Genomic DNA, 811,841 nt, shown 5'->3' on the forward strand with positions numbered 1-811,841 from the left:
GACTGAATATCAAACCAGCAACCTTGGTGCATTGGGACAACGCTCTAACCAACTGAGCTACCCGGCTAGAGCCCAATTCAGAATTTCTGAGATAGAGAATTTGATTGACTTGGTTTGAGTCACCATCCAGTGCAGTCTAATGGATCTTGCCACAATGATCTTGCTCAAATCCTTTCCCTGTCTGAATTTGTTGGTTTTTCTAAACTTTATGCATCCTTAGTATCCCAAACGGAATCTCCAATTTTACAACCATAAAGATACTTTGATAGCCCAAGTTATTCTTTTTACCTTTGTCCTTCCTGACAACTTATTTTCTACCCTTAGTATTTAGTATTATGTTAATTCAGTATTATGTTAAGCAATAAGTTGTGTTCTAGTTTTTTATTCAGGGAATAGTTGATTTCCATACTGGTAAGCTTTTTGAGGAGGAAACATCTCTCAAATTTTACTTCCAGCCCTGGCCGGTTGGCTCAGCGGTAGAGCGTCTGCCTAGCGTGCGGAGGACCAGGGTTTGATTCCCGGCCAGGGCACACAGGAGAAGCACCCATTTGCTTCTCCACCCCTCCGCCGCGCTTTCCTCTCTGTCTCTCTCTTCCCCTCCCGCAGCCAAGGCTCCATTGGAGCAAAGATGGCCCGGGCGCTGGGGATGGCTCTGTGGCCTCTGCCCCAGGCGCTAGAGTGGCTCTGGTCACAACATGGCGACGCCCAGGATGGGCAGAGCATCGCCCCCTGGTGGGCAGAGCATCGCCCCATGGTGGGCGTGCCGGGTGGATCCCGGTCGGGCGCATGCGGGAGTCCGTCTGTCTCTCCCTGTTTCCAGCTTCAGAAAAATGAAAAAAAAAAAATTTTTACTTCCATACACTTAGGTGTTTAGTATTTGGTGACTGGATTAAAGTGCTTGGTAAGAGCTTTGACTTCTTTGAGAGAGTAGTAAGAACTCATTCTGTTAGGTTTCAGGAGTTTCTTTTTCTTTTTAAAAAATAATGCCGAAACAGATTTATTTGTACATGTAACAGTGAAGGAATGGAGAAGATTAAGATTCTTCAGTCCTTGACTTGGGGATCTACTCCAATGGGAAGACTTGCTTGTTGCCTTCCAATGTTAAGTTTCTTTACCTGACACTTCAGAAGTTTTTAAAATGGGTCTTCCTGCTGGGCCTGTTTTTCTAATCCCTCATGACATATAAACTGGTGTTCTAGATAGCCGGTGTGTTCCTCTTCTGTTTATCCAGGCACTTTCCCATGAAGCCTAAGAGATCGGTTTCGCTGTTGGCAGAAGCTGCGATCTTCTTCAGGTGTTGTAGGAGCTTGGCTAACTTGTTCTCCAACCCCAGAGCAGACTCTAGAGCTTGTAAGTCAGTTCCCCAGTTATCTATGCCAGGCCACTTCATCACCGGGAGGCAGAGTGTACCCTCCTGTTTTCTTTGATATCTGAGGGACTGCTTTGTGTGTTCCCTCTTCACCTCAGTTGATCAGAGAGTATGGCAAAAAAGAGGTGTTTCCGTATCTTCATTGTAGTGACAGGCCATAGATAAATACGCATGACTGATGTGCAGCTCATAAGATGCCCCTGGGTTGATAGCAACCCTGCACTCTTCCAAGATGAGGCTCTGGACTTGGAACGCCATCGCAGCTTTAGAGAAAACTGGGCATACACAGTGCTTCTTTTCCTAATAGCTTGACTTTTTATACGTTAATAAACCTTACGTATTTACACCACTTTGTAACGCCTTTTCACATTAATAAGGAAGGAGGAAATTATACTGTTTTAGAGGTATGCAATCTGAGATTAAGTTTTGTCTCCAGGCCACATAATTAGCAAAAGGAAATGGGGGGTAGGGCTAAGGAGCTCTCAGATTCTGGCCTTTTGACTTTTGGCCCAAGGCTTATTCTACTACCCGAAACCATCTCTTTTCATAAGTGCTAGGGGCCAAACTAGCATTTCCTGGTGGCCATGATAGAGACTTGCAAATAAGTCATGGAAATTATTTTATGAATACAGTCACACACAAAAAAAATCTATAATTGTGCAAGCATCTAGACTATTGACCCTAGTGATCTCACTAATATTCATATATCAAAACTTTTGTGTGTGAGTGTGTTGTTTATATTATTTTTGAAACACTTGACAGGCTTTTTAAAACCATGACTATGCAGCCTGACCTGTGGTGGCACAGTGGATAAAGTGTCAACTTCAAATGCCGAGATCACCGGTTCGAAACCCTGGGCTTCCCTGGTCAATGCACATATGGGAGTTGATGCTTCCTGTTCCTTCCCCCTTCTCTCTATCTCTGTCTCTCCTCTCTACAAAAATGAATAAACTTAAAAAATAATTAAAAAAAATAAAATAAAACCATGCCTATGCAGTAGTCTGAAAGATATTGCTATTAACTATTTTGATAATTCAAAGTTCAAAACTATCTTGATCACCTAGTGCCCTCTACTGAAAATGCCGTAGTATAACAATTTCTTAGAAACATTGAATGTTCTCAGGATAGCAAATGGCCTTCAAATTTTTTTCCTTTTATTTTATAGTGATTCTTTAACACATTGTTCATTTCTAAGTAGAGGGTGGGTGGAGCAAAAGTAGGTTTATAGTTGTGAGTATGCAAAACACAGTTTATTCTTGGATCATTATTTATTAATTATGGTATTATTTTCCATAAGAACAACTGTAAACTGACTTTTGCCCCCACCCTGTATATTATATTGCATACATGAAAAGATTTATACTGTCAGCATTTAGCTCAATGACCATCTCAGAGGTCACTCACGAGGTGTTTGGTGAGTTTTTTCCCACGGACTCTGCTTTATGCCAGTAGTGCTCATGTGACAGTCCCTACTGCGGCATTGTTTTATAAAGTAGTATCGCTCCTTTGCAGTTTCAGTTGGTCCTCAATCATTTTCTCTTCCACTCCTCTCCCCCTGCCCTGAGACTTGGCAGCCAGAGTGATTTCCAATCTTTCCCTGCTCCGCTCCCTGTCCCCCTTCTTGTCCTTTTCGGTTTTGCTCACAATAATACCCTGGAAGTTTACGAGAGCTTCAGTTTTGAGTGAGACAGATCTGAGTTTCAATTCAGAGTGCCACTTCCTTGAACAAATGACTTTTCCCTGAAAAGGTTTTCCCATATGTAGAATCGGGGACATAGTTGACCCAACCTACAGGATCATTGTGAGGATTCACATGATGGGGTGTGCATACAGGGCTCCACACAACACCTGTCACTTAGCAATGGCTCAGTTCTCATTAGCTTTGGTTATTTTATTAATTTTTGTTATATTTTAGCTTAGGTAGGTTTTGTCTTGGATATTGAATTCACAGGTTGCTGCTCTTCTTTCTTTCTTTCTTTCTTTCTTTCTTTCTTTCTTTCTTTCTTTCTTTCTTTATTTTTTACAGAGACAGAGAGTGAGTCAGAGAGAGGGATAGATAGGGACAGACAGATAGGAACGAAGAGAGATGAGAAGCATCAATCATTAGTTTTTCATTGCGTGTTGCAACACCTTAGTTGTTCATTGATTGCTTTTCATATGTGCCTTGACCGTGGGCCTTCAGCAGACCGAGTAACCCCTTGCTGAAGCCAGCGACCTTGGGTTCAAGCTGGTGGGCTTTTGCTCAAACCAGATGAGCCCACGCTCAAGCTGCCGAGCTCCGGGTCTTGAACCTGGGTCCTCCGCATCCCAGTCCGATGCTCTATCAACTGCGCCACCACCGCCTGGTCAGGCAGTTGCTACTCTTTTTGACAACATTTACCAGATGTATTTTTTCCCTTTTTTTTAAATTTAGAAATTAAATTTAATGGGGTGACATTGATCAGTAAGAGTACGTAGGTTTCAGGTGAACATCTCTATAGCAATGGATGCATTTTTTTTTCTTTCTTTTTATTTTTCTGAAGCTGGAAACAGGGAGAGACAGTCAGACAGACTCCCGCATGCGCCCGACCGGGATCCACCCGGCACGCCCACCAGGGGCGATGCTCTGCCCACCAGGGGGCGATGCTCTGCCCATCCTGGGCAACGCCATGTTGTGACCAGAGCCACTCTAGCGCCTGAGGCAGAGGCCACAGAGCCATCCCCAGCACCCGGGCCATCTTTGCTCCAATGGAGCCTTGGCTGCAGGAGGGGAAGAGAGAGACAGAGAGGAAAGTGCGGCGGAGGGGTGGAGAAGCAAATGGGCGCTTCTCCTGTGTGCCCTGGCCAGGAATCGAACCCGGGTCCTCCGCACGCTAGGCCGACGCTCTACCGCTGAGCCAACCGGCCAGGGCCCTGGATGCATTTTTTTAATAAAAAATATCTATCTCCAGGAAGAAAATCCCCACATTCTATAATTCTTTTTTTTTTTTTTAGATTTTATTTGTTGATTTTAGAGAGAGGAGAGAGAGCAAGAGAAGCTGAGGGAGAAGTGGGAAGCATCAACTTACAGTAGTTACTTCTTGTATGAGCCTTGACCAGGTGAGCACCTGGGTTTTGAACCGGCAGCCTTAGCATTCCGGGTCGATGCTTTATCCGCATGCCACCACAGGTCAGGCTATAATTCTTTTTCATATCTCATGTCCTGACAATTTTTAGCTGAACGATGTGCCCTATATTCCCATCTTGTTGGGCCTCTCTACACTTATTGATAGTTTTTTTAATTGGTTCTTTCTTATTCTTTTTTTTTCTTTTCTATTTTTCTGAAGTTGGAAACAGAGAGGCAGTCAGAGAGACTCCTGCATGTGCCCGACCGGGATCCACCCGGCATGCCCACCAGGGCGCGATGCTCTGTTGCAACCAGAGCCATTCTAGCGCCTGAGGCAGAGGCCAAGGAGCCATCCCCAGCGCCCAGGCCAACTTTGCTCCAATGGAGCCTTGGCTGCAGGAGAGGAAGAGAGAGAAACAGAGAGGAAGGAGAGGGGGAGGGATGGAGAAGCAGATGAGCACTTCTCCTGTGTGCCCTGGCCGGGAATCGAACCTGGGACTCCTGTATGCCAGGCCGATGCTCTACTACTTAGCCAACCGGCCAGGGCAGTTCTTTCTTATTCTTTATGAAGGTGGTGAATAATCTTCATTTAATAAAATGTGAGGGGCCTAGGGCACAGAGAACAGGGAGCTTGGAACTATCAGAACAGCTAGGAGATAGGAACAAGCAAAGTGTTGTGTGTTCTTTTATACTGGTATAAAGAAGTTGCCCACATTTTCATTTTGCTTTATTTTAACAAAAGAAAAACGATCAGTTTGTTGGGTTTTTTAGTTCAATTAAAATTTTTATTGCATTACTGCAGGAACATGGTTTAAAAAGCCCATTTTTCTAAGGCTTACCATGAAAAATGTAATCTCGTGGTCCTACCCCCCCCCCCCAAGACTGCCCCTCCCTTCATTTCCCAGGAGTCACTACTTTCAAGCCTTTTGACTGGCTGCTCTGGGATGGAGACCGTATTTCTAAATAACATGCTGTAGCTCTTTCCTAATATTTCAGTTTTAAATATTACTATTCACCACCCCTACATTCACTGGGACATACATACTTATACTTTCCCTCTCCATTCATTCATCTAGTCATGTCGTTAGACGAAGACTCAGTATTTATTATTAAATCTCTTAGCTGCAGATTCATATACCAATTGCCTACTGTGTCACCACTTGAATGATTCCTAGCTTGCTCAAACTCAAAATATCCCAAACTGAACTCTCCCCCAAACCTGATCCTCCTCTAATATCTTCCCGCCTTGGTGACAACACCACTATGCACCCGGTAGCCCTGCTAGGAAACTAGTAATCAGTCTTCACTCCTCCTCTCCCTCTCCTTCAGTGTCACCATATCCTGTTGACATTTTCTCTTAAATATTTTTGTGCGAATATCTTTAGAATCTACCCACTTATCTATATAACATTGCAATCCATTACTTACGTAGAAAATTTTTCTTCCTGGAACTCAAATCTCATCATCTCTTTCCTGTTAAACTCTTCCATAATACCCCTTGACTTACTGTTAGGATAAAAACCAACCCCCTTAGGATGGCTTACAGCCATGATTCAACCCCCAACCACCTTTCTAGCCTGATCTCTAAGCACCAGCTACAGTGAGCATATTCTGTTCTTCATATTCCTCTCTTGCTTCTAAGGCTTAGACGAGCTCTTCATGTTGTCTAAACCAGTGGTCTCCAACCCCCGGACCGCGGACCGGTACCGGTCCGTGGGCCATTTGGTACCGGTCCGCAGAGAAAGAATAAATAACTTACATTATTTCCATTTTATTTATATTTAAGTCTGAACGATGTTTTATTTTTAAAAAATGACCTCTGTTACGTCTGTCTAAGACTCACTCTTGACGCTTGTCTCGGTCACGTGATACATTTATCCGTCCCACCCTAAAGGCCAGTCGGTGAAAATATCTTCGACATTAAACCAGTCCATGGCCCAAAAAAGGTTGGGGACCACTGGTCTACCATACTCTCCTCTCCTCATTTGCCTGGCCGATTCCTAGCAATCTTTTAGCTCATGGCTAAAATTTCTTTTCTGATCTATCATTTTTGACCCTAAAATAGGCCAGTTGCTCCTACTACATGCTTCATAGCACACACGTGATTATAATGACTTGTTCTCTTTTCTTTATTTCCCACTAGCTCCAGGACAATAGACTTGTTCCCTGTTGCATTTCCAATGCTTAGCACATAGAGCAATGACTCAATAAATACCTTTTAACTGAATGAATGGATGAAGCTAAATGTGCTTTAATGTCCATAACTTCCGCATTTGGAACTCTCATTTTGATTTCTTTCTTAGTTGAATATATACTTATGATTTTTTTAAGGGAGAGAACATGAATGGTATTTTTATTCTGAAGCCTTTCTCTTCTCATCATACATAAACACATCCATTCACACTTAAACTACTGAAAGTAGTTCGAATCTCACACTTTATCCCTCCAAATCTTGTTACAAACTCTCTAATGGTTAAGCTTTAAATGAGAACTACATGATTTTTTGGTCCTTTATAAGTATTCTGTGTTAGTCTGCCTGAATGCTTATAAAATTCTTGTTATCCATGTTTTCCCCCCAGGATATGCCCACATGCGGGTCACTTTCCATTACTTTTGTGCCATTTTTTTTTTTTTTTAAATTTAAGTCTTTTAGGTTCAGACATTTTTATTCAATTTGTCTTTAACTGAGTGTTTCTTCTGACCAAATTTTTCTGGATTATTTCTCAGATATACTCGTAATTCCAAGTTTGGGTTGATCTCCTCTTCTCTTCTTTTGTCCTTCTGATTCTGTTTTGTACAGGCCATAACTTGCTTTCTTACTGAGGATGTCAAACAAGTTTCTACATGAAAATTACTTTGAACTCATGGACACAGACAATAGTATGGTGACTGCTGAGGGGAGGAAGGTGCAGGAAGGGTGTAGGGGGATAAACAGTGATGGACAAGGACTTGACTTGAGGGGTGAACACGCAATATGGTACTCCCGAAACCTGTATAACTATGTTAACCAGTGTCACCCCAATAAATTCAATTAAAAAATAAATTGAAATGTAAAAAAGAAAAAGATAATTACTTTCAGAGAAGTCTGTCTTCCGAATCTTCTGAATTATGTTCCTTTTCCTTTTTTAATACTATTTCTTGTATCTCTCTTGCGCAACAAGAGGGTTTGGGAGTCAGATATGGACCAAGGTTCCAAGGATTCTGGGCAAGGTGTGTGCCAGTAGGCAGGGCTGGCCCCCCACTGTGGCTCTTAGGGAGCCTAAGTTGAAGAACCTGACCAAACAGCCTTGAGAAGCAAACAATAACCTGAAACATGAATTGTGGGTGAAGGAGAACTCAAGAACTGGCTCGTTTTCGCCTGACCAGGCAGTGGCGCAGTGGATAGAGTGTTGGACTGGGATGTTGAAGACCCAGGTTTGAGACCCCGAGGTTGCCAGCTTGAGCATGGGCTCATCTGGTTTGAGCAAGGCTAACCAGCTTGGACCCAAGGTCGCTGGCTCAAGCAAGGGATTAGTCAGTCTGCTGAAGGCCCACAGTCAAGGCACATATGAGAAAGAAATCAATGAACAACTAATGTGTTGCAACAAAAAACTAATGATTGATGCTTCTCATCTCTCTCTGTTCCTGTCTGTCTGTCCCTATCTATTTTTTTTCTTTCTTTTTTTTATTTTATATTTTTCTGAAGTTGGAAATGGGGAGGCAGTCAGACAGACTCCCACATGCGCCCGACCGGGATCCACCTGGCATGCCCACCAGGGGGTGATGCTCTGCCCATCTGGGGTGCTGCTCTGTTGCAACCAGAGCCATTTTAGCGCCTGAGGCGGAGGCTATAGAGCCACCCCCAGCACCTGGGCCAACTTTGCTCCAATGGAGCCTTGGCTGCGGGAGGGGAAGAGAGAGACAGAGAGGACGAGAGGGGGAGGGGTGGAGAAGCAGATGGGTGCTTCTCCTGTGTGCCCTGACCGGGAATCGAACCCAGGACTCCTGCACACCAGGCCGATGCTCTACCACTGAGCCAACTGGCCAGGGCTGATGTCTGTCCCTATCTATCCCTCTCTCTGACTCTCTCTCTGTCTCTGTAAAAAAAAAAAATTCTATTAAAAAAAAAGAACTGGTTTGTTTTCAAAGATCGTCAGACAAGGTTGCCCCTGGCTGGTAGGCTCTGGAAATGAGCCAGGGGAAACAAAACGCATGGCATGTGATCACTTTTCACTGTGCTAGATTTGTAGGGAATCATTCAGACCTTCAGTCAGTTTGAACAGTTTTCTCTCTTCTTATTTTTCCCCATCTACATCCAGTATAACCATCATGTAACCGGGCAAGGACTAGAGATCGCCTTTGTCTCCCTTCTCAGATCTCTAACTAGAGGCCAGCTTGATAGGCTTGTGTCCAGAGTAATTCCCAGCATTTTTCCTTACATAGCTCTGCTATACTGTGATAAGACACTGTGTTCCTGATGTCACTGTCTGAGGAATAGGAACTGATTCTGTGACAAACCAAAGCAAGGAACTCAACTTGCTTGTAGTTCAGCAAGCGCTGTGACCGGCACTCTGCCTGTAGACTTTATAGGCAGTGGTGGGATTCAGATGATTTAACAACTGGTTCTCTGCCCTAATGACCGTTTTAAGTATAAAAAAATGATAATGAGATGCCAAAAGGTAGTTTATTATTTCACGCATTTAATACTGAAATAAGAACAATAAAGAAGGTACACAAAACTAGATTCTTTTATGAGTTTCAGAATATTAATGAAAAAATATAAAATAATACCTGACAAAAACAATAAAACTGTTATTTAAGGTATTTCCATACTTCTTCTTAGTTGGCGTCCTCATTTGCAACGTTTTTCACTTACGGACAGAATAAACATTACTACAGGTGCTCAGAATATGCTGTTGTGCAGATGAACATTAAAAAAGAGTAAGGAATGTCAATTTGTGATTTCCACAGCTACCCACCTTAGAGAGAACCCTGATGACAAGTGTCATTTTTTTTTTTTATTTTTTTTTTATTTTTTGCATTTTTCTTAAGCTGGAAACAGGGAGAGACAGTCAGACAGACTCCCGCATGCGCCCGACCGGGATTCACCCGGCACGCCCACCAGGGGCGACGCTCTGCCCACCAGGGGGCGATGCTCTGCCCATCCTGGGCGTCGCCATGTTGCGACCAGAGCCACTCTAGCGCCTGGGGCAGAGGCCACAGAGCCATCCCCAGCGCCCGGGCCATCTTTGCTCCAATGGAGCCTTGGCTGCAGGAGGGGAAGAGAGAGACAGAGAGGAAGGCGCGGCGGAGGGGTGGAGAAGCAAATGTGCGCTTCTCCTGTGTGCCCTGGCCGGGAATCGAACCCGGGTCCTCCGCACGCTAGGCCGACGCTCAACCGCTGAGCCAACCGGCCAGGGCCACAAGTGTCATTTTTAACTACCAGTTTGCCGAACTCAACAAAAAATTAGGTATCAGTTCTGCCAAACCAGGGGGAACTGGGTGAATCCCACCACTGGTTACAAGGACAGAGCTGCCAGGGCACAGTGGACCACTACATGTATCCCCCTCCCCACTTTATCTTTCCCCGTGGAATTAGGGAAATTGCAGCCTCCAGATACACACAGAAAGATGACAGCCTCTAACAGTACTATAATCAAAACATGAGATTGTGGATTTTGGAGGGAAGAGAGGGCCAGTTGCTCAGTTTGCAGCTCTCTATGGACCCTGGTTTCCTGAGTCAGCAAGCCGAGGTCCATACAGTAGGTGAGGGATGCTCAGATTTCCTGCCTTCAGAGAGGTAGGTCTGCTGTGCATCATGAAGCAGAATATGCATAGACCACAATTGTTTGTCTGAATCTAACTTCATGAGCTTCACAGATTGATGTAATTCCTTCTGGCAATAAGTAGCCTGTCGTTCTTTATGCTCTGCATTGGTATGAATTTTGTCACTTTTCATTTATGTGTTTTAGGCAGCATTTGGAAGAGGCTGAGTCAGGGGCCACTAGCCAAATACCATTTAAAACTAGAGATCCTCATTGATTTTTTATTGTGATTACATCAGCCTGTTCTCATTCGGTCCAGCCTCTGACTATGGGCTTTCCCTGGGCACAGTCCTTGGCTGGCTTCTCAGTCTGCACTCTCCTTCAGAGGTTTCATCTACTCTTACACCTTTACATCTGATACCTGGTGACTCTCACACTGCTATTGGTCATCTTGTCTTCTCACTTAAAGTGTCATCCTTTATTTCCTGATTAAAAGACATTTCTACTTGTCTACTCCACAAAATTCTTATGTCCCTCGTGGATATATTCTTACCTTCTTTATTAAGACTGCTAAGCTAGCAGAGCCCAAAGTCATGGAGGCAGGAAATAAATACTTTGTGTAAGGGCCATTTGGTTAAACTGTGGGAGACATAACCCTCATTTCCACTCCTCTGGTTCCCAGAGAGGAGAAAACGTATCTTATATTAGTCTAAGGTTTAGAGCATTTTCCTCATCCTACGGGACCACAGCCCAACTTCATACCTCAATATAGCATGGTCCTAGAACAGGCAATGTAACTGAGTTTTCAATGGTTATACTACTGACTGCTGCTGGGTGAGGGGATGCGAGACAAGACCTGTAAATCGAATGGGTGCCACACTACTGACTCATAGATGTTTTGATTGAAACAATGCTGTATGGAAAGTTCAGATCATGTAGGGTGTTTCCATTTGCAGTTCTCAGTTGACTCCAAAACACTGGCAGTCAGGCCTACACCCTCTAGGCAGAAGATTGGAAGACCTTTCTGTGAAGCTCAACCAGTCCACAAAGAAAGCGAAAGATACCAATTTAAGGGTTCCTTAACAAATGACCTAGCAATATCACTGCACATGAAAACTCAGAGGTTTCATATGCTCAAATCTTTCAATCAGCTCTCAGTGTCCTGCTCTTAAATATGAGCAATCAAACAATTGAGTGTCAGAAAGCTGAAGAAATCCTGTGAAAGAAAGAAAAAACAAAACAAAAAGAATAAAACCAAAATGAATAATTGCAAGAAAGAAAATTTGAAGAAATAGCAACTAGGCAAAGAGAAAAAAAAACTCCAAAATAAGAGAAAATATTACATTCATGAAACAAGATGCTACATAAGAACAATATTCAGATAGCAAAAGTTATTTTCGGAATTCAAATTATGGTAGCATAAATGAAAAACGCAACAGAAGAGTTGGAAAACCCAGTTGAGGAAATCTTCCAGAGAATAGAGTAAAAAGACACAGAGCAGAAAATAAGGGAGGAAAAGAAGAAAAAGATCCAGAGAACAACTCTATTTGAATAATAGAAGTTCTAGACAGAGAAAAGTAAAAAACAAAACAAAACTGGGAAAACATTAACAAGGATAATTTATGAAAATTTCCCAGAACTGAAGCTCATGAATTTTCAGACTGAAAAATCTCAGTGAGTTCATATCACCAGGTATAAAAAAAGACTCATACTCAGACACATTACTGTGACACTGCAGACACTGGAGACAAAGAGAAGATCCTATAAACTTCCAAAAAGAAAAAAGTCTCATACAAATGATCAGGAATCATTTGACTCCTCAGTAGCAATACCAGAAAGCAGAAAGCAATGGTGAAATAGCCTCAAAATTCTGAAGGAAAATTATTTCCAACCTAGAATTCTATAGCCAGTATGCATGTAGAGGGGAAAAAGACATTTTTAGACATGCAAACTCTCAAAAAATTTTCCTCTCATATATCCTTTCTCATGAAATTACTGAAGGTTGTGTTCTATCAAACAGGAGATCTATCGTAGGAGAGAAGAGAAAGGATTCTCCAAGACGTTTGCCAAGGAAGAACCTAGGATGACAGCTGTGCAGCAAGTCAAAGCTGGAGTAGGTCAGAGGCCCTGGGACAGAATATTTAGGAAGATGAAATTGATAGACTATGTTAATAAATTTAAACAATAGAAAGAGATTTTGAGTTAGTGATCAGAAAATTAAATATGCAGGACCTGGCTGGTTGGCTCAGTGGTAGAGCATCGGCCTGGCATGCGGGAGTCCCAGGTTCGATTCCCGGCCAGGGCACACAGAAGCGCCCATCTGCTTCTCCACCCCTCTCCCTCTCCTTCCTCTCTGTCTCTCTCTTCCCCTCCCGAAGCCAAGGCTCCATTGGAGCAAAGTTGGCCTGGGGCGCTGAGGATGGCGGCGCTGAGGATGGCTCTGTGGCCTCTGCCTCAGGCGCTGGAATGGCTCTGATTGCGGCAGAGCAACGCACCAAGATGGGCAGAGCATTGCCCCCTGGTGGGCATGCCGGGTGGATCCCGGTCGGGCGCATGCGGGAGTCTGTCTTACTGCCTACCCGTTTCCAACTTCAGAGAAATACAAAAAAAGAAAAAAAATTAAATATGCATGCAAAAATTATTAACTTTAGGGAGAGCAAAACATTTTTCGGGAAATGAAACATGATTATAGTTGAGTACACCACTCTGTTCTGAGAGCAGGTGTGTATACTCATAATCATGCAAACACTACATGTTTATTTAATCACTATACTGTCATGATGAGGAATCGGGATTGTGTATGTCACGTGTTTTGTTGTGGTAGAGGGAAAGACAACAGAGAATGCCTACAACTAAAAGAATGTGACGTTGCAACACAGCGGGTTATTTACAGTACAGAAATGCATAAGAAAATCATTGACAGCTGAAAGTAGTTTTTTTTTTTTTAATATATCATGTATAAATGAGGACAAAAAGTTCATGGATAATCTGAATATTTTTGGAGACATTATTTAGGACACTGCAATAATTATTCTTATTGTTTTTATCATGCCTTTTACATGGTGAATGCTTGTAATTATTTTTTGAATTGAATCATTTAAAATGTATCAGAAGTTGTAGTAAGTCATTACTAGTCTGTAAGACCCTTAAGACCCAGGATTATTTCTTATACATCCTTATAGTTCCTTCAGGACATAGTGTGGCATCATTTACATTTTACTTGTATTAACACGTAGGATTTTGCATGTTTAAGTCTCATCAAGAATGAAGTGAGCCCTGGCCGGTTGGCTCAGCGGTAGAGCGTCGGCCTGGCATGCGGGGGACCCGGGTTCGATTCCCGGCCAGGGCACACAGGAGAAGCACCCATTTGCTTCTCCACCCCCACCCCCTCCTTCCTCTCTGTCTCTCTCTTCCCCCTCCTGCAGCCAAGGCTCCATTGGAGCAAAGATGGCCCGGGCGCTGGGGATGGCTCCTTGGCCTCTGTCCCAGGCGCTGGAGTGGCTCTGGTCGCGGCAGAACGACGCCCGGGAGGGGCAGAGCATCGCCCCCTGGTGGGCAGAGCATCGCCCCTGGTGGGCGTGCCGGGTGGATCCCGGTCGGGCGCATGCGGGAGTCTGTCTGACTGTCTCTCCCCGTTTCCAGCTTCAGAAAAGAAAAAAAAAAAAAAGAATGAAGTGAAATTCCTTTAACATATAAACAATCCCAAGTTGAATATTTAACTTTATGATATTAAAGATCTTTTTTTTGTATGCTATAAATCTAAGCTCTCCCTCTCAATCAAGAGGTCAACAAACAGCAATTTTTTTTTTTGGAATATTTATTATGGGCAAGACAGGTAATATAGTTCTTTTTTTCTTCTTTTTCTTTCTGAAGCTGGAAACGGGGAGAGACAGTCAGACAGACTCCCGCATGCGCCCGACCGGGATCCACCCGGTACGCCCACCAGGGAGCGATGCTCTGCCCCTCGGGGCGTCGCTCTGCCACGACCAGAGCCACTCTAGCGCCTGGGGCAGAGGCCAAGGAGCCATCCCCAGCGCCCAGGCCATTTTTGCTCCAATGGAGCCTTGGGGAAAGAGAGACAGAGAGGAAGGGGGGGGGTGGAGAAGCAAATGGGCGCTTCTCCTATGTGCCCTGGCCGGGAATCGAACCCGGGGTCCCCCGCACGCCAGGCCAACGCTCTACCGCTGAGCCAACCGGCCAGGGCCAATATAGTTCTTAATTAACAATACTAGTATTGACATTCTCCAGGAAAAGAACACAAGAGATTACCTAAACTTAATCACCCAGAGAAACAGGGAGCATTACCCCTGCTAAATCAGATCATTTGCCCTAAACCAAACTTTCGTGATAAAGACACTCAGAGTGGGTGTAAGAGAAGAGTCAGAAGCATTTATCCCACTTGAGATGAACAGGCAGTGTAGTTTGTCTTCAGCTAAAGTGTTGATGGATAAAAGACAAAAACTGGTGTGTCGATTTAGCTTTCAGTGTGTTGAAAGGGGATTAAAAATAGAAAGGAATTTTATTTCAGATTAGACAGTGAAGGATGAGATATAGAAAGAACTTTTGTAAGGGAGAGACCTTGAGAGATTTTTTTCCCATGGAAGAGCTCAAATTCTGAAGCTGCCAGAATAAGTCTCTTGACAGCTTGCTTGGATGGCTGGTGTTTCAATTAATCACATGACTGTCCAACATCAGCAGTCTTTAATCTATAATTTCACAGCTCCAGAGAGTTGATACGAGATTATCCAGACACTATTTAAGGGCCAGAGATCAAGGAAACAAAGAAACCTCTTCATAGAAGGTACGTGAGTACTTTTCTAGTCCTTAGGCACTTGGTAATTTCACCAATTAGATATGGTATATTTGTCAAGCAAATCTCTTTCCGCAGATTCTCCTCTTCTCCATTTGTTCCCTCTCATTATAAATGGCGTTTCTATTCTATGCCTCCAATAGGGGGCAATTACTTTAAGTAGAACGATTGTACTACTTTCTGTTGGCTGTATTAATGGTTGTCTTCTGTATGGAATTTTATCTTGAACAACTTAGGTTTAAAAAAAAAACCCTCAGAAGAACATTGCCAGGACTTCAGGGACTATAAATATAATTCAGAAAACTTTTCAAAGAATGGAGTCTAGTACAGAGTAAGTGCAAGAAAAACTACATTAATAATTAGCACTTAAAAATCTATCATACATAAGATAACCACAAACTTAAAAGGACTTATCTTTTAGCTTTTATAATTTTAAATTGATTTTTCAGAGACAGATTTTCTAGATAAAATCAAAAGAAGCACTGTACATTTTTAGTATTAAATGCTAGAAGATGAAATTCAGTAATAACACTTTGCATTTACTCTTCTATATTTTTAAAAATGATTTTCCATATGTACTTTGCAATAGATAATGCAGGTATTATTTTCATTTATCAGCTGAGGAAACTGAGACATGAGAATTTAAGTGACATGACCAAAACCTCATTACATTAGAAAAGGACCAGAGTTCTTATTCCATTGTTTTGTTCTTTGTCATCTATCAGTAGAAACTGTGTCTTTGATTGATTACAGAAATTCCCATTTTATAGTTCAGCATATAAGTCAAAACAAAAAAGCTTGCTGGGTTTGTTTAAGGTCATTCTATAAAAGGAATGAACAGCTCAGGAAAATACATGAGCATTGACTTAAAATCCTTTGATCAAATCACTTGACCACAATAATGTAAGAAAAAGTGAACGCTATAGAGTTGTGTAGAACACATTGTCCATTACTGTTCTTAAGGTTTGTCCTAGATAAAAGGTTTCCATTGAAATCCATTTCCTCTTGGCATACATTGTAGCCTTTGTATAACTACTCCTCTCTAGAAACATTAAAAAGAAAAAAATTTTTTTCTTGGGTAAATAATGGAAATGGGCCTGACCAGGTGGTGGCGCAGTGGATAGAGTGTCGGACTGGGATGCAGAAGGACCCAGGTTCGAGACCCCGAGGTTGCCAGCTTGAGCGCGGGCTCATCTGGCTTGAGCAAAGAGCTCACCAGCTTAGACCCAAGGTCGCTGGCTCCAGCAGGGGGTTACTCAGTCTGCTGAAGGCCCGTGGTCAAGGTACATGTGAGAAAGCAATCAGTGAACAACTAAGAAGTCGCAACGCGCAACGAGAAACTGATGATTGATGCTTCTCATCTATCTCCGTTCCTGTCTGTCTGTCCCTGTCTATCTCTGCCTTTTAAAAAAAAAAAAAAAAAAAAAAAAGGAAATGGAACAATGATGTATGATGAAAAAAGTTAGAAGGATTAAATTTTTTACAACCTAAGTATAGGATTATGCTCATAATATAGTTGTGAAGTTTACAACAGGCATAAAGTATTGTGTGGCCAAACAATTAAGATAATATTACAGTAAAGTCTGTTAATCTGACTTTCACAACTTAACTTGAAATCAAAGACCACTATATATCAGACAAATGGTTGCCTTAGTTTTCTTAAATAAGTAATATTAGAAAATTAAAAATAATTTGGATACTGTAGTGGAAATTGGTTATTATGTGGACCACCTGAATGGCTTCCTTGTATTTAGAGAATTCCTCACTTTAAAACTCTTGGTAGCAAGCAAAGGTGTTTCTTCTAATGGAAGTGGAAGATGTCAGATACTTTCTCTGCCTCCCTTGCAGCTAGGGTACAGGCAGGAGATGTAGGCTTTTCATTCAGACATCTATGCTCGACCTTTGATTTTGGGCTGGATACAAGTAAGTCAGTCTGTCTCTCCCCTCTCTGCCATTCTCTCTCCCTGTCTCCTAGTGGCAGTAGATGTTACTGCAAGCTCTAGTTTCCAATGCAGAAGTGGCCAGAGCTAAGTGTATTGTCTACAGCAGGGGTCAGGAAACTTTTTGGCTGAGAGAGCCATGAATGCCACATATTTTATTTTATTTTATTTTATTTTATTTATTTTATTATTATTATTATTATTTTTTGTATTTTTCTGAAGCTGGAAATGGGGAGAGACAGTCAGACAGACTCCCGCATGCGCCCTACCAGGATCCACCGGGCACGCCCACCAGGGGCGAGGCTCTGCCCACCAGGGGGCGATGCTCTGCCCCTCCGGGGCTTTGCTCTGCCACGACCAGAGCCACTCCAGCGCCTGGGGCAGAGGCCAAGGAGCCATCCCCAGCGCCCGGGCCATCTTTGCTCCAATGGAGCCTTGGCTGCGGGAGGGGAAGAGAGAGACAGAGAGGAAGGGGGGGGTGGAGAAGCTGATGGGTGCCTCTCCTGTGTGCCCTGGCCGGGAATCGAACCTGGGTCCCCCGCACGCCAGGCCAACGCTCTACCGCTGAGCCAACCGGCCAGGGCCAGTGCCACATATTTTAAAATGTAATTCCGTGAGAGCCATACAATGACCTGTGTACGTTACGTGTTATCCAATAAAAATTTGGTGTTGTCCCAGAGGACAGCTGTGATTGGCTCCAGCCACCCGCAACCATGAACATGAACAGTAGGAAATGAATGAATTGTAATACATGAGAATGTTTTATATTTTTAACGTTATTACTTTTTTTTAAAGATTTGTCTGCGAGTCAGATGCAACCATCAAAAGAGCCACATCTGGCTCGCGAGCCATAGGTTCTCTACCCCTGGTCTAGAGCCAGATATAGGATGACAATCTTGTCACAATTTGCCCAGCACTTTCCCAGTTTTAGAACTGAAAGCTCCAGATCCCTGAAAACCATTCAGGTCCAGAAAATCCAGGATGGTTGGTCACTCCAGTCAACTTTCTTATCACATCAGTTCTGTGGGTGGTCGATTCCTGCTACTTAGGTTCAAGCCTAGGTTTTCAGCTTTCCCAGCATTTCTGTGAGCCACCCAATATCCCTTTAAAAAATGTATGTACAATAAGTGTAACCTAATATCCTTTTCATCAAACTGTTCTGCTTAAGTCAGCGAGAGTCTCTATTGCTGCTGCTACTAAGGACCTTGATTGGAACAGACACCTTTGTGTGTAAGCAGTTTGGAAACCTGTGCTTTACAATGGCCCTATGAATTATATTGGTTTGATTTGGCTCATAGGGTTATTATGGACCCTATTTGATGTTAGTGACACCTTTTAATATTTTGAAAGATGTTGCAAAAGCATCATGATGATTATTCTAATTGTATTTTTGAAATCCTGAGATATTTTTGATGGTTGAGACTATCATGAATCATTTTTCCCTAATGATGAGATAAACAAACATTTACAGACTGTTAATCACTTAAAGTTGCTAACAGAAAATCTTTTTTTTTTCTTTTGAGAGAGAGAGACAGAGGGACAGACAGACAGGAAGGGAGAGAGATGAGAAGCATCAATTCTTCATTGTGGCATCTTAGTTGTTCACTGATTGCTTTCTCATATGTGCCTTGACTGGGGGGCTCCAGATGAGCCAGTGACCCCTTGCTCAAGCCAGTGACCTTGGACTCAAGCCAGTGCCCTTGGGCTTCAAGCCAGCGACCTTGGGCTTCAAGCCAGTGACTTTTGTGCTCAAGCCAGCGACTTTGGGCTTCAAGCCAGTGAGTGACCTTTGGGAAGCCAGTGACCATGGGGTCCTGTCTGTGATCACATGCTCAAGCTGTCAACCCTGCACTCAAGCCAGCAACCCCATGCTCAAGCTGGTGTGCTTGCACTCAAGCTGGAGACCTCAGGGTTTTGAACCTGGGTCCTCAGTGTCCCAGGGTAATGCTCTACTCACTTTACAACCACCTGGTCAGGTGCTAACAGAAAATCTTTTAATTTCCCCATCCCATCCCATCCCAACCCCCCTGAAATATATGAATGCTTATTTCTCCAGAAGAAGACTTTTAAAGTAAAAAAAAAAAAGAAGCAAACAGAAGTGGGACTAACCTCCCATTTATCTTTGAAGCATATGTAAAAGTTCTCTGTTGTTATTTTCTAACAGTTAGACATCCCTCCTGAACATACACACCTGCCACTCAGCTTCATGACATCTTCATATTCCTGCACTTTGATTTTTCATCCTTTGGAGGGAAAACATTCAGTGAGGATACTCCTGTTCATAAAGTGGTTATTAAAATGTAATTACATAGGCCCTGGCCGGTTGGCTCAGTGGTAGAGTGTTGGCCTGGTGTGCGGGAGTCCTGGGTTCAATTCCCGGCCAGGGCATACGGGAGAGGCGCCCATATGCTTCTCCACCCCTCCCCCTCTCTTTCTCTCTTCTCTGTCTCTCTCTTCCCCTCCCGCAGCCGAGGCTCCATTGGAGCAAAGATGGCCCGGGCGCTGAGGATGGCTCTGTGGCCTCTGCCTCAGGTGCTAGAATGGCTCTGGATGCAACAGAGCATTGCCCCAGAGGGTCAGAGCATCGCCCCCTGGTGGGCATGCCAGGTGGATCCCAGTCGGGCACATGAGGGAGTCTGTCTGACTGTCTTCTAGTTTCCAGCTTCAGAAAAAAAAATGTTATTACATAAACAGTACATCTTTTTTAATGAAAATAGAAAATATAAGAAGACAAATAGCAATGAGCATCCATAATTCTGCCACTGCTAACATTTTGGTATTCTTCTTTGTGAGAGTTCATATTATACCTACTATTTCAGAACCTACTTGACTATTAGTATTATAAATTTCTTTCCAAGTATATACATAGAAGAGATAATGTTTATAAGTCAGACTTTCACACTGTGTACAGAGGTATCATAACACATCATCGACGGGCTTTTAGACATTTTCAACTTCTATGAACAGTACTACTCAAATTATATACATCCTTGGCATTTTTAGGATTGTTTTCCAAAAGTAAATGCTAAAAGTAGAATTTTTACAGCAGAAGCTATGCTCATTTTTGAGACTTTTCCTATAATTTGTCAAATTGCTCCCCACAAAAGTCCTGCCTTTTATTTTCCTGCTAGTCATCCTTGAACTTGTTTACTTCTGCTGTCAACAACACTAAGTATTATCATTCTTTTTAATCTTTATTAGCTTGATAAATAGATAGCTCATTGTTTTATTGATTACTAGTGAGGCTAAACATTTAAATATAGTTTTTTAGCTTTGTACTTAAAAAAATTATCTATGCTTATCAAGTGCCCATTTTATTCATTGTGGACCTGTGAGATTAACTGCTTAATTTTACCTTAAAATGCAAAGAAGCAAACTCAAATTTTGAAAATAATTGTCATCCCCTCCGAGAGTTGTCATTATCTGCTTGGTCATCATCACATAGCTATTTGGATTTTACAAATTACTCCCTATCTGAATAGGTCTCTAGCCCATTTTCAATCTCTTATTCCCATCTCAAGAAGTCTTCTGATTTTAGAAATTTATTTTTGTTTATCTCATGAAGTCCCATACTCATGCCATACTCCTTATTTTAAACATAGATGCTTATGACTTTATAATTCATATAGGAAGAAATGAAACAAATAGCACCAAAATGCAATTATTCTCATCAGTTTTCTCTTTAGGTTAAAAATATTATCTCCCTACTTAAAAGAGAAAAAAAAAACAATGCAATGTAGCTTTTGGTTTTCTCTTCTATCCGAGGAACATATAAACCATTCAATACATAGTGACAATGCTGGTATTATTGACAAGGTGGGAGTTTAGAGGGAGTCTCAGTGTCTCTGTGATTTTATCTAAATAAAATTTTAGAAAAGTGGTTACTTTGTGTTTATTAGTATAGTTAGTATTCCTATGTTCTAATAGGATTTCAGGTTTTAAAATATACTGCTCACAAAAATTAGGGGATATTTTAAAATGAATATGAAGTGGTAAAAAAGCATTTGATTTTTTTTATTAATCAAGAATATCAGAACAGCAAATGACGAGTCAATGAAAGTTGTTCAATTATGCAACTGAGATGCAAAACCAACTTTTAGATCACTGGTGAAAATGCACTCTACAAAAGGCTGAAAGTACTAGAGTATCTGCACGTTCCCTGACCCCCTAATTTTTGTGAGCAATTGGAAAACTGCTAATTTCTCTTGGTTAAACATGTCTCTGAAAAGCCTAGGCTACTTGAATCTCGAAGCTGTAACACATGGAACAGGAGGGATCCCCTGCCCCTTGCTGACCCTCATGTCTGCTGTCACCTCAAAACCCATCGTCACCCACTTCCACAGCCTCCCTGCTGGCTGGTGCCAAGGGCTGGTAGGCTCAGTCACACCAGAGAGTGGCGAGTGGGCGGGAAGCTGTTCAGGGGATCTTGGTTGGCTTCTCTATCCAGGTTCTATTTTTAACTGCAGTCACTGTTGATGACATTAGGCAATCACTTTATCTCAGTGCACCCAGTCGCCTTTCCTTGGCTCATTCCTGTCACAGCTTAGATCCTTCTCCCTAGCTACACCCTGACGCCCAGAGTGACCATATGCTGTCTTTTTCTGGAAAGTCCCAATTTCAAATATTCGGTCCTGTTGCCAAATCAGATGTCAGACCATATGCTTCATATTTTCTTTGGAGAGATATGTTCAGTTACCTTGGATTGAGTTCCCTGAACTCTGCCCATCAGAATTCCTATTGGTTCTGCTAGACAGTGTATGAAAAATGTTATTAGTCTAGAACGCAGCTCAGATGCCAGACGAAAGGGAGAGTGTGTGATTTTATCTAAATAGAATTCTAGAAAAGTGGCGACTTTGTGTTTATTAGTATCAGTTAGTATTCCTATTGTTCTGATAAAAATTTCAGGTTTTAAAATATTGTATAAGGTGTGGTGCTAATTTCCCTTGGTTAAACATGTCTCTGAAAAGTCTGGGCTATTTGAATCCCGAAACTGTTACACATATAACGGGAGGGAACATAGGAATTTTCTACAGAAGCACCCCAAAGCAACAGGTAGGATTTTTCTGAGTGAAGTACTAGACCACCGGGCAGAAATTTCAGACAAATTTCCACTGGTTAGACGGTTATTAAAAACCACAAGGGTCAGAAAGTGGAGAGTGAGACTGCATGTGTAAGAGTGTTCTTCAGAGACAGCTGTGCAGTGCGTCCTGTACCCCACTCACTAGAGTGAAGGAGAGGAGGGCACTTGCCCCTTCACCTCCGGCCTAGTGAGTGGGCATTCTTACAGGATTATTCAGGGACCTGTGATGGGCAGGATGGGGTATAAAAGACTGATGTCTGACTCCCTGCCCAGGAAAATGGAGAGGGCCTTGCAGGCTTTTTGTTATTAAAGAGGATATACCCAGTTGCATTGGGATCAGTCAGCCCTCAGGACAAAGGAAATATAATGCATCCCGTAGATCAGATGTGAGTCACAAAGGGGAGAAATAGCCAGTCCAGAGATCTGACTCCTACCTAAGAGAATTGCTTGAGATATCTACTCAGCTCTAACAGAACCCCCCACACACACACACAAAACTGTATGGTGTAGATATCCAAAAAAATCTGAGGCTGAGAAGTGGCAGCCAGAGGCTAGGATACATGACCCATGTCACGGGAGTTGTTGGACAGGTTGTAGCTTGATTGGCATGTGAGCCTCAGAGGAACTCACAAAAGTTCCCACAAGACAAAGAGTCAGCTTTAAACATCTGCCAGGTCCAGAGAGGACAAAGTCACCTCTCTCATTGTAGTACCAGCCAAGTAAGACCCTCCTGCTGTCTTTACCCTATTCTCTCCCTGTACTCCAACCAGAGACTCCCGAAACAGCAGCTACTGAGTGGGGGAGGAAGCCACAGAAAAGGGAGAGACAGCTGACCACATGCCTTTCTCTAAGGCTTTTCTAAATGTCAAACTGAGGCTGAACTTTGTGATATAAAGTGATTGTAAGCATAAGTGAACAGAAAAGTCATGAAACTGGCTGGAATTTACATCTTAGTGGCAGGGGGGAAACTCACCCTTCTGAATTAGTTTCTGAGATCAGTTATGATTTGACTGGACCTCAGAAATCACACTAGATACCTGTAATGGATACACGGACTTTACACTGTGGTGGGTAGAAGCCTTTCACAACTTGTAGGTACAAGTCTTAGGAGGAAAGAAGTATTGACAGCTCAAATTTGTAATATAAAAAAATTTTGCAATTCCTGTATTAGGTTCATTCACCTATCATTACAGTAGAATCCTGAAATAAATGAATGTAGAATATTCAAACTTTACTCTCAGTGAAAAGATTATTGGACCAACACATACCTTGTAGCCATGGTGATTCAGATAAAATACTGTAGTGACTGAAATTCTTCTACAGCTTCCCTGTATTGGCTATCATTGTAGATATGATAAATACAAATAAAGAATTTCAACTTTAAAGGAATTACATTATTATGAAAATATTTTATCTCTCTATTCTAAAATCATGTGAATCAATTAAGAAGGAGTATGACCCTAAAATAAGGTTTAAGGGTAAGAGCAATAGTTAGTAGACAGCTACAGGGAATAAAACCAAAAATAAAAATAATAATACAAGGTTTCATTTTCTATAAAATAAATTTGGAAGTTGGTTTCTCAGGTGGGTTGGAGGTTCTACAAAGTCATCAGGGACGGAAACTCCTCCCAGCCCATCCCTCCACCACTCCTTCGATGTGCTTTTGTACTCTGGCTCAAGGTGGTTGCTGCATTCACCAACCATATCTATGTTCCAGGTAGCAGAGGAAAGAAAGAGTCCATTCCTTCTTTTTGAAGAAAATGTCTGTTACTTCTCTTTTGCCAGAATGCATGGCTGCAAGGGAGGCCAGGAATGGTAGTTGTTCCAATCGAATAAACTTGGATTGTGTTACTAAGGTGGAAAGAGAAAATGGATGTAGAAATAAGCATTTAGGAGTCAGTGGCATAGAGACTTAAATATATTTCTTTTACTAAATGGCTAGGTCAAATGATTACTAACGAATGAGAATTATTGATAATGATCATTGATTGTCCTGTAGATAGCACTTTCTTTAAAAGCTTGTTTTTTCTTTGTAGAGAAGATTTTTGTCCTTTGCAAGCAAAGAAAGACTAATTTATGATCAATTATCAGGAAACTCAGTAATTTGCTATATTATTTGAGAGGAGAAACATCTCAGTAATTTCTAAAATTTGTGAATGTATTCATTCATTCTATCATTGAGACAATAAACACTTACTGAATATTTAGGTACCAGGGGAAAAAAAGATATACTTTTTGTCTTCAAAGAGCTAAAATATAGTAGACATAGATAGTCATGAGAAATTTTATATGTAAACAAATTGGTATAGGTGCTGTAAAAACGTATGTACTAGGTGTTGTGGGGACACAGAAAAGTGAGGCATGATTCTCTAAAAAGAGATCAAAGGGTATATGTCCAAAGTAAGGCACAGAGTGATGGTGGAATTTAATTAAAAATGATTATGTTTGGGCTGTGGTGGATAAAGCATCAACCTGGAATGCTGAGGTCACTTGTTCGAAACCCTGGGTGTCCAGTTAAGGCACATACGGGAGTTGATGCTTCCTGCTCCTCCCCGCTTCTTTTTCTCTCCTCTCTAAAATGAATAATTTTTTTTTTTTTTTTTTACAGAGACAGAGAGAGAGAGAGAGAGTCAGAGAGAGGGATAGATAGGGACAAACAAACAGGAACAAAGAGAGATGAGAAGCATCAATTATTAGTTTTTCATTGCGACACCTTAGTTGTTCATTGATTGCTTTCTCATATGTGCCTTGACTGTGGGGCTACAGCAGACCAAGTGACCCCTTGCTCAAGCCAGCAACCTTGGGTCCAAGCTGGTGAGCTTTGCTCAAACCAGATGAGCCTGCATTCAAGCTGGCGACCTTGGGGTCTCGAACCTGGGTTCTCTGCATCCCAGCCTGACACTCTATCTACTGCACCACTACCTGGTCAGGCTAAATAAAATCTTAAAAAGATTATGTTTTTTTAAAGACTTTATTTATTCATTTTAGAGAGGAGAGAGAGAGAGAGAGAGAGAGAGAGAGAGGGGAGGAGCAGGAAGCATCAACTCCCATATGTGCTTTGACCAGGCAAGCCCAGGGTTTCGAACTGGCTATCTCAGCATTCCATGTCGACACTTTATCCACTGCACCACTATAGATCAGGCAATTATGTAATTTTAAGTATACCAAAGGGCATAGAGAATAACACAGTGAACATCCATTTATACTCACCGTCTACCTTGTGAAATAAGATAACATGAATATATAATCACAGGACACCTTTTTTATTAAAAATAATCCTAAAATCTTGATTTTGGTATGAAGGTTGAAATGATTAGCCATGATGTACATAGGTTAAATAACATAAATTGATGATCTTCCACAAGAGGTTATTGCCATCAAATCAGAGAATTACAGAGTGGTAAGAATCTACCTGAAGCTGGGGAAGTGTTAGAGAAAGTGTTAGGAATCTTTTAATATATACTAAAGCATTTAATAATTCTCAATTAGCCTGGCCTGTGTTGGCACAGTGGATAAAGCATTGACCTGGAAGCAGAGGTTGCCGGTTCGAAACCCCGGGCTTGCTGGGTCAAGGCACACACAATATGCAACAAGAAAACAATGAACAATTACAGTGAAAAAACTATGAGTTGATACTTCTCGCTTCCCCCACCTCATTCTGTAAAATCAATAAATAAAATCTTAAAAAAATTCTTAATTGTTAGATAGACTCTCATAGAGCTCACACATAAATCTTTCTTTAATCTTCTTTTTCTTTCAAATTTGTACTGTAGCTTACTTTTTGATGTGGCAAAGGGAAAACGGACTAAAAAATGTCTTGTGGGAGGGAAGGTAATTGGTGGAGAGGGCATGAATTTCCCTTGACTCAGAAGAGGAAAGTGGTAATTTTCCTGGCAGTACCGTACAAGTATTTGTCATTTTTTTGTAGTTGTTTTTATGCAAAACATATGCATTTGAGGAATATTTCTTATATGTCCACAGTCTAAATTCTAGGCCTGTGGCAAGTACTTCAAGGGAACTTGGGGGTTAGTGCCCAAGCTCTGCTAGTGTGTGCCCGATGTGTTCAGGGTGCACCAGGGAGCCAGGACCCTGTTAAAGCTGCCCAGACCACCTCTACACGGAGGCAGGCTCCCTCTTTGGTTATATAGTTTCCTTACATTGTTCAAAAATAGAATTCCTTTTCAATAATTTCTTGACATTGTTAAAAAGGAGTTTCTTGTAACAGTTTTTTTTTTACCATTATTAAAAAATTAATCAAATTCCGATTAATATGTCAAATGATGCTGGCAAAGACTGACTCAGTACATTTCCAAAAATATAAAAGTGCTAGACAATAACCTAAAAAACTTGGAAAATAAAAAAACACCAGATGCTGCTGATTTCAATATTCTGAAAATGAGAAAGGGGAATTCCTCAGGTTCTAGAAAAAGGAAAACACAAAAACAGAGCTTGGGTGGGAGTTGAAGCCAGTGACACAGGGAAGCCCAGTGGGTGCTGGGGGACTGGAAACAGGCTTGAGACTGAAATACATGTGACAGGGGAGGACTAGGGGCCTGGCCCTATGTTAACTGTTCATGCTGGGTGATTGGCACCTGAGGACTCATACTATTTTCTCTACTTTTTATGTGCTTAGCCACTTTTGAAATAAAAAGTTAAAATAAAACAAGTCCTGGGTGCCATCCTAGAGTTACTGAATCTCTTGGGGGTGGAGCATAGAGGTCTGCATTTTTAAAATAAACTTTTGAAATGATTTTGTTATGCATTAAGGAAGATCACTGCCTCCCTGGCTAGACAGCACCACTGGTTGGAGCATCCTCCTGAAGCACTGAGGTTGCCGGTTTGATCCTCGGTCAGGGCACCTGGAGGAACAGCTCTCTATGTTCTAGTCTCGCTCTCTCCTCTCTCTCTAAAATTAATAAAAATGAATGTTGGGAAACAGCTGTGGCTTCCTTGCTTGCATGTTGCCTGATTAGTGCGTAAGCACGTGGCAGTGCCACGTGTGTATAGCCTATGTAAGGTTACGGGTTCCTGCCCTTAGGGTGGGTTATGGATTGCCTGGCCGACACTGTGAGGGTCCATCTTTGTTTTCCTGCTGCCGTGAGAAGTGGTTACCCCTGCCTGTCTGCTCGTCCCCTGTTATGAGACTCTAATAAATGGTAATGGCCCAATGCTTTCTGACTCCGCAGTTCTTCTACTATCTGCCCAAATCCAGTGTGAACCTGCCTGGCCTCAGCCACTGGTGTTACAATGAAGAAACAAAAAATAAAAAGAAGATCATTGTCCCAAACCAAAAAAGAGGACTGATGGTGAGATGGATTTCAGACACTTGCCATGAAAAATGAGAAAAACAGTTTTTGGTGGGTATCCTTTTCATTTCTTATAAAATTATAAAAGTAGTACATTGGCTGGTCTTCTTCAGAGGGACATTTATGACTCTGCCCACCTTTTCTAGTGCTAGGAAGCTTTCTGATCCCTATATACATATTGTTTGATTTTGTTCTTATTCAGGTTTGAAAAGGGTGATTGCAATATATAGATTGGGCTGATCACATAGACATAGTATGATTTGCTTGGATTACTGTGAGTTTTGGCCCTCCATAAAACTGTGAAATAGAAAAGTTTAATTTCTGTATTTAGGCTCCTCTTGGCTTTCTCTGTGGTTCCCTCCTTCTCTGATTCCCAGCATCTCTTTTCCAATCTTCCCACTATTTACAAAACACTCAAAAACTCAATTATACAACATTACTGATTACTAAAGAGTCTTGAAGTACTCTTTTCAGGTAAAATTGATTTAAATAGGGCACAGATTTCATTTCAAATTTAAAAAGAAAAAAGTGTAACGATGTATTCTCAGGTAACCTAGTCAGGAAAGGATTTTGGGGGTGGTCAAGTTCCTTTCAAGACCCTCTAAAATTTTACCAAGGAGGTTGTTACCAATTTATCCCATTGGAAATATATCCTTAGAAAAGTCAGATAATGTAACTACAGCTTCTTAATTAACCATGCATGAAAAAAATTAGCTTTGGCATCAAGTAATAAAAAGACAAGTTCAAACTCTTTTAGATAGCTAAGAAAATTTATTGGTTTGGGGAACTAGCTAAATCCAGAGGAAGTCTTGGGCTTCAAGCTGGGTATAAGCTCTTCCATCCTGTGTCAGCCTCGTCCTCAGGCTGACTTCCCTCATGGTACCAAGGTGGCTGCAGTAATTGTAGGACTCGCATCCACTCATCACACCAACCAGATTAAGAGGAAAAGGACATTTCTCTTCCTGAAAAATACAAGGTCTGGACTTCCTTATGATTGGACCAATTTAGGTGCTTGTTAGTGTCAACCTGTGAACACTCACAGAGTCAGGTGAGGACAAGATTGGGCTGATTTATGTACACCAGTTAGGGCCCACACCTGGAGCAGGAGCTAGGCCTGTTTCCATTTGAATCATTTGCTGTGTGAACAAAAAAGGGGTTCTATGGAAAGTAACCTCAGAGGGTGATCTGATCATAAATTCCCAGCTGGGCAGGCCATGGTGGGTAGTCATACCTCAGACCTATAACTTCTTTAGTGAAAGGTGTTTAAGCAAGGCCTGTCCTTTGTGCATCTAGGTTAACACACCTTTGAAATGCCGGAAGTATTAACCCTTAAAGGTGTAACCAACCGCAGGAGAACACATAAGCTTGATTCTCCTCTAATTCTCTCACCTCCATGGAATCTTCCTTATATTCCCTCCTTAATTTCAAATACTTAAAAGAAACTGAAAAACTGCTCTTTTCCAGAGCATCTGAAATCTTCCTGGCAACTGTCGAAAGTTTGTCTCAAATAAGTTCTTATAAAAATTCTTTACAGGTCTGGACGTTCCTATGTCGACAGCTGCATCACAATTCAGAGGAGTAGAAACACATGCTGGGGAGTCTACTAGTACTGCCCATTATTAAAGTGTTAAATCAGTGGTGAGATTCAGCTGGTTTGCACAGGTTCAGAACCAATACCTAATTTTTTGTTGAGTTTGACAAACTGGTTGTTAAAATGGCACTTGTCATCAGGGTTCTCTCTAAGGTGGGTGCCTAGGCAGCTACCCAATGTGGAAATCACAAATTGACATTCCTTACTCATTTTCAAAGTTCATCTGTGCAATGGCATATTCTAAGCGCCCATACTGTTTGTTCTGTCCATAGGTGAAAAAAATTGCAAGTGAGGACACCAATCAAGAAGCAATAAGGAAATATCTTAAATAACAGTTTTATTGTTTTTCTTTCAGGTATTATTGAATATTTTTTCATTAACATCTTAAAACTCTTTTTATAATATAATCTAGTTTTGTATACCTCTTTTATTGTTCTTATTTCAGTATTAAATGCATGAAACAATAAACTACCTTTCGGTATATCATTTTTTTATATTTAAAACCGTCATTAGGGCAGAGAACTGGTTGTTAAATTATTTGAATCCCACTGATTATAATATTCCACCCCATTAAATACCATGATTTACACCCTTCCATTTTTGTTCAGTGTTTAACTTGTTCCAAGTTTTGTTACACTATAATATTTTAAGTCAGGAGTTGCAGACCTTCCTGAGGGAAACAGGACAGTATATGGCATAATGGGGAATGTAGAAATGGTGGAGAAAGAGAGTGCATGTCCCGCAGGGATTGTCATCAGGTGAAAATGTAAGCCCACGGGTACAAATCTTCCTTGTTTTTAAACAGAAGCCCTGAATGCTTGTGAAAACTTCTGACTTTTAACTTTTAGCTTTGGCTAATTTTTTGAAGCATCATGTAGGTACTTAAACAAAATACATTTGTGGGTTAGATCTGGACCTAGGCTACCAGTTTCTGTCATGTTATGAGTCATGCTAGAATATTTTATAACACCTTCCCCCAAAGTGAGATCTTCAGTCCTTTCATGGGCCTGGGCTACTAAGATATTTTTAATGCAAAGGAAGCCACAATGGGGAGAGAAGTAAGCAGCACACATTATGTGAAGAATGATTTGTTTTTAATTCTTTGGCATGTACTGAAATTGTTTTCCTTCTGGTAAGGACGAGTTTGCACCACATCACCTTCACTGTCTCTTATCTGGGTTCTCTTGTGACTTGCCTGTTATCTAAGTTCTCTTGTGACATTTCTTATCTAGGTTCTGTTGTAACACTTCAGTATTACAGAATGACCCCTGGTGATTAGAGGTGTGACATGTGGCTATGGGACAGTTTTTCATTTCCTTTTAACAAGCTGGCAAATGGATTGATCCTGTAATAGTGATTTACATGTTATGTTCCACTCCAATAGAAGAATTAAACAGCCAATGGTGGCCACTACTGTTGCTTTCAGAAACATACAGAACTGAATTTGGGGAACACTATATTTACTTTGGACTCACCATTTAAAAATTTTATTTTCTTTTATTTTGGTTAAGTTTTTGAGTGCAGATAATCACCACAGTGTTGCCCGTTGTGTCAAAAAAGTTTCTCTCTAGTTAGAAGATAACAGAAGGCACAATCTACAGCAGCGGTTCTCAACCTGTGGGTCGCGACCCCAGCAGGGGTCGAACGACCAAAACCCAGGGGTCGCCTAAAGCTGCTCTACAGCTTCTTCATCTGGTGACTTCCTCATGGTGCCCAGCGTAACTTTACCAGTATGTACTTAATTCAGTACCTATTTGTTGGCTGATTTATTGAGAGATACTGTCTCAGGAAATCAACAGATGATTTGAGTTATTCTAACTCTAACTTCATTAAACATCAAACTTCTAGCATTTGAGTCAGGCCCCGAGCTAGGAATATTCTTGAGGTACAGAGGTGAGTTAATAAAGCAGGTAGTGAAGGAGCTAGGGAGGAGAAACACCACATCCTTGACACACTTGTCCTATAGACATTTTTTAAAAAATTTATTTATTTCAGAGACAGAGCGAGAGTCAGAGAGAGGAATAGAGAGGGACAGACAGGAACGGAAAGAGATGAGAAGCATCAATCATCAGTTTTTCATTGCAACACCTTAGTTGTTCATTGATTTTGCTTTCTCATATGTGCCTTGACCATGGGCCTTCAGCAGACCGAGTGACCCCTTGCTCAAGTCAGCAAGCTTGGGTCCAAGCTGGTGAGCTTTTTGCTCACACCAGATGAGCCCGCTCTCAAGCTGGCGACCTCAGGGTCTCGAACCTGGGTCTTTCCACATCCTAGTCCGATGCTCTATCCACTGCGCCACCGCCTGGTCTGGCTGTCCTATAGACATTTAAAGGAGGAAAAAGGAGGACTTGAGATAGAGGGTCTGTAGACTAATATTATTTCTCAGGGTGGCTTTGGGATGTAGGTGGGCAAATGAGTGCAGGGGAATTGAAGCGAGACAGGAGGGGTAATTTTAAACTAAAAGAATCATTGTAGAGCTCAAGTTATTAGACATGTGCTTAAGTCCTGCGATATACTCACTTGTTCCTGGTGTATGGAGTACTTTTTGAGTCAGGCACTGTGCTAGGTTTTGTGGCAGTTACCAAAGAATGCATGAAGCAGGTTCTCGAGGGGATAAAACAGTGCACAGATTTACTCAGACAAGGTTGAATATTAGTTGCCACAAAGTTATAGGAACAAAGAGCTAAGGAAATCAGTAAAATTTACAGGTAATTTTTGGCTGCATTATCTAGGAAGGAGGAAGTCCACACAGTTCAAGGATCAATCAGTGCAGTATTCACAGAGGAAAAGGATTGGTTTATTTAATCTCTACCTAGTTTGAACGGTCCAATTTATTACCCCAAATGAAAAAGAGGTGCAAACGAGGGCACGTTTTCTTCTCGTGCATATCCAGCAGGGTGTAGCGCTTTCACGTTTATCCCCTGTAGGTTATTTCTCTCTTCAACCCCCCCCCCAGTCCCATAGAACGGACAACAAAGAAGCGTTTCCTGAGCCCAGGACACCGTGAAAAAGGCACAGAAAGAAGTTCGTATTCTGTAAGGAGACGTCCAGAGGAGGGCTGAACATTCACGAAAGTATGGAAATCAGGATTATGAGCAAGAAAGCAATCGCCCCCAACTCAGAATTCTGTAAGAACTCATTAAACGCTGAGCAGGGCTTGAGTCCACATCACTGGGGCTGGCGCAGTCCCTCGAGGCGGTGCTCGGGGACTGCAAGCCCTTGTTGCCCCTTCCTGGGTCCCCTTCTGGAACAACCAAGGTTCTGTGCGTCCTCGCTTTCTGCCCGCCCGCGGCCTGGCCGGGCCGTGCGCACCGCCGCCATCAGGAGCGAGCACGGCGCGCCAGGGGCCCTGACGGGCGCGCTCCTGTTGCCCCTCCCCCTCAGCACGCACCTCCCCTTGGCCCGCCCCTCCCTGGCTTCTTCCTGCCGGCGGCCTCCTCCCTTCACGCTTGCTCCCTCCGCCCCGCTCCCTCCCTCCGCCCTCCGGGGGCTCTGGCGGCAGCGGAGTGAACGGGACCGGCCCGGCCGCAGAGCGCTGACGGCGGCTGGGACGCGGGCGCCTGACAGAGTTGTGGCGGCCCTTCCCGCAGAGACGTGAGGAGGTGAGGCGCCGGCGGCTTCCTGGGGGCCGGTGGGCGGCCGGGCAGGGCCGGGCCGGGAGCAGCGGGCTAGGCGGGGGTGTTGGTGCCGGGGCTGAGCCGGAGGACGGTCAGGGAGGGGGCCGGGCCGGACATGCCGGGAGAAGACGGCCAGCGGAGGGAGAGCACGGGTGCGTTCGGAACTGGGTATCGTTGCTGTCCGGACCTCGGGGTTGTCCGGGGTGGTGGCTCCTCGTGGCCTGGCGGGCGGGGTGGGCGCCCCTCACCTGGGGGCGGGGCGGGGCCGGTTGTGCACCCTGACATTGCCGCCCCTCCACCGTCTGCGGCCCCCGCGCCCCGCGGTCTGGGTCTCATCCTGCTCGTGCTCGGGCTTCCGTGGGTGACCGGGGCTCGCCCTCGCACTGCCCGTCGCCGCCCGGCACCACGCTCGGCTCCTGCTGGACATGCTTGCGGTCTGCAGTCTGGGACGGGCTGCGCCCCGGGCGGGTCTCTACCTGCAGGGAATGCCTGTTGTGATTTGGGGTGGACCGCCCGGCCGCGACAGCCCCCGTCTGGGTCGCGGGTGCCGAGTCCTGACGCCTGAGTCAAAGTTTCTGAGACCTGGCTGGCACTTTGGTCGCCAGCAGAGCAGGGCTGGGCAGCGGTGCGTCAGCGTGGGGAACGAGGCCACCGGCCAGCGAGGGGTGGTGGGTGCCAGGGGACCGGACTGCCAGGGCCACCGAGCCCGGGCCAGTGTGTCCAAGGTGCGTGTGTCTGCCCCTTGCCCCTCTCCGATAGGTTTGTCTTAGAAAATGGACCGAAATTGAGGGGGTCGGTGGCAGAATTGAGGGTTTCAGGAAAGTGAAGGGAACCGCCAACGTCATTAACACTAATGGTAGGGAGAACTTTTGCTGGCTTGACAGATTTCAGCGCTGACTGGTTGGAAACTGATTTCCAGGCCTGCCTTTTTAATGCAGTTAAGTTTTCTTGTACGTGGTGAGAGGTATGTGGTTGCTTGTTACAATTCTGAAAACAAAATTTCCTGAAAACCTGGCTTTTCTCACACCCGTCTTTATGTTTGGTTGCTGCTGCACATCCGTGGATAGCCAGTACTGTGACATCAGAAAACAAACATGAAGTTTGCTTGTGGTCAAGTTGTAAGTGGATTTTGTCCGTGGAAAAGATTGGTCCACAAGCTGCTAGCCTTGGAAAACTGTGATTCCTTATCTCAACAGTCCCATTTGAAACTGATGATGAAATTGCCAAGGAAAAAGACAAGATGAATTTCATGTAAATGTTTTCATCAAATTATATTAAATGCTCACCTGCTTGAGGAGTTGGTTGAGACTGAATTAGATTGGTGTCTATATTAAATTGGTTCAAAATGTGCTCTTATATTATGTATTTTTTTATTGATTTCTTTTAGAGAAAGAGAGAGAGAGAGAGAGAGAGAGGGTTTGTTCATGTATTTATGCATTCATTGATTGGTTCTTTTGTGTGTCCTGACCAGGAATCGAACCTGCAACCTTGGCATACTGTTGATAGGATGATGCTCTACTTTGTATTCTAGAAAGCTGGAAAGAGATAGTCTGTTCCAGTACTATTGGGACATGTAGTGAATATACCAACCAATCAACCTAAAAGATGTGACTGTAAATGTATGAAGATATTTTTAGGCCTGAGTTACTTGATGCCAATTATTATATATTATAATTGTGATAGTCTGAGAATTTTTATTCCTTTGCTACTTGTTTCATGATTCATATACTTATCTTCTCGCTCTAATTGTGATTTTTTTATTTGAATGACAGAATTTTATTATGTGTGTGAAAGAGGAATTTTCATGTTTATCAGTTCACTGATTCTAAATTTGACTTCCAGAACTTTCTACTTAAACTTTTTTTTTTGCCTTAACCCATACTTGAACTTGTTTAATTACTGTATATTTATTTGAACTTGGAAGATACAGCATTAAAGCTGAAAGTCTTTTCACCCATTCTTTTGGTGTAGTAAAAAGAAGGAATTCTGTTGTGCCAAGTAAAAATATTGAGTGGGAGAGAGCCAGGCTTCTAGAGATGAACTTTGAAGAGAGTAGTAGCAAAAATTTCTTGTATTGAGGGTCTGCATTTCAGCTAACCATTGCTTTGCAATGGTGTGGGGATGATTATGGCTGGATAGAGGGTGTTTAGAGAATGAAGTAGAACTGTATGTAGCCTGTGGGATTCCCAGGCTCAGAGCTTTTTTGCTATGTCCCACAAGTTTTATATATTTACTTTTTTTTTTTAATTGAGAGGCAGGGAGGCAGAGACACAGACTTCCCACATGCGCCCCAACTGGAATCCACCTGGCAAGCCCCCTACGAGGTGATACTCTGCCCATCTGGGGCTGCTTCTCCATTGCTTGCCTGCTGAGCTATTTTAGCACCTGAGGCAAGGCCATGAAGCCATCCTCAGCGCCCTGGGCCAACTTGCTCAAACTCTTTGAGCCATGGCTGTGGGGGAGGAGGGGCAGGGAGAATAAGAAAGAGAGAGAGAGAAAAGGGGAAGGGATAGAGAAGCAGATGGTCGTTTCTCCTGTGTGCCCTGACCGGGAATTGAACCTGGGACTTCCACATGCCAGGCTGACACTCTACTGCTGGGTCAGCCAACCAGGGCAGATGTCCCACAAATTTGCTACATGTCTATAGTTCATTCCTTATACAAATAGGTCAGCCCCTGGGTCTGAGAATGACCAGCAGCCCAAGGCTATTCCAGCTCCTGGTACTGCAAAGACAGCACAGGAATTTCTTATGGAGATAGTTTTATGAGCATTTTCCACCACAGAGAGTGGAGGCAGAGAAAGTACAGACTTGAGCCTGAGTTATGTTAAAACATACTCAATTAAAAATGTTAAAAAAAACTTACTGGTTTTAGAGATGGAGGAGGGTGGGGGGAGAGAGAGAAAAACCAATCTAGTGTTCCCATCTATTTATGTGTTTATTGGTTGATTCTTGTGTGTGCCCTGACCCGGGATCAAACCCACAACCTTGGCTTACCTGTAAGACACTCTAACCTACTGAGTAACCCAGCCAGAATATACTCAAGGAGATGTTTGTACTTAAGAAGAAGTTTAATATTCTGAGCATAGAGACTTGATTTGACTCTTGTCTTTTCAGAGCGGGGAATAATTTTTACTTTATGGTCAGTGGACCCTAAAAAGGAAGAGTTAATGGAATTAAGCAGAACTTGTCCCTCAACGTTCTTCTTTTCATATTTCATTTATTTGCTATATTGTACTCATTTAGCAGGTAGGATGCCATAATTGTGTGTAACAAGTTTGTGCTCATGGCTGACTCCTTTCAGACATTTTTTGGGGGATTTTTTTTTGTTTTTTTACAGAGAGAGAGAGAGAGAGAGAGAGAGCCAGAGAGAAGGATAGATAGGGACAGACAGACAGGAACTGAGAGAGATGAGAAGCATCAATCATTAGTTTTTCATTGCGACACCTTAGTTGTTCATTGATTTCTTTCTCATATGTGCCTTGACTGTGGGCCTTCAGCAGACCAAGTAACCCCTTGCTCGAGCCAGTGACCTTGGGTCCAAGCTGGTGAGCCTTGCTCAAACCAGATGAGCCCATGCTCAAGCTGGCGACCTTGGGGTCTTGAACCTAGGTCCTCTGCATCGCAGTCCGATGTGCTATCCACTGCGCCACCGCCTGGTCAGGGTTTGGGGGATTTTTTTGGTGTAATTTTTGGGGATTTTCCTAGGGAACTTCTAGGCATATATTCAGTTGATAAGGAGTTAGAGTTTAGCTAAGATTATCAATATATTTGAAATTTTGAGGCTTCTTGTTTTCTAAATAGCCTTAAAAATAGAAAACACAATTCTTTATAAATACTCATGAAAAATATGGTTACAGATTGTGTTGTTGTGATAGACTTAGCACAGCCAAAACTATATTCAAGAAACTTCCCCCTCTTAATTCAGTTTAGTAAGCTTAAATAAGAAGTAAGAAGGCATTTTTCTTGAATAAAATCCCAATTTTCGAAGAATATAAAGCCTAACAACTGTTTCCTGTGGTATTTACCCCTTTGTCTATTCTAAATTCAACAAGTACTACATGTCTGTAGTGCAGGGCAGAAACTTAATTCCAGCAGGGAATTCTCAGTAATGGAGGTCTCATCATTGAGGGATGCAAGCTTATGCTGGACAATTTGGCTGGGAAACGTCAGGTGTGGAAACTTACTTTTTACTGTACTTGTGTTCTCTGTACCCAGGTTCTCAGAGGGGTGGGGATGCAGCACAAATATCCCAATACTTGGAATTTTGTTTTTTTTCATACTATAGAACCCCCCCCAACCCTTCACTAAATGAGCTATTATTGCTACTTGTGGGAATATGTTGTATCCCTTAGGTATGTGGGGCTGACAGAGGCTGAGAATCTTGGTCCTATGCTGATACTTCCGAAGACATATTTCCACTTCCTGTAATTTGCCTCTGGTGGTATCAATAGGCATTTCTGTAACTCTCATTTTTACAGAGAAATACAAATCGTGGTGATGAGACTACATATGTAACTAAGAGTAAGATTTATTGCATTGTGTAGTACACATGGAAGAGACTAGGTGATTGTTCAGCTGAATATTTGTTGTTTTGACTGACTTATAGTAAGAAATACATATACCCCAATTCAACACATGCACACAAAGTTTTAAAGAAAAGTTTGGTGAAACAGTACTATCTTTTAAATTATTTAAATTTGTACTGCTTTCCAAGGTGGAGGAGAGTATAGGGGTGATAAATGGTGATGGACAAAGACTTGACTTGGTGGGGGGTGAATACACAATACAGTGCACAGAGATTTGTTGTATAATTGGGTACCTGAAACCTGTATAATTGTTTTAACTAGTGTCACCCCAATAAATTCAATTAAAAATACTTATCTTTTCAGGACCTTGCTAGAGCTGGCTCATCATACAGGTTAGCAAGACAAGTATGCATTTCTCTTCCTACTTAGCTCTGTGTTCAGCGCCATCATGTTGGTAGCTTGAAATTGGGCATGGAGCAGTATTTACACCAGGGAAGTCAACAATTGGTACAATTCAGGGTTTTCCCCATTCTGGATAGCCATTGTTAAACTTTTAAATTTTCTGTTTCATTTTTTTTTAATTTTTAATTTTTTATATTTTTGGGATATTTTTCTGAAGCTGGAAACGGGGAGGCAGTCAGACAGACTCCCGCATGTGCCTGATCGGGATCCACCTGGCACGCCCACCAGGGGGCGATGCTCTGCCCATTCGGGGTGTAGCTCTGTTGCGACCAGAGCCTGTCTAGTGCCTGAGGCAGAGGCCGCACAGGGGGCCAGTTCACTGTCCCTCAGACCGCTGGAGGGCCGCCACATACAGTGCTCCTCTCACTGACCACCAATGAAAGAGGTGCCCCTTCCGGAAGTGCAGTGGGGGCCCGGATAAATGGCCTTAGGGGCCTGCATGCGGCCCGCGGGCTGTAGTTTGGGGACGCCTGCTGTAGAGCCATCCCCAGCGCCCGGACCATCTTTGCTCCAATGGAGCCTTGGCTGTAGGAGGGGAAGAGAGAGACAGAGAGGAAGGAGAGGGGGAAGGGTGGAGAAGCAGATGGGCGCTTCTCCTGTGTGCCCTGGCCTGGAATCGAACCCGGGACTTCCGCACGCCAGGCGGATGCTCTACCACTGAGCAAACCAGCCAGGGCCCTCTGTTTAATTTTTTTTTTTTTTTGTATTTTTCTAAAGCTGGAAACGGGGAGAGACAGTCAGACAGACTCCTGCATGCACCCGACCAGGATCCACCCGGCACGCCCACCAGGGGCGACGCTCTTCCCACCAGGGGGCGATGCTCTGCCCCTCAGGGGCGTTGCTCTGCCCCCAGGGCAGAGGCCAAGGAGCCATCCCCAGTGCCCGGGCCATCTTTGCTCCAATGGAGCCTTGGCTGCGGGAGGGGAAGAGAGAGACAGAGAGGAAGGAGGGGGGTGGTGAAGAAGCAAATGGGCGCTTCTCCTATGTGCCCTGGCCGGGAATCGAACCCGGGTCCCCCGCACGCCAGGCCGACGCTCTACTGCTGAGCCAACCAGCCAGGGCCTGTTTCATTTTATTTAAAGAAAAAAGCTCGGTTTTGACTCCCAAATTGGTTTTATAGTCAGCTAATGTAAAAATGTAATAGCCTACAGTGGTTTAGCCCACCACTTCTCTTTGCAGGTATACATACTAAAAGCCTGAAGTTCAAGGCCTTATAGCTAGTCATTAGCAAAGCCAGGTTTCTGGACTCCAAAGCTGAAGTTGTTTCTAGTGGATTTCTCTCCTCTCTTTAACTCAGGTGGTTCATATAGCTCAGTTGGAGGGCCTCATTTGTTCAAGACATTGTTTAAGCACTTTGAGTAGAGATGCATAAGGCATGAACCTTAACCCTGAGACCTTTGTGCTTATGTGGGGAATTAAATATGGAAGCAAAATAATGTAAGGCAGAAAGTAATGTATGGTAAAGAGATATAGATAAAGTACTTCAAGAATTTAGAGAGAAGAGGGAGAGATTACTTTTAGTTGAAGGATAAAGGAAAAGATGACTTTTAAACCATGCTTTGAAGAATGGGTAGGATTTGGACATGTTGAAATAAGACAGTATAGAGAGAAAGGCTTTTCTGGGCTAGGGTGATCAAAGAAAAGAGGAAAGAAATAGGCAAGAAAGAGTCAGCACCAGATGGTGAAGAGCCTGGAATGCGAGTTTTCCTTTCTGCTTTTCAGTTTATCTTTCATCTTTGTTTCTGGAGTCACATAGTACTTCTTAACATTAAATAAACTCTATATGCTGTGCCTCCTGAGTAGAAAATGTCCCAGAAAGCACTTAGTTATGTATCCTTATAGTGAAAGCTGAAAAGTATGTTAGGGAAACAACCTTAAATTTACTAATCCTAAAACTGTTGTAAAGGGAAAAATATTTTCTTTGTAAGGCGGTACCATTATTTTTTGTTTTGCCAAATAGCATCAAATTGGCTATAGCAGAGCAGGAAGCAGTTTTTAAAGTTTTTTCAAAGCGCCCTCTAAAATGTGATTTCTAAATGACTGAGTCTTAATTTTTGGAACAGTTCTGGTTCAGGCAGAACGGCAGTTTGTACAGGTCCACAGCTGAGCTGACTGACTTCCAGAATTGAGGGCAGCAAGGCCAGGTTATTTCACACCACTGCTAGCTGTGAGGGATTGATAGATTTCTTTCCTCAAAGAAGTTCCTTGGATTTCAGCATTTATGTGTGTGACAGCCTATATGACTGTGGATGTTTTGAGTTCTGGAGGGAGCTTGCTTTGTTCCACAGTGGAATTGGGTGCCTAGAAATGAAGATAAATGACAGCACGTTGTGTCTGTTAATCAAATTGAGGCACTGGAGGCAGTCCTCAAGGTTTTCTGTCTGCTGATGATTTCACACTTACTGCTTCCAATTAAAATGATGCACAATTTGAAGAAGCTTTACTTCTCTTTGACCACTAGTTCTGTAAAGGTAAAAGTCCTATTAGACTGTTGCCTGGGTAACAACACATACAGAGACTCTTGAAGTGTGTGGAAAATTTTGGCAATCTTGGTAATGAAGTTGCTATAGTAAATAACTACTTGGTTGGTTAAAAAAAAGAATCTGGGTGATTTCTGGATGGTTGACAAAGAATTTTCAGGATGAGCTTTGGTTTTAAAATAAGTGTGAATTGTATCTTGGCCATACTATATTTCTCATTTATTTAAGCTTCTGGTACATAAAGTATGTCTATTGTCCTGCCATTTTAGGAGAATTCAGTAGGTTCGTCTGAACTGCTCCACAAGATAGCACACCCCAAGTAGCATGATAAAAGTTCATGCAGTCTGCCTGATACCTCATACCAGTTGAATGAACTAGCTAATCATGTCAGCACAGAGGTTTTTTTTTTTCTCCCCCCCCCCCCAGATGTGTTAGGCTTTACAAATTGAGTTTTATTAGAATCCTTCAAAATTTTCTACCATCGTTTTTTTTGTGTGGTACAATATGTGATGTTGATTCTTTAACTTACACTGTACAAACATTTTCTAAAGATATACACTTAGACATAAATGTGTATATTTATATATGTGTGTACACACACACAGACATCGCACCCATTAGTTGTTGGAATTTGTGGTGAAAATACAGTTCATCTGGCAAATGTCTAAAAGCAAGTATCTAGCTCAGTGGTCGGCAGACTCATTAGTCAACAGAGCCAAATATCAACAGTACAACGATTGAAATTTCTTTTGAGAGCCAAATTTTTTAAACTTAAACTATATAGGTAGGTATATTCCTTATCAAGGTAGTGCCCGCACTTGGTATTTTGTGGAAGAGCCACACTCAAGGGGCCAAAGAGCCACATGTGGCTCATGAGCCGCAGTTTGCCAACCACTGATCTAGCTCTTTGAAGTTCATCATGTGAAATAGTCACAAATATGAAAGTAATAAAAACTCAAAGGGATTTTTTGTATGCCATATTTCCAAGAAAGGGGTGCCATTTTAAAAGGCAAGTGTAGGTTTCATTCATGTACCAGTCAAGGATTTGTCAGTCTCTCCCCTACCACATGTATTCATGCATATTCTGTCCTCATTATTAGCAGTAATCAAAATTGCAGGACTTTTAAATTAGGCTTCTGCTACAGAGGATGCAAATAACAAATACTATTTTTAGAAAAAATACAAACCTGTGGTTTTCAGTTTTTAAGTTTAAGAGACACATAACACTAGTTCTGATAAACAATGTAGAATATTTACTCCTTGCTTCAACATGTATTTGTCATTTTGAGGCCCTCTGCTAAAAGCATATGTAAATGCAAATGCTTGTTAGAGTGGTAATTAGGTATTTCCTTGAGTAGTTTGTTTCTCTATTGTAAACTTATTTTGCTATGACACTTTGAATAGATTATACTTTAATGAAAAGTCCACCATTAAAGGAAGTCTTTACATATACTGGCAATGTGGGTTCTTAGGTTGCTTTACAGTAATTTTATTTCACTAGCTATTTGCTATCATATCACATTCATTTATTGTTCTATTTCTACAAACCTCTTTTGTCTTGAACCGTATTCTTTCATGTAAAATCTTTGTTTCATATTGTTGCTGGCAATGTTTGGACTAATGTTTTGATTTGCCTTTGTTTTGTGTTACACAGATGTATTGCTACCTATTAAGTTAGTACTGAATTATAATTCAGTTAGTGTCTTCTTTTTGTAAATTGATTTGAGATAGAGAGGAAGGAAGAGAGTGAGTGAGCGAGATAAATACCAATTTGTTATTCCACTTATTTGTGCATTTATTGGTTAATTCTAATATGTGCCCTGATGGGGGATTGAACCTGCAACCTTGGCATTTCAGGATGATGATCAAACCAATTGAACTACCTGATGAGGGCAGTTAATGTCTTCTTTCCTCCATCCATGTTTTCCCCTCAGTAGTCTAGAATCAACTCTTAATCACTAACCCCATGCTTCCTGGCAGTTAATGGGAAAGTGAAATTAGGTGTTATTATTCAATTCCTAGGACCAGCTATTTGCCAAGATTAGTGAACCTATAAAATTTTAACGCAATACTTATGCAGAATAATTTTTCAGTAATGAGTCTCTGAGTCTTGTGTGTGTGTGTGTTTAAATTCTGGCCTGCATTTTGTATTTCTTGTTAACATTGTCAATTGTTTGGATCAGGGGTCCCCAAACTTTTTACACAGGGGGCCAGTTCACTGTCCCTCAGACCATTGGAGGGCCGCCACATGCACTGCTCCTCTCACTGACCACCAATGAAAGAGGTGCCCCTTCTGGAAGTGCAGTGGTGGTGGTGGGGCAGATAAATGGCCTCAGGGGGCCGCAAGCTGCCCGCCCGTATTATGGGGACGCCTGGTTTGGATAGATGGAACAGGTTTCTCCTGTTGTGCTTGGTTTCACAAACAATAAAATAGCAATCCTCTACCATTTGAAGATATCAAAGTTTTAAAAAGATAATCTAATAATAGGGAAGCCGGTTTGTTTAACAATTATTGTAATACTTCCCATTTTTAAAAAATCTCATTATGTTTGCATGAAAATCATTGTGGAACTTTATTATGTTCCACTGAGAATCCGTGAGCTTTAGCAATTTTGTACTTTTGAGAATTTCATTTGGAAGAGGATAACAATAGTAGATTTTAGAAATTTTGATGGATCAAGGGTGTGTGTGCAGAAAAATAGTCATTAAGGTGCAAATAACAAAACTTTTTGGTTTTGTGGAAGACAGTGTAGGTAGAACAGAGGGCTTTACTTCTTGATCTAGAGCTGCTAGAAGATAAGGGATTTGCCATGTTTTTTTCTTTTTGCGTAATAATAATAATGAACTGACATTTATTGAGTGTTTACAGAGGTTATTAAAGATAATGTGCATTTTCCAGTTAATCTTCACACTAACTGTATGAGGTAGGAGCTATTATAATATTTCTAGATTACAGATGAGGAAACAAGTTTAGAGAAGTTTAATCACTTAAGATCACAGAGGTCTTAAAAGGCAGGTCTCTTTTGCTCCTAAAGCTGCCTATAGTGACTCTCAATTCCTACTCTATATTGATGGTTCTTTATATGGGGATGATGACAATTGCCTTGCCTATTTTACAGGATGGTTATGAGGATTAAAAAACATAAGGTTACAAAATAACACCTATAAATGTGCCTGCTGTTTTCATTTTACTGGATAGTTTTTGAGATGCCAAAGAAATTGTTGAACTAGATAAGCACATACATATATTACTTTGTAATCACTAATCACATAAAGTAAGTCAAGTGACTATTTGAAATGCTGCTACTACAAAGTAGAGGAAGTATTTTGTGTGGGTCCAGAGGATCTCTGAGTGAATGGCAAAGGAATGCAGAAAGGAAACTGTGTATTGAAGAAGAGTAGTTTGGATAATTTCTAGCAACCTGAATTCTTTATTCTTTTTTTCTTCTTTCTTTTTTTTTTTTTTTGTATTTTTCTGAAGCTAGAAACAGGGAGAGACAGTCAGACAGACTCCCGCATGCGCCCGACCGGGATCCACCCGGCACGCCCACCATGGGTGACGCTCTGCCCACCAGAGGGCGATGCTTTGCTCCTCTGGGGCGTCGCTCTGCAGCGACCAGAGCCACTCTAGCGCCTGGGGCAGAGGCCAAGGAGCCATCCCCAGCGCCCGGGCCATCTTTGCTCCAATGGAGCCTTGGCTGCGGGAGGGGAAGAGAGAGACAGAGAGGAAGGAGGGGGAGGGGGGTGGAGAAGCAAATGGGCGCCTCTCCTATGTGCCCTGGCCGGGAATCGAACCCGGGTCCCCCGCATGCCAGGCCGACGCTCTACCGCTGAGCCAACCAGCCAGGACCTGAATTCTTTATTCAATAAATAACATTAGGTGACCTCTAAGATCCTTCCAAAATTAAGAATCTATGAGTCTTTGTCGGCCTGGCGTGCAGGAGTCCCGGGTTCGATTCCCGGTCAGGGCACCCAGGAGAAGCACCCATCTGCTTGTCCTTCCTTTCCCCCCTCTTTCCTCTCTGTCTCTCTCTTCCCCTCCTGCAGCCAAGGCTCCATTGGAGTAAAGTTGGCCCAGGCACTGACGATGGCTCTATGGCCTCTGCCTCAGGCGCTAGAAGGCTCTGGTTGCAACAGAGCAACGCCCCGGTTGTGCGGAGCATCGCCCCCTGGTGGGCATGCCGGGTGGATCCCGGTCGGGCGCATGCGGGAGTCTGACTGACTGCCTCCCCGTTTCCAACTTCAGAAAAATACAAAACCTCCCCCCCCAAAACAAAAAAACAACGAAAAAAGAATCTATGAGTCTTTTTTTTTTTTTTTTTTTTTTTTTTTTTTTCTGAAGCTGGAAACGGGGAGATACAGTCAGACAGACTCCCGCATGCGCCCGACCGGGATCCACCCGGCATGCCCACCAGGGGGCGATGCTCTGCCCCTCCGGGGTGTCGCTGTGCCGCGACCAGAGCCACTCTAGCGCCTGGGGCAGAGGCCAAGGAGCCATCCCCAGTGCCCGGGCCATCTTTGCTCCAATGGAGCCTTGGCTGTGGGAGGGGAAGAGAGAGACAGAGAGGAAGAAGGTGGGGGTGGGGGGGTGGAGAAGCAAATGGGCGCTTCTCCTATGTGCCCTGGCCGGGAATCGAACCCGGGTCCCCCGCACTCCAGGCCGACGTTCTACCGCTGAGCCAACTGGCCAGGGCCTATGAGTCTTTTTAATGGATGACTTTTTTTCTGTTCTAACTCAAACAGCTAGATAGACCCAAAATATCATTTTTATTTTAGCTGGGATTAATTATCATTAAGCACCATTCATTAAATGTCATTTTTTTTTGCATGTAGACTGGACAAACGTGGGGAAAATATTATGTATTTTTGCTTTTTTCTCCCAGTAGAAAAAGATGTTTTTGAGGGTGTGGTGGGTAAAACAACTTAAGAGTAGATTGTCACGTGTTTGTATGTACTTAATACTTTTCTTATGACTTTCCCTTAAATTTAGATTTCCTGAGCATGTATTTTCAGGAGAAAGTTAATATCACAATGGGTATAAAAGGTCATTTTTATTGTATATGGAGTGTTATAGCTTTATGGCTCTTTATACAGTGGTTTCATTCTCTGACATTGTTTTATTCAACAGGCATTTACATGGCAGTGCTAGAGAAGCAGAGATAAGAGATGGTTAAGGAGTTGACAGTTATATTGGAGAAACATGGAAACAGTGGAGAGTGGAGTGTAGCAAGGATCGGGCAGCCTAGGATGTGTCTTATAGGAAAGCATCAGAGGGTTGTGCAGCCTGATTTGGGGTTTTGACTATGGCTGCTTGAATTATCTGAGTTGAGTTTAAAGAAAGCAAGAGAGCATGTATGGAGATGATTTTACTAAGTGAAATAAACCAGGCAGAGAAAGACAAATATGATTTCACTTACATGTGGAATCTAATGAACACAATAAACAGAACAAAATAGAAACAGAGGCAGGGTCACAAGGAACAGAAGGACAGCTGACGGGGATGAGGGAATAGGATCAAAGAAGGTGATGGGATTAGCCAAATTCAATATATATATTAATAGATACCATATTTCCCCATGTATAAGATGCTCCCGTGTATAAGATGCACCTTAATTTTGGGGCCCGAAATTTGAAAAAAATGTATCACATAAAGTTATTGAACTCAAGTTTTTTTGTGTGTATGTGTGTTTTTTTTTTTTGTTTTTTTTTAACAGAGACAGAGAGTCAGAGAGAAGGATAGACAGGGACAGACAGACAAGAACTGAGAGATGAGAAGAAGCATCAATCATTAGTTTTTTTTGTTTTTTTTTTCTTTCATTTTTCTGAAGCTGGAAACAGGGAGAGACAGTCAGACAGACTCCTGCATGCGCCCGACCGGGATCCACCCGGCACGCCCACCAGGGGCGATGCTCTGCCCATCCTGGGCGTCGCCATGTTGCGACCAGAGCCACTCTAGCGCCTGAGGCAGAGGCCACAGAGCCATCCCCAGCGCCCGGGCCATCTTTGCTCCAATGGAGCCTTGGCTGCGGGAGGGGAAGAGAGAGACAGAGAGGAAAGCGCGGCGGAGGGGTGGAGAAGCAAATGGGCGCTTCTCCTGTGTGCCCTGGCCCGGAATCGAACCCGGGTCCTCTGCACGCTAGGCCGACGCTCTACCGCTGAGCCAACCGGCCAGGGCCAATCATTAGTTTTTCGTTGCATATTGTGACACCTTAATTGTTCATTGATTGCTTTCTCATATGTGCCTTGACTACCGGCCTTCAGTAGACCAAGTAATCCCTTGCTCGAGCCAGCGACCTTGGGTCCAAGCTGGTGAACTTTTGCTCAAACCAGATGAGCCCATGCTCAAGCTGGCAACCTTGGGGTCTTGAACCTGGATCCTTCGCATCCCAGTCCGACGCTCTATCCACTGCACTACCGCCTGGTCAGGCAAACTCAAGTTTTATTCATCATAGAATTCATACAACTCCTCATCACTGTCAAAACCCCATCCATTAGCTTGTCCTCATCTGTGTCTGATGAGGAATCACTGTCTTCAGCAATGAGCACAAAAACAAGTGTGAAAAAGCGAGAAATGGAAATAAAAAAACTACAACCACTGTATAAAATGCACCCAGTTTTTAGACCCTAAAATTTTCAAAAAAGGGTGTGTCTTACATATGAGGAAATACAGTACATATAACAGGGCAGCACATCACAGAGGGAAAGGGAGGTTAGAAGAAGGGGGTAGAATGGGAATGGAAAGAGACTTTGCTTGGAGCTTGGGGGGCATGGTATAGGGCAGGGGTCTCGAACCTATGGCTCGTGAGCCAGATGTGGCTCTCTTGATGGCTGCATCTGGCTCGTAGACAAGTCTTTAATAAAAAAAGTAATAACATTAAAAATATAAAATATTCTCATGTATTACAGTCCATTCATTTCCTACCGCTCATGTTCATGATTGTGGGTGGCTGGAGCCAATCACAGCTGTCCTCCGGGACAACACCAAATTTTTATTGGATAATGCATAACGTACACGGGTCATTGTATGGCTCTCACGGAATTACATTTTAAAATATGTGGCGTTCATGGCTCACTCAGCCAAAAAGGTTCTTGACCCCTGGTATAGGGAGTTGAAGGTGTTAAATTGAGTGAGGCACTTGAAACCATATTAACACAGTAAATTAATTTAAAAAATTAAAAAGAAAGACATTTTAGATATATAAAAATGTGAAATTGTAACTACCTGTGAAGACTGAGTTGGCAGCTCAGCTCTGAAACATTGCGAAAACCCCAAAGGCCATGTTCGTTTTATAAGTCATTTCTTATAAATAAAGCCTTTAGCTCACACTGAGAACTTTATTTTTATTTTATATATGATGCTTATGGTTTCTAAGGTGGCAGATTAGAAGGAGGAATCATCTAGAAGTGGCAAAATACTGTCATAATTGACACACTGATAACAGGACAGTGAGATTGCTGGTATGATAGTAGTGAAGGGATACAAAAATATGTACCAAATCTGAAAACCATAGAGAGTAAAAGGAACACAGCCTTGCACCACCTAATTAGCTTTAGGGTATCAGTTGTATTTCTAATAGTATAGAATAACAATGAAGGTTGTGTTCTCTCTTACCAAGTAAAAGTTAGATATATGGTTTATAGGGTACATTTATGAAGGCATTAAAGTATCTTAGAAAATTTTTTTATATGAAATAGTATGAAAACCAGAGAGTAAATGCTTAATTATCAAATTGTTTATCCAGAATGATTAGTTTCTAAAGGGCTCTGAATAACCTTAGATTTAATTTTCTTCTTATGACACACACAAACCTGCAGAGTTTATGAAATACTAGACATAGTTCAACACCGTAATTGCTATATAACATTGGTGAGAATATATTTGCTTATATAAGGTCAGAGGGTTATTGGCCATTAGTACCAATTGTTTTTAGGGAGAGTGGACCAAGTTGTCTTTCTGTTCTTGATGGTTAACTGTTGTGATTTTAGCACAGGTATCGTCCTGAAAGCCGTCACTGATGCTGTAGACTATTAGAAATCTTTCATGTATGCTTTCAGGTCATCCTATGCTGTGATACTAATAGCATTGTCTTATAACCTGTCTGTTTCTGCATCAGATAATAGGCTTTTCAAGAACAAAAGCTGCTTTGTTTAGGGCTCTGAAATTGGTGTGCTATATAGGTTTGAATCTTGGCTCTGTGTGGCATCAGGAAGTTAATCTGTAAAGCTGGAATAATAATACTCTTGAGATGGGGTTATTTGTCTTGAATAAGTTAACTTGTAGAGGTGACATAGCATAGCTTGTGGCACATTTTCATAAATGTTTTCTCCTTTTACTTCCTTTCTTGTGTCTGGAAGTTAGCAGGACTTTCATACTTTTTTTTTTTTTTTGTATTTTTCTGAAGCTGGAAACGGGGAGAGACAGACAGACAGACTCCCGCATGCGCCCGACCGGGATCCACCCGGCACGCCCACCAGGGGGCGATGCTCTGCCCCTCCGGGGCGTCGCTCTGTTGCGACCAGAGCCACTCTAGCGCCTGGGGCAGAGGCCAAGGAGCCATCCCCAGTGCCCGGGCCATCTTTGCTCCAGTGGAGCCTCGGCTGCGGGAAGGGAAGAGAGAGACAGAGAGGAAGGAGGGGGTGGGGGGTGGAGAAGCAAATGGGCGCTTCTCCTGTGTGCCCTGGCTGGAAATCGAACCCGGGACTTCTGCACGCCAGGCCAACGCCCTACCACTGAGCCAACCGGCCAGGGCCACTTTGATACTTTTCAAGTGAATTTGTAAACTGTGTTATAACTGAATTAGATCTATCTATATCAATAACCTTATTAAATGAAATCTCTTAAAATGAATAACAAGTACATTCAAATACAGTCTTTGAACTAGATGGCAGCAAATTATTTGTTCTGCAAATTAAATTCCCAGCCCGAAAAGCTTTCTCTAGCCCTTATAGAGAAACCACTGTAATTGTTATGGCAGTGGTTTCAAATTGGTGGAGAAGACTATAGTTTCTTTTCTTGGATTTGCTGTTTTCTGTCCTTGTTCACTTGTGTTGGTGGCAGTACCTCTTACTGCCATCATCTTGGCCTTTTTGAGATAGGATTGTCATTGACATATTTCTTGGGAGGAAAGAGCCCTGATTCTGACAGACTTACTAGCTGTGTGACCTTAGGTAAGTAATTTTTCTTCTGGGTTTATATGTGTCTGTGAAATGAAAGTAATAACACCTCATGCTTATGAAATTTAAGACATAAAATGGGTACATGGTGCATAGAAGATGCTCCATACATGGTTGGTATTCTCAGCCTATTACCAAGCCAGAATTCTCAGTGTTTCTTGTTTATTAGTAACTTTAATTGACAGCAGCAAACCCAGAAATAGGGCGGGGGAGAATTGGATGACCTGGGGAATGATGGCAGAAAACCAATGCTCTTGACCTCAAATAGAGGACATGAATGGGGAAGGCTGTGTGGCTTTATGCAAAGATTTACAGGTGAAACCAGATTGGGTCAGATGTGGCATAACATCTACATTCTGGCTTAAAACCTGACAAACCAGATGGATGCTTTTTTTTTTTTTTTAGTTTATAAAATGCTTACAATACAAAAGTACTTATTGATTAGAGGATGATTTTTTTTTCATTTAGCCGAGTCTAGTTTATTCAAGGCTTATAGATTGTTGAACTGTTTTGTGATAATGTGTTAAGACATTTCTAGAAGCGAAGTGTTCCCCCATCCTCTTTTTCCTCTTTAATGCCACAAGCTGTTGAGATCTACACTGCTGCTCCTGCCAGTGGGATCTGCCATTTCATTACATGCCTGCTGTTTGCAAGGCACCGAGTTAGGTGCTGTGGAAGAATGTAAAGAAGTATGGGGCATAAAGCATATCTTTATTAGCTTGACTAATACTTGGATATAAGAGAATCTCTAATCAGAATGCTCTCTTCTTAGATTTTCCTGTTGCTGACTTTTTGTTATTCAGTTCTCGGCTCTTTTCATTTTCTCCAAATCTTTCCCATGCTATCCAATCTGAAGTGGTCTCTTGATCCTCTAGGCTTTCTTTGCCACGTTGCTAGCTAACTTTCTGCTTTCCTCACTTCCTCCCTCCGTCCTCCCCCTCTCCCCCCTCTTCTTCCCTAACCATAACCCTTCCTTTCTTCTTCCCTTTCATCCCCCAGTAGCATGTAAGCTCCTTGAGAGCAAGGACTTAATTCTTTTTTTCACTCTTGTTACCTCTAGAGCTTCAAATAAAGCACTCAAAATATTGTTGATCACAGAAGGTAGCAGAAATGATTGCTCCTAACAATGTAGCTTGAAGTCTTTTGTGAACATTATTTCACTTTATTATCCCTTGGTTTCTTCTTCTGCAAAATGGGTGGAGGATGGAAGAAGAAAGAGATTGAATTAGGTTATCCTTAAAATCCTTGTCATTCATTCATTCATTTTTTAGTGAGAGAGAGACAGACAGGAAGGGAGAGAGATGAGAAGCATCATCTCGTAGTTGTGGCACTCTTAATTGTTCGTTGATTGCTTCTCATACCTGCTTTGACCTGGGGGCTCCAGCTAAGCCAGCGACCCTTTGCTCAAGCCAGTGACCTTGGGTTTAAGCCAGCAACCTCAGGCTTCAAGCCAGTGACCATGGGGTTATGTCTGTGATCCCACACTCAAACTGGAAACCCTGCACTCAAGCCAGATGATCCTGTGCTCAAGCTGGCAATCTTGGAGTTTTGAACTTAGGACCTCAGTGTCCCACAATGCTCTATCCACTGAGCCACCACCTGGTCGGGCTTAAGTCCCTGTCATGTAAGGGCCTCTTATTGGCTTGATATGAGTATTGAATTCAATTCAAAAGGTGGTGATGAATTTGTACTTACTTAATTTTTTACTATGACTTTTCTAGAAACCAGTAGTGTATATTGTATTTATGTTTGCAGAATTACTGACAGCACTGGAGAGTCAACTCTGCAGAATCAGGTTTTTTGGTGTATCTGGATTATTAAAGAGATTGGATCTGCAACTGGATTTCTGTTCTGATGATCAAATTAATTAAGATAAATTTCTTTGCCATATCCAAGTGTTAGGTTGAATTGATCTGTCTGGCATTTATTCTAAGTATCATGAAATTTGAATCACATCAACTTTTAAATTATTTTGAATTGTGAAAGTTATGATTTATATGATATAAAACTTGAGTTAATATTCATATAAGTAAAAAGAGTTTATATAAAAAGTAATATTTATAGTAATTTCTGGAAGACGTGGGGATTGTAGATATAAACTCTAGTTTTTCATTTGGCCCATGTGACTAGAATTTTAGACGGCCCTCATTCTTTACTTGGGAAGCTTCATTACTGTAGTGAACAAAAACATTTTTTGAAATGGGTAAAGAAAATAAGCAGACAGTTGATAGCAGAGGAAATACAATTCATAAGCAACTTGTAGGAGAATGTTAGATCTTATCAGTATTTCAAGAAATCTTTTTAAAGCAAAATAAAAGATTATTTTGTAGCTATTTCAATGTTATTTTGAAAATAATGTAATATATAATACTGGTTGGATTTTGGCAAGGCAGGCTTATGTAAATATTACTAGTGAATTATAATTTGGCAATATATATCTAGAATTGTTAAACTGTTCATAACCTTTTAATAAATCTTTGATTTAGTACTTTCACTTCTGAAACTATGCTAAAGAAATAACTACAGAAAAAAAGAAAAGTTACAAAACAGGTCTATGCAGGAGAATATTATTTATAGTAACAGCATATTGGAAGCAATTTAAATTTCCAACAATAGCAGACTTTAAATTATATACAGCTATTCTGAGAATCATTATGTAACATAAAAATAATTACAAAGACTAAATTAGCATAAATATGCCTATATATTTAAGGAAGGGTGAATAGAACTGTTTAAAATATATATAAGAAAAAGATGGCCCTGGCCTGTTGGCTCAGTGGATAGATCGTTGGCCTGGCATATGGACGTACTAGGTTCGATTCCTGGTCAGGGCACACAAGAGAAGCAACCATCTGTTTTTTGTTCCCACATCTCCCCCTTCCCTCCCTTCTCTCACTTCACTCCCTCTTCCCCTTCTGCAGCCAGTGTCTCGATTGGTTCGGATATTGGCCCCAGGTGCTGAGAGGATGGCTTGGTTGGTTTGAGCACATCCGCTTCAGGTGCTAAAAATAGCTGGATTGATTCGAGCTCGGCCCTAGACAGGGATTGACAGGTGGATTTCAGTTGGGGCTCATGAGGAAATCTGTCTCACTATCTCTGCTCCTCTCAATAAATAAACAAACAACAACCCCCCCCCCCAAAAAAAAAGATGAGGAACGCACTAAACTGCTGATTGTATTACTGTGATAGGATTATGGAAATTTATTTTCTAATTGAAATTTTTTTATGTATTGATTTTATTTATTTATTTGTTTGTTTTACAGAGAGAGAGAGTCAGAGGGATAGATAGGGACAGACAGATAGGAACTGAGAGAGATGAGAAGTATCAATCATCAATTTTTCGTTGCGACACCTTAGTTGTTCATTGATTGCTTTCTCATATGTGCCTTGACCATGAGCCTTCAGCAGACCGAGTAACCCCTTGCTCAAGCCAGCGACCTTGGGTTCAAGCTGGTGAGCTTTAATCAAACCAGATGAGCCTGCGCTCAAGCTGGCAACCACAGGGTCTCGAACCTGGGTCATCCGCATCCCAGTCTAACGCTCTATCCACTGCGCCACTGCCTGGTCAGGCTATATTGATTTTAGCCAGAGGGGAAGGGAAAGAGAGGGAGAGAGAGAGAGACAGACAGACAGACAGACAGACAGGAACATTAATCCATTCCTATATGTGTCCTGACCGAGGATCAAACAAGCAACCTCAGCACTTTAGGCGGATGCTCTAACCCAGTGATAGTCAACCTGGTCCCTGCCGCCCACTAGTGGGTGTTCCAGTTTTTGTGGTGGGTGGTAGTAGAGCAACCAAAGTATAAATAAAAAGATAGATTTAACTATAGTAAGTTGTTTTATAAAGATTTATTCTGCCAAACAGCAAAAATCCCACATAAAGTACTTGGTAAGTAATTATTATTATATGCTTTAACTTGCTGTAACTCTGCTTTATAAATTTTATAAAGTAAAGTTACTTCCCTACTTTATAAATCACCATTCCTGTGGAACCGGTGGGCAGTTAGAAAATTTTACTACTAACAGAGATACAAAAGTGGACGGTAGGTATAAAAAGGTTGACTACCCCTGCTCTAACCAATGGAGCTATCTGGCTAGGACTTGTTTTCTTAATTTTCTAAGTTAAGTCACTTTTATAATGAAAAATATATAAATCAGATTTTACTACCTGTGATACTTTTATTTCTTGTTTAGTATAGTTATGGTTGCCAGATTTAGCAAATTAAAATACACACAATATTTGGGACACTTGTACTAAAAGTAATTGTCTGAAATTCAAATTTAAACTGGGTGTCCTGTGTTTTGTCTACAGCCCTAATTGTGACACATTTGGTTATAGTTGAATATTGCTGAGAAATGTTGGAACATTCTGCTTCCCAAATAATTCCAATTATTGTTTTTAATTCAGTTAACTTAAAAAAGTCTAGGATTATTAAACAGGTGAATTATTCTTATGGTCTTTTATTTCGGGACTAATGTTGGGTGATGCTCAAAGTAAATACGCTTCAGTGTTTGGCAAGAGTAGTTTAGAGGTTTTATTGCTTAATGGAAATGGGATAATATTGGATGCTGCCTATGTACATTAGGTAGAAGAACGGTCTGTTAAGCTACCAGTGGCATTTCTGTGGTGAAATATTTGTATACCTGTATCTGGAGAGGTGCTTTCCTTATAGAAAACTTAGTAGAGTGTTTGACAAGTCAAGAAAATTGCAATAATGGGGAATGGGGAATGGGGAAATGGTACTGTACTCTGCTTTGAAAACTGGGACTTTTTAAAAGTTTCATATTTGAAGTGAAAATAAAATGACATTTGTAAGAAATTCAGTAGGTCTCTGTTTTAATGGGTAAATAATCTTCCCACAGAATAAGATGTCAGGAGTTTTTCGTTTGAAAAATATAATATGAAATTTAGGATTCAACTGAAGATGAGTCACATGAAGGTGAAGGTCAGTTTAGTAGTCATTGGACTGAGTTAATGTATTCAATCGAGGCTCTGATGTACTAGGCTCTAAGTCAGGAGTCGGGAACCTTTTTGGCTGAGAGAGCCATGAACACCACATATTTTAAAATGTAATTCCGTGAGAGCCATACAACGACCCGTGTAGGTCGTTACGCATTAACCAATAAAAATTTGGTGTTGTCCCAGAGGACAGCTGTGATTGGCTCCAGCCACCCGCAACCATGAACATGAGTGGTAGGAAATGAATGGATTGTAATACATGAGAATGTTTTATATTTTGAATGTTGTTATTTTTTTAATTAAAGATTTGTCTGTGAGCCAGATGCAGCCATCAAAAGAGCCACATCTGGCTCGCGAGCCGTAGGTTCCCAACCTCTGCTCTAAGTGAACAGAGAGAAACCTTGCCCTCAAGGAGTTAATAGTTTAATGGGGTGTAGGTGACACAGTTCTCTATGATAAGTGCAATGATAGGGCCATACATGCTGCAGTGGTAGCTCGGAGGAGAGGCTCCCTCTTCAGAAGTGAGATGCTGTCTAAGCTAAGAAAGAGGAGGAGTTAGCAGGGGAAATTGGTGTGTGAGTGTTGGAGGGAGAGAGCAGAAATGAAGGCCCTGAGGTGGGAAAGAATATAGCAAATTTGAAGAGAGAAAAAAGGAAGCTCAATGTGGATTGAACAGCAAGTGGTCACAAGTAAGCCTGTAAAGCTAAGCAGGGGCCAGATAGTGCTGGGCCTTACTGATCATGTAAGAAGTTCAGGCTCTGGCCTGACCTGTGGTGGCGCTGTGGATAGAGCATTGACCTGGAATGTTGAGGTCCTCAGTTGGAAACCCCAGGCTTGCCCTGTCAAGGCACATATGGGAAGCAACTACTATGAGTTGATACTTCCCGCTCCTTCCCCACCCCTTTCTTTCTCTCTTTTCTAAACTCAATCAATAAAAAATCTTAAAAAAAGAAACAAAAGAAGTTTAGGCTCTGTCCTGAGAATAATGTGACATCAATTTTTTTTTTTTTTTTTTTTTTTAATATATTGCACCAAATCTTAAGACAAAGGATACTGGACATTAAGAAAGAGGTCCACCCCAGTCTTTACAATCTAGTGCATTTACTTTTCTTCTTGTGTGTACTCTGCTAGCATTATTACAATCAAATTTTTGTTTTATAGAGATTATTTTGGCCTAGGAGTGTAGAATGTAAGAAGTAAGGCTGGAGTCAGGAGACCTCTTAGACAAATCTTACAATAATCCAGGTAAGTGAACTAGGGTAAAAGTAATGAGGCTGGAGAGGAGTGGACAGATTTGTTTGAGAAGTTTTTGTGAGGTAAAATTGGTAGGACTTTGTGATATATTAGACACTGATTCTTGGGCACCTTGAGGGATTAAAGGAGAAACGGAGTTTTGGTGGAAGGAAATAAGAATTCAAGGTTTGGTATCTATGAGTGAAACATTGTAGATGTTTGTAGGCAACTTGACACATGGTTATAAATGTTGGGAGAGATGTCTGTGTTTAAATTGTGCTATTTGAGCCTGACAAGGTGGTGGTGCAGTAGATAGTCTTGACCTGGGACGCTGAGGACCCAGGTTTGAAACCCTGAGGTCGCTGACTTGAGCGTGGGCTTATCTGGCTTGAGTCCAAGGTCACTGGCTTGAGCGAGGGGTCATTGGCTTGGCTGGAGCTTCCTGGTCAAGGCACATATGAGAAAGCAAGCAACGAGCAACTTAAGTGCTGCAACTACGAGTTGATGCTTCTCATGTCTCTCCCTTCCTGTCTCTCTGTCCCTGTCTGTCCCTCTCTCTTTCTTTCTCTGGGAAAAAAAATTGTGCTATTTGAGATTGAGTAGAAGAGAAGAGGCCCAGGATAGAATCCTAAGAAACTCCCTTTTGGAGACAGAAGAGGAATTTATTTAAAAAATAAAAATAAAAAATATTGTTTCTAAAAATTTACATACTTATGTATTTTTCTTTTGTTTACAATATTTGTATTTTTAAATTTTTTGTTTTCCTACATCTCTTTATTATATTATAAGCAGGGTTATATTTCTTGTTGACCTCCATGTGCATAGTATGCTCTCAGTAGATAATTCGTAGAATGAATAATTACAGTTTTCTCTATTATTGTACTTTTTTGTTCCTCATTTGAGTCTTTTCATGCTAGGCATTTACTTTGGAATTTTTTTCCTACTGTATAATCAGTTTTTCTCTTTAAATCAGTAAAATACAGGTATGTTGTCTTTTAACTTTTCATTATCAAAAATTTCAAATTTAAGAGAAAATAGTTTACTCAGTATCCATATAACCATCTCAACTAGAAATTGATTTACTTAATTCCTAAATATTTAAACATTTCTCTCAAAAATAACATTTTCTTACATAATCATATTCACATTCTCACATTATGACATCTAACTAAATTAACAATTTCTTAATATCAGTAAAAAACCAACCCATATTAAAAATTTGCCCTTTATACTTAAAATATTTGTATTAGTTTACTAGGCCTGCCATAAGAAAATACCAGACTAGATAGCTTAAACAACAGAAATTTATTTTCTCACAGCTCTCGAGTCTAGAAATCCAGGATCAAGGTATTAGTAGGTTTTATTTCTCCTGAGGACACTTGCTTTGACTTGCAGATGACTATCTTTTTTCTGAGTCCTCATTTGGTCTTTCCTCTGTACATATATTCCCTGGTGTCTCTGTGTGTCCAGATTTCCTCTAATAAGAACACTAGTTAGATTGGGTTAAGGCTGATTTATTTCACTGTTTTCTATTTCTTGTAAGCTGAAAGCTAGATCTAAAGGTTTGTTTAAATGAAAACATTGGGTACCAGTATTTATAGTTGGTGCATTATGCCTGGAGGCACAGATATGATTGTCCTACTCTTAGTGATCCTGGATTGATCAGTGGGTAAAGTAGTGACAAAATCTAATCGTTCCATTATAAAGTTTATTTTTTCCTTTAAAACAACAAATCATCTGTGGTACAATACTTTGACTCTCAGTACCATATATTTTTGATAATTGCTATTTAGGGTAATGTGGTGGCCTGAATGCTATCAGTAAAGGTTGTTAAAAGAGTAGTGAACATTTGTCATTTATTTGCATTCAGCACTTGAATCTTTTCCCTGTATTTGGCAAATTCCCCAAATTGTTAGTGCCTTCCCTTTACTAGAAAAGCTAAAAATGTTAGATGCTTTATTCCTAACCTGTTTTTATCCCGAACATGGATATACCTAGATTCCATCAGTCAAATATGCCTACCTCCAATTTTGGACCAGAAACTAGTTAAATGAAGAAGATGGTACTGGACAAAATCCCCTGTGGTGATGTGTGGTAGCAGTAGCCACAGTCTCATTTAGTTTTAGAAGCAGCAGAGGCAGGGGTTCTAAGTGTGGCATCCAGCCAGTGTCGACTGTTGGTTGTGTCATGTGGGTTTTGCTGTGTCCAGCAGCAGTGGGGCATCAAAAGTTCGCCACTGGACAGGTCGAGGCATGCTTTTAGGCTTATTCCTGGCTGTGTGGCCTTTATAAGTCCAATTCCTTGCTTTTCTGGAGATAACCTTTTCAGTAAATTCCTTTTCTGCTTAGGTAGCTATCATTTGCTTTGCTTCTTTTTTTTTTTCTTTCCATTTTTCTGAAGCTGGAAACAGGGAGAGACAGTCAGACAGACTCCCGCATGCGCCCGACCGGGATCCACCCGGCACGCCCACCAGGGGTGAGGCTCTCCCCACCAGGGGGCGATGCTCTGCCCATCCTGGGCGTCGCCATGTTGCGACCAGAGCCACTCTAGCGCCTGAGGCAGAGGCCACAGAGCCATCCCCAGCGCCCAGGCCATCTTTGCTCCAATGGAGCCTTGGCTGCGGGAGGGGAAGATAGAGGCAGAGAGGAAAGCACGGCGGAGGGGTGGAGAAGCAAATGGGTGCTTCTCCTGTGTGCCCTGGCCGGGAATCGAACCCGGATCCTCCGCACACTAGGCCGATGCTCTACCTCTGAGCCAACCGGCCAGGGCTGCTTTGCTTCTTAATCACTAACAACTCTGAGAGAAATATTTAGAAGGGTTAATTTAGATTAGGGGACCCAGTGTCTTCCTAGCTCCCCTTTAAGAATTTATTAGTAGTACATATTGCACTGTCTGAATTTTGATTATGTGCATTTGTTAAAATTTTAATTGAAAAGACGTTTTTAAATGCCCAGTAACTTACACCAGTACATGGCCTTTGAAGTCTCCATCTTCCTCTCCCATCTTTTCACTTCTCCCTTTCTCACATCTTCTCCTTCTATTAGTTTCATAAATGTTGAGAAGACCATCCTACCCATTCTCATTCTGTTGGGAAACATATTCTCTGCACAGCTCTTTTCTTTTGACCTGGCTCATTCTTACAACCTTTAACGTCTTGGCTTGGACAGTACTACTTGTACTACTTGTAGGTAACTTCCTTTTTCTTGACCAGTCAAGCCAGTTTAAGGTCCTTGGTCACATATCCTCATTGCCGCTGCAGCATTTGCTTTGTAGCTATGATGAGTTATTTAGAACACTTTGTGTTATTAGTGGGAAAAGCCAGATCAAAAAGGAACAAAAGATAATTTGGTGTCCTCTATAATAGAAAAGTCTCAGTTTGGGGCCTGATTCAGGTATGGCCGCATTCTACAAGTTTCTGGTATGACTCTACCTTCCATTCTTGTGCCTTCATTCTCAGATTTCACATAGCAGTCTTCAGGAATTCTAGGTTCCTATCCTCTCAAGTTCAAACCTGGTGATAATAGAGCATGGTTTTCTTCACATACACACAAAGTCTCATGACTCATTGTAATCAGTTTCACATACTCTCCTCAAAGTTAAGTGATGGAATTGTGTGTGTGTGTGTGTAATGCTATGGGAAGATCTACCCGAAAGTAGTGTTTAACACAGTTCTAGTAAGAACTGGGGAACTTCAATGCAAAGCAGGAAAATGGACAAGAATTTCATTATTTGATTTGGGCATGTGGGTACTCCTACAGTTGCTCCAGGGACACTAAGAATAGGCTTAGAACCAAAATATTATTTAGAGAATTCCTCACTAAGTAAGGTAGAAAGTCTTCAGTATTTGTAGCAGTAAAATGACAGGAAAAAACCAACAACACAGAAACCATAAAGACACGAAGGCTTTATATCCTAGTATGTCTTTTTGAAGATGGATCAGCAGTGCTAAATTAGAAGAGGCAAGCAGAAACTCTAGAACAAGGCTCTTAATATACCTGAAGTCTGAAACACTGAGGTAGAAACCTTTTTAATTTTTGTTTTTTGTGTGTATGTGTGACAGAGAGGGACAGATAGGGATAGACAGGAACAGAGAGAGATGAGAAGCATCAGTCATCAGTTTTTCATTACAACATCTTAGTTGTTCATTGATTGCTTTCTCATATGTGCCATGATGGGGGGGGATTATAGCTGAGCCAGTGACCCCTTTGCTCAAGTAAGCCTTGCTCAAATCAGATGAGCCCGCGCTCAAGCTGGCAACCTCAGGATTTCGAACCTGGGTCCTCCATGTCCCAGTCCGACACTCCATCCACTGTGCCACGGCCCAGTCAGGCTGAGGTAGAAACCTTTTATTAAGAAATAAAGGTGGCCCTGGCTGGTTGGCTCAGTGGTAGATCATCAGCCTGGCATATGTAAGTCCCAGGTTTGATTCCCGGCCAGGACACACAGGAGAAACGCCCATCTGCTTATCCATCCTTCCCCCTCTCCTTTCTCTCTCTCTTCCCCTCCTGCAACTGAGGTTCCATTGGAGCAAAGTTGGCCTGGGTGCTGAGGATGGCTCCATGGCCTCTGCCTCAGATGCTAGAATGGCTCTGGTTACAATGGAGCAATACCCTAGATGGGCAGAGCATTGCCCCCTGGTAGGCATGGTGAGTGGGTCCAGGTTGGGCACATTTGAGAGTCTGTCTCTCTGTCTCCCTGCTTCTCACTTCAAAAAAAAAGAAATAAAAGGAAAATTTACCTTACATAAATTTAATTCTGGTTTAATTTAATTTTGTGTGTGTGTGACAGAGACAGAGAGAGAGAGGGACAGACAGGGACAGAGAGACAGGAAGAGAGAGAGAGATGAGAAGCATCAACTTTTCATTTCGGCTTCTTAGTCTCCTTTTGTTCATTGATTGCTTTCTCATATGTGTCTTGGCGGGTTGTGGGGGGTGTTCCAGTCAAGCCAGCAACCCCTTGCTCAAGCCAGAGACCTTGGGCTTCAAGCCAGCAACCATGGGGTCGTGTCCATGATCCCACACTCAAGCCAGCAACCCCTCATTCAAGCCTGTGACCTTCGGGTTTTGAACCTGGGTCTCATGTATCCTAGTCCAACAGTCGGTCCACTGCGCCACTGCCTGGTGAGGCTAATTTCGTTTCTTAATGCAATTTAGTTGTCTGTTCCCTGGTAGGCAATGAAGAGCAAACTCAATAATTTGAGAAAGAAAAAAGAAGCCCAAATAAGTGAATTTTTGAGAAAACAATTTATAGATGTCTACAACTATAAATTGTTGTACAATTTATACAGGCTTGAGAAGGACAAGGAGATTCTTAGGAAAGTCATTCCCTGTAATCCTTTATGCACTTTCTTAAATTCAAAGTTAGTGGCCAAGGTTAATGTTTCACAGAAATTGTATGATAACTAAAACATTAAGCAAAAGCTCAAAAATACATTCAATTCTTATATAGCCTTAAGTAGTCACTTACTGGTATCAGCTATACAGATTTTAATGAAATACAGTTTTCCTGTGATGACTGATCACTGGCATATCAGTGCTTGCAGTGGCTGCATGAGACAAGTGGCCTGAAGAAGCATGCTTGGATTTCACATAACAAAACCTGTAAGAATTGTCTTCTGCCCTGGTTGGCTCAGTGGTAGAGCACTGGCCGGCATGTGGATGTCCCGAGGTTGATTCCTGGCAGGGCACACAGGAGAAGTGAACAACTGATTCTCTACCCCTCCCCCTTCTCTCTCTCTCTCCTTCTTCTGCAGCCATGACTCAGTTGGTTCAAGCGCATTGGCCCAGGGTGGTGAGGGTGGCTTCATGGAGCCTCTGCCTTAGGCGCTAAAAAATAGCTCAGTTGTGAGCATGGTCCCAGATGAGGGTTGTCGGATGGATCCCAGTCAGAGCACATGTGGGAGTCTGTCTATCTCCCCTATTCTCACTTGGGAAAAAAAAATTTTGTCCTTTTTGCGCCCTTGTGGGGTGGCTGCTTGCAGAAGGCCACTGTCCCTTCCTGCAGGGCTAGTGATGGGGATAAAGACATGGTAGTATGTGTGATAGCTGACTGCAGGTCACAGTGGACTCAATGGTCACAATGGACAGCTTAAATTTGGCCTGTGAGGGTTGTAGTTCAGACCGAGGCAGAGTCTTGGGAGAGGCCGGGCTGTGGTAATGATGAGAGAGGGACATGGCAGAGCCCAGAGCAGTCACGTGCGGCATGTATCTGCATCGTCATGGGGAAGCTACAGTGGCAGCTGTGCAGGCGTGCCTGCACTGTGTTCAACCTCATGCCTGTGTTTGAGAGCGGCTTCCTCCAGATCAGCCAGAGATATAACTGATGAGCACAACAGTGTGCAAAAGGTCACTGTGGGCATCGCATACACCAGCCCGGCCTCACAGTACCTGATGTCATGCTGCTGGCATGACGGGTTGTCAGTTGTGCTGTGGGGGCCAAACATGACCAACATACCCAGGAAGGGGACTCAAGTCAGCCAAGAACTTGGAGCTGACCAGGCTGCTTCCTTTGAATTTTGTAAAGTTCCACTTGAGGCTTGCCATTGGCCTCTCTTTTCACCTACAATAATGCCCCCCTTTAGATGCAAAAGATGATGTGTGCGCGCACTTGGGGAGACATGATGTTCTTCCTGCGACACCGGTGGAGGCGGACAGCAGTACCCAGGCCGTACCAGGTTGTAGTATGACGGACCTCTCTGTGTTGGAGGCAGAGGACAGGAGCGCCCAGAAGTGAGCTTTCGCAGAGACTCTCAGCAGAGGCCGAGTGCCTCCGGAGACAACCGAAGGCACTCCGGCCGCTCTCCCAGGCCGATGGGGGAGGCACTACACGTGGGAGTGCGGAGGCCTTGACACACTGGGGAGGTCCGAGAGCTCCTGGATACCCGAGGCCCTCAGGTGTCAGCTCCTCTAACCCTACACTCAATGTTGTGATGCTGCGAGCAGCATCCTGACCACCCAGTCTGCTCTGTGGACTCAGGCAGTCTGCTCTGTGGTGGGACCTGACCTTTCTGACGACGAAGAAGCCCTTTATCTGAGCCATGCACTGCCTCCTGTATGGATCTGTGGGACAGCAGCATGCTCTGCACTCAGGTGCACAGTCGTTAGCAGCTATTGGAATGTAAAACGGACACAGCTTTTAACCAGCAGTCTCCCTTTGGGTTAAGACAAGTGTATGAAATAAAACTGTGAGGATGCTCACTGGTGCACTGCACTAGTGCTCCCCTGGCACTGGAACTGTCCAAGCAAAGCTGCAGTGACCTTGTGGGGTGCCATCGGGGGATTCCTGCACCCACTGGGAGGCGGGACCTGGTGACTTCAGAGGTTCTTCTAATGATAAGCTCTTGAAGACAAGTGACAGCCCTTTCTCATCTCACTTATTTTCCTCTCTGCTTCCCTGTTTCTCCTCTCAGCGCAGGCCATGGAGCCCCATGGGGAAGGTGACCAAGACCAGGTTGGTGTCAGAAGCCTTTCCATGGTCACTGAGGTGTCTGGGGCTCCCTCTCTTGCTTATGCTGGTTGGGAAGGGGTCCAACAACATGCTTCATGCAAATACTCTGTGCTTAGGGACACACTGTCTCTCCTGACCCTGACACTGGCAGGACCTGACCAGGAGGCAGTACCAGTGACACCCAAGGGCAGTGTGAGTTGGTTGCAGGAGGGGAGATGGTCAGCAGACCAGTTAGAGACCTTATAAAGTCTAGGAGATGGACACTTCGCCTCAGTCTGGCAAAGACTCTGCCAGTATTTCCCAAATAGCTAATTATTTCTATCCCGCCCCGTGTTTATCCTTCTGGGCAAGTTTGAAAACAAAACTCATGTGTCTTACCCCCTAGATCTCCCTGAGTCGCCCTTCTCCTTCTACAGTCAAGTGGAACCAAAAGGCTTAAGCTTTCCCCAAATCCTGTCAGTTTGAGGAGGACCCTCCTTCCCACTAATGTAAACAGTCTATATTCATGGTAGCCAGGCAGAGCTACATTATTTTATGATGAAAGATAGAATACTATAATGGATTTTTAAAAATATTCCCTCCCCCCTGGCCCTGGATGGGTAGCTCAGTTGGTTATAGCATCAGACCAAAATGCCAAGGTTGTGGGTTCCATCCCTGGTCAGGGCACATACCAGAATCAACCAATGAATGCATTAATAAGTGGAACAGCCGATCAGTGTTTCTTTCTCTCTCCTCTCCTCTCCTCTCCTCTCCTCTCTCTTTCCCTTTAAATTTATTTTATTGATTTTAGAAAGAGAAAGGGAGAAAGATAGCTATGAGTTTCTGGGTGTGCCCTGACTGGGGATTGAACTGGCAACTTTTGCACATTGGGACAATGCTCTAACCAGCAGAGCTATCTGGCCAACCCCGCCTTCCTTAAAATCAATCAGTAAAATTTTAAAAATCCTTTTTTTTTTCTGGACTACTACTCTCTACTTTCACAATTATGATTTTACTGAAGAGGTCATGCAAGCTTTAAGCTTTAAGACTTAAAGCGGAGTCATGTTGTCTTGAGAGGTGATGACAGAAAAAGACTCAAAGCAGATCACTGTTCCCTTTCTTCTAGGAAGTCAGTAAAGATTTGAGGACACAGATTTTCTCTGAAGAATAACCGATAAAAAGCAGGCCAGGTCCTTGTAGAGATGATTCAGTGTATGTCGGCCGCTGTGATGGTTGTGGTAATTCCACTGACATCAAAGGGGAAGTTCCCAGTCATTTGTTAAATATCAATTTCTCTGTTCAGAGAATGCCTTTAAGTATTATTCTGGGTCTCAGCTTTTCCAGAAAGGTTTGGTGTAACCTTTCTTCTTGGACCTTCCCTTTCTCTTCTTCATAAAATCTCTCTGGATTCCAGTAAATGCCAGTGAATGCTTGTGTATACCATCCTCTGCATGCTCACCTGGGTCCTTTCTCTTCATCTACACCCTGCATTTCTCCCCACTCTGATTTCCCCTGCATATTCCCTCTGCATACGTTTATTCCTCCTGTAGACTTTTCCTTTTCGCAAGCACTCTCCTAACCTGATCTATCAAGCTGAGATGGAGAATACTCTGCACTCAAGAAAGAGAAATCGTTTCAAGATGTTAATCATGAGAGAAGTTCAGATAAAGTGTGTTGGCAGTTCAAGTAGGAAGAAATCATTTGCAGTAGGAGATGATGAAAGAGGTGGCTATTGAGCTGAGCTTTGAAGGATTCTAACATCTACATGTGGCCAGATGAGAGAGGAAGGGTGCTTTATTTATTTTTCTCCTCAAAAGAAACTTTCTTTAGAATAAAACAAAAGCAGCTCAACTGTGAGCATATATTTGAATGATAGCTTTTAACCTCTGCAGCCAAGAGGAAGGGTGCTTTAGATAAAGGGACCAGCATGACCAAAGGCAGGATATTGGAGATATATATATATATATATATATATATATATATATATATAGCGATTTATTAGAAATTAAAATCGATAATTTAAATGCTTATTGGTTAAAAGTAACATTGATAATTTGTGTGTTAACATCAATAACATTTTAATGTAAAGTAACTTTCTAAAAACAATTTAGTGAGAAGACAGTATCCTTATATATTTTATAAATCCTTTAAATGTCTGCCTTATTAGTAGACAGATGCTCTTTTCTGCTATTGCGTTGTATGTATGTTGTTTGGGTTGAGAGCAGCTGACATTTCCCTTTTTCCACCGCTCATCTGGGGAGGGGGTAGAAGCTGAGAGCGAAGGCATTTGAAGGTCTCCAGTGCATACTATTTAGCCAGAATTAATAAGATAAATAATGAAGACTTTGTGAGAGAGTTGAGTTTTGAGGCGAGACTTGTAGGTATTAGATAAATAGGAGCAAATGGAATGGCTTTACTGTTGAGGCCAAATAGTATAAACAAAGTTATGGAAAATTGCATGTCTCAAAATCCAAAGATGGAACAGTTACTATGAATTCAAGAAGTTGAGCAAAAGTAAAAAAGACTATCTTAGTCCTGGCTGGGTGGTTCAGTGGATCAGGTGTCTACCTGGAGCACTGAGGTTATGGGTTCCATCCCTGGTCAGGGCATGTAGGAGAAGCAAAGAGTGTACAACTAAATGGGACAACTAAGTGGAACAAATTGATGCTTCTCTCTCTCTTCCCTTGCCCTCTCAAAATAATGGGGGAAAAATGACTACCTTAACCTGGGATCTGGTCAAGTCTCAAGGATAATGGAAAGACTTTGGGACAGTTTGTTGGGCAGTAATGCTGGGGAGGAGTGTAGCTAGCCATTTATTGAGTGCTTTACATATGTCAGTTACTAATCTAAGTGTACTACGTGTATTCATTTATTTAATCTGGAAATCGCCCTTGAAAGTTCGTATTATCATTATTTTACACATCAGAAACCTGAGGCACAAACTGTTACATATAAAGGACTTAATAAATGTTAGTACATAATATTTATTATTCTGTTGTTTCATATACTCACTATCACTCTCTGCTCTTTATTATATTCCCTGTAGGAAACTTTTGCTAAACTTATTCACACAAAGTTGTAAGTTATTTATTTATTTTTTGTATTTTTCTGAAGCTGGAAACGGGGAGAGACAGTCAGACTCCCGCATGCGCCCGACTGGGATCCACCCGCACGCCCACCAGGGGTGACGCTCTGCCCCTCCAGGGCGTTGCTCTGTCGCGACCAGAGCCACTCTAGCACCTGGGGCAGAGGCCAAGGAGCCATCCCCAGCGCCCGGGCCATCTTTGCTCCAATGGAGCCTTGGCTGCGGGAGGGGAAGAGAGAGACAGAGAGGAAGGAGGGGGTGGGGGTGGAGAAGCAAATGGGCGCTTCTTCTATGTGCCCTGGCCAGGAATTGAACCCGGTCCCCCGCACGCCAGGCCGACGCTTTACCGCTGAGCCAACTAGCCAGGGCCGTAAGTTATTTTTAGGGGTATTTTTTTTAGCCTTTGTTGAATTTAAAAAATTACTCAGTATCACATGAGCATATTCTGTTGGTAAAAGATTCAGCAAATACCCAAATACATCTACATTTGCTGCAAAAATGAAAGCTCCTTTGCATGTAACATCCCTTCCCCTACTTCCTCTTCTCTTTCCAGATATAACTACTGTTAATAGTTAATAGTAGGTTGAGGCCGAGCACATTGGCCTGTGATGTTCCATATTAGTTTTTTTTTTTTTAATCTGAAGTCTCTGGCAGTTAGTCTTGCCTAGAGTCTGTGGTAGAGGAGTTTCCTGAAACTCTGCTGTTAATCCCTTGTACTCTCCTCAGGGCTTTTTAGTAGGTCAGATTCCCAGACTAATACCTACTTTTCTTTATTTACTTCTTCAATTTGTGGTAGCCCAAAGTATTTAACGTTTGATTTTGGCACTTGTGTGCCAAAAATGTCTGTCTTATTTTAGATACTTAACCTAAGTGGTGTGGAAGGTGATCCCACATGTCACTCAGTTGGGGTAGAGTTGTGCTGACTACCCTTTCCTGCTCCTATTGTTTGCTCTCTGGGGCAATGATTCTTGACCTCTTTGGGCTCACAGACTCCATTGACATATGACTCTAGGGATAGGAGGAATTTGGGTTCTGTCAGTGTTCTCTGCCATCCTCCTGTTTCTGATGACAGTATCTGGGAAATGTAGGAGTCCCTGGAGATGCCTTATAATCTTTTAGCTCTAACTTCAGAGTTTATGGGTTAAGGATTATGCAGTAAATGAATATCCTCATTGAGATGGAGATAAGTGTTTGCAGCTTGCCTTGAGAATTATAGAGCTAAAGTACTTTGAAGGATAATTTAAAATTTTATTTCTTTTAGGTTTTACTTATAATTAAAATATTTTTGTTTTATTTAAAGAATATAAAATTATATATTCAAATAATTGTTTCTTGAAATTTTATGCCTCTATTTTAAAATCCTGGGTAGTATGTGTTTATTGTAACAGCTAAAAGAAGGGTACAAGTAAAAACTAAAATCTACTTTTATCCATACATTGTCTAGTAAACACACATTAAAAAAAAAGAAATGATCTTATAATAGGCCTAGTATGTTTTGGATATCTTTCTCTGACGATTCCAAGGCAGCATAACACTGCATAATTTACTGAATAATTTCCTTTTTGTTAGATGTTTAGATTGCCTCCCTCCCTCATTGGAAGCAATGCTAATATGTCTGTCCTTTTTTTTGTGTGTGACAGAGACAGAGAGAGGGATAGATAGGGACAGATAGACAGGAAGGGAGAGAGAGATAAGAAGCATCAATTCTTCATTGTAGCTCCTTGTTCGTTGATTGCGTTCTCAAATGTTCCTTGACCAGGGGGCTACAGCAGAGTGAGTGACCCCTTGCTTAAACCAGTGACCTTTCGGCTCAAGCCAGTGACCTTGGGCTTCAAGCTAGTGACTTGTGGGCTCAAGCCAGCGACCCTGGGGCCATGTCTATGATCCCATGCTCAAGCCAGTGACCCCGCACTCAAGCCAGATGAGCCCGTGCTCAAGCCTCAACCTCGGGGTTTCGAACCTGGGTCCTCTGCGTCCCAGTCCGACACTTGATTTACTGTGCCACTGCCTGGTTAGGCTGTCTGTCCTTGTAATTGTATTTTCACATATTGGAGGCTATTTGGGACAGATTTTTTTTTTTGGCAGATAGATGACTGGATCATTGTGTACATTTATTTTAAAATTTGATTTAAATTTAAAAAAATCTCATAGAGTTAAATGTTGACTTCTAGTCTTTTTTGGACACTAATGCTCAAACTCACTTTGGTGGAGATGAAAGTTTTTTTTATTGAGCAATGAAAGATGTTTATCAAATAGAATATTGTAGGAAGGAACACCTAAGAGAATTCTTTACATAGTTGAGTTTCAGGTGCATGGTGAATGTGCAAGGATCGCTAAGCTCACAAAATAATAGCTAATAATCATTTTCATTTTGATTAAAAATTAAGTGGAGCCCTAGCCGGTTGGCTCAGTGGTAGAACGTTGGCCTGGTGTGCAGGAGTCCCGGGTTCGATTCCCAGCCAGGGCACACAGGAGAAGCGCCCATCTGCTTTTCCACCCTGTCCCCTCTCCTTCCTCTCTCTCTCTCTCTTCCCCTCCTGCAGCCAAGGCTCCATTGGAGCAAAGTTTGCCCGGGCACTGAGGATGGCTCTGTGGCCTCTGCCTCAGGCTCTAGAATGGCTCTGATTGCAGCAGAGTGATGCAGCAAGATGGGCAGAGCATCGCCCCCTGGTGGGCGTGCCGGGTGGATCCCAGTCTGGCGCATGCGGGAGTCTGTCTGACTGCCTCCCTGTTTCCAGCTTCGGAAAAATACAAAAAAAAAGAAAAAAAAAAATTAAGTGGAAATAATTTCTGAAATATTTGGTGATGTTTTGGCAAGCAGTTAAGTGATTTTTAGCTGCTTTCTAGTGAGAAATTTAATAATTATAGTCAGTCTTTTGATTTAAAAAATAATGAGTACATATGGTTCAAATTTAAATAGTTTAGAATGTCTGTATTCCACCCCCACCTGCAGAACTAGTCAGATCTGTTATTCAGAGGCTCATTTCCCAATTTGTCTTTATCCATGAACTTTTATTCTTCTTTGTATTTGATCATTTTATTGCTCAATTGTTTCTCTGTTAGTGTGGATCTTTAAAGGCAAAGGGAAGAGAGTGTGTTCATGTCTGGTAGATGATGGGTTAATTGAAAAAGTTGTCTAAAGTAGGAAATGATGAAAACTTAACATACACACACATTTAATATGTTAACTTGAAATCTACGTGTACTTTCATGTACTATGCATTCTGGCATTCATATCTTGGTCTTTCTTGAATAAACTTTACCTATATGCTTCTTTTAGATTTTTTATTGCACGTAGAATAAAATTTTAAATCTTTAACACATGATGCAAAAAGTACACATTATCTGGGTGCTTGCTAGTTTTTAAGAAATATATACTTTTTCTGGTTCTCTGTGATAAAGTTAGACTGGCTTTTCAGTTTCTGAAACTTGCGTGAGGGCCTTTCTACATGCCCTTTCTATAATCTGGAATGATCTTTTCTTCTAATCTTTGGATGGAGAATCTTATCCCAAATGTTCTGTTTTCAGAGAGGCATCTGTCATATTCCCTTAATATTCTTAGACTAAACTAGGACATGACTCTCCCTACTAATACACTCTTTGTTTTTCTCATTTTAGTTGGCACATTTGATAAGTATGTATTTGTCTGTTTATGTGTTGAGTTTTTACCTTTTTCATAAGACTGAAGGCTACAGGAAGGCAAGTGCCGTGTTAGGTCTACCATGATGTAATAGCCTATGCTTAGAGCAGTGTCTGGCATTTAATAAGAAGCTTAAGTGTTTATAGATGCAATTAAATGTTTATTGATTGTATACTATGTGTCAGGTGCTGTGTGGCATTAATTAGTAAAATTCCACTTAGTCATCTCACTGGTAGCCTAAAAATGGAAATGTATATATCTAAGTATGTATCATATTTTATCAAATATAGGGCATTTACAATAAAAAAAAAAGTATTTTTTTTATTTTTTATTTTATTTATTCATTTTTAAAGAGGAGAGAGAGACAGAGAAGGAGAGAGAGGAGAGAGAGAGAGAGAGAGAGAGAGAGAAGGGGGAGGAGCCAGAAGCATCAACTCCCATACATGCCTTGACCAGGCAAGCCCAGGGTTTCAAACCAGCGACCTCAGCATTTCCAGGTCGACACTTGATCCACTGCACTACCACAGGTCAGGCCGGCATTTACAATTTTTAAATGATAATATTAGAACATGCAAAATTTGCATGTTTACTAACATAAATAGAACCCTTTTTAAAACATGGGAGAAAATGTTGCTATTCTTTTAAAAATGGTTATTCATTTATTTTTTATTTACACTCTCTTGAGAATTCTGATCATCTGTGGAAAGCTTTGAAAAGCTAGGAAGATCATAGGCATTGTTATTAATAACTGTAGCTTTTTACCCCTGAAGTAATTAAGGTCTTCCTTGAGACTGCATAATGAAATGATACTTACCCTCTGGAGAACAAAGGAGATTTAAAATATAGAACTAGAAGTAGAGCATAGGTAATTAAAGCCAAACTAATATATGCAATTCCAATTTATTATATCTTAAGATCGGTTGCCCTTAATAAGATGTGCTGGAATAAACAGAATGGCCAGCATTATTTGTATCATGGTTGTTGTTTTTTTTTTGCATGGTCAGAAATTCTCTGATTTGAAAAGTATACTGTTTATAAACATCTGTGTGCAATAAGTATTTAGCTTTTGTCTTTATATTGAGTCTATGGAATGTGGTGAGTGAATTAGCCTTTCAAATTTCATTATAGTTGTAAAGGGATTTGGTTTATTAGGATGGCTTGTTTCATGTAACTAAAATATAAAAAAATTCTCTTTGTTGAAATGATCTTGCTCTAGAGAGAAATTATTTTCATTTTGTCATTCATTCATCATTCGTTCATTCAACAAGAGTGACATTGTCAGGTGTTGTACTATGTTTCTGAAACTTTCCTGGGAGCTGGAAATACAAAAGGGAAAATATAGTTGCTGTCCAATAGGAATGCGTTGTAATTGATGAGATAGACACATAAATAATAATGTGGTATGATAAAGGCTAAAGTAGGAATATTAATTAATGCAAAACATTGTAGAAACACTGTAGAGAAAGTGATTTACTCTTTTTAGAAGGATTGAAGGTTTCCAGGTTTGTTAATCCAGACAGATCCTATTGTTGGGATTTTACCCTCCCAAATTTGTGTTAATAGGGCTTCTTAAACTATTGATACTTGCTAAGAGCATTGAAGGCAGAGGAGGATATCCCTTGGAAGTTCAGGATATACCTGAGAGTAGCTTGAGAATTTCTTAAATTTTCCTTTTTATCTTAAGAATTTATGTGAACGTTACATTTCATTGCATCCTGATGTTATAAATGTAGAAATATCTTAATTACAACCAGAAAAGACCAAAAAAATGAAAATGTTCCCTGCTGGTCTATTAATTATGCAAAACGGGGGTGAATGAAGAGAGCTGACAGTACATACCAGATGTAGCATTCCACTTCATTTTCTTAGTGCTTCCCTAGCACATCAGAGTTTGTGCCTGGGCTTCTGCGTATAGTGGTTTGAGAAAAAACGGATTGGTCAGTCTGACCATGGAATGTTACGTTCTTCATGTATCTGGCCTGTAGGCTTGGAAAAATTATTTAATTAAGTTGGGCTAATAATGTGTACTTATACTTTTGTTGGGTGGTGATCATATAGTAGCTGCTCATTAAAGGCAGATTGCCTATTTCCTCCTTTCTCCCTCAAATTCTTGTTGCTCTATTTCTCCTTGGCTTTCCCCTGGTCTCATAACTGCTTGTCTGCCATGATCATCAGCTTATGCTCCAGTAGTGAGCAGTGGAGCACAATACTAGAAGATGCTTGGGGTATAACCAGGGACGTTCCTGGAATAACAGAAAAGCTGAGTCAGGAGCATTCAGGACACTGGGAAACGGCTCAGATTTGGCTCATCAAAATGGGAAAGGTCTAGGAAGGCTCCTGAATTAATAAGGGGAAAGATGGGCCAGGCTGTAAAGTTTGGGATCAGAATGTAGGACTGAGTGCACTGATCGAGTTCACTTTCTGAGCAGCAACAAAAACTCATGATGTTAACTTAGTTTTTTTCCCAAAGTGGTCCAAGTATTAGACCAGTGGCCTGAAGATTTTGTAGATGAAGTAAGTACATGTTTAGAAATAGATTATCTCTGAAATCTTATAGTTAAACATAAAAAGAAGTTATATTACTGGCTTATTTTGTAAACTATAATACTCATCCAGTGGTTCTCTTGCTGTCAGCGTTTCATTAATGAGAGCTTCATCTCAAATCCGTCTATTGCTCTAACTGTACTGCACCTGTCAGTTGGAAGTTCAGGAGGGTGTAATTCAGTCACTTCAGCAGCTCTCTGGGTTCTTAACTGAGAACAGAAACAGGAGCCAAATGTAGGACAAAATAAAGTATTGGGCTTTATTACTGCTATAGATGAATTAGACGGTGTGGTGAGGATTTTCCTATTGCAGTCTTCTTAGCAAGAAGTGAAAGCCCCTGCATAGAAGTAAAACAATGCAGTCAGTCATGACACCTGCCAAGCCACAGTCCCTACAGATGGAAACTTTGGGTAGGAGCTAAGTGGGAGTGTTTTAAATCACCTAACCTGGTCCTTCCTGCCTCCCACTGCTGGGCTTGAGCTGCCCACTTGACCTATGGGCAGTTGTAAGAGACAGACCCCTACAAAGTGAGATTGATTTAGTTGCTTCAAATCTGGATTCCATATTCTACTAGCTATATTACCTAGAACCCTGGTCGGCAAACTGCGGCTCACAAGCCACATGCGGCTCTTTGGCCCCTTGAACGTGGCTCTTCCACAAAATACCACGTGCGGGCACTACCTCGACAAGGATGTACCTACCTATATAGTTTAAGTTTAAAAAATTTGGCTCTCAAAAGAAATTTCAATGGTTGTACTGTTGATATTTGGCTCTGTTGACTAATGAGTTTGTTGACCACTGAAACAAATGATTTAATCTTTTGAATGCATTCCTTCTTTTCTTAGAGGGGAATAAAGGTATGTTAAGTGATTATTGTGAACATGAAAAGATAACTAAAATTCCCAGTACTGTTTGGTTCATAATAAGCATTGAGGAAATAACAGTAGTAAAATAACTGCTATTTGTGTGTTGTAAATTATTCTTAAACTAGGCCTTGAATGTTTAAATCTTTAAAAATTACAACTGCTACATTAAAAACATAGTCTGTGATACTTGTTACATTCCAAATTGTACTGTTAGTAGAAAACATATATCCCTTCAAATTAGAATTGCTTCTTTGATTTATTCATTTCATGAAAGCAAAAGGCTACAATTACTTTATGCTGATGTGGCTTATATTGCAAACTTGATCACATGACTATTACATAGACCACCACATAGAGGTTTTTATTTTCTTGTCAGAAAGAAATCTCAGTTATACTGTCCGTACTTTGGGGAAAGGGAGCATATAGGTCAACTGTGCATTAGTGGACACTTGTTTCTCTTAAGTGTCATTTATAATCAGAGCTCTACTTTGAGCCAGTGTGACGATATTTTGAGAAAAAGGTGTTTTTATATCAGTGTGTAGCAAAACACACAGGAAGAATTAACCTGTCATGAACTTTATAAATATTTTATTTATTGATTTTTAGAGAGAGAGAGAGAGAGAGAGAAAAGGGGGAAGAGCAGGAAGCATCAACTCCCATATGTGCCTTGACCAAGCAAGCTCAAGGTTTCGAACTGGCAACCTCAGTGTTCCTGGTTGATGCTTTATCCCACTGTGCCACCACAGGTCAGGCCTGTCATGAACTTTATATGGATGCCTTGTGCATAATTATTGGTTAGTAAGAATTTGTCCACTGTCCTCATGTAGTACATTGATTTACTCAGATACGTTAAGGGAGATTCCAAAGTACTTCATCAAGATTTGAATATGTATAACAGAATAAATTAAAAATAAATTTCTTAAATAATAAGTGGTTCTCTTTTAACTTACTTTTCTTTTTGTTTGTTTTGTTTTGGTTAAATTTACATATGTAGAAGCTGCATGCTTTGTGACTTGTGATGTAAGGAGCCAGTAATATAAAGAGCTGATCAACCTCCTCTTCCTCTAGAGCAGGGGTCCCCAAACTTTTTACACAGGGGGCCAGTTCACTGTCTCTCAGACCGTTGGAGGGCCGGACTATAAAAAAAACTATGAACAAATTCCTATGCACACTGCACATATCTTATTTTAAAGTAAAAAAACAAAACGGGAACAAATACAATATTTAAAATAAAGAATAAGTAAATTTAAATCAACAAACTGACCAATATTTCAATGGGAACTATGCTCCTCTCACTGACCACCAATGAAAGGAGGTACCCTTCCAGAAGTGCGGCAGGGGCCGGATAAATGGCCTTAGGGGGCCACATGTGGCCCACAGGCCGTAGTTTGGGTACCCCTGCTCTAGAGCAACGGTTCTCAACCTGTGGGTTGCGACCCTGGTGGGGGTCAAACGACCAAAAACACAGGGGTATTTTCTGATGGCTTTAGGTGACCCCTGTGTTTTGGTCATTTGACCCCCACTGGGGTCGTGACCCACAGGTTGAGAACCGCTGCTCTAGAGGATTTTCATTTGTGAACCTGTTACATGTAACTAGCACTGTCCCTTTCCTTCTTTTTTTTTTTGCATTTTTCTGAAGCTGGAAACAGGGAGAGACAGTCAGACAGACTCCCGCATGCGCCCGACCGGGATACACCCGGCACGCCCACCATGGGGCGAAGCTCTGCCCACCAGGGGGTGATGCTCTGCCCATCCTGGGCGTTGCCATGTTGCGACCAGAGCCACTCTAGCGCCTGAGGCAGAGGCCACAGAGCCATCCCCAGCGCCCGGGCCATCTTTGCTCCAATGGAGCCTTGGCTGCGGGAGGGGAAGAGAGAGACAGAGAGGAAGGCGCGGCGGAGGGGTGGAGAAGCAAATGGGCGCTTCTCCTGTGTGCCCTGGCCGGGAATCGAACCCGGGTCCTCTGCACGCTAGGCCGACGCTCTACCGCTGAGCCAACCGGCCAGGGCCCTTCTTCTTTTTTAAGGTTTTTTTTTTAATTGATTTTTTTTTGAGAGAGGTGGGGAAGGAGAAACACTGATTTGTTGTTTCACTTGTTTATGTATTCATTGGTTGATTCTTGTATATGCACCAATAGGGGATTGAACCCTCAACCTTGGCGTATTGGGATGATGCTCTAACCAACTGAGCGACCTGGCCAGGGTTCCCTTTAATGCTTAGTATTGACATATTCTCAAATTTTATTTTGTATCCAGGCTCAATAAGTGGCTAGGATAGTTTGCTTTAAGAGTCTAAACTAATTTTAGAGAGTGGTGAAGAATTGTTTGGAAGTGCTGAAACATCTGTTTTCTTTTCTTTTTAAAGAGATCAAATAATCCAAGAGGTGTATGTGGCAGTTTGAGAAGCTGCAGGGACCCTTTGCACTGTTGTAGGTATTAGGACCTAACAAGCTCACTGGTTTTATTGATCTCTAAATTCTAATTTTTGGTGTTAAATGTATAGTAGACTTCCATGAACCCATGACATGTACATTTAAAAAGTTCTTTGGGGCCCTGGCTGGTTGGCTCAGTGGTAGAGCGTCGGCCTGGCATGCAGGAGTCCCGGGTTCGATTCCCGGCCAGGGCACACAGGAGAAGCGCCTATCTGCTTCTCCACCCCTCCCCCTCTCCTTCCTCTCTGTCTCTCTCTTCCCCTCCTGCAGCCAAGGCTCCATTGGAGCAAAGTTGGCCCGTGCGCTGAGGATGGCTCTGTGGCCTCTGCCTCAGGCGCTAGAATGGCTCTGATTGCGGCAGAGCGATGCAGCAAGATGGGCAGAGCATCGCCCCCTGGTGGGCGTGCCGGGTGGATCCCAGTCGGGCGCATGCGGGAGTCTGTCTGACTGCCTCCCCATTTCCAACTTCGGAAAAATACAAAAAAAAAAAAAAAAAGTTCTTTGGCATCCTTTGGACAGGTATTTAATTATTTTTCTTATATTTTTTGGATCATCTTCAGAAATTATGACACATTATAGTTGCTTTATTTTCTCAAAGTTGGAAAGAGGTGACTAGCCATCTACAGAAAGTTTTAGTTTTTATCTAGTGTTCCATGTTCTGGTACTTTTTTTTTTGTTTCACCAGTTGACTATTTAAATGTTTCTCAAGTAATTCAAAGGTGGAGGACTAGTATCTGACTTCCAAGGTTATTCCTACTATTATATATATGAGCTTCTCTGCCCTGTCTCTTTCTTCTATCTAGATACATCTAGATCAGGGATCGGGAAACTTTTTGGCTGAGAGAGCCATGAACGCCACATATTTTAAAATGTAATTCTGTGAGAGCCGTACAGCGACCCATGTACATTACGCATTATCCAATAAAAATTTGGTGTTGTCCCGGAGGACAGCTGTGATTGGCTCCAGCCACCTGCAACCATGAACATGAGCCATAGGAAATGAATGAATTGTAATAGATGAAAATGTTTTATATTTTTAACGTTATTATTATTATTAAAGATTTGTCTGCGAGCCAGATGTAGCCATCAAAAGAGCCACATCTGGCTTGCAAGCCATAGGTTCCCGACCCCCGATCTAGATATGTCTCTTAAAACAAACTCTCTAGATTTTAAGGTACAGTATACTTTAAGAATTGTATTTTGGAATAGACCAGGATTTGCATTTCATTTCCATCATTTACTTGTTTGTGGTTCTTTGGTGAGTTACTTAATTTCTTTTTAATCCCAATTAACAAATTAACAAATACCATAAAGCTCTTGTCAGATCAGTTGAGAAGTAGTAAAGTGGTAAATGCTAATAACTACTAGCTTCTGACTATATGTTTACTAAAGGAAAAGCACAGTTAATCATGCGAATTTAAGTTATGCTTGCAATTGAAGGTGAAGAAAGATTATACAGTTCTTAATTGTGGCAGTATAGTAAATTTCTATTTTTTTATGTATTGAGGACTCTTAACATTGTCTTCTGGATATAGGCTACTTTTTCTCTTAAACTTACCGTCTTAAAAAGTCATTGAAATGGCAAACTAAAATTTTGTTTTGGTTAAGGTATAATAGCTACTAAGTTTTTTTTTTTTGTATTTTTCTTAAGCTGGAAACAGGGAGGCAGTCAGACAGACTCCTGCATGCGCCCGACCGGGATCCACCCGGCATGCCCACCAGGGGGTGATGCTCTGCCCATCTGGGGCGTCACTTGGCTGCAATCAGAGCCATTCTAGTCCCTGAGGCAGAGGCCACAGAGCCATCCTCAGCGCCCGGGCCAACTTTGCTCCAATGGAGCCTCGGCTGCAGGAGGGGAAGAGAGAGACAGAGAAGAAGGAGAGGAGGAGGGGTGGAGAAGCAGATGGATGCCTCTCCCGTGTGCCCTGGCTGGGAATCGAACCCGGGACTCCCACACGCCAGGCTGACGCTCCACCTCTGAGCCAACCAGCCAGGGCCTAGCTACTAAATTTTTAAAGTTCTTGGGTTGGGTTAGTTGTTCTTGGAGGGATTACATTAGAAAGGAAATTATGTAGCACAGTACCTGCAACATAATATGTGGTAGCAGTTGTGTGTGTGTTTATATGTCTATGTGTGTATTGGATAAGAATATGGCCTCTCTTGTCAGACTGCTATACTACTCTTGTGACCTTGGGTAGGTCATTTAGCACTCTATTGTTTCTTCATTTATGAAAGTGGATTGCCTGGCTGGGTTGCTCAGGTGGTTAGAGCATTGTCAGGAAGCACAGGCGTAGCCTGACCTGTGGTGGAGCAGTGGACAAAGCGTCGACCTGGAAATGCTGAGGTCACTGGTTTGAAACCCTGGGCTTGCCTGGTCAAGGCACATATGGGAGTTGATGCTTCCAGCTCCTCCCCCCTGTCTCTCTCTCCTTTCTCTCCCCCTCTCTCTCCTCTCTAAAATGAATAAATAAAATAAAATAAAAATTAAAAAAAAAAATTAAAAAAAAAAAAGAAAAAAAAAGAAGCACAGGCGTTGCTGGTTAGGTCCCTGGTCAGGGCACATATGGGAACAGATGATGTTCCTCTCTCTCCTCTCTCCATTTCTCTAAAATAAAAATAAATAAATAAATATTAAATAAAAAAGTGGATTAATATTAGCTCTACCTTAAATTGTGAGGGTTACATGAGATGGAATATATATATATATTTTTTTTTATTTTATTTTATTTTATTTTTTTTTCAGTGACACAGAGTCAGAGAGAGAGATAGACAGGGACAGACAGACAGGAACGGAGAGAGATGAGAAGCATTAATCATCAGTTTTTCGTTGTGAGACCTCAGTTGTTCATTGATTGCTTTCTCATATGTGCCTTGACCGCGGGCCTTCAGCAGACCGAATAACCCCTTGCTCGAGCCAGCGACCTTGGGTCCAAGCTGGTGAGCTTTTGCTCAAACCAGATGAACCCGCGCTCAAGCTGGTGACCTCGGGGTCTCAAACCTGGGTCCTCTGCATCCCAGTCTGATGCTCTATCCACTGCGCCACGGCCTGGTCAGGCACATGAGATGGAATATAAAGTACATAGTACAAAATAAGCATTTGATAAATGTTTGAGATTATTACTGTAAAAATTTTCTTTTGTGAGGCACCTTTTTTTAGTGGAGTCTAAGTTGAGTTGGTGTTGAGTTTTTGAGTCTGAGTTGAGTTGGTCTTGAGTTTTGCTTCAGCTATATATGAACTCTGTGACCTTGGGCAGATTACTTAACAACTATGCTTTTCCTGTTTTCATTTGAATAAAATGAGGATAATAGCTACCTTGTAGAGTTTATAGAAGTATTATAAATACATAGATACTTAGTAAATGGTAATTATTACAGGCATGATGCCTGTAATTCAGACCCATAGTGTTTTCTATGTTTGGCAGCGTGAGCCAACTGGCTAGATTTTTCTCCTGACACTGATGCCTGTCTGAATTGAGTACTTAGTCTACAATCAAGTCAATTATACTTTTTCTTTAAAAATATAACTTTATAATAGCTAAATATTTACTTAATTATAATATTTTTAGATTAAATACAAATTAGAGTATTTTTTAAAGATTATTTTATTGATTTATAGAGAGAGAAGAAAGAGAGAGAGAAAGTGAAATGGGGAGGTACAGGAAACATCAACTTAGAGTTGCTTCTCATATGTGCCTTGACCAGGCAAGCCCAGGGTTTCAAACCAGCAACCTCAGCATTCTGACTGTATGGCCAACACTTTATCCACTGCGCCACCACAGTGGATGCTAGACTCAGGGGTCTCAAACTCGCGGCCTGTGGGCCGCATGCGGCCCGCCGAACAATTTTGTGCGGCCCGCAGACTAATCCACGAAGTTCAAAATATTTTGGATAAAATTAAGTAAGCCTAGGGACCTACTTGTATTTTTCATTTCTCTAGCATCCTAGCTAGATATTAGCTTAGTTAACAGCAGTTGTGATGCGAACTACAGTTTCTGGTCGTTTTGTGACACCGAGTAAACTGCATGTACGATTGTGCTTGTTGTACTGATTTTTTTTTGTTTTCAACTGCAGTGAGAAAAGTGTTGCGTAACAGTTACCTTTTGATGACCTAGTGATCTTGCTCTGCGGCCCACATGCTGAGTTGAGTTTGAGACCCCTGGGCTAGAGTATACTTTTTGCATTCTCTTACTTATTTCTGTAGAATAAAGGTAGAGGCAACATCAGTTTGGCTTGGGATAAACAGATGCTATTCTGACTTTCCCTCCATGCCTTCTGCTTGTGTATCCAGGGAAGGAGAAATCCTGATCCTATGGGGTTGTTTCTAGGATGTAGAGGCTTTCTAGAAAAGTGACAGTCGTCTGCCCATTTGAGGTAGACAGCCTAGAACTTGTACAGCTTAGCACAGAGCTCCTGATCAAAAGTTGCAGGTGACTATTGTCACATTCTTTATTGTATGGACATAGCTGTCAGCGGGATCAGACAGCTCAGCTCCCAGCTTAGGTCTGCAAAGGCATGAGTGGTTTTCCCACAGGAGAGGATCTGGCTATTAAATTTACTGAGAAGCCTTGAATAATGTGAAAAAACCAGATGATCTCTGGCTCTCAACTGAAACTATAGCAGGCTCTTACGTGGCTCTCAGACTAGAGACTACTTATGGGACTATTAGCAAAGGGTTTGCAGGCCCATCCTGATAGTCAAATCTCATGGCTTATTAGGAAGACAAAATATGTACTTGTGCCCCTCCTTTTTTTCCCTAAGAGCTCTTGGAACATACAGAAACTAAAGCTTAATAGCAGATTCTTGCCAAACACAAAATTTCTGATGAGTAGCAGTCAATTTGCATATATTTTTATTCTCTTTTTGGGAGGTTTTGCATGCAGATTTTAGTTATACTTCTTTTGTTGTTGTTGAGATATTCATACACCATAAAATTCACCTTTTTGAAGTGTACAGTTGGATGGTTTTTAGTCTATTCACAAGATTGTGCACCATTATCTAATTATAGTAGAGTATACATTTTAAGGAAAGAATCTTTTTATAAAACATCATGTTTTGATTAGCTCACCTCTAATTTTCTTTTCTACTTTAAGGAAAACCTGTTTTGTCTCTTTTAGATAGTTGTTTGTACTTCTACTGTACTTTCAGTTTAGAGTGTTTGATCATTTATTTTTTTTCATATTAGTTTCTTGTGCTCAGTAAATTCTAATAGCTGGATCTTCTCTTGAGGGAAAACTGTTGACCAGTTTCAGGAAGTCTTCAAACAACTATCTCTGTATTTCATTTTAATTCTGTTTTAGAATAATAGATGATAGAAAACAGGATCATGTTGGATGACTGCCATTAGGCTGGATGAATGTTGTTCTTTGACAGTGGAGCATTTGTTTGGTAACTTAATTATTCACTCCTTCCTCTTGCGTGACTAATTATGTTTTAATATAAGAATGGTTTTTTATAGGCCAGCTAAGGATGATCATTTCTTTACCTAGAAGCTCACAATACTGTCATGCAAGCATTTTATAAACTGTTGTAGGTCTCTTTAATAATTATCTTTATTCATAGAGAAGCTTTACTTTTCTTTCCATCTGAACAATCCTGTAAGATTTGTACAGGACATTATAATTTTTAAACACATTTGGTTCCCCTGGACAATGAAAATATGTGTTTATGTAACCTGTACACAAGTAGATACAGAACAACAATAGATACAGAATTTAGCTTTGTCTATTTGTCTAGTCTATTATATGTCTTAGTAGCTGGTTCTCTGAAAACCATTTTAAATGCTGTTTCCAGTTTATTGTTATTTTTGACCCAAACTAAAATGTAATTATCTCATTAACTGCGAAGCGTGTCTCTTCAGGTTTTTAAACTTCTAGTTTAGTAAAAACTTTTCCACTTTTTTTAGCACCTTCTTCTCCCTCTCCCTGACACGTGAGATCTCTTTCAGGCCTGGTATCTATATGCCATACTGTCTGTCCACAGGGAGGAGAGATTCTCTGTCTTCCCAATACATTCTCTTGTGTCTTTAATCTGAAGAGACAATTTAGTTCTTATAGTCTTTCTTAAACTATTATCAGGAAAATGCCATGTTATAATTGACTTAAGACTTAGTGAGTGCTCCACTTGAAACAGAATGTTAAAGTAAAAGGTATTAAGTTGATTGGCATAGAATTCAGTTAGAGACTCAATCTTCATAATGCTTAACCCCCACTCTGCAAGCCTAGGGACTGTGCTGCTACACAATGGGAAAGAGAGAATGATGCTAACAAAATATTTGATAATATGTGTGTTGGTCATTTGTGTTTTTATATCCTTTATTTCATTTTCTATTGGATATTCATCTTTTTCTTATTTATTTCTAACAGCTTGTTATCTCTTTAGGATAATACTATATTAGACTCTTGCCTTTAAATTTTTCTCATATTATTCGATATACAGAGAAGTCTTAGATTTTTATGAGGTTAAGTTTATTAATCCTTTTCTTTATGATTTTCTCCTTTGCTTTAAACTTAGTTCCTCCCCACCCTGATATCAGAAATGGTCTTTTTTTCCCCCTTAAGTGAGAAGTGGGAGGCAGAGAGACAGACTCCCCCATGCACCCCAACCAGGATCCACCTGGGAACTCCAACTAGGGGCGATGCTCTGTCCACCTGGGGCTGTTGCTCTGTTTATTGGCAACTGAGCTATTTTAGCACCTGAGGCAAGGCCATAGATCTATCCTCAGTGCCTGGGGCCAGCTTGCTCCAGCTGAGCCATGGCTGTGGGAGGAGAAGAGAGAGACAGGGAAAGAGAGAAGGAAGAAGAGGAGGTGTGCCCTGACCGGGAATCAAATCCGGGACATCCACAAACTGGGCTGATGCTCTACCACTGAGCAAACTGGCCAGGACCTTCTTCTTTTTTTAAACCCAAAATCCTTTTGATGTTTACTTGAAGTTTGGTTTTAGGTAGGGGTCAAATTTAACTTTTTCCCTAGTAGTTAGCTGGTTGTCTTATCTTTATTTTTATTTTATTTTTTTGCATTTTTCTGAAGCTGGAAACAGGGAGAGACAGTCAGACAGACTCCCGCATGCGCCCGACTGGGATCCACCCAGCACGCCCACCATGGGGCGATGCTCTGCCCATCCTGGGCGTCGCCATGTTGCAACCAGAGCCACTCTAGCGCCTGAGGCAGAGGCCACAGAGCCATCCCCAGTGCCCGGGCCATCTTTGCTCCAATGGAGCCTTGGCTGCAGGAGGGGAAGAGAGAGACAGAGAGGAAGGCGCGGCGGAGGGGTGGAGAAGCAAATGGGCGCTTCTCCTGTGTGCCCTGGCCGGGAATCGAACCCGGGTCCTCTGTACGCTAGGCCGACGCTCTACCGCTGAGCCAACCGGCCAGGGCCTCTTATCATCTTTATTGAATAATCTCTCCTTCTATTAACATTTTGAATAAACTTGACCTTTCACCAATGCTTTGTAACATGTCACTTTTATTCTGTACTAAATTCTTGCTCATACTAATAGGTAGGATCTTGAATTCTCTATTCAGTTTCTTTGATTTTCCTGTGATTTCTTATATTAGCATCACATAATATCAATTAATCTATCTTCTACTATCTGGTAATATACCTTTTACCCTCCCCCACATTTTCTTGATTATTTCCCCTCTATATTTTCTTCTAGATGTTGATATTACCTTATATTACCTAGTAATATGGGTCAGGTGTTGTACATGTATTAATACATGCAACCCTTATAACAGCCCAATGATGTTGGTGCTTTATCACGATTTTACACATGCAAAATTGAGATGGAGATAGTTTTAATATTTATATTAAGGTCACATTAAGCTAAGGAACCAGAATTCAAACTTTGGCAGTCTGGCGTTAGAACTCATGCCCTTAAACACCATCCTATAGCTTAGATTAATTTGTCAGGTTTCACAAAACTTCTTTTTAAAATTTCGATGGAATTAAGATTGAACCTGTAAATCAGTTGCGGAGAACTGACATCTTCATACACAGATATATTTATAAAACAAGTGACGTGTTGAAGTTTTAGAGCTTAGAAATCTTGGACATCACCTAGTCCAACCCCTTATTTTTCAGATAAAGAAACCAATGTGTTCATAGAAGTGAGATGCCTTTCCTATAGACACATTGGACCAGAAAGAACTCAAGGTTTTTAACTGAGTTATGTGCTTTATACAGTATCACACAGTATACTAAGTATTACCACGTGATGATCCATTCATCACAAATCTTTGATTTTATTATACCAGCAGAGGAAGGGGGCTACAGTTATGTGGACCCTGTAGTGTATTCTGTCATATGGTAGATTTTTTCCCCTCTTGAACGTATACCTGTACCCACTGGGCACAGAGCTGATTATTAGTCTTATTTTATATATATATATATATATATATATATATATATATGCTAAATTTATAAAATATTATATATATTATTATATAAGCTGAATTTATACGACTCTGAATTGTAGATGTCAGTCCTTGGTTTTCTAGGCAACAAGTGACTATATCATGTATAATTGTATATAATGTTATCAACCTTACTCTTGAACTGATTGCATATGTAATTATAGCAGGAAAACCAAGAGAAAAATACAGAGTTAAAGTTAATACTCGTTGAAAAGTTATGACTATATTTATTTTTAAAATATTTTAAACATATTTATTGCCTTAGAGTTATTACTGACTAGGCTTTTCTAAACTACAGTGTAAGGCATGGGTCCAAATTTTACACACTGAATATACATAGAATTGAATATTAGTGTTAGAAGGGTGGACTGTTGAAGTACATTTTAATTAGTGGACTATAAATAATTTTAGAAACCACTGAATATATTTAGGTAATAAAGAACTGTATCAATATCTCTGTGAGAGATTGACTTGTTGCTCTGTTAGCTTTTTCTGATTTTTATTTAAAGATAGTGTAATAATGCTGAAGAAATTTAAAAATAGTAGATCACTTAATTAGTCAGCTATTGCTGTGGTAATGCTGCATAACAATGGTGAAACCTTTGCTGGCTTGCAACAATATATCTTTAGTTTCTTAACTCATGGTTCTCTGAGGCTGTGAGTGAGGCTCTATTTCTGGCTGTGGGTTAAATTCTGGTTTTCTTTACGTTGCATTTGCTTCCACTGGCTTGCTGGGACACATTCTTCTCTTGGTCTTCTCAAGAAACCAAGCCAAATAACTTAAGCAAATTTAAAGTCTCTTCTTGGGTTTTATTTATTGATACTCTGTGGCTAAGCCCGGAATGATTTGGGCAGGAAAATATTTTGCCCCACTTACTCTCAAGGAAAGTATTAGAAAGTCACACGGCGAGGGGCACAAATGTACAATTTTGGAATAGAGAGGGAGTAAAAAATTGGTCAAAATATCCTGATCTACCACAGTTACTTATAAATCTCACCATCCTAATACAAATTTTATATTTATTGATATTTATTTATTTATTTTTGTATTTTTCTTAAGTGAGAAGTGGGGAGACAGAGAGACAGACTCCCGCATATGCCCGACCAGGATCAACCTGGCAAGCCCACCAGGAGATGATGCTTTGCCCATCTAGGGCGTTACTCTGTTTTTACCGGAGCCATTCTTGCACCTGAGGCAGAGGCCATGGAGCCATCCTCGCACCTGAGGCAGAGGCCATGGAGCCATCCTCAGCGCCTGGGCCAACTTTAGCTCCAGTGAATGCTTGGCTGCTGGAGGGGATGAAAGAGATAGAGAGAAAAGAGGGGGAAGGGTGGATAAGCAGATGGGCGCTTCTCCTGTGTGCCCTGGCCGGGAATTGAATCGGGACTTCCACACACAGGGCCAACACTCTACCCTGAACCAACCAGTCAGGGCCTCTAATATAGATTTTTAAATACAATTATTTTCCTGTATTACATTTTATTTTTATGACATGGGAATATTTTGTAGCAATTATTATAATGTGCTTACCATTTTTAATTTCTTTTTTGTCCTTTGCTGGCTTCCTCTTTTGGTTATAAAACATTCTTCTATTGTCTTTTAAACATTCTTTGACTGTAAATACTGCTGGTATTATTTTGTTTTTGTATCTGTAATTGTTTCAAGTACTTCATTTCTCTACTTTTTCTTTCAGTACTCCCACTGTACTATTTATCTGGGAAATTATTGTCAGCATTCAGATATTTTCTTTTTCCTTTATGTAGATTTTTATTTACATACATACTATATGAAACCAAATGGCCATGTGCAACCTATTAAAATATAGCTTATATGTTTTTTTGCTAGCATATTAGTATATTAGGGCTCATTAAGCTTCATTTGACAGAAACTCAATTTAAATTAGCTTATGCAAAATATAATTTATTAGAAGGGATCTTTTATAGAATTAAGGGAAGAATGGATTTACCAAGACCAAGGATAGAAACAAATGGAGCTAGGCCACAGGAATAACTCAAAGTGGTAGGACTCAAGTAAGACTCTCTTGCTTGTCTGTGTTTAGAATTGACTTCTCTCCCTCCCTACATACTAGCATTCTTCAGATGGGGAAGAGATGGCCACCAGAAATTCCCAGTTTATGTCTTAAAAGGTTCTGCTGTTAGAGGGACACTGTCATGATGAACTCTTTGATCATCAGTCCAAAAATCTTAGGAACTAGGTTTAATTAGTCTAGTTTGGATTTTGTGTTTACTTTTGAATCTCTTTGGCTATGGTGTTGAGGTTTCTATAATATCCATGTGGGTTGAGTAGAAGGAACCCTTATACTCAGAAAAGGTTTAGTAATTATTTCTGGACAAATAAAAATAGGTGTCTACAAAAGCAATGTGAATTAATAAGATCCTTTTGTGCCCTTTTCTGGAGCAGGGACATACTTGCATATGTATGTGTATACCTTGTATGTGTATACCTTTTGGTATGGCTCTCGCTTGAAAGTAGTGGGTGGATGGCCTGGTTAGTAAAAGGACGTCATGGTAGTTTCCTTCAGGGCTGGCTTAGCTCTTCAGAGCACAGAAGAATTATGGTTGGTACATGCCATTCTAAGTTATTCCTGCCTAATTTCTTACTATAAATTAAAAGTATTTCCTGTTTCCATCTTTGTAATGAGTTTGCTATAGTCATCCTAATTCTCCTGCCTGTATCCTCCCCCAGCTGACCAAATTTTGACTTATACTCATTTTTTTCAGTTTTTTATTTTAGTTCAAGAGCCACTTGAAAATGAGTAGGTGCAAACATGTAATATAAAAGCAAGAAGCAGACTAATCACATTTGGCACAGAGAGAAATTGGACCATGTGCACCACGATTTTATCTTCTCAATGTGTTCAGTTACTTTGGGAAGAAGATAGCTTTCAGTTAGACTTTGCTGAATGTGGTTATACTGTTTCTAGTAAATGTGAAAATTGTAGTTTTAGGCATCCAAGTGAGGTGCTAATTCAGATACCATTTTGCTCATTTGACAAAAATGATGTGGCATTAGAGCAAGAATTAAAAGGAATTTAGCTTGTTAAAATTGCTACAGGGATGGGATATAGAAGCAATTTAATTCAACCAAAAGTACTTACTGAGCTTCTTTGGGTTCAGAGCCAGGAGAAGGCGATGAGTAGAAGAAATGTATATCAGATTTTGGGTAGCACTGATAAGTTTTTTGTCCCTTATTCTCATATACCTTTAAAATGCCATAAAAAATGTTTATGCCTAGACTATGGTTCCCAGTATTTTTTTATGTAATATTTGAAGAGATATAAAAATCCTTTGTCAGATTTTTCATTCTAATTTTTAGATTGCAATAGCAGAGTATTTTAAATGCCTTTAAAAGCAGTTTTGCTTCTATGCACTGCTCTGCTTTGGTTACTTAGTTGAAATGGATGTATTAATCTTGATTTCACAGAACAGCGATCTCCATTTGTAAAAGACCTCTGGAAATCTAATTTGAATCGAGCAACTGTTAATATTTACTAACATCCTAATTCAGAGTTAAATTTCAAATTACTTATTACTTATCAAGAATGCTTTGGGGGAAGAGACAGAGAAGTTCTAAGGAGGAAAGGTGTGAAGGTCTGGTGTGCATAGTGATGTTCTGTTGAGGCACATACCAGCCTTAGGTCTCAGTAGATGAGAGGAGGTGGTATTATACAGTGTGGGTCAGAGCATTACTCTGAAGTCAGATGAGACCACCTGGCTTGAATCCTGGCTTCACATTTGCTATTGGTGAGAACTTTCAACTGAAGGTGTTTTAAGAACAATTTGTTCCACAAATTGATTATCTACTAGGAACTTTTAGGTACTGTGCTAGGCATGGAATATTACCTGGAGTAGTCTCTGGTAAACAAAACAGAGTTGGGATTGGGGAGGGGGCTTCTTATATAGCCTTAGCATTGAGGCAGCCTCAGACTTCTCTGCCATCTTTTCCATATCTCCTCCTACTCTCACCCATACTCATTATGATCTAGCTATCATGGCCTCCTTTCTGTTCCTCAGTAAACCTTTTCTCACATCAAATTCTTTCTCCCTTACTCATTCCTTTTTTTTTTTTTAAAGCACGTGAGCATGAGATGGACAGAAAGGAACAGAGATAAGAAATATCAACTCATAGTTGCGGCACTTTAATTATTCATTGATTGCTTATCATACGTGCCTTGACCAGAGAGCTCCAGTTGAGCCTGCGACTCCTTGCTCAAGCCTGTGACCTTGGGCCTAAGCCAGTGACCTTGGGCTTTAAGCCGTGACCTTTGGGCTCAAGCCAGAGACCATGGGGTCATGTCTGTGATCCCATGCTCAAGCTGGCAACCCTGCACTCAAGTTCATGAGCCTGCGCTCAAGCTGGATGAACCCATGCTCAAGCTGGTGACCTTAGGGTTTTGAACCTGGGTCCTGAGCATCCCAGGTTAACACTCTATCCACTGTGCCATCACCTGGTCAGATCCTTACCCATTCTTATTAAGCCCAAATGTCACCTGGATTCATATTTTCTCCTGCCTTCTCATTAACTTCTGTACTACTTATTCCACTATGTGATCCTGATTTATTTTCTAATATATTATTTATCTCTCCCATAAGAATGTTAGCTTTAGGTACACCAGGACTACATTGGTCTTACTCCTCATTTAGTCTTCAGTTCCCATTATAGTTTCTAGCACATAGTAGGGACTTAATTCAATATTTGTTGAATGAGTGAACAAAAACTAATACCAGTCAGTCATATGAAGGTAGGAAGCAAGAGCTAAGACTCTAAAGTGGCATTGAACTTTCTGTGATTTTTTTTTTTCTTAGAGAGAGACAGACAGGAAGGGGGAAAGATGAGAAGCATCAATGGCACCGTAGTTGTTTATTAATTGCTTTCTCATATGTGCTTGGACCAGGGGGCTTCAGCTGAGCCAGTGACCTCTTGCTCAAGCCAGCGACCTTGGGCTTCAAGCCAGTGACCTTGGAGTCATGTCTATGATCCCACGCTCAAGCTGGTGACCCTGTGCTCAAGCTAGTGTGTCTCTGCTCAAGCCTGATGAACCTGCGCTCAAGCCAGCGACCTTGGGCTTCAAGCCAGTGTCCTTGGGGTCATGTCTGTGATCCCACGCTCAAGCTGGTGAGCCTCTGCTCAAGCTGTATGAGCCCATGCTCAGGCTGGATGAGCCCACACTCAAGCCAGTGACCTCAGGGTTTTGTACATGGGTCTTCAATGTCTCTGGCCAGTACTCTAACTACTGTGCCACTGCCTGATCAGGCCGAACGTTCTGTGATTAAAGAGCTGAAATGATAAAGTGATGGATACAAGAATGTGTTGGGCCTTGTAAGTCCTCTCAAGGAGTTTGGATTTTGTCTGGATTTTAGTGAAAATATTTTAGTCTCGAGTTATCATGTAATCCAGTGTATTTTCCAGAAGTGTTCTTTGGCAGCTCTGTGAAGAGTAGATTAGGGAGGAGAAGACTGGAGGAAGAAGATGGTTTAGGAGACTTTTTATAGTAGACGAGAATGTTGCTTGGATTAGACTAGTACAATGGACAGCTGAAGACGGATAGATGTAGGGTTTTTAGAGGTGGGGCTGACATGATGATGAGAGGAATGAAGAAGTAGAGTGAGTCAATGATGAGACTTAGATTTCTTATTTGAGCAACTTGGTAGAAAGTGGAGTTATTTACTGAAATGGGGAATCTGAACGAGGAACAAGTTTGGAGGAAACATTAGGAATTCCATTTGGGTCACATTTATGTTTCCGGCAAGAATTCCACGTGGAGCCCTGGCTAGATAGCTTGGTTGGTTAGAGCATCATCCTGGAGCACAGAGGTTGCCAGTTTGATCCCTGGTCAGGACACATACAGGAACAGATTAATGTTCCTGTCTCTCTCCCCTCTCTCCCTTCCTGTCTCTAAAATCAATAAAAAAATAAACATTAAAAAGAAAAAAAGGAATTTCATATGGAAATATTAAATAGCCAGACTCCAAATCAGGAATTTAGAGGAGATATTTGGGTTAGGATAGAATTTTGGGACACTGTCAGTGTATAGATGGCATTTAAACCCATGACAATGAGAGATATTACTTAGCACATGTGGCAAGGAATCAGAAAAAAGCTCAGGACCTGAATGAACTTGGGGACTTTCTAATATGTAGATGTCAAGTAGAGGAGTAGCAGCCATAAAGGACTCAGAGAAGGATTGGCCATACAGAGAACACCTGGAAGGGGGGGGTGTCTTGGCAATCAAGGATTCTTGGGGCCATCCAGAAATGTAAAGACATGACTTCTAACACATACTGCGTTTTCAAAACTATGTAACATGCAAAATGAGAAAAACTTTGAGAGGACAGATGCATGTGCTTGAATGGTTTTAAGAAGGAAGAATATTAACATGTCTAACAAATAAATGATGACTAGCTTATGACACTAGCCTAGGAATATAATTATTCTTTATTTTTGTGTTAGTACAAAATTTGATTTTTGATAAAGTTGGGAAATATAATTAGATTTTTAAAGTGTAACTTCAAGCTGGAAGTGTGTGTATGTGTGTGTATGTATATATGTGAATAATGCTGTTAGTGCCACTTAATGGCAGAATGGGATATTGCATTCTATGTTTTTATGTATATGCTTCCATGAGCAAAGTAACCAAATTAGAAGAACATTTCGTGGGGAATTTTAGGCATAGATCAGCAGACCTACCATAGTTAAAAGGTCCTGTCCTCTTTAGTCTCGATCTCCTTGTCCTACGCCTCTATCACATTCCTTTTTGGTCACTGAGCAGCTGGTGTATATATGGTCCATTTTGGGGCTTTCAGGTTTCAGCTCAGATATTTCCTTTCCTACCACTTTTCTTACAGTTGTCCCTATGTTTCTTACAGCTAAGACTAAGCTGCTCTTTTCACACTAACCTCTTTTATTATCTTCATAGCTGTTAGAGTGATTTGGAATTCCTTATTTTATTGCTTGGTTTCTCACTAGATATCAGCTCCCCCAGAGCAGGCAACTTGTCTGGCTGTTCACTCATGTGACTCCAGCACTGAGAACAGTGTCTGTTATCTCGTATTCATGTTGAGTTAAAGTTAATTGTGTGAATATTGAGAGAATGTTGAGTTTCTTTGGTGTAAAGTAGAGACCTATCTAGAAAACAGAATTACACGGTATTTGATTATTTGCTACATGAATGCAGTGTGAAAGCTTTGATTACTCCCCCCCGCCCTGGCTGATAAGTGGTGCTGTGTCTGGAAAAGAAAAGATATATGGCTGAGGGTGTGAATTGTATATTAGTTACTGAGTTTTAGTGACATAAAAATATTTTAATGTACTATATATATGTGGTCTAAATAGAGATATTTAGATTTAATTATAAAAATAATTTCAGTGAATGTATATATTTTTGTGTGTGTGAATTTATGGATACTTATGCTTAATTATTTCCTTTATTAAAAAGAACAAAGACAGTATTTCTAGGTGAAAAATAGAGTCAAACAGTAGTAAATCTGTTTAGTTGAGATACGGGCAGGTTTGTGTTGTTTTTCAGGGAACAATTTGGTTCTTTTAGTCTGGAAACTCAGGGTGAAGAGAGTACATTTCCATTATGTGGCCAGTCCAAGAGGGTAGCTTCCCTAGTTTTGAGATAATTATCTAGTGAGCATAATTCTTCTTTATGTGAACCATTGTTAAAGGCCCAGGATTGATCAGTTTGTGTTTTTATTCAATAGTTGTTTTTTCTTTTTTTCCCCTAGTCCCTGTGGTTTCAACCAGGTGGATGTGGGAAGAGACGTTTGCAGAACTGAAATGGAGGTCAGAGCTTCATTACAGAAGGTTACTGGGTCATCGGATTCTGTGGCTACACTGAACAGTGAAGAATTTGTTTTGGTTCCTCAGAATGCAGATGATACTTCTACAAAAGATGAAGAAAAACCTGAACTGAAGGTAGTTTTTCTTTTCTAAAAATGATACTATTTTAAATTATGGGTTTTTTAAACTAGGTGAAAAGAGAGGTATAAAATCCAAAGGTTTTTTTCAGGTATTGACCATGAGGTTGGAATCAATGTTTGGCTCATCTAGAAGCTCATTATTTGGTTTGTATATTTTTGAAGGGTTTTTTTTTTTTGCTTTTTTCTATTTATCTTTTAATTTAGAATTTAGAAAGAAGGAATAGAAGGGGAGAAAGAAAAAGGATAATTGGGAATTAGTCTTAATGGTTAAATCTTACATAAATTTAATTTATCTGGATATTTTTGTCTTTCTTACTGTTGGGTTAAAGTTATGTTTTACTTCCACTACGGAGACTTTTATTTATGATTTTAAATCAACTGGTAACATTCTAGTGTGTGGTTTAACAGTTGATTTGTCTAAATATTTTTAAGTATATTTCTTATACTTTTAGTTGTTTTTATTTGGATATGCTCCTTTTTTGGATTCATTTTTGTGTTGCCTTTCAAGAACCAAACAAATTCAAGTATACATGCATGAGAATTGCATATCCATCCTAGAAATGGGAATAGAGAAATTAGTCAAAAAGTGCTACATACTATTTAAACCATGGCATCAAAGGTATACTACTATATAAATCTAATAAAATTATATAAAAATAAGATTATTAAATACCCATTTTACATTATGTTGAAGATATATAGTTTTATAACTTTATTAAAATAATAAATTATTTTATTTAAATGTCTATTTAAATAAACAACTATTTAAGTTTCTTTGAATATCTATTTATTATTGTGTTTAATTTAAGATGTTTATTTACTTAGATTTTCTGTCTTCTTTTAAGAAAAACATGCATTAACTTAAATGCAAGGAAATTAGCATTTCTTCTTGGCAGCTAGCAAGCAAAATTTGTAAAGAAATGAGAAATATGTATGTACTATAAGAAATATGACCTTTTAAATGATCTTCCCAGTAGACACTATTTAAACTTATCCATTTTTCCCTTTAAAACACATCCATTTAAAATTACTTGGTTCTGGAGTGTGTTCCAAAAAAATAAAGAGAGAGAGAACAAAAAAGGAAATCTCTGTAAACAAGTTCTTAGATCAGATGTAGTTGGAAACTGCCTAAAGTGTTTTCTAAGGAATCCTTTTCTGAAACTAATAATCCTCTAAATTAGCTATTTTTATAATTCAGGGTTTTGTATTATATCTAGTGAAATTAGGTACAACTAGATAAATTCTTGATTGTTTTAATTTCTTCTAGAAATGAAATATTTTCTTTCAGCTTCAGAACCATAATATAATTGAAATAGAACTGTCTTGCTTTGTCTGTAGATAGTTTCTAATGGTGATGAGCAACTGGAAAAAGCCATGGAAGAGATTTTGAGAGATTCTGAGAAAGGGCAAAGCAGTCTTCTTGTTGATCGTCAAAGCTCCAGTGAGATTTCAGACCATTCATTTGGAGATGTTTCAGTCAGCCAAACAAATAAGCCATCTCTTCAGTTAATTTTGGATCCATCAAATACAGGTACCATACTAAATTTGTAGAGACTATAAGAGAAATGGGATAAAGTGGTAATCAAAATTTAAAAGTCCGGTTAGCTTTGGATTTAACATCAGAGCCACCAGCCTTCCAGTGCTGGTTGAGAGCTCTCATTGGTTCTTATGTTTCTGTCTCTCAACCTGTGAAATCAGTTTCAGTGTTCTTTGAGAACAGGGTCTGTGTCTGGGTCTTCATTTTACCCCGAGTACTTGGCACACAGTAGGCCCTCAATTTTACTGAACAAATAAACAAATTCTTGGGTCTCAGAAAAGTGTATTGGAGACCATCTTTTATATGGTATGCCTTTATACTCAGTTTGACTACAGCTATTTCATGTTATAATTTGTGAAAACGCTAAGTAAAATACCATTATCAACTCCATTAGTGTATTAAATAATCCATCACAAATGAGTGTGATTTATTCTAGGAATACCAGCTTATAAATAAAAATGGTTTTGGGTGCAAGAAAAGTCAAACCAAACCAAATCCAATTCCTGCTTCAGCTGGTTAAACACTATAGATGAGGTTTGAGTGGGATGTTGGTAGTGTTTCTTTGTAAACTATTTAGTTTTGATCTTTTCCATGTCACTTTTTTCTTTAACAGGCTTCCTTTATGGATAAAAAGTAGTTAATAGCAGAAATTGAAAAGTAAGGCCAGGTGATTTGTTCATGCCTGGTGGCAGACAGACTGTTCTTTTACCCATTGCACAAAAGTATTTTACTCTGATTGGACCAAGTGCACTGTTTTCTAGTGGTCAGGGGGATGACATAAACTTATAGGTGTAGGCCTTGCTTGCATTCAGACCCCTTGTTAAGTCCCTCTCACAAAGGAGATGAGATATCCTGAATTGACTTAGGGAACTCATGGTGCATTTCTGAGTGTTGGTGATAGGGTAAGTATAGGCCAGAGTGCTACACAGTAGGGTCATGATAGCCCTAACATTTATTCCTAGTGAACCAAATATTTAAATGTGAAAAATAAAGAAGAAAATATGAGAGAATATTTCTGTGGTTGTCAGGGTTGGAAAACCCAAACCAGAAAGGCAAAGGTGGTTATATATTTCAATACATAAAAACTTAAATCTTCTGAATGGGAAAGGTACCTTAAGAAATATGGTCAAAAGATAGGCTAGGAAAAGAAATTTGCACTGTGTTGGGGGAAGAACACCCCATAGTTTGGTGATCACTATAAAGACTCAGTGGTCTCAGCATATAAGTCATATATATAAAATTAAAAACACAAAGTTGGAAACAAACCTTGCAATTAATTTTTGTTCTTGATTGAATGAACATGAGAGATTATATTAGTTATTGTGCTTTGCTTTATCTTTTGACTTTCTTAAACTCCTACCCCTACCAAAAAACTCAGCACATACTGATATCAACAGTCATATAATTGTTATTTTTTGGTAATATAGTAATAGAAGGGAAGAAATATCTTTTATATTTTAATGTAGCTCTGAGGGGTGGTTGGAATCAACTATCTTTTGCTTTGTCTTAGATAATATGATTTTCATTCTTGAACATATTTGATAGGGACCATGTATTGTGTACCACTGTGTATTCTCAACCCCAATTACACTAAATACATTTTAAAAATCGTATCTTTTGCTGAACTCAGTGGATGAGAAGAATTTTCTTTGTTTTAAAAGTAAGTTTTCACAATTCTTGTCTAGTTATATATTTTTATTTTCAATTTTAATGAAAAGGCATGCTGTGTTATAGTCTGAATGTTTGTGTCCTCCCCAAAATTTGTATGTTGAAACCCTAACCCACAGGTGATGGTATTGGGAGGTGGAGCCTTTGGGAGGTGATTGGGTTATGAGGACAGAGCCCTTATGATTAGGATTAGTGCCCTTATAAGAGACTCCTGGAGAGCTACCTTGTCTCTTTCTTTGAAAATCATCTAGATAATTATTTTCTCTGAGTACTTTTACAATGTTATTCTACTGTCTTCTTGTCTCTATAGTTTCTGATAAGAAATCTGTAGTCCTTTGAGTCACTACTTGTTCCTCTATTTGCTGTTTTTCTCTGTTTACTTTCAATATTTTTCATTATCTTTGCTTTCAGCCTAATTTTGTATAGCGTGATTATGGGTGATGGGAAGAGCTGGAGACTAGCTGAATGTGGGTTGTATGTGGGGATGGGGAGAGTTTTCTATTACTTGATATCTATAGACAGACAGTCTCTAATCACAATTGGGCCTTTGCTACATTCTGTGCTTAGAATTAAAGTGAACAATTTTTGTTTCTGTTTAAAGAAACTTAATGGTGTGGGTGTGTGTGTGGAAGAATCAGGAGAAGCAAATGTAGGATTATTCATCAAAATAATTATTTTGAGGAAAATATTTCTGTTGGATGGAATACTTACCTAGTTCATAGAAGCAGCAAACCAGGAACAAAGTAAGAAGCTCACCTTTTGTTATTACTGGTTTGAGACATTAACTTTTTTTTTTGTCACAGAGACAGAGAGAGGGACAGATAGGGACAGACAGGAAGGGAGAGAGATGAGAAGCATCAATTCTTCGTTGTGGCTCCTTAGTCTCCTTAGTTGTTCAATGATTGCTTTCTCATATGTGCCTTGACTGGGGGGCTACAGCAGAGCGAGTGACCCCTTGCTCAAGCCAGCGACCATGGGGTCATGTCAGTGATCCCCCACTCAAGCAAGCGAACCTGCTCTCAAGTTGATGAGCCCTGGCTCAAGCTGGATGAGCTCACACTCATGCTGGCGATCTCAGGGTCTTGACCCTGGGTCCTTCATGTCCCAGTCTGACACTCCATCCACTGCGCCACTGCCTGGTCAGGCAAGAGATATTAACTTCTTAACATCATTTACCTTTGCTTAGGAAAGTAGATTGATGGTTAAATTTGGTGAAATGCAGGATATTTATAGCCAAGAGAAACTTTTTAACTGATTTTAGTTTTATTTAATCCTCATTATTTTTAGCTTAATTCACACTCTCTTTAATGTAGGTTTTTCTCCTTATTGTTCTATATCATTTGAACTCCATAGTTTTATTAAAGCTTAGTGTTTTATCTTTTCTTCTAAAAAGTTATAGCTAGGTAAGATAATACTTTGAGAGATTTGGAAGTTTAAAATAGCCAATTCTGGAACTCTGATTTAAGTTGAAGGATAAACATTCTTTTTTTTTTTTTTTTTTTTTTTTTTTCCTGAAGCTGGAAACAGGGAGAGACAGTCAGACAGACTCCCGCATGCGCCCGACCGGGATCCACCCGGCACGCCCACCAGGGGGCGATGCTCTGCCCATCCTGGGCATCGCCATGTTGCGACCCTCCTGGGTGTCGCCATATTGCGACCAGAGCCACTCTAGCGCCTGGGGCAGAGGCCACAGAGCCATCCCCAGCGCCTGGGCCATCTTTTGCTCCAATGGAGCCTTGGCTGCGGGAGGGGAAGAGAGAGACAGAGAGGAAGGCATGGCGGAGGGGTGGAGAAGCAAATGGGCGCTTCTCCTGTGTGCCCTGGCCGGGAATCGAACCCGGGTCCTCCGCACGCTAGGCCGACGCTCTACCGCTGAGCCAACCGGCCAGGGCCGAGGATAAACATTCAAAGCAATAAAAACACAGACCTAAATTTTGTTTGCAATTTTTTTTTGTTTTTAGGAAATAGGCAAAATTATACTGTGAAATATTATAATAACTTTTGAATATTTCTTTTTTTTTCTTCAGAAATTTCTGCACCCAGACCATCTTCTCCAAGTGGATTACCTGAAGAAGATAGTGTTTTATTTAACAAACTGACCTACTTAGGATGTATGAAGGTTTCCTCCCCACGTAATGAAGTGGAGGCTTTACGGGCAATGGCAACTATGAAATCTTCTAGTCAGTACCCCTTTCCTGTTACTCTGTATGTGCCCAATGTTCCAGAAGGTTCTGTGAGGTGAGCTCTGATCCCCTCCCCACCTTAGACGTATTGCAGATTTTGGGTGATGGTGTTATTATATCATAAATCAGGCCTAGGACTTATTGTTAATTGACATGTACTCTGTAGACATGCAAAGTAAACATGTTTAGGCTTAGATTGTATTTCTTATTTGCAAGGGGAACTTGCAAAATAATGCTTAGAATAGTATAAAGGGAAATATAATTGTAAAATATCTATAATTTCCATTTCTCTGTTCTGAAGAAGTATAAAAACCTGCCTTCACCTTGTCATATAATAGTGGTTCAGAAAACTGGAGTGAGCCTTAGGTTATAAGCTGTTTACATTCAGACTGGAAAGAAGCAAAATGGCTTTTTCTCTTACAAGTGATAAGGAATAGTAGTTAATGTCGTCTGAACCGTGAATTTCTTCACACGTAAATCAGATGCTATTTTCTGGCATTCAGCCCTCCAGTGGCCTTCAGTCACATTTGTGATTATATTCTTTCTCTCACTGGGTCTTTTTTTCTTCAGAGCACTTTTTCTTGACTTGACACTATATTATATACTATTTATTTGCTTATTTATTTATTGTCTACCTTCTCACTAGATATAAACTTCATTGAAGCAGATTATTTGTATTTTTCCTGCTGTAACTTCAGTGTCTAGAGAAGTATCTGGTTCAGGTCTTCAGGAAATATTTGCTGAATGAACAAATAAGTGTACTAGGTCTAGGAAATTAGGTTGACTGTGTCCTGAACCTATGGTACTCCCTGAAGGCTGATTTAATCTTTTCAAACCCTTTTTGATTTGTCTCAATCTCTAAAGTTCAGAATGTGAGAAAACGTTAGTTAAGTTCTAAGTTCCAAAATAATAGCAATATAAATTATAAGGCTTTGGTAATAAATGTTTTGAATTTTTTAGGAAATGGTTTTGTAGATTCATGGCTTGTACAGTATCTCTTAAAAATGTTAGAATACCTTTTAATGTTATCCATTTAGTTTCAAAGTGCCAAACACACTAACAAAAACTTAAGTGTTTTGACTTGCCTCTTTGTTTTTTTTGTTTTTTTTTGTATTTTTCTGAAGCTGGAAACGGGGAGAGACAGTCAGACAGACTCCCGCATGCGCCCGACCGGGATCCACCCGGCACACCCACCAGGGGCAACGCTCTGCCCACCAGGGGGCGATACTCTGCCCCTCCGGGGCGTCGCTCTGCCGCGACCAGAGCCACTCTAGCGCCTGGGGCAGAGGCCAAGGAGCCATCCCCAGCGCCCGGGCCATCTTTGCTCCAATGGAGCCTTGGCTGCGGGAGGGGAAGAGAGAGACAGAGAGGAAGGAGGGGTGGGGGGGTAGAGAAGCAAATGGGCGCTTCTCCTGTGTGCTCTGGCCGGGAATCGAACCCGGGTCCCCCACACGCCAGGCTGACGCTCTACCACTGAGCCACCAGGCCAGGGCCTGCCTCTTTGTTTTTAGTGGGTACCCCTCAGTTTCATAGTTTGAGATCTTGTAGTGGTCTTGAGTTTTTAAATCAATCTAGGTCTTAGGATTTGTATAGGGAAAGTCAGAATTACTTGTTTTAAATCCCACAGACTCCTTTTTCCTCTTAAATTCTGTTGTTAATTGATCTTTGTAACCACTCTGACCTTTTTGGGGGATGAAAAAGGTCTAGTTTGAACAGTGACCTGAGGGTTAGGTGAACTTACAAGAGTTGCTTTCAATAGAGATGAATTGTGCTCAGATGGTCTGTGCTGTTCTGTACTGGCATCCTTTTGCTATAACAGAACAAGATCAGCGTTTAGGGCTCAGGGACATAGATTTTTACCAGGCAATGTATGCTTGGTTATGGGAATAAGTCAGTTCAATTATTGGAAGCATAAAAATGAAGTAATTGTTAAAAGAAGGGGAAGAATGTGTGTGTGTGTGTGTGTGTGTGTGTGTGTGTGTGTGTGTGTACTGGTACATTATATACTTATAGCAAGAATATGAAGGTGATTTATTTTCGAGCATTATTAGTACTGTTTCTTTTGTGATTTTTAAGATGATTATGTTTATATGTTATTGGTATAACACTCTTTGCCTTTGTTCTGTGATAGTTAATGTTCTATTTTATTTTCTATCACTGTTCTGCAGAATCATAGACCAGTCCAGCAATGTGGAGATAGCATCTTTTCCAATCTATAAGGTGCTATTCTGTGCACGTGGACACGATGGCACAACAGAGAGCAATTGCTTTGCATTTACGGAGAGTTCCCATGGTTCAGAAGAATTTCAGATACACGTTTTCACCTGTGAAATTAAAGAGGCAGTAAGTATAATATACTGTAGCAATTTGCTTTAGAGATGAATTAGGGTGATATTTTTGAGCCCTAACCTCACTGTCATTGAATTTGTATATATGACTATACATCATATTATATAATCTTGGCGTATGTTTCTAAAGAGAAAAGTTCATATTTGTAATGGCATAGAAGTGAATATGGAAAGCCAAATGAGCTGTGCATGAAAGTGGTATTGTAACTGGGCACTCCCAGCCTGACGGATGCACCAGGAAAGGCCGCTTGCCAAGCTGTCCGCCCAGCCCACAGTGGCAGTCATGGTAGTCATTGCTCAGGGTTTGAAATGGGGAATAATTTTGTGCCTCTTTTGTTATTTTGCCCAAGTCAGTTGGTCCATTTTATTTTAAAAAGTGCCTTTAACTGTACCTTTTCCTCTTCTGGGCATGATGGTAGCATATAGCTCACACTCAGGTATTGTACTAAGGTGGTTCTGTAGAGCTCTGTGGTTTTACTGGTGATTTACTACATGCATTCACTTAGAGGCTGGCTTTTGCTCTGGAGAACTGGCTTGATTAAACATACACATACAAATGCTCATAGACAGCAGGGGTGTCAGCTTTAAGGCCTTTGAAGGGGAAGTTGCTTGTAGCCATTCCTTTTTTTTTTTTAAGATTTTATTTATTCATTTTAGAGAGGAGAGAGAGAGAGAGAAGGGAGGAGGAGCAGAAAGCATTTACTCCCATATGTGCCTTGACCAGGGAAGCCCAGGTTTTGAACCACCATTCTTAAGTGGTGCTTTCTTTTAAGACTGGAGAAATAATAGTTCAGAATCAAATGGCTGTTAAAGATGTGGGGAAATGTCCTTCTTTTCTGTGTCTGTTGGATTTGCCCTAAATAAAAAAGAAAGTGCTCTTTTAGAACTTTAGCATTTAGGCTTTATTATTATTATTATTATTATTATTATTGTTTTGTTTTGTTTTTACAGAGACAGAGAGTCAGAGAGAGGGATAGATAGGGACAGACAGGAACAGAGAGAGATGAGAAGCATCAATCATTAGTTTTTCGTTGCAACACCTTAGTTGTTCATTGATTGCTTTCTCATCTGTACCTTGACTGTGGGGCTACAGCAGACTGAGTAACCCCTTGCTCAAGCCAGTGACCTTGGGTCCAAGCTGGTGAGCTTTGCTCAAACCAGATGAGCTTGTGCTCAAGCTGGCAACCTCCGGGTCTCGAACCTGGGTCCTCCGCATCCCTGTTCGATACCGTATTCACTGCACCACCGCCTGGTCAGGTTAGCGTTTAGGCTTTAATCAGTGGGTTTGGATGAGCAAGGTCTCCAGGGTGGTGCTTTGGGGAATATAAATTGTTAGCAGAAAATACTGAAAGCTACAGTTACTCTCTTTGTTCTTTGCCTTGAAACAAGTAACCAGGCCCTGGCCGGTTGGCTCAGCGGTAGAGCGTCAGCCTAGTGTGCGGAGGACCCGGGTTCGATTCCCGGCCAGGGCACATGGGAGAAGCGCCCATTTGCTTCTCCACCCCTCCGCCGCACTTTCCTCTCTGTCTCTCTCTTCCCCTCCCGCAGCCAAGGCTCCATTGGAGCAAAGATGGCCCGGGCGCTGGGGATGGCTCTGTGGCCTCTGCCTCAGGCGCTAAGTGGCTCTGGTCGCAACATGGCGACGCCCAGGATGGGCAGAGCATCGCCCCCTGGTGGGCAGAGCGTAGCCCCTGGTGGGCGTGCTGGGTGGATCCTGGTCGGGCGCATGCGGGAGTCTGTCTGACTGTCTCTCCCTGTTTCCAGCTTCAGAAAAATGAAAAAAAAAAAAAAAAAAAAAAAAAAAGAAGAAACAAGTAACCACTGTATTAACAGGAGTTCTGAGAGCTAATTTTTGGCTACAACATGCAAACTCATAGAGATGTAGGTTTCTATGTGTTTGATACTAAGCAGGAGAGGTATGTTCGTCTTTATCCTCTGAACACCCAGATGAACGTGCACAGACACACATAGCTTAGATTGTAGCACAGTTCTCTGCCAGAACCCATGCTTAAGAAGTAGTTCTGAGTCTCTTTCATCCCAATGTTTATGTACACTCTGTCTTCCTCTCTCTTTCTCTTACTGCTTGGCCAACTAATGTAATAGGAGAGTGAATGAGTACAAGTATGTCTGTCAACATTGGAGGCAGTGACTATAAATATTTTGAAAGAATCCGTGTGTGTTTGTGATTGAGGGGTCTGTCTCTGATCCTCACAACTCCACTACAGAGGTGGGAAGCAGAAGGCAGAGTGCCGGCATTTCATGTAGCAGCCACCATTTAAAGTGTCTGTGTGGTTTCTGGAACACTGGCACTCAGCAGCATGGAAGTGACCCTTGGAGAGTTGGAGATCCTTCTGCTTGGAGAGGCAGAAACACTGCGGCAGAAAGAAGTTGAGAGGGACCTGGCTGCAGGCATGCATCTGAACTGTGATGGTATGAAACTCTCTTTGGATTACGGCATCCATTTGTTACGGGTGGGGAAATCTTTGTCATTAGTGAGAGCTGTAACAGTGGGGAAACAGGACCAAACTGGGGAATTCTCGACTTTACCATTTTGGAGATGGTATTAAATAGTGTTAATCACATTTCTAGAGGGGATATACGATACCTTGCAGGTTGTGAGAAAGTGATGTCCACATATATATTTTTTGATGTCCATGTATTTATTTGTTTACAGTGCATTTTCCAAAGTGTTACATTATGGGATATTGGTGGTAAAATTCATTGTTTGAAGGAGAAATACGTGATAATTGTCATTAATTTTATTACAAAAAAATCATTACTAAATTAAAATAACCTAGTATGAATATAGAGCTTATGCCAGGCATTATGCTAAACATTGACTGGATATCCATCACATCTCTAGGACATAGATGGCATTTATTTAACACCAGAGGTCCTGTGCTCCTCTTTGCCCCGAGCAGCCCTAATTTATGCCTGTTGTCCAGATGTGCTGTTCATGGCATGCCATTTTTATTCTCAGACGTGTTCTAGTTTGGTTGATAAATTGTGTGGTTGCCCCTTGTTTATGTTAAGCCTGAGAGAACAGACAGTGGGGTTGGGTTTCCAGTGGAAGTCTCTGACTCGGAAGCCCCATGGAATTCTTAGTAACAGTTCTGCTGCTGCTTAAATATTGTAGCAAGCAAATGTGGATTTCTGTTATTCAGTTATGCTTTATAAAGGGATTGATTGGTCACAGAACATGCATCCCACCTGCCTTTGGATTTTACCCATGCCTTTTACAGAGGATGTTCAACAACCTTCCCCTCCCCTCAAAAAATACCCATTAATTAACGTGAAGTTAATTTCCTTAAATTTTTTTCTTTATTAATTTTTTCTTCAAGGGAGAGAAAGGATGAAGGAGAGAGAGACATCAATTTGTTACTCTACTTGTTATGCATTCATTGGTTGATTCTTGTTGTGCCCTGATGGGGGATTGAACCCACAACCTTGGTGTATTGGGACAGTGCTTCAACCAACTGAGCTACTTGGCCAGGGCTGAAGTCTCTCTTGCATTTACCAGTTCTCTGGTTATTTGGTTCTCAGATGTTTCTTGTTCTGTGGTGAAGGGACAACTTTTGTCTTTAATATTTGGGTCTCTTGGTGGGCACAAACAGTTGGCAAAGAGAGCTCAGGAATAGGTGACAGACACTCTTATTGCTTAAAAATGTATTGCATAGAAATTTTGCTCATTAGTTTGTTTCCTGTTGGTTTCAGAGTCCATGGATGAGACATGAAGAAGTTTATTAAAGGCAAGAAGATGTCTTCTCAAGTAGGATAAGCCCCTGACTACCACTACCATCTGTCACTGTCATGCTCTTATTTCAGCACAGAGTCCCATAAGCAGCAGGCACCAGCGGCAGCAGAGGGAGAGCTGGGGAGGGGATGGCTTCGTTGGACATGTGCACGAAGATGAAGGGTTCTCACCCATTCTAGGGTTAGGACACATTTGGCTTGCACCCTGGCTGCTCTTCTGCAGGACTGTGCTGGACTGAATCTCAGTTCTCTATGGTGAGATAGTTGGGAGTCCAGCCAGAAGAATCCTGGTGCCGTTGAGCTCTGTACGAGAGAGGTGGGCGAGGCTTCTGCTTAAAAAGCAAAGTATCAAAAAGCACAGAGAAAAAAGCCAAGGAGGCGCCTATTCTTGTTGCATTTTTATGGACATATTATACAAAACTGTTTTTATAGATTCTTTAAGAGGCTTAGTTGACTCTTTGAGAATTTATTTGTACTAGTCAATGTGATCATTTTCTTCAAAACAAATTTTTATGTTTGTGTTGTTTGTATGTTTTGACATCCTTCTCATTCATTACTAGTGATTTTCAGTATTACAGTTTAGAAGCACAGTTGTTATCCTCTGGTATTCGGCATTCAGAGATATTTCATGATATCATTGGGACGATGATTCTTAATGCACTGGTTTTTCTTAAAGAGTTGCTGATATGCCACTGTATAGAAAGAACCTTTTTCCTTGCATGGGAAAGTATCATTTGAAAACATATTTAATGAGATGTTATTTTAGCAAAATACTTTACTTTGGAAATTAATTCAGAAGTTATTCTGTTAGTGTTTTCCTTAAATAGATTTTTTAATAAGTTTTTTTTGGTATGCTATGCCTCTTATTTTAGCCCCTTTCAGGCAAGATGTTTTTAAAATTTTAACTCATATCTCTCTGGGTGTCTTTTATAGAATGATTTTCCTACATTTATTTCTTAGCTGAATATTTTCTTGGCATATGGTGTTCTTGTTTTCACCAATATTAGTGAAAAAGGTTTATTTTGGAAAAGTGGGCTATGTTATTTATTTTAAGTAAATGCCTTTTTGTTTAATAACACTGTTTTTGATGTTAACATGTAATGCATATTTAAGAATTTGAAAAATACTGAAATAAAAAAATATAGTGACTAAAAGTCCCACCAGAGTTAAGATTGTGGTTTCTCCTTTCCACCTACCTACATGTGCCTTCCTCTCCACCTCTTCAGAAACAACACTCTCAGCATAGTTTTGTGTTTAATTACTGCTTTCTCTTAGGTGTACTGCCTTCTGGGGGAAAACTGTACTATATTATTGGTCAATAAATCTTTTCCTTCTGCAAAGGAAAGGGCTATTCTAGTATGTTATTTGTGTGTGCGTGTGTATGTGTGTGTAATCATGTGGCACATATAGAAATGTTTGCCATGGTATGTGTTTTTAACTTTCTTTTCATTATATTGGTTACCCAGTTTGTTCTAATAACTATGGATACTGGTCATTGTTGTTTCTGAAGCTACTTTGCCATACCAATCTGTGGGTGCCATTTAGCTTACTCACCCAATCTGGAATTCATAAATGATTAGAACCTTTTGTTGGAAATAGCAACTTGTAAGGCATGATCAGGACTCAGGGCAGTTTGATTGTTGTTAATGATGTTAATGTACTGTTGTGTCCTTCCTTCAAAAAGAGAGAAAGGTGAAGTCTGATTCCTTCCCGTCCCCCCTCATTCTCACTGTTCCTGAGCCTTGCCATGTACCTTAGAATTTGTCAAGTTCTTTGACTTTTTTTGGTGTGGTATAATGAGGTAGGCTTGCTGATAGCTTTGACACAAAGAAAGTGAAATGGAAGATGTGGGAGAGGAGAAAAAAGAAATTTGGATGGGGTTCAACTTCACAAATGTATCAAAAATTATGTACAGGCATTCCCCTGTTTTCACATCTAATGCTTGCTTAAAATTATGCTGAAGTTGAATGTGTCAAAAGAAACCAATAGACCTCACATTTTATTTGGAGTTAGGAGGTGGGGAGTACTCAAAGAACTAAAAATAGTTTAACATCCCGATTTTCACTCTACTTGGTAGGCATAATCTTCAATGACTTATTCCTACCATGTTTTTTGGTTCTGTTTTTCTCTATAACACTTAAATTATCGGGCTAAGTCAAATAAGTATCCAGTTAAGACTCAACATTCCTGCTTTTGACTTAACCTAATGAGTCCTCACCTACCTCAAGCACACTCTGCCTACATGTGCTGGAATGTAAGCTTCACACTCCCAGCTCTCATGTTCAAAATATATATGTTGCATGAATGAGTAAATTATCATTATTTTAATTGTATATGATTTGAGGCCTACAGTTTTTATTAATGTCAATCCTTTGCTGTTTTTATTGTTTTTACTCATTAATATAAAATTAAAATTGGATAACAGTAAAATATTTTAAAAACTTAATGTACAATGTGATACAAATATGGTATTGCTGAAGTTGAACTTCAGACTGGCAGGCAACTTTCTTACAGTTAAAAGTGTATAAGGCAGTTAAGAAGCTATTAATTTGGCACTGGCAAGGCAACTTAGGATAATCATTGATTAATGTGTAAGTATGGCTATTGGAGGTTTGAGAATCACTTATTTTGAATGTGATAGACTGAATGTATGAAACAAGGTAGACTATATGACTATAACAAAAATAGAAAAATGAGCTAAGACTCCATACGTTAAGAAATTCTACTGTTGATGAAAGTGCTCCTGTTTCAAGCAAATTACAAAATATTACACTCCTGGACTAATACTAATTCAGTGAATAATTTGAATCCACTCTATCTGTAAGTGAAGGATTTCTTACCATTCAGAGAAGGTTCTTTACTTGTTCCTCCCATTGTGTGGTTTTAGAAATATGGACTTTGTTAAATCCTTCTTATTTCATCTTGTTCTCTTTGTTCAACCCATGAGTGGCCTAAAGGATTGGAAGGTCTTTTGTGCTTCAGACTTACCCAAGGGTGAGATCGTATGATGCTGCTTTTGGAACTGAGGGAAAGATAACTTCTGAAAGAGTATGGGTTTAGAGTACTTCACTTAGGAGGAAGAGAATAAGATTTGCATATCCTATAAAGTAGTCACCAGGGTGACTGATCATTTCAGTATTCATTCTGAGAATCTGGCAGTGCATTTATATCACAGCAGCTTTGCTTAACAACACAGGAAGCTCTGTTTGCTTATTGCTAAAACCAGTATTTGCTTCATTCTGTGCCTCAAGGGTTTAGTCCTCTGAGGCTGAAGGAAGTGAAAAGAGAAATTGAGGACTGGGGCTAAACCTGTTTATGTGTGTTGATTGTGAAGGTTTAGATACCAGCAGCATTCTAGTAATTATCTTTGAATTTATTCATTGCAATATAGTATATTCTGAGGTCTAGAAACATCTATAAATTAATAAAGCTCTTTTGTGAACTTAAACATCTTTACGACTGTGTTTAAATGCCAGATTGAAAGAAGTAACTATATACATGTTTGGACTATATATTGTAAACTGTATAACATATATCATAAATAACATATTGTAAACTATATATATGCTTAGACTATATCTGCTAAAGAGAAGTGTGATCATGGAAAGTTAACAGATTCAAGGATTAGGAGAGAAGGGTATCAAAATTCAGTTAAAACCTTTGTCTAATGGTACTCTCATTTTTATTCTTCTAGGTAAGCAGAATTTTGTATAGTTTCTGTACAGCATTCAAACGTTCTTCCAGACAAGTGTCTGATGTTAAAGACTCAATTGTTCCTACCCCCGACAGTGATGTGTTTACCTTCAGTGTCTCCTTGGAAGTAAAAGAAGATGATGGAAAGGGAAACTTTAGGTGAGGTTATTTGGAAAGAATAAAAATTGGTATTGTGCCTGAAATATGATATTGGCTAAGATAAAGATGCCAGAAACTATACAATGTTCATGGAAAGTTTTAAAATGCTAAAGAAATATTTGTGAATGAAAGTGTTTCATTTTTCTCATGCTTTTCAGATATTTTATGGAAATAATTTTCTTAATATTTAAAAATACTGTTATTTATTATAGAACGCTTAATAGAATAAAAAAATAGCTATAGCCTTATTTGTTAAGACAATCACTTTTAATATTTTATTTATTCCCTTTATTTTAGGGGATATTTTTATACAATCATATATCTACAGATTTTTCCTTTAACTTTTTGATATAAATTTTTTCATTAAAATGTTCTTAATCAAAATTATTTTTAATGGCTACCAATAGTGTATTGTGTGGTTTTAGCATCATTTACTTAACCCATTCATTTTGTTGTATATTTAGAATGTTTTCTCCAGTTCAAAAATTGGCAGCTAATAAGACACAGTTATATTCTAATGATCACCTATGTGCCATAACTATGCTTTTAATTCAATTCTAACAGTAATTGTTAGGTAGGTATTTTACTCATTTTTGCAGATACAGAAATTGGGTTATTTTTTTTTTCAGATAAAACAAACTGTATTTTACACATTTATTGTTTTAATGATAATTCTTAAGAATAGTCAGTCTGGCCTAGGCTAGACTTTTTAAATCTAAATGATTTGTTTATTTCTTATTTATACTTTCCTGGATATGTCACAGACATTAGTCATCTTAAGTACTAGATGTTTTAAAAATAAGTTCTTCTTTTCATTTTTTATTGTCTTGGGTTTTACTATGTTAAAAGAACTCATGTCCACATTACCATCTAAACCAGAAATGTGACTGTCTTTAACAATAACTAATTAAACCCTATTCCTAAGTTTAAGTTTAAAATCTAAAATTTGAAATGATGTCATTTAAAATCTCTTGTTTTTTAACCTTGGTTAGGTTTTGTTGACTATAAAATTTGTAGTTTGTTACTGTGTGGCAGGATAAGAGTTTAGTACATTTTAATAGTAAGGGTGTTGTTACTTAAATACTTTGATGTCTCATTCTAACCTTGGAGTAGATTATTTTATTTTGTTGTATTGATAATTAATGTTCTGTTTGCATATTTCAGCCCTGTGCCAAAGGACAGAGATAAATTTTATTTCAAATTTAAACAAGGAATAGAGAAGAAGGTTGTGATTACAGTACAGCAACTTTCTAACAAAGAATTAGCTATTGAAAGGTAAGCAGCTTACTCCTCAATGCTACCAAAAATGTATACTAACGTTATTGTTTCAAGAAACCCACTATCGGCTTACTCACTGTGGCTTTTCACCATACTTAAGTTTCTTCATTTATAAATGAAAATGAGGATGGGAATCATAATGTTTTCCATGCTCAAATAACTTGGATGTAACTGGCGCATTGAAAGTTTCATTTGTGGGGGCAATAAATGTGAAATGGCATTATTTTTTCAATAATAACTTCTTCAGCCCTGTTTGGTCAAATCCCTTTTTTCTGCTGTTTCTTATTTGCGTATAAGACAGATACCTCAACTTCCCAATCATTTTTAGTTATTAAATAGTCCATATAGTTACTGGGATTTCAAAAACTTTAAAAGATGGATATGTATTTATAAAATATATACATGTAATACACACATATATACTTAACATACTCATATACATGCATGTGTAGGTACATTTATAGATTTATATATATACCGTATTTTTCACTCCATAAGACCTGACCATAAGACACACCTAAGGTTTAAGGAGGAAAATAAGAAAAACAATATTCTAAACCAAATTCTGTGTTAAAATATTTAATAAGATACCGTATTTTTCACTCCATAAGATGCACGGGCATTTTCCCCAAGTACGTCTTACGGAGTGAAAAATACAGTATACTGCTCACAAAAATTAGGGGATATTTCAAAATGAATATGAAGCAATAAAAAAAAGAAGCATTTGATTTTTTTTATTAAATAAGAACATCAGAAAAGCAAACAAGTCAATAATAGTTGTTTGATTATGCAAATGAGATGCAAAACCAACTTTTATTTCATTGGTGAAAATGCACCATACAAAAGGCTGAAAGTACTGGAGTATCTGCACATTCCCTGATCCCCTAATTTTTGTGAGCATGTATTTGGCCATATAAAACAATGAAAAAACTCTTGTAGGAAAATAGATACTATAAACAAAGTCAATAACAAATGATAGTTCTGGAAAAAATATCTATGGTCTATATATGTTTCATAACAATTGGCAGGAAAAAAAGGAAAAAACAAGCAACAGTACGAATAGGAAAGCTCTTCACATGGCCAATAAATATATACGTAAGGATGTCCCAGTTCATGAATAGACAGGGAAATGTAATTAAAGTAACAATAAAGTATCCAATTGGCAAAAATAACATGTGGAGCTGATGGGGATATAGAGAAAAAGGGTCAAACGTGTGTACAGCCTTTTTGAAAAACAGTCTGGCACCATCTGTGGAGATTAAAAAGTACCTATAATGTGACACATTGGTCCCATTCTAGGGAATATATCCCATTGGAGATGAAAGTATACCATTCAAGGACATTTTAAAGGATATTTATTATAGCATTGTTTATAGTGGCAAAATATTGGAAATAAAAACAAATATCTATTCACTAGACTTAGGAGTGAGAGAAATTGATGCTGATCACTGAGGAAGAAAAGCCTCTTTATTAAGGCTGTTGTATACCATGATCACTCTGTCTTCCCCATAGCCCCATTTTCTAGACTGGGATGAAGGTCATGGCCAGTTGAGGTTCTGGCTGATGGCATCATGGCAACCTTTTTCACATATCTGTTGGATGACTTTTGTAAACATCTGCTCTAAGATTGACTGAGATTGCTTCAGGCTAATGGTCTTCCTTAAAGCAATATTTTGTTCGGCCTAACAGTCAGAATTTCCTGGGATGAGGGATATTTTGTGAGTACTTGGATTTTTAAATTTTTTTTGGCAAAAGAAACCCTTGCCTTTTATTGGGTTATATGTAGTACTTAATATATTTAAATCACAAAACACTAACTGGTGGAATTTACGGTACTCCAGTAGGTGGCACTCTTGTCAAGAGAATTCTTAACTGAATTGTAAACACTGCTGTTGCCAGTTAATTTGTAGCATAAAGACATGGTTGTGAAAGGAAAAATTTCAAATTACATAATTTTTGTCTTGTCCTTTAAAAGAAAATGATTTATCATTTTTTAAAACAACTTTTTTTGCCTGACCAGGCAGTGGTGCAGTAGATAGAGCGCTGGACTGGGATGCTGAGAACCCAGGTTTAAGACCCCGAGGTCGCCAGCTTGGGCGCGGGCTCATCTGGTTTGAGCAAAAACTCACCAGCTTGGACCCAAGGTCGCTGGCTCGAGCAAGGTGTTACTTGGTCTGCTGAAGGCCCGCAGTCAAGGCACATATGAGAAAGCAATCAATGAACAACTAAGGCAGGGGTCTCAAACTCAACTCAGCATGTGGGCCGCAGAGCAAGATCACAGCCGTTCGGCGGGCCGTACTAGGTCTACAAAAGGCAACTGTTACGCAACACTTTTCTCACTGCAGTTGAAAACAAACAGGGGCCCTGGCCGGTTGGCTCAGCGGTAGAGCGTCGGCCTAGCGTGCGGAGGACCCGGGTTCGATTCCCGGCCAGGGCACACAGGAGAAGCGCCCATTTGCTTCTCCACCCCTCCGCCGCGCTTTCCTCTCTGTCTCTCTCTTCCCCTCCCGCAGCCAAGGCTCCATTGGAGCAAAGATGGCCCGGGCGCTGGGGATGGCTCTGTGGCCTCTGCCTCAGGCGCTAGAGTGGCTCTGGTCGCAACATGGCGACGCCCAGGATGGGCAGAGCATCGCCCCCTGGTGGGCAGAGCTTGGCCCCTGGTGGGCGTGCCGGGTGGATCCCGGTCGGGCGCATGCGGGAGTCTGTCTGACTGTATCTCCCTGTTTCCAGCTTCAGAAAGAAAAAAAAAAAAAAAAAAAAAAAAAAAAGAAAACAAACAAAAAAATCAGTACAACAAGCACAATCTACATGCAGTTTACTCAGTGTCACAAAATGACCAGAAACTGTAGTTCGCATCACAACTGCTGTTAACTAAGCTAATATCTAGCTAGGATGCTAGAGAAATGAAAAATACAAGTAGGCCCCTAGACTTACTTAATTTTATCCAAAATATTTTGAACTTTGTGGATTAGTCTGCGGGCCACACAAAATTGTTCGGCGGGCTGCATGCGGTCCGCGGGCTGCGAGTTTGAGACCCCTGAACTAAGGTGTCGTAATGCGCAACGAAAAACTAATGATTGATGCTTCTCATCTCTCCTTTCCTGTCTGTCTGTCCCTGTCTATCCCTCTCTCTGACTCTCTGTCCCTGTATAAAAAAACAATTTTTTATTGCATAGTTTCTAACACACAAAGGTAAGAATAATATATTGAACCCCAGTGCAGCCATCACCCCCTACAAATGCAAATTTTCAGTATTTTGGAGTTTTTTTAAACATTAAATTTTGCTGTTAAGCCGTTTGTGCATTCAAGGGTTCACGCGTTCCTCATCTGTAGATATTTGACAAGTTATACTGCGATGATCTGCCTTGACCACTTGGAAGGCAAATGCTGTGTCATGTATCCCACAATTTTTAACATCCAGTATAGGGCTTGGAACAGAGCTTTGTAGTTAGCTATTTAATCCTTACTTAACCCTTTTCCATGCTGAGTACTGTTGTAGGTGCTACCTGGGAGGTATAGGTACTATTTTCTTTATTGTACAGGTGAGGAAACTGAGGCACAGAGAGGTTAAAGAACTTGCCCACGATCATGCAATTAAATACTGAGTACATCTGATACCAGAATATAGATTCTTATTCTCTACTGTTTCTTTTAAAGTATTTGTTGAATAAATGAATAAAAAGTTTATAAAATTTTATTGTTAGAACATTGACTAAATGCAATAACATGCAGTAATAGAACATTGCACCTGATAGAATTCTACCTTGTTTAGAGGATACGCAAAAATTGCTTTCGTATATTGAAAGTTTCTGATGCTCTGTACTAAATCACTGTGTTAGATTTTGCATATTAAACTTTGTTTAGGAATTGGGCAGAAGAGAGAAAATGTTAATAATCATCATTAATTTAGTGCTCACTGTGTGATGGCTGTTGTACAATTTAATTGTCATAACAACATGGGAGGAAGTTATTATAATCATTACCCTATTTTTGTAAAGGATGAAACAGATGCTTAATAAGGTTAAGTAACTTTGGTCACTGGGCCAGCAACTGGTAGAGTCAGGGTTTAAACCAATGCCATCTGATTCTTGAGTGTATACTCTTAAAGACTATATCCAATTAAATCTTGATTTTATACTAAGTTTAAAATTAATGAAACCCATTAGAAAATAAATGAATTGGTGATCTTTGGTTGATTTCCAGCAGAATTATCTTTGATTGCTGGCTTCTGCTGGTTCCCAGTAGAGGGAGGAGGCACTATATGTATGTAGTACTACTAACTTTTCAGCATCTTATGCTAAGACATACTACGTTTTTACAAGTTGATCTATTCTAGATGTCTTGGAGCTCATATTTAAATGAGCTTTTAAATTTGAAATAATTATGAACTCGCAGGAAGTTACAAAATAGTATAGAGGTCCCATGTACACTTCCCCGACTTCCTTCAATTGTAACATCTTACATAACTCTAGTATAGTATAAAAATTAGGAAATTGACATTGATACAATCTATATATTTCTATTGGAGCTTTAAAAAATTCTTGTGTAAATCATAGTATACTTCTATAATAATACTTTCTTAATTGTTTTTCTGGCGGCATGAGATCTTTACTTAGCTTTATTTAACTTAAGAGAACTAATCAAGATAGTTATGGACATAAAACATTGACCTGGAACACTGAGGTCACTGGTTTGAAACCCTGGGCTAGCCTGCTTGAGGCACATGTGGGATTTGATGCTTCCTGCTCCTCCCCCACCTTCTCTCTCTCCTCTCTTTCTCTCTCTCACCCCCCCTCAAATGAATAAAGTCTTGAAAAAAGAAATATATATATATATATATATATATATATATATATATATATCAAGATAGTTAATAAGGGGGCTGCGTGGTTCTAGCTGAAGAGAGTTTCCAGTTGTTCGAATGTAGAAGTAACTTTTTCATTGATTGACATATAACACTGTAAATTTAGGGTATACAACATACTTTGATATATTTATGTTTTGTGATTTGATAGCTATTGTAATGGTAGCTAACATCTCTATCATGTCACATAATTATAATTTCTTTTTTGTGGTTGGAAAATTTAAAATCTAGTCTTTTAGCAAATTGGATTATTATAGTACTATTGTCTACATTCACTGTACTGTGCTTTATACCTCTAGTACTTATTTACTACTAGTTACAAGTTTGTGCCGTTAAACAACTTCTATTCTCCCACTGTCACTTGGAATAGTATCTTCAAGGTCCATTATGTTGTTGCAAATGGCAGGATTTCCGTCTTTATCATGGCTGAATAATATTCTTGGTGTGTGTGTGTGTGTGTCACATTTCCTCTATTTATTCATGGATGGGTGCTTTGGTTGTTTTTATATCTTGGCTATGTGAATAATGCTGCAATAAACATGGGGGGGGGGTGCATATATCTCTTGTCTCTTTGATGTTCTGTTTTCATTTTCTTTGAGTACATACCCGGAAGTGGAATTGCCGGATCATGTGATAGATCTTTTTTTTTTTTTTTTTTGTATTTTTCTGAAGCTGGAAACGGGGAGAGACAGTCAGACAGACTTCCACATGTGCCCGACCGGGATCCACCCGGCATGCCCACCAGGGGCGATGCTCTGCCCACCAGGGGGCAATGCTCTGCCCCTCCGGGGCGTCGCTCTGCCGCGACCAGAGCCACTCTAGCGCCTGGGGCAGAGGCCAAGGAGCCATCCCCAGCGCCCGGGCCATCTTTGCTCCAATGGAGCCTTGGCTGCGGGAGGGGAAGAGAGAGACAGAGAGGAAGGAGGGGGAGAGGGGTGGAGAAGCAAATGGGCGCTTCTCCTATGTGCCCTGGCTGGGAATTGAACCCGGGTCCCCCGCACGCCAGGCTGATGCTCTACTGCTGAGCCAACCGGCCAGGGCGATAGATCTATTTTTTATTTTTTGAGGAATCTCTGTATTTTTTCTTAATGGTGAACCAATTTACATTCTTAATTTACATTAAGAAAATAAATTCTTATTTATTGATTTAGGAAATGGTAATCTGTAGCCTGGCTGTGATGGATTTAGAAAAAATGGGGTACCTGACCTGTGGTGGTGCAGTCAACATAGACTACTGAGGTTGCTGGTTCAAAACCCTTGGCTTGTCTGGTCAAGGCACATATGGGAAGCATTGCTATGAGTTGATGCTTCCCACTCCTTTCCTACTTCTCTTTCTCCTCTCTGTAAAAATCAATAAATAAAGTCTTCAGAAAAGATGGGGTATTTTATCCTATGTTAGTTGTTAGTTTACTGGCTCTTGATTCCAAATCTACCCTCTTACTCAGGGGTAGTCAACCTTTTTATACCTACCACCCACTTTTGTATCTCTGTTAGTAATAAAATTTTCTAACCACCCACCAGTTCCATAGTCATAGTGATTTATAAAGTAGGGAAGTTACTTTATAAGATTTATAAAGCAGAGTTACAGCAAGTTAAAGCATATAATAATAATTACTTACCAAGTACTTTATGTGGGATTTTTGCTAAGTTTGGCAGAATAAATCTTTATAAAACAACTTACTGTAGTTAAATCTACCTTTTTATTTATACTTTGGTTGCTCCGCTACCCACCACGAAAGCTGGAACACCCACTAGTGGGCGGTAGGGACCAGGTTGACTACCACTGCTCTTACTCTATTAGTGAAGCTTTATCCATTTCTTCTCTGCAAGCAAGCGCAGTATTAAATTCTGCCAGCAGAGGTTGCTGGAGAAACACCGCAGGAGGGCTGTCTGGTTCTGGTGCAACTGTCTCTTGCTGCAGGGCTCAGGGACTTCCACTGGTGCTGCGCTCCAGCTGGGCACCCAGTGCACCTGCTCCCTGTTTGAGCTCACAGTCCTGGTCCTGCCTCAGCGAGACCTTCTTGTGGCCCTCCAACACAGACACTGGGGGCTCTGGGCTCACACCACTTTGCCCAGGAGCTAGCTGTAGAATTCCTGACTTCCATTGTTGGCCTGCCTGCCCACTCTGGCTGTCTGCACCCGGAGGGCTGTTTCCTGCTTGCTTGTGGCCCAGCTTAGCCTGGCTAGTACAGTAACCTTTCTCTCCCTCCGGGTTCCATCTATACCCTTTCCAGTGCAATCTGCATACCAGCTTTAAGGAGAGGACCCTCCCTTCGAGTTTGCTGTTTCTTGGGGCTCTCCCTTACTTAGCCTTAGAGGGTAGTTTTAGAATTGTCTTTCTAGTTACTCTCCTATTACATTTAATAATACTGCTTTTTAAATGTCAACTCTTAAATTTATTTTTTTATTTATTGATTGTAGGAAGAGAGGAAGGGAGTGAGATAGACAAATAGAAACATTAATCATTTCTTGTATGTGCCCTGACTGGGTATCAAACTGGCAACCTTTACATATTGGGGAAAATACTCTCATCTCTAGATTACTTGTAACACCTAACATAATGTAAATGATATGTAAATAGTTGTTATTCTGTGTTGTTTATGGGATAATGGCAAGAAAAAATGTCTACATGTTTAATACAGATGCAGCCATCGTAAGCCAAACTACATAATACATATGAGAAACATTTTTTTTCTTGAATACTTTTGATCCATAGTGGGTTGAAATTGCAAATGAGGAGCTCATAGTTATGGAGGGCCAAGTGTAATTTTTTTCATATCACTAGTAAACATTGCTTGTTATTAATATTTTGTTCTTAAGTATAATGGCAGCATAGTTTTTTAATAAATTTTTATTTTAATGGGGTGACATCAATAAATCAAGGTACATATATTCAAAGAAAACATGTCCAGGTTATCTTGTCATTCACTTCTGTTGCATACCCATCACCCAAAGAGAGATCGTCCTCCATCACCCTCTATCCAGTTTTCTTTGTACCCCTTCCCCTCCCCCTCTCCCTCCTTCCCTCCCCCCACCCCCCATAACCACCACACTCCTGTCCATGTCTTTTAGTCTGGCTTTTATGTCCCACCAATGTATGGAATCCTGCAGTTCTTGTTTTTTTCTGATTCACTTATTTCACTCCGCATAATGTTATCAAGATTCCACCATTCTGCTGTAAGTGATCCGATGTTATCATTTCTTCTAGCTGAATAGTATACCATGGTGTATATGTGCCCCATCTTCTTTATCCAGTCTTCTACTTTTTTTACAGTGATTAAAAGCCTTTAAGCAAACTCTTGGCCAATACAGCAAGAATCCATAAAAGAGTAGTGTCCTTAACATGTTCACCAAGTCCAGGTTGGCTCCATTATCCCTGAAAAATGCAACCCAACCACAGTTCAGTCTGTTAGGAGCTGTCACAGGGAGCAGGAGTCCAGGAAAAGTCCACATCCAGGAAAAGTCCGCATGGCACTGGAGTTGTCACCATTCTATACTTTGCAGCTCATGTCCAAGTTCCAATGACCGCTGCTTCTAGCTGGTAATGATTCAGGTAGACTGGAAAAGCCATTTGCAGCATGTGTGGAGATGGAGCTTCTGTTCTTCTCTGCCTGGAGAGATGAGACCAGGTTGCTTTTCCCTGGAGCTCTGTGACTGTGGCATGGTAAAGAGAACCTTGGGATACACTAAGCTGGGTGGCAAAGGTAGATTCATAATAGAAGTTAGCAAAAGGGGGAAAGAGAGCTCTAAATTAGGAGTAGGTCCCAGCCTGAAATATGAGTGGGCCATTGAGGTAGGAGGGATAAAGGAAACACTATATATTAAGCAAAGCAGCAGAAAATAGGACTATCAACACCTACAACAGAGATCTTTGAGGGAATAATAAAAAAACCTGACTATTCAGGCAAAACATAGTTAAGTGGCCCTTGTGCAAATGAGATCAGTTTACCTGCTTCTTGGAAGAAATACCCTAGGCTCGTCCACAGTGTTGTAGATGGGGCCGACGGCCCTGGGCACCTTCAGCCTTCAGTGGCAAACCCCAGCTTTCTGGGCAAGGTTAGGTCATAGGTGGCTGGAGCAGGGCTGGAAGAGACTGAACTCTCCCTCCCTTAGAGGAGCGAGGGGGAAGCCTACCTTCCAGTGTCCCTTTTTCCTCACAGCAAAGGCATGTAAGCCTGGCAGGCTTTAGCTCAATGACCTTCCTTTCCACTATTGAAGCAGGACCCAGATGGCATCCTATGAGACCCCTTTGGGGCGTTGGAGCCTTTAAGGGTGTATCCTAAAAGCTGGTAGTTCCCCTGATCTCTATTGGGCTTTTTCTGCCTCTAGGTATCTTAAAAGCCAGGCAGCATAGTTTTTTAATTGTTATTTTTAAATATCTTTGCCTCATTTGAAGAAAAGAGGGAGAAAGAACTATAGGAAATGTATTTTTATTTGGTAGGACTTTAGGTGATTACCTATTAAAAGTTAAGTCTGTTTTTATTATGTGAAATTTTTTATTTGTGTTTTAAATATTAATTTTATTTTTTGTACTTTCATTGTGGCTTAATAAGTTTACTTATCCTTTTTATTTTCATGTTATTTTTCTAATTGTTATTCTCCTGTTTTTTTAAGGATTATATATTAAGATAAATTGTTTCTATATTCCTCTATAGAAAATTGTTATTTTGATAACTGATCAAAGTTTTATATAGCTTGATTCAACTCTTCTAAATGAATTTGAGCTTTATTTTATACACTGATGATATTTTATGTTAAATTTTCTTTATTGGAAATTTAAATAGCAAAATAGGGTTGTGCAGAAAAATTGGCATAGCAGGCCGAAAATTGCCTTTCCTAAAGGTTTGCTCATAAGGTTGCTTCTTGACTGGCATCTGAAAGCCTGGATTTGTGGAGGGTTCCCACCATTCCCAGAACTGAGAAGAGTGGCTCCCTGTGCCTGGATGGTTGGTGTAAACTGTGTGGTTTTTGCTGAACTACTGCTCTGCCCCTGGGAGCCTGGGATTTTGGTACATGGTAGACAGAGGGTACTTATGTGATCAGCCCCCAAGAAAAATCTTAGACACTGAATCTCTGTGAACTTTATGGTAAACATGTCACCTATGTCACAGCTTGGTGCTGGAGAAATTAATGTGTCCTCTCTTGACTCCAGAGGAAGAGTACTCTTGGAGTTCATACCTGCCTTCCTCTGAACTTTACTGTGTTTCTTTTTTCCCTTTGCTGACTTTGCTTTCTATTGTTCACTCTAATAAATCATGAGCATAGACACAACTAGATGCTGAGTCCTCATAGCAGATCATTGATTGGAGTGGCCCTGGGGGCTCCAACACAAGGGCATTTTGTTTTGAGTAGTTTTTCATGCAGGAATTACATTTAAAATATCTATTTTTGTCTGTGTGTGTGTGTGTGTGTGTGTGTGTGTGTGTGTGTGTAGAGCTTTTTTGGTTACAGAAAGTCTGTATTTACCTATGAAGGTCTTTATGAAGACTTAGGGCAGCTTTTTTGGACCTTGCTTTCAGGGGAGCAGTAGCATTTAGAAGATGAGTTTATGAGCCAATGTAAAATAAATAATATTGGGGTTTATAGCTTTGTGAACTCATCAACTGAGTGTGTTTGGATATCTAGAAGGAATCTTTTCTTGATGCAATTTATGTAAAGCCTCCCCCACACTCACGTATTCTGTTCCCTTTTCTACCTCCCATCAGTAACAGTGAAAGGCTGTCCAGAGCCCCACATTGCTCATGTACTATACTGCCCCTCCTGTGGCTTGTGCTCCATAGCTGTCCAAAACTGGAGCAGAGCAGTGTCCTTCACAGCTCTGCATGCCCTTGCCAAGGGCCTTCTTCTTACCCTCAACCTTCAGCCTTACTGAAGTCATCTAGTTCTACTTTGCCGGTTTCTTCCAGGCCTTATCAGAAGTCTGGGATTCCTGGATTTTCCATCAATACTCAAATTCTGATTCTTGCTTGTCTCTGGAGTCCCCCGTCTGACACCCATCTTCCAGCTTGGCCCTACTTTCTAAACCATTCCATTCTACACTGCAGAGCTCACGGTGCGTCAGCAAACAATTTCTTTTCTCCTCTGCCTTGTTTCTGAGTATCATCTTCACTCTATAGGGCGTGGCTTTCGCCTGAGTCCATGTTTCCTTACAGCCTTTTCAAATGATGCTACTTCCCACTGCTTGGAGAATGCAGCATCGTTCCTGCGTGCCTTTGTGTTCTCCCGACTGCAGTTCCTCCTTCCTGCTTGAGAACGCCAGGCTTCAGCCCATGCTCTTGGGCTTCACCATTGGCTCACCCCCCTCATTGCAGTTATCGGGCAGTCCTCGGGGTGTCCATCATTCTGGCTCACTGTCGCTGTCTTACTGTTAGGCTTTATCTCAGTTTGTGGCAGGCTTAGTATCTATGTAGGTAATTTTTCCAGTAATCTAGCTTCTTACTTTCTTGACCTTTGTTTGTCCAAAGATCTCATCCTCTTTTCCTACCTCAACCCCCTACTTCTGTGGTCAGACTCTAGAATTTGTCATTACCAATATTTAAGGTCACAAAACAATCATTTTTGTTTACAAGGTCCCTTTTGCAGAGTTCCAGGTTGTGTGTGACTGTGGTTCCTGCCACTGTTCCTGTGAGGAGGGCCTGTCTGTCCTTTCCTTGATCCCTTCAGTGAGGCAGACGGTCCCAGCAATTCCTGCAGGAGACTTTCCAACTACATTCTGTTTGAACTTACTTAGGTTGAGACTAACTTGGATTACAACTTTTACAAAATTATTTAGAGTTTTTTTATATATATTGCTCTGAAAAACTATGATTAAGTTAGTTTTTCTTGTTTGTAGTTCTGTTTGTCCCTCTGTCATACTGTCGTTTTTCTCCTTTTTAATAACAAATGTCTTGTGACGATGGTCTCTAACATACTGGTCAGATGTCTGCCTCCTTTTCTCTTCCTTTCCTCCCTTCTTATTTCCTATCCATAGTGTTCATGGAGGTATATAGAGTCTTAATGATTGAGGGACAAGCCATAAAAGTAAAGAAAAAGTTTCCTGTTGCAGTATATTAACCAACCATCTTTATTTTCCTCACTTATTTTTCCATCGTTAAGTCTAGAGCAGTGCTAGAGTTTTTGGGGTTGGGATCGGTGCTAACTTGGTGTTAAAAGCTGTTTAAAACTTTATTCTTTGTTTTGAGTGAAAACTTAGGTGTTACGGAAGGCTGAACTTTCTGTTCATATTAACAGTGGTGATTGTAATAATTGCTGATTATTGGCACTGCTCTATAGTTTGCAGGCTACCTCCATCATGAGTTGTTTTCATTTCAACTTTACATTAATACAGTGAACATATAAACAGGTAGAATTTGTATTTCAGAAAGTGGTGAGACAATGAAGTGTGTGACTTGCCCAGGATCACACAGGGGATATATATACTCCGTTCTCCCCACACGCTAGGGAGGCGGTTAGAGCATAATGTGTGAGAGACCATGCAGTTTTGCAGTCATAGACATGGGCTTGAGTCCAGTGTTATAACTTAATAGGTGTGTGGTTTGGGCAAACCCTGTTTACTTTTTTTTTTAATAGTGAGCAGATTTTGTTGAAGGAATCTTATTATTTCCTGTATTTTGGAATCATCTACAGAAGTGTTTTTCTACTTGTTTTAAATTTTTTTATTTATTTGCTTTTAGAGAGAGAGAGGAAAGAGATAGAGAGAAGGGGGGGGGGAGGAGCAGGAAGCTTCAACTCCCATATGTGCCTTGACGAGGCAAGCCCCGGGTTTTGAACTGGCGACCTCAGAATTCCAGCTCGATGCTTTATTCACTGCACCAGCACAGGTCAGGCTCATGTTTACTTTTTGAAAACAAGTTTTATTAGGTTATTAGAAGGTTGTTTTGAAATATAACTGTAACAATATAATAATGTCTGACACAGTTAAGGCATTTGGTCAGCTGTAGCTTGTATAATTAATATAACATCATGTTATCCTCCGAAGGTTTGATTTCAAATTTTGGGCAGGTCAGCTATTTACTATATTATAAATAACGTGGGTGCATCTCTGCTTTGCTTTCCTAACATTCTGCCTATCCACCTATCAGAGAACTTACCTTGTTAGGTTGTAATTGCTTGTTTACTTATTTTTCTCCCCTACTAGCCTATTAGCTCCTTGAGAAAATAGGTGTGAAAGCAATTTGCTTTCTACATTATTTATAGAGTTAATAAGAGAAGGTTGAATGCTTTGAACTCCCGGATGAAACACTTAATATTTGCCTTAGGTGTTTGTGGTAATAATATCTATCTAATTACTGACATGTTAGTCCTAATAGACTTTGCCTGTTCCCATAGGAAACCTGATGTGCTTTAATGAAGTATAATTTCAGAAATGACTAATACAGCTTGATAGGAAAAAATGTGTGCAAATTTAGTGCTGGGAGAACCCTTAGAGTGTATCTATTATACCTCTCCCACTTTCTAAAGAGGAAACAGAGGCCCAAACGGGGTTGGGTCCTTTCTCTGAGGTCATACTGCTAGTTGGTGGCAGGATTTTTTATTTATAACCCAGAAAAGAACAGTGCATCAAAGATCATCAAATAAGGTAATATGTGTTGTCATTTAAGGAAAACCTGAACTTCCACAGCTCCTTTTGCTTTAGAGCTTAACATAAGGATATTATATTAAGGAAATATGAAATTGTACCAATTACCTGCTAGTGCTAGACAAACAAAATAATAGAAGAGTTTAAATTTTCAAAAAGAAAGTAGGAGGAGCTTGACCAGGTGGTGGCCAGTGGATAGAGCGTTGGACTGGGATGCAGAGGACCCAGGTTTGAGACCCCGAGGTTGCCAGCTTGGGCGTGGGCTTATCTGGTTTGAGCAAAGCTCACCATCTTGAGCCCAAGATCGCTGGCTCGAGCAAGGGGTTACTCAGTTTGCTGAAGGCCCATGGTCAAGGCACATATGAGAAAGCAACCAGTGAACAACTAGGGTGTCGCAACGAAAAACTGATGATTGATGTTTCTCATCTCTCTCCATTCCTGTCTGTCTGTCCCTATCTATCTTTCTCTCTGACTCTCTCTCTGTCTCTGTAAAAAAAAAAAAGAAAGAAAGAAAGTAGGAGGATGCATAGTAAACATCATTGGTGTCTAAGGGTGTTGAGATAGAGAAGGAAGAAATAATTTTTTTTGTACACTTTGGTATTCATTAACTTTTTACAATGAGTATATTATAGTTTTATAGGTTAAAACCCCTATAATATAGGGAGTTGTTGGAAAATCCATGATAGATGAAAGCTGAGGCAAAATATACAGTAGTTTCTTCTTTTCTTTTTTTTACAGAGACAGAGAGTCAGAGAGAGGAATAGATAGGGACAGACAGACAGGAATGGAGAGAGATGAGAAGCATCAATCATCAGTTTTTCGTTGTGGCACTTTAGTTGTTCACTGATTGCTTTTTCATCTGTACCTTGACCATGAGGTTACAGCAGACCAAGTAACCCCTTGCTCAAGCCAGTGACCTTGAGTCCGAGCTGGTGAGCTTTGCTCAAACCAGATGAGCCCGCGCTCAAGCTGGCGACCTTGGGGTCTCGAACCTGGGTCCTCTGCATCCCAGTCCGACGCTCTATCCACTGCGTCACCATCTGGTCAGGCCAGTAGTTTCTTTTTATCTGCAGTTTTGCTTTCTGTGATTTCAGTTACCCATGGTCAATCATGTTTTGAAAATGTTAAATGGAAAACTCCAGAAATAAACAATTTATAAGTTCTAAATTGCATGCTGTTTTGAGTAATGTGACAAAATCAGGCCATGTACACTTTCTACCGTTAGTCACTTGGTTGCCTAATGGTTTTTGGACCTACTGTTGTGTAATTGCAGTGCTAGTGGTCACTCCTATTTTACTAATTAATGATCCCAAAGAGTAGTGATGGTGGCAGTTCGGCTATGCCAACGAGAAGCTGGAAAGTGCTTCCTTTAAGTGAGGAGTGGATGTGTAGGAGAAACATCTTACATACAGGGTTCAATACTATGCATGGTTTCAGGTACACACTGGGGTCTTGGGATAAACCCCAGCAGACAAGGGGGACTGCAGGTAAGGGAATGTGAGTCATATCTTCTGTCTTCATTGATCTGACTTTTTAGTTGGGGGACCAAATTTCCTATCTGAAAAGAATTAACTTTTATTCTTGCTTATCAAGAACTTAAGGCGCCCTGGCTGGTTGGCTCAGAGGTAGAGCATCGGCCTAGCGTGCGGAGGACCCGGGTTCGATTCCCGGCCAGGGCACACAGGAGAGGCGCCCATTTGCTTCTCCACCCCTCCGCCGCACCTTCCTCTCTGTCTCTCTCTTCCCCTCCCGCAGCCAAGGCTCCATTGGAGCAAAGATGGCCCGGGCGCTGGGGATGGCTCCTTGGCCTCTGCCCCAGGCGCTAGAGTGGCTCTGGTCACAACATGGCGACGCCCAGGATGGACAGAGCATCGCCCCTGGTGGGCGTGCCGGGTGGATCCCGGTCGGGCGCATGCGGGAGTCTGTCTGACTGTCTCTCCCTGTTTCCAGCTTCAGAAAATAGCAAAAAAAAAAAAAGAACTTAAGGCAACGGTAGAAGAAATAGTACAGTGAATTGCATGATTAATTACCATTTAATTTATATAGACAGTATTTATTTTAGGAGTTCATAGGAGAGAGATCAAATAGTGTATAGTAATCATATTACGGTTAGGACTATTAGAGTATAATTATATCTGTTGTAGTAGATTATATTTTGTTCAGTGATACAGTAAATATGTTTGGAAAATTATCCTCAGAGCTTATCAACTTTATCTTTATTGTGCTTTTGGATGCCAAAAGGGAGCCTTGAGCAAAAGTATATTCACAGGAGGTGTATATTTTATCACTTACTGAGCTTATATTTGGATAGGATTCATCACTTGTTCATGGGGGAAAACATTGCAACTAGAAAACCTTTGGAAAATAATAAAGAGCAGATTAAGTATTGACTGGCTAGCTGCCACTCATTTGAAATTTGAAAAATTTTGTATTTAATTGATTTATATTCTCTATGCTTTGTATAAAATAATCCAGAGCGCATTTTTAAGTTTTGGAAATCCACAATAAAGAGACTAGTAAGTGTGGTATGTATTGTTGTCAGAGGGGGTCTGTGGACAGATCACATGGCCTCTTCGAGTTACAAGATCTGTGGAGTAACCATATGAATTTGAGTGAATTGTTTAGCTTCTCCGGACTTTACTTTGCTTCTCTGTAAAGCAGAATTAACAATAATATCCTAACAAAAAATGTTAGATTTAACTGAATTTTGGAGTTTATGAAAATTTTTTACAAACAAAGGAGTAGTGTTGATGGGATTTCTAACACTTCTCTAGCATCAGGAACCTCAGAATAAAGTAAATGGTTACTAGTATATAGTTGGTTGGATAATATTCTCACTAATATAACAGCGCTTGTAGTAATGTGCTTCATGTAACTTTTTTTTTTTTCAAACTGAGGACATAGTCAGTGAACATGACTGTTGAAGGCCAGGGTAATTGTTTCTGTTGATATACCTTGATTCAAAGGGAGAGCACAATGTCTTATTCTTATTTGTTTAAAAAAATTTTCCTCTATTGCTTTTCAGCCTTTTGGCTAAGATCAAGTATCAAAAAAAAAAAAATCTTGTTTTTAATTTAACTCAGCTAGATGATCTTGACCTATATATTTGAAATAACTATAAGGCAAACAAAATCTCTAATTTCTACCTAGAAATGAATTCATGTCTCACTACTGTGTTCTGTTTCCAAAAACAGTTTTGTAACCATTTTTATCACAGTTTCTGATCATTGGTAATCTTTTACATGCAAAAATAAAGATCTGGAAATTTCGATAACGTATTTCTGTGTGATTTTTATCATTGTATCTTAATGATTTCTTATTTGTTCTGTTTCTCTAAAAACAGAAAGCTATTTGTAAGTACAGAGTTCAGATTGTATAGTTATTATAAAAAAGCTTTTTGCTCACTAGGCTTCTATATATTTTTGATACCTTATTTCTGCTTTCCCCCCACCCCCAATATTTTCAGATGTTTTGGAATGTTATTAAGCCCAGGTCGAAACGTGAAGAACAGTGACATGCACTTACTGGATATGGTAATGATAACCTTAAACACCTTAATCAAATATAGATGATAGTTACTGTACATTTTTAAAGTTTTTTTTATTTTAAAATTATGTCATATTGGGAAAATTGTTTCTAACTTTCATCTGTATGACAGTAATAATGAAATCTGAAACCCTAAACTTAAAATTACTTATGAGGGAGAGATTTTGAGAAATTTTCACCAAAAAATCGTATGCAAGTTGAAAGCAAAAAAAGAACAGAGTTATGACAATATCTATTCATCTGTTTGGCTTGTTAGGAAGATATCTTTTCTTTGAGCTAAAAATAGCAAGTACATGTTTATAACAGGCATATCCAGAGTGAATATGGTGCTTTTTATTTATTTTAATGCACTACTATTAATTTGAGTACTGTGATAGATGATTTTATTTTATTTTTTATTTTTTTTACAGAGACAGAGAGAGAGAGGGAGGGATAGATAGGGACAGACAGACAGGAACGGAGAGAGATGAGAAGCATCAATCATTAGTTTTTCCTTGCGACACCTTAGTTGTTTATTGATTGCTTTCTCATTATGTGCCTTAACTACGGGTCTTCAGCAGACCGAGTAACCCCTTGCTTGAGCCAGCGACCTTGGGTCCAAGCTGGTGAGCTTTGCTCAAACCAGATGAGCCCGCGCTCAAGCTGGCGACCTTGGAGTCTTGAACCTGGGTCCTCCGCATCCCAGTCCGATGCTCTATCCACTGTGTCACTGCCTGGTCAGGCGATTTTATCTTCTTAAAAGCATTTCCCTTTCTGAATTTCTCCTCCTTGGTTGTCTGTTCTTAGTGAAGTATATTTATTGTGCGAGTGGCTTTATTTCCGGAATGCCCTTAAAAGTCAATATATATTAAAGAGTTGGTGTTTGACGTAAAAATAGTAAGGCATCTTAAATGTTAAATAGAAATACCTCCTAATGTTGCAGTAATGAAAACATTTACTTTGTAATTTAGAAATGTTATAGGAAATGATCATCTTAGAGTAAGCATAAAGTTTTTTACTTATTTCACTGTGATTTTAATATTTAGTAGTACCCTTTTATTCCCTTTCAGCTGTGCTTTGCAAATGTCTGTGAAATGTTATCAATCATGTTAATGTTTTCTTTATTTCATGGTGAAATCACATAGATTTTTTTTTTATTTTTCTGAAGTTGGAAACAGTCAGACAGTTGGAGGCAGTCAGACAGACTCCCGCATGCACCCGACCGGGATCCACCCGGCATGCCCACCAGGGGGCGATGCTCTGCCCATGTGGAGCGTCGCTCTATTGCAACCAGAGCCTTTCTAGAGCCTGAGGCAGAGGCCACAGAGCCATCCTCAGCGCCTGGGCAAACGTTGCTCCAGTGGAGCCTTGGCTGCGGGAGGGGAGGAGAGAGACAGAGAGGAAGGAGAGGGGGAGGGGTGGAGAAGCAGATGGGCGCTTCTCCTGTGTGCCTTGGCTGGGAATCGAACCCGGGACTCCTGCACGCCAGGCCGACGCTCTACCACTGAGCCAACTGGCCAGGGCCTGATTTTCTAATAGTACCGAATTGTTCATAAGCCTTGTTTTGTCCCCTTGAGAGAGGCAGGGGGAGAGGGAAGGAGGGAGATAGATGAGGACCATCAGTTCATAGGGTGACACCTTAGTTGTTCATTGATTATTTCTCATCTGTGTCTTGACTCGGGCTCCAGCTGAGCCAATGATCCTTTGCTCAAGCCAGTGACCTTGGGTTCAAGGCAGAGACCATGAGATCCTGTCAGTGATTCCATGCTTAAGATGGTGACCTCGGGGTTTTGAACCTGAGACCTCAGTATCCCAGGTCAATGCTTTATTCACTGTACTGCCACTGGTCAGGCTCAGTCAGCTTTTTTTGAGCTCCTAATTGTCTGCCAAACATTGGGTGAAGTGTTTGGGTTGCAGACAGGGTAGAACATAGCTCTTACCGTCTGTGGGTTCCTACTCTTGTAATGGAAGCAGACTTTAGTAGTCTGTAACTATAGCGATGGCTTAAGCACTCTCAATGACTTGGTCCAGAGAGCCACAAAAATAGAGAGGAAGTACTGCGCATATAGGTCAGGTAAGGGCAGCTGGTTACAGTGAATGTGAAAACAAACTAGCTATTGATCCAGTGCTCCTCCATCCCTCTTTACAACACAGCAGTAATGCAAGTGCGCTTACCTAAGGCAACCCAGAGCATTTAAGAGTCCTGAAAATTCCATGAGATAGTCAGGGACATTAAATACTTAGAAGCGCCTAGGTGTTAGCTAGTCAAGGTCTTTCAGAGTTTTAAGAGATTAAGGTGAATCACTGGCAGAGATTCACCCATGAATTTAAGTTCAGATTATAGAATTATAGGCCCAGTGAAGTTCTGAGGCCGCCTGTATGTCTCATTGCCATGCACTCTCCACCTTTCAGTCCCTGTTGAAATCAAAGGGCTCGTCAGCATGGAAGCCCCTGGAAAGAGATGTGTGCTGACCTGTTCAGCAAATAGTTGGTTTAGGCGAGAGGGTGTGCATTTGCAGTTGTCAATAGCTGTGATTTGTTATTATCCAGTGCTGTCAACCTTCATACTCTCTCAAGACGTGATTAGTGAGCTTCAGCTGGACCCTTACTTTATATTGAAGACTATGGACAGTTCTGTTTTTTTTTTAAATATTCCTTGTAACTTGGCCTAATTTGTCCTATCTGCCTCCTAGAGCAAGATCTTAATACTTCTGTGTCTTCTACAACATGTCCAAATATGTGACCACTTTTGAAAACAAATTTCACCTCTTATACTTTATTCTGACAAACTGTGAAAGCTTTGAAAAGTCTCTCTGCCTTTCTTTCCTTTTCTCTCCTCCTCTCTTCTCCCTTTTCCCCTCCTTGCCTTTCTCCCTCCCTGTCTCTGCTCTGCCTCTCTCTGCTTCTCCTTCCATCCCTGCCTCCAAGTATTTGCCTTTGTTCTTTGACTGCCTGGATAATTATCTTAAAGGATTTTTAAAAATTGTTTTCCCCATTTCTCTCTCAGCATTTAGCAGTTTTCTCATAACTTTGCCGTTTTTAATCTATTTTCCTTACCGTATAGTTTCTGCTTTCATCATGTATCTAACTTCATTTTATTTTAAAAATTTTTAAATTTTTATTGAATTTATTGGGATAACATTGGTTGATAAAATTACATACGGTTTTAGGTATACAATTCTATCATGCATCATCTGTATATTGTGTTGTGTGATCACCACCCCAAGTCACACCTCCTTCTGTTGTCTAACTTTATCTTATATATTGTTGCCTATCATCACCTGTCTTCTTCCAAAATCTTTCAGCTCTGTATTAATTGCCCACTTTCCTTTGTATTTGTTCATTGAAAGAAAGAATTTGGTCTGGCTCATCTTTTTGGACTCAAGCACAGTACTATTCTTGTCCACAGATGGATTGCTTTTTTTGGGGGGGGGGATTAGATGCCTATTCTTGTTCCGAATAAGGGTTTAATTAGAGGGTAGAGAGAGAGAGTAAGGGAAAGAGAAGAAGGTAGAGGGGGAGAGAGAGAAAAAGAGAGAGAATATAAATATTTGAGTATTGTAGGTACTGAGTGAGTTTCTTTTACGTGACCTTGAGTATATTTCATTGAATGTGATCCTTGCACTCAAGCTATGTAGTCTGATTAGTGAAGTACCACCAATACATTGGAAAAATATACACAATAGTTACCAAATGTCTGAAACAATTTTGTAGGGATTCAGAGAAGCATTTGTGCAGGGGTAATATTGAAAAAAAGTTTTCTCTTTCTTTTTGTCTGACCCTTTGAGCCCTATCTATTCATAGTAGGATATTGGTACAGAAAAATAAAAGTACTGTAGATAATATTCTTTTTTGTGTATGCACATGCTTATATTCTGAGTGCTGTTCTCCGATGGGACAACTTTTAACCTCCCATCGGAGGTTAACCACAGTGTATGCGTGTGTGTGTGTGCTCCCCCCCCCCCCCACAGAGCTGTATGTGATCTTGGTCTCAATATAGTGAGTTGCTGGGTTCTGTAGAGAGTCAGGAGGTGTCTGGGTAAAAGTCTTAAAAAATGGAGGAAATGAAGAGGAAGGGGAGAGGGGAGAAGGGAAGAAGAAGGGAGAGAGTGTAAGGGTAGAAGGAGATAGTAAGCTTCTGTGTTGATTAAAAACCAGTATTAGTCGGCCCTGGCCAGTTGGCTCAGTGGTAGAGCGTTGGCCTGGTGTGCAGGAGTCCTGGGTTCGATTCCCAGCCAGGGCACACAGGAGAAGTGCCCATTTGCTTCTCCACCCCTCCCCCTCTCCTTCCTCTCTGTCTCTCTCTTCCCTTCCCGCAGCCAGGGCACCACTGGAGCAATGTTTGCCCGGGCGCTGAGGATGGCTCTGTGGCCTCTGCCTCAGGCGCTAGAATGGCTCTGATTGAGGCAGAGCGATGCCCCAAGATAGGCAGAGCATCGCCCCCTGGTGGGCATGCTGGGTGGATCCCGGTCGGGCGCATGTGGGAGTCTGACTGCCTCCTCCTTTCCAGCTTCGGAAAAATACAAAAAAACAAACAAACCAGTATTAGTCTCCTAACATCAATTTATGATTGTAAGAAAGTGTATAAATGTTTGACATGTATATAGTAGGAAAATATTTACCTTAAAGGTATTGATATTGACAAAGTAAATTAATATTTTAAGAATATATTAAAAGTTAGAACATTAGAGAAAAAATTTCTTATTTTTCTGTGATTAGCTGTTATGGTAATTCTATGTAACTTTTCAGTGAGATCTGTATTATAGTTTCTATAGCAACTGTATACATCTTCCTATGTGTACGTAAATGAGATTTTGACAGCCAGCCTAAGATTAAAGTTAAGTGTAACTTCATAACAATATTATGATTTTGTTATCCAGCGTGAAAGAGTATACTTTTATCCAAGAAGTACGTGTCTATTAAAAGAAATTCTGTTTGAAGAAAGCTGTAGGAGAATTTCATATTTAAAGAAATGTTTTTGTAGGGTGAAAACATTTACAAAGAAAATAAACTCCTATTTTCATTGTAAATCCAAATTTTAGTAAAGAAAATTGGATTGTTTAAAGTCAGATACATTTGTTATTTGAAATGGTGATTTTCTTGATGTATATATTCCTTCCTGAATGTCCACAGGAATCCATGGGGAAGAGCTATGATGGCAGGGCTTACGTTATCACCGGCATGTGGAACCCCAATGTACCCATATTTCTGGCACTTAATGAAGAAACCCCAAAAGGTGAATTTTCTTAAATGATTTCTTGTTATTTGCTTAAAATTGTACATTATTTTGTTTTGCCATATAAAAAAAACCCACTGGCGCTCATTTAAAATGGAGTTATTTTATTCATGAATAGATCTTACTATAAAATTTAGCCCAGTCTTGATATATGTGTTGTTATGTACAATAAATACATTGGATATAGTTTTCTTAGTATTCATTGTGAATTTTTATATTACTACACATATAATTGACATTGAACACTGCCATCCTGAGGTGCAGTAGGAAGTAGTCCACAGATTCAGTAGGAATAACACTCTCTCTGGCTAGAAAAGTTAAAGAAATGCAGTAAACAGAACATTTACTGACATTGAAAGCTTTGGAATTTGAATTTTAAGAAGATTGTTATTTACCTAATACTATGTTAGAATGGTGCTCTAAAGTGTGTGTAAAAGATCAATTTGTATCTCTTTTAAGTCCTTTCAGTTTTCTTCTTTTAAAAATAATTTTATTTTCAATTACAGTTGGCATATAATATTATATTAGGAGTTATTCTTCTTTAGGTTTTGAAAATCTTTTCCCCTACTTTATGCATCTATTGCAAAAAAGCTCCACTATTCGAAAGAATCCCCCCCTCAAATACACAAATTAATTTTATTAAATTATGTAGAAAGTATTTTTGCCTTGTGTTTCATGTGTCATTATAGACTTGTTTTATTTGGAGGGAAATGATGGAAGAATATGAAAGAAATGATGAAAAGGAATTCTGAAATTGTGCCTATCTTTGATAAATATTTTAACTTTAAAAATTATGATATAGCTTACTTATTTTTTTCTTTATTGCTTTTTTGTTTCAGTCTTTTGACTTTTGGGAGCTTAGAGCTTAGTAATGTATAGCTAAAGGATTTCATTTTGCATCTTAATACACATTTAATCCTCAAATAAAAGATAACATTTTAAATTTATTTGTTGTGTTAAACTTTATGTAATACTATAATAATATTCTGATCCATATTTTAAAATTATTTCATGTGCAACCCCAAAAGTGTTGACCTGATTTCTAAAATTTTCAAATGGTGTCCTTGATATAAATTATTTAGAAGATTCATGAATTACAGTTTGACTTTTACAGAAGAAGTTGAGTCCCTGGGAGAGGAGTTGTTTTGGGTCTTTTCACTGTACTAAGTTGTGTATTAGTCTCTGCTTTTTGTTTTTCTCTCTCACCTTTCTTCATTACTCCCTTAGACTTAAAGGACTTCTAGGTCAAGTACAATGTCTAGAGAATCCTACTTTCTCTTGAATTGGCAGGTAGAATGCTTGTAATTAGTAAGAATGTAATATAATTTTTGTTGAATTTGATATTAATAGATGTGGTTGATGAATATCAATGTTATGTAATATATTTAAAAAAGACTTTATTTTACAGAGAGAGAAAGAGAGAGAGAGAGAGAGAGGGAGGAGCACGGTGGGGGGTGTAATGAGAAGTATCAACTCAAAGTTGTTTCACTTTAGTTGTTCATTGCTTGCTTGTTGCTTGTCCTAAGGGCCTTGATCAGGCAAGCCCAGGGTTTTGAACTGGTGACCTTAGTGTTCCAGGTTGACACTCTATCCCCTGCACCACTCCAGGCTAGGTTGTATTGTATAATATTTTTAAAAACACTATTAAATATTTCTTTTAATGGGTTTGGTTATTTGATCTTTCCTCTAATTGAGAACTAAAAGTGATGGCACAATAAATTAAAAAAGATTTTTAAAAATAATGAATAAATGACAAAATGGTGTGGAGTAACCAAGCCACAGATTCAAAAACTCCAATAAAATGAAATCCATATTTCAGCCCACCATTGTGAAACTGTAGAAAACCAGTAGCCACTGGCCTGGAAGCTTCTAGATTCAAATTAAAGGAAGTTCGTGGTCAAGTAAATGTTTTAAATAATAATGGAAAATTTGGTAATAGCATACTGTTGTTTTTTTTTAAAGCACTTACAAGGACTCAGGGATATAGGGAAGGGCAAACCTAGATTTACAGTTGCTCATATGGAAAATAGTACAATAATTAATAAATAATAGTATGAGAATAGACTCCTGTGTGTTATATACAGCTGTAAACCCATTTGGTGATACTCTGTGTATAATATATATACCGCTCACAAAAATTAGGGGATATTTCAAAATGAATATGAAGTGATCAAAAAAAGAAGCAGTTGATTTTTTTTAATCAAGAACATCAGAAATACAAACAACAAGTAAAAAAAAATAGTTCGATTGTGCAAATGAGATGCAAAACCAACTCTTATTTCATTGGTGAAAATGCACTATACAAAAGTTTGAAAGTACTGGAGTATTTGTACGTTCCCTGATCCCTTAATTTTTGTGAGCAGTTATGAAAACTTAAAAAACTATTTCACTAGACCTTGGATCAGTGATTTTCCTGAGGATAAATAAATATGGACAATGAGACCATTGACAGATCTCTATGGAATACCCTGCAAGCATATAATGTTGAAGTTTTCATTTAATAGCATCTTTCTATATAAATTTCACATCGTAAAGGTAGAGCATCTTTTCTGATTTGACAGTCTTTCCCAAGCAACTCAACAAACAAACATAATTTCTAGTATCTCTTATGAGATGAAAGACAAGCCTTTGTGATTTTCCAGAGCTTTTCTGGGAAATCTTAAAGATAGTTTTAGTGTAACAGACATCCTGAAAATATTATAATTTTTTATTTTTTATATTAAGATCTGATTTGGGGAAGGAAAAAAAATTGTCAGTATAGATTTGGACAGGTGATTAAAATAGGATCCTGGGTGTTGAGAAATAAACTTGGAATACTTGGTTATTTATTTAATAAAACTGACAATAAAACATTTAAAATTAAACATAGGAGCTGACAGGATTATAAAGAACCTTAGTAATTTCATAAGTGAGGAAACTGTTTTCTTTAAATAATCAAGGAGAAATAAAGCCTGCATAAAATACAAGAAATTTCCGCTACAGATAAACGAGTGTACATGACTGTGGCAGTGGACATGGTTGTCACGGAGGTGGTGGAGCCCGTCCGCTTTCTCCTGGAGACGGTGGTGCGTGTGTACCCTGCCAATGAGCGGTTTTGGTATTTCAGCAGAAAGACTTTCACGGAGACTTTCTACATGAGGTTGAAACAGGTAGGACCTTTTTGTTATTTTCATATTATAATATATATATTTTTTCTGTTATTCTTTTTAGATGCCAGGGTAGTTCCTTATGTGCTGATTTAAAAAAAAAAAAAATTTCTGTAATTAAATGACATTTAGAGCCAGTATAGAGTATTTGTAAAATCGACATCTAGGTAATGTAAGTTAAAAATAACCAGCTAACATAGTATTTATGTACTTCCCCCCTAGAAATGTGTGCCTGTAAAATATCAATGTACTTAATAGAATATTGATTCTATTAAAACAATTTTTCTTCCTTTTATATATAATTAAAAAGACAAGGGATAGAAATATTATACTTTTAGTTATAATGAAAAACTATTTAAGTAATACCTAATTGTCATAGTTATTTCCATCTATAATATTATAATATACAAATCATTTGGCTTATCAGTAAGGTTATGAAACTTTTAATATTAAATGAACAAAATTAGGGTTTCTGTGACATTCCTAAATTAGGCACTGTTAGTAGGTAATATGCATAATTTTTTTTTTGCAGTAAAGGAAAAAGGTAACCATTACCAGTCATTCATTCCAGTTACTTGTTGAGTACCTACTATGTGTCAGGCACTGTATCATTTCTGATTGAAAATAAACATAGTCCTTGCCCGATGGTGCTTACTGTCTAGTGAATAAGACAGCCATTTTGAACAAATCAACATGATAATAAATGTGAAATTACATTGTGGTGAGTGCAGTGAAGGAAGAACAGAGTATCATGAGAAACAAAACATAGAGAACTTAGGTTAGATTCTTTGTAGAAGTGAAAGGACCCAAGATTGAGGGGATTAGCAAAGAGTAGGAGGAAAAGCTGTATTGGGAGAGAAAAGGATGTTCCTGCACCCTAAGCGGGAGAGAAGGTAAAGGTTTCCAGAATGAAACAAGGCCACAGTACCAGCCTTGGGTGTGGGTGAGGCTCGGGCAGTTTCTCTAGGGCTTTGTAGGCCATGCTCAGTTAAGTAACTGGCAGTTGCCTTAGTTTTTCCTCCTTAAAAAAAAGCCATTTAAAATGTAAACTCATTATAAGGTAGAAACTGTCTCCTTCCATGAATTATTTGATGAGTGTAGCTGATACCTCTTTACCTCAGTGCGGGGTAGTCAGTCCTAAGAATCCAGCAGCACTTGCTTAACTGCGTGCCTTAGAATCTGCGGTGTTTCAGGCTTTTCTGATATAAAGATTGAGTTCCCCCAAAATGATGAGCAGGTTTCATTGTATTGGTTAATATGATACATATTAGAAGAAGCATGTATTTAGACTATCACATGAAGAACCAAGCGGTTCATACATTTTCTCCATCTCAGCCTTCCTGGCGGTCAGACAGGACATGCCGCTCTTCCTTCCAGCTCCTGCTAATAGGCCACCGAAGCGCCACCTTTCAGGGCTGCTCTCACATTCTCGTACTGAAACCCCAGTTTCTATCTTTCACAGTCTGAGAGAAAAGGTCACACCAGTGCTGGCGACGCCATCTATGAGGTGGTGAGTCTACAGCGAGAGTCCGAGAAGGAAGAACCCGTCACTCCTACTAGTGCAGGAGGCCCAGTGTCACCCCAGGAGGACGATGCAGAAGAGGGTAAGAAGGGACACTTCCTTGGTTCCTTTTTGTATATAGCTGCTTTACTTACAATCCTCAAAGATAGGTGTGTGTGTGTGTGTGTGTGTGTGTGTGTGTGTGAGAGAGAGAGAGAGAGAGAGAGAGAGAGAGAGGGTGGGGTGGGGTGGGGGAGGAGTGAGGATTATTCCTAGTCTCTCACTCTCTGGCTAGATTCTGCTAGATACAAAGAGAATTTGGTTCATTGGGTTTCATGGTTGTATTGTCCCCAGTGCCACTTATGCAGCTATTTAAGTTTGACAGCCTCACTTTGCTGTTTTACTTCCTATTTTATTTGAAGTAGTTTTGAAGTGTTTAATGAGAAGTTTCAAATTCTCTCAAGTGCTATTAGAATTTCAGTGAAATGTTATGTCCTACTTCTCATGTGACATTATTCACTTCTGACTTATTTGTTGTTGCCTTATGTAACACTTAGCAGTTGCTTTGTTGAAATGGCATGGTATCTGCTCCGTTATTACCCGGATGCTGCCGAAGTGCTAACCAGCCCCATGAGAGCCGTGCTTCGGTTTCGCTCTGTGCTCAGCACACTTTACTAGAAACTAGAACTCAATGACAGACCTTTGCTTTGAGGCTTTATATTATCTGCTAATTGTTAATAATTATTAAAAATAATTTCTGAATTTATATTATCTTTGAAAAAAGCATCTTAAAATTCTCAGTCTTTCTCTCTATGAAACCATTTCTTTCTTGGATTGCTATAAAAATAATAGTGATTTTTAGCTAATAGATATTGAATGCTTATTATGCTAGACATCATTCTGAGTGTTTAATTAAAAAACTTGATGACAATATAATTTACTATTATGGAACGTATATTAAGTGTATGTTAGTTCATGGAAATTTTTACAAATGCTGTATAACCACCAACAGAATCATAATATAAAACATTTCTATTGCACAAAAAAACTTCTTTCATCCCCTTTTGAGTCCATCCTTTCCCCACACTTGTGGTCCTGGGCAGCTACTGATCTGTTTTCTGTTACCATGTTTACCTTTTCTATAGTTTCATATAGAAGGAATCATATAGTATAGTCTTTTGTATATGGCTTTTTCACATAGTACAATACTTTTGAGGCTTATCTATGTTGGGTCAGTATTTGGTCCCTTTTTATTGCTGAGTAGTAATCTATTGTAAAGATATACCACAATTTGTTTATCTAGTCACCAGTTAATGGACTTTTGTGTAGTTTCTAGCAATTGACTACTAGGAGTAAAGCTGCTGTGAATATTTGAGTACAAGTAATAGGTGAATATATGTTTTCATTTCTCTTGGGTAAAAACCTAGGAGTGAACTGGCTGGGTCTTATGGTAAGTGTATGCTTAACTTTATAAGAAATCACTAAGCTGTATTTCAAAGTAGCTGTACCATTTTCCGTCCCCGTCAACAACATGAGTCAGTTGTTTCATATCTTATCAACATTTGACATGGTCAGTTTTAAAAATTTAAGCCATTCTGGTGGGTATATAGTGGTATTTTCTGGTATTAATTTGCATTTCCCTCACAACTAACGATGTTATACATCTTTTCATATGATATTTGCCACTTGTATATCTTCTTGGGCAAAAGTCTTCTGTTCAAAGCTGTTGTGCATTTTGAAATTGGGTATTTGTCTTTTTGTTGATTTTCAAGATTCTTTATTAGATATGTTTTGCAAATATTTTCTTTCATTCTGTAGTTGACCTTTTCATTTTCTGAAAAATGTCTTTGGAAGAGCAGAAGTTTAATTTTTATGAAGTCTAATTTGTCAATATTTTCCTTTATGACTGTGATTTAAGTTTTTATGTATGGTTAGAGAGAGATAGAGGTCAAAGTTCTTTTGTTTTGGCTTAAAAAATAAAAACATTTCTCATCTTTTACGGTTCCTGTGGGTCAGGAAGTAGGGAGTGGCTTGCCTGGGCAGTTTGGCGGAGTTTCTCACGAAGCGTCAGATACAGTCCAGTATTGTAGTCATCTGAAGACATTGCTGGTTGGAGCTGGAAGCTTGAACGGACTTCCCAGGAGCTCATTCACATAACTGCCAAAATAATGCTTGTGGTTGGCAGGAACCTTTGCTTCTTCTCCACATAATCCTGCCCCAGGGGCAGCGTGGGAGTCTTTATGTGTAACGGCTGGTTCCCCTAGATAGCAGTCCAAGAGATAGCCACGATGGAAGCTGCAGTGCCTTTGCTGCCCTAGCCTTGGAGTCACACAACATCACTTTTGTAGTATTCTGCTGATCGCAGAGTTCAGCCCTTACTGCCGTGGTGTGACTCTATTGTAGTCTATGCAAGACTTCCAGAATACTGCTGTGATCATCTTCATCCTGGCCAACATGAAGAGAACAGACCACACAGAGAAGAATTTGGGACCAGACTAAAAATTATGTGCCCATTGTTTGTATTCTTTCTTTCTTTCTTTCTTTCTTTCTTTCTTTCTTTCTTTCTTTCTTTCTTTCTTTCTTTCTTTCTTTCTTTCTTTCTTTCTTCCTTTCTTTCTTTCCTTTCTTTCTTTCTTTCTTTCTTTCTTTCTTTCTTTCTTTCTTTCTTTCTTTTTTTGTTACAGAGACAGAGAGAGGGACAGATAGGAACAGACAGACAGGAAGGGAGAGAGATGAGAAGCATCAGCTCTTTGTTGCGGCACCTTAGTTGTTCATTGTTAGCTTTTTCATATGTGCCTAGACCAGGGGCTACAGCAGACTGAGTGACCCCTTGCTCAACTCAGCAACCTTGGGCTCAAGCTGGTGAGCTGTGCTCAAACCAGATGAGCCCGCGCTCAAACTGGGTGACTTCAGGGTTTTGAACCTGGGTCCTCTGTGTCCCAGTCTGACACTCTACCCACTCTGCCACCGCCTGGTCAGGCCCCTGTGCTCAAACCAGATGAGCGCACACTCAAGGTGGGTGACCTCGGGGTTTTGAACCTGGGTCCTTTGTGTCCCAGTCTGACACCCTATCCACTCTACCACCGCCTGGTCAGGCCCTATTATTTTCTGCTAAAAGAAAAGCATGGGGGTGGTTGGGGAATGTAATTGAGCCATGTGCTCAGGAAGAAAATAAACAGGCATGACATCCACTGGCAAGTTATTTATTTATTTTCATTTATTTATTTATTTTTTTATAAATAAATTTTTATTTTAATGGGGTGACATCAATAAATCAGGGTACATATATTCAAAGAAAACATGTCCAGGTTATCTTGTCATTCACTTCTGTTGCATACCCATCACCCAAAGAGAGATCATCCTCCATCACCCTCTATCCAGTTTTCTTTGTACCCCTCCTACAACCCCCACACTCCGTCCATGTCTCTTAGTCTCGCTTTTATGTCCCACCAATGTATGGAATCCTGCAGTTCTTGTTTTTTTCTGATTCACTTATTTCACTCCGCATAATGTTATCAAGATTCCACCATTCTGCTATAAGTGATCCGATGTCATCATTTCTTCTAGCTGAATAGTATACCATGGTGTATATGTGCCCCATCTTCTTTATCCAGTCTTCTATTTTTTTTACAGTGATTAAAAGCCTTTAAGCAAACTCTTGGCCAATACAGCAAGAATCCATAAAAGAGTAGTGTCCTTAACATGTTCACCAAGTCCAAGTTGGCCCCATCTCCATGCCAAATCCCTGAAAAATGCAACCCAACCACAGTTAGGAGCTGTCACCGGGAGCAGGAGTCCAGGAAAAGTCCACATCCAGGAAAAGTCCGCATGGCACCGGAATTGTTGTCACCATTCTATACTTTGCAGCTCATGTCCAAGTCCCAATGACCGCTGCTTCTAGCTGGTAATGATTCAGGTAGACTGGAAAAGCCATTTGCAGCATGCGTGGATATGGAGCTTCTGTTCTCCTCTGCCTGGAGAGTTGAGACCAAGTTGCTTTTCCCTGGAGCTCTGCAACTGTGGCATGGTAAAGAGAACCTTGGGATACACTAAGCTGGGTGGCAAAGGTAAATTCATAATAGAAGCTGGCAAAAGGGGGAAAGAGAGCTCTAAATTAGGAGTAGGTCCCAGCCTGAAATATGAGTGGGCCATTGAGGTAGGAGGGATAAAGGAAACACTATATATTAAGCAAAGCAGCAGAAAATAGGACTATCAACACCCACAACAAAGATCTTTGAGGGAAAAATAAAAAATCTGACTATTCAGGCAAAACATAGTTAAGTGGCCCTTGTGCAAATGAGATCAGTTTACCTGCTTCTTGGAAGAAATACCCTAGGCTCGTCCACAGTGTCATAGATGGGGCACTGGCAAGTTATTTAAACACAAGATTTCAGGCAATTTCTTGCAAAACTGCCATTTCTGTTAGAAATGAAAAATATATGGAACTAGAATTGGGAAAGAACAAAAATAATAGAATGAGAGGCACTTCTCAATAAGAATACATTGCACAACTTAGTACCACATAATTATGCTTCATATTCTGATTTAGTAAATAAAATTCCTCACTTCTCTCCTAATAACTTAAAAAAAGGATAGCTAACTAACACGGGTTAAGTATGCTTTTTGGAATATAATGTGTTAGATATTTAATAGATCTAATTTCATATTTTACATTAACTCTGAGCTATAACATATTTTTATGTCTCATGGAAAATTGATTAAGAATTTTAAAGTAAATCATTTGAGGCTGTAGGGCTAAAAAGTATAATATACAAAATTTAAACCTATGTCAATCTCACCATAAAGTCCATGAATTTTAGACATATAAGTTCAAGGTATTCTCACTTAACCCACTGAATTACTATAACTTCACTCTTAATTGTTTAAAAGGTAGTAATTTTTTTTTGAGAAAGACAGAGGAAAGAAGAGGGGGAGAGTGGGAGAGAATTAGGGAGGGAGGGAGAGAGGGAGAGAGAGAGAGAGAGAGAGAGAAGCAACCATTTGTTGTTCTAATTAGTTTGGCATTCACTGTTTGCTTCCCATGTGTGCCCTGATTGGGGATCAAACCCACAACCTGGGCCTTTTGGGACGAGCTCTAACCAACTGAGCTAACTGGCCAGGGTTAAAAGATAGTATTTTTAGTATTCCCTTTACAGAAAACATATTCTTGATCTTACATATTCTAGGTCATGTTCTAGATCTGCCTAGAATTGCAGACTTGGATGGAAGGATATACTATAACATGAGACCAAATAGCATTGTTTTATGTGGAAGCATTTTTGAAGAATGATTTCAAGCATGCAGGTAAACCAGTGCATTAAAAAAGAACTTGAGCTATAAAATTTTAAAATTATATTAGCAGAAGCCACACATACTTCTTTAAATGGACAGGTTGTATAAAAATCTGTTGAAGCCATAAGATTCTCTTCAAAAGAATTCTTTCAGACACACAAGCACACCTTTAGTTTGGAAAGGTAGTTTTGATCCAGTGATAATTACTTTAGAGATGATGAGATTTGAAAGTTATACACTATACGTATACTTTTTTTTTAATATATTTTTATTAATGGTAATGGGATGACATTAATAAATCAGGGTACATATATTCAAAGAAAACATGTCTAGGTTATTTTGTCATTAAATTATGTTGCATACCCCTCGCCCAAAGTCAGATTGTCCTCCGTCACCCTCTATCTAGTTCTCTGTGCCCCTCCCCCTCCCCCTAACTCTCTCCCTCCCTCCCTCCCATGTCCTCCCTCCCCCCACCCCTGGTAACCACCACACTCTTGTCCATGTCTCTTAGTCTCATTTTTATGTTCCACCAATGTATGGAATCATGTAGTTCTTGTTTTTTTCTGATTTACTTATTTCACGCCTTATAATGTTATCAAGATCCCACCATTTTGCTGTAAATGATTTGATGTCATCATTTCTTATGGCTGAGTAGTATTCCATAGTGTATATGTGCCACATCTTCTTTATCCAGTCTTCTATTGAAGGGCTTTTTGGTTGTTTCCATGTCTTGGCCACTGTGAACAGCGCTGCAATGAACATGGGGCTACATGTGTCTTCACGTATCAATGTTTCTGAGGTTTTGGGGTATATACCCAGTAGAGGGATTGCTGGGTCATAAGGTAGTTCTATTTGCAGTTTTTTGAGGAACCACCATACTTTCCTCCATAATGGTTGTACTACTTTACAGTCCCACCAACAGTGAATGAGGGTTCCTTTTTCTCCACAGCCTCTCCAACATTTGCTATTACCCATCTTGTTGATAATAGCTAATCTAACAGGGGTGAGGTGGTATCTCATTGTAGTTTTGATTTGCATTTCTCTAATAACTAATGAAGCTGAGCATCTTTTCATATATCTGTTGGCCATTTGTATCTCTTCCTGGGAGAAGTGTCTGTTCATGTCCTCTTCCCATTTTTTTATTAAATTGTTTGTTTGTTTGTTGTTGAGTTTTATGAGTTCTTTGTAAATTTTGGATATTAGGCCCTTATCTGAGCTGTTGTTCGAAAATATCATTTCCCATTTAGTTGGCTGTCTGTTTATTTTGATATCAGTTTCTCTTGCTGAGCAAAAACTTTTTATTCTGATGTAGTCCCATTCATTTATCTTTGCCTTCACTTCTCTTGCCATTGGAGTCAAGTTCATAAAATGTTCTTTAAAACCCAGGTCCATGATTTTAGTACCTATGTCTTCTTCTATGTACTTTATTGTTTCAGGTCTTATATTTAGGTCTTTGATCCATTTTGAATTAATTTTAGTACACGGGGGGGGGGGGGACGACAGGCTGTACTCGAGTTTCATTCTTTTGCATGTGGCTTTCCAGTTTTCCCAACACCATTTGTTGAAGAGGCTTTCTTTTCTCCATTGTGTGTTGTTGGCCCCTTTATCAAAGATTATTTGACCATATATATGTGGTTTTATTTCTGGGCTTTCTATTCTGTTCCATTGGTCTGAGTGTCTATTTTTCTGCCAATACCATGCTGTTTTGATTATCGTGGCCCTATAATATAGTTTAAAGTCAGGTATTGTAATGCCCCCAGCTTCATTCTTTTTCCTTAGGATTGTTTTGGCTATTCGGGGTTTTTTATAGTTCCATATAAATCTGATGATTTTTTGTTCCATTTCTTTAAAAAGTGTCATAGGAATTTTGATGGGAATTGCATTAAATTTGTATATTGCTTTGGGTAATATGGCCATTTTGATTATATTTATTCTTCCTATCCAAGAACAAGGAATATTTTTCCATCTCATTGTATCTTTTTCGATTTCCCTTAACAATGCTTTGTAATTTTCATTATATAGGTCCTTTACATTCTTTGTTATGTTTATTCCTAGGTATTTTATTTTTTTTGTTGCAATCGTGAAGGGGATTATTTTTTTGAGTTTGTTTTCTAATATTTCATTGTTGGCATATAGAAAGGCTATGGACTTTTGTATGTTAATTTTGTATCCTGCGACCTTACTGTATTGGTTTATTATTTCTAATAATCTTTTTGTGGAGTCCTTCGGGTTTTCGATGTATAGGATCATATCATCAGCAAAAAGTGATAGCTTTACTTCTTCTTTTCCGATATGGATGCCTTTTATTTCTTTGTCTTGTCTGATTGCTCTGGCCAGAACTTCTAGCACCACGTTAAATAAGAGTGGAGAGAGTGGACAACCCTGTCTTGTTCCTGATTTAAGGTAGAAAGTCCTCAGTTTTATGCCGTTTAATAGGATGTTGGCTGATGGTTTATCATATATGGCCTTTATCATGTTGAGATATTTTCCTTCTATACCCATTTTGTTGAGAGTCTTAAACATAAAATTGTGTTGTATTTTATCAAAAGCCTTTTCTGCATCTATTGATAAGATCATGTGGTTTTTGTTCTTTGTTTTGTTGATATGGTGTATTACGTTAACCGTTTTGCGTATGTTGAACCATCCTTGAGATTCTGGGATGAATCCCACTTGATCATGATGTATTATTTTTTTAATATGTTGTTGTATTCGGTTTGCCAGTATTTTGTTTAGTATTTTAGCATCTGTATTCATTAGAGATATTGGTCTGTAGTTTTCTTTCTTTGTGCCATCCTTGCCAGGTTTTGGTATGAGGGTTATGTTGGCCTCATAAAATGTGTTTGGAAGTATTGCTTCTTCTTCAATTTTTTGGAAGACTTTGAGTAGAATAGGAACCAAGTCTTCTTTGAATGTTTGATAGAATTCACTAGTATAACCGTCTGGGCCTGGACTTTTATTTTTGGGGAGGTTTTTAATAGTTTTTTCTATTTCCTCCCTGCTGATTGGTCTATTTAGGCTTTCTGCTTCTTCATGACTCAGTCTAGGAAGGTTGTATTGTTCTAGGAATTTATCCATTTCTTCTAGATTGTTGTATTTGGTGGCATATAATTTTTCATAGTATTCTACAATAATTCTTTGTATATCTATGATGTCTGTGGTGATCTCTCCTCTTTCATTTTGGATTTTATTTATTTGAGTCCTGTGCCTTTTTTCCTTGGTGAGTCTTGCCAAGGGTTTGTCAATTTTGTTGATCTTTTCAAAGAACCAGCTCCTTGTTTTATTGATTTTTTGTATAGTTTTTCTGTTCTCTATTTCATTTATTTCTGCTCTGATTTTTATTATCTCCTTTCTTCGGTTGGTTTTGGGTTGTCTTTGTTCTTCTTTTTCTAGTTCCTTAAGGTGTGAAGTTAAGTGGTTTACTTCGGCTCTCTCTTGTTTGTTCATATAGGCCTGAAGTGATATGAACTTTCCTCTTATTACTGCTTTTGCTGCATCCCAGAGATTCTGGTATGTCGTATTTTCATTTTCATTTGTCTGTATATATCTTTTGATTTCTGCACTTATTTCTTCTTTGACCCATTCATTTTTTAGAAGTATGTTGTTTAGTTTCCACATTTTTGTGGGTTTTTCCCCCTCTTTTTTGCAGTTGAATTCTAGTTTCAAGGCTTTATGATCAGAAAATATGCTTGGTACAATTTCAATTTTTCTAAATTTGCTGATATTGTCTTTGTGGCCCAACATATGGTCAATTCTTGAGAATGTTCCATGTACACTAGAGAAAAATGTATACTCTGTCGCTTTGGGATGAAGTGTCTTGTAGATGTCTATCATATCCAGGTGTTCTAGTATTTCGTTTAAGGCCACTATATCTTTATTGATTCTCTGTTTGGATGACCGATCTAGAGCCGTCAGCGGTGTATTGAGGTCTCCAAGTATGATTGTATATTTGTTTTTGTTTTAAGGTCAATAAGTAGCTGTCTTATATATTTTGGTGCTCCTTGGTTTGGTGCATATATATTAAGGATTATTATGTCTTCTTGATTCAACTTCCCCTTAATCATTATGAAATGACCATTTTTGTCTCTGAGTACTTTTTCTGTCTTGTAGTCAGCATTATTAGATATGAGTATTGCTACACCTGCTTTTTTTGGGGTGTTGTTTGCTTGGAGTATTGTTTTCCAGCCTTTCACTTTGAATTTGTTTTTATCCTTGTTGCTTAGATGTGTTTCTTGTAGGCAGCATATAGTTGGATTTTCTTTTTTAATCCATTCTGCTACTCTGTGTCTTTTTATTGGTAAGTTTAATCCATTTACATTTAGTGTAATTATTGACACTTGTGGGTTCCCTACTGCCATTTTATAAATTGCTTTCTGTTAGTTTTGTATCTAGTTTGATCCTTCTCTTTTGTTTTTCTATCATTTGTTTTTGTTTGTGTTCATACTTCTTTCCTCTGTTGCTACCTTTTTTAAGTCAAGTGTTTTTGTGGTGGTTTTTTCAAGGATGGTTACCATTAAGTAATGAAAAGGGTACCTACCATATTCATTGTAGTACCCTATCTTATGAGTATTTTTACACTTCATCGTCCTTTGCTACTGTTAATCTCCATCCTCTCCCCCCTTTTTTTTCTTTGTTGTCACAGTTTAAGTTTGGTTTTATTGTGTTCTTGGTGGAGCTGTTACTTGTGGTGTTGTTTTCTTTTGTTCTTTGAATCTGGTTGGAAAACCCCCTTTAGTATTTCCTGGAGTGGGGGCTTTCTGTTGATAAATTCTCTCATCTTTTCTGTATTTGTGAATGTTTTTATATCTCCTTCATACTTGAAGGATAGCTTTGATGGGTATAGTATTCTTGGCTGAAAGTTCCTCTCTTTCAGGGCTTTAAATATTGGGGTCCACTCTCTTCTAGCTTGTAGAGTTTCTGCTGAGAAATCTGATGATAATCTAATAGGCCTTCCGTTATATGTTGTACTCTTCCCTGGCTGCCTTGAGAATTTTTTCTTTGTCATTGGTTTGTGTCATCTTGATTATGATGTGCCTTGGAGTGGGTTTGTTGGGGTTAAGAAAACTCCGTGTTCTGTTTGCTTCTTGAATTTGAGGCTTTAGTTCTTTCCACAGGCTTGGGAAGTTCTCGTCTATTATTTGTTTGAGTATATTCTCCATTCCATTTTCTTTCTCTTCTCCCTCTGATATACCTATTATTCTTATGTTATTCTTTCTGATGGAGTCAGACAATTCCTGTAGGGCTTTCTCGTTTTTTATTATTTTTGAGTCTCTTTCTTCTTCTCTCTGTTGTGCCTCAAGTTGTTTGTCTTCTATTTCACTAATCCTATCTTCAATCTGGGCTGTTCTGTTAGCTAAGCTTGTTACCTCGTTTTTCAGCTCGTGAATTGAGTTTTTCATTTCTGTTTGATTTGTTTTTATAGTTTCAATTTCCTTGGTAATATATTCTTTGTGTTCATTGAGTTGTTTTCTGATCTCCCTATATTGCCTTTCTGTATTTTCTTGTATATCTCTGAGTATTTTTAAGATTTCTATTTTAAATTCTCTGTCATTTAGCTCCAAGGCTTCCAATATGTTAAGTCTTTTCTCCATAGATTTTTCCACATCTATTTGTGTTACCTCTCTTTTTTTTGTATCCATAATATTCGATTTCCTCTTTCTTATTGGCATCTGAGGGTGGTCTTGTTGATAGCACTAATTAGAATTAATAAAGAGTAAAAAGTAAAAACAAAAAACAACAACAACAACAACAAAAAAAAAACAAAAAAGAAGGTAAAACACCCCAGAAAAAAAAAACAGTAATAATTTATTATTTCCCCCTTTTTTCTTTCTTCTCTTTCCCTCCTCTTCCCTCCTCAGGGAAATATTGTGCCTATAATGGAGGGCCTGATTTGGGGTGAAGAGTTCAAGGGGCAAAAAAAGGGAGTAGGGACCTACTAAATGCAAAAAAAAAAAAAAAAAAAAAGAAGAAAATTTTAGACAAGCATAAGATGATTTGCTTGTAAGTGATGGTCGACTAAGAGATATAATGGGAGGCATAAGAGGGAACCAGAAAAATGGACGAAAAAAAAAGAATAATAAAGAAGAAAAAAATAAAAATAATAAGTAAAAATCTGTTGTATTAAGTGGAGCGAAGACTAAATACAATGAAGACCTTGGGTTGGGAGGACCCAAAATGCCACAAAAATAAACAAACAAACAAGAAAAAAACAAAAGCGAAAAAGAAAAATAAAGCCAAAAAAAGCCTTGAGTCCCAAATTAACTAATTTGTTCGTGATTGAGGATAAAATGGGAGGAAAGTAAGATGAGAAAAGAAAAAACGAATAGAAAGGAAAAAATAAGAAAAAGAGAAAAACGAAGGAAGAAAAAAAAAGGAATAGAAAAAACAAAATAAAGCAAAACAAAAAAAAGAACAAAAGAGGAGAGAGTGAGAGTTAAGTGTTTTGGAGTATAACCTTAAAGGAGGGTGAGGATGAAGAAGGGAAATAAAATGTAACACTCATGGGTAGTGTAGTTCAAGAAAAGGGAAGCATAATATGGGCAGAGAATAGAAGGACCGAGGTGGAGGAAATAAAGGCAATAAGATAGAAGAAACAAACAACAACAACAAAAAAATTAGTGGAACAAGTTGTAAAGTCTGTGGATTTTTCTTGATTTTGAGAGGTTAACTTCTTCCTTTTTCTTTTCTCTCCCTCTTCCTGGTCGGTGACTCTGTACCCCAGGCTCTGCCCCTGTGTCACACTTAGGTAGGGATTTGCAGTTGATGGGATTCTATGGCAATGTCATATAATTGGCTTTAGTCTTGCTGGTAGTCAAGGCTTGTTGGCGTTTGCAGGGTCCAACGATGAGAGAGTTTGCTTTCCTGGAGTCTCTCTCCGAGTCCCCCCTTCCTGAATTAGCAGCCTGGTGATCCAGCTATAAGGCAGCAACTGCTTCTGCCTGGGGAGTAAGAGGCTCAAAGAGCTGGGAAATCCCCACTCTATCCCCACTCAGTGCAAGGCTTTGGGAAAGGCTCTGGTAGTCAGGGCCTCCAGTGTAATCAGGCAGGGGTGGGAGTCAGTTGTTGTCAAGGTGACTGTTCAGCGCCTAGCATTCAGTTGGACCTCTCAACCCAGGCTTTCCACACTTTGTAGCCTGTTTTGGCTGGGAAGAAGAGGCACTAGTCTCTGCTTGCGACTAGTGTAGTATAGATCTTATTATCTGCCAAGTCCCTCTTGTTAGCGTTTATCCCTGAATATGAAGGCTCTATCAGTCAGAAGTTGCCCCCGCCCCTTTAGCGAGAGGCACTAAAAAATATCACGCCTCTTGTCTTGGATCGCTGAACTGAGAGAGATCTTATCAATTAGAACCCGTGGGTGCGCAGATTTCATGGGTTAAGCTAATTTCAGTGATTGGGTCACAACTGTGCTCCCGAAGGTATTTCAGGCTGCCTGCGCGCGCCCCTCCCCCAACGCTTGATTGTTAGCTTGAATGGCTGGGTGAGGTTCCCCGCCCACGGAGAGAATCTCCCAAGTAGGGAAGACCGCCCTGGCGCCTCTCCTGCTCGCCCCGCCGCTGGCGGCTGGTGCGCACCGGGCGCAGCATAATGGGGCACCCTGGGTGTGCGGGCCAGTAGGGCGCTCTGGGCGCGTGGAATGCCCAGGGCACGCGTGCGAATGGGGTGCTCCGGACCCCGGTGGCTGGCGACTCTCACTCGCAGTGCGCGGGCCGCTGGGAACGTTAGCGGTGCTCGCTCTGCAACCGGACCGGGCGCGCGCCGCTCCCGAGTGTGGGCTGACTCACCACAGGCGCACTCCCTCCGCGGCTTGAATGAACGTCCCTGGGGTAGCTTCCTCCACACCCTCGTCTCTCAGATTCAAGTGATAACAGTCCTTTCGCTTTCAGTTTGTGTGAAACTCCGGAATGCTCCGAGGATAAATTTTTCTGTTTCTAGTTGATAAATTTGTTGTGATTTTGGGGAGATCTGTCGGACGCGCTGCTCACGGCGCCATTTCCATGACGTCACCTATACATGTACTTTAACAGAAGAGCATTTCTTATGTAAAGCAACATTACTAGAAAACGGATACATTTAAAAGTTAATAACAAACTAATTGAGCCCAGTTTTCTCATTATTAATCAGTAAAATGTCCAGAAACATCCACTTTTAGGATCTTAAAATCACGTAGATAACCATTGGTAAGGCCATCATTTTTTAGTTTTAGCAGGGGGTTATGGAGCAAGCTTTGTTTTTGTGGGGGGTTTTTTTGTACTTTTTCGGAAGTGAGAAGTGGAGAGGTAGAGAGACTCCTGCAAGCGCCCAACTGGGATCTACCCACCAGGTGACAATGCTCTGCCCATCTCAGCCGTTGCTTCGTTCTAACCGGAGCCATTCTAGCGCCTGAGGTAGAGGCCATGGAGCCGTCCTCAGCACCTGGGCCAACTTTGCTCCAATGGAGCCTTGGCTGTGGGAGGGGAAGAGAGAGATAGAGAGGAAGGAGAGGGGGAAGGGTGGAGAAGCAGATGGGTGCTTCTCCTGTATGCGCTGGCCGGGAATCAAACTGTTTTTTGGGTTTTTTTAATTTATAAAATTTAATTTAATGTGTTGACAAGCTTCATTTTTGATGTAGCCATTTTGACAGGTTTTTTTTTTTTGGACACAGTTGTGTCAAAATGGCTATCTCAAAATATAAGGAATGAGGGAAGAGGAGGTAGACTTGAGAATATTCTGGAGGTAAAAATCAATGGGGCTTATACATTAATTGGATGCCCTGGGCAGCAGAGGAAAGGGGAGGGCAAAACATCAGAGGTTCTATCCAGGCTTCTAGCTCAGGTGCCAGCCAGTGAGATGGGGAAGACAAGAAGAGGAAGAGTAGGTTTGGGGGGGTAGACGCTGATGAGTTTGAACTCACTGTGGAACATGAAAGTGGGACAGTTTTTCAGTTATTAGAGATAGCCTCAAACAGTGAGAGGTTTTATAGCTGGAAATGAAAGTTTGAGAGTCAACTGCCTGAAGCAAGGAGACTAGCTGACATTTTCTTGGGGGAAAGATGTGGGTTGAAAGTAGGGTTTAGGAGATCACTGACATTTTAGAGGTAGATTCAGGAAGAGAAAGCCCAGTAAAGGGAATCGGCAGAGAAATAATCAGAACAATATAAGGAGAGCTAAGAGTGGAGTAATAGACCAGGAGTGGACATTTGTAAGGAGGGGGTGATAAGGGGGTGAATGGCCATGAAGGTCCAACATGATAAGGTCAGGCAATTTACATGGAAATTTAATGCAGAATGGCTGAGTGAGGAGCTTGGGAAGTTCACTTACCAAAAAGCAATGATAGAAGTCAATAAAATTGTCAAAAAACAGGCAGTTTAAGATTTGTGAAAGTGATGAAAACTTTAACAGAAATTGAGAGGCATTTGTTCAAGAAGATCAAAGCACCTGTAAGAACAGTCTGGTGGTTTAGCCCCCGAGGCTGCCCTCATACCTGCTGTTGTCAAAGTAGCTTTAGCGAGTGGGGTGTGCTGTGGAGACCAGTAGCTTTGCCTTCACTGCTGGAAGGGGCTCACTTGATTTGGAGCAAATGTAGAAAACCACATATTGTATTTCTCCGTGTATAAGACGCACCCTTTTCTGAAAAATTTGGGGTCTAAAAACTGGGTGCGTCTTATACAGTGGTTGTAGGTTTTTTACTTCCATTTACCACCTTTTTGTGCTTGTTTTTGCGCTCATTGTTGAAGACAGTGATTAGTCATCAGACACAGATGAGGGCAAGCTAGTGGATGGGAGTTTTGACAGTGATGAGGAGTTATATGAATTTTGTGATGAATAAAACTTGAGTTCAATAACTTTATATAATACTTTTTTCCCCCAAATTTCAGGCCTCCAAATTGAGGTGTGTCTTATACATGGGGAAATATTTGCTGCAAAGGATTGGGAAGGCCAATGGTAGCTAGTAAGTAGCATGAAGTTGTAATTCTGGTGGCGGAAAGCTACAGATTGCCCAGAATTTTAGCCAGGAGATCTAAGGAGTGAGTGGGCCTTCATAAGATCCAACATTGTCGCTGGAGGTCTGTACATGTGCAAGGCTGGGCATACACTCAGGAGAGATAGCGAGGGCCCTGACAAGTCACACTTGGGCTGGACAGAAGGCCCTGCATGTGTGAGAATGCTGTCTTCTGAGTGATTTCGCCGCCTCCTTTTTTCTGTGGAGAGAACCTGTGGTGTATGGCTGAAGCCTGATTCTCCTGCAGCCAAACTGTTCGTCTTCCTATGTCCACCAGTGTTGACTTCTAGGAGTCCAGAATCCAGTCTCTCTCTGGGCCTATCATTTTCTGTGCTGGATTATTGCAGTGCCTCCTAACTGGTCTTCTGCCTGCCGTCTTGTCTCTGTCCCCGGGTTCCATACACCAGCCATAGTCATCCTTTGGACTTTTGTCAGATCTCATTACTTCTCTGCTTAAAACCCCGTGTCGGCCTGACTTTGCTCAGTCAGAGTTCTTTCATCGTGGTTTACAAGGACATATGTGATCTTGCTGTGTGAGTCTTACCTTCCTGTCCTCATTTCCTTCCACTCTCTGCCTCACAAATCCCATACTTGTCCTTTTGCCCTTACGCTGACATTCCTCTCTGGCAGGCATCCCCAAACTACGGCCCGCGGGCCGCATGTAGCCCCCTGAGGCCATTTATCCGGCCCCCTGCAGCACTTCCGGAAGGAGCACCTCTTTCATTGGTGGTCAGTGAAAGGAGCACTGTATGTGGCGGCCCTCCAACGGTCTGAGGGACAGTGAACTGGACCCCTGTGTAAAAAGTTTGGGGACCCCTGCCTCTGGGCTGTCGCACTTGTTCTGTCTTGCTGGAACTCTGGTTTTCCTACATTGCCACACTTCTCTGTCCCCCTTTCTAGTCTTTCCTTAGGTGCCACTTTCTCAAGATCTTGCCTGCTCAGTAAATATTATGAATAATTATGAGTGAACAAATAATAAATACTCTATTCTAATAAATATTATAATAATGAAAGTTTTCCCTTTTATAATATCAGTAATTCAATTAATTATTCAATACTCAAAATAATTCAGTACTAAGGAAGACTACAAAAAGACAAATAGAATTTCTGGAATTGAACTTAAAATTATGAAAAAATAGATAAAATTTTCAATTTCTCATTCTTATATATGGTCTGAATAAAAATGATTCATCAGATTTGTTTTTCCTCTAATATTTTTTCACTTCTTAGCAATTTTTCACTACTTGAGATGTTACCTTATCTTTTGCAAATCTATTAGCCATCACCTATATTAAAAGAGCTGTGAAAATTAGAGTAGGAATTAATAGTTTCTTTTCTTTTATAGATAAGGCATTTCATACATTTTCAATACACTTTATTATTAGTTCTGTAATTGACATTTCTGTCAACGCAAGCATCAAAAGTTAGAGCCGGAGGTGGCATTGAAATGTTTTCCTGCTGGGGGGATTGGAATATTCTTTTATTTAATTATTTTCAACAATTTTGCCTGTCAAAGCAAAAATGTAGGTTCAAGTCACTAAATTGTCTTGCTGTAGCTTGTAATTTAACTAAAAAGGGATATAGATTTAAAAGGACTAAAATTGCTCTCAATTTTGGGGGAAAGATCTAAAGTAAAATGAATTAAGATATCTGTATATTTTTCAAATGCTGTTCAAAAAAAATGAAACATGTTAAAGAGTATTAATTTGAATGCAAGGAATCTTAGTAGAAAGTTAAGTTCATCAAAGTACCATTATAGGGATTATTTTTAAATTACCTTGTCAGCCTATATACTCCCACATGTTCTGAATTGCTCTTACTTCTGAAACTTGAGGCATAGTGGTATAGCTTCATCTGAATTTTAATGTGGCTTTCTGTTGGTTGACCTCATACTGGTACAGTAGTAAGTCCTCACTTCACGTTGTTGTTGGATTTGTGACTTCAAGTGAAATGATGTATAACAAAACCAGTTTTATGATGGGCTAATCACTATAAAGAAGAGTTAAGTTTCTGCTGCACCTCATCAAACAAAATGATGCTGAAGGATAAGAATGTGTCATTTGAGGACCTGCTGTGTGTACTTACTTGTTACGCAGATAGTAGTAAGTTGCACGAAGGCAACAGATGGGAATATAGTGTGATTTCCTTTCGGACACATGCCCCTGTCATTGTAAAATACAGGTTGACAGTAATATTAGGTACGTTTTCTTCTTGGGCTGCACCTTTTATGTTTGGCATAGTCTGCATTATTTTGTTTTTGTGTTTGCTTGCTTAAAATGCTATCTTAAAAAATGTTTCCCCTTGATTTAAGTGATTGTTAACTGTGTAACACTACTTTTAACTCATTATAACTAGAGAGAAAAATAGTCTTAAACAGTTTAACTAGAAGTTTATTTTCTTTTAATTTCTTAATTCATAGCTGGAGTAGAGAAAAAAAATAATCACTAACAACTTTTACTATAAAAACCAGTGTGTAAATGAAATTTCTTTATATTTAAATGAAAAGGTGGAAGATATAAAAAATAAATGAGTTTCTAAAGAAAATGTAATGATCATAAAGCACTTACATGTGACGAGCACTGGTCAGTGAAGTGCTTCTCACACTTTAAATGAACATATGCATTGCCTGACGACCTTGCTATAATGAAATCTTTTTTTTTTATGTCCAGGATGGGACCTGATCAGCATTTCTAAAATACATCTTACCAGATGGCACTGCTCTTGGCCGCACCAGACTCTGAGTAGCAAAGATTTAAATTGCCTACTAGTATTAATTTATTTAATTCTTTTTTCAGCCCTAGAAGGATGACGTTATTATTATATCCATTTTACAGATGAGGAGATATATGCCAAAAAATAATCTTGGCATGCCAGATATTATTTCTTTACCAATCAGACATTTTCTTTATTTATAAAATGTGTATGTATGTCAGAGAGAAAGATGAGGAGGAAAGGACTTTGTAATACTGTTGTTTCATTCTTGCATTTTTACACGATTTATTTTAGCAAATTAAGATGATTAAAAAATGTATCTGATAAGGGAAGGTATTTGAAAGAAAGTATATTATTTTTCTATTGTTCCATACAAGTTACTAAAACTTTTAGCCTCTTAATGACATTCATTATCTCAGAGTTTCAATGAATCAGAGTCTGGGGGTGGTTTAGCTAGGTCTACTGTTCAGGGTCTCGTGAGGCTGTATTAAAAGATTTGGTCAGGGCTTTGGGCTCATCTGAGGCTGGGGCTCTCTTCCAAGCTCATGTCATTGTTAGCAGAATTTGTTTTCTTGCAGCTGTGGAAGCCATGGGTGCTTGTTTCTTCAGGGCCAGGAGGAGACACTCTTTATGCTAAGGAAAGGCCCCAGTCCTTGGTTAAGGCTTCACCTGACTAGGTCAGGCCCACCTGGGATAGTCTTTCTTTGATTAACTCAGAAGTCAGACTGATTCGGGACCTTTGTCTGCTGAATCCCTTCACCTTTGCCATATAGCACAACCCAGTCACAGCCATGACATCCATCATATTCACATGTCCTACCCATACTCCATGGTAAGGATTATACAGGGAATGTATACCAGGAGGCAGGAATCTTGGGGGCCATCTACCACAGAGAGCTATGTACCAAAAATGAAGTAAACTATCATTTTTCAAGCTTCTTTATTATATGTGGCTTAAGTGTCTGTTTGTCGCCGATAGCTTATTGGTTGCTTGCGTAACTGTACTAGCCAATGGGTTGAAGTTGCCACGGCTGAACGCAAATTGAGCGGGTTGGGGGAAGGTGAACATTTGTTTGCATTGGCAATCATCTGCTTTTGAAACAATTTAAGGCTGAACGCAAATTGAGCGTGTCAAGGGGAAGGTGAACATTTGTTTGCATTGGCAATCTTCTGTTTTACATAAAAACTATGTCTTAATGTAATTTCTTTTAAGAATGCCTCCTAGAAAATACAGCACTGAAGAGGAGAGAAAAGGAGCTAAAGCTGCACAAAAACGGCTTTCTTGACAAAAAGAAACCACTGAGCAGAGAAAGACAAGGCTTGCTTCAGTCGCAGAGCAAATGTATCTTTCTCGGCAAAATGAGACTGATGAGCATAAAGAAACAAGGCTTGCCTCAGATGCAAGACAAAAAAGCCTGTCTCAACAAAATGAGTCCCTTGAACAAAGGCAGGAGAGAAATGCAAAAAAACGACAGAGTAATGCTGACTGAAACACAAAAAGGATTAAAACAGTTTCAAACAGAGAAACTTTAATTTTTGAGCATTCCTCTGGTGACATGAATATTAAATGTGAACACTGTCAGTCCTTAAACTTCACGTTAGAAACTAATCGATTTGACCGTGGCAAGAAAGGCTTTTCTCAATGTTGCAAGTATGGAAACATTGTAGTTCCACTAATTGAGAATTATCCATCACTCTTGAATAAATTATTGACTAATCAGCATCCAAATAGCAAACAGTACATGGATAGCATTCGATCCATTAATAGTTTGTTTGCTTTTGCAAGCTTAAAAATGATGGAAAGATCTACACAAGAAATGTTGTGTACAAAGAGATCTTTGACATGTGAATTAACATTTTATTATTTAAATCACCTTTATTTATTGAGCTAGCAATGGCTCTTAAGAAATGTACCGCCAGTGGTTTCCTTCATTACACTCTACTTTAAGCAATTAAGCAAGTAGAAGGGGGAAACCCCATGGGGCACTAAGCAAAGGGGCGTCCTCGCTGCCTGCCCTGGGTAATTCAGTTTGAATTAGCAGACACCTTTGCACAAATCATTTTAATTACAATTTATAATATCTAGAACAGCGGTCATTTTGTATGACCGCCGGGCTTTCTAGTCTGTTATATACCAGCCACTTTTGCACACATTATCTCAGTTGTCACCGTAACTATACAAGGTGTAGGAACTATTACTCCTTATTTTATAAGTAAATACCTCATTTCTCCTATTGGACTAGGCCCTATTGAGGATATACATATACACAGTACTAGCCAAACAAAAAATGATCTAAACAACTCTTCAAAACAGTGTATCACGAATTGGCCAAATGAAGTAGGAGACCATTGATTGCTATTGGTTTGTAATGTCTTTTCTTGAACTATTTCCTTTACTTAGGAAGCCCTCATAATCTTTGCCTATTGAAGCCAGGGTTCAAATATCAGTGTAAGTGACATTTCCTCATAATACCTCTACTTACCCTGCAGAAGTGCTCTTTTGTTCCCTGGGCATAGAATCCCACTATAATTTTCTTAATGGCATTTGTGGGGTTCCATGTTAAATCATAGGTACCTGCATCTTCTCTTGCCTGCTTGAATGAAAATTCCTTCTGAGAAACTTTGATCCTTATTCTTCTTTGCATCTATCCCCTGCTGAGCCTCTCCATTCAACACAGTGGGGTACCGGTGAATGCTAGTTTTAGTTCACTTTTAAATGACCAAGTTGGGGAAAGTTTGAAAGCATTAGTGGGATTGGGAAGAGTAGAAAGTAGGAGACAAGCTTTTTGACGTTTGTGAAAACAGGATGTACAGACATGAGCAGAATCTGCACTAAAGCCTGTGGGACAATGAATGTGAGGCTGGAGAGGCAGCTCAGGGGCAGGCCTTGGGGACCTCGCCTCGGGGACTTCACTGGAAACATTGGACAATGTTGGTTTTATTTGTGAAGCCCCAGAGGATCACTGAGGGACTTGGAGTCAGGGCATGGCATGAGCGAGCGGCACTTTGCATTGGGAAGATTAAGCTGGCAGGAGGCTATGTAAAATGCAGTTAAGAACAGTAAGCGTCTACAACACGTACATCTAATTTGGGGAGATAAAGCTTGAATGAGGGTGCTATTTCTAGAACTAGAAAATGACCGATTTTAGGGAAATAATGAACAAGGAAAGGTGAGTGAGTCAGATCTGTATTTAATTGCCATATTCAGTGGCTTAGTGCTGGGTTAATTTGCCCAGGAAGAGAGCATATTTGTATATTAATTAATTTCATTCAGTTAAGAAATACTGTGTACCAACTATATTTTTAGCACTGTGCTTGGTTCTGAGAGTGACAAAAGTTCCTTTCAGGTCACTTAATTTTAGGTGGGAATAAATATTTTCAATCATCGCAGGAATGAAGTACATAATAGTATGAAACATCACAGTGTGTATTGCATTTGACCCAAATGTACTCAAGTGTCAAATATGTGCTTAGATCCTAAGTGTTGTGAGATGAATTTTGAGTGTCATTTGAGCTCTTGGCCTCTTCCTCTACAGAAAAGCAGTGGTGTTGCAAAGGCAACTGAGATATAACCACTCCATACTTGAGTATGATTGGGTCTCACATATACTGAATACAGGCACTGAAAACTAATTTCCACCCGTGACTTGTATTTCATTTAAAAATTTAAAATACAAAAAACTGTGGTGTTTAATTCATGAGTGCAGTCTATTAAGGTCTGATCTCATTTCACCTCAACTACATGGTCATCTTTATATTTTAAAATACAATGCCTCTAAAGAGTGAAAATTAATAGCATTGAATAGAAAGTAAGCAACATTTTTATGTTTCTAGGTTGCATTCTTTTACCAAAAAAAAAAAAAAAATTCTCATGCAGTTTTAAAGAGTAATTAACCTTTCAGTGTGACAAAGAATTTATTTTAATCATTTCCTGCAGCTATATTTTTGTGCTTTGAAAGTTGATTATCTTGTCTTTAATTGGTGGAAAATTCACTGGAATCTAGTGCTTTATTATTATTTTTTAAGTGATATGATTCTTTAATTTGGCAGTGCAAAATCTGATATCTAATGTGTTTAATATATATGGGAATAATTTCTTTGTTTAAATGTAAAATATATAGTTTAGTCTTTTACATTTACCATAAATATATTCTTACTTTTTTTTTTTTCAGAGACAGAGAGAGAGAGTCAGAGAGAGGGATAGATAGGGACAGATAGACAGGAATGGAGAGATGAGAAGCATCAATTATCAGGTTTTTGTTGTGACACCTTAGTTGTTCATTGATTGCTCTCTCATATGTGCCTTCACCGTGGGGCTACAGCAGACTGAGTAACCCCTTGCTCAAGCCAGTGACCTTGGGCTCAAGATGGTGAGCTTTGTTCAAACCATATGAGCCCACGCCCAAGCTGGCGACCTCGGGGTCTCGAACCTGGGTCCTCTGCATCCAAGTCTGATGCTCTATCCACTGTGCCACCGCCTGGTCAGGCAATATATGCTCACTTTTAATGAAATCACTCATTCCTTTGGAAAACACAATACCTTGAGTGGTACCTTGAGATACGAGCAGACCAACATACAATTTTTATTTATTTATTTATTTATTTTTAAGATACAAGCTGCGACTCTGTTTGTATTTTTGTTTGAGATCCAAGCGAAATTCCGAGATGTGAGTCATGATTTGGGAAGCTGTCTCTAGTTGGCACATTGGTGCATGGGTCCTGTATCAGCAGCACACCAGCATCTCATTCTTTCTCACGTTACACGCAGAATCAAGTAGAATCTTGTGCGCTGTACTTGCATCATTTTTGCATTTTTTACTAACTTTTTTTTTTTTTCTCTTCTTAAATGTGAACTGGACGAGGTAGAAGGAATAGAGAGTGAGGACCGGGCACATGTACCCCACCATTTTATTTATTTATTTTTATTTTTGTTTGTATTTTTCCGAAGCTGGAAACGGGGAGAGACAGACAGACTCCTGCATGCGCCCGACCGGGATCCACCTGGCACGCCCACCAGGGGTGACGCTCTGCCCACCAGAGGGCTATGCTCTGCCCCTCTGGGGCGTTGCTCTGCCGTGACCAGAGCCACTTTAGCGCCTGGGGCAGAGGCCAAGGAGCCATCCCAGCGCCCGGGCCATCTTTGCTCCAATGAAGCCTTGGCTGCAGGAGGGGAAGAGAGAGACAGAGAGGAAGGAGAGGGGGAGGGGTGGAGAAGCAAATGGGCGCCTCTCCCATGTGCCCTGGCCGGGAATCGAACCCAGGTCCCCCGCATGCCAGGCCGACGCTCCACCGCTGAGCCAACCAGCCAGGGCCTTTTTTACTAACTTTTTTTGTGTGCTATCATGGGGCCAAAGAAAGTGAGTGTAAAGGACAGTGGTGAGAAGAAGAAGAGAATGATGTTGATTGAAGTAAAGCAAGAAATAATAGAAAAACCTGAGCGTGGTATATGAGTGATTGAACTGGCAAGGCTGTACGACTGCAATACATCTACAATTTGTACCATCCTTAAACAAAAGGATGCCATCAAAAGCGCAAATCCAGTGAAAGGAACTACAATTCTCTCCCAATTAAGGACAAATATCCATGAAGAAATGGAGAAGCTTCTGCTGGTGTGGGTGAAAGAGAAAGGGCTGGCAGGAGATACAGTGACGGAGACTATAATATACGAAAAGGCATGTATTATTTACGGCGACTTGAAGAAGAAAGAACCATCAACCTCAACAGAGGCAGCGGAAGATACGTTTAAGGCAAGTCACGGCTGGTTTGAAAATTTCAAGAAGAGAGCTGGAGCTGGCATTTATTCGGTGGTAAGGCATGGTGAAGCTGCGAATGCTGACATTAAGGCAGCGGAGGAGGAGGAGTACATCACACGTTTTGCTGTGCTTATCGCAAAGGAAGGCTACATCCACCAACAAGTGTTCAACTGTGACAAAACAGGATTGTTTTGGAAAAAAATGCCCCGGAGGACTTTCATCACCAGAGAAGAAACTGCCAGGCCATAAATCCATGAAGGACCGTTTGACCCTTGCATTGTGTGCAAATGCTAACAGTGACTGTAAAGTAAAGCCACTGCTAGTGTATCATTCCAAAAATCCTGGAGCCTTTAAGACTCACAAGATTCTTAAAGAAAAACTGCAGGTTATGTGGCGCGCCAATGCTAGGGCATGGGTTACGCAGCAGTTTTTATTGAATGGATAAATCTCGTCTTTGGTCATGCAGTGAAGAAATATCTTCAAGAAAATAAACTCCCGATCAGAGCATTACTAATCATTGAAAATGCTCCAGCCCACTCACCTGGTCTTGAAGATGACATTCTTTTTTTTTTTCTTTTCTTTTTTTTTTTTCTTTTCTTTTTTTTTTTTTTTTCTTTTTTCATTTTTTGAAGCTGGAAACAGGGAGAGTCAGACTCCCGCATGCGCCCGACTGGGATCCACCCGGCACGCCCACCGGGGTGACGCTCTGCCCACCAGGGGGCGATGCTCTGCCCATCCTGGGCATTGCCATGTTGCGACCTGAGCCACTCTAGCGCCTGAGGCAGAGGCCACAGAGCCATCCCCAGCGCCCGGGCCATCTTTGCTCCAGTGGAGCCTTGGCTGCGGGAGGGGAAGAGAGAGACAGCAAGGAAAGCGTGGCGGAGGGGTGGAGAAGCCAATGGGCGCTTCTCCTGTGTGCCCTGGCCAGGAATCGAACCCGGGTCCTCCGCACACTAGGCGGACGTTCTACCGCTGAGCCAACTGGCCAGGGCCGAAGATGACATTCTTGATGAGTTCAAATTCGTGAAAGTCCTCTACATCCCACCCAACACAACTTCAATCTTGCAACCTATGGATCAGCAGGTCATTCCCAACTTTAAAAAGCTTTACACTAAGCACTTGTTCTGCCACTGCTCTGAGGTGACTGAGAATACAAATCTAACCCTTCGAGAGTTTTGGAAAGATCACTACAACATTGTGATATGTTTACGCATTATTGACTTGGCATGGCAAGAGGTTACAAGAAGAACCTTGAACTTGGCATGGAAAAAGTTATGGCCTGATGTTGTTGCAGACAGGGACTTCGAAGGATTCAAACCAAAGACTAAGACTGAGGCAGAAGCGTTGGAGGAGATTGCGTCCCTCGGAAAGTCAGTGGGTCTGGAGGTAGATGAGGGTGATGTAAACGAGCCCGTCGAGGAACATGAGGAGGAACTCTCAACTGAGGAGTTGAAGGAGCTACAGATGATGCAACATATGGAGCTTCTGCAGGAGATTAGTATTGAGGAGGAGGAAGAGTTGGAGGAAGTGACTTCTACAAGTGAAATTAAAGACATGCTGGCAATGTGGAAGAAGCTTTCAAGTTTCATTGAAAAGAAACACCCATGAAAAGTTTCAACTGGTCCTGCTTCAGCACTTTTTAATGACACTTGTCACATTTCTGTAACATTTTAAAAGGCAGGCAAAAGCAAACCTCTTTGGATAGATTTTTATTCAAAAGTCCTGCAAATGAAAGTACTGAAAGTGCAGCCAAAAAGGAAAAAACAGGTGATGATTAAATGAAAAATATGTAATGTTAAGGTTAGGTTAAGTTTAAAGTTAAGAAAGTGCATTTTTTCTACAATTAAGTTTTTGTGGTTTCCTTTTAAGTAAAGAAAGTGCAGTTTTAGTTTTGTTTAAATAAATGCAGTTTTAGTTTACATTTAGTGTTAAGAAAATGCAGTTTTAGTTTACATTTAGTGTTAAGAAAATGCAGTTTTAGGTTACGTGTCTATAGTGCCTGCATCCCTTCCTCCCTCCCTCCTCCTCCGCCAATCACCTCCATTAGCTGCACTCATCTGTCTCCAAGGTAAGAACACAGTACTAAATAACACTTTTTTTCTTTTATTTAATATATTTTGTTATGCACTGGTAAAGTATACATGTGTGTTTCTTAATTAAAAACATGTCTTTTTTCATAATTTAGGATGGTTTGGATATGTTTCACAGGACTGGAACGGATTAAATCTATTTCAGTTATTTTAAATGGGAGAAATTTGTTTTATATATGAGTTGACTGACGAGCTTGGTTACAGAATGAATTAAACTTGTATCTCAAGGTACCACTGTATAGCGCATTTAAACAATTCTTTCATTTTTAATATTGTGAGACAAATAAAAAGGAATAGTTATTTTAGATGGTCCTGGATTTAGAAAACTATGGCTTATAGCCAAAATCTGACCCATGATGTGTTTTGGTTTTTTTTGGTCTGGCTAAGAATGGTTTCTATAGTTTTAAAAGTTTGTTTGTAATAACAACAGCAGAGATGAAAATATTCACTACTTGGCCCTTTACAGAAAAGTAGCCAACCTGATAGTCCCAGCATCTTTGTGAATAGCTTTAAGTATGTTTTATGAATTCCTGAAACTCTGTGGAGAGTGCTGTTATTACTGTGCTTTCTTTTGTGAATGTAAAGAGGGGCTACATGATAGCCAGTGTGACTTTTTGTTAGTTATATTTTGTTGCATAATAAATGCCCATTGTATTAGTGCTCCAAAATAAACTATTCTTATAAAACTGTTCTAGGCCCTGGCTGATGGCTCAGTTGGTTAGAGCATTGCCCTGGAGTGCAGAGATTGCTGGTTCAATTCCCAAATAGGGCTTTTTCACTTCTTTTTTTCTAAAAAAATAAATAAAATAAAACATTTAAAAATTAAAAACAAAACAAACAAAAGCTTACTATAAATAGTGTCTTAAAATTTTATTGTATTTCTAGTGGGAAGTATCTGGAAAAATAAGGGTTGTTTTTTTTTGCATTTTACAGTGACCTTAATTGGAGCAACTCAAGTTTTGTGAATTGGCTTTGTTATTAATAAAAAATATATTTGAAAAGAAATATGAGCCCTGGCCGGTTGGCTCAGCGGTAGAGCGTCGGCCTAGCGTGCGGAGGACCCGGGTTCAATTCCCGGCCAGGGCACACAGGAGAAGCGCCCATTTGCTTCTCCACCCCTCCGCCGCGCTTTCCTCTCTGTCTCTCTCTTCCCCTCCCGCAGCCAAGGCTCCATTGGAGCAAAGATGGCCCGGGCGCTGGGGATGGCTCTGTGGCCTCTGCCTCAGGCGCTAGAGTGGCTCTGGTTGCAATATGGCGACGCCCAGGATGGGCAGAGCATCGTCCACTGGTGGGCAGAGCGTTGCCCCTGGTGGGCGTGCCGGGTGGATCCCGGTCGGGCGCATGCGGGAGTCTGTCTGACTGTCTCTCCCTGTTTCCAGCTTCAGAAAAATGGAAAAAAAAAAAAAAAAAAAGAAATATGAGCCTGACCTGTGGTGGTGCAGTGGTTACTGTAAAGCATCAACCTGGAATGCTTAGGTTGCTGGTTTGAAACCCTGGGCTTGCCTGGTCAAGGTGCATATGAGAAGCAACTACTACAGGTTGCTGCTTCCTGCCTCTCTCTCTCCCTCTCTCCTCACTCTAAAAATCAATAAAACAAAACAAAACTAAAGGAAATATGAGAAGTAGCAAGAAAAAAAGAAAAACATGCTGGAGTTAGTGTTTCCTTGCTAGCTGGGTGGCGGCACCCACCCTTTCTCATTCAATATTTAAGTGTACCCAAACCACCCACTAGTATTTGAGCTAGAACTATACTCTTTGTTGTTTTAGCAAATCCCAAATGTGTATCTGGACTATTATAAATGGATGATCCCATAAAATTACCTCTTAAGATCATAAAAATATATTTTATGTTATTACATAGCTCTTTCAGGGAAGTTTGATTTTCAATGTTAATATGATGTAGAATCTTTGGTAAGAAAATCAGTCTTGAAGACAGTTTTATCCAAAAGTTATAAAAATATAAATATATTGCATAAAGTTTAACTTTATAATAAATATAAGATTGTGAATATAATAAATATGACTTGTGAATTTTCTATTTTATGCATTTAGAAAAGAGTTAAATTAGTATTGATTTTAAAATGCTCCAAGGTGGTTATTAAACTTTTATAAGTTTGTTTTATCTTAGTATTTTTTCTTTTGACTTTTTTTAATATGCTGTGTCAAATTTGGTTTATTTATTACTTAGTAGATATGTTATTTATATTTCCTGAAACATTATTAATGTAAAAATTTACTATCAAGAATTAAGTGATTGTGTTTCCCTTTATATATTTCTTTCTAATTTGTTAAAAATATTTATTTCAGAAGTTAGAAAATTAATTTTGAATTAACCCCATAGGAAGTTATCCCAGTTCTTTCTTAATTAATGCTAGCTATTTCCTTTTTCTTTCTTTTTATTTTTTTTGTGACAGAGAGAGAGAGAGAGACAGAGAGAGGGACAGATAGGGACAGACAGACAGGAAGGGAGAGAGATGAGAAGCGTCAATTCTTCATTGCAGCACTTTAGTTCTCCTTAAGTTGTTCATTGATTGCTTTCTCATATGTGTCTTGACCTGGGGGCTACAGCAGAGCGAGGAACCCCTTGCTCAAGCCAGAGACCTTGGGCTCAAGCCAGTGACCATGGGGTTATGTCTATGATCCCACACTCAAATCCGCAACTCCGCGCTCAAGCTGGTGAGCCTGCATTCAAGCCAGATGAGCCTGTGTTCAAGCTGGCAACCTTGGGGTTTTTAACCTGGGTTTTCTGCGACCCAGTTTGATGTTCCATCTACTGTGCCACTGCCTGGTCAGGCCTACTTACTATTTTTTATTTAAAAAAATTTTTTTTCTTTTTTTTCCAAGTGTGAGAAGGGGAGATAATGAGACAGATTCTCACATTTGCTTTGACCAGGATCTCTGCCCATCTGGGGCCATGCTCTCAACTGAGCTATTTTTTAGTGCCTGAAGTGGAAACTCCAGGAAGTCATCCTCAGAGCCTGGGGCTGATGTGCTTGAATCAGTTGAGTCATGGCTGTGGGAGGGGAAGAGTCTCAGGGGAAAGAAGAGGTGGGGTGGAGAAGCAGATGGTCATTTCTCCTTTGTGCCCTGACCAGGAATTGAACCTGGGACATCCACACACTGGTGGATGAGCAAACTGGCCAGGGATTAGTTTTTATTTATGAAGGAAAAAAATTGATGTGGATTTTATTAAATTTAAAATGTCTACTGTATGAATGACAGTGTTTAAATAATGAAATGAAAAGCCTCTGACCAGGAAACATGTTGGCAAAACATTATCTGAACAAAGACTTGCATTCTAATTATTCAGAAAACTAGTAAACTCCAAAAAGAAACAGACTCACCCAAACAATTAAATGGGCCAAGATAGGAATAGATGCCTTACCAAAGAATTATACATATAAACATAGATTGATAGATATAGATACAGATATATAGATACGTGGGAAATAAGCATATGCAAATTATTTAACAGGGTCCTGATTACTTCCTAATTGCATTCTGTAAACAATTAGCTCCTTTAGCTGAAGCAAGCCTGAGAGCTTATTAACTGTTCGCAGATTATTGAAATAATTCATGTGCCATTCTTTTTAGCAGTAGTTAGTATTGAGAAGGAAAGAGCTTAATTTTTCAGTTTGGAGAAATTATGGCTCTTGTCGCATCAGGGGGATGTGGTGTTCTAATGATTTGATTATGGCATTGGGAGCTGAGTGACTAAGATCTCTTGTAACTACAGAAAGAGAGCTGAGCTTTCTGAGAACATAGTGCTAAAAATACCATGCTGGCATTAATGCTGGGGCTGGAGTAAATATTTGTGAAATGTTAGTGTTTTCATCATACTGTGGATAGAGATGGGCAGATGATTCAATTAGAATTTTAAGTGGTACCCATTTGAGCGCATTAAAATGTTTTTAACTTTGAGTGGTATTTAAAAAATAAAACAGGATTGGTTTAGATAATTAAAGCTTTAGTTTTTCCTCTCTCTGTGCAAACACCACATCACAGAAGTAAGGGTATTAGTATTTCCATGTCTCTTCAGAATTGCTTGACCCTAACCCACTGAATAGCCTGTAACCTTCTCCCTCCTCATAGCCTTTGTGACTCTAGTGCTGGTTTCCCCTTACCTGCTTCCACCATTCCCAGGCTTTGTTCTGTCCCATTCACCCTTTCCTTCCAGATTCCTTTCTCCCATTCTTCCCATATCCGATTAGCCTTAGTACCTGCTGTATGCAAGGCATTTTATTATGTATTTAAGAACAGTTCCTGTATTCAGGGAGCTTTCAGTCTGGAGATGGAGAGGGATATATGCATCAAAGAAACTCAGATATTAGCGGTATAGACACTCAGAGGAAGACAGGTTGAATTCCAGTGGTCAGAATTTGGGGTCCTTTTGAAGACAATGCACCCACAATCATTCCCAAACTAAGATTTCTGTTGTGTATTTGTAATGGTCATGTTATTCAGTTAAGGGATTAAAACTAAGAAAACTTGAGTTTCATTCTCAGTTCTTTTCTTGAAAAGAGGATGATACTTTGCATAGACAGAATAATAAATCTGATTCATAGAATTATGCCACAGATTGGCATTTTTCCACTGTGACCATCATCCAGCTTTTAGAGCAAAGAGCAGGAATAGGGTAGTGGTTTGAATTCAGTGGAGAGTCTGACCTTCACATTAAGTCACATTTTGTATGCTGGCCTTTATCACATTTTCTAAAAGAAAGAAATATATCCCAAATTAAAAATATCTCATGCTAGATTAATATATCAGATTATGTGATCTTTTCAAGTTGGAATAATGTATGTAGAACAGTAATTCTCAGTATTGGGAGTGTGTTGTTACTTCAGAAGGTGTGTCCTCAGTTGTGAATTCACTGTGTTTATTCAAGAATGTCATTTTGAGAGTGGGCTACATATGTGAACGATAGGGAGAAAGGGCTGAGAACCACTGCTTACTTAGGCAGACACAGAGGCCTCAGTCCACATGTGGAGGTGTGGAAGGCTCTGACTTTTACAGGACAATTTAGTTATACCCTCATTCACCTAGTAAGTGTGCAGAGGAAATGGAGCTTCCCTACCCATGGTGCAGACCAAGGGGACACTTGTCACTTGCTAATGATCTCAGTTCTGAAGAGTCTGTATAATAGACTAAAAAATGTACACAACTGAACTCTGGATGTCTCCTCTAAAGGAAATATTAATGATCTATTTATCTATGTTTCTTAAGTGTGATTTCTGGGTCAGCTTAGATATTAGAAAGCCATCTGAAACTCAAGTTAATTATTCAGTAAGTTTTATCAAACTTTTAAAAGTTTAAAAAACTTTTAGTGGGTCAAGTGCTATGATACAAAGATAAGGAAGACATGACTCTTTTCCTTGAGGAGCTTATAGTTAGTTGAAGACAAAGCTCCATAAATAGATAAGTTTAGTTAAATGTAGTAAATGCAGTGATAAGATGTGAACAGGGTGTAATGTTGACTGACTAAAAAGAACTTAGTTTGGCCTGAAATTTTAGGGAAGACTTCTTAGAAATTATGCCTCTGAGGTCTGTCTTGATCCATGCATATTATTTAGCTAGAAGTATTTGGATGCCATGGTAGGGAGACCTTCCAGGTAGAGGGAAACTTTGGGTGATGGGAGACAGCATTATGTATGCAGTAAAGTATTCATAGTTTACTTGTAAGGGTAGGAAATGACAGGAAATGAGATTAGAGATGACACACAGGCTGGTAATGAAGAGCCTCTCATCATGCTAGTTTCGTATTTTCTGCTTTCATTAAGGGTTAGTATAGAGATGTTTCTACAGGTGTGGTAAAAATGTCCTCTTGAACATGATTTATTATGTTGTTCAGGGTATTTTGTAAACAGATTTAGGAGATACATTACTCACATAGCTTAGAAAAAGGTATCACACTTAGAGAAATTATTTTTTTCTACCTTTTATTAGTAAGAGTTCTGTATGCAGCCCTTCATTTTCTTTCTTTGCCTCGTTTATGGAGGTTAAAGCTGAGTTTTTTATTTACATGTTATCTGCTGCTTTAGGTTACGTGTTCTGATAATAAGGTGTCTTTTCTACCCCACTCCACCCTTGACTTTTCTGGTATTATTTCTGTGATAGTGTGTGTTCTGCTCTGTTGTCGTGCGTCTATGCCCCTTTCCTTTTCTCAACTAGAACATGGATTTCTTAAAGGTTGGCAGTATGCCAGTGTCACCTTTAAGCTTGGCCATGCTTAGTAAATACTTGAATGAATGAATAATTGATTCATTGATTTTGCTTCATTTTACTTGGATCTATTTTTAATTTCAGCCTCAAATCCTTTTTTGGGGGGTGTGGGTTAGTGGATAGAGTAGATGTAAGTAAGATGCAAACATACTGATGCTACGGGCTTCATGTATCTACTTTCCTAAATCATCAGTTTTTAATACATGAAAAGGATGTGGTATTATAGTAAACTAGGTTCTCAGAGCTTTCCCTCAGTTGGACCTTCCTGAAATGGTGCTATTTCACATGTTCCTTGTTTGGAAGGTGACTACTGGCTTCCTTTTTATCATCATTTAGCTCTCAGTTCAAGATTCAAGTGTTACCTCTTCAAATATCTTCCTTGACCACTTCTGGCTGAAGTCAGCTCTTTCTTTTCTCTTATTTTCTTGGGAGGGGTCCATTAGGTGCTGAGGTGGCATTGGCCTCCCTGCTGTCTTGCTCTAATGGTATTGAACACACCACTATAATAATTTTTAAAATACTTTATTTACAAGTATGGCCTTTTTATAAATTCATTTCTCTCACCTTCTAGAGTGTTAGTTCCTAAGGGGCAGATGGTATTTTGTTCTTTTTTGAGTTCCCATTGCCTAGTATGTGGCAAGTGTTAAATAAGTATTTGTTAGATGAATGGAAAAGTTTTCTTGAAATGTTAGATTTAGAGAAGAACAACATACTGTGTTTTAAAAATGCATTAATGGTAGTTATAGTAGGTGATATGGGATGAATAAATGTGCAGAAAAGAGCTAGCTTAGCAGGCTAGTATCACTGTCTTGCAAACGTGTGCAAGGTTGGCCCTTGACTATCCTGGGAAACTTAAATTTCCAGAGGATTCCCACCATTCTCTAAATGAGAAGAGTGGCTTATTGTGACCAAACTGTTGGCACTAACAGTGTGGTTCGTGCTGAACACCTATATTCCTTTGAGAGTCGGGCATTTTGGAACATGCTAAACAGAGTGCACTTCTATGACTATCCCCAATGAAAACCTTGGACACTAAGTCTCTAATGAGCTTTTCTTGTAGACAGCATTTCACACATGTTGTTCCAGCTCATTGCTAGAGGAATTAAGTGTGTCCTCTGTGACTCCACTCGTGGAAGTTTGGCCCTGGTTTCTTCCATGTGCTTTTTTTTTTTTTTTTTTTTTTTTTTATAATTTTATTTTTTTAATGGGGTGACATCAATAAATCAGGATACATATATTCAAAGATAACAAGTCCAGGTTATCTTGTCGTTCAATTATGTTGCATACCCACCACCCAAAGTCAGATTGTCCTCTGTCACCTTCTATCTTGTTTTCTTTGTGCCCCTCCCACCCCCTATCCCTCTCCCATTCCCCCCTCCCCCCCGTAACCACCACACTCTTATCAATGTCTCTTAGTTTCACTATTATGTCCCACCTACGTATGGAATAATACAGTTCCTGTTTTTTTCTGATTTACTTATTTCGCTTCGTATCATGTTATCAAGATCCCACCATTTTGCTGTAAATGTTCCGAAGTCATCATTTCTTATGGCTGAGTAGTATTCCATAGTGTATATGTGCCACATCTTCTTTATCCAGTCATCTATTGATGGGGTTTTTGGTTGTTTCCATGTCCTGGCCACTGTGAACAATGCTGCAATAAACATGGGGCTGCATGTGTCTTTACGTATCAATGTTTCTGAGTTTTGGGGATATATACCCAGTAGAGGGATTGCTGGGTCATAAGGTAGTTCTATTTTCAGTTTTTTGAGGAACCACCATACTTTCTTCCATAATGGTTGTACTACTTTACATTCCCACCAACAGTGTATGAGGGTTCCTTTTTCTCCACAGCCTCTCCAACATTTGCTATTACCTGACTTGCTAATAACAGCTAATCGAACAGGTGTGAGGTGGTATCTCATTGCCGTTTTGATTTGCATTTCTCTAATAGCTAAAGAAGATGAGCATCTTTTCATATATCTGTTGGCCATTTGTATTTCTTCCTGGGAGAAGTGTCTATTCATATCCTCTTCCCATTTTGTTATTGGATTGTTTGTTTGTTTGTTGTTGAGTTTTATGAGTTCTTTGTATATTTTGGATATTAGGCCCTTATCTGAGCTGTTGTTTGAAAATATCATTTCCCATTTAGTTGGCTTTCTGTTTATTTTGTTATCAGTTTCCCTTGCTGAGCAAAAACTTCTTAGTCTGATGTAGTCCCATTCATTAATTTTTGCCTTCACTTCTCTTGCCATTGGAGTCAAATTCATAAAATGCTCTTTAAAACCCAGGTCCATGAGTTGAGTACCTATGTCTTCTTCTATGTACTTAATTGTTTCAGGTCTTATGTTTAGATCTTTGATCCATTTTGAGTTAATTTTTGTACAGGGGGAGAGACTGTAGTCCAGTTTCATTCTTTTGCATGTGGCTTTCCAGTTTTCCCAGCACCATTTATTGAAGAGGCTTTCTTTTCTCCATTGTGTGTTGTTGGCCCCTTTATCAAAAATTATTTGACTATATATATGTGGTTTTATTTCTGGACTTTCTATTCTGTTCCATTGGTCTGAGTGTCTATTTTTCTGCCAATACCATGCTGTTTTGATTGTCGTGGCCCTATAATAGAGTTTGAAGTCAGGTATTGTTATGCCCCCAGCTTCATTCTTTTTCTTTAGGATTGCTTTGGCTATTCGGGGTTTTTTATAGTTCCATATAAATCTGATGATTTTTTGCTCTATTTCTTTAAAAAATGTCATTGGGATTTTGATGGGAATTGCATTAAATTTGTATATTGCTTTGGGTAATATAGCCATCTTGATTATATTTATTCTTCCTAGCCAAGAACAAGGTATATTCTTCCATCTCATTATATCTTTTTCGATTTCCCTTAACAATGGTTTATAGTTTTCATTATATAAGTCCTTTACATTCTTTGTTATGTTTATTCCTAAGTATTTTATTTTTTTTGTTGCAATCGTGAAGGGGATTATTCTTTTGAGTTCCTTCTCAGTTGTTTCATTGTTGGCATATAGAAAGGCTATTGACTTCTGTATGTTAATTTTGTATCCTGCGACCTTACTGTATTGGCTTATTGTTTCTAGTAGTCTTTTTGTGGATTCTTTGGGGTTTTCGATGTATAGGATCATATCATCTGCAAAAAGTGATACCTTTACTTCTTCTTTTCCGATATGGATGCCTTTTATTTCTTTGTCTTGTCTGATTGCTCTGGCTAGAACCTCTAGTACCACATTAAATAAGAGTGGAGAGAGTGGACAACCCTGTCTTGTTCCTGATTTAAGGGGGAAAGCCTTCAGTTTAGTGCCATTTAATATGATGTTAGCTGATGGTTTATCATATATGGCCTTTATCATGTTGAGATATTTTCCTTCTATACCCATTTTGTTGAGAGTCTTAAACATAAAATTGTGTTGTATTTTATCGAAAGCCTTTTCTGCGTCTATTGATAAGATCATGTGGTTTTTGTTCTTTGTTTTGTTGATATGGTGTATTACGTTAACCGTTTTACGTATGTTGAACCATCCTGGAGATTCTGGGATGAATCCCACTTGATCATGATGTATTATTTTTTTAATATGTTGTTGTATTCGATTTGCTAGTATTTTGTTTAGTATTTTAGCATCTGTATTCATTAGAGATATTGGTCTGTAGTTTTCTTTTTTTGTGCCATCCTTGCCTGGTTTTGGTATGAGGGTTATGTTGGCCTCATAAAATGTGTTTGGAAGTATTGCTTCTTCTTCAATTTTTTGGAAGACTTTGAGTAGAATAGGAACCAAGTCTTCTTTGAATGTTTGATAAAATTCGCTGGTATAGCCGTCAGGGCCTGGACTTTTATTTTTGGGGAGGTTTTTAATGGTTTTTTCTATTTCTTCTCTACTGATAGGTCTGTTTAGGCTTTCTGCTTCTTCTTGACTCAGTCTAGGAAGGTTGTATTGTTCTAGGAATTTATCCATTTCTTCTAGGTTGTTGAATTTAGTGGCATAAAGTTTTTCATAGTATTCTACAATAATTCTTTGTATATCTACGGTGTCCGTGGTGATTTCTCCTCTTTCATTTTGTATTTTGTTTATATGAGTTCTTTCTCTTTTTTCCTTGGTAAGTCTTGCCAAGGGTTTGTCAATTTTGTTGATCTTTTCAAAGAACCAGCTCCTTGTTCTATTAATTTTTTCTATAGTTTTTCTGTTCTCTAATTCATTTATTTCTGCTCTGATTTTTATTATCTCCTTTCTTCGGCTGGTTTTGGGTTGTCTTTGTTCTTCTTTTTCTAGTTCCTTAAGGTGGGAAGTTAAGTGGTTCACTTGGGCTCTCTCTTGTTTGTTCATATATGCCTGAAGCGATATGAACTTCCCTCTTATCACTGCTTTTGCTGCATCCCATAGATTCTGATATGTCGTATTGTCATTTTCATTAGTCTGTATATATCTTTTGATCTCTGCACTTATTTCTTCTTTGACCCATTCATTTTTTAAAAGTATGTTGTTTAGTTTCCACATTTTTGTGGGATTTTTTTCCTCTTTTTTGCAGTTGAATTCTAGTTTCAAGGCTTTATGATCAGAAAATATGCTTGGTACAACTTCAATTTTTCTGAATTTGCTGATATTGTTTTTGTGGCCCAACATATGGTCAATTCTTGAGAATGATCCATGTACACTGGAGAAAAATGTATACTCAGTCACTTTGGGATGAAATGTCCTGTAGATGTCTATCATATCCAGGTGCTCTAGTGTTTTGTTTAAGGCCACTATGTCTTTGTTGATTCTCTGTTTGGATGACCGATCTAGAGCCGTCAGCGGTGTATTGAGGTCTCCAAGTATGATTGTATTTTTGTCAGTTTTTGTTTTAAGATCAATAAGTAGCTGTCTTATATATTTTGGTGCTCCTTGGTTTGGTGCATATATATTAAGAATTGTTATGTCTTCTTGATTCAGTGTCCCCTTAGCCATTATGAAATGGCCATTTTTGTCTCTGAGTACTTTTCCTGTCTTGTAGTCAGCATTATCCGATATGAGTATTGCTACACCTGCTTTTTTTTGGATGTTATTTGCTTGGAGTATTGTTTTCCAGCCTTTCACTTTGAATTTGTTTTTATCCTTGTTACTTAGATGAGTTTCCTGTAGGCAGCATACAGTTGGATTTTCTTTTTTAATCCATTCTGCTACTCTGTGCCTTTTTATTGGTGAGTTTAATCCATTTACATTTAGTGTAATTATTGATACTTGTGAGTTCCCTATTGCCATTTTATATCTTGCTTTCTGTTAGTTTTGTGTCTTGTTTGATCCTTCTCTTTCGTTTTTCTATCTTTTGTTTTTATTTGGTTGTATTCCATACATCTTTCCTCTGTTGCTATCTTTTTTATCTCATGTGCTTCTGTGGTGGTTTTTTCAATGGTGGTTACCTTTGAGTAATGAAAAGGGTCCCTACCCTGTTCATTGTAGCGAACTATTTTGTGAGTACTTTTGCACTCCATCGTCCTTTGCTACTGTTAATCTCCGTCTTCTCCCCCTCTTTCTTTTTGTTGTTGTCACAGTTTAAATTTGGTTTTATTGTGTTTTTCTTGGAGCTTTTACTTGTGGCTCTGTTTTTTTTTTGTTCTTTGTATCTGATTGGAGAACCCCCTTTAGTAATTCCTGGAGTGGGGGTTTTCTGATGATAAATTCCCTCATCTTTTCTGTATCTGTGAATGTTTTTATTTCTCCTTCGTATTTGAAGGATAGCTTTGATGGGTATAGTATTCGTGGCTGAAAGTTCCTCTCTTTCAGGACTTTAAATATTGGGGTCCACTCTCTTCTAGCTTGTAGAGTTTCTGCTGAGAAATCTGATGATAATCTAATGGGCCTTCCTTTATATGTTGTATTCTTCTTTTCCCTGGCTGCCTTGAGAATTTTTTCTTTGCTGTTGGTTTGTGTCAATTTCATTATGATATGCCTTGGAGTAGGTTTGTTGGAGTTAAGAAAACTTGGAATTCTGTTTGCTTCTTGAACTTGAGGCTTTAGTTCTTTCCACAGGCTTGGGAAGTTCTCATCAATTATTTGTTTAAGTATGTTCTCCATTCCATTTTCTCTCTCTTCTCCCTCTGATATACCTATTATTCTTATGTTATTCTTTTTGATGGAGTCAGATAATTCTTGTAGGGCTATCTCATTTTTTTTAATTTTTGAGTCTCTTTCTTCTTCTCTCTGTTGTGCCTCAAGTTGCTTGTCTTCTATTTCACTAATCCTCTCTTCTATCTGACCTGTTCTATTAGCTAAGCTTGTTACTTCGTTTTTCAGCTCGTTAATTGAGTTTTTCATCTCTGTTTGATTTGTTTTTATAGTTTCAATTTCCTTGGACATATATTCTTTGTGTTCATGGAGTTGTTTTCTGAGCTCCCTATATTGCCTTTCTGTGTTTTCTTGTATATCTCGGAGGATTTTTAGGATTTCTATCTTGAATTCTCTGTCATTTAGCTCCAAGGTTTCCAATATATTAAATTTTTTCTCCATAGATTTTTCCTCATCTAGCTGTGTTACCTCTCTTTCTTTTGTATCCATGATATTCGATTTTCTCTTCCTTAATGGCATCTGAGGGTGGTTTTGTTGATAGTATTAATGAGATTTAATAAAGAATAAAAAGTTAAAAAAAAAATAAAAAAATAACAAATCGAAAAGAGTTGTTTTTTTTAAAAAAATTAATAATGAAATAAAGAAAAATAAAATAAAATAAAAATTGTTAAAAAAAGGAAATTATTCCCCCCCTCTTTTTTTTCCTCTCCTCTCCTCTCCCCTCTTTCTTGAGAAAATCTTGTGGTGGACTGTGAGTTATAACAAACAATGCCTGTGATGGAGGGCCTGAATTGGGGAAAAGTAATAAAGGGGCAAAAAAGAGAGAAAAAAAAAAAAAAAAAAAAAAAAAACCAAACCAAAAAAAAAAAAAAAAAAGAAAAAAGAAAAAAAAAAAGAGCGTATGGACCCACAAAAAGCAAATAAGGAAAAAATTTGGGTCAAGAATAAAATGATTTGCTTTTAGGTGTTGGTTTTCTAAGAGTTATGATGAGAGGAATAAGAGGAAAATGGAAAAATGGGGGGACAAATTAAAAACTTACTATTGTATTTAGTGGAACAAGAACTAGATAATATGGAGAGCCAGGGATGGGAGCACTGCTAGTGAGTTAAAAAGGTGAAGTAAAAACCCCCCAAAATGCCACAAACATAGGTTTGAGTCCCAGATAAGATAATTTGTTTGTTATTGAGGTTTGAATGAGAGGAGATGTAAAGGAGAAAGGAAGAAACTAATATAGAGGGAGAAAAGAAAGAGAGAGAGAGAAAAAAAGAGGGAACCACTAAAAGAAGAAAAGAGAAAGGAGAGAGAGAGAAAGAGTTAAGGGTTTTGGAGTGCAACCCTCATAGAGAGAAAGGAAGAGAAGAGAAATGATAATGGGAGATGTAACACTTATGGGTAGTGTAGTTCAAGGAGAGGAGAGAGTAAGACCGGTAGAGAGTTAATCGGCCAAATTGGAGGAGGAAAAAAAAGTCTCAAGAATGAAGATAAGAGAAACAAACGAACAAATATAATAAAATGGGATAGGTTATAAAGTCTGCAGATTATTCTTGATTTTGAGAGGTTATCTTCTTGCTTTTTCTTTTCTCTCCCTCTTCCTGGTCGGTGACTCTGTACCCCGGGTTCTGCCCCTTTGGCACGCTCAGGTAGAGGTTTGCAGTTGATAAGTCTCTATGGCAATGTCATGTATTATGCTTTATTCTCGTTGGGAGTTGAGGCTCATTAGCATTTATAGGCTCCGACAGTGAGAGAGTCCGTGTTCCTGGAGCCTTTCTCCTAGTCTTTCCTTCCTCAATTAGTAGCCTGATAGTCCAGGTATGGGGTTGCTGCTGCCTCTGCCTGGATAGTAAGAGGCTCAAATTGCTGGCAACTCCCCACTCTATTTCCACTCAGCACAGGGCTCTGGGTAAGGCTCAGTCAGTCAGAGCTGCTAGCATAATCAGGTGGGCTTTCCGCCCACTCAAAGACCACTGGCTCTGCCACTCTGTCCGGTAACACAAGCGGGCGCCCACTTCCGGGGCGCTTGGAGGAAACTCTCACTCACTGTCTGCAACCAGGATATCCGGCCAGCAGTCTCACGCTCTGAGTGAAACCCCCAACCGCAGGGAAAAGTTGCAGCGTTGGAATTGAGTCTCGCTCCGTCCCCGTGTGCGGCTTTTGCAAGGCGCTGGGGCGGCCCGAGATTCCGCTTTGGCCCACACAAAGGCCCCTGACTCTGCCCCTCTCTGCGATAACACGGGCGCGCACTGCCGAGGCACTCGGAGGAATCGCTCACTCCTTATCTGCGCGCGCACACCAGGATATGAGGCCCGCCGCGGTTCCCTCTGAGTAAAACCCTCACCAGCACGGAAAATCTCCACCGTTGGAAGTAGCTCTCACTCCCTCCCGCGCGTGGCTTTCCCAGGGCGCTGGGGCTGCCCAGAGACTCTGCCCTCAGCCCACAGAAAGGCCTCTGACCCTGCCTCTCCGTGGGGCAACACGGGCACCCACTTCCGCGGCTTAGGAAGAAATCTCTCTTCCACTAACTGCGCACCGACCAGGAGACCGGGTAAAATGGCCGCTCCGCTTGTCTTTCTTTGTTTGGGTTTGGCGCGAGTGTTAGCTTGTATTGCCCGGGTTGCCACAGGATCAGATTTTCCTCGGCTTGGATCTCTGAGCCACAGCCTGGTTCGGCCGTTTTTGCTGCGGCGGCCTGGATCTATTCACCCCCTTTGCCCGCCTCAGTTTCTATATTCACAGTTACCAGGGAAAGCCGCCCTGTTTAGGTTAGTGAGGAAGGCGGAGCATTTCTTACTCCCTATTTCCTTCGGGGTTTGGTTATATATTTAGCCAATTTTTCACTCAATCATACCTTTGGGTGTATTGCGAAGAATCTGGAAGCTCCAAGTATAGGTTTTTCTGTTTCTGGTTGAAGATCTTGTTGAGTTTTGGGGGAGATTTATCGGTATCGCTTCCTACTCCGCCATTACTCTGACGTCATCCGCCTTCCATGTGCTTTTGCCTTTGCTGATTTGGCTTTGTGTCCACTCGCTGTAATAGATTATAAGTGTAAGCACAACTGTATCCTCAGTCCTCTGAGTCTTCTTAGTGAATCACTGAACCTGGCTGATTTTGAAGACCTCTCACATAACAAGCTTGATGAATTCTCTATACTTCTAATTTGGTATGAGATGACAGTTAATAAATAAACAAGAAAAATATCAAAAACTAATAATGCCATTCAGATCATTAAAATTGGTTGCCTGATCTGGGTAGCTACTTAGATTGAATGTTTGTCAAAAACTTTCTCTGAGGAGGAGGCATTTGAACTGAGATTCAAGGGACAAGGGAAAGCCCTTCATTGGAAGATGAGGAAGGAACATCTCAGGAGAGGGAACAGTTTGTCCAGAGCTTCCAAGGTGAACTGAGCTTGGTATGTTGCTAGAGGAAGAGAAAGGAGGACAGAAGACCAAAGGGTAGGGCAAGCAAGAGAGTGGCACAGGGCAGGTGAGGACCTGTAGCCAGAGGACATCATGTAAGATTTGATTTATGGTTTGAAATTAATGGAGTGCTCCAGCCCAGCTGTATGCATGGAGAACGAAACTCAGTGGAGCAGGGAGAACACTTAGGAGACTAGTAATCACTGCCAAAATGCTGGGGCTTCCACCAGGGTTACAATTTGGAGAGGGAGACTAGGTGTTAGGTTTGATATAGGTTTGGAGGTGGACTGAAAGCCTTAGGTAATTAAATGGTAAAGTGTTTCAAGAATAACTTGTCACATTCCAGGTAGGTTGTTCCTTAATACTGAATAACACTTCCAGGAAGTTTTTCTTTTTTGTAGCTAAATTACTCATTTCTGTATGATGTGCATGCAAGTTTACCGTGACTTTTTAAAAACTTTTCAGTGCCATTTCTAGTCTATTCCTATAAATGTCAGTTACTGAAAATTAGTCCACTGTAAGTAGTTTTAGCTTGTTTATTGCAGTGCTGCTTCAACACAACAGAATGGAAATGATAGAAAGTACTCTTTGATGTTTCTGGTAATCATGGACCCTTCTCCTGGGTCATTTGTTTTGTTTTCATAATAAAAGCAAAAGAAGAGAATAATTTGTGTAGATTTTCAATTTGAACAACTAGACAGGTAGTGCTATAATTTTGTGAAAATAGGGCAGAGAGATAAGGCAAAAACACAGATATGTGAAGAAAATTAAGAGTTTTGTTTTGAGATCTTGTTAGATACCCAAGTGGAAGTGTCATGAAGGGAATTGAAAAACAGGTTTGCCTGACCAGGCGGTGGTGCAGTGGATACAGTGTCGGACTGGGATGCGGAAGACCCAGGTTCGAGACTCCGAGGTTGCCAGTTTGAGCATGGGCTCATCTGGTTTGAGCAAAGCTCTCCAGCTTGGACCCAAGGTCGCTGGCTTGAGCAAGGGGTTACTTGGTCTGCTGAAGGCCCATGGTCTAGGCACATATGAGAAAGCAATCAGTGAACAACTAAGGTGTCACAACGAAAAACTAATGATGCTTCTCATCTCTCTCTGTTCCTGTCTGTCTGTCCCTATCTATCCCCCTCTCTCTCTGTCTCTGTAGAAAAAAAAAAAAGAAAAGAAAAACAGGTTCTGAAAACATTTTACTTTATTTATCAAACATTAATGGAGTGCTTAGCAATTGCTAAGTACCTTGGTAGGGTGAGGAATACAAAGATTACTGGAACACAGCCTTTTCCTTAAGCAAGTAACTCAGTCTAGAAAGGAAGACAGGCCAGTCCAGGCCATCACAGAGAGATGTATTGTCATAGGGCTTAGCAGGCTCACCAAAATGGTACCTACACTCCAAAATCTTGAGTTTTTCTTTGAAAGTTCATTATTTTTTTGTTGCTTTTACAATTACACTTTTACTGCCACCTTCTATGTGCAAGACCCAGCTCATGTTAAAGACTAACCTAAGTTTATTCTGGCCCTTGTGCTGCCCCACTTGTGTTTTATACTTGACAATCTCTTTATCAGTTAATTTGCTTTCCCTCAAATAGAACCTATTTCCAACAGATTTTACCTTCTTCTCCCATCCCTGCTCCCCATTTTGGAAACATTCATTTCTCTTTCTCCCTTCCTCATTTCCCTCTGTGCACACATACAGACACACACACGCTCATATACGTATGTACACATGTACATGGTATACGTACACATGCATACAGGTAGATGGGTTACTCTGTATTATTTCTAGTTTTCTAATTTTCTCAGTAATTCAGCTGGGTTCATATTAAGAAGTATAGACTTTTAGGGAAATATAAAAAAAATCAAATACAGATATGAACCTGGTCTCACTATTACTTTCTTGATTGCTGGGTTCGTGTGGCTGCTTTGGCTAGTTTTGTGGGCATTTCCTCTTCCTTTGTTATTTCTTTGAGAGTATTTTCCCTTTCAGAGTTACATTCCTGGTTGAAGAGGCTGATCTGCCCGGTTAGAGGACTCTTGAGTATGTTGTGCACCCCGTGGTAGATGCTAGTGAGCTCCCTTTCCACCCATTTGTTAAATTTGAGCTACCCTGATGGGATCTTTCTTCTCTTGTTCTTTTTTGTTTCTAATTATCTCTAACCCTTGCTTAACTTTTTCCTCTAATGATTGGGTGCCTTTTAAAAAGTCATTCTTTGAGTGATATGCTTTAAAAAATGCTTTAGTGTAACTATATATAGCAGATCCTCAAATTATGTTGATTCGTTCAGAGTTGTTTCCTATAATGTTGATAAGATGCTACAGGAACTTAACCCTTGTTTATATCAATTAGCTGATGGTAAAATTGGTTTCGTTATACTTGTTTTGCTTAAAGTTGCAGAACCTCTTGACAACTGTATTCTTTCTTATAATCTGTCAGACACTTCTTTCCTTATTTACCACCCCCAGTTTATTTTGAAAAAAAAAGTCATAAATCATGCATTCAAATGGACATTCTCAAAAACTGTAAAGTACAGTGTGTCTGTAAAGTCATGGTGTACTTTTAACCGGTCATAGGAAAGCAACAAAAGACGATAGAAGTGTGAAATCTGCATCATATAAAAGGAAAACTCTCCCAGTTTCATATCTATTCTGTGCAGTTTGATGTGGGCTCATGCACAGATTTTTTAGGGCTCCTGAGGTAGCTATCCTGTATAGCCTCTACAGACTCGTCACTGACTGATGGCCTACCAGAACGGGGTTTCTCCACCAAATTGCCGGTTTCCTTCAACTGCTTATCCCACCGAGTAATGTTATTCCTATGTGGTGGCGCTTCATTATAAATGCGGCAATATTCACATTGCACTTTGGTCATGGATTCGAATTTAGCGAGCCACAGAACGCACTGAACTTTCCTCTGTACCATCCACATCTTGACTGGCATGGCCATGGGCTGCTCCGCTGTATACATGGTGTTACGTCATCATCTGTGCATGCTCACATGCTGCCACATCATCCTACAGAAACTGGGAGGGTTTTCCTTTTATTTGGTGCAGATTTCACATTTCTATTGTCTTTTGTTGCTTTCCTGTGACCATTCAAAAGTGCACCATGACTTTATGGACACACTGTATACAATTATGCTAACCTCTCCAAAGATACCAGGTTGTGTACATTAAATACCTATAGCATTTTGATGTCACTCATACCTCAATAAAGCAGTTAAAAAAAGGATAAAGAGCAGAAAATTGAAAATGCATTTCCAATTAACTGAAATACAAAATGTAAATAAATATCTAAATAAAATTTAAATGTCGGCCCTGGCCGGTTGGCTCAGCGGTAGAGCATCGGCCTGGCGTGCAGGGGACCCGGGTTCAATTCCTGGCCAGGGCATGTAGGAGAAGCGCCCATTTGCTTTCCCACCCCCCCTCTCCTTCCTCTCTGTCTCTCTCTTCCCCTCCCGCAGCCAAGGCTCCATTGGAGCAAAGATGGCCCGGGCACTGGGGATGGCTCCTTGGCCTCTGCCCCAGGCGCTAGAGTGGCTCTGGTCGCCACGAGCGACGCCCCGGAGGGACAGAGCATCGCCCCCTGGTGGGCAGAGCGTGGCCCCTGGTGGGCGTGCCAGGTGGATCCTGGTCGGGAGCATGCGGGAGTCTGTCTGACTGTCTCTCCCCATTTCCAGGTTCAGAAAAAAAAAATTTAAATGTCATTAATAGCTCAGAAAAATGTAAAAAGCAGTGAACACATACACATGGGAAAGAATATACTAACCTCATGATTAAGGAAGCAGTTTGTTTCATGTTATTAACTGTCCTTCAGGTGCGGTATCTTGGCCACCCTATTTCTCTTGTGTATGGTTGACAGGTTTCAATGATTAAGGATAAATTATAATTAATCACTTATGCTTAGCAGCTAAAGGAACTATTAATTAGAAACCTGTAATTAGAGTCAGCATGACAGCAGTGATGCTTACTTGCAAAGAAATCATGTCAGTGTGATCTCCTCCACCTTGAATCTTCTCTTTTTAAAAAATCACCTGCTTTTGGCAGTGGGAAATGTAATTTTTCAGAAATCAAAGATGGTCTTTTGTTTAATGATTTGTTTGTGTATCAGCTTCCATAAGTATATTATGACTCTGTCATGTGAGAAATGAGATTGTATTATATTCAAGGTCATACAAATGTGGTTATAGTTTTTGGCAGTCCAAAATGACATTATTTACTATTAAGTAATCAAATCTCTTTTGTAGTATTTTAGGTTGATAGATATCATTATATAGACCTTTGTTCTTACAGGTTTTGCACAGTCAGTAAGGTCTTATGTCTTTTTCTCCCCAGTGTGTTTAAAGGAGAGTTTATTGCAAACTGTGATTCCCTTATTATTTTTAGCAAACGTTTATTACTTAGAAAGTGTACAATTAAAGGAAAATCTCTGAAAAGCCTCAGTCACCTTTTGTCTGTGCTTATGTTTCAACTGTTTATTTTATGAGTAATCCTTCTGTTGAAAAGAAAGATTTTTGTGCCTATTTGCTCCAATTTTGTTATTTCTTTTTAACTTTATTTGCAAAAGTATTGTATCTGTGTGTGTATATATATTTTTTTCTTTTATGATGTCTGTTGTATGAGTTCTGAATATTTTCTTTTATAAGTAGGATGAGAAATATTGGTAATCGAAACACATTTTTTTCTTTCAAAGCAGGGATAGCCAAAATTAAGAGTGGACCCGTATATTATTTTGATTGAAGTTATCACACATATTTATTACATTTGATCTAAAAATTTATGGCTGTTTATCTTCTTTTGGTGTATCACAGTTGATTTCTGCTGTCTGCATATTAGAAATCAGTGGATAATAAGAAAAAACAAACAGAATGCTTTCAAAGTGCTGGGCAGGAAACTGAAGACTCAGTAACAACAACAACAATAATAAATAGCCAACACTTGAGTACTATTTTGTGCTAGACACCATATTTAGTCCCACATGTGCATTTCCATTTAATTTTCATAACACGATGGGATTGATTCTAACATTTCCATCTCACTGATGTTTAGATTAAAGAAAGTAGTAGTCCTGCAATATGAGTCTGAGGACATCTGGAGTACTCTGTATGGTCCCCTTTTCCAGAAGGGGCTACCAACTGCAGGGAGACTGAAATCGATGAGGAAAATGTTCCTGAAAAAGAAATGATTGAAGTCTCCCAGAAAACTCTTCTAAAGTTAAACTTTATAGAGAATTTGGAACTGCTTCATTACTTTAAGTATTTAAGTATATGAACATATTTTAAAAGTAAAGCAATGACAAAGAAATCTTTTCATTCATTTCACAGTTGAGTGTTATGTGCAAAAGTCTGCTATATAAAGACAAATAAGACATAGTCCCAGCCCTTGCAGAGCTTCGATTACAAGAGAGGGAAAAACACATGTAAAACATGAATATTAGAGATAACAAACACGTGAGTAAGTGATGAGAACAGGCATGTGTTCATGGAAGTCTTACAGATATTTACTGTGGGAGTGTGCATGGGAGTTAGAACAGAACCGGCCAGTTCTGGGGTTAGCTGTACTACTACTCTCTCACCTCTTGTGTTTCATGAGTTGGAATACCTGCAGAAAGAAAATGCAACAAATCGCATTTACTATCTCACTTCCCACTCATTCATTCCTCAAACCATGCAGTTTGGCTTCTACCCCAGTACTTGACATTATAGACGTTCACACTCGTTGAATGAAACAGCTTTCAATAGCTGACATTTGTATAGCGCTTGCCTTTTGCCAGACACTGTAATATGTTTTTTATATATATGTAGTAACCTGCTTAATTCCTATTGCTACTCTGTAAGATAGGTAATATTATTTCTGTTTTAGAGATAGGCAGCTGGAGCATAGGGAGGCTGAGTAACTTGCAGGATCAGCTAGTAAGTGATGGAACCAGCTTTCAAAACCAGCGGTTCTGGCTCCAGGATCCATTATGAATGGCTGAATGAGCCCGGTTCCCACTCACCCGTGTCTGCACATAGACAGATGTCACCAATTTTCAAAACATACATTTTTTTTTTTGTAGTTGAAATGGATTTCCCTTTTTTCCTCATCCCATTTATTCAAGCAACTTTTAACACTCCTGTGGTCAAGTGCCAATCTAGGCACTTGGAATATAGGAGTAAAAGTGAGTCCTTGTTGGGAGGTTGGGAGAATATTTAGAGGAAAATGGACATGCCCTGTGGTGTGCTAAGTGCTATGATGAATATGCCCAGAGATGGAGCACTTAGCCCAGCCAGAAGAGGGTAACCCCAACCTGGATTTTGATGCAAAAATAGCCAAGGATAGGCATCCCAGCCTGCTCTCATTTGTCCTCTTTTTCTTTTTTCTATGTAGACTAGGATACAGTTGCTTTTTTTGAATGTTCAGTTACCCTTCTATGTATCTGCATGGTTCCACCGCCCCTCCCCTTCTCTTCGTCACTATCTACTTGCCAACCTCCTCGCCGTATCTTTTTCTGCATTTTGGTCTCCCATGTCTTTTTCACTCTTATTTTTCTCTTTGTATATTTCCTTCATCCTATCTAGAAGCTTTGCCTTATCTAGTACAGGAGAAACTCTAATGTACCTTCCTTTAGTCCCGTTTTTTTTCTGTGTAGCAGGATGGCCCGTAACTATGCTAAAACATTCATGGTCAGTCATTTCTGCAGCAAGGAAGATAGAACTCTGGCTCACACTCTTGGTGTCACTGGGATAGCAGTTTCATTTTATTCATCGAGGGAAATATACCCTGAAGCCTCTCCATTAAATCTGTTGCTCCCAATTCAGTGTTTCTTGGGCAGATTGTTTTCAGTGTGTCTGGCTCTTCCATTCTTGGCTCTGGCTCCCAGCATTTACTAGATGTTGGCACGTGGTGCAGACTGGTATCTCCTAATGCCAAGCACAGCCTCCTATAGAAACATGGTAGGAAAAACTGTACAGAGAGGTAATATTTGACTGGATTTAAAATGAGATAGAATCCTATCTCTCCATTAGCAGGGTAACCACGAGTAAGTGACTTAACCTCTCTGTGGCTCCATTTTCTTCATCTTCAAAGTGACTACTACCTCATTAGGTTGTTTAGAGAATGAATTGTAAAACTAGAATAGGGCCTGGAATATAGATTTTAAAAGGCAGCATTGGGTGAAAGCCTGGGATACAGTCTTCCTTGGCTACGTTCGATTCTTTTTTCTTTTTTTTTTTTTTCTGAAGCTGGAAACGGGGAGAGACAGTCAGACAGACTCCCGCATGCACCCGACCGGGATCCACCCGGCACGCCCACCAGGGGCGCCGCTCTGCCCACCAGGGGGCGATGCTCTGCCCCTCCGGGGTGTCGCTGTGCCACGACCAGAGCCACTCTAGTGCCTGGGGCAGAGGCCAAGGAGCCATCCGCAGTGCCCGGGCCATCTTTGCTCCAATGGAGCCTTGGCTGTGGGAGGGGAAGAGAGAGACAGAGAGGAAGGAGGGGGGGGGTGGGGGGTGGAGAAGCAAATGGGCGCTTCTCCTATGTGCCCTGGCCGGGAATCGAACCTGGGTCCCCCGCACGCCAGGCCGACGCTCTACCGCTGAGCCAACCGGCCAGGGCCTACATTCGATTCTTCACCCAGTGGTTTAGCCCCTGCCTTGTCCTGTCTGCATTGTTCACCAGGGATTTGGTGCTACCTCAGCTTGTGCACTTTCTTCCCTTTCCTGTGCTTTCCTCTGCTAATCTGCTGTTTCTTGTTCCGGTTAATTTCTTTTGTGGTGACGGTAACTTGGAAGATTATCAAGAAGACAATACATTGTATTACTAGTGATTTTATGGCTTGTTCATAGAGGTTTATAATAATATAATTGGTTTTGATTTCATAAAGCAGCAATGATTAAAACCCCATGCATACTTACTGTAAAAGATAAGCATATTGCCGAAGTATAAATTTAAAAGTGAAAGGTATGTTCCCTAGATATTTTTCTTTTCCCCCCAAATTTTTAAAAATTAAATTTATTGGGGTAACATTGGTTAATAACATTATATAAGTTTAATGCATCAGCTGTATATTTCATTGTGTGCCCATCACCCAAGTCTAATCTTCTTTTACTGCCTAGATAGTGCCTACTTGTGGTAGCTGTGAGGTGCTGAAACATAACTGCTCTTAATAGTTTGGTGTATATTCTTACAGCCATTTTTAAAGATCTTTGTCGTCATAAGAAATAGCATTTATTAAAATAAAACCATTGTTAAAAATTACCCTTTTGTTACTTAATTTTTTTTAAAGTTATTTTTTGAATGGCTATTCCATAATTTAGTTAATAAAACTTCTACCAATTGATTCCTAATACTATAGTTCTCAGTTTTGTATTATTATGAGCTGTGATGCAGTGAAGACCCTTTGGTGTATCTCTGGCATATGTATTTCTGAGATGTGCCAGTTCTAGGCACACAGTTCTAGATCAAACAGTGCATTCATTTAGAATCCTAATAAGTTAAAAAAGATGACTCTTATTTAATTATCAACCTTCTTGCTTGTTTCCCCATACTTTTTACAACACTCTGTATTATTTTTATACTTCCTGCCAATCTAATTGGTGAATGCATTTTATTGTTTTAATTTGCATTGATAGGTTATTGCGATAGGTCTTTATTTTATTTTTATTTTTTTATTTTTTATTTTTTTAGTGAGAGAGACAGAAAGAGAGGAAGGGAGAGAGATGAGAAGCATCAACTCATAGTTGTGTCACTTTTTTAGTTCATTTATTGCTTTTCATACACGCCTTGACTGGGGGGCTCCAGCTAAGCTAGCAAACCTTGGGCTCAAGCCAGTATCTAGGGTCATGTCGATGATCCCCATCTCAAGTTGGTGAGCCCGCACCCAAGCTGGATGAGCCTCTGCAGAAACTGGCGACCTAGGGGTTTCGAAGCTGGAACCTCAGCATCCCAGGTCGACGCTCTTCACTGTGCCACCCCAGTAAGGTAGCTGGCTATATTTTATATATTGTGACGTGTACTGTGTTCATGTTCTTGGTTCAATTTTATATTGGATTTTTTTTCAGGTAAACAATACTATAGCATTTGAACTGTTGATTATGGTGTGTACCCATCACTCAAAGTCTAATCATTTTTCGTCACCATATATTTGTCCCTCTTTGTGGATTTTTCTTTACTTTTTACTAAGACCATAATATCATATATTAGTGAAAATAGCCCTATGGCATATGTTGGAATTATTTTTTTTAATTAAAAAAATTTAATATACTCTATACCTTACTTCTTAGAAATTTTAAATTTATCAGTGGTCATATTTCTTTTCTTTTTTTTTTTTTACAGTGACAGAGAGTCAGAGAGAGGGATAGATAGGGACAGACAGGAATGGAGAGAGATGAGAAGCATCAATTATTAGTTTTTTGTTGTGACACCTTAGTTGTTCATTGATTGCTTTCTCATATGTGCCTTGACCGTAGGGCTGCAGCAGATCGAGTAACCCCTTGCTCGAGCAACCCCTTGCTCGAGCCAGCGACCTTGGGTCCAAGCTGGTGAGCTTTTGCTCAAACCAGATGAGCCTGCACTCAAGTTGGCGACCTCGGGATCTCAAACCTGGGTCCTCTGCATCCCAGTCTAACGCTCTATCCACTGCGCCACCGCCCAGTCAGGCAGTGGTCATATTTCTTAATTTTTCTTGTGGCATCTTGGTTTTGTTTCATGCTTTGAGATTCCTTTCGTAACAAGAATAATAAGAATCTGACTGATTCTAAGTATGAATAGTACCCTTCTGATTTTTTTTTGCCAAAGATTAACATTTATTATATATAAAGAATTCCTACAAATCCATAAGACTTACAGATCAATATATTAAAATGGGCAAATAACAAAAAATTTTCAAAGAAAATCAGAAAACAAATGGTACACTATTATACTGAAGTTATTCTATCTCCCTAGTCATCATTGAATGGCAAATTAAGCCCATATGTTTTTACTGTATCTCACTCATCACATTGATAATAATAAAAGCAATCATACCTTTTAAATCTGATTATGATTAAGGTAATAAAATGTTCATATATGGGTGTAATTTTTAAATAGTACAACTTTGCAAATAATTTGCATTATCTAATAAATTTGAATGTACACATATACTTTGATTAAGTTATTTTAATTCTAGATATATAGCCTAGAGATGCAAGAATGTTCATAACAATACAGTAGTACTAAAAACAAACTTTCAAAACTAAGAATTGATCTGATAATATCTACTAAGAGTATGATGGGTTAAACAATGTAGCTTGAAACAATGTATCTTAAAAATTAAGCTATTATTTGAAGTAAAAATGAATGATCTAAAAATTGATAAATTTTTAAAAACTCAAAGTTGAATAAAAACATGAACTTATCAAAAGATACAGATGTATAATTTTATGTATATAACATTAAAAATAATGAGAAATATTTTAAGGTCACTACATATATGTAAGGTGACCAACTTATTTTCAATGAAAAGGAGGACAAAAATAAATTGAAGAAAACAATATCGTAAATAAAAGAAACATTTTATTCATTGCAACAATAATACACTATAATATGATAAATGCACAATAAAATATTTGTAATATTTTATATTGTAATTATACTTACATGCCTATTAATTTTTAATAATAATTTTAAGAAAAAAGTACTCATTTAGATACAAATACGTCACATCATAAGCAATGGATCGACTCTGCATCAATTGAATACGGTCATTTACATATTAGTCTTCCAATATCAAAAAGGAGGACATGTAGGAGGACACTTTCCAAGGGAGGATGAAACTTACAAAATAAAGACTGTCCTCCTAAAGAGGATGATTGGTCACCTTAATATGGCAAAACTACAAATAAAGATAAGAGAATTGTTTCTACATACCTTATAAATTTTATGTATGATGTGTTTCACACAAAAATCAATAAAAGAGGCATGCCACACAAGAAAAATATTTTTGCATAATGGTGGTTCTATTCTGCATGATATTTAAGCTTTAACTGTAGTTCTTTATTTTTTATTAATTTTAATGGGGTGACATTGATAAATCAGGGTACATATGTTCGGAGAAAACATCTCGAGGTTATTTTGACATTTGATTATGCTGCATTCCCATCACCCAAAGTCCAATTGTCTTCCGTCACCTTCTAACTGGTGTTTTTTGTGCCCCTCCCCTCCCTCAACTCCCTCCCACCCCATAACCCCCACACGCTTGTCCATGTCTCCGAGTCTCATTTTTATGTCCCACCTATGTATGGAATCATATAGTTCTTAGTTTTTTCTGATTTACTTATTTCACTCAGTATAATGTTATCAATGTCCATCCATGTTGTTTAAATGATCCGATGTCATCATTTCTTATGGCTGAGTAGTATTCCATAGTATATATGTACTAAAGCTTTTTAATCCATTCGTTCACTGACGGACACTTGGGCTGTTTCCAGATCTTCACTATTGTGAAAAATGCTGCCATAAACATGGGGGTGCATTTCTTCTTTTGAAACAGTGCTATGGTATTCTTGGGGTATATTCCTAAAAGTGGGATAGCTGGGTCAAAAGGCAGTTCAATTTTTAATTTTTTGAGGAATCTCTATACTGTTTTCCACAGTGGCTGCACCAGTCTGCATTCCCACCAGCAGTGCAGGAGGGTTCCCTTTTCTCCACATCCTCGCCAGCAATTATTCTGTGTTGTTTTGTTGATGCGCGCCATTCTGACTGGTGTGAGGTGATATCTCATTGTGGTTTTAATTTGCATCTCTCCAATGATTAGTGATGTTGAGCATTTTTTCATATGCCTATTGGCCATCTGTATGTCTCTTTGGAGAAGTGTTATTTCTTTCATCCATTTTTTGATTGGATTGTTTGTCTTCCTGGTATTGAGTTTTACAAGTTCTTTATAAATTTTGGTTATTAACCCCTTATCAGATGTATTGTCAAATATGTTCTTCCATTGTGTAGTTTGTCTTTTTATTCTGTTCTTATTGTCTTTAGCTGTGCAAAAGCTTTTTGTGTGTGTGTGTATTTTTCCGAAATTGGAAACGGGAGGCAGGCAGACTCCCTCATGCGCCCGACCGGGATCCACCCGGCATGCCCACTAGGGGGCGATGCTCTGCCCATCTGGGGCGTTGCTCTGTTGCAACCAGAGCCATTCTAGCGCCTGAGGCAGAGGCCACAGAGCCATCCTCAGTGCTCGGGCCATCTTTGCTCCAATGGAGCCTTGGCTGTGGGAGGGGAAGAGAGAGACAGAGAGGAAGGAGAGGGGGAGGTGTGGAGAAGCAGATGGGCACTTCTCCTGTGTGCCCTGGCTGGGAATCGAACCCGGGACTCCTGCACGCCAGGCCGACACTCTACAACTGAGCCAACAGACCAGGGCTCGCAAAAGCTTTTTAGTTTGATATAGTCTCATTTGTTTATCCTGTGTTTTATTCACTTGCCCGTGGAGATAAATCAGCAAATATAATATATATTGCTGCGAGATATGTCAAAGAGCCTACTGATTATGTTTTCTTCTAAGATGCTTATGGTTTTACGGCTTACATTTAAGTCTTTTATCCATTTTGAGTTTATTTTTGTGAGTGCTGTAAGTTGGTGGTCTAGTTTCATTTTTTTGCAGGTAGCTGTCCAATTTTCCCAACACCATTTTAAAGAGGCTGTCTTTACTCCATTGTATGCTCTTACCTCCTTTGTCAAATATCAATTATCCATAAAAGTGTGGGTTTATTTTTGGGTTCTCTGTTCTGTTCCATTGATCTATATACCTGTTCTTATGCCAGTACCAGGCTGTTTTGAGTACAATGGCCTTGTAGTATAGCTTGATATTTGGAAGTGTGATACCTCCCACTTTATTCTAACTTTTCAAGATTGCTGAGGCTATTCGTGTTTCTCTTTTGGTTCCATATAAATTTTTGGAATATGTGTTCTATATCTTTGAAGTAAGTCATTGGTATTTTAATCGATATTGCATTGAATTTATAAATTGCTTTGGGTAATATAGACATTTTAATGATGTTTATTCTTCCTAACCAAGAGCACGTATATGCTTCTACTTGTTTGTATCTTCCCTGATTTCTTTTATCAATGTTTTATAATATTCTGAGTACAAGTCTTTAATCTCTCTGGTTAAATTTATTCCTAGGTACTTTATTTTTTTGGTTGCAATGGTGAAGGGGATTGCTTCCTTAATTTCTCTTTCTGACAGTTTATTGTTAGTGTATAAAAATGCCTTTGATTTCTGAGTATTAATTTTTTTTTTCATTTTTCTGAAGCTGGAAACAGGGAGAGACAGTCAGACAGACTCCCGCATGCGCCCGACCGGGATCCACCCGGCACGCCTACCATGGGGCGACCGCTCTGCCCATCCTGGGCGTCGCTGTGTTGCGACCAGAGCCACTCTAGTGCCTGAGGCCGAGGCCACAGAGCCATCCCCAGTGCCCGGGCCATCTTTGCTCCAATGGGGCCTTGGCTGCGGGAGGGGAAGAGAGAGACAGAGAGGAAAGCACGGTGGAGGGGTGGAGAAGCAAATGGGCGCTTCTCCTGTGTGCCCTGGCCGGGAATCAAACCCGGGTCCTCTGCACGCTAGGCCGACGCTCTACCGCTGAGCCAACTGGCCAGGGCCTAAGTATTAATTTTATATCCTGCCACCTTACTGAATTCATTTATCAGGTCCAGTAGTTTTTTGACTGAGACTTGAGCATTTTCTATATACAATATCATATCATCTGCAAATAATGATAGTTTTACTTCTTCTTTTCCAATTTGGTTGCCTTTTATTTCTTTTTTTTTTGTCTGATTGCTGTGGCTAGGACTTCCAGAACTATGTTGAATAAGAGTGGTGAAAGGGGGCACCCTTTCACCTGTTCCTGATCTGAAGGGGATTGCTTTTAATTTTTGCCCATTGAGTATGATGTTGGCTGTGGGTTTGTCATAGATAGCCTTTATCATGTTGAGGTATGTTCTCTGTATTCCCACTTTGCTGAGAGTTTTGATCATGAATGGGTGCTGGATTTTATCAAATGCTTTTTCTTCATCTATTGAAATTATCATGTGGTTTTTGTCCTTCCTTTTGTTTATGTGATGAATCACATTGATTGATTTGCGAATATTGTACCAGCCTTGCCTCCCAAGAATAAATCTCACTTGATCATGGTGTATGATTTTTTTCATATATTGCTGGATCTGGTTTGCTAATATTTTGTTGAGGATTTTAGCGTCTGAATTCATCAGGGATATTGGCCTATAATTTTCTTTCTTTGTGTTGTCTTTCCCTGGTTTTGGAATCAGAATTATGCTCGCCTCATAAAAGGAGCTTAGAAGTCTTCCTTCCTCTTGAATTTTTTGAAATAGCTTGAGAAGGATAGGAGTTAGTTCTTCTTTGAATTGTAGAATTCACTTGTGAAGCCATCAGGCCCAGGACTTTTCTTTTTTGGGAGTTTTTTGATAACTGTGTCAATCTCATTTGTTGTAATTGGTCTGTTTAGGTTTTCTGATTCTTCTAGATTAATTTTAGGAGATTATATGTTTCAAGGAATTTGTTCATTTCATCTAGGTTGTCTAGTTTTTTGGCATATAGTTCTTCATAGTATTTTCTTACAATATTTTGTATTTCTGTTGTGTTGTTATTTTTCCACTCTCATTTCTAATTTTATTTATTTGCGTCTTCTTTTTTTTCTTGGTGAGTCTGGTTAAAGGTTCATCGATCTTGTTTACCTTTTCAAAGAACTAGCTCCTGGTTTCATTGATCCTCTGTATTGTTTCTTTAGCCTCTATGTCATTTATTTCTACTCTGATCTTTATTATTTCCTTCCTTCTACTAGCTCTGGGCTTTACTTGCTGTTCTTTTTCTAGTTCTTTTACATGCAGGGTCAAGTTGTTTATTTGAGCTTTTTCCAGCTTCTTAAGGTATGCCTGTTATGCTATGAACTTCCCTCTCAGGACTGCTTTTGCTGTGTCCCATAAATTTTGAGTTGATGTACGCTTGTTATCGTTCATTTCTAGGAATTTTTAAATTTCTTCTTTGATCTCATTATTAACGCATTTGTTATTTAATAACATGCTATTTAGTTTCCAAGTGTTTGAGTATTTTTCTGTTTTTCTGTTGTAGATGATTTCTAGTTTCATGCCATTGTGGTCAGAGAAAGTGCTCGATATGATTTCAGTCTTCTTAAATTTGTTGAGACCGCCTTTGTGCCCTAACATGTGGTTTATCTGCTGTTTCCTTGTTAATTTTCTTTCTTGAGGATCTATGTAGTGATGTTAGTGGGGTATTGAAATCCCCTACTATTATAGTATTGCTGTTGATCTCGCCCTTTAAATCCATCAAAGTCTGCTTTATATATTTAGGTGCTCCTATATTAGGTGTGTTGATATTTATAACAGTTATATCTTCCTGTTGGATTGCTCCCTTTATCATTATGTAGTGAATTTCTTTATCCCTTACTAGAGCCTTTGTTTTAAAGTCCATTTTGTCTGATGTAAGTATTGCTACCCCAGCTTTTTTTTCATTTCCATTTGCGTGAAATATTTTTTTCCATCCTTTTATCTTCAGTCTATGTGCATCTTTTGTTTTAAGGTGTGTCTCTTGTAGACAGCATACGTATGCGTCCTGTTTTCTTATGCATGCAGCTACCCTGTGTCTTTTGATTGGATCATTTAATCCAGTTACATTTAAGGATATTATTGATATGTTGTTGTTTATTGCCATTTTATTCTTTAAAACTGTATTCCTCTTTTGCTGTATTCTTTTTCTTCTTTGGTCTGTTTACAACAGGCCCCTTAGCACTTTTTGCAGCATTTGTTTGGTTGTATTGAATTTCTTGAGTTTTTTTTGTCTGGAAAGCTTTTTATTTCTCCTTCAATTTTAAATGAAAGCCTTGCTGGATAAGGTAATCTTGGTTGTAGGCTCTTGTTCTGCATTACTTTGAATATTTCTTGCCATTCCCTTCTGGCCTCAAGTGTTTCTGTTAAGAATTTGGAGATCATCCTTATGGGGCTCCTTTGTAGGTTATAGCTTTTTTTCTCTAGCAGCTTTTAATATTTTCTCTTTATCACTTAGCTTTCGTATTTTAATTATGATGTGTCTTGGTGTAGATTTCTTTAAGTTTCTCTTTAATGGAGTTCTCTGTGCTTCTTGAACCTGTGAGACATTTTCCTGCCTTAATTGAGAGAAGTTTTCAGCTATGATATGTTTGAATAAAATCTCTATCCCTTGTTCTTTCTCTTCTTCTTCAGGAACCCCTATGATGCAGATGTTATTTCTCTTCATGTTGTCACAAAGCTCTTTTAGAGTTTCTTCAGACTTTTTGATCTCTTTTCTTTTTTCTGCTCTGCTTCTGTGCCTTCATTTATCTTGTCCTCTAACTCGCTGATTCGATTCTCAGCTTCATCCATCCTGCTTTTAATTCCTTCCATTGTGTTCATTTCTGATATTGTATTTGTCATTTCTAAATGATTCTTTTTAATTATTTCTATGTCCTTTTTTATATTTGCTATCTCTTTATTTAGGTGTTCATAATGACCATTTATTGTTCTAATATCTTTGAGCATCCTAACAATTGTTATTTTAAAGTCTGAATCTGGTAATTTGGTTATATCTGACTCATTCAGGTTCTTTTCTGGGGATTTCTCTTGATTCATTTTTGTTGCATTTCTCTGCCTTCTCATTTTGTCTGTGTAAAAGAAGGTTTTGGCCACTGGAGTCCACTGGGTGTGGCTTCTGTGTTCCCTAGGTGTGTTCTGTCTGCAAGCCCTCCACCCCCTCTGCTTTTGCTGCCTAGGGAATTCCAGTATGGGCATTGCCGGTGCCTGCCCAATGGGGCTGTTGCTGTGGTTTCCGCCTCTCCTCATGGGAGTCACCCTTCTGATTTTTATTATAGTCAAGGTTAATGATGTCCATTGATGTTTGTTTCTATTTTTCTTTTTATTGTGTTCTTAGATTTTGTTCTCCAATTTAGCATGTACAGTTAACTTCATCAGATATTTTGGTAATTTGGCATATTTCTAATTACTATGTAGCATAATGGAGTATAAGGTGAATCATCTGAGACTTTGTTTAATGGAATTATTGCTAGTTTATCAGAAGGGTGACCAGCAGTCCCTGTTTGTCTGAGTTAACCTGTTTTCTAGTGTAACTTTTAATAGTGTTCCTTTTCACTGTAACAGTACCTCATTTTAGATGAAAACTTGTAAGGATTGTAAGGGGTAGTTGTTTACAGGGGATAGTTCTTTAAGATGTTTCGCACTAAGGCTTCAGTTGTTTTTTGGTTGCATTAGTGTTTCAATACTTAGTAATACTTCATTTGCTTTAGCATTGAAAAAAATTTTTTATTTGTATTATTTTCATGGTGAACTTGTCGCAGACTTGTATTATGTGAGGTATTTTTAGAGCAGTGATGTTAGTGTCTACCCTATCAACTTTTATCCCACGTTCCAAAATAATTTTTACTTTTTGAGTAAAATGTCTTCAAAACTGTTGTTTATCAGTATTGTCCTAAAGATGTTGAAGCATTTGTCGCTGTGTGTTTATGTCGCTGTGTGTTCTGATTATATTTTACTGAATATATGATAAAATCCTTTTGTGTGGATATGACCAAATGTCTTTTTTTTGTTTTGTTTTTGGGGGTTTTGTGTGTGATACAGACAGAGAGAGTCAGAGAGAAGGACAGATAGGGACAGATAGACAGGAAGGGAGAGAGATGAGAAGCATCGATACTTTCTTGCAACACCTTAGTTGTTCATTGATTGCTTTCTCATATGAGCCTTGACTGGGGGGCTACAGCAGACTGAGTGACCCCTTGCTCAAGCCAGCAACCTTGGGCTTAAGCTGGTGAGCGTTGCTCAAACCAGATGAGTGCGCGCTCAAGCTGGTGACCTCAGGGTCTTGAACCTGGGTCCTCCGCATCCCGGTCTGATGCTCTATCCACCGTGCCACTGCCTGGTAGGACAAAATATTTGAACTTGACCAAGTTTACCTATCATATTAATGTTTTTTGGTGTTGAGTGTAGCCACTGTAGGAATTAGTTTATACTTGGATCATCAGATGGCTAGTAGGCTAAGTAATATGCTTCTTATTCCTGTGTAATTGACTCAGTGCCAACCCCTGCTGTGTTGTAACAGCATTGAGAAATCTTGATGCTCTCTGTCAGCTAGGCAGGTTTTCAGCTAGCTTATTTTACCATTCAGACAACACTTCTCCAGCCTTTTCTTGTGTAGTACTGTGTCAAAGGCCTGCTTATAATGTAGATAAATTGTGCCTATTACATTTATTTTCTCTACTAACTCTGTGACCACTTAAAAGATTTATAGAGCTTAGAATTACTGATTTTCACCAGTGATTGTAAACTGTAACTCAGTCCCATTCTTTCTAAAACTATCACTTCACCATTTGGGCTGTTTTATGAGATTGCCATTTTAAGAGGCCAAATAGTTTCCTTTAGTCAAAAATATCTTGTACATATGAATATATCTTTAAAAACCTTATTTTTTTTCTTTATTATTTTGCATTTCAGGTTGTGGTGTGTTTGTAGCTTTATATATGTGTTTATCAGTATTTTATATTGATATATATGTCTGACCCTTGGTTTTAGTATTTTTCGTCTCACTAATAAAATATTAATATTTGTTGAATAGGACACCAAATAGGGATTTCTAATTTTGTTACCATTAACTTAAAATTTTACTCTTTGTATTTGTAGGTATACACTCTATTTATTTGTAGGTATTTTCATTGTATACTATGTAAAGTATGGATAAATATTTTCATTAAAAGTTGATGCTTTGAAAATATGTAAGCACTGGCCCTGGCCGGTTGGCTCAGCGGTAGAGCGTCGGCCTAGCGTGCGGAGGACCCGGGTTCGATTCCCGGCCAGAACACATAGGAGAAGCACCCATTTGCTTCTCCACCCCTCCGCCGCGCCTTCCTCTCTGTCTCTCTCTTCCCCTCCCGCAGCCAAGGCTCCATTGGAGCAAAGATGGCCCGGGCGCTGGGGATGGCTCTGTGGCCTCTGCCCCAGGTGCTAGAGTGGCTCTGGTCACAACATGGCGACGCCCAGGATGGGCAGAGCATCGCTCCCTGGTGGGCAGAGCGTCGCCCCCTGGTGGGCATGCCGGGTGGATCCCGGTCGGGCTCATGCGGAAGTCTGTCTGACTGTCTCTCCCTGTTTCCAGCTTCAGAAAAATGCAAAAAAAAAAAAAAAAAAAATGTAAGCACTAAAGATAAATTATATGGATGTAATTTTTATGGTTATTTTTGCAGTGGGGGTAATATTATAAGCACATAGTTCTGTTTTTTTGTTTTATAATATATTTTATATAAATATCATAATGTTTGTTGTTTTGTTTTGGTGTGTTTTTCTGCAGAGAGTGACAATGAACTCTCAAGTGGAACAGGGGATGTGTCTAAGGATTGTCCTGAAAAGATCCTGTATTCTTGGGGAGAATTGCTGGGAAGATGGTAAGAATTTATTTTTCTTATTGAAAACTTTATTTTTACATAATTATTATATTAATTACATTTTATATTACTTAATTTGTTTTTTAAAGTCTATGTGTTCATATATTTTAATATACTTAAAATACAAAAGTTAAAATAAAATTTATAAGTACTCTTTATGTTTGCCTAGGTATTTCCCCCAGTATGTTCTTATTTACTTACTTTTGAAAGACATATTTGCCTTATTATTTCACCAGCCATAACATTGTTCATTGCTTATGCTCTGTTGCCAACACATGCAGATGTCTATTGTTCAAGGCTTACACTTCTTTTCTCTTACGAAGTTTATTACCACTAAATGGGGGTTGTAGAGTTTAGAAATATTCATTTCACCACTGATTGTAAATAGTAACTCAGTCTGTTTTATTCTTTCTGACTAAAACTATTACTTTACATTTTGTGGTTTTATTGGGAAGTGCAAAATAAGATAGGTACTACGTTTGCATTTATTGTAAATATTATGTTTATTATAATTATGTTTTCAGAGAAGATAATGAATATCATATGCTGGTAAAATAAAAAAATATTGCTAATGAAAAGACTCTGCCTTGCCAGTGTAGACATATAGAAAACACTTTTTATTGAGTATCTATATCAGATTAATACATGCAGGGAGTCCAGGAGAAGCTACACAGTCTGGAAGAATGTTACACATTTCATATAGTAAATTAGAAGAACAATTAAAACTATCTATTAAAACAATTAAAACTATTATCTTAAGGGACAAATGAATGTTACTTATGGTGATCTCCTGTACATATCCTGAGAGACTCCTGAGTTAGTTGGGAGATGTGTATTTATAGATTCAAGAGTTGGAAGGCTTATGACTTCTCATTGTAAAATCTGGAAAACGGGTTTATCAAATTCCTAACCCAAGTGTTGAGCCTATTATGTTTGTAAGGAGATAGATACCCTAAGGAGAAGAGAGTGTCAGCTCCCTCATCTTTATTAAACAAAGAAGACTTACTTTATCTTACATATACAAATATGTAAAATATGAGTGAGCATATCTCAGAATTTATTTAACTTATTAATAGGGAACCAGTCAGATATTGGAACCAATCAAAATAGGGATTTGTTTAGAGATTTATACTTTCCACATAACAATTCATTTGCATTGCCATGAACAGGAATAATTTGAGCACCTAGGGACAAAAAATATTTTGCATTATTATCAGTTTTCTACACATTCTCTTCCATTGGCTGAGAGCTGTAATTTGCCTAGTAGTCAAAGACAAATAAAGCCGTCCACCGCTGTCGTGTCAGCATTCTGTTGAAAGGATGTTCAGCAATCTCTTTAGCTCACATTAAATTTTTTTCACAATTTTCCCCTGTGCTATATCCAGAAATCAATTTATTCTTCATGTACGCATTGTCTGCCTACCTAAATTTATCCCAGGTTTTTACTGATTTCATTTAGGGTTATTGCACCCATTACTTTATGATGAACAACTTTCAATTTAGATGGCCTGAGTTAGTGTTAAAGTAAAACAATTCATGCCACTTCTTAAAGACAGTTAGGTAGACTTTACTCCAGAGGAGAAGAGGGAGGCTGCTGTGATAGGGTTAGGGGTTGCTGAAATGGGTCTTGCAGTGGGGGGAGAAAGATTGGGCTCAACTTCAAATCCAGTAATGAATAGTGTGACTGTACAGCCAGGGAGCAAAGTAGAAGCAGCAGACGGAAAATTACTGAGAGGAAACCCCAGGGGCAGTGGGACCTGGGCTAACCCGACCTAACAAGGGTCTTGCTGCAGGCAGACCAGCATGCTTAGACATCCTCTGGAGTGGTGGGACATGAGGAACCCAATTAGACGTGGAGGCTGATCAGATATTGAAGATAGGGGATTCAAAATTCAAAGTTAGAGGGGAATAGGGGGGAGGGGAGATGCATTCGGGGTGACCCTAGAATCTATGTAAACACAATTAATTAAATTAAAAAAATTCAAAGTTAATTTGAAGCTCTAATTGACTTTATGCAACAATTCATGAGTCAGACAGCATCCCATGTAGCAGATGAAAAGGAGCTCCAAGGAGCTGTAAAAATGGAAGACTCTTAGACAGAAAGCAGCAGGACTAGCAGAGTGGATTGTTTCAACCAGGTCGCCTTCCTGCATGGGGGACAGGGACTCCCTCAAGAGTGCTGACCAGGAAATGCCAGACAGACTGGTTTAGATGGTGTTACCGGGGGAGGCCGAAACCACTTAGTGAGTGTTTGCTGACAGGGGACTTGGCACAGGGGACTCCACTGAGCCTGTTGTTGAATTTAAGGAATTAGGCAGAATTATTTCTGGGTAACATCTAGTTTTGAAATTGTATGATAGCTGCTAAGATTGTTAAAGACTAAAAGAATATGGTGCTGACTCTGAGAACTTAGGTATAAAAGTCAACTTTTGTAGCAGGAAGATTTTCTATCCAAAAACAAGCAAACAAGTAAAAAACTCAGAAGCAAAAGATTGAGTATTGTTTTATTATATTAAATAAATAATCTTCCAACTATTCATTCTCTTTTATTAGAATATTAGAAAGTTAATACACATTTTCTAGACTTTTGATGGTATTCTTCATGGCTATACTTATTAATAGAGGGGAGTATGTCTTCTTAATCAGCGGCGTTGCAGCCTAGCAGAGCATTAACACACCCAGGAAAACAAAACCTAAACCTGAAAGGTTAGAATCATTAAGCAGGAACATCCATAGCTTCCTTCCTTTTCACATTCACATACTATTGGTTCCATTTTTCAACAGAGGAAAAAATAATTAAAGTAAAACAATATGTGCTCTTGATCTTTAATCTCTCTTTTTGAAACTTTTTTTTTAATGTAGCTCTTGCAGCTTAATGTAGGACTTAGGGTTCCATATCTAGGCCTTCCCAGCAGTGGGGGAAGGAGAAATCCCCAAGTTTACTTGATGTCTCCCCCACCATCATTAAGTTCAGTTCTGGTTATTTATTCCTTTTCTGAGAGAGCCCTTTGAAATAGGTCAAGCTGCTGCCCTCACATTCTCACATTTAGCCGCCTCCTTCTATGTCCCCTCTGTCAAAACAGCCCTACTTCTATCAGTGGCCTCTCAATGTCATTTGGTGGCTTTTCTTCCTTTTGAAATTCTCTCCTGGACAGCTTTAAAAATAGAAAACAGTTGTTACATGCCTGGGTAGTTGCAAGAAAAGATAGCTCCTTGAAGTAACTAGATGAGTACATGACAGCTTTTTTATTCTATTAAAATCATGAAATGTTTGCTCTTAAAAAGGCATTTTTTTCTCTTTGATTTAGTAGATCATATTAATTTATTTTCATAAATATATTCATTAATTTATCAAAAATGTAGCAAATGCTATTTGTGTTCCAAACACTGTTCTAGGTGCTTGTAAGTCAAAAAGTCAAGATTCTTGCCCTTGTGGAGTTTATATTTATGTATATTTAGTATATATATGGTTTACAGGTGACTTTTTATTTATTTATTTATTTATTTATTTATTTATTTATTTATTTTATTCATTATATAGAGGGAGAGAGAGAGAGAAGGGGGGAGGAGCAGGAAGCATCAACTCCCATATGTGCCTTGACCAGGCAAGCCCAGGGTTTTGAACCGGCAACCTCAGTGTTTCCAGGTTGACGCTTTATCCACTGCGCCACCATAGGTCAGGCCGCAGGTGACTTTTTGAATAACTAGATACCTCTCTTGTTTCTAGTATAGATTTCAGCACTTGTCATGACTAATTACTTATTTCTAAGTTTCTTGATAGCTGCAGTTAATGTTGTATTGAGGCATTGACCATGAGTGCTCTTTGTGTAGGTCCTCCCTGGTCATAGATGTGTACTAGCAGCATTTGGTTTAATATTCATTAGTACCTGTTAAGTACTAGAATACTGTATGTGATGTAATTACTGTATTGTTACCAGGATAACCAGTCAATGCCATTTGTCAGGTGGTGTTATGAATGACCTAGTTCTTTTTAAATTTCAGTCTGTAAGGATAAGTGGTGGCTAGGTTTTTAGGAGAAGAGAAAAGATTTTTTCATTACGCCTGGCCACACAGATAGCTGAGGGCTAGCTAGAAGCTGAATGCTGATTGAGTCAAATCATATTATGGTAAAATGTTCAGTAGGGGCTGTTAACTAGTAACCCTAAAGGGTGTATGTATTCCTGAGTAGGAAGAGGTACTTCAAATCCAAAACCTTATGTAAATCATTGTATAAATGAATCTGAGCTAACATAATAGTTCACCCTGCTGTTTGTCTTCTCCACTCGGCCTGCAGTATTGGAAGTGTTTTTAGTGGGACTTGCCCCTTTGGGGGCTCTTGCAGAGGTCCAGAGTAAATAGAATGGGTGGCCCTTCCTTTGGGGCAAGGTGCCGTCCTTCAGTGTTTAACCTGCCTTGGGACCAGAGCCCGATATTGGGTCCCTTTGTCCCCCATCACCCCTGCATTCCTTTTGGAACACACAGGTTCATCTCTTCCAGGGTCTGGAACGTAGTGTGGGGTGGTGAATGGTGTGAGGATCCGTTTCATCTTGCTGGCGCCCAGGGCTGCACTTCTTAGGTCAGTTCCCTGTTACCGCTCTAACCGACAATTAGACTTGTCTGCCTTGTTCTTTGGCCTCTCTGCAGCCTGGGAATTTGGGGGCATGTTGATCTTGAGGTGCCTTTGAGCTAGTGGAGTCAGAATGCATGGGTGTGGGTGACAATGCCTGGAGACAAGCGTGTGAGGAAGGAGACTTGATCACTGAGGGCAAGAGTGGAGAGAGAAGCCCGGGACACAAGAAGTCAATAGAGGAGGATTAGCCAGCACTGGAATTTGTGAGCGGGTGGAAAGGGGGAGTGCTTTGTCCTTGCTGCCAAAAGAGACTAGATGGTTGGCAGGGAAAGGATCAGAAAATGTCTCTCGCGTTGAGGGGTGTGGAGAGAGGTCATATGTTACTGAAGTGGAAACTGCTTTCTAGGAGCTCGGGAAGCCATGTTGAGCTGAGTTGAGGAATGATAGCTGTAGACACATGGTGATGACTCAGCTGAAATCTATAAACATGTAGCATATCATATACGTACTTAATTACTTTGAATTCCCCTTATTTGATGTTATACATTATAGGACCCAGAATTCAGAATTGTTTGCATGTAATTTCAGAGGAAATTAATTTAGTGCTTTGCAAACTATTGTTTTAGTGGTCAGTTTTCGACACTAAGGATCCAGAAATTCAGCTACCCTCAGACCACATATGTTATTCCTGTTCAAAACTATAGTCAGAAACAAACAATAAGTTATGAAAAAGATCCTTTTATGACTGATTTTGCCTCTCTTGTTGCGTCACATTCTTTTGCTAATCTGAAACTGAATTTGTAGCAAAGAAGAGGCAGCTAGCTGGAAGGAAATTCTGGGTGTCACACATATATCTTCTTAAGAGTAATTAATACCCTCCCTCTACTTGACATTTGACATATTTTTTGGAGCAAGCTTAGCTTTTGCAGTTTTCCAAATTAATAACGTTATATTTCAAATTCATGAGAGAAGTTTAAAGAATTGAAATGACCTTTTTTTTTCATTTAAGAATTTAAGATTGTTGTAAATGTTTCAAACAGCATAGGAACATAAAAGAAATTCTTTTCCTCTTAACTCTGTTGCACAGACACCTTGGAATCTAATTATGCCCATTCTTTCCTGTGCATGTTAGAAGCAGGTTTTAAAAAACAATCAGCAGTAGGGTTCATGAGAAAGCAAAATGTATGGTGGGGGTAGAGTCTGAATATTTAAAATAATACCTTATATATGATTTGGAAACCTGCTCTTTCTCCTTAGCAGCATGACAGTATTTTTTTCCCTTTTCCAAGCGAGACGAGGGGAGATAGACAGACTCCCTCATGCACCCTGACTGGGATCCACCCAGCAGCCCCCTTCTGGGGCTGATGCTCTGCCCATCTGAGACCATACTTGCAACTGAGCTATTTTTAGCACCTGAGGTGGAGGGTTCATGAGCCATCTTCAGTGTCTGTGGCCAATGTGCTCAAACCAATGAGCCATGGCTGCTGGAGGGGAAGAGAGAGAAAAACAGAGAGAGGGAGAGAAGGGAGACTGGGAAGGGGGAGAAGCATATGGGTGCCTTTCCTGTGTGCCCTGACCAGGAATTGAACCTGAGACATCCACACGCCAGGGCAACACTACAGCTGAGCCAAACAGTAAGGGCCATGACTGTGTTCTTTAGCAGTACAGTAGCTCGGTAGAGCCTCACCTTTCTTACTTCATTTTGCTTCAAGTCAGTCAGTATTGTCAGCTTCGGTTCTCTAACTCAGCAATACATAAGTCTTCCTTGAAGAGAATGAAAGAAAGCTGAATGGATATAAATCTGGTAGTTTATGAAAAATATGATTGGGCTGAGTTCATTTGAACTTTTGAGTTATTGAAGTTAATGTAGTGGTTTTTTTCGAGATAGCCTGATTATGACAGTCTGGGGCAAGCTTGGAGAATGCTTCCCGAGGAAGAGAGTTGTGGTGATTCCGTAGGAAAGGGAGCACTGTGGGTCAGCATGCAGGGGTAGAGGCGAGGCGGAGTAGGCCCTCATCCACTTGCAGTGTCAGCATCCCTCTCCTACTCTGCCCCCCACACACCATTAGCCAATTTGCCATCCAGTCATCTTGGGATTCAGATGGTTCTTTTTGTGACTTTACATTCTGCCTAGAGATATTTAGTTAACGCATTCGTTATTATAAGTTCATTGGGTGATTAAAGAAAAGTGAATGAGAGGAAGAAAAACCTTTCCTTTGATGGTGGATATCACAGAGCTTAAAGTCTGCCATTATTTCACGCCCTTCCCCCTGTTTTTCTCTTGACTCAGGCTTATACTTTATGTAAACGTATTAATGTACTTTTCATAACAACAGCAGCTCAGCAGTGGTGATGGGATATGAATGTTTTATTTTCTTGTTTTCTCAGGCATAGTAACCTTGGTGCACGACCGAAAGGACTCTCCACTCTGGTGAAGAGTGGCGTCCCTGAAGCTTTGAGGGCAGAGGTCTGGCAGTTGTTAGCAGGCTGCCATGACAACCAGGCAATGCTGGATAGATACCGACTTCTCATCACAAAGGTAGGGAGCTCTTTCCATGTTCTGCTCATGGGACAACATTTTCAATAAATCCTGTTTTCATAGCTCCAGTAAGTCATAAATGCTTTAGACCTATTTCAAAACTATATGGGTATGGTGCAGTGAACAGTCCTGCCTGTTGGTTAGTGGGAAACAGTGTACCATAGTTGTCTACGAGCACTTTATGTCTCGACTTTGACTTTTTCATTTTAGTGACTTTATAATAACTTTATCAAATGGGAACATATTTGTATTTCAAGTATAATCAAGTAACCTTTCTTGTTGTTTGAGATTTATATACAGTTATGCTTGTTCACAGTTTGTCTTCTAGTATAATTTTCAAGTCAAATTAAAATGAAATTAGCTGGCGCTCTGTGCCTTCGTGACCCTGTATGTCTATGATGTAGGCAGTTGCCCAGAGCCTTGTTCTGTCAGGAGCCGCTGGAGCCCATGTAAATCCCTTTGCTTATGTCTAAAAGGCTGTTTTAGAGCATGATAACGGCAATCCTTGATTCTAGACTGTCTTTGTCCGTCTCATCTCCTAATTTCTTAATCTATTCTAGGTCGTAGATTTTAAAATATTAGCAAGTTTAAAAGAAAACAACTCAGTTCATAACTGTGATTTGATAATCAAGACTTTGTTCATCAGCCTATATCAACTTTTATAATTTTTTAGCCCCTCTAATTTCTTCTTCCCTTCCTTCCCTCTTCATGCTGTCCCTTGCACAAATTTTTTGAGTGCCTAGTATATAAGACTGCTAAATTCAGACTTTTAAGATAATTTTTTATGATTAATGTTTTCTATAGTGGCATGTGCAAGGTCATCCTCTGAAGTGGGGTTGGGAGGATATCTCAAGTTTTATTTGTATTTTTAAAATTTCAGATACAAAAGGGTAGGAAGCTGTGCCGATCCTTGCTGTGCTGTGGTACTGAGGCCTCACTGGTCCTTGGGCCCAACAGCCACTTGTCCCATATGGTTCAGTAGTGACCTGAGGAAGAAGCGGCTTGTACACCTTGAGGCTGGATAATAGTGGTGCTCATACTCATGTATTCACTTTCAGAATGTTGAGTTTCTTGCAGTTTGCATGTATTTGATTATGTGGATTTATAGGTTATCTAGATTTAATTTAACCTTAACTCATAGGACAGGTGAGTGGTTTAAAAAGATTGCTGTCATACAGAAGATAATCTGTCCCTTCAAATAAGAATTAATGTTATGATAACGGATGACAGAGCACCTAATTTTGGCAATAAACTCATAGAGAAGGACATTTGATAATTTAAATATCACTATGTGATTTTGTAACTGAAACTGTATTATTATAAAAACTCTTAATATCTTCTTACTTAAAAACCTGCAGTCAGGAATTTCAAATATGGTGTAACTTGGCTGGATCGTCCAGGGAGCCTTAGAGAGTGAAGTTGGTGTGTTCTCTCCTTCCCTCAACCCCTCCCTGTTGGCTGACCACATCCACTGCACATGGATCAGGGCTTTTTCCTTGTTAAATGGGAAGAATATAATACAAGTGTATTCTTGTTAGAATGAACACATGAAACAAACTTCAGAAAATATGTCATATCAAAATGATATCACAAGAGAATATTTAATTGGTCACCTAGGATTAATGTAATAGAATATTCAAGTAATATCATAACGTCTACTCAGAAATGTTTGAGAACCTGTTGTCTAAAGTTTTGTGCTAGGATGGTGATGCATATTAATTTCTAAAATCAGTGAACTGAAAAAATAACCTCTATTGGCTAAATATAAAACAAGTGTAAACATTCAAGGAAGAAGGCCAACTTGATAAAACTACAGAGAGCATGCACTCGAACCTCTATTCAGAGAGCAAAGAGGGAGATAGTTGCAAATATTATATACTTTGGCAGTTGCTGCAAAAATCTTTTTTGGAATACAAAAAACAACCATTTTAAGATTCTGCTAGTTCTCTATTTTCTTGAGCATTGTATGGGCAGATAAAGCTTCCTCATATTTATCCTTGTCAGATTATTGGTGCTGCTCAGATGAAAGCCTGCCTTCTCTCTGTTCTCCAGTGTGCTTATTGTAGCTGGTGGCTTTTAATAAAACATGTAGCTAAAGAAAAAAGTTTTACTCTACTTTGTTGGGATGTACTATAATTATAGCTATGGACATTCTCAAGGAGAAATCTTTAAATTGGCATTTTTCTTCTGATTGAATACCATTTAGTGAATATTTAAATGAAAAGTGAAACTATGGTATCAGTTATGTGTATTTTTATATGATAAGTTTTCACAACTAACTTAAACTCTGTACTTCATTTAGGCAGGTAGATATTTGCTTTTACTTTGCATGGTTTATTTTTTAAAAATTCAATGCAGTGTATTAATTAGCCAACACTCAACACTAGATTTCATTGAGAGGCAGGGCATTGCCTAATTACATGGCTGCTCTGTTCTCTGCCACCACCTTGTTTAGTTGTAGGAAATGATCTTTTTGATAGAATGGGGTTATTCCAGCTGGGTCTGTACCATTAAGATTTATAAAAGCCACAGACTCTTGTATGATACAGCCATAAAATTTACAAAAGTTTCTCCAGGGTTTTGCTTTGGCTTTGATTTACTTTTCATTCAAATATATGTTTCAATATGTTTACCATTAATCAGTGTCAAGGTTAAAAAAGGAGAGAGACAGCAGATACCTAGGAGGCAGGCACCAAAAGTCCACCCTCCCCCAACATATTACACAGTTTTGCTCAAGTCTGGGAAACAGTTCTGATTTGCAGCTTCTTGCTTGATTACATCACAAATTTCTCAGTATTTTCTCTTTCTCATTTTGTGTCTCTGTACAGTTTATTTTTCTTTATCTCTTCATCACATCTTCCATTCTCTTTATACCTACCTTCCTTTTCTAATGGAGCTCTGAAATGTTTTTTTTTTGCTATTTGCTATTTTATGTTGGCCTGGTTTCACATACCCTGTGAATTTCTCATACTAGGCTGCTTTTTAGTTGCATAACTTTTAGTTGACATTTATGTATTTATTTATTATTTTTAATTGAATTTTATTGGGGTGAGACTTGGTAATATAATTTTACAGGTTACAAATGCCCAATTCTATAACACATTTCTGTATAACATATTGTGTGTTCACCCCCCTAGGTCAATTCTTCATCCATCACCATTTATCCTCCCTATGTCCTCCTTCACCTCCCTTATACTCTTCTCCACCATTTATCCCCCTATAGCCCCTCCCCCTGGCAGGCTCCACACTGTTGTCCATGTCCATGAAGGGTTTTTGTCCTTTTTAACTCTATCCATCCATTACCCTCACCCAACCCCCTTACCTGACAGCTGTCAGCCTGCTCTCTTTGTATGTATGAGTCTGTTTCTGTTTTGCTAGTTAGTTCATTTTGTTCATTAGATGTCACATATTTCTAAACTGTCAAGATGGTAGATTGTGCCATCACAGAGAAACTCATTTTCTTGTACTTTGTATCCACAAGGCCTGGCACTAGCCCTTAATAAATGTTTATTTGTTGAATACTTAAATGTATTACACTCTATAGGGCAGTGCTCCATGATTTAAAAACATCTTCTTTTCCTTCTTTTCCCCCCTCCCTCCCTCCCTCTCTCCCTCCCTCCCTCCCTCCGTCCCTCCTCTGTCCCTCCCTTCTAGAACACAACAAGTTATAGACTAGAGCTTTAACTGAAGTCTTACTTTTTTCATCACATTTAATGAGTAGCTGTTAAGGACCACTCTTCAAGAATAGCCATTGAAAAGTTGTCTTTTTAATATATTTTTTTTCATTACAAGATAAATAATTATTTCTTAGAGCTTATGAAGAAGATATATAATTGTTAATGTGCACACATAAAGATCCCAAAATATGATATGCAGTATGTCTCGTGTTACAATCTTGGATATGTTTGAGTTTTATTTCCATCAAATAGAAAAAAATAAACAAATGGAAAAACCAGAAGACCACTGAGTAATTTAAGGTTATTGTGAGCCACAGAAAAATTTAGGTCCTTTGTGAAATTTCTTGAGCTTCATCAAGAAGATACTTGATAGATATCATGTTGGGGGTATTATTGATGCTGCAAAACCCCCCTACTACCCCTTTGAAGCTTTTTTCCATATCTGGTTTTTCATTTAATTAATATATTAATTACAGAGAGTGTTTCAAGCTAAGTATTGAAATTAATTTGGTATGTTGCAATTTAAAGAAAACAGTTATAACTATAATGATTTATTATGATTTTTTTTTTTTTTTACAGAGACAGAGAGAGAGTCAGAGAGAGGGATAGATAGGGACAGACAGACAGGAACGGAGAGAGATGAGAAGCATCAATCATTAGTTTTTCGTTATGACACCTTAGTTGTTCATTGATTGCTCTCTCATACGTGCCTTGACTGTGGGGCTACAGCAGCCCGAGTAACCCCTTGCTCAAGCTAGCGACCTTGGGTCCAAGCTGGTGAGCTTTGCTCAAACCAGATGAACCCGCGCTCAAGCTGGCGACCTCGGGGTCTCGAATCTGGGTCCTCCACATCCCAGTCCGACACTCTATTCACTGCACCTCTGCCTGGTCAGGAGATTTATTATGATTCTTATTTGGTTCCTTTTTTCTCTTTATTAGATCTTTTTCCCCCTAGATTCACAATCAATTTTATCAGTAATACTTCTGTTAAGCACATAGGAAACTTTAACTTTTTTCATACAAACATTTTTATTCCTAATGAATAATGAATACACTAGATAAAGGTTGCTCCAAACTTATTTATTCCTGAATTGGAATATTATGGGTGTGCATAGTTACTGGTATAAGAGAGCACTTTACTTTTTACCACTGTCAGAATAACTTAATCACTTCCATCCTTTACAAGGCTGATGTCTGACATGTTTATGAAAACTGCTTAATATTTTAATAGATGACTTTTACCTTGATACCAGCAAAGTCATATGAAAAGGAACAATTCCATTTAACTCTTTAAATCTTGACTTAAAAAAAAAAGTATAATGGCAATTTTTACTTGAAAGCCTATCTTAATTTTTCTACCCATCTGTCTAGTTGGTACTTAGGTACTTAGGTAAGATTCCAGCTCTTTTTTTTTTTTTTTTTGTAATTTTTCTGAAGTTGGAAACAGGGAGGCAGTCAGACAGACTCCCGCATGTGCCCGACCAGTATCCTCCCGGCATGCCCACCGGGGGTGATGCTCTGCCCATCTGGGGCGTCGCTCTGTCGCGACCAGAGCCATTCTAGCACCTGAGGCAGAGGCTATGGAGCCATCCTCAGCACCCGGGCCAACTTTGCTCCAATGGAGCCTTGGCTGCAGGAGGGGAAGAGAGAGACAGAGAGGAAGGAGAGGGGGAGGGGTGGAAAAGCAGATGGGCGCTTCTCCTGTGTGTCCTGGCCGGGAATAGATTCCAGCTCTTCATAGAGATTGTATAATTAAAGTCTCTATAACTTTCTTACTTTACTTTCTAGGGGGCTCGGATCTTTATTTTGAAGGGTTTCTTCAAAGCACATTATGGGCGAGGATGATTTGGGTATGTTTACAACATTTCTGTCTTACTCAGTCCTCTAGAACTGATCATGCAGTCAACAGGAAATTTGATCTTTATTACACACTATTTAAAATCAAGATTTTCTGAGTAAAAACCTATAGCAAAACCTTAAGTGGAGGATTGAAGGAGTTCTCGTGGATAATTGAAACAAGTCTCTTTTCCTGTTGGAGTCGGTAATAATGCTGGGCTCTCATTTTTCCCTCCCACTTCTGTGGGAAGACTCTTTCCCACTTGAATAGAAAGTAGATTGAACTTGATCTTGGGGGAAAGGTGAGACAGTCCCAGCGGCACAGTGTAGTCTTGCATTAAGTGTTCTGGGACTAATTAATCAGGAAATGACTCTAATTAAAAAGGAAATATTCTCAGTTGCATGCTCAGAGTACTTTATGGAAGTACTTATGGAAGGAAACCTTCGACTTAGCTATTTGTGGTCTGGCTTCCAGCAGCATTCTTTAACTGTTTATGTATCAGCTGAAAGGGGGTGATTGAAGGATTTCTAGCAGACTTCCTTTGTAATGATAAACTTTGATTTTTAATGGACTTCTTTTCAGGTATAAATTTACACAATAGCAGTAAGTTGGAAGTTAGAATATTTTAGTTGGTCTATAAGGCTTAACTTGTAATCTTACTGTGTTTTTTAAATCCTGAAACAAATCATGCTACTTAGATATAACGTTAGTAGACAGCATTTGGGTATGTATGTAAGTAAATGTAAATATAAACAAACATACTGTCATGCAGGATCAAAATAAACAAATATCTAACAACTATTAGTAAATTTATCTATTTAAATTATATTGGCATATCCGTTAGCTTAAGAGTTTATTTGGCTTAACTGAAGTCTGTTTAGAGAATTAGTGTCTAAGAGAGAGTATTTTAATTCCACTGATCCACACCAGACACTCAGATCAGTTACTTTTCTTGGGTACCAGTTCATGTTCAGATTCAGCAAGGTGGCAGATTCTGTTTCCACTGATACTGTTTATGGGCCTCTACGTGGGATGATTGTATCGCCATATAAGAGGAAATGTTCTCGTGGTGCTCAGTTTTTTCCAGTTTGTACCAAACTCTATGGTGTTTTAAGTCACTGACAATTTTTGAAGATGAGGGATCTTCTGGTACCATTTTAATACTTTGAGAGAATGGTTAGAGTTAAATCATGATTCTGTCTTTTCATTGTGGAGATAGAGATGTTCTCTGAGAATGCCTGCAGTCCTGAAACATCCTTGAGAAACCCGTATGTCAGCTGGGTAATTTTAAGGGCTTTTTAGGGATTCCATGTTGCTTCAGGGGCACTCCAAAGAGCCTTTAGTGTTGCTTAGTCCTATAAAAATATGGAGGTAAAACCAAATGCCAACATTATGTCACTTTGATCCTATGTAGAGTATAAACTTAGAATACTGTCTAAGGTACTAATTCCATGTCTCTCTACAATCATCTTGATGTAGTCATTAAAGCACTGATTCATTCCTGAGAGTCTGTTAGTTCTTTGTTTACATTCAGTTTTAATTTTACCTTTGCCTTTTTTGTCAAGAACATTCTAGGACAGATCTCAAAATTTAATGGGCAGGTGTAGGTCTTATTAAATACAGATTTGGATTCAGTACACCTTGGAGGGGAGCTTGTGATTCTCATTTCTAACTAATTCTTATTGCTGCTAGTTCACAAACCACAATTTGAGTAGCAAGGGTCTAGTTCCAAGACATAAACTCTAAAATGTTTCTGAAATATTTAAAAATGATATTTAGCTCAGTGAATGCATTCAATTATTTCTGACTAATTATATTAGTTAAGAAAGATACATAAACTAAAAAGTCACAATGAAGTTTACTATTTACTATAAAATTTTTTGTCATCTGATGACCTTCATTGTAATATGGAATTCATAACTAAACATTATTATTGTTATAAAAAGATAGGTAAGACAATATTGTTTAAAAAACTAAACTAGTGGCCCTGGCCGGTTGGCTCAGCTGGAGAGCATTGGTCCAGTGTGTGGAAGTCCCAGGTTCGATTCCCAGCCAGGGCACACAGGAGAAGTGCCCATCTGCTTCTCCACCCTCCCCCTGTCCTTCCTCTCTCTCTCTCTCTTCCCCTACTTCAGCCAAGGCTCCATTGGAGCAAAGTTGGCCTGGGTGCTGAGGGTGGCTCCATGGCCTCTGCCTCAGGCACTAGAATGGCTCTGGTTGCAACAGAGCAATGCCCCAGATGAGCATAGCATTGCCCCCTGGTGGGCATGCTGGGTGGATCCTGGTTGGGTGCATCTGGGAGTCTGTCTGCTCCTCCCCTTTTCACTTCAGAAAAATACAAGAAAACCCCCCAAAACAAAAACCTAAACTAGTTATAGTTCCTTATCAAAAGAATACATATAAATAAATATAAAATGATAACCATGGGTTAAACATATTTGCCTTAAGGCTTAAGGTTTTTTTTCCTTAATTTGTTCTTTATGTAACATCTAAATTTTCCAACATTTGGCTTTTATTGATTCAAAAGAAGGCAAGAAAGTCAGAGAATCAAAGAAGTAGATGATTTTTCTGAACAATTTTTCTCTCCTGGGTTTTGGCTGTCCACTTTCATTTTTGATTCAAGCTTCTTTAATTCTCAAAATGCATGGAGCCTCTTAGGTTTTTTATTTGAGCCCAAAGAACAGGAATTAAATTTTACTTCTATTAATCTTCGCTCCTGTACTCCTTGGCCCATCACATTTTACATACAAGGAGGATAAGTCCTGTTCACATTCCTTCTGCCAGATGATATTGAGGAGAAGAGTCCTTAGCAAATCACATTAATTTAAAATATTCTGTCATGGAGATAGTAGCTGAACACAGAGGGTAAGGTTGCTGGAGGGCTATTTTTTTCCCCTTTTGGAAATGGGTAAAGACATGGCTGGAAAGAGATTGTGACAAGCAACTGTCTAGGAAAACCTGGCCCGTGCTTCTGCTGTGAAAATGAAGCAATGCATACTAACTGCATTAACCACAGAACCTCTCGATTTGCCTCTCCTTTCAGAAATCACTCCCAGTGAGAAAATGAGTCTAAATGTTTTTCATGACATATTTGCTCACCGACATAGACATAATTATAAGATCTTGAACATGCTATATATGAATTGAGATTGTTGATTTAGAGAACATTAGGTTGAATGTTACTAATTTAATTTGTGGGAGTGCTTTTTAAATGACACTCATCATTCAAGACATGTTTAGTATTATTCCAGATGCTCAAGAGGATTTATTAACTAGCTTGTAATTTTCATTTCTAATATGCCTCCTTTCATCTTTCCCTTTTATGCTACTTCGTTCTGTCTGAGTATCCAATATGGATTCAGGTTTGGTTGGGCCTGACACATATAATTTTGGGTGGGGAGCTCCTTAAGGAAAATAATTTTTTTGGGGGGGCAAATTTTACAAAAACATATAATGATGTGAACATATATCTAGGGACTCTTCCAGGACAGAATGAAGCCGAAGCTTAAGGTAAGTTTCTGCCAGTAGCAGTTTAGAAAATACTGTGTACTTTTTTTCTGTTGTAGTTGGAAAGAGCATAGGTTATATGTCCTAACTGGGACTCGGATATGGGCTTTCTCTGCCTTCTGTCTATTGTTAGAATCATCAGTGCATGTTTTTCGAAGGTGACAACAGTAGCTTTTGAAATGAATGCTGTTTCCACTTCCATATTTTCACACGCTCTGCTTTCCTACAGCCTGTTCACATTGCAGCCAAAAACTCTTTTATAAACCCTTTCAGTGATGCATTTAGGAAAAAGAACAGAATCTAGGTACTTATTACTATTTTCAGTGCTCTTCTTGTAATATGGAATTCATAACTAAACATTATTATGGAATTTATAACTAAACAGTGCTCTTCATTCTTTCCTGAAGTTCCAGGTTCTTCTCTGCTTGCATTTTCCTTGAGTCTGAAATCATTCCTTTAGCATTCCTTTGGTGCAGGTCTGTTGGTAACAATGTAATTTTCCTTTCTCTGAATATGTATTTATTTTGCCTTTATTCTTAAAGAGTCTTTTCCCTTGATACTAGACTATTAGGTAGACAGCCCTGCCCCACCCCTGGTATTTTGAAGATGATATTCCACTGCCTTTTGGCATTCGTGATTTCTGATGAAAGTAAGTCATCAGTTATGGCATGTGACCTGTGTAGCTACATAAGGCCCACACTTAGAAGGGCTCGGTGCTTGGTTACATTTTCTGCTGTAGCTGCCTTGAAATTCTTGATAGTTTTGAACAATGGCTCCTATATTTTCATTTTGTACTGACACCCACAAGTTATATAGCTGGTCTTGTACCATTTGAATCATTGCTCCCCAGTATATAATATATTGTTGTTGTTGTTTATTTCTGGCTGCTTTTAAGATTTTTCTCTTTCACTTTGTTTTCTAATAATTTGACTACAATATGCCTAGGCATTGTTTTCTTGTTAATCCCGGTTGGGGCCACAGGCCTTCATAAATCTGTAATTTTATGTCTTTTACCAGATTTGGAAAGATTTAGGGCATTATTTCTTCAAATATCTCTTACTCCCCAATTCTTCCCACTACTACTGGGATCTTAACTGCTGATATTGATTCTTGAGGCTTTTTTCTTTCAGTCAGCAGTATTCTTTCTTCTTTAGAAAGATAATTGTTGATCTGTCTTTAAATTCACTTACCCTTTCTTTTTTCATGCCTATTGTAAGTCCATCCAGTGAATTTTTATAGTCTATTTTTTATTTGGATCCTTTTCATATTGTCAATTTTTCTCCTGAAAGTTTTTCTCCTTTATTCACTGCAGTTATACATTTCTTCACATCAGTGAGCGTAGTTATAATAGCTGCTTAAATGTTTTTGTCTAGAAATTTCAACATTTGGATCATCTTAAGGTTGGTTCTGTTGTCTTTTCCTTTACAGATTGATTATACTTTTCTGTCAAATAATTTTTTAATTCTTTCCTGGAAATTGTGAATGTTATAAGAGTGTTGATTTTTTTGTTTTAGCACATAGTTAACTTAATTTTTACTCAAACTATAAACTCTGTCTTCCCTATAATGGTTAGCAACTTCCAAAAAAAGTTTTAAGAATAGAAAATCATTATAATAAGAATAGTCATTTATATTTCATAGCTATCTTAGTTCATTTGGGGTACTGTAACCAAGTACTACAATGGAAGTTGTATATAAACATCAGAAATTTACTTCTCACAGTTCTGGAGGCTGGGAAGTCCCAAATCCTGGCACTGCAGATTCCGAGTCTGCTGAGGGCCCACTTCCTGGTTCATGGACGAGCCTTGTTTTGTCTTCACATGGCAGAAGGGCAAGGGAACTTTCTTGGATGGATTTATAAGGGCCATGATCAACTCCCAAAGGCTCCACTTTCTGGTACTATCACCTTGAGGGCTAGAATTTCAACTATGAATTTTGGTGAGATACAAACATTCAGTCCACAGAAATAGTCCTTCATAGTTTATTAGGTTTTCTTTTCTTTATTTTCATTTTTATTGACTTTTAGAGAGAGAGGAACGGGGAGAGAGAGAGAGAAAGAGAGAAACACTGATTTGTTTCACTTATGCTGTCATCAGAATCTTCAACCTCAGCATGTTGGGATAATGCTCTAACCAACTGAGCTACCCATTTTTTAAAATTTTGTTTTTAGAGAAAGAGAGACAGACACAGACAGGAAGGGAGAGAGATGAGAAGCATCAACTTGTAGTTGTATCACTTTAGTTGTTCATTGATTGCTTCTCATATGTTACCTTGACCAGGGGCCTCCAGCCGAGCTAGTGTCCCTTTGCTCAAGCCAGTGACCTTGAGTGTCAAGCCAGTGACCTTGGGATCATGTCTATGATTCCATGCTCAAGCTGGCAATCCCACACTCAAGCTGGTGACCTTGGGGTTTAAACCTGGGACCTCAGTGTCCCAGGTTGATACTTTATTCATTGTGCCAGCAGCAGTCAGGCTATATACTTTCTAATTTTATCCTCTGAAAGTTTCCTATAATACTGAGTTAGGACAGTAATAGTTACTGTACCCCCTTTATAGATGTAGAAATAAAGGCCCAAGGGAAATTCTGTGAAATAGTCTTATATCAGTCAGGAATCTATTCTTTTTTGATTAAAGTCTGCTTTAAGATATGTTTTAGTATTACTGGTAAAAATAGTGACATATTTACCATACCTTATAATTTTTACATAAAATGTTTCATAAATATTTTCTCATTTAATGGTCCAACTATCTGCAAAAAACAAGACAGTGTATTACCCTTTTTTCAGATGAGAAATCCAGAGGTATAGCACTTATTTGTATGGGATAAATAAGTGTTAATGATAAGATTGAAAGCTATAGGCTAGACCACTATTACTAGGTTCTACATTCATTCTTTATACTTGCACTACCTTCTTTTGCTTATAGGTGGCTACAATATACAATATGCATTTATCTCACCAACATCTTCTTATAGTATCTTTAGACTGCATCTGACATTGTAGGAAGCACTTAACACTTTATTGAATCAACAGCTAAGGAATGTAAAAAATTTTTTGGTAGTATCTCCTGGTGTCTTTTGGATTTTTTTCTTCTTTATTCTTTCTGGAAAGTGTACTATGAGTAAAACTTTTTTCTTTATTTCAAAATGAATTGCATAATATTTTCAAAGTGTTGTGTGCCTGTACTTTGAATTATGAATCACCTAAAAAATATAAAAGACTTCTGGGCAAAGGGGCTATTTAAATGATAAGTAGTATGCTTTGGGATGAAAATGCATTATATTTATATTTAATAATTTTTCTATATAACCTTATTAGAGACTGTTTTGAAGGTTTCTTTCTTTCCTTTTTTCTTCCCTTCTTTTCCTCCTTTCTCCTTCTTTCTTCTTCTTTTTGAATGCAGAGCACTGCTCTGTAAAAGCAATATTCTATCTTTTGCTAAGCCTGCAAGTCTAATTTTGGAACAAAACCTGCAGGTAATTTAAGTATAGAAGGTGGACTGAGAGTTCATTTTACTTTTGATTTATATATGACATCTGTTTAGAACTAAGCTTTTTCACAAACAGAAGAAAAATTATTTATTTTTGGATATATAGGCAAAAGGCAAATAAATGAACTAAGAAGTAAGCACCTTGTTCTTAAAGGAAAAGTCACTTTTGTTTATAAGATGCGTTTGACGAAAACTGAACAATTTCAAATGAAAGCATAGTATATAGTAAGTTTTTGAGAAAAAGTTTACTGAATGATGAATGAAGGAAGACATGTGACTTTGTTTCATGGCCAATGTAGAATATAGAATATATCTTTTCTTGACCCACTACTGAAGAGAGGTTGTAAAATTGGCATGTTTAGTAGTGTTGGCTAGGCCACTTAGAGCACTGTTTTATGGTGTGAAAACAATAACTTGTATGTGCCTTATTCTCAAACTTCATGTCTATGAGATAAAGGAAGACACTGGCTCGTAGTTTAACTTCTGCTACATTTCAGTTCTAACCCTGGCATTTATAAATTTACAATTTGTAAAATGCAGACCTAACCTTCATTTCTCCCCTCAAGTTCATGTCATTTCCCTATTTCTTTATTCATTCAGTGCTTTTTGATAATGATAAAAATATGCATTGTATTGGCTTTAGAGATATTTTCTCATATACTTTTCAGACTTTAATGGAAGCCTTCTCGGCCATGTGTACGCAACCATATTTTAAACAAATAAATAATAACCATATTTTAAATTAAAATCAGGCAGAAGTTGCCTTTTTATTCCCTTCATGGGAAACAGTAAGGTGCTAGGAAAAGGTGTTGAGTAGTTGGAAACACATTCAACACAGTGATCTCCCTGGAGTGTGTTATCGCTACTATGAAACAAGAACAGGGCTGAATTCCAGCCTTGAAGGCAATTTCATTGACCTGTGTAAACATCACTTACTGCACACCTTTGTTTAATTTGTGCCCATGGTTAATATTTTATTGGCATTATAATTGTTAAAAATTACAGTATACAATTGGAATGAAAGTTTTTGTGGCATTAAAATAAAGCAACAATAGGAATATCATTTAACATTTAGAATAGGATGGTTAAATTGTCTTTGTTGCTAAGGGCAAGCAAATACTAGAGGACTTTGTACTATTTTTTTTTCTGTTTCACTTGGTAAGGAAGACTTACATACTGAGTGTTACTGAGATGTGTGGGTCATCAGCTACAGCACCGGGAATCTTTCTGTCGTGCTGAGTTTTTCATTGGACTTTGTCATGGCATTTGCGATATGCTTTGACCTGTCTAACCAACAAGATACTGTTCTATATTACTCTTTATCAGTAGGTCTCTGTAACTCTTACAGCTATAATCTTTGTATCCCAGCCCCAGTTTATAATATTAACAGGCACCCTTGTGAATATAAAGATTGCAGGGTTCTCAAGAACTTCAGAAAGCATCTAGAGTTGTTGTTGCAGCTTGTTTCGTAAATGAGGCACATTAGGCTTTGGGGAGTGGAAGAAGTCAAATGACATTCTCCCTGTCATCCAATGGATAAGTTTAAAAGAACTCTGTTTCCAGTAGCATTTGCCTGAGACATGAAGAATATTTGCAACAATTCAGAATTCTCTACAAAATTGGATTATTATGAGAATCCATTTAATATAAGGAGTAAATTAAGACATAATCTTATATTTTTTATTTTAATGGAGTAAAAGATCTGAGTAAGTAAAACAGAAGAAAGCAAAACAAAGCAAAAATAAACATCGTAGTCTGATTATCCTGCCCTGTGTCTTTCATTGATGGTGGGGTATAAACCAGTGTTTTCAAAATATATATTACATCCTCATGTTACCTAATAATTGAGATTTTTCTCTTGATTCTGTTTATGTTGGTTAAATTCACTTTATGCAAGGTTAAAATTTATAAAGACATTCCAGGGATACTGGGCATATTGTTTGTCTGAAATTTCCAAAACTTTTTTAACATCTATTTTGTGCAAAAAACTTTCATTGTAATAGTGCTATACATCTACTTTAGTAGGAAGCTCAAAGGATGTTATATTTATAATTGTTTCATGTACTTAGAAGGAAGAAACTTGATTGGTGGGATAACATTTATTATTGTAAATGTTATTGTTTGAATGGCATAATTTTACAGCATGTTACAGTCATTGTTATTCTCATGAAGTTCTGTAGGAAATACTTTCATTTTTAATACCTTCACTCATGAACAACACCAAGAATTTCATTTCCCTTTGGGGCATACAACTGTTTTCAGCCTACTCAGTGCCATGTCAGGGCATAAAATCATCTTGACAGAAAGCTCTAAATTATAAATAGTCCTATAATGACATTCAGCTTGGGCAGTACATTTATAAAAGGAGTTATTAAGGAAAATGTCATTCCAACCTATTACTGTAAGAATTGCTCACATTTCTGCTGCTATTTCTTGGAACCCAGGTAATATTGGCATATGTAAGCATTTAAATGGCTAAGGCTATCAAATTTATAACTATAAAAACATACCAGGGATACTGGATAAATGGTTTCTTAACTTTTCTAAAACTTTTTTTTTTTAATCACAAATACATTTTAATGCATGCCTTCTTTCTGTGAAGACTGAAGAAGACTGAAGACTGGAATATTAACATACCAAGGTTTTGATATTATTCAAAGGCACAGCTCTGGAAATACTTCATAGATGATAATAAAAGAAGTGAAAGAACTAGAAGTTGATTTATTTTGTTATTTTATAAGCAACTTCAGAATATTGGGTATTGAATGAAATTTTGTAAATACTTTTTTTCCTAGCATAAATGTTGATTATGGATTACTTGGTATTAGTGTTCTGATTTTTAAATACCCAATTAATTCTAGCATCTTATTGGCATATTTAAATTCTATGAGAATTGGCCCTGGTCAGTTGGCTCAGTGGTAGAGCATTGGCCTGGCATGAGGATGTCCCAGGTTTGATTCCTGGTCAGGGCACACAGGAAAAGTGACCATTTGCCTTTTCACCCTTACCCCTCTCCTTTTTCTTTCTCTCTTCCCCTCCTGCAGCCATGGCTTGGTTGGAGCAAGTTGGCCCTGGGCACTGAGGATGGCTCCATGGCCTTACCTCAGGCACTAAAATAGCTCGGTTGCTGAGCAACGGAGCAGTGGCCCCAGTTGGGCAGAGAATCGACCCCTAGCGGGCTTGCTAGGTGTATCCTGGTCAGGGCATGTGTGGGAGTCTTGTCTTTCTGCCTCCCTGCTTCTCACTTAAGAAAAGAAAAATCCTATGAGAATCTGCTTCAAACCCAGAGTATATTTTCCTTTGAACAAAATTATATTTTTTTTCAAAAAGCTTTAATTTTTTAAATAATAACTGTATTTCTATAAGTTGTTTTTTATTTCTATACTGATGACATATCGGGTTATCTCAGCACCTGAAAATTGGGATGGGGAAGAGCGTGAATGAGGAAAGCAGAGGATGGTAACATTTGTAATATGAGCCTATGCTGCAGACCTACACTTACCAGGCTTTAGCCTGTGTTTTGGCCATCACTGAAAACATCTAGAACATTGCTGGGTTGAAGCTAGCATCGTGTAGATGTCAGTGTCAGAGTTACAGGACCATTAAATCTCTGTGAATGTGTGTATACGTGTGTGTGTGTATGTGAACCTTCATGTCAAGTCCTGTCCCCCGCTCAGGGGTTTCTAAACACTGTTGTGTGGCACTGCTTAGTGGGCCACACAGACCAAAGGGATTGCTGATCCCTGCCTCAGTCTTCTCATTCACTTTTTAACCACATTTTTTTCTTTGGTCCCAAATTCTTCCTAATAGAGACATTTTCTTAGTAGGATTCTGCCAGTTTAGTAGCATTTGTCCCTCTTTCAGGCATGTCTTGAAAACAGTGTGTAGGCTTATTCTTTCCTTTCTCAATCTCTGCCTCTTAAAAGTGATTTCTGTCACAGGTACAGTGTTCTGAGTTGTTCCCTATGCTACCTAATCACTTTAGCCACTTAGCTTTGAAACCGCCTGGTGGGAAATAAAGTTGTTCTGGCAGATGTAGGTCAGACGCTTGATTTCTCATTTTCCTCATTCCCCCAGAACATGACCCAAAGCTGATGAGAAAGTATAATATTTTTAGTATTCTTTTAAAAAGCTTTCTATTCTGGGTAGGTTTAAGCCTTCCCAATTTTTGATGTTTTAAGAGAATCCTGCTGTTTATTCTAGATTAGGCTCCAGCTTTATAAAATAGTCTTTTGCATTGATATTCAGCAGGGGAGGAGCACAAATCAGTCAATTTGATTTATGTAGCAAATATTATTACCTTCTGTTATTTGCCAGCCACTGTGCTTGCCACTGAGAATAACAGTGATGAGAGATGTTTTAGAGGGGCTCATGAACTGATGAAGAAGATGGTTGGTGAATTAAATTGCTACATAAGTTATTTTAGGCCCCTGCAACAGACACGTAATGATGTTGTGGTTGATAGGTCTCCGGTCTGAGGGTTAGAAGGTTTTCTTTTCATTTCTTTCTGTTGACATATCCTTTTCCATCATACTTTTAGTGCGATTGTATAAAATCAGTAATGTCTATTTATAAAGCATTATGAAATCTTTGGGGCAAAAATGCTGGGTCAACAGGAGCATTATCCTTTCAACAAACATTAGCTGGACATGTATGATTGGAGCACCATGTGTTAGGCTGCAGGGGTGATAGATAAATGAGACAATTGTCTGGATTTAGGAGCTGGAAAAACAGTGTATGGGGTAGAATTGTGGGATGGGGAGGCTTGTGGAGGAGAATAATAATCAAGACATTTCTTTAGTGCTTTCACATAAAACCAAATGTATGTTTAAATGAGAATTTATGATAATTATGTCATCTCTTAATACTCTTTTTCTATTTGTTTATTATGACTTGCACTAGAATATTCTCATAATCCTGTGGTCACTGTAGACTATTGTTAGTTTTCTATCAATCTCATAAAATAGTTTTCTTTAGTTTTGCTTCCCTTTCACTTGTATTTTCATAGTTCTAAGTCATTATTAAAAGACATTATTTGAATATTAACTACTGTATGGGTTAGGGTTTCCAACTTTGAATTATACGACACACCATTTAATGAGAATAAAATATCCTCAATGATTCCCTTCCACCAGTGTGGCTACAAATATGATTTCAATGTTACCTAAATATGTGGCAATATAAAACCAGATGTAAACTCTTTATATTTTTAGCTCTCATGACCATAATAAATCTAATAGAAGCAAACTATAAAATCAATAAAAATGTACATTTACCATCTTAATTTAATGTTATGGATGAGTTATTTTCCTGAAATTAAATTGCTACTTACAGCGTGAATGTGATCCTGACAGCTACACCGCAGATTTTTTTTGAGTTTGGCATGCTTAGGGGGCCACGTGTCTTCAGATGACTCAGGTTTCCCCAGCACACTTTCCACCCACCTGCAAAACTTATTTGTATGGTGTGGTGTTAGGTCATGTGACCTTCACTTGGTGCATCATTTACATATTAACTGCCTTTATGTTCTATTTTCTTAGCCTGCAACAAATGAACTGCTTGGCTCCAACACAGTGATAAAGGCTTCAGCCAATGTTGGCACCGACAGTGCAGAACAATACTTTGTTAGGATTTGGCAGTCAGATGATGAGCGTATACTTTCAGTAAAGCTTTTAGATTGTTGTTATAAAAATTGAAATTACAAAGTACTAGAGGATCTGTCATGGGCCACTAAAGATATATTCTCAGAGATTCCTTAGACTCAGATTTGAGAACTATAGTCGAATATATAATATATACATACACATAAACACTATATGTCTGTGACATAAACAAGTAGAAATCCAACAACTATTAAATATTAATCATATTGGCACTACATGGATATAAACGACTACATTGTTAAAAATAATGATCAAATTAACTATTGAATAATTTGCTTGTTATTTCAGAGGTTCATCCTGATATTTTTGAGTTCTTGTGTTCTTTCTTTGTAAAAATTAACGAAAGTAAAATTTTGTTAGATGATGCTAATAAGCATGAATTAATAAAGCAAGTATTGCAACCTATTCATCTAAAGGACAATAAAAGTTATTTATTTTAATAAAAGACAATAGAATTGTATTGGGCAGAGGATAAACTGGTAGTGGTCATCCCTGGGCTTCTTACTAGTGAGGTAGGTGAGGGAAGAGGTTGTGGTCCCGACAGCTTCCTGCTGCTGAGCGGTTGGACTCGAACAGCAGGCTTCCCTGACCAGGGCTGCAGCTCTCCATTCAGTCTCTCAGGGAAGACATCCTGGCTCTCTCCTCCTGCGCCCAGTCTGAGCTTTTCAAGGCATTCTCTGCGGGCTCACAGAAATAAGTCACTGCTGGCTTAAAAATAAGCCAGTGGTTTTTTGAGGGGAGACTAAAAATAGGAGATGGATAAAGAGTACAAATGAAGCAGAAGGATATGGAGAGACACAGATGGGGTCTGCCTATTCCCAGCCAATTCTCTTCTGGTCAGAAATGTTCATACCATTTGCCACATTTGTCACCTAAATCTTGGTCATTAGATATTAGAAAGGAACAAATGAAAGCATGAAAGTAAAGACTTATGTTAATTTTCTAATGCAAAGCATGTAAACCTAAAATTTTAATTTCTTTATCTGGCCATCTCTGGGAAAATGGTCAATGTGTGTTTCTCTCTGGTTGAAGGCCTAAGGACTGCCTGGTTGCTTAGGACCTTGTGAATTGTCTCCTGCCAGTCTCATCACGTCCCTGCATTGCACTTCCTATTCCAGTGATGCTGACCTATTGAGTTCATTCTCTGTGCAAAGAGCTTCCAGAACACCTCACAATAAATACCTCACGCATGATAAGCCCTCAGTAAGATTTTAATTTAATTGAACTCTAGTTGGAGGAATCTGGGCAAAGCATGTTGAGAAAGATCTTTTCCACCTTCTGCGTGTTTTAGAGCAGAGCAGTGAGGATTGGAGGTAAGAGCAGGTTAGAAGACCAGAAAAATCCAGATTTTGCACAAACCCTGGATAGTTGAGTCCAATTCATGTGCATTTATTGAGTAATCAGCATTTCCTACTACTCACGGAGCTTGGTGACTTGTGTAGTTATGAAAGCCACATTGTTGAATATGTATTAGAGTGATGGAGGGATACAAGGAGTATAAAGAGTACTTCAACTCCTATGCTGAAGTTTTTGTTTTCTGTTTTTAAAATTTGGACTCCAGAGACAACTTGTAAAGACAAGAGCATAAGTATTTCAAGTTTCTTTTTGAAAACTGAGTCATAGATGTTGCATTTCAAGCCAAGGAAAGGTTTGATTACTTTACACTTCATGGCTTTTAAAATTCCAGTTGCTATAACAACTTTGATATTTCTTTATTATTTTTAGTGCTTCAGTTGCCATAACAATAAGATATCTTAAAAAATAGCAATTTTTATAAGGGAAAATCTCTTTCAATTAGAAGTGATTTTGAATCAATAATTCTTTCTATAATGTGAACCATTATTTAAAATGTAATTGTGTTCTTCTTTTCTCACAGAATTTTAATAGACTTTTGCAGATGTTTTAAGGTTCAACTTTTTCCTCTGTTTTTACTACAGTGTGTCCGTAAAGTCATGGTGCACTTTTGACCAGTCACAGGAAAGCAACAAAAGACGATAGAAATGTGAAATCTGCACCAAATAAAAGGAAAGCTCTCCCAGTTTCATACCTATTCAGTGCAGTTCAATGTGGGCTCACGCACAGATTTTTTAGGGCTCCTGAAGTAGCTATCCTGTATAGCCTCTACAGACTTGTCACTGACTGATGGCCTACCAGAACGGGGTTTCTCCACCAAACTGCCGGTTTCCTTCAACTGCTTATCCCACCGAGTAATGTTATTCCTATGTGGTGGCGCTTCGTTATAAACAAGCCAATATTCACATTGCACTTTGGTCACGGATTCGAATTTAGTGAGCCACAGAACACACTGAACTTTCCTCTGTACCGTGCACATCTCGACTGGCATGGCCGTGGGCTGCTCCGCTGTATACACGGTGTTATGTCATCATCTGCGCATGCTTACATGCTGCTACATCATCCTACAGAAACTGGGAGGGTTTTCCTTTTATTTGGTGCAGATTTCACATTTCTATCGTCTTTTGTTGCTTTCCTGTGACCGGTCAAAAGTGCACCATGACTTTACAGACACACTGTACATGAAAATCAAAGACAGGTGGCTGTAGTGAACCCTTTCTGTGAGATAATATTTGATGGAATTTCATATTTATAAAAATCTTGTTAAACAGTTTAATTTCCAGATTTGTTATTTCATGAAGTAAGATAACATGATTGATGAATAGCTTTTCCATGGAAGATACAAGAAGACTTGGAATTTCCTTTTTTACTGTGTATTTTTATGTGTACTTAACATATCTATTGCCATACTGAAATAGTCACCACCTGCCTTTTGTAGAGATAACCAACAGCTCAGGCCTGCACAGGGCAATTTAGTAAGTAGAGCAGTCTGAGAAAAATTCTTGTAAGTATAGTTTCTGATATTTCAGCCTCTAGAAAATTAAAGATAGCAAATTAGAAGAGGAAGGAGGGAAATGGTACATTTGCTATGCATAGTCAGAAAATATAGGGAGCTATAAGTTCTTTTCTGTATGCCCAGTTAGTTGTGGAAATTAAACAGTTTCTCTCCCTGTGTGTGTGTGTGTGTGTGTGTTTATGTGTATATATATATGTATATGTGATTGTAAACATGCATATATTGAACCCAGCAGTTACAAAGGCTGGATAGAATCGTACGACAGTGTTCTAGCTAATGTTAACAGTGATGATCCCAGCCTACCAGCCTAACATTCAGTTCTGTTCAGAATTCTTAGTCTAAGAAGGCAGAGGAGTGGATAATACTTCTTACAAAGATTTAAATATAAAATTTGATAGGGTAAAACAAAGTTTCTACTGTTTCAAAAGAGAAATCCTTAATCATTTGGGAATAGCAGGGTCCAAGTAACTGAGGTTTTCATAGACTAGGGTTTGGCAATTTTTATATCACTATTTTGCTAATTAGAAATACCCCAAGATGCATAGGTTTAGACAATTTATTTATTTTAAGAATGTACTTTGTAAAAGGAATGTGAAGGGAGTTGGTAACTCAATAGAATATTTTCCTGATCGCAACAGATTAGGTAGTTTCTTAAGGAGAACTAATTAAACAAAAAGCCAGTTGAGAGTAAAGAATATGCTCACCTTACTGTCAGTGAACTTTGAATGAACAATTGCTGTGTGCTTTTTGGGGTTTATTTTTAATTTTTGATTAAACAACCAACTGTAAAAGGTAGGTATTATTATGTCCATTTTACACATGGAGAGGATGACATACCCAAGGTCTTAGTTAACCAGTGCTGCGGCCAGCCTGCCAACCCATCCAACCCATGTTGGGCTCCTTCTGAAGCCTGTATTCTCTTCTCCAAGTCAGTCTTTCCTCATTTTCAGACTTAATAAATGCTTATGACAGGTAAAACCATAACTTGGAGAAAATGGAAAGATCATGCTGTACATAGTTTTATTTTATTGCTCTGCATACTTTTTTTGACCAATTAGATTTTAATTATATATTTCGTATTTGAGGATTCCCCCCAGGAAAATTTACACAGAGTTGTAAATTAGTATTTTCTTTCTCCATTTTCCTTTGTGATTGACTAACAATAGCATACATTTTGCTTTTTGGCCGGTTGTCTTAGATCCAGCTAGTGAGGGTTGGCTCAGGGTATTATAGAACTGGCATTAAAAAAGAAGGCTTTTCTCATCAGCGTCTCACTTGCATCTGGGCTGTTGTGTCTGTGAGTACAAGCACAGCGACCTGAGTCAGGTACACTGATGCAGAGAGTGTGAAGGGAGGCCCAGGCCAGATGGACATATTCCATCTAGCAGTGTCTGTTTTCTTAGACCTTCAGTAGCTCTCATTCTCAATGGGACATTGCTCTGGAAAGACTTTGGTATTTTTCTTTTCAAACATCAATATACAGGAGTTGGCAAAAGTATGTTAAATACAATAAATACCACAATGCTTTAATAAATAATAATACAAGAATAAACTCCTGTTCTCACAACTGTAAACCTACTTTTGCCCACCCCTGTAAATGATGTTCCTGGCAGTGCCTTAACATTCACTCAGGTGATTTAAGGCTCTAATTTAGTGGTTTTACACACAACTGGACCACTTGGTCCATGCAAGTGCAGTCATAGCTCTATCATTCTCTTCCGCTGTAACTTACATGTAGGTGAAATGCACAGATGTTAAATGTTACATCTTGATGAGTTTTGACATGTATGTATGCATGTTAACCCACAGCTATCGGAATACAAAATGTTTTCATCATCCCTGAAAGTTTACTTATGCCTCTAGACCAGGGGTCCCCAAACTACAGCCCGCGGGCCGCATGCGGCCCCCTGAGGCCATTTATCCGGCCCCCACCGCACTTCCGGAAGGGGCACCTCTTTAATTGGTGGTCACTGAGAGGAGCATAGTCCCCATTGAAATACTGGTCAGTTTGTTGATTTAAATTTACTTGTTCTTTATTTTAAACATTGTATTTGTTCCCGTTTTGTTTTTTTACTTTAAAATAAGATATGTGCAGTGTGCATAGGGATTTGTTCATAGTTTTTTTTATAGTCCGGCCCTCCAATAGTCTGAGTGACAGGGAACTGGCCCCCTGTGTAAAAAGTTTGGGGACCCCTGCTCTAGACAGTCAACACACACACACACACACACACACACACACACACACACACACACAGTCAACAATGTTCTGATTTCTCTCATCAAAAATTAGTTTTGCCTGTTCCAGAACTTCATTGTGTGGACATATCACAATTTGTTTATCCATTCTTGTATTGATGGAGGCATGTTTGTTTCCAGTTTTGTGCTATTAAAAATAAAGCTCCTATGTACATTTTTATACAGTTTTGTTTTAATGATTTATGTTTTTGTTTTTATTGGATAGATTTGATGGGTCATCCTTAGGATATCTTTGTTTTATGTTATATAAACTCCTAAACTAAAGTTGGGCCATTTTACATTACATTATGTGGTTTTAGTTGTTCTGTGTTCTTACCAACATTTTATATATGTCAGTATTTTAATTTCAGCCATCTGGTGGGTATGTACTAGTGCCTTATTGTGATTGTAGTTCGTCCTTTCTTGGTGACTCTTGATGCTCAGTACTTTTTCATGTTCTTTTTTTTTTTTTTTTTTTTTTTTTTTTTATAAATTTTTATTAATGGTAATGGGATGACATTAATAAATCAGGGTACATATATTCAAAGAAAACATGTCTAGGTTATTTTGTCATCAAATTATGTTGCAAACCCCTCGCCCAAAGTCAGATTGTCCTCCGTCACCCTCTATCTAGTTCTCTGTGCCCCTCCCCCTCCCCCTAACTCTCTCCCTCCCTCCCTCCCATGTCCTCCCTCCCCCCCCACCCTTGGTAACCACCACACTCTTGTCCATGACTCTTAGTCTCATTTTTATGTTCCACCAATGTATGGAATCATGTAGTTCTTGTTTTTTTCTGATTTGCTTATTTCACTCCTTATAATGTTATCAAGATCCCACCATTTTGCTGTAAATGATCTGATGTCATCATTTCTTATGGCTGAGTAGTATTCCATAGTGTATATGTGCCACATCTTCTTTATCCAGTCTTCTATTGAAGGGCTTTTTGGTTGTTTCCATGTCTTGGCCACTGTGAACAGTGCTGCAATGAACATGGGGCTACATGTGTCTTCACGTATCAATGTTTCTGAGGTTTTGGGGTATATACCCAGTAGAGGGATTGCTGGGTCATAAGGTAGTTCTATTTGCAGTTTTTTGAGGAACCACCATACTTTCCTCCATAATGGTTGTACTACTTTACAGTCCCACCAACAGTGAATGAGGGTTCCTTTTTCTCCACAGCCTCTCCAACATTTGCTATTACCCGTCTTGTTGATAATAGCTAATCTAACAGAGGTGAGGTGGTATCTCATTGTAGTTTTGATTTGCATTTCTCTAATAACTAATGAAGCTGAGCATCTTTTCATATATCTGTTGGCCATTTGTATCTCTTCCTGGGAGAAGTGTCTGTTCATGTCCTCTTCCCATTTTTTTATTGGATTGTTTGTTTGTTTGTTGTTGAGTTTTATGAGTTCTTTGTAAATTTTGGATATTAGGCCCTTATCTGAGCTGTCGTTTGAAAATATCAGTTCCCATATAGTTGGCTGTCTGTTTATTTTGATATCAGTTTCTCTTGCTGAGCAAAAACTTTTAATTCTGATGTAGTCCCATTCATTTATCTTTGCCTTCACTTCTCTTGCCATTGGAGTCAAGTTCATAAAATGTTCTTTAAAACCCAGGTCCATGATTTTAGTACCTATGTCTTCTTCTATGTACTTTATTGTTTCAGGTCTTATATTTAGGTCTTTGATCCATTTTGAATTAATTTTAGTACACGGGGACAGGCTGTAGTCGAGTTTCATTCTTTTGCATGTGGCTTTCCAGTTTTCCCAACACCATTTGTTGAAGAGGCTTTCTTTTCTCCATTGTGTGTTGTTGGCCCCTTTATCAAAGATTATTTGACCATATATATGTGGTTTTATTTCTGGGCTTTCTATTCTGTTCCATTGGTCTGAGTGTCTATTTTTTTGCCAATACCATGCTGTTTTGATTATCGTGGCCCTATAATATAGTTTAAAGTCAGATATTGTAATGCCCCCAGCTTCATTCTTTTTCCTTAGGATTGTTTTGGCTATTCGGGGTTTTTTATATTTCCATATAAATCTGATGATTTTTTGTTCCATTTCTTTAAAAAATCTCATAGGGATTTTGATGGGAATTGCATTAAATTTGTATATTGCTTTGGGTAATATGGCCATTTTGATTATATTTATTCTTCCTATCCAAGAACAAGGAATATTTTTCCATCTCATTGTATCTTTTTCGATTTCCCTTAACAATGCTTTGTAATTTTCATTATATAGGTCCTTTACGTTCTTTGTTATGTTTATTCCTAGGTATTTTATTTTTTTTGTTGCAATCGTGAAGGGGATTATTTTTTTGAGTTCGTTTTCTAATATTTCATTGTTGGCATATAGAAAGGCTATGGACTTTTGTATGTTAATTTTGTATCCTGCGACCTTACTGTATTGGTTTATTGTTTCTAATAATCTTTTTGTGGAGTCCTTCGGGTTTTCGATGTATAGGATCATATCATCAGCAAAAAGTGATAGCTTTACTTCTTCTTTTCCGATATGGATGCCTTTTATTTCTTTGTCTTGTCTGATTGCTCTGGCCAGAACTTCTAGCACCACGTTGAATAAGAGTGGAGAGAGTGGACAACCCTGTCTTGTTCCTGATTTAAGGTAGAAAGTCCTCATTTTTATGCCGTTTAATAGGATGTTGGCTGATGGTTTATCACATATGGCCTTTATCATGTTGAGATATTTTCCTTCTATACCCATTTTGTTGAGAGTCTTAAACATAAAATTGTGTTGTATTTTATCAAAAGCCTTTTCTGCATCTATTGATAAGATCATGTGGTTTTTGTTCTTTGTTTTGTTGATATGGTGTATTACGTTAACTGTTTTGCGTATGTTGAACCATCCTTGAGATTCTGGGATGAATCCCACTTGATCATGATGTATTATTTTTTTAATATGTTGTTGTATTCGGTTTGCCAGTATTTTGTTTAGTATTTTAGCATCTGTATTCATTAGAGATATTGGTCTGTAGTTTTCTTTCTTTGTGCCATCCTTGCCAGGTTTTGGTATGAGGGTTATGTTGGCCTCATAAAATGTGTTTGGAAGTATTGCTTCTTCTTCAATTTTTTGGAAGACTTTGAGTAGAATAGGAACCAAGTCTTCTTTGAATGTTTGATAGAATTCACTAGTATAACCGTCTGGGCCTGGACTTTTATTTTTGGGGAGATTTTTAATAGTTTTTTCTATTTCCTCCCTGCTGATTGGTCTGTTTAGGCTTTCTGCTTCTTCATGACTCAGTCTAGGAAGGTTGTATTGTTCTAGGAATTTATCCATTTCTTCTAGATTGTTGTATTTGGTGGCATATAATTTTTCATAGTATTCTACAATAATTCTTTGTATTTCTATGATGTCTGTGGTGATCTCTCCTCTTTCATTTTGGATTTTATTTATTTGAGTCCTGTGTCTTTTTTCCTTGGTGAGTCTTGCCAAGGGTTTGTCAATTTTGTTAATCTTTTCAAAGAACCAGCTCCTTGTTTTATTGATTTTTTCTATAGTTTTTCTGTTCTCTATTTCATTTATTTCTGCTCTGATTTTTATTATCTCCTTTCTTCGGCTGGTTTTGGGTTGTCTTTGTTCTTCTTTTTCTAGTTCCTTAAGGTGTGAAGTTAAGTGGTTTACTTCGGCTCTCTCTTGTTTGTTCATATAGGCCTGAAGTGATATGAACTTTCCTTTTATTACTGCTTTTGCTGCATCCCAGAGATTCTGATATGTCGTATTTTCATTTTCATTAGTCTGTATATATCTTTTGATTTCTGCACTTATTTCTTCTTTGACCCATTCATTTTTTAGAAGTATGTTGTTTAGTTTCCACATTTTTGTGGGTTTTTCCCCCTCTTTTTTGCAGTTGAATTCTAGTTTCAAGGCTTTATGATCAGAAAATATGCTTGGTACAATTTCAATTTTTCTAAATTTGCTGATATTGTCTTTGTGGCCCAACATATGGTCAATTCTTGAGAATGTTCCATGTACACTAGAGAAAAATGTATACTCTGTCGCTTTGGGATGAAGTGTCCTGTAGATGTCTATCATATCCAGGTGTTCTAGTATTTCGTTTAAGGCCACTATATCTTTATTGATTCTCTGTTTGGATGACCGATCTAGAGCCGTCAGCGGTGTATTGAGGTCTCCAAGTATGATTGTATTTTTGTTAGTTTTTGTGTTAAGGTCAATAAGTAGCTGTCTTATATATTTTGGTGCTCCTTGGTTTGGTGCATATATATTAAGGATTGTTATGTCTTCTTGATTCAACTTCCCCTTAATCATTATGAAATGACCATTTTTGTCTCTGAGTACTTTTTCTGTCTTGTAGTCAGCATTATTAGATATGAGTATTGCTACACCTGCTTTTTTTTGGGTGTTGTTTGCTTGGAGTATTGTTTTCGAGCCTTTCACTTTGAATTTGTTTTTATCCTTGTTGCTTAGATGTGTTTCTTGTAGGCAGCATATAGTTGGATTTTCTTTTTTAATCCATTCTGCTACTCTGTGTCTTTTTATTGGTAAGTTTAATCCATTTACATTTAGTGTAATTATTGACACTTGTGGGTTCCCTACTGCCATTTTATAAATTGCTTTCTGTTAGTTTTGTATCTAGTTTGATTCTTCTCTTTTGTTTTTCTATCATTTGTTTTTGTTTGTTTGTGTTCCATACTTCTTTCCTCTGTTGCTACCTTTTTTAAGTCAAGTGTTTTTGTGGTGGTTTTTTTAAGGGTGGTTACCATTAAGTAATGAAAAGGGTACCTACCATATTCATTGTAGTACCCTATCTTATAAGTATTTCTGCACTTCATCATCCTTTGCTACTGTTAATCTCCATCCTCTCCCCCCTTTTTTTCCTTTGTTGTCACAGTTTAAGTTTGGTTTTATTGTGTTCTTGGTGGAGCTGTTACTTGTGGTGTTGTTTTCTTTTGTTCTTTGAATCTGGTTGGAAAACCCCCCTTAGTATTTCCTGGAGTGGGGGCTTTCTGTTGATAAATTCTCTCATCTTTTCTGTATTTGTGAATGTTTTTATATCTCCTTCATACTTGAAGGATAGCTTTGATGGGTATAGTATTCTTGGCTGAAAGTTCCTCTTTTTCAGGGCTTTAAATATTGGGGTCCACTCTCTTCTAGCTTGTAGAGTTTCTGCTGAGAAATCTGATGATAATCTAATAGGCCTTCCTTTATATGTTGTACAATTCTTTTCCCTGGCTGCCTTGAGAATTTTTTCTTTGTCATTGGTTTGTGTCATCTTTATTATGATGTGCCTTGGAGTGGGTTTGTTGGGGTTAAGAAAACTTGGTGTTCTGTTTGCTTCTTGAATTTGAGGCTTTAGTTCCTTGCACAGGCTTGGGAAGTTCTCGTCTATTATTTGTTTGAGTATATTCTCCATTCCATTTTCTTTCTCTTCTCCCTCTGATATACCTATTATTCTTATGTTATTCTTTCTGATGGAGTCAGACAATTCCTGTAGGGCTTTCTCATTTTTTATTATTTTTGAGTCTCTTTCTTCTTCTCTCTGTTGTGCCTCAAGTTGTTTGTCTTCTATTTCACTAATCCTATCTTCAATCTGGGCTGTTCTGTTAGCTAAGCTTGTTATCTCGTTTTTCAGCTCGTGAATTGAGTTTTTCATTTCTGTTTGATTTGTTTTTATAGTTTCAATTTCCTTGGTAATATATTCTTTGTGTTCATTGAGCTGTTTTCTGATCTCCCTATATTGCCTTTCTGTGTTTTCTTGTATATCTCTGAGTATTTTTAAGATTTCTATTTTAAATTCTCTGTCATTTAGCTCCAAGGCTTCCAATATGTTAAGTCTTTTCTCCATAGATTTTTCCACATCTATTTGTGTTACCTCTCCTTCTTTTGTATCCATAATATTCGATTTCCTTTTTCTTATCGGCATCTGAGGGTGGTCTTATTGATAGCACTAATTAGAGTTAATAAAGAGTAAAAAGAAAAAAAAAAAAAAAAAGGGTAAAACACCCCACAAAAAAAAAACAGTAATAATTTATTATTTCCCCCTTTTTTTCTCTCTTCTCTTTCCCTCCTCTCCCCTCCTCAGGGAAATATCGTGCCTATAATGGAGGGCCTGATTTGGGGTGAAGAGTTCAAGGGGCAAAAAAAGGGAGTAGGGACCTACTAAATGCCAAAAAAAAAAAAAAAAAAAAAGGAAGAAAATCTTAGACAAGCATAAGATGATTTGCTTGTATGTGATGGTCAACTAAGAGATATAATGAGAGGGATAAGAGGGAATCAGAAAAAAGGACCAAAAAAGAATAATAAAGAAGAAAAAATAAAAATAATACGTAAAAATCTGTTGTATTAAGTGGAGCAAAGACTAAATACAATGGAGACCTTGGGTTGGGAGGACCCAAAATGCCACAAAAATAAACAAACAAGAGAAAAAAAAATAAAAACAAAAGCAAAAAAGAGAAATAAAGCCAAAAAAAGCTTTGAGTCCCAAATTAACTAATTTGTTCGTGATTGAGGATTATATGGGAGGAAAGTAAATGAGAAAAGAAAAAACGAATAGAAAGGAAAAAATAAGAAAAAGAGAAAAACGAAGGAAGAAATAAAATAGGAGAAAAAAACAAAATAAAGCAAGACAAAAAAAAACAAAAGAGAAGAGAGTGAGAGTTAAGTGTTTTGGAGTATAACCTTAAAGGAGGGTGGGGATGAAGAAGAAAAATAAAATGCAACACTCATGGGTAGTGTAGTTCAAGAAAGGGGAAGCATAAGATGGTCAGAGAATAGAAGGACCGAGGTGGAGGAAATAAAGGCAAAAAGATAGAAGAAACAAACAACAACAACAACAAAAAAAAATTAGTGGATCAAGTTGTAAAGTCTGTGGGTTTTTCTTGATTTTGAGAGGTTAACTTCTTCCTTTTTCTTTTCTCTCCCTCTTCCTAGTCGGTGACTCTGTACCCCAGGCTCTGCCCCTGTGTCACTCTTAGGTAGGGATTTGCAGTTGATGGGATTCTATGGCAATGTCATATAATTGGCTTTAGTCTTGCTGGAAGTAAAGGCTTGTTGGCGTTTGCAGGGTCCAACGATGAGAGAGTTTGCTTTCCTGGATTCTCTCTCCTAGTCCCCCCTTTCTGAATTAGCAGCCTGGTGATCCAGCTATAAGGCTGCAACTGCTTCTGCCTGGGGAGTAAGAGGCTCAAAGAGCTGGGAAATCCCCACTCTATCCCCACTCAGTGCAAGGCTTTGGGAAAGGCTCTGAGAGTCAGGGCCTCCAGTGTAATCAGGCGGGGGTGGGAGTCAATTGTTGTCAAGGTGACTGTTCAGCGCCTATCATTTAGTTGGACCTCTCAACCCAGGCTTTCCACACTTTGTAGCCTGTTTTGCAGGGAAGAAGAGGCACTAGTCTCTGCTTGCGACTAGTGTAGTATAGACCTTATTATCTGCCAAGTCCTTCTTGTTAGCGTTTATCCCTGAATATGGAGGCTCTATCAATCAGAAGTTGCCCCCGCCCCTTTAGCGAGAGGCACTAAAAAATATCACGCCTCTTGTCTTGGATCGCTGAACTGAGAGAGATCTTATCAATTATAACCGAGGGTGCGCAGATTTTATGGGTTAAGCTAATTTCAGTGATTGGGTCGCAGCTGTGTTTCTGAAGGAATTTTAGGTTGCCTGCGCGCGCCCCTCCCCCAACGCTTGATTGTTAGCTTGAATGGCTGGGTGAGGTGCCCCACCCACGGAGAGAATCTCCCAAGCCTCTCCCGCTCGCCCCGCCGCTGGCGGCTGGACCGCACCAGGCGCAGGATAATGGAGCCCCCTGGGTGTGCGGGCCAGTAGGGTGCCCTGGGTGCGTGGAATGCCCAAGGCACGCGCGCGAATGGGGCGCTCCGGGCTCCGGTGGCCGGCGACCCCCACTCGCAGTGTGCGGGCCGCTGGGAACGTCAGCGGTGCTCAACCGGACCGGGCGCGCGCGCGGCGGCTCGTGGCGGCCGCTCGCGGTGGCGGTTCGCGGTGGCGGTTCGCGGGGGTTCGCGGCAGCTCGCGGGGGGGGGGGGCTCGTGGCGGCTTGCGGTTCCCAAGTATATGGGCTGACTCACCACAGGCGCACTCCCTGGCGGCTTGAATGAGCGTCGCTGCGGTAGCTTCCTCCACACCCTCGTCTCTCAGATTCAAGTGATAACAGTCCTTTTGCTTTCAGTTTGTGTGGAACTCTGGAATGCTCCGAGGATAAATTTTTCTGTTTCTAGTTGATAAATTTGTTGTGATTTAGGGGAGAGCTGTCGGACTCGCTTCTCACGGCGCCATTTCCGTGACGTCACCTTTTTCATGTTCTTAATGGTCATTCGTATATCTTATTTTGTGAAATGTCTATGTCAGTATTTTCCCATTTTTAAATTGAGTTATTTGTATTTTTATTAAAAGTTTAGGGGTCAGTTATATATTTGGAACACAATTAATTCCTTTGTTAGATATGTGTTTTGCTAATATTTTCTTCCAGTCATTTTACTTGCTTACTGAATTTCTTAATATCTTTTGAAAATCAGAATTTTGATTTTAAGTATAATTTATTAACATTTTTATTTTATAATTGCTTTTAGTATTCTAATATATCTTTGTTTACTCTCATGTCATGCAGATATTCTTCTTCTAGATGCTATATATTTATAGTTTTAATTTTTATGTTTAGACCTCTGATCATGTGTTATGGTATAAGGAAAGGATCTAAGTTTATTTTCCTCCAGATAGCAAATTTTCCACTACCATATACTGAGAAGACTTTCTTTTTTCTGACTTATTTCAGAGTCTGTTGAAATCAGGTTGGTAAGAGTGGTTTTATTTTTGCATGCTTTTCTTTGCCATGGTCTGTTTATCTTTTTGCCAGTCTTGATTACTTTGTCTTTATAGTAAGTCTTTTTTTTTTTTTTTAATAAATTTTTATTAATGGTAATGGGATGACATTAATAAATCAGGGTACATATATTCAAAGAAAACATGTCTAGGTTATTTTGTCATCAAATTATTTTGCAAACCCCTCGCCCAAAGTCAGATTGTCCTCCGTCACCCTCTATCTAGTTCTCTGTGCCCCTCCCCCTCCCCCTAACTCTCTCCCTCCCTCCCTCCCATGTCCTCCCTCCCCCCCCACCCTTGGTAACCACCACACTCTTGTCCATGTCTCTTAGTCTCATTTTTATGTTCCACCAATGTATGGAATCATGTAGTTCTTGTTTTTTTCTGATTTACTTATTTCACTCCTTATAATGTTATCAAGATCCCACCATTTTGCTGTAAATGATCTGATGTCATCATTTCTTATGGCTGAGTAGTATTCCATAGTGTATATGTGCCACATCTTCTTTATCCAGTCTTCTATTGAAGGGCTTTTTGGTTGTTTCCATGTCTTGGCCACTGTGAACAGTGCTGCAATGAACATGGGGCTACATGTGTCTTCACGTATCAATGTTTCTGAGGTTTTGGGGTATATACCCAGTAGAGGGATTGCTGGGTCATAAGGTAGTTCTATTTGCAGTTTTTTGAGGAACCACCATACTTTCCTCCATAATGGTTGTACTACTTTACAGTCCCACCAACAGTGAATGAGGGTTCCTTTTTCTCCACAGCCTCTCCAACATTTGCTATTACCCGTCTTGTTGATAATAGCTAATCTAACAGGGGTGAGGTGGTATCTCATTGTAGTTTTGATTTGCATTTCTCTAATAACTAATGAAGCTGAGCATCTTTTCATATATCTGTTGGCCATTTGTATCTCTTCCTGGGAGAAGTGTCTGTTCATGTCCTCTTCCCATTTTTTTATTGGATTGTTTGTTTGTTTGTTGTTGAGTTTTATGAGTTCTTTGTAAATTTTGGATATTAGGCCCTTATCTGAGCTGTCGTTTGAAAATATCAGTTCCCATATAGTTGGCTGTCTGTTTATTTTGATATCAGTTTCTCTTGCTGAGCAAAAACTTTTAATTCTGATGTAGTCCCATTCATTTATCTTTGCCTTCACTTCTCTTGCCATTGGAGTCAAGTTCATAAAATGTTCTTTAAAACCCAGGTCCATGATTTTAGTACCTATGTCTTCTTCTATGTACTTTATTGTTTCAGGTCTTATATTTAGGTCTTTGATCCATTTTGAATTAATTTTAGTACACGGGAACAGGCTGTAGTCGAGTTTCATTCTTTTGCATGTGGCTTTCCAGTTTTCCCAACACCATTTGTTGAAGAGGCTTTCTTTTCTCCATTGTGTGTTGTTGGCCCCTTTATCAAAAATTATTTGACCATATATATGTGGTTTTTTTATTTCTGGGCTTTCTATTCTGTTCCATTGGTCTGAGTGTCTATTTTTCTGCTAATACCATGCTGTTTTGATTATCGTGGCCCTATAATATAGTTTAAAGTCAGATATTGTAATGCCCCCAGCTTCATTCTTTTTCCTTAGGATTGTTTTGGCTATTCGGGGTTTTTTATATTTCCATATAAATCTGATGATTTTTTGTTCCATTTCTTTAAAAAATCTCATAGGGATTTTGATGGGAATTGCATTAAATTTGTATATTGCTTTGGGTAATATGGCCATTTTGATTATATTTATTCTTCCTATCCAAGAACAAGGAATATTTTTCCATCTCATTGTATCTTTTTCGATTTCCCTTAACAATGCTTTGTAATTTTCATTATATAGGTCCTTTACGTTCTTTGTTATGTTTATTCCTAGGTATTTTATTTTTTTTGTTGCAATCGTGAAGGGGATTATTTTTTTGAGTTCGTTTTCTAATATTTCATTGTTGGCATATAGAAAGGCTATGGACTTTTGTATGTTAATTTTGTATCCTGCGACCTTACTGTATTGGTTTATTGTTTCTAATAATCTTTTTGTGGAGTACTTCGGATTTTCGATGTATAGGATCATATCATCAGCAAAAAGTGATAGCTTTACTTCTTCTTTTCCGATATGGATGCCTTTTATTTCTTTGTCTTGTCTGATTGCTCTGGCCAGAACTTCTAGCACCACATTGAATAAGAGTGGAGAGAGTGGACAACCCTGTCTTGTTCCTGATTTAAGGTAGAAAGTCCTCAGTTTTATGCCGTTTAATAGGATGTTGGCTGATGGTTTATCATATATGGCCTTTATCATGTTGAGATATTTTCCTTCTATACCCATTTTGTTGAGAGTCTTAAACATAAAATTGTGTTGTATTTTATCAAAAGCCTTTTCTGCATCTATTGATAAGATCATGTGGTTTTTGTTCTTTGTTTTGTTGATATGGTGTATTACGTTAACTGTTTTGCGTATGTTGAACCATCCTTGAGATTCTGGGATGAATCCCACTTGATCATGATGTATTATTTTTTTAATATGTTGTATTCGGTTTGCCAGTATTTTGTTTAGTATTTTAGCATCTGTATTCATTAGAGATATTGGTCTGTAGTTTTCTTTCTTTGTGCCATCCTTGCCTGGTTTTGGTATGAGGGTTATGTTGGCCTCATAAAATGTGTTTGGAAGTATTGCTTCTTCTTCAATTTTTTGGAAGACTTTGAGTAGAATAGGAACCAGGTCTTCTTTGAATGTTTGATAGAATTCACTAGTATAACCGTCTGGGCCTGGACTTTTATTTTTGGGGAGATTTTTAATAGTTTTTTCTATTTCCTCCCTGCTGATTGGTCTGTTTAGGCTTTCTGCTTCTTCATGACTCAGTCTAGGAAGGTTGTATTGTTCTAGGAATTTATCCATTTCTTCTAGATTGTTGTATTTGGTGGCATATAATTTTTCATAGTATTCTACAATAATTCTTTGTATATCTATGATGTCTGTGGTGATCTCTCCTCTTTCATTTTGGATTTTATTTATTTGAGTCCTGTGTCTTTTTTCCTTGGTGAGTCTTGCCAAGGGTTTGTCAATTTTGTTGATCTTTTCAAAGAACCAGCTCCTTGTTTTATTGATTTTTTCTATAGTTTTTCTGTTCTCTATTTCATTTATTTCTGCTCTGATTTTTATTATCTCCTTTCTTCAGCTGGTTTTGGGTTGTCTTTGTTCTTCTTTTTCTAGTTCCTTAAGGTGTGAAGTTAAGTGGTTTACTTCGGCTCTCTCTTGTTTGTTCATATAGGCATGATGTGATATGAACTTTCCTCTTATTACTGCTTTTGCTGCATCCCAGAGATTCTGATATGTCGTATTTTCATTTTCACTTGTCTGTATATATCTTTTGATCTCTGCGCTTATTTCTTCTTTGACCCATTCATTTTTTAGAAGTATGTTGTTTAGTTTCCACATTTTTGTGGGTTTTTCCCCCTCTTTTTTGCAGTTGAATTCTAGTTTCAAGGCTTTATGATCAGAAAATATGCTTGGTACAATTTCAATTTTTCTAAATTTGCTGATATTGTCTTTGTGGCCCAACATATGGTCAATTCTTGAGAATGTTCCATGTACACTAGAGAAAAATGTATACTCTGTCGCTTTGGGATGAAGTGTCCTGTAGATGTCTATCATATCCAGGTGTTCTAGTATTTCGTTTAAGGCCACTATATCTTTATTGATTCTCTGTTTGGATGACCGATCTAGAGCCGTCAGCGGTGTATTGAGGTCTCCAAGTATGATTGTATTTTTGTCAGTTTTTGTTTTAAGGTCAATAAATAGCTGTCTTATATATTTTGGTGCTCCTTGGTTTGGTGCATATATATTAAGGATTGTTATGTCTTCTTGATTCAACTTCCCCTTAATCATTATGAAATGACCATTTTTGTCTCTGAGTACTTTTTCTGTCTTGTAGTCAGCATTATTAGATATGAGTATTGCTACGCCTGCTTTTTTTGGGGTGTTGTTTGCTTGGAGTATTGTTTTCCAGCCTTTCACTTTGAATTTGTTTTTATCCTTGTTGCTTAGATGTGTTTCTTGTAGGCAGCATATAGTTGGATTTTCTTTTTTAATCCATTCTGCTACTCTGTGTCTTTTTATTGGTAAGTTTAATCCATTTACATTTAGTGTAATTATTGACACTTGTGGGTTCCCTACTGCCATTTTATAAATTGCTTTCTGTTAGTTTTGTATCTAGTTTGATTCTTCTCTTTTGTTTTTCTATCATTTGTTTTTGTTTGTGTTCATACTTCTTTCCTCTGTTGCTACCTTTTTTAAGTCAAGTGTTTTTGTGGTGGTTTTTTCAAGGGTGGTTACCATTAAGTAATGAAAAGGGTACCTACCATATTCATTGTAGTACCCTATCTTATGAGTATTTTTACACTTCATCGTCCTTTGCTACTGTTAATCTCCATCCTCTCCCCCCTTTTTTTTCTTTGTTGTCACAGTTTAAGTTTGGTTTTATTGTGTTCTTGGTGGAGCTGTTACTTGTGGTGTTGTTTTCTTTTGTTCTTTGAATCTGGTTGGAAAACCCCCTTTAGTATTTCCTGGAGTGGGGGCTTTCTGTTGATAAATTCTCTCATCTTTTCTGTATTTGTGAATGTTTTTATATCTCCTTCATACTTGAAGGATAGCTTTGATGGGTATAGTATTCTTGGCTGAAAGTTCCTCTCTTTCAGGGCTTTAAATATTGGGGTCCACTCTCTTCTAGCTTGTAGAGTTTCTGCTGAGAAATCTGATGATAATCTAATAGGCCTTCCGTTATATGTTGTACTCTTCTTTTCCCTGGCTGCCTTGAGAATTTTTTCTTTGTCATTGGTTTGTGTCATCTTGATTATGATGTGCCTTGGAGTGGGTTTGTTGGGGTTAAGAAAACTCCGTGTTCTGTTTGCTTCTTGAATTTGAGGCTTTAGTTCTTTCCACAGGCTTGGGAAGTTCTCGTCTATTATTTGTTTGAGTATATTCTCCATTCCATTTTCTTTCTCTTCTCCCTCTGATATACCTATTATTCTTATGTTATTCTTTCTGATGGAGTCAGACAATTCCTGTAGGGCTTTCTCGTTTTTTATTATTTTTGAGTCTCTTTCTTCTTCTCTCTGTTGTGCCTCAAGTTGTTTGTCTTCTATTTCACTAATCCTATCTTCAATCTGGGCTGTTCTGTTAGCTAAGCTTGTTACCTCGTTTTTTAGCTCGTGAATTGAGTTTTTCATTTCTGTTTGATTTGTTTTTATAGTTTCAATTTCCTTGGTAATATATTCTTTGTGTTCATTGAGTTGTTTTCTGATCTCCCTATATTGCCTTTCTGTGTTTTCTTGTATATCTCTGAGTATTTTTAAGATTTCTATTTTAAATTCTCTGTCATTTAGCTCCAAGGCTTCCAATATGTTAAGTCTTTTCTCCATAGATTTTTCCACATCTATTTGTGTTACCTCTCTTTCTTTTGTATCCATAATATTCGATTTCCTCTTTCTTATCGGCATCTGAGGGTGGTCGTATTGATCGCACACAGGCGCACTTCCTTGCGGTTTGAAAGAACGTCCCTGTGGTAGATTTCTCCACACCCTCGTCTCTCAGATTCAAGTGATAACAGTCCTTTCGCTATCAGTTTGTGTGGAACTCCGGAATGCTCCGAGGATAAATTTTTCTGTTTCTAGTTGATAAATTTGTTGTGATTTAGGGGAGAGCTGTCGGACGCGCTGCTCACGGAGCCTTTTCCGTGACGTCACTCATCTATAGTAAGTCTTGAAATCAGTTTGCAAGTCTTCCAACTTTTTAAATCTTTTTCCAAGATTGTTTTAGCTATCCTGGGTTTTTTTTTAATAATTTTATTTTTAATGGGGCGACATCAATAAATCAGGATACATATATTCAAAGATAACAACTCCAGGTTATCTTGTCGTTCACTTATGTTGCATACCCATCACCCAAAGTCAGATTGTCCTCTGTCACCTTCTATCTAGTTTTCTTTGTGCCCCTCCTCCTTTCCCTCTCCCTCTACCCCCCTTCCCCCAACCACCACACTCTTATGAATGTCTCTTAGTTTTACTTTTATGTCCCACCTACGTATGGAATAATGCAGTTCCTGTTTTTTTCTGATTTACTTATTTCATTTTGTATCATGTTATCAAGATCCCACCATTTTGCTGTAAATGATCCAATGTCATCATTTCTTATGGCTGAGTAGTATTCTATAGTGTATATGTGCCACATCTTCTTTATCCAGTCATCTATTGACAGGCTTTTTGTTTGTTTTTATGTCCTGGCCACTGTGAACAATGCTGCAATGAACATGGGACTGCATGTGTCTTTACGTATCAATGTTTCTGAGTTTTTGGGGTATATACCTAGTAGAGGGATTGCTGGGTCATAAGGTAATTCTATTTTCAGTTTTTTGAGGAACCACCATACTTTCTTCCATAATGGTTGTACTACTTTACCTTCCCACCAACAGTGTATGAGGGTTCCTTTTTCTCCACAGCCTCTCCAACATTTGCTATTACCTGTCTTGTTAATAATAGCTAATCTAACAGGTGTGAGGTGATATCTCATTGCAGTTTTGATTTGCATTTCTCTAATAACTAACGAAGATGAGCATCTTTTCATATATCTGTTGGCCATTTGTATTTCTTCCTGGGAGAAGTGTCTGTTCATGTCCTCTTCCCATTTTGTTATTGGATTGTTTGTTTGTTTGTTGTTGAGTTTTATGAATTCTTTGTATATTTTGGATATTAGGCCCTTATCTGAGCTGTTGTTTGAAAACATCATTTCCCATTTAGTTGGCTGTCTATTTTGTTATCAGTTTCTCTTCCTGAGCAAAAACTTCTTAGTCTGATGTAGTCCCATTCATTAATTTTTGCCTTCACTTCTCTTGCCATTGGAGTCAAATTCATAAAATGCTCTTTAAAACCCAGGTCCATGAGTTTAGTACTTATGTCTTCTTCTATGTACTTAATTGTTTCAGGTTTTATGTTTAGATCTTTGATCCATTTTGAGTTAATTTTAGTACAGGGGGATAGACTGTAGTCCAGTTTCATTCTTTTGCATGTGGCTTTCCAGTTTTCTCAGCACCATTTATTGAAGAGGCTTTCTTTTCTCCATTGTGTGTTCTTGGCCCCTTTATCAAAAATTATTTGACTATATATATGTGGTTTTATTTCTGGGTTTTCTATTCTGTTCCATTGGTCTGAGTGCCTATTTTTCTGCCAATACCATGCTGCTTTGATTGTCGTGGCCCTATAATATAGTTTGAAGTCAGGTATTGTAATGCCCCCAGCTTCATTCTTTTTCTTTAGGATTGCTTTGGCTATTCGGGGGTTTTTATAGTTCCATATAAATCTGATGATTTTTTGCTCCATTTCTTTAAAAAATGTCATTGGAATTTTGATGGGAATTGCATTAAATTTGTATATTGCTTTGGGTAATATAGCCATCTTGATTATATTTATTCTTCCTAACCAAGAACAAGGAATATTCTTCCATCTCATTATATCTTTTTCGATTTCCCTTAACAATGGTTTATAGTTTTCATTATATAAGTCCTTTACATTCTTTGTTATGTTTATTCCTAAGTATTTTATTTTTTTTGTTGCAATCGTGACGGGGATTATTCTTTTGAGTTCGTTCTCAGTTGTTTCATTGTTGGCATATAAAAAGGCTTTTGACTTCTGTATGTTAATTTTTTATCCTGCGACCTTACTGTATTGGCTTATTGTTTCTAGTAGTCTTTTTGTAGATTCTTTGGGGTTTTCGATGTATAGGATCATATCATCTGCAAAAAGTGATAGCTTTACTTCTTCTTTTCCGATATGGATGCCTTTTATTTCTTTGTCTTGTCTGATTGCTCTGGCTAGAACCTCTAGTACCACATTAAATAAGAGTGGAGAGAGTGGACAACCCTGTCTTGTTCCTGATTTAAGGGGGAAAGCCTTCAGTTTAGTGCCATTTAATATGATGTTAGCTGATGGTTTATCATATATGGCCTTTATCATGTTGAGATATTTTCCTTCTATACCCATTTTGTTGAGAATCTTAAACATAAAATTGTGTTGTATTTTATCAAAAGCCTTTTCTACGTCTATTGCTAATATCGTGTGGTTTTTGTTCTTTGTTTTGTTGATATGGTGTATTACGTTAACCGTTTTACGTATGTTGAACCATCCTTGAGATTCTGGGATGAATCCCACTTGATCATGATGTATCATCTTTTTAATATGTTGTTGTATTCGATTTGCTAGTATTTTGTTTAGTATTTTAGCATCTGTATTCATTAGAGATATTGGTCTGTAGTTTTCTTTCTTTGTGCCATCCTTCCCAGGTTTTGGTATGAGGGTTATGTTGGCCTCATAAAATGTGTTTGGAAGTATTGCTTCTTCTTCAATTTTTTGGAAGACTTTGAGTTGAACAGGAACCAAGTCTTCTTTGAATGTTTGATAAAATTTGCTGGTATAGCTGTCAGGGCCTGGACTTTTTTTTTTTTTTTTAGAAAGGAGAGGGAGAGAGAGAGAGAGAGAGAGAGAGGAGAGACAGAGAGAGAAGGTGGGGAGGAGCTGGAAAGCATCAACTCCCATATGTGCCTTGACCAGGCAAGCCCAGGGTTTCGAACCAGCGACCTCAGCATTTCCAGGTTGACACTTTATCCACTGCACCACCACAGGTCAGGCAGGGCCTGGACTTTTATTTTTGGGGAGGTTTTTAATGGTTTTTTCTATTTCTTCTCTACTAATAGGCCTGTTTAGGCTTTCTGCTGCTTCTTGACTCAGTCTAGGAAGGTTATATTGTTCTAGGAATTTATCCATTTCTTCTAGGTTGTTGAATTTAGTAGCATAAACTTTTTCATGGTATTCTACAATAATTCTTTGTATATTTATGGTGTCCGTGGTGATTTCTCCTCTTTCATTTTGGATTTTGTTTATATGAGTTCTTTCTCTTTTTTCCTTGGTAAGTCTTGCCAAGGGTTTGTCCATTTTGTTGATCTTTTCAAAGAACCAGCTTCTTTTTCTATTAATTTTTTCTATAGTTTTTCTGTTCTCTATTTCATTTATTTCTGCTCTGATTTTTATTATCTCCTTTCTTCGGCTGGTTTGGGTTGTCTTTGTTCTTCTTTTTCTAGTTCCTTAAGGTTTGAAGTTAAGTGGTTCACTTGGGCTCTCTCTTGTTCATATATGCCTGAAGTGATATGAACTTCCCTCTTATCACTGCTTTTGCTGCATCCCATAGATTCTGATATGTCGTATTGTCATTTTCATTAGTCTGTATATATCTTTTGATCTCTGCACTTATTTCTTCTTTGACCCATTCATTTTTTAAAAGTATGTTGTTTAGTTTCCACATTTTGTGGGATTTTTTAACTCTTTTTTGCATTTGAATTCTAGTTTCAAGGCTTTATGATCGGAAAATATGCTTGGTACAACTTCGATTTTTCTGAATTTGCTGATATTGTTTTTGTGGCCCAACATATGGTCAATTCTTGAGAATGATCCATGTACACTGGAGAAAAATGTATACTCAGTCACTTTGGGATGAAATGTCCTATAGATGTCTATCATATCCAGGTGCTCTAGTGTTTTGTTTATGGCCACTATGTCTTTGTTGATTCTCTGTTTGGATGACCGATCTAGAGCCGTCAGCAGAGTATTGAGGTCTCCAAGTATGATTGTATTTTTGTCAGTTTTTGTTTTAAGGTCAATAAGTAGCTGTCTTATATATTTTGGTGCTCCTTGGTTTGGTGCATATATATTAAGAATTGTTATGTCTTCTTGGTTCAGTGTCCCCTTAGCCATTATGAAATGGCCATTTTTGTCTCTGAGTACTTTTGCTGTCTTGTAGTCAGCATTATCAGATATGAGTATTGCTACGCCTGCTTTTTTTTGGATGTTATTTGCTTGGAGTATTGTTTTCCAGCCTTTCACTTTGAATTTGTTTTTATCCTTGTTACTTAGATGAGTTTCCTGTAGGCAGCATACAGTTGGATTTTTTTTTTTAATCCATTCTGCTATTCTCTGCCTTTTTATTGGTGAGTTTAATCTGTTTACATTTAGTGTAATTATTGACACTTGTGAGTTCCCTATTGCCATTTTATAGATTTCTTTCTGTTAGTTTTGTGTCTTTTTTGATTCTTCTCTTTCGTTTTTCTATCTTTTGTTTTTATTTGGTTGTATTCCATACATCTTTTCTCTGTTTCTATCTTTTTTATCTCATGTGTTTTTTTCAATGGTGGTTACCTTTAAGTAATGAAAAGGGTTCCTACCCTGTTCATTGTAGAGCACTATTTTGTGAGTACTTCTGCACTCCATCATCCTTTGCTACTGTTAATCTCCATCTTCTCCCCACCCTTTCTTTTTGTTGTTGTCAGAGTTTAAATTTGGTTTTATTGTGTTCTTCTTGGAGCTTTTACTTGTGGCTTTGTTTTTTTTTTTTTGTTTTTGTTCTTTGTATCTGATTAGAGAACCCCCTTTAGTTATTCCTGGAGTGGGGATTTTCTGATGATGAATTCCCTCATCTTTTCTGTATCTGTGAATGTTTTTATTTCTCCTTCATATTTGAAGGATAGCTTTGATGGGTATAGTATTCGTGGCTGAAAGTTCCTCTCTTTCAGGACTTTAAATATTGGGGTCCACTCTCTTCTAGCTTGTAGAGTTTCTGCTGAGAAATCTGATGATAATCTAATGGGCCTTCCTTTACATGTTGTATTCTTCTTTTCCCTGGCTGCCTTGACAATTTTTTCTTTGTCATTGGTTTGTGCCAATTTCATTATGATATGCCTTGGAGTAGGTTTGTTGGGGTTAAGAAAACTCAGAGTTCTGTTTGCTTCTTGAATTTGAGGCTATAGTTCTTTCCACAGGCTTGGGAAGTTCTCATCTATTATTTGTTTGAGTATGTTCTCCATTCCATTTTCTCTCTCTTCTCCTTCTGATATACCTATTATTCTTATGTTATTCTTTTTGATGGAGTCAGATAATTCTTGTAGGGCTATCTCATTTTTTTAAAATTTTTGAGTCTCTTTCTTCTTCTCTCTGTTGTGCCTCAAGTTGCTTGTCTTCTATTTCAGTAATCCTCTCTTCTATCTGGCCTGTTCTATTAGCTAAGCTTGTTACCTCATTGTTCAGCTCGTGAATTGAGTTTTTCATCTATGTTTGATTTGTTTTTATAGTTTCAATTTCTTTGGAAATATATTCTTTGTGTTCGTTGAGTTGTTTTCTGAGCTCCCTAAGTTGCCTTTATATGTTTTCTTGTATATCTTGGAGGATTTTTAGGATTTCTATCTTGAATTCTCTGTCATTTAGCTCCAAGGTTTCCAATATATTAAATTTTTTCTCCATAGATTTTTCCTCATCTAGCTGTGTTACCTCTCTTTCTTTTGTATCCATGATATTCAATTTTCTCTTTCTTAATGGCATCTGAAGGTGTTTTTTTTGATAGTACTAATGAGATTTAATAAAGAATAAAAAGTTAAAAAAAATAAAAAATCGAAAAGTTTAAAAAAAATTAATAATGAAATAAAGAAAAGTATAATAAAATTAAAATTAAAAAAAGGAAATTATTCCCCTCCCTCCTTTTTTCCTCTCCTCTTCTCTCCTCTCTCCTCTTTCTTGAGAAAATCTTGTGTTGAACTGTGAATTATATTGTACTAAATAGAACAAACTATGACTGTAGTGGAGGGCCTGAATTGGGGAGAAGTAATAAAGGGGCAAAAAAAAAAAGGAAAAAGAAGGGTGTATGGACCCACAAAAAGCAAATAAGAAAAAAATTTGGATCAAGAATAAAATGATTTGGTTTTAGGTGTTGGTTGACTAAGAGTTATGATGAGAGGAATAAAGAGGGAAACAGGAAAATGGGGGGACAAATTAAAAAATTACTATTGTATTTAGTGGAACAAGAACTAGATAAAATGGAGAGCCAGGGATGGGATCACTGCTAGTGTTTTAAGAAGGTGAAGTAAAAACCCCCCAAAATGCCACAAATATAAGTTTGAGTCCCAGATAAGATATTGTTCGTTATTGAGGTTTGAATGAGAGGAGACGTAAAGGAGAAAGGAAGAAACTAATATAGAGGGAGAAAAGAAAGAGAGAGAGAAAAAAAAAGAGGGAACAACTAAAAGAAGAAAAAAGAAAAAAGAGGAGATAGAGAGAGAGAGAGAGAGTTAAGGGTTTTGGAGTGCAACCCTCATAGAGAGAAAGGAAGAGGAAAGAAAAGATAATGGGAGATGTATCACTTATGGTTAGTGTAGTTCAAGGAGAGGAGAGAGTAAGACCGGCAGAGAGTTAAATGACCAAATTGGAGGAGGAAAAAAAAATGAAGAATGAAGATAAGAGAAACAGGGGAACAAATATAATAAAATGGGATAGGTTATAAAGTCTGCGGATTATTCTTGATTTTGAGAGGTTATCTTCTTGCTTTTTCTTTTCTCTCCCTCTTCCTGGTCGGTGACTCTGTACCCCGGGTTCTGCCTCTTTGGCACGCTCAGGTAGAGGTTGCAGTTGATAAGTCTCTATGGCGATGTTGTGTATTGTGCTTTAATCTCGTTAGCAGTCGAGGCTCATTAGCATTTATAGGCTCCGCCAGTGAGAGAGTCCGTGTTCCTGGAGCCTTTCTCCTAGTCTTTCCTTCCTCAATTAGTAGCCTGAGAATCCAGCTATGGGGTTGCTGCTGCCTCTGCCTGGATAGTAAGAGGCTCAAAGAGCTGGCAACTCCCCACTGTATTCCCACTCAGCACAGGGCTCTGGGTGAGGCTCAGTCAGTCAGAGCTGCTAGCATAATCAGGCGGGGCTTCCGCCCACTCAAAGACCTCTGGCTCTGCCACTCTGTGGGATAACACGAGAGTGCACTGCCGAGGCACTTGGAGGAATCTCTTGCCCACTATCTGTGCGCCCAGACCAGGATATCAGGCCGCAGTCTCACACTCTGAGTGAAATCCCCACCCGCATGGAAAAGATCAAGCGTTGGAATTGGCTCTCGCTCTGTCCCTGTTTGCGGCTTTTTTCAAGGCGCTGGGGCGGCCCGAGATTCCACTTTTGGCCCACACAAGGGCCCCTGACTCTGCCCCTCTGTGGGGTAACACAGGCGCGCACTGCCGAGACACTTGAATCTCTCGCTCACTATCTGCACACGCAGACCAGGATATCAGGCCGGCTGCCTCACCTTCTGAGTGAAACCCCCACCCGCACGGAACAGTTCCGGCGTTGGAATTGGCTCTTGCTCCCTCCCCATGCGCGGCTTTTCCAGGGCGCTGGGGCGGTCTGGAGATTCCGCCTTCGGCCCACACAAAGGCCTCTGACTCTGCCCCTCTGTGGGGTAACACGGGCGCCCACTCCTGAGGTGCTCGGAGGAATCTCTCGCTCACTCTCCGTGCGCGCCTACCAGGATATCAGGCCGGCTGCCTCACCCTCTGAGTGAAACCCCCTCCCGCACGGAAAAGTTCCAGCGTTGGAATTAGTTTTTACTCCCTCCCCGTGCGTGGCTTTCCCAGGGTGCTGTGGCGGTTTGGAGATTCCGTTTTCGGCCCACACAAAGGCCTCTGACTCTGCCTCTCTGTGGGACAACATGGGTGCCCACTCCCGGGGCTTTGGAAGGAATCTCTCGCCCACTATCTGCGCGCGCTGACCCAGAGATCGGGGAAAATGGCTGCCCCGCTTGTCTTTCTTTGTCTGGGTTTGGCGCAAGTGTTAGCTTGTATTGCCCGGGTTGCGACAGGAACAGTTTTTCCTCGGCTTGGATCTCTATGCCACAGCCTGGTTTGGCTGTTTGTGCCGTGGCCTGGATCTCTTCACCCCCTTTGCCCGCCTTAGTTTCTATATTCTCAGTTCCCAGTGAAAGCCTCCATGTTTAGGTTAGTGAGGAAGGCGGAGCATTTCTTACTCCCTACTTCCTTCGGTGTTTGATTATATATTTAGCAAATTTTTCGCTCGACCATACCTTCGGGTGTATTGCGAAGCATCTGGAGGCTCCAAGGATAGGTTTTTCTGTTTCTGGTTGAAGATCTTGTTGAGTTTTGGGGGAGATTTATCGGTATCGCTTCCTACTGCGCCATTACTCTGACGTCATCCCGAATATTGTATCCTGGGTTTTTTATGTTAATATATAAATTTTAGAAACAACTCCTTAGTGCAAGAAATAGTATGCTTGGATTTTACTTGGAATAGCAAATAAATGTATAGATCAATTTGAGAAAAACTGACATTCTGAACAATATTGAGTATTCTAATTCATAAAAATAAAATACCTTGCTATTTACCTAAGACCTTTTCATTTTTCTAAATGACATTTTGTAGTGTTGAGAGTAGAGGTCTTATATATCTTTTGTTAAATTTATTCAGACTCTTCTGTTTTCTGAGTAATGGTTTATTGCTTTAAAGTTTTATTACTATTGTATGTTGTAAGTGTATAGAAACGCAGCAATTTTTGTCTTACCTTGTATTATGACAGTTATTCATTAGTTCTAATGGTTTATGGGTACTGTTTTAAGTTGTCGTTTTTTTGAGACAGAGTGAGAGAGAGGGACAGATAGGGACAGACAGACAGAAAGGGAGAGAGATGAGAAGCATCAATTCTTTGTTGCGGCACCTTAGTTGTTCATTGATTGCTATCTCATATGTGCCTTGACCAGGGGGCTACAGCAGACTGAGTGACCCCTTGCTCAAGCAGTGACCTAGGCTTAAGCTAGTGAGCCTTGTTCAAACCAGATGAGCCCACGCTTAAGCTGGTGACCTCGGGGTTTCAAACCTGGGTCCTCTGCGTCCCAGATCGACACTCTACCCACTGTGCTACTGCCTGGTTAGGCCTTAAGTATTTCTTATGTATATAATCATGTCTTTTCTTGTACGACTTAAGTTTCCTTTATTTTTTAGCACATGCATGCCAAAAAGATACACAGAGAGAGGGACAGGCAGGGCCACAGAGAGAGAGAGACAGACAGACAGACAGGAAGGGAGAGAGATGAGAAGCCTAAGTTTTTTGTTGTGGCACTTTAGTTGTCCATTGATTGCTTTCTCATATGTGCCTTAACCAGCAAGCTCCAGCTGAGCCAGTGGCCCCTTGCTCAAGCCAGCAACCTTGACCTCAAGCCAGCGACCTTGACCTCAAGCCAGCGACCATAGTGTTATGTCTATGATCCCACACTCAAGCTAGCGACCTCGGGGTTTTGAACCTGTGTCTTTAGTATCCCAGGCCAATGCTCTATCCATTGTGCCACTGCCCAGTCAGGCCTGTTTTTTTTTTCTTGCCTGTTATACAGGCTGGTACCTCTAGTACAATGCGCCTAGAGGTGGTGAGGGCAGATATCTTTGTCTTGTTTTTATTTTTAAGGAGAAAGCGTTTAGTCTTTCATCATTAAATATCATGTTAGCTGTAGGTTTTCCCATAGAGTGTCTCCCATAGTATTCCAGGTTGAAAAAATTTTCTTTTGTAGTGGTATTAATGTAGCATTTGTTAAATATTTTTAATTGTTAATAACTTACCTTACAATGAAACGAAGTTGACAACATAAACTGTTTGCCTTTGCCAGGTCACTGATCAGTGGATTGATATATGTTGCTTCAGAGGCTTCATTATTTATTTTTAGCACATGGACCATGTTGCCTTGATACTGTTAATACTACATTGTACTGATAGACTACATTTAAAATCTGTTGATACTGCATTTTGCAGCATTTGTCAGTTTTCAAATAAGTAAATAATCATTATCTTTTGCTAGATAAGATTTTTTTCAAAGTACTATTCAAATATTTATATTGAATCAAGTTTAGGTAGCTGTAGTAGTGATTGTTGCCTTAAATTTGAATATATTAGGCGACTAATTATTTTTCCCCTGCAATATGGTCATATATTTTATAGCTTGCTTATGAAGCTATATGTCATACAAGGGATTGCAAGAAACTTTGCGTATTCTGACTTTAGACAAAAACTGGTTATTAGTGTTATTTTGTCATCTTATAGACTCTTTAAGCTATTTTTATATGATTTATATTAAAATTAGGTTGAATATTTGTCCAACTCCTATATCATACATAACTCTGTAGTGTAGACACTTGAGATGTAGTGAGGAACAGAACAGATGTTGCTCTTGTCATGGGTCTGGCAATCTAGTCAGAAAGACTCAGTTGAACGAAATAGATCATTGTAACTATGATAAGTGTGGAATCTGGGAGTGCAAAGAAGGTTTCCTTGAGGAGGTGGTATTTGAACTGAAACCTGCAGATTGCATCTGAATTAACTAAAACAAGTGTGGTGGCATAGTAAGCAGTAGGTACAGATAACTAGGCAGCAGGGAACATAGCACATATATGTGGGACTTGGGGAGTGGGGGTGGGGGCAGATACAGCCAGTTTAGCTAATCATAAACAACATAAAAGGGAAGTAAGGTCGGATAGATATATGGAGACTGGATTTTATAGCACCTGTCAGGACTTTATCTCTAAGGGCAGTGTCAAACTACTGAAGTACTATATCTTAAACAGGTGAGTAGTATAAGCTGGTTTGCATTTTGAAAGAAATATTCTTTTCGTTTTGTACATAACAGATTGAAAGGAGGCCACAGACAGTCCAGAAAGCCACCGCTGTGGCCTATACAAGATGATGCTAATTTGCTTAGGCTAGTGACAATGGAGATGGGGAAAAGTTAACCAATGGGAAGAGTGGTAGAAGAAATAGATCAATTCTGAATGCATACACCTTTTGGTACATTTAAGAAGTATATTTAAAAACCTTTTACTTTATATTTGTTTACTTTTTAATAACTTTTATTAGTTATGTAATTCTCCTTGATAATCATCACCTACTTCTATTTACCATTGATGGCTAATGTCCCTCTTGCTACTGTTTAGATCCTATTGAGTGGTTACTTGAATTGCTTAGATGTTTAATAATGAAATAGTGATACATGTAAAAGAATATATAAAACATCTTTAAGGTATAAATGAAAAAAAACCCAAATGTCATGTATCATCTCCTGAAGTTATATATAAGTTTTAGCTCTTAGAAATAATTTTGAAGTCAACCCAGATAATGATTTCTCTTAGAGATTTCCTGATTAGCATCCATCAGTTGAAAGGGGAGGAAGGGTAATGACTGTATCAAGAATGGCAATAATCAAATACCTAATGACCCTGAAAATGAAGAAAATGCTACCTAATGTAAAAACAAAGAGTGTTTTCTGTAATGTGTTATGTAGATAATGCTCTTGTTATTAGAGCTTCACATTATAAATTTGTTCCTATTATAATCAGATCAGAAAAAAAGGGTAGCATAGAAGAAAAGTAAGGGTCTAGTAGAAAGAGTCAGTCTCTAAAAAGAAGAAAATGATCTCGTTGGAATTACTGGAACTTTTTGGTGGAAGTTGATGGAGGGAAAGAAGGAAGCTTAGTGCTCTTTGAACTTTCCTTCTCATATTATCATATACCTTTGAAAGCATTTACAATTATGGTTTATTTACACTATTCTGAGATTCAAGTCCCTGGCAGTGAATTGTGGGAAATACACTGCTCACAAAAATTAGGGGATCAGGGAACGTGCAGATACTCCCAGTACTTTCAGCCTTTTGTATAGTGCATTTTTACCAATAAAATAAAAGTTGGTTTTGCATCTCATTACATAATCAAAGAACTTTCTTTGACTTGTTATTTGCTTTTCTGATGTTCTTAATAAAAAAATCCAATGCTTCTTTTTTTTTAATCACTTCATATTCATTTTGAAATACTCGCTAATTTTTGTGAGCAGTATAAATGTGTCAAACTGAAGCAATTTTTGAATTTCCCTGAGATTTTTTGCCATTTCCCTGATTTTAGAAAAATTGCAATTCAAAACTTTTAAAAGTGTGTAAAGTCTATACTTTATTATTTTTAATTGAATTTATTGGGGTAACACTGGTTAACATAATAATACAGGTTTTAGGTGCCCAATTCTTCAACACATCTCTGTGCATCGAATTGTGTGTTCAACCCCCACAAGTCAACCCTGTCCATCATCATCATCCTCCATACCCTTCCCAACTCCCCTCCTAGTAATCACCACACTGTTGTCACAGACAAAAGTCTTTAGTTTTAAAATGATTTGTTTAGATTTGGATAACTTGAGGTAGCTTTAAGGATTGATAGCATTTTATTTTTCAGTGGTTTTGTAATAAAACTTGGTGTTTAACTTTTCTTTGTATGGAATGTGGGATCTGACTACATTTATGAATATTTATCTAATGTAGTTTAAATTTTGAATATTTATTATTATTATTAAATAAAATGTTAGTTAAACCCAATTTTGTGTGATTTTAGTACTTTGAAGTATCCCTAAAAGTCAAAATGTTTTCCTATACAATAGGACTTTCTAACCTTTTTAAAAAAATTGACATATAATTGGCATACAATATCCTGTTAGTTTCAGCTGTATACCATAATGATATGATATTAATATATATATACACTAGAAATGATCCTCATGGTAAGTCTCCATACTATCTATCATTATATAAAATTATGAATTTTTTTTTTTGTATTTTTCTGAAGCTGGAAATGGGGAGGCAGTCAGACATACTCCCGCATGTGCCCGACCAGGTTCCACCCGGCATGCCCACCAAGGGGTGATGCTCTGCCCATCTGGGGTGTTGCTCTGTTGCAAACAGGGCCATTCTAGTGCCTGAGGCAGAGGCCACAGAGCCAAGGCAAACTTTGCTCCAATGGAGCTTTGGCTGTGGGAGGGGAAGAGAGAGACAGAGAGGAAAGAGAGGGGGAGGGGTAGAGAAACAGATGGGTGCTTCTCCTGTGTGCCCTGGCCGGGAAGCAAACCTGGGCCTCCTGCACGCCAGGCCGACTCTCTACCACTGAGCCAACCAGCCAGGATGAAATATTTTTAACTATGTTTCCTGTGCTGTACATTATTACATCCTTCTGATTTATTTACTTTATAACTAGAAATCTGTACCTGGTAATCTCCTCCATCAGTTTGCCACTTCCCTATATCTTCCCCTCAGGTAACCAACAGTTTGTTTCTATTTTGTTTTTAAGATTCCACACATAAAATTGAAATCATATGATATCAGTCTTTCTCTGACTTATTTCACTCAGCATTATGCCCTCTGAGTCTATCCATGTTGTTAGAAATGGCAGAATTTCATTTTTTATGACTGAGTAGTATTCCATTATCTCTGTATATATCACATATTATTTCTTTGTTCATGTATCCATTGGACACTCAGTTTGCTTCCATATCTCGGCTATTGTTAATAATGCTGCAATGAACATAGGGGTGTATATATCTCTTTGAATTAGTGTTTTCATTTTCTTCAGGTGCACCCCTATGTTCATAGCAGCATTATTTACATTAACCTTTTTGTATTAAATTTAAATATTTACTTTCAAACCACAAATGATTCTCATTTTAAGACTGTGTTATTCTAAGTTATCTAATAAATTCCCCTGGTAATGAGAACTGTGCTTTCATTCTCTTTCACCTAAACATCTGAAGATTTTAGCAATTATATGGCTTTCCTGAAAGGAATTTCAATGTGAAGGAAAGAATAAGCCTTTCTATTCTTTTTTTTTTTTTTTTTTTTTACAGAGACAGAGAGAGAGATAGACAGGGACAGACAGACAGGAATGGAGAGATAAGAAGCATCAATCATTAGTTTTTTGTTGCGCATTGTGACACCTTAGTTGTTCATTCATTGCTTTCTTAAAAGTGACCGTGGGCCTTCAGCAGATGGAGTAACCCCTTGCTCGAGCCAGCGACCTTGGGTCCAAGCTGGTGAGCTTTTGCTCAAACCAGATGAGCCCGCGCTCAAGCTGGCGACCTTGGGGTCTTGAACCTGGTTCCTCTGCATCCCAGTCCGATGCTCTATCCACTGCGCCACCGCCTGGTCAGGCAGGCTTCCTATTGTTTACAAACCGTTTGAAATCCAAAAGAATTCTTTTTAGACATTTCCTGACCGGCAGCTCTCTATGGAACAGAGAGAGGATACAGATGAGGTTTATTAATACGGTGTTAATAATGACAATTTTGACCTGTTTCAATCCTAGATTCATAACTGCAATAATAAGCAAGTTATACTTACCTTCTCGTATCCACTTCCTACCTTTGGAAAATGATAATGATGATACCTTCTTCTTAGAGTTTTGTTTTTTTTTAAAGATTTTATTTATTGATTTTTAGGGTGGGAGAGAGAGAGAGTTAGAGAGAGGAGGAGAAGCATCAACTTACAGATGCTTCACTTTAGTTGTTCATTGATTGTTTCTCATATGTGCCTTGACCGGGCAAGCCTGGGTTTTGAACAGGTGACCTCAGCATTCCAGACTGACACTTTATCTACTGTGCCACCCCAGGTCAGGCAGAGAGTTAGGTTTTTATAGAGAAATAAATAGATAAGCATATAGCATAGTCATTGGCACATAGAATGTGCTCAACAAATGTTATCTTCCATTTTCATATTAACTTTCCTAATTTAATTCTGAAACGGTAAATTAATTCTAAATCACTTTTAAGAAAAGTGTTGACCCCTTAAATTATGCTTAAAATAGTGAATGTTTATTGATAAAAGTCAAAATAAATTGAAATGTTTTTAACCTTCATCAAATAAATTTCTTTGAACTTGGACATGGGTATCTCAGGTGCTATATCACAAAGTTCTTTGAATCTTTTTTGTGTTAGGATAAAAGTGAATTAAATAAACATTTTGCTTATTCTGAGGTCATATCTGACTTAAATATTTTCCGAAATTGACTTTAGTATACAGGTCTTAGTTCCAGTGTTTTGTTTGTACAGTTAAATACATTAAATTCAGCAATTTAGTGTGGGTGTGGGCAGGGATTGGACAGATTGTTGAGTGATTTTTAACTTCTATTAATCAAAATATAACTATTTTAGAGAACAAAAATAATAGCTATATTGCTTGAGTTCATGAAGACTTAGCTGATTTTTAATAATTAATAAGTTTTTTCTGCCAGTGAGCATTATATTACTGCTGACTTTTTAGTGTCATAGTACCTGGTGGTAGTTTCTCTGCAGGTTTTAAAGGTGTATCCTAGTTTTGTTTTGTTTTTTTCTGTCCTGTCCATAGGAAATAATCCTTACAAATGCTAGAGGGAGAATACCTTTAGAGATCCATACATGCCATTAATATGTTATAAGGATTGGTCAGTCCCATTGTCTTCTTTTGTCAATCTTGATCGGAGCTTGCCGAGTGAGTCTATAAGCCTGCATGTGCCTGGCAACTGTTACCTAGTGACAGTTTCAGCTGCAGTAGCCATTGGCTGTGCTGTTGATTGGGGCAGGAGGACCGAGTCACCTTTTTGATGGTGAGTTCTGCATCAGCTCAGGCTGAGGAGGAGGAGCTGGGCTCCGGCTCAGGTGGAGGCAGTGATGCTGAGCGATTGTGAAGAATATCCCGACAGCATCCTGGGAACTGCATCACAGTGAGTCGGACTTCTGAATCAAGCAGCCCAGCCTAGCAGCTGATAAGAGTGAATGCAGGTGAGAAGCATTGCCTTATTCCTGTAACAAGAGAACTATTTTGTGACAAGTGAAACTGGGAATGTGCAAAGAGGCATATCCTGTGGCTGTTTTCAAAGGAGAGGGACTCCCTGAATGACTTGGTTATGCACGAGAAAATAACTTTCAGAAGAGTGCCGCTGCATTGTTCCTGAAGAAATGTCTTTATTTTTAATGCATGGTATTTCTGCAAAAGGTATGACAACAGAGGCTGACAAGCGACTCTCTGAAATGCCTGTACTTTAAAAAAGACTTTGACAATGTTAACCTTATACCAGAACGACCTTGGAAGCATTTGAGTGGATTCCATCCTGCCAGCCTTTCAGTATTTCAGACTCTTTAAACTCATCTTTGTGCGTTAGAGGTATTTTAACACAAGACCATCTTACAGCTTACCTAATGGCCCCTGTGTTAATTGAGCACTTGCTCAAAATAGAAAGCAGAAATAGAAGAGACATTTCTTAAAACATATGGCTGCTACATAACTGCAAATATAACAAGGTAATTTTCCACTTTCAGAAAATTTAGTTGAAGTAATGATTTAATGTGTTAATCATCTAATGAAAATAGGAAAGGTGGAGAAGCATATATTATCATGCCTACTAGAAATACCTAAGTAATAAATAATGGCAGCATTTCTAATCAAATAAGCACAGAGTAGATAGGAAAGTTTCTGTTATTGTCTGAATTTCATATATATTCATATGTATATATATGAGATATAGGTGTGGTTACAAGGAGAGCAAAAACTTTTAGCTATATGTTTCATGATCGTGCTTCATTTATAAGGTGGCATATCAGATAATAAACGCTGAAATTAATAGCAAAAATTATTTATTTTCCTTTTGAAAAGGAAGAAGGATAAATTAGATTGTTACTGGTAGCACCAGTAACTGTAATAGACTAAAGCTGTTTTCTTCTGAATGCTTAAAAAAAAATGCATGCAGAATGAAAACTTCACAAGTTTATTATATTTTATCAGGTGTTAACCCATTGTGTATTATCTTCCCTAATGGAGCTGTGGGTTTATTTTATTCTTATAAGCTGTATGGCAATCTGGAGTCTGTTACCTCTGTTCTGCTCCTTTGTACCCAAATACAGATGAGTCTTTTGGAATTAACCTTTTTGGGAGAGGGGGTGATGGTGGTGGTTCCTATTAGCTTTATTTATTTATTTTAAATTTAAATAATATATTTTATTTAGTCCATCTTATTAGCTTTTTAAAGAAATGAGAGAGAAATGGATCATGAAGTGGATCCACCAGCATCAAACCCTCATTTGAGCCCAAAGACTCTTTTTGTCACAATGAACTTTTTCTTAGCTTTCCAACCAAATCTGAGACCTTAATTATTTAAATTCTAACATGTGAACCCACTACTTATGATAGACGAAACAGGAAGTCTGAGGCAATTTCAGACTTTTTCTTTTCTCATTCTTTCTAGTTGATCCCTAAGAAACAGCCTTTCTGAGGAGGACAAACAGATCACAGAAGCTTTTCTTCTTCCTTTGGCAATTGATATTTTGTTTCTTTTTGCAGATTTAGTTTTTCCTAGTGCAAGGTAATAAATCCATCTTCTCTAGAAGTGCCTTGTGTCTGCAGAAATTTGTTGAGACCACCAGAGGAAGCTCATGAGTGACCTTTTCCACCTCCTCTGTAGTTTATTCCCCTCCCTCCCCCGAAGCTGAGGTGTGTCACTGCTGCACTGAGGCTGATGAAGAGACGTGAGTCCTCTCTGGGATGCTCAGCAGTGACAGAGGCACTTGCCACCATCTCCCAAAACTGGTCCTGGGACACTCAGGTGCAGAGTGTAACAGATGCTGGGAGGCCACCAGCTTGCTGTAGCCAAGGCTGCAGGTTCCCTTAACTCCAAGCCATGAATGAATCCAGGTGGACTGAATGGAGGATCCTCAACCTGAGCAGTGACCTTGTGAATCTGTCCGAGCGTCACTCTTGCCCACTTGGATTTGGCCACTACAGTGCAGTGGACGTCTGCATCTTTGAGACAGTTGTTATCGTCTTGCTGACTTTCCTGATCATTGCTGGGAATTTAACGGTCATCTTTGTCTTTCACTGTGCTCCACTCTTACACCATTATACCACCAGCTATTTCATCCAGACGATGGCATATGCTGATCTGTTCGTGGGGGTGAGCTGCTTGGTTCCTACCCTCTCACTTCTGCACTACTCCACAGGCATCCACGAGTCGTTGACTTGCCAGGTGTTTGGATATATCATCTCGGTTCTCAAAAGTGTTTCTATGGCATGTCTTGCTTGCATAAGTGTGGATCGTTATCTTGCAATAACCAAGCCTCTTTCCTACAATCAACTGGTCACTCCTTGTCGACTGAGAATTTGCATTATTTTGATCTGGATCTACTCCTGCCTAATTTTCTTGCCTTCCTTTTTTGGCTGGGGGAAACCAGGTTACCACGGTGACATTTTTGAATGGTGTGCCACCTCTTGGCTCACCAGTGCCTATTTTACTGGTTTTATTGTTTGTTTACTTTATGCCCCCGCTGCCTTTGTTGTCTGCTTCACTTACTTCCACATTTTCAAGATCTGCCGGCAGCACACCAAAGAGATTCATGACCGGAGGGCCCGGTTCCCTAGCCACGGGGTGGATGCCTCTGGAGAGACTGGACACAGCCCCGACCGTCGCTATGCCATGGTCCTGTTTCGTATAACCAGTGTGTTTTACATGCTGTGGCTTCCCTATATCATTTACTTTCTTCTGGAGAGCTCCCGGCTCTTAGACAATCCAACATTGTCCTTCCTAACAACTTGGCTTGCTATAAGTAATAGTTTCTGTAACTGTGTAATATACAGCCTTTCCAACAGTGTTTTCCGGCTAGGCCTCCGAAGGCTGTCGGAGACCATGTGTATGTCTTGTATGTGTCCTAAGGAACAGGACACCCGGGACCCCAAACCCAGGAAACGGGCTAATTCCTGTTCCATTTGAAGAGAACTGCAAGATAAATCAAGTGTAATATGACAGTGGTTTTGGATCATAGTCTTGATGCATCTGGAAATCTGCCACTGGAGAAATATTTACTTGAATAGATAACTATGAGATGAAGGGACTAAAGGTTTCTTCCCCCCTTTTTTCCTGGAGGAAAAAACTAAAGTAGAGGATGTATAGGGAGTAATCTCATGAGATTATTTTAGCGTGTGAGTATAAATGTGCAGTAATAGGAAAAATTAAGCACTGGGGTGACAAAAGTATATCAGATCTTCCAAGGAACGTGAGCAAAGCCCCTCAGTGTCTCTGTCTCCCTCTCTGTGACTGAACTCTCTTCTCTGTCTTTGTCTCTTGTCCTGTCTCTGTCTCTCTCACTCCCATTGTGTTTATGGAAATTAGTTACATCAATTGCCCTCTAGAGAAAAATGCTACATATTATATATGTGAGAAAGTATAATGTTTGGCATCAAAGTGGACTTTTAAACATGCTGTTCTAAAATTCCTAAGTAGTCTCATGGAGGATGGATGCATAGTAAGCACTATATTTTAGTACTCGCCACACAACCTTTTGCTTGTGTTTTATAATCTCTGCAGCACAAATTTTCTACTATAAGCAAAAAGAACAGTATTTTTCTTTCTTCAGGGTAAAATTATGCTCCCCACCCCTCCTTCCTGACAGTCTGCTATATTTTTCTTTGTCTACATTCTTTGGTACCTTAATCCAGAAGTGTCTTAGCTAATGAAAGAATATATAACATAAAGCAATCATAATGTTAGATAATTTTTCCTTTCAACAAAGCAATCAATAACCTGTTTGAGATAGTGTGTTAAATATTTTTAATGGCTTTGGAAACATTTTTTCTGATTCCTTTTAAATTATTTCATGTGCCCAATGTGGTGTCCTTTTTGCTATAGTAAAGCTTTGTTTTCCTGTAAGACAATCCACAAATAATTCTAATGCAATGCAGAGTACTGCCCCAGAAGTGAAGCATCCCTCTTAAGCCTACTTGTTGTGTCTCTTTCTTTTTTTAAGAGTAAAATATTGACCTTTTTGTGTTAGGTCTCCAAACTTACTGTTCTGTCCACTAATCATTTGTGTGATATGCATTTGCACATTCTATATTTTTTACAACAAAGAAAATGTAAATGTTATTATGTGATCTGTGCCTAATGTTTTCTTAGCACAATATATAGATCAATCAATGTTGCTTAAGTCACCAACATTGGAAAATATATACAAAAACTTCTTTTAAGAGGAAAATACTTTTGTGTAGCTGTTATTTAGATATTTATATTAGATCAAGCTGCATTCTTAGTGTTGCTGAGAATATAAATACTTAATTATGAAATAACGGTAAGAGCTTTCAGCATTTTCTTTTGTAATGATATGTTTTCATATTCAGAGATTAAATTAGCTTATTTTTTAGTGTGCTACATGGAATTGTGTAATAATTCGTCAGGGGTTTAGATGTAGCCAAATGGCGTTTGGAAATTAGTAGTGAAGCAGGTGTGAGTGTAAAACATCTAAGTCTTACTTTTTTTTACTATAATTTTCCTGCCTGACAGATATTTTAAAATTTATATCAAACTACTGAGTATTTTTCTTCTCAGCATTTTTGATTTGTTTATGAAATGCATTAATGAAATGTGCCCGTGGAAGCCAACCATGTTGCACACTGGTGGTTTGACTTCAGAGGTCCTTTAGTAGAAATGTCCTAATTTTATTGAGGTTGTTCTGAACCCCTGTATATTTTTAAACATGTAAGAAAGTTTAAAATAAAGATTAAAATAGCATTCTATACATCAAAGTCAGACTTCGCCTCAGTTTAATACAATACTTAACTTGCAGTAAGAGTTTACTTATTTGGGATAAAAATTTAACTGTTTTACATTTCTGTGGTTTGGGTTGTTTATATTAATTCTTGTTCTCTGTTTGCTGGCAACATCTTGGAAAAGTTGAAATGCCCCTTTAAAGTTTAGACAGTTAAAGGAAAACAAAGAACAAGAAAAAGTGTATGTACAGTTAGAAAAGACTCAGTAAGTCCCCAGTACAGAAAACCCAAGGTGATGTTTATGGCATTTTCCTCTTCTGGCTTTTTCTCATAATAATAATAACCGTTGTGTGTCAGGCACCGTGTTGAGTTTTACATGTAACATTGAATCCTTCCTATGACCCTTTGCAATTATTCTCATTGTAGAGTCAAGGAAGACAAAGAAAACTGACTTGGCCAAGGTCACTTAGGAAGGCCAGTGGCAGGGTTCATTCACCCCCAGCTGGCCTGGAGCCAGAGCTGTACACCTGCCCTCTGTGCTGTATACTGCTTGCCCCCAGGAGCCAGCAAACCTTTGTACCTCTGTTTCTACTTTTTCCCTATGAAATGTCTATTATTTCTTTTTTCTCACTTGAATCTTCTACTTCACCTCTTTTCTTGTGATATATTTCCCTTGATCTTACAAGTCTCTTTGATGAAAACAGCAATCCTAATATGCCCAAACTTGGCGGGTTTGTCTATAATCAAACTGAAACCCCAGGGCATGGCATTTCCTTGACATTACCGTTGTTCATTTTTGTTGTTTTCTTTGAATAGCTTTTTCAAATCTCTATAAATTTCTTATTGGTAGACATATTTTTGAAGAAGAGGAGAGAAGGAAGGCTTTATTGTAGGCCGATAGGGGAGCCTCTATGAGGCCAGTTCTGGGTTTAGATTCTCCATTTATTGTAATGTTTCCTGTGCAACTCTGATATAAGCCATTAACTGCCTTCTGATATACTTCAGTATGTGTTTATATAATAAGGTAATATGTTGAAACTGCTCTTTTTTAGATTAATGTGCTTTATAAACAGAAAGCAAAGCCATTATTCTCATTATATTGTATTCTGTGGTAATTATCCAATTTGATTATAAACAATAGACAAACAGTAATACTATATTCTATTACTTAAGGATTTCATTATCTGTGGTTTCTAAAATTCTACAGTATTCAAAGCCTTTATAACCTACTAGTATATGAAAGCTGGATTGAAATCCTGGCCATTATAAGCTGTTTGTGAATGTTCTAAGTCCTCAGTGAAATCCAGAGGCTTATACCTTCCTGTTCAGCCAGCTGGATTTGAGGACTCAATGAGATAATGCAGTCCCTGTGCTCAGTGTGGCCACTGGCACCTAGGAAGGTTCTGAATGCTGTAGCTGCTATTATTTTATATCTTTCTGGCTTCCATATTTATTGCCATCACAACAGCTATCACTGATTCTAATTTTAAAATATTGTATTTTATAACAGTTAATCCATTATTAGAGTTTTCTAAAATAGCATTATTTTTCAAATCTTTCTCTTTTTTTCCTTTTTTTTTTTTTTTTTTTGGTATTTTCCAAAGTTAGAAGCAGGGAGGCAGTCAGACAGACTCTTGAATGCACCCGACCAGGATCCAGCTGGCATGACCACCAGGGGGCGATGCTCTACCCATCTGGAGCATTGCTCTGTTGTGGCCGAAGCCATTCTAGCGCCTGAGGCGGAAGCCATGGAGCCATCCTCAGTGTCCAGGCCAACTTTGGTCCAATGCAACCTTGGCTGCAGGAGGGAAAGAGAAAGAGAGAGGAAGGAGAGGGGAAAGGGTGGAGAAGCAGATGGGCACCTCTCCTGTGTCCTGGCTGGGAATTGAACCCAGGACTTCCACATGCCGGGCCAATGCTCTACTGCTGAGCCAACCGGCTAGGGCCTCAAATCTTTCTAAATTCAGATTCTGGCTTAGATTGAGATGCTTTAAATATATAAAACTTCCATTATATCTGAAAGTTTATTTCCCAGAAATAATTATTCAGGAAGACATCATTTGAGATTAAAGATACCTATCAAACAGATGTTGGGATAAGACAGGGATGATTCTGAAATTAACTTGCCTTCTTACTTTTTCTGTATTAAATGTACTTAAGTGTCAGTCTTTTTTTTTTTTTTCTTTAGAGAAAGAGAGAAAGAGAGGAACAGACAGGGATAGCCAGACAGGAAGGGAGAGATATGAGAAGCATCAGTTCTTTATTGCAGCACCTTAGTTGTCATTGATTGCTTTCTCATATGTGCCTTCACTGGGGGGCTCCATCCAAGTTAGTGACCCCTTGTTCAAGCCAGCAACCTTTGGACTCAAGCCAGTGACTCTGGGGGTCATGTCTATGATCCCACGCTCAGGCCTGTGACCCCGTGCTCAAGCTGGATGAGCCCATGCTCAAGCCAGCAACCTTGGGGTTTTGAACTTGTGTCTGAGTTCACGCCCTGACACAAGCCAGTGTTCATGGATATACTCTGTATAAAGTACAATTTTAGAATACTTATGGTCCTAGTAAAGTTAGAGGTTTAAAATAAGTATTATTAGGTCATACTTTTATACTAATAGCCTCTTCACAGTTATTTCATTTACTCTTTCAGGAATTTTAGAACAAAAATGCTAAATTGGTAAAATTGATATTATAAATGATAGATGTAGAGAAGATTAAAAGATAATTTGTGAGGAAGCCGATAAAAGTCCTGAAAATGCTGGTTTTAATGTTTTAACAAGTTCAATTATATTTGGATTTTTGAATTTTTCCATTGATTTTTAAGAGAGAGAAAGGGAAGGAGAGAGTGAGACAGAGAGGATGGAAGAGAGAAGGACAGAAGCATCAATTTGTTGTTTCACTTAGTTCCATTTAGTTGTGTGTATCCATTGATTGCTTCTCATACGTGCCCTGACCTGGGGTTAAACCTGCAACCTCGGGCACACCTGGTTGACACTTTTCCGTTGAGCCATCCATCCAAAAAACATTTGGATTTTGTTTTGTATTTACTATTTTGGCATGGAAAAGATAATTCAAAATTCGGTTTTCAGAATTGCTTGAAGTTATCAATTTCAAAATACAACACAATTGTAGAAAACAACCTCTGTATAATGTACACCGAGGATTTTGTGAAGTGTTCTTCTTGCCATACGTCACATTTTAAAATGTTATTTGTATTGAAATTAAAAATTTCAGGTAGGTGTACTTTCAAATTGCTACTCTCTTCAAATAGATTTTGAGAAAAAAATATCCTAAAGACTAGTTTTATCTCTGTACTTTTATTTTTCCAAAGCAATTAAAGAAATTATTACATGTCCAAGATCCTAAAACTTTACTAGATTTCTAGGTATCTATTTGGAAATAAATCTAGAAACATGTATTTTGAAGATTCGTATTTAGAGCGTAATGTTGCTAACTGGGTTTTGTGACAGCTTCTGTTATTTTAATCATTAACTTTACATAGCAGCCCTACTTTCTCTGTTTCTAAATGCAATTTAACATTTGTAATTGAACAAACTATTAAAATTTATGAGGAGTATATCTTGATTTATTTTTATAGATCTTGAAGTCCAGGACATCCAGTGGTAGCACAGGGATAAATAAAGAAGTGTGTGTCTGTGTATGTGTTTTAATGCTTTTACCACATTATAGATTGGGGGAAATTCAATTTATAGTCATTGTAGAATGTTTAATTATTTTTGTCATAGTTGAAAGTACATTTTTTTTTTATTATGTGTGTAAGAGACAGAGACAGGAAGGGAGAGAGATGAGAAGCATCAACTCATAGTTGCATCACTTTAGTTGTTTATTGATTGCTTTTTATATGTGCCTTGACCAGGGGGCTCCAGCTGAGCCAATGACCTCTGGCTCAAGCCAGTGACCTTGGGCTTAAGCCAACGACTTTAGGCTTCAAGCCAGTGACAATGCTATCATGTCTATGATCCCACGCTCAAGCCAGTGACCTTGGGATCAATGTTGATGATCCTGCACTGAAGTTGGTGACCCTGCACTCAAGCTGCCAAATTTGCACTCAAGCCAAATGAGTCTGTGCTCATCAAACTGGCAGCCTGGAGTTTGAACCTGGGACCTCAGCGTCCCAAGTTGGAGCTCTTTATCCATTGCGCCACCACCAGTCAGGCAAGGCTCTTTTTATGTTTATGTCAGGCAGATTTTTCACTTGTCTGCCTATCAGTCAAGCTAATTAGATGATGTGGACCTGATAATTTTTGATTAATAGACCCATTTATTCATTTGCTCTTTAAGTATAAGGTTACTACTCTGTGTAACTATATTTAATTTTGCGCAAGATAATGAGATTTGTAAGTAAAACAAATTTTTCAGTTCTCCAAGAACATACAGACTAATGGAAGATATAGGGACTACATGCAGAAGTGTAGTGTAAGACAGAAATTGACAACTCGAAGTCTACTGCCTACTACTGTAAATAGTTTTAATGAAACATAGCTGCCTCCATTCATTTGTGTATTGCCTATGGCTGCTTTCATACTACAGTGGCAAGAGTTAGGCAGTGTGGCAGAGATTTTATATCCCAGAAAGTGTAAAATATCCACTATCTGCCCTTCCATAAAAAATGTACTGACCCCTTGTGTGAGGCTACAAATACCTTTTATGCGGTACTCAAAATAACAGACTGTTCTTTTATAATTACTAAAGGTTATCATAGGAAGGAGTAGTTGCTGCTTTCAGCTTGATTTATCTAGGCATCAGAACAATTTCTAGCAAATGGTCAAAACCCTAGATGTTGATTCCTTCTATAAGATCCCAGTGTTTGTCAACTGAATATCTTGCCCTAAGTGAAACACAGACCCACTCTTTCTGCATACTTACTATATTTATATTTTTTCCTATGTGGTAGAGTTCTTTGCATATAAAACCTATTTCTTATTTAACTGCTAATGTAGTATGATCATACATTATTTAAGTGTGGAGTCAATAATACTTAACATTGGATGTAATCTTTAAACATCAAAAGCACTTTTTAATCTTTTTTCAATAATTGATAATTGTATAGTTTGAAAGAATTGATTTACTTATAAATAAGCAGCCTCCTTTGCAGGATAGTAAAACAGAAAACTAAAGACTAGAAGCTTGAGCTGTACAGGAGCCGGACTTGGTGTCTTAAACTAATGTAACAGAAAGTTTTGGTTTTCTTCACGTTATTTGTATGAGTGAGAAAAATGAATAAATGATCTTGACGATAATAGTGAAGACACACTTCAATTGCTGCATTAGAATAAAAGCAACCACTTTAACATATGCTTCCTATGCACCAGGTATTGTTCCAAGTCACTGAGGTAGTAGAGTCATCATTGGAACTCATGTAGTCTGGCTGAGCACCTTCACAATTTTTTATCATGTATTTTCTCTAAATGAATGAATAGGGTAATTTCATGTAGAGCTAAATATTAAAAGACAGTAAATGATCAGATTTTTATTAGCTTGACTTTAAATGAAAGATCTCAGAGATTGATTAGGTCTCTCTTTCTTTTTCAGAATAGTCTATAGGCTGAGGGTATTAAGAGAAGACCTCAAGGATTTCTTATAGAGATCATTTGCATGTTGATATTGTCTCTACTTCATATACCCACCAACTTGCCCTTTTGTATTAGCACCTTTTAATTTCAGACAACTGTGTGAAAGAATGAATTATAGCTAATCACTGTAAACTTATTCCCAAACTCTGCCTCTCCTAATTTCCATCCCTTCTACATAATTTTCCCTTTTTCATTCTCAATCAAGATCCATTTTGGTACCTGACTGGGCAGTGACGCAGTGGATAGAGCGTTGGACTGGGATGCGGAAGACCCAGGTTCGAGACCCCTAGGTTGCCAGCTTGAGCGCGGGCTCATCTGGTTTGAGCAAAAGCTCACCAGCTTGAGCCCAAGGTCACTTGCTCAAGCAAGGGGTTAGTTACTTGGTCTGCTGAAGGCCCGCAGTCAAGGCACGTATGAGAAAGCAATCAATGAACAATTAAGGTGTTGCAACAATGAAAAACTAATGATTGATGCTTTTCATCTCTCCGTTCCTGTCTGTCCCTGTCTATCCTTCTCTCTGACTCTCTCAGTCTCTGTATTAAAAAAAAAAAAAAAAAGGTTCATTTTGGTTGTTTTTCTTTTTAATTTGTCAATAAATTTACCCCTTGAGGAAATTTAGGGATTTAAAAGGATAAAAAATCACAAATAGTTCCATTACACATATGTAATTAGATATAACAACTCTTGGGTTTTTTTTTTCTTTTATTTTTCCAATATGGACTACCCCTTTTTCTATGTAAAGGATTTTAAAAATGTAGTTATTTATATTGTAAGCATTTTTGATGTTATTGCATATTCTTTTTTGAACATCTTTATAAATAAAACTTTGCCCTCTTTTAGTATTGTTTCCTTAGAATTTTTTTTTTTTTTTTTTGGTATTTTTCTGAAGCTAGAAACGGGGAGAGACAGTCAGACAGACTCCCGCATGTGCCCGACCGGGATCCACCGGCACGCCCACCAGGGGGCGACGCTCTGCCCACCAGGGGGCGATGCTCTGCCCCTCCGGGGCGTCGCTCTGTTGCAACCAGAGCCACTCTAGCGCCTGGGGCAGAGGCCAAAGAGCCATCCCCAGTGCCCGGGCCATCTTTGCTCCAATGGAGCCTAGGCTGCAGGAGGGGAAGAGAGAGACAGAGAGGAATGAGAGGGGGAGGGGGGGTGGAGAAGCAGATGGGCGTTTCTCCTGTGTGCCCTGGCCGGGAATCGAACCTGGGACTTCTGCACGCCAGGCCGACACTCTACCACTGAGCCAACTGGCCAGGGCCTCCTTAGAATTTTTAAAGAAAGAAATACTTTCTTTAAGTTTTAAGTTAAAACTATTTATGCTCATTGCCAAATTGCTTTCCAAAAGGAGTGAGCCAGTTTATCTTCACATCAATAATCATCAAACTATGTTGTTTCACCACAAACTTGCCAGCAGAAATTCTACATTGACAAGTAAATTGAGAGACTTGGGTTTTCATTTTATCCCCTCCCAGCTCTGATAAGAGGTTGCTTTTTTAATGCAGTATGTGTGTGTATGTGTATGTGTGTGTGGTATTGGTCTTCCTAGCTTCTTCCCATCAAAATTAACTAGGATGGGTCTGCTAATCCTCACTTAAACCAAGGGTTCTTTATTTCGGAAGTTTCTGAGCCCAGGTTGTCTTCTCACTTTTGTTAGGTTACCATTTACTCTGTGCTGCTGCTTTGTTAAGACTATGTTATTTTTTTTAAAATTTATTTAGAAAATTAAATTTAATGTGGTGACATTGATTAATAAGAGTACATGGGTTCCAGGTAAACATCTCCATAGCATTTGAACTGTTGATTGTTTGTATGCCCATCACCCAAAGTTAAATAAGGCTATGTTATATATTTCAAGAATGTTTCATTGGCAATGCTGCTCTCCCCTAATTGGGGCTGTCCTCAGCACTGCCTGTGTCACTGTATACTGTGTGTACCTCAAGGCCACCTGTACACCGAAGCTTGAGAAAGTCTTAGAACATGTTTCCATTGTATTCTTCTGCCTCTGTTACAGCAGTAATACACCTACTCTCAAGGTATGTGTGTGTGTGTGTGTGGGGGGGGCTTCTACTAAGTAGACTTTTGAGGCCTGAGTCCTTGGAGTATATATGGGCATCAAGACTTCAACTATTATGGGCTGAGGACCCAGACCTGGTTGATGCTAGGATTTCCCTGACCTGCAGAACTGCGGGTACAATCCCCTCAGCGCTTTACCACCTTGAAGTCATGCCTGGTGTGGATGTGTAAGGAGCAGGGGGTGCTTGAATGTCCATACCTGTTCTCCTCACTGTCTTTTGTGCAATCTCTCTGGTTCTTCAGGGCTTTGTCTATAGTGGCTACTCAGTATTTGTGGAGCTGAGTTCAAAGTGCTTTCTATTAGAAGTCATTTATTTCTTGAGTTCAGTGAACTTAATTATCCAGAATAACTGTATTTTTGGGTATTTCCACCACCACCCCAAATCAGTTGAGGGTGTGGTTGGACTGAAGTTCACTTAAAATCCTTTTCCCCTCTGCCTTTATATTAGTGTATAAATGGGAAAACTATGAAAAAGAATGTATTAGGAGAGTTGGAAGGTCATTTAATATCGGTATCATTTAATATAGCTATCCTCCCTAATTGAGTTCTTCCTTCCAAAACCCACATTGTAGGCTTTGAATATATATTTTAAAGGAGGGTGAATGCACTTTGTGCAAGATTTGGATTCTGGATAATTTTTTTTATATTCAACTGAAATGGATGTCTTTCTGACTTCTTCATGATTATATGGAAAAAAATGGAATTCTATTTTACCTGAAGGCCTTCTGTGTGTGTTAGTAGAACTGTGGTTTTTATCTCTAGTCTTCCGTTCATCTTGAACCGTTCCTGGTAAAATATGGTGTGACAGAAAATGATTTGAGTTTGGGTGATGGGTAAACAACATTATCAACAGTTCAAATACTATAGAAATGTTTACCTGAAACCTATGTACTTTTATGGATCAATGTCACCCTGTTAAATTTAATTTCTAAATAAAGTTTTTAAAAACATATGGTATTGCAGCTCATCACCAGATTTTCCCGGAGTATACTCTAACATATCTTGCTTTAAATGGTGCTCAGAGCTGAATATAGTGTTCTGTCTATGACGTGACTAGAAACAGAGGAAAGTTGGGGGAGGGACTCATCATTTCTGCTTGCTCTGTGTATCATTCTACCGTTTATTCAGCGCAGAAGTAAATTAGATACCTTCATTAGTTTAACATATTGACTTTATTTTCAATAACCCCCTAAGCCTTTTTCACACCTGCTTAATTATATGTTCTTTCTCTCCAATGGTTTGTGTTTTTTTAAACCTTATCTTTATCTCCCTTAAATTTCATCATGTTAGAGTTGGTGCAGTTGTTCCAGTCTTTTTGAATTGTAATTGTATCTTTGAATATATTCATTAAACTTTTGCCATCTGCAAATGTGATAGACATATTTAATAATTTATTGAAATTCAGAGAATTGATGTTTAAAAGTCAAACAGTCTCAAGCTATCTTTGTCCTAAGTCCACCCCCAGGTATGGTGATTTGTGAAAAGAACTCATAAGATTTTGCATAAGCTATACCCGTGGCTAAGATTTATTGTAGCAAAATGATATCAAGCAAAATTAGCAAAGGGAACTGGATGGAAGCTTTTAAGAGTCTTCTCCCAGTGGAGTCACCCAGTATCCACTTAATTCTTCTAGCAAGTTGTGACAACACATGCAATGTTATATATCAGTGACGCTCATTAGAGACTTAGTACCCAAGAGTTTACTGGGGGCTGGTCATGTAGGCATCCTTGGCTGAGCGTCTACCAGAATCCCTGACTCCTGGAAGGAAAGCAGATATTTCACATAAACCATATTGTTTGCACAAACAATCTGGCACAATAAGCCACCCTTATCATTGTGCGGGTTTTACATCATTGCATGGAGCTGTTTATCAGCCAAGTTCCCAGAAGTCAGCCAAGGGCCAACCTTTCAAGGAGGCTGTTGTAAAGATAGGCAGTCTCAAGCCTGCGATGTTAACTATACATTATGTTACATTAACATTTACTGGAATAGTGTGTGTGTGTGTGTGTGTGTGTGTATGGCATGCTTTGAGATATTGGTGGGATACAATTCCCACATATACACCAAGGGGAGTCATTCAGTTTCTATTTGCTCATAGAAGTAACTTTGAATGTAGGCCTTTTGATTAGAGTAGACATCATATTTTACAGGAGTAGACCTTTTGTTTGAAATGTACCTTACCTTACCACTTACTGTGGGTTTTTGTGAACGACAGTTTTAGTTATATAATTTTGGTAAGAATATTTAACATTTGTCCCTCATTTCTCCTTCTCATTACTAGTTGCCAAATAGTTGCTAATTTGGTAGGTTACAGACTTTCAAATGGCTAAATTACAAAAGTGGTTTACCTTTTACAGAACCTAGTCATCCTGTAATTTTTATTATTTTTACCTATTCATGATTGTGTAAGAGAGGAGAATTAACAATAACAACAACACAACACAATTTGGAAAAGACCAACTAAATCTTCATAATTTAAATTTCATGAATTATGTTTTATTTAAGTTGATATAGAAAGATACTGTTTATTTTAAAATAGTAGGGCATTTATGGAAGTGCAGAAACCCTTTTTACCGTTTGAGAAGTGCTTAATGTGATGTAATACCAGTAGAGATTTTGGACTGGTCAGAAGACAATGTTATTTTCTAAGCTTATATTTTATTGGGAATTATACATTTTTTTATTTTATTTATTTTTTGTATTTTTTTGAAGTGAGAAGCAGGGAGGCAGAGAGACAGGCTCCCCCACATGTGCCCAACCGGGATCTATCCAGCAAACCCACTGGGGGGCAATGCTCTGTCCATCTGGGGCATTGCTCCATTGCAACCAGAGCCATTCCAGCACCTGAGGCAGAAGCCATGGAGCCATCCTCAGCACCCGGGCCAACTTTGCTCCAGTGTAGCCTTGGCTACAGGAGGGGAAGAGAGAGATAGAAAGGAGAGAGGGAAGGGTGGAGAAGCAAATGGGTGCTTCTGTGTTCCTTGGCTGGAAATCAAACCTGGGACTTCCACATGCTGGGCTGATGCTCTACCACTGAGCCAATGGTCCAGCACAGGGAGTTATAAAATTTTTTTTTAATAAATTTTTATTAATGGTAATGGGATGACATTAATAAATCAGGGTACATATATTCAAAGAAAACATGTCAAGGTATTTTGTCATTAAATTATGTTGCATACCCCTCGCCCAAAGTCAGATTGTCCTCCGTCACCCTCTATCTAGTTCTCTGTGCCCCTCCCCCTCCCCCTAACTCTCTCCCTCCCTCCCTCCCATGTCCTCCCTCCCCCCATCCCTGGTAACCACCACGCTCTTGTCCATTTCTCTTAGTCTCGTTTTTATGTTCCACCAATGTATGGAATCATGTAGTTCTTGTTTTTTTCCGATTCACTTATTTCACTCCGTATAATGTTATCAAGATCCCACCATTTTGCTGTAAATGATCTGATGTCATCATTTCTTATGGCTGAGTAGTATTCCATAGTGTATATGTGCCACATCTTCTTTATCCAGTCTTCTATTGAAGGGCTTTTTGGTTGTTTCCATGTCTTGGCCACTGTGAACAGTGCTGCAATGAACATGGGGCTACATGTGTCTTTACGTATCAATGTTTCTGAGGTTTTGGGTTATATACCCAGTAGAGGGATTGCTGGGTCATAAGGTAGTTCTATTTGCAGTTTTTTGAGGAACCACCATACTTTCCTCCATAATGGTTGTACTACTTTACAGTCCCACCAACAGTGGATGAGAGTTCCCTTTTCTCCGCAGCCTCTCCAACATTTGCTATTACCCGTCTTGTTGATAATAGCTAATCTAACAGGGGTGAGGTGGTATCTCATTGTAGTTTTGATTTGCATTTCTCTAATAACTAATGAAGCTGAGCATCTTTTCATATATCTGTTGGCCATTTGTATCTCTTCCTGGGAGAAGTGTCTGTTCATGTCCTCTTCCCATTTTTTTTTATTGGATTGTTTGTTTGTTTGTTGTTGAGTTTTATGAGTTCTTTGTAAATTTTGGATATTAGGCCCTTATCTGAGCTGTTGTTTGAAAATATCATTTCCCATTTAGTTGGCTGTCTATTTATTTTGATATCAGTTTCTCTTGCTGAGCAAAAACTTTTTATTCTGATGTAGTCCCATTCATTTATCTTTGCCTTCACTTCTCTTGCCATTGGAGTCAAGTTCATAAAATGTTCTTTAAAACCCAGGTCCATGATTTTAGTACCTATGTCTTCTTCTATGTACTTTATTGTTTCAGGTCTTATATTTAGGTCTTTGATCCAGGGAGTTATAAATTTTTAAAAAGACAAGAAACAAGTGTTAAAGTCCTTTCACTTATTTATTTAGCAAATCAAACTATAATTCAATATTTTAAATATAGTAAGTACATTGATATCATTTACTGTAAGAAAAATTTCCATTTGTATTCCATAACTACATTTAGAATATGGAATTATTTTAATACAGGTATCTTTAGCATTTGGAATATATTTGCAGGAAGAGTTTTAAGAATGCCTTTTAGTGGATATTTTTAAGAAGATGAAGGATAATGACCTTTGGAGTTTTTATTTAAGTGCAGTTCTACCCAAGGACAAAGCATGATTGGCTGACATTTAAAAATGATCCTTACCAGCTACAATTTTGGGACGCTCTCCCCATTTCTCATCTGTTGTTCCCTCTGAATATTTCCACAGAGGACACATTCTTTCTCAGGGATAGAAATACATCCTTTTGCCAGGTGTCCTGAAATGAAGCCATTCAGTCTGGCCTGCACCTTTCTCCAGTGGCATGTATGTAGTGTTCTTACAAAAATTGAAACCTAATTACAGAGGGAACTCATTAGTGCCAACTTTTATTCCTTAAACCAACTATCATTTTATTTTCTTATTAATTGCATTGTTGTAGCTCCATGTATTTTAGAAGCATCCATTTCCTGCTTATAGCTCTGTGTATTTAATAAATGCCATTAGGGGGAAAATAGACTACCAAGACTTTCTTCTCCCTCTCTTCCTGTTTCCTTCAGAATTCAGTTTGTATTCACTTCTTCTTTACTGTGTTCTAGGATACCTCACCCTATCTGAGTTACCGCTTAGATCCCTTTCTTTACTTTCAATCTTCATAAATACTTTTAGTACATTCTTTAGGTACTTTGAATCATACGAACTTTAGAGTAACTGGTAATTTATCGACACAGCCTCCAACCCCTAAGAATCCTTTCAGAACTAATAAGGTGGCCTCTTTAACTGTTAGAGGGCTCTGGACTGAGAAGAGGCTGTCTATCTACCTTTAACTCTACCTAATAAAAGTTCCAATTTTATGTAGTGCTACTGTCTAGCTCCCATGTTTATCCCTCTTGTTTTCAATTATTTCATGAGATGTTTGCTAAAGAGAGTAAGGCATATACTTGTTAAGCCTGCAGTCTAAAATCAAACTGATTTGGGTTTTAAAATTTTTTATTGTTTCTTGTCTTTTTGTGTAATACTGAACATGTTACCTAACCTCTGTGACTGTTGGTTTCTTAATAATTATTCCTGCTTCATGGGGATATATGAGATAATGAATATAAATCACCTATCATAGTGCCTGGTATATAGAAAGAAGAGCCCAATAAATATTAGCAATAGCAGCTGTAGTCATTATTATAAAATTTGAATGTATTCTGTCTTGGGTTTTCCTGATCTAAACCCTTTAAATGCTTGTTCACATATACAAATACATACATAGCCAAATTTTTGCCATTTTCCCCCTGAGGAGTGAACACAATAGAAACTGTGTTTTTTAAGTGTTACAAGCCGTCTATCTAGAATTATACTATAGAAAGCATCAACTTTACAATCTCTGAAACCCATATTTTCTTATTGAAAGCTTAAACTTTGTGTTCTCTCCAGTCATTTACCACCTTTCCAGTGGTCTCCAAATTCTCAAAGATTAGCAATACATATCAGATCTTTTAATGGCTCCCTTGGTTCATCTTTGAGCCTAGTGTAAAGTGAGACTTGGGCATGGGATGCTGAAAGTAAATATGGAAATTGCCTGGGTATTTCGCTTAGTCATAGTTCTCAGGTCTGTTAGCACAGAGAGTAAAATTGTCGATAGCAGGGAAGGGAAGTAACATTTATAACACAACTACTCTATGACAAGAGCTGTGAAAATGTCTTTATATAGAATATTTTGTTTAACCCTTTTAGTAAGTCCATTTCACAGGCAAGGACATTAGCATCAGAATTTAAATACCTCTGTCATCTCACATCTACCATAAAATCCAAATAGACATTATCTTTATTATCTGATTTTACAGTCTTTTCCACAAGCTTTATTGAGGTATAATTGACAAATAAAATTGTATATATTTAAAGTATACATATTTTTAGTAAGAACTCATCCTGATAATTATTCAATGATGGAGTCATATTCTACATTTTTTTTTCTTTTTTCTTTTTTTTAGGGAGCGAGCGAGAGAGACAGACAGGGACAGATGGACAGGAAGGGAAAGAGGAAAAGCATCAACTCATAGTTGTAGCACCTTAGTTGTTCATTGATTGCTTTCTCGTATGTGCTTTGACTAGGGGTCTCCAACAGAGCCAGTGACCCCTTGCTCAAGCTAGAGACCTTGGGCTTCAAGCAAGCAACCTTTGGGCTCAAGCCAGCGACCATGGGGTCATATCTATGATCCCATGCTCAAGCCGGCAACCCCGCGCTTAAGCTGGTGAGTCTGCTCTCAAACCTGATCTTCTTCAGCGTCCCAGTTTGACTCTCTATCCACTGTGCCACCACCTGGTCAGGCTACATTGGTGTTTTAATCTTGCAGTGTTATAGCATGAAATAGAGTTATTTACTTTGAGTTTAAACATATTTTGGTGATGTAATAATCAGGTTTTATATGATGGAGTGGACAGATATTATATATTTGTATAAATATCAAACAATGAATTTCAAATAATGGTTAGTTCTTTAGGCTAATATTGGACATTATTACCTCAAAGAATCCAAAGAAAAAAATTAAATCTCTAGAAAGATTCTATAGCTTACCATGAGATTGAGGTTTTGCTTGGTTACTAAAAAACAGGCATGAATAAAATGTGAACATGTTGAAAATCAAATGGGCTGTGTTAATTTAATTTCCAGGAAAGCCATTTGAGCAATTTAGTGTTTGTGAAAATCTACATCCTATTTAACTGGACGTTTAACTTTCTTCATATGAAATGAGCCATGAGCTGACCCATTAGGAGGTTTTGTAAAACTCAGCATCAAGAACAGTGTTATCCAAGACTAGTTCCAAAATAATATATAGTTGAAATGTGAAAATGGAAGTTGATATTTCTTGAGTTCTTGATATGAATGTGTCTTAAATGTTTGTCCAAGGTCTTGTTGTTCAGTTACTGATATTAGAGAAAAACACAATTTAATTTCAGCTGAGTGATTAAAATGTTGTAAGTCTAATAAAAAATGATGATGGGGAAAGAGAAATACATAGTAATTACATTAAAAAGGACTTGGCTTAGTCTCCTCTCTTTGTCCTGAAGTCAGGAGAGTCCCATTCATGCTGTTTGTTTCACTCTATGGAATCTGTTCAAACAATTGCTTGTTACTCAAGAACCCAGTTCTACCTAACTTTTTTTCTGTCTTGCCCTGGTTCTCCTGTTCATGCAGCCACAGCTGTTTGGCCTCCTGTGCCTCCGGAGGCCACTGCAGGTCGATGTTTGTGCCAGGAGCCCTGTCTCTTGGTAGCATAGACCTCCCTGCAGCATGCTGGTTGTAGAGTTCCTTATAGGCCAGGTGTGTGTTCTTTGTGGGAGCAGCTGCGTTCAGTGCTACCTTAGGATATATCCAGCTCTTCCCACTTCTGGAAGTGGATTTATTATAATTTGATACATGGATCCCAGAGCTTTCCTGCCTTGTACGCCAAGGGTCTCAAAGAGATTTTTCAAGCAATATCTCGTCTTCCTGCTTTGAGGGTAGCATCTGCTGTCCTGAGCTTTAGGACAAGTCCCAGTAAGAACTGGAGGTAGAAACATCATTGGCTCAAGGGCACCCAGAGGACAAGCTGGTTTCCCTTCCTACAGCACTTACAGTCCTTTTTTCATTGGGATGATTTCTTACTTCAGAGGCTTAGCAGTTAATAGAAATAGTCTTCTTGGTGGACTAAACATGCTGTGAAGTAAGGATACTTTGACATGTATAATTATATGATGCTAGAATTTTAAGTTTTCAAACTTTTTTTTTAAAGCCAAACACACACACAATGCATACATATACATGTACATACATGCATACATAACGACCTATATATACATATGTATGGGCTGTTGAAGCAGATTCGGAGTCCTGCAGGCTGCTGCCCCTGAGGCTCCTGCATTGACTGTTACGGTTCTGGGAGATTATCGGTCTCCTCTAACTTCTTGTTTCATGGGCAAGACAGCAAATGTCCACAGCATTACTCCATACCCACCACTTCTTTTTTATTATTATTATCATTAATTTATTGTGCTTACATAGATTCTAGTGTCCCCTCAAATACATCCTCCCCTCCCCCATGTTCCCCACTACATCCCCTTTGTCCCCCTTCCTGTAACGTCCTCCCTCCTTGCCTCCAGGATTTGCTTTTCTGCTCTCATCCCATCCTATCATCCTATCATCCCATCATCCCCTTTCCCTCTGTCCACTTTCTCTCTGGATCCTTTGATCCCGCCTCTGTCTCTATTCCACTTCTCAGTTCATATTGTTAGTTGGATTCCTCAAATGAGTGAGGTCATATGATGATATTTTTCTTTCTCTACGTGGCTTATTTCATTTAACATAATAGTTTCCAGGTCCATCCATGTTGTCACAAAAAGTAATATTTCCTTCTTTTTCATGGATCCATAATATTCCATTATGTATATGTACCATTGCTTTTTAATCCACTCGTCCACTGTTGGACACTTGTGCTGTTTCCAGATCTGGGCTACTGTAAACAATGCTGCCATAAACACACACCCATCAATTCTTTCAGGGCCTTCCCAGCTTTTTGTAGATCTTGACCAATGTAGTTTTCTCCATTGTGAAGCAGGGTAGCAGTTAGCTGTCCATGTGGCACTTTGTATACCTGGATCATGTCAAGTTTATCATACTGTTTTTACTTAAACATCTGTGCTTTCTCCTTCATAGTGCCTAACCGCCAACAGTCTGTTTTTTAAAATTAATTTTAGATTTTCAGTACCTAATGTAATCTTATATGTATAACAGGTAGTTAATACATGCTACATTAAAGTGAATAAATTTATTTAATACTTTTCTTAGAAATCACGTATTCAATTGTAAAGTGTCATTTAGCATTTGTTGACTTTTTAATTTGTAATGGTTGTTTGTTAGTTTATATGAGCTTTCTACTTTACATTAGTTTCCTTAACTGGACTGTCACTCCTTTTTAAAACTCTTCTGTGTCTACTACTCTCCATAAAACCGAGCATAATAGAAGCACTTTGATTAGTCCCACAGAAAAATGTCATGATATTGTTGCTTTACCCCCTTCTTGGGACCTCTTACAATATTCCTGACATTGACAAGTAACAGTTGCACATGGTCTTGTCTTGTGAGTCCAGAGGGCAGAGAGGCAGTAGGGCAGAGGGGGCAGAGGGGCAGGAGGGCAGGGGGGCAGGGGACAGGGGGCAGAGGGGCAGGGGGCAGAAGAGCAGTAGGGCTGGGGGCAGAGGAACAGAGGGGCAGGGGGCAGAGGGGCTGTAGGGCAGGGGCAGAGGGGCATTAGGACAGGGGACAGAGAGACAGAGAACTGAAATAACATGGATTTGTGTCCAGGGTCTTTTATTTATCAGCTTTTGACATGGCCATGTTACTTAACCTCTCTGACCCCCAAGTCCAGCATTTGTAAAATAGGGAAAATAATGTCTATCCTGTTGTGAAAAGTAAGTGAAATAACATATACAGTTCTAGCACTGCCCTCCAGTCCAGTTGTGTTTAAACTTGAACGTGGGTACCAGTTATCTGGGCAGCTTGTTAAACGGGGTTCCGATTTTGTAGGTCTGAGGTGGTGCCTGCAGTGCTTATTTCTCGTAAACTGGGTGACGTGATGCTGTGCTCTGATTTAGAGACCACACTTGAAACAGCAAGATGCTATGGCCTGCACACTGCCCTCCCCCCCAGGGACAGCAGCTCCATTACCTCACCATTACCTGGCAGAGGTAAAGAGAAGTGAGACCGTTTCCCAAGAGGAACAGAGAAAACTGAGTCATTTGTTGGTAGAGATGAAAGGGTGTGCTCTGGTGTCCCGTTTCTTTTGGGGTCTCTGGTCCATCCCCCAGGCATCCATGTCCACCCTGGAATATGATTACTTGGAGTATGTCCAAGGTCGGTTCCAGTTGTACTTACAGCGGAAGGGGCAGCTGACCAGCCTTCACCTTACTCTGCTTCCCTAGCTCCTTGGATGTTCCCAGAGCCTCCAGGGAAGAACCTTGGAGGGAAGGGCTGAGCCTCCAGTGACATGGGAGGAGGCTGACCCCCCCCCCCATTTGAGCAGGTCCCCATGGTGGAAATTCTTGGTCTGTATACCTTGAAACAACAAACAAGCTTTATCTTTAAAAAAAAAAAAGAAAGAAAGAAAGAAAAGAAAAAGGAATTAGCAAGGCATTGGATTATGCGATTCTCATTGAGCATTTTTTGCTTTTTACATATATTGATTGATTGGTTTGTCTTTTGCTATTATTGCGTGTCTCATTAGATGTTGTTACTATGTTTTTAAGGTAGCTGAGCAATACTGTCTTGCACTTACACATTGCTTTGTTTTGAACACATCTTTTTATCAAAATACCAAGGGCACGGTATATTTTTAAAAAGCTTACAGTGCTGAGTATCAAACAGTTAAAGCAAACACGATGATCTCGTCTACCTTTGGAGACTCCTGACACATTAAGGTAGATCAAGTCTTTAGCCATTTTTTTCCTGAACTACCTACAGGTAAGGAAGTTCCAGTTGTAAACCTAAGTTTCCCATGTAAGATGAACCTTAAGAATCTTCCCAAATTGAAACAAAGAGCACGAGGCTGGGAGTCAGGGCACAGGAATTCTGGTTTTGGCTACAACAAAGGTTAGCACGTACCTTGGAAAGGCCAGAGCTAAGTCTGACTTCTTCATGCATTTATGATACTTTATAGAGAGAGCTTTTCAGCAAGGCTCAGTGGTCTATGTAAGAAAGAATCTTACCTATATCAACTTTTTAATCTTTGGCATTCATTTAAATGTAAAACTAATAAATATTCTAAAAATTGATTATGCCTATATTATTTTTATTTTAATTATATTCATTTTAATAGGATTTTAATAATAAATTTTGGAGCAATTTATTAAAGACCAAAAATTTCAGATATTTCATCAAAATTTGAATACATTTTTATAAAAACAAAGCAAATGTAAAACTTTTTAAAGTGATAATGATATACTCTTGTTTCTCTTCATATCGTATAAATCTTTCGCCTTTTACTAAAATGATAATTATTTTTTGGTTATTTTTTTTCTATTGTGTACATGATTATCAACCGATATAAAAGACAAAACAGGAGCTTTATGAATTCCTTACTATTCAGCCACCATAGGCAACTCAGCAACTCTTGCAGATACCATGTTAATCTGTGAATACTTGCAGAACCACAAGTTTATATGTGAAACCAGGAAATGGACTGTGGCACTCCTGGGAAGTGGTACTTGGGTAAGCCGGGAGTTGTTGCATTCATGATATCAGAGGATGACTTGAAAAGTTAATTAATTTGTCTGTTTTTCTTACCTAAGTGCTTTTATTGTTCAAATCCTTCGGAAGCTGCAAAGCAGTATCTACCTTTGTCTTTAGCAGTAGGAGAGCCCCAAACCTTCAGGACATTCGCACATAACCCCCAAAACACACACACCTCCATGCCCTTATTGGCTTTGCAAAACAAGCTGTGGCTAAAATTTTGCATGATTTATGTTTCACAGGAGGAAGAACAAGAGACATGGGGAAGCACTTCCTCAGAGCTTGAATTGTGTCACTTGTGACAATAGAAGTTTAGGGTCACTCTGTCAGTCTGATATGAATGGCAGAAGGCATCCACATGTTCTTCAATAGATTTAATTTGGGATGTTTGTGATCGCCAGGGTCCTAGGAAGCACAGTATCTGTCTCCTCTTCCCTGGATATTGAGATAGCAAAGCTGTGCATGTGATCTCTGCCAGACTGTGGTAATTGAAGTATTATATTGGGTACCAGATAAATGCAGTAGTTAGTACTGGGTAGGTTTCTTTTACAGATCTCTGCAGGTAATCTATGATGTTTGAATGACAGCTAGTCTACTGAAACAGCATCACAAGCTAAACTCATGCTGTTCATAAGGAAATAACCCCCACTGTGCTCCTAAGTATCTTGGAGTTATTTTTTTCTTGTGTAACCATTGTTGCGATAGAGTTATCATTCTCTAACATTTAGGACTTCTGAGCAGTTGTCTTTTTGAGCATTGTATTTTCATCTCATTTTCAGTATGGAAAGTAGAGAAGGAAGTAGTGTCAGTTTTGAGTTTAGTGTTGGTTCAAAGTCAACAAATAAGTGATAGGTATTTCAAATGGTTTTCTGGTATTTGCTTCCGGTAGCATTGTTTTCAGACTCAATTTTCAAGGTACTGAGATAGGACATCTGGACAAACTTTCTTCTCTTTCAGTATTGTGGTAAGTGGTGATATATGTATATATATACATGTATATATGTTATATTTAAAGCTCATGTAATAATCAGTTAATATTGTAGTATATACAACAATGACCCTGACATAATACATACGACAATTATATTTTTCAAAATGATTCTGACATTTATTTGTTTTTGACTTAACTAAAATATATTCATTCTTATTGTACTTTCATACTAATAAGATTTCCAGTATGTGCTTTGAGATTAGTTAGTACTTAAATGAGTACTTAGATATCAGTTCTCCAAAGATTTTTTAAAAAGTATATCACCCTGGCCTGACCAGGTGGTGGCGCAGTGGATAGAGCGTCGGACTGGGATGCGGAAGGACCCAGGTTCGAGACCCCGAGGTCGCCAGCTTGAGCGCGGGCTCATCTGGCTTGAGCAAAGAGCTCACCAGCTTAGACCCAAGGTCGCTGGCTCCAGCAAGGGGTTACTCAGTCTGCTGAAGGCCCACGGTCAAGGCACATGTGAGAAAGCAATCAATGAACAACTAAGAAGTCGCAACACGCAACGAGAAACTGATGATTGATGCTTCTCATCTCTCTCCGTTCCTGTCTGTCTGTCCCTGTCTATCTCTGCCTCTGTAAAAAAAAACAAACAAAAAAACAACAAAAAAAAAGTATATCACCCTGGCCAGTGGGCTCAGCAGTAGAGCATTGGCCCAAATGTGGAAATCCAGGGTTATTGTTTTTTTTAATTATAAATTTTTATTAATTTTAATGAGGTGACATCAATAAATCAGGGTACATATGTTCAAAGAAAACATGTCCAGGTTATCTTGTCATTCAGTTATGTTGCATACCCATCACCCAAAGTCAGATTGTCCTCCATCATTCCTGGTCAGGAGAAGCGACCATCTGTCTCTCCACATCTCCCCCTTTCTCTCTCTCTCACTCTTTCTTCCCCTCCTGGAGCCATGGCTCAAACGGTTTGAGCAAGTTGTCCCCCGACACTGAAGATAGCTCAGTGATCTAAAATATTTTGGTTGCCAAGCAATGGAGCAGCGACCTCAAATGATCAGAGTGTCACCTGGTAGGAGGCTTGCTGGGTGGATCCTGGTTGGGGCCCATGTGGGAGTCTGTCTCTGCCTCCCTGCCTCTCACTTAAAAAAAGGGGGGGGAAGTATATCAACCCTACGGAGTATAGTCTATAAATAAGCTTAGTATATAGATAGTATTTCCATAGTTTAGTGGTAATAGTGTTATTAATTATAGTAGTAATAAAACTGAGAATTGATTTATATGCTTCTATGATTAGGAAAATATGTCGTCATTTCTGTTTACAGGCAGCATAATATTTATCTTGAATATGCACATTCCCTCTTGTTCTGCCTGTCTAGTTTCTAAGTGTATCTTTCTAGACTTTAGTTGTCCCTGAGCTGTGCTCCACCTGTTAAAGAAAAAAAAATCAAGGACTGTTTCTTAACATTATGTATTTGATTCTTTTTAGCAAATCTTTTTTATTAAATAAGGTATATTCCAACCTCAAGTGCATTCATAAACTTTTTAGAATGTGCTGAATTAAATGTATAAGGTCTTGGTTATTCCTTATATCTTAAGTGGGTCTAAATTGGGAACCAAAGCAACTCAAAAACCATTGCTGCTTATGCAACCTCTCTTCTTCAGCTTTTGTGTGTTCTCAGTTGTATGTTGAATGACTTCTGTCTTCCGTGATTAATGCAATGCTTGGTAGAGTCTAATGGAAATGATATCATGAACATTTTTAAATTCACCAAAACATATTGAGCATTTTCCCTCTGCATTTCACAGAGCCTTGGCTTTGATTGCTGTTTTAATATAAAATATGTATATTTCAGGTGTTTACCACAGTATTCCTAATGTACTTTGCTGTTTGACTGATGTAAGGTGCTCCAGGACACCTGCATCCAGGAATAACTGCTCTAGACCAGTATAACTCAGGCTTTAATGTAAACATAAGTCACCCAGGATCTTGTTGAAATGCAATTTTTTTCCAGCAGCATTGGGATGGGCCTGAGAGTCTGCATTTCTAACAAGCTCCTTGGTGATACTACTGCTGCTGATCTAAGGATCATACCTTCAAAGTGGGGGTTATAGCTATAAGGTAGTGCTTCCTTTTTTTAAAATTTATTGTGTTTACATAGATTCTAGTGTCTCCCCGAATGCATCCCCCAAGTCTAGTGCTTCTTAATGCACATGCCAAGTGTCACAGGGATAGCTTGTTCTTGGGCAGTGGCTTTCAAACTTTAGCATGCGCCAGAATCACATGGGAGAATGTTTGCTAAAAATGTAATTTCTGAGCCCTGGCTGGTTGGCTCAGTGGTAGAGTGTCGGCCTGGGGTGTAGCTGTCTCAGGGTTCGATTCCTGGCCAGGGCACACAGGAGAAGCGCCCATCTGCTTCTCCACCCTTCCCCCTCTCCTTCCTCTCTATCTCTCTTTTCCCCTCCCACAGCCAAGGCTCCATTGGAGCAAAGTTGACCCGGGCACTGAGGGTGGCCTCATGGCCTTTGCCTCAGGCGCTAGAATGGCTCCAGTTGCAATGGAGCAACACCTCAGATGGGCAGAGCATCACCCCCTGGTAGGTATGCTGGGTGGATCCTGGTCAGGCACACATGGGAGTCTCTCTGACTCCCCACTTCTCACTTCAGAAAAATACTCCCCCCAAATAAATCTATATATCTATAAATCTGTATACAGATATATAGATACATTTCTGGGCCCCAGTCTTCAGAGTCCATTTTGGTGGATGTTTGGGGCCCAGGAATCTGCAGTTTCAAAACTCCTCAGATTTTGATGCAGATGGATTAAGATGGCAATTTAAGAAATAGTACTTTAAAGATTGGAATTGCAGTTGAAATTCACAGTCCTTTCTGGAATGACAGCTTTTTAAAGCCAAAGCTACAATGAAAAGCCCATCTGAAAGGCATTTGTTTGGAATGCTGGTGTAGTGTTTGGTAGCGCCATGATGTCTATCCCATTGCCTCAAGCAGAGGGCACAGAGTTATTACTTCAGTGGTGAAGAGTAGGGCTTCCTTTACTTCCCAATTCAATTTGCAGGGGTTTTGATGAGATAATTGGTTGGAAGTAATAGGTGAGTAGGTGCATTAAATGACGGTGACTGGATGCAGTGTTGCTGCTCCTCTTGGATATTCTGTCAGCGTCTTTACTGTCTCTCTGGGATACACCTGTGTCTCTAGTAGTATCTACTGGTCTACTATATATTTACCTGGTGCCACAGGACTAGCCTGTTCCATGTCAAAGACAGTCAGTTCTCAAGTTCAAAAAAATTTAGGAATTCATGTAACCAGTGAGGTTGTCATTTTAGTTTAAGGCAGCAGTTAAATTCTAAAAGTGTGTCATTCAAAGTGAATTTTTTAAAATGACATCTTTTCATAATTTTAAAATTGATTCTTCATCTGCTCATGTCTCTTTCTGTTTTAAGGATGTGGGTGGTGTTTATATAATACCTAATTGACTCTATACAAATCATTTAAAACAAAAGGGTTGCACAGAGGTTGCAGTTATTAGATAATCTTATCAGAAACAGTGAGAGCCACGCAGAGTGTTCTCGTTAGCAAGCGGCCCAGTGTGAAGCGGAGTGATTTAGAAGCTTTATTTAGGATTGATCCACTGTATATTTAAATTTATTATCTCATTTATTCACTGATTTGCATATGATTTTGCAATTCAAAAATTTTAAGCAAACGGAAGTGTACTCAGAAATGAGTCACAGGGTGAACTGATGAAAGTAGCTAGTAACCAAGGTCAACCCTAGACAGAAATGTGGGATTAGCAAACTGACTGCATGGCTGCTTCTCCACTCTTCTGCCCGCAAGAGCAGATCGCTTTGTGTGCTGCCTCCGGGTGGTTTGTTTCACCACCAGCCTGCCCTCTGAGGTCTCTCTTACCCTTGAGAATTTCAAGGTCTAGGGCAGAGACAGTTTTGAAAACCCTCATGAACTAGTATAGTAAGTGCTGTGTGAAAAGGACATGAATCTTACAGAATACTGTATGCTCACTAGGAGAGATTAATTCTGCCTGAAGGGAAAAGAAGAAGGCAGACAAACATGTCTAGGGGTAATTAACATAATCCTCTCTGAGATGAGGACATAAACTAAGTCACCTTTTTGAAGTACCTTTCTGTCATGGATTTTCTAGTTTATTAATAACCAAAGAACCGTGCTTCATAATTCAAAATATTCATACTTCAACACAAAGGTGGTGGTTAGCATCAAGAGGAAAAGTGTCTACTAAAAATTTTTCATTGTGTGCTAGGAAGCAGTTTCATCGAAATTTGAGTAAGAATTTTGCTTTGATATTCTCCAGCATAATATTAAGTCAGTTGTTATGAATTGAAAAGGCATTTCTCTGTTTTAGATATTCATTTTTGTATTTCAGCTGCTTTAAGAGAACATCAGAATGGAAAGGAGATATAAAATGTATTTCAGCTCTGTCACACTTTTCAGAGCAGTGGATTTCTAATCAAGGAGAAATCGGGGTTGGTTTTTGTGCTAACAGAGAAAGCCTGTCATGTCTTCATCTTCAGGATGAGCTTTTTCTGTGTTCCCACAGATAAGGCTCAAGATAGACATGATAAAATTACTCTAGTAAAATGTAATTAAAGTTATATCTTATGAAAATAAAACTAATGTTGAGGATTTTGCTATATTGTTATATATCGATTAGGGAGGAATTTTATATCACCCTGAATTAACTCAATTATAATTTTGATGCCCTCTGATGCCTAGAGCTGTGCAAACATGTGGCTATTTAAATTTAATTTAATTGAGGTTAAATCAAGTTTATTTTTATTTTATTTTATTTTTATATTTTTCTGAAGTTGAAAACGGGGAGGCAGACAGACTCCCGCATACACCTGACTGGGATCCACCTGGCATGCCCACCAGGGGGCAATGCTCTGCCCATCTGGGGCATCACTCCGTTGCAACCAGAGCCATTCTAGTGCCTGAGGCAGAGGCCATAGAGCCATCCTCAGCACCCGGGCCAACTTTGCTCCAGTGGAGCCTTGGCTGCGGGAGGGGAAGAGAGAGTCAGAGGAAGGAGAGGGGGAGGGGTAGAGAAGCAGATGGGTGCTTCTCCTGTGTGCCCTGGCCGGGAATCGAACCCGGGACTCCTGCATGCCAGGCCGACGCTCTACCACTGAGCCAACCGGCCGGGGCTTAAATCAAGTTTAAAATGTTGTTTTAAATGTTAAAAAGTATTTTAAGTGCTCAGTAGTTATACGAGGCTAGTGACTATTGGATTGACAGCAAAAGTACAGAACATTTCTGTTATCACAGAAAGCTCTATTGGACAGCACTGGTTTAGACTTTAGGGTATATATGCCAGGTGTGGAATTGTTAGGATAAATGCATTGTATCAGGATTAGGTTCAACTACATAAAGCTAAATACCTTTAAATAATAAGGCTTTAGGAGGTAGAAGTTTTTTTTCCTCTCATGGGAATAGTCTAGAGGTAGATAGTCCAAGACTAGAGAATTGGCTGCAGGATGTAAAGAACCTAAACTCATTCTTGTTTTGTTGCTGCCCTGCTGTCACAGCTTCTACCTTGTGGTTCAGTATGGCTGCTCAGGCTCCAGCCATCGAGTCTGTATTCCAGCCAGAGAAGACTGGGAAAAAGGGAGTAAGTTTCCCTTTTTAAAAAGGTGAATTCCCACTTAACTTTCACAGAACAACAGAACACTGACTTATATTTCTTTGGCTGGGACTTATATTTTATATTTGACATGGTCAATATTAACTGAAAGTGAGGATGGGAAATATCTGTTTGCTGGGCAGCATGGCTTTTCTTTTGAGAGGACTGGCTGTTGTCAAGTTCTTCATAAGAGCTGATGAGAAATTAGGTTTAATATTTAGAAATTAATATGAATGAATAATTTTTTCAGGAGTCAAACTCTTCCACATTATGTTCTCAAACCTAGGAGAGCAATGGAAATAAATGAAATTACCTCATTTAATGGAGGCAGAGAGACCATTCAGAAATCACATATTTAGTTGGAGAGCCTCTATTGTGACCATTTTCTGTGTTCTTAGTGTTCAGTACTGAGCTCTCTTACTTTTTTAAGTAATAGTTTGTCCTATTATATATGAAATATTATTATTGGAGCTGAGGCTTCAATTCTGTGGAGTTTTGCTCAGATATATAACCTTCCAAATTAAAATACTTTGAGATTGATGGAGTTAGCAAATTAACCACAGTCATAAATGATGTTCTTTATCAGAGTAGTACTCTTCACTTTGTAAGTGTTCAGGGACTGGTAATGTGTGTGTTTTAATAGGCAGTATTATAAGTGAAAGTAAGATAAGTGAAATTGCTCGAAAAGGAAACTTACTATTAGTGTTTTCAGTGTTTTATTATTATTTATACTTCTGTTGGAATCGAAGTTTTATATTTGCCATTTTCTTTATTTTTGTTTATGTTTCACTATTACTAACTAGTGTTTTCTGTAGTTGACTTTTTAATGTCCATCTATCTGCGCCTTTAGGAAGTTTAGGAGAAAAACCTCACAGTGAACAGAGCACATTGAACAGCCACTCTGCTTTTCAGTCATCTGCTCTGGTGAGGCAAAACTTGGCTACCGCTGGCCTTGTCATTTCTTTGATGCCAGTGTTGTTCATATCCTGTGGGAGATGTAGGAGCAGACAAGAGTGGTCTTGGAACACACAATAGACCTGTATTTAAGTCAAGTTTAGTTCCTCAGTGTCATATAATTAGATACCTAATTTTATTCTTAGTGGTTATTTAAACAAAAGTGTTAAAAAGACGTCATTATCACAGGGAGAAAAAATGATGGACATAGAAGAAGTATTACTTACATTTTAAGAACAGCACCTTAAGAAACGTATTTCAGCCTCTGTTCAAAGAGAGGCAGTTACATGGATGTAATCTCCAAGGGATTGTCGTGTTCAGTGATTGGTCTGGAAACTGTTAGATTGTTCCAGTCCTCCCCTAACATGTGCTTTTCTTGTCATAAAATTAGGAGTGACTCCAGAAGTCCATCTTAAGAATTCAATCAGTTAATAGATTTTTCTTTTAAAAAATTAAAGCTGGCCTGACCAGGCGGTGGCACAGTGGATAGAGCGTCGGACTGGGATGCGGAAGACCCAGGTTTGAGACCCCGAGGTCGCCAGCTTGAGGGAGGGCTCATCTTTTTTGCGCAAAAGCTCACCAGCTTGAGCCCAACGTTGCTGGCTCAAGCAAGGGGTTACTTGGTCTGCTGAAGGCCCGCGGTCAAGGCACATAAAAAAAAAAATTAAAGCTGTAGAACAGGTATTTTTAATTGATATTGTCAACAACTTTATTATAAAGATTTTTATCCTTTGGTATTGACTTAAGTCTTAAGGGTTGCAGCCTTTGTCTTTGATTGGATTTTTCACTCTTATTCTTCTTTATCATTGACTTGTGTACTAACAAACCTTTTATTGTACTGCCTTCTCAAACTTCTTTTTTTTTATAAATAAATTTTTATTTTAATGGGGTGACATCAATAAATCAGGGTACATATATTCAAAGAAAACATTTCCAGGTTATCTTGTCATTTAGTTCTGTTGCATACCCATCACCCAAAGAGAGATCGTCCTCCATCACCCTCTATCCAGTTTTCTTTGTACCCCTCCCCTTCCCCCTTTCCTTCCTTCCCTCCCCCCACCCCCCGTAACCACCACACTCCTGTCCATGTCTCTTAATCTCGTTTTTATGTCCCACCAATGTATGGAATCCTGCAGTTCTTGTTTTTTTCTGATTCACTTATTTCGTTCTGCATAATGTTATCAAGATTCCACCATTCTGCTGTAAGTGATCCGATGTCATCATTTCTTCTAGCTGAATAGTATACCATGGTGTATATGTGCCCCATCTTCTTTATCCAGTCTTCTATTTTTTTTACAGTGATTAAAAGCCTTTAAGCAAACTCTTGGCCAATACAGCAAGAATCCATAAAAGAGTAGTGTCCTTAACATGTTAACCAAGTCCAAGTTGGCCCCATCACCATGCCAAATCCCTGAAAAATGCAACCCAACCACAGTTCAGTCTGTTAGGAGCTGTCACGGGGAGCAGGAGTCCAGGAAAAGTCCACATCCAGGAAAAGTCCGCATGGCACTGGAGTTGTCACCATTCTATACTTTGCAGCTCATGTCCAAGTCCCAATGACTGCTGCTTCTAGCTGGTAATGATACAGGTAGACTGGAAAAGCCATTTGCAGCATGCGTGGATATGGAGCTTCTGTTCTCCTCTGCCTGGAGAGATGAGACCAGGTTGCTTTTCCCTGGAGCTCTGCGACTGTGGCATGGTAAAGAGAACCTTGGGATACACTAAGCTGGGTGGCAAAGGTAGATTCATAATAGAAGTTAGCAAAAGGGGGAAAGAGAGCTCTAAATTAGGAGTAGGTCCCAGCCTGAAATATGAGTGGGCCATTGAGGTAGGAGGGATAAAGGAAACACCATATATTAAGCAAAGCAGCAGAAAATAGGACTATCAACTCCCACAACAGAGATCTTCGAGGGAAGAATAAAAAACCTGACTATTCAGGCAAAACATAGTTAAGTGGCCCTTGTGCAAATGAGATCAGTTTACTTGCTTCTTGGAAGAAATACCCTAGGCTCGTCCACAGTGTTGTAGATGGGGCCGAGGCCCTGGGCACCTTCAGCCTTCAGTGGCAAACCCCAGCTTTCTGGGCAAGGTTAGGTCATAGGTGGCTGGAGCAGGGCTGGAAGAGACTGAACCCTCCCTTAGAGGAGCGAGGGGGAAGCCTACCTTCCAGTGTCCCTGTTTCCTCACAGCAGAGGCATGTAAGCCTGGCAGGCTTTAGCTCAATGACCTTCCTTTCCACTATTGAAGCAGGACCCAGATGGCATCCTATGAGACCCCTTTGGGGCGTTGGAGCCTTTAAAGGTGTATCCTAAAAGCTGGTAGTTCCCCTGATCTCTATTGGGCTTTTTCTGCCTCTAGGTATCTTAAAAGCCATGCTCAGAAGATCTCGCTGAGGGGTTTGAGGATCCCCATCCGCCTATATAAATCTTTTCCATATATTTGGAGCTATTTGGAAAAAGACAAAACAGTGTTATTAGCTGGATCTAATAAAGAAGGTAGTAGTTTGCAGGCAAAAAAGATTTGGTGTCTCCTGTTCATCAGCATTCAAAAGAAATGTAAATTTTTATTTTTTAAGTAAAAAGTATGATATGGTAGACCCATAGGAGTTCCAAGATATGACTACCCCCTTTAAAAAAAATTTTTTTTAATTGACCTTAAAATGTTTGCTGAGTACACTTTAACAATACCTTAACTTTAAAGATTGTAAGCATGACAAAATACAGTGAATGTTTTTGCTCCATATGCAGGAGCATTTTCAGTTTAGCCAGTTTAGGAAATCCAATAATAGAACAATGCATACAGACAATGAGCTATAACATGCTTAGCAGCCTCTCCTGTTCTGACAGAGGTTACTATAGATCTGGAATGTGTATCCACTGTAATGTGGACATACGACTGTTTGCCAAATGAAGGTATATGAGTAACATCCATCTGCCAAAGTTGTCCTGGTAAGGGTCCTTGAGGGTTAACTCTAAATGAAGGGGCAGTCAGTATAGGACCCCTTGGACAGGATTTCCCAATCTGCCGTGCTGCTTCCCGAGAAAGTTGAAGCTGTTTACACTGGGCTGCAGCGTTCTGGTGATGAATAGTATGAGACTGACTTGCTCGGTCTGTCATGGTTGCTCTATATAATTTTCTTTTGGGTAGCTTGATCAACAAGGGCATTCCTAGGCCTGGCCAGTTGGCTCAGTGGTAGAGCCTTGACCTGGTGTGCAGGATTCCCGGGTTCGATTCCCAGTCCAAGCACACAGAAGAAGCACCCATCTATTTCTCCAACCCTCCCCCTCTCCTTCCTCTCTGTCTCTCTCTTCCCCTCCCGCAGCCCAGGCTCCACCGGAGCAAAGCCACCCCGGGCACTAAGGATGGCCCCATGGCCTCTGCCTCAGTCGCTAGAATCTGGTTGCAACAGAGCAACACCCCAGATGGGCAGAGCATTTCCCCCTGGTAGGCATGCCAGGTGGATCCCAGTCAGGTGCATGTGGGAGTCTGTTGGACTGCCTCCCCATTTCCATCTTCAGAAAAATACAAAAAATAAATACATAAAAGAAAAAAATGCAACAATAAAAAAAAAATAAAGAAAGAAAAGAAAGGAGAAAAAAAAGAAAAGAAAAAAAAAGGGCATTCCTTTGTGCTAAAGATCCAGGGAGCATGAAGTGAGCTTGAGTATGTCCTATGACACATGGAGCTCTATGTTGACATATAAGTCTTTGAAGAAGGAGGAACTGCTGAAATAGTTCATCAGCATTTGTCCCTAAGACAGCAGTCTTTATAGTGGCAACACCATAAGTAAATATTTGCTGTCTGTCTATACATTAAAGGGGGAATATGGCAAATGCTGAAAAGCCATGATCTTTGTGCGCCTCCCCTCCCCCAACCCCCTCCCACTCCTCCCCCCCACCCTGTAGCCCCAACACTGTTGTCCATGTCTCTGAGTCTCATCTTTATGTCCCACCTATGTATGGAATCCTATAGTTCTTAGTTTTTTCTGATTTACTTCTTTCGCTCAGTATAATGTTATCAAGGCCCATCCATGTTGTTGTAAAACAGGGGTCCCCAAACTACGGCCCGCGGGCTGCATGTGGCCCCCTGAGGCCATTTATCCAGCCCCCGCTGCACTTCCGGAAGGGGCATCTCTTTCATTGGTGGTCAGTGAGAGGAGCATAGTTTCCATTGAAATACTGGTCAGTTTGTTGATTTAAATTTACTTGTTCTTTATTTTAAATATTGTATTTGTTCCCGTTTTGTTTTTTTACTTTAAAATAAGATATGTGTAGTGTGCATAGGGATTTGTTCATAGTTTTTTTTTACAGTACGGCCCTCCAACAGTCTGAGGGACAGTGAACTGACCCCCTGTGTAAAAAGTTTGAGGACCCCTGTTGTAAAAGATCCTATGTCATCATTTCTTATGGCTGAGAAGTATTCCATAGTGTGTGTGTGTGTGTGTGTGTGTGTGTGTGTGTGTGTGTATACCAAAGCTTTTTAATCCACTCGTCCTCTGATGGACACTTGGGCTATTTCCAGATTTTTGCTATTGTGAACAATGCTGCCATAAACATGGGGGTGCATTTCTTCTTTTCAAACAGTGCTATGGTGTTCTTGGGGTATATTCCTAACAGTGGTATAAATGGGTCAAAAGGCAGTTCGATTTTTAATTTCTTGAGGAATCTCCATACTGTTTTTTACTGGCTGTACCAGTCTGCATTCCCACCAGCAGTGCAGGAGGGTTCCCTTTTCTCCACATCCTCGCCAGCACTTATTCTGTGTTGTTTTATTGATGAGCGCCATTCTGACTGGTGTGAGGTGATATCTCATTGTGGTTTTAATTTGCATTTCTCTAATCATTAGTGAAGTTGAACATTTTTTCATATGCCTATTGGCCATCTGTGTGTCCTCTTTGGAGAAGTGTCTATTTATTTCTTTTGCCCATTTTTGGATTGGATTGTTTGTCTTCCTGGTATTAAGTTTTACAAGTTCTTTATAAATTTTGGTTATTAACCCCTTATCAGACGCAATGTCAAATATATTCTCCCATTGTGTAGTTTGTCTTTTTATTCTGTTCTTATTGTCTTTAGCTGTGCAAAAGCTTTTTAGTTTGATAAAGTCCCATTTGTTTATCCTGTCTTTTATTTCACTTGCCTGTGGAGACATATCAGCAAATATATTGCTGCGAGAGATGTCAGAGAGCTTACTGCCTATGTTTTCTTCTAAGATGCTTATGGTTTCACGGCCTACATTTAAGTCTTTTATCCATTTTGAGTTTATTTTTCTGAGTGGTGTAAGTTGGTGGTTTAGTTTCATTTTTTTGCAGGTAGCTGTCCAATTTTCCCAACACCGTTTGTTGAAGAGGCTGTCTTTACTCCATTGTATTTCCTTACCTCCTTTGTCAAATATCAATTGTCCATAGAGCTGTGGGTTTATTTCTGAGTTCTCTGTTCTGTTCCATTGATCTATGTGCCTATTCTTATGCCAGTACCATGCTGTTTTGAGTACAATGGCCTTATAATATAACTTGATATCTGGAAGTGTGATACCTCCCGCTTTATTCTTCCTTTTCAAGATTGCTGAGGCTATTCGTGTTCTCTTTTGGTTCCATATAAATTTTTGGAATATGTGTTCTATATCTTTGAAGTAAGTCATTGGTATTTTAATTGGTATTGCATTGAATTTATAAATTGCTTTGGGTAATATAGACATTTTAATGATGTTTATTCTTCCTAACCATGAGCATGGTATATGCCTCCACTTATTCATATCTTCTCTGATTTCTTTTATCAATGTTTTATAATTTTCCGAGTACAAGTCTTTAATCTCCTTGGTTAGATTTATTCCTAGGTATTTTTTTTTTTGATTGCAATGGTAAAGGGGATTGATTCCTTGATTTCTCTTTCTGACAGTTCATTATTAGTGTATAAAAATGCCTCTGATTTCTGACTATTGATTTTATATCCTGCCACCTTGCCAAATTCATTTATCAGGTCTTGTAGTTTTTTGACTGAGATTTTAGGGTTTTCTATATACAATATCATGTCATCTGCAAATAATGATAGTTTTACTTCTTCTTTTCCAATTCGGATGCCTTTTATTTCTTTTTCTTGTCTGATTGCTGTGACTAGGACTTCCAGAACTATGTTGAATAAGAGTGGTGAAAAGGGGCACCCCTGCCTTGTTCCTGATCTTAAGGGGATTGCTTTTAATTTTTGCCCATTGAGTATGATGTTGGCTGTGGGTTTGTCATAGATAGCCTTTATCATGTTGAGGTATGTTCCCTGTATTCCCACTTTGCTGAGAGTTTTGATAATGAATGGGTGCTGGATTTTATCAAATGCTTTTTCTTCATCTATTGAAATTATCATGTGGTTTTTCTCCTTTCTTTTGTTTATGTGATGAATCACATTGATTGATTTGCAAATATTATACCAGCCTTGCCTCCCAAGAATAAATCCCACTTGATCATGGTATATGATTTTTTTCATATATTGCTGGATCCAGTTTGCTAATATTTTGTTGAGGATTTTTGCATCTAAGTTCATCAGGGATATTGGCCTATAATTTTCTTTCTTTGTGTTGTCTTTGCCTGGTTTTGGAATCAGAATTATGATTGCCTCATAAAAGGAGTTTGGAAGTCTTCCTTCCTCTTGAATTTTTTGAAATAGCTTGAGAAGGATAGGAGTTAGTTCGTCTTTGAATATTTGGTAGAATTCACTTGTGAAGCCATCAGGCTCAGGACTTTTCTTTTTTGGGAGTTTTTTGATAGCTGTTTCAATCTCATTTGTTGTAATTGGTCTGTTTAGGTTTTCTGATATTTCCAGATTGATTTTTGGAAGATTATATGATTCAAGGAATTTGTCTATTTCATCTAGGTTGTCTAGTTTTTTGGCGTACAGTTCTTCATAGTATTTTCTTACAATATTTTGTATTTCTGTTGTGTCAGTTGTTATTTCTCCACTCTCATTTCTAATTTTATTTATTTGAGTCCTCTCTCTTTTTTTCTTGGTGAGTCTCGTTAAAGGTTCATTGATCTTGTTTACCTTTTCAAAGAACCAGCTCCTGGTTTCATTGATCCTCTGTATTGTTTCTTTAGCCTCTATGTCATTTATTTCTGCTCTGATCTTTATTATTTCCTTCCTTCTACTAGCTCTGGGCTTTACTTGCTGTTCTTTTTCTAATTCTTTTAGATGCAGGGTTAAGTTGTTTATTTGAGCTTTTTCTAGCTTCTTGAGGTATGCCTGTAATGCTATAAACTTCCCTCTCAGGACTGCTTTTTCTGTGTCCCATAAATTTTGAGTTGATGTATGCTCGTTATTGTTTGTTTCTAGGAATTTTAAAATTTCTTCTTTGATCTCACTGTTAACCCATTCGTTATTTAATAACATGCTATTTAGTTTCCAAGTATTTGAATGTTTTTCCATTTTTCTATTGTGGTTGATTTCTAGTTTAATGCCATTGTGATCAGAGAAAGTGCTCTATAGGATTTCAATCTTCTTAAATTTGTTGAGACTGCTTTTGTGCCCTAACATGTGGTCTATTCTAGAGAATGTACCATGAGCGCTTGAAAAGAATGTATATTCTGCTGTTTTAGGGTGAAAGGTTCTGAAGATCTCTATTAAATCGAGTTGATCTAATATGTCCTTTAAGTCTGCTGTTTCTTTGTTAATTTTCTTTCTTGAGGATCTATCTAATGATGTTAATGGGGTATTGAAATCCCCTACTATTATAGTATTGCTGTTGATCTCGCCCTTTAAGTCCATCAAAGTCTGCTTTATATATTTAGGTGCTCCTATATTAGATGTGTAGATATTTATAATGGTTATATCTTCCTTTTGGATTGCTCTCTTTATCATTATGTCGTGACCTTCTTTATCTCTAACTATGGTCTTTGTTTTAAAGTCCATTTTGTCTGATATAAGTATTGCTACCCCAGCTTTTTTTTCATTTCCATTTCCGTGAAATATTTTTTTCCATCCTTTTATCTTCAGTCGGTGTGCATCTTTTGATTTAAGGTGTGTCTCCTGTAGACAGCATACGTATGGGTCCTGTTTTCTTATCCACGCATCTACCCTGTGTCTCTTGATCGGATCATTTAATCCATTAACATTTAAGGTTATTACTGATATGTAATTGTTTATTGCTATTTTTTTCTTTAAAACTGTTTTCCTCTTTTGCTATATTCTTTTTTTCCTTTGATTTGTTTATAACAGGTCCCTTAGCATTTCTTGCAGCCTTGGTTTGGTTGTAGTGAATTCCTTGAGGTTTTTTTTGTCTGTAAAGCTTTTTATTTCTTCAATTTTAAATGATAGCCTTGCTGGATAAAGTAGTCTTGGTTTTAGGTTCTTGTTCTGCATTACTTTGAATATTTCTTGCCATTCCCTTCTGGCCTCAAGTGTTTCTGTTGAGAAGTCAGAAGTCATCCTTATGGGGGCTCCTTTGTAGGTGATAGTCTTTTTTTCTCTAGCAGCTTTTAATATCTTCTCTTTATCATTTAGCTTTGGTATTTTAATTATGACGTGTCTTGGTGTTGGTTTCTTTGGGTTTCTCCTTAATGGAGTTCTCTGTGCTTCCTGAACATGTGAAATGTTTTCCTGCCTTAATTGGGGGAAGTTTTCCGCTATGATATATTTGAACAAAGTCTCTATCCCTTGTTCTTTCTCTTCTTCTTCAGGAACCCCTATGATGCGGATGTTATTTCTCTTCATGTTGTCACAGAGCTCTCTTAGAGTTTCCTCAGACTTTTTGAGTCTTTCTTTTTTCTGCTCTGCTTCCATGCCTTTATTTATCGTGTCCTGTAACTCGCTGATTCGATTCTTTGCTTCATCCATCCTGCTTTTAATTCCTTCCATTGTATTCTTTATTTCAGATATTGTATTTGTCATTTCTGACTGATTCTTTTTTATTATTTCAATGTCCTTTTTTATATTTGTTATCTCTCTATTTAGGTTTTCGTAATGGCTATCTATGGTTGTTCTAATATCTTTGAGCATCCTAACAATTGTTATTTTAAACTCTGCATCTGGTAATTTGGTTATATCTGATTCACTTAGGTCCTTTTCTGGGGATTTCTCTGGGGATTTCTCTTGTGTTGTATTTCTCTGCCTCTGCATTTTCTCTTTGCGAGAGTGGCTGTGATCACGCGCTCGGGTGTACAACTTTGGTGGCCTTGGCCTTTGCCCCGCCCCCGTGCATGAAGTTATGCTCGGTCCTGAGGGCACTGGCGAGCACCTTTGCTCAGCTGCGGGTCTCCGCCTGTTTCCCGGCTTTCGCCCTGCCCTTGCAGGAGGAGCCCGTTTGAGGGATGGCTGCTAGCCTTGGCTCTACTGCCGGGCAGGACTGCGTGCCCAAGCTCAGCTCAGTAGCGGAACTCCGCCTCTTCTGGGCTTTTGGCTCCACCCCTCAAACTTCTTTTTAAAAAGTATCTTGCTTTTTAAACTCCATTTATCAAAAGAATCATTTATAATTGCTGCCCGCCCACTCTGTGGAAGCTGCAGTCTGGCTCCTGCCGCAGCCATTGACTGAGTGCTTATTTGAGATCACCCATGATCCACTAATTAAAACTCCAGTGACCTCTCTGTCATTGTGCTCCCTCATCTCTGCCACAGTCGAATTTTTTTTTTTTTTTTTTCTGAAGCTGGAAACAGGGAGAGACAGTCACACTCCCGCATGCGCCCGACCGGGATCCACCTGGCACGCCCACCAGGGGTGACGCTCTACCCACCAGGGGGCGATGCTCTGCCCCTCTGGGGCGTCGCTCTGCCGCGACCAGAGCCACTCTAGTGCCTGGGGCAGAGGCCAAAGAGCCATCCCCAGCGCCCGGGCCATCTTTGCTCCAATGGAGCCTTGGCTGTGGGAGGGGAAGAGAGAGACAGAGAGGAAGGAGGGGGGGTGGAGAAGCAAATGGGTGCCCCTCCTATGTGCCCTGGCCAGGAATCGAACCCGGGTCCCCCGCATGCCAGGCCGACGCTCTACCGCTGAGCCCACCGGCCAGGGCCCACTGTCGAATTTTTGACCACTTTCTCCTTGACATTCTCAGTTCCGCTGCTTGCCATTGCGTGCTCTTCATTTGAGCAGGACTTATTCAGTGTCTTCCTTTCTCACCTTCCTTCCATTTAGTCACACAAGTCCCGTTCCCCTCAAAATGCCCCCCATGCTCATCTCTGCCTGTCACAGATCCTGCCTGCACTTTAAGACCTCCTTCATGTGCTGTCTTCTCTTTATGCTTTTGAGCTGAAAGTGTTCTTTCTCATCTCTACAGTCATCTAATTCCTACTTGAAGTACTTCTGATGCATTTTTCATCGACAGTGTGATTTTGTACATGTGGCCCCTCCACCCCAGCATATGGGAAGCACAGGAGGGGAGAGGCCATTGCAGCTTCCCAATGCTGTCTGTAGTCAGTAGCCTTCATACGTGTTTAATATTCTGTGGGAGGCAGAAGAAAGACACTCCAAAGACACCATGTCATAGTCCCCAGAACCTCTGTGTATCTCAGATTACATGGCAAAGGGGAATTAAGATAGCAGATGGACTTCAGGTTGATAATCAGTTAACGTTAAAGGACAGATTATTCAGGAGTCCTCAGAAATTGAAGAGGGAGTCAAAAGAGGGAGTCAGGGCGAGCGATGAGAGGACTGGACTAGACCCTGCTTTGAAGATGGAGAAAGGACCACAAGCAGGGGATGTGGCAGCCCTGGGAACCGGACACTCTGAACAGCTTCTGTCCTGGAGCCACAGAAGGAACACGCCCTGCTGAGACCTCGCTGTTAGCCAGTGAAAGCTGTCAGATTTCTGTCCTGCCGAACTGTAGGGCAAATGTATTTTGAAAATTCAGAGAAGGTGGATATGAAAAGTAGGAAAACAAACTGTTATTTCAAGACTTCATTCTTTCACGGTGCATTTATTCACTTTTACATCATTTTTTTTTCCTGAATGTTCATTAGAGTAATTCTGTGCAATGTAGTCATCCTAATGAGAAAGAGCCTTTATAGAACGTATTGATTTCCTTTTATTTTTGCTTTATGATTTGAAAAAGATAAAGATGTCTCCCTTGTTGAACAGGGATGGCAAATAGTAGGAGCTATTAGATGACAAAACTAAAACAGTTTAGAAATGAGCTGGAACGTCCTTTAGTCACGGGAAGAGCACCCATGGGTTGAGGGGTCACAGAGCCTTTCATACAGTGGGGCCTGTTCAGAGGGTTTTGTGCAAGGGCTCATTTTATAGAGCCTTAGAAGGTGCAATGCAGAAGCAGGCAGGATTGCCTAGGAGGTCAGGGGTTTCCTTGTCAGGCCAGCAGGTCCCATTTTCTAGGGTCCGTTGAGCGAACTGAAGCTGAGTTGAGGATTGTGATTGGTGCATGCTAGGTTTCCTTGACAATGAGTGTTTCCAATAAGAGTAGGCAGACTTAGGTTTAGATTTGTGACGTGGACTGAGCCACTGGGGATACTATCATCCTCTGGGTCCTGATATGCACATTAACTTCATCAGAGCTCCATAAATATTAATTGAATGAGTAAACCAAGAGTTGGTGAGTGAAAGGAGGATGTTTTCATCCATTCACCTAAGAAGTGAGTTGCTTTTAGTTTCTCAAATGTGCTCTATTCTTCTCTCTACCCACCCTACCCTGCCCCTCTTGCCTTATGCAAACAATGCTTTCTTTACTGGGAGTCTTCATCCTCTTTCCCTTTGATTAAGTCCTAGTGATCCATAAAGTCTCAGTTTAAATCGTAACCCTTTGGGGAAGGAAGGGTTTTTTCTATCCCCTCACCACTCACTCTCCTTCCCCCCCCCCCTCCATGCTGGTCAGGTGCACCTGTTCTGTCTGCATTCCCGAAGCACCTTGTACTTCTGTCTTAGCCTTAACACCCTGCAGTATTACTACCCAGTCAATTGTCTTTCTCACTAGACTGCAAACTCCACGAGGCCAGGGACTGTGTCTTTATTTTTTCCCCTCACCATTGCACTCCCAGAGCCTGGCATAATGTATATTTAATACATATTTTTTGAATGACATTCATGAAATATAGTAGCAATCTTAAATGTGTCAATAATAATATATTCCACCTAACTAGATATAAAATATTGTTTTCAGATTCTTTATTTCCTTATCTGTTGAAGTTTATAACCCTGCCCAGTGTTAAACTTAATAATAGTTTTATAGGCAGACTACAATCTCTAATAATAAAATCTACTTTAATTTTTCGAGCATTGACGTTTATCCAGACTTCCAGCTTGACATTTCATCTCAACCTTCATTTGTTTCACCTTTATTTGGAAATTTAAATACTACTTGGAAGTTGCCACTTGACACTTACATATTATTTTTTCAAGGAATAGTTTTATTTTTCTTCATTGGAGACTAGTGTTTTCGAGAGCATATATTTAGAACATTGATTGTATGTAAGTTTTTTAGAGAGAAAATGTCATTGATCTGTTTTTCGCCATTTGGAAATAATGCTCTGTTGGAGGCTTGGAAAGCTTTGTGTAGAATCAGGTGGGCTTACGTCTGTCGATGGGCTCCTGCAGGTGAAGCTGGGCCGCTTTTGTGTCCACGTACTGTTTCTACCTGAGGCCAATAGGTGCTGTTTCGTGTAAGATAAGTATCGGGTAGGGAAGGAAATGTGTTCTGTTTTGCTGCTATTTAAAGCACCACAGACCTGGTTGGTAGGCCTTGACACCCTGTTCATCTCGTCCTTGGTTGAATTATTATTGTTCTTGTTGTTTAATTAGAGGAAAAAGCTCCTCCGAGATAATTTCTACAAAGTCCTTATAATTTACAAGAGGTTTTATGGTTTTCCCTGTGAAGTGAAATGATTCTCTGGAGATTTGGGCCTATTTACATTTGGTTCCAGAATCTTAACCACTAGATTGCTTTGCCCTCAGTTTGGAGGATTAAAGTTAAAAAAGCTACTTTTCCCCTAGGTTTTCATTATCGATTTGAAATTTTAAGCTGGCCAGTAAAAGAACTCCTAGCAGCCATATCTTGGACCTGTTACAGGTCACTTGAAACAGTTCTCTCCCTCACCCCTTCTGATACGTGCTTGCTCTGAACCTGCCTTCCCTGTGGCTGTCACCTGTCTTGGCAGCTGAGTTAGTAAGGGCCACAGTGACCCCTGGGCCCTCGCCCTTCCACTTCCAAGAGAACAGGAGAGGGATTCGCTTTATACACAAAGCAAGGGGGTGGCTTAAGTGAGTGACGTGTGATATACATCTTTGCCAAGCCCTGCCTATTGAACGTGCCCATCCCGACTGTTCTGTGAAGACCACTTGTTTATATGAAGGAAGTGGCACAGGAATAGAAGGAACTTCCATGTGCAATTAGAAGTTGGAGTGCACACTCTTAACAAGGATGCAATATGGCACCCACTGCCTTGTGTTTTTGCCTTTAGCTCTTTGTTCATAATGCCTCTGTGTTTGTGTCAGTTCTTTGTCTTCCCATCATCCCTTGTTCCGTTGGTTATTCTGGCTTTTCTGTGTTGTATGAGTTTTATTTTCCTCATTTTTGTCACCTGAAATCTTACTGGCATCCTGATTTCTGATTCTCCGAGTCTGTTCCTTACACTCCTGTCCCCCTCCACTCTTTGCCCTTTTGTCATTGGCAGCTTCTTGCAGATTCATTCATATTCCACCCCCCCCACACACACACATGTTCAACAAGATTGCTCAGAAAGCGCAGCTGCCTTGCCATTTGAACAAAAGATTTTAAGAACCCTGTGTAGGTTGGCTATTGATTTGTTGAACTGAAAAACTGATTAGCCACTCCATCCGTGGTTGAGTATCTCTATTAATGTCAGAGAGTTACATGTTACAGTATTAGTACTCTGACCAGGGCTGCCTTCACATTAATTTTACATGCTGACTTCTATCTCAGAGGTCATAACTACACAGAATTATTGCAGTGTCTCCCAGAAGGGAAAATAAAATCCCTGAAAGCACCTTACCTTACAGGCTTGATTTATTTCAAGATCCTGTTAGTTTCATGCATATTACTTCCTTGTACTTCAAAAGGCACTTTTATATTTTTATTTCATGTTTTTGAAGTTCTGAATCATGCATGGAAAAGATGTCACAATTTAGTCCTTTCAGCTTTGAGCTAATTGGTTTGTATTTTTGATTTAGTATTGAAATATAATAAGAGTAAAGAGTATAACGATTCAGCTAAGAAAGACTGAGGTTATACCTAAATATATACATATATGTATAAAACTATTTATAGCCCTGGCTGGTTGGCTCAGCGGTAGAGCGTCGGCCTAGCGTGCGGAGGACCCGGGTTCGATTCCTGGCCAGGGCACATAGGAGAAGCGCTCATTTGCTTCTCCACCCCTCCGCCGCGCCTTCCTCTCTGTCTCTCTCTTTCCCTCCCGCAGCCAAGGCTCCATTGGAGCAAAGATGGCCCGGGCGCTGGGGATGGCTCTGTGGCCTCTGCCCCAGGCGCTAGAGTGGCTCTGGTCACAACATGGCGACGCCCAGGATGGGCAGAGCATCGCCCCCTGGTGGGTAGAGCATCGCCCCCTGGTGGGCGTGCCGGGTGGATCCCGGTCGGGCGCATGCGGGAGTCTGTCTGACTGTCTCTCCCTGTTTCCAGCTTCAGAAAAATGAAAAAAAAAACAAAAAAAAAAACTATTTATAGAAACATGCAAATATTTTGACAAATATTAATTATATGTATTTAACATTTACATGTTGGTTAGGTGTGTTAATTGATAAAGAGAACTTGTTGAAATCAAATATGTTTTATTATCTTCCTTTTAATGATTTTCCATTAAGTGGTCGTATAGATTCCAGTAAATCTAGTCAGTGCTTAAGATTTATGGAATCTTTTGGATATAGGGAATAAGCATAATTCAACTGAAACAAAAGTTTAAATACAACTATTTAGTATTATTTTCTCCTCATAAAAGCTAAGAATTGAATCTATGATATCCATTATTTCCTGTGAAACCATGAAATAAATTTGATATTGTGATATTCATTGATTTCCATAGTTTTTTTTTTTTTTTTTTTTTTTATAATTTTATTTTTTTAATGGGGTGACATCAATAAATCAGGATACATATATTCAAAGATAACAAGTCCAGGTTATCTTGTCGTTCAATTATGTTGCATACCCACCACCCAAAGTCAGATTGTCCTCTGTCACCTTCTATCTTGTTTTCTTTGTGCCCCTCCCACCCCCTATCCCTCTCCCATTCCCCCCTCCCCCCCCCGTAACCACCACACTCTTATCAATGTCTCTTAGTTTCACTATTATGTCCCACCTACGTATGGAATAATACAGTTCCTGTTTTTTTCTGATTTACTTATTTCGCTTCGTATCATGTTATCAAGATCCCACCATTTTGCTGTAAATGTTCCGATGTCATCATTTCTTATGGCTGAGTAGTATTCCATAGTGTATATGTGCCACATCTTCTTTATCCAGTCATCTATTGATGGGGTTTTTGGTTGTTTCCATGTCCTGGCCACTGTGAACAATGCTGCAATAAACATGGGGCTGCATGTGTCTTTACGTATCAATGTTTCTGAGTTTTGGGGATATATACCCAGTAGAGGGATTGCTGGGTCATAAGGTAGTTCTATTTTCAGTTTTTTGAGGAACCACCATACTTTCTTCCATAATGGTTGTACTACTTTACATTCCCACCAACACTGTATGAGGGTTCCTTTTTCTCCACAGCCTCTCCAACATTTGCTATTACCTGACTTGCTAATAACAGCTAATCGAACAGGTGTGAGGTGGTATCTCATTGCCGTTTTGATTTGCATTTCTCTAATAGCTAAAGAAGATGAGCATCTTTTCATATATCTGTTGGCCATTTGTATTTCTTCCTGGGAGAAGTGTCTATTCATATCCTCTTCCCATTTTTTTATTGGATTGTTTGTTTGTTTGTTGTTGAGTTTTATGAGTTCTTTGTATATTTTGGATATTAGGCCCTTATCTGAGCTGTTGTTCGAAAATATCATTTCCCATTTAGTTGGCTTTCTGTTTATTTTGTTATCAGTTTCCCTTGCTGAGCAAAAACTTCTTAGTCTGATGTAGTCCCATTCATTAATTTTTGCCTTCACTTCTCTTGCCATTGGAGTCAAATTCATAAAATGCTCTTTAAAACCCAGGTCCATGAGTTGAGTACCTATGTCTTCTTCTATGTACTTAATTGTTTCAGGTCTTATGTTTAGATCTTTGATCCATTTTGAGTTAATTTTTGTACAGGGGGAGAGACTGTAGTCCAGTTTCATTCTTTTGCATGTGGCTTTCCAGTTTTCCCAGCACCATTTATTGAAGAGGCTTTCTTTTCTCCATTGTGTGTTGTTGGCCCCTTTATCAAAAATTATTTGACTATATATATGTGGTTTTATTTCTGGACTTTCTATTCTGTTCCATTGGTCTGAGTGTCTATTTTTCTGCCAATACCATGCTGTTTTGATTGTCGTGGCCCTATAATAGAGTTTGAAGTCAGGTATTGTTATGCCCCCAGCTTCATTCTTTTTCTTTAGGATTGCTTTGGCTATTCGGGGTTTTTTATAGTTCCATATAAATCTGATGATTTTTTGCTCTATTTCTTTAAAAAATGTCATTGGGATTTTGATGGGAATTGCATTAAATTTGTATATTGCTTTGGGTAATATAGCCATCTTGATTATATTTATTCTTCCTAGCCAAGAACAAGGTATATTCTTCCATCTCATTATATCTTTTTCGATTTCCCTTAACAATGGTTTATAGTTTTCATTATATAAGTCCTTTACATTCTTTGTTATGTTTATTCCTAAGTATTTTATTTTTTTTGTTGCAATCGTGAAGGGGATTATTCTTTTGAGTTCCTTCTCAGTTGTTTCATTGTTGGCATATAGAAAGGCTATTGACTTCTGTATGTTAATTTTGTATCCTGCGACCTTACTGTATTGGCTTATTGTTTCTAGTAGTCTTTTTGTGGATTCTTTGGGGTTTTCGATGTATAGGATCATATCATCTGCAAAAAGTGATACCTTTACTTCTTTTTTTCCGATATGGATGCCTTTTATTTCTTTGTCTTGTCTGATTGCTCTGGCTAGAACCTCTAGTACCACATTAAATAAGAGTGGAGAGAGTGGACAACCCTGTCTTGTTCCTGATTTAAGGGGGAAAGCCTTCAGTTTAGTGCCATTTAATATGATGTTAGCTGATGGTTTATCATATATGGCCTTTATCATGTTGAGATATTTTCCTTCTATACCCATTTTGTTGAGAGTCTTAAACATAAAATTGTGTTGTATTTTATCGAAAGCCTTTTCTGCGTCTATTGATAAGATCATGTGGTTTTTGTTCTTTGTTTTGTTGATATGGTGTATTACGTTAACCGTTTTACGTATGTTGAACCATCCTTGAGATTCTGGGATGAATCCCACTTGATCATGATGTATTATTTTTTTAATATGTTGTTGTATTCGATTTGCTAGTATTTTGTTTAGTATTTTAGCATCTGTTTCATTAGAGATATTGGTCTGTAGTTTTCTTTTTTTTTGCCATCCTTGCCTGGTTTTGGTATGAGGGTTATGTTGGCCTCATAAAATGTGTTTGGAAGTATTGCTTCTTCTTCAATTTTTTGGAAGACTTTGAGTAGAATAGGAACCAAGTCTTCTTTGAATGTTTGATAAAATTCGCTGGTATAGCCGTCAGGGCCTGGACTTTTATTTTTGGGGAGGTTTTTAATGGTTTTTTCTATTTCTTCTCTACTGATAGGTCTGTTTAGGCTTTCTGCTTCTTCTTGACTCAGTCTAGGAAGGTTGTATTGTTCTAGGAATTTATCCATTTCTTCTAGGTTGTTGAATTTAGTGGCATAAAGTTTTTCATAGTATTCTACAATAATTCTTTGTATAGCTACGGTGTCCGTGGTGATTTCTCCTCTTTCATTTTGTATTTTGTTTATATGAGTTCTTTCTCTTTTTTCCTTGGTAAGTCTTGCCAAGGGTTTGTCAATTTTGTTGATCTTTTCAAAGAACCAGCTCCTTGTTCTATTAATTTTTTCTATAGTTTTTCTGTTCTCTAATTCATTTATTTCTGCTCTGATTTTTATTATCTCCTTTCTTCGGCTGGTTTTGGGTTGTCTTTGTTCTTCTTTTTCTAGTTCCTTAAGGTGGGAAGTTAAGTGGTTCACTTGGGCTCTCTCTTGTTTGTTCATATATGCCTGAAGCGATATGAACTTCCCTCTTATCACTGCTTTTGCTGCATCCCATAGATTCTGATATGTCGTATTGTCATTTTCATTAGTCTGTATATATCTTTTGATCTCTGCACTTATTTCTTCTTTGACCCATTCATTTTTTAAAAGTATGTTGTTTAGTTTCCACATTTTTGTGGGATTGTTTTCCTCTTTTTTGCAGTTGAATTCTAGTTTCAAGGCTTTATGATCAGAAAATATGCTTGGTACAATTTCAATTTTTCTGAATTTGCTGATATTGTTTTTGTGGCCCAACATATGGTCAATTCTTGAGAATGATCCATGTACACTGGAGAAAAATGTATACTCAGTCACTTTGGGATGAAATGTCCTGTAGATGTCTATCATATCCAGGTGCTCTAGTGTTTTGTTTAAGGCCACTATGTCTTTGTTGATTCTCTGTTTGGATGACCGATCTAGAGCCGTCAGCGGTGTATTGAGGTCTCCAAGTATGATTGTATTTTTGTCAGTTTTTGTTTTAAGATCAATAAGTAGCTGTCTTATATATTTTGGTGCTCCTTGGTTTGGTGCATATATATTAAGAATTGTTATGTCTTCTTGATTCAGTGTCCCCTTAGCCATTATGAAATGGCCATTTTTGTCTCTAAGTACTTTTCCTGTCTTGTAGTCAGCATTATCCGATATGAGTATTGCTACACCTGCTTTTTTTTGGATGTTATTTGCTTGGAGTATTGTTTTCCAGCCTTTCACTTTGAATTTGTTTTTATCCTTGTTACTTAGATGAGTTTCCTGTAGGCAGCATACAGTTGGATTTTCTTTTTTAATCCATTCTGCTACTCTGTGCCTTTTTATTGGTGAGTTTAATCCATTTACATTTAGTGTAATTATTGATACTTGTGAGTTCCCTATTGCCATTTTATATCTTGCTTTCTGTTAGTTTTGTGTCTTGTTTGATCCTTCTCTTTCGTTTTTCTATCTTTTGTTTTTATTTGGTTGTATTCCATACATCTTTCCTCTGTTGCTATCTTTTTTATCTCATGTGCTTCTGTGGTGGTTTTTTCAATGGTGGTTACCTTTGAGTAATGAAAAGGGTCCCTACCCTGTTCATTGTAGCGAACTATTTTGTGAGTACTTTTGCACTCCATCGTCCTTTGCTACTGTTAATCTCCGTCTTCTCCCCCTCTTTCTTTTTGTTGTTGTCACAGTTTAAATTTGGTTTTATTGTGTTCTTCTTGGAGCTTTTACTTGTGGCTCTGTTTTTTTTGTTCTTTGTATCTGATTGGAGAACTCCCTTTAGTAATTCCTGGAGTGGGGGTTTTCTGATGATAAATTCCCTCATCTTTTCTGTATCTGTGAATGTTTTTATTTCTCCTTCGTATTTGAAGGATAGCTTTGATGGGTATAGTATTCGTGGCTGAAAGTTCCTCTCTTTCAGGACTTTAAATATTGGGGTCCACTCTCTTCTAGCTTGTAGAGTTTCTGCTGAGAAATCTGATGATAATCTAATGGGCCTTCCTTTATATGTTGTATTCTTCTTTTCCCTGGCTGCCTTGAGAATTTTTTCTTTGCTGTTGGTTTGTGTCAATTTCATTATGATATGCCTTGGAGTAGGTTTGTTGGAGTTAAGAAAACTTGGAATTCTGTTTGCTTCTTGAACTTGAGGCTTTAGTTCTTTCCACAGGCTTGGGAAGTTCTCATCAATTATTTGTTTGAGTATGTTCTCCATTCCATTTTCTCTCTCTTCTCCCTCTGATATACCTATTATTCTTATGTTATTCTTTTTGATGGAGTCAGATAATTCTTGTAGGGCTATCTCATTTTTTTTAATTTTTGAGTCTCTTTCTTCTTCTCTCTTTTGTGCCTCAAGTTGCTTGTCTTCTATTTCACTAATCCTCTCTTCTATCTGACCTGTTCTATTAGCTAAGCTTGTTACTTCGTTTTTCAGCTCGTGAATTGAGTTTTTCATCTCTGTTTGATTTGTTTTTATAGTTTCAATTTCCTTGGACATATATTCTTTGTGTTCATGGAGTTGTTTTCTGATTTCCCTATATTGCCTTTCTGTGTTTTCTTGTATATCTCGGAGGATTTTTAGGATTTCTATCTTGAATTCTCTGTCATTTAGCTCCAAGGTTTCCAATATATTAAATTTTTTCTCCATAGATTTTTCCTCATCTAGCTGTGTTACCTCTCTTTCTTTTGTATCCATGATATTCGATTTTCTCTTCCTTAATGGCATCTGAGGGTGGTTTTGTTGATAGTATTAATGAGATTTAATAAAGAATAAAAAGTTAAAAAAAATAAAAAAATAACAAATCGAAAAGAGTTGTTTTTTTTAAAAAAATTAATAATGAAATAAAGAAAAATAAAATAAAATAAAAATTTTTAAAAAAGGAAATTATTCCCCCTCTCTTTTTTTCCTCTCCTCTCCTCTCCCCTCTTTCTTGAGAAAATCTTGTGGTGGACTGTGAGTTATAACAAACAATGCCTGTGATGGAGGGCCTGAATTGGGGAAAAGTAATAAAGGGGCAAAAAAGAGAGAAAGAAAAAAAAAAAAAAAAAGGAAAAAAAAATAAAAGAAAAAAGAAAAAAAAAGAGCGTATGGACCCACAAAAAGCAAATAAGGAAAAAATTTGGGTCAAGAATAAAATGATTTGCTTTTAGGTGTTGGTTTTCTAAGAGTTATGATGAGAGGAATAAGAGGAAAATGGAAAAATGGGGGGACAAATTAAAAACTTACTATTGTATTTAGTGGAACAAGAACTAGATAATATGGAGAGCCAGGGATGGGAGCACTGCTAGTGAGTTAAAAAGGTGAAGTAAAAACCCCCCAAAATGCCACAAACATAGGTTTGAGTCCCAGATAAGATAATTTGTTTGTTATTGAGGTTTGAATGAGAGGAGATGTAAAGGAGAAAGGAAGAAACTAATATAGAGGGAGAAAAGAAAGAGAGAGAGAGAAAGAAAGAGGGAACCACTAAAAGAAGAAAAAAGAAAGGAGAGAGAGAGAGAGAGTTAAGGGTTTTGGAGTGCAACCCTCATAGAGAGAAAGGAAGAGAAGAGAAATGATAATGGGAGATGTAACACTTATGGGTAGTGTAGTTCAAGGAGAGGAGAGAGTAAGACCGGTAGAGAGTTAATTGGCCAAATTGGAGGAGGAAAAAAAAGTCTCAAGAATGAAGATAAGAGAAACAAACGAACAAATATAATAAAATGGGATAGGTTATAAGGTCTGCAGATTATTCTTGATTTTGAGAGGTTATCTTCTTGCTTTTTCTTTTCTCTCCCTCTTCCTGGTCGGTGACTCTGTACCCCGGGTTCTGCCCCTTTGGCACGCTCAGGTAGAGGTTTGCAGTTGATAAGTCTCTATGGCAATGTCATGTATTGTGCTTTAGTCTCGTTGGGAGTCGAGGCTCATTAGCATTTATAGGCTCCGACAGTAAGAGAGTCCGTGTTCCTGGAGCCTTTCTCCTAGTCTTTCCTTCCTCAATTAGTAGCCTGATAGTCCAGGTATGGGGTTGCTGCTGCCTCTGCCTGGATAGTAAGAGGCTCAAATTGCTGGCAACTCCCCACTCTATTTCCACTCAGCACAGGGCTCTGGGTGAGGCTCAGTCAGTCAGAGCTGCTAGCATAATCAGGCGGGCTTTCCGCCCACTCGAAGACCTCTGGCTCTGCCACTCTATCCGGTAACACAAGCGGGCGCCCACTTCTGGGGCGCTTGGAGGAAACTCTCACTCACTGTCTGCAACCAGGATATCCGGCCAGCAGTCTCACGCTCTGAGTGAAACCCCCAACCGCAGGGAAAAGTTGCAGCGTTGGAATTGAGTCTCGCTCCGTCCCCGTGTGCGGCTTTTGCAAGGCGCTGGGGCGGCCCGAGATTCCGCTTTGGCCCACACAAAGGCCCCTGACTCTGCCCCTCTCTGCGATAACACGGGCACGCACTGCCGAGGCACTCGGAGGAATCGCTCACTCCTTATCTGCGCGCGCAAACCAGGATATGAGGCCGGCCGTGGTTCCCTCTGAGTGAAACAGCCTCCAGTACGGAAAATCTCCACCGTTGGGATTAGTTCTCACTCCCTCCCGTGCGTGGCTTTCCCAGGGCGCTGGGGCTGCCCAGAGACTCTGCCCTCAGCCCACAGAAAGGCCTCTGACCCTGCCTCTCCGTGGGGCAACACGGGCACCCACTTCCGCGGCTTAGGAAGAAATCTCTCTTCCACTAACTGCGCACCGACCAGGAGACCGGGTTAAATGGCCGCTCCGCTTGTCTTTCTTTGTTTGGGTTTGGCGCGAGTGTTAGCTTGTATTGCCCGGGTTGCCACAGGATCAGATTTTCCTCGGCTTGGATCTCTGAGCCACAGCCTGGTTCGGCCGTTTTTGCTGCGGGGGCCTGGATCTATTCACCCCCTTTGCCCGCCTCAGTTTCTATATTCACAGTTACCAGAGAAAGCCGCCCTGTTTAGGTTAGTGAGGAAGGCGGAGCATTTCTTACTCCCTATTTCCTTCGGGGTTTGGTTATATATTTAGCCAATTTTTCACTCAATCATACCTTTGGGTGTATTGCGAAGAATCTGGAAGCTCCAAGTATAGGTTTTTCTGTTTCTGGTTGAAGATCTTGTTGAGTTTTGGGGGAGATTTATCGGTATCGCTTCCTACTCCGCCATTACTCTCAATTTCCATAGTTTTCAATTCAAAAAGTCTCTCTTTCCAGAGGAACAGTCTCTTAGTATTAGTTTGTGATGCTACAGAATGCATTGCAACAAAGATTTCTTCTTTATGTTCTAAGTTCCTTTGAGATAATATTAGGAATTCTTATACAAGGAATTTGTTTTCTATTCATATTAATAAGTTGTAATTATTCATCCAAAATTGTTTTTTTCCCAATCCAGTGAGAGGCCAAAATATTACAGTAGATGCACAATAGAACTGGAAAAAAAATGAGTTTCTTTATGTAAGACCAAGTACCACCTATAATGTATTATTATCTAGGGAATGGCTTAGATTATAAGTTATATTGTAGTTCATATGTTCTTTTTTGTTATGTTTTGTATTTTTCTGAAGTGAGAAGCAGGGAGGCAGAGAGACTATGCCAGACCGGGATCCACCCAGCATGCCCACTAGGGTGTGATGCTCTGCTCACCTGGGGCATTGCTCCGTTGCAGCCGGAGCCATTCTAATGCCTAAGAAGGAGGCCATGGAGCCATCTTCAGTGCCCAGGCCAACTTTGCTCCAATGGAGCCTTGGCTGCAGGAGGGAAAGAGAGAGATAAAGAGGAAGGAGAAGGGGAAGAGTGGAGAAGCAGATGGGCGCTTCTCCATGACCGAGATTTGAACCCGGGACTTCCACACACCAGGCCAATGCTCTACCATTGACTGAGACATCTGGCCAGGGCCCTCATATGTTCTTGATGAAATCTTACAGAACTTAGAAATTCAAGTTTAAAACACTTATTATTTTTATGTGAATTTATAATTTTTAAAATATCATATTAGAGGGATAATTTTAAGTATCAAAGGTTTTCAAATTTGTATATCCAGTTTATATGACTTTGAACATTTAAGAATGCTGATGTATATTTTGGTATAGAAAAGAGTACCATGTAGGTCATTGGTTCTTATTTGAGGTCAATACTTGGATGTTTGTAGTAGTGAGGTTATTTTATTTTATATAAAAGTTAAAAACTTATAGATATTTATAGTAGAAATATGTATTTTTAGTAGTGAGCTTTGGCATCACACACACATTAGCTTGAGTTCTAGCTCCAACCAGTGTGACTTTGGGCTACCATTCTGAGACTCAGTTTCCTCGGGCATGATGATGGTAATGATCCCGTACAACTGTCATGAAGCTCACATGGTCAACTTCACAGGCAGAGTCTAGCACAGCAGCTGGGCCTGTGCAGAGTCAGTCAGTGGTAGCCGCTGCCAGCAATGGAAGTGGAGCCACTGCAGTTTTATTTTGTGGGAGAAAATAAAATCAAACCAGAAATGTATATCACTTATCACTTCTTTGGCTTTCTCTCTGTAATTTTAATCTGTGTTCTCAGGACTCTTTTAAGTTCCCATAATTATAAGTATTTCTAACTTTTAGACTCATAACTTCTGGGCTGTTTAGAGTCAGTCATATAACTACAAAATTTTGGAGCTGGAAGGGAGTTTTGGGATCATTTGACCGAAACTTCTTATTTTGCAAGTGAGAAAATGTCCAGCGAGGTTAAGTGATTTACCCAATAGAAATTGCTTGTTGCTGGTTTCCTGATAAGTAGAACAGTGTTTATTTTACTGTTACATCCTACTGCTTATGCACCATTCAATTCAGGTGTCAACCACTCTGTCAATGTGGTTGATTCAGTTGAGCCCTTACTGTGTACCAGGTACTATGCTAAATGCCTCGAATCTAAAGATGAGGAATATATAATTTCTATTTTGCAAGCATTGGTAGTAAAAGGAACCGATTGACAACCACAGCAGTTTGGGAAGTATTTTAAACATGGAGTATTGTAAGTGCAATTAAAAAGGAAGCATAGGAACCGAATTTAATTAAGTGCCTGTGCGACAGGTAACTTATGTTACCTGTTATTTTAATGGTCGCATAACCCTCTGATACAGATACTGCTATCCATAGTTTGGTTTCTTGGCGAAGCTCAGCCTCTGGTGGAGGAGAGGAGGCACAGTAGCCCCAAGTTCCAGTGGAAAAACTCACTGTTCATCAGGACTTCAGGCTTCTGTAGAATATGTGGTAGATATGGTTGATAGTTAAGTGGGAAAGGTGAACCATTGAGAACCTACATTTTACCTGCAGCTGCAGTTAAAAACCAAGTTGCTTTTTTAGTCATTTGTTTTGTATAAGGCGATTGCCTTTATTAGTAGAAGCAATAAAAGTTGGTTTTTTTAGAAGAGCAACTTTCAAGATCTAAACTGAGGAACAATCATTACCTGTCTGTCATAAGTGTGCTTCCCTTAATTTTGTTAATGTTTTCCCAATCAGTATCTGGGGCCAGGACCAAGCCAGGGAAGACACTGAAGCTGCCCTGTCCTTTGAGACTGCATTTGCTAAACTACTTGATCTTCTCAGCTCATTTACTTTTATCACTTGGGTTTTCCTGCCTGTAGCTTTATAATATTTTTCTAGTTGCTTCTCAGGTAGATTTAGTTGCTCAATGGCAAATGGAAGTTGTCATTATTACTGTTGGTTTAAAAAACATTTTGGGAGAGTAGCTATGTACTAATAATTAGGAAACATTCTTAAAATGTTCCTACTGCATAACCATTTCCTTTTGTATGTGTTTCTAAAATACTTGGTTGCTCTGGCTTCCAGAACGGTTTTTAGTGAGGAAAAAATAAACCTCTTTAGAAAATATTTAGTATGTAGGCCTCTTTTTAAAAATTTTTCACTTAGAAAATTAAATTTAATGGGGTGACATTGATCAATAAGAATGCATAGGTTTCAGGTAAACATCTCTATAGCATTTGAACTGTTGATTGTGTTGTGTGTCCATCACCCAAAGTCAGATCATTATTCATCTTTGTATACTTCTCCTTTTCTACTCCTCCCTCCCCCAACACTTTCCCCACAACCCACTCCCCCTGGTAACCACTTTACTTTTATCTATGTCCATGAGTCTCAGTTTTGTATCCCACCTATGTGTGAAATCATATAGTTCTTAGCTTTTTTTTTTTTTTTTTTTTCCTGAAGCTGGAAACAGGGAGAGACAGTCAGACAGACTCCCGCATGCGCCCGACCGGGATCCACCCGGCACGCCCACCAGGGGGCAACGCTCTGCCCACCAGGGGGCGATGCTCTGCCCATCCTGGGCGTCGCCATGTTGCGACCCTCCTAGGTGTCGCCATGTTGCGACCAGAGCCACTCTAGCGCCTGGGGCAGAGGCCACAGAGCCATCCCCAGCGCCCGGGCCATCTTTGCTCCAATGGAGCCTTGGCTGCGGGAGGGGAAGAGAGAGACAGAGAGGAAGGCGCGGCGGAGGGGTGGAGAAGCAAATGGGCGCTTCTCCTATGTGCCCTGGCCAGGAATCGAACCCGGGTCCTCCGCACGCTAGGCCGACGCTCTACCGCTGAGCCAACCGGCCAGGGCTTAGTTCTTAGCTTTTTATGATTTACTTATTTCATTCAGTATAATGTTCTCAGAGTCCATCCATGTTGTCATAAATGGCAAAATGTCATCATTTCTTATTGCTGAGTAGTATTCCATTGTATATATTTATCACATCTTCTTTATCCAATCCTCTATTGAGGGACACTTTGATTGTTTCCATGTCTTAGCCACTGTGAATAATGCTGAGATGAAAATGGGGTTGCATGTGTCTTTACATAGTTTTTGAGTGTTTGGGATAGACATCCAGTAGAGGGATTATTGGGTCATATAGTAGTACTATTCTTTTTTTTTTTTTAGTAGTACTATTCTTAATTTTTTGAGGAACCTCAAAAAATTTCCATACTTTCTTCCATAATGACTGTACCAATTTGCATTCCCACCAACAGTGAATGAAGGCTCCTTTTTCTCCACAACCTCTTATGTATGCCTCTTTCTGAGGGAAAATACCATTCTGGTTCTTAAGATATCTAGAAATTTTTTATTAACTTTCAATTCTGAACAGAGATAGAGCTGGTCTAGAAGATATTCAGGGTTTCTTTTGTATCAAAATTCTATTTTATTGGAACTACTGATAATTTTTGAAACTATTAGTTGAAATATCATAAAAGTGTGTAAAAACTATGAAAATTACAGGTATAAAATTATGTTTGTAAAAATGTGCATGACAACTTGGTGTTCTTTATAATTATTAAAAAACATATATATATGTGATATTCTTGACATAGTGAACTTTTTATAAGTAACAGGTAACAAAAACTTGAGGCAATTAGTATATACAGGTACAACACTAGGCAGAATATTTGCAACCAAAATTCTACCATATCAAGAAGTTGACAGACTTCTTGCTGGGCAAGCTGGCTATTCCAAAAGAAAGGGCTCCTGAGCTCTGGCAGCCCCACTGCATTTAGATAATGTGCTGTGCTGCACACCTGCTGTCCCTGCAGCACACTTGGGCGTTGCTGAAGGTGTACCTATAAATATGGGAAGAAGTAGCGAGAAGAATTGAAAATATTTCATCAAGATATCTCCCCATCAGAAGTGGGGAGAGACGGGACAGAATGCTGCTGCTTTTCATTGAACTTAATAATATTGTTCTAAAATTGTGTACAGTTGTTGCTGTGATGAAACTTTTGCAAATTAAATTTAAGAAAATAATAAAATTAGTGTCAGAATTATGTTTGTTGATGTAGTGTTGCTATGCTATACTGGTGATTCCGTTGCCATCATTGAACATAGCAGACTTGAGCAAATGTTTAAACAAAAGGCATCAGAGATAGCACAGAAAATAGGTAGGTGTTAAAAACTAAGACTGCCTTGTAACAACGTATTTCATCAATTTTTATCATCTGCTTAGGGGAAAACTGTTGTAGATAACCTTCATTTCTTACTTTATTTTAATGTTATTAGTAGTTTCAAAACCTTAATATAGCTACAATAGAGAAGCTCCCCGCCCCAAAGGAAAAACAAAAACAAAACTATTTACTGTTGTGGCGCTCTTGTGGAAGTGATAATAATAAAAAGAGAAGATGGGGGAAAATAAATGAGTTGCAATGGCTTTTACAGTCCATAGGCTTGTGAATTGGTTCAGAGTGAATCAGATGAGTACCCTGGGGGTCGGGAAACCCTTTAACTTGATAGTAAATATTAAAATGTCCAAGTTATGATTTACTGTTAAGCACATTTAATGTGATATATTTTATATTCACCAAATAGAGCTATCTCTCTTACATAGTTAGAAATATTTTAAAAGGCAAACATCACACTTTATTCATCCTTACCTCCTTGACAGCACAGTCATGTCAGAAAGGCGTGCTTCATTAGGAATGGGTTTTCATTGTCTGTGAAATAGCATGTTGTAGCTATGCTGCAAAGGCATCTTAAGTTTGGAAACATATTTAAGATGCTCAGAAAGCATAACAAACAATTGTGTGAGTTAAGGACATCTTGATTAATAAAAGCATTCCCACCCCCTGATTTCATATATGTATGGTCTGTGCGAATGATGGAGACTCTGCCATTTTCCCTAAACACTTGTAGCATGTTGCTGTGAAACAAAACCCAAGATCCCTTGTCTATGTTCTTTCTGAATTTCAATTCCCTGGCAGAGAACATTTTTTTTTTTGTATTTTTCTGAAGCTGGAAACGGGGAGAGACAGTCAGACAGACTCCCGCATGCGCCCGACCGGGATCCACCTGACATGCCTACCAGGGGCAACGCTCTGCCCACCAAGGGGCGATGCTCTACCCCTTGGGGTGTCGCTGGGCCGCGACCAGAGCCACTCTAGCGCCTGGGGCAGAGGCCAAGGAGCCATCCCCAGTGCCCGGGCCATCTTTGCTCCAATGGAGCCTTGGCTGCGGGAGGGGAAGAGAGAGACAGAGAGGAAGGAGGGCGGGGGTGGAGAAGCAAATGGGCGCTTCTCCTATGTGCCCTGGCCGGGAATCGAACCCGGGTCCCCGCACGCCAGGCCGACGCTCGAGAATATATTTTTAATATGGTTTTCTATAGCGGGCTTTCAATATGTCTTGAAGTGTGCTATATGCTTTTGTTTCATGTCCTCTGCTCTTTCCCTGAACCAATACAATTATGCAATTTACATTGCTATTGAAACTCAGGGTTATTTTCTTATTACTTAATGTAGTTTTTCATTATTTCTGCAATGTTGTCTTTGGAAGAATCTTGATTGCTTTTGAGCTAACAGGTACTTTGGCCAGAGGAAAAGCAGTTAACATCTGATGACATACAATGAATTGGCATGTCATTTACAATTGTGTTTTCTACCCAGATCTCTATTTGAGGGAGATATTTTCTCCTGGGAGTGCTAGAGAAATTGTTACAGCGTCATGCCTCAGAAAAGCTATTCATAGGAAAGTATCTGTGAGACATCTAGACCCAGGATGCCACATGGAAAAGATTGTTCTTTCTGAACAAATGCCACATATTTTTATTGGAAAACTTATTTTCTTCTCATGGAAATAATGATATTACACACAGTCTATGACTCCAAAGAATTGTGACTGCTATACAAACAATGCCTGTTTTATTACTTCTATATAACATGCAAGTCGTGTTTAGTTGTATTCATTTTGGTAGGAATGAAAAAAAGAGCACATTTGCGTTTAATTGAATTGGAGTGATATAGTATTATACCATCTTTTGAAAACTACTGGCACATTTTAAATGTTCAGAGCACTGTATAACGATGAGCAAAGTCTATTCAGGACAAGGTAATTAGAGCATTTTTTTTGGTTAGAAGATCTCTGAGTAAAAATAGCTAGTCTCAGATAGTGGTGGAGAAAGGTAATTAAGGTTTGAAGAATAATGATGAAAATCTTTTGCTCAAATACTGTTTTTTTATTTTAGGTTTAATTCCTTGCATTCAAAGTAGTGAACCCTCGCCTAGACATTTCTCCATAATCAAAAACAGCCTAATGGGTACTACTGAGTGATACATTGTAATACCCTATTTTATATTTCTGCTGAAGAAGGGAAATGCATGTGACCTAGTAACATAGCAGCTTAGACATTAAAAACATTTATCTTATTTTAACTTTATGTGTATAATTTATATATATAATCCCATAACCCCCACCTCCTCCTCTTCTTCCCATTTCCTCAGGTAATGCATTATAATAATCTAAATTAAGATTGCCAGATTGTTTATGCTCTTCTGAATTCTCAAAGGGATCATTTATTACTCTTTTTTCTGTCATTCACTGAGCTATCTTCAGTCTTTTCCCCCACATCCCCTTTTAATCCACCCCTTAGAAGTCTGTTATATTTCTATGTAGTGAGTGATTCCCAAACATATATTTTTGGTCTTCAAATTTCTTGGACTCCAGTTTCTTGTATTTCCAAGTGTTACCTGAACATCTATACTGGAGGTGTAGTGACATCTTAAACTATATGTCTTCTATGAGTCATTCTCTTTTCTCTGTGACCCTCAGCCTCCACTACTCATAGACATCACCATTTCAGTTCATGGCACTGTTAGTCACTTTTGACAGTTTTAAAAGTTTTACATATTTAACAAAAGGCACGTCCCTTCTGCTTATATAACAGCCACTGTGACATTTGTCTCCTTCCCTCCATTCTCACTACCCATTACTGAGGTTCAGACAAGCACAGTCTTCTGACCAGATATGTAGCGATTGTTGCTATTGGTCTTGGTATCCTGTCCCTTCCAGTGCAACTCTCCCCATTGTTAATCGATCTGTTTCCTTAAATCTTGGTCCAATGATGCCATTATCCTGTTTAGAAATTCCCTTGGGATTTTCTTCATGTCTGCATCTAAGAGCACAGTTTTCCACCTACTTGCAAGGCCTGTCTCAGTCTACTTCCTGAGCCTTTCACAAGTGTGCCGTACTTCAGCAAGTAGACCAAACTTCTTCCCCTCAAATATTGTATACTTTTCCATTCATATGTCTTTTCAAGTTAGTCTGTAAGCTTCTTGAAGACAGTGATTTTCTTTTCATATTTTTGTATATCTAGTTTTATTCTCAGCTCTTAAGACAATGCCTGGTACATAGTAGGTATGCGATAAATATTTGTTGAATGACTGGACAAGAAAATGAAAAAAAGAAAGGATACCTTTTATGGCAGTGGTCCCCAACTTTTTCTGGGCCACGGACCGGTTTAATGTCAGAAAATATTTTCACGGACTGGCCTTTAGGGTGGGATGGATAAATGTATCACGTGACGGAGACAAGAGTCAAGAGTGAGTCGTAGACAGATGTAACAGAGGGAATCTGGTTATTTTTTAAAAATAAAACATTGTTCAGACTTAAATATAAATAAAATGGAAATAATGTAAGTTATTTATTCTTTCTCTGCGGACCGGTACCAAATGGCCCATGGACCACTACCGGTCCGTGGCCCGGGGGTTGGGGACCACTGTTTTATGGGACTTAGCTGTTGTTTCCTGACTTTGGGTTCCGAATAAGAGTTCTGTAACCTCTCAGTAAATTTTCTTTGATTATGCTAACTTAGGTGGTGTAAAGCCAGTGGCCACGGCCAGGGCCACCATCACAGCAGCCTGGCTAGTGCAGGTTCGCATAGGATTCGGACAGTCGGTAAAGAAACAACGGAGCCAAAAACTGATGGGCCATTTTCTTTAATCCTAGCTTGCACCCGGTGGGCAAGTAAAAACACACACTAGACTCCAAAACTCACTCACATTCAGTGCTCACAAAGCTACTGACTTATCCGAGTTTCCTAGAATCAAAGGTTTCTAGCTCACCAGACTTATTCACCTCTGTTCCCCATCTCCTTCCTTCTCCCTGCACAAACTCTGCACTAACTGGCCTCTCACTCAACACTCCGCCATCTTGGCTGCTTCTCCTGGCCTCCTCCACGTGGCCTTTCTCTGTTCTCTGCTCTGCTCTCTCCTCTAATGCTAATAATCCCAGGAACTGAGAGCATAAGCTCCTGTTCTGCCTCCATTTTATAGTGTAGAAATCCAAACCTTTAATCCAATATACAAAATAGGGAAGTCTCTAATACAGGGGTCCCCAAACTATGGCCCGTGGGCTACATGCGGCCCCCTGAGGCCATTTATCCGGCCCCCACTGCACTTCTGGAAGGGGCACCTCTTTCATTGGTGGTCAGTGAGAGGGGCACATTGACCATCCCATTAGCCAAAAGCAGGCCCATAGTTCCCACTGAAATACTGGTCAGTTTGTTGATTTAAATTTACTTGTTCTTTATTTTAAATATTGTATTTGTTCCCGTTTTGTTTTTTTTACTTTAAAATAAGGTATGTGGAGTGTGCATATGGATTTGTTCATAGTTTTTTTTTATAGTCTGGCCCTCCAACGGTCTGAGGGACAGTGAACTGGCCCCCTGTGTAAAAAGTTTGGGGACCCCTGCTCTAATACACAATCACTTATCTGAGGCATGATGGGATTGTACCACCCCACATCAAAAAGGGTGAGAAAGGCTTAATCCCAAAACCAAGCCCCAGGCTACAAGGATTCTGCCTGCCTTTAGACCACAGAGACACACATTAATATCACCTGGACAACAGCCTCCTCGTGGGCAGCACCATCTTGAACAAAGTGAGCATAATACATTTTATCTGCCCAACAGGTGGATTCTGTTTCTTCTAATCAAATTTTCCTTGACCCAAGAGCAGGACAGCACAGAAAAGTTGGGAAAGCACCATTTAAGGATTTGGATAAAGGAACTTGGTTTTAGAGACCTAGGGCTCCTTGTGGCTTCTCTCATATTTGCCTTCACAAAGTATAAACAAACAAAGCCCCACCCCTGACAGAGGTCTGATAGCTCACAACCCAAGTATGTGGTGAATCAGGAAACATCCAGAATTTAATGGAACTACTCATTAAATGAGTGCAGGGTCTCTCCATGACTCTATAATACCATGTTTTGGTTACATGTAAAAAAGAGACTTATTAAACCATATATTTATAATAAAGCTTATCATAGCTAAACAGAGTATTCTATTAAGATTCTAATTCAGCACTCTAATTAGCTGATATTCAAAGTACACTAAATTGGTTGAATACCAGGTCACAATAAAAATATTCCCATGTTGCCTGACCAGGCAGTGGTGCAGTGGATAGAGTCTTGGACTGGGACTGGAATATGGAGGACCCAGGTTCGAGACCCCGAGGTCGCCAGCTTGAGCTCAGGCTCATCTGGTTTGAGCAAGGCTCACCAGCTTGAGCCCAAAGTCACTGGCTCAAGCAAGGGGTCCCTTGCTCTGCTGTAGCCCCCCGGTCAAGGCACATTTGAGAAATCAATCAATGAACAACTAAGGAACCGCAACAAAGAATTGATGTTTCTCATCTCCCTTCCTGTCTGTCTGTCCCTATCTATCCCTCTCTCTCTCTGTCTCTCCCACAGGAAAAAAAAAATATTCCCATGTTTATCAATATTCCCATATTTTTTTACTTGGTAAATGATTGACACTTTAGGCAAGAAGAAGCAGGATCTTAATGAAAATGTGATGTCAAAATTTGAAGTTTAGTTAGTATATGTAAATTAAGGAATGCCACATACATAATCTGATAAAGTATTTCTTGTTTGAATAAATATTTAGAACACTGGCCCTGGCTAGTTGGATCAGTGGTAGAGCGTCGGCCTGGTGTGTGCATGTCCCAGATTCAATTCCCAGTCAGGGCACACAAGAGAAGCAACCATCTGCTTCTCCATCCTTCCCCCTCCCCCCCACAACTATAGGCTCAATTGGTTTAAGAGCATTGACCGCAAGTGCTGAGGATGGCTCAGTGGAGCCTCTGCCTCGGGCACTAAAAATAGCTCAGTTGTGAGCCAGGGCCCCAGATGGACAGAGCATCAGCTCCAGATAGGGGTTGCCAGTGGGATCCCAGTTGGGGAACATGCAGGAGTCTGTCTCACTATCTTCCCTCCTCTCACTTGGAAAAGAAGAAAAAAAATATTTAGAACACCACTAAAAGCCAGTCATATGGCTTCAGTTATATGGAAAGGACAGATAGACAAAGGACAGCTTAGATGTTGAGCATAAAGTGAAGATGTTAAGTGTAAAAGTATAAGGTACAGATGGCTACAGATGAAGAGGATAAGATCTGTTTCTTTATCAACAAAATACTTGGGCCAAGATATGTGTTTTCAATGAAGGTATGTGCTGACACGTAGGCGATTTTCTTTGGTTATAAAAGAATCTAGGAGGCTCAGATGTGATGGAACATGTTTATAATTAAGTGAGCCTGCTCTTAAAAGCACAAACTTAGAACACTGGACCTAAAATAAATTAAGCCATCCTTTCTACCTAAGAGCAATTTGAATTTCTTTCTTTTTTTTTCATGGCTCCTGGAGTAATTTTAGGTATACTCATGGTTCTTCCATTTGATTAAAATTTCTGAGTGTCCATCAAGTTCTCTGATTATCTCTCCTGGAGGGCTTTTCAGTAACATGTGGTTTCATTATACAACTAATGATATTGTGAAGTATTTTAGGTGATTTTTTATGAACAATAAATCAATCTTAAGTCTCATTATTAGAGACAAAGGATTTACTTATGTGTGTGTGAATATATACATTTATGAAAATTGTTTTTTATATATATTCACAGCATGAGAATGCTCATGAGACATAGGGCTTACCATTTGGGGCACAACATTTCTGGTGTAAATGAAAAACTCTAATTTAGGAACATAAGGAGAATAAATGCACCCATGATAAGTCAGTGCTACAACTCTACTAGAATTCACATATTGTGCTGTAACATCTCCTCCTTTTTGGAGTCTTGGAGAACAACTGAAAGTTATTATATTGTATATATAAAAAGCCATGTTTTCAAAGCATAATGACCACAGTGTAAGTCTCCGATCTGTCTCTAATCCTCTTTAAATTTGCACGTGGGTACTTGGTCAAGAATTCACAGTGGGCCGCCAAGTAAATTAGAATGTCAGTTTACATGGATTGATATATTGCTCACAGTTGTGCAAAATGTGTAGTCCTTTCTGGAGCCCAAAATGCTGAAGACATTGTTTTTGGCTAGATCGTTCTGCTCAGAGAATAATGAAAGTTTAAACTGTGTACATACATAAAATTTATGTTATTCAAGATAGTTACGTTTTAAATACAGTCATGTATAAACCATTTTCTTGCTGCTGCTATCATTCTTTGCCTCTAGTGCCGTGATGCAGTGGAGTTTTCATCTCTCTGATAGCCATGCTTCTCCTTGAGCGTGAGCTCAGTCACGGCGCCCTCGTGCTACAGGGTCATATATGTGCATTATGGAAGACTTCATGGTAGTTGTTAACGTTATAACCAAACTATGGTTTTATCCCAATTTTAATCATTTATTTAAGGCCTAGATAGCTTGTACTCATTAAATTTTTTTTTCTTTACGTGAGATTAGGGGAGATACAGAGATGGACTCCCACATGCTCCTGGACCAGGATTCATGTGGCAAGTCCTGTGTGGGGCTGAAGCTGGGGCCAACTGATTTAGTGCTCGGGGCTGATGGATGCTTGAACCAGTCGAGCCGCTGGCTGCAAGAGGGGAAGAGAGAGAGAGGGGGAAGGGGAAGAGAAACAGATGATCACTTCTGTGTGCCCTGACTGGGAATCGAATCCAGGACATCCAGACACTAGGCCGATACTCTATCCACCGAACCACTAGCCAGGGCCAAGTATTTTTAAAAACAATGATTCTGTCATCCCTTAATAATATTTTAAATATTATCTACTCTCATCTAGTTTGGAATATAATGTTCAACATGCAATGGATTGTTTGCTTACTGAGGAAATAAACTTTGAGCCTAGTAGCTGTTGTTATTTGCTACCCTTCTAGGAAATCATTCTATTACAGGCTCAGACATATCACTAGCATCACGAGGTTTTTTTGTTGTTGTTTTTTTTTGTTGTTTTTACAGAGACAGAGAAAGAATTAGAGAGAGGGATAGATAGGGACAGACAGACAGGAACGGAGAGAGATGAGAAGCATCAATTATCAGTTTTTCATTGTGACACCTTAGTTGTTCATTGATTGCTCCCTCACATGTGCCTTGACCATGGTCCTTCAGCAGACCGAGTAACCCCTTGCTCAAGCCAGAGACCTTGGGTCCAAACTGGTGAGCTTTTGCTCAAACCAGATGAGCCCGCGCTCAAGCTGGCGACCTCGGGGTCTCGAACCTGGGTCCTCCACATTCCAGTCCCAGTCCGACGCTCTATCCACTGCACCACTGCCCGGTCAGGTGCATCACATTTTGATGAATGTAAAAGTATTTTTAAAAACTTACTTCATTCACACTATTTTGGTGTGGAATTTTCCCTAATGATGTACTGAAATTATTGAAAATTATTTTTTTGGATAAGATTATCTATTTGAAATGAAGTATAAAGATAACTTAGATGTGTAATAATAAGACTAACTTTTATGCACTCTTTATATGAAAATGGTAAAACTAAACTAACAAAATTAATTGTACACGTTTGTACGAGTTTGTGGTTCATTTTGTGATACTATGTAGTATGATGCAAGTCAAAGGAAGAGAGACTCTTGAAAACCAAAAGGTGGTAACAATGATGCTACTTTTTAGAGATGAGGGCTCAGTTCTGAGAGCAGAAACCTACCGGCAGAATCTAAAGGGAATGATTCAGAAATAGCCAGTCAGCAGATGGGTATTTAGGAATAGTGCTAAGAATTATTAGAAGATAAAAAGTTGCTTCTGGGAAGAGAACTCATGTGTGAAAAGAGAAATAATGGGTTATTTTATGCTGTTTGATTTTTTTTAATCATGAAGCATGTGCTGTATTTTAAGCACAAAAGGAAGAGGAGATGATCTTTGGTGGGGCTCATTTGCTGCCTTCAAAGCTTAGAGTCTTGGGTCGAGGTAGAAACCAATCAGTCCCAGAATGGAGAGGTCGAGAGCAGCCGCAGCAGCCACTCCTCCAGTGAAGTAGCTTCATCTTGAAAGAGGTAAAGGCCCTGAGATAGATGTCATTTGCTGTAGGTTGTAACTCCGAGTGTGCTGATTTTATCTCATATTCAGCACACTACTTACTTATCACACCAGTTCACACGCAGTGCTCATTGAAATAGATGCCTGAGTGGCCAGCCTCTGTGATAAGATGGAGGCTGAACCTGCAGGCCCAGAAGCCTCAGAGCTCAGCATGGAGTTTTTCTCCTCTGAGAACCTTTGCTTTTCCTGGTCCTTTTACACCAGCTAACCTTGGTTTCATGATCAAGATGGTGATTTTTCATTTTTGTTTTCCCCAGACACCCCATTCTTTTTCATCTCTATTTTTTTGACAGGTTTTGGATTGGATCTAAATTTGCAACCCGGGCCCTGAGAATCTAATTTATGTGTCTATTACAGCATTCCTCAACAACATTAGTCTCAGGGCTGCTTTATATGCTTAAACAGTATTGAAGACCCCCAGAGGGTTTTGTTTACGTGGGGTTTATCTATTGATGTTTACCATATTAGAAATAAAAAACAGACATTTTCTAACTGTCTTGTTAATTTGTTTACAATAACATCAAACCAATGATATGTTACTGTAGCATTTTAAATGAAAAATAACTATTTTCCAACATAAAAATTATTTAGTGAGGTGAGTTTTGGTGTCCACATTTATGAAAATCGTTTAACGTCTGGCTTAATGTAAGATAGTTGGAATCTCAAAGCTGCTTTTACTTCAGCTTTGCTGTGTTATCACGTCATGTGACCTCTGGGAAATTTCACTGTATACGCAAGAGAAAGAGCGTGGAAAAGACAAATAATGTTGTAGTACTTGCAGGAGAGCAGTTCTGGTGGGGAGAACCCTGTGACAGGCCTTGAGGGCCACGGTGAAGTGGGGGGCTCCCTGCCGCCCTCCTTGTCCACCGTCCACTCTCCACTGTCTAGTTAGCACGGAGTGTGAGCCAGCCTGTGGCCTCCTCCCGGTTGGGAAGTCCTGCTGGCTTTGCTCAGCGTTTCAGTGGTTTATCCCAGTGGAGTTTCCCCTGCAAACTGTTGTCCTTTCTTCTTTCCCTTTGTCAAGGGAGGTTCGGCTTCATAGGCATTAATTCTCTCTGTGTTCTTAGACCCATGCCCACCCCAGAAATCAGAGGCATGGCGTCCTGGACTGGGTGATGTCAGGCAATCCCTCAGCTCCCAGCTGGGCTGTTCTCCAGACTTTTCTGGACGCATACTCAGTCAAATACATTTGAGTACACATGTCCCATTCTTGTGTATTTATGTGTTTAGGAGATGTATATGTAACATAGATCGGCAGACGTGTACGGACGGGACGAGTTGGTGGAACAGTGGTCTGGAATGGGCAAAAAAGAACATGGAGTGGGGGTGGCATACGGAATCATTTGTGTTGGAGAAATTGAGAGGGAAAGCCAGATTTAAAGGAGTAATCAGTGAAAACTTAAAGAATATGGGAGCATTGACTCCGATTCCTAAGAGCCCAATGAAAGGGACTGTCAGAATGGCATGGTGAGTGGGAGGAATAGTCACCTGGGTAATGGTCAGCATTTGGCCCAGTATGCCAAGGGTGGTAAATATAAGTAACAAAGAGGAGGGAGATGAGAGACACCTTTGCTTATGATCCTTAGTGAGTTTAAGAGGGGCTTTTTTTGTTGGCAACACTTGTTGAACTAATGGATCCCAGGTTTCTCGATGCAGTGTGAGTTTGCTGCAGAGAATCCCGCCCTTCTGCCTTAGTTCTGAGGTTCTGAGGTGCTCATTTTGTAGATCGGCAGATGTGTGCCCCAGGGAACGAGGTTGCAGGTATTGCCTTTCTGAAAATAACCACCCACCCCAGTAGATGTTAAGTCTGTAGAAAGGACTAGTTATGTGAGGACTTGTCACTGGGAGCTGGATCTGGGTCATCCCTTCATGACAGTCCATCCTTTACCCAGAGCATCTGGGGTCCTCAGTATCCTTCATAATGGTGGTAAAGGCATAACTCAAAGCTAAAAATAATATAGCCAGCACTGGTTGGGTTCTAATATGATTTTTGTCATTTAGATCAGTTGGAGACATTTCTTGAGCACCTGCTAAATCTTTGTTGATCAAAATAAGAATGATGGCTCTTGGAAGATGCTTGCATATATTCAAATATAAAAAAAAATTGAGCTCCCTACACTATAGATAATTATGAAAATCAAGAGACTTAGGACTGAAGCATGTAAGTTTCTGTATTAATAGGAAGAACATTCTAAAAACAGTGGCTATCAGCTTAATGTAAAGGCCAAATTTAGATGAGTTATCATGATTAAATCTTAAGAGATCATTAGAATGGATTATGTTTACTGAGTGTACTCCGTGTTCTAAGTGCTGTGTTAAATGTTATATGCCTTATCATTAATTCCCCAAACAACCCTGTGAAGTAGGTATTGTAGTAACCCTGATTTTCTAGATGAGGGAGCTAAGGTATAAGGTAACAAGGTTAAATAACTCACCCTCATAAATTGGCAGAACTGAGATTTTGAACCCAGTGATTTATTTTAAAAAATTATTGATGCTGTAAAATTTATATTACCAAATAAGATTCTGTATTCACATGCTAGTTCACAACCTCTTAAAAATGTAGAACTAATAAGTTATTTCAAAAAGAAATCTATTGGAAGGTCCCTACAATTTCACTAAGGGTGAGGGTTTAGATACAGATCTGAATATTTCAGTAAGGTATAACATCATTAGTGGAATATTATAGAGATGCAATCTAATTTGGACATATGTTAAAATGGGTTTATTACAACATTGAGTTAATATTCTAGGGAGCACCATTCCTGTTGTGTTCTATGTGAATGATGCCTCCTGGGGTTGGCTGTTGGTTATGTAAGTAAGTGAATGGCTTTAGTAAGTCCTGATACAAGAATAATAGGATCACTCATATAGGAATATACAAAATGGCAGCCACCCTGTACACATTTCTCTTCAATTCCAATGTACAAATGGCAGTCACTCTCTATCTAAAATAGGTCAGAATATATACTAACAAGACTGAGCTGTTATAGTAGCTGAGGATTAGAAATGTCCCAAGAGAAATAATGGGAGGAGCTGTGTATAAAATGAAAATTTGCGTAGGGTTTTAGAACTGATATAGTGAGGAATGGCTTTTCATCATTAGAGAGCTTATCTCTTTAAACCAGAACAGGAAAATAGCCATGATCATGGAAATAAATGCCTCATTAAATACCATTAGAATAAAAAATATGTGGTACCACTCTGGAGCCTCTTCCTAACCTGACAGATATATTGCTCATGTGCTTGGGTCTCTCACATTTTAATTACTCTTTAGTGATGTAGGGTTACTGGGCTCTAACACCACTTTGATTGCAAACCTGTTTAGGAGGCTAAGATGAACTGTGGCTTTGGGCTCTCCCAACACCATTGTGTATGCTTTATTGTGGCGAATATCAAAACAGCAGTTAATTATAGTAGGACCATTTCTGTTCTTCACCTCATTATCTCTGTCTTACACTATTATTTTCTCCTGGCACCAGTGAAGTGTGAACACAATGCCAGCACGGCATTCAGCACAAAAATAGAAAGGCAGATGGCAGATTTTACTATTTATAGTCCGAGCCAATTTGCCTGAGGTGAGCTGAAATGGTTCTTATCAAGAATGTTTTCATTTATTAAAGGGAGAAGGAAATGAAAGCCAAATACAAAGTCTCAGTCCCCAGGACTCTGGGAGCAAAACTCTTGCCAAAGATTGGAAAGCAATTCCAAGTATTGATTAGATATTTATGAACTGGAAAATTGTGTATTTTCCTCTCTGTTCTCAAAATAACAACTATTGGTCAGCAGCATCCTTCATGGCAAAGCTTGAGGAATTTGTTGTTCAGGGAAATCGTGCTGCCATAGCAACTGATGCGCAGTGAGTTTAAATTATTAGGAATAAAATAGGGTTATGTTAAGAACTAATTATTAAACACCATCAACTATACTATTTAAACTATGACTTGTGTTTTACTTCCTCATTCATCATCCCTTGCCTGTCAGAGAAAAAACCATAAAACAGCTGCTTCCCATTTGACTGTTTTGTTTTTTTCATTTAATTGTTTAAAACCCTGAAAATAAATTTGTATTAATCACTTGCGTGTGGAAAGAAATTTTGTATTCAAATTTAAAAGAGCAGTAAATTTCCTAGTCTTTCTTATTCTGTAGGTATCTGACTTAAAAAGTATTTTATTTTTAAGATCAGTTAAAAACTAAAACAACTTATTAAAGATCTTAGGTAGTCCAGATAATCGCCAATATAGCAGTGAGTCAGTGATAGTGGCTAATAAAAATCATATTCTATAGAAAATAAAGAATTTATATTTTAACCTGAAGAAATTAATTTGATTCAGTCATGGTTATACAAGAACAATATTTTGATTGACTATTGCAGTGTAGCAGATTATTTACTTATATTCTAAATTATGCCAAGCCATCTAATCCATTTTAAATCATGATAAAAGATCGTCATGTGAATTTACTGGTTTTATTTAGATGACATACTGGTTGATTTAAAACTTCCACTCTTTCATGGCTTGTACTTTGATAGATAGAAGTAGGTACTCCTGCTTTTGTTTTGTTTTTATTTGCACAGACTAGTCTCTTTCCATACCTTCAGTTTGAGCCTAAGCATATTCTTAAAGCTAAAATGAGTCTTTTGTAGGCAATATTTATTGTTGGATCTTGATTTTTTTAACCTTTTAGACACTTTGTGACTTTTAATGGGAGATTCAATCTATTTAAGGACTTATTATTACAATCTTATTAATTTTCTGGTTGTTTAGTTGCTCCCCCCTTTTCTTCCTCTCTTGCAGTCTTCCTTTGTGAATTGATGATTTTCCATAGTGGTATGTTTTGATTGTTTCTCTTCACCTTATTTGCATCTACATCAACAGGTTTTTCCTTTCTGGTTAGCATGAGGCTTACATAAAACATCTTGTAGATATAACAGTCTACTTTAAGCTGATTACAACTTAAGTTTCATCCCATACAAAGATTTTGCCCTTTAACATCCATACATTTTATTTGATGTCACAATTAACATCATTTCAGGTTGCCCATCATTAATAGATTATTGTAGCTATAGTTATTTTTACTACTTTGCCCGTTAACCTTCATACCAGAGTTAAGTTATAAACATACTACCCTATGATAATACTGGAGTGTTCTGATTTTAACTGTATACTTACCTTAACCAATGTGTGTTATATTTTCATATTACTAATTAATATTCTTTCATTTCAGCTACAAGAACTTACAGCATTTCTTGTAAGGCAGTTCTAGTGATGATTGACCACCTCAACTTTTGTTTAGTTGGGGGGTCTTTTTGATCCTTTATTTCTGAAGGACAAATTTGCTGGGTAAAGTATTTTTGGTTGGCAGCCCCCCCCCCCCCCACATACACACTTTGTATATATCATCCTATTCAATGTGGCCTGCAAAGTTTCTGCTGAGAAATCTGCTAATGGCCTTATAGGGATTCCCTTGTATATGAAGGATTTTTTTTCTCTTGCTGCTTTAAAATTTTTCTTTTTCTTTAATTTTAGACGATTTTATTATAACATGTCTTGGAGAAGATTGTTCTGGTTTGAAATTTTGGAAGGGGAACCTTTGAACTTCAAAGAGGAATTTTGATGTCCACATCTCTTCTCATATTTGGGGAGTTTGAAGCTATTATTTCTTTTTTTTTAAATTTTTATTAATTTTAATGGGGTGACATCAATAAATCAGGGTACATATGTTCAAAGAAAACATGTCCAGGTTATCTTGTCATTCAGTTAGTTGCATACCCATCACCCAAAGTCAGATTGTCCTCCGTCACCTTCTATCTAGTTTTCTTTGTGCCCCTCCCCCTCCCCCTCTACCTCCCTCTCCTCCTCCCCACACCGTAACCACCACACTCTTGTCTATGTCTCTTAGTCTCGTTTTTATGTCCCACCTACGTATGGAATAATGCAGTTCTTGTTTTTTTCTGATTTATTTATTTCACTCCGTATAATGTTATCAAGATCCCTCTATTTTGTTGTAAATCATCTGATGTCATCATTTCTTATGGCTGAGTAGTATTCCATAGTGTATATGTGCCACGTCTTCTTTATCCAGTCATCTATTGAAGGGCTTTTTGGTTGTTTCCATGTCCTGGCCACTGTGAACAATGCTACAGTGAACATGGGGCTGCATGTGTATTTACGTATCAATGTTTCTGAGTTTTGGGAGTATATACCCAGTAGAGGGATTGCTGGGTCATAAGGTAGTTCTATTTTCAGTTTTTTGAGGAACCACCATACTTTCTTCCATAATGGTTGTACTACTTTACATTCCCACCAACAGTGTATGAGGGTTCCTTTTTCTCCACAGCCTCTTCAACATTTTTTATTACCCGTCTTGTTAATAATAGCTAATCTAACAGGTGTGAGGTGGTATCTCATTGCAGTTTTGATTTGCATTTCTCTAATAACTAATGAAGATGAACATCTTTTCATATATCTGTTGGCCATTTGTATTTCTTCCTGAGAGAAGTGTCTGTTCATGTCCTCTTCCCATTTTGTTATTGGATTGTTTGTTTGTTTGTTGTTGAGTTTTATGAGTTCTTTGTATATTTTGGATATTAGGCCCTTATCTGAGCTGTTGTTTGAAAATATCATTTCCCATTTAGTTGGCTGTCTGTTTATTTTGTTGTCAGTTTCTCTTGCTTAGAAAAAACTTCTTAGTCTGATGTAGTCCCATTCATTTATTTTGCCTTCACTTCCCTTGCTTTTGGAGTCAAATTCATAAAATGCTCTTTAAAACCAAGGTCCGGAGGTGACGTCACGGAAATGGCACCGTGAGCAGCGCGTCCGACAGCTCTCCCCTAAATCACAACAAATTTATCAACTAGAAACAGAAAAATTTATCCTCGGAGCATTCCGGAGTTCCACACAAACTGATAGCGAAAGGACTGTTATCACTTGAATCTGAGAGACGAGGGTATGGAGGAATCTACCACAGGGACGTTCTTTCAAACCACAAGGAAGTGCGCCTGTGGTGAGTCAGCCCATATACTTGGGAACCGCGAGCCCCCGTGAGCTGCCGGCCGGCCGCCACGAGCCGCCACCGCGAGCGGCCGCCATGAGCTGCCGCCGCCAGCCGCCGCGAGCAGCCGCGCTGCTCGGTCCGGTTGAGCACCACTGACGTACCCAGCGGCCCGCACACTGCGAGTGGGGGTCGCCGGCCACCGGTGCCCAGAGCGCCCCATTCGCGCGCATGCCTTGGGCATTCCACACGCCCAGGGCGCCCTGCTGGCCCGCACACCCAGGGGGCTCCATTATCCTGCGCCTGGTGCGGTCCAGCCACCAGCGGTGGGGCGAGCGGGAGAGGCTTGAGAGATTCTCTCCATGGGCGGGGCACCTCACCCAGCCATTCAAGCTAACAATCAAGCGTTGGGGGAGGGGCGCGCGCAGGCAGCCTAAAATGCCTTCCGAAGCACAGCTGCGTCCCAATCACTGAAATTAGCTTAACCCATGAAATCTGCGCACCCTCGGTTCTATTTGATAAGATCTCTCTCAGTTCAGCGATCCAAGACAAGAGGCGTGATATTTTTTAGTGCCTCTCGCTAAAGGGGCGGGGGCAACTTCTGATTGATAGAGCCTCCATATTCAGGGATAAACGCTAACAAGAAGGACTTGGCAGATAATAAGGTCTATACTACACTAGTCGTAAGCAGAGACTAGTGCCTCTTCTTCCCTGCAAAAACAGGCTACAAAGTGTGGAAAGCCTGGGTTGAGAGGTCCAACTAAATGATAGGCGCTGAACAGTCACCTTGACAACAATTGACTCCCACCCCCGCCTGATTACACTGGAGGCCCTGACTCTCAGAGCCTTTCCCAAAGCCTTGCACTGAGTGGGGATAGAGTGGGGATTTCCCAGCTCTTTGAGCCTCTTACTCCCCAGGCAGAAGCAGTTGCAGCCTTATAGCTGGATCACCAGGCTGCTAATTCAGAAAGGGGGGACTAGGAGAGAGAATCCAGGAAAGCAAACTCTCTCATCGTTGGACCCTGCAAACGCCAACAAGCCTTTACTTCCAGCAAGACTAAAGCCAATTATATGACATTGCCATAGAATCCCATCAACTGCAAATCCCTACCTAAGAGTGACACAGGGGCAGAGCCTGGGGTACAGAGTCACCGACTAGGAAGAGGGAGAGAAAAGAAAAAGGAAGAAGTTAACCTCTCAAAATCAAGAAAAACCCACAGACTTTACAACTTGATCCACTAATTTTTTTTTGTTGTTGTTGTTGTTTGTTTCTTCTATCTTTTTGCCTTTATTTCCTCCACCTCGGTCCTTCTATTCTCTGCCCATCTCATGCTTCCCCTTTCTTGAACTACACTACCCATGAGTGTTGCATTTTATTTTTCTTCTTCATCCTCACCCTCCTTTAAGGTTATACTCCAAAACACTTAACTCTCACTCTCTCCTCTTTTGTTTTTTTTTTGTCTTGCTTTATTTTGTTTTTTTCTCTTCCTATTTTATTTCTTCCTTCGTTGTTCTCTTTTTCTTATTTTTTCCTTTCTATTCGTTTTTTCTTTTCTCATTTTACTTTCATCCCATATAATCCTCAATCACGAACAAATAAGTTAATTTGGGACTCAAGGCTTTTTTTTGGCTTTATTTCTCTTTTTTGCTTTTGTTTTTATTTTTTTTTCTTTTTTCTTCTTTGTTTATTTTTGTGGCATTTTGGGTCCTCCCAACCCAAGGTCTCCATTGTATTTAGTCTTCGCTCCACTTAATACAACAGATTTTTACTTATTATTTTTATTTTTTCTTCTTTATTATTCTTTTTTGGTCCTTTTTTCTGGTTCCCTCTTATCCCTCTCATTCTAAATCTTAGTTGACTATCACTTACAAGCAAATCATCTTATGCTTGTCTAAGATTTTCTTCCTTTTTTTTTTTTTTTTTTTGCATTTAGTAGGCCCCTACTTCCTTTTTTTTGCCCCTTGAACTCTTCACCCCAAATCAGGCCCTCCATTAAGGCACGATATTTCCCTGAGGAGGGCAGAGGAGGGAAAGAGAAGAGAGAAAAAAAGGGGGAAATAATAAATTATTAATGGGTTTTTTTTGTGGGGTGTTTTACCTTTTTTTTTTTTTTTCTTTTTCTTTTTACTCTTTATTAATTCTAATTAGTGCTATCAATAAGACCACCCTCAGATGCCGATAAGAAAGAGGAAATCGAATATTATGGATACAAAAGAAAGAGAGGTAACACAAATAGATGTGGAAAAATCTATGGAGAAAAGACTTAACATATTGGAAGCCTTGGAGCTAAATGACAGAGAATTTAAAATAGAAATCTTAAAAATACTCAGAGAGATACAAGAAAACACAGAAAGGCAATATAGGGAGATCAGAAAACAACTCAATGAACACAAAGAATATATTACCAAGGAAATTGAAACTATAAAAACAAATCAAACAGAAATGAAAAACTCAATTCACGAGCTGAAAAACGAGGTAACAAGCTTAGCTAACAGAACAGCCCAATTTGAAGATAGGATTAGTGAAATAGAAGACAAACAACTTGAGGCACAACAGAGAGAAGAAGAAAGAGACTCAAAAATAATAAAAAACGAGAAAGCCCTACAGGAATTGTCTGACTCCATCAGAAAGAATAACATAAGAATAATAGGTATATCAGAGGGAGAAGAGAAAGAAAATGGAATGGAGAATATACTCAAACAAATAATAGACGAGAACTTCCCAAGCCTGTGCAAGGAACTAAAGCCTCAAATTCAAGAAGCAAACAGAACACCAAGTTTTCTTAACCCCAACAAACCCACTCCAAGGCACATCATAATCAAGATGACACAAACCAATGACAAAGAAAAATTCTCAAGGCAGCCAGGGAAAAGAAGAGTACAACATATAAAGGAAGGCCTATTAGATTATCATCAGATTTCTCAGCAGAAACTCTACAAGCTAGAAGAGAGTGGACCCCAATATTTAAAGCCCTGAAAGAGAGGAACTTTCAGCCAAGAATACTATACCCATCAAAGCTATCCTTCAAGTATGAAGGAGATATAAAAACATTCACAAATACAGAAAAGATGAGAGAATTTATCAACAGAAAGCCCCCACTCCAGGAAATACTAAAGGGGGTTTTCCAACCAGATTCAAAGAACAAAAGAAAACAACACCACAAGTAACAGCTCCACCAAGAACACAATAAAACCAAACTTAAACTGTGATAACAAAGGAAAAAAAGGGGGGAGAGGATGGAGATTAACAGTAGCAAAGGATGATGAAGTGCAGAAATACTTATAAGATAGGGTACTACAATGAATATGGTAGGTACCCTTTTCATTACTTAATGGTAACCACCCTTAAAAAAACCACCACAAAAACACTTGACTTAAAAAAGGTAGAAACAGAGGAAAGAAGTATGGAACACAAACAAACAAAACCAAATGATAGAAAAACAAAAGAGAAGAATCAAACTAGATACAAAACTAATAGAAAGCAATTTATAAAATGGCAGTAGGGAACCCACAAGTGTCAATAATTACACTAAATGTAAATGGATTAAACTTACCAATAAAAAGACACAGAGTAGCAGAATGGATTAAAAAAGAAAATCCAACTATATGCTGCCTACAAGAAACACATCTAAGCAACAAGGATAAAAACAAATTCAAAGTGAAAGGCTGGAAAACAATACTCCAAGCAAACAACACCCAAAAAAAAGCAGGCGTAGCAATACTCATATATAATAATGCTGACTACAAGACAGAAAAAGTACTCAGAGACAAAAATGGTCATTTCATAATGATTAAGGGGAAGTTGAATCAAGAAGACATAACAATCCTTAATATATATGCGCCAAACCAAGGAGCACCAAAATATATAAGACAGCTACTTATTGACCTTAAAACAAAAACTAACAAAAATACAATCATACTTGGAGACCTCAATACACCGCTGACGGCTCTAGATCGGTCATCCAAACAGAGAATCAATAAAGATATAGTGGCCTTAAGCGAAATACTAGAACACCTGGATATGATAGACATCTACAGGACACTTCATCCCAAAGCGACAGAGTATACATTTTTCTCTAGTGTACATGGAACATTCTCAAGAATTGACCATATGTTGGGCCACAAAGACAATATCAGCAAATTTAGAAAAATTGAAATTGTACCAAGCATATTTTCTGATCATAAAGCCTTGAAACTAGAATTCAACTGCAAAAAAGAGGGGGAAAAACCCACAAAAATGTGGAAACTAAACAACATACTTCTAAAAAATGAATGGGTCAAAGAAGAAATAAGCGCAGAGATCAAAAGATATATACAGACAAATGAAAATGAAAATACGACATATCAGAATCTCTGGGATGCAGCAAAAGCAGTAATAAGAGGAAAGTTCATATCACTTCAGGCCTATATGAACAAACAAGAGAGAGCCGAAGTAAACCACTTAACTTCACACCTTAAGGAACTAGAAAAAGAAGAACAAAGACAACCCAAAACCAGCCGAAGAAAGGAGATAATAAAAATCAGAGCAGAAATAAATGAAATAGAGAACAGAAAAACTATAGAAAAAATCAATAAAACAAGGAGCTGGTTCTTTGAAAAGATCAACAAAATTGACAAACCCTTGGCAAGACTCACCAAGGAAAAAAGACACAGGACTCAAATAAATAAAATCCAAAATGAAAGAGGAGAGATCACCACAGACATCATAGATATACAAAGAATTATTGTAGAATACTATGAAAAATTATATGCCACCAAATACAACAATCTAGAAGAAATGGATAAATTCCTAGAACAATACAACCTTCCTAGACTGAGTCATGAAGAAGCAGAAAGCCTAAACAGACCAATCAGCAGGGAGGAAATAGAAAAAACTATTAAAAATCTCCCCCAAAATAAAAGTCCAGGCCCAGATGGTTATACTAGTGAATTCCATCAAACATTCAAAGAAGACTTGGTTCCTATTCTACTCAAAGACTTCCAAAAAATTGAAGAAGAAGCAATACTTCCAAACACATTTTATGAGGCCAACATAACCCTCATACCAAAACCTGGCAAGGATGGCACAAAGAAAGAAAACTACAGACCAATATCTCTAATGAATACAGATGCTAAAATACTAAACAAAATACTGGCAAACCGAATACAACAACATATTAAAAAAATAATACATCATGATCAAGTGGGATTCATCCCAGAATCTCAAGGATGGTTCAACATACGCAAAACGGTTAACGTAATACACCATATCAACAAAACAAAGAACAAAAACCACATGATCTTATCAATAGATGCAGAAAAGGCTTTTGATAAAATACAACACAATTTTATGTTTAAGACTCTCAACAAAATGGGTATAGAAGGAAAATATCTCAACATGATAAAGGCCATATATGATAAACCATCAGCCAACATCCTATTAAACGACATAAAACTGAGGACTTTCTACCTTAAATCAGGAACAAGACAGGGTTGTCCACTCTCTCCACTCTTATTCAACATGGTGCTAGAAGTTCTGGCCAGAGCAATCAGACAAGACAAAGAAATAAAAGGCATCCATATCGGAAAAGAAGAAGTAAAGCTATCACTTTTTGCTGATGATATGATCCTATACATCGAAAATCCGAAGGACTCCACAAAAAGATTATTAGAAACAATAAACCAATACAGTAAGGTCGCAGGATACAAAATTAACATACAAAAGTCCATAGCCTTTCTATATGCCAACAATGAAATATTAGAAAACGAACTCAAAAAAATAATCCCCTTCACGATTGCAACAAAAAAAATAAAATACCTAGGAATAAACATAACAAAGAACGTAAAGGACCTATATAATGAAAATTACAAAGCATTGTTAAGGGAAATCGAAAAAGATACAATGAGATGGAAAAATATTCCTTGTTCTTGGATAGGAAGAATAAATATAATCAAAATGGCCATATTACCCAAAGCAATATACAAATTTAATGCAATTCCCATCAAAATCCCTATGAGATTTTTTAAAGAAATGGAACAAAAAATCATCAGATTTATATGGAACTATAAAAAACCCCGAATAGCCAAAACAATCCTAAGGAAAAAGAATGAAGCTGGGGGCATTACAATACCTGACTTTAAACTATATTATAGGGCCACGATAATCAAAACAGCATGGTATTGGCAGAAAAATAGACACTCAGACCAATGGAACAGAATAGAAAGCCCAGAAATAAAACCACATATATATGGTCAAATAATCTTTGATAAAGGGGCCAAGAACACACAATGGAGAAAAGAAAGCCTCTTCAACAAATGGTGTTGGGAAAACTGGAAAGCCACATGCAAAAGAATGAAACTCGACTACACCCTGTCCCCGTGTACTAAAATTAATTCAAAATGGATCAAAGACCTAAATATAAGACCTGAAACAATAAAGTACATAGAAGAAGACATAGGTACTAAAATCATGGACCTGGGTTTTAAAGAACATTTTATGAACTTGACTCCAATGGCAAGAGAAGTGAAGGTAAAGATAAATGAATGGGACTACATCAGAATTAAAAGTTTTTGCTCAGCAAGAGAAACTGATATCAAAATAAACAGACAGCCAACTATATGGGAACTGATATTTTCAAACGACAGCTCAGATAAGGGCCTAATATCCAAAATTTACAAAGAACTCATAAAACTCAACAGCAAACAAACAAACAATCCAATAAAAAAATGGGAAGAGGACATGAACAGACACTTCTCCCAGGAAGAGATACAAATGGCCAACAGATATATGAAAAGATGCTCAGCTTCATTAGTTATTAGAGAAATGCAAATCAAAACTACAATGAGATACCACCTCACTCCTGTTAGATTAGCTATTATCAACAAGACGGGTAATAGCAAATGTTGGAGAGGCTGTGGAGAAAAAGGAACCCTCATTCACTGTTGGTGGGACTGTAAAGTAGTACAACCATTATGGAGGAAAGTATGGTGGTTCCTCAAAAAACTGCAAATAGAACTACCTTATGACCCAGCAATCCCTCTACTGGGTATATAACCCAAAACCTCAGAAACATTGATACGTGAAGACACATGTAGCCCCATGTTCATTACAGCACTGTTCACAGTGGCCAAGACATGGAAACAACCAAAAAGCCCTTCAATAGAAGACTGGATAAAGAAGATGTGGCACATATACACTATGGAATACTACTCAGCCATAAGAAATGATGACATCAGATCATTTACAGCAAAATGGTGGGATCTTGATAACATTATAAGGAGTGAAATAAGTAAATCAGAAAAAAACAAGAACTACATGATTCCATACATTGGTGGAACATAAAAATGAGACTAAGAGACATGGACAAGAGTGTGGTGGTTACCAAGGGTGGGGGGGGGGGGAGGGAGGACATGGGAGGGAGGGAGGGAGAGAGTTAGGGGGAGGGGGAGGGGCACAGAGAACTAGATAGAGGGTGACGGAGGACAATCTGACTTTGGGTGAGGGGTTTGCAACATAATTTGATGACAAAATAACCTAGACATGTTTTCTTTGAATATATGTACCCTGATTTATTAATGTCATCCCATTACCATTAATAAAAATTTATTAAAAAAAAAAACAAAAAAAAAAACCAAGGTCCATGAGTTTAGAACCTATGTCTTCTTCTATGTACTTTATTGTTTCAGGTCTTATATTTTGGTCTTTGATCCATTTTGAATTAATTTTAGTACAAGGGGACAAACTGTAGTCGAGTTTCATTCTTTTGCATGTGGCTTTCCAGTTTTCCCAGCACCATTTATTGAAGAGGCTTTCTTTTCTCCATTGTGTGTTGTTGGCTCCTTTATCGAAAATTATTTGACCATATATATGTAGTTTTATTTCTGGACTTTCTATTCTGTTCCATTGGTCTGAGTGTCTATTTTTCTGCTAATACCATGCTGTTTTGATTGTCGTGGCTCTATAATATAGTTTGAAGTCAGGTATTGTAATGCCCCTAGCTTCATTCTTTTTCTTTAGGATTGCTTTGGCTATTTGGAGTTTTTTATAGTTCCATATTAATCTGATGATTTTTTGTTCCATTTCTTTAAAAAATGTCATTGGAATTTTGATGGGAATTGCATTAAATTTGTATATTGCTTTGGGTAATATGGCCATTTTGATTATATTTATTCTTCCTGTCCAAGAACAAGGAAAATTTTTTCATCTCATTGTATCTTTTTCGATTTCCCTTAACAATGCTTTGTAATTTTCATTATATAGGTCCTTTACCTTTTTTGTTATGTTTATTCCTAGGTATTTTATTATTTTTGTTGCTATCGTGAAGGGGATTATTTTTTTAGTTCATTCTCTAATGTTTCATTGTTGGCATATAGAAAGGCTATGGACTTTTGTATATTAATTTTGTATCCTGCGACCTTACTGTATTGGCTTATTGTTTCTAGTAATCTTTTTGTAGAGTCTTTAGGGGTTTTCGATGTATAGGATCATATCATCTGCAAAAAGTGATACCTTTACTTCTTTTCCGATATGGATGACTTATTTTTTTATCTTGTCTGATTGCTCTGGCTAGAATCTCTAGCACCACGTTAAAAATAAGAGTGGAGAGAGTGGACAACCCTGTCTTGTTCCTGATTTAAGGGGGAAAGCCTTCAGTTTTATGCCATTTAATATGATGTTAGCTGATGGTTTATCATATATAGCCTTTATCATGTTGAGATATTTTCCTTCTATACCCATTTTGTTGAGTGTCTTAAACATAAAATTGTGTTGTATTTTATTGAATGCCTTTTCTGCATCTATTGATAAGATCATGTGGATTTTGTTCTTTGTTTTGTTGAAATGGTGTATTACGTTAACCGTTTTACGTATGTTGTACCATCCTTGAGATTCTGGGATGAATCCCACTTGATCGTGATGTATTATTTTTTTAATATGTTGTTGTATTCAATTTGCTAGTATTTGTTTAGTATTTTAGCATCTGTATTCATTAGAGATATTAGTCTGTAGTTTTATTTTTTTATGCTGTCCTTGCCAGGTTTCGGTATGAGGGTTATGTTGGCCTCATAAAATGTGTTTGGAAGTATTGCTTCTTCAATTTTTTGGAAGTCTTTGAGTAGAATAGGAACCAAGTCTTCTTTGAATGTTTGATAGAATTCTCTAGTATAACCATCTGGGCCTGGACTTTTATTTTTGGGGAGGTTTTTAATAGTTTTTTCTATTTCTTCCCTGCTAATTGGTCTGTTTAGGCTTCTGCTTCTTCTTGACTCAGTCTAGGAAGGTTGTATTGTTCTAGAAATTTATCCATTTCTTCTAGATTGTTGAATTTAGTGGCATATAGTTTTTCATAGTATTCTACAATAATTCTTTGTATATGTATGATATACATATATCTTTATATATCTATGATATCTATTGTGATTTCTCCTCTTTCATTTTGGATTTTGTTTATATGAATTCTTTCTTTTTTTTCCTTGGTGAGTCTTGGCAAGCGTTTGTCAATTTTGTTGATCTTTTCAAAGAACCAGCTCCTTGTTCTATTAGTTTTTTCTATAGTTTTTCTGTTCTCTATTTCATTTATTTCTGCTCTGATTTTTATTATCTCTTTTCTTCGGCTGGTTTGGGTTGTCTTTGTTCTTCTTTTTCTAGTTCCTTAAGGTGTGAAGTTAAGTGGTTCACTTGGGCTCTCTCTCTTGTTTGTTCATATAGGCCTGAAGTGATATGAACTTCCCTCTTATTACTGCTTTTGCTGCATCCCATAGATTCTGATATGTCGTATTGTCATTTTCATTTGTCTGTATATATCTTTTGATTTCTGCGCTTATTTCTTCTTTGACCCATTCATTTTTTAAAAGTATGTTTAGTTTCCACATTTTTGTGGGTTTTTCCCTCTCTTTTTTGCATTTGAATTCTAGTTTCAAGGCTTTATGATCAGAAAATATGCTTGGTACAATTTCGATTTTTCTGAATTTGCTGATGTTATTTTTGTGGCCCAACATATGGTCAATTCTTGAGAATGTTCCATGTACACTAGAGAAAATGTATACTCAGTCACTTTTGGATGAAATGTCCTGTAGATATCTACCATATCCAGGTGCTCTAGTGTTTTGTTTAAGGCCAATATGTCTTTATTGATTTTCTGTTTGGATGAACAATCTAGAGCCATCAGCAGTGTTTTGAGGTCTCCAAGTATGACTGTATTTTTGTCAGTTTTTGTTTTAAGGTCAATAAGTAGCTGTCTTATATATTTTGGTGCTCTTTGGTTTGGTGCATATATATTAAGAATTGTTATGTCTTCTTGATTCAGTGTCCCCTTAATCATTATGAAATGATCTTTATGTCTCTGAATATTTTTGCTGTCTTGTAGTCAGCATTATTAGATATGAGTATTGCTATGCCTGCTTTTGGGTGTTATTTGCTTGGAGTATTGTTTTCCAGCCTTTCACTTTGAATTTGTTTTTATCCTTGTTGCTTAGATGTGTTTCTTATAGGCAGCATATAGTTGGATTTTCTTTTTTAATCCATTCTGCTACTCTGTGTCGTTTTTTTTTGTTGTTGTTGCATTTTTCTGAAGCTGGAAACAGGGAAAGACAGTCAGACAGACTCCCGCATGCGCCCTACCGGGATCCACCTGGCACTCCCACCAGGGGCGACGCTCTGCCCACCAGGGGGCGATGCTCTGCCCATCCTGGGCGTCACCATGTTGCGACCAGAGCCACTCTAGTGCCTGAGGCAGAGGCCACAGAGCCATCCCCAGCGCCCGGGCCATCTTTGCTCCAGTGGAGCCTTGGCTGCGGGAGGGGAAGAGAGAGACAGAGAGGAAGGCATGGCGGAGGGGTGGAGAAACAAATGTGCGCTTCTCCTGTGTGCCCTGGCCGGGAATCGAACCCGGGTCCTTCGTTCCCTAGGCCGACGCTCTACCGCTTAGCCAACCAGCCAGGGCCCTACTCTGTGTCTTTTTATAGGTGAATTTAATCTATTTACATTTAGTGTAATTATTGACACTTGTGGGTTCCCTATTGCCATTTTATAAATTGCTTTCTGTTAGTTTTGTATCGTGTTTGATTCTTCTCTTTTGCTTTTCTATCCTTTGTTTTTGTTTGGTTGTATTCCATACTTCTTTCCTCTGTTGCTATCTTTTTTAAGTCATGTGCTTCTGTGGTGGTTTTTTCAAGGGTTTTTACCATTAAGTAATGATGTGCACTTCCTCGTTCTTTGCTATTCTTAATCTTTGTCCTTTCCCCTTTTATTTTTTTTTTGTTGTTGTTTTTGTTGTCACAGTTTAAATTTGGTTTTATTGTGTTCTTGGTGGAGCTTTTAGTTGTGGTTTTGTTTTGTTTTATTCTTTGTATCTGTTTGGAAAACCCCCTTTAGTAATTCCTGGAGTCGGGGTTTTCTGATGATAAATTCCCTCATCTTTTCTGTATCTGTGAATGTTTTTATTTCTCTTTCATATTTGAAGGATAGCTTTGATGGTTATAGTATTCTTGGCTGAAAGTTTCTCTCTTTCAGGACTTTAAATATTGGAGTCCACTGTTCTAGCTTGTAGAGTTTCTGCTGAGAAATCCGATGATAATCTAATAGGCCTTCCTTTATATGTTGTATTCTTCTTTTCCCTGGCTGCCTTGAGAATTTTTTCTTTGCCATTGGTTTGTGCCAATTTTATTATGACATGCCTTGGAGTAGGTTTTTTGGGGTTAAGAAAACTCGGTGTTCTGTTTGCTTCTTGAATTTGAGGCTTTAGTTCTTTCCACAGGCTTGGGAAGTTCTCATCAATTATTTGTTTGAGTATGTTCTCCATTCCATTTTCTCTCTCTTCTCCCTCTGATATACTATTATTCTTATGTTATTCTTTTTGATGGAGTCAGATAATTCCTGTAGGGCTTTCTCATTTTTTAAAAATTTTTGAGTCTCTTTTCTTCTTCTCTCTGTTGTGCCTCAACTTGCTTGTATTCTATTTCATTAATCCTACCTTCTATCTGCCTGTTCTATTAGCTAAGCTTGTTACCTCGTTTTTCAGTTCGTGAATTGAGTTTTTCATCCTGTTTGATTTGTTTTTATAGTTTCAATTTCCTTGGTTATATATTCTTTGTGTTCGTTGAGTTGTTTTCTGAGCTCCCTAAATTGCCTTTCTGTGTTTGCTTGTATATCTCTGAGTATTTTTAGGATTTCTATTTTAAATTCTCTGTCATTTAGCTCCAAGGTTTCCAATATATTAAATTTTTTCTCCATAGATTTTTCCTCATCTATCTGTGCTACATCTCTGTCTTTTGTATCCATGATATTCGATTTCCTTTTCCTTAATGGCATCTGAGGGTGGTTTTGTTGATAGTACTTCATGTTCAGTGTGGGACTTCTAGATGCTCCAAGGATAGATTTTTTTGTCTCTGATTGAAGAACTTGTTGAAATTTTGGTGAGATTTATCGGTATCGCTCCTCACAGTGCCATTTCTCTGACGTCACTCCCCATTATTTCTTTAAATAAGCTTTCTACCCCCTTCTCCCTCTTTCTCCTTTGGAACTATAATAATGCACAGGTTGTTTTTCTTACTGATATTCCATAGTTCATGTAGACTTTGTTCTTTCTTCTTATTATTATTATTTATTTTTTATTTTTTTTTGCAGAGACAGAGAGAGAGTCAGAGAGAGGGACAGACAGGGACAGACAGACAGGAACGGAGAGATGAGAAGCATCAATCATTAGTTTTTCATTGCGCATTACAACACCTTAATTGTTCATTGATTGCTTTATTATATGTGCCTTGACCACGGGCCTTGAGCAGAGTGAGTAACCCCTTGCTGGAGCCAGCGACCTTGGGCTCAAGCTGGTGAGCTTTTTGCTTAAACCAGATGAGCCTGTGCTCAAGCTGGCAACCTCAGGGTCTTGAACCTGGATCTTCTGCATCCCAGTTCGATGCTCTATCCACTGCGCCACCGCTCGGTCAGGCTGTTCTTTCTTTTTCATTTTTTTCTTTGCTCTACTTTGACTTAATTTCTCAGGTCATAATTTCTAATGATCTGTCTTCTACTTCAGATTCTTTCTTTTGTTTGTTCTATTCTTCTATTAATGCTTTCCTCTGCATTTTTCATTTCATTCATTGTATTATTCAGCTCCAGAATTTCTGAGCTGTAATTGGTCATTGTTCTTATAAGTGGTCTAGGAAATCCCTCAAGAAATAACTAGAAATTATTATTTACCTGGGAGAAAGGGGAGGTTTTCTCTAAAGCAGTGTTTTCAGAGTTTGGTGTTGATCAGAATCACTTGGAAATCATGTTAAAGGGCAGATTGCTGGGCCACACCACCATAGTTTCTTATTCAGTTCAATTGTAATAGGGTCTGAGACTTTGCATTTTTTACTTAGTTCTCAGGTGATGCTTCTTAGAAGCTCAATCTAGTTAATAAGAGAGTGTCCTGAGCTTCCAAGTGTCAGAGTAGCAGTTAAAACAACAAGCCAAAAATGAAAAGAGGTAAGCCTTTCATCATTGCTATGATATAAGCAATAGTTGAATAATAGAGGAAATGCTGACTCTTCCTTTTCCATTTTCCCCATTTATGGGCATACCAGGTGAGGGTTGGTAGGTTAGCACAGACAAGGGAATTGTCTCAGTGTTGAGGGAATCCCTGAACAAAAGGCTCTAGATTACATCTGTGTAGGGGAGGAAAAAGTGCTAGGAGTGAAAAAATATTGAGTAATGGAGAAGAGTGTCAAGTTCCCTAGGTTGCCTTGCGAAGCTCATAGCAGAGAAGCCTGAAGAAGACCTCTGCACTAGGCCTCAGATAGAGAGACCTAGGAATGAAGGCACCTGGGAGGAATATAAATAGATGGAAGAGCATGATTGGTTAGGAGGCCTGAGTCCTTGACTGCAGTTCCTTTTAGAGACGGCAGTGCATTGTGCACTGGCTGTGCACTGAGTCTGGTGTTGGGAATGCAGCTTGTCACATGATGTTTGCTTGGTAGTCTTTGCATACAGTTGTCTTTTATCAGGCCTGAAAAATCACACATAGGGTTTTATTTTTGTTGTTTTTTTTTTTTAGAGAGGATGGAGGGGGAGAGAGAGAGAAAAAGAGAGAGACGGAGAGGGGGGTGGACCAGTAAGCATCAGCTCCCATCTGTGTCTTGACTGGGCAAGCCCAGAATTTTGAACCGGCAACCTCAGCATTCCAGGTCAACACTTTATCCACTGCACCACCACAGGTCAGGCCCACATGTAGGTTTTTAACAGGGAGTCGGACTCTTCTGTGCTGATGTTGTTGGCAGAGGAACTACACTTTGAGAACTACTCATCTAAATTCTAAAGTGTAGCAGTGTTTGTCTCACCAGCTCATTCCTATTTAAGATAGTCATCACATTGAATTGTCACATTTTCAAAATAATATTCATGCAGCATTTTAAGACAGCTTTCAACCATCTGTTGACTAGTAAATATTAGCCTTGTCACTAAGTAATAAAGTAAAATGTTTGTAGTATGATTGGATGCTAAACCTTACTGTACTTGGAATTATATGTAAACTCCCACAGTTGAAAACTAAAGTGGTTTGGATTCCATTTGGTAAAGGTGTAGTCCTCTTTCTTAAAAGTAGCTTTTTGTATTGTAACACAAACAATTTAGTGGTTAAGAGTTCAGGCTATGAGACCTGAATGAATGAGTGAATGAATGAATGAATGAATGACGAATGAATGCCTTGCAGACCCCCACTCTGGCCCATTGCAGTCTTTTTGGCTCCCAAATCCAGATGTCTCCCACCTTAAACTCTTGCTCAGGCCACTGTCCACAGTGCTGAAGTTTCTCATTCTCTCCGTCTGTCAAAATACCACTTATGTTTTAAGACTCAGTTCACTTCTTCCATTTGTAGACCGTTTCCTCCACCTTATAAGTCCCACAGAACTAGGTTTGTAGTTTTCTATACTTTTAATGCTCAACTCTTTATTGTGAACCTATATTATATCATATTTGAATTCCTTGTCATACATGAGTGGAGTCAGAAGAGAGGTGGATAACAGAACAATTTACTAAGTGTTTACTTTCAAATACTTTGCTCAGATCCTTACACATGTTTTCCTTTGTCTTATCTGACCTTTTAAGCACTTAAATATTCTGCTTCTCTTCTTTGGGGCTTTGAAACTTCAAAGTACTGCTTACCAAATGTGAATGAATGGCATTCACTCTAAAGGCATATATAAAATATATGGGAAAATTCATGTTGTTATGAAAAGTGCTCTGACAGCAGGCTTTCGTCTTTCAGAATTGCTTGTCAGGTTTTCATTGAATTAGAAAACGTCAACTTTCCATGAGCTGCATAGAAAAATAGGGCATAATAAAAGTAAATGGAATATGTATAATTTTATAAGAATGAAAAAGTTTTGTCCTTGAAAACTCCAATTTTCTTTAACTTTATTGTATGATAGACTATTGTCTGTACATAGTAGACATTCAGTGAATATTTGTTAAATGAATCTGATAGCTTCTTGTTAATAGAATTCAAAAATGCTAAAATAATGTGGATGTGTGTGTTCTGTAGAAAATCTTGTCCTTATTTTACCTCAGGTTTATCAGAACATTTTTTTCTTCTTACAATTATTCTTTCATTGCTATTGTAATTATTGTTGAGGTCTGCACTTTGAGAATTTACTCAAATGAATAATTTCAGCATTAGAAATAAATGGAGTTTGGAACTCTAATGTATGGCCCTTTCCTCAAAGGGCAGCTGGAGAGTGAAAAACTCCAAAGGAAAAATAATTCTAACTTTTTGAGCAGAAGTTTGAGGGTCTGAATTATTATCTGATATTATTTTAGCCTGGACCCTTTAAATAATTTTTTTCTTCTACTAGGGAAAAGAGTAGATTTAGATATCGTATGTTTATTTCACACTTTAAAAACAATTTTCTCTGGTAAGATAGAGTAAAATAGATCTAAAACCAGGGAGATTTTCAAGTTATAGAATGTAATTAGGTAGTGAAATTTTATCTTGCTGCTTCTGAGGTTGGTTCTTTGATTTAAAAGGCCAGTAATCTCACTTATTGATTTCTTTGAAATAACGAGTTGCCTTTCTTCTCTCCCTCACCAAATCATAAAGATAATTTCAGAAATGTCTTTCCTGCTGAGCTTTTGTATTTTGCCAGTTTTTCTGTGACTTAGATGAAGTTTCAATTAAAAATAGACTATAAACTTATATGTGGGAGGCAATTGAATGAGTTGCTATGACAGTTCATATTATGAGGTTGAACCAAGTGCAAAGAAGCTTAATAAGACTTAAGAAACAGAGCTCTGTCATACTAGTGATTACCCTGTCCCCAGGGTAGTGGGGTGGTGGAGTGGTGGAAAGGGACAGTAGGCTAACTGGGAGAATCAGTGGAGCCTATAGCCCAGAACTCACTGCTATGAAGAAGCCATCTTCCTAAGGAGCACCCCTCTTTCCAGGGTATAGGTAGAAGAAGGTTTTGGGAAAACAGGTTTGTGTTGCCCATCTCCCCTGACCTCCACAGCCAATGTTTAGAGAGCTGCCTAAGTAAAAGCTACCTACCATCAGCAATTCTTGCACCTCCTGATTCTGAAAGCAAATTTTTTTTAATGGAATTTTCTAGATTAGATCCTGCCATCTTCTACCCTCTGTATTTCTCACTAGAATTTTGGAATATTGCAAAGCGTATCTTTGTACATACCAAGAAATTTTAACATTCTATTATTAGTGTGCCATTGGATATTAAGCTTGGATATTAGGAAAGCAAACAGCATTTTAATTTAACTGGCCTTTATTTTAAGAAATATTTTCATTTACAGAACACTGGCAATTAAAAATAGAAGGGAGCCCTGGCCGGTTGGCTCAGCGGTAGAGCGTCGGCCTAGCGTGCGGAGGACCCGGGTTCGGTTCCCGGCCAGGGCACACAGGAGAAGCGCCCATTTGCTTCTCCACCCCTCCGCCGCGCTTTCCTCTCTGTCTCTCTCTTCCCCTCCCGCAGCCAAGGCTCCATTGGAGCAAAGATGGCCCTGGCGCTGGGGATGGCTCTGTGGCCTCTGCCTCAGGTGCTAGAGTGGCTCTGGTTGCAACATGGTGACGCCCAGGATGGGCAGAGCATCGTCCCCTGGGGGGCAGAGCGTCACCCCATGGTGGGCGTGCTAGGTAGATCCCGGTTGGGCGCATGCGGGAGTCTGACTGTCTCTCCCTGTTTCCAGCTTCAGAAAAATGAAAAAAAAAAATAGAAGGGAATAAAAGAGAAGAAAATTGGCAGCCTCATTTTTATGAGAAGATGGCTAATAAAATTAATTTGGGCAATACAAATTTAACTATTGAAGGAAGCATATGTAATGAATTTGTTTTCCCATTTCTAGAAGGAGCTTGGGTAGATGAAATGGGAAGATTTCATTCTCCTGCTGATAGAGTATGGGTTGTTCGGAAGGAAAACAAAGAGAACCAGCGGAGAGCTCCAGGTCTGACACAGAAACAGAAGATCTCTGTTTATTTGTCCTGAGTTCCAGGAAAGCTCTCAAATCTTTATGGGGAGGTGGGGCCACCATTCTAACTAATATGTGCATTTTTATGCTATGCTCTGTTTATAATCTGTTTTTAAATTTGACTTAAATCATTGTGAAAAATTTCCTACACCACTAAATATTTTCCCCCAGTATAATTTTAATGACTACATAACATTTAATTGTAAGGCTTTTGTTGTATGGATATTTACCCATTTCCCTATTGTTGAGTGTTTTGTGATGGAATTTTTAATATTCTACTACCATGAAGTACAAAGAATTATATTTTACTTTTTAAAGTACTGCATACTGACTTTTTATAATGACATACAAAGAAAAAACTTTTGTTTTTGTTTTCTCCTCATTTTAAATAGTGCATGCTAGGGAAGGAATAGTTTCAAGAACCCACATCCAGTAGCCCAGATAGTAAACTTTTGAAAACAGCTTTCTGGATAAGGCTGGTAGGACTGAATGGAACACTTGGTCCTTATTTATTTATGTTTCTAAGGTTCCTGGTTAACTTTGATGATTTGGTCTTCCATCACCATTAATCTAGAGCAGGTTCTTCTCTGATTCCTCCAGTTCTGATGCTCTGAGCTCTCTGACGGTAGGTCTGGGCTCTCTTCTATGCCTCACATGTAACAAGGATTTTGTAAAAAATGATTCAGGCAGAATCAAGTAGGGAAGGAAGGAGAAAAGGAAGATTATTTCTTGCAGTCTTCCTATTCTCAAAACCTATGATATCAAAATTTAACTTGAAAAGTCACATTTTCCCCAGATCTTATTTATACTTCTAATTAAAGCTCATTTCAACATTATTATGTTTAAATATTTATGACCCTTTCTGTTGAGACATATTTTTGAACTGTGTATTTTTCTATTTTTATTTTTTTAAAGATTTTATTATAACCTTATCTGGAGATACTGGCATACTATGACAATCCAGTAGCTACTGCTGAGCACTCTGTTAAAATTTGTGGGGCAGGGTTGAGGGGAGGGTTTGGAGGTGTCTCCTAGTCTGACCTTAGCACACCTCCCTTGCTTGAGAGTACATTGTTACTGTTGGCCTGATAAATCCTTGACAAAGGAGCCGGATCCTCAGGTCGGATGGGTAGACTAGTTCCTTCTCTCTGGGAAAGGAAATTGTGAGTGATTACAATGTTATTGCAGCTATTGCTGCTTCAGTTATTTAGTCAATAGTCATTTACCGAATACTTACTAGATGACAGAGTTATGAAAAGTCCTAGGAATACAGCTGTAACCCAGGAGAGTCCCTGGCGTGGTATGAGTTGAAGTGAGGTATACACAAACCAGGGAAACCGGCGATTATGACATAATCTGAAGTGGAAGTTTGTAGGATGGGCCCCTAACGAAGTCTGGGCTGAAGGAGGAGGAAGGGATGGCCGCCATTTTCTCACCCCTAACATCTAGCCCACCCCCCCTTTCCCATTTGATCGACTACTTTAGATCTTGCCACTTACATTTTTAAAACCGTATATAGTGTTTCTCAAACACTTCCTTTCATTTTAGGACTCTCTTCAACCAGCAAAGGAGAGGGAGCTAGTTACTGAATACAGAGGAGACGGGGGTGGTGTGCTGTCATGTGAGTTTTATGTGTTATTCCCCATTGTGGTCAATAAAGTATGATTCTGATTCAGGTATAAAGACCTTGTCAGGAGCACAAGATGTAATCATTGTTTCAACTCTACATTATCTTGCAATAAAATTGAATTTTGAGGAAGATGCTCATGAACATCCAGTATCCTTACCCCATGCATGCTGTTATTCGGCAAGCATGCACCCAGTCAGTTACACTCATTTCTAGTCAGCCTTCTAAAAATGTTGCCAGAGCAATCTCCCTGAAGCTCTCATCCTGTTATGTAATTTCCTTGTTCTTTTCAGTTTAGAAAAAAAAACTCCAAACCTCCAAACTCCTTAGCATGCATGAAAATGCTTTCTGGTTCTGCCTGGAGCCCACATTCTCCCTCCTAGACGGCGCTGCCTCCTCCCATCCACGCTGGTGCACAACTTCTTCTCTGACCCTCTTGAAAAACCGTGTCTGTGCCACGATGGGCCTTCTGTCTGGGATGCGTGCTTCTCTCCGTTAGTGGGAACATTCTAGCTGCTACCCAGGGCCATCTAGATCAAATGCCGGCTCCCTCTGAAGCTTTCCCCGGTTTTTCAACCTGAATGTAATTTTTCCTCTTTTGGTTTATTGTAAATCTTTTTAACAGTTTTTATGAATACTTATCTCATTCTTCCCTTATGATTCTTTATACATGTTATCTTTTCATTTTCTGCAAGATTAAGAAAGATTTTTAAAAACATTTTCCAAACCCCAAATTGCCTGCCAGTACCCTATATAGTATATGGCCCATAAATGTCTCCTGAAAGGAACGGAAGTTTGAAGTCTAACCTTGTAGACATTCCACTAATCCAGGGACTTTGTATTCTATTCCCAGTGCTGCCATTTACTCTCTGAATTGCAGCCTGACATTTAATTTTTTTTATGACTTAGTTATTTTTTACCCACAAAGTGGGTGTAATGATATTTCACTCTGTGTTATAAAATTGTTATTTATTGAAGAACTACTTTGAACTCCTTGGGGGAAAATGGTCAGATTTATAGAAAAGAATAGAATTATGCCTCAGCAAAATGAAAAACTTGAACACAATTTAAAGACAATTTTGTTTAAACATCAAATAATCTAGAACTACAGGGCCAATGATAGTGTATATGTACACCTGTGTATATAATATTTCATGTTTATGCGTTCAATACCAAACTATGGTGAATATGTCTGCTAAATTTTTAGGAGGCAGAAATTGTTACAGAAAAACACATTACTTTAGTGGTCAGAACCTGGGCTCTGGAGATAGAATGCCTCAGTTCAAATCACTTTTAAGCCTTCTGTGACCTATGGTGAGTTATGAACTTTTTTTTAGCAAGAGAGAAAGGAAGAGAGAGAGATAATGAGAAGCATCAACTGGTAGTTGTGGCACTTTAATTGTTCACTGATTGCTTCTCACTTGTCCCTTGACCAAGGGTCTCAAGATGAGCCAGGGACCCCTTGCTCAAGCCAGTGATAAGCTGGACTTAGTTGAAGATTAAGCTTACTGGTTAAGAGCTTATTGTCAGATAAACCTAGATTTTAATTCTTGTCCTATGCTACCTATGTAATTTTATGGGAGTTACCTAATTTGTTCTACCCCTCTATTAGCTTTTTGAGAATCGAATGACATAATACATGTAAAGGTTTCACCATGCTTATACTTAGGGTGTTCTTCCATTGTCTTCTTCACATCAGCTGCTTCAATTCTATGTGGTATTTATTTTAGCATAAAAGTAGATATTTTTAAGTAGAAAGGAGTTCTCTCCTAAAGATAAAAAAACCCACAAGTTAAAGAAGAATAGATCTAAGTGGGAATTTAAAGAAAATAAGACTTTTCCAGGCTTGACTTGAAAATTCTTTTGGGCTATCAGATTGGCTACTGCACCAGCTTTCCTGAGTGTAGAGAAATGCCCAGAGCTGCCCTGCAGTTGGGCCTGGAGGCGACCTGAGAGAGTATAATTCTGCATCTTCTCCTCTGGTTTCCAAACTGAGGAATGCACTGTAACCCAGCAGCCAAGGGCAAGTAATAGACTATCTATTTACATTTATTTTATATAAAAATATTTAAGATATGGTTGATAGTGCATGTAGCTAACCTAGTAAGTGTAAAGATGTAGAGATAGGCACTCAGATACACACACACACACAGCATATAGAACACTGTCCTGGAGAATGGCTGTATGAAGCAGAAATTCTAATATAAACAAAGTTTAGGTATTTGCTGGTGAGACAATTTGAGTATTTCTTAGTTCTCTAAATTCAGCAAATCTTTCCTTTCTGTGATGGGCCACATATGATAAGGGAATGGAAACTTTGCTCTGGGTCTTTCTCCATAGGAGGCTTATTTAAAGATGCCTCTTTTGGTCATGGTGAGGTTAGGGGACTTAGAACCATTCAGAATTGCTTTATAAAAATTGAAGAAGGGGGTTATAGAACAGATTTGTTTGGTTACTTGTTTTTCTTAAATTGCATCCTTTGGGTTAGGATAAAACAATTAATTTAAAACAAAGCCAGTAGGCTTTTATTAAATTCACTGTGTGTGTGTGTGTGTGTGTGACAGAGACAGAAGGACAGATAGGGACAGACAGACAGAAAGGGAGAGAGATGAGAAGCATCAATTCTTCGTTGCGGCTCCTTAGTTGTTCATTGATTGATTTCTCATATGTACCTTGACTGGGGGGCAACAGCAGACTGAGTGATCCCTTGCTCAAGCCAGTGACCTTGGACTCAAACTGGTGAGCCTTGCTCAAACCAGATGAGCCTGTGCTCAAGCTGGCGACCTTGGGGCTTCAAACCAAGGTCCTCCACATCACAGTCCAATGCTCTATCCACTGCGCAAACGCCTGGTCAGGCTAAATTCACTTTTTAAAATTGAGTTTTAACATACTGATTTAAAATTAGATCTGGATTCAAATCCTCATTCTTGGTTCTAAGAGGTTAGCATCAGAGGTCCTGACTGGGTAGGTCAGTTGGTTGGAGCATCGTCCTGATGCATCAATTTTGCAGGTTGGATCCCCAGTCAGGACACATAGAAGCATCAACCAATGAATGCATAAGTAAGTGGAACAGCAAATCAACGTTTCTATCTCTCTCTCACTCAAACCAATCAATTAAAATAAAGTAAAACAAAGAGCTTAGCATCAGATAAACCAGGGGTCCCCAAACTACAGCCCGCGGGCCACATGCGGCCCCCTGAGGCCATTTTTCTGGCCCCCAACACACTTCCAGAAGGGGCACCTCTTTCATTGGTTGTCAGTGAGAGGAGCACTGTTGTGGCGGCGCCGCAAAGCACGACATCACTCACGTACAGTACTACTTCCGGTGACGCAGGACGCACACGTCATATCACTTGTTACGGCTAGCAGTGACAAATATGGAACCGGACATTGACCATCTCATTAGCCAAAAGCAAGCCCATAGTTCCCATTGAAATACTGGTCAGTTTGTTGATTTAAATTTATTTGTTCTTTATTTTAAATATTGTATTTATTCCTGTTTTGTTTTTTTACTTTAAAATAAGATATGTGCAGTGTGCATAGGGATTTGTTCATAGTTTTTTTTTTTATAGCCCAGCCCTCCAACGGTCTGAGGGACAATGAACTGGCCCCCTGTGTAAAAAGTTTGGGGACCCCTGAGATAAACGTAAGTGCTAGAAGTGATGTTTCCTTGTGCATAAAAAGTGAGAATAATGACAGTAGCTTCCCCTGGATTTATTGTGGTGAGTCCCTGAACAGTGTCTGGCACATGGCAAGCCAGCTCTCAGTGAATGTTAGTGTTTCTTATTATGGTGGCAGATGTGATGAACAGAGCAAGCATTTCTTACACTGTTGAGCTTAACTTTAAAATAAAGTAACTTTGAGAGTAAATATAAACTCTTTTGAGATGAGGTATTTCCCTGAAAAGTTTTGATATGCAGTCTTACTATTAGTATTTAAACTAGTATTGGTTACCTGCTATATTTGAAAAGGATCATATTTATTTTGTCTTTTAGCAAGATTAAATTTAATTTCACATTGAGATTGACTGTATACCCAGTTGAAAGTGATCTTAAAATGCAGTTTAGGTTCTGTGAAGGTCTCTGTGGTATCTTGTCACCAGTCATAATTTAACAGATGAGATGCCCTGATTTCTCACATTTTTCTCTAGTTCCTTTTATGAACCTTAACTGGCCAAGTTTGTCCTAAAACACCAATTTGTTAGGGGCTCAGAGCCTGTTAAATTCGTCAGTGCTTCTTGGCAGGTTGGCACGAGTTCTGCTCTTCATGCGTGGGAGGCTAGAGTTTAGGAGCAGCTTTGTGCAGCTGTTCCCAGGCTGATGTCACACATGCCATTGCATGTCGAGATTATTCCTACTCTCAGGGTGGCTATAATGAACAGAAAATGTGGTCTGTAGAACGGATCCAAATGATCTAAGCATTCCAAATTCTTTGCTATATAATGTTAATTAAATTGTTTGCCTTCTCACCTATTGTTTGTGAAATGATGGTTTCTGTTTTGGCTGTGCTCCGTAATGCTAACTATAAATGTCCTGTCTACCAGGGTTTTTAAGAGTATGAATAGACATGATGAAGAAACCCTGAACTTGTTTGTTTATGGATATAGCATATTAGATGCTCAGTAGTAGAGATAGATATCATAATAATCAACCTGACTTCTCATGCCAGTTTACAAGTGGACTAGTCACTGAGTTTTCAGATGAGTAAGACGTCTATTTTCCATCTGTTTCTGAGATGTACTTTTTCATCCCTGCGTGAATTTTCTGAGAGTGTCTGTGTGCCTCCTGTCTTCTAGTATTCAGCCCTTGGCTGACTTTCCCTCCTGGTGCTCAACTAATTCATCTTGGCAAACCTTTTTTTTTTTTTTTTTTGTGACAGAGACACAGAGAGAGGGACAGACAGACAGGAAGAGAGAGAGATGAGAAGCATCAGTTCTTCATTGTGGTACCTTAGTTGTTCATTGATTGCTTTCTCAAATGTGCCTTGACTGGGGGGCTATAGCAGACTGAGTGACCCCTTGCTCAAGCCAGCGACCTTGGGCTCAAGCTGGTGAGCCTTGCTCAAAGCAGATGAGCCCGTGCTCAAGCTGGTAACCTTGGGGCCTCAAACCTGGGTCCTCTGGGTCCCAGTTCGACACTATCCACTGTGCCACCACCTGGTCAGGCTTGGTAAACCTTTATTACTGAGCTTCAGATTCTATCTCCTTACCCCTTTTTATGATTTTTAAGGTGAACATTCAGGAACTACTTACTGTTATTTTAGTGGCCTGTGTTTGAATACTACTACAGCGGACAAAGATGTGTTGTAGAATTGGGCACCCAAAACCTGTATAATTATGTTAACCATTGTTACCCCAATAAATTCAGTTAAAAAACTAAAAGTATATTTGAATCTCCAGTTGGTATTTTACTAGCTAGTTAGAAGTCATAAAAAGGTTAAAGCATTGTAATACTGCAACATTGACCTAAATTGTAAAAAGGAAATATCACAGCTATAAAGGTTTCTTGCTATTGTGTTTATACCCTAAATATTTAAATATTTAGTGATTGAGTCCTCAAATAGTATAGGCAGATGTTATAGAACATTTGTTAGGTCATTTTGTCAGTATACCTGAGTCCCTAGCTTTGGGTCCCCTCTGAACAGTGAGGGGAAGCCATGAGACCTAGATCATGGCCCTAAGTCCCTCTGTGAGGTCAGGGCCAGCCCTACAATGGTGGCAAAGCCAAGGGCTACTCTGTTGGGAATTTATGCTAGCATTTCTTGGCATCCTAAACCTCACTCTTCTTTAAACATATAATCTTTAATTCATAGACCAGATGTTCTCAAAAGTAGATAAGAGTCAGCCTTCTTTCCACAGGTGGTGCATTATGTTGACTAATTTTGTTTGGTTTTTTTTCATAGTGAAAATTATAGAAAGTAAAATTCCAAATTTTCTTGCTTTGCAAGGATAAGGAAAGCGGTTACTCTAGATGCTTGAAAGATGGAGTAGGAATGTATGGAAAGAGGAGACTGGATTCTACATATTGTGATGCACTACTGTATTGGTATTTCAGCTTGGGGTGCTGGTGAAGAGAAAGCCCCCGGGAGTTGTACAGAGCTGGCGCTAACGTTTAGAATTGTGCAGAGGTGAATTGATAGTTCGTGCAATCTCAAGAAGTAGAAAAAGATGAAGAAGTAAAATTATTAAAAAGCTAAGTCAACTTGTTCCCAAATCCCTAAAACTAAGCTGATCTGAAAGTTTACGTTTTTCCTCTAAACAGTGTAGGAGAACTGGCTTTGCCATGAAATAGGCGTTGAGCACTACGCCAGTCTGAAACCCTCGAGACTGAAATTAGTCAGCGGCCAGCTCTGTCGTAGTTTGCAAACCCTCCCGCTGTCCTCAGCCCTCCTTAGTTGAAGGAAGTACCCTAGTAATAACTGAGGGATCTCATTTTGATATTTTTCTGGATTACTGTAATATTTAAAGTAATCTCCCTCCTTTAGTCATTGCCCCTCAGCCTCTTCCCCCATCCCCACCTGTCTAAAACTTTAATCATTTCTTCCTCCTATTTAAAAACTGTCCATGGTTTTTTCTTTAAAAAAAAATCTCCATAAAAAGAATAAACATTTTATTACAAAACCTGGACATATTTGAGCTTACTGCTTCCCTCAGTTCCCAGTTCCTCCACAGAAAAATGTTTTTCATAATAAAACTTGCAATTTAAGTTAGCAGAGATACTAATTAAGCCATTACTCTTGCATTTATTTATTTATTTATTTATTTTGACTTTTGACAATTTAACTTATTTTTATATTCTTTCCTTTTAAACTAAATTTATTTGTGACACTGGTTAACAAAATTATACAGATTTCAGGTGCTCAGTTCTACACATCTCTGTACATCGTACTGTGTGTTCACCCCCCCAAGACAAGTCTCTGTTTATCACCATTTATCCTTCCATACCCTCATCCACTCCCCCTGCAATCACCATACTGTTGTCTGTGTCCATGAGTTTTTTCTCTCTTTTTTGTCCTTTTTGTTCAACCCACTACCCTCCCTCACCCAGCCTTCACCCCCAACAGCTATCGGCCTGCTCTCTATATATGAGTCTTTGTTTTGCTTGTTAGTTCATTTTGTTCATTAGATTCCACATATGAATGAAATCATATGGTACTTGTCTTGCCTGACTTATTTCATTTAGCATAATTCTCTTCAGATCTATCCACAGTGTTGCAAAAGGTAAGATTTTCCTTTTTATGGCTGTGTAATATTCATTGAGTATGTCCGTGGTTCTTATTGTCTGAAATCTAAAGTCTTTATCAAGACACACATATTCCTTCACAATTAGGGTAGTCAGTTGTCATATATTTAATGATTTTTTTGTGTGTCCTATCTGGAATTTATTAGGATGCATTAAAATGATATGTATTCAATATTTTTCAATAAAATGTAAAAATCTGGCAGTTAAAGCTAATTTAATTGATACTTAAATAATTTAAATGGCAACATTAGCTGAAAAGCATACCTCCAAAAATATAGCTCTGTTTAAGTCCTTCATGATCTCTCCTGTAGGTTATTCTGAATGGAACTGAGAATAAAAGTACTTAATTTTTATGTTCAAGAAAGGGAAAGACTATTCTTTATCTAAAGTCCCAAGTCACAAATAAGTAACCAGTATTAAGCAGAAGTAATGCTGGATCAGTACACATGCTTGAAAATAAGCCAGTCGACAACGGCCTCACTCCAGTGGCCATGCCTCAGAAAATCAACTGCTCAATAAGTCTCCCTCCAGTAACTACACTGTTGGAAGTTAGCAAATCAACACCAGCCCTGGTTCCTGATAATCAGCAGTCGGTGGCTGCTACTATGTGTTCAGTTTACCCACTCAACATTCATTACTGAGTATTCCGATGGACAAAAGAACAACCTAAGTTGGATGCGGCCCTATAGAACTTATGTCAAAATGTAAATGGACCCAGGACTCCTTTTTCAGCAACTGATAGAGCTACTAGACAGAAAGTCAGCAGGGACATAAGAGAGCTGAACAATACAGTCAACCAACAGATTCTAACAGGAGTAGATAGAACAAGCCACCCAACAGCAGCAGAACACTGGTGGGACGTTCTCCGGGAGAGACCATACCTTGGGCCAGGAGATGAACCTTAACAGATTTAAAAAAATTGAAATTATACAGAGACTAGTCTCTGACAACAGTGGATTTAAAGTAGAAATAAGGAACAGAAATAAACAGGGAGAATAATGATCTGTAAGTCAAAGAGGAAGTCTCAAATAAATTTTAAAAAAATACATGGACATAATAAATATAAAACGTCAAAATAACAAAATGTGTCAGAGGCAGTTAAACCATTGCCAATGGAAAATTTGTAACATTAAATGCTTATATTAGAAATGAACAAAAGTCTCAAATCAGTAATCTAATGTGCTGTCTCATGAAACTTTGTGTTCCACCTCAAGAAACTGGAAAAAGAGAAAAACCGTGCAGAAAAAGAAAATTATAGACCACTATTTCTACTGTACTTAGACGCAGAAATCTCCCGCAGGAATCACAGAACACAGTAATTGCAGTTAGTTTCCTTCTCTTAGAGATGCATAATCAAAGTCTGTCGCTTTAATGGGAATCTCAGTCCAGTGTTTGTAGTTACTCCTGCTATATCCTCAAAAATAAATTTGATTTGTGGTCAAATTAAGCAGGTTTTTGTGGCTTCATTTTGTTCTCTTCATCTTTATCACCAGTGTTTTTCAAGTATAACGACATTTGCAAATTGGACCAAATCCTTGGTATCATTTAATAAATTGAGCCTTCCTCTCATTTGCCTTTTTTGAAAAAGACCTATGTACCCTTTATTTAACTTTAGAGCACTGAACCTGCTTAATCTGAAAATGTTTCTTGCAGCGTGTTTGTTATTAGGTTAAATTTTCCTCATCCTGACCTGGGAATGTAAAACCAATCAATTAGAGTCATAGTAATCTACTAGATCCCCTTGGCATTTGCAGATGAGCCCCTTAGAATGTTGTGATGGTAGATTTTCAAAAAGAAGTACTCCTTTAAAATTAATTTTAATGGGGTGACATTAATCAATCAGGGTACATAGGTTCAGAGAAAACATCTCCAGGTATTTTGACATGTGATTATGTTGAATACCCATCACCCAAAGTCATATAGTCTTCTGCAAAATGTAAATGTACTGTAATATGTATCATAGGATGAAGTGTTTGGTTTGGCTTATACACTGTAATTCCCTTCTTTAGAATACATCTTGTACTTGTTTGAAATAGTTTTTTCCTGGAAGTTTAAATTTACCATTTCCCTTCTAAATGAAAGTGATGAATCTCTGAAAATAAAGTATTTACTGGTGTGGTGGTGGGATGGTCACATATCTTTACCACAGATCTCATCTGTTTTAAAGGAAGAAAATACAAGTTCTCTTTAGATTTAATTGATGGCTCAATTTTTTTTTTTTTTTTTTTTTTTTTTTTTGGTGCCTAGTAACTCTGGAGCTAATAATAAATGGTGATAGTTGCATAACAGTTTTTATGTTGTTGTATTTTTGCTTACACTCAGAGTGTCCAAGGCCAGCACACAGGGAGCTGTTTATTGCTCCTTAATTAGGTTTCCAGCAGTTAGAATAAGCAAGAGGGTGCCTGGCTTATGGCATGGCAGTATGTCCTGATGGGCTTCCCTCAGTCATGCTTTGAGTAAACAGAGAAAGTAGCCAGTGCTCCTTCACGATGATCTTTTTTTATAAATGATAACTCCTTGTTTATAGTTAAACATTGAAAAGTAATAACATACTTATTGAATGAATGGAATATATATTTAGAATTACAAATATGACACAGTACCACTTATCTTTCAGATTCAGTTTTGTTTTCCATCACTGCTGAACCCACCCTTGAGTAACATTTTTTTAGACTTAAAGACATTATATAAAGTGCTTATTATATGAATGGCCTCCCCAGCAACAGCTTTATGGCACAAGCCCTTGCAGTCATTTTCCTTAGTCAGGTAAACACCACATATTCATTAAATACCTGGTTTAATTATATGTAAAGCCTTATAAGTATGTTTCGAGATTCGTGCAGCAAACATTTGTTGAGCATCTACTATATGTCAAGAAGAAAATCAGGATATGCTTCTTTTCCTTAACGCTTAAGGTGATCAGTGAAGCTACAGGTAGATACAGTGTTTACATAGGAAAACAATTAATAATTCATGCCAGTAAGTTAACGGTTGACTTTTGGTTTTGAGGGAAATTTTAAGGAGGGGATACAACTTTTGGTCTGCAGTCCATGTAGACAGCCTCAAAGGTGATGGACTCTACAAAGATGGTTTTGACAGGGGAAAGGCTTAGGGACTACATTGTGGTAGGGGAGCAAGAGCAAAATTCCTGGCTGGGAAGAAGATGATAGCTACTCGAGGAATGTGAATAGATCAGTTCGAGCGAGGACCTAATGCAGGGGTAGTCAACCTTTTTATACCTACCGCCCACTTTGGTATCTCTGTTAGTAGTAAAATTTTCTAACCACCCACTGGTTCCACAGTAACAGTGATTTATAAAGTAGGGACGTAACTTTACTTTATAAAGTTTATAAAGCAGAGTTATAGCAAGTTAAAGCATATAATACTAATTACTTACCAAGTACTTTATGTCAGATTTTCGCTAAGTTTGGCAGAATAAATCTTTATAAAACAACTTACTATAGTTAAATTTATCTTTTTATTTATACTTTGGTTGCTCTGTTACCGCCCACCATGAAACTGGATGCCCACTAAACTGGTGGGCGGTAGGGACCAGGTTGACTACCACTGACCTAATGGGTCTATGCAGGATTCAGCATAGGAGAGCAGTAAATGGTCAGAACAGTGTGGTATTGGGGGCCTGGGTACTGGAAGGCTGTGAGTTTGGGCTGTACTCTGAGAATGAAATCATGAAAGAAAAGTTTTACTTCTGACTTAAAAATAATTTCCTTATATGTGTCCATTTTAGAAAGATTAGGACATACTGGTAAACAAAAAGTAGAAAATAAAAACATGACATGGAGGTTTTTAGAAATACTAACCTGGTGCTATCCAGGATGGGTAAAATAAGGAAAAGAGGACTGGAAACAGGAGGCCAGTCGGGGAGATTGCTCCCGCAGTCCTCTCCCCTCTCTCCTCACCCACCCCCTGCCCTTCTTCCTCATCCACCTGCTGAGTGGGGCTGGAGCGGGGACTGGACTCACTGAGATAAGATGCAAGCTCAACCAGGGGACCGGGTTTAAAGGTTTGAAACAGGATTAGGTGCTGGACATTACACTTTTGTTGTTGTTGTTGGCTCCTGAGGAATTCTTTAATGGGGGCTGAAGAAATTTGGACTTATTTGTAGACAAATGAAGTGAGCTCAACCTTGAACATGGCTTTCTGCTAGTTGGGAGGGTAATTTAGCCATATGCAAACCTGTAGTGGCGCTGCTTATGATGCGAAGGGGGAATCTGGAGGTTTGTATCAATAAGTTAGGGGCATCTTTTTGTAGAAAGAGCTTCATGTCTCTGATTTGTCAGCCATCCTAGAACTGAGCATGTGATGGAATCTTTATGGCTGACAGTAAGCTGTAGGAGTGGGGAGTTATTCCCTAATACCATGTCTGCAAAGCATCTGCTGTCTCTTGAATGACATGAATGAATTGGGAAGTGCATCACTAGTGCAATGCATTTAGAGGGGTTAAATTACATCGGCATGCTCCTCTCTGTGTCTGGAAAGGTCAGCCTGACTGGCTTGTGCAGCTGCTTTTGCAGTCGCCTGTGGTTGATGATGCTGTGAGTTGCCCATGATTTCTCTAAGAACCTCAAGAAAGTTTAGCCCAGGCCTAAGCTTGAGATTCTCTGGTGAGCTCTTCAGGGTCATGGCAGGTCAGCTGAGGAGCACAGTGTCCACCTGCTGGATCCAAGTATTGCTTCTGTTGATTTGGTGGATGTGTGTATCTCCTGCTTACGTACCAGTTCTGGCCTGAACCAGTAACATGCTCTGTACGGTAAGACCATCCTCTTCACTCCTGTCACCCGCATCCCCAACCCCTTCCTTCCAGTGCCACCAGGTCGGGGGCCTGCATCTCCACCATAGCCTTGATGTGAATGAAACCAGGCGCTAGCATCCAGATGAACAGTTTTCATGTAGATCAGGACAGAGGCTGTACCTTCATTACACCGTCTTGTTGCACCCTTGGTTAGATATGAATACAGCCTGCCCAAGCTAGGCTAGCACGGTTCCCTTGGCTTTCCACCAGCTCTGGCAAGCTGGAGATGCTGCCCGGGAATTGAGCCTCTGGAAGCAGCACGGACTGTCTGGATTCCTGTTGCAGTATGGCACCCTTGTAGGGGCTGGGGACGCATGTCCTTTGGGACATGCACAGGAAAGAGGGACGGCTCCACCAGGGGGGGCTGGCTGCTGTCCGATTGAGAGAGAGGATGAGACTGTGGAGAGCAAGCAGACAGGACAGCTTGGGGTCAGAGAGCAGGTGGGCCCAATGCTGCCACTCAGCTCTCTTCCAAAGAAAAAGTAAGCACACTAGCCCAGTCACTGCCTGCTAACTGTTCCTGCTGCAAAGCATCATAATGTAGTCATTGCAGCCACCTCCTCCTCATTACCTAGAGCAGGCATGGCCAACATATGGCCTGTGGGTCAGATACGGCCCACGTAATAAGTTTATGCGGCCCGCAATTACATTTTTAATATTCTCCGTTACTTTAAAATCTCAGCTACTCAGAAGCGGAAGTGTCTTTGATTATTGGAAATCGAGATATTTAAGAAGATAGTGATACGCGGAAAAGAATTCCATGTGTGACTAATCTAGGGTTAACTTCCAATAATTGGTCAAATGGATTCGCGATACTTCTTTATTTTTAAAAAAATTCCATTATAAAGATTTACAACTTTTGTACTTGTCTGTACTCGATATGAACTGTCTGACGTTTAGTGGCGATGTGAAACCCACATTCTTTTAGGTGGAGTTTGCCAGTGCATGCCCAAGGTCAAACAATTCATTATTTTTGTGGTCAAGTGTGCTGAATCAAGTGGCATTGTAGCATAGACAATAGCTGCAGTTGATAACCGAAAACGTGTCCAGGCTGTTTGTAAAATGAAATAATTGTTTTATTTGCGATATAACCCCTTCAAGCTCATTCTATTAATTAAATATTGTTTTGATAGATTGCAATACAGTTTGGATATTTACACTGTATATAATTATATTTTTATTAAAATATATTTTTATTAAAGTAATATTGTATATTAAAATTTTTTCACTCACATTTATTAATAAACAAATTACATAATAAAAATTTTGTTTACTTAAACGAATCGTTTTTGTATTTAACATTTTTTAATTTTAATATTTCATCTGGCCCGTGAAAAAAGTTTTCTTTCTAATCTGCCTTGGGGGAAAAAACTGTTGGCCACACCTGACCTAGAGGGAAGGGAGGAAGGGAAACTTTCTCTACTCCCCTTGGATTGGCTCCAAAAATCGAATGGAGAAAATGTTAAGTCAAAGCAGGGACAGTTCTTTCCTGCTACTCTTTGAGGCCCTGACATATCTAAAAGTCTGTTCATCTTCCCACAGTGCAGCTGTGTTGTGACCTCCTTTCTCATACAAAAGACCACCCTGCAGCCGCATGCCAGCACCTTGATGCTTTCTGCAAAGGCTCTGATGCTTGTCTCAGCCTAAGGCAACTCCTTATGCTGTTGTATAGTTTTACTGCCAGACTGAGTTAAAATTTCTATTGAGTCAAATGTATGTAGCTTAATAAATTTGCTTCTACACCTCATTTAACCTTGTCTCACTTTCAAGGTTTTGCTGAGTTTCTCTCAAGATAGACAGAGTCTGCCTGTGATACCTGTCATTCTGCTGATCTCCTTGGATGATTGGGCTCATCTTTCTAAACAAAGGAGGAGCAAGTTAGGAAAAGGCAGAAAGAAGCAACTGACTCAACTCCAGACAAACTCTCAAGTGGTACAGTAGTGCCCCCTTATCTGAGGTTTTGCTTTCTGTGGTTTCAGTCACCGTGATCAACCAAGGTCCAAAAATATAAGATGGAAAATTCCAGAAACACCCAATTCATAAGTTTTAATTGCATGTTGTTTTGAGTAGTGTGATAACGTTGTGCTTTCTGCTCTGTCCAGCCCAGGATGTTGGGATGTGAATCATCCCTTTGTGCTTTGATCGTCTCTCAGTGAGACCCTAGTAACCAGGTACTGACAAAATATAGACAACATTTACTTCATCAGAAAGAGATTGCCAGGTTACATGTATTAAAATCCAATGAAGCCTGACCTGTGGTGGCGCAGTGGATAAAGCGTCAACCTGGAACGCTGAGGTTGCCGGTTCAAAACCCTGGGCTTGCCTGGTCAAGGCACATATGGGAGTTGATGCTCCTGCTCCTCCCCCCCTTCTCTTTCTCTCTTTCTCTCTCTCCTCTCCATAATGATTAAATAAAATCGTAAAAAAAAAAAAATCCAATGAAATGGTGAGGTTGGGGGGGGCGTGAACACAGGCTTGAAAATATTAAGACTTGGGGTAGTTTAAGCTCTGGCTTTGTGAAATTGGCTTTGTGAAAACCCTTGTACGTCATTTAACTTCTCTAGATATTAGTTTTCTTCTGTAGAGAATGAGGTAAACATGGCTACCTTCTCTTCTTTGCAGTGTTATTTTAGGACCAAATAGGAAAGATCTTTTTAGAAAGATCTTTTAAGAGGAAAAGATAATGACATAAATTGTCACTAAATCAAGTTTCTCCAGCTCAGCACCATTTGTGGCTGGGTCATTCTGTGCTGTAGGACTGTCCTATGCATTGTAGGATGTGTAGCAGCATCCCTGACCTCTACCTGCTAGATACCTGTACTATTCCCCTAGTTGTGACAACCTCAAATGTCTGCAGACATTGTCCTAGGAGGCAAAATCACCCCTGGTTGAAAACCAAATTATTTAAAGCGATTCACTTGTAGTAATCAGTCAGTGTGGTTTGCCTGCTTTCATGATAGTGGACTCTTATTTATGTGCATACTACTGTTTCTGCTTAGAGCAGGATAGGCACACTGTGGCCAAATCTGGCCTGCCACTTGTTTTGTAATAAAGTTTGAAATTTACTGTTTATGCGTTATCTATGGCTGCTTTTGTGCTACAGAATATCCCTTCCCATGCACTGAACCATGAGGGCTTTGACTTAAAACTGGTTTTATGTGAAGATTTTGGTAGAAAAGATATTCAATTTGTGCAAGTCTGTGAATTAGGTATATAAGAAATTGAACAGTTATTGCATGTATTTGTACTGGCTGCTCTATGGATATATAATATAGCACATTAAGATAAAAAACTTTGGAGCCAGACTGCATTGGTTCAGATCCTGGCTGTGATCCTTTGTGATCCAGGACGAGTCACCTCATCTCTCTGTACTTTAGTTTCCTCGCCCATAAACTTAGGATAGTGTTAAAACCCGTGAGGACTAAATAAATTATCACATGCGAAGCATTAGAACAGCGTTTGGCGTCTAATAAGCACATGCTTATTACTGTGATAGCCAAATGGGTCTAGAAATCAACCCAATTTATATTTGTCTTCTACAAGTCTTTATTTAACAGTGCAGGTTAAAGATGTGAAGGTGTAATAGTTGTTTTCGTAGTAAAATGTGGGCAAATAATTTCACTTAATTTATGTCTTCCTCTAATGCAGAAGTGGATGATTGGGGGAAAGTTGTTGAATTGGTGTCTAGCCAGGCAACTTATTTAATTCCATCCAGAGATTAGCTTTCAGTCTCAAAAAAATATTGTCACCCAGTTTTTTGCCATTAATAGAAACGAGATTACTTCTAAAAAAAACATTATGGCTTTTTCAAAGTGATTCTCACTTTCAGTGACCTCTGGGATGGTTACCGAGCTCTGCTGAGCTCTGCTTGGATCCATCAGAGTTTAGGAACCACTGGTCAAGGCTCCATCTTCCTGGAAATCCAGATTTTAATGCAATGTTCCACTTATGGAGTCTCATTCTGCCCCAGAACACAAAGGTGATTACAGATGATCCTATTAATCCTCTTGTATATTTAACCGTTATAGTTGCCTTATTTTCTAGATAGAAAACTAAAAACAGAAGGTCAGTAAATACCAAGATGAAATATTTGTTCCTTCTTTTTTGTCCTTGGACATACTGGTTATGTTAGGCTGTCACACATACAATGATCGATCAGTTAGCAACCAGTTATTGAACGATGTGAGATGTGATGCTAAGTAATAGAGAATTTAGAAGGAAATATAAGGCCTTGGTCTTGCCCTCAAAGGGTTTCTGACTATATGAGAGACCAGAGTACATTTACAGACACTTAAATAGTAGCATAGGCCCTGGCCAGTTGGCTCAGTGGTAGAGTGTCGGCCTGGCATGCAGAAGTCCCAGGTTCGATTCCCGGCCAGGGCACACAGGAGAAGCGCCCATCTGCTTCTCCACCCCTCCCCCTCTCCTTCCTCTCTGTCTCTCTCTTCCCCTCCTGCAGCGAGGCTCCATTGGAGCAAAGATGGCCCAGGCGCTGGGGATGGCTCCTTGGCCTCCGCCCCAGGCACTAGAGTGGCTCTGGTCGCAACAGAGCGACGCCCCGGAGGGGCAGAGCATCGCCCCCTGGTGGGCAGAGCATTGCCCCCCTGGTGGGTGTGCTGGGTGGATCCCAGTGGGGCGCATGCGGGGTCTGTCTGACTGTCTCTCCCTGTTTCCAGCTTCAGAAAAATAAATTAAAAAAAAATAGTAGCATAAACATCACACAGTATTCTAAAAGTATCCCAAAAGAGGCTGCATGATTTTTCATAATAAATTATCAAGTGAGTTTTATAGACAGTGAGTATTTTATGTTCAAAGAGGAGACTGTTCATAATGGATGATGGTGTATTTGTCCCAAATTTCATAGCATATTATGGCCTTCTAAGTATCAGGAACTATATAAAAACTTAGGAACCCAAACAAGGAAGTGTGTTCGCTCAGGGACTGAGAATTTGGTGAGAGAGACAATTTGTTTATACTACAGGCAGGGATATAGTAACTGCTTTAATAAACATCATGGGAATGCAAAGGGTACACAGAATACCTGGGAGGAGTGAGGATGTAGTCATGTAAGTTTTTAAAAAGTGTTTTTCTAAAATAATCCTTTTTCTTTTCTTCCTTAATAACTTGCCGTGCAGAACATTTATCAGATATTTCTCTTTTTTGAAAAGAGATTTTCATTCTAAGATAATGCGCACACATATATGCATTAATCGTTGTACTATCTCAGGACAGTGGAGATAAGAATTATGTCCTTATCATTAGACAGAAACATGTTACAAAATTAGAACAGCACAACTCCATGTCATATAATTAAATACTTGTAGTTTTAAGGTGGTTTCAGGTTTCTAATGTCATTTGATCCTCACAGTTAGCAAAGGTAAGCAGCTGGTTTTCCTCATCCCCATTTTTCAGATGAGGAAAATGAGGCTCATAGAAGCTGTGCTGTATTGACTGTAGGTTACATGACCAGATAGTGAGTCCCAGGGTTTGTCAAATCTGTCTCCTGCTCTCCCTCTTTTGCTAGAAAGCACTTTCTCCCTGGCCATGGCAGCCCACAGTGCCCCCTTAGGCCTGGTCAGCCTTCTCCTTGGGCTTTATATACAGTGTGTCCGTAAAGTCATGGTGCACTTTTGACCGGTCACAGGAAAGCAACAAAAGACAATAGAAATGTGAAATCTGCACCAAATAAAAGGAAAACTCTCCCATACCTATTCAATGCAGTTCTATGTGGGCTCATGCACAGATTTTTTAGGGCTCCTTAGGTAGCTATCCCGTATAGCCTCTACAGACTTGTCACTGACTGATGGCCTACCAGAACAGGGTTTCTCCACCCAACTGCCGGTTTCCTTCAGCTGCTGTGTGTGAACATACCACATCACCTCCTCCCAGCAGAGGGCTTTGCTTCCATAGCTTTTAATTCTCATTGACTGTGTGGCAGGGCTCTCTGCTTACCTGGTGTCCAGCTAATGGCTTTTACTTTTATTTTTCTGACTAGGTACTTTTTTTCCTCCCTCTTATGGCCCTTCTACCTCCCCTTGGTTTTCACTGTCCTGTTCTACTCTCAATTCCTTTGTGTATGTTAATGTTAAGCTGATTGTCATAATATTTATAACGTATTCTTTGTTTGGACTTGACACAATTTGGAATTTTCCTACTACTTCTGAATTAAAAATTTTAATACCAAACTGGGCTGAGCAGCAGCCGAGCTTAAGCACCAGTCACGAGTGAAAGCAATTCCACCTAAGCCCTATTTCCCCCGTACCCCAGTTGCTTTGGGCTGGGAACTTGGGCACGGAATGTTTAGTGGATGCAGGGAGGTGCTATAGTTTACAACAATAAAAAGTTGGGGAGGATGCTTCAGGAAGCTGATCAAATCCTTCACTTCAAGGAAAATGTGAAGATTTGACTGCTTTTGAGTGAAATCCTTTTCCTTATAAATCTAAACATGTAACTTTCTTTGGTTGTTTAATAAATGAAAATCATAAGTTGTTATCCAGACATGTAAGTTTTGATCTTATGGTGTGATCTTATTTTAACAACTTCTCATTCCTAATTAGGATTCTTAAATCCTTCTAGAATTTATCCCAAGAAATGAAAAGATATCTCAGTGATATTTCTAGTTATTAAGCATCCAGTTGCTAAATACTTAAGCTTTTATCACATCTGTTTCTCTGGAGTCAAGCTTTCGGTAATTGCGTTGTTGTTTATGGCCCGTGCTACTGATGGGAGCCACACAGAGAGTTAGAGGGGAACCCCTGTTGCCACTGGTCAGTAACTGGGGAGGGGGTTGCATGCGAGGGGTGACAGATAGGAAGAGTCTGGCCAGTGAGCAGGCAGAGTCTTACCTGAAGAAGGGCTTGGAACCTCCTCATCAGAAAGGACTAAGGCCATTTCCTGAAGGACAGGTGCCACCTTTGTTTATTTCTCAATCATGGTCACTCCAGGGGGGTCATTATTGGTCACCTCTTCTGAGTTAGTGTCTTTATTTATTACTGTATTTTTGGAGTTAGTGTCTTTAAACCCTCCACTTTTACTTTGGAGGGTGTGTTGAGGGCTGGGGGAGGGGAGGAGGTGGGCTGCGGTGGGGACCGGGATTCACCCGCTCTGCTTCTGTCTCTGGGGACAGGAGTACCCTGTTGCTGTAACTTACTGATTGCCAGGCTGAGCACCGTCTCTGCCAGTGCCGGCTTCACAGTGCTGGCTTCACGGTGCAGTCCAAACCGTGTCCCCTCCCTTTGTGCCGTCGGTTGGACATTTGAACGATGGAGATGATAAAGTTGTCCTCGAATCCTGGTGACGTAATTGCAAAGGTTGACTACTCAGTTGAATTAATCAAGATTTTGTTGAGCATCGTGTGTGTGTGCGTACATACACACATGCACACAACTTTTTCCTGAAGATACTATGAACCTGTTGGGAAAGCAAGATGTGTTTATTGTGGTAAAATACAGCCTAATCTTTCTCATTTCAGCCATCTATACATGTACAATTCAATGTCATTAAATATATTCACAGTGTTGTGTGATACCATTATCTCTAAACGAAATGTGTGCACCATCCCTGACAGAAACTCTGCCTGTGAAACAAGAACTCCCCTCTCCTCCTCCCCCAACCCCTGCTAACCTCTGTTCTACTTTCTGTCTCTGTGAATTTGCCTGTTCCAGATCCTTCTTGTCAATGGAATTGTACAATACTTGTCCTTCTGTGACAGGCTTATTTCACTCTGCATAATGTTTTCAAGGTCCATCTACATTGTAGCACATATCAAAATTTCATTCCTTTTTATAGAAGAATATGATTTTATTTGTATGAGTATACCACATTTTTTTGTTTAGCCATTTATTTTATGCTTGATATTTTAATATATGAAATGGTGATATAATAAAAGGTTATATGTGATTTAATATCTAAATAAGGGATACAGGAAGAATATATTATGTCAGGAGGTAAATGAAGGAAGATAAATAAATGGCAGTATGGTTCATTGGTTAAAAGCACAAACTATGCATCTATACTGACTGGTTGGAATCCTGGCTCCAACATTTACTACTGTGTGAGCTGGGGCAAGTTGCTTGCCTCTTTATATGTGCTTCATCATAAAATGGGGAAAATTAGGGTCTAATTCACAGGATCATTGTGAGGATTAAATGAGTTGGTATATGTATGGTGTTTGGAATCATGTAGTATTATTACAGTATAATATAAATGCTATTTGCTGTTTGTTATTATTATAGTTGATGAGGAGACCATAAAAGAGATCAGACATGAGCTTAATGAAATTCTGTAGGATGTGATGAGAAAAAGAATTTGGAGGTGACTCAGGGAGTGCAGATGGCGTGTTTGTGTAGAAAAACAGGTGTCACACAGTGGCTAAGTGAATAGCTTCAGAGTCCAGCAGACTGTTCACATCACAGCCCTGCTGTGTACTTGCTGTGTGACTTTGGCTATAACCTTTCTAAACTTTCATTTTAACCTTTATTAAAGGGGATAACAATAGTGATAACCTCAGAAATTACCTGGCAAAGAAAAAACTTTCCAAAAGTGGTGGCCTCCATTAATCTAGTACTTTTGGTCATTTTTTTGTCATTGTTGTTATTAGAGTAATCCACATTGCCTCATAGTAGGAGATATTGTTGGAACAGTATGGAAAGGGAAGAAAGAGAAGTAGTAGAGGTCATGGTGTAGCTTTAGGAGTCTGCACTTGGATTTAGGTAATGGGATGCCACTAACATTTTCTTTGAGAGAAAGTAAATAAAAGGGATGAGTGTGTGCAGTGGTTGTGGCTGTTTGTGTATGTTGGCAAGGGCATTTGAAAGAAGAGTGTCCTTGTTGAAAGCACTGATTTAAGAAGATCAATCTGTTTACACTATGCAGATAATTTAGGGGTTGGACAAGGGTAGACAAACTAAATGGAAGAAAACAGTTTATACAATTGTTAACAATTGAAAAGGAAATCAGTAAGAAAGAAAAACAATTGTTTTCTTTGTTGGGTATTTATTGTGTACCAGATGCTATGGTAACCCATCTATGTTAATTATCATCTTGTGTTCATAGTAACTCTGTTGGTGGATTCTATGGTTGTTCCATTGTACAGATGAGGAGTCGTGCATGAAGTGGTTTAGATCATACAGATAGCATGGAGGAGACAGTGAGGACTCCAGTAGCTGTTCTCACCTATCTCTGTAGTAATAACAGTTCAGCATGGGATTACTCGAAGTCCTAATCTCCCTGCAGTTAAGTGTGACTAGTTGTGGGGAAAAAAGTATTGTGAGTAATTTGGGGGAGCCTTCTTAAAAAGAGAGTTGGCTTGTATCCTCTGCCCCTTCTTCTTCCCTCTGTTCCTCCTTTCTCCTGTCGTAGGCAGGGGACAGTTGAAGCCTGTCTAGACTGAGAGATCTAGGGCCACACGCAAGGAATGCTAGAACAGAAAGCTGGAAGGGACAGGGCTCCCCTGGACTGTAGGGAGCACAGCTTCTGCACCAGCATTTGCAAAAGAGAGAAAACCGAACTTCTGTCTAAGTTTCCTGTTCTTTTTCAGCCAACTGAAACCTCACTATCAAAGACCACTATGGGAAGAATAGGAGTTGGGCCTGGGCACTCGGATTCTGGAGCCTGTTGTAACTACTATGTGTATGGCCTCCTGTGCTCTATCTGTGCAGCCCTGAGGTGTCCACTGGTCTTTACAAGTGATTGTTGAAAAGTGACTCTGGCGTCACAGCTCAGAAAGCCACACTTGTTGAGGCTAGTCTGTGTCCAGACGCAGACCCAAGAGCCCAGTGGGGTTAGCTTGCAGCCAGCTGGAGAACCTTGGATGCTCTGCTGCTTCTGTGTCCTGCACACAAGCTCGCTTACATCTCCTTCTCCTTTTCACGAAGAGTAGTTTGTTTGTTTGAATTTCCAGGAATTGTGATTGTTTTTAAAAATGACATCTGTCTTTAAGCTAAGGACCTGGGTGTTATTATAACAAAAGTAAATTCTGTGAAACTATTGACAAAAGGTGTTTCTAGATGCTGCAGAACTATTATTCTCTGATTCTTATTTTAAGCAATAAGTAAAAGATGCAGGAATTATATCACTTGACCAGTTGCTGACGGGAAATCCTCAGGTGTCAACTAGAACTGAAAAGAGGTGACCCACATTCTGTGGTCTAGAAATCTTCAACCTGAAATACTTCCTGAGCAGCAGTTCAGTCATCACCATTACTTACAGAGATATCACAATGATGGAGGCCAGATAGGTGTGGGCTGGTTTTCAGACAAACTAGGTTTGATTTTGCCTTTCCCCTGTACAAGGTGAATGACCACAGAGCGTAGTGTCTCAGTGAGGAAGGGGCACAGATGTTGTATTTGGTAATCAGTGGCTTGATAAGGCTTGCTCCTAGTGGGTCTTGAGATCACATGATCTTTCTAAGTCATATTCTAGACCAGAGCTCTTCAGACAAGAGCTCTTCATACAGTCAAAATTTGAATTGTTCAGTCTCAAAAGGGCAATACAATTTTGAAGTACTGTAACTACTGTAGTTTTTGCTCCGTAAGACACACCTGACCATAAGACGCACCTAGGATTTTAAGGAGGAAAATAAGAAAAAAATTATTCTGAACCAAATGGTGTATTAAAATATTTGATAAATATACCACAATAATATTTCAACAATGTAAACTCAACAGCAGTATTAACAGCCATTAGCACTGTTATTAACAAATAGAAGAGACTTTAATGTTCAAATACTCTTCTAGTTTTCCGGGAACCACAAAAACTCATCATCACTAGAGTCAGAATTTAAGAAGCTAAGTTGCTCACAATCACTGGTATCACTTTCTTCACTATTTTCATACATGATACCATCTTTAGTGCCATCTAAAGTATTGCTAATGCCACATTTTTTGAATGACCATACCACGGTTTCTTTCTTTTTTTTTTTTCTCGTACCACGGTTTCATTCTTCACTGACTGCCGTGATGTTTTCACCTATTCACAAACTTGAGTGATAGTGGGTCTCTTCATCCATCCAGTTGGTGTCAAATCACAATTACCAGCAGCCATCCATTTGTTCCACTCTTCTCATGTAAGGACTTTAAATGGTTTGTTGATGGAAACATCGAGAGGTTGCAACTGGCTGGTAAGACCCCCAGGAATTCCAGCTAGATGAGTCTTCACTTCTTTATAGGTTTGTTTTTTTTTTTGTAGTGTCGCTAATATGTGCTCCAAACTGGTCAAGCACTAATAGGGCAGAGTTTTTCATAAGCCTTCTAGCACCCTTGGCCCCTCCTCTGCCTACCAGTCAGCCAGCCAATGAAATGCTGCTAGGCTGGCAACAAGTGATGTTAGCACTTCACACAGAGCTCCAGCAGCTGCAGCGCAGCCCTCCACCCCTGCAGCGCGCCTCTCACGTCTGCCCTCAATGATGCAGATGAGTGTGCCCACACAACGTCTGTTGCCTTCACTGCTGTGCTGCATGCACCTGTGGAAACCAGAACCAGGAGATCACTCAGCAGATGCCAGGGTTCCGCATGCCACCGTGGCGGGTGTGATTATGCTCCTGCTGGCACTCATTTTACATATGTTGACCAGCACAGCATCCCGCAGCAGCTAAAAAAAATGAACATTCACTTCATAAGCACATGGGCATCTCCCCCTCCACTTTTTTTTTGGGGGGGGAGTGCATCTTATGGAGCAAAAAATAGAGTAATTTCCAGATTCACTAAGAATGATGCAATCAATGTTGGGAACCAAATAAGTTATAAAGTGCATTTACACTTCTTCAGCTTGCCTCCATTTTAGCTGCACACAGAAATACTTGTCTTTCTTTTCAAGATTAGTCTCAATTATTCAAGTACTTAAGTTATCCTGAATTTTTTTCAGGAATAGCTTACAAGTAAAAAATAAGAAATTTTGATGTTGTAACCTGGGCCAGGTGTTTGCTCTGCTTTCCTAATGAAATGAGACTGTGACAGGTTACAATTAAACATTTAGAAAAACATCCCTTTGTTAAATCTAATTGAGATCTAAGGGCTTCGTCTGTACAGTCGAGGCACCGTAGTGTAATGGACAGAACATGGAAAGAATGTGGAGTAAGGAATCTCCCAGGCCTAGTGTCAGCTTGGAATGTGACCTTTGTGAACAGGAACATGACAGCTTCCATTTTGTTGAGAAGATTTAAGTGAAATAACATGTAGAAGTTCCTTACAAACCTGAAGGAATGTTAGGTGTTATTACACTTGGCCTGCTTTGATGTAGTTCTCCACTGTCAGCAGGACTTCCACAGAGTCCTAGGCTTGAGCAGGAGGGAGCTTGGTGAGCCAGTTAAAACAATTACTCCAAGTCCTGGCCGGTTGGCTCAGCGGTAGAGCGTCGGCCTAGCGTGCGGAGGACCCGGGTTCGATTCCCAGCCAGGGCACACAGGAGAAGCGCCCATTTGCTTCTCCACCCCTCCGCCGCGCTTTCCTCTCTGTCTCTCTCTTCCCCTCCCGCAGCCAAGGCTCCATTGGAGCAAAGATGGCCCGGGTGCTGGGCATGGCTCTGTGGCCTCTGCCTCAGGCGCTAGAGTGGCTCTGGTCGCAATATGGCGACGCCCAAGATGGGCAGAGCATCGCCCCCTGGGGGGCAGAGCACCGCCCCTGGTGGGCGTGCCGGGTGGATCCCGGTCGGGCGCATGCGGGAGTCTGTCTGACTGTCTCTCCCTGTTTCCAGCTTCAGAAAAATGAAAAAAATAAAAAAAAATAAAAAAAAAAACAATTACTCCATTTTGTCATTAAGTGAACTGAGGTCAGAGATTAAGGACTTTCCTAAAGTCATATAACTAGTAACAGCAGAAAAGCAGAACCTTCGGAAGTCTACGCCATTGCCTTTCAACTTTGTTGTTGTGTCTCAAATCAGATTGAGAATATGCAAACATTTTAAGGTCATTTTTTGGTGTCAAGGACCATTTGAAATGAAATCTGGCTTCAAGAGATGTTACCATTAAAGTAGCTGATGGTTTTCTATTTTTTATAATTACCATGTGGCTATATAAGAGGAGGTCTTTGCTCTTTGGATAAAAAGCAATAATTACTGAATACTAATTTTTATGCTAAGAACTTTCTAAGACACTGGGATATTTTCTTTTAAGAAGTTTATCCTTAAGAAATTTGATCTATTTTATCACTATGTTATGATCAACTTCTGCCATTTTTTTTCCTTCCTGCTTTTGAAGTATGGGTAGAAATTACAAGAAATGTCCACTACTTGTTTCCAACTTGTTTTATCTTCCTTGTACTATAAAACGTATTAAATGCAAAATAAATAAATAAATAACAGAAAGTAATAAGCGTTTAATAGAAAAATGTTTAGAAAAAGGTAAAACCAAACTCGGGGAAAACTTCATTAATTTAAACTCTAAGGATTGTGAATAGTGCCTGAATGAAATTGACTTGTGCTACCACAGTTTCTTTCCTCATCGCCTATGCAAACCAGGAATGTGAACAAGATTAGAAAAGGATTGTTTCAAATGGCTAAAGAACAAAGTGTGTCAGAGCCGCCCTCAGTGGTTGGGAATACAGATTAACACACATAAGAGGCATGCTAATTACAGGCACCTTATCTGGTCATGACAGTAGGTCCTCCAGGATCTTTTTGTCACTTGGTAGAACTAAAAAGTAAGAAATTTGCTTTCTTTATAATAATTTTGTAATTAAGAATTGCACAAATTTAAATCATTCTCTCATGGTATCGACCTGATTAACTGACTTTAAGCAAACAACCATACATTTCCTGATATCTAATACACAACACATAGTGATGTATGAAAAAAAGAGATGGTAATTAAGTTTGGTAGAGAAGATCACCCTTTGTAGTTTTCCATACTACTGCTTTGATGAGAACATTCAAAGTGTCTTTCTCATTTTTAAAAAAATTGTTCCATGTCTGAAAGTTCATATTGCTCTTGTTCTTAATTTAATGGAAGTAACAGTGTTCTTAGATCTGAGGACTAGTTTTTCATTCTTTGATGGAGCAGATAATAAAGAAATTTGTTTTTTCTACTGATGTGAAGTTTGAAGCCTTAAACAAAAGGAGATCTCAGCACTTTGCCTTTTCAGAGGCCAGAGCTCATATTTAAATTCTGTTGCTTTTGTTTTTGCACACAAAACAAAATGTACAGCAATCACATATAAAATAACATGGTACTTTTATTACTTAGAAAAGGACATTATGTAACATTATTATAGGTACTGATGTGGAATCTTCTTTTTTTTTCCCTGAAGCTAGAAGCCGGGATACAGTCAGACTCCTGCATGTGCTGTACCGGGATCTACCCGGCATGCCCACCAGGGGGCGATGCTTGGCCCATCTGGGGCGTTGCTCCATTGTAACCGGAGCCATTCTAGTGCCTGAGGTGGAGGCCATGGAGCCATCCTCAGCGCCTGGGCCAACTTTGCTCCAGTGGAGCCTTGGCTGCAGGAAGGGAAGAGAGAGATAGAGAGAAAGGAGAGGGGGAAGGTTGGAGAAGCAGATGGGCGCTTCTTCTGTGTGCCCTGGCCGGGAATTAAACCCAGGACTTCCACACACTGGGTTGACACTATACCACTGTGCCAGCCAGCTAGGGCCCTGATGTGTGGCATCTGTTGTTAAGTATTGGAATATCCTTCTTAGGTATCATTACCAAACAACGGATTGGTGGTTGTGCCATTTAATTTTTGGTCTGTGGGTCCCCCCTCAATATTTAAATAGTCCAGATGAATGAAAATAGCCAAAGGTTCACACTTCATTGTTTGTACCTAAGAAATCAGTCAAACTTTCCATTAGGTGGAAGGAAGAGTGGGATAGATTCTCACTTAGATCTTTTCTACCTCTTATTTTTAGAGTTCTTACCCAGATGGAATAAGTTTCCCCCCAATACAATATTTTATATTTCTCTTTTTTCCCCCTCTCTTTCTTTCTCTAGACCTCAGGGGAAGAAGGCACTTTAATCCTATTATGCCCAGAAAATAACTTCCAACCCTTTAACCTTTTATAGTACACACTGTAGAAGATTTAAGTCGCAGAACATAGATCGACTATCTTCTCTCTATCATTGCAGTAGAAATGGTTCCTCCCTCCTTCAGAGTTAGCATCAATCTTCTTTATCTAAGGATGTATTTTGTTCTTATTTAGATGTATCTGTGATGTTTTATATTAAGCTCTCTTAATTGACACTTGCACCTCCTTTGATGCCCTTATCGCCATTCTCTTTGCTTTCTGTTTTCTTCGTCTAGTCATTTGTGCAGGCAGAATTTATGCTGTTCTTTGCTAGGTCCTGGGACTTAAATGATGGGCGAAGACACACACTCTGTCCTCAAAGAAATTATGGTCTTGGGAAGGGAGGGGCCAGCAAACATTTTCTTGCTTTCCTGCCTTTGTTCATGCAGGTCGTGCTGTCTGGGGTCTTCTCTTCCTGCCCGGCCCTTCTCTTCCCTTCATGTCCCGTTCCCCCCACCCCACCCCTGTGCTGTGGAGATTTAAGATCGAGCTCAAATATGATGAAGAAATGCACACATTCTTACTTTTATCACGAGACCTGGATATGACTCTTGCTCTGCCATTTTCTAGCCACCTGAGTTGGAATTTAACTGCCCTGGACTTTTTGTTTCTTCATCTTTAATGTGCTGTGGTGGTTATCTGTGCACCTCACAGCCCTCCTGTGAGCACAGGTGCGGCAGCGACATCCACCAAGTACGGATGGGCTGGAAGCACGACAGCATGGTGGAGTGGGTGCTTCCTCCCCGTTGCCATCTCCTCCCTTGCTCTCCTCTCGGCTCTTTTCTCTCTTCTCTTCTCCTTTTCACAGGACCTACAATAAGTTGTTTTGGTCTTAAAAATAGTACATCCTCCCACAGTTATTGGAGGGAATATAGACAATAATATAATCAAAATATATAGCTTCCTTGTGGCTATAAACTATTTTGAAGTCATTTTAAAATCAACCATTACAACCTGAGTTTAATCCATTTAACACATAAATAAAGCCATTTCATAAGACCTGAAACAGATTTATGCTAAATAGTCTGATAAAATGAAAATGCTGTAGCATCAAATATTAATATTTTGCTAGCAGCAGGCAGCCCAAATGTTAATGGCTGGGATGCATTTGAAGGCCTACTTAACTGTGAATTTTATTAGGACCATTTCTCAGAGCTGGAGTTATAAATGGGCTTATAAATGAGACATTAGCTTCCCCTCTAGGGAGCATCAGGTTCTTTGAAATCTTAATTAACCAATTGCATTGTGCTCCTCTTCTTTCAGTAACAGCACTTGGTTAAATGCTGAAGAAAACACTCTCTAGTCGATAACAGCTTAAATAATTGGAGCTCAATTCTTTTATATGTTGAAACATAGTCATAAAATGAAAAATAAAAGAAAAACAGTGTTAATACTTGCCTTTTGAATGTTCTTTTGTCTACTGTGCTTATGTTAAAAAACAATTACACTGTAAAACAGAGAAATTTGTTCCTAAACATCAGAAATAAGTATAAATAATATTGAATGGAAAGTGTCATTAAAAAATGAAATTTAGCCCTGGCTGGTTGGCTCAGTGGTAGAGCGTCGGCCTGGCATGCAGAAGTCCTGGGTTCGATTCCCGGTCAGGGCACACAGGAGAGGTGCCCATCTGCTTCTCCACCCCTCCCCCTCTCCTTCCTCTATATCTCTCTCTTCCCCTCCCGGAGCCGAGGCTCCATTGGAGCAAAAGATGGCCCGGGCGCTGGGGATGGCTCCTTAGCCTCTGCCCCAGGCACTAGAGTGGCTCTGGTCGCGACAGAGTGACGCCCTGGATGGGCAGAGCATTGCCCCCTGGTGGGCGTGCTGGGTGGATCCCGGTCGGGCACATGCGGGTGTCTGTCTGACTGCCTCCCCGTTTCCAGCTTCAGAAAAATACAAAAATAAAAAAAGAAATTTAAATTAAATGTATTTTTAAAACAAACAAAAGTTAAGTGCAAGAAACATAGGATCCTATAATCATCATTACTCTCAGTATGACTTTGAAGTTCTGCTTGGTTTTCTTCCACATAGAAAGTCACTGATGGAGGCAATTTGTGTAAGGAAATTAAACTTTTTTTTTTTGCAAAATAGCCAATGAGTTTATTGCATATTATGTATAAAGAACTCTTACAACTCAATAGTGAAAATACAAATAACCCAACTGAAAGATGAGCAAAGGAGTTGAATAGATATTTCTCCAGAGAAGCTATGCCAGTGGCCAACTAGCACATGAAAAGAAACCCAACACCATTAGCTGTCTGAGAAATGTGGTCACAACCACAATGAGATACCATTTCATACCCGTTAGGATGACTACAATCAGCCATGCTGGGGAAGCATCGAAGCCCTTGTACACTGCTGGTGGGAATGTATAAATGCTGTAGCCATGTAGGAAAGCTGTTTGGTAGAGAATTAGCCCATTTCCTAGCAATTTCACTCCTGGGTATAGACCTGAGAGAATCAAAATATGTTTATGCAAAAACTTGTTCACAGATGTTCAGAGCATTATTCATAATAGTCTAAAAGTGAAAACAAACCAGGTGTCTATAAAGTGATGAATGAATAATAACTTGTGGTGTATCCATACAACAGAATGTTATTCAGTAATAAAAAGGAATGAAGTACTGGTATATACTTCAACATGGATGAACCTTGAAAATATTATGCTAAGTTGAAGAAACCAGTTACAAAAGACTACAGAGTGTATGATTAGGGTTATATCATGTTTATAGAGACATAAAGTAGAGGTTGTCTAGGGATGCATATAATGGGGGGTGATGAGTAAAGGACATGAGGCCTAATTTTAAGTTATAAGAATGTCTATACTTAGACCCTGGTGATGTTGCACAGCTCTGTGAATACACTAAAAGCCATTGACTTATATATTGTAAGTGGTGAGTTTTTAGGTAAGTCAGTTATATATATCCCAATAAGTCTACTTTATTTTTCGATTTTTTTTTTTTGCTTAATCCCTCAACTCCCAGTCCAGCCATCTCGTCACCCCCATTCCCCACCAACAGCAGCCAGTCTGTCTCTATCTATGAGACTGTCTCTTTTTGAAAAAGAAAATGTTTGTAGTACTCTAGGAAGAGGAAGCTCAGATACTGAAATAAGGTAGGGGAAATAGAAATGGGAAAACGATGATGGATTTCAGGTCAGGAAGTGAGAAAGAACAGCTATGTCCCTGGCCGGATAGCTCAGTTGGTTAGAGAGTCATCCCATATACCAAGGTTGCAGGCATGTTGTTGTAAGTCAGGGGCGCAGAGAGAGAGATCAGCAGACGAAATCATCATGGACTAGCAAAGGACCACTGCTTGCTCAGGCAAATGGCCCCGAGTTCATGCTGTGTCCTATTTTTATTCACAAGACTTCAAAAAGCTTGTTTACTGAGAAATTGGCATAACATCAAGCATAACTTTTACTTAAAGATACATGGAATACACCTGCATCATAGCTTAATAACAATATAATATCAAAAGGCATTAATTGCTATTGCTTCTATGGTTCCCACAACATTCCTCTCTTTATCTCAAGGGATAACCTTGAAAGGAACAGAAATCTTATGAGAATGTTTTACTGAGAAAAAAGCCCAGCAATTGCCTTCAGTCACATAGACCTGTTTCAGTGACCTGCCTTCAAGTCACAAAACAATTCTGTTGGCAAAACATTCTTTTCTTGTTGGCTGTGTTCCCATCCAAGGCCATGCAATGGGTTATTCCACTACACAGGCATGGTCCCCAGTCAGAGCACACACAGGAGTCAACCAACGAGTGCACAAATAAGTGAAACAACAAATCAATGTTTCTCTCTCTAGTCAATAAATAAATATTTTAAGAAAAGGAAGAACAGGTAAGGCTTTGTAATTGATTTTCATAACAGTCACATAGCAGGTACGTCTATGGGAACACGGGGGTTCTGACTTGGGGAACTAAATAGTGCATGGTGCATTCACAATGGGCAGGAGTATGGAGGGGAATGGTACTTCAGGAGAAAGGTGATGTTTGTTTCTGGCATACTGCATTGCAGTACCTGTGGGGAAACCAAGTGGAGATGCTCAGTAGGCAATTTAAAATGTAGGTCTGAACCTGGGGACATAATCTGAGAATCGTTAATGAACAGCTTAGGTCTGAGGTCTTATATAAGGTCTACTGGAAAGTTCTGTCCGTTTTTGGAATAAAACAAAATACAAATTTTTCTTACCGTCAATAAACTTTATTAAATAATATAATTGCCATTATTATTTTTATTTTTTTGCATTTTTCTGAAGCTAGAAACTGGGAGGCAGTCAGACAGACTCCCGCATGCGCCCGACCAGGATCCACCCGGCATGCCCACCAGGGGGCGATGCTCTGCCCCTGTTAGGCGTCGCTTTGTTGCATCCAGAGCCATTCTAGTGCCTGAGGCGGAGGCTATAGAGCCGTCCCCAGTGCCCGGGCCATCTTTGCTCCAATAGAGCCTTGGCTGCGGGAGGGGAAGAGAGAGAGACAGAGAGGAAGGAGAGGGGGAGGGGTGGAGAAGCAGATGGGTGCTTCTCCTGTGTGCCCTGGCCAGGAATTGAACCCGGGACTCCTGCACGCCAGGCCGACACTCTACCACTGAGCCAACCGGCCAGGGCCTAATTGCCATTATTATTAATGATTTCTTGCCAGCGTGAGGGCAATTTGTATATCCCATTTTTGAAAAATGTTTTATCTTTTGATGCAAAAAATTGAACCAGTGCTTGTTTGATATCGCCTTCATTTTTGAATTTTTTGTCCTTCAAAAAATTTTGTAAGGACAAAAACAAGTGATAGTTGGAGGGTGCTAAGTCCGGGGAGTATGGTGGATGCGACAGACATGCTTCTGTAGCATTTCTTCCTTGTTGAAATTCGTAAAAATTACAGTGGCGTAAATGAACTTTATCAGTAGCCATGGGTACACTGGGTACACTATTGCTTCACACATAAGACTAACGTGAATCAACTTTGTTTTAGTTAATTTGCTATGTCAGTATGTATACATTAAGTGATAAAAATAGAGAGGCATACATGCACCAAATAAATATGTGCTTATGTGTCAAAACTTGTTGTGATAGAAACGGACAGAACTTTCCGGTAGACCTTATATTTACGAAATCATGCAAGGAGAGTATTGGTCAAGAAGAAAAAATGGCTGAGGATCTGTAAGAATTTTATAGAAGACTGGCTGTCCAGGGATACCAAGGAACTGCGGAGTGGGGAGAGGTATTGATATTTGTGAGCCCATGGGGGAAGAGGATCAAGAGAGAAGAAATGGGTTATCAAATAGCTGAGTCCTGGGGATGTAATATATAGCGTGGTGACTAGTTATATACAGGCATATATTGTGTTATTGCCTTTGCTTTATTGTGCTTCATAGATGTTGTGTTTTTCACAAATTGAAGGCAATATACCCTCCACCAGCAAAAAGGTTACAGTTCCCTTTATTGTGGTCGTCTGGAACTGAACCTGCAACATCTCCCTGGTATGCCCATATTTGAAAGTTGCTAAGAGTGTAGATCTTAAAAGTTCTTATAATAATAAGAAGAAAAAGGAAGAAGGGACAGTTGGCTCTTTTTAAAAAAATTTTTCCATTGATTTGAGAGAGAGAGAGAGAGAAGCATCAACTCGTTGCACTCATCAGTTGCTTCTCATATGCCCTGACCAGGGGTTGAACCTGTGACCTCTAATATGCCAGGTCAGTGCTTCATCCACTGAGCCACCCACGTAGGGTGGAACAGTTGGCTCTTGCACACACTGTCCACAGTCTGAGCACTGAAGAATATCCCTTGACTGTGACAATTCAGAAGTCATTATAGCCTGAGTGAGCAGCTCAGTGGTGCTGAGGGCAGAATTCATAAGGATTTAAAGGAATGTTTCTTTTAAGATGGGATGGAGTTAGCTTTATGACAAACTTTTCTGATTTCATTCTGCCTTAATGCTAGAACTTTATTCTTTAATCTAAGCATTTCCAATCCATGGTGCTTCCTTTTTTAAAAATTGCATGTGCTTTCGTCTAGGTTGGTTTTTCTTTTTATAACTCAAAATGGCAATGCAAGTTATAGCATTTGTATTATATACATTCGGATTCTCAAATTATATAAATTTCTAATTCCATACACAGAAAAGGATTTATATCAAATTCCCTTCATAAAGTCAGAAAAATTCCCTTTACCACAGTCTGAACTATTATAGTTGCCAAGTGCTTTTAAAAAATGCCATTTGATCAATTCCCGACCAGGGCACACAGGAGAGGCGCCCATCTGCTTCTCCACCCCTCCCCCTCTCCTTCCTCTCTGTCTCTCTCTTCCCCTCCCACAGCCAGGGCTCCATTGGAGCAAAGTTGGCCCGGGTGCTGAGGATGGCTCTATGGCCTCTGCCTCAGTGCTAGAATGGCTCTGGTTGCAACAGAGCAATGCCCTAGATGGGCAGAGCATCGCCCCCTGGTGGGCATGCCGGGTGGATCCTGGTCGGGCGCATGCAGGAGTCTGTCTGACTGCCTCCCCATTTCCAACTTCATAAAAATACAAAAAAAAAATGCCATTTGAAAAAGTGACTATCTTACTCAAGATAGTCATAAAGAAGATTTCATAGCATCTAGCTCACCAGGTATCCTTTATGCTGTATTGATTGAGGGTGGTTGGACATAACCCAGGAGCACTGATCAAAGTTTGGATCATTATATCTGTATTCCATATCCACATTTAGAGCCCATCTTTGGACAGTTCTCCCTCATGGTTGCCCTGAAAATTCCTTTCCAAAGCAGGCGATGCTCTGTTCTTTCCTGCTCGTCTGCATCTTCTAGAAGTGAGAAGATTCAGAGCTCTTTGAAATTCTAGCATGTTCTAAGGCAGTGGTGTTCAATCCTTTTGACCCTCCCCGTACTTGCATCCATGTTTTCCTGCCTTTCAGAAGCAAGCATGTTGAGATATGATTCTATGAAGTGCACTGTGGGATTTACTATTTCTCTGTCTTTTTTATTTCGATTTATGGTCCACTACTGTGAGTGTTAGGTCATAATCATTTAGTATTTAAGATTTAAGGTTCCCAAGGAGAAGCTCCAAGGAGGGCCATATATTGCTACCCTGGTCTGTTCACGATGACACCAGGTTCTGGGTGCGATCCAGCTGCCTGGTACTATTAGAAACCAGCAAGAGTTGCCCAACTTCCAAGTGCTCTTGTGCTATAGAAAAAAAAGCAAATTAATTCCAGGCTTAATAACAACCACCATGAATTGCATACTTACTATGTGTCATTTGGCATACATAATACCTCATGTTAACACAATTTTGAAAATTAGAATTATTGTCACCATTTTAGTGGGAGAGAAGGGAGGAAATCAAATCAAAGCTTAAAGTTTGGAGACATGAAGTAACCTGTCCAAGATTATCTAATTTGTAGGTAGCTTTAAAGCTCCAGCTTTACCCTTACCATATGCTCTTTGAAAACAGCATGCCATCGTGAAGGGTCTTCACTGTGCCTAGAAGATTGAGAGACCTGGGAAAAGCCAAAGCCCCACGTTGGGTGTTGATAACTAGAAGCCTGTGAGCATTCTCACTGCTTCGAGAGCTCGGGCAATGTCAGCAGGATCAAGTCAGTGCTCTCTCAGTACAGGATTAACTAAGATTTGCTGCTGTCATTTCTGGCAGTCCCAGGAGCAAAGTCATCTTTGAGATTTGCATTGTCTTCTGAGAAGTACTTTGAAGTGAAAGTCTAGGGAAAATGTATAAGCCCCAGTCTATGCTTTTTTGCTGGTGTTTATCTCTATGTCCAGAGTGGCGGGCTAGATCTTTGTTAATTCTATCTCATAGAGAAGGCGGGCTGAGAAATACGTTCTTGGTAATGGGGTTAGCCACTTGTGAGCAACCTCAGCGTCTCAGAGGATGGTGACGAGACAAAGCAAGCATCAGTGGTTGTTCTCTGTGACACGTGGTCACAGGGCCAGAACTTAGATTAACTCACACAGTCGGAGGCCAGTCCTGAGAATTTGATTTCCATCCTTCTGCCTCCTCCCTGCGATTACTCTCCCACTTAACAGACCTTTTTCTCTCCCCCTACAAAGAGAAGAGTTGTGATGAAGGGATTGAAGTTATAGAGTGTGGCTTCTGAGCTAAAATCTATTTCTGCCCTGTCTAGAATGGCAGCCGGTAGCCACCTGTACTGTCAAGCATTTGAAATGTGGCAGATCAGAAATGACATGTGCTGAAACTGTAAAACATTTCACGCCAGATTTCAGAAACTTAGTATGAGTCTCTTTCTGTTCTACTTGTTCATTTATTTTGTTTTTTAGATTTAATTCTTGATAGATACTTATTTATTGCTATTTTATTGTTCATATTTTTATCTTTTCTTTTTATTCTTCTTAAAGAAGGCCCTTTAATATTTCATGTAATACTGGTTTAGTGGTGATGAACTCTTTTTTTCTTGTCTGGGAAGTTCTTTCTATGTTATCAGGATGATCATTTAATAAGTTATAGAATGTCTAATCACTGGAGTATACACCTGAAACTAATATAATATTGCATGTCAATGGTAATTAAAAAATTAAAAATGACTTTAAAAACATGAAAAAGAGAATGTAAAATATTTTATTGTTAGTGTTTAATATTGATTACATGTTGAGATGATACTATTTCAGATTTATTGGGTTAAATAAAAATGTTATTAAAATTAACTTCCTCTACTGTTTTGTTAATGTGGCTACATGAAAAATTTAAATTACATATGTGGCTTGCATTTGTGGCTTTCATTATATTATTTTTAGACGGCATTGATTCTAGAGGAATATTATAGCCACCTCACCCAGCCTAGCTTTGAATTATGGCCCATTTTCTAATACCCTAAAGAGGACTAAATTTGTCCAGTCTTTTCTTCTGATTCTGTCTACCTACCTCTCCCTGCTTGAAAGGAGCATTGGTGATTTGCTGGACAGGTAGGCGTAGAAGAAAACCATCAAGTCTATCCAGCTGGAGGTGCGGACAGACACTCTTATTGGTGGGGTCGGAAGCAGTGGATTTGCTAGGCCATGAAGCAAGCAAATTTTAGGTTTTCCCATCATGACTATTTCAGTGGTTTTGGTATTGAATGAAATATTAGGTTTTCCCAAGATGAGTGTGCTCCTTTATTTTCCAGTATCGCTGGTTTGCCTAGTTGCAGACTGTGTGGTTCATCCTCAGAGGCCACCAGGCCTTTGGTGATTCCAGGCCAATGGGTGGGGTGGCAGGCTCTGACTCCCCAAGCTGCGGGGGCTAAACTCTGGCTGAGGTTAGTTGGTTGCAGCCAGAAAGATTAGAGTAGCTGATGGAAATTGTTTCAAAGGAGGTGGACTGGTGTGTGTGTGTGTGTGTGTGTGTGTGTGTGTGTGTGTGTTAAAGTAGTTTCTGTTTAAATTGTTTTCAGTTGAAAATTCTGTTTTTTTTTCTTTTAAATCATTTTTTATTTTTCAATTACAGTTGACATACAATATTATATTAGTTTCAGGTATACAACCCAGTGGTTAGAGATAATATAACTTACAAAGTGATCACCTCAGTAAATCTCATACCCATCTAACACTGTGCATAGTTATTACACTATTATTGACTATATTCCCTAAGCTGTACTTTACATCCCCATGACTATTCTGTGACTATCAATTTGTACTCCTTAATCCCTTCACCTCTAAAAATTGTTTTCAGTTGAAAATGCTCTGTTATAAAGAGTAGTGTGAAAAGAAAAATCATATTTTTTCAATTTACAATGTAATCAAAGAAAGACTGACATTTTGTTCAGAAGTGCAGCAGTATAATCAGATACTGCAGTGCCTGCTCTTACTTAGTTAATGAAGTTGCCATGAACATTTTAAAACCCTTCAGAAAAAGAATTAAGAATATTTAAGTGTAGGTGGATTTATTTACTTTACATTCTTAATTAAAATTTGTTTAAATTATGCAGCTCCTAACATTTTCTTCTACCTGCATGGGCAGTTGCATACAGACGTTGCTTGCCGCAGGCCCGCCACCCCAGGTCTGCCAGGTGGTGTCTGATGCTGCTTTCTGTCTTGCAGTGTACATACCAGAGCAGTGCATGTTCCTTTGAAGCCTTAGGTCCTAAGACATGGTGCAGTACTAAAATCTCAGGTATAGGTTAATGTCATTATGCTGCTATTGAGCCACTTTCTCTGTGACCAGAAAAGTTTTCAGATGTTAATTGATTGGTCTTTATTTGGCATTTGAACAGAGGAGAGATGATGTTAGCCAAGGAAACACCCCCAGTACCTCTGCCTCTTCTCCACCGGGAGGAACCTGTCTGTTCCCTGCCTCCATGTCTTCCTGGGACCTCAGACCAGTCTGCTGTATCTTAATTTGATCTTATTTTCCAGGTCATCAGTTTTTCTGTGCCTCACAGGCCTGGCATTCTCGCTAATAATGTCTGTCCACTGTTATCTTGATGTTCTCATTTTCCTCTCAGTCTTTATGGGTTAGAACAAATCTTTGTGATTCTATTCATGGCAGTGTCGGTGAATTTTTACTAATATTTGCTAATTTTTATTAAGTAAATTTACCACAGCTTGCCTGAGAAGTCACATGTGACTATCTTATATTAAATGTGCTGCCTTTCAGACCAAAGTATTTAATAACAACTTAAGTACAAAATGATGTATGAAGAGTAGCCAGGAATTAATTTTTTCAACACTGTGGTATTAGTAATCTGTGTAAGGGGTCCACATTTAGCAAATAAGTATTTAGGATACCTTCTTAAATTTGAATTTCAGATGAACAGAAACTAATTTTTAAATATAAATATGCCCTATGCATTTTAACTGGGCGTCCTTTATGTTATCTGGTAACCATAAAGCTGGGGTGAAGTGTAGCTTAACCCTTGTAGAAGTATAAAATCATACGATAACTGAAGCCTACATTACAGTTGAACATATTGAATTTATTTTCTGTATTAGGTGTAATTTTTACTTAAATTCTTTGGTAAAATACAAATATAAAGCTAGCAAGGGTTCTACTCATCATGAAATATTGTTGTCCTCTCCCCCTCCAGTGCTGTTTCCCCCCTAACTCTCACTTTGCCAATTCTCCTGGATTCTCCCTGGGGCATGTGTCACACACCTGCCTGCACAGTCAGAGCCAGACCACTCTTTCTATCTCACTCATGCCGTCCCATCTCCATCTCTCCCTGGCTTTCAAGGAGAAAGCAACTGTTCCCCTAGAGGCTAAGGCAAAGGTGTCTTGACTGTTTCTCAGGGTGAGAATGCCACCATTCTGCCCTGGCTGGTTGGCTCAGCGGTAGAGTGTCAGCCCAGCATGTAGAAATCCTGGGTTTCTCCTGGTCAGGGTACAGAGAAGAAGCAACCATCTGCTTCTCCACCCCTCCTCCTCTCACTTCTCCTCTCCTCCTGCAGCCATGGCTCGAATGATTGGAGCAAGTTGGCCTCAGGCACTGAGGATGGCTCCATGGCCTTGCCTCTGGTGCTAGAATGGCTTGGTTGCCAAGCAACGGAGCAGGGGCCCCAGATAGACAAAGCATCATTGGGTAGGGGGCTTGCTGGATGGAGCCTGGTCAGGGTGCATGTGGGAGTCTGTCTCTGTCTACCTGCCTCACAAAAATAATAATATTTTTTAAAAAAATAAGAATGCCACCATTTCTTTCTTTTCCATGTGGCCCTCAAAAGGGCTACATATGTGACAGGCTTTCTGGTTCATGCTATCCCTGATATATTTCAGGGGCTGCCTCATTTACCGTTGTGATCTGGACCACAATATCACAGCCATAGTCAGCAAGAAATACTCACTTGGAAGAGTGCTGTTGTCCGTGGTTACTTCGGCAATTGCAGCACTGCACATCTTCATAAAGCATCTTAGCTGATGCTGGGTTGGAGGCAGATTTAGCCAAAATAGGTGTTTCTATTGCTCTTAATAAATCTGTGTAAAAGGCTTCTTTGATTCTTTTTTCCTGTACATCAGGAAGTTAGCATTGTAAACTAAGTTGTGTTGAGTTGCTTCAAATGTACCTGCAGACTAACCCCAGGCAAAGCAGAGTTTTGAACAATGAGACCATTTTCTTCCTGTGGATGAAAATATTGTGAATTGTTGTAAAGATAATATTAGTTATTTTCATATTGTGAACTACTTACCAATTATACCTAATTACTATATAGCATAGGAACCATTATGTATATATATTGTAGGTAACTTGGGATCAAGCCCTGAAAGCTTTGGGAAAATGAGAGGCTCTTATTTGGAGAATCAGGGCTGAGTAAAATGACAGTGCTGACGGACCCCTAAGAAGAAACCTGCTTCCAACCCCAGGGTCCCTGAGTCAAGTCACACTGCCTTCCACAGACGGCAGCCTAACACATGAGAGATAAGTGCAGTCGCCTTCACAGTTTCTTAGTGTTTACAGACGTTACATTTTCTTCCTCTGTATTAGAAATTCAGACTGACCACCCCCTCTTAGGAACTTGAGTGTGTTGGGGAAAATTACATAAAAACCCGTGGCCCTCATAGCACTTAAATCAGAAGCATATGCGTATGTTGATTAAAGGGTTGGGGGTGGTGTTTCAGAATTGTTTCTACCTCTCTATTTTTCTCATGCCGGTGTTGTAGAACCTAAACTAACCCTGCAAAAGATAGGGGAAAATCCTCTTCATGAGTGTCTTTTAATCTCATGAAGTAGAATAGAAGATGTTAGTGTTTCTTAATTTATAACTCTTAAAGCCTCCTAATATTAAAAAAAGAGGAGGCTCCATTTTTCCTCTGGTTTAATACGGCATCAGAACCAGTAAAGAACCTGAGCCTATTAAACACTGTAATCCAGAGGTACTGTGACTAGGAAGGAATCTCCTGATTCTCCTCTAACCTTGATCTCAATCTGCTACTTCAAAGCCATTTCGCTGAGAAGGCACTAACATGTAAACTGTGAACCATACTTCAGATTTCTGAAATGTCTGTTTAATGTAATTTCCTTCTAATGGGGTTTTGAACACATTAATTATGTAACTTGTCTCTTGTCACTTTTAAAGTAAAAAGACTGATTTTAAAATAATGTGGAATTTTAATATATCTTTTTTATTGCTTATTCGTATAAAATGAAGTACAATTCAGTGAGAAAACCCAGCTTTCTGTAATGATGATTTTTGGCAATTATATAGCAGTAGAATTTTCAGTTTTCTATTTTAGGATGGAGATCCATTTCATTTTTTTTGAAGTTTATTTAATATCTGTGAATACTTTTCTGTGTCATCTTCAGTATTACAGTAAGGATATCTTGGTATGAATTTTACTGTGAAACTTTGGTTTGGAATTCTGAATCTTTATCATCATCTTAGATTTTGGTGCAAATGATTTCCTTTTGCTACAGCTCTTGATCAAATGATGTTAGAAATTAAAACTCAAAGCAAAAATGATACAATTTGAATATCTCCATCATAGAAAATGTATGCTTACCGTGCCTGCTTCCCTTGTTCTGGTTTACTGAGCATCCATTTCCCAAGCACCTAAGAAAGGCTCAGGTACCAGGGAAACAAAGGTAAATAGGAACTGATCATGTCCACGCAGAGGTGGCAGTCAGTGAGGATATTCAGACATGGATATCATTTAATTAAAAGAGCAGAGTGAGTGGCCAAAGGACCAATTAATTAAAGGAGGGAGAGGGAAAAGACTTCCAGAATGATTCTTTGCATGTCAGCTCAGAGATGGGAGTTGAAGTTCATACCATTGAGAGTGAGAATATAAAAGGACACCTAAATATATGGGCAATGCTGAATTGAGTTTTTGACTTGTAAAGTTTTAGTGAGGAATCATAGGTCTCTAAGAGCAGTAGTTCCAAGTAACAATTTGTGGACTCGTGCTAGCAATATAAAATTTGCAGTACTTCTCAGATGATTCTGATCATCAGTATGGTTTGGTACCTACTTTTGTAAAGATGCAGGAGAAAAGACAGACAGGGGTTGAAGTCATAGGAATGGATATGGTTTCCCAGGGACAGCAAGGAGTGCGAGAAAGGAACAGGCTACGGACGTAGCTCCATCCCATAAGGGGTAGGAGAGAAGGGGTCAGCAGGAAGCTGGAAAGGACCGTGCTTTGTCAGGAGCTGAAGACATAGCTACCTAAGTCTCCCAGTCTTTGAATAGTAATGTCATTTCTGAGCTCATAGAGGAAAAAAAGGTGTAGGATAAAAATCTTTAGGTTTCTACTCATGATTTGGCTTTATTCCAAAATGGATTAATCAAGTGTCAGACATATCCTATGCGGAAGTGTTTCTTCTGCTTCCTGAGAAATCCATTGGAAAAACAGAAGTTGACCTCTTGAAAATAGAAAAATGAACAAAGTAGAGTATATCAGAAGAGAAAGTTCTAATATTAGGCCAGGATTTGTAAAACAAAAAAAAAAAAACCCCATTGTACACTTACAATGTACATTACAGCTAATTACTAGATGTAATTAGAATATTTAATTGATCAAAATGACATGTATCACTGAGAACTAGAACTATCTTATTCTCTCAGGAAGAGAGCCCTCTGTTCTCAGCCCCTCCCACTTCCTTTGTTGTCATTGTGGTGACCAGTACATCAATCCTAAAAGGTTTAATTAATATATACATTACTGGCATTTCCTTAGGGATGCAGTTACTGTTCATTTACACTCACTCAACTTTGAGGTTCCAGGTGACCCTTTATGCAGGTGAATGAATCCTAGGGTCACTTTAGTAGTGAGTGATCTACTTATAATTTAGTGATCTTCACTTCAGTGATCACATACACATTTTCGAGGAGCTCAATAACAAACAAGTGGTCAAAAGTGGTCTAATATCTGTAACCTTTGAGGTTCTACATTAAAAATGATTTTGTAAAAAGTCATCTGAATTAACATGCTATTGGGGGACCATTTTATTATTAATATTTTATCAAAGAGGAAAAGGTAGCCAGTGATACATATCTTTGAATAGAGAAAATTTACTGGTGAGAATACCACAGTGGGACTCTTACATCTGTTGTTGGCTGGCCTGATGATACAGATGGAGCACTGCCAGCCAAGGACGCTCACTTGAGTCCTGTTGTCCAGAGTTTTTATGGGCACTCAGCCACGTACTGCCCATGTGACTGACCTGTAGACTCCAGCCTCCCCACAGGTGGAGCTAGTCCTGCATGGCCCCAAACCCATAAGTCACGTTGTTAGACTGTTGCATAGCCAAGGCCTACGTGCAGAAACCTTTATTCAGGCATGACATTTTAAGTGCCCAGAGATCACTTTCTAGTAGCCAGTGACAAAGGCCAGCCCCCTTTTTGGGTAAGGTTAACTTCTCACTACACACCAATTCTTTCACAAAACTGTGACCAGAAAGACCACAGAAAATGAAATAGCTCCTTGCTGTCCACAGGATTAAGTTCATTGAAGATTACCTTCCCCTGTTCTAGGTCCCACTCCACTCGCCCTTTGTGAATTCCCTCCTGAAGGATATTGGAGTCCTGTCTACTTCAAGTGCTCTCTTGCTTCAGGGCCTCTGCCTGTACCCCTCTTGCCGTCAGGGACTGTCTGAGATCTTTCCATTTTGTTGAGCCAATCCTGTCCACAGTGGTCAGCCCAGTGCCCCTCTCCTGTGGAAGTTTCAAAGAGAAAGAGCTAAAATGATCAAAGTGATAGAATGTTTTCTAAAGTTATTAAAAATTATCCAGCCTGTCAAAACAGTAATGAGGTGTACACATGGTCAAAGTTAATAAAGTTATAAATGTAATGAGTAGGTGAAAGGCATGTTTTTCAAAAGTTGTTACCAGAGGCGTTCTTTAAGTTTTGTGGAAAAATGGAAGAATTTTTGTTTACACAATGGGCAGTAAATGTGGAGCTCTTAAAATGTTTATTTTAAAGGGTTTAAAAGGCTGTTTTGATAAAGATCATAATTAAAGCAAAGTTAGAAATACATCTGACTTTGGAACGTAACAGCACGAGTGTGGAGTGCAGTCATAGTGTTCCATTCTGGCAGTAGTCACAGGGTTTATTGTTGTCCATTGATACAAATTTCTAAGACTGTCAAGTGTCCCAATTGAATCTTATTTTGGGACGAGTGGTCAGCAACCCTGGGAATGAGGACATGTCCAAATATGGCCATAGAAGTATTTGGTAGGTGTATTTGGAGTCTAAAAGTAACCACAGATATTCATCATAGAGTCATCTCTAGCTCTGACCTAGATTGCTCAGGGTAATTCAGGCTAAGCTCCAATGCTTCTTAGTCTTCCAGTCCCAAAGGGATCCTTTATTCTATTCAACTATTCCCCACTCCAGTCCCTGCCACTTCCTTCAGGATCAAGGTGTCCATTATGAATAGTGACTGGTCTTCCAAGTACACATCCTTCTCTCTGCTCTCCTTCCCTGCCCTGAAGTCTCGCTGTTGCTACTCTCCCTGAAGAGATTTCTTTCTAGGCGAGGCCAGAATATGGCTTGTGCTTTTGACCTTTGTGTCAGACTTTGATTCGGAGACATTTGGGAACATGTGTGTGCAGAGCCCACAGAGCAGCCTGCTCACAATGTGATTAGTTAGCCTGCCTTCATTGCTTCCATATTACCCTGCATAGGCTAAGACCTCCACCCTTGGTCAAGGAAGAAAAAATATCAGGGATCCAACCATTTTGTGTAACTGTTTCTAGCTCTGGATTTTAGTAGCATATTTGAAACTAGATGCACTTTTCCATTTTCTCCTTTCATCTCTGCCTCTTTGAATTTTTGGCAGACATCAAGGCAAATAAATCAGACCCACCACTGCAAACCCATCTGCTTTCAGAGACATGCAAGCCAGCCAGTTTGTGATGCTTTACCATATACCTAGCTCCAACATAGAACTAAAGGAGGATCCCTGTGGGGGAAGAATAGAAGGCACGTTCTAAGGTCAAATTTTTTTAAAGCTCTGAATCTTTTATCTGTTGATGGACTATGGCGAGGCATGGTCTGCATTGGCATTTTTAATGACCCTGACAGGATGGCATGGGACTTCTACAGTTGAAATGATTCTGTAGTAGATGAAAAGTGAAAATGCAGTCCTTTTTTTGGATATGACAATAGGGCTTAATAAAAAAAAGAGACTGTCATCATTGTAAAAATGTAGCATATCAAGGGACAGTCAAGGTGTTCTTTTATCAGGACATTACTTTTACACTTTCTCTGGTGCTGAGATCACATTTGAAAACAATTGTCCTCACTACAATGCCTTTCCAGTTGTTGACAGCCCATAAATTGTTTTATAAAAAATAATAGGCTGTGGTCATCCACATCTGTCTTCCTAATACTTGATGACACTTGAATGCTGTATTCATTTCTTGCTCACAACAAGCATGTAAGTGATGATTCTCTTCAAATAGGAATTAAGAGGATTACAGACTGTCAGGGTGCATACATTATACTGGAAGAACAGCTCATTCAATACTCTTGATAACAGTGGGAAATTGAATCAATTTAAAGTGAGCAGAAGTTATGTCTGACTAGGTGGTGGCTCAATGGATAGAGTGTCGGATTGGGACGGACACAGAGGACCCAGATTCAAAACCCTGAGGTTGCGGGCTTGAGCGTGGGCTCATCTGGTTTGAGCACAGGCTCACCAGCTTGAGTGCAGGGTTGCTGGCTTGAGCATGGAGTCATAGACATGACCCCATGGTTGCTGGCTTGAGCTCAAAGGTCACTGGCTTGAAGCTTAAGATCGTTGGCTTGAGTAAGGGGTCACTCACTCTCCTGTAGCCCCCCAGTCAAGGCACATGTGAGAAAGCAATCAATGAACAACTAAGTTGCTACACCGAAGAATTGATGCTTCTCATCCTCTCCCTTCCTGTCTGTCTGTCCCTATCTCTGTCTCTCCCTCTCTCTATTTCTCTCTCTGTCTCTGTCACACACACAAAAAAGGAATTAAGAGAATTACAGACTGTCAGGGTGCATACATTATACTGGAAGAACAGCTCATTTAATACCCTTGATAACAGTGGAAAATTGAATCCATTTAAAATGAGAGGTTAAGTTGCTTTTCATTCCTTTTAGTGTTGATTTTAGACTGATCTTCAGCAAGCTGAATTATATCCTCTACTGCAGTGGTCCTCAACCTTTTTTGGGCCATGGACCGGTTTAATGTCAGAAAATATTTTCACAGACCGGCCTTTAGGGTGGGATGGATAAATCTATCACGTGACTGAGACAAGCATCAAGAGTGAGTCTTAGACGGATGTAACAGAGGGAATCTGGTCATTTTTTAAAAATAAAACATCGTTCAGACTTAAATATAAATAAAACAGAAGTAATGTAAGTTATTTATTCTTTCTCTGCGGACCGGTACCGGTCCGCGGCCTGGGGGTTGGGGACCACTGCTCTACTGAACTATAGATCTTTTCACACTGAAGATCAACATATTTTTTGAAGATCTTTAGTATAATGACTTAGTTGTTTGGAAATTAAAGAAAATCCTTGAAAGGTTAACTAAGTAGAAATTTATGTTGTGGTAGTGTCAGGGTGTAGTATGGGAGGAATAAAACTCCATTTTTAAGACTTTCTTCCTAACCTTTTCCCACTACTCTGATCTGAGTCAGCTTTTGTGTATGGCCCAACGTGACCCATCCTGAGGCAGACTAGAGGACCATTTCAAGGACTTTGCCTACCAGTTAAGTTCTTGGTGCTGATGGTCCAGAAGGAAGGCATGCAGCAGTGACAATGGCATTTGTCTTCTCCATGACCATGATTTTAACCCTTGCCTAAGCTCAACTCTAAAGTAATGCGTGCAGTGGAACCTGCTCTGGCAAATTTAACTTCCACCTGCCCTATCCTTCCCATCCTCCTTCTGAGCATTTTTGTGTACATCTTTCTTTGTTGCAAGGATACATGCAAAACTGGGCTGGAGTGTCTACCAGTTGATAAAAACATCACTTTTTCCAAATTATTGTTCACTTTTTGCTTTTATTCATGGAATAATAGAAATAAGGGTAACTTCAGACATGTAAGGTACATGTTAAGAAGTTCAGAACGGGGCATATATGCATTATGTCATCATGTTGAAAACTCTAAGGGAACTAACTGGCTTTATAATCATAATGTTCATGATATAAAAAAAGTTATTTTATTATTTTAGAGTGTACAAATCAGAAGACTTTATCAAATGTATGTTCACTGCAATATTTAAATAGTTAAATGTGATTCTTAAGGAAAAAGGAAATAATTATGACTTTTATTTATTTTTTTAGTGAGTACTCAATTTATAGTAGGCAGTGTGCTAAGCACTGTCACTTATTATTTTATTCTAAACGACATGAATCCAGTATCATCCTATTTTATAGATAAGGGTATGTTTAGTGAGATAAAATAAGTTTAGTGAGATTCCGTAGGTGTCAAGTGGAGTGGCCAGAAATAGAACCAATGAGCTCCTCTGGTTCCAAAGACACTAAACCTATTGTAGCCTGAGGATTGGAATGCAGGGTGCATCTACTGAGAAGTAAATATTGGGTCAGGTTGTAAGTCTCTGGATAGTGGGGTAGTAGCTGCCCATAAAGGACTTCCTTCTTCTCATTCTGAAGATGGTTGGCAAGGACTCTGCTTATGGGGACCCTCCAAGAAAATGACTTCATATCAGTTTTTGTTGTGCTATACAGTGTTTTTAGCCATATTTTGTGAAGAAAGGTTTTCATATAAGATCTTGTTGGGAAAATGAGTTGTAAAATCTGTATTTTCTGGTTTTGCTCACTCTTACTGTTAAAGATGGCCACTGCTCACGGGATGATGCTCTTACATGATACAGCTAATTGACTTTCTGCTTTGGAAAGGGCTTGGTTATGCTAATGTGTGCAGGGGGAGAGCTTTCAGGCCGAAAAGTTGTAAAAGGAGGAGGAAGGAGGCCATTTTGTGAAAAGTGGAGACCACTTTGTTCCAGGGAAGAGAAAGGCCACATAGTTGGAGGGGTGGAGGCAGCCAAAATGGCAGAATGCTGAAGGAGAAGCCAGTTTGTGCAGGAGAAGGAGATGGGGAACAGAGGTGAATAAGACTGGTGAGAGCCTTTGATTCTAGGAAAAAACCAGAAAGATTCTCCTGGTTGTGGAACCAAGAGGACATGTGAGTGGGTTTTGGTGCCCTGTGTGTTTGTTGTTACTTGTTGACTGGTAAAGGTCTAGAATAAAGGAAAATGGCCCACCAGTTATTGGCTCTGTCGTTTCTTTACCGTCTGTCTGAATCAAATGCGATTCTACACGGACCAGGTGGCTGTGATGGTGGCCGCATCTACTAGCCTTACAGATCTTTTACTCCATTTACTCAGATGGTGAATTATTTGACCTCTCTTTTGTTCTCTCTGTATGTTTTATTTCTTGTAAAAATTGACAAATTCAATTTGAATACAACTGAACAGAAAGGAATTAATATTGAAGAGAATGGTTGTTTTATCCTCCTTTATGGAGGGTTAGGTTTGGTGAGTCCCTGGCTGTAATAATTGTTGAATGGGTGAGGGAGTGAATGAATTTGGGGGAGTAGGCATGGATTCCTGAACTATATACTGTTCCTACTGTGGTTAACTTTTGCTTAAAAATATAATTATTTTTCTAATCTAGTCCTACAGTTTGACTCATATTAGTCTATAAGAGTGTACCTCTTGACCTTCACTTTCAGTGAACAATGTTAGCTAAATCTTATTTAGTCTATAAAGTGAAGTTCCAAAAATCATTTCCTTAGTCATCTGAGATCAATATGTGGGAAGAAAATGCTAGAAGTACACATGTGTAGAAAGCATTTAAAAGTAACCCTAGCAAGGGAAAGTTTATTAACTAATGAAAAATTTATGATTTTTAATTTTGATTTTGCCTCTTTTTTTTTTAAAGGAAGATTCAGATATCCTTAGAAAAAAATCACAATACAGTATTATGTAAAGTTACTTTCTAGAAATTGTTGGTCAATTTCCCTTACACTGAATCAGAATGTTGGTCTCATTTAAACACAGCATGATGCCAAATGAGTCGGCAGTTTCTAGGGAATATAGTTCAATGATTTCTCTCCTTAACATCTTGAAAACTGCAAAAACAGTTATTCTGTGAATTGCTCGGCATATGGTTGCCTTTGAAATCGTCCAGCAATGGCAGTGGTAACATTTTCGTTGGTCATCTTTTCCAAAAGTTTCTAAGTGGAAACTATTAATGTATGGAATGGGGGCCCTTCTCTTGGATGACACCTGGGCAGTGAAAACTTCTACCTCGTACCAGATTCCCCTCCTTATTCTCCAGACCAGACCAAATAAACATATATTTCATAGTGTATCTCTTTATACGTTACCTTTATATTCACCTGGCCCTATACCCTCACCTCATCCCCAAGCAGTCTTTATTATTAGAAATTGCATTTACCCTGATAAACTTTCTCTGTGTGCTTTTGCTTAACTTATGCTATTTTTTAAGGGTCATTTTTGTTCAGCTCTAGCATTCCATTCCCTGAAGCCATCACAATTTCCTCTGGACTGATTTGCAATATGTTGGTGTTTGCTAGCAAATGTGGGACTTTTCTGTTTGTGTCCTCTCTCTGTGATATAAGATCTAATTACCACCCAGCATGAAATAGCAGGTGAAATGAAAAAGACAGTAAGAGAAGGCTCTGGCTTCACTCAGAGCCAAACAGCTACTTCCTTATGCACTACTCAGCTTGAGCGCAAAAGGGAAGAGAGCGTTCATTAGAGTAACTCATATATTAAACATTCCTCCTTTCTAGATTTCAACTGAAAGAGGGGGTGTATTCAAATCTTTGTGGAAGTGTGACATTAAACAATACCGTTAATTTGCAATAGTAGTTATTGACATGTCCTTAAATTGTACAGAATATTTTTATCATCAGGTTTGCTAGACATAGTCCCACCCTCTTTTGCTTGAATAGATAAAACTTACAGCCTTTACAGAAGTAAAATAAAATCAAGTGAATCATCAGGCATTTTTTTTTAAATCAATATTTTTATTCTTTTTTCTTTTCTTTTAAATTTTTATTTTATTTATTCATTTTAGAGAGGGAGAGAGAAAGACAGAGAGAGAGAGAGAGAGAGAGAGAGAGAGAGAGAGAGAAAGAGGAGAGAGAGAAGGGGGGAGGAGCTGGAAGCATCAACTCCCATATGTGCCTTGACCAGGCAAGCCCAGGTTTCGAACCGGCGACCTCAGCATTTCCAGGTCGACGCTTTATCCACTGCGCCACCACAGGTCAGGCTCATCAGGCATTTTTTATCAGGCTTAGAATTTTACTCAGTTTGGAGCTTTTGAATCCTAAATCTGGGGGGGAAACACCTGTAGATTTATTTGTTAAAAAGCATTTGTCACCTTAATATAGTTGTTTTGGGACTTTTTATTTTCTCAAGTAAGTTGGGGAATCAACCTCTTGGGGAGAAAGATTGATAACAGTTTTTTTCTTTAGATTATTGTGGTCTGAGTTTTCAGTTGTTAGATTGTCCAAAATTATAGAGTTAGATAATGTTCTATTGGGTGGGTTTTCAAAAAGCACATCCTCTTATCATGGTTTGTATGAATTGGCACAACTCTGGAGGGAGCGCACCTTTATCAAAAATGAAATGCATATGCCCTTGCCCTAGCAATTCATGTCTAGGAACCTATTCTTGAACAAGTATGAATAAAAGTGTTCCTAGTGATAGTATTTGTGACATAAATAGGAAAAAATGAAAAAAATCATTATTGGGAAAATATTAAATAAATTATGGTATATTCATATCCAGAAACACTTTGTTCCTTTAAATGGCTGCTGTTAGAGAGAATGAAATGCATGTGTGTGCATTGATAAGGGATAGTCCACAAGTTATCCTACTATGTGAAAGGAGCAAATAGTTTGCTTCTATTCGTGCTTCAGAAAAAGAGAATGGAGATGTGTGCATAGCACTACCCTCCCTCTTCTCTCATCATGTAAACATACATTCCCACATCTATATAAAGATGATGAAAGGATACTAAGAAACTATTGGTAGTACTTATCTCTGGTGAATGGGACTGTGGGGTCTGGAAAGGAAGGCATTTGGGGGAGCATACTTTCTATGTGCTGTTTGCATTTTCTTTACTGTGTATATATTAGTTTATAATTAAAAAGAAATCTCAAATTTTCCTTCAGGACTCCGCCCAGGAGAGTGTTATTACTCGCGACATTCATCGAACGTTCCCTGCACACGATTACTTTAAGGACACCGGAGGAGACGGCCAGGAATCGCTCTACAAGATCTGCAAGGTAGGGTCCTCCGTCTCAGTTTGTCTAACTTATTTCACAGGGCTATATTTTAGAAAGTCATCTTAAAGATTTTTAGATTGTTTTCTGTCTTCGTTTTGTATTTGCACTGTGTCATGCTTTCCACTTAAACTACAGTTCCTCAGCCCTGGGTCCTGCTGGTGACTTTCTGGCTGCGTGTTCAGTGCCTCTGTGTGAGGGGCAGGCACAGTGTGGCCTCAGTCTGGCTCTGCGGCTAATGGACGGGAACAGAAGGGCCTCCTCAGGCTTCCGCAGTAAAGGCTCAGAGGAGTCCCAGTGACTCTGCCCCTCTGACAAGATAATGTGGCAGTTGTCTCCATTTTTTGACAATAAACAAGATTAAGAAACAATGTATTACCTGTTTTTGAATCATGGGATGTTCTCTGCTATTGTTGATAGACTCTGTGTTGTCACATTATACATCTTTGTGCAGTCTTATGTCCCATTTTGAAGTCTTTCTTCTCCTTCATTGGTAGTAGGCTGGAAGAAAACTGTTTCCTGATTTTCAGTAAATGTGCTCTGCTCAGATACGAAAGATTCTGTCTCTGCTAGTGGAGAATGTTCATCAGAATATTAATTTCTCTAGGTTATATCAGAAATGTGGATTGACTTTTTAAATTGTTATGTAAAGTTAACTCATATTGTCAATGCTGATCGAGGCCAAAGAACCAAATGACAAAATCATTAAACTCTTTTCCTCATACTTAAGTTGCCCTATGAGGTGTGGTGCGTATACTCAGTATCGTCCTCATCCACTATTCTAGCCAAGACTATTAACGAACAGTGAACTACACAAAAACTTGTAATAATATGGAGAAAAAACAAACACCATGGCTATTTTGTAAGTTAGAGAATCAGCTGCTGAATGATCAAATTTAGTCTTTTGAGGAGCAAAGATTAGCTAATATGTAGTTAGAAGTGTACTCACCTATCAATGTCATTTTATATTTAGTTTTTTAAATGACACTTATAAAAGTACTTGCCTGCATATGCTAACCAAGTTCAATTGATGTTTAATTCTGCAAAGGGCTCAGTTCATTAAAGTCCTTCTTGCCTGTTTGTGAGTTAGCCCTCTGCCCACTCCCGTCTTGTTTTGTCTATATTGCCCTCTGTCTTCTTGTCTTATCTCTTGATGGAGCCATTTTGGAGGATTATAAATACAGTGTGTTCATCAAGTCATGGTGCACTTTTGACCGGTCACAGGAAAACAACAAAAGAAATGTGAAATCTGCACCAAATAAAAGGAAAACTCTCCCAGTGTCATACCTATTCAGTGCAGTTCTATGTGGGCTCACGCACAGATTTTTTAGGGCTCCTTAGGTAGCTATCCCGTATAGCCTCTACAGACTCGTCACTGACTGATAGCCTACCAGAATGGAGTTTCTCCACCAAACTGCCGGTTTCCTTCAACTGCTTATCCCACTGAGTAATGTTATTCTATGTGGTGGTGTTTCGTTATAAACGCGCCTATATTCACGTTGCACTTTGGTCACGAATTCAAATTTAGCAAGCCACAGAACACTCTGTACCGTCCACATCTCGACTGGCATGGCTGTGAGCTGCTCCGCTGTATACACGGTGTTACGTCATCATCTGTGCATGAGCACATGCTGTCACATCATCCTACAGAAACTGCGAGGGTTTCCTTTTATTTGGTGCAGATTTCACATTTCTATTGTCTGTTGTTGCTTTCCTGTGACTGGTCAAAAGTGCACCATGACTTTATGGACACACTGTATATATACACTGATCAGAAATCTGTTTTTATGTGAATGTATCATTTACAGTTAGAAATGCATAAAAAACTGAAAATCTGAGAGTGTACTGATTGCTGGACAGAGATACATTGTACAGTTTTTAAAATGCTAAAACCATCGAACACCACAAAAAATGTGTAATATATTCATTATATGTGTAACAGGTAAGGGTAATTTTTAAAAATTTTTCTATGCCTGACCTGTGGTGGCGCAGTGGATAAAGCGTTGACCTGGAAATGCTGAGGTCGCCGGTTTGAAACCCTGGGCTTGCCTGGTCAAGGCACATATGGGAGTTGATGCTTCTAGCTCCTCCCCCCTTCTCTCTCTCTATCTCTCCTCTCTCTCTCTCTCTCTCTCTCTCTCTGTCTCTCCCTCTCCTCTCTAAAAATGAATAAATAAAAAATAAAATAAACAAAGAGGACTTGACTTTAAAAAAAAAAAAATTTCTACCTGTTTTGAAATTCTACAGGTTAATTAGCTTCTGGCTTGTGTAAGGAAGATACCAAAATTCATGTAGTTTCTAAGTTTATTTAAAAGGGTCTGGCTTATGGGATGTGGAATAATACTTTCCCACTAGCATGGAGTATATTTTCAGCCAATCAGTGACTTTCCTTCAGTTTTTCTCTGATTGTTGCTTGGTACTTTTTCACATAATGAAACAGATGGTTCTTTGTGTTTGCAGGTTCTGACTTAGTTTTGCTCCATTGTAGTAAAAGCAGTATTTGCCTCATTATGTAATATTTAGAAGGAAATATCTGAACATTACTAAATAAAAAGACAAAAGTCAAATAGTCGGTACATTTAAGTACTTGCTACACCTTGCTTTGATATTGCAGGTTAATAATCCAATCTTGAATTCATTAGAAAATATTCATTAGTAGTTCACACAGCTCATGTGGTCATTACAGATTGTCAATGTATGTTTTGCAACATGATTAGAGTTTTAAAGCTCTTTCTGAGTAATGACTATTTTAAAAATGTGGATCTAAGGTACCATAGTTGCTGAATCAGTTGCATTAAATGTTGTGAAAACTGTAGGAAAAAATTGTATTAAAAATGTCAAAATTTAAGATATTAAATAGAAATTGGTAAGACTTTACTATTGTACTAAAATATGAATTATCAAAACATAAGTTTATAACAGTCTTTGGAGGAGAGCAGAGATGATTATATCAGAAAATGGTGAATAACCCAAAATTTGCTGGAGACCCCACTATGTGAACCACTTGGTTTGTAATTAACACAATTTCTCCTCCTCTGGATCTACTGTGCTTAGTAGTCAAGTGCTCATGCAGGGAAACTCAGATGTTGGTGAGAACTCAGAAATTATATAGCATACTTATGAGTAATTGAGAATTGAATATTCTTCCTAGGTTTGTTCATTCTCTCTCCTTTGCTTTTTGTATTCAGTTTGAACCACTTTTACTTAGTGACCATACCGTATCCGTGAAAGCTACCATGTGTAACTTGAATGCCACTAAGTATGGTCTACCTGTTCTATCATTTTAATTTCTAGAATAATATCCAGCAACATACCTCACACATTCAGCAATATACCTTTGAATTTATATTCTGGATACCTTGCACAAAATTGGATAAACATTAATGATACCTTGATCTTTAATCAGCTACTTTTTTATATAATCTGTAAATAAGGACAATTTTGCTTCTTTATCAATTTTTCTTCTTTTTTTGTTCTTATTCTTTTTCTTGTCTTATAGCACTGGCCAGAACCTCCATCATAGTTTTCAAATGAAGCAGTGATAGTAGACATCCTTGTCTTGCTTCTTCTTGTAAAGGATTAGCATCTAATGATTTATCACTAAGAATAGTCTTATTCACATCAGCAACACACTTATGCACCTTTTTTCCCCTTAATTCAGTGCCTTCCATGTGTCTTATAATAATTTCAAATTTACAGAGTACTTTCACACTTATTACAGCATTTATTTTTGACAACTCCTCATTCTTGGGGCCTATGCTAGATATACAGTATGCTCTGCTTTTAAATTGAGACCGAAATTAAGAGAATTTCTGTGACAGTAAGAGCTGAAATCAACTCTCGTTTCAAGGATACAAGAGTCTGACTTTGTAGCTGAAGTTTTCTGTGGCTCGGGTGAAATGAGAAATGACCTGAACTGTCAGGTTAGAGGGAATTCTGTTAAAAACTTGCTGTCATGTTTTAATGGCCCTGTCAGTTTTAGCTTTTTGCCTTTTCATATTTTCGCAGTGGGAGGAAATTGAAATGGTTCAGAGATTCTTCTGTTGTCATAAATTTATATGTAGAAATTGACCTAAAAGTATAATAGAATAGTGGAATTTATAGGATTCTGAAAATGTAAAGGTGTGGGCTCACTTCCCTCCCTCCCTCCCTCCTTCTCTCCCTCCCTCCTTCTCTCTTGTCTTTTAATAACATATTTTAAAATAGTGTCCTTGAAAGGAAGAAAAATATGCTACCACCCAGGTGTCTTTAGCACTCTTCTAATTTACATATGAAAATTAGAAAATTGTTTTCTGTTAGAAGACAGGTTGGCACAGTTTAAAGGACTGAGCATCAGGTGTGGTTCTCATCTTGATTCTTCCCCAAGAAGATCTAAGATTTGAGGAAAAATCACTTTTTGGATCTCCTCCTCTTTGAGAGTATGGGGCCCAATAATTATAGCAATTCCAATTTGTAATGATTTTAAATGTCATTTTAAAATTTTTCCTGAAATATAACAAATGAATTCCCATGTCAGATATTAGCTATGTCTTTCAATCCTGGATCTGTAAGGAAGATTGATTTAACCAGAGGCGGATTAAGGTTGGTTGAGGCCCTGGGCACAGAAGAAAACATTGGGCCCCTTAAAAAAAAGAGAGAGCAACAGGGAAAATAAAAATATATGTTAACCATATTTTTAAATAAATGAAAAATATTATGTACTATTAATGTTAAAATTGCACATATGAAACCAAACTTGGTGTCATTAGAAAAAAGTGAAAAAAGTATAAAGTTGAGGTTTTACAGGGCCCTTCAGAAGTTGGGGCCCAGGGCGTACACTCAGTGCACCTGTTAAATCCACCTCTGGATTTAATGTTGTAGACTTTACCTGGCTTTCTGTTGTTGTGTTTGCATGTTTGTTTCAGGTATACATGGTGTGCATTTAGTGATTTTAGTTAACCCCTTTTGATGAGAATTCTTAGGATCTGCTCTTGTAACAACTTTCTTGTATGTCCTACAGCAGTGCTAACTACGATTACCACACGGTGCCTTACAACCCTAGTACTTATGTACCTTACAGCTGGAAGACGGCACGTTTTGCCCACCTTCCTCTGGTTCTCCCCCTGTCTCCATTTCTGATAACCACAAATATGATTTCTTTTTCTATAAATTTGATGTAGGTGGCTTTTAGTTTTGTTTGTAGATTCCACATATAAATGAGATCATATAGTATTTGTCTCTGTCTGACTTATTTCACTTAGCATAATATCTTCAAGGTCCATTCATGTTAGGCCTTTATTTTTATAAAGAATAGTTTCTTTAACATTATCTTAGATTTCACTGCTACCATTAAAAAACTTCAATAAATATAACGTTTAATATAAATATAGCACAGGGTACCAGTGTTGAGGATTTAACATTGAATTTTGCCATGTGAACACCTCTGTGTAATTACTGTACAAAAAAGACACAGAATTTTACTAGCACTCTGGAAGCCTCCCTTGTTTCCCTGCCAGGAATCACTGCCCCAGAGGTAACCACCATTCTGATACCTGTTACCAGCAATGGTGTTGCCTCTTTTGAACTTAAAAAAATTGACTTACACAATGTGAAGTGTATTTTACCTTTGTTCCTATCATCTTTAAGATTTATCCATGTTGTCATATATGGCCATAGTATATTATTTTTGTCACTACACAATATTCCATGGTATGGCTATATTACAACATAGTATCCATTCTATTCTTGGTGGTTATTTGGCTTTTTAATGAATAATGCTGGTATGTACACTCTTATGTTAATGATGGTCTGGTGCACATAAGTATGCATTTCTATTAGGTATATACTAGGAATGGAATTTCTGGCATATAGACACATTCACCATCAGTATATTATAGCCAACAGGTTTTCAAAGTTTTACCATTTGCATTTCAACCAGCAGTATGTGGAATTCCAGTTGCTCTGTCTTCTCAGAAACAAATGGTAAACTTGTAACTTCTAACCATTTTAGTGGACGCTCTTGGGTGGCGGGGGGGGGGGCTCTCACTGTGATTTCTTGGGCATTTCCCCTGTGATGGCTGAGGATGTGCACCTCTTCACCTGCTTATGGCCCACGAGGGTGTCCTCGGTCGTGACAAACCTGTTCATCTTTTGCTCAGTTTTACAATTGGGTTTTCTCTTATTATTGTTTTGTAGGAGATTTTTTTTTTTTTTTGTATCCTGGGCCTGAGTACTTTTTTAGATATGTATGGTAAATACCTTCTGTATGGCTTGCTTTTTTACTCTATTAATGATATCTTTTGATGAACAGAAGCTATTAAAAAACGAGGCCCACTTTATTAATCTTTTCTTTTATGGTTAGTATTTTTGTGTCCTATTTAGGAAGTACTTGCCTGATCCAAAGTCATGGAAATATTCCCTGGTGTAATCTAGACATTTTATTCTTTTGGTTTTTTGCATTGGGGATTATAATCCATCAATAGTTGGTTTTTGGATGAGGTAGAAGTCAAGGTTCATTTCCCCATATGGATCTCTGATTGATCCAGTGTTATTTTTAAACAACCGTTCTTTCCCCCTCTGTATTGCTATAGTCTTCCTCTGGGCCATTCTTTTTTTTTTTTCTGGATATTTTTTTTTTACTGAATATATTGGACATATAACACTGTATATTTAAGATGTACAACATCCTAATTTGATGCATTTATACATTACAACATGATTGGTGTTGTAACGACTATTTAGCACCTCTATCACATTACATAATTATCCTATCATTTTAGTGGTTGGAGTAATTAAATTTTTGTCTCTTGTTAGCAAGTTTCATGATTATAATATAATATTATGTCTGTATTCATTATACTGTGTATTAGCTCTCTATGGCTTATTTCTACTCATTGCAAATTTGTACCCTTTTAATGAATGTCAATCTTAATCTCCTGACTCATTCCCTGGTAAACACCATTTTGCACTTGTTTTATAAGTTTGACTTTGTTTTTTTTAAGATTCCACATGTAAGTAACATCGTACAGTTTTTGTCATTCTCTGACTTATCTCACTTAGCATAATGTGCTTAGGATCTCTCCACAAATAATTGTGTATATACACTGCATTTTTTAAAATTAATTAATTTATTTATTTGTTTTTAGAGAGGAGAGAGAGAGGGAAAGAGAGAGACAGAGAGAGAGAAGGGGGGAGGAGCTGGAAGCATCAACTCCCATATGTGCCTTGACCAGGCAAGCCCAGAGTTTCGAACCGGCGACCTCAGCATTTCCAGGTCGACACTTTATCCACTGCACCACCACAGGTCAGGCGACACTGCATTTTTAAACCCATTTATTCACTGTTGGGCACTTAGGTTGTTTCTATGTTTCAGCTATTGTGAATTGTAGTGCAGTAAACATGGGAGTGCAGGTATCTCTTAGAAGTCCTGTTTTCATCGCTGGGCCATTTTATTCCATTGATCTACTTATCTATCTTTGTGCCAATATCACCCTGTTATTTTTAATTTATTATCTTAGAGAGACAGAGAGAGGAAGGGAAGGAGACAGAGATAGAGGAGGAAGCATTCATTTGTTGTTCCACTTAGTTGTGTGTTCATTGGGTGCTTCCCATATGTGCCTGGCCTGGGAAACAGGACGACTCTCCAACCCACTGAACCAATTGGCCAGGGCCCCAGCACCACACTATTATAAGTATAGTGCCTTTATAATAAATCTTATTGTCCTGTATTATTGAGCCTACAACTTTGTTCTGCTTCAAAACTGTTTTTACTACCTTAGCCCTTTGTAGTTTCCTATTTTAGAATCAGCCTGGAAGTTTTCGAGGGAAAAAAAAAACCTTTGAGAATTTTGATTGGTATTGCATTGAATCAATATTATATCAATTTTATTAGTTTTTCAAGAGCCTGCCTTTGGTTTTATTGATTTTACTTATATATTTTTGTTTTCTATTTCATTGATATCTGCTCTTATTTTTATTATTTTATTTAAAGTGTAGTATCTGACTACCTATCAATATATTCTTATCTTGCCGTTGGATTTTATTTACTTGCTCATGTTTGTTTCATGCCTGGTTGTTTTCAGTAGCATTCTGGGTCCTGTGGACGAGGAATGGTACAACTCTGGGTGGGGTTATTACAGAGTGGGCTCAGTGCCCCTCTGTAGGAGGGCCGTGTGTGGGGGTCCCTGTGGCCCAGGCTGCACTTTCTCTGCTTAGAGCATGAAGCCCTTCCAGGATCTCCACTAAAAGCCTGAGGCATTTACTAGAGACCTTTCTTTTTAGTGGCCCTTCCCTTTGATTTGTGTCCCTGACACTATGAGACTACTGAAACCTCTGTTTAGTTCTTAGTATTCTTGCAGGCCACTTGTTCTAAAATTTCCACTTCTAAGCGACTTATTTAGCTCCCATGAAGGAATAGGAGCAATCAAGTTTTCATGATGTTCCCCTCACACTTTTTGGTAGACAAGTAGCTGGATAATAATTTCAGATTTTCTAGGGGAGCAGGGACATTTTCACTGGACCTCTTGCTCACAGTGGGATAATGAGGTGCCAGATTAGCGTACTGGTAAGTCTTCCCCTCTGCTCTCAGAGTAAGAGTTCTCCTTGTTTTATTCTCCCCTTTATCACTCATTTCACATTTTCCTTTTTAGAAGAATTGTCTAAAATTGTCTAATTCTGCTTCATCGCCAAGGACAATATTTATAGCCATTCAAAACAGCAAATGCACACTCACACATAAACAGTCTTTTATAAAGAGGCTTCACAGTGTGTGTATGTGTGTGTGTGTGTGTGTGTGTGTGTGAACTTCATGCTTAGCTTTTGCTTCCACAATCTGAAAACATTTATATTTGTTAGTATTACTGAGGTCCTCCATGAGGGATTAATTTTGGGCTTTAATTTTGTGGTCCTCTTTAATATACATATTCATGGGATAGACTTTCTGAGTCAGAGCTCAGCTAGGAAGATATCATGCTATTTTTGGATTTTTCTTCTAGAACTGTAACAGTGAACAGCGAATTGGTCAGGTTAGTGAAGCTGGAATCCTGGAAAGAGAATGACCGATATCTAATGCTTTTGAGAGTGTCTGAGGAGAATTTAAAATTTTTTTTATGTGCTTGGCCCCATAAGCTTTCCTTGAACTAGCTTTGTAGTTTCTGCAGAGCCTGTGGTCTTTTCAAAAGAAAGGCTAATTGAAGCCATCACACCATGACTAGAATGCAGAAAATAAAGATGAGATTATGAGGATAATAAAAATGTTTAAAATCAGAATACCATACAGGGATTAGTGATTATCCTAAGGGTTTGATTATAGTAACTCTTTTTAGAAAACAACCTACTCTGAGAGGATGAGAAGGAGCATTAGATTACTTTTTAACATAGAAAAGGAAGTAAGTACAAAACTAACCTGCAAAGACATAACAAACACAAGGTACCTTCACGTAGAATGCTGATCACGGTGGGTGCATCCTGCATTTATGGTGATTCACAACACAGAGATATCTATTTCTATACTAGATTCAAATGTCTTTGATCCAAAACAATAAACTCTCGGTTATTTCTGAGTGGATTAGTTATGGAATGACGGGACTTATTTCCTGTTTACTAATTATTATGCTGTTGGCAATATTTTTATAACTTTGAAGCCTCCTCCTTAACCAGACCTCTTCCTGCATCTTCTAAAGACCTGGGAGGGGTGTGACTCTGCGTCTCTTGCCTCCTCCTTCCCATCTGTCCCGATCTTAGTTGCCCATTTCCCTCGTGAAGCCCTCCCACCCGCTCCTGCCCACAGTGATTTACAGATTAAAAATACTTTCTAAAATTTAGACTATTATTATGCATTACGTTTTGAACATCACCTGATTAGTTTTATTTTATTCCTTTCTGCAGGATGTTCAGTTTTTGAGGGAAGAGGCTCTCTCTGAATTTTTTCTTGGTCTCAGAGAGCAGAGTACAGTGCTAGTTGCAGTGACACAGTGTCTGTATCATTAACTCTGTGGTCTTGACTCTAAAAAACTGACAGTGTAGTCCAGGTTTTCTCAGAAGCTTCTCCCTGAGACAAGATTGAAGACGTAAGAAATATATTAAGGGAAAGGCCTCTAAAACGGGAAAGAAACTGGGAGAGCGTAGACCCCAGTGCTTGTCTGACCCTGAGGGAGGAAGAGAAGAAGGAGACTTAGGTGGACTTGTCTTAGATAGTCGTGTCACTCTAAGGCAGTGGTTCTTAAAGTGTGCGCCAGGTTGCACTGGTGAGCCCTAGAAGATTTCCAGGTGCGCCCTATGATATTGCAGAGAAATATGTGCCTGTTGGGGACCAAAAAACAACAGGGTTTTGGAGTTTAGATTTTTGGGGTATTGGTGTGGGGAATTGGCTGTAAACTGACAGTCTGCCCAACCCCCCACCTCACTTAACTGATTAGGTTGCAAACGGCTGCTAAGCTGTGGTGCTGGATTGTTTACACTACCCACCATGTTCCCCGGAAAGACTGGAGGCAAGTTTCTTCTATCCTTTGTTTGCTGTAAAGTTAAGATGATATCTATGATGGGGGTTTTGGATTGATGACTAAACATAAGGAATTGTCTCTTGAAGCCTTTTGGATTTCTATAAAAGAAGAATATGTGGCAATATCTAAAAAAGCTTTGAATATTTTACCATAATTTTTAACATCCTATTTATGTGAATTAGGATTTTCTACCCTCAACACAATTAAGAGTAAAAAGAGAGGAATTCTTCAATGTATTGACGAGGAAATGAGAGTTTGCCTTTCAAATATATGCCCAAACGGGAAATGGCGCCGTGAGAAGCGCGTCCGACAGCTCTCCCCTAAATCACAACAAATTTATCAACTAGAAACAGAAAAATTTATCCTCGGAGCATTCCGGAGTTCCACACAAACTGAAAGCAAAAGGACTGTTATCACTTAAATCTGAGAGACGAGGGTGTGGAGGAAGCTACTGCAGCGACGCTCATTCAAGCTGTGAGGGAGTGCGCCTGCGGTGAGTCAGCCCATATACTTGGGAACCGCAAGCCGCCGCGCCGCGAACCGCCACCGCGAGCAGCCGCCACGAGCTGCCGCCGGGAGCCGCTGCGAGCAGCCGAGCCGAGCGCGCGCCTGGTCCAGTTGAGCACCGCTGACGTTCCCAGCAGCCCGCACACTGCGAGTGGGGGTCGCCGGCCACCGGTGCCCAGAGCGCCCCATTCACGCGCGTGCCTTGGGCATTCCACGCGCCCAGGGCGCCCTGCTGGCCCGCACACCCAGGGGGCTCCATTATCCTGCGCCTGGTGCGGTCCAGCCGCCAGTGGCGGGGCGAGCGGGAGAGGCTTGGGAGATTCTCTCCGTGGGCGGGGCACCTCACCCAGCCATTCAAGCTAACAATCAAGCGTTGGGGGAGGGGCGCGCGCAGGCAGCCTAAAATACCTTCGGAAGCACAGCTGCGACCCAATCACTGAAATTAGCTTAACCCATAAAATCTGCGCACCCTCGGTTCTAATTGATAAGATCTCTCTCAGTTCAGCGATCCAAGACAAGAGGCGTGATATTTTTTAAGTGCCTCTCGCTAAAGGGGCGGGGGCAACTTCTGATTGATAGAGCCTCCATATTCAGGGATAAACGCTAACAAGAAGGACTTGGCAGATAATAAGGTCTATACTACACTAGTCGTAAGCAGAGACTAGTGCCTCTTCTTCCCTGCAAAACAGGCTACAAAGTGTGGAAAGCCTGGGTTGAGAGGTCCAACTAAATGATAGGCGCTGAACAGTCACCTTGACAACAATTGACTCCCACCCCCGCCTGATTACACTGGAGGCCCTGACTCTCAGAGCCTTTCCCAAAGCCTTGCACTGAGTGGGGATAGAGTGGGGATTTCCCAGCTCTTTGAGCCTCTTACTCCCCAGGCAGAAGCAGTTGCAGCCTTATAGCTGGATCACCAGGCTGCTAATTCAGAAAGGGGGGACTAGGAGAGAGAATCCAGGAAAGCAAACTCTCTCATCGTTGGACCCTGCAAACGCCAACAAGCCTTTACTTCCAGCAAGACTAAAGCCAATTATATGACATTGCCATAGAATCCCATCAACTGCAAATCCCTACCTAAGAGTGACACAGGGGCAGAGCCTGGGGTACAGAGTCACCGACTAGGAAGAGGGAGAGAAAAGAAAAAGGAAGAAGTTAACCTCTCAAAATCAAGAAAAACCCACAGACTTTACAACTTGATCCACTAATTTTTTTTTGTTGTTGTTGTTGTTTGTTTCTTCTATCTTTTTGCCTTTATTTCCTCCACCTCGGTCCTTCTATTCTCTGCCCATCTTATGCTTCCCCTTTCTTGAACTACACTACCCATGAGTGTTGCATTTTATTTTTCTTCTTCATCCTCACCCTCCTTTAAGGTTATACTCCAAAACACTTAACTCTCACTCTCTCCTCTTTTGGTTTTGTTTTTTTTTTTTGTCTTGCTTTATTTTGTTTTTTTCTCCTCCTATTTTATTTCTTCCTTCGTTTTTCTCTTTTTCTTATTTTTTCCTTTCTATTCGTTTTTTCTTTTCTCATTTTACTTTCCTCCCATATAATCCTCAATCACGAACAAATTAGTTAATTTGGGACTCAAGGCTTTTTTTTTGGCTTTATTTCTCTTTTTTGCTTTTGTTTTTATATATTTTTTCTCTTGTTTGTTTATTTTTGTGGCATTTTGGGTCCTCCCAACCCAAGGTCTCCATTGTATTTAGTCTTTGCTCCACTTAATACAACAGATTTTTACTTATTATTTTTATTTTTTCTTCTTTATTATTCTTTTTTCTGATTCCCTCTTATCCCTCTCATTATATCTCTTAGTTGACCATCACTTACAAGCAAATCATCTTATGCTTGTCTAAGATTTTCTTCCTTTTTTTTTTTTTTTTGCATTTAGTAGGTCCCTACTCCCTTTTTTTTGCCCCTTGAACTCTTCACCCCAAATCAGGCCCTCCATTATAGGCACGATATTTCCCTGAGGAGGGGAGAGGAGGGAAAGAGAAGAGAGAAAAAAAGGGGGAAATAATAAATTATTACTGTTTTTTTTTGTGGGGTGTTTTACCCCTTTTTTTTTTTTTCTTTTTACTCTTTATTAATTCTAATTAGTGCTATCAATAAGACCACCCTGAGATGCCGATAAGAAAGAGGAAATCGAATATTATGGATACAAAAGAAAGAGAGGTAACACAAATAGATGTGGAAAAATCTATGGAGAAAAGACTTAACATATTGGAAGCCTTGGAGCTAAATGACAGAGAATTTAAAATAGAAATCTTAAAAATACTCAGAGATATACAAGAAAACACAGAAAGGCAATATAGGGAGATCAGAAAACAACTCAATGAACACAAAGAATATATTACCAAGGAAATTGAAACTATAAAAACAAATCAAACAGAAATGAAAAACTCAATTCACGAGCTAAAAAACGAGGTAACAATCTTAGCTAACAGAACAGCCCAGATTGAAGATAGGATTAGTGAAATAGAAGACAAACAACTTGAGGCACAACAGAGAGAAGAAGAAAGAGACTCAAAAATAATAAAAAATGAGAAAACCCTACAGGAATTGTCTGACTCCATCAGAAAGAATAACATAAGAATAATAGGTATATCAGAGGGAGAAGAGAAAGAAAATGGAATGGAAAATATACTCAAACAAATAATAGACGAGAACTTCCCAAGCCTGTGGAAGGAACTAAAGCCTCAAATTCAAGAAGCAAACAGAACACGGAGTTTTCTTAACCCCAACAAACCCACTCCAAGGCACATCATAATCAAGATGACACAAACCAATGACAAAGAAAAAATTCTCAAGGCAGCCAGGGAAAAGAAGAGTACAACATATAACGGAAGGCCTATTAGATTATCATCAGATTTCTCAGCAGAAACTCTACAAGCTAGAAGAGAGTGGACCCCAATATTTAAAGCCCTGAAAGAGAGGAACTTTCAGCCAAGAATACTATACCCATCAAAGCTATCCTTCAAGTATGAAGGAGATATAAAAACATTCACAAATACAGAAAAGATGAGAGAATTTATCAACAGAAAGCCCCCACTCCAGGAAATACTAAGGGGGGTTTTCCAACCAGATTCAAAGAACAAAAGAAAACAACACCACAAGTAACAGCTCCACCAAGAACACAATAAAACCAAACTTAAACTGTGACAACAAAGAAAAAAAAGGGGGGAGAGGATGGAGATTAACAGTAGCAAAGGATGATGAAGTGCAGAAATACTTATAAGATAGGGTACTACAATGAATATGGTAGGTACCCTTTTCATTACTTAATGGTAACCACCCTTAAAAAAACCACCACAAAAACACTTGACTTAAAAAAGGTAGCAACAGAGGAAAGAAGTATGGAACACAAACAAACAAAAACAAATGATAGAAAAACAAAAGAGAAGAATCAAACTAGATACAAAACTAATAGAAAGCAATTTATAAAATGGCAGTAGGGAACCCACAAGTGTCAATAATTACACTAAATGTAAATGGATTAAACTTACCAATAAAAAGACACAGAGTAGCAGAATGGATTAAAAAAGAAAATCCAACTATATGCTGCCTACAAGAAACACATCTAAGCAACAAGGATAAAAACAAATTCAAAGTGAAAGGCTGGAAAACAATACTCCAAGCAAACAACACCCAAAAAAAAGCAGGTGTAGCAATACTCATATCTAATAATGCTGACTACAAGACAGAAAAAGTACTCAGAGACAAAAATGGTCATTTCATAATGATTAAGGGGAAGTTGAATCAAGAAGACATAACAATCCTTAATATATATGCACCAAACCAAGGAGCACCAAAATATATAAGACAGCTACTTATTGACCTTAAAACAAAAACTGACAAAAATACAATCATACTTGGAGACCTCAATACACCGCTGACGGCTCTAGATCGGTCATCCAAACAGAGAATCAATAAAGATATAGTGGCCTTAAACGAAATACTAGAACACCTGGATATGATAGACATCTACAGGACACTTCATCCCAAAGCGACAGAGTATACATTTTTCTCTAGTGTACATGGAACATTCTCAAGAATTGACCATATGTTGGGCCACAAAGACAATATCAGCAAATTTAGAAAAATTGAAATTGTACCAAGCATATTTTCTGATCATAAAGCCTTGAAACTAGAATTCAACTGCAAAAAAGAGGGGGAAAAACCCACAAAAATGTGGAAACTAAACAACATACTTCTAAAAAATGAATGGGTCAAAGAAGAAATAAGCGCAGAAATCAAAAGATATATACAGACAAATGAAAATGAAAATATGACATATCAGAATCTCTGGGATGCAGCAAAAGCAGTAATAAGAGGAAAGTTCATATCACTTCAGGCCTATATGAACAAACAAGAGAGAGCCGAAGTAAACCACTTAACTTCACACCTTAAGGAACTAGAAAAAGAAGAACAAAGACAACCCAAAACCAGCCGAAGAAAGGAGATAATAAAAATCAGAGCAGAAATAAATGAAATAGAGAACAGAAAAACTATAGAAAAAATCAATAAAACAAGGAGCTGGTTCTTTGAAAAGATCAACAAAATTGACAAACCCTTGGCAAGACTCACCAAGGAAAAAAGACACAGGACTCAAATAAATAAAATCCAAAATGAAAGAGGAGAGATCACCACAGACATCATAGAAATACAAAGAATTATTGTAGAATACTATGAAAAATTATATGCCACCAAATACAACAATCTAGAAGAAATGGATAAATTCCTAGAACAATACAACCTTCCTAGACTGAGTCATGAAGAAGCAGAAAGCCTAAACAGACCAATCAGCAGGGAGGAAATAGAAAAAACTATTAAAAATCTCCCCAAAAATAAAAGTCCAGGCCCAGACGGTTATACTAGTGAATTCTATCAAACATTCAAAGAAGACTTGGTTCCTATTCTACTCAAAGTCTTCCAAAAAATTGAAGAAGAAGCAATACTTCCAAACACATTTTATGAGGCCAACATAACCCTCATACCAAAACCTGGCAAGGATGGCACAAAGAAAGAAAACTACAGACCAATATCTCTAATGAATACAGATGCTAAAATACTAAACAAAATACTGGCAAACCGAATACAACAACATATTAAAAAAATAATACATCATGATCAAGTGGGATTCATCCCAGAATCTCAAGGATGGTTCAACATACGCAAAACGGTTAACGTAATACACCATATCAACAAAACAAAGAACAAAAACCACATGATCTTATCAATAGATGCAGAAAAGGCTTTCGATAAAATACAACACAATTTTATGTTTAAGACTCTCAACAAAATGGGTATAGAAGGAAAATATCTCAACATGATAAAGGCCATATATGATAAACCATCAGCCAACATCCTATTAAACGGCATAAAACTGAGGACTTTCTACCTTAAATCAGGAACAAGACAGGGTTGTCCACTCTCTCCACTCTTATTCAACGTGGTGCTAGAAGTTCTGGCCAGAGCAATCAGACAAGACAAAGAAATAAAAGGCATCCATATCGGAAAAGAAGAAGTAAAGCTATCACTTTTTGCTGATGATATGATCCTATACATCGAAAACCCGAAGGACTCCACAAAAAGATTATTAGAAACAATAAACCAATACAGTAAGGTCGCAGGATACAAAATTAACATACAAAAGTCCATAGCCTTTCTATATGCCAACAATGAAATATTAGAAAACGAACTCAAAAAATAATCCCCTTCACGATTGCAACAAAAAAAATAAAATACCTAGGAATAAACATAACAAAGAACGTAAAGGACCTATATAATGAAAATTACAAAGCATTGTTAAGGGAAATCGAAAAAGATACAATGAGATGAAAAAATATTCCTTGTTCTTGGATAGGAAGAATAAATATAATCAAAATGGCCATATTACCCAAAGCAATATACAAATTTAATGCAATTCCCATCAAAATTCCTATGACACTTTTTAAAGAAATGGAACAAAAAATCATCAGATTTATATGGAACTATAAAAAACCCCGAATAGCCAAAACAATCCTAAGGAAAAAGAATGAAGCTGGGGGCATTACAATACCTGACTTTAAACTATATTATAGGGCCACGATAATCAAAACAGCATGGTATTGGCAGAAAAATAGACACTCAGACCAATGGAACAGAATAGAAAGCCCAGAAATAAAACCACATATATATGGTCAAATAATCTTTGATAAAGGGGCCAACAACACACAATGGAGAAAAGAAAGCCTCTTCAACAAATGGTGTTGGGAAAACTGGAAAACCACATGCAAAAGAATGAAACTCGACTACAGCCTGTCCCCGTGTACTAAAATTAATTCAAAATGGATCAAAGACCTAAATATAAGACCTGAAACAATAAAGTACATAGAAGAAGACATAGGTACTAAAATCATGGACCTGGGTTTTAAAGAACATTTTATGAACTTGACTCCAATGGCAAGAGAAGTGAAGGCAAAGATAAATGAATGGGACTACATCAGAATTAAAAGTTTTTGCTCAGCAAGAGAAACTGATATCAAAATAAACAGACAGCCAACTATATGGGAACTGATATTTTCAAACGACAGCTCAGATAAGGGCCTAATATCCAAAATTTACAAAGAACTCATAAAACTCAACAACAAACAAACAAACAATCCAATAAAAAAATGGGAAGAGGACATGAACAGACACTTCTCCCAGGAAGAGATACAAATGGCCAACAGATATATGAAAAGATGCTCAGCTTCATTAGTTATTAGAGAATTGCAAATCAAAACTACAATGAGATACCACCTCACTCCTGTTAGATTAGCTATTATCAACAAGACGGGTAATAGCAAATGTTGGAGAGGCTGTGGAGAAAAAGGAACCCTCATTCACTGTTGGTGGGACTGTAAAGTAGTACAACCATTATGGAGGAAAGTATGGTGGTTCCTCAAAAAACTGCAAATGGAACTACCTTATGACCCAGCAATCCCTCTACTGGGTATATACCCCAAAACCTCAGAAACATTGATACGTGAAGACACATGTAGCCCCATGTTCATTGCAGCACTGTTCACAGTGGCCAAGACATGGAAACAACCAAAAAGCCCTTCAATAGAAGACTGGATAAAGAAGATGTGGCACATATACACTATGGAATACTACTCAGCCATAAGAAATGATGACATCAGATCATTTACAGCAAAATGGTGGGATCTTGATAACTTTATAAGGAGTGAAATTAGTAAATCAGAAAAAAACAAGAACTACATGATTCCATACATTGGTGGAACATAAAAATGAGACTAAGAGGCATGGACAAGAGTGTGGTGGTTACCAAGGGTGGGGGGGGAGGGAGGACATGGGAAGGAGGGAGGGAGAGAGTTAGGGGGAGGGGGAGGGGCACAGAGAACTAGATAGAGGGTGACAGAGGACAATCTGACTTTGGGCGAGGGGTTTGCAACATAATTTGATGACAAAATAACCTAGACATGTTTTCTTTGAATATATGTACCCTGATTTATTAATGTCATCCCATTACCATTAATAAAAATTTATTAAAAAAAAAAAAAATATATATATATATATATGCCCAAACGCCTGACCAGGCGGTGACGCAGTGGATAGAGCCTCGGACTGGGATGTGGAGGACCCAGGTTCAAGACCCAGAGATCGCCAGCTTTATCACGGGCTCATCTGGTTTGAGCAAAGCTCACCAGCTTGGATCCAAGGTCTGCTGTAGCCCCAGGGTCAAGGCACATATGAGAAAGCAATCAATGAACAACTGAAGTGCCACAACAAAAAACTGATGATTGATTCTTCTCATCTCTCTGCGTTCCTGTCTGTCTGTCCCTATCTGTCCCTCTCTCTGACTCTCGCTCTGTCTCTGTAAAAAATCAAATATATGCCCAAACATTGAAGAAATCGCTAGGACACATCAGACTCATGCTTCTCATAAACACAAGAATGAAAAAACTTAACACATTCGTACTGGGACCTACCGAATTTACTAAATCTTACTAAGAATGTATCTATATATATAAAAAGATAACTTTTTATCAATTTTTATTTTTTAACTCCTCTTTTAGAAATTCTAAAAAGCATAACTCAAAAAATATAACATAAAAATGTTTTTTAATGTCAGAATAAATTTAATTTTGTTGTATTTATTTCATTTAATTACCATAAAAGCACACTTGGACTTTATTTTTTTTTCTTTATATTTGACTTAATTATTATAACATATTTCTCTGAAGTTTGTATATAGTGTGCCTACAATTATTTGTATGATTTTAAATTTGCCCCAACTTCAAAAAGTTTGAGAATCACTGCTCTAAGGAAAGCTGGGCAAGGCCAATTGGGAGTTTTCAGCCACAGTGGCCTGTGAGGTCCTATGTCTACAGGAAGCTGGCCTGCCTGTGTGTTCTTGCTGTGCTCGGCCATTGGCTGGGAGCAGCCCATGGAAGTGTGATGGTGGTGTGAGTGTGGGTATGGATTTCAAAGCACGGCATGGGGGACCCTCAGTCAATTCTGTTCCGCGCTGGTGGAAATCTGGGTGGCGCATTTTCACAGTCACCATACTGATATTTTAGATGAAAGTTTAATGTATAGAAACTCTAAAAGAGCTCTATTTCTACTACTTTCTTCTTCTACAAAGTAAAAGTTCATAAAGATTATTCAAGCTAATCTCCCTAAGAGCAGGGTTGTTGCTTTATTTTTTAGATTTTCTTTAGGATGGCCTTTACATACTACTTTTTTAAATCAAAAGTCCAAGAATGTAAAAGAAACACTGAGTAATCCATCATAATAACACAGTAGTTTGCTTGTAATAGAGACATTACTTTTTTTAAGGTTATGGTAGTCTAGTTATTTTATGCCCCCCCTTTTTTTTAACTGAGTATATCAGTTCAGTTTTAAATTGTTGCCAAGGGCCTTTTTTTTTTTTTTTTTTTGAAGTGTTATATAAAAGGAAAGTTGCATCTAGGAAGTTTGCCAGCTATGTTAGATAAGAAAATTGCTTTGTGAGTGAGTATCTGCGAGTACATCTAGCCTTCTATAATTATTGTCACTAGTATTTAGGTTATTTCATGTCAGTGAGTCTATTTATGCAGCTTATGTTGATAACTTTGCTTTTTACCAGCATTTGGACAAATTTAATAATCTTTTTTAAGCCCCAATATTTATTATCAGAATCAACAAACAAAATGATTCTATCAAATTTATATATATGTATATTTCCATATTTCTATATGTATTTTTAAACAATCTAACAATTACAAGAAAGTTGCAAGTGCAGAATTTTTCTTCTATTCAGAAGTGGTTTGCCATCACAATGCAAAGTTATTCTCCTAACAACATCAAAATACAAATGTAACATTAATACATTGCTTCTGCCTAAACTTTAGACCAAGTATCCAAATAATGTTCTTTATAGAGAAAGATCTGTTCAGAATTGCATATTTCATTTGGTTGTGGTGTCTCCTTGATGCCCATCTATCTGGAACAATACTTACCCCCTCCCTTCCTTTTCTTGACCTTTGTACTTTAGAAGATTACAGACCAGTCATTTTTTAGACTGGCCCTCCGTTTAAGTTTGTCTGATGTTTCCTCATGGTTGGATTCAGTTATGCATCTTTGGCAGGAGTAATAGCAGAAATGACCTGTTCTTACTTCTTCCTCACAGGTGGCACATGGTTGAGGTTTTTCCATTATTGATGATGATCACTTTGATCACATAAACAAGATATTGTTTACCAGCCTTCGGCACTATGAAGTTACTCTTTTTCTCTTTGTAATTAATAAGTATTTTGTGTGAGATCATTTGTAACTATGGAAACATTCCATTTCTCATAAGACTTACCATTTATTTATCATCTTCAAATAGACTCATGAACTCTCACTTTATTCTGTTCTGTTGAGTATTTGTGTGTCCTTGTATCAGTTTTGTACTGGCTTGAATACTGTCACTTCACAGTAAGCATAAGAGGGCTTCTCTAATATTACTCTCTTTTCTAGAACTTTAACACTTGCTTTTTAGCTGTTATGGTCATCCCAATTTGTCCCCCATTTCTTCAAGCCAGTGAGACTGTAGTTTTAGATGCAAGTTTTAGCCATGTGGTGCAGTACTGACCTCCGGCAAAAGCCAAAAGAATGAGACTCTTACCCAGTGTCGTTTCCGTCCTTCCAGTTCTTTTTGTCTTCCAGGTTCTGCCACTTTATCTCCTCAGTGCCTTCATGAATTTCTCTTATAGGTTTGTCCAGATGTAGTTTAAATTTGTTTCCAGAGGGAAGGTTGGTCCAGGAGGAAGTACTTCTCCATTACAGAAGTGGTACCTACCCAGACGGTTTATAAGGTCAGACTGAGAATAAGCATCTGGCCAGAGAGGCCGTCTGAGTGTGCATGGTGAGAGGTCTGGTGCAGGAAGGCAAGTTTGGAGTAGAGGGAAAGGATTTGGTTCAGTTCAGTTGGAGAAGGCTTAGGCTAAAGCCAAACAGTGCTTGGAAGAACTCCGAGCAAAAGAATTTGCTAGCACACCAAAACTGTGAATCATAAAGTCAATTTAGTAGGTAGCCTCTGACAAAGTTATTTTTTCTACTAACCTTCTCTGAAACCATAAAAGAAATGGAAAGTAAGACGAGTGCATTACTGATTTGCACTGTGAGCCTCAGCTCTCCAGTGAGGGAATGAATGATCTGTGGAGTCACTGAATTCATACCTTCTCTGTTTCATGTTCGGCAATCCTTGTTTTTTTATTGGACTTCTCTTGTAACACAGACAAGCATGTGAATAGCATACTTCGCAATAAATGTTAAATATATTTATGTAATGATGGATCTAGCCTTTGTCAAAGTGATGTCAGGATTGATGGAGAAGGTAATTGTTTGTTGGAGATCCAGAGTTTTAAGGACTCTTCCACGTAGACATCTTTCATGAGGAGGGGAAGTGTGGAATATCTGTGTATCACTCGTGTAACATGCTCTGTCATCAACAAGCTCTAGTCCCTTATTTGTGCAAAAGGTAGAGACAGTGCACCCCAGGGGTGCTGCAGAAAGGGACAATGTCAGAGCCTCCCCTCTGCCTGGGCAGCGTGTTCCTTCTCTGTGCCCTGTCTGCAGTCCTCCCTCCGCCCTGAACATGCACTCACACACGCACACACACGCACCCATGAGCATAAGAAAAGTACAAATGAAGCAATCAGAACTATAACTGTATAAATAAATAAAAAAATTAAAAAGTAAAAGAATGCTAACCCATCTTTCAATTGGTAAAATTAAGCAGAGCTCTGGCAGTTGAGGATAATTGAAGAAAAGTTCCATAAAAAAATAAAAGGCTTCTTTCAGATTCATTAGGTAATGATTCCATGATCCAATTTTTCTCTCATTAGAAGAGAGTGTGATAATATCATCATTAGCGGAAGAAGGTTAAACGAGAGCAACAGTGCTTCAAAAGATAGCATTAAGAGAAGGAAAAGACAAGACACAGCCTTGGCGAAATACGGGCAATCCAGTCTGACAAGGGACTTGTAAATTGTGAATGCGTCAAGGAAGCCTACACAACAACAGAAAGATGAAAGCATAACTAAACAAATGAGCAAGAACTTGAAGAGATGGACACAAAAAATATGTATATATCAATTGCCTAAAAGCACATGATAATATACTGTACAGTGTCCATCATTAACTGTCAGAAAAATGCAAGTCAAAACCCTAGGAATTAACAAAAGGAAGGAGACTGGCAAGTCAGGTGTTGACAAGAGTGTGAAGACCTGAGTGCTCACGCCCTGCTGCTGTGGGTGTAGTCACTGGGCAGCTACTTTGGAAAAAAGTTCGGCATTTCTTATCATGTTAAAAATCCACTTATCATTTGAACCTTGAGCCTCTACTCCTAGGTATTTACCTAAGAAAAATGAAAAATGATATCCATAAAAAGTCTTGCCTACATATCAACTCTAGTCATCTGAACCAGAAACTGGGTAAACCCAGGTGTTCATCAGTGGGAGAGTGAACAAGCAACCTGGGATATGTTCGTGCACTGGAGTCCCACTCAGCAATGGAGCAGAAGGGACTGCTGAGACATGCAGCAACGGGGTGGAATTTCAGAAACAATATGCTGAGTCAAAGAAGCTAGGCACAAAAGAGCACATATTATATGACTCCATTTATATGAAATTCTTTTAAAAATACAAAGCTAATAATATATTGTGATAAAATCAGATCAGTGCTTGCCTGTGGTTTGACTGCAAAGAGGCATTGGGGTATGTTCTGGAATGATGGAAATAGTCTATGATGGGTTACATAAATGACCTCACTCAAGGAATTGTGCAGTTAAAGTGGCGCATTTCATTGAACACAAGCTATATATCATATTTCAATATAGGTTTTTGTTTATTTTGTTTTGTTTTAAGAAAAAAGAATTCCAGACCTTGTACTCTGACTTCTTTGGCATGTGGGAGCCAGCACACTTGCCCTCCCTATGGTAACCGTTCCTGATTCCCTGAGAACCATTGCCCTGGGCAGAGACAGATGTTATACTCGCATGTCAAATGGAAATCTCCTCACTAATGAAGCCCAGCACGCAGATGGGATATGTGACCCATGACTTACTGGGATGTTTGTCTCTAGGAATAAATGTGAGGGCAGCTGAATGGGTCACTAAACGATGACCTGCTTTTGTACCACTCTTGAGCTAAGAATGGTATTTATGTTTTAAGGTGTTGTTTAAAAAGACAAAACCAATAAGCAACAGATGTATGTGTCCCTCAGAGCTGAAAATATTTACTCTTCAGACTTTTACAGAAAAAATTTACTAATTCTTTACTTTTTGATCAGCGTACACCATGCCTAATGTAACTGACTCAACTTCTTAAAAACCTACAACACGTATCTTCTTTAAAAAATAGTGCTCACCCTGGCCAGGTGGCTCACTGGACAAAGCATTGACCTAGTGGGCCAGAGGTTGTGGGTTCAACCCCTGGTCAGAGCACATACGAGAAGCAATCAATGAGCACACAACTAAGTGGAACGACTAAGTTGGAACAATGAGTTGATGCTTCTTTCTGGCTCTCTTTCTTTCTCTCTGTGTCCCTTCTTCCTCCCCATCTTCTCTCTCTCAAACCAGTGGTAAAATATTTTAAATTATGCTCTGAGTGGTACTAGTTAAAGTGCTAGCTAGTGTATATTAAGCATACAGCCTCATTTCCCTTCCTCCGAAGGCTAAATGAACACTGAGATAGTTAAATGATATGTCAGCTGTTTCCCCACGAGTGCTGCATTTCCTATGAATGGGCCTCTTTGGCTCTGTATGTTCCAAGCTGGTTAGAATGATGTTGAAGATGGTGAATACAGAAAATCGTGATAGTGGGTGCTTATGTGGCACGAGGCTCTCAGCCATTCTGCAAAATGTGCCATCAATGCTAAATGCTTCTGCTTGTCCCAGTGGTATAGACGAGAGGAGTAATTTTTACCTGTTGGCCTTCTGGAGAATGGGAGAGTAGTTTAGAAGGTGTTTGAGAATGTCCAGAGGTTATAGAGGGTGATTCTTTTGTCTATTAGATTAGAGGATCTGTAATACACATTCTGCAGCTTTAAGATTTCCCCCACAGGGTGCATTAGAACCCACATCAACTCAGGACCTTCCCACCCTCTCTCTCGTCCTTGGCTCCTGCCTCCCCTGATCTCATTTGCGTAGCAACAAATCACAGTGGATCTTTTAAAATTATTTAGGTGCTTTGAGCATCTTTTTATTCCATATTTTGAAGATGAACCTGGGACAGTGGACATCTAAAATTGCTTTAGGAAAGATGCTGTCTCTTTGGGGGACCCCTTGTGCTCGTGGCTACATATTCAAGTTGAAGGGCCAGTGGGATTGTGGAGGACAGGAGCAGCAGCCTATATGAGCTAGCCCCTGCGTGAAATCTGTGACTGTTGACGAGACCTCTCACTCTTCGTCTCTTCTCCAGGCCTACTCTGTCTACGACGAAGACATTGGCTACTGTCAAGGGCAGTCTTTTCTTGCTGCTGTGCTGCTGCTGCATGTGAGTAATTTTCCATGTAATAAATGGTGTTGTGCTGCCAAGTTTATTTTATTTTTTACTTGGTTTTGTCCTCCCTCCTCATTCCCCATTTACCTGATGGAGATTACACGTGACATATCTTTTTAAAAATGTACTTTTGGTGATAAAGTAAGAGCTCTGCAGTCAAGAGCAGGACAGTTCCTCAATAGAATTAATTTTGTTTGCTAGAAGGGAATAAATTCTTTATTTGAAGTTATTTTTAACTAGGACCCTCTGAACTTAAAGAAGTCAATGTAACTTCCAAATAGGAGCAAGACCAGGACCGTTATGAAGGAATGGGACAAGAAGGTCTTTTATCTTTGCTGTGGTTTATTTTGGAATCTCTTTTTCTTCTCGGTCACTTTCATTTAACAGTAGATTTCTTTTTTTTTTTTTTTTTTAACAGAGGCAGAGATAGACAGGGACAGGCAGACAGGAACGGAGAGAGATGAGAAGCATCAATCATCAGTTTCTCGTTGCGCGTTGCGACTTCTTAGTTGTTCATTGATTGCTTTCTCACATGTGCCTTGACCGTGGGCCTTCAGCAGACCGAGTAACCCCCTGCTGGAGCCAGCGACCTTGGGTCCAAGCTGGTGAGCTCTTTGTTCAAGCCAGATGAGCCCGCGCTCAAGCTGGCGACCTCGGGGTCTCGAATCTGGGTCCTTCCGCATCCCAGTCTGACGCTCTATCCACTGCGCCACCACCTGGTCAGGCTAACAGTAGATTTCTTGAGCATTTGTTGTCAGTGCTAGGCTAAGAGGTGGGATTACAAATATGAATAGTTTATGATTTGTGTTCTCAAAGGCTTCAGGATCCAGGATGGAGCACAGAGAATATAAGTACATACTTACTATTTTTAGTCTTATGTCTTTATTAGATTTTTCTTATGTTTATTAAAGAACTTATAGAGAACTTACAGTGTGCTTCGTGAAAGTGACATGCAAAGTAAGAGAAGAACAGGGAGAGGGATTACCCAACCCAGAACTTTGGGAAAAGACTTTCTGGAGGAGGTGGACACTTTGCCAAGGTGTAAATAATAGAGTTTGGGGGGAGGCGAGTTAGGAAAGGGAGAAAGATTGCTAGACAAAGGGAACAACATGAACAAGTGTAGGAAACACAGAAGGGCCCAGCATATAAAGGAACAATATGAAATTACAGTTTCTATACAATTACTATAGCAATTGTATGCAGGGAGAGGTAGGTGGTGAAAATGGTCAAATGGTCAAATGGTCAGGACCAAATTATGAAGACTCTCTAATCATGTTAAGAAATGTGGGCTTTATTCTAAAGCTGAGGAGGAGTCATTGATCGGTGAAGTTAGGGAGTGACAGTCAGACGTTCATTTCTGACACGTTCTTAGTATCCCCGGGTAGCGGGTGGGACTGAGAGGAATGTGCAGCAGCAGAGAGAACAGGAAGTATCCACCTTGGTGAGAGATGCTGGGACCCAGAGAAAGAGCAACAGAATTAAGAAACATGCAGGAGGCAAAATTGGTGGGTTTTATGGACGTATTGATAAAGTAGGATTGAAGGTAACAAGTCTAGTGTGCTAGCTTTTGTGACTGGATGAATTATTGTATTTTGAGCTGAAATAGAAAGAAAATGCGTCTGTTGAGATTGAGTGAAGAAAAAGGGGTAGGAGTGGATGATGAATTTTGTTTCAGATTCCTTGAGTTTGGGATATTAAGGGGTACCTGCATGAAACTGACTAGCAACCCACTGGATAATGGAAATTGGTGCTGGTGAAAAAAATCAAAGCTGAAATTATGAAAGTGGATCAGAGCATCTAAGAAAAATAAATAGAGCAAGAAAGACAGGATAGAGCTCAGAGATGCTAGAAATTTAAGGGGCAGATGAGGAGGAGAAATCCTTGAAGAATTTCTGGATTTTCAGTTGGGAGGAAGCAATGTATAATGTCAAATGCCACAGAGAGGTCCAGCAAGTTTAAAACAAAAGCATTTTTAAGGTTTGCATTCTGTATTATAGTAAATTATGGTCCTAATTCTGAAAACTTGATTTTAATGATAATAATGATATACAGTGATTCTATTTTGATTATTTCTCTATTTAACTTTGGGTTTGATTTCTTTCTGTTGCATTATCACCTGTTCTTAGTCTTCTGGACCTTGTCCTTGTCATCCCTCTTTCTTTGATATCTCCATAGCCTATCTTCTTGGGATTCCCTGTGATAATCAAGTACTTTATGGCCACAAAATCTCTACTAGTAAACCCACCTAGTGTCTACCGAGATCAGATGAGATCTGGCGTGCTCAGGGTGGTATGGCTGTAGACCCCACCTAGTGTCTAGAATACTCAGGTCCCTAACACAAGAGGCTGGGGCTATGAATAGTTACATGAATGTGTTTACCAAGGACCAGAGCAATCGTTCTTCTAAAAGGAGTCTTTATAGTCACTCTGATGAGACCTGATGTTCAAGTCATGTGTGGTGAAGCTTTGTCTTTCACAAAGTAATCTTTGGGTATAAAACAATTTAGCATTTTAGACATGTAGTTCTATTAAACACATTATAATATATTGACTGAAATTCAGTGAGAAGAATATCTGTGAGAAATTGTTTATGAGTTTTAACAGAGGTTTAGTTACTTGTAAGTTCATATTTGTTTGGAAATACCTCTCCCTGGGGGAAAAAGGGAGGAATGGAGGAAAGGAGGGAGGGAGAAAGGGAGGGAGGGAGGGAGGGAGGGAGGGAGGGAGGGAGGGAGGGAGGGAGGGAAGGAAAGAAGGAATCAGAAAATACAGATACCTATATATTTTTTTCTGCGTAATCTTCTCCATATTATAAGGGTCATATGGCAAATCAGTCATTGTAAAGTTACTGAACACAATTTTTAAAGTATGTCACAAACAGATGGAAATTCAGTCTAGGCTCTTACCCTTTTGGCATTAATATAATTATGCAATTGTTGCCATGGCTTATAAATAACTGGGAATACAGAAATGCCTTCAGAATCTTTGAGGAACAATGAACTGATATTCAGCATAGTATTAATGAGAAATAGACTGTAATTTTTAATTGACAGTAAGTATATGCAAAATTTCTGTTAATCAGCATATTCTATTAACTGACCAACCCATTCCATTAAGCAATTTGAATAAGAAAAGGTAACTAATTTTTTCTTTCATATTTTTGCCTCCATGGTTTTAATAGGTAGAAGCATATAGTCTAGCTTAAACAATTCATCAAATACACTGTCCCAGGTTCTAGGGAGATATGTTATTAGGGTCTTACTAAATTTTTATCAGTTACATAAGGCATTGCTTCTTTGGCTGCCAGACTTCCTTTGGCTGCTTTGTATTAATCATTGTCAGAACCTGCTTCTTGGGGATGTGTGTTCTTCCCCGGTGGTCATTTATATTTCACATTCACTGCCTAAGAGGAAAGAAAGACCAAAAATGAAAATATGTTCAAAAATAAAAGTTTAGAATTTTTAAAAAGTTTTTCCATGTCTAAGTAGTTTTAAGAAATAATTACCTGCTTGGAAATTTCCAAAGACTTCATAATAGCTTTGTGACTTGCTGTAGTTTAAGCAGCAGAAGAATTAAGTGTTTATCACAGTAGATGCTATTATATCTATTGATTAAATTACAGGACACTTATCATTTACAGTTGGAAAAGAATAACTATAGCAATTTTCAGACTTGGGAGATGAGGGGGCTGTAGTAATGGCTGATCAAATAAATGGTAATGTAAGCTGAATAATACATGAAATGCAAAAGAAAAAATTCAAAGTAAAATTCATCTGCCTTTGAAGTGAAATATGCAGTAATAATCAGTAATATTATCATAATGGTGTTAGTCTTTCCTTAATTGGAAATACATATAATAATTTCATTTTATATATTTCATTTATTCCAAAATCATATAAAATATTTTAGATAATTTTAATCCAGTTTTTTTTTAACATTTATTGTCAAGCAGCTTTAAAGTTTTCTTACTGAACATATACTTTCTTAGACCTTTAGAAAATCACTATCCTTTTTAGGGTTAAATGACTGTATGTATTAATATTGATATATATGGAAGCTTTCTGCAAAAATATTATTTTTGGATAATCCAGAATGTTTAAAACTATTGAGTTGTTTTTTTAAAAACTTTGACAAAAACCACTACTTCTTTGGAAATTGGTTTAGCTTTATCTGATAAAAGTATACATATCTAGCAATTCCACTCTTAGATATGTACCTTAGATTTGTGTGCATGTACTCCAAAAAAAGCCATGTAATAAAATTGTCCTAGGATCAGTGTTTATAATAGACAACTCAAATGCACACTGATAGAATGTCTAACACTAGAATTATAATTAGACTTTGAGGTGGGTAACTTGTATTTACATATAACAGAACCACAGTACAGCAATGAAATGAAATACCGTGTGTGGCACAGGCTCATGGAAGCACATTATACAAACCAGATTCAGTAAGAACTCATAGTGTATGTGGCATCCTTTGATATGATTCCACTTAGTATAAAGTTTAATAACAGACAACTAAAGTGTATTTTTAGGATGCTGCATAGCCAGAAATATCAATATATAGCACCAGTGATTACTGTCAAAGTCAGGATAGAGACTTCTCCGAGGAGAAACTGGGAGTTAAGACTGGGATGGGACACACAGGGCTCTTCAGTAGTATTAACACTGTTCTGTTTCTTAACCTGTTTTACTTCATAATCAATTCTTTATTAAAGTTTAAACTTCATTCTCTGTGGGGGTTGGTTTTTTTTTTGGTGGAGAGTATAAGAGTTGTTCCATTGATTATGTTCAGACTGTAATCAGCATTCAGTATCTTTTGCTCAAATAGATTCTTGTCCCCCCCACTTTTTTAAATTACAGTTTTCATTCAGTATTATTCTGTATTGGTTTCAGGTGTCCTGCAGAGTGGTTGGACAGTCATATGCCTTACAAAGTGTTTCCCCAATATTTCTTTTTTTTTTTTTTTTTTTTTCATTTTTCTGAAGCTGGAAACAGGGAGAGACATTCAGACAGACTCCCGCATGCGCCCGACCGGGATCCACCCGGCATGCCCACCAGGGGCGGTGCTCTGCCCCCCAGGGGGCGATGCTCTGCCCATCCTGGGCGTCGCCATATTGCGACCAGAGCCACTCTAGCACCTGAGGCAGAGGCCACAGAGCCATCCCCAGCGCCCGGGCCATCTTTGCTCCAATGGAGCCTCGGCTGCGGGAGGGGAAGAGAGAGACAGAGAGGAAAGCGCGGCGGAGGGGTGGAGAAGCAAATGGGCGCTTCTCCTATGTGCCCTGGCCGGGAATCGAACCCGGGTCCTCCGCACGCTAGGCCGACGCTCTACCGCTGAGCCAACCGGCCAGGGCCCATCCCCAATATTTCAGTACCCATCTGGCCCCATGCATAGTTATTACAACATCACTGACTACATTCCTCATGCTGTACTTGACATCTCGTGACTACTTTGCACCTGCCAACCTGTACTTCTCAATCCCTTCACCTTTCCACCTTTCTCACCCAGTCCCCCAACCCCTCCCCTCTGGCAGCTACCTCTCTGTTGTCTGTATCTATGAGTTTGTTTCTATTTTGTTCGTTTATTTTGTTCTTTTTATTCCACATATAAGTGAAATCATATGGTATTTGTGTTTTATTTCAAAATAAAATAAGGTTTAAAAATTATGAATTCTTTAATGTGCCCCCAAAAAAGACAAGTTCAGGATAAGATTTAACCAGTAGACTTTAGAAATGAGAAGCAGACCTACTTCTTAGTTTTTTGAAAATGGAGATTCCAGAATCCCCAGTGAGAAGGTAGAAGCTTCCTAGTGTTTTTATAAGTAAAGTGTTTTTGCCATTATATTATTCAGATCATTAAGGACTCTCTGCTACTTTGACAGAACCTTGGCTTACAAGGGAAATGTACTCGATCACCTAACTGGGAAGTCCAGGGCAGAGGTGATTCTGACATGGTTGGATTTCAGAGTTCATATTTTGTCATTGAAATCTTTGTTTGTATATCTATTTTTTGTTTAAGTTTTCCTGCCTTCATTATATGGGTCAGCCACAAAATGGGCAGCGTGCGTGCTGGCTCGCCTGGCTCATATCCTTTCAGCTTTATAATTTCATCTAAAAGATTTGATAGAAACCATCTTTTGCTATAGCTCCTGCATTTTAAAACAAAACAAAGCAAAGAAAAACCCTGGAGGATTCTGATAGGCCTGCCTTGGGAACCTGCCATCCCTGAATCAATTACTAAGGCCAGGAGGGTAGGATGTTCTGATTAGCCCGGCCCAGGTCTTGAGTGCCTCTCAAGTGCTGACAGTGAGCTGGACCAGCTCCTCCTGAACAAGGGAACAGGAGGATAAAGGGTTTGGAAACCAGATGGTAGGGAGATAGGGTGGTAGACAGACACATTACATCATCTTATAGTGATGTCCTTACTGCAAGGGTTTTAGTGCATTTTTTAATAAGTCCTTTTATACTCACAAATCACTTTTTCTTATAGCCCAAGAGATTTTCCTGTTCCAAGTTAATTCTTACATCATTGCTTTGGAGCCATTTCCCAATATTGTCTCCTTATGTCTATAAATCAGTGGTCCCCAACCTTTTTTGGGCCACGGACCGGTTTAATGTCAGAAAATATTTTCATGGATCGGCCTTTAGGGTGGGACAGATAAATGTATCACGTGACCGAGATAAGCGTCAAGAATGAGTCTAAGATGTAACAGAGGGAATCTGGTCATTTTTAAAAAATAAAATATCATTCAGACTTAAATATAAATAAAACAGAAATAATGTAAGTTATTTATTCTTTCTCTGTGGACTGGTACCAAATGGCCCACGGACCGGTACCAGTCCGCGGCCCGGGGGTGGGGGACCACTGCTATAAATATATTCAAGATGTTTTTCTTTAAAAAAATAATAAAGTCCTCTATTGATCCTCCTATTTAGATATCTTGGGTTTCTCTGTTCTTTCAACGCTGAACTCATTCAAAGGATAGTAAAAAGTACAACTATAGATTTAGGCTGTGATTTAATATCATTCAAGTTTTATAACCTTGAGCAAGTATCCTAAACTTTCTGAGCTTTAGTTTTTTTCATTTATAAAATTGAAACAATATTATCACATGTCTAGGGTTCTTATGAATATTGAATACCTGATACTATGAGCTTGAAGAGTCTTCTTTTGTATCTGGCACAAAAAAAGTGCAGCTGTGGGATTAAATCCAGGTTTTGCTTGATAGATGTGTAGTTATTGGCAAATCATTTAACTCCATTGAACTTCACAAAGCTAGTATTTAAAATGTAAAAAAAAAATGGCTGCTTTGCAGACTTTGGTGAGGATCAGATGTGTTCATGAATGAATGCCTCTAATAATGGTAGCTGCTGCTACTCTCTCTAAAATTAATCATCATTGGCCCAGCCAATTGTCTTTTGGACCCTGGTCCCACTAGTTTAAATTGATGTCAGATTAGGAGACTAATACGTTGTACAGTATGTTTTAGAGCTTATAAATAAAGATTTACTTTAAATGCATTTTAGCATGTATTTGATTTAAAAGGAAAATAAACAGCTCAAAATTTTCATTCTATTTTGCTGTCCAATGGGTGAACAACAAATGAAGACTTAGGAGTTTATGATTTTCAAAATAGTTGCTAGCACTTACCTTTGTTGAAGAAGACTAGGGAAATTGGTGGACTGTTCAGTGCCTTTATGGAAAAAGGTAGATTGATTACAAAAAGAGGTGAAACAATCATATGAAATAGAAAACTTGGTTTTATCCTAAAGAAGGGGATTATTTGAAATCATTAACATAATTTTCTTTTAAGAACATCTTGATGTATATGATGTCAGGTGAGTGGTAAAGACTTTTGAAATACTTAGTGCTGCTTTGTTTTGCGGTTCACTGTGGAAAGAAGCAACGAAGCTTGGAGACCCAACTCCATTCGGTGATTATCTTTGTTAGTACAGACGTCAGATCTTCAGATCACTGTCAGTGTTTGTTACCAAAGAATGATCACATTATGCTTGACTCTCAGACTGCACATGTGAGGCAGGTATTTAGTTCTGCATTTCATAGAGCCATGAATGACATTTTGATATCTTACATTATAGGATTTTAATGCTTATCTCCTCCTTTCCACAATAAAACAACACTGATTCCATGACAGAGCTCCTGTACACAGCCAAGATGAATAGTCATTATTAGAGACCCATCATGTTACATCTTAACATTTAATTAAAAAATATGATGTTCAATGATTTATTTTTATTTTACTTTAGACCAATTGCATATCAATGATAAATTGGCTTTAGTTCAATGAAATATTAATCATTGTGATAAGTTCATTATTTTAATGCTTTAAAAAAAACCAAAAAGTAGGCAGATGCCACAATACTGCATAGTGGGAGAACTTAGTGTTATAGTGAGATGAGGTTTGATAGTACAGCTAGGTACTGATTTTCAGATCTTGATTGATTTTCTTTATGATAATTGGGGGATGAACTTAATAGCCAATACAAAATACAGATAATACAAAAGCTTTTTTATATTTAGCATTTGTAATAATATTAAAATAAATTGGGTTCTGAAACAGTTACTTTTGGCTGCCCCTTGCTTCTACTTTCACACCACTCCTTCCTTCTACATTTTTGCTGGCTCTTACTTTCGCAGTTCACAACAGATTGTGCTCTTCGTTGACATACCTTTATTGACAAAGGCAGATAGTCAGTTTTGCCAAAGTTATCCTAAATAAATATCTAATACTTGATATTTATTTAAGTCTATATGCTAAGAACTCTGGGAAGTACAAAGTTAAAGCAGTGTCCAGAGGTTAGTAGGAGCATCCAGTAACTTTACTACATGCCATAAAGAGCTTTGGGGATTCAGAGAAAGCAAAGATCTTAGGTTAAAATGAGTAACAGAGACTTTGTGTTCTAAGAGCCAGTTATAATCAAACTTAAAAGACAAAACTTCTGCCCTGGCCAGGTAGCTCAATTGGTTAGTGTCATCCCAATATGCTAAGGTTCAGGGTTCGATCCCCAGTCAGGGCACATACAAGAATCAACCAATGAATGCATAAATTAATGGAACAACAGGCCTGACCTGTGATGGCGCAGTGGATCAAACGTCAACCTGGAATGCTGAGGTCACCAGTTCAAAACCCTGGGCTTGCCTGGTCAAGGCACATATGGGAGTTGATGCTTCCTGCTCCTCCCCCATTCCCCCCCTTCTAAAAATGAATAAATGAAATCTAAAAATTATTTTAAATAAGTGGAACAACAAATCAATGTTTCTCTCTCCTCCTCTCCCTCTAAAATCAGTAAATAAAAAAAGAAGAAAGAAAAAAACTTCTAATATTAATGTGTTAACCTATTGTGGTAATCATATTGCAAGATATATATGTATATCAAATAATTTTGTACATCTTCAACTTACACAGTGTTATATGTAAAGCTTAAATGATATAAACTTACAACTAAGTAACATATTAGAAACAAAATAACGCCGAAAATAAATGACTTAGTGATTATTTTGCCACATTTTACAATGATCTATGCTCTTGAGTCTGTTTCCATCCATTTTAGTCCATTTTATAAGTACGATGGAAATATTACATAATACTGCACTTCATTTCTCAACTCCATTTATTTTCTAGTGTGTGATGAATCAAGATAATGGCCAAATACTCCTAATACTATAGCAAAGTCCCTATTTCCTAACTTGTTATTGGAATTACTATATTAGTATTCTGTTTATTTGCATTGACAAAAATAATAATTTATCGTTGTCAGTAAATTTTCCTGCCATTATTGAAGTCATTATTGGCCATCAGTGATTGATTATTGTTCACAATTTCCAAAATAAGTTTTCTGGTTATATATCTTTTATTTAATAATATCTTCCTTAAATATGCACTGTCTTGCACTTCAAAAGCACAATACCATCATGTCAATCTCTGGATTCTCTTTTTTTCTCTTCAGTGTAAATCAGTATGTGTTGTTTAGGCCATATTTTATACATTTTTAGGTATTTGTTTCCATTTTTAAATCTTTGACATTTTCACTAAATTGTGTATACTTCCCCTGATTGCTGCTACTGATGATGAAAATATTATTTGAAGAAAGAGAACTACCATGGAAAGATTAATTAGACATGCTAAGTAGATCTTATTTCATTTTTAAATTGGAAAAAGAAGATTACATTTCTATTTTTCAAAGGATTATATATATTTCCTGTTACTTCCTCATTCATTTTGTTAGCTATCGTTTTCTGTCTTCACAGGGGTTTATTTTTAATCAATTTTGTGTTAAGATAATATCTAAAGTCCCATAATAACTTATTTTAGTTGACCTTAATCTTTACAGATAGTCAATATTGATTTGATCTCAGGTAGACTGGTGTTAAAGTTTAGTCTACTATTCAGATGTGGTGCATTTACTAACTGAAAATAAAAAATGTGGCTCTATTGCTAAAGCAAGACATGAAAGATACCAACATCAGGATTACCCTTCTCATAAATATTTAGTTCAAACTCCAATGATTTTGTTTTGAAGAACATTTATTAAATATATTGTTTGTGTGTATACATTTATGAGAGACAGACAGAGGGAGATAGGAGCAGGGGAAGGGGGAGAAAGAGATGATAAGGGGGAGAGGATGTGAGAGAGAGAAAGAGTTTAAGCTCTATACCTGAAAGCAAGTAAGAAATTTATGTCTATTTGTCGTTTTCCTGAATACTTTATTGATCTGTCCCATGTACATATCCAGCCTCCCCTATCGCAGGACTTCTGTGTCCATATCAAACAGAGTTACCTATTTACTTGTCCTTGGGAAGGCAGTGACTGTCTTTCCAGGGCCTGGCATTCATTTCGTATTCAGTGACAATATATAAATGATGAAAGGTATCTAAGCCATTTATTTGCTTGAATGGTTTTACCACACTCAAGGAGATGAAGGTTTATCCTTTAACAAGATGCCAGATGGTAAAATATTCAACTAATCATCATTCACTAACCGAGAGGGGGAGCTTTAAGGAATGAGTAACTCTGGGCTGACTACACTTAGATTCTGTGCTACTGTTTTGTGCGGCTGCTCTCCCAGAGCTCAGGGTGGGGATGGTGAGGGTTGCCCAGAACTCAGTGGCGTTGGCGGGACAACAGTGTGCACGTACATACTGTCTGAGGTGTCCATGACGGAATTGCTAAAGAAGTGAAGAGTACAGCGTACTTATATTCTGAGTAACTGAATAGAAAGTAAAAAAATGTTTGCTGACTTGAACATCTGGGGTCAAAGCCAAGGTCTCAACCAGCTCATAAATAAAAAAGAAATAAGTAAATATTTAGAGAGTCAATATGACAACAGCCTAGGGTACTTATTTAACTTTAAGAGATCTTATTTAGCGAATTTACATATTTTATGGTTTGTAAGTAGAAAATAGAAGTGGCCAATTTGTGTAGGAACTTGAACAGTCACATTTCTAATTGAGTAAATAGAACCCTACTTGGTTCAGTTACTCAGGCAGGAATTTAGTCCAACAAAGGTGTCAAATGCCATAATCAGCCAAGGTCAGACTTTCAAAGGAGTGACATTTAAAGTAGATGTTTACATAATGCTTATATCCTAGGACATTGAGTACAGACAACTTTTTCTGTTTCCTTGGTGTAATTTCTAGAATATTACATATGTCTCTCTCTAAATGTTTTCATTTCATTGAGACCACAATTAATTAATTACACTGTGGCAAAAACCTCATATTTATTTTTTACTCTCTTAATTCAGAATTTTTATTACAGTATTTAAACAGAATCTCAGCTCTGGTTTTCCTTTTCTTAAATAAACTTTCCACATGATGATACAATATCATAGATAAGATTGTGGAAAGAATGCTTAAAAGTACTTAAAGAACGAGACTATTTTCACACATTCTCAAAAATTTCAGAAACCGTAATTAACTAAAGTGCTAATAACAAATTATTGTCTATTCATTAAAGCAAGCCCTGTGAGTTCCACTAATTTGATTTTAAATCTTTTTTTTTTAATAAATTTTTATTAATGGTAATGGGATGACATTAATAAATCAGGGTACATATATTCAAAGAAAACATGTCTAGGTTATTTTGTCATTAAATTATGTTGCGTACCCCTCGCCCAAGGTCAGATTGTCCTCCGCCACCCTCTATCTAGTTCTCTGTGCCCCTCCCCCTCCCCCTAACTCTCTCCCTCCCTCCCTCCCATGTCCTCCCTCCCCCCACCCCTGGTAACCACCAGATTTTAAATCTTTAAAAAGAGCAAAGTTGCCTCCTTTAGAAATAGTCTACACTAAAATTTCTTTTCTGTTCAAAATGCCTTTTCTAACTGAATTAGTCTGACATAGAGAACACTGTTTTTGTTACCAAGTCCGGTTGACCTTCTCAGCAAACGGGCAGCAGGCAGTGAAAATCTGTGTTCATTGTGCTGTAACTGTGTAACATCAGCCAGGGGACATTGGTCTTTCTTACCCTCTCACGAGTTCTTGAGAACGAGGCTGGAAATCAAGGTTTTCCTACACAGACAGTTGAAGCAAATAGGGGTTAAAGATGGCAGATCTCTTCTCTGGTCCACTTTTTGCATAAGTGCTCCTCCGAGTTCTTCAGGAACCAGAAAACATGGAGCCCGAGTGCTGAAGCAGAAGCGGGCTCGCAGGACCCTGACGGAAGAGTCTCAGGAAGCCATTTCAGTGAATACAGTGGTGGAAATTGGGCCATGGTTAAATGTTTTCTTTCTTTTTGTTAATCATATTGTAGTTTTTCCATTTCTACAGCCTAGATAGACCTCAGAAGATCTGTTAGGTCCTTATAGGTATCCCAAAGGGCATCGGTATTTTCTTTGAATTAAATTAAAAAAAATATTTTTGATAATAGTTTACTAGATATTGTATTTATTTCAGGTATATAGCACAGTGGTTAGACAATTATATACCCCACAAAGCACTTTTCCTAATATTTCCAGTACCCACCTGGCACCATATATGGGTATTACAGTATTATTGACTGCGTGTTTTCTAACGACTAGTCTGTACTTCTCAACCCCATCACAATTTAGAGATGTTTCTTTGATTTTAGACTTTATTCTCTGATCAGATAAAAATACAGATCAGAGATCAGGGAGGTTATATTAGATTTTATTGGTCATTTAAGTCTTGATGATAGAAGCTCACAAGGTTCTTTCTGGAAAACTGTTTCTTTGCAGAAAAGAAAAGCAACATCAAGAAGATACTGGGAGAACAGTATCACACTATCTACCAAAACTAAAAATGTTTATTCTTTGACCCAGCAACCCTTTTTTGGGAATATTATTGAAGAAAAAAGCAATTTATCCTTTATGGAGAAAAGGGGAAAAAGCAAAATAAGAAATATAACTCTCTTGCTTGCATAGAGAAATACTTACAGGGCACATGCAGAATTACCCTGAGGCAGCTATGAAGTGGGGGCAGGCACAGGATTGATGTTCATGGGATACACAGGAGCGAGCCTTTTACCTTCAGGAACTTTTACATTGTTGTGATTTTTGAATCACATGACTATATTACTTATTTTTAAGATGACGGACGGACAAACAGAAGGAAGATTAAAGTTAATGAAAGCGGGAAATTCATCTCAAGTGAGGAAGCTACAAGCTTTGAACACAGATTTTACTTGTAACACTGCAGAAATCTGGCTGGCTTTGTAGAACTTCATTTACTAGAGGCCTTCGGCTATTCATATAGAAAACTAAACATGTGAAGGAAGTTTTCTGACATTCTGGCCAAATGCCACTCAGTCATGTTCTACATTTATATGTCTTTCTGTAGATGCCAGAGGAGCAAGCATTCTGTGTTTTGGTGAAAATCATGTATGACTATGGTTTACGAGACCTCTACAAAAACAACTTTGAAGATCTTCATTGCAAATTTTATCAGTTGGAGAGACTGATGCAGGTAAGTGAAAGTTTGGAACTTTTATCTCTCAGGACTGGTTGGGTTATAGAAAAAGTCTAATGAAATTGGTGAACGATCATGATTTATGAAAGTTCAGTGGAATTCTGCTGAAAATGCAAATGACTTGGTTTCTGACCATTGTCTTCATTGGTTTTAATATTATAAATATCTAATCAAATCATTGGACTGTGTTTTAAATTTTTTTCCTTTTTAAAAATTCAACTTTCATACTCTTTGAAGTAAGACTACAGTGAGTTAAGTTAATGAAGAGATTGTTAAGTATTAAAAACTGAAATAGACCTTGGTTTGTTGGGTCAGCAGTAGTGTTGGCCTGGTGTGTGGATGTCCCAGGTTTGATTCCTGGTCAGGGCACACAGGAGATGCACCCATCTGCTTCTCTACCCTTCCCCCTCTCACTTCTCTCTTTTCCTTCCCTCCTGCAGCCATGGCTCGATTGGAGCAAGTTCGCCCTGGGTGCTGTGGGTGGCTCCATGGCCTCCCCCTCAGGTGCTATAAAATGGCTCTGGTTGCAACAGAGCAAGGACCCAGATGGGCAGAGCATCACCCCCTAGTGGGTGTGCTAGGTGGATCCCACTAGGGTTGCATGCAGGAATCTGTCACTGCCTCCCCTCTTCTCACTAAGAAAATAAAATAGTTATGAGAGGAGGGCTAGATGGTGACGGAAAGAGGCCTAACTTTGGGTGGTGAACACACAATACAGTATATGGATGATGTATTATAAATTGTACTCCTTAAACTTATATAATTTTATTAACCAATGTTATCCCAATAAAATTCAACAAAAATTAAAAAAATTTTTCACATAATTTTCTGATCTCAGAGTTGTTACTATTTTATAATATGTATATGTGGATTTATATATGTGAAAACATTGTCAAATATTACATAATAAAAATATTATAATGGCAAAATTATTGACTAGTGCTGATCCAAACAATTAATGAGTAGCTTTGAAATTCCACCTGAGATTTGAAATCTTCAATTTATAATGGATCTCTATGTATTCTCTATATGAGGTGTTGGGAACCCAAGAGAAATATGAAAAAAAAAAGTGAATGATGGGGCACTGGCCAGTTGGCTCAGTGAATGGAATGTCGTCCTGTGTGTGGATGTCCCGGGTTCGATCCCCAGTCAGGGCACCTATGAGGGGAGACCACTGCTTCTCTTCCCCCACCCCCTCTTCTCTCCCTCTTCCCGTCTTGCAGCTAGTGGCTCAGTTGGTCCAAGCATCAGCCTCAGGCACTGAGAGATAGCTCTGTTGATTTGAGCATCAGCCCCAGATGGGGATTGCCGGGTAGAACCCGGTCAGGGTACGTGGGGAAGTCTGTCTCTCTATCCCCCCCCTCTCACTTAAAAAAAAAAGTGAATGGATTGACTCCATATCATGGAATAGTGAACAGGCTGGGGAAGGTTAGTAGGGTGCAGTAGAAGATGGCACTGGCAGGAGCTCACTGACATAACCTGCCAGGAGGTCCCTGGGTGTCTAGAGAGGAAAGTGAAGCCAGCAGGAGACTGAAGGAACAGGGAGTGGACAACAGAGAGTCTGCAGTGAGCTGAAGGGAGGAGGGAATGTCGGAGGGCAGAAGACCTTACGTGTGAAGAAGCAAAAGGGTGAAAGCATGTCAGATAAACTGTAAGCGCAGCAGCAGATGGGCACCGAGGGGAACAAAGACTGCATAGAAATTTGGTAACTGTAGGCACCAAAAGCAATAGGCTTTTAAAAAGAGATTTAATTATTCCAAGTAAGGGTTTGTCTGGGATTATTCACTTTTTACTTTTCATGTACAAAAATTTATATTTTTTCAGAGATCACTATTCTTAGGTGCTCTGAGAGTCAAATAATTATACCTGATGAATGAAGAGCAGGTTTGCAATGCTGTGAAGAACCCCAGACATTTTGTTAGCACTTTTTGTCTGTTAACTGGATGACCATTTGACGGGCCATTTAAAGTACTGCATGGGTGCATTTGGGTGGTTTTCAAAGAGCATCTTGTGCAGGCAGTGGGTTTTTTGTTTTTATGAAAACAAAACAAAAGTGGACTTCTACATGTATTTGCCTTTGTCTTTCAGTTGTGGGAATACTATGCTAATGCTGTGTGCTTTGTCTTGCATGCCTCTGAAAAGCATTCACTGGAATAGCTTGGGGGAAAAGAAGAAGCTACCATAAAGGCATTTCAAAGAGACATTCAATTTCATACACATTATGCACTTGCAATTTCTGTACTTAGCCATTTTTTTAAGATAGCAAAGATAGGTTTTTAATATTCGGTAGTGTTTTGGCCTTTTCTAAGTGCCAAAAAGTATACTGAAGTGGTATCACAAAAGCCAGATGATGCTGACATTAAGTACCTCTCCTTCCTAGCTATTTAGGGGTTGAACCCTAAATAGGGGGTGCTGTTCCTTTACCCTGGAGACATGATATTCCTTACAAGACAGATGGGTAATCTGAGCATTTCTCAAGAAACAAGACCAGTCAAGTGAGCAAGAGGTGATCTTTGTTATTTGCTGCTAACAAGGCTGTCTGTCTTTTCCTCAGTGATTTGTCAGGCCCTAACTCTCATCTCCTGTCATTGCATTCTGCGTATTTATATACAGTTCAGGGAATGCTGCAGTAAAATGCAAGTGTTCATAGAAAGCTTGTCATAATTGCATTTGTGGCAGAAAGCTTGTCATAAATGCACTTGAAGATATTTCCTGCATTTGTGGCAGGAAATAAAGCTTCTTCTGTGTTCCAGCTGCTAAGTTCTCCCCTTTGGCTTTTAGGAGCAGTTACCGGACCTGCACAGCCACTTCTGTGAGCTGAACCTGGAAGCCCATATGTATGCTTCCCAGTGGTTCCTCACCCTCTTCACTGCCAAGTTCCCCCTCTGCATGGTCTTCCACATCATCGACCTGCTTCTCTGCGAGGTAGAGTGACTCCGTCTCTCATTCCTGCGCCACAGCAGAAAGTCTGCTTAATGTGCTTACCGTGTTCTGCATTTTCTTTTTTACCTGTGACTTTAAGCTATAAATACAGACCGAAAAGTTCTATTTGCATCTTTAGTAAAGACCATTTTAATTTTAATTTCAGTATTGGTGAGAAATGAGACTATTAAGGCATATATAATTCGTACAAGGTAAAATGTGGTAATTAAATTTGTATAATTAAGTTAATAGTAAGCTCATGTATGTGATAATGGATTACTAATAGGACCTATAAAGTTAAATAAATGACTTAAAATCAGGTGTTTTTAATAGTAATGCAGTGATACTCCAAGAGTGAATATAAATGAAAATTTCATAATAATTAAATCCTTAATTCATAACATCTCTTTGTATATGATGTTTGAGACTCAATGCAGATAATAGAGAAATGATAAAGTTTCTGCATCATATTTTTAAACAGTAGACTATTTTAAAAATTAATGTGCACAATTTCTTAGATATCTATACTATTTATTTCTTATATTGATTTTAGTTTCTTATTTGACTACATTTATTTACTGTACTCTCTTAAAGAAATAAGCAGTAATGTTACACATGCATACCACATATACTGACCATCAAAATGTTTGACAGATGTAGCAGTGATAGAAAGTTGCTGGATGAGAAGAATTTTTTTAAATTGGGGATGTAAGTGTAGATAAAAATATAGCTGTCTTAAAAGCGAGAGTAATTAATTAAAAGTATAAGACTAAATATAATCTAGTTTTATATTATTATATTACTTTTCTTACATAAAATTTCCTTTATTTTTTAAAATTTTTTATTAAGTGGGAGACAGGGAGGCAGAGAGACAAACTCCTGCATGTGCCCTGACCAGGATCCACCCAGTAAGCCCACTATGGGGTCATGCTCTGCCCATCTAAGGCTGCTGCTCCATTGCTTGGCAACCGAGCTATTTCAGCATGAGGCCAGGGAGCTATCTTCAGTGCCTGGGGCCAACTTGCTTAAACCATTTGAGCCATGGCTGTGAGAGAGGAAGAGAGAGAGAGAAAAAAGGAGGACAGGGAGGAAGCAGATGGTCGCTTCTCCTCACCCTGACTGGGAATCAAACCTAGGACTTTCACATGCTGGCCAGTGCGCTACTGCTGAGCCAACCAGCCAGGGCCAAAATTTCCTTTTTCTTTTTTCCTTTTTCTTTTAACAAAGTTAGAAGTGGGGAGGCAGTTAGACAGACTCCCGCATGCGCCTGACCAGGATCCACTCAGCATACCCACTAGGGGGTGATGCTCTGCCCATCTGGGGTGTTGGTTCGTTGTGGCCAGAGCCATTCTAGCGCCTGAGGCGGAGACCATGGAGCCATCCTCAGTGCCTGGGCCATCTTTGCTCCAGTGGAGCCTTGACAGTGAGAGGGGAAGAGAGAGATAGAGAGGAAGGAGAGGGGGGAGGGTGGGGAAGCAGATGGGTGCCTCTCCTGTATGCCCTGGCCGGGAATCGAACCTGGAACTTCCACACGCCAGGTCAAAGCTCTACTGCTGAGCAACCGGCCAGAGCCAATTTGCTGTTTCTGAAAAGAAAAGTCTATTCTAGTCACTTTAGAAACTAGAAATTTAATTATAAAAGTAAGATTTAAAAGGATAAAATGCATCAGCTGTATAAAGCATGATTATTATTTCTCAGCCCACTACATCAGGGACTGTTTTATATGTGAGCATAGCAGGGTGTCGCTATTCAGAGGGTCTAGTTGGCGTTTCACAATGCTGGAAGGTGCCGAGCGTTTTGTAGGCTTGTAAGATTTAAATACTCTTGTAACATATTTTAATAACGAAGGGTCATGCAACATTCTGAGGGTCATAGAGTAAGTTCCCAAATTCTTAATGTATAACATCTAGAGAACCTGATTGATTACACACATTAATTCTGTTTGTTTTACTTACAAATAGGTTCTAAAATGCCTATATAAATTTACCCTAAATAAAAAATGCAAAATTAGGACCTAAAGCCTTATTCAAAGTCAAAACAATGTGATCACTAAATGATGAGTTTTCTAAAATTGTCTTCATCTGATATTGGAGCACCATCCCTGGCTCTTCTGGAACCCAGATATATAGTTTTTCAAGAAATTTCATCTTGAAGAGACTTGAATTTCTAATGTCGGTTGCTAAGAAAAATTAGCAACGTTTATGGCGAGGAGAAGAAATTTATTATTAGCCTTCTCATCTCTTGTCAGCTGTGATTCATAATAACAGTATTTGAAAGAGTTTAATGCACATTAAAATTAATAAGAGCATCATAAAGAGATGTCATTCTCCCTTCTCTTAAACTGATGCTCTGTAACTGTTTTAGGAAGTCATATAGCTTTCCAAAACATGGAGTAGGTTGTAATCACAACATTATGTTAACCAGGGAAATAAATAACAAACCTTAACATAATAGAGTAGCTTTTTAAAATAAACTTTATTGGGAACAATATTGGAGTATACTTCAGGATATTCGTTTTTTCCACTAACTCATCTTTGTCAGAGTATTATTTTGCAAAGGAAATTTTTAGATAAACTTTTATTTCCTGCCTGTCTGTGTTTTCTCTTTGCCCTTTTTCTTCTTGTAGTTAGCAAAATATTTATATCAAAACTATTCTTTTACATAAAATATTCTAAAAGAAGTAATAGTAACATAGACTTAAATAGAATCATCTATTTATTCTTTTGTCATATTCGCTCTTCTTTAAGGAAACAAGTTTAAATCTTGATGGTTATGAATTAATGTTTAAGGTACAAATGGAAGGCTAGGAAATTCTCAGGTGGAAAAGTGTTAATTTTTCAAACACTTTCCAGAAGTCCTACTCCCCTTCACTGCCTCTTCAGTCATTACCCTTCCAAAGAGTAATTGCTATTCTGTCTTTTAACACCCTAGATTAGTTTTGATTGTTTTTGAACATTATATAAATTGAATTGTACCGTATGAACTCTTTCTTGTCTAGCTTTTTCATAGCTCACTATGTTTACAAGATTCATCCATGTAGTTGCATGTGGGCGTGGTTTGTTGATTCCACCGTGAACAACATACCACAATTTGTTCGTTTTTCTAATTCTATTGTTGATGGACATTTGGGTTGTTTCCAGATGAGAGCCATTGTGAATAGTGTTTCTGTGAACATTCTTGAACTTTATTTTGACAAACATATATATGCACTTTTTGGAATTGCTGGGTCAGGGCATGCATGCACTAAGGTTTTATAGATACCATCAAACAGCTTTTCAAAGTATTTTGAGCATTACCTTTTGGGTTGTTTTTATTCACTAAGTCTTCCTTGTGGTCAAGGGCAGGTTTTGATTGTTTTGTTTTATTTTATTTTTAAGATATTAGGCCCTGGATCAGAGTTCATGAATTTAAAACAAAATGCAAGTCATTTGGTGACTGACGTCATTTACTTGATCTCTGAAGTTGCATGCTGATGGGACTAAGAGCTGGATCTAAGAGCCGAATCACTTTTGTGCTTCTCTGACAGAAGTCAGCAGTGTACTCAGTTATAGAAGAAGTAACACAGGGACAGTTTAATATTAGAGTTAAGATATTTGCCTTTTAAGTTAACACTTCCTATATCACCTTGTTCATGTCACTTGTCCCATATATGTCTCAGTTTTATCATCTTTAAATGAAGCTAGTGATACCTGGTACCTATCTTCTAGGTTTATATAAATGATTAAATTAATTTATGAATAATAAGGTGCTTAGCACCTGCTACATAGTGCCTGCTACATAGTAAATATTCAGTTAATATACCATCCATTCTGCTCCATCTACATATATGACCCTTTTAGTTGCTCTTAGTTTCTTCAGTTACCTAGCTGACTTCAGAGTGTCTTCAGAGAAGGTCAAGTAGCTACTGGTTCTTTATTACTTTCTCATAATCTTTGTCTCCCTCCACACCCCCAGTCCCAGTTGAGATTCTTCTTTGCTAAAACCAAAATTTTAGCCATTGAACTTAATGGAAGTTTCATTCCCTTTCCCTTTGAACTGATGATTTAAGTAGTCCTTCAAAAGTATTTCCTTCTACCTTCTTTCAAAAAACATAAGGAAAACAGTATTTCTTTTAGTCTTGACAAGATAACTGATAGCTGGTGTTTGAAGTTGACTCCAGATAGTTCAGTTTTTAGAGTATCAAATATATTCAGCTTTATATAGTAACTTGGTATTTCATGAAATTGAAGGAAATCATTGACCTTTCAAATCAGAGTATGTTTCTTTCCTCTTCTTTCTTCTAAGGATAATGAAAAAAATAATATTGAAAATATCTTATTAAATACCACCACATAGAATCCCCCTTTCAAGGCAATTTTCTGAAGCTGTTATCTGAAAAGTAGATTTATTATATAATATTTGTACTCTTTGCCCCTTTTCTCCCTCTCAAATAGTAATATGTTGAATTTTTTAAAATTGAGATTATAATTAATAATATTTTGTAAGATTGAGGTATATGTATATAACCTGTTGGTTTGATACAAATTAGTTATATATTGCAATATGATTACTATAGTAGCATTAGCTAACACCTTTATCAAATAATACATTAAAAAAATCAGAATGGGCTGATATAAGGAAGATTAAGAACTCTAATATAAATATAAAACTTTCTGAAACCTTTGAAAGTAGTAATTGGCCATAAGAGTGGGGGGGAAGTGCTTTGATAAACCACTAGATACTGTATAGGCTACTTTAAAATTTTACTTAGAGCCTGAGCTGTGGTGGCGCAGTGGATAAAGCGTCGACCTGGAATGCTGAGGTCGCCGGTTCAAAACCCTGGGCTTGCCCGGTCAAGGCACATATGGGAGTTGAAGCTTCCTGCTCCTCCCCCCTTCTCTCTCTCTCTCTCTCTCTCTCTCTCTCTCTCTCCTCTAAAATGAATAAATAAAAATAATTTAAAAATAAATAAATAAATAAATAAATAATACATAAAATTTTACTTAGTAATAGAAACCTTCTAGAAAGAACTCTCTAAAATCTTGTTTCTGGACCCTGATTTCTTCCTACCTACCAGCTCTTTATGGTTGTCACATCAGTTATATTACAGCTCTTTCTTGTATTCTCATTAATTTTGTCCTTGCAGAAAGAGGAAGAAACCTCAAGTGAAAATAGCAGGACCATTGTCTGTGCTTGTGCATCCTGTGACTTTTATAGGAATATTTATCCATTCATTCAACAGAAATGTATTTAATTCCAATTAAATGCTGACACCATTCAAGTTTGGGGATACAACAGTAAAGAAAAAGTATATAAAGTTCTTGCCTTCATTAAGCTCTTATCCTTGTAGAAGAGATAAACAGATGACTAAGTGAATGTGTAGTAGAGCAAAGGTGATAGTGCTATGGGGGAAAATGAAGGAGGGGGGAGAAATGTGGCAGATATTAATAGGGTCTTTGACCATTGGAGAGAATGTAGGTTGTACTGGGCTGAGATTGGAAACCACTGGAGAGCTGTGAGTATGGGAGTGACATGCACTGACATATGATCACCAGGTTGCACTGCTGAGAAAGATTGTGGGAGGAGTTGGAGACCAGTTAGGAGGTGAGTGGAACATCAAGGAACATCTTGGAGACAGATGAAGTTGTGGTGTGACTGGGAATATTACTGTCCTGTGCTTTAGTCTGGCAATGCTCAGATTATAATTTCTCTGCAGTACTTGTTCTGGAAGCAGGTTTTGGTACCCTTGGGGACATTTAAGGTCAATATTGGTACCTATAAGAAATATAGAGGGTGGAGAAATTATCAAAGATGCTCAGTGAGAGAGTAAGGATGTCAAACCTGATCCTTTAAAACAAAGGTGCAAAAAAGGCCTGATACTTTGTTACAATAAAATCAGACCCACAGGCCTGACCTGTGGTGGTGCAGTGGATCAAGCGTCGACCTGGAACACTGAGGTCACTGGTTCAAAACCCTGGGCTTGCCCGGTCAAGGCACATATGGGAGTTAATGGTTCCTGCACCTCCCCCCTTTCTCTCTCTCTCTCTCTCTCTCTCTCTCTCTGTCTCCTCTAAAATGAATAAACAAAAAAAATTTTTTTTAAATCAGACCCACAAAGAACTGATTGATGTACCTTGAACTTGCTCAGTAACCTACAATATTTAATTGCTGTTGGTTTAGTTTTCATAATCAAAACAAAGATCACTGATTAAAGTTATAGGGTAAAAGATTTTTTTCTTGTAAAAATCTTATAGTTCATCATGAATTGGAACAACTAAAGTTACTTTAGAATATTTTTTATTGCAGAAAAATTCATGGCAGGTAAACTGGGTACATTATTTTTCTCCTGCCTAGAGACATTCTTCAGTCTTTACCTGGATGACTCCTTCAAGTCTAAGGAGCTTTCCCTGATCACCCATCCCTAAGTAGGTTCTTCCTTTGACTTTCTCTGATAGCACTCTGTGTATTACTTTGCACATGCCTATTTCTTTTGCTTGATTATAGATTTCCAAAGAGAAGCCTCATCTCTTTTGTGCACTTCTGTACACCTAGCCAGCTTGTAGACACACAGAAAGTATCAGCTGAAGGAACAAAGGAATAAAGAATTTATGGGTGAAATTATTTTTATTGTCTTCATTCAAATGTCTTTATGAAATTCTATAAGCTGAAAAATAACTTTGCTCTTGAGTTTTAGAAAAGTAAGTTAATATCTCTAGGATTCCTTCTATTTTAGGAATTGTATTTTAAGAAACAGAAGCCCAGACATAGCCGCTCTTGTAAAGTGGAGGGGGGGGGTCTGGGAAAGGTGAGTAAGAAGACCTCAGAAAGGACAGGTGCCAAACAGACTCCAGGCACCCATCTGTACTGCTCTCTGTCACTCTGTGAATTAAGTGTTCTCCCTTATTTCTTGACCTACTTCTCTGTAGCTTTGTTTTGCACAGGGTTTGAAATACCTCAGAAAGATCTACTATGACCATACAACTCTATCAGCCACCCTTGGCAATTAGAATTGCCGAATTGGTCCTGCTCATATTTTACAATAAGCCTGTATAGTCATGGTCACCTTACACCAGTTGTCCTTCTCTTGTCTGATATGCTGTGGTAAGGGGTAGTCTTGGGGTGAGTCACTCCACAGGAGCTGTATATATATAGAGAGGCAGATTTTCTGAGAAGGGTCATGACTGGATCTGAGACAATAAAATATTTCCAGTTGCAGATACCCCATGGACTGACATTCTTAGTGTTGCCTTCTTTGAAGTTTGGCACTTGGTGAATAAAATATTTATTAAATAAAACTCCAATGCATCTCAGAAACAAGCTATATATTATCTAGTCATAAATATTTATTTAATTAGAAAGAAGTAGCATAGTTTTAATATAGATTATAATCTTAAAAATTATGATTCTCAGGGTTGAAGTGGTAGCAGTGTTCCAAATTATTTTCATGGTATCACTTTTAGTGGTAGGGTTTTGAGTAAAGGCAGTATATGACTTAGAGCTATACAAATTATTTAATGATTTTCTGCAAAGTGATATAAATATTACAATGCTTTCCATGGTGTGAAAATTAGGTTGTGAAAGCGTCTGATATTTGTTTAAAGACTTCCACTGCAATTATTAGTAACAATAGTCCCCTGATCTATAAATTATTTAGATTGTACACAAGAGAAAGAACTCTATCATACAGTATCAGCTGGAAGGAGTTGAAATGAGAACTTGTTCTGAAGAGTAGGTACTTGGCTTCACCATCTAGTTTTATTCATACCCAATTTTTGCTGATAAACTCACAAGCTTCCCTTTTTGTCTCAAGATTTGAGGACAGGATGCCGGCAGGCTCTTCTGGAGGACGTTTCCAGGTCATACATGGTACTGAAACATTCATGGTACTAAAGCTTTGCATGCCTTCTCCCACTTGTTCTTGTTTTCTTCAGACAGACTGCTGCCCTTCGGTGCTCTCAGCTTCTAACTTAGCCAAATTAGAAGTCGTTTTTCACCTTTTTTAAAAAAAAAATCACGTGGACAGATAGCCTGATTATTTCTATCCATCTCTATAGCAAATAGACCGGTGGTCTTTGCCTCTCTTCAGAAGCCCCCATTACCTTCTCTCCTTTAAAGGTCAGAGTCTTATCAATTCCTAACATTAGTTGGAGTCTATCGGTCTAAGACTCTTGACCTCATATCCCAAGTGCTCCTTGTATAGTGTAGCAGAATTTCACCATGAAATGCTTTCCTCTAATCTTCCTGGTGTTCTTCTCTACCCTTTACAGGTACTTTACCATTAGTTTCCATTGTTTGGCATTTTTACCCAAACAATGGTTTGACTTTTTCATCATTTACCCAGGGTCTCTGAATTCTATCTAGACGTACAATAAATATCCAGCTATCAGCACTAGAATTGCTGATTGCATTAGTTAAAAAGAGACATAATAGGACCTTCTGGTCCCCTGCTTTTTGGATTGTCTTATTAAGGTTCTCAGAAACTCTTATTTTTTAGAAGTCCACTTGACATTTTGCTTTGGGTCCATGTCTTAGTAAATAGTCCATTTTGCTCTTTTTTGCTGAGGAATAATGCCAGAAGCTTTCCAGTGAATAGAACAATTTCCTGTATGTCCCAGTGCCTCATTGACCATTGGATTGCACTTGGGCTACGTCACAGTCTGGTGGTTGTTTCTTACTTAAGACATTTAGTAGTCATGGTCCAGTTGTTTTCCAGTATTGCAGTGAAATAGGTACAAACTCTTTTTGACTAGATCTCTTGTTTATGCTGACAGGCAGGCACAGATCTATTTTGTCCACAAAACTCCTTAATACAGAGAAAAATTAGTACATTCTTAAAATTCAGAATCTCCTTTCCTTTCTTTGTAAAAGGAAGATAGACATCCAGTTGTTATCACATATATAGCCTGTGCTTTATGTCCTTTTTTAGAATCAAAACATATTTTACCTTATACTTAATAAGCTTTCAATTTGAAAAGTAAATAGCTTAAAATAAGTGACTGTAGGTTGAAGTGAATAGTGGTGAACAATTTCAAATACCATGAATCAACCTTGAAATATATGAAATTCTCAGGCTTCTGAAAAACAGGTCATCTTTAGCAGATAGATATTACTTTGCCTGTTCACCTATGTAGAAATATGGTCAGTTCTTGTACTTGGGGATTGAGTGCTGATGGGTACAAGGTTTCTTTTCTGGGTGATGAAATGTTCTAGAATTATTAGATAGTGGAGATGGTTGTATGACCTTGCAAATATACTAAACACTGAATTGTACAGTGTTAAAGGGTACATGTTATGATATTTGAATTATATCTCAATTCAATAAATAAGTTGGGGGTATTGGGGAGTGTTTGTTAAATATACAAATGCTGTAGACCCATCTGAAAGTCAAGATTCTTTGAGGATATGATCCTAGAAATCTCCATGTTTAACAGATGTCCCTGGGTTTTTAAATTTCCCAAGTTTAAGGAATGCTGACTTAATATCTTTTTATACTTATACATTGAAATGTGTTTGGGCTAAAGGATCTCAGTTTTTTAATCATTTCCATCCTCAACAGCAGCAGTAAGCAAAGAGTGTGGCAAAACTGCTTTGTGTTGCTTATGGTAGTTGAGTTAGATGGGCATAGATCTTTCTTGGGAAGATTGAGAAAGGTGAGATGGAGAGGCATGAGATTGTATACATTCTCATCTCTAAGAATTTATTGTATTGACAAACTCTAGGAAATAAAGTAATAGTTCAAGGTAATTAATTCAGAAAAGCAAAAACTTAAGGGAAATATTTAACAATTTTTCTGTGGTTGCTGTTTTCAGTGTTGACACTGGGGGTAGTAACGTGGCCTGTTGATTTTTTCGAGGCTCTTTTGCTCAGAGGTTACCATGGGCCTGTCAATAAAGGCACGCTGACAGAGAGCAGAGAGTGTTGTCACAGCTAAGCCTCCTCGGCACTAGTGTTGGATCAGGTGTGTTCCACAACAGGGCTCCTCCAGGACAACTGATGATAAAAAATAGGCAGACATTGCATTTCATGGAGATTTAGGTGAAGAACAAGACCGAAAGAACCTTTTAGAGTCGGCAGTTGCCAAATAGGGAGTGGGGAGGAATCTTCCTTCTTCCAGCACTGAGTGGAGGGGGCTCTTATTCAGATGTTTACTTTCACTAGGTCAGAAAATTATATATGATCAACGAATAGTACTCTATATATATTAAGCTTAAAAGTATCTATTGAAAATCTAAAACATCTTTTATTCCTCAAACTATCAAATCTTTATAAAAATCAGATTCACAGTTACTGTTTTGTTTTTGTTTTTGTTAAGAGAAGGGTGCCTTGATCCTTCCATAAATTCTTCATGGTTGATATCAATCACTCTTACTTTGACTAAGCCTGTTTCTTCGACAGTAAAAAAAAATAAATCAGGTTTAAAAAATTCTACATTTACGCGAATGATTTATTATAATGGTTTTGTTATATTATAAGCCCAATAATATGTTACAGGATAAATACCTTGTTCGGTTAGGCTGGGGAACATAGATGTGACTAACTTTTCCCGCCTTTTTTTTATCTCATGCTGTCTTCGGATTTGGTATATCCCACTTTGTAAAGTACAATCATATAAATGGGAAGCCACTGGAAGTTTAAATTAGGGTTGATGGCATGATGACATACATATTTTAGAAAGATATTCTTTTATAGTTGTGTTATAATACCAAATGACATATATTCAATGGAAATAAAAACATTAAGAATAAATGCTGACCTCAAAATTGGAAAGGCAGATGTAAAACTGTCACTATTTGAGGATGACATGATTACATATCCTATATAAAACTCTAAAGACTACACCAAAACACTGTTAAGAGTACTGAAAAATTCAGTGAAGTTGTAGGATACAAAATCAATATACAAAAATCTGTTGCATTGCTATACACTCAGGAACAACAAACTTAGGAAGAGAAATTGAGAAAATAATACCATTTACAAGTTGTATCAAAAAGAATAAAATATATAGGAACAAATTTAACCAAGGAGGTAAGAGACCTGCATGCTGATTTCTTTTAGACATGAGTGTTAAGAAATTGAGAAAGAGATGACATCAGAGTAATGGCAGGGTAGGAAGCGATACCGATAAATCTCCCCTAAAACTCAACAAGATCTTCAACCAGAAACAGAAAAACCTATCCTTGGAGCCTCCAGATGTTTCGCAATACAACCGAAGGTATGATCAAGCGAAAAATTGGCTAAATATATAACCAAACCCCGAAGGAATAAGGGAGTAAGAAATGCTCCGCCTTCCTCACTAACCTAAACAGGGCAGCTTTCTCTGGGATCCGTGAATATAGAAACTGAGGCGGGCAAAGGGGGTGAATAGATCCAGGCCGTGGCACGGAGATCCAAGCCGAGAAAAAACTGATCCTGTGGCAACCCGGGCAATACAAGCTAACACTTGCGCCAAACCCAAACAAAGAAAGACAGGCGGGGCAGCCATTTTACCCGATCTCCTGGTTGGGGCGTGCAGATAGTGGGAGAGAGATTTCTTCCTAAGCCCCGGGAGTGGGTGCCCGTGTTACCCCACAGAGAGGCAGAGTCAGAGGCCTTTCTGTGGGCCGAAAGCTGAATCTCTGGGCAGCCCCAGCGCACGGGAGGGAGCGAGAACTAATTCCAACAGTGGAACTTTTCCGTGCTGGTAGGGGATTCACTCGGAGGGAAACGCGGCCGGCCTCATATCCTGGTCTGCGCGTGCAGATAGTGAGCGAGAGATTCCTCCGAGTGCCTCGGCAGTGCGCGCCCGTGTTATCGCACAGAGGGGCAGAGTCAGGGGCCTTTGTGTGGGCCAAAGCGGAATCTCGGGCCACCCCAGCGCCTTGCAAAAGCCGCGCACAGGGACGGAGCGGAGCCAATTCCAACACTGCAACTTTCCCATGTGGTTGGGGGTTTCTCTCAGAGCGTGAGACTGCTGGCCAAATATCCTGGTCTGCGCGCGCAGATAGCGAGAGTTTCCTCCAAGCGCCCGGGAAGTGGGCGCCCGCCTGTGTTACCAGACAGAGTGGCAGAGCCAGAGTTCTTTGAGTGGGCGGAAACCACGCCTGATTATGCTAGCAGTTCTGACTGACTGAGCCTTACCCAGAGCCCTGTGCTGACTGGAAATAGAGTGGGGAGTTGCCAGCTCTTTGAGCCTCTTACTATCCAGGCAGAGGCAGCAGCAACCCCATAGCTGGATTATCAGGCTACTAATTGAGGAAGGAAAAACTAGGAGAAAGGCTCCAGGAACACGGACTCTCTCACTGTTGGAGCCTATAAATGCTAATGAGCCTCAACTGCCAACGAGACTAAAGCACAATACATGACATCGCCATAGAGACTTATCAACTGCAAACCTCTACCTGAGCGTGCCAAAGGGGCAGAACCCAGGTTACAGAGTCACTGACCAGGAAGAGGGAGAGAAAAGAAAAAGCAAGAAGATAACCTCTCAAAATCAAGAATAATCTGCAGACTTTATAACCTATCCCATTTTATTATATTTGTTCGTTTGTTTCTCTTATCTTCATTCTTGATATTTTTTTTCCTCCTCCAATTTGGCCGATTAACTCTCTGCCAATCTTACTCTCTCCTCTCCTTGAACTACACTACCCATAAGTGTTACATCTCCCATTATCTTTTCTCTCCTCTTCCTCTCTCTCTATGAGGGTTGCATTCCAAAACCCTTAACTCTCTCTCTCTCCTCTTTTTTCTTTTTTCTTCTTTTAGTGGTTCCCTCTTTCTTTCTCTCTCTCTCTTTCTTTTCTCCCTCTATATTAGTTTCTTCCTTTCTCCTTTACATCTCCTCTCATTCAAACCTCAATAACAAACAAACTATCTTATCTGGGACTCAAACTTATATTTGTGGCATTTTGGGGGGTTTTTACTTCACCTTTTTAACTCACTAGCAGTGCTCCCATCCCTGGCTCTCCATTTTATCTAGTTCTTGTTCCACTAAATACAATAGTATTTTTTTAATTTGTCCCCCCATTTTTCTGTTTCCCTCTTTATTCCTCTCATCATAACTCTTAGTCAACCAACACCTAAAAGCAAATCATTTTATTCTTGACCCAAATTTTTTCCTTATTTGCTTTTTGTGGGTCCATACCCCCTTCTTTTTTCTTTTTTTTTTCTTTTTTTTTTGCCCCTTTATTACTTTTCCCCAATTCAGGCCCTCCATTACAGGCATTGTTTGTTATAATTCACAGTTCACCACAAGATTTTCTCAAGAAAGAGGGGAGAGGAGAGGAGAGGAAAAAAGGAGGAGGGGAATAATTTCCTTTTTTTAAAATTTTTATTTTATTTTATTTTTCTTTATTTCATTATTAATTTTTTTTAAAAAAATCTCTTTTTGATTTATTTTTTTAACTTTTTATTCTTTATTAAATCTCATTAATACTATCAACAAAACCACCCTCAGATGCCATTAAGGAAGAGAAAATCGAATATCATGGATACAAAAGAAAGAGAGGTAACACAGCTAGATGAGGAAAAATCTATGGAGAAAAAATTTAATATTGGAAACCTTGGAGCTAAATGACAGAGAATTCAAGATAGAAATCCTAAAAATCCTCCGAAATATACAAGAAAACACAGAAAGGCAATTTAGGGAGCTCAGAAAACAACTCAATGAACACAAAGAATATATGTTCAAGGAAATTGAAACTATAAAAACAAATCAAACAGAGATGAAAAACTCAATTCACGAGCTGAAAAACGAAGTAACAAGCTTAGCTAATAGAACAGGTCAGATAGAAGAGAGGATTAGTGAAATAGAAGACAAGCAACTTGAGGCACAACAGAGAGAAGAAGAAAGAGACTCAAAAATTAAAAAAAATGAGATAGCCCTACAAGAATTATCTGACTCCATCAAAAAGAATAACATAAGAATAATAGGTATATCAGAGGGAGAAGAGAGAGAAAATGGAATGGAGAACATACTCAAACAAATAATAGATGAGAACTTCCCAAGCCTGTGGAAAGAACTAAAGCCTCAAGTTCAAGAAGCAAACAGAACTCCAAGTTTTCTTAACCCCAACAAACCTACTCCAAGGCATATCATAATGAAATTGACACAAACCAACAGCAAAAAAAAAATTCTCAAGGCAGCCAGGGAAAAGAAGAATACAACATATAAAGGAAGGCCCATTAGATTATCATCAGATTTCTCAGCAGAAACTCTACAAGCTAGAAGAGAGTGGACCCCAATATTTAAAGTCCTGAAAGAGAGGAACTTTCAGCCACGAATATTATACCCATCAAAGCTATCCTTCAAATACGAAGGAGAAATAAAAACATTCACAGATACAGAAAAGATGAGGGAATTTATCATCAGAAAACCCCCACTCCAGGAATTACTAAAGGGGGTTCTCCAATCAGATACAAAGAACAAAAAAAAAACAGAGCCACAAGTAAAAGCTCCAAGAAGAACACAATAAAACCAAATTTAAACTGTGACAACAACAAAAAGAAAGAGGGGGAGAAGATGGAGATTAACAGTAGCAAAGGATGATGGAGTGCAAAAGTACTCACAAAATAGTTCGCTACAATGAACAGGGTAGGGACCCTTTTCATTACTCAAAGGTAACCACCATTGAAAAAACCACCACAGAAGCACATGAGATAAAAAAGATAGCAACAGAGGAAAGATGTATGGAATACAACCAAATAAAAACAAAAGATAGAAAAACGAAAGAGAAGGATCAAACAAGACACAAAACTAACAGAAAGCAATCTATAAAATGGCAATAGGGAACTCACAAGTGTCAATAATTACACTAAATGTAAACGGATTAAACTCACCAATAAAAATGCACAGAGTAGCAGAATGGATTAAAAAAGAAAATCCAACTGTATGCTGCCTACAGGAAACTCATCTAAGTAACAAGGATAAAAACAAATTCAAAGTGAAAGGCTGGAAAACAATACTCCAAGCAAATAACATCCAAAAAAAAGCAGGTGTAGCAATACTCATATCAGATAATGCTGACTACAAGACAGCAAAAGTACTCAGAGACAAAAATGGCCATTTCATAATGGCTAAGGGGACACTGAATCAAGAAGACATAACAATTCTTAATATATATGCACCAAACCAAGGAGCACCAAAATATATAAGACAGCTACTTATTGATCTTAAAACAAAAACTGACAAAAATACAATCATACTTGGAGACCTCAATACACCGCTGACGGCTCTAGATCGGTCATCCAAACAGAGAATCAACAAAGACATAGTGGCCTTAAACAAAACACTAGAGCACCTGGATATGATAGACATCTACAGGACATTTCATCCCAAAGTGACTGAGTATACATTTTTCTCCAGTGTACATGGATCATTCTCAAGAATTGACCATATGTTGGGCCACAAAAACAACATCAGCAAATTCAGAAAAATCAAAGTTGTACCAAGCATATTTTCTGATCATAAAGCCTTGAAACTAGAATTCAACTGTAAAAAAGAGGAAAAAAATCCCACAAAAATGTGGAAACTAAACAACATACTTTTAAAAAATGAATGGATCAAAGAAGAAATAAGTGCAGAGATCAAAAGATATATACAGACTAATGAAAATGACAATACGACATATCAGAATGGGATGCAGCAAAAGCAGTGATAAGAGGGAAGTTCATATCACTTCAGGCATATATGAACAAACAAGAGAGAGAGCTCAAGTGAACCACTTAACTTCCCACCTTAAGGAACTAGAAAAAGAAGAACAAAGAAAACCCAAAACCAGCTGAACAAAGGAGATAATAAAAATCAGAGCAGAAATAAATGAATTAGAGAACAGAAAAACTATAGAAAAAAATTAATAGAACACGGAGCTGGTTCTTTGAAAAGATCAACAAAATTGACAAACCCTTGGCAAGACTTACCAAGGAAAAAAGAGAAAGAACTCATATAAACAAAATCCAAAATGAAAGAGGAGAAGTCACCACGGACACCGTAGATATACAAAGAATTATTGTAGAATACTATGAAAAACTTTATGCCACTAAATTCAACAACCTAGAAGAAATGGATAAATTCCTAGAACAATACAACCTTCCTAGACTGAGTCAAGAAGAAGCAGAAAGCCTAAACAGACCTATTAGTAGAGAAGAAATAGAAAAAACCATTAAAAACCTCCCCAAAAATAAAAATCCAGGCCCTGACGGCTATACCAGCGAATTTTATCAAACATTCAAAGAAGACTTGGTTCCTGTTCTACTCAAAGTCTTCCAAAAAATTGAAGAAGAAGCAATACTTCCAAACACATTTTATGAGGCCAACATAACCCTCATACCAAAACCAGGCAAGGATGGCACAAAAAAAGAAAACTACAGACCAATATCTCTAATGAATACAGATGCTAAAATACTAAACAAAATACTAGCAAATCGAATACAACAACATATTAAAAAGATAATACATCATGATCAAGTGGGATTCATCCCAGAATCTCAAGGATGGTTCAACATACGTAAAACGGTTAACGTAATACACCATATCAACAAAACAAAGAACAAAAACCACATGATCTTATCAATAGACACAGAAAAGGCTTTCGATAAAATACAACACAATTTTATGTTTAAGACTCTCAACAAAATGGGTATAGAAGGAAAATATCTCAACATGATAAAGGCCATATATGATAAACCATCAGCTAACATCATATTAAATGGCACTAAACTGAAGGCTTTCCCCCTTAAATCAGGAACAAGACAGGGTTGTCCACTCTCTCCACTCTTATTTAATGTGGTACTAGAGGTTCTCGCCACAGCAATCAGACAAGACAAAGAAATAAAAGGCATCCATATCGGAAAAGAAGAAGTAAAGGTATCACTTTTTGCAGATGATATGATCCTATACATCAAAAACCCCAAAGAATCCACAAAAAGACTACTAGAAACAATAAGCCAATACAGTAAGGTTGCAGGATACAAAATTAACATACAGAAGTCAATAGCCTTTCTATATGCCAACAATGAAACAATTGAGAATGAACTCAAAACAATAATCCCCTTCACAATTGCAACCAAAAAAATAAAATAAAATACTTAGGAATAAACATAACAAAGAATGTAAAGGACTTATATAATGAAAACTATAAACCATTGTTAAGGAAAATTGAAAAAGATATAATGAGATGGAAGAATATACCTTGTTCTTGGCTAGGAAGAATAAATATAATCAAGATGGCTATATTACCCAAAGCAATATACAAATTTAATGCAATTCCCATCAAACTTCCAATGACTTTTTTTAAAGAAATAGATCAAAATATCATCAGATTTATATGGAACTATAAAAAACACCGAATAGCCAAAGCAATCCTAAAGAAAAAGAATGAAGCTGGGGGCATTACAATACCTGACTTCAAACTCTATTATAGGGCCACAACAATCAAAACAGCATGGTATTGGCAGAAAAATAGACACTCAGACCAATGGAACAGAATAGAAAGTCCAGAAATAAAACCACATATATATAGTCAAATAATTTTTGATAAAGGGGCCAAGAACACACAATGGAGAAAAGAAAGCCTCTTCAATAAATGGTGCTGGGAAAACTGGAAAGCCACATGCAAAAGAATGAAACTGGACTACAGTCTCTCCCCCTGTACAAAAATTAACTCAAAATGGATCAAAGATCTAAACATAAGACCTGAAACAATTAAGTGCATAGAAGAAGACATAGGTACTCAACTCATGGACCTGGGTTTTAAAGAGCATTTTATGAATTTGACTCCAATGGCAAGAGAAGTGAAGGCAAAAATTAATGAATGGGACTACATCAGACTAAGAAGTTTTTGCTCAGCAAGAGAAACTGATAACAAAATAAACAGAAAGCCAACTAAATGGGAAATGATATTTTCAAACAACAGCTCAGATAAGGGCCTAATATCCAAAATATACAAAGAACTCATAAAACTCAACAACCAACAAACAAACAACCAATCCAATAAAAAAATGGGAAGAGGATATGAACAGACACTTCTCCCAGGAAGAAATACAAATGGCCAACAAATATATGAAAAGATGCTCATCTTCTTTAGCTATTAGAGAAATGCAAATCAAAACTCCAATGAGATACCACCTCACACCTGTTAGATTAGCTATTATTAGCAAGACAGGTAATAGCAAATGTTGGAGAGGCTGTGGAGAAAAAGGAACCCTCATACACTGTTGGTGGGAATGTAAAGTAGTACAACCATTAAAGAAAGTATGGTGGTTCCTCAAAAAATTGAAAATAGAACTACCTTATGACCCAGCAATCCCTCTACTGGGTATATACCCCAAAAACTCAGAAACATTGATACGTAAAGACACATGCAGCCCCATGTTTATTGCAGCATTGTTCACAGTGGCCAGGACATGGAAACAACCAAAAAGCCCGTCAATAGATGACTGGATAAAGAAGATGTGGCACATATACACTATGGAATACTACTCAGCCATAAGAAATGATGACATCAGAACATTTACAGCAAAATTGTGGGATCTTGATAACATGATACGAAGCGAAATAAGTAAATCAGAAAAAACCAGGAACTGCATTATTCCATACGTAGGTGGGACATAAAAGTGAAACTAAGAGACATTGATAAGAGTGTGGTGGTTATGGGGGAGAGGGGGGAATGGGAGAGGGAAAGGGGGAGGGGGAGGGGCACAAAGAAAACAAGATAGAAGGTGACAGAGGACAATCTGACTTTGGGTGATGGGTATGCAACATAATTGAATGACAAGATAACCTGGACTTGTTATCTTTGAATATATGTATCCTGATTTATTGATGTCACCCCATTAAAAAAATAAAATTATTATAAAAAATAATAAATTGAGAAAGACACAGATAAATGGAAGGATATCCCATGCTCATGGACTGGAAGAACTAATATTGTTAAAATATCTGTGCTACCCAAAACAATCTATTACAAATTCAATGTAATCCCTATTTATCAAAATTCCAGTAACATTTTTTACAGAAATAGAATAAACTGTCCTAAAATTTGTATAGAACCACAAAGATCCCAAATAGCCAAAGCAATCTTGAGAAAGAAGAACAAAGCTAGAGGCAGCACACCTCCTCATTTCAAACTATATTATAAATCTACAATAATCAAAACAGTATGGTAGTGGAATAAAAAAAGGCACATAGAGCAGTGGAACTGAATAGGGTGCCCAGAAATAAGCCCACCCCATATATGGTCAATTAATCTACAATAAAGGAGGCAAGCACATACAATAGGGAAAGGGCAGTCTGATAACAATCAGCCATATACAAAAGAATGAAACTAGATTACTGTCTTACATCATACACACATATTATCTCAGAATGGATTAAAGACTTGAATTGTAAGACCTGAAACCATAAAAATCTTAGAAAAAAACATAGGCAGTAAGCCTCTTGACATTATCCTTGGCAATGATTTTTTGGACCTGACTCTAAAATCAAAGGCAATGGAAGCAAAAATAAACAAATGGAACTATATCGAACTATAAAGCTTCCACACAGAGAAGGAAACCTTTAACAAAACGAAAATGCAACCTACCGAGTGGGAGAAAATATTTGCAAATTACATATCTGATAAGAGGTTAATATCCAAAGTCAACATATATAAAGAACTCCTCGTACAACTCAATAGCAAAAAAAGAAGAAAACAAACAAAACTAATTGATTAAAAAAATGCAGAGGCCTTAAATAGACAGTTTTCCAAATGAGATATACAGATGACCAACAGACACATAAGAAGATGAGCTCAACCATCAGCAATCATCAGAAAAATGCAAATCAAAACCACAATGAAATACCAACTCACACCCGTTAGAATTTCTGCTATCAAAAAAAAAAAAAAAGAAAGAAATGTTGGCAATGATGTGTAGTAAAGGGAACCCTTGTGCACTGTTGGTGAGAATGGAAATTGGTGCAGCCACTGTGGGAAACAATATGGAGGTTCCTCAAAAAAATAAAAATAGAACTACTGTATATCTAGCAATTCTACTTCTGGTTATTTATTTGAGGAAAATTTAAAATACTAATTTAAAATACAAATGATATGTGCGCACCCACCGTGTTTATTGCAGCATTATTTACAAGAGCCAACATATGGAAACAACCTAAGTGTTCATAAACAGATGAATGGATAAAGATAAGGTATATATATAAAATGAAATTTATATATATAAAATGAATAAGGTATATATATAAAATTGCAGCAACATGGATGGACCTTGACGGCATTATGCTAAGTGAAATAAAGAAAGATGAATATTGTATGATTTATATGTGGACTCTAAAACAAAAAGCAAGCCAGTATATACAGAGAAGAATCAATGGTTGCCAGAATAGGTAGATAGGGGGAGGGGTGCAATGGGTGAAGGGAGTTAAAAGGTACAGAGTTCTAGTTATAAAATAAATAAGTCATGGGATATAATGTACAATACAGCATGATGACTATAGTTAATAATACTGTATTGCATATTTGAAAATTGCTAAGGAGTAAATGTTAAAAGTTCACATCATGAGAAAAATAATTTGTAACTGTGTGGTGACTAATGGTACCTAGAGGTATTGTGATCATTTAGCAGTGCATACACATATTGAATCATTATGCTGTACATCTGAAGCTTACATAAAATGTTTACCACAATAAAAAACAAATTAAAAAAGAAAGAATGCTAACGTCGTGGATTGTGGCTTTTATAAGTATGTCCCTTCTAGCACTTGTGCCTTTTATTTTTTGTAGTAAGTGTACATTTAAGAGTATGTGGTATAATCTGAAATTGTCTAACAGCACTACATTTTTGTGGAATTTTAGGGGAGGGAACACATTATTAAGTGTAAGCAAAAGTTTTAGGTTAGATTTCTTTTGACAGTCTTTTTGTTTTATGTGGTTTCTTATATTTGAGGAGAAGGCATTCATCAAGTACACTAGTTTACGTATTGCATTATGTCAGGAATATAACTAGATTTTTAATAGTTGGGTTATTAAAGGCTTATATGGAAGTCTAAAAGGACTCATGAGTAATTGCCAAAACATCAAAAAAGGAGTGAAAACTGGATGACTCTAATTTCAGTACTTAAAGCAGCTAGAAGGATGCCAGGGAAGCCAAAAATGGAGCAACATATGCTTCCAAATTGTTTTGAAGTGAATCTTTGTCTTTTGTTTCTAGAAAAAATAACCAATAGCTTATCAATTCAACATTCAGAGGACCAGAGATGCTCACTAAAAGGAACGTCATATTTATTCATCCATCCATCATTCATTTATTTAATAAATATTGAGCACCTGATATGTCTTGAGACTGAGCTAGACCTAATAGATGCCATGCTTAATGGAACAGACATTGTCTTTGCATCTGTGGAGCAAACAAGCTCATGGGCAGGTAATAAGTGAGTACAAAAATGTGTATGATTACTGTCTACACACCCAACACGGGAACACCTAAATACACTGCTGACAAAAATTAGAGGATATTTAAAAATGAATATGAAGCTATAAAATATCCCCTAATTTTTGTGATCAGTGTATATAAAGCAAATATTAATGGATTTAAAGGGAGAAATTGACAGCAATACAATAATAGTGGGGACTTTAATACCCTGCTAACATCAATGGACAGATCATCTAGACAGAAAATTAATAAGGAAGTAATTAATGGCTTTAAGTGTCACATTAGACCAGATCGACTTAATAGACATGAATATGATTATACATTGCAAAAAATGCTATGAAGATAAAGTACAAGCTGCCTCAAATTTTGTAATTAGTAAGCCTATTTTAGATCAAGGTTTCAAGAATGGTCTCTTTCTGAGTAAGTGGCATTTAGAGCTGAGATCTGAGAGAGGAGTAGGAGAATTCCCACTGATGGGTGGGGAAATGCATGTGAGGTTTCCGGGTGGGAGGAACTAAAAGAGAGCCAGAACTTCTGGAACAGCGAGCAGTTTGTCAAGAGGTGGATGGACCCAGTGAGACTGGAGCTTATCAGTCATATGGAAGAGGACATGGGATTTCAGCTCAAGTGCATTGAGAAGCCATTGGAAATCTTTCAGCATGGAACTGCATGTCCTGACTTAAATGTTTCAGAGACAGCTATGGCTGTGTGATTGCACTGAAAGGAAATAAGAAAGCCCAGGGAGACCAGTTAGGGACCATGTCTATGAAAGAAATGATGGTGCTTAGTAGAAAGTGAGCAGAAGAGGTGAAGGGTGGTGAATTCCTATTTCAGAAGTAGAGGACATGATTGTTGTTAACAGAATGGTTAAGGATTGGGGGGCTCTGGATTGGGGGATTCTGACCGTTTGATGGGGAAAGATGAGGTTGGTAGAATAGGATTGGATTAAAGAGGAAAAGAACGCCTACCTACAGCCAAGTGCATTTTGTTAAATGGATTTTCATTTTTTCTTCATTTGGTCCATATTGTTTGGTCCTGAAATGAACTTGTGCAATTGAAGGTCAAAGCTAACTTTAAGTTAGACCTTTAACAAGTATTATTGCTGTATTTTACCCAGGTAAAATACCTGTCTGGAACAATGGAAGTCATTACCCTTTCCCAAGCACTATAAACATGATTTAAAGGTTGAGAAACAAGAATATATTGCTGGAAAATTTTTGATGAATTGTTGCTAGTTTTTTGTTTATTTGTTTTTTTAACTTCTGAAAACATGATGTTTTCTCCCCTAGAAGTTTTATTTGGAAAAAGAGTTAGTGGAATTCAGACTTTCTAAGTGGAAGCATCAATATATATATATAACCTTTTATATCACTTTACTTTTTTTTTTTTTAACCTTTCCCTTTCCTTCTATAACTTGTCTAGAAATTGTGTCTATGGAATCTCTTTTCTGTCTTTGAAAAAAGACAGTCCAGATGCTTTATGTTTCCGAGAACGATACGGCCCCTGAAGCAATGTCTATTACTTGTGGCTCACTGGGTCAGAGAAGAGAAGGGCTCACCTATCCTCTGTTTTGATTTACTACATTTCCTAGGTTTATATTGTGTTCTGGAACAGTGCTTGGGAGTTTTGAAGTCAAAGAAAAGAATTGTGATGTGGTTTGGTGGCAAAAATATACAGTAATTCAGCGTGAGCTGTAGGTGACAATAGCACAGCTTTATTGATTGAGATCAGTTTTGAAGATACAGTATTATTTTATGATCCTTAATTGAATTTGTTTGTGGAATAACTTAGAATTTGCATTTTCCCTTTTGAGTTTTTATTCTTCCAGAAATCTCTGCTGGGTTGAGATTTTCATGCTAGGATTTCTGTTAGGATTAATAGAAGCTTAATACCTGGGTCAGGGATCTTTTATTTTATTAATAGAGGCTAATACCTTTATTAATAAGCTCTATTTGTACATTGATTTGCAGCTGACTTTTTATAAATTAGGATACCTCTTTTCTTTTTTATTTTCTCACATAGTTTTTGGTTAGCACGGCTTAATCAAAAGAAACTTATTTAAAGTGAATTTTCAAAATGAAGCTGTATTATCTATCACTATTATAAAGCTAATTAGAAAATTGGAGTTATTTTCAGAATGATACCAATTTTGACAACTTGATCTTTAGGACTTTTTGTCATTCTTTCACTGATGCCTGGGGCCATCTGCTGTTTGTGGAAAGTACATTATATTTTGAAGCACTAGGCAGAATGGATATATACGTTCTAAAAGAAAAAGTGGACTGCAAATTTTAATATGCATTTCGATCAGCTGGCAATCCTTTTGAATGCCAATTCCTATTCAGGGTTGGTGATCCTGGGACTTGGGACTTGAACTCACTCTTAGGTGGTGCTGACATACCACCTCCCCAGAGCACACGTGTGTAGAAAGGCTTTAGAAAACAGCAACAAAAATCAACTTGTGCAGGTTCCATTTTCCTTTTCATGGTTAATCTCATGTACGGTCACCAGAACTGCCTTTCTTTGTGGAAGAGGAGAGGAACCTAGTCTCTCTCCAGAATGCACTGTAGCCTAATTTCCTAGTCCTCGCTCCCAGCAGTAACGTTGTGTGGAGCATTCTATTCAGACCCAAACGTTTATTGCCTAAGCACTGTAATCTCCGCACACTGTCACCTCCAAATACTCAATTGGAACCAATTAAAAATGCAGTCACAACTTTCATTTCTGTTTGTAATTTGTTACTCATGTATTTCCATTTTTATTGTCTTTGAATTTTTACCACATTAAAAAGTGTAAAGCTAAACAAATTCTAATAATTCAATGTAAATTTTAGAACAATTATTTGATTCAAGACTTTTTCTGGTGAGTTGACTCTAGAGTGCTCTTAGAGTCTGGATTTCCCCTCACCCTAGTCCATTGTGTATAAACACAAGCACTCTCACTCAGGCGTGTGGGCTCGTGAGGATTTCCCCTCACCCTGGTCCATAGTGTGTAAACACAAGCTGCTCATGCTCCCGTGTACCAGTGTGGGCTCGTGAGGATTTCCCCTCACCCTGGTCCATAGTGTGTAAACACAAGCTGCTCATGCTCCGGTGTACCAGTGTGGGCTCGCAAGGATAGTGTTCTGTCCCCATCTTTTATTTTATCCAGGTGTATGTAGGGTTCCTCATACCTGAGGGGTCACCCAGCCAGTCACACTGTTTCAGGGTCCTAAAGGAAATTAAAACAATTAAATTCGACTTGGGGACATACAGATTTTTTTATAAAGTAAAAATGATGACCCAGAGAAAAATTGAATGGGCAGAAACTTTTTTTCAAATCCCATCTTAAGTAGAACAGTTGTGCCTCTCCTGCCCACCTTCCCCGAGGCAGCCCGAGGTACACCCTGCTTCTTCAGGGAGGTTACCACCCTAAGAGGCATAGTGAAGACGACTTAGAGGTCATAAGGACCACTGGGGCTTGTGAGACAGAATCCACTGTCGCTCTGTCTATAGACACTTAGATATCCTTTGGAAATGATTTTTAAGATGTCTAGAAAAGGAATGTTCTATTTGGTAACTTTTTCAGGATTTTTAATTCTCTTGCTTTTTCAACACGTGTGAAAATTAGATGATGTTCCTTTCTGGGGCAAATATATGTTCCAGTGGATAATCCAGAATACAAACAAAACCAAACCTCTATACCCTGGATCTCCGACTTGAGAATCCCTTATCTATACCACCCCGACTCTCCAGCTTTACTTTTGTGCATAAACTTCCCCTCCATTTATTTAAGCTGGCAAGATGCCTGGGTACGTCCCAGCCTCACAATGGCTGGATGCTGTAGGCATATCCTGTAAATGGGTCTTGGTTTCCAAACTCTGCCCTGGTGATGTTGGTGCCTTCCTTGGTACATCTTCCAGTGAACTAGAACTTATAGACAACCATGTCTCTATAAATCTATTCAGTCTGTTCTAAATTCGAAGCCAGAAAATCAAGTGTTTCTACTCTATGTAAATCATAAAGAACAATGGATCGTTAGATTTGGAAAGTACTCTATGGGTAGGTTAAGCCAATAACCCTTATTTAAAAGAAGAGGGCTGTGTAAGTCTGGCAAGAAAAGGTTCTAAGACCTATAGCTCATTTCAAGTTCAAAGCAGAAGTAGACAGTTTAATAGTAAGGCTTACATTTACTACTGACTATAGTAGGTAATTCTGTACTGTGTGGACCTATGCTGTAGCACACTATCTAGTTTTATTTTTTATTAGGAGATTTATGAAGGCCTTGAAGAGAGCTCATAAGCAAACAGCAAAAGAATTTGGAATTAGTACATGTGAGGACAGATTAAAAGAACTGAGGATATTTAACCTTGAAACTGCACCTCCAAAAGGTGACAGGGAAAAATTGCACTCAGGTATTCTCCAGTTCCTTTGAGTACAGACAAAGGGAAGGAAGAGTGTGATGCAGCAAAGGGAGCAGCAGGTGGATGTGAGCAGAGCCATACAGCAGAGCCCATGAGCGCTGGGACAGGACGATGTTGGCTTCCCGGCTCTCTTCTCTTGCTCTCTGGTTATTAGCACTGTTCCTGCGGCTGGGATCTGACGTGGCAGATCTGAGCAGATGCAGCCCAAGATCCTGCCTGCTCAGTGCTCCTGCACAGGGGCTGTCAGAGGCAGGCCAGCGGCCATCTGGGCAAGCCTCCTGCATTGTCAGGGCCACTAAGCTTGGTTTTATTGAAATAAATTTTTAAAACTCCAACTAGCAATTAAGGAATAAGTGCCAAAGGCTTAATTAGTCAACTTCTATCATTTTCTAGAGGCAAACCATAAAAATGCCTCTCCTCTCTATTTGTTTTGAGGTTTATGAATCCTTTGATCTGTTTCTCCTGAAGTCCTAGTTGCTTCCATTTCCTTGTGACCTAAACTCATCCTTTTAAGACTGTGTCTGTGATCTGGTCAAATTGATTGGGAGGAAGGAAAGAATGTTTTTCAAGAAGTTGTACAAGGAATGTATAGGTCAGTTGTTATCAAAATCTGTAGCAAATTTCTTGGGATCTTAAATAACTGAAATTCCTTATAAAATCTTGGGAAGTTTCATTTTGAAGACTTTAATAATAATGTATGTAGACATGTACTGCTTAACTGTGTGTCAGGCACCGTTCTAAGTGCTTGGCAAATAGTAACTCATTTAATTCTCAGCACTGTGAGGTTGGTGATGTCTGAGGAACCTGAGGCAGAGACGATTTAAATAACTGCTCTAAGTCAGACAGACAAGCGGGGGTCTCCATTGAGACCTGGGAAGGCTGGGTCCAGAGTCCAGGTCATAACCCCTATACCTTACCTGCTCTCCAAAAAGAGAGAAAGGTAGAAACAGGACAGACCGTAAGGGACATGAACATCCTTTATCTCATCCAAGTATCTCTACAACTGATCATAACGCTGACCGAGATCTAGACAATGTCAGGGGTAAAAGAGAGCCAGCTAGCAGGGGAGGTTCCCTTTCCAGCTTCCATCCGAACAACGGAGCTCCTGCGTCCTCTGGCTTCTGGCTGAATAGGGTCAATGAAAACTCACGGTAGCTTGGAAGGAGAGGATGGATATCAGACAGTAGTTAGGAATTGGTGGGGGTTGATTTTCATGATGAAGGATGTCTAAACACCCCTGCAGCCTGGGATGGCTGACTGATGACTGCTGCTGAGAGACAATAGAACCCAAGTCACCATGACCTAGAGGGAAGTGGAGGAGAGCAGAGGGGTGAGTGACAGTTCTCACTGCTAATAGCATGTCTTTAAAGGAACCACAAGGTGTTTTCCAGGTCACATCTCCCTTGATTACCCAAGGTGGTGTTATGTGTTTATATTTTTTATCTCCTATCCTAGCCTTGGAATCTGATGCTGTATAAGGATGACTTGTCATCCTTACAAACATACAAATGTTTGAGTATGCTAAGCGGTTTTCAGAATGCCTCAGATTTGATGACTACCTGTCAAAACCTCTAGCTTAATTTATTTCTCTTATTTACCTGCCTTGTTTCTGAAAGATTTTTTTAATTCAGAGGTCACTAACCTCTAAGAATTCTTCCCAGGATCACTCATAGTTAAATACTTAGATTTTGTAGATATATATCTATTCAATACTTCATTTATAGAAACAAATACAAGCCAAGCAAAGGTAAAAACAATTACCCACAATTAGAGGCATTCATATGTTAGATTTATTTCTTACTCCTCATTTTTGAGCTCTCTTCACTATTCTAACTTATGAAAACACTAAAATGAATCTATTATAAAAACAGGAAATATATAATAAAACTGGGGAAAGGTGAGAATCATCTAGATTTGTTACCTTAGTGATTGATTTGTAGACATAAGGGAAGACTTAGCCATGAGATTTTAAAACATCAGGGCTTACATGAATTTGTATCCGAGGCTGCTGTGAATACATCTTTTTAAAGCTGCCTCTTGGTTTTCAGTGCTACAATTCTGCCCTCTAGTGGGCATCTAAAAACAAAACCCCAAACCCAAAACCCCAAATCCAAATCCCCAAAAGCAAAACATATCATTTTACTGCTTACTCCATCAAAGTCTCTCATAAAAGACTGAACTTTTAAAGGGCTTACAATATGAGAAGCAGAATAAAGTCAGGTGCTTTTTTTGGCTAATGAGCTACAATATTCTTGCCATAGGACCCATATTTAAGAGCAGCCAGTATTTACCTCTTTATGATTGCATGGTAATTCTATGTTGTTATTTTCTTCTTTCTGTGCAAGAAAGCATTACTTTACAGATCCCAAAAGTGAGAAATGTGTCAAAGAGAAGACAAGGGATTCTGTTCTGCCTACCCGGTGTAACACACTACACCAGACCTGAGTGGCTTTGAAACTTGATTCTGGAGTGAGACATACTGATATTACGTAGTCTCCTGATAAGATGCACTGATATAACATTGCTCTGTGGCGTTCGTGCCAAGAACAAATACATCATCTAAATTTAATCATAAGGAAACATCCGGCAGATCAAACTGAGGGACATCCTACAGAATAACTGGCACTTTTCAAAAGTGTCAAGTTCGTGAACAGCAAAGACTGTCCCAGATGGAAGAAGAGCAAGGAGACATGACACCTGAGTTCACTATGGGGTCCAGCACGGATCCTAGGCCAGAAAAAGGACATTCGTGGGGCATCTGACAAAATTTAAATGCTACTTTCTCAGTTTTGATAGTTGTTCTGTGGTTATGTCAGGCGTTAACGGTTGATGAAGCCAGGTGAAGAATATGTGGAAACTCTAGGTACTGCTTTTGGCAATTTTTATCTAAATCTGAAATCATTTTAAATTAAAGGTTTTCAAAAATAAAGGCAGCCATTTATAATATTTTGTTCACAAGTTCCTCAGTCAGGAGCTTGGGAAGGATTCTGCTGTGCGGGTTCATCGGTGATCACGTGGCTTTGGCGGGGCGGGGGGAGGAGGGGCTCAGGATAACTTCTTGACTCATAGAGCTGGCGCCTGGGTGGTCCTTGGCCTCTCTTTCTCAGGGGTGGGAGCTCATCCTGCAGGCCCTTTTGTCTCTGTTTGACTTCTTAGAGCATGGGAGTCTTAAGTGTCAATGTACTTCTTACGTGGTGACTGGCTGCCAAGAGTGAGCACTCCAAGAGGGGGTCCGGGAAGCTGGCTGGTTGGGGGGGGGGTCTGGGCCAGAATATTAGCACACATTCACTTCCACTACATTCCGTTGTCAGAGACATGGATCTGGAATCTGCCCAGATTCCAGAAAGGAGGACAGAGACCCCTCTGTCAGTGGGAGAAGTGTCAAAGGGTATGGCCATCTTTAATCCCCTACAGATATCTAATCAGAGTCTTACTGAATTTGCAGTAGAGATGGAATTAGATGGGAAAAACATGGATTTTCTTTTTTCTTTCATTCTTCTTTTTCTTTTTGGTCTGGCAGATATAAGTTCTAATCCTGGCTTTACCATTTACTAATAGTATGACGACTCTGAGCCTTTGTTTTCTCATCTCTACAGTGGTAGCAGTAACACGTCTATTATAGAGTTATTGAGAGAATTAAGTGAAAAATATGTATAAAATAACAAGATCTAGCTGGCAATAAATATATGAACCTAATAATAATCACTAGCATTTGTCAAATACTTAGCAAGTGCTTACCAGATTACTACGCTTTTCACATGCGGTCTCATTTAGTCATTCCCCTTCCTGGGGTGGAATGTCCCACATTGGATGGGTCAAAAAAGGCAGCACCCCTTCCCTCTGGCTGTGGCCTTATTGCTGTGGGTCTGCTCCATTTACCTTGGCCATTTCTGGTTTGATCATTTCTCCCGACCTTATTGTTAGGGCTTGCACCTTCACATACTGTTGATTTCCTTTTCTGATCCCTGAGGACCAGGTGCTGAGGCACGCTTGGCACTTCTCACAGCACCTTTCTCAGCATTGTTCTCAGCGCTGTCACCGTATTTCTGACAGCTTCTCACCCGCGTCTGTCAGCCCCCAGCCCACGACCGACCGCGTGCTCATCAGAGCACAGTGCCCCATCTGTTCCAGCGAGTGCTCTGTGCTGTGCAGGGTTGTGGGCGCTCCATTGTTGGCCTCTCTGGGAACACAATGATCTGCACTTTGGAGCAATTATTTAATTTAGGGCAATTACTCGTAGGTGTTCTTTAAGTGAACATTTTTCCAGGCTGTGACTGAATTTTGAAATGGCAGCTTCCCAATCTGATCTCAGTCTGTTGTCACTGGAGGAAGGTGGGCACCCTTTCTTTCCACAACAGCCTGGGTTACTGCCTCACACCCTGTGAGCGGTCAGCTACTTTGTGAGTATTTTTCAGTTTGGAGACAAATAATAAAATTTGATTTTGAAAGAAGTCACCCATTTGTTATCATTCCACTCTGCTCTCACAATTTACTTGCCTTGAAATGGAAGGAATTGTTTAATCCTTTAGGACTAAATGAGGCCACATTAATTAATACCCAAATCAGGGCTTTGTTCATTAATTCACTGATCCATTGAACTGACTCCTCTAACGTAGTAGTTAAGAGTGTAACATGTGGAGTAGTACTGCTTAGTTTAAAATCTACTTACTAACAGTGTGACCTTGAGAAATTGACTTTGACTTCTGTCAGTCTTAATTTCCTGTGCGTAAAATGGAATTTAGGGTTGTCGTGGGATCAAATAAGGACATGTTTTCAATATAATTAATTCAGATCTTGGAACATAGAAAATATTCAGTGGGTGTTTGTTCTTATTTATTTTCTTGCTCTTGGAGGTAGACCTTGTGCTATAAATAATAAGTAACCATAAGAATATATTTACTTCCACACTCTTGTCCAGGGGTGGGGGGAGGGAGGACATGGGAGGGAGGGAGGGAGAGAGTTAGGGGGAGGGGGAGGGGCACAGAGAACTAGATAGAGGGTGGCGGAGGACAATCTGACTTTGGGCGAGGGGTACGCAACATAATTTAATGACAAAATAACCTAGACATGTTTTCTTTGAATATATGTACCCTGATTTATTAATGTCATCCCATTACCATTAATAAAAATTTATTTAAAAAAAAAAAAGAATATATTTACTTGTTTTTGCTCTTAATAATTCTCCAAATGTTTTAGCCTTTGAGTCTTTTGAAGAAACCTTATTTCCCACTCAGTAGCAGACAAGTTGCTGCAGATTAAATATTCCTAAAAGGGGGAGACATCTTGAAAATATGTAAGATCTTTTTAGTTTAGAAATATTTTTTAGAAAAATTTCAGCTCAATTAAGCAAAAGTCAGGTCACATGAGAGTAGGTGGACAAGGAGGTGACAGTGGGGATTTGGATTGAGTTCATGTGCTTAGAAGAGTAGAGGGTTGTTCACTTTACTGGGATTCCAAAGACCACGGCCTCCACTGACGTTATCATCTTAAATCCAACCTATTTGTAGCTTTTAAACTGACCAAATGGCGGCTCCTGGAAGGTTTCTGTCATTTAATGGTACCTCTAATTATATTCCTAAATGAGAATGTCTTATATCAAAGAAAACATAGATATTTTAAAATATCCAACTTGAGTTGCCTTTGTTACTCTCCTCTTAGGAAATCAGGATATGTTTTGTAGTGAAATGACAATCTTGGTAGAATAGCAGGTTTTTCCTGATTTTCAGCAACTCAGAGATCTGAAGGATCCTTGTTTGCATAGACTGGGCACACTATTCCACTTTAGTTTAAGGCTTGCACAAGTCTTTACTTTTCTTATTTTTTATGGATAATGTCTAGAGATTCATGTAAGCAGGTGCAGTAATACCTGACTATTCTGAACTTGTTTGAAGAGTTTACATATAGACACTGTTTTTATGGTAACTGCCAGTCATCTGTTTAGCTTCCCAACTTAAAAAAAATTATCTACTTTTTATTTAAAATATATACTGTATTCCCCTCTTATGCATAGTACTTTGAACATAATGTGAGCATTCATTCATGCGGCTGGGTTATCATATTAACTGATATTAACTGAAGGGTTATTGGCTCCACTAAATGGGCCAAGATTGCTATAAATTTTATAGCTTTTTAAAAGCATGTCTTCTGTTTCTATCAGAGCTAATATTTTAATTCTGACAATTGCCCTACAGGCTGTCTGTTCCTTATCCCAGCTAGCACACACTTTGGTTTTATGTTGCTACTTCTGATACTATAAACTAAAAAAATCACATCACCAAACTAATCTGAATAAAATTTTCTCTTTGTGTTAGTGAGAGCTATTTTGGCAATTTAGAGATCTTTAATTTTTTTTTTTAATTTCTAAGTTCTTGTTTGCATTTTTCATAGTTTGGTTGTCTAGAACTTTCACTTTGAGATAGAGACAAGGACTTCTTACTATAGTTTGATGATGATTCTGTAACTGTTTTAGTTGGGTCCATAGGGAAAAGAATAAGTCCCAGAAAATTTGGGATCAGTAGTACAGTTCAGTCATTCAGTCACCACATAAGGATTTACTGTGGTCATTATACCAGCACTATGTGGTAGGAATACCGTTAAGCAAATGTCAGGAGGCTGGGAGGAGTGATCCTAGCCAGCAACTAAATACATCTATACCCTCAGGCTTGTCAAGTTCATCTAGTGAAAAACGTGAGTTATAATATGTGTTATTATGAGAATCACTGAGATTTGACTACTCCTGTGAATGCTTGGGGGAGGGGGAGTGTTTGGAGGGAGGTTGAGAATATAGCAGAGTTGGTTGCATGTGGAGTGGTGTTTCCAAACAGTATGCTGAAGGGTTCAGGATGGAGGGGAGGATGGGGGACAGCTGAGGAGACAGGACCAGAGCATCATGAGGATTAGAGAGCTGAACACAAGAGGGGCTTACCTTCTGAACGGTGACTAGAACAACGAGGACAGGGACGGGCAGATTTAGTCCTGATGGCGCATGCCCAAGCACTCAGGTGTGAGGACTCACTGCCGCCTGGAGGGGACAGTGAGGAGCATGGTGGCGGCGGGTCTCTTTTCTCTTGGTCTGCAAGTTTTGGCGGCAGTGGGCAGCAGTTAGGAGGACTCAAATTTAGGAAAGCAAAATTTGCTTATAATTGTAATCCAAGTTTCTAATCTATGATGGTCTTCTTACTTTTTTTCTAATGTGTAAATAGTGTTCAAAAAGTCCAGGGTCATTGCTTGAAGTGGTGATGAACTATGTCAATCTGTTTTTGTCTCCTGGTCTGATCATATTTACTTCCCACTGCTTTTGGTTTCTTGAAAAATTAACTGAGTAAACCCCAAAACCTCCAACCAAATATTTTGTGCTTATCATTTTTCCCTTCCACCATCACATCACATATTTGGTGACTGACTGTGAAAATTCACATTAGCAAATTATAATAGCAATGAAATCTAAGTACCAAGTCCTAATCTCACTTCTAATTTTGGAGACAGAAAAAGGATGGTTTATTGGAAGTTCTTTGTATAATATATCTGATATAGCACCAGGTCCAAAGGTAGAAAGAGGTTACATTTGTGACCAAGATGCAGAAGGCACATCAGATAGACTCTGGGCTGATGGAAGATGTCAACTCCTACTTGAAAGACCTTCCTTCTCATGTATGACGACTTGCATGGCGAGCAAACTGCACACTCCTTGGCAGTCTTATTTCTGATTCTGTTGTCTTCTGCATTTAAGGTCCTTCTGTCTTGAATTTAATATCTCAACATCTCTTCGGAATGAATTGTGAACCCAGAGTTCACAGTTCAGCTCCAGTATGGATTCTTAACAAGTTATTTAATTTATTTATTCCTGAAGTAATATATTGCTCTGGTTTTGAGGAGGAAAAAAAGGAAAAGCAAGTCTAGGAGATGGGCCTTCATTCCCATCTCTAGTTGTACAGATATTAGTTGAGAGCGAGAACTAAAACAAACAAGAAAATAGTAAAAATGGTAGTGGAAATCCGGCGTGAGACTCCCTACTCCCCATCTTCTGTCCCAGTTATCAGCAACACTATCCATGCTGCATCTTATTGGCCACTGACGGTTCAGCCACATCACACACCTGTCCAGACCAAGAGTTCCAGTTAAGAACAGGAACTTGGCCCTGGCTGGTTGGCTCAGTGGTAGAGCGTCGGCCTGGCGTGCAGGAGTCCCGGGTTTGATTCCCGGCCAGGGCACACAGGAGAAGCACCCATCTGCTTCTCCACCCCTCCCCCTCTCCTTCCTCTCTGTCTCTTTCTTCCCCTCCCGCAGCCAAGGCTCCATTGGAGCAAAGTTCGCCCGGGCGCTGAGGATGGCTCTGTGGCCTCTGCCTCAGGCACTAGAATGGCTCTGGTTGCAACAAAGCGCTGCCCCAGATGGGCAGAGCATCGCCCCCTGGTGGGCGTGCTGGGTGGATCCCGGTCAGGCACATGTGGGAGTCTGTCTGACTGCCTCCATGTTTCCAACTTCAGAAAAATACAAAAAAAAAACAAAACAGGAACTTGACTTTTGCAAGCCATAGGCTATGCACGTAATCCAGAAGTAGATGGAAGGAAAAGGATTTATTATAAAAACAATAATTTTGTGTGAACATTAAATAGCGCCTAAAATTTGAAATAAGCCTCTCCAAGAAAGAAAACACTTTAAAAAAAATGTCATGGTTTGTTTAATTACTATTGTTTGTGAAAATGATGTGTGGAAGTTTTAGGAAAATACTTAATAAACCAGTGGTCCATGTGGCAGTGTTGATTTTGACTCTTTTTTTTTAATTTCAGGGTTTGAACATCATCTTTCATGTAGCGTTGGCTCTTCTAAAGGTAAGTTGTGGTCATTTTCAACTTGCCAAACTCTGACATCTCTGCCCTGGGAGGGGGTGTAGTTCAGCCTACAGCCCCTGACTCGGTCTAGGTCCTTACACCCACAAAAGGCTTCTTGGAGGAACTGGGATCCTCTCCCCTCCTCCCGCCCTCTCTTATTGTTGTTTTAGAGTCTGTTTCTTTGTTTTTCTTATAGTCTACTGCATTTCCCCATGTATAAGATGCACCCTTTTCCGAAAAACTTGGGGTCTAAAAACTGGGTGTGTCTTATACAGTGATTGTTGATTTTTTTCTTGCATTTTCCACTTTTTCACACAGATGAGGAATTGTATGAATTTTATGATGAATAAAACTTGAGTTTGTCAGACCAGGCGGTGGCGCAGTGGATAGAGTGTCGGACTGGGATGCAGAGGACCCAGGTTCGAGACCCCGAGGTTGCCAGCTTGAGTGTGGGCTTATCTGGTTTGAGCAAAAGCTCACTAGCTTGGACTCAAGGTCGCTGGCTCGAGCAAGGGGTTACTCGGTCTGCTGAAGGCCTGCGGTCAAGGCACATATGAGAAAGCAATCAATGAACAACTAAGGTGTTGCTACACGCAATGAAAAACTAATGATTGATGCTTCTCATCTCTCTGTTCCTGTCTGTCTGTCCCTGTCTATCCCTCTCTCTGACTCTTTCTCTGTCTCTGAAAAAAACAAACAAACTTGAGTTCAATAACTTTATGTTAATACATTTTTTTTTCAAATTTCAGGCCCCAAAATTGAGGTGCATCTTATACATAGGAGTGTCTTATACATGGGGAAATAATCTTGCTAGCATAGCACTCATTCCACTCACTTAAAAGAGGCTTTTCATTCACATGAGTTAGATGAAATAAGAGAAAAAGTTAAAACCTGTTTCTGTTAAAGTGATGCCAGTTTTTTTTTCTTAAAATACTTCTTACCATAATAACATCCCTGGAGGCACCTAAACATATAATTGAATTATTAGAAAGTTTCTTTAATATAGTGACTAAAAAAGAAACTGCTACATTTCAAATTTCAGTTCTTTCTCTCATAGCTAGATATTTATAAAACACTTTAGAATTTAGTTATAATTACCTTGCTGGATTTTATATCAACATATCAGTGCAGCTTTAGTGTGTGGTAACAGCAAGACATGTGCTGCAGGGTCGGTTGAAAATAAACCAGGTGGTTTTTGTCCTTCAGTCAAATGCGACATTCTATTATTGAAGGTGATAATTGCCTTGTTGATGAAATTTGCAGTCACTGGACTCAGACTTGGTTTTAATTTCAGCTCTAGAGTGTGACCTTGGTTAGGTTACTCTTAAGTGCTCAGACCCTGTGTTTTAAGGTAATAAGAGAAACTGATTTATGGGCTTGGGCTATGCTAAGAATTAAATAAGTTGATACATAAAAGTTTGTCAGCTATCATTACTGTGATTACTATTGTAGTCACAAGATAACTCAGAATTTGTTTCTAGGTTTCCCATCATGCCTCCAAATTTCCCAGAAGATAGTGACTTCCTACCTCCAGAGACCTCTTGATGTTTGGGGAGAGCTTCCACACTTACCCATGTAGTACCTTGGTCTAGGGCAGAGGCCTGTCAGCATACAGTCCTATGCAACTCAAGAAGGGTTGCTGCTCTGCACCTCTTACTCTGTTCAACATTTGTTTTTTGTGAAGTTCATTTAATGTACTTTAAATTGTCCACTTAATCATTTTGGGTTTAGATATGAAGAATTCTTACACCAGCGTTATTTAAAGTTAGGAAAATATTTAAAATGCTTTCAATAAAATAACAAACATATTTGCATGTATATTTTAAAGAAGTTCTGGTTCTCTCTACCTCTAATTTATTTTCTTGTCGTTAAAACAAATCAAAACCAGACACTTCTAAAGGTGCTTTCTGTATCGATAGGGCTGGAATGAGACTTTAAGAATGCTTAAGTAGGGAAAGTATTATATAGTTCAGACTGAGAAGAGTATTAAACCATGAAGTAAGTGTGAGGAAGTCTAACTAAGATCTCATTTTTTCCTGTCATGTCTAATTTAAAAATCTCAGATGTCACATCTCTCATGATGCCTTTCCTCGCTTTGTTTGGTGAGCATTTGTCACAGGTGCGCTCAGAGCAGGCTGGGTCTGCCCTCTGGGGTGGCCAGCCCTCTCTTTGGAGAGCAGGCCAGTCCTCTGCGTCAGCTGATGTGTATCCATCTGGTAGTTATTATCTCTCTTATTTACAGGTGTTTTTAGTTTTGACTATTATTTTCATTTATTTTTGGCTACATGAATTCAGATTTCATCTGTGCAGAGGAAACTGGCCACTGGGCGGAAAGGCTTTTTTATCTTCTCTAGTAAAACATAGATACTCATCTAACATCATCTCAGAGAATTTGACTAGCCAGAAAAGATAAAAAGGAGAGCTTTCTCACTGGGATTGGCCTAGATTTATGTCACTTCCTGTGGGCATCCTGGAGCTGACCCTGCACAGAGACAGTTCAGACAGGGCATACAGAAGCATGATCCCCTCCCCCGAAAAACAGTACCCAAACACATATGACAGCGACTGACTTATTATTTATTTACTTACCTACTTATTTATTTTTTCCTTTTTTTTAAATTAAATTAAGTTTAATTTTAATTTATTGTGTGTATATAGATTCTAGTGTCCCCTCAAATACCCTCATCCCCCGTGTTCCCCACTACATTCCCCTTGCCCTCCTCCCCGCAATGCCCTCCCCCCGGTTTTGCTTTTCTGCTCTCATCCCATCCTATCATCCCCTTTCCCTCTGTCCGCTTTCCCTCTGGTCCCTTTGATCCCGCCTCTGTCTCTATTCTGTTCCTCAGTTCATATTGTTCATTAGATTCCTCAAATGAGTGAAGTAATATGGTATTTTTCTTTCTCTGCCTGGCTTATTTCACTTAACATAATAGCTCCAGGTCCATCCATGTTGTCACAAAAAGTAAGATTTCCTTCGTTTTTGTGGCTCCATAGTATTCCATTGTGTATATATACCATAGCTTCTTTTTTAATCAAATTTTTCCTTTTTTAAATTAATTAATTAATTAATTATTCATTTTAATGGGGTGGCATTGATAAATCTGGGTACATATGTTCGGAGAAAACATCTCCAGGTTATTTTGACATTTGATTATATTGCATACCCATCACCCAAAGTCAAATTGTCTTCCGTCACTTCTATCTGCTTTTCTTTGTGCCCCTCCCTCCCCTGACCTCCTACCTCTCCTTCCTCCTCCCACCCGACCCCCGGGTAACCACCACACACTTGTCCATGTCTCTGAGTCTCATTTTTATGTCCCATCTATGTATGGAATCATATAGTTCTTAGTTTTTTCTGATTTACTTATTTCACTCAGTATAATGTTATCAAGGTCCATCCATGTTGTTGTAAATGATGTGATGTCATCATTTCTTATGACTGAGTAGTATTCCATAGTATATATATAGCAAAGCTTTTTAATCCACTCGTCCACTGACAGACATTTGGGCTGTTTCCAGATCTTTGCTATTGTGAACAATGCTGCCATAAACATGGGGGTGCATTTCTCCTTTTGGAACAGTGCTATGGTGTTCTTAGGGTATATTCCCAAAAGTGGGATAGCTGGGTCAAAAGGCAGTTTGATTTTTAATTTTTTGAGGAATCTCCATACTGTTTTCTACAGTGGCTGTACCAGTCTGCATTCCCACCAGCAGTGCAGGAGGGTTCCCTTTTCTCCACATCCTCGCCAGCACTTATTCTGTGTTGTTTTGTTGATGAGCGCCATTCTGACTGGTGTGAGGCGATATCGCATTGTGGTTTTAATTTGCATTTCTCTAATGATTAGTGATGTTGAGCATTTTTTCATATGCCTATTGGCCATCTGTATGTCCTCTTTGGAGAAGTATCCATTTCTTTTGCCCATATTTTGATTGGATTGTTTGTCTTCCTGGTATTGAGTTTTACAAGTTCTTTATAAATTTTGGTTATTAACCCCTTATCACAGTGGTCCCCAACCCCCGGGCCGTGGACTGGTACCGGTCCGTGAGCCATTTGATATTGGTCTGCAGAGAAAATAAATAACTTACATTATTTTTGTTTTATTTATATTTAAGTCTGAACGATGTTTTATTTTTAAAAAATGACCAGATTCCCTCTGTTACATCCATCTAAGACTCACTCTTGATGCTTGTCTTGGTCACGTGATACATTTATTTGTCCCACCCTAAAGGCCAGTCCGTGAAAATATTTTCTGACATTAAACCAGTCCGTGGCCCAAAAAAGGTTGGGGACCACTGCCTTATCAGACATATTGTCGAATATGTTCTCCCATTGTGTGGTTTGCCTTATTATTCTGTTCATATTGTCTTTAGCTGTGCAAAATCTTTTTAGTTTGATATAATTCTATTTGTTTATCCTGTCCTTTATTTCCCTTGCCTGTGGAGATAAATCAGCAAATATATTGCTGCGAGTGATATTGTAGAGCTTACTGCCTGTTTTCTTCTAAGATGCTTATGGTTTCACAGCTTACATTTAAATCTTTTATCCATTTTGAATTTTTTTGTGAATGGTGTAAGTTAGTGGTCTTACTTAAAATATTTTCATTTTTTTGCAGGTAGCTGTCCAGTTTTCCCAACACCATTTGTTAAATAGGCTGTCTTTACTCCATTGTATGCTATTACCACCCTTGTCAAATATCAGTTGTCCATAAAGGTGCGGGTTTATTTCTGGGTTCTCTGTTCTGTTCCATTGATCTGTATGCCTGTTCTTATGCCAGTACCAAGCTGTTTTGAGTATAATGCCCTTGTAGTATAACTTGATATCAGGAAGTGTGATACCACCCACTTTATTATTCTTTTTCAAGATTGCTGGGGCTATTCGTGTTCTTTTTGGTTCTGTAAGAATTTTTGGAATATGTGTTCTATATCTTTGAAGTATGTAATTGTTATTTTAATAGGAATTGCATTGAATTTATAAATTGCTTTGGGTAATATGGACATTTTAATGATGTTTATTCTTCCTAACCATGAACACGGTATATGCTTACACTTGTTTGTATCTTCCCTGATTTCTTTTAACAATGTTTTATAATTTTCTGAGTACAAGTCTTTAACCTTCTTGGTTATATTTACTTCTAGGTACTTTTTTTTTTTTTTTGTTACAATAGTGAAGGGGATTGTTTTCTTAATTTCTCTTTCAGATGGATCATTGTTGGTGTATAAAAATGCCTCTGATTTCTGAGTATTAATTTTTTATCCTGCCACCTTGCTGAATTCATTTATCAGGTCCAGTAGTTTTTGACTGAGACTTTAGGGTTTTCTGTGTACAATATCGTATCATCAGCAAATAAAGTTTTACTTATTCTTTTCCAGTTTGGATGTCTTTTATTTCTTCTTCTTGCCTAATTGCTGTGGCTAGGGCTTCCAGACTATGTTGAATAAGAGTGGTGAAAGGGGGCACCCCTGCCTTGTTCCTGATCTTAAGGGGATTGCTTTTAAATTTTGCCCATTGAGTATGATGTTGGCTGTGGGTCTGTTGTAGATGGCCTTTATCATGTTGAGGTATGTTCCCTGTATTTCCACTTTGCTGAGAGTTTTGATCATAAATGGGTGCTGAATTTTATTAAATGCTTTTTCTGCATCTATGTGGTTTTTGTCCTTCCTTTTGTTTATGTGATGAATCACATTGATTGATTTGCAAATATTGTACCAGCCTTGCCTACCCAGAATAAATCCCACTTGATCATGATGTATGATTTTTTTCATGTACTGCTGTATCCAGTTTGCTAATATATTGTTGAGAATTTTAGCACCTAAAGTCATCATGAATATTGGCCTATAGTTTTCTTTCTTTGTGTTGTCTTTGCCTAGCTTTGGAATCAGAATTATGCTCACCTCATAAAAGGAGTTTGGAAGTTTTCCCTCCTCTTGAATTTTTTGAAATAGCTTAAGAATAGAAGTTAGTTTTTCTTTGAATGTTTGGTAGAATTTGCCTGTGAAGCCATCTGGCCCAGGGCTATTGTTTGTTGGGAGATTTTTGATAACTGTTTTGATCTCATTTGTTGTAATCAATCTATTTAGGTTTTCTGATTCTTCCAGATTGATTTTTGAAAGATTATATTTTTCAAGGAATTTGTCCATTTCAGCTAGGTTGTCTAGTTTTTTGGCATACAGTTCTTCGTGGTATTTTCTTACAGTCCTTTGTATTGTATTTCTGCTGTGTCAGTTACTTCTCCACCATAATTTCTAATTTTATTTATTTGAGTCCTCTTTTTTTCTAGGTGAGTCTGGCTAAGGGTTCATTGATCTTGTTTACCCTTTCAAAGAACCAGCTCTTGGTTTCATTGATCCTCTGTATTGTTTTTTTAGTCTCTATGTCATTTATTTCCACTCTGATTTTTTTTATTTCCTTCCTTCTACTTCCTCTGGGCTTTACTTGCTGTTCTTTTTCTAGTTCTTTTAGATGCAGGGTCAAGTTGTTTATTTGAGCTTTTTCTAGATTTTTAAGGTATGCTTGTAATGCTATGAACTTCCCTCTCAGGACTGCTTTTGCTGTGTCCCATACATGTTGAGTTGTTGTATGCTCATTTTCATTTGTTTCAAGGAAATTTTTTATTTTTTCCTTGATCTTATTGTTCACCCATTCGTTATATAATAACATTCTGTTTAGTTTCCAAGTGTTTGAGTGTTTTTCAGTTTTTTTATTGTAGTTGATTTCTAGTTTCATGCCACTGTGGTCGGAGAAGATGCTTGATATGATTTCAGTCTTCTTAAGTTTGTTGAGACTCGTTTTATGCCCTAATATGTGGTCTATCCTAGAGAATGTACCATAAGCATTTGAAAAGAATGTATATTCTGCTGCTTTAGGGTGAAAGGTTCTGAAGATATCTATTAAATCCAGTTGACCTAGTGTGTCCCTTAATTCTGCTGTTTCTTTGTTAATTTTCTTTCTTGAGGATCTATCCAGTGATGTTATTGCAGTATTTAAATCTCCTACTATTATAGTATTGCTGTTGATCTCGCCCTTTATGTCCATCAAATTCTGCTTTATATATTTAGGTGCTCCTATATTAGGTGCATAGATATTTATAATGGTTATCTCTTCCTGTTGGATTGCTCCCTTTATCATTATGTACTGACCTTCTTTATCCCTTACTATAGTCTTTGTTTTAAAGTTTATTTTGTCAGAAACAAGTATTGCTACCCTGACTTTTTTTGCATTTCCATTTGCATGAAGTATTTTTTCCATTCTTTTATTTTTAGTGTATATGTATCTTTTGTTTTGAGGTGGTTCTCTTGTAGACAGTATATGTACAGGTCCTGTTTTCTTATCCACGCAGCTACCCTATGTCTTTTGATTGGAGCATTTAATCCATTTATATTTAAGGTTATTATTGATATGTAGTTGTTTATTGCCATTTTTTTCTTTAAATCTACATTCCTCTTTTACTAGATTTCCCCCCCCCCCTTTGTTCTGTCTACAGCAGGGCCCTTAACATTTCTTGCAGCATTGGTTTAGTTGTGATGAATTCTTTGAGTGTTTTTTTTTTTTTTTTTTTAATCTGGATAGCTTTTAATTTCTCCTTCAATTTTAAACGATAGCATTGCTGGATAAAGAAGTCTTGGTTGTAGGTTCTTGTTCTGCATTACTTTGAATATTTCTTGCCATTCCCTTCTGGCCTCAAGTGTTTTTGTTGAAAAGTTGGATGTCATTCTTATGGGGGTTCCTTTGTAGCTGATTGACTGTTTTTCTCTTGTAGCTTTTAGTATTCTTTCTTTATCTCTTTGCTTTGGTATTTTGATTATGATGTGTCTTGGTGTGGGTCTCTGGGTTCTTTTTAAATGGGGTTCTCCCTGCTTCTTGAACCTGTGTAATTCTTTCTAGCATCAATTTAGGGAAATTTTGAGCTATAATTTCTTCAATCGGGTTCTCTACCCCTTTTTCTTTCTCTTCTCCTTCAGGAGTCCCTATTATGTGGATATTGTTTCTCTTTATGTTGTCACAGAGCTCTCTTAGAGTTTCCTCAGACTTTTTGATCCTTTTTTCTTTTTGCTGTTCTGTTTCTGTGCTTTCACTTATATTGTCCTCTAAGTCACTGATTTGATCCTCTGCTTCATCCAGCCTGCTTTTAATTCCTTCTAGTGTAGTCTTTATTTCTGATATTGTGTTTGTCATTTCTGTCTGGTTCCTTTTTTTTATTTCAGTGTCCTTTTTGATGCTTGTTATCTATTTAGGTGTTAATTATGTCCATTCATTGTTGCTCTAAGATCTTTGAGCATCCTAACAATCATTATTTTAAACTCTGCATCTGGTAATTTGGTTATTTCCATCTCACTCAGTTCTTTTTCTGGGGATTTCTCTTGTTGATTCATTTGGATAGCATTTCTTTGTCTTCCTATTTTGTCTGTGTATACACTCTTCCCTTGGGTGTGTTGTTTGTGTACCTAGCTGAGTCTAGGGTTGGTATTGTCTGCCTCCAGTTTTCAGTTGTGTTGTTTCTAGGTCTTCTTGGGTTGGCATCAGCTGTTTTTTATAATCTGCTGTGGACTACTTATCTGCTATCATTATTCTTTTTGCTATTTGTGTCGGTGTTTTCTATGTCTTAGCTGGCTCAGGTGTGAGGAGCCCTTCTTTAAGCTTCCACCCTAACAAGGGTTGTTAGGTCCTGAACTGATGCTTTCTGTATCTGGCCACTGGATGTACCTGCTCTGGACTTCCTGGCTGGATGGAGTCTGGTACAGATCAGTGAGGTCCACTGCTTATGACTGGCTCTAATCAACCTTTTTGGAGCTACAGGTGATCCAGATCTTGTGGCTGCCTCTTCTGGGCCCAGGTGTGGTTGTAAATATCAGCTGCACTCCTAGGCTAGCTTTTATCTACTCTTGGCCTGGGGGAAGTTCCTTTAAAAGTTTAAGTTCCCCTGAGATCTGCTTTCTGCTGCCTTTTATTGCTGGCTACTTGTTGGGCTCAGTACTATAATTCAGGTACTATAATTCAGTACTATAATTCAGTGATTAGGTACTGTATTGGATGTGATTTGCCCCTTAGCCTCAGATGTCTTTCTATCCAGACTTTTATTTATTTTATTTTATTTAGTTCTTTTCTTCTTTTTCAGCATGCAGAAGGATGTGGTCTCCGGGGTCCAGTGGATGTGGCCTCTGTGCACCCACTTAGACTGCCCCTGAGGTCACCTGGGCCCCAGCTACTGCCAAGGGTGGGCTCAGGCCATAGGCTGGATTACATGTGAGCTCGGACCTCTGCAGCAGGCCACTGCGGCTTCCGCCACCATGGGCGGCCCACTTGCACCCATTCGGACTGCTTCCATTGTTACCGGGGCCTTAGCCACCACCAGGGGTGGGCTCACGCTGCAGGTGTTATTGCGCTCGAGCTCAGACATCCCCAGCAGCCACCGCGGCCTCTGCCTTTGTGGGAAGGCCCGCACACAGCCAGTTGGACCAGGGGTCCCCAAACTGCGGCCCACGGGCCGCATGCAGCCCCCTGAGGCCATTTATCCGGCCCCAGCCGCACTACCGGAAGGGGCACCTCTTTCATTAGTGATCATCCGCATCCTGTGCTCCTGAAGTCCTGTATGTGGCGGCATCGCTCACGTACAGTACTACTTCCAGTGACGCGGGACACACGCATCACGGCTCCAGAAGCACATCATATCACTTGTTACGACTAGCAGTGACAAATATGGAACCGGACATTGACCATCTTATTAGCCAAAAGCAGGCCCATAGTTCCCATTGAAATACTGGTCAGTTTGTTGATTTAAATTTACTTGTTCTTTATTTTAAATATTGTATTTGTTCCCATTTTGTTTTTTTTACTTTAAAATAAGATATGTGCAGTGTGCATAGGGATTTGTTCATAGTTTTTTTTAGTCTGGCCCTCCAACGGTCTGAGGGACAGTGAACTGGCCCCCTGTGTAAAAAGTTTGGGGACCCCTGAGTTGGACCATTCTGCTGTTGCCCAGACCTCAGCCACTGCCAGGGGTGGGCCCACGCCGCAGGCATGATTGTGCACAATCCCGGACCTCTGCAGCAGCCGACGCGGCCTCTGCCTCTGCAGGAGGGCCCATGCGCAGCTGTTCGGACTGCCTCTGCTGTCGTCCTAGTACCCTCTGCCTTCAAGGGCTAGTGGGATTGCAGGCCAACTCAGGCCTCCGCAGCAGCTGCGGGGGCTCCCCGCTCTGCTCTTGCCTCCGTGGGTCGGCCTGCTCCTGCTCGCTCAGACCGCCTCCACAGTCCTGTGGGCTTGCACCCTGGGTGGGCTGGCGAGCTTGCTCCTACCTTCACATCGGCTGCCGCAGCTTTCGCCTTCAGGGGCTGTCCTGCGTGCACTTGCCGGGACCCCCCTCGCTCCTCAGCCACACCCCACTACCACCAGCTCACCTGCCCCGGTGAGCACTCAGCAGCGTGCGGGGTAGGCGGTGTAGCTCAGACCCCAGCACTACCTGTGTCACTAACGTGCTTCCTGCCCCTAAGCACCTCTTTGTTCTGACTGTTGCAGGAGAGCCTCCGGAGGGTGGGGTAATTTCTTCCCTTTGCTAGTGTTGCTGCTCTGAGGAAAAATGTTCACTTTAGATTTGGGGCATGATTCAGCCCAGGGGTTAAGGTGTCCATCCCTCAAAGTATCTCCCCTTGTGCCTCCGAGACCACACTCTCCCCTGGCAACTGCAGCCCTCCCAGCGCACCCCACTCCCAGAGCCCCAGGCAGGTGGCTGTGAGTGAGGCTCTCCATGCGGTCCCTTTAATACAGTGCCTGGGCCCGAGAATTCTGTCTCCTTCTCTCAAACAGTATCGAGGCTCCTTTCTCAGACAAATACAGTCATTCACCCTTTCCAGGCTCCAGGACTCAAGGCTGGGACTCCAGTTCTGGGGCTGGGAACCCACAACCCACCACTCACCTGGCAGTCCTCCCCACTGCGAGAGTCCCTCCGGGCCACCAGTTGCTCCTTGGGCAGCCCTTTCCGCATCTCCGCCTCTCCTACCATTCTCTTTTTTTTTTTCTTTTTTTTTTTTCATTTTTCTAAAGCTGGAAACAGGGAGAGACAGTCAGACAGACTCCCGCATGCGCCCGACCGGGATCCACCCGGCACACCCACCAGGGGCGGTGCTCTGCCCCCCAGGGGGCGATGCTCTGCCCATCCTGGGCGTCGCCATATTGCGACCAGAGCCACTCTAGCGCCTGAGGCAGAGGCCACAGAGCCATGCCCAGCGCCCGGGCCATCTTTGCTCCAATGGAGCCTTGGCTGCGGGAGGGGAAGAGAGAGACAGAGAGGAAAGCGCGGCGGAGGGGTGGAGAAGCAAATGGGCGCTTCTCCTATGTGCCCTGGCCGGGAATCGAACCCGGGTCCTCCGCACGCTAGGCCGACGCTCTACCGCTGAGCCAACCGGCCAGGGCCTCCTACCATTCTCAGTGTGGGTTCTTTGGTGATCCTTGGCTGTAGAATCCTCTTAGTTTAGTCCAAAGTTGGTCTTTCAAGATGACTGTTCTCAAAATTAAGTTGTAGTCCACTTTGGTTCTGGGATGTGGGAATTGGAACATCCACCTACTCCATGGCTATCTTGTCTCTCACAAACACTAACGGAGACTGACTTTTAGCTTCCAATCTATAATGTGCCAGAAAAAAATGGCTGTATATTTGTTTACATAAAATAACAAACAGGGACAGTTCAAGTGCTTATAAACCCATTCTAAGGAATGTTTAACATAGTGGCAGAGGAACCTTGGGTTCCTCTGAGTTAGAAGTATTTTTTGGGATGAGGGGATTCAGAAAGGGAAGTTATGTTTCTCGAGCACTTACTTTGTTCTAAGTGTTGGCATAGGTGATCTTATTAACAGACATTAAACATCAAGGTGTTATTTGTAGGAGAATCATAAATTTTGGAGGCCATGGGAAACCCTGATTCTCTCCCTCATTGGGAATTGAGGGAGCCCAGGCCCCAGATTGCCTCAAGCCTTTTGGCTTAGTAATGACAAAGTTGAATTTGTAGTATTTTTAAGCAGTATAGATATATGTGAATGTGTTTATTGCTCAGACTGGTTTAAAGACAGTTACTTTCTGCCCTGGCTGGTTGGCTCAGCGGTAGAGTGTCAGCCTGGTGTGTGGAAGTCCCGGGTTGGATTCCCAGTCAGGGAACACAGGAGAAGCACCCATCTGCTGTTCTACCCTTCCCCCTCTCCTTCCTCTCTATCTCTCTCTTCCCTTCCCACAGCCAAGGCTCCATTGGAGCAAAGCTGGCCCAGGCACTGAGGACAGCTCCATGGCCTCCATCTCAGGCACTAGAATGGCTCCAGTTGCAATGGAGCAACGCCCCAGATGGGCAGAGCATCATCCCCTGGTGGGCATGCCTGGTGGATCCTGGTTGGGCACATGTAGGAGTCTGTCTGACTGCCTCCCCACTTCTAACTTAGGAAAAATACACACACACACACACACACACACACACACACACACACACACACACAAAGACGGACACTTATCTTCTGAATAGGAGCTACTTTCTTTGGGAATAGAAATAGTCTTCCAGGTAGCTAGAAAGCTGTTGTGCTACAAGAAGATTCATGAGAGCAGGTAGAGTCAGCCAGCCATTTAGGATGTGGCACTGTCCACTAGACAGGTTAGATATATTCTCCCAATCTAATTCATTTGTTTTATGAAAACTTCAGTCATCATAGCATAATACATTATAATACACTGGAGATGATCGGTCAGAATTCATTTTAGGCACTTCCGATGGGCAGAAGAAACTTGATCAGAATAGGTTCTTTGATTTTAGACAAGAATTAAAAGTAAATGACAGATTATCCCGTTCCCCCCACCCCTTGGGTTCATTTTGTGTCTTATGTGTGCAAATAAACATTGCAGGAACAAAGAAAGCCCATTCCTAATCCCACCTCTAGAGGTAACCATAATAAAAATAGGTTCAAAATCTTCCTCCCATACTTTTTACTCTGTGAATATGCATTACCTACCTACATGCATATGTATACATCTATATTCTTAATATGAGTGTGAGGATTACAGGTAAGATGAGGAGGTAGGAGATAAATTCAGAATATTGTACATGGATGAACATTAATTTATTTTCTTTAAAAAATGGTGTTGGGGCCTGGCCAGGTGGTGGTGCAGTGAATAGAACGTCGGACTGGGATGTGCAGGACCCAGGTTCAAGACCCCGAGGTCGCCAGCTTGAGTACGGCTCATCTGGTTTGAGCAAAGCTCACTAGCTTGGACCCAAGGTTGCTGGCTCGAGCAAGGGGTTACTCGGTCTGCTGTAGCCCCACGGTCAAGGCACATATGAGAAAGCAATCAGTGAACAACTAAAGTGTCGCAACAAAAAACTGATGATTGATGCTTCTTATCTCTCTCCATTCCTGTCTTTCTGTCCCTATCTGTCCCTCTCTCTGACTCTGTCTCTGTAAAAAAAAGAAAAAAAAAGGTGTTGGGTCTGACCAGATGGTGGAACAGTGGATAGAGTGTCAACCTAGGACACTGAAAACCCAGGTTCAAAACCCCAAGGTCACTGGTTTGAGTAGAGGCTCATTCAGCTTGAGCACAGGCACACCAGCTTCAGCGCAGGTTGAGCATGAGATCATAGACATGAGCTCATGGTTGCTGACTTGAGCTCAAAGGTCACTGGCCTGAAACCCAGGGTTGCTTGCTTGAGCCCAAGATCACTGGCTTGAGCAAGGGGTCACTTGCTCTGCTGTAGCACCTCCCGGTCAAGGCCCATATGAGAAAGCAGTCAATGAACAACTAAGGTGCTGCAACTATGATTAGTTGATGCTTCTCATCTCTCTTCTTCCTGTGTTGACTTGCTCTCTCTCTCTGATTCTCTCACTAAAAAAAATAAAATGCTGTTGAACAAGACTCTTTTTCATTTAATGATATTTTATGAATATCTTTCTATGTTACTACACTCACATAGTATTTAAAATCATGGATGCTAGAGCCAGACTACTTGAGTTCAAATTCCACAATTAGCTAAATTAGTTTTCTCTTCTTTAAAATGGGAGTATTAGTTATACCAATCTCATGTGATTATTGCTAGAGTATAATGAAATAACATATGACAGGTGCCTGGAACTTTAAATACTACAGTGTACTTGGGTGCTATTATTATACATAGAACTAAACCTTTTAGGTTCTTTTTAGTGTCTTATTGTATATACCATAATTTATTTTAACCAATTTTATTTTAATTTTTATGGACATTTAAGGTGTTTCCTAACTTCCCATTTAAACAAACTGCATATTCGTTTATCTAATATCTTTTGGATAAATTTCCAGGCATGTAATTGCTGGGTCAAACTGTAATCACACTTTAATTATTGATGAATTTTGTAAAATTGCTTTCTACTAGCAATATGATAGCACATTTCCCCCATACTCTTGAAAATGCAGAATTTCTAAATACGTACTTTTATGGACACTAAAAGCCAGTTGTAAAACAAAACAGTTTAAAAAGTAATTTTTATAATAATTTGTTTCATTGGAAACAAACAAAACTCTTCAGACAGTGTAGAGGAGTCCAATATTATGTTCTTTTATTTGGGAACAAATACATCTTTGATATTTTTGGCTTTCCAACCGTCTCCACTGTAGTGTTTTTTCTTATCATGCTGTTGAAGTTCTTATCTTCCTCTTCGCTTCTTTCCGTTAGCCTTTGCTCTCTCTTTCTCCTGATCATGAACTTGGAGTTACCCAGAATGCCAGCCTTTAGGAACTTGCTCGATGCTTCTCCCTTGCTGTTCTGGTTCATTCCCCTGGTTTTAGCTATAAATGTTCACTCTTACCTTCACAGTTAACCTGGACTCAAGTATTTGGCAGTGGACTTAACATGTCCACTTGGATGTTTCAGCTGCAAATCAAATCCAAAAGTCAGAACCAACCCGATGTGCCTCCCAAACTTGTTCCTTCCCCTGCAGTGACCTTCACTTCAGTCGGGGCACTGCCAGCTGCTCAGAGTAGAACCCTAGGAGCCATCCTAAGTCTCCTCTTGTTCTAGTTTCTGACATCTCAGTAGATTTTCTTCTTGAGAGTTTATAGAATCTTCTCACTGGTAGATCAGGCTCCGAGCTCTCTGACCAGAGCTGTTGCCATGACTTCTTTCAGTCACAGAAGCTGAACACCTACCAGGTGGGAGGCACTTTTCTAGGCATCAGAGATAATGTATTGACAAGGAAGGACCCCGTCAAATTCATGAGTTTGCATTCTGATGAACAAAAGGTAGTAATGACAAATTGAATGACTTCAGCATTCCATTTGTTCCGGTTTATCAAGGAGAGAGGTTGCTGCAGAGTGGAGAAGAGGCCCCTTCTTTGGTTAGCATGTCAATGAAAGTGCTCTGAGGGGGGGATGTTAGAACTGAAAACTGTATGAAAACAAGTAGCCAGCTATGCCAAAATCCGGAGAACGAGCCTTCTAGGAGACAGAACAAGTGCAGAGGCCTTGATGAAGGTTTCTTGGTGCTCACAGAAAAAGAGAGACTGTGTTGGAGTGCGGCCAGCAGAAGGTGCTGGCTTGGATTTGGGCATTAGCGTGGAGCTCAGAGAAGCAGATGATGCTCTTCTCTGCTCCCCCATGGCCACCATACTTGTCCTTTAAAACAAATTTGTCATTTACGATTCAACAAATATTCCCTGAACACCTGCTCGGAGACAGACGCTATTCTACATGCTTGACTAGAGCAATAACTAAAATAACAAAAAGGCTGGCTTCCATGAAGCCTGTGTTCTAGCAGTAGACAGTTAATAACCAAGAAACCTAACAAATATGCAGATATAGCACAGGAGAAACAATAGTGCTGTGGGAAAAGACAAAAGTCCAGCTGGGTGAAGGGCATTATGGTAGGTTTGCTGTGTTGAATAGGGAGTCAGGCCCCCCAACTAGGGGGGCTTGGACGGAGACTTGAAGACAGTGAGGGAGTGAGCACTGCTCATATGCACAAGGGCCCTCCCAGTCTGTGGGAAGCCCTGCAGAGGGCTGTGCTGGGGGTACACCTGGGCAAGGAGGACGGGAAGGCCATGGGAGGTGGGACTTGGAAGTTCTCCCATGGCCTCCCACTGCTCTTGGGATAAACGTCCCAAATTTTTTTTTAACTTACTAACTTTAGAAAGAGGAGAGAGAGAAAGAGAGAGACAGAAATATTGATTTGTTCTTGAATGTGCCCTGACTGGGAATTGAAGCTGTAACCTCTGCACATCAGGTGATGCTCTAACCCAGTGGTCGGCAAACTCATTAGTCAACAGAACCAAATATCAACAGAACAGCAATTAAAATTTCTTTTGAGAGCGAAGTTTTTTAAACTTAAACTATATAGGTAGGTACATTGTTATTAACTTAACTAGGGTACTCCTAAACTGGCCTTTGCAGCCTGCACTCAAGGGGCCAAAGAGCCGCATGTGGCTCGCAAGGCGTGGTTTTCCAATTGCTGCGCTGCTAACCAGCTGAGCTATCGGGCGAGGGCTTTAACGTTAGCCCACGAGGTGTTCATGGTCTGGCCAAGCTTAGCCCTCTCATCTCCCCCTTACCCCTCCCACTGCACTCTTCCCATCAAGTTGTAATAATTGGCTCTCTCTATAACCCTAGAGCAGGAATCCCCCCATACCTCCAACAGGATAGATAGGAGGCAATGAAAACAGTAAGGGTTCTGGTTTCTCTACTTGTGATAACCTTTTTGATTTAGCCACTCTGGTGGGCTTCAAGCAGTATCTCATTGTGGTCTGATTTGCATTTCACTGATGACTAGTGATGTTAAGTATCTTCTTTGTGCTATTTTGCTGTTTGTGTATCTTTTTTTCTTTTTATTTTTTGAGAAACATCAATTCAGATATTTTGCCCAACTTTTAATTGGGTTATCTGAGGTTTTTATTGTTGAATTGTAAGGGTTCTTCATATGGTCTCTGGGATTTGCAATGGTTTTTGCATATTCAATTAGGTTTGTAACCTCCAGGAAGGAACGCTGGGTGTCCTGTTGGTGGCAGTAAAGCACTACTTCTTTGGAAACAGAAGATCCTAGTCCAGCCCTTCCATGACATTGATATTCCTTTATATTGGTTTTTCTTCCAACATAATTTGTATGCTTATGTTTGCTGTTAGCTTTTCTCTAGAGCGTCTTCAGCTTGATGGGGGGTTCATTTTTAGGATGCTATCTAGTAAATGCTAAAACAACCAACAAACACAAACATGGACTTCTAACTAGTGCAAGGTACTCAAAGAATTTTAAAGTTCCAGAAATAATGCATTTAATGGATAAAGAATCAATATCAGGAAAAATATATGTTGTCATAGTATCATGCATGTATTATGGGATACCTTATATATGTTGAAGAGAGTTCTCATTATTTATTTCTCACGAGACAATCCAAAGTGCCAGGGAGGAAAGATAGTGGATTAAACATGCCATGTTCCACCTTATCAGTAATCAGTTTGAACTTAATGTACCCTAAACAATCTGAAGTCGATTGACAGAGATAAGAACAATGAAATCCAACGTCCTTGTTATCCTATTTCTGTGAGAAAGCCAAGTGCTCAGCACAAACTCATTCAAGCGTTTCTTCCCCTTTTTCTTAACAATCTCTCTCCATCTCTGCCCTCCTCTGCTCTGCTCCTGACCTGAATGAAGGTGTGGTCTGCTTTCATTCCAAGGCTAGTTCCCACCTGCGTTCTTGATCCCAGCGATCCTGTCCCCCTTAGGAGAAGCCTGCGATGGCTGTCAGCTCACTTACCCAGCAGACACTCGGTGAGTGCCTGCTATGACGAGCCCTGGGTCAGGCATGGGAACATGTGGAGCGGACTCTATCCCCAGGTTGTCCTGAGTCTCATGGAAGAGGTGGACTGGTAGACAGCCATAATTCCATGTGACTGCCCTGGGGTTCTAAGACGGCGTTTCAGGAACCCAGGGACAAGGCGCCAAGTTTATTCCTAGAGAACCAGGAAAGAATTTCCAAGGGTGTCTGTCACCTAAACTTAGAGGAGGGCCTTCAGGCAGAGCGATGAGCACACAGGGAGGCAGGTGAGCAGCTGAAGGCAGGTCCTCACTGTGGTGCCTTTGGGGGGGACACGTGCGTGAGGTTCAGAGGGTTAGTTACATTTCTGCCAGAGTCTACTGTGGGATTTTAATCAAATCATCTAACCTTACTAATGCTTAATTTCCTTCTTTATAAAATGAGACAGGAACATATGGTTTCTAAGGTTCTTAGTTTCTGTCTTGCTGTATGCTCTACATGTATTTATGCACACATGCACTGTATATGCTATATACGACCAGCTCAGTCCTTTAATGAATAGATAAGAATGATCTTGTGATTAGCATATTTACTGTTTAACTATTGGGCTGAAGTTTATCTTTGTCTCTTAAAGAGTTTGCAGAGCAACATAAAATTAGGACCAAAAGAATATTCAGTCTGTTATAGTTAAAAATAATGCCAGCAAATTATTCTCAGTCCCACTTAAAAAGGCCATTTAGCACCATCCTTGAATTTGAACAACCCACTTGTTGTAATTAGTGAAGTGTTATTGTGTGCATGTGTGTGTGAGGGTGTGTGGCTAGTGCACCCACTCTGTACTACCATTCTTTGGACCCGGTGTTTCTGGATACCCAAACAATATGTTGGGTCCATATAAAAAAGGAAGAGCTATCATCAATAATTACCTAATTGCATAGCATTTACCATCTATGATGAGCTCTCAAATGCATTTCAAAAATACTTAATAAATCAAACTAATAGTAATACACTTGTCAATTGTTTAGCACTTAAAATATGCGTAGTGCTGCGCTAAGCTCTTTCAATCTTCATGACCTTTATTTTTTCTTCTGTTCTTATTGTAGTGACCATTGTGACCATTTCTAAGCATATAGTTCAGTGACAGGGAGCACGTTCACATTGTTGTGTAGTCATCACTGCCAACCTTCTCTAGAGCTTTCCATCTTCCCAGATTGTAACGCTGAGCCCATTAAATAACTATGCCCCATCTCCTTCAGCTCTCAGCCTACCCCTCATCATTCTGCCTTCTGTTGCTGTGAGTCTGACTTTAGTACCTCATATAAGTAGGCTCATACAGTATTTGTCCTCTTATAACTGGCATTTTTCTTAGCATAATGTATGACCTTCCATTTTAACAGTAATGCTCTAAAGGTAAGATGAGTCAATATCCTCATTTTACAGATGAGGAAACTAAGGCTTTAAGAAAGTTGGCTGACGTCATTCAGTTTTAGTGACACACCAGACTCAGAACTGGACTTGTCTTACCTCAGGAACCAATGTCCTTAACTGCTCAACTATAGGGTGAGTGTGTGTGTGTGTGTGTGTGTATGTGTTAAACCTTAGAGTTACCCTATGAGGAAGAGATGATCATTCTTGCCTGATGCTCAGTCCCAGTAGCTCTCACTCAGACTTCCATGCTTTTCCACACTGTATATCAGGAGACCCTGAAATTGTAGTAAAATCAGCCTCCAGTTCACAAATCTATGTTGACACCATACTGTGGATGAAAGGGAAGTTTTTACCCAAAGTTTGGAAGACTGTGTAGGGGAGGAAAAAGTTTTTCTTAACCCTCTTAGGGTCCCTGGCTAGATCTAATATGAAACAAAAACAGATCAAAGAGAAAAATATACAAATGTATTTAATATATTTTATGTGACGTGGGCACCTGCAAAAGGAAGTGAAGAACTGAAGGACTGATTAAACTAGGCTTGATGAAGAGTGACCAGTTGTGCAGAAAGGGGGTGAGCTAAAGGTAATTAATTGGGGAAAACTCTGCAGGGCCTGTTTGTTTGTATTCGTCTCAGTGTCCCGTCTTGGCAATAAGGGTGTTTCTTTCCTTCAGATACAGGGAGGGTACCTCTCAGAAGAGGGTCTTCATGACCTGCTTCAGGGAAGAAGGTCAGGAGAAGGTCAGAGAAACCTTCCTGCTTCTATAGTTTTCTCCTTCAGCTTAAATAATCTATATGCCCAGATGGCACATTTTGGGAGAGAGTGTTCTGAGCCCTGTCAACTACCCATTCAAAGGTAGTTGTCCCAATTTTAAAATGTCACTGGTAGAATAGGACAGAAGCAGAGCCAGTTCAAGTAGGAGCCATTGATATGTCAACAAAGAATTGGATTTAGGCTGATGAAAACAAGCTCACTATCAAGATGACCATGAAATTTAAATATCCTCTGCTCTTGACTGGCTGGAATAATATTTGATTCCTGAGTTCTGCTTATCCATTCTTCTTTCACAAACTTTACAAGGCGTGAAGTCATCCCTGAATCCTGTTTAATGCCCTGTTCAAACTTTATTTCACTCTGACCAATCACTGTGTGTGAGCTGATCGTAGGGCGATGCTATCAGGAGACTTTTGTCAGAGGATGTCACTGTCCAATAAGTTTTTATGACCCCTTTTATCTGCAAGAGTTGGCAGTATTGCTTTTCAGCATGAAGTAGACTAATTTTGCTTATTAAAGTGCTGACAGGGTTGATGACTCACTGTGGGAATCAATTGATATTATCACAATAATATAACCAGTCAGAGGAGATTCAACTGAAGCATGTAAAAATGTATTTGATACTCAGTTTATGCAGGTTGAGAAAAAGTTGAAATATGTTCCTTTTACTGGAAATACAATAACTCTAAACCTCATTGCCTTGCTCTTTTTTCTCTCCTTTGTTTCTTTCCCTTGACTAAGGATACTTGGTTTGGGCAAAGCCAAATGAATTTAGAACAAAATCTTTTTATTTTGTTTATTTATTTTTTAATCAAGTGAAAGGCAGGGAGGTGGAGAGACAGACTCCTGCATGTGCCCCAACAAGGATCCACCTGGCAACCCCCATCTGGGCCCACTGCTCCCTTGCTCAGCAACCGAGCTATTTTAGTGCCTGAGGTGAGGCCCTGGAGCCATCCTCAGTGCCCCACGTCAACCTGCTCATTTAAGCCATAGCTGCAGAAGGGGAAGAAGGAGATGGAAGGGTGGAGAAGCAGATGGTCGCTTATCCTGTGTGTCCTGACTAGGAATCGAATCCGGGACTTCCACATGCCTGGCCAATACTCTACCACTGAACTAACCAGCCAGGGTCACAAAATCTTTTATTTGTGGCATATGTAACCTGGATTAATTAGGGAATAGGCTAAGCTGCTGTTTAAAGAGAGAAACAGCACAAGAAAGAGAAACCGTAAAAAATTAAGTGGTTTAAATAAGACAGTTTATTTCTCTCACACATACCAGTGCACTAAGAGGAGGCCTGGCCCCAAAAGGCAGGCAGCTCGGCTCCATGAAGTCACTCAGGGACTCCAATCCCACATGTTTTCTTCCTTCATCTTCTCCTATGATGTTATCTTCATGTGCACGGTTAAAAGTAGGTCAGTGCCATATTCTAATTCAGAGAAGGGGAAATTTAAGCAAAAGTAGAAAGCAAGCATTTCCTCTTCAACAGTGAGAAAGTTGAATACATTACTTCCACTCACATTCCTTTGACAAAAATGTCCACAGCCACACTTAGCTACTGGGGAACTAGGAAATACAGTGCCCTATTAAAAATTCTTATCTCTATGGAAGAAGAAACAGTTTTTTAGAGAACAGTTAGCAGTCATCATAGTTTGGCCCTTTGGTCATTTAGTATCTGTGGTCACCTTTATTCCTGAACATGAACACTTCCTCCCTCCTAAGGGAGACATTGAAAGTTCTCATTCAGTTTCTTCATCTGCTTAAGTCAGGGTTCTCTGGATGATGCAGAGTCCTGTGTCTTGAGTCTGGATAGATCCTTGCAGTCCAGTGACAAGGTACCTCTTACATCCAGAGTACAGAAGTGGTAGGGAAATGTCCAACTGGAATAAAAGCTCTCCTTTGGAAAATGAAAACTGGGAAACACACCATAGTCAGTGGTCCATAGGAATTTACAAGATCCCTGCTATAACAGTAAAGATGCTTTTCTGGATAGGCCATCTGGCTGGCTGCCCCTTGGTTCTAAAGCTTTAGGAGCTACATTGTTATACATTGCCCTTTGTACATTGTTATATATTGCCCTTTTGTGGTGACCTCAAAAGTTAGTGCTAGAATGTATACCCTCCCTGGAAGCTGTGTGGTTTTCTTTTTTATTTTATTTTTTTAGCAAGAGAGAGACACACACACACACACAGAGACAGAGAGACAGACAAGAAGGGAGAGAGATAAGAAGCATCAACTTGTAGTTGCAGCACTTAAGTTGTTCATTGATTGCTTCTCATACATGCCTTGACTGGGAAGCTCCAGGCAAGCCAGTGACCCCTTGCTCAAGTCAGCAACCTTGGGGTCATGTCTATGATCCCTCGCTCAAGCCGATGACCCCGTGTTCAACTGGTAAACTCATGCTCAAGCCAGATAAGCCTACACTCAAGCCAGCAACCTTGGGGTTTTAAACCTAGGTCCTCAGTGTCCCAGATTGACTCTGTATAGCCACTGCACCACCGCCTGGTCAGGTGGAAGTTGTGTGGTTTTCAAAGCTGCTTCTTATTTTGGGGAGTTGGAAGCCTGAGAGTTGTTTTAAACAAATATGTTGTGGGGTTTTTTTTAGGCAAGCTTCTTGATTTCTTTTGGGAATTAATTTCCTTCATATTTTTATAGGCTGTGGTATTTTTATTTTCAGTTAGTTCATTCTAAAGAGATCCAAAGATTTCTTCTAAACATAGTCCTTAAGTCCTCTTGTATTTGTTTGTTTGTTTGTTTTTAGTGGCCTGTTCTCTTCATCTCCTATTTTAATAGTGACTGTGAGGCAATCACAGCTTGTGTGGGAAGGTAACACTTAATTTGATCTTTGCCTCTTGGTAGACTCTATATTTTGGCTGTTGATGTCATAGAGATGCTTGTGAAAAAATATAGAAGCTATTTATCCTTCTGTTTGGAGGAATGAGCTAGATTTTCAATCCTGAGGCCTCAAATCATGTACATATCTCTGTGATTCACTGTTTAAACAAAATATAACAATGTATTGTGGAGTTTATGATATGTATAAGAGAATTGTGTGACAATACTAGAATAAATGGAAGAAATGGTAGTATACCGTTATAAGGCACTTATACTATATATGATGTGTGTATAATATCACTTGAAGGTAGACTATGATAGGTTAAAGCAATCCTAGCAACCACTATAATAACAAAGAGTTATATATATAACAAAGTTATAGCTAATAAGCCAACAAAGGAAATAAAAGAATCAGAGAAAAGGAAAAGGGAAAAAATGTATCAAACAAATAAACACATATCAGGATGATAAACACTTATGCACCTAATAAGACTTCAAAGCAGACTGACCAGGAAAAGGGAAGATACTAATTACCAATAACAGGAATGAGAAAGAAGACATGACTACAGATTCTAAACATGAACAAAGATAATAAGAGAATATTATGAACAACTTTATGATAATAAATTTGACAACTTAGGTGAAATGGATGAAGCCCTTGAAAAACACAGATCACCTGAACAGCTCTGCGTCTATTAAATAGCACTCTTAACAGTACATTTAATTTTGCAAGTTGAATAACTGGAGGAAATGGAAGCTTGGTTGCATCAGTACCAAATTCTCACAACTGAACAAAATGTCGGTTAATCTTGTGTCTTTGAGAAGCTGCTGAGAAAAACAGCCTAGGATTGAATAGAAGAGCAGAAGTTCCCATGGTTTACCCCCACCTAGTTAGACTGATCAGGGAAAGGGGCATTCTGCAGATGTGGTTCTATTCTGTTCTTTCATAGTTCTGTTCCTTATTTCTCTGTCCATCACTTGGGTGGCTCCTTTTCCTCCTCAGCTTTTAGCAATTGAGACGTCTTTGGGCCTTCTGCATTTTTGCATTGCATAAATTCACTTTCCAAAGAAAATAATTCCTAAATTTCGCCTTGCCTCAAGTTCCAATTCAACCGTCACATAGAACATCTTTAGAGGCCTTTGATATTTCCTTTTTATTATTATTATTTATCTGTGGATAAGGCATTTTATATACAGCACACCTTCAGGGGGCACCATTTACAAAGACGATGATCTTCACAGCTGTACACCATGCCCTTGATTATTACAGTTTACTCATCTTTTTATTCTCCCATCAAAAGTCTTTGAGCTAAACTCTAGAACTACCCCAAAAGTGTCTGTATGTCACATATCGTGTCCCCTTTGCTCTGTTCGTGTGAGCTTTCATAGTCCCTTTATTCTGGCTTAAACCCTACCCCTTTCAAAGATGGTTCCTGACTCTGCCTGAAATGAGCACCTGCTGCAATTACAAAGTGATTTTTGACACTAACATTCTTTCATTTTATTTAAATGTTTCATATGTGTATATCCTGCATTCTTCAATTAGACTGTTTCTTTATTTTCTTTTTTTCTTAGGTAGGTGGAGGGGGGAGAGTGAAGCAGACTCCTACATATACCCTGACTGGGATCCACCTGGCAACCCCATCTGTGGCTGATGCTCTAGTGCCGAGCTATTTTTAGCACCTGAGGCTGATGCACTCCAACAGAGCTATCCTCAGTGCCTGGGGCCATGCTCAAACCAATAGAGCCACTGGCTGCGGAAGGGGAAAAGGTAGAGAAGGGGTGAGGGGAGAAGCAGATGGTCGCTTCTCCCTGATAGGAATTGAATCCGGGAAATCCATACACTGGCTGATGTTCTATCCACTGAGGCACTGGCCAGGGCCAACTGTTTATTTCTTAAAGAGAGTCTGAAGCTTCCTTTTTATGCCCCCAGAGTGGCAAGTGCATTTCTGCATGTTCAGAGGCACCCCTAATTCCCACAGAGTCCCACAGACAAAGGATCAAAGAGTGTGAACCCCACCCTTTTTCCAGTTGTATTTAAGTACATTGCATTTCATCTAGGGCAGGGGTAGTCAACCTTTTTATACCTACTGCCCACTTTTGTATCTCTATTAGTAGTAAAATTTTCTAACCACCCACTGGTTCCAGAGCAATGATGATTTATAAAGTAGGGAAGTAACTTTACTTTATAAAATTTATAAAGCAGAGTTACAGCAAGTTAAAGCATACAATAATAATTACTTACCAAGTAGTTTATGTCGGATTTTCGCTAAGTTTGGCAGAATAAATCTTTATAAAACAACTTACTATAGTTAAATCTATCTTTTTATTTATACTTTGGTTGCCCTGCTACCGCCCACCATGAAAGTTGGAACGCCCACTAGTGGGTGGTAGGGACCAGATTGACTACCACTGATCTAGAGCAATATTTAAAGTAGTTTTATTTTTATTTTCCTAAAGATCTATGCTTTACTTTTAAGTTTTATATTGGAGAAAAAGAAATCACATTAACCCTTGTTTCTTTTGATTAATATTTGTTAATTCTTTAAGTAATAAATAGAGGTCTTTTTATATGCAGAAAACTCCTTTCCTTTGAATACAAATCCCATGTTTTCTGAATTCAAAATTTCCCTCCATGTTAAGAACAGCCTCAAACACAGTTTCCATCTCTTTTTTCCTGTATTGAGTAGAAATTCACTGACTCCTAAAGACTGAAATTGAGTTCAGATTCCTTAGTCTCGTCCTGGGAACCCCCATCCCCTATTTCCATGAATGGTTCTGGCCTTAGCGATATCGCTGCTCCAGCTAACTGCAGTGGATGGTAGATCAGCCACACACACAGCCTTGGATTTGTCTGTGTTCTGACTGGGAACAGCCTGTCAGCCTTTCTGAATTGACACATTTATCAAGTCCAGCTTAAAAAACTGTTGAAAATCTGAAGATAATTTTTCACTCTCCCAAAACTTAACTACTCATAGCCTAGTGTTGACCAGAAACCTTATTGATGACATAAGAGTAGATTAACACATACTTTGTGTGGTATATGCATTATATACTGTAGTCTTACAATAAAGTAAGCCAAAGAAAAGAAAATGTTATTAAGAAAATCATAAGGAAAAGAAAATACATATACAATATTTATTGGGAAAAGTCCATGTATAAGTAGACCTGTGCAGTTCAAACCCATGTTGTTTGAGGGTGAATTGTGTATGTAAATGTAAAACAAATGGAAATTGGAACTTAATTTTTTGGTTAATTTGTTTATCTAGCCTGGCTAATTTCATTTCATACATCTTACTCATTGATTTGTGGTTTTTATCTTTTCCAAATGTAATAGCTTGTAGGGCAGACATACGGAAGTTTCTTCCCCTTACCACAGTGATTCCCATGTCGTTTTCTTCAGTTTGACTTTAACCCTGTTATAGTAAATTCTGAGCATCTGCCCTCTTGGGCAGATAAACTTGTCAATCAGATGTTTCCTTAAAGGTATATTTTATGTTAATATTAGTTTGGGTGCATGTCAGCATTGTTTAGAAATCTTTGAGAAGTTTAATGATTTGACTTTACAATGCTCATTCTTTTTTTTTTTATTTTAATGGGGTGACATTGATAAATCAGGGTACATATGTTCAGAGAAAAAATCTCCAGATTATTTTGACATTTGATTATGTTGCATACCCCTCACCCAAAGTCAAATTGTCTTCTGTCACCTCTATCTGTTTTTCTTTGTGCCCCTCCCTTCCCCCCATCCCCTCCTTCTCCCCCCCCCTCGTTACCATCACATTCTTGTCCATGTCTCTGAGTCTCATTTTTATGTCCCATCTATGTATGGAATCATATAGTTCTTAGTTTTTTCTGATTTACTTACTTCATTCAGTATAATGTTACCAAGGTCCATCCATGTTATTGTAAATGATCTGATGTCATCATTTCTTATGGCTGAGTAGTATTCCATAGTATATATGTACCAGAGCTTTTTAATCCACTCGTCCACTGACGGACACTTGGGCTATTTCCAGATCTTTGCTATTGTGAACAATGCTGCCATAAACATGGGGGTGCATTTCTCCTTTGTATACAATGCTCATTCTTATAGGCCAATACACTATTACTTCCATTAACACTTATACGTTGTTTCATTGTGAAATGGAAAATACTGTTTTATTCAACACTCTCCTCCCCAATGTATTTTACACATCAAAATCCAACCAAAAACAAGAACTGAACTTCTATTTGTGTCTGTCCTCCAAAGTTTGTGGGTCTGTTCGTTGATCCACCACAGAGAACTAGCCTGTCTGATGACGAGAGCCCCATACTCCCCAAGTCAACTGTACCCGTTCCGAAGCAACCACCAACTGAGAGTGAGCATAGCGCTAAGTGATGATGAGTTTCATTTATTTCTCTTGGCTTTGGCACTGTTTTATTGTGTCAACATTTTCCCTCTTCTCTTTTGGAAATCCATAAACATTGTACTTCCTTTCATTTAGACTTTTCTTGTTACTAACTTAAGTACAAATAAAAGAGAAACACACCATCCCCTGGTTTAATGCATGCCTTTTTAAAAATTAAGCCCATGCTTTAATTCTATGTACAACTCATTTCTTCATTCAAACATCAGTCATTTATTCATTTACTCAATAATTATTTAAATGCTCTGTGACCACAGTGACTAAACTATTGGTAGTGAAGGTGCAAAGATGAGTGTGTTGTAGCTCATTTAAGGGGTTCCCAGAGAGATGGAGGAGACAGACGAGTAAACAAATGATTGCCACAGAAGGGTTGTTGTTGCATGGTCATGAACACACGGCAGAGGAGAGATGTGATGACAGGGACGACTTCAACTTGAAAGAGATAATGACATTTGAGTCTTGAAAGATTAGCAAGAACAGACAAGGAATGATATTTTGGGCAATGAGAACAGTTGATGGCCAGAAGCATCACAAAACGCAGCATGTTCAGGAAGCTCCATGAGAACATTGCACAAGGGCGTCAAGGTGACAGGTGTAATTGGAAAGGTAGGAGAGGTCTGGATTGTTGAAGGAGGTCTTATGGTTAGGGTTGTGTAGTAACCTCTGAACCTGTGGGCCAACGGGGACCTTCAAACAGTCGCATGGTTGGTTATGACATTTTAGGAAGTTTTGAAGACAGTGAGTGACAGAGACTGAAATGTGAGGACTGATAATACATGTGAAGACTGGTTAGGAGGCTATTAGAATAGTCCAGAGGAGAAATAATGAAGTTTCTTTAGCCAGGCTGCAAAAACAGGGGTGGGGGCAACTGGGCAGTGTTTCTTAGGTGCCACCAGGGGGCCCTGGGGACAGTTGGATGTACCAGATGATGAATACTAAGAGTCACTGCTGTTCTCTACTTTTCTCTTTCTCTTTCTCGTCCTCTTAAACCAGAGTGTCCCTAGGCAGTTGAATAGGGCTACCACATCAGCTTCTGCTTAGTTCAGCTTAATGTATTGTGATATGAACTCCATTAATAATTAGACCTTCAGATAAAGTGATCAGACCAACTGATCTCTTAACCAAACTGGGTGCTTCAAAGTCAGCAACTCTGAGAGAGCCATGTGTTCCTATATCAGGAGTGTTTGTTTCCTCCGTGGTATGCCCTTCCTTGACTCAGTAAAGAATATTATCTCTGGTGGTTTTGTATCGATGAGTTATACAGAAAAGGACATAATAAGCCGCATGTACTTGGAAAGTTACACAAAGATAGCAAAGAGCTGTTTTTTCCTTCATGATGCTTCTCAGGTTCAGCATGGCTCTGTTCCCATGGCAACCACACAGTCCAGGCTCTCCCTTTCTCACATTTGGCTCACTGCAAGAGCTTTATGACATGTCTGTCTTCGGTCTCTTCCTGTGGTAGACCTCCAGCCCTCTCCTCTGCTACCAGATTAATGTTTCTAGAGAATTCTCCCCATCGTATTTACCTGTCTGTTGTCCAGTGTAAGCCCTTCCTCTGGCGTTCCATCTTCATTGTAATCTGGCCTCAAATGTACCTACTAGGCACATTATTACACACTGTCATGTGGGTCTCCTAATTGTCCTGATTGTGTGTCTTATTTCTGCCAGAGAGTCTATTGAGAACAGAGACCCGTTACGTGCTGGGTCTGTCTTCCACCACTCACCACGCACAACTCGGGGTTCGTAGTGTGTACACAGAGGACTGAATATTTCCTCTTCGCTCTCTGCCTCTGGGTTTACTTATCCTTCCTCTCCCCACTGGGTCTGAGGCTATTTCTGGTTGGCTGGTGCTGTTAATTTTTTTTCTTCTTCCTAAGTGGTTGACAGTTATATAGCCTATATTATCCAGAGCTTGCAGGACACTTTAAAAACCAATATTACCATATCTTTGCTTTTAAATATAGAAGCCTCTCTCTTCCGTTGCAGAAACCACAGTGACTCAGCTACTTGCATGTCTAAAATGGTTTCTGCATTTTTTCTGTGGCCAGTCCCTACAATGGTTATAGATTCATAGTGGCCTTTTTTGGAGCATACCATTTGGTATTAATCATGACATTACTGCAGTTCCCCAGGTAGAACTATTTAGTTGGAGTGTGGTCTGTTTCTTTAATGTGTGTAGACATAGCTTCAGAGGGGAAAACAACAACTCGACATTCATGAAGGATATATTCTAAGATGCTTGTAAATTTCCTGATTTTTTAAATATAACTATAATATTTAACTCAGTTTATTTATAAAATTGAGATAAAATAATGCTTTGCCATCAGAACATATAGTTACAGAAAATAAAGTCTGAGTGAAGCTCACTCACCATCTGAAGTCTTCCTCAGCAGACCCACAAGTTACTATGTTGTGACCTTTTGAGATCCCACCAGGAGAACTGAAGGAATAAATATGAAATCTTTAAACATCAGGGGATTACTTTGGTTGATTTATCATTGCTAAAGAAAAGAGGTATTAAAAAGGCCTTGTAAAATAATAATCTTTTAAAGTAAAAATGAATAAATGAGTGGAAGAAGCTGAGACAAAAACCTTATTTTATATTTTCTCTAATTTGTTGGTAAATTAGAGAGCCTTGCCCTGATATTTTCTAATTGGAAAGAGAGATAATACATGGTAAAGAAGTAAACAATTTAAAGTTGTGGTAAATGTCATGAAAGAAATAATACAAAGGAATCTAATGTGTTGCTGTTTGTTAGATAAGTAAGAAAGAAAAGGCCTGTGTGCGCAAAGTAGCATTTGCATTGAGTGAGGCACTGGAGCCAGCCAAATGACGACCAGATGCCACAGCAAGTGCAAAGGTCCTGAGGCATAAAAAGCTTTTTATATTTAAAACAGAAAGGAGGCTAGTGTGACTGGGTCATAGTGAGCAAGATGTATAGAGGAAGAAGATGTGGTCGGAGACGCAGGCAGTGGTCAGATCAGCAGAGACACAGAAACAGCAGTAAAGCCTTGGCATTTGAGTACAATGGCCGGAATAAGTTTCAAACAGAGAAATTTTATCTGGCTTATGGTTTTAGGGCATTGATTGAGGAGTAAGGGTGTGTGGAATGTAGATTGTAAAGAGGCAAGAGTAGAGGTATGGAGAACAGTTAGCACGTTATTTCAGCAGGACAAGGAGAAAGTGATCGTAGCTTGGACCAAGGTGGTGACAGCAAAGATGGAAAAAGGACAAATTAAAGATAATTTTGTAGATAGGGCTGACAGGATGTGTGGATAAATTGAATTTGGAAGGCTGGGGGAAAATGAGAAATCAAGGATGGTGGAGAGATAAAGCATACTGATTTTGAAAAACGTGAGTAAATCATTTATTTTAGCGAGGTTTTACTACCACACATGACAATGAAATGCTTTCACGCATGGAAGCAGATGCACAGTGTCTGACATACCACAGAAACACGTGAGATTTTTATTCTTATCTCCAACCACAACACATTTGCATGAGGAATTCTCACATTGCTATTTGTTTAAGTCACCAGATTTCCAGCAAATGATTAGAAAGCCTATTGGTGAGTATTATGTGAGACTCAGTGATTCGCCAACTCAATTGCTCCTTTATGCGGTCCCTGTAGTTGCTGGAAACATACTACTAAGTTAAGCGAATGCAGTGCCTACCCTTAACAAATTTACTGTCTAGTAGGATATTAATAGATTATTTCCCTAGAAATAGAATTATACAACTGGTTATCAAATTGCACCTAGGATAACTAAGGACAGTCTCAAGGTATACTTTGAGAACATCTCTTCATGGCTCTTATATTTTCCCTAGTTTGCCTGGTTCATTCCCATATTTCATCTTATCTGTGACTACCACCAATGATTTCTAAACCCACCCATTGGTTCCAGATTCCTGTTTCCTGCGGCCCGTGGAACAGATGGCCATGCATTCCTTGCCAATGCCACCCATCCTTCATCTTTTCCTGTCCCCAGTACTTTCTCTATTATTTAATATTTTTGCTACATTTTAGTTTACCAAGGTTAGAAATATCACAAATGTTAATAGTGTTAGCAACTTCATAGGAGTACTGTTTAAATCTCGCTTTTTTAAACAAAAATGAAACTAAAAGAGGTTGACTTTCTTGAGGTCACACAGGTACTGGACGTCAAATCTACATTTAAATCCAAGTCTCACTGATGTCTCAGTTTTTTTATTCTTTCCATGACAACATTTTAAAGGATTGTTAAAATTTGAAAGAAAAAGTAAAGTCATAGAAGAAAACATTCCAGAAAGAGGGAAGAACATTTTAAAGGGCTCGGAAATATATAGTAAAGTTCCAATATCTCTAATCAGAGAAATGCTTATCCTTCCCATGGGGAATAATCATATTTTATGCATTTTGAATGCTGAACCATTTCAACAAACAGTTATGAGACCTGCCTTCGATAGATTTTTAGGACAGAAAGAAGGATATATAACACATACTACCTATCTCTAAGTGCTTTAGCAGGGGAGAGAGGCCCTAAGCATCAGTGTCATTGTAATTTATTAAACTCTAAGCCTGCAAATGCCGTGAGATAGCGTGGGTAGAAAGAGCAGACAGGAGGGCCCTGTGCCCCAGCCCTGGGTGTGAGGTGGGCTTCCTGCAGGAGATGGTATCACAGTTGAGTTTTGACCGATTAGAAAAAGGTAAGTGAATTAGGGGAAAGTACAGTTCAAAAACAGAGAAAGCAAGAACAAAAGATGTGGAAGCTTGTTGTGTGCAGGGAACTTCAATAACTGGAGTATTGCAGAGATGGTGGAGGTCCCAGCATGTCATGCCAAGGGCTGACCCCAGAGCGGAAGAGATGGTGCAGAAGCGGAATCAGCCAGACTTGAACAATGGGTGGGGGGTAGGAGGAGATCAGAGGGCGATCCTGAGATGACAGCAGGTGTCTGCTGCGGTGACGGGGTCGATGAAGGTGCCGCCAGCCGGAAGAGGGAATGTGAAAGAGGAACTGCACTGGAGAAGAAATGGCAACTGGACAGGCTGAGATTAAGTCGCAGGTGGGGCTGCCTATGTCCAGTGCGGGAGAGACGCAGGTTGGGAGTTCTGGAGAGAGAGAGGCTGATCTCATGGCGGTCTGTTCGATGTCAGTAAGCAAAAAGGTAGGGATGAGTCACCAGGGAGCAGACACTGCTCTTTGAGCATAAGCTTCTGCTTTGTTTTTGTTATTTCTTTTAGAACCCAAGGCACATTAGTCCCTTGGCATATTCACAGGGACATGATGTGTAGATCTTGTTCCACTCAACGAACTTGCTTAGCCTCTGGTTCTAGCTTGTTTCTACCTTCTTCATTGGTTCAGATAACTTGAGTCAGATTTAAAACACTTACATATCCAATATGTATATATATATATAAAAAAAAAACTAGTTGTAGTTATCACTTACTAGCTATGTGATCTGAGGGCAAGTCACTTAGTGTTTCTAAACTCAGTGCTCCTTTGTAAAATGGGCATAATTGGTTTTCAGATTAAATGCAGTAATACATACTCTAAAGTGTTTTAGCAGGTGTCCCCAAACTACGGCCGCGGGCCACATGCGGCCCTTTGAGGCCATTTATCCGGCCCCCTGCCACACTTCCGGAAGGGGCACCTCTTTCATTGGTGGTCAGTGAGAGGAGCACTGTATGTGGCGGCCCTCCGATGATCTGAGGGACAGTGAACTGGCCCCCTGTGTAAAAAATTTGGGGACCCCTGGAGCGCTTAGAGTTCACAGAGGTTATAAACACTGAATAAATGGTAACTATCATTATTGATATTTTTAGTCACTTAAATATTTATCAAGAGTTTGCGATATGTAAGTTGCTTTGTTAAGCCCTGCTCAGAATACTTGTGGGTATGAGACAGGCAAAGGGGCTGCCAGGCAGGGAAGACCCATCCACCGTGGCTCCTTATTACTGCCATCCTGCAGGGCAGCCTGTGGCAGCACTGAGCTGTGTAGGCGCTGAGTTTGGAATGCGTGGAGAGGGAGCTGATCACCCCAGTGAGCGCAGGGGGTTAACCACCCACACCCACGATTGCTTCTGAAATTCTGCTGGATCCATTTGAGACCAGGAGTGAGTGGGTGGGGGGCAACGGTGGTGGGAAACGGTATGTCTGTACAGTCTCGTATCATATTTATTTCAGAACACAGACTTGTCTATTCCAAATAAAAGCGGATGTCCCCATCCTGACATGTTTATTTTGTGGAAACAAACTCACTTGCTAATACACGGCTGACCAGTGTAACTCCACTGAAACTATTTTTCACAGAGACAGCTGTTAAGCCTCACCTTGCGTTCCATGTAACATGAAGACACCAGAGACCGCCCAAAGGAGGAGAGTAGAGGTGGTTTGCAGCTTACCGAGATGAGGATAGCACCTCGTTATTTTTAACAGCGATGGCAACACATACACATAAACAAGTAAAAAGTAAGATACTGATCTAGCTTGAAAGGATCAAGGAATAGTTTAGATTCCATATGCCATAATTTTAATCTGGTCAATTTAAACTTAAAGAGCAAAAATAAAGTAAAAGAACAGGCTCCTATGAACATGACCGCTCTCTGCATAAGCATGGAGACAAGTGCGCCCTGTGCCTACCGCCCAGGGATGGGGAAGAGAAACGAGGCAGCGCCCCGTTTTCAAGCCTGTGCCACGAACATGACCTAGAGAAAGCTGCTCTTCTGCAGGCAGTGGGGCTGAGCTCCCAGGGCTGCAGCCTCTCTAGCTGTCTGATTGAAGAGGGAGGCTTCTCCCGGAAATACTGAGAAAGCGCATGCGCTTTTTTGTTACAGGTGTGTGTTTGGGAGTGACTGCTCTCGAGGCAGGCTCTCTGAAGTTCCCCCTCAATTCACTTCTGAGAATCTTGCATTGTCTCTTACCAGATGGCAGGCGCAGGCTCCAGACCCATTGCGTGTGGAGTGAGGTGATGGAGCACAATCTTCCTAGAAGATGGGTTTTTAATGGGCTCCATTCGCTGAGAAAGAGCAAGTTAACAGCGCAGGGGTGTGGGCTTCCTCACTAAGCAGCTGGGCCCTGGGGTCTTCCTTCCGGCTCTTCCTCAGACAGGTTCAATGGTCGTGAGCAAGTCACCTCTCTGCTGCCTCAGCCCCTTTGTCAGGAGGACAAACATGTTAGGCTTTGATGTTTCCTAGGGACTAACAATGTCGCATTATTTGTGATTCTGTTATCGTGTCTACAGCGTGCTTTTCAGTATGAATGCTACTTTGAGGGACACTGGCCAAAATGGTGGATTGTTTAGGATAGGAAGTAGGATTGTGAATGGTGAGAATGGTCTAGAAACCAGCTTATGGAAGGCCCAGTTAGCAGCAGGGATAGTTCTCTTAGCAAAAGGGAAATTAAGACCCTGGCAAGGTAGTTCAGTTGGTTAGAGCATTGTTCTGATACGTCAAGGTTGTGGGTTCAATACCTGGTTAGGGCACCTTCAAGGCTCAACCAATGAATACCTAAGTAAGTAGAACAACAAATCAATGTTTCTCTCTTTCTCCCCCCCTTTCTCCCCTTTCCTCTCTCTCTCTCAAGTCAATAAAAACTAACAACAAAAAATTAAGACTGTCTTCAGATATTTAAGTTAACATTACATAAAATAATAGGTTTATTCTGTTATTGAATATATAACCCAATCCAGTAACTAGAAATTTCAGATATTTGAATTAACATAACTAAATCCTTTTTAAACACACATAAGTGCCTATAATAAGACAGGCAAACTTTCGAGTTAATTTTCGACAAAGATATTGAAGCAGAGGCCTGACCTATGATAGCACAGTGGATAAAGCATTGATCTGGAATGCTGAGGTCGCCGGTTTGAAACCCTGGGCTTGCCCAGTCAAGAAGCAAGTACCTATGAATTGATGCTTCCTGCTCCTCTCCCCACCATTTCTCTCTCTCTCTCTCTCTCTCTCTTTCTCTCTCTCAAATTAATAATAATAATTTAAAAAGACATTGAAACAGAGGCAAAACAAGGAGCTGCCAATGAGACGGTAGACATTCTTGCTGTGATGAAGGCGTCACACTGGAGTTAGACCACCAGGGTGAGTGTCAGGGTGGCAGTGATGCTACCAGGACTATTCCGGATGTTACTAAGTTGCTTTTGGTGGAGGAAAGTTCTCTCTTCTATTAAGAAAATCAAAACACTCCTTTAGGATTGCTATACCTTAAGTCTCACAAAGTGTCAGAACATTCCTTTAAAAACTTAGGTAAGTCTCTAATATTCTACAAGAATTTTTTTTTCTCTTTGAATTCTTATAGATTGTTACCTGAACTACCCACCATGGTGTCAATTAATTAATGTATTTTTTTTGTTTTTTACTCTTAATTCTTCAGTGTATGAGTTCCAACTATAAAATAATGAGACTCCTTCCCCTGTGATGTGACTTATATACTCAGTCTCATTAACTTTCACTGTAGCCTATCGTCAAGGAGCGTGGATAACCTATAGAGTTGGAAGCAGCATCTGATGGTCTCTCTGCCCCCAGCAGCATGTAGCCCAGTGCCAAACACAGTCAAGACTTGACTGGCAGAGTGTGAGTTGTGTGGGATTTTCCATTACCAAGCTTCCGACACGACTCACAGTGTCAATGTTATTTGACCTGTTTTTGGATCATAGGAACTTGCCAAATTATTGAGGATTCTTCTTTTAAAAAGTAATTTATCAGACAAAAAAGGTGAGAGAATGAAGATTTTGCAGTTTTACCTCTTCTAATTGAGAAGAGCTTAGATCCTTTGCTACTTGTCATTAATATGTCTAGATCTTAAGCATGAACTGAAAGAGGCACTTACTCTCACAGAAATTTCTTATCAGAGTTTGACTATCTCTCTTCCTGCTATTCATACAGCTCATTCCTCCATGTCTTTCTAAACCCGAACCCAAATGAACACGATGCATTTTACACTCGCTCTCCTCTTCTCCGTTACTTCTGGAAAGGGTGAAGGAAGTTACTTTTTATCTAGAGCCCACTCTGTGCCAGGCACTAGGACGGATTTCTTCTGCACATTCATTTATGCAATGTTCAGGGCAGCTTGCTGGGTAGGTGACATTGCCAGTGAACAGAGGCTCAGAAAGCATCACGTAACCTACCCATGTCGCACAGCTAGTTAACAAGACTGAAAACCGATGCACTAAGCAGTGCCCTGGGTTTATTCTCTCTACTCTTGGATTTGGGTCCAGACCACCCCACTGGTGAAGCCCACTTCTGCCTGCAACCCCCACGGACATCAGAGATGTGACTGCGTCATAACACACAGTGTGTTACTCCTCCTGTGTGTCCCTCACCCCCTGCTTCACCTTTGTGTTTGGGTGCCTGCCTGATTAGCTCCTGCGGGATGAGTAATCCATGAAGTAATGACTTAGTGTGCTTCTTGTACTCAGTGCCATAAATTAAGCCAAATATGCTTTTCTTTTACATTGGAAATCTGTTCCTGTCCTGCATGTGCCCAGCAATCACGACACAGCCGGGCAGCGTGAGAAGGGCACTGCCATGCCTCTGCTCTCTGGACTATGGCTCTGGGACCAGCGCTGGGCCTCTTCCCTTTTCTCTCACTCTGCTCGTTAGCTCATTCATCCACATTTCCCAGATTATCTTCATCTTGCTCTTGAACTTCCTTTACAGAAAAAAAAATGTGAACCTCCTTTACAATAGTTTAAAGACATTTGGTACATCATGTGTTTTTAACTGATAAATTCAGAAGGGTTTTTTATCATTGATTTCATTTACAGACTACTTTATAATTCCAAATTTCATTTCTCAACAGTTTGTTGTATTTACTGCTGAGTCTCATCAGTAATAAATAAAATATTTGGGGAGTTGGGAAAAGAGAGGGGGAGATGCTTACTGAGACAAGAACTATTCCAGGGCTTTGAAAATTCCTAGGATCCATTCTTTCCACCAAATGATGTTCTGAGAGAAGTGTTTTACCTGGTATTTATCAACAGCCTGTTCTCAAAGGACAACTGCGAAACAGGACCAGGTTTGAAAAATTATGGAAATTTTGAAAGCAAGGATGATGCTTTTGTTTGTTTGTTTGTTTTCTGTGTACATAGGGTGCATTATTCCCATAGAGTGAGACATGCTAAGGTGAGTGGGCTTGGGCTGATGTCCCCATATGCACAGAACTGAGAAGTCTGGTATGCCTTGGAAGGGACAGGGAGACGGAGATGAGGATGTAGGTGACCCTGGGATATATTCTGTCCTCTGCTCGTTCAGGCCTGGAGCACAGGGAGATGAGGCCACTCTGAGTGGTCATTTCCAGACAGGGGACAGCCGCCCAGCTTGGAGGGCCTCCTGTCCCGTGTCTTCTTCCTGGGCACTCAGCATTTCCCGAGTCCTGGCAGGAGCCGCCGGTGCAGCAGGCCATCGCCCTTTCACCAGCTCTGCGTGTCCTGGTCTGTGGGAACCCTCGGGGGCTAGCTCGGACTCCTGTGGCTCAGGACCTTGGTCCAGGAGCTGGTAGGAGCCGCCCTCTGGCCTGCCCTGTCCCCTCCTGCTCGTCCTCACACTCTCCAGTGCCTTCTGTCTGATCAGGCAGGGACACTCTGGACCCATGCTGTCTCCCCCATAGCCACCACTGCTGTCACCCCAGCAGTGCCACTCAGAGCCCAAGGCTGAACCTGCACCTTCACCTCCACAAGGCCAACGCATTCTTTTAGGGAAGGCATGACAGAGATTGGGGAAACTGAAATACGTGATCATATATTTGTAATGTCTTTTACACAGCATTTTGTTAAATGTACCTAACTGAAGTGTAACTTGGTGCTCATTAAAATGTCCTATCTTAACTATTAACATTTCATATTTAGTATATGTATTTTTAACTTCTTTGTGAACATCAGAGCCAAACCCAACAGTTCCGAAGTCTTTTGGTTTGTTTTACTAATTTTTACCAGAATCCTTTGAGGCAAGACATTCTGTTTCTGGCATATATAAGAAAAACGCTTCTGCCAGTATTCTTTGACACCAAGTCAGTTGGAGGAAAGCATCTTCCTTATCTTTTAAAAAAGGAATCAAGAAAAAAAATCCTTATAAGCAGAGTCAGTGAATTCTGTCTTCCTTTGCAAGTTAAGATGTCCCCTTGCTCTTAAATGGGAATCGTCTGGGGCAGTAATGCTCACAGTTACATAACAAAGGCAGTCTTTTCACACAAAATCTCCTGCAGAACTCTGGGGGGTAAACAGGATGACAATGGAGTTCTTCCTTGTATGTGCGCATATGTGTGCATGTATGCTTGCATTTGTGCATATGCATGCATGTGTGTGCATGTGTAGGGGTGGGGTGTGAAAGGCCCAGAACCTCTTCCCTCCTCCTGACAGTCTCCCCTTCCAGCTGAACCAGCCCCCACCCTGGGTATCCCATCAGAAATGCTCTCCAATACCTATGGACCTGAAATTTACCTATATATATAACATTCTCACACTTTTGATCATTTTGCATTAAAATCTTTCTGTAGTTTTTAAAGAAAATGTTTTGGGAAGAAATAAAGATTTGACAGCAACATATAGATATCTTATTTAAGATATTGTGTGGCCCTGGCTGGTTGGCTCAGCGGTAGTGTCAGCTCAGCATGTGGATGTCCTGGGTTTGATTCCCAGTCAGGGCACACAGGAAAAGCGACCATCTACTTCATCCCTCCCATACACCCTCCCCTATCCTCCCCTATCTCCCTCCCTCCCCCCCCCCCTCTTTCTCTCTTTTCTCCTCCCACAGCCATGATTCAAATGAGCAACTTGGCCCCGGGCACTGAGGAGAGCTCCATGACCTTGCCTCAGGCACTAGAGCAGCTTGGTTGCTGAACAACAGAGCAGTGGCCCCAGATGGGCAGAACATCAGCTCCAGACTGGAGGGGGGTGCCAGGTGGATCTTGGTCGGGGTGCATGCAGGAGTCTTTCTCTGCCTCCCTGCCTCTAACTTGATTTTTTAAAAAAGATATTTTGTTAGTCCTGGCCAGTTGGCTCAGTGGTAGAGCTTTGGCCTGGCGTGCAGGAGTCCCAGGTTCAATTCCCAGCCAGGGGACACAGGAGAAGTGCCCATCTGCTTCTCCACCCCTCCCCCTCTCCTTCCTCTCTGTCTCTCTCTTCCCCTCCTGCAGCCAAGGCTCCATTGGAGCAAAGTTGGCCTGGGTGCTGAGGATGGCTCTATGGCCTCTGCCTCAGGCGCTAGAATGGCTCTGGTTACAACAGAGCAATGCCCCAGATGGGCGGAGCATCGCCCCTGGGGGGCATGCCGGATGGATCCCGGTCGGGCGCATGCGGGTGTCTGACTGCCTCCTCGTTTCCAACTTCAGAAAAATACCAAAAAAAAAAAAAAAGGCATTTTGTTAATTAATACTTTAAATGTTTAACCAAAAGAACTTTTGTTTTTCCTAGGTTTTAGAAAAAGGAACCAAACAGTATTCTGTTAAGGAAGGCACTATTTTCCTTTAACTGAATTCCATAATCTACTTTTCTAACCAAGATCACAGAGATAGGCTGATAAATATGTTTCTGTTTTGTTACCTGCAGAGACCTGGAACTTTGGTTTGTGAGGGTAGGAAAATGAAGCTAGAGGGACTGGTGCTGGCTCTCTTGGCCCTGGGACTCTGTGCCCGCTGTAGCGCACCTGCAGACTCAGAGACCCGTCACAGAGCTGCCGCACCACACTTCTGCATGCACACAGGTTCCTGCTGGGCTGACTTTCAGACACTGTCCCTCCAGGGGATCCTTTCCTTTGGCCTTCATTTAGCGACAACTGATTATTTAGTAAATCAATTCAACACTTTAATTCTGAGATTGTAAAGTTTTTAACCTAGGGGAAATCCCAGTTATATTATTTCTAGGGAAGGATTAATTTGATCAGTCTGTTAAAACAATGTTTTGAACTATTAACTGAGTATTTGTCAAGGTCTATGGCTTAAGAAAGTTATTTTTGCTTTGTGATCTCAACTTCAGTAGTTCCTTAAATGATTACTTAGTATTATAATGCAGATCTTTATGTTTTATCATATCGTGTATTTGTAAAAAAGATTCCTTTTCATTGTGGCTAGTCTTCCCAGAATGCTGAAATACTTCTGTACATCCTAGCATTGCAAAGTTGTTGTTATTGCACAAATACTTCAACTTGAGGGTCATTTCTTGGATGCTGGGTCCTTGCTCTTCTGTCCATATGCTGTCATTTTGCCCTGAACCACTGTTCATCGAGATTTCAGTAATCTAACAAGGATCAGAGCTTCCCACTTTGAATACGCAGTGTAAAATCAGATTTCTGCCTGTTATCATTATTAGAAAGTGAGAGCGAATAAAGGTCAGCCTCTTAGCTGGCAGGCTGTCTGATATTTCTGTGAGCGTCACATGTTAGGAGAAGCTAGTTCATCTGTCTGTGTGTTTAGGATTCAACAGCATAAGCTGTCAGACGAACACTGATTGAAGGTGGACCGGGAGGGGAAGCGCATCTGTTCAATGCTCGCCATTGGCTTCTTATTACAGCATTCTCCCCTGAGACAAGCTCTGCATGCTCATTCACCTACCTCCTCCTCTCCCCTCGTGTGCCTTGCCTACCCCTTCATTACTGATTCACAGCGAGAGGCAGCGGCAGCGGCAGCAGCGCTGCTTGTCACGAATCAAGGATTGCAATGAGCTCATCCTTTTTCTCCTTGCAGCTTCACAACTGCCCCGGCGTCCTGGCTACGGCTGCTGTCTGCTCGCACACAGACACGCAGCACATACACACTGACTCGCTCTCTCTTGCTCACTTGCTCGCTCACACACACACACACACACACACACACGACCCCTCTAAGCAGCGTGTACATTTTTACACAGGTATCTAAACTCTCCTACATTACTCTTGGCCATTTTCTTGCATTCAACTGCTTTTGCCATTTTCATTGAGATCAGTGTTTGATTTCATCTTCCCGTCTACTTCAGGGCTCTTGCACCGGGGCTAATTTAGCCAAAATGTTTTTCTCCTGGAGACATTAGCTGACAGTTCCCAGCAAGGACTGGCTTATGCACGCTCCTGGGGAGACCTAAGCCGGGCTCCCCTCCCACCGCACCTCTTAAATCGTGGATAGGAAACCCAGCTTCCTCATTCTGGATACCTACTTACTGCTCATGGAACAAGGGGTGCCCTGCCCAGCCCCAGCGGCTAAGCTCACACCTCCTGTCAAAAAGTCCCAGGACATGCACGACGAGAGGACCAAGCTGGTGAATGAGTATGCGTGTCGCGTGCTGGAACTTCTGGGGATGGGGCATCGTCTGTTTGTGCCTCGGCTTCTGGCGGTGAGACTGTTTTTTATTGAACTTCATTTGGGGGAATTGCCACCCTCTGCTAGAATTCCTTGTGTCCTGGAGGCTTGCAGTCTCTCTGTTCTCCACCGTTCTTCCTCACCCGAGAAGGAAGTGCAAGGGGCCGCTGCCAGGGGCTCTACCCCAGCCTGGTCCCGCCACTCCTTAACTGGCTAGAGGGGATATGGCTCTGTTCTCCAGGCCGGGGCCACATTAGTGGCATTATCTCTCTGGCAGCCAAAAAAAATGGTTTTCTGGCTAGCTTGGCTCAGCAATGAAGCAGAATACTCAAGTGCTGATGTAGGTGTTCTCTTCTTATGTCTCCAAAAGGGTTAAATTTTACAACAGACATTATATTGCTACTTATCTAGACTGCGTGTGGTTTGCTTTCTAACCTCCCCATTTGACTGCCAATTTTATTTTATTTTTGGATAGGGAATTTTATCCTCTAAAAATCCATAGATAGGAAATTGTAGGTTTCTCTCCTGGAATGTTCAAACTGTGTATCTGTGAAATAGCTTAAAGCTGTTGGGTCTGTGAATCTAGGAAGCCTGGCTTGCTTGTTTTTTGATTTCCTGAACAAGAGAAAAATCACCGTTCCTCACTTCCTACTGAGGGTTAAAATTAAATACCCACAATCACTGGTGCAGGGTTTCTTTTCAGTGGTTTGAGAACCATACCTAGCAACTGTTCTATAATGTAATTGGTCTGCAGTAGCCCTGTACTATTATTTGGTAATTGAACAAGAATGATTTAGCTTTGTCTGTTTTGTACAGTGGAGTCTCCTACCATTCCCACTGTTTCCTCAGTATGCTTCTCTCACGTTCGAGTCTTCAAAAGTATAGTATTGATGTGACTGAATTTAACTCTTTTCTCTCACGTTTTTCCCTCCAGTATAATTTATGTCTGTATATACTTAATTTTACTATCATTAATTCAGTCTTCAAATACGTATTTGCATACAAATATAATCTCTTCTGCCTAATAATAACAGGCATGCTACGCAGCCTTGTACATAAGGGATGTCAATTTATCGTTCCAGATGTAGTTAGCAACAATGGCTAGCATACAGTTATAGGAAGGGGCCGTGTTCTTGAGTAATATAGTTTCTCTGACATTTAAGAAATAAATAAAAAGAGTTCAATACATGTTTTAATGCCCAGGTGAGGTCACCAGTGCTCATTTGGATTTGTTTCCCTTAATCACATTTTTTAAGTAAAGGAGAAAAACTGAAGATTCCTGATTTTATTAGAAAGGGTGTTTTTTTGTTTGTTTTTGAATGAAAAAAATTTTCAAATGAAAAAAGTATGGTATTTCAGAAGCTTTGACACTAAGAAGTGCTAAAATATATTTTAACAGCTTTTCTTTGAGAGGTTACTTTTGGCCTAATGCACTTCCATGGTCTTAAAGACTACTCAACTTATGTCACAAGGGCTTGAAACGGGTAACTTTCCATGGACATGGGGCTGCTTCTTTCTGGCATTTAACTTTTCAGTGTTTTGAAGGGAAACATCAACTGATAACTAAGAATGTTTCTTATACTCAAATCTGCATGACAGATGAATTTAAGTTGCCTCTAGTTTGAAACAAATTATCAACAGTAAAATCCACAGGGAGTTCAGTTCCCAAGCTTCAGGTCTTAGAAAAGTCCTGTGTGCATGTTGCAGCTGAGCAAAGTGGGCTTGGTTGCCCCGTTAGCATCTGAGTACGTACATTCCTTGGGTTGTTTGGGGCTCTTAATTTTCAGAGTCTAGGTCATAGTGCCATATACATTGTATGTGAGAGGTCTGTGCCAGTTGTCCTTAAGGCATTTGGAAATCTCTGACTTGGTTAGACAGTGTTGTACTTATAAGAGTATTGATAGAACTGAGAGAGGGTCATCTACATTTTGGGAAACCACATGCCCTTTTAGTAACAATATGGCTGTGAATTGGGATCAGCTATCCAGTGAGTTACTGCTCAGAGCTTAGCACGTGCACTGGGGGAAGTACAGTGGGTCAGCCTGGTCTCATTGGACTGGCTACTGATGTGGGATCCATGGCTGATCTGCACAGGGCGGGCCTACGAGAAATCCTGCCACACACAATATTGTAGTCTTTCCGTTACCGGTCAAGAGGGCCAGCACTAGAGTTTAGGTCTTTAGTCATGTTTTAAACGTGAATGCATGTGGGTTAAACACATTCAAAAACCCAATTTTTCTTTAAAGATCCCAGTAGTTTTTTTATACAAGACAACTTTGTAATGAACCAATCAAAGAAAAAATTAATCTAGACTGTGCTGTAGATTTGGACTTTGAACCTTAGTTGTTGCTCTCTGATTCTCATTGGGACCACCAACCTGCTAGGACCCCAAGCATATTTGCAATTTTTGCTTATCATTCTTTAAAGTTACACCTAGTAAAGAACAGTCTCCCCTTAATAAATCAGGTACGAGTACTTTATTATCAGTATTACCAAAAGGTATAGATTCCCACAGGTGGACTCACCAGATGTTGATGTTGCCTTGGTGAAATTAAAATACCCAAACAAGAGATACAGGCATCTTAGGCACAAGCTGGGTAGTGGGTCCCTTTTCCAACACCTATACTTCCGAATGATTCTCAGACCTCCAAAAATACTTCTCAACTGAATAGCAATCCTGTTAGGCATTCTATACAGTAACTAAAGAAAAAACAGTTTGTGGTGAAAACAGTGAAGGTGAGAAAGAGAATCATGCCTAGATTTTTTTTCTCAAATAATTCCCTAAAGTAATCTAACCTAGAATTTGCTGCTTATCAGAGGCCCTTAAAGAAAGAGTAATCACCCAGGAGCAGTTAGAGGTTTCAGATAGAGGCACCTATAGAGCTAAAACTGAAACATTACAACTTTTCTTCCCACCCACCCTCCCTCCTTTAAAAAAATTACTTTAAAATGTGATGCTCTTGCACTGAATTTTTCAGTGGGAAAAACACACTCACTCAAAATGGTAACAGCAGTGCCACACAGCCAGAGTCCACACTCTTGTCAGTGTGGGAAATTTGGAGAAAGAGGAAAAACTTTTAATTATGTTCAAAACCTCCCTTTTCCCCTCTAGATATTCCCCCTTTGGCTGTCATATGACATGAGATGTTATTGCAGATCGTGATACATTAGTATCAGGGTTGCCTGTACTTTCCATCTGGTGCTCCAGGCACAGTGCATGGTGAGTCCCAAGGACACTCCGTCCAGGGAGGGTTGGTGAATACAGGCATATGCCTCAGCTGTCCCTTCAGTAGCTATGTCAAGGGTTAATTTTGATTAAGTTTCTTATGCTGTCAAATTACATCCTAGAGTTTTTTTTAATTTTTGAACTTTCTAAAAACATTACTCTTAAACAGGGAATGAAAAAGCAGAAGAGAAAGTATTTCTGCCTTAAAAAAATTTTTTTTCCATTGATTTGAGGGGGTGAGGGAGAGAAAGAGAAGCATCAACTAGTTATTTTAATTGTTCCGTTTAGTTGTGTGCTCATTGATTGCTTCTTCTAATATGTCTCTCATTTTTTACCTCTGTCATTAATAGCTGCAAGGATGGCTCAATGGAAAGAGATAAAAATCTTTTTTTTTCTTTTTAAGTGAGAAGCAAGGAGGTAGAGAGACAGACTCCCATATGCACCCTGACCAGGATCTACCTGGCAAGCCCCCTACTGGGGGAGGCTCTGCCCATCTTGGCCACTGCTCCATTGCTTGGCAACTGAACCATTTTAGCGCCTGAGTGAAGGCCATGGAGCCATATTCAGTGTCCAGAGCCAACTTGCTCAAACCATTTAAGCCATGGCTGTGGGAGGAGGGGAGAGAGAGAGAGAGAGAGAGAAGGGGGAGTGGAAGGGATGGAGAAACAGATGGTCACTTCTGTGTGCCCTGACTGGGAATCAAACCCAGGACTTTTATAAGTGGGACCAGTGCTCTACCACTGAGCCAGGGCTGATATACAACTCTTAAAAGAACTTAGGGACCCCAATATAGAAGTTGCCATGTAGAATTATGCCCAAAATGAAAATTAATTTTATATCAAAATAAGTCCTAAATCCACTTTCTAATTTGCATTTTATAAATGTTATTTTAAAAAAAACTGAGTCTGCTTAAAGTGGAGCCTTTATAAATTCATGGAGCAGATGATTGTGGTGTCTGCTGTGTGCCTAGCAATGTGCTGAATTAATTTGACCAGAGGAGAGGGAAGGACACGTATATTACTTACCTTTGCCCTCTAGATATTCCTTCCTACCTACTCGAAAGGAAATAGAAGTTGAAATTCTTTCAATGTCTTTTAACTGTCCAGGTCATCTTTTTATATAATCTATTCAAATAAAGGAGAAGTACTGTTACCTTGGAAGACGTAGTTGTTAGGAAACCTGTTTCATATCATTACTTAAAAGAATTTGAGGCCCTAGCCGGTTGGCTCAGCGGTAGAGCGTCAGCCTGGCGTGCGGGGGAACCGGGTTCAATTCCCGGCCAGGGCACATAGGAGAGGCGCCCATTTGCTTCTCCACCCCCCCTCCTTCCTCTCTGTCTCTCTCTTCCCCTCCCGCAGCCAAGGCTCCATTGGAGCGGAGATGGCCCGGGCGCTGGGGATGGCTCCTTGGCCTCTGCCCCAGGCACTGGAGTGGCTCTGATTGCGGCAGAGCGATGCCCCGGAGGGGCAGAGCATCGCCCCCTGGTGGGCAGAGCGTCGTGCCGGGTGGATCTCGGTCTGGCGCATGCGGGAGTCTGACTGTCTCTCCCCGTTTCCAGCTTCAGAAAAATACAAAAAAAAAGAAAAAAAAAGAAAAAGAATTTGACAAAAAACTTGGGGAGTAAGAGGAGAGTGGTAATAGAGCCTAATTTTCAAAGTTGTCATTTATTAGTTCTTATATAAAAGCTGATAGGGTTCTTTTCTTTTCCAAGGGAAGAAAACGTGTCTTTGCTTATTCAGATTTTTCTAATTTTTGTCTATGATATCTTCTGGCTAATATTCCTTAACAAGTAATGTCAGGAAGGCGATAGTATTTTCATTATCTCACTTTTCCCTCACCATTGTTCTGAAGGCCATATAGAGAAACTTTAAGAATTTCCAGTTGAGGAACAGCCTTTCCAGTTTAAATCATTTCTTCCAGCCTGACGGTTTCTGTGTCATGAGCACAGAGGGGAGTGACGTCTAGAGCCAGCACAGCCTCTCTAGGGTACTTGTTCTGGTTCCTGAAATGTTAGTCTGCCTATTAGGGGTGCATTTTTTTTTATTCATTTTAGAGAGGAGGGGGGAGACAGAGAGAGAGGAGAGACAGAGAGAGAGAAGGGGGGGAGGAGCTGGAAGCATCAACTCCCATATGTGCCTTGACCAGGCAAGCCCAGGGTTTCGAACCGGCGACCTCAGCATTTCCAGGTCAATGCTTTATCCACTGCGCCACCACAGGTCAGAGGGGTGCAATTTTTAAGCTTGGATCTCATCACAAGGTCCTGTGTTCAGCTTCTCTCCATCATTAGGGTAGAAGATTAGCATGCATATGATTGTAAACTTAATTGTAACTTAACTAAGTTAACATCTCCATAGCTAGTTCATTAATAAAGAGTATATGTAATTGAAGCCATGTTTTAGTTTTATAGAAAGCACCACTACTTATATTTGGACTAATGTTATTATATTAATGCTTGACAATTTGTGAGGCATATATACTTAACAAAATAATATGTGCAGTATCATTCAGATTTTGTTAAATATGTGTGAGATGGTGTTTAGGGATAGGAATAAACCTATTCCTAAACACATGGGATATAAGCCATGTAACAAAATGTTAATTATGTTTCTCTCTGGGTGATAAGACCTCTTATGCTTTTTTTAAAGTGAATATTGGTATAATTTATTCTTTTCATTCAATACTTTATAAAACATTCTACTACATCATTTTAAAGGGTGTCTAAAATATATAATTTTTAAATTTATTTATTGATTTTAGAGAGAGGCAGGGAGAGAGAGAGAGACAAAAACATCGATCTGTTCCTAGGTATGCCCTGACCAAGGATCAAACTAGCGACCTTTACATTTAGGGACAACGCTCTAACCAACTGAGCTTTCTGGCCAGGGCAAGACCTCTTAGACTTTTAAAAAAATATTTTCCTTTTTTTAGGATAGTGACAATGTAATCAATAAAAAAAAAATGTATGACCCCAATATGTAGGCATACACACATATATGAACGAAAATTATGATTTTAAAGTTTTTTTAAAAGAAACAACTTTCTGATAAATTCTTAGGCATCCACATCTTTTCAGAACAAGAGATATCTACTCCTTACTTTTAGAGGAAAAAGCCTCTCAGATACAGTTGTCAGGAAGTAGAGAGTAGGCCTGTAACTGTCATCTGATTTGTGGCCTACAAAGGCATTGGACATGATACTTAATGTTATGGAAATCTCTTAAAGATAGAAAATTGGAGGGAAAAACCCATCCGAGTTGAAATGGGTGTGTACATTGTTTTCTAGAATACTGACAAGATTTTTGTTTTGTTTTGTTTGTTTTTAATTTTGATTTTGCTTACTGCCTATTTTTTTCCCCAATGGAGTTGTCTTCTGGTATATTTTATCATTCACAGTGAAATTAGCTCTTTTTCAGTTTATGAGAATAATGCAAATTCTTGCAACTTGAAGCAACTGCTTTATGGAACTAAAAATATCAGTGATAGCAGGGTACTGATTTTAGCTACTAAACCATCAATATCTTGAGCATATTTGAGACAACTTTCCATACTACCATCCCGTATATTTGTTTTGGAATACACAAAATGCACTCGCATGCTTTAACTTATTTCTTTCTAAAATAATTGAGGTTGAAGGTATTCCCATATTTGAAGTAGAAGAACATTGGAGACTTACCCAGCATCATGAGTTAGCCAGGGTCAGAACTAGAATGAATCTACTCCATTCCTTGCTACCTCTGCTCATCAGGTACTTTCTAGAGGCAGAAGTTGGAAGATTGCACCTTCACACTTCTGTCTCTGTGAACCTCCCTGCTCGTGACCGGCATAGTTCCTTCCTGTGGGACTTAACTAAGCTGGGGAAGCCATGCTACCTGGGACACCATTGACACCAACAGTGTATTGGAAAGGACAGTCACAGGGCACTCTGAGTTCTGGTTGCCACGCATTCAACCCCACCCACGTGGGGAGCTCCTTGCTGCACCGGCCCTGGACCACAGCCTCCTCCAGACACACCTTTGTCTACTTGGCCATCCCTGCCTGACCAGAGGCCAGATGTCACAGGGTATCTGACTCCTCATCTCTAGTCCTAACCTGTCTGCTTTTGTGTGAACTCAGAGGCTGGCTTGGAAATTAGGCCTGGGGAAGTCTTAGAAAATTAGGTGACCATGCTGCCAACTCAGGCCTGAGACTGCTCCCCACTGTTTGGGGGCTCCGTTACCAGTAACCAGAGCAATAACCAGAGGTTAGATGCACTGAAAATCGAGGGGGTGACCTCAGAGGCTTCGAGTAGTGAGGAGAGCTGCAGGTCCTGTTTTCTGGCCGACCCCAGAAGCAGCCAGTCATGAATTTTCCCAACAATCACCAGAACCAGTTTTAGAGGTGAGAAGGGGGAGCGGAGTGTGCTGTACCTGGTGTGACTGGTAGCGGGCTGCCTTCCCATAATTCAGCAGGTGACCTTTTAGTTGGAGAGGCCCTCTTTTGGTCAGAAGTTGTTTCTAGTGACCTCCTTTCCAAAGTAAGTTCAGGTGAGCCAGCAGCACTGTATTTTGCTAACCATTCTCTCCACCCCTTGCTGCTGTGATGTCTGCATATTGACAAGGAAGGAAGTCAGTCTGAGAGGTAGTGAAGTTGTTTTCTCTCTGCCCCTGCTAGCCCAGCTGTTTTCTGGTCACTAGTGTGTGATTCAAAGCTGAATCAGCTTAGCCCCCTTGTGAAAATGCCTGCTGTATGAATTAATACTTTATTTTACATGTTTCTGTTTAAAGTGGAGAGAAGGGGAGAAAAAAGATGTGTGTGTGTGTGTGTGTGTGTGTGTGTATTGTTAAACAAAAATTTTACCTTCTACGCTGAAAGTCTTTTTAAAAGAAAGACGTTCTTGGGCCATTGCTAGCAAAATAAAAAGACCAGGTTTGGCCCTGGCCGGTTGGCTCAGTTGTAGTGTTGGCCAGGGATGTGGAAGTCCCAGGTTCAATTCCTGGCCAGGATACAAAGGAGAGGCGCCCATTGACACCAACAGTGTATTGTTTCTCCACTCTGTTTCTCCACTCTTCCCCCTCTCCTTCCTCTTTATCTCTCTCTTCTCCTCCTGCAGCCACTGCTCCATTGGAGCTAAATTGGCCCAGGTGCTGAGGATGGCTCCACGGCCTTCGCCTCAGGTGCCAGAATGGCTCTGGTTGCAATGGAGCAATGCTCCAGATGAACAGAGCATCGCCACTTGGTGGGCATGCCGGGTGGATCCCTCAGGTGCATCAGGGAGTCTATCTGACTGCCTCCCCACTTCTAAATTTGGAAAAATACATAAAAAAGAAGACCAGGTCCTGGAACACAAAGTCTAAATCAACAGCCACAGTGCTGGGTGGGAAAGGCAACATGTTCGACATCCTGGGGTTGACAGCCTTTTAAGAAAAAGACATCAAGTAGGGAAGACAAAGATGTAAGTTGTCTTGGAAGAAGTTACATTGGTTCCAGATGAAGAGGGTGGGAGAAGGTGGAGCTGGCTGGTTCTGAGTTAGGCCTGGAGTCCTTAAGAAGGAAGAGTTTGTATTGTGCCCTGGTGCTGGTGGTGGGCCACGACCAAAAAGGTCACACATAAGCAGGAAGCAGAGGCATCTGTCCAGTCTCTCAGATAATCACAAGAATAGCCACCTGGAAGTCAATTCAGAGTTCCCACATGCAGTCTGGAAGGTGAGTGGTCTTGTTAGTTGGCCCCCAGCTATTAGCAGTTGATTATCCCTATATCTTTCACTCATTCTCCTGCCATTATAATTTGATTTAGAGCATCTTAGAATTTTCATCTTTTCTCTCTCTTTTCATATAGTCTACTTTCATATTTCTTCATGTGTGTGTCATATACACACACAAAGAAATACGGAAGTACAATTCTTTTATTTTTCCAGTTCATTTTTATTGAGTACCTTCTCTATACTGGATATCAGTCTTGTCCTGTGGACAGAGACGAACAGGACAGACAAGGCCCCTTTCCTTAGGGGGGAAACCGATATAGAACTGGAAAATGACTTGGTGGGCCTAGGGGAAGAGTTTGAGTGCTCAGGAAGGGCTCCCTCAGCTCCTCTATCGGCGCTACAGCCCAATCGCTGAAAGAGAGTTACTATCCTTGTGAGGAGCTGGGGGAAGACGGCCGGTCCTGGGCCAAGGGAGCAGCAAAGCAGCACCTTCGGTCCATATGAACTTGATGTGTCCAGAAGCCAGGCCGAAAGCCAGTGTCCTGGAGCTGGGGGATAAAGAGGGATGTGGTTCAAGATGATGTGGAGGGGCAGGGGCAGGTCGTACAGGGTCCTGTGGGGAGTGGTAACATTTTTGGGTTTTATCCTGAGCACAGTAGACGCTGGGAGAGCTTTATGTAGGGGAGTGACATGATCTGGGGGTATCGCAGGACTGCAGTGAGGAGAGGAGATGTGGAGGACAGAATGGAAATGGGCAGACCAGTGAGGAGGTACTGTGACGGCTCCCCGAGAGAGGACAATGGCCTGGACCAGAGAGTGAGACAGCCACGCACATGCTATCATGAGCAGGAATTTCTCTGACTTCCTTAGACTTTTTCACTGCAATCTGGATGGTTAATCAACTTCTAGATTTAAATAAGATGATATTTTGAACTAGTGCATAATTCTGTGATTTCTTGCCACCATCTTTTTTTCTTCTTTTTATTACTGAAGTTTGGGTAATTAAGTACTGACTTTTAAAATATCTAATTTCCTTTTGGCTTACTTCTGTGTTACTGAGTCTGCCTGAATATATAATCTGAATCATGGTGTTTGCCAAAAGTTACTAATTGTTGTTTATTAAAATAGTGTCTTTCTTATTACTAAGTCTTTCCTGCAGAAAATACAACCAAATATAAAAAAAAATTACCCAACCATAATCCCACTATCCAAAGAAACATTTTATTTCATTTCCTTTTAGTCTTTTTTCATGTATTTACTTCTAAATGGTTGTTATTAAGGAAGTAAATTTTGCATAAGAACTTTTCATAAGAAGTTCAGTAGCTTGCTTCATTTACTTTTCCTGACATTTTAAAAAATATTTTATTTTTCTAATTAAATATATTGGTGTGACATTGGTTAATAAGATCCTATAGGTTTCAAGTGTACATTTCTATGATGCAGGGTCTGTATATTGCATTGTGTGCCCACCCACCCAAAGTCACATTATCATCCGTCACCATATATTTGGCCCCCTTTACCTTTTACTAACCCCCTTCCCTCTGGTAACCATAGTGAGGTATATGATCAGTTTCTTATTTTTCATCACTTGAGCTGCCGACAAGCCAGCCTCCAATTAGGTGTTTATTATGTAACTCCTATGTGCTCCGATTGCATTGTCTCTGTCTTCAGCCAGCTCTGTAATGATATCCTTTAAATGCCCATAAAGTCCAAGATTAATCCCAGGGTTTACATCATTTTCTTTCCTCACATGTTTTCTTCTGTCAGAACTATAATTGGTTAGCTTTGCCAGGGTCCACCGTTCAGATCTTCAAGTAATGTAAATTAAATACGTTAGCTTGTTAATTAATTCTTGTATTGCTTCTAGGATTTATGGTGACTTATTTCAACTTATAGTAAAGAGATTAGAAATCTCTTTCTAAAATTTTTTAAAACTAACTCAGATATTAGCAGTAAAAAGTACATTCTGGAAAACAGAAATTCTTCTTTTCAATGTGTTTGTCATGAGTGCAGGCTGAAATGTGGTGATGATTCTGGGTGATTATTTTGCAGACCTCAAAGGAAGATCTTCTGCAAGCTGATTTTGAAGGTGCTTTAAAGTTCTTCAGAGTTCAGCTTCCAAAGAGATACAGGGCAGAGGAAAATGCCAGAAGATTGATGGAGCAGGCTTGCAATATTAAGGTAACATACACGAATTTATATGTAATAAATGTGGAACTTGAATGCATATTAACATGCAAGTTATGTAAAACCCGGCCCCTATATGTTGCTGGATGTTGAATGTGTTTAAGGTAATATTGTGTGTGAACTGTTCTCCCAGACTTTGTTGTCAGGCTGATGAGCATATATTAGCTGTACCTTCTAGTCGGTGGAAATGGGCAGGTTGAGATGGTAACAATAGGAAGACAAGCATTTATTATACAGGTAAGGCTCTACCATGGGCAGCTGTGATAGTGGTTTCCATGGCAGCCGACTTAGTATTTAGCTTTTGACATCTGTTTTAAGATTATTAAGGACAAAGCAAGACAAGCCTGCTTGGGCAGAGCTCTCCTCTCTCTAAGGGACTTGGAAAGCTCTGAGTCATGATCTGCCTACTCGCATCCCACACTTGCCAAATGACTGTGGATACATTGCTCCTTATCATATGTCTAATAAAACTAAACACATTTTATAAGATAATTTGAAATAGAAATCTCTGTCCAGAAAACTTTGATATCAAGGTGAGAGAACACATCTTTAAAAAAATTGGCACCAATTAACTGATGTTTATTCTTCTTTTTTTAAATTTATTATTATTATTTTTTCTGAAGTTAGAACCTGGGAGGCTGTCAGACTCCCTCATGTGCCCGAATGGGACCCACCAGGCATGCAATCATTAGTAGCAATGAGAATACATAATGCATATCAGGTATTTACATTCCGAATTATAACTGTAGCAAAATTACAGTTATGAAGTAGCCACCAAAATTATTTTTTGGTTTGGAGTCACCGCAACATGAGGAACTGTATTGTGGGGTCATGGCATTAGAAAGGTTGAGAACCACTGGTCTAATTCATGAGCATGATATATCTTTCAATTTATTTATATTTTCTTTAGTATTTTTCATCAGTATTTTATAGTTTTCGGTGTACAGCTCTTTCACCTCCAAATTATTTTATTACTTTCAGTGCCATTGTAAATTTTTAAATTTCTTGTTCTTAAAGTTCATGATTGGAAACGCAACAGATTTTTGTGGATTGATTTTGTATCACAGGACATTAGTTTAAGCCATAGCATAGGACTGTGAGGCAGTTGTGTGGTGAAACTGAGCGAAGGAACACATCAGTAGTACAGTATTCGGGGTTGTGCTTGGACCAGAACATAGTTGTCCAACCTTAAGCTTTAAGTTTTGTGGGTTTTTTTAACTGAGACCTGCATTTTTAATAGCTTTTCTGTTGAGACCTTGACCATACATATATACATGGAAATACACATACATGTCTGAAGAGATGCCCTTACAATATATTGTAAAATGCCCTTACAATATATGATGCACTCTGATGTTTCTTTTTTCATTGTATTGTATTCTATTTCATTTTACACTTTTCTCCTTCCCCCAAGAAAAATACCCAAACCAAAAACCTAGTTACAGCCTATTAAATCAATTTCACGGTGACTTGCAGTTTTGAAAAAATACTGAGGCCTCTCCCACTGTTGACACCTCCCTACCCTGTCCCATTCCCAGCAGATGCCACCTGTGAGGGCGGGAGGATGCAGGGCCACTGAATAATGGCCGTGGGAGTGTGCTGAGGACATGAGTCATCATGCCATCATCATAGCTGTGCATGCTGGCAGCTGGAATTGTATGAAATGATGGAGTCACAGACCAAGATTTTGTGGTAGACAAAGTGTTCACGGGCACAGGTGATTGCAGGCGTGGGATAGGCAGAAAAGTTGAACTCATAATTATCTACAACCTGTTTAAGGTTAAAGATAGAATTTCTGTCAAAAGTAATAAAAATGCGTTTGTATTTTAATACCTCAAAGTTAGTATTTGTATATGGTTGTATTTTCTTCAAATAAACATGTTCTCATTTAATTATCCAACAAAATTAATTACTTCCTCTAATTTTAAGGAACTAGGTCATCAGTGATTTCAGTGAACTGACTGGTTTTAAAATATATGCATTAGTTGCAGGTGGAAATGAACTTGTTAGCTCTGCATGTAGTTTATTTCTGAGTGTACCAACAGAATATATTAATAAATTGTGTTAGATTAGATCAATATCAGGAATATCTTTTACTATTTATTTTCTAATTTAACTAACATGATTTTAAATTATTCTATCTCCTTCAGTTCCTATGGTTTCAGCCAGGCTACAGTTAGAAAATGTGTTTACCTATCAGCCTTTTTGAAAAGTCATTTGGTTACTTAAGTCTTAATACATACATGTCCTGTACTTTCCCAGGGGACCAGCTTTTGTTGAATATCATTATTCAATTATTACGTTGTAGTTAAAAATTCCTCTGTTGCTTAGCTTCTTAAACTTGGATCTTGGTTTCATGTTCTTTGCACCAGTAGAAATTTGAATTTCTTTGTATAAGGCTATAAACATTTTGTTTTTCCTGGTGAGACAATATAGAGCTTTCATTGGTTCTTAAGGGAACTCAGTGACTCAAACATATAAGCCTCTCTATTGTAGGACAATCTGAAACTTGTTAATAAGCAAATTATATTTCTATAGAGCATAAGAATTCATAGATGGGATACCTATATATATTCAAGTGCATATACACATAACTTTTATAATTATTATTGGTCTGATTGCTTTTTTCCTATATATTTTTATTCAATACTACTTATATTGTATTAGGTTGAATTGATAAAATTATCATTCTTTTTTTTGTGACAGAGACAGAGAGAGGGACAGATAGGGACAGACAGACAGGAAGGGAGAGAGATGAGAAGCATCAATTCTTCATTGCAGCACCTTAGTTGTTCATTGATTGCTTTCTCATATGTGCCTTGACCAGGAGGCCACAACAGACCGAGTGACCCCTTGCTCAAGCCAGCAACTTTGGGCTCAAGGTGGTGACCTCAGTGTTTCAAACCTGCGTCCTCCACATTCTAGTCTGATACTTCTATCCATTGCGCCACTGCCTGGTCAGGTGAAATTATCGTTCTTGTTGGTCAAAAATCATCAGGTATTAGACATTGCATATGATTTAATATTTCATGCCTTCTTATAGTTCAAATAGGTGCTATGTATGTAAATGATGAAATACTAAAATTTGAATCTTTTAATCATAATGGAGTTCATATAGCTGGCATTTCTCTCATAAAAATGAAAAGGGGAAGTAGAAGAGTAAACATCTGTATACGCTTTGGTCCTATGGACATGTAAACCTACACTCCAAAGTATGAGAAACAAGTCTTTTTCTTATTTTAAATTGATTTTTATTTGAATAATGTTGCAGATGGCATATTTATGATGGGCCCCTTGAGTAACAAAATTCATCACATCATTCAAAATAATTCTGTCAGCCCTGACCTGTGGTGGCTCAGTGGATCAAACATCGACCTAGAACGCTGAGGTCACTGGTTCAAAACCTTGGGCTTGCCTAGTCAAGGCACATATGGGAGTTGATGCTTCTTGCTCCTACCCCCCTTCTCTCTGTCTCTCTTCTCTAAAAAAGAAAAGAAAAGAAAAAAAATTCTGTCAGAAGCTCTTTATAAAATAATATTTTAAAATATAAATTAACCCATTTCATTTATATTTTATATGTAAATAGCTTGAGCAAAATCAAAACTGCAAAATCTGACAAACTGAAACAAGGGAATTAGGAAAGAAAAGTCATTCACCAAGTGCCTGTTGAGTGCTGGGACCCACGCAGGGGACGTCTCAGAGGAAGTAAGGGTTAAGGTGAGATCTCAGGGTAGGCAGGAGTTAAGCAGTGTGCGAAGCCAGGCAGAAGGAGTTCCAAGCAAAGACAAAGCAGAGGCCCAGAGGTAAGAGAATCTGGAGCTGGCCAAGACCTAAACTAGAGGCCATGACTGGAATGAGGGACAAATAGAAGATGAGAGAAGTCAACGGCAGCCAAGCAGCTGGGACAGAGCCATGGAAGCCATGGTGAGCAATCTGAATTTTATCCAATGGCAGTAGGGAGCATGAAGGGGTTTTGAATAGGAGACAGAAGTAATCAGATTATGTTTTAGTGAGGATACTCTGGCTGCTGGGTGGAGAATGGATCAAAAGTGATAAGATTAGATATTGGTGACAGACTAGTTCAGGGACAGTTGCGGTAATCCAGGTGGTTGGAATGACCAGAGCATTTGTTACGGGCTAGAGAGGTGTGGACAGATTCCAGAGATACTTGAGAATCAACAGATCTTAGTGATTAGATATGAGCACTGGGGCCTGGAAAGAGAGTCAGTGATGACATTCAGGATTCTTAGGCAACTTGGTAGTAATCATACTGTGAACAGGAACAGGCAAAGAAATGAGAAATTACAAGGATGGAAGATTATGAGTTAAGTGTTAGACATATTAAGTTTGTGGTGTATGTCCACAACTTCATATCCAAGTACATGGAAATATCAAGTAGGCAAGGGGATATCGAAGTGAGACCTGCGCTGAAAGACATTTAGATGTCATCAGTATTGAAGCCATGGATGAATGAATTCTCACAAGGAGCAGAAACCAGAGTGGAGGGTAGCTGCAGTAGCACAGAGAAGGTGGGCTGAGCAATAGCAGCTGCTGCCAAACTGAGAAGGCAGGATTTAGAAACCCAGTGTGTGTGAGCATGAACACGAAGAGGAACGGTAGCTGTCTTTAAGAAGGAAGAAGTTGAAAAGTATCAATAATGCTTAGAGGATATGTAGGGTCCTGAGGGGTGGAGAGTGGTCACTATGCAACAGTTAATGATAAAGATGTCCTTAATGGCCTTATTGAGAATGGTTTAGTGGAGTGATGAATTGTAAAAGCCAGTGATTCAAGGAATAAGTGGAAGGTGAGTAAATGGAGACAGAAAAAGGAATCGGCTCCTCTAAGAAGGTTCTTCTGGGGAGAAGATGGGGGATGGAAGAGACGGCCAGCAAGATGGATGGAGCAGCCAGGAGGCGAGGTTGTAGACATGGGGTGGAGGTGGGTTTTCAGAGGATGGGAAACATGAGTCTTTAAGTGCTGAAAACGATAGTGGAAAGTGGATTCATACACTTTGATCTTGCCTCTCACAGTCATGTTTTTAATGGGAGATGGCAAATTTGTTTACCTAGAAATTACTATTTTTTCCCCTAAGACCTTTATATTTGCAACCAGGGCTTAGAACTTAACTGTTTGAAAGTAACTTTCACACTAGAGCAAAACTATAAAGAACATTTGTGTTTAATTTTCCTCTAGTTTCTTCATGCTGCTTGCTGTTTATTGCTGGCTTTTTTGCTGTGTGTGTAAGCAAGAATGTAACTCCCAAATAGAGGCTGTCTTAAAATCAGCAATGAGGCCACATAGGAGCTTTTGTTGGCCCTCGCATCCACACTGTGGGCCCTTCTGTGTACCATGCAGAGGGGTCATTTTTATTTTATTTTATTTTTAAATTTTTTATTAATTTTAATTTATTGTGTTAACATGAATCCAAGTGTGTCCCACTCAATATAACAGTGGGGTCTTTTTTTTTTTTTTTTTTTTTTTTTTTTTTTTTTTTTTTTTTTTTTTTCATTTTTCTGAAGCTGGAAACAGGGAGAGACAGTCAGACAGACTCCCGCATGCGCCCGACCGGGATCCACCCGGCACGCTCACCATGGGGCGACGCTCTGCCCACCAGGGGGCGATGCTCTGCCCCTCCGGGGCGTCGCCATGTTGGCGACCAGAGCCACTCTAGCGCCTGAGGCAGAGGCCACAGAGCCATCCCCAGCGCCCGGGCCATCTTTGCTCCAGTGGAACCTTGGCTGCGGGAGGGGAAGAGAGAGACAGAGAGGAAAGCGCGGCGGAGGGGTGGAGAAGCAAATGGGCGCTTCTCCTGTGTGCCCTGGCCGGGAATCGAACCCGGGTCCTCCGCACGCTAGGCCAACGCTCTACCGCTGAGCCAACCGGCCAGGGCTGCAGTGGGGTCATTTTTAATGAGACCATGTCTCATGTTCTATTCCTGTAAAGACCTTGACATTGACAACCACAGTTGAGAATATTTGGTTTAAAGTGTCATAATCTGCCAAGGAAATGGTTTTTATGTCATAGGATACAGAGATGTGATAATTAACAAATTGATAATGAGGTAGCTTCTATATTAAAACATTTGCCTATTTTTTCCTTGGAGACTTTTATTAGCATTTATAATCCTCAGTGCACCTCAGATTTGGGGCACTGGTTTTGTTTTTCCACAAAACAGGCATTCATACAATTTGGTCTGGCCTGTCACAAACCATGCGTTGTGGGAATGCTCAGGGAATGTGGAGATGCTGGACATCTCTGGGCCATCAGTGACACACGGAGAAACAGGCCCAAGCTCCGGATACCTGGCATGGAACCTCCACACTCAGAAAGCTAGGCTTTTTCAGCTGTCCCTGCTCAGCTAGGATACCTTGTCTCCTTTATTTGCGTCTGCCATTGTGTCCTATCATCACATCCACTCTGCCAGCCGCTTTCTTCCTGTTACTAAGGAGAAAGCCATGTAGACATTTAAAAAATAACTTGATAGATGAACCTGGCTGTTGTCTCATGAACAAACCCATATAAATCATTAAATTTTTTTACCCCACAGGAAAACCGACACAAAAATTGATTTTTATATGGGTCTCTCTCTGGGTTTTTTTTTGTTTTTGTTTTCTTTGAGAAAAACAAAGAATAAATCATAGGAATGAAGCATTATGCCCTTACATGCATTGCACACTTGGTACCACATAAAACTGACACAGAGAATGCTTCAGGCCTGCTCTTCCAACCGGAAGTTCCCCTCCCTTCAAACTTGAAGTATTTCCCCTGCAACAAACTCACTCTCAGCAGTTTTCTGAGACCTTAGAAAGACTAATGACTGTGCCCTCCAATGGGAGTGTTCATATTTTATATACCTTTCTGCAGTGTTTTGCCAATTACCTTTTACCCAGCTGTTGTGATTCATGTGTGTCTGTGTTGGAGAATAAAGTTCAAACTCATCTTCACTGTTGGGAAGCAGTGGAAATAAATATTTTCCTCTCAGCTATTTATGAAATCCACAGTTATTTGATTTTTTTCTTTTTTTTACTGTTTGAATTCATATTAAAGATGATAGTGAGGTGTGTTTCACCGATTGTGTCTGGGAATCTGACTAGGGCAAGAAAATAGAAATAATGTTTCTCTCTGCCCTATTGCCCCTCATTAGGAATAATTTAATTTTTTAGGTAGTGTTAAAAATATATGCAAATGTCTCGGGTGTTTAGACTAGATTAGGAAGGCTGGACCATTGGTCCTGAGGGTTAGGATTTGTAACACTTCCACGAGGGCTGTGTCCCATGCCACACCTCCACAATCGGAAGTATGGATTAGAATTGTCACGTTTACTTAGTTGTTCCTGTGTCTCCAACTTATGTGCCCATTTAACGTACAGCTGTCAAATAACTGAATCTCATTAAGACACTGGAGAACTCATATTTTGTTATTATACCTTTTTGTCTCCTCCCCCCCTTTTACCCTAGGAATAGCAAGCTAAAACAGAGAGTGAAAAATTTTAAGTGTTATTCACATATCTCCAACTGCTGTTTTGTCACATTTTCTGAATCTCTACTTAAAGGCAAACAAACTGCTGAGTGGAAAATATTTCTTGCCGTAGTTGAGAATTGTGATTAAATGGGCAATCTTTTCTTGTTGTCATTTCGTCTGGCTTGGGGACTTTCTACTGCTACCGCCTGTGGGAGAGAGCTGTTCTTTTATCTAGAATGTCTAGAATTTTTCCTTTTCCCTGCCTGTACCACTTCCTACCCAAATTGCTACAATATGTAGTTTATATAGTGTCTTTCAAATACCTGTTGTTGATGTTGTTGTTATTATTGGAGAGAATCTCAGGTACAAACCCCAGAAAGAGGTGGTAAAACTCAGTGTTCTGTTACGTGTTTGCGGCCAGGGGATGCTTAAGCGTCTCACTGTGACACAGGTTCAACGCATTATCAGTATGTTCTATGCAGCATTTCATTCTTTCTCATGTACCACATTACCTCTGTTATCCCTCACCCTGAGCATCACTGCCCTTCCTCCTAGCTCTTACTGCTTAATGAGTTTCTCACTAAGTTGGCTCCTAGGTACACAGTCCTTTTTTTTCCTGGGTCTCACGTTTACCCCCAATCTCATGTCTGTGTTAGTTTCCAGGGCTGTCGACTGCAGACATTTATTTTCTCACAATTCTGTAGATGAAAAGTTCAAGGTCAAAGTGTCTACAGGTTTGGTTTCTTCTCAGACTTCTCTCCTTGTCTTGCAGGTGGCCACCTTCTCTCACTGTTTCTCACTGCCTTCCCTCTGTGTGTCAAATGTCCTCATCTCTTCTTAAAAGGCTGCTGGCCATATTGGATTAGGAACCATCCTAATGACCCTGTTTTAACTTAATTATCTCTGTCAAGGCCCTGTCTCCAGATACACTTACATTCCAAGGTACTGGGAATTAGGCTACAACATATGAATTTTGGGGGCACACAGTTCTGCTCATGACAATGTCTTTATTGTCATAGTCAACAGATTGCCAATTTCTTCTAAAGAGACTTACCAGGCAGTCCATAGCTGTGTCTCCAGGGGATGCTACACGTGACAGTATGCTGTTTGTCTGCACACCTACTCTTTCCCATTTTCTCCTAAACCCCTAGATTACATAAAAAGATCCTAGTCTTCACAGCTTTACCCTCCACTTCCATCAGCCCACTGGGTTGGCAAGGAATTTCCTCTGGCGTGCAGATTAGCTTGTTAAAAGTTCTGATTTACCTTATGTGCCCTGTTCTGCTACGGTCTTATTGCTTTAGCGTCCTTAGAGTCCTGCGTGTGTAGTGGATCACATCTTATACAAGCCACAACCTCCCTGACCCCCTCCTTTAGGAAAAGAGAGGCAGTGAGCTGAGCAAGTAACTAAGTTATATCTTAGCATGACATCCATTGATGGAAGAAATTCTGTATTTTATTGTAATAGAAAAAGTATCTTAAGCAGTAACATAATTTGAATACCATATGGGACATAAGGACTTCATTTACTTTCTAAAATTATTTACATGAAACCTTTTATTCTAAAATATTTCAACAGATTTTAGGATGTCCATTGTTTAAGAGGTCAGATTGCAGACCTTACCTCTGTAAGGGAAAATATTTCCAGAAAATTGTCAGACTAAGGGGACTCTCTTAGAGCCTTAGCAGCCGTAGTTTGATGCCGCTGGCATTGCTGGGCCGGGCCGCTGCGACCAGCCGGTCTCTCTGGCTTCGGTGTTTGCCTTCTCTAGTTTCCTCTGCTCATGTTATCGGAGTTGTCTGCTGGGCTGACCAGCCACATCTGATCTCTCCTCACTCATGTCATATCAGCATTCAGCTTTGGTCATTTCTACCCAACAGATGTAACTTTAGAGTCTTAGTATAGGTGATACAGTTCAAATCATCTTAATGTAAATTTTTCATGAGGGCTGTGGTAGATGGTCTCAGGGTGATTAAAAAAGAACTAGAGTTACAGCTACTAAAAAAGGGTAAAACATTATTTCTTATAAAATAATCAGACCCGTAGGCAGTGCAATATCACCAGATACCAACTCTAATGGCTTTATTGTAGATGGATCCCGATCTAGGGGTAGGGAATGGCACAGGAGACGAGATTGTGTAATATCATCTTCATATTTAGAGAAAAACGCTTTCAACAAAAAGGAACTAAGAAAATGAGGAAGATTAGTATTTTGTCTTTTAAAAATAGAATCCATGAGTAGAGAGCACTACAGTTGTCAGGAAAACCACTACCCTGGATGGAACTGCCTTCACTGCCCGAGAAACTCACTGCTGTCAGAGGGCGCACAGCTTAATCTTGCCTGCTTGGCAGAGGCTCCCAACTGTCTTCAGTGAACAGAGCCTGGCATCAGACCCAAAGCCGTCCTTCCTCCAGAGAGTGGGTGATGGGTCCAATGAACTGCGTGCCCTGAGCACTTGCGAAAGGCAATGGCAGACCCATGGGGGCTCCAGTAGCCCCGCCTCCCCTGACCCCTGAGTCAGTCTTGTCTGCTGGCTGGTGACGCCCAGCGAGCTAGCTCCTCCCTGCCTCTCTCAGGGTGTGTCATGTGCTCCTGCCTTGTGCTGGCACAGCTACAGCCCAAGGCCCCTTCTACAGCTTGTCATTCTAACAGATTTCCCTTCTGGGTCTATGCAAATTGCCATTTTTGTTTGAAGGCACCACTGGTTAACATTGATGTTGCAGTGATAACAGTCCCCACCACAGTGATATGCTGCATCCTTGGATGCCTGGCATGGTTGCCATTGAATCGCCACCTTGGCATCACGAAGTACTCTTAGTGGCGGATTTTACAGGCCAGAACAGGTACAGTATGTCCAGGTCTCTAAGAACAGCCCCTTGGTTGGCAAGTGAACAGCCAAGAGCTGAATTCTGGTAGTCTGGTTCCAGAGTCTGTGCTACACTGCCTCTCTTCTGCTCACCACTTTTTTGTATTAATCTTATCCCATACTGCAGTTTTTGAAGACAGTCATATTTAAAAGTTTAGTATTGCCAGTATGTATTGGTCACTTATAGATTTTAAAATTACTCTGACTCCCTATGGTTGTTTTAAATTTCAATCAGTCATTCTTTTACTTAATAAGTACTTAAGATTTCTTGTGTGGCTGTTGTGTCCTGGCACTATGCCAGGTGCTCTGTTCAGTAAGAATCTCAGCAGACAAGGTCCCTGTCCCCTTGGAGCTTACTGGATAATGGAAGTCCCAGATAACACAGACCTATGTGTAATCCAAAGTTGTGATCAGGGTTACAAAGGAAAAGAGAAGTGTGCTACAAGAGAGAAAATAGCAAGAGGCTCATCTAGTTCGGGAAAGGGGGTGGGGAAAACTTCCCATAGGCAGCACCGGCTGTCGGATTGTCAGGTTTGCAGGAGCCGGGAGCTGAGGACAGCACAGTGCGCTGTAGAGCCTCATGTTGCTGGCAGAACAGTAGTCTAGGTCTCAGTGTAAACAGCCCTGGTACAGAACATCACAAAGTTCTGGATAAAAGCATTTTAGAATATTTTTAAATATATGGCTGAGTTAGTGGGAGAAGAAGGAAAAAATTTAGAAGTCAGAAATTCCATGAAAAGCTGAATCCTGAGATTTAAGTGAATTCTAAAACTGTATTTGTTCTTTGGGCATTTGCCAGCCCTTGGTGGCCTAGATCTTGGGCTTTAAGAGGCCTCATTCAGGAGACAGAGACAACACTAGGACCTGTAAGTGGCTTCTCTGTCAGGTGAATGGGGGAAGCCCATCCCTCCATGGTGGTCATTGCTTTCCAGCTTTGGTGCTGGAGTGAGAGGGAGGCATGTATGTCGGTTACCTTCTTTTATGTGAAAATATACTTCATGGTAAAAAGAAAGATATAAAAACCCTGAGAACAGAGAAAATATTAGGCCAGAGAGCCCTCAGGCGGAGAGGCGGCTGGTGGTCTCGGGGAGCTGACTGCTCAGCAAGGCCGGGGAGGAAGTGGGTGCCACATTCTTGTCCAAGTTCACAGGCCTCGCTTAGGATCTGTTCTTTTATCTTAAGTACAGTGCAAGTCTTTTGAAGGGTTTTCTAAGATTATCTGACTTCCATGAGAAATAATAGATTGAGAAAATATAAAAATAGAGAGCCACTCTAAAGATAGTACAGTAAAGGCAATAAAATTTAAAGTGATATAAAAATATTGTTATGTAGCTGAATTCATCTTCAAATAAGCCAGTGTGTAATGATAATGCAAATTTACCTTTTACAGGTGATATCCATTTTATAGTAAATTTTATTGAAAGAAAAATCTGTTAAGTAGTAGAATTTAATTGCAATAAATACATTTAAATTTACATCCCTGGGATGCAAAAGCTGAGTGTGTTTGCAAATAAAGGATAATATTCTGGGAAAGACACTGTGGCAGAGATTGCCTAATAATTCACCAAAACTAGTTTCTTTTCTTCCTCCTAGACTACATTTCCCAGACTCCTTTGCAGTTAAGTATAGTCATATGACTGAGTTCCGGCAGGGGAATGAAAGTAAAAGTGATATGCATTTCTTTGTTTATTCAGGCTGTTTTTTGTGTTTTGTTTTGTTTTTTTAATTTTCCCATATACCTTCCACGCACTCTATCTCTTACACTATCTGGGTATTGGCATCCAAAGTGACCTTGCAAACAACATGTTGAAAATGATAGAATCTTCGTCACTCTGAGTTCTAAATGACAGCATAGTTCAGAAACCCCCAACTCCATCCTCTTGCCAGCTGAACTTCCTATGAACCAAAAATAAACTTATATTATTTTAAATCACCAGTATTCTGTGATTTAACTATTTCAGCAGCCAGCATCACATTAAAAGATATAAATTTACTTTCAAGATGATACCAAGGACCTAATTTCATTCTCATTCATTTCCTTCCTCACCTTTGTTTTATATATTGAATACATTTGCTGCCATATGTGACCAGGCAATTGGAGTAGATTAGCATGTTAGGAGATTTGTAGAGGGAGTGAGGGCATTTGATATGCTTGAGGTATGAGAGGGGTTGAAGGATCTAATTGCTTCCTATCCTCCAAGATAATACTCCTTCTATTTGGCCCAGTAATTCATTTCAAAGATTTCTACTCCTGCAGCTATTTATTCCCACCTGCTAATTGCACCTTCATTGCAAAACAGAGTTGATGAAGACCTTGGTCACCTCTCCCTTCTTGCCTAGCTTAACATTCACATATAATTAAATTTGCACACTGGGATACAAAATAGTCATCAAATCAACACTGAGAAATATCTTTTCTTCTTTTATACATCCAGTAATAGATGTGACAGGGTTTCACATGGCGAATACTTTTGGGAGAGAGAGAAATGTGTCAGAAGATGTGAATATCTCTGGTGAGCACGTTGAAACTAGAACAACCTCATCTAAATCTTTGGCCAACTGAATGGCCAGTGAGACAGACTCTTTCACTGTTATTACTTATTTACCAGGCTGTTTTTCATGCTACGCCTTATGACTCCTCTTGAGAGAAAGTAGGAAGTAAATTTAGTTTTTCTTAAAACATTGGGGATTGAAAAAGGGTGAACCTTACCATGGTTTCCTAGCAAAGACCTTTCATTGTAAAAAGTGAGATTATTCCTTTAGAAACTGTATAAATTACACAAGGGAATTATCACCAAGAATATGTTTTGGGCAAATAGATGCCAAATGTCTATCTCACTAGATGATTACTATTCTAAATATTTTTCCATTAGCTAGTTTCAGCTCAGGAAATAGGCCCTTAATGGCCTGAGCAACCAGGAAATGAGCGATATATTTATAGATTCCACCGGTGAATTTGAAATAAAACTTCTTGCCTATTAAAAATTCTGATTGCAATACTCAATGTAAATGCTTTTTTTAAAGTGCTTTTTTAAATGTTGCCTCTTCTTCTCCTATGCCAACCCTTTTGAAGGCTGGATATTCTCAAAAAGGAGAATAAGTAACCTAAAATCATATCTTGAGGACAGCCTGATTTTATATTAAGTGTCGGGTGTCATGTTAGCATTGACCCTGGGTCACATGTTTCAGTTGTAGAGAATCATCCATCTCCGTTTTGAGATTTTACAGCAGTCTGAACCATGGACGGCTCTGATGGCCCCGTTCAGGTTCTAGAACTTCTCCAGTCTAAAAGGTGCTGCAGGAAGTTTATTTCCACTTTCTTTAGACCTAGGTGCTCTGTGGAAGACTGGGAGCGACGGTGTCCTATACACTGCCGGAGGCAGCACAGGCCTTGGCATCCATTAGGACCCTGGCTTAAGAGTCAAGAGAGCTGAGTCATCTTAACTGCACTACTGAACAGCGCTCTCTAGGGCCTTGGACATGAGCAGTTGAGTTAGAGGACTCCAGAGGGCCTATCCATCTCTTACTTCATGTGACTCTAAATGCCACCTGTAATTTCATATAATCTTTAAATTTTATTTTTCCATTTGTTTACATTCAATATGAGTTTGTATTGGTTTCAGGTACACAGCATAGTGATTAGACAGTCATATACTTTACAAAGTGTTTCCCCTGATATTTCCAGTGACCACCTGGCATCATTCAGAGTTGTTACAATATTATCGACTATATTCCCTGTGCTGTAATTTATATCCCCGTTATAGAATCTTAAAGTAAGCATTCCTTTCCCTTCTATGGGCCTTGTTTTCTGAACCTGTTAAACAAAAAGATACAGGCTCTTGAGAAAGAAGGGCTTTTAAAAGCTGTAAAAACAAAGGCTCAAATGAAAAACATTTTAAAACAGACTAGAATAAAAAGGTATTTGTGTTTTTAGGGGAAACAAAAAATTTACACATTTATTTTTATTATGTGTGGAAATGTCTTTCATTTTCTTCCTATGGCCTGTTGATAAAGTCTGGGTTCCTTGAGTGTGTGTCATTCTGGTACCCTAATGTTTAGTGCTCTGTTCTGCACTAACTGCACACTAACGGCATGTTCTCTTGAATTTTACTGAAATATGATTTGAAAAAGTGAAGTTGCATCAACCACCTTTTCCTGTTTGAATTGTTTTTAAACCTATTTTTACTGATGAATTGATTGATGTTCATGACATGACCCATCTTTGTTTTTACTAACAGAGCATAGCACTCATTAAGTGGCCAGTTTAAGTGGAAAATTAATTTGTGTTCTTAATTTAAAATAATATGTAGTCCTATTTCCATCCAAATGCTTTCAGATTAACTGAATAATTTTGCATTGGAATACTTGGACAGATTTAAAATACAACTTAAAACATACAGAATCAGCCAAAGGTCAACTACCATGTTTTCTCTTACTGAATCTACCTTTTATTTCTGTTTTACTTATTACATTTCTAAATTTATACCTTTAAATTTAAAAGCTCAGGATAAACCATAAGAAAAACTTTCCAAATATAAGAGTTTCAAATAGACGCAACACACACTTCTTCCCACCCCAAACCCCACCAAGTCCAGTTAATCCAGTGGTACAACACACCGACCCAAGGCCCGGGGTTCCTGTCCACACTGCCGAGGGGGCTCTGTCTGCCACTGTCACCTGCTTTCACGGGTCTCCCCTAGACCTGAAACACTAACTGTTCAGAGCTGCAAGCTACACTACTTCTCTAGTCCTGTTCTCTGTGGGTTCCCAGGACTGAAATCAGAACTTCTGAGGCTCTGGCTTGTCACACCCTGCCACACCCCACCAAAGGGATTACTTTTCTTCCTCTTGGCTGTGTTTCTTCTTCCTTCTAAGGTCTCTTTTTCTCTTTCATCTTCCCTTCATTTTAAAACAATGTGAATTAGTTCTTTTTCAGTTGCTCAAGCACCACATTTTGTTTTTTTCATCTGTAAACCAGTAGCCAGATGAACATCTCTAAGGGCCATGTAATGCTCTATGAACCCACGGTGTTTTGTATTTGTGAATAAATGTAATTGTCATCTTTTGATAAGTTCATTAATAAATTATGAATTAGAAATCTAGAAGGGATGACTTTATTCTCTCAGATTTGGTTCTTGGGGACCTATGAATTAAACTTGACAGAAGGGAAGATTAACAGTAGAAAAGGCAATTTTTTTATTGATGTTAATATTTTTACATAAATGGAGACTTCATAGAATGGAAGTGAAAACCCAAAAAGGCAATTAGAGCTGGGGACTTATGTATCATTTTAACAAAGGGCAGTAAGTTGTCGAAAGGTGACTAAAAGGAGAAGGCGCTTGGGGCTGCTGGAGTGTCAAGTCTGGGAAGGTGACTGGGAAATGGATGGGGGAGTAATGGTAGATAGGGGTTGTAGAGGGGGTACCTTCCCAAATGGAAATTGCTTTTACAAAGGAGAAGTTTATGCCCTGCTTTGGGCAGAAAGCAAGAGCAGAGAACTCCTCCAATGTCTGCTGCTTCTCAGTTGCCTTTAGCTCAAAAGAATCCTTCTGTCAAAGTGGCATATTTTGCGTTGGCGTGTTCTGATCCCCTTCAGAAACATAAGAATGTGAAACCCTTTTAACCCTCTTGTCTCTCAGATTCATGGATGCTACTTTATAAAACTGATTGATGAAGTCAAATAAAATATATTCTAGCATATAAATAATTAACTCTTTCAATAGTACAAATGTTCCTGTACATCCTCATGCCTCCTGACCATCCAGAGTACGATCGTACATGTGTAAGGCAACATTAAAAAAAGGCAAATGTATGTTCTTCTTGTTTCCATATGTTGATTATCAAACAAACATGATTTTAAGTTAATAAAACTGTTTTATTTTATTTTTGGAAAAAAGAAATGCACTCCCAGGGGTTAGCGAGCATGAAAAAAACTCACTACTCAAAGGTTTAATACTTATACACCAATACCTATAACGATGAGACACTGTTGGGCAGATTAAAATATATTATGCTCACCTTGTTAAAGATGGTGCTGCCCATGTGGAAGCCCGTTGCCCAGGTGATATTAATGTGTGTTGGGGGCGGGCTGTGGGCAGGCAGGATTCTTGTAGCCTGGGGCTTGGTTTTAGAACTAAGCCTTTCCCACCCTTTTTGATGTGGCGTGGTGCAATCCCATCATGCCTCAAATAAATGACTTTTTATTAGAGACTTCCCTAATTTGTGTATATATTGGATTAAAGGTTTTGATTTCTGCAACTATAAAGTGGGGCAGACCAGGAGCTTGCTCTCTCTGTTCCTGAGATTAGCATTACAGCATAGAGCAGGTTGGAGAGCAGAGTAAGGCCACGTGGAGAAGAGGAGAGGCAGCCAAGATGGTGGAGTGCTGAACGAGAAGCCAGTTAGTGCAGAGTTTGTGTAGAGAGAAAGAGATGGAGAACAAAGGAGAATGAGGCTAGTGAGCTAGAAACCTTTGATTCTAGGAAGCTCGGATAAGTCAGTAGCTTTGTGAGCACTGAATGAGAGGATTTTGGAGCCCAGTGTGTGTTTTTACTTGCCCGCCGGGTGCAAGCTAGGATTACAGATAATGGCTCACCAGTTTGTGGCTCTGTTGTTTCATTACCGTCTGTCCGAATCCAATGCAAACCTGCATGGGCCAGGCGGCTGTGATGGCCGTGGATACTGGCTTCACAGACACCAAAAGGTATTGCTCACCAACTGATTTGTGATTTTATAATTTTAAGAATATTTAATATCAAAACATCAAGTTGTATACCTTGAATATATACAGTTTCTGTCAGTTACATATCAATAAAACTAAAAAACAAAAAGAATATTTAAATGTTCTGGTTGTCACACTTGAAACCATGTTAGTTTAAAGTAAAAAATAACCAGAAAAAAATAAGTGTTCTAATTGTAATCTATGAGGCCAAGACCTCGTCAAAGTAAAAAGAGTTCACAGATATTAATGACTCATTTAGTGATAATTTTCAGTAGGATCTGAGACAATATCAGCAGCATCTGAAAACAAACTATTTTTAAAAATCTAATGGCTAGAGGTCAATTTGGGATTTTTTTTTAAACCTCCCCATAATTTTAAGTTACTATATATCCATGGTTTTCAACTCAGGGCAGTTTTGCTCCCAGGGGTCATTTGGCAATGTCTGGAAAATTCTAGGTTGTCACAATGTTAAGGGATAGATATTACTAGTATCTATCATGCAGAGGCCAGTGATGGTGCAAAATATCTTTAAATACATAGGACAGCTCCCTACAAAAATAAAATTACTCATCTCAAAATGTTAATAGTGCCAAGGTTGAGAAACTTTTCTATTTTTGACTCTCTAACTCAATGAAAAGAGTTCTAGAATTTGTAGTGTCTACTCAAGTTTAATTCTGGTAGGTCTCGAGAACAAAATGAAAGCCATTAAAACTTTTTATCTTAACCATGTGTATCATTACAGACTCTTGTTTATATTTGGCCTTTTATTCTGTCAACCAGATTTTCACAATGGATTCTTGAGTTTGGTCTGGGCAGTTTAACCACTATGGGAAAACAAACAAGAGAAAGCACTAAAAAGAGCCTCTGCTGGTATTGTGTCTGAATGAGCAGGTTTACAAATTGATTCTTCCATAGATAATAGTTCTCATCCACATAATGCTTCAAAGTGGACTCATGGACTGTTAAGCCAGAACTGAACCAGTCATTCAGTCCTGTGTTGTTTTAAAATAAAATAAGAAGCTGCCTCAGTACAGTGACTGGCTGCAGAACCAGCACAAGGCGTGATTACAACCCAAGCAGTGGAACTTTCTTCGTGAAGATAAGATATTTCTCACACTTCCAGGTTCTTTTCCGGGGCTCATTTGTTAAAGCTGGCCCTCACTTTGCAGTAAGCTTTGCTAAGTGTGGACTTTAGGTAAACTCAGGGAGGAATTGGCATGTGAATAGGGGATTGGCAGTTTCAATACTAGACCATTTACCAACTTGCGACATTGTAAAGCCAGCAGCCAGGGCCAGGGCCACCATCAGAGCAGCCCAGTCCATGCAGGTTCACATTGGATTCGGACAGTCGGTAAAGAAACAGCGGAGCCAAAATCTGAGGGGCCATAGTCTTTAATTCTAGCTTGCACCCGGCGGGCAAGTAAAAAATACACACTGGGCTCCAAAAGCCAGTCACATTCAGTGCTCACAAAGCTACTGACTTATCCGAGTTTCCTAGAATCAAAGGTTTCTAGCTCACCAGACTTATTCACCTCTGTTCCCCATCTCCTTCCTTATCCCAGATACAAACTCTACACAAACTGGCATCTCACTCAGCACTCCGCCATCTTGGCTGCTTCTCCTGGCCTCCTCCACGTGGCCTTTCTCTGCTCTCCTCTGCTCTCTCTTCTAATGATAATCTCAGGAACCAAGAGCAAGCCCCCGTCCTACCCCTATTTTATAGTGTAGATTCAAAACCTTTAATCCAATATACAAAACAGGGAAGTCTCTAATACAAAGTCACTTCTCTGAGGCATGATTGGATTGTACCACCCCACATCAAAAAGGGTGGGAAAGGCTTAATCCCAAAACCAAGCCCCAGGTTACAACAATCCTGCCTGCCCCCAACACACATTAATATCACCTGGGCGACGGCCTCCTTGTGTCATCTTTAACAAAGTGAGCATAATACATTTTATCTGCCCAACAGACATGATATTTAAAATGAGGAAGAGGAGAGATGAAAGCTTGGGTGGGGAATTTTCCTTGAGTCCTCAAAATAATAGACCTGTATTCCACTTCCTATCTTTTCTTCCTCACAACAGTGAAATTCTACAGTAATTTTCCTTTCAGTTACTTGCCTTTTTCCTTTTTAAAAAATTTCCATTATTATACCTAATAAATTAAACAGCCTCCCTCCTCTTTGCTCATTGAGTTGATATAGTAATATCTGTAAAAAGAGTTATTGCACAATATTGACATTAAAGAACAAATTTTTCAGGGATCTAGTAGTTTAAGCAAAGTCATGAAGCTGTAGCTTTTCTAATTTCATGTTACATTAAGTAAAAAAAATAAATTAAGTACAAACCAGGGTTCTGGCATACCTTGAAACTAGGGATTTGGGGAAAATAACTATTGGAGAAAGAGAGCTGTAGAGGTCACTGTTAGTAGCAGTAATTGGAGTATCCTGATCTGATTTAATTTGAAATATGCAAAATAGGCTGTAATGATCACTATTTAAATACCAGTGTGCTAAAGTACCACCTCATGTGGTAGTAGTGGAAAACAAAACGTTCAACCACTACTGCAAAAGTCATTAAACTTCTCTTACAGCCTGGTTAACAAGTTATTGCTTTTCCCTTTTTGCTTTTCAAATGCAATTTCCTAATTTTACATTCAGTTTTTCTTTCTTCTGAAAACCTGCTAATTTTATGTATAGTACTTTAGACCTACAGAAGGGAATGTTGCTTAGCAACCACCAAAATAACTAATAAACCTATATTCAGAAAAAGCTTGAAGGACTTATTTATTTTAAATTTATATATTTCCTCCTTTTTTCCCAAAAAATTTTATTTATTTATTTCAGAGAGAGAATAAGGGAGGGGGAGAGGGAGAGAGAAATATTGATTTGTTATTCCACTTATTTATGCATTCGTTGGTTGATTTTTATATGTGCCCTCATCCAGGATCAAACCTGCAACTTTGTCATATCAGGACAATGCTCTAACCCAGTGGTCCCCAACCCCCAGTCCGCAGACTGGTACCGGTCTGTGGGCCATTTGGTACCAGTCCGCAGAGAAAGAATAAATAACTTACATTATTTCCGTTTTATTTATATTTAAGTCTGAACGATGTTTTATTTTTTTTAAATGACCAGATTCCCTCTGTTACATCCGTCTAAGACTCACTCTTGACACTTGTCTTGGTCACGTGATACATTTATCCATCCCACCCTAAAGGCCGGTCCGTGAAAATATTTTCTGACATTAAACCGGTCCGTGGCCCAAAAAAGGTTGGGGACCACTGCTCTAACCATCTCAGCTGCCTAGGCAGGGCATATATATTTCTTTATTGACCGTTAAAACCAAGAGGAAGTTGTTTCACTTTGAATTTATTCTAATTTCTGAATTTTAAGAGTTCATACATGTGCTATTTGTGGTAAAAAAAAACAAAAACAAACCAGAAATGAAAAAACTGTATATTTAATGTGAATGTCTCTTTTACCTTATTATCTTTGTAGTAACATTGCTTTGTATTCAGCATTTGCTTTATTTTTTTCTAACACCATACCCTGTCAATGACAGGTACTGGGTAAGGACATGTTTTCTGATTCATTGAATACAGAATTCTACATTATTGCTTTTCAATGCCAAGAAGCTGTTTTCTTTAGAGGAAATAGATTTAGGAGAGGGAAATACTTAGAGATTAAAATGAAATGTTTGGCCTGACCAGGCGGTGGCGCAGTGGATAGAGCGTTGGACTGGGATGCGGAGGACCCAGGTTCGAGACCCCGAGGTCTCCAGCTTGAGTGTGGGCTCATCTGGTTTGAGCAAAGCTAGGACCTAAAGTCACTGGCTTGAGCAAGGGGTTACTCTGTCTGCTGTAGCCCCATGGTCAAGGCATATATGAGAAAGCAAGCAATGAACAACTAAGGTATCGCAACGAAAAACTGATTGATGCTTCTCATCTCTCTCCGTTCCTGTCTGTCTGTCTGTCTGTCCTTATCTATCCCTCTCTCTGACTCTCTATCTCTGAAAAAAAAAAAAAAAAAAAAAGGAAATGTTTGATATTTATCTGTAAAGGTTTTATTTTTTGGTTACTGACCCAGAAGTCTATGAGAAGTCATCTCAGATAAGGGCTCTGGGGTAGGAAGTGGTGCTGTGGACATTGTAGTGTCCTACCAGACTCCTGTCACTCGCTCTCAGCCTGTTCCCTGGTTGGAGGTTTCAGCCTTCCTGCTACCACATAGGAGGCTTTATTATTATCTAATCTCAGACCCATTTTCTTCATTGTGCTTCTGTTCAGTTGCCCTGGGGCAAAGAAAAACTACCTGTAATTTGCTTACTGCTCTCTCAGTATTCTGTAGTGTTGTAAAGTTAAAGACCACTTCTCCAAATATATTAATAATAAAAAGAGCAGGAGCAGCTTGTGTGATTAAGTGGTAAGGAATGAAATATTATCAGTAAGATGTTATCCTAACATTTTTAAAAAAAATACTTTCTAAAGCAACATTGAATTACTGATAGCTGTAATACCATACTAGAACAATTACCTACAATTGACTAATATAGGACTTACCATATTTTTCGCTCCATAAGACTCACTTTTCCCCCCCAAAAGTTGAGGGGAAAATGCCCGTGCATCTTATGGAGCAAAAAATAACAGTATTTTATTAAATATTTTAACTCACCATTTGGTTCAGAATATTTTTTTTCTTATTTTCCTCCTTAAAACCCTAGGTGTGTCTTATGGAGTGAAAAATACGGTATGTGTAAACTTTGATCTGTGAGACCATCTGTGTTCATTTATATTGCCAATCCTTGTATAAAGAGATTAACGTAAAGTAACTGGAGTTAAGTTTGAAGATGTATACTTAGTAAGTTTTATGAAGATAGTATGTGCCAAATAATCATATAGTTTAATTTTTATTTATTTTTTACAGAGACAGAGAGTGAGTCAGAGAGAGGGATAGACAGAGACAGACAGGAACAGAGAGAGATGAGAAGCATCAATCATTAGTTTTTCATTGCGCGTTGCAACACCTTAGTTTTTCATTGGTTGCTTTCTCATATGTGCCTTGACCACGGGCTTCAGCAGACTGAGTAACCCCTTGCTGGAGCCAGCGACCTTGGGTTCAAGCTGGTGGGCTTTTCCTCAAGCCAAATGAGCCTGCACTCAAGCTGGCGACCTCGGGGTCTTGAACCTGGATCCTCTGTATCCCAGTCCGATGCTCTATCCACTGCGCCACTGCCTGGTCAGCCTAATCATATAGTTTAGAACACAAATAATTCTTTAAGAGAGGTGTGTATGAGAGAGAGAGAGAGAGAGAGAGAGAGAGAGAGAGAGAGAGAATCAGGGGAAGAATGGAGAGAAGGAAAAGAAAAAAATGTTGTGGTTGAAGTTTTAACTCTTTGAATATTAACATATTAGTATTAAGACCATTTTACTGTTCAGTTTCTCCAGGGCAGAAAGAAATGCAGATTGTTGATAGTGAGTAAAAGGGTGAATGAAGGCCACTAGTTACGCATGCTTCAGTTTGTGTTTCAAGTGCACACGAGACATTTTATTCTTTATAAAGTTTAAATAGAACTTTTTGCTTAAAATTGAAGTTTATTTAGCCAGCCTTAAGAGCCAGTTTTTCAGTAACATTTGTGTAGGAAGCTTTCCTGTATACATGAGAACAGAAAACTTAAAGTGTAGAGAAAACATTTGATAACAAATTTTCAAATGCTGAAACTTTAATCTACTTTAGCTTTTAATTTTAACTTACATTGGCTAGTCATTGGACAAAGGTAATTACAGATAATATCCACCAACTAGTCATTAATTAGGGTTTTTCTTTTGTTCATTGTTTTTGTACTCTTTGGAATAAAGATACCAGTAAGTAGTGAAGTGTCAAAGAACTACTTGGCCATTAAGAGAAACAAAAGGAATTATTATTTACAAAAATTAAAATTCTCCATGAATTTTTATAAATATTTAATACATATTTTATTCAATTTTACTATCTACTTATATAAGATTGCTAATATATATAAATATGACCCTACTCTAAGCTTTTTGTTTTACCATTGAAAGGGTTCAAACAAACCTCCCCAAAATAGACCACTTTGGCATGTGATAGGTTGAGCTGAAGGCATTGAAGATCTAGCAGATTCAATAAAAACTTCTACCGCCCTGGCCGGTTGGCTCAGTGGTAGAGTATCAGCCTGGCATGCAGGGGTCCCGGATTTGATTCCCGGCCAGGGCACACAGGAGAAGTGCCCATCTGCTTCTCCACCCCTTCCCCTCTCCTTCCTCTCTGTCTCTCTCTTCCCCTCCCGCAGCCAAGGCTCCATTGGAGCAAAGTTGGCCCGGGCGCTGAGGATGGCTCTGTGGCCTCTGCCTCAGGCGCTAGATTGGCTCTGGTTGCAACAGAGCAACGCCCCAGATGGGCAGAGCATCGCCCCCTGATGGGCATGCCGGGTGGATCCCGCTTGGGTGCATGCGGGAGTCTGTCTGACTGCCTCCCCGTTTCCAACTTCAGAAAAATACAAAAAATAAAAAAATAAAATAAATAAAAACTTCTACCTCTTCTTTAACTACCTAAAGCAGGGGTCCCCAAACTATGGCCTGCGGGTTGCATGCGGCCCCTGAGGCCATTTATCCGGCCCCCACTGCACTTCCAGAAGGGGCACCTCTTTCATTGGTGGTCAGTGACACAAAGTGCAGCGTCACTCACGTACAGTACTACTTCTGGTGACGCGGAACGCACGCGTCATGGCTCTGGAAGCGCATCATATCACTTGTTACAGCTAGCAGTGACAAATATGGAACTGGACATTGACCATCTCATTAGACAAAAGCAGGCCCATAGTTCCTGTTGAAATACTGGTCAGTTTGTTGATTTAAATTTACTTGTTCTTTATTTTAAATATTGTATTTGTTCCCATTTTGTTTTTGTACTTTAAAATAAGATATGTGCAGTGTGCATAGGGATTTGTTCATAGTTTTTTTTTATAGTCTGGCCCTCCAACAGTCTGAGAGACAGTGAACTGCCCCCCTGTGTAAAGAGTTTGGGGACATCTGACCTAAAGGAATTTGAATAAGGGGCCTGCCCCAGAAAGAGAGTTATTTCCAGAGATAACTTTTTATCTGAATGATCTTTGTGTATGTCAGGACAGACTTCTAATGACCAAACCATCTCTTCTACCCTCCTGTGAATAACCCTTCTCCCCTTTGAAGCCCAGTCTGGGGTCCCATTTCTCAGCTCAGGATGTTATGTAAGCCTCCACTGCCCAATTTGCCCTCCAATCCCATATCTATGAGGCCCCTGTACATATATACCATATTTTTCACTACAAAAGACACACTTTTTTTTCCCCAAAAAGTGGAGAGGAAAATGCCCATGCGAAAAATATGGTATTTTATTAAATATTTTAACACACTATTTGGTTCAGATTTTTTTTTTTCTTATTTTCCTCCTTAAAACCCTAGGTGTGTCTTATGGTCAGGTGTGTCTTATGGAGCAAAAAATATGGTAATTAAATTTAGTTTTCTCCTGTCAGTCTGTTTTTTAATTCTATCAGCTCCAGTTCCATCTGTAACAGTGGAATCAATATAATTATTAGACCAACCAAAAGAATGATAGAGAATAAATTTTTGCTCCTTATGCCATCATTTTAATAATAGGTACATGTTGGTCATTGTAGTATTACAAATCATAATCTCACATTACATTTGTAAAGCCAGTAGCCACAGCCACCATCACAGCTGCCTAGCCCATGCAGGTTCGCATTGGATTCGGACAGACGGTAATGAAACAATGGAGCCAAGAACTGGTGGGCCATTACCTTTAATCCTAGCTTGCACCTGGCAGGCAAGTAAAATCACACACTGGGCTCCAAAATCCCCTCATTCAGTGCTCACAAAGCCACTGACTTATCCGAATTTCCTAGAATCAAAGTTTTCTAGTTCACCAGCCTTATTCACCTCTGTTCCCCATCTCCTTCTCCTTGCACAAACTCTGCACTAACTGGCTTCTCCTTCAGCACTCCACCATCTTGGCTGCCTCTCCTCTCCTCCATGTGGCCTTGGTCTGCTCTCCTCCCTGCTTTCTGCCCTCCTAGAACACAATCACTCTTCCCCCAGAATAATGTGATCTCTCTTCCTTTTAAAACCTTTTGGCGAGAAAGCCTTCCCCCAACACATATTAACATAATCACGCCCATCTCAAGCAAGAAGGGCAACTAATATCATCACCTGGACGACAGGCTTCCACGTGGGCAGCACCATCTTTAACAAAGTGAGCATAATATATTTTATCTGCCCAACAACATTGCATACTTCAAATTCTCCACAAATGCATGCTAAGTTGAAAGTAAAACAGTAGCTGTGTAGTAGTTTTGAACATTTAAAATTTATATTTAAAACCTGTATTGAAGATTTTAGTACAATAAGACAACATTAATAAGGAATGAGTAGCTAGCAATTTTAGAAATTGACAGCTGCTTGTTTAGCCTTTCATTCTTACATATCTTTGGTTAACCAATAAACAGGTCTTTTTTACCTAAACATCTGAAGGTTTTCTGAGATCCCAAATGGACATTTTATTTATTTATTTATTTATTTATTTATTTATTTGAGAGAGAGAGAGACAGAGAGACAGACAGGAAGGGAGAGAGATGAGAAGCATCAGCTTGTGGTTGCAGTACTTTAATAGTTCATTGATTGCTTTCTCATATGTGCCTTCGCCTGGGGCTCCAGCCAAGCCAGTGACCTCTTGCTCAAGCCAGCAATCTTTGGGCTCAAGCCAGTGACCTTGGGGTCATGTCTCTAATCCCATCTCAAACCAGTGACTCTGTGCTCAAGCTGGTGAGCCTGTGCAGCGACCTCAGGGTTTCGAACCTGGGTCCTCAGAATCCCAGGTCAATACTCTATCCACTGTGCCACTGCCTGGTCAGGCCCAGATGGACATTTTAAATAAGAAAGATGTATTACAGAATATGTATGTCCTTAGGTCTAAAGGTGGTCATCTTATTAGAATTTATGACTGAAGGCAAACCCATGGGCAGCTATTAGGCACCAATATTATCTCTTAAATTTGTACTTAATTTGAAGAATAATTAGAATATAAGGATTTTGGCTATTTAATAATCTTTATGATATTGGGGAGATATGCTGATACTCATGACCATTTTTAAACCTGAAATGACCACCTTTGGGGGTAATATTTTAAACTGAACATAAAAAATAAACTTATTGGCCCTGGCTGGTTGGCTCAGTGGTGGAGCGTCGGCCTGGTGTGTGGGGGACCCGGGTTCGATTCCCGGCCAGGGCACATAAGAGAGGCGTCCATTTGCTTCTCCACCCTCCCCTCCTTCCTCTCTGTCTCTCTCTTCCCCTCCCGCAGCCGAGGCTCCATTGGAGCAGGGATGGCCCGGGCGCTGGGGATGGCTCCTTGGCCTCTGCCCCAGGCGCTAGAGTGGCTCTGGTCACGGCAGAGTGGCGCCCTGGAGGGGCAGAGCATAGCCCCCTGGTGGGCAGAGCATCGCCCCTGGTGGATGTGCCGGGTGGATCCCGGTCAGGCGCATGCAGGAGTCTGTCTGACTCTCTCCCCGTTTCCAGCTTCAGAAAAATACAAAAAATAAAAATAAATAAATAAATAAATAAACTTATTGAAATGAATGAAACTAGAATGCTCTTGGGCATTGCTACCCCACCTACTATGATCACTGTTAAAAAATTAAGGCCTTTTTATTATTTGTCTATTAGTCTATTAAGCAATTTACTGTTGTTCTTAACGCAAACAAAACGCCAGTTCTGAACACCATGGCAACCACCATTGACAGAGCATTCTGGATGCTGCCTCCTTAGTCCTGAGATACTTTCCATTGTAGCAGTCTGCTCATATGTGCATTGCACTTGTCAGCAGTTTGCCTCTAGTCTTTTTTATTGTATTTGCAAATGCCTTATTAATAATACTGTTAGATGCAGTGTGAGTTTATAGTTCATATTTTCAATATATAAGGATATAATATTAAAGCAATATAATAAGAGAAGAGAAAGGCAGAGTTCAGCTTCAGACATTTAAAGCTATTTCAGGATCTCCAAATTCAATTCACTTTCTTCTCTCTTGCATCCAATTTATAATAAACCTGTTTTGGTGGGGAAAAGAAAAACAAAACCTTTGTAATCAATCACACATTTCAGTTTAATCATGGCTCTGATTTCCTACTAGTGGTATGACCTTGATCTGAAACTCTTAGGGCCATGATTTTCTCTTCTGTAAAATGCAGATGATAAGACCAGCTTCACAATATTGTAAAAAAAAAAAAGAGATAATGTAGTTAAACCTCCTCCCCAGCACAGTAGATGTTAAACTGTGTTACTTCTGTCCTCCTTCCCCTCCACCCCTCATTAAACTCACTTGATATCCTTGAAATGCTGTGGATTACAGTTTTATAGGTCAGTTCTAAGCCTCCAGATAAACTGCTACTGTTCACCATTGCCTAGGATATTTCCTTGACTCTAAAATACAAATGAACAGTGGAAAATTTTATTATAATATAGTTATAAAAAAAGGATTACGTATTTCACATGATAACCCATAGTAACTGTTGATCAGGTTACAACAGATGAATATCATTATACAACAAATGCTCTCTTTGTTCTCTGTTCTTGACACAATGGCTCAATTTTAATAAGAGGTAATTGATTAAACTGTTTGCATTGTAGTCAGGAAACTGGAGAGGGCAGCTAAACTAAGGAGACCCCCTCCCCAACAACTCTCTCTCTCTCTCTCTCTCTCCCTCCCTCTCTCTCTCTTTGTCAGCCTTTCCCCTGCTCTAACCCATCTCAATTATTTCTAATAAAGCCAGATCTGGAGAGATTTCATTGATTAGGGAAATTGATAGAGGCTTGGAGTTGTGATTTCTTTTACTTCTCCCTCCTGGGTGTTTAAGAACTGGACAGGGCAATAGGAAGTGGAGGCTTTGACCATGTTCTTGTCCACTGAGAACACCCCTCCACCTTGTCTCTAAAGGCTACTACAGTTCCTTCTTCTCTTGGCTTTCGGCAGATGATCCCACCCCTCTAGACAACATTTTCATACTGATGATAACGGCAACTAACATTAATCAAATGCTTTATAGAAACAGGGAGCTTACTGAGGGCTTTTACATGCATTATCTTCTTACTCCTCATAATAATAACAGTGCTTTTATTTTCTCATTTTATGAATGAGAAAACCAAGGGTGAGGCAGCTTAACTAATTTGCTCGTGGTCAGACAGCTAGCATATGGCAGTCAAGTATCCAGCCAGGTTATTCTGAACTCTGGAGCCCATGTGTGGACTATTATACCACATGTCCGTCCTCTGAGGAGAGAGATGGAGGCTAGAAAGGCAGAAACCCTGTAGTCTGTAATGACTGCCCTTGGCTTACACTCAGTATATTCCAAATTTGTTGACCTGATATTTGAAACCCACCACAGGCTGATTCGAATCTTCCTTTGAAACCTTACCTCCTACTGTAGCCAACATTAATTCATCATTCTGGACAGGCTAAGTTAACTCGCCCTGTAAAAAATTGTTCCACTTTGCCTGTCCAAACCTAGCCTACCTTTTCCATGCAGACTTTCCCATCTGCAGAGAGTCTCCATTCTGCTACATCATCGTATTGCTCCGTGTGCATTCCTTGGCAGACAGTGTACTGTGTTGTGTAAGCTGTGTGTGTGGAGGAGATATCAGTATTTCAGAAGCAGTAGAGTTTGACATACTCTGATTCTCGGTATATGTTTACTTTCTCATCTCTGGTGAGCACTTGGAGCTGGACACACCTGTTTTTGAATTCTATCAGCTTCATTTCTAGCTGTAAGAATGGAATCAGATCACTAAACTCTTGCACGCTTCAGTTACCACATCCATAAAACGGATAATTATAGTGCTAGCTCATTTACTTATTGTGAAGATTCAATGAGATGCTATGTCTAGGACAGGGGTCTCAAACTCGTGGCCCGCGGGCCGCATGCGGCCCGCCAAACAATTTTGTGCAGCCCGCAGACTAATCCACGAAGTTCAAAATATTTTGGATAAAATTAAGTAAGCCTAGGGGCCTACTTGTATTTTTCATTTCTCTAGCATCCTAGCTAGATATTAGCTTAGTTAACAGCAGTTGTGATGCGAACTACAGTTTCTGGTCGTTTTGTGACACTGAGTAAACTGCATGTACGATTGTGCTTGTTGTACTGATTTATTTTTGTTTTCAACTGCAGTGAGAAAAGTGTTGCGTAACAGTTACCTTTTGTAGACCTAGTGCGGCCCGCCGAATGGCTGTGATCTTGCTCTGCAGCCCACATGCTGAGTTGAGTTTGAGACCCCTGGTCTAGGACATAGTGAATGCTTACTAAATATTCTTGTTATTATAAAAGAATTTTTAGTATATATTGTCATTACTATGTTACTATATTACAAACTTGAAATCACCCCTCATATACATAATAGACATTTAGTAAATGCTATCAGTTATTTTATTTTTTTTTAAATTTTTAAAAATATTTTTTTAATTTTTTTTATTTTTCTGAAGTGAGAAGCAGGGAGGCAGAGAGACAGACTCCCGCATGCACCCGACCAGGATCCACCCGGCATGCCCATCTGGAGCATTGCTCTGTTCCAACTGGAGCCATTCTAGTGCCTGAGGCAGAGGCCACATAGCCATCCTCAGTGCCCGGGCCAGCTTTGCTCCAGTAGAGCCTTGGCTGTGGGAGGGGAAGAGAGAGATAGAGAGAAAGAAGAGGGGGGAGGGTGGAGAAGCAGATGGTTACTTCTCCTGTGTGCCCTGACTGGGAATTGAACCCAGGACTTCCACATGCTGGGCTGATGCTCTATCACTGAGCCCAACCAACCAGGGTCGCTGTCAGTTTTGTTTTGTTTTTTTAATTGAGATATAATTCACATACCATCAAATTCAAGTTTTAACTGCAGGATTTTCTCCAAGTCTGCCACTGCAAGCTGTCTCATGTGACTGGCTACAGGAACCCAAGGGCACCCAGGAAAGGGAAGTATCGTCTGGACTCACCAGCCCAGCAGGAAGAACTTGAGATAAATGAACATTTGGATGAAAACCAGTTTGCACTTCTTTGCTGTTCCCTAAACTCACCTTCTGATCATGTGAAAAAATTAATCTAAAATATCATCCATGTGGCTTGATTTGATTGTTACTAAATTTTTAAAAATTACTGAATGATTTAGAAATTAGGTAGTTATTTGTAATTATGATTCAATTGTGTATCCTCAGAATGTTAAATTTTATTTATTTATTTATTTATTTATTTATTATTATTTTTTACAGAGACAGAGAGTCAGAGAGAGGGATAGATAGGGACAGACAGACAGGAACGAAGAGAGATGAGAAGCATTAATCATCAGTTATTCGTTTCGACACCTTAGTTGTTCATTGATGGCTTTCTCATATGTGCCTTGACTGTGGGCTTTCAGCAGACGGAGTAACCCCTTGCTCAGGCCAGCAACCTTGGGTCCAAGCTGGTGAGCTTTTGCTTAAGCCAGATGAGCTCACACTCAAGCTGGTGACCTCGGGGTCTCGAACCTGGGTCCTCCGCATCGCAGTCTGACGCTCTATCCCCTGCACCACTGCCTGGTCAGGTGTATCCTCAGAATGGAACAAGATAAAGCATGACTCATGTTTTTAGGTATGTCAGAAACCATCCACATTTTGAGAGATAACAAGTATCAGTGAGTGCTTAACAGATCTTGAAACACTTTTGTTTCCTTAGGTAGAGTTTAAGCTACTGTGCTGTTTGAAAACAAAATTTAACTGAGTGAATTTTAAGTATCTTACTGGCTTTATTGAAGGATTCATGAATCAGGCAGCATGCTACCCAGCAGACAGAAAAGTAGCTCTGAGGGAACAGTACAAAATGAAGGACTTGCATAGGCAGAAGGGAGCAGGACAAGAAGGATGCACTAGGCAGAAGAGAAGAGCGCATTGGTTATTGCAAGGTCACTCTCCTTTAGGGGATGGCTGGGTCTATAGGCAGGTGGCCTAACTAGTGCTGGCCGGGAGGTTCCTGACTGAATGGTTTAGGATTCTATTTCTGGGAGAGCTGAAACGTGAATGACCTTGTATTTGGTGACTTGGGGGTGGGGCTAGCATACGCGCCTCCGTTTTGGGTCCTGTTGTCTTGTTTTTAGCAGTGGGCTGTGGATTTACAGTTACAAATGAGGTAAAAGTTGAACTGTGAAAGAAATTGCAGCTGCTCTTTCAGGGCGTGGAATCTACCTCACTTTCGTTCTTTGTAGTGAGATTCAAATGAGGAAGTAAGATACCCAGTATAACTGCAAGTATTCATGTCCCCCAGCTATTCTTAGTTTAACTCCGGGGATTTTTTTTCTTTTTTGAGAATGTTTTTTCTACGGTTTTGAATTTGCCTAGCAATTGCTAGGAAAGATAGGAAAAGATAATGAGCTAAATGGCTAGGATTTGACATAAGAATAATGGTTTTCTTTATTTACCTTTCATGGTTTTAAAGAGAACTAAGATTTCACTTATCTATTACTGTTTGCCTTTTTTCCCTTTTGTAGAAACTAAGTGTGTATTACTGGACTATTCTGAAATCTAGAATATTCTGAAAAGCTTTGTTCTCTTGATACTTCTATGATTTCTTATTCTCATTTTATCTTTGGGCTTTATAATGTGCACTCCTAAGTGTAAATAGAAACCTACTTGGAATATTTGTTTTCCATGACTGACAAAGTACTTGTATAATTTTGTCTTTCTTATAGTTCTTTATCTTTTTGTCAATACCATAAACATGTGATGATCCCTTAATACTGAGTCATTTATACTTCATAAATGTTTATTTATATTGAATTATTTAGGAAGATGTGTAAAGATGGTCACGTGTGATGATGGTACTGGTAATATTGGCTCTTGGTTCTTGTGTTTTGCAAAGAAGGAATTTATGGAGCCAAGAACTCTAGCACAAGAGGAAGCTTATTTAGCATTAAAAGAAAAACTACACTAGAAGAGAAGATTTGAGTGGACTGCTCAGAGAGCTGCCTTGGCCTTTTAGAAAGAAAGTCACAAAGGCAGAAGAAGTGAGCCAGCTGGGCTGTGTGGGCTCAGGAAACAAGTTACAGAAGCTAAAGAAAGGCCCATGGTGACAGGTTAAGAGGGTGAGCCCAGGACAAGCTGCCACTGCCTGCTGCTCCCCTGGTTGTAAGTCTCTTGGGGGCCTTTATTAGGAGAAAGAAAGCAAAGATGCATGCCTAAAGAAAGAAGACTTGGGCATACTCTAAAGAGAGAATGCAATGAGTCCTTTGTCTTAAGGGTTTATCTTTTTTCTAAGAGCAGGAATTTTAGAGGAGGTCTCAGGAGAGGATCTCAAGAGGATATTCATCAGCTCTCCAGGTGTGTCCTATAATATACTGATCCATCAAAATGAGCAGATAGGGTCAGGGTCCTGGTCTGGACTGGTTGGTCAGTGCTGGGGGTCGTTTGTCACTGCATCTGATCCTGATGCCAGCCATGGCATTGCGTTGTATGGTTTTGCTGCTTTTCTGGGCCTGGAGCTGAAACACAGCTGAGGCCTATCTCTGTTTAACCAACACTTGGTCTCTGTAGTCAACAGACCCGAGGCTTTGTTCCTAAAATGATTTGATGTTGATCAGATTCTCATTGTCCTGAGGTCTTAATGTCTACCAGAGTGGTGGGGCAGGGGAGAAGGTGGCAGGTAGTCAGGGTGCTGGATGAGGCCACTTGGAATCAGCTCTGTCTCAGTTTCCCAAGTCCATTTGCTAATGATTTTCATAGCTTCTTACTGTCCTGCCTCAATGAGACAAGGGCCACTGAAGAAGGAAGAACAGAGTCTCCACAGGGCTCCACCTGTCCCTGTGGGGGACATGAGACCTCTCTGTCATCTAGACCAGTGGTCCCCAACCCCTGGGCAGCAGACTGGTACCGATCCGTGGGCCATTTGGTACCAGTCCGCAGAGAAAGAATAAATAACTTACATTATTTCCATTTTACTTGTATTTAAGTCTGAACAAGATTTTTTTTTTTTCCGAAGCCAGAAACGGGGAGGCAGTCAGACAGACTCCCAGATGCACCCGACCAGGATCCACCCGGCATGCCCACGAGGGGGCGATGCTCTGCCCATCCGGGGCGTTGCTCTTTTGTGACCAGAGCCACTCTAGCGCCTGAGGCAGAGGCCACAGAGCCATCCTCAGCGCACCGGCCAACTTTGCTCCAATGGAGCCTCGGCTGTGGGAGGAGAAGAGAGAGACAGAAAGGAAGGAGAGGGGGAGGGGTGGAGAAGCAGATGGGCGCTTCTCCTGTGTGCCCTGGCCGGGAATCGAACCCGGGACTCCTGCACGCCAGGCTGATGCTCCTACCACTGAGCCAACCAGCCAGGGCCCGATGTTTTATTTTTTAAAAATGACCAGATTTCCTCTGTTACATCCTTGTAAGACTCACTCTTGACGCTTGTCTCGGTCACTTTATACATTTATCCATCCCACCCTAAAGGCCGGTCCGTGAAAATATTTTCTGACATTAAACTGGTCCATGGCCCAAAAAAGGTTGGGGACCACTGCTCTAGACCATATTTCTGTCCTTACGGCTTTGTCCTCCTTCCCATCCTGTCCTGGTTTTATGGCTGTTTGGATGAGAATGTTCAACAGGTAGAGCCTGAGGCCGGGGAAGAGGGCCTTCACAGCCACTCTTGCTCTGCTCTGGGGAGGTGAGATCATTGTGTAATGATGTGTCACCATTGTAATGCATCTGCTGCTTTGACTGGTGGATAACAGAATACTACTTAGAAACCCCTTTACTATGCTGCTGCAGAATACAAATAGAAAACCCTTCACATCTTATTCAGGTTTTTCTTGAGTTTTGTTTTGTCTGTTTTCAAATTCGACACTGGAGGTTAAGTCTCCTTTGAGCAGGGCGTTTTAGACCCCCCGCTCACCTGGTATGACCCAGCTGTGGCTTTGTTCAGAATAACCCGAAAAACGACTGTCAGGGCAAACTCAGCTACCTGAGTAAACGCTTTGTGTGTGAAAATCTTAAAACAGTGCTTAAAAATCACTGGAGATGTTAGTTCTTAAAATTGTAACTTAATGAGAGCTAGAGGCTTTTGAAAATTATTTTGTAGCTGGTTTGGCCTCTGAATAGAGAGACTGTAAATATTAACTAATAATAAGTGTAACAACTGCTGTTAATTCCTCTTGTAGAGGGAAACAAGTTGTTACTAGAAAATCCAAAGGAGGATACAAGGTAGACTGTGTTTGTTGGGTCACACTGTAGTATCTTTGGGCGGTACCTTCTTAACACCTGAGATTAATATTGCCCTTAGTTTTCATCCTGATAGAGATTAAAAAGGCATTTTCTTTTTTTTTTTTTTTTTTTTGTATTTTTCTGAAGCTGGAAACGGGGAGAGACAGTCAGACAGACTCCTGCATGCGCCCGACTGGGATCTACTCAGCACGCCCACCAGGGGCGATGCTCTGCCCACCAGGGGGCGATGCTCTGCCCCTCCGGAGTGTCGCTCTGCCGCGACCAGAGCCACTCTAGCGCCTGGGGCAGAGGCCAAGGAGCCATCCCCAGCACCCAGGCCATCTTTGCTCCAATGGAGTCTTGGCTGCGGGAGGGGAAGAGAGAGACAGAGAGGAAGGAGGGGAGGGTGGAGAAGCAAATGGACGCCTCTCTTATGTGCCCTGGCTGGAAATCGAACCCGGGTCCCCCGCACGCCAGGCCAACGCTCTACTGCTGAGCCAACCGGCCAGGGCCTAAAAAGGCATTTTCACCTTCACCCGCCCCCCCAAAGAAGCCTATGTAGTGGAGTGGAGGGAAACAGACGCATTGCTCTTGACTCTTTCTCAGCACCTGTGAAAACCTCAGGTCTGTTCCATCCCTCTCATTTACATGACCATGAGGAAACAGAAACCTAGGGACAGTGAATGACTTGCCCTGGGACAGACAGCAGGCAGCTCTTGCTTGAACTGGGGGCCATCTGTTGGTTGCCACTGATGGCGCTGTTGTCTGCGCCCCTTTGATATACAACCCTCTCCTGGTAAATTTTAGGCCACCACACCCTTGAGTCTCAGGTAATTCCCCACCCCCACGCCCTTTTCCAGTGGAGTCGCCTGGTGTGAGGTAGGTTTCTGCAGAAACAACCCTGGGAGATCACTGGGTCTCAATTCTCCAGAAGGTAAAAGGGTGACAAAAGTGTCCTGCCAGGGAGCAGAGGACAGTGTGTGAACAGGACTCTGTGTGAAGGCCTCTGAAGTTAGGGAGGGGATTGTAGCTGTTATTTCTTAGACCCAAGAAAATGTTTTTAGGAAAGGAGAAAAAGCCAGTACAAAGACAGTTCTTTAAAATAGATGACCAGTTTTCAACAGATACGCTTTTTGTGGGGACCACAGTATACATTTCATTTCATGAGAAAAGAGGCATTTGAACTTTTCTCCTTTGCAGACTCTGACAGTGAAGTGTGGAGGAACATTTTAAGGGTGGCAGAATGCAAAGGCTGCAGATCAAACTGGAGGGAGTCCTTGCTCTAGCAAATGTGTGCGCTGTGCTGTCATAGAGAACCTTTTGGATTTAGGAATGAAATATTCTTAATCTAGTCATTTTGGCTAATTAAAATAATCTTTTAAAGGTAATTGGATGCTTTTAAAAAATACCTAATTATTTATTGAAAACCTTGTGGCATTCTAAAAGGAATGAATTACTTGTAGTTGCTAGCTTCTCTTGGTCTATGTGATTTTAAAACTATTTTTACAGCCTTATTTAAAAAAAAATGTTTTATACTCTGATATCCCTGATTCCTTAAATGTCTTGTGAGTTGAATACACAGCACTTAGACTATTTGATGTTGTTTTCCTGGTCTTTTTTTCCCCTTTGGATTATGAATGTTCTTAAGCAAGAAGATCACCTACCGTTACACTAATGCGCTCTCTGGGGTGCATTGACAACTAACTGCTTAGGCGCGGTTATAATTCTTGTTTGCCCCTGGGCGGTTGCCAGCAGGGAGTAGGGCATTGTGGGAAGTGGTTTCTTTACCTTCCACAACAGGTGTCTTTGTCAGTGCACCTTATTCAGATATCAGTGTGGAACACTGAGTCACTGCAGCTGGGAGAAGTATGAAAGCAGGAGGATTTGCTTTCACATCTAGAAACTGGTGCTGCAAGATAAGTCTTAAGTCTTCTGGTGTTCGTGAGTGCATGGAGAGGGTCACGGAGTCCTCGAGCGTGCTTCTGAAAAGATAAAAACGCATTTGAAAGGTATGAACTGCCCGACGCCTTCGAGTACCTTGTCTCCTGATTTCCATTTAATTTTTACCTGGTTAGTCATCATTAAAGGAAATGTGCTGGGAACAATTTTTAACGAAAATAATGCTTAAAAGACAAAGCTGCATTGTAGGAAAAAATAGGAAGTAAAATTGCTTTACCGGTTTCAGCAAGGGTCAGACACAGTTTGAAGCTGTCTTAATCTCGGGGATTTATTTAAAGTATTGCATTTGCTGTTTAAATAAGCTTCTTAGACCTGTTTCTGTTTCCTAACAGTAAGTGTTTTTCCCCTTTCCTTGCTGCGTGTTTAATCTAGAATGCTATAGCAGTTGCAAAACTCCCTAATCGTAATTAAATGAAACAGGGTGCTATTTAACTAATCATGTTAGTCTAAGTGAAGGTACTTTAGGAAAACAAGGGAAAATAGATACTATAAATCTCATCCTAAATGTGGTTTTCTGAAAAACAAACTTATACAAGATAATACTGCTATTGGTAGTGAGGACAAAAAATTGCAACCACTGTCTATCTTGATTGTACAAAAACATAGCCAAATTGATTTCTAATTCTAGCAAATAATAGTTCTCATTTGCAGGATCATGATCTGTGAAAAGCAGAGAAGATAATAGCTTAATAACAAATATTGGAAAAACAACTTTTAGAGGAGCTTTGTCTCCCCCCCCTTATTTACTTAATATCTTTTCCATGGAATTAGCATATGTTATATTTCCTGGTAATTAGGCAACCTTGTCATGGTAATCATGGGCAGATTTCAAATTTTTCACCTCGGCACACTGAGGTTCATTTAAAGTCACCAGCTGTACTTAAAAAAAAACCACTTCTGGTGGCAAAGGCACCACCAGTTCACAGCAATCTGCTGATTCGGAAAATTAAAAGAAAACTCTAAACTTAAAGATACAAGATAAAGAGAACTTTTTTCTATGGGAGAAAAGAAGTCAGTTTAGAAATGAAACCCTTGTGTTGCTTTCTGAATAACAACAGAAAGCTAAGTTCTCTAAGGATTCTGTTTAAAATATTTATATTTTGTGTGTGGTGTGGTAGAGAGGGGAAATTATTAATTGATATTGCAGTCCCTGTTTCATTTTGATATTTTTGTACTTTTTTTTTAACAGAATACTCAGAGGGGGGAAAAGGATCTTTTTCCCCCCCATATTTCAGGAGATAATTTTTAACTGCACCAAGACTGCTATAAATTCTGAAACACTAAAGGTCTCCATCTATTACCTATAAATGTGAAAAAATAAGCAGTGAGAAAATCCACTTCTCCAAGAAGAATCTTGACATAAATAACACTGAAGAAGAGAAACTTAAAATTTTTCTAATTGCCAAGAGTAGAACATAAATCCATTTTTAAAGTTTTCCCCTATAGAATGTTTTCAGCTAGGAAACTTTTCTTGATTTCTCTTTTTTGAAGTTTAAAGATTGCCAAAGAGTGAATTTTCCAGCTTCTGTGGTAAGAGTGCAGAAGGTGTTTGCAGTGTGCACTTCCCCGTAGATAAGAGACCTCCTTTCCGTGCTCTCCGGGGGTGACCAGCCGGACCAGCCTGTGGTCACAGCTGTTGTCTCCTTTCGTTCCTTCTGGATCTTTGACAGGTCACCCCCTTGCACTCAGGTGGGGGCGTGCACTGGCACTGAGCTGCCGTAGGATTTTCCCTGGACAGCCTGGTCCGGAGCCGGGCAGCAGCTGCTGCTGTGGGAAGGCCCTCCAGCAAGATGATGGAAGAAGTCTCCATTATGGTGGCCTATGACGCCCATGTGTTCAGCCAGCTGCATGACGAAGACTTCCTCACTAGTCTGGTGGCCATCAGCAAGCCCAGGTCTATGGTAGGTGATGCCTGGCACGGCTCTGGGGCTGTTTTTTTCTTTTCTAAGATAGTTCTTCTCCTCCTACGGCAATTGAGGCATAGCTTCTGGGAGTTAAAATAAAAGTGTTGCCCCTGGCTTTGTGTTACGGGCCACAGCCAGGGCTGCGGGCTTTCAATGATTTATATACATAACCAAACATTCACACCTTAGTAGAACGTTTGAAGGTGTTAGAAGTAAAACTTAGGTTAATGCTCTCCTGGGCGTGAGGTTGTGGGTGTTTCATAACGCCAGGCACCACTTTGCCCCACATATGTGGGTGTTTTCTTTATCAGACTTGAAATTTAAAAGAGGTGATGGGTACAGCCTTTTGGAGATGATACTTAGCTTTGGTTCATCTGGAAAAGTTTTACTAAAATTGTGCTAAGGTAAAATATTTATCATTTGCCTCTGATTTCATATTGAAAGATTTGCTTTGTCTGAGATGAACCCCTTCAATTGTAAGAAAGAGATACTCAGGTTTTCTACAGTAAAAAGCAAGTTGCTTCTCCATTTGATTTATTACTGCACAGTGAAATGTTACATTCCTGCTGACACGGTAAACCCTCTGGGTTTAGGTGGATGATCACAGGGGCAGTTAGAAGTTTTCTTAGTACGGGGTTAATTAAGTATCTTTCTGTACTTGGACTTCATTTCATAATGTGAGGTATCTTGAATCCTTAAATGGTAAAAATCCCATTAGGTATAGTGGTTTTGGTATAGAAACTGAACTGTTTATTATTCTTAAGTAGCCCTGTGGCCTTCTGACATTTTTATAACTATTTTTTTTTCTTTTCTGAGAAAGAGAGACAGGAAGGGAGAGAGATGAGAAGCATCAAATGGTAGTTGTGTCACTGTAGTTGTTCATTGATTGCTCCTCATACATGCCTTGACTGTGGGGCTCAATCCAAGTCAGTGACCCACTTGTTCGAGCCAGTGACCTTTTGGCTCAAGCTAGCAACCTTGGGGTCGTATTGATGATCCCACCCTGAAGCTGGCAACCCCACGAATCCAGCTTACACCAGTGACCGGGAGTTTTCAAACCTGGATCCTTAGCATCCCAGGTTGACGCTCTTCTCTTATTTACTGCACCACCACCAGTCAGGCACCTTCTGATTTTTTTTTTTTTTTTTACAGAGGCAGAGATAGACAGGGACAGACAGACAGGAACAGAGAGAGATGAGAAGCATCAATCATCAGTTTCTCGTTGCGCATTGCGACTTCTTAGTTGTTCATTGATTGCTTTCTCACATGTGCCTTGACCGTGGGCCTTCAGCAGACCGAGTAACCCCTTGCTGGAGCCAGCGACCTTGGGTCCAAGCTGGCGAGCTCTTTGCTCAAGCCAGATGAGCCCGCGCGCGACCTCGGAGTCTCGAACCTGGGTACTTCCGCATCCCAGTCCGACGCTCTATCCACTGCGCCACCGCCTGGTCAGGCTGATATTTTTGATAGAGACTCATAGTATAAAATACATTTCAAGTCATGCACACAAAACTGAAAGAAAATTTGGGTAAACAAATTTACTACATGTGATGTATTCAGGTTTTTTCTATTGTATGTAGTTGTGTAAAGGCTAATTATGAGTCACTAAATTGATTTCAGAAATGTCTTGATCCACACTTTTAAAATATATGGCTATATCCTATTGATTCTTTAAAAATGAATGCTAGTGCAAGAAAATTGCAGGTCCTTTTAGACAAGTCACAGATAAGAAAAAGGATAAGGAAGCCAAGCAGAATTTGTTTTGTCATTCAGATCATGCACACACACACAATAAGAAATTGCCCAGACCAACATTGTATTTATTAAGATAAACTAAACTAGACTCTCCACTAGCAGAACTTTAGAACTTTCAAATTCCTGCATGAATAAGTTGGTTTGTGAGGGGAAAATACAGAATAGTCAGAATGACTCCAAGAACATTTAGAAAGGTGCCTCCTTGGACACAACATTCCTGCCTCCCCTTATACTCAACAGATTACTCTTCTTTGGTGTTTGCTGGCTGAAATTAACTGGCTTGCATTTTGAGGCAAAACTGTGGCCTCCCACATCCTCTCCTCCTCCCCCCATCGCCTCTTCTTCCCTCATCTTCTCCTCCCCCATCCTCTCCTCCTCCTCCCATTCCCTCCTCCTCCCCTCATCCTCTCCTCTTCCCCTATCCTCTCCTCCTCCCACATCCCCTCCTCCTCCCTCGACCTCTCCTTCTCCCCATCCACTCCTCCTCCTTATCCCCTTTTCCTCCCCATCTCTTCATCCCCCATCCTCTCCTCCCCCACCCTCTCCTTCCCATCCCCTCCTCCCTATCCCCTCCTCCTCCCCCAACCTCTCCTCCCCATCCACTCCTCCTCATCATCCCCTTTTCCTCCCTATCTCTTCATCCTCCATCCTCTCCTCCCCCACCCTCTCCTTCCCATCCCCTCCTCCCTATCCCCTCCTCCCCATCCCCTCTTCCTCATCCTCTCCTCTTCCCCCATCTCCTCCTCCTCCTCCTTCCATCCTCTCCTTCTCCCCCTATCTCCTCCTCCTCCTCTCCCCTATCTTCTCCTCCCACCTCCTTTCTGTACCCCAGGGATCTTTAAATGCCCCCGAGCCTCCCAGAGTAGTAGACTGAGGAAGGGACCCTAAAACTTTCCTCTGTCTTGCCTGAGTGGAATGGCCAGCATTCTTCTGTCAGCTTAACCATTTCTGGTTTTTATACCTGGCCAGTATAAATAAAGGGAAAATATTATACCTACTACGTTTCTTATGCATTCCAAAGGAAGCTTTAAATATGTATTTAAATTCAAAATGTATGATTGAATGTTTGAACAGAGAATAACCTAATAACTGATACTCAGTCAAGCTTGATTACTTCAGATTAAATGTTAATCTATATCCCGAATTATTTCAACTTTTTAATCTTTAAAGTGGTTATGAATGGAACATTGCTTTTTGATATATGTTAGTAGAGGCTAGTAATATTACTATTATAAACATTTTGGGGTTATTATAATGTGCTTATATAAATAGAATTCTTTCCTTCAAAGACCTCATAGTCAAGTAAAAGAGAGAAGCAAAGTAAATATTTACAGACGTGATAGTTGCTATCATAGGGTAGATTGAAGTGGGGAATAATTACCACTGATTGAACCGTGTGGACAGTCTTCAAAAGGTTATGATGAAAACACGTGAGTTAGATTTTGGGTTTTTTCTTCCCATCAGTCCCCCACTCAATCTTAGCTGTCACAGTCAGACAGACAGTAAGTACAAAGCCCCTTTTCCTTGGGTCTGCACTGGAACCTTAACACCTAAGTTAGGCTTTGAAGGCTGACCGGGTGTTTGGCAGCCAGTGGAGGGAGTAGGGCCTTTCTGAGGGGGGGGCCTTTCTTTGGGGGTTTTAACATTACACAGTCCTCAGTTCAAGTTTTACACTGTGACTTACTGGTAAATTACTGAATTCCTATAAGGTTCGCTATCCTCGTCTGAAAAGTGAGGGGCGTGGCACTACCTTGCTGGATTTCTGTGAGGACTCAGTGAGACTCTTGTAAAATATTTAGCACAGAGAATACACTTACTAATTGTCTTTCCCTCTAACAAGGGAAGGGCCTTTTAAACTGTTTGAATAAGGCCTGAAGGAAGGAGTGGGCTAAGTAGATAAGGAACAATAGGGAAGTGAAAGAAAGGGTAAGTGAAAGAAAGGAGAACATGGACTATTTGGGTTACCCTGGCAAACTACTTTGATTAGACAGTCACTATCAGGATATCAGTCCTACAGGGAACTGGAAGGTTTCTGCCCTGAAGATGCTATAGTGGGTCTAGGTTGAGCCTCAGGATGGTGGGAAGGCAATGTAGAATCAGTAGGAAGAATGTATATGGGCCAAACCATCAGCTGAGTAAGTGTATCCATTCCTGTAGCAGTAATCTGGCAGCAGTGGACAGACAGGGGCCACGTTACCCATGGGAAAAAGTGTAAAGGGCTTTACCACAATGCAGGTAGAAAGAGGAGACAAGTGTCTATCTAGATGTGGGCCCTTGGCAATGGCAGTGTGAATGACGAAATTAGCCCACACATGCTGGTTAGTTCTCTCGGAGAAGAGGTACAGTAGTATTACTTAGAAATAAGCAACCGCTGATCTACATGAGGAGAGTAAATGATGGAGAAAAGTTGAAAATTACTATAAACTTTCCATCATGTAAAATTAGAAGTATTGTTGTGTCCACTTGATCAGGAATGTTGGATATCAAGAATGTAATAGAGCCTGACCAGGCGGTGGCACGGTGGATAGAGCGTCGGACTGGGACCTGGAGGACCCAGGTTCGAAACCCCAAGGTCGCCAGCTTGAACACGGGCTCATCTGGTTTGAGCAAGGCTCACCAGCTTGAGCCCAAGGTGACTGGCTTGAGCAAAGGGTCATTCGGTCAGCTGTAGCCCCCTGGTCAAGGCACATATGAGAAAGCAATCAATGAGAAACTAAGGTGCCACAACGAAGAATTGATGCTTCTCATCTCTCTCCCTTCTAGTCTATCTGTCCCTCTCTCTCTCTGTCTCTCTCTTTGTCTCTGACACACACACACACACACACACACACACACAGAATGTAATGGAGAAGATGGCCCATTCTGCTTTACCTTGTTCCACATCTGGAAAGTTTTCATTTATGTCTTGTAAGACATTTGGTGTTCAGTGGCGTCAGTGGTTAGAAACTGAACAAAAGTGATTGACCCAGAGTAACATGTCTGGAGAGCATTGGTGCAGGGTAAAGGTTTTTAACTGACAGATACCAAAATAGCCACACTGTGCCAGTGAAGGCGGGGGGCTTTTCAGGGAGCACCGTTCCTCTGTTTCATCAATGAGGATGAGGGTCAGCATTCTGAAATTACTTCCTTCTTGTTGGCTGGGCACGTGGAGTTCATCGAGCACTCCAGATGAAAAGAAAGAAATTCAGAGCAATCCCCTGTTACTTCTTCACAGGGTATACATTTCAAATATTGGTTAAAAGATAATATTATAAAACCAATGAAGATTCATCCATATATTTTTCAAAAATGTTATTTGAACAGTTTTTTTCCTAGCAAGTGCATATTTTGGTAGTATTTCATCAATTTCGGTTTAGTACAAGGATCCAAACCTACCCTCATTTGGGTTATCAGTTCTGATAAGAGTTAAGGTTCCTGTGGTTTAAGTACTAAAATCTTGAGCTATCTAAAACAAGAAAGGTAATTTATGATCGGGACAGCAGGGTGTGTACCTTTAAATGCAAGGGCAGGAGTTGAGCCAGGCAGCAGAGCCGGATGGTGCAGGCCAGCATTAACAGGTCTCTTGCTTGCTGATTAACTCTTCCATTTGCATCTGTTTTTTTTACCTTCCCTTCCCCAAGTTGTCTGCTTCTTCATTCCCATGGCAGAGTGTAGGTAACATACAGTGTTCAGAGTTCCACTCTATCCTGTGCAGAATTAGCTTGCTCCCCATTTTGCCCATTCATTTTAATGAATGGAAAAAAAGGAATGATGGAGGAGTGTGAGGAATGGAGATATCATTTATTTTGACATTTTGATTTGTAAACTTTTACCTTCTGAATAAATATATTCACAAGGTTTCGAAGTTCCAGCAGATACGAAATGGTACCCAGTGGAGTTCCCACTCATTCCTGCTGCACCAGTGAGCTTACTAGTTTCTTAGAGCTATTCTTCCTGAAACATTTTATGCAAACACAAGAAAACGTGAACATATTCTTCCCCTCTCTATTTACAGGACTTCCGGTGTTCTGTTCATGTTCTACATGTTGCTTGTCTCACTCACAGTGTGCGCTGGGTTGTCTGTGCACCAAAGCCTCTCTCTGTTCGACAGCTGCAGGGTATTTTACTATGTGGATTTTTATAATATGTGTAACTAACTCCCAATATATGGCTATGTAGGGTTCTCTCCAGGATTTTGCTGCCACAAATAGTGGTACAGCAAATCATCTTTTGCATACCATCATTTCAAAAGTGTATGTGAGTGTATCTGTAGGTTAAATTCCTTGGCTGGGTAGACGGGACTGTGCATGTGTAATTTTGATAGATAGGCCCAACTTAAAGAGTGTATCATTCTACCCACCAACCATGTGTGTCTGTGCCCATTTAAAGGTGGGGTGGATACTTTGAAATGGTAATTTTTCAGGTGGGCAGGTGGAGGGCACAGTTCCCAATAAAGGAATAACATTTTCAGAGACATGGGGTGTGAGAGAGAGCAGGTCTGGGATTTCAGCTTGTTCTGTCTGGCAAGAATAGGGCGGAAATATGCCAGGAACTGCTATGAGTGGAGGTTAGTCATGAGAGGTTTGATGTGTCATGCTAGGGAACGGCTTTTTTTAATTCTGGAGATGAAGGTTTTGAGTCGGGAAATGATGGAATAATGTTGATGACTACATATTACAGAAAGAATAGCTGTTTGCGTTTAAAGTTAAATTTGGCAAAAAGGTCTATTTCCTAATGATCTTGCAACTTAAAGGTGTTTTCCTCATTAATGACTAAAATAAAGATGATACAGAATTTGGCAAATGCATATAAATAAAAACAAAAACACAGAAATCACTTATAATTCTACCACTCAGAGTCTATCCAGATAACTCCCGTTGGCTTTACAATAATAAATAATATGTATTAGTTTGAAAGTACAAAGTGATTTGCAAAGACGGAACCCCTTGCCAAGATATTCTTTTGATTTCTTCCAAGAAAAGGAAAAGGAAAACTGGTCCATATTCTCACATATAGGTCACAGCTCACAGCATGGTTGTTAATGTAGGGATACACACGAAGGCCTTCTCTTGAACATGGGTGTCTTTTAAGACATAAAGAACCACTTGATTTTTATTTTCGTTAAGGGCCTACTACAAACCTTTCAGGTCATATTGGTTACGTGTGCTGTGCTGCCCTTCCACCTGTCACTGGCAGGTGCCCCCTAGCCAGGATCTCAACAGCCAGCTGCCATGCGAAGTATCTTAAGGATGCTAAGTTTCAGAAAGTTGGACTCCACTGTTCTTACTCAGACGTCCTCCTTTGGAATAATCCTAATAGTACTGAGCGCCAACTCATTTATAGGTTTGTTTGTTTTTTAAGTTTGTGCCAGATCCTTTGCAGGCTGTTCTTTGAGTATGGGATTTGAGAAATGTCTCTTAGTCACTAAGGCTCCATTTGAACACATGGGTCCTACCATTTCACAAGTGCATTAAATGTACCTTACAATACTTTTCCCCTCCTTCATTACATCTTTTTTTTTTTTTTTTTTTTTATGGCAGAGACAGAGAGAGTCAGAGAGAGGGACAGATAGGGACAGAAATACAGGAAAGGAGAGAGATGAGAAACATCAATTCTTCATTGCGGTTCCTTAGTTGTTCATTGATTGATTTCTCATATGTGCCTTGACCGGGGGGCTACAACAGACTGAGTGACCCCTTGCTCAAGCCAGCTACCTTGGGCTCAAGCTGGTGAGCTTTTGCTCAAACCCAATGAGCCTGCGCTCAAGCTGGCGACCTCAGGGTCTCAAACCTGGGTCCTCCGCATCCCAGTCCGACGTTCTATCCACTGCACCACCGCCTGGTCAGGCCTTCTTCATTACATCTTAAGAATTATAATTGGAAGGGGAGGAAGGTCCCAAGTGCATTTACTGAGCCATCTTTTGAAGGTATTCCAAGCTGGCAGATTATGACAATAGTTTTGATCATTTAGGATTCAGTATATCCAAAGTGGTGTTAAAACCATGCAGTATGATTAATACTGGAGTCAGCAAAATTTCTCTTAATAACTAAAATACGACCTTTGGTTAGAAGCACAAAAGCTCTGCAGTGCCCTCCAACCTAACAGTCACACTTAGGTTAATTTGATTCTTTTATGTAAATAAAACCATCATTTTTATTGCTCCTGCCTGAAAGCCGCAAATTGCTTTCTCTCTTAGGGCTTGGCTGAACAGCCTCATCCTTATTAAAGAGACAGAAAATATATCTTTTGCTTAAAGTAATAGTATCATCCGTAAATGTGTAGTCCAATTTGTTATCAACTTGAATACTTTAAAGATTTAAAAAAACAAGGTGTAACTTAGAACTCAAGACTCTTACACAAGAATTAAAGTTCTTCAGTGACCAGCTTTCTCAATAAGGAAAAGAGAGAAGGCTGGAATAGATCTGAATGTCTTTTCTTTAAGTAAAAGCGGCCTGAATGAGTTGGTTAGACTCACAGGCTCATTTTTCTCTTGAGGACTTTAATGTTTTACGTCAGGAAGTGAGCACTCTTTATAATCTTGATGGAAGTGAGTTTAGCACGCTGTGTTGAGTACAAGGGTTGTTGAGACTGGACCCAGGGGAGAGAAGAGGTCGTTTGTTAACATTCTTGTCAAGACACAAGGACTTTCTCAACCCTTATCAGGTCAATACATGGTAGCTGTTCTATCAAAAGTGGTCAGATAAGTAAATGAAATAATTGAATGAAGGTTATTAAGTTTCATTAGTTATAAATAATAGAGACTGTTCTATGTATTTGCCACAGATCTGAGAATAAAGTGTTAAAATGTGTAAAGGCCATAAACAAATTTGAAGTGATACTGGTACTCCACAGTAAAATATCACTCTTCACTTCCTTTAAACAATCTTCGAGGGGAAAACAGAAATAAAAGCAATGTAAAATGAAAGCACTAATTCCAAGGTGAAATATAGGCGTTTAGCAATTGGTTAACCTATGTAGGGGTTTTTTGTATACTGAATATATTTGAACATTATATAAAGTCATTATGAATTTGTACTGAGAGATTTTACTTACCTTTGACCTATTTAGACCACCCCTATAGGATCCAGCCCACTTCTGGCCTCAGGAGCCTGGGCCCAGCTGTGGTAGGACAATGACTGGTGACAGCATTGGGGTTCAGTCCTGACCCAACTGGCCCAGGTGTCATATTAGATTAGGAGCAGGAATAGGAAATTAATACAATTGAGATGAAAGAGAAGAGACATAATGAACATACAGGACAAGGTCTACAAGTCTTGCAGTGTTAGAACCTAGGCTTCATCTTCATGGTGTTAAAATAGACACAGAATAAAAAGAATAACATGTTTTTAGAATTTCATTTATTTCACACATTTTTTTATGCTGGGTTTGACTGTGTATTTGGAAATTCATCTTAGATGAGGGAACTTGGTAGAAACAGGGGAACAGTCAAGAGATTACAGCCAGTCTCTGAAAAATCCAAGTGGTAAGGAATATATTACAGTTACGGGCTTTTGTTATTTCTTTTTTTTTTTTTTTTTAATTTTAATGGGGTGACATTGATCAGTCAGAGGAAACATCTCCAGGTTATTTTGACATTTGATTATGTTGCATACCCATCACCCAAAGTCAAGTTGTCTTCCATCATCTTCTATCTGGTTTTCTTTGTGCTCCTCCCTTCGCCCTCATAACCACCACACTCTTGTCTATGTCCCTGAGTCTCATTTTTATGTCCCACCTATGTATGGGATCATATAGTTCTTAGTTTTTTTCTGATTTACTTATTTCACTCAGTATACTGTTATCAAGGTCTATCCATGTTGTTGTAAATGATCCGATGTCATCATTTCTTATGGCTGAGTAGTATTCTATAGTGTATATGTGCCACATCTTCTTTATCCAATCATCTATTGAAGGGCTTTTTGGTTGTTTCCATGTCTTGGCCACTGTGAACAATGCTGCAATGAACATGGGGCTGCATGTGTCTTTACATACCAGTGTTTTTTAGTTTTGGGGGTATATTCCCAGTAGAGGGATTGCTGGGTCATATGGTAGTTCTATTTTTAATTTTTTGAGGAACCACCATACTTTCTTCCATATGGTTGTACTACTTTACATTCCTACCAACAGTGGATGAGGATTCCTTTTTCTCCACAGTCTCTCCAACACTTGTTATTACCCGTCTTGTTGATAATAGCTAATCTAACAGGTGAGAGGTGGTATCTCATTGTAGTTTTGATTTGCATTTCTCTAATAGCTAATGAAGATGAGCATCTTTTCATATATCTGTTGCCCATTTGTATTTCTTTCTGGGAGAAGTGTCTGTTCATGTCCTCTTCCCATTTTTTTTTATTGGATTGTTTGTTTGTTTGTTGTTGAGTTTTATGAGTTCTTTGTATATTTTGGATATTAGGCCCTTTCTGAGCTGTTGTTTGAAAATATCATCTCCCATTTAGTTGGCTGTCTGTTTGTTTTGTTGTCAGTTTCTCTTGCTGTGCAAAAGCTTCTTAGTCTGATGTGGTCCCATTCATTTATCTTTGCCTTCACTTCCCTTGCCTTTGTCAATTAAAAAATTCACACGTTTTTAAAACTAACTTAACCTTCAAAACAACTCTCTGAGGTAGGTATACATTCTTAGGCTTATTTCACAGTGGTCAAGGTGAAGCACAGATTAAATAACTAGCTCACGGTCACACTGCTCGGAAGTAATAGAGTCAGAATTTGAACGCAGGCTCCGGGCTCTAGGGCAGCGCTTTTCATGGCGTTACAATCTGCACGGCTTTGTGCTTTATGCTCATTAGTTACTAAAGCCAGCACTATCCTTTGATTACATATCCCTCTGATTATCAGCATCATGGACTTTTTTTTACACTTCAGCAGTTTCTGAGGAAGGTGATCTGTTAAACGTCAAGTGTATTATGAGAACTTCCTTAATTTTTGAAGCACGGATCTTGAAGGTAAAGAATTGCTCTAACAGGGACTGGCACTGTTGTTACCAGATTCTTTTTCATGTTCCTTCTGGTATTTGGATATTAAGGTAAACACGCTTATATGAATTCACAACGTTCCATGTTTGCCTTTGTGCTGAATGTGGAAGGGGAGCCTGGTCATGCAAACTCACTTACAGTGAATAGGGAAACAGTTAACAATTTCCTCAGCTTTAAACGTCCCCTACTGCCTGTGGAGAAGGCATATGCTAAGAGAGCATTTCTGTTTGAATGTAGGTCTGCTGCCATCTGATTTGAATCTCATTTTTCAATTCATTTATTCAAGTACATCTGTGAGAAAAGCTAAGATTATTTACTGGTATAATGAAAAAAATCCTTAATTGCCCAGAAAGTAGAAGATCAGACACAGATACAAAGGTGGCTTATGTTAAAATTATCTTTGGGCAGTTCCTTAAAGGAAATACACTCAAGTATATAAAGGCAGTATATTTTTTTGTAGCACACTTATCAGATTTATAGAGGACATTGCATATTGGTTAGCAGAATTAGGGTCCAGAAAGATCTGGTTGGAACATGTGCTCATAAAATACAACAGGGCTCAGGGTAACATAGGAGACTCAAATTTAAAAGGATTCTGTGTAGTATAGCATGTTAACAGCCGTTTAGTAGATATTTTTTAGCAAGTATAAGCCAATTTAAGCCTTTGTAGAATTCATTATTTATTAAGTGTGTATTTTGTGCCCAATAATGTGGTCATGCTGAGACCACAAAAAAAGAGAAAGGTGAATATGGTCCCTGCCTTCAGATGGTTTACAGTGTAGCAGGCAATGGAGATATTAAACAAATAAGCACCAGAAAAATGTTATGCATTTTGTGAAAAAAGGGAGACATGGATCCTGTAGGGATACATGCGGAGACCTGTGTCTAATTAGGGCTCCAGGGTTTATGGGACGTAGGGAGGACTGCTCTGAGTTAGGGATCAGGGGAGACCTGAGAGATGGGTGAGATCTTGTCCAGTGAAGAGTACAAGGGAGCAGGAGTAAGTATATTTTGAGTCTCAGAGCTAAAAGAAGAACTTAAATAAGTGGAGCATGGAGAGCAGGGTGAGGGGAGGGAGCAGGGAAGGGCTGGAAATTAGGCTGGAGAAGCTGGCAGGGACCAGGTCACAAAGAGCCTGTAGTCATGGTAAGGAAGTTCAGCTGGACACAAAGGGGGATGGAAAGCTGTTTAAAAGGTTTTAAACAGAAAAGACATTAATTTATGGTGCTGTCAAAAACAAGAGGCTCATGATTTAAACTTGGTAATTCATTTGACCTTTCTGATTCTTAATTTTTTCATTTTTAGAAGGAGTTTGGGGTTAGTTAGCCCTTCCAGATCGAAGGTCTCTAATGTGACTTGAAGAATCTGGGGAGTCACCATGTCTAGAAAGAACGCAGCATTTTAATTGTTTTACTATTCTTCTCTGATTCTTTTTCCTTTCAGATTAGAATCTAAATTTTATCATGAAGCATATTTTAGTGTTCTAGAGAAAGCACTTGAATGACTCCTATGATGTGCTTTTTAAAGTCACTTTGTCATCATTAAGGAAATGTAGATCTATCATGAAAAATTCTTTAAATGTCAAAAATGAATGGGAAGAAAATCATACTCCTGTGTACCATGATACTAAGACCCTTGGACTCCAGCTGTTGCGGAGGGTTCAGGCCAGTTAAACCAGCCTGAAATTCTATCGCAGGCAGAAAGACTGCTTGCCGGGGGAGAGGAACACTGAAGCTTAGTGATGGTCTTCTGGTACCAGAGGGACCGTTGTGCAGAAGTTGGACTAGAAGGCAGAATCGTAGTTGATGAGTAGAGGCTACTAACAATACAGGTTTAAACTCAGTTTCAGGGAAAACAAAACTAACAACTAGAACTTCTCACTAGAAAGTGAGTGAATTTTTTTGATCACTTGTAGGTGTTCCAATAAGTTCTTCCATATGTTTCCGACCTGGGCCGGTTCACTCCTCCTTAGGCAACCTGGTAGTCCCCCGCTCCCGGGAGGTCACCGTATTGATGCTGAACTTAGTGCGGACACCCCATTGGCACAGCACACTGTAGCCCAGAACTCCTGGGCTCAAGCAATCCTCCCACCTCAGCCTCCCGAGTAGCTGGGACTACAGGCACGTGCCACCACACCTGGCAGTTCTTCCATATGTTTAAACAGTATATAATCACTTAGGGATATTACTGAGGAAATCTTTACCAATATAATACATTGATTTAACAGCCTACTGCGTTACAAATAGAGCTGGCAGAATTAGCTGGGGGAAAAATTCTCGAATGCACAAAAGGGAAGAGTAGTTGGAACTTCTGAAAGTTTTGATCTGGGCCCTGGCCAAGTAGCTCTACTGGTTAGAACAACGTCCCCACATGTCATGGTTGCGCGTTCAATCCTCAGTCAGGGTACATACAAGAGAACCAGTAACAGCATGAATAAGAGGGACAACAAGTTCAACAGGTTGATGTTTTTGTCTCTCCCTTTCTCTCCAAATCAATCAATACATAAAAAATAAAGTATTAATCTGCTTCCACCAAGTAAAGTGGATATACTAAAATATACAAGTTGACGGACTATGCAGTACAGGGTATGCATGTAAGAACCAGGCAAACAGTTACAGATTATACCATGTGTGCCAGCGAGGTTACTAAAGGACATTTTTGAACCATAAAACAAGGAGTAAAGCCCTGTGGTAAATTAAACTTTTCTAAAACATAAAAATATATATTCAAACTTGACTTCCATTTCATTTTACAGAAATCGAGTTTATGTCAGGTGCTGTGCTAGGTGCTAGGGCTGGAAACAAACAACCAAACCTGCCTCCTCCAGATGAGGAGAAAGGGAGGTGGAAACATCTTGTGCAGTGCTCTGGGTGGAGGCAGGTAACGCTTATTTCATTAGCACCTACTTTGTCCTAAAGCGCTCGGCTTATATCGCCCATTTCATTGTTAGTGCCTCCTAAAGTAGGTTTGTGGCTGTTTAACACTTGAGGGAACGAAGGGTCTGAGGAGTTAGGGAACCTCCCTAGAACTTCAGAGCTTAGTGACATAACTAGAGCTTGAATTCCATGTTCTACCCTCTGACTCCAGCAGCTGGGCTTTACCTGTTGTGTGCATCCTCTACATTGAATTCTCCATTTGAAGTGGAGAGGTCGCGGGGCAATTCTTCCTTCCTGGAGAGTGTGGGAAACTCTGTACGTGGCGTTCAGCACCCAGATATGCAGGACTATGTATTGTTCCATAGTTGGGATTGTCCCTTTAAAACTCTGAGTTATGAAGTGTGCATCTAGTGCAATGCAGGAGCTTTTACACTAAGATTATGAATAGAGTATGTGTCTGAATATATATACTGAGAAACTTATTTTAATATCACAGAATTTCCACATGTTCTGCACTTCTGAGTTTTCAAAGACAGACTCTGAGATGTATGACAACTTGGGAGCTGAAAATGTTCATGGGGGGCGTGGTAGGAGAGAATTCTCAGCAAGTGAGTTGGTGATATTACCACATAAAGCCACACAGTACTGAGTATAGGTAAATGGATAGAAAAATCTCCATAAGGAGACCTTTGGACTGGAATGATTTCTAAAGTGATATTGAGCACAATATCTACATTTTTTGAGAATGGTGGCATCTGGATAGGGACTCTCATTTCAGGGAATTATTACAGAGTCAGCTTTGGAGACAACTATGAAAAGATTGTTGCTGATATGGAGTAATGTAAAGTTTGCCATTCTAAAAGATTTATGATACTAAAAATCTAAGCAGTTTGGGCCAAGTATATGAAATATTTATTACAAAGCTCTATGATAGATGGAACAGGAAGTGAAGTGTTGATGGAACTGTTAGGTTGACTGAATATTTACTTGAATTGGTGAAAAATACAGTTCCATATCAAGTTGAGAAATATTAATGTCTGTTTTACCCCATTGTTGAATGACGTTGCTATTTTTTTTTTTATTCTAGCCATCCTAGTGAGTGTGAAGTAGTATCTCATTATGCTTCTTACTTGTACTTCCTTAATGCCGAAAGACCCGAGCATCTTTTCACAGGCTTACTAGCCATTTGTGTATCTTTTTTGGAGAAATCTCTGTTCAGGTCCTTTGCCCATTTTTAAAAATTGGGTCATTTGCCTTGTTCTCGAGTTGTAAGTTCTTTATGTATTCCGGATGTCAGACCCTTATCAGATATATGATTTACAAATATTTTCTCCCATTCTGTAGATTGTCTTTTGATTTTCTTGGTAATGCCATTTGTACAAAAGCTTTTAATTTTTATAAAGTCCAGCTTTGTTACTGTGTCAAAGATGTTTTTACTTGACACAAACACCATAAAGTTCATAAAATACCTAAGAAAGTAAACTTTTGTTATTTGATGAGTGCAAACTGTTCAGTTGGATAAGTCAGAATAACATATAGCTAAGTTGAGTGCAAATGTGCATGACTTGAGTAACTTTGTTACTTTTGCTAAGTTTTCTTTCTGTGCAAAAGGGTTCTATAGAAAGGATATATTGATATTTTTAACTAATGTTCATAGAACCTGAGAATATGCTTGTAAGACTGGCAGTAAATTTTGTGAGCATATAATTTTCTTCTTGGTAATGATGTTGTCTATCTTACTAGATTTCAAGATGTTAAATATAACCCATTCAAATACTCCTGTTATGTAATTGAATCATTTATTGTTATAAAAGTCAAAGCTCCCTTGCTTACACCTGTGATTCTTCCAAGCTGCTGACCATAGAGGCATGTGACTGCGCAGAGAGGGGGTCCTTCCAGCTTCCAGACAACAGGCTGTGCTTCCCTGATGGTGTAGGCCATAGTTGTAGATGACTCTGGAGACTGTGAATTTTAAACTCCTCCTCTAGCCAGAACTTGTTTTATTCTGAATATCCGTTTTCTCCCTGGAGCTTGTGTGATGTGCTGCGTAGGCTCAGAGTAGTACAAAAGCCCTACTTAGACACTACCTCTTGGTGCTGTTTCTGGCACTGCTGTTCCAGTAGCTTCTACCCTTGGCGGCCTGCTTTTGCCTTATAGGTCGAATGAGTAAACAGGTAAAGTTTGCTTTGATCTTTGGAAACTTAGAAGTATAAATTGAGTTGGGAAAGCATTTGTGCTTTGGTGAGCTCATGTTCAAAGAAAAATACAAAATTGGTCAGTGGCGCTGTCTGTGGCTGACAGATGTTAATGAGATTCTAGTCCTGTGCTCCATATCTGCATGAGACAGACAGGTCTGTCCTGTAGATTTTACTACTTTGTCCTGCCAGTAGCCTCTCAAATTTATCTCACAAAAGGGACCAGGCAAGAGAATATGGACAAAGCCACTCACATCATAGTTCTGGAAAACTCAAATGTATGCTCAAAGGATTGGATACTTAGTCCATCCTTGCCTAAACTGGGACTGTGCCTTTATTCAGTGGCAAAGCTGTACAATGCCTTGTTATAAGATATCTTTTTAAAAAGCCAAATACTTGCTCTTTTATCTCAACATGTTTCATTATTACCTGACCCATGGTGGTGCACTGGATAGAGAGCATCAACCTAGGATGCTAAGGTCCCAGGTTCAAAACCCTGAGGTCATCGGCTTGAGCACAGGCTCAACAGCTTGAGTGCAGGGTTGCTGACTTGAGCATGGGATCATCAACATGATCCATGGTCACTGGCTTCAGTCCAAGGTCACTGGCTTGAGCAAGAGGTCAGTGGCTTGGCTGGAGCCCCCCAATCAAAGCGTGTATGAGAAGCAATCAGTGAACAACTGAAGTGCTGGAACTATTATTTGATGCTTCTCATCTCTCTGCCTTCCAGTTTGTCTGTCTTGCTAAAAAAAAATTAAAAAAAAAAAAGTTTCATTCTCAGAAAATAACACACTCACATCTAGAAATGACCTAAAAACAAGGTATAAATAAGTGCAGATGAACAGGGCACAAACAGAATCTGGCCCAGTGCCAGCTGTGTCTGATCAGATAAGTCTATTTTATTTGGAGAATATGTTATCAATCTAGGAGATGAACATGGCAGTTAGCTGAAATGAGCTGTGAATTCTGGTCCCTTCTAGATTTTCAGAAAAGCGTTTGTTTAACAAAATTTGTTCCCGATGTTTATAGCCTGAATGTTTTAGCTCAAAAATAGTGAAAATAATTGACATACATGCCATCATCTTACGGACATCAACTTTAACTGTCATTTCTGTCATCATCTGGTATACCTGTCAAGCAGCACAGCTACCTGGAGTCTGATTGTTACATCACACTGTGTGGAAGTATCCATCTCTGTTACTGTGCCACTCATAGTCCACTCTCTACATGCTTATTTGCAAGAGTCATGTGGTAAAACCATATAGCTGTTAAAATGTTGATAGTTTCCCACAGAACTTTTTATGTGGCATGCACATGGTTGCCATGGAAGGTAGCAGCTCTAAACCTTGTTTCTAGAGATAAAAGCTTTGTTCCTGTGGACTCTCAGATAGAACAGGCAGTTTCTCTTGTTTTGCCTGAAGAACAACATACCTCTTTTTCAAGATATAATCATCCTGATATGACAGATATGTTTACGAAGCCCTTACTTTGTGGAAATTTTACAGGGCCTACCCCTGTAGCTTGTGTAGTAGAGAAGAGTCTGACTTTCGGCTCTCTCCTGGCTGATTACCTGTTTCAGTTCCAATTTAGGTCAGGTGACAGGTAAGTAAATACCTGGCTTCCTTATATAAACGAATTGTCCACAAAAGGTTTTTGTACAATTTACCTATCTTAAAGTTAAGAGTAATATAAGAAAAAAAGGACAAATTTAAAACTTAGTACTGTTTTAATGCTAGTGATCGAATGGAATGAAAAAAAAAACAATGAAAACTTATTGTTTCAAAAAATAAATCTTGACACCTAAAAGTTACCAGGCTTCAAAGTAACATATCTGGAACATTCTTTCAATACATATACTTCAATGTCCAGGATAGATTTCCCAGTGTATTTATCTACAACAGATCTTAAATATTGCAAACTAACAGAAGTTGGTGCATAAAATTTTCTATAATGAGATAAGAACATTCTTCTTGCGGGTCTGCAAACAGTTTATAAAGATAGCTGCTGCATAAGATCCTTTGCAGTTGACAAATGTTACGTGGTGAACTCTAGTCTTCATTTTGTATCACGTAATTGTATTATCTTACAGCTCAGTGGTTTTCTCCCACACAGATTGGGTTGAAAAGTCCAAGCTCTGCTGTCCTCACAAATGACTTCTGTGTTTGGGTTTGAGGCGACATTAGAGCTCGCACCAAATCAGTGCCAGTAGAAGAAAGGAAGAGGACAGCCTTCCCCTTATAAGAGCACTGGTACAGAGTGGCCTGCGTCACTTATGCTTGCATCCAGACTTAACCATAGGGACTCACCACACTGCAGGGAAGGCTGGAAGAATCATCTTAAGTGGGTGACCATGAGCCCAGCTGAAACTAAGGAAAGGATAGTTATATAGAGTTGTGTATCCATCACCACTGGTCACCCAATTTTAGGACATGTATGCTACCCAAAAGTTCCTTCATCCTCATTTACAGTGTATCCCCATCCCACCCCCAGACTCAGTCACCAGTAACCCGTGTAGCCACACTGAGGTCAGGAACCCAGCTTCTTTCTCTCTGGTTGGTGGGCCATTTTCAGGAATGATGCCCATCTTCATGGTCAAATACCTCCCCAGCAAATCTCCTAGGCCCACATTCCAGCTGGAGGGAAGGGTGACAGTGGGACAGGGAGGAAGTTTCATGTAACAGTTCTACTCATTTCATTGGCCAGACCTCGTCACCCACAATCCCTAGATGCGAAGAAGGCTTGAAAGTATAATCTTTAGCTTCAGCTAAAGATATAGTGCTTTATTTTAGATAATATTTTAAAGATATTTATTTTAGCAGGGCCATGTATAAATAAAAATATATTACTGAAAAACAAGGGAGAGTGCATATTTAGAGGGAATTAGCAGGTGATACCACCAGTTGTATTTATATGACGTGTAGATCTATTTATGTATGCGTCAGAAGGTGAACATTGAGCAGTTACATTTGTGGCACTGTTTAGGTATTTTAAAGACCGCCTTTGGTGCAATTTCTAGAATTTTATAATTGGTGGTGTGGGGAGCAGTCATAGTTTTATGACATAAAAATTTATTTCAAACCTGAAAATGCTACTTCAGTTTTTCAAACACAAGTGGTGAAGATTCATGCTGTACCATTCATAGTGGTTTTAGCTGCCTTACTTTAGTAATTCTTCACTTCAAAAAACATGTATTGAGCGTGACTAGGCAATGGTACAGTGGATAAAGCATCGGACTGGGAAACGGAGGACCCAGATTTGAAACCCCGAGGTCTCTGGCTTGAGCGTGGGCTCACCAGCTTGAGCACAGGGAGGCTGGCTTGAGCGCTAAGGTCACTGGCTTGAAGCCCAAGGTCGCTGGCTTGAACTTAAGATTGCTGGTTTAAGCAAGGAGTCACTCGCTCTGCTGTAGCCCTCAGTTAAGGCACATGTGGGAAAGCAGTCAATGAACAACTAAAGTGCAACAAAGAATTGGTGCTTCTCATCTCTTCCTTTCTGTCTGTCCCTCTCTCTGTCTCTCTGTGTCACACACACAAAAAAATGCTTATGAAAAGAGAAAGAAACAATATTTACATAGAATTGGAAAGTACCAGAATTTATCAATTTCTTTGGTCCCATATTCATACACTTAACCTGGGTCCTAAAAAGTTACTTTCATTTTTTCAACTCTTAACCTGCATTTTCTAGCTTAAATTATAAGTTACAGTATAAGAGATGTTTTTAAAGTCTTAGAAACTCTGTGTTACACATGAAATTTGGTATTGCCAGTGGCTGCTGCTGAGTGATAGAAAGGCCTCCATGTGCACTCACACGGGATATATAAACATAATGGGACTTGAGTTGACAGTGAGAGCCGAGTGTCCTAGCTTGGAGCTCCTCTGTAGTTTATTTGCACGTTCTTGGAACTATCCCCTTGGAGGTGGCAGTAAGAATAAGAAATGCCAAATGTCTAATATCCCTCCGTGTCTTCTGGCTAATGCACTTGATACCATCCTGTTGAATTGTCTTGGCTAATGTTCTAGGTTTTGTGTTCACCTGAGGCATGTGTGACTAGAAGCCAAGTTACAATGAACAGGTGGAATAAGGACCTCTTCAAAAAGAGTGAAAACTACCTCAGAGATAAAACTGAGTTATCAGCTGTAAAACAAAACAACTCTCTTTTTTTCTCTTTTTCTAACTTGACATGTTTTTAAAAGGATGGCCTTTACTTCAGGTTATTGATGAGGAGACTATTTCCCCTTGAGCTTTATAACACATTTTCCATCTCTGTGTCATCTTACTTAGGTGTTTGAAAGCCCTTGGATGTGGAGTGGAAATGGATACTCTTCAGCAAGTTCTGGCCTGTCCTTTAAATTTTGCTAAAGAAAAATGGGTATACCTTTCTACTTGAACTCTGAAACCGAGGAGATTTAGATAGCAAACTGTATGTTTATAGAATTCTTTACAAATGCCTAAGTCTAGATCCCTCACTAAGTTCACTGGGCTCAGTGTTCCAACTCTAGGTGTAGCTGACAATCTTCACATAGTTTCTGGTAATCAAATATAATAGTTTTTAAATTAGATCCCTGCTCCCACACCCCACTCCCACACTCAGTTAATTAGTTCCTTCATGCTTTTTCCACATCCCCCGTCTGGAGGAAGTCTGGGACATCAGAGTGACCTGATGAGCATACTCTCCACTTCACTGCATTTCCTATCACAGTCATTTGTTTAAGAATGATACATGATACTGGAATTATGAAAAACAACAGCGAACTAAGCCTCCAAAGACCCCTTTGCGTATTCTTCCTCATACTAGTGATGTAGTCAGTGTCCCCCTTGTAAATTATCACAAGGGGGAATTTATCAGGGAAAACATCATTTAAAAATTTTACCAGATGCTATAAACTGTCATCAGCAGCTCTCAGCTGACAAGCAAACAGCTGCAGTCTCTGCACTTTCGCTTTCAGCTGTTGGAGGTCTTTCAGTCTTTTTTCCCATGGAAATGAGGAGCGTTGCATGGGTGGCAGAGGAGTGAGGGTTGCAATATACATTTCTCCACACCTTATTTTTCTTGCCTTCTCACAGTTTCCATGGAAATGGGAACATAAATGCCTCCCCATGCCAGGCTTTGGAGAGCAATCCTTCCTGTGTAAGCCATACAGGAACACAAGGGGCTCACAGAAAAGCTAGTCTTGTATTACCTGTGTGTGGCCAACCCTCATTTCAAATATACTCCTGTTCGATCCACTCTGCACATATAAGTGATTTAGTCAATTTTTAGAAAGTCAGTTTGAGCCTGCTTAGATAGCTCGGGTGATTAGAGCATCGTCCCAATACGTAAAAGTGGGGGGTTCATCCCCAATCGGGGCATACACAGGAGGAAAAGGCCAGTGTTTCTATCTTGCTCTCTTTCTCTCTCTAAAATCAATAAATGTTTTTAAAAGTTGGTTTGATATTACCTTTTTATCCAAAATGAGAATTCTCTTAGACTTTTATTTATCAGACAGATGTTTATTCTTCGTGTGTTAAGCATTTAGTATGTTGGATGTTTTCACTTTCCTCTGATGTCTCCTACTCCCCAAGATCAATGAAATGAATTTCAGCTTAGGGAGCAGCAGCAATTGCATAGCATAAAAAGTCTTCTCAAATAGTCTCATTCTTATGCACTATTTCTGAAATTGCCCCACAGAGCAGAGGTAATTATTGGCTCTGTCAAACATATCAAGGAAAACTGCCATTTCTAATTGGTTATTACAGTCTTCTCATTTGGATAACAAAAATATCCTGTGTTAAGTAATTTCGATGTCTTTCCACTTATCAGCTCTATGTCATCACATGCCTCCTGTAACACCAATACTCAAGGAAAATATATGTGCATAGCCTTTCTCTACCTTGTTTCTATTCCAGTATTTTAACTAGTTAAGAAAACCTGCTTGAAGCATGAGGCATTAAGAATGTACTTCACTGAACAGATCTGCTTTAGGCAGCTACCAAGCATTCAGCTTGTGTCAGGTCAGAGCAGGAGACACCAGGATTAAGTAAGGCTGGGTTTTTTTGTTTGTTTTGCTTTCAGGCATCTTATTTAGCTTAGGAAAATTTATACCCCAGGAAAATATTTTAACAGTCATTTATGATTATTAAATGAGTGATATAACTAATTCTAAAGAAGTTGAAGGAGGGGAGTGATCACTTGACTTAGATCACTCAGAAAGACTTGCTTTAATGACCTCTTTTATTGGTTTATGGTTCTTTCTTTTCTATTCTACTGTCACCTTTTGCACAAAGGCCTTTTCTCCTGAGCTGTTTCTATAACTCTCTAAATATTATTTTACTTATTCCCTTTCTCCTTTTCTGTCCTTCCATTTAGTTTAGCATATATGTCATTTCCAGAGGAATGTTCTCACCAGCACAGTTTTCATCCTTTTACTGCTGCTCTATTTTAAAACCTCTGTGACTTTTTAGGAATACAGGAACAAGACTTTTTCAATAGATAGTTCTTATGTCAAATATTCTGCCTTCTAAGCTTTATATGCTATGGAAACTAATTTATTTATTTATTTACTTATTTATTTTAGTATTTTAGATTCTTTTATATTCCATATTGCTTCTTATAACCAGAGTGGGTGCAAACATCTGTTAAGACCATGTGCCTGCCTGACCTGTGATGGCGCAGTGGATAAAGCGTCGACCTGGAAATGCTGAGGTCGCCGGTTCGAAACCCTGGGCTTGCCTGGTCAAGGCACATATGGGAGTGGATGCTTCCAGCTCCTCCCCTTCTCTCTCTCTCTCTCTCTCTCCTCTCTAAAAATGAATAAATAAAAAATTAAAAAAAAAAAAAAAAAAGACCATGTGCCTGGTTGTTGTTTCAGAAAATGTGGTCATTGAACTGGCAACTTCCAAAGTAGGTTCACACTTGCTGGAAACTTAAATCTACAATCTGGCCCCAGTGGACTCTCTCCAGCCTGCTCTGCAGGTGTCTCGTGCCAGGGCATTCGGCTCCTTACCCCGATGGACAGGACTGCTTGGACGGTCTGGACGCCTCTGGTTTTTAGCTCCACGCCTTTGCTCATAGCAGTTCCCTTATGCTTTCTTTACGGAATGAGGAAAGACATAAGCAATAATGAGTTGTTCCTCCATAGCTTTGTTCCTCTGTACACTTCCAGGCACACCCCCTGTTAGACTCTCTGTAATATACGTTAAACTACTCCAGCCTACACTTGTGATTTAGCATGTGTTAGTTTTAGTTTGCACCTTGGACTTGATTAATGTTTGCAGCACTCTGATACGGAAATACACCATCTATGGGTAGTTGGTTGGCATTGGAGAGATCCCAATCAGGAAATAATGGCTATAAATTTAACCTACTTATATTTAAGTCTATACTAGAGGGTTTTCTAATTAGCATGAAGGATGTCATAATTTTAAGTTGGATTAGCTAGAAACACTACATAGGCCCCTCTCCCTCTAGCCTTGTATAGATTGCAAGTAAACTCTGGCAAGCCAGGCAGTCTGACATCTGCAGAGTGTCACCTGAGGCAGAACACTCTGGGCCTACTGACTGCCGAACAAGGGATGCTTCCTATCTGCAGAAAGGTGGTGGGAAGAAGCCTAAGGCCTTGCTTGTCTGCAATCCTTGGAGGCTGCTGATATCTACTAAAAAAAAAAAAATCCTGACACTTGTGAATGATAAATAGCAAAAACTCTGTTTAGGACAAGACAATGCCTACATGCTAGGTCCTCCTTAAAGTCTGTCCTAAATTTCCTGGTGTATTTGGGAAAATATTTTCCTCTTACCAAATTCTAGCACAGGGCTTATATGTCTGTGATGGCATTAACCAAATTTTCTCATTTATTGTAAGCTTATTGGTGCAAGGATTGTTTTGTAGGTGTCTTTGTTCCTGTGTAGCATCTGGCACAGTGCCTCTCACACAGCCAGTCTTTGTGGAATCTATGAGCATTTACATGGGCCTCCCAGTCCTGTAGGGAATAGATACTACCTCGGGTCATAGGGACACCGAGAGCCATATGTGGGTTCCCGGAGTCCCATTATGGCAGTGTTCCAGTTCTCAGGGAACCGGTAGGAATCGTCCACAACTGCGTAGGCTCTGGTTGGCTATTGGCACAAAGGCATATCTGGGCTGTCTTCAGCGCCCGGGAAGGCAGTGTTGTTGTGTGTCACCTTATCTCACACTGTCACACCTGAAGGTATGTCACAGTGCTGTCTGTGCCCCCTCTGGCTCCTGGTGATGGAGACAGAAAAATCTTTACGGACAATTATTTTTCATGAATCTCTCTTAGCCAGTTCAAATCAGTGCATATAGTGGACCGAAGAGACGGAAAGGATAAAGTGACAACGGGGGAGACCAGGGAGAAAAAACTAAAAGCACACAAATATAGTACATAGATTTTAAAAACAAAGCAAAGTAAAACAATGTTAATAAAGGCAGTGTAGCAGAGCAGTCCAGAGCAGGGACACTGGACTTGGTCTGCGTGGGTTGGCATTTGCCAGCTGTGTGACCTTGGACAACTATTTAACCTACTGGCTCTGTTTCCCCCTTTGTAAAATGAGGGTGATATGAGTACCTGCCTCATCGACATGAGGCTGATATAGATTTATACGTGTAGAGCGATAGCAGCCCGTGCCTAGCACACTGAGAGTGCTGATTCCAGGCAGTCCGTCCTTCTGTCCCATGCTTGACCCCAAGTGAGTTGTCTCCATGCTGCCCGCCTCTGCAGACGGTGCTTGTACTCTTCTGTGGGGCTCGTCTCAGTCTACCCTAAACTACAGAACCAGTTCTACCAGGGGTCGGGAACCTATGGCTCTCTTTTGATGGCTGCATCTGGCTTGCAGACAAATCTTTAATAAAAAAAATAATAACATTAAAAATATACAACATTCTCATGTATTACAATCTATTCATTTCCTACCGCTCATGTTCATGGTTGCGGGTGACTGGAGCCAATCACAGCTGTCCTCCGAGACAACACCAAATTTTTATTGGATGATGCTTAACGTCACAGGTAGTTGTGAGGTCAGTAAGTAAACTTTCCTCCTTTTAATCAAGTAGTCAGCTAGCTAATTGCAGAAACCCTTTTGACGAAGAAGATGGCTAAAAAAAAAGATGAGGAGTATCGTACTTTTCAGCAGGAATGGACAGAGGATTTCGCCTTTGTGGAGAGAGCAGGTTCTGCGTGTGTCTAATATGCAATGATAAAATTGCATCAATGAAACAGTCAAATATAAAGCGGCACTTCAACACATGCCATGCTACATTTGCATCGAAATATCCAGCGGGGGACAGCAGGAAGAAAGCATGTCAAGAGCTACTGTGCAGAGTGTAAGCTAGTCAGCAGCAATTCCATGTTTGGACCCAACAAGGTGACTGGAATTCGGCTAGCTTTGCTGGTGCTTTAACAATTGTGAGAAATGGAAAGCCATTCACAGATGGTGAGTGTGCCAAAACATTCATGTTTGATGTTGCCAATGAACTTTTTGACGACTTTTCAGATAAAGACAAGATAATCAAACAAATAAAAGACATGCCTCTGTCGGCAAAAACTGTTCACGATCATATGTACCATCATGATGGCAAATCAATTGAAGTAAAGAACATAAATGCAGCACCATTCTTTTCTCTCGCTTTGGATGAGTCAACAGACGTAAACCATTTATCTCAGTTCAGCGTGATTGCAAGGTATGCTGTCAGTGACACACTATGTGAGGAAAGTCTCGCTGTTTTGCCTATGAAAGGGACAACAAGAGGGGAAGATTTATTCAAGTCTTTCACTGAGTTCACTAAAGAAAAAAATCTACCAGTGGATAAACTTATTTCGGTGTGTACTGATGGTGCTCCGTGATGGTGGGGGAAAAACAGAGGATTCATAGCGCTTCTTTGTGAACATGAAAAGAGACCCATCCTAAGTTTTCACTGCATCCTACATCAGGAGGCACTTTGTGCTCGGATGTGTGGCAAGCAGCTTGGTGAGGTAATGTAGCTGGTCATTCGGGTGGTCAACTTTATTGTTGCCTGAGCTTTAAATGATCACCCGTTTAAAACACTGCTGGATGAAGTTGGAAATAATTATCCTGGTCTGCTTCTGCATAGCAATGTGCATTGGTTGTCAAGAGGGAAGGTGCTCGGCCGTTTAACAGCTTGTCTGAGCAAAATCCGGACTTTTCTTGAAATGAAGAACATTCAGCATCCTGAGTTAGCTAACACTGAGTGGCTCCTGAAGTTCTATCTCGTGGACATGACTGAACATCTGAACCAGCTCAATGTGAAAATGCAAGGCGTTGTAAATACAGTCTTATCCCTTCAACAAGCAGTGTTTGCATTTGAAAACAAGCTGGAACTCTTCATCGGGACATTGAGACAGGTCGTTTACTACACTTTGAAAAAACTGGGAGAGTTTAAAGATGCATGCACAGCAAGTGACCCTGCTCAACATCTTGATCTCCAGCAGTTAGCGGGCTTCACATCTAATCTCCTGCAGTCATTCAAAGTGCACTTTGGAGAATTTCGTGAGCGCACTCATCTTTTTAAGTTCATCACCCATCCACACGAGTGTGCAGTGGACAGCGCCGACCTGAGTTACATCCCCGTTGTCTCCGTCAGAGATTTTGAGCTACAAGCTGCTGACCTGAAGGCCTCAGACATGTGGGTGAATAAGTTCAAGTCACTGAATGAAGATTTGGAAAGATTTGCATGACAGCAAACACAAGTGGGGAGAAATGAAAAAACTTCAACCCATGGACCAGCTGATTGTCAAAACTTGGAATGTGCTTCCCATCACATACCACACACTGCAGCATGTGAGTATTGCTATACTGACAATGTTTGGCTCTACGTATGCATGTGAGCAGTCTTTCTCACATCTAAAGAACGTTAAGACCAACCTACGATCCCGTTTAATGGATGGAAGTCTCAATACCTGCATGAAGCTTAACCTCACCATGTATCAACCAGACTACAAAGCCATCAGCAAAACCATGCAGCACCAAAAGTCGCATTAATGGTAAGAAGTACTTTATTCATCATTGGTTAGCAACAGCATAACAACGTTATTAAAAAGAATTCAGAGACTTACTGTACTTTTAAAAGTGTTAGTCTTACATAAAATGCACACATTTACTTGTATTTAGTGTTAAATATATTGTATGGCTCTCACGGAATTACATTTTAAAATATGTAATTCATGGCTCTCTCAGCCAAAAAGGTTCCTGACCCCTGAGTTGTATGCTTCTGAAAAGCAGAGACTGTCCTCATTGTCTTTCCATGAGCATGGAGTACTTCCCGGCTTACCCAGTGGTTCTCTGGGAACTGTTTGGGGCCCTGTGACCTGGTCTGTGACCTGGTCCTGGAGCCAGTCCCTGCTGCCTGGGCCCCTCCCACCCCTCTTCAGCACAGCAGCACCTCTCCTCACTGTGTTCCCCTGCACCCCCTCCTTCCCAAGGCCGGCTGCATGGGCGCATGTCCTGGGCAGTCACACGGGTCCCCCCACTCGGTTTAATGCTGTCACCATCTCGAAATCATATCATCACTTTGAAGAAGGGGCCTCGACTGTTTTGTACAGGCCCTGGCAAATTACATCCCAGCCTTGCTCTTTCTCACCCCATCTGTGCCCATTGTTCCTCTGCTGGGGACACCCGACTTGTCCCCCGCTGACTTACTCTTAGATCTCAGCTTCAGTGTCCCCCTTAGAGGAGCAATCAGACTTAGAGCCCTGGGCATGATCCGCCTTTACTCCCCCCCCCCCCCCCAGAGGTTTACCTTCCTTTGTGAGTGAGGGATTACTTAATCTTTAATCCTGTGGTCATGTCTTTAAAGACTTCCTCCCCACCCAACCAGAAGCTCCTTGAGGGGACAGGCAGTGCTTTGTCCCTGGGGAACCATGCGTGCTAAGAGGCAGCAGCCACTAAAGATTGGTTGAATGGGTGATTTTTGAAAATGCGAAGTAGGGATGTGTTTCTTCCCATGTGGACAAGGCTGAGGTATAAAAATGGCAGGGCAGCCGCCACGCATGCAGCTCAGAACCGCTGCCGACGGCTGCTCACCTGCCCCTCGCCGCCCTCGAAGGTAGGTCAGCACACTGTTCTTTCTCCCCCTTTCCATCCAGCCCAGATTTCTGCTGAAGTTGAATCTAAAGACTCAGGGTGTTCTATACAGCTATCGTTTGGCATATTAGTCTTGTCAAGGGGAGTGCTAACCTCTCCTTTCATACAACACTGGCATATTAGTCTTGAATTAAATTTTGTATCGCATTAATGTCTATAGCATTTCCCACCCCCATGAGCATGAGTATTGACCTCCAATCTAACTGCCTGCAGCAACTGACAAAAAAGTATTGCTTCTGTCCCTCAGAGCCCTGCGCAGGCAGGCGGCACCATCATAATGCGCGGAGCACTGGTGGACAATAAAGAACAGGGTTACTGGGCTCCCCAAGCGTCCTCTCTCTCCTCTCTCATTGTCTAGTTTTAAATAAGCTTCATTAGCTCACTATGTGCGGAGCTGGATCAGCTTTTTGTGGTCCAGTGTGGGAACTTCATCTGGTTAATCTACTCCCTGGAATCAGACCGCCATTCACCATGGAGCCAGGTTTAGTGTATTACTTACTATCTCACAATCTTAGTTTTTAGCACTTAGTAGTCATTCTACTTTTCAAACACTAGTGCAAAAATTTTAAGTGGTGCATTTCTAACCAAAGACTCATTCAAAGGTGGAATTTCACTTGAGGTATTACAGTGGATTCGGAGTACCTCCCTCCAAAAGAGATGAAATAAGAGTATACCAACTTCAGATATTATTGCTTCTTAATGTTTGCAAAGAGCTAGATGACAGAATTTCCATAGTACCGCCTAAAATGGAGGATAACCAATATAGTGAGAAGAATTTTTTTTGCTCACAAGAAAAAGCGACAGAATGTCTTTCTCTGTCCTTCAAGTGCAAAGAGTCAGAGGAAAACATTGAAAAACCAACAGAAGACCTGGTTGCGACCCCATCACCATGGCTGCATGCGGTGAAGGAGGTCCGGCATTATGTGCACGCATGGTGCGTAGGGCATGGGAGCCGGGAGACACCCTGCAAATGGACACACAGGAAGTAACAGAGAAGGAGGCATTCTCAGCTAAGTCACTGGCCTCTGAAACGTTCTATATGGGCGCGAGGCTGAGTACAGACCATAGGGCTGTTTGCTCTAACCTGTAATGTTTGGGTGGTTTCTGCCTCATTACCTGTTTTCAGAGGCTGGACTCAGAGGAAAGCACGTCATTCAATCGGCCCCTCTTTATACTCTCTAGAGTCTTAACCAGACTTCTCCCAGAGTACCATCTCTGGTTCTTCCACCACAGGGCCTGTATGACCTCCTTTTTCCAGCCTGCCTGGAAAGTTCAAGGTGACCGTGTTTGTGTTTTTCTGAACCCCTTCTTTGTTTTGGGCTACGCGACAGCTATCTTAGGTCCATTATCTCCCAGTCAGATGTGAAAATAGCAGCGTCTCCTCCATCTTGCTGTGGATTAGTGCAGTGGCTGTAGCAGGCTGCTTGACGAGGCTTCCTTAGCAAGGGTCCTGGGGCTGCCGCGGTGTGCTGGCTGGGTGACAGTCATGCAGACGGCAGGACGGAACGCACTGCCATCAAAGCTTGGCCTTCGGGGTCACAAAGGCCCGTCGGCTAGTCACTGCTGTGGTCCCTGCGCATGTGGCTGAGGCTTTCTCTCTGCACCCATTTTATGGAGTGGCACAGTAAACCCAGCTCAGCTCTGAGGCTGAGGAAACATGCCATAATAGGTCATTATCAGTGCTGTGACACGCGTTATGTGCTCAGTTATAGAAGTCACCATTTGTGTTACATCTGAACAAAAGGAATCAAAGCTTCCAGTAAGAGAGTTAAATGATTTGCGTATAAAATGACACAGCCAGTGTCTGACAGAGCGGGGTTTCATATGCAAGCCCATTTAACCAGAACTGCCCCACCTCTAACATGGACAGGAGCTATTGCTTAGCTGATTGTGCCCAATGCACGTATGGAATTCTTTTCCTTATTTAAAACTTGATTTTTGTCCTTATACTCAAACTGTTTATATAATAGATTCTTGAAATATTTTAGAACATCAAAAATAGTCCTTCCAAATATTACAAATTTATTCTCTCCTAACGTTTATTTACAAATTGTTTGAAACTCAGAATGGATATTCCCTTAGGAACTAGTAGGTACATTCTCATGTGAGTTGCCAAAAGCGTCTCTAGCCTTTTCTACTCTTCCCTTCCTGGCACTTGATACTTAATCCAGGGGTTTTCAAATGACACTACCCGGAGTGCTTGAGGAGCTTAATAAAGTAGAGGATCATGCCACAGGCACTCTGAACTGGAGTCTCGAGGTGAATGTGCCACATTCATCTCAGCAGAAGCAAAGCAAGCTCAGGTCCCGGGACAGGGAGGGCATGATGTTACAGGACCTCGGAGAGGACTCTGGCTGGGGTTGAGACTGGCTGTCTCTTTTGACCTCCAGTATATGATATTCATTTTAAAATAAATTATGGACATGTACCTTACTAAAATAGGCACAACAGTAGACATTTTAAAGAGAGGAGGTAAAAAATAGAACTAGAAATTCTGATGTTTGTCTTTTGCATCTGTTTGGGTCCTTTTCTGTACTCCTTGGGGTGGTGAATCCCACTTTGCAAGATATGGACTTGGAGCATGAGGGGAGAGCAAGTAGAGACCAGCTCCCAGGACCAGCAACCATGTCAGGTGTTTCTCTCCTCATCTAAGTGCAACAGGAAGCAATCAGAAAGTTGAGGAAGGGAAATAACATCAGATTTGGATTCTGAGAAACATTTGGCGGCCCTCTGGAGAAAAGATTTGGAGTAGAGCACATGTGGACACGGTAACCAGTTTGGAAGGCATTGCAGTGACAAGAGGTGATTCGGGCTTGAACTAGGGTTACGCCAATGAGGTTCAAAAGAAGACAAGCTAGAGAGGTATCTGGAGGCATACTCAGTAGGATCTAGTGATTGATTTCATGTTCATTGGGGGCCGGGGAGAGGTCAAAGGTGACTTCTGGTGTTTGGCTTGAGCATCTGGATGGAAGATGAAGAACAGGATGGGAGTAGGGGTGAGTGAGGAGTCCTGGTTGCAAATGTCTCAAATGTAAAGCATCCTGAAGATTATATGAAGTTAGCAGTTGGGTATGTAGGTTGAGCTCAGTAGAAGAAGTTCTGGGTTGGAAACTGTAAATTTAGTTGTCAGCACACACATAGTGAAGAAATTACTCTGCCTCCAGATATTATTTATTGGTGGAAAAGCTGTAGAGCAGAAGTGCCAAGGAGTTCCATAAAAAGAGTATATGAGCTTAGATTTATAGGACTGGGGAGGAGGAATTAGACGTGAGCAGATAAGCAGTTTCTGTAAATGCAAGAGTCTCGAAAAATTGCTAGAGCATTGAGACAGACAGCCTATATTAGAAGATGGTAAAGAAAGTAGAAACTGATATTTCAGAAGCTTTCATAGATGCTCTGTCGAGTACAGTGTACCCAGCAGTGAGCCATGACTGCAGGTCACAGGTGTATGCACCCGGGCTTGAGTGACTGGGAAGGCTGGGCGTGCCAGGTGGGACTGGAGCAAGTGCAGCACTGTGGACCGCATGTGTGCGTTCAGTGAGAGAACACCTAGTCATCTCGTGTCTGTGCATTAGAGTTACATTAGAGTTACAAGAGACAGGTACTTTCCTGGTCCTGGCATCCTAAAACCTATATGTTTGCAAGGAGGGGAGACAGGTAGGTAAAGTGGGTAAAAGGGTCAAAGGTGCTGATTTCCAGTAATGAAATAAATGTTTTGGGGATGTAATGTGCGGCATGGTGACTGTAGTTAACAATACTGTATTACATATTTGAAAGTTGCTAAGAGAGTTGATCTTAAAAGATTTCATCACAAGAAAATAATTTCATAACTATGTGTGGTGATGGGTGTTAACTAGACTTATTGTGGTGATCATTTTGCAATTTATACCAACAATGAATCATTAGTTTGTACCTCTGCATCTAATATAATGTTTATGTCATTTATACCTCAATGAAAAATACAGTGAGTAGTTATTTGTGGGCTCTTATGTCCTCTGAGGTGTTTTACCCCCAGTCCCATGGAGTAAAATACCACTGGCTGTGTTCCCCCTCCTCCTAGTGCTAAAAGCTCAAAACCGGTCAAAGAAGCTCCTTTTGCTGAGCACTGGTCCACTTCCTGTCCAGATAGATCTTGAAAGCCTTTGCAGAAGTGACTATGAATTGGGAACACTTGGCACCCTCTCGTTCTGCCAGATCACCACCAAATGTGGTGCTTATCCTTCCTCTTTGTTCTCTGTCCAACAACTAGTATATTCAGTGGGCCCATTTCTCTCATCCTAAGTGATCTGGAGTGATGAACAAGAGCAGTACGTCAGGCTGGTGCCTATGGTCTGTGAATTTTTTAGGTACTCAGGCTTCTGACCATCAGGAAGATATTAACCATATTGCACCAGCCTTTTAAAAAATATATAGTGTGTAACTGAAAAAAAATTTTTTTAAAGAAATAAAAAAAGAAAAAGGAAAAAATATATATATAGTGATTTACTTAGCTAGCATTTGCATCCATCCATAAATATTTCTATATCTTTCATTTCTGAAATACAGAAGCAGATTCATCAGGCCACGGATAGCAGTTCTCACAAGTGACTGGCCTATTGTTAAAATTTAGCACAGAGGAAATGTATTTTCTAACTGGGCAAGGAAGCTTACATACACTGGTCACAATGAAACTTTTCCTCACTGCACCAGTTCCGGCAGTTAGGATGCTGACATCTCAGGGAGGTCGCTTTTTCTGCCTACCACAGTTGTCTTCATTGATTTTTGTTTCCAAATTCATTGTTTTTGTGAAATAAGTTTATGTAAATATTTTAGTTGATATAAAGAAAAATGTTTTGGGCTATGGCAAAAATAGTGACAATTGTGTTCAGATGACTGAAGTTTGGGAAACACTTCCCCCGGTAGCCCAACACCAGACAATACCAGAAAGGACGACAGGCCAGGAGGTAGCAGAGCTGCCCAGACTCCAGACTGCTCTGCTCCGACCAGCTGGTGCCGTCCAGGGTCCTGCCAAGTGGGTCCAGTCTCCTCAGTCTCCAACTTACTAATTCTGTGTAAATGGTTATGTTATAAATTCACATGTCAGGGCCAAGCACATTGTGAAATATCTCTAAATATCATAAAACATGCAAAAGATGAAAACCCTGGTTCTGTCGTAAATGGTGCCTTCCCTAAATGTTGTTGTCAAGTCCAAGATGTCAGGCTTGGCTGATTACTTAAATGATTGCTGTTATACTCGTTGGAGGTTGTCTTGTCAGGGTTGGATGTTCTGGGGTTTTTTTTCTATTTATTTGGGTGGTGGTTTTTAATAAAGACTATTTTGAATTTTGAATTCTCATTATCAGTTGTACTTACAAACAGTTGTGTATTTTTTTAAGTGAAAGAAGGGAAGATAGACTCCTGCATGCACCCCGACTAGAATCCTCCTGGCAGTGCGTCTGGGGCTGATGCTCAAACAAACCACATTACCCTTTGCACCTGAGGCTGATGCTCAGACCAGCGAAGCCATCCTCAGCACCTGAGGCCAGTGCTCAGACCAACTGAGCCACTGCTGTAGGAGAGGAAGAGAGAGAATGGGAGAGGGAGGAGGAGAGAAGCAGATGCTTGTTTCTCATGTGTGCCCTGACTGGGAATTGAACCCAGGGCATCTGCACTCCTGGCTGACACTCTATCCACTGAGCAAACCAGGCAGGGCCCAGTTGTAGATTCTCTGAACACATTTTCCGTATTTAGCCAAATAGGTGTTGGGCAGGTTGAGCATGGAAGGTTGGTGGAACTGGACCCCAAAGTTAGATAGACATAACATACGCTTCAAACGCACACTTACGTTAAATTTATTTGCCTTAAGGAGAAACCTATACTGTTCTTGAGATAATAGGTTGTTTCCATTGTAATAACTGTTGATGACTGACTTTGTGTTCTTTTAATTAAAACTACATACTAAAGAGGCTCTTTTATTCCCTTCTCTAATAAGAAAATTTTCAAGCTCAGTATTACAGTGCCTGAAATAAAATCAATATTTCCCTGGAATGTAGTTTTAGAAATTGTAACTGTCCGTTCTCTCTCTGTCATAAATAACAGGAGTTTCCTCTCAGCTCTCCTCTCTTCCTTCTCTGCCCTTTTGCCCGCTTTCACTGTGTGCCATTCACAGGTGGATGCTCAGTATCACCCCACAGCACAAGATAAATAAGCTTGGACGGTTTCCTAGCAACATATTGTTCTGGGAACCTGTTCTGTTTCTCTGAGCCAGCTGAAGCCAAACATCCTAGACGCTCAGCCAGATGGGAAAGGATTAGCTTATTGAGAGTGTTTAATGCATGTTTTGAAAATTTTCCTTGGAAATGAACCTTTTAACATAAGTAGCAAGGTTGACTTTTAAAAGGACACTCTTTTACATGTAAAAATATCTCAGTTTGAATGTTTAAAAAATATGGCTTTAGAAGAAATTCTCTAAGAGCAAGCTTGCCATATGTAATTGAGTCATTGGTAAGTGGATTCATTTTAAAACCACATAGAAAATACTTCCCTCAGACCTGATGTACAGCCTGGTACCCACTGATACTGATATTTAGTTGCAAAAATATTGAAATACTTCTGATATGTGGACAAAAGGCTGCTGGGAAAGGCACCTGCCCCATGATACGTGTCACTTCTCTCCTGGACCCTTGGACCCCTGCCCCCAGGGGTACACATGAAACACCTGTCACTGCTTAAAGCTCCGACCCCTCCTCCCTTTTCCTTCAGTGCTAGTGATTGCCACTTCCTCTAGAGAGTCTTTGTTTTTTTCCAAGTGTATGATTAATACATATAGAGAAAAGGAATGAGAAGAAATAGAGATCCTTATCAAGATCAAGGGAAAGAATGCTGTATCATCTCATGATCATGCAGATTCTCCTTGTTCCTCTGGTGGTCGGAGGCCACACTGTGGCAGATGGTGCTTTCCTTCCTGTTGCACTCTGGTCAGTCACAGCATGTGGCTGAAGGTCTCTGGAGAGGCTGTGATAAAAGATCAGTGTTTCTCAAGACAGGCAACAGGATTTGCAATTCAGTTACTCCCTGGAGGCATGTCCAACTTCTTGTCTGGAAGCCAGTCCCCCATTTGCCAGATGAAGATTGGCATCATGGTGCTGTTGAGTGACTTACACTGTTTGCCAGGTTTGGTCTGAATTTAGGAAACTTCCCAGTTGCAGCGAGAAACAATCATCCCACACTTCCGAGTAGTCCTGGGTGGGAAGAACACAGTCATTACAGTAAGATGGGTGTCTTTGCTTTTTTTTTTTTTTTTTTAACAGATTCTGGCCAGATTCTAGAGAATTAATTTTCTTGGAAGGCAGCTATGCTCACCACTATACTACCAACGCTGCACAAGAATTAACTTTCTTCATCCCAGAAAACTACATGATAATTTTATATCTGTTTGGGTGCTGTCCATCCTCTGTTGCTCTCTCGCATGCACATACATATGTTCTCTAAGTACCATTTTTGAACTAAACAAGAAACAATATGTCGGGAGCCTCATAGGGGATACTTGGGTAGACATCATGACGGATACTGAGAGATATCAGCTTGTCATCCTAGCCTTCACCAAGTCCCAAAGAATTCAGCAAAGTAACACATTTGTAATCTTTAAAAGTAAGTAGGTAGACTGTTTCTCTTCATTGTAAGTCAGTTTAGGACCTAAACATTAAGATTTTGATTTCTAAAGGGATTATATCATTTTGATTGCCCAAGGGAAGCCTAAATATAGATTTGATCTGTTCTATGGAACATACAGATTACAGTACCTTCATTTTCAGGGAATACTTAAAGATTTTTTTTAAATTTCCATGAACCAGGCATTATTTCAAGTGCTTTACCTATATCGTTTAATTTTCTTGACAACCATTGTGAACTAGAAATTTCTTTGACTGTCATTTTACAAATGGAGAAGCTCAAGCGAAGTGAGGTTGAATACCTGTTCGCCAAGGGGTTAACGAAAGTATAGTGGGCATTCCGACCCTGGGTTCTCTTTTGCCAAATGCTTATTTAGTTATCTGTAAAATTCTAAGATTCTGCAAGGTCCTAGTCTTTTCTCAGAAGGGAGTAGACTCCTGTCTTTCAAAGATGTCATGAAGGTCACAGGAGTAGGACGAGCTGCCAAGGAGGCTTTCCACTGTCCCCTTCAGCACAGTGACGGCCTTCAGCGTCCTCTTCCTGTTTGGTCAGTTAACTCCATTTCAAAAGTATTTATTGTTGTAAGTAATGTTTATTTTCAACACGGTAGAAGACTATGTGTGAATTTTACTGACACAGAGGTAGTTAACAGAATTAATAGCTCTGTTAAACACATTAACAAGAAAAGGGTATGTCATATGAGTAAGACTGTACAACAAAGACAGACAAACTCCAACCTGTTTTTGTAAAAAAGGTTGGTTGGAACACGACCAAACTCATTGTTTTTGTATCACCTGCAGCAGCTGTTGTGCAGTCACAGCAGAGTGTGATGGGGAGCCCCCAGGGGGCACAGAGCCTAAAATCTATGCCCCACAGACTTCAGGGGAAGTGTGCACACCCTACATGGAGTCTGCATGGTTTCCCCTAACTTAAGGCGGGGCGAGCTGCAGGAGAATGCCCGCGACTTGCTGGGAAACACCTCTAAAGGTGTTTTCCTGAATCATCTCCTGGTCCAACATGCCTTCCTCTAACCCCTGCAGGTGCCGACCAAGAAGCTGAAGAAATATGAAAAGGAGTACCAGACGATGCGCGAGAGCCAACTGCAGCAGGAGGACCCGATGGACAGATACAAGGTATGGGGGCTGCGGGCATCTGCCGGCCAAGTACCCTCTCCACCCGAAAGCAGCTGTCGTGGCCGGTCTGAGTCTCCCGTTCCTTCCTGGTTGACTTAGACGCTCCGACCATGCGAACTGTCCAGGTGCGTTTTCAGGAGACTTCTGAGTAGCCCACTGTAATATATTTTTTCTTTCAGTTTGTATATTTGTAGGTAACGCCACCTGTTTTATACTGAGAATCTTCCTAAGAAGCTGAGAGAAAGAGAGGGAAAAAGAAAGTGGCTCCCAACTACTTTCAAAAATGAGAAAAAAAGGAAAAGGCAAAGTACTCTTTTAGCCGCGCCTGTCACGCCCACAGAGACTTTAGAAGGTGGTCTGTCCCAGGAGTGGCGCGATCACGCCCACAAAGACTTTAGAAGGTGGTCTGTCCCAGGCGTGGCGCACAGTGCTTCACTCCCACCTGTGTCTGTAGCAAATGTTAAAAACACAAACTCATTTGGAAGGACAAATAAAAGCCACAAAGGTCGTATGGAGCACAGTAATGGTGTTTGTTGCAATGTTTATTTCTACAAACAGATTGATAAGTGAAGTGACATTTCACTACAGAATTCAGTGTCAGAACCAAAAGGATTTCATCTTAATATCTTGGTTAAATATGTAATAGGGTTTTTAAAATCAGGCTTTTCACAAAAATCTCTTCGGTGATTAGCAACACTATTACCATGATACAGTGACTGATTTCAAACTTATTTTTTCCAGCTGAAATATTATTCTCTTCAACATGTTTTAATTCTTCAAGTTCCTACAGACACATGGTTCCCTTTCTGTCCGTGTCAGTACTTAGGATAAGAGAATACTGTATTTGCACCCTGAGCAATGCCAAACAAACAAATAAGCAAACAAACAGCACTGAGGTGGCATTAGGGATTCAGTCCCCCAAGGTGGTGTGACCTCCACTTTTGGAACAGTGTAGTCTGCGTTATGTGGTCAGAGAGCTGGACATGGGCAGCTAGGGTCACACGGTATATCTTGTCTCTGTTGCTAAATTGAATAGCGTGTGGGGTTCAGAGATGGGCACTGTGGACGGGGTATATAGACTTTCTGTCAGACCTGAGTTTCAATCCTGGCTTTCCAAAAAAAATAAAGGCCAGGATTTGGGATCCAAACTGGGAGTTTTTAATCCCTGTGCCATTGGTCATTGTCCCAAACCAGATGTAGAGCCTCTTCCTCATCTGCAGAACATGGAGTGTCCACATTCTTTTCAAAGACTGCTGTGAAGATGAGGGAGGGGGTATGTTAAGGACCCAGCATGTGGTTACTGTGCAATAAATGGTAGTTGTAGCCTCAGCTTACCCAAGTATTACTGTACTGGAATAATGCCACCTTATGTGCCTCAGTCTCTTCCTCATTCTCCTCATATATCTTCCAGGTATTGTTGCCCAGTAATCTCACAGCAGTATGTTTTTCCCCATGTTTATAGAACTGGCTACAGAACTGATAATAAAGTCCCACACACAGCTCTGGTTGATACTGTAACACATGAGGTGCTCCTAGAGGAAGGTTGAAGCTAGCCACCACCCCTCAGTAAGACCAGTTGTGATGCATCTCCGTAGCACGCTGTTTTAGGAAGGCTGGAAGCAGTAATTAGGAAATAATTTTGAGAGTCCAACACGAAGCCCTCCTACTGCTTGCGTCATTCTAGTTTCCTTATTGCTGCCATCGTTATAAATAAAATCTGGGAAGAGTGCTTTAAAATAGAAGAGGGGGAAATGGAAGACTAAAATTATGTATTTAAAATCTCTCTGGGATTGAATTTGTTATTGTTTCTAAAACCTTTTTGTGTCAAAGCAGATATATATAAATAAATAGCATAATGCATATTATTTTTTTAAAATGCCTACCATTAATGTGTACAGTTTTTATTAAGGGATCAAAGTAGAACTAAAGCTTTTGTTTTTGCTTTGAAAACAGGTATTTCTTTTTAGCTTGTGTGTTGCAGCCTGTCCTGTGTGCACCTGGGGTTCCCTCCATAACTGTTTCTTTTGTGATACTGGGATGGCTTGCCAATCCATCATCTCACTCATATCTCTGGACTCTTTAATAATGTGTAGACATTTGTACTTGGTGATAGACATACTTGCAAAATGATAGTCCTCAAATTATAATTACATTTTCAAGGTGACAATTGACAACATAGTTTTCAATCATCCACAGATTTGTTGTTTCACATATTCAATTTCTAGTTTAAGAAACTAATTATAATTATCTTAATTATACCAAGATAGGATCTTACAAAATATCTTTTAGGATCTTCTAAATTTAATCTTATTAATGTAATCTAGTCCCTGGGAGCTTTATAATTCATAGATCTTGGTCATGGGACCTAGTTATGTAAATTCTTAATAATTTGGGAAAATCCATGAGGCTTCGAGTCATAACATCAGTTCACCAACAACTCCTTCATCACCATTAGGATCCATACTTCTTACTATGCCATGTTTAACCTTTAGCTTGCCACATGGCAACAGAGTTAGGAAGGTTGTGTCAATTGAAAAATAAAAATGGCCCAGAAACGTCATGCAATAAGATACCCTAAGAGATTATTTAGTTCGAAGCTATTTCTTTTTTTAAATCTTATTTACTTACTCATTTTAGAGAGGAGAGAGAGAGAGAGAGAGAGAGAGAGAAAGGGAGAAGGAGCAGGAGGCATCAACTCCCATATGTGCCTTGACCAGACAAGTGCAGGGTTTTGAACTGGCAACCTCAGTGTTCCAGGTCAACGCTTTATCCACTCTGCCACCACAGGCCAGGCGAAGCTATTTCTCTTGAGGATGTTGATGGACAAAGGAGTGTGCAGGGAAGCAAGAGGGGGGGGGTTAAAGACCCGACAACAGAGAGTGGGTCTCAGCAGCCGCGTCCTTGTGGTATGTGTGTCTTGGGTTTATTTTTATGATGTATGCAAGTATCTGCAGCCTCAGGTCACGTCACTACTCATCTGTGTCTAACATAACACTTCAATCTCAGCCACCAAGAAGGAGATGAAACAGTGGTAGTGTGAACTCAAATTTTAGAACCCTACACACAGGAAGTATTCTGAAATTAAATAGTGGTGATGGTGGCCCGACTTTCTGAATGCACTGGAACCATTGAATAGTGTATTTTAAAAAAATGAATTTTATTGGTTTTTTATGAATTTTATGTAAATTATGTTGCAAAAAAAATGCAAGCCAAATGTTCCAGGAAAACTGGCATCTGGCTCCTTCCCTTACTTTTATACACCCCAAGGCACATAGAGGTACCTAAATAGTGACTGTGAACATGTACTATAAGGGAAAGGACAACTGAAGTGGGCAGCATATTCATTTTCCTGTATATCTATGTATATATATGAACATGTATATGTGCAAATCTGTGCATGCACAGAGACATAAGCATATATGAATAATTAATACACATGTGTGCACATTGCCTGTCTTGGCATTCGTTTGTATCTGAAACTCTGTGAGTTCTATAATGACTGCTTGTGTACTTTTTCTGTTCATCTTTCATGAAAAGGCAACTTTACTGGAAAAAGAATAGAGAATATGTATTCTAAGTCTCTTTTATTGTCCCTCTTAAGTTTGGCCTGGCCCAGTGTCTGGAGTAGCATTTATCCACTCTGATATTTTGGTTTGTAAATGTATATTGATTTCAAATGAAGTGACATTGAAGAGGAAGACATCTGTAGAAATACAGGATGTGTATTTTCATTTTCATACAAATCCCCAGAAAACACACATTCATAGATATGTGTAGCTGTTTTAGTACATTTTAAAAAATTAGTTGTCAATCTCCTAATAGACTTACCAATTTCAGAAATTAAAGTGTTTTCTATTTTAAGTAGATGAAATTTTCCCATTTGGGAAAACTTAGGTTTCCTGATATGGAATCAATCAACAGCACTTTTTAGAGAAGTGCACCTTTCACATACCTCCAGAAGATTCTGTGCTTTTCTTGTTTAATTAAAATCTTGCACAAATGTGGGTTAAGCCTTAAAAAGCACAGCTAATTAATTAAATTCAGAGACTCTCCCAGAGCACGAGTAAGGTTATGCTATTACATATTATTCTATATTCTAGATGGGCAAATCCTAGAAAGAAGCAGGAATGCTTATACTCTCTTGGGTTTGAGACACAGATAGTATTAAAAATACATAATTTCTAATTGAAGTATCTTATCCATGTTCAGTATAATTAAATTCCAAATGTTTTAACTTCTTTCTTGAGGTTGGACACAGTAAGTTTTTAAAATCAAAATGTAATTTAAAGAATATGATTCCTCTTAAGTTTGCAAAGTTTTATTGCACATACTAATTTTTGTAGAGCAGTTAGTTGTCCCTGCATATAATTAGAAGTGAAGCTGTTTAATTGTACTTGCATTATTTGCCATTCCCACATATCTAATGAAATAACTTAGAGCAATATCAAATTTTGTTTTTAACTTGACCAGTGAAGGATTTAAATTACACTAAACTTGTTACCTGGAAGAACAGGCTCACCTCTTTTTACTGTGTTGAACCGTCCCTCATTCAAAGAAGCCAAGATAAGTGAATCCATGTTTGAAAAATGTTTTTCTACAAATGAATAGAATGTTACATTTTATTGTTTTCCATATCATGGAGACTGCGGTTGACTTTTGGATGTATTTATGTTATGAAATGATGTGCTTTTCATGAATAGTCATACTCAAGAGGGTGATTTCTGTGGTAACTGTGAAAATTTAATGATAACTTCAGAAGACTGCCACTCTGTCTTTTTGAGCTTGGATAGCCTGGCGAAGTTGCCTTTGGAGGACGGTGGAGCAGGCAAGCCCTGGGCCTCCCGTGACTCTTCTGAGCAGCTTAGCAGGGATTGAGCAGGTGGCTTCGATGATACTTGTCTGCTGATTGAGTTGTACTTAACATTGGCACAAACAGTGAAAGATAGAAATGGAATGCATATTAGGAGTTTCTAAGTATGTTTATTGATGATCTTCAGAATGAATTCTCCAAAAGTTTTCTTCAATTTTCATTGTTTTGTTTCCTGTGGAAGTGGTTTTACTGAGAAAGTTACATCACACTCAAGTGTTTCTGTATCCTCTTTGATTTGTGTACTAGAGAGAGCGGGGATTTGCAAGCTATAGCCCACTGCCTGTTTTTGTTGGAATGCAGACACATCCATTTGTTTAGTTATTGCTTGCCTTTGCACGCAATGACAGAGTAGAGTGGTCTCAAAGCCCATAGGGCCTGCAAAGCCAAAGGTATTTACTATCTGGTCATTTACATTAAAGGTTTACTGTCCCTTGTGCTTTAATATATCTAGGACTACTTTTTTAAATGCCAACAGAAATGTAGTATGGTATGCCAACTCTCAGTTTGTTGTTACCGAAAAGTTCTTGTTTTGAGTTTGACATTTAAATTGTTTAAATTTACACTAGATAAATAGAATTTGGTCTGTTGAGTAAAGGAAAAGCGAGCATAAAAAAAATGATTTTAAATATCCAGGTTTTCCTGCCCCCATCTTCATTTATAGACAACGTGGACCTTTCAGCGTTCCATCCGTAAGCATTTGTCAAAATACCTGACAACATTTGAATGTGACATTTATCAACTCTTTTGAAGGAGGTATCTCAAGCAAAATCAGTGAGAGCTGGTGTGCTGTTGCTAATAAACTTGCACTGGCTCTGTTAGGAAAACATTCTCTCCTGACCTTTGAGTGTCTTCAAAAGCATATGCCAGGAATTCATTCCAGCAGTGGACAACACACCTAGAGAACTGAGTTGGAGTTTCTGAAGCTGCCTCCTTCCCCATCATTTTTTCCTTTAAGATTTAGTTTATTTTGTTTTGATTGCCAGCTCAGACTTTTCTGTGTGTGTGTTTTTTTCCCCTTGGAAAGAATGACATTCACCACCCCTTGTACTGTTCCACCCAAACTTCAGCCCTCAGACACAGAGGAGACCTGGGACCCGTTCTTCTTTTGCATTCTCCTGCCCAACAATGTCATTCTGTTGCCTGAAGATGAACGATGATGTAAGGTTTCCGACCTTGTCACATAAGGAAGTTCCTTCCACCCAGCTCTGACCACACAGCATAAACAACTCACACCGTAGCTGCTGATAGTTGCACAGAGCATTTCATCAGCTATGGTGCCCGTAAATAGCTCCTGGAGAGGGAGGGGTTTAGTGAGTCGGCCTTCCTGCGTTGAGGCTTGCCTTCTGGCTGCCTCAAGTGTATTTTCTTCTATTGAATGCTCACTGTCCCAGAGAGAACCTACAGTATATGAATGATACTTAAGGAACAACAGAGTAGCCGAATAGCATAGACGAGTATCTGTTCTTATGACTACTGTCTCCTAAATGTATTCATATGTGTGCAATTTCATTGGATCCTCTTTTTTTTTTTTTTCAATTGTCTTTGTACCTATGATTGAAAACGGTAGTGGGTCTGTGACTTTTGAGGAGGTAAGTTTTTTTTTTCAATCTATGTATGTCTGTAATAGCAGCGTCTGTCTCTCTGAAAAATGCAGTATCCTCCTCCCAAAAGCTACTAACCACACTCTCCCAGCCATACAGCTGCTGTGCAGGGCCGGGGGTGGGGTGGCGAGTGAGGAAGGCTGCTGTCTGCTTTTTTGTTCGGTTGTGTGAGCTAGGACAGGTTCCAGACAGCGTGACATGCACTTCAGGGGTGAGGGAAGCGGGGTCTCCGGGAGGTATGCTGGAAGGCCGGGCAGCATCCGTCTGTTCTGTGCACAGGCTTTGAGCATTCAGCACGTCCGCGTGTGCAAACTTACACGCGGCTGTCTCCGGGCTGGCTTAGGTGGATGGGGCTCTGAGTTCAGGCCCATCCTGGGTGGGCGGCCCTTGCTAACATTTCCAAACGAGCCATGCAAGGTTACTACTGCCTTTCCCGAGCCCGTCAAAATGAAACTTGCTTCTCCGTTCCAGTGTCAAGGCAAACTTTTTCTTGACTCAGTCCGTTCTGAAAAGAGTTTTGGCTCCTCGGGAAAGGCGGGACAAGAGCCCAGTGCTGCAGTCTCTCTTTAACCCCCTGTGAGTGCAGGCACATTCTCCTGCACAGATGATCTCCTCGCAGTAGGAGCGGCCCACGTAGCTCTCAGGGGCTCAGCAGGCCTCCAGCGGCCACCTTGTACTTTGGAGGACGATACTGCATTTTCGGCCCCATAGCCTGCTTGCCCACGTCTGCGAGTGCAGGGAGGAGTCTTCCCCGCCCTGCCGCTTGCTTTGCAGACACGGAGCTGAAGCTTCCTGCTGGAGCAAAAGCCAGGTGTGCCTCAGGCTGTTGTGCTTTTCAGGGACCCTCAGACAGAGAATTTCTCCCCAGAGTTCCCCCACCTCCCCAGCCCCTTAGCTGTGTGTTTGTAAGGAAGGGTTCGAGTCATAACAGTCTTGGAATGGGAAGTCACTGGTCAGAATTTCAGCCAAGTTCACAGCTCTCCCTAATATAACATAATCCACCAGACCCATCTCTAACCAATAGGGAAAGCAGCTACCTGTGCTGTTTAAGTACTTTGAACGAAGTCCTTTTCCATTAGCACTGTGTGCCTTTACCTGGGTGTTATTTTAACTCAATCCTAGGCATACATCCTGTAACCTGAGAAACTGGCAGCTGCAACATTTTGAGTTGTGTGAAATGAATGTGATGTAAATAATAGGAGCTCTCTGTACCTCGGAATCCTGCGAGTACAAGCACAGTAGAAATAGGAATAAGTGTCGCGGTAGTCTTACCACGGTCCCTTTGAAAGAGATTTATCAGGAAACAAGAAAAATGTCTTTTCTGCATTGTGAAATGTGTTGTGAGGAAATTGCTGCCTGTTCCTGGCAAGGAAGGCATTTATTTGAAAAGTTTCTGAACATTTTAAGTCTGAGCCTTTGACAGGTATGTCGGTTGCTTCCACAAGAAGGGGTGATGGTTAGATTTGTTGGAATGAAAGGCTGAGCCTCCAGCGCCGGTTAGAATTTGGGTCACTTCAATAGAGATGGAGAGATCACCTATAGATACCCTGGCTCTTTACTTCAGTCCCATGTTTATTGTGCTTCTATGAGCAGGGTACATCCAGAGATGGAGGGGACACACAGAATTTGACGAGTACAGTTGGCCCCTATAAATAGGTACGCTGTCTTTTCAGAAATACCTTGGAAAGGGGTTTCTGATGAGGCAGTACTTTTTCGGGTCACCTTGTATCTTGGTCAAGGAAGATCTAGTCTGGTTTCATGTAGAATGAGAGCTTCTACCAAGAGTAGACTTAAAAGAAATTTTTTTTTATTTGACTTGGGGGATGAACACACAATATGGTGTATAGCAATATGGTGTAGAATTGGGCACCTGAAACCTGTATAATTTTGTTAACCAGTGTCACTCCCATAAACTCAATTAAAAAATTTAAAGAAATTTAAAGAATATTTAAAGAATATTCTTTTTTTGACATTTTATCATTTCCATTGGAATTGAAGTTCTAAATTGCTTTTTGTTTTTCAAATAATTTTAAAAAATTTAAAATACATGTATTATGTATTCGTTGTGGAAAACTTGGAAACCTTTAAGTATCACAAAGACAATAAATAGTAAGAATAACCCACTCCCCATCGTTAATAGCTCTTAATTATGTTGTTATAAAAATGGGATATCTAGTTACTTAGCTCTTTTTCTACAAGGTATCATAAGCATTTCTTCTGTTATTATTTTTCCCTTATATTTTAATACTGCATGGAATTCCATCATGAATTTATTTGAAAGTATCTAAGTGATTTGGGATTTTATTATTATTTTTTATTATTTTTTTATTTTTCTGAAGCTGGAAACGGGGAGAGACAGACAGACTCCCGCATGCGCCCGACCGGGATCCACCCGGCACGCCCACCAGGGGTGATGCTCTGCCCACCAGGGGGCGATGCTCTGCCCCTCCGGGGCGTCGCTCTGCTGCGACCAGAGCCACTCTAGCGTCTGGGGCAGAGGCCAAGGAGCCATGCCCAGCGCCTGGGCCATCTTTGCTCCAGTGGAGCCTTGGCTGCAGGAGGGGAAAAGAGAGACAGAGAGGAAGGGGAGGGGGTGGAGAAGCAAATGGGTGCTTCTCCTATGTGCCCTGGCCGGGAATCGAACCTGGGTCCCCCGCACGCCAGGCCGACACTCTACCGCTGAGCCAACCGGCCAGGGCCTGATTTGGGATTTTAAAATCTTTTTCAGTAGCTATCTTTTTCAAAAATGTTTTAACACTTCCCAATTTCCCCAATCATCCCAGTCTGCCTTCTCCAAGAGCAAGGACAGAAGTGAGTCCTGCTAGATGATGACAAGCAAAGCCCAGTCTGCCCTTGGCTTCACAACTGGGCCTGATTCTGGATTCTCTGCCTTCATGACAGTCTCAGGCTTTGCCCTTGCCACCTGTCTCCTAGCCCTGCTTTGTGAAACAGAAATAAAAAAGAAATTAGGTTTTCTTCTTTCTGTATAACTAAGCCCAGGTGGTCCTATAGAAGATAAAACTCACACGCATGTGCGCACACACTCTTACTCAGACATACTTACACTGGCACTCATACACACATATCTTGCTCACATACACACACCCCGTATGCTATGATGCCCTCTCTTCCAGGACATGGATTTGTCTTCTGATTGTGCAACACTGAGTTTCTGCAGAAAACACTAATAGTGTAAATCTGAAAAACAGGAAGGTGTCATCACAGTGAAGTCTTCCTGTCCCCACTCTGACATCTCCTGTAGCTGCCACCAGTAGCAGCGGAAGCATTCTGACACTTTGGAATGGAGACACCAAGTTGCTCTTCTGATGGGGAAGGCATACAGCTCATAGGGGCTAGTTAAGGGGAGAGCTTGCTCCCTAACAAAGCGACTTTGTTCTCTCATTGTAGACTTTGTTTCATATTTTTTTCCTGTGAGTTCAAAGAGGGGAAAACAGCTCAGTAATGTATTTTAACCCAGAATCTTTTAATCTGAAATTAAATAAATAAATAAATAAATAACCAAAGCAACATTTAAGAGACATTATTATAAGAACTATTGCTCTTACACAAAAATTGGTTTTCAGAAAAACAAACATTTTTACCCAAAGAGTGATGATGTCAGTTGATAGAATCACGAACCCGTGCATCCTGACCCCTGATATTGGAAAGACAGTTTGAAGGGCCATCTAGTGGTTTTCCCGTCCCTGCCCTACCTTGTCCTTATAGTGTGGCTTCCCTGGAGGTTGAGGTGGGGTTATTGTGCATGCTTCCAACAACGACTTGCCTGTGTCTGCACTCTAGGTCTATCTAGAAACCGCACGGATTGCAGGTGTGTTTGGACATGTTGCTCTGTTGTGGCACACTTGATAATGAAGTCCTGTCTGGAGGTTTGCGGACAGCGGTAAATTTCACTGGGTAGAGTGCCGCCCCTGCACCGCTCGCTCAACTCACCGTTGTTCCCCAGACAGCTGCTCTGCCTCCCTGTGCCACTGCGCCTTCTCCTTTTACACCTTCAAGTTCACTCGTTGTCGCTGCTTGTTTTCCGCACCAGCCCCACATGTTGCTGCCGGGAGGCCCCACACTAACGCCCACCTCTGGCTCTTGCTCTTTTTCTGCAGAGGGAGAACCGGAGATTACAGGAGGCCAGCATGAGGTTGGAACAAGAGAACGATGACCTCGCCCACGAGCTAGTAACCAGCAAAATTGCTCTGCGGAATGACTTGGATCAGGTACACTTGTCGTTCACTGGAAAGAAATAAGACTGTGACACCCTCCTCAAGGGCAAGGACCCCGTTGCTGTCACCACAGTCCCGCCGGGGCTCCCTCTGTATTTGACACTGAGTCAGCTGCTTGGTGGATGAAGGGGTGGGCGTAGGTAAGGGGAACTGCTTGTGCTAATTGGAGCGGGTGGGAAATGGCAGCCTTTGAAAAGGGTTTGGGTCATTTCCAAGCAGCATGTGTGACATACTTTTTTATACCTGTGCTTCTCTGGTGTTTCTTGTACTTTCCGTAAAGCAAGGCCGCCAACATACTCACCTGAAAGTATCAGTCACCAAGAATTCTCATCTACAATCAATGTGAAGGTTTTATAGGACATATGTACATTAAGACGTGTGTATTTTGGGGGTTGACGGGCATCCTGGGGCTAAGAGCCAACACTGCCTGGGTGTGAATCCTGGCATTACCATTCCCTAACCATGTGACCTGGCAATTCTTAACCTATCTATAGCTGTAAGAAAGTCTACCTCTTGGGATGATGTGGTAATAAAATAAGATAAAGCCCTTCAGTAGTGAGTGTTAAATAAATGTTAGCTGTTGCTAGGAAGACCTTAAATTGTTTAACTTCCCTGGTTCTTTGCAACAGTACTAACAGCTTTAGGACTTCTGTTTTCTTTTGCTAGTGTTTTCAGAAACAACTGGCAATATGAAAGGAGTCTTGTGTAGATATAAAATTATCACTCTATTTTCTGACTTTTAAAAAGTGAACATTCCCAACAAATGATGTAGGGTCAGAAAAATTGAGTTAGATTTATTAATCTGTGAGAAAAAGGCATCGTTGTGCTCTAACTATGCATTGATAATATTTAAAATACAAATCCATTAATAAAATAAACCTGATTGGATCAAGATTGAAGGACTTTTTTTTTTTAATTTTTTTTAAATTTTAATTTTATTTATTTATTTTTAGAGAGGAGAGAGAGAGGGAGAGAGAGAGACAGAGAGAGAGGAGAGATAGGGGGAGGAGCTGGAAGCATCAACTCCCACACGCGCCCTGACCAGGCAAGCCCAGGGTTTCGAACTGGCAACCTCAGCATTTTCAGGTCGACGCTCTATCCACTGCGCCACCACAGGTCAGGCTTGAAGGACTTTTTAAATGTTTAAAGATAGCCCCTGCCTCAACTCCTTTCCCCATAGGGAAAGCGAACTTTGCCGCTCACAAGTTTTAGCTGCCGTGGCTGGGAGATAAGAGCACTGGTGAGGAACACAGTGCTAACAGGGAGGGTGGGAGTTGAAGGGTCAGCACTAAATGGAGTTTGAAAACAAAACAAGCCTGACCCGTGGTAGCTCAGTGGATAGAGCATTGACCTGGAATGCTGAGGTCACCGGTTTGAAACCCTGGGCTGCCAGGTCAAGGCACATACGAGAAGCAACTAATATGAGTTGGTGCTTCTTGCTCCTCCCCTTCTCTCTCTCTCTCTCTCTCTCTCTCTCTCTCTCTCTTCCTCCTCTTTCTAAAATCAATAAAGTTTTAAAAAATCTTAAAAAAAATAAATAAATAAAACCAGAGAACGGTGACCTCGCCCACTACCTCAAAGTTGTTCCGCTGTTAGGCGACCTGCCCCTGAGCCTGTGCACACTGGCTCTGGCCGCTTCACTCACTTGGCCTTCATTCACCCACTGGTACTTTTCCGTTCCCAGTTTATCAAAATCAAATCTCTTCATTAAAGTAGCAAAACTGGAAACATTAAACAAACATGAAAGCAGATTGTATTTGAAATACCATATAAGGCAAACACATATAAGTAGGTACTTTCAAGAATAAATTAGACCTTACCCTGGTTGTGGTAGAGTTGACTTCAGGCTCCCAGGCACCAAAGGCTCTTAGTTTCTCTCTGACACAGCCTTCTCTTTGGAGAACTCGCAACTCGCCCTCCCTCAACTCTTTAAATAAGGGCTTTGCAACATTAGAAACGTAAAAGATACATTACCTCTGGTTCAGTTTCGCTGCTCCCTGCTCTCAGGCCCTCCTTGTCCTTTCCTGTGCCCAAGGGACAGAAAGAGACAGATCAGTACTTTGCCACCAAAGCCTGTGCCCAGGTCCCTTCTGACCACAGCAAGTTACATGTTAGACCAGAAGCAGCGCGTGCTTTGTGGCAGATTCATTACTTTTGTTTTAAATGGAACAACTGGCTCGTTCTTTGAGAAACCGTTTCTGAAAGATCCTCACTCTGATGTCAGAGATGAGCCTCTCGATAGGGTTGTTGGCCAATTCATGATTAAATCACAGATTGCTGGGCTGTTTCTCTCACATTTGTGTCCTGGAAGCCTGACACAGAGGAGAAACTGCAGACAGAGCTTCCTGGGAAACTTGGGACTCCTCCCACATGGGCCACAGATATTTCTGCAGCTGTCACCTCTGACAGCGAGAGAAATGGTGAGCTTGCCTCGCCTTGGCCTCGTGAGGAACGTGCAGCCGAAAGTGGGAAATAAACAAGAGTGGGTCTTCTCATCACTAAAGATGTTTAGTTGTGTGTGAAATATTTTCTCAGGGAAGTGGCTTTCTTTTATAGACATTTCCAGAGCTGTAAAATGCATTTGTTGAGTTCCATCTCTAATTTTAAGATGTTATTTTGCTGTGTAGATTTCCTGCCTAAAACCTAATGTATCCAAGCAAATTTAAGTGTCTTTAAAAGGGCCCTTTTCCCTTAAGTACCTGACACTTCCACATATTCTGACACCAGAGCAGTAACCTCTAGGACACAGGATGTGAAGACATTGGGACAGCGAGGACAGGAGCTGGGCGCAGCTTTGCGGCCAGTACCTGGCGGACTGTGCTGGCCTGCCCATCTGGACATGCGGGGCATGTGACAGAACACAGGCAGGAGGCCACCTGGCCAGTGTTCTCGGTGGCTTGGATAGCATTTTGCTGCTGTCAGCCGGGGACAGCTCTTCAGATAGCTGCCTTCCTCTGCCTATGGTTTTCTCTGCTGCACTCGCCCTGTGGCTCTCTGCCACCTCCACCCCACACAGCCTGCTTCTGTGGTGCCTTTCGGAGCCACGTCCATGCATTCCCCCACATTCCCCAAATACGTACTGTATAGCTGCTCTGTACCAGCGATGTCCGGGGAGAGATGGTCCTGCCTCCCAGAGCCGAATGTCTGGTGGGCGAGACAAGTGAATCAGACGTAATTTGTCATTACAGATTGTGCTAAGTGCTGTCAGGGGACATATGACAGATGTTAAACAGGAACTAATTGAGATGGGGGTGAGTGGGCAGGGCTCCGGGCATGCTTCCCTGCACCTGTGAACTTGAAGCTGAGACCTAACGGGTACAAGCCCTAGAACTAACGTGTACACATGCTAAGTTAAGTAAACACAACGCTTTCTTAGTTAATTTGGGCTCTGTATCTAAGTTAAGACCATAGTACCGTATTTCCCCATGTATAGGATATTCCCATGTATAAGACGCACCTTAATTTGAGAGCCCAAAATTTGAAAAAAGTATTACATAAAGTTACTGAACTCAAAGTTTTATTCATTGTAAAATTTATACAACTCCTCATCACTGTCAGAACTCCCATCCATTAGCTTGTCCTCATCTGTGCCTGATGACGAATCACTGTCTTCAACAATGAGCGCAAAAACAAGCACGAAAAAGCAAGAAATGCAAGTAAAACTATCTACAACCACTGTATAAGATGCTCCCAGTTTATAGACCCCAAATTTTGGGGGGAAAGATGTGTCTTAAACATGGGGAAATATGATACTTCTCTGAGCTCTTCTTGGCCATTCTAGAAATATGGTGTTTTCGGTTTGGATTCCTGTCCACACTTCACTATTCCTCATGCGTATCTCTCTCGTGGGTTTTTGGTCTTAATTTCTCCCCTATACTATGGTACTCACTGTCTTGTGTGAATATCCTTGCAGGGCTCAGCCAGTCTTTGAATTTTCTCCCCTATCTGTGGTCCATGGATCAGCCTCTGTCTCTGCTTGCCCTCTCTGAACCCACCCCCAGGAACTATGGGTTAGAAGCTCCCATGTGAGGCTCCACCCCCTTCATCCATCCATTCAGAATCTCCAAGTGGCTGCTGGTATGACACCTGAATGGTGTAAGAAGCATTTAGAAAGAGCCTGGGGCTCTGATGCCATTCAAGTCTGAATTGGGATCATGGCTGTGATGTCAGATGTGTGCTCCCATCAGGGTATTTGAAGTCTGCAGACCTCACTGTCATCTGTGAAATAATCATTGTTGTGAGGATTAGAGATAATGCAGGCAAGGGCCTGGTATGTGGTTGGCACTCAGTGACATCAGCCATCCCGTGGGCGGGAGGAAAGAATGGCTTGAGGTCCTGTTGGAACAGGAAGTGCTGGACTTGGAGAAAGGACACACATTCTTTCTTTACCACCTTCGTGATTGTGACGCACTCTGGTTCGCAGGCGGAAGACAAGGCAGACGTGTTGAATAAGGAGCTCCTTTTGACCAAACAGAAGCTGGTGGAGACTGAGGAGGAGAAGAGGAAGCAGGAGGAAGAGACTGCCCAGGTAAATGGCATAGGTGGGCTGTCCTTTACACAGGTGCATTACACAGGTATGTGCAGCTGATTCATGCTATCAACAAGAGATCATTTTATTCCAAATCAAGAGTGCCACTGAAGCAGCACCCATGAGTAGCACCGAGCCTCGACATTTCTTTTGAAGGTGTCAGAGAGGAGGCAGCGGTTCTCCCCGAACAGCTTTTGGGAATTTGCCTTGACTGAGCGGTCTAGCAAGTGTGTTACATTTTCTGTAAATTTAGTAACTTGGGATTATGGTCCAAGAGCTTTGACAAATCCGCAAATTTTGTGCCGCATCTCCAAGATAATTGACTTCTTCGAAGTAATTGATGAGGATTGTTAAACTGAGAGCCCACTGAGGTCTCTGCTGAGAGTCGCCCCCATCAATCACACTTCCTTTTCTTGAGTCACACCTTCGAAGGAGACGCCAGCATTCCTGGCGGAGCTCTTCAAACCTGACCCCCCGCAGGAATAACAGAAGCCCCTCTGGACCAGCCTGGGAGTTAGCACTACAGTCTCCCATGAGCTATGAGGCTGGTCAGGTGCAGGACACCTCCATTGTGAGAGTCCTGGACAGCAGGTGACCGGAAGGGCCTCTGCCCACAGTGTCGACACTCCGGCTTCCCCGGAAAAGCAGGCAGCTTCTCCATGTCCCCGTCTCTGCCAGTCCCAGCCGGGCTGATTGGCTCATTCGTTCTGTGACACCAAAAATACTAGTTACAAAATAGAACCTGAAATCTTTCAGAGACCTGCCTTCAAGCAGAGAAAGTCCCAGTGAAATTACCTATGAAAGGATGTATCATCCAGCACCTTTTGGGGCTTATAAAAAGTGTCCCATGGATTTTTTTGGGTTTTTTTATTTTAATGATAAAATGACTTTTGACATTTACTGAGGACTAGGACTTTTTTTTAACATACTCAGCATTTTTCAGGGGCTGATTATGCAATCTGATGTAGGCTTTGGTGGGTATTGTTTTTCTTTTACCTCCTGCCTTTGGGGGGCTCACTTCAGTTCCTCAGGTAAGGGCTCAATCTACTGGCAAATGAATTTATTCATGCTTCTTCCCTGTGTGTGTGTGTGTGTGTGTATGTGTGTGTGTCCTGTTTTAATGTGCCCTCGTGAGATTTGTTAGATGAGTAAACTAGGGCTCAGAAAATGAAGCAGCAAAGCCTCTCAGCCATCTAAGTCTGTCCTGAGGTCAGTGCCCCCCTCCCCCAGGAGATAGACAACGAGGTTTGAATTAGAATAACTGACAAATTGCTTTTAGAATGTGGCAAACATGAAGAAATTCAGAAGTCTCCCAGTGATGTGGCCCGATTATAAGCTGCAGTGTTTGTGAGTTGGCAAGTACAGGTTAATCTTTAAGTCCGTAATGAGCATACACAGAGAGCTGCATTGCAGCATCTCAGACAAGGGGTGGCTAGAACAAGCCCTTGTTTGTTCGTTCAGTCAACGACTTGGGAGCACTGAATTATTCCCTCCCTCTGGTGGTGCCTGAGCTCTCCCATCGTCTTTACCTTCCCTGGCTCTAGTGCTCTGGAGCGGCCAGGCCACAAAAATGACTGCTTTTAAGTTCAGCTTTCATGATTTAGTATTTTTCTGCCTGTAACAACTACCTCCCTGATGTGTCACCTCAGCTCCTCCTGAAGTCACTGTTTGTTTAGCCCTTGACTCTCCTGTCTTCAAGGGCTCTCATCTTTCTCCACCTTGTTCTGACTCCAGTCCCAAAGCCTCTTGTTCCTGCTGTCAGGGAGGTGACGGCAGTAACGTCAGGGACTATGACCAGGAAGGCCTGACATGTTTCTTCTGTCATTGACTATATGATCAAGGTCGCTCTGACTCAACACTGCATTAACAGTAGATGTACAGGGTAAGGAGTAAGCGTAAGCATTTCATCATCAGACTGTCCCTATGTCTTATGTGTTAAAGGAAAGAAAGCACAATTTCTGTATCTCATGAGACGATTAGGTTTTCAAATGAGCGAGCTGCAGCTTCAATGCGGAAAACTGAAATAGTTACACCATGTGCCTTGTCATCGGCTGTGATTCAGGCGGGCTTGAATCTAGATGTTTGTGGAAATTATTAAGATTTTGACCTAGTCTTGATGTTTCTCATCCTCATTTTTTCTAGCTAAAGGAGGTCTTCAGGAAACAGCTAGAGAAGGCAGAGTATGAAATAAAGAAGACAACAGCTATCATTGCCGAGTATAAACAGGTAACGCGCCGCTGTGGTTTTTTCACTATAAAAGTACAGTAATCAGTGTCATTGTTGCTCTTTGGGGAAATAGGTTTTGTTTTTAGAGTTTTCAGAACAATTACTGCACTGCACTCATTAAATCTGGGGCCTTGTTTTCCCCTCTGAAGCTGACAGTGGTTGGACATGCTTGCTGATAACATGGGAGGTTTATTTGAGCAAACAATCTGTTGTTTGTGAGCAGTGTCTGAGGAAACCTTATTATTACCATGGGAATCCTGTATCTGCCCTCCTCAGAAGCTGATTTCCTGTAGAGCATGCCAGTAACATTTGCCTCTTTGCCAAGGACTGAAGTTTAGTGATGGTACGGAATGGCAGTAGCTCGGGGATCAGCACGGCCTTTGCTGCCACAGTATAGAACGTGGGACTCGTTTGCCCACACAGCTGTGTGGCCTTGTGAAGGGAGGCAACACCTGTGCCTAAATAAGAGGAAGGGGAGCTTGCTGCGTCCGGGACACGGGGCCCCTCTGGAGAGGGGTGGTTGAGCTTTGTTCCCAGGGCTCGCTGAGATGGGGGAGTGTGGATAGGGCGGGGAGAGGGTGTGTGTGGTGGGAAGGGGGACAGTGTGTGAAGGCACGGAGGTAGGTCAATGGGCAAAAAATGTTTAGTTTGGCACAAGTTTCGAGTACAGAAGAGAAGCATAGGTGAGGTGGGGTCCAGTTCAAGGAAGGTTTTCAGGGAGAGCTAAGGAGTTGGGTTTAATTCTGTGTGTGGTAGGAACGTTTGAGCAGGAAAGTGGCCTGGTCTGGGACCTGTTCTTGGCACTACTCTGTCCCAGTGAGGACTACGGAGACCAGTACGGAGCCCCAGTACAGGCAAAGGCACAGACCTGCAAGAGGCAAAGTGCGGAGTCCAGGGGAGAAAAAACGGGACCCTGACCCATTGTAGCAGTAATGAAAATGGAGAAGAGGGAGGCACAAAAGATTGTTTTGGCTAGAACTAGGGAAAACATTGAAAGTGAGCGTGAGATTCTGAGTATGGATAAGTAGGAGAGGGGATGGTCAGATGTGAACCGATACAAGGGATGTACAAGGCCATGTGCTGTGCAACTTGCCATCACTGCACATGTAGTTTTTGTTACCACGTTAGGCCACAGGTGGCTGCCACATGCCACATGCCACAAATAGCAATCCTTGGGACTCTTCTCGAATATTATCTGGCAAGCACTTCAAGTAATATAAAAGACAACAGCCCCATCTGTTTGAAGATAATTAGGACATAAAGCATGATCTAAATGCATTCTATAGTGGGAATTGACTCTAATTGGCTATATTTCAGAGTGTTTGGGTTTATTTGAAAGGGTACAGGGTTTGTCAGAATTACAAGGGTGATTGCTCCTTTCCAATGCCAGCGAATGCAGGCCTGTTTATTGTTTCTGGGCTTGGGTCTGGGGAAACCGGAGACAACTCCACAGCTGGCCCGGCTTCTCGAACTGTTTTTGAGTAAACTGGGATTTTTAAAAATCTCTGGGATTTTTTTGTTTTTTGTTTGTTTGTTTGTTTTTCAGAGACAGAGCAAGAGTCAGAGAGAGGGATAGACAGGAATGCAGAGAGATGAGAAGCATCAATCATCAGTTTTTTTCATTGCGACACCTTAGTTGTTCATTGATTGATTTCTCATATGTGCCTTGACCGCGGGCCTTTAGCAGACTGAGTAACCCCTTGCTCCAGCCAGCGACCTTGGGTCCAAGCTGGTGAACTTTGTTCAAACTAAATGAACCCACGCTCAAGCTGGCGACCTCAGGGTCTCAAACCTGGGTCTTCCGCATCCCAGTCTGACGCTCTATCCACTGTGCCACCACCTGGTCAGGCAAAAAAAAAAATCTCTATTTTGATAATAGAAGTAGACCTGTATTTTTTTAGTTTAAATTGCACTTGAAAGTTGGACATCCCCAAACTCTTTTCTTTCATTTCTCAAAAATAAAAAATTCAGATTTCACTCAAGTTCAGTAAGAGTTAAACTTCCAGTATTTTTTTTAAAAAAAAACACAATTTATTTTGGCTTTGAAAGAACTTATTTCTTCCAGTTCTAGTTCCTGTTAGTACCTTATTTCAGAAGCAGCAATGATGAGATTTTATTGAGTGAGTGCTTATCAGCCAGTTGCTGTGCTAGACCCTTGGTGTATCTTTTCCTCCATTGATTTTTATAGCACAGCACGGACACGTCACATGTTTCTCGTCACGGAGAAACTGAAGCTTAGACAGAGGAGTGAGTTTACTTAAGGACACAATGCTGCCAAGTAGTAGAACTGGACTCCCAGGCTTTTCATTTTGTGCTTTGTGGCCAAACCACTTGATGAGAGTTTTAGTCTTATTTTCTGGTCATTTAACCTTTTTTAGTTTTATTCACTCTGCCATTTCTTAAGGAAACTTTTGTAATTGAAAGCAGAGACTCTTCCTGTGGTTGTGGATGGGAGACATTTCTGGCTCAGAATCCTTTTCCTCAGATTCCAGCAGAGATAGTACCTTGCATAAAGTCGGTACTCAGAAAAGAATCTAAAGCCATAGGAAATACATATTTTATTTAAAAATGTATTGTATAATAAATATGTATTTTCCGATGGCTTTAGGCGACCCCTGTGTTTTGGTCGTTCGACCCCCGCCGGGGTCACGACCCACAGGTTGAGAACCGCTGCTATAGAGTGAGCGATTCCAAAAGTGGGGACAGGGATTCACTGGGCCCACGAAGGCCAGCGATGGAAAGAAATCAGATCTTGCCCATGTGTTTTCTTTGATCAGGATAGGGCTTCACAGAGGGCCATTCTCAGGCTCCCCACTGCTCCCTGCGGAGGGGACTGGTGTTTGCCATGTGACTCCCGTGCACGGTTCTCCCAGCATCAGAGAGCAGTGATACGGGAGTTGGAGTGATGTGCACGTGCGGTAAGAGTCATTCTATTGTCCAGTAAGGAGCTCTTTTTTTTCTTTACTTTAGATCTGTTCCCAGTTAAGCACCAGACTGGAGAAGCAGCAAGCAGCCAGCAAGGAGGAGCTGGAAGTGGTCAAGGTGAGGACAATGGACTAGTTCTAGACATCATTTTTTCCACATTTACCATCTTCATTGAGGACCTAATGGGAGGACCTCCACACGTGATGATGCCCCAGAGGCAGACACACCCTGGTTCTAAAGGATTTAGAAATTATGGAGAATAGTTTCCCTCTTCTCTCTGGGGTGGGATCCTCTTCCCTGCAGGTGAAACGTTATGTCCCCACAAGTCTGATGGGCTGTCAGAGGCAGGTAGTGGATGTCAGCGTCGTCACAGGTGTCCCCGAGCTTTTTGGCTGGTGGAAACCTGGGAGCCCACGGCAGCCTGCATCTCAGCTGTGCCTGAACTGATGCTTCAGCGTGCAGCCGCACAGTTTAATCCCATCACCCCCCCCCCAAGTTAGAAACAGGGAGGCAGCCAGCCAGACTCCCACATGTGCCCAACCGGGATTTACCCAGCATGCCCACCAGGGGGCGATGTGCCCTGACAGGGAATCGAACCTGGGACTTCCACACACCAGGCTGACGCTCTACCGCTGAGCCAACCGGCCAGGGCCCCATTACTCACTTGAACAGGAAACAGCAAGGGTAGTCTAGAACTTGGCTGGAAACACATATGTTGGGTAACTGATTCTAACACCAATTGTTTAGATGGTTGTTGTTTTTTTCATTGATTTTAGAGAGAGAGAAAAAAAAAACATTGACTTCTTACTCCACTTATTTATACATTCATTAGTTGATTCTTGTATGTGCTCTGACCCAGGATCAAACCCACAACCTTAGTGTATCTGTATGCTTCTCTAACCCACTGAGCAACCTGGCCAAGGCTTTTAAAAGTTTGTTTTTAAAGAAAGCTTGTAGCATTTATTTATATGCTGCCCCCTGGTGGTAAATCTCTTTATATTGATGATTTGATAAAAGCAATTGCTTATTGTGTAAACAATAGTAAACTAAATGGATTCATATTGTTAAGAAGTAATGTTGGCACAGCCAACTCTTGGGACCAGTGTTCTAGAAACTTGATGTAATTCTATCTGAATATATTTAGGCTTAATACTAGTAATTTCTATGCATTCTGGGGAATTCAGCATATAATTTAACAACTTGGGCAAATTATTTAACCTCTCTAAACTTTATTTTGTATTCTGTAGAAGAGATAACAGTACCTGTCTCATAAGGTTATTTTGAATATTAAATAAGATAATATATATAAAGTACTTACTACTTAGCACATAATAAATGCATCTTTCTATAAGTTATAACCTGAAAATCTGAGACTGAACCTTGTTCTGACTTTGTATTCCAAAAGTGTGTTTTTCTTATCCCATGTTATAAAACGCCAGTCTGAGATTAATCGTGAGTATAAAGTTGGAAGTCTCCTTCCCCAAGCTAAATTTGAGGTTCATATCTTCCCTTTCTGTTCTTCCTTTGTACTTAGCCTTCATCATTCTTTGTACTTATTAGACACAATGACTAAGACTCAGTTGATGAAATATCTTGGCCTAAACAGATTAACTATCCTGAACTAAAACATTGGTTTAAACACAAAGATTATTTATTATCTCATGCAAAAGAAGTCTAGAAGTTTTATCAATGATCCAAGCTTTAGTGACCCTTGTCCTCAGCATGGGCTTTCATCCTCAAGGGCACCTAAAAGTCAAACCTGTCAACTGGAGTCTCCGCCATCACGCCACCATTCCGTGGTAGAATGTCGCAAGGATACAAGGGCCCGCCTCCAGTTGGGTGAGCTGTCTCTAGGTGTAGCATTCTTAGAGGCTCCATTCATATCAGAACTTAATTTCACACTGATAACTACCTAACTTCAAGGGAGTACAGAAAACGGCACCTTCCAACTGGGCCTTTTCCAGCCCAGGTAACATCAGGTTGTTACTAAGGAAGCAGATGGCCATGGGCGGGAATCTGTCATCTCTCTCACACTGCAGCGTGTCTGCTCCACGAGGCCCATTGCTCTATCTCCAACATAGAGCACAGGATTTGGTGATGTGAATGAGTGAATCATCTATAGCAGGGGTAGTCAACCTTTTTATACCTACTGCCCACTTTTGTATCTCTGTTAGTAGTAAAATTTTCTAACCACCCACCGGTTCCACAGTCATGGTGATTTATAAAGTAGGGAAGTAACTTTATAAAATTTATAAAGCAGAGTTACAGCAAGTTAAAGCATATAATAATAATTACTTACCAAGTACTTTATGTCGGATTTTCGCTAAGTTTGGCAGAATAAATCTTTATAAAACAACTTACTATAGTTAAATCTATCTTTCTATTTATACTTTGGTTGCTCCGCTACCGCCCACCATGAAAGCTGGGACGCCCACTAGTGGGCAGTAGGGACCAGGTTGACTACCACTGGTCTACAGCATAAAGTCAGGAATCATGAGCATTCTGTTTAAGGATGTCTACAATGTGGTCATGGAGGACTTTTCTCACCATGTTCCTCTTATCATAGTGTCACTTACACTGCCAGGCGCCTCCTTCCCTGTGGTCTCAGACAGTGCAGCATCTTTGCACATGGCGCTCTCCCTACTGCACTGTCCTCTTCTCTCTTGGGTTCAGCCCTAATGAAACCGCTTACCCAGCTTGGTAAACTTTCATCACCTAAGACCCAGATCAAAAGCCACCACGTTGACATTTTATTTAGTCAACAAAAAATATATAACAGATGCTTGCTGGGTGCCTCTCTGTGCCAGCCTGGGGTTCTTAAGAGAGCTCTAAGATGTCGTTTAAGTGTCTAACAAACATTAGTGAGGCAGGAGTCTGAGAGTGCAGTGTGGGTGGGGTGAGGAAGAAATCAGGACAAGAGGTGATTCGCAGCGTCGCGGGCCTGGGTTGGGAGACATGGCTGTCGGAGGAAGACTTTCTGACTGGCTGGGTGTGGAATGAAGGGAAACTGATGAGAAGGTGACATCATGTCTTCAGCCTCAGTGGTGGCAATGTGCACAGTGACAGGAAGGTGGGGAGCGCTGCTTCATGTCTGTGTGAAGAGAGGCTGGTGGGGGTATGGACTTTAGCTTGCTGTAACAGTAGGATGTCAAAATAGATTATGTAGCATCTTTTCTTTCTAAACTGTTTTTGGAGATAGGTTAAGAAAACAATGGCACCCTTGTCTCGAAGAGAGTGGCCGTTGTTGGGTGCTGATCATGCTTTGATGGGCAGTCCGGGTCAGAGTCACTTCTGTTACCTTGCGCGACAGTGATCATCTTGGATTGAAGCTGAACCAAACGACATCTACTTCATCTGCTGCAAGAGTAGTACCTTTAGGTTAGGTATAGCGACTGCCGTCCACTCCTGGCCAACTGCTCCCACTCTGTATCCTCACTCACGCAGTGGGGGTGAGGACAGTCCATCACCAGCACTCCAGGGTACGCGAGGTACCGCACGCAGAGCATAGTGGACGGAGCATGGCGTCCAGCCGGAGTAACGGTAGCACAAAACTCGCGCAACAGATGTCAAAGGGACACTGCAACACTGTCTCCAAGGTCTTTAGAGAAACTTTAAGGAAAAAGGCACCTGTCTTGGATAGCTGGGTTTTGTGCTGTTACCATTTTGGCCACAGCACACACACAAAAAAATCATCTTCGGAAACAGGCCTGCATTTGAAGGCAACAGATAGCATCCAAATTACAACCCAATCCCATACCATTTCAGGGAGTGACATGCTAGGGAATACCTCTTGACGCTGGTCATCTCTTTGGAATATTTCAGGGTAAAATGATGGCGTGTAAACATTGCAGCGACATCTTCAGCAAGGAGGGGGCTCTGAAGCTCGCAGCCACGAGCCGAGAGGACCAGGGAGTTGACTCGGACGACGAGAAGGACTCACTCAAGAAGCAGCTGAGGGAGATGGAGCTGGAGTTGGCCCAGACCAAGCTGCAGCTGGTGGAGGCCAAGTGTAAGATTCAGGTTGGTGACTTGATACAAGGTCAGCAAGAGGAAGCAAAGCCAGTTTAGCAGTCTGGGCTATTCTAGCACTTTAGAATATAGATATTTAGCCCAGAATCATAGGTGTTATGATAAATACATTTCTCTGCCCAAGAATGTGTCCTGCATAGTCAGATGTTATGTCATTATTTTTAAACACTGAGATAAACACATAGATTTGAGTATTAACAATAAAAAAAATTTTATCTCGTGAGACTTAAGCATATGTTTTTCAGTTTACCCTGCACTTTTTTTGCCAAGGTCCTTTCTCATTGAACTTGATCACTTTGGTAGCTGATCCTGAAAACGAAAGGCCAAACATCCTCTGTCATTCCCCCATGGTTGAACATTGGCTGACTTTTCCTTTCTGTTTTTTTCTTTCTTTCTTTTTTTTTTTAATCTTTACAAGGTTTTGCCAAATCCCTTTTCCCACAATCTCTTTCCATATCGGAGGATAACACAGTTAGAAAAATTGAAAATTGTCCTGGCTTCTGGTGGCCTCTTCCTCACTTCCTTTCCCTTTTACTGCTAATGCATGCACTGTGTCCTGCCATGGCTCTGTCTGCTCTGCACTGGTGGCCCTCAGCGGTCTCTGCGCTGGGCCTCGTGCATTCAGGGACCTAGAACTCACTCCTGCGCACTATCCGTAGAAGTTTAACCTATCCATGCATTTATGTTTATATTTGTAGTTTTAAATGTGTTATCTCAGGTTGTAACCTAAACCTGGATTGCATGGGGAATAAAAAGATAACACGAGGTTTCATTTCACAGACTCTGATTTCTAGTGGTAACCCTTCTAGCTGTAACCTTTTTTGTTTGATTTCGTTAAGAAGGCAGTTAAATTTCTCCTGGGCTTTGTGGGAGGCAATGATGTCTATATAGACCTAGGGTTGCAAAAAGTTGTCCTTGGATTTTTTGGCAGAGAGAAAACTTTTATAAAATCTCAGATGATTTTCTTTCTTCAATTAGGAACTTGAACATCAGAGAGGGGCCCTTATGAATGAAATCCAAGCTGCAAAAAACTCTTGGTTTAGCAAAACCCTGAACTCTATCAAAACGGCCACGGGCACCCAGCCCCTGCCGCCGCCGCCGGCCAGCCAGTCGCCCAAGGAGAGCACATAGTTCCAGCCTCAGCCCAGCACAAGAGCACAACGATCAAGGCGCCGGGGACCCTGGAGGACCCTCCCTGGGGTCCCTCTAAGCAAGGAGGGGAAAGGAGGCCGGAGAGCAAGCCCGCTCTTTCCGTGGTTCTCCCTCCTTGTCTGACACTCTTAACGCGATGTTATTTAAACTGACCTGATTTATGTTAAGTAACCGTTTTCAAGATTCTTCTTGGAAGGCCATGTTCAAATCCATCCTAGTATTATGCATTATTTTACATGCCTGATATTTAGTTGGAAATAAGTCAGATCTAAATGCTTTTTATTGAGAACTAACTATTCATAATTGTTTCTATATTCCATAGAAATGAAGATGTCTTTTATTCCAAGGTTGAAGTGATAGGCATATATTTGTCACAGAAAAAAAATGGAAACCTAAAATCATAACTTTTCAGGATTTATTCAAATAAAGCACACTATGGGGCCGGTCACTACCACTGTCAAGTTACCTCCCAGACGCGACTTCCTGGATTGTCAAAATTCTGTCTGAAGGGAAGAGCAGACCCAGGATTGACAGTCCCCAAAGAAAGTCAGTCTATTTTATTTTCTGTTGGGTGCACCTGGAAGCAAAGTGCCAAGAACCATGGGTAAAAGAGGCTGTTGAGAATACACACAAGAGCAGAGGAACTGAGGTTTTGAAAAGCGCAGAACAAATAAATCACTTTGGCTCTGGTATTCTAACAGGCCCTTTTAAGACCTCCTTATGGGCATTGCAAGTCTCTAATTATGAATACAGTTTGAGTTCTGGCAAACATAAAGTCAGCTACAAGCCTTAGGAAACCCTCACCAGAGAAAGACCCAGGTTCAGCCATTGTGTTAGAATGGAATACAGAACCAGGGACAGTGTGTCATTTGATGTTGACATGTACTTACTAAGGACACTAATACACCATAACTTTGTAAAAGTTATGAAATGGGAAATCAAGGCCACCTTCATGTCATCTTAGTTTAATGTTAGGCAACTTTTCCTGGTATTTGTAGCTCCCCCAAAATGTGCCATTGGTACCCCTAGAGGAAGAGATGCAAATAGATTGCAACATTCTTGATTGAATAGGAAACCTGTAAAGAAATATGTATCTCATGGAAAGGTAAAGAAAGCTATTGTTTAAAAGGTGATGGAAAAATTTCTTCTATTATATTTAACATATCTATATCAATGGTCCTTACAGGGAATCCTTTCATAAGGGCGAAACGAATTTTCCCACTTTCTAAGCTATTTTGGAGGCCTCTGGTCTTTTTCCACCAACCCAACTACTAGCAGGTATGTTTGACAGCACTTACCGATACTCATCTTTGGCTTCCTTGTTGAACATATTGTTTGCAAAGGACCTTCAACGCTGTATTGCCAGATTCTCATCTGTGCTATAGGATGCAATTAAGGCTAACACTCCAACTCTCCTGGAAATGAAAATCAAGGCAGAGCCATCTCGACTCCAGAACGCACTACAGGTTGCTCATTAAACTACACAGTGCGGCCCCTTCGTCAGCACGCGTTCATATAGCCTCTACAGCCCATGAAACTGATAGGGTTGTTTGTTATCCTTTGTTACACACATCAAATAATACTTTCTTATAAAATTCTTTTTGGTTCTGACATTTTTCATCATTAAATTCATTTCTTTTTACCAAAAATGAAAATAAACCAGCATTCAAGTATCATTGTTGGCTTTAACATTCCCTACATTATGGTTTAGAAAAGCTAATCCTTATTATTATTATTATTTGTAAAATATAATGGCTAGAGAATTGCATCTTGGTACTTCTTTCTGTAAATCATTTAGTATAATTTGTTAGCTTGATTGATCCTTTACACTTTGATTCCAAGAAGCCTTGTACAAGTTGCCTTATCAAATGGCCAGCTAAATTAAGGATGTTCTTTTGTGTTTTGCGAATCTTCTAGTTCTCCTATACAGAGCTCTTTTTAACTTCCAAAAATTGGCACATTCCACAGAATACCTAAAGTGCATAATTTTCCTTAAATAGTAGTTGAGGCAAAAAGAGAACGGCACTAGGCCCAGTCCTTACCTGTAAACCTGGCTCAGTTTGTTTCTTTAAACAAAACCACTAGGCATATACATTCCAAACGTTTATTAAATCAATCTTCTGCATTTCCTTTTAACTCTTTTAAAAGATTGTAAAGATAATCTGTAGATATTTTTTCTTTTCCAGTTCTATATCATAATGTTTTGGTATCATAAGTCTAAACTGTTCCTCACTGCAATGCCTTTAGGTCAGTAGCAACAGAAAAGATAGAAAGAAAACTCAAAGTATGGTATATGATATGATTACTCATACAACATGTTACAACAGCGTTATCCCAAACCACATCCTTCACTGTGTATTGTTGAAGACCCATGCATCCTGGCATTAACTGTTAGTTTTAATTTCATTTATTTTGAAATGAATTGCTCCTCTTCTCTTGATTCCTTTAGAAAGAGATTAACCAGCCCAAATATCCAGGATATTTTCAGGTATTCTAGTGTTTTTCATCTTTTCCTAGAACACACTGTATAAAACATTCCTCCAGAAAGCCAACATTTGCAACATTCTAAAAACTGATTTTTTAAGTTCTGCAAAATAAATTAAGGAAATGAACCTCAACTTGATTATTCAGTCCATTAGCTTTTATATCTTGAAAATCTTATTTAACACATCCTTTGAAGCTGAAAGAAACCAAGCTGAATTTCACAGTGTATATATTTGCTGGCTTCCCACATCCTGATTACATTTAGTTACAGATAATTTAATGCAAAGAAACAAACTCAGTTACCTAATGTTCTGTATATGAGTGCCTATCAGAAACACTAATAGGAATGTCACACAGGCCCACTTCCTATATTTCCATACAACTAATATCTGTCTTCCCCTCTCCTGGCTAGTAAGTTGACAGTTTCTTCTTCATTAGCCTTCTTAAACTTCCAGAATGAAGTAGAAAAGCAGTCTTTGTACTGATGTTGGGATATTTAATTGTATTTATCTTGTTCCATTTCTTCAGAATTTTCATTCTTTTATACTATGTCTTATTTATTTTTCTTAAACCCCTACTCCATTTTTTTAAACTACTTTCCAGTTAATAACTAGAGGCTTCATTTCCTAGCTAAAGTGAAGAACACAAGAGAACCACAGTTAAGGGGACAAGAGATAAGAAATCCTTAAAAAGGTTGATTAGTCACTGTGGATGAGAATCCCAAGTGACTAATGTAAGGGACTGAGTTTTCTTTTTCTTTAGCTGAAATCAGTCTACTAAATACTCTGTTAATATGGTTGTCTGATTTCAGGGCTCCTTTAAGAGATAAAGGAGTTTATAAAAATCAAATACCCTGTTTGTTTTCTCTTTTGGAAAGAACATTTTTAATTACTTAGCAAGATGATTCTATTATATAACTTTTAAAAAACACTTTGAAAAGCTGTGATTCTCTTGCTTGCTTCAGTTACAAATACATGAGAGAATGGACTAACTGTTGTTTGTTAGATTTGTGTGTCAATTTTATAAAGTATCCCTGCCTCTTCTGTATACCTGTGGCCCCTGCACCTGAGTGCACATGTGGCGATCAGATACACAAGGGCAGCTCGGCTCAGCAGCCTGGTTTGGTTTCCTGCCAGACACCACCAGGTAGAAAATTCTCGTCCTCTAGTTGCCATGCTCATGGTCTCACTGAACCAGAACCTCTCCAAAAACATCCTTCCTTTTTCATAGTGGCTTCCATACAGTAAAAGCAAAGCCCTTTACCTTAGGAATTTCTTTATTTCTCAAAAGCTACCAAAATGAGGACTGCAGTGTGGGCTGTGACACAACAGGAGATGATGTGGAGTTGTGATGGGCAGAGTGGATGTTTACGAGTAGCAGGTAACTACATTTGGTCAGGTGTTCCATCTCAGTTTCCATCTAGAAGACTAACATCAGGCTTGCCTCCATATGAATTTGCTCCCTGCTATAAACACGTCATCAATATGTCCTGTTCTCCCCACCTCCATCTCACGCTGATCATCAGTGGGATTCTGAAAAATTTAACCAGAAAGAAATCGAGTAGAAAACAAATATTTGAAGTTCCTTTCCTTTTTCTTCAGAAGTAAGTTAACATGTAAAATCTGTTCCATGGAAATGTAACATAACTATATATTATATATGGAATAAAATATAGGAAACTGAAGTATAAGGATATAAATACATCAGGACTCTGGTGTCACGAAAGAACAACAGTAAAGCTGGAGATGGTCCCAGAATCCAGTATGTCCCAATAGCCTTTTACATCAGTTTCTCTATTTTTGGTATTTTGCATAATATATGGATTCTTAATTCAAATGAGGGAGGACATCTCTGTCAGCCCCACTTCCTTTCTTTCAACGCCTACCTTCCCCTTGCTGAGGAGGTAGTAGAAATTCTCTACCATCTATTTTCATGAAATGTATAATTTTTGTCCATGGTTTCTCTAACGAAAGCAGTGCTGAAAACAAAGGAAACATGAGTGAGCAGTCTCTCTATAAACACTGACCGGTTAGATGTTTCCATAAGTCCATGTATTATGCATAGTACACTATTAATGTAAATGTAATGCTTGTTAAGAGAAGTGCAATTTATTGTACATTGTCCCAACAAATGTTTACTTTTATAATCGTTATGAACTTGAATTGGATTAGTATCATTTTCATGTGTGAATGAAACCTTGTGAAATAAACAAATGCAACCAAGAAGGTGACAGGTACCTGTTTTTGTGAGCCAGTGATGTTTTCAATGCTTCGTGTTGCCCCTTTGGCCCCACTCAGCAGTAATAAACATTTGTTCTCAAGTCCATGTGTGTCTTCTCTGGTTTCTTCTAGTTAGTTTTATTCTGAATCATCTAAACCCGGTGTTTATGTAACATTTCCCACTTGTCAGTGCAGAAAGAAAAACGACGCCAGAGCTTGTTCGGGCTCCACCTGCAGACTGCACCCCGCACAGCGCTCTGCTAGTTGCCCTATTATCCTTTCTCTGGAGATCCCTTGGTTGCACGTAACAGAAACTCTGCAGCTAGCTTCATCATAAGAAGACCACTAATTAAAAGGAAGTAGGGATGTTTTTTATCATAGATACCAAAGGCCAAACGGGGCCCGAAGAGGCAAAGGGGCCAGAGACTGGAATGCCATCTGGAACCCAAGCGACTGTTCTCATAGTCACTCTTCGGCTTGTCTTGTTAGCTGATGCTGCTCCTTCATTGCTGCTTCTCTCAGAAAACAAGCTTTCCCTGCTTCTAAGTGCACAACCCAGGTCGCCATATCCTCTCGCCAAGTGACAGTAGAGATGGACTAGCATCTCAGTGTTCCAGTTTTGAAATTTTACAAAAATCTGATTGATTAATCCTGGATTAGGTGTCTGAGGCTAGTCCTTCAAGGCGCAGCCCAGTGGGTGATGCCATACAGTATCTGGCATGCACTTCCAAGGGGCTCCAGAGGCTCCCCTGCAGGGGGAGGCGGGCAGCAGAGAACTTCCTTTTGCATTTTGTTCTGGCCTTACGGGGAAACCTAAACAAAAGCCAGGAGATTAATCACCTCCTCAATTTAGCATGTATAAAAACTATTAATCAGAGATTGTAAAATTATAGTTTGTGGCCCAAACCCAGACCACAGACATCTTTTGTTTGACCCATGTAGCATTTAAACAGAATTTTCACATGAAAAGTAAAATAGCCAAATTATTCAGAAAATATCTACCCAATTTGGGAGTTGGGAGGTTGTGAGTGGAACCAACTGTTCACTATTGTTTGCAGATCTTACCCTTAGAGAAGTTACATGCTAATGTGGACGTTTTTATCCAGTAGGGATGCAAATCCCTCCATTTAAGTGGAACAAGTAACTCCAAAGACTATATATGGTTTCTTATCCTGTAGGACATTAATCAGTTTGTTCCTAACATTGCAAATTTACATGAACATTCCATTGTTAAATTGCCTATATGTCTCCAGTGCACAAATGCCCTTCAATCCAGTTTTAACATATTATTGGTTTCCTCATTAAGAACTGAACAAACTATTTGTCACATGTTCATTTTATATTTGCACAAGTCTTGATTTCACCTTTTTGAAATTATACTTTAACAAAACTTGATTACTGTTGATGGGACACAGTTCAAAATCTTTAAAAGTTTACTTGCAAGGAAGTTCAGGCTTGTGTGTCCTTCCTTCCTTGACTTCCTGTGGATGAAAACTTCTGTCCTCATGGGGCCCAGCCTGCCTGTGATCCTTCATTTGTTCCTGCCTGGCCTATAGACTTGGGACTTGCTTACTCAGTTCCCACAATTTTTGTATGTTTATTTCTTGTAAAAGTATATCGATCTATCTACCTATTTCCTACTGATTCTGGTTCTCTGATTGAATCCTAACAGTTACTTTTGAGAGACCTGAATAAAGTGAAGAAATGATCTGTATATGATACTCTGGAGGAAAAGCAGTCCAGGTAGAGTGACAGCACAGAGTACTGATTTGCACATGAGAGCAAGCTCAGTGGATTCAAGGAATGACAAAAATGCCCATGTTTAAACCAGGAAGAGGGGAGAGACAGTTCTGTAAGATAAGACCTGAGACTCATAGAGGTGAGATTAGATCATGTGGAAAATTTTAGGTCATGGGAGCTTGGACTTTATTGTAAGTCTAAGAGGAAGCTATTGGAGATTTTAAAGTAACGGGATATAATGATTTGAAAAGATGAGTCTGGAAAACTAATCATAAAGGCACAATGGGGAAGTGGAGAAGCCAGTTAAGAGGCTAAAATTCCAGGCAAAAATGATACCTTGGTGTTGGGTCTAACAGCGGAGGCTGAAAAATTGCTTGATACTCAACATATTTGAGGATAAAGCCATCAAGCCTTACCGTAGGGTGAGATGTAGGACCTGATATTGAAGACTCAAGTATGGCTCCTTGGCCAGAACAATTAAGAAAATGAGGTGACCATTCACAGAGCTGGAGAGTAACAGGAGGAAATGATTTGGGATGTGAGGAGACATTGGGAGAGGATGGGTTTTTGTTTTTGCAGGCAAGCTGGATTTGATGTGCTTATGCTTATTAGACAACCAGGCAGAGGCAGAGTCTGGAGCCCCAGGAGTGGTGGAGCTGAAGATACAGATTGGAGATAATAAGGTATTTAAAATCTTGTGACTGGGGTATGTGAAGGGAGGAGTTGCCCCAGGAGGGTAATTAAATTTGGAAATCACTGCAATAGGTCAAGCTTTCAGTGGTGCAGTGGACTATTTGTTCCTAATTAAGTACTTAAATAATTTAGAGGCTCTCGGTTGGACACTTTGTAAAACACAAACACCCTAGCTATAACTGACACACACAAAAATGCACAGATCACAGGAGTTTAATTCTATGAATTTTGACAATTGTATACATCAGTGTAACATTTCTATCATCTTGGAACATTCCCTCCTGGAAACATACAAACGAAAACTATACAAATAGAAGTTTACAGCTCAGTGAAACATCTAAGTGAACACATCTGTAAACCAGCATCCAAATCAAGAAACAGAACAGTAACTGAACCTCAGAAGCCCATTTTTGGCTGTTTTCTGTCATTTTCCTCACCTCTTAGGTAAAGACTATCCTGATTTTTAACAACCATAGGCTGGTTTTGTGTATTTTAGACTTTACTTAAATGGAACAGAACGGTATGAACCCTTCTATGTCTGGCTTCTTTCATTAGCCTGTTTGTGAGATTCATACATGCTGTGTGCTACAGCAATTTGTTTTTGTACTGTGCTTCCGATCCTTTACTATAAGGATCAACCTGCATTTTTCCAATAGCTTTTTTCTTCTCTGACTTGTTACGCTGGGTCATTCACAAAGCTGAGTGACTGCGGGCTCTCAGACTTCTCAGGGGTTCTAGTTTATGTTCTCTACAGTGTTGCAGGCGTTTTGAGGCTATCCGAGGCTACAATACTTGAAACGTGGCTTTCTCAAGGGGTTTTACTGGGGGGGCTGCTGAAGCCCGCAGTGCAGAATACAGTCCCGGGAAACGCAGCGTTGGGAGTCTTCTCTGATGGTTATTAGCTCATTTAAACCGAATCCAAACTCGGGTGAGAGGTGGAGACAGCACCAAGGAACTGCGTCCGCAAACCACTTAAAAAGACGAGACCCCATCTGCGGTCATAAAATGTGGCGCTTTGTATTAACAACCTTGATCCCTGGCGGCGCGGTCACGTGGCCAAAGCAACCCGACGCGGTCCTTGTCACTGGTGCTAAATCGTGGCGACGTCTCCAGAGCGCTACAACCCAATGAAAATTACCGTTCTCTTCCATATGATACCCCACACTTAACATCTTCCTTCTTTCCAGTTTTAGCTGCCCTTTCTCCCCGTTTTTGTCCCTTTTTCACAAAGGGTCAGACATTAATCTTAGACAAGATGGCTGCCTAGTTGGGCCCGGCCCTAGAAAGGGCGGAAGCTGCCCACTGTTTAGTCAACTTCCGATTTAGATGTCTGAAGACCCGAACGTCACTTCCGGGGTCAGGGTAAAGTCTACTTAGGCAGCGGTTCCGAGTCGCGACTGCGCAGCCGGAGCAAACTAGGTCGAAGTCTAAGCGTACAGTTGTACGGGTGGGGAGGATGGGTCATTTACTCTTCTCGCGAGAGTCTGGTCGTTGCTAGGAGGCTCGGCGGGCGAGGCGGGGCCAGGTTCGGCGGGGCGGGGCGGAGGGAGGCGGGCTTCTCTGGGGGCGGTGACGACGCTGGACTCGCGAAGGTTCCAGAGGCGCCGCGTGCGGTAGGCGGGTCACAGTGTCGCGGAGCATTGGCTGTGCGTGCAGGCTGCGGGCGCCCGGAGTCGTGCGGGTGCGGCGCTTGCTCTTCATTCTCCCGCGGTGCTGCAGCTCGGGCCTCCCTGACGCAGCGCGACTATGGCTTCAGTGGTGGAGGAGGTAAGGGCCCGCCTCGTCGTCCTCATCGGCCTTGCTGGGGATTTCCGCCCCGGCCCCCTGCCGAAGCCCCTGCGGCCGCCTCCCCGACGGCTTCCTGCGTTGTCGAGTCCCCGCGCCGCCCCGGCCTCCCGCCCGCCCCTCGGTGGCCCCCGGAGCCAGGCCTCCCGCGGGAACGTTGCCGATGGTCGCTCAGCCCCGGCCCGGGTCCCTCCCCGCGCGGTGCGGCGGGAGGGCGGGCGTGTTGGGCTTGGAGCTGCAGGTGGTGTGGGCGATGGACGCAGCGACCTGGTCACCTTCGCGTGCGCCTCGGGCCCTTCCGCGCGTTGTGCTGGCCCCGGGACGGGACGCTTCCCCAAGTCAGAGCCCGCGCAGACACCGACGGCCGCCCAGGAGGCAGGTGGTGCCATCCCTCTGCTTGAGCCGGGCATGTTTTGTCCGTGCGCCTGAGTGGCCGTGGCGTTCTGGGCACGTCATGTTGCTTCTCTGGGCCGCAGTAGTGCCCGTGTCGTCAGGCTGGAAAGACCCAGTAGTCGTGTTTACAGCAGTGGGGAGCAGCAGCCTCCTGGGTGCGTTAAAAGCAAGAACAAGTCAGTAACACGTTGGAAAGTGAGTTGTAACTACTGGAGGGCCATAGCCTTTTTCTCTTGGGAGCTATAAACTCCAAGCAGGGGTGGCTTGAGTCTTGGAGACTTATGTGGCTACAAGCTGGGACGACTAGTACTTGGGTGGCTCTGTTCCGAGTCTGAATAGACTGTCAGTGTCACAGGGAAGTGTTGGGTGTCTAGATTTGTTTCCCTGGACATCTTTTCTCAGTGTGAACAAGACGGGGGAAGTTCAGATTTGAGTTTTAAAGTTGCATAATCTGCTCTAAGTGAAGAAAAAGTGTGTATAGTCAAGTGTTCTTTGGGATAATTGGCCCCAAGTTTAGGTTCTGTTAAAAAACAGGCCTTGAGGTACCAGTGCCCCAAGAAAATAATCTGGGAAGTGACTTTACAGTCCTTGCAGAAAGGTATCTCAGTATTGAGTTTCTTCAAAGTCAGGGACTTTCTCAGTTGTACTAAAAAGTAAACAAGGATGCTTCCGGAGTTCTTTGTTTTGACATAAATTAACTGCTTTAACCAATTTGTGGCATACAAATCAGTACATTTTAGTATATTCACGGTGTTGCACAGCCATCACCACTAATTCCAGAACCTCCCCCCCCCAAAATAAAGTCATGTCCCATTCCTTCTCACCCACCAAATAGCCACCTACTCTGTCTCATTGGCCTGTTCTGGGCATTGGATGTAAATGGAAACTTACAACGTGTTTCCTTTTGGTTTTCTGCTCCTTTTCACTTAGGGTGTTTTCAGGTTCATCCATGGCATAGTTTGTGTTCATTTTTCTTTTTTTTTTTTTTTTTCTTTTTTGTATTTTTCCCAAGTTAGAAGTGGGGAGGCAGTCAGACAGACTCCCGCATGTGCCCAACCAGGATCCACCTGGCATGCCCACCAGGGGGTGATGCTCTGCCACAATCAGAGCCATTCTAGTGCCTGAGGCAGAGGCCATAGAGCCATCCTCAGCATCCAGGCCAACTTTGCTCCAATGGGGCCTTGGCTGCGGGAGGGGAAGAGAGAGACAGAGAAAGGAGAGGGGAAGGGTGGAGAAGCAAATGGGTGTTTCTCCTGTGTGACCTGGCCGGGAATTGAACCCGGGATATCCACAGGCCAGGCCAACACTCTACTGCTGAGCCAACCGGCCAGGATCTTGTATTAATTTTTATGGCTGAATAATATTCCATTGTATGGATACTCCACATTTTCTTCATCATTTCACCAGCTGATGGACGCTGGGGTTATTTCTACGTTTGGGCTGTTATGAACAATGCTGCTGTGAATACTTGTGCTCAACTTTTTGTCTGGACATAGGTTTCCAGTTCTCTGAAGCGTATACCTAAGAGTGAAATTGGAGTCGCATGGAGACTGAGAAACTGCCCAACTCCTTTCCAAAGTGGCTGCACCATTTTTCATTTCTACAAGCAATGTCTAAAGGTTCCCTTGTTTTCTGGGTGTTTCCATTGTTGACATACCTGGTGGGAAACAGATACACTAATTTTTACATAACAATCTTCTTTTAAAGACTTTATTCCATTTTTAGAGAGGAGAGAGAGAGAGAGAGAGAGAGATGGGGTAGGGGGAGAGAGAGAGAAGGGGGAAAGAACAGGAAGCATCAACTCCCATATGTGCCTTGACCAGACAAGTTCAGGGTTTCGAACTAGCAACCTCAGTATTCCAGGTCCACGCTTTATCCCATTGCACCACCACAGGTCAGGCTACATACAAACATTTTGATGTTGGTATTAGAATCAATTGTAGAAACCATTATTGTAAAAAATATTGCTTGGAGCTAAAGCATTTTGGTTCCACACTCCCAAGATGACTTCGCAGTTTTTCTGGTCTTAGTTATACAAGTTTGGGGGCCTCGTAGAGTATGGATGGGGGGGTAGAGTATGGACAGGGGGCTAGGCACAGCTGGACTTTGTATGCCATTCTGTCAGTTACAGATGGTAAAACAAGGGCACCTGAATTAAATGAGACAATAAAAGACGAGTAAAAAAAAAAGAAGCATTCTTTTCAGTGTTATTGCATTTTGTAAGACTTAAGAAACATTAGGACTTTCTGCCTCAGATATTATACTGAGTTGCCAAGCATTTAAAAATACTCATTTGAGCCTTTTGTGTGCTATCAGGCTATAATGTAAGTATCTTCCTGTCACATTGTTAGTATCAAGCCAGAATGTAAAGTTATTTCAAGAAAAGCAAATCCCTTATTTGTGTTGCGTCAGAAAGTAAACTGGAAAATAATTTTTTAAGCCCATTAATTTTCTTACAGTGTCTTAACTCTTGAACTTAAAAAAGAAGTGTTTCTTGGCTCTACCTCTAGCAAGTAGGAATAGACTTCAGTAGGCAAAATCCTGGAGGGGAAGAGACAGGTGGCTTTTCTAGTGATGGATTGTCTGCCCTGGTTTTTTCTCTCGACTGTGCAACCATGGCCCAGACTTTCGACTGTAAGATTAAACCTGGACCTTCAGAGCAAGACTACTTCTTTTTTTTTTTTTTTTTTTTTTTTTTTTTATTTATTCATTTTAGAGAGGAGAGAAAGAGAGAGAGAGAGAGGAGAGACACAAAGAGAGAAGGGAGGGAGGAGCTGGAAGCATCAACTCCCATATGTGCCTTGACCAGGCAAGCCCAGGTTTTGAACCGGTGACCTCAGCATTTCCAGGTCGACGCTTTATCCACTGCGCCACCACAGGTCAGGCGCAAGACTACTTCTTGACAGCAGAAATACAGCCTGACCAGGTGGTGGCACAGTTGATAGAGCGTGGGCCTGGGAGGCTGAGGACCCAAGTTCAAAACCCCAAGTTTGCTGCTTGAGCACAGTCTCAGCAGCTTGAGTGTGGGGTTGCTGGCCTGAGTGTAGGATCATAAACATGACCCCAAAGTCACTGGCTTGAGCAAGGGGTCAGTGGCTCAACTAGAGCCCCCACTCAAGGAATATATGAGGAAGCAATCAATGAGCAACTAAGGTACCTCAACTATGAGTTAGTTGATGCTTCTCATCCTTCACCCTTCCTGTTTGTCCCTATTCTCCCACCTTTCCCCCAAAGAAAATCAGAAATACATTTTTTAATCTTTTGGCTTAAAAATTCAAACTTTGTTCTGTTGGGTGTCTGGTGCCGGAAGTGGAGTGAGGGCAAGTTGATCGCCACAATGAAGGTGCCCTGGCGCTCACTCTGCTCGTCGTGCACTTGCTCAGCTCTGTTCTCGTGTTTTTAAATTCCTAATATCTGATGACTAAGACTGGATGTCATAAGGAAATGTATGAATTTCTTTCTTTAAAAAAAAAATATTTCATCTGAGTTTATAAATCACAGAGGTATCTTGTAAATAAAATGTTCTACAACAAAAGCGGGTAAAGGTCTACCAACGTGCAAAACCTAGGCTCGATTACCTATTGTTACTTCAAGGGTTTTATGTTTTCCTTGAAAAAAAGAAAGGAAGATTGAGTTATTTACAATTCTATACTCTATGAACTCTGGTGGCACAGTGGATAAAAATTCCCTGGAATTCTGAGGTCACCAGTTCGAAACCCAGTCAAGGCACAAATGGAAGTTGGTGCTTCCTGCTCCTCCCCTGCTCCTCTCTAGATTGAACAAATAAAATCTTTAAAAAAAAATCTGTAGGCTAGAAGAAAGAATTCAAGTTGTTCCCCAACCCTAGAAAATTTAAATAAACCTTTTAGTTCTTATTTCTTATTACACTAAACTGAAATGACAGGGACATGTTATCAAACTTGTATCTTATTTAGCATAGCTAATGTGTCTTTTACTTTGACACAGCTGCAGAAAGATCTCGAAGAGGTGAAGGCGCTGCTGGAGAAGGCCACCCGGAAGAGAGTGTGTGATGCCCTCACAGCCGAGAAGGCCAGGATTGAGACAGAGATCAAGAACAAGGTGCAGCAGAAGCCTCAGAGGCAGGCAGAGCTGGACAGCGAGAAGCCGGCCGCTGTGGTCACTCCCATCACCTCGGGCTACACGGTGAAGATCAGCAACTACGGTAAGGCGCGCCCCTGGGGCAGGCTCTTCTCTCACCAGAGCTGGTCCTCAATCATCACCAGTTAACAGACTTCATGTTAAATTTGTTTTGATTGTTCATTTTGGTTGTTTGAAAGAGATCACCCATCAATTTTTTTTTTGTTTGTATTTTTCTGAAGTGAGAAGTGGGGAGGCAGAGAATCAGACTCCCATATGCGCCTGACCGGGATCCACTCGGCATGCCCACCAGGGGGCAATGCTCTGCCCATCTGGGGCGTTGCTCTGTTGCAACCAGAGCCATTCTAGCGCCTGAGGCAGAGGCCATGTAGCCATCCTCAGCGCCCGGGCCAACTTTGTTCAAATGGAGCCTTGGCTGTGGGAGGGGAACAGAGAGACAGAGAGAAAGGAGAGGGGGAGGGGTGGAGAAGCAGATGGGCGCTTCTCCTATGTGCCCTGGCTGGGAATTAAACCCAGGACTTCCACAGGCCGGGCCGACACTCTACCACTGAGCCAACTGGCCAGAGCTACCCATCAGTTATTTAATAAGATGCTTTTTAAGAGCCAAAAAAGGAAATAATGCATTCAAGGAGCAAGCTGATGTACAATGATGAGTAGCATCAAGAAGGAACCTATTCCATGTATTTGGAACACAGCTTTTTATTTGGATTTTCATCCTGTTTTAGCATTTCACTTTGCCAGACAACCACCAGTATTAACTGAGGAAAGGAATTTGGTTGAATTTGCTGGTTTTTTTGTATGTATGTATGTATGTATGTATGTATTTCAGAGACAGAAAGTGAGACAGAGGGATAGACAGGGACAGACAGACAGGAACAGAGAGAGATGAGAAGCATCAATCATTAGTTTTTCATTGCGCGTTGCAACACCTTAGTTGTTCATTGATTGCTTTCTCATACGGGCCTTGACCGCGGGCCTTCAGTAGACCAAGTAACCCCTTGCTGGAGCCAGTGACCTTGGGTTCAAGCTGGTGGGCTTTTTGCTCAAACCAGATTAGCCCACGCTCAAGCTGGCGACCTCGGGGTCTCGAACCTGGGTCCTCTGCATCCCAGTCCGACGCTCTGTTCACTGCACCACCGCCTGGTCAGGCTGAATTTGCTGTTTTTGAGCACCTAATATGTGCCACTGTTGTGCTTGCTCTTGTGGTCACACAACAAGACCTGGTCCTGGCTCAGGTGTATTTGGGACACAGACATCACTAATACTGTAACAATCTAACAGTACTATTTGGCCTCAGTAGACTGTAAACTTTGTTTTGGAAGCAGTGCAACTTAAATCTGAGTGATGAGCTCTTACAAGGGCAGGGAGAGCCTCACGTTTCTTATTTCCTTATACTATTTGGCACATAGTAAGTGCTTAATAAATATTTGCATAACTAGTAAATTTATAAATTATGGGAATACAGCTTATGAAATAATTCTTCTGGAGGTAAGGAGCAGGGAGAAATAGAAGAGGCTTTTGAGTCTGAAGGGTACAGTCAGCAAGTGTGAAAAAAGGAAGGGAATCGCAAGAGCAAATGAGATGAATAGAGACATGAAAGGCATCGTGTACTTGGGTATTGTCACAGAGAAAAGCAATGTGTGTGGTGTGCTTAAAAGATGTACTCTGGGACAGTGGTCCCCAACCTTTTTTGGGCCACGGACTGGTTTAATGTCAGAAAATATTTTCAGGGACTGGCCTTTAGGGTGGGACGGATAAATGTATCACGTGACCGAGACAAGCGTCAAGAGTGAGTCTTAGACGAATGTAACACAGGGAATCTGGTCATTTTTAAAAAATAAAACATTGTTCAGACTTAAATATAAATAAAACGGAAATAATGTAAGTGATTTATTCTTTCTCTGCGGACCAGCACCAAATGGCCCACAGACCAGTACTAGTCCGCGGCCTGGGGGTTGGGGACCACTGCTTTAGGAGTTATGCTCTGTGCTTGAGTTGATTGACAAAGGAAAGTGGTCGGAAGGTGGGAGGATTGTGGCATAATAACCAGGAACCTAGATTTATATTTAGGAAGAAAATGTGGAGGCTGGATTGAATGAATGGAAGAAATAAGATGAATTTCTGTAGAACTTGGTAGAACTTTTTTAAAATACTTTATTTTATTCTGTATGACACATTGAGGAAATGTTAGGAATATATATATATAATAAACAAATATATTTTATATATGCTTTTTATATGAAGTTTGTATATTTTTCATGTTGACAGCAATTGTCTATGTTAGACACTAGAATTGATAGTATATACTGAAATGACATTTAGTAGATGTTAGGTTAATTAAATTAGCAGATTTCAGTGAACTGGACCCTAATTTCATATTCTACTCAATTGGACTCTTTATTTCTATTTTGTCAGAGAAGGGTATTAAGGAAGCTAGTATTGGCTGTGTTTGTTGAACCGCTTAGAGAAGTAGAAACGATTATGGAATTAGACAGTACTGATGTTCAGCCATGCAGCTTAGTGGAGAGTTACCAATATTTAGGTATAAGACAAAATTATTCTCATAAATAGGGGGAAAGAACCACCATTAGGCCCTGACCAGTTGGCTGCATGGTAAGCATTGACCTGGCATGTGGAAGTCCCAGGTTTCATTCCTGGTCAGGGCACACAGGAGAAGCGATCATTTGCTTCTCCACCCCCTTCCCTCCCATCTCCTTTCTCCCCCTCCCCCCCCTCTACCCCCCTCCCTCCCTATCTCCCCTTCTCTTCTCCCTCTCCTCTGCCATGGCTCAGTTGGAGCAAGTTGGCCCTAGGCACTGAGGATGGCTCCATGGCCTCACCTCAGGTGCTAAAATAAAACAGCTTAGTTGTTGGGCAATGGAGCAACACCCCAGATGGCTTACACATGTGGGAGTCTGTCTCTCTGCCTTCCCATGTCTCACTTAAGAAAAATAAAAATAAAAAAATTATAAAAAAAAGAGCCGCTATTAAAAATGTATTTAATGTTCACATTATTTATTTTGAGGAATAAAAAGAAAATGGGGTTTGTTTAGTAAATAGGGATTTGAATCCAAGTTCTTGAACTGGCTGAATGCCTGATTTGAGGTAGATTACTTAACTGCTTTGAAGCTCAACTTCTCTATCGAGAAATTTCTTCTAATTTTTTTCATGTTTCCATTACTGGATTTCCATTTTACTATGTCTTTATTGTAAGCCATATGCACTTACTGTTTTAGAGATAATACCAGACTTGACTCATGTCCTTTTATTTGTTATTTTTGTTACCAGGATGGGATCAGTCAGACAAGTTTGTGAAAATCTACATTACCTTAGCTGGAGTTCATCAGGTCCCCAGTGAGAACGTGCAGGTGCTCTTCACAGAGCGGTGAGTTCTCATTATGGAGAAGACAGTGTTCTTTAAGTCAGAGATTGCCTTGTTGTGGACTCTTTCCTTTGTAGTTTCCAAAATTCTGCTTCAATTTTAGAATTAATTATCCTGCACACCTTCTTTGAAGGGGTGCATCTTTGCGGTGGCCAAATGCTCATTCTAAAACAAAACCGATGGCATTTTCCCACGAGAACTAGAGAGCACCTTTTCTAGAACCAGAAAGATAACATATTTGCTCTTGTGTTGTAGGTCATTTGATCTCTTGGTAAAGAATCTAAATGGGAAGAGTTACTCCATGATTGTGAATAATCTCTTGAAACCCATCTCTGTGGAAGGCAGTTCAAAAAAAGTAAGTTTGCTTTTTTGTCATATTGTAAACCTCATTAAATATTCTGCCTGGTATATTTAGAATTGAGAGGAACTAGAATTAATCTTCCTGACGGGGATCCGCAAACCATGGCATGTTGCTTCTGTTGTAAATAAAGTTTTGTTTGAACACAGCCACACTTTGTGTGTGTGTTGTCTGTGGCTGCTTCTGTGTCACAAGGGCAGAGTTAGGTAGTTACAGCAAATCAGGTGCCTTCAAAGCCTAAAATACATGCTCTGGCCCTTGATGGAAATGCCCCCTCCTGCTCTAGAAAAATGGATTGTTATAAGAATATTGCATTAAATCAGGAGAAGGAGTAAGCTTTTAAAATGATAAGGGTGGGACTTGAGTTTTAATGCTAGTCCTGCCACGTACTGGTGGTGAGATTTGGCAGCTCACATAATAACTTCATGCCTCGGTTTCCCTATTTGTACAATGGCAGTAATTACTTCACAAAGTTGAAATGATATACTAAAGTGAAATATATAAAATGTTTAAATTAATAGTAGGTATTAGAAGTTCTGTGTGGGTTTGATACATAAAAAGACTTAAGTACTTAACCTAGTTGGAGTTATTAGAAGCTATAAAATCAAACTGTCTTTTAAAAAACTATTCACATTTTGTACTAATTCAGATAATTCCTTTTTTCTACCTGATGTAAATAAATGAAGTTTAATGCATCTGATATATAGATGTACCATTCTGCCATATATGTTTACATAGAATTATGTAGCAGCTTCAAGGTCACATTAGAATATAGTTTATTGATCAGCTTGTGTCTCACTGCTTGCTTTTCATCTGCTGATTCCATAGTTGAAGGAACACTGAGATCCCTAGGAGTAACATGGATCGTGGTTGGAAGAGTTGTGTACTCGCGCTCTTCTGCTCTCATTCCTCCCAGACCCCTTGTCGGCACTGCCTCAGATGACTGGACCTTGTGCCTGGCTCTGACCCCGCTTACTGTCCTACTCCCCCTTCACCACAGTCCAGCCACTTCTCTGCTCTACTTTCCAAACACACCAGAAACATCCTTCCCCGGAGCCTTTCTCTTTGCTCTGCCAGTTCCCTCTGAGCTCTTTCTTCTGGGTCTTAGAGAGGGCTTCCTAATGAAGGTCCTGCCCCAGCCCCTGTACTACCCTCTGTCTTGAGAGCACTTAGTATTTGAAGGTATTCTAGTTTTGCCTGTTGTCGTCTTTCTGTTCCATGAGTTTTTGGACTCTGGTCTATTTATTCATGAAAGTATTACTACACTAGTACCTAAAACAGGGCCTACACATTATAGTAATGATTAGTGAGTAATTGTCTTCTAAACATTAATCTTTTGTCCATATGTTCTAAGTTGTACCTGTTTTCCTACTTTTCTTCCAGGTCAAGACAGATACAGTGATTATCTTATGTAGAAAGAAAACGGAAAACACACGGTGGGAGTACCTGACTCAGGTCGAAAAAGAGTGCAAGGAGAAAGAGTGAGTTCATCCTTAGTGTCCTCTTGGCTGGGGTTATGTATTTTGTCATTTGTCTTTGTGGATCACAGAGTTGTGTAGTCTGTGATACGACCATTCACCTCTCAAGTTCCAGTGACTGACCCTATTATATTCACATCTGCTCTGTCAGAACCTACTGGAAGTGTCCAGCATGTTGCTCCTGGTTGACTCTTGTGTGCTGGTTCTGAACCTGGGGCCGCTGGTGTGTCTCTGTAGATACTGTGCCCATTCCCCAGAGACCCAGACACTCTTACCACTTTTGAGTTCCCCAGGATTTTCTGATGCTGTAGTTAATGAGTTTAACTGTCACTGATGTCCAGTGACAAAGAGAATATTTTTATTCTACTTATTTGCTGTTCTAAAGAATGTTTGTGTTCAAAGACACTTCCATTCTCAGTCACCCAGTCCACTGCAGTGGTAGTGGACTACATGGAGTCGGTCGGCCACCCACCTTCCTCACTCTTCTCCTCTGGTGGCCACCGTGCATTCAGGAGGTGGTGGATGAATTTAAATCTAGAGTGAATCACCTGAGTACAAGACCTTGTCTTCCTATTACTGTCTATCCCCAGTGTCACTTAATAAATGAGGCGAGTAAAGAATGAAGTGTAAAGCCAATTGTTCCAGGTTGGACACTGATTGAAGTAATGGTGTTGACCACATTAAGGGCTATTATTTTTACCACCAGGCCTGACTCGTATATCTCAGGCTTCAGAGGGCTTTTCTAATAAAAAAAAAAAGTATGAACTTCAATGCATGTCCATGTGTAATGTATGCTTGTATTTTTCTCCAAGTATTTTTTCAAATATGCAGAAACATGCTTTTTAAAAAGTAAGACAGTTCAGAAAAGCAAATGCTTTTTTCTGCTAAAAATCACCTAAAATCCTACTGTCTCAAAATAACCCCTAGCCATTTTATTGGCCATTCTTATAGAACCAGAAAGGTAGTGTGTGGTTGTATATTGTTCCCATTAAGATGAATTTGTTGTGCTGTATTAATTGTGAATATCTTTGGTTAATTGGTATCTTAACCTTATCTCTATTTCTCCACTTTCTATGAACTTGAACAACCTATTTGTATCTTTCTGTACTTAGCAATCATGCATTTAAAATTTATGTCAGTAAATGGGATCATTTGTTTATACACAGATATTTTTCCATTTTTAGATGTATATATATTTCTCAATTATTGTTTTCTTTTTAACAGAAAGCCCTCCTATGACACTGAAACAGATCCTAGTGAGGGATTGATGAATGTTCTAAAGAAAATTTATGAAGATGGAGATGATGATATGAAGCGAACCATTAATAAAGCCTGGGTAGAGTCAAGAGAGAAGCAGGCCAAAGGAGAAACAGAGTTCTGAGACTTCAAAGTCCTTTTGGCAGTTGTGATGTGGAAATGTTGATGTTTCCAATAAGGACATTTGGTGAGCTGCCCAGATAAATTTAACAGATAATTTTACAGTCTTCTTCTAAGTAAAGGCAACGAATTCTGCTGGAGCATTTATTTAAATGTGCTTAATAAACATTTCCTGTGAAGATGGTTTCCTTAGTAAAATGGTGGTTTTGTTCAAGAAAGGGGGTGATGCTGCATTCTCGTGTGAAGTGTAAAGAAGCAAGTCTTGCCTAATGGAAATGCCATATTGTGTGTATTTTTGTTCAGCTAAGAGGTAGACAAAAAGTTATTGCTTGTAAAACTCCAGACATCAGTTCTCACCATGTAAGAATAAGTAAAAAATAAAACCTGAATTTTTGTATAAAGTGCAAATTCGTATCTGTGCTTCAATATTGCTGTAGAGGCGTTGCCCTCTTGTATCAGCAGCTTAAGTAATGCACACACCGTGCAACCATGCATCACAGTGCTGTGATGGTCCAATCACATGTTTTTCTCTAGGTTTAAGTATATTTATTTATGAGTAAATTGTAATGAAATCTGATTAAGAGAGCAGACAGATATCTTTGTATAGTACCAGTTAGTAAGTTTTGCCATGGATCATATAGCTTACAAAAAGCAGTAACCATAAATCAAAAACAGGTGAAAATCCTTCTTTTCCTATTTTCAGTAAAGTTAGGTTTTTATTCATTGGAATGATTTTACTATGGTTATCTAGGAAAAGTGAGGCTTTTGGGAGGAGATTGTTTTAGATGGAATCACTGTCCCTAGAAACAGGAATAGGAGTAAGGTGCCTGTGATCGCCATTGCTGTTGTATGGGAGGTATTTGCCAATGCAGGTGAGGTAGGAGAAAGCCCTTGAACACACGAGGAAAACTAAGGATTAACCAAAACTACCATAATAGAATTTGGTACCAGGGGAGTAAAATTTGGTAGGTAGCCTCTCTATCTAGCACAGTTGTTACTACCGCTGAACACATTATTCAACCTCTACAATTAAAGCTGTGATGTTGACACATGAATAAACAGACCTGTGGAACAGAACAGAGAAGACCCAAGGCAGAAGATTTATTGAGCTTCACTTTATTGCACATCACAGGTGTGTTATTTACAAATTGAAGGCAAGATTCTACCAGCCAAAAGATTACAACTCATTTTATTGCAACACTTTATTTCGGTGGTCTGAAACAGAACCAGCTCTATCTCCAAGGTATACCTGTTCAGCATTTCAAAACGGGGAAGAGATGGGCCTCTAAAACCAAAGATAACGACATGTATATATTCCAAACAGATGACAGGTTTAAATATAAAATGAAGCCATGTGAGTACTAGAGACATGGATAGAACATCATTATAACTTAAGAGTGAGGGAAGTCTACGTGACTTCAAATCTAGACGTGATAAGGGTATGCTGGTTTATTTCAACTACATAATGTTTACATGGCCAAGAAAACCAAAAAACCCACAATAAAAATAATACATTGAGAGGATTCCAAAATTAAGAACAGAGTTAACAGAAAAATGTAAGTAAACTTGAATATGCAAAGATGCTCACCTTGTTCAGAAGAGAAGTAAAAAAAAAAAATCTTTTACCTTTTATTGGAAAAACTCCAAAAGTTTAGTATACTGATTGTTGATGGTGTGGGGAAACTCACATATGGGCATGGAATGATTAGATGAAGTTAGAGCTTGTGTGGAAGGGCAGTTGGCAATGTCCGCCAGATGCTGTGTGCATGTACCATCTGACTCTGTCCGTCTAGGTTCTTCCCCAAAGGTAACACTGGCCAAAATTTGGAATGATGTATGCAAAAAATGTAAACACCCAAATGTCAATAGAGGATTATTAGCTGAGTTAGCTGTGGTCCATGCACACACACAGCACTTCTAGTCACAATAAGAAATGAAAGTTCTTTTCTGTGTACCAGTGTGTTGAATGATCACCAGGATACTGTAAGAGGAGAGGCAGAGTGCAGAGCACCATTGATGGTATGCTTACCTGCCTTAGTGTTACAAGGGGAGGGGACATGAAAACACAAATATGTGTATTTGCTTCTATTTAAAAAAAAAGGCCGGAAAGTAAACCCAAACCAATAAAAATGGTTCTACTGGGGAAGGAAAAGCAAGATGGAAGCAGTATTTCTATGAATGTAACTTTCTTTAGTTTTGACTTTAGAACCATCTAAAATTTTAAAGCTAAATAAAAAACAGCCCTAAAATTTGAAAATAAACCTAATGTACATCAAGTTATAAACATTGCTGTCTAAATGAGTTTAGAACATGGTATTTTTAACTGTCCATCACTAGTGAGATGTTAAAACTTCAGATTGTTATTAGGAGCTAAGATTTTTACAAGTATAAAATCAGTATAAACTTACTACAATATTTTTACCTTGGTAAAAATACCATTTCTTAGCAAATCCCACCAAAAGGGTCTCAAAGCTTAAAGCAATGACATTTCAGCATCCTTAGTGCTCAGATGTGGTTGCTACACACCATTCCCTACTACAAGGACCAAGGACTCTTAAAAAAATGTCTGAGGCAGGAAATACAAAGGTAAGCCTGGGTTGTTTTATGCCTGAAATCAAGGAAAGATCAGATACCTTGTGTCAAAGTCAACAGGGTGAAGTGCCCGGTAGTGGAAGGATATGGGACAGTGGGAGCATTGATGTGAGCCTCAGAATACTGTCTGGAGTGGGTTGAAACAAAATCTACAAGGTCACGATGGTGTAAAATTGTTACCTTCGGAATTTGCTAGAGCACTAATTTATTTACTCTGAAATATCGAAATTCCTGCATATATCTGGTCTTTATTATAAGAAATGTACTTCAGAGTAGTAAGTCGTTGATAAGGGGAAGTTTCTTACGGACAAGTTCCAGCTAATACAGAAAAAAAGGGTAGCATTTATAACATCACCATTGCAAAATTTAATGTTAACAGATTAATAAATGGTGAACTTGAAATTCAGGGATCAGCCTGACCAGGTGGTGGCACAGTGGATAGAGCATTGGACTGGGATGCAGAGGACCCAGGTTCGAGACCTCGAGGTCGCCAACTTGAGCATGGGCTCATCTGGTTTGAGCAAAGCTCACCAGCTTGGACCCAAGGTCACTGGCTCGAGCAAAGGGTTCCTCAGTCTGCTGAAGGCCCGCGGTCAAGGTACATATGAGAAGGCAATCAATGAACAACTAAGATGTCACAAGGAAAAACTAATGATTGATGTTTCTCATCTCTCCGTTTCTATCTGTCTGTCCCTGTCTATCCCTTTCTCTGACTCTGTCAAAAAAAAAAAAAATTCAGGGATCAGGCTGAGCCCATTGATCAGTCACTAAAAGCTGGACAATTATGTGTCTTCTGATGTGAGAGTACACAGCACATTTTTGAAAATTCATATCTAAAAAAATTGGACCCATGTCTACAAGCTTTAGGATGTAACCACTAGTTTATACAGACAGAGGACTAAGTTCAGGAACACATGAAGAAGCAAATAGCCAAATGTTGGACACTCGACAGGACGAATAACCTGGCTCCTCCAACAAATGGAAGATTCTTTCCCCCCATCTCTTCTCTCTGGGACTAGTTGCCTTCTACCATCCATCGAGTCCCTCACCAGGAACCCAGAGCCCTTTCTACCTTAGATATAAGCAGTCTCAAAGTCTTGCCCAACTTTCTTTCCTAATACTTAAATCTGCCCTATCGCCTCCTTCTCAGTTCAGGCCCTGTTTACCTGAACAGCTAAGACATCCTGCTGGTCGCCTTCTTGCTCAAGGCCATCTGCCACACAGCTGTCAACTTATTGGGAGAGTGAGCTGATGCTGTCATCCCTCTGTTAACCGCTCTCACCAGCTGGTATTTAAGTCTTTGCTCCTTGCCAAGTACTACATCTTCCTGTGTTGGCTCTTGTCCTGTGCTCTGTATTTCTGATACATTGAAGTGGCTAATTTCATTGTTGGACCCCGTTATGCTCCCGCTTGTACTGTTCTGTCTGTGAAGACTCATCCCTGGCCTCCTGAGGCAGGTGCTGGAGTCAGCTCCAGGAACACCCTCTGAGGACCAAGCAGGTGCTGCCACACTGCTGCCTTTTTATCCCCAGGCTGACCACACTGGCACAGCACCAGGCAGCCTGTGGCTCCCTTGACTCGTTTCTGCTGCATGTGAAGTAAACATGAATGAAGAGAGTCTAGGCTATTCACAAAACTTTTCCTCTTTGGATACATTTTCAGGGGCTTTGTTCTAAGGTCCCTTGAAGACAGAACAAGAAAACACTTGGGTGTGGGCTGTTTGTTCAGCCATCACACAAAGATGGTGAGCATTAAATACAGATATCAGGTCTACCTTCCAACAGAACTATGGAAAAGAGAACACAGGTCAGGGAAGCCAGCCTGCATCACACGTTGCCCTGGCTGAGCCAACTCCATAGCAGCCTGAGGCAATGCCCTTCAATACAAGGACCCCTTACATGTCGCTGAAAGATTCAACTTGAAGGAAAAGGCGAGCACACAGAGCACGTTTTCACAGAAAATATTTATTCCTCTGCACTATGCATGGGAGCAACATGTTTTAATCCGACAGAAAAGGTAATTCACTGACAGAATGAAACAGCCACATTTCTTCACTGAAAATTCAGAAGCAATTTAACTAGACACCAGGTAGACTAGACTCCTAGACCGGACGCCTGTTAAAAGTAGGTTTTGCGTATTAGACAAGTTCTGTCAGACCGGTTTCCCTGCAAGCTCAGTCGGTCCTGGAGCTGATTACCACATTGCTCGCTGGACCCCGGACAGTTGCCCATGGTCAGCTAAGTGACGGAAGACGATGCGACTAAGCCTCCAACGCCGCTTCACACCACGGGGACGGGACGTCATGACACACCGGTTTCTAATTCTAACGGGACAGCTATCCCGGGGAAGGGCAGCGATCTCTGCATCAGCCACTTCCTAAGGGAGGTCACAACAGTGTTACACAGAGTCACAAATTTACTGTCTAGACCAGAGGTCTCAAACTCGCGGCCCACGGGCTGCATGCGGCCCGCCGAACAATTTTGTGCGGCCCACAGACTAATCCACAAACTACAGTTTCTGGTCGTTTTGTGACACTGAAAAGTGTTGCATAACAGTTGCCTTTTGTAGACCTAGTGCGGCCCGCCGAACGGCTGTGATCTTGCTCTGCGGCCCACATGCTGAGTTGAGTTTGAGACCCCTGGTCTAGACGCTGAAGTCGATGCTTAGAGGAGAACAGTAGACTAGACTCACTAAGCCCCAGTTTGACCAAAGAACCCTGAACACGGTAGGGAACCTTAACCTCTAAGGAAAAACAGACCAGGAAAATGACAACTGTTTGACATACTCCCAATATAACTTTTAAAAATTTAATTGAAACTTAAAGATACATGAGAATCCATAAACCACAAGTGTTCAGCTCAGATCATACCTGTGCAACCAGCAACTATCAATACATATATTAGGAAATGTCAGTACCCAGGCTGTACTTTGCCTCCTTTCAGGTCACTGACCTCCTGGCTAACGGCTAACCTGCTTATGAATACCAGAGTACTTTTCCTTGTTTTGAATTTTATATAAATGTGACCATAGACTATTCATTTTTCATTCATTTCTGTTTGACTTCTTCCATGCAATAATATGCTTGTGAGATCCATACTGTTTACAAGTGTCATTTCTTTATTCTCAGTAGAATTTACCCATTCTACAGGTGATGGGCATCTGGGTGGTTTCTAGTTTTGAACTAATATGAATAGGGCTGCTACATACATTACTGTTTAAGTCATTTGGAAAATGTGTGAAAGCATTTGTTGTCTCCCCATATGATCTCCCCTAGCTTTATTGAGATACAGCTGACATACAACATTGTGTAAATTTAAAGTGTACAGCACGATGACTTGACACATGTATATATCAATATATACAGGTATTGTGAAATAATTACCACAATAAGGTTACTTACTTAACACCTCCATCACCTCACATAATAACCTTCTTTTGAAATGAGAACATTTAAAATACTCTCTTAGCAATTTTTAAGGATATAATACAGTATTATTAACTATAGTCACCATGCTGTGCATTAGACCCCCAGAACTTACTCATCTTCTAGCTAGAGGTTTGTGCCCTTTGACCAACATCTATTCCCCCATCCCTAGCCTCTGGTAGCCACCAGTCACTGTTTCTATGAGATCTGTTTCTTTAGATTCCACATATAAGTGAGGTCACAGTATTGATCTGATGGTTCACTTAGCATAATGCCCTCAAGGTATTCCATTTTACTGCAAAAATGATTCCTTTTTTATGGCTAAATAGTGTTGCATTGTGTGTGCATGTGTAAATGTACACCATATTATTTCTTTCTTTGAATGAATATCACATCCATGATGGACATGTAGGTTATTTCCATGTTTTGACTGTTGTGAATAATTCTGCAATGAGCTTTGGGGTGCACGTATTTATATCTAGTGATTCATTTCCTTTAGATATATACTCAGAAGTGGAATTGCTAGATCACATAGTGTAGTTCTATTTTTAATTTTCTGAAGAACCTCCATTCTGTTTTCCATAGTGGTTGTATCAATTTACATTCCCACCAATGTTTGTATCTGTTGGCCATTTGTATATCTTCTTTGGAAAAATGTGTATTCAGATTCCCTGCCCTTTTTTGGAATGTTTTTTAAAATTAAAGTGTAATTAACACAATATTATAAAGATATTAGTTTCAGGTGTACAATGTAGTGATTTGACATTTATATACCTTATGATGTGATTACCACAATGAAGTCTAGTAACTATTTGTGACTATCAAATACCACGATAGTGTTGACTATATCACCTGTGTCTCTGCCAATTTTATCTGAATTTCTTTTTTTTGTTTTTGTTTGGTTTGTTTTGCTGTTGTGTGAGTTTCATACATGTTTAGGATATTAACACCTTATTAGATATATAGCTTGCAGATATTTCTTCCATTCTGAAGGTTGCCTTTTCATGTTGTTTCTTTTGCTGTGCAGAGCTTTTTAGTTTGATGTAGTTCCACTTAGGTTTGCTTCTGTTGCTTGCATTTTTGGAGTCACCCCTAAAAAACTGTTGCCAAGACCAATGTGAAAGAGCTTTTTAAAAATGTTTTCTTCTAGTTTTGTGTTTTCAGGTCTTATGTCTAAGTCTTTAATCCATTTCAAATTCATTTTTCGTGAGTAGTATAAGATAATAGGTCCAATTTCATTCTTTTGCAAGTGAATGTGAACATCCAGTTTCCCCAATGTCATTTATTGAAGAAACTATCCTTTCCTCTATTGAGTACTTTTGGCTCCTTAGTCAAAAATTTGTTGACCATATATATAGGAGTTTACTTCTGGATTCTGTTCCCTTGGTCTATGTATCTGTTTATATGCCAGTCCCATACTACTTTGATTAGTATAACTTTGTAACAAAGCTTAAAATCAGGCAAAGTGTGATGCCTCCACTTTATTCTCAGGATTGCTTTGGCTATTTGGGGGTCTTCTGACATTACATATGAATTTTAGGATTATTTTATTATTTATTATGTGAGAAATGCCATTGGAATTTTGATAGGGATTACACAAAACCTACAGATAGATGGGTTTGTGTAGTATTGCCATTTTAACAGTATTAATGCCCTGTATTAATTCCCCTGACCCATGAACACAGGATATCTTTTTATTTATGTCTTCTTCAAATTCTTCCATCAGTATTTTAGTTTTCAATGTTCAGCTCTTTTATCTTAAATTTATTCCTAGGTATTTTATTGGTTTTTATGTATTGTAGGCATTTTTATTTTTTTACAGAGACAGAGAGTCAGAGAAAGGGATAGACAGGGACAGACAGACAGGAACAGAGATGAGAAGAGAAGCATCAATCATTAGTTTTTCCTTGCGACACCTTAGTTGTTCATTGATCGCTTTTTCATGTGCCTTGACCGTGGGGCTACAGCAGACTGAGTAACCCCTTGCTTAAGCCAGCGACCTTGGGTCCAAGCTGGTGAGCTTTGCTCAAACCAGATGAGCCTGCACTCAAGCTGGTGACCTCGGGGTCTCGAAATTGGGTCTTCCGCATCCCAGTCTGACGCTATCCACTGCGCCACCACCTGGTCATCAGGCTTGATGGGTTTTAAACGGCATAGTTTCTTTCTTTTTCAGATGGTTTGTTGTTTGAATATAGAAATGTATCTGATTTCTATATGTTGATTTTGTATCCTGCAACTTTACTGGATTCTTTGATTAGTTCTAACAGCTTCTGGGTGGAGTCTTTAGGATCTTCTATATAATATATATATACTACATATATAATATATATGTCATCTGCAAATAAAGACAGTTTTACTTTTTTCTTTTGATTTGTATGCCTGTTTCTCTGTCTTGCCTGCTTGCTCTGGTTAGGACTTCCAGTGCTAGTGTTGAACAGGAGTGGGGAGAGGGGTACCCTTATCTTATCCCTGATTTTAGAGGAAAAGCTTTCAACCTTTCACTGTTGACTATATTAGCTGTGGACATATTCTGTTGAGATATATTCCTTCTATATCCAATTTGTTGAGTTTTTATCATGAGATGTTGAATTTTGTCGAACGCCTTTTCTGCATCTGTAGAGATCATATAATTTTTATCTTCCATTCTTTGTATTAATGTGGTATATCACATTTACATTTACTCATTTGCATGTTGAACCAATCTGTATCCCAGGGATGAATCTCACTTGATCATGGTGTACGATCCTTTTACTGTGCTGTTGGATTTGTTTTGCTAGTATTCTGTTGAGAACTTTTTCTTCTGTATTACTCAGGGATAGTGGCCTATAGTTTCTTTTTTCTTATAGTGCCCTTATCTGGCTTTGGTTTCAGGCTAATGCCTGCCTCGTAAAATGAATGTGGGAATGTTCCCTCCTCTTCAGTATTTTGGATGAGTTTGAGGAGGTTTGTGTTAATTCATATTTAAATGTCTGGTAGGTTGTTATGCTTCTAGGGATGGATTCATTTCTCCTAGGTTATCCAGTTTGTTGGCCTATAATTATTTATATCACTCTTACCTTGTATTTTGTGGCATCAGTTTTAATATTTCCTCTTTCATTTCTTATTTGAGTACTCTTGATCTTACTTTGTTGGTCTAGTTAAAGGTTTGTCAATTTTGTTTATCTTTTTTTAAAAATCAGCTTGTAGCATTTATCTTTAGTGTTTGGTTTCTATTTCATCTATTTCTGCTCTTTGTTATTTCCTTTCTTCTGCTAATTTTGCTCTTAAAGATGCTATTTAGTTTGCTCTTCTTTTTCTAGTCTCTTGAGGTGTAAAGGTAGGTTATTTCCCATATGGTTTCTGAGTCATGAAAGTATGAAACTTCTAGGCTGAAGATGAAGTAGGAAGAAACGTGGCTGAGGAGAGGGATAAAGAGAGGGATCCCACAAAGCTCTGGCCTCTGCGGTGAAGAGTCTGGCTGCTGGAGAAGCAAAGGTGAATGAGCAGGTGGGATTTACACACTGCAATGTAGAGTGAATCTGTGGAGGGCGCCAGTGGCCCAGGGGAGAAAACCAGAGATGACTGCAGTAGCTTGCACTAAGGTCTTGTCATTGTGACTTATTCTTATGCACGTGCTTAAAAGTGTATGTATGTGTGCTTGTGTATTATATTCAGTTTAATCTGACAAGTGTGACTGACCCTGTGCTAGACTGTGGTGGAAGCAATACAATTTCTCTAACATATTATAAGGACATACAGTAAATGAGAAAATACACATGAAAGCCACTAAATTAACATAAACTTTAAGTAAAGATTAAGAATGGTTCCTGATCTCCAAAAGCTTCTACATGTGTTGCTTTTAGGGAGTACTTAGAGAATTAAATAAAACAACACAATGAAGCCAGTGACTGGTAGATGGGAAGTGCTCCAGGAGGAAATGGAGAAATGACCAGGTTGGCAGAAGGAAGTCAAGTTTCCTGGAGGCAGGCCTTGAAGAATAGCTACAAGTTATTTATGTATGTACATAATGTGTACACACAGCCCTACCTCTCCTGTTCCCCAAAAGACTTAGAAGTTTACAATGAGGAAGTGGGGGCAAAGGGAAAACGAGACAGAAGTCCGTGCTGTGAAAGCTTGTAACGTGGTCAGAACTGGGACATGAATACTAACTTGTAAGCTACTAGGCAGGCAACACAGCCACGACCAGTTCCCATGTCCATAGGGTCTCTGCACAGCTTCTGCTGGTTTTCACAGCAGGGACAGTTCTTCACGGGGGTCTTCATAAATAATGTCCTCCACCACACCATGAGCTTAGAGGGCCCCTTCTTGTTACTTCCTAACTACCGGCAAGTACCTTGACGCCATTATAGCAATAGGTGTGACAGAGTGGCCCAGGACACTCAGCTTTCTGTTCCTCTGGCTTCATCTAGACAAGCTTTAAAAGCATCCACAGTAACGAATGGCCTGTATATTCTGCCAACTTCTACAAATGCATTTTATTTTTTACTCTGAGCTTTTGATGAGTTGAGTGGCCCTGAGTTTGAGATACACTCCCTGCTGAGATTCCAGGGCGCAGATATTCTGCGTCAGCAGTTAGGCGCAGGGCCTTATGCTTCAAGAAGCCAAACGGTTGACATCCTCTGATTCAAGTTAAGGAGTCTGATGAGAAAAGAAACCTAAATGGAAGGCCACCTCAGCATGCAGGGGTGGGCAAAGGAGTTGAGATAGGTGGGCTAGGAAAGGCCCTGTGTGAGGAACACGTAGCCCCATGCATTGGAAAAACCCAGGGCCCCCGGATGAGGCTGGCCAGAGACCCGAGGTCCGAATAACCGCCCAGTTTCTGTGTGGTCACCACGCCGCGGACCTTTCTAAGGATCACCTAATAACACGGTTACAAGTCTAGCATGGTTAGAAATAAATAATTCTCTTTAATCTGAAATTCACCAAAATCAGTTTCAAGAGTATTCATTTGAGCTGACTAGGAGTATTTGGTTATAGTCTCCAGAAATTTTTTTTTTTAATTATTTTTTTTATTTTATTTATTCATTTTAGAGAGAAGAGAGAGGAGAGAGAGAAGGGGGAGGAGCTGGAAGCATCAACTCCCATATGTGCCTTGACCAGGCAAGCCCAGGGTTTCGAACCGGCAACCTCAGCATTTCCAGGTCGACGCTTTATCCACTGTGCCACTACAGGTCAGGCTCCAGAAATTATTTTGATAGTAAGTCACAACAAACAGTATCACAAGTGATCTGATTTGAGTTAATGATCTTGGGTAGACAGGGACTCATCATAATTAGCTAACCTGAAGTTCTTTTGGCAAAATGGTATTCTTCCTGAGTGAATTAATCCGCAGCCTCTCATCTGCATATTCATAGGCCATTTTCCGTCTTTTCACATCACGTAACATTTTCCAGTCTACGTAGTAACCTCGAAGTTGACCTGAAGCTGATGAAGGAACCATCTAAAGGGGACAAGGAACAAGAGGAGGGTGGTCAGACCCAGGCTCTGCCAGTGTCCCCACCCTGCAGTCCTCTTTTAGTCACTACATATGACCAACTATTTTTTTGAGTAATTTTAGATCACTTTAAAAATTTTAAACAATAGACTTAATTCAGAATAAATAGCTTCTATGGATGTACATTAAGCCAAAATGGTGATAATTAATTCAATGCCTTAATGTATATTGGAAGGTGAAATATTTTGAGAGTTTAGTATAACTGATCTTTTACTCAGACTAATAGTTATATGGTTCAAAATTCAAAAAAAAAAAATATATAAAAAGACACAGTGGAGTCTCCTTCCTACCTCTTCCCTTTCCTGCCCAGTGACTACCTCCTGTCTCCAAAGGTAACCACGTCACTAGCTTCTTCCAGAAACTTTTGTCTACACAAATACCCGTATCTACTGCTTCTCTCATGTTTCAGCCCTTCCCCCTTCATTCACATTTAACAATGTATCTTAGAGATCTTTCATATCCAAAAAAGCTTCCTCATCTTCCAGTATCCCACTGTATGGATGTGGCAGGCTTGAGGACACACTACCTCAAAATATGGCACCTTGGCACATGGCCAATTTTAAGCAAAAGGAATTTGAAAAATGGCATGTGCTCAAAGGGCTTTCTGACATTTTCCCGGAGCCATAAAACCTTGAGAGGGAGGTATGTGTGTGCTGGGGGTAGGGGGTGGGGGTGAAAAGCATCCTTATCTCTGAACTGAGAACAATCTGAACAAATGGGTCTTGCTGTTTCCTCTCCGTCCTGTCACATGTCCCCACAACTGTCCCCTGTCACAAGCATAAAAACACTCAGGGTGAACTGCTTCCTTAGCTCTTCCATTTCTTTGTGTGCTTTTTCTCTTGTTAATCTGTCTTTTGTTACAAGGCCCCAGCTGAGAACTTAGAGGGGTCAGGAGGCTTGAGGGAAATTTTTTCCTCCCCATAGAGGCATCATAATTTACATAACCTGCAACCTATTGGTGGACAGCTAGACCATACGTTACCACTTATCCCTGCAAAAAAAGCTGCACTGAATAACCCCCTATGTAAATCATTTCATATGCATTCTACATGTTGGCAGGATAAATTCTTAGAAGCAGACTGCAGGGTCAGAAAGTACTTTGAAATGATCACTGACCTATTATTTCTTAGCACGGGCTGTCCAGTAATAAAACAGTAGGCTCCTGTTGTCACATGCTTACATGGTGGCAGTCTACATTTCTGACCAACAGTACAGGCATAGAATATAGGCCACTAAAAACTCAAGTATCTTCCAAACCAGAGCAAAAATTACATATTAATTAAATTGTAGCTACCGAAAATGATGGTTTCCTCTAACAGCTGTTTACAGAAGAAGTACATGTATAACATACAGAATATAAAACTGAAAATGATAATACTATACTATACTGTACTAGAAAGCCAATAGTTTTTCAATCTATTAACAAAAGATAACCTCAGTGTTTTCAATGTTAAAATCTCATGAGGAAATACAATAATTCTATGATCACCTTTTGGAAATAAGGCAAGCATGAGTGGAATTTCAGTACTGATTTGACACATGACTGAGTCATATGCATGCCCTGGTTACTATGGCTGGAAGTAATGTCATGCGAAAAGAGGGCTTCAGCAAGGCTTTGAGGGAAGGGCAGAATTTTGATCCAGTTGTGGGGTGGGAAAGGGGAAAGAAGGTGCAGCCTGTCCAAACCAAACAAGTCCCATTCATTAAAACCGGGAGAGCTCACTCTGGCTAAAAGAATTCACGTTCAGGGGGCAATGCAAGGTATGCTTTTGCCTTTTCAAAGGAAATTTAGAAAACAAAATTAAGCATTTTTTCCTTCAATTCTTTTTCAAACTATTCCTAATCAACTTCTTCTCTACTATTTTCTAATAGGTTTCTATTTATTTAAAAAAAAACTTTCATCCTAGGCCCTGGCCGGTTGGCTCAGTGGTAGAGCATCGGCCTGGTGTACAGGGGTCCTGGGTTCGATTCCCGGCCAGGGTACACAGGAGAAGTGCCCATCTGCTTCTCCACCCCTCCCCCTCTCCTTCCTCTCTGTCTCTCTCTTCCCCTCCCGCAGCAGAGGCTCCATTGGAGCAAAGGTGGCCCGGGCGGGCGCTGGGGATGGCTCCTTGGCCTCTGCCCCAGGCGCTAGAGTGGCTCTGGTGGCAAAAGAGCGACGCCCCCTGGTGGGCAGAGCTTCGCCCCTGGTGGGCGTGCCAGGTGGATCCCGGTCGGGCGCATGCGGGAGTCTGTCTCTCCCTGTTTCCAGCTTCAGAAAAATACCAAAAAAAAACCACACCAAAAACCAAAACCTTTCATCCTTTTAACTTTCTTTTTACTATAAAAGTCATACAATTTTTAAATGTACTGGTCTGTATTGTTTCTTCTGTGAATGTTTTATTTCTTTTCCCACATTCCTATTATATTGTATTTTCTTATCAGTTTATAACAGTGCTTTATATATTAAAATTGTCTTCTATTCCGTTCTGTACACATCCTATCCTGCCCCTCTCTCTCACTCCTCTTCACCTCCTAAAACTCTTCTATTAGGTCCTTTTCATCTAATGGTCTACTACCATCAAAATCTAAATCCTCAATTTCTTCTCTTAACAACTCTTTCAGATTTTTTGCTCAAGCTGAATCTTGCATCCCTCCTGATAGCTTCCCCTGTAGCTTTTTCTCCTGTGACAAGGGAAGAAAAATTAAAATTAACTTAATCTTTTTAAAACTTTTGAATGTGCTGCTAGAAAATTTTAAATTACATATGTGGTTAGTATTATATTTCTGTTGGACAAAGCTACAATAAACGGTCCATGTTTTTAAGGTACCAAATACTGGGACATGAAACCCATCACCTCTTGCCTACACAAGGGTACAGAGCTCCAGCTATTTAGAATATTTCCCTTTACCACAAAAATAAGCAGCTACTCTGTCATGTTAAAAACAACTCACACAACACACTCTTAACGCACCACTCCTCCAGCTACTGACCCGTTTTTCTAGCCCACTTTGCAGCAAAATGTCTTGAGGCTTGTCTGTACTCCTAGTGTCCGATTTCTTTCTTCCTAGTCTCTCTTGCACTTTCGCCCCTACAACCCTACCACGTTAAGCCCGACAGCCAATTCTCAGCCCTTATTTTAACTGGCCTGTCAACTCCGAGGAGTTAACCACTCCCTGCTCCTGGACACTGTCCCCTCCCGCTTCCAGGCCACCACACTACTGCTCTCCTCCCTCGCCGAGTTCCTTTCAAGTCTCCCTCGCTCGACTCTCATCACTTGTCGTTGGGGTCCCTGGACCCTCGGTCCTTGGACCCCTTTGCCACTCACTACACTCCCCTCTGAGTCAGAGTCAATCTGGAGCTTTCAGTGCTGGGCAGGTTTACGTTTGCCAGTAAACCAAATGTGCATCAGCAGCTCGGGCCTGCCCCGAATCAAGCCAGAGGAGATGCCCTGGGACGGGTCCGCACAGGTGGCAGAGTGACGGGGGCACCGAGGGTTTGGGGTTCAGGAGGGAGGGGTGTGGAGATTAGGACGCGAGCCTGACCTGCCGGACGGTGCGCAGCAGCGAGCCCAGCATGGAGGCCGCCATGTTGTCCGCCGCAAAGTCAAAACGCGGCAGCTTTATTGACACTGCTGCCCGCAGACAGTTGGGGGCGTGGCCTGGGCCTCAGGAGGCGGGGCGCGAGGTGGGCGGGTCTTCTACTGGAGAAAGAAGGAGTGAACTATTCAATAGAATTCGCGTACTCGTGGTAATATCGGAACTTGGCAAATCGCCATCTGCGGGCGCGCCCTTGATGCCGGTGGAGCAGTCAGCCGTTCCTCGCTTGCTGCTCCCTTTCCTCCTGCTTGCCTACCCTCCTAAGCGTCCTTCGTCCCCTCCTACGTCCTTTCCTTCCGACCCCGCCCCTCCACGCATCTCCGTTCAGTTTAGGGTGCTGTTTCGAGAAATCGACAGATATTGTCACCTTCTCCTTCCCTGTCGTCTCTCCTGTAGATGATGCAAATTTCTCAAGTCTCTACTACAATGGTGGTAATGAGCATGTTGATGAAGGCGATGATGTAGTTCCTATTTATATTTATACACACACGTATTCTGTTTTGGAAGGGGAACGTTGCCATGTAAAAACTGCTGATTTCAGCCTGTTGTGAAGGGGAATTTCAGGTCATCTTCATAGCAGATGTCCTTGGGCTGGAATGAACTCTTTGAGGGGCCCTTTTTCTTGTGTGAATGTAAGACAAGTGGATACCTTCTGTAACTCACAAAAAAATGTCTGCTTTCAAAGAATAGGTATTAGCTTGGCAAAGACTTTTCTCTCAGATGTGTTGATGGATGAAATGAGGGGATACCCAAGTGCTATTTACGTCCGCATTGTTGAACAGGAGCCTTGGACCAGGTCTAATGGACTGGACAAGGACTGACTGAAGTCAGCCGGCGGGAAAGGACAACATGAGCCCCTGTTGTGGTAGAATCCGAAGATTCCTGGAGCAGCATCAGAGAGGCGTCTAAACCTAATTCTAGTCTGTGTCATGCCTTGCTCTCTTCCCCATATTGAGTGTCATCTTCTGTAATCAGCTCACAAAATGGGTGAGCCAGCTTTGTGTACAATGGCCTTTTACTTCCTTTCTGTGAAACTAGTTCTGAAAGCATCTTTAAACAGCATTAATAACTTTTTAAAAAACTGTGGTAAAATATGCGTAACAAAATTTACCATCTTATTCATTTTTAGGTGGCATTAAGTACATTCACATTGTTGTACGACCATCATGCCATCCATCTTCAGAACTTTCTGTTCTTCTCAGACCAAAACTGTGTACCCATTGAACAATAACTTCCCGTTCCTTTGCACCTATGAATTGGATGACTCAATGTACCTTAGAAAAGAGGAATCGTACACTTGTCCTTTGGTGACTGGCTTCTTTTACTTAACATGTCTTTGTGATTCGTTCATGTTGTCGCATGTCAGTACTTCACTCCTTGTGGCCAAATAGTAAATACTCCTTTGTGTGGATGGACCTCATTTTGTGTAGTCATTCATCTTGCTTTGCTGCTACCTGTTGGCCTTTATGAACAAAGCTGCTGTGAACATGTGTGTACAGTATCTTCAACTACATTACTATCTTATTAGGTGGTTTTTCACTTTAAGAGAAGAAATTAAAGCAATTTAATGGCTAGTAATTGAGGAAGCTTGGAGATGTGAGATAAAACTCCAGGGTCTTCTTTAATTAATTGTGTTGGGTTTTTAAAACAACCTATGATTTCCCCCCAGTGCACTCTCCTCCATTAGTGTGTGGGAAATTTGGCAAGACCAGAAGAAGACTCACTTTGTCCTGAGTTCTCCCAAGGGGTGTACAGTTCTCCCTGGCTCCCATTTGACAGAATGTGTGTAAGGCTGTTAGCCTTACTGGCCTGGAATTCTAGGATCAAGAGAACATTGTATCCATTCATTAATTCAATCCACAAATTTATTTTAAATGCCTGTTGTATACCACTGTGTATGTGTGTGTGTGAGGAGGGGAGACAGAAAGAAAAACCCCCCTGCCCTTCTGATACATTCAATTGGAGATCAAGAGTTGGATGCACGTGGAGATACCCATACTGCCAGTTAGGTGTTGTCTTGGATTTTTCCATATTATCTTTCTTTTGGAGGTTTAAGAGGTATTTTTGGGGTGTACAGAGTAAAATTTAAGACTTAAATATTTTGAGATTTGATTGTGAGAAACTGTTCTAATCACCACGTTGATTCTATGCCTAATAATATAGTAAAAACAATTGTGCAAATGATAAAAGTGAGTCATAGAGATACTAGGTGACTCGCCAAGCTCAGAGAGCTAGTCCTAGACCAAGGACCACACTGTCAACACCCAGTCCACACAGTCCTCCGGAGAAATGACAGCGCAAGGACAAAGGCCCATCTGTCATGGAATCCTTACTTATAAAATGTATCAGTTGGTTAATGTATAGATTTTGTGCCAATACAATCAATACCCCAATGAAATTTTTCTTCATAAAATAATTTTAAAATACATATAAAAAATATAAGTGAAGCCCTGGCTTGGTAGCTTAGTTACTTAGAGCATCATCCCGAATGCCAAGGTTGTGGGTTCAATCCCCAGTCAGGGCACATACAAGAATCAACCAATGAATGCATAAATATGTGGGATAACAAATTGATGTTTCAGTCTGTCTGTCTGTCTCTCCTTTCCTCTCTCTGAAATCAGTTTAAGAATCTAAAATTAATAATTTTTTTAAGTGAGTGGAGAGGAGACAAAGAAAGACTCCAGCATGTGCTCCAATCACAATCTACCTGGCAAGCCCCTAGGAGGAAATGCTCTTCCCATCTGGGGCCATTGCTCATTGCTCAGCAACTGAACTATTTTTAGCACCTGAGGCAGAGGCTCCATGGAGCCATCCTCAGAGCCTGGGGCAAACTCACTCAAACCAATTGAGCCATGACTATGGGAGGGGAAAAGAGAGAGAAAGAGAAGAGAAGGGGGGTGGAGAAGCAGATGGTCAGTTCTCCTATGTGCCCTGACTGGGAATTGAACCTGGGACATCCACATGCTAGGCCAACACTCTACCACTGAGCCAACCGATCAGGTTAATAAGTTTTTTAAAAAAGAAATAAGTAAGATGGGAGGGAAGTAAAAGCATGACTGAACTACTTTGGTACTTGTGCCAAAATCAGGTAAATGAACTAGAATGGATAGGCCAGAAAACGCCCTCAGTATAATTACAGTGTGGTTATACATTAAAGGAAGCATAAATATCATTGAACATGTGGTACTGGAACAGCTGTTTAAAGATTTGGAGAACAAATGTTTTAATTGTATTTTTATCTCTTACCATTTATCAAAATAAATTTTAGATAAATGAGTTAAAGGCTAACAAAGCCTTAACAAGAAGACAGTGTAGATGAATATATTTTTAAACTCCAGAGTCACAAGGTGAAGTCTTTACTTGGTGTGCTTGCCCCTAGAGGCCTTGTCCTGCCCAGGCTGCCTCGGGACCTGACCGCCCAGCCTCTCAGCCCCTGGAGTCCTTCCACAGGGTTCTTCTGGGGGGAGAGGGGCTCTCACATAGGGAGAGCTGGATAAATGGTTTGGCTCCAAAGAACCAGACTTGTGGGGCTTTTGGTGGTCCGTGTATAGGGTCAGCTCTGAGAGGAACTACAGAGTGAAGTAGAGGAGCGTGTTGGTAGAAAGGCACACACAAACACACAAAAGCGTTCCAACACTTCCTGTGAAGTGGTGTGTGTGGGCAGTCTGCCTTCATTAAACACTGCCAGCTGAACAGTAACCCTCTTGGTGTGTAGGGTTGGCCATGGAGTGTGGATGGTCTTGGCACCTACTTCTGGTAGTGGCCCAGGGCCCCTGGCTGGGAGTCTCCTCCTGGTGCTGTGTGCTAGTTAAACACAAGGTGGCAGTAATAGCACACCTGAGCTCCAAACCTGAAAAATAAGGTGATAACTCATTGACACATTGCCTTTCATCAGGTAAGACCTGTGTTTGCCTCCTTGGTAGGAGTCACAGGATAGACTACACAATTTGTAGAGCCCAATAAAAAATGAAAATATAGGGCCCCTTGTTTAAAAATCAGGTAGAAGTTGCTTTAAAAATACTGAGCTATAGCCTGGCCATGGGGTGGTGCAGTGGATAGAGCATCAGACTGGGACACGGGGGACCCAGGTTCAAAATCCCAAGGTTGCCAGCTTGAACACGGGCTCATCTGGCTTGAGTGGGGGCTCACCAGCTTGAGTGCGCAGTTGCTGGCTTTAACGTTGGATTGTAGACAGGACCCCATGGTTGCTAGCTTGAGTCCAAGGGTCGCTGGCTTGAGCAAGGGGTCACTTGCTCTGCTGTAGCCCCTGGTCAAGGCACATATGAGAAAGCAATCAATGAACAACTAAGGTGCCACAACAAAGAATTGATGCTTCTCATCTCTCTTCCTTCCTGCCTGTCTTCCCTGTCTCTCTCTTTGACTCTCTCTCTGTCTCTGTCACACACAAAAAAAGTGAGCTACAGAGCTGAGCTCAGGTGCAGTGAGACAGGACTGTGGACTTATCTCAGGCACCTCTCACCTCTTACCTCTTGCCCGGGGCTTCTCTGAGGTGACATGGGACACCTGAGGAACCAGGGCCTCTGGACACTCACACAGGCATGCTGCCTAGCGCAGGGCAGTGGGCGCCTGTGGGAACACCATGAACAATGGGGGAAGGAATGACTCCTCGGGGTCAGAGACATGGAGTCACTAACATAGTACCGTGTCCTCGTATTGCTGTGTCCTTTCTGGCTCCATTGCCCTGACCCCTCTCTCCTGCTCCCTGTGGCCATTGCCTAACCCCCTACTGCACATAAACCTGTTTGGACTCTGCTTATGCAGGTGGTGGGGGAGTTGTGGAGGAGCTCGGACCGAGGCAGAAACATCCTGCCCAACTGAACATCCAAATAGTGTTAATTCTGCCTCTAACTGTACCTTCCGCTTTCTCCACTCCTCGTCCTCTCCTCCGTCAGCCCCTCTGTAGCTCTGGCCCGAACTAGTGTTAGCTGGGCTCCTTATTGCTCTTTCTGCTTTCGTTCATTTTCATCTAACCCATCACCTTCCCCCAAACCTCTCCATCCCTTTCTGCTGCCAGTGACCTTTCTGAAACACAACAGCTACTCACTTGGGGTGGCCCCATTGGCAGACCTGACAAACCCTAGGCGGCGATAACACTGCTTGTTCATCTAGCTGGAACGCAAGCAGATGTGGCCACTCTGCTGTCCCCCGAGTGCCCGAGAGAGCCTTGCCAGCCACCTGGAAAGGTAGAACCTCAGGGCTACTCGGCCTCCCTGCCTTCTCAATGTCCTGCCTCAACAGAGGCCCCGGGGAGGCAGCACTCTGCCCCTGCGGCCTCGTGTCCACGGCGCCAGGTCCTCTTGACAAGTTGATTCTCTTGCTCCCTCTGTGTCTGTGGCTGCGTGGGCACCTCTCTCTCTAACCAGAGGGAGGTCTGGACTCGCTCGGAGGTCGGAGTGACTCAGTGCCCTCCACGGCGCCCCTCTCGCCGCGGCCCCGGCCGGCCGAGACAGAATGTTTCCTGTGGTTTGGGGAATGACTCACACCGTTGTCTTCTGCAGTGGCCGCAGCAGGTCTTCCTTTGGTTGATTGGAAAGCAGCTCTTCTTTTCACATGGTGCCCCCTTTCCTTTCTTTCTCCATCTCCTAGTTTTCCTAAATTCCAAACCCTGACGCAAAGGCAACATGTTAACAATTTGGCTGAAATACATTGCTTTTGGAAGCTGTGGGGACGGAAATGCCAGAGCCATAAATTAGTGGGAGTGGAGGGTGGAAAACGTCTGCAAAGCCACAGGGCGAGTCCTGAGGATGCAGCATGAGGCGGAGGTCCCTACACGGTCGGGTGACCCTCCCTCCCGGCCACTCACGGCACCAGAACAACACAGAAGTGTACAGCAAGGGACCTTACGCGTGTGCTCCCTGCAGGGGCCTGAGAAAGTGCAGGAGGAAGCCAGACTAGTGTCACACGCCGTGTCTATCTCGGGCGTTCTCCAGGCTTCCTCCCAGGAGCCTCACGGTCCATCCCAGCCCCCACCGTAGAGCTAACTTACATCAGAATAAGAAAAACATTCCTGGGTCCACCTTGTCTCCTGCTGAATTCATCAGTTTTCCATCCAACCAGGTGAACGTGGATTTCTTCCTGGTTTATTTTAGAAAAGGAAATTAAAATTGTGTTTCTGGATTTATTTTTTCATCCTCTGCTCTTTGCTGCCTAAATAGCTAGTACACACTTTTGTGTTATTCACTAGTTGTCTCCTGTCCTGTCTGCCCGAGGCAGGCTTCCCGGCTACACAGCGTCCTGGGTCCTCAGGGTGCACAGCTCATAGTGGGCACCCATCAAGTCCTGAGCCTTTTCATCCAGTAACTAAGTTATGAGTGAGACTTGCTGGACATCTGCTTTCAGGATTCCACTTGGGTGTCTTTTCTTCCTTGGGTGTAATTCAGAGTGAACAAGCCTCCTAACTTCTCTGAGAAAAAGAAAGGACAGCAGTGACTACCCAAGTCGCTTCATGTCCACAGCAGGCCAGCTGTCGGTCATCAGTACCCTGCACAGCACTAAACTCTGTCCCCTGATAGACACCTGAAGAATACAAGCTTCCGTGAATTCGTTCCCTTCTCTCATCGGCCCCCAGGGCCGTGCCTCGGGCGTGGTGATTCCCTTGTACAGCAGGGAGTGCCGTCACTCTTTCTCTCTGGGACTGTAAACCCGAAGGCGGCAGCGATCATGGTGGGGCTGATGCTAGTCTGTTTTGTTCAATTCCATGTCCCTGTGTCATGGAAGAGTCAGAAGCACATAATCCAATAAATGTTTGAATGAATCGAGTTCAATCACATTGCGCGATACCTTACAGATGATGGCAGTCAGCAATGTAGGGATAGACTTGTTCTCCTATACGTGTGAAGTCTGTCCTGGAGGTCTGACGTCAGGCTGAGTGTCTCCCATGCCAGCGTGGATCTGGTGTTCTGGAAGAACCTTGGCCTCCTGCGTTAGTGACCACCAGGGTCTGGAAGAGGAGGAGCTCCTGCAGGCAGGACGGGAAGGGGCCAGCAGGAGCCCTGTAATGGAGATGAGAACAGGCCCACGGGCGTGGTGCCTCACTGCACAAAAGCTATGACTATGGGGGGGCAGTGTCCACAGCCACCTCCGAGGCCTCTGGTAGGATTCTCTTTCTCCCTTTTGCTTCATTTAGTTACCTTTACCCTTCTGTAGTGATAGGTAGGTTTGGCTTCGTGTTGATTCTAACACCGGGGAAGAACCAGAGAGGATGAACACCCACTCATTTTTGCTGATCATAGTCTTTGGATTACATCAGGCCAGCCCGACCCCCGAGGACAGCAGACCTGGCCGCTCCTCTCCCCGCTGAGTCTCTGTGGCTCCTTGCTCCTGTCAGTGGCTGGACCCTGAGGGATCCCTGGAAGCAGTTGCACAGTGTGTGTTCGCAAAGTGTTTGTGACGAGCAGAACAACCTCATGCAGACACTCATAAACTCAACAGCCACCTTGGGAACTCTCCTGTCTGAATCGGCACTTGTCTTTCCAGCCCACACAGACAGGCACACGTGCCTGTGACACACACATGCCCTCCTTCACGCCCCCCACAGAGGCGGCACCGAGGTGCCTCCCTGTGCACCCAGGGCCATGTGCTCACCATGGACCTCATGCCACCTGCGAAGACGCAGCCCCTCTCCATCTCCCTATGCGGTTGTAAGTAGCCAGGCCCTTCCTTTGTTATCACTTCTGAAGCTTAGCTTCAGACCTCCCCCCAAACCACAGTGGGATGGCAGGAGGGGAAGTCGGCCAGGGTTTCAGAGTCACGATGCCTGGCGTCCCCTTGCCTCAGGCCCTGTTCTTCTCCTGGGACCTTGCGGCGGGAAGGGGGACAGATGTGCTTGAAGGCTCCCCCTGAAACATAAACTAACACACGGTCCATGTGGCGCTGAGACCCATCGCAGAGGCTGCGGGGTGAGCTGGGGTTGGCGTGGGTGCTGGCCAGGCCAAGACGGTTCCTGGGGGATGTTTATTGATCCTTCGTCACTGCCGAGGGGATGGCCATAAGAAAGAAGCAAAAATAATGTTGGCCTTTGAAATGCTGAGTTTGAGGTCCAGCTTATTCAAGTCAATGGGGACTTGGGTTAGAGAGGAAGTATATTTTTTATGAGAGATATATTCTCGACAAGCTGCTCTCTATTTCTTTTCTCCAAACTGTGACTGTGTGGATCAAGATTTTGGACCCCTGCCCCGCAGTGTTTCTCCGTATCCCTGCGGGGCGGGTAGGCTCCACTGGGCAAAGCCAGCTCATACATACATCAGTCATCACCACTGACCATGTGTCCTTCTGCCCTTCCCATTCTACACGCATTTTCCTCCCAGAAATCTCTCATGCATGCTAGAGCCCTATAATCTCACTGGATGTCTCGGCTATCCCAGAAGACACCCCAAATTCAACATGTGCGAATGGGTTCCTGTTTCCCCTCCAACTGGGCTCACCTGTATGTAAACCTAAGAGGATGACTCCCAGGCCAAAGTCTGGGCTCACCCGACATTTCTTCCCCTCCTCACTTCTCATCCAAAATGGGAAAATTTGATCCTTTCCCCCATAAATGTCTTCTCCATCTCAGGAAATTGCACCTTGATAGAGCTCCTTCCGTTACTCCCACATTTCATCCATCGGCAAGTCCTGCCCGTTCTACCTCCAGACCACCCCTGAACCTCTGCCTCCTGCTGCGGGAGTCCAGGAAGTCACCGAGTTCTGCGGGTTTGATACCGCGACGTCTCCATGGGCTGTTTTCTCTCCTCATCACTCTGCCCTCTCGCTGGTATAGCCTCTCTCCCCCCACCCCTGTCTAGACTATCATAATTGCCTCCTTGCTAATCTGCTTGTCTCCAGTCTTTCATCCTTTAAAGCCATGGTTGATTCATTCCAACAGTATTCACAGAGTGGTCAGTATACCTGGGAAACAGCTGTGAACCAGGCAGATATGATGGCTGTCATACGGGCCTTCCATTCTGGGGAGAGACAGACAGCAAACCTATACTTGTAAGTGTGCTGAGAGGTGGGAAAACCCCAGAGGCTGAGTGTTACACACGGAGTCCTGAGCTTTGGGGCTCAGGCGAGTCTTTCAGCTGAAAGCACAGGACTGACCAGGGGGCAGCCAGGGGGAGGGAGGACAGGGACAGGAAAGGAGGGTCCGTAGTCGGGAAAGCACCGAACGAGATGCATGTGATGAATTTCCTCCACACCGTCTCCAGCTTGATCTTTCTATCTTCTTTCTTAAAACTATCTCTTTTTTTTCTGATAAAAGTAATACACATTTATTATGAGATATTTGGAAATTACTGGAAGACTTAGAAAAGAAAATAGCATTTACTCACGATTTGACCATCCAAAGACAAGCACTCTTTTACACTGAGATGCATGCCCGTATAGTTTGTCCACGCCTGTGTGCATTTTCAGAATGATCTTTATCTTTCTGCACTAAAAGTCTCACTGTATTATTTTCTTTCCCAAAGACAACCAGTGGCTCCTTGCTGTCCAGCCCAAGTGCCCAGCCCAGGGCTTAGCGATAAATGTGTGCTGAATGGACAAACGCACGTGTGAGTGAGTGAATGGATGTAGGCGTGCTCACCTCGGCATGTTCTGCTTCTTTTCTGTTATGTGTTTGACCGAGTCTTGACTTGGGTTCGACTCTTTCCAAAGCCTTCTTCACAATGCTTGTTTTAAACACAGATTGTATTGCTTCTCGGGTCCTTAGCAAAGGGCATCTGTTTTTCTAAATTTACACTTAGAAACCTTTCCTGCCGAGTCATCTCTTGACGCCACAACATCATCCCATCCCTTCTTTACTCCACCCTCATCTCAGGGGTTGGACACCTGAAGACCACACTTCCCAGAATGCTTTGCTGGCATGATTCCAGCTGGAGTCCACCATTGAGAAGCACTCACTGGAGATACTGTATGAAGACATGTTCTTAGTGCTCCTCTAGCCATGAAGGTCCAGATGTGGCTGGTGGCACCCTGCCACTTTCCCACCTTGGTGGTGGAGGCAGCTGGGAGCATCAGTGGTGGTTTCCTGCGGTCCCAGAAGCACCTGCTTTTCTAAAAGGTGGAGGCAAACCTGAGAGCTGGCCTTCTGTTCCTTCCGATCGCCCTCTGTGACAGGGCTTCTGTTTTTCTAACCGAAGGCTCACGGAGCTGTGGGCAAGGCTGAACGCTGTGCCTCCTGGTGCCTTCTTACCTGCAGGGAGCCCTGCCTGGCCTAGTTCTGCTTCTTGCTCAGTGTCCCATTCATTGCGAAAGGCTGGCCCAGATGCCAGTGACATCTGCCCCTGAATACTAGAAAAATGGCGAGGAGAGTAGTCATGTGGTTGGATGAACTTTTACAAGTGAATGAGAGTGGTATTCTCGTGCCAGGCCGCAGGGCGGAACACACGGGGGATAGAGTGACATTTAAATACCGTATTTTGAGATTTTAAGGAAAAAGAAAAGAAATGTAGAAACCCACTAAATTACTGAAGGGCAGTGCGAAGGTGGCCACCCAAGGGGCTTAGTTGATGTTTACTGAGTGCTTACTATATGTGCCAGGCACTGTTCTCATTGAGTTACATTAATGATCCATTTAATCCCACTCATGGGTAGGTGCTATTATGATCTTATCAGACAGGTCAGACACCTGATGCAGCAGAGGAGAGCCCTTTCCCGAGGCCATATGAGCAACTGGGGTGTGAACCTGGGCAGTTTGATTGAAATATGGGTCATACCAAGTTCCCATTATTTGGAATTTCTCCTGGTTCTATCTGAGCCAGTCTGATCTGAATACCCAGACAGCAAGCTCCAGAGAAAGGGTGTTTTTCAGAGGGAGCTGTAAAGTGGGCCTGTGATGTTTTCCGTTACTGTTGAGATCTGGAAGGATGTTAATGCTCATGCCCCACGGTCCTATTTATTCTTTCGCTTAGACTTTTGTCCCAGAATGTGAATGTGCCATCTGATCAATAACCAGACATCAGCATCTTAGTGTGAATCGCCACATCACCTCACTTTACTTTCAAGATACAAGGCTCAAAACAGGTAGATTGTAATGGAGGGAGAGCAGCGAGCAGGGGCCCAGGGAAGAGCGGGCTGCGGACAGACTGAGCGGGTGCGTGCTGCTGGATAGCACAGGGAAGCCCCTACGAAAACAGGTATGCCCTTGAGACTGTGGAAGCATGTCCTTGAAGATCAAGGTCAAAACAAGGATACCATCTTTCAGTGTATCTAGTCAATTATGTCAAAAAAGATAAAGGTATAAAAGAAGGAAATTAAACTTTCATTAATCTACAGAAAAATTATTGAAATTAATACAAAAATAAAAACAAAATAAAGCTACCTTAGAGTAAATCTAACAAAAGATATAAAAGCTCCCTATGGAGACAGTTATTACTCCTTTGAGTAGTACAAACGTGCATGTACGTCCTCGTGCCTCCTGACCATCCGGAGTATGATCGTACAAAAATTTTTATTTTAAAAATGTGTAAGGCAACTTTAAAAAAAGGCAAGTGTATGTTCTTCTTATTTCCATATATTGGTTATCAAACAAATATGATTTTAAGTTAATAAAACTGTAACTGAAACTAATTTCATTTTTTGAAAAAAACTCACTCTCGGGGGTCAGTGAACATAAAAAAAACTTACTACTCAAAGGGTTAAACTTTGTTGATAGGAGCCTTGTATAAATGGAGAGATGGCTCATGTTTGTAGACAAGAGAACTCCAAGTGTTGTGACTATATTAGTATTCTCTGTATTAGTTTACTGGGGCTACGATAGCAGAATACCATAGAGTGGGTTTACACAACAGAAAATGAATTTTTTTCACAGTGCTAGAGCTTCAAGTCCAAGATCAGGGTGTTGGCATGGTTGGTTTCTTTTTTTTTCTTTTTTCTTTTTATATTTTTCTGAAGCTGGAAACGGGGAGAGACAGTCAGACAGACTCCCGCATGCGCCCGACGGGGATCCACCCGGCACGCCCACTAGGGGTGACGCTCTGCCCCTCCAGGGCGTCGCTCTGCTGCGACCAGAGCCACTCTAGCGCCTGGGGCAGAGGCCAAGGAGCCATCCCCAGCGCCCAGGCCATCTTTGCTCCAATGGAGCCTTGGCTGCGGGAGGGGAAGAGAGAGACAGAGAGGAAGGGGGGGGGGGTGTGGAGAAGCAAATGGGCGCTTCTCCTATGTGCCCTGGCTGGGAATCAAACCCTGGTCCCCCGCATGCCAGGCCGACGCTCTACCGCTGAGCCAACTGGCCAGGGCCAGGCATGGTTGGTTTCTTCTGAGGTGTCTCTCCTCAGCTTGTAGGAGGCCGTCTTCTCCCTGTGTCTTCATATAGTCATACACGCCTCTGGGCTATGATCTCCTCTTCTTATAAGGTCACCAGTCATAGGATTAGGGCTCATCCCTGTGACCTCATTTAACCTTCATTACCTCTTTAAAAATTCTATCTCCAAAATATACTTACAGCCTGAGCTACTGGGTATAAGTACTTCAATATATAAACTTTGGAGGGACTTTATTCAGCCCATAATATTCCTTAATTAATCTGCAAACCCCAGTCCAGTTCCAACAAGGCTTTTCATGAACCTTTGACAATGTGAATCTAAGTTTATATGAAAGAGTGAAGGTCAAGTATAGACTAAAACACTTTTGAAGAAAAGAATGCGATGGTAGATTATGCATGATTGGCTATTAAAACTTACTGTAAAATTATAGTAAGGCAGAGTATATCGGTGCAGGGATAAGCAGGTAGACCAGAGGAACAGAATAGACAATACGGAAGCAAACCCACACACGATGGAAACCCGATAAACAGGGACACCGTGCCTAGTAGAGGGGCAAACATGGCCTATTCAGTAAGTGGTGATACACGATTAGATATCGGTATAGAAAAATATAGTAAAATTGAATGCTTTCTTTATACCCTGGAAAGAAATAAGTTCCAGGTATATTATAAACCTAAATATGTTCAATCAAAACTTAAAAAAAAATACCTTTATAGAAAAATATAGGTGACTATCTTTTTTACCTCAGGATAGGAAAATATTTCTTGAACAATTCTAAAAAAGAGTAAGTCATAAATGGGAAAAAATTTGATAAATTTAACCAAATTAAAATGTAAAACTCCTGCATATCAAAACAGTAGGAAGTCACTGGAGAAGCACGGCTAAGAAGTACCGCAGTAATACAGACGAAGAATTAGGAAGCAGGAGACATCAGGAACTAGACATTGGTAAGAAAAATACAAACAAGCCAGGACAGTTCCCAGAAAGACAAACCAAAATAATGTAGGAGAAGATACTCAATCTCATTAGTATTTAGGGAAATAAAAATCAGAACCAGGAGATCACACCCGTCCGATTGCCCATAAAATCAACATATAAAAATAATTCTGTCAGTTGCGAGTACTGTATAGGAAAGCACGTCGAATTGTGGGGGAAAGTCACACACTTCTGAGCAGGACAGAAATAGGTCTAAGAACTCTGGAGAGTGACTAACCACATCTAGTATAGTTGAAGATGTGTGCTGTAGGGTCCAGACACTCTCTTCCTCATGTAGAAGAGATCTGTAAAGATTATTAAGCATGACGTAGTTTTTAACAGCAAATAATTGTAATAATCACCTGATCATAATCATTAACAGCAAAATAGAGTGCAGTCGTATATAACAACAAATAAGACCAGAGTAACATGTATCAATACTGTGGCAGAGAGATCCTAGGAAGACAGTCAGACCCCAGTAATTCCCATCTACTGGTGTCCACAGCTTTGTGCAACCCCCTCCTCTTGAGTGTAACTTTCCTCTAATCAATAGAATGAATATGACAGAAGCGACGTGATGAATCTTATACATTACCTAAGACTCCATTATAGCAGATTGGAGTGACTTTGCTGGCCTTGAAGAAGCGAGCTGCTGTGATGTGAACTGTCTAGGGAGAGGGCCACCTGGCAGGGAACTGGTGTCCTCCAGGAGGTAGTACTCTGAGCCACATGAACTCGAGGCAATGAACTGCGCCAACAACCTGCATGAGCTTGCAAGTAGATGATTCCCCAGCTAGTCCTCCAGATGAGAATGCAGCCTGTGAGACTATGAGCTGAGGACCCAGAGAGGCCACACTGGGACTCCTGACCCCCCTGTTACTAGGAGATCATAAATATGTGTTTCAAGCCATTACCTTTGTGATAGTTCGTTATGCAGCAAGAGAAAACTAAACAAGCATGGATAAAAACATAATATTGATAGAAACTAAGCAAGTTACAGCAAGGCAGATGTATAACATATAGGAAACCATTTATGTAAAACCTAAAAGCATACGAAGAAATTCTATATACTGTGTAGGCTTACATACACACACAGGACTACTAGGTGTTTTTCTCCCGAAGGGAGGGGAATACGATCAGAGACATTTGCAGGGGCTTGGACAGTATTTACAGTATTTTATTTCCTAAGCTGGGTAGAGATGGTACAAGAGTGTTTGAAATAATTTTCTCTAAACCTTTTTGTATATCTGAAATACTCTGTAACTCACAAAAAGGTCTGTCTTCAGCTTTAGGTTCCAGTGGGGATAGTGTTGTGTTGACAATGAATTTTGCCCATTTGACATTTCCCAAACCTGTAATTGGCAAGAGGGACTGGGGGAAGGAAGAGCAGGTAATGCGCAGCTAGGGTGGCTCTAGGACAACAGAGATGGGAGGGGATGGGAGGGGACGGGAGGAGAGAGGGCCAGAGGGATGGCGGGCTGCAGTGGCCTCAGATGGGTGACCTCAGCATTCCCACACTGAGACCTTATCATTACCCGCCGCCTTGCCCTGACATGCAATGGAAACGTTACCACGCAGCAGCTTTGCTGTAATCCTACACTCTTAGAAAACAACAATTAAAAACAAAACACCCAAAATGTTGATAGTTAGGCTATTAGGCAGAATAAAAATGGTTTTAAACAACAACAGCAAAAGCAGAAACAATGAAAAGCCCACAAAAGCCTGGGCAGCCTGGCCTCTGGAAGCCAGTTTGAGATGGGAGGCAATGACTCAGTCTGTAAAGAAAATGATTGGATTTTCCTATCATTTTTTAAGCAGTTAGTCATCTTCGGGGAGGGATAGTAGGCTTTCTTCCGAACTGTGACTTAGGGCCGTGAAGTTTGGGAGATGTTATGATACCTTGGCAGTATAAAGGAACCTCTGATTCCCAGAATGACCAGGAGCAGAATTCTGAGTGGAGCGCTGGTAACGTTTACCAGCTGGCTCTCCCGAGAGAAGCTCTTTTCTGATTCCACGGTGTACGTGCAATCACAGTGGCTGATTTTTAAGTAGCCAGGGGAGGTCGCTGAATGTGAAGCTGGGGAGAGATACACATCATCAGCTGTTGGAAACCCACATGCTGGCTTCCACTTGCACCTGAACCTTCCCTCCTCCCAGGGTGAGGAGCAGCCCTGGCTGGAGGTCCCAGCCACAGGGAGGGTGACTTCACTCGGGGAGGTGACGACTGCCGGAGACTCCTATATCTCTGGCCTCTTCTGGCTCTGTCCCAATCCAAAGATGCTGAGATTTCATTATTCCACTAAGCATGTAAAAGCACTTCCTCCAGAGCCAAGCATTCTTAGACGATAAGAATATGTTAAACACCTTAACCAAAACTCTACCCGGTTTTTTAGAAAAGCAATAGAGACGAGTTGTCCCCCCACTGCAGAAGCCAGGGACTCAGTGCTGGTGAAGGAGTTTGACTTATGTACGATACCTTTCCCATCCTCTGCACCCTCTACAGCAGGCCTCCTGGCAGTTCTCAGGGGGCTGCATGTGGGGCTAAGTTGGGAAACTCCCCTTGCAGAATTTCAAGTCCTTGGGTCCTCAGGGTACAATGCCCTGAAAGTTTTGTAGTCTGAGAGCATTTTCTGTGACAAGTCAGGTAGTCTGTACGGGGTAGAAAGATTTGCATACAGGTAACGTAGTTGGCTTAAATAATGAAGAAATACATTATCTCAGATAATGAGAAGTCCCAAGGGTCATTAATTTCAGAGTTCATGAATGTCCTTAAGGACCCAGACTCTTCCCATTTATCTTGTCCTGTTTAGCTCCCCTCATAGTTATGAGACGCCTGCCACATTCCAGGCAAGCATGACAACAGCCATTGGAAAGAGAAGGACCAACTCCTCTGATGTAGGCAAACTTTTCAGAAGCCCCATTTGACAGAAGTGGTTCAGATAGCCTTTCCTAAATCAAATCATGTCAAAGAGACTTCAGTTACTATGATTAGCTGGGATGACCTGGGACGCTGAGAACCCAGGTTCAAACCTCTAGGTCGTTGGCTTGGGCGCAGGCTCACTAGCTGAGTGAGGGGTCACTGGCTTGAGCATGGGATCATAGACATGACCCTGTGGTCACTGGCTTGAGCCCAAGGTCACTGGCTTGAGCAAGAAGTCACTGGCTGTGCTGGAACAACCTAGTTAAGGCACATATGAGGAAGCAGTCAATGAACAACTAGAAGTGCTGCAACTATGAGTTGATGCTTCTCATCTCTCTCTCTTCCTGTCTGTCTCTCTCTCACTGGCTTTAAAAAAAAAAAGGACTTAATCAAAGTTAAAAATTCCTATGCTTGAAAGGATGCTATTGTAACATCCTAGGAGACAGGCCACAGCAGACACAAAGTGAATTTTATAAGTTTTATTGCAGACCTGCACAGGACTGCAGGCAACCCATGCAAGGGAGCACTGCAGCCCCCCCCCAAACCTGCGCAGGGACTGCAGGTAACCCACACAGGGGAACACTGCAGCCCCCCAAACCTGCGCAGGGACTGCAGGTAACCCACGCCTCCGAAGAGACTGGAGCACTGCAGCCAACCAAACCTGCGCAGCCAACAAACTGCGCAGCCAACAAACTGCGCAGGAACTGCAGCCCCCCCAAACACAGGGACTGCAGCCCCGAGCTTCTAAAATGGCTCCTTTTTATAGGGTGGCTGTCTAGGATGAGTAAGCATCATACAGAAGCTGATGTGGCTGTTAGTCATTGGCTAGGGAGGTCGTGCGCAGTTACAGGGGGGGTATTACTCAGTGGAGAATTTCAAACATAAACTTCTGATAAGGGTCTCTGACTCAATGCAGGATGTAGCTGAACTCTTTGTTCTCAGCATCACAGGGACCTTGTACACTCTTGGCAGCCCCAGCATGTCAGTACTCCCTGAATCTAACACTATCAAGAAAGTGAAAAGACAGTTCAAAGAATGAGAGAAAAGATTTAAAAATCATACACATAAGTAAATCATATTTATTAAGAGTTTAGTGTCCAGAATATATAAAGAACTCTTCTAACTCAATAATAAAAATACAGATAATCCAATTGAAATGGGAAAAGGATTTGAACAGACATTTCTCCAAAGAAGATATACAAATGGCCAGTAAGCACATGAGAGGATGTTCAACATCATTAACCATTAATGAAGTATAAATAAAAAACTCAAGATATAACTTTACAACCACTAGGATGACACAATAATGGAGCCAGACAAAAATAAGTGTTGGAGACGACATAAAGAAATTGGAACCCTTATACATTCTTTGTGAGAATGTAAAATGGTATAATCACTTTGGGAAACCATTTGACAGTTCCTCAAAAAGTTAAACATAAAGTTACACCAAATGGCCCAGCAGTCACTTACACCCCTCCCTAAATACCATATGTCCATGCAAAAACTTGTACACAAATGTTCATAGCAACAATATTTATAATAGATGGCAAAAGTGGAAATAAAATATGCTATATCCATATGATGGAAAGTTATTTGGCCACAAAAAGGAACAGAGTACTGATGCATGCTACATCAGTGAACCTTAAAAGTGCTCTGTTAAACAAAATAAGTCAGTCACAAAAGATCATATATGATTCTATTCATATGAAATGTCCAGAATAGGCAAATTCATAAAGGCAGCAAGTAAATTAGTGGTTGTCACGGGTGGGGGCAATGGGAAGTGACTATTAATGGTGTGGGGTTTGATCTTGGGTTGAAGAAAATGTTCTCAAAGTAAATAATAGTAATGTAACAGCTGAACAACCTTGTGAATATACTAAGAACCACTGAATTATACACTTTAACAGGATGAGTTCTATGGTATGTGATTTATATTGCAATAAAAATATTTTTATGACTATCTCAGGCTTCGGGGGGAAACAGGATTAAAAAAGTCAGGGGACTGCCTGACCAGGCGGTGGCGCAGTGGATAGAGCATCGGACTGGGATGCTGAGGACCCAGGTTCGAGACCCCGAGGTTGCAAGCTTGAACGCGGGCTCATCTGGTTTGAGCAAAAGCCCACCAGCTTGAACCCAAGGTCGCTGGCTCCAGCAAGGGGTTACTCAGTCTGCTGAAGGCCCGCAGTCAAGGCACATATGAGAAAGCAATCAATAAAAAACAACTAAGGTGTTGCAACGTGCAATGAAAAACTAATGATTGATGCTTCTCATCTCTCTCCGTTCCTGTCTGTCTGTCCCTGTCTATCCCTCTCTCTGACTCACTCTCTGTCTCTGTAAAAAATAAATAAATAAAAATTAAAAAAAAAAAAGTCAGGGGACTAATAAATGCTTAGTTTGCAAAATTCATAAAACTCTTTTATGATTCTGAAATTTACATGTCCCATTTGATCTCCTCCTGCTTCCCTGGCCCATGACTTACGGTGCAGATTGGTGCTTCTCAACTCTGGCTGCACATTTTAGAGTCCTGGGGGAGCTTTCAGAAAGCTGGTGCCTTGGCCTGGGCCACGGCCAGTTCAACCAGCGTCTCTCGTTCCTGACTTCCTAAACCCTGGCATCTCACTTGATTAAACACTCCCAGGCGGTTCCCATGTGCTGTCAAGACTGAGAAATTAAAGAACAGACAAGATCTGGGCAGCACGGGGTCATAAAAATGAGGTGGTCCTTTGGCTAAATCATTTTTCCCCTTGAAGTGGATATATTGAGATATAAGTTTTACACAATAAAATTTGCCCCTCTAATGTATAAAATTCAGTGAATTTTGACAAATGTGTACAGTCCTATGATAGTCACCACAGTCAAGGCATACTAGAACCTTTATTTCCATTTCTCTCCCAAATGCCTTCCTGGCCCTTTGCAATCCCATCCTTTCCCCCCATGTGTTAGAAGCACACACTAGGACACTGTGCAACAATAGAAAGCATGTCCCTGAAAACACATATAAAAAATAAAGGGAGAAATACTATACGTGTAGAGCGAAGAGCAGGAAAATCCTATATAATATAATCGTAGTTGTTTAATCTTCTAAAAATACATGTGCACAGATATATCATATATATCATCACTTCATATATGTAAAGATTTGTAGAAGAAAAAAATCAGTGGTTATCTTCAATTGTGGGAATTACAGGAAATACTTTTCTTCATGCTTTTCTGTGTGTTTTAGCCGGTTGACAATAATAAGTTAACTTTTATAATGAAAATAATACTGATATCTACAAAACAACCATCTCTGGGCGAGCGGTGCATGAAGAACTTCTTAGAGACCAGCTGCCATCCCCTCCAATCTGAGCCCTGGCTGCAAATCCACTCCCACACTCTCCAGGCCCATAACAACTGTTTTCGCCAGAAAAGATTAGTAGGAAGATATCGACTAATACTGAGATGGATATCAAAAAGTATTGATCCAAGAAAAGAAAATATTGATGGGAGAAGAATCAGGTCTTTCACTGCCTTGACGGGAGTCATACACATCCTTTGTGCTGCAGGCCACACTCTGGTCTGTTTCTGCAGGCACATGCACATTTAAAGTCAAAGATGGCACCTCCCTGTAAGTGCTGTGAAAGGTCTGAGTTCAGGATCTACCACAAAGGGAAGGTGACCCTATGTGGGAACTGACTATACTATATAATTTATGGCAGAGCGAGCGAACAAGCGAGTGATCTGGGGCAAGATGTTGACAGTGGGGGTCTGTTGAGGTTTGGTTTTAGTTCCTTTAGAATCAGCAGAATCCTAATTGAAGATCCTGAGATGTATCTTCCGACCAGCTCAGACAGACCCAGCCCAGCCAAGACAGGGTCCAGGTCTCCAAACCAGACCCAGCGGACTAGGCTATCTCTGAGCCAGCACATTGGTCTATTGGGTTTAGAGTGGTTTCTTAGGACCAATAAAATTGGAGATGACTATAGTTGGAATACTTTTTTCCTACATTTTTCTCAAATAAAACATGTTTTTAATAACATGTTGGTTGAACCATCATGTAAACCGGCAACTCCGTTTTTTTCCAGGTCTTTCTGGAACGGGTTACACTATTTGGACAAAATAATGGGTTGAAATTAGTTTCAAGCTAAATTATTTCCCTAGTTGGGGTTTAGGCACTGTATCATTTTTCCATTGTTGCATAGTAAAGCTCTCCAAAACACAGCAACTTAAAACAATTACTCTTTGCTCATAATTCTGTGGTTTGCAGTCGGGTTGGACTGGGCTGGAGGGCTCCCAGAGCGTTGGCTGGGCTCATGCATGCACCTGGGCTTCCGCTGGACGGCCCAGCCTCTTGCTCCCTGTGGTCCTTTAATCCCCCAGAAGGCACTGTGTTCCAAGCGGGTGACAGCAGAAGCTGCAAGGCCATCTGAGGCCCCAGCTCAGAACCCTAGTGTCACTTAGCCACACTCTGTTGGGCAGAGGCACTCACAATGGCTGTAGGCCAAGTTCAAGCCCTGGGGAAATCCATTTAACCTCTTGTTAAGGAAGTTGCTGCAAAGAATCTGTGGCCCTTTCAAGTCTACCAATGTCAGGACAGCACAGCGAAACCGAAAGCACAGGGAGCTGTGGAGACTGACTTCCCCGTCATTACGCCACGGCTTGTCACCGGCTGTGAGTGTTTCCTGCTGGGGTCCCCTGTGCTTGCCATGTTCTCAGAAGGGTGCCAATAAGCCACTTTGCTACTAAGAAATTAACTGAACAATGCGTTCAGCTCTAAGAAACAAAATCCTGACTCAAAAAGGTTCTGAAGTAGGAACGCTTGAGGGCATTGTGCAGAATACCTGATCTTCACCCTTCAAAACCGGCAGGGCCGGGAAAGGTGAAGGGAAGACCGGGAGATGGTGCAGGTTACGGGGGACTCAGGGCGGGGCAGCTCGGTGCCACGAGGCATCCAGAGTCGGACCCCGGACCAGTAAAGTTATTGTTTTTTCTTTTGTGATAGGAGAGAGATAACTGATGAACTCTGAATCCAGTCTGTAAATTAGACAATACTATTATGTCAGTGTTAATTTCCTCATTTGGATCACCCTATCAAGGGTATGTAAGAGTGTGTCCTTGTTTTGGGGACATATTACACACTGAAGTTATTTGGAGGTAAGGAGGTAAACCATGTCTTTAAGTTACTCTCACACATCTTAGGAAAAAATAGAGAAATGAGTGATAAAGCACACTGGGTAGCATTTGGAGAATGTGGACGAAGGTTATGTGGGGATCCTCTGTTATATTTTTGTAATTTTTCTGCAACTCTGAAATGATCGTAAAATAAAAAAAGGTCTTGTTTTTGTGTTTTTAAGGACTGGGCGCCCTTCGTGCTCCCACTGGCTGAGAGGTGGCCCTGGAGACCAGGGACCAGGGACGGTGGCCCTGCCTGGCCAGCCTGTCTCTGCTATGTGTACTGTGAGAGCAGTCACCTTCTGTCTTGTTGAGCTACAGCACGGGGCAGGGGGGTGTCTGTGATAGTGACATGTGTGCCCCCACCAGCCAGCTGGAGGGAGGGGCCTCTAGTTGAGCTCTCCCCCTCCTCAGGGCATGGGGGGGCAGAGTAACAGAGAGAGCTGGCAAAGCCCACTTGTCTGGGGAGAACTAGTAGAGGGAAGTGAAGACGAGCAGAGCAGCTCAAGGGGACAGCAAGGTCCCAGGAGCCTCTAGGGGGGACTTTCTTATTTAAGGATCAGCGAAGAAAGGTCCAGGGGAGAGGAGCCACGTTTGGGGACTGGGGGACATTCTGGTGAGCGCTGGTTCACACCACCGTGGTCCCCTCTGTGTGTAGCTGGCCTCGATTTCGGGAAGGTAGCGGGGCTATTTGAGGCGGTGAGGGAGGCAAGGCAGAGAACTGTGTACCCATTCAGAATCGGGGGCACAGGCTATCCAGGACTCCTTTGTGGGGTATACAAGAAGAATAAAAAATGGTGGCAATCATAATTACAGCAATCCTAGCAGCTAACATGTATTGACTCCTGTGTCCCTGGGACTAGTCCAAATTCTTTATCTGTATCAACTCATTTAATTCTCACCAGAGCTGTGTTACTCCTCTTTAAAGATGAGTAAACTGAGGCACAAGGAGGTTACGTCAGAGGTCACTTGCCAGTGGCAGACACTAGCTCCAGATACAGGCTCTGGCCCTGGCCACACCCTCACCAGGTCTGGGGCAGCTGCTTGCTTCCCCCTTCTTTTCCCCTCAGCAGCACTCCACGTCCACATCAGTGAGCTGGACCGCACGGCCCTCCCACTATGTTGTTGACCTGCACGCAGGCAGGCAGCGAGGGGGGAGAGTGCAGGGAGCAGCTCTGGTTCACAGGAAGGACAGAGGTCTGTCCAACTGATGGCAAAAAGGAAAGGGGGTGCAAAGTGGCACCCCTGTGCCTTCCTGGTTGGTGATGGGGGGTCTGGATGGGCTGGGCTGGGGAGTTGAAGGTGCGGGTCTCACGTCCTGCGCTCAGCCAGCCAGAGCCTTGCCACCCTGCCCCTCAGCGCTGCGAGCTGAAGGACGGAGGCGGCGTGGGGTCCCAGGAGGTCCTGTCCCTGAGAGTCTCTGCTCACGTCCGTCTATGTGACAGCTCTTTCCCTAAGTGTCACCAGTAAATGTCAGAGGGCCCGAAACCGGGAAAAGAGAACAACACTTTAGGAACTCACTTTCAAGCCCTGAGACCCAGTTCCTGGGCAGGCGACAAGCAAACTCCTACTTTAATAACCTTGTTCTGGAGCTGCTTAAATGGAAACAGCCTCCGCTATTTTTACTATACTTACTGCTGCGTAAGTATTCCCCCCCTTGTTAGAAGGCGCTGCTATAGCAACTGCTCCCCACGCCTGCCAATGAGAGGGATCCTGGCCAGCTCCTCCCCAGCCCAGCCAGCATTTAAACCCAGGGAGGGAAGAGAGGAGAGGCGAGGCGAGGAAGGGGTCGGCCAGCAGCGAGGTCTGGGTGGCTGGAGCACGGGACGTGGTGTCCAGCAGCCTTGCAGGTAAGAGTGCCAGTCTCCGGAGGCTTTCCCTGTGAGATGGGGACGGTGGCTGGGTGGGAAGGAACCTGAGCATCCTGGCTCCTGTCACCTCCACGAGGAGTGACACCAGTGAGGAAACCCCCCGGGACCCGAGTGCCGTGTCCTTGGCCAGCAGTGTGCACGCCCCACCGCGGGACCGGGATTGAGCGTCTCGTCTGGCCCGGCGCAGTCTGGGTTGTAGGGAAGGTTCTCCCCGAGCTGGTGTTGTGGAGATGGTTTCCTGTCCAGCTCACATGCTCGTCTCATCTGCACTTCTCTGTCGGCTCTTCCCGGCGTCAGGGGCCTGTTCTTCTGTAATTTACCTATTCATTACTGTTTTTGTTTTTCTATTTTAATTTTTAATTTACTCATTTAGAGGAGAGAGAGAGAGAGAGAGAGGGAGAGAGAGAAGGGGGGAAGGGCATGAAGCATCAACCCCCATGCGTGTCTTGACCAGGCAAGCCCAGGGTTTCAAACCTGCGACCTCAGCATTCCAGGTCGACACTTTATCCACTGCCGCACCACAAGTCAGGCCTGTATCACTGTTTTTAAAATATATATTTAAAAAAAATTTTAATTTCAGCTGCATAGAATATTTTATTAGTTTTGGGTGTACAACATAGTGATTAGACATTTATAAACCCTACAAAGTGACCACCCTGGTAAGTCTAGAATGTATTTTAGAATTTTAAAAAAATTCTAAAATAGAACCTTTGTTTTAGTTGTGATCAGGAAACTATTATGGCTTTCCCATCTCTGGTAATTCCGATGAGGTTTGCAAATTGGCTGGATGAGCTTAGACATTTATTCAGACATTTAAATGTACAGGTTTTGATTCTGTTTGTAAGATGACAACTTCTTTTCTCCAAATCCTCATGCTATTTCCCTCACAATGCCTCAAAGAAGACATTTCAAAACATTTGCAGACATGATGTGGTGGACTCATTGTTGGAGGTCTTTGTATTTATCTGTTTATTCTTGCGGCTGGGAGAAGGAGAGAGAAAGAATGAATGAGAACAGTCACTTCAAAGCACAAAACCTGAGCTGCTTATATAAGCATTATAGAAAGGGCAAGTTCTAACATAAAAATAAACTACCCACATCTGGACAGAGGTTAGCCACAGCACCTGCAGTCCACTGGTTCTTGAAGAATCCAAAGCATCACCCAGATATCAGGTGAACCTCTTGAGCCAGGACCGTAGAGTGGTGGCTGGCAGAGTACAGGATGTGTATGGGAAGAATCAGCGTTTTTTTTTGGCATTTGGGCGTTGGTTGGGCTCAGGGTCAAACAAGGTGATGGGGTTTGGAAAAGGGACCCAGGAAGGAACAGGGCATAGCAGCATCAGGGAGGACGGATGGGAAAACCCACTTGACATTGTTTTATAACAGCGATGTTCAGCCTTTGTCATCTCACAGCACACATAAACTAATTATTAGATTCTGCAACACACCAAAAAATATATTTTTTGCCGATCTGTCAAAAAAAAAAAGGTATGATTTGATTCATTCACACGGAACGGCTATTGTTGTGTTGGCTGTTGTCATTTTTCTATTGGACAATCTAAGGGGGAAAAGGTCAGTGGCCCTGACTACATAGTCAGGTATTGCCGGTTTAAAAATTCTTGTAGCACACCAGTTGAAAATCGCTTGTTTCATATAATTTTAATTTCTGCTGTGTCCTCAAGTTTGTGGCTGCAGCTGACTCCTGGCGGGTGGGGGGAATAGGGCAGGATGACTTCAGATCAGCTCGTGGCTTCTGGTCTCCGTTCCGGCCCCGCTCTGTGGTTTGAAATGTAGGGCAGACTGAGGTCTGTTCCTGAGAAGACGCCTGAGGCAGCTGTGCCCAGACCCAGTGGGAGCTCATGTCCATCCACGGCTCCCTCCAGGGTCTTGACTGCTCTTGGGTCTGGACCCAGACACGAGTTCACGGTTTAGGTCCCGTAGCAGCGTCCGGAGCCGCCAGTCTGCAAGCTGGTGATGCTAGGGTCTCAGGCTGACCCCTGGACAGGCAGCGGCTTTGCTGGGCTTTGCCTCAGTAGACTCACTGCCAAGGCCCGCCAGCCACCATCTCAGTAGGAGCGACTGGTCTCAAAGACAGACCCCGAGAGGGAGAGGGGAGCAGAGCAGGTTTCTGGAAGTTAGCACGGGGCTTTGACAAGTTATTTCTGTGTGTGGAAGAGCACGTGCTAAACTAAGGGAAAAAACTGTGACTTTGTCCCGTTCCTCTGCTCACCCTCACCCAGGGAGTGCAGTCTGCCGGCGGGTGCCCCACCATGGGCACAGGGCTACTTGCACCTAAGGTGCCACATAGTCGTTCTGGGAGAGGCTGTTTGGTCCGACGTGGTCGCGGTCCTGGAGTTTATGCCTGTGCCCATTTGATCTTGGCACTGTGCTTGAGCCACTAATTTCCTGGGACAGAGAAAGGAAGTTCTCCCGTGAGGAAGGAGCGACCCGCCTGCCGCTCAGGGAGACCTTTCAAAGCACTCCGCACGGGGCGTGCGCGTAACAGGGCTTAGGAAACCGTGCCGCCGTTCCCATCACCCGCTTGAGCCTTCGCAAGGCAGGTGGGGTTCTGTGGGCAGCACACAACAGCCACACTGGCCTGGGCCACCGGACTGAGTGCTGTTGGTCAGGGACAGCACCACTTGTCTCTTCCAGCAGATGTGATGGGAAGAGCTCTTCAGGAGGGGGTGGCATGGGGTGTATGTCACCTGCAGGGGCTTCCACTGGACCAGGAGAGCGAAGGGCAGAATGGGGCCTAGGATGTTACCATCTTAAGCCTCATCACATAAAACCAGTTTTTCATTGTCACCCAGACCTAGCTGTCCCATGTCCTCTATGGAATGCCTATGTAGAGTTCACTGTTGCAGAAACTAGAAACAGAAATGTTCGTACACGTCCTGGGTCTGCCTGGAGTGGGACCCGGCAGGAATAGTGTGGCCTAGGCATTGTGCACGCTTACATTTCTTCGTAGTTCAGGGACGTCCACCCTGACATTGGGGGACAGAGTATCTTTTTAAGTGACTCCACTGGAAACCCATGATCATCTCATTTTTCTGAAACCCCAAGCAGTACTCAGTGGCGGTGGTTCGCCACAAAGGCAGGATGAGGTCACAGGGACGGGAGGGAGCGCTGGATGAAGTAGAAAGATCTGTAACAGCAGCTAGGAAGCAGGCTGCCGCTCCCTTTGTCGTGAGTTGTGTACTTTATTCCTGACCGGAATGTATTTCCCTATTTGGGGAAAATGAGGGGACACGGAGACCTTTAGCCCTGGGATTGGAGAGGACTGTCTGCGACGCAAAGACTCTCCCTCTCCCTGGCCAGGGCTTGGTCGACATCTGCCCCTGCAGAGAGGTCTGGGTGCATGCACACTGTGTGTCCTCTCAGGAGACGTAGCCTGGATCCAGCCTCCCTACAGGGGCGACACTGACCCAACTTTACGGGGGCTATGCTTGGCACTGCGCAGAACCTGCAGGCTCAGGATTTAGTCATTGAACAGTTAAATGTTTAACTGAGCACCTAGCATGTCTTGGGTTTTCCTTATTTTCAGGGGAGCCTCTCTCTTAAATGCAGCAGAGAAGAGTCCATTTTGGTTTGTGTTTTTTTTCACATATGCTGATTTTCTCATTGGGGAGGTAATCCAGCAGAGAGAGGAGGACACACAGGGAGCAGGCGGGCCTGCTGTTTGTCTCAGCTCTGCTGCAGAGTAGTTGTGTGTCCTCGGGCAAGTCACTTAACCCCTCATTGCATTTGTTACAAAGAATGATAAAGATATGCTCCTGGGATTGTGCAGGCTAGGTGAGAATAATGTTCATCTAATATTCGGCTCAGTACCCGTCATCTAATAAACATGCAAAAAAGCCAGCGGCTATTATAATTTAATACACAAAATATTACCTTGGTCGGGCTATGCCATGAGGCTGGGGATACAGAAGAGACCCACACAGTCGTGGCTGCTGCCATCCCCGAGCTTACAGGGTCGTCTGGTCGAGGAACTCGCATACAGATTTGGGAGCCGTCTACACAAATCTACCCCTGTGGTCACCAAGAAAGAAGAAACAGAGCGCAGACACAGAGCCCTGAGACATGAGTGTGTCTCTCAGATAGAACCCGGGGACCTTCCACCCAGCTCACCAGCAGAGGTACACAGCTCAAAGAGAGAACCTTTCCTGAAAAAGCAATTTCAGGCATTGGTCTGGAGTCTCACTGAGCCTCTTCCCCCACCTGGCCACCCCTCTCCTGCCCTCAGAATTAAGGGTATGATCTGTAGTGAGAACGATTCTTGGGGATCCCCAAGGCCCTGTGGCTTTCTGCACGCACAACCCTGCATGCGACCCCCTCTGCCGCACACGTTCCCACGGTGTTCACCTTCCTTTCTGTGAGAAACTTCCTCAATAGAGCAATCAATCACTCCCACTCAGAAACTTACCATGCTGCATTTTTCTTGGGGAGACTGGAGGCCCTGTCCGCCCCCTCCCCGCCCTCAGGGAGCGCTGTCTGTGGTCTGCTCTGCCAGCAGGAGCGGGTGAGGTCATCCTTTCCTTATGCGGTGACCGCACGTGTCTCCTGCCACGCGTGGGGGGGGGGGACAGGACGCGTCTCCGCTGGGTCCTCACTGATGGGGGCCGGGCCGAGGGTTCCTGCTGCCCATCTTCCCTCGAGCAATGCTTCTGCCCAGGAAAATCTGAGCGCAGCGTGCGGTCGACATGTGGCCCTGGCAGGGCTGTAATTAGCAAGGACATCTGGTTACAACTCAGGACAGGCGACACCAGGGGCTCCTGCAAGGGTTTCTGGGGTTTCTCGTATTCCAGGCCTTGCGCAGCTTTGTGGTTTATGGCAAGAGCATATGGCTTTCCTCTCTTGGTTCAGAATGTCTTCGGAAAGCCATCTGCACGCCACTGACGTCTCAGAGTACAGGGAGCGTGGCGGGGCCTCAGGCCTGGGTGGCCGACGTGGGCACAGGGGGCTGAGTCTGCTCTGTAGCTTTGTCGCCGGCAGGGATCTGGGATCGTGGACACCATGTGCTGCCCTGTCCCAAGGGGGCACTTTGGGGCCTGTCTGTGTGGTTTGAGGACAGCAGATGTGCACCGGGGTTAATGTCTCTGGGGGGGGGACCCTTGTGCCCGAGTCTCAGTCAGGGCTCACTGCTCTGTGCCTCTGAGCGCCCCCCGCCCCCAGGGAGCAGGCAGAGATTACATGTGGAGGGCTGTGTCACCAGGCTGAGCGTGTGAGGGCGGGGGCTGTGAAACCGCAGTATATCCGCCCCACACTAGCCCTGCCGCCTGCTCTGTGGCTCTCCTCACTGCCCTCCCCACCCTGACAGAAATGTCAGCGGTCACAGAGCTCCCTGGTCCCTCGTGCTGGGAGAGAAGCCTCTGGGGAGAGGCAGGTCTGCCCCAGTGGCAGAGCCTGTGTCCCACCGGGGCCACATCTCCCCTTTCACCCTCCTGGCCCAACCCTGAAACTGAAGATGAGTGAGAGGGGACAGGGGACCGAGGGGGTCCTGGTGCTTTTCTTCCTCCAGCCCCCGCCACCCCCACCATCTCCACTGTAGGCTGGGGGAGGGGGATCCGGAGAGAAGGAACAGTGTGTTTAGCCAGGCTGTCGTGGTCCCTGTCATCAGATGCCCTCCTGCTCCCCGCCCCACCCACTGCTCTATGGAACCTTTTATGGTCTCTTCAGACAGACTCCGTTTTGTTCCACCCACGGGGCACCTCCTCCTGTGGTTTGCCCACCCAGCTCCGGCCCCCAGCTGCTTTCTTCCTATGGCAGGACTTACCTATCCTGTCCTCCCAAATGCTGGGTGCAGGCCTCTCCCATGCGGCCTTCCTCCATCGCAGCCTGTTCCCAGCAGACACTGCTCTGAATTCCTCTGGGCAAGGGCAGGCACTGCTCTCTCTGTCCTCCACCCCCATTCACCCCTACTCACCCACCCCCAGAAAAGCACCAGCTCGCTTTGAAATGTGTGAGCACTTACGACCCATAGTTCGCACCCCACGACCACAACAACTGTCCACTGACCATTCCGCTACGTCTGCATGGTGTGTAGCCCAGCTGCACGTGTGGAGGGCTGTGTGGAGGGGATGTAGTGAGTGCTCAGAAAAGGTGAGCTATTGTTAGTATATTACCAATACTGTATCTTTGTAGGAAGAGCCAGGAAGGGGAGTGGGGAAGGGGGCACCATGAAGAAGAGCCCTCTTTGGTGCTGTCCTGTTCAGTTCACAGTGGTAGCACCTCCCTTGGGCACCACATACAGGACGTGTGCCCAGAGGACAGACTTGCATAGGGGCAGGTCCATACTAAATGCATTTGTCATTGGCACCAGCATGACATATCCACACAGAGAAGCACCAGCTTGCAATCAGGTGGACCCAGGTTGGAATCCCGATGGTCACTTACTAGTGGGGTAGCCCCAGAGAGTGGCCTTACCTCTCACCTATGGCTCCTCGCCCAGGAAGGGAGAGTAGCCCCCACCTCACAAAGCGGTTGTAAGGCTTACTCTCGAGGACTCGTACACCTGGCCAGTGCCTGGCACATAGCAGCAACGTGATATGTGACATTTAGTATTATTGTAACATTGTTATTTGAGTAATAATTCTGCCAGGCCCTTTGTCCTGTTTCCTCCACATCCTGATAATAAATAGATAATGGCTATTAAAGATCAAAGATTGTACAGAGTACTAAAATTAGGTTTAATGACTAGGAAGGCCAACAGGGTGATCTGCCCAGGTTGGCTCCTTGGGTGGCCACCTGTTGACTCTACCTACTGAGCTGGAAGAGAGGAGCATCAGGTGAGGACATATGGGGGCTTCTAGGATGCTGGTGACATTCCTATCTGGCTGGTGGTTCCATGGCTGTTGCCTTTGTTAAATCTATACAATTTATGTGATGTGCTTTCTCCAATATAGATGTCACCCTCCTCCATAAAAAGATGAGGAAGTAGAGGAAATCATGCTTAGTAGTGGATTAAAAATTAAACAAACTTCAGACTAATTATTGGGCAGTGGCATGGCCGCACACCACATGAGGCAGGCACTGTCCTTGCCACGGTGCAGACAAGGGGACAGATCTCAGACAGGTGACCTTCCCGAGGCTCTGTCTGGCTAGTCTTTCCAGAGGGCCACAGCTGCCTCTCCTAGCGGGGAGGGAGAGCCTGGGCCTGGGTGGGACACAGCCTTCAGGAGGGGGCTGGGTTCAGCCTCTGCTACAGGTGCCTACGTGTCCCGAGTTGGTCACGGAAGTTCCTGTCCGGAGGCAGCCCTGCAGCGTGGCTCAGACAGATTTGTGGGTGACTGAATCCCATGGTGCTGCTGCCTTGGGAGGGGGCCCCAAGAGGAACCAGCCTTGGGTCCTGTCCTTGAGAGGCTCACGGCCCCACAGGGAGATGGGGTGCACATTAGAGTAACTCTACACAAGATAACCAACCCAGCAGGAGAGCCACAAAGGGACCGACGCATTTCTTAGGATGCTTAGCAGAGGGAGAGCTCATTGCAGCCGGGGTGAGGTGGGGGGTATGTGGAAGACAGCAGGAAGGAGGCATTTTTATCAGAAAGTGTGAACTTCTGCTGGTTTGTAGGCAGAGGTGGCAGCAGGACATTGGCCCGGGGTTTGGGTGCAGACTTTGCCCTCCCTGGCCGGGACCCAGGACAATGCGCTCCATCCCTCCTCTGTGACACGACACTGTGCTGGCAATCATGGACCCTGGAGTCAGAAGGCCTGGGTTCAAATTCTGTAGCTCTTGGCTGTGTGCCTGTGGGCAGGTCATTTAAGGTAGCTAGCTGTGCCTTGGTCTCTCTGTCTATAAATTCCACAAAGGGTCAGTGTGAGGGTGAAATAAGTGTGGAGTGCTCAGAATAGCACCCAGCACATAGCACGTGCTCTCTGCCACCCAATGGCTGGCATTGACAACGGAAGGCTAGCATTAGGGTTGTTGTAGAGTTCAGAGAATAGAGAATCGAAGCCTGGCACACAGTAGGCCCTCAATACAAGACAGTCCTTCTCCTTGTCATTCTTTAAATGTGAGTGGATTAGAAGCACAGGGAAGGACCACCCCATATGGGAACAGTGTGAGGTAAGCAAAAGCCAGGGACAGGAGTGTGTGGTGGGCGAGGACAGAACACAGGATGATGCAGTTGTGGTTGGCAGGAGATACGGGATGAGATCTTTCTGCTGGCTTCTCAGCTTTCTGGGGACCCTTAGAATCCACTTTAAAAGGCCAGTTTCCATCTGCAAATCTCCATAGCAGTCTTTTGCACTTTTTTCCTGGATACAGGCCTACTGGAGGGTCTGCTCCTCGTCTCTCCAAGGATGGGTCACCAGGAGATGTTCTGCGTCCCCCTGGGGCTCCTGTTTGGCTCTGCGCTCTTGGTGGCCTCGGCCCCAGCCACTCTCGAGCCTCATGGTTGCAGTGACAAGGAGCAACAGGTGACCGTCAGCCACACCTACAAGATTGACGTGCCCAAGTCCGCCCTGGTCCAGGTGGAGGCTGACCCTCAGCCCCTTGGTGACGACGGGGCCTCGCTGCAGGCCCTGGGGGAGGCCGAGGAGCAGAATATCATCTTCAGACACAACATCCGCCTGCAGACTCCGCAGAAGGACTGCGAGCTGGCAGGCGCCGTCCAGGACCTGCTGGCCCGGGTGAGGCAGCTGGAGGCGGAGATGGTGGAGGTGAAGGAGCAATGTCCGGTCCAGCGCTGCTGCCCAGGGGCTGCCGGTGAGCTTCCCACCTAGCTCGTTCGGCAGTTAGTGCCAGGTGTCCGCCAGCCCCACGAGCACTCTGGGTGATTTCAGGAGACCTGCTCGCTGGCACTGACTCCAGCCTGAGCAGCAGGGGGGACCTTAAAGTGAATCTGGATTGTGGTTGAAGCTTCCAGCCAAGAATGCTTCTGGGCAGATCGGTCTCTTCTGTGGGGAAAGCTGCGGTCTCTTCTGCACGGCAGCGGGCAGGTCCTAGCTCTGCCCTTCCTGGCTCTGACTTCGTGCAAATTCCCGTTTCCTGAACCGACCAGGGAGGACAATTCTATCAACTGGTCTAGTTCAGAGAACTATAGATGATGTATTTAAGATTCCTGGCCTGTAGTAGAAAGTCAGCAAATTGTTATTTAAAAAAACCCACACAATTGTTTTTTCAGGGTCTTGAAGCTGGGGTCACAGAGGGGAGGGCAGCTTTGCCTCCTTCTGCGGGGTTGCCTTCCCGACTGAGCAGAGAGGAGGCTGGGCTTTAAAACCCAGCTGAGCCTGACCAGGTGGTGGTGCAGTAGATAGAGCATCGGACTGGGATGCGGAAGGACCCAGGTTCGAGACCCCGAGGTCGCCAGCTTGAGTGCAGGCTCATCTGGCTTCAGCAAAAAAAAAAAAAAAAAAAGCTCACCAGCTTGGACCCAAGGTCGCTGGCTCGAGCAAGGGGTTACTCGGTCTGCTGAAGGCCCGTGGTCAAGGCACATATGAGAAAGCAATCAATGAACAACTAAGGTGTCTCAACGAAAAACTGATGATTGATGATGTTTCTCATCTCTCTCTGTTCCTGTCTGTCCCTATCTATCCGTCTCTCTGACTTTCTCTCTGTCCCTGTAAAAAGAAAACAAACAAACAAAGAAAACCCCAGCTGAGAATAAAGTTAAGGGGCCTGGGGAAGCTGCTGGAGGAAAGAGCCTTGGCTCGGGGCTCCCCTCTATCTGTTGGGGACCACACCTCTATGGCAGGGAGAGAGGCATCTGCTTTGTCTAGGCCCCAAAGGCCAAGGCTGAAGAAAGTTCTGTCGGGCAGAAGGGGGTAGGGGCTTCCCAAAGGGGCCGAACCCTTCCAGGCTTGAGGAGCAAGGGATCAGCAGCTTAGGGGACAGATTGTGACACCAGCTCCCCCTTTACAAGTCAGTCTGCTTCCCAGCCTTGTTAAGATGGGTTGGGGGCAATGGGAGGTGGGTAGAGGAAGATGAGAGGAAGGTACTGGTGGAACTTACTAAGTCTGTAAATCGTTTTTTTTAAAAAACTCTAGCAAGTAGCCCACTGCACATGTCACTGAAATCTCTCCTTTCCAGGCAAGGCTGGTTTGAAGGGAAGGTTGGTCACTTTTTTGTTCTCCCTTAGCAAGTCTGCTGCTGGTTTGGTGAGGGGGTGGGGAGGAAGGGGGGCTGGGGTTACATTTGGGCCTCTCTCTCCACTCCCAGTCCCTGGCTATACTAGTGAGACCCAGTCTGACTGGAACTGAGACACTCATTTAACACAGGCAGGCATGGGCTGGGGCGGAGTGGGGAGAAGCGTCAGGGAGACAGGGCGTGAAGGGCCAGGGCGGCAGCTGGTGTTTCTGTCCCTCTGAGGATCTGGGCTTCCTGCAAAAGATGAAGAAAAAAAATTTTGTTTCAATTACAGTTGACATCCATTATTATTTTGCATGACCTTTAGGTGTACAGCACAGCAGTTAGACAGTCATGTACTTTACACAGTGTTCCCCCTGATATTTCTAGAACCCAACGGCACGATACATAGTTACTACAATATTATCCACTATCTTCCCTATGCTGTACTCGACCTCCCTGTTTTGTAACTATCAATCTGTACTTCTCAATCCTTCTCTCTCTCTCTCTCTCTCTCTCTCTTTTTAGAGACAGAGAGAGAGAGAGAGTCAGAGAGAAGGCTAGACAGGGACAGACAGACAGGAACAGAGAGATAAGAAGCATCAATCATTAGTTTTTCGTTGTGCGTTGCAACACCTTAGTTGTTCATTGATTGCTTTCTCATATGTGCCTTGACCGCGGGCCTTCAGCAGACCGAGTAACCCCTTGCTTGAGCCAGTGACCTTGGGTCCAAGCTGGTGAGCTTTTGCTCAAACCAGATGAGCCCGCGCTCAAGCTGGCAACCTCGAGTTCTCAAACCTGGGTCTTCCGAATCGCAGTCCAACGCTCTATCCACTGTGCCACCGCCTGGTCAGGCCTTCTCTCTTTTTTTTTTAAACATAAACTTTCCAGGCTGATCCAAATAATAATGAGCAGCCCTTCACGTACATTTCTATGCCTGAAGAAGTTGTTAAGAGCACCTCCAGATACACCAGACACAGAGCTAGACATGGTGGCGCTGGTGGGATAGAGTGGTATGGAATCACCCTGAGAGTCATCACGATGACAGTATTTTTAGGAAGGAAAGCGGGGTTTTGGGAAACGGGCTGGCTGCCTGATCCACCCTCCAGCTGCCTCCTGCTGGCCGGGGTCAGAGAGGGCAGCCTTCTCCCCACCCCCCATAATTTCTGGGCCAGTATGTAGCGCCTGTGGGTCCACTTTCGCAGGCTTCAGTCTGGGCTCATTTCCCAAGGGCCTGGCTCGCTAGGTCAGCCTCCTGCAGTCAGGATAAGACAAGCTCCTGTCCAGCTTGCATCTCTCCTGCCCACCCCAAGGATCCTGCCTCGTAGTTCAGGCTCCTTCATAGAAAGCTACTAAAGAATGACCACCATTCAGAAAGGAGGGGACCCGGAGGAGTCACATGCCTGCTTGGGATGGGGAGAGAAAGAGAACGGTGGCTCCTTTTTAGGCAGAAACAGGAAAAGCTCGTAGATGTCACAGGTCAGAGTCTGGCCCAGGCTGGAAGGGGTGGACCCCCTACCATCCTCCAGGGAAAGAGCCCTAAAGGACTGCTCTCCAGGGTCTCAGGGAAGGAGGCCCCACTCTCAAGCTCTCACCCCTGTCTGTCCTCTCCCCGGCAGGGCCTAGCCGCCACTGCAGCGGCCACGGGACCTTCTCACCAGATACCTGCAGCTGCCGCTGCGAGCAGGGCTGGGAGGGCACCGACTGCGAGGTGCCTGCCTGCCCCGGGGCATGCAGCGGCCACGGGCGCTGCGAGGATGGCCACTGCTTGTGTGCCGAACCCTATGTGGGAGCCGACTGCGCGCACCCTGCCTGCCCTGGGAACTGCAGTGGGCGCGGCGTGTGCGTGCGCGGCGTGTGCCAGTGCCACGAGGACTTCACATTGGAGGACTGCAGTGAGCGGCGCTGCCCCGGCGACTGCAGCGGCCACGGCTTCTGCGACACGGGCGAGTGCTACTGCTGGGAGGGCTTCACTGGCCTCGACTGCGCGCAAGGTGAGAGCCAGACACCTGGCCCGCTGCAGGGGACGCTCTCCTCCGCGGCCGGGCCCCACTGAACCATCAGCTCCACTGTATCCTCTGCCGGGGCTCGGCCTCTGGCCCTTGTCAGGTTCCCCTGGAGGGCTTGTGACAGCACCAACGCTGGGGCCACCTGAGTTTCTGATTCAGCAGATCTGGGAGGGGCCTGAGAACTTGCATTTTTAGTAAGTTCCCAGGTAGTGCTGCTGCTGCTGGTTTGAGGACCTCTGGTCTTCTGTGACCTAATGGCTCTGTGTGTGTAAGGGCTCAGTATGAACTCCCAAACTCATAACTTTAGGGGGGTCCAGAATGGTCTTTACACAGCCCCTGCGTCCTCCACACCTGTGTGACAGTGCTGTGTAGACAGCAGGCCTTCGTGAGCACCCATAGGCTGGGCCCCGCCCTCTTTCCTCGTCTCCCCCATCCTGTCTCTGTTCTGCCCGCAGTGGTCTCCCCCCTGGGCCTGCAGCTGCTCCGCAGCACGGAGGACTCCCTGCTGGTGAGCTGGGAGCCGGCCAGTGAGGTGGACCACTACCTCCTCGGCTACTACCCGCTGGGCCAGGAGCTGTCTGGGAAGCAGATCCATGTGCCCAAGGAGCAGCACAGCTACGACATCCCGGGCCTGCTGCCTGGAACCAAGTACATCGTCACTCTGCGCAACGTGAAGAAAGACGTGGCCAGCAGCCCGCAGCGCCTCGTGGCCACCACAGGTGAGGGCGCGGCCAGGGGCGCAGGTTCCCTAGGGGCGACGTGTTGAACGTCATCTTTCATTGGTCCCACAAATACCCCTCCACTGGGCAAGCTATTGCCCTGATTGGGGGCTGAGAACAGCTGCTGCAATCCTAGGTTCTGGGGAAGTCCCAGCTCTGCTCCCCTCCCTCCCGCTCACCCGTTATTGGGTCCTCCAAGCCGGTGACAGAGCCTGCTGGGTTGGCACCCCAGGGGTCTTCTGCCCCCAAGATTTGTAAAGTCTGACTGCTCTGCCCCCACACACCTGCACCTCTAGGTCCTCATTGAGCTTCCGATGGATGAGTGAGGAACTTCTGAAGCACCTATTAGATTTGTCTCTGCAGGAAAGGGAGGGAAGGAAGTATAATGGAAAGGTATTTACAAAGGCGTGGGTAACCCTCTAGGACAGGGGTAGTCAACCTTTTTATACCTACCGCCCACTTTTATATCTCTGTTAGTAGTAAAATTTTCTAACCGCCCACCGGTTCTACAGTAATGGTGATTTATAAAGTAAGGAAGTGACTTTACTTTATAAAATTTATAAAGCAGAGTTACAGCAAGTTAAAGCATATAATAATAATTACTTACCAAGTACTTTATGTGGGATTTTCGCTAAGTTTGGCAGAATAAATCTTTATAAAACAACTTACTATAGTTAAATCTATCTTTTTATTTATACCCATTCTCGTTTGGTTGCTCCGCTACGGCCCGCCATGAAAGCTGGAACACCCACTAGAGGGTGGTAGGCACCAGGTTGACTACCACTGCTCTAGGACTAGCACCAGTGGGGTCCACCCCAGGCGGAAGAGGCAGGAGGTGGGAGTTGGTACTGGGACCCAGAGAGAGCTGCGGGAGAGCACCCCAGATGGGGTGCTTCCGGTGAGGGGATGCTGGCAGTCCACGGTGTACCCCCAGGAGGGAATGAAGGATGTCAGCTGCCCGAACTCTCTCTCTTGCCCTCTGATCTTCCGATGACTCTCACTGGCGGAACCCAACCAGAAGCCAACGGACAAGGGAACCTGGCTAACACAGTTGATGGAGGCCATAATCTGGGATACAGAGCAGGATGGGGAAGGGATCTGGAGGGACAGACGGAGTCTCTAGGGCACCACCAAATGCTACTTACACTTTAGAAGTTTTTGTTTCGTCACGAAAGGTCTTAAAGCTGCTTAGCTCTTCAAGGGCTTAGAGAAACATTGTTTGATTCGTTCCTTCACGCAACATATTTTATTGAGCATCTACTATGTGCCAGGCGGGCACTGTTCTAGATGCTAGCAGAAGTACACTGCCTCCATCCTGCCCTAAACTCCTGGGGAAAGATCTAGGGAGACTCGATGGACAGGCCTTTGGCACACAGTATCTTTGCAGAAACATCTGGCTGCCTGTCCTATTTGGTGGTGGGACAAGGATGGCTCAGTGTCGGAAAGGACCATGAGGGACTTGTCATCCTCAGAGCACAATTTGTGATTGCCTTTGTCAGTGCCCTCCAGCCAAGGACCCCTCTTGGAACATCGCTGTGGTTGAGCAAGTTGGGTTTATGGACTGTGGCAGCAGGGGAGAGAGTGCATGCAGTGGAGATTGTAGGCATCTTAGTGAGCGTGTGTTAGGAAAATGTGTAGGATGTGGGCTGTGTTAGGTGACTCAGGGAGGATTTAAGGAAGCATGGATTTACATGCTGTCAGGAAGTGGGGGCATGGTTCTATGATTGGCATCTCAGTTAATGTATATATTTAGAAAGGGGCAGCCTAACAGGAGGCCAGATCTCTGTCACAGGAGGAGCAGTTAGGAGAGGGATCGTTCGGTCTTTTTCAGTGGTTTGGACAACATTCCCATTTTTGCCTGTGCTCAGACATGATCACGAATGGTCTTGATGGATCATGGCCACAGAAAGGCCTGTCTGATGTTAATGTTCTGTGACACTGTTTACGTTCAGTGGGAGAAGCCAGGGCCTTCCTGTGGGAGCCAGACTGCGCCCAGCTCTCAGCTGCTTTCCGCTTTCTCCCCTTTCTGTCACTGCCTCTGCCTTCAGACAGAACAGTGCCCAAAGCCTCCCCGGAGCCGACCTCTGTTCTGGAAGTCTTAGCGGCCCCTCACGGCTTCTTATTCTAGGGACTTGTAACACCCTGCCGCAGGGAAGCTTGTCTTTCTTGTCTAATCTGATTCAAGTGAAACCCATTCTCGTTTGCTCCTCAGGAGAGCCTCGGCCAGAGACACTTATCTCCATAACCATCTTGAATGTTTTCATTAAATTCATTTTTGAGCCCTGCAGGCCCTTCTTCATTGCTGACTTCTGGACCTGTTCCCGGGAGGAACTGCTGTCTCTGAAGGAGGAGTCTGCGGGCTGGGCAGGGGGGCGGGGACCAGGGGGCGGGTGAGTGGGCGGGGCCAGTGGCGGGGGCGGGCCAGGGGACGGGTGCTCAGAGAGAAGGCTTTGGGGGGCTCTGTGTGGGTAGTAGAGCGAATCAGACACAGTCAGATCAGTGGGGAGGGGGGGCGGTGATTGAGGAAGGGGCCCGGCTGAGCTTGGAATTTGCCTTCCAGGCATGCTCATCTGCCTGGGGTCTGGCATTGGACTTTAAAGTGCTCCCGCAGACCCCAGGCCCTCTTCACCGCCACCCAAAGTTCTTCCCTGAGCGCTGTGTCAGCGATCCATTCTCTGTCTTAGTCATTCAGTCCTTTCCTGTGTGGAGGGCAAAGCTTTAGTCGTTAACACTTGATAAATGTGTGGATAAATGTGTACGAAAAGGCTCCTCCGCCTCAGGGCGGACAGGCTGGGCCGCCCAGGACACCAGGTACCTGGCGGAGGAGCTCAAGGTTGGTCACAGGAAGCATGCTCAGAAGGACCAAGTTAAAATTCATCTACAGTATAGTTTTGCCTCGAGTTCATCCTTAGGGGGCATTTGGGAACAGAGGCAGGAGCGGGCATTATTTTCAGTGTTGTACTCCAGAGCCTACGCAGTGCATTTCCTGGACTTTACATGGAGGGGCCGCAGCCTCTCACCCTGGGATGAGTCTGGAAGGGCCCGGCTCACAGCCAGAGGCCGCGTGTTCTGTTGAGAGCAGTCTGAGCTCAGGCCCAGGGGTTGGGCTGGCTGGCTTGAGCAGCACAGTTCAGTGCGTGGCCCAGGGCGGCATGGATGGAGGGCCGCGTGGTCCTGATGGGAGGGGTGAGCAGATGAGCTTTCCTGGAACAGAGTCATTCTCTGTGGACTGTGTGCAGACCAACAGTTTATTTGCTCCCTGGGGTGTCCTAAGACACCAGTCAGGACTGTGTCCTGGGGCTGAGGCCTGATCTCAGTGTGTCAGGAAAGGGAGAAGACCCGGTGGCCACAGCCTGGGGCAGCCCTCCCGGACCCCTCCTCTTCACGGCCTGCTCTCCCCGTCCTGACCCTGTCCTAGATCTTGCTGTGCTTGGCACTGCGTGGGTGACCGACGAGACAGAGAACTCCCTGGATGTGGAGTGGGAGAACCCCCCGACCGAGGTGGACTATTACAAGCTGCAGTACGGCCCCCTGACAGGACAGGAGGTGGCTGAGGTCACCGTGCCCAAGAGTAGTGACCCCAAGAGCCGATACGACATCATGGGTAAGAGCCAACGCTGGGGATGGGTGAAGTTGCTGTGGAAGCTGGGTGGGGACGGCGTGTGCAGGGAACCGGCCTCGGTGCTGCCCAAGTGTACACAGGGGACCCTGGGCCTTGGAGTCACCCGAATCCGGACTGCGGAAACTCCCAGGTGTGAGCCCACTCTGGACGCCCGAGGACTCTGCTCCAGCTTCCCAGAAAGACTCCAGACTCTGCACTGGTTAGCAGATGACTCTCCGAAATTGTCCCCGTGTCCTCTTGAAGTCCCTCTCTGTGTCCCGGGATGGATGTGATGGCACGTAGACGTTCCTTTTTGGAAGAACTGTGCCCACATGCGCGCGCGCGCGCGTGTGTGTGTGTGTGTGTGCGCGCGCGCGCGTGTGTGTGTGTGTGTGTGTGTGTGTGTGAGAGAGAGAGAGAGAGAGAGAGACAGAGAGAAATTGATGGAGATCGGTTTTTTTTTCAGAGACAGAGAGTCAGAGAGAGGGATAGACAAGGACAGACAGAAATGGAGAGATGAGAAGCATCAATCATTAGTTTTTCGTTGCAAATTGCGACACCTTAGTTGTTCATTGATTGCTTTCTCATATGTGCCTTGACCATGGGCCTTCAGCAGACGGAGTAACCCCTTGCTCGAGCCAGTGACCTTGGGCCCAAGCTGGTGAGCTTTTGCTCAAACCAGATGAGCCTGCGCTCAAGCTGGTGACCTTGGGGTCTTGAACCTGGGTCCTCTGCATCCCAGTTCAATGCTCTCCACCACCTGGTCAGGCTGGAGATCATTTTTCCAGCACAGTTTGTGGAAGGCGTGCTGGGAGCTGGGCCGGGGAGGTCTGTCCCAGGTCCCTGAGCTAATGCTGTGAGGGCGGGAAGTCAGATGGCTGCTTGGGAGAGGGGGCCATTCAGGGCTGGGTCATGTTTTGCAACACCTAAAGCTTATACACCTCCCAGCGGGGGCCCTGTCCCTCCATCTGCTCCCCAAGTCCCATCTCAGATGGCGGTCTTGGGGTCCCCACAGTCTGAGGGGTGAAAGCCAGTGTGCTCACTCACGCCCTGTCCACCTGCGTTCTGCCACCATGGGCAGCGTGCGTGCCACACGGAGCCAGCATTCCAGGTGATGCAACAGAGAAATAATGACAAAAGGCAGAGAAAAGAAGTAAAGGGAAAAAAATAGGTTAAAATCTAGGTTAATGAGAAGGAAGGACACTTTCAAGAGAAAAGCGTTTGGATTGTAAATGAATGGAAAGGTCCGTGCCAGGTGGCCCAGCAGAGGATGGGGCTCCATTGGCTTTGTCTCACCCACTCCGCCCCCACCCCCACTGAGGAGAGGTCCCCACCCCCACTGAAGGAGAGGCCCCCACTCGGTGCTTGAGGCTGGGAGCCACTGGTCCTGCAGCCCTCCACCTGCCTTGGATAGTTTTGTCTTTGTACGAGAAGCGTGGTCCCTTCTCCCCCAACAAGAGAAGCCGGGGGAGAGCGGTGCTGGGGCCAAGGGCAGGGGCCTCACTGTCCTCACGGCCCGGCTGCTGCTTGTCTCCAGGTCTGCGGCCCGGGACGGAGTATCAGATCATGGTTGTCCCCATGAGAGGAGGCCTGGAGGGCAAGCCGATGATCCTGAACGGCAGGACTGGTAAGAGAGGCCTGGAGGCTGACGAGCATTTCTCAGCTTTGCTTTCTGATGCTTTTTTTTATCTAACTCGTCTCTGGATAAAACTTGGGGATTTGTGTGTAGAGAGTCTATCTTTATGTACTGAGGTCTATCTTGAGGGATAAGGGACAGGAGGCAAGCTTTTCCTATATCAAATTTTTTATATTTTTTTGGCCATTCAAAATCTCCTCCAGGATCTTGGAGTCAAGAGAAGAGGGCATGCCGACACTTGTCCACTTACTATGGTAGCTTCAGTCCCCGGGCTGTGTTTACACAATTATGGCTGTGGACCCAGCTCACGCCCCGTGTTCCCTCAGATCTGTCATTTTTTCTTGCATCTCCAGTGTGTTTTTCCTGACAATCACAGTCAGGCAGTGACTACCTTAAAATATCAAAGGATATTGAGGACTCTCCTATGGGGTAGTGGTTTATTACCATCTGGATGGAGAGAACCTTTAATGAGATGTTATAAATCAGTAACATTTGACACTGAATCTGCAATTAATTAAAAAGGAATTTGAACTCATTATAGCTGTGTGTGCTAGATATACTGTGTAACTTCAGTTCTTAGACAGTGCTGGAGCCCGTCTGGGATCGTGAGCCTCCTGCACTAGCCCTGTGCTCCTCCTGACCCCAGTTCAGTTGGGAACCCGTGATCTCGAGCATAACGCCACTGGACCGAAGCTGACAGTCCTCAGAGAAGGGATATTGGAATTTTGAGATTTTTCTTGAAAAGTTTTCTAGTTCTTTTTTTTCCTATTCAGTCCTAACAATTGCTGGTTGGATGGTAAAAATAAAGGTCAACGGTGCAAGAACTGAGTTCACTATTTCTGCTGCCCACCACATCGCACATCTGGAGTGTGCGAGCGTGGTAGTTGGGCGGTTATAAGATAGCATTTAACGTGTGGGCTCCCCAGTGTAGGCTGTACAGCCTGCCCGCCTGCTGGGCTAGGGGATCTCTGTAGTGAGTTGGAAAACGGCAAGTCCTTTGCTTCCAGTGCTCACGTTCCCAGTTCGGATGTCCCCCTTCCCAGTGCAGCCTGGATTTCCCCAGGTGGAGAGATGACCTTGGGAGGCCCCTTTACTCCCTCGCTGTCATGTGCAGGACCAAGCCAGGCCCAGAAGGGGCAGCGGGTGGGGAGGGCCCCCTCTCTGTGGGGTGCACATGCTCCTGAGCAGCCTCTTTGGGTTGCACAAGCCTCTGGAGGCCCAGGACGTGGCCCGGTTGGTGTCTGCTCCTGACGGCACCACCCCCACTCTGCCACTGAGGCCTCCTGGCCCCCGGCTCCCAGGTGACAGTCTGAGACTGGTCCTTCTCTCTAGTTGTCAGTCCAAGTTCCAGTCTACCAGGAGCTGCTGGATTCAGATTGCGGAACCCTTCCAGATCACACTTCATCTTAGTTACAATTTATTATTGTTGTTGTTGTTGTTATTGAAGGGCTGATTTTTTGTTTTTTGGTTTGTTTTTTTACAGAGACAGTGAGAGAGTTAGAGAGAGGGATAGATAGGGACAGACAGACAGGAACGGAGAGAGATGAGAAGCATCAATCATTAGTTTTTCATTGCGACACCTAGTTGTTCATTGATTGCTTTCTCATATGTGCCTTGACTGCGGGCCTTCAGCAGACCGAGTAACCCCTTGCTGGAGCCAGTGACCTTGGGTTCAAGTTGGTGGGCTTTTTGCTCAAACCAGATGAGCCTGTGCTCAAGCTGGTGACCTTGGGTCTCAAACCTGAGTCCTCTACATTCCAGTCCGACGCTCTATCCACTGTGCCACCGCCTGGTCAGGCAAAGGGCTGATTTTGTCTATCATGAAGCCCTCTCTCTGCATAGGGTCCAAGCAGAGGGCCAGGTGTCCACCTGTCTCAGATGATAGAGACCACCTCTTATGTGGTGTGCACCCAGATAAACTAGATCTCGAAGCATCTGTGATCTTGACTGGCCAAATGGCTTCTCTAATTTTACTTTATTATATATTTCATGAAGAAATCGACAGCCCAACCAATGTAGTCACTGATCGGGTGACGGAAGACACGGCGGTGGTGTCCTGGCAACCGGTCCAGGCTGTCATCGATAAGTACGTGGTGCGCCACACCTCCGCTGACGGGGAGACCAGGGACACGGTGGTGCCCAGGGCGCAGAGCAGCACCGTGCTGACCGGGCTGCGGCCAGGGGAGGCATACAGGGTCCACGTGTGGGCTGAGCGGGGCAGCCAGGAGAGCAGGAAGGCCGACACCACCGCGCTGACAGGTAATGGCGGGACAGGAGCACAGACGGGCTCCTCACATCGGGGAGAAGGTTCACTTCTGAATTAGGAGGCCAATGCCCACCTACCTACCCACAGCTCTTTTCTTTGCAAGTTGCAGAGGGGTTATCAAACAATTTCAAATTTCATAGTTGTGAATTTTTTTCCTTTATAAATCGCAAATTAAAGAGACTATCCTTTTTATTTGATACAGAAGGTCACATGCATTTGGTTTGGAATTCTGTACGCAGCCCCCTCTGAGTAGAGTCATGCTTTCTAAGTTTCATTTATTGGATGTGGAAATGCACACCATTTGGGTGACAGTGAATTTGAATGCTGGTGGCAGTTTGCAGCGGCTGTGCAAGTGCTGTGCGTGCTGTCTGGGGCTCTCTTCCAGGTCATGGGTATGGTTTGCGTCCTGAGTGGATGACCACCAAATGTACCCATTCTGCCGTGAAGGTTTCAGGAAGCGTGAGGATCCCCACATGTCACCCAGCTCTGGTGGTGGTCCCACTCAGCTCTGGCTGATGTCCTGAGACTCACAGGACATCTCCAGGATGCTCTCTGGGCTGAGTCCTCCTGTGGGACTGCCCCTCCCTGAATTCAGAGAAGCCAGCTCCCAGGGAGCACTGCAGGATCCAAACATGTGACAGGAAGTCATAGGAAAGGATGCACTTATGGGTTGGGACAGTCACGTGGTATATAGACTCTCAGAGAAAAGCGGTAATTAGTTAGGACTATGGCTTCAGAAGCTTAACTGTCCAGGTTTTAATCCCAGCCCTGCTGTTTCCTAGCTGAGTGGCTTTGGGCAAGTAACTTTGCCTCTGGTCCTCAGATTCTTGTCTGCAAAATCAGCATTTGAGTGTCTATATCTTGGGATTCTTTGAGGGTGGCACTAGCAGACCTGAGCACCTCACACATTGCAAGCATTCCAGACGCGGTGGCCGTGACCTTTCCTCAGACCGTGTCGGCCTAGAGCTCAGGACACTCTAACCAGACATCACACCTGGGGCTTAACCACCAGACACGCATTTCTCACGGCTATCAGATGGGAGGTTAGGGCTTCAACATGAGAGTTGGGATTAGGCACACATATTCAGTTCATAGCCAGTGTCCATCAGCATTTGGCCCTTGGAGTATTTCGTGATGCACAGCCTCCTTGGTCCAGGTGGGCCAGTCTCCTTCAGGGAAGGGACAAGAACTTGACCTTCAGTATGGTGACATCTAGATGTGTTGAAAGGCAGGATCAGTAACCTTTCTTTTCTTTCTTTCTTTTTTTTTTTTTTTTGTTGTATTTTTCCAAAGTTAGAAGTGGGGAGGCAGTCAGACAGACTCCTGCATGCACCCGACTGGTATCCACCCGGCATCCCCACCAGGGGGCGATGCTCTGCCCATCTGGGGTGTTGCTCCATTGTAACTGGAGCCATTCTAGTGCCTGAGGCGGAGGCCATGGAGCCATCCTCAGCACTCGGGCCAACTTTGCTCCAGTGGAGCCTTGGCTGTGGGAGGGGAAGAGTGAGACAGAGAGAAAGAAGGGGAAGAAGGGTGGAGAAGCAGATGGGCACTTCTTCTGTGTGCCCTGACAGGGAATTGAACCCAGGACTTCCACACTCTGGGCCAACGCTCTACTGTCAAGCCAACCAGCCAGGGCCTCAGTAAACCTTTCTGTACAGAGCCAGCTAGTGAATAGTTTCCACTTTGGGGGACATGCAGCTTCTCTTGCAAAATGCTCAGTTCTGCTGCTGAAATGAGGAAACAGCCATAGACAGTATGTAAATGAACTGCCCTGAATGTGTTCCAATAAAATTTTATTTATAAAAGTGGGCAGCGGGTCTGATTTGGCTCATGGGCTGTACAGATTGCCAGAACCCAGTTTCTATGACACCTGGATCTCGGATTACCAAGATTTTTGAGTGTTGTGATAAGAAAGAGTACATGATCGGTCAGCCTTCTCAAGGCAGTGGGAGTTGGAATAGAGAAGAACCTTCTTGCTCTCTGGTGGGGGGTAGTGTGAGTAAGCATCTGCTTCTGGGGGGCCACTGGGGTATGGTGTTGTCAGGGGCATCGGGCGTGGGGCTTACTCGGGGGGTGTGAAGATAAACAACGTAGTTTCTACCTGTGCGGTGTTCACAATCCTCTTGAAAGAGAAAACTAGTGCAGTGAGTTACGTTTTAGAGAAAACAAACGTCCCTGAACCTATGGTCTCTGTGGCAGCCTGTTGGGGGTGGGTGGGGGCGGTCCTGGCCGGCTATCAGAGGAGTGACCCCTGGACAGAGCCCAGAAGGAAGGTGGGAATTCGCAGTGGGAGCTCGAACAACGTTTACTGATCACCCACGCAGTTCAAAATCACGTGTAACTTTTGACTCCCCCAACTTAACTACTCATAGCCTATTATCAACTGGAACCTTACCAGTAATGTAAGTAAATCAATTAACACACATTTCATATGTTATACATATTATATACTGTCATCTTACAATAAAGTAGAACTAGAGAAAAGAAAATGTTAAGAAAAGTATAAGGAAGAAGTAAAATACATTTATAATATTTATTGAAAAAAATCTGTGTAGAAGTGGACCCGAACAAGTTCAAAGCCATGTTTTTCAAGGCTTAGCAGGACAGAGGCTTATGGTGTGGGACGGTAATGGGCTGCTCTTCTGTCATGTCTTCATGCAGATATTTTGATAATGTAGTCCTAAGTGGTGTTTACGGTGGAGGGCCTGGGAGTGGTGGCATGGTGGAGGGTGAGTGCCAAAAGCCAGCCGAGGTTCCAAGAGCAGGGTGTGCTCCACCCGCTGGCTTGACCATGCGCCCACGCGCCCATACGCGGGAGCGCTGGCGGGCGGGGTTGACATGCAACTTCTGTCGCAGAAAGCCCAGCCTCTGCAGGAGGTGGTTGTTGAAGCCAGAGAGGGAAGGCCTGCTAAATGTGCACCAGTATCTTGGATTTCTGACTCTCTGAGGGTTTACATTTTGAGGAGAAAGTGGTATTTCATACCTCCGATGACATTTGTAAGAACAGAGAGCTCATATCTACGCGTTCGCTGTGCAGGGACGTACTGATAGTTCCTTCTTTGTATATAGAAACAAGGGGACCGAGACTGGCAAAGCTAGCCAGCCACCTGGAATGGTGGAGCCCACGTTCTGACCCTGTTTAACCACGTGGACACTGACAGATTCTATGAGGAGAGTTTTTTTTTTTACCACCAGCCCAGGTCTCAAATGCCATCAATTAAAAAGGCTTTTGGGTTTTTGGCCATGCACACAATGTTTTACATGGGAAGAACTGGCAGCTCCTCCTTCCAGGACAGTGTTCTTCCCCAAGAAAATATTAGAGCAGGTGCGGTGACGTATTGAAGTATAATTGCCGTCAGGCACCAGGAGTCAGAAACTGAGTGTTTTCTATAAATACAGAGAAATGTGTATGTAAAGACCAATTCTTTTTATCCAAAAGCAACCTGTGAGAAAAGTTTACAAAGTCGAGACTTTCTGGGGGCTCTGTCTGAACACCCTATGTCTCATGAAATGCAATGAGCTTATCTCAGTCATTGGAATATAAGAGACTGAAATTTACCGAGGTCATCGTTTTGATTGTGTGTGCACTGGCCTTTTGTGAACTAGAGAGTTGACAAATGCTATGCTCTTTCATTTCTCTTAAAGAAATTGACAGTCCCAAAAACCTGGTGACCGACCAGGTGACGGAGACCACGGCCACCATCTCCTGGGACCCGGTGCAGGCCGTCATCGACAGGTACATGGTGCGCTACACGGCTGCCGATGGAGACTCCAGGGAGGCCCCGGTGGGGAAGGCGCAGAGCAGCACCGTGCTGACGGGCCTGCGGCCGGGCGTGGAGTACACGGTGCACGTGTGGGCCGTGCAGGGGGACCGCGAGAGCAGGAAGGCCAGCACCAAGGCCCCGACAGGTAACAAGAGAAAGGTGGTCAACTGGAGTTCTTTCTTGAGCATGTGCGTTTGAGTGTGCATGGTACCAAAAGAAGTGGCCAGAGCTGAGGCACTTTGCAAAGCAAATTTTTTTTTTTTTTTTTTTTTTTTTTTTTTTTACAGACACAGAGAGTCAGAGAGAGGGATAGATAGGGACAGACAGACAGGAACAGAGAGAGATGAGAAGCATCAATCATCAGTTTTTCCTTGCGACACCTTAGTTGTTCATTGATTGCTTTCTCATATGTGCCTTGACCGTGGGCCTTCAGCAGACCAAGTAACCTCTTGCTCAAGCCAGCGACCTTGGGTCCAAGCTGGTGAGCTTTGCTCAAACCAGACGAGCCCATGCTCAAGCTGACAACCTCAGGGTCTCGAACCTGGGTCCTCTGCAACCCAGTCCGACGTTCTATCCACTGTGCCACTGCCTGGTCAGGCTGCAAAGCAAATTTTAATGATCAAACAGGACAGCAAGTTGAGTGGTTAAGCCGTGTAGAGCTGAGCTGCTCGTGGAACCCAACCCACCAGAAGGGGGACATGAAGTAGCCGTAGCCATGTTTTTAGAGACTCAGCAGAGACATTTAGAGGATGCAGCCACTGCAATGCTGGTGATAATACTTTTTAGGATGATCTCCCGTGAAGTAGCCCTTGAAAAATGATAACTTAGGTGCCTTGATGTCATGGCAATAGATGATTGATGTGCGATGGTGTTGCTAAGAGACTGTCTTCCTTCCACCTGGTCGGGAGCTGGAAGCCAAGAAAGTGTGTCAAGCTTAGAATGAGTAGTCCTTTGAAACTGAGAACCAGGGGTGGTCTTTTGCCTCCATTCCCACTCAGGGAATGGAGAGACTGAGGACGGGAATGTCCTTATCATGTGCCAGGAGAGCTCCAGAAGATGAAGTTGTGGTGATGGGCTGGTGGGTTTGTCTTCTGTGGCTTCAAAGCGTAAACTTTTCTAAACATTTTCTTAAAAGAAATTGACAGCCCCCAAAACCTGGTGACCGACCAGGTGACAGAGACCACGGCCACCATCTCCTGGGACCCGGTGCAGGCTGTCATCGACAGGTACATGGTGCGCTACACGACTGCCGATGGAGACTCCAGGGAGGCCCCGGTGGGGAAGGCGCAGAGCAGCACCATGCTGACGGGCCTGCGGCCGGGCGTGGAGTACACGGTGCACGTGTGGGCCGTGCAGGGGGACCGCGAGAGCAGGAAGGCCGACACCAAGGCGCTGACAGGTAAGGGAGCTTGCATCCTCCCTGTCACTGCTGACTCGTGGTCTGCTGAGGGTGGCTTTCCTTCTCTGACCTTGGCCGAAAGGAGGATTTTAGGAAGGAGCAGGCTGACCATGCGCTTCCCTCCATGTAATGGCTTCTCTTAGAACATGCAGCTCATCTTGTGGTTTCCAAACTCAGATCCTAAGGATTGATGCTACTGCGCAGCATCCTCCGTTCTCTGCCTGGGCACCTCCTTCGTCATTGACACCTGGGCGCTTCCCCTTGATAAAGAGAAAGCGTGAAGAAAGCGCAAGTAGCTGTCCCATAAGGGAGTCAGGCTTGGAGACTGGGGTCCAAACCAGCGTTTCCCTCCTCGCCTTTCTGTGTCAGCCCTTCCTGTGGGGCTTGGTTTTGTTTCTGCCGTTTGGATGAACATTTTAGGCGGAAAAAAAAAGTTTTATTAGCTAACAATAAGCAAATATCTGGTCACTTTCAGTCCCCTAAATGTATCATTTTAGTAATTAGAAGGCACACCCATGTAAGAAAGCATACTCACTCAAAGCTAGAGCCTCTCCTCCATTTGAGAACTAGCCACCTGTCATTGAGAGGGGGCGCACTCAGTTTCTCTTGTATATACGTTTCCTGTCTGGTACTTCAAGCACAATGCTTCCAGGGTCTCACCGCAGTTTCTTCCCCGTTTCTGTTTGGCACAACTGGGAGGGAGGGACGGAGGGAACGGGACAGGAGCGGGGAGAGCTGGGGGGTCCGCAGGGAGGAGAGGCAGGGGCTCATGGGAGGTCTGCTTGGCTGGAGCAGTCACATTGGCTCAGACTGTCACGAGGCCTGACAGGTATTAAACTTTTTCCTTCGTGGGACACTTCTGTGGGTTCTTCAGAGACACCCCCTTCCATTCCTTGTAGCGGTGCTGTGCGAAATGCATCTCCCCTACTGTCTCCTGCCCCTTTCTTCTGCACACACATTTGGGGGTGCACTCCAGAGCCTTTCTGCTGGGGTCACCTCCCCCTGTAGGAGATCCTCTTAGACAGCTTCTGTAGTAGCCCCAGGTGGGCTCTCCATTGCTTGACCCACGTTTGATCTATGGGGACATGCGGGTATCCGTGTCTATTCAGCTGGATGTCCAGGTCTTTGTGATGCCTGTCACTGCTCTTGTCAGAGTGACCGGTCCTTTTCTCGCCCCTTAGATAATTTAGGCATGGGTCAGACACCAGCCCATAGGGCCGTCCAAGCCAGATTTCTCAGCCTTGGTGCTGTTGCTATTTTGGGGTGGATCATTCTTTGTTGCTGGGTCTGTCTGTGCCCTGGAGGATACTTAGCAGAGACCCTGGCCTCCACCCATTAGAAGCCAATAGCCTCCCCATTCCACACTGAATTGAGCCAAGCACAAGTCTGTCAGCTGTTGCCAGTTGCCGCTGGTTGAGAACCACTGTGCAGAGTACACACACAAGCTCCGTAAGGCACCCCAGGGCAGCTGCTTACTCAGTCATGGCTTGGGTGTCCACTTGGACTCGCAGCGAAACTCCAGGGAAATCCACTCTTCCAATCCCTCCTCTTCAGCCTGTTCTCTTTCGTAGTCTGAGGACGGTGGTCAGTCAAGAGCCACGAAGCTTTTTGTCCTGCCTTTGGTGTGGGCTCTCAGGTTGGGATGCAGATGCCAGTTTTAGACGGGTGACAGCCTAAACCAGATAAGCACGGTCCCACTTTCACAGACCACGCACACGTGCGACAGGGCCTGGGAGCAGAGATGTCAGGGGAACGGCTTCTGCAGTGAGCTTGCTGGAACAAAGGAATGCCTCTATTTATTTATTTTATTTGCTTTGGTGAACACAGTTTTTGCATCCCCTCTCTATGTCTGGTATGTAGGAGCATCACCTCTTACCTTCATAAATATCAATGAACTGATATTGATAATAGCTTGTGGTCATTGGGCATCCACTCTGTGCTAGGACCTGTCATAGGGGCATGTTATTAATTCACATAACAGCCACAACAACTCTACAGGAGCTACTCTAATATTACCTCCTCCTGCAATCTCCTCACCCTGCTTTTTCTTTTATTCCTGGGCAGGAAATTGATACAGAGAGACTGGTTCGCCCTCAATGACGCTCTGAGTTACAGAGCGAATGCTCTGTGGCTTTAGGCTGTAAAGCAGGGGTCCCCAAACTTTTTACACAGGGGGCCAGTTCACTGTCCCTCAGACTGTTGGAGGGCCGGACTATAAAAAAACTATGAACAAATCCCTATGCACACTGCACATATCTTATTTTAAAGTAATAAAACAAAACGGGAACAAATACAATATTTAAAATAAAGAACAAGTAAATTTAAATCAACAAACTGACCAGTATTTCAATGGGAACTATGCTCCTCTCACTGACCACCAATGAAAGAAGTGCCCCTTCTGGAAGTGCGGCGGGGCCGGATAAATGGCCTCAGGGGGCCACATGTGGCCCGTGGGCCGTAGTTTGGGGACCCCTGCTGTAAAGACTGTGACACTTTGCTGTCAAGGGCCCTTTCCCATATGACACTTTTGTCTTGGTTTCCAGAGTTACCCAAAAAGTTGTGTATAATAGCTATCAGCCACCTCACTTTACAAATGCAGAGAAGAAAAGTGACATACATGCCCAAGGTCGCAGAGCACGTTAGTAATGATAGATGTGCGTGGAATGTAGTGTTTAAGGGAACTTTCAAGTCCATCCAACCTGAACCTCAGGCTTACAGGGGGGGGGGGGATGGTGCTGCGGCCCAGCCAGGGACGGCCGAGCTGTCCAGGGGGTGCTTCCTCTCTGTCCCTGCTGCCTCCTTGAGGACCCAAGGGTCCTGCTGGGCAGAGGTCTATGCCCTGACACGACTGTCAACCGACATGGGGGACAGGAAATCATAAGAACAGGAAACTGCTTCACCCTAAGCAACATGGCTCCTCAAGGAAAAAGCATAGTAGACCAAAATCGGAAAATCTATGCTGTTCATTGATTATCATTTCCCTTTCAGACATTGACAGCCCCCAAAACCTGGTGACCGACCAGGTGACAGAGACCACGGCCACCATCTCCTGGAACCCGGTGCAGGCCATCATCGACAGGTACATGGTGCGCTACACGGCTGCCGATGGAGACTCCAGGGAGGTCCCAGTGGGGAAGGCGCAGAGCAGCACCGTGCTGACGGGCCTACGGCCAGGCGTGGAGTACACGGTGCATGTGTGGGCCGTGCAGGGGGACCGCGAGAGCAGGAAGGCCAGCACCAAGGCCCTGACAGGTAAGGGAGCAATGCTCTTTGGGAGTGTAAGACCTGTCATGCTAAGTGTATGGCTGTTGATTTTTGTTTTCCTGCCCTGACACTGGTGAATCCATGATTTATGCAAGAGCAGCGCGCTGCCCCTTGATAAGAGACTATCACATCATCCCCCACTTCCCTTTCACTGGTGTCTTCGCAAGTCAGGGCCTCACGGCGGTCTCCAACCGACGATTTTGCTGTGGCGATCATGTTGAGCCACACGAACCTTTTGTTGTGCACAGTTTGTAGAGGGTCTCCTGCTGAGTCTGGGAGTAGGTACAGAAAATGAAAATCGAATGTTAATGCAAAACGTAGACTTTACATCTACCAGAGCAAGTCAATGTCTGTGGTCTGCCTTAGGAATGGTATAGAAGATTCTGGTTTTGGCAACAAGGAGAACTTCCAGGTAACATTCTTATCCTATTGTGAAAGGGATACCTGACCATATGTCTGTATGCCGATTTAACCAGCAAACTCGCTTTCTAAGTGAATCCATGATACTATAAAGAATACTGAGTCTGGGTTTTAATTTTGCTGGTTCGTTTAACAGTATGTATTGAGCACTTGCCATGTGCTCCATCCCCGACCAGGCCATGAGCACCGGAGGCCCGTGGGACACAGCCCTCTCCCTCTGGGAGCCTACGTTTGCATCTGGCTGTTAGAATCTTCTTGTATAAATAGGAAATCTTCATTGATTCGATGCTAGACGCAGTATTGTTAGCTGCTTGCGAGCAAAGGGCGTGCCTTCAGTTGAACCCAGCGCTCTGCCTGGCACCGTGCCTTTCCGTGCCTTTACAGCATGGGAGTTTGACATATGCTTCCTGAACGAGTGAGCAGATTTGTTTTGCTAAATTCTTGGTAGCGGTAACAGCATAGATTTTCCCATTTTGGTCTACTGTGCTTTTTTCTTGAGGAGCCAAAAATCTATCTGGGGAGATAAGACATATGTCCATGAAGGAGTTAGAGCATACGAGATGGAAAAAGTATAGAACATGAATGGGTTTCTCCCCAAGCAAAATGGCCAGAAGCTTCTGCAATCTCTCGTGCATGTTGATCAGCACGTTTTTATTTTTTAGACATTGACAGTCCCCAAAACCTGGTGACCGACCAGGTGACGGAGACCACGGCCACCATCTCCTGGGACCCGGTGCAGGCTGTCATCGACAGGTACATGGTGCGCTACACGACTGCCGATGGAGACTCCAGGGAGGCCCCGGTGGGGAAGGCGCAGAGCAGCACCGTGCTGACGGGCCTGCGGCCGGGCGTGGAGTACACGGTGCACGTGTGGGCCGTGCAGGGGGACCGCGAGAGCAGGAAGGCCAGCACCAAGGCCCCGACAGGTAATAGCAGGGAACAGAAAAACAAACTAGGGTCATCATTGTGGGCTGATCTATTTTTATCTGTGATCTCAGGGACTGTGGACTGTTTTAGGAGAGTTTGCTATAAAAAAATTAAAAATTCATTCATCTAAAGAACAAAACAAAGCAATCTGCTTGAATGTCTTAAAACTCTGTCCCAAAGCCTGTGTCATCAACCACTGTGCCTCTCACGTATAAGCAATTGTGGGAAATAAGGTAAAGCCAATATAGAATTCCTAAAAACACCAGATTAAGGAACTCTTCTGTGGCAAGCTGTTTTGTGTAGCTTTGACTTATTAATAGATGGCCTGTAGTTTGCAGGGGCAAGCATTACCCTTAACGGCTGAAGCTCTCTGTTCATTTCCACGTGAGCTAAATTTCCTACGTGTCAGGCCTGGGATGTAGTGGTGACAAAACGAATGTGACACCTGTTACCTTGAAGTCCAGTGGGAAGGATGGACCACCAGCAAGCAAACAAGTGTCTGACTTTGAATGATGAGTCCTGTGAAGGAGGTGGGCGAGAGGTTGATGTAGAGAGTAGCAGGTCAAGCTGTTTCTTGGCTGGTAGGGGGTGGGTCACAGTGAAGGTACACATGGACAGGAACACCCAATTAGCAGTTGCTGAAACAAGAAAGACGCTTGCTCCTCTCGCATGGAAGGTCAGAGTGCACGTGGGCCAGGATGGATCCCACAGGGCCGTGGTGCTAGGACCCAGGCTCCTTCTGCGTTGCTGCTCAGTCATGCCTCAGGAGCTGCCTTCCTCTGCATGGTCATCACCCACCCTCATTCCTGCCGTGGAAAGGGGCCCGGGCGAGGACAGGGACCCCTGCCCACGTCAGTTGCTCTCACTTTCCATCAGCCAGGTCCAGACACGGTGCCAGCCCTTATGACGAAGGCATCTGGGAAGTGACATCTTTAGCCGGATGGCCACATGCCAGCCTACACTTCTATTAAACTGTCCTGTCCAATGCAGTAGCCAGTAGCTATGTGTGGCTATTTAAATTTTAATTAAAACTAAACTAGCCTGATCAGGTGGTGGCGCAGTGGATAGAATGTCAGACTGGGACGCAGAGGACCCAGGTTCGAAACCTAGAGGTCGCTGGCTTGAGCGTGGGCTCACCTGGTTTGAGCAACACTCACTAGCTTGAGCCCAAGGTTGCTGCCTTGAGCAAGGGGTTACTCAGTCTGCTGTAGCCCCGGGTCAAGGCTCATATGAGAAAGCAATCAGTGAAAAACTAAGGTGCCGCAACAAAAAATTGATGCTTCGCATCTCTCTCCCTTCCTGCCTGTCTGTCCCTGTCTGTCCTTCTCTCTGTCTTGTCACCAAAACAAACTAACAAACAAAAAATAACTAAACTAAAAAGCACTTCCTCAGTTGGACTAAGCACATGTCAGATGGCCGGTAGCCACACGTGCCTGATGGCTGCTGTACGGGGCAGTGCAGCTGACAGACCATTTCTACCAGCGCAGAGATCTGGGGACAGTGTGCTTGTGGGAGAGGGGAGGAGGGATGGGGGGGAAACCAGCTGTTCCGGCAGGGGGGGGCGCGTCATGGCCCTCAGCTGGCACAGCGAAGCACTGAAGAACTGACTGGGCCGGCCTCCCTGGGGCCCACACGGAGGGTGAGGGAGAAAGTGGCACGTGGGGAGGTGGAAGGAGGCCGGGGCAGGTCACGCAGAACTGCAGGCTGTGCTTATCAGAAGAGTGACATGATGCGACACTCATTTATAAAAAAAGTCTTTAGACCACAGCACGGAGAGTAAGTGGACGAGACGACAGGTGGACGCGGGAAGAGTAGTAAAGAGGCCACTGTAAGAGTGGGTGAGGGGCAGCCTGATTTGCACACGTGCGATGGCAGTCAGGTAGAGGAAAGGGGACACCCGGACTCATAGTTTGGAGGTGAGGACAGGCTTGTTGATGGGCGCCGTGTGGAGCAGGGTGGAATGGAGTGTGGGCTGCCTCTCTGACTTGAGCAGCAGGGGCAGGGGGGCACCATCCTCTGAGAGAGAGATAGCTTTGGAGAGGAACATTAAGATGTTTAGATATGTAAGCTTGGATGCTTGTGGAATTCTTTGGTTAATTGAGTGATTTGTTTATCGATCCCATAGGCATTCACTGGGTCTCTAACACATGCTGGGCACTGGTGGACATGCCGTTGTAGATATGGGGGAGGGGTCCAGGATTGGTATTGGGAGCCATAAGCATTCAGTTGGTATTCAAAGTTGTGGGCACAGGTGAGCTCACCTGGGGAGAGGTGTGGAGGAGACTTGGGTGCCCAGCAGTTTGAGGCACTGGGGAGGAGTCAGGAAGGTGGTCAGCCAGGGGAGCATGTAGTCATGGAAGCCGAGAGTGTTTCAAGGAGGAGAGAGCGGACCAGCTCTGCCGCATGCTGCTCAGACGTCACCGGGCGAGAATGGTGTGCGTTGGACGTGGCGACCTGGAAGTTGTTGGCGACCTAGACCAGCTGTTTTAGCGGTATGAAGTTGGAAGCTGCCAGACTTCACTGAGGAGTGATGGGAGGTGTGCAGAGAAGGCCTGTAGGCCTGTTGAGAAGCCTGTCGGTTTGGGGGTGCAGAGGGACGTGGGTCGTAGAAACGATGGTGGAGGGGAGACTGCTGACTCAGCGGTAGGGTAGATGGGAGGGAGCCAAGTCCTTGAGGGGGTGGCCTCAAAGTTCAGAGCAAAGAGGGCCTGGTCTCGGTTTTAACAAAGAAAACAGGAGGCCCTGGGACAAGTCTTGCCCCTCTCTGGCCTCCATCTCCTCCCTTTTATTAGACAGGGAAGTTGGATGATACAGCTCTCCGATTCTGAGAGCCAGAATGACTAGACACCGTGGACAACAAAGGAGGTTGTTTCAGTAGCAGTCTGGCCTGGCTTACCTTGTTGCTCGGGAGATTTTTACTGTTATTTCTGTGGGAACCAGAGGACAGAACATTTCCATATCGATAAACTTGGATTAAGCTCTAATTCCTCCTAATTATTATAAACATCCAGTGCTTTGTTTCTCTAGAACATGGAAACCAGAGGCCTTTTCACTCCTGGGAAGGGAATTGTTTTGTTTGATGGGGTCCTGGGATGGCCTCCCCTGGCCCTAAAATCTGGCCTTTTCTTTTTAAAAAGAAATTGACAGTCCCCAAAACTTGGTGACCGACCAGGTGACAGAGACCACAGCCACCATCTCCTGGGACCCGGTGCAGGCCGTCATCGACAGGTACATGGTGCGCTACACGGCTGCCGATGGAGACTCCAGGGAGGCCCCGGTGGGGAAGGCGCAGAGCAGCACCGTGCTGATGGGCCTGCGGCCGGGCGTGGAGTACACGGTGCACGTGTGGGCCGTGCAGGGGGACCGCGAGAGCAGGAAGGCCAGCACCAAGGCGCTGACAGGTACTGTGGGGGACCTGGACAGGGACCCCTTCACACAGGTCAAGACGGAGTTTCCCCCATCACTGTGGGTGGGGTGGGGACATTTATTATAAAGGGGTTTCCACCTTACCTTTTTGAGGTCATATGTTGACATGACATTTCTAATTAATATAATTAATAGAAGATTGTAAAGGAAACAGTGTCAGAGTAAGACTGCATGACTCTTCAGGATGGCTGTGCACACGGCAGCCTCTGATGCCCCTCCATCGCCCAGCTCCGCGCTCTGCCCCCAGCATAGAGAGCCCGGCTGGGGGTCAGCTCCAGCCCGGAGGGGAGGGCGGCCAGGGCCTCTCCTGTTCCCTCTTCCGAACGGGGGTGGGGGGTGGAACATCAGTCCCCTCACTACCCCTCTCCCTTGGTGACCAGGGGCCTGATGCCTGTGTTTGATGGGCATGGCGGGGCCCCTGGTCTCACGGAGCATCATGGCAATCGGGCCTGGGGTCCTGAGAAGAGCGCTGTGCTCACCCTGAGGTCCGCGGGCCTCCTTGGACAGTCTGGGCGAGGCTTGGCTGGCACCCCTGTGGCTGAATGTGACCCCTGTGGCCACTGGAGTTAGAGATGACTTGAATTTTTAAATTATTTTTGTTAGTTACAGCTAGCAGGAGTTTTAATGAAGAAGTGAAATACATGTTTATGTAAAAAATTTTCTACTACACAAGGGTTATGTAGAAAGAAAAACTCTTTTCTACATCCCAGACTCCCTAAGAACAGGGCTGCTCTCCTGAGGCAACCTCCCCCTCTTCCTCCCTCCCTCCCTCCCTCCCTCCCTCCCTCCCTCCCTCCCTCTCCCTTTCTTTCTCCCCTGACTCTACTCCTTCCTCTGTCTCCCTGTCCCTTCCTCCCTCTCTTCCTTCTTCATCTTCTCTTTGCTTCGCTCTTCCCATTTTTAAAGACAACAGGATTATCATGTATCTACTTCATTGGAATGTGGACGTAACCAGGACGGACACCCCACGTCCACAGCCCCAGGCAGGGGGACAGCCACAGAGGTCCAGCAGCCGGTTTAAGATATTTAAATCATTCAGGTTTGCTTTGACTTTGCAAGCGGGAATTTTGGTTTTTCTGTGTGATGGATACGCTGAAATCCATACCAGATGTTACGCTTTAGAAATTCAAACCAAGCTGATGTTACAGAAACTCAAAATTTGTCAAAACGCCCTAACTCAATACAACAGCTGCCCGATCTCTATTAAAATGTTGCAATTCAGTCTCAGCTAAAATGCTACTGGGTATTCAATAGCCCAGAGACATCTTTTTTGGGAACTTCAAAATTAAAATCACCTTCTATAATGACTTTTCAAGATGGAAATTTCTATTCATATCTTACCTGGGGGAAAAAATAGTCTTCTGACCAATTCCTATGGTGTGGACGACAGTTTTTGCTGAGCTTTAGTTTTCCAGGTCCTCTTCCTTCATCACGGCCCTGCGTGTTCCCCGTGTTTGCGCAGGAAAGTGCACGGGAACCAGACAGAAAGCCCTTCCTTTCCCCCTTCCCTCCCTCCCTCCCTCTTTCCTTCCTTCCTCCCTCCCTCCTTTCCTTCCTTCTTCCCTCCCTCCCTCCCTCCCTCCCTCCCTTCCTCCCTCCCTCCCTCCCTCCCTCCCTCCCTCCCTCCCTCCTTCCTTCCCTTCCTCCTCCCTCCTTCCCTCCCTCTTTCCTTCCTTCCTTCCTCCCTCCCCTCCCTCTCCTCCTCTATTCAGACCCCCTCCTGCTACTGCATCTTTCTGTACAGAGCACGCACCTAAGGCCACACTCTTAGGTGTGTAAGAAACAGAACTCTATATTTCTAAACCAATTTAACATCCATCCTAAGCCCTATGCTGCTTGTTGTATATAAGTCTCAGTAAATTTAGGGTCAAGGTCCTTCTCCAGGGCTGGATGTACAGCCTTGGGTGGTTTCCAAATACTGGTCATGGGGGGCCCGTCTGACCCTTGGGGCATCTTTTCTGGCAACGGTTTGCCAAGACGCCTGGTGTCCGTGTGAATACCCTTTCGGGGTGCGCGCTCACTGTTTCCACCGCGCTGTGGAGCCCTGCCAGCTCTAAATCTGCCCGCTAGTCTAGATCGCACCTCCCCGCCTCCTCAAGTTTGCTGAGGAAGCGGAGCCCAGGGTCACTCCCCTGGGAGCGTGTCCCCAGGGGCCTGTACTTTGGGAAACAGGCTCCTAAAGAAAAAGCTGGCAGCCAGGAAGAGCAGAGCCTGCCACCAGCTCGAAGGGAGGAGAAGAAATGGGAGGGTATGCAGGCAGGAAATAGAAGCTAACACCAAAATTACCTTCCCCCGTGGCCTTAGTAATAATTGACTTTTCATATTCAGACATCGACCCTCCCAAAAACCTGCGTTCGTCTGCCGTAACACAGTCTAACGGGGCACTGACCTGGACACCCCCCTCTGCTCAGATCGATGGCTACCTTCTGACCTATCAGTTCCCAGACGGCACCGTTAAGGTACTGGATATGCCTGTCTCTTCTGGTGCCCACGCCCGGCCCCATATGAAGCAACAGACTTGGGTCAATTGACTTTATTGCTGTTCCCATGACAAACTGCTGATACATGAGTTGATCCTCATTGATCACTTGCTGTGTGCAAGGAACGAGGCTCAACACGGTCATCTGTGAACATGGGTCTCATTGTATAAGGTGATTATATGAGCTAGGCCTGCTCCCAGCGGACCCCTCAGTCCCGCGTTATTTATTCATTTGCCGCAGGGAACGTTAGCTCTGTGAGAACATGGACATTGTGTCTGTCCTCGGCCACCTACCATGTTGGTGCTCAGGAAAGATTTATTGAATGAATCAATTAACCTTCATTTCAAAGATTGTACCTCCTACCTGGAGTCTGAAGGCCAGTAAATTGTCAAAATTTGTCCCGATTTGTTTCTCCTTAGCGAGGAAGAAAGAAGGGAGGAAGGAAAACAGGAAGGCATGTTGGTTTAATCATTGTCTCAGCTTAGGACAGCCCCACTGGAGGAAGAAAGGAGGCTATGGAAAACCAACTGTCTCCCTGCCTCACAGAGGTCGGGAGGGGCCAGTGTCACTTCCCCTCTGAACTCCTCAGCCTGGCGTTGGTGCCCTAGCATGTATTTGGAGGGCAGAGGTCCTGGGAGACATTGCAGGTGCTGCCCCCCCCCCCCCAGCAAGTGGGCTGTTGGATGCTGGCTCCCAGCGGGGGCCCAGTGTGCTGAATCTCTAAGGCGGGGCCCTCTGGAGATGGGGCCTGGACACACTGGGATCCTGGGCTGCCACGGAGCCCTTAGGGACAAGTACCGCTGTCCAAGAGCTTCTGGCATTGGCACCGGCTAATGCTGCTGCCACCTCCGGTGCTGGGCACTGTAAACTGACCCTCTGCTCCCGTCTCCGTTGTTTGGTAGGAGGTGCGGCTCGGACGAGAGGACCAGCGGTTTGAGTTGCAAGGCCTTGAGCAGGGCGTCACCTACCCCGTCTCCTTGGTGGCCTTTAAGGGTGACCGCCAGAGCAGAAGCGTGTCTGCCGCCCTTTCCACAGGTAGCATGGACTCCTGCACTCTGAGTGAGAATGGCAGAGGACGAGCGTGGGAGAGGCCGGGAGACGTGTCCACGACGGAACAAGAAGCCGTGGGCTTCTCCAGGATGGGGAAACAGAAGCGGGTTGAGTTCAGGGGACACCCACCCCCTGGTGGAGCGGCTGAAGAGGGGAGCGAAGTGGAGGGTTGTTTGTGGGGCAGTTGGGTTGGAGGAGGAGGCGATGTGAACTTGACCTTATTTCTAGTCCGTGTGGAGGGTTCAACGAGAGCAGAGAGAGTGAGAAAAATAAGGTGTGAGTCAAGAGTTGGAAAGAGCAAAGTAGTCGGAGGTTATGAATCATTCTTGAACAAAAGAAATGAGCCTAAACCGGGGCCCTAGCCCCGCAGCCCCTCTCCTCACGGCGCGGCCCCTCTGCTTGCTCCCAGTCGGGGCCCGTTTCCCGCACCCTTCGGACTGCAGTCAAGTTCAGCAGAACAGCAACGTCACCAGTGGCCTGCACACCATCTACCTGCACGGCGACGCCGGCCGGCCCCTGCAGGTGTACTGCGACATGGACACGGACGGCGGCGGCTGGATTGTGAGTCAGCCGGGCACCTCTAAGTCTTCTATCCGCAGGAGAGGGGAGCGCAAGTGGCCCCGCCATGTTTAGGGGGTCCCTAACATGGGACCCCCTAACAGGTAGGGCCGGAGAACTTCCCCCCGGGCTGGAGCAGGCTTGGTGAGACCAGGCGATGGCTGGGAGGCTTGTGGGTGGGTTTGTCACCGTCTCATGACGCCCTATAATGTCTGCATTACCGTTACTCTCTTCAAAGCGCTCCCGCAAAACATGCCCCGCATGCAGAAGCTTTAGCATGAGTGAGCGAGGTATGGTCCTGTTTTATAGATTGGCAAAGGGAGGTGCACACGGAGAAGTGCCTTGGCTAAGTCACACGAGCGAGTGACACAGGTGGGACCAGATTTCAGGACGCCAGCATCCTCCTAGGTCATTGGTCTGCCCAATGGGTTGTGTCAGGCCACCCCCGCTGTAAATGCGAGCCGATTTGGGGGCTCTGTCCTCGGACCTGGAGCCCAGTGTCCAGGTCCTCCCCCGGCTCCTCATGACAGGACGTGGCCTTCGCGACCTTGATTTGAAAGGCTAAAGCCTGAGAGAAGTTGGCCCGTTTCTGTGTGGAGGCTTTATTCTTTGGGCCATTGAGGGGCCCACGTGCACCCTCTTTGATTGCAGCAGCCTGACCCACTTACCTTGGGGGCTGTCTCGGAGAGTCGCAGTCTGATCCTGTCACCTCCCAACCCCTTCTCCCTGCGCCTCTCTCTGCCCAGACCAGCATGCAGCCTGCCTGCTGTGCACCCACAGCTCAGGGAAGGGAAGCATGGCCTCCGTGTGCTCTGTAAGGCCCGTGGCCACTGCCATGGCCACACAGGTTCGCACTGGATTCAGGCAGACGGTACAGGAACAGTGGAGCCGAAGGTGGGCCATTCCGTTTATTAGAGTTTTGTAACGGCGGACGAGCACACAGGCAGGGAGAACTGCCTTCTTTTCTCTCTCCGCTTCCCTTTCTCTCTCTGGACTCTCTGGGACTCGCAGACCCCCACCAGCCTCAGCACTCCCAGCCAAACAGGCCAGGCCAAAACCTCAGGGCTCACAAGCCCCCCAGCACTCCCTCTCTCTCTCTGGACTCTCCAGCAAAACAGGCTGGGGAAAAACCCTTCTCCAGCAAACAATAGCAAACAGTCACCCCTCCCAAGCAGGAAGGCCATCTGCAGTTTGCAATGTGCCACTGAGGGCAAGCACCCGCAGCCTTCCACAGACTACTGTACACACACACACACACACACACACACACACACACACACACACACACACACGGCGCTGCCCCACACCAATGCTCCAACTAGGCAAAATACAAACGAGCAAACCTAACACATAGGAAACACACTGGTTTGCCAAACATGCTTAAACTGGACTTACCCACTCGGCCCAGGGGCCCGGGAAGCCAGGCACTTGAGCAGTCCTGGGTGAAGTACACCGTGTGATAAGCAGCCATGAAGAAAGTTGTTATCTGCACAGCTGCCGCTGCTGGCTGAGGGGCAGCTGTTGGATTGGGTGGGGATTCCCAAAGGGTGTACCGGACAGCCTGTAACATGGGGGTCTGCCACTTTACCAGACTCACAGGGGGTCTGCCACCTGACCAGACTCACAGGGGGTCTGCCACCTGACCAGGCTCACAGGGGGTCTGCCACCTGACCAGGCTCACAGGGGGTCTGCCACCTGACCGGACTCACAGGGGGTCTGCCACCTGACCAGACTCACAGGGGGTCTGCCACCTGACCAGGCTCACAGGGGGTCTGCCACCTGACCGGACTCACAGGGCTGTACCTGAGGCTTTTCATCAGCACTGTTATAGCTCTGGGCATTCTGTCTGTCCCGTGGGGCTGGGGCCATTTCCCTGAGCTTGTGTCCATAATTGACCATTGGCAGGATATGGTACTGTCTGTCTGGTGTGCCTTTTTTGGAAGCCAGCCTGGCATCACAAAGGAGAAGCTTGTCTCAGGCAACCTTTAGAGAGAGATCTGCCAGTGTGTCTGCCTGGGAATACCCCTGACTTTTACCACAGATAATTGAGTGCCTACTATGTACTGTTTTTTATATACTCAAGACCAGAAGAGAAGCAAACAGGTCCCAATCCCTGCCTGAAAGGAGCTAGCCTTCTGCACTCTGCTCGTGCAGATCCGTCTCAGACAGAGGCGAGTTCTAGCAACAATAAATTCACTGCGCTCTCAAACACCAGGCCCCACGCCGCCCAAGCTGTCTGTTCTGACTCAGGCTCCTGAGGGAAGACATGACCTGAAGGTCCACGGAGTTGTCCTCAAAGCCAGCACACCCCAGAAAACATGCGGATACCTGAACACTTCTCCACCAAATCTTTTACTGGTGGTTTCCATGTATGGGGACTCAAGACTCTTTTGTTACTGAAGGATGACGCTTATACATTGCTCTTTCCCACTGAACTTCTAAAATCCTTTTAAGAAAGTTTTTCCCCACCCCAGTTTGCCGGAGCCCACACTGATGAACGGGCCAGGACTTGCCCCGAGGTAACTTGGGGCAGAGTGTGGGAGCCTGGGACAGAGACCATCAGGGAACACTCACGAGTCTCAGATATGTCCATCTTTGTTTTCCATCTTGCAAGTTTTAAGGACCACGTCAGAGGCTCTTTCCACAGGCATTTAAATGAGATTTTTATTTTTCCCTTCGATTTAATCCTGCAGGACATTAAGTAAGTGCTAGCATGCAGGGACAGCTCTGTGGTATAGAACCAGACAGAAGGAGATACTTTTCTCCCCTTGAGACTTATTTGCTAAGAGGCTTTTGTTTTCCCAGAATAGTTCATTACAAGACTAGATTCTGAGTGAGTCACGTAAGCTGTCCTGACCAAGATGGACAAGCCATCCCTGGGGCCAGTTCATTTGGGATCTGATGTAGCCAAATGCAAACTAACCCTTACCGAGATACCATCATCACTTGTCTTATCCTTCTGTGCCAGCACTGCGGCCTCCAGACCTCAGGGTTTATTATGACTCATGAACTTACGAGCATGACGAATGGGCCATTAACAGCTTGATCTAATAGTTTAGAGAAGTGGGGCTTGTCTGGTCTAACTCACTTGCTCCAGGACACAGCTGGCGACGGAGAGCTGAGTCTCAGCTAAATAGTGACACAAAGAACATCAGAACCATATTTTGGAGTTTCCCTGGCCAAGCTGAAGTATTCATTATTTAAAAAGACAAAAAACAGCAGGAAGACTCCTATCACACGTGGGCACCATGTTCATTGACTGGCGGTAGGGACCAAATGCCTCTAATGCAGGCGTCCCCAAACTGCGGCCCGTGGGCCACATGTGGCCCCCTGAGGCCATTTATCCGGCCCCCTGCTGCACTCCCGGAAGGGGCACCTCTTTCATTGGTGGTCAGTGGAGGAGCACTGTATGTGGCGGCCCTCCAACGGTCTGAGGGACAGTGAACTGGCCCCCTGTGTAAAAAGTTTGGGGACCTCTGCATCTGTTCTGGGGTTGCAGATGGAGTTGAGCCGGGCCTCATAGCTAATTATCTTACTGGGAATGACTTTTTGTGCCATGTATGTGGAACCGACATCCATGCCACACCCACCTTAGGGTTCCACTGTCTGTGACACAGGGACAGTCCCAGGGAAGGGACTGGAGCAGTCTCCCTGCTGGGACATTAACAGTCAGCCTCTGAATCTTAAGAAACGTGTTTTGGCAAACAGACTCCGTGGAGCTCATCCTTCTCCACGCGGCCGAGGTCCTCCAGGCTCGACTGCGGGACATCTCTCCTCAGGTCCTGCTTCCTTCCTCGGTGGGCTCACCCTTCCCAGGGGCTTCCCGTTGCTCTCTGTGCCCCGTTGGCTTTCTGTGCCAGACACGTGACAGCGGGCTCTGCTGCAGTGATATGCCAACACCAAATCCCATTGATCTACACCTCAACAAGTGTTTTCTCACAGGCACAAAGTCTTTTGGGGGGTTGGCAGTCATTTCTAAGGGGTGGCTCAGGGATTCAGGCTGATTTCAACTGTGGCAATATGTGGCCTTCGCTGAGGCCTAGTGGCTCATGGCTGGAAGCGAGAGGAGGGAGAGGAGCCCCCCCCTCCCGGGCTCCCATTACAGCCCTGGGCTAGGACGAGTCACAGGGCTGCAGCCACTTGCCAGGGGGTCTCCCCGTGTCCTGGGGAGAGGAAGCAAACTGGGACTGGGTGGACGCCTTGCTTCATCTCTGACATGCTCCCGCCTTTCTGGGACTAGCCCAGGCCTCTCTGTTGAACTCTGGCCCTTCCATCAGCTGTTCCTGTGACAGCTTCGTTCACCAGAGACTTCAGAAGGGATTTGCGTGTGCCCTGAACCCAGTGAGCTCGTGATACACTCGCAAAGCCCATCCGCTCACCGGTGGGTGCAGAAGAAACACATTGTCCTGGGCCTCCTCCTCCCTCTCACTCGGTCACCACGCACTCTGTCACAACGTCTGTCAGGCCCCCTTTCTGTCTGCAGGGTAGCCCCCGTCTAAGGGTCCAGGCTGCCATCCTCTCTCCCTCGGTCATGTCTGGTGTGTCAGAGGGAAACGCCCATCTCCCTCGCAGGTCTTCCAGAGGAGGAATACAGGGCAGTTGGACTTCTTCAAGCGCTGGCGGAGCTACGTGGAAGGCTTTGGGGACCCCATGAAGGAGTTCTGGCTGGGTAGGACCCTTGAGAGTCCAGGGAGGCCGGGTGGTGGGGGGCAGATTTCCCCCGAAAAGCTGGTTGGGCAGCTTGAGGAAGCTCACCGCATTCAGGAAGGGGTCCAAGTGACAGGGATACTCTAAGGAACCTGCCGGCCGGCCTGCTGGTGGGGCCACGTCACCAGGAAGGTTCCCACCTGCCCTAGTGAAGGGGTGGGACTCTCCCCAGTGGTCTCTCTGTTGTACCTAAGCCCCAGAGGACTCACCTGGAGCCCGAACTTCTTAAAAACCACAGGAGTGGAAAAATAGTCAATGGGTTGGGACTCTGGGCTATTGCTAGGAGGTCTTCCTAGTAGTCCCAGAGATTGTGCTAGTAATGCCAGTCGCCGTGGGCACCATTTCCACTTTTCCTTCCGCCCTGTTGGTGTTCATGGGCAGGTATTCACGGAGAGTGAAACAGGCAAAAGCGTCCACTGGGAAATAAAGGTTAAAAAGCCTTAAAAGCCATAATCTGGACACTCGGTGCCTCATAGAGTGGATGGTGCTGTGGCTCGCTTGCTACAGGTGTGAGGGGTTGGTCTCTGCCACTCGGTGACCTGTGTGGACAGTAACTGCACTGCGGACGCCTTAGGGAGACGGAGCAGGTGGGGCAGGTTCACCCCATGATTGCCCCCACTCTGCCCTCCCCGAGGGCAGGGCTGCCAAACTTAGTAGCATGACTGTGCCAAAAATATACTAGGGGGGACACTGAGCTCCCCCAAAGAGAAAGTGGGCGAGGCCCATATGAGCAGAGGAGGGGAAGGCGAAGGTGACATCTGCTGATTGGAATTCCCTCTCTATAGGACTGGACACGCTGCACAACCTGACCACTGGCAGCCCCACTCGGTACGAGGTGAGAGTGGACCTGCAGACTGCCAATGAGTCCGCCTACGCCGTGTACAGCTTCTTCCAGGTGGCCTCCAGCAAGGAGCGTTACAGGCTCTCGGTTGGGCAGTACCAGGGCACGGCAGGTGAGGCCGCCTCCTGACTCCGGGGCTTCTGGCTTTGCCGTCCACCGGGGGTCCGGGGGCGGAACCGTGTTCTGTGAGGGCGAATGCTCCTCCTGGACAGTTGAGGCCCTGCTCCCAGGGGGCGTCAGGGGTTACAAAGTCATTGAAGCCATCCTTGACCATCATAGAATCAGAACATTATGTTACCTGCCCCCCACCGCATCCCCAGCCAATAAACCTTCCTTTTTTTTTAGTTATTTATGTTTTATTTTTTCTTAAGTGAGAAGCAGGGAGGCAGAGTGACAGACTCCTGCATGTGCCCTGACCGGGATCCACTCAGCAAGTCCCCTACCGGGTGATGCTCTGCCCATCTGGGGCCGCTGCTCTGTTGCTTAGCAACCGAGCTATTTTAGCACCAGAGGCAAGGCCATGGAGCCATCCTCAGTGCCTGGGGCCAACTTCCTCCAACCAAGCCATGGTTGGAGGAGGGATAGAGAGAGAGAGAGAAGGGAAGGGAAGGGAAGGGTGGAGAAGCAGATGGTCACTTCTCCTGTGTGCCCTGCCTGGTAATTGAACCAGGACGTGGGACATCCAGACGCCAGGCTGACGCTCTACCACTGAGCCAACCAGCCAGGGCCATAAACCCTCCTCTTGAAGCCTCCCCCGCCCAAGTTCAGGGTACTGCACACGGCTGAGAAGCCACTTCTGAGTGAGCCCTCCTCAGCAGGGCATTGCCATCCTGAACTTAAGCTTGGGATTGATGTGGCCCTTATTGCCTTTTTTTTATGAGCAGAATTGAAAAAGCAAACTTTTAAAGGATGACTAATATGGTGGGGAAATAGGAGAAAGACACCTGAAATAATTAGAGATTTCCAGTCGCGATGAAATGAAGCACTAAATTGAATTATGCACCCGGAGGGTTACAGAGGGTCAGGTGTGTGTGTCAGGCGGGTGTGAGAATGGGGGGTGGGGGCTCTCCCTCGGCGTGGGCTGAGCTGGGCCTTGAGGAACTCTTTGGGTTTGGATCAGCGAAAAGCAGAGAGAAATCGTTAGCAGAGGCACGGAGGGGGGACCTGTCCACTCCACAGGTGGAAGGTGCCTGTGGGGACAGTGGGCTGTGAGGCTGTGCATAGGGAACAGCAGCCAAGTTCTGGGCCACTGCAGAGCCAGGAGGAGGAATTCACTGCCGTGTGGCAGGAGACAGGGCGTGTGGGCCGGGACGAGGGTTGTGCTAGCCTCAGATGGTCTGGGGAGGCTGCTGTGTGGATGCAGGCCCAGAGAGCGTGGGGTGACAGGGCTGCGTGACTGACCCACAGAAGGAGGGCTCCATAAAGGGGCACAGAGGACTGTCAGATGTGGCTCGGGTTCGGGTCTGGGCGGCTGGGATGACGGTGGAGCAGATGCGGAGGGCAGAGAGGGTGGTCAGGCAGCACAGGGAGAGGCGTGGGTTAGCTTCTGGGGACTTGGGCATTTCACACGACTGGGAAGCCCCCACGTGAACATTCTGGTAAGGCTGTTGGAGAGACAGGCCCACAGTGGGGTGCCAGACCAGGGAGGAGCCTCTACCTGGCCATCTGCGGAGAGTGGCTGCCTGTGGCATAACGAACTGTGTCCTGGGTGGGTTCACGCTGGAGAGTTTCCTGCCGAGTCCCCAGCCCCTCAGGGCCCAAACGGGGCCCCTCCCCTCTCATGTCTTCTCTCCTGCAGGAGATGCGCTCACGTACCACAATGGGTGGAAGTTTACAACGTTTGATAGAGACAACGACATCGCCCTTAGCAACTGTGCCCTGACGCATCATGGCGGCTGGTGGTACAAGAACTGCCACTTGGCCAATCCCAACGGCAAATATGGGGAGACCAAGCATAGTGAGGTGGGTGGCAGGCTCTGCCCGTGTTCGGTTCCCACAGTGACACCTCTGGGCCCCATGACCTTGAGGGCAGGGCCCTCCCTGCCCTCTCTGCACTCCCCCAGTGCTGCACACTGCACAGGTGGGTGGGGCCCAGGCTGCCCCCTGTGGGATAGAGACGCCTGATGTGGCCCTGCACTGCCTTGATTCACCAGTTCACACTGGCCACGGTCTCAGATAGCATGGCCTGCTGTAACCACATACTGCAGACTGGGAGGCATGGACAGCAGACATGTATTTCTCACTCTTCGGGAGGCTGGAAGTCCAAGATCAAGGTGTGGGTGGGTTCAGCTCCTGGTGAGAGCCCCCTGTCCTTGTTCTCACACGCTAAAGAGAAAGAGAGAGCACTCTGGTTTCTCCTCCTCTTCTTGTAAGGGCCCGAATCCCATCGTGAGGGCACCCACCCTCAGGACCTCATCCAACCCTGATTACCTCCCATAGTCCCCTTGTCCTAAGACCATCACGTTGAGTGTTAGGGCTTCAACATATGCATTTGCGGGAGGCGCAGGGCACACCAACATTCGTCTGTAATTCTCACTAGTGGAGCTCCCAGTTAAACCAGAGCTATTTTTCTCAAGTCCTTTGATCCCCAGGAAAACAGTCTTTTCTGCCTTAGGTCAGACCCACCCTTGGATCCATTTTATCCCAAACTGTCCAGACATGCCCTGAACTCTGTGCTGAGCCCGTGTCTCCGTTTCAGGAGCGTGCACATTGGCCAGGCCGGCTGGCCTCCTGTGCCCTCCCTTGCTCTGGAACTTGCCTACCGGCAATTTCTCGAACTTCTATGACCCATGAACATCATCCTGACTCCTCGCCTCCTTCTTGAAAATTGCCCTTTGTTCCTACTCATCAGTAATCCATCCCCTCCGTGAACTCTCGGAGTCCCCATCCTGGGTTTCTAACTTCCCGTCCGGGGTCCTGAACCCAGCCTCCAGGGAGCCCCCCCCCCCCCCCGAACTTACCTTGCACCAATATTACTGCAAATGTTAGCACGCCCGAAGTCCAAGTTCATTTTGATTACATTGGCCCTGACCAGGCAGCAGTGGGGACTCCGAATCCTGGTGGCTTTTCAAAGGGAAGAAGAAACGTGTCCCTGGAAAAGCCGTAGAGGATGGGCCCGTCAGTCCTGGTGACGGCACGTGGCCTGGCTCAGGGAGGCTGTGCTCAGAGATCAGATACTTGAGCGGAGCAGGCAGCTGGCCCTGAACCATGCCCATATTTGCTAATAAAAGATATCCATCCGGTTAATGTGCTTTTCACACTGATGTGCAAGACATTTAGTTTAGTTTCTTGTTTATTATTTACCTCACAAATTAAACTACATAAAATTGGTTACTTGGGCTCTCTATTGGCTAGGTTGCAAGGCTATTGAGTTAAATATTGTGCTCTCCAGTTAAAAGACATAAAGTGAAATTTTGCTTTCAGCAGGCCTTTTGTTGCCCTAGAGCTAATACCTCAACAGTCTAAATTGAAAGTGATTTCAGGCAGTTGGCCAATTAATATGTTTATTTTTGCCTTAAATTTTGGGGGAAGGAAATGAGTGAGGCAACAATAACGTTGCCGGCCAGGTTGCCACGGTGTTAGAGCCGCTGCTCTGGTCCCCCTTCCTCCAACCACCCGGGGGGTTTCCCACCCTGTGAACCCCAGCTGCCCAGCAGAGGGCGCATGTTTCTAGTTTCAACCCTCACTCCCATGGTAACCACCCCAGTCACCCCTAGACTCTCTGTCCCCCAAGCAGGGAGGGGGTGGGTTCTCGGGCAAAGAGGCATTCCTCTGTAGCACCCCGCCCTCTTCCTAAGTGCCCCTTCTTGATGTTGGCTTTTTAATGTAGGGGGTGAACTGGGAGCCGTGGAAAGGACACGAATTCTCCATTCCCTATGTGGAGTTGAAAATCCGCCCTCACGGCTACAGCGGGGAGCCTGTCCTGGGCAGGAAGGAGCGGACACTGGAGGAAAATTCAAGAACATTCTGATGACCCATTTGAGCAATCATCGCATGAGGCAAGACCAGGCGGGGTTGGGGCTGTGTAAGCTTGGGGTGGGGTGGATTGTGGTGACTGAGGAAGGGAAGGGCAGAGCCTCGAGTGACAGATGGCCGATAATCAGCAGATAACCAGCAGACAAAGCATGTCACCAAGCGTCAGACCACAGAGGGCACTTCCCTGTCACCTGCATCCTCGCCCATCTGTACTGGGGCCTAACAACAGCATCACAGTAGTTGCACAGTGTGTATGGGAAAGACAGCATTTAACTCAAGGTTTTTCAGTCTAGCTTCAGTAACAAATATATGGGATTAGGGCAGAAGAAAATAGAATCCAGCACTTTACCTATTGGGAAACTCTGGAAATCAGAGTTTGTGGTAGGGGGAAGGGAGACCAGAGCAGCGGCTCTAACACCGGGGCAACACACACACACCGTATTATGTATACATATATATAAGTATACATAATGTAAAGCTCTGCCAATACAAATCTTCCCTCCAGAAAGAAGCACCAAAGGGGTGTTCTCTCTGATATCGAGGGGCTGAGGTAGCCTGAGGCTTGTGACCGACCTCCCATTACCACTGGGTTTTGAGGATAAAGGTGCAAGTCTTCCTCTTTCAAGAAATTGAGGAAGAATAAGGGGACCAGAAGGGACCAGGATGGACCAGCATTTAGCTAAGCTCTGACTAGTATCCAGAGTGCTAGAAACCAAAGCTTCCATGTTTCTTCTATTTTTAAGTGTCCTCTTTCCAGCCATTTGCATAATCACTTTCATAGATCTGCGTATGTTGTGAATAAATTCTCACTCATTTCAACTTTAAATAATTTGACTCTCTTGGTAATTGGTTCCTCCCAAAGGCTCCCTTCCCAGTCCCCAGCCTCCTTCCCGCCCGGCCCCCACTCCGCCAGCCCCGGCCTCCCCTCTGTCAGTGCCTGGTCCCCACTCTGTCAGGCTCTGGGTTTTTCTGGAAGTGCTCAGCGTCAGAGGCTTGTTGGGATGGACATGAGGTCAGATCCTGTCGGCTTATTTTCCTACCACTTGGGAAGGGTTTTCTGTAGGGAAGTCGTGACCTGGAAGTAACTCAAATTCCTGTTCAAGAAGAAACTACTAATAAACCACTTGATTAAAAACATTTGCCTTGTGTTATATTCCCTACATGCACCTGAATTTTAAATTTAACCTAAGTGGGCCGTGGCCGGTTGGCTCAGCGTCGGCCTGGCGTGTGGGGGACCCGGGTTCGATTCCCAGCCAGGGCACATAGGAGAAGCGCCCATTTGCTTCTCCACCCCCGCCCTCCTTCCTCTCTGTCTCTCTCTTCCCCTCCCGCAGCCAAGGCTCCATTGGAGCAAAGATGGCCCGGGCGCTGGGGATGGCTCCTTGGCCTCTGCCCCAGGCGCTACAGTGGCTCTGGTTGCGGCAGAGCGACGCCCCGGAGGGGCAGAGCATCACCCCCTGGTGGGCAGAGCATCGCCCCTGGTGGGCGTGTTGGGTGGATCCCGGTCGGGCGCATGCGGGAGTCTGTCTGACTGTCTCTCCCTGTTTCCAGCTTCAGAAAAATACAAAAAAAAAAAAAAAAAAAAATTAACAGTGCATGTGAAGGTCCAGTCTGTGTATTATTATGGAATATGGTTGCCGGTGGTCTCTTATGGGCATGATGGCGGATAAGGGTATTTGGAAGCAGTAGGAGTGAGTGGGAAGGGGGGCAGATATCCCCTAAAAGCTTCAGTCTCCCTCCAGGACCAGGGTGTCATGGTTGCCTAGGCTTCTCCAGGTTTAAACCTCTGGGCTGAATGCCAAGCTCTACTTTTGAAAAATTTATCAACCTTTAACATTGACCCCTCCCCCACCCTTCCCTGTCAGCCCCACCACACACTGAGCAATGCATGCCATAACTACTGCTAGAGTTCACAGTGGGTGGTCTGGATGACTCCAGTGCCAGGGCTGGGGGCTGATCATTAAGAAATGTGCCTGCACGTTGTTCAGTGATTCAGAAGTGTCTGCCTGCTTCTTCCCAGGCCGTGTGCTGGGCGCTGGGAGACAGAGGCCAGCTCCCAGAGAGGAGCACGGGAGACAGGGTCGCCTCCCTGCTGGAGAGTGTGTGCCTTCGTTCATTCACTCTTTCAGCAAGTACTGAGTAGGCCCCAGCATGTGCCTCTGTCCTAGACACTGCTGCTGGAGATGGAAACCAAACGGGACCCGCCTGTCCTGGTGCTCGTTTTCTATTGGTGGAGCCAGACAATAAACAACAGAGAAACGGCCAATTCCAGGAAGTGCCGAGTGCTGGAGAGAACAACCCGCCCCAATAAGAGACAGGCAGAGGTTGGTGCTGGAGGAGGAGATGGTCAGGCCTTGCCCAGAAGGAGGTATTTGCAGAGACCTGCCAGAGCTCTTCTGTTCTGACCCAGCTTTGTTAGGACCGGATCTGAGCTCATTTCCTAGTCCGTCTTAAAGGGCCCTCGGTACAGCTTCCCAGTAACCAGTTCTCTCGTCCTCTGTTGCACATAGGGTCCTCACCTTGGTGACTGTAAGGCCAGTAGCCACAGCCACCATCATAGCCACCTGGCCCATGCAGGTTCACATTTAATTCGGACAGAAATTAATGAAACAACGGAGCCAAGAACTGGTAGGCCATTAGCTTTAATCCTAGCTTGCATTGCGTGGGCAAGAAATACACACAGTGGGAAAACACTTCCCTTTCCATTCAGGGCTCCCAAAGCCACTGACTTATCCGAGTTTTCTAGAATCAAAGGTTTGTACCTCACCAGCCTTATTCACCTCTGTTCCCCATCTCCTCTCTGCACAAACTGGCTTCTCCTTCAGCACTCTGCCATCTTGGCTGCTTCTCCTCTCCTCTACGTGGCCTTTCTCTGCTCTCCTCTAGCATGGGCTCCTCTACCCCATTTTATAGTATAGAAATCAAAACCTTTAACCCAATATACAAACAAGGAAGTCTCTGTGTTGATCAAAGAAGTTTTAAAATATGATATATATGTTTGCTTGCTTATAGTTTGTATTAGGTGTGGGGGGCAGCTTTGCTGGAAGCACTCCCCTGCCCCTGGAAGCTTTTCCCATGGCTAGAAACAAGGCTGAGGATATTTTGCGCTTTTGGCAAAGTGCTCAGAGACTGGTGAAGTGTATCTTTGTAATTGTTGAAATTGTATGATTTGTCATGTTGTAATTTGTGTAATGTGCCTAATTTCCTTGTGCAGGAATACCTGTGCTTTAGATTTTGAAGTGAGCAAAAGGGGTAGATTGTTGGTTGTAAGGCCAGGAGCCACCATTGTGGCCATTCACATGCAGGTTCCCATTGGATTCAGGCAGATTGTAAAGAAATGGCGGAGTCAGAGGATGATGGGCCATTCTGTTTATTGGTATCTCACCAAGACAGGCAAGCCACAAGAGAAGACAAGGGAAAAGCAGAAAACCTGCTTTTCCCATGAAGGGCAAGGGATCAGGGAGGCCCCTGCAATAGTGATAGCAAGAACCGAGAGAGAGCAAGCTCCCGGTTTGGTCCACTTTATAGTGCAGAAATCAAAACCTTTAATCCAATATACAAACAAGGAAGTCTCTGATACAAAGTCACTTATCTGAGGCATAATGGGATTCCTCATGAGAGTGTACCACCCCACATCAAAAAGGGTAGGAAAAGCTTAGTCCTAAAACCAAGCCTTAGGCTACAAAGATCCTGCCTGCCCACAACCCACCCTCAACATAAATTAATATAATCATGCCCATCCCAAGCAAGAAGGGCGACTAATATCATTACCTGGGCAACGGGCTTCCATGTGGGCAGCACCATCTTTAACAAAGTGAGCATAATATATTTTATCTGCCCAACAATCCACCCCTATGCTCACTTTACTACCCACAATCTACATCACCGGCATCCCTGTGCAAGGAAGTTAGGCACATTACACAAATTACAACAACATGACAAATCATACAATTTCAACAATTACAAAGGTACATTTCACCGGTCTCTGAGCACTTTGCCAAAAGTACAAAATGTCCTCAGCTTTCTTTCTAGTGGTTTGAAAGGCTTCCTGGGGCAGGGGAAGGGCCTTCAGCAAAGCCACCCCCCATCCCCATCAGGGTATTTCACATTGTCCAAAATCCTAAGTCCATCCAACAAAGGAGCCAGTGCTCACTCCAGTCATAGTCCAGGAATCAGTCCACGCACATGGGGCCTCAGCCACCCCCCTCATCCCTGCCATCCTGGCAGGTCTTACACTGTCCCAAAGAGGAGCACGTGGCAATGGCAGTCAGCATTTCCATCTCTGCTCCGGAGATCATAATGGCACCCACCCCTATTCCCAAAATCGCAGATGTACCAGGAGAGTAGTAGGTACTCCTTGCTGCTGGACTCTCACCTTCTGGAGACTGTGGATCACAGCTCCAGCCCGATTCTCCTCATCCTCCAAAGAGGAACTGGAAATGCCATCTCCTGCTGCCAGGCTCGAGCCACAGGCTGCCGCCGCCGCCTTCTGCTCTGCAGCCCCGGCTCTGGTCTCAGCCCTGGCCTTCCGCAGCTGCTGGCTCTACACAACGTCCAGGGCAAGCTGCAACTCATGAACCTGTGATTCCTCCTCCAGCATGCTGTATTTCCAAGCGAATCTCGTGAACCTGGTCGGCCTCCTCCGGTGCTTGTTCCAGCTCCAGGGTCGGCATCTCTTTCTCCCATGTTTGCTCCAGTTCCTTCCACTGCTTGGTTTGCAAGTCTCGGGCAGTCTCTTCCACAGAGCTCTCGGTTTCCTCACTCATGGCTGTAAAAGTCAGCCAGCCTACAGTCCCCAAAAGGACAGCCATGGGGAACCATAACAGCAGCCAGTCTTCTACTCCACCACTCAAAGGTGGTGGTGGCTCCATACTGAATTCCAAATCCTGCCACAGACTACGCCAAATGTATGGCCAGTGGCCAAGGCCACCATCATAGCCACCTGGTCCATGCAGATTCGCATTAGATTCGGACAGACGGTAATGAAACAATGGAGCCAAGAACTGGTGGGACGTTAGCTTTAATCCTAGCTTGCACCCGGCGGGCAAGTAAAAATACACACTGAGCTCCAAAACTCACTCATTCAGTGCTCACAAAGCTACTGACTTATCTGAGTTTCCTATGATCAAAAGTTTCTAGCTCACCATCCTCATTCTCCTTCATTCCCCATCTCTTTCTCTCTGCACAAACTGGCTTCTTCAGCATTCCTCCATCTTGGCTGCTTCTCCTGGCCTCCTCCATGTGGCATTCTCTGCTCTCCTCTCTCTGCTCTCTGCTCTAATGCTAATCTCAAGAACCGAGAAAGAGCAAGCTCCTGGTCTGCCCCACTTAATAGTGTAGAAATCAAAACCTTTAATCCAATATACAAACAAGGAAGTCTCTGATACAAAGTCACTTATCTGAGGCATAATGGGATTCCTCATGAGAGTGTACCACCCCACATCAAAAAGAGTGGGAAAGGCTTAGTCCTAAAACCAAGCCCCAGGCTACAAAGATCCTGCCTGCCCACAGCCCGCCCCCAACACACATTAATATAATCATGCCCATCCCAAGTAAGAAGGGCGACTAATATCATCACCTGGGCAACGGGCTTCCATGTGGGCAGCGCCATTTTTAACAAAGTGAGCATAATATATTTTATCTGCCCAACATTGGTCAAATAAGTTTTTAAATATGATATATATGTTTGCTCGCTTATAGTTTGTATTGGGTGTGGGGGACAGGCTGTAAACAGGCAGGGTGGTTATAGCCCGAGGCTTAGTTTTAAGACTAAGCTTTCCCCCACACGCTTGACTGTTGCATGATATGGGGTGGTGCACTCTCATGAGGAATCCCATTATGCCTCAGATAAGTGACTTTGTATCAGAGACTTCCTTGTCTGTATATTGGATTAAAGGTTTTGATTTCTATACTATAAAATGGGGCAGAGAAGCCCATGCTGGGGGAGAGCAGAGAAAGGCCACGTGGGGGACAGGAGAAGCAGCCAAGATGGCGGAGTGCTGAAAGAGAAGCCAGTTTGTGCAGAGAGAAGGAGATGGGGAACAGAGATGAATAAGGCTGGTGAGCTAGAAACCTTTGATTCTAGGAAACTCGGATAAGTCAGTGGCTTTGGGAGCCCTGAATGGAAAGGGAAGTGTTTTCCCACTTTGTATATTTCTTTCTCCTCGGGTGCAAGCTAGGATTAAAACTAATGGCCCACCAGTTCTTGGCTCCGTTGTTTCATTACTGTCTGTCCGAATCAAATGTGAACCTGTATGGGCCAGGTGGCTGTGATGGTGGCCGTGGCTACTGGCTTTACAATGTCTCTACATAAACCCGTGGAAGTAAGGTACGCTACTTTACAACAAAACGTGCTCGTGAAAGCATGGGATTGCTGAGCCCGAGCCCAGACCTTCTGCTCTGTAGGTCCGGATTGGGCCTGCGGCTGGACTGCTGCCCGCTCTGAGTGTCTGGCACAGAGGCCTCCCAGTGAGGGTCTTTTAGCTCTGGGGGCATGGGTGATGGCATCAGCACTGTTGGTCAAGTGGGTTTTTGAATATGATGTGTAGGTTTGCTCGCTTGTAGTTTGTGTTGGGCGTGGGGGACAGGCTGTAAGCAGGCCAGGTCATTGTGGCCTAGGGCTTGGTTTTGGGACTGGGCTTTTCCCCACACCCTTGACTGATTGCATGATGTGAGTGGTGCATTCTCATGAGGAGTCCAATTGTGCCTCGGATGGGTGACTTTGTATCGGAGACTTCCTTGTTTGTGTATTGGGTTGAAGGTTTTTGGTTTCTGCACTGTGAAGTGGGGCAGACCGGGAGCTTGCTCTCTCAGTTCCTGCTATCACCATTGCAGGGGCCTCCCTGATCCCTGCCCTTCATGGGAAATGCTGGTTTTCTGTTTTCCCCTTGTCTTCTCTTGTGGTTTGCCTGTCTTGGTGAGACCCAATAAACAGGATGGCCCACCATCCTCCAACTCCGCCATTTCTTTCTGCCCGAATCCAATGGGAACCTGCATGTGAATGGCCACGATGGCGGCTCCTGGCCTTACAAGCATACTCCCATGTTCTCTGACCCCAGCCTTTGTTCACCACTGCCAAGTCGAGGACTTGCGGGAAACTGGTTCTTTCTTGCCTTCTTTGGTCTGTAGGGTTGACCCATGGTGCCCCAAAGGCTCAGGGTGGAGAAAACCCCAACTGACCCTTCAAGGGTCCTATGCCAGGAAGAGAAGGAAGTCGGGGAGGGGAGTTCATTTTTAAAGGATGTTTATCTGACGAGAACACTCCAGCCCTGAACCTCCCTGCCTAACCTCATTTAAGTGACCCTCCTTGGTGGCCCCACTCTGGTAGCTGAAATAGGCCTCAGGAATGAGTGTCTGGATACACCCGCTCTTCAGAGGGTCAAACACTTTTCTTAGAGCCAAGTTATAAGCCATTGGGGACAAACCAGAGAAAACAAAAGCTGTCATTGAAAGGAGAGGCTGCCAGCCAGGTACCAGGGTGGACGCGAGGACAGAAGTATCACAAGCGTTTGATGAAGTCTCCAAGCCATTGTCTGTTTCATGCAAGACACCCAAAGCAGGGACACAGCCCCTTTCTGCAGTACGATGGGGACAGCCCTGGGGACAAACCATGACAGTGGGCAGTAAGGTGGGGATAGCAGGTCAACGGAGATGGGAACTGGCCAGTGCGAGCAGAGCGGGGTGCTGGAGAGCGCCCCAGCCCTCCATGGGTGTGAGGTCTGCTGGAGGCTGGAGGGACGCCTCTGAGTTTGCCCAGGAGAAAGGAGAGGCCTGGGGGAGGCAGGGCACCCTGGGAGAAGGGAACTTGGTTACAGAGATGAGAAAAGGCAGAGTGCGGTGAGTTTGAGGTAGCAATGCGTTTTCTCGGCGAGGTGAGGGGCGCTTGGTGCGGGGCCACGCCGGGGAGGTGGGCGGGGACTCTGGCTTGGCCGACGTGCATGCGCAGCGTGGACCTCACGACCGGCAGCATCAGCTGGGCTGCTGTGGTCTGGCTCCCACCTCACCTCCCGGCTTGGCTTTGGCTGCAACGAGTCTCAGCTGGGTCCTGGGCGCTTGCGCTTTTCAAGCTCCTTGGAGGCGGTGAGGGAGGTTTGGGGAGGCAAGGGTAGAGGTTCCCAGACGGGGCACAGGCTGTGCAATAGGCCACAGGTAATGAATAACCTTCTTGGCCTGTGCCTGGAATAGTGAAAGGGGAGAGGGCTCTGCAGGAGGAAGGGACAGCCTGCCCGGAGGGGCCCAGGTGGTGAAGGCGGAGAGGGGTGCTTGCCTGGAGCTGGCTCTTGCCAGCGGCTTCCTTCCACTGGGACGCGTCCCAGAGGCCGTGTTTGTCAGACGACATGACTGCAGAGATTCTGAGGATCATTCAAGCCAGAAAAGGCAGAAAAGGGCCGAGGAGAAAGACCAGGATGACTCAAGGGGCTGTGATTAAGGGGGTGACCCAAGGACAGGGACCAGGCGCTGTGTGTGAAGAGGGGGGGGCCGCGGACGGGGAGAAATGCAAACAGACGCGCAGCACGGTGGCAGAAGGAAAAACAAGTGGGAACAGTGGAAAGCTCTTGGGGAAACATCCTTCGCTGGAGGAAGTCGTTCGCGAAACAAGTTTCCAAGTCATTCATTCCCTTAATGCTTGCTGTTCACCGGGCGATGAAGAGGAGCTGCTCACCCGGCGCGCGGCCGGCGCAGGAGGCGCGCAGTACCCAGGCCGACCAGCAGGTGGCAGTGTTGCCCCACGCCACCGCCACTTTCTCACCTTCGTAAAGGTGAGTTCTGGGAAGTTCCTACCTCTCTTCCTTGCTGGGTAACATGGTGTTGAGAGTCAGCCTCTGGGGTACGGCCGGTGCCCAACCGGTGCTTGGTGTTTGTGCAGGCAGCGTTGCCGCTGGACTAATGCGCAAAGCAGGTAACTGGGAAATACTTTGCCGAGGTGGCCTAGTGAGCCCGGACTCGCGGACCTGGTTTACTGGGCTGAGGGCTGAGACAGGTGTGATGGGGCCGCTGGCCTGATGAAAGGTGGGGGGGGGCACCCCCGCCCCCAAAGGGATTTTAGGTAGTTCCTAATATGCAAGTGGATCCACTTCCCAAGGCTTTCTGGTTGCTGTTTTTTTTTCTTCAGGGGAAAAGCGAAACAGGTTGTTTCAGTCCCAATGTTACATGAAGAAGTTAGGTTTCCAAGTTAGCCCGCAGACGCCTGTCCATTCTACAGTACAGAAGAATTGCAGTGCACTTAGAAGGAGAGAACTAGAAAACAGTGGTTTTGCGGTGTTATGATTTAAGTTAAAGAAGGAAACAAAACGGAATAAAAAGAATTCTTTACTTTGGGAAGTGAAGGCTAAGGAGGCAGAGGAGGCTTTGCTGCGGCCCCTCCAAAGGAGACATCCGGGGCATCAACAAGCTTATGGGCAGAGCCCTTTATTGTGTCGGGAACGTTTCTGCCTCCAGGGAGGTGATCCTGCAGGCGACCATTCTGAGGGGCCGCTGTCGGAGCGAGGCCTGGATCGCGGTGCCCTGTGCATGGTGGGGGCACAGCGAGGGGTCTGAGGCTGCGTTCCATGACAGTTCTGGGGGACCGCCTACCTCCTCTGGGCCTCGCTTTCCTTGTTTATAAAATGGGAATGACCCAGCCCCGATTTACGCACTGCCTTGGCTGGTGTGGAAATCAGACGGGGCGCTCTGGGCGCTCTCAGGTACTGTACAGGGCCGGAGAGGGGGAGGGTGGCGGGGGAGGGGCCGGGGCGTCTTCAGTCTCCATAACTTCATTCAAACTGTGGATTTTCCTTCCTCACCCCTTGATAGAGGTGTGTCCCTAGCCAGGTCTATGGGCCATGAATAGCCACCGGTGCGATTATGGCTCACTAATGGAAGAAAGAGAAAGGGCCGAGTGAGAAACAGAGGCTATCAGAGGTGACACAGTATCCGTGCATTTCAGAACCCGTGTCCTTGGGGACAGTAGGAGCTGAGCTATAAGCAGTGGACAACAGGGACAGATGAAGCATGGGGGATACACGAGCCCTCCAGGGCAGCATTTCCCAAGCGGTGTTCCTTGGAACCCTTGCTCCTCCGGAGGTGCTAAAAGAAGAGCTCTCTCATGGTTCAATAAGCTTGGGAAAACTCCCGAGTTAGGCAGGCTTGCACCTGTTTCTTTATCATAGCCCCTGTGGGAACCTGATGTGATACATGCATTGCGGATCTCAAGGAGGAGAGGGGCAGTCACAGCATGCAGTGTTTTGTAAACGTATCTGACCATAGAATTTTTTGTTCGTTTTCTGAGTATCTAGATAATATTTCTTAGGTGTGAGTCAGAGATCACTGGCATTTACCTAGAGCAGTGCCTTTCAACCGGTGTGCCACAAGGAAATTTAAAAACATGCCATACTTGACTGTGTATGTAGTCAGGGGGCACTGACCTCTTTTCTCTTAGATTGTCAAATAAAAAAATGAAGACAGCCCACACCACAATAGCCATCCAGTGTGAACAAATCAAAACCACTTCTATTTTTATGTCAGATTGGTAAAAAAAAAAAAAAAAAAAAAAAAAAAATATATATATATGTAATTATATGATTTTATTAATTAGCTTGTGTGTGTCATGAGGTGGAAAAGGTTGAGAATCACTGATCTAGAGTGCTGGTTAGGAAAAGAAGTTTTTTGGCCCCACCCAAGATTTAACAAATGTGGCAAAAAAGGGTAGAGGAGGACAGGGGACATGCACTGTGAGAAACACTCAGTGATTCTGTTTCCCGCTAATCAATGACTTTATTTAGTGTATGCAGTATGTACACACCAGGTCCCGAGCTGGGTATTGGGGATGTGGTGAATAAGACAGGATTTTTACTGCCAAAGGCTGTTTCTCATTCATGGGTGTGGGAATGGGAGGAGTGTGCAGGGAGTACAGGAACATACATGCTCAGCTGCCATACGGTCTGATCTCCCCTTGCTGGGCAAGCCTTGTGTGGTTAGAGCAGCATTCCTGTATGTAGTGATGTCAAATCTGGCACATGTCACCAGAAATGTTTCTAACAACAATTAAGACTTAGAATTATAAAAGTCCCTCATCTGTCAAATGAGCGTGGCAGTCTCAACTCAGACAGGTTTGTGAACCTCCCATAAAACCCAATGAGTCTTTAGCGTGATAATAGTCCGAGGAGCTGTGATAGAGGCGGATTGGTATTGATATCCTCAGGGAAACACTGCTGTTACTGGGACAAAAATGTTGATGCAAACGCTCTCCCGACCTGGCCACCAGGGGGCACTGCCGCCTTAGAGCGGCTCGGTTGTGGGCCGAGGGCACAGAAGGAGGCCAGGTAGGTACTTCAGCGACCTTGCCCATCCCTACTGCAGATTGGGCAAGGTCGCTGGTCTTATTCACAGACCGCTGGTCATGCTGTAGACACCGCAGTGTGTGGTGAAATTAGGGAATGCATTACACCAAGGGGAGTAGAAAATGTCCGTTATTTTCAATCCCTACCTCTTGACTTCTCCGCACCATAAGTTTTGTGGACTCCGGCTTTCTTCTTGCAAGTTTCTTCTCCTCTGACTTCAGGAATACGGCTCCCTCCTGATCTTCCTTCTGCCCTTACTGAGAACACCTTGCATGTACTGAGCCCTTCCGACGAAGCCAGGCGCTGTCTGTGAAGTGCCTTGTCTCTCGTTGACTCCTCTGTCCCTGTGAAAGGTACTGTCATGCACTCTGCACTTTCACAGACTTATGTTGTGGACCTGCCCTCCCTGCCTGGTGGCAGTTGGAGCTCGTCTCAGCGTCCGTACAACCCTGGCGCTGAGTCCCAGCCCCACACTCAACCCTGTCCCCAGGTCATTGCCGCGGGTGGCATGTTCAGGTCGTGGGCTCTGCAGACGTGCCTTCCTTCCCTGATCTCCTCCTCCAGACTCTGGGCAGCTCCGGGGGGATGTCCCCAGCCTGTCCAGGGACTGGCTGTGAAGCGTCCTCCCAGTGAGCAGCAACCCTCCTACTGTAACCCCCAACCAGGCTGCGAGCCCCTCCAGACAGTGTTGTATTGCAGGCGCCTGCTGTGCCTGGCACACGGTTGAGTCAGAAAGGCTCACAGGACGAACAGCCTTGAGAAGAGGCTAGGTATGGGTGCATGTGGCCACCTGAGCGAGGCATCATAGGTATTTTAAAATATCCCTTTGAACCTAAGATAGAGACCAAAAATTGTGTTGAAGGGACTCTTTATGTATCTTGTAATCCTGTGACTTTGAATTTTGTAGTAATACTAGGGTCAAAGGCCAAGGAGCCGGTTCTGATGAGTTGAGAGCCCTCATGGCATTTTGCAAATCCATATTCATACCCCAGGGTCAGGGCCGGGCTGGGCAGGTGGCACTGATGGCATTTGGCTGTGGCCTCCCCTCAGGTGTCAGCAGCTGCTCCTCCCCCACACGGTTTCTGGTGACAGTCCCTCCACTGCACTGGAAGGGCATGCAAGTCCTGGTGGAGGGAACAGAGCGCTGAATGGATGGTCCTCAGGTCGTCATGGAGAGTGTGGAGGGGGACTCAGGGATCCACCAACACTACAGAAACGCCCCTGCCTTGGGGGACAGAAGGCGTAGGCCTTCCTGCCTCAGCCCTAGCTGATGGCCGTGTGTTTGACCACACCGTCCATGAGCTCTAGACCCACACTCTTCGGGATGGTGGCCACTAGCCGTGAAATATGGCTGGTGTGACTCAGCTACTGGACCTTTGAGGTCATCACGTTTTAATTTTAAGAGCTCTGTGTGGTTAACATCACCACAGTGGACAGTGTAGACAAAGAATAACTTGGTCATTCCTAGTTCTACTGGACAGTACTCTTCTAGATGGCTTCTACTTTGATGACCAGTTTAGCATGATCTCGGAAGGGACAGGGAGCATGTAACCATTATGTTTCACAATTAATGCAAAGCTGTGGCTAACTAAAAAGAAAGATGAGTATTTATCCATACATGTGTCTCCCTCTCTCTGCCTCTCTCTCTCCAGCAGCTACTATAGAGGGTTTTGACTCTCTCCTTCCAGGACCAGTATTAACTCACAGGTGTATTTTCACTTAGTTTTTGCTCTTCTCCCACCTTCCCTGTAAGCAGACACTGGCTGGCCTCATGGAAGCGGGCATTGTATAAGTGCTGCCCAGCACGGGAGGGTCCTTCTGCACAGGCGCCTCTTCTGAGATCTGCTCTGGGGGCAGCCGTGTGAGTGTTCCTGGTCCTGTGACCTGTGATCGTGGGGCAGGGGCAGTGCCCGGACCACTGGGCCTTGTGTCCCCAAGTGGGTCCCTGCACCCCTTATTGGTGAGTGACATCTGGTGGAGGGGCACAGCGAATGTCAATAAAGTAACTGTCTGACTCCCACAAGTAAGGAGGCCAGGCATGGCTTTTAGGTTCAAAGTACTTTATTTAAATAACTTTTTCTGTTGATGTGTTTGAATTTTCCAGGAAAAAAAAATACTGACAAATACTGTACAACCTGGACCATTTCTAGTCTTCTTAAAAAGGTGATGACCCTGTATTTATATCCACCCCATCTCCCCCAAGAAATAAAATAGCGAGCCCAGCGAGCGGTGGGGAAAGGCCTCTGACCTCTGACCGTGGGGCCGTGTATGGGAAGCTGCATGGACTCCCCGGGGCTCCTCCGCACCCGCACAGTTCAGGCAGCCTCTCCCTTACACCCTGCCACGTCCCTGTTAGTATGAACCCCTGGGATGGGCCGAGCAGGCTCTCATCCGAGTCTGGGACAGGCTGGGAGGGAAAAGAGTAAAGATGGAGGGACAGAGCTGGGAGAAGAGGGGATAGAGGAGAAGAGAGAGGGAGAGAGAGAGGATGAGAATGAAGTGGGAAGGGAAGGAGTGGCTATGGACAGTCGCCTTGGGCTCCTTGCAGACACCCAGTATTCCACACACCCGGGGGGGTGGGGCTCTCAGGCCAGCTGGGGATAGACGGGCCTCGTCCAGGGCTGTGTGTCCTGGGTCCTAGGCCGTGGAGGACAAGCGAGACCTGTGATTCCCCGAGATGGAGCAAGCCCATCCAGTGAAGAGACAGCAGGGCACTGCTCGTGGAGACGGAGCCCTTGTCATGGCAGTGACAACCGACTGGATGGCTGTCTTAATTCAGATGAGCAGCCGGTCGCCATGGCAACCGTGTTTCTGGTGAGGGGCTCGCCTGGATCTCATCTGACCCACTCTCAGCCGCCAGCCCCTGCATCTCCCCAGGTCCTCCATTTCAGGGGGACTAAGGGGTGCAGACAGGAAGGGGAGCTTGTCCCGGTGGGCAGCAGGGAACGTGGGGCAGTGACTAGTCCGCCAGTGATGTCAAGGGCAAGTTGGGTGCTCCGTGACAAGCTCTCCTTGTGACAAGGGGACAGGGACTCAGCGGGTGTATCTTTCTCTGGTCAAAGGGGTTAAGAAGTGAGGGGGCTGCATGCCTGGGATGCTTAGGGCCACTTAGGGTGGGAGGTTCCACAATATGTGCGGCCCCTGGGGCCTCACAGGGTCCTCGGGGGCAGCAGTTGCCACCAGCATCCCCCCTGCGCAGGCCTGGGGTGTACCTGGGGGCAGGTGAGTACCAGGTAGCCCAAGTGAGCAGAGACAGCACATTTTCCCCTCACACATCTTACAGAATTTAGTTTTTTGCTACTATAAGTACCATGGTTTAGCTACATTATTAAGTCACAATTTCACCACCATTTAGAACAGCTTCCCTGGGAAAATATTTCAGGAGAGCCAGCCACCCTGCAGGTTTGCAAATGAACTTTGACAGCACAGCGAGTTACCCATCACTGCCATATGGTCACAATGCAATCAAAATACCAACCCACTCATCATGTGAGTGGATTAACTCGGGCCCCCAGCGTCAGCCCAGTGAGACGCTCTCCTCAGCTTACTGTGCACCTCAGGGCACACATGCCAGCCTGACCCTTGGTTCTGCATGCGCCCCCCTGCAGAATCTGACACCCAGCCTCCATCCATTGCAGCAATCAGTGGGTTCACTTAGAAGGTCACTTGGGGGGACTGGCGAGGTATTACAGGGTTACCCTTCACATCATCACGCACCCAGCAGCATCCATGGACAGTATGCATACCCCCCCACCCCATGCACAAGGCACCTGAACCTCAAGATAAATACTAATAAACCTCTATAGAACTTCATCCTGCTCTCACTTAGACTCTATTTCCGCATCCCACCTGCAACGTCCCTCACCTGCATGACAACCCTAGAAGTCATTGCCAGTGTGCCTTCTGCGGGGCGGTACCAGTGGTTGTCTTAGTTCCTTCCCGCTAAAAACCTCTGGGGCCACCAGCTCAGGGGGAACACCTCCTTTCCGCCTGTAGTGCACACGCCGCCCTCCGCAGTGCGTGGAGTAACCTAGGTGACTTGGTTTCTGTAGCTGTCCAGGCGTCACTGCCCAGAGCTACGAGTTCCGGTGTGGAGAAGCATGCCTGGCCGAGTACTTCCTGGGGGCGGCATCTCAGAGAGGGCTTGGACCACATCCAATGCCGATTGGTGGTACCGAGGACCTTGTCCAGCATTGTAGGACAGTAGCTTTCAATGCATCCTGATCTCTCACACTTGAAACTTCCTCCCAGGGGAGGGGTCAGGAGCACAGGCACTTGGTGGGACTCCATCATTATACAGGGAAGCGGACTATACCAGGTTGCTGAAATGTCCAACTGTGAGGACTTCCAGCAGAAGGTTTTGTAGGGATAGGAGTCAGATAGCACACATCTCTCACCTGAGTAGTGCATGGAACAGGTATGGACTGTGTGGCCTTGCCTGGTGATTATGCATATGTGCCAGGCCCTCCAATGAGATGTTTTTGCAAGAGCAGATAATGTATTGCATGTGTGTGTGGCATGTGTGTGTGTGCACTTGGGAGGTACATCAAGATGGATGGATAAATAGTCCTTGTGCTTTTTAAAAATTTTTTAATGGGCTGTGCCAGAAGTAGGTGAAAGGCATGCCTGAGTCTGCAGTAAGGAGCCTCACTATTGGGTGCACAGCTGCCAAGGCAGTGCCCAGGAATTGTCTGTGTGAATGCTGGGAGAGCCTTCCGGGGGACACTCAGTCGGAGGTTTGTCCCTTGGTTGAGAAGTTCCTCTGTGGACACTTTAGGGACCGCAGAACCCTGCCCCACGTGCGGCTGGATGGTGGCCGAACCCCTGGAGGTGGGCACCTCTGCCTCCTGCCTGGCTAGACGGGCAGTGACGACCGCTTCTCCAACTGCAGGAGCTTGGGCTGGGCCGAGATCCAGAGGTCTTCTTCACCCTTCCTCTTCTTCTTCTTCTTCTTCTTGCCCTTCCCCGCGCTCCGCTCGGGCTGCTGGCTGCTCTTGCCCGGCCGGCTGCAGCAGCAGTGGCAGCAGATGAAGACGAGCGTGATGACCACCAGGAGCGGCAGCCCCAGGATGACGCCCAGGCAGACGGTGTTGTAGAGGCCCTCCCGGTGTTTGGTCAGGATGATGTTCCAGATGTCACTGAAGAAGGAGCTGACCTTCTCCATGATGCTCAGCTCACGGCCGAGTCCTGGGCTCCAGAGGACACAGCCTCGCCCGCGTGGCACTTGCTCCTCGGCCCACTCCGGCTCTGCGCATGCCCCGGCTGCACCTGCGGGGAGAGGGACAGACAAGTCAGGGGACGTGCAGTGCAAGGCTCTGCAGTGTTTAATATGGCCATCGATTTTAGGCTTCAGAAAGAGAAGGGAACCAAAGATTTACAGTGTTTACTGAAATTATATTGAGACTCAATAAGACAGATGCCTGCATTCAGCCAATAAGTATTAATTAATTCTTGCTATGTATGCACCACTATATTGGGCTTAGAATGTAAAAATTAATAGGGCATCAGATTGGCACACAGCAGAGGGTCAGCAGTGTTGGATAAGCGGATCACTGCATCCAGGCAGCGCTCTGGTCAAGGGCTGGCTCCCGGGGCCCCTCCAGGAGCGGTTCTCAGTCTTTCCTCTGTTGCAGCTCATCTGAAGGGTGCTGAACACGTCCTCCCCAAGGACACCTTTGTGTCTGCGCCTCTCTGAACACAACCTGCCATTTTTAACATGTACGAAAGCTTCAGCGCGAGATGGAATGTTTATGTCTTGCTGTCTGCCCAAGGGGACTTGGACTTCCTAGGCTATGAGATTGTCAGTCCTCATCCGGCCACAACCCAGCCTTCCTTCCTGTCCCTCCATGCCCCCTTCCCTGCTCCGTGCACCTACCCCCCGCCCTTACGTCCCACTCCCATGTCTGACAGGGACGCATCCTGCTTGGGGTGGGACCATCTGCTGGTTCTCCCTGTTCCCATCTTCCTCTCCCTCATCACCTCTGTCTCTGCTTTCTGTCCCTCCACCGAGTCTCCCCACGTCTCCTTCCCAACCTGTTCCCTTTTTTCAGTGGAGAAGGGATCTTGAAGACAGCTCGACAGTGGTGCTCAGAAACTGGGGTGGGGTCCCTGGACTCCTCTCTGCTCCTGTCCCGAGCCCAGCTCACAGCTGGGCCTGTTCTGGCTGCCTGCGCAGAGTGGCCCGTTTTCCTCTGGCTCCAGCCCCACCTCTCAGAGCTCAGGTGGGAGGTCATAGAGGCTCCTTCGGGTCTGGAATCCACAGGCCCTTGTGTCTGACGAGACTCAGAGGACAAGTGTGATGCAAGGAAATCTAAGAGACTTCTTGGTGTGAGACGCTGGCTCGGGACCCATAGGTCAAAGAGTCCTTGGTTTTCAGGCTGGACACCTTAGACCTCACCCTGACCAACTCTCTCACTTAAAGATGAAGAATCTGAGGCCCAGAGTGGGGACATGACATGTCTGAGGACACACAGCTGCGACAAACACCCAGGCCCCTGGGCAGTGGGTCCAGTACTCTCCCAAGGCTGCCAGGCCAGTGGAAGAACTAAGGATGAAGACGTTACTGTTTACTTGTATTTCACCTGATACTTTCCTGATCACCTTTACGTGAATTAGAGCTTTTAACAGAGCAGCAGGATGGCGCCTTGTCGGTGGAGGAGCCGCTGGGGGACTTGCGTTCAGCATCACTGTGACATTCTGCTCCCTGCCCTGGAGCACAAATGTGTGGCCGCACCTGGGCGCTGTGTTACAGAGGTAACAGGGCTTGTCCTCAGGGTCTAGAATCAGGCATCCCCAAACTACGACAGCCCACGGGCCGCATGTGGCCACCTGAAACCATTTATACAGCTCCCACCGCACTTCCAGAAAGGGGCACCTCTTTCACTGATGGTCAGTGAGAGGAGCACTGTATGTGGCAGCCCCCCAACGGTCTGAGGGACAGTGAACTGGCCCCCTGTGTAAAAAGTTTGGGGACCCCTGGTCTAGATACTGTCATGACACGCTCTATAAGCATCCCACGTAACCAGGGCTGTGTGTCCATCAAGCCCAGATGACCTCAGTCCTGGCCCGCTGGCCGGTGGCCCCACGCCCTCATGGTGTGATTAGTGAAGTTGTATAAACGGGCCCCTGCCACTGTGCCGTGTGGTCCATGGAAGAAAGGGAGACTGTGAGATGGCACTGATCGCATGCCAGACACTGTTGCGGGCACTTGACACTTTGGCCTTACCAAGTGGACCTGGCTCTTCCGCAGTCCTCCCGCGAGGAGACGGAGGCCCAGGGCCCACGGTGAGGGAGCGGGAGCCTGGTTCCCGGTGCCCCGGGGCGGAGCCCTGCACAGGTGTCCTCCGGCCTCCTCTTCCTTCATGTGGAATTAAACCTGTTTGGGCCGGTAGCCTGGCACATACGGCATTTTACGATACTTGGCTACTCCCCCAGACTGGCGTAAAGGTTCATCCCAGTCTGTTGTAGGCAAAGAGGTTTATTTCCCATTGTTAATACTTCACACATGCCTGGAGACACACGACAAAACTGTGGTCCTGCCTGAGGGAAGGCTGACGGCAACACCTGGCTGCCCAAACTTAAACTCAACAGCAACAAAGAAAAGTCTGCTGAGAGGTCACACACCTGGCCGGGTGCGCTGCCTGAGCCCCCCTAGGGGCCTGGGAACATGGTGCCACGTGTCTGCCCACGTGCCACCAAGCCCACAGGCTCTCCATAGAGGAAAGCCACCCGCGTTCCCTGCGGCCCATGGTGGCCCCCACTGTCTCGCCCCTCACGCCACGCGTCTTCTCCTCCCTGTGCTATGGATGACCTTTGCTCTGACCTCAACCTTGGGGGCCCAGCAGCCTCTGGCCCATCAGGAGGGACTTTGCTGCTGTGTTGTAGGAGGGTGTGGGTGCTTTTCTGCGCTCTGATCCCACGTGCAAGCTTCCCGGGCCCAGTGCTCTCCGCACAGCGTTTCCGTGGTTCGCATTAGACGGTGACACTTGTCGACAGTTTCCACGAAGGTGCGGCCACCTGAGGAAGACCCTGAAAGATGAGTAGGCTTTTGACAGAGGAGTGTGGATGAAAAGGGTGTGCAGAGCGTCCAGGCAGAGAGACTCTCAGACCAGGGCAGGAGCTCAGGGCCCCCTGGAGGCCCCGTGGCTCAGGGGGCGCCCTCCGTAGGGTGTGTGCTAATTTGGGGGCTTTGTACCAGGAGGAGGAGCTTGTGATCAGACCTGTCCTTCAGGAGGAGATGACAGGGTGTGAAGAGCTCTGGAAAATGCTTTAAGAGAGTTCTCCATGCGTCTCACAGACATTTAGTGAGCACCTACTCTAACCACACCTTGTGTTCAGTGCCGAGAACCCCACCATCATGGAACCTCGTACCTCCCGGTGGAGTTAGGGTCATTGCGGGGTCTTGTCACAGAAGGCCAGTATGATCAGCAAATTCCAACCCAGGCTGCTCCGCAGGTAGTTGAATGATGGGTTTATCCCATGTCCTAGGCCCTCCTGCCCTCCCCCCCAACCTTTGTCTCAAAGCCGTCCATCCCACGGCACCTGAGAGAATAAATAGATTTCTCTTGAAGCTAAAGCTAAGTCAGTCATTCATTCTGGATTCCTAAAGGGATTTATCTGAGTCTGCCCCCGTACTGCTGAGGAGAGTATTCACTAACATTTAGGAACCCAGTCCTGGGCAGGGAGAGAGGATTCGATTAAAAGGTATTCTTTCTACTTTTTAATCTAAGAACTCTCTTCCAGGTCCCCCAGGTGACTGGCTACGCTCTGCTAATCTATAGTGTTTCATTAGTATTTATGAGTCTCGCATTATTAGCATTTCCAGGAAACAATCAAACACCTCCTTGGAGGCAGGAATCAAAAGCCGGGGCTTCCATAGACTGCTTTGCAAAAGAGGCCCCACTCTGGGCCTTCACAGTGCACCCCGGGAAACCCACCCTTGTGTTGGCTCTCAGTATCTATTCTTGTAAAACAGAAGCAGGGGCCAACCAACCTTGAGTGTTTGATGGTGGTTGTGGGGGCTGGTGGGGGGGAGAGGAAAGAGTTACTTTCGATTTGCTTGAAACCCAAAATTATTCATCCCTCTGTTCTCCGCTGTCTCCAGCGGTCAGTCATCCATTCATTCTGTCTTCCCACAAACTTCCACATGCCAGGGTGTGTGAGGTGTTGGTAGAGAGCGATGGTCTGGGAGCTGGAACGTCTGGGTCTGAGCTTGCTGAGTTCTCAAACCTCAGCTACAAAAGGAAGCTGGTTAGCTGTCCTTGTGATGATGATGTGAGGGCTGAAAGAGCTCACTGCATTTAGTGCGTTTTGTAAACTGCAACAAATGCTGCAAAACAACCTGTAACAGTGGGCCATCGCCAGGGAGCAACAGGCTGAGAGCCTTCGACCTTTCTCCTCCATCCCTTCCTCACCTCCAAGCCTCACTGCCCAAGAACCATGGGCCCGCCCCCTTCCAGTGACAGGGCTTCACAGGTCACTTCCTGCTTGTGGCTGGTCCTCAGGGCTGCGGCTGTGACTCTAGACCCAGTGACAGGGGTGGAGAAGGGTCGCTTGGGGAGCATCTGGTGTTGCTAGGAGGACTGCTGAGCTCATAAAGTAGGGTTCGGGGAGGCCCTGCAGGCCCCAGCCCCCACCCCATCCCCAGGTTCTGGGACCCCTGGCTGTGGATGAAGAAGGAGGCTCCTCCCCCAGGAAGTTCAGACCCACCCCTGAGAACTGAGAGCTGCTACAGGGCTGTCCAGGGCTGGTCCTCAGGCTGGTGTTCCTTCTGAGGCTCCCCAAGTGGGAGGCGGGCATTCATCTGTACCAGCCTCTCCTTGTTCCTGTTGGCTGGTAAAGGCTTTCTAGGAACATCACGATCACAATGGCACCTGGTTAAAATCCCCGAAACCAACTCCAGAGTGACCAGCAGTTCCAATCTTGGGCCCTCTTGTGAAGCTGGGGAGGTGGGAATTCAGGTCTCTCCCCAAACTTTCAGGGGTTCCTCAGCCACAGCTGCAGACTCCTGGATTTGTGTGGGGCCGTCTCCGGCTGGAAGTCGGGGACAGGCCCTCCCCTTGGGCTTCCCTCAGAGGCTCCACCAAGCCTCGAACCTGGCGCTGTGGCCAGGGTGTGCTTGCCCACCTCCTCGCTGAGGGCCCGGGGACAGCACGGTGGACTCTGGCCACTCTGGCTGCCCGAGTCATCATGGGAACAGACAGTGCAGATTCTGGGGCTGCTCCCCTGGGGACCCTGAGTCAGTAGGATGGGGGTGAGGGCCCAGGAACCGGGGCGTGACAAAGCACCCAGGTGTTTCTGCACAGTTATTGGGATCAAACACTGAAACCTGGCCCTGGGCACGATGAGATGGATCTACCCAGTTTAATTAATTGCTTCAAGTAATTGGTCCAGATACAAAGTGGGAGTCTCTTTTCTCCCTCCGTACAGTACGCATATGTGGTGTGTAACTAGATATTGAGTGTTTGAGGAAAATAGGTAGTATTTTCCACTCCGAATCAATGTTATAATTGTGGCTGCAATTTTGAACAAAAGCACAAATAGTTCATCAATATAGAATTGATTGAAGCGCCGAGATTATTAAAAAGAATGAAACGTTGCTTTATCGTGTAGCCACTCTGCACTGGGAGAATGCAGAGAGGAGCCCTGTGGTTGGGACCCCACCACGCTGATAGGGAACAGGGGCCAGCAGGGGCTGTGACTCGCTGGACACACAGGTGGCAGTTGGTGGAGTCAGGGCCAGGGTCAATGTCTTCCAACTCCTGGCACCTCCCCCTGCCAGGTTTCCCTACGAAAGTTCATAAAAATAAGCACTGAGGCAGCTTGTGGCAAGGTGCCCACCATGTCCCTGCCCTGGGCACAGGCAAGACGACCTCTCAGCCCTAAACAGCTCTGTGGGGCCGTGTGACTGAGCTCTGGCCAAGGGACCGTGGGGTCCCCCTGGGTCCTCCCTGTTTGCTCACTGGTTGGCCGCATGCAGAAGACCGTGGGGAGGACTCCCAGGCCCTGGAATGGCACAGAGGGGCAGCGTTCCCGAGTGACAGGCCCAGCCCCCTTGCTGACCATCGTCAACTGTGGAGTGAGTGAGGAGTAAGCCTTTGTTGGGCAAAGGCCCTGAGATTTCAGGATTCTTTGCTACAGTAATCAGCTTAGGCTGACAAGCACAAGTGACGAAAAGCTAATGTTTGTAATGAGTGTACGAACCACACACTGATGATGCAACGACCCTCCTAAAATGCCGCTTTGACTCAGAGGGGTTCAGCTAAGTACTTCAGGGTGCTGGTTCTGGGACCACGTTTCCTGGGCTCGGATCCTGACTCTGCTGCTCACTAACTGGACTGTGTCAGGCAGGCCGCTGAGCCCCTCTCTGGGGCTGTTTTCTCATTTGTTCAGGAGAGTTGATCATAACAGGCTGTCATGAAAAGTAAGAGTCCGTGCACGGGGCAGGTCTCAGAGCCAAGCCTGGCGAGACGTGCGTGCGTGCCTCATTATCTGACCCCAAACAAACATCCGTCAGCTCCTCAATCAGGGCGCTTCTGTGTACCTTTCCGGAGTTCGGGATGGTTCTGCAGTCGTGACATTGATTATCTAGTTTCCTTCAAAATGGGGCACTTCCTTTCTCTGTCATTTGCCTGTAGTAAGGGGACACTTTCTAAATTACTCATCTATTCTCAAAGTCACCATTTCAGAATTAAAGACAAGACATGGTGCAGAGGAGCCCGGAGTATGCAGTCTCTTTACCCTCTCTCTGCGGGTGGCACACTTCGGGCGGAGCCTGCAGGAGCCTCCCTCCTCACCCCCCCACCCTCTCCCCCACCCCAGGCTGTCCTTTTGTCTTTCCACCGATGCACTTAATGAGCTCCGAGTATGTGGACAGTCACCAAAGCACAGGAGAGAAGGAGGAAAACCAACAAACAAACCAAGACACATTGTCAGGGTGACCTGGGGAATGGTTGCTGTGGCCCCGTGGAGGGGACTTGGAACTGAGGTCTGAGGGATGACAAGGATCCGGCATGTGCAGAGCTCAGGGAGGGGCCTTCCAAGGGCAGAAACAGCAGGGCAAAGGCTCAGAGGCGGGAAGGCTCCTGGAGGAGCGAAGAGGCCAGTGCGCAGGTGCTCCTGAGCCCTGAAGGCGGAGCAGGCTTGCCACCAGGCAGCCCTGGGGGTGGGGCCGCGAGGGCAGAGAAGGAAGGAAGGGAGGGTTCTGGGAAGTCAGGCCCCCTTCATCCCGCTGCTGCCCCACTGTCCGAGCCGCAGTGTGACTCTGGTTTCCTCCCGCCAGCTCCACTTGCTCAAACCCCCTTGTGATCACTGTCTTCCTCCGCCTCACTGCTTAGATGATGATCACAAAGCTTCTCAAGGACAGCTCTCTCATCATCGGGTCCCCGCGTCATCCCAGCCTCGTCTCCCACCACCCCTCTTCCCCTAGGTTCTCCCACACAGTCCTGCTTTCTCCTGTGGTGAGCTTTGCACACGCTGTTCCCTCTGCCTCTTTCCTTGCTCTGCTCACGGAGGTCCTCTGTCCCCAAACCATCCCAGACAGACTCCTTCCTCTCCTGAGCTCTCATTGTAACCTCCACAGCCTTGGTCTTACTCTGTTGGAGTTAGTTTTCTCTGAAAAGCAGGACAGTACAAAGGGGCGTGTGCCGCGGACGTGCCTCTCGTGCAGGGACAGCGGGCTAGCAGTGCCCTTGCTCGTCTGCACGCTGACGGCCTCGCTCTGTGCCCATCACGCAGCCAGTGCCCAGTCAGCATTCGATGAAGCGGTGAACCCTTCCCATGCTTGGATGAGGCGGAAGGCGGGCTGTGTGTCCTTGGTTCCCCTGTGATGGGTTGAATTCGGCCCCCCTCCCCCCCTCCATTTACATTGTACTGGTCTGGAGAAGTCCTCACCAGAGCACCCGAGACTGGCCTTGTTGGGACACAGCATTTGTGCTGATGTAACTTAGTTGAGGTCACACTGGAGCAAAGTGGGCTCCTGATCTAATAGGACTGGTGTTTTTGTGAAAAGGTGGACATTTGGACATGGAGGTGGACACGCACAGAGAGAGGACAGTGTGAGAAGACACTTAGAGAAGATGGCCACTCACAAGCAAGGAGGGGCCTGGGACGGACCCTGCCTTCACCGCCTTCAGAGCGAGCCAACCCTGCTAACCAGCGCTCTGAGCTCCTTTCCAGCCTCCTGAGCTGTGAGACCATACAGTCCTGTGGTCTGAGTCCCCAGTCTGTGGTGCTTGGGGACGGAAGCCTCAGGGAATGATGAATATAACTGTTTTGCTTCACCCCCACCTGCACCCCCTCAGCTGGTCCCACTGGCTCTATCTATCCCAGATCCGTCCACTTCTCTCCACTCTGGGCTCGGTCGCCACTGTCTCTCACCTAACTACTGCAAAGGCTAACGAACCAGTCTCTGGAGCTCCTGTTCCCTCCCTGTAGCCTGTCTTCTCACCATGAGCCGGACCGTGTCACCCTCCCCTGTGCCCTGGACACACCTGCTTCAGGCCTGTGCCCCCTGCAGAGCCTTGTTTAGCCCCTAGGTCTTGGCATACCTGACCGCTTACAACATTCAGTGCTCAGCTCAAGTGCATTTCTGCTGAAATGTAACCTCAACGGTTACCCCATCAAAGGCTTTTCTTAACCAAGTAGCTGAGCGAAGCCCCACCTGCAGGCAGCCACTCCAGACGGTCCTGCCCCACCACCCTCTAGTACAGACTTCCCTTCCCATGCGATGCTCTTGTCACTTCGGTTTGCACATTAACTGACTGTCTTCCTGTGCTGAAAAGTGATCTCAGCGAGAACAGGGCTCTGGCCTGTCTCATTCTGTCTGGCTGCCCAGCGTCTGAATGAATGAACGACGTCATGCCAGTTAACCCAGAGGTCCTTAAAGGAAAGACAGCTTGAAAAAAAAAAAAAGTTCAGCAGTCAACCCAGGTCACTGGGGAGAGAGAGCAGGAAGGCAACGAAGGGCATGGGACAGTGACTATTGGTCACATCAGTGGCCAGACTTTGATGACAGTTACCCACTATCTAGCCCACAGGCCACCAGATACTCCAGCATGTAACTCGTTTCAAGAGGAAATAATGATCAAGAAAATCCCGTATCATTGAAAGTGGCAGGGAGTAGGGGGTGGGGAGGGCTTTATCAGCTCCTAAGTAAGCACCTGCCTTCCTTTTGCTGAGCCACAAAGGACGCATTGTGGCCGGGGCTTTCTGATAACAAGGGATCCTTTCCTAATTACTATATGCTCTATTTCAGGTTCAGCAGAAAAGAAAATTAAAAAGCGCCATTCATGCCACTCCGGGTTCCAATGAGTCGGTCTTTCAATCAATCAAGGATTAATTAAGCTATGCTGGGAAATACAGAGGCAGTAGGAGACACCCTATCAACTCGGAGATGGTAGCAGAGAGATAACTACAGAGTAACTGTAGAGCAGGGGAAGGGTGTGCAGAGCTTTTAATCTGGGCCTCCGCGGACTTTCTCTTTCGGAAGCCCTGCAGTCTCTGGCCCCTTTATCTCTGTCCTCTCTGTTTCCTCTTGTCCCTGCTCATCCCTCATCACACTGTCTCCAGTGGGTCCAGGCCAGAGACTCTGCGAAAGACTAGTCCTTCTTGCTCAGTCTTACGATTAGGTGCTAGAAGCTGCGTCTGATTCTCTGAAAATTCCAACTGTGCGTAATTGAGCAGATATATAGCCAGCATCTGCAGCCTGTGCGCACTGGTCAACAACTTCCTCCCATGTCTGTCCCCGAGACTGTCCAGGGAAAAGTTCTGGTGTTTATTCTCCTGAACCAGAAAAATCACCATCAAGAATGTTGTCTCCTCCACGAATGTAGTGTGAAGTCTGGGCAACATTCACTTGAGCATCTTTTCAGTTTTCTCTCCTATAAATAGATATTCGCACATTTCTCAGAGGGTTAGGTGTTTTATTATTATTATTATTATTTTTTTTTTTTTTGTATTTTTCTGAAGCTGGAAACGGGAAGAGACAGTCAGACAGACTCCCGCATGCGCCCGACCGGGATCCACCCGGCACGCCCACCAGGGGCGATGCTATGCCCACCAGGGGGCGATGCTCTGCCCCTCTGGGGCGTCGCTCTGCCCCTCCGGGGCGTCGCTCTGCTGTGACCAGAGCCACTCTAGCGCCTGGGGCAGAGGCCAAGGAGCCATCCCCAGCACCCGGGCCATCCTTGCTCCAATGGAGCCTTAGCTGTGGGAGGGGAAGAGAGAGACAGAGAGGAAGGAGGGGGTGGGGGTGGAGAAGCAAATGGGCACTTCTCCTGTGTGCCCTGGCCGGGAATCGAACCTGGGTCCCCCGCACGCCAGGCCGACGCTCTACCGCTGAGCCAACCGGCCAGGGCCGAGGGTTAGGTATTTTATCCATGGTAACCTCAGTACCCAGCACAGGGCCTGGTAGGAAGTGGGTGGGCAATAAGTATTTGCTGGATGGATGGATAGATGGATACATGGACGGATGCATGGATATATGGATGGATGGATGGATGGATAGATACATACATGCATTGCTGGGAAGAATAAAAAGGATAATATGTAGAAGGCATGCAGCTTAAGTACACCCCACACAGTGGGCACCTTAAAATTGCCTTGAAAACTATATAACACTATATTCTTTATTCTACTGCTCATGTTATATGAAAGGGGAAAATATCCATTTAAAGAATTATTTTGTAACCAGAGTTTGATCAATTCTCCATTACATTGTTTTGGAGACTGAGTCAGCCGGCTCCAGGGGTACCAGGGCAGACGCCCCCTCGCCCCCTGCTCGCTATTTCCACTCATTCCCAGCACACCTCCCTCTCCCGGCCGCCCTGACCTCCAGGATCCAGTTTCTCAGGGGTGCCTTGTTTTGCCCGTCACTCTCGTCTTTCTCCTCTTCATTTCAGCGAGAATGCTCGCTTGTTTTCCTTTGGTGCCTTTTGATATAGATACCTCAGGAGACCAAGGCCTCAGAACAGAGGGCTGGCACATTGTCTTATCACCTTTCCCAGGAGCAGGGGATGATCTGTTGAGCCAAAAAGCCACCATTTGTCGCGTTCTTACCAAGAGCCCAACTCTGTGTGCGTAATCAGGGTTTGACAGACGTGGCCTCATTCAGCAACTCGGGAGGCGGGCCTCTGTACAACCCATTACACAGATGGGAAAACTGAGGCTGCCAGAGATGATTTGCCCACGGTCATGTGAATGCTCTAAAGCGCAGAAGAGGTTTAACTATAGTTCCATCTGAGTCCCAACATCCCACTGTGACTTCACCTGGTCCTGCCACCGCCCTGGTCTCCGCAGGCGTTTCAGGCCTATGGTCCCTGGACTGCCTGCTCCCCCTGGAGTAGGGACTACATTACTGTTCTCAGTGCTGTCATCTCTGTAGGGAGAGCCACAAACAGGAGAAACGAGGGCCAAAGGCCAGCCTTGCCTTGTTGCTGTCACCTCCCATTTAATGGCTTGACTTGGCCTTTGGCTAACCAGACACATGAGGAGGAGGAGGGACGTTGGCAAGAGAAATGAATACATGTGAAAACATCCCCAGGACAGTATGCAAGGGTGGCAGAGGGGCGCCATGGGAGGAGCAATGAGCTAGGAGTCAGAGGACCCAGTGCTCGTCTCCATCCCATTGTCCTACAAGCGTCTGACCATGGACACGAATTCAGCTGTCTGAGCCCTTTCCTCATCTGCACTTGAAGCTACCAGCCAGCCCAGGTAGACCTCAAGATGGTTGTGCAGAACAGACAAGATGTACGTGTGAAAGGGACATTGAGAAGGGGAGACTGCAATCTAACTGCACCGCCGCGTGTGGTAGAGGATGATGTTAAAAAGCTGAATGAAAGCTCGGACGAGAACCCAGGGCTGCCCATCCCCATGCAGCGGGCCACCTGCCTGGCCTCTCCCCACCCTTTCCCCCTGTCCCTTTATGAATCAGAATCCTTACGGGCCTGCTTCCAATCTGGAGAATTTGTGGGCACACACGGTAGCAACACTCACACTTGTGTTTGCCCATATGTATATATTTGATCCGACCACAACCTGGGGCTGGTGCTAATGAAACCTGTTGCCATGGTTACAGCGAAGTACCTCAGTTCTACAGCTCTCATTTTTACTTTGCAAACCTATTTGGGAAGGGTTTGAAGCCAGTGTCTGTGGGTGTGGTGGGTGTCTAGGTAAAGTGTTGTTTTTGGAGACGGTGAGCCAGGCTCTGAGGTCATCTCTGAGTGCAGTTGGGGGCAGGAGGGGCCGTCCCCCTCCACAAATAAAGGAGGGGCGCAGCAGCTGATGGCCGAGTCTTCCAACGTCACCTCCTTTTGGAGGGAAAGGGTGTTTTTTGAAAAAGCAAGAAGACAACCAAGCACTTGTGTGATTCCGGGTCTCCCACACAGGTGGCGGTGGTTTTAAAAAAAGACTTTAAATTCGAAGTCGTGTAATTCACTTTAAGATTGCAGAAGGGAACGCGGAGTTCTGCAAACTTTGCAGCGGTAACCGAAAGGCTGATTTATTTTTCTCAGAGGTGGTCGCGAGGCTGGAATACTTGGGAAGTAATGGAGTGGCAAAAATAGACAATTATGCAATGCCACAGCCATACAGACAGGGTTTGGTTTTCCTGCCCGTTTCCTCCCTTCATTGAATGTTAACTGAAGCTCAGGGCAGTTAATGGCCCAGAGTTACCTTGCTGTGATATTAAGGCTTAGGATGGAAAGGCCAAACCGTGGAGGGAAGGAGCTGAAATGCCCCCATTCCGATCCCTGGTCCCCGCCCGGGCCCGCGGAGCGCCCAGCCCAGAGGGTTCGGACTTGCTGGCTCCGGGCGGCAGGCTGATGCCGCCAAAGATGAGCCTTCCCTTCCTGTCTGCTCCGGTTTAAATCTGCCTCCCACATGTCGAAGGCAGATTTTTTCATTTTACAGTTTTGGTAAGTGGTTGTTGGTGAAGGCACGGGACCTGTGCGAGTCCCCGGCGTGTGCACTGAGCCACGCCAGCAGCCCCTCTGCCTTTCTCAGACGGTGTTTTCTCAGCCTCGGGGACGCAATGCAGCGCTAGGTGCCTCCGCACTGTCAGCTGTTCCCGCCAAGCTCCTGTTATAGATTCGGGAATGACCATGCTCTCCCCGATGCCCTTGGTTTGGGGGCCCTTGCCCCCAAACGCCTTCCTCACCACCCCCCAAAGGCCCTTTCCAGACGGGGCTGCTGGCGTTGTAATATGTGCAAACAAGTGATTTGGGAGAATGGGTAGAAGAACTGTTTAAGCTACAGATTCAGGGTGGGGGTGGGGGTCCCACAGATCCTAACGTGTACACACACACACACACACACACACACCTGCAGATTCGGGGTGGGGGCCCCACAGATCCTAACGTGTACACACACACACCTGCAGATTCGGGGTGGGGGCCCCACAGATCCTAACGTGTACACACACACACACACACACACACACACACACCTGCAGATTCGGGGTGGGGGCCCCACAGATCCTAACGTGTACACACACACACCTGCAGATTCGGGGTGGGGGCCCCACAGATCCTAACGTGTACACACACACACACACACACACACACACACCTGCAGATTTGGGGTGGGGGCCCTACAGATCCTAACGTGTACACACACACACACACCTTTGCCTTGGTCTCAAGGCCCCCTCCTTCCCCATCCACCATCTCTGTCACCATTCCTGGAGACCTCAAGCTCTACAGAAGACTTTCTGGGAAGCACGTGGGCTGCTAGGAGTGGGGGGTGGGGTGGGGGAGCTTAGACCTGGTCCCCATCTCTCTGCAGGGTGGCCTCCTGGCATGACTGCCTGCAGGTTAGAGACCAGCCTTTAGGCTTTATCTCCCATGCACAGCCCAGAATGCCTTTTTTTTTTTTTTTTTTTTTTTTAATCAGACTAACAAAGTATCAGATACTTGAAATAGGACATTGGGTGGGAACATTTTGATAGAGCAAACGGTCGCAAGGTGTGTCCCTGCTTCGGCTAGTGGGAAGGCAGGAGAGGGTTCTGGGGAAGGGGGTTGGCTTGTGGCAGCCAGAGGAGGGGACAGGTGTCCTTGTGGTGCCCGAAGACAGGTGGGCAGGGCTGCTCCTTGGGGGACAGCCTGTGGACCCCCATTCCGGCTCTGACTTTCTTCTGGTTGTATTTGTTGAGGCTCCTGCAGGTTTGTCAGAGGAGTGAATCCTTGGCTGCAAGGGAGACTGAGGGTCACGAGTGGGGGAAGCTCACAGACTGGTCTGAGGACCCCTCAGACTCTCACCTGTGACTTAGCGTGTGTCCTTGGGAAAGGCATTCAGTTGCTTTGGGCCTCAGTTCCTCCAAAATGGGAGAAAATGTTGGACAAACACACAAGAAAGTGACTGTGTGTGGTCTGGATGGAAGGACATGGTGGGCAGGGCTGGATGGGAGACTGGTTGATCTCTCCGTCCCTTGGTCCTGCAGGTTTAAAAGGAACCAGCGAGTGGACGCTGCGTTAGAGCAGACAGCACCGTGGATGTGCTCCCAGGCTGTTAGGGACTGCACACTTAGTCACAGTCAGCATCTTTTCAGACAGGAATAGCAGGGACGTGGCAAGAACACGACCCCTGAGTTCTGCCAGGTAGTCAAAGTGGCCTGAAGATCTGGGGCAACTTGCTCCCATGCTGGGAGGTCTTCTTGCCTCCAACCCAGAGTGGCTGGATGGCCACCCCTACCCCCTACCACTGGGCCACCCCCCACCACCTGGCCACCCCCACCAGGCAGCTTTCACCTGGCTGTGCAGTGGTGCTGGGTGGCCCAGGCTTCCCAGGGCTGGCCGAGCATGTCCCCCCTGCTGAGCCAGTTCTGAAGGACACATTCCATGCTCTGCCTGGAGCAGGGTGTCCCCTGATGCCCCTGGGGTGGGGAGGTTTGTATGGAGGGGATGTGAGTCTCCCTCCACTCGTGTACAAGTCATGCTGCAAGCATGCTGGTCTTCGTATACAAAGAGGCTAATAGTATGAATAACAATTATTTGCTTCAATTAAATGTGGCACTGGAATGATTTTTCCTAAGGTTGCATATGGATTTTTATTTCAAGAAGTGCTAGTTAAGTATCTGCTATGTGACCAACATAGTGTGGAGGGAGAACAGAGAGGTGGAGGTTCCTATCCAAGCAGACTTTCTGTTCTATTTTTAAATTTATTGCTTCTTTAGAGAGAGAGAGAGGGAAGGAGGAGGGAGAAAGAGAGAGAGAAACATTGATTTGTTATTCCTTTCATTTTTGCTGTCATTGGTTGATTCTTGTATGCGCCCTGACCACGGATCAACCTCGGAACCTCAACAAGTCAGGATGACACTCTAACCAACTGAGCCAACCGCAAGCAGAGTTTCTTTTCTTTTTTCTTTTTAAATATTTTATTTATTGATTTTTTAGAGAGAGAGGAGTGAGAGAGAGAGACAAAGAGAGAGAGAAGGTGGGGAGGAGCAGGAAGCATCAACTCCCATATGTGCCTTGACCAGGCAAGCCCAAGGTTTCGAACCGGCGACCTCAGTGTTCCAGGTCGACGCTTTATCCCACTGCGCCACCACAGGTCAGGCCGCAAGCAGAGTTTCTTAGTGAAACTTAGAACATTCTTGTCTGATAAAAGTTTACGTCCCCAAACCCTGAACCTCCAGTTCCGTATCTCTAAGGTGGGAAGATAAGCCCACTGACCACATCTGCATCCACTGAGGGTGTGAAAGTTGGATAATAATAATACCATGAGAGTTCTTTATAAGCTGAAAATGCCTTACCAAGTTTAATTTCCCAAAATAATAATAGTAATTAGAGGCTGAAGTCAACGTCAGAAAACCCACCGTGCACACACCACGGGAGAGGAAAGGCATCAGTGTTGGTGAGGGGTTTAAGGGAGCGGGCGTAGCATGGAGGGAGAGGCGGACATTCGGAAAGAGAAGGGAAGTTGGGGTGCACTGGATAAGAAGGGACCCCGAGCACAGAGGCACACGCAGACTGGGGGAAGAGGGTGCACAGGCGCTCTGAGGAAGAGTGGGAAAGTGAGGTGGCCTGGGCCAGGCTGGTGCGGTGACAGTGGAGGGCTGTGCTGTAATGGCCCCAGGCAGGCCCCGCTGGTAGGGGAACAGAGGACAGACTAGTGTCCAGGTTTCAGGGGCCACAGTCTCTTACCCGGTCTCTCCTGGAAGTCAGGGTTTGCCCTGGCTGGAGCTGGGGATTGTGCTGGTGTAAGCCCTGGCCCTGGGCTCAGTAATCACAAATATTACAATGAAAAAAATAAAAACCCTTTTATTAATAGCATACTTCTCTGTTAGATAAAATCTGATTATGAACTGAAATGAAATATTACCATCCCAATCAGAAGGAAGCTGCTATTTATCTCCTGCTCCCTTGGGGAGAGGGAGGAGGGCAGAAACTCCCGAATGAGTCGCTTCCCTGAACTTCTGATGCCAGAGGGCTGGTGTTCTTGTAGCTGGGGAGAGGGCTGCCCGAGACCCTGCATGGACAACTCATCTTCATGTGTTATAGGCATCTGCAATGCGTTCCTTCGTTCACATGAGCAGGGGAGGGGTTTCCTGCCCTGTTTCGCAGATGAGCAAACTAAAGTGCAGAAGTCTGTTCAAATTTTGTTTAAAATGACCGAGCTGTTAGTGGCTATGGGCAGACGGGTCCGGTCTCTGGGTTGCCCGGTGGGATGTTCTCTCATGATACTAAATCCTAAAAAGCAACAAGACAACGCCCCAATGGGGGCAATCAGTTCCTTCTGTGGTTCTCAGACGCCCTGGCAGCGGTGGTCCCTCTCTCGTTTGGGGTCTCACATAAGCTTCTTTATCTGGGACCCCAACACTGCCCAACCCCACCCAGGCACCTCCCTGAATCTCCTGGCCTCTTTCATGTAAGTCTCAGTTACAATGCTGCTCCCCTTTGGAGACCTTCCATGACCTCTCTGAGGTGTGGCCCCTGCCCTGCACCCCTTACTGTCCCATGTGGGCCCCTGCCCTGCACCCCTCACTGCCCCATGACCACAGCCTGTAATGTGCTTCAGAAGCTCTTTGCTTGTTCACTTGTCTCCCTTCCTTTCTAGACAAAATCTGTTCCCATCATGACATCATCCCCAACATGGGATGTGTTTTCCTCCTGGAAAATATATTTGCCGAATGAATGAATGAAAGAACAGTTGAATAGAGGAAACTGAGGCTCACTGAAATGAGAAATACCCAAGGTCTCACAGCTCATCAGTCAGGACAGCGTGACACTTCTTCCCCCAAATACCCAGTGGTCACCTCACTCTGCCACATGGCTTTCTGGGTTTGCACACAGCACTGTGGTCAGATAGAAGACACTAGGGAAAACACCCACCACCTGGAATTTCAATATTCTGGGGTCGGAGAAGTCCGAAAGGTTGGGCTCAGATGCCAGATAGCCTTGGGCATTCTGGAGGGGAGGCACACCCTGCAGGCCTCTTTTGGTGACTGGCTACCTCTGCATCTTTGGTGAGGCTGTCAGTGCCAAGGACAGAGATGACAGGAGCAAGACCTGATACCCCAAGGTTGCTGGCCTCAAATGGAGCCAGGACTCTGCCTGGGGGGTGCCACACTGAGTAGTTACCCGATGCCACTTGGGGGTGTGGCGGCTGGGCAGCCGTGTTGTTGGAAAGCCCAGGTCGGCTGTGCTCCTAACATTTCCGTGTTTGTGAGTTGATGTTGCATTTGGTAATTCCTGATCTATGAGCCAGCTACGTGGAGCCTCCGTGTGTGGGGCCCTCGGGCATCTCACTGCCTCTCTATTTATTGTTGCTGCAAAGGCTCTCCCCGGGGTTTTCCCAGAGGGAGGGACTTCCGCTGGCTTTTTCCTCCCTTTCCTGAGCCCCGGTTGTTGACACAATTGAAGCCAAAGGGGCCAAGAACTGCCACGTCTGCTATCTGCAGTCCAGCTGCAGACAGCTCAGTGCACAGGTGTGGGGACCCACTTGGTGCACGGGGACCGGGGACCTTCTCTCTGTCTAAGGCTTTGCCAGACACTGCTGCCCAGCAAGAAGTAGACACCTGCCAATGACCCGGGTCGGGGATTCCAGAGTGAACTAAAGATGCAGACTGTGAGCTCAAGGAATTTGTTTCTCGTTGGGGGAAGGGATGAGCACAGGGAACCAGGAGAAAGCACAGCTGGTTAATGTCCCAAGAGGAAAATGCTAACAGATGGTTAGGGAGCAGTCAGGGGGAAGCTGTCACCTGCAGTGAGGAAGCGGGCAAGGCTTCAGGAGGGTGTGATGGGAGCTGGCACCTGCAGGGACAGTGGGTGACTCAGTGCAGAGAGGGTGGGCATGACAGGTTCTAGGTTGCTCAGGAAAGCACAGCTGACACAGAGAAGATGCACATGTGGGCCCAGTCTCCTGCCAGACCTGGAGGTTTCCAAACTCCTGCTGTTACCATGGCAACACTCAGCCCAGCCTGCAGCTCTGACCAGGTCGTTCCTTGAGCAGCCTGGCACAGGCCTGGGAGGACTCCTCATGTCTGTCACCTAGGACAAGGGCCATTGCTGGGAAACACCCCCCTGCCCCTGCCTCCTTTCCAGGGTCCTTCTGGACTGGCGCTGACTGATGCCGTGCTGGGCTGGAGGTCCTTAGGGGATGTTTCATATGTTGGGCCATGAAAGCAAATTCCTGTGTGAGAAAATTTGAGTGGACAGGCAGTAGTCTGCCACCTTCTTCCACTGTCTTGAAATACACTTTGTCCCTTTGTCTATTTTTTTCTCTGTGTGTGTGTGTGTGTCACAGAGAGACAGAGAGAGGGACAGAAGGGACAGACAGGCAGGAAGGGAGATAGATGAGAACATTGATTCTTTGTTGCAGCACCTTAGTCTTAGTTGTTCATTGATTGCTTTCTCATATGTGCCTTGACCAGGGGGCTACAGCACACTGAGTGACCCCTTGCTCAAGCCAGCAACCATGGGGTCATGTCTATGATCCCACGCTCAAGCCAGAGACCCCACACTCAAGCTGGTGAGCCTTGCTCAAACCAGATGGGCCTACGGTCAAGCTGGTGACCTTGGGGTTTCAAACCTGGGTCATCTGCCGTCCCAGTCCGATGCTCTGTCCAGTGTGCAACCACCTGGTCAGGCTCTTTCTGTATTCTTAAATTTGGTGATAATCCTGGTTTTAAATCTGGGGTTTTAAGTGCAATCAAAGCTGGTTCCAGTTGGCTCTAGTTCAAAGGACTGCTCTCTCTCTCACCCCACCCCCCGTACACACTCAGCCTACCCACGGAGCAACATTGCTAACATTTAGCACAAGGTTGGTAGAAACGGAATGAGACATTTGTCCAAGAGGACCAAACCTCTATCAGAGTGCAAACTGGAAGCCCAAGGGCTTCCAGTGAATGGGTTTTGTTTCCTCCCCAGCTTTCCAGTTTTAACAGCACATCCTCCATACGTTCCCACCTCACCGGTGTTACCCTTTGAGGGAGTCTATGAGTGGAAATCGAGGTACCAAACATTGGAGTCACATGCCAGTGTGACAGGGACTGTGAATTCCATTTGCAGAAGCACATGTTTATAAAGCTGTGTTTAATGAGCAGCTACTATGTACCAGATACCACGCGTTGGAAATACCACAAAGTGATGGCACCAGATGGGCGGCTGGGGGAGAGTCAGATCTTACCAAGGGTCATAGAGGTTTATAAATAAAATAGTCCTGGAGCCAGGGAAGAGCACTAAGCTCTTGGTGGAGACCTCAGTTTCCTCATCCATAAAATAGGCATACTAGTTGAGCTGTCATGAGGAATAAATGAGAAGAAGAGGTGAAGTGGTTGCTGCAGTGCCCGATGTGCACACATACAGTACTCCATACATGTTGCTACTGGTACCTGCTGCTTTCTACTCAGTCACACAGAGAAGCATTTGTAATTTATCCAAGTATTTTCTTTGTCAAGCATCCAAATGACTCGGTATCTCTGGGACAACAAGAGGCATTACTATTCATGTGTAAGATCGAGGACAACAAATAAAGGACCAGGTATAGAAAACGTGCCACTGAATATGCATATATCTCCAAGGAAGGAAAGTGAATTTGTAAGTATGTTGATAAGAATGCAAGAGACTGGTAACTAGACTGGAGGTTCCTCAAAGTTAACCTAAGAATCACCATATGATCCAGCAGTTCCATTCCTAGGTATACCCAAAGCAACTGAGAACAGACACTCACACAAATCCTTGTATGTGCATATTCACAACAACAAAAGGTGGAAACTGCCCAAACGTCTAGCAACAGATGAATGGATAAACAGATTGCGCTACATACACACCATGGAATATTACTCAGTCAAGAAAAAGCACGAAGCACCTGCAGATGCTAACCTGCGGCTGAACCTTGAAAACATTATGCTAAATGAAAGGAGCCAGACACCAGAGGTCATACACATTGTATGATCCCATTCATATGGAATAACAGAACAGAGAAGCCCATGGAGACAGCATGCAGATTGGGAGTTGCTGGGGGCCAGGAAGAAGGAGCCACCGGGGGTACCTGCTTAATGAGTGTGGGGATCTATCTAGGGGTGAAGAAAATGTTTTGGAACTAGACAGAAGTAGTAGTTACAAATTATCATGCATGTACTAAATGTCACTAAATTGTTCACTTTAAAAATGTTAATTTTAGGTAATGTGAATTCCACCTTAATAAAAAAGAATGTGGAAGGAGATAATGCAAAAATTCTTGAAAGCTAATAGATGGTAAACCGAAAAGGATGGCACAGTTACCATGATTAAGGAATATAAAATGTCATGGCTTTTTTTTTTTAGTGTGAATTTATTCAATTCACTCCAATAGCAGATGTTGAATGACCACATGCCTCAGTGGTTTAAGTGTTCCTACCGAAAGAATACTATTTTTAAACCACAAAACACTCCTGGAAAATGTCAGTCAGGAAGGAGCATCGGACCTTCTTCCCCATGGGGCACATGCTCTGTGACGGTGTTCCCTTCCCTGGGCCCAGACAGGATGGGGGACGTGCGGGCATCTGTCTGGAATGAGGTGTTCTTTCCACGGCTGGCTGTGGAAAGCTGTGCTGTGTGTCCACTGAACACAGAGCAGGAGTCAGCTCTTTTCTCCAAGGGTCAACAGTGTCCTTAGAGCTACAGAGGGCCCGGAGATTGGACATCAGCAAGCACTCTGAGCCCACCTGGCCTTTTCCCTGGACCAGAGACAGCCTTGGGCCAGGTATCAGTGGGCTGGAGCTGAGTTTCTCACTTGAAACCAGGAGAGCTCCGAGCAGGTTGGGTCTGGGTGGCAGGACCTGTCAGGTTGCTTCCCGCTCCCCGTGGAGGTTTCACGGTGGGGTGGGGTAGGTCACCCATCCAATTAGCCTGGAGCTTTTCACCCAGGCCACTGCTCCTCAGCAGACTGTGGGCTTTGGGGGGGGGCGTTTCAGGTTGGGCACGGGAGGCAGAGTGACAGAGGGGAGGCTGGAAGCCATCGGTCATTCGGTCATTTACACAACAGGGGCTTGAGGGATGGTGCAAGTCTGCAGGGCGGGCCTGAGGAGTGGTGTGCTGTCTCTCAGCGTCACCCGTTGTCCCGAGCATAATGTTGAATAAACAGCTGTGATGGGTTCTAAAAGCCACCAGGTGGGTGGGGGACCACCACGCCTGTCCTTTCTGTATGCTTCAAATTCTCAGCATCACTGTGCACCACTATGACTGCGGACAGCCTAGCCTACACACTCAAAATTCCTGAGGGCCAAGAAAGGTTGGGTGGAATTTGTTTACTCCCTGCCCCTAATCATTGGGAAGGTCACTATGACCCCGGTGTTAGTTCCTGGGTGAATTCAGGCCAATGCGCACGAGTGGCTCTCTGGAGTCTGGGCGTTGATAGCAGAGGGGCTTCAGGAGGCTGGCGCTCTGTCCCCCGGGTGGAGACAAGGTCAGAAAGCCCGAGCAGAGGGCACAGACTCAGGATTGGGGTGAGAAGATAGGCTCCTGACTTATATGCAGTATCCTCTTCTTTAAGGTGGCCACGGTCACGTGTCATTTGGGTGACGACATGGCGTGTCCACTGAGTACTGCTCTGTTCCCATAATACTATAGCTGAGGGACTCCTCAATTCCTCACCTGTCCCTGTCCAACCCCAGCCTGGATACCCACCTCTAGAGCTGTGTGCCTGCATGAATTCCCTTCTTGGGACCACATAAAGACTAAAAGCGCCGTGATAGGCAACTACCCTCTCTGTGATTGGAGTTTCCCCCCTTTCTTGCCAATTTTCTTTTACAACTCATCTGGAAAGCAAAAAGAAATTGTGGATGGGCTTTCCTGAAGCCTGTCTGGCTTGAAATTAGTGTTGTATTGCAGGAGAATGGAAGTCAACTGGAGAACTTTCTAGCAGGAGGACGTTATAGGCGATTAAATGCAAGGGCAAGCCTGCCAGGGCCTGTTAACAGTCGTCCATTCTGACGAGACACAGAGCCATGGCGAGGTTTCTTTCATGTCTCAGCAATACCCTCCACGGAGGACCATGCTCACAGTTGTGGGAGCAAGTCTCTTCCCAGGGGCCGGGTTTCGGTTTGGACATGGCCACGGCCCCTTGGGAGTTTCCCCGAGAAAGGAATCTTGTGTTGGTGTGAAGTTCATTCTGGAACTCAGCTACCCTTGTCCAGTCTCCACTGAAGGGACACTCACATCCCCAGGTGGTGACCTGATGAGATGGCTCAGGTGGATCCCGGGGAGACTTGGACAACAGTACTGCTCTGTGGCCCTGGGGACAGACCTTCCAAGAATTTGCTGCAGATTTGCCTTTTGCTGCTTGGCGAGGTAAAAGGCCTATCTGCCCGTCTTCTCTCTCTCATTGTGTCAGGGACGAGTTTCAGGGGCTCCTGTGACTGGCCAGGAGCCGTTCTCATGGACATGTTGTGTATCAGTGTTGGATGTTTCCCTACAGCCTTCATGACACATTTCAGGAAACACTGACACGTTAAAGGCCCCTAATGCTGTTTACTTCGTCCAGAGGTCTTTGGGAATTCTCGAAGATCTGCTCCCCGTCTTCCCTGGAGCCACTTAGGGGAAGATTCAACTTCAAGGGCAGCCTTTTTATTTTACCTCTCTGCCAGCATCTCAGTGCCTGTGTGTGTCCCTGTGTGTGAGGTACACAGGTCTGAGGACAGAAACCCTACTGTCCACTATTCCTGAACGGAGAGACCAAGCTCGGATTCCGGTCCCTCCCTGAACCAGCTGGTGACCTGGGCACACACTCTGTCTCCCTGAACCTCAGTCTGCTCATCTGTGAAGTGAGGGGGTGGGTGGCTCCTTGCTGTGGTGTTTTTCCATTTGAAGTCTTCGAATCTGTGGTGACTTCCTCTTTTTCGTCAACAGCCAGCCCTATCAGAAGTCTGTTGACTTGAACGTTTTGAGGTTGTCGTAAAATTCTAGTTTCACTGGGTGGGAATAGGTCAGGCAGCCCTGCTTGGGACAGAGGGGAAAATCAGAGATACAACCAAGGCATCAACTGATGCTCAGGTCCAGGGACAGTGCTGGTCTAACCAGCACCTTGGTGAGGGTCAGAAGAAAGTGTCCCCTCTGGGTGGACTTGGCTGCACGTGGGTGGTCCACGGCCCAGCATGGGGAAGAGTGATGGCTTCCAGCCCCATAAGCTCCCAGGAGCCCTTGTGCAGTGCGTGAACCACATAAGTGTTAGCAGTCACTTCTTTGGGCTGTGTGGCAAGGGGTGAAATGAGAAGTGACCAGAATAGAGGTATGTCACTGATAGGATGGGAGACATAATTACTGCCTTAAAATACGTCTTGCAGCTAAAGAGCACTATACCTCCACAGTCCATCTGATAGCGTCAAGAAGCAAAACTAGTAATAATAATAAAAGCCCTTACATTTCCATAGAACCTTATAATTTATGTAGCACATTAAATACACTTTCTTTTCCAATTTGACTCCGATTTTAACCATTGCCCTGGTGAGTGATAGTTATCTCCATTTTAAATATAAGGGAAGTGAAGCTGAGAGATTCAAAGACTTATGAGTAGCTAATCCGTGGTCAAGGCATGTCTGTCTGGTTCCCAGTTCAAGGTTTGTTTGTTTGCTTTCTTCCACACTAGGACACGTAAGATCATGACCTGGGCAGTAGCGGCCAGACCTGACAAACTACTCGAAAGGGGGTTAGAATTAGTCTGCGAAAGACATCGCTTGTTTTAATGATAGCAAAACTCTCGCACACAGGAGCAGTAGCTAGGCTTGGAGTATGAGTTCTGGGCAGATCTGCTGTTCTACTAAATTATTCATGTCTCACAGAGGAAGTGATTTCTGGTGATTGGCTTGTTTGGCTAAACCCACCTGGGCTACCTGTGTGCCATTCCCCGGGGGTTCTTGCCAGTACCTCCGCTGTCACCCCGCAAGGCATCCAGGGGAAGCCTCGGGAGTCAAGACAGAGTCATTGGAAGTCAGCGTGTGAGAAGGATATCTGTAGGCTGTACTGACAAACCCAGGGCTCTCAGAATCAACCTGGTTTCCCGGGGGCTCCTTTGGCTGTGTGACATCCGGAGTGGTTCGCCTGGAGCCTCCTCTGTCTCTCCCTGAGCTCCAGACCCAACTGCTCACTGCCTTCCACTGTCCCCGCCTGGACCTCTCCCGCGACTCTCCAACTTACACATGTCTCAAGCATTAACTGCCCTCTTCTCCCACATCTGCTTTCCAAGCCACTGCTCCTGTAGTTCACACGATTTCCACCACAGACATCACCAGACATCACCCACAAGCATCCTCTCAAGCATCCTCTCTTTCATCCATCCCTCCATTACCGTGTTCAGCCTAGACCAGGTGTTTTCACTTTCCTTCCTGAAAACACCATGAGACCCATTCTCTTTTCTCGACTTCCACTGCCATTACCTTAGGTAAGGTCCTCCCTCAATGGCACCCCATCTCCCCAAGCCAGCTTCCCTCTGGTCATTTGTTGTTTCTCCAAACAGATCTGACCATAATCCTTTAAAAACCCAAAGTGACTTCCCCTGGCTACAGGAGAGGGCTCACGGTTCTTAGCTGAGTAACGTAATGCCCATTACTTGCATTTCCCCCAACCTGCCCTTGATTTTGCCTATATTCTTTCTCTGCCTGGCCACCCTTCCCTGGGACCTCCTGTCGTTCTCAACACCCTGCCCGTCCATCCCCTCTGCAGTGTTGGCTTCCCAGATAGTTCCGAAGGGAGCATATCACTCCCTCCTTGGGACAGTTTCAGAGTCCCAGGGCCACTGCTGTTCTGCTGTGCATTATTCTGAACTGCAGCTTCTGTATCTGCCCTACTTATCAGCTTGTGGGCCCTCAGAGGCAGAAGCTGTCTCATTCTTTAGGAAATTCCCACATCTTGACATACAGCCTGGCACACAGTAGGAACAGTCGATGTGGAATGAATGAATGGATGTACTACTCTCTTTGATGAAAACAGTGACTTAGCTTGTTGAGTGTTTGCTATTCTCTTGGGTTTAGTCTTCAGGGAAAAGGGCAGAAGTCATCCTCTCTTTATGATATAGGCTACGTAGTGGCCAAGTAGGGAGGATGGAGAAACTTATGTTCTGTATGTAATGCATTTCATTCCTACCGTTGTGTCTGGGATGAAAATGGGGAGGCAGAGTTTCAGAGGAATTGAAGGACTCAAATCAGATTTCCCAGCCCAGTGCTGGGCCAAGGGAGTACACCACAGACTCAGAGGCCGCCAACCTCCTAGGAAGACCCTCACTGAATTCCTTACGTGGTACTTGCAAACCATTTGTAAAAGGATCAGGAACGAGATGCATCAATGCATACATCTTCCTTATAACTCAAGAATCTCCCATTATCCAACAGGACCTCAAAACGAGGGGTCCTTAAACTTAGCTTCAGGTCTCTATGAACCTTAGTGGAGCCCACGAAGCACAGCAGCTTTGGGAGGAAAGTGCTTCTGAGAGGCTCAAGTGGACGTTTCCCTGTCCTCATTCTAGGTGGCTGGTGGGCTGGCTACCGGGTTCCCTGTGAAATTAGGGCCGTGCTGGTCTGCTTTGGTTTCCCTTTAGGTTGGCAGAGCTGGTGTTGCCATTAGCTAAGGTCTGTCATTGATTTAACTCTGCTATTGCATAATGTACTCCTGAGAAGCTCTTCAAAATACTAGGGAAACAGGTCTTACTGTGTCCTGTGTTCTGCCTTCATGGGTAGGGTGGGGCTGGCCGTGGGACCTCAGAGTGAATCCAAGGAGTGAGAAGCAGTCTGTGTCCCAGCAAATCCCCGGAGACTCGGGGTTAGAGGGGCCCGGTCCCATTCCACCCCTGGCTCCAGGCCACCTTTTCGTTTTGGCCACTTTGTTAGCCAGGGCGGAAAATTTGGCTTCACCTGGAGTAATTCTGAAGCATTTAGGCTTTAAGTTTTTGGAGTGTCTCTCGGGCCTTAATGTTGTCAACAGCAAACAAAATGTCCCTGGGTCCCTCTCAAACCGCTCCCACGGGCAGCTGTTGTCAACTGGAGTCAGCGAACTCCACCCCAACCGCCAGGAGCCCATGTGGACTGGGCCAGACACAGATGCGGCGCCGGGGATCCCCGCCAAGGGAGGGAAGCCGGCGGAGAGCTGACGCTGTGAAGGGCGGAAGGGCGACTTAGAAACAGTCCTTAAATGTGACTTATCGCTGGGCGCTGGTCTCATCCATCCTTCTAAAGGAAGAAGTGAGCTGGAAGCCCCCTTCCAAACAGAGGGCAGCTTATCACGTATTAACACACACACAACAACAACCAGAAAAAGTCTCGAAACTCACCTTTCCGTCCCCCGAAGGGCTTCCTGCTGGCGCGGTCGCCCCGGGATCCACCGGTGCCGGCCGTGTCACAGTGATCGGTTGTGGGGCAGGTCCAGGCTCCGTGAAGGAGCCCCTGCCGGTCCCCGCGGGGCCGGCGCGAGTGCCTACCTGCGCCGGGGACGGCACCCTCTGTCTTCCCCGCCCGCCGGCCGGCCGACGCCTCGCATTTTTGAGGTTTCACTCCAAGTCCGTCCTGCCCCTGATGTCACAGCCGCAACTTCCTGAATCCGCCGCGCTCGCTCGCGGGCTCCCCGGGCTTGGCCGGGTGTCCCACCGGGGCGCGCGGACCGCGGCACCCTTGGTCTCAGGCGCACACGCCCCAGCCGCGCCCTCCCGTCTTCCCGCCAGTCCTCCGCCCCCACCACCCGCCCCGGCCGTTACGTGCTGGTGCCCCCTCCGTCCGGGACACGCCTCCTGTAGGACAAGGCGCTCCTTGCAGGGAGCCGGTCCCCAGCCGCGTTCACAGCCCGCAGGAAAGTTCCCAGGCACGTGAGACCGAAGTTGGGGAAACTTGGTTTTTAGCGGAAACAGCCCGGAGCTCCCTAATAGAGCAGCCTTCCTGGAAAGGGGGTGGAGGCGTTGCAGCGGGAGGCCCTGGGGCAGACTGGGTGAAGGCCCCGAAGCCTCATCTGGACAGACTAAAGTGACCAGCTCCCTTGTCAACTGCTGTGCACTCAGTGGGGCGCGCACAGCGCCTCTGAAAGTCTGTGTCATTACACAGATGGGAGCTATTCGAGCAGACCAGGAGGCAGAACTGCCTTTAGAGATCTCTCTGAGGTCCTTCCCTCTCATCCTCAGTTGCCCTCCACTCACTTTTACTCAGTTCTTGGTGGGGCCAGTTTCTGGCACCTGGGACGATAGAAAATGAAACATTGGATGCAGGACTCGGGACACAAAGCTCCTGATGACTCAGGACAGGGAACTCATTTACAGTCTCCAAGGTTACTGTGGGTAGGGGAAGGGGTCCATGCCAGGATCTGGCCCTGCAGGGGCCTCCTCCCAGTCATCTCGGGAATTCCTCCCAGGACATGGATGTGAGATGCTGCCCTCTTGACTGTTGTTGCCAGGTTCCCAGGCACCAGTGCCAGATGCTAAGCCAGGTCTTGCTCTCCACCTACTGTGCCCAAGCACTTGTATCTTTTGGCCTTTGCATGTTAGCGTTCAAATGACTGGTGCAGCCAACTGTCTCTACTGAGGGACAGGGGACACCTATCTGTTCATGCTGGGAACGCCAAATAGAGCTGGGTTGAAAGACCTAGGAGAGGCCTAGTCTGTGGTGGTACAGTGGACAAGGCGTCGACCTGCAACACTGAGGTTGCCAGTTCAAAACCCCAGGCTTGCCTGATCAAAGCACATATGGGAGTTGATGCTTCCTGCTCCCCCAACCCTTTTCTCTCTTTTTCTTACTCTATTCTCTAAAATGAATTTTAAAGAAATTAAAAAAAAAAAAAAAAGAAAGACCTAAGAGAACACCCAGCCCTCCAGTCAGAAATGCCAAGGATGATAAGGAAAAAGAAAAAACATGTTTTCTTCCCATGGAAGGAGATTAGATGAGACTCTCTTCCCAGAAATCTGGGTGGAGTGAACTAAGCCTGGATGTGAAGAGGAAGAAGGGGAGGCTGTGTCCAATGTTGGAAGTTCCAGACCGAGGGTGTCCCTCAGTGTGTGTGTTTCCCAGACCGGGGAACGCTTGATCTGCAGTCACACTTGGAGCCCACAGTTCGTTTCTGTCAGGTGGACTTGGTTCCCTTCACCCCAGCAGCCGAGAGGCAGTGTCGTGGCTCCAAGAGAATGAGGAGGACAGGTGTGGAGACTGGCTGGGGCCTCGGGTGCTGGCCTAAAGGATTGGGAGTGGACATCCCCTCCCATGCTAAGGAAGGACACTGGCCATTGGGCCTGGAGCTGCAGACATAACCTATCTGTCAGTGTTTCACAGCCCACCAATGAGACGTAGTAGTAGTCTTGCTTTACAGGTGAGGAAACTGCCATTCAGAGTAGTTAACTCCCTCAAAGTCACATAACTCATATACGGTGGAGCCTGGATGGGATTCCAAGTGTTTCCACCCTGATCCGTCCTTTTACCACTGTCTTAGCAAGCAGAGGAGGAACCCCCTCCCGCAAGGAACCCCGCCACTGAACAGGGGTAATGTTCAGGCCTGGGATGAGGCCTATTAAGGAAAAGCCACAGAAAATACTTTCCTGGAAATCTAGAAGGTTATGGATCAAACAGTTACTTAGAGTTGCTTTTAAGAGAAAAGATGAGCCTGACCAGGTGGTGGCGCAGTGGATAGAGTGTCAGCCTGGAATGCTGAGGACCCAGGTTTGAAACCCTGAGGTCACCAGCTTGAGCGTGGGATTGTAGATATAACCCATGGTCACTGGCTTGAGTCCAAAAGTCACTACCTTGAAGCCCAAGTTCGCTGGCTTGAAGCCCAAGGTCTCTGGCTTGAAGCCCAAGGTCGCTGGCCCAAGCAAGAGGTGACTGGCTCAACTAGAGCCCCCTGCCCCAGTCAAGGCACATATGAGAAAGCAAACAATGGACAAATAAGGTGTCGCAACTATGAGTTGATGCTTCTCATCTCTCTCTTTTCCTGTCAGGAAGGAAGGAAGGAAGGAAGGAAGGAAGGAAGGAAGGAAGGAAGGGAGGGAGGGAGGGAGGGAGGGAGGGAGGGAGGGAGGGAGGAAGGAAGGAAGGAAGGAAGGAGAGAGAAAGAAAGAGAAAACTAAATGAGAGAAACTAAGGCAATTGACTTGAGCTCAGAGCTTCTTGGGGTATGACTATCAATTTTAGGAAGAAAATCAGAGGCCTGCCTATAAAGTGGTAGCTCTGTGATGTCTCAGAATCAAGGAAAGAGAAATTGTGACTCACAGATGCACCACATGGTAGACTTGCTCACACTGGATTGCCAAGGCTGCAGGTCTGTTGAGGGTCTGACGCTACTAGGAAGATGCAGTTCTGGCAGAGGAGAAGGAGTGGGGGCCTAGTCAGGATGCTCTCAGTCTGGGTGGGTAATGTATCCCTGGTTAAAGAGCAGGTTAGAGCACCCACTTCCTATTTCATGCTCTTGGCTGTGAAATCCCAACTCCGATGAACTCATGAATGGCTCCAGGCAACCACAGTGCTGTTTACATTTCGCTTAATCCTGAAACAGATTTGTGTTCCAAGACTGGAAATTTGTGTGACCACCCACTGCTAACTGTAGCACCTGCTGAACCCTGGTTTCAGTATGTTGGGGACAAAAGGGATTGTCTCTCTCTCAGGTGCTGTGGAGACCAGTGGGGCATCTAGGAGAGACTGCAGCCTGCTGTGGGGGCCAGTACTGACTACACGGCTTTCCTCCAGGCCGGGCCCTGATTTGGACAGGTGACTCACACTGGTGGTTCAGCATCCATCCCCTTGTGCTGCCTGCCGATTCTTTCCTATCGGTTTGCAAACTCCCTGAGTCTAGAAGACGTGTCAACCATAATGTGTTTGCACCCAGATGGGCATATTCTTCAGGTATGGAGAATATTAAACTGAGAGCATCATTTTACTCTCGCGGAAAAACTGTGGTGTATTTTTGCCTGCAACACTTGGGCGAGTGTCTGGAAGCATGAACAGGCTGAAAGGCACTGACCAGGCAGGCCGGGTGCTCTGGGGAGCAGCTGGACGTCAGAAGGGCTGTTGACAAAGCATTGGCTGTTAGGAAATGATCAACCTATTAGTGATGTGAATAAGATGAGACCAGACTTGTTCAATGGATCCTGAAATAGAGGAGAGTCTTGGAACCAGGAGGCAGGCAAGTTCAGGACAAGTTGGAGGAAATACTACACCATGCAGCAGGTAATGAATTTATGGAATGGATTATCCCAGAGGTGCTGGCAACACAAGTGGATTCCGGAAGGGTTTGGATAGACGAGTCAATGTCAGAGACGTGGGAAAGCTGCAGGAAGCCGAGGTCTACTCCATGTGGGCAGGAGTTCAGCGTGGCCCAACAGCCCCCTACACCATGTGTCTATTGGGGTCTCCGTGGACCGGAGCCCTGGTTGCCATAGGACTTGGACTTGAGCCAATTGGCAAGACCAACACTACCTCCCTGATGCTCCTGTCTCTGTGGCCCTTGCTCACAAAGCCAGCAAAGCCTTGTTCTTCTCACCCTCGCCAAGTGTATTCTGCAGGTGCTTTTGTTTCAGTCTCATGCGTGCTCAGTTTTAGCAGGTTATTAAAAAAGCTACATCTTCCAGCTTAATTATAGTCATTCTAAAAACGTATTTCCTCTGTGACGCCCCGAACCAGGCCCACCCTGTACAGCCCTTTAAAAATGCATCACTTTTGCATTTCGGGTTTAGACTTCTAAACAGATTTCTGAGAGCCTGTTTTTACACCAGCTATTATAGTTCTTTCTCTTGCAAATTTGATATGTCTCTTCAGATCTTCCCTCCTGAGCTGTCAAATTTTGACATAAATGACTCTAATTATGAAAGCTCCTTTGGAAAGAGCCGTGACCATAAACTTTCCTGGGGAGCTCTCTCTCTCTCTCTCTCCCTTTTTTTTTTTTTTTGTATTTTTCTGAAGTTAGAAGCAGGGGGGCAGGCAGACAGATAGACTTCTGCATGCGCCCTACCGGGATCCACCCACCATGCCCACCAGGGGGTGATGCTCTGCCCATCTGGGGTGTTGCTCTGTTGTAATTGGAGCCATTCTAGTGCCTGAGGCAGAGGCCATGGAGCCATCCTCAGCACCCAGGCCAACTTTGCTACAGTGGAGCCCTGGCTGCAATAGGGGAAGAGAGAGATAGAGAGGAAGGAGAGGGAGAAGGATGGAGAAGCAGATGGGTACTTCTCCTGTGTGCCCTAGCCAGGAATCGAACCTGAGACTTCCACATGCCGGACTGACACTCTACCACTGAGCCAACCAGCCAGGGCTGGGGAGCTCTTTTTAAGGCAGCATCCAAAATGTCTTCAAAGCTGCATCCAGGATGCCAGGCAAAACATTACTTGTATGTCTGTAGCTCCAAGCCTTGGTCTTAGGGAGAGTTTTGGAAACTCTGTGATGTCTCCTCTAATACTCCCAGTGTTCCCCCATCGTACCCCTCCCCAGGGCCCTCTTCTCCACGTAACTGGTGCATTTCTAGACCTCCTACAGGTTCTGGCCACAGAGCACCCCTTCTGGTAGTGGGGCTGTGTGTGAGTTGGGGGGTGCAGGCTCCACAGACCCTCTGTGTAGACCCCTGGGGCATGAAAGGGCTTCATTTTCATTTTCTGTTTCTGGCGCACAGCCCCGGAGAGCTGTGTACAGAAAACTATTTTTACAGCACTGTCAACGGCTCCTGTAAACAAGCCCGCCCTACGGGCCAGCCCTACTGTTAGGGGTGCTTTGGGGGGCATTTGCAGTGGCATCTGGATTCCATTGTTCTGCGGGGGGTGGGGAGGGTCTCAGGGCAGGAGGAGAGCCGTGCAGAGTCCGCATTCTGCCTCTCTTTGTGGTCTCCTTGCCTCCTGCTCTTGGGGACAGTTTACTCACTGATTCATGGAGGGAGCCCCTTGTGTGGGTTTCATGTAGCGTTTGGCCCAACACGCTCGTCACTTTGTCAGAGAGAGGTCAGGGGAAGCCCGGCGTGCTGGGCACAGTCACTCCCGAGGCAGTCTCTGTGAAGTCTGAAGTTGTTTATTCCTCTTGCCTGCAGGGCCCTTAAACTACTTTTGAAATCTGCTTCCTTAACTGGTTCAGTGACTCAGAACATTGATATTGCTACAAACAAGCTTCCTCTCCTTGGGCCGGCTCTTTCCTAACAGGTAATAGGAAGGACGGACAGCCCCGTAAGAGAGTGGGCTAGCCTTCATTTACTGAGCCGCAGAAGTCCGCTCACTCTCTTCTTTCTGCTTCTGACTGCCATTGACGTACCGCTTTCCACGTGGCCGGCGCTGTGCTAAGAAGCAGCTAATGCATGTTGCCTTTAAATTTCTAACAACACTGTGAGATGCTGGTATACCAATGTAATAGACGAGGAGACGGAAATTTGGAGAAATTTTTAAATGTGTCCAAGATCTGGTACATGGAATGCAGGGATTCCAATCATTAGTTAGAAATATACGTACATAGCACGTAGATGTTCCCAGTAGCACGTGAAATAAGATTCTAGTCTGGTGCAGGTCACGCTGGAGTCAGCTTTCAACTCAGAACTTTCTGAGGTCAGAGCTCAGCTGCTATGTCCCAGGGGCACAATCAGATTAACTGATTCCGAGGTGATAAGGGCAAAAACAACAATACCTGGAACTCAGACGTAATTTTCAGTTTACAAAGATCTTTCCCAGGGACTGGGGAATGAACCCAATCTTCCTGAGGAGGGTAGAGGGGAGGCTGGGGGAAGAGGCTGATTGCCCACAGTCCTTTGCCTAATTGATCTAGAGCCCAAGTGTCCTAACTCCGGCAGGATGAATGATACATTCCAGGGACATCTCTGAGTCTGGTAGAGACCTACTGGCCATCTGAAAGTATCTGGGAACAAAGCCTAAAGTAGATAATTTAGGCAGAATATGGGCATTGGCCTCGGGGGACATTGGGCAGATAAAATATATTATGCTCACTTTGTTAAAGATGGCGCTGCCCATGTGGAAGCCCATTGCCCAGGTGATATTAATGTGTGTTGGGGGCGGGCTGTGGGCAGGCAGGATCCTTGTAGCCTGGGACTTGGTTTTAGGACTAAGGCTTTCCCACCCATTTTGATGTGGGGTGGTGCAATCCCATCATGCCTCAGATAAGTGACTTTGTATTAGAGACTTCCCTATTTTGTGTATTGTATTAAAGATTTTGATTTCTACACTATAAAGTGGGGTAGACTGGGAGCTTGCTCTCTCAGTCCCTGATATTAGCATTAGAGAGGAGAGCAGAGAAAGGCCAGGTGGAGGAGGCCAGGAGAAGCAGCCAAGATAGCGGAGTGTGAAGGAAAAGCCAGTTTGTACAGAGTTTGTGCAGGGAGAAGGAAGGAGATGGGGAACAGAGGTGAATAAGGCTGATGAGCTAGAAACCTTTGATTCTAGGAAACTTGGATAAGGCAGTAGCTTTGTGAGCACTGAATGAGTAGGTTTTAGAGCCCAGTGTGTGTTTTACTTGCCCGCTGGGTGCAAGCTAGGATTAAAGCTAATGGCCCACCAGTTTTTGGCTCCGTTGTTTCATTACCATCTGTCTGAATCCAATGCGAACCTGCATGGGGCAGGTGGCTGTGATGGTGGCCATGGATACTGGCTTTACAGGGGAATTTCTACACTTGGAGAAAAGTGGGCTACAAAAGTGCTTCTCAAACTTTTCCATCAAATTATTCCTAAAGGGAAGGACATTTTTGCTCTAGGAAGACATTATTCAACATCTGTGGCTTCGTATACACTTGACGCATTTCTCTGTGTACCTCTGGGGATGTGGGCACCACAGTTTGAGAAGCATAGGATCAGATGACATGTGAGACCTCATTAAAGTTGTGCTCTAACCAGCTGAGCAACTATTTATCGAGAATCTACAATAACCTCTGCTCAGTAGACACCTTCTCATGGTGCTTGAGGAATTTATAGTCAAATCAGAACTGACCTATGAGGTGATGAGCCTAAAGTAGAAAGCTGCTTATAATGAAGTGCTTAATTTTATAATTTGGATTTAAAGGCAGTAAGTGCTAGAGCACTCATGGAAACCTTCCTTATTGGGTTTGGTTAGCTGGAATGTAAAAGGTGTGGAAGACTTTAAAGGTGGGAAAACTAACAGGTTTCTAGGTTGGTAACACATAAACACAGGCATAGAGAAGGAATAAACGAGCTAGAACATTTTTATAAATAACATTAATTATTTGATGACTCTCAAGTAGAAAACTAGGGAAAGACTAAAAGTATGAAAGAGAAGAAATATCATCTATACACCTGGTGACCAGTGATAACCAAAGCTGCATTTTGATATGGGCTAGTCTAGTCTTTTAGTGAGTGAGTAGAAGAATTTGTGTGTTGGTCATTTGGGGTCCCTGCAGATTTATGAACAATAAACTGACTACTCTCAAAGTTAATCTGGTGGACTGTGCAGGATTCAGTGGGGTGTGGAAAGACTAGGAGGCTGAAGCCAGAAATTCCAGCCTGGTAGGAGATCACTATCTACTCCAGCTCCTGCTTTTAAAAGAAACTCACTAACTAATTGGCTAGCTAACCGCCTGGTCAGTGGAGAGCTGTCCATCACTGCAGGAGTTCGAGCAGAGGGTGGACAAGCACCTGATGGGGACATGATGAGGACACGGTGGAGGACTGTTCTGCCTGCGGGGAGGATGGATAGCCCTATGATCCTTCCCAGCCCTGAGAGCCGAGGGCTTACGTTGTTAGCTGTGGACACTCACACTCCAACAGATGATGACACTGTCTTTCTTACTGTAAAGACAGTAGCCATGGCCACCATCACAGCTGCCTGGCCCATGCAGGTTCGCATTAGATTCGGACAGACAGTTATGAAACAATGAAGCCAAGAACTGGTGGGCCATTAGCTTTAATCCTAGCTTGCACCCGGTGGGCAAGTAAAAACACACACTGGGCTCCAAAACCTACTCATTCGGTGCTCACAAAGCTACTGACTTATCTGAGTTTCCTAGAATCAAAGGTTTCTAGCTCACCAGACTTATTCACCTCTGTTCCCCATCTCCTTTTCTCTGCACAAACTGGTTTCTCCTTTAGCATTCTGCCGTTTTGGCTGCTTCTCCTCTCCTCCACGTGGCCTTTATCTGCTCTCCTCTCTAATGCTATTCTCAGGAACCCAGAGAGAGTAAGCATAATGGGATTCCTCATGAGAGTGCACCACCCCACATCATGCAATCAGTCAAGGGTGTGGGGAAAAGCTTAGTCTTAAAACTAAGTCTTAGGCTATAACCACCCTGCCTGCCTACAGCCTGTCCCCTATACCCAATGCAAAGTATAAGCGAGCAAACATATACATCATATTTAAAAACTTATTTGACTAACACTTACAATTTGACAGCAGTTGGTTCAGTACACGTTACTGGGTAACATGGTAAATAGTATTGGGAGGCAGAAATCAACTCTCTTTGAGGTGCCGGGGTTAAGTTCTTACGCATGTTAGCCCTGCTATGTTCTCTTGCCATGATATTATATATTTGAGAGCTAGCCCTCCATGGGGATCATTTGAGGAGACACTTGGACCCCTACCCAGTCCCTGCCGGCCCAGACCCCAGTTCAGCCACCATCAGCTCTGAAGGGATCTCCTGGGTTCCCCAAGACTCAGGTGGAAGCCAGTCCTTGTATTTCCTCAGGACTCTGGGCCTGTGTGTCCTGGAGCCTGCCCCGCAACAATGAATTTGCCTACTTGTTTGCTCCCCACACTGGACTGCAAGCTCTGCGTGTGTGTGGGGGGGGGGGGCGGGGATGGGGGGGTGAGGGCTCAGTGAACATGCATGGAGCCCTTCTTGGATCATGGGAGAGCATGGGCCAGCGTGGGCCCCTCCTGTGCCTGTGCTGCATGTGAGCTTCCAAAGCACTGGACTCCCTCCTGCTACGTACAGCCTCGCGGTCTGAAATTCTCTCTCCTCACGTAGAACTGAAGGCCTGTTTGGGACTGGGCATGAAGGGGGATGTTGGCCTCCTCTCAGGACTAAACTGGAGTTATAACTAAATCTAAGAACAATCATCCTGAAAAACCAAGTCAGGACTAAATGAAGAGGAGTCTATAACCAAGGATTCACAGAAGTCACACTGAGACTGACAGGAAGGGCAGAGATGTAAAAAGGGCTATCCCAACACCCAAGAGTGAGCAGCCATCTGAGGGACTCAAGGGCCTTCTCAGCTGTGGGGAAGGTTAGCCCTGAGAGATGTGGGTCCTAAGCCCCAGGCTGGACGCCACAGCCTAGAGCACCGGAGCCTAGAAGAGGTGCCCATATAGTATTTGGTGGTGAAAAGAGGCAAGGTTTCTGTCTGTCAGAAAGGGACAGGAGATCTCAGAGACTCAGGTACCCTCTTAAAAGGCCAATGCAGGCCCTGGCTGGTTTGCTCAGTGGTAGAGCGTCAGCCTGGCGTGCAGGAGTCCCAGGTTCGATTCCCGTCCAGGGCACACAGGAGAAGCGCCCATCTGCTTCTCCACCCCTCCCCCTCCTGTCTCTCTCTCTCTCTCTCTCTCTCTTCCCCTCCTGCAGCCAGGGCTCCATTGGAGCAAAGCTGGCCCGGGTGCCGAGGATGGCTCTATGGCCTCTGCCCCAGGTGCTAGAATGGCTCTGGTTGCAACAGAGCAATGCCCCAGATGGGCAGAGCATCACCCCCTGGTGGGCATGCCGGGTGGATCCCAGTTGGGCACATGTGGGAGTCTGTCTGACTGCCTCCCCGTTTCCAACTTCAGAAAAAAAAGAAAAAAGTTTTTAAATATGTATATATGTTTGCTTGCTTATAGTTTGTACTGTGTGTGGGGGACAGGCTATAAGTAGGCAGGGTGGTTATAGCCTAAGGCTTTGTTTTAAGACTAAGCTTTTCCCCACACCTTTGACTGATTGCATGATGTGGGTGGTGCACTCTCATGAGGAATCCCATTATGCCTCAGATAAGTGACTTTGTATCAGAGAGATGGGGAACAGAGGTGAATAAGGCTAGTGAGCTAGAAACCTTTGATTCTAGGAAACTCGGATAAGTCAGTAGCTTTGTGAGCACTGAATGAGTGGGTTTTGAGCCCAGTGTGTGTTTTTACTTGCCTGCCGGGTGCAAGCTAGGATTAAAGCTAATGGCCCACCAGTTATTGGCTCCGTTGTTTCATAATCGTCTGTCCGAATCTAATGTGAACCTGCATGGGCCAGGCAGCTGTGATGGTGGCCGTGGATACTGGCTTCACAGGGGACATAGAGGGAAAAAGGACATAATCAAAGGGGACCCAGGGTCAGGGCATGTGACAGGAACACTGCTGACGAGGCCCTGCTGACGTCCGATCAGGTGTGCACCTCTCCTCAAGCTGCTGTGACACTGATAAGAAAAGATCTTTCTGCTCCTCTTCGGGGGCGGCCTTGGACACCCCTTCTTACGAGGGCCGGCCCTGTTCTGGACAAACAGAGGGGAGGACCCATGGCCCCTCTGATTCCCCACTTCCAGCATCAGCCTTGTCCCTTCTTGAGTTCCTGATGTGGCCAGCTGTCAGCTAGGGCCGGGCGGGGAACACGCAGGTGACCCGCGGAGGAGTCTCAACACGGACCCTAAGCCTGGAAGATGCTGGCTCTAGAGCTCCTGAGCGGTTCACACAGGTTCCAGCGGTAGCCTGGGTTCCGAGGAGAAAGGTCTCCACCTACAAGCTCATCTTCCCCTTCTCTGATGGAGTCGCCTGGCTTTTAGTGGCTCTGACAGCCACGTGGGTCCAAGATTCTTTACTTCTATATATGGCCAGAAAAGAACCCAGCCCCAGGCGTGCTCTGGTTCTTTCAGACCGGCAGGCTCCAGAGACTTCCAGGCTGGACATCGGCTTCTGTAGCCTGCATGTAATTAGCTTCAGCAATGGAAATTTTGGCTTTTAGTGTGACTGCCCCTTGTTGTCCTGGTCCCCACCTCTCCGCCCTGACCCCTCCTCCCTCAGAATGCTGCAGCTTAAAAGGCAAATAATGAGGCTCTCCCAGCTGTGGTCTGGCTAAAAATAGCAAGTTTGTTTATTTCTGTGTTTCACAAAACCCTTTTCCTGCTGCTGCTGTTGTTATGAGTGGGCGGGGCTGGGGGGTGGGGGGGCGTGAAGCTGGTTACCCGCGATGTGAATTCTCTCCTGGACTGGGGGCTTCAACAGAAGCCCCATCAGGGCCAGAAATTTCGGTGATCTGTGTTCCCCTTTGAGACTCTCCTCTCGGAGCTGGCACCTGCTGTCCTGAGTTTGGGGTGTGGGTGTCTTGGTTTCGGATGATCTGCATGAATGTACTTCCCTTTCAGAGCCCTCCTCCCTTTGTTACCATCTGCTCAGAGGAGAGGCGTGGCCTGAGGGAAGGACCGCACTCAGACCCAAGAAATCTGGGGTTTCTTTCGCCTTCTGTGACCTTGAGCAAGCCACCACCTCTCTGACCTCAGTTTCCTCACCTGTTAAATAGAAAAGATGACATGTGCCCAGAATTCAAGTATCATCATGGATTTGAATCCACTTTGACAGGTTCAAGATATCCATCTGCAAGAGGATTGCTTTCTACTCTGGTTAGGCAAAGCCAGGCTTCTCAAGTGTGCCTCTAAGATAGATACTCCTTTTGCCCTGGCGGGCTTTTGAGATCCCTCTCTCAAAAGGAAGTGTGGGACTGGACGAGAAAATAGTATATGGTGGTAGTGGAGGGGTATGTTTTGATTGTCTTTCCTTTGAGATCTGCAAACACCAAACTGCTGTTGTAAAACTTGAGAGGTGATCTGGGCTAGAACAAAGCATCCTGGCTTAGGATTTGGGGACTAGGGGAAGGGGGGCTCTTCAACACTCTGTTAGCTTGCTGTGGGCTGTGAAGCAACAGTTACACTGTTGTGCCTCTGATGGCCCTTCTCCTAACGTGGACCCGTCACTAGGGGTTCCTCTTCCCAGCCAGAAGGGATCCCCACTTGTCTGGCCATCTAGATCTCTTGGTTTAAGCCACTCCTTGTCATGTGTCTTCCAGACAGCACTCAGAGGTGTCACCATGGACACTTACTCCTTTAAGATGCTAACAGCTGAGGGCGGAGCTGTGTTGGATCCATTGAGGCTCCTCCAGGGCCACAGTGACCATTCTGTTTGCTTGTTCTCCGTGGAGAACTCTGCCGTGGAGCCTGGGTCACGCTGGGTCCTCGCTTCCTACAGGCTTCTCTGCGATAATCAACACAGTAACAGCTTTGGTTGATTGAAGCAGAAAAGGAACTTATTTAAATTTAATTTGAATTAATTAAGTTTTAAGATTAAATTTAAAAATTTTAATTAAAATTTAGGGGTTCTATGACTTGGATGGATTACTTAAAAAATGCCTCGCGTTATTGAGCATTTCTTTAATAACGTAGGCAACAAACCAAGGAAACTGACTTTATTACCCTTAGAAATCATCGATGTTTTCAAGTCACATTTCAGTTGTCGCGAACATTCCAAAAGATTGTTTATACTCACTACTGCTGTGTGCTAGACCTGCCAATGGGTTTATTTAATGCACTAATAAAAAAGCTAACATTATGGTATCATACATTTAAAAAAAATAGTCTAACTGTAATTCAATATAATTGGCTTCCTATGTATTTTATTTTGTGCGTTTAAAAACATTCTTTATACACTTCGAAGGTTTCACCAGGCTGCCAAAGGGTTCAGTGGCATGTAAGGACCAAGAGAAGATCAGAAAATAAGCAGGGCACTAATGGAACAGGGAACTTAAGGCAGGTCCTGCTCCTGTTCTGTTAGGAGTAACATGCCCAAGGTCGTTCAAGAAGCAGAGACAGATAGGGACTCTGGGAAGCTGAGAGAGAAAAAAAAAAAAAAAAAGAAAAAGAGACAAATGTTTGCATTCTATTGGTTAAAAGACCCTTATCAGAAGTTTAGGTTTGGAATTTGCCAGTGAGCTAGACCCCAGCCCCTATTGCTATGCTATGTGCAGCCCCTTAGCAAATAGGTTACCACCACATCTGCTTCTGTATTAGGCTTGCTTGCTTAGCTTATAAAAAGATTTAGCTGTGAGCGCTAGGTGCGATTCCCATCTGCAGCTCCTTGTGAGCACAGTGTCTCTGGACACTTCGGGAATTTGCCCCTGCGCAGGTAAAACTGGCCAATAAAGTTACATCTATACTCCTGAAAGTCTCCGATGTTTGTTCTTGTGCCCGGTGGATGCTACATGGCACACACAGGCTAAGGGCACCTTGACCTAAAGCGTATCAGCGAGCTCACGCTGGATTGGCCAAGTGATTTGCACAGCCCAGTGCAAAAATGAAAATGTGAGGCCTCTGCCAAAAATGTGAAGACTTGGAAGGTGGACAGTAGTGTGTTAGACTGAGCACAGGACCGTGCTGAGCCGGGAGACCTGTATGACTGTGGTGAAGTGGGCCCCGGCTCCTAGAATTTCCAGAAAGGTCAAAGGGCCTGGCTTTGACTTTTATTATTCCAGTTGTGCCAGAGAACTGGTCTGGTGATGACCCAGCACTGCCCCCCTGAGCACAGATACTGTCCCCATGTCCCCCCAACCCTGACAGTAAATGCTGGGACTGCCCCTGAGCCTGTCACCACCAGGATATCAGGAAGCTGGATGGAACTGTCCCCATTGCCAGGATGGGTTCTGTGTGAGTCCTGCTTTTTGGTATGACTGGTGTCCAATTCCAGGCCTGGAGAAGCCGAGATCCTGGCCAGCCCTCCAGCCGCAGGGAAGCAGATCTGTCATCGCCCGCCTTCCCAGAGGGAGGCCAGCTCTGCCTTCCCGGTACGGGCTCCCAAACATAGGAAGGGGGTTCAGAGGTGAGGTGGCCAAGAGGCTGAGAAACATCCTTGACTGTGCCCACATCCACCATGGGTCTGCTGATCAATCTTGAAAAAGCCCCTGAGACAACACGAACACGTGGCCACCCTTAGGTAGACAAGGCAGTCTGGGAGAGAATCTAGATGGAAACATTGTTGGTTTCTGGGGCATCTGGGTGGTTTCTTGGACCAGTAAGGCAAAATATTTGGACTGGAGGTTATTCAAGAACATGTACAACCTATGGAGAGAGAACACATATACTCGGGACTTCCACCAAACATCCTCTATCTGCAAGACCAGACAATGCCGGGAAGAACAGGTGGGTTCTACACTGTCATGCTATGTTTAAATAAACTCTGGAATAATTTTAGATTTATAGAAAAGTTACAAAGGTAAATACAGAGATTCGATCGCTTCTTCACTTGGTTTCTCCGAATGTTAACAACTAATGTAATTGTGGAACATTTGTCAAAACTAAGAAATAGCATTGATGCTATGCTATCAACTGAAGTGTGGGCTCTGGGTTTGGCCACTTCATTCACTCATGGCCATTTTTTGTGTGTGTTAGGATCTAATTTAGGATACTACATGGCTTTTGGGGAACCTTGAGTTATAAGAGAGCTTTCAGAAGGCCAATAGAGTGTCAACGTAAAAAGCTTCTGAACCTGTAAGAATTCTTATGAGTTTATTTGAGCCAAACTGTCGACAATTGCCGGGGAGCAAAGTCTCAGGAGTTGAGGCAGTGCTCCAGAAAATGGCAGTTCCACCACTTACTTTATACCTCAGAATCAAAGGGGAAGACTTAAGGGGTCACATGAAATGGATTGGTGATAGATTAGGGAGGCGGGAGAGAGCAAAGCAGGAAATCGCTGGGATTGGGTAAAAAGTAAAAGTGCATATCCTGAAACTTTTTTTTTTTTTTTTTTGCATATGCTGAAACTTCTTTACATAGGCAGGAACAAGACAGTTAACAGTTAGTGGTTCACATAACAATAACAATGAGGGGTCTGTTGCTTCTGCTCCCATGGGATGTCTGACCCCCTTACATTCCAAAGGCATGTTATCAGGTGCGTTATCGTAGATGTAAAAGATAGCAGATGGCTTGAGTAAGAGCAAACATTACCTTTGTTTGGAGAAAGTTCTTCCCTAGGACATGACTACCCACCATCAACTGCTTTTAGTTAGAAAGGTTTGATTTAGACCATCCTGTGTTTACCTTAGTTCCCTGAGTTCACCAGGCCATTGTGTAGGCTTTCCCTGAGCCTGTCAGGTTCCGTTCGTGGCCACATCTTGATTTATTAAAAAAAAAAAAAAAAAAAAAAAAAAAAAAATATATATATATATATATATATATATATATATATATATATTTTTTTTTTTTTTTTTGTCCATAAGAGGGTTTCACCCAGGATGATAAAACAGTTTGATTTGTATATCCCCTCATTTTTCTGACCAAAGTGCTTTGACTATTTAGTGCTCTTTAAAAAAAGGTTTTGTGGTCTCCGTGAACTCCCAGCCTCTTCTCTGAGATGCTACCGTCAGACAGGGTGAAGTGGTTTGAGAGAATTGTGGAATAAAGAGGCAGCAAACATGCAAAATGTGGGGGGTCTTTGGCTGGAATTTTAGGACCTTCATGTCTGTGTCTTCCCCGCACGCTTGTAAGGACTGAAAGGCAGGAGGCTCTCACACGGGCTTCTCCCTCCCGTCTTCCTGTGGAGCCATGGACGCTTAGGCTCAGTCTTCCTTTGTGCTGAAGGCAAAAAAGAGTGACAGGAGGTAACATATTGTGAGAACTCAATTGTGCGGCTGGTCTCCCTGGGGGGCTGTCTTCGTTGTTCCAGTGCCAGCGACATTCCAAGTCACAGAGCGTCTTATTATATTTGTCTGGGGTTCTGCTCATCGATCGGCATCCTTGCTAATACAGTTTGTTTTCTCTTGAAATGGAACCGAAAATGGAATTATAGTTAGGCCTTCTTGACTCTTATGACAGGTCCCTTTTGACAGTCTGCTGAATTGGGCTCCTGGTGCTTTTTGAAATCTGTATGATTTCAGGAGCTAGGCAGCTGGGTGTGTGTGTGTGTGTGTGTGTGGAGTCCCTGTCATGGTTATATGAGACTGAGATCCCCCCAAATACATTGGGTATTATAATTATTTATAAGGCTTCATGGAATAGATAAAGCAAAATTATAAGTGCTTATTGATCATTTAGCCCCCCACCCCCATTACCGATCTTGACCTACCATAATATAAAAACGTGGCTATGTTACCCAGCCCTACATCCAACTCTGTCCTTCTGCCCTGTAGCCTGCCTAGCTCTCAGGGCTTACTCTTAGAATAGCGATAATGGCCAGTATTTGTGGAGCATTTACTATGTGTGAGGAAGCCTGCCATACTCTTGAAATGTTTTTGTTTTGTGTAATTTTTCACAATTGTATGTGTGAGTACCATTAATTAAATGAAGACCCTTAATTTCACCCAAGGTCACATAGCCACTCAGTGTTCTCGTAACCACCTTGCCGCGCTGAGCCAGGATCTTCGTGTTTGTTAACAAACATTCGCTGTCCCAAGCCTTCAGTCCCTTCTTCCCTTTACACAAAGAATACATGTTTCCGAAATCAATATTCTACATCACTTTGAATTTTTCCCACATGCAAAACTCTGTGCTTGATGCTGTAGGGTCTAGAGAGATTAAAAAAACAAAAAACAAAAACAAACAAACAAAAAACAATGACAAAGTCCTGGAGGGCGAAGAGTCCAGGAGGCCTGAATTCTTGTCCCTGCGTGATCACTAACAGGTCTGGTTACATCGTGCAACCTCTTTGGCCATCAAATAATTTATTTGTAAGGCAAACAGGTGGCATTAGACGAACTCAGAGGTCCCTGCCACTTCTTTGATTCTGTCCCCCCAACTTTGTGCCAGACATGGCACAGGATAAATGTCAGGTGTCATTGTTCCCCTCCAGAATCATGAAGTGAAACTTTTAAACACATGAAAAAAACTGAAGAACAATAGAGTGGTAAATTGTGTGCTGCAGGCTACAAGCCATCGCTGGATGTGTACTTACTTGGCTCTCATATGCACTCAGCAATTTTAGGGATAAAAGACTTATGTCACAATACTGCCCTTAATAAGCGAACAGATTAGTTGGGGAACAGGTAATAAGCACTTGGAACAATGACTAATACAGGGCATTAGATAATGAAGTACTGAATTGTGGCGCGCAGTCACTGTGTGATGATGGTAAGATGATGGCAGCCAGTATTTACTGAGTTCTTAGCTGAGTGCATGAGATTTTAAGGATGCCAAAAACACTCTCAGTCATCAAGATAACTAATACTTTAGGGCAATAATTTTAAATTAATTATTTTTTTATGTTTTGAGAGCTGGGGCAATAGAGAGAGCAGGATGAGAGAAAGAGAGAGCTAGGGAAATATATGTATTTTTTTAATGAAAAAAATGGAGCCCTGGCTGGCTGGCTCAGTGATAGAGTGTCGGCCTGGCATGTGGAAGTCCCGGGTTTGATTTCTGGTCATGGGCACATAAGAGAAGTGTCCATCTGCTTCACCACCCCTACCCCTTTCTCTTCCCCTCCCACAGCCATGGCTTGAGTGAGCAAGTTGGCCCCAGGTGCCGCAGATGGCTCCATGGCCTCGCCTCAGGCCCTAAAATAGCTTGGTTGCTGAGCAACAGAGCAGCAGCCCCCAGATGGGCAGAACATCAGCCCCAGGTAAAGGTTTCCCAGTAGTTCCTGCTTAAGATGCATGTGGAAGTCTGTTTCTTCACTCCCTGCCTCTCACTTGATAAAAAAAAAAAAATGCAAAAAATTCATGATGAATAAAATACCAGAATTTGCAATAAAGACCGTACTATTGAATTTCCTTTAGTCTCAGGTTCAGGTTTGGCTGAGCACAGCTCTGTGTACGCGCAGCTACATCTTAGTGCTTTATGTTCATTCTCCTCTTTAATCCTTGCAGTGACCTTTATGATCAGCTTCTACGATGAGCATTTCCTGGATGAGGAAGCCTAGTCTTGGGGAGCTCCGGACGCAGAGGTGGTGAAGGGCAGGGATGGACCTTGAACCCAGGCCTCTGGCTTTATAGTTCATACCTTCAAACACTGCCTTAGGTGCCCTTACAATAGACAGACAGTGCTCACCGCCCCAGCAGGAGGTTGTGCCCCAGTGTTGCTGAGCTGGGCGTGGGCTCTCGCTTGGTGACATTGTGGTCCTCCTGGAAGGTGCTCAGTGTAGCTGCATGCCTCATACCTGGTGCCTTCTGCCTAGAACCCCCAGGGTCCTCCTCTTTTCTTCCCTGGTGGGTTCTGTGGGGCTGGAAACCGCCGCTGGTGGGCTCCCCCTAATGCCGACTCCAGGGTACCCTTCCCGCTCATTTCCTCCAGGTGTGTGACACCCAGGGCGCCGTGCTTCTGCCCGAGCCCCAGGAAGAGGAGTCCTGCAGTGTGGACTGGTGTGTCACAGCGGAGGAAGCCAGGCTGAACGCAGAACCTGTCTCAGCGTGTTTGTCATCTTGGTGCCATCTGCAGCACCGAGCTCGATTTCCGGGCAGGAAATGAAACCACAGAGGGCAAGGTCAACTTCGATTTTCAAGTTAGCACTTGGTGAGCAGCCGCAGTCCTTGTCCTGCAGCTCCACGTCCAGCACACGTTTGCCCCAAGGGGAGGCCAAGACACTGACCAGAGGAGCCCATGGGAGCATTACAGCTGAGCTGTGCTGTTTGGACTGGGAAGTCACCTGTGTGCCTTTGGGGATGGGGGTTTAGATTGCTGCTGCCTGAGACAATCTGTTGGCAGTGCCAGAAGAGGCTTGGGATAAGCAGGTGTGGGGGGAACAGGAAAGTCGGAGTTATCAACCGTCAGGACGGGAGCTGCCTTTGGAGGGGATCCGGTCCCGGTCCTCATTTTTTACAGAAGAGGAAGGAGAAGCCCAGAGAAGTGATGTGACCTTGGGGAAGGTCGCATAACCATTTAATAACAGGTCTAGGATGTAAAATTGGGTAGATGACATTTTGCAAAGGCAATTTTAATGCAACCATATGGCCATTTCAAAGATACCTAAAAAGCACCATTGTTAACAGCATAGCGGATACTTGCACTCTGTTTTCTAACCTCTCCTCCTCTTATCTCAGGTTTGGGGGGGGGGAGGACACACTAAAGCCATAGCAGGATGTCTGTGGTGGCAGCCCACGTGCAACTTACTGGCTCTTTCTGCAGCATGAGAAAGATGCCCGCAGTGGCATGGCACCCTGTGTGTTGTGGTCTCTCCACAAATTTGTGTGTCTTTCTTGGTTTTTATTTTTTATCTAGATGGAAAATTTTCTATTTTTATATTGTGGAATACAGAACCATATTCTGACAATTCTAAAATATTTCTCTCCCCAGGAGGTTGGGTTATTTTGCTGGGCCACTGAGAAGTGTGTCCGTACCTCCACCTACCCTCCTTTCCGTCCCTCCCAGGACTTTTATAACTGTGGGTGGCCTGTCTCATATGAATTCAAGAACCTGTGAGGAGCAAGGCATTGACAACTGAGGGCCATGGAATGACCTGTCACCAGTAAAACTCCAGGTGTTTGATATAAAAGTACTAGGTGAGGCCCTGGCTGGCTGGCTCAGTGGTAGAGCATCAGCCCAGTGTGTGGAAGTCCCGGGTTTGATTCCCGGCCAGGGCACACAGGAGAAGCGCCCATCTGCTTCTCCACCCCTCCCCCTCTCCTTCCTCTCTGTCTCTCTCTTCCCCTCATGCAGCCTGGGCTCCCTTGGAGCAAAGTTGGCCCTGGGCACTGAGGATGGCTCCATGGCCTCTGCCTCAGGCGCTAGAATGGCTCCAGACGCAAAGGAGCAATGGCTCAGATGAGCAGAGTATCACCTCCTCCCTGGTGGGCATGCTGGGTGGATCCTGGGTGGGCGCATGAGGGAGTCTGTCTGTCTGCCTCCCCACTTCTCACTTCATAAAAATACAAAAAAAAAAAAAAATTAAGTGAACCCAACGAGTTCATAAACTAGGGAACGTAAGTTCATGGTACATGCATCAACAAAGGGAAATAATTATTTGCTGCCAATTTCACAATTATACATAGATATGTATATATTTTAAACTATATACATTATCCATGTGTGTATACATGTATGAACACATAATATACATATATTATGTGTGACTGATAAATGTCCCAGTTCTTAGGAACTCCCCATAGTTCCCTGATTTCACCCCTCTGTTTGGACTTTGGGCCTTTGTCTCAGGGTTCCACTGCCTGGATTGCTCTGACCTTCTCTTGGTGCGACAACTATCTTATCTTTTAAGGTTCAGCTCAGTTGTTACTACCTTTGAGAAATATTCCCTTAATTATTCAGGTTAAATGGACCACATCATTTTTAAAAAATTATTTATTGATTGATTTTAGATAGATAGAGACAGAGAGAAAGAGAGAGAGACAGAAGCATTCATTTGTTGTTCCACTTATTTATCCATTCATTGGTTGCTTCCCATATGTGCCCTGACTGGGGATCAAACCCGCAGTGACCTTAGAGTTTTCAGGACAACGCTCTAAGCAGGGCCTGGACCACGTCTTTCTTTGTGTGACCATGTCCTGCACAGACCTTAGGGTCAACCAGCTTGCGATTCTTTGTTAATAGGCTGACCTCTCCTCTTGAGCACAGAAATCTCAATCTGTCCATCTCTGTGTCCCTAAGCCCAGCATGTACCTGGAACATGTGATGCTCTATAAACATTCATTAGGTGAACCATGCCCTTGGGGCAGTGATGTTCTAAGATGCCTTCTAGCTGGCGCCTCAGACACGGGTGCTGGATCTCTGGCTCCTGGAGTCCTGTGGCTAAAAGGGACAACATCCTGAATACATGAAGCACTTCTGCTTCCGACTTAGCAATTTGACCAGTTAGATGCCAGTATTTTGAATCCTGTGCCTCTAGGTGTTCATATAAATTTGTGGCTATAAAAGAAGACCTGATTTGTTTTCTTTCAAATGACTTCCAGTGGCTGTCACTGTTGCTTTTTAAAAATAACATCCTTATTGATGTATAATCGTTATGCTGTGCTGACTCCACGGTTGTTTTTACACGGTTATCTCTTTCTATCTCTGTGATTATTACGCTCTGATGCTGCGTTTGTCAGTCAGGAAGGATTTATTGAGAGCCCTGTGGGGAATCTAACACTTTTAACACATGTATTTTTCTTAAGTATTCTCCTGATGTAATAACTTGGGCTCCTAATACAGTTTAAACGAGAAAAATATTTCCCTTGAAGGTGTTTTGAAGTTTGTAATTCAGAGACTGGTGGCTTTGATGGGGACGGTCATAATTTGGGGATGGCCAGACATTCTGTTCCCCCATTTACATAATTATCTTTTCTTTTTTATGACAGAGACAGAGAGAGAAACAGATAGGGACAGACAGACAGGAAGGGAGAGAGATGAGAAGCATCAATTCTTCGTTGCGGCACCTTAGTTGTTCATTGATTGCTTTCTCATATGTGCCTTGACTGGGGGGCTACAGCAGACCGAGTGACCCCTTGCTCAAGCCAGCGACCTTGGGTTCAAGCTGGTGAACCTTGCTCAAACCAGATGAGCCCGCACTCAAGCTGGCAACCTCGGGGTCTCAAACCTGGGTCCTCTGCGTCCCAGTCTGATGCTCTATCCACTGCGCCACTGCCTGGTCAGGCCAATATTATCTTATTGATTCTCATATCTGTCCCATGTGGAGGTGGTCTCATGCTGAGTTTTATGGCTTAGGAAACAGATTCAGAGACTCTAGGCTTCTGTAAGGAGCAAAGGGTCAAGCCAGGGGCTCCCCTCTGGCTGGTCTGAAGCTAGCCCACGCCCTTTTCCGTGCATTATTTCCCTTATTACGTTAAACTACCCTGAGGACAAATGTTTGGACCGATTATAACTGAAAGTACATTGTAAATTCCTTGAGGATGGGACTGGGCATAAAACAGAAATGTACCCCGTTTGGAGATTTTTGATAGGTTTTTGTGTCTCTTGTCTCTTTTCTCTCTATACGTGAGCAGTAGGACTCACAATGGGAGGCCTCTGTAAGCAGCGGGAATGATGGGCTGATTTCTGGTTTCTCGTGCTCCCTCCTCCCATTGGCCCCAAAGAACAAGTCATGGGACCTCACCCCAAATTCAGAAGCTGGTCAATGGTGCTCCTGCTTCCAAACTCGTGCTCATTCTTCTCTGTGTGTGCTCCAAATAGCTTTTCTGTATCTTCTCTTCTCGCTCTCTAAAATGTCCTGGAGCAAAGTAAAACAATGCAAAACAAAACAACAACAACAAAAACCCAATACACAAAGCAAAAGAAAAACTCTACCTTGTGCAATTTACAAGGTATTTTACTTGTTCATTCAATCAACTGGACAATTTGTTTATCAATCAGTTGAGCTCTTTGATGTGTCTTCCATGTATCTAAAAAATGCATACTGCCTACTTATCCTTGAGGAATTCTGTGAGCGGGCTGCAGCCGGCGATTAGACGGCACCTTTGTTCCGTCTGTGTCCTGTGATAGTAAGGAGCTAGGAAAACGGCTTGGCAGGTAGAATGGGGAGACTGAGACAGACAGCTGCAAGGACTGGCTCAGCAGTCGACAGCCAGGTACTGAAGGTCACCTCCCTAGAGATGACACCTAGGCTTCAGTTGTATTTCAGCTCCAGGCCCAGAAAAGCAGCCAAACCAGGCAGGGGATGGCAGGACCAGCTGCCACAACCAGTGACCTCCTGCCCTGGCGCTGACCAATCAGCACAGACCACAAACCTGCAAGGACACACCTGGAAAAGCTGAGGAATATTCTACTGAGATCCTCCCCTAACACCTCCCCTAAAAACCTCCCTAAACTCCCAACCTTAAAAACTCCTCACAACAAAGGACCAAGCCTGGGTGCTCTCTCTCCCTGAGGCACACCTGAGGCTTTCCCTTCGCCCTCCTCCTTGTCTTCACCCACAGGTGTACATCTCCTAAACTCTAAGGGCCCCCATGAGACTCGCAACCAGGGGAGCAGTGGGCAGTGGCAGCTTGTCCCGGGCTCACCCCCTGCCCCTGCTCCCAAGGCTGGTTCCTCTGACTTCCCAGTGTGGGCTCTTCCCTTCCCACAAGGTTTCTAGAGGCCAGGGCAGTCTCCCGTAGCTCCTTCTGTCCTGGGCACGGCCTTGTTTCACTGTCCCCAGCTTTAGCAAGTGTCCTCTCAAAATCCCCTGGACTCCTGCTGTGCAACCTTTCCTGCCTGAAGTCAAGAACCCACATTCTACCTGCGGGCCCTAGACAGACTCGGAGGGCTAGGTCCCCCGTCCAGTAACACTGTGAGCAAAGTCCAAGGGACTTTGGGAGAGTGAGAAATGAACAATATGAGAGGAAGAATGAGAAAATGGGAGAACAGGGAAGCCAACAGGATAAAGGAGTCATGTAAGCTGGGTATTCAGCCATCCCACGAACATTTACTCTTCAGTGCCAGGCACTATCTGAGGCACTGAAAATGCAAATGTGGGTGTTACAGTCTCCAACTCCAAGGCACTCAGACACTAGAAGAGGGGAAAGACATGTGAACAACTGAGTGTTAGGTACCAAGACAGATGTGCTGTAGAGGGATGGTGAACTGTCTCTGGTCTGGGCCTCCTAGGGGAAAAACAGGCAAGAGCTACCACAGAAAGTGGGTTTAGCTGAATCTTGAAAGCTATGATGCTTTGAAAGCTATAAAGGCGTTTAGGGGGCAGGGTGAGCATGCAGGGAGGCATGAGACAGCAAGGCAGCAAGACAGCAAGGAAGCAGGATGGGTCAGGGTCTGGAACGGACATGACTTGAATGCTGAGCTAAGAGTTCGTATCCTATAGGCTTTAGGAAGCCATGGAAAGATGTCTAAACCACGGAATGGTATCCTTAGGATGACATTCAGATATACTGTCATCCATTATTAATGGAAGCACTCTACTCAGTGTTCTATACCATTGTATGTAAGGGACTTGCGCATCTGTGGACTTTGGTCCTGGAACTAATCCACTGTGGATACCAAGGGATGACTGGAGCTACCTTTTGGGGGACTCAAAAGTTCTACTCAGATTTTCAACTACACAGGGGTTGGTGCTCCCAAACCCCCTCATTGTTCAAGGGTCAACTGTGAATGTTAAAAAGTGAAAATTTAACATTATTTTTCATGTAGATGACTGCAAAGTTTTTTTTCTAAAGCATTTACAATTATTTATATATATATAAATTAAAAGTAAAATACAAGTTATAAATAATTTTTATTACAGTCAAAGTTTGAGGCAATAGTGGATTCACATGCAGTTATAAGATTTAATACAGAGAGCTCCCAGGGACCCTTGCCCAGTTTCCTCTTATAAAACTATTGTACACCCTCACAACCAGGATATTAAAGTTGGCCCAGTTAAGGCTCTTACCCAGGGTTTCTTCAGTTGTACTTAATGGAAGCAATAGGTATAGCTAGGTATATCAACCCTTTCTTCCCTGAAGAAGTATTGAATGGAAATGTTTTAAGTAAAGCTGAATTTTAATTTGATGTTTTTGTAATTTAAGTATTTTTACAAAAAAAAAACACCCCCAAAAACAAACCAACACAAGAAAACAAAAACAAAAAAGCCCAAAAGCATTCATGGTTTTAGCATTCAACATTCTTCTAGTTACCAGTAAAAATATTGGCATCTTTCTTCATCCGTACACACAAATTTAAGGGTAACATGATTTGTTTATTAATTGCAAAATGCTTCTCAGCTGCTGCCTACATCTGCTGCGAATCCTGTGATTACTTGCAACGACGGGAGCCTTCAGTTAAAATACAAAGAGAATGAAGCACACAGACACCTGGTACTTACCAGGGACCGATCATTCGTATGCAAGACATATTGCATGTAGGCTGAGAGGAAGGATTTGACAAGTTAATTTGTCTCTTCTCTTATACCTATTGGTGCTCCAATTCTCCCCAGGTTCAATGTCTGCAGGATAAGACCCACAATGCTTTGCGACATCCAGGCGCAGCTGCCTCCTGTTTTAAGGACCCAGCGAGCAACGGCTAAAAGTATTTCCCTGGGTTCCCCGGGGCCTGGAGGGTGCTAAAAACAAAAGTGGCTGTTCAGGGGTGTGTGTGTGGGCTGCTCTGAGCCACCGCAGTCCCTGAGTGCCAGGGCCCAAGAGGCGTTCACACGGTCTTCAGTAAGTGTGTGTGTGCTGGGAGGTGTGGGGACCCCTTGACCACAGAGGTCCAGGCCTGGGGCTCTCTTGCTTGGAACCTGAGGTCAGTTTCATTGTCTTCCCCTGGCCAAGTTCAGGTAAGACTTTTAAGCTCTATTTTGCCACCTTCTAACTAAGGTCCTTCTTTAGTATCTGGTCCCTCAATAGTCTACGGTAGGGCTATTAACAAATGTAAATGAAGCAAAACTAAACCTGTCTGCATTCCGCTGAGAATTAATATGAGGCAAACACAGATCAGGAGACACGGAGCGTTTTATCTCCGTAATTTACGACGCAGTTCTGACGGTGCTGCTCGGGTGCGTCTGCAGAGAGACACGGTGTGGGCAGAACAGGAACAGTTCTCTGAGTGACGGGGGGAAGGGGAGAAAATTTTTTATGGTCAGTTTCATTCTTTTTATTTTTCTAGAGTCAGATGCTTGATACGATAATTAAAAATACATCAAGCCGCCCAGAACGGGAGCAGTTGCGTGTTTGGTTAGATGGCAGGATAATTGCCAACCCTTATCTTTCATTTTCAGACCTGAATCTCTTTCCATTTCGTTTTAATTGGCTGGAGGCGTCGCCATACTTAACCTGAGGTTCGTTTGTGGCAATTGTTTCATCTGTGCTAAGCTGGCCTTTAATGAACACAGTAAATCCGTGTGTCTGCCTCATCGCCGTTTTTGTGGTTAATATTTGAAGATGATAACACCAGACTCTTCAGAATGTGAAACGTAGGGGAATCATCTCTGTCTTCAGAATTACTCTGTTGGTGTCGGTGAGAAGGCATAGGCTTACTGAATCGCATTTTTAAAACTCTATCAAAAGCAAGAATTTGTGTTTTTGTTTTTTCTGCTCTAACTCCTGTTGATTTTTTCCCTTCCACAACTAGTTTTGGAAACTTAGGTCTTTTCATAAGAGTTCCTTCTCTTTCCCAAACTGCCAATTAATTAGTGAGCCGGCCATCAGTGCCTCGAGCACCTGGGGCTGTGTTGTTGATCCAGAGCCGGGCCCTACCCGCTAGCTACCTGGCCGTGGTTAAAATTTGGGTGCAGGTATCTGATGAAAGTTAGAAAACCTCTCTTCAGAAGAATGTGCAGAGTTGCAGACAGTTGTAGGGGATTCAGGGATGTCTGCTGCTATGCCTAGCGCCCTAAGGGCTTTCTGTACCCCAGGGTAAGTCGCTTGGTCTGGACCACTCCCTAGCAGAGGCATTTGCGGCAGTCCAGACATCGTTTGCATTCTGTACAAGAGCCAGTGTGACGCCGCCGCTGGCTGGGTGTGGGGCAGGTGGGTGTCCCAGATAGGGAAGTCTATTTCTCCATGAAGGCAGTTGGAGGCCCGGAGCCTCAGGGCAGCAAGCAGGCAGAGAATGCTCCAGATCAAGGGGTGCGCTTAGAGAGAGAAACGGAAGACATCCCTTTGCTCTCTAGTGAGTTAGAATTAAAGTGATCATTTTATTGGCTAGACAAAGGGAAAGCCTCCCCATTTAAAGCAAGTGTCTTTGAAAACTGGCCCTCCTAAAGGAGTCAGAGGGTTTGGCTCCCTTGAACACAGGCTGGGCTTTGGATAGGCAAGCAGGGGCAGGAGCTCTGGGGAGAATTCCTGTGGGACAGCGGGAGCCAGAAGCCCTGGGGCTCCGCAGTAAGGCATGGCCAGTGAGAAATCCCCAGAGCATGTTCCAGAAATGGGACATCAGGTATCAGATGCTAGGCTGATGGCTGTGTGGTGAGAAAATGTAACCCATCCCTCCTGACCTACAAACCATCCATAAAAATTCTGCTAGCGTGCAACATTTGTGAAAAAAAATGACTGCTCTTAGGTGAGGATAGGGCTGGGGAAAGAGGATGCAGAATTATGGAGAGCAGAGAATAAGAATTCAGCGAGGGTGGGGGTAAGAGGAGAATGCAGGTCCCCTTGCAATTTGTCGACCACCCCAGGCACGCAGTAGATTTTTTCCCGGGACAAAAATGAGGGACTGAGTCAAACAGGTGTACATGTCAAGGGGCATGGTGACCCCCGCTGATGTCTGACAAGCATTTGCCTGAAGTGTTTACCTTTCTAAAGCACCTTCAGGTTCCTTTGTGTAATTGGTTCTCTCCTGGCCTGGGGTCCCGGGTGTAGGGGGACTCTGGCAGGGCTAGCTGAGTCCTGTGAGGGACCTGGCCCTGCGGTCCAGGAAGGGGTGACCGGGCGGGGAAGCCATAAATGAAACCCAGAGAACAATCCTGGTGGGGCCTGACAGTTTGAAAAGCACTCGCAAAGCTTCATTGTAATGTTTCTGGTTCACTCATATCTTATTCCCAGGTGGGACAGCCCAGGGACGCAGAGGTATCACCCTATTCTCTTCTGGGTGAGAGGTCTCATACGAACATGGTGACCTGAGCTGCCCTCCCCGACCTGGTCTCTCACAGGAATGTAGGGCCCTGACCTTGTGTGATGTGGTAGGGCTGGCGGTGGGTGCCGGCCGGGCTGTGAGCGGTCCTTCTTTCTCTTAGCTGTTGGCCAATAGGGGTTTGCTCTAGGAAGACTGTATGCTGATTTGCTCTGTGTCAAATGAAAACAAAACCAGGACACCTGCCTTTCTTGCTTATTTGTGTGGCTCTATACATGTCCTGACTCTGCACAGAATTCTGGGGGGTAGGGAGGAGCAGGCTGCGTGGACAGAGGGCTGTCCATGGTGGCGTCGGGGAGGCAGGGCCCAGCGAGAACGGTGACTGGCAGACTTGTTTCGTTGGTCACACTGACCTGCACTTCCAACCCTCTTCTCCATGCATTTTATAGGATATGGTCTCTGGAGACATGTGATGTGTCCTTTGAGGGTGGGTGAGGACATGTCTTCGGATGGTGACAATGCTGTCTGCTAAGCTTGCTGGAGGGGGCGTGGAGGTGGGGGAGCAGGGAAGGGGGGCCCGTGTGGATGAGCTGGTGCCTAATCGTGAAGGGTGCGGCCCACGTGCCGTGATGCTCTCAACCGGTCTGTTGTGTGCAGGTGACTTGCCAGGCGTTGGGGATGCAGAGATGGAGTACACAGCCCCTGCTGTCAGGGAGCGTCAGCAGCTTCTGTTCCAGCTGGTGGGCTCCACGTTCACACAGCAGCCTGAAAGGCTCCCACAAAGTCCCATCACCTCCTCACCTCGTCCCCTCCTTCCTGGCCCCGTGCTCCCTCGACAGCAGCCACGCGGGCCTCTTGGCTCTTCTCGGAACCACCAGAGCCGCTCCCACCGGAGGGCCTTGCACTGGCTGTTTCCTCTGTCTGAAATGTTCTTCCCACTCACTTCTTCAGTTTGTATTCGAATCTCACCTTATTCTGATGGCCATGAGCTCCCTTACCTAGCTCTCCCTTGTTTCTGAGGCATCAAGCCCTTCCCACCATAGCAGAGAGCTGACTTATTTATTATGCCATTACTGCTGATGTGTCTGTCCACCTGCTAGAACACAAGTTCCCCGAAGATGAGAAACACCGGTGTGCCCAGAGCACCCAGCACAGGGCCTGTGGGAGGAGGGGACAGATTGCAGCAGGGGCTCGGGGGGGCCCCTGCCCGCCCGCATTTCTGTGCCAGGCCCTTGTAGGGCTTCACAGCCCCCTTGGGGCTGAGCTCCCCTCCCATCTCCCCAGTCTCCCCCTTGACTTTGTATCAGAGAAGGTCTGTCAGGTCCTCTCAGCACGGTGGGCCACACGAGGACCCTCCTTATGCTGGTTCCTGTGGGAAGAGCAAGTAGCTACGTGGGAATGGGGACACACCACTCTCCTGGTCATTGTGTTCAGGCACTTACCGTATTTCCCCATGTATAAGACGCTCCCAGGTATAAGACGCATCTTGATTTTGGGCCCGGAATTTGAAAAAATATATATTACATAAAGTTATTGAACTCAAGTTTTATTCATCATAAAATTCATACAACTCCTCATCACTGTCAAAACTTCCATCCTCATGTGTGGATGGAAGTTTGTCCCCATCTGTGTCGGATGACGAATCACTGTCTTCGTATATTGCCTCGTCCTCAGTTCCATCTATGGCATTTGAAATGCCACAACCACTGTATAAGATGCACCCAGCTTTTAGACCCCAAATTTTTCAAAAAAAAGGGTGTGTCCTCTACGCAGGGAAATATGGTAATGATCCTGGCTTTGAGATAACCAGAGGGAGTTCTTGGAAGGAGGTTCTGTATTTTATGTTAGAGATCCAATCCTTGTTTTCCAACAGGATCTAAATTGCACCAGTTCTCTGGCTTTGGCCAGAGGCTTTCCCACCACCAGTGGTCTCCACTCTTAACATCCAGCCCTCTCGGTCGGAGCCCCCACCCATCCTGCATGTCTCTGGAAGGCCGGCCCTCCCCCAGGTGTTTCTGAAATTCACCAGTGAGTGATTTCACTAGTGTCCCTCAAGCCGTGCAGCCTTCTGCTAGCTCCATCTGACTTCAGCTTGCTCCGCTGACCACTTTGGACTTGTTGTAACCACGTCCCTAGTTTCCTGTGGTTTAGTCCCTGAAACAAGACCACAGCTAGGACTTTATCTCCCTCAAAGTCAGTTAATTCAAGGCTATAGGGATTTGATGAATTTTCCGGGGAACCCGATGTGATCACAAGAGAATTATGACCCAGAGAAGGGGAGTTTAATACCCTAGGTCAGTCATCGGAGCCCCTGGAGTCCATTGACCATTTGTCTTCATGGTGGGAGGGCCCCTCACTGGCGCCTCTGCCCTCAGACCCCAGCCTGTTGCATTGTCCCAGGATTCATTTCTCTCTTCTGAAAAAGTTTCCCTTCATGGATGCCCATCTGGCCTTGAGTTCAAGTTCAAGCCTCAACCCCAACCCTAAAGTTAGCCCGATGGCCCCAGTGGCCTTTTGTCTGTTACTCATAAAAGTCAAGTTTGTACTCAACTCAAGGCTTATTTTATTTTATTTTTGGTATTTTTCTGAAGTGAGAAGTGGGGAGGCAGAGACACAGATTCCCGCATGCACCAGACCAGGATCCACCCGGCACGCCCACAAGGGGGCGATGCTCTGCCCTTCTGGGCTGTTGCTCCATTGCAACCAGAGCCACTCTAGTGCCTGAGGTAGAGGCCATGGAGCCATCCTCAGCACCCGGGCCAACTTTGCTACAATAGAGCCTTGGCTGCGGGAGGGGAAGAGAGAGATAGAGAGGAAGGAGAGGGGGAAGGGTGAAGAAGCAGATGGGCACTTCTCCTGTGTGCCCTGACCGGGAATCTAACCCGGGAGTTCCACACGCCAGGTTGGCACTCTACCACTGAGCCAACCGGCCAGGGCCCCAACTCGGAGCTTTTTGCACTTGGTGTCTTCCCTGCCTGGCAGGCTCTTCCCCCAGATCTTCATGTGCTGGTTCCTCCCTGCCATTCAGACTTCTGCTCAACTGACACCTCCCTGGAGAAGCTCCCCTAACCTCTCACTCTAAACAGCACTCTCTTCCTCTCCCTCTCATCAGCCTTCAATCCTCACCATTGCCTGAAGCGTCTTGTTTATTACTGCTTGGCATGTGGTCGCCCCTCCCCTTCCCCCAGGAAGCCTGCTCCTTGTTCCCCAACAGAAGTCAGAGTGTATGCTCCACCCAAACTGGAATCTCATCTCTCTGGCTCACCTCTATAGCTCCAGGGCTCAGAAGATGATCGCCCAGAATGCAACAGGTGCTCAATTATCATGTGTTGGGTGAATGGATGACAGACACCATCCAATGGGCCTCATTTTTCTATATTTTCTGGGGGTTTTTTTCCAGAAAAGCCAGAAAACCCCATATTTTAAGTGTCCCTCTCCCAGTGTGACCACATATGTAGACAACTGAAAATACTGTGGTGGTCAAATCAGATCTCTGGGATTATTGGTCCTGTCAGCTTTCAGTTTGAGGCCACTGCCAGATGGTGTGCTGGGTTTTACATGTGGGGAGGGGAGAACAAGGCTGAGACCTGTGAGGGGAGGAGGTGACAGAAGAAGAGGAGGGAGAGGTGGCCAGAGATGCCTGAGGGGTTCAAGGGTAGGAACCACTGCTTCACTTTTTGACAGTGTCTCTGGAGAGCTGACATGACTTTGGGTGGAATGACATAACTAGAGGGGCAGACCCCCAGGCCCCAGGGAAAATGGGCTCCTAGCCCCCTTTAAGGTCACATGAAAGTCATGGTGAGATTAGATTTCAAAGAGTCATAGGAAGGGCCGATGCAGAAACCAGTGTGGGCTGGATGGGCCTCACAAATATTTTAGGTGGCGGCAGCAGCCCCAGGCCCTTTGCACAACCCTAAGGGGGGTGGGGGCTCTAGTGATGACTGGATTGAATTTCCCACCAGACCAGAGAAACAGGGACTCAGAGTTAAATTGGAGTAAATATAGCTGCAGGACATTTCTCATACAACCAAGTCTGTAGCCTAATCTGCCTTCCTGTTAGGTTTTCATCAAGGTGGTGGTGGGGGACAGCTGGGGAGGGCATTGCGGAAATTATAACAACAAACTTCACACTAGCACCCGTGCCTCACCTTAGGGTCCCCCTGGACTCTCAGCCACGCATTTCCCGGTTTCAGCTCGCCCCGCCTAGAGCGAGGGCCTGGCTTGCTCCCAAGCCTGGTTCCCTAGGAATTTGCTGTTACAGCATTTGCCCCATATGGTCCCACAGCAGGGACAAGGCCCAGGCATCGGGGCCCTCAGATGGTCCAGATGGGGGACAGTCACGGCAAATTTATAGCATCCCTGGCTGTCTCCCCAACACCACTAGCTCAGGAAGGGGAATTTCTGGGCTCCGCTGGCTCGGTCCTTTTTTAGAAGAGAGCAGAACCTTTCCTGACCCTTTCTATGTTCTCCTCCCTTCTCC

General features: G+C 41.8%; 6 protein-coding genes, 1 non-coding gene and 2 pseudogenes across 14 annotated transcripts; 4 read left to right on the forward strand and 5 right to left on the reverse strand.

Annotated features, from left to right (window-relative positions):
* Positions 1 to 1,133: 1,133 nt before the first annotated feature.
* LOC136322528 (ferritin, heavy subunit-like) lies at positions 1,134 to 1,627 on the reverse strand (annotated as a pseudogene).
* A 30,755-nt stretch (positions 1,628 to 32,382) lies between these two features.
* Positions 32,383 to 635,730, forward strand: RABGAP1L (RAB GTPase activating protein 1 like). 7 transcript variants are annotated; one of them, XM_066261195.1, is made up of 26 exons: positions 32,383 to 32,527; positions 91,538 to 91,727; positions 93,071 to 93,263; positions 96,965 to 97,175; positions 99,289 to 99,463; positions 106,916 to 107,073; positions 108,238 to 108,348; positions 125,260 to 125,326; positions 130,452 to 130,554; positions 133,537 to 133,703; positions 135,163 to 135,304; positions 196,069 to 196,162; positions 203,121 to 203,271; positions 401,402 to 401,515; positions 426,432 to 426,506; positions 440,334 to 440,459; positions 443,244 to 443,387; positions 477,954 to 477,995; positions 530,396 to 530,524; positions 605,265 to 605,357; positions 615,947 to 616,057; positions 620,487 to 620,591; positions 622,734 to 622,817; positions 625,788 to 625,859; positions 629,565 to 629,762; positions 630,750 to 635,730. In XM_066261195.1, the coding sequence occupies exons 2-26, from the start codon at positions 91,590 to 91,592 to the stop codon at positions 630,900 to 630,902; spliced, it is 3,156 nt and encodes a 1,051-aa protein (XP_066117292.1). In that variant the 5' UTR covers positions 32,383 to 32,527; positions 91,538 to 91,589; the 3' UTR covers positions 630,903 to 635,730. The 7 variants fall into 7 exon arrangements, with proteins under 7 accessions (XP_066117292.1, XP_066117293.1, XP_066117294.1 ...); XM_066261196.1 differs by lacking the exons at positions 615,947 to 616,057; positions 620,487 to 620,591; positions 622,734 to 622,817; ... (1 more) ...; positions 629,565 to 629,762; positions 630,750 to 635,730 and adding an exon at positions 605,537 to 605,877; XM_066261197.1 differs by lacking the exons at positions 32,383 to 32,527; positions 91,538 to 91,727; positions 93,071 to 93,263; ... (13 more) ...; positions 443,244 to 443,387; positions 477,954 to 477,995 and adding an exon at positions 518,771 to 519,471.
* On the reverse strand, positions 55,170 to 55,344 carry LOC136327621 (small nucleolar RNA SNORA81). Its single transcript, XR_010729803.1, has one exon. It is a non-coding gene; the product is annotated as a small nucleolar RNA SNORA81 (small nucleolar RNA).
* GPR52 (G protein-coupled receptor 52) lies at positions 256,774 to 261,305 on the forward strand. The gene is made up of 2 exons (XM_066255118.1): positions 256,774 to 257,324; positions 258,361 to 261,305. Exon 2 carries the CDS (start codon positions 258,698 to 258,700, stop codon positions 259,781 to 259,783), a length of 1,086 nt encoding a protein of 361 aa, XP_066111215.1. The 5' UTR covers positions 256,774 to 257,324; positions 258,361 to 258,697; the 3' UTR covers positions 259,784 to 261,305.
* LOC136327605 (U6atac minor spliceosomal RNA) lies at positions 596,646 to 596,686 on the reverse strand (annotated as a pseudogene).
* A 3,881-nt stretch (positions 635,731 to 639,611) lies between the features above and the next one.
* CACYBP (calcyclin binding protein) lies at positions 639,612 to 651,359 on the forward strand. Its single transcript, XM_066255119.1, has 6 exons — positions 639,612 to 639,826; positions 644,204 to 644,420; positions 647,645 to 647,741; positions 647,994 to 648,093; positions 649,480 to 649,577; positions 650,799 to 651,359. Exons 1-6 carry the CDS (start codon positions 639,806 to 639,808, stop codon positions 650,953 to 650,955), a joined length of 690 nt encoding a protein of 229 aa, XP_066111216.1. The 5' UTR covers positions 639,612 to 639,805; the 3' UTR covers positions 650,956 to 651,359.
* A 4,128-nt stretch (positions 651,360 to 655,487) lies between these two features.
* Positions 655,488 to 666,067, reverse strand: MRPS14 (mitochondrial ribosomal protein S14). The gene is made up of 3 exons (XM_066261202.1): positions 665,987 to 666,067; positions 662,249 to 662,407; positions 655,488 to 655,919 (listed from the first exon to the last, which is right to left on the reverse strand). The coding sequence occupies exons 1-3, from the start codon at positions 666,029 to 666,031 to the stop codon at positions 655,737 to 655,739; spliced, it is 387 nt and encodes a 128-aa protein (XP_066117299.1). The 5' UTR covers positions 666,032 to 666,067; the 3' UTR covers positions 655,488 to 655,736.
* Positions 666,068 to 689,126: 23,059 nt separating this feature from the next.
* Positions 689,127 to 737,138, forward strand: TNN (tenascin N). Of its 2 annotated transcripts, XM_066255120.1 has the most exons (19): positions 689,127 to 689,199; positions 697,490 to 697,930; positions 700,909 to 701,283; positions 701,754 to 702,017; positions 705,436 to 705,621; positions 707,156 to 707,245; positions 709,250 to 709,513; positions 713,169 to 713,432; positions 714,423 to 714,686; positions 717,675 to 717,938; positions 719,033 to 719,296; positions 722,435 to 722,698; positions 725,052 to 725,182; positions 726,106 to 726,238; positions 726,663 to 726,814; positions 731,384 to 731,480; positions 732,304 to 732,471; positions 734,158 to 734,321; positions 736,189 to 737,138. In XM_066255120.1, the coding sequence occupies exons 2-19, from the start codon at positions 697,525 to 697,527 to the stop codon at positions 736,327 to 736,329; spliced, it is 3,891 nt and encodes a 1,296-aa protein (XP_066111217.1). In that variant the 5' UTR covers positions 689,127 to 689,199; positions 697,490 to 697,524; the 3' UTR covers positions 736,330 to 737,138. The 2 variants fall into 2 exon arrangements, with proteins under 2 accessions (XP_066111217.1, XP_066111218.1); XM_066255121.1 differs by lacking the exon at positions 717,675 to 717,938.
* Positions 737,139 to 749,695: 12,557 nt separating this feature from the next.
* Positions 749,696 to 779,767, reverse strand: KIAA0040 (KIAA0040 ortholog). The gene is made up of 2 exons (XM_066261203.1): positions 779,384 to 779,767; positions 749,696 to 752,920 (listed from the first exon to the last, which is right to left on the reverse strand). The coding sequence occupies exon 2, from the start codon at positions 752,814 to 752,816 to the stop codon at positions 752,508 to 752,510; it is 309 nt and encodes a 102-aa protein (XP_066117300.1). The 5' UTR covers positions 752,817 to 752,920; positions 779,384 to 779,767; the 3' UTR covers positions 749,696 to 752,507.
* Positions 779,768 to 811,841: the final 32,074 nt, after the last annotated feature.

The sequence above is a fragment of the Saccopteryx bilineata genome, chromosome 2 (genome assembly GCF_036850765.1).
Source record: "Saccopteryx bilineata isolate mSacBil1 chromosome 2, mSacBil1_pri_phased_curated, whole genome shotgun sequence".
NCBI lineage: Eukaryota > Metazoa > Chordata > Mammalia > Chiroptera > Emballonuridae > Saccopteryx > Saccopteryx bilineata.

Excerpts from the sequence above, each read along its gene's own strand:
- RABGAP1L (XM_066261195.1), top strand. The coding sequence starts at position 91,590 with ATGGAGGTCAGAGCTTCATTACAGAAGGTTACTGGGTCATCGGATTCT. Across the intron at positions 125,327-130,451 it reads ACATGCACTTACTGGATATG|GAATCCATGGGGAAGAGCTA; the intron begins GTAATGATAACC and ends GAATGTCCACAG. Across the intron at positions 530,525-605,264 it reads AGCAGGCTTGCAATATTAAG|GTGCCGACCAAGAAGCTGAA; the intron begins GTAACATACACG and ends TAACCCCTGCAG.
- GPR52 (XM_066255118.1), top strand. The coding sequence starts at position 258,698 with ATGAATGAATCCAGGTGGACTGAATGGAGGATCCTCAACCTGAGCAGT.
- CACYBP (XM_066255119.1), top strand. The coding sequence starts at position 639,806 with ATGGCTTCAGTGGTGGAGGAG. Across the intron at positions 639,827-644,203 it reads TGGCTTCAGTGGTGGAGGAG|CTGCAGAAAGATCTCGAAGA; the intron begins GTAAGGGCCCGC and ends ACTTTGACACAG. Across the intron at positions 647,742-647,993 it reads CAGGTGCTCTTCACAGAGCG|GTCATTTGATCTCTTGGTAA; the intron begins GTGAGTTCTCAT and ends CTTGTGTTGTAG.
- MRPS14 (XM_066261202.1), bottom strand. The coding sequence starts at position 666,031 with ATGGCGGCCTCCATGCTGGGCTCGCTGCTGCGCACCGTCCGGCAG. Across the intron at positions 662,408-665,986 it reads TGCTGCGCACCGTCCGGCAG|ATGGTTCCTTCATCAGCTTC; the intron begins GTCAGGCTCGCG and ends TGTCCCCTTTAG. Across the intron at positions 655,920-662,248 it reads TTTTGCCAAAAGAACTTCAG|GAAGTGGCTGATGCAGAGAT; the intron begins GTTAGCTAATTA and ends GACCTCCCTTAG.
- TNN (XM_066255120.1), top strand. The coding sequence starts at position 697,525 with ATGGGTCACCAGGAGATGTTCTGCGTCCCCCTGGGGCTCCTGTTTGGC. Across the intron at positions 722,699-725,051 it reads CAGCACCAAGGCGCTGACAG|ACATCGACCCTCCCAAAAAC; the intron begins GTACTGTGGGGG and ends TTTCATATTCAG. Across the intron at positions 731,481-732,303 it reads CATGAAGGAGTTCTGGCTGG|GACTGGACACGCTGCACAAC; the intron begins GTAGGACCCTTG and ends CCCTCTCTATAG.
- KIAA0040 (XM_066261203.1), bottom strand. The coding sequence starts at position 752,816 with ATGGAGAAGGTCAGCTCCTTCTTCAGTGACATCTGGAACATCATCCTG.